Source organism: Anomaloglossus baeobatrachus, chromosome 1 (assembly GCF_048569485.1).
Source record: "Anomaloglossus baeobatrachus isolate aAnoBae1 chromosome 1, aAnoBae1.hap1, whole genome shotgun sequence".
Lineage (NCBI taxonomy): Eukaryota > Metazoa > Chordata > Amphibia > Anura > Aromobatidae > Anomaloglossus > Anomaloglossus baeobatrachus.
The window spans coordinates 128,179,898-129,282,916 of NC_134353.1; the positions used below are offsets into that span (position 1 = coordinate 128,179,898).

Sequence of the window (1,103,019 nt, forward strand, 5' to 3'; positions counted from 1 at the left end):
GGGCGAGAGAATAAACAGTTCTCCCTCACTCCATGCACCATACACAGAGCTGTTATCTTAGATATATCATACGTGTGCGATGCACAACACACTAAAGGGAAACTTGGTACAACATCATCCCCTTATACCACAGTTTTTCCCTTATATCCACAGCCTGTACAAAACAGTGACTCACCCAGTATACAGCATTAATCAATCACTGTCAACCACCCACCGTCAGGGAAGCCCAAATAGGTAAAAGGAACAATCTCACCACGGTATCGGTGTTGTTTATATGGGGTCAAATCCTCCTACTGTGGTCACTGTTTAAACATCAGATAAGTGGGTCATTTCTGGGTCCCCCGGTTTTTTTCCAGGTACTCCATAAATCGCTCCACTCAAGAGAGTGGAGCGATTTATTGAGTCAGAGGTGGTTGAGAACTGGATCCTATGGAGTACCTGGAAAAAAACCGGGGGACCCAGAAATGACCCACTTATCTGATGTTTAAACAGTGACCACAGTAGGAGGATTTGACCCCATATAAACAACACCGATACCGTGGTGAGATTGTTCCTTTTACCTATTTGGGCTTCCCTGACGGTGGGTGGTTGACAGTGATTGATTAATGCTGTATACTGGGTGAGTCACTGTTTTGTACAGGCTGTGGATATAAGGGAAAAACTGTGGTATAAGGGGATGATGTTGTACCAAGTTTCCCTTTAGTGTGTTGTGCATCGCACACGTATGATATGTCTAAGATAACAGCTCTGTGTATGGTGCATGGAGTGAGGGAGAACTGTTTATTCTCTCGCCCTACCATACGGTGGCATGTGCTAGTTGTTATGATTTTACTATACACTATCACGTTTTTAAACATTTATGAATAAAAGGTATATTTTAGGCGTATTTTGGTATTTAGTGGTATATCGCTAAAATTGTACAGATAGGACCCTGCACAACACCAGTCCCCTAAGAAGGTGACAGCTGCTAAACACTAAAACCCTAGTCACCCCCCTCATTGCTTGATGGACACACCAGGGGGAGGAGCCAGGTGGTTGGCCATGCCCACCGAGGAGTTCAGAGAGCCTGAGGTGGGAAAGATAGTCAGTTTTCCAGTTTCTAGTTGGAGTCTGTTAGTGGAGGAGGTCAGGCCTGCGTGACAGGCCTGTAGCAGACTGACAGGTGCCAGGGTAGGAGCCCGGTCACCTTTGGCTAAGAGGCATACGGAGGCCTCTGCCTGCAGGAAGGGGAAGACGGCTCGGTGGAACTATGGTGGACCGGGACAGGGTAGTGGCCCGCCGGTAACGACCCGGGGAATCGACTCGGAAACCGGAGCACAAAGGGCTCAGACCCTGAAGCCAAGTCCAGAAGCTACTGGGGGCTAGCTAATTAACTGATTGCGGCCAGGACTATAGGTCCTGTCCCACCCAAAGTCCCGACTGAAGACAACAACCCAACGTGGGGGATAGAAAGCCACCGCCATGGCAGAGAGATCCCACGGGCCAGCGTCTGCGGGCAAAGGGCTCTTCCGACATCCACAAGCCGGTGAGCGGACTCCTGACGTTGCAGGTGCAGGTAGTCTACCATCACACAAACAGGTGCAGGAGAAAGGCAGAGACCACCAACCGGGTGGGGGACCAGATTGCAGCCGGCTGCGGGCACCAACCACCATCACCTTGGTTTACCAGAGACTTGTGTGTTACTAATCGTGAGTACACCAGTGCCCTCCAGCCTCCCATCTCCCTGCACTGCTCAACTACTCCCCCAACGGGTCCCTGGGCCACCATCCCTACCCACAGAGGGGATAACAACTTGCTGCGCAACATCTCCCCCGGGTGCCCCGTAACTGCAGCGGTGGTGTCCATCTTCATCACAACCCATGGGTGGCGTCACGAACTCACACACGGCTCCGGCCGTACACCTACGTCCCCAAACCGCCAATCCCTTTTAGATCGGAGTGACCGTGGACCCCCGGGTCCGGAAACTCTCGAGCCACCCACTGAAGGTCCGGACCCGAGCGGCTCAGCTGCTGCCGAGCACGGGGCGGCACACACCGATTTCCTGGCGTCACGAACAGGATACTTACCCATACCCTTACCTAGTGAAGTGTGCCTTGAAGTGAAGTCAGCGGTGATCCGTTGTGAAATTTTCAAAATCTGCCATATTGCCGCCATCTTTTGGCGCAAAGATTCCCGCCAGAGTCTTCTTCCCCGCGAAAAGAGCGCGAAGGCTGAAGCCCCGCCCCCTGGGAACATGGCCGTATAGCAAAGCCGGAAGTCGAAAAGCGCAACTTACCGGCCGGAGCAGGGAGTGCCGCGAAAAGACCAAGGGGGGCGGATGAAGATTCTGCAACATGTGACTGAGCAGATTCCAGGACCCTGCCACCCTTCTGGTTCCTGGATCCCGAGAGAGCGACATGGCTGACCCATCTAGCAAGCCCGGAGCTCACGCCCGGAACAGCGGCGTGGGTGGAAGCCCGGACGATGCAGATGTGCCGCCGTCTGCAGGCCCAGGCTCACTTCTTGATGGAGCGGTGGGTGGCTGAGATGGAGGAAGTGGCTGCGGCCGTGCAAGTACGTGAAGTGGAGGCAACTTTAGAGGAGCGGGTAAGCGACCCACACCCCTATGTCCCCGAGGGAACGGCCGACACGGCTGAGGGACCCGGTCTGCCCCTGCCCTCTACATTGCCTCCCTCGCCGCCCGTACCGGTTGCCGCTGCTCCCCCGCTTGGTCCGCTGCCACCAACACCGGCAGCGGAGCCCGATCCACCAACCCACAAGGACCCGTCTGCAGAAGCCACCGGCGAACAGCCCGTCGCCGCTCCGACACCGACACCAGCCCCGAGGAAGATTCACTTCTGGAGGACGCCCGCTCCCGGAAGCGACCGCGCCCCAGGTGATCCAGGCCCCGGCAGTCCGCCCAGCCAAGACGGAGGTGGCCGTCGACCGGAAGCCGGACCAGCAGGTAGGAGCTTGCCGGTCCAACGTTCCAAGCCTCGGCCAAGGCAGCGGAGCAGGCCACGACACAGCGGGGTTCCCCAATGCAGAAGATGCCGGTTGTAGCCGGCACAGGTGAGCTCCGGCTGGGCCCGACCCCGGCGCAGAGCGAATCGGAGCAGGATGATGCTCCGAATTGCTAGCGGCAGCAGCGCCAGATGGGCCGGGAGATCGCAGCCCGAGAGAAGAGGAAGACGGAGGTGCTGTCCCGTACCATCAAAGAGAAGGACAAGCTCCGCAATGCCACCTTCCGGGTGTGGGGCCCGACCTATGAAGGCCAGGTCCGGTATTTCGACCCCTGACATGGATGGGGGTTCATTTTTGAGCCGGACCTGGATGCGGGGATCTTTGTGTCCCGGCGGGACGTCAATCCCCACCTCCTGATGGGTCTCCCGGACCGGGACCTGGAGCCCGGTGAGCTTGTTACGTACACCCGACATTGCGGGGAGAGGGGATGGTTCGCCCTCGATGTGAAGAGGAGGGTGAGCTGCAGTGCCCGGAGGCACACCCAGTCCCCTCCCCCACCATACAGTCCCGAAGAAGATGAAGAATATTGAAAAAGGTAGCGGTTTGGCTACCATCTTGCCCATCCCCGTTGGTACTCTGTTAAACCTCCCCATTTCAGTTTACCCCATTTTAGATAAAGACACAGCTGAGAACTAGCAGGGCACCCAAAAACTTTTGGGCCTTGTAAATAGTCCCTGACTACCCTTTTCATGTCTACAGTCTCCGGAGAGGCTGGTTGGAGGAAAGGCCTGCGGCAGAGGAGGCCGGAGTCCCTTCACCAAGGAAACCGGTGACAACCCTCCGGGTCAGGGGTCCCCTGGACGTGGGGCCTCTGAGAGACTGCCGGGTAAGGAACTTATTACCCGGCCCGTGTGGGCAACACCCGGACCCGAACCCGTTTCCTGGACTGGGGAAAAGGGGTGCTGACCTGTTTTTAGAGGATGCATCAAGGTTTAGGTTTGCTTGGGTGGGCAAAATGGAAAGGACCAGGTCCCGTTCCGTTCCCGGTTAATAAAAATGTTTGCAACGTTTAAGTAACATGCCTCCCGCAAGGGAAGAGAACAAAAATATTCTTGAAAATGTAAATACTGTTATTATATTTGTAAATATGTTCTTTTATCTTTTTCCAGTTACAAAAGAAAATAAACGGTGGTGGTCGGACAGCCCGTGGACGGTCTGTGGTTAACCAAGGGGGGAGTGTGACGCCCTGGCCAGCCAGGTAGTCACAGATAGGGCCCCGCACAACACTAGTCCCCTAACAAGGTGACAGCTGCCATACACTAAAACCCTAGTCACTCCCCTCAGTGCTTGATGGACACACCAGGGGGCGGAGCCAGGTGGTTGGCCACACCCACCGAGGAGTTCAGAGAGCCTGAGGTGGGAAAAGTAGTCAGTTTTCCAGTTTCTAGTTGGAGTCTGTTAGTGGAGGAGGTCAGGCCTGTGTGACAGGCCTGTAGCAGACTGACAGGTGCCAGGGTAGGAGCCCGGGCACCTTTGGCTAGAAGGCATACGGAGTCCTCTGCCTGCAGGAGCCGGGAAGATGGCTCGGTGGAACCGTGGTGGACCGGGACAGGGTAGTGGCTCGCCGGTACCAACCCGGAGAATCGACTCGGAAACCGGACCACAAAGGGGGATACTCAGACCCTAAAGCTAGGTCCAGAAGCGACTGGGGGCTATCTAATTAACTGATTGCGGCCAGGACTATAGGTCCTGTCCCACCCAAAGTCCCGACTGAAGACAACAGCCCAATGAGGGGGATAGAAAACCACCGCCATGGCAGAGAGATCCCAAGGACCAGCGTCTGCGGGCAAAGGACTCTTCCGACATCCACAAGCCGGGGAGTGGACTCCTGACGTTGCAGGCACAGGTTGTCCACCATCACACAAACAGGCGCATGAGAAAGTCAGAGACCACCAACCGGGTGGGGGACCAGACTGCAGCCGGCTGTGGGCACCGACCACCATCACCTTGGTTTACCAGAGACTTGTGTGTGTTACAAATCGTGAGTACACCAGTGCCCTCCGGCCGCCCATCTCCCTGCACTGCCCAACCCCCCAACAGGTCCCGGGGCCACCATCCCTACCCACAGAGGGTTTAACAACTTGCTGCGCAACATCTCCCCCGGGTGCCCTGTAACTGCAGCGGTGGTGTCCACCTTAACCACAACCTGTGAGTGGCATCGCGAACTCAAACACGGCTCCGGCCGTACACCTACGTCCCCAAACCGCCAATCCCTTTTAGATCGGAGTGACCGTGGACCCCCGGGTCCGGAGACCCTCGAGCCACCCACTGAAGGTCCGGACCCAAACGGCTCGGCTGCCGCCAAGCATGGGGCGGCACAGTATCAGGGAAAAGGTTTCTAACACTTTGTTCTGAAAGGCTACTTATTTTATTTAAATCTAAAGGATTGGGTCTGGGTAGTGTAAAGTAAGTAAATGCACGGTTGATGGAAAGGAGTCCAATTACCGCTTCAAATGCAAATTGTTAAAATCTGCCACTGGTTGCCTATAAATGAATCTTTTAAAGGTCATTGAAGCAGTGCTCTTTTGCTGGCAGACATTCAGTGCTTAGATATTCCACCTCACATATGTACAGGTTATAGCTTTGTAAATTTGGGAGTCTGTCTTTCATGTGAGTTGAATTAAATTCCCTGCTGTCAACTTTGCAGACAAAAAAAATATACCGCACCATAACCCTTCAGTTTTTCTTGGCACCTAAAGCTCTAGATATTGTAGCTACAAAACCCACTTTAGAGCCGAGAAAAAGCAAGTAATAATGATAATGAATCACAGGTTTCCTGTTATATTTGAAACAGAATTTAGAAATAATTATTGAAAATGGATTGCAGGTTGTAGACTGTACCCACAGGAAGAAAGAGAGCTTTGAAAATTTGGGTGCACCATTTGTTTTCTTTTCCTTGTGTTTTTATGCACACACCCTGATCAGACACCTTTTCAAAATATGAGGTTTGAGAACCCGGTGTTCCTTTCTGTATTTATCTAAATTACACTGCCGACTTCGGGCAGGGCTACAGTATGTCGCAAGAGTATCGTGAAACTGAAAAAGTTCTATTATACGACATAAATGCAGGACAACATTCCCTATGTATCTTATGTTAAAATTTGGTCTTGATCTCGGGGAATGTCCAGTGAAGTTTTAAATAGCATTAAATATTAATGACTAAAGAAAAATTAAGGACTTTCACATTAACAGGAAATTGCGGCACCAGCCCTAAATGTCTCCTGTGATGTATAAACGCCAGTCCTAGTGTCTCCTATGGTATGTACTTCATCCCCAGATACTCCTATTTTATGTACTCGAGCGCCAGTGTCTTTTGTGATGTATAGGCTCTAGCTCCATTGTCTCCTGTAATATACATATGTGACGCCCTGGCAAATCCAGGTTGTCACAGATGACTGTACCCCTCCAGGGTGCAGGAATCACCTTCTCCTTGGAATTCTACCACCATCCCACACATAGGTACAAACACCAGCCACAAAAGCCTAGTCACCTTCCCCGGGACAATAGGGACACACCAGTGAGCGGGGCCAGGCAGATGGTGACGCCCACCTAGGGGTCCTGAGGTGTCAGGGGAGGGAACCAGTTAGTCAAGTCTGGAGAGAGGAAGTGAGAGAAGTGTAGTGGTGGTCGGGGGTTGGAGCTCCCGGACTATCTGAGCTGACTAGGTGGCACACGGCAGAGCAGGGCCACAGGCGACGGAGATCCAGTCACGAGAGACCTTAAGTGGACCGGGGCAGGGTTGTAGCCCGCCGATGCTGACAGCGGGAATCCGTTCCGGAGGTCGTGCACAGTCGGGATACCTGGACCCCAGTGCGAGGACAGCTTTAAACACCTTCCTAATTCACCAGCAGGGGACAAGATTCCAGATCTTGTCCCATTAGCTGCCCAGATAGAGCGAGACGGCAGGACAACGCGGGGGATAGGGCGTCTGCATGTGCCTACAGAGATCCCAAGGGTTAGTTCTCGTGGGCCACAGCTCCCACAGCTCCGAAAACACAGGGAGTGGACTTTCCCCGTTTCATGCGGACTAGTCACCACACAAAGAAACAACACAAAATTGCAGGAGGAAGGGCCCCTGTCCTGTCACCGGTGTGTGGGATCCGAGCACACCCCTCCAAAGACTACTAGCATCCGGCCTTGGTTTACAGGTTTACGTAGAAGGACGCTGGGGGAGTGCAGGGTAAGTGAGTACCATGGCCACCAGTCGCACAGGGCTCCTTCCGGCAGACAACAGATGGGGCGCAGTTCACTGTCACTTGCTGCTCCTGTGGTGCAAAGGCTCAAGCACAGGGCGCCCTCCTGCAGTGCACAGGATCCAGCAGAGGGCACCCTCCTCTGTGTCCTGCCTGCTCCTGCGGTGCACAGGCTCCAGCACAGGGCACCCTCCCCTCCTCTGTGTCCTATCTGCTCCTGTCTTCACCACACAGAGAGGAGGGAGGAGCACCTGCACTGCTGTGGCCGGAAAGATAGAGGGCGGAGGGGCGCATGCACTGCTGCAGCCGTAGAGATAGAGGGGGGAGGGGCGCCTCCACTGCTGAGGCAGGAGAGATAGAGGGGGGAGGTGTGCCTGCACTGCTGCAGCCAGAGAGATATATGGGGGAGGGGCGCCTGCACTGCTGCTGCAAGAGAAGCTGCTTCTAAAGACCCTCTGTACTCCAGGAGGCCAAGTGAATATAATGTGCTGTTTGTATGTGTTATGTATAAGATATGTTTGTCCTGTATAGTGTGCAATATGTAGCTGTCTGTGTATACTGTCTGTCTGTGTATATGGTCTGTCTGTGTATACTGGTGTATGTCTGTGAATACTATCTGTTTGTCTGTGTATACTGTCTGTGTATACTGTCTGTGTATACTAAACAAAGAATTTGTCCCGCTCACCTGCTCACCAAGGAAACTGCTCATCCAGGACCGTGCAAGGAAAGGAAGGTGGCAAGGCTTGGTATAGCAAAATAAAAAATCCAGCAGTGCAGTCCACGGAAAATTTCTTTCTTAAAATGTCAAAATTTTATTCATAAATTCATATTAAAAAAGTCCATGACAGGGTCAAACATGCCCAAAAAAGAGGACGCGTTTCGAACGTACAAGTTCTTAATCTGTCTCTAACCCTTCTGAGAAAATGGACTCATTAAAAAGGGGCTGAGACCCGGACATGAGATCACAAACCAGAGAAAAAAAAAAGTATGAACAAAAAGGAGCCACATAAAAATATTATTGGCAACAACTCAAATAATGATAAAACCCAAAAAGAAGAGTCTTTAAATTTGCCAGATATAAGAGACACTCAAACATGCCGTAATTATAAATGTATAAAACATTTTATTTAAATAATGCTGTGGATGTGTCAATAATTTAATCAAAGTGATATAGAAAAGGACCAGAGGGAATAGGTGCTGAAAGGGAGAACACCCCACGTGTCCCGGAAGATAATAGGGGAAAAAAGTCTCCAAAGGATCCAAACACCCTCCTAGGGTAGTGAGTAACCACACGGTAGATGACAGACCAAAGGTATGGAATAACCTAATGAGCCAGATAAAACTAAGTATAGCCCAAAGGGCGATACACCTTCCAGAATGATGGATCACAGAGAACCGGGGTAGCACGTGGGGACCGACGTCCCAACACGTGTTTCGCTTGATGTGCTTCGTCGGGGGAAACACGTGTTGGGGCGTCGGTCCCCACGTGCTACCCCGGTTCTCTGTGATCCATCATTCTGGTAGGTGTATCGCCCTTTGGGCTATACTTAGATTTACCTGGCTCATTAGGTTATTCCATACCTTTGGGCTGTCATCTACCGTGTGGTTACTCACTACCCTGGGAGGGTGTTTGGATCCTTTGGAGACTTTTCTCCCCTATTATCTTCCGGGACACGTGGGGTGTTCTCCCTTTCAGCACCTATTCCCTCTGGTCCTTTTCTATATCACTTTGATTAAATTATTGACACATCCACAGCATTATTTAAATAAAATGTTTTATACATTTATAATTACAGCTTGTTTGAGTGTCTCTTATGTCTGGCAAATTTAAAGACTTTTGTTTTAAAAAAAAAAAAAGTGCAGCAAAAAACCTCCATTAACCCCATATAATCAGCACATTGGAACACACTTAATTTTTATAACAAGAAAACACATCTAATCATAGCAAAAATCTATATGAAACCCAACTTTTCAATTTCAAATTTCCCAATAAACTACAAAAAACATTAATGCATATAATTAAATCAATAAGCATATAACTCATCATTTTTTCTATTTAGACCCATAGGAGACCTAGTTCCCATTAAAAAAATCCACCTAATCTCCCTTTGGAGTAAAAGATGTTTCAAATCCCCCCCCCTCTTAGGTAATCTTACTTTCTCTATTGCGTTTCCTTTCATATTTTTCAGATCTCCTAAGTGGCGTAGCTACTGCTTTTGCCGCCCGGGGCGGTCGTAAAATTTTCCGCCCCCCTCCGTTGGCCGTTGATAATCCAGAAATTTTCAAAAATTTGGAAAACCATCAAAATATTTATTTTTCATGGAACTACAATCAAAGATCTAATTGCAGACTGCTGCTATTAGTCCTAGACTTTCACCTTTTTACACACATGTAGGCCTATTATACACACACACAGCTCTGCTGCATACATACAGACACACACAGCTCTGCTGCATATATACAGACACACACAGCTCTGCTGCATACATACAGACACACAACTCTGCAGCATACATACAGACAGACACACACAACTCTGCTGCATACAGACACACACAACTGCATACATACAGACAGACACACAACTCTGCAGCATACATACAGACACACACAACTCTGCAGCTGCTGCATACATACGGACACACACAACTCTGTAGCTGCTGCATACATGAATACATACAGACACACACAACTCTGCTGCATACATACAGACACACACAGCTCTACTGCATTTATACAGACACACACAGCTCTACTGCATACATATAGACAACTCTGCAGCATACATACAGACACACAACTCTGCTGCATACAGACACACAACTGCATACAGACACACAACTCTGCAGCATACATACAGACACACACAGCTCTATTGCATTTATACAGACACACAGCTCTACTGCATACAAACACAAAACTCTGCAGCATACATACAGACACACACAACTCTGCAGCTGCTGCATATATATATACATACATACAGGCACACACAACTCTGCAGCTGCTGCATACATGCATACATACACAACTCTGTAGCTGCTGCATACATGCATACATACAGACACACACACACAACTATGTAGCTGCTGCATGCATGCATACATACACAACTCTGTAGCTGATGCATACATGCATACATACAGACACACACACAACTATGTAACTGCTGCATACATGCATACATACATAACTCTGTAGCTGCTGCATACATGCATACATACAGACACACACAACTATGTAGCTGCTGCATACATGCATACATACACAACTCTGTGGCTGCTGCATACATACAGACACACACAAGTATGTAGCTGCTGCATACATGCATACATACACAACTCTGTAGCTGCTGCATACATGCATACATACAGACACACACAACTCTGTAGCTGCTGCATACATACAGACACAACTCTGTAGCTGCTGCATACATGCATACATACAGACACAACTCTGTAGCTGCTGCATACATACATACATACAGACACACATCTCTGTAGCTGCTGCATACATGCATACATACAGACACACACAACTCTGTAGCTGCTGCATACATGCATACATACAGACACACAACTCTGTAGCTGCTGCATACATGCATACATACACAATTCTGCTACATACAGACAGACACACACAGCTCTACTGCATACATACATACATACACACACAACTCTGTAGCTGCTGCATACATGCATACATACAGACACACATCTCTGTAGCTGCTGCATACATGCATACATACAGACACACACAACTCTGTAGCTGCTACATACATGCATACATACAGACACACAACTCTGTAGCTGCTGCATACATGCATACATACACAACTCTGCTACATACAGACAGATACACACAGCTCTACTGCATACATACATACATACATACACACACAACTCTGCTGCACATATAGACACACACGTGGCTTTTGGGGGCCTGCACACTCGGCTGCTGCAGAGCTGAGGCTGCACCAAGCACAGGGCAGATGTAGCAGAGCTGTGCCTGCACCAAACACAGGGCTGATCTAGCAGAGCTGTTCCTGCACCAAGCACAGGGCAGATGTAGCAGAGCTGAGCCTGCACCAAGCACAGGGCAGATGTAGCAGAGCTGAGCCTACACCAAGCACAGGGCAGATGTAGCAGAGCTGTGCCTGCAGCAAGCACAGGGCAGATGTAGCAGAGCTGAGGCTGCACCAAGCACAGGGCAGATCTAGCAGAGCTGAGCCTGCACCAAGCACAGGGCAGATGTAGCAGAGTTGTGCCTGCACCAAGCACAGGGCAGATGTAGCAGAGCTGTGCCTGCACCAAGCACAGGGCAGATGTGGCAGAGCTGAGCCTGCACCAAGCACAGAGCATATATAGCAGAGCTGAGCCTGCACCAGACACAGGGCAGATGTAGCAGAGCTGTGCCTGCAGCGAGCACAGGGCACATGTAGCAGAGCTGAGCCTGCACCAACACATGCGGCTCCTGGGGGCCCGCACACACAGCTCCTGGGGGGGGAGCCCATTCAGCTCACTGGGGCCCATAAGCCGGGTGGCTGGGAGGGAGTATACAGGTCGAGGGGGGAGGGGGGTAACACCGCTCGGACACGAATGAGAGGGGGCCCACACAGCGCCGGAGGGAAGCGCTGTGCTGGGGGTTGCTGGCTGGCACTCCTTCATCTCTGTGGGACAGAGCAGGATGCCGGGCGGTAGCTCCGCCCACAGATGAAGCTCAATCCAGCAGGGCACTGTGGTCTACATGCCTTAAAGAGACAGCAGCTACAGTTTCCTGCTGAGGACTCCGGTCCCTGGAACTCGGCCCGGGGGCAGCAGAACTGAAGGCGAGTGGCCAAAATGCCGCCCCCCTGACACGTGCCGCCTGGGGCGGACCGCTCCCTCCACCCCCCTTTGCTACGCCACTGGATCTCCCGCATGTACATCCAAAAAATGCTGGGAGACACCAGACAAACTTCTAGTTGTAACATTATTTGCGTCATACGCATGTTCTGAGATTCTCCTCCTCAGGGGGCGCGATGTGCTCCCAACATATTGCAACCGACAGGCTACACAGGTGACCAAATAAACCACGTAATCTGTGGTACAATTTATCACTGCATCTATCGCATAACTTTTTCCACTACTATAAGACGAAAAAGTTTTTGTGTTCCACATAAAACCACATAGTCCACATGATTTTCGTCCACACCTATACGATCCTTTTGTAGGCAACCAATTACCTGCAGCGTCCTCCACCCTGTTCACACAGGACTTATTCATATGATCACTAGGTGATAATATCGCATTCAATGCAACATTCCTTTTCGACACAAACCTGACCGCCCCCTTCAAGATCTTAAATAGGGTCTCATCCGTTGATAAAATTGGTAAATATTTCTTAATAACATGTACCACCTCATAATAGTCCTTACTGAACTTTGTGGAGAACACTACAGGCAAATTGTCATCTGATTTTTTACTCACTTTTTTCATTTCCAAATATTGTGCTCTACTTTTCTGATTGGTTTTAATTTTTGCCCTTTCAAGATTATCCCGATAGTATCCTCTGGCCACAAATCGCTCATCAATTACATTACATTCCAATTTAAATCCCTCCTCGCTGGTGTGACGCCCTGGACAAGCCAGGGGTCACAGGTAATGACATCACCACACCCTACACCCCGGTTAGGCACATCAAAGCTAGACCCAGAAATCCTTGTTGCCTTCCTCCAGGGGCTGATGTCCACACCAGGGGGTGGGCCAGACGGTTGGTCCCGCCCACCGAGGAGTTCACAGTCCTGGAGGTGGGAAAACCAGGCAGTTTAGCTCAGGCAGAGCTTGAGTGCAGAGAGGAGTTGAGTTTGAGAGGCGAAAGTGGAAGGAGGAAAGTGACAGCTAAGAGCCTGAAGTTGGTCCGGGTGTGTGCCCCGGACAGAGACAGCAAGGTTAGCAGACGGCGGTGACCGTCTGCAGGAGTGGCCTATCGGAGTTGCCGTGAGGACCGTGGACGGGTGGTGGCCCGGCGGTACCGGACCGGTACACAAGGAGAAGCCAGCACCATTGGCAGGGGCCTTTCGGATCCCGGCAAGGCTAGGAGTCGCCGTGAATTTGCCAAATCCGTCAGTGAAGGGGACCTCCGGGTTTCCAAACAACTAAGTCCCGATTGAAGGCAAAAGTCCAACCGTATGAGAGAGACACCGCCACCGCCAAGGCACCAGTTTCTCAGGGCCAGCGCCTGCGGGCAAAGAGGGGCTCCTCCGGCCCATATCCAAGTCGGGGAGCGGGTTACCGGTGGGAACCCACTGGAACCAACAGAAGTATTAGGTGCAGGGAAAGAGACAGTCACCGTTAACTACCGGGGAAGAGCAAACGCAGCCGTCCGTGGGAACCGTCTTTCCAGCCGTGTGTTTTACCGAGAACTGTGTCATCGTCTCAGGCTGAGTGAGTACCACCGTGCCGTGTGGCACAGCGCTGCCCCCGCAACCCTGCACCCTACCAGGCCCCGCACCCGGCCTGCCATCACTCATCCTCCACCCAATCACTGGGCCCCGGGACAACCAACCCCTACCCACGGAAGGGAGAACTAACAACTCTGCTGCTCCCTGTCACCGCTCCCGGGATCCCCATACAGAGCAGCGGTGGTGTTACCAAAAATCACCACAACCGTGGGTGGCGTCACGGACAATAAATCCCCAAAATCAATCCCCTTTTCACTCACGGGCGAGGAGCGCCGCTCGAGTCCCCGGGATCCGGCCCATCGCTCGAGCCACCGAGCAGCATCAGCAGCAGCCGGACCCGAGCAGTGGGAGAACGCAGCGTCCCCTCCTCTGCCCGCGACACTGGTACAACATCTTTTAGCCCGTATGTATTCTCTTGTCAGGATGTTCTCAATTACGTGCTTCGGATGACAGCTCCCTGCATGAAGCAATGCGTTTCCTGCTGCAGGTTTTCGATACAACTTACAATCAACCATACCTGTGCTGGGATTACCCTGCAGCGTCATGTCCAGGAAATGTATTTCTCGTTCTTCATGTTGGTGGGTGAAATACAAATTATGTGCATTATTACTCATATAAGACACAAAATTCTCTACTTCTGCAGCCGAACCCCGCCATACAATCAGTATATCGTCTATATACCGAAGGTATATAGCGTTATCTGATGAGAAAGGGTTAGAATGATTAAAAATAAATTGTTCCTCCCACCAAAACATGAAGATGCCGGCTAAAGATGGTGAAAACCGAGAGCCTATGGAACATCCCTGCAGTTGAACATACCGGTTATTGAGGAAGGTAAAATAATTATTTTTTAACAAAAAACTAGTCACCTCCAAAATAAACTCCTGTAAATCAGATGTGTAGCCAGAGTACTGTTCGAGCTGATCCTTCAGGGCCAGAATCGCTAAGTAGTGGGGAATCGACGTGTATAAAGTCTGTACGTCACATGTCAGCCAGCTAAAACCTTCTTTCCACTGCATGTCAGACATAATATTCAACACATGTTTTCCATCCAATACATAACCAGGAGATGCCTTTGCAAGAGCCTGTAAATGGTCATCCAACCATTCTGGTATATGTTCTGTAACCGACCCAATGCCTGAGATTATGGGTCTGAATGGTGGTGGAAACAAATCCTTATGAGATTTAGGAAGAGCGTGTAGCAGTAGTGTCAGTGGACATGAGGGGTTAAAGTATTCTTTCTGTTTCACATTAATCAGACCCAAATGCAAGCCCTCATCTGTCAATTTCTCCAGGGCATTTTTTATTTCTTTTGTGGGGTCATTATCTATGCTTTTATAGGTGTCATTATCTCTAAGCATATTTAATACTTCCCTCTCATAAAGTCCAACATCCAGCACTTCTACCGCTCCCCCCTTATCCGAATTTTTTATAATAACATTTGGATTATTTTGTAAGGATTTTAAAGCATCTTTCTCATTTTTAGACAGATTTTGAGCCATAAGCTTCTTGTGGTTATATATCTCAGTAAGCTCCTTCTCCACCATATTCTGAAAATCAGTCATCTGTTCAGATCTAGAAGGAATCGGGTAAAAATTTGGATTCGGAATTTTTTTCTGAAAAACATGAAGAACGAGAAATAAATTTCCTGGACATGACGCTGCAGGGTAATCCCAGCACAGGTATGGTTGATTGTAAGTTGTATCGAAAACCTGCAGCAGGAAACGCATTGCTTCATGCAGGGAGCTGTCATCCGAAGCACGTAATTGAGAACACCCCGACAGGAGAATACATACGGGCTAAAAGATGTTGTACCAGCGAGGAGGGATTTAAATTGGAATGTAATGTAATTGATGAGCGATTTGTGGCCAGAGGATACCATCGGGATAATCTTGAAAGGGCAAAAATTAAAACCAATCAGAAAAGTAGAGCACAATATTTGGAAATGAAAAAAGTGAGTAAAAGATCAGATGACAATTTGCCTGTAGTGTTCTCCACAAAGTTCAGTAAGGACTATTATGAGGTGGTACATGTTATTAAGAAATATTTACCAATTTTATCAACGGATGAGACCCTATTTAAGATCTTGAAGGGGGGGGGTCACGTTTGTGTCAAAAAGGAATGTTGCATTGAATGCGATGTTATCACCTAGTGATCATACGAATAAGTCCTGTGTGAACAGGGTGGAGGACGCTGCAGGTAATTGGTTGCCTACAAAAGGATCATATAGGTGTGGACGAAAATCATGTGGACTATGTGGTTTTATGTGGAACACAAAAACCTTTTCGTGTTATAGTAGTGGAAAAAGTTATGAGATAGATGCAATGATAAATTGTAGCACAGATTATGTGGTTTATTTGGTCTCCTGTGTAGCCTGTCGGTTGCCATATGTCGGGAGCACATCGCGCCCCCTGAGGAGGACATTATCAGAACATGACGCAAATAATGTTACAACTAGAAGTTTGTCTGGTGTCTCCCAGCATTTTTTGGATGTACATGCGGGAGATCTGAAAAATATGAAAGGAAACGCAATAGAGAAAGTAAGATTACCTAAGAGGGGGGGAGATTTGAAACATCTTTTACTCCAAAGGGAGATTAGGTGGATTTTTTAATGGGAACTAGGTCATCTATGGGTCTAAATAGAAAAAATGATGTGTTATATGCTTATTGATTTAATTATATGCATTAATGTTTTTTGTAGTTTATTGGGAAATTTGAAATTGAAATGTTGGGTTTCATATAGCTTTTTGCTATGATTAGATGCTTTTTCTTGTTATAAAAATTAAGTGTGTTCCAATGTGCTGATTATATGGGGTTAATGGAGGTTTTTTGCTGCACTTTTTTTTTTTCTCTGGTTTGTGATCTCATGTCCGGGTCTCAGCCCCTTTTTAATGAGTCCATTTTCTCAGAAGGGTTAGAAAGCCACGGACCCACTTGGGGGGAGGGGCGACATGACCAAGGGGGAGGTAGGGAGTGATGGGTTAATAGGGACAGTGGTATATGCCTAATATGGCTTTGGGGGATGGTTTTAGCCGGGGAGGAAGAGGAGGAGCAGGGAAAGGGTTAGCTGGGAGAGGAAGGAGTTACCTCCTCTTCTGTTTCCGGACGCCGAACGATCTGCACGTGCACCTCCATGGCAGATCTTCAGGAGCTCCAGCGTCTGATTCAGGCAGCGGTCGCAGCGCACGGGCCCCTGGCAGTGCAGACCCACATCAGGGCTGCCGGGGTTAACCCGTCGGCGCTTGCCCCTCGTCCCCCCAGCAGCGGCGGGCGCCAGTCGCGGCCCCCCCGCAGGTATTCCCCGGGCGCGGGGGGGGCGAGGAGGAGATGTAAGAGCCCCTCCAGGGACCCTCCGCAGAGTGCAGCGCAGCAGCAGCGTCTGGCTGCTGCAGAGGCCGGCGGGAGGAATCTTCGTTCCAGCCGCGGCGGTCGGGAGGTGGGAGTGGCCAGCACGGGGCCTGCTTCCGGTCCCGGCCTCCGGGCTGGAGTTACTGAGACTGCAGCGGCTCCAGGCCGGGAGCGCGCTCGGCGCAGGAGAGAGGCCAGCAGATCCCCCTGCAGTCGGCGGGGGGGACCGCGGGGCTGCACGTGGCGGTAGGTCCGGCGCCGGGGGGGGGTCTGCGGTGCCTGACCCCGGTGCGGCTGAGAGAAGGAGTGACGGCGGGAGCCCTGCGGCAACCGCCGGGTCACTCAGTACCGCTGTGCAGCCCCCGGATGTGGCAGTCTCCCGTGGGAGCGGGAGGACTCGGCGGATGGAGGCCTGCAATAGCCCAGGAGGGCCAGAGGCGACGACGGCTGAGATCCGGAGCCGGGCGTCTGGTCGTCCGCGCCCAGAGGCCCCTTGCAGTCGGCAGGGGGGCGGGCGCAAGAGGTCGAGGCCCGGGGTGCCGGCGCGGGGGACAGGACGGTCTCCTGGGTTGTCACCCCGGGGCAAGAGATGGAGCGGGGATGACTCTGCCCACGCGGCGGCCCTGTCTGGCGGCCGTGGTGGGGGGGGTGCTGCGGCGGCGCCCCCCGGATGTCGGATGGAAGATGAGGCCAGCGGCGAGGAGGGGGAAGAGGCTTTCGGTTCGGAGGAGTCGGATGGACGACAGACGGAGGACAGCGAGGCGGCGGTCTCGGGAGACGCCGAGCGGCGGTCGGGTGAGACGGCCGCGGAGGCGGCAGGGGCTGCGCTGGCGGGGGGCTTCGGGGGGGGGGGCGGCTGCGGCTACGGCAGCGCCCGCTGGTTTCGCAGTGTGGAGTCAATTGTTGGGGCTGTTGCAGGGGCTGGCGGCGGCTTCGGGAGCGGGGGGGGGAGGGGGCCCAGGCGCCGGTGGCGGCGTGGGTGGGTGCAGCCGGTTTAGGGGCCTCGGCGGCGACGGGGGGTGACGGAGCGGGTGCGAGTAGAGGGGGGGCGAAGGGGGGAGTGAGACGGGGGGGGGGAAAGGAGAAGGAAAAGGAGAAGGAAAAGGAGAAGGAAAAGGAGAAGGAGGATGAGGTGGTGCGCTTAGATGATAGGGCTAAAAGCGAAGTTTATGTTTGTTTTGAGGGCCCGCTGGGGGCCCATTTAAAGAAGGAGGTGCGGGAAAAAATTTGGAAAGGGGAATATGTGGAGATATTTTCTCTGCTTCCCCTGGAGAAATTTAATTTGGATAGGGTTAAGCCGAGTGATTCCAAAAAGGAGAAGGACGAGGAGGAAAAGCGCCGTTATAGGCTTATTCCTCGGACTTTTGCCAACTGGCTACAGGCATTTGCGATTTTGGCGAGCGTGGTCGGGGAGAAGGAGCCGGAGCATTGTTCGGCTTTGTTCGGCTACATGGATGCGATAGGGGAGGCTTATCGAGTTTATGGCGGACTGGCGTGGCTGCGCTACGACGAGCAATTTAGGCAGCGGAAGGCATTGCGGCCAGATATGCGTTGGGACCATAAGGATATTTCCTTATGGATGCGATTGATGTCGGCACCGGCTCAGCCCTTTCGGGGGGGCGCCGGGGGTTCGGGGGGGGCCGGGTCCCCGGCAAGTTTCAAGAAAGGTTTGTGTTGGCAGTACAATGAAGGGCAGTGCAGGTTTGGAGCGGCGTGCCGTTTTAAGCATGAATGCTCCGGATGTGGGGGGGGACATAGCTTGTCCAAATGTTTTAAAAAAGGAAAAGGAAAGGCTGGTGATGGGGCGGGTAAGAGGGACGACGCCGGTGAAGGTAGAAGTGATGGTTCCGTTTTTAAATAGGTATCCGGACAAGGAGGCGGCGGCGTTGTTAAGTTCTGGTTTTTCGGATGGTTTTCATATTCCGTCGGTTGTTAATGCATCGGTTCCGCCGTATCGTAATTTGCGTTCCGCTCGGGATCACCCGGAAGTGGTGGATGAGAAGCTGGAAAGGGAGGTGGCTTTGGGCAGGATGGGCGGCCCTTATGTCGCCCCGCCGTGCGGGAATTTGGTGGTGTCACCGTTGGGGGTGGTACCAAAGAAGGAGCGGAATAAATTTCGGCTGATTCATCATTTGTCTTACCCGGAAGGGTTATCGGTGAATGATGGCATTGCGCCGGAGTTGTCGGCGGTATATTATGTGTCGTTCGATAAGGCGTTGGACCTGGTTAGGGCGGCGGGGCGGGGTGCATTGATGGCAAAGGCGGATGTGGAAGCAGCGTTTCGGTTGTTACCGGTTCATCCAGATAGTCAGCATTTGTTGGGTTGCTGGTGGGATGGCAGTTATTATGTTGATCGTTGTTTGCCAATGGGCTGTTCCATTTCGTGTTCGTACTTTGAGGCATTTAGTTCGTTTGTTGAGTGGGTGGTTCGGGACGTGTCCGGGCTTACGTCCATCATTCATTACTTGGATGATTTCCTGTGTGTCGGGCCGGCGGGTTCGATGGTTTGTGCGGGTTTGCTATTTGCGTTGCAAAAAGTTGCGGCCAGTTTCGGGATTCCTTTGGCGCCGGATAAGACGGAAGGCCCGGCGCCGGTGATGTGTTTTCTGGGAATTGAAATTGACACCATTGCTATGGAATGCAGGTTGCCGGCGGAGAAGGTCCGTGATTTGAGGTCCGCAGTGTCAGGGGTAAAAGCGGCGAAGAAGGTGCGGCTTAAGGCGGTGCAGTCTTTGCTTGGAAAATTGAATTTTGCTTGCAGAATTGTGCCAATGGGGAGAGTGTTTGCGAGGCGTTTGGGACGGCGACGGCCGGGGTACGGTTGCCGGCGCATTTTGTGCGGATCACAAAGGCGATCAGGGACGATTTGGAAGTATGGGATCAATTTTTGCAGCATTTCAACGGCCGGACGCTGGTGATGGAGAGGGTGGCGTCTAACGGGGCGTTGCAGCTGTTTACGGATGCGGCGGGGTCGGCCGGGTTTGGGGCTGTCTTCAGAGGTCATTGGTGTGTCGGGCAGTGGCCACAGGCGTGGCGGGAGAGCGGCTTGGTTAGGAATTTGGCTCTGTTAGAGCTATTCCCCATTGTAGTGGCAGTGGAGCTATGGGGGTCGCACTTTGCCGGAAGGAAAGTGTGTTTTCATTGTGATAACCAGGCGGTGGTGCACGCGATTAACAACTTGTCTGCTAAGTCGGAGCCGGTGGTGGTGTATTTGCGGCATTTAGTGTTGAGATGTCTGCAGTTGAATGTGCAGGTAGTGGCAAGGCACGTTCCGGGTGTTGACAACGAGGTGGCTGATGCTTTGTCTCGTTTTCAGTTCAGCAGGTTTCGGGCGCTGTTGCCGTGGGCGGACGAAGTTGGAGTGGAGTGCCCCGAGGATTTGTGGCATCTGGTGAGGCGGTGATCTCAGACTTGATTCGGAACTCGGTGACCGAGGTGACTTGGTGCCGGTATGCTAAGGTGTGGGCTGAATGGGAGGAGTTGTTGCGTCTGATGTTGGTGGGGAAAGCGTGGATTACTTGGTGGCTTTGTTGTCATTGTTGAGTACGGATTTTTCAGCCGGGCGATCGGCATCGGCTGTGGCACATCGGGTGTCGGCAGTGGCATTTTGGTTAAAAATGAGAGGGGAGTGTGATGTTTCACAGGATTTTCGGGTTCGTCAGGCTTTGCGGGGCTTTCGCCGTGGCGTACGGGAGAGGGACAAGAGGCGCCCTGTATCGTTTGGTTTGTTGAGACGGATGGTGGGTGGCCTGAGCGGCATTTGTGAGTCTGTGTACGAGACGGTTCTATTTACAACGGCTTTCGGTCTCGCTTTTTATGGGGCGTTCCGGATAGGCGAGCTGGTGAGCCCGTCCAGGGTGACGGGTGGTGGTTTGATGGTTGAGGACGTGCAAGTGAGCAGTAGTCAGGTGGAGTGCCGGATTCGCCGGTCAAAAATGGATCAGCTGGGCCGTGGTAGATTGGTGGTGTTATATGCGGTTCCAGGAGAGGAATTGTGCCCTGTGCGTTTAGTCGAGAGATTTATGGCCGTGAGGGGAGGCTTACCTGGCCCGTTGTTGCGGCATTTGAATGGGTCGTTTTTGTCGAGGTTTCAGTTTGTGGCGGTGCTGCGGCTAAGTCTACGTAACGCGGGGGAGCGCCCGGAGGAATTCGGGTCGCATTCATTCCGAATTGGTGCAGCAACGGAGGCAGCCCGTTGGGGGCTTGGAGATGAGGTGGTAAAGCGTATTGGTAGATGGGAATCTTCTTGTTTTCGGCGGTATGTGAGACCGCAGTTGTTGTAGCATCATGGGACTTTGGTTACGTGCGGAAGGTTTGAGGAAAGGGGTGTTTTTTGATGTGTTGGTGGTTGTGCTGTTATTGGTTTTGATATTTTCGTTTTGTTTTATTTGTTATAGGGAAGTGCCTGATCTGGATCTTGGGGCACTCCTTCGTATTTTGGGGTGCCCGTCGGGCGGAGGTCCGCCCGAATGGTCGACAGCTGGGTTTGGATCGTGCGCAGGCGACTGTTCGATGGATCGGAGTTCGGGGCATGGAGTGGGGCAGGGTGGTCCCGGAATTTCGTTTCCATTGTAAAGTTGAGCGGCCCCCGGATGTGCTGGTATTGCATGTGGGGGGTAATGATCTTGGTGCCAGGGCGTCGCGGGATTTGATCCGAGACATAAAGATTGATTTACTGCAGTTGTGGAAGCGGTATCCTGGTTTGCTGGTCGTATGGTCTGACATAGTGACCAGGTTGGCATGGAGAGGGGCTCGGTCGGTGGAGAAGGTTAATAAGGCCAGGGCCCAGGTGAATAGGGTAGTGGCTAGGTTTGTGACCAGGAATGGTGGGATTGTGGTACGGCACAGGGATTTGGAGCCGGCTGATTGGCGATTTCGGAGGGGTGATGGTGTGCACCTCAACGAGGTCGGTCTGGATTTATGGGCGTTGGGTCTGCAGGATGGTGTGGAGCGTGCTTTTGGTGTGTGGCGGGTCCAGGCCACGTAAGGTGTCACGTGGTCTGTCCTGTGGCGGTGGGGGTAGGTCTGGTCCAGAGGTTTGGAAGTGATTGGTGGCTGGACCGGGAGTCATTGTCTTGGTATGGTGGCTCTCGGTTTCCGGGATGTGGCAGGCACGGGGTTCTGCCAAAGTGTGGGGGTCAATCCGTGGGTGATTGGCACCTCGTCTCTGGGTCGGTGTGTTGCGGCCGGGGACAGGGGGAGTAGTAGTAGTGGACTGGGCCTACCCCGGGGGGTATTGTAAATGTTATTGTCTATTGTTACCGTTATGTGGTTGTTTTGGGTCGCCCGTTGGACGGCGTCCCTAAGGTACTAGTCTGTAAAACAATAGGCAATAAAAAGGCTGCTGTGGCCATTTGAACCAAGTCGCATGCAGTCCGTGTGTTTAATTTTAGAGGATAAGGGGGTTTGGTTACACAGACATCATGACCGGAGAATCCTCCCTCAGCTGGTCAAGAAAGCCACGGACCCACTTGGGGGGAGGGGCGACATGACCAAGGGGGAGGTAGGGAGTGATGGGTTAATAGGGACAGTGGTATATGCCTAATATGGCTTTGGGGGATGGTTTTAGCCGGGGAGGAAGAGGAGGAGCAGGGAAAGGGTTAGCTGGGAGAGGAAGGAGTTACCTCCTCTTCTGTTTCCGGACGCCGAACGATCCCCGCCCACCCTCCCTTTGTGTTGTCATGTGGGAGATGTTTTTGGGTAGTTGGGATACCTTTTGTCACAGTAGCGGTGGGGGTAGGTCTGGTCCAGAGGTTTGGAAGTGATTGGTGGCTGGACCGGGAGTCATTGTCTTGGTATGGTGGCTCTCGGTTTCCGGGATGTGGCAGGCACGGGGTTCTGCCAAAGTGTGGGGGTCAATCCGTGGGTGATTGGCACCTCGTCTCTGGGTCGGTGTGTTGCGGCCGGGGACAGGGGGAGTAGTAGTAGTGGACTGGGCCTACCCCGGGGGGTATTGTAAATGTTATTGTCTATTGTTACCGTTATGTGGTTGTTTTGGGTCGCCCGTTGGACGGCGTCCCTAAGGTACTAGTCTGTAAAACAATAGGCAATAAAAAGGCTGCTGTGGCCATTTGAACCAAGTCGCATGCAGTCCGTGTGTTTAATTTTAGAGGATAAGGGGGTTTGGTTACACAGACATCATGACCGGAGAATCCTCCCTCAGCTGGTCAAGAGACAGATTAAGAACTTGTACGTTCGAAACGCGTCCTCTTTTTTGGGCATGTTTGACCCTGTCATGGACTTTTTTAATATGAATTTATGAATAAAATTTTGACATTTTAAGAAAGAAATTTTCCGTGGACTGGACTGCTGGATTTTTTATTTTGTCTGTGTATACTGTCTGTGTGTGTTTACTGTCTGTCTGTGTATACTATCTGTCTGTGTATACTGTCTGTCTGTGTATACAGTCTGCCTGTGTATACTGGTGTCTGTCTGTGAATACTATCTGTTTGTCTGTGTATATTCTTGTCGCGGGTAGGGAGGACGCCACTGCGCTGCGCTCGCTAACGCTCGGGTCTGGCGCTGCTGCGATGGCTGCTCGGTGGCTCGAACGGTGGGCCGGATCCTGGGACTCGAGCGTCACTCCTCGCCCGTGAGTGAAAGGGGTGGTTGGTTTGGGGAATTTAGTCCGTGACGCCACCCACGGGTCGTGGTGAAGATAGGCACCACCGCTGCTGATGACAGGGATCCCGGGAGCGATGGTAAGGAGCAGCTGGGATGTTGTTTTCCCCCTCTGTGGGTAGGGGTTGGTGGTCCCGGGGCCCGATGATGTGATGGGGAGGCAGGGTTGGTGAGGTGCAGGGTTGCAGGGACAGCGCGGCGCGGTGCCGGATGGCACGGGTGTACTCACTCAGCATGAAAGGTACAAAGTCCTCGGTAAACCAAGCGGCTGGATGGATGGGTCCAGCAGCCGACTGCAGTGTCTCTCCCTGGACAGGTGATGGCGGCTGTCTTTCCCTGCACCTTGATGTTCTCCTTCTGACTACTATGGATTCCCAACGGTAGTCCGCTAACCGGTGTATGGGTACCGGAGGAGCCCGTTTGCCCGCAGGCGCTGGCCCTTGGGTCTCTAGCCTTAGGCGGTAGCTGTATACCCTCACGGTGTGGGCAGTTGCCTTCAATCGGGACTTTTGCTGTTATGAAACCCCTGGGGTTCCAGTCACATTCGGATCTGACTATTGACGGCGGCTCCAAGCCTGGTCAGGGTCCAATGGCCCTGCCTGTGTGTGCTGGCTTCACTTCGCTCCCCGGTCGGTACCGGCGGGCCGTCACCCGACCCCGGTCCTACGGTTCCGCGTTGCTCCACCACTCCTGCAGATGGCCACCACTGTCTGCCAACCTTGCTGTCAGTGCCTGGGCCACAAACCCAAACACCCAAGTGCTTGCTCCTCACTCTTCAAACTCCTAACTCCCACTTTTCCCGCCTCCAGGCCTGTGAACTCCTCGGTGGGTGGGGCCAACCGCTTGGCTCCGCCCCACCTGGTGTGGACATCAGATCCTGGAGGGAGGCAACAAGGATTTTTGTTTGGCTGGTGTCCCTGTCTAATGGGGGTGGGGGTGTTTGTGTGTTATCTGTGACGACCTGGCTAGGCCAGGGCGCTACACTCTCTGTCTGTGTATACTGTCTGTGTATACTGTCTGTCTGTGTATACTGTCTGTGTATACTGTCTGTTTGTGTTTACTGTCTGTCTGTGTATACTATCTGTCTGTGTATACTGTCTGTCTGTGTATACTGTCTATCTGCATATACTATATTTGTATGCTGTATGTCTATGTATACTGTCTGTGTATACTGTCTGTTTGTGTTTACTGTCTGTCTGAGTATACTATCTGTCTGTGTATATGTGATGCCCCTGGACTATTCAGGTCATCACAGGGTACTGCACAAACTGTCCTACCCATGCGGTATTCAACCTCCCCATGGTTCTGGGTCTCTATCCTGCAGTGCTTCCTCCATCAGCATTCCCAAATCCTAGATACACTTTTCACCACACCTGTCAGGCACACCAGTGGGCTGCCTAAGCAGGAATAGGGCCGCCCACCTAGGGGTCAGACTTGAGGTGGGAGGTGTCAAGTCAGTTCAGTGGTAGCCCTCAAGCTGTGAGGAGCTCTGAGGAAGCTGGGAGTTGGAGCTCCCAGGGGAAAGGGAAACTAGGTGGTCTGGACCTAAAGGAGTTGGACCCCCAGTCGCAGGGGATTGAGGCTAGGTGCCTGGGACCCGAGGACGGCCGGCAGGCTGGTCCTATCACCGGTCCGGGACCAAAGGCACAACGAGGTACACGGACCCTAGGCCGAGGAGAAGCATCAGGCAACCCGGCAATTAAACTGGGGAGAACGGGGCCTTTATGGACTGTTCCCACCAGCTCCAGAATCGGGGCACTAGCGCAACGAGGGGGGATAGGGCTTTCCTAGCAAGCAGCACACTGAAATCCCAAGCATGAGCTCCTGAGAGCAGGCTCCTTCACTAAGCCACAGTGGGGAGCGGGGCCCGGATAGCTCCAAGCTACCGGACCATAACGGACAATCTAAAACTTAGTGCCAGGAGGCAGGTTACAGACCATCAGCAGCACTGCAGGGGAAGGGACCCGGACAAACTCCCCTTCATTGCTGAGTGAGTACCCGACTGACCCCTGCACTGCATCCCCGCATCACCATCCAGAGTCCCGGGGCTTGTCCCTATCCATGGAGGGCAACGTCACCTAGCTTCCCCACTCCATCACCCTGGGTACTCCCAACGGCAGCGGCGGTACTCCCAATTACCATACACCACGGGTGGTGTCACAAATTGTATATCAAATCCCCTGTAAATACTCACTTTTACATTTGAGTGTGGCCCCTAAGACCCCGGGCCCGGAGACCCTCGAGCCATGAACGGACACCACCTTCTGATCCGAGTGGTGCGATCCGCTGCAGGGGCGGCACATATAGTGTCTGTCTGTGTATACTGTCTGTGTATACTATTATATAAGCATAACCCTGGCACACCAATAAACAAGAAAAAAAAATGTCGTGCTCGAAAATAAATTTATTTCTATTCATAGAAATGTTCCATTTTTTTACTTTTTTCTAATTTTTTTTAAACGTTTTCGGCTTAGCAAGCCTTTTTCAAAGTAGATCTGGATAAAGCAATAAATACATAAGGTGTATTAATAGACATGTAATTTACATCCAAAGCATAATTCTAATACAAACAGCACTATAACAGGTATACATCTTCATATACAATAGATAATATCCACCTGGGAAAGACATACATGATATGATATAGAAAACTAACGTGTCACTGTACCTAGGGTACTAGGTCATGGAGTAATTTCCCAGAAAAGACCAAGCTGTAATGTAAAGAGGAAAGAGGAGATTATGATTATAATATATAATAGTAAGTAGTCATCAATGATAATTGTCAGTTTTAGATGATATGGGAAGACAAAATAAGGGAGGGTAGATAAAATAATGAAAAGGAGGGAAACAAGAAAGAAAACGCTTGTAAAAAGAATAATCTAAGAGAATAAGAGGGAGAAAAAAGAGAAAAATTAAAAAAAATAATCTAAGAAAAAATCTAAGAGAGAAAAAAAAAATATAATAATGTGACGGGGTCCTTCTCCCATATCACACAATCAACAGAGCGAGAGATGGCTCAAGAATCCAATAAGCATTTATTCCAAGCAAAATCAAACGGTCCATAACATAATCCACCATACAGAGGATAAAAAACATGAATATAGTCCAGTAAACGATAAATGTCCAGGTCTCTTTGAGGAGCCGCACCTTCAGCTCTGAGGATCAATCTTCATCCTTTTCTCTTCAAGTTCTCCCACAGACTGACAAATCCCCCAGGTAAACAGAGATTTTACAGAAGGTGGATCCCACGCCCCCTCCCTCAGACTTAAGGCTCCGTCACACACAACGAGATCGCTAAAGAGATTGTTGCTAAGTCACAGTTTTGGTGACGCAGTAGCGATCCCGTTAGCGATCTCATTATGTGTGACACCTACCAGCGATCAGGCCCCTGCTGTAAGATCGCTAGTCGTTGCCAAATGGTCCGGACCATATTCTTCAAAGGCGATGTCCTGCTGGGCAGGACACATCACTGTGTTTGACACTGTGTGACAGGGTCACAGGGACTGCTGAGATCGTTATACAGGTCGCTACTGCGACCTGTATCGTTACTGCGTCGTTGGTAAGGTCTGACTGTGTGACATTTCACCAGCGACTTACCAGCCATCCTTATCAGGTGGAATCGTTATCGGGATCGCTGGTAAGTCGTTGTGTGTGACTGGGCCTTTAGGGACAGGAACACTACAGGGGGTAAATATACCTACAGACAATACAATGTACACACAAGCAATACAAATAATGGACAGTGAACCAAGCGTAAAATACGAACTTACACAACATGATACACAGTACACCATATCCCACCATCACAAATAATCTAGGAGAGAAAAAAGAAAAACAGAGACATAGAATTTAGGGAGCATAAGAAGGAAAATAAACAGACCATAACTGTAGAAATAAGGGAAAAATGGAAAAATTATTTTAATGGACAAAGAAAGAAAGAAAGAAACCATAATGAAAATACCTGTTTGGCCAAAAGAAAATGTGCACTTGTCAGTGGGAACACCTATATGGAAAGGTCAGACCATTAATAGAGAAAAAGGTGCTTAATACTAATGGTGCATAATAAAGGAAACAATCCTATAATGAATTACATTAGGAGGGGTTAAGGAACAAAACAGTAACAATGCCGTGACATGACAAAAATCTGCATAACTAATTAAATTAAATAATACCAGGCAGACACAGCTCAGAAAGAAGATATTAGAAGTGGCCGAAAGGCCAGATTCGTTAGTAGTTAAAGCCGAGCAACCTACCGGTAGAATATGACGCCGAGGGCCAGGGTAACACGTGGGGACCAACGTCCCAACACGTGTTTCGCTCCGTGTGCTTCGTCGGGGGACGACGATTATTTAATATGGGTATGTCTGCCGTTACTCAGTAGAGACTTGTTCTCCTGAATGAATGCCTGGGATACGTGGGGTTCTCCCCTCCAGCACCATTTCCCTTGGTCCCATGTATTTATGTATGCCTATTTATTGATTCCCCTACAGTCTTTACAATAAAAAGAATTATATATTTTCATAATATGACTTGTGTGGGTATATCTGTTATCTGGCAAACTGAAAGACTCTATTCTCTTGGTTTTATTCTATTGTAGAGTTGTTGCCAATTTAATCATTAAGTGGCCCTCTCTTTGATTTATAACTAATTATATGCTAGATTGTTGCAAGTCAAATTTATGCATGAGATGATTGTCTATAAAATGAAGGTATTCTTACACTGAAAGCTGTAGCGGATTTCACTTTTGAGGGCAATATTTACCGTCAGTTGAGGGGCTGTGCGATGGGGACGAGATTCGCCCCGAGTTATGCTAATTTATACATGGGGTGTTTCGAGTCCCTCCACATCGCACGGTCCCCTCTAGCCATGGGGAACATAACCTTCTATCGCAGGTTCATAGATGACCTGTTTTTTATTTGGACAGGGTCCGAGGAGAGTGCGGTAACCTTCATCAACTCACTAAACCAGAATGAGTGGGGACTAAGTTTTACAGCCACCATCTCCCGAGACTCTATCCAATTCTTGGATCTAAATATCCAATTCAATGAAACATCCACCATTGAAACTTCAACTTTCTTTAAAAAGGTGGATGTCAACAGTTATCTAGAGTTTTCCAGCAGTCACCTTCCCACCTGGATCAGGAATATTCCGTACGGCCAATACTGGCGTATTAGGAAGAACTGTACGAATGTGGAATCCTTTAGAGCCGAAGCCAAAATATTATGGACCAGATTTAGGAGCAAAGGCTATCCTAGTAAAATATTGGCTGATGCCTTTCAGAAAAGTTCGAAATTGGATCAGGACAAGTGCCTGTCCAAGATTGAGGAAAGGGGCCTGGAGGAGAGTAGGGCAAACACTGGTTACAAGAGCTGCCTGGTAACCACTTACACTGATTCATACAGAAAGGTAAAGGAGCTGGTAAGCAGATATTGGTATATCCTGAAAAATGACAAAATTCTCTCGGGGATCCTACCCAATAAACCGAAGGTAGTGTTCCGAAGAAACAGAAATTTAAAAAGCATGATTGCCCCAAGTAAAATATTTAATGAGAAATCTACCGTGTCCCTGAAGGAGTCAGACATCAAAAAACCAGTAGGGAATTTCCGCTGTGGCCAACCAAGGTGCCTATGTTGTAAAACACTGAAACAAGGTACACATTTATTCAAGTCCAACATCACGGGGGAAGAATTTTCTATAAAGCAACACCTTACCTGTACCACCTCCTATGTGATCTATCTGTTGGAATGTCCCTGCGGCCTACAATACGTAGGTCGTACAACACAAATGTTACACAACAGGCTAAATGGTCACAGATACAACATCCACCATGGTCTACTTACACACAGTCTATCAAAACATTTTTTGTGTGAACACAATAAGGACAGTGACACCTTTAAAACAGTAATCATTGAAGAAATCATGACAGATAATATGGACAGATACTGGAAGCTAGTGGAGCGGGAATCCTTTTGGATATTTAAACTAGCCACCCTACATCCTGAAGGTCTAAATATAATGACGGAGCGAGTAAAATAGGTCTAAATAAGAGGGATCAGAATACCATTACAGAAAAAACCTTAATTTGAAAACTCATATTTGAAAATCATTAATTCAATATTTAACCACCCAATCCCCACATTGTTGCATAGGGAATAAACTATTTATTATACCTTTTTTTTTTTTTATTCCCTATTTTGGTTTCATTTTCCTCTTTTTTTTCTTTTTTTTTTTTTTTTTTTTATTTATTTATATTGTTTTTTTGTTTTTTTTTCCCTCTTTCCATCTTTTGGATTCATCTTTCCTTCCTTTTCCAATCCTCCATTTTACCCCTTTTATATTCTCATACTAACTAATTATAATTTTCTCCATATAATTTTCTCCATATGAATTTACCCTATTTTTAACGTATATTGGTATGTCAGCTCCAGTCAAATAATTTAATTTAGTCTCCGATGGGGAACAACATTTTTATCAAAAGTTCCTTTCCAATTTATTTTTACATATATAGCTTTTTAATCTTTCCGAAATAATTTTTTATCCAAAACAGTCTTTTTTATGAAAATTCACATGGAAAATCAGTTGGGTCTCTATATTGATTTTATATCATCGCTTTTTTAACTAACAGTAACCTTCCTGTTTTTTAGTCACTCCCCATATTGCCAATATGGCATCACACATGCATTGCACGAAATGGAGGCAAAATACACATTTATTGTCTTTTATCAATGTTTTTAATGCACATTTTATTTCATTATGTATTGGTGTTTTTTGTAAACCCGTATATACCATTGTTTTTTTATGAATGCAAAAGATCGGTATCTTCTAGGGGAGAGCCTTCCTAATCAACTAATTGTCTGAATGATCCCACCCCGATGGGGATTCAATCTGATTAAGGGAATAAGGACTCTCTTCTTTTTTTTTTTTTTTTTTTCTCTTCATCCAGTTTATGTATTTAAGATTTGATTTTCCTGCATTTTACTGCTACCTGAGGAAGGGAGAGGTTGTACCCCCGAAACGCGTAGTGGCATGTAAATAATTAATAAATTTACATCCCAAATAACCTTATCACTACCTTTCTGAGCAGCGCAGCGAAACCGTGCATTTTTTTTTTCCTTGCAGCTGTAGCGGATGGTGAGATATGGAGCCTGAAAGTCAAAAGTTCAAAACATTGTTACCCTTTTGCTTGTCACTGTATATCGTATGCAACCAAGATAAAATAGATAACTGTGAGAAGAGTTGTTTAGATGCTATTGGGTGGAGATCAGGCCCGGACTGACAGGCGGGAGGGGCGGGACTTCTCCCGGTGGGCTGGCCGGTGGAGGGGTGGGGGGGCCGCCCCCCGCCTCTTCCGCACTGCCTGCTGTTTAAAATTATTTTGTGGCTGCCGCCACCCGCCGGCCGCCACTATAGCGGCGGCCATCCTCTCCCTGCTGGATGTACACAGCTCCACTGCTGGCTCTATGGCAGGGATGGGGAACCTCCGGCCCGCGGGCCGTATGCGGCCCGCCATGTCCTTTTATGCGGCCCCCGGGCAGATTTCCAGGGGCGGCAGCGCTCTAACCGCCACCGCCGTCTTGCGGGCTGCTGGCCCTTTAAATCCGCACTTACGCTGCTTGTGCGAACCAATGCGTCTCCCACTGGCAAGTGTCAGCAAGCTCAGAACTTACTTTGTGGGCGGGTTTAGCTTCCGTCCCACAGTAGCTTCACAGCTTCTAGCGGTGTGTGCCCGCCCTCTGCAGCTCTGTGCCCGCCCTCTGCCCTCCGGAGATGCGCGCCCGACCTCTGCCCTCCGGAGATGCGCGCCCGACCTCTGCCCTCCGGAGATGCGCGCCCGACCTCTGCCCTCCGGAGATGCGCGCCCGACCTCTGCTTTCCGGAGATGCGCGCCCGACCTCTGCCCTCCGGAGATGCGTGTCCAACGCCTGCTCTCCGGTACTGTGAATCCGGCGCTGCTGTGTCCAGTGTGTTGTGACCTCCTCCCCCCAGAGTTGCATGCAACCCTCAGTGCTGTGTGCCCTCCAATGCTGTGTATCACCCCAGGTTTGTGTGCAGCCCCTCTTGTTGTGCCTGTGCTCTGTGCCCCAGCCCCTCTTGTGGTGCCTGTGCTCTGTGCCCCAGCCCCTCTTGTGGTGCCTGTGCTCTGTGCCCCAGCCCCTCTTGTGGTGCCTGTGCCCCAGCCCCTCTTGTTGTGCCTGTGCTCTGTGCCCCAGCCCCTCTTGTGGTGCCTGTGCCCCAGCCCCTCTTGTAGTGCCTGTCCTCTGTGCCCCAGCCCCTCTTCTGGTGCCTGTGCTCTGTGCCCCAGCCCCTCTTGTGGTGCCTGTGCTCTGTGCCCCAGCCCCTCTTGTGGTGCCTGTGCTCTGTGCCCCAGCCCCTCTTGTGGTGCCTGTGCCCCAGCCCCTCTTGTAGTGCCTGTCCTCTGTGCCCCAGCCCCTCTTGTGGTGCCTGTGCCCCAGCCCCTCTTGGGGTGCCTGTGCCCCAGCCCCTCTTGTTGTGCCTGTGCTCTGTGCCCCAGCCCCTCTTGTGGTGCCTGTGCTCTGTGCCCCAGCCCCTCTTGTGGTGCCTGTGCCCCAGCCCCTCTTGTAGTGCCTGTCCTCTGTGCCCCAGCCCCTCTTGTGGTGCCTGTGCCCTGTGCCCCAGCCCCTCTTGTGGTGCCTGTGCTCTGTGCCCCAGCCCCTCTTGTGGTGCCTGTGCCCCAGCCCCTCATGTGGTGCATGTGCCCCAGCCCCTCTTGTTGTGCCTGTGCTCTGTGCCCCAGCCCCTCTTGTGGTGCCTGTGCTCTGTGCCCCAGCCCCTCTTGTGGTGCCTGTGCCCCAGCCCCTCTTGTAGTGCCTGTCCTCTGTGCCCCAGCCCCTCTTGTGGTGCCTGTGCCCTGTGCCCCAGCCCCTCTTGTGGTGCATGTGCTCTGTGCCCCAGCCCCTCTTGTGGTGTCTGTGCTCTGTGCCCCTCTTGTGTGTCTGTGCTTTGTGCCCCTCTTGTGGTGTCTGTGCCCCTCCGGTGTTGTGTATGCCCCCAGCCCCTCCTGTGTTGTGTATGCCCCCAGCCCCTCCTGTGTTGTGTATGCCCCCAGCGTCTCCTGTGACTTATACTTCACATTGGAGAAGCTGGGGCATATACATCACATTAGAGTAGCTGGGGCATATACATAACAAGAGGGGATGGGGGCATATACATCACAGGAGCGCCTGGGGGCATTTACATCACAGGATGGCCTGTGGGCATTTACATCACAGGAGGGCCTGGGGGCATTTACATCACAGGAGGGCCTGGGGGCATTTACATCACAGAAGGGCCTGGGGGCATTTACATCACAGGATGGCCTGGGGTCATTTACATCACAGGAGGGCCTGGGGGCATTTACATGTGCCCAGCCCCTTGTGTGATGTATGTGCCCCCAGTGTCTCCTGTGATGTATATGCCCCAGCTTCTCCAATGTGATGTATAAGTCACAGGAGACGCTGGGGCATATTCATCACAGGAGAAGCTGGGGGGCATGCAGAACACAGGAGACGCTGGGGTTATATTCTGGCTGCCACAGTAGGGGTGAGTTAATTAATTGTTTGACCAAATATAGCAGGGTCATTTTCACATTGATAACTTAGTGCGGCCCCCGAAGGTTGGTAGAAATTTCAAAATGGCCCCCAGCAGAAAAAAGGTTCCCCACCCCTGCTCTATGGGAACCTGGGCACTGTCTGCTATGGAGTGACACTTCCCTGTGTTCTGCTGGGCACGGAGTACCCAGGAACTTCTCTGCTGTGTGACCTGCCTCTAGCTGGCATTCTGGGTGATGCCAATCGCCTCCGACTCCGACCATGACTCTTTTCTGTTATGGTAATTACACATATCTTTATGGCAAGTTCCAGCTACAGTACTGGTGCTGCATGCGTACAAGTATGTATTGCAGTGCTAAATTTACCACAATGCTAATGCAAATGGTTATTTTTTTGGAAAGCGATTTTTGCATGTGGGCTGCTTTGGTTTGAGTTCCAGGGCTGAATTTCAGTCCCAGTCCGGCCCTGGTGGAGATAGACATCATAATTATGCACTTGCTAATAAGATCATGTCATCAGCAAGCTGCTCATCGCATGCTCGAAAAGGCTGTGCATGTCAAGTAGGATCGCTAGATAGACATCATTATATGAAGTCAGGGTGCATACAATATGGTTTTGTGTATGCATGAGAAAGGCAGCACCTGCCAGGTTAGTTTCAATGTGAATGTCGGTAATATGGGTTACTTATATAAGCTTCTGATTACTGCACATGCGCAGAAATAAACTCTGCATATGCCTAGTGTGAGGTAAATCCGGAGAGATGACGATAAATCATGATATTCAAGTATGTCAGGAAGCCCTCTCCTGGTGTCACCCCCCCCCTTTCCTTCACACAACTGGTTTAGCAACAAACTCCATGGCCATGTCCTGTGATATGGAAATTAGGTGGCTTTAGGACAAAGGACACAGGATGACTCCCTGCCGTCACCCTGTAACAAGAGTTGTATCTCATTAGCAAGGCTATGGAACTAGCCAGACAGAACGACTCCAGTAAAAAATGGTTCATATCTCGCAAGCCATATCTCCGATAAATATGGCAACCATAAAAATGGTGTTTGCGCAGGCGGACGATGCTGGCACACCTTTTTTATGGAAGGGGGAGCTTGGGAAATACCCCAGGCGTGATATCAGCCATATGGGAACTCGTAGACAGGTCATGAGTCCCCTCGTTCTGTAGCTAAATTCATAACTGTCACAATGAGAGCATTGGCGTCCGCCTACGACGCTCCCAGGCAAAGTTATGGCCCATATTCCATGTTGTGAATTTGTCCATAACTCCAGCCAGGGGTGGAGCAGTGCTCCCTGTGAGGTCACTAAGGTAGGAGGGGACCTGGATCTGCCCAGGTTGATAACCCTACTTCGGCCATTTTCCAGTGTTCTTCTGCTCGGGGGCCTGGTTGGGACAGACCTGTGAGAGAGTTCCTGGAAACCTGGTCTACAGCGCCCCCCTGTGGCCAGACGCACAAGGTAACTGATTGAATTGCATACCTGTTGTAAACCATGCTTTATCTGTAACTGTACTCTGACATATGTATATTCTGTAGATTCCCTATTGTATATATTGTAGTTTCTAGTGTGCTTTAGGCTGATTAAATTATATAATTAATCTTGGGCTGTTCTGTTATCTCGATCTTGAATCCCACGTCTGTGTGTTCGGCTAATAGTTACCGTAAATCGGTTGGTGGCAGCGAATTGTGCCAAGGATTATTGTGGGGAGGCCAGTGAGATTCGGGGAGATTTTATATATTCCGCCCGCGGAGGTCGGGGGAATATATACCTTACTCTCACCGGGGACCCTTCAATAATCGGCATAAGTAGTATAGCGGCCTCCTTGCTTATGGTCGGGCAATTCCATAATTGGCCTGACTATAAGAGGGGCGCTAGAGAGCGCGTCACGTGCTCTGTCTGTCGGTCGGGAGGTATAAAGGAGGGGTGACCCCCACTTGTTACCCCCCGATTGTGACGTACTGGTAGCCAGCGCGGGGGATTTCTGAGTGACCCCCCCGGTGGTTTGTGACATATTGGTGGCAAGCGGTGGGATCGAGATAATAGTGTGTGTGAGTGTGAGACCCATACTCCCAGACACTAAAGACTGCCTGCAGCAGCTGTGGCTGCTGGGGTCTTCAGACTAGCTCAACACTAGAGTGTCAGAGTGCAGATACTGTAAGGTGTGTGGAGGCATCAGGTGTCAGTTCTGTGTCAGTGACCAAAAGTCTGCAAGAATGGCTGAGAGCACCAGGAGCAAAGCCAAAGGAATGGCCGATGCTCAGGCCAGAGACGATGAGGAGGTTGTCCACGAGTCCTCCAGGAGCTCGACGCCAGAAAACAGCTCTGCAGAGGACATTGCACAACCGGGCACTGCTGGACAAGATGAGGAGCAGCTCGCCCAAGGGTCCTCAATGAGCCAGACGCCAGCCCTCCGCTCTGCAATGGACAGTGAAGCACCAGGCTCCGCAGCGGGCCGCAGATCACCACGTGCCATTCCACCGAGCCTGGGAGGCTCGGATAGCCTTCTTCAAATGGCTATGGCCCTACGCCAGGCTGGAGACCGGGAGGGCTACAAGGAACTCATGGCCGAGCGTGAGCGGCAAGCAGCGCGTGAAGAGCGCCAGGCAGAGCGTGACTACCAGCTGCAGCTAGCTCAGCTCCGGCCCTCATCAGCCACACGTGACCTTCAAGACACCAAACTTCCAAAGGTCCGTGTTGAGGACTTCCCAGTGCTGGAGAAGGATGGAGACTTGGACTCTTTCTTGACTGCTTTTGAACGGACTTGCTTGCAGCACCATCTGAACAAGGACCAGTGGGCCAAATACCTGACCCCCCGTTTAAGGGGTAAGGCCCTGGATGTCCTTGGGGACTTGCCTGCTGAGGCAGATCAGGGCTACGACACCATCAAGCGGGCCCTGATCCAACAGTACAACCTCACTCCAGAGTCCTACCGCAAGAAGTTCCGGAGCCTACAGAAGGGACCAAAGGACTCCTGGGCTGACCACCGGCGGGCACTTGCCCGAGCTGCCGACCACTGGACCCAAGGCCTGCAGCTTTCCACCGGACCGGAGATCCTGGACTTGTTCATCACGGAGCAACTCTTGTGGAACTGCCCTGAGGATCTCCGCCAGTTCATCCGAGACCAGAAGCCAAAGGGGTCCACGGCTACAGCTGCCCTTGCCGATGACTACACCAACAACCGGGCCCCTGAGGCCAGGAGAGCGGCCACCAGCAGCACCTGGAGAGGGGGTAAGATGAATTCGGCGACTGCCCCACCTGCCCCTAGACTGCAGGGGGTGTCCCCCTCAACTCCCCTCTCCAGGCCCGTGGCGGAACCAAGACGGTGCCACCAGTGCAACCTACCTGGACACTTCAAGGCCATGTGCCCTCAGCGTCCCAAGGCCCCGGCTCCGTCCCCGTCCCAAGGGCCGCCCAAGGTGTATTGTGTGGGTGGGGGTGGTGGTAGGTCCCTGGACAGCTTCCAACCTGTCACCGTCGGCCAGTCTGTGACCATAGGACTGCGAGACAGCGCCTCGGAGGTGACTCTGGTGCGGCCTGAGATGGTGTCCCCCCAAGACTTGATCCCTGGAAAAACCCTCGCTGTCTCCGGGATTGGAGGCATTGACCCGGCGCTGCCTGTTGCTGACATTTATGTGGACTGGGGCGCAGGGCGAGGGGTGAGGGAGGTGGGGGTAACTGATCGGATCCCTGCAAACGTGCTACTTGGGACAGATTTGGGGCAGATAACCTCCCAGTTTGGGCCCCAACCAAGGGCTGAACCTTCAGCCCGTACTGACATGACTCCTAACAATGTTAATGTGTTATCTATGAATGATGTAAGGGAGGAGGGAGTGAACTCTGATATTTCTGCTTGCACAGACACCATAGACACACACGCAGCTGCAGCTGTGACAGGGGAGGGGGTCAGAGAAAGGTGTGACAATGCCTCTACAAGTAACCAGCCTGTGAGCTGGGATCTGCTGCCCTCTGCAGGGATAAGCAGAGAGCAGGGTGCTGCAGGGGGAGGACCAGTGTGTGGGGTGGGGGCTACCACAGCAAATGTGGGGTCCCCAGAGATTTCACAGCGGGGTTCTGTTGCTGCAGGGGGGGAACAGGCAGGTGAGATTGGGGCCGGTCCAGGAGCGGAAGTGCTCCCAGGTAAGATCTCGGTGCAGGGTTCCCCCACAACCGGGGTGTCAGGAAGCCAGGTAGGTCTGCCTGAACCGGCGACTTGGTCAGGAACGGAGGAGGAGCAGGCACGACCCACGGTCGCAGCGGCTGTGGCCGCTGTCACCCGCAGTGGGAGTGCTGGAAGCCAAGGGGCCTCCCGGAGGTCCGATAGCTCTTCCCCTTCTGACCAAGTGGCAGCCGAGTCAGGTGGAGGCCAGGACACAGGTCCCGGGGTACTGACTGAAGATGTGACAGTCTCGTCGATTCTGGCCACATCTAGTCAGGAGTTTCAGGCAGCGTTAGAAGCTGACGACAGCCTGAAAGCTCTAAAGGAGCAGGCGGCACAGCCTCCCTCGGACTCGGACCCGGAGCGAGTGGTCTGGGACCAAGGACGGCTGTACCGGGCCACGGTCCAGCAGGGTTCACCGGAGGCGTGGCCCAGGGACCGACAGTTGGTGGTACCCTATCCGTTCCGGACGGAGTTGTTGCGGATCGCACATGAGATTCCGATGGCCGGACACCTAGGGATCGCTAAGACCAAGGCCAGGTTAAACCAGCATTTCTACTGGCCAAAAATGGGGGCCGATGTGGCTGCCTACTGCCGTTCGTGTGAAACCTGTCAGAGAGTGGGGAAGGCGGGGCCACGCCCCAAAGCCCCACTGGTATCTCTGCCAATCATCGATGAGCCTTTCAGGAGGGTGGCTGTGGATCTGGTCGGCCCGCTGGCCATCCCCAGCAGCTCCGGGAAACGCTTCATACTGACGGTAGTGGACTATGCCACCCGGTACCCAGAAGCAGTGGCCTTGTCGTCCATTCGGGCTGACAAGGTGGCCACCGCATTGCTGGAGATTTTCTCCCGAGTGGGTTTTCCCCAGGAAATGCTCACCGACCGGGGGACCCAATTCATGTCCCAGCTGATGGAGACCCTCTGTAAGCAAGTCCAGGTGCGACATCTGGTGGCCAGCCCGTACCATCCACAGACTAATGGCCTGTGCGAGCGGTTCAATGGCACCTTAAAGCAGATGCTTAAGATGTTGGTCGACTCCCATGGGCGTGACTGGGAGCGGTATCTCCCACACCTGTTATTTGCTTACCGGGAGGTTCCACAGGCCCCAACAGGATTCTCACCGTTTGAGCTCCTGTACGGGCGACGTGTGCGGGGCCCCCTGGCTCTGGTGGAAGAGGCTTGGGAAGGGGATTTGGCCACCCCTGGAGTGTCGGTTATCGAGTATGTCATGCGCTTCCGGGACAAAATGCAGGCCTTGACGCAACTGGTACACGACAATATGGCTCAAGCCCAGGCCGATCAGAAGCGTTGGTACGACCAGAACGCTTGTGAGAGGACCTACCAAGTGGGTCAAGAGGTGTGGGTACTGGTCCCCGTACCACAGGACAAGCTTCAGGCAGCCTGGGAAGGCCCATACCTCGTGTACCAGCAGCTCAACCCTGTGACGTACCTGGTCACCCTGGACCCTGCCCGTGGAAGGCGGAAGCCCTTCCATGTGAACATGATGAAGGCACATCATGAGCGGGAGGCATGTGCGCTCCCCGTGTGCAACCTGCCCGAGGAGGGAGAAGCGGAAACCCTCTTGGATATGCTAGCCCAGGTTAGGGCAGGCGGATCCATTGAGGATGTGGAGGTTGGCCACCAGCTCTTGGAGGACCAACGGTCCCAGCTGTGGGCCACCCTACACCCCTTCCGGGGGTTGTTTACCAACCAGCCCGGAAGGACTGACTTGGCTGTCCATCACGTGGACACTGGGGATCATCCCCCGATCCGGCGTTCAGCATATCGGGTCTCCCTGGAGGTGCAGCAACACATGCGCCAGGAGATTGACGAGATGCTGAAGCTGGGGGTGATCCAGGCATCCAACAGCGCTTGGGCCTCGCCTGTAGTCCTCGTCCCTAAGAAGGACCGAACCACTCGGTTCTGCGTGGACTACAGGGGGCTCAATGCGGTCACGGTCGCCGATGCGTACCCAATGCCACGCATCGATGACCTGCTCGATCAGTTGGCCGGGGCTCAGTACCTGACCATCATGGATCTGAGCCGGGGATATTGGCAGATCCCCCTGACTCGCAAGGCCAGGGAACGCTCTGCCTTTATTACCCCATTTGGACTGTACGAGTCCACGGTGATGCCATTCGGGATGAGGAATGCCCCTGCCACTTTCCAGCGGATGGTCAACACCCTGCTCAAGGGACTTGAAGGGTACGCGGCCGCGTACCTGGATGACATTGCCGTCTTCAGTCCCACCTGGGAGGACCACCTAGAGCATCTAGCACAGGTGCTCAGGCGGATCCACCGGGCAGGTTTGACCATCAAGCCGGGAAAGTGTCAGCTGGCCATGAGCGAGGTCCAGTACCTCGGTCACCGGGTAGGCGGGGGAACACTGAAGCCCGAGCCTGAGAAAGTGGAGGCCATCGCATCCTGGCCCACCCCCAGGACCAAGAAGCAGGTGATGTCCTTCTTGGGGACCGCTGGGTACTATAGGAGGTTTGTTCCATGCTATAGTAGCCTGGCAAAGCCCTTGACGGACCTCACCAAGAAGAAGCTGCCCTCTGCAGTCGATTGGACAATGGACTGCGAGACAGCCTTCCGGGCCCTAAAGGACGCCCTGTCCAGCCCGCCCGTGCTACAGGCAGCCGACTTCACGCGGCCGTTTGTAGTACAGACCGACGCCAGTGACTTCGGCCTCGGTGCGGTGCTCAGCCAGGTGGACTCTGCGTGCCAAGAGCACCCAGTCTTGTACCTGAGCAGGAAGCTGTTACCAAGGGAAGTTGCCTATTCCACGATGGAGAAGGAGTGCCTGGCCATAGTGTGGGCCCTGCAGCGTCTGCAACCCTATCTATACGGGCGCCACTTCATCGTGGAGACGGACCACAATCCCCTCAGCTGGTTGCACACCGTCTCTGGGACGAATGGGCGATTGTTGCGATGGAGCCTTGCGCTCCAGCAATACAACTTCACCATTCGCCACAAAAGGGGCCGTGACCACGGTAACGCAGACGGGCTGTCCCGACAAGGAGAGGTCGCGGACGGGCGCACGGGGGAACACCGGAGTGTGCTGCCCCCTAGCGCCCTCAAAAGGGGGGAGGTGTGAGGTAAATCCGGAGAGATGACGATAAATCATGATATTCAAGTATGTCAGGAAGCCCTCTCCTGGTGTCACCCCCCCCCCCCCTTTCCTTCACACAACTGGTTTAGCAACAAACTCCATGGCCATGTCCTGTGATATGGAAATTAGGTGGCTTTAGGACAAAGGACACAGGATGACTCCCTGCCGTCACCCTGTAACAAGAGTTGTATCTCATTAGCAAGGCTATGGAACTAGCCAGACAGAACGACTCCAGTAAAAAATGGTTCATATCTCGCAAGCCATATCTCCGATAAATATGGCAACCATAAAAATGGTGTTTGCGCAGGCGGACGATGCTGGCACACCTTTTTTATGGAAGGGGGAGCTTGGGAAATACCCCAGGCGTGATATCAGCCATATGGGAACTCGTAGACAGGTCATGAGTCCCCTCGTTCTGTAGCTAAATTCATAACTGTCACAATGAGAGCATTGGCGTCCGCCTACGACGCTCCCAGGCAAAGTTATGGCCCATATTCCATGTTGTGAATTTGTCCATAACTCCAGCCAGGGGTGGAGCAGTGCTCCCTGTGAGGTCACTAAGGTAGGAGGGGACCTGGATCTGCCCAGGTTGATAACCCTACTTCGGCCATTTTCCAGTGTTCTTCTGCTCGGGGGCCTGGTTGGGACAGACCTGTGAGAGAGTTCCTGGAAACCTGGTCTACAGCGCCCCCCTGTGGCCAGACGCACAAGGTAACTGATTGAATTGCATACCTGTTGTAAACCATGCTTTATCTGTAACTGTACTCTGACATATGTATATTCTGTAGATTCCCTATTGTATATATTGTAGTTTCTAGTGTGCTTTAGGCTGATTAAATTATATAATTAATCTTGGGCTGTTCTGTTATCTCGATCTTGAATCCCACGTCTGTGTGTTCGGCTAATAGTTACCGTAAATCGGTTGGTGGCAGCGAATTGTGCCAAGGATTATTGTGGGGAGGCCAGTGAGATTCGGGGAGATTTTATATATTCCGCCCGCGGAGGTCGGGGGAATATATACCTTACTCTCACCGGGGACCCTTCAATAATCGGCATAAGTAGTATAGCGGCCTCCTTGCTTATGGTCGGGCAATTCCATAATTGGCCTGACTATAAGAGGGGCGCTAGAGAGCGCGTCACGTGCTCTGTCTGTCGGTCGGGAGGTATAAAGGAGGGGTGACCCCCACTTGTTACCCCCCGATTGTGACGTACTGGTAGCCAGCGCGGGGGATTTCTGAGTGACCCCCCCGGTGGTTTGTGACACCTAGCATAATTGATCTTATTCATATGTATAAAAGAGGCCAGTCATGTCAAGTTGTTTTATCAATGCGAACGTAATTAACATGAATTCCTGATATAAACCTTTGAGTTTTGCACATGCACAAAAAAGACACTTCATATGCCTGGATTGATTCATATAACATATGCCTAGCAAGATTGATTTTTGAATATGTCTAACTATCAGATAGCATTTGTTGGTAATATGGAAAACAAAAATGCATATATTGAAAAAAACAGGAAAAGATCTGCATAATGCAGGTTACATAGTTACATAGGTTGAAAAAAGACCTAGGTCCCTTCCTCCACCAATTATACATTTTGTCCCTAAGTCACTTCTAACCGACAATGTTGTGTGCACTGAGGAAATCATCCAGCCCTTTTTAAAAGCTGTGAGATTTTGAGTGCAAGCCTCCTTCCATTAGCAAGGGCATTGAAGATAAAACGTGGCTTGGTCTTTCAGCATGATAATGATCCCAAGCACACCACCAGGGCAACAAAGAAGTGGCTTCATAAGAAGCATATGAAGGTCCTGGGGTGGCCTAGCCAGTCTCCAGATCTCAACCCTATAGAAAACCTTTGGAGGGAGTTGAAAGTCTGTGTTGCCCAGTGACAGGCCTAAAACCTCACTTCTCTAGAGGAGATCTGCATGGAGGAATGGGCCAACATACCCCCAACAGTGTGTGCCAACCTTATGAAGACTTACAGAAAACGTTTGACCTCTGTCATTGCCAACACACAGGATATATAACAAAATATTGAGATGAACTTTTATTATTGACAAAATACTTATTTGCCACTATAATTTAAAAAAAAAATTTTGCCAAATCAGAGAAGGTGATTTTCTGGTTTTGTTTTTTTCTCATTTTGTCTCTCATAGTTGTGGTCTACCTATGATGTCAATTACAGGCCTCTCTCATCTTTTTAAGTGAGAGAACTTGCACAATTGGTGGCTGACTAAAGACTTTTTTTCTCCACTGTATATAAAGTAAAGACTTATTATGGTCCCAAATATTGCATTGAGCTGATGGACCACAATACTCAACCATTTTGTTCATTTTGTTGGTCTCTCACCATCCAACATCTGATATGTCACAATAGTTTAGAGATATATAACATTTTGACAAAGAGACACTCGTTATAAATTATAGACACAGTTTTTCAGTTTCTCCCAAAGTATTTATTAAATGTTGGAACAAAATAATACGTTACTTCTCAAAGGATGGACTAGCTCTCCTAATTCCAGATACAGAACTAATAAGTTTTATTTCTATAGCGCCAACATATTCCGCAGCGCTTTACAATTAAAAGGGGACATGTACAGACAATATGAGACAATACAAAATAACAAATTTAAGATACCAGGAGGAGTGAGGGCCCTGCTCGTAAGCTTACAGTGTATTAGGAAATAGGGGAGGCACAAAAGGTGAATGGGGGGAGAAAAGCTTGTTATATATGGTCCAGAACTATTTTGTATTGGTTTTGTATTTTAGTACAAAGCAATCAAACACTGAACTAAATAGATTATACACATCACACAATGCTGATAGGACCATATACAGTATAATATTCTTTTAAATTTAATAGTTTGAGTTTATTTATCATTCTGGGTGGAACACAGAACACTGCACCTCGGCGTTATCTTCTCAGCTGAATGAGTCCACTAGAGTCATTACTTGACCTTTCCTACCCTTAGCTCTGGTGTAGAATAATGAACTCCAGTATCTAGCACTCATTTTCCTATGACTGGATCCTTTGTCCCTAAAGTGACTTGCAAAGTTACACTTAACAAGAGCTTTACTATATCACCCAATTCAAAGACCTTAACTTTTGATCTTTTCTTCTTCTTCGCTTTTGATGCTTTTTGTATTATAAGGAGGGATGCTTACTACTTGTATCTATGTATGAAACCATCAATGAAATTCAAAAGACACTGAATCCATAATTGTTTATTACGCTCTCCCCCCTCCCTCTCTCTCTGTAGATATATACAGTCATATGAAAAAGTTTGGGCACCCCTATTAATGTTAACCTTTTTTCTTTATAACAATTTGGGTTTTTGCAACAGCTATTTCAGTTTCATATATCTAATAACTGATGGACTGAGTAATATTTCTGGATTGAAATGAGGTTTATTGTACTAACAGAATATGTGCAATCCGCATTTAAACAAGATTTAACCGGTGCAAAAGTATGGGCACGTCAATATAAAAGTGACATTAATATTTTGTAGATCCTCCTTTTGTAAATATAACAGCCTCTAGTCGCTTCCTGTAGCTGTTAATGAGTTCCTGGATCCTGGATGAAGGTATATTTGACCATTCCTGTTTACAAAACAATTCCAATTCAGTTAAGTTTGATGGCCGCCGAGCATGGACAGCCGCTTCAAATCATCCCACAGATTTTCAATGATATTCAGGTCTGGGGACGGGGATGGCCATTCCAGAACATTGTAATTGTTCCTCTGCATGAATGCCTGAGTAGATTTGGAGCGGTGTTTTGGATCATTTTCTTACTAAAATATCCATCCCCTGCGTAACTTCAACTTCGTCACTGATTCTTGCACATTATTGTCAAGAATCTGCTGATACTGAGTTGAATCCATGCAACCCTCAACTTTAACAAGATTCCCAGTGCCCACATTGGCCATACAGCCCCAAAGCATGATGGAACCTACACCATATTTTACTGTGGGTAGCAAGTGCTTTTCTTGGAATGCCGTGTTTTTTTGCCTCCATGCATAACGCCTTTTTGTATGAACAAACAACTCAATCTTTGTTTCATCAGTCCACAGGACCTTCTTCCAAAATGTAACTGGCTTGTCCAAATGTGCTTTTGCATACCTCTGGCGACTCTGTTTGTGGCGTGCTTGCAGAAACGGCTTCTTTCGCATCACTCTCCCATACAGCTTCTCCTTGTGCAAAGTGTGCTGTATTGTTGACCGATGCACATTGACACCATCTGCAGCAAGATGATGCTGCAGGTCTTTGGAGGTGGTCTGTGAATTGTCCTTGACTGTTCTCACCATTATTCTTCTCTGCCTTTCTGATATTTTTCTTTGCCTGCCACTTCTGGGCTTAACAAGAACTGTACCTGTGTTCTTCCATTTCCTTACTATGTTCCTCACAGTGGAAACTGACAGTTTAAATCTCTGAGACAACTTTTTGTATCCTTCCCCTGAACAACTATGTTGAATAATCTTTGTTTTCAGATCATTTGAGAGTTGTTTTGAGGAGGCCATGATGCCACTCTTCATAGGAGATTCAAATAGGAGAACTACTTGCAAGTGGCCAAATTGTTATAAAGAAAAAAGGTTAACATTAATAGGGCTGCCCAAACTTTTTCATATGACTGTATATGTATATATATATATATATATATATATAATAAAAAAAAATATATCTATCTATCTATATATATATATATATATATATATATATACATATATATATATATACCATGTGCAGAATTATTAGGCAAGTTTTATTTTAAAGGATTTTTCAAAAGACTCATAAATATCAAAGCTTAATGTTTTTGGAAGTTGGAGTGGAGTTTTTTTTAGATTTAGCTATCTTAGGAGGATATCTGTTTTTGCAAGTAACTATTACTGTGCAGAATTATTAGGCAACTTAATAAAAACCAAATATATTCCCATCTCACTTGTTTATTTTCACCAGGTAAACCAGTATAACTGCACAAAATTTAGAAATAAACATTTCTGACATGCAAGAACAAACCCCAAAAAATTAGTGACCAATATAGCCACCTTTCTTTATGATGACACTCAACAGCCTACCATCCATAGATTCTGTCAGTTGCTTGATTTGTTTACGATCAACATTGCGTGCAGCAGCCACCACAGCCTCCAGACACTGTTCCGAGAGGTCTGCAGCTCTGAAATCAATCTTGTAAGACTTTTAGAAATAGTTCTTGTATTGACTAAAATCTTACTTTTGAAAGACGTTGTATATGTATAGTACATGAAAGTTGATGAGTATATATATATACTGCATACACTGTGTGCAGAATTATTAGGCAAATGAGTATTTTGATCGCATGATAATTTTTATACATGTTGTCCTACTCCAAGCTGTATAGGCTTGAGAGCCGGCAACTACCAATTAAGTAAATCAGGTGATGTGCCTCTCTGTAATGAGGAGGGGTGTGGTGTAATTACATCAACACCCTTTATAAGGTGTGCTTAATTATTAGGCAACTTCCTTTCCTTTGGCAAAATGGGTCAGAAGAGAGATTTGACGGGCTCTGAAAAGTCCAAAATTGTTAGATGTCTTGCAGAGGGATGCAGCAGTCTTGAAATTGCCAAACTTTTGAAGCGTGATCACTAAACAATCAAGCGTTTCATGGCAAATAGCCAACAGGGTCACAAGAAGCATGCTGGGCAAAAAAGGCGCAAAATAACTGCCCATGAATTGAGGAAAATCAAGTGTGAAGCTGCCAACATGCCATTTGCCACCAGTTTGGCCATATTTCAGAGCTGCAATGTTACTGGAGTATCAAAAAGCACAAGGTGTGCCATACTCAGGGACATGGCCAAGGTAAAAAAGGCTGAAAAACGACCACCTTTGAACAAGAAACATAAGATAAAATGTCAAGACTGGACCAAGAAATATCTTAAGACTGATTTTTCAAAGGTTTTATGGACTGATGAAATGAGAGTGACTCTTGATGAACCAGATGGATGGGCCAGAGGCTGGATCAGTAAAGGGCAGAAAGATCCACTCAGACGCCAGCAAGGTGGTATGGGAACTTGTGGGACCTTTTCGGGTTGAGGATGGAGTGAAGCTCAACTCCCAGACCTACTGCCAGTTTCTGGAAGACAACTTCTTCAAGCAGTGGTACAGGAAGAAGTCGGTATCGTTCAAGAAAAACATGATTTTCATGCAGGACAATGCTCCATCACATGCATCCAACTACTCCACAGCATGGCTGGACAGTAAAGGTCTAAAAGATGAAAAAATAATGACATGGCCCCCTTGTTCACCTGATTTGAACCCCATAGAGAACCTGTGGTCCCTCATAAAATGTAAGATCTACAGGGAGGGAAAACAGTACACCTCTCGGAACAGTGTCTGGAGGCTGTGATGGCTGCTGCACGCAATGTTGATTGTAAACAGATCAAGCAACTGACAGAATCTATGGATGGTAGACTGTTGAGTGTCATCATAAAGAAAGGTGGCTATATTGGTCACTAATTTTTTTGGGTCTTGTTTTTGCATGTCAGAAATGTGTATTTCTAAATTTTGTGCAGTTATATTGGTTTACCTGGTGAAAATAAACAAGTGAGATGGGAATATATTTGGTTTTTATTAAGTTGCCTAATAATTCTGCACAGTAATAGTTACCTGCACAAATAGATATCCTCCTAAAGCCCGCTTTACACACTACAATATATCTTACGATGTGTCGGTGGGGTCACGTCGCAAGTGACGCACATCCGGCATCGTAAGTTACATTGTAGTGTGACAGCTACGTGCGATTGCGAATGAACGGTAAAACGTTCATCGCACGCACGTCGTTAATTCCTCATGGATTGAACGTCAGATTGTTCATCATACCCGGGGTAGCACACATCGCAGTGTATGACACCCCAGGAACGATGAACAGATCTTACCTGCGTCCTGCGGCTCCCGGCCAGCAATGCGGAAGGAAGGAGGTGGGCGGGATGTTTACGTCCCGCTCAGCTCCGCCCCTCCGCTTCTATTGGCCGGCTGCTGCGTGACGTGGATGTGACGCTGAACGTCCCTCCCACTTCAGGAAGTGGACGTTCGCCACCCACATCAAGCTCGTATGGACGGGTAAGTACGTGTGACGGGGGTTAATCGTTTGTGCGGCACATTCAACAAAATTGAACATGCCGCACATACGATGGGGGCGGTTACGATCGCATACGATATCGTATGCAGAATCGTAACATGTAAAGCAGGCTTAAGATAGCCAAATCTAAAGAAAACCCACTCCAACGTCCAAAAATATTAAGCTTTGATATTTATGAGCCTTTTGGGTTGATTGAGAACATAGTTGTTGATCAATTATAAAAAAAAATCCTCTAAAATACAACTTGCCTAATAATTCTGCACATAGTGTAGTAGTGATGACATGAGTTATCATACTAATGTGAACAAAGCTTTGATTTTCTTCACTATTAGGGCTCATGCAGATGTCCATGCATATCGGTCTGATCTCAGACCACAATACACAGACTGGCCGTGGCTCTCCTGACCGATCATCACAGCCTCATAGACGTATATGATGCTCTCATTCTCCAGACAGGAGAGCCTTTGCTAGTCCATCTATCGAGGTGCGAGATCAGACCAATTTGCAGAGATGAAGTAAAAAAGAGGAGGAGAGTGGAGTTTAAATGCTCACAAAATTACAATCTTATTAGAGACAATTGTATAAAAATAGTAAAAACATACAAACAAAAATAGTCATAGACAATGGATGTGAAATACAATAGGTAGAAGCAAAGATAATACACCAATATATGGTAACAATAGTATACCAGCCCTATTACATAGAAAATAAAATATAATTAACACTGTGTTCCAGCAGCAATATATGGAAGTCCCAGACATGTTTACAATGGTAATGGTTATCAATAATATCTGGATAGGTGCATATAATACCAGCTGCCCCAATGCGCGTTTTGCGTATGAAGTCATGCCGCTTTATGAAGGGAATAATGTATTTTGACCTGCCAGGACCTTAAAACACGTGATTGCAGTCATGTGTTTATGTGTCCAACCAATGAAAATAATATATTTGGTGTATGCGCACCTGGAAGCCCTCGCTCCTTCAGCTGCCCCAGGCGTAGGTGTAGTGTACACGCGCAGGAGCATGGACGAGTCATCATGTATCCCAGACATACGCAAACCAATTTGTGATATGCTGGGTGGGAGAGGGCACATAGCCACAGGAAGCGGGAGCACATTGATTCCTATAAACAATAAGTATATGTAATGGATGATCAGAAGATATGTGTTTAGAAAGTACATTCTAAATAATTAAAAATGTCAATTTAATTACCTATTATTATTATTATTTATTATTATAGCGCCATCAATTCCATGGTGCTTTACATGTGAAAGGGGTGTACATAATAGGGACAAGTACAATAATCATAAACAATACAAGATACAGACAGGTACAGGAGGATAGAGGTCCCTGCCCGCGAGGGCTCACAGTCTACAGGGGATAGGTGAGGATACGGTAGGTGAGGGAAGAGCTGATTGTGCAGCGCTGTATCAGACTGAGGTCCTATAAAAACAACATCAAAACAGTGTTAAACATAAGACTTCTGATCTTCACCAATTGGTGTAGCTTTCAAGAATAGGAGTATTTTAGGTGGATAACATATCTGATGGGGGGTTCCTGGCAGGGAACAAGAACATACATGAGACATATAAACACAGTATCATATAAGAAAAATATTAAATACATGTGTAAAAAATAATGAAAATGCAAATTGTTACATTTGGTGATGGGAGATGTCCAGAGTAGATGAGTATATGCGCGAACACGTGGAAGTTAGGTTCGGAGGATGCAGCTGAACCTGAACCTCCATGCATTCGGATTTGACCAGAACCCAAATGGAAGTCAATGATTGGCAGTCAGCCGTACCCAGAACACTTCCAGGGGAAAGGGAGTTTTCCATTTTATTTTTTTGTTTGGGTCAAACTACATCTGATGTTGTTACCTCCAGTGTGCGCCGTTCAAACACTGCAAGCGGTTAACACTGGGCTGAGCACCGAGCGTACCTGAGCACAGCGATACTCGCATGAGTGGTTTGCATACGCAAAGCACCCAAAGTCTGAACCAAAACTTTGTTTTTTTTGTAAAGTCAGTGTTCGGCCTGAAAACTGAACACCAAACATTGGGTTCGCTGATGTGATCCATGTGACATGACTCTGACACATACCAGAGGAAACACATCACTGAGAAATAAAATTATTTTCTACAGCCACTTGTCTCCAGCACTGCTATCTCCAGCGCAGCTTTCACACTTGCATTTGGTCCCACTCATTATGCTCATGAATATTCACTGCACGGACTACAGACCCAGAAGCAAGTGTGAAAGCAGAGACCAGTAAGTACATACGTTTGTATGTCCGGTATGTATGTCCATCTGTGTGTACGTGTGTGGTCCATGTGCTATCTGTGTGATATTCGGATGGGTAATTGACAAAAGGAATTACATTGTGTGACTTCTATTGTATATAAGAACAAATGTGAATAGTCAACCTTTGTACTATGCATTGCATATGCTGGTGCAATCCAAGCAATGGGAAATATGTAGTAACCTATTTAGCAGTTCTCATCTCCCAACTTTAAAACATTGTGCATTTTTGATACTGAGCCAAGTAGGCATGTTTATAGAGAAGTCAAGGATAATACCTGTCATCCAAGTAACAGGGTGAAATGTCTGTGGTCGCCTATAGTATCTGTCCAATAATCTGGCACATGTTACACTCTGCAGATCAGGAAGATACATCCCGTCTGGTATGTCCCTATTATTTATAAAATGTTCTTGACATTTGTTTCCAGAAATGTAATAGATGGTGCTGAGACGAGGAAAGGCTCCGGCTAATTCTAGTTATTTCCCTCTGTAGAAAGACAAACTGGCTAATGTATCAGAGAGAAGCAAGAAGCACAAAAGCCCAGTGTTTAAGCCGCACATATACAGCACTTTGTGCAAAGAAATGATCTTCCAGACAGTCATAAACTCTTAGTGCCCCAAGTTTTGTTTTGTGTTAAGTTGACCACTATGCCCAAGGGAGCGATAGCAGCGGAGAAAGCATTTCATGTAACAAGGCTTATGTAAAAGAGCTCTGTGATAGCAAAATTTTACAGCCTTTCCTTACATAAACAACCATTTCTTTCCAAAACCTTTTTTTATATTGTTCCTGGCTTTTCCATACACATATCGTTTACGTATTATTCCCCCGTACCACCAACTAATAGACGTGTGAGATCCCCAAAGAGGGCTGGAGCAGGACATGTTAGTTGAGATTGGCAGGCAAACAAAGCATCTTAAGAAAGTCAGAGGATGAACTTGACGTCTGTGGTACCTGTTAGTGGTCCTTGGAGGGTTCTCCGTTAGTTTGAAGTTCAGCTGTAATATATACATTGAGGTGGGATGTGGGTAAATCGTAAATGGTCCTGAACTATCAAGAGGCTGTTAATCATTACTGAACCCCAACAACATGACGTATCCCTATATTAACACGTATTTTGTATGTTTCTCCAGATTATTTTATATTTGATGCTTATTTTTACATTGCAATGATTTATTTCATGTTATTATTTGGCATGGGTCTTGCTTGACCTTGTATGAGTAGGGCATTTGTGTTTGGAAAGGTTTACTTTAAAGGTGTATGTGCAAGCTGTGCAGTTATCCTCTATCCACAGGATAAGAGATAACTTCCCGATACTTGTGGTTCGACTACTAGGATCCCAACCAATTCCAATAATCAGGGTTCTGAACAGCCCCATGTGAATGATGCAGTGGATGATCAGGTGCCCTGCAGCTCCATTCATTTCTAATGTGAGCGCCAAAGGATAGCCAAGCACTGCACTTGGCTAGTTTTTGGTACTCCCATAAAAATGAAAGGAGCTGCATTGTGCATGACCACAGCTACACTTACATGGAGCTCTTCAGAGTCCTTGTTGTCAGGATTGATGAATTTCCCAGTGGTAGGACTCTGAATGATCCAGAATGCCCTATCATCTCATATATAGGGAATAACTTCCTTTCTTGGGAATATCCCTTTAAAAGGGTTGCTCGGGATTAGGTAAACATGACTGCATGACTTGACCCTTCCAGCAGCAGTGCTACTGTTGTGCAGTGTTCAGCATTTCACTCGCTGGGTGTCATGGTGGCATCGGACTCAGTTCACACTGCAAAGTCTGACAAACAGCCTGGGATCACTTATTTGCACAGCCTGTCATGGGCGTTGGCTGGTTCTAGCTTCACTGCTCTCCAGTACAGTAGGAGTTATTTCCTGCTGGCTTGTGATCATCTGCTGGGAATTTAAGGTTACTCATCACCAGCTGCCTTCACCCATTATAAGGGTCTGAATACTGGGTCTGAGTGCCAGATATAGCTTTGCTTCCTTGGTTACTGTAGTTATCCTGTTACATGGTGATCTACAAGCTGCGGTTTCATGTAGTGCGTTAGTCCTCCAGTTTTGCCTTAATTCCACACCCCTTCTGCTTTACTCCCCAGTTCACATACTGTCCCCACTTTGTGTTTAAGTGCAGTGTGTGTGAGTTTTCGTTTGCTATTGTTTGTGTCTATTTGTGGGGTGTTGATTTCAGGGTTTCCAGACTGCTCCCAGGGTGGGGGAGAGTAGCATCAGGGCTTGGACAGGAGACAGGGTCATGCTGGGAGCTCGAACCTGGCTACATTCAAGCCTACCTTCGAGATAAGGGACAGCACAGGAGCCCCAGCCTTACACTAAGCTTACGAGACCCTTTTCCAACTGTATATACCCTGTGACAGCTACTCTGCTCCATACAGTAGGTTAAGTCTCTTACTGCAGTACAGCTCCACTCTCTTCACTAGAATTGAGGTGCAATTCCAGAGGCAAAATGAGGACAAATGTGACATAGTTTCTATAGGAAAACAACCCTGCTGTACTAATCCTGGAGAATGCATTTAAAGGGGCTATCCAATACTATTTTTCTTTTTTTTTTTTTTTACTATATGGCTAAAAACTAACAGACACTAACAGTTGCTAATGACCTGCCTGTTCTACCCGAGCATAACCGTTGTTTGAATTTTTATCTCATAAATCACTAATACATGTGAAAATAAGCAACTTTGTAATATATCTTATTAGATACATTTTCATCTTTCTCTGTCACAATTGATCAGTCATTATCAAAATTCTAAATTCTGTTGTAAATTCTGTATTCAGTGAAGACTTTCACATTACTAAGCTATGCAATGGCAGCTCCTACTGATGAGATTCTATGAGGACGAGAGGAGGGAGGAGCTAGAGGCAGAGGGAGGAGCTAGAGGCAGAGGGAGGAGCTAGAGGCAGAGCTCCACCCCTCCTCCCTCTTCTATCTATACAGAATCTTATTTTAATTGCTTATTTTCATGTGTATTATTGATTTATGAAATAAAGATTAAATTGACGGCTATGCTTTAAGTTATGTAAAAGGTGATTTTAAAGTTTCTCGTCGTTTTATAATAAAAAGCAACAATAATGCCCCATGTTAAGATAGCCCATAATTTTAGCTCCATGGATTAGTAGACAGTGTGCATGAATACAATTTTCTTCTTATATCTTTGTGTGTGACTTCTTGCTCCAGATTTGTAACATGTCGCTTCCCCTAAGATATGTGTTCTTGGCAAAATGTAAGTTGTTATTACAGAATCACATGTAACTGGGCAAAAATACTTTAACATTAAACTTGTTCTTGGCTGCAAGAATAAATAAGTGCCTAATCCCAAAGCGGCCAAAGCCAAGTCCTGTGTCTGGTCAAGTGCCGAATAATTACGTTCGTTCTGGCCAGCCACTTTGCTACATGTTTCTGCGAGAAAACGGCTGTATGCCTGATACAGAGCAATGTGCTCAAGTCAAGACAACTTGCTCCATCCCTGGAGAACTCAATGTTTTTGGTCAGTATATAAGAAATACTGATCTGTATACAAAGCAAGTAAGGTTGATTAGATTAAAAGACGTGAAAAACAATATCACCAAAGGAAAGATAATGCAACGCTGTTAAACATGGTAGAACCTACACTGCTGCAGCCATATTCCTGATGACCAATGAAAAACATTTTTGACAGTTTGGTGACTGAGAAACAGAAGAAAAGTGAGTTGGGAGAAGAATCTATTAAAAATTAAAAGCATTTTGTTTTAGAATACATACAATAGAATTTTTTAGAATACATAAAAAATGTCATTTCTTAAAGAGGATGTCCCCACTAGACAACTCCAGCTTAATTACGTCAGGGCCCCACAAAAAAAACAGTATATACTCACCTCCTCTGATGTTAGCGCTTCTATTCTTAGCGGGTGTCATGACATTGTTGTATCTTGTGACCACTGCAGTCAATCTGTGGCTGCTGATTTGCTCCAACCTTTACTATCTTGTCAGAGTAGATATTCGCCTTGATGAAAATTGATGTGTTACAGATGATCAACAGCTAAAAAAAACATTGGCCCCAATAATCCTTTATTTGGAATAAAAGACAAAAAATCCACCCGAGGTCCCACAATGCTTAGAGCACTGCTACATCTGAAGCTCACAGCAAGTGCCAAAGAACATGACTGCCCGCTGTGAGTTTCAAGCAGCGACTGAGTGAGCCACGCAATCAGCGGTGACGTCACTCAGGTTAGCTGTGGGCACAGCTGGAGTCCTCCACCTGTGACCACAAATCACCTGAGTGACATCACCGCTGATAGTGTGGCTTACTCAGTCGCTGCTTAAACCTCACAGTGGGCAGTCATGTTCTATGGCGCTCGCTATGAGCTTCATATGTAGCAGTGCTGGAAGTGTTGTGGGACAGCGTGTGGATTACATCTGACCTGCAGGGGTGTTTTGGGGGTTAATAAAATGGTGAAAGAGGGTGCTTTTTTGTCTTTTATTTCAAACAAAGGATTTTTTGGGTGTTTGGGTTTATTTACTTTTACTTACAGATTACTGATGGGGGGTCTCATAGATGCCTCCAATTACTAATCTAGGGCTTAGTGGCAGCTGTGAGCTGCCATTAACTCCTTATTACCCTGATTGCCATTGCACCAGGGCAACGGCAACAGCGTCAGAATTGGCACATCTAGAGTCATTCGAGTGATTTGCTGTGACAGGTGGAGGACTCCAGCTGTGGCAGCAGCCAACCTGAGTGACATCACCGCTGATAGCGCAACTCACTTCAGTTGCTGCGTGGAGCTCACAATGAGCAGTCATGCTCTATGGCCGCTCGCAGTGAGTGTCAGATGTAGCAGTGCTGGAAGCGTCGTGGGACCTCATGTGGATTACGTCAGACCTGGAGGGGTGTTTGGGGGTTAATAATGTGGTGAAAGAGGGTGTTTTTTTGTCTTTTATTTCAAATAAATGATTTTTGGGTGTTCGTGTTTATTTACTTTCACTTACAGATTAGTGATGAAGGGGTGTCTCATAGATTCCTGCCATCACTAATCTAGGACTTAGTGGCAGCTGTGAGCTGCCATTAACTCCTTAATACTCTGATTGCCATTGCACCAGGCCAACGGGAAGAGCCTGGTCCAGCACCAAAATTGGCACATCTAATGGATGTGCCACTTCTGGGGTAGCTGCAGGCTGTTATTGTTAGGCTGGAAAAGGTCAAATAACCATGGCCCTTCCCACCCTAATGATATCAGCCCACAGTTGTCTGCTGTACCTTGGCTGATTTTAGAAAAATGGGGGGACCCCACGTCATTTGTTTAAAAAAATAAATCAAATAATTAACAAAATAAAAGTGGAATCCCCTCTATTGTTCATAACCAGCCAAGATACAGCAGACAGCTCAGGGTTGCAGCCTGCAGCTGCTGCTATTCCTGTGCTGGATATGAAAATTGGGGGGATTCCACATCATTTTTTTTTCAACAAAATTAATTAAAAAAACTAGCTGGCCAAGCTAGCTATGGCTCTATTTAGGTATTCTGTTATTTCTCTCTATGTATTCTTTTCTTTCCTATTATCTATCGTATATCTTCTTTCTTTCTGTCTATTCTATATGTTCTTTCTAGCTAATTTTCTGACTGTCTGTCTGTCTATCCTAGCTATCTATCAATTATCCTATCCTATAATATTTTGTTTCTCCTTAACCCTGCTGTTCTGTTTGGTCAAAAATGACCTGAATTTGAAATTTGTGATATTTTTTTAAATATTCATTATGCAGTTCTGAAACTTGTGGTTAATTTGCTTTTCCTCATTTGAGGGGTTCTTTCTATGTACAGGGTTTTTTTTTTGTTAACTTTTAGCTCCAAGGTTTTTTTTTACACTTGTCCTGTGGGGTCAAAAATGATCGATAGCGTTTTATACTAATCCCCAGCCATTTTTCGAGTAAAATAAAGGAGTTATAATCTCATTTTGGACTATGTATTGCATCTATTACTATTTATCAATTTATCTATGTCCTTTTGGTCAGTGCAGACTTACACATACATACGTTTTCAAATTTTGATACTGCAGATGGATTTGCTTCAGACAAACTTGCCTCTATTAGGGATTTGTGGAATAAATAGGTAGAGATTCTACCAACATTTTATAATACTAATGAAAATGTGACTGTAGATGAACAACTGGTGTCATTCAGAGGTAGATCTCTGTTCAGAGAGTATATTCCAAGTAAGCCTGTAAAGTAAGGCATCAAGATATGGACTTTGTGGGACAGCAAAAGTTCATACGCTGCAAACACTCAGGTACATAGGAAAAAACACTGGAGAAATAGAGCTGATGGAGCGGCAGCCATTGTCCCCAGGATCCAACAGCATGCAAAAGAAAGTGAACCAACGGCTTCCACCAGCACTGCTACGATACCCACGGCCTCCACCAGCACTGCTACGATACCCATGGCCTCCATCAGCACTGCTACGATACCCACGGCCTCCACCAGCACTGCTACGATACCCACGGCCCCCACCAGCACTGCTACGATACCCACGGCCTCCACCAGCAATACAAGCCCAGAAACGATGCACCTTCTGTCCAACATCAAGTAATCACAAAACAAATGTGATATGTTGGAGTTGTGCAAAGTACTTATGCAAAAGACATGTAAATTATACTTGTGACAAATGCAAACAGTAAATCTAGCACCGTGAACCTTATTTACAATTTTATATAGAAAAAACAACTTTTTATTTTTTTTGTTTTTTTCTTCTTTTTTGAAAAAAATATATTTACATACAGTTTGATGTTATTAGTTATAGTTTACAGTTCTATAAAGTATTTTTTTATGTGCAAATTTGCAATATACATGAATATGGCCATGTAACATTTTTTAACACAAAAAAAATTAAAATTAAGTTTTTTATTCCATTTTTCATTTGTTTATGAACAACCATGTTCACATACAGTATAATAATGCAATAGGTATTCAAATAAAACACTTAAATTAGTTAAAAATCAAGACTTTAATAACTCCGGTCAAAAATGACCGGAACATTATTATAAGTGTATAGCAGACCCGAACAGAACAGCAGGGTTAAAAAAACGCATTAACAAAACTGTGGTAAAAATGTGGCAAAAACGCGGAACAACATCATGCATTTTTTGGGCCAAAAGCTGCATTTTCTGTGACCACAGGAAAAGATGCACTCAAGATGCACTCAGAAAAAAAGATGTAGCATGTGGAGATACCCTAGAAGATGCAGAAGTCAATGCAAGTAAACATCACCATATGCTAGCTGAAGGTAATAAAAACAAAAGAAGAGTAGAAAAAAGGCCAGAAGGAGGAACTGGACAGCAAAATACATGTTCTATCAGGGAAGAGAAGAGACCGGGTCAGGTGACAGTTGTGGTGCAGATGAAAAATATAAAAGGTCTGGCCGGGCCAAGAAGGGCAAATTTGGTGCCAGAAACTGTACCAGTAAGTTTGTGTGGCAGCAAAGCAGGCTTACAGTCACCATTGCCATATAAAGGTCCAAGGGTGATCAGATCCTAGGAAAGGCCTTAGTTAAACGAGCTGTGCCATGAGCTGAAGGGAACATCGTGACCTGATCCAAAGGGAACATCGTGACACAAAGGGAACATCATGACCTTATCCAAAGAAAACATTGTGACCTGCTCCAAAGAGAACATCATGAACGGATCTGAAAGGAACATTGTGACCCCATCCGAAGGGGACATCTTGACCTGGACTGACAGGAATAGCGAATAATAAAGAAGAATGAGTAGTAATTAGCAAAGAAACAATGGAAGGATTCCAGTGGAAATGGCAGGGATAAAATTTTCAAGCTCTATTGGAACATATTAAAATAATATGACATCGGCACTGATACCAACAAGACCCCTCATATTTTGGATATGCCCTCTGAGGGGTCTTGTTGGTACCAGTGCCACTGTCCTATAATTTTAACATATGTTCCAATAAAGCTTGAAGATTTTATCTCTGCCTTTTTCACTGGAATCCTAACATTGTTTCTTCTGAAGCTGCAGCCCAAGCCAGGGTGTTAACTGTGCGGACTTGGTGTTTCCTCTCCACTATATATCTAAGGTGGCTTTCTACTATGTTTGTCTAATTACCAAAGAAAGACCATCTTTGTGAGCCGTTGAGTCTTGAACAGTCTAAAGGTCCAGTCACACTAAGCAACTTACCAGCGATCCCAACAACGATAGGTGAGATGTCACACTGCGACGCTCCAGCGATCCCACCAGCAACCTGACCTGGCAGGGATCGCTGGAGCATCGCTACACGAGTTGCTGGTGAGCTCACCAGCAACCAGTGACCAGCCCCCAGCGCCGCGTGGAAGATGCTGTGCTTGGTAACTAAGGTAAATATCGGGTAACCAACCTGTCACAAACCACCGGGGGGGTCACTCAGAAATCCCCCCGCGCTGGCTACCAGTACGTCACAATCGGGGGGTAACAAGTGGGGGTCACCCCTCCTTTATACCTCCCGACCGACAGACAGAGCACGTGACGCGCTCTCTAGCGCCCCTCTTATAGTCAGGCCAATTATGGAATTGCCCAACAATAAGCAAGGAGGCCGCTATACTACTTATGCCGATTATTGAAGGGTCCCCGGTGAGAGTAGGGTATATATTCCCCCGACCTCCGCGGGCGGAATATATAAAACCTCCCCGAATCTCACTGGCCTCCCCACAATAATCCTTGGCACAACTCGCTGCCACCAACCGCTTCACGGTAACTATTAGCCGAACACACAGACGTGGGATTCAAGATCGAGATAACAGAACAGCCCAAGATTAATTATATAATTTAATCAGCCTAAAGCCACACTAGAAACTACAATATATACAATAGGGAATCTACAGAATATACATATGTCAGAGTACAGTTACAGATAAAGCATGGTTTACAAACAGGCATACACAGTTCCCGCAGTTACCTTGTGCGTCTGGCCACAGGGGGGCGCTGTAGGCCAGGTTTCCAGGAACTCCCACAGATGTTTCCTACACGTGACCCCCAGCGAAAGAACCCTGGAAAATGGCCGAAGTAGGGTTATCAACCTGGGCAAATCCAGGTCCCCTCCTACCTTAGTGACCTCAGAGGGAGCACTGCTCCACCCCTGGCTGGAGTTATGGACAAAATCCACAACATGGAATATGGCCATAACTTGGCCTGGGAGCGTCGTAGGCGGACGCCAATGCTCTCATTGTGACAGTTATGAATTTAGCTACAGAATGAGAGGACTCATGACTTGTCTACTAGTTCCCCATTGGCTGATATCACGCCTGGGGTATTTCCCAAGCTCCCGCTCCCATAAAAAGGGTGTGCCAGCATCGTCCGCATGCGGAGACACCATTTTTATGGTTGCCATATTTATCGGAAATATGGCTTGCGAGATATGAACCATTTTTTACTGGAGTCGTTCTGTCTGGATACTTCCAAGCTTGCTAATTAGATAGCAGCTCCTACCACAGGGTCACGGCAGGGAGTCATCCTGTGTCCATTGTTCCCACATCACCTAATTTCCATATCATAGGAGATGGCCATGGGATGTGACACCTTCACAGATGCTGGACATTGAGGACAAGAAGGGAGGGGGGCACTGCCAGGGAGTGATGAGCGATTATGACTGGAAGTCATAATTCAGCTTCATATCCCGGGATTTGCCTCACACCTCCCCCCTTTTGAGGGCGCTAGGGAGCAGCACACTCCGGTGTTCCCCCGTGCGCCCGTCCGCGACCTCTCCTTGTCGGGACAGCCCGTCTGCGTTACCGTGGTCACGGCCCCTTTTGTGGCGAATGGTGAAGTTGTATTGCTGGAGCGCAAGGCTCCATCGCAACAATCGCCCATTCGTCCCAGAGACGGTGTGCAACCAGCTGAGGGGATTGTGGTCCGTCTCCACGATGAAGTGGCGCCCGTATAGATAGGGTTGCAGACGCTGCAGGGCCCACACTATGGCCAGGCACTCCTTCTCCATCGTGGAATAGGCCACTTCCCTTGGTAACAGCTTCCTGCTCAGGTACAAGACTGGGTGCTCTTGGCTCGCAGAGTCCACCTGGCTGAGCACCGCACCGAGGCCGAAGTCACTGGCGTCGGTCTGTACTACAAACGGCCGCGTGAAGTCGGCTGCCTGTAGCACGGGCGGGCTGGACAGGGCGTCCTTTAGGGCCTGGAAGGCTGTCTCGCAGTCCATTGTCCAATCGACTGCAGAGGGCAGCTTCTTCTTGGTGAGGTCCGTCAAGGGCTTTGCCAGGCTACTATAGCGTGGAACAAACCTCCTATAGTACCCGGCGGTCCCTAAGAAGGACATCACCTGCTTCTTGGTCCTGGGGGTGGGCCAGGATGCGATGGCCTCCACTTTCTCAGGCTCGGGCTTCAGTGTTCTCCCGCCTACCCGGTGACCGAGGTACTGGACCTCGCTCATGGCCAGCTGACACTTTCCCGGCTTGATGGTCAAACCTGCCCGGTGGATCCGCCTGAGCACCTGTGCTAGATGCTCTAGGTGGTCCTCCCAGGTGGGACTGAAGACGGCAATGTCATCTAGGTACGCGGCCGCGTACCCTTCAAGTCCCTTGAGCAGGGTGTTGACCATCCGCTGGAAAGTGGCAGGGGCATTCCTCATCCCGAATGGCATCACCGTGGACTCGTATAGTCCAAATGGGGTAATAAAGGCAGAGCGTTCCCTGGCCTTGCGAGTCAGGGGGATCTGCCAATATCCCCGGCTCAGGTCCATGATGGTCAGGTACTGAGCCCCGGCCAACTGATCGAGCAGGTCATCGATGCGTGGCATTGGGTACGCATCGGCGACCGTGACAGCATTGAGCCCCCTGTAGTCCACGCAGAACCGAGTGGTTCGGTCCTTCTTAGGGACGAGGACTACAGGCGAGGCCCAAGCGCTGTTGGATGCCTGGATCACCCCCAGCTTCAGCATCTCGTCAATCTCCTGGCGCATGTGTTGCTGCACCTCCAGGGAGACCCGATATGCTGAACGCCGGATCGGGGGATGATCCCCAGTGTCCACGTGATGGACAGCCAAGTCAGTCCTTCCGGGCTGGTTGGTAAACAACCTCCGGAAGGGGAGGAGGGTGGCCCACAGCTGGGACCGTTGGTCCTCCAAGAGCTGGTGGCCAACCTCCACATCCTCAATGGATCCGCCTGCCCTAACCTGGGCTAGCATATCCAAGAGGGTTTCCGCTTCTCCCTCCTCGGGCAGGTTGCACACGGGGAGCGCACATGCCTCCCGCTCATGATGTGCCTTCATCATGTTCACATGGAAGGGCTTCCGCCTTCCACGGGCAGGGTCCAGGGTGACCAGGTACGTCACAGGGTTGAGCTGCTGGTACACGAGGTATGGGCCTTCCCAGGCTGCCTGAAGCTTGTCCTGTGGTACGGGGACCAGTACCCACACCTTTTGACCCACTTGGTAGGTCCTCTCACAAGCGTTCTGGTCGTACCAACGCTTCTGATCGGCCTGGGCTTGAGCCATATTGTCGTGTACCAGTTGCGTCAAGGCCTGCATTTTGTCCCGGAAGCGCATGACATACTCGATAACCGACACTCCAGGGGTGGCCAAATCCCCTTCCCAAGCCTCTTTCACCAGAGCCAGGGGGCCCCGCACACGTCGCCCGTACAGGAGCTCAAACGGTGAGAATCCTGTTGAGGCCTGTGGAACCTCCCGGTAAGCAAATAACAGGTGTGGGAGATACCGCTCCCAGTCACGCCCATGGGAGTCGACCAACATCTTAAGCATCTGCTTTAAGGTGCCATTGAACCGCTCGCACAGGCCATTAGTCTGTGGATGGTACGGGCTGGCCACCAGATGTCGCACCTGGACTTGCTTACAGAGGGCCTCCATCAGCTGGGACATGAATTGGGTCCCCCGGTCAGTGAGCATTTCCTGGGGAAAACCCACTCGGGAGAAAATCTCCAGCAATGCGGTGGCCACCTTGTCAGCCCGAATGGACGACAAGGCCACTGCTTCTGGGTACCGGGTGGCATAGTCCACTACCGTCAGTATGAAGCGTTTCCCGGAGCTGCTGGGGATGGCCAGCGGGCCGACCAGATCCACAGCCACCCTCCTGAAAGGCTCATCGATGATGGGCAGAGATACCAGTGGGGCTTTGGGGCGTGGCCCCGCCTTCCCCACTCTCTGACAGGTTTCACACGAACGGCAGTAGGCAGCCACATCGGCCCCCATTTTTGGCCAGTAGAAATGCTGGTTTAACCTGGCCTTGGTCTTAGCGATCCCTAGGTGTCCGGCCATCGGAATCTCATGTGCGATCCGCAACAACTCCGTCCGGAACGGATAGGGTACCACCAACTGTCGGTCCCTGGGCCACGCCTCCGGTGAACCCTGCTGGACCGTGACCCGGTACAGCCGTCCTTGGTCCCAGACCACTCGCTCCGGGTCCGAGTCCGAGGGAGGCTGTGCCGCCTGCTCCTTAAGAGCTTTCAGGCTGTCGTCAGCTTCTAACGCTGCCTGAAACCCCTGACTAGATGTGGCCAGAATCGACGAGACTGTCACATCTTCGGTCAGTACCCCGGGACCTGTGTCCTGGCCTCCGCCTGACTCGGCTGCCACTTGGTCAGAAGGGGAAGAGCTATCGGACCTCCGGGAGGCCCCTTGGCTTCCAGCACTCCCACTGCGGGTGACAGCGGCCACAGCCGCTGCGACCGTGGGTCGTGCCTGCTCCTCCTCCGTTCCTGACCAAGTCGCCGGTTCAGGCAGACCTACCTGGCTTCCTGACACCCCGGTTGTGGGGGAACCATGCACCGAGATCTTACCTGGGAGCACTTCCGCTCCTGGACCGGCCCCAATCTCACCTGCCTGTTCCCCTCCTGCAGCAACAGAACCCCGCTGTGAAATCTCTGGGGACCCCACATTTGCTGTGGTAGCCCCCACCCCACACACTGGTCCTCCCCCTGCAGCACCCTGCTCTCTGCTTATCCCTGCAGAGGGCAACAGATCCCAGCTCACTGGCTGGTTACTTGTAGAGGCATTGTCACACCTTTCTCTGACCCCCTCCCCTGTCACAGCTGCAGCTGAGTGTGTGTCTATGGTGTCTATGCAAGCAGAAATATCAGAGTTCACTCCCTCCTCCCTTACATCATTCATAGATAACACATTAACATTGTTAGGAGTCATGTCAGTACGGGCTGAAGGTTCAGCCCTTGGGGGGGGCCCAAACTGGGAGGTTATCTGCCCCAAATCTGTCCCAAGTAGCACGTTTGCAGGGATCCGATCAGTTACCCCCACCTCCCTCACCCCTCGCCCTGCGCCCCAGTCCACATAAATGTCAGCAACAGGCAGCGCCGGGTCAATGCCTCCAATCCCGGAGACAGCGAGGGTTTTTCCCGGGATCAAGTCTTGGGGGGACACCATGTCAGGCCGCACCAGAGTCACCTCCGAGGCGCTGTCTCGCAGTCCTATGGTCACAGACCGGCCGACGGTGACAGGTTGGAAGCTGTCCAGGGACCTACCACCACCCCCACCCACACAATACACCTTGGGCGGCCCTTGGGACGGGGACGGAGCCGGGGCCTTGGGACGCTGAGGGCACATGGCCTTGAAGTGTCCAGGTAAGTTGCACTGGTGGCACCGTCTTGGCTCTGCCACGGGCCTGGAGAGGGGAGTTGAGGGGGACACCCCCTGCAGTCTAGGGGCAGGTGGGGCAGTCGCAGAGTTCATCTTACCCCCTCTCCAGGTGCTGCTGGTGGCTGCTCTCCTGGCCTCAGGAGCCCGATTGTTGGTGTAGTCATCGGCCAGGGCAGCTGTAGCCGTGGACCCCTTTGGCTTCTGGTCTCGGATGAACTGGCGGAGATCCTCAGGGCAGTTCCACAAGAGTTGCTCCGTGATGAACAAGTCCAGGATCTCCGGTCCGGTGGAAAGCTGCAGGCCTTGGGTCCAGTGGTCGGCAGCTCGGGCAAGTGCCCGCCGGTGGTCAGCCCAGGAGTCCTTTGGTCCCTTTTGCAGGGTCCGGAACTTCTTGCGGTAGGACTCTGGAGTGAGGTTGTACTGTTGGATCAGGGCCCGCTTGATGGTGTCGTAGCCCTGATCTGCCTCAGCAGGCAAGTCCCCAAGGATATCCAGGGCCTTACCCCTTAGACGGGGGGTCAGGTATTTGGCCCACTGATCCTTGTCCAGATGGTGCTGCAAGCAAGTCCGTTCAAAAGCAGTCAGGAAAGAGTCCAAGTCTCCATCCTTCTCCAGCACTGGGAAGTCCTCAACACGGACCTTTGGAAGTTTGGTGTTTTGAAGGTCACATGTGGCTGATGAGGGCCGGAGCTGAGCTAGCTGCAGCTGGTAGTCACGGTCTGCCTGTCGCTCTCGCTCTTCACGCGCTGCCTGCCGCTCCGCAGCCTCACGCGCTGCTTGCCGCTCCGCAGCCTCAGCGTCACACGCTGCCTGTCGCCCACGCTCGGCCATGAGTATCTCGTAGGTATCCCGGTCTCCAGCCATAAGCCTGGCCAAGGCAGCTTGAAGGAGGGCCTCTGCACCTCTCAGGCCGGAGGGATTGGCAAGTGGTGATCTGCGGCACGCTGCAGAGCCAGGGGATTCACTGTCCATTTCAGAGCGGAGGACTGGCATCTGGCTCGTTGAGGACCCTTGGGTGAGCTGCTCCTCATCTTGTCCATCAGTGCCAGGTTGTGCAATGTCCTCTGCAGAGCTGTTCTCTGGCGTCGAGCTCCTGGAGGACTCGTGGGCAACCTCCTCATTACTGTCCACAGCACCGTCCTCCCTCTCTTCGGCTCCTGCTTTAGCATTGGCCAGTTGCATAGCTCTGCTCCTGGTGCCATCAGCCATTCTTGCAGACTTTTGGTCACTGACACAGAACTGACGCCTGATGCCTCCACACACCTTACAGTATCTGCACTCTGACACTCTAGTGTTGAGCTAGTCTGAAGACCCCAGCAGCCACAGCTGCTGCAGGCAGTCTTTAGTGTCTGGGAGTATGGGTCTCACACTCACACACACTATTATCTCGATCCCACCGCTATGCCACCAATATGTCACAAACCACCGGGGGGGTCACTCAGAAATCCCCCCGCGCTGGCTACCAGTACGTCACAATCGGGGGGTAACAAGTGGGGGTCACCCCTCCTTTATACCTCCCGACCGACAGACAGAGCATGTGACGCGCTCTCTAGCGCCCCTCTTATAGTCAGGCCAATTATGGAATTGCCCAACAATAAGCAAGGAGGCCGCTATACTACTTATGCCGATTATTGAAGGGTCCCCGGTGAGAGTAGGGTATATATTCCCCCGACCTCCGCGGGCGGAATATATAAAACCTCCCCGAATCTCACTGGCCTCCCCACAATAATCCTTGGCACAACTCGCTGCCACCAACCGCTTCACGGTAACTATTAGCCGAACACACAGACGTGGGATTCAAGATCGAGATAACAGAACAGCCCAAGATTAATTATATAATTTAATCAGCCTAAAGCCACACTAGAAACTACAATATATACAATAGGGAATCTACAGAATATACATATGTCAGAGTACAGTTACAGATAAAGCATGGTTTACAAACAGGCATACACAGTTCCCGCAGTTACCTTGTGCGTCTGGCCACAGGGGGGCGCTGTAGGCCAGGTTTCCAGGAACTCCCACAGATGTTTCCTACACGTGACCCCCAGCGAAAGAACCCTGGAAAATGGCCGAAGTAGGGTTATCAACCTGGGCAAATCCAGGTCCCCTCCTACCTTAGTGACCTCAGAGGGAGCACTGCTCCACCCCTGGCTGGAGTTATGGACAAAATCCACAACATGGAATATGGCCATAACTTGGCCTGGGAGCGTCGTAGGCGGACGCCAATGCTCTCATTGTGACAGTTATGAATTTAGCTACAGAATGAGAGGACTCATGACTTGTCTACTAGTTCCCCATTGGCTGATATCACGCCTGGGGTATTTCCCAAGCTCCCGCTCCCATAAAAAGGGTGTGCCAGCATCGTCCGCATGCGGAGACACCATTTTTATGGTTGCCATATTTATCGGAAATATGGCTTGCGAGATATGAACCATTTTTTACTGGAGTCGTTCTGTCTGGATACTTCCAAGCTTGCTAATTAGATAGCAGCTCCTACCACAGGGTCACGGCAGGGAGTCATCCTGTGTCCATTGTTCCCACATCACCTAATTTCCATATCATAGGAGATGGCCATGGGATGTGACACCTTCACAGATGCTGGACATTGAGGACAAGAAGGGAGGGGGGCACTGCCAGGGAGTGATGAGCGATTATGACTGGAAGTCATAATTCAGCTTCATATCCCGGGATTTGCCTCACACAACCCGATATTTACCTTGGTTACCAGCACACGGAGCTACACAAGCAGAGAACAGGGAGCAGCGCACACTGAGCGCTGGCTCCCTGCTCTCCTAGTACAGCACACATCGGGTTAATTACCCGATGTGTACTGCAGCTAAATGTGCACAGAGCAGGGAGCAGCGCACAATGCTTAGCGCTGGCTCCCTGCTCTCCTAGCTACAGCACACATCGGGTTAATTAACCCGATGTGTCCTGCAGCTACATGTGCACAGAGCAGGAGCCGGCACTGACAGTGAGAGCGGCGGAGGCTGGTAACAAAGGTAAATATCGGGTAACCAAGGACAGGGCTTCTTGGTTACCCGATGTTTACTGTGGTTACCAGCCTCCGCAGAAGCCGGCTCCTGCTGCCTGCACATTTAGTTGTTGCTGTCTCGCTGTCACACACAGCGATCTGTGCTTCACAGCGGGACAGCAACAACTAAAAAATGGCCCAGGACATTCAGCAACAACCAACGACCTCACAGCAGGGGCCAGGTTGTTGCTGGATGTCACACACAGCAACATCGCTAGCAACGTCACAAAAGTTGTTCGTTAGCAGCGATGTTGCTTAGTGTGACGGGGCCTTAAGGCTATGTGCGCACGTTGCGTACAGTCACTGCAGAAATTTCTGCAGCGATCTGAAGAGCACATGTGCGCTTTAAATCGCTGCAGAAATGTCCGTAGTGAAAGCCGATTCCATGCGCTCTGCCTGCAGCTCCTCCCATAGACAGAGCAGGAGCTGCCGGCAAAGCGCAGGAAAGAAGTGACATGTCACTTCTTGGAACGCAGCGCTTCGGCAGTAGCCGAAGCGCTGCGCTCTAAAACGCCACGTGCGCACGGCCCCTGCACAATCTCCATAGACTGTGCAGGGGACGCAGGACGCATGCAGTTACGCTGCGCTACAAAGCGCAGCGTAACTGCATGTATTTACGCAACGTGCGCACATAGCCATATTGTACAAAGAGGGGCCTGGGGCTATGCGTCAGATCGAAAAGGCAGCCACTATACCGAACTTGAGAAGATACTTGTCCATTAGGACTTGTGGCCTAGCGGGAAGTTTGGTTAAATCTCTGTTAGGGCAAGGTCACTGCTCAGGAAGAATATTAGTCTGGTATAAAGAGAAGACTCTACTGCTCACCCCAAGTACTGAGTCCTGGGGCTTAGATGATCCACCTCACCTGGAGTGTATAGAAATCAATACTGGATATGTTTGCATTGATCACTAAATGATTTTATCATTCTTTTTGGTATCTGCTACTAAACCATGAACCATTAGATATGTGAGAACATTCCCTTTTTTAAATATTTACTATTGCTACTACTAAATTACTTGGGCACTGTATGTTGGTATAATTTGGGTATTGTAAATTAGAATTTGTCATAAGAAATCGCAAAATTCATAATTCATCTCATAATTAACCAAGTGCTAACCAATTAACTAAGTTTTAATTACTGTTCAATTAATAGTTTTGATAAAATTACTGATTAATCAGTAGTAGATTATCATTAGAGGACTACTTGGTGTTCTGCAGGTAGTTCAGCATATTCATGAGCTTTGTATAAGGCAGGAGTCACACTTGTGAGTGACTCTCGCAAGTCTGATGCTCTCTGGACTTCTCAGATGCATAGAAATACAATTTTCACAGTCCTAAAAATAAGAAAACTCTTTGAATGAGAAGGTGTGTCAAAACTTTTGGTCTGTACTGTATCTATTAATATAAATAAATAAATACGTAAATAAATAAAATTTCATATCACCTGTGTACTTCCCAGGAATAAATACAATATAACATATCATATAAGGCGATCAGAGAGTTGTTTAGACCCCAAAATGGAAGTGATAAAAACTGATGTAATAAAATCAACTCTGACCCTGATAAAACTCTATCGCTCAAAAAATTAAAAAGCTTAAATATTCAATTATTAAAAAAAACTGAAAAGCTCTTGCATGCATGGAGGGTTGTTGCACATAAAGGTTCACAATAACCATGGCTATAATGGCAACCAAGAGCACACAGCTTTTATTTTATGAAATGCTCTGCATTATTAAGGGCAGATATTGGCAAGTAGATCACTTCTAGGACGCGTGTTAGACAGTTGTGATAAATTAGGCTGAAGGCAGTCTAAATTCTGAACCATTTATTCTACTAGTGTCTTGTCAGTTGTTACAGGGGCTCCTGGGCTCCATTAGGCACCATGGTAGTCTGGATGTGACTGATATAGATGCACCCACAATAGCTACCCCTCGCTAATTATATATTGTATCTTGCATTTTAATGGTCTCTCTAGATAAACTATTTTCTTAGCTTGAATTTCTTATAGCACATTAATGGCTACTCTCTACTTGCACTACTTCATCACAACAGTTAAATGGCATTGTATGCTATGTTCAGAAACAACGGTGAGATTGAGAATACTGATGCACTTTTCTTTATCTTTACACGAGCCTGGATGGACACTTTGGCGGTCATAGTATATTAATCCCTTTACAACCGGCCGATTTTTCGCTTTCTCTTTTTTTTTTCACCATTCTTCTTCCGAGACGTAACTTTTTTATTTTTCAGTCAATATGGTCATGTGAGGGCTCATTTTTTGTGGAACGAGCTGTACTTTTAAATGAAACCATAAGATTTACCATATAGTGTACAGGAAAATGGCAAAAAAAATTCCAAATGCAGAAAAAGTGCAAAAAAAAAAGTGCGAAAACTATTGTTTTTGAGATATTTTATTTACTGTGTTCACTATATGGTAAAACTGTTATGTGTGTGTGATGCCTCAGGTCAGTGCGAGTTCGTAGACACCAAGCATGTATAGGTTTACTTTTATATAAGGGGTTAAAAATATCTGAAGTTTGTCCAAAAAAAGTGGTGCACGTTTTACACCATATTCCGTGACCCGTAGCATTCTCATTTTTTGGGATCTATGGCTCAGTGATAGCTGACATATTTAATGGTACCATTTTTGCGCAGATGCTACATTTTGATCGCCTGTTATTGCATTTTGCGCAAAATTTGTGGCGCCCAAAAAACGTAATTTTGGCATTTAGAATTTTTTTGACGCTACGCCATTTACTGATCAGATTAATTGATTTGATATTTTGATAGATCGGGCGTTTCTGAACGCAGCGATACCAAATGTGTGTATATTTTTTATTTTTTTTATCCCTTTAATTTTCAATGGGGCGAAAGGGGGTTGATTTGAACTTTTAGGGTTTTTTTGTTTTTTTTTTTAATTTTTTAAACTTTTTTTTTTTACTTTTTTTATTTTACTAGTTCCCCTAGTGGGCTATATGGATCAACAATCCGATCGCTCTGCCATATCTGCTGATCACAGCTATACAGCTGTAAACAGCAGATATGCTAATTTTCTGCCTCACTCGGCTCCGGGCCGAGTGAAATCAAAAGTAATTTATGTGAGCTACAGGAGTCATCACATGACCCTGTGCTACCATGACAACCACCGGAAGTCACGTGATCACGTCACGTGACTTCCGGTATCGGCCAGTAAGTAAATGTTTACCGCCGATGCCGTTATAATGGCGCTGTCACATATTTACAGCACCATTTAAGGGGATAAACGGCACGAGCAGATAACGATTCTGCTCGTGCCTAGCAGGCACACATCTCAGCTGTGAACATGAGCTGAGATGTGCGCCAATCGCGGCATGCTGCCGGCGGCAGACCGCGGGCAGTAACACTATAACCGCTAGGACGTAATATTACTGCCCGCGGTCATTAAGGAGTTAAGGGAAACAGTGTGTTGGGAATATTTAATAGGAGAAGGGCACTGGGTCAAGATGTGCTGCAGGAGGACAGAGAAGATGGATGTCTGTAGAGATGAGCTGTGGCTATGAAAAGTCATCATGGTGTCAGGATCAAATGACAGGGATGAAGATGTCACCTATAAGTTACCTTCATCTAAGGGTGCATTTACACTGGACAATCATGGTGTTTAAATAACGGTGTTGGTATATTCAGCTAATCGGCAATAATTTAAGAGCCTGTTTAAACACATGCACAGATCAATCCCTAACATCATAATTTTGTGCGCATAGAATATAATTGTTCTTGGCAGAAAATGTTTACACAGGATGATCTTTTGCCTAGAATGATGATATTTACGCAAGCTTAAAAATATTTTCACCCAAACAACATTTTGCATCTGATGGTTGTCAGCTTGTTTAGATAGACTGTTATTTGGTTCTTGATTATCGGCAAGTGTAAATGCATCTTAAAGAGTAACTAAACTTTTGGGAGATTTTTTAAACATATTTTATGCCTTCTCAATCTAAGTATATTTGGGGGGGACCAGGTACAGTGGCCCTGACCAATCACTCAAAATAACTTTTATAAGTATGCAGCTCAGTAGACAGAAGAGCAGACAGTGCAGAGCAGATGCTTTACAAAGTCATAGGCTTTCTATGTGCTCCTGTATTCACAGCTGATCACTTCTAAGAGATCATTTAGTGATCCTTGAGGGTCTCGGGGCCCACACCCACAACAATCTTGTCAGAATTATAGGTCATAAAGCACATATGATATATCTCAAAAGTTAAGTTACTTTTTAAATGTTTAGTACCACTGTCTGTGTCTAATCTGTGTGATGGCCCCAATCTTATGATGGTTGATAACAAGCCACATCATCTCCTTGCAATTTTTAAGGACATACTGGGAGTTGCAGGTTCATTCTATAAAATTGTAGATACCTGAGGCTGATCTGACATTGCAATTGGATGTTGGTTGAGGTGATGTATTCATGTACTGATTTTGGTTCTGGTGATGTAGTCATGTACTGATATTGGTTCTAGCCCTCTCATCATGTACTGACTATTATTTTAGTGTTGTATTCATGAACTGATGGTGTTTCTGGTGCTTTATTCATGTACTGATTATATTTCTGGTGATGGATTAATGTACTGATGGTAGTTATAACCCTATATTAATGTAGATTATCTTTAATTTATTAGATTTGATACTACATCTATATATGGTTAGTGTGCTTGCACCACATGCTAACACAATAACTGAAAACAATTGTATAAACGAGGCCATAGATGTCAGCTAAACAAGTATTTGACTAAAGCCCCCATACACTTTAGATAGTTGTTCGATCATTGAGTTAGCAGGTATCTTGCCTCACTCAGAAGCACTTGCTTTGCTCTAAGAGCACAAAAGGATTTGCAGTCTGAAATTGGACATGTCAAATTGTTATCTTCCCTGACCATTATCAGTCAGACTGAAAGAAAACTGAAAGAAAACTGGAAGACAGAGAAGTACAAATAGGTTCCTACCTGGGTGGACAAAACAGGGGATTGAAACACTGTAAAGGCTCACCTTGTTAGGTTGGGAAACGTTACAACCACTTGCCAGGATATAAAACACAGCTGCTGCAGTCCCACGTGGATGCTGACTGTAAAGCTGTGACATAAAGGTTTAATGCCATGGTGCTGTGATGAACAGGACAATACAGGGGTGTCTTAGTGGTGATTTAGTAGACAACTGAGCTTCAGCGATACTATCTCCTGCATCAGGTCACAATCACCCTATGACCTGATGAATGGTTTCTCCGAAACACATGTTGTGTAATATATTATCATTAAGACATCCCTGGATTGTCCTGTTCTACACGGCAGCGCATCATTATTCCTTTCTGTCACAGCCTTACAATTAAAAGTCAGACACCTATGCACATTAAAATGTCATCCAAAATTGATAAAATTGGAGGGTTTGGCCAATGTCCATTTTTGAAGCTCCCATACATATTACACTATGTCCACACAAAGTCTACAAATCTGGCAAATTTTTCAGGTTGACAGTGTTCAAGAACATGTTAGCATTTTTGGTCTTACTCTTTAAGCTTCTTTTCGGCCATTTTTCCAACATCTTTTAGACATCAACTTTTTCTTTAAATTGTATTGAATAAACAACTCTACTAAGTGGTTTCAAGCGAAAGCCACCCAAAGAAGGGTCAGGTCAGTTCTTTTAGCTTCTTCATATTTTTGGAAACCTGAAGCAGTTAAAAGAAGCTCAAAGGACTGAACTTAGGCACAGCAAGTCGATTTTACATTCCAGTGCATATGTTGATTCTTATTATGTGTTTATTTAGCCCTTTTTCAGGTGGATTAGGGAGCAGATCTGTGTAAATAATGCATTATTCTGACTTACTAGTAGGGGGTATGAGCAATTAAAGTGCCAAGGGCAGCATGAATGCAAAATACGGCCCTGGCAGTTGCCACTAAATCACTTCAATCTGTACAACGTTGCAGTCATTAAACAAGGCCATTCTTATTTCAAAAAATAAATTTAGCATTAATTTAGGAAATTATCCAGCACATTCAAATACATCATGTAGAGTGCCAGCTCGGCAGAAAATTAAATACGATAATGTATTCATGCAATAAAAAAATAATCAGACTGAAAAATGGCATATGGCATGGGAGCCTCTGACTAACAAGGAACATTGTGTTCCTATGTAGTTCATAGAAGCAGCGACACTTTTTCATAGAAGTTATAGTGAAAAAGCTATGAAAAAGACTCATAACATATTGTCCTTCATGCCAAAGTCTGCTCAAGAAAGTTCTGGATGACACAACGCAAAGTATGTTACCAATTACAAAATCAGTGATATAGCTCAAGTCCAAGGACATTCATAGCTAACACTATACTAATGATGTGTCTGTCTAAACGCAACTAATTGCAAATATTCCCGCAGCTATTGCCTGGGAATAAATTTCAAATTCTTGATATAAATTTTATTTATTTTTATTTAACCCCTTCCCAACTGGGCATTTTTTTTTTGTCTTGATACTTTTCTTCTTTTTCTACTTTTTTCCCCACAAATAAACCCCAAAAACATAGCTGTACAATTTTTCCATCAACGTAGCTCTAAAAGTTCAAGTTTGTGGGATGAGTAGTAATTTTGATTGATGTTTTTCATTTTACGACAGAAGATATTGAAAAGCAAGAAAAAAAATCCTAGTAGGGTGAAATGGTGAAAAAAATAAAATTCTACCATTGTTTTTTGGATTTTGCTTTTATTGTATTCACTAGCTGTAGTACCTGGAATTGCCCGGGATAGTTACTAAGTGTCTCTCTGACCCTCTTTCTCACTCTCCCTCTCTCTCGCTCTGTTTCTTGTTCTGTCTCTCTCTCTGTCTGTCTTTGTCTTGTCTCTGTCTGTCTTTTTCTCTGTCTGTCTGCCCATGTTTCTGTCTGTCTCTCTGTCTATCTTTCTGGCTGTCTCTCTTTGTCTGTCTGTCTTTCAATGTCTGTCTCTCTCTCCCTGTCTGTCTCTCTGTCTGTCTCTCTGTCAATCTCTGTCTCTCTCTGTCTCTCTCTTTGTCTGTCTCTTTCTGATTGTCTCTGTCTGTCTCACTCTTTGCCTGTCTCTCTCTCTCTGTCTGTCTTCGTCTGTCTTTCTCCCTCTGTGTTTCTCTCTCTGTCTCTTTCTCTTTTTCTCTCTCTGTCTGTCTCTGTCTCTCTATCCATCTCTCCTCTGAAATCGTATTAGCTCACACATAAGCTTCTTATACTAAGAATGTCCTTCATTGCCTATAGCAACCAATTACAGCTCCTATTAATGACCTGTAGCTCCCAGCTCCATTGACTTTAATGGCGGCAGGTTTTTTGGCGAATAACTGTAAAGTGCAGTGATAATTTTCCCCTCAAAACATAGTCTATGACGTTCCCTGAGGTGTCTGTGAAAAATTTTGTGATTGTAAATGTGACGGTGAGGATTCCTTTAGTGGACATATACACACACACATACATAAATACACTCAGTTTTATATATTAGATTGTATAGTATTACCTGGCAACACAATTCTTCTTTACAATGACAGTGATACCAACCATATTTTTTTATCGTAGTGGTAAAAATTAATAACTTTGGTTAAAAATAAATGTGTGTATTTGTGGCATTTCCTGAAACCAGACCCTTACCCTTATTATTTTTCAGTGAATGCAGAAATGTGAGACCTGTTTTTTACATTTTTGGGTGCACACAATCTTCTGCCTCTTCTTTATTTTTTTATGAAATTCTATGACCATAAAAATGGCAATTCAGCTCTTGAGTTGTTTTGAGGTTATTTTCTCTTTAAAGCGTTTAATATACTAGATAAAGCAGACTTTTATGAACACAACAGTACTAACATGTTTTATATTGTACATATATGTATATTTTTTATGTTTGAATTGGGAAATATTTTTTAAACTTGAATCTGGTTTGCTGTTGTAAGCTTGTAAGCTGAAGGTGCTGGCTCAGCTCCTGAGCTCGCGCCACACACCCATACCCGACTTAGGACAAACCAGTACGTCCTCTGTCAAGAAGGGAATAAAAAGAACCTGTCACCGTCTCAGAAAATACTTGTATTCCTCTTGGAATATCAATTCTTACTAATCTTCTCTTCTCTTGCTTTCCTCTTTTAAGCTTCATGAAAGTGTTTTTGTTGGGTTTTTTTAGTGTGGGAAGAAACGGACCGTTTTACGTCAGTATACTGGATTATCTATCCATTTCAATCCATGTGTACATTTTTATAGGAGAGTTTGGTGTGCAAATCTGATCAAAACTGGACATCTCCATTTTTTTGTACAAAGTAGGTCTACAAACAAAAAATAATGGACAAGTGAGCAGCACCATAGACTATATAGTAATAGTTACATACTGTATTTGTATACAGATTGAAGATGCATATTAATCATGGACATCAGTAACGAGTTAAGAATATTCTTATCTATGAATTACATCCTTACACATGACATGTCCAATCAGTTCTGACTGTTCTGACTGTCAGGAGTCCTTTTTAAAGAAGGAGGTGTCCCATTTAGAACCCACCCCCCTCCCTTGTTATGTACCTCATTAAAATTGTGAATTTTTAGTGGGGCCCCGTTCATGTGCCCCTGCACGCCATCTACATAGTAGTGGCCATTCTGGATACTGCTGTGTTATTCCATTGAAGTAAACAGGTCAACATTGCAATACCCCGCGCAGCCATAAAAAATAGACTGTCAGGCTTCTCTAGCTGGAAAACCCCCTTAACTTTATTAAGGTCTCGCAGATAAACATTTTCCCAAATTCTGCAAATAAACTCAGCTATTTACTACAATGGTAATTATATATCTATTCCATTATATGGGAGAATTGGATAATCTGAGAAATGACCATTCTGGGAAGTGAAAGATAATTTATTGTATTTTCATGTATTTTGAGAATGTGAACTGAGAACAGAAATGGTGTGAGTTCATGTTCATTGACAAATAGCTGTTATATTTAATGGAACCGGAACCTGTAATTATATACTGAAATTAAAAAAAGCTAAATGAAAGAGTTTTAAGACATTTCAGGAATAGTTTAGCTTATGATACTTTTTATCTGATAATTTATGCACAGACGTATATTTATTACATGATGTTTATTTAGTTATACTATGTACATTTATATGCTTTAAATCAAACTATATATTTTATTAGATGTGTTACTTTGCATTAATCTTATTCTTTTTAAATAATTCTTATAACATAATTTGCTGTAATCTAATTAATGGCCAAATGATGTTCCAATATTGTTACACTTTAGGAGCCGTTCAGTGTGTAACACAGGGTCATAATGGTGACATAATCAGAGACAAGCCTGGAAAGTTTTCTGAATATTGATGTGTACAAAACAGAATATTAATTAAAATATGTTCTGTACTGTAAATGTGCATTGTAGCTGTAAGTAGAGCATAAAAACTGTGCCAGTCACTTTCCCATGGAGAATACCCGTGTACGGTACTGCATGCCCTGTGATCCGCAGTACGCAGTCTACACAGACTGGATTCACATTCTGTACGTCAGTTGTTGTGTACCTCTATATAGCATATTTTACTTTTTTTTTAAATTAGTTATTAGTTTTAATTTGATAAACCAATATCTAGATAAATAGATGGACACATAGATAAATGTGTGCTGGAACAATAGATTGATACTGTAATTATAAAAGAACTATATCGATAGATAGACAGCCTGGACTGCCTGCCCCAAAGGGGCTTAAGGGAGGGCAACCTGACAAAGGAGGGATGCTAGGCCTGAGAGTATAGCAAGGGGTAAAGGTGTGAATGCACTTTGTTCGGAAAATGGAAAGGTGGGGTTATAGGAGTTGTGGGGCCCTGCGATTGGTCAGGGGGAAGGCAGTTGTAGAGTAGAATATAAGGAAGGGCTATAGGTGGTGTGGTCAGTCGGTACCTGGCAGACATCTGGAATCATGCTGCCCACCTGCTCTATTTTTCGGGACTTCTGGAGATCAACATGGAGAGATGAAGATGATTTGACTTTGTCGCAGTGAGCGGCAGAAAGGAGGGGGTATTTGTAGTTGGTGGATTGTACAAAGAGCCGGAGGGGGGAGCCAGTGCAGAAACGGGTTAACCCTGGTGGTTCAATGGTATGGTTGGTTAATGTGGGTTCCTGCTGGGCTGGTTGACAGCGGGACATTGGTTGGGCAGCACTCGGTTGGGTGTCCTCGAGCCGGTGTGGTGCGGCTCCTTTTCTGGTGGTTATGTTATTATTAAGTTATTACTATATTTATATATAAAATGTTATCGATGGTTTGTTATTAGTTAATAAATGGGGCTGCTGTGGCCTTTTACATCCAATGTCACACAGTCTTTATGTCTTAATTTTAGGTTAAAAAGTTGGGAAAGGGTTTTTTTGGGTTATGGTCGGTACGGCAAGGTAAAGTCTTCAAGCAGACTTCCCTGAGTCAAGATACACATAAGATTGACTGCTACACATCTCGTATATTAAGTTATGTCCTAAACTGAAGCCACTCCATATGAATCATATATAAGGAGAATAAATAGGAGCATTAAAGGCTAAAGCCCGCTTTACACGTGCCGAAATGTCGTGCAATCGCATTTGCGATCGCACCCGCCCCCATCATTTGTGCGGCACGAGCAATTTGTTGCCCGTGTCGCACAAAGTTGTAATCCCCGTCCCACGCACTTACCTTCCAAACGACCTTGCTGTGGGTGGCGAACATCCTCTTCCTGAAGGGGGAAGGACTTTCGGCGTCATAGCGACGTCACACAGCGCCCGGCCAATAGTAGCGAAGGGGCAGAGATGAGCAGGACATAACATCCGGCCCACCTCCTTCCTTGCACATTGCCGGCGGGATGCAGGTAAGATGCAGTTCATCGTTCCAGGGGTGTCACACGGAGCAATGTGTGCTGCCCCGGGAACGATGAACAACCGGCGCACAGAAGGACGTTCGATTTTTAGAAAATGAGCGACGTGTCAACGAGCAACGATAAGGTATTTTTGCTCGATCACAGATGCTCGTAGCTGTCACACGCTACGATATGTCAAACGATGCCGGATGTGTGTCACTTACGACGTGACCCCGACGACATATCGTTAGATATATCGTAGCGTGTAACATGCCCTTAAATATAAAAATATTTCTTTATTTGTCAAAAAAAGGATAAAAAAATTCATATCATCAATACATATAAATAGAGAAAAAAGTGCTAGATGTCAAAAACAGGATGACCACCCATATGCTTGCAAGGGAAAATAGAAAGTTAAATACAGGAAGTCTGAATGGATGTAATATCCCTCAAAAAAAACATGTCTATCCCTACAGTGCTGGCAAAAAGTATTGTTACCCCTTCAATTCTGTCAGAGAATACTCAGTTTCTTCATGAAAATGATTGCAATCACAAATTCTTTGGTATTATTATCTTCATTTAATTTGTCTTCAATGAAAAAAATAAAAAAAAATTGTCATAAAGCCAAATTGGATATAATTCCACACCAAACATAAAAAAGGGAGTGGACAAAAGTGTTGGCACTGTTTGAAAAATCATGTGATGCTTCTCTAATTTGTGTAATTAACAGCACCTGTAACTTACCTGTGGCACTTAACAGGTGTTGTCAATAACTAAATCACACTTGCAGTCAGTTGACATGGATTAAAGTTGACTCAACCTCTGTCCTGTGTCCTTGTGAGTACCACATTGAGCATGAAGAAAAGAAAGAAGACCAAAGAACTGTCTGAGGACTTGAGAATCCAAATTGTGAGGAAGCATGAGCAATCTCAAGGCTACAAGTCCATCTCCAAAGACCTGAAAGTTCCTGTGTCTACGGTGCGCAGTGTCATCAAGAAGTTTAAAGCCCATGGCACTGTGGCTAACCTCCCTAGATGTGGAAGGAAAAGAAAAATTGACGAGAGATTTCAATGCAAGATTGTGCGGATGGTGGATAAAGAACCTCGACTACCATCCAAACAAGTTCAAGCTGCCCTGCAGTCCGAGGGTACAACAGTGTCAACCCGTACTATCTGTCGGCGTCTGAATGAAAAGAGACTGTATGGTAGGATACCCAGGAAGACCCCACTTCTTACCCCGAGACATAAAAAAGCCAGGCTGGAGTTTGCCAAAACTTACCTGAGAAAGCCTAAAACGTTTTGGAAGAATGTTCTCTGGTCAGATGAGACAAAAGTAGAGCTTTTTGGGAAAAGCCATCAACATAGAGTTTACAGAGAAAAAAAGAGGTATTCAAAGAAAAGAACACGGTCCCTACAGTCAAACATGGCGGAGGTTCCCTGATGTTTTGGGATTACTTTGCTGCCTCTGGCACTGGACTGCTTGACCGTGTGCATGGCATTATGAAGTCTGAAGACTACCAACAAATTTTGCAACATAATGTAGGGCCCAGTGTGAGAAAGCTGGGTCTTCCTCAGAGGTCATGGGTCTTCCAGCAGGACAATGACCTCAAAACACACTTCAAAAAGCACTAGAAAATGGTTTGATAGAAAGCACTGGAGACTACTAAAGTGGCCAGCAATGAGTCCAGACCTGAATCCCATAGAACACCCGTGGAGAGATCTCAAAATGGCAGTTTGGAGAAGGCACCCTTCAAATCTCGGGGACCTGGAGCAGTTTGCCAAAGAAGAATGGTCTAAATTTCCAGCAGAGCATTGTAAGAAACTCATTGATGGTTACCGGAAGTGGTTGTTCGGAGTTATTTTGGCTAAAGGTTGTGCAACCAAGTATTAGGCTAAGGGTGCCAATACTTTTGTCTGGCCCATTTTTGGAGTTTTGTGTGAAATGATCAATGATTTGATTTTTGTTTCATTCTCTTTTGTGTTTTTTCATTGCAAGCAAAATAAATGAAGATAATAATACCAAAGAATTTGTGATTGCAATCATTTTCAGGAAGAAACTGAGTATTCTCTGACAGAATTGCAGGGGTGACAATACTTTTTGTCCAGCACTGTATAAGTTAATAGCTATAGTAGGGATGGAAAATGAATTAATGAATTAAAGAATCCACATGAGGCCAGCAGCCAGGGCTCTAAATATATACAATCCCCCTTCAATGACTCTATCAGTCTAGCGCTAAAGTGATAATGAAGGGAACACAGTAGTCAAAATTGAATTTTTGCCCAAAAGCTTACCCATGAGTCAAGGTAAATGTTCAAATCCCTTGTAAGCAAAATAAACAACCCTCCAACACGCATTTAGTGGCAATATGATGTCAGCTTTTTCAGGGAAGGTATAGTGAATGCTGCCGTTCAAGGTCCCTAAATATGCGGTCAAGTGACCACATTGGATCATCCAGGACCTGTCACCTGGTGTTCCAGCCAATCGAATCGCTGAAATGGCACAAGAGCACTGCGTAGCACACGCCCACATCCGCCCACCCTGGCCATCCAGTGAGAGGAAGTGCACAGCGTTCCCTGTAACCAAGGATGCCAGGCACTCCCCGCCCACAATATCAGGATGCCGAGGAGAATGGAGTGGCGCGCTCCCCAGCCAAGGCTCATGCGCACCGCAAACCAAGGACTGGGCACACCGATATAAATAGACTGTGCATATAGACAATTATACATATTGCCCCCACAAAAAAAATACCGAATATCCCATCTCCAATGCATTACAATGATACAATAACATTCTCCATATCAGCATTAAATAGTTTGATATAAAATAGTACACCAGAGTTAATTTCAGATCTTCTTAAAGTGGCAATGCGTCAATTCATTCTTGAGGGGGTGGGAGAGATAGAAAGCTGAAATTTTTTTTCAACAGAGTCCATAATTCAAAAATGTAATATAAAGGATATTGTTTCTCCCTGTGGAGAGACAGATGCCAGGTAAAGGCATCTCCAACAGCCAAACCTGATCTCTTGTTTTTCACTGAGTAGGGGTAACACCACGTAACACATTTCTGCAAATAGAGATTCTGGGTTGGCTTTTATCCTAAAGGCCCCGTCACACTAAGCAACATCGCTAGCAACATCGCTGCTAACGAACAACTTTTGTGACGTTGCTAGCGATGTTGTTGTGTGTGACATCCAGCAACAACCTGGCCCCTGCTGTGAGGTCGTTGGTTGTTGCTGAATGTCCTGGGCCATTTTTTAGTTGTTGCTGTCCCGCTGTGAAGCACAGATCGCTGTGTGTGACAGCGAGACAGCAACAACTAAATGTGCAGGCAGCAGGAGCCGGCTTCTGCGGAGGCTGGTAACCAATGTAAACATCGGGTAACCAAGAAGCCCTGTCCTTGGTTACCCGATATTTACCTTTGTTACCAGCCTCCGCCGCTCTCACTGCCTGTGCTGCCGGCTCCTGCTCTGTGCACATGTAGCTGCAGCACACATCGGGTTAATTAACTCGATGTGTGCTGTAGCTAGGAGAGCAGGGAGCCAGCGCTAAGCATTGTGCACTGCTCCCTGCTCTGTGCACATTTAGCTGCAGCACACATCAGGTAATTAACCCAATGTGTGCTGTAACTAGGAGAGCAGGGAGCCAGCGCTAAGCAGTGTGCGCTGCTCCCTGCTCTGTGCACATGTAGCTGCAGCACACATCGGGTAATTAACCCGATGTGTGCTGTAGCTAGGAGAGCAAGGAGCCAGCGCTCAGTGTGCGCTGCTCCCTGCTCTCTGCACGTGTAGCTCCGTGCACTGGTAACCAAGGTAAATATCGGGTTGGTTACCCGATATTTACCTTAGTTACCAAGTGCAGCATCTTCCACGCGGCGCTGGGGGCTGGTCACTGGTTGCTGGTGAGCTCACCAGCAACTCGTGTAGCGACGCTCCAGCGATCCCTGCCAGGTCAGGTTGCTGGTAGGATCGCTGGAGCGTCGCAGTGTGACATCTCACCAGCAACCTCCTAGCAACTTACCAGCGATCCCTATCGTTGTTGGGATCGCTGGTAAGTTGCTTAGTGTGACTGGACCTTTAGTCATGCAGCAAGGCTCATTAAATGGTTAATATTGACATTTAAGATTACTACTTCTAATAGGTGACAATAGAGTTCAAGTCCTCTTCCATTCTTTGCACATATAATACTCCTATAAATTATCTGGTTAAAACCTGTGAGCTGACACCAAATACACTATCCATAAGCTTAGATAGATAGATAGATAGATAGATAGATAGATAGATACCATGTTTCCCCAAAAATAAGACAGGGTTTTATATTGTTTTTGGCTCCAAAAGATGCACTAGGGCTTATTTTAAGGGGATGTCTTATGTTTTTTATTGGCATCAGTGATTAAACTTGTGGTAATTGCAAATTAATGTTCACCCCTTCGCCCTCCATAATCCTTCCTACCGCTCTATGCCGGCGTCAGTGATTGGAACATTTGTTAATGACAAGTGAATATTCACCTCCCCTTCCCCTGCCCATAATCCCACCCCTCTGTGCGGACGTCAGTGATTAGGTGCAATTAGACTACTATATAACTTCCCGAGAATCGCATTGCAATCCTCAGACTGGCCATCTGCATCCCCGTCAGTCTGAGGATTGCGATACGATCCTCGAATAGTAATACAGCAGATTCACTGATTCACTGATGCCGACACAGAGGGTGAGAGGGAATATGGGAAGGGGAAGGGGGTTAACATTCATTTGTTATTAACAAACTTTCCAATCACAAATGCTGTCACGAGAGGTGGGGGAAGTATCGGCTTTGAGAAGAGGGTGAATATTCATTTGACATTAATAAACCTATGCTGACACAGAGGGGTGGGCAGGATTATGGGCAGTGAAGTGGGGTGAATATTCATTTTCCATTACCTAGCCAGCATGTGACTATAAACATCCTGGACTTACAGCAACACAAAGGGGCAATGAACACCAATAAAAGTTCCATATCCTGAAAGGACGGTATTTCAGAATACTATTAGAGTATGGTTCTCAACTAGGACATACTTTGGAGTAAGGCATAGATAAAGTGTATAATAGTAAGGCGTAGATCGATTAGGAAAGTAGGTTTTTTTTAAGGCATACAACTCTTTGTGGTATTTCAACATTTAATATCTTATTTCAGCAAGGGGAGGTGGGTCATCAAATAAACACATCTATGTCTCATAGTTCCTCCCCCTTGGGATATAACACACATATTCTGAATTCTCTGGTCAGCATTTCCACCATAAACCCTGTGGGGGGTTTTACACAATATTATCAATTTTTATAGGGATTTAGCATTGGGTGTTATATGAAGCTGCAAAAATCCTAGTGCATGCCCTTATTATCTTCCCCCTGGACTATTGCAACCTCCGGCTCTGTGGCCTCCCTTCTAAAAGTCTCACACCCCTACAATCTATTCTAAACTATGCTGCCAGACTAATCCACCTGTTCCCCCGATACTCCCTGACCTCTCCTCTCTGCCAATCCCTTCACTGGCTTCCCATTGACCAACAACTGCAGTTCAAAACCTAATCATGACCTACAAAGCCATCCACAATCTGTCTCCTCCTTACAACTGTGACCTAGTCTCCCAGTACTTACCCGCACATAACTGTGCGGCCCCCACGTCAGCAGCCAGGCTGCTCAGATCCGGATCCGCGGTGGCTCGAGGGGCGTCCGGACCTGGGGTCGTGCGACCACTCAAATGAAGGGGGTGTTTACAGGGGATGGTGTGTTTAAAGTTTGTGACGCCACCTGTTGTGTGTGGTAAGGTTGGAGTACCACCGCTGCCATTGGGGAGTACCCGGGGTGATGACGGGGGCAGCCAGATTTCGCGACCCTCCACAGGTAGGGGGTATGCCCCGGGACTCGGTGATGGGAGCGAGGAGTGCCGTTGGGGATTAGAGGGTCAATTGAGTACTCACACAGTCCACAAAGCTGACACCGACAACTTGGTAAACCAAAGTTCTGAACACCGCTGCCGCTGAGGGGAGCTAACTGAGGGAGCTTTCTCTCAGGGTTCACGCTTGGTATCTTCTGGACCGTTTTTTTGGAAAGTCCTATCCCCCTTGTTGCGCTAGTACCCCGATTTTGGAGCGGGTGGAGAGCGGATCTTGAAGGCTCCATTCTCGTTGGGTGAATTGTCAGCTTGCCTGAAGCTACTCGTTGACTTAGGGTCCACATACCCCGTCGTGCCCTGGTCCAGCCTGGTGATAGTACAAGGCCGCTGGCTGTCCTCCTCGACAGCTCTGTGCCCCTTGTCATGATCCCCTGCGACCGGGGGTCCAGCTCCTACTAGGCCCAGACCACTGTCTGCCTAGTTATTTCCAAGGAGCCCAGCTCCTGACCTCCTCTCTCCTTCACCTCCAACACTACACTGGCCTACTCCTGACCTCCCCATACCAACCCCCCAAGTGGGCGATCCTATTTCACTCAGGCCATCCACTGGTGTGTCTGGTGGGTGTGGTGCAGAGTGTTCCTAGGATTTTCATTAGCTGGTTTTGGCAACACCATCAGTTAGGGACCCGTAACCAAGGAGGAGGTGGATACTGCACAGAAGGGCAGATTGCACAATACCCTGTGACGACCTGATAGTCCAGGGTGTCACACATTCATATTACACAATATTACAATACAGGGATGGGTAGGAAGGGGTTTCTAGGCCACACATCACCCTGCTTGTAGGTCAGAACGCATATGGGACCTGACAGGTTCCAAGTAAAAGGGTTGCTCGCATGGGCGTAACTACCGCGGTCGCAGCAGTTGCCATTGCGATCGAGCCCGGGAGGTTAGGCCAGGGCGTCACATAACCGTCAAACCTCAAAAGAGCTCCTTCTCTACTCCCCTCTCATCTCCTCTTCCCACCACTAACATTTATCCCATGCATCTCCCATACTCTGGAATGCTCTGCCACAACATATCAGACTCTTGCCTACCTTGACAAGCTTCGAAAGGAACCTGAAGACCTACCTCTTCCGACAAGCCTACAACCTGCCGTAACCCTCAGTCCACTATAGCGCTGCATGACCAGACCATCTCTACCCTCACCTACTGTACGGTCCCTCACCCATCCCTTGTAGACTGTGAGCCCTCGCAAATAGGGTCCTCTCTCCTCCTGTACTATCTGTGCCTTGTTTTATTTATGATTATTGTACTTGTCCGTACTATCTATACCCCTTTCACATGTAAAATGCCATGGTATAAATTATGCTATAATAATTAATAATAAGAATAATAATATGCTTTTTGGAGAGGGTGGTTGTCAGCTGCATATACTTATTCCATTTGACAATATTAATATTTGAAATATTAACAAGGTATTTTTTATAGTTATTTTTAATTGTTTTGGTACAGTATACAGTTATTTTTATATGTTAATAGTCTTTTTATATGATTTATGTCTCTCCAATATTTTGTGATTGTACATACTGCTGTTTCTTTTGGTGTGCTGTAATAATGTGTTACAATCAAACTCATAAGGGTGCTTTACATGCTGCGACATTGCTAGCGATTGCTAGCGATGTCGTGCGCGATAGCACCCGCCCCCGTCGTATCTGCGATATGTGGTGATCGCTGCCGTAGCGAACAATATCCCTATTGCAGCGTCACACGCACATACCTGCTTAGCGACATCGCTGGAGACACCGAACAATCCCTCCTTCAAGGGGGAAGTGCGTTCGGCGTCACAGCGACGTCACTAAGTGGCCGCCCAATAGCAGAGGAGGGGCGGAGATGAGCGGCCAGAACATGCCGCCCACCTCCTTCCTTCCTCATTGCCGGTGGACGCAGGTAAGGAGATGTTTGTCATTCCAGGAACGAGGAACAACCAGCGGCATGCACCACCAATGATATTTGGAAAAGGAGCGACGTGACAACGATCAACGATTTTTCACGTTTTTGCGATCATTGATTGTCGCTCCTTGGGGTCACACGCTGCGATGTCACTAACGACACCAGATGTGCGTCACTAACGACGTGACCCCGACGATATATCGTTAGCGATGTTGCAGTGTGTAAAGCACCCTATAGCGGTGGCAGCCTTGTTTTTGGTATGTAAATTAATAATCTTTATAATTTTGCTTCAAATGTTGAAATAGATCTAATTAGCAAAAAGGAGACAGGAGGCCCTCTCAATCAGAGCAGCAATTTAAAGAAGCATAAATACAGATAAACTTGGCCATGAACTCTTTGACCTCCGTCATGCACATACATTGATAGCTTCTTGAGTGTAGATTAAAAAAGTAGTGTTCCTTGCAGTCATATATTAATAAAGCAGTAATCTGTATGGAAAATGTACAAATATCTTACTGAATTCGAGTGAGCTATGTATCTGCAGGGTAGTAATTCAGAGCATTAGATATAGGACTTAATACAACCTAGTAGACCAGGAGCTCCTCACCGGTGGTCAGCTCTCCAGCCAGGTCTCTGCATTGTTCATGAATTTTCATCTCTAGACCAGGAATGTTTAATATTTGACCTCCAGCATGGGGTAGAAAATGTCCTTAGCTTCCAGCAGTAAAATTGCAAATTATAAGGGATCTTCATGGTTGATACCAGCTTAAACTGGTTCAGTGCTGAAAGTTTGTATACCTTAGCTTGAAATCCCACTAGCACTGGGTAGATTTACATTCCTCATGAAATATGATTGGTTTTGTCCCAGCAATCTCTGTGGAGATGCCCCTGCATTCCAACCTTTGTGCCTTCATAGCCTGGAGTTTTTAACCTGGAGAATTTCACCCCCAGTATGTTCTATTTCTGGAAATGTTCTTAATTTAGAGACTTGTACTATTTGGGTACTTGGTAGATATGAGTCAGTAGGCGGCTTTTCTTTTTACATTCCAGCGCTGTGTTTATGTTTTTTTACATGAATACATGTGATCAGAATCAGAGCCGCTTGTTCAGGACGCTTGCAAAACGCAGTTTCCTCCTTCCTGCTAGCAATCTGCATTCATTTCGGGACATTCCTTGGTTGAGCTGTGCGATTGCAGTGTGTTCCTCATTATCTGGCCTACTCTAGATGTTCAGCGGAGAGGGGCCTACTTCTCATGTACTAGAATGTTATGCAAAATGCAAACAGATGTAACAAGGAAACATAATGATGGAATATCGGATATGTGATGTGTTATCAATCTGTGCTGTTACATAAAAGAACATGGAGGATTATCCATAAACCGTTTGGTGTTTACTCCCAGACGCCAAGTTAAGAAACAAACAGAGCTTCCAGAATTAATGGCCTATTTCTCTGTTGTGTCTTATATACGTAGCTGCAGGGTGAAAAGCAATAAAACTATTTATTTGCAAGGAGGAATTCCAGGAAAGACAACATTAAAACAATCATCTAGTTAAGCATGTCATTAGGCTCAATGATGGAAAAGGATCCAAAGTTCAGAACATGGTATTAAAAAGCTTATTTAGCCCTGACTATCCGAAAATTTTTAAATACCAATCTTAGTTCTGAGAATACATACAGTTGTAGCACAGGCACATTTGCCTACAGTAGAGACCAGTGTCTTGGGAAGGGTGCGTTTTTATGAGCTAAAGGACGGCAAAGGGCCCATATATTGTTCTTACACAGGCCCCGTTTTTGCCTGTGGGCGCCCCTATTTCTAACGTGTACACGAACCATGTAACATCATGTTGAGGTGCAACACTGATGTACTAGTCTTCATGAGACATTGCGAGGGCCTTGGAAATTCCAGAGGCACCAAGGATACCTGCATTCTTGTGCCACCCGAGCAAGTTCACACCCTAGTCCAGCTGCCATGGAAAACCAATGTGGATGACAGATGCCGGATCCTGCAAATATTTTTGCTCATCTTTGCTATTGAGTAAAAGAGGTATTCCCACATCCAAGATCCTATCCAAATATGTAGTAGGTGTAATAATAATATTAGCAAATGCCTCCAATTAGAAATGTAGTATATAGTGGCATGCAAAAGTTTGGGTACTTGTCAAAATTGCTGTTTTTGTGAACAGTTAAGCAAATTGAAGATTAAATGATCTCTAAAAGGCATACAGTTAAAGATTACCCATTTCTTTGGTATTTTAGGCAAAAAAACAAATATTTTTTCATCTTTTACATTTAAAATTAACAAAAAATGAAAATGTGCCAATGCAAAAGTTTGGGTTCCCTGCATTTTTAACACCTAGTAGCAACCCCATTGGCAAGTATCACAGCTTGTAAACACTTTTTATAGCCAGCCAAGAGTCTTTCATTTATTGTTTGTGAAATTTTCATCCATCCTTGCTTGGAAAAGTCCTCCAGTTCTGTGAGACTCCGGGGTCGTCTTGCCTCTTTCGAGGTCTAGACACAGATTTTTACTGATGTTCAGATCAGGGGACTGTGAGGACCATTGTAAAACCCTCACCTTGTGCCTTTAGAGGTCATCTATTGTGGATTTTGACATATGTTTAGGATTATTATCCATTTGTAGAAGCCATCCTCTTTTCAATTTTTTAGCTTTTTTTGCAGGTGGTGTTTGGTTTGCATCAAGAATTTGTTGAAATTTCATTGAATCCATTCTCCCCTCTACTTGAGAACTGTCCCTCGTGACATTGGCTGCGACACAACCCCAAAGCATGATTGATCCACCCGCATTTTTAATGGTTGGTGATATGCTCTTTCCCAGAAATTGTGTTCCCTTTTTCCCACACATACTTTTGATCATTGTGGCCAAAGAGTTCTAATTTAACCTCATCGGTCCACATGATTCATTTCCAGAATGCATCAGGCTTGTTTACATGTTCTTTTGCATACTTCTTATGCTGGTTAGGACGCAGGAGAGGTTTTCTTCTGATGACTCTTCCATGAAGGCCATATTTGTGCAAGTATCTCTGAACACTAGAACAAGGTACCACAACTCCACAGTCTACTAAATCTTCCTGAAGCTTTTTGCAGTAAAACGGGTTTTCTGATTTGCTTTGATTTCTTTTTAGCAATCCTAGTAGCAGCTTTTCAGAAATTTTGCTTGGTCTTCCAGACCTTATCTTGACCTCCACTGTTCCTGGTAACTGCCATTTCTTAATTACATTTTGACCTGACGAAAGGGCAACTCGAAAACGCTTTGCTATCTGCTTATAGTCTTCTCCTGCTTCGTGGGCCTTCATATTTTCATTGTCTGTGTGCTATGCAGGTGTTTTGAAGAACCCATGGCTGCTGCTTTTTGGCACAAGGATAGAGGAGGCTGGGTTTTTATAATGCTAAGAAATTTGCATCACCTGACAACGCCTAACGAAGATCGTGAATAAGTCATAACCCCAAAAGGCTAATTAAGGCCTAAAACCTTGGTCAAAGTTATTTGAGCTCACAAATATCCAAGGGTGCCCAATCTTTTGCATGGTACCATTTTCCTTTTTGTAGTTTTTAAAATGTAAAAAAAAATATATATTTTTTTTTTTTACTAAAATACAAAGGAAAAGTGTCATCTTTAACTTTATGCCTTTTAGAGATCAATTCATCTTCATCTTACATAACTGTTCAAAATAGCAGTAATTTTGAGCAGGGGTACCCAAAGTTTTGCATACCACCGTAGTTCTCCTTATTTGCTATGTCTCTTACCACATTACAGCAGCTCAGGTATTGTCACAGGTAGAGATGAGCGAACCGGCCGTGGTTCGGTTCGAGTTCGGTTCGCCGAACGGAGGTCTTGTTTGAGTTCGGTTCGGCGAACCGCTCGAACCACATAGGAGACAATGGGAGGCAATCACAAACACATAAAAACACCTAGAAAACACCCTCAAAGGTGTCCAAAAGGTGACAAACAACTCACAACACAAACACATGGGAAAGTGACATGGACATATACTCATGCGAAAACAAAAGAGCTGGACAAGGCAAAAGAGGAGCAGACACAAATATAGGCATGGCATGCCCTTCTAAAATCGTGTAAATCACCGCAAGGTTACTCCAAGCGGAGTCTCCCTTTTTCCCAAAAGTTGGGCCACACACACACACACCCACCCCTTCAGTGGCAGCACTTGTGCCCCAGTTGTACACTTCACAGCTAGATTTGCATCAAGAACATTAAAAATCCACAAGCATTTACTGTCCCTAGGATGACACAGGGGTAGTAAATTCCTTGTGGATCCATGACTTGTTCATTTTGATGAACGTTAGTCTGTCCACATTGTCACTGGACAGACGTGTGCGCTTATCTGTCAGCACACAGCCAGCAGCACTGAATACACGTTCAGAGACAACGCTGGCAGCTGGACATGACAAGATCTCCAAGGCGTAAGTGGAGAGCTCTGGCCATTTTTCAAGATTTGAAGCCCAAAATGAGCAAGGCTCCATTTGCAAAGTCATGGCATCGATGTTCATTTGGAGATACTCCTGTATCATCCTCTCCAGCCGTTGACTATGTGTCAGACTTGTTGTCTCTGGTGGCCTTGCAAAGGATGGTCTAAAAAAATTATGAAAAGATTCAATAAAATTGCTGTTACCAGCACCACATACGGTGCTGCTGCTACGGGTAGACTGTTGAAGATGACGAGACCGTCCAAGTTTGTCAAGTTACAACTGGGAGATTCACTACCTGCACCAGGGTTGTTTGGTGGAAAAGCTGAGCTAAGATCGAGTAACAGCTTTTGCTGATACTCCTGCATACGTGCGTCCCTTTCTATGGCTGGAATTATGTCACAAAATTTGGACTTGTACCGGGGATCTAATAGTGTGGCAAGCCAGTAGTCATCATCACTTCTAATTTTGACAATACGAGGGTCATGTTGGAGGTAGTGCAGCAAGAAGGCGCTCATGTGTCTTGCGCAGCCATGCGGACCAAGTCCATGCTGTGTTTGTGGCATAGAGGTGCTAACCGTTCTTTCTTCCTCTGACATCTCCCCCCAACCTCTTTCAACTGAAATTTGACCAAGGTCTCCCGCATCCGCTGAGTCTTCCATGTCCATGGACAGTTCGTCCTCCATTTCTTCATGTTCTCCTGCACCTTCCTCAACATTTCGCTTGCTACCATGCACCCTTGTTGATCCCTGTCCCCCATGGTCCCATGCCTGCCGCGTTGGTGATGATGAACGTCTGGACCTTGGTGATGTTGTTGTCTCTTGCGCATATGAATCCTCCTGTAGTTCCTCCCCTTCCTGTTGTCCCACCTCCTGACTCCGAATAGTGTTTAGCGTGTGCTCCAGCATGTAAATGACTGGAATTGTCATGCTGATAATGGCATTGTCAGCGCTAAACATATTCGTCGCCATGTCGAAACTGTGCAGAAGGGGGCATAGGTCCTTGATCTGAGACCACTCCATCAGGGTGATCTGCCCCACCTCTGCATCTCGTTGGCCCAGGCTATACGTCATGACGTATTGCACCAGGGCTCGACGGTGCTGCCACAGTCTCTGTAACATGTGGAGAGTCGAATTCCAGCGTGTCGGCACATCGCATTTCAGGCGATGAACCGGCAGGCTGAAAGACTTCTGGAGCGATGCAAGTCGCTCAGCAGCGGTGGTTGAACGGCGGAAGTGAGCAGACAGTTTTCGTGCCCTGTTCAGAAAGCCATCTAGGCCGGGATAGTGTGTTAAAAATTGCTGGACAACAAGGTTCAACACGTGAGCCATACAAAGGCACATGTGTCACCTTGCCCAGGCGAAGGGCCGCACCCAGGTTTGCAGCATTGTCGCACACGGCCTTACCAGGCAGCAGGTTGAGTGGAGACAACCATTTACCAAACTCAGTCCCCAGAGCTGCCCACAACTCAGCCGCTGTGTGACTCTTATTTCCAAGACATTTCAAGCTAAAGACCACCTGATGCCGTTGCGCTCTGCTGCCAGCATAGTAATGAGGGGAGCGTGATTCCTTCTTCGCAGTTAGAACGCTGGTGGCCTGACCAGGCAGGCTTGGGGCGGAGGGGCGGAGGTGGAAGACCCAGACGAGGTGGAGGAGGCAAAAGCAATGGCGGAACTTGGACAGACAGAGGATTGACACACAAGTCGTGGGGACGGCAAGACTTGTGCAGCAGACCCTTCACCATCTATTACCATAGTTACCCAGTGCCCAGTCAGCGACATGTAACGTCCCTGTCCATGCTTACTGGTCCAAGTATCGGTGGTGAAATGCACCCGTTCACACACAGAGTTTCTCAAGGAAGCAGTGATGTTGTGCGCGACATGCTGGTGTAGCGCAGGCACACTTCTTTCTTTCTTAGAGAAGTAGTGGCGACTGGGCATCTGGTACTGGGGCACAGCGACAGACATAAGGTCTCTAAAATCCTGTGTGTCCACCAGGCGGAAAGGCAGCATTTCGGTAGCCAAGAGCTTACAGAGGGATAAAGTCAACCTCTTAGCTTTGTCATGGGTCGCAGGAAATGGCCTTTTATTTGTCCACATCTGAGGGACAGAGATCTGGCTGCTGTGTGTAGACGGTGGTGAGTAGGTTGTCCCTGGAAAAATGCAGGTTTGTGAGGAAAGTGCAGGCGTAGACATGATGTTGCCTTCATCCAACGTTGATGCTATCGATGTCTGAGAGAGCTGTACACACGCACTTGTTTTCCCTTCCAAACCAACTGACGACCTACCAAGCAAACTGCCTGTTGCGGTTACAGTGGTGGAAGTTGTGCGTGGAAAACCAGGTGTGACAGCTGTCCCCACAGTCCTAGAAGATGAAGAGCGCGCGGATGCACTGGAAGGGGCAGGCGGTGGATGGTTCGCTCCGCTAGGCCGCATTGCAGCACGGTGAGCTCCCCACTGGGAGATATGATATTTATTCAAGTGACGATTCATGGAAGAAGTTGTCAAACTGCTGAGGTTTGCCCTCTACTAACAGAATCACGACAAATTTTACAGATCACATAATTTGGGCGATCTTTTGCTATGTCAAAAAAGGACAAGGTTAGGCAAGGCTTAGAGGGCATGCGACCTGCTGATCCACCCCGACTAGTGCTCAGAGGCACAGAGGTGGCTGAGGATGCAGTTGTAGACGTGCTACCAGTACTCCGACTCTGTCCAGGAAGGCGCAAGGTAACTTCGTCGTCAGTTGCATCCTCCTCCACCGCATCTGTTGGTGTTGACCTCCTCGAGTGCCTGACTGTGGGTTGACAGTAGGTGGGATCTAGAACTTTGCACTCCCCTCACCCTCAGACCGAGCCTCTTCTTGCCCTGACCGAATATTTATGTTGTCATCCCAATCTGGTATCTGCGTCTCATCGTCATCAGTATGTTCCTCTTTGTGTATAACAACAGGTGTTACAGTTTGTGAATAAGGGTCAACATTATGCTCAGAAACTTGGTCCTCACGGCCTGAATCAGAGTCACAAAGGTTCTGGGCATCACTGCAGACCATTTCCTGGTCTGTACTCACTGTAGCTTGGGAGCACACCTCTGATTCCCAGGCTATAGTGTGACGGAACAGCTTGGCAGACTCAGCCATCTCAGTTCCACCATACTGTGCAGGGCGGATGGAGACTTCAGAGCTGGGAAAAAGCAAGTGTGATTGGGATGACAACTCAGAGGACTGGTGTTTTTTGGATGCGGTAGTTGAGGTGGCGGAGAGGGCACTTGTTGGACCACTTGAGATCCATTCAAGCATTTTCTTATTTTGGCCATCATCTACCTTTGTTCCAGTTGTTCGTGTCCGTAAAAAAGGGAGCACATCGGATTGTCCACGGTAAGTAGTAGACATCTTACTTTTGCTGGAAGATGGTCTATCTTCAGCAGATGTTAATGGAGCTTTGCCACCTTCCCCACGGACAAACCCTTTTTATTCCTTTTCCAACACGCCTCTTCCCCTTTCCACCAGCATCTGTCATTTTGCCACTCATTTTGATTGCAACAAGATTGGGCACTTAAAATGTGGTAGTAAAAATTGAGAGGTAATGTAGATTGCAGCGGTGGTCTATCTTTATTAACAGCAGAATAAACAACAATAACTATCCCTGACAATGCAACTACAGCCCTTAAACTGGCAGCATAGTTTGCTATTAGAATGGCTTAGTAACAATGAGTTTCAGTGTGCAATGCAGAGGTGCTGCAAATAGATTTGCACTAGTGGGAAACTAATTGAAGTCCAACAGCCACTTTTAGGATGCCACTAAGTTTACTCAGTGTTTGCTAGTATAATGGCTTAGTAACAATGAGTTTCAGTGTGCAATGCAGTGGTGCTGCAAATAGCTTTGCACGAGTGGGACAATAATGGAAGTCCAACAGCCACTTTTATGATGCCACTAAGTTTGCTCAGTGTTTGCTAGTGTAATGGCTTAGTAACAATGAGCTTGAGTGTGCAAAGGGCAGGAGGGTACAGTGGCAGGGTTGTGGGTCAGTGTACAGGAAAGGAAGCCTCACTTTCTATCCCTCCTAATGGGGAAATGCAGCGAGGAAATCCCTGAGCTTAGCTACACAGACGCTGGTATCTTCTGTAGCTGTTAAAATCTGTTTCCACGGACCTGACTGTCACCTATGGCTCTGAGCCTGCTGGAATTAGCCCTTACAAGGGCTAATAGAAACTTCTATCCCTATTCTGTATAGCGCTGTGTGTAGAGCGTACACAGCAGTATGGGAGACAGGAGCTACGCCAGCGGTGACTGACACCCAGACGCAGAAGGTAGATAATGGCGTCTGGACGGGCAGATACCCGTTTTTATAATGCAGGGACATGTGACATGGACATCCTATCACACATGCCGTTGCTTCTCTGGCTAAAAGTCCACTTAGCTGTGTGTGTGTCTGGGATTGACTGACATGCTGGCCCGCCCCACTACACGCGTGCACTTAGGGAAGGAAGTTTCCTAATAGTGTGAGTCACAGAGTGACTTACACTATTACAGCGGAAAGCCAGCTAGTAATTAGCTTGGCTTTTTGATGCTAGAACCGTTCTCGAACATAACTAGAACTATCGAGCTTTAGCAAAAAGCTCGAGTTCTAGTTCGATCTAGAACAGCCCCCAAAATCACTCGAACCGCGAACTGGAGAACCACGAACCACGAACCGTGCTCAACTCTAGTCACAGGCAACTAGGGGACACAGGGGGACCTATGCTGGCTCTAAGACTGGGAGCCCTGCGCTCACCCTCACCTCAGGGGTACTCTTGAAGGTAGGGAGGTCTAGGACCCCGACCTGACCCTGTCTCCTGCTAGGCCCTGACCTAATACCCCTGCACTCCCAACCCAGGGGTGGGCAGAGCGCAAATTAATAAATCTTCCACAAGACAAAGACAAGGGGTTTAAACTGAAACTCATGCACACTGTAAATATCCTCAGAGGGGAGACAAAAGGACACCGGAGGGGATAAACCAAAGGGAGGGAGAAAGTCACACCAAGGAACTGTCATACAGCGCAAGCAACAAATCACTGGTCACCAAATGGAAGATCAATACAGACGCCGAGATATCGCAACAGCTAAGCAGATGCTATCTTCGATGATTACTCAGAAAACTCACCGGACTTAAGTAGGAGGAGACCAGCTGAAGGTGGTGATCAGCAACCTGATTCTCTGAGAAGCCACACACTGCTCTAGGAGGCATTAACTTCTACGGTGCCTAAAGTAGTGGTAATAAAACAACCGACACCTGGCAGAGCAGGGCTCCTCAATAGAAGCCAGGTTGCTTGTTGGATTCTGTAGTGTGTACAGAGTCCAACCTGGTAGTAGCAAACTGCGGGTGCCAATCTGGGTAGCGCATGATAGGTTGTTTGTCCAACTCAGTAATGTGAACAGAGTCCAACATGGAAGTAGCATTCTGCAAACGCGGATCGCGTATGACAGGTATCCATGGTTACGACCACGCATATAGTGATAGTTAGCTGCTTGTTGTCATAACCATGGATAACTAGGCTACTGTAATGAGGTAAGAGACAGCAAATCAGGAGAACTATCCTACATTTCTAATTGGAGGTATTTGCTAATATTATTTTTATACCTACTACATATTGGGATAGGATTTTGGAGATGGAAATACCCCTTTAATTGCTAAATTATCTGGTAAATTATGAATTCAGTATTGCTAACTTACCTCAACAGTGTGATAAAAATTGTCACTCGGTTATGTAATGACATGGCAGTGATATAAGTGTCAAAGGCATAAAATGAAAACAGTTATAGGCTGTATTCCCACATTGTGCATGCTGTGATCATATGTGTAATGGTTTGGGCTCTTTTTATGGTCATGAATAACAACACAAAAGCAACAAAAATGGCAGATGACAACATCGCCACCGCCATGTGCAAGAACTACCAGTATTACATCAACACGTATAACTATACATTCAATACAAAAAAAGTATTTATGTCAATTATTCTATTAAATAAATACATTTATTTATTATATTCATTTGACATTTTAATAGTGCAGAACATAATAAATATTAATCTTTATTATTGTTTGACTCATCCTGGTTAGTTTGTTTTTTGTAACATACTAGAAAGCCAATTACTGTACAATACATCAGCTCTGAAGCTGGACAGCGCTGCTTGTCTGATTTTACAAACCATTTTTCATTTAAGGAATGCGCATTCCTCACCAAGTACAAGAGCACATCCTTGTCCCACTTATTGCCTGGGTGACATTGCAGACATCTTGCCGGAGCCTCAGTCATTTACCATTTGAGGTTTACTTACATTGGAATGTCAACCCATTAATCTGAGGGGTCATTCCTGTCTGTCTGTATGATGCATGACAGAAATAACACCAGCAACAGTGTCCATGTTCTTATCATATATTGTGTGTATCACTGATAACATATGATATGAAACATTGCTTAAAGGGGTTGTCTCATGAACAATCTATATTTTAATTAATATATAATGATAGAATAATAAAAAGCTCCACAATTGGATGTGGTAAAAAAAAAATGTTCCTCTGCAGAGATAATGTTATATATGTGCCTCTGCTATGTGGTGTGTAATGGCCGTGTCTGATTGTACAGAGTTGCTCCAGTTAATGGTAAGCACATACCCCAGCTACTGGCCAGAGAAGGAAGCGTAAGTCACTTATGATAAGAAAGTATAGACGAAAAAATATGGGCTCACAGCTGTTATTTTCTGAGGTAACATATTTCTCTCTGTTTTATCAAAGGAGTGGTTCTGCCGTGTCCCCAGCCCTGTGAGCGCATCATAAATTAAGTCAGGGACATATAAGCTCAGTGGCTGCTGGAGATCATACACCGCTGACTTGATTTATGATGAGCTCAAAGGATTAGAGACGATGCATAAACATTCACTCCTGTGTTACCTGAGGGAGGGGAATGTGTTACCTCAGTCAGGCTAAATGTGGCACCTCAGTCAGGGAAATGTGATACCTCAGTCAGGGAAATGTGATACCTCAGTCAGGGAAATGTGATACCTCAGTCAGGGAAATGTGATACCTCAGTCAGGGAAATGTGATACCTCAGTCAGGGAAATATGATACCTCAGTCAGGGAAATGTGATACCTCAGTCGGGGATAATATGATACCTCAGTCAGGAACATGCATTACCTCTGTCAGGGACATGCGTTACCTCTGTCAGGGACATGCATTACCTCAGTCAGGGACATGTGTTACCTCTGTCAGGGACATGCGTTACCTCTGTCAGGGAAATGTCCTACCTCAGTCAGGGAAATGTGATACCTCAGTCAGGGAAATGTGATACCTCTGTTAGGGAAATGTGATACCTCAGTCAGGGAAATGTGATACCTCAGTCGGGGATAATATGATACCTCAGTCAGGAACATGCATTACCTCTGTCAGGGACATGCGTTACCTCTGTCAGGGACATGCATTACCTCAGTCAGGGACATGTGTTACCTCTGTCAGGGACATGCGTTACCTCTGTCAGGGAAATGTCCTACCTCAGTCAGGGAAATGTGATACCTCAGTCGGGGATAATATGATACCTCAGTCAGGAACATGCATTACCTCTGTCAGGGACATGCGTTACCTCTGTCAGGGACATGCATTACCTCAGTCAGGGACATGTGTTACCTCTGTCAGGGACATGCGTTACCTCTGTCAGGGAAATGTCCTACCTCAGTCAGGCAAATGTCCTACGTCAGTTAGAGAAATGTGATACCTCTGTTAGGGAAATGTGATACCTCAGTCAGGGAAATGTGATATCTTAGTCAGGAACATTTGCTACCTCAGTCAGTGAAATGTGATCCATTAGTCAGGGACATGTATTACCTCAGGAAAGAGCAGCTATGAACCCCTACAGTTTCATCTGTATGCTCACTTATAATAAGTGACCTATCCACTTCTGCTTCCCCCCCCACCCCAGGCAGTAGCTGTGATATGTGCTGAACACGAACAGGAGTAGCACTGCATATTCAGACACGGCCATTACACAGCACATAGCAGGGGCACATATACAAGATTATCTCATCACAGGAAAAAAAAGTTAACCTCATCCAATTGTGTAAGTTATTATTATTGTTTCAAGATCTATTCATGAAAATGTACTTTACTTGTGGGGACAACCTTTTTAAAGAGATCCTATCACCAGGTCAATAATGTCCTGTTTTTGCTCTTACTATATTCCTGCTGCTCCCCTGAGGATTTTTTTTTTTTTTAATTTATCATATGATTCCAGAGATTTGGGCCTTTTTTATTATTATTATTATTATTATTATTATTATTATATTTATTTATTTTTAATTTAATAGTAATTTTTAAGGTCTTTACCAAGGGGGATTTAATCACAGGGTATCTAATGATGCAGAGCAACCTAAAGACTCGCCCCCAGAGAATGCTGTGAACAACACCCGTTAATAAGGACCATAAAAATTTGCATTGATTAATAAAACCCTCATTCTTGAGCCATATGGTGGATTTCAAGGAATAAAATAAGATCAATAACTGGACACTTTAGACCTGTTCCTCATTTCAGAGGTCTTCTGTTACTAGAACCTTATTCGGAAATATGCACATATACTAATCAAAAATGTTTATGTGAAGATCTGAAACCTTCAGCTTAATAAAAAAAACGTATTGGTCATGTAGCCATCTTGTCCAATTTATCCATGGGTGACACTAATAGGTTCAGTGGTGTAAACAGTAGTGCGGAGGTTTGAAAAACAACTTCATAGTTAAAAGAAAGTCCATTAGTTCAGCTGAATATAAAGAAGAATACATAAAAAGTCTTTATAGTTTTTAGCATTATTTTTTACTTAAACATATTTATTGATTTTAGGTTTTCGACACAGTAATTTTTTAGTGATTTTCATTCAGCGCTTCTCTTAGATTTGTATAAAGTCAATAAATGTTGAGTGATGATTCTTTTAAACATATTCTTTAGCCTGGATACATCTGCATTTAGTAAAGAGGTGAACACTACCCTTTGTATGGGCGCAGCTGTGTCACATATGACCCAACTAGTGACCTTAACAAAGCAGAGACTGACCCACCGACTCCTCTGAAAAGCAGCAAGTGAAACATAAGGGAAGAACACAGAGCAGAGCATCTTATCGCTTAGTAAGACGTTCAGTGTGATGAAACTTTTATGTGTAAATCTGCCCCAAAAAGTGAGGCTCTTGAGTCTTGATATTCCCTAAAAATGGAGAGCTGTGTAACAAAATGTAACAAATTTTAATTTTTCATTAGTGCCATTGAAGCCAGTGATTAGTGACAGTGAGACTTGCAGATATCCGGGATCGGCGGGTCTAACCGGATTTTGTAAAAAAGCAGTCCTAGCTCAGAATTGATCCCAGATATCTACCCGGACGCCGGTCTGCATATGTCTATGGAGACCTGAATCTAGTGCTTAAAAATGGTAGTAAAAGGGATACGGGGATTAGAGTAAGCACGCTATACTTACCGAGTCTCTGTTGTGGCAGTAACTGCTTTGAGGCCGCTTATTCTATTTATGGGGCTGCTCATTAGCCTCATACATATTCTATGGTGTCTGTGATTGGTTGCAATCAGACAGCACCCTCAGCCTGTGTGACAGGGTGTCATATTGCTTCCAATCACAGACCCTGTCTGCGGGTCACCATAGATTGGTTTAAAAATAAATTTAAAAAATTGTTGTAGGGTCCCCCCATATTATGATATCTAGCCATAATAAAGTGTACGGCTACAGGCTGCAGCCTCCAGCCGTTATCTAGGCTGTGTATCAAAATAGGAGGAACCATATGCAGCAGTTTATAAACATTATTTAAGTAAATCATTTTAAAAAATGGCATGCGATCCCCCTAATTTTCATACCCAGCCATGATAAAGCTAGCAGCTGGGAGCTGGTATTCTCAGGCTGGGGAGACCAATGCTTATTGGGCCCCCCAGCCCAAAAATAGCAGCATGCAGCGGCCCAGGAATGCCACATGTATTAGATGTAACAATTCTGGCACTTTACCCGGCACTTTCGGATTGCCCATGTGCAGTGGCAATTGGGCTAATAAGAGGTTAATAACAGCTCACAGCTGACAATAAGCCCTAGATTAGTAATGGGAGGCATCTATGAGACCACCCCCCCATTACTGTTCTGTAAGTGAAAATAAACAAAAACACTGAAAAAATCCTTAAGGAAGTAGGCTTGATCACAGTCCTAAATTCCTTTGCTGCAAGGTAATGCAGGACATTTACAGTTTATTGTGAAGGAGAGGATTATAATCTGGAGTCCTCTAAGTGGGACTATTATGTTTAGGTTTTTTAGTCCAGTAAGCTCATAAATCATAAATGTCTTTAAGGAAGAAAGCTTAACAACTGTTTTAAGTTTCTTTTAGAGGAAGTGATCCGGGTTAGTTGTAGTCCATTGAGAAGGAGACGTTTATAATCCCGAGTCTCCCAAGCAGAGTTGGTATATCCAGAAGATGAAGTCATGAATGTTAGTAATCCAAAATTGTGGGCCAAAGGGTGGAGTAGGAATTGAATATTTCTAATCCAACCCAAAGGTACTCTGAGGTTGGGGAGGAGTCTGTGTTGAAGGGGTCTTCAGCCTTTTCAAAGGAAGATCTGGCTTTTTCGCCTTCTTCCGAGGTGAGGATTGTAATTATTTTTCCTTTATAAGAGATAACTAGTTTTGTGGGAAAACCCCATCTGTAGGGGATTTGATTTTTGTGTAGAAAAAATGTTGCTGTTCAGAAGGCTTTTCTGTATGAAATGTTGTCTTAGAAAGATCTATGAAGTTTTTAATATGCTCAAAGGGTTCTGGGAGATGTTTGTTTTCTGTCATAAAATTAAAATGTTTCTCTTTAATTTACTGGAAATTAATTCTTAGTATAGTATCTTTGGGTAGGTCTGATGGAATCAACTTTGGTCTTGGTATGCGGCGTGTCCTGTCTATTGTAAGATAAATTTCTGTTAAGGATAGTATGTTTTTTGGAGCATGTCTTTTACATAGTTTGTGTTGAGTATTTTTTTCAGGAACTCCTCTAAGTTTAATATTGTTTCTCCTGTTCCTGTCTTCTAGGTTGGCTACTTTGGACCGGAGGAAGTGGATTGCATGTTGACGCTCCGATTGGCCTTTTTGAAGAATCTCACTTCTTTCTTCTACTATTTCAATTCTCTTCACATTTTTTTTTCCAATTTTTGGTTGACCATACCTAGGTTAGCTTTAAGTAGTTGAGATTGTTTTTCAAACTTTAGGTCCATATTGTTATTTAAGGCTGTCTGAGATATGATTTTGTAACAATTTTTTTTTGTAGCTTGTATTTTATACAATTTGGTGAAAACTTTTGGCCTGAGAATTTGATCTTTATTATTGTCTTGGTCTATTCTTGGACAATTATTATTTTGGACTTTTTGAAGGGGATTCTTTTTTATGAATTCTACAATTTAACCGGGCAGCTGGATATCAGCTTCTGGGTCGAATCATGACTAATGACAGCCCATTCTAGTTTAATCAATTCTTGGAGATTATCATTTTCTGTGTTTATGCTTGTTCACCCAATTCTTGAGGATGGACCACAGGTTCTTAATGGGGTTGAAATCTGAGGAGAAGGAGATTCCTGGTCTTGGACCCAAAATGCCCACACTCATGAATGAAATTAACCCCACACATGAATGTTCTAAGGATGCTTTACTGTTGGTATGACACAGGACTCACAGTAGAGCTTGCTTTTCCTTCTCTGGACAATCATTCTTTCAGATATCCCAAACATTCTGAAGGGGTTTCATAAGAGCAAAAACTTTCCAGTAAGTTATTTTTTTTCTCTGCTGAAGCACTCTTCAGACTATTTGGAACATCTGGAATAATGGCCGGAGAAGCATTATGGAGATCATGCCACAAGGCAAAAGTGATAACCAAATGTCTCATTGAACAAAACACTGAAATTGCAAGTCTAGTGCCAGGAAACTTCTAATATCTCAATCCCATTAAGAACCCATGGCCAATCCTCAAAAAGCGGGTGGACAATGAAAACACAAAAATTGTGATAAACTCCAGGCACTGATTAGAGAAGAATGTGTTGTCACCAGTTAGGATTTGGCTCAGAAGCTGATATACAGCATGTCAGGGTGAAAGGGCAGAAGTTTTGAAAAGTTAGTAATTACTGTAAATATTGAGTCTTTGTATAAATGTGATGTCTTTGTCAATAAAAGTGTAAAAAGTGAATGAAATACTTATAATTGCACTTCATCAACCATACAAACATCTGACTAACAGATCAAAAAACACTAAAGTAGCAAACTTTGTCAAACCCAAAATGTGCGTCAGTCTCAAAATTTTTGGCACCAAATGTATATACTGTGCTGCAAATTAAAAATGGTTTAAAAAAAAAAAAAAGAAGTGGTAACAGTTTATTTTTATCAAATAAAAAAAATGAAAAAGTGAGTGACCAAAGAGAAATGTAATTCAAATCAGTGTTTGGTGTGACCGCCGTTTGCCTTCAAAATCGCATCAAGCTTCAATTCTTCAAAATACGCTTGTACACAGTTTTTGGAGGAACTTGAAAGGAGAGTTGTTCTGAACATCTTGGAGAACAAACCACATATCTTCTGTATATGAGACTTGTGCAGTTCCTTCTGTCTCTTCAGGTAATCCCAGACAGACTCAGTGATGGTGCGATCAGGGTCATATGACTTGCGGACTCCTTGTCCTTTTCTACTTTGAAGATAGTTCTTTATGACATTGGCTGTATTTTTGGGGTTGTCCTGGTGCAGAATAAATTTCAAGCTAATCAGACACCTCCCGGATTCTATTGCATGATGGATTGGTATCTGCCTGTATTTCTGAAGTTGTGTCTTCAAATCATCCTTATCTCCCTTGTACTTATATAATCCAGGATGTTTGAAGCACTGAAGCTGTAATACATATCATACAATCATACTGATTGAAAACTAATTAAAAGCATGCCACTCCATTCATGTAACAGCTAATTCTGTTATGTTTGCTTCCAGTCTATTAAGTAACAGTCACACAAAAATAACTACACACATTGCGTCATTCTCAATGAATTAATTTACATGTGTAAAGATTACATATCTGACTCATAAATGGAAACTACCTCCTACAAATTATTTATTAACAATATTTTCTAATTGGACTAAGCATAGATAGTAACTTCTCAGTGTCCCTCTGCGCTGCCGACATCTAACTATAAGTACAAGCTGTAGCTGTCAGTTAGGCTGGCTGTGTGGAGACTGAATACACTTTAGAGGCAGACAAGGAGCTGTGTTCTCCTTAAAGCACCACTCCAGCATTTTTCTTTCAGCGCTGGAGTGGTGCTTTAAAGGGAACCTGTCATCAGAAATTTAGCTTTAAACCTAAAAGTTTCCCCCTCTGCAGCTCCTGGGCTGCATTCTAGCAAGGTTCCTGTACTTTTTGTGGCCCCTGTTAAACCAAATTAAATACTTTATAAACTTGTACCTTTTGCTATGTAAATTTTGTAAATCGTCCATGGGGGCGGGCTCTCTGGTGACCGTTCCTGTTCCTCCAGCACATTGACGCCGTCCCCCCACGCTCCATTTCATCCATCAGGACGCCGCCCACTGCGCCCGAGGTGCCGCCCACGCCAGGATCGCTGGTGATGTGTGTCACAAGCACGAGAGTATGGGCGGCGCTGTGATTGCATCGCAAGTGCCCGCCCACAATCTCGTGGACGCGCTTTCCCCCACTGCCTCCAGCGTTCTGCGCAAGCACTCGCCGGCCAAATGACCCAACGTCACCTCCTTCCCATCTTACCCTGCAGCAGGGCAAGATGGGAAAGAGGTGACGTCGGGTCATCTGGCCAGCAAGCGCTTGTGCAGAACGCTGGAGGAAGAGGGGAAAGTGCGGTCACGAGGTTATGGGCGGCACTTGCTGATGACACAGCGCCGCCCATAACCTCGTGCCTGCGCAAAATGTCACCAGCAGTCACACGTGCACACAGTGCACAGTACCGCTACAGTCGCACAGCGCATGCGCGGGACCACGGGCGCCCAGGGGTGGCGTCCTGAGATATGAAATTCAGCGTTGGGGGGCAGCGTAAATCTGCTGGAGGAACAGCAACGGTCAGCAGAGAGCCCGCCCCCATGGATGATTTACGAAATTAACATAGCAAAAGGTACAAGTTTATAAAGTATTTAATTTGGTTTAAAAGGGGCCACAACAAGTACAGGAACCTTGCTAGAATGCAGCCCAGGAGCTGCAGAGGGGGAAACTTTTAGGTTTCAAGCTAAATTTCTGATGACAGGTTCCCTTAAAATCTAAGACCCCTACACCTTTTCATGCAGTCACCTTCAGGTGGCTTCATTGTTTTTCGGCACCACTACAATCCCACAGCGCCATCTTATGACCATAAAGTTTAGTCAGAATTTATGTCACAAAGTCTCAATGCAATTCTGAGAGCAAGATGAAGCCAGAATGAGTCTCCCATAGATTTATTTTGAGTTGTGACTTCTGGCACGCTCCATGAAACACTGGAGCAATGCTGAAAAAAGATGAAGATGCCAGAAGGTGAGTATATGACAGGGTGTATGAGACTAACATTTAAAGAACCACTCCAACAGTGTAATAAAACACAACGCTGGAGTGGTGCTTTAACAAAACATCAGTGGTGTACCGCCAATGGTAACTGCTATTGGGCACATGAGCTGAAGATATCAATATTCATTGCTCCTCACACCTATAATCCTGCCCACCTCTCGCTAATAAAGACAATGCTTAGAGGTAGGCAATATTATGGGCAAGTGGAGCAGTGAATATTTATTCTCTTTAATTGCCACCCATGGGATCACCTAGCGGCTGGTTTACTGCAGCTGCTGTGTAATGACGTGCGCTGCTATTAAAGAGAATGAATATTCACTGCTCTCCATGCCCATAATTACAGGCATTGGGAGCAATAAAAATGCCGGCTGCTGATGCCGATGTAAGTGGGCACACATGGCAGTGACATCATGTGCTGCGCTGCTTTCGCTCTGAAGTCAGCTGCCAGTATCAGAAGAGGACACAGTGCACCAGGGAAGCAGAGGGGAGATGAATATAATGATTTATTTTTTTTACTGTGTGCAGCGTGATGGGGAAATGTATGGTCCACAGTCTGATGATCACTCATAACAGCTCCCAGTATCTCCTTACCCTTATTGAGGACATACTGGGATTTGTCAGTTCATGCAATACAAATGTATATGGGTCTGACCTGACATTACAATTGATGTACCATGTACTGATGGTGGTTCTGGTGATGTATTTATGTACTAATGAGGGTTGTGATGCTGGGAGTGTGGTTGCAGCGATCACATAGGACTAGATGTTATTACAAGAGGCTGATTGGAAAGAGACAGGTAATGAAGTAATGTAAGCTTGGTAATTCTTCCTGATGCTAAATTTTGTTGAATACCTAGCCAGATTCTATGGAACCTCAAGTTCATAACCTTATTATACAGCATGCCGACATATGGCACATAATGGTCATGAAGCTATGAGGCATAGTTTTTGCACCAGGGCCAAAAGCCTCAAGCTGTACCTTATCATCTATATCAGTTTCTTCTGTATCATTATTGGTAACATGAATTAGGAATCTTAGCTCTGTTGGTTCAAGGATTACACATCTGTTACACTATGTATTCATGCTGTTCAGTCTTCTTTGATGCGATACACAGTCAATAAGCTGTCTAGAGATAATAGGCATACACTATAATCATAATGTTTAATCACTGAACACAGTAAAGAGATTTTACTAATTTTGGTGGATTGATTGCCTTCAGATGTTAGAATATTACTACAGGAAAGTTCTATAATCTGGATAATTATCAATGTTCCCTTTGGAAGAGTACACTGATTAAATTGTTCTTTGCGTCAATTATAGATCAAACAAGTCAATTCATGTAAACATTTTACATTCTGGAATAAAAGGCTGCATTGGCTCAAATCGGTCTGGGACAGGTGATGATGCTTCACATCCGTACCTTATATCAAACCCATCAGCACCAGTTCTTTATTTGCTTCCTTTACAGTGGATAATGGCGCCAGGCAGGACAGTGCCCCACGTTACTTATTTGCTATAGAACATTTATTAGTCTCCATTTGCAAATCTGCTAATATATGGAGCCTGCAAATTATTAATCGGCACTTACAGAGCTTGGATTTTGAGGCTGAACTTTGTGTTTATTTTTAAAGGGGTTGTCCACTACACAACCGGTATTTATAGCCTCATCAATACTTTGTTACTCCCTGTGTGCAAAAATATAAATGGCGCCCTTCCTTGTTTTGCTTTTAGATTATTCATTACCATATTTTTCGGACTATAAGATGCACCAGACCATAAGATGCACCCTGGTTTTAGAGGACGAAAATAGGAAAATAAAATTTTAAGCAAAAAATTTAGTCATGACACGCTGTTATGGGGCGAGGATCTGTTGCTGACACTGTTATGGGGATAATGTCCCTAAATTCTCTACTCAGGCACCCCATTCTGGTAATGATCCTCTTGCCATGTATATGATCCCCATTTTTTTATATATGTCCCTCATCCTGGTATAGTCCCCATCCTGATAAATACCCCAATCCTGATAAATACCCGCATCCTGGTATAGCCCCCATCCTGTTATATACCCCCATCCTGATATATACCCCCATCCTGATAAATACCCCTATCCTGCTGTATAGCCCCATCCTGCTATATACCCCCATCCTGCTATATACCCCCATCCTGCTATATGGCCTGTATCCTATGGCATACAAAAAAATAAACCTTTATACTCACCTCCTCACTCCCTGCAGCATTGATCATCTTCCTCTCTGTGTCAGTAGCAGCGCCGCTGACCTGTGTGGAGGCGTTCCCCTGCAGTATCGCAATGTCCTCCTGTCTGCTGGCCGCTGATGTGTGTGGAGAGCGTGCACAGCGATGACGTTATGCCTGTACTCACCATTCTCTACACAGATCAGCTGGCCGGCAGACAGGAGGACATTGCGATACTGCAGGGAACAACCTGTGAGTATACCGTACTTATACACTGCCTCCGCGCTGATGAAGATACATGGGGGGCAGTGAATATAGCCACACATGATTACTGCAGGCTGTAGTTGCCAGGGGTGATCATGCAGGCCAGCTGTTTACTATACGCACACCCCCCGCCCATCATCCCACCCAGCAGGAGGATGGGCATGCATATGAAATGAGCGGGCCCACGTGGTCACGGTCGGCGCTGCTACAGCCTGCGCATGCTGCCGATTACCCGCTCCACCGCAGCACCCTCATTTCCCGCAGCCCTACATTCAGACTATAAGACGCACCACCCACTTTCCCCCAACATTTGGGGGGGAAAAAGTGCGTCTTATAGTCTGAAAAATTTGGTATATGGTAAAAAAGAACTGTGAACATGATTCTCCATGTCAGTGTGATGACAGTGATACAGTGGTTTATGATGCCATTTTTTCAGACCTGTAACATTTTCCTGTTCTGTCCAGTCAGTTGTTTTTCCATGGTGATCTGACATTTTAATGTATACCAAATTGGGGCACATACAATGAATTGACGATTTTTTACTTTTTAAGGACGTGAGGTGACAAAAAAAAGCAGTTCATCCTTGTGATTCTTTTTTCTCCTTACTGTCTGGGTTAATAAGGTTTTTATTTTGATAATTTTGATAGACCAAACTTTTAAAGTATTTAGTATGACCACATCCATACATTTTTTAATTTATTTATAATGCATCACTAAAATCAACATCAGTCAATTAACACTTCACCAAAGCCAAAATCAGTATATGAATACATCACCAGAACCAACATCAAAAGATGAATACAGCACAGGAACAAACATTACTATATGAATACAGCACCAGAACCACCTTTAGTACATGAATACATCACCAATACTATTACCACTATATGAATAAAATACATCGCCAGAACCATCATCAGTACAGGAATATAGCACCAGAACTATCATCACCATATGAACAGATCCCCAGTCACATCAATAGGGTGGTAACCAATCAGGGAGCTCAATCTGTATTTACAGAATGCTCGCTTAAAGCTGCTGAGCTCGTTGATTGGCTTCCACTCTAGGAATGTAAGAACATTGGTGCAGCCAATACTCATCTCACCTGGGTTTAAGACCAAGAGAATGAAACACAAGCGGCAGAGTGAAATGACACATAGGGGAAATCAAACTGTACAAAAGACCCTTGTCTTTGCATTCATGATGGTCAAAGGACTAGTGGCAGCCCCAGCTCAGGATGTGTGGTATCATAATAGGTCAGACTCTATAGTACTCAAGAATTTGGGTTTTTGAATTATCGTGGTGGGTATTTATTAAAAAGAGAGTTTCATGAACCTAGAGGCCTAACATATGCATGCCTTAAAAAAACCTTAAGGCTATGTGCGCACTAGAAATGTGAAGTTTCTCAAGAAAGTTTCTTGAGAAACTTCTGGGAGTGAAAGATTTCCGGACCTCCGGAAAAAATCCGCACCAAATCCGCATGCGGATTTGCCGCGGATTAGCCGCGGAATAGCCGCGAATTTGCCGCGATTTTCCCGCGGGTGGTTCCCTGCGGATTTTGCAGGCTGTACTGCCGAAATCCGCAGGGTACCTGCGGAAAAGAATTGACATGCTCAATTTCTCAAGAAATTTTCTCGAGAAATTCTTCTCAAGGAAATTTCTTGAGAAAAATACGCACAGTGCGCACAGCTATTTTTTTTTCTCATAGAATTTGCTGGGAAATGTCTGCACAAAGATTGCAGACATTTCTCAAGAAATTTCCGCGGCAAATCCGCGGGTAAATCCGCGGGTAAAACGCACTAGTGCGCACAGAGCCTTAGAGGTTGCCCAGCTGCATTGGCATATATATATTATATATATATATATATATATATATATATATATATATATATAATATATACATATTTTAATGTATACATGTATATATATCTACATGCATGTATTTAGGCTACAAATTATATTTGCAATTTAGTGTTACTAAAACAATTGTGTCATTTAGCTCTTATAGGCTGTCTGTTTTTTTTGCAACATATTCATCTTTGAATACAGTCTGTAGCCATAAATAAGCTGGGAGGAGCTCAGAAAGAGACAGATTAAAGCGTTACAAACTCTATCAATCAATCTGAATCTCACTGACAGATAGACAGTTAATTCATTTTGCAGTCTATAATAGACTGTGCGTCTCAGAAGGCAAAAGGTGAAAAAAATGTTAATATAATGCAATTACAAAAAATTATTTTAGTCCCAAATTTATGCATTAAAAAGTGTCCTCAAATGTTGACAATTCCTTCACTCAGGACTGAAAAAAAGAAAAAATAATTCCTGCTCATCCGTATTGCAGCAGATTGAGAGATTAAACTTCCAATTATGGCTGGTGCAAGGAAACAAGCTTCAAGTCTATGGGACGCAGGAAATAGAAAAATCTGGCAACACATCCTAATAAGAATGTGTAGTAAAACCAACAATTATTTCAACAAGTTAAAAAAAAATAGTATCATAAAAATATTACTAGAAGGATGGTTTGCGCTTTTCGAGCACAGGGTTCTTACTCATAGTGCTACTCCTTCCTATACATATGGAACCTCTACTGTATATACAGTATACAGCCTAATCAGAAAAAGAAGAAAATGTCATCATTATCCAAAACTTAGGTAAAAAAGAAATGTTAAAAACCCCACAAATGATGAATCAGCCCTTGGTCTCTATTTTTCCAATTGCAGCAGCAAATAGAAAATTCACATACATTTCATTCAGTTTGTATGGAAGATTATATATTTTTATGATTTGTCTTCTTAACTCACATAAAAGATTACTTGAATATATTTTTTGTGTTAACTGCAAAAATAAAGTATGACTAAATGTGTAGGCGGCTTGTAGTAGCGCTCTTGAATGAATAAGACATAAGCTCTTGAAAGTGATTTGGTTATTTCAGCCATAGTGAACTTAAGATGATTTATTTTATAAGAGATTTCAAATCTCAATAATTTATAGCAATATTGAAGCCATCGTGTTCTGCATATAGCAAGGCTGGAAATAAGGACTCATTCATCCGTCTGTGTTTCATATACAAGATCTGCCTGTGTTTTTCATAGATAAAACATGTGCCTATTATAATCTATGGTCTAACAAATAAACAGCTGCACTCTGAACCTGCTAATAGAAAAATAAAAATCACCTTAAGGCTATGTGCACACAGTGCGTTTTCGCGGCGTTTTTGCGCGTTTTTCGGGTGCGTTTTTGGCCTTAAAACTGCATGACTTTGCTTCCCCAGCAAAGTCTATGAGTTTTCATTTTTGCTGTCCGCACACAACTTTTTTTTAAGCTGCGTTTTTGAACTTAAAAAAAAAAATGGATATTTCAATTCTTTCCTGCGTTTTTCTGTGTTTTCCCCCCATGCAATGCATTGGAAAAACACAGAAAAACGTTGAGATCAAAAACGCAGCAAAACGCAGCCAAAAATGCACCAAATTGCGGTAAAAATGCATGCGTTTTTGCCTCGCTTTTTTGCCGCGGGTGCGTTTTTGTGCATTTTAAGCAGCCAAAAACGCACAAAAACGCAGCGTCAAAAAAACGCAGCGTGTGCACATAGCCTAAGCTGGTGGGAAGGAGTGCTCAGTCAGAAGGCAGAACCCTATAATCTAAGATGAGCAAACAGACCACAGTTTTCCTAACAGACAAATGTAAACAGGTGCAAACTGAACATGAACTATTTTAAAACAAAGATATATCAGCACTCTGAGACACTAAGGTATGCAAACATTGAATACAGGAATTTGGATATGAAATACTGATAAGGAAATACATTTTAAAATTGAGACACTAACAGCATAAAAAAGGACAGTTTTATGTGAGCCCAGCAGCCAGCATCAAGGTGTATCTCTTTTACTGGGTCCCATCCTAAATGCCTCTACCTGAAAAGCCTACAATTTTATGGGTGGGCAGGAAACTGATCATAGAAAATTATAAATACCCTTAAGCTAGTGGCAAAAAGTGCTCAGTCAGCGTATAGTTCATGTTCAGTTTGCACCTGTTCACATTTGTTAGTTTGGAAGTGTCGTCAGTTTTCTAATTGTTATGGGGCTGTCACATGTTTGGATTTTTTTTGAGGGCAACAAAAGATACGAAGATATATCTGGTTTTTTTTTAATCCAAGTCACTGTTAAAACTGACCCTGTCAAGTCTATGGATCGGAGAGCACAACCTAGTTGTATCCTTGTGCTGTCTATTTTCACAGGTTAATTTGAAAAACTTGAGAAACCACCATCTGTTTTCTGTAGAATACAAGATGAAGGAAACTTATGAAAAACGTATGATGGTAAAAAGTGAAACATTGACGAAACGCTGTTGAAAATCTGATCTAAAACACTAAAGAAAATTAGTTGTTTATTTGCCTTTGAAAACAATCACTGACATCTGAATGAGAAATGCACTGACTGAGTGAAAGAAATGACAAAGTACTGTGTGAACTGTCTGCTAGAAAATAGTCTAGTACCAAATAGGAAAATCATGTATCTCAGGTCCATCAACTCCATCCTAATAAAACACTGCTTTTACAGTACCAGCAAAGTCTATGAGATTTCTGAAATCTCATGCACACAAACACCTGCAGATTTTTTTCTTGACTGTTTTGCCAAATACCTGCGTTTTTGCTGCAGATTTCAAACAAATGAGCATGTCAATTCTTTGCAGCATTTTTGCAATGTTTTTTCATTGATACAAACCATTTTGTAGAAAAAAAGGCAGCAAATCCGCAGCAAAAATGCCACTAAAAAATGCACCAAAAATGCATCAAATCCACACCAAAAACGTAGATGACTCAAAGGAGATTTTCTGCGACAAGATCAGGTTTTGGTCAGAAAAAAAAACATAGCCTAATCGTGCAGCTTATCAGACTTTTACCTGGAAGCTTCTACAGTAGTTGCTTACATTGCCAACAGATCTAACAGATGCTGTAGGGTATAGTATACAGGACTGTATATACAGTGGGAAAATAAGTATTTGATTCACTGCTGTTTTGGAAGTTTTCCCACCTACAAAGAACGAAGAGATGTGTATTTTTTACCAGAGGTCAGAGGTACACTTCAACTGTGACAGACAGAATCCCCCCCCCCAAAAAAAAAAAAAATCACAGAAAATCATATTGTATGATTTTTAAATAATTAATTTGTATTTTATTGCATGAAGTAAAGGCTGCTTTACACCAGACACTCTATCGTGCGATAGATCGTCGGGGTCACGGTTTTTGTGACGCACATCCGGCATCGCTGGCGATGCCGGCCTGTGTGACACCTCCTAGCGACGCAGTATCGCTCACAAATCGTGAGTCGTGTACTGTGTCATGATGTAATTTACCCTCTCACTGTATATGCTGTGATACTATGTCATGATATGTATATTTCCCTGGTTGTATTAGTTGTAATTCATGTATTTCCTTGGGGGAGCTACTGGTCTCAATGTGTCTCTCTCATACAATTGTAGTCTTGGCATCTAATGTGATTATGTAAATAGCCTGTCCTCTTCTTTCCAGAGTTGTGTATCTAATCTGTAATTGCATTGGCCAGTGAAGGAATAGTCATTGTTCTGCACAGCAGGGGATCCCTTCATCTACTGTGGCTGGCAGACATATTGGAGCCCTGTGATGGACCAAACCATTGATGATAGGATGTGTGACCCCTACCCCCTGAACAAACATGGTGGGCTGGTCAAGGAGCACAGACAATGCTTTTCCCTTTTTGTAACTTCAGAGTGAGCTGAAACTTGAAGAGAGCAGGAGCCCCAGCCTGGGTGGCTGTGGACACGGACGGAGCTAGGCCTGTGTGGCGGCCCGTGGGATTGTGTGGAACTCTTTGGACTACTGTAAGGACGATTGCTTTGTTATCCGGTCCGAGGATTGTCGGGAAGGGCCCCCGAATCTGTTTTACGTGGACTTATCGTGTGCTGTTCCAGTGTTCTTGTGAATAAACCTGTTGGATCGTCCCTCGGCCTCGTCCATCCTTTGCTCTGATGTACACCCCGTCACATACTGCTCACTAGGTTCCATAATATCGTTTAATTTAGTAGTTCATCGTTTCCGGGGTAGCACACGCCGCTCCGTGTGACACCCCGGGAACGATGAACAGAAGCTCACCTGCGTCACGCGGCCGCCGCCGGCTATGTGAAGGAAGGAGGTGGGCGGGATATTTACGTCCCGCTCATGTCCGCCCCTCCGCTTCCATTGGCCGGCGGCCGTGTGACGTCGCTGTGACGTCGCTGTGACGCCGAACGTCCCTCCCACTCCAGGAAGTGGACGTTCGCCGCCCACAGCGAGGTCGCACGAGAGGTAAGTATGTGTGACGGGGGTTACTGACTTTGTGCGACACGGGCAGCAATTTGCCCGTGACGCAAAAAGGACGGGGGCGGTTACGATCGATTGTGAAATTGCACAATCGGTCGTACCGTGTAAAGCAGCCTTAAGTATTTGATCACCTACCAACCAGCAATAAATCTGCCTCTCACAGACCTGTTATATTTTCTTTAAGAAGCTCGTACTCTGCACTCATTACCTGTATTAATTGCATCTGTTTGAACTCAGTACCTGTATAAAAGCCACCAGTCCACACAATCACACTCCAACCTCTCCACCATGGCCAAGACGAAAGACCTGTATAAGGACACCAGGGACAAAATTGTAGCTCTGCACAAGCTGGTATGGGCTACAGGAAAATAGGCAAGCAGCATGGTGAGAAGGCAACAATGGTTGGCGCAATTATTAGAAAAAAGACGAAACACAAGATGAATGTCAATCTTACTCGGTCTGGGGCTCCATGCAAGATCTTGCCTTGTGGGGGTAAGGATGATTCTGATAAAGGTCAGGAATCAGCCCAGAACTACACAGAAGGGCCTGGGCAATGACCTGAAGAGAGCTGGGATCACACTCTTAAAGATTACAGTTAGTAACACACTACACCATCACGGATTAAAATCTTGCAAAGGCACGCAAAGTCCCCTACTCACACCAGCACATGTCCAGGCCCATATGAAGTTAGCCAATGACAATCTGGATGATTCAGAGGAGGCATGTGATCAGATTAGACCAAAATAGAACTTTTTAGTAGTATCTCCACTCGCCGTGTTTGGAGGAAGAAGAAGAATGTGTAGTACAACCCCATGAACACTGTCTTAACCATGAAGCATGGGGGTGGAAACATCATACTTTGGGGGTACTTTTCTGCAAAGGGGAAAGGGCAACTGCCCCATATTGATGTGGGGGGATGGATGGGGTCATGTATCATGAGATTTTGGCCAACAACCTCCTTCCTTCAGAAAGAGCATTATAAATGGGTCATGGCTGGATCTTCCAGCATGACAATAACCTGAAACACACAATCAGGGCAACTAAGGAGTGTCTCTGTAAGAAGCATTTCAAGGTCCTAGAGTGGCCTAGCCAGTCTTCAGACCTGAAACCAATAGAAAATCTTTGGAGGGAACTGAAACTCAATGTTGCCCAGTGACAGCCCGAAACCTGAAAAATCTGGAGAACCTCTGTATGGAAGAGTCGTCAAAATCCCTGCTGCAGTGTGTGAAAACCTGGTGAAGAACTACAGGAAACGTCTGACCTTTCTAAATTGCAAACAAAGGTTTCTGTACCAAATATTAGGTTCTGTTTATCTATTGTATCAAGTATTTATTTTATGCAATAAAACGCTAATTAATTATTACAAAATGATACAATGTGATTTTCTGAATTTTTTTTATTCTGTCTGTCACAGTTGAATTGTTCCTACTATAAAAATTGCAGACCTCTCCATTCTTTGTAGGTGGGAAAACTTGCAAAATCACAGTGTATCAAATACTTATTTTCCTCACTGTGTAGACTGGCAGATATAGGTTAAAGGGATATGCCCATCTTGGACATTTATAGCATATCCACATCCAAGAACCTAATTTATACCATCATTGCCTGTATCCTGATTGCTCAGATGCCTTCCAGCTTCCTTATACACAGAGCAAATAAATGGAAAGATGGCAACACATGCTCATCCCTCTACATTCACTTCTGACAGAGTAACACTAAATACACATCGAGTTTGTGGCCATTGTTAGGCTTACAAGAGGTGTGTGTCTAGCTGTGGCTATTGTCAGGGTGGAGGCTGAGCCATTCGTCCACCATAGGGACCCATTGTAAATAAATAGATACTGCATGGCTCTTTGTATAGGAGCAGTCTGCTATGCTTTCCTATACAACTAAACAAATAGAATGTCAGTGCATACCTGTTACGAGGGGGACCCGGGGAAGCGTGCCAAGATGGGAAATGGACTGCTTCCGCCGGTCAAGGTCCACTGTGCGGTGTAAGGGACCGCCGCTATGGTGGGTGAAGAGTGAGCGGGTTGCTGCTAGCGATCGTCTGGAATGTCACAGACGATCTATGTACACCGATCTGCCCTAACCCGTGAGGGTTGTATGGCACAGATCTCACGGCTCGGTGTACCTGTTGCACGGGGAAGCACAGAGGTGCCCACGCACGTGTGCCAGTGGAAGTCACGAGAATATGGCACGAGGGTAGCACAGAGGTGCCCACGCACGTGTGCTTTCAATAACCAGGTGAGTCCAATGGAGACTTGAGGAGCTCACCTGGGACAGGAACACGGCCTGTTGACGGGGGGTACTGCCGGAGCAGCAAGGCAGGAACACGGCCTGCAAACGAGGTACTGCCGGAGCAGCAAGGGCCAAGCCCACAAGAGACAGTAATGCCTGAGCAGTGGCGTGGCAGCACGCTGCCAGACATCCAAACATAGAAGGACGGTCGCGCGCCGCCATGATGGCAGGGGGAGCTTTTAAGGAGGTGCAGCTCCACCCGAGGGCGGGCGCGAGGCGGAGATGACGGACTTGACCCAATCAGGGTCCACGACGTCCCAGCCTGGCCAGTCAGGATTCACCACGTCACCAGCCTTGTCATCAAGCCGTGTGACGTCAGTGAGCGAATCAGGACCCACCACGCATTGCACATGCTCACCCTCCTGCCTCTGGGAAATAGAGGCGGGATCCTCGGTCTCACAATGTGGAGAGATAACGGGAATCTCACTGCTTCCCTGAGCAGTTAACCTCTGCACATTGCGCAGCCTCGCAGACCTTCGGGGCCGCTGAGCAGGAGAGTCTGCGGCAGGCCAGGAATGGGAGACCGCTTCACTCCTTGTAACAGGAGAACCACTAGGTGTCACCCTTCTGCTGCCTCTCTGAGAAGGTATCTCCTGCACACTGTGCAGTCTGGCAGACCTTCGGCGCTGCTGAGCAGGAGTGCTCGTGGCAGGCAAGGAATGGGAGACTGCCTCAGTCCTTGCCTCAGGAGAGCCACGAGATGTAACATTACCCCCCAGTCTAGGCCCCCCCCCTGTCCGTGCTCGAAGGCCGCTATCAAACCCGGGGCGCGGATATGATCCTCCAACTCCCAGGATCTATGCTCCGGACCACGGCCGGCCCACTCCACGAGGTAGTACCTCTTGCCCTGTATGACTTTTGTCTCCACAAGTTTTGCCACCTCAGGGTCGTCGGACGGGGAGTCGGTTTGAGCCGGCAGGGACCCCGAGAATTTATTAAGTCGTACGGGTTTCAGGAGGGACACGTGAAAGGTGTTGGCTATAGCCCAGCGTGGAGGGAGCTGGAGTCGATATGCCACTGGGTTTACCTGCTGTAGTACTTTAAACGGACCCAGATACCTAGGGGCGAATTTGGCTGCCTGTACCCGTAGGTTAACATTCTTAGAGGACAGCCATACTAGGTCACCAGGGGCGAAGGATGGTGCAGGGCGGCGGCGAACATCAGCCGTTGTCACCATCCGGTCTTTAGCCCTTTTAAGAGCCTCTTGGGTGTCATCCCAGATCTCCCGGGCCTTGGTTGCCCAATCCTCCACTCTAGTATCGGGTGACGTAATGGGCATCGGAACCGGGATTCTGGGATGTTGTCCGTTATTGAGTAGGAACGGAGTCTGGCCAGAGGATTCATGGACCGAATTGTTAATGGCAAATTCGGCCCAAGGAAGGAGGTTAGCCCAGTTGTTGTGGTGCGCGGATATAAAATGGCGGAGGTAAGTTACCAAGGTCTGATTAGTCCTCTCCACTAGTCCATTGGTCTCGGGATGGTATGCGGAGGAGATGTTCAGCTCTATCTGCAGGAGCTTACAGAGCTCTCTCCAGAAGCGAGACGCGAACTGGGGACCCCGGTCGCTCACCACCTTGTCAGGCATGCCATGCAACCTAAATACATGCCGAATGAACAAGGTGGCGAGCGCACGTGACGTCGGGAGTCGTGGGAGAGGCACCAAGTGGACCATTTTAGAGAAGTGGTCCGTGATGACCCATACGACCCTGTGCCCTGCTGACTTGGGCAGATCTCCCAGGAAGTCCATCCCCACCACTTCCCAGGGACGATCCGGCACTGGCAGTGGGTGAAGAAGACCTGCCGGTCTCTGCCGGGACGGCTTATTCCGAGCACACGACATACAGGCTCCCACATATTCCTGTATGTCCTGGGGTAGTCTCGGCCACCAATAATGCCTGGTCACCAGGTCTCTGGTCCTTTTGACCCCGAAGTGACCCCCGACCTTGGAGGCATGGGCCCACGATAGCACCTCATTCCGTAGTTCAGGGGGAACGAGGGTTTTGCCAGGTGGCACCTGGTCCAAAGAAGTGGGAGTGACCATCCTCAAGCTGTCCGGGGGTAGTATAAGACGAGGCTCCTCCTCGTCCTCCTCCAACACAACCATACAACGTGACAAGGCATCGGAGCGTACGTTCTTCTCACCGGCCAGGTGGCGGATAATAAAGCGGAACCGGGAGAAGAATAAAGACCAACGGGCCTGCCTTGGGTTCAGGCGTTGTGCTGTCTGGAGGTATGTGAGGTTTTTGTGGTCAGAAAAAACCTCAAATGGATGCTTCGCACCCTCCAGGAGATGCCGCCATTCCTGGAATGCTAGTTTCATCGCCAGTAACTCCCTATCCCCTATGGAGTAGTTCCTCTCGGCCGGAGAAAAGGTCTTGGAGAAAAAGAAACACGGATGTTTCCTTCCTCGTTCGTTTTTCTGGTACAGGACTGCACCTGCACCGACCGAAGAGGCGTCTACCTCCAGTAGGAAGGGTTTGGAGATGTCTGGATGATGAAGGATGGGAGCTCTGGAGAAGTGAGTTTTGAGAGTGTGAAATGCCTCTACCGTTTCCCGTGTCCATGCTTTGGGATTAGCGCCCTTGCGGGTAAGGGCAATGATGGGTGCTGCCACCGTCGAGAAGTTGGGAATGAACTGGCGATAATAATTGATAAACCCCAAGAATCGCTGGATCGCCTTCAGCGAGCGGGGCTCAGGCCAGTTCATCACTGTCTCCAACTTCCCCGGATTCATTGCTAACCCCTGACTGGACACTATGTACCCCAGGAACGGCAAGGATTCCTGTTCAAAAACGCACTTTTCCAGCTTAGCATATAACGAATGGGTGCGGAGCCTCTTAAGTACTCGGATGACATCCCTCCGATGGGTGGTAAGATCGGGGGAGAAGATAAGAATGTCATCCAGGTATGCAACCACGGAAAGATACAAATCCCGGAAAATGTCATTCACAAAGTCTTGAAATACGGCGGGGGCATTGCAGAGTCCGAAGGGCATTACTAGATACTCGTAGTGACCGTCCCTGGTGTTAAAGGCGGTCTTCCACTCATCGCCCTTTCGGACTCGCACTAGATTATACGCCCCGCGTAGATCCAGCTTTGTGAAGACCTTTGCCCCGCGGAATCGATCAAATAGCTCAGTAATGAGGGGCAAAGGGTATTTGTTCTTGATTGTGATTGCATTTAATCCCCTGTAATCGATACAGGGGCGCAGATCCCCTTCCTTCTTCTGCACAAAAAAGAACCCTGCACCAGCCGGTGAAATAGACTTGCGAATGAACCCCTTCGCCAGGCTGTCCTGAATATATTTGGACATAGCCTCCGTCTCTGGAGCAGAGAGTGGATACACTCTGCCCCTAGGGGGCTCGGAGCCTGGCTTCAGGTCTATTCGGCAGTCATATGGCCGGTGGGGAGGAAGAGTATCTGCGGCCCTTTTGGAAAAGACATCCCTGTAGGCCTCATAAGGTGTCGGTAAACCCGGCCCCTCAGTATTCCCTGAGGACCCAACCGACCTAATGGTAGCGGGTGGTTCGGTAGTCACGAGGTGCTCTCTACAGGATCCTGCCCAGGATGAGATCTCCCCTGTTGCCCAGTTGAGTATAGGAGCATGCTGTCTCAACCAGGGAAGGCCCAGTAGGATCTCATCCGTCCCCCCTGGAAGCACCAGGAAGGACACCTGCTCATGGTGTCCCGGTGGTACATCCATCCTGAGAGGGATGGTGATCTGGGTGATAGGATCGAGTAGTATGGACCCGTCGACTACCCGGACCCTGAGTGGCTTGGACAACAGAACCAGGGGAACTGAGTATCGGGTTGCCAGGGAGGTCGAGATGAAATTGCCTTCAGCGCCTGAGTCCAAGCAAGCCAGGGCAGAGAAGAGAGTAGTGCCGAACTGCAACTGGGCGCTGATAGTCAACCTAGAGGGAGAAGTAGCGTCTAGAGTCCCCCCTCTGATAGAAACTAGACGCTGTCTTTTCCCGACGGTTTGGGACATAGGGTAGCTATGTGTCCCCTCTGCCCACAGGAAAAGCAGATGACACAAGACCGAGAACCTGGGGCAGAGGAGACCACCTTGGACACCTCCATTGACTCCACAGAGTCGCCTACAGGACTGGCTGGGGGACCTGTCTGATGGAAGATGGGAGTCAGACGCTTTTTAGGCCGAGAAGACGTGGGTGCTGAAGAGACCTCGAGCCTTCGCTCTGCCTGGCGGATGTCTATGCGAGAGGCAACCTGAATCAAGGACTCTAAAGTGGCAGGCATCTCACGTGTGGCCAGTGCGTCTTTGACAAACCCTGCCAGGCCCTCCCAAAACACAGGGGCAAGGACCTTATCCGGCCAGTCCAGCTCTGCGGCCAGTGTCCTAAAGTGTACAGCAAAGTCCCCGACTGAAGCAGACCCTTGCCGAAGTCGTAGGAGGCGCAGCGCGGAATCGTGGGTGACTTGAGGCCCGAGGAACACCATTCTCATGGCCCCAAGATAAGCTGCTAAGTTATTCACCACACGATCTCCGCGCTCCCACAACGGCGTGGACCACTTCAGCGCTCTCCCTGTGAGCAGGGACTGGACGAAGGCTACCTTCGCCTTCTCGGTAGCGTAAAGTGTCGCGGACAGCTCTAAGTAGGTGGTAACCTGGTTTATAAAACCACGGCACTCAGAGCTGTTGCCGCTAAAGCGCTCTGGAAGCGCAAGGCGAGGAGACCTTCCGCCCAATAGCACAGTCAGAGTAGTCTTATCGGAGGAAGACTGCTCCACTGCTGCCAATCGTGACTCCAACTGCTGCACATAACGCAGCAACTGCTGCTGCTCTTCAGCCATAGCCAGACCTTTGGCGCGACCGTAATGTTACGAGGGGGACCCGGGGAAGCGTGCCAAGATGGGAAATGGACTGCTTCCGCCGGTCAAGGTCCACTGTGCGGTGTAAGGGACCGCCGCTATGGTGGGTGAAGAGTGAGCGGGTTGCTGCTAGCGATCGTCTGGAATGTCACAGACGATCTATGTACACCGATCTGCCCTAACCCGTGAGGGTTGTATGGCACAGATCTCACGGCTCGGTGTACCTGTTGCACGGGGAAGCACAGAGGTGCCCACGCACGTGTGCCAGTGGAAGTCACGAGAATATGGCACGAGGGTAGCACAGAGGTGCCCACGCACGTGTGCTTTCAATAACCAGGTGAGTCCAATGGAGACTTGAGGAGCTCACCTGGGACAGGAACACGGCCTGTTGACGGGGGTACTGCCGGAGCAGCAAGGCAGGAACACGGCCTGCAAACGAGGTACTGCCGGAGCAGCAAGGGCCAAGCCCACAAGAGACAGTAATGCCTGAGCAGTGGCGTGGCAGCACGCTGCCAGACATCCAAACATAGAAGGACGGTCACGCGCCGCCATGATGGCAGGGGGAGCTTTTAAGGAGGTGCAGCTCCACCCGAGGGCGGGCGCGAGGCGGAGATGACGGACTTGACCCAATCAGGGTCCACGACGTCCCAGCCTGGCCAGTCAGGATTCACCACGTCACCAGCCTTGTCATCAAGCCGTGTGACGTCAGTGAGCGAATCAGGACCCACCACGCATTGCACATGCTCACCCTCCTGCCTCTGGGAAATAGAGGCGGGATCCTCGGTCTCACAATGTGGAGAGATAACGGGAATCTCACTGCTTCCCTGAGCAGTTAACCTCTGCACATTGCGCAGCCTCGCAGACCTTCGGGGCCGCTGAGCAGGAGAGTCTGCGGCAGGCAAGGAATGGGAGACCGCTTCACTCCTTGTAACAGGAGAACCACTAGGTGTCACCCTTCTGCTGCCTCTCTGAGAAGGTATCTCCTGCACACTGCGCAGTCTGGCAGACCTTCGGCGCTGCTGAGCAGGAGTGCTCGTGGCAGGCAAGGAATGGGAGACTGCCTCAGTCCTTGCCTCAGGAGAGCCACGAGATGTAACACATACCAGCCAGACGGAGGCAGACAGAGCACATCATCCAAGCCTCCATCTTATGAATGGGTACTTATGGCAATAAAATGACAAAAAAAAGACAGTTTGACTGAAAGGCTAAAGCATGAAAACCATGAATGTAAGAATATAGACATGCATTACTGCTAAAGGAAATGTAAGAAAAAATTGAGTTATTTAGCATACAAAAATGGTCATTTTTATATCTGCCCAATAGCCACATCACGGCATATCTCGTATATTGGGTACCTACTCTGAACTGAAGTCTCTCTCTGAGTTTAAAAATCTTCTCTGTATGGGCGAGTAGGAACCTGCTATAGAGAATAAGATCACCTGTAGCTCCTACTAGCCACAGGTGATTTTTTTATTCTCTAGTTTTTTTATGCCACTTTCATTGTTCTCCATAGAAAATCCATGTCAATCACATGCCATGTTCTCATTTGGACAATCACAGCTTGGCTGGTGGCAGAAATGGAATAATGTCCCCATTAAGGCCCAGTAATTATCACAGTGACAATGTTATGGATATTATTAACACATTTGCTATTGATCTTAAGCCATAAACAATGGAAATTTCTGGATGTTACCCCCAGTAAACATTACCGTATTCCTCCCCTAATGTCTTGAGTGGTTTGACAAAGAGCATTTACAATACATTCCAAGCAGTAGGTATCCTTCAGCAGACGCTGGTTACACCTGTCTGAAAAGTGTTGTAAACCGCACATAAGGGCATAAATACTTGGTAATATCAGTCTGTCAGGGCCCAAAACACACGTGCAAGAGATGAGCAGGAAAAATTAACAGAGAGATCCTATTCACTGTGGCAGACTTCTGGGTCCCATAAATCTGAACATGTCAACATGTGGTGAGTGTCCAGATGGAAGGTCTCATGAAATTCTAACAGTAGAGTAAGGCAACAAACCCTGTGTGTATATTCAGCTGGCTAGTACAACACCATAACTCAATGATACCCTTCTAGCCAAAGCTGTCATGGGCACAGACACTATGGTTACCAGCCAAACACACAGGGTTACAATAAGTGTCGGACTGAGCTTCCAAGGGCCCACTAGTAACACTAACTCTGGGGACCCACTATTTGGCTACATATAAATATTACATTAGCCTCATTCACATATTTATCTGTACTTTGGGTAGTTTGTTGAGTGCATGATGAGATGCTGCTTTTTTCGGTACATATTGAATAATGTAATGGGACCAAATACTGCTCATATTGGGGGGGTAAGTGGCCCACTCCAGCACAAGGGCTCACCTGGGGATTCCCCTGTTGCCCTGTGGGCCAGTTCAAGCCTGGTTACAATCTCCAGTGTATGGTTTCAGTTATGAGTCAAGTTTGGGCTCGCCTCCAATACAGTATAGGCTCAGGGCACGTGTTGTGTGTTATAATCATCGGACAAGTAGAGATTTTAGCAAACCCACTGGGCCACAGCACACAGAAAACCCAGAGGGGCTTGACTATGAACCCACACCTGGTTTTCACCAGAGCCTCTTCTGGTGAGGGTGTTACGCTGCAGGTGTGAGACTGGGTGCCACTCGAGAAGACTGGTGCTGCGACGGCTGGCCACAGTGGTATGGAAGCAACAGTCTTTGGAAATAAGTAACAGTGGTAGCAGGTGTCGAGGATCTGTCCGGGATAGATGTATGGCTGGATGGATGAATGGATGCGGCAGCAGTGGATACTTCACAGAAGCGGGTATCGTGGTTAGCAGCCGAGGTGGCAGCTTGTAGCAGCAGCGGCAGGTTACAGATATCAGCGGCAGTACTCTGAAACATAAACATATGTCAGCAGGGGAACTAGGACAATACGACAGCGGCAGCAGCACAGTGCTAGGGGACCAGAGAACTAGCAACGTGTAGGACTCGTTGTCCAGTCACTTTCTCAAGGAAGAATGTGCCTTAAATAGTTGCAGGCTCTCAGTTGACCTGAGAGACACTTTCAGGTTAAGAACAGAAGAAGGAGAAATGCACAGCTCACTGGAGAAAATTGAGGGTGGTGGTGCACGGACAACCTGCTTCGGCTGGCAGGTGAAGAACAAAATTAGAAGGTGAAAAAATCCAGCACCAGCAAATAAAATGTAAACATTTTATTGAAGTATAATTAAAAAACCCATAACAAAAATTGTTAGGGCGGGTACAGAGCAAAGATACGTCAACGCATTTCAAGCGAAAAAAGACTCTTAATCATGACTAAGAGCCATTTTTCACTTTAAACTCGTTGACGATTCTTTTCTCTGGACCCGCCCTAATAATTTTGTTATGGTCCTTTTAATTATGCTTCAATAAAATTTTTACATTTTATTTGCTGGTGCTGGATTTTTTCACCTTCTAATTTACTTCCAGGTTAAGGATACGCTGTCCCTTTAAGAAAGTGGGCGTGGGCACACACGAGTTCCTAAGGCAAAACCAGAAAGCCTGCTGTGAGTACACAGCCTCTGGGAAACAGCAGCACGGGACGGGAATGGAGCGGCCACCGCAGGAGAGCCAGACGGGTGAGGGGCCGGACATTTCTGCCGTGGGAGAGGGGCAGAACAATGCGGGGACGCCAATGTGGGTGTTACATCGTGTGACATTAAAATCACTGTCGCATTGCAAAATGAAATTGACTGATTTTGCTCCGATGCTGTACTGTGACCTATCTCAATACAAAGGGACTATTTTTTCCAGCCATCTTGAATTTTCTGTGTGGTTGCAAGTCGCACACAACTCACTTTCCATAGATTTCAATGTGACTGCAACTTGATTTCAATTTGTCCATTATTTTCATAGCAAAATTGAAATTGCTGCTCTAAAATAGTTTGCATGACAGCAAGTGGGTGACAAGTCGCGACTTCTTGAAAATTGTTGTAGTGCAACACATCACTTCAGGCTAATAAATCCACATACATCGGATTTATTTTATTTATTTTTAAGACTTTTTGGAGCAGATTTGCCTAAAATTTTTTGCTGTTTTGCTGCACATCCACGAGTAATCCGCTGTTCATGGGAGGCCTATTCTTATAGGTGGTGGAGGCCGAACACCATGCATTTCATTCTCAATGTAATTGAGGCTTACAGATCTCTTCATACATTGCTTAGAAACAGTGAAAGTTCTTCACCTTTTGTGAATCTGTGAGAATTGCATTTTCCTTAACAACTCTTCCGTTATCCAAACACAACCTTTATAAGATGCAACCAATATGTTGTGAGAAACTGAAATAGTTTCTTCTGTTTAGAATATGTATTGTAAAATAATCCTATAATCCTGAGTTAATTATGCAGGACCACTGTGGATCTCCCCACTGCAGCAGAAAACAGATGCATGAAAGACACGACCTGCCCACGCAGTACACGGGCAGCCTGTTAATCTCATTACAACAATAAGCTATATTTAATTTGTGTGACAGTTTATAGATGATTTCTAGCAGTCTCAGTAGTAGCACGAACTATTCAGCAGCAGACTCCAATACAAAAATGCACTGTCCAAAGAAAATTACTCTTTAACATTATTTTAAAGGGGTTGTCCGGTCTAAACCCACATGTCTGCAGTCGCTCTATGTGACTGTAGACTTGTGAATCCTCACATCACACGCACTGTGCGCTCTGAGGATTGGCTGGTGTCAGAGTCTGAAATGGCGGTCGCAAGTATGCAATATGCAGAATCCATCTAGAGGAACACAGCCTCATTCAATGCAAGTGTATTGAGCGTGACTGTGCACCTCTAGTCGGATTGTGGCATGGAGTTTGCATGTAATGGAATCCAGCTCACCCATGTCTGACCTCACCGCACCTCAGACACGGATCCGGCCCTGCCCTGGCCGCAGCAATGAGAAAATGAAGGAAAGCGATCCAGCTGAGTGACCAGGTGATTTATTCAGTGCAGTACAGACATGGCATAGTCGTGGTTAACGCGTTTCTGGCTTAACGCCCTTAATCATAACCATTATTAAGGGCGTTAAGCCAGAAACGCGTTAACCACGACTATGCCATGTCTGTACTGCACTGAATAAATCACCTGGTCACTCAGCTGGATCGCTTTCCTTCATTTTCTCATGGAGTTTGCATATCGCACACTCGCAGCCATATGACCACGGTTCCCGGCTCCAACACTAGCGAATTACCACAGAGCATAGTGAGTGTACTGGGAGGATTCATAAGGTAAAAGACCACCCTCACAGGAGGCACAGAATAGAGACTGGGTAGTGGAGGGGGGCGGTATTGAGAGGGGGCAGAATGGGAGGACAGTGTGAGGTCATAGCGAGGAGGGGTGTGAGGAGAAAACACAGTATATTATTATTATTATTATTATTTATTATTATAGCGCCATCAATTCCATGGCGCTTTACATGTGAAAGGGGTGTACATAATAGGGACAAGTACAATAATCATAAACAATACAAGGCACAGACAGGTACAAGTATAAAGACTTGTCAGTATAAGGGGACACATTGTAAAGGACAATGTGGAGGGCAAGTACCATAAGAGGGACAGTGTGGGGTCATATTTTGTGCAGAGAACACAGTGAGGGGCCATTATTTATTCTGGGGCACTGAGTAGGGCAGATATTTTTAAATAGGAGCATTCTAATTCTAATTCATTCTGCTATTTTTAGGGGCATCGTGTTGGGATGTGCTGCAGAAGACCGGAGAAGATGGAAATCTGCAGAGACGAGATGTGAATGTAAAATGTCATCATGGTGTAAGGATAAGGTGAAGAATAGAAAGAAACAACTCAGAGACAATATCATCTATAAGGTACCTGAATGTAAAGGTTTATTTGTGATACTGACTATGTCCCATCATTAGGCCTTGGTCCCACTTGCGCATTGCTTCTGATGTGAGTGCAATGGAACCCACCCTGATCAGCTGTTTATGGTGTAGGTGGCTGGAAATGCTTATTTCTGGATTTGCTCTGTCCTCTGATAGTGTCTGCGACTGGGTACTGCACAGCCACCTCATTGATTTTAATAGGAGGCTACTTCCACTAGCAGAAGATGGAGCAGATCCGAAACTGAGAACTTCCGGCCACCTGCCACCACCAACAGGCGATTGGCTGGGGTGCAAGGTGCCGGACCCTGACCTATCAGACATTGGTGACCTATGCTAAGGAAAGGCCTTCAATGTTACAGTAGTGGACAATCTATTTAATAAAATCTTGTGCCGTCTGACAGGTTAAGGGTTACTATGTTTTTATTTATGTTGTTAGCATCCAAGTTTGTGATGAGCCTGCAGTCACTCTGTGTGTCACTCTATGTGACTGCAGACTACTGAATTCTCACAGTGCACACACTGCACACTGTCAGGATTTTCTGATGACAGTGGGAGGTTATGAAGCTGCAAGTATGCGATTTACATAGATGTGGCCACGTGATGAAAAGACATGCATGGCCTCGCTCAATGAAAATTAATTGACTGAGGCTGGACACGTCAAATCAGTTTGTAGCCAGAAGTTTACAGATCTCATACTTGTGCTCAGATGATCGTCCACTCTCGTCACTGGCACCAGAGAATTGTAAAAGTGTGCAGAGCATGCATTTTAAGAATTCAGAAGCCTGAAGTCATAAATAGAGTCACTGCAGACTTTCATCTCTAATCTGACAACTAGAGATGAGCGAACCGGTCCCGGTTCGGCTCGAGGCCGGTTCGCCGAACGGAGGTCCCGTTCGAGTTCGGCTCGTCGAACGTTCGACGAACCGAACTCGAACTGCATAGGAAACAATGGCAGGCAATCACAAACACAGAAAAACACCTAGAAAACACCCTCAAAGGTGTCCAAAAGGTGACAAACAACTCAAACACATGGGAAAGTGACAAGGACATATACTCATGCGAAAACAAAAGAGCTGGACAAAGAAAAAGAGGAGGAGACACAGATATAGGTATGGCACGCCCTTCTAAAGTCATGTAAAACACCGCAAGGTGACTCCAAGCGGAGTCTCCCTTTTTTCCAAAAATTGGGCCCCACACACACCCACCCCTTCAGTGGCAGCAGTTGTGCCCCAGTTGTACACTTCACAGCTAGATTTGCATCAAGCACATACAAAAATACGCTATTCTTAACCGTCCCCAGGATGACACCGGGGTAGGTAGCAAAGTCTTTCCTGATCCCAGCTCTGTTCATCTTGGCTTCTTTTAAAAACACAGCAAGCAAGGGTTACTCCAAGCGGACTCTCCCTTTTTTCCAAAAATTGGGCCACACAGACACTCACCCCTTCAGTGGCAGCACTTGGGCCCTAGTTGCAAACAGGATGTTTTGATTTGCATCAAGCACATTCAAAAATACGCCATAATTAACCGTCCCCAGCATGACACCGGGGTAGGTAGATAAAGTCTTTGCTGAACCATGACTTGTTCATCTTGGCTTCTTTTAAAAACAATGTAAGCAAGGGTTACTCCAAGCGGAGTCTCCCTTTTTTTCCAAAAATTGTGCCCCACACACACCCACCCATTCAGTGGCAGCACTTGTGCCCTAGTTGTACACTTCACAGCTAGATTTGCATCAAGCACATTCAAAAATACGCCATAATTAACCGTCCCCAGGATGACACCCTAGGTAGCAAAGTCTTTCCTGATCCCAGCTCTGTTCATCTTGGCTTCTTTTAAAAACACAGCAAGCAAGGGTTACTCCAAGCGGACTCTCCCTTTTTTCCAAAAATTGGGCCACACAGACACCCACCCCATCAGTGGCAGCAGTTGTGCCCCAGTTGTACACTTCACAGCTAGATTTGCATCAAGCACATTCAAAAATACGCTATTCTTAACCGTCCCCAGGATGACACCAGGGTAGGTAGCAAAGTCTTTCCTGATCCCAGCTCTGTTCATCTTGGCTTCTTTTAAAAACACAGCAAGCAAGGGTTACTCCAAGCGGACTCTCCCTTTTTTCCAAAAATTGGGCCACACAGACACCCACCCCATCAGTGGCAGCACTTGGGCCCTAGTTGCAAACAGGATGTTTTGATTTGCATCAAGCACATTCAAAAATACGCCATAATTAACCGTCCCCAGCATGACACCGGGGTAGGTAGATAAAGTCTTTGCTGAACCATGACTTGTTCATGTTGGCTTCTTTTAAAAACAATGTAAGCAAGGGTTACTCCAAGCGGAGTCTCCCTTTTTTTCCAAAAATTGTGCCCCACACACACCCACCCATTCAGTGGCAGCACTTGTGCCCTAGTTGTACACTTCACAGCTAGATTTGCATCAAGCACATTCCAAATCCACAAGCATTTACTCTCCCCAGGATGACACAGGGGTTGTAAATTCCTTCTGGATCCATGACTTGTTCATTCTGATGAACGTCAGTCTGTCCACATTGTCACTGGACAGACGCGTGCGCTTATCTGTCAGCACACACCCAGCAGCACTGAAGACACGTTCAGAGACAACGCTGGCAGCTGGACACGACAAAATCTCCAAGGCGTAAGTTGCGAGCTCTGGCCATTTTTCTAGGTTTGAGGGCTCCAGTTGCACAGTCATGGCATCGATGTTCATTTGGAGATACTCCTGTATCATCCTCTCCAGCCGTTGACTATGTGTCAGACTTGTTGTCTCTGGTGGCCTTGCAAAGGAGGGTCTAAAAAAATTATGAAAAGATTCCATAAAATTGCTGTTACCAGCACCAGATACGGTCCTACTGGTACGTGTAGACTGTTGAAGATGACGAGACCGTCCCATGTTTGTCAAGTTACAACTGGGAGATTCACTCCCTGCACCTGCACGGTTGTTTGGTGGAAAAGCAGATCTAAGATCGAGTAACAGCTTCTGCTGATACTCCTGCATACGTGCGTCCCTTTCTATGGCTGGAATTATGTCACAAAATTTGGACTTGTACCGGGGATCTAATAGTGTGGCAAGCCAGTAGTCATCATCACTTCTAATTTTGACAATACGAGGGTCATGTTGGAGGTAGTGCAACAAGAAGGCACTCATGTGTCTTGCGCAGCCATGCGGACCAAGTCCACGCTGTGTTTGTGGCATAGAGGTGCTAACCGTTCTTTCTTCCTCTGACATCTCCCCCCAACCTCTTTCAACTGAAATTTGACCAAGGTCTCCCTCATCTGCTGAGTCTTCCATGTCCATGGACAGTTCGTCCTCCATTTCTTCATGTCCTCCTGCACCTTCCTCAACATCTCGCCTGCTACCATGCGCCCTTGTTGATCCCTGTACCCCATGCTCCCATGCCTGGCGCCTTGGTGATGATGAACGTCTGGACCTTGGTGATGTTGTTGTGTCTTGCGCATATGAATCCTCCTGTAGTTCATCCCCTTCCTGTTGTCCCACCCCCTGACTCCGAATAGTGTTTAGCGTGTGTTCCAGCATGTAAATGACTGGAATCGTCATGCTGATAATGGCATTGTCAGCGCTAAACATATTCGTCGCCATGTCGAAACTGTGCAGAAGGGTGCATAGGTCCTTGATCTGAGACCACTCCATCAGGGTGATCTGCCCCACCTCTGCATCTCGTTGGCCCAGGCTATACGTCATGACGTATTGCACCAGGGCACGGCGGTGCTGCCACAGTCGCTGTAACATGTGGAGAGTTGAATTCCAGCGTGTCGCCACATCGCATTTCAGGCGATGAACCGGCAGGCCGAAAGACTTCTGGAGCGATGCAAGTCGCTCAGCTGCAGCGCTTGAACGGCGGAAGTGAGCAGACAGTTTTCGTGCCCTGTTCAGAAGGCCATCTAGGCCGGGATACTGTGTTAAAAATTGCTGCACGACAAGGTTCAACACGTGAGCCATACAAGGTACGTGTGTCACCTTGCCCAGGCGAAGGGCCGCACCCAGGTTTGCAGCATTGTCGCACACGGCCTTACCAGGCTGCAGGTTCAGTGGAGACAACCATTTATTAAACTCGGACCGCAGAGCTGACCACAACTCCTCAGCTGTGTGACTCTTATTCCCAAGACATGTCAAGCTAAAGACCGCCTGATGCCGTTGCGCTCTGCTGCCAGCATAGTAATGAGGGGTGCGTGATTCCTTCTGCACAGTGAGAACGCTGGTGGCCTGACCAGGCAGGCTTGGGGCGGAGGTGGAGGACCCAGATGAGGTGGAGGATGCAGAAGCAGTGGCGGAACTTGGACAGACAGAGGATTGACACACAAGTCGTGGGGACGGCAAAACTTGTGCAGCAGACCCTTCACCATCTATCACCATAGTTACCCAGTGCCCAGTCAGCGACATGTAACATCCCTGTCCATGCTTACTGGTCCAAGTATCGGTGGTGAAATGCACCCGTTCACACACAGAGTTTCTCAATGAAGCGGTGATGTTGTGTGCGACATGCTGGTGTAGCACGGGCACACCTTTCTTAGAGAAGTAGTGGCGACTAGGCATCTGGTACTGGGGCACAGCGACAGACATAAGGTCTCTAAAATCCTGTGTGTCCACTAGGCGGAAAGGCAGCATTTCGGTAGCCAAGAGCTTACAGAGGGATAGAGTCAACCTCTTAGCTTTGTCATGGGTCGCAGGAAGTGGCCTTTTATTTGACCACACCTGAGGGACAGAGATCTGGCTGCTGTGTGTAGACGGTGTTGAGTAGGGTGTCCCTGGAAAAATGCAGGTTTGTGAGGAAAGTGCAGGCGGAGACATGATGTTGCCTTCATCCAAAGTTGGTGCTATCGATGTCTGAGAGAGCTGTACACACTCACTTGTTTCCCCTTCCAAAACAACTGACGACCTACCAAGCAAACTGCCTGTTGCGGTTACAGTGGTGGAAGTTGTGGGTGGAAAAACAGGTGTGACAGCTGTCCCCACAGTCCTAGAAGATGACGAGCGCGCGGATGCACTGGAAGGGGCAGGCGGTGGATGGTTCGCTCCGCTAGGCCGCATTGCAGCACGGTGAGCTTCCCACCGGGCCATATGATATTTATTCATGTGACGATTCATGGAAGAAGTTGTCAAACTGCTGAGGTTTTGACCTCTACTAAGAGAACCATGACAAATTTTACAGATCACATAATTTGGGCGATCTTTTTCTATGTCAAAAAAGGACCAGGCTAGGCAAGGCTTAGAGGCCATGCGACCTGTTGATCCACCCCGAATAATGCTCAGAGGCAGAGTGGTGGCTGAGGATGCAGTTGTAGACGTGCTACCAGTGCTCCGACTCTGTCCAGGAAGGCGCAAGGTAACTTCGTCGTCGGTTGCATCCTCCTCCACCGCCTCTGTTGACCTCCTCGAGTGCCTGACTGGGGGTTGACAGTAGGTGGGATCTAGAACTTCATCATCAATTGTTGTGTTTGCACTCCCCTCCCCCTCAGACCGAGCCTCTTCTTGCCCTGACCGAATATTTAAGTTGTCATCCCAATCGGGTATCTGCATCTCATCTTCATCAGAATGTTCCTCATTGTCTATAACCACAGGTGTTACAGTTTGTGACAAAGGGTCAACATTATGCTCAGAAACTTGGTCCTCACGGCCTGAATCAGAGTCACAAAGGTTCTGGGCATCACTGCAGACCATTTCCTGTTCTGTACTCACTGTAGCTTGGGAGCAGACCTCTGATTCCCAGGCTATAGTGTGATTGAACAGCTCTGCAGACTCAGCCATCTCAGTTCCACCATACTGTGCAGGGCTGATGGAGACTTCAGAGCTGGGAGAAAGCAAGTTTGATTGGGATGACAACTCAGAGGACTGGTGTTTTTTGGATGCGGTACTTGAAGTGGCTGAGAGGGCACTTGTTGGACCACTTGAGATCCATTCAAGCATTTTCCTTTTTTGCCCATCATCTACCTTTGTTCCTGTTGTTCGTGTCCGTAAAAAAGGGAGCACATTGGATTGTCCACGGTAAGTAGTAGACATCTTACTTTTGCTGGTAGATGGTCTATCTTCAGCAGATGATAATGGAGCTTTGCCACCTTCCCCACGGACAAAACCTTTTTTGCCTTTTCCACCACGCCTCTTCCCCTTTCCACCAGCATCTGTCATTTTGCCACTCATGTTGATTGCGACAAGATTGTGGACTGAAAATGTGGTAGTAAAAATTGAGAGGTGGTGTAGATTGCAGTGGTGGTCTAGCTTTATTAACAGCAGAATAATAAAGAATAAATATCCCTGACAATGCAACTACGGCCCTTAAACTGGCAGCAAAAATTGCTAGTATAATGGCTTAGTTATAATGAGTTGGAGTGTGCAATGCAGGCAGACGCGCTCTGCAAATGTCTTTGCACTAGTGGGACTATAGCAAAGTCCAATAGCCACGTATAGGATGCCACTAGGTACACTGAGTGTTTGCTAGTATAATGGCTTAGTTATAATGAGTTGGAGTGTGCAATGCAGGCAGACGCGCTCTGCAAATGTCTTTGCACTAGTGGGACTATAGCAAAGTCCAATAGCCACGTATAGGATGCCACTAGGTACACTGAGTGTTTGCTAGTATAATGGCTTAGTTATAATGAGTTGGAGTGTGCAATGCAGGCAGACGCGCTCTGCAAATGTCTTTGCACTAGTGGGACTATAGCAAAGTCCAATAGCCACGTATAGGATGCCACTAGGTACACTGAGTGTTTGCTAGTATAATGGCTTAGTTATAATGAGTTGGAGTGTGCAATGCAGGCAGACGCGCTCTGCAAATGTCTTTGCACTAGTGGGACTATAGCAAAGTCCAATAGCCACGTATAGGATGCCACTAGGTACACTGAGTGTTTGCTAGTATAATGGCTTAGTTATAATGAGTTGGAGTGTGCAATGCAGGCACACGCGCTCTGCAAATGTCTTTGCACTAGTGGGACTATAGCAAAGTCCAATAGCCACGTATAGGATGCCACTAGGTACACTGAGTGTTTGCTAGTATAATGGCTTAGTTATAATGAGTTGGAGTGTGCAATGCAGGCAGACGCGCTCTGCAAATGTCTTTGCACTAGTGGGACTATAGCAAAGTCCAATAGCCACGTATAGGATGCCACTAGGTACACTGAGTGTTTGCTAGTATAATGGCTTAGTTATAATGAGTTGGAGTGTGCAATGCAGGCAGACGCACTCTGCAAATGTCTTTGCACTAGTGGGACTATAGCAAAGTCCAATAGCCACGTATAGGATGCCACTAGGTACACTGAGTGTTTGCTAGTATAATGGCTTAGTTATAATGAGTTGGAGTGTGCAGAGGACAGGAGGGTACAGTGCCAGGATTGTGGGGTCTGGGTAGAGGAATGGAAGCCTGCCTTTCTATTCCCTCCTAATAGGGAAATGCAGGGAGGAAATCCCTGACCTTGGCTACACAGACGCTGTCGCTGTTTTCAGGACCTGTCACCTTAACTCTGACCCTGCCGGTTTGAGCCCTTAAAAGGACTGCTAGAAAGTGCTCTCCCTAAGCTGTCCAGCGCTGTGTATGGAGCGCATACAGCTGTATCAGCGATAGGACAAAGGACAGAGCTGCGACAGTGATGTCTGACACCAAAGACGCAGAAGAGATAATGGCGTCCTGGAGGAAAATGTCCGGTTTTATAATGCAGGGACATGTGACATGGACATCCTATCACACATGCCGTTGCTTCTCTGGCTAAAAGTCCACTTAGCTGTGTGTGTGTCTGGGATTGGCTGACATGCTGGCCCGCTCCACTACACGCGCGCGCTTAGGGAAGGAAGACAAGGAAAAAAAAAAAAAAATGGCGATCGCCATTATAGAAACAGCAGTGATCTGAAGGCGCTGTTCACGCACACTATACACTGAAATGTCATAATAGTGTGAGTCACAGAGTGACTTACACTATTACAGCAGAAACCAAGCTAGGATTTAGCTGTTTTTTTGCTGCTAGAACCGTTCTCGAACGTTTCTAGAACTATCGAGCTTTTGCAAAAAGCTCGAGTTCTAGTTCGATCTAGAACAGGCCCCAAAATCACTCGAGCCTAGAACTGGAGAACCTCGAACCACGAACCGCGCTCAACTCTACTGACAACCCCTTTAATTACAAAATTAACAGTGTGGTATCCTCAGTTCTAACAGCGTGTAATATACTCATTGTCACAATTCAACTCTGCTCGCTGGTTCCAGCAGTCACCACATGGCTGCTCCACGCATATGTGATTTTCATACTTGCATCTGACAATTAGCTTTTCTTCATACGTTTCTCATTAAACATTGAGAGAATTATTAAGAGAAGCTCGTTACCACCTGACTGTAAGTATGCAAATTAAGTATGAGTGATTGGTCACATGACGACCTCCCAAATTGCTTGATGGGGGGGGGGGGGCGCCAAACTTAATTCTTGCCCTGGGTGCTGGAAAGCCTAGATACAGCTCTGTACAATGGTATCAGAGTAAAATTATAATCTTTATTGAGGTAAAAGATGGTGGTACATAAAAAGCGGGGCCACACACATGAACGCCGAACTAATCCAGGGGGTAACGATACACATACAATGAAAAAGGTATTTAGATAAAGATTATATATACAGTATATATGATCTATCTTATCTATCCCTTTAGATATGACAGGAACTGTTATATCATACCATTGAGATATAACATACCAAATATACATAAAGTGCTAATAGTAGGCGCTTGTAGTTTTCAAAATTGGAAGTTGAGACTATATATATATATATATATATATATATATATATATATATATATATGTATATATATATATATACAGTGCCTACAAGTAGTCTTCAACCCCCTGCAGATTTAGCAGGTTTGATAAGATGCAAATAAGTTAGAGCCTGCAAACTTCAACCAAGAGCAGGATTTATTAACAGATGCATAAATCTTACAAACCAACAAGTTATGTTGTTCAGTTAAATTTTAATAAATTTTCAACATAAAAGTGTGGGTCAATTATTATTCAACTCCTAGGTTTAATATTTTGTGGAATAACCCTTGTTTGCAATAACAGCTAATAATCGTCTTTTATAAGACCTGATCAGGCCGGCACAGGTCTCTGGAGTTATCTTGGCCCACTCCTCCATGCAGATCTTCTCCAAGTTATCTAGGTTCTTTGGGTGTCTCATGTGGACTTTAATCTTGAGCTCCTTCCACAAGTTTTCAATTGGGTTAAGGTCAGGAGACTGACTAGGCCACTGCAACACCTTGATTTTTTCCCTCTTGAACCAGGCCTTGGTTTTCTTGGCTGTGTGCTTTGGGTCGTTGTCTTGTTGGAAGATGAAATGACGACCCATCTTAAGATCCTTGATGGAGGAGCGGAGGTTCTTGGCCAAAATCTCCAGGTAGGCCATGCTATCCATCTTCCCATGGATGCGGACTAGATGGCCAGGCCCCTTAGCTGAGAAACAGCCCCACAGCATGATGCTGCCACCACCATGCTTGACTGTAGGGATGGTATTCTTGGGGTCGTATGCAGTGCCATCCAGTCTCCAAACGTCACGTGTGTGGTTGGCACCAAAGATCTCGATCTTGGTCTCATCAGACCAGAGAACCTTGAACCAGTCTGTCTCAGAGTCCTCCAAGTTATCATGAGCAAACTGTAGATGAGCCTTGACATGACGATTTGAAAGTAAAGGTACCCTACGGGCTCGTCTGGAATGGAGACCATTGCGGTGGAGTACGTTACTTATGGTATTGACTGAAACCAATGTCCCCACTGCCATGAGATCTTCCCGGAGCTCCTTCCTTGTTGTCCTTGGGTTAGCCTTGACTCTTCGGACAAGCCTGGCCTCGGCACGGGTGGAAACTTTCAAAGGCTGTACAGGCCGTGGAAGGCTAACAGTAGTTCCATAAGCCTTCCACTTCCGGATGATGCTCCCAACAGTGGAGACAGGTAGGCCCAACTTCTTGGAAAAGGTTTTGTACCCCTTGCCAGCCTTGTGACCCTCCACGATCTTGTCTCTGATGGCCTTGGAATGCTCCTTTGTCTTTCCCATGTTGACCAAGTATGAGTGCTGTTCACAAGTTTGGGGAGGGTCTTAATTAGTCAGAAAAGGCTGGAAAAAGAGATAATTAATCCAAACATGTGAAGCTCATTGTTCTTTGTGCCTGAAATTCTTTTTAATACTTTAGGGGAACCAAACAGAATTCTGGTGGATTGAGGGGTTGAATAATAAATGACCCTCTGAATAAACTTTTCACAATTTAAAAAAAAAAAAAAAAAAAAAGAAATAACATTCTTTTTTGCTGCAGTGCATTTCACACTTCCAGGCTGATCTACAGTCCAAATGTCACAATGCCAAGTTAATTCCGAATGTGTAAACCTGCTAAATCTGCAGGGGGTTGAATACCACTTGTAGGCACTGTATATATACAATAGATCATACAATGTGTTGCCTCAATTCCACAGGGACCTATCTGTATTAGAACCAATGCGCACAAGGTATAGTAAGGGTTAATAATATACAGGGAGATCTCTTTTTCACTAATACAGAGGTAGATGGTTAGTTAAACATGAGAACAATATAGGGAAACTAATGACCTATATGATCTGTTAGAGTATAAAGAAACTCCAAAGGATGTCCAATTTTTGGTAAAATATCAAAAATCTTTATTATACACAAAAGACTTAAAATCTCACACCAAAATACAAAAGACAATAGTAAAGGTTGTAATAATACAGGTTGAGGAGTGAAGTGTTCCAGATAAATATATCTGTTGAATGTGGATCAAGATTGGGGGTTACTGCATAAAAGTGCAGAGGATATGAAGGTGTATGCTGGAGAGATCACTACATGCAGCTATAATAGAATTCTTTAAAACATGGGTTTTTTTCAGAGGTAGATGGTTGTAAAAATGCTTCCAGCAATGGATAGATAACACTGAGACCACTGTGTTATCTTCTCAGTCTTCCCATTTTAGCATTGGTGTTGGTATGAATAGACAGCAGATAGTAGTAAGATATACTGAATGATAGTAAATACCTGGAAAGTCCGGTGTCCACATGTGACGTCCACACCAGCTGAACACCGGACTTCCCATGTATTTATTATAATTTATCATATCCTTGGTCTACTATCTATTCATACCAACACCAGTGCTAAAATGGGAACACTCAAAGAATATTTAGAAATGGGCGTCCTCTATGGTTAATGGACACATGAAATCCTCCACAACCTAAAGGCTACTTTACACACTGCGACATCACTAGCGATGTGAAATTCTAGAGGTTATTTTACGCATGTGCGATCTCTAAAGATCGCACTTGCGATCTAGAATTTCACATCGCTAATGAGATTGCTAGCGATGTCGTAGCATGTAAAGTACCCTTAAGTCAGCACAGAAGACATTTCACTTTCCTATTGTACTCTTAAGGCCACTTTACACACAGAGATAAATCTGCGGCAGATCTGTGGTTGCAGTGAAATTGTGGACAATCAGTGCCAGGTTTGTGGCTGTGTACAAATGGAACAATATGTCCATAATTTCACTGCAACCACAGATCTGCCAAAGATTTATCTCTGAGTGTAAAGTGGCCTTTACACAATAGATAAAAGGCAGAAAGTCTTTTGAACACTAAACCTGACCTGAGGCCACCACCTCTCGGTTGCCCAATGTCATTGCTTCTTTAGGGCTCTTCTGAGATATTTATCAAATCAGTGCCCCAGAATAGGATGTTGGTGTAGGATGTTGGGACCCGTTCACACCACATTCAGCAGTTCACGTCTTTACACAATTCTCTCAACTGAATCCCTGAAATACTGGATTGCGCCATCTGAAATTATTGACACTAGTGATTGGCGAATAGTAAAATATTCCAGTTTGGATTATTTGTACTGAATACCTAGTACTATTCCAGTATTCAACACAAATAACGAATCTAAAGCAAGTAATGGGGAACCCGAGCATTTGTTAGAGAAATTTTCAAGAAAAATGCTCGGGTTCCCCATTGACTTGCATTAGATTTGCTATTTGTGATGAATACAGGTATACTACTAGGTATTCAGTACGAATAATCCAAACCCGAATATTTTACTATTCGCCCATCACTAATTGACACCTCCAGCAACAAAAATAAGGGCAAATGAAGCCCAAAGATTCATACTTTGTTTAATTCAATGGTTCCGTCAAGGGCACATCTGAATCACATTTTTGGGGCACTAAGATAGAACCTGCGAATTGGGACATGTATGCACTGCAAAATTCAGTGAGAGTAGCCCCCTTATATTTGGTGTGTTGATATTGCTGTGTCATGTACAGTATATTACTTGTTTTTAACTTACAAATAAATACATTATATATCCCTAGAGGTAAGAGTTTTTCTTTCAAAGGTTTAAAAGTGCTGAAAAGAAAAAAAAAAAGTTGAGTAGGTATACCAGGGACAGCATATGGACTACAGCAGGGGCGGACAATTCATTTTCCTAATCCTAAAGGGCCACATGAGAGACTATGACTGGTGTGGAAGGCCGAACCAGTAGACTGAAATTAATTCTGCTCAATACAACATATTAATTATAATCATTATTTTATATTATTATTGTTATTATTATTAAATGTATAATTTAATATTGAACAGAATTAAGTATGCTAAAATCCCTCTATATACTGTATGAGCCCACACAGTACCCTACATGTAGTAGGAGCCTCTATATAACTCCCTATATATAGTATGATCCACCATATAGCTCTCATAATATAATATACATTATGAGCCCCCCACACAGCCTCCTAAATACAGTATGAGCCTCACGTAGCCTCCTATGTACATTATGAGCCCATATAGTGTTCTATATACAATATAAGCCCCACACAGCCTCCTATGTACTTTATGCTCCTCCACATAACCTCCTATATACAGTTAGGTCCAGAAATATTTGGACAGTGACACAATTTTCGCGAGTTGGGCTCTGCATGCCACCACATTGGATTTGAAATGAAATCTCTACAACAGAATTCAAGTGCAGATTGTAACGTTTAATTTGAAGGTTTGAACAAAAATATCTGATAGAAATTGTAGGAATTGTACACATTTCTTTACAAACACTCCACATTTTAGGAGGTCAAAAGTAATTGGACAAATAAACCAAACCCAAACAAAATATTTTTATTTTCAATATTTTGTTGCGAATCCTTTGGAGGCAATCACTGCCTTAAGTCTGGAACCCATGGACATCACCAAACGCTGGGTTTCCTCCTTCTTAAGGCTTTGCCAGGCCTTTACAGCCACAGCCTACAGGTCTTGCTTGTTTGTGGGTCTTTCCGTCTTAAGTCTGGATTTGAGCAAGTGAAATGCATGCTCAATTGGGTTAAGATCTGGTGATTGACTTGGCCATTGCAGAATGTTCCACTTTTTTGAACTCATGAACTCCTGGGTAGCTTTGGCTGTATGCTTGGGGTCATTGTCCATCTGTACTATGAAGCGCCGTCCGATCAACTTTGCGGCATTTGGCTGAATCTGGGCTGAAAGTATATCCCGGTACACTTCAGAATTCATCCGGCTACTCTTGTCTGCTGTTATGTCATCAATAAACACAAGTGACCCAGTGCCATTGAAAGCCATGCATGCCCATGCCATCACGTTGCCTCCACCATGTTTTACAGAGGATGTGGTGTGCCTTGGATCATGTGCCGTTCCCTTTCTTCTCCAAACTTTTTTCTTCCCATCATTCTGGTACAGGTTGATCTTTGTCTCATCTGTCCATAGAATACTTTTCCAGAACTGAGCTGGCTTCATGAGGTGTTTTTCAGCAAATTTAACTCCGGCCTGCCTATTTTTGGAATTGATGAATGGTTTGCATCTAGATGTGAACCCTTTGTATTTACTTCTCTTTACTGTTGACTTAGAGACAGATACACCTACTTCACTGAGAGTGTTCTGGACTTCAGTTGATGTTGTGAACGGGTTCTTCTTCACCAAAGAAAGTATGTAGCGATCATCCACCACTGTTTTCATCCGTGGACGCCCAGGCCTTTTTGAGTTCCCAAGCTCACCAGTCAATTCCTTTTTTCTCAGAATGTACCCGACTGTTGATTTTGCTACTCCAAGCATGTCTGCTATCTCTCTGATGGATTTTTTCTTTTTTTTCAGCCTCAGGATGTTCTGCTTCACCTCAATTGAGAGTTCCTTAGACCGCATGTTGTCTGGTCACAGCAACAGCTTCCAAATGCAAAACCACACACCTAGTATCCACCCCAGACCTTTTAACTACTTCATTGATTACAGGTTAACGAGGGAGACGCCTTCAGAGTTAATTGTAGCCCTTAGAGTCCCTTGTCCAATTACTTTTGGTCCCTTGAAAAAGAGGAGGCTATGCATTACAGAGCTATGATTCCTAAACCCTTTCTCCGATTTGGATGTGAAAACTCTCATATTGCAGCTGGGAGTGTGCACTTTCAGCCCATATTATATATATAATTGTATTTCTGAACATGTTTTTGTAAACAGCTAAAATAACAAAACATGTGTCACTGTCCAAATATTTCTGGACCTAACTGTACATTATCAGCCCCATATAGCCTCATATACAATGACAAGCAAAAGGGTAACAATGTTTTGAACTTTTCGCTTTCAGGCTCCATATATCACCATCCACTACAGCTTTGATCGTGAGACTACCTTCATTTTATAGACATTCATCTTTGCTATCTCATACATGAGTTTGACTTGCAACTATTTAGCATATGATTAGTTATGCAGATTCTTGTCATGTCATTGTATTGTTACCGTTTTGCTCCTAAAAATCAAATATTTAAATTTTAGTATTTTGTTAAATCTCATTTGGCTTTTAACACTGCCTAAATCCTTCTGGGCATGCTCGCCATCAGATTCAAGCAAGTGTCAGCTGAAATCTGATCCCTGGTCTCTTCTACACAATCTCAATGTTGGTGCATACTGCTCAACTCACTTGAGTTTGTATACAGCTTTTTCTTCTACTTACAAGTGTTCGATTGGGTTGAGGTCTGGGGACTGTGGGGGACAATCCAGTACCTCTACTTCATTGTCAACCATTCTTTCGCCAATCTCGACATATGCTTCAAGTCCGCTAGAACACTATGTTGTCCTTTCCATACCCACTGTACTTAAGTGTACAAAGTAACTCGTCTTGTAGGATACTCACATATAGCATTGAGACGACCATTAATCCTGGTCAAGAATCCAACACCTTTGGCTGTGAAACAACCCCATATCATCAGGTTTCCTCCACTGAACTTAACAGTTCCTTCAATTTCTCGATCCATTTGTCCCTTTTTCCCTTGATTCTCCGTGATCCATTTGCAACCATCAGAGTCTAGTCTATTGACTTACATCTCATCGCTCCAAATCTTCTACTGTCCACATTTCACATCTCCTTTCAAACTTGAGCTAACGCTTCTTATGATGCTATTGAAGTCGAGACTTCATCTTTTTTTTGAGCCAACATTCCAGTCTTGTATAATGTGCATTGCATGGTGCTTGCATGGACGTCTGTGATTTCACTATTATGAAGCATACGAGCCACCTCCACTGCCGTGTTTGTGGCACTAGAAGTGATAGACCTCATGATAAGCAGACATGTTGATTCTGATATTTTGCCTGGATGTCTACTTTTTGGCTTTTGAATGGATGGCTGCCAATAAAGTGTTGCCTGAACAGCGCTTTGTAAATATAGTAATATCTATCAGAGAATGCTGCAACTTACCCTGCAACATCAAATTCAGAAACAGAACAGATTTGATGTCACCTGTATCAGTATATTTTAAATTTAGTTTATTGTCATTAATGTAGTGTATAAACTCTGGTATGGCTGCTTCATTACCAATCCAAACCATCAAAATATCCCCCAGGAAACGGCTCTAAGACAGCAAACAATCCGTAAAAGGATTATTGCTGTTAAAAATTTACATCTGTTCTCACCCGAAAACAAAGTATTGCCATAGATGGGGAAAATTTGGACCCCATCGCGGCACCCCTAGTCTGCAGGGAAAAAACCCCGACATAAAAAAGTTATGCTGTATTAAATACTCTATTCACATGAGCAAAAACTGTTTCAAATCAGCAGAAAAATCATTATTTCGTGATAGGTGATGTGATATTGCAGAAATAGCAAATTGATGAAGGATACAGGAATAGAAATTAATTATATAACAAGAAAAAAAATTCATATTGACTACCCAAGTAAATTTTAAAAATTCTAAGGACATCTGAACCATCTCTCATATACCCAGCTGTATCCATGGCCATAGGTTGTAATAAAGTAACAACCCAGGCACTGAGTCTTCCATTCAAAGACCCAATGCCTGAGATGATCGGCCTTAGGGGTACTTTGCACACTACGACATCACAAGCCGATCCTGCGATGCCGAGCGCGATAGTCCCCGCCCCCGTCGCAGCTGCGATATCTTGTGATAGCTGCTGTAGCGAATATTATCGCTACGCCAGCTTCCCATGCACTCACCTGCCGTGCGACGTTGCTCTGGCCGGCGAACCGCCTCCTTATTAAGGGGGCGGGTCATGCGGCGTCACTGCGACGTCACACGGCAGGCGGCCAATAGGAGCGGAGGGGCGGAGATGAGCAGGATGTAAACATCCCGCCCACCTCCTTCCTTCCGCATAGCCGACGGGAGCCGCAGTGACGCAGGTAGGAGATGTTCCTCGCTCCTGCGACTTCACACACAGCGATGTGTGCTGCCGCAGGAGCGAGGAACAACATCGGACCATCGCGTCAGCGTAATTATGGAATTCGCCGACGCTACACCGATGATATGATTGCGACGCTTTTGCGCTCGTTAATCGTATCATCCAGGATTTACACACTACGATGTCGAGAGCGACGCAGGAAGTGCGTCACTTTCGACATGACCCCACCGACATCGCATCTGTGATGTTGTAGTGTGCAAAGTACCCCTTAAAGAAGGGGGGAAAAAATCTCTTTATGCAATTTAGGGAGTCCGTGAAATATCGCTGATACCGTGTAATCAACCAATAAGCACTCAAATAACGTCTCGGTTATAACGCCTTTATCAAAACGCCATTGCAATAGTTTTGTAACTGTTCCTTTAAATATTTCAGTAGGATCCTCTGTCAACTTACAGTAAATGACTCTATCCTCCAAAATTGTTAACACTTGTTTGTTGCATAAATCCGCATCTAAAATAACCACAAATCACCTTTATCAGATGCTCCATAGAATAAGGTTTTTATGATAGTAATTACCTGGAAAGTCCAGTGTCCAGCTTGGGTGGACGTCACATAAGGAAACCGGACTTTCCAGGTATTTACTATCATTCATTATATCCTACTACTATCTATTCATACAACAACAATGCTAAAATGGGAAGACTGACAAGATAACACAATGGTCTCAGTGTTATCTATCCATTGCTGGAAGCATTTTTTTCTACCATCTACCTCTGTATTAGTCAAAACGAGATCTCCCTGTATATAATTAACCCTTACTATTAACTAATACCTTTAGAGAATCAGGAGAACTGGAGTATTTAAAGTGCAAATACAATTACAAATTGTATTGATTTATACAAAAAGATAATATAATATTACAGGATCACAAAGGATAGCCAATTATAATGGACATAAAAGCAGCATGGAGAGGACACAACTGAAAGCGGATCATAGAGATGTCAAAAACACCACAGTAATCACCAAATATAATATAGTCACACCAGTGGGTGGCTGAATGAGGTTCTTGAGTAGATAACAGGAAAGAATGCACATTCAATTTGTAACACGGTATACATATATTAATACCCAAGCGGGGCACAGTTAGTTACAACGCAAGTGGGAAGAAAAAATTACAGATTGTGCAGATGCTCACATATTAGCAACAAATGATCCAGCATGATGGTAATCAGTATGTACATAGGATATAATACACGAACCTCCTTCATGTCATCCAAAAGTGTGGTAAATGGATGAAATCCCAATAAGGTGCTGTGTGCAAGCATATATAATGCTTTAAAAAGATCCCCAATCAGGGTGTCCCCATGGAAAGCAGCCCCTGAGCCTACCAACGTACGTTTCAGTGCTGTAAATAGCTGAGTAGTTCGAGGGCTTCTTCAGGCAGGAGAGGCGACATCCGTATGCTCTAAATTCATGTTTTTATAATGCCCACCCAGCCTAGACTTCGGCGTACGTCACCCCCCAGGTTGACGCAGACCACCATGATCACGACAGCAACGTAGGCGCCGTCAGACAGAATGACGCATGCCCGGGAGCGAGGACGCATCACCTAGATCCCGCGCATGTGCCCCCATCATCAGAGACAGCAGCCACGTCAATGAGGATGAGGCGTGGTCAACGCACGTGTGTAGGAGGCGACGCACCTGGGAGCCTAGCAACCATAACAAACAAGGTAATGCGTATTCCAATCAACCAACGAGGCAGCCATAAACAATGATGAATCCAAATTCCAGAGTGAAACTAAATGAAGTCATCTTTTGATGGCGGAGAGTCCTGGGGATAATAAGTCCAAGCATCCATCCAGGATACAACTCATAAGAGGGGAACAGTCCAAAGATAAAAAGTCCATCCTAAGATACCCTAACATTTCTTAAATATGAGAGGACACCTCCTGGTTCTAAATGCAATGGAATAAAAGACAAAAATTAATATGGGCAAAAGGATATATATATATATATATATATATATATATATATATATCACTAGATAGGAGCAACAGTCATTCCATGCACAAAATTATAGAGAGGAAAAAATAGAGATATAAAAAACACTAAAAAACCATTGACAGTGGTGATTTAAAAGAAAAGGAAAAGAATAAGAAGAAAGAGAGAGACCCTACAAGAATGAGACAAAACTGTTTATCTCATTGAGTCCTCTGCGAATCAGAGTGTCCAAGGTGCTAATCAAGTGTGCTTCCCATTGGGCAAGTTTCTTCATTATACAGTATTTCCTCCCCTTGATCCGCAACTGACAGTGTCGATCCCCTGCACCTCAAGAAGTGTAGGAACGCAAGCGTGATACCGCTTGAAGTGACGGGGGAGAGTTTTGAGTAAGGTGTAATCCTCAACCGCCATGGTGGCTGCGATGTCACGCACATGCTCCCTGACCCTAACGTGGAGCTCACGGGAGGTAAGCAGGTAACCAGGGAGCATGGACATGTCGCATGGTATACAACATGTGTAGTCCCACATGAAATGTATTTGCATATGTCAAAAGTCCTAGTGCTGTCTGAGGAGCGGAAGTTTTTGCTGCGGACTATGTTTGTGCATAGCCGCATGACAATAGCCGCATGTAAAACATCCAAGAGTAGGACCAGGGGTGCTGAAGGGATTTCGGATGTCAGGCACATAATGACTCCTCACCAAAATGTCTTTAAGATTGCAGGACCGTCTTGCCATAATGAGTGGGGCCACCATCAAGATTCCCGAGAGTACTGGATCCGATAACAGGACCAGACAGTGTCTATAGAGGAGCTCCCTCATGGTGCCCCACTCATGATTAAAAGTGCCAATGAACCTATGCTCATTGTCACTTGAATCTTTCTTTGACAGATAGGTGAGGAGTTGCGTGCGAGGAGTATTGGCTCTAAAGTAGCCCTTCTTGATCACCCTGTTACTGTACCCCCGCTCCCGAAAGCGTCGCCCAAGATCAGCTGACTGAGCCTCAAATTTGTCATTTGACAAGCAGACCCGCCTCATTCTCAGGAATTGGCCAGTTGGAATTGTGCGGATTGTTGCAGGTGTATGGGCAGAAGAGGCATGCAGCAGTGCATTGACTGAGGTACCCTTGCGGAAAACATCTGTTTGCATTAGATGGTCCATTCCAACCTCAATTTTAATGTCTAAAAAGTCAATGCTACTGCTGCTGTCTTTATGTAAGTCTGATGTTACGTTTGTTGCTATTAAGTTGCTCCATAATATCCTTAAGCTGCTCTGCTGTGCCCTGCCAAAAAATTAAAACATCATCAATATACCTTAGTCACAACTGCACATGGGCGCTGGCGCCCGCGCCCCGTGGCCAAAAATGGACCTCTCCCAGAAACCCAGAAAGAGTTTGGCGTACGAGGGCGTGCAAGCCGCGTCCATCTCAGTGGCGCGCCTCTGAAGGTAAAACTGATCCTTAAAAATAAAAAAATTATGGGTAAGGGCAAAATGGAGCAGCTCGAGGATGAGTTTACTCATCTCGCCATCCCAACCGTCCGTCCTGAGAAAAAAGCAGACCTCGGCTAGTCCATCCTCATGACAAATACAAGTGTATAGGCTCTCAACATCGGCTGTAACGATCTTATGTATACCATGTATACATTGGTTTCAATATAGATAGCTATCTGTGGATGAATTGAAGCAATACATTGTATGATATATTTTATTTAATTGTTTATTATTCTTCTATTTCAGTGGCATTTTGTCTGTATATTATACTATATATATATGTAGTCTCAACCTCCAATTTTGCAAACAGGTACCCATACTATTAGCACTTTATATATCTTATAATATATTTACTGTATATATACTACAATTACTTATCACATTGGTATGATATAAAATTTGCTGCCCTATCTAAAGGGATAGATTTTATATATATATATATATATATATATATATATATATACAGTACAGATCAAAAGTTTGCTAAGTAGCTAAAAGACTAGACAGCCACATAATGGAGTCTTTCCCATACATATTGAGATTTCAGGCAATATTCAATTTTTTCAATCGGGTCAAGATGCAGGTAGCATTTTTAACTGATATCAAAATAAATACAGTACAGACCAAAAGTTTGGATACACCTTCTCATTCAAAGAGTTTTCTTTATTTTAATGACTCTGAAAATTGTAGATTCACATTGAAGTCATCAAAACTAAGAATTAACACATGTGGAATGAAATACTTTGATTACTGCTTTGCACACTTTTGGCAGTCTCTTGATTAGCTTCAAGAGTAGAGATGAGCGAACCGGTCGCGGTTCGGCTCGAGGTGGTTCGCCGAACGGAGGTCTCGTTCGAGTTCGGTTCGTCGAACGTTCGACGAACCGAACTCGAACGTATAGGCTATAATGGGAGGCAATCACAAACACATAAAAATGCATTATAAATGTACACAAACAGTTAATAAACATTGCCATAACACTTACCGGTCCTCGCAATCCCTTCTGCACTCTGTCTCCTGCCGCTATTCCATCCGATGATCGCTGAATCCTCCCGGTGACCTGCACTGCCAGCAGAGAAGCAGGACCTATCGTGACGTCAAAATAGCCATGTGACCAGTCACGTGGCTATTATCTCATTGGCTACAGACTGGTCACATGACTATGACACGTCATGTAGGACCTGCGAGTGCATCTCTCCGGTACACGGTGCACATATGTGTATCGCCGTGTACCGGCGACATGCTCTAGCACACGGTCGACTCCCCGTTCCGTTAGGGACCGGCTGACACAGCCGGTCATTAACGGAGATCACCGTTGCCATAGCAACGCAGTTAGCGGTGACGTCACCGCTAACCGCGGCTCCGAGAGCACCGTTGCTATGGTAACGCGTCTGTCAGCGTTACCGCTAGCAGCCAGCACTGATCACTCACGGAGTGAAGGCTGTACGCTGCTTCCCGATTGTAGTGAGCATTGTAGTGAGGATGGAGGTTCCCCAGCCCCAAGTGATGAGCTGGTGAATCTCATCCTCACTACAATCGTCACTACTACTACACTAGAAAGAAAGAAGACAGAAGAGCAGGATCGTGGAGGGCTGACAGGGGTAATAAAGATGGAGTCTCTAATGTGTCTGTGTATTTATTTCTATTAAAGTATTTTTTCTCTGTGTGGTGTCTTTTTTTTAACCCTTTATTGGAGATTCTTAATGGCCGGGTCAAACGTGCCTGACATTAAGAATCTCTGGCTTAATACTGGCTGGTAAAACAAAGCCAGAATTAACTCATGATTACCCAACAAGCCACCCGGCTCCAGGGCTGTTGGAAGAGTTGGATACAGCGCCAGATGATGGCGCTTCTATGAGAGCGCCATTTTCTGGGACGGCTGCGGACTGAAATCCGCAGCAGAGGTGCCCACAAACCTCGGGCTAACCTGTGCTGCGGATTCCAATCCCCAGCTGCCTAGTTGTACCCGGCTGGACACAAAAATAGGGCGAAGCCCACGTCATTTGTTTTTTAATTATTTCATGAAATAAGTGAAATAATTAAAAAAAACGGGCTTCCCTATATTTTTGGTTCCCAGCCGGGTACAAATAGGCAACTGGGGGTTGGAGGCAGCCCGTGGCTGCCAGCTGTACCTGGCTAGCATACAAAAATATGGCGAAGCCCACGTCATTTTTTTGGTGGGCAAAAAACTTCTGCATACAGTCCTGGATGGAGTATGCTGAGCCTTGTAGTTCTGCAGCTGCTGTCTGCTCTTCTCCATACAGACAGACAGCAGCTGCAGAACTACAAGGCTCAGCATACTCCATCCAGGACTGTATGCAGAAGTTTTTTGCCCCCTGAAAAAATTATGTGGGCTTCGCCATATTTTTGTATGCTAGCCAGGTACAGCAGGCAGGTACGGCTGCCCCCAACCCCCAGTTGCCTATTTGTACCCGGCTGGGAACCAAAAATAAAGGGAAGCCCTTTTTTTATTATTTCATGAATTTCATGAAATAATTAGAAAACAAATGACGTAGGCTTTGCCCCATTTTTGTGTCCAGCCAGGTACAACTAGGCAGCTGGGGATTGGAATCCGCACCACCGGTTGGCCTGAGCTTTCTGGGCCCCACTGCTGCGAATTGCAGTCTGCAGCCACCTCAGAAAATGGCATTTTCATAGAAGCGCCATCTTCTGGCGCTGTATCCAACTCTTCCAGCACCTGCCTGCTATACCTGGCTAGCATACAAAAATATGGCGAAGCTCACGTCCTTTTTTTGTAGTTTTTTGGCAAAAAAAATAAAAAATGCTTCCCTGGATTTTCCATTGCCAGTGAAGGTAACACCAAGCAGTGGGGGTTAGCAGCCAGTAGCTGCTTGGATTACCCTTAGCTAGCAATACAAAAAATGCAGCGGGAGCCCATATATATTTTTTTTAATTATTTATTTAAATAACTAAAAATAAAATGGGCTTCCCTGTATTTTGATTGCTGGACATCACAGTGCTGTAAAAATAAATCTTTAAAAAAATGACGTAGCGCTCCGCGGTATTTTTGATTCTCAGCGCAGATAAAGCAGACAGCTATGGGTTGCCACCCCCATCTGCCTGCCGTTACCTTGGTTGTCAATCAAAATACAGGGAAGCCCATTAATTTTTTCTATTTAAAAAATAGTTAAAAAAAAAAAAATTACGTTGGGTCCCCCCATTTTTGATAGCCAGCTAGGGTAAAGCAGACGGCTGTAGCCTGAAAACCACAGCTGGCAGCTTTACCGTGGTTGGGGATCCAATGTGGAGGTCCCCTCAGGCTCTTTTTTATAATTATTTTATAAATATTAATAATTACACAATAAAAGTAGGGTCCCCCCCAAATTGGATCACCAGCCAAGGTAAAGCGGACAGCTGTGGTCTGGTATTCTCAGGGTGGGAAGGTCCATAGTTATTGGGCCTTCACAGCCTAAAAATAGCAGGCCGCAGGCACCCCAGACGTGGCGCATCCACTAGATGCGCCAATCCTGGCGCTTCACCCCAGCTCATCCCGTGCCCTGGTGCAGTTGCAAACAGGGTAATAAATCGGGTTGATACTAGCTGTAAAGTCACCTGAGATCAAGCCCAGCAGTTTGTGATGTCATGGCGTCTATTAGATACCCAACATCATAAACTGTCAGTACTAACAAAAACAAAAAATCGACAAAAGAAATTTATTTGAAAAAACAGTCCCCAAAACATTTCCTCTTTCACCAATTTATTGTAAGAAAAGAAATAAAGGGGTCCCACGACGACTCTGGACCGTCTAGAATATGGGGGGGAGACACTCAGGGAACGTATCCCCCATTTTCTAGGAGTGTGGACCCTTCATGTGAGGAGTGTGGGTGCAATGAATCTGCACTCACTCTCCCCGGGTCCACAGCAGCAGAGTCCATGTCGTAATGGTTGCTACCAAAGCTGCAATGCCCTGCTCATGAGGTAAGGGCATGCCTAATCAGGAGAACTACTGTAGAGGAAGCTCTGCTCACTGGTATATAGGTGCTCAGAGGTAATAATAGATAAAATTAGTGAGTAACCTCGGCACTCTATATCTCCCAGACTAAGTAAGTAAGTCACAATGGATAGTAATGCAAAATCACTCTTTATTGGTCCGTATTAAGAAAAAAAAATTTTCATAAGCATATATGTTTTTGTCCAAAACAAGTTACAAATGACGTTTCGGCCTGAGCCTTCGTCAGATTGGACTTATCTGCATGTAATCATGAAAAATGACAATAATCAGTATCACATAAGAGTGAGAGAACAATAACATAAACTCGAACAATGTAGAGGTACAATTGGGATGCAGCAAAAAAATTGCAACACATACAAATGTCATAATACAGTACAAGGACAATATAGTAATGACAAATATGGGGTCAGTATAGGCTTAGACAGCTCTGGTACGAAAGAGATGTCAATCATAAAGTAACATGTGCAGTAGGTGTAGAGCTACAGTATGCATGGCAGAGCTAATGGGTAGACTGACCATAGAAAAAGAACGGAGAAAAAGTGGAGAAAAAGTGGAGAAAAAGTGGAGCATAAGAGGAGAATAAGTGGAGAAAAAAGTGGAGAAAAAGTGGAGAAAAAGTGGAGAAAAAGTGGAGAAAAAGTGGAGCATAAGAGGAGAAAAAGTGGAGATTAAGAGGAGAAAAAGTGGAGCATAAGAGGAGAAAAAGTGGAGAAAAAGTGGAGAAAAAGTGGAGAAAAAGTGGAGAAAAAGTGGAGAAAAAGTGGAGAAAAAGTGGAGAAAAAGTGGAGCATAAGAGGAGAAAAAGTGGAGAAAAAAGTGTAGAAAAAGTGGAGAAAAAGTGGAGAAAAAGTGGAGAAAAAGTGGAGAAAAAGTGGAGCATAAGAGGAGAAAAAGTGGAGATTAAGAGGAGAAAAAGTGGAGAAAAAGTGGAGCATAAGAGGAGAAAAAGTGGAGAAAAAAGTGGAGAAAAAAGTGGAGAAAAAGTGGAGAAAAAGTGGAGCATAAGAGGAGAAAAAGTGGAGAAAAAAGTGGAGAAAAAGTGGAGAAAAAGTGAAGCATAAGAGGAGAAAAAGTGGAGATTAAGAGGAGAAAAAGTGGAGAAAAAGTGGAGCATAAGAGGAGAAAAAGTGGAGAAAAAGTGGAGCATAAGAGGAGAAAAAGTGGAGAAAAAGTGGAGAAAAAGTGGAGAAAAAGTGGAGCATAAGAGGAGAAAAAGTGGAGAAAAAAGTGGAGAAAAAGTGGAGAAAAAGTGGAGAAAAAGTGGAGAAAAAGTGGAGCATAAGAGGAGAAAAAGTGGAGATTAAGAGGAGAAAAAGTGGAGAAAAAGTGGAGCATAAGAGGAGAAAAAGTGGAGAAAAAGTGGAGAAAAAAGTGGAGAAAAAAGTGGAGAAAAAGTGGAGAAAAAGTGGAGCATAAGAGGAGAAAAAGTGGAGAAAAAGTGGAGAAAAAGTGGAGCATAAGAGGAGAAAAAGTGGAGATTAAGAGGAGAAAAAGTGGAGCATAAGAGGAGAAAAAGTGGAGAAAAAGTGGAGCATAAGAGGAGAAAAAGTGGAGAAAAAGTGGAGCATAAGAGGAGAAAAAGTGGAGAAAAAAGTGGAGAAAAAGTGGAGCATAAGAGGAGAAAAAGTGGAGAAAAAGTGGAGAAAAAGTGGAGAAAAAAGTGGAGAAAAAGTGGAGAAAAAGTGGAGAAAAAGTGGAGAAAAAGTGGAGCATAAGAGGAGAAAAAGTGGAGATTAAGAGGAGAAAAAGTGGAGAAAAAGTGGAGCATAAGAGGAGAAAAAGTGGAGAAAAAGTGGAGAAAAAAGTGGAGAAAAAAGTGGAGAAAAAGTGGAGAAAAAGTGGAGCATAAGAGGAGAAAAAGTGGAGAAAAAAGTGGAGAAAAAGTGGAGAAAAAGTGGAGCATAAGAGGAGAAAAAGTGGAGAAAAAGTGGAGAAAAAGTGGAGAAAAAAGTGGAGCATAAGAGGAGAAAAAGTGGAGAAAAAGTGGAGAAAAAGTGGAGAAAAAGTGGAGAAAAAAGTGGAGAAAAAGTGGAGAAAAAGTGGAGAAAAAGTGGAGCATAAGAGGAGAAAAAGTGGAGATTAAGAGGAGAAAAAGTGGAGAAAAAGTGGAGCATAAGAGGAGAAAAAGTGGAGAAAAAGTGGAGAAAAAGTGGAGCATAAGAGGAGAAAAAGTGGAGAAAAAAGTGGAGAAAAAAGTGGAGAAAAAGTGGAGAAAAAGTGGAGCATAAGAGGAGAAAAAGTGGAGATTAAGAGGAGAAAAAGTGGAGAAAAAGTGGAGCATAAGAGGAGAAAAAGTGGAGAAAAAGTGGAGAAAAAAGTGGAGAAAAAAGTGGAGAAAAAGTGGAGAAAAAGTGGAGCATAAGAGGAGAAAAAGTGGAGAAAAAAGTGGAGAAAAAGTGGAGAAAAAGTGAAGCATAAGAGGAGAAAAAGTGGAGATTAAGAGGAGAAAAAGTGGAGAAAAAGTGGAGCATAAGAGGAGAAAAAGTGGAGAAAAAGTGGAGCATAAGAGGAGAAAAAGTGGAGAAAAAGTGGAGAAAAAGTGGAGAAAAAGTGGAGCATAAGAGGAGAAAAAGTGGAGAAAAAAGTGGAGAAAAAGTGGAGAAAAAGTGGAGAAAAAGTGGAGAAAAAGTGGAGCATAAGAGGAGAAAAAGTGGAGAAAAAGTGGAGAAAAAAGTGGAGAAAAAAGTGGAGAAAAAGTGGAGAAAAAGTGGAGCATAAGAGGAGAAAAAGTGGAGAAAAAAGTGGAGAAAAAGTGGAGAAAAAGTGGAGCATAAGAGGAGAAAAAGTGGAGATTAAGAGGAGAAAAAGTGGAGAAAAAGTGGAGCATAAGAGGAGAAAAAGTGGAGAAAAAGTGGAGCATAAGAGGAGAAAAAGTGGAGAAAAAGTGGAGAAAAAGTGGAGAAAAAGTGGAGCATAAGAGGAGAAAAAGTGGAGAAAAAAGTGGAGAAAAAGTGGAGCATAAGAGGAGAAAAAGTGGAGAAAAAGTGGAGAAAAAGTGGAGAAAAAGTGGAGAAAAAGTGGAGCATAAGAGGAGAAAAAGTGGAGAAAAAAGTGGAGAAAAAAGTGGAGAAAAAGTGGAGAAAAAGTGGAGAAAAAGTGGAGAAAAAGTGGAGCATAAGAGGAGAAAAAGTGGAGATTAAGAGGAGAAAAAGTGGAGAAAAAGTGGAGCATAAGAGGAGAAAAAGTGGAGAAAAAGTGGAGAAAAAAGTGGAGAAAAAAGTGGAGAAAAAGTGGAGAAAAAGTGGAGCATAAGAGGAGAAAAAGTGGAGAAAAAAGTGGAGAAAAAGTGGAGAAAAAGTGGAGCATAAGAGGAGAAAAAGTGGAGATTAAGAGGAGAAAAAGTGGAGAAAAAGTGGAGCATAAGAGGAGAAAAAGTGGAGAAAAAGTGGAGCATAAGAGGAGAAAAAGTGGAGAAAAAGTGGAGAAAAAGTGGAGAAAAAAGTGGAGCATAAGAGGAGAAAAAGTGGAGAAAAAGTGGAGAAAAAAGTGGAGAAAAAAGTGGAGAAAAAGTGGAGAAAAAGTGGAGAAAAAGTGGAGCATAAGAGGAGAAAAAGTGGAGATTAAGAGGAGAAAAAAGTGGAGAAAAAAGTGGAGAAAAAAGTGGAGAAAAAGTGGAGCATAAGAGGAGAAAAAGTGGAGAAAAAAGTGGAGAAAAAGTGGAGAAAAAGTGGAGCATAAGAGGAGAAAAAGTGGAGAAAAAAGTGGAGAAAAAGTGGAGCATAAGAGGAGAAAAAGTGGAGAAAAAGTGGAGCATAAGAGGAGAAAAAGTGGAGAAAAAGTGGAGAAAAAGTGGAGAAAAAGTGGAGCATAAGAGGAGAAAAAGTGGAGAAAAAGTGGAGAAAAAGTGGAGAAAAAGTGGAGCATAAGAGGAGAAAAAGTGGAGAAAAAAGTGGAGAAAAAGTGGAGCATAAGAGGAGAAAAAGTGGAGAAAAAAGTGGAGAAAAAGTGGAGAAAAAGTGGAGCATAAGAGGAGAAAAAGTGGAGATTAAGAGGAGAAAAAGTGGAGAAAAAGTGGAGCATAAGAGGAGAAAAAGTGGAGAAAAAGTGGAGAAAAAGTGGAGCATAAGAGGAGAAAAAGTGGAGAAAAAAGTGGAGAAAAAGTGGAGAAAAAAGTGGAGCATAAGAGGAGAAAAAGTGGAGAAAAAAGTGGAGAAAAAGTGGAGAAAAAGTGGAGAAAAAAGTGGAGAAAAAAGTGGAGAAAAAGTGGAGAAAAAGTGGAGAAAAAGTGGAGAAAAAGTGGAGCATAAGAGGAGAAAAAGTGGAGATTAAGAGGAGAAAAAGTGGAGAAAAAGTGGTGAAAAAGTGGAGCATAAGAGGAGAAAAAGTGGAGAAAAAGTGGAGAAAAAGTGGAGCATAAGAGGAGAAAAAGTGGAGAAAAAAGTGGAGAAAAAGTGGAGAAAAAAGTGGAGAAAAAGTGGAGAAAAAGTGGAGATTAAGAGGAGAAAAAGTGGAGAAAAAGTGGAGCATAAGAGGAGAAAAAGTGGAGAAAAAAATGGAGAAAAAGTGGAACACCCTTTGGTACCTTTCATGTGGCACTAAGGGGTGCTTAGCTTTGTATTTAGCTAAAAAAATGAAAAAAAAAATGACGTAGGGTTCCCCCTAGTTTTGTAGCCAGCTAGGGTAAAGCAGACGGCTGCAGCCTGCAGACCACAGCTGGCAACCTCACCTTGGCTGGTAATCCAAAACTGAGGGCACCCCACGCTGTTATTTTAAATTAAATAAATAATTAAAAAAAAAACACGTAGGGGTCCCCCAAAATTGGATCACCAGCCAAGGTAAAGCAGACAGCTGGGGCCTGATATTCTCAGACTAGGGAGGTCCATGGTTATTGGAATCTCCCCAGCCTAAAAATAGCAGGCCGCAGCCGCCCCAGAAGTGGCGCATCCATTAGATGCGCCAATCCTGGTGCTTCGCCCCAGCTCATCCCGCGCCCTGGTGCGGTGGCAAACGGGGTAATATATGGGGTTAATACCAGATGTGTAATGTCACCTGGCATCAAGCCCTGGGGTTGGTGAGGTCAGGCGTCTATCAGATACCCGACATCACCAACCCAGTCAGTAATAAAAAAAAATAGACGACAAACACATTTTTATTTGAAAAAACACTCCCCAAAACATTCCCTCTTTAACCAATTTATTAGATTGAAAAACAAATCCAGGTCTGGTGTAATCCAAGGGGTTGCCATGACGATCCACACTGTCCCAGTCAATGAAGAGCAGGATGTTCCCCATTGGCTGGGAAAGCAATGCAGTGACCTGAGCTAACATCAATGGGTCAGCCCAGGTCACTGCAGGGGGGTGACAAGTGCTGCTGTCAGCGAGGTACATTACCTGCGCTGATCTCCAGCACACTGACAGCCCCTGTCACTGAGTTCAGTGACCGGCTCCTTCACAGCCAAACATCGCGAGAGGTCCGTGACGTCACCGCTAGTCAGTCTCGGGTCGGAAGCGAGAGGTGATGTGACAAGCGGCGGCCATGGAGGACAGTGACAGCGCTGAGGTCGGGATGGCGGGACTTCATCACCGCAGGTAAGCCGAGCGGGGGGGGGGGGGGATGTGTGTGTGTGAGTGTGTGTGTGTGTGTGTGTATGTATGTGTACATGCCGCGGGCAGGAGGGGGTGGAGCGAGCTGAGCGGGAAAGTGTGGGCTTCCTGCACGTAACTAAGATAAACATCTTATTACTAACCAAAGCGCTTTGCTTGGATACCCGATGCTTATCTTGGTTACCAGCTTGTGGCAGGCTGCCAGCGATGGCTCCTGCACACTGTAGCTGTAAAAAGCCCTGCTTTTTGCTGCTAGAACCGTTCTCGAACGTATCTAGAACTATCGAGCTTTTAGCAAAAAGCTCGAGTTCTAGTTCGATCTCGAACAGCCCAAAAATCACTCGAGCCTAGAACTGGAGAACCACGAACCGCGAACCGCGCTCAACTCTATTCAAGAGGTAGTCACCGGAAACGGTTTTCACTTCACAGGTGTGCCCTGTCAGGTTTAATAAGTGGGATTTCTTGCCTTATAAATGGGGTTGGGACCATCAGTTGTGTTGTGCAGAAGTCACACAGCTGTTGAATGAGGTGTGTCGAAACATTTTGTCTGTACTGTATATATGTAATTTTTATGTAAATACCTTTTTCAATGTATGTGTATATTGTAGTTACCCCCTGGATTATTTCAGTGTTTGTGTGTGGCCGCAGTTTTTACATGCCATCATCCATTACCTCAATGAGATTATAATTTTACTCTAATAAAATTGTATATACTTTTTTGAAAATTAGATTTATTTATTTTTCTCCTTGTTGATTTTTTGGGCCAGGGAAATGCAATGGATGTTGTCTATATGGATTTTTCTAAGGTGCAACTCCGATATGAGCACTTGGTGCACCCGGACAAGTGCTGGAGCCCTGGACAGGGGGGGCCCACTTGCCTTCATTAGGGCAGTGATCAGTTCTGTGGCCCCCAAGCTGAGCTCCTGGGACCACAGTTCACAGGCTGGGAGCCGCACTTGCACCCTGCTGAACGCTGCATGCACGTGTATTAAAGTTTATCTGTGGGAGGAGCTAGCATGCGATATGCTACGCTCCCATCTCACAGATGAAGAGAGAGGAGCCGTGGTGTCAGGCAGCGTCACCCAGACCCAGAGCTGTATGGGCACCCCAGAGCTGTTTGTGCCCCACCCAGAGCTGTATGTTCCCCCGAGAAATGTATAGGCACCCAAGAGCTATATGGGCTCCCCAGAGCTGTATGTGCCCCCCAGAGCTGTATGTGTACCCTAGAGATGTATGGGCCCCCCACACCAGTAATGTGTATGTTCCCCTATAATGTGTATCCCCTCCAGGGAACATCTATGCCCCAAGTAATGTTTATGCCCCCATGAACGTGTATGCCCCTAGTAACGTGTATGCCTCCAGTAATGTCTATGCCTCCCAGTAACGACTATGCTGACCCAGTAATGTGTATGCCCCTCAGTAACGTGAATGCTCCCAGGTAACGTGTATGCCCCCCGGTAACATGTATGCCCTCTTAGTAATGTGTATGCCCCCCAGTAATGTGCATGCCTCCCAGTAACGTGCATGTTCCTCAGTAATGTGTATGTGTCACGGGCGGGGAGGAGGGTGTCAGCACACCGCGCTCGCCCCCTTCTGCTCGGGTCCGGCGGCCGCTGCTCAGTGGTGGCTCGAGCCGTAGGCCGGATCCCGGGGGTTTCTCGAGCGGCACTCCTCGCCCGTGAGTGAAAGGGGTTTGTTGGGTGTGGGGATGATTATTGTCCGTGACGCCACCCACGGTTGTGGTGATTTCACCACCGCTGCTCTATACGGGGCTCCCGGGGATGGTGATGCGGAGCAGCCAGGTGTTGTGTTGCCCCTCCGTGAGTAGGGGTTGGTAATCCCGGGGCCCGGTGGAGGTTTGTGAGGTGCGGGACCTCGTGGGCGCAGGGACGCGGGGGCAGCGCTGTGCCTTGCGGCACTGTGGTACTCACTCAGCCTGAGACGTGGACACAGTTTTACGGTAAACCAAACGGCTGGTAGGACGGTCCCACAGACGGCTGCACCTGCACTCCCGGTAGGTGACGGTGATGTCCCTCTTCCTTGCACCTATGGTTGACTTGTGGTAGCGGTGGATTCCCTCCGGTTACCCGCTCCCCGACTACAATCTGGGCCGGAGGAGCTCTACACTTTGCCCGCAGGCGCTGGCCCTGAGAAACTGGTGCCGTGGCGGTGTCTCTCTGCTTCAGGTTGGGCTGTTGCCTTCAGTCGTGACTTGGTTGTTGGGGGATCTGCGTCCCCGTCACTGACGGATTCGGCAAATTTGGCGACTCCTAGCCTTGCCAGGGTCCGAGAGGCCCCTGCCCTGGTGCTGACTGTCCTTCGGAACACTGCTCCAGACCACCGGGCACACAGCCAACGGGGTCCTTCCAGGAACTTCCAAACGATCCCACTCCAGACAGTCACCGCCGTCGCTGACCTTGCTGATCTGGCCCTACACAAAGCTGGACCCTTCAGGCTTTCTTTCTCTTCTGTCACTTCACTTGTTTTCCTCCTTTTTCCACTTTTCTACTTTCACTCTCCCTTTGCTGTTTACTGTTGCCCTGTCTAGACTACTCCTCCACTCCTTCCACTTCCTCCTCCCTGACTAGACTGCCTGGTTTCTCCCGCCTCCAGAGCTGTGACCTCCTTGGTGGGTGGAGCCAACCGCCTGGCCCACCCCCTGGTGTGGATCATCAGCCTCTGGAGGAAGGCAACAAGGATTTGTAGTTTAGCTGTGATGTGCCTACCTGGAGTGTGGGGTGTGGTGGTGTTGTGACCTGTGACCCCTGGCTTGCCCAGGGCGTCACATATGCCCCTCAGTAATGTGTATGCTCCCCAGTAATGTGCATGCCCCCCAGTAATGTGTATGCCCCCCAGTAATGTCTGTGCTCCCAGTCCCTCCTGTGATGTATATACTGTAGCCCCAGCCCCTCCTGTGAGGTATGTACTGTAGCCCCCAGCTCATCCTGTGAGGTATATACTGTAGCCTCTAGCCTCTCCTGTGATGTACATAATGTAGTTCCCATCCTCTCCTGTGATGTATATAGAGCAGTCTCAGTGTGCACTGTACATGGCCATGTCTGTTAAAGTGATGGCCATCAAGCAGCGTGCTCTGCACAGCCACATGCTCAGGAGCAGCTGGCCGGGAGACAAGCGAGGGAGGTGAGTGAGACTATTGCCAAATTCTCCATTTTTAAAATATCTCTAATGTGTCTGGTGTGTGCATGTATAATATATATCTATGTATGCCAGTGTGTATGACTGTTTATATACTGTATTTTTGTCTTTCTAAGTATTTTTGTGAATTTATCTTCAAATATGTACAGTTGAAACCAGAAATTTACATACACTATCTAAAAAGTCACATATGCATGTTTTTCTCACTATCTAACAAAATCAGAATAAACCTTTCCCGTTTTAGGCCAATTAGGAACCAAAATTATTTATATTTGCCAAATGCCAGAATAATGAGATATATAAATATAGAAATGTGGCACTCCTAATATTGCGCTGGTGCTTGGATAGGGTCCCACCCAAGATCAAAAATTGTCAAAAAATCCAGCACTCAAAGCATGAAATAAGGTAATTTTTATTTAAATTTTTATAGAACGCAATTTTGTGTCAATTATTGTCAAAAACGTTTCGGTCTTCCGACCTTCATCAGTTTAACACTATAACAGAAAAAAATATTTAGAATCAATACAAATGTTTTCTCCAAAAAAAGAAATATTCATAACATTCTTAGCATTCAGAACGGCAGAATAAATTCATCAATTGACATTATAGCCATGCAAATGGTAAACAAAAAAAAAAAACCAAAGCTAATAATCTGTCAGGTGAGTCACTTCAATAGCAGAAGCATGTCCTCCTAAAAATAAGGGGAAAAAAATAAGTTGTATATGCTGAGCAAGAGAAAGGGAGACAAAGTCTATTTGCATGGCTATAATGTTTTTTGACAATCCAGAATAATGAGAGAGAGAGAGAATGTTTTAAGGCATTTTTATTACTTTCTGCAAAGTCAAAAGATTATATAAACTATTATTATTATTTATTATTATTATAGCGCCATCTATTCCATGGCACTTTACATGTGAAAAGGGTATACATAATAGGAACAAGTACAATAATCATAAACAATACAAGGCACAGACTGGTACAGGAGGCTAGAGGTCCCTGCCCGCGAGGGCTCACAGTCTACAAGGGATAGGTGAAGATACACTAGGTGAGGGTAGAGCTGGTTGTGCGGCGCTATATCAGTCTGAGGGGTACGGCAGGCTGTAGGCTTGTCGGAAGAGGTGGGTCTTCAGGTTCCTTTTGAAGCTTGTCAAGGTAGGCAAGAGTCTGATGTGTTGTGGCAGAGCATTCCAGAGTATGGGGGAGGTGCAGGGGAGAAACTAAGGGTACTATACCTTTAAACAATATGAGACAGCCCATATTATGATATCATGTCTTTGGAAGCTTCTGATAGGTTTATTGTAAACATCTGAGTTAGTTAGATACACAGCTATATTCACTTGCCATTTATGTTCCACAACCATAGCATTTTGTAACAAATCTATTTGCAAAATCCCAGTGTTCTCTGCTGTCAGCAGTTTTGTTGTGGTCAGGATTTCCAGTATGGAGTTCTGTTTGTTCCTTTAGTACATAGAGCAGCAGGCAAGATGTATTAACCCCTTCACGACCGGCCGATTTTTTGCTTTCCGTTTTTTTTTTTCGCCATTCTTTTTCTGAGAGACGTAACTTTTTTTATTTTTCAGTCAATATGGTCATGTGAGGGCTCATTTTTTGCGGAACGAGCTGTACTTTTAAATGAAACCATCAGTTTTACTATATAGTGTACTGGAAAACGGCAAAAAAATTCCAAATGCAGAAAAATTGCAAAAAAAGTGCGATAGCACTATTGTTTTTGAGATATTGTATTCACTGTGTTCACTATATGGTAAAACTGATGTGTGGGTGTGATTCCTCAGGTCAGTGCAAGTTCGTAGACACCAAACATGTATAGGTTTACTTTTATATAAGGGGTTAAAAAAAATCAGAAGTTTGTCCGAAAAAAGTGGCGCACGTTTTACGCCATATTCCGTGACCCATAGCGTTCTCATTTTTCGGGATCTATGGCTCAGTGACAGCTTATTTTTTGCGTCTCGAGTTGACGTTTTTAACTGTACCATTTTTGTGCAGATGCTACGTTTTGATCGCCTCTTATTGCATTTTGCGCAAAAGTTGTGGCGACAAAAAAAGTCGTTTTGGCGTTTGTAATTTTTTTGCCCCTACGCCGTATACTGATCAGATTAATTGATTTGATAGATCGGGCGTTTCTGAACGCGGCGATACCAAATGTGTGCATATTTTTTTAAAACTTTAATTTTCAATGGGGCGAATGGGGGGTGATTTGAACTTTTAGGTTTTTTTGTTTTTTTTTAATTTTTTAAAACTTTTTTTTTACTTTTTTTTACTAGTCCCCCTAGGGGGCTATTGCGATCAGCAATCCGATCGCTCTGCAGTATCTGCTGATCACAGCTACAAGGCTGTAAACAGCAGATACGCTCACTTTCTTTTTCACTGTACACCGGGCACAGCGAAAGTGAAAGCAATTCATGTGTAGTACAGGAGTCATCACATGACCCTGTGCTACCATGACAACTACCGGAAGTCACGTGATCGCGTCACGTGACTTCCGGTATCGGGCGGTAAGTAAAAGTTTACCGCGACCGCGCTTATAATGGCGCTGTCACATATTGACAGCCCCATTTAAGGAGTTAAACGGCACGAGCAGATAACGATTCTGCTTGTGCCTAGCAGGCACACATCTCAGCTGTGAAAATCAGCTGAGATGTGCGCTGACCGCGGCATGCTGCCACCGGCAGACCGCGGGCAGTAACGTTATGACCGCTATGACGTAATTTTACGGCCCGCGGTCGTTAAGGGGTTAAGGGAAAGGCATCTTATAGGGACTTGCTAGATATTGGAAAACAGGTAATGATTTATTACCCACTAGTCATCCTGTCCCTTACTACTCAGTCTTAAAGGGGTTGTCCAGTCACAGCACGTTGATGCACTATCCTTGAGATTGGTCATCAATATCAGTCCAGTCTGGGTCCGACACTTGGCATTCACACTGACCAGCTGTGATTAGAGCAGATGATGGTCGAAGGTAAACACTGAGGCCGCACGAGGAGCCCCGTTAAAAACATAAATTAACTGTGGTTTATCACATCTTTGGGAAGCTGAGTTTTAATTTTTCTAGCCACACCCAGGCCTGATTACAGCCACACCTGTTTTCAATCAAGAAATCACTTAAATAGGACCTGCCTGACAAAGTGAAGTAGACCAAAAGATCCTCAAAAGCTAGACATCATGACGCAATCCAAAGAAATTCAGGAACAAATGCAAAACAAAGTAATTGAGATCTATCAATCTGGAAAAGCCATTCCTAAATCTTTGTGACTCCAGCAAACCACAGTGAGAGGCATTATCCACAAATGGTGAAAACATGAAACAGTGGTGAATCTTCTACCCCAAGAGCGCAGCAACGACTCATAAAAGAGGTCACAAACACCCCAGAAGAAAATCCAAAGAACTGCAGGCCTCACTTACCTCAGTTAAGGTCCATGATCATGACTCCACCATAGGTAAGAGACTAAGCAAAAATCGCCTGCAGGGCAGAGTTCAAAGACAAAAACCACTGCTGAGCAAACAGAACATAAAGGCTCATCTCAGTGTTGCCAGAAAACATCTTGATGATCCCCAAGATGTTTGGAATAATACACTGTGGAGTGACTAGACAAAAGTTTAACTTTTTGGAATCCCATCAGGTGTAGAAGTATCACAGTATTTAAGAAAAGGATCATACCAACAGTAAAATATGTTGGTGGTAGTGTAGTGATCTGGGGTTAATTTGCTGCTTGAGGACCTGGAAGAGTTGCTGTGGTAAATGGAACCATTTACTGTTGGAATTCTGTTGTCTACCAAAAAATCCTGAAGGAGAATGTCTAGTCATCTGTTTGTGACCTCAAACTGAAGCGCACTTGGGTTATGCAGCAGGACAATGATCCTGCAATGATGTGACTTGTTGGATCACAAGGTATAGGGGCCTCTATGCTATCCCTAAACTCAGGGATACTCCTAATGGTGGAGTCCCATTCCTGGCTCTGCTCCTGACCAGACCTAGTCTGATTTCCCCCCTCCTACCAGAGAAGGACAGGGCAGGAGTATGAAATTAAACACAGATGCAGACAAGGGAAAACCAAAACTCTGATACAATGCACACACACACACACACACACACACACACACACACACACACACACACACACACACACACACACACACACACACACACACACACAATAAAAAAAACCAAGCAGGAAAACAAGGGCAGGAAGGAAACTACAAGCAGGTGTGCTATGAACCCTCATAACAGGTGATCAAAGAGAACAAACAAGCAGACTAGCACAGTTAATTAACTCTTGCTAGTCTGCCTATGAATCAGCACACAGCAGGTCAACACTCGAGTCTGCTGTGTTGCTCCCAGACACCAGAAAATCTCTCAAGTAGAGTGTCAGAATCAGGCATCTGAACAGAACCTGATGCCACCATGATAGTCAGTAAAATTAGAGAAAATTTCTGTGTGCCAGATCCAAAACACATCAGCAAGTCCACCTCTGAATAACTTAAGAAAAACAATAAGATAATTTGAAGTGGCCTAGTCAAAGTCCTGAACCTTAATCCAACTGAGATGCTGTGACATGACCTTAAAAAGGTGGTTCATGCTCAGAAACCCTCCAATGTGGCTGAATTACAACAATTCTGCAAAGATGAGTGAGACAAAATTCCTCAAGAGCGTTGTAAAATACTTAGTTGTTGCTGCTAATCGTGGCCCAACCAGTTATTAGGTATAGGGGGCAAAATCTTTTTCACACAGGGCCTTGTAGGTTTGGGTTTATTTTTCCCTTAATAATAAAGACCTTCATTTATAAACTGTATTTTGTGGTTACTTCTGTTATCTCTGTCTAACATTTAAATTTGTTTGGTGATATGAAAAAATTTAAGTGTGACAAACGAGCAAAAGAATAAGAAATCAGGAATGGTGCAAGCACTTTTTCACACCTTTGTATATTGTATATAAGGGGTACTTCTCACATAGCGAGATCGCTAGCAAGATCGCTGCTGAGTCACAGGTTTTGTGACGTACCAGTGACCTCATCATCGAACTCGCTGTGTGTAACACTAAGCAGCGACCTGGCCCCTGCTGTGAAATCGCTGATCGCTACACACAGTGCTGGATAATTTTTTGCTCATTGCTCTCCCGCTGTGAAGCACACATCGCTGTGTTTGACAGCGAGAGAGCTACTATCCGAATGTGCAGGGAGCAGGGAGCCGGAGTCTGGAAGCTGCGGACGCTGGTAATCAAGGTACTGTAAATATCAGGTAACTAAGCTCACAGCCCGCACACGCTGCAATTGCTGCAGGTGGGCTCATTCACATGACCGTTCCGTTTGTCCTGGTCAGTTCCTGTTTTTTTGCGGCCCCACAGACAGGACCATCTTTTCAATGTCTTTTGTGTAGGATCGGATGGTACACGGTTGCACTTCCATGTGCATCCGATCCTACAAAAAAACCACATCGGATGCCGTATGTCCGCTCTGTTATTATGGAACATGTCCTATTCTGTTCCGTAATAACGAACCGTGACTCAATACAAGTCAATGGGTCCGCAAAATTCCCGGAAGCAACACGGAAGCACTTCCATGTGACTTCCGTTGGGTGCCCGTGCAGTCAGTGTCCCGCTCCAGCCCCAGCCCCGCGGCTGCCCGCTCAACAGTGTCAGCAGCGGCCCGCACTGCAGTGTCAGCAGCCGCGGGGATGACAAGCACTACCGTCAGGAGGTTAGTAAGTTCATTACATACGGTAATGAAGTCCTGCCCTCCTGATGTCAGTGGTCGTCACTGCCTTCTATGCCCACCGCTTGTCACATCACCTCTTGCTGTCGACCCGAGACTGTGACTAGTGGTGACGTCACGGGCCGCTAGCGATACTTTGTTTGTGAAGGCGACGGTCATTGAACTCGGTGACAGCACTGCTGTCAGGAGTTCAGCGATCATCGCAGGTAATATACCTCGCTAACCTCCTGATAGCAGCACTCGTCATGCCCTGCAGTGACCTGGGCTGACCTACTGATGTTAGCTCAGGTCACTGCACGGCTCTCCCAGCAAATAGGGAACATTCTGTTCTTCATTGACTGGGACATTGACTATGGTATGGATCATCCTGGGACCCCCTTGTATTACACCAGACCTGGATTTGTTTTTCTTTCTAATAAATTGGTGAAAGAGGGAATGTGTTGGGAAGTGTTTTTTCAAATAAAAATGTGTTTGTAGTCTATTTTTTTTTTTTTTATTACTGCCTGGGTTGGTGATGTCGGGTATCTGATACACGCCTGACATCACGAACTCCAGGGCTTGATGCCAGGTGACATTACACATCTGGTATTAACCCCTTATATTACCCCATTTGCCACCGCACCAGGGCAACGAGAGGAGCTGGCGCGAAGCACCAGGACTGGCACATCTAATGGATGCGTTACTTCTGGGGCGGCTGCAGCCTGCTATTTTTAGGCTGGGGAGTGTCCAATAACGGTGAACCTCCCTAGTCTGAGAATACCAGACCACAGCTGTCCGCTTTACCTTAGCTGGTGATCCAATTTTGGGGGACCCCGTGTTTTTTGTTTTAAATTATTTAGTTAATTTAAAATAACAGTGTGGGGGGGCCTCTGTTTTGGATTACCAGCCAAGGTGAAGCTGCCAGCTGTGGTTTGCAGGCTGCAGCCGTTTGCTTTACCCTAGCTGGCTACAAAAGATAGGGGGACCGCATGTCATTTTTTTTTATTTATTTATTTTTTGGCTAAATACAAGACTAAGCACCTTAGTGCCACATGAAAGTCACAAAAGGGTGCCAGCTTAGAATATGCAGGGGGGTAGGACATTATATATGTCTTTCTTATCTATCTATCTATCTATCTATCTATCTATCTATCTATCTATCTATCTATCCAGCCCTCTATTCATTCATCCCTCTATCCCTCTGTCTCTATATCTATCTATCCATCTCTATATCTACTCATCTATTTATCTTTCTTGCTGCTTCCGTTTTTTGCGGTCCGCAAAAAAAACCCGGAAGGCACGCAGATGTCACACGGATGCCACTAGGATGCATCCGTGAAAAAAAGGACCGTTTTTTGTGGCCCGCAAAAACGGAACAGTCATGTGAATGTAGCCTTAACAGCAGTCGATCCCTGCTGACGATCACATGTGACCGTGTGCGGGCTGTGTGTGCGGGCTGTGCGTACAGGAGTTCAGCTGAGTTCAGATCACCTGACTCAAGTGTCGGCCGATCAGGCTGGGGCCACATGGGGATTACTGCGATCCCGTCGCATTACACTCGACTCACGCTCAGTACAGCAGAGCTGAGTGTCATGCGTGTGTCCCTGCGACTGAGGTCCGACTGTGCGAGCAGACCTCAGCTGCGGGGGGCGGTACGCCACTCGAGGGGTGGGCCAGCACTGAGGAGTGGTGGGAGGGATTTCTCTCCATCTCTCCTCCGTAGTCCACCGATGTACCGCAAGTGCAGTGCGATTTTTCTCTCACCACATACACTTGAATGGGTAAAAGAGAGAGTCTTGCATTACAGTTGTAGCATGCTGCGATTGTTTTCTCGGTCCAATTAGAGCAGAGAAAATAATCGCTCATGTGCGCTGACACACAGGCTAATATTGGTCCGAGTGGAATGCGATGTTTTATCGCACTCCCCTCGCACTGTGTTTCTCGCCGTGTGGCTTAGACCTTACTTGTTCTATGTCCCCCTGCATCCATCGCAGCGTGTGCAGGCTGGAGTTCAGCTGAGTTCAGATCAGCTGACTCCAGTGCTGGACTGAACTCCGCTGACCTCACAGCCCATACACGCTGCAATGGATGCAGGGGGACACAGAACAAGTAATCGGCCGACACTGGAGTCATCTGATTACTTGGGATGAATTGAGCAGTAAAATGCTCTGGTGCTCTATGGGCGAAGCCCATGTCGATTTTTTTAAAAAAAATTCATTAAAAATAAAAAAAACAAAAAAATTACATTGTTTGTGGGCTCCCGCTGCATTTTCTATTGCTAAGGGTAACCCAGGCAGCTACTGGCTGCTAACCCCCGCTGCTTGGTGTTACTTTCACTGGCAATAGAAATCCAGGGAAGCATTTTTTTTTTTTTATTATAAAGGTTTTTGCCTGAAAACTTTTTTAAAAAAATGACGTGGGCTTCGCCATATTTTTGTATGCTAGCCAGGTATAGCAGGCAGCTACGGGCTGCCCCCAACCCCCAGCTGCCTAATTGTACCCAGCTGGGAACCAAAAATATAGAGAAACCCTTTTTTTTTATTTCATGAATTTCATGAAATAATTAAAAAAAAAAAAAAAGACGTGGGCTTCGCCGAATTTTTGAGTCCAGCCAGGTACAACTAGGCAGCTGGGGATTGGAATCCGCAGTGCAGGGTGCCCAAGCTTTCTGGGCACCACCTCTGCGAATTGCAGTCCGCAGCCACCCCAGAAAATGGCGCTTTCATAGAAGCGCCATCTTCTGGCGCTGTATCCAACTCCTCCAGCTGCCCTGGTGACTAGTGGCTCGCTGGGTAATAATGGGGTTAGGGCTAGCTGTAAATTATAAGCTGGCCCTAAGCCCAAAATTCATGGGGTCACGCCAATATTAGACATGGCCACCATGAATTTCTAGTAAGGATTAAAAAAACACAACACACAGAAAAATATTTTTATTAGAAATAAAACACAGCACAATTAGTGACTCCATCTTTATTGAAATAAAGAACCCCCCTCCGCAGTAATCCTGAGTCAAGGGTCCCGCGCCATCCAATCCGGATCCAATATCATCTGATCGGTTTGCTGGAAGGCAAAGCAATCAGATAATGTCAGGTTAAAGGACATGAATTACACGACACAGCAGCTGATTGTATAAAAGCCGGTTATACAATCAGCTGATGCATCAGTAAAAAAAAAAAATTCTCACTTATGTGCTGATTACCGACAGCTCCTGGATCGATCGGACGGGAGTCTGATCCCGTCAGATCGCTGCCGGTAATCAGCTGATGAAGTCTTCTGACGGCATCAGCTGATTGCCAGCCGGGCGCTAAAAAGATGGCGTCACCGCGAGACTACGATCAGCTGATGCGTCAGGTGACCACATCAGGTGATCAGCGCCAGGTCCTGCAGGCATCGGACATGCCTGGAGAGTCTGCACACAGCCGGAGCGGCGGTCCTGGGAGAGGAGCTGGGAGCGGACATGGTACCGGGAGTCTGCAGACAGGTGAGTATGACATTTTTTTTTCTATTGTTCACTTTTGATTTAGCAGCTGCCTCCATCTCCCGCCCGTACATTGCGCCGCACGGGAGCTGACATGGCACTGGACGGGAGATGGAAGCGGTGGTGACGGTACCGGGAGGATTCACGCTTCTGTGTTTAATAACAGAAGGAATCCTCTTCCTGTACACATCACTTTACTACCCACCCCTTGCGTTTATAGCTGCGTTTTTAGTCATAGAAACGCACTAAAACGCAGCTATATTTGCAAATTGTGTTTTTCATTGCGTTTTTGAACATCTCATTCAACTCAATGGGTGTAAAACGCAGTGAAAAAACACAAAAATAATTGACATGCTGCGTTTTTGTGGGCACCACAAAAACGCAGCTGAAAAAAATGCTGTGTGCAGACAGCAAAAATGAAAACTCATAGACTTTGCTGGGGAAACAAAGTCATGCAGTTTTCTGAGCAAAAACGCAGCGAAAAACACACTGTGTGAACTTACCCTTAGTTGGTGACATGCAGCACCGCAGGTGACAGAGCAGAGCAAGTTGGTGACATGCTCTGCTCTGACACATAGTGTGCTGCATGTGTTGCGGGCGGAGGAGGGGACGCTGCGCTCTCCCTCTGCTCGGGTCCGGCTGCCACTGCTGCTGCGGCCTCTGCTGCTCGGTGGCTCGAGCGATGTGCCGGATCCCGGGGACTCGAGCGACGCTCCTCGCCCGTGAGTGAAAAGGGGTTTTGGTTTAGGGGATTTATTGTCCGTGACGCCACCCACGGTTGTGGTGATTGTGTGGACACCCCCGCTGCTCTGTATGGGGATCCCGGAAGTGATGGTATGGAGCAGCTAGATGTTGGCCCTCCCCTCCGTGGGTAGGGGGGTTGGTGGTCCCGGGGCCCGATGATGGGGAGTTAGGATGGTGGACAGGCGGGTTATGGGGCCTGTTGAGGTGCAGGGACGCAGGGGCAGCGCTGTGCCGCACGGCACGGAGGTACTCACTCAGCCCAAGGATGATGACACAGTTCACGGTAAACAAGCGGCTGGTTGGACGGCTCCCTCGAACGGCTGCGGTGTTGATGTTCCCTGCAAGTTAGCGGTGACTGTCTCTTTCCTGCACCTAAATACGGTTGTTGGTAGCGATGGATTCCCACCGGTAACCCGCTCCCCAGCTTGGATATGAGCCGGAAGAGCCCCTCTTTTGCCCGGAGGCGCTGGCCCTGAGAAACTGGTGCCTTGGCGGTGGCGGTGTCTCTCCAATATGGTTGGACGGTTGCCTTCAATCGGGACTTTGGCTGTTTGGAGACCCAGGAGGTCCCCTTCACTGACGGATTTGGCAAATTCACGGCGACTCCAAGCCTTGCCGGGATCCGAAAGGCCCCTGCCAATGGTGCTGGCTTCTCTTTGTGTACCGGTCCGGTACCGCCGGGCCACCACCCGTCCACGGTCCTTACGGTAGACTCCAATAGGCCACTCCTGCAGACGGTCACCGCCGTCTGCCAACCTCGCTGTCTCAGTCCGGGGCACACAACCGGACCAACTTCAGGCTCTGTTGCTGTCACCTTCTCCTTCACTTCAACTCCTCTCACTTGCTCCTCTACCACCTCCCTCTCCTTCAAACTCTAAACTTAATCTGCCTGGTTTTCCCGCTTCCAGGACTGTGAACTCCTTGGTGGGCGGAGCCAACCGCCTGGCCCACCCCCTGGTGTGGACATCAGCCCCTGGAGGAAGGCAACAAGGATTTTGTGTTCTGACCTTGGTGTTCCTGCAGGGAATGTGGGGTGTGTGGTGGTGTCATGACCTGTGACCCCTGGCTTGCCCAGGGCGTCACACATGTCACTAACTGTATCCACTCTGGGACTTGTTGTGCAGGTGACCGGATGATACATGTCACTAACTTGCTCCACTCTGTGACTTCTGCTGCATAGTAACAACTGTATATACTCTCACCTGCACAATAAGTCCCAGAGTGGAGACAGTTAGTGACATGTAGCATCCGGTCACCTGCACAACAAGTCCCAGAGTGGAGACAGTGACATGCTCTGCTCTGACACATAGTGTGCTATATGTCACTATCTGTCTCCACTCTGGGACTTGTTGTGCAGGTGACAGTGGAGCAGATTGGTCCCATGCAGCGTCCGGTCACCTGTGCTGCTGGTAGGAGCACATGATCACACTGCCGACACCGCCCGCTCTCCTGACAGCTGAGCACAGCGGGCGGGTGGACAGTGTGATCACATACTTGCGTGACAGGGGGGATTTCAGTGGAGTAAACCCCCCCCTGTACTCCACACTGGAGCCCGTACCTTCCACAGCTGACCGATGGTAAGCGGCGCACTCTGCCTTCACCGCTCCACACTGGCGTCCTCCGGATCCTCCCCTCGATGCTGGGCTGTGATGTGCGGTAGTCACCGCCCACAGCCCAGTCAATCAGTGTGAGTGGCGCCGGCATCCTCTGACGTAAGCGTCAAGTTTGAGAGCCCGGAAATGTCGGGACGTCAGAGGATGCTGGCGGCCACAGCTCCAGGGGGTCATGTGACAGGCACTGAGCGTGCAGGATAGCGCCGCTCAGTGCCAGAACTGGAAATACAAGCCAATGGAGAAGATGCATACAATGGTAAGTGACACTCATTTGGAAATTAAAAAAAATGGGTGAACCACCCCTTTAAGAGAGACACAAAAGTTTTGACTTCAGAGCAGTCTGAGACAGCGAAGGAACAACAGGTCCCAGGGGGGAGTGCTACACTCAGCTCCCCTCAGGTGGACTGCCCGGGATGTGTGCTTAGGAGCTATCTCGGGAAAGGAGGATAGAGTGCCAGAACATAATGGGATTTGTAGTACCACGGCTACTATAGAGAGTGCTTCACAGAGCTTCTATAGCTATGACCGGCCAGACTGGAAGAGGGCGAGAGACAGAGGCAACAGGTGGAAATGATGAGATAGAGGAGACATGGCAGCTGGGAGGGAGCTTAACCGCTTCCACAGTGCCTGCGCAGTCAGGGTGCAGAACCCTTGGTTGGGAACACTTTCATGGACTCTAAGAAATATGCAGGGGTTGGGGATTTCATATCCCATCGCCCGCCACCCACTTTCCTGAAGCACAGTGACATATAGGATCCGGGGTTGGGATTACAGCCAGGCCCCACAGCGAGGACCCGCGTCATTTGCATACGAGATGTGACACTTAACACAGACAGCGGTGTCCCCTAGTTCCTTCAGGCCATGGGGAGCCGCGAGTCAGCGCAAGGAGGAAGGTCTCACACATTTCCACAGACACCGGTGATTGCCTACGATTCACCCGGGACCGGCTGGAGTCTATCCATGGCGGGGGAAAGTGGCACCTCCGGGGAGCTTTAAGAACTGTGAGTAAAAAGAACTTTGAACCACAACCCCGGTGTTATCCTTGTCATTGCTGGCGCCGCCGCCCCACACTTCGGTGCCGTCAGTGGTCCCCGTCGTCCTCTTCCTCCCCGGGGCTCACTCCACCTATGGGGAGCTGGACTATTTGGGCTGCGTTAACATCATCCCCAGAGGAGAGCAACATCTTGCAGTGGTAGCCGATTCCTGGCCGCGCACTACGGGTGGCGCTGCAAAGCATCCCCCATTCCCATCCAACACCGCTCCTAGAAGAGGAAAAGTCACAGAAAGGGTCCACGGCGGAGGAGGCTGGGACCCCCGTCACCACTGCAACCGGTGACCCGCTTCCCAGGGACCCTTCACCCTTCTTCCATCCCCCTTTACACAGCACACCTGTTCATTTGTCCTTTACATGTAGCCGACGGGGCCTCGGAGCCGGGTCAGGCCAGTCACAGCAACCCCACAAAACCACTCGCCCGGTGACGAGTAACCACTGAGGCCCCATGGGGCGCTACATCACAACTAGGGTCAGGAAGGAATTTTTTGTTCCCCTGAGGTAGAACTCTCTGGCGGGGGGTTTCTTAGCTTTCCTCTGGATCTTTGGGTACGGTGGCTTTCATCAGGTCCGCAATGTCTGCAGCAAGTTCTGCGATCTCCATCGGAACCCGATCTGAGAGTCACTGCAACCCTTATGTAATTTATTACATTGCCGGTAATATTTTCATTACAATGTTGCTTATTGCTATTCCAATAAAAAAAAGAAAAAATGACAAATAATATATTGTGTTGTGTGTTTTATTTGTCTGCACTTCACCCTAAACAATGACAATCGCTCAATACTCCAGAACCAGGCTCGACTGCTGATCCGGCATCTAATAAAGTGTCTCATCCCAGTGCCTTATCGTTGAGTGTGAGGGTCACAGGCAGTGACATTCCTGGGAGCGTTTCATCACCATTCTATAGACAACTGTTCCTTCCACTAATTGTCGCCCTGTGTGTAGGTGAGGAGTGTTAGCACCTTCCCACCCCGAGCACATTGTGAGGTGTGATCAGCAGTTAAATCCGGCTGAGGTGCCATTAGGTGCAGGCCTCTGCTGCCCAGCACACTTCAGCAATGGAGGCGACAGCAGTTAGACAGGTCGAAATTTACGCTGTCATTAAAGTGTAACACCTCACAGGGCTTTATACAAAGGACTGGTCAGAGGATCTACAGGCCCAAAGCAGCTCTATGGGAACATTGTTCTGGAGTCAAACGGATGCAATAAATAAAAGGATATTAATCCCGTAGTAGGCAGTAAGTAAAAATAACATTGTAGGACAAATCCATTCACTGAATGAAGGCTTGTTACTAGAAAAGCCAATGAATGTTCCAGTGTACAGTAATGCCACTATTCTGTACAATAAAATTCTACAGCGGTGTGCAAAAACCACAGGCTGCGGGATACAGCTGATCCGGGTATTTTTATAGCTACTCTTTCTATAATAGGCTTTATATAATGACTCCAGGTTAAATCCAAGCAGAAAGAAAAGTGACATTGTACGGTGCATCTATATTTGCTTAAATAGACTTGTTTATGGGCTTCTGGATACACGGTTTTATAGTATGTAGTAGTATGAGGTCGAAGTCTAGGTGGCCAACATTAGTCTGGTACATCAAATTCTAAAATTGGCTATACACAAGACCCAAATGAACCTACATTCAGCAAATAGCTGTCTCTCCTGAGTCTCCCAAACACATGGATGCTCGGCTTAGTTGAGCATTCACGTGTTTTCAACTGGGAGAGCAGAGAAACCAGCTACCTCCATAATCATCAGATGATCAGCCTGTGTCACCAAAAGAGCACGTTCCACCAACTTTAATCTACTGTGTATGGGGGTTTTAAGTGTGAGACGACTTTGTAGAGTTAAATGGGTTGACCAATGTAATTATTCTCAAGCTGTGGCCAACCTGCATCCAGCAGGTTCCTGGGGGCTCAGAATGCAAGAAGCCCACTTGTTTACTTAAAGGGGTTGTATGCCTTCTGAAAAGAAATATATTGTAAAGAAACTATAAGGCTATGTGTGCACGTTGCTGATTTGGTGCAGAAATTTTCTGCATGAAATCTTCTCCTTCTGGCAGAAAAATGCACCAAAAAAAATGCATAAAAAAATACAAGCATTTTGGTGTGTTTTTGGTGCGTTTTTGCACCATGTATTTTTCTTAAGCCCGTTTCACACGTCAGTGAAAAACAGTGACGTTTTTCACTGACGTGTAAAACACGCACATGTCCCTGCGTGTGCCGTGAATCACGGCACACGTGGGTTGTCTAAGTGCAATCCGGGCTCCGTGCTCCGTGGCCCGTGATTGCACTTAGAAATCAACTCACCTGCGCCCGCTCCCGCTCTCCGTGGTGCTGAATCCTCCCGCGATGCAGCATCCGGCCGGCGGTGACCCCTGCAGCAGCTGCTTCCGGGTCGGCTGTGTCGTGCATCATTAAGATGCGCGACAGTAATCAGCCGGCTTAGAAGCAGCAGGGAGAACGGGCTGCAGAGAGCGCGGCTGAAGCCGGGTGAGTTAAAATGTTTATTATTTTAAATGCACGTTTTTTTCTGGCACGTGTTTCACGGACCACACCACTGCGTGGTCCGTGGAACATCAGTGATGCCAGAAAAAAATGGACATGTCTCCGTGCGGCAAACATGCACACGCGGGTACGCTGCAGGGAGACACGTGCAGTGACAAATCACTGATGTGTGAGCAGACCCATTCATTATAATGGGTCTGCGTATGTCAGTGATTCTGGTACGTTTAACAAAAAGCACAAACGTACCAGAATCACTGACGTGTGACAGGGGCCTTAATGAGGTCAATGGGTGGAAAGGTTAAAAAGCGCAGGAAGAAACGCACTAAGAATTGGCATGCTCCAGATTACTTTCTGCACCAAATCTGCAAGGACAAATAGCAAAGTGCACACAGCACTTCGGAATTCTCATTGACTTTGCTGGTATGATGATAGACACGCAGATCTGTGCCACAATTTACCCCAAATCTGCAACAAAAGACGCATCAAATACACACTGTGCGAACACAGCTTTAAAGTCACTCCTCTTCAGTTCCCTACAGTGTGAATGTCCCTGACAGTTATTGTTCACCAAATACCAGCATGTGATCGCTATATCCAATCAGTGGCCTTTCAGTACGATGTTGTCCATCAGCTATCAGCACTGATCCATGATGCCAGCAATTATGTGACCAATGAAGCCAGTCACTGAACTGCTTTTATTGGGGTCTCCAATCAATGTTGGATTCCCAGTGAAATATAATTGATCAGCGTTTTCAATAAGTGCCTTCAATACGCCTTCTGTCCATTGTTTTTTTCCTTCCAGCATGACAGTGAAATGCAGAACTATGAAACTCTTTATATCTGGAGATCAGAGCACCCCTCTTTTACATTCCTCAATACCCTAATATTGTATTCAGGATAGTGTATAATCCTTTTCTGTGGCAACATTGTGAGTTAGATGATGTGTTTAGCTGCATCTATGATCTACGCAATATAATTAATGAGCCAGAGTTAACTTTTGCTACAAAGTGATACCTGGCAAAAACTTTTCGATTATGGCCAAATTTGATAGGAATATACTGTGTTGCACAATGTGTTAAATCATTGATTCTGCCGGCATCAGTGACACCAGCTCAGGTATTTACAAGAAACAGGCGAAGCAGCTATTGAGCAATCAAATCCCCTAAAATGGAAATTTACACTCCCGTCTTACTAAAGTCTGATCAGTCTACTGACTCTTAAAGGGAGATTGTATTGTAACTCCGCTTACGGGAAATGCCATGTAACAATTTAAGTGTCAGTGGTTGAATTTCACAGGTTGTTTCTCTTTTACCATTAAAGGGACCAAACCACTAGTTTTTTACTCTATAAACTAGATTCAGTGCCATAATGGCACTAGGATGCTGATTAAAATGATACCTTTAGTTGTGAAATCTGAGGCTTTATTGCAGAGCAATCTTTGTCCAAACCTTCCAAAATGATGTCATTGGTGCACAGTCTAGAGCATCGGGCAGGACTTTGTCTTTCATTATGCCCCCTCCAGCCTTGCTTCCTGATCATTACTTATTTATCGCGCAGCCACCACCATTACCACTACCACCTCCTGACGAAGCGGAAGCGAAATGCGCGTCGAGGTGCTGGGCGGTGTGATTTGACCTTTGGTGGTTGCTTATTTATCTATGTGGTAAACCCCCACTAGTTTAAGGGTGGCTGACTATATCCAGTAATCTTGGTTTTTGCTGACATATTGCCCTAAAGGTATTTCCATCTTTGTATAATAGATTAACTACTTTGCCAGGCTTGATATAAGGGATGAATTAATAATCCTTACCTGGTTGTATATATAGGGCTTGCATTTTTCTTTACTTGGGGTCAGCCTTCCCATTTGATATTGCATTGGCACTTTAGATTATTAACTCAGTGGTAGGTGTAACACAGTTAATCTTTCATGCACCCATTGGTCTGGCTTTTTGTGCAATAGCCTGTTTTGTATTTAACTTATTATATCACACTGCACCAGTCTGTGTTCTTGGTTTTATGGGGTAGGGTGGTTTTAAATATATCTGTGTGTACCAGCACTTTATGTATAAAATGTATTTTGTAATATTTATTGCACTGTAATTGTAGATGTGATGAACGGACAATAAAAATGTAGAGATTATATATATATGAAACTATCTTGATAAAGACTAATTTCTATGCAAACTCAATTTTTGGTTGCTACCACCATTACCGCTGTTGGCGGCGCATGCGCATTGCTATTGTCACGTTGTCTTCAATAAAATGGCACTGGAATCAGCGCATGCACATACCGCAATCCAGCCATTGTTGCATCCTCGTTTCCATCCAAATGGAAACTGATGGACGAATTGGTCCCATCATTTGAATTGAGGTTGTTGTTACCTATTGGGCATATCAATCATTGAGGGAAAAAGGAGTAGTGCAGCTCACCGGAAAAGTTGATGAAGGGTGTGTTGCTCTGATATCCTGGTCCAGCCACCAGGTGAACTGGTGCTAACGAAAAATGAATGGATAAAATAAATTTTATTGGAAAGAATAAAAGCTAAGCATATTAAGGCATAGTAAAAGGGGGGAAACATCAACGCATTTCAAGCAAAAATGCTCTTAATCATGACCATGCGGGTGCTGGATACATTCGTCTTTCATTAGCATATCAATCATTGAGCCAACCTGGTGGCCGGATCACAACATTTTATGTAACCTTGTTATCTTGCGCTGGACCAAGTGCTGAGAGTGAAATAGTGAGGAAATCTTCTGACAACTGACACATTTTCGCATTCGCTTTGTATCACAGCAGTTCTGATCCAGTTGAGCTACATCGAATTCAACTACTGAGATTGATGCAATGGACTTATCTGAGCCCAGCCTTACACAGAATGGGCTTTACAGCCAGGCTGTATAAGTGCTGTGCTGGAAATTTTAAGGAGACACCTGTAAGGGCTGAAGTCAGTCCAGGCGTGCCTGCTGGTAAGTGCCTCGGGACAGGACTTATTGAGCAATCAATTACAGACAAGGACAAGCCTATGTGATGGGGGTGTGGGGAGTGGAGGCAGCGTGTGTAGGCATGATGGACAGTGAAGAGGGTCGGATGGGACTGAACACATTTAGCACTTACACCCATGATGTGTTAGTGACAGTAATATATTACATGTAAATGCTCTAAAGGGAGGAACGTCCATAAATGTCTTCTATCCTCAACATTAGCAATAGATCACACACTGGAAAGGTCAGACCAAACTTCATTCCACGTGTAATCATTATATGTTCCTACTCCTATTTAAAATTGTATAAAACGTGGTCAAGGCAGACTGCAGAGCAGGTTTCACGAAATGTGGGAAATGTGGCAACATCTGATTCCCAGTGTTTTAGTTTGGGTCCCTGAATCCAAAACGTCCCCAATCAAAACTTTGTACTAACAAGTCAAACGTGTTTATGAAGTTTATATCAAGAGTATTCTACCTCTTCTTCATGTGTCCATTACATTTGGGTGATGCCACCCAATACAAAGTGAGTAGTGTTGTGCCCCTTTCGCCTATCATTTCTTATGTATTCTCTTGTGCCAGCAGCTATAAGCTCTGTATGTGGCTTTTACTGTCATACACTTTTATAACTAGGAGTACTGTTGCGATTACATCTCATGCGAAGAACCAAGTCTAAAAATAAGCAGAAGGAGGGGGAGCGGCGGATGACAAACTGTCAGCTTCAATTTATATGGAAAGAACAAACTATTACCCTCAATTAATAGCACCAAATTAGAATTCCAGGGAAATGTACATGAAGTCAGGCAATTATGGTTCCTCTTAATGGATCCTAATAAATTATAATGACAGGTCACAGGTAACAAACCATTCCTCATAGTATAGTGCCCTGTGCAAGACTGTGGACTGAGGTCCATGGACTGGACTAGTGGAGAGGTGGCAGGTAGTGGCCTACAAGGTTAGGAGTTGAGAGGTCACCCAGGAGCACATATCATGCCTCTAATGATGACGGGGCAGTAAGTCACACATTTCAGTCCACACTACAACTCATATGTAGCCCCAAGCTGGCTACCAGGGAGGACTAGTCTCCTCCATGGCAGCCGGAAAGGATTTATTGATTGGATGTAAATACAGCTGCTTCTTTGTATAATAAAGGTGATGCTGTATTATAATTTACCATTCACTTAACTTTAAGTTTTCAAGATCTCGCTAGGTTGTTTATTTTTAGAGACTGAAGATCCTTCCTGACTGAGACTTTAATTTGCAGCTGCAGGTAAAAGCTGTCAGCCTGGAGACCAGGACATTGGTGCAGATGTTTAGCTCACAGAGCATTGTCTTACCTGTAACATAGTAACAAACTTTGTGAGGACTAATCAAACAATGAAAATGATTGTTTCTATTCCCTGTGATACACCGTGTTTCACCAAAAAAAAGCCCTACCCCAAAAATAAGCACTAGCGGGAATTTTTGTTTTTTCGGAGTATGCCTAAATATAAGCCCTTCTCCCCAAAAAAGCCCTAATTGTGGTTCAATAATGAAGTATTTGCACCGCCCCCGTGTCAGCGGATGAGCAGCTCGGATCCGGGATCCCGGTGGCTCGAGGCGGTCTCCGGACCCGGGATGGGGTCGCGAGGACACTGGAATTTAAAAGGGGGGATATGTACAGGGGGATTAGAAGTTTGTGACGCCACCCACGGCGCGTGGTAAGATGGAGTACCACCACTGTTGTTGGGAGAGCTCGGTGGCGGTGGTATGGCAGCAAGCTGTTTAACCCCTCCGTGAATAGGGGGTTTGTCCCGGGCCCGGTGATGGTAGTAGAGGGGTGCCGTTGGGGAGGAAAAGGGTTTCTGCATACTCACTCAGTCCAAGAATACTGACACCGACAACTTTTAAACCAGAATTCTGAGCACCGTTGCAGCAGGGAGGGAGCAGGTGTGGATTTGTGGCCTTGGTGTTGCTTGTTAGCCTGTGACCTTTTCCGTGGCACTTTCTTCACTATTTGGACCCTGTAGTGTGGAACTAGTCGGGTCCCACTCACCCATATGGCTAATGGAGTGAGCTTGCTCTCAGGGTTCACGCTTGGGATTTTATGGACTATGTATTGGGAAAGTCCTATCCCCCCTCTTTGCGCTAGTACCCCGATTTTGGAGCGGGTGGAGGATGAATCTTGAAGACTTCACCCTCGTCGGGTAAATTACCAGGATGCATAAAGCTACTTCCTGGCCTAGGGTCCACATACCTCGTCGTGCCCTGGCCCCTGCCCGGAGATGGCTCAAGGCCACCGGCTGCCCTTCTCGGCAGATCCGTGACTCTTGACACGATCCCCTGCGACCAAGGTTTCAGCTCCTACCAGACCCAGACCAACGTCTGCCACCTAGTAGTCTCAAGGAGCCCTGCTCCTGACCTCCTTTCTCCTCAACTTCACTGCTCCTCACACCTCTGAATCCTTCCCAACCAACCCCCTAAGTGGGTGGCCCTATTCCCTTCAGGCCCCCCCCAATGGTGTGTCTGGTGGGTGTGGTGCAGAGTGTTCCTAGGGTTTTGACTGGCTCTGCTCTTAACAACACCGATGGACAGGGATCCGTAACCAGGGAGGATGCTAATACTTGCAGAAGGGCAGATTGCACAATACCCTGTGACGATCTGATAGGCCAGGGTGTCACATGTTCAGGCAGCTAAAAAAAGTTAAAGAATACAGCAGGGCACTTCATTATAGAAAGCAGACACCCCCAAAAGAGAGAAGACAGCCCTAAAATAGAAAAGACAGACCCCACAATCACACTCACCAGACCCTAAACAGCTACAGCTGACAGGTGCTGATGGTGTATGAGCTCTCCCATAATGATTTGCATCACTGTCAGGTCCACTTGTCGCGGGCAGGGAGGACGCCGCCGCTGCTGCGCGCTCGCTAACGCTCGGGTCCGGCGCTGGTGCGGCTGCTGCTTTTCGGTGGCTCGAGCGGTGGGCCGGATCCGGGGACTCGAGCTGTGCTCCTCGCCCGTCAGTGAAAGGGGTGGTTGGTTTGGGGGATTTAGTCCGTGATGCCACCCACGGGTCGTGGTGAAGATGGGCACCACCGCTGCTGGTGACGGGGATCCCGGGAGCGATGGTAAGAAGCAGCTGGGATGTTGTTTTCCACCTCCGTGGGTAGGGGTCGGTGGTCCCGAGGCCCGGTGATGATACGGGGAGGCTGGATCGCTAGGGTGCAGGGTTGCAGGGGCAGCACGGCGCGGTGCCGGATGGCACGGGTGTACTCACTCAGGCAGTCAATGACAGAGTCTCTGGTAAACCAAACGGCTGGATGGACGGGTCCCGCAGCCGGCTGCAGTGTCTCTCCCCGGACAGGTGATGGCGGCTGTCTTTCCCTGCACCTTGATGTACTCAGTTGACTACTATGGATCCCCAACGGTAGTCCGCTCCCCGGTGGATGGATGCCGGAGGAGTCCGTTTGCCCGCAAGCGCTGGCCCTTGGGTCTCTAGCCGTGGGCGGTAGCTGTATACCCTCACAGTGTGGGCGGTTGCCTTCTATCGGGTCTTAGGTTGTTAGGAAACCCCTGGGGTTCCGGTCACATTCGGATTTGACTATTGTCGGCGGCTCTAAGCCTGGTCGGGATGGCCCTGCCTGTGTGTGCTGGCTTCACTTCGCTCCCCGGTCGGTACCGGCGGGCCAATGCCCGACCCTGGTCCTACGGTTCCGCATCGCTTCACCACTCCTGCAGACGGCCACCACCGTCTGCCAACCTTGCTGTCAGTGCCTGGGCCACAAACCCAGACACCCAAGTGTTTACTCCTCTCACTTCCACCTCCTGGACTAAACTAAACTTTTTCCCGCCTCCAGGCCTGTGAACTCCTCGGAGGGTGGGGCCAACCGCTTGGCTCCGCCCCACCTGGTGTGGACATCAGACACTGGAGGGAGGCAACAAGGGTTTTTGTTTGGCTAGTGTCACTGTCTAATGGGGGTGGGGGTGTTTGAGTGTTATCTGTGACGACCTGACTAGTCCAGGGCGCCACACACTCAAACACACACATCAGGTTAGGATGCCTCTGCTCTCTCACACACACACTCACACACACACATCCAATCACAGTCACCTTACACATCACACACGTGAGGACCTGCAGTGGAATGCATCAAGGACCTTCGGTGGAACACATCGAGGAGCAGGTCCTCGATGCGTTCCTCCGTAGGTCCTCGATGCGTTCCACTGCAAGTAGGTCCTCACATTCCACAGCGTCCCAGGGCTCCCTGCCGGCTGGAACAGTACGGTATCACCGGATGTGTGTGTGTGATGTTACTAAGCAAGGATGTGCATGTGTGTGTAATTTTACTGTGATCGTGTGTGTGTGTGTGAGAGCGGAGGGATGCTGACTGGAAGCAGGGGAAGACCACTGTGGAATGCACAAGGACCTGCTGGCAGTGCTTATTGTGGAACACATGAGGACCTGGGCGAAGCAGATATCCGGCGTCTAGTAAGTAGGATTCTCCTGGGGTGGTGTCTGCCTTACTTTGGGGGTACACTTACCCACAACCTGTGTTTCCCCAAAAATAAGTTGTACCCCAAAATAAGACCTAACACATTTTTTGGTCAAAAAATAATAAGACACACGTCTAAATCAGTTAATTCAGGATTTTCATTCAGTCCCATAACTAAGTGTATAACATGCCCTTGCCCTGCAGTCCACCTGTATTAACATTTGTGAAAGAATGAGTCATCCTATAGATGTCACTGATACCAGCGCAGTCTTGTAATAGGATATCAGCATTAAAAGAAGTCAGTTCACAATATTTCTTACCTCCTAAATATTCCAGCATCAACTGTGCAAAATTATAATTGAGCGAAGTGTAACAAGCACAGCAAGTCAGCAATGGAGTGGACACCACATAAAGTTACAGAGTGAGGTCACTGAGTACTGAGGTGCATACTGTGTGAAAGCCCAATGCTCGGCTGACTCCATAACATGACCTCCTTAGCATTAATATTGTGGCGCCCTGGACTAGCCAGGTCGTCACAGGTAGTACAACACGACACCCCCACCCCGAGACAGGCACATCAGTCAGACACAAAATCCTTGTTGCCTCCCTCCAGGGGCTGATGTCCACACCAGGTGGGGTGGAGCCAGGCGGTTGGCCACACCCACTGAGGAGTTCACAGTCCTGGAGGCGGGAGAAGGGAGTCAGTTGAGATCAGTTAGGGAAGTGACAGAGAAGGAGTGAAGGAGTAGTGGAGGAGCAAACTGACAGTGTCCAGGTACGTGGCCCGGGCACTTAGAGCAAGGTTGGCAGACGGTGGCGGCCGTCTGCAGGAGAGGCAGATCAACGCGGAACCGTAGGACCGGGGACGGGCGGTGGCCCGCCGGTACCGAACCGGGGAGCGAAGTGAAGCCAGCACAAACCGGCAGGGCCTGCGGACCCCGACCAGGCTTGGAGTCGCCGTTAATAAAGTCAAATCCGTCAGTGACCGGAACCCCAGGGGTTTCTTAACAGCCAAGACCCGATTGAAGGCAACCGTCCAACCAACAATAGGATTACAGCTACCGCCACAGCTAGAGTTCCAAGGGCCAGAGCCTGCGGGCAAAAGGGCTCCTCCGGCACATACATATGCTGGGGAGCCGGTTACCGGTGGGAAGTCATCGGGACTGAACATCCACAAAAGGTGCAGGGAAAGGCAGCCACCACCAACCGTCCGGGAGAAGTCACAGCAGCCGGCCGCGGGACCCGTCCATCCAGCCGTTTGGTTTACCAGAGACTTTGCGTACATGTGTGGCTGAGTGAGTACAACCGTGCCTTCCAGCACCGCGCTGCGCAGTCCCCTCGACCTTGCACCTTGCCAGCCCTGCCTCCCCGTCACCTCACCGGGCCCCGGGACCACCAACCCCTACCCACAGAGGGGGGAAAAAACATCCCAGCTGCTCCCTACCATCGCTCCCGGGATCCTCGTCAATAGCAGCGGTGGTGCCCAACCTCACCACAACCCGTGGGTGGCGTCACGGACCAAATCCCCAAACCAAACTACCCCCTTTCACTCATGGGCGAGGAGCGCCGCTCGAGTCCCCGGATCCGGCCCACCGCTCGAGCCACCGAGCAGCAGCAGCAGCACCGGACCCGAGCGTGGTGAGCGCAGCGCCCTGCCGCCCGCGACAATATCACCTCCAACAATGGTCAAGGGGCTGCATGAAAACCTTATGTCACAAAGTACAGTACAGGAGTAAAGCTCCTGTAGGTGTAAAATATAAATGTCCTTATTATAGATGAGCAGGTAGGTAGAAGTTCGGGTTCGCTAGGTTCTGACGGACTTTAGTTAAAAGTTCAGTTCAGGACCCAGACTTAACTCTAACTTGATCCCAGACCACAAACCACATATAGGTCAATGGGGACCCGAACTTGGCTGTAAAATGATATGGGTACATCATGGATCGTGTGCGGTTAATCCCCGCCCCCTGCCGTGGGCAGGCCGTGGCGATCCGCGCACATATCAGCTGTTTTCAACAGCTGACATGTGTGCCTGCTAGTTTCGGGTAGAATCGCTTTCACCCGCGACTATTAACCCCTTACATCTCGCTGCCAAAATCGGGCAGCGAGATGAATATGCGCGCCGCCATTATGCTGACTTACCCCGCCCCCATCGGACGTCACGTGACATGATCACGTGACTTCCGGTGGTTGCCATGGTAGCACAGGGTCATGTGATGATGCCTGTAGCTAACATGAGTCATTTACTCTCAATGCCGGAATACTGCCGACATTGAAAGTAAAGCAGCATATCTGCAGATCCTAGCTCTGTAGCTGTGATCTAGAGATATGGCAGAGCGATCAGATTGCTGATCGCTATAGCCCCCTAGGGGGACTAGTAAAATAAAAAAAAAGTTTAAAAAAAAGTTTTAAACAATTAAAAAAAAAAAAAAAAAAAAACCTAAAAGTTCAAGTCACCCCCCTTTCACCCCACTGAAAATTAAAGGGTTAAAAAAATAAAAAATATACACATATTTGGTATCACCGCATTCATAAATGCCCGATCTATCAAAATATAAATGGCGTAGCAGCAAAAAAATTCCAAACGCCAAAATTACGTTTTTTGGTCGCCGCAAATTTTGCGCAAAATGCAATAACAGGCGATCAAAATGTAGCATCTGCGCAGAAATGGTACAGGTAAAAACGTCAGCTTGAGATGCAAAAAATAAGTTGTCACTGAGCCATAGATCAAGAAAAATCAGAACGCTACGGGTTTCAGAATATGGCGCAAAACGTGCGCCACTTTTTTTGGACAGGCTTGTGAATTTTTTTTAACCCCTTAGATACAATTAAACCTATTCATGTTTGGTATCTACAAACTCGCACTGACCTCAGGCATCACAATAACACATACGTTTTATCATATAGTGAACACGGTGAATAAAATATCCCAAAAACTATTGTTCGATCACACTTTTTTTTCCAATTTTTCACTTGGAATTTTTTTCCGTTTTCCAGTACGATATATGGTAAAACTTATGGTTCCATTTAAAACTGCAACTCGTCCCGCAAAAAGCAAGCCCTTATATGGCAAGATTGACAGAAAAATAAAAAAGTTACGGCTCTCGGAAGAAAGAAAGAGAGGGGAAAAACACAAAATGCCCGGGGGCTGAAGGGGTTAAGGGTTAAGGGGCTGCAAAAGGAAGCAAAATGGGAGCAATTGCCCTGAAAATGTGGATAAGGAATAAATAAAAATGGCATGGTCTCCCACCTATTTTTGATAACCTGCACAGGTAAAACAGACAGCAGTGGCTGCAACCCTCAATTGTCTCGTTTACCTTGGCTGATTATCGAAAATTCAGGGGATACCACAACGCTTTTTATTATTTAAAGAAATTGAAAAAAACTCTGCCCTATTTTTCATAACTAGCCAAGGTAAAAGAGGTAGCTGGGGGCTGGTATTATCAGGGTGGGAAGGGCCATGGTTTTTTCCCTTCCCGGCCTAAAAATAGCAGCCCACATCTGCCCCGGAAGTGGCGCATTCAATACCCGGCTCTTCTTGATTGTGTGATGTGGTGGTAAATGGGTTTATACTTTGGGGGTTAATGTCAGCTGTGAATTGACAGTTGACATTAAGCCCAGGGGTTAGAATTGGATAGGCAACTAATAAAAAACACCTCCATTACTACTCTGAAAAGTATAGAGTTAAAAAAACATGTACACCGGAAATAAAAACTTTATTTCAATAAAACCTCTCCCACATGCCCCAGTTCACCAATTTATTACTTCAAAATAAAGCCTGGAAGTTCCGAAGTAATCCAAAGAGTGATGTGCCATGACGCCTATTGATTAATATGGAACTTCATTCTGAGAGTCTCCTGTGTGATGTATATACTTCAGCCTATGTGATGCATATTCTGCAGTCTCAGTGTATCCTATGTGATATATAGAAAGCAGTCTCATGATCTCATATGTGATATATATGATACTGTCACGCTCCCCGGCTCCCCTGCCACGCTCCCCGGCTCCCCTGCCACGCTCCCCGGCTCCCCTGCCACGTTCCCCGGCTCCCCGGCTACGCTCCCCGGCTCCCGGGCCACGCTTCCCCACTCCCGTGCCACGCTTCCCGGTCCCCCGCTCCACAGCCTCCATGCTCCCTCACCTGCGTCCTCCAGGCAACCCGATCCCCGCTCCCGACTGCGATGCTGAGCCAGCCCGGCACTCCTGCCTCCTGTGCACCGCTTCCTGCTCTAGCTTCTGGCACCCGGGCCTCGCGCATGCGCATTAGGGCGCGCGCGAGGTCATTGACCCTCTCTTAAAGGGCCAATGTCCTCCAACAGGATATTGAAGAATCAGGTACAGGGTATATAGGGGGATTCTTTCCAAGTGGGCGGGGCCTGTTCTTCGTGTTTGCTAAACTAGGAGTCAGGTCTCCCTGTGCCTTGTCCCATACTCACCTATCTCTCTTGTAGAGCCGCTCCTGTCTCGCCAACCGGTCCTGACGGTTCCAGAACCCCGAACGGTGCCTGTCCGCCATCTCGTCAGTCCTTACCATCTCCGATCCCTGGATCCGTGTTGTGACCGAGCTCCTCGCTCAGCTGGTTCCGGACTCTGCCTGACATCATCTCGGCCTCCGAACCTGAGCTCCGTCACCCAGACTACCTTAAGAGAATCCGTGGTCCCAGAGACTTCTTCACTCCACTCCTCTGAACGGACTGTCCTGCTACCCGTAGTGCTCCGGCTACCTGGCACCTTGCCCTCGGTGGGGTGCTCAGTCCAGTGGATCAACCTCCTGGGCCTACCCGTCCTCCTGGTCCTAACAGTAAGAACAGGCCATGGATCCCGCCGAAGCACTAGCGTCCCAGCTGGCCGGATTGCAGCGGGAACTCGGACGACCCAGTCCCGCATGCTGGCCTTCATGTCCTCGGTGGACACCCGCCTGAATACGCTGCAAGCAACAGCCACGTCCCTGGCATCTCAGTCTTCACCAGCACAGTCCACGGCCGCAGTTCCCATGGCAGCTTCCTCAGAAGCTGTTACGTCCGAGTGGTGGAACCTCTGGGCCGTACACCGGTTTCCCTTGAGGAGGCAGCCAGGAAGGTCACCCCGCCAGAGGGTCTGGGTGCACGGTAGCCGAAGCACTGGTGGTAGTCAGACAGTCCGTAGGGGAGCAGGAAAGGTGGATGGAGTTCTGGACGGTAGTCCGGGTGACGAGGCTCAGAGTCCGAGGCCAGGTGGTAAGGTCAGGCGGGATCCGGAACCTGCTGAGCGATGGGACGGGTCACCAAACGGAGCCAGGGACTGGAGACTGGCGGAGCTGCAGAGGTGGTGGCACATCTGCCGAAGTCACCGTCAGGGTACGGGAAAGAGCGTGGTTCGGAGCGGCTGGCGTGGCAGGACAGGCTCTACGAGACAGGACAGGGTTAATACAGGCAAAGCACAAGGCAAAGCAATAGGGGACCTGAACACTAGCTTGCTAAACACGTAGAACAGGCCCCGCCCACCAGGAAAGTGAATCTTAATATACCCTGTACCTGTCTATGCAATTTCCTGTTTCTAGGTGCTGGCCCTTTAAGAGAGGGTCAATGACCGCGCGCGCGCCCTAATGCGCATGCGCGAGGCCCGGGTGCCAGAAGCCAGAGGAGGGAGCGGTGAGTAGGAAGCAGGAGAGCCGGGCTGAGGCAGAGTTGCCGACGGGCGCCGGGAGCGGGGACCGGGCTGCCTGGGGACCGCAAGCGATGGAGCAGGAAGGCTGTGGAGCGGGGGACCGGGAAGCCTGGCACGGGAGCGGCGGAGCGCGACCTGAGAGCGAGGAAGCGTGGCAGGGGAGCCGGTAAGCAAGGCAGAGGGGCCGGGGAGCATGGCAGGGGAGCCGGGGAGCCTAGCAGGGGAGCCGGGGAGCGTGACAGAAGCCTCTAAACTCCGCTTGGCCTCTCCACCCCGATATGCCGGAGACTTTAAGACCTGCAGAGGATTCTTGAATCAGTGCTCCCTCCACTTTAAGCTACTTCCGCATCTGTTTGCCTCCGACCAAGCCAAGGTGGCGTTTGTGATGTCCCGTCTAGAGGGTGAGGCACTGGCCTGGATGAACTCCTTGTGGGAGAAGGAGGACCCTGTAACTACTAACATCCAGGAATTCCTGCAGGCGTTTAGAACCACCTTTGACGAACCCGGACGTGCCGCCGCGTCCGCCTCATCACTCCTCAGGCTACGTCAGGGGACCTTGATGGTGGGTCAATATGCCATCCGCTGCCGCACCTTGGCCTCAGAATTAGGGTGGAACAAAGAGGCCCTAACCGCCGCCTTCTGGGAAGGACTCTCCGGTCGTATTAAGGACGAGCTGGCCGGCCGCGGTGTTCCTTCCACCCTGGATGCCCTGATCGCACTAGCCACCCGCGTGGACCTCCGTTTTCAGGAACGATCCAAAGAGGTGTCCCGCGAGAGACGTCCGATACGGCATTCCTCTCCTCCGCAGAAGCCCGCCGTACCTCAGTCGGCGTCGTCTGGCGTCTCTGTCCACGAGCCCATGCAGATTGATCGTTTGCGGCAGTCTGAACAACGCCGAGCAGAACGGCTCGCCAAGGGCCTCTGCTTCTACTGCGGAGAGGGCACACACCTGCTACGTTCCTGTCCAGAGAGGCCGGGAAACTCCAAAGCCTAGGGTTGGTAGGAGAGGCCACTCTAGGTACTGGGACTCTCTCAGACCCGGTTACGTGGATTATTCAAGTGACAGCGGGAGAGACACGGTTCACAGCAGAGGCGTACCTCGATTCCGGGGCAGCAGGCAATTTCATCCAGCAGGCCACGGTGGACAAGTACCAGGTGCCGGTTACTCCACTCGACAAACCCCTCGTGATTGCCTCTGTAGATGGGAGACCCCTCTCTGACACCATCTCATGGATCACCAAGCCTGTAGAACTACGTATCGGTGCCCTGCACACCGAGAAAATCACTCTCTACGTCCTCCCGCACATGTCTCATCAAATCCTGCTGGGACTCCCCTGGTTACGGACACACGAACCGTCGGTCAGCTGGCGTGCTGGCGAAATTACCCGTTGGGGCTCCTCTTGCCACGAGAACTACCTGAAGTCCATACAGCCCATCTGACGACCTTCGGTTCCGGAGTCCCTACCAGGACTGCCTTCGGCCTATTGGTCCTTCGTGGACGTTTTTGATAAAAAAGAGTCAGAGGTACTGCCGCCACATCGTCCTTACGACTGTGCCATCGACCTACTCCCGGGAACCACACCACCTCGAGGACGGATATATCCTTTGTCCCCTGCTGAAACAAGGGCCATGTCTGCCTACATCACTGAGAACCTGGCAAGGGGATTCATCCGGAGATCCTCCTCTCCTGCTGGAGCAGGCTTTTTCTTCGTTAAGAAGAAAGAGGGCGACCTGCGCCCCTGCATTGATTACCGGGGATTGAACCAAATCACCGTAAAGAATAAATACCCCCTGCCGCTCATCCCCGAATTGTTTGATCGGCTTAGAGGAGCTCGTGTGTTTACCAAGTTGGATCTTCGTGGTGCCTACAACCTGGTCCGCATCCGCTCTGGGGACGAATGGAAGACCGCATTTAACACTCGCGATGGGCACTACGAGTATTGTGTGATGCCCTTCGGCCTGTGTAACGCACCGGCAGTCTTTCAAGAATTAGTGAACGACGTGTTCCGGGACTTTCTCTACGTCTGTGTGGTGGTATATCTGGATGACATCCTGGTCTTCTCTCCGGACCTCCAGACCCACAGAGAGAATGTGCAGCTGGTACTACAAAGACTGAGAGAGAATCGCATGTACGCCAAGTACGAGAAGTGTGTCTTCGAGCAGTCCTCTCTTCCCTTCCTGGGTTACGTAATCTCCGATACCGGCCTGCAGATGGACCCGGAGAAGGTCTCTTCCATTCTCAACTGGCCCCCTTCTTCCAGACTGAAGGCAATTCAACGTTTTCTTGGCTTTGCGAACTATTATCGTCAGTTCATCCCTCACTTCTCTGCCCTGACTGCGCCTCTCTCTGCCTTGACCAAGAAGGGGGCTAATCCGAAGGACTGGTCACCTGCGGCCGACGCCGCGTTTGGCTCCCTGAAGCGGGCATTTGCTTCCTCTCCTGTGCTCCACCGTCCTGAGTTAAACCGACAGTTCACCTTGGAGGTGGATGCCTCCTCCTCTGGAGCCGGGGCAGTGCTCATGCAGAAGTCCTCCACAGGGAAGATGGTTACTTGCGGTTTCTTCTCCAAGAGCTTCTCAGCGCCTGAACGCAACTACACCATCGGTGACCGAGAGCTATTAGCAGTCAAGCTGGCTCTGGAAGAATGGCGCTACCTTCTGGAGGGAGCAGTGTACCCCATGATCATTTACACGGACCACAAGAACCTGGAATATCTGCGGTCTGCTCAGCGACTGAACCCACGACAAGCCAGGTGGTCCTTGTTCTTTGCCAGGTTCGATTTCCATCTCCATTTTCGGCCTGCAGATAAGAATGTGCGAGCAGATGCCTTGTCCAGGTCATTCGTGCCCATGGAACAGGAGGAGGAGACATCCCAACCCATCATCTGCCCAAGTAAAGTCATTCCGGTGGCCCCTGTCACTCTGGCCCAGATACCGCCCGGGAAGACCTATGTCTCTGAAACTGACAGGCAAAAAGTCTTGCACTGGGGCCATGCCTCGAAAATAGCCAGACATGCTGGTCAGAAGAGAACATGGAGTACAATTGTACGTCACTATTAGTGGCCATCCCTTCGCACGGACGTCACGTCCTTTGTCTCAGCCTGCTCCTCTTGTGCCCGGAACAAGACGCCCAAACACCTGCCATATGGTTGTCTTCTGCAGCTGCCAATTCCCTCCGTTCCGTGGCAACACATTGCAATGGACTTTATTACAGACTTGCCCTTGTCCTCCGGACACACGGTCATATGGGTCGTGGTGGACCATTTCTCCAAGATGGCTCATTTCGTCCCTATGGCTGGACTGCCCTCTGCCCAGGAGCTCGCTGACGCCTACATACAGCACATCTTCCGGTTGCATGGCTTTCCATCACACATTGTGTCCGACAGAGGAACTCAGTTTACCTCGCGCTTCTGGAGGTCTCTCTGCAAACATCTGGGAGTGGCTCTGGACTTTTCTTCGGCCTACCATCCTCAGTCGAATGGCCAAGTGGAACGAGTCAATCAGATCCTGACCTCCTTCTTGCGTCACTACGTTAACACCCATCACGACGATTGGTCCACGCTCCTTCCCTGGGCTGAATTCTCCCACAACCATCATTTCAGTGAGTCCTCCTCCAGCTCTCCCTTCCATGTCGTTTATGGACTTCAGCCTTCCGTCCCATTGCCTGTATCTTCTTCCTCGGATGTCCCTGCTGCTGATACCGTAGTCCGTGACTTTTCAACAATTTGGGACTCTGTCAAGACGTTCCTTGGACGCGCTTCCCTGCGGATGAAGAGACACGCGGACAAGAGGCGTCTGGATCCTCCGTGTTTCTCTCCAGGAGATCTGGTCTGGCTTGCTTCCAAATATGTCCGATTGAAGCTACCATCGTACAAGCTGGGTCCTCGATACATCGGGCTGTTTAAAGTCATCGGCAAGATCAATGAGGTCTCCTACAAGCTGCAGCTCCCGGCCACGATGAGGATGCCCAACTCCTTCCACGTCTCCCTGCTCAAGCCAGTTGTCCTTGGTCCCTTCTCCGCTGCTGCCAGTTCTGCTCCTCCTCCTATTGCTGACGATGACATCTATGCAGTAAGGGATATCGTGGCCATGAAGACCGTGCGGGGCCGACAGTTCTTCCTGGTGGACTGGGCTGGGTATGGTCCTGAAAATAGGTCCTGGGAACCCCGGGAGAATGTGGGTACTCCTCTGATACGTGCCTTCCTGTCCTGGTTGCGGGGAGGGGGGCGTGGGGGAGGGGGTACTGTCACGCTCCCCGGCTCCCCTGCCACGCTCCCCGGCCACGCTCCCTGACTCCCGGGCCACGCTTCCCCGCTCCCGTGCCACGCTTCCCGGTCCCCCGCTCCACAGCCTCCATGCTCCCTCACCTGCGTCCTCCAGGCAACCCGGTCCCCGCTCCCGGCGCCCGTCTGCGATGCTGAGCCAGCCCGGCACTCCTGCCTCCTGTGCACTGCTTCCTGCTCTGGCTTCTGGCACCCGGGCCTCGCGCATGCGCATTAGGGCCAGCGTCCTCCAACAGGATATTGAAGAATCAGGTACAGGATATATAGGGGGATCCTTTCCAAGTGGGCGGGGCCTGTTCTTCGTGTTTGCTAAGCTAGGAGTCAGGTCTCCCTGTGCCTTGTCCCGTACTCACCTATCTCTCTTGTAGAGCCGCTCCTGTCTCGCCAACCGGTCCTGACGGTTCCAGAACCCCGAACGCTGCCTGTCCGCCATCTCGTCAGTCCTTACCATCTCCGATCCCTGGATCCGTGTGGTGACCGAGCTCCTCGCTTAGCTGGTTCCGGACTCTGCCTGACATCATCTCTGCCTCCGAACCTGAGCTCCGTCACCCGGACTACCTTCAGAGACTCCGTGGTCCCAGGGACTTCTTCACTCCACTCCTCTGAACGGACTGTCCTGCTACCCATAGTGCTCCGGCTACCGGGCACCTTGCCCTCGGTGGGGTGCTCAGTCCAGTGGATCCACCTCCTGGGCCTACCCGTCCTCCTGGTCCTAACAGATACAACCACAGTGTATCATATGTGATGTATATACAGCAGTCTCGGGGTCTCCTATGTGATGTATATGCTGCAGAAATAATATATTCTATGAGATGTATATACAGCAGTCTCAGGGTCTGCCATATGATGTATATGCTATAGCCCCAGCATCTCCTATGTGATGTACATATTCAGCCCCAGTGTCTCCTATATGATGTATATACACCAGCCCTAGTATATTCTATGTGATCTATGTTCAGCAGTCTCAGAGTCTCCTATGTGATGTATACTCTGCAGTCCCGCTGAATCCTTTTTTCTTTTTAAATTATTTAAACATTTTTTTTTTTCAAATTACAATATAACAACAATGGTTACACTATGCATCTAAACAAGTTTATGACTTTATATGTATAAATTGAGAAAAGTAAAAGTCCAATGAAAGCTTTATTCATATAGTCGGCAGATACACGTTAAAGTGCAAAATAGATAGTTTTATTACAGATGTATATAAAAGTGAAAATTTGTAAAATTTTCTAACTATATGATAAAAAAGGAGGATAAAAGAACTTACAAACCTGCTATGCAGGTCAATATCCTCAAAGGATATTTTAGTAGCGTGGGATTAAGATTAAGTCCACATACAGATGTCCGTGTCCGAAGAAAAAGCAATAAATGGCTGATTATGATGGGCATCATTAATGAAATTCAAGTTTATGACACCACAAAAAAACTTTGACTGTGCAATGATGACATCCTAGTAATGGCAGCTTTTCACTGATGGTTTGTTAGGAAAATCTTGAAAAACTTCCATCATGTGTTTTTTTTTGTTTTTTTCTGGGGTTTTTTGCATGCCAAAAAAAATGATAAGACACAGATGGTTAAAAAAAACTAACACTGACCAACCAGTGATGAAGATCTGATTAAAAAAAACTGATGAAAAAGCATTTTATTTCTATAACAAAAATCACTGACATCTAAATGAGCCCAAATAAGTAAAAAAAAAAAAAAAAGTTAAAATGAGGCTAAAGGAGTCATTCTGCCCATATCTGCCCTAATGTCTGAAGCATCTTCTGGAAATGTTTCTCTGATGGTGATGTAGCACATTGCTACCACTAGGTGGTACACTGAGCCTGTCACTACAGACCTGCAATGCAATAACGAATGTGTGACTGCTAGGGAAATGTCTGCCCACAACATCATAGCTCATTGAATTTTAACTCTTTGTTTTTTGTGCTACACGTTTTCTAAAACCTGCATTCTTAAATCCCAATTCACAGGATCCATAACGTGACTCAGATATGGAGGAGTGATGAGAGGGAAAGGAGGAGAAAATGTGTGAAAAAAGGAGAAAAAGGAAAAAAAAGAGAGAAAGCAATATGGGAATATTGATATATTTGACTACTATCAACAGATAAAGTTTTAAATACCTTGGAGGAGAGCCAGAAATTGGTTTATGCTTCTCATTTATTATAACAAATGTTCCTCTTTTTATCCTTTATGATGTACTCCCGTGTTTTATAAGAATCTAATGTCCTCACTTTTCCATATTGTGGTTACGGTACTTGTCCCTGCTGCACCTGTCACTTTTATATAGGTAGAACTATGTGCAGAATTAGTGGTATATCCCTTGTACGTTGGTCTTCAGAACATTTTCTTTGTTCAGAAAGGTCGCTGTGCGCATGCCCGTCGCAGCTACGATTCGTCCCTCTGACTCGTCCGGCGCATTTATGATGAGAGCTGTGACGCATAGTGTCCTTGGTTACCTGGATTTCCGGGTACCTTCTCTCTGTGTATTGCCGGGCGGAGCGGAAGTGGACGTCCCGTTTGCGATGCGCATGCGCCGCATTTGCGATCTTTCTTGATTGATGTACGGGACAACCAATCGGACTATTCTTTACTATATATAAGATCCGGTTTAGGGGTTGTGAATTAAACCCGCCCTGAGGAAGCTGAGATGTGCGATGTGAAACGCGCGTTAGGTTGGGTCTGTTTGAACTGTGGGACGCAGGTGACGCTCTGTAATAATGGGTAAGTTGATGGCTTAAGACTTTGGATATACTCCTTGCATCTTTGCTCATTTAGAGCCTGTCTGGCCAAAAAACCCTTATGTCTATGATAGGCTTATGACCGTACCCCTCTGTCCCACTTTTCATGGGTGTTTCCCCCTTCACAGCACAATTTAATCTGTATGTCCCTTCATCTTGCAGTGATACTGTGTGATTATTGTTAAATTAAATAAACTTTTGTACTTTGCCTGTTAAAAAGCTCCTGGTCTCTTTGGTTTCTTAACATCATAGCTCAGTCCACAGCTCGCAGCTTAGTCCACAGATCACAGCTCAGTCCACAGCTCAAAGCTCAGTCCACAGATCACAGCTCAGTCCACAGCTCAAAGCTCAGTCCACAGATCACAGCTCAGTCCACAGCTCGAAGCTCAATCCACAGCTCAAAGCTCAGTCCACAGCTCAAAGCTCAATCCACAGCTCAAAGCTCAGTCAGTCCTCAGCTCACAACTCAGTCCACAGATCACAGCTCAGTCCACAGCTCGCAGCTCAGTCCACAATTTACAGCTCAGTCCACAGATCACAGCTCAGTCCACAGATCACACCGCTCAGTCCACAGTTTGCAGCTCAGTCTACAGATTACAACTCAGTCCACAGCTCACACTCAGCTCAGTCCACAGCTCACACTCAGCTCAGTCCATAGCTCACTCCACATCTCACAGCTCAGTCCACAGCTCACAGCTCAGTCCACAGATCACAGCTCAGTCCACAGCTCACAGCTCAGTCCATAGATCACACAGCTCACTCCACAGATCACACAGCTCAGTCCACAGATCACACAGCTCAGTCCTCAGATCACACAGCTCAGTCCGCAGATCACACAGCTCAGTCCGCAGATCACAGCTCAGTCCACAGTTTAGAGCTCAGTCCACAGATCACAGGCCAGTACACAGATCACAGCCCAGTCCACAGATCAAAGCCCAGTCCACAGTTTACAGCTCAGTCCACAGTTCACAGCTCAGTCCACAGTTCACAGCTCAGTCCACAGTTCACAGCTCAGTCCACAGATCACAGCTCAGTCCACAGATCGCACAGCTCAGTCCACAGCTCAGTACACAGTTTACAGCTCAGTCCACAGATTACAGCTCAGTCTACAGTTCACAGCTAAGTCCACAGTTCACAGCTAAGTCCACAGTTCACAGCTCAGTCCAGAGATCACAGCTCAGTCTACAGTTCACAGCTAAGTCCACAGTTCACAGCTCAGTCCACAGTTCACAGTTCAGTCCACAGATTACAACTCAGTCCACAGCTCACACTCAGCTCAGTCCACAGCTCACACTCAGCTCAGTCCACAGCTCACACTCAGCTCAGTCCACAGCTCACAGCTCACTTTACAGCTCACAGCTCAGTCCACAGATCACAGCTCAGTCCACAGATCACACAGCTCAGTCCACAGATCACAGCTCAGTCCACAGCTCACAGCTCAGTCCACAGCTCACAGCTCAGTCCACAGATCACAGCTCAGTCCACAGATCACAGCCCAGTCCACAGTTTCCAGCTCAGTCCACAGATCACACAGCTCAGTCCAGTTTCCAGCTCAGTCCACAGTTTCCAGTTCAGTCCACAGTTTACAGCTCAGTCCACAGTTTACAGCTCAGTCCACAGTTTCCAGCTCAGTCCACAGTTTCCAGCTCAGTCCACAGTTTACAGCTCAGTCCACAGTTTACAGCTCAGTACACAGTTTACAGATCAGTCTACAGTTCACAGCTAAGTTCCCAGTTCACAGCTCAGTCCACAGATCACAGCTAAGTCCACAGTTCACAGCTCAGTCCGCAGATTACAGCTCAGTCCGCAAATTACAGCTCAGTCAACAGTTTACAGGTCAGTCCACAGATTACAACTCAGTCCACAGCTCAGAGCTCAGTCCACAGCTCACAGCTCAGTCCACAGTTCACAGCTCAGTCTGCAGATCACAGCTCAGTCCACAGATCACACAGCTCAGTCCACAGTTTGCAGCTCAGTCTACAGATTACAACTCAGTCCACAGCTCACACTCAGCTCAGTCCACAGCTCACACTCAGCTCAGTCCACAGCTCACTCCACATCTCACAGCTCAGTCCACAGCTCACAGCTCAGTCCACAGATCACAGCTCAGTCCACAGATCACAGCTCAGTCCACAGCTCACAGCTCAGTCCATAGATCACACAGCTCAGTCCACAGATCACACAGCTCAGTCCACAGATCACACAGCTCAGTCCACAGATCACACAGCTCAGTCCACAGATCACACAGCTCAGTCCTCAGATCACACAGCTCAGTCCACAGATCACACAGCTCAGTCCGCAGATCACAGCTCAGTCCACAGTTTAGAGCTCAGTCCACAGATCACAGCCCAGTCCACAGATCACAACCCAGTCCACAGATCACAGCCCAGTCCACAGATCAAAGCCCAGTCCACAGTTCACAGCTCAGTCCACAGTTCACAGATCAGTCCACAGATCACACAGCTCAGTCCACAGCTCAGTACACAGTTTACAGCTCAGTCCACAGATTACAGCTCAGTCTACAGTTCACAGCTAAGTCCACAGTTCACAGCTCAGTCCACAGTTCACAGCTCAGTCCACAGTTCACAGTTCAGTCCACAGATTACGACTCAGCTCACACTCAGCTCAGTCCACAGCTCACACTCAGCTCAGTCCACAGCTCACAGCTCAGTCCACAGCTCACAGCTCACTTTACAGCTCACAGCTCAGTCCACAGATCACAGCTCAGTCCACAGATCACACAGCTCAGTCCACAGATCACACAGCTCAGTCCGCAGATCACACAGCTCAGTCCGCAGATCACACAGCTCAGTCCGCAGATCACAGCTCAGTCCACAGTTTACAGCTCAGTCCACAGCTCACAGCTCAGTCCACAGCTCACAGCTCAGTCCACAGATCACAGCTCAGTCCACAGATCACAGCTCAGTCCACAGATCACAGCTCAGTCCACAGATCACAGCTCAGTCCACAGATCACAGCTCAGTCCACAGATCACAGCTCAGTCCACAGTTTCCAGCTCAGTCCACAGTTTCCAGCTCAGTCCACAGTTTCCAGCTCAGTCCACAGTTTACAGCTGTCCACAGTTTACAGCTGTCCACAGTTTACAGCTGTCCACAGTTTACAGCTCAGTCCACAGATTACAGCTCAGTCCACAGATTACAGCTCAGTCCACAGTTTACAGCTCAGTCCACAGATTACAGATCAGTCTACAGTTCACAGCTAAGTTCCCAGTTCACAGCTCAGTCCACAGATCACAGCTAAGTCCACAGATCACAGCTAAGTCCACAGTTCACAGCTCAGTCCGCAGATTACAGCTCAGTCCACAGCTCACACTCAGCTCAGTCCACAGCTTAGAGCTCAGTCCACAGCTTAGAGCTCAGTCCACAGCTCACAGCTCAGTCCACAGCTCACAGCTCAGTCCACAGATCACAGCTCAGTCCACAGATCACAGCTCAGTCCACAGCTCACAGCTCAGTCCATAGATCACACAGCTCAGTCCACAGATCACACAGCTCAGTCCACAGATCACACAGCTCAGTCCACAGATCACACAGCTCAGTCCTCAGATCACACAGCTCAGTCCACAGATCACACAGCTCAGTCCGCAGATCACAGCTCAGTCCACAGTTTAGAGCTCAGTCCACAGATCACAGCCCAGTCCACAGATCACAACCCAGTCCACAGATCACAGCCCAGTCCACAGATCAAAGCCCAGTCCACAGTTCACAGCTCAGTCCACAGTTCACAGATCAGTCCACAGATCACACAGCTCAGTCCACAGCTCAGTACACAGTTTACAGCTCAGTCCACAGATTACAGCTCAGTCTACAGTTCACAGCTAAGTCCACAGTTCACAGCTCAGTCCACAGTTCACAGCTCAGTCCACAGTTCACAGTTCAGTCCACAGATTACGACTCAGCTCACACTCAGCTCAGTCCACAGCTCACACTCAGCTCAGTCCACAGCTCACAGCTCAGTCCACAGCTCACAGCTCACTTTACAGCTCACAGCTCAGTCCACAGATCACAGCTCAGTCCACAGATCACACAGCTCAGTCCACAGATCACACAGCTCAGTCCGCAGATCACACAGCTCAGTCCGCAGATCACACAGCTCAGTCCGCAGATCACAGCTCAGTCCACAGTTTACAGCTCAGTCCACAGCTCACAGCTCAGTCCACAGCTCACAGCTCAGTCCACAGATCACAGCTCAGTCCACAGATCACAGCTCAGTCCACAGATCACAGCTCAGTCCACAGATCACAGCTCAGTCCACAGATCACAGCTCAGTCCACAGATCACAGCTCAGTCCACAGTTTCCAGCTCAGTCCACAGTTTCCAGCTCAGTCCACAGTTTCCAGCTCAGTCCACAGTTTACAGCTGTCCACAGTTTACAGCTGTCCACAGTTTACAGCTGTCCACAGTTTACAGCTCAGTCCACAGATTACAGCTCAGTCCACAGATTACAGCTCAGTCCACAGATTACAGCTCAGTCCACAGTTTACAGCTCAGTCCACAGATTACAGATCAGTCTACAGTTCACAGCTAAGTTCCCAGTTCACAGCTCAGTCCACAGATCACAGCTAAGTCCACAGATCACAGCTAAGTCCACAGTTCACAGCTCAGTCCGCAGATTACAGCTCAGTCCACAGCTCACACTCAGCTCAGTCCACAGCTTAGAGCTCAGTCCACAGCTTAGAGCTCAGTCCACAGCTCACAGCTCAGTCCACAGCTCACAGCTCAGTCCACAGATCACAGCTCAGTCCACAGATCACAGCTCAGTCCACAGATCACAGTTCAGTCCACAGATCACACAGCTCAGTCCACAGATCACACAGCTCAGTCCACAGATCACACAGCTCAGTCCACAGATCACACAGCTCAGTCCACAGATCACACAGCTCAGTCCACAGATCACACAGCTCAGTCCACAGATCACACAGCTCAATCCGCAGATCACAGCTCAGTTCACAGCTCACAGCTCAGTCCACAGATCACAGCTCAGTTCACAGATCACACTCAGCTCAGTCCACGGCTCACAGCTCAGTCCACAGCTAACAGCTCTGCCTGCAGTCGGCACTGACTGTCCCTCTCGTGGTGGTGAGCACAGTGGCATCTCCAGTATGAAGACCTGGGTATAATAGATGAGTCCATCTGTAAATATATGTGTGATCTGTATAAAGTAGGAGAGACAGTGTGTAATCTGCTGTAACACAGAAGTCATCGGGTTTATCAGTAATTCTTTATCACTTCTCAGGAAGGAAATGTCAACTTGTCCCAACTTGTCTTCAGAGCTGACAATCTGATTTCCTCTTCAGGCTCCTGTAGACGGCCAGGTCCATGTCCATAATAAATAGTGAACATATACTGTATGTGTATTCATACATGCTACACACATTTCTCCTCTTTATTGTGAGCTCTTGGTTTTCCATAACATATTAATATTATATGCCGGTGACTGTTTCATTACCAGCCTCCTGCACTGATGTACAGAATGGGACAGCTGCCCATGTGAGCACTACATCTCCCAGCACAGCCTCCTGCCAGGACACAGTGCACAGCTGCCCATGTGAGCACTACATCTCCCAGCACACCCTCCTGCCAGGACACAGTGCACAGCTGCCCATGTGAGCACTACATCTCCCAGCACAGCCTCCTGCCAGGACACAGTGCACAGCTGCCCATGTGAGCACTACATCTCCCAGCACAGCCTCCTGCCAGGACACAGTGCACAGCTGCCCATGTGAGCACTACATCTCCCAGCACAGCCTCCTGCCAGGACACAGTGCACAGCTGCCCATGTGAGCACTACATCTCCCAGCACACCGTCCTGCGAGGACACAGTGCACAGCTGCCCATGTGAGCACTACATCTCCCAGCACACCCACCTGAAAGGACACAGTGCACAGCTGCCCATGTGAGCACTACATCTCCCAGCACAGCCTCCTGCCAGGACACAGTGCACAGCTGCCCATGTGAGCACTACATCTCCCAGCACAGCCTCCTGCCAGGACACAGTGCACAGCTGCCCATGTGAGCACTACATCTCCCAGCACAGCCTCCTGCCAGGACACAGTGCACAGCTGCCCATGTGAGCACTACATCTCCCAGCACACCCTCCTGCCAGGACAGAGTGCACAGCTGCCCATGTGAGCACTACATCTCCCAGCACACCCTCCTGCCAGGACACAGTGCACAGCTGCCCATGTGAGCACTACATCTCCCAGCACAGCCTCCCGCCAGGACACAGTGCACAGCTGCCCATGTGAGCACTACATCTCCCAGCACAGCCTCCTGCCAGGACACAGTGCACAGCTGCCCATGTGAGCACTACATCTCCCAGCACACCCTCCTGCCAGGACACAGTGCACAGCTGCCCATGTGAGCACTACATCTCCCAGCACACCCTCCTGCCAGGACACAGTGCACAGCTGCCCATGTGAGCACTACATCTCCCAGCACACCCTCCTGCCAGGACACAGTGCACAGCTGCCCATGTGAGCACTACATCTCCCAGCACACCCACCTGAAAGGACACAGTGCACAGCTGCCCATGTGAGCACTACATCTCCCAGCACAGCCTCCTGCCAGGACACAGTGCACAGCTGCCCATGTGAGTACTACATCTCCCAGCACAGCCTCCTGCCAGGACACAGTGCACAGCTGCCCATGTGAGTACTACATCTCCCAGCACACCCTCCTGCCAGGACACAGTGCACAGCTGCCCATGTGAGCACTACATCTCCCAGCACAGCCTCCTGCCAGGACACAGTGCACAGCTGCCCATGTGAGTACTACATCTCCCAGCACAGCCTCCTGCCAGGACACAGTGCACAGCTGCCCATGTGAGCACTACATCTCCCAGCACACCCTCCTGCCAGGACACAGTGCACAGCTGCCCATGTGAGCACTACATCTCCCAGCACACCCTCCTGCCAGGACACAGTGCACAGCTGCCCATGTGAGCACTACATCTCCCAGCACAGCCTCCCGCCAGGACACAGTGTAACCTCACAGACAGCGTGCGCCAACATTACACAACAACAGCAAAATAACACTGGACGGCGCTTTCTGATAGGGCGAAGGGTAGAAGGGGCGTGACCGTTAATGCCAGTTTAGCTTGTGATAGGCTGTGAGGAAAAAATTGGCGGTGCAATCTCATAACCGATCTGCAAGAAAACAGCCGGCGCCGCGTTCTGCTCCTCACAAGCTCCGGGATTGTGACCGTGTGATACTCGGCGGAACCAACACTAACCAGGAGCAGCACTCCGCACATATCGGCTCTGCTCTGCACTCCGCACACTCGGCTCTGCTCTGCACTCCGCACACTCGGCTCTGCTCTGCACACATCTACTCTGCTCTGCTGCTCTCTTCTTCTCCAGTACCTGCAGCCATGCGCCTCATCCAGAACATGTGCACGATTAGTGAGTGCCCCCCTACCTCCAGCACTGAGTTTGCGGGGACCAGCAATGGTCCGGGGGGCAGCAGGGTCATCAAGATCGCTGTGGTGGGAGCTAGTGGAGTTGGCAAAACAGGTGAGTGATGGCTACTGTCTCTTTAAATCTTAATCTGCGTAAAATAGTTACTTATTCCTCTCTTCTGTTATGGAGGGGACGGGGAAGTTTACAAAAACTGTCACATGTAGCAGAGCTGAAACTGTAACTGGCACACAGCACTTTCTCATTAGCAATGCTTCATTCCTATTTATGATACATTGGGGCATCGGGAGAAGTTTTAGGAATCTGGGGTGATGAATTGGGGCAGATCAGTGATCACATCTCTGATCCGAATTGTATTACACTGAGACAAGCCGAGTGTACACCCCCCCCAGTGACCAGTGCAGGCACCGAGTGTACCCCCCGTGACCAGTGCAGTATACACCCCGTGACCAGTGCAGGCACCAAGTGTACCCCCCGTGACCAGTGCAGTATACACCCCGGGACCAGTGCAGGCACCAAGTGTACCCCCCATGACCAGTGCAGTATACACCCCGTGACCAGTGCAGTATACACCCCGTGACCATCGCAGGCACCGAGTGTACCCCCCCCCCCCCGTGACCATCGCAGGCACCGAGTGTACCCTCCGTGACCAGTGCTGACACCCAGAGTACCACCCCGTGACCAGTTCAGGCATCAGGTATACCCCGCCACCAGTGCAGCCGGTATCCCATGCGTCTGTACCTGCAGTATCCGTGCACAGATCAGGGGGATTATCGCTGCTGGTTGCTTTCAGGGATGGTGCTAGTTTCTCTCCAGGGCATTGCAATGTAAATGATCAGGACACATCACTGCTCTTTGTAATCATTTCCCCCTTTCCTTGCAGCTCTCGTGGTCAGATTTCTCACCAAGCGTTTTATTGGAGACTACGAGAGGAATGCAGGTAAGACAGTCTCTTCTATGGATACTCTGTACATTGCAATGTATACTGTATAATGTAATGGCTGTATACAGCGCCGGCTGCTCCGGTCTTTCTGTAATGAATTGTCTTATTGTTTTCTCAGGAAACCTGTACAGCAGACAAGTCCAGATCGATGGCATGACTTTGGCGATCCAGGTGCAGGACACGGCCGGTGTGCAGGTAGGTGCAGACTGACGGGAGCGCTCTGTAATGTTCTGGTAGATCACCATGCAGTTTATACTGTCTGTGTTATCTTTCTTTTATTATTAGTATCACTCTGTATAATAAAGCTGTGCTCATCTCCCTAGAAACATTGACCGTTGTAGAGAACGTTCTTTGTAATTTTTATACAGATGTAGCAGAGTTGTGTTTGCGATTTGTTGTACATTGTGACATTACAGTGTGTCTGATGTAGTTTTATATAGGACTGCATTGATTAGATTTAGTGTTTTCCCCAAAAAGATGAACGACACGCTCGCCTCTGCTACATCTGTAGGTGTCTAAACTTTTGAACTGCATCCAACTGTTGTAAATGTTCTGGACCCGGGCTGGGCGCAGGCTCCTTCCCTCCATCAGTCGAGCTCACATAAAGCAGCTAAGTGCTTGTCTAGTCCTCGCGGTTGGGATTGGGCAGCTGTCCAGATGGAAATGCTTCCAGCTTCTATCTTCTTACTTTCCAGACTCGGTGTCTAGCCAGCTCATTTCCCTTTCTGCCCCACTACAAAGTCTTCCCCTGCTCCTCGCTGTACATTCCACTGGAGAATTGAAGCTGCCACTAGATCTGATTCCAGATTCTGCAGCTGCATCAACATACATTAGGTTAGGAAGGTGAAGGAGCAGACAGATTGATCTAGCATACACTTAGGTTAAGTGTTTTCTGGAACTTATGTCTGGTGCAAAGCTGGAAAATCCATTTTTCCTGTAAATCGTTTTAACATAAGTTTGGAATCGCCTCATCTTAGTTTTTTTTTCCTTTGTCCTTCAGCTCCACGACCAAAGACTGGAGTGTAACGAGCAGCTGAACAGATCCATCCGATGGGCAGATGCTGTCGTCATCGTCTTCTCCATCACAGACTGTAAGAGCTATGAGCTCATCAACCACCTCCACCAACACGTGCGCCAGCTGCACCCCGACAACAGGGTTCCCATTGTCATCGTTGCCAACAAAGCGGATCTTCTGCACCTCAAGCAGGTGGAACCACAGCATGGACTTCAGCTGGCCAACATGCTGGGCTGCACGTTCTACGAAGTCAGCGTCAGCGAGAACTATATTGACGTTTACAACGCGTTTCAGGTACTTTGTAAGGAGATCAGCAAACATCAAACCTCCTGCACTCCCGAGAAGAGGAAAAACTCCATCATCCCTCGGCCAAAATCTCCAAACATGCAGGACTTGAAGAGACGTTTTAAGCAGGTCCTATCGGCAAAAGTGAGGACTGCCACCTCCGTCTGAAGAATCTGTGCCACGCGGCTGTTCTTTCTGTTCTTCCAAACAAGAGAGCTTGTGAGGTTGCAACCACGGGTTATGTTTGACATTGCTGGTGCTGAGGAGGCTCATGAGTGACATGAAGGCTTCCAAGGAACCGTTTTCTGCAGCACAGAGGAGTTAAGCTGATGGGATAAGTGGCAAATGGACAACAGACATGTAATTGGTTGGAGTTGTGTGGTCACTTGATATGGACACATTGTGAACTCGTTTGTGAGATTCACACTAAATACTAAGGGTGAAAGTTGGAGAATATTTTTGAAGTAGCGGACATCCCCATTTTTGGTTTTCTTCTAACCACAGTGTACATTGTACTTTCTTCTTATACACCATGACTTGCTATTGTTGGGTAGTTGGAGATCTCTATACGCACAGATCTTATAGGAGGTGATTGTGGGTCATAATATGCCACTTATAGGAGATGATCGTGGGTCATAATATGCCACTTATAGGAGATGATCGTGGGTCATAATATGCCACCACCCAGATGTTTCCGTATGACGTGGTTGGCTCGGTCTATCATAATGCATTGTATAAATGGGCTTAGTAACTGCACTTTTCTTTACCATGGTATACCTGAGTAATGTTTGGGGTGCTCTATCCTGCAGACATTAGGGGGCGCTGGTTTCAGTATTGAATTTAAAGAGACACACAGTTGATGGATTAATGTCTAAGTCTTTTACAGCCTAAAAAAAAAAATCTCCGGCTAAGACTTTGTATGAATTGCACTTTAAAAGCCACTCGTGCTTTTTTACTTTGTAAATTGTAACTTATTTATTTTTGTGTACAATAAATGCCTATGAGGCTGACTTTTTAATCCACGTCTACCTGTCTTTTATTGTTATATGTGCCACAAAAATGTATCCGTTCACTAAATATCTATGATTCTGTCCTGAGAAATGCAACATTCAGGGCGAAGAGATGAAAAAAGAGTTTAATCGCTGTACAAATCATGCGATACACCACAAATGATACTTACTAACCCTATGCTGAGCAACGCGACGAAACATCCCATTTATCTTCTAATGTGCATAATGGGTCTATCCCAAAACTGCTGCCCCAGTGCCACCTACAGGTGAACCATCTTACACAATTTTCCAGTGAGCCTCTTCTCTTCCTCAATCTACTCTGCACTTTCTGTGAATTTTTTCCCCCACAAAAATGACATTTCCTACTAATAGTGCATAACCATGGAGTAAACCGAGACCAAATATATTCCCAATATACATAGTATGGAAGCAGTGAACCTGCACAAGAGCGAGACTTGAATTAGATAAAATAACTTTTACAAGTTAACACCACAAAACTCTCAATAAAAGATAATAATGCAAATGTGACTACAGATTTACTTTGGTTTTTAAAGGGAGTCTGTCACCAGGTTTTTGCCATCTAATAAGCATAATGTGGAAACAGACTATAATTCCAGCGATATGTCTCTAACTGAGCTGCTTAGTGTAATGATAAAATCTCTGTTTAATCAGCAGGAGTTTATCATTAGAGGACTACTTGGCGTGTTGCAGGTAGTCCAGCATATTCATGAGCTCTGTATAACTGCTAGATCAGAAGCAAACAAAACATTGATTTTATCAAAATGACAGCAAACAGCTCAGTAAGTGACACATCGCTGGAATCAGGGTTTCTGTCTGTTTTACTGCTCTCAGATGGGGGAGCACAAACCTGGTGACAGAGTCCCTTTTAAGGATGTGCTACAAGAAGTACAAGGGTTTCTGTCCCGCTAGTCGTATTGGGTCACACAAACACTATATATGACAATATGTTTGTATGGATGAGGACAAGTTTGTTCATTTTAGGCACTGAAAAGCCATAGATCTGGGAGACACTGAGTCCCCAGTTATGCATTTACAGTGTGAATGACCAGTTTGCTCATTAGCACTTGTTAGTAAAACCATATGTAGATCAGATGCCGCTGAAAAGGAAGAAACCAAACTCTAAAGCGGGCTTTACACACTACGACATCGCTCAAGTGATCTCGTTGGGGTCACTGAATTTGTGGCGCACATCCGGCCGCTGTAGCGATGCCGTTGCATGTGACACTTATGAGCGATTTTGCATCGTCGCAAAATCGCTCATCGGTGACATGGGGGTCCATTCTCAAATATCGTTACTGCCGCAGTAACGAAGTTGTTCCTCGTTCCTGCGGCAGCACACATCGCTCCGTGTGATACCCCAGGAACGAGGACCCTCTCCTTACCTGCCTCCCGGCCACAATGTGGAAGGAAGGAGGTGGGCGGGATGTTATGTCCCGCTCATCTCCGCCCCTCCGCTTCTATGGGGCGGCAGTTCAGTGACGCTGCTGTGACGCTGAATGAACCGCCCCCTCAGAAAGGAGGCGGTTCGCCGGTCACAGCGACGTCGTAGGTAAGGTAAGTAGTGTGACGGGTCCGGGCGATGTTGTGCGACACGGGCAGAGATTTGCCCGTGTCGCACAACCGATGGGGGCGGGTACCCACACTGGCGATATCGGTACCGATATCACAGCGTGTAAAGCGGCCTTTACTGTGGAGAAACGGATCAGTCATTGTGAGGGAATGGAAAGTCTGCAATACAAGGACTCACCTGCCCGGGGGGGATCATCAGCATCCTGCAATATACACTACACACATGATATACACACACTATATAATCTATATGTGTATGTGTATGTATATATATATATATATATATATATATATATATATATATATATATATATATATATATACACCATGTGCATTATTTTCTCGACACAGACACTGTAAATTGCTAAATCTCTGGCTAATGGGACAGGGCCCAGGTTCCTGTGAGTCTCCATCTTTGGGGGTAGAATGCAGCCACATCATTTAACAATTATACAAAACATGATTAATGAGAACGCCGTCCAGTAATCAATATTGGTCAGAGTACATTGTGAGGCTTTCATGGTAACATCTGTGCAGCAGGTGCATTTCTCCGTGGCTGCACATTTCCTGTCTGCAGACATGTAGCAGAGTTGAGCGTTCGCCTTTGATGAAGTAACACTGAAATGATCAAGATGTTGCTTCAAACAGTTACAGATCCGCACATCGCATGACCCGCTCCGGTGTCTGAACCTTCACAGAATGTAACAGTACAGCGTGTTCACACGCATATGCGAGAAAGGGACAGCAAATATGCATTTACGGACCCTTAATATCTATAAAAAGCTTGTATCGGTCATCCATATATTTGCCGGGGACTAAAAATGAGATTTCTTGTAAAGTATATGGACTTTGTAACCACCTGCTATGCAGAGGCAGCAGTGACACCCATGCCATTCAGAAGATACCAGCATAACACATATGATAGGTGTTGGGCCCTGTTACAGATTTTTCACTAAGGCTCAAAAGCTTCAATTTAGACCTCTAGAAAAAGCTGAGGAGCAAAAAGCACAATAGGGTCTTATCCGATGTTGAAGGACAATAATGTTAAGGGAATTGCTCACCTGGTACAGTTGTGTATCAGGCGTGGGGTTATATACTGATGAAGAAGTCTGAAGACTTCGAAATGCGTACATAATAAAACCGCATCAAGTCTACTTTGTATCCTGAATGTTTCTTTCGGATGTCCATCAGCACTTACTGTTCGCTTCTACAATTTAGACCTCTGGAAATATGCACAGCCGACCTCTAGGACACAGACATAAGAGGCCTCTGTGCAAGGACAGGGCCCTTTGCAGCCCAAGAGCTCCTCAAAATGCACAATTCCACCCACTTTCGAGGTGGTAATGGGCCCGCTTACCTTGTGGGCCCTTGGCGGCTGCACAGGTTGTACCAATGATGCGACCAATGGTACATCCAATTTACTATCTTGCCAAACATTCCCTTGCTCTTCTGAACCTGCCCCTGTTTTCCATTTGTCAGTTTTTCTCTTGGGTGCAGATATGTGTCCTTTGTCTTTTTTGGCACCAAGTATGCTTGTGGTCCAAGAGTGTGTTTCACAACAGTTTTCTCTCAAGGCATGTAGTCCTCCCAATCACCATTCACCAGCACCTGAACCTTAGTGAACAGCTTGATCTCGTGCTGTAGTCCTTCCCTGCTATGATGCTGCCCAATCACTCATCGGAACATGGCTGAACAATGTGATCTCACAAGGTTACGTTGTTCTCCCAGGTTCAGATGCTGCTGAGCCATAACAAGATCTTGATAGGAAAAGTTCGGAGTCAAGGAGGTTGAGCCTCTGCTGGGAAGAGCCACGCTGTATCTGCCATAAACCCATCCATTCTGACTTTATTGATATTTCCAAGACAAAGGACCCAATTAATAAAAACTGGCACTGCACAGTCTTAATGAAAAGGTGTGCAGGAAGTAGGATGTGCATAATTCATTAAATGGGTTGTCCACTACTTAGACACCCTCTTCTAAATCTGTATAATTCCCCCTTTTAAAATAATAACACATACTCAAGTCTGGTGCTGTCGCTATTCAAGCTCTGATCAATTTGTTTGAAGGCAGGGAAAGTGATATGGCTGATGATTGGCCACAGGGATCTCATGACACAATGTCACACAAGCCCCTGGAGAGCCAGAGCCGACACAGCTGGAATAAATGAGTATAAGTGTCATTAATTTAAAAGGGGAAACATACAAAAGGGTTGTCCGAGTCATTGACAATCCCTTTAAAGCGGGCTTTACACGCTACGATATATCTAACGAGATGTCGGCGGGGTCACGTCGTAAGTGACGCACATCCGGCATCGTTAGTGATATCGTAGCGTGTGGCAGCTATGAACGAGCAGAAATACTCACCTTCTCGTTCATCGTTGACACGTCGCTCATTTTCTAAAAATCGAACGTCCGGTTGTTCAATGTTCCCGAGGCAGCACACATCGCTCCGTGTGACACCCCGGGAACGATGAACTGCAGCTTACCTACGGCCGCCGGCAATGCGGAAGGAAGAAGTTGGGCGGGATGGTACGTCCCGCTCAACTCCGCCCCTCCGCTTCGATTGGCCGGCCACTGTGTGACGTCGCTGTGACGCCGAACATTCCTCCACCTTCAGGAAGTGGATTTTCGCCGTCCGCAGCGAGGTAGTTTGGAAGGTAAGTGCGTGTAACGGGGGTTTACAGCATTGTGCAACACGGACAACAAATTGCCCGTGCCACACAAACGATGGGGGCGGGTGCAATCACAAATGCAATCGCACGACATATTGAAACATGTAAATCAGGCTTAAGATGTACATGCCACTTACTGAAGTAGGCACATTTTTCAGTATAAACCTGTAGTACATTTCTCTCGTACGTTATACCATTAAACGTGGCATAAATTTTAAAAAAACTTGTTGGACGCTCTTTATGCCTCGTCCCTCCCATGCTGTGCCCACTTTGATGGATTTGGTCAGACTAGAGTGAAAACTCCAAAGTTCACAACATTTTTGCACAAGATCGAGTCGTGCAAACGTTTTGTGACTTTCAAAAATATTTTATGAAAACACTTGGATGAAGTAGGGCCAAAGTCTAATAAAGCCAGTCCCTGCAAGGTTCTCTTCTAGAACCAGCGCATGTGCAATGAAGCTGGGTGTAGTAGTCCCAGGTTTATAAAGGTACAGGGCAAATACGCTCAGTTGCTCCAGCAAACTAACACAAAACGGTGTACATAGGGATTAAAAATTTTGATCGTTCTGTGGCAAGAAAAGGACACCTTTAGAAAGCACGGCAGGTAATCTAACATGTAAGAGTTGGCAGTTTGCACAGGAAAGATCTAAGATTTCCGTTAAATATAATCCTTCTGGGCGCTATAATATTGCATAATCATCCTGGCAGCAGTAAAATATTATATAATATTTAATAATAAATGTGTAAATGTATTCAGACTTACAAATAACTACATTCATTTATTCTGCTGTAAGGCAGAGCGATTTCTTAGAATACTAGTCTTCATGATTTCTACATTCATCCTAGAGGGAAAAACTGACTTGTTCCTAATGAAGTTCCTTGATGCGTCGAGTAGCATGCTGGCCACTAGGGGGAGCGCGGTTCAGTACAGGACAGGTACATTTCCTCAGATGGCCTCATAGAGCAGAAATAGAAGTAATGACCGTTCATTAGAGAATATGTTCCTGCAAGAAAGGTCACAAACAATTATGTGCAATCTGCAGAGCAATGTACTTACCGCGTCATTATTCTGTGGTTTTTACATTGCATTCTGAAGTCCAATGCAAGTAATAGTTTTACAATACACTTCATGCGAATTATTACATAGATTCCTTCCTTAATAGGCTCTGCCTAATGGTATGGATTAATTTTCTGCAATCATATGGAAATACAGTCTACAGATAGAAGTGGTGGACTGTGCATCTGCTGACAACACTGATTCCTCTCTCCATGTCAGGAGTAGCACTTGCTAGTAACTTTCCAATGTGGAAAATAGTTCTATTGGAAAAGTTTTGAATAAAGCCCCAGTGCATTTACCAAATCCATGTGAATTTTAGGATGAGGCCACATTGAATGGCCAACTCCCATCATGGTGCATCATCAGTCTACTGTGTCCCAAAGATACACTATGCCACACATAGTCTTCCAGGACACGGCAGCTATGTGTCTAAATATATATAAATCTAATATATAAAGCTGAGCGTATGTATGTGTGTATGTATGTATGTCCGCTAAAGGAATCCGTACCATCGCATTTACAATCACGAAATTTTGCACAGACACTCAGGAACGTCATAGACTATGTTTTGACGGGAAAATTTAACCCCGCACTTTATAGTTACTCTCCAATAAAACCTGCCTCCATTAAAGTCTATGGAGCTGCGAGCTATAGTTTATTAATAACAGTTGTGAGTGGTTGCTATAGGAACAAAATAAATTGTTAGTATAAGAAGCTTATGTGTGAGGTAATAAGATGTTGGTGGGGAGACAAATAGAGAGAGACAGAAAGAGACAGACAGATATAGACACAGAGAGTAAGAGGCAGACAGGCAAAGAGACAGACAGAGACAGATAGTCAGAGAGACAGTCAGAGGCAAACAGACAGGGAAAGAGATAGGCAGACAGGGAAAGAGACACGCAAAGAGACAGAAACAGGGAAGAGACAGGGAAAGAGACAGACAGGGAGACAAAAACATGAAAAGAGACAATGACAAGGAAAAATACAGGGAAAGACAGGGAAAGAGGCAGAGACAAGGAAAGAGACAAGGACAGAGACAGGGAAAGAGACAGACGGGGAAAGAGACAGACGGGGAACGAGACAGACGGGGAACAAAACAGACCTGGAACGAGACAGACCTGGAACGAGACAGACCTGGAACGAGACATACCTGGAACGAGACAGACCTGGAACGAGACAGGCCTGGAACGAAACAGACCTGGAACGAGACAGACGGGGAACAAAACACACCTGGAATGAGACAGACCTGGAACGAGACAGACCTGGAACGAGACAGACCTGGAACGAGACAGACCTGGAACGAGACAGATCGGGAAAGAGAGAGACCGGGAAAGAGAGAGACCGGGAAAGAGACAAACGGGGAGAGAGACAGACCTGGAACAAGACAGGCAGGTAAAGAGACTGACAGACACAGATATAGAGAGAGACAGACACAGAGATAGAGAGAGACAGACACAGAGATTGATACAGAGACAGAGAGATAGACACAGACAGACATGGACAGAGACAGACACGCATGAATAGAGACAGACACACAGACAGAGACAGACAGGGAAAGAGACAGACAGGGAAAGAGACAGACACGGAAAGAGACAGACAGAGAGAAACACACAGAGACAGACAGAGAAACAGACAGAGACAGACAGACAGAGACAAACACACAGAGACAAACACTCAGAGACAGACACACAGACAGAGACAGACAGACAGAGACTGGGAGAGAGACAGAGAGACAGTTACTATCCTGGGAAACGCCCGGGTACTACAGCTAGTATGTATATATATATATATATATATATATATATTTACTGCAGGCATGAACCGTGACAATTAACATCATCACCATGCACCATGCATGAGTGATGGTCAGTTTCCTGGTACAGACGGAGATGATAAAAGCCGCCCTGGTGCACAAATCAGTCCACATATTATAACATCCTCACTACATCTGAGGATTGCCGTTATAGAAAATAATAAAACATACCACACCCTCCCCACACCACAGAATGAAGGAGGAAGAGCTTCCTTTGGCACCACAGCTCCCTGATCAAGCATCTTCCCGTGATGTTGATGACACATAGCTTTCACCTCTGGGGCTTGAACCTCAATCCAGGCTTCTTATGCATCCTTCAACATCTGCCTGAGCAGGCGGGATAGAGCATCGGCATCAATGTTGGTAGCGCTAGGTCAGTACTTCAGGGTGCAATAATATACAGTTAAAACAGCGTGCCATCGGTGGCAAGTAGCATCAAATTTTTCTGTGGTCTTTTCATACGTCAGCCGACTGTTGTCAATATGAACTCCGAAATGCACTCCATAGAAGTAGTGAGATAGTTTGTCTACCACAGCCCACTTCAACGCCAGGAACTCAAGTATATGCTCAGGATAATTGAGCTCACTCAGAATAAATCCTCAATGGATGTAGTAGACTGGTCGCAGGACGCCATTATGATCCTGGTATAAGACTGCTCCAAGCCCCTCAAAAGAAGCATCCAGATGAAGTGCATATGGTCTCCATAGACGAGTACTTTAGTTTCTCAAAGGCCCCATCACACACTGGTGTTCATATCTCTCCAAAGGACTAATTTACCCTGAAGTAGATCTTCGTTGCAAGCTTCTTGGAGCGAGCTATCCCTTGCGGAGGGGGAATACCATTGGATGAGGGCACTCAATACAAAAGCTTTGTGATTTTAGAATACTTTGGCACAAATCTGTAGTACACACAGAAGCCTAGAAATGATCTGAGCTCTCCCAATTTGGTGTGTTTGGGCCTATCACCCACAACTTCATGGGAGATCCCTTCCCAGCTGGCAATGTGTCCTCCCTACTTAACAGCCTTTTGGCAGAACCAGAATTGACAAGGGATAGTTTTGGCACAACATCTTCTAGCTGGTCCAACACTTTGAATAAACTCTAGTTGTGCTTTTCCAAGGTGTACCCAAATATAATCAGATTATCCAGGTAGACTAGGACCTCACTAAAGTTCATGTTTCCCATCACTTTATCCATACACATCTGAAAAGTAGTATGGGCACCAGTCCCTCCTTGGGGCATCCTCTGGAATTGGTAGGAACCAACAGGACAAATGAAAGCTGTTTTCTCTTAATCCTTCTTGGTTATGGGTACCTGGTAGTATCCACTCCTTAGCTTTAACACAGAACACCACTGGCTTCCCTGCTGGCAATCTTAGGCATGGTGGTGTCCTGTGCGTTTGTTTAGAGTGCAATAATCGACACACATCCTAGTAGCCCCATTCTTTTTATGAGCAACCACAATGGGAGAGACAAATGGGCTGTTGGACTCTATGATGACTCCAGTGTCCACCAAGCCCATAAAGTGCCGTCTGACATGCTTCACATCTGCGGGAGCTAACCTTCGAATTTTTTCTTGAAATGGATTTTCATCATCCAAATGTGGGGCTCCACTCCCTTTGCGATACCTAGGTCCCAGTCACCCAATGAGAAAGTTAGATCATGCTTCATCATACCCCTTTTCACTAACTGCTTATAATCCTTAAAGCTACTAGCTTCAAAAGAGGGTTCCAAATTTTCTATGCTCCAGCAAATCTAGCTGATAAAGATAATCTGACATCTTTTCACCAGACTCTTGGTAAGTGGTGCAGAGTTCATAAAGGAAATTTGTGGAATCCTCTGGGGATCCAAAAGCATCTTCTAGGGCAGTCATGTACTTTCTAGAATTTGCCTCTTACTAGCTTTGCCAAGACTCTCCAGACAACGCCATTATTTCAAAACATCAGTGCACTGCCATTCTTCTAGATTATGCAGAGCAAGATCCCTTCTCCTCATGTTATACCTTTAGTTACCAGCTGGAATGACACCCAAGAAGGTTGTCAGACTACAGTAGGCCCCTTCAGGCTGCAATTTTGCAAACTGGGTGACTAACTTCTCCAAGGTTTCCACCACAATATCAACCATAAAGACAGTTTCCTCAGGCTTGTCCCGAGCAGCAATAAGAGGAAAACATCTACTAGACCTCCTAGTCTGTTTGCGTTTGTCTGGAGATGATGTCCCTTTTTCGGCCAAGCCAGGTGATCTTCCAAAGCTGCCCATGTTTTAATGGCACAGCTATGACAGCTGGGAAGTAACCCTTTTACAATCTCCCCATAGTAATGATCAGGGCTGCTGATAACTGCCTCCCTTCAACACTCTGAATCACTCTTGGCTGGACAACTCCAAACATTTGGTTCACAATCTGCAGTACTTCATCAGATATATTGGTGAGTTCACCACATACTGGGAAACTGTGTTCCTCAAAAAACATCTTTACCCACACCACATCGACACTTATACTTCAGTTAAAATAGCGATTCTTGATCAATCTCAGCAGAACTAGGGCATCCAGCACAGGAAAAGGACACAGGACAGACAGAGGCCTAGTTGGGCCAGAACAATTACAGGGGATAGATGGAGGCCTAGTGCAGCCAGTACAGGTACACTATACAATAGCTGAAGAAAGACATGGACCGCATATCCAAAAATCATCAGTTAACCTAGTGCCACTAGGCAAAAATTTATATAACTGAACATGACAACTGATGATTAACTGCTGATTTTTGGATGTGGGTTTCAGGTCTATTTCTCCAGCTATGTTGCAGTACAAGTACACTACAGGGGACAGGAAGAGCCTGAGCTCTTCCCTGATCTAGGGTACTGTACCCTGCCGTGCTCGGTACCAGTAAGGTGGCTGGGCTTTTTCTGGTGCCAACAGTCCTCCCAGACTGCGTCTGTTACACTCCTGTCCAGTGTTCCTAATACCAGTCCCCGACTCCTGTGGTCCCGGACCACCGTCTGCGACCCAACCTGTCGCCTCCCTGGGAGCGCCAACTCCCCTATTCTTCACTCTCTGAGGGCTACCACTCAACTCCTTTTCTCCCTCCCACCACTTTGCCTGACCCGTAGGTGGGCGGCCATGCTCCAACTTGACCAACCCACTGGTGTGTCTGTCTAGTCCTGGGGTGAGGTGTGGTTGGGATTTGTAGTGCGGATGTAAGTGACACTGTTGATGGGAACCTGGAACCATGGAGGGTAGGCCCTGCACCCTGGGGGACAGGATGCAGTTCCCTGTAGCACCCTGATGTTGTCAGGGGCGCTACACAGCCAATACAGGTACAGTATTAGGGACAGACACAAACAGAGGCCAAGTGCTACCAGCACAGATACCTTACAGGAGACAGGCAGACGCCTAATGTGCAGTACACGGGACAGATGGATGTGTTGTGCTGCCAGTAGAGGTACAGGAGACAGGCCGAGGCCAAAAGCAGCCAGCACAGGTACAGTACGAGGTACAAGCAGAGGCCTAGTGTAGCTAACACAGGTACAGTACAAGGGACAGATGGAGGACTTGTGTGTGTACCATACAGGGAACACTTTGAGACCCAGTATACAGTACAGGAGACATGTGTATGCCTAGTTTCATAGTTTTTATAGTTTCATAGTTTTTAAGGTTGAAGGGAGACTCTAAGTCCATCTAGTTCAACCCGTAGCCTAACATGTTGATCCAGAGGAAGGCAAAAAAAAACCCAATGTGTCAAACACGCTCCAATGGGGAAACAAAATCCTTCCTGACCACATACGGCAATCAGACTAGTTCCCTGGATCAACACCCTGTCATAAAATCTAATATACATAACTGGTAATATTAAATTTTAACTAGTGTACAGTACAGGGGATAGGCGGTGACCTAGTGTACAGTGCAGGGGATGGGCGGAGGCCTAGTATACTGTACAGGGGACAAACGGAGACCTAGTGTACAGTACAGAGGATAGGCGGAGGCCTAGTGTACAGTACAGGGGACAGCTGTAAACTACAGTTCAAAAGCTTGGGGTCACCCAGACAATTTTGTCTTTTCCATGAAAAAACATACTTTTATTTATCAAATGAGTTACATAATGAATAGAAAATATAGTTCAGACATTGACTAGGTTAGAAATAATGATTTTTACTTGAAATAATAATTTTCTCTTTCAAACCTTGCTTTCGGCACAGAATGCTCCTTTGCAGCAATTCCAGCTTTGCAGACCTTTGGCATTCTAGCTGTTAATTTGCTGCGGTCATCTGGAGATATTTTACCCCATGCTTCCCCCCTCCCAGAAGTTGGATTGGCTTGATGGGCACTTCTTGCGTACCATACGGTCAAACTGCTCCCACAACAGCTCAATAGGGTTGAGATCTGGTGACTGGGCAGGCTACTCCATTACAGATAGAATACCAGCTGCCTGCTTCTTCCCTAAATAGTTCATGCATAATTTGGAGGTGTGCTTTGGGTCATTGTCTTGTTGTAAGATGAAATTGGCTCCAATCAAGCGCTGTCCACAAGATATGGCATGGCGTTGCAACATGGAGTGATAGCCTTCCTTATTCAAAATCCCTTTTACCTTGTACAAATCTCCCACTTTACTAGCACCAAAGTAACCCCAAACCATCACATTACCTCCACCATACTTGACAGATGCCGTCAGTCACTCTTCCAGCATCTTTTCAGTAGTTCTGCGTCTCACAAATGTTCTTCTGTGTGATCCAAACACCTCAAACTTCAATTCGTCTGTCCATATCACTTTTTTCCAATCTCCCTCTGTCCAATGTGTGTGGTTTTTTTGCCCATATTAATCTTTTCCTCTTATTAGCCAGTCTCAGAGTTGGCTTTTTCTTTTCCACTCTGCCCTGAAGGCCAGCATCCCGGAGTCACCTCTTCACTGTAGACATTGACACTAGCGTTTTGCGGGTACTATTTAATGAAGCTGCCAGTTGAGGACCTGTGAGGCGTCAATTTCTCAAACTAGAGACTCTAATGTACTTGTCTTGTTGCTCAGTTGTGCAGCGCGGCCTCCTACTTCTCTTTCTACTCTGGTTAGAGCCGGTTTGTGCTCTCCTCTGAAGGGAGTAGTACACACCGTTGTAGGAAATCTTCAGTTTCTTGGCAATTTCTCGCATGGATTATCCTTCATTTATAAGAACAAGAATAGACTGTTGAGTTTCATATGAAAGTTCTCTTTTTTGGCCATTTTGAGAGTTTAATGGAACCAACAAATGTAATGCTCCAGATTCTCAACTAGCTCAAAGGAAGGTCAGTTTTATAGCTTCTCTAATCAGCAAAACTGTTTTCAGGTGTACTAACATACTTGCACAAGGGTTTTCAAGGAATTTCTAAACATCCATTAGCCTTCTAACACAGCAAACACAATGTACCATTAGAACACTGGAGTGGTGGTTGTTGGAAATGGGCCTCTATACACCTATGTAGATATTGCATTATAAACCAAACGTTTGCAGCTAGAACAGTCATTTACCACATTAACAATGTATAGAGTAGATTTCTGTTTAATGTAATGTTAGCTTCATTGAAAAAAAATGTGCTTTTCTTTCAAAAACAAGGCAATATCTAAGAGACTGTAAACGTTTGAACTGTAGTGTATGTTTAGAATACAGTACAGGAGACAGGTGTATGTTTAGTGTACAGTACAGGGAATAGGCGGAGGCCTAGAGCTGCCAGCACATGTACAGTACAAGCTACTTAAGAAGTTGGCATACTGACAGATGGAAAATAGTATACAAGTACTAACCTGAGGGAAATAAACTGAAAACTACACAGGATTACAACACTTTGCCAAGCTTCATTGATATAAACCACCAATAATTATTTGGAGCTGAGCACAAACAACTGGAGAATCTATTTCTCAACAGCAATGATGAGATAAGAGAATACATGTCGATACTGACCATTGTACCAGTCATTTCCCATTCATCTAGGTAAGGGCGCCAATATCTCTGCATCAGAGACTGCTTAGTCTTGAGCATGAAAGTCAAACACTTGGCACAGGGTTGTCCAGTGTACGAAACCTATTAGATGTACCCTGTTAGAGAATACCGGGGAATAGAGGAGAGAAGAATAGGTGCACAGTCTCTCACTCTGCAGAACCTGTCCTCTATGCTACATAGGTAGACAGCGCATTCATTTGAATAGCCTTTGTATGATGCTTTATGTCCCCTGCGGAGGAGCTGCGGGGAACAGATTGCTTACTGCCAAGTTAATAACAGATTTCAGCTGATAATGCATCAACAGGGAAACACACCGTGATCTGATTATTGTTATTCTCATGATAATTGGAATAGAATGAATAGAAATCCACTGCCAGTAGGCTAAAACTTAATATGAACGCAGCTTTAAAATTAAGCTGGTCGGGATCCTTGTAATGTGGATTCTGGAGCATGCAAATTAGTTACCAATCCAGCCAACCTCCCTGCATCCACATTTATTTGTATAGAACCAGTCCTGAGCATCCACATAGTACCCATAAGCTACAGGACCAACCTTCTACCCCTTCCAGCGAGTCAGGCGAATAGTGCAATGATGGTGCTGGCCTGAACTGATAATCAGGAGCCACCACTGCCCCTACCAACCGGGAATAGATAACATTAAGGCTGCTTTCACACATCCGGTTTTTCCTGTGCGGCACAATCCGGCGCTTTGCAGAAAAAACGCAACCGTTTTTTTTGCCACCGGTTGCGTTTTTTGCATAGCTTTACGTTAGTGCCATATTGTGCCGCATGGGCTTGCGCTCCGTCCGGTTTTTGCTGCATGCGGCAGATTTAGCCGATGCGGCGGCCGGATGGAACGTTGCCTGGCACGTTTTTTGTCCGGCATAAAAAAAAACACATCGCGCCGCATCCGGCCGATGCGGCACGATTTGCAATGCATGCCTATCGACACCGTATGCGGCGTCCTGCGGCAAAAACCACATCCGGCCGCTGCATGTGGTTTTTTTCCACTGTGCATGCTCACTAGCCTGCCGCAAGCGGGAAAAACCGGACGGGCCGCATGTACAAAGCTTATGCAAAGGATGCGGCTTTGTCGCCGCATCCGTTGCATAGGTTTTAGAGCCGGATTGGCCGGGTCTGCTAAAACCGGAGGTGTGAAAGCAGCCTTAGGGGTACTTTGCATGCTGCGACATCGCAAGCCGATGCTGCGATGCCGAGCACGATAGTCCCCGCCCCCGTCGCAGCTGCGATATCCTTGTGATAGCTGCTGTAGCGAACATTATCACTACGGCAGCTTCACATGCACTCACCTGTCCTGGGACGTCGTTCTGGCCGGCGACCCGCCTCCTTAAGGGGGCGGGTCGTACGGCGTCAATGCGACGTCACACGGCAGGCGGCCAATAGGAGCGGAGGGGCGGAGATGAGCGAGATGTAAACATCCCGCCCACCTTCTCCCTTCCGCATATCCTACGGGAGCGGCGGTGACACCGGTAGGAGATGTTCCTCGCTCCTGCGGCTTCACACACAGCGATGTGTGCTGCTGCTGGAGCGAGGAACAACATCGGACCATCGCGTCAGCGTAATTATGGATTACGCCGACGCTACACTGATGATATGATTACGACGCTTTTGCGCTTGTTAATCGTATCATCTAGGCTTTACACACTACGATGTCGCCTGCGATGCCGAATGTGCGTCACTTTCAATTTGACCTCACCGACATCACACCTGCGATGTCGTAGTGTGCAAAGTACCCCTTAGAGGTACTTTGTAAGGTTTTGGACCTTTTATGCTTTCTTTATCCGTTTTGGCCTTACTCAGTAATGTAGTAAAAAGGTGGTCAGACCAAAGTGTAAAATTTAGACCAGTAGCTGTTTGTCACCTAGATTTCCTCCTGCCCTTTGCAAATCAGAAGACAATAAACTAGAGCTCTTGTATGGAACAGCACAAAGGAACTTCATTAGAAGCGATGATGCAATATGCATATCAAAGCCTATGGAGTGCAATGTGCTGGTGGCCGTCACCATCAATGTTATGGTGGAAATTCCAATACAATCTGTTCACTTCAGGTTTCAGGAACAGATGGCAGAGGATGACTGAGCGTGTATACTTAAGTGTTAGTGTATCCTGCTGAGAATGTATAGGGCAATAGCATCATGAACTCTCCCTACAAGACAGTATGAAGAACAAGTCTACACATCATCAATGATCAAGATCTCCATGTAAGCAGCACCATAACGGATCCTGCAAACTCCATGCTATAAACGTGACCTTTAAGGCTACTTTCACACATCCGGCTGTAGCAGTGCGGCACAATCCAGCGCTCTGCTGAAAAAACGAAACCGTTTTTTTTGCCGCCGGTTTTGTTTTTTCCAGCATTGACTTGCATTGGAGCCGCATAGGCTTGCGTTCCGTCCAGTTTTTGCCGCATGCGGCAGATTTAGCCGATGCGGCGACTGAATGGAACGTTCCCTGGCACGTTTTTTGCTCCGGCAAAAAAAAACGCATTGCGCCGCATCCGGCCGCTGCGGCGCATTTTTCAATGCATGCCTATGGACGCCGGATGCGGCGCGATGCAGCATAAACCGCATCCGGTCGCCGCATGCGGTTTCTTCCACTGCGCATGCTCAGTAGCGTGCCGCAACCGGGAAAAAAACGGACGGGCCGCATGTAAAAATGAATGCAAAGGATGCGGTATTTTCGCCGCATCCGTTGCATAGGTTTCACAGCCGGATTGAGCCGCAGTGCTCAAACCGGATGTGTGAAAGTAGCCTTATGCTCGTTCCTAATACTCATATTCTTAGAAATCATTTATTGGTGAATAACATGTCAGAGATTTCATTAAAGATTGGAGTCCGGAGACAGATCATTACAGAAACGTTGCCTGTAGTACATGTGTAGTGTTCTGTGTCTATAATCTGGAGGAAGCACGCTGACTGTTCCATCACACTTCCCTGCATTTACTTTATAGACATTTTCTAACCTCGTCCTCTTCAGGACTCCTAATAATTACTGTTACTGAACACACAATCTTATAAAAATGGAGCCAAACACTAAAGTCGGCGCGGAGCTGTTCTGTGATGGATCAGACCGTATCCGCTACTGGTTTCCAGATATCTGGCAGCACCAAGTATGAGCGTTCTTTACTCCAGGGATTGTGTCTCCTGGCAAATAAGGAGAGCAGAGGTAATAGCATAAAACTAAATCTGCATTTCCATCACTACAATGTATTTATTACAATAAAGGCAGGCTTTGTCAGCATGTCCACTCCTAAAGTCCCCTTTTATTAGAGTACCGTATATCATTCTGTATGCAAACCACCAAAAAAACATGTATTCAACAGTTTTGTGTTCCCACAGGGGTTTAATTGGAATCTGCCATTAGATTTTTGCTACCTCATCTGAGAGCAGCATACTCTATTGGTAGAGACCCTGATTCCAGTGATGTGTCACTTACTGAGGTGTTTGTGGTCATTTTGATAAAATCAATGGTTTCTCTGCTGCAGATCTAGCACTTATACAGAGCTCATGAATATGCTGGACTACCTGGCAGGATGCCAAGTAGTCCTGTAATGATAATCTACTGCTCATTAAACAATGATTTTTATCAAAACTACACTAAACAGCCCAGTAAGTGACACATCGCTGAAATCAGGATCTCTGCCCTTACTTTACGCTGCTCTCAGATTAGGTGGAAAAAACCTGGTGACAGATTCCCTTTAACAGTTGAATACCCCAATCCCTTTACCAGTGGGTCTGTCAAATTGATAGGGGACCTGATAAGCTTTTTTATAGGGGCGGGGAAACTATGTTTTTCTACCTTTTTATGCCCTCATTTTGGGCAGGAATATAATGTTAGTTATATGAAGGTGTCTAAAGTCAAAAGCCCTCACGTCATTTCTTTTATACCCATAAGCAACCTAGTAATAAGCGATGCTGGTAAAATATATAGCTCGATATAGCTTTCAGCAAGTGGTATCCAGGGGTTTGCTGTTCATGATTTTTAAATAGATTTCCAAAATTAAGATTGAACGGAGCCCACAGTGGAGCCATGGGCAAAGTGACGATGAATCACTTTGGAGGGCAACAAGGGGTTAACCTTCGGGAGGAAAGGAAAGCGCGGGCTCTGGTGGGGTCAAAAGTTTAGGGGGGTTGGTACAAGAGTTGGGGGGCTGGTTTTAAGTTTTGAATTGGGTATATAGGGCCAGGAAGGGGGAGTGGAGACTACCATAGCGGCACGTGTGACCACCAAAAAAGGTCCCGCCCTCCTGCCCTTGGTGGAGTTGGTGTGTGGGTTGTTAGAAATATAATGTTGTAGTTAATTGATTCTTGTCATTTGGCGATAGTGGTGGTTGCGGATGAGAAAATCCGCAAGATTTTTGGAGCTTCAAGAACCCTCCTCGCTTAAAGAAAGTTAGTACTGTTTCTCTGTGCAATAAAGACTGATTTGGCCAATTCATCAAAGCAGGTGTTCTGTGTATGTGGGGTGGGGTGGGGGGGAATCAATGAGAAAGGAGTAAAGGCATGGAGGAGGGGGGGGTTGGTTAAGTCGGGAAGGGAGCATCTACAATAGTGCAGTCAAGAAAAATAAGTTTTTTTTCCCCCAACTGAATAGAGTTGTGTTGCAATACCAACCACAGCTCTATGAGTAAAGTCGGACATTATAGGCTAATGCCAGGTTCATCCGGCTTTAGTCTAATTTACATTCATCATGATGTTCTTTGTTTCTAATATTTATGACAATAAAGATGTAAATGTGTCCATGGTCCCTGAGTAAATGCTCCTGTGCTGGATACACTCAGTACAGATCAGTATGGCCGAACACTTCTCACATATTTGACATTTCTTAAGGTGATGCATTAATCTGCCCGTCCCATCTTAACCTTTGCAAGTAAATTAATGTATTTCAGGCAATTACCCCCCTGTAGAATCAAGGGTACAATGCCGTTCTATTCTCCATCTCACCTCTGGAGTCAAAAAGGTCACAAATCTGCAGTTTAAGCATAAACACATCAGGAAAACTATGGAGAACTCATCTTGGTGAGCAAAGAGACCAGAATAAAAATAGATGGAGAAAACAGATGTAGCAGAGCTGAATTCCCAATGCTTCACATTGCAAACAAACGTGATCTGCTAATACAGTAAGTCTGGATGTCATAGGAGCCTTTTTGTTGTTTCTGAATGTCCTATGGATCTCAGCAAGAAAGGAGCTGGCAGAAAAGCTTTTCTACCCATGGGAGACAGCCGTGATTGTAGTGTTCAAAAGATTAGGGCAAGAATCAGAGACAGAAGATCAGACGGAGAACAAACTGCATGTGGCTGATCCACACAAGCGCCATCTAACAAAATTATTCATCCCCTATTTTTGCTAATAAACAAATTTATCAAGGATAATTTAAAAAGTTTAACACAATTGATATACTAAGCAGTTTTTCCCAAATTCAACTCAAAATGTTACTTTTAATGACTATTACAGTCTCCCGTTCATGACAAGCGTCTTCTGCAGCTCTGGCCATGACCTGCGGCAATAAGATGCATAGTCAACTCCAGCCTCCGGCATTGTTCTTGAGCAGTGTCAATTCCAATCCGTGTAAAATAAATGTTGACTATTTGAATAACTGCACAAACTTTCTATTAAGATCAATGGTAGGTGTTTTGTGGGTGGAATTCTCTCTATTTGTTCCCTATAGTATCTTCTAGGAGCCATTCCATGTAGCACAGGCTTCAACTGGTCTTCTGCTTACTAACTTTTAGGGAACCTTAGTGATTATCGTTCCTGAGCTTTGCTTGGCAGGGTGCGGGTTTGTGGAGCATGTGCCCAGGGTGCCATAGTGAACATACTACCATGACCAACATATTTACACTGCAAATCATTGCCCTGGGGAGACAACCTGGCTACAGCTCTGCTAGAGGATTCTTTGGCTATGTTCACACAATGCAGCGGTTGTTTTTCCAGCGTTTGTTCATGAGTTTTATGCAAATTCACGATCTTGGACGTACCCCGTAAGTCATGGTTGGTAAGGACTTCCCGACCTAGGACATACAAGGTACATCATAGATTTCATGTGCCACCGTGACTAAAGTCATGGTGATCGCATGAAGGTACCTGCTGATTCTCACAGCAGCGCATTGGGACTTGTCACCACGGGGGTTTTTGCAGACCCCCGCAATAACAATCAGTCACTCTTTCCTTTCAGAGCTCAACAGTGTGTACAATCAGTAATTTACCACCACATATGGGGTATCAGCGTACTCAGGAGAAATTTCACAATAAATTCATGTGAAAATGAAAAACATTGTGACTAAACCAATATTTTTGTGGAGGGGGGGGAATCATTTTTTTCATTTTCATGGTTCTACATGGTAAAACTGTGAATCACCTAGGAGTTGAAGGTGCTCACCAAACATCTAGGTAACTTCCTTGGGGGGGGGTCTAGTTTGCAAAGTGGCGGGGCCTCAGCCAATTGGAAAATGTTGCTCCATAATATCAGCTTTGTTGGCTGAGGCCCAGCCCCTTCTGGTCACATGGGTATAACCTCACCACAGGTCCTGGAAGAGAAAAGATACATCGATTGTATTATACTTATGCTAATTCTAACATGGGCAGGGAATAACTCTGATTCCCCCCCCCCTTTCCCAAATATTATCTGATCCTCAGCTGCTGTCACTCAAGAAACTGCCGATTTTATAAACTTTACTTTTTTGGATTTCTAAACCTAAACATCTGAGCTGACCACTAAAGGTATGTATAGAATCAGCCTGATAGTGACAGTATAGCACTGGCTTTAGGTTATATATGAAAATCCTGGTGATTGGTTCCCTTTAAAGAAGTCTTCCTTAGGGTATGTGCACACAACATCTTTTCAGGGGAATCTGTTCTCAAAACGGAAAAAAACGCTAACTAGAAGCTGAAAAAAATGAACAAATGCATTTCTATGTAAAAATAGTTTGTTGTTCTTATGTTCAGTCTTTTGAGCATCTTTTAACAACTTCAGGCTTCCAAAAACTCCAAGCGGTTAACAGAAGTGAGATAACTATTCATCGGGCATTTTCTGCTCTGAAAATTTTGTATACTTTCTAGTAGAAATCAGCGGAAAGGCGCAAGGGATGCCCGGGCAACTTTTTGAGCATTTTGTTAGCAGTTTTGCTCGAAAAATTAGTAGTGGTTTCTCTATTGTGGAACATCTGGAAAACAAGAGAAAAGTAACTGAAAAAAAACATGCAGGTAGCGAAAAACATTGAAAAGTCACAAAGAAAACGACAAAAAAATGTCAAAAAACACTACAGGCAAAAAACAAACAAACTGGCATTTTATAAGCGTCTTCCTCTAGAAAAACTTGAATATTCTTACTTGAAAAAGACATTATGTATATATACTCTTGGAGCCAGGTATACGTTTGGTTTCATGACTATTGTTTGTCTTCTATATCTTGGTAAAAAGTCATAAAATGAGGCTCTTTTCCCTGTATTGTCAGCAGAGCATGGAATGTATTACATAACACACGCTAAGTCCTTCGTGTTGTCATATAGTGTTGCTATTGACTCACACACAAGCTGGTAAATAATACAAGAAGAATCCCAAGAATCCCAAAGAAATAAACATGAAGGTTTCCATCTTCTCTTTATCTAGTTAGGAAAGTATAAAAGCATAAGAAACAATGAAATGCAAATAATGAAATATGCAGATCGAGGATGACAGCTAGAAAATGAGGTCAATGCCATTTAGATGTCCACAATCCAGGAATTAAGACTTGGTGGTGTGTAAAAAATTGCTGTTATTCTATGACATCAGTACCAGGTACTTATAGGTACCCTCTTCATATAACGTGAACGACAATTGCATCGCAGTGCATGGTCTGGCCGGTGGCTCTCCTGATTTGACATTGTCAGCAGGTATTTCTATGCAGCTCTCATCAGGGATACAGGTGATTTTCTTAATAAATGTAAGGGGTACACATTAATGAAGACAACATTTTGGCATCTTTGGATGTGGTATCTCTTTATACATCTATCGAACATGATAAGGGTTAATTCGATGTTAGTGAGGTGCTTACCAACTCCTACATGGTGCTGGAATGTGCACAGTGCATCCTGTTGCTGTTGGAGTTCATCCTGAGGAGGACTACTTCCTCTTTGATGATGATAATTTATTGCATCAAAGGGGGACAGCCATGGGGTCTAATGTGGCCCCTACTTATGCTAAAATCTACACGGCTGTCTTCGAGGAGGGACATTTGTGCAGTTCCCCTCTGTGGCATCATGTACAGAGCTGGTGGCGCAATGCTGAAGATATTATTTCCTCTAGGACGGAAATAATAATGGAGTACTTACGTTTCAGGAGAGTGTGAATTGGATATATAGTGAATTGTTAGATACTTTAACCAGCTCTACTACCGCAACAGTTTTTGGATACTTTGATATAGGAGACATTTTGGGTATGGATTTATATGTAAGACGACTGAGGGAAATAGAAATCTTCACTATAATAGTAACCACCCATGGAAGATGATGAACTCCCTACCATAGAGTCAATTATTGAAGGTGAGAAGAATAGTGTCATGTGAGGAAAAGGTGGATTATAATTTGGACGAGATGTGCAATAAGTTTACCTCTAGGAGACACCTTGTAAGGGAGGTATTGCGTTTCAAATCAAAAGCTTTGTCGTTAAATCGGGATAACCTCCTGTTGGATAGAGGTAATGCTGAGAGGATTAGGAGAATCCCCTTTGTGTCCACTTATAACCACCTGAGTGGTAGAATCTCTGGGGCTTTGAGAAAACACTGGTCACTTTTGACAAGGGGACTGATTTTAAAATTCCCCCTTTGCTATCCTATACACGTGCGTGTAATCTGAAAGACAAGCTGATCAAATGTGACATAGCACATCTTAAAAGAGAACAATACAAACAACTTTGAATTGGCCTAAAATGGGTAATTTCCATGTTTGGGATGCGAATGCTGCATAATATCCTCAAAGGGAACCTGTTCTTTCATCCATATACGGGCAAAATATGTAGGATCAAAGAGCGATATATATGTACTAGCAACTGTGTTGTTTATCTACTATCCTTATGGACTTTTCTATGTGGGAGAGACCACTATGAAGATTAGGGCCCATATCAATAAGCATAAAAGTACCATAAAAGTACCATCAGAACGGGTTTGGTTGAGGTATATTTAGGTATATTTTTCAGTAAAATGTAAATTGTTCTTTTATTCTATAAACTACTGATAACGTCTCCAAATGTTCAAGCAATACATTTTGTATTTATTTTCTGAAAATGAGAAATGGTCAAAATAACAAAACAATGCATTGCTTTCAGACCTCAAATAATGCAAAGAAAACAAGTTCATAATCATTTAGAAACAACAATATTGTCTTAACTCAGGAAGTGTTCAGAAATCAATATTTTGTGGAATAACCATGATTTTTAATTACAGCTTTCATGCGTCTTGGCATGCTTTCCACCAGTCTTTCACACTGCTTTTGGGTGATGTTATGCCACTCCTGGTGCAAAAATGTAAGCAGCTCTTCTTTGTTTGATGGCTTGCGGTTATCCATCTTCCTCTTGATTATATTCCAGAGGTTTTCAATGGGGTTCAGGTCTGGAGATTGGGCTGGCCATGACATTGACCTACCAAAGGAATGGCAAATGGCAGCTGGGGTGAAGGGCAGGGCAAAATCGTAAATAGCATCCAGTGTGTACTGTACAACGCAGCATTTTAGGCGTAGGGAAAACATGCTGCATCCAAAATGTTGCTATTCCTGACCATGGGCACGTACCCTTAAACAGACAGGACTCCATAGCCACTATTGGCTGACAGATGCATGAACAAGGAACCCAATTTTTTTTCACTTTTACAAGGGATAGAAATAATAGATGCCACAATTTGTTGCCCAGTTGCTTCTCAGCGTGCTGATACCCTACTTGTGGTCAGAAACCTCTGTTTGAACAAGCGGGAGGGCTCGGAATGGAAGGAGCACCATTTGAATTTTGGAACACAAATTTGACTAAAAGAGACTACGGGAATCATGTTGTATTTGCAGAGCCTCCAAGGTACCTAAACAGCAGAAACACCACATGAGTGAACCCATTTTGGAAAATAGACCAATCAAGGAATTTATCTAGAGGTGTGTTCAGCATTTTGAACCCTTATGTGATCCACGGTACTTTTTAAAATGTGGATGTGAAGTTGTTTTAGCCTCAGATTTGTAATTTTCACAATGGATAATTGGAGAAAACGGACCCCATAATTTGATAGGCAATTTCTCCAGAGCTTGATGATACTCTATATTTGGTAAACCCCTCCTATTTAGGTACATGGCAGGGTTCTGAATTGAAAGAGCGCCATTTGATTTTTGGAGCCTAAATTTGTCTGGAAAAAATTGTGGATGCCATATTACTACATTTGCAGAGTCCCAATGTGCCAAAACAGCAGAATCCACCCACAACTGACCCCATTTTGAAACCTAGACCCCTCAAGGAATTCATCTAGGGGTCTGCTGAGTATTTTTAACCTACAGTTGATTCACAAAACTTTAAAACATTTACATGAGAAAACAAAGAACTACATTTTTTTCAACTAAAATACTATTTTAGCATCAAATTTATAATTTACACAAGGGGTAATAGGAGAAAATTAGCCCATACTTTGTTATGCATTTTCTCCTAAACACACTGATACCCCATATGTGGTAAACAATGTAATGATTGGGCACATGGAAAACTCGTAACGCAAAGAGTGCTACTTAATTTTTGGAAAGCAAATTTGGACACTGTGTTGGATTTGGAGAGCCCTTGAGGTACCAAAAAAAGCAGAAAAACCCGAAAAGTGACCCCACTGTTCAAATTGGACTTCTAATTCATCTACGGTTGCAGGGTCTATTTTGTAACATCCATGCCAAGCATTTTTTTTTTTTGGAGAATTGCAAATATGTGAGCCTAGTGCCCATATATTGTGCCCAGCTTGTGCGTCTGGTGATACGCCCCCCATAAATTAAGTGCGCTCTCTCCGCTACAATAACGTTACACACAGTCGCTAACGGCAGTTTAGGTGTGCCTTAGAAGGGGGTGGGTATTTAGATTTAGGAGAGCAGCTGTTGCTTTTCCAGAGTCTTTATTCTACCAGTAACGTGGGAACCCCCTATATTTCCAGTGACTGATGAAGATTTGGTAAGATTTTGGGGTACAGAACGTTTTTTGATTGTTTTCAGTATACGGCTGGGATCATATTCTTGCTTTCTATTCTGAAAACTTATGTTGGGGTTTCCATGTAAATCTCCCAAAAATGTGATTCAGATGAAACCACCAAAAGAACCACTCACTCTAATGAGGCAGATGGAGACATTTTGCACACCGTTTGGCATCTGTTCCAGTGGTGTCCATCTTTTTTTTATCCATGCACTGAACCGTGGTCAACCAAACTTGTGCGCTAAAATGACGCCTAAAATGAATAGGAAAAGGAAAAGTCTTTCAGATGTTTTGCAAATTAATTTCAGGTATCTTTATTGAGGCGCACCTGCTCAAAAATCTCTATGTGCACATGGCCTTAGATAATCATCTGATCAGTTGTGAAGAGGCGTATGCCCGCTGTATGGAACAGGTCTAATGCCAGCGCTGATACCCAGTTATATAACAAAATTAATTGAATACACCCAGATGTTGTTGCTCTTCCATGGCCAGCTGTACATTGTTGAATTCACCTTCCAAAAAAAAGCCAAACCCATGAATGTCCTTGCCCGGGAGCAGACTAGAATATTGTTCACTATTATGTAACATCATTAATCTCCCGACAGACAGGTGTTTATCGCCCCATTAAGGCAGTCAACGTATATTAGCCAAGGTTTATTATTGTCAGGACTTGCCAGCACCACGACAGCGCAGATAATGAGCAACGTGTTAAAGCAGATGAGGGAGAAAATGCACAGACGAGATCTGCAGGATCCCTACAAGGTACAAAGACAAAGCTTCTCCAATTATCTGCTCTGAGACATATTTTAATGAATACAAAAAGAAACAAACTGGATAGAAATCTTCAGGCTCTTCATCCTCGTATACACATTAGACAAGTGGAGCCCATCTTGTTGTGATTTTAACCCTGGATCATCACTCATCTGGCGGAGAAAACAGTCAGATGCCGGTGTCTGGGTGCAGACGGTCTGTTGCAAACAGCAAATCAGGAATGTTGAGCGGTGTCAGAAGTCTTGTGGACAGAACAACCACCTAAAATTAGAACAGAAAACAAACTTAGAAAACACAAACTCTATTTTGCAAGCTGTCGAAGTCACTATACCGGAAAACAAAAACAATGTACAGTATAATATACAAAATGGCCTGGGACACCATGTTATATATAGATATTTTTTAATACTTAAGGATATGTGCACATAATATTTGTTAGACACCGACATATATAACAAAAAAAATGCAATGCAGAAAAATGACCCCCAGTAGTCCTAAATAAAGGGGTATAATAGCAGGGACTAAAACTTAACTTTTAATCTAAAATCACATATCATAAAGTGCAGTGCATTATACAAAAATTGCCAAAAGGCAAAACAATAGATGAATCTCACCTGATCTTTCTCCACTGATAAGAATGAGCACCAATCATTCTTACCTGTGGAGAAAGATCGGGTGAGATCCATATATTGTTTTGCCTTTTGGCAATTTTTGTATAATGCACTGCACTTTATGATATGTGACACCAGCATATATGCATCATTTTTTAAGCAGAAGATGGTTCAGGTAAACATGGGCAGTGTTTTCCCTGAAGCGCCTTTTCTGACATGTCTTTGGACATCCTTTACGGTGGCTTTGCTGCCGGCGTTTTTTTTTCTAATTCCATATATAATACAATGGTTGCTTCCAAATTAAAAATGCCAGAAGAATGGTCCGGTCACTTCTTTTAGCTGCTTGATTAAAGGGAATCTGTCACCAGGTTTTTCTCTTACGAGCTAAGGCCACCACGAGTGAGTCCTTATACGCAGCATGTACAGAATACTGTAAGAGCCCAGGCAGCACTGCACAACGTGAGTAAAGGCTGCTTTACACCAGACAATCTATCGTGCGATAGATCGTCAGGGGTCACGGTTTTTGTGACGCACATCCGGCATCGCTGGCGATGCCGGCCTGTGTGACACCTCCTAGCGACGCAGTATCGCTCACAAATCGTGAGTCGTGTACTGCTCGCTAGGTTCCATAATATCGTTTAATTTAGTTGTTCATCGTTTTCGTGGTAGCACACGCCGCTCCGTGTGACACCACGGGAACGATGAACAGCAGCTCACCTGCGTCACGCGGCCGCCACCGGCTATGTGAAGGAAGGAGGTGGGCGGGATGTTTACGTCCCGCTCATCTCCGCCCCTCCGCTTCCATTGGCCGGCGGCCGTGTGACGTCGAGCGTCCCTCCCACTCCAGGAAGTGGACGTTCGCCGCCCACAGCAAGGTCGCATGAGAGGTAAGTATGTGTGACGGGGGTTACAGACTTTGTGCGCCACGGGCAGCGATTTGCCCGTGACGCACAAACGACGGGGGCGGGTACGATCGATTGTGAAATTGCACAATCGGTCGTACCGTGTAAAGCAGCCTTAACACCTTTATAATACTCACCTAGGGAACAGTCCGGTTCGATGGGTGTCAATGCTCTCGGTTCAGCGCTTCCTCTCTTCCTTCCATCGCCACTGTCCTGCTGAGCACCCTGTGCATGACGAGTCCTGCGTCATTCACACAGAGGCCTCCATTACGCTCCTGCGCATGCGCACGTTGATCTGCCTTACTGAGGGCAGACAAAGTACTGTAATGTGCAGGCGTGGGCGGTCTTTAACCTTTCATGTAATGCACATTGCAGTAATTTGCTGTGCCCTCAGCCGGGCAGATCAAAGTGTGCATGCGCAGGAGCGCAATGATGGCCTTTGTGTTGAAGACACAGGACTTGTCATGCACACAAGGCGGGACATAAGGACGGTGATCGCACAAGATGGAGGAGGCACTGGACCGAGAGCAGTGACACATCATACCAGACCACCCTCTAGGTGAGTATTAGAAAGTTGTACTTTACGCTCTACAGAGCGGCCTAGACTCTTATATACAGTATTCTGGACTGATGTATATGAAAGCTCAGTGGTTGTGGCTGCAGATCATAAGGGAAAACTTGGTGACCGGTTCCCTTTAAAAAGATACAAACGACATAACATATGCCCAGCATGTTGTTTTGACATTGCTGTGCATAAGTTCATTCTTTTTGGAGATTTGGAAAGATCGTCAATATATTAGCCCTGGAAATCCGATTTAGTCCGGTGTTTCCAATATGCCACAAACAGTAGCACTGTCGCCATGAACAGGTATTACGCCAACTAAATGTGCAGGGTCAACCTGACAGTGAATATTGGCAATGTGTGACGCTCTCATCATGTCACAATATCTGATACGCAGATAATAATACAAAGAAAAGAGCACTTATCGCATTATTCCTGAGAACTACTGGTACAAGCTGCGGCTGCTGCTGACCTGTAACTGGTTTGTCTCAGGAAGCAGGAGACCGAAATAAATTGCTAACATTTACTGCATTATAGTCAAGTGTGATATTTGGAAGTGTAATGCAAAAGTAACAGCTTGGTAGAAGCATAAAGGACACGGCACGTGTTATTACATGTGGACCAACTATTAACCATATCCTTAATTACATATAACTTTACCCTGTATTACAGATACATCACTAAGTATATATTTATTTACTATGGATGTATAAAGGGTCTGACAGGGCATATAATTCAGATGAATATTTATTTTTCCAAGGCACAAAAAACTGTATCAAACCCTGAATAAATTATTTAGCCTACTAGAATTGGATTTGTGATGAGTGAGTGTACTCACCACTAACTGATACTCGATCGAGCATTGAGGGGTTCAGGTACGTTCATTACTCAACCGAGTATCTTGAGTGCTCAAGCGCCATGTTTGAGTCCTCGCCCTGCATGTTTCATGGCTGTTAGACAGCCAATTTAACATGCAGAGATGCTGTACCCGATAATGCTGTGGCCACGTTGGCTACTGGCATTACTGAGATTGGCCGCCCGCATTGTGTCATCAGTATTATTTAAGACCAGGTGACGCTGTAGGGACTCAAGGCTATGCCAGTCCCCTGAAGAAGTAGCCGGCACACAGAAGGTTTTATTTAATGTAATGGAATGTATTGTGTATCTTGTAAATGGCTACCAGGTGGCAGTGTGGTAGTGACGGCTGTCCTGGCACCTGGGTAAGCAGACACAGAGTTAAGAGAATGGAAATAGATAGGGTATATATAGGACAGGTTGTAGAAGGAGGGTAGGAGAGTCCTCAGGAGAAGATAGAGATAAGAGGACATACTATTCTATGAATTCAAGATCCTAAGAGTCAACCCTTTGATCACGGACATGCGGGGTCCTGCTCTTAAGAGGACTGTGAAACTGCGTCCCAAGAAGCGGGGATTAGTCCGGTTGGTTGGAGTGGCATCTGTTCTTTCCTGTATTGGAAACACAAAGATATCTCCTGCAAGACCAAAGGTCAGAGGGGCCCTTAAAGAAGAAGGGTAGGTCCTGGCCAAAAGCATGAACGGAGGAGTGCTGTCACACTGAGCCCTTCCAAAGCGCAAGCTAATCCCTTTGGATTGGATGGATAGGCTTAAGGACTATTTGAATCGGTTCGTGCAGCGTGACGTCAGACAAGAGAATGAGGGGGCCTAGTGGTGTCTGATGGAACTCAGGTGCCAGGAAAGCGGTCGGACGTTAAATTTAATTGTGAATTGGAGTCTGGAGAGAACCCCGTCGGGACCAGAAGCGGTGACCGTGCTAGGCAAGTGGAAAAAGTCCCTGTAATGAAGATCAGTAAAGTTCGGTTGTTTAAAGAAGATATACCAGTGTCTGCTTTATTAACTCAGAGAAATAATGGACGGTGGTGAAAGCATCCCTGCAGTGGAGCAGCGACTGAGAGGCAAGGGGTTACCAAGCGGCTAGGCTGCGGCCTGGCAACCCCTGCACACTGTCCTCCAGAAGACGTTTAGGGAGAGTTGATCTAGGGCTGCCTTCACACGTTTGTGTTTCAGGTATCCATTTTCACACGCATTAAAATAGGTGTTGATTTACACACCTCCATGAACAACAAGAGGGTCGTATGATCCATATGGAGTCCATTGTCCATATCTTGTCCATTTTTTACTGTTAGCATGGATGAAAACAATCAATAGAAGTCTATGGGTCTGTGAAAAACACCTACAGCACATAGATGACATCCATGTGACATAGTACATGTGAACTACGCATGTTTGTCCGTGTGATCGCTGGGTCATCAAATCACTCCAGGTGCACACTGCACTGCGGGAGACCTGGCGCCCCTAAAGAGCAGTGACATCAGTAACGTTACCATTCCTCACAGGCGCTGGGTCTCGTGCAGCGCAGTGTGACCTGGAGTCTCGGCAACCCTGAACAGCAGTAACATTACTGATGTCACCGCTCATCAGGGTCATCGGGTCACAAGGTCACGCTGAGCTGTCCATGAGATCTGGTGCTCCGGTAACATTACTGATGTCACTGCTCTTCAGAGGCGCCGGGCCTCACGCAGTGCAGTGTGTAGTAGGGCTGAAAAACTTTCAGAGTTGTTAACATCATCATAGTTATGAATGAGGAGCCATAGGGAAAAAAAGTAAAAAGAAAAACACTGCCTCTGCTAGCTGCATAACTCTAATATAGGTTTATAACTAAAGGCCCAAACCCACCGCTGAGCTGCGTACCTTAGAAGATATAGCAGGCGCAGCACGGGGTCAGTATATGATGTTGGTCTAAACACATGAGGATCCAACTACAACACCAGCTAAGGAGCATTTGTAATGCCTGGGCAGCCACATAAAGGGAATCTGTCAGCACAGGATGATTGTTCAAATTAAGAGCAGGTACCCGGTGCACCATGGCGGAGCCACACATTTAAAGGGGTATTGCCATTGCCAAGATTCTATCCCAATATGTAGTAGATATTATTATTATAATAATAATAATAATAATAATAGCAAATACCTCCAATTAGAAACGTAGTATAGTTCTCCTAATTAGATACTCACTTTATGTGATGGGTATTGCAGTTGCTTAGGTATTCATGGTTATGACCACTAACAACTATTTAACTCAGTCCTATGAGTGGATGTAGCCATGGACACCTAAGCTGCAATGCCCGGCACATAAGGTAAAAGACATAACTATATCCAGAGAACTATACTATATTTCTAATTGGATGTATTTTCTATTATTGTTATTATTAAACATATTGGTATCTGATCTTGGAGATGGGAATACCCCTTTAGGTGCATCTTTCTTCTTACCTATTTTCCATCGATCACCGCCCTTCTCTGACGCTATGAAGCCAGCAGAGCTGTTATTCAAAAAGCCGGGAGGAAGGAGATTTATCTTTGGCCTCTTATTTCTAAATGTATAGCTCTGGCTTTACAGGAGCCAGAGGAAAGTGGAGCTTGAGGGAAAACAAGCAGGTGGGAAGGTTCACTGAAATGTTTGGCCATGTCAAGGGTGCAATGAGCGCCTATACTTGGTTTGAACAGTCATTCTGTGATGACAGAGTCCCTTTAACCCCTTCACAACCAAGGACGTATATATACGTCCTTGGCCGTGTCTGTCCCTTTAATGTAAGCTCTTATCATGGGAGCAAGTACAACACTGACTCCAAGTGTTGTACCTGGTACCTTGATGACTGATGAAGACGCCAGTTTTGCATGGACTATATGCCTGTAATTTTATCCATTTTTTCTTCTTTCTTTTAGACTATTGAGTAATTATTTTCACAATAAAATGCACATTAAGTTTACATCTTAATGGATACGTTTGTATTTAATCTGGACTTCACCAACCAGTAGTGCCCAGGGTTCAGTATTTATCCCTAGACTATAGCTAATAGTTATAAGGCCCCTAATTTTCCCATGCAGTAGTACTGCCCATTCTACTGGATCCTCGTACATTATCTGTTGTCTTGCATTAAAAGGATCAACCCTCCTAAGCTGTCTATATGGGCATGTAGGTCACAGCTGAATAAAATTACATCTTAATATTTGTAATCTAATGTGTTATTCCACAGAAATTCACATTTATATATAAATGAGCTGTTAAGATCTATGGGCGGACACTGATCGCCCTGAGAATTCACCTCCAGAGATTATTTTAAAGGAATGGGGGAGTTACCAGTGTGAGACATGTAATGACTGACAGTCTGCTCTTCAAGGGAAAAAATGTTGAGAGAATGCAAAATGTTGCAAAATTTTAGCGCAGCCAATCTTGTGCCAAAACTGTGCAACTTTATGAAATGGGCCATTAATATTTTGAAAATAACCATTTAACATAGCGCCTGATTTTTACTTTTTCTGATGGAGCATTCCCTTTAAGATCCTCTGTACAGTGTTTTGGTTTATGTGAGAACACTGTCACTAATGCCTAATATTATATTCACACTGTTTTACCTAGATACTGGTTCCAATAGTCTGTGCTCATCAATGCATGAAACGTCCCAAACAACAGCACAGAAGATGGTGACATAACCCTTCTCTTTGCTGTGAAATCCTATTTGCTTTTGTATTTGCGCAATGCCTCGTTATTATCTCTTCCTTGTTGCTTTGGAGTTTGAGCAAATTAGCGTTTCTATTAATTAAACTCTCAGAAAGCAATATGTGCATTTTTAGTGAATACTTTCAGAGGGTTAAAATCTATTCAGATGAGTGTGACCCGTAACCTAAGTCAAGCTGATGCCCAGCTATGCCAGCTAGGATGTCACTGCTGTCAATGTGCCCTAGACAGCCCGCCAACATTCCCGCAGCATACTTTCAAAATGTCTTTCTTATTAATGATGTGCTGATCGTTTGGGTCTTCATTAGGGCCTCGTGGAGGCGTCCGCACGAGCCTGTCTATCAGTACGTAACAATTGCATCGCCGCTGAATCTGGAGAAAGTATTTCTGCTGCTCTATTAGAAAGTGATGAATGAGACATGAAATGGGGAGAAGAATTTGTTTGGAATCGGGAGCACCAGAAAGACTTCTTTCACTTAACAGAACCATTGATGAAGCACAATGCCTAACTGAGCGCTAAATTGAGCAGAAAACGCCGGCCTTAACACTTTCATTGCTAAGCTTAAAAGCCTCTTAGCCAGACCAGGATAATTCATTTACACAGGAGATTTGCAAGGAATTAAAGTGGTGGTTCACTACCCTTCAATAGTGGCCACATCCCTGTAAAACTGATAGGGAAGACCTTTTTTCAAATACCTTGTTCAGCCAATTCTGCCTCTGAGCGGCGCTATTGCGCTCCACTCATCCCCATGAAGTGATCCCCGGGACTCTGTGACCTCTGAGATACGGTGATGTCAGGTCAACTGGAAGTTGATCTGACATCACCGAGGCGGCCCCACTGAGCTGTGGGCGGAGTTTCCTGCTCGTCACAGCCCAGTGTCACAGTTCAGGATCGATTCTGCTTGCGGCGCTCTGCAGTGAAGGAAAGAGTGTGCGACATGCTGCGCTGTGAAAAGTGGTGAAACGCCGCCCACAGCCCAGTCACTCAGGAAGACTGGGGCCCGCGTCGGTGATGTCAGGTCAACTAGAAGTTGACCTGAAATCACCGGATCTCAGAGGTCACGGAGCCCAAGGGTCACATGATGGGGATGACCTCAATAGCACCGCTCAGAGACAGAATTGGCTGAACAAGGTATTTGAAAAAAGCCTTCCCTATCAGTTTTACAGGGATGTGGTCACTATTGCAGACTAGTAAATCACCTCTTTTAGGCTATGTGCCCACGCTGCGGAAAATGCGCAGATTTTGCATCGCATTTCTCACGGAAAAGCCGCGGATTTTCCAGAAATCTGCAGCACAGCTACTCCCCAGCCATTTCTATGGCATTTGGGAAATGCTGTGCCCACGCTGCGGATTTTTCCGCAGCGGAAATCGTGCGTCTTTTCGTGCGAAAAAATCTGCAGCATGTCAATTATTGTTGCGGATTTTCGTGCGGATTTTGCCTATTCAATTGAATTAAAAGAAAAAAATTGCAAAATCCGCAACAAAATCCGCGTCATATCCACATCAAATCCGCACCTATGAAAAGGTGCGGATTCCGGGGGAAAGCTGCAGATTTTGATGCAGAAAAATCCGCAGATACAGAGTCCCGTGGGCACATAGCCTAAGGATTGCCATCAATACTTATGTGCTGGAGAGACAGCAATTTTTTTTTAATCAATTGGAGACATTATATATTTTTTTATAATTTGCTAGTTTTTTGGGCACAGTTGACAGCATAGAGGATCTTTGCCCAGCTGCACACCAAACTGTGCCACCTTCATATGTGCAGTATCACTGGCACCATTGTTTTTGGACATATTTACCACTCCTGAATGTTACTTATACACTCCAAAAATGACATCTAATCTCCAACCACAATGTTAAGGGCTATTTTCAGCTGCTACTAAGAATTCAGCTGGAACTTGTTGCTAGAACACCAGCATCTTCCGGCATGCCCGCTAGCAGTTTTACAGCTGGGATCAGTCTGACTCAATTTGATTTTCAATCTAGAAGACGCTTCACTGCTCATCCAGGTATCTTCCTCAATTTAACAAAATGCTAAGGAAATTTGACAGCGTACACCCTATGTGGTTAATTCATGCGCCATCTGTGATTCTCATTGCCATAATAGCTTGTCAGGGGTCTTAGACAAAGCCACAGGTGGAAGTGCTTGCTATAGAACTATTGAGGGAGAAAATGAGAAAACCATGTTCGCACAGGACATTACTGTGTGGCTAATCAAGAAAAATATTCATCACTTTGGGATTTTGCACGAAGCCTATAATAAAGAAAAATAAACCCATAATCACTGAAAAATAGTAAAAGCAAATCCATATTTTGTTGTGCTCTCATACACCAACATAGAAAACAAAAAAAGTACCCAAGCATGGATCAAGAGGATCTATCCACCCCCAGGATAGCAAATTTATACTGGGAAAAATAGAGATGTTGATGTTTCCATCACTGACCCTAGTGTAGGAATGTATGACTTGTAGGGGCAGCTCGGAGCCTCTATACGGAACTGCTAACCCCGTACCACCAAAGCCTGTTTTCACCGTCTGGCCGGCCAAATTTTACAAATAATAACTCAGGAACACTTCAACAGATACCAATCATTCTGTAATAGTTTTTTCGTGACATATTGTACTTCACGTTACTGCTAAATTTAGGTAAAATTTTGTTATGTTTACAGTGGAACCTCGGATTATGAGTAACCCGGTTTGCGAGCATTTCGCTATACGAGCAAAGCTTGCTGTAAATTTGTAACTCAGTTTATGAGCAAGCTTTGCTATACAAGCAAATAATCACCACACACACTTCCGGTTCCGTACTTTAACCGCGCTTTCACACGCTCTTGTAGTCTGCACAAACACGCACAAACATGCATAAACACGCACAAACACACACAAACACGCACACACACATATTATGCTCACACCTTCCGTTCCCTAGCCGGCCTCATGGTTCTTGTAGTTCGCTGCTCCAGGATGTGTATCGGGTAACCATCGCGACGATGGAGGGACTTCTGCTGTCAGCCGCTACTCAAATGCAGCGCGCTGAGCAATCAGAGGCATGTGGCTCCTGCCTTTGATGTCAGCGCTCTGGCAGTGGAAGGTCCAGCATCGGTCGCGATGGTTACCTGATACACATGCTGTACTGGCGAACTACAAGAACCATGGGGCCGGCGAAGGAACGGAAGGTAAGGTGAGCATAATATGTGTGCATGTTTGTGTGTGTTTGTACGTGTGTGGAATGGCACAATAGGGGACCAGGATGGGACATTGAACAAGTTGTGGAACGAATTGTCTGAGATTGCATTATTTCCTATGTGAAATTTTGCTTTGCTAGACAAGTAACTATATTTACAAGCACACTCCCAGAACGGATTGTTCTCGTAAACCAAGGTTCCACTGTATTTGTAAAAATATCAAAATATTGGTGAAAAATTTTGTACATTTCGTAATTTTCAAACCTGTCATTTTTATGCCCTTAAACCAAAAAGCTATGTCAAACAAAATAAATAAATATAATTTCCCACATGTCTACTTGACATCAGCATAATTTCTTAAACATTTTTTTTGTTGTTAGGAAGCTAGACAGGCTAAAAGATTATCAGCAATTTATCATTTTTCAAACAAAATTTACAAAAACCATTTAGTTTTTTGGGACCACATCACATTTGAAGTGACTTTGAGGGGCTTATGTGACAGAAAATACAAAAAAGTGGCACCATTTTGAAAAATGCAGCCCTCACACGGCTCAAAACTACAATCAAGAAGTGGACAGCACGGTGGCTCAGTGGTTAGCACTGCAGTCTTGCAGCGCTGGGGTCCTGGGTTCAAATCCCACCAAGGACACTATATGTAAGGAGTTTGTATGTTCTCTCAGTGTTTCTGTGGGTATTCAGGTTTTGTCCCACACTCCAAAAACATACTCATAGGGAACCTAGATTGTGAGCCCCAATGGGGACAGTGTTGCCATTGTATGTAAAGTGCCTTGGAATTAATAGCGCTATATAAATGAATAAATATTATTATTACTAACTGTATATGTGAATCACAGGAAAAAAATATACCTATATATTTTCCCCACAAAAATATTGCTTTTGCCCCAAATTTTTAATTTTCACAATTGTAACAGGAGAAAATGCACAGTATAATTTGTTGTGTAATTGTTGTGCACAACAGGGCTTGGAGGAGAAGGAGCGCCATTCGACTTTTGGAATGCAAATTTGGCTTAAATAGATAGTGGATGCCATGTCGCATTTGCCAAACCCCTGATGTGCCTAAACCTTTGAAACTCCCCACAAGTGACCCCATTTTGAAACCTACACCCCTGAAGCAATTTATCTAGATGTTTGGTGAGCACTTTGAACCCCCAGGTGCTTCAAAGAATTTTATAATGTTGAACCATAAAAATTAAAAAAAAATACATTTTTCCCACAAATATGTTATTTTTGCCACAAGTTTTTAATTTTCACAAGGGTAACTGGAGAAAATGGACCATACAATTTTTTGCACAATTTCTCCTGAGTACACAGATATCCCATATGTGATAGAAAACTACACGGCAGGCCTCGGAAGGGAAGCGCCATACACTTTCAGAGAACACAACTAGCTGAAATAACGGACGCCATGTAGAAATTGTAGAGTCCCGGATGTGCCTACACAGTGAAAATTTCCCATAAGTAACTCCATTTTGGAATCCATACCCCTGAAGGAATATAGTTAGGGGTGTGAAGAGCACCTTAAACCCACAAGGTGCTTAACTGAATGTTATGTCATTGGAAAGAAGAAGAAAAAATAGTTACATTTTCACCACAAAAAATTAGTTTTAACCTAGATTTTACATTTTCACAATGGAAAATGGCTAACAATGAGACCAAAATGTGCTACACAATTTCTGCTAAGTGTGGCAATATTTGACCCTTGGAGCACAGCTTTTCTTAGTATATTTTGTCAATGCCATACACAGAGCTCTTAAGCACCAGAAGACGCAGACTCCCCCCTCAACTGTCCCTATTTTAGACATGACACCCCTCTGTAAACTTTTCCAAAGGTGTAGTGACAATATTGACTCCATGATTGTTTTCCAGAAAGAAGCAGCAATGGATGTTGCTGAGTACAAATTGCAAATCTACCATTGTAGTGCCCATAGATTATTCCCAGCTTGTGCTTCTGGAGACATGCACTTGGTAAATTAAGTATGCTCTCCTCAGTACAGTGCTGGATTTAGCTGAAGTTTTTATTGGGAACATTTTACATGAATATTTGGATCACATTTATCCTGTGCTCTACGCTGAGCACTTTCTTTGGGGTTTCCATCTAAATCTCCGAATCATTCAGATGTCACCCCTGAGGGATTCATTCAATATAATGTGGCAGAAGAGTTACTCTGGACTCTGTATGGTCTCTGTTCAGCAGTGTCTGTCTTTTCAGAAGTGCACAAAACTGGTGGACCGCGCTTTTATGAACATTGAAGATGGACACCACTGGATCAAAGGCCAGAGAGAGTCCAAAATGTCTCAGTCTGCCTAATTATAATGAATGTTGCATTGGGTTTTTTTCTGAACCACATATTTTAGAGATTTACATGTAAACCCTGATGTAAGTGCTCAACGTAGAAAGCAGAATATATGTAAGCCTTACTGCGATCTTTGGATGGCAGAATAAACAACAGCAGGTCAAGAATGTATTTATTTATTTTTTATGCCATTCACTGTACGGTATAGGCAATTGAACAGTTTTATTCTTTGGGTTGGTGCGATTACAGCGATACGATGTGTTTATTGGGTTTTTATGTTTGGCTACTATCACACGCTAAAACCGCTTTAAAGAAGTTTTTGCACCACAATATTTTGAGACCTGTTATATTTTCGTTTTTTCTGCTGACAGAGTTATGTGATGGTTTAAGTTTGGGATGAGTTGACTTTTTTTATTAGTACTGTTTTCGGTCACAGCATTTTTTGATCGCTTTTTATTCTAATTTTTGGGATACTGTACATTGACATACAGCTGCTAATCAGTGGTCAGGTTACAAAGAACAGTTGACTATAAGGCACAAGACACCTACTCTTGTAGTGACAATCTCCTGCTAATAAAACAATGATTTTAATGCAACAACAACACACAACCTAGTAAGTGACATATTTCTGGAATCAGGCTCTCAGCCCCTCCATCACACTGCTCTCGAATCACATAGCTCATACCTGTTGACAGATTCTCTTAAGACCAGCTTTGATTTCAAAGTACCTATTATATGATTTCACCAGAAGATAGCCGTATTCCCCTTCTCATTGAGATACACCTGCCCGATCAGTATTATATATTGTTATTGTAGGAGGTAGACAGATTATATTGTGTTCATAAGTATGTTTATATGCCTTTAAGTGTAGTACAGTGAATTACTCTACTCTGACCTAGCTGGTTCTCTAAGATGTTTTAGTATATAGAGTTAAAAGAAAAAGGTTTTCGTACAGTGTTAGCCAGTTGACAAATGATTGATTGCTCTCAGTGAGAGAAACAAAAATAAAATTTTGTAGTTCTGATACCTTTTAGTGGCTAACTAAGATAAAAATAAAATATGATGTTATAAAGCAAGCTTTTGAGACATCTCAGGTCTCTTCCTCAGGCATGGTATGACAAAATAGCTGAAGAAACACAAATATATACACAAAACAGGGCAGAGCGATGCATAGTAAAAGGACATTTAAATAAACAAACACTGAGCTTGGAAAGTGAGTCCTTAATTAGCTTTGATTAGTGGTGTGAGTTTTATTGTACAAAATATCCATGTAGGATCAGAGGCCTGGTGCCCTTGGTGCCTGGTGCCCTTGAGGCCTTGCTCCAGGACACAACATAAACCACATGAAAGTTGTCATATTAAAAGGCAACTTCAGATCACAGAGCCATCGCAGGGTCTGGGAATACAAATTCATCACAATGTTTAAGGGCACCTTCACACTTAGCGATGCAGCAGCGATCCGACCAGCGATCTGACCTGGTCAGGATCGCTGCTGCATCGCTACATGGTCGCTGGTGAGCTGTCAAACAGGCAGATCTCACCAGCGACCAGTGAACAGCCCCCAGCCAGCAGCGACGTGCAAGCGACGCTGCGCTTGCACGGAGCCGCCGTCTGGAAGCTGCGGAGACTGGTAACTAAGGTAAACATCAGGTATGGTTACCCGATGTTTACATTAGTTACCAGCGCACACCGCTTAGCTGTGTGTGCAGGGAGCAGGGAGCCGCGCACACTGAGCGCTGGCTCCTTGCTCTCCTAGCTGCAGTACACATCGGGTTAATTAACCCGATGTGTAATGCAGCTACATGTGCAGAGAGCAGGGAGCCGCGCACACTGCTTAGCGCTGGCTCCTTGCTCTCCTAGCTGCTGTACACATCGGGTTAATTAACCCGATGTGTACAGCAGCTACATGTGCAGAGAGCCGGAGCCGGCAGCACAGGCAGCGTGAGAGCTGCAGAGGCTGGTAACTAAGGTAAATATCGGGTAACCACCTTGGTTACCCGATGTTTATCTTGGATACAGCTTACCTCAGCTGTCAGACGCCGGCTCCTGCTCCCTGCTCGCTTCATTTGTCGCTCTCTTGCTGTCACACACAGCGATCTGTGTGTCACAGCAGGAGAGCGGCTTTGAAGAAAACGAACCAGGGCTGTGTGTAACGAGCAGCGATCTCGCAGCAGGGGCCAGATCGCTGCTCATTGTCACACACAGCGAGATCGCTAATGAGGTCACTGCTGCGTCACAAAAAGCGTGACTCAGCAGCGATCTCGGCAGTGAGCTCGCTGTGTGTGAAGCACCCCTAACTCTGTGGACACAGGACTCAATCTCTCAGAAGGATTTATGACTCATTATAAAATCTGAGAGGTCAGCTCCAGAGACTACAAGGGCACCAGGCCTCTGATCCTACATGGATATTTTGGACAATGAAACTCACACCACTAATCAAAGCTAATTAAGGACTCACTTTCCAAGCTCAGTGTTTGTTTATTTAAATGTCCTTTTACTATGCATCCTCTGCCCTGTTTTGTGTATATATTTGTGTTTCTTCAGCTATTTTGTCATACCATGCCTGAGGAAGAGACCTGAGATGTCTCGAAAGCTTGCTTTATAACATCATATTTTATTTTTATCTTAGTTAGCCATTAAAAGGTATCAGAACTACAAAATTTTATTTTTGTTTCTCTCACTGAGAGCAATCAATCAGTATATAGAGTGTAATGTGTTTGATGTAAGGCATTTTATCACAGTAAATATTGTATTAATGATCTGTAAAGTATAAGTATGCTAAGTAGGATAATATGCAGTAAGCCACAATAGTACTAGCTAGTAGCTATAGGAATAACAATATATGTTTTAAGATTTAGTGCAACATAGGGACAAGTGTGCAGGAGGGGAAATCAGTGGTAGATAGTGTGTTATTAGAGGCAATACTAAGGGGTGCTTTACACGTTGTGACATAGCTAGCTATTGCTAGCGATGTCGCGACTGATAGCACCCGTCCCCGTCAGTGGCACGATATGAGATCGCTGCCGTAGCGAACATTATCGCTACGGCAGCGTCACACGCACATACCTTGTCAGCGACGACGCTGTGACTACCGAAATATCCCTCCTTCAAGGGGGAGGTGCGTTCGGCGTCATAGCGTCGTCACTGCGGCGTCACTAAGCGGCCGGCCAATAGAAGCGAAGGGGTGGAGATGAGCGGGAAGTAACATCCCGCCCACCTCCTTCCTTCCTCATTGCCGGTGGACGCAGGTAAGGAGATGTTTCTCGGTCCTGCGGTGTCACACATAGCGATGTGTGCTGCTGCAGGAACAAGGAACAACATCGTACCTCTCGCTGCAGCGATATTAAGGAAATGAGCGACGTGTCAACGAGCAACGATTTTTCACGTTTTTGTGATCGTTGATCGTCTCTCATTTGTGTTACACGCTGCGATGTCGGTAACGGCGCCGGATGTGCGTCACTAACGACGTGACCCCGACGATATATCGTTACCAATATCACAGTGTGTAAAGCACCCTTAAGTGTAGGTTCAGCAGATCAGATGTTGATACAGTGGTAGCCTGGGACAAAGAGCACAGTGGGTGGAGGAAGTAAAGCAGACAGAGTAAAGGCCCAGTCACACATGACTTACCATTGATCCCGACAACGATACGACCTGATAAGGATCGCTGGCGAGTCGCTGGCAGGTCACTGGTGAGACGTCAAACAGTCAGACCTTACCAACGATGCAGTAACGATACAGGTCGCAGTAGTGACCTGTATAACGATCTCGGCAGTCATTGAGACCCTGTCACACTGCGTCAAACACAGCGATGTGTCCTGCCCAGCAGGACATTGCCTTTGAAGAAAATGGTTCAGTTCATTCGTCAACGACTAGCGATCTCACAGCAGGGGCCTGATCGCTGGTAGGTGTCACACATAACGAGATCGCTGGCAAGATCGTTGCTGCGTCACAGAAACGGTGACTCAACAACGATCTTGTTAGCGATCTCGTTGTGTGTGACGGGGCCTTTAATAAAGCAAACCAGTTCAGTTTAGTTGAGTGAAGATGCAGTAGTGTTCTGCACAGGAGGTCCTGGGATCACGAGCTCTGGATCAGGATTTGCCCAAGCCTCAGGAGGTATCCTCCATTATGTCTTATGGGCCCAGCTGTAAGAGACGGGGACTATAGATGTCAGACTTGGATGCTGGAGGAATAGTACACAGGGTGAGGGCTGGATAGAAGATTACTCCATTGAGCAGCGGCAGCAGAATAATGACAAATGAGAAAGTGGCATGTCTGTCCTAGGAAGGTTATTCTGAAATTGTTTATTAAGAAGATTGAGAAAGTTTACTGTGAAGATGTCTCTTATGAAGAACAAATGCTGAATAAAAGAAATTAAAGTCTGAGTTCAACACAAACTGTTTCTGTGATGTGAACGAAGAAAGAAAAATTCAGCTCACCCGTATATGTATCCGCTCAGTTCAGATGGGATGCAGGATGTCCACCGGACAGGCAGGTCCGTAAAGGCAATAGCAAGGAGAAAGGACGGGACTCAGCACCAATTCCAGGATAGGAAAAATGTAAATCCAACGAAAAATATATAAAAAAATGTAGAAACTTTATTCAACGATTAAAAATCCAAGAAAAACATCATGGCTTGACGCGTTTCGGACAGTTGGAATGTAGATAAGTCCTGCTTATGATTAAGGACTTATCTACATTCCAACTGTCCGAAACGCGTCAAGCCATGATGTTTTTCTTGGATTTTTAATCGTTGAATAAAGTTTCTACATTTTTTTATATATTTTTCGTTGGATTTACATTTTTCCTATCCTGGAATTGGTGCTGAGTCCCGTTATTTCTCCTTGCTATGTTTCTGTGATGTGTTGCCGAAGTACGATGTCTATGATGGTGACTGGCGAAGGGGTGGCGAAAAAGCCATCAAAGGCGCAAGTAAGTGTCGCACGCCCCATCCGGGGCAGAACACATGCACAATATCTGTTTGATGAAACAAGGGGAAGCGCTGTCGGCCATCACCCGGCTCCCTTCTGCATTATTACATGAGCACTTTATGGTAGAGTCGTGAGATATTGCTATATTTTGTCTTTCATTTCAAACATTTGCATCGAAGTGAATTACTTTTTAATTCATTTTTGGCCTGAAACCTTCTAAAAGGTTAGAAATAGACTGGAAGGGATAATTTCCACCTGAATATTAAAACAAGAACATACAAGTATTACATGTACTAGGCAGATATGATAGAAGAAGCGCAAACTGCAGGCAATAAACTTACACAAAGCGTTAATCATAGGCTGCCGCCTCATATCTTGTCTGAGCCGTACTTAGCAAAATCTGCAGAAGTGACAGGTGTCAGCCCCACATAATTTACCGATAAAATATGGACCTTCAAGATAATCAGTATATAGTAAACCACCCCCCATGTAAAGACAGGCTTAGCGAGATTACATCCAGCATCTTACATGGGAAGCGGCGACATTCTTGATAATACTAATGGGTTTTCATATCTTGACATAAGAGCATTAATACATATCTAGGTAATTCCATTAAACCATCAGGGGAATTATGGAGTAAGCCCACAGACAGGAATAATGACTAACATAAGCCGTACTCTTCAATCACAGACTGAGACGGCCACATTTCTTGACACCAGGGGCAGAGGTGTGAGTGTCACCGGCAGAGACATCAGATAAAGCAACATCTTGCTAAGTCTATTCAATCACAGGGATTTAGTAATCGAGAAATTCTATTTTTGGTTCATAGCCTTATGGCAATCCTTAAATTAGTAGCTTCCATTCACACATACATTTGTCATAAATGTCTTCTATGGAATTCATAAAAGAGAAAAAATGTTTCCAGCGTCTAATCCTATCAGAGATGTGAGGAGGAGCCCTCCCCCCGGAGCACAGGGCCATCTTAGCGATTAACATAGTCAAGGGGATTATGCACTGCTTTTCTAGGGAACGTGACTGTTTACCATGGTGAACCTCTACAGAACAGACACCAAGTCAGACGGTCCAAACTAAACCCATGAGCGGGATCAGATCCTTTCCAAATATGTAATGGACTGTAACCATCCCTTCCCAGGACAACAGCAGCTTTAGTGGGCATCTACATTATTCAGGGTCCTGACTAAATTTAGCTTAAAGGGTTATTTCAATCTCCAAAAAGTTCAATTTCTGTCTCATTTTCCTCTTGTATATATTATCTGCACCTTCTCTACGGACTCACATGGGCACCTGCATTGTATGAAAACTAAAAATATCTTGTGAATAAGCAAAACAAGGAGTGTGCAAATCAAAAAAGGTCCATGGAGCCTCTGTTAGGAGTCTCGACACAGAAGATAGCTAATTCCTTCCCGGAGGGATATCTGGCTAGTTTCTGTGTCAAGACTCCTAACAGAGGCTCCACGGACCTTTTTTGGTTTGCATACTTTCCAGGGGGCAGTGCAACTAGGATTTCACTGTGTTGAGCTCCTTTGCTGGCTGCCGGCAGTGTTTTCTCTGGCTGGTCTCCCCGAGATCAGTGATTTTTTTGTCTTGCTAGTCTACTAGGCATTGCTTTCACATAGCGAAAATCCTACTCCACACTGATGAGGGGCAATACCCCGAAACAGCTGTCTGTACCTGGCCTTGGTATTTCTCTTGTCATATCTTTAAACTCGTCAAAGAGTTGGATATTGACTAAAAGGGCCACTTAATATGGTGGTTATGGTGGTCTCCTTAAAAAGAGCCACTCCTTAGCTAATTCCTTCCCGGAGGGATATCTGGCTAAGGAGTGGCTCTTTTTAAGGAGACCACTATAACCACCATATTAAGTGGCCCTTTTAGTCAATATCCAACTCTTTGACGAGTTTAAAGATATGACAAGAGAAATACCAAGGCCAGGTATCCATCCACAGACAGCTGTTTCGGGGTATTGCCCCTCATCAGTGTGGAGTAGGATTCTCGCTATGTGGAAGCAATGCCTAGTAGACTAGCAAGACAAAAAAATCACTGATCTCGGGGAGACCAGCCAGAGAAAACACTGCCGGCAGCCAGCAAAGGAGCTCAACACAGTGAAATCCTAGTTGCACTGCCCCCTGGAAAGTATGCAAATTAAAAAAGGTCCGTGGAGCCTCTGTTAGGAGTCTTGACACAGAAACTAGCCAGATATCCCTCCGAGAAAGACCTAGCCAAGGAGTGGTTCTTTTTGGACCATGTCAGACGGTCCAAACTAAACCCATGAGCAGGATCAGATCCCTTCCAAACATGTGATGGACTGTAACCATCCCTTCCCAGGAAAACAGCAGCTTTAGTGGGCATCCATTGTATTCAGGGTCCCGACTAAATTTAGCTTAAAGGGTTACTTCAATCTCTAAAAAGTTCAATTTCTGTCGCATTTTCCTCTTGTATATATTATCCGCACCTTCTCTACAGACTCACATGGGCACCTGCATTGTATGAAAAATAAAAATGTCTTGTGAATAAGCAAAACAAGGAGTGTGCAGAAAAATGTTCTTCATCTGGGAGTGGTACCTGGCATCCGCCTCATGCAGGCGCTTAGTTAAACCCTCCCACCAAAGGGTAAGCCCGGATCAACGTGTGGTCCAGTGGGTCCACTCTTACTCGATGTCTCAACAATACTAGTGGTGAGGGTTACAAAATCAACGCAGCGGAAGGCTGGAATGAAGGCAAAGTTCCTAATAAAAGATTTTTGCAGAGTTTCCTAACTTTCCATGCTGGGGAAAGATATTAAAAAAAAAAATAAAGAAAAATGTCCATATGAACCCTGCTTTGGAATAAAACTACAGCAGCATGCTGTATAATCTGGTAGCATAATTAGCAGTTATTAGGCATTAATTTCTCCCGGGGCAGCATTACAAAGACCAACCATGTATATATGGATGTGCTGTGTCCACTAGAGTGGAAGCTTCTCTTTGCTCTAGGACATTATTAAATTAAACTTGATGAGGCTGGTGCACTTACCTTGAAAATTCATGTAAATGGGTGTATAATCCCTATGACTGTTTCCCTGCCTAATATTAAAATGAGCATTTTATCCATCCATAAGAGTTTACAAACGGCCATTTTAGTATAAGGGGTAAATTCTTTCAAATGGACTGTATAGCCATTCTGATCTGGACTTAGTAAGTACACCGGGTCTACGAGAGCTATGTACTTATGTATGCAGTTTATATTGTGAAATCTGGTGACAGATCCACTTTCATGTCCTATATCTTGTATATTTGATCAGCAGACTGCAGTAACTGGGCTCCATCATGTTATCTACCTGTGCAACTTTTTGATTACACGGATTGTCTGGTTTTATGTAAATGAAGCTAAATCACTGCATAATGAACAGATCAATTACTGTACTTTCTAATATAGCTTGTATTTCCATTTCTAACCATATGCAAAATCTCCACTTTCTGAGAGTATGAAAATGCTACATTTAAGGACACTAATAAACTTTGTAATTTTTATTATTATTAATATTATTATTATTATTATTAATATTATTGTTTATGGTCCTCTCTTTACCTGTTCCCTAATATTGTGGCAATGTAGCACCTCAGAGGGTCGAGGGAAAATACTCGTCACCGGGCCGGTGGGGTCAGGGGATGTCAGAGTGGCCCTGCCCGGTTTTGTGACCCCGAGCTGTACACAGAGGGAGAGGGGGAATAAAGATGATGGTGGAGGTTGATTTCGTGATGCCACCTGCGGTATGCGGCCAGGGAATTAGCCGCCACTGCTATCGCTGTCCTCCAGGGCAGATGGTAGTAGCGGCCAAGGTGTTTCTGCTCCGATAAGGTCCCGAGGAGGATGATAAGGGGAGTAGTAATGGCGGGCACCAATGCGCAGGGCGGCGGCGCTGAGAATGATAGGCGGACACAGTCTCTGCGGGTTCCAGGTATTTTACTCAGGGTTTTGCCATTCACCCGGGAAGTGCCGGTCACCAGCTGTGATGGGCCCCATGGAACCCGGATCCTTTAGAGGTCAACCGGTGCAATAGGGCCCTTCCTCCTTGTGCTTCGTGTTAGATCCCCATGGCTTGAAGCTCTTGGGGACCCCTGGTTCTTGAAAAGTGTGTTTACTCCCTGCCCGTATGCAAGTGCCGTGGGTCCGATGTGGGGCCTGCCTTGGAACATGACCCCGGATCCTATCTGGCACTGTGCTCCGGGAACTGTGGGGGCCGTAGGGACATGCAAAACCTCAAGCCTGCAGATTTTGGTGGACAACTTGGAGTATAATCCACTCTAGAATTCTTTAACCTGTCAGCGCCGGTCCCGAGTGAGCAATCAAGCTCTCTCCTCGGCGACCGTATTGACTCCTGCGTCGCACCAGAGCCACTGGTGAAACCCGACTGCTCTCTTCCTCTCCTGCTGGAGAACTCTCCAAGTGTTGTGTTGGCTCCTAACTTCTCCAGGTGGTTGTTCCTCCCGTCCCAGATTCCCGCCATTAGTGGATTGGGGATCCCAGGTGTGGTGGTATCCTAAGCACCCAACCATGCTGGCGACCCCTTTTGACCCAAACCTAGCCCGGTGCACGGTAAAGGAGGGAAACCTGGTTGTGTTTGTATGAGTTGTGTAAGTGGAACCGGCACCAACCTCCTCTGGATACGGGTTAAGTACTGCACCATAAGTCAGCTGCAATTACCCTGTGGCGAATGAAGCCTCAGAGGCGCCACAGCAACACTACACTTATTTGCACATATAGAGATTCTTTGTTGGTCTTTAAGCCTATAGGTGCGTGTGAAACATGCACTGAAGTGATGACATCTAAGTGCAGTGCGATATACGCACAGACAGGCAATGGAGAAGATGGAGAAATTAATCTTCTCCGCACCTATGATCCGATCCTCACATGTGAGAGAATCAGATCCCAGTGAGTGACCCTCGGCTCACGCTCGCAGAAGAGTTTGAGTCGAGGGTCATTAGCATCTTGCATCCGATGATCTCGCAAGTGTGACTCTGGACATTATGTTTAGCTCACAGATGACTGACTGCTCAGCAAACAATTTTTGCAAACTCTCAAACATGACAATGAATAGGATCACAGTTCTCAGCCATGGAATATTTTGATAATTGACAGCAATCAGAAATCTTGAAAGTGGTGAGCAATGGAAACATAAACTTTGTTACAAGGATACACAGATTTACAGCAGATGTGATGATATATTAGTACCTGAACGCCAGGTTTCAGAGTTGATACAAGATCCTTAACCATTCGCACTTCTGAGACAGTGACTCCACCAATCACAAACAGGATCAAGAGGGAAGAGTCTCCAGGATGCGGCCGGCTCACCTAGATATAGAACAGAAACAACAAGGTTATCTGCACAGACATGCACCGGCACAACAGCTCTTAACAATACTCATATTAACAAGAAAATGGTCAGTAGTATGTGAAGCCAGAGCCAAGCCAACTTCGTGTCAATTAAAGGGGTGTCTCAACAGAAATTAATCACTGTCCCATAGGATAACTTATTCATCTCTGATTTCAGATAGTCTCACCACTGGAACCTCCCCATTCTTTAGGGGGAGCAGATTAGGCATGTACCCTACCAATACATTCAATGTCCATAGGACTGTTGGAAACAGCAGACTCTGCGTTGTTTCCATCAGTTCTAAAGTCATAGAATGGGCTTGCAGGACACATGCTCAACCACTGCTCCATTTAAAGGGGATCTGTCAGCAGGTTTTCACTACTTCATCTGAAAGCAGCATAATGTAGGAAAAGAGATTCTGAAACTAACCATGTATAACTTAGATTACTAGGTGCAGTTGTTCTGATATTATCAAAGAATTGAGTTGAGCAGAACTGGGACAGCTGTCCCACCCACACTAGGCTCCTTATGGAGATTGAGACTGTGAGATCTCAGTCAGAGGAGGGGGTGTGCCGACCAAGGACACTTCCTTGTCCTCTAATGCCAATCCCAGTGTAATAAACCCTTTAGTTTAGGTAAACAATAGCTCACACACAGATAAGAGAAGCACAGATTTTTTTTCTTTTTTAACCCTTGCAGCATGCTGTCCTCAGCTTACATTGCAAAATCCTGCTAACAGATTACCTTTAATCTCCTTCTTGATGTAATTGTGCAGAGAAGATGTAATTTATTATATATCCTGTGGACATGCAAGAAATAACCATTGTAGGAAATTCTCTTTAGGAATCCATTTAAAGATTGGAATACACTGTAACAAGTACCAAATAGAAAAATTTAGGGGTTATGTGCACACTGATTATTTGTAACAAAAATTTATGCACTAAAATCACACCCCTTGGCAGGAAATCAGTAAAATACGCGGATGTTTACATACGATTTTCCCCCATTCACTTGAATTTTTAAAAACACTGAAAGAATTGATACGATTTGGTTATGAAACTGCTTTAAGGCTATGTGCGCACTAGAAAAGTGATTTTTCTCAAGAAAATTTCTTGAGAAACCTCTGGGAGTTGAAGATTACCGCACCTGCGGTAAAAAAACGCACCAAATTCGTGGGAAAAACGCATGCGTTTTTGCCGCAGGTTGGTCCCTGCGGTTTTTTTATGCTGAACAGAAATAAATAATATAGATAATAGATAGATAATCGATAGACAGATAACGGATAGAGGGAAAGATGGATAGAGGGAAAGATGGATAGATTAGATACATAGATAGATAGATGAGAAAGACCTATATAATGTCCCACCCCCCTGCATATTCGAAGCTGGCACCCTTTAGTGACTTTCATGTGGCACTAAAGGGTGCCTAGCTAGGGTATTTAGCCAAAAAATAAATAATTAAAAAAAAATGATGTGGGGTTCCCCCTATTTTTGTAGCCAGCTAGGGTAAAGCAGACGGCTGCAGCCAGCAAACCACAACTGGCAGCTTCACCTTGGCTGGTAATCCAAAACAGAGGGCACCCCACGTTGTTATTTTACATTAAATAAATAATTTAAAACAAAAAACGTGCGGTCCCCCCCAAATTGGATCACCAGCCAAGGTAAAGCGGACAGCCGGGGTCTGATATTCTCAGACTAGGGAGGTCCACTGTTATTGGACACTCTCCAGCCTAAAAATAGCAGGCTGCAGCCGCCCCAGAAGTGGCGCATCCATTAGACGTGCCAATCCTGGCGCTTCGCCCCAACTCATCCTGTTGCCCTGGTGTGGTGGCAAACGAGGTAATATATGGGGTTGATGCCAGATGTGTAATGTCACCTGGCATCAAACCCTGGGGTTAGTGATGTCACACGTCTATCAGATACCTGACATCACAAACCCAGTCAGTAAGAAATATAAAATAGACAACAAAAAAAGTTTTATTTGAAAAAAAACACTCCCCACATTCCCTCTTTCACCAATTTCTTGATAAGAACAATCAATTCCACGTCCGGCGTAATCCAATAAGGGGGGGGGTGTCCCACGGCGATCCATACCATAGTCACTGTCCCAGTCCATGAAGAACAGAATGTTCCCCATTGGCTGGGAGAGCAATGCAGTGGCTTGAGCTAACATCAATAGCCCAGGTCACTGCAGGTGATGACGAGCGCTGCTTTCAGGAGGATAGATGAGATCATTACCTGCTGTGATGATCTCCAGCAGTCCTGTCATCAGCGCTGCCACTGCCTTTTATGCCCACCTCGTTGTCAGCAGTATCGTGAGAGCCCGTGACGTCACCGCTAGTGACATAGACAGCAGTGACCGCGGTGACGTCAGGAGATCGTCACAGCAGGTAATGATCTCATCTCACCTCCTGACAGCAGCGCCCATCATCCCCGCGGCTGCACGCACTGCTGTGTGTCAGTGTCTGCCTGTGCTGCAGCGTGACAAGCTACTGACACTGCAGGGTGTGCAGCGGCGGGGCTGGAGCAGGACACAGTCTGAACGGGCACCTGGAGGTCACACGGAAGTGCTTCTGTGCGGCGTCCAGGGAGTGTGACGTGTGTGTTTACTCTGCTCCGCTTCCTCTTCTGTCATAATGACATCACTCCCTGCAAAATCACAGGCAGCGATGAGCATTACCGCAGGTAAATAGCGGCTATACCGGGGGTATACCGCACATCATTTGCTACCTGCGGTATACCCCCGGAATTTCGCGATTACATTACAGTGAATGGAGTGAAATTCCGGGGGTATACTGCAGGTACCTGCGGAAAAGAAGTGACATGCACATTTTTTCGAGAAATTTTCTCAAGAAAATCTTCACAAAGAATTTTCTTGAGAAAAAAACGCAGTGCGCACACAGCTATTTTTTTTTCCCCATAGGTTTTGCTGGGAAATGTCTGCAGAAAGATTTCAAAGATTTCTCAAGAAATTTCCGCAGCAAAACCACGAATAAATCCGCGGGTAAAACGGCCTAGTGCGCACATAGCCTAAATCTACAAGGATACAATAAGCAGCATGCGCATGAGGCTTCACAAGTCTCATTCATTTAACTGGTGCTGTAAAACGCTGAGTTTTGTGCTAAAATTTCTGCTGCAAATATGCAACATGTGCACATACCCTAGTTCTGCTAACTCCTCCTTTAGTTAATGTATTGGTTGATCCCATAAGTCAATGGTCACCACAAAATAATCACTGCACAATATCAATGGCATCCCCTATGATCTTTGCCATCACTATAGACAGTGAGTGGAGCTGATCACCGGTGATGGCAGCCACAACCGGACCTTTATTACATTATGAGCATTTCCACATCCCACATTATCAGCTCATTATTCTGCTCTGATCGTTACATACCAGTAAATTAGGAAACCACACATGAGATACTCGGGTATTTTAATCCTCAGCATGGTCGTGCAGAAGCTCAGTAATGAGCAGGTGATATCTTTATTCTTCTGCTGCCAGCCCGGTATTTGTTCTGAATGGCAGGGAGCGTGCCTATTATGTCCTCACACGTTGTGGATACTTACAAAGACATCTCCACTCAATTTCTACAGAATAAGGTCCATTGATTTTTACAGGCAGCTGCTCCTGGCCACGTTTGAATTATTTCATAGGTAACCGGGCGAGGATTGTATTTAGGATCTATCGGAAGATTATACCCACAGATGGAAAACATGTAACTGCCCTTCTGGTAAAGTGATGACAGATGAAGTTACATTGGTTAGTCATGGATTGATGACATAGTCCAGTTTGGGCAAACTTTTGTCATTGCAGGGATAATGTACGAGGATAAACCTACACTATGATGTGCATTTATGTATACAGGCACGACAATGCTCTCATCTCTGTCTAATAGCAGGAACCCGTAATAATGAATCCATTTAGGTGCCATTTAAAAGAATTAAATGTATTAAAATGTGTAAGTACATGAAATGCTCATATATTGCCATCAAAATAGATGCCTGGTACTGACATCTTGATGATCTGTCCATAGCACCCCCTACCTGTTATCTGCTGCGGTGTGGAATACCACAGCTTCATACATTGTTTAGTGGTTGTACCTAAATATTGCACCTCAAATCCTATTTAAGTAAATTCAACATAATATCAGGTATGCCAATTTCAGCTGCCGGCCACTGAAGGGAGCTTGGGAAGGTAAGTAGAATTGTTTTTATGTGTTGGAGACAGAACAAGACTATATATACCAGGAAGGGGCCCAGGTTAAGGACACATATGCCATGAAGGGGACCAGGATGAGGAGATACAGTGCCTACAAGTAGTATTCAACCCCCTGCAGATTTAGCAGGTTTGATAAGATGCAAATAAGTTAGAGCCTGCAAACTTCAAACAAGAGCAGGATTTATTAACAGATGCATAAATCTTACAAACCAACAAGTTATGTTGCTCAGTTAAATTTTAATAAATTTTCAACATAAAAGTGTGGGTCAATTATTATTCAACCCCTAGGTTTAATATTTTGTGGAATAACCCTTGTTTGCAATTACAGCTAATAATCGTCTTTTATAAGACCAGATCAGGCCAGCACAGGTCTCTGGAGTTATCTTGGCCCACTCCTCCATGCAGATCTTCTCCAAGTTATCTAGGTTCTTTGGGTGTCTCATGTGGACTTTAATCTTGAGCTCCTTTCACAAGTTTTCAATTGGGTTAAGGTCAGGAGACTGACTAGGCCACTGCAACACCTTGATTTTTTCCCTCTTGAACCAGGCCTTGGTTTTCTTGGCTGTGTGCTTTGGGTCGTTGTCTTGTTGGAAGATGAAATGACGACCTATCTTAAGATCCTTGATGGAGGAGCGGAGGTTCTTGGCCAAAATCTCCAGGTAGGCCGTGCTATCCATCTTCCCATGGATGCGGACCAGATGGCCAGGCCCCTTGGCTGAGAAACAGCCCCACAGCATGATGCTGCCACCACCATGCTTGACTGTAGGGATGGTATTCTTGGGGTCGTATGCAGTGCCATCCAGTCTCCAAACGTCACGTGTGTGGTTGGCACCAAAGATCTCGATCTTGGTCTCATCAGACCAGAGAACCTTGAACCAGTCTGTCTCAGAGTCCTCCAAGTGATCATGAGCAAACTGTAGACAAGCCTTGACATGACGCTTTGAAAGTAAAGGTACCTTACGGGCTCGTCTGGAACGGAGACCATTGCGGTGGAGTACGTTACTTATGGTATTGACTGAAACCAATGTCCCCACTGCCATGAGATCTTCCCGGAGCTCCTTCCTTGTTGTCCTTGGGTTAGCCTTGACTGTTCGGACAAGCCTGGCCTCGGCACGGGTGGAAACTTTCAAAGGCTGTCCAGGCCGTGGAAGGCTAACAGTAGTTCCATAAGCCTTCCACTTCCGGATGATGCTCCCAACAGTGGAGACAGGTAGTCCCAACTCCTTGGAAAGGGTTTTGCACCCCTTGCCAGCCTTGTGACCCTCCACGATCTTGTCTCTGATGGCCATGGAATGCTCCTTTGTCTTTCCCATGTTGACCAAGTATGAGTGCTGTTCAGAAGTTTGGGGAGGGTCTTAATTAGTCAGAAAAGGCTGGAAAAAGAGATAATTAATCCAAACATGTGAAGCTCATTGTTCTTTGTGCCTGAAATACTTCTTAATACTTTAGGGGAACCAAACAGAATTCTTGTGGTTTGAGGGGTTGAATAATAAATGACCCTCTGAATAAACTTTTCACAATTAAAAAAAAAAAAAAAAAAAGAAATAACATTCTTTTTTGCTGCAGTGCATTTCACACTTCCAGGCTGATCTACAGTCCAAATGTCACAATGCCAAGTTAATTCCGAATGTGTAAACCTGCTAAATCTGCAGGGGGTTGAATACTACTTGTAGGCACTGTATATGCTAGAATGGGGACATAAACACCAGGAAGGGGTCATATATACCACGATGTGCCCAGGATGGGGACATACTGTATATACAAGGATGGAGCCTAAGATGGGAGACATATATACCAGGCTTGAGACATATATACCAGGATGGTGATATCTTTACCAGCATGGACAAAGCTAGGCCAGGTGGCAGGGGGCAAAAATACCTCCCTGGTTGCCCCTCTAGCAGCTGTGCAGGGCCGCCTATTTCTTCTTCAGCGCTCTGCATCAAAGCCATCACTTTAGCAGACATGGCCACTGACCTTGAACTGTGCGGCTGTGTCTCCTAGCAGTGATGTGTCTCAGCTGGCAAATAAGCAGAAAAGCAGAATTAAAGGTACAGTGCTGTCCAGGCAGCATCACTGCTAGCAGACAAGGCCGCAAAGTGCACTGTGTGCGGCCATGCCTGCTAAAGTGATGGCCATTAAGCAACATGTCCTGCACAGCCTTATCCCGAGAGGAACTGAATGGTAGATAAGGATTTTATTCTGGGTATTCTATCTCTCACTGTTAAAATTAACCAAACTTACCAAATCAGCAAGGGATCAAATAATTACTTCCTTTACTGTATATACCAGCCACCGTTATTTTGAAAATCTGTTACCTCTGCTGCTTTAAAGGGACTTTGTCAGCAGGTTTCTGCAATGTAATCTGAAGACAGCATGCTGTAAGAGTTAAAACAGAGAATTCAGCCCTGTGTCTCTTATCACAAAGTTTAGCCTCTTAGTTTTATCATTAGAGGGTCTGCAGCGTGCCTGAGCTGTAGTCCGACTCCGCTCCTCTCTGTGATTATGGAAATGTACACTGAACGCCTGGTGTGGATGGGGACAGCTCTCCCAGCACTGTTACATACAAAATCTAAAACCTTGGCTTGTGTCAAAATGGCTGCAGCCATTAATCTAAGTGATACATCGTTGAACTCAGGGCCTCTTTGCCTACATTCTGCTCTCAGATGAGGTAGCAAAAACCTGCTAACCAATTCCCTTTAATGAGATAAACAAGATAAAGGTGGGTTGCCGCTGAATACCAGGATGGGCCCAGGATTGGGGACATATATACATGGCTGGGGACATACATATACTAGGATGGGGGACATATTTACTAGGATTAGTGGTGGAGGGGGCGCAACTTGTATTTCTTTATAGGATTTAGAACACTACCAGGCCCATGCATCTGAACTACATGTAGGGGGCCCAGGTCCAAATTTTGCAAAAGAGCTTATCGGACTCTAGTTATACCACTGTATGTACGTGTAAGTCTTTTTATATTTATACCCAAGATATTTTAAGCAGCAGACAAGGAAGCATTTGTACAGCTGGCAAGGTGCTGTCTTTCCTACATTCCAGCACTTCTTCCTAAGAACAACTGGGATTAGAAGAACATCAGACAGGGCTATAAAATAATCAAATCTGGGTGTCAATGTTCTGGCTGTGACTGTTCTTTACTGATTTTTGGCTTTTTAGCAGATGTAAGTACATGAGTCATCCACACACAGCTCAGATTGCTAAATCAATGTTTGTTACATAATGAATACAGACTGTTCCTTGTCCAACCTTCGCTTGTGGGCAATGGTATCCATAGCTAGCCTGATACATGTGCAGGTAATAAAAGTCTCTGTGCAGCTCCAGGAAAGATATGACAGCTTTTACTTTTAATATAATTGATTTTACTTCTGTGGACAAATGTAGGTAAAAATGTACAGTATACCACAAAAGTGAGTACACCCCTCACATTTTGTAATTATGTTATCATATCTTTACAGGGGACAACACTCAGGATTTGACACTTTGATACAAGGTAAAGTAGTCCGTGTACAGCTTGTATAACACTGTAAAGTTGGTGTCTCCTCTAAGTAACTCAACACACAGCCATTAACGTCTAAACCGCTGGCAGCAAAAATGAGTACTCCCCTAATTGAAAATTGCCCAAACTGTCAATATTTTGTGTGACCACCATTATTTTCAAGCACTGCCTTAACACTCTTGGGCATGGAGTTTACTAGAGCTTCACTCGAGCTGCTGGGTCTTCTTCCAGCCTCCATGACGACATCATGGAGCTGGTGGATTTTAGAGACCTTGCGCGACTCCACCTTTTGTTTGAGGATGCAACACAAATTCTCAATAGGGTTTAGGTCTGGAGACATGTTTGGCCAGTCCAGCAGCTTTACCCTCAGTTTCTTTAGCAAGGCAGCGATCATCTTGGAGGTGTGTTTGGGGTCATTATCATGTGGCCCATTTTCAGAAGGCAGGGGATCATGCTCTGCTTCAGTATGTCACAGTACATGTTGACATTCATAGTTGCCTCAATGAACTCCCCAAAGCTGGCAGAACTCATGCAGCCCCAAACCATGACTCTCCCACCACCATGCCTGACTGTGGGCAAGATACACTTGTCTTTGTACTCCTCATCTTATTGCCGCCACATACACTTGACACAATATAAACCAAAATAATTCTTTTTGCCTCATCAGATGACAGGACATGATTATTTCAGTAATCCATATCCTTAGTCTGCTTGTCTTCAGAAAACTGTTTACGGGCTTTCTTCTGCATCATCTTTAGAAGAGGTTTTGTTCTGGGGCAACAGCCATACAGACCAATTTGATGCAGTGTGCGGCGTATGGTCTGAGCATTGAGAAGCTGACCTCCCAATCCTTCAACTTCTGCAGCAATGCTGGCAGCACTCATATTTCTGTTTTGAAAAGACAAAGACTGGATAGGACACTGATCACGTGCACGCAACTTCTTTGGTTGGCCACCGCAAGGCCTATTCTGAGATGAATCTGTCATAGGGGTACTTTGCACACTACGATATCGCAGGTGCGATGTTGGTGGGGTCAAAGCGGAAGTGACGCATATCCGGCATCGCTGTCCATATCGTAGTGTGTAAATCCTTTATGATACTGTCGCAGGTGGAGGAGGGGACGCCGTACTCTCCCACTGCTCGGGTCCGGCTGCCGCTGCGGCTGCTGCGGCCTGCTGCTGCTGCTCGGTGGCTCGAGCGATGGGCCGGATCCCGGGGACTCGAGCGGCGCTCCTCGCCCGTGAGTGAAAAGGGGAATTGGTGTTTTTGGGATAGTTTATTGTCCGTGACGCCACCCACGGTTGTGGTGATTGTGTGGACACCACCGCTGCTCTGTATGGGGATCCCGGGAGCGGTGACAGGGAGCAGCAAAGTTGTCAGTTCTCCCCTCCGTGGGTAGGGGGTGGTTGTCCCGGGGCCCAGTGATGGGGTGGGTGATGCAGGGCTTCGTGGGGTGCAGGGACGCGAGGGCAGCTCTGTGCCTTGCGGCACTGTGGTACTCACTCAGCCTGAGACGATGACACAGATCTCGGTAAAACACACGGCTGGAAAGACGGTTCCCACGGACGGCTGCACTTGCTTTCCCCAGTAGTTGACGGTGACGGTCCCTTTTTCCTGCACCTAAGATGATGATGGTTGCGATGGGTTCCCACCGGTAACCCGCTCCCCGGCTTGGATATGGGCCGGAGGAGCCCTACTTTGCCCGCAGGCGCTGGCCCTGAGAAACTGGTGCCCTGGTGGTGGCGGTGTGTCTCTGTTACGGTTGGACTGTTGCCTTCAATCGGGACTTGGTTGTTGGGAGACAGTCGTCCCCTTCACTGACGGATTTGGCAAATTATGGCGACTCGTAGCCTTGCCGGGATCCGAAAGGCCCCTGCCCTGGTGCTGACTGCTCTTCGTATACCGCTCCAAACCGCTGGGCCACCACCCGTCCGCGGTCCTTCCAGCAACCTCCAAGCAGTCACCCCTGTGGACTATCACCGCCGTCTGCTGACCTTGCTGTCTCTCAGTCCGGGGCACACACCCGGACCAGCTTCAGGCTTTCTTAACTGTCACTTTTACTCCTTCACTCAAGCTCTGCCTGAGCTCCACTTCACCTCCTTCTACTTCCTCCTTCTAAACTCATCTGCCTGGTTCTTCCCGCCTCCAGGGCTGTGAACTCCTCGGTGGGCGGAGCCAACCGCCTGGCCCACCCCCTGTTGTGGACATCAGCCCCTGGAGGAAGGCAACAAGGATTTTTGGTTAGCCTAGGTGTTCCTAACTGGGGTGTAGGGTGTGGTGGTGTTATGACCTGTGACCCCTGGCTTGCCCAGGGCGTCACATTCCCCCTTAGCAAAATGCAGACCGTCCGCAGGCTGCCCGTCCAACACCGGTTTTATTTTCTGAAAAATATATAAAAGGTAAAATGGTAAACATAACAATTTATGACATCATCCCACATCGGGAGGTTCAGTACTTAAACGTTGCAAACGGTTTACGGTTACGGTCTCCGCTCTCTCCCACCCAAGTAACCTGGCCCTGATGCTGCCCCTAAAGCCCAGGCAGCACCCCTTGACCCCAGTCCAGCACAAGTTACCCGAGCGGGATCTGTCCTTCCCCTCCAGAGGGTAGCCACCGGTTCCTGTGGTGGCTGGGCCCCAGTCTGCTCTGCAGTGGGGCCTCCCTCCAACCTGCCTCTCCGGAGGCGTCAAATGCGGAAACGGTAATGGTAAAACAACCTATTTACATGCCACTTAACGTTTGTGGTTGCCCTGCAAGTTCACGGGCTTGTCCATGAGCTGTTCCTCATGCAACTTTTTAAACGGTCCCCATGGGGACAACGGTGCCGGCAACGGCCGTTTTCCAAATCACGGTTGACAATCAGGTGAACTTCACGGTTATCATTTTCGCTTATCATCATCTTTAAAACTTTCAAAACAAAACTCAGTGGTGGTCCCAACGGGGACTGTGCAACGGTGCTCCGCTGCCTTTACTCCGAGTCCTCAACATCACCTGAGGGAGGGGGCGCGGCGCTCACTCGGGACTCCTGGCTGCCCCTTAACTTCGCATCCAGCGTGAACCACCCCCTCTCCCCACAGTGCCGGGTGTACTGCACGATGTCGCCCGGCATCAGGTTACGACCGGGATGCTCCTCAGGCAGGTGGGCATTCACATCCCGCCGGGCTATAAACACTTCGGCCTCCAGGCCCGGTTCATATATAAGCCCATAGCCCCGGCGGACATCAAACCGCCTCACCTGCCCTTCGTACAGCGGGCCCCGGACACGGAACGTTGCCTGACGGAGGCTCTCTTTTTCTCTGATTGCACGGGCCACCAGCTCCGCTTTCTTCCTCTCCCTCTCACCGATCTCCAGGCTTAACGGTACCGGCTCCCTGTCCCAGTACGGCGCTGCTGCGAGTTCCGGCGCACGGATCGGGCCCCGCAAGACCTGTTGGATATTGCCCACTGCTGGTACTCTGGGCAACAGGTCCCGCGGTGACGTGGCCTAAGACGCTGCCTTGCATCGGCAACCCGGCGCAACCTCAGCCGAGGTGTGGGGGATGGGCACAGGGGCTTTCCGCAGTTGGGCCTTCGGCACGGAGCGGGTCATCGGCTCCGGCTCGGGGACTTTTTCGGGAGATGCCTCCGGTTTGGTTTTCGGGGCTTTCCAGGGCAACACCTCCGGTCGACTACGGGCTCCGGCTACATGTCGGCCCGCCTGGGCGGGAATGCTGGGTATCGCTACCGGTTGCGGTGGTAGCGGGCCTAATGGCGGGGTCACGGCTTCCGAGACGGGTGGCGAGGGAGGTAGTGGGGGGAGAGGGCTTGGACCGGGTCCCGCAGCCGCGATGACCGGCCCTTCAAGGGCATCGGGGCGTGGGTCACTCACCCTCCCTTCCTCCGCTTCCTCCTCGCGTCTCCACACGGTCGCTATGACGTCCGCCATGTCGGTCTCCCATTCCTCCATGAGGAGCTGCATCTTAACCTGCAGCCGTTGGTAGAGCTGCGTGGTCCGGATCTCCACCCACGCCGCGGTTCCAGGCGTGGGGGCTACGGTGTTGCGGGACGGCATCCACATGCTGCTGGCGGCTTCTCCCAGGAACAAGATGTCTGCAGAGTCCTGGCGTCCCTGCTTTTATAGCTGCGTTCACATGCAGCCAGCCGCCATCGCGTCCCCCTTAGCTTCTTTTCGGCCCCTCCTCTATCGGGGCGGGGTTTTGGCCTTCGCGCCTCTGCTACTCGAGAAGACACTCGAGCGGGAACTTTTCGCGCCAAAGATGGCGACTTCTGAAATTTTTCAGCCGGATCCCTCCGGCGGTCACAAGGCGCACCTCTACCCAACGGCAGAGCGGTAAGATCCTGTTCGTGACGCCAAGTTGTCACGGGCGGAGGAGGGGACGCCGCGCTCTCCCACTGCTCAGGTCCGGCTGCCGCTGCGGCTGCTGCGGCCTGCTGCTGCTCGGTGGCTCGAGCGATGGGCCGGATCCCGGGGACTCGAGCGGCGCTCCTCGCCCGTGAGTGAAAAGGGGAATTGGTGTTTTTGGGATAGTTTATTGTCCGTGACGCCACCCACGGTTGTGGTGATTGTGTGGACACCACCGCTGCTCTGTATGGGGATCCCGGGAGCGGTGACAGGGAGCAGCAAAGTTGTCAGTTCTCCCCTCCGTGGGTAGGGGGTGGTTGTCCCGGGGCCCAGTGATGGGGTGGGTGATGCAGGGCTTGGTGGGGTGCAGGGACACGAGGGCAGCTCTGTGCCTTGCGGCACTGTGGTACTCACTCAGCCTGAGACGATGACACAGATCTCGGTAAAACAGACGGCTGGAAAGACGGTTCCCACGGACGGCTGCACTTGCTTTCCCCAGTAGTTGACGGTGACGGTCCCTTTTTCCTGCACCTAAGATGATGATGGTTGCGATGGGTTCCCACCGGTAACCCGCTCCCCGGCTTGGATATGGGCCGGAGGAGCCCTACTTTGCCCGCAGGCGCTGGCCCTGAGAAACTGGTGCCCTGGCGGTGGCGGTGTGTCTCTGTTACGGTTGGACTGTTGCCTTCAATCGGGACTTGGTTGTTGGGAGACAGTCGTCCCCTTCACTGACGGATTTGGCAAATTATGGCGACTCGTAGCCTTGCCGGGATCCGAAAGGCCCCTGCCCTGGTGCTGACTGCTCTTCGTATACCGCTCCAAACCGCTGGGCCACCACCCGTCCGCGGTCCTTCCAGCAACCTCCAAGCAGTCACCCCTGCGGACTATCACCGCCGTCTGCTGACCTTGCTGTCTCTCAGTCCGGGGCACACACCCGGACCAGCTTCAGGCTTTCTTAACTGTCACTTTTACTCCTTCACTCAAGCTCTGCCTGAGCTCCACTTCACCTCCTTCTACTTCCTCCTCCTAAACTCATCTGCCTGGTTATTCCCGCCTCCAGGGCCGTGAACTCTTCGGTGGGCGGAGCCAACCGCCTGGCCCACCCCCTGGTGTGGACATCAGCCCCTGGAAGAAGGCAACAAGGATTTTTTGTTAGCCTAGGTGTTCCTAACTGGGGTGTAGGGTATGGTGGTGTTATGACCTGTGACCCCTGGCTTGCCCAGGGCGTCACAATACGATTAACGAGCGCAAAAGCGTCGTAATCGTATCATCGGTGTAGTGTCCGACATTTCTATAATTTAGCTGCAGCGACGGTACGATGTTCCTCGTTCCTGCGGCAGCATACATCGCTGTGTGAGAAGCCGCAAGAGCGAGGAACATCTCCTACCTGCGTCACCGCAGCTCACACCGGCTATGCGGAAGGAAGGAGGTGGGCGGGCTGTTTACGTCCCGCTCATCTCCGCCCCTCCACTTATATTGGCCGTCTGCCGTGTGACGTCGCTGTGATGCCACACGACCCCCCCCCTTAGTAAGGAGGCGGTTTGCCGGCCAGAGCGACGTCGCAGGGCAGGTGAGTGCATGTGAAGCTGCCGTAGCGATAATGTTTGCTACGGCAGCAATCACAAGATATCGCTGCTGCGACGAGGGCGGGGACTATCGCGCTCGGCATCGCAAGCATCGGCTTGCGATGTCGTAGTGTGCAAAGTACCCCATAGTCTTGTCACATAAAAAAATATAATAAAATAGGGGGTGTACTCACTTTTGTGATGTACTATTCAGTTGATGTAAAAAGTCTATACACCACTAATAAAATACCAGGTTTTTGTCATGTTAAAACAATCATTGCAAGGAAAATCATTGAAGAACATTTTCCACCTTTAATGTCATTAATCTGTAATCTTTTGAGGTGGAAAAAAATATATATGATAAATATGCACACCCTTAAGCGGGCTTTACACACTACAATTTATCTAACGATGTGTCGGCGGGGTCACGTCGTAAGTGACACACATCAGTTACATTGTAGCGTGTGAAACCTCCGTGCGATTGCGATTGAGCGTTAAAACGTTGATCGCATACACGTCCGTTCAATTACTAAGAATTAAACGTCCGGTTGTTCAATGTTCCCAAGGTAGCACACATCGCTGTGTGTGACACCCCAGGAACGATGAACAGCAGCTTACCTGCGCCCCGCGGCTCCCGCCGGCAATGCTGAAGGAAGGAAGTGGGCGGGATGTTTACGTCCCGCTCATCTCCGCCCCTCCGCTTCTATTGGCCGGCTGCTGCGTGACGTCGCTGTGATGCCGAATGTCCTTCCTACTCCAGGAAGTGGATGTTCGCCGGCCACAGGGAGGTCGTATGGAAGGTAAGTACGTGTGACGGGAAATAATCGTTTGTGCGACACGGTCAACAAATTGAACATGCCGCACATACAATGGGGGTGGGTCACATCGCATACGATATCGTATGCGAAATTGAAAGGTGTAAAGCAGGCTTTAAGCTAATACTTTGTTGATGTACCCTTTGAATTTATGACAGCATTCAGTCTTTTTGGGTAGGAGTCTATCAGCATGGCACATCTATAATAGTCAGTTTTTGCCCATTCTTCCTTGCAGTAGTGCTTTAAATCTGTCAGCTTGTGAGGATATTTCAGGTGTACAGCACCCTCTTCAGGTCGACCCTCACATTTTCAATTGGATTCTGGGCTTTGACTGGGCCATTCAAAAGCTTTGATCCACTGGTGAAGCCATTTGTTTGTTCATTTTGAAGTATGCTTAGGGTAATTGTCATGATGAAAGGTGAAATGCCTCATCATCTTCAGCTTTTTAGCAAAGATCTGAAGGTTTTGTTAAAAATTGACTGATATTTGTAACTGTTCATAATTCCTTCCACCTTGATTAGAACTTGTTTCAGCTGCTGAAGAAGCCCCAAAACATAACGCTGCCTCCACCATGCTTCACCATGGGTATGGTGTTATTTTGGTGATGGGCAGTGTTGGCCTTTCTCCAAATATACCATTGAGAATTATGGACAAAACAGTCATCCTTGGTCTCATCAGAACATTTTTCCACATGCACTTGGCAACTTGGTGTAAGTTTTTGCAGAATATAGCTTGTATGCTCTTCTTTGTATTAATATGTTATAAAAATGTATTTCTTATTTTGTGTTAGATTCTTTATGTGTTTGTGCCTCACTGAGGTTCTTGTTTCTTCACCAAAGACATTTACTTACATATTCACCCCATCATTCTATGACATTGGCCCTGTTATGTGTCTATTTGAAATACATAATATGTTTGACACAATCTTCCAATGGTGATTTTTAGAACCTGCCGATAACATCCCTCTAATTTGCAGTATGGCAATGACAAACAATGAGTTGATCTTGGATCAGTATTTCTGGTACATTATGTGCAAACACAATGTCTGAGGGCTGACACTGATGGTTCCAGTTCTTTGTATCGAAGTTACAAGCCTCGTAGCAGAACAGAACATGTAAACACAACTTCTGGAAAAGACTGAATGAATAAGTTTTGTTCTTGTTTCTTGAAGTGCGGTAAAAGGAGTTGTAAACAGCCATAGAAAACAAAGCAAGCATAGTGATTCATACTCCCCTAAAGAACATAGTGAATGTGCTATAAGGGTAGGTTCACATTAATACATGGATCTGCACTGAACACTACGTCAGGGTTTTTCTGAGAGTACCTGGAAGATAGAGTTCCTTTTGGAACTTTTGGAAGCCAAATTGAGTCATTCATTGACCATGTTTTTGTATCCATATGGGCACATAGGCAGAGACTGTCTGTCACTGTCAGCCGGCGTGTAGAAGCTACCAGGGATCCGCCTGTATGACTACTCTAAAACACTTGTCCCCAGCGGCTATTAAAAATGTGTTTTTCTCTGAAACACTGCAGCGTTTCAAAATGAAGCACACCTGGTTGCAATCATATAGCCAGTGGATGATACACGCTGCCCATGGTTTTGGCATTAAGAATCAGCTGACAGGTACCCTTTAATCTGTTGATTATCGACTTTTTGGGCAGCACCAACCTCATCCTCCCAGACACTGATTAGATAAGTGCTTGTTTTCCTTCACTATAAATCTCCTGTTTAAGGCCCCTTTCACACGTCAGTGATTCTGGTACGTTTGTGCTTTTTTTTAAACGTACCAGAATCACTGACATACGCAGACCCATTATAATGAATGGGTCTGCTCACACGTCAGTGATTTTTCACTGCACGTGTCTCCGTGCAGCGTACCCGCGTGTGCGTGATTGCTGCACGGAGACATGTCCATTTTTTTCTGGCATCACTGATGTTCCACGGACCACGCAGTGGTGTGGTCCGTGAAACACGTGCCAGAAAAAAACGTACTTTTAAAATAAAAAAACATTTTAACTCACCCGGCGTCCAGCGATGTCCTCTGCAGCCCGTTCTCCCTGTTCCTTCTGTGCCGGCTGATTACTGTCGCGCATATTCATTATGCGCGACACAGCCGACCCGGAAGCAGCTCCTGCAGGGGTCACCGTCGGCCGGATGCTGCGTCGCGGGAGGATTCAGCACCACAGACAGCGGGAGCGGGCGCAGGTGAGTGAATCTCTAAGTGCAATCACGGGCCACGGAGAACGGAGCCCGGATTGCACTTAGACAACCCACGTGTGCCGTGATTTTCGGCACACGCAGGGACATGTGCGTGTTTTACACGCCAGTGAAAAACGTCTGTGTTTTTCACTGACGTGTGAAACGGGCCTAAGAAGGGTCTACAAGTTCTCAATAGGGTTGAGGTCAGATGAGAAAGGGGCAGGGTCATTATTCTTTTATTGTTAAGGCCTTTAATTGCAGCTAAGCAGTGGAGAATTTGATGTTGAAATGGAGTATTGTCCTGCATAAAAGAACATGGTTTTCTTGAAAGAGGCAGACTTTTTCTTATCCTTTACTACTGCTTGAAGAAAGGGTCTTCTAAAAATGGTAGTAGGTTAGGAGTTGATTTGGGGTCCATCTTCAACCTGAAAAGGTCATCTATAATAATACCAACTCATAGCAGCACCACTCCTCCACCCTGCAGAATTCTGAGTCGAAGTTGATGTCTGTGGCCATTACTGATCCAGCCACGGCCCATCCATCTGGTCTGTCAAGTGTCCCTCTTATCTCATCTCATCAGTCCATTAAACCATTGGAAAATCTGTCTTCAGATATTTCTTGGCCCTGTCTTGATGTTACCACTTCTGTGTCTTGTTCAATGGTCGGGTTTCAGCTTCCTTACCTCGGTCGTGCCTCTAAGAACTGAGCTCCTTGTTCTTCTGGGCCTTCAGGGAGGTTGCAGTTCTGGAATATAACAGCACTGGAGGATAACGGGCCACTGGATGCTTCACATTTGATTATTCTCAAATCTTTGGCAAGTTATGTGTTTCTTTTTTTCTCAACACGTTTTCTACGACACAGGTGACTATTTGTAACAAAACATTTGATGGTTCTGTGATCACAATCCAATATTTTAGCAATTTCAAGAGTGCTGCACCCCTCTGTAATGTAACAACTTTTGACTTTTTATAGTTAGTTAAATCTCTTTTTTTGGTGAATTTTGCTTGAAGAAAACAAGCTGCCTATTAATGCTGCACAGCTTAAAGGGAACCTGTCAGGTCCAATTTGCACCCAGAACCACGAGCAGTAGCAGAATTGCTAATCCCTGCCTAACTGTCCCTGTATACACTAGCATAGATAAAGAGATCTTTAAAAAAAGTATTTCTAAAGATCTTTTACCATATGCTAATGAGCGAGGGGACTAGTCCCCTGGGTGTTAGTTCCCCTTACCAGTCGGCACCATTAGCATGTTAGTATGTCTCTGTGGTGGATGTGCTAACATGATAATGAATATGCAGAGTCACAGGATGATCTAACTCACCTCTCCGCCGCCATCGCGTCTGACAGAGGATTTCGGCTGAATGCGCATGACCCTGGAGTTTCGGTCATGCGCACTACTTCAGTTTGAAGCCAAAACGCATACACCCGGCTTCATAGTGCCCATGACCCAAACTCCGGGGTCATGCACACTGAGCTGAAATCCTCCGTCGGACACGATAGCAGCGAAAAGGTGGGTGAAATCATTCTCTGGTGCTGCGTATTCATTAGCATGTTAGCAAGCCCACAGGGACATACTAACACGCTAATGGAGCCGACTGGCAAGGGCAACCAACGCCCAGGGGAATAGTTCCCGTGCTCATTAGCATACGGTAAAAGATCTTTAGAAATACTTTTTCTAAAGATCTCTTTTATCTATGCAAGTGTATACAGGGACGGTTAGGTAGGGATTAACAATATGCACCCAGAACTGCTCGCGGTTCTGAGTGCATATTGGACCTGACAGGTTCCCTTTAATCAAGGGTGTTGTACCCTTAAGCGGGCTTTACACGCTACGACATTGCTCAAGTGATCTCGTTGGGGCCACGGAATTTGTGACGCACCTCCGGTCGCTTTAGCGATGCCGTTGCGTGTGACACCTATGAGCTATTTTGCATCATCGCAAAAACGTGCAAAATCGCTCATCGGTGACATGGGGGTCCATTCTCAAATATCGTTACTGCAGCAGTAACGAAGTTGTTCCTCGTTCCTGCGGCAGCACACATCGCTACGTGTGACAACGCAGGAACGAGGAAGCTCTCCTTACCTGCCTCCCGGCCACAATGCGGAAGGAAGGAGGTGGGCGGGATGTTACGTCCCGCTCATCTCTGCCCCTCCGCTTTTATTGGGCGGCGGTTCAGTGACGCTGCTGTGACGTCGCTGTGATGCTGAACGAACCGCCTCCTTAGAAAGGAGGCGGTTCGCCAGTCAGCGCGACGTCACAGGGAAGGTAAGTCCGTGTGATGGGTCCGGGCGATGTTGTGCGACACGGGCAGAGATTTGCCCGTGTCGCACAACCGATGGGGGCGGGTACGCACGCTGGCGATATCGGTACCGATATCGCAGTGTGTAAAGCGACCTTTAGACCACAGCTTCCTTCATTACACAAATACACATAACCTGATCTGCTTCATCCAATAAGCCTTCAAGGTTATATAGCGTAGTGTTGGAAAATCTGCATAAAAATGATAATATGGTCAAAATACACACTGCCTAATAATTGTGCACACTGTATATAAAATAACATAATATAGAAGGGAAGAACAACCTAGGACACTGGTCTGAAGCCTGAGACTCTGCGTCTAAAAATGCCACCATGCCTGATAGTCTATAACTTTTCTAGCAGATTGAAAATCGTAGTTTAACAACAGCTACACGTCACAGACCAGTCATGTAAATAATAAATGACATGAAGGATAATGGGCGGCCCCGAAAGTAGTGGAGACTGGTAAGTATAAAGCGCTTGCTCCAATCCCCCTATCTTTTCTACCACTATTTTTAAGAGCCTGATTCAGGTCCCCATAGTCTTATATAGGGACCGGTGTCCGGCCAGTTATCCAAAATCAATTCTGGGCCCGAACCAGGTTTTTTTTAAAAGCCAGATTGGAGCCACCAATCCCGGTTATCTGTGAGTCCGCCCATCACTAGCTGTTGGTTATACTGTGCACCAAGCTGAAGTACAGGCATAGTTCCTTAACATATAAGCAGTTGTGCCGGTGTAAACCATTAATGAGCTGTGGCTCTCATGAAAGTGCAATGCCTCCATTATTCTGCAGAGGATTGTATCTCCACCAGTCTAGCAAAAGGATATGCCAAAAATATCTGACTCCCAAAAAATAAATTATATAAGCTTTGGTAAACTATGATCAAGACTACCATAGTTGGCAACACCAGATGTCAAAAGGCCATCTAAAATGTAAGGTAATAAAAAGAAAAAAGGAAAAGGGTAGTGAGAAATGAAATCCAGATCAAAGGAAAAGATAAAAAGACACAATGGAAGGCGGTGATCACAATACTCATTATAAGTTTTCATGACTTGCAGCAAAAGCTGGCCACTTTTGACCTGGTGACAGGTTCTTTTTTATTTTATTCCCGCTGCCGCCCTGAGTATTCCATTTTTGTTCTTTTTTAATCCACTATATGGGTCCACAGATATGGACTTGTTTATGTAGTGTACCAATAGCATATTGCCCGCACTAAATAAAAAGGCCCAAATTAGATTACTTCTGTGAGCAGCAAAAAACATTGATCCCACTCTCAGGTCTTTTGCAGATTCCAACAGGTTTTCTTCAAGAATGGTCCTGTATTTGGCTCCATCCATCTTTCCATCAATTTTAACCATCTTCCCTGTCCCGGCTGAAGAAAAGCAGACCCAAACCATGATGCTGCCACCACCATGTTTGACAGTGGGGCTGGTGTGTTCAGGGTGATGAGCTGTGTTGCTTTTACGCCAAACATATCGTTTGGCATTGTGCCCAAATAGTTCGATTTTGGTTTCATCTGACCAGAGCACCTTCTTCCACATATTTAGTGTGTCTCCCAGGTGGCTTGTGGCAAACTGTAAACAACACTTTTTATGGATATCTTTGAGAAATGGCTTTCTCCTTGCCGCTCTTCCATAAAGACCAAATTTGTGCAGTGTACGACTGATTGTTGTCCTATGGACAGACTCTGCCACCTCAGCTGTAGATCTCTGCAGTTCATCCAGGGTGATCATGGGCCTCTTGGCTGCATCTCTGATCACTCTTCTCCTTGTTTGAGATGAAATTTTGGATAGATGGCCGAGTCTTGGTAGATTTGCAGTGGTATGATACTTCTTCCATTTCAATATGATCACTTGCACAGTGCTTCTTTGGATGTTTAAAGTTTTGGAAATCTTTTTGTTAACAAATTCAGCTTTAAACTTCTCCACAACAGTATCACGGACCTGCCTGTTGTGTTCCTTGTTCTTCAAGATGCTATCTGCGCTTTAAACAGAACGCTGAGACTATCAAAGAGCAGGTGCATTTATACGGAGACGATTACACACAGGTGGCTTATATTTATCATCATCAGTCATTTAGGACAACATTCGATCATTCAGAGATCCTCAATGAACTTCTGGAGTGAGTTTGCTGCACTGAAAATAAAGGGGACGAATAATATTGCACGCCCCAATTTTCAGTTATTTATTTTTTAAAAAAGTTTAAAATAAGCAATAATTTCGTTCAACTTCACAATTGTGTCTCACTTGTTGTTGATTCTGCACCATAAAATTTTAATTTTTATCTCTATGTTTGAAGTCTGAAATGTGGGAAAAGGTTGAAAAATTCAAGGGAGCCTAATACTTTTGCAAGGTAACTGTAACCTAAAACCAGTGCTATACTGGCACTATCATGCTGACTCTATAGATACCTTTAGTTGTAATCTAGGATCTATAGGTTCTTTAACACAAGCAAGTAAATTTTGTAAAATGAGCAGCTTTTTGAGTGGTAGCAGCTGCCTGTCAGCTGGTAGCTGGGGTGGGTTTTCATAGTGATTCCCGCCCCCCTGCCTGTCCGTCCTCCCCCTGTTATTTATGCTAATTCTATTATAGAATCGTTTTACAAAGTGACTTGAAGGACCTGTGGTGATGTCATCACTCTGTGACCAGAAGGGGCGGGGCCGGATAGTGCCAGTTTAGCACTGGCTTTAGGTTATATAGGAAAATCCTGGTGATTGGTGCGCTTTAAACTCACTTATTGGTGAGATAGACCTTACTCCAAGTTTTTCAAGGGGGTCTTATGATACCCATGTTTGCTATTAACATATTTATAAATAATTCTATTCCTTTAACAAAAGTTTGTGTATGTGATGGAGCTCATGTACAGGACATCTAAGGTGTTTTTATAGATAATTATAAAAAATGAGTTTGGTGTCACATTTCTGACTTGTATGCTTTTTGCTTTTAAGTGTAAAATCAAACTACCATCAAAAGGAAAGTGTCTGATTCATAGCATTAAATAACTACAATTTGTTCATGCAGAAGATGCAGAATGAATTGCTCATCCTGATATTACCTGTTCCTGTGGAAAAATGTTTGGATGTCAAGCAAATGTCACTGACACAATTTTCAGTTATGTTATAACAAGTGGGTGGGCGATTGTCTGACATGTGTATACAGTGAAGGCAAAACAACCCGATAATATCAGTATCAATAAAATATGAAATTAATAATATGCTTTCTTTCCCAACTAAATGTATTTTATTGTATTATTTAATTAAAGGGGTTCTTAAATACTCTATTTTCTAGTGTAAATACAAATAGCAGGTTCTCATTTCCCACACGGGCATCTTTTCAGCAATGCCAGCATCCGGTATACCATGGCTGATGGTATATTGTTATGCCACGTGCGCACTGCGGCCAAACAATGGCCGCTAATGTGCTATAGTTCTCACACTTCCTTAGACATCTGAGGTTCATACGAAAGAAGTATGAGCGAAATAAGCAACCAGGTGGCACAACAATGATGCAAGACCAGGGAGACCGGACCACAACATTGCTGGAACGGTGTCGATGCAGTAGGTGCGTATCTGTACACTGCATAATATATTATTTGTAAGGCTGGCGGGTGTGGACCCACTGCACCATGACTGGGCTTACCCTGAATGGGTGTGACTAACTGCCTACTAGGTCATCACCAGAACCTCTGATGGTGAGAATGGATTGGGCTGCTGGTAGATATCAGGTACCCCTTCAGGGCAGTCCTCGGTACAGCAGCAGCTGAACGGATCAGGGTTAGGGACATGGGAGATCAGGTAAGATGGAGTCTGAGCAGAAGACTAGTATACTAGTGGGAACTAGACACACAAGAAACATAAATGCTCAGGCATGTTCCCACTGGGGAAGGTGCCTTAAATACACAGTGACTCTCAGCCATAGGATAGCGATACTTTAATACTAATAGTGATACTGTCGCTTTAAGAGGGGGTGAGCGTGCTCTAAGGATCTTGCTAAGAGACCCACGTGATGTCACAAAACTGAAAGTAAATCCTGATGCCAGCAAATTTAATGAGAATCCTGAAGTGTCATGTGTGACGCCCTGGCTTATCAGGTCATCACAGGTTATTGTGCAACCTGCCCTTCTGCACAGTATCCACCCTCCTTGGTTAATGGATCCCAGTCCTCTGGCATGGTTAACAGCTAGTCCAATGAAAATCCTAGGAACACTTCCCACTTGAACCTACCAGACACACCATTGGGGGTCCTGAAGGGAATAGGGGGGTTGGTGAGGAGAAAGTGAGGACAGTGACAGAGAGAGTTGAGAGTGGAGGAGAGAGGAGGTGAAGTAGCTCTCATGAGGAGAGGCCACGGAGGAGAGCTCCTGTATACTAGGTGGCAGACGTTGATCTGGGCCTGGTAGGAGCTGGAACCCGGTCGCAGGGGACAGTGTCAAGGGGCACAGACTGTCGAGGAGGACAGCCAGCGGCCTTGAGCTATCACAGGGCAGGGGCCATGGCACGACGGGGTACGTGGACTCCAGGCCGGGAAGTAGCTTCACGCGTTTTGGTAATTTACCCGACGGGGGTGAAGACTTCAAGTGTCATCCCCAACCCCCTCCAAAATCGGGGTACTAGTGCACCGATGGGATAGGACTTTCCCACTGCGATCCAAAGAAATCCTACGCATGAACCCTGAGAGCAAGCCATATGGGTGAGCGGGACCCGGAGAGTTTGATACCAATGGGTCCAAGTGAGACTAAAGTGCCAGGGATAGGGCTTCAGACCGACAACAACACTGAGGGCACGGATCCAGGCATGCTCCCCGCAGACTACGGTGGTGCTCGGAACTTTGGTTTACAAGCTGTCAGTGTGGTTATTGTGGGACTAAGTGAGTACATTGGAAACTCCCTCTGCACCTATCCCCCAACGGCACCCAAACACCACCATCCAACACCAACGGGCCCCGGGACACAACCCCCTACCCACGGAGAGGTTAAACATCAGGCTGCCACACCATCATCACCGGGCTCCCCAACGGCAGCGGTGGTCCCTTATATTACTACGCACCGTTGGTGTTGTCATGAACTTTCCAAAAATCCCACTGTACATTCACCCCCCCCCTCCTTTTAATCGAGTGGCCGCGCGACTCCAGGGTCTGGAGACCCCTCGAGTCACCGCGGATCCGGATTTGAGCGGCGGCCGCAGCACGGCTGCTCGCACGGGGGCGGTACATCATGCACATGTTTGAATATTTTCTCTTTGCAGATTTGGTGCAAAAAATAATCTGCAGCATGCCAATTCTTTCAGGGTCCGTTCCCATAATCCAGTGGGACTGCATTCTAGATGCAGTGTCATTTCTCTTGCAGAGACGCAAGTGTTCTCAAGGGGAGAATGCAGCGTCCAGGCCCACGATCAGGGGTCTGAGCACTGCAGACTTTCGCTGTGTACTCCCCACTGTGAACACTCGTGTCTCTGCAAGCATAAAGTGACATGATGCAGCTCGGAAAGTCAGTTTACGCTGTGTAGAAAAGAAGCACAGTGGGCGAGAGATTTTTATAAATCCGATCCACTGTGCTTGTACTGTGCAACGTAGGGTTTTGGACGCAGCAAAAACACACTGAGTCTAAAACACTGCAAACCCTGATCATGGGAACATACCCTCAGTATTTCTGCAGCGTTTTTTCGTACATTAACTTCAATTTTAAAAAGTCAGGTAAAAACGTATGCAAAAACGTGGCAAAAATGTGGCAAAAATGTGCGTTTTGCTGTTACCGTTTTCCTGCCAAGAGATGCAGAAAAATATTCAACGTGCGCACATAGCCTAAAAGTACAGTATGATAATGATCGTGTGTCTATTGCGTTGTAATAATTTAATTTCAAACATTTTTGGACATTGTTTGAGAAGAAAAGTTGTGTTCACATTTATGGAAGTTACATTCAGAAAATAAAGTTCAGAGATCCTGCTTTGTGTTTTTCTTCACAAGTTCCATAAGTAGAAGCCCTAATTTTCCCTTCAGTCAAAACAAGTCTGCATAAAAAAAGGGAATCTGCAAGACATGCCTTCATCGGATACAGGTCAGATTCCAAACCACAAATTACAATACCACTCATTCACAATGCGGATGGATTTTAAATGAAATTATAGTTTCAATGGAAATGTTCTGGAGACATGCGATCTGATTATAGATGAAGAGTTTGGAAAAACCTCTTGTGCTAAGGATCTGGCCATGTAAGAGACGGTGTAGCCCGCCAGGAATCTTATTATATTTGGTATTTCCATTAATGTTTTTGCTGCCTAAAACTTTCCTTAATGAGAAAAATACAGTGTTACCCAGACTGTACGGACACACCCTGCATTTACAGTTCTAAGGTGTGCCTATAACGAAGAGTGCCATGGAGCACATTTTCTATATAAGTAGTCAGTAATAACTATAAGGTAAACACAATACCAGCATAATGAGGCATCTACACTATATGGATCAATGTATAGGGACTAGTGATGGGCGGACCTTGACTGTAAAAGTCCGGATCCTCACAGTGTCAAAAAGTACCCGGATGCCGGGCTCAGGCCTGGAGTTATTTAAATACTGATTTTAAAAAAGCTGCATACGGTTCTTCTTATTTTGATACACAGCCAAGATAAGCGCACGGCTGGGGGCTACAGTCAAATGCTTTATCTGTGCTAGGTATCATACGCTAATTTAGCTAATTTATTTATTTTATACCACGATATAGACTCGCATACAGCGTCTGTGATTGCAAGAAGTCAAATGCTGTCACACAGGCTGGGGGCGCATCTGACTCCAACCAATCACAGACGCCAGAACTGCCAGTGGGTGGGGGAGCAGTGAATATGCATGAAAGTAAATGCACGGCCCCGGAAGAAGAGTGGGTGGCCCGAAAGCAGTTACAGCTGTGCTAGAGACTCGGTAAGTATAACACATTTGCTCTAATCTCCCTTTCTCTTCTACCACCATTTTTAAGCACCGGATTCTGGTCCCCATAGACTTATATGGGGACCGGCATCTGAAATATCTGAGATCAATTCTGGGCCGGAAACGTTTTTTTGTTGTTTTTTTTTTAAGTCCTGTCGGTCCAGGATATTCGCGAGTTCGCCCATCACTAATAGAGACAGCTCCACAATAGACATAGTTGAGCTTGTATGACAACCCGTTCTACAGCTATACACATTAATAAGCAGTTGTTCCATACCAGCCTCCATTCATCTCGGAAGACTTTCTAAAAGATTTTTGGACTGTGTCTGTGGATATTTGTGCTCATTCAATGAACAGGGAATTTGTGAAATCAGACATTAACATTGAATGAGGGGGCCGGGCTCACAGTCTCTATTCTAGTTCATCCTAAAGGTGTTCGATAAGGTTGTCAAAACAGGGATTTGTTTGGGTCAGTTAAGTCCATCCTTTCCACATCCTCAGCCAACCTTGCTTTGTGCACTTGGGCACCGTCATGGGGAAGAGAAAAGGGCCTTCCCCAAAATGTTCCCACAAACTTGAACACAAATTATTGTCCAAAATGTCTTGTATGCTGAATCATTAAGATTTCTCTTCACTCTAATTAAGGGCCTCTGCCAAACCCTGAGAAATACCCTTTTAGTCTTATCCCTCCTCTACTAAACGTTGCAGTTGGCACAATGCCGTCAGGCAGGAAATGTTTTCCTGTTATTCACCAAAAAACAACTTCTCCATCATACAGTAGGTAGAGAACTGTGATTCATCACTCTACAAAGTACGTTTCCACTGCTCCAGAGTCCAGTGTTGGCAGCTTGATACTCGTACTATACTACCTAACACTTGGCATCATGCTTCGTGATGTTAGTCTTGTATATAGGTGCTCGAAAATGGAAACCTCTGAATTGTGCAGTGCTGTAGAATATGTTGGCACTATAGAAATAAATATTATTATGCCATGAAGCTCCCAGCATACAGGTTTTGTGCTATGTTAATACCAGAGGTTTGTACACTGCACTTAGTGAGTCAGCACAGTGTTGGTGATTTTAATGCATAATGCACCTTAGTCTTTGGTGACACCGCTGTGCAAGGTTACATGGTCTCCACTTTGTGGCTGAGTTGCTCTAGTTCCTAAATGCTTCCATATTTCAATAATACCACTCACAGTTAAAAGTGGAATATTTAGGAGTGAAGAAATGTGACCTCTTATTAGGACCTGACCCCCAACAATCATTAAAGGGATTGTCTGGCTCTTGGCTACAATTATGTACTCAATCTGTGTGACTACAGACTTTTGAATACTCACATCTCATGCACTGCACGCTGTCAAGATTCTCTGTCAGTGCATGGAGGAAAGGACGCAAGACCATAAGTATGTGATTTACATACATGCAGTTACATGCTGACTAGACGGACGTTGCCTTGCTCAACGGAAACAGTCTAGTTGGATTGTGGCTGTATAAAAATCGCATACATGCGGTCACATGACCACTCTGCACCGGCACTGGTGAATCCTCTCAGCATGTAATGTCATATCCTAGAGGAGATTGGAAAAACTTTAAAGCAGCAATCTTAAAATACAAATGAATCTACAGAAATTAAATTTAAAGTAGTCATCTCATATGTAATGATGAAAAAGTGTGCTCAGTACTCGATCGAGCATTGGAGTGCTTGGGTACTTGCGGTGCTCGGCCGAGTATTGCGGGTGCCCAGATGTGTTGTTTATGAGAAACCGAATGCAAAGCACAGGCTCTCTTCACTGAATGATGGGAGCATGTACCCCAGTGAAAGTCATTTTCAGGCTCTGAATGGCTTTCACCTGGGGTAAAAACATTTTCGGAAGTAGTGTATCCAAAAAAAAAAAAAATTGCCCTCTCTCCTCGGAACTGCTCCACTTATGGCTGGCTGTATGTGGGCAGAAAGCTGAACTGGTCAGTAATTGACTTCCATTATACTGATTACTCAAGTTGAGCCTGTCTGAGAGTATGACCAGCTCGACTCGAGTAACAAGCACCCGAGCATCATCATTTCGAGTACTCACCAATCATTACTCATTTGGACTTTTATTGGAGCCCATTAGATGTTCCCTATTGTAGCACATGGATGACACAAAGCAAGTTCCTTGGCTTGGGCCATCTTATCAGCATTATCTTGAGCTGAGCCAGAGCTGCTGGAAAAATTGGTTCACAAGACTCATCCAGCAATCACTCTTGTTTGCTAGCCGGGCATTTATTTAAAACGTTGCCCTAATACAACAGCTACTTTAAATTCTAGCAAAAGGGGTAATTCATTGAATAACTGTTATACAGATGGTCCACCATGCTCGGTTTGCTCATGCTCTATAGACCATAGAAGGTCACTTTAACCCATAAAACAGCAGACTATGTCTGTGACCTGGATAAATACATTTTTGCAAACTATATTTAATATGCTATCCATCCATATTGTAGGCACATAATAGACAATCCTAAAAGACCGATCAACAATGGATTACATTTTTCAATTAAAATAAAGACTATTAAATTCTATCAAGAATTTTGCCAAACTCAATTTATGAGAATGAAGCCTACACAGAAGAACTGCGCCATCCTGTGACAATGGGAGCCTTGCTTTGTGCCCTGCAGACTCACGTGGCCCGATGTCAGGCAGACACACAAATCCATTCACGTGTACAAAAACTAGACTATTATTATTTAGATGGAGTCAGAATGAACAAATACTATCCTCCTACGTCGATAAGTCATGATAACGTTTAAGTCCACTAAACACATCCCCTGCTCTTCTTCAGCTGCGGCGCCTGTCATAACACTGTGCCTTCTCCAACTCGGGGAATGTGATTTAAGAATGGCTATTGAGAGCGGCTTCTGTGGTGTAACACATGCAGAAACATGTGCTCGAGAGCCAGCTACTCACACGGGTGACTCAGCGGCTGGCTACAGGACCGGAGAAGGACGAAATTAAATGAGAAAACATATTGGAGGACTATGAATGCATTATTGAGCTCTAAAATCTCATTTTAAATAATCTGTGTTAACCCCTTAATTACCAGTCTTTATTTTTTAGCTTTTGCCTCTCTTTTCACGTGTATGGGTGAATGAGATCTTGCCTTATCTGTATAATTTTTTGGCACTGTATGGAAACAAAAATGCTCTTTATAATATCGTTAGCTTGAGTAGCTTCCACTTAACAGCTGCGCTCAAACACTACAAAAGCCAAAATTGTGGCTAATTACTCTGCGAATTAACCCTTACCCAAGTCTGCATGAAAAACACTTCACCCATAATTGGACAAATAGTATCCATACTCGGAATACTGAGGGGCTGTTACGAAATGCACCTGCAAAACCAGTAGACACGTGTGTCCCTACGATCTGAGAGAACACTAGACATCAAATTACATGCATTTCCCAAAAACTGGTATTTCTTTAGGACATCTAAAGATATAACTCATGGGGAATAAAACTGCAGTAAAGGGTGCTTTACACACTGCGATCTCGCTAGTGAGATCGCTAGCAAGCGTACTTGCCCCCGTCGGTTGTGCGACACGGGCAAATCGCTGTCCGTGGCGCACAACATCGCTTACACCCATCACACGTACTTACCTGCCTAGCGACGTCGCTGTGACCTGCAAACCGCCTACTTTCTAATGGGGCGGTTCATTCGGCGTCACTGTGGTGTCACTAAACGGCCGCCCAATAGAAGAGGAGGGGAGGAGATTTGCGGCCGAAACATGCCGCCCACCTCCTTCCTTCCTCCTTTCCGGTGGACGCAGGTAGGATGATGTTCGTCATTCCTGCGGTGTCACACACAGCAATGTGTGATGCTACAGGAACGACAAGCAACCTCGCTACTGACCAGAAAACGATTTTTGGTGAATGAACGACGTGTCACAGACCAACGATTTTTACCTCTTTTGCGATCGTCAAGGTCTCTCATAGGTGTCACACGCTGCGATGTCGCTAACAACACCGGATGTGCGTCACAAACACCGTGACCCCGACGATATATCGTTAGCGATGTCGCAGCGTGTAAATGGCCTTTAACAGTCTTAAGCAGCAGTAAATCTGCAAAAGCTCTGCTAAGTGGTACAGAGGTAAATTGGGTCCGTCTTACCGATCCATCACCAGGGAGGAGCCCCGTCTGCACCACAAGGGGCCTTATGATGTACGCATCAGCTCCTCCTATTGTGCCATAACTGAGCTCCAAAATTGGAACCTGGCCCTAATTAAAGGTCCCAACGTAGCCCCTGCTGCATAGTATGCTATCCCAACATGGCATGGTTGTGTCCGTGTAACAAACTCAACAGAGAGCTTAAAGAAAAAAATTCAGGTCTCTTAAGTCCCCTAAACCACCACCGTTACAAAGATCTACGCCTGCATTTTAATTAAGCCCTTCATGTCCTGAAAAAAAGACGATAAAATAACTTTTAAATGTACTCTTCCCAGCTTCAATAGGACTCACTGCGCATGATCGGAAGTTCAGAAGACGGCTTATGTACACCTGGCTTCAAAAGCATACTGACACTGCCGAATAAAGCTGTGCGTATGTGCAAGGCTACCAGGAGCTGGTGGTGATGCCAGCTCGTGGAAATCATATCACTTAAAAACAACACAATAGGTTAATTATGGACATTGTGAATTTCTTGAAATATCTACAACAAATAACATATATAAGCTTTTACACCAACCTTCATAAACATGCTGAACCCCGTCTTTAGGAGATCAGTGAGACCAGAAGACATATGCTCGATATCTGTTGGTTCCGTATGATCTGGATGAAAAATTTCCTCTACAATCTGCTTCAGTAAAGGCTTGTATGAGGCCTGTGAAAAATAAGTTAAAATCTTAAAGAAAAAAAATACTGTTTCATTCTTTGATTAATATTGAACTCTATTCTACTTTTGCCAAGTGCGGACTTGACTGGAGTTAATGTGATTATTGATTAATTCATTGCACATCTGGAGCCCAGTGAACAAGAAAACAGAGAGAGGTAGTGCTGGAACGCTGCGCATGCGCACTACAGTACTTTGCTCTGCCCTCACAGGGCAGAGAGAAGTGTGCGTGAGCAGGAGTGCAATGGAGGACACTGTATGGGTGATGTAGGACGCATCATCCACAAGAAGCAGGGAAGGAGATCGATGATCACAAGCAGAGAGGAGGTGCTGGATCAAGATCAACGATGTCCATTGGACTAGACTGCCCTGTAGACGAGTATAATAAAAGGTCTTTTTAATGATATAGAGATCGACTTGGGGACTAATATACAGTATTCTAGAATGCTAATATAACTGGTGGTGGTGGCAGTTTATATGGGAAAAAACGATTCTTTTTAATCTCTTTATTAATGACCTTGTGGATGGGATTGATAGTAAAGTGTCAGTCTTTGCTGATGACACCAAACTATAAAAAAAAAACCAAGGAGAAAATTGTAGAAAAAATACCCTGACTATAAATAAATAAATTGCAAGTGCTTAATAAACAGGGTACTTAGTATATACATTTTTGCAAAAAGGTAAGAAGCTGTCTCACCTCGTCACGGTGTACCCATCTGAGACAGTCCCTAACCTACTAAAGTTAAAAACATATTCTGTACCTGACTTGTGTCATGTCAAAACTTCAATATGGATGGTAAAGTGGTTAGCTGGGTCCCAGATTAAATACACAGCAAAAAGTGAGACGCAGGTAATTGTTCAGCCTCAGTATCAGGAGGGCTGCACCCCCAACTTGCATTAAAGCAAGATAACAGACAAAAAACACCAAAAAAAACTGAGCTGTGACAATTGTTCAATAAACATGCAACATTACAAGCATGTGAATTGCAGCCTCAAGACTAGAAAAAAACCAAGGAGAAAATTGTAGAAAAAATACCCTGACTATAAATAAATAAATTGCAAGTGCTTAATAAACAGGGTACTTAGTATATACATTTTTGCAAAAAGGTAAGAAGCTGTCTCACCTCGTCACGGTGTACCCATCTGAGACAGTCCCTAACCTACTAAAGTTAAAAACATATTCTGTACCTGACTTGTGTCATGTCAAAACTTCAATATGGATGGTAAAGTGGTTAGCTGGGTCCCAGATTAAATACACAGCAAAAAGTGAGACGCAGGTAATTGTTCAGCCTCAGTATCAGGAGGGCTGCACCCCCAACTTGCATTAAAGCAAGATAACAGACAAAAAACACCAAAAAAACCTGAGCTGTGACAATTGTTCAATAAACATGCAACATTACAAGCATGTGAATTGCAGCCTCAAGACTAGAAAAAAACCAAGGAGAAAATTGTAGAAAAAATACCCTGACTATAAATAAATAAATTGCAAGTGCTTAATAAACAGGGTACTTAGTATATACATTTTTGCAAAAAGGTAAGAAGCTGTCTCACCTCGTCACGGTGTACCCATCTGAGACAGTCCCTAACCTACTAAAGTTAAAAACATATTCTGTACCTGACTTGTGTCATGTCAAAACTTCAATATGGATGGTAAAGTGGTTAGCTGGGTCCCAGATTAAATACACAGCAAAAAGTGAGACGCAGGTAATTGTTCAGCCTCAGTATCAGGAGGGCTGCACCCCCAACTTGCATTAAAGCAAGATAACAGACAAAAAACACCAAAAAAAACTGAGCTGTGACAATTGTTCAATAAACATGCAACATTACAAGCATGTGAATTGCAGCCTCAAGACTAGAAAAAAACCAAGGAGAAAATTGTAGAAAAAATACCCTGACTATAAATAAATAAATTGCAAGTGCTTAATAAACAGGGTACTTAGTATATACATTTTTGCAAAAAGGTAAGAAGCTGTCTCACCTCGTCACGGTGTACCCATCTGAGACAGTCCCTAACCTACTAAAGTTAAAAACATATTCTGTACCTGACTTGTGTCATGTCAAAACTTCAATATGGATGGTAAAGTGGTTAGCTGGGTCCCAGATTAAATACACAGCAAAAAGTGAGACGCAGGTAATTGTTCAGCCTCAGTATCAGGAGGGCTGCACCCCCAACTTGCATTAAAGCAAGATAACAGACAAAAAACACCAAAAAAAAACTGAGCTGTGACAATTGTTCAATAAACATGCAACATTACAAGCATGTGAATTGCAGCCTCAAGACTAGAAAAAAACCAAGGAGAAAATTGTAGAAAAAATACCCTGACTATAAATAAATAAATTGCAAGTGCTTAATAAACAGGGTACTTAGTATATACATTTTTGCAAAAAGGTAAGAAGCTGTCTCACCTCGTCACGGTGTACCCATCTGAGACAGTCCCTCACCTACTAAAGTTAAAAACATATTCTGTACCTGACTTGTGTCATGTCAAAACTTCAATATGGATGGTAAAGTGGTTAGCTGGGTCCCAGATTAAATACACAGCAAAAAGTGAGACGCAGGTAATTGTTCAGCCTCAGTATCAGGAGGGCTGCACCCCCAACTTGCATTAAAGCAAGATAACAGACAAAAACACCAAAAAAAACTGAGCTGTGACAATTGTTCAATAAACATGCAACATTACAAGCATGTGAATTGCAGCCTCAAGACAGCGTCTCACTTTTTGCTGTGTATTTAATCTGGGACCCAGCTAACCACTTTACCATCCATATTGAAGTTTTGACATGACACAAGTCAGGTACAGAATATGTTTTTAACTTTAGTAGGTTAGGGACTGTCTCAGATGGGTACACCGTGACGAGGTGAGACAGCTTCTTACCTTTTTGCAAAAATGTATATACTAAGTACCCTGTTTATTAAGCACTTGCAATTTATTTATTTATAGTCAGGGTATTTTTTCTACAATTTTCTCCTTGGTTTTTTTCTAGTCTTGAGGCTGCAATTCACATGCTTGTAATGTTGCATGTTTATTGAACAATTGTCACAGCTCAGTTTTTTTTGGTGTTTTTTGTCTGTTATCTTGCTTTAATGCAAGTTGGGGGTGCAGCCCTCCTGATACTGAGGCTGAACAATTACCTGCGTCTCACTTTTTGCTGTGTATTTAATCTGGGACCCAGCTAACCACTTTACCATCCATATTGAAGTTTTGACATGACACAAGTCAGGTACAGAATATGTTTTTAACTTTAGTAGGTTAGGGACTGTCTCAGATGGGTACACCGTGACGAGGTGAGACAGCTTCTTACCTTTTTGCAAAAATGTATATACTAAGTACCCTGTTTATTAAGCACTTGCAATTTATTTATTTATAGTCAGGGTATTTTTTCTACAATTTTCTCCTTGGTTTTTTTCTAGTCTTGAGGCTGCAATTCACATGCTTGTAATGTTGCATGTTTATTGAACAATTGTCACAGCTCAGTTTTTTTTGGTGTTTTTTGTCTGTTATCTTGCTTTAATGCAAGTTGGGGGTGCAGCCCTCCTGATACTGAGGCTGAACAATTACCTGCGTCTCACTTTTTGCTGTGTATTTAATCTGGGACCCAGCTAACCACTTTACCATCCATATTGAAGTTTTGACATGACACAAGTCAGGTACAGAATATGTTTTTAACTTTAGTAGGTTAGGGACTGTCTCAGATGGGTACACCGTGACGAGGTGAGACAGCTTCTTACCTTTTTGCAAAAATGTATATACTAAGTACCCTGTTTATTAAGCACTTGCAATTTATTTATTTATAGTCAGGGTATTTTTTCTACAATTTTCTCCTTGGTTTTTTTCTAGTCTTGAGGCTGCAATTCACATGCTTGTAATGTTGCATGTTTATTGAACAATTGTCACAGCTCAGTTTTTTTTGGTGTTTTTTGTCTGTTATCTTGCTTTAATGCAAGTTGGGGGTGCAGCCCTCCTGATACTGAGGCTGAACAATTACCTGCGTCTCACTTTTTGCTGTGTATTTAATCTGGGACCCAGCTAACCACTTTACCATCCATATTGAAGTTTTGACATGACACAAGTCAGGTACAGAATATGTTTTTAACTTTAGTAGGTTAGGGACTGTCTCAGATGGGTACACCGTGACGAGGTGAGACAGCTTCTTACCTTTTTGCAAAAATGTATATACTAAGTACCCTGTTTATTAAGCACTTGCAATTTATTTATTTATAGTCAGGGTATTTTTTCTACAATTTTCTCCTTGGTTTTTTTCTAGTCTTGAGGCTGCAATTCACATGCTTGTAATGTTGCATGTTTATTGAACAATTGTCACAGCTCAGTTTTTTTTTGGTGTTTTTTGACACCAAACTATGTAGGATATTAAAAACTGACCTTGATAGTACAATATTAAAAAAGATCTGGATAAGATGTTAGAATGGGCAGATACTTGGCAAATGAGATTTAATGTTGATAAATGTAAAGTAATGCACCTAGGACTGAGTAATCCTATAACTGCGTATACATTAAATGGAAGTAAACTCGGGACTACAGAACAGGAGAAGGACTTGGGTATTCTCATTACAAATAAGCTGAGCAGCAGCACTCAATGGCCAAGCAGCAGCTGCTAAAGCAAACAAGATTTTAGGGTGTATAAAAAGAGAGATTAGATCCCGTGAACCCAACGTATTGTTACCCCTCTATAAATCACTTGTAAGGCCACATCTGGAATATGGGATCCAGTTTTGGGCTCCACATTTTAAAAAGGACATTCAGAAGTTAGAGTCAGTTCAAAGGCAGGCAACTAGACTACTACAAGGAATCGAAGGCCTCCCATATGATGAAAGGTTGAAAAAGTTAGATATGTTTAGCTTAGAAAAAATATGTCTCAGAGGAGATCTCATTTATTTGTATAAATACATGTATGGTCAATATAAAGGACTGGCACATGACTTATTTCTTCCAAAGACAATACTAAGGACCAGGGGGCACTCACTGCGAGTGGAAGAAAATTGATTCCGACAGCTAAATAGGAAAGGGTTCTTTACAGTTAGAGCAGTCAGACTGTGGAATGCCGACCACAAGAGGTAGTAATGGCAGACACTGTAACAGGTTTCAAAAAAGGGCTGGATGATTTCCTCACTACACAAAACATTGTTGGTTATAAATGACTTAGTGACCAAATGTAGAACTGGTGGAGGAAGGTTGAACTAGATGGACCTAGGTCTTTTTTCAACCTAAGTAACTACGTAACTATGTAACCTGGTGACAGGTTCCCTTTCAAGATTCATTTTTTACATTTGCATTTGGACTTTTTTCCATCAAACTGCGGAGCAGTGAGCGACAAGCATAGTAGCCTGCTTTACACACTTCAATAGATCTTTCAATCCGTCGTCGGGGTCAAGTTGTAAGTGACGCACATCCGGCATCGTTCGTGATGTATTTGCGTGTGAAACCTACATGCGATCGATATTGAACGAAAATACGGTGATCGCATACACGTCGTTTATTCCTCATACATTGGACGTTTGGTAGTACGAAACTAGTGAATTGTAACGTGTGACATCCCTCATACGATTGTGATGTCTGAGGCTATGTGCGCAGGTGTGCGCTCTGCACCGCAGCTTAAAAAAGGTCTGCTTCAGAGCGCAGCTGAAAAGCTGCGTTCTGAAGCGCCTCACAATGTCTGTCATGCACTAATCTCTGTCAGTCCGTCACTATCTCTGTCCCTCACTCTCTGTCCATGTCAGTCTATCCCCCTCTCTCATATACTCACCGATCCCCGATCCCCGGCGCTGCACGGCATTCACACTGCTGCGGCGGCTTTTACTGTTTTGAAAAAGCCGGCCGCCCATTAAACAATCTCCTATTCCCTGCTTTCCCCGCCCACCGGCGCCTATGATTGGTTACAGTGAGACACGCCCCCACGCTGAGTGACAGGTGTCACACTGCACCCAATCACAGCAGCCGGTGGGCGTGTCTATACTGTGTAGTGAAATAAATAATTAAATAATTTAAAAAAACGGCGTGCGGTCCCCCCCAATTTTAAAACCAGCCAGATAAAGCCATACGGCTGAAGGCTGGTATTCTCAGGATGGGGAGCTCCACGTTATGGGGAGCCCCCCAGCCTAACAATATCAGTCAACAGCCGCCCAGAATTGCCGCATACATTATATGCGACAGTTCTGGGACTGTACCCGGCTCTTCCCGATTTGCCCTGGTGCTTTGGCAAATCGGGGTAATAAGGAGTTATTGGCAGCCCATAGCTGCCAATAAGTCCTAGATTAATCATGTCAGGCGTCTATGAGACACCCTCCATGATTAATCTGTAAGTTACAGTAAATAAATACACACCCGAAAAATCCTTTATTAGAAATAAAACACACACACACATACCCTGGTTCACCACTTTAATCAGCCCCAAAAAGCCCTCCTTGTCCGGCGTACTCCACAGTCCTCCAGCGTCGCTTCCAGCGCTGCTGCATGGAGGTGACCGGAGAAACAGCAGACACCGCCGCTCCGGTCACCTCCACGCAGCTAATGAAGACAGCCTCGCTATCGGCTGAGCTGTCAGTGAGGTTACCCGCTGTCACTGGATCCAGCGGTGGCCGCGGGTCACCTCAGTGACAGCTCAGCTGATCGCGCTACTCACCGCCGCTCCGGTCAGCTCCAGTCAGCAACTGAGGTGAGTAGCGCGATCAGCTGAGCTGTCACTGAGGTTACCCGCGGCCACCGCTGCATCCACCGCTGGATCCAGTGACAGCGGGTAACCTCACTGACAGCTCAGCCGATAGCGCGGCTGTCTTCATTAGCTGCGTGGAGGTGACCGGAGCGGCTGTGTCTGCTGCAGCTCCGGTCACCTCCATGCAGCAGCGCTGGATGCGACGCTGGAGGACTGTGGAGTACGCCGGACATGGAGGGCTTTTTGGGGCTGATTAAAGTGGTGAACCAGGGAATGTGTGTGTGTGTTTTATTTCTAATAAAGGATTTTTCGGGCGTGTGTTTATTTACTGTAATTTACAGATTAATCATGGAGGGTGTCTCATAGACGCCTGACATGATTAATCTAGGACTTATTGGCAGCTATGGGCTGCCAATAACTCCTTATTACCCCGATTTGCCAACGCACCAGGGCAAATCGGGAAGAGCCGGGTACAGTCCCAGAACTGTCGCATATAATGTATGCGGCAATTCTGGGCGGCTGTTGGCTGATATTATTAGGCTGGGGGGCTCCCCATAACGTGGAGCTCCCCATCCTGAGAATACCAACCTTCAGCCGTATGGCTTTATCTGGCTGGTATTAAAATTGGGGGGGACCGCACGCCGTTTTTTTTAATTATTTAATTATTTATTTCACTACACAGTATAGACACGCCCACCGGCTGCTGTGATTGGGTGCAGTGTGACACCTGTCACTCAGTGTGGGGGGGCGTGTCTCACTGTAACCAATCATAGGCGCCGGTGGGCGGGGAAAGCAGGGAATAGGAGATTGTTTAATGGGCGGCCGGCTTTTTCAAAACAGTAAAAGCCGCCGGAGCAGTGTGAATGCCGTGCAGCGCCGGAGATCGGGGATCGGTGAGTATATGAGAGAGGGCTGCTCAATTCACTTACTCAGGAGTTTAGCGGTCACCGGTGAGTCCTTCACAGGTGACCGCTAATCAGGACGCGACACAGACAGAGCAGCAGCATGACAATGAAGTCGGGTGAAGTTCACCCGAGTTCATTCTGACAGTGCGGCTCTGTTTGTGTCTGCTGTCATCTGACATTCACCGCTGCTACATGGCTGTCTGTGTCTGCTGTTAGCGGCCATGTAGCAGAGCTGAATGGCAGATGACATAGTAAAAACGCATCTCTACATTACACACGCTTGTCAAGACAATAAATAAAAAACAAAAGGGTGCCCAATGCATACGTCACAGAACACATGATCTAAAGGATCGCACACAAAATTGACCAATTTAACATAGACTACTAACGCAGGTGTGACAGCAAATGAACAACCTACGTGCAATCTCATTAGATCGCATATGCGACCTGGGCGTGTCACATCGCATACGAGATCGCATACCTAATTGTAAGGTGTAAAGCTGGCTTAAGAGATGTCACCAAGATATTGCGGCTATGGAGAAAAGATATCAAGGAAAATGGAATTCATCAATGCTTGCAGATTACTGTTGGATAATTGTAAGAGATGATCCGATTCAGAAGTACAAGAGTCATCACTGAATGAGGACCAAATTTTGTAGTGACATTTCTGTAACTGTTTATATTTCGCAATAGTGTTTAGACACATTTTAGTTATTTGAATTGTTGCTTTTTCCTGTAAATAAATATCAGAAAATTGTCATAACAAAATACTCTGAATCTTTATATTTGCAAAAATAATAATGTTTCGAACTATTGAAATTTTTATGCATTAATTATATGTAACAGTAAAAGGAAAACGTAATATCATTGAAACAAGAGCCATCTAACATTTTTCATTGTCAGATTTGAATTCAGGAGTTCAAAATCATTGCAGAATGGCTCATATCATAACTGAACGTGACAACTAAAAATATGTAGAACAATGTTATTGAGAAATTGACTTTTAAGCCCCATCTGTCATGCAGTCTTCGGCTTTGCACTCGCTAGGTATCATGGCAGCATCGGACTCTGTTCACACTGCAGAGTCTGACAAGCAGTGTTGAAATGTCTTAAGCCCACTTTACACGTTGCAATTAGTTGTACAATTGCATTTGCGATGTGACACGCCCAGGTTGCATACGGGATCTATGAGATTTCACGTTGGTCGTTCATTTGCTGTCACACGAGCGTTAGTAGTCTATGTTAAATTGGTCAATTTTGTGTGTGATCCTTTAGATCATGTGTTCTGTGACGTATGCATTGAGCACCTTTTTTTTTTTTTTTATTTATTGACTTGCCAAGCGTGTGTAATGTGTAGGGATGCGTTTTTACTATGTCATCTGCCATTCAGCTCTGCTACATGGCCGCTGACAGCAGACACAGACAGCCATGTAGCAGAGCTGAATGGCAGATGACAGCAGACACAGACAGAGCCGCACTGTCAGAATGAACTCGGGTGAACTTCACCCGACTTCATTGTGATGCTGCGGCTGTGTCTGTGCCGCGTCCTGATTAGCGGTCACCAGTGAAGACTCACCGGTGACCGCTAATCTCCTGAGTAACTGAAGTTAGCAGCCCTCTCTCATACTCACCAATCCCCGATCTCCGGCGCTGCACGGCTTTCTCACTGCTCCGGCGGCTTTTACTGTTTTGAAAAAGCCGGCCGCCCATTAAACAATTTCGTATTCCCTGCTTTCCCCGCCCACCAGCGCCTATGATTGGTTACAGTGAGACACGCCCCCACTCTGAGTGACAGGTGTCACACTGCACCCAATCACAGCAGTCGGTGGGCGTGTCTATACTGTGTAGTGAAATAAATAATTAAATAATTAAAAAAAACGGCGTGCGGTTCCCCCCATTTTTAAAACCAGCCAGATAAAGCCATACGGCTGAAGGCTGGTATTCTCAGGATGGGGAGCTCCACGTTATGGGGAGCCCCCCACCCTAACAATATCAGCCAACAGCCGCCCAGAATTGCCGCATACATTAGATGCGACAGTTCTGGGACTGTACCCGGCTCTTCCCGATTTACCCTGGTGCGTTGGCAAATCGGGGTAATAAGGAGTTATTGGCAGCCCATAGCTGCCAATAAATCCTAGATTAATCATGTCAGGCGTCTATGAGACACCCTCCATGATTAATCTGTAAATTACAGTAAATAAACACACACACCAGAAAAAAATCCTTTATTAGAAATAAAAACACACACATATACCCTGGTTCACCACTTTAATCAGCCCCAAAAAGCCCTCCTTGTCCGGCGTAATCCAGGATGATCCAGCGTCGCATCCAGCGCAGCTGCATGGAGGTGACCGGAGCCGCAGCAGACACAGCCGCTCCGGTCACCTCCACACAGCAAATGAACACAGCCGCGCGATCAGCTGCTGTCACTGAGGTTACCCGCGGCCACCGCTGCATCCACCGCTGGATCCAGTGACAGCGTAAGAAGGCGGCTGCGAATGGTCATTATCAGCCTGAGCTCCTAGCAATCATTCACAAGACAGCAGGAATTAACTCCTGCTGTACTGGAGAGCAGTGAAGCAAAACACAGCTGACGCCCATGACAGTCTGTACAACTAAAGCCCGCTACACACGCTTCAATATATCTCACAATCCGTCGTTGGGGTCAAGTTGTAAGTGACGCACATCCGGCATCGTTTGTGACGTATCTGCGTGTGACAGCTACATGCGATCAGGATTGAACGCAAAACCGTTGATCGCAAACACATCGTATCATTCTCTAGAATTGAGCGTTTTGTTGCAAGAACCTAGTGAATTGTAACGTGTGACATCCCTCATACGATTTTGGTGTCTGATGCTATGTGCGCAGGTGTGCGCTCTGCACCGCAGCTTAAAAAAGGTCTGCTTCAGAGCGCAGCTGAAAAGCTGCGTTCTGAAGCGCCTCACAATGTCTGTCATTCACTAATCTCTGTCAGTCCGTGACTATCTCTGTCCCTCACTCTCAGTCCATGTCAGTCTATCCCCCTCTCTCATATACTCACCGATCCCCGATCCCTGGCGCTGCACGGCATTCACACTGCTCCGGCGGCTTTTACTGTTTTGAAAAAGCCGGCCGCCCATTAAACAATTTCGTATTCCCTGCTTTCCCCGCCCACCAGCGCCTATGATTGGTTACAGCCTAGTCTTAATCCTTTTGTACTCCTGGAGATGAGCCACCAGACGATATGTCTAGTAGCAGCTCTCTTATACAGAATACAGAAATACTCTACTGAATAAGTGCTCCTGTGTATGGGAGAGATAGCTGCAGGCTGAATGATCGGCAAAACCATCATTCAGCTGACAGTCATCTAATGTGTATGGTGGGCTATAAAGAATTGTTGATTTTGCTATAGACGGTAATCTCCTTTACTTTGTCGTCACTATCTTCTCTTGTTAATTCAAGTTTAATCTTAACTGTTATAATAGTTGGTCCTCAGTTTACTGTTTTTAACCAAATTATATCTCATGCCTCATAGCCACGTCACGTTCATACACTATACACAACAACAAAAAACAATAAAAGTCATAATATCGCTACATCATAACCACAAAAAATTGAGCTGTGAATACAGTATAATTAGAGTTTGTCTTGTAAGACCAAACCATCGACAACACTATGTTCTACACAGAATATGTGATTTTGTGGTCGGACCATTTAAAATGATTGTTTCACAGTATTTTTGTTATTCTGTTAGACTTGTTACGTGAGAATGTACATTATGTCTTGAAGTCAACCAGTACTTTGACTATGCGTGACAGACATGAGCTTTCTGTACTCCTCTGACCCCAGTCGTACCATTTAAAAAAAAAAAATTCTTCCTACTTAATATAAATCACATAGTTTTAGAAATGATAACCTGTACAGATGTACGAGGAAAGTCGCATTCCAGTCATCCCATCAGTCTAGCACAGGGGTCGGGAACCTATGGCTCGCGAGCCAGATATGGCTCTTTTGATGGCCGTATCTGGCTCGCAGACAGGGCTCCTACCTGTCTATGGGAAGGATGCATGCACCGCGCTCCATCAGGCCGCGGTGCACGCTGATATTGGTAGTTCTTTGATGGCCTGATAAGCATTGGCGGCAGTGGTGAGCGGCAGGGAGCATGGACTACATTTCCCATAACTCCCTGCATATCCGCGCCGTCTGCAAGCACGCACCTGCGTCCAGGGCCGGCGTCAGCACCCGGCAAACCCGGGCAAATGCCGGGGCCCTGGAGAGCCGGGGGGGCCCACTCGGCCTCGTCAGTTCTCCTGTCCCTTGGCCGGGGCCCACTCGCCTTTATAGTTCTGCTGCCCCCGGCCGAGTTCCGGGGACCGCAGTCCTCGGCAGCAATCTGCGGCGCCGTCACTTTAAGGCGCGCAGACATCCTGTATTGAATTTGATCTGTGGGCGGAGCTACCGCCTTCTCAGTCCCACAGATGAAGGAGGCGAGCTTCTGTCCGGCGCTGTGTGGGCCCCCTCTCCACCGTGACCTAATCGGGTAAATGCCCTCCCCGCCCCCCCATTATGGGCCCCGGTGAGCTGCTTCTAACCCCCCAGATGTATGCCCTGCCAATCCCCCCCCCCGCCGATTCCGCGGGTGCTGGCCCCACCGATTCCGCGGGTGCTGGCCCCGCCGATGCCGCGGGTGCTGTCCCGCCGATGCCGCGGGTGCTGGCCCCGCCGATGCCGCGGGTGCTGTACCCGCCGAGCCGTGGGTGCAGGCCCCACAGAGCAGCAGAGTTGTGTGTATTTGTCTGTATGTAGCAGAGTTGTATGTGTTTGTCTGTATGTAGCAGAGTTGTATGTGTTTGTCTGTATGTAGCAGAGTTGTATGTGTTTGTCTGTATGTAGCAGAGTTGTATGTGTTTGTCTGTATGTAGCAGAGTTGTGTGTGTTTGTCTGTATGTAGCAGAGTTGTATGTGTTTGTCTGTATGTAGCAGAGTTGTATGTGTTTGTCTGTATGTAGCAGAGTTGTGTGTGTTTGTCTGTATGTAGCAGAGTTGTATGTGTTTGTCTGTATGTAGCAGAGTTGTATGTGTTTGTCTGTATGTAGCAGAGTTGTGTGTGTTTGTCTGTATGTAGCAGAGTTGTATGTGTTTGTCTGTATGTAGCAGAGTTGTATGTGTTTGTCTGTATGTAGCAGAGTTGTGTGTGTTTGTCTGTATGTAGCAGAGTTGTGTGTGTTTGTCTGTATGTAGCAGAGTTGTGTGTGTTTGTATGTAGCAGAGTTGTGTGTGTTTGTCTGTATGTAGCAGAGTTGTGTGTGTTTGTCTGTATGTAGCAGAGTTGTGTGTGTTTGTATGTAGCAGAGTTGTGTGTATTTGTCTGTATGTAGCAGAGTTGTATGTGTTTGTCTGTATGTAGCAGAGTTGTATGTGTTTGTCTGTATGTAGCAGAGTTGTGTGTGTTTGTCTGTATGTAGCAGAGTTGTGTGTTTGTCTGTATGTAGCAGAGTTGTGTGTGTTTGTCTGTATGTAGCAGAGTTGTATGTGTTTGTCTGTATGTAGCAGAGTTGTATGTGTTTGTCTGTATGTAGCAGAGTTGTATGTGTTTGTCTGTATGTAGCAGAGTTGTGTGTGTTTGTCTGTATGTAGCAGAGTTGTATGTGTTTGTCTGTATGTAGCAGAGTTGTATGTGTTTGTCTGTATGTAGCAGAGTTGTATGTGTTTGTCTGTATGTAGCAGAGTTGTGTGTGTTTGTCTGTATGTAGCAGAGTTGTATGTGTTTGTCTGTATGTAGCAGAGTTGTATGTGTTTGTCTGTATGTAGCAGAGTTGTGTGTGTTTGTCTGTATGTAGCAGAGTTGTGTGTGTTTGTCTGTATGTAGCAGAGTTGTGTGTGTTTGTATGTAGCAGAGTTGTGTGTGTTTGTCTGTATGTAGCAGAGTTGTGTGTGTTTGTCTGTATGTAGCAGAGTTGTGTGTGTTTGTCTGTTTGTAGCAGAGTTGTGTGTTTGTCTGATTGTAGCAGAGTTGTGCGTGTCTGTTTGTAGCAGAGTTGTGTGTGTTTGTCTGTATGTAGCAGAGTTGTGTGTGTTTGTCACTTAGTACACAAAGGAGTGTTCCTCTCTGCTGCACTAAGCCACCGCTGGACCTAAACAATAATTCGCTGTAAAATAATAAAATAGATAATTGACATAACTGACAATGCGTTGTGTGACATGACCAATATTCCAGCTTCTTTCTTCTGCGAATGCCTCAAAGCTGGCATTCTCTCAACATCAGGTGGGAAGAATGCCAGCTTCCAGTCATGCGCAGGAAAAAGAAGAAGCCAGACTCCTGGACTGATGTCATGTCATGCAAGTTCACAATGTAAGTTATTTATTTGATTTTTTTTTACTGCTAATTACCATTGTTTCAGTCCAGTTGTGGCTTTATACAGCAGGGAGGAGCATTCCTTGCTGTACTAAGTGAACATTGGAGCAATTGATCTGTCAATGGCCCTTTAAACATATTGTACGGCTCTCGCGGAATTATATTTCAAAATATGTGGCGTTTACGGCTCTCTTAGCCAAAAAGGTTCCTGACCCCTGGTCTAGCACATGGCACCTACGTTTGGAGGAAGTTTAAATATGGTTAGAATTGCTTCCGCGTGTTTGCTTAGAACTAATTTTTACTAAAAACCACCCATAGTTTACAGCTCTGACACACGATAATACATGCTACAACAACTGCTAAATTCACAGTATATTTCTTATCACTGTCTATCACCTAGGAGTGTGCATGTACTGAAGCCTATGCCCACACACAGGATACATAGCAAAGATGCCTAGTCATGTCTGATCATCACATGGATAATTTACCATGACAGCAGGGGTGTACGACAAATAGATGTAGGGGTTGCGATCGCACCTGGGCCATGGCGTCTAAGGGGACCAAACAATCCCTTTAACCCATACTAGAAGATCAATATTATTACAGAGCCTTATTGGAGATTTTGTATTGGTGCCCACTAGTTTCAAGTTACACCACTGCTTTAAAGTTATTATATATTGTAAATATTTCATTTCACTGAAATATACTGCAAGTCCTCATTTTCTTATAGCGCTCCACACATTTTCTTCAGGTTTGTCAGCTTTTGGTATTTTCATTGCCTCCTGAGTACTATCCTGCCCTTTCCGCCATATCTCTTAATTGAGTCTTGATTTTGACGATTGCACCTGGACTTTTGGTCTATATAATGATCTTCATCCAACAAAGGTCTATTCATGTAACATTCTGCAGAGCTGGAGAGATTGACCAGAGATACAGAGATAAAGCCATTGACCACAGACCTATTCCCAATGGTTTTCATAAAGAAACTTGGCATCTAACACAAGCGATAAGACTAATGTCATAGGAAGGTAGGAAATCTAAAACATAGTTTTGGGAACTGAAGTGGTGAGAAAGGGAACTAAAATGGTGAGACAGGGAACTGGGAACCCAAAGGATTCAAATACACAGGGAACATGCAAACTGCATACAGATGTTATCCATGGTCAGATATGAGCCGAGCACTCTAGACTGGTAAAGCGACAATAGTAACAACTCAGTCAGCATATACAAAATCAATATTTTTCTTTGATTTTTGCTTCATGCAGATAAGTTAAAAGGGGGGTTTGCATTAATTTTAAAGTTAATTTCAGTCAATAGATCTTGTAATAATAAGTTCCACAATTGGATCTGTTTAAAAACTATGTTCCTGTGCTGAGATAATCCTATATATGTGCCCCTGCTGTGTACTGTGTAATGGCCATGTCAGGACCGTACAGGGACATGGTCTGATCACACCACATCTCCTGGGCAGGGGAGGCATGCAAACGAGTATAAAGACATTATAGCACAGGATCATAGCTAATTCTTTCAGTGAGGTAAAACATTTCCCTGCGTCTTTTTTAAAAAATAATTTACCTCAAAGACAGAATTATTTGTTATTCAGTGCTGTAATGTTTGTATACTGTCTTACTTCCACCCCATCCCAGTAGATGTGGTATGATCAGGCAATGTACTGGTAGGGTCAGACATGGCCTTTAAACAGTACCTAGCAGTACAAGGACAATCGGACTAGCCCATTCACTCCGGGATTTTTCGATGACCCCCAGGCGTAACATTGTCTTTACTTCCTCCGATATGGCTTGTCGTCGAGCCTCCGGTACCCGGTATGACTTCAGGCGTACCTTCAGGTGGGGCTCAGTGACAATATCATGTCGTATCAGACTGGTCCTACCGGGCAGCTCGGAGAAGACATCGGGGTTCTGCTGAACCAACCGTCTGGCCTCTCGCCTCTGAGTCTTGGTGAGGGCTTCTCCAATCCTTACTTCCGGTTCGTCCTCTCCGGAGGTCGCTGGAGCCGGATGTGAACGACCCGAAGAGGAGGGAGGTGGGGAAAAAACAGCCATCAGGCTTTCCCGTTCCTGCCAAGGTTTTAATAGGTTGACATGGTATATTTGTTCAGGTTTCCGCCTACCGGGCTGCAATACTTTATAGTTAACCACCCCTACTCTTTCCTTTATCTCGTAGGGGCCTTGCCACTGAGCCAGGAATTTACTCTCCGCCGTGGGGATTAATACCAACACCCGATCCCCGGGTTTAACGGTCCGCACGGTGGCTTGTCTATTGTAGCAGCCGCTTTGCGCGGCCTGAGCCTCCTGTAAATGCTCCTTCACAATTGGCATGACCGCGCTTATGCGGTTCTGCATACCCAAAATGTGTTCAATCACACTTTTATGGGGGGTGGGCTCTTGCTCCCATGTTTCCTTTGCCAGGTCCAACAATCCCCGGGGATGTCGCCCGTATAACAATTCAAAAGGCGAAAACCCCGTGGATGCCTGTGGCACCTCTCGTATGGCAAACATCAAATAGGGAAGCATCATATCCCAGTCTTTCCCGTCTTTTGAAATCACCCTTTTGAGCATGGTTTTCAGGGTTTTATTGAAACGCTCGACTAAACCGTCCGTTTGAGGATGATACACAGACGTACGCAACTGCTTGATCTGGAGTAGCCGGCATAGCTCTTTGGTCACTTTAGACATGAATGGGGTCCCCTGATCCGTAAGGATCTCCTTGGGCAACCCCACCCGGCAGAACACAGCAAACAACTCCCGAGCTATAAGCTTTGCTGCAGTATGTCTGAGAGGTATCGCCTCGGGATACCGGGTGGCATAGTCAACGATCACTAGGATGTGTTGGTGCCCTCGAGCGGACTTTACGAGGGGCCCCACCAGATCCATCCCTATCCGTTCAAAAGGGACTTCTATAATGGGTAACGGTACCAAAGGACTGCGAAAATGGGTCAGGGGTGCGGTAAGCTGACACTCCGGGCAGGTTTCGCAGAACCGTTTTACCTCCCCAAAGACCCCGGGCCAATAGAACCTTTGCAATATTCGCTCCTGCGTTTTCTTGACCCCTAGGTGGCCACTCATCAGGTGTTTATGAGCCAAGTCGAGGACCCGCCGGCGATACGGCTGGGGCACCACCAACTGCTCTACCCCCACGCCCCGTATTTCATCTACCCGGTAGAGTAAATCTTGCTTAAGAGCGAAATGGGGGTACCTTACCTGGGCACCGGGCAGCTGTGCCACCCTGTCAACTACTGTCACCCGACTCCGGGCATGTATTAACGTAGGGTCCTGGAGTTGGGCTGTCCCAAACGTATCCGGGGACGCCTCCAACTCCGGGATGGGCTCGACCATCTCAGCCTCTCCTGCCAATACCTCTAGGGGTGACCTATCGGGTTCACACTCTGTCCCTATCATGGGGACCCCTACGGCAGGCGTCCCGGATTCAGGATTGTAGGGCTCAGGTCCCGGACTGACCAATATCTGAGGGGACTTAGGGGGTCCCCTCCATAAAGTCCAAAAATAGGGCAGATCCCTTCCTAGGATCACGTCATAAGGAAGAGTGTTAAGAAGTCCCACCTCATGTTGCACCTGACCGCAAGGTGCTGTGATGGTGACAATCCCCGTGGGATAGTCTCGGCGGTCCCCATGTATGCAAACCACCCCCACGGTACGTCCTGTGGCCTTTACTTTAGCCCTCAAGGTGGATCGCACAAGGGTCACTAAGCTTCTGGAATCCAACAATCCTGTAACCGGACATCCATTCACCTGTATTTGGCACAAGTGGGGCTCCGTCTCTGTGGAGACCAGGTCAGCGGTACACACCACCTGAGCATACATTGAACCCCGCCGGGTAACCCCACAATCCATGTGGACACTGGGCTTCCATATGTCCCACCCGCTGGCACCGCCAACATCTAATGGGGACGGAAACCCCCTTGACGGGTTGTCGTTTAGGGTACAGAACCTTCCGGACCTCAGGAATGGCGGCCGCGGCCTCAGACGGGACGGTAGGGGACTCCTGCACCGTTGTCAGCGGTGGGTCCTTGGCCCTAGGCTTGGAGGGGCCGGACCGACGGGCGGTACGCAAAGTCTCAGTGTCCCGTATCAAGTCCTGCGTAGCCACATGCCGCTCTACCAGGGACACTAATTGGTCCAGGGTACTCGGGTCACCCTGTCCTACCCACCGTTGAACGGTGACGGGTAAAGTGCGCACAAAACGATCCACTACTACCCTTTCCACCATTTGCGCCGGGCTCAGAGTGTCAGGCTGCAACCACTTTTTTACAAGATGCAACAAGTCATAGGCCTGGGAGCGTACGGGTTTGGCTTCCTCATAGAACCACTGATTTACCCGCTGAGCCCGTACATAGGTATTCACCCCCAACCGAGCCAGTATTTCGGCTTTCAGGGTCACATAGTCAATGGCGTCCTCGGTACAGAGGTCCAGGTACGCTTTTTGGGGTTCCCCCGTCAGATAGGGCGACAATACCTCAGCCCACTGGGGGTCGGCAGCTTTTCCCGCTCGGCCACCCACCCAAACACCGCCAGGAACGCTTCCACATCATCCCCCGGGGTCATCTTTTGCAACGCATGTCTCACCGCTTTCCGGACGCTGCCGTCGTCACCCGGTCCCGGGGTTGTTGCTGCCGGTCCGGCACGGATCGACTTGGCCAGGAGAACCATCTGTTCTTGGTGCCTTTTTTCCTGCATTTGCAAGGATTGCTGCTGACGTTCCAACGCCCGGAGCAGGTGTGCATTGGTCTGTTGCTGCTGTGCATTAGCCTCTTGTAGCTGTGCATTAGTCTGTTGCTGCTGCCTTAGTATGTCCTCCATGGCGTCGCCGGGTTTGGGCTGTAGTATAGTCGCTCGAATCCAGGACATGTGCTACTGGGTCACCAGGGATGGATGCTACACCTCACCGGCTGTCATGCCCGCATTCTCCACCATATGTGAGGTAGCACGATCGGCTGCGCAGCAGAAGACACGGGATCCAGGCATTAAGGTTCACAGCACACGGTTTAATGTCCAAACAAAAGTCCACAGCAATATACATGTGCCTCTTCAGCAGAGAACTCAGGGAGTTCTGTTCACTCCCTCACACCCGTCACACCTGCCCTCGTTCCTGTTTCCATTTAACCCTTCCTTCAGCCTGTAGGGAAACAGCATTAACCCTAGAGTGGATTTACTTTCTATAATGGAGTGAGCACAACCGGGGCGAGACATACCGGCCGTCATAGATAACCCCGGTCACAGTCTCACAGCATATAAAGCTCCTAAGAATAGCCATTAATATTCTAAACATCCAAAAACCCTTTAGTCATTCCAATATTTATATATTTAAAAAAATATGACATATCTTGGCTTAGTTCAGCAACTTGTAGTAAATGACGAGATTGCTGCACTGTGGAACAGAATCAAGAACAACACTAACATGTAAAAGCTAAAAATTATCCGCTATGTAATTACATGCCTTTGTTTTTAATGACAAACAAAGAGAAAAGGTTGAAATCAGCATCCCACGTCCTGACAAATATTTACAGCAATCTTTTCTTTTCTGTTAGTGACGTCACTCATCATCACCACAAAGTAATGCAATATTCAGCTCTCATACTCAAGTAAAGAGGCCATGGAGGACAAGCAGAGAATTGTCCTTTTGTATATAGTGTCTGAATGGCTCATTAATAATAGAATATGCAGAGAAGTAGGATGGGAAACGAGGCTCGTCAATGTAAAGAGGGCTATAATTACATTCAGTAGTGCAGAGACTTCATCCAGGTGCCTATCACATAGTAAGATGTTAACAATGGGATCCAAGAATTTTCATATGTACATTTTAAATTATTCACTATTGTTTTTGCACCCGCTTTCTCCTTCCAGTAAAGAACTAGCTATATGTGATCACTGGTTAGACATTCATACTGTGCTCCTGCCAAGGACAATGTGGAGCTGTGAAGCAGTATCTAACAGAAGATACGTTAGTCAGAGGAATTTTTATTTCTAGAAATACATAATGAATACACGATGAATCTGCTGCCAAGAATAGCCAAGCCTAGAAAGACTTTTACACCATATTGCATATATCTTTATATTTTCTGATACAGAGCTCCAGATCCCCGTAACTGAGAATAAGGGGCTGATTCAGTTACCTTCGTCCCTCCAACAAAAAAATTTTTGAAAAGCTCCACAATTTTTGTACAACCGAGATATTTATACGACTTATGCCATTTTTATGCCAGTCCCAGTCAGCTCTGGAAAAGGGACTGAAAATGGACAGGTGGAGTGTGGCAGTGCCTGCCTAATTCATCAAAACTCACAAAAATATTACCTAATGAATTTGACGTATGTTACTTCACTGTGACTCTTCATTAAGATTCAAAGAGTTGGGGGGCTTGGCCAACTATGCTGGAGTAAAGTCGCATGGTGAAGCGCTTCGGAGCAAAAATTTTCAAAAGCAGCAAATTCCCCCCTCACCATAGGGAAATCCTCCAGGAAACCAAGGTCCCACTCCTCCTCCAAGCCCTCTCTCCCTGCGGATGACAGCTCTATGTTTCTCACTCGCCAGGGCCGCATGGAGCCTTAGGGGTACTTTGCACGTTGCGACATCGCTAGCATCGGCTAGCGATGCCGTGCGCGATAGGACTCACCCCCGCCGCACATGCGATATCTTGTGATAGCTGCCGTAGCAAACATTATTGCTACGGCAGCTTCACACGCACTTACCTGCCCTGCGACGTCGCTCTGCCCGGCGACCCGCCTGCTTCCTAAGGGGGCGGGTCGTGTGGCGTCACAGCGACGTCACACGGCAGGCGGCCAATAGAAGCGGAAGGGCGGAGATGAGTGGGACGTAAACATCCCGCCCACCTCCTTCCTTCCACATAGCCGGTGGAGGCAGGTAAGGAGATGTTCCTCGCTCCTGCGGCTTCACACACAGCGATGTGTGCTGCCACAGGAACGACGAACAACATCGTATCTCCTATAGGTGCGAGACTATGAAAATGACCGTACAAAAAAGAATGAAGATTGCAGCTCACCGTTACAAGCCAAACACCGCTCCCCATTCAGATCCAGCGCACGGAAAGCTCTGCTGCTGAGTGTACTGGAATCATATTGAAAGGAAGGAAATCCAGCGCGATCCTTGGGGTATATTAAAAAGTCCAAATTTATTTGAAAAATAGTTAAAATACAGTGGTGTGGCTATAAATTGCATTGAGGCATACCCCCCCAGCAATTTATAGCCACACCACTGTATTTTAACTATTTTTGCAAATAAATTTGGACTTTTTAATATACCCCAATCATTGCGCTGGATTTCCTTCCTTTCAATATGAAAATGACCTACGCTACACAGATCACCAATTTTCGACGCTTTTGCGATCGTTTATCGGCGCATCTAGGCTTTACCCATTGCGACGTCGTTACCGGTGCTGGATGTGCGTCACTTTCAATTTGACCCCGACGATATCGCAGTAGCGATGTCGCGGCGTGCAAAGTACCCCTTAGGCTCACATTGTTACTTCACCACCGGAGTCCGCTCCTTCGACTTCTACTCCGATCACCAGGCGACACCGTGTTCCTGCCGTGGATAGTGCTGGTGATGGGAGAGGAGTCGATGCCAGCGGCGCAGGCTCTGCTCATCCACTGGTCTGGGTTTCCTGGGGATCTGCAGTGCCACTGGCTGACTGTAGGTGGCGGGTGTCTCCTAGCTGAAGTACCATCATTCAGCGACAGCCTATGGGAAGACACCACACCCTTTTTAATGCCCCTTCCTGTCTGCTGACCTCTGCCAGAGATAGTTCTGAAAATTCTGGCTCCTGTTACGTCCTGTTCTGTGATTTCGTGTGCTGATTACCGCTTGTTTCCCGACTACCCTCCTGCCTCCTGTTTTTGTACCTCGCTGCCCGATCCGGTTTTGACCTCTGCTTGTTTCTGATTACGTCCTTGCCTGCCGATTCTGTCCCTGTTCCGCAATTCCTGGTTTGACCCTGCCTGATGACTACTCTCTCAGACTGCAGCCTTCCGCAGGTAGTGATCTCCAGGGCCCTGTGTAATTCCACATCCCTGTTTAGGGGTTAAAGGGTTTCAGGGTTCTGGGGGTCCTGCTTGGTGAGTGGCTTCCCTCTAGCCTGTCCATTTCAGCCCGTCTGAGTCTGTGGATCCAGGCAGGTGTTACACACATTCAGGCTGAGCCGCCACCTGCGGATACCAACTGGCGGGGTCATTCTCGGAGCAGATCCCGCACCACTCACCCTCTACCTCTAGATAATGTTCCTGTGTCCCAGAGGACCCCCGGCGCCGAGATTCCGATCCAACCGGGGCAAGGAGCAGAGACACAGAGGCCTCTCAAGATGGCCGATGCCTCGTGGTGCAGGGAAGCCAGCTGCAATCCCCGCTGCCAGCTCTTATCCACAGTGGGCAGTGATGACTGTCGAGGCAGGAGCAGGTGAGGGGAACACCAGGAGAATCCCCTGGGGGACACCTCATCGCGAGATGGTGGTTGTGGGACCCCAGGGATGGACAGGGTGCAAGAACCCGGTGTGGGCCAGCTTCATGCAACCCTGGAGGGGGAGGGGTGGCAACCGGAGCAGTTTCCCCCTCTCGGGCTCTCAGGGGTCGTTAAGCTCCGCTCAGCAACAGCCCAAGGACTTAGATCTGTGCCAGGGCTTAGGTCACCAGCCCAATGAGATCTCATGTTTTCAGGGGTTCCCCACACTGGCACTTCCCCCTTTCAGCACAGACCCACACCAGGAGGCCGACCTGTGAGCCCCCACAGAGTGACAGGAGGATAACACCAGGAGCATCCCCAGGCACGCCAGGGTTGACATCCCAACAGGAATGACACGGGTCCCATGCCCAGGCTCTGCAATATGCCCTGTTATCACCTTCTCAGAGCCCAAACTCTAACCCTGGGTCTGGCTCACCCAGGGCATGCCTGCAGGCTCATCCACCCCCCGGGAAGCCCAGACTATCCAGAGCTTTTGAAGGGGGTGTCTCTGAAACAAGCCTCATGGTGTGACCCCCCCACGGACTTGGACCATAACTCTCTCCCCGGGTGGTCAACGGGCTGCTCCTGGATGACCTCTCCCCCTCACCTCGCTGAGACTTTTGAGACGAGAGTGTACAGTACTTCTCTCCTCCAGGCAGCTACAGACCCCCAGGGACTCGTCCAAAGAGCCCCCATGAGCTCGGACTGTTTTAGGTCACCACAAAACACCATGGAGGCACGTTCCCTGCCACAGAGCCCTCAGAGTGTCAGGATGAGGCCCCGGCCATTACTTCTGAGTCAAGGGAGGATCAGAGACCAGCCTCTCTAGCCGATATATGCCTCATCATGCAATCCATCCCCACTAAACAGGACATTCCACTTTTAACTACAAAAATTATCATGGGATGCAAACTGGAGTTCGCACAGTTTCAGGCTGAGCTCACCACCCTGAACATGAAAGTAAACTCCATTTCTCAGACCCAAGACTGGACTCAGTCCTTAATCAAAAGTAATAGGATAAAGTCTGTCTCAACCACTACTGACTAGGTGCTCTAGGGTAAATAAATAAATACAGAAAATAGCAAAAATGCCACCGCTGCACTACCACTGCTGTTTCAGCCCTTACAGGACCAAAATCAGGCGTGCTTTTCCTCATATCCCCACTCTGTCACAGCCTCCCTCCATCACTCTGACAAAGTATACAGCAAAATATGATGCTCTCAGCCTAACTTCAGTGACGGTTGTCCGAGGTGACCCGTGCATCATAGCATGTTTACATTAAGCGACTACCTTGATAAAGGTGTTACAACCGAAACATTGGTGTTGCTACTGTCAGGGTTCATATTTTTGCAGTCTGTCAATAAAACACCTGCATGAAAATGATCCTTCTCCTTGTCCTTTGAGAGCCTGGGTTTTTGCTATTTTCTGAGTCCTCAAACAAGGCCTTGACAGAGACTGTAACCCATCAGGCTGCCTAGATTCAGCAGCTCCGTCAGAACCTGGATGAACTTGAAAATCGTAACTGCAGAAATAAGTTCAGGATCCGGGGAGTCTATCACCCCACCAGACATCCCCTCTGTTCTAATGGAGAGAGCTCACAGAGCCCTACGTCTGCCCAATCTTAATGACCCGCACCTGAGGGATATCATCTGCCACATCCATTTCTATACTATTAAGGAGAACATTCTTCAGGCATTCCGCAAAAAGCAGAGGATCTCCTACAATGTCCACTCGGTTAGAGTTATGCGGCCACCTTTCAAGATTCAACGCTCAGCAATCAAACCATTACTGGACCTGCTCTACGAGAAGGGTATTCCCTTCAGATGGGGGTTCCCCTTCTCACTCATGGTGAAGAGGGGCCTTTGGATGTTTATCTTTTGTTTCTCGGAGGACTTACCTGAATTCCTCTCTGGTCTGGACCTCCCGAACCTAGTGCTCCCACGGTGGCTGGGGGTGCTGGGGGGAACCGTTGGGGTGAGCGGTGGCCCCAGACCCGGTCATATCGTATCTGCATCGGGATCTTACCCGGGCGGCTCCAAGCTGTAACGTGTCCGCAGGGAAATAAGACACGTCCATAACACTTTACTGCAGACTGCTAATCTCTTCCAGGGAGTCTAACATAATTGTGTTGTTTTTTCTCCTATACACTGTATTAAGGTGACTTGTCATTTGTCTCATGTTGGACTGTTTACCCCCCACAATAGGTTGGGAGCCCCTGTTGGCCCTTCGGAACCATCCATACTCTTCTCGGTTGATAGAAGTAATGTAGCTCTGTTGGCAGAGGCTTTCCCTCTGATTTTTAGTTTCCATATTACTCTCTCTCTTTTCCCCATGATAACCTCTCTTATTTCTCCTTCCTTCGGCTTTGAGCCGGAATCCACTGCTACTAAGCCCTAGCTTAGTGATGATGGCAGGCATCTATGAGACACTCCCCCATCACTAATCTGTAAGTAAAGGTAAATAAACACAAACACCCAAAAAATCCTTTATTTGAAATAAAAGACAAAAAAGCACCCTTTTTCACCACTTTATTAACCCCCCAAACACTCCTCTAGGTCAGAGTTAATCCACATGAGGTTCCACGACACTTCCAGCACTGCTATATATCTGAAGCTTACAGCGAGTGCCATATAAAAAGACTTCCTGCTGTGAGCTAAACACAGCAACTGAAGTGAGCTGTGCGATAAGCGGTGACATCACTCAGATTACTCACGTCCACAGCTGGTATATATTCAGAGGACAGGTTGGATGGGCCAGAACAGGAAGCAAGCAGGACAGGTTCTTGTACCAATATGTACAGATATAGACAAAATGGCCTGGCATACCAAGCAGGCAGGAAGGAGTCAGGAATGGAGACTGACAGAGGGACTAGAGCAACAGACATACTCAGGTTGTCAACCAGCAAACAACAGACTGGAGTTCTAACAGGAACTGACACACCAGGAAACTATTGGCTCAGGCACCTCCCTACAGAGGAAGGTGCCTTAAATACTCAGTGCCTCACAGCAATATGCTGGGTAATAATTCAGAGTGAGCACTGCCCCTTTAAGACACGGGGAGCGTGCGCGCATATTAAGGACGTTGCCAGGAATCCATGACATGCGAAGGCCCTGAAGCGCAGACACCGGAGGAGCAGGGAAACGAGCAGGGCGGCCACTGTGGTGAGTATGTCGGTGTCCCTGCTGTGTGGAGGAAGCGGAACAATGCAGAGATACCGGTGTTACATGGAGATATCAGTAAGAATCATCTGGCCAGAGTTTATCTGCATACAGAACAGAAGGATTGGGTACATCAATTCACCAGATTGCCATTCTCCCCGACATTACCTGTTGGGAGATTGTTGTGAAAAGCTATATAAATTAGAAGATTGGTAACAGATGAACATAATCAGAACCCCCTGCGATCTGATATGGATGAAATAGCCCATACATTGGCCATCAATGTGATCAGAAAACACCCTTAAACCAAGAGACCTTCCATTGAACTTGATGGTTCGCTCTTCCATCATAATGTACAGAGTATGTTATGTTCTATTCTTAGACGGTAAAAATAACAAATCTTTTCTAAATGCGTGACAGATATCTAGCTGTTTGCTTAACAAGCTTAGGATAAAAGCCACCACTCACAGAACAATACAATATGTAATGCCGATCCCTGAATAGATTCTCTTCTATCCAGATTTCCATGTCAATAACAAGTCCCCCTGACTACATGATATAATTGGCGCACGTATACCAGTACAGTATGGGACAGATGACAGCATATAGTCATATGTAAAATCAATGCATCCAGTTATAAAGTCTATTGTGTATAAACATATGTTGTCCACCGAGGTAAGACAAGGCTCTTTTGTGCTTACTGTTTATTAGTACAATGCAAAAAGGACTGTACGGAAGATGAATGGCTTCCTAGGGTCTAAAGAAGATATGTACTTTTGCATAACAAGGTCCAGTTCTTGCAAGGGGAACATTGGCTTCAGCATCTTAAGTCGAACAGAACTCTGGAATTTAGATTAATTTATATATAAAATATGGAAAAATCTGTCCGAGCCCCATTGTTCAGAGACGGTGTCCATAAACATACAATGTAGGTGTGGTAATGTGCTGTCCTAGTGATCTCTAAGTCATGAGTACATGAACATTGTAATATCCATAGCCTGAGGCTGTATATACAGTGCTGGCCAAAAGTATTGGCACCCCTGCAATTCTGTCAGATAATACTCAGTTTCTTCTTGAAAATGATTGCAATCACGAATTCTTTGGTATTATTATCTTCATTTATTTTGCTTGCAATGAAAAAACGCAAAAGAGAAAGAAACAAAAATCAAATCATTGATCATTTCACACAAAACTCCAAAAATGGGCCAGACAAAAGTATTGGGACCCTAAAGCATGGTTTACACGCTGCAATTAATCGTGCGATCGCACCCGCCCCCATAGTTTATGCAGCACGGGCAATTGTTGCCCGTGTCGCACAATGTTATAACCCCCCGTCACAAGCACTTACATTCCAAACGACCTCGCTGTGGGCGGCGAACATCCACTTCCTGAAGGAGGAGGGACGTTCGGCGTTACAGCGACGTCACATAGCGGCCGCCCAATAGAAGAGGAGGGGCGGAGATGAGCGGGACATAACATCCCGCCCACCTCCTTCCTTCCGCAATGCCGGCGGCCGGGTGTTCATCGTTCCCGGGGTGTCACACGGAGCGATGTGTGCTGCCATAAGGTGAGTATTTGTGCTTGTTCACACTCACTCGTAGCTGTCACTCGCTACGATATGTCATATGATGCCGGATGTGCGTCACTTACGACGTGACCCCGGCGACATATCGCATGATATATCGTAGCCTGTAAAGCCCGCTTTAGCCCAATACAGTCATGGCCAAAAGTTTTGAGAATGACACCAAAATTATTTTTTCACATGATCTGTTGCCCTCTGGTTTTTAATTGTGTTTGTCTGATGTTTACATCACATACAGAAATATAATTGCAATCATATTATGAGTTCCAAAAGGTTATATTGACAGTTAGAATGATTTAATGCAGCAAGTCAATATTTGCAGTGTTGACCCTTCTTCTTCAGGACCTCTGCAATTCTCCCTGGCATGCTCTCAATCAACTTCTGGACCAAATCCTGACTGATAGCTGTCCATTCTTGCATAAGCAATGCTTGCATTTTGCCAGAATTTGTTGGTTTTTGTTTGTCCACCCGTCTTTTGATGATTGCCCACAAGTTCTCAATGGGATTAAGATCTGGGGAGTTTCCAGGCCATGGACCCAAAATCTCTATGTTTTGTTCCATGAGCCATTTAGTGATCACCTTTGCTTTATGGCAAGGTGCTCCATCATGCTGGAAAAAGCATTGTTGGGCGTCAAACTGCTCTTGGACAGTTGGGAGAAGTTGCTCTTGGAGGACATTCTGGTACCATTCTTTATTCATGGCTGTGTTTTTAGGCAAGACTGTGAGTGAGCCAATTCCCTTGCCTGAGAAGCAACCCCACACATGAATCGTTTCAGGATGCTTAACAGTTGGCATGAGACAAGACTGGTGGTAGCGCTCACCTCTTCTTCTCCTAATTAGCTGTTTTCCAGATGTCCCAAAGAATTGAAAAGGGGATTCATCTGAGAAAATGACTTTACCCCAGTCCTCAGCAGTCCACTCCCTGTACTTTTTGCAGAATATCAGTCGGTCCCTGATGTTTTTTCTGGAGAGAAGTGGCTTCTTTGCTGCCCTCCTGAAACCAGGCCTTGCTCAAAGAGTCTCCGCCTCACAGTGCGTGCAGAAACACTCACACCAGCCTGCTGCCATTGCTGAGCTAGCTCGGCACTGCTGGTAGTCCGATCCCGCAGCTGAAACAGTTTTAAGATATGGTCCTGGCGTTTGCTGGTCCTTCTTGGGCGCCCTGGAGCCTTTTTGGCAACAATGGAAGCTCTCTCCTTGAAGTTCTTGATGATGCGATAGATTGTTGACTGAGGTGCAATCTTTGTAGCTGCGATACTCTTCCCTGTTAGGCCATTTTTGTGCAGAGCAATGATGTTTCTTTAGAGATAACCATGGTTAACTGAAGAGAAACAATGATACCAAGCACCAGCCTCCTTTTAAGGTGTCCAGTGGTGTCATTCTTACTTAATCATGACTGATTGATCGCCAGCCCTGTCCTCATCAACACCCACACCTGTGTTAATGGAACAATCACTAAAACAATGTTAGCTGCTCCTTTTAAGGCAGGAATGCAATGATGTTGAAATGTGTTTTGGGGGTTAAAGTTCATTTTCTAAGCCAATATTGACTTTGCAAGTAATTGCTGTTAAGCTGATGACTCTTTATGACATTCTGGAGTATATGTAAATTGCCATTAGAAAAACTTAAGCAGTAGACTTTGTAAAAATTAATATTTGTAGCATTCTCAAAACTTTTGGCCATGACTGTACTTGGTTACACAACCTTTAGTCAAAATAACTGCGAACAACCGCTTCCGGTAACCATCAATGAGTTTCTTACAATGCTCTGCTGGAATTTTAGACCATTTTTCTTTGGCAAACTGCTCCAGGTCCCTGAGATTTGAAGGGTGCCTTCTCCAAACTGCCATTTTGAAATCTCTCCACAGGTGTTCTATGGGATTCAGGTCTGGACTCATTGCTGGCCACTTTAGTAGTCTCCAGTGCTTTCTATCAAACCATTTTCTAGTGCTTTTTGAAGTGTGTTTTGAGGTCATTGTCCTGCTGGAAGACCCATGACCTCTGAGGAAGACCCAGCTTTCTCACACTGGGCCCTATATTATGCTGCAAAATTTGTTGGTAGTCTTCAGACTTCATAATGCCATGCACACGGTCAAGCAGTCCAGTGCCAGAGGCAGCAAAGTAACCCCAAAACATCAGGGAACCTCCGCCATGTTTGACTGTAGGGACCATGTTCTTTTCTTTGAATACCTCTTTTTTTTCCCTGTAAACTCTATGTTGATGGCTTTTCCCAAAAAGCTCTACTTTTGTCTCATCTGACCAGAGAACATTCTTGCAAAACGTTTTAGGCTTTCTCAGGTAAGTTTTGGCAAACTCCAGCCTGGCTTTTTTATGTCTCAGGGTAAGAAGTGGGGTCTTCCTGGGTATCCTACCATACAGTCCCTTTGCATTCAGACGCCGACGGATAGTACGGGTTGACACTGTTGTACCCTCGGACTGCAGGGCAGCTTGAACTTGTTTGGATGTTAGTCGAGGTTCTTTATCCACCATCCGCACAATCTTGCATTGAAATCTCTCGTCATTTTTTCTTTTCCTTCCACATCTAGGGAGGTTAGCCACAGTGCCATGGGCTTTAAACTTCTTGATGACACTGCGCACCGTAGACACAGGAACTTTCAGGTCTTTGGAGATGGACTTTTAAGGCTGCTTTACACCAGGCAATCTATCGTGCGATAGATCGTCGGGGTCACGGTTTTTGTGACGCACATCCGGCATCGCTGGCGATGCCGGCCTGTGTGACACCTCCTAGCGACGCAGTATCGCTCACAAATCGTGAGTCAGGTACTGCTCGTTAGGTTCCATAATATCGGTTACTTTAGTTGACCATCGTTTCCGTGGTAGCACACGTCGCTCCGTGTGACACCACGGGAACGATGAGCAGCTCACCTGCCTCCCGCGGCCGCCGCCGGCTCTATGTGGAAGGAAGGAGGTGGGCGGGATGTTTACGTCCCGCTCATCTCCGCCCCTCCGCTTCTATTGGCCGGCGGCCGTGTGACGTCGCTGTGACGCCGAACGTCCCTCCCACTCCAGGAAGTGGAAGTTTCGCCGCCCACAGCGAGGTCGCATGAGAGGTAAGTATGTGTGACGGGGGTTACTAACTTTGTGCGACACGGGCAGCGATTTGCCCGTGACGCAAAAAGGACGGGGCGGGTACGATCGATTGTGAAATCGCACAATCGGTCGTACCGTGTAAAGCAGGCTTTAGCCTTGAGATTGCTCATGCTTCCTCACAATTTGGATTCTCAAGTCCTCAGACAGTTCTTTGGTCTTCTTTCTTTTCTCCATGCTCAATGTGGTACACACAAGGACACAGGACAGAGGTTGAATCAACTTTAATCCATGTCAACTGGCTGCAAGTGTGATTTAGCTATTGCATACACCTGTTAGGTGCCACAGGTAAGTTACAGGTGCTGTTAATTACACAAATTACAGAAGCATCACATGATTTTTCAAACAGTGCCAATAATTTTGACCACCCCCTTTTTATGTTTTTTATGTTTGGTGTGGAATTATATCCAATTTAGCTTTATGACAATTTTTTTTTTTCATTAAAGACAAATTAAATCAAGATAATAATACCAAAGAATTTGTGATTGCAATCATTTTCAAGAAGAAACTAAGTATTATCTGAAAGAATTGCAGGTGCCAATACTTTTGGCCAGCACTGTAATTCTGCATTTAGACATACATCCGCAGAACTTATGGAAGATAAAGTCACATAATGATGTCTCCTATCCGCACAGATACAAGGATGCAAGGACAGGAATTTGCAGCAGCTAAGTCATTGTGGAGTCTAATAACTTTAGCTTAATCAGCACATAAGAGGCACTAACGATTTGAAGCAAATATTGGACACATTTAATATCTATTACAAACTGTAAAGAATGGGGATATTTATTACCTTTCTCTTGGTTCTCGGCCAAAATATTTACATAGTAAGGCCTCATTCACATGTCAATTTGGTTCATCTGACCGATTTTCATTAGCGTGCTGGATCAGATTTTTATAAGCCTATAATTGACTAGCCAGAGAAAATATATACTAATAATAACTGGATCAACAGCAAGTACAATTGTATTACCGTATTTTTCGCTTTATAAGACGCACCTGATTATAAGACGCACCCCCAAATTTGGTGAAGGAAAAGAGATTTTTTTTTTTTAATGGTAAATGGGGTCCATCTTATAATGCCAGTGTCCCTCTAACAAATCATATAGGGTATATGTCCCTCATAGCCCCCCATCCTAAAATTAGCCCCCTTAATCTGGATATGGCCCCCTTATATTGAATATAGCCCCCTTGTGATGGCACACGTTCCCCTGTGCTGCCTATGGTCCCCTATGGATTGCACACGTTCCCGTGTTAGATAACGCCCCCATGCTGCTGCCCATGGCCCCTATAGATCGCACAAGTCCCCCTGTGTTAGATATCGCCCCCATAGTGCTGCCCATGGCTCCTATATAGATCGCACAAGTCCCCCTGTGTTATATATCGCCCCCATAGTGCTGCCCATGGCCCCTATATAGATCGCACAAGTCCCCCTGTGTCAGATATCGCCCCCATAGTGCTGCCCATGGCCCCTATATAGATCGCACAAGTCCCCCTGTGTCAGATATCGCCCCCATAGTGCTGCCCATGGCCCCTATAGATCGCACAAGTCCCCCTGTGTCAGATATCGCCCCCATAGTGCTGCCCATGGCCCCTATAGATCGCACAAGTCCCCCTGTGTCAGATATCGCCCCCATAGTGCTGCCCATGGCCCCTATATAGATCGCACAAGTCCCCCTGTGTCAGATATCGCCCCCATAGTGCTGCCCATGGCCCCTATATAGATCGCACAAGTCCCCCTGTGTCAGATATCGCCCCCATAGTGCTGCCCATGGCCCCTATATAGATCGCACAAGTCCCCCTGTGTCAGATATCGCCCCCATAGTGCTGCCCATGGCCCCTATAGATCGCACAAGTCCCCCTGTGTCAGATATCGCCCCCATAGTGCTGCCCATGGCCCCTATATAGATCGCACAAGTCCCCCTGTGTCAGATATCGCCCCCATAGTGCTGCCCATGGGCCCCTATAGATCGCACAAGTCCCCCTGTGTCAGATATCGCCCCCATAGTGCTGCCCATGGGCCCCTATAGATCGCACAAGTCCCCCTGTGTCAGATATCGCCCCCATAGTGCTGCCCATGGCCCCTATATAGATCGCACAAGTCCCCCTGTGTCAGATATCGCCCCCATAGTGCTGCCCATGGGCCCCTATAGATCGCACAAGTCCCCCTGTGTCAGATATCGCCCCTAGGCTGCTGCCCATAGTAAAATAAAACCCTCTTTCCTTATCTCCTCCAGCGCTGAGCTCCCTCCTGTCTGCTCCGTGCTTCTGTTCTCCCACTTCCTGGTTGTCAGTGCGGTCATGTGATCGGCACAGCAGGCTGAGATCTCTGCCTGTGCCTGGCTGATCACAGTGGAAGCAGGGACACGGGGAGAAACGCTGCAGGGTAAGTAAAGATTTTTTATTTTAGAATGAGCAGCAGCCTGGGGGCCAAATCTAACACAGGGGTGGGCATGTGCGATCACACTGGGACGCAGGCTCATATAATATGCACCGCTCACCAGCCCCTCACTGCGTGCGATTTCAGCACCATTGGAGATGGACAGCGGCTGTGCATATTATATGAGCGGGTGCAGGAGATCAAAGGCAGCAGCCCGCAGCGTTCTCCTGTGCTCCAGAGCTGCTGCCCCCACCTCCCCTGGACGCTGCAGGGTACATATATATATACCCCCCCCCCCCGTATATTCGGCTTATAAGACGCACCCCCTACTTTCCCCCAAAATTTGGGGGAACAAAAGTGCGTCTTATAAAGCGAAAAATACGGTAATTAGAATTAACACAAAAAATTTAAAGAAAAAATATTTAAAAGCAACCCTATTACAATGAAAAAAAAACAGTAGTGTGGTCATTGGACTCATGATGAAGCTGCAGGCGAAACGTGCGTCGGGGCCCTTGGCAGTGTGGTCTGATATATTTTTGGTGTATTTAGGATGGTGCAGCTAGGAAATATGTTTTCTGCATTTTTACACTTTACCACAAACCAGGAGATGTTTTTTATACTGCATGATAAAACTTATTTGGTTTAAGTCCCTTCTCATATCATAAATTAACCTTTAATACTAATTTATTTATTTATATGATTGACTTGTATTTATTTGGCTTTATATCATGAAATGATTTGTGGTGCTTTAATATTTATTCATTTGAGTGACCTTTGATATTAATTTATATGCTTTTTTTCTTGTACACTGATATATTATGTCTCGTCTTTATTTTTCTTACCACCTTGATTTTTGTAATTGAATCATGTATTGCTTGTTCATGTTGTTGGCATAGTGTGACCACACTGCTATTTATTTCTTTTTAATGCGGTTGTTTTTAATAATTTTTTTCTTTAAATTGTGTATGTTAATTCTGATTAATAAACATTTGCATATTTTTACTTAGGTATTGATCCATTTATTATTAGTATATATTTTCTCTGGTTAGTCAGTTACAGGTTTGTAATGCTGTTGGTGACTCCAGTAGAGAATGAAGCATAAGGCCATGTGCGCACTTTGCGTTCAATTCTGCAGCGTGGAAGTCACTGCCTGTGCGTCTCAGAACGCAGCTAAAAAAGCTGCGCTCTGAGACGTATTCGGCAGAACACAACGTTCGCACATTCCTGGAGAATTCATGCGTTCTGGATGCTTTCTCTGCCATAGACAGAGTGGGAAAAGCATCCAGAACACACAATTTTCACAGTGCAGTCCCACTCAGCTCTGCAGCATCCTCATAGACTTGCAGCAGAGCCGAGAGGGACTGCACTGTCAAACAGAGCATGTCTGGCTACGAGACAGTGCCGCGCGATCAGAATGAACTTGGATGAACTTCACCTGACTTCATTGTGATTGCGCGGCTCTGTGCGTGTGCCGCGGCTTGATTTGTGGTCACACGTGAAGGACTCACCTGTGATCGCAAAACCCCTGAGTGACTGCAGTGAGCCAGGCAATCAGCTGTGCTTCACTCAGGTTACTCGTGGCCACAGCTGCAGTCCTCCACCTGAGAGCGGTGACCACGAGTAACCACAGTGACAGCACAGCTGATCGCGTGACTCACTTCAGTTGCTGCATGGAGCTGACAGGAGCGGTGGTGTTCTACTGCCGCTCCTGTCAGCTTCCAATGTAGCAGAGCTGAAAGCGTCGTGGGACCTTGCGTGGATTACGTCGGACCTGGAGTTGTTTTTGAGGGGTTAATAAAGTGGTGAAAGGGGGTGTTTTTTTGTCTGTCATTCCAAATAAAGGATTTTCTTTAACTTACAGGTTAATCATGGAAGGTATCTCGGGGAGACGCCTACCATGATTAACCTAGAACTTAGTGGCAGCTATGGGATGCTGCCATGAACTCCTTATTACCCCATTTGCCACCCCACCAGGGCAATTCGGAATGAGCTGGGTAAAGTCCCGGGACTGTCGTATCTAATGGATGCGGCAATTCCGGGCGGCTGCTGGCTGATATTGTTAGGCTGGGGGGCTCCCCATAACGTGGAGCTCCCCATTCTGAGAATACCAGCCTTCAGCTGTGTGGCATTACCCTGGCTGGTATTCAAATTGGGGGGACCGCACGTCGTTTTTTTTTTTCAATTATTTATTTATTTATTTTACTGCTTGATATAGACATGCCCACCGGCGGCTGTGATTGGTTGCAGTGAGACAGCTGTCACTCAGCATGGGGGCGTGTCTGACTGCAACCAATCATAGGCGCCGGAGGGCGTGGGAAGTAGGGAATACATGATGGATTAATGAGCAGCCAGCATTTTCAAAAGAGAAGCAGCCGCCACAGTGTGAACGCCGTGCAGCGCTGCGCTGGTGATCGTGGATCGGTGAGTATGAGAGAGGGGGTGGGAGGGAGAGACCGATATGGACAGAGAGAGAGACATAGAGATAGAGAGAGAGACCGACCAACAGAGAGAGAAACACAAAAGACCTGCCTTTGTTATGTTAAAAAAACATGCGGATCGAAACAATAATGCAAAGCAAACGCACTGCTTAACATTTTGGCAGCGATTTTCTACAACTCATTGATTTCAATAGGTGTAGAACGCAGCCAAAATGGCAAAAAGAATTGACATGTTGCTTCTTCAAACGCAGAGATTTTGACAAATTTTTGACAATCAAAACGCTGCGTTTCAAAAAGCATAGTGCGCACAGATATTGCATGATTCTCATAGACTTTTCTGGGGAATCAGAACGCATGCATTTTGTCAATGACATAGTGCAGTTGTAAACACGGCCAAAACGCAGAAAAAATATGCAAAGTGCGCACATAGCCTTAGGTTATGTGCGCGCATTGCAGATTTAGTGCACAAATTTTGTGCATCAAATCTCTACCTTCTGGCAGGAAAACACACCAAAAAATACATCCAGTTTTGGTGCATTTTTTTTGCCATGTGTTTTTCTTAATTAAGTTAAGGGGTGGAAGAGCCAAAAATGCAGGAAAAAAAATCACCAACAGTTGACATGCTGCAGATTATTTTCTGCACCAGAAAGTAAAAATAAGCAACTAGCACTTCAGAATTCTCATTGACGTTGCTGGTATATAGATAGACATGCCGATTTGGGCCACAATCTGCACCAAAATGCATTGTGCGCACACAGTCTTATTCTGATTTAGTATGGGCTTGAAAGTCCTATTTTGGTTACTTTCATCTGGTTTTAGTCAGTGTCCCTCTACTCATCATCACACAAACATTTTTTCGGTTCCTGTCCTGTTTATTTGGTACAGACTGTACACAGGCCAATCATTGCAGTAACTCACATTAACATTTTTGTTCGTGGTCTAACAGTCTGTTTAAAAATATATATATATCACAGCAGGTGCTTGTCTCATCCATTTTTAGATTTCAATGCCTGTGCAAAAAAAACTACAAAAATCCATTTGTTGACCATGTGGGATCTATTTTAAAAACACCATTCCAGATGTTTATCCTTCAGTGAGTCCCTGCCCTTAGATTTAAGCCTAGCACACGGCGAGAAAACCGGTGCGAGTGGAATGTCATAAAAAAATCACATTCCACTCGGACCAATATTACTCTTTGGGGTAGCACCCATAAGCGATTATTTTCTCAGCCCTAATAGGATCGAGAAAACAGTCGCAGCATGCTGTAGGTGGAATGTGGTCCTGTTCTACTCACACCCATACCTATGGGACGAGAGAAACATCACACTGCACTCGCGTTACACCGGTATACTGCGAGTTCAGTGCGATTCTCGGATCAGCTGGCAACGGAGGAGATAGGTAGATAAATCCCTCCCCTCCGCAGCGCCGCCCCCCCGGCCATAACTGTGGTCTGATCGCACAATCGGACCACAGTCACATGACACTCGGTTCCCGCTGTGCTGCAGCATTTGCTGAGTGTCATGTGAGCACTCGCACAAATTCCCGTGTGGCCACGGCTGTATACTTACCCACTGGCGTCTTCACCTTTTATTGGTGCTGATCTGGTCCGGCCGTCCATCTTGTCATTGCAACTTCTGACTGGCCGGAAGTCAAGGTAATGGTCACAAGTGCTCAATGAACGTCTATGAGAGCAAGAATAATGCCAGAATGAGGCTCTCATAGACTTGTATTGAAGAGTGACCTTAAGCTTGCACCATGAAAAACTGGAGCTGCCGGCAGGTCATAACAGCAGGAGACCGAAGTGAGTGAGCCGAGGCGATAATTGAGGAAAGTGGTTGGTAAGTATAAGACTAAGGGGAACTTTGTACGCTGCGACATCGCTAGCCTATGCTAGCGATGCCGAGCGCGATAGCACCTGCCCGCGTCGCACATGCGATATCTTGTGATAGCTGCCATAGCGAACATTATCGCTACGGCAGCTTCATACGCACTTATCTGCCCTGCGACGTCGCTCTGGCCGGCGACCCGCCTCCTTCCTAAGGAGGCGCGTCGTGCGGCATCACAGCGACTTCACACGGCAGGCAGCCAATAGAAGCGGAGGGGCGAACATGAGCGGGACGTAAACATCCCGCCCACCTCCTTCCTTCCGCATAGCCGGTGGAGGCAGGTAAGGAGATGTTCCTTGCTCCGGGGCTTCACACACAGCGATGTGTGCTGCCGCATGAATGAGGAACAACATCGTATCTCCTATTGGTGCGACATTATGAAAATGTCCGACACTACACAGATCACCGATTTACGACGCTTTTGCAATCGTTTATCGGCGCATCTAGGCTTTTACGTTGCGACGTCGTTACCAGCGCCAGATGTGCGTCACTTTCGATTTGACCCCGACGATATCGCAGTAGCGATGTCGCAACGTGCAAAGTACACCTAAGTGCAGGGGGTAAGAATGGAAGCACTACTCCAGCATAAAATTATACAAAAAAACCCCCATAAAATGCTGGAGTCAGGCTTTAACGGATCGATTGCAATTATTTACACAAGAAACAGTATTTCACAATTATTATTATTTACAAAACAGATGCTATACAGATGTCAAAAACAGATATTCTTGCTGTGTTTTTTTACAGCATTTTTTCTTGAGTTTCATGCAAATTAAAAGCTTTTTTTTTTTTTACAGTACCAGCAAAAAAAAAAAAAAAGAAGATTTCAGAAATCTCATGAACACGATTGCTTTTTTTCCTGACTGATATGGAAAACTGCTGCGTTTTTGAAAGACGGAGCATGTCAATTTTTTCAGCGTTTTTACAGTGTTTTCACCATTGAAAGTAATGAGTGAAAAAAAACAGCTGTATTTTTCCTGTTTTTGTGGCAAATGAAAATAACTTTTTTAAACACGTACTGCAGACAAACAACAACGGAGTTAACATCCGCAATGAAAAACTCAGCAGAAAATTGCAACAAAACTACACCTGTAATATATTACACCACTACGTCACTATATACTACACCTGTAATATACTACACCACTACATCACTATATACTACACCTGTAATATACTACACCACTACATCACTATATACTACACCTGAAATATACTACACCACTGCATCACTATATACTACACCTGTAATATACTACACCACTACATCACTATATACTACACCTGTAATATACTACACCACTACATCACTATATACTACACCTGTAATATACTACACCACTACATCACTATATACTACACCTGTAATATACTACACCACTACATCACTACAGTATATACTACACCTGTAATATACTACATCACTATATACTACACCTGTATTATACTACAGGTACTACATATACTACACCACTACATCCCTATATACTACACCCCTATGATACACCTGTATTATACTACACCACTATATATTACACCTGTATTATACTACATTACTACACCCCCCATATACTACACCTGTAAAACTATGTCACGGGCAGGGAGGATGCCGCCGCTGCTGGTCGCTCGCTAACGCTCGGGTTCGGCGCTGCTACGGGTGCTGCTGCTCGGTGGCTCGAACGGTGGGCCGGATCCAGGGACTCGAGCAGTGCCCCTCTCCCGTGAGTGAAAAGGGTGGTTGGTTTGGGGGATTTAGTCCGTGACGCCACCCACGGGTCGTGGTGAAGATGGGCACCACCGCTGCTGGTGATGGGAATCCCGGGAGCGATGGTAGGGAGCAGCTGGGATGTTGTTTTCCCCCTCCGTGGGTAGGGGGTCGGTGGTCCCGGGGCCCAGTGATGTGACGGGGAGGCAGGTTTGGTGAGGTGCTGGGTTGCAGGGACAGCGCGGCGCGGTGCCGGATGGCACGGGTGTACTCACTCAGTAAAAGATGCCCAAAGTCCTCGGTAAACCAAATGTCTGGATGGACTGGTCCCGCAGCCGGCTGCAGTGTCTCTCTTCCCGGACAGGTGATGGCGGCTGTCTTTCTCTGCACCTTGATGTACTTGTTTGACTACTATGGATCCCCAACGGTAGTCCGCTCCCCGGTGTATGGATACCGGAGGAGCCCGTTTGCCCGTAGGCGCTGGCCCTAGGGTCTCTAGCCTTAGGCGGTAGCTGTATACCCTCACGGTGTGGGCGGTTGCCTACTATCGGGTCTTTGGCTGTTAGGAAACCCCTGGGGTTCCGGTCACACTCGGATTTGACTATTGTCGGCGGCTCCAAGCCTGGTTGGGGTCCGATGGCCCTGCCTGTGTGTGCTGGCTTCACTTCGCTCCCCGGTCGGTACCGGCGGGCCAACGCCCGACCCCAGTCCTACGGTTCCGCATTGCTTCACCACTCCTGCAGACGGCCACCACCGTCTGCCAACCTTGCTGTCAGTGCCTGGGCCACAAACCCAGACACCCAAGTGTTTACTCCTCACTCTTCAAACTCCCACTTCTAACTGACACTTTTCCCGCCTCCAGGCCTGTGAACTCCTTGGTGGGTGGGGCCAACCGCTTGGCTCCGCCCCCTGGTGTGGACATCAGACCCTGGAGGGAGGCAACAAGGGTTTTGTGTTTGGCTAATGTTACTGTCTAATGGGGGTGGGGGTGTTTGAGTGTTAACTGTGACGACCTGGCTAGTCCAGGGCGCCACAACTACATTTCCATATACTACATCACTACACCCCAAATATTTGTCAACAGTTATATCTCTTCTCCACTCTCCTACCCCCACCCCCCATTCTCTCCGCAGGTTACTAGTAACCACTCACCTCTCCCTTCTTATTCTCCCCTCCTCAGGCACCTCCGTACGTGCCCCCCGCTGAGCTGCTTCTCTTTTACATGCCCACCCAGGCTGCGCCGATGCTATTTTCCTAGGAGCCCCCGCCGCTGCTTCTCTCCGTATGGGCCCCAGCTGCTGCAGCTTGTTCTCCTGCTGGGCGGGAACTTTTCAAATGACACACGTGCGCGCCATACTGATGACATCAGGGCGCGCGTGTGTCACAGAGAAAGGTGCCGGGCAGGGAACTGTGGAGAGATTCCTGCGTTCCGCTGCCTACACTGTGCGGAGCTGCAGGATCGTTCCCTGCCCGGCACGCAGCGTGTGATGAGGGCGATATGACCAGGGACCTCCCTGGAGCTCCGGACAACAGGTCAGATTACCCTCATCACTGACCGGCCAGCAAGGACGCCCTGAACCATGCGTGCTGGTCACAGAGAGTAGGCGGGCTGGATGTGGCCCGTGGGCCCCCCCTTGGCTAGGTCTGTTCTAGACTGTTCAGCTAGAGCCGGGCATCGGCTGGTTCAGGTTCACTAGTCTTCCGCTCTGCAGGAGTTAATCCCTGCAGACTGGTGAGCAGGACCTAAATGCTCAGGTTGCTGATTGCCATGTGCAGCTGTCTATTCCCTATATTAAGCACACCTTTCTTCCTGTTTGTGCTGATGATAGCTTTTGCGATTCTGGTCTTGGTGCTTTTCCTGTGTATGGTGATCCGTGCTGCACTTCTGAGCGATGTGAGCATTCCCCTGTTGTGCGTTACTTCCTCCCATTTGAGTTCCCCCCCAGGACACATATTCTCTCTTCTGTCTGTTTTGAGTGCTGTGTGTACAGGTTTCTGTTCTTCCTTGTCTGTGTCGTTTAGTGGGGTTTTGTCATTGTGTTTTCCAGCCCGCCCCAAGGGTGTGGGAAAGGGAAGTGAGATCAGAGTCCGGACATGAGTTAGGGTCAAGCTGTGGGCTCAAACCTGGCTACCATCAAACTTACCTTCGAGATAAGGGACAGCGTATGGTCACATGTCTTGGGGCCAGCTTAGGGGCCCCCGTCCTGTCTCCATATACCCCGTGACAGTAAGAGAAAAAAATCCCCCCAACTCCAAAAAGAGCAGAATTAATATTTGCAGGATGTGAATACTGTAGTAATTGCGTGTGACTGATTCCACTTAATACGTCTTTTTTTTATCGGCGCTACAGTAAGAACACAATGCCTGAAGCTTAAAACACCGAAGCTTAAGGAGAGCCAGAGACTTTGTTTTCTGCTTGGACTGTGCTGCCTTCTCAGAGATCGGATCAGTGCAAGAATCACTTTGTACTTGATTTCTGAAGGGAAACATTTGCAGCTTCAGGACTTGCTTTTGATTAGGAGTGAACAGGCTGATTTTCATCCAGAATGCTGTTTTGATTGTTAGTTATTTACAGATGCGCCCGGGTCAGGGAACAAGGTCAGAGCAATGAGTTCTGTATGTTATGGATGTTTTTTCCTTAAACCACAGCAATACTGATGATACAGTGTGGGTTACAGATCATTAAATATCAGTCACTTGTGTATTATTCAAAGCAAAATGTGTCTGAACTAATATGTTTTTGTATCTGAATAGGTCAATTTGTAAGCCACTGTGCTGCATTCTAAATCAGTGACTGAATGCCATATATAATGCATTTGTCAGGGGTGCGGGTGAGCTTATACACAGTCCAGAAGTCTAAGTTCTGCTACATCTACATCAGACAAAGTTTGTTGAAATCATAGGCTTTTGGCATGGGGAAGATGCCTGGACGCTGCTGGGAACAAAATAAATAAATAAAAATAATGAAGTGGGGTCGCCCCTTTTCTGATAACCAGCACAGGTAAAGCAGACAGCTGTGTGCTGCAGCCCTCAGCTGTCTGCTTTATCTTGGCACTTTATCAAAAATAGAGGGAATCCTGCACTCTGGTAACAGCTTCATTTTTGGGTGAATTAGGCGGTCGGTGACTGAGACTACTTGCTGCTGATACCAGAAGATTTACTATTAGGGCAGAAGTGGGATCTTTGTTGGGATAGTTTGCTTTTAGTATTGTCTTTTGTTGGCTGAGATTTTGTGTCCGGAAGATTGGAATCAGCAGTGTTGCAAAGATTGGCGGCGTTAGCATTCTTGTTTAAAGAGGCGGTCTACTACAAAGCATAGTTGCCACATCGATTTAAAACAAGGAAAAAGGCCTTTTTTAAGTACTTTTTTCCAATTCAGCCTTTGAGTGGCGTTATCGCTGTCCGCTCATCCCCATCATGTAACTCCAGGCTGCTGTGACTTCTGATGTCCGGTAATATCACATCAACGTCCGAAATTGAAAGTTGACCCAACATCACCGAGGCGTGACCTAGTCTCCCTGAGTGACTGGACTGTGGGTGGAGTTTTATCACATGTCACAGCCTGGTAGCTAGTGTGCTCTCACCTTCACCACTTCACAGAGTGCCACAAGCACACAAAATGCTGTGGCATGTGATGAAACTCCGCCACAGTCCAGTCACTCAGAAAGACTGGGTCCCGCCTCAGTTCCAATTCTGGAAGTTGACATGACATCACTGGACATCAGAGGTCAAGGCAGCCCGAGTCACATGATGTGGACGAGCGGTCAGCGATAGTGCCACTCACAGGCTGAATTGGAAAAATAAGGTATTTAGAAAAAGTCTTCTTTCCCTGCTTTAAATCAATGTGGCCACTATGCATTATAGTGGACCACCTCTTTAAGTTATAAGGTGTCATTGGTATTTGTTTTCTTTTGGTGCTGTAGGGATTAAGGACTCTTTCCTATCTGGCTATCCTTTGGATCCTTAATCTCAGGTGCAACTCTATGTGACCACTCCCCTTCGCCATAAATAGTCAAATGTCTTAACATCTGATGTCGGTTATAGATTCTCATATTTAAGCTGTCTACTTTGAAAGGAGTAGGTCTCTAGGAGAAGCTTGAGTTTTGTGACTATTGCAGCTCTGGTATTAGCTGCATAGGAGTTCCTTTGAGTGTTTTCTTGTTTATGTCTATTTCCCCGTTTGTCTTCCTAGCCTAGTGTTAGATTATTGCAGTGGTGAGAGTAGTGCCCTCATTGGCCTGCTTCCTAGCCAGGGTGAGATCAGGACAAGCAAGGGCCTAAGCATGTGATAGGTGACGGGGTGAAAGAACCCATATAGAAACATAAGGGGATGCACGGGATCAGCCTCGCTTGAGTGTAGGAGGTGACCCTGCTCCCCTCTCCCTGGTGCCAGGGCCCACCATTGTATTATGTTTCCGGTGTACCCTGTTTGTTCCAGTGCTCGCTTGGCAGTCTCTTGTTTCTAGTGGAACTGTGGTAGCGTGACTCAAGGTATGTGACTAAGGATTTTTTGGTACAGCAGGCACTGACGGGCTTTCGCAGGGGAGTGCATAGTTGCGATAAAAGGAGGCTGATTTCCTGAGCAGGATGCTGTGGTGTTTGAAGTCTGTTTGTTTTTCAGAATATGAGGTGTCATTGTTATCAGCGGCTTTTGTTTTGGCTTTTTATGGTGCTTTTCAAATAAGTGAGTTGGTTAGCCCTTCAAATGTGGTTGAAGATGGATTGGTATTGAGTGATGTCTGTTAGACGATAGGGTGGAATGTTTTTTACAGTGTTCGAAGACAGGTCAGGTTGGCCAGGTTAGGCTGGTGGAAGTGTATGTGATTCCTGGTCATGATTCGTGCCCAATTGAAGTGGTAAAGGGTTTTATGGATGTGGGGGATGGTCGTTCTTGAGGCATAGAGATGGTGGTTCTCTTTCAAAATATCAGTTTATTGCAGTTTTAAAGGAATATTTATTGCGCTTAGGAGAGAAGCTTGAAGAGTACAGGTTGCATACTTTTCGCATTGGGGCAGCTGAGGCTTCATGCTGGGGTCTGAGGAATGAGGTGGTTCGACAAATTGGGCCCTGGGAATCCTCCCATTTTCTTTCTTATGTTCACCCTCATATGGTGGCTCTTTAAGGGCCTGTTTGCGTTTAAATAAATGGCTGTCTTATTCATAAATGTTAATGGTGGCATATTTGTGGGGTAATTGTTTTACTTTACCATAGGTGCATGCTTAATTTGGATCCTTGGACACTCCTATGTGTTCTACTGGGCACTGCAGGTTGACGTCTGTCATGATGGCTGGCAACTTTGACAGGATAGATCCTCGGCAGTCATCAAAAGGCTTGGAATCCGCGGTATAACTTAGGGGAAGGTGTTTCCAGAATGCTCCTACTGTTGCAGAGTGGATCAACCACATAATATGCTGGTGTTACATGTAGGAGACAATGACCTTGGCGTTTGATCTTCTCTGGAGTTGATTAGAGACATAAAGATAGATCTATTGAAGTTGTGGCCTTCTTATCCAGGAATTATTTTTGATTAGTCAGACTTGTTGGTTCATCTTACATGGAGTTACACAAGATCAATTATGTGGATTAACAGGGCTAAGATGAGTCAATAAAATTGTAGTTTGTTTTGCTACTAGAAATGGCTTTATAGTGGTGAGATATAAGGAGTTGGAGACACCATCAAAGGAAAGTTGAGTTGGATGGGGTCCATCTTTATGCAATTGGCATGGACTTGGGTTGTTAGGTTTAAGAGATAGTATTAAACAAGCCTTGAGGGTTTGTTGGGTCCAGGCCATGTAAGGTGTCACATGGCCAAGCCTGTGAAGGGGAATAGGTCTGGTTCAGACATTGGATAATTGGTAATCATCCTTTTGGTGGGAAGTCACTAGTGGGCAATAGAGGTTTCTGTTACGAGTCTCTTAGATTGCCAAGATATATTACAAAGCTTATTTTCTCATATACTGCTGATTTAAAGGGGGAGAAAAATAAAATAATCACTAGTCTTTAAAGTCACTACAATTATGATTGAGATTTCTTAAAATCGCCCCTACTCTTGTGTAACATGAAATTTGCTTTTACTTTCTGGATATTTTCGTAACAAATTTGAATCCACTGAATACGCGGGGCTGCTGATAAGTCTTTGGCTTTGTGATCTTTTTTGTTTCTATGGTAACGAATGTTACATCACATGAAAGCCTTATGTGTCTAATATATGTTTTCAAAATTTTGTGTTTGTTGCCTATGGCAACAGTGTTCTACGCACACGGGAAAAACAAAATGTCAGAGTCTAATGCAATATTCACAGCAAGAAAGCAGAGGAGTGATATAATTCTTGTTTCTGCAAGGAAACTCCGCGAAGGATATTCATGGTGATATGTCGAAGATATTGGGGGATCAATGCCCTTCATATTCCACAGTTAAGAACTGGGTTGCCAAATTTAAAAGGAGCCACATCCGCACCAATGATGAGGAACGTCCTGGAAAACCAAGAGTGGCTGTTGTTCCAGAGATCGTTGATGCTGTGCACAACCTCATACTGGAGAATCAACAAATTTCAGCTAAAGCAATAACAGACATCATGGGGATTTCCTGTAAACATGTTTGTGTCATTATCCATGAACATTTGGACACGAGGAAGCTCTCTGCAAAGTGGGTCCCCAAATGTTTGGCAACAGATCAGAGAAACATGAGAGTGAAAACTTCCCGGTTCATTTGTCAGCGTTTCCGGACTGATAAGAACTTCCTGTATCAACTGGTCACTATGGATGAGACCTGGATTTATTTGTATGACCCTGAAAACAAGGAGCAGTCAAAAGAGTGGAGCCACAGTGGTTCTCCTCATCCAAAGAAGTTCAGGGTGCAAAAATCAGCCACTAAGGTGTTGGTGTCTGTGTTCTGGGATAAGGAGGGCATGCTGCTAGTGGACTACCTTCAAAAGTGTTCCACTATCAATGCAAGGAATTACATTGAACTTTTGGACCAATTGAAGGCAGCTCTGAAGGCCAAAAAGTGCGGCAAGCTGTCCAAAGAAATTTTGTTCCTGCAAGACAACGCCTTCGCTCACACTGCACATGCGACCATGGCAAAACTGGAAGAGCTGGGCTTCCAGCTGGTTGACCACCTACCTTATTCACCAGATCTAGCTCCCTCCGACTATCATCTGTTTCCAAACCTGAAGAAACACCTCAAGGATACCAAATTTCACACCATTTCTGATGCCATGGCTGCTATGGAATCCTGGTTTGAGGCACAACCGAAATCCTTCTTTTTGCTAGGCTTGCAAAACTTGAAATACCAATGTAAGAAGTGTGTTGACATCAGTGGAGAGTATGTGGAATAAATGTAAAGTTTCATCCTCCTATCTCACTTCTTTCAGGGTAAAGCCAAAGACTTATCAGCAGCCCCTCATACATGCACAACAAAAATGTTTTATTTTTTTAATTAAATAGGGCTAGATTTCAATTATACTGAATATTAAATATACTTGAGGCACGATCTTGAAAATCAATGCTTCTGTATGGAAAATAAAAATCACGCTAGTATAAACCAGCAAATCCTAAGCAAAAGTAATCCTAAAATGATATCATGGAGATATAGATGGGCTTTTCCAATGAACAACTAAGAACAAGGTGATTTACCACTGTTTCTTTTTAATCACTGAATAGCAGATACTCCCCAAAGCTAACTGGTAAAGAGTGACATCTTCATTCAAGTCTTCCATACAAGATCATCCCTTCCCAAGTTATCCCAGCAATACTAGTAAATACTAGTAAAATACTAGTTTACAGATCATTTTTGGTTACAAAGCTACCTGGAATACAGATAGTTTAAGTTTGTGTTTAACCCACAATCCTTTTTTGCTAGAAGGGTTCCTCAAAAATATGCCCGTTAATGGATGCCCTATTGCTGGGATTTCCATTAATCATCAACAAGGTGTCATTCTAGTGTAGCTGAGGGCAGAAGGGTGGCAAACGGAGCATTACTATGCACACATCACATGAAAGACACAAAGTTGCCGAAAGGCAATAAAGAGATTCATTATTTTGCCAAACAGTTTTTGCCAGTTTCAAGGGAAACTGATGGGAGATCCGTAGTGCCCAAACCACCATGAATCAGAACTTTTCCCCATCCTACTCCTCAAAACTGTCCGTGCTGCACAATACCACTTCAAGGGTCTACTTCACCAGATGAGACCTCACCAAGAGGAAACCTTACCTAGATGAGATCTCACCAAGATGAGACCTCACCAAGATGAAACTTTACCAGATGAGACCTCACAAAGATGAAACCTCACCAAGATGAAACCTCACCAAGATGAGACCTTGCCAAGATGAGACGTCATCAAGATGAAACTTTAGCAGATGAGACCTCACCAAGATGAGACCTCGCCAGATGCAGCTATGTCAGTCAGGTATGATTGGGGTACCTCTGGCTGCAAACAAGAATGTTTCCATTCACTGACATAGCAAAGTTCTTCAAATTTGGGAGAGAAGCAAAGTAAATTAGAAGATAGACTCATTTTTCATAACATAATAAAACTTATTTACATAAAATAATAAATTAATTATGCAGTATGAACTAAATAGAAATGTTCTGGCCTGCAATATTTGTGTATTTGTAGAGCTAAAACAGTAAATAGACACAGAATAAAGTGAACCCCAATAAAAAAATAGTCAGTACAAAATCAAGGCCAACTGGTCCAGTAGGGGTTAATAAGTATAACAAAACAAAGAGTCCTTTGAAAAAATGCAAACTCTACCAGAAATATAAACCGGCAGAGGAAAACCTTATTTTTGTGTACATTTGTGCGGGAAGCCATTCTTTGAAGTTGATTGAAGGTCGTCCTCGCACATGTGCTTAGCATCCAGCGAACACAAGGCGACTGCTTGAGAGTTTGTGTAATCGAGCATTCCACGGCCGCTCTCATATCCAGTCACGCAATATTTAAAAGCCTGAACCTTGCTTTCCTAGCCTCAAATTTAGAATTGAAGCACCATCTGTTTAATGTCCCCACCCTGCCAAAGTTCAGTATAAATACGGCCGAGAATTAGCGAGTGTATGGGGTATAAGAACCAAGTATGGTGGCAGATCTAAAATACGAAGGAGCTTCACCCTGTGCTTATGATAGTGAATAGCAGTCCTCCAGCACCAGCATAGCGCAGCATATTTCTATGCTTGAGATCACCCACACAATACCTGTGTACTCTTCAAGACGGGAAAAGAAATAGATGGAATGGGTGCAAGTATTTGGATACAGGAAATATGATGTGTTTGCCTTTCATTGGGCTGCAGGTGTTTCATACAGTACTCACCTACTGATCGCGCTGAACAATGACACATTTCACAATCAAGAAGCCCAAATCTTTCAGCACAGTATCCATCCCCACCTTACCATAGAGGAGGCCTTGGCACTGTTTACTATCACTGGGGCTCTTGTACAAAAGGACAGAGGTGGGGGCTAGAAATGCTTCTGTCCGTACCATACTGTGTACAATGAAGTGTTTAATGGTCGACTCTACAGACATGAAACGTTTGGAATCGCTATGGAATGTCTTTATTTTTGAAGGACAAAGCATTGTTAGATTAATCAGCGTTTATTCCTCAAGTTACTACTTTTTATTTTATATAACTGATTAAAATCTACATTCTGCACTTTGTTTCTGAAGGTTTTTTCCCTGGGAAATTTAAGAGTCATCTTCATTTGGTAAATCTCTTGACAACTTTTATCTAACAAGAAAAAAAACATAACTTTTTGATCAGTATTGGGGACCCCATTTTCATCCAATTTTGGCCCCTGTGTCTGTTTTTACAGTTCATACAATTTATCATATGCAAAAACATATCCAAGCTTCTCCTACCCATTAAACAGTAAAAATCGGACAGAAGTTGGATGACACACGGATGGTGTCTGTGTGCTGTCTGTGATTTTCACGGACTCATAGATGTGCATTTACGAGTTTGATATGTGACTCAGATCAAAAATGGACATGTCTCTGTTTTATTTTTGTGTAGAAACTTGGTCCGCAAAAGGAACACAGACATGTGAACAGCCCCATAGACTATAATGAGTGCGCGTTTTAGCCGTAAAAAACACAAATGTGAAATACGGAAGTCTGAATGAGGCTTAAGGCCCCGTTACACGTGTCAATTTATCGTGCGTTCGCATGTGCGATTGCACCCGCCTCCATCAATTGTGCATTACGGGCAATTTGTTGCCCGTGTCGCACAAAGTCGGTAACCCCGTCACATGTACTTACCTCTCGAACGACCTCGCTGTGGGCGGCGAACATCCTCTTCCTGAAGGGGGACGGATGTTCGGCGTCACAGCGACGTCACACAGCGGCCGCCAAATAGAAGCGGAGGGGCAGAGATGAGTGGGACGTAACATCCCGCCCACCTTTCCTTCCGTATTACCGGCGGCCGCAGGTAAGCTGCAGTTCATCGTTCCCGGGGTGTCACACGGAGCGATGTGTGCTGCCTCGGGAACAATGAACAACCGGCATGCAGAAGGGCGATCGAATTTTTGAAAGTGAGCGACGTGTCAACGAGCAACGATAAGGTGAGTATTTTTGCTCGTTCACAGTCGCTCGTAGCTGTCACACGCTACGATATGTCAAACGATGCCGGATGTCAGTCACTAACGACGTGACCCCGACGACATATCGTTAGATATATCGTAGCATGTAACGGGGCCTTTAGATGTAAATTTCAAATTATATTTGGCCCAGAATTATAATATACAAATACCAAAGCACCAAGATCTTACAATCAAGTAAAGGATTTTTTACAGGAAAAATTCCTAACGCATACTTGTTTACAGTTAGTCCTAACTTCCCAGCCTTATCTTGATATTAATGTTATCAGATCCGAAACTCAAAAAAACAAAAAAATAAAAGGGATTGTCCAGGATTTGAAAAACATGGCTGCTTTCTTTCAAGAACAGTATCATATCTGGCCATAAAGATATGAAAAGAAAATATCCAGAGCTCAGAAACTGTCACAAGTGTGTTGCGCCCTGCTGAGACCTTGGAGAATGTAGGATCAGAAAGTCACAGTGTTTAGTTGATCACAGATCTTCTTTAAAGCTCGATCATCGTTTATCCTGAGTAGGAGCAAATTTAAATGGGACCTGTCATCAGAAATGTTGCACTAAACCTAAATGATTCCCCCTTTGCAGCTCCTGGGCTGCATTCTAGCAAGGTTCCTGTTGTTCTTGTGCCCCCTTTCTGACCAAAATAAAGACTTTATAAAGTGGTACCTTTTTGTAGTCAAATCTTGATAATGGTACACGGGGGCGGGCTGTCTGGTGTCCGTTAGTCTGCCTCCTGTTGCCTTAGGCCGTCACCCATCGCGCAATTTCAAAGAGGTGACGTGAGGTAAGCTGGCCAGCGCTTGCGCAGAACGGTGGAGGCGGCGGTGAAAGCGTGAGCATGAGATTATGGGCGGGTACTTGCTGATGAAAATCACAGCGCCGCCCATAATCTCGCGCCTGCGCAACACGTCACCAGCGGTCACACTGTGCCCATTGCACAGTCCCGCGAGTGGCACGGCGCATGCGCGAGATTATGGGCGGCGCTGTGATTTTCATCAGCAAGTACCCGCCCATAATCTCGTGCTCGCGCTTTCACCACCGCCTCCACCGTTCTGCGCAAGCGCTGGCCAGCGTACCTCACGTAACCTCTTTGAAATTGCGTGATAAGGGACGGCCTAAAGCGACAGGAGGCAGACTAATGGACACCAGAGAGCCCGCCCCCGTGTACCATTATCAAGATCTGAATACAAAAAGGTACCACTTTATAAAGTCTTTATTTTGGTCAGAAAGGGGGCACAAGAACAACAGGAACCTTGCTAGATTGCAGCCTAGGAGCTGCAGAGGGGGAATCTTTTAGGTTTAGTGCAAAATTTCTGATGACAGGTTCCCTTTAATTCCATTCAACGCTAAAGGGGTTAAGGTTTATTTTTTATCCTGCTGAGATTTACTTGTAGGTGTTAATCTCAGCTGCAGCCACGCCCTTCTGCTATATCAACCTACTCCTTACTCTCTCGTATGCCAGCTATAGTTCATTCTTTGCTGACCTGTGAAGGAGCTGTCTCTGGAGGAAGCTGTGGTGATCTTTCCAGTGGATGCGGTGTAGTTTCCCTTGTTTGTCTCCCCTTCCTCGTGTTGTCTTTAATGTTAAGTAGTAAGACTAGTGTCTTACTGGCCTGCTCGCAAGACAAGTCTAGGCCAGGGCCTAAACACCTGATCAAGAAAACCTCTAAAATGAATACTTTATTAGATTAATTAAAATACAAAAAAAGTACCAAACCATATAGACATATAAGACATGGACAAACTAGACCAACTTATATAGCGTTGTGAAAGTGAACACATAAAACCTTAACAGCGGAGTATAAGAAAATTTTAATACTACTCAGCTTGTCAAGGAAAGGGACTCAGAGGTGGACCCTAACTAAATGCATGCTATCTCACCCTTCCTGACAAAGGAGGGTACCTTCATTTTTTGGATATCCCCTGCTCAACAGTGGCTGACCCTGACTGACCCTTAGCTCCACTAGTAAGGATTACCACCACTAGTAGAGCTAAGGGTCAATCGGGGTCATCCACCGTTGAGTGGAGGGCATCCAAAAAACTAAAGTACCCTCCGTTGTCAGCAAGGATGAGGCAAAGTGCATTTTAGTTAGGCTCCACTGGAGTCTCTTTCCTTGACAAGCTGAAACCTGAGTAGTAGTATTGAAATTTCATTATAGTCCACCATTAAGGTTTTATATGTTGAGTTTCACAAACATTATATAAGTTAGTCTAGTTTGTCTTATATGTCCACATGGCTCGGTACTTTTATGTATTTTAATTAATCTAATAAAGTATTAGTTTTAGAGGTTTTCTTGATCAGGTGTTTTGATAATATACCTCTTTTTCTCCATTTTGTGTTCGGTTTCAGCCAGAGCCTAGGCACTTGATTGCGCATGGAGGGAGAAGGACCCATCTAGGGATGATAGGGAGCGCAAGGATCAAGCACAGATGAGCTAGGTTATGACCCCTTTCCGCTCTTCCTACCATTAGGGCTTTCCTTTACATCTTCCCTGGTTTACCCTTTCTCTTGTGCCGCACGCCGAGCGCTCTCTGGATCCGGTGTGACAAAAACAAAGTAAAACTAAAGTACCATCAAAAATCGATAAGTTCAAGGGTGGCTTACTCCATTGTAGGGGGTGAGAGATACACATCGACTTCCCTACCCCCTTAGGCCCACACCTGTCTTTATCCCGCATTAATTTATTCAATCAATTAATCAATCAATCTAACTGAAAAGCATAATAACTTACCTAGATTTTATAAATGATAAAAACTGTTTGTTTTTTTTTTAAAAAAAAAAAGCCATAATAATATACAAGAATAAATGATAAGTGGAAGCTATTGGTAGAACAAAGGCACAAAAATGCCTGGCCAAGCGCCGTGCCTGTCTGCTGCTCTCTGTATTTTTCATTTTTGACAATAGTTTGTCTCTACAGACAATACACTGCTATATAGTAAAGAATACAACCCCCTAATACATTTGGAAGACATGACGATAAATGAGTAATAAACATAATAAAACAGGACAGAACAAGCACATTACAAGCGCCCTGTTAGTACAAGGACTTTAGGCAGATGTTAATATAACTTTTCTGGGAGTTCGAGGACAATCTTCACAATCTCTAAATATTATTTCTCCTCCACACCTGTGTCCCTTTCTTACACTACACTTTTCCTTTGATTCGTTCTATCTCTGATCTTCTGTAAGTTAAATTTATGGTGGTTCCTGTGAAGGCAGAGGATATTAGTAAAGTCATCCATGGGAAAGGAGATATTCAATATTTTGCATGTTTTGTAAGCCTTGGAATAAAAGGTAATACACATCATCTTACTGTACCCATATTCTTGTTTTCAAATTTTAAAGGAATATTCTGAAACAAAGATAATTAACACCTAAAAGCCGAGCAATTTTCTATTTTAATCTTTTTTATTTTTTTTTACCTTCCCCTTATTCCAAGAACTGTAATTTTTCTAAATTCTTCCATGGACATAGCTGGGTGAGGGCTAATTTTTTGAGGGATGGGTTATAGTTTTAAATTTCACCATTCCTTTTACTATGCCAAGTGTAGGAAAATTACAAGAAAAAAAATGTATTCCGCTATAGTTTTTTGGGGTTTTGTTTTTATGATGTTCATTTTGCTGTAAAAATAACCATAACCTGGTAATATGCTTTCCTACAGGGATACCAAACTGGAACTAGAAGAGAGACAAGTCCTGGATATCCAAATACAGTTAGGTCCAGAAATATTTGGACAGTGACACAATTTTCGCGAGTTGGGCTCTGCATGCCACCACATTGGATTTAAAATGAAACCTCTACAACAGAATTCAAGTGCAGATTGTAACGTTTAATTTGAAGGTTTGAACAAAAATATCTGATAGAAATTGTAGGAATTGTACACATTTCTTTACAAACACTCCACATTTTAGGAGGTCAAAAGTAATTGGACAAATAAACCAAACCCAAACAAAATATTTTTATTTTCAATATTTTGTTGCGAATCCTTTGGAGGCAATCACTGCCTTAAGTCTGGAACCCATGGACATCACCAAACGCTGGGTTTCCTCCTTCTTAATGCTTTGCCAGGCCTTTACAGCCGCAGCCTTCAGGTCTTGCTTGTTTGTGGGTCTTTCCGTCTTAAGTCTGGATTTGAGCAAGTGAAATGCATGCTCAATTGGGTTAAGATCTGGTGATTGACTTGGCCATTGCAGAATGTTCCACTTTTTAGCACTCATGAACTCCTGGGTAGCTTTGGCTGTATGCTTGGGGTCATTGTCCATCTGTACTATGAAGCGCCGTCCGATCAACTTTGCGGCATTTGGCTGAATGTGGGCTGAAAGTATATCCCGGTACACTTCAGAATTCATCCGGCTACTCTTGTCTGCTGTTATGTCATCAATAAACACAAGTGACCCAGTGCCATTGAAAGCCATGCATGCCCATGCCATCACGTTGCCTCCACCATGTTTTACAGAGGATGTGGTGTGCCTTGGATCATGTGTCGTTCCCTTTCTTCTCCAAAATTTTTTCTTCCCATCATTCTGGTACAGGTTGATCTTTGTCTCATCTGTCCATAGAATACTTTTCCAGAACTGAGCTGGCTTCATGAGGTGTTTTTCAGCAAATTTAACTCTGGCCTGTCTATTTTTGGAATTGATGAATGGTTTGCATCTAGATGTGAACCCTTTGTATTTACTTTCATGGAGTCTTCTCTTTACTGTTGACTTAGAGACAGATACACCTACTTCACTGAGAGTGTTCTGGACTTCAGTTGATGTTGTGAACGGGTTCTTCTTCACCAAAGAAAGTATGCGGCATTCATCCACCACTGTTGTCATCCGTGGACGCCCAGGCCTTTTTGAGTTCCCAAGCTCACCAGTCAATTCCTTTTTTCTCAGAATGTACCCGACTGTTGATTTTGCTACTCCAAGCATGTCTGCTATCTCTCTGATGGATTTTTTCTTTTTTTTCAGCCTCAGGATGTTCTGCTTCACCTCAATTGAGAGTTCCTCAGACCGCATGTTGTCTGGTCACAGCAACAGCTTCCAAATGCAAAATCACACACCTGTAATCAACCCCAGACTTTTTAACTACTTCATTGATTACAGGTTAACGAGGGAGACGCCTTCAGAGTTAATTGCAGCCCTTAAGGTACCGTCACACTAAGCAACTTACCAGCGATCCCAACAACGATAAGGATCGCTGGTAAGTTGCTAGGAGGTTGCTGGTGAGATGTCACACTGCGACACTCCAGCGATCCCACCAGCAACCTTACCTGGCAGGGATCGCTGGAGCGTGGCTACACGAGTTGCTGGTGAGCTCACCAGCAACCAGTGACAAGCCCCCAGCGCCGCGTGGAAGATGCTGCGCTTGGTAACTAAGGTAAATATCGGTAACCAACCCGACATTTACCTTGGTTACCACCGCACGGAGCTACACGTGCAGAGAGCAGGGAGCAGCGCACACTGAGCGCTGGCTCCCTGCTCTCCTAGTTACAGCACACATCGGGTTAATTACCCGATGCATGCTGCAGCTAAATGTGCACAGAGCAGGGAGCAGCGCACACCGCTTAGCGCTGGCTCCTTGCTCTCCTAGTTACAGCACACATCGGGTTAATTACCCGATGTGTACTGCAGCTAAATGTGCACAGAGCAGGGAGCAGTGCACACTGCTTAGCGCTGGCTCCCTGCTCTCCTAGCTACAGCACACATCGGGTTAATTAACCCGATGTGTCCTGCAGCTAGCTACATGTGCACAGAGCAGGAGCCGGCACTGACAGTGAGAGCGGCGGAGGCTGGTATCGAAGGTAAATATCGGGTAACCAAGGACAGGGCTTCTTGGTTACCCGATGTTTACTGTGGATACCAGCCTCCGCAGAAGCCGGCTCCTGCTGCCTGCACATTTAGTTGTTGCTGTCTCGCTGTCACACAGCGATCTGTGCTTCACAGCGGGACAGCAACAACTAAAAAATGGCCCAGGACATTCAGCAACAACCAACGACCTCACAGCAGGGGCCAGGTTGTTGCTGGATGTCACACACAGCAACATCGCTAGCAACGTCACAAAAGTTGTTCGTTAGCAGCGATGTTGCTAGCGATGTTGCTTAGTGTGACGGGGCCTTTAGAGTGCTTTGTCCAATTACTTTTGGTCCCTTGAAAAAGAGGAGGCTATGCATTACAGAGCTATGATTCCTAAACCCTTTCTCCGATTTGGATGTGAAAACGCTCATATTGCAGCTGGGAGTGTGCACTTTCAGCCCATATTATCTATATAATTGTATTTCTGAACATGTTTTTGTAAACAGCTAAAATAATAAAACTTGTGTCACTGTCCAAATATTTCTGGCCCTGACTGTATTGGTGTATCAAGAGTCCAATGGGCTCTAGTGCAAAATTTGAATCAGGGCCCCACCTACATTTTGGTCAGATGTATGGGCCCTTGTAATGTTCTAGATTCTATAAAGATATATGTTTTCTAACCCGCATATAATGTCCCACATCCTGTACTAATGTTCCCAATCTGGCGCCTTCCTGTAATAATTTCCTCCAACCTAAGGCCCTTCTTGGTATCATGTTCCCAATCATGGTCCCTTTACTGGTATAAAACCAGAAACCTTACTTCAAATTCATACTGGAGTGAGATGCAACAAAAAATAAAAATAAATAGTAATTCGGGAAAAGTTGAAAACCAAACCTAAGCAAAGATAAGGAGGGCAGATCAAAGTTCGCCTGTGCAGAACCTCACTGTCGGCTAGTGTAGATGACGTAGAATGCGTCATCCACACTAGCTTCAGAAGGAGGACCTAGATGGCCGAAAGAGGAGGTGCGGGACCCGGTGAACATAGACGCCCATCCAACCAGTCTGCACTGCACCGACCGTTAGGTAAGTATTATGAACATCCGGTGACAGGTTCCCTTTAAAATGTCAAAAAAGGGCTCTAGATAGATAGAAAACAAGCAGGTGGGAAGGTGCACTTAAATATTTCACCAAGCCAAGGGTGCACCAAGTGTCTGTACTTAGTTTGAATAGTCACTTTGTCTTGACAGTGTCCCTTTAATAAGTGGTGCAAATCTTATAAGGAATAATGCGCAAATACTAAAGACACTAAAAATCTAAAAAGGAACAAATTGTTCCAGAATAGTGGGGAAACAACAATAATACATAAGAGGAAATGGATAGTAAAAGCCACAGACTGACATGGATTAGCCTTATGTAAGGGCTATATTTGGCAAATCCATTCCATTTTTGGCAAAAATAAGTAGGATGCTATTTATTATTATTGCTTTCTGTTACAGGTGAATGGAATTACTCCATTCACGTTCATGGGATTCATATTGTGGTCGAATTTCACATGGACATCTATGCTAAATCCGGTCAATGTAAACATGTCCTTGAGGTTCCATTTATTTTAATTCAATGCATACAAAAGAGAGAGTAGCAAAGACATTGTTAAATAGGTGCAGAGGTAGCAGCCTAACCTAGGTTTTGGTGTCCGTGGGGATCCCAACGCGTCAAGAAGACACAAGTATCTTGGTGGGAGTCGTTTTACAGATTTTGCACTGGGCCCCAGAATTAAAGTGAACCTGTCAGGTGCAATATGTACCGAGAACTATGAACAGTTCTGAGTGCATATTTCTAATCCATGCCTAACCGTCCCTGTATACACTAGCATAGATAAAGAGATCTTTAGAAAAAGTATTTCTAAAGATCTTTTATGATATGCTAATCAGCGCAGAGACGAGTCGCAAGAGCATTAGTTCCTGCGCTCATTACGCCCTCTTAGCACGTTAGTACACCCACAGGGCGTGCTAACATGCTATTCAATGTAGCATCACCAGCGATGATGCACGTACCAGTGTCTGCTGTCACCGCTGATCTGAAGTCCCGGCACTTCCGGTTATGCGCAGTATAAAGCCAGATGAATGCGTCCCAGCTTCAGAGAGGTCTAGTGTGCATGACCGGAAGTGCTGGGACTTCGGATCAGCGGTGACAGCAGACACAGGTACGCGTGTCACCGCTGATGACGCTTCGTTGAATAACATGTTAGCATATTGCCCCTCTGGGCGTGCTACCATGCTAATAGGACGGAATGAGTGTAGGAACTAACGCTCTTGTGACTACTCTCCTTGCTCATTAGCATATCATAAAGGACATTTAGAAATACTTTTTCTAAAGATCTCTTTATGTATGCTACTAGATACATGTACGATTAGGCAGGGATTAGCAATATGCACCCAGAACTGCTCGTGGTTCTGGGCTCATATTGCACCTGACAGGTTCCCTTTAAGTCCTGTACATCACAAGGCAGGGACTCCGTAGATCAGATGTTTTTTTCCACAACATCCTACAAATACTCCATATTTTGGGGCATTTGTAGGCATTGTCAACTCCTTGAACTCTTTTTCTTCGAGCAGTTGTAGGTGCATATTGCACCTGACAGGTTCCCTTTAAGTCTTTGTGATTTTATAAGATCCTGGATAATCAGAAGCTGGCTGCATATACAGCCTTCTCTTATGTCTGATCCCAATGGATTAGTGAATTAGGAGGCTGTCCAGGACCACACAGTGATACTGTATCCCGGCTGCTCAGTGTTAGCCAGTGTACCATATGGCCATTAGTATCATGAAAAGATTTAGTTGTTTATAAAAAATAGTGTCAATAAAACACATCCAATACAAAAACAAAATCAAACATTATCAAAATAATCGAAAATCCTAGATTATAATGAGAGAGAAACATAATAACTTGAAAGCGAGCCATCCTCACTGCTTACATTGTAACCTGCTACTTACTGTAAAATATATTCCCCCCACAAGACCCTCACCCTTCTATCACTCTGTACCAGAAATGTTTTATACTGAAAATACAAACATTACGATTTTGTGCTTAATTAGTCCCACATGAAGGCGGCTCTGGTTCCACATGTAAGATCCATTTATTTACAGGGGATTTTAAGGCTGCAAAGTTAGCAAGAAATTGTTGGCTGAATATGCGTATAAAAATAAAATAATAATAACAATAGAAGGATTTGTTATTTGCATGTACCAGGCAGAAAAATAGCATTTTGACATTTCTTTATGGTCACAAAAATATATACTTAGATCAAAATGACAAAGACGAGCGAAGATCTGGTCACAGCCAAGACCACTAATTATCCCACTCGTTTGCTACGACTCACCGCTAAGTTAGGATGTTTATAGAAAAAGAAACTTCTAGAAATGATGAATATAAGGACACATCCAACTTTGTATATACGTCATATCCCATTTTCTACATACTTCTATGTAGGTTTAAAAAAACTCAACTCAACACTGAAAATCTAAAGATATGGTGGCCGATTCCTCAAAGCTCTAATGCCAGTATCATGGCAGAAAAAGCTTTGAAACATTGCATAGTTTTGGTGCAACTCAAGGCTGTGCTAAAATTTTGCAACTTTTGCCGCTCTCACGCCATTTTCACTCAGCTCCGGCAAAGTGGGTAAAGAAGGTGCAGGACGGGGGATGGTGATTAATTCGAGACACTACAAATTTTACTCCAGCAGTGACTTAGTGGCAATGCGCATAGGAGGTGCACGCCACTCAACCAATATCCCCGATTCATGAAGAGGCTTACACCTAGAGGCGTATCTAGGAGGGGGGCTTGCAGGGCATTTGCCCCGGGCGCAACTTTGAGGGGGGCGCTGTTGGGCTGCCTGATGCTGCGCTGTGAAAGTCTCCCACGGGGCTGCGGTTGCCGCTCTGCAGTGGGAGCCGCCATTCTCTGAGAGCGGCTCCCACTGCTCAATTGTCCTTGTATCTGTCAGACGCGAGGACAATTGGAGCCGTGACGCCAGCGCCGACTTCCGGGTCAGAGCAACGGCTGTCATGTGATCAGGTCAGCTGATCACACTGCTGACCCGGAAGTCAGGGCCGCAGCACAGAGGCGGCAGAGAGCGCTGATAAGTGCTCCAGTGTGGAGCTGAAGACACGGACGGAGGAACATTACGGGGTGAGGGGGGAGGTATTTATGCACACGGAATGGGGGAACAGAGGGTGGGGAGAGGGAACTATCAGTAGACACATTATGAGGGGATAGAGGTTGGGGAGGGGGCAATATCTAAAGACAGTATGGAGGAGAGAGGATGGGAAGGGAGCAGTATCTATAAACACAGTAGGTGTGAGGGGGAACAATCTTTTGACACAGTATGGTGGGAAGAGAGGTTGGGGAGGGGGAAGCATCTTTGGGCACAGTATGGGGAGAGAAGTGATGAGGGGTGATGTATGGGGAGAGAAATGATGAGGGGTGATGTATGGGGAGAGAAATGATGAGGGGTGATGTATGGGGAGAGAAAAGATGAGGGGTGATGTATGGGGAGAGAAATGATGAGGGATGATGTATGGGGAGAGAAATGATGAGGGGTGATGTATGGGGAGAGAAATGATGAGGGGTGCTGTATGGGGAGAGAAATGATGAGGGGTGCTGTATGGGGAGAGAAATGATGAGGGGTGATGTATGGGGAGAGGAAGGATGCAGGGTGATGTATGGGGAAAGGAAGGATGCGGGATGATGTATGGGGAGAGAAAGGATGAGGGGTGATGTATGGGGAGAGGAAGGATGCAGGGTGATGTATGGGGAAATGAAGGATGCGGGGTGATGTATGGGGAGAGGAAGGATGCGGGGTGATGTATGGTGAGAGGGAGGATGTGGGGTGATGTATGGGGAGAGGGAGGTTGCGGGGTGATGTATGGGGAGAGGGAGGATGCGGGGTGATGTATGGGAAGAGGGAAGATATGGAGTGATGTATGGAAAGAGGGAGGATGCGAGGTGATGTATGGGAAGAGGGAGGATGCAGGGTGATGTATGGGGAGAGGGAAGATGCGGGGTGATGTATGGGGAGAGGGAGGATGCGGGGTGATGTATGGGGAGAGGGAAGATGCAGGTTGATGTATGGGGAGAGGGAAGATGCGGAGTTATGTATGGGGAGAGGAAAGATGCGGAGTGATGTATGAGAAGAGGCAAGATGCGGGGTGATGTATCGGGAGAGGGAGGATGCGGGGTGCTGTATGGGGAGAGGGAGGATGCGGGGTGATGTATGGGGAGAGGGAAGGTGAGGGGTGATGTATGGGGAGAGGGAGGGTGAGGGATGATGCATGGGGAGAGAAAGGATGAGGGGTGATGCATGGGGAAAGGGAGGGTGAGGGGTGATGCATGGGGAGAGAAATGATGAGGGGTGATGTATGGGGAGAGGAAGGATGCAGGGTGATGTATGGGGAAAGGAAGGATGCGGGATGATGTATGGGGAGAGGAAGGATGAGGGGTGATGTATGGGGAGAGGAAGGATGCAGGGTGATGTATGGGGAAAGGAAGGATGTGGGGTGATGTATGGGGAGAGGAAGGATGCGGGCTGATGTATGGTGAGAGGGAGGATGCGGGGTGATGTATGGGGAGAGGGAGGATGCGGGGTGATGTATGGGAAGAGGGAAGATATGGAGTGATGTATGGAAAGAGGGAGGATGAGAGGTGATGTATGGGAAGAGGGAGGATGCGGAGTGATGTATGGGGAGAGGGAAGATGCGGGGTGATGTATGGGGAGAGGGAAGATGCAGGTTGATGTATGGGGAGAGGGAAGATGCGGAGTTATGTATGGGGAGAGGGAAGATGCGGAGTTATGTATGGGGAGAGGGAAGATGCGGAGTGATGTATGGGAAGAGGGAAGATGCGGGGTGATGTATCGGGAGAGGGAGGATGCGGGGTGCTGTATGGGGAGAGGGAGGATGCGGGGTGATGTATGGGGAGAGGGAAGGTGAGGGGTGATGTATGGGGAGAGGGAGGGTGAGGGGTGATGCATGGGGAGAGAAAGGATGAGGGGTGATGCATGGGGAAAGGGAGGGTGAGGGGTGATGCATGGGGAAAGGGAGGGTGAGGGGTGATGCATGGGGAGAGGGAGGGTGAGGGATGATGTATGGCGACAGGGAGGGTGAGGGGTGATGTATGGGGAGAGGGAAGGTGAGGGGTGATGTATGGGGAGAGGGAGGGTGAGGATGATGTATGGGGAGAGGGAGGGTGAGGGATGATGTATGGGGAGAGGGAGGGTGAGGGGTGATGTATGGGGAGAGGGAGGGTGAGGGGTGATGTATGGGGAGAGGGAGGGTGGGGGTGATGTATGGGGAGAGGGAGGATGAGGGGTGATGTATGGGGAGAGGGAGGGGTGACGTACACAGACATGGTATGGGGAGAAAATGGGAAAGAAATTTTGAGGACACAGAATAAAGAGTGACATGGTATGAGGAGCAATTGGGCAGGATGGGGAGTGAGGCGGAAAACTATATGGACACGCAGGAGGTACTGAGGAAGACAGTAAGGGATGAGAAAAATGTGAGGGGGCACAGAATAGAGGCTGGGTAGTAGAGGGACGTAGTATGGAAAGGGGGCAGAATTGGAGGACAGTGTGAGGCCATAGCAAGGAGGGGGTGGGATGAGGGGGTACAGTATAAAGACTGGGCAGTATAGGGTGATACAGTGAGAGGACAGTGTGAAGAGTAGTGTGGAATGGAGAGGGAGTGTGGAGGGCATGTACCATAAGAGGGACAGTGTGGGTCATATTTTGTGCAGAGAATACCGTGAGGGGCCATTATGTATTCTGGGGCACAGTGTGGGGCAGATATTTTTAAATAGAAGTATTATAATCATTCTGCTATATTAGGGGTATCGTGATGGGATGTGCTGCAGAAGACCGGAGAATATGGGATGAGATGTGAATGTGAAAAGTCATCATGGCATCAGGACAAGGTGAATAGAAAGAAACGACTCAGAGACAACATCATCTATAAGGTACCTGAATGTAAATGTTTATTTGTGATACTAGGTCCCATCATTAGGCCTGGGTGCCACTTGCGCATTCTGATGTGAGCACAATGGGACCCCCACTGATCAGCTGTTCTTGGTGCAGGTGGCCGGAAATGCTTATTTCTGGATCTGCTCTGTCCTCTGATGGTGTTCGCGGCCGGGTACTCCACATCCACCTCATTGATTTTAATAGGAGACTGCTGCCACTATCAGAAGATGGAGCAGATCCAGAACTGAGGGCACCTGCCACCACCGGCACGGCACCTAGAACAGACGATTGGCGGGGGTGCCAGGTGCCGGATTCTGACCAATCAGACATTGGTGATCTATCCTAAGGAAAGGCCTTCAGTGTTAAAGTAGTGGACAATTGGACAATCTCTTTAATAAAGTCTTGTGCCGTCTGACAAGTTAAAGGTTACTTTATTTTTATTTTTGTTGTTAGGAGCATTAAAGGGGTTGTCCAAGTTTGTGCTGAGTTTGCAGTCACTCCTTGTGTCACTCTATGTGACTGCAGACTTCTGAATTCTCACAGTGTGCACACTGCACGCTGTCAGGATTCTTTGGTGCTGGCGGTGACAGTGGGAGGTTACGAAGCTGCAATTATGCGATTTACATAGATGTGGTCATGTGCTGAACAGACATGCTCAATGAAAATGAATTGACTGAGGCTAGACACATCAAACCAGAATGTGGCCAGAAGTGTACAAATCTCATACTTGTGCTCACATGATCGTCCACTCTCTCCACTGGCACCGGAGAATCCTAAAAGTGTGCAGAACATGCATTGTAAGAATTCAGAAGCCTGAAGTCACGAATAGAGTCACTGCAGATTTTCATCTCTAATCTGGACAATCCCTTTAATTACAAAATTAAGTAGTGTAGTATCCTCAGTTCTAACAGCGCGTAATATACCCACTGTCACAATTCAGCAATGCTCGCTGGTCACCACATGGCCACTCCACTCATATGTGATTTTCATGCTTGCATTTGACAACTGGCTTTTCTTCAAACGTTTCTCATTGAACATTGAGAGAATTATTAAGAGAAGCTTGTCCTCACGTGACTAAGTGTGCAAATCATATATGAGTGACTGGTCACATGACGACCACCCAAACTCATTGGTGGGGGGGACGCCTAGCTGAATTCTTGCCCCGGGTGCTGGAAGGCCTAGATACACCTCTACTTACACCGCTTCATGAATCAGGATTGTCTGACACGAGTGCATTTCCTCAACAAGGCTGTCATGAACAACGCCAGTTTTGATGAATTGAGGCTTAATGGTATGTGCACATGGCATTATTTAGACACTTGTGTAGCCGCCGAGTTTTCCCAGGTGACACCGCTTCAAGTAAACATCAGCCGTCGTTTTCCTTGAGCAGCTTCACCGTCAGTTTTGCCATCATTCTTGCGCCGCCACCAGCTTTCTCTCTATACTCTTATTAAGACTCTAACACACCCCCTCATCAAGACATGTAGATGGCCAGTCTTGGTGAATCAGGACCATTGACTATACAAAGGTCATATTTACCACAACATCATTTACTACAAAAATCACTTAGCTTACATTGCAGAAATGAGAAATATGTTTGCACATTTGCATTGCAGATGACGGAATGCATAGATAGAGCAAACAGGATACATAGACATACCACACATTTCTTTCTTAAAATCTCATTCACAACATTGTCATTGGTATAAGGAAAAAAAGCGATCAAACAGTCCAATAAGTGTGCAAAATTTTATTGATCAAGTGAAAGTAAAAACACCATAAAAACATCATAAGTATCCGGACACATTCCTGATTATGGTAAGTCATAATTGTGGTATATAGATAAAGAGGAAAAAACTGCCACATGCAGTGACCATATTGACAAGGTAACATATATCAAATATTTGCCATGTGATATAATAGGTAAAGGATGGAGTCACAAATCACAGATCAATAAATATAACCAGCAGGATTTATGGAAATATGCAATAATTCAATATGATAATATGCCATTTATATTCCACAAACCCAACCAGATGACCAAAAAGACCCAAATTAGGCACAATAGTGATTATGGGGCTCCAAACCCATAATTGTCACAACCTGCCGGTATGAATTAATAACATCAGGATCACCGCCGAGGAAACCAATCACCGTCAAATCAAAAATGGGCTGCAAGACCCAATTAGGTCATCATATAGATATAATATACTGAATATAATTTACCATAAATATACAGTCACCATTTGATTGGACAAGCAGCCGATAACGCAGCGGTATAGGATGTTATCATTAAAGGCAATCTGTTACAGAGGCGGTCTATTATAATAATAAATTATGGACATCATTCAATCAAATTGGCTGCATAGGTCTACTATTGGGACAGAATACATCCATACAGTACTCCAATAGCCCACAAAGTGTGAGTATTTATGAAAATACGTTGTTATATACAGAATGCTGGTATAGGGGCAAAATATATTATAGAAACAAGCCAGCAGTCAAGAGAATTAATGTAACATAATAGTAGAATATGCAGTCACCATTAGATTGAGCAAGTCAGATATGGTTATAAATACAGCATTTTATTAGCGCCAATGTAAAAGAGCACAAGAATATTGCAAGGGCAGGCCAGACAATATGGGATTTAATACAGCGTAATGATACACATTATATAGGAATAGCAGTTACCATTGGATCGACCGGATCACCAGCAATTTGTACTAACCATACTATAAATATGGCAATGTGATGCCTAGGATGTAGCTTATCACAAGGACATAAAGCAGGCTAGTGGGTCGCCAACCGGAGGCAGAATCACAACATTACCTGAGATGCTTTGTAAATCAACAATCCAGAGTGTGGCCGGATACACAGGACGCCCTACACGTGTTTCGGCACACGCCTTCGTCCAGGGGCGGTGTATAGGTGGTAACAGTCGGTATTTAATCAGACATGCAGCCAATCAGTGTGTAGTGACCTAGGTAATGACGCATGCGTAACCACAACAACCAACATCAACAATCGACCGCCGCGTCATGGAGGAGGAGAGCCGGCCACATCACATGATCGGTCAACACCTACACCATAAGGATACGGAGGCCGAGTGGAGACGGAGGGAGAGTGGTGCACATGCGTGCAGATCACATACACGCAAATGCAAAATGGATGAATGGAAATAGGAACATGGATCATGCATGGAAATGTAGCAGACTATATAATGCATGAAACTATACAATGCAGCAGATAGCAGGAATAAACATACATATAATACCAACATAAGCCACAAAAAAAGGGGGAATAATGTATGCATTAAATATATAAGATCGATACACCATAATTTACATAAATGTAAAATTGAAAGAATATATATACTCAAAGGGAGCATAAGAGTATTACAGAAGACACATGTCCATATTCGGCAGAATGTCACATGATCGACAACTCCTGTCCCATAAAAATATGGAGACCAAATAGAGACGAGGAAAAAGTAATACACATAAATGCAAATTATGAACTGCATAGCACAGGAATCCAATATGTCTGCTCCTACTCGTCAACTCCTGATGTCACTCTTGGAATTCGCTTTAACTCATAATTTTTTCACCTTTAAGGGGTCCTTCTACCTGCAGCTCCAGGGTACAGCGATGGGCGCATCTTATGCGCCCTCGTATGCTAATTTATTCCTGGGGCTGTGGGAGAGGGACCTTTTCCTGTCAGACCAACATTCGTCGATGGACCGCGTCCTTTTTTGGGCGCGGTACATCGACGATATTTTCTTGATCTGGCAGGGAACGGAGGAAGATCTCCATCTTTTCATGAGTTGGCTGAACCATAATGAGTTGAATATTAAAATCACCTACCAGTGGTCAAAACAGCAAGTTGATTTCCTTGATGTGACATTGTGGAGGGACGAGCGGGATATGATCCAGACTTGTCTCTTCAGGAAGCCGTCAGCCACCAATGCACTGCTACATGCAACATCTTCCCATCCGAAGTTTATGATTAATGGTATCCCCACCGGACAATTTTTGCGTCTAAGACGTATTTGCTCTACCGATAGGGATTTTGAGTTACAATCTAAGGATCTGATGATAAGGTTCAAGAAACGTGGGTATAGTGGCAGAGTCCTAAAAAAGGCATACCATCGTGCTAAATACTCTGTAAGAGAGTCTTTGCTATACCCGAAGAACAACAGTGACATGCAAACTAAAGAAGTGATAAGATTTATCACTACCTTCAATGTCGAGTCTGAACCTGTTCGAAGGTGTCTGGAGCGAGCGTGGCCGATTCTTCAGGCCGACTCAACCTTGGCTAAAATACTACCTCCCAAACCAAAAATCACTTTTCGGCGCTCCAAGAACCTTAAGGATCTTTTAGTCCACAGCCATTATGATGCTAGTGGTCAGAAAACCCTCTGGGATTTACCTCCCAATAGCAATCAAGGTGGCTGCTCCCCATGTGGCTCTTGTATAGCTTGCCCTAATATCTTGACATGCCAAGAATTTAGTGATTCCAGTGGTAATAAGAATTTTAAGATCCGTAAACGTATTAATTGTAACACTAAAGCGGTAATATATTATGCGACATGCCCCTGCCCTAAAATTTATATTGGTCTTACAACCAGGAAATTAAAGGTTAGGGTTAGGGAGCATGTCCTTGGCATTTTGGCAGCTTCAGAAGAGAGTGATGTATCAAAATTAAAATCAATCCCCCGTCATTTTCTTCAGTACCACAATTCGGATGGGACCCTTTTGAAGGTGAGGGGGATTGATGCTATTGACTTGGGGATTAGGGGAGGTAATATTAGCAAACGTCTTGCCCAACTTGAGACCAGATGGATATGGACTTTGTCCACCATGTATCCATCTGGTCTCAACGAAAACATCAGCTTCGTTCCATATCTTTAGACTATAGTCCAATCTAGTTAATATTGGTGATACCTTTTAATTTTAATTGTTTTTATTCTTATAGGTGGTACAACAAATAACATCTTTATTGTGATCTGTCGATGCAGTCGTTATGGGATCATATCTAGCAGACCGATGTGAATGAACGGGATAAATATGACAAGGATTCCTGTGCTATGCAGTTCATAATTTGCATTTATGTGTATTACTTTTTCCTCGTCTCTATTTGGTCTCCATATTTTTATGGGACAGGAGTTGTCGATCATGTGACATTCTGCCGAATATGGACATGTGTCTTCTGTAATACTCTTATGCTCCCTTTGAGTATATATATTCTTTCAATTTTACATTTATGTAAATTATGGTGTATCGATCTTATATATTTAATGCATACATTATTCCCCCTTTTTTTGTGGCTTATGTTGGTATTATATGTATGTTTATTCCTGCTATCTGCTGCATTGTATAGTTTCATGCATTATATAGTCTGCTACATTTCCATGCATGATCCATGTTCCTATTTCCATTCATCCATTTTGCATTTGCGTGTATGTGATCTGCACGCATGCGCACCACTCTCCCTCCGTCTCCACTCGGCCTCCGTATCCTTATGGTGTAGGTGTTGACCGATCATGTGATGTGGCCGGCTCTCCTCCTCCATGACGCGGCGGTCGATTGTTGATGTTGGTTGTTGTGGTTACGCATGCGTCATTACCTAGGTCACTACACGCTGATTGGCTGCATGTCTGATTAAATACCGACTGTTACCACCTATACACCGCCCCTGGACGAAGGCGTGTGCCGAAACACGTGTAGGGCGTCCTGTGTATCCGGCCACACTCTGGATTGTTGATTTACAAAGCATCTCAGGTAATGTTGTGATTCTGCCTCCGGTTGGCGACCCACTAGCCTGCTTTATGTCCTTGTGATAAGCTACATCCTAGGCATCACATTGCCATATTTATAGTATGGTTAGTACAAATTGCTGGTGATCCGGTCGATCCAATGGTAACTGCTATTCCTATATAATGTGTATCATTACGCTGTATTAAATCCCATATTGTCTGGCCTGCCCTTGCAATATTCTTGTGCTCTTTTACATTGGCGCTAATAAAATGCTGTATTTATAACCATATCTGACTTGCTCAATCTAATGGTGACTGCATATTCTACTATTATGTTACATTAATTCTCTTGACTGCTGGCTTGTTTCTATAATATATTTTGCCCCTATACCAGCATTCTGTATATAACAACGTATTTTCATAAATACTCACACTTTGTGGGCTATTGGAGTACTGTATGGATGTATTCTGTCCCAATAGTAGACCTATGCAGCCAATTTGATTGAATGATGTCCATAATTTATTATTATAATAGACCGCCTCTGTAACAGATTGCCTTTAATGATAACATCCTATACCGCTGCGTTATCGGCTGCTTGTCCAATCAAATGGTGACTGTATATTTATGGTAAATTATATTCAGTATATTATATCTATATGATGACCTAATTGGGTCTTGCAGCCCATTTTTGATTTGACGGTGATTGGTTTCCTCGGCGGTGATCCTGATGTTATTAATTCATACCGGCAGGTTGTGACAATTATGGGTTTGGAGCCCCATAATCACTATTGTGCCTAATTTGGGTCTTTTTGGTCATCTGGTTGGGTTTGTGGAATATAAATGGCATATTATCATATTGAATTATTGCATATTTCCATAAATCCTGCTGGTTATATTTATTGATCTGTGATTTGTGACTCCATCCTTTACCTATTATATCACATGGCAAATATTTGATATATGTTACCTTGTCAATATGGTCACTGCATGTGGCAGTTTTTTCCTCTTTATCTATATACCACAATTATGACTTACCATAATCAGGAATGTGTCCGGATACTTATGATGTTTTTATGGTGTTTTTACTTTCACTTGATCAATAAAATTTTGCACACTTATTGGACTGTTTGATCGCTTTTTTTCCTTTTGCCTTCTCTCTTGATATTGCGATTGTCCCTGATGGTTCAGATAACCCACATAATCCATTATATAGTATCCCATTGGATATGGGATTAATTATAATATAATATATGGTTACTATTTATGTGGGTATTCGTTATGGTCTCAATGTATGTATTGTCATTGGTATGTGTAGTGCGTTTTGCTTTGTATACACCTGTGTGCAGCACTCACCTGCTGAATATTGCTGCCTGGTACATGAACAGAACTGAACAACTTCAAGTGTGAACGAATCCTGGTAAGATCCCTCAAGGACGCAAACACCTTATCCACCACTGCTGCAGACTCCTCCAAGGTCAGATCACATGAAGATTCACATCCTGTAAGAAAAGAAACCTGTTATTCCCAGTGTCACCAAATCACTGGTTGATGCTTTCTAGAAACATAGCAGATGGAATATACTCAGTTCATAGAATCATAGAATGGTAGAGTTGGAAGGGACCTCAAGGGCCATCGGGTCCAACCCCCTGCGACTGCAGGCTTCCCTAAATCATCCCAGCCATATGTTTATCCAGTTTCTGCCTGAAGATTTCCATTGATGGAAAGTTCACTCCCTCCCATGGTAGACTGTTCCACTCTCTGACTGCCCTGACTGTCAGAAAGTTTTTCCTAATGTCTAATCTGAATCTCCTTCCTTTAAGTTTCATCCCATTGCTTCTTGTACTTCCTTGTGCCAGTGAGAATAAGGTGGTCCCCTCTGCACTGTGACCACCTTTCAGATATTTGTAGACCGCTATTAAGTCTCCTCTCAGCCTTTTCTTTTTCAAACTAAACATTCCTTGTTCTTTTAGCCATTCTTCATATGACATGGTTTGCAGACCTTCTACCATCTCGGTTGCTCTTTGGCTGAAAGTAGGAGAACATTAGTCTGGTCCTGTATTCTTCTATCAGTTTTACTGGTAAAACTGCATAATAATTATAGGCAATAAAAACAGTTACAATTTGGTTTGCTGCAGATATGTAGTGACTTTGTAGAACATAAGAAAATGTCTATAGAGCTGCTTGAATGGAAAAGCCACCGTCCCATTGTCACATGTAAAAACAATAGTAATAATTGACTTTTTCCTTACACATTTCTTCTATATATAATGCTTTTACAAACTTTTGATAAAGTCTAAAAAATGTTTTGTAAGGCAAAAAGTAGCTGAAAAAACCTTGCATTTCTTATTGCAGTTGCGTGTTTTTTCACTTGCGCTTTTTCTGCTTCTTTTCGTGCTTTTTTTTTTTTTTTAGCCATGGCGATCATGGAGGTTCAGGCGCTGAACCCCGCGATAGCTGATGGATCTCCGGCTGATGTTACAGCCGGTACCTGGCTATCACTGCCCAAAGCGGTGCCCGCGCTGCTCCCAGCAGTTTAACCCTCTGAATGCTGTGATCAGTGCGATCGCAGCGTTCAGGAGTCAGGGAGAGGGATCTCTTACCTCTCCCTGACAAACAGGTCCCTGTAATACAATCATAGGGACCTGATTGCTGTCAGCGTAACCCTAGGTTGTCACCATGACGACCCCAGGTTACTGAGCTATGTAGAGCCTCACACACAATGCTGTATGCACGGTCTGAGGCAAAGTGCTGCAATATAATCCCCTGTAGTGATAAAGCATTGCAGGGGATAATAGAAATGCAGAAAAAAATGCAGAAACAATGACATGCTTTCCCTTTTTTCAGCAACAAAATCTGCATGAAAAAAGAAGCAGCGTGTGCACAGTAAGCCAGGATTCTCAGACTTTGCTGGGATGCTTTTTCCTTGCTTTTATTAATTAAAATAAGCAAGAAAAAGGCATAAAAAATCGCAAAAATAAACGCCACATGGGCACATAGCCTAATCATGGAAATAAACAGGTCTGTGTATGAGCTGCACAAAATGGAAAATTTTATGTCAAAACCATTTCCTAAATATTTGCACCTAAATGGAACCTCTCATGTTATACATGTGTAGCGGGCATGGGGCAGGCAGTGGTAGCCGAGTGTTCAAGGGTCAACAGGCCGCAGCGCAGCCTCTCGTTAACCCCATGCCTCCCCGTCACCGCGCCACTTGAAGGATGGGCTCTGCACAGTCTAGTCTGTACTTCACTTTCATTCCGAGGCAATAAATGCTACAACACAGTTCTTTTCTTGAACAACATAACTTTACTTGGTTCCTTTTCAATAGATACATCATCTCTTTTCATCACTTTTCTCTTTCTCCTCTCAACATTAATAACATTCATCTTCACCCTTTCTCCATGACACGGTCACCATTCGTGGTCCCATAGAAGCTCCCTCTAGACTCCATCTCATAATACAATTTAACAACCGACCGCTTTCCTGGCACCTGGGCTCCGTAAGATACTGCTAGGCCCCTCAACCCCTTGTGTGACGTCACGCTAGCACGGACGGAATCAAAAAGTCTTTTAGGCCGCTCCATCACACCCAAAAGAATTGCTTGCGCGTTGGAAGAGCCACGTGTGACAGCACTCCTCCGCTCGTGCTTAGGCCAGGACCAAGACATACCCTACTCCTGAGGGTGCAACTGACCTTCAGTCTTGCAGGGGGTTTTGTTGGGTATTTGCTTCAGGAAATGGATGCCTCCCCCCCGACCGACCGGACTATACCCTGCCTCTGGGGACACAGTTAAACAATCCTCGAAGTGCAGGATCCCGCGTGTCTGCGATCCAGGGGTGACCCTTAGTGTCCACAAATTATAGTATATCAGCTCTTGGGGACCCTCCTGACCCCCTTCCCTCCTGCTCTGCTTTTTATATGCGACTCTCCTTCTCTTCCTTGACTGTTTGCCTGCCTAACCAGGTGCCAAGGCTACTGTTCATGAGACATACTGCCACCTGATAACCTTTTATACAAAATACCATACAACATATTACATTACACAGCATTATACATAATCTTAGGTGTGCCGGCTGCAGAGGTGGGCATAACCCTGACCCCATACACAGTCTGAGTTGTGAACAGTACAGAACAGAGAAGGAGAAGCTGAGCAGAATGATATAAAGTTTTTTTGGAAAAGATTAACTGTAACAACTATTTTTTATTAAAAGAAATCCCTATTGTTTGTATGCATGAGTCCAGTAGGCGGTCCTACTAGTGATTGACAGTTATCTCTGCATGCACAGTCACACTGGAAAGACTGTCAGTCACTAGTGGGATTGGCCACTGGACTTGTGAATATAAACAGCAGGGATTTCAATGAATAGAGTGCATACTCCAGACACTACAGACAGCGCTTTCGTCATTCACACATTTGTGGCAGCTATAAATGATCACCAAGCAAAGAATTTCAGTGAGTGCTGGCTTTAGTTTCTGCAGCTGTCAACACAGCAGGCAAGTATAAACCAACACTCACGAGGTCTTGTGAAATCACCAGGGAATGAAGTGGTTTTGATTTTTTGCTTTTCTCCAGCAAGATGATGTGCTACCGTAGCAAAAAGACTGGACAGCCACATAATGGAGTTTTTCCCATACATATTGAGATTTCAGGCAATATTCAATTTTTCCAATCGGGTCAAGATGCAGGTAGCATTTTTAACTGAAGTCAAAATAAATATGTCCCCTCACTTCCTGCGTGATACAAGTTACATGCTATCGGGTACATACACATGTGGCTGTGGATTTTCTGTCTAGATTTCCCAGCGGAAATTTTGCAAACCATTACAATAGCAGCAAAGAGGGCGAGATCTTACCAAATATCAACCCAAAATGCGGATAAAGAATCTGCTTCGGTAATTGGCCTATAGTTAAAATATTGGAGGTAACCTCACAGCCTGTCCATGCTCCCCAATCCACAAGCAGCATGTATCAGACACTAGTTGCTTTATTACTGTCATACTCATGGTCAAAAGTGTTGAATTCTTGAAATTGTTCCAAAAAATGAAGTATTTCTCAAAACAATTATTGCAGTTATGTATGTTTTGTTATACACATGTTTATTTATTTTGCGTGTATTGGAACAGCAATGAAAAAAGAGAAAGACAGGCAAATTGTGCATAATTTCACACAAAACCCCAAAAATGGGCCGAACAAAATTGTTGCACCCTCAACTTAATATTTGGTTGCACACCTTTAAGGGGCACTTTGCACACTACGACATCGCAGCTGCGATGTCGGTGGGGTCAAATCGAAAGTGACGCACATCCGGCGTCGCAGTCGATATCGTAGTGTGTAAATCCTTTTTGATACGATTAACAAGCGCAAAAGCGTCGTTATTGTATCATCGGTGTAGGGTCCGGCATTTCCATGAATTGGGAAATACCGATGTTACGATGTTGTTCCTCGTTCCTGCGGCAGCACACATCGCTGTGTGTGAAGCCGCAGGAGCGAGGAACATCTCTTACCTGCGTCCTGTGGCTCACGCCGGCTATGCGGAAGGAAGGAGGTGGGCGGGATGTTTACGTCCCGCTCATCTCCGCCCCTCCGCTTCTATTGGCCGATTGCCGTATGATGTCGCTATGACGCCGCACGACCCGCCCCCTTAATAAGGAGGCGGATCGACGGCCAGAGCGACGTCGCAGGGCAGGTGAGTGCATGTGAAGCTGCCGTAGCGATAATGTTCGCTACGGCAGCTATCACCATGATATTGCAGCTGCGACGGGGGCGGGGACAATCGTGCACGGCATCGTAGCATCGGCTTGCGATGTCGTAGTGTGCAAAGTGCCCCTTAGAATAAGAAACTGCAATCAATCTTTTCCTATAACCATGAACAAGCTTCTTACGCCTCTCAACTGGAATTTTGGATCACTCTTTCTGAAAATAGTCACTAATACCGTTTCCCCAAAAATAAGACAGTGTGTTATATTAATTTTTGCTCCCAAAGATGCGCTAGGTCTTGTTTTCAGTGGAGGTCTTATTTTTCCATGAAGAAGAATTCACATTTATTGTTCAACAAAAAAAATGAACATTTATTATATACTGTACAGTAGTGGTCATCGTAAACCAGCATAAACAAACAAACTGTGAATCCTATCAAGAATTTCTTGTTACTACCATTATTTCCATGTACTACATGCCCTGGTGTTCTGTTCGTTGGCATGCTTAGACACAAAAACTTTGCTAGGTCTTAAGGCCCCGTCACACTAAGCAACATCGCTAGCAACATCGCTGCTAACGAACAACTTTTGTGACGTTGCTAGCGATGTTGCTGTGTGTGACATCCAGCAACAACCTGGCCCCTGCTGTGAGGTCGTTGGTTGTTGCTGAATGTCCTGGGCCATTTGTTAGTCGTTGCTGTCCCGCTGTGAAGCACAGATCGCTGTGTGTGACAGCGAGACAGCAACAACTAAATGTGCAGGCAGCAGGAGCCGGCTTCTGTGGAGGCTGGTAACCAATGTAAACATCGGGTAACCAAGAAGCCCTGTCCTTGGTTACCCGATATTTACCTTTGATACCAGCCTCCGCCGCTCTCACTGCCAGTGCTGCCGGCTCCTGCTGTGTGCACATGTAGCTGCAGCACACATCGGGTTAATTAACCCGATGTGTGCTGTAACTAGGAGAGCAAGGAGCCAGCGCTAAGCATTGTGCGCTGCTCCCTGCTCTGTGCACATTTAGCTGCAGCACACATCGGGAAATTAACCCCATGTGTGCTGTAACTAGGAGAGCAGGGAGCCAGCGCTAAGCAGTGTGCGCTGCTCCCTGCTCTGTGCACATTTAGCTGCAGCACACATCGTGTAATTAACCTGATGTGTGCTGTAACTACGAGAGCAAGGAGCCAGCGCTCAGTGTGCGCTGCTCCCTGCTCTCTGCACGTGTAGCTCCGTGCGGTGGTAACCAAGGTAAATATCGGGTTGGTTACCCGATATTTACCTTAGTTACCAAGCGCAGCAGCTTCCACGCGGCGCTGGGGGCTTGTCACTGGTTGCTGGTGAGCTCACCAGCAACTTGTGTAGCCACGCTCCAGCGATCCCTGCCAGGTCAGGTTGCTGGTGGGATCGCTGGAGCGTTGCAGTGTGACATCTCACCAGCAACCTCCTAGCAACTTACCAGCGATCCCTATCGTTGTTGGGATCGCTGGTAAGTTGCTTAGTGTGACTGGACCTTTACTTTCAGGGGAGGCCTGATATTTAGCAGTTCAGCAAAACTTTTAATAGGTCTATATTTCGGAGAAACAGGGTAACAAGTTGTGATACAGAGTAGTCAAGCCTTGCGAAGTCAGATACCTGCAGAGCGCATCAAGAATTAAAGGGATAAACAAAGGCATAGTTCAAGTCACGGTCCAAAGTCAGAATACCTGGAGAGTAGCGGATAGGAGCAAAGGGGCTTACAAAATGGATAGTCAGAACAAGGTTCAAGATCAGGCAGCAATAGATCAATCAAACAGAGCACAGGAATACAGGCACCACTTGAACAGAATGCTATAATTGACAGAGTTCTGGGAAAAATAGCTTAGCAAAGTAGCTGGGCAATCACAGGGAACACCTGAAATCCAGCACCTTCCAGAATCAAAAAGGGTGACTGAATTGTCACCCAACCAATAGTCAGCTCCGCATGCCCCAATACCAGACTGGACAACTGAGTTGTCACTTACCAAACTGACAGCTGAGCATGTACCGACTGCATAGTTACAGCAAAAGTCACTCATTGCGTACTAGACGGACTGAGTGGAGTAGTTGTTGTGACAGTACCAGCCTTTTCCAAGGGATGTGACCAAATACCCAGGTTTCCCAAACCTACGATGGATTCTCTGGCCAATCGATTGGCCGATCGAGCTAGAATCCAGGATCTCTCCTCAGGTCGATATCCCTTCCAGTGAACCAGATATTGAAGGGTATTAAAGACCTTCTGAGAAACCAAGATCCACTGCCCTTGTATTGAATGCTGAAATTACAAACAAGGACTTGTGAAAAATGTTAGTTATATCAAGAAACTGAAGGAGTTTCAATCTAAAGGCAACCGGATTGACCACCCCCAGAATTTTCTACCGACCAATGAATTTAAGACTCAACTTCATTGATGACACCTTCAGATTAATATTTTTGGGAGGCCTCCTACTTTGAAAAATGAACCTGTTGAACGCTTCTTATCAGCCTTCCGTTTTTTTTTTTACGACATTTGTCCACCCCAGTATTTTTGAACATCCCTTCAGACATCCCTGAGTTTTTGTATGGATACTTCTACTCCAGGATGCCCAGACCTCATCCTTGAAAATTCACCAAAATGGGAATGAAAGCCATAATTGCAAATGGAATATGAAGTTCCAGTGAACTGATTAACCCAGCTGTTAAAGGCGAAATTCAGCTGTGACCACAGATAAAGTGAGTGATGTCACCGCTCACATCTATGGCTCAGTCAGTCTCTATCTGAAGCCACAGCAGGCGGTCACATTTTCTAAAGTGCCCTCGCGCTGCAACTTCACTATGTAGCGGAGCCGGGATCATCGTGGAACCTCATGTGGATTATGTTGGAACTGGTTGCTTGGGGTTAATAAATTGGAGAAATAGGGTGGATTTATTTGTATTGTATTTCAAATAATGGATTTTGTTGTATGTTTGTGTTTATTTTTACTTACAGACTATTACTGAGGGGGTCTCATAGACCCTCCTTATTACTAAGCTAGGTCTTAGTGGCAGCTATGAGCTGCCATTAACCCTTTATTACCCCGATTGCCACTGCACCAGGACAATCGAGCTGAGCTGGGTAAAGATCCAGGATTGTCGCATCTGATGGATGCAACAATCCTGGGCGGCTGCAGCCTGTTATTTTTAGGCTGGGGCGGCCCAATAACCATGGGTCTCCCCAGCCTGAGAATACCAACCCTCAGCTGTCAGCTTTATCATGGATGGGTATCAAAATTGGGAGGGACTGCACGCTGTTTTTTTAAATTATTATTTAATTTTTTTTTTAAATATAAAAGCTGTCTGCGGTCCCTCTTATTTCGATAATTATTATGCTGCTTTCAGATTCAGTGGCAAAAACAGAGTGACAGAGTTTCTTTAATAGTCCCCTTAGGAAACTTGAACCTGCCGATCGCTTGTGTTATACAGAGCAGTACATTAGCACTGCTCACGATAACAGAAATCACAATTATCAGCTGATCCTTGGTTGTACTGACAACCCATAGACGACCTGCGATCAAGGTGGCAACCAAGATAACAAAGCTCACTTCATGATACTGTAAGTTATGTTATTTCAGCTAATGCCTATGCAGAGTGCAACAGCTCATAAACTGTTCTTGCCTGCTGTACTCTGCACGGGTGCCTGTGGCACTAAGATGTCAGTTTACTCATATAGATTGCTAGCATCTGGCCCAACACCCACTGCCCCTTGTGCTGCTCCAAAAGAAGCGGTGCAGGGAGTGCGCCCCAACAGAATTTGCCCCCTGGTCACCCAACCTTTTTCCCCACTCTCCCCCATGCTCCTGCCATTCGGCTACTCTTGCCTGTCAATATACAGTGATAAGCAAAAGGGTAACAATGTTTTGAACTTTTCAGGCTCCATATTTCACCATCTACTACAGCTGTGAACGTGAGACTACCTCAACTTTATAGACAATCATCTTGGATTTCTCATACATAAGTTTGACTTGAAAACTATTTAGCATAGTTATGTAGATTCTTGTCATGCCACTGTAATGTTTTTGTTTTGCTCCTAAAAATCGAAGTTTACATTTTTGTTATTTTGTTAGCACTTTGTAAATCCACCTTTGACTTTCAACACTGCCTAAATCCTTCTGGGCATGCTCTTGATCAGATTCAAGTATTTTTTGACCAAAATCTGATCCCAGGCCTCATTCTCAATGTTGGTGTATACTGGTCGACTCACTTTAATATATATACAGATTTTTCTTCAACTCTACCCACAAATGCTCATTTGGGTTGAGGTCTGGGGACTGTGGGTGCGAATCTAGCACCTCTACTTGTCACTGAACCAATTATTTGTCAATCTCAATGTATGCTTTGGGTTCTTGTCCTGCTGGAACACTATGTCATCCTTTTCATACCCATACTACTCGAGTATACGAAGTAACTCATCTTATAGGATACTCACAGATAGCTCAGCATTGAGACCACCATTGATTCTGGTCAAGTATCCAACATCATTGGCAGTAAAACTACCCCATATCAGGCTTCCTCCACCGAACTTGAAAGGTCCGTCAATTTCTTGATCTGATGGCCCGTCTTTCCCTTGTTTTTACAAACCCATTTGCACCCATCAGAGCCTAGTCCATTGACATTTGTCTCATCGCTCAAAATCACCCGTTTCCAATCTTTTACTGTCCACTTTTTGTACTTTTCTACAGTTTTGAGCCAACGTTTCTTATGATGATATTGAAGTCAAGACTTTTTCACTTTTTTTCAGGCCACCATTCCAGACTTGTGTAATGTGCATTGCACAGTGCTTGCATAGATGTATGTTATATCACTATTACAAAGCATACAAGCATACTGTCGTGTTTGTCACACCAGAACTGATAACCCTGTGATGAATCGACTTGTTGACTCTAATATTTTACCTTTTGGCGCCTGAATGGATGATGGGACTTCATTTCGTATTCTTCCAACTGTCATGGCGCTCACATGATGCAGCTTAGCAATTTTCTTGGCCAAAAGACAGCTATCAATGAGCTGTGTGAGGCGGTTTCTTGGGAAATCTTCGATTAGAAACAGTGATCTTTCACGTGGGAATTAACCTACTAATGCACTGAGCTATTAGGTAATATGGGGACATGTTGTAATTTGTAGCTTAAAGGAAGAAAAATAAATTTCAAACAGCATAAAACAAAACAGTAACAATGCAGTGACATGACAAGAATTTGCATAGCTAATCATATGCTAAATAGTTGAAAGTCAAATTTCTGTATGAGATAGCCAATATGATTGCCTATAAAATGAAGGTAGTCTCATGCTCATAGCTGTAGTGGAAAGTGAGATATGAAGCCTGAAAGTCAAACATTTAACATATTGTTACCCTTTTGCTCACCAGTGTATCTACAGTAAATCTGCTTACAGTATATTCAGCGTAATCATGTGGCTGTTACTGATGCTGGATTGGAAGTAAACAATTAAAAACACAACGGAACATTTCACGTGGCCACTTTCTCTTGTACATCTTGTCCAGCGTGAGATCGGTCTGGACTGTAGGTCGGCACATGGGTACATGAAAGCAAAGTACAGAATGTACAGTCTGGATGTTACACTGGTGTAGAATCCAAATTAAATCCATACTGTGCCTGTTAATGGAACAAGTCAGGAAGACACGTCTGTAGGAAACTTTTCTAGTGCCCTAAGATGCAATAAAGCATAAGAGGGAAAACAAATACTAAAATTATTATTTTGAAGTCTGATTTGTTGCAAAATCGGCTCATGGCCCAGACCTGGCTTATGAAATCCCAGTACAAATCCTCAGCTGAATTTTAGCTTCTAAAGAAATCAAAAGCCTGAACTTAAAAGCCATAAGGTGATGAAAGACAGCCACACCCTGTTATAAATGTCTCTTTCCAGACTATCTGGCACTGGAGGAAAGAAAAACTGAAAACGTGTTACTGTAAGCCAGTAATAGGTCTTATAGGATTCCTATTGAAACATTGAATTCCCAAGACTAGAGGAGGGTCGCGTGAGACAGACTTGGTTTGATTGAATCGTTGCCAAAACACACACCGTTCTCGCCGGGCCTGGTAGCGTGACCTACAGAGGCATACTATGATTTGATTACGCTGCAGTCTTTGCATGTTGAGCCAGGTGTGTGTCTCACACAATGAAATGACTGCTCAAGAATGCTCCGAGCCCCCATTAAGACACGCTGCTTTAATGCGCAATGTCAATACGCTTTGATAAAACACTAATAGAGCACTCTGTGAAGACTTTCCTCTTTACCTAATGCCATTGAGATATTAAAAACCTTCATCCACATCAGAATTACACATTCATATTGTGTTAAGTGGTTGTTTTCTACCAAATATAAGCTACATGATGATGTTTCTATAAGGACGCAGGCAGCGCTATAATCCCCATCATGCTTAATAGAGATCATGAAACGGCTGTTTAGACAGATGCAGATGTTTGGGTGCATTGTATATCCGGTTATATAGTACTAGCTGCAGAAATAAACTGAATGTGTTAGTAGCGGAAGTTTTAAGACATAACTTAAAGGAAAAGCATGTGCTGGATGACAGTATAAAATAATCAGTTGGTGACTTATTTAACCACTTAACCACCTGGTCATTTTTTTAATTTCACTTCCCTTCTTTCAAGAGCCAAAACGTTTTAATTTTTCTGTCAACATAGCCATATGAGTAGAGATGAGAGAACCCGAGGTTCGGATTTTGAACCGAACACCAACTTAAAAAACGAGGGCTCAGGTTCAGAGCTAAAATGCTTTACGTGCAAACTTAACTTGCGCGAGTAAGACGGTGCTCAGGTATGCTCGATGCTCAGCCCTGTGCGAGCTGCTTGCGGTGTTTGAATAGCGCACACTGAGGGTAACAACAGCATGATTACATGTAGTGCGCCACAAAAAAAAAGTTTGAAAAAGTCCACCCACTCTCCCCCGGAAGTGATCTGCTTATGGCTGGCGGTATGTGGGTGGAGACTCAAACTGCCAATCAGTGATTCCGAACCTCCTTTGGCCAAGTTCGGACCAGCAGAGGTTCGGTTTGTTTGCTGCCAACGAACCAAACCTTCAAAGGTTAGCTCATCTCTTATGACTTATCAAGGCTTATTGTTTGTAGGATGAGTTGTACTTTTGAATGAAACCATTAATTATGTAGCGTCCCTGAATCCATCAGGGAGCTACAAGGTACTGCATCCCCACTGGGATGCAGGGTCTACCCCCTAGGGACCCAGAAGACCAGTGCCGATAACACACAAACAATCCAGGTAATCCCAGTTTTCCCCAACATTCCCTCATAGAATGGTACAAGGCTAGGGTTGGATCAATGGATGGCCGCCTAGAGGTGGAGCCACTCCAGTCCACTAGTTGACAAGGTGGGAGGGGCAGACTGTGGACAGTCAGTTAGACAGAGTCAGTGTGAGAGTTGAGCAGTGACTGTGAAAGTGAGCAGACGTGCTGACAAGAGTGAACAGTGACCTGAGGGCCCAGGCGGTTAGCTGCCGGTGGACTACGGTGGAGTGCTCCCGGAACTACGCACCAATGGGGTACAGAATCCTAGGTAAGGCAAAAGCTCCAGGCAGACTTGATAAAATCTGCACAGTGAGGGGACCATCAAGGACCTCCCTTGTTGTGAATGTCAGTTATGCTTTTGCTGCTGTGAGGCTCCCTCTTGTGGCCAGGAAAGGTTTGGACAGACACCAGGTGTGCTGGAGCAATGGGCGTTTCCATTGCTAACTCTCTGCCTATTTAAACCTTGGTCTGCTGGCAGTCTGAGCCGGATCTCATTTGTTCTTTAGTTACCAGCCTTCTCATCTTGCTCCAGACTACATCTACCCACATAAGTGCTTAGTTCTTTCTTATGTTGTTTTGTTCTTTTGTTCTTATCTGGGTTTGTCATTTGCTGTGGTTATTGTCAGTTTATTTGCATGCAGGAATCTTACCTCTCTGTTGCTTAGCTGGGAAGCTCCCTGCAGCTATGTTTGGAGTTTTGCTCCTATAAGTCCATTTGTTTGTTGCTTCTTGAATTTGTAATTGTTCCTGTTTTCTGTTCATTGGTTTGACAAAAGCACCTGATATAGGATGGAGTTCAGATCATGCGATCTGAGGACTTTTTGTACTATCAGGTATTTGGATTTTTGTAAGGTTTTTCTCTGGCCACCATCAGCCCCATTCCTATCCTTTCCTATTTAGTCAATGGGGCCTCACTTTTGCTAATCCTATCATCTATCTGTGTATTGTGTTTTCCTATATCACCGTAGTCTTTGAATGTGGGGGTCTTGCTATACCTTTTGCGGTCTATTTCTGAGACAGAGAGTTATTCATCCTTCCTTCCTTTAGGATAGCTAGTTCTCTTGCTGGATTCGCGGTGCATAGGATGTTAGTTCACCCCTCAGCTACTTCTAGTGTTGATAGTTAGTAAGGGGATGGCGGCCAGATTAGTTGCCAATGCTCTTGTCATCTTTTTTGCCAATGATCTATTGTGATCTTCCATGGTTCCGGATCATAATACTCACTGACCTTGAAGTTCGGGACTCGGTAGCAAAGGGAGAATCGGGGACAGGACAAGAGACTCCAACCCCACAGGGTTCACGCTACCATCATACGGACTGCAGTAGAAGACCACCAGAATGGGACCCCCAGCTGCTCTACATCATGTGGGACGCAGCAACCAAAAGACAGGTGCAGGGGGAAAGCCACCAGGTTGCTAAACCGGCACGGGGAAAAAGGGGACCTGAAGGTGAAACCAGTCGACCTCGGGTGACCAGTTACCACCAGAAAGTGAGTAAAGAACCAGTTGCACTGAAACCCTTGTGTGACCTACCTTCTTCCGACACCCGTCACATCACCTACCCTCTGGGGCCCGGCCCTGCTTGTGGAGGGCCTAACATCTAGGCTGCCATAAACACCAGCCCCAGTAGTAAACATTGTGCAGCGGCGGCTCCATCTACATAGCCACAAGTGGCGTCACGTGGGAACATTATTCTAATCCCCTGTAAATATTCCCTTTCAACAAGCACCAAGGGCACGAGACCGGGCAACGACAATCAAAGTGACATTCCCCAGCTATACACCGCCCGTGACCAAGTCCCCCGTAACAGTGGGTGACACAATTATACTATATAATACTGCAAAATAAGAAAAAAATTACAAGTGCAGTGAAAATGCAAAAATATGCAATTCCACAATTATTTATCATGTTCACTATATGATGAAACTGACCTGGCAATATGATTCCCTAGGTCACTGCAAGGTCATAGATACCAAACGAATCGAATCAGAAATTTGTTACAAAAAAATGGTGCTTTTGGCACTATTTTCCCAAGACCCGAAATGTTTTAATTTTGGGGGTATTTTGCGCTGCGTGATGGCTTATTTTTTGTGCCCTGAGCTGACGTTTTTACAAATACCATTTTGTGGGTCTTATTGCATTGGTTCAGTGACAAAAAAAACATGTCATTCTGGAGTTTTAAATTTTTTTTTTTCATTTCACTGTTTAACAATCAGATTAATTTGTTTTATATTCCGATAGATCAGACATTTCTGAACAAGGCAATACCAAATATGTGTATTATTATTATTATTATTATTATTATTCTTATTATTTTCAATGGAGCAAAAGGGCAGAAATTTGAACTTTTGGGAGGAGTTTTTTCATATTTTTGAAAAACTTTTTTTTTTGTACTTTTGATTGTTTTTACTATTCCCTTTAGAGGACTTGAAGTCTGCACTGTCCGATCGCTTCAGCTGTTCAGAGCAATGCTTCAGCACCATTCTGTACAGCAGAAATGCTGATCTCCTTTGAACACCGACACTTAGCCAGTATTCAAAGGATCTATGTCATCACAGTGACAAGGGACATCAGTGTACTCCCTGCCGACACGCGTTAAATCCTGCTGTGAGAGATTGACAGCAGGATTTAAGTAGGCAACAGGAACGGGTGGATCGGAGATCCACCTGTGCCTGTTAGAGTCACATGTTGACTGACCAGATCAGCCAACATGTGCCAGGAAGGTTGCAGGCTCAGCGTGTGACTTGTGAGCCTGCATCAAAGGGAGCAACATGACTTTTTATGTACCGGCACATCATAGGTCGTAAAGGGGTAAAAGAAATTGGTCACTTATTCAGGTGGGATGTAAATAATAACGTGCAATCACCACCCATCATGAGCAACAAGAGAGCCATTTGTGTGCTGTTTACTTACAATGAAGGTTCTATCACCAGGTGATTATCACTGACAGACAACAGGGCTTGTTAGCAGTTATCCGACCATACCCCCTCCTTTGATAAGCACCACACTATCAATAATTTTCACAGAAAGCTGTGCTGTCAATGAGGTTAGCTTTCTGAGCTCAGCTAGATGCTACATCTACAGTAAGAACTCTGATTGTGTCACAACTGCTTCATCCAGTAAACAAAGTGACACATTGCTGGAATCAGGGTCTCCTGCCCTACATTATGCTGCTCTGAGATGAGGTAGCAAAAACCTGCTGACAGATTCTGTCCAAGATTAAATGAGTACTGAACTGCAAACCTGTCACTTCAGTAATTTCTGGACTTGCACTTGCCTGGTCTGTAAAATGAATCAGACTAGTGAATTGTACAATTATTTTAGCATGGACCATCATTCCATATGAGAAATTACACATGTACTCAGTGCCATAGTTTATTAATGGGCCATAGTGCTGTTTGTTTTATGCTCTGGGAAAACTCTTAGTACTCATGTTTACAGTGTCCATAGGCTCCCCAGTCACCAAAAGTAGGGTAAAACAGTGTCCTCGAGAGAGCTAGTATACGGTGGTATAAGGAATATGAATTTCCGTAAAATTGTTGCCAGGTTTGACTTTTACTATTGAAAAAATACTTCCATCATGGTAATGGGACTATTTCACATTGCAAGAAGTGCAATACAGCACCTAACGTTCCATGGCATAACGGCTTGTGCAATGGTAAGTTATCTTAATTAAAATTAATCTTCTGGAACAATTCATGAAATAATTAAAAAAAGGGCTTCCCTATATTTTTGGTTCCCAGCTGGGTACAAATAGGCAGCTGGGGGTTGGGGGCAGCCCGTACCTGCCTGCTGCACCTGGCTAGCATACAAAAATATGGCGAAGCCCACATCATTTTTTTTTTTTGGGCAAAAAACTACATACAGTCCTGGATGGAGGATGCTGCGCCTTGTAGTTCTGCAGCTGGTGTCTGCTCACCTGCATACACTAGTGGATGGAGCATGCTGAGCCTTGTAGTTCTGCAGCTGCTGTCTGCTCTCCTGCATACACTAGTGGATGGAGCATGCTGAGCCTTGTAGTTCTGCTCCCCCTGCCTCTCCCTCCAGCATACAGTCCTGCATGGAGCATGCTGAGCCTAAGTTATCTTAATTAAAATTAATCTTCTGGAACAAGTAATTAAGATAATGTGTTATCCGTCATAATAATCTTTTCTATATCTGTGCACTCATGGCTAAAAGTTTTGAGACTGACACATTTTGGTTTTAAGAAAGTTTGTGGTTTCATTGGTTTTAGACCTTTTTCTCAGATATTTCTATAGTTACTGAAATACAATTATCATCATTTCATAAGTTTTTTTTAAACTTTTACTGACAAATACATAACATTCATGCAAAAATGTAGTATTTGCTCCCAATGGAGTGAGCTCATCCACAATTTTGCCTAAGAACACAGCCATGAATAAAGAATGAGCTCCAAGAGCAACTTTATCCAACAATCCTGGTGCAATTTAGTGATGAACAATGCTTTTTCCATCATGACGGAGACCAAGTCACAAAGCAAAAGTGATATCTAAGTGGCTTGGTGAACTAAGCTTTGAAATTTTGGGTCCATGGAGAGGAAATTTTTCAGGTGTCAACCCATTGAAAAACTGTGGTAAGTTCTCAAAAAGTGGGTGGCCAAACAAAAACACAGAAAATGTGATAAACTCCAAGCACTGGCAAGAACGGGCTGTCATCAGTCAGGATTTGGCCCAGGAGTCGATATCCAGCATGTCAGGGTGAAGTGCAGAAATCTTGTAAAATTATGTCAACAATATAATTATTGAATCTTTGCATAAACTTGATGTATTTGTCCATAAAAGTTTAAAACCTATGAAATACTAATAATTATACTTCAAATGCCATAGAAACATCTATCAGATCTAAAAACACTGAAGCAGCAAACTTAGTGAAAAGTAAAATTTGTCAGTTTCAAAACTTTTGTCAATGACTGGACAAGAAATATACTGTATATTTTTTGGTGACCAAAGATGGCATACTTTGCCTTTGATAAAGATGGCGGCCCAGTTAATCAGTTGCATTTTTTAAAGTGAATTTTCTTTTTGTGTGATATTCATTGCCATGTTTTGCTCCAAAATCTTCAAAATAGCACACACAGCTTATGAGGTTTCTACTAAGTCAAAAACTGTCTAATAGTCTTTTTTTTGCCTTTATTAGAGGTGAGTTGCCCCGAACATTAGAGTTTGGGGTTCATTCCAAACACAGGCTTTCCCCAAAAAAATCAGTGTTTCAGTTTGGAGTTCAGATGCTTAATGTATGCAAACCACCCAAGTGAGTATCACTGTGCTCGGGTACACTCGGTGCTTGGCCCAGTGCGAGCCACTTGCAGTGTTTGGATGGTTTGCACTGGGGTAAAATCAGTGTTATCGGATATAGTGTGATAAAAAAAAAACCAACCTCCCCTGGAAGTGCTCCTTATCCATATATGGCTGGCTGTATGTGGGCGGAGAGCCAAACTGACCAATCAGTGACTTCATATAAGGTTCGGGTCAAGTTCAGGTCCAGAACTGAACTTTATCTAAGGCCGGTTTCAGACGTCCGTGTTTCAGGTACGTGTGACATCCGTTTTTTTTAACATGAATGCCACATGTACCAATGTTATTCTTAAAAGGTACACACACGTCTGTGTTTTCACATGGACCGAGTGACCCCGTGTGGCTTTGTAGGCACACACTGAGACATGTCTGTTTTTTCTCTGGCAGCACGGGTGTCACACAAATCGCACACTGATGTGATCCGTGTGACATCAGTGTGACACGTACTGGAGAAAACACGTGTCTCTGAAATAAAACTATGTTCTATATTCACCTGTATCCAGTGCTGTTTTTTTCTTCTCTGCTGTCTCCCGCTTCTGACCTCCGCTCATTATGCTCACTGAATATTCACTACACTGAGGAGCTGGAAGCCGGAGCATCGCCGGAGACAGGTGAGTATCCTATGTAGTGGCTGTCACTTCATGGGTTCATCAGAGTTCATTATGTACTCCGATGAACCCGTGACATTACTGCCGTGACACCCGCTGTAGCACGGATTTCACGGGGGTGTCGTTAGGATGTCATCTGAGTTCATTGTGAACTCCGATGAACCCATGACATTACCGCCGGGCCCACACACACACTGCTGAGGGCGCGCATGCGGTGACCTGGGCTCACCTTTATAAGGTTCAGGTCACCACAGGGAAGCATACAGAGCAGTGTGGGTGTGTGTGTGTGTGTGTGTGCCTGCAGGGGCTGCTCTCACAATCAATGAGGAACATTGAATGTTACACTAGTATGGGATCGGCGTGGACCTTCCCTAATTGGATTATGGCGGACCAGGATTAGGGCTTTGATAGGGAAATTAATTGGAAAAGATGGTGTCTCTTGTCTTTATTTATTGAATAATTTTCTCTATTTATGTCTTTTCAGGTTTGCTTTTGGGGAACGCCATGGATTACGGCGGACCTTTTTTTTTTTTTTTTTTAATCATAAAAATCAAATAAATTGGTAAACGAGGGCTGGAGTCATGGGTTTCTTTGTTCAAATAAACTTTATTATTCTCCATTCAACTACTGGATTAGTAATGGTGGTGGCCACCCATCACTAATACCAGGGCTTGATGCCAGCGCCACAAATATTACCTTGTTTGCCACCGCACCAGGGCAACGGGAAAAACCGGGTCCAGCACCAGAATTGGCACACCTAATGGATGCACCATTTCTGGGGCAGTTGTGGGCTGCTATTGTTATGCTGGAAAGGGCAAAATAACTACGGCCCTTTCCACACTAATAACATCATCCCCCAGTTGTCTGCTGTAACATGGATGGTTTTAGTAAAATGTAGGGGACCCTACATCATTTTTTTTTTTATAATCTAAAAATGTAAAAAAATAAGCGCGGGATCCCCTCTGTTTTTAATAATTAGCCAAGCAGATAGCTGAGTGTTCCAGGTTGCAGCTGCTGCTGTTTCTGTGCTGGATTTAAAAATTGGGGGGGACCCCATGTAATTTTTTTTTTCTTTTTATGCTGTAAAACTGCTGGCCAAGCTAGCCATCTCTATAACTATATTGTTATTCTATCTGTTCTGTCTATTTTATATGTTATTTCTTCATATCTCTCTAACTTATATGTGCTATCTATTTAATCTGTTCTATCTATCTATCTGTTTAATCTGTTCTATCTATCTATCTATCCATCTATCGGTTCTATCTATCCATCTATCTAATCTGTTCTATGTATCTATCTATATCTATCTATAATTTTTCAGGCTTTGCCCATATTTTACACATTAAAAAAACATTAATTTCAGTATTATGCATTTTTTACCAACACGGATGTCACACGTCTGCAAACACGGATGTCTCATGGATGACCATATCGATATGTGTGGCGTGCACCTGTTTAAATACGCACAGAACCCAAACTTCCATGGGTCCGCCCATCTCTAGTCTTTAACCATGTTTGGCTTAGCGCAAAAAGTCTCACCTTTTGCAAAATGCTGCACAAAAATTGCACCAAAATAGATGGTGAAAATAAAATCACATCTGTGACAATTTTTTTTTTTTTACTTTTTGATAGGAAAGACACAAATGCTGAATTAGCCTAAAATATCTGGAACCCCAAAACTTGCTAACATTGGCAAACAAAAAAACAAACGGTAAACACAGATATAAGATACTTTAAAAAAATGTTCAAACCAATGAAAGAATAAGGTGCAAATAGAAAAAATTGAAAAACACCTGAAAAAAAAATACAAAAAAGGTGCACGCGTAATAATGAACCAGGACTTATAAAGTTAGTGGATAAGAACAGAGTCTGCCTAACATTCCAGTAAGTCATTACCATTTCAGAGTATACGATCAAGGAACATTACATATTAAATAACAGATAATAGCTCCTCAACTCTGTCCAGAAATTGTCCCTGGAAATTAGCATCAAATGACATTTTAGATAATGAGGCTGTGTATTCACATACAACATCGCCCCATAATCATCATTTACTGTACTTTACAAAACTGTTTCCTATAACCCTACAACATATGGAATAACAAGCAGAAAGTGAGGCATCCCCTTACTGCACATACTGACATTGTACAGGAACACTCAGTCTGCTACGCTATAAATGAGATTTCGTCTGGATTATGTCTGCCACATTTTCGGCTGATTTTTCCCCTTTCTTTTAGGCTATTAGGAACTGACTTGGAAAAGAAAATACTAAATTTGATCACATCATAATTTTATGATTCATAAACTAAAATATAACATATGGCAAAGTATTATTCATACAATAAAATCAAGATCAAATTTAAAAAAACAACAAATTTCTACAATGCATATGATGCCACTTTGTTAGTTATTACTGGAGTCATCAAATTGTTTCAATTAAGTTGCTTGTCAAACTTTTGCAAAGTATTGTCAGTATATACACCGAACAAATATATAAACACAATACTTGTTTCTGCTCCCATTGTTCATGAGCTGAACTCTAAAGGGGGCTTTACACGGTAGCGATATCGCTAGCAATTTCTAGCGATATCGAGCGTGTAAGTACCCGCCCCCGTCGCGCATGCGATTGTTTGTGATCGCTGCCGTAGCGAACATTATCGCTACGGCAGTGTCACACGTACTTACCTGGTCGGCGGCATCGCTGTGACTGCCGAACAATCCCTCCTACAAGGGGGAGGGACGTTCAACATCACAGCGACGTCACCGCAACGTCACTAAGCGGCCAGCCAATCAAAGCGGAGGGGCGGAGATGAGCAGGACGTAACATTCCACCCACCTCCTTCCTTCCGCATTGGGGCCGGCGGCAGGTAAGGAGACGGTCCTCGCTCCTGCGGTGTCACACATAGCGATGTGTGCTGCCGCATGAGCGATGAACAACATGGATAAACAACCCTTTCCGATTTTTGAGTTTGGGACGACCTCTCCATGGTGAACGATTTTCACCATTTTTGAGGTCGCTTAAGGTCGCTGGTCAGTGTCACATGCTGCGATATCGTTAATGACGTCGGATGTGCGTCACTAACAACGTGACCCCGACGATAAAACATTAACGATATCGTAGCATGTAAAGCCCCCTTAAGATCTAAGGGTCCCGTCACACGTAGCGATGCACCAACGATCCCACCAGCGATGCGACCTGGCAGGGATCGTTGGTGCGTTGCTACATGGTCGCTGGTGAGCTGTCAATCAGGTAGATCTCACCAGCGACCAGCCACCAGCGACTCGTGTAACGATGCTACGCTTGGTAACCAGGGTAAATATCGGGTAACTAAGCAAAGCACTTTGCTTGGTTACCCGATATTTAACCTGGTTACCAGCATACACCGCTTACAGGCGCATGCGTTTTTCTGCGTTTTTGATCTCTGCGTTTTTCTGTGGTTTTCCAATGCATTGCATGGGGGGAAAACGCAGAAAAACGCAGGAAAGAATTGACATGTCCATTTTTTTTTTTAAGCTCAAAAACGCAGCTTAAAAAAAAGTTGTGTGCGGACAGCAAAAATGAAAACTCAGACTTTGCTGGGGAAACAAAGTCATGCAGTTTTGAGGCCAAAAACGCACCCGAAAAATGCGCAAAAACGCAGTGAAAAACGCACTGTGTGAACTTACCCTTTCAGTTTTTGGAGGGTCCAGGGTGGTCAGAAAACCAGTCAGTATCCGTGATCACCATTTGCCTCATGCAGTACGACACATCTCCTTTGCATAGAGTTGTGACCTGTGGATCGGTGGTCCACTCCTCTTCAATGGTTGTGCGAAGTTGCTGGATATTGGCAGAAACTAGGCCTAGCTATGCATGTGTAGAGGCATCCCATCAGAGAGGGGGGCACCTTGTCAAATGGAAAATGGGCTTATGCAATTTTGGTCAAAACTGTAAGTAAATATCCCAAGATTTTATGTGGGTAGCTATAGTGGAGTTCACTTATTCATTATTTGTAAAGTGCAGATTCATACTGTTTGTATATATCTGTATACTGGCAATAGTGCACATGCGCATTAATTATTAGGGGTTGTACTGAGCAAGGTCTACATTTTCTGCATTGCCTTATACATGTCATGAATAGTATCAATATTAATACTTTATTATAAATCTTCTCTTGGTGCTGATGGGATATATGGTTATACACAATATGCCAACTCTACTACTGACCCTGAGTAGCTGAACTGTACCCTTCATCACATGCAGAATAATGTATTACAAAATTATTGTGTTTTTCTAGTATAAAATCTCCAAAAACCATGAGAAGTTCCAATGGAATTGCCTGGACAATCATGTCAATTAGGCGTCAGAATCCAACCCCCCTGCTTCTGGCTGAGGTCAGTGATGTAATTTTAGGAGACATGTTTACATGTACTTTGCATTGTATTGTGTAGTATTTGTTTCCTTATCTTTGTAGTGGAGTTTCACAGGGGAAAGGTTATCAGTGGGAAAGTTTCAATGTGTCACTCACTGTACTTATGTCATTATTGACTCTGACTTGCTTATAATTAGGGGTACTGTATGTTATCAAGAAGTAGAAAGTGAGATAAAAAAAACCACAATCTGCACCACATACATATGAATTCTGTGAGTTACGTTTCTGAAAGACACACAGACCACAGGAATTCTTTACTTTTTTCCATTTTATTGCATTATTAGTTACATTTTCCATTCTATTTACTGGAAAGAATTTCTTTTTTTCAGATGTGTTCTCCAAGTTTTCTGTTGAGATTAAACATAAAAGGCTTAAAACTATTGCTGTGTAAGAAGGATATCTAAGCCGGAAATGAGGGAGAGAACATAGACAACCCCAAGCCACAGGAGGACCTATTATTCTGTGAGATACGAGGTGTTACAGGTTAGTAATCCAAAGAGGTGCACTGATCAGTAAAGGGAAGGTCAAAGGGGTCTAATAATGTAAATACGAGAAATCGGATACAGTCTAACGACTTAAAAGTTATTCCTGATATCTGTGATATAGGGATCAACTTATGATGGTGGTCCGACCACTGGGACTCCCAGTGATCCTGAGAACAGGGCTCTGGAACCCGTACCTGCAAAGCCCATCTTAAATGGAGCAGAGGTGCGCAAGCTCCATACATTGTTGATGGGACTAGTAGAGACAGAAAACAACTTCATTCAGCTATTTCCAACACTCTCATTGACAAGTAATGGAGAAATGATCAAGCATGTGCATATCCGCTTTATTCAAGATGACTCTGTGAAAAGCTCAATCTCTGGGTTAAATTCAGGGTGTACCCTGGCAATGGGGTCAGAATGGTAGCCTTTAGTGGGCTGTATGGGAGGCTAGCACAAAAAAAGTATGCAGAGACAAGCTGTGAATGTGAAACGTAATCGTGTCATCAGGACAAGATGAAGAATAGAAAGAAATTACTCCGGTCAGAGACAACATCATGTATAAGGTACCTTAATGTTCATGTTTATTTGTGATACTGACTATGTCTCATCATTAAGCCTTGGTCCCACTTACACATCACTTCTGATGTGACAGCAATGGGACCCCTGTTGATCAGTTGTCCTTGGTACAGGTGGCTGAAAATGTATATTTCTGGATCTGCTCCGTCCTCTGAGAGTATCCGCGGTTGGGTACTGCACATCAGCCTCATTAATTTTAATAGGAGGCTGCTGCCACTATCAGAAAATGAAGCAGATCAAGAACTGAGCTCTTCCGGCCACCTGCCACCGCTGGCATGGCACCTAGAACAGGCGATTGGCGAGGGTGCCAAGTGCCGGACCCTGGCCAGTCAGACATTGGTGACCTATCCTAAGGATAGGCCATCAATGATAAAGTAGTGGACAACCTCTTTAATAAAGTCTTGTGCTGTCTGACAAGTTAAGGTTTACTATGTTTTTATATTTGGTATTAGACGCATTAAAGGGGTTGTCCAAGTTCGTGATGAGCCTGCAGTCACTCTGTGTCTGACTGCAGACTTCTGAATTCACACAGTGTGCATACTGCACGCTGTCAGGATTTTCTGGTGCCGGCGGTGAGAGTGGGAGGTTACTAAGCTGCAAGTATGCGATTTATAGACATGTGGTGATGTGCCGAAAAGACATTCAAGGCCTTGCTCAATGAAAATGAATTGACTGAGGCTAGACACATCAAATATACAGATTGCATACTTGTGCTCACATGATCGTCCACTCTCGTCACTGGCGTGGGAGAATCCTAAAAGTGTGCAGTGCGAGCTGTGAGAATTCAGAATCCTTCAGTTACATAGATTTACTGCAGACTTTCATCTCAAACCTAAACAAGCACTTTAAATATAAAATTAAGCAGTGTAGCATCCCCAGTTCCAACAGCGTGTAATATACTCCCTATCAGAATTCTGCTCTGCTTGCTGGGTCCAGCAATCACCACATGGCCACGCCACTTATATGTGATTTTCATACTTGCATGTGATAGCTGGCTTTTCGTCCTACGTTTCCCATTGAACATTGAAAGAATTACTAAGAGAAGCTCGTTGTCACGTAACTGTAAGTGTGCAAATCACATGAGTGATTGGTCACATGACGACCACCCAAACTGCTTGGTGGGTGGAGGGAGGGCGCCAAACTGAAAGCCTAAATATACCTCTGGGTCAGATGGTAGCCTTTAGTGGGCTGTATGGGAGCCTAGCACAAAAAGAGTCCAAAGAGGCATGTTTAATAGACTATCAGGGTCAATAATAAGGTAACACAATTTGCTATCACTTAGTGGATCACTTGGCCCAAACTCAACACAAAGCAGCCAGCATGCCAGAAAAATTGATCGTTGGGTTAAAATCATAAAATGTAAAAGTTATGAAAATGTGAGTTCTTGTTGAAAATAACGCCAGACAATAAAGGCAAAGTCAATATCATCAGATTATACAGAATAAGCAATTTAACCTCCCAGCAGAAATCGTTCCTCCAGACTTCCAATTCAATACAATTAATGTGCATGCATTTATCGAGACAATGCCACCATTGAATATTTAATATCCCACCTCTAGGTTAAGTATCGGGGCTAGCTTATATAAAGCAAGACTTTATATCACTTCAACATTCTTACTTAACTAAATGGGTTTGGACCTAAAAAGTAAAATAAATAGGAATCCAACAGAGTCTGTGTTTTAAGCCAAGAAAGGAAGTAGGGTGTTTCATTTCTTGGTGTGTTTGTGTTAAGGCGAGTTACTGTAGTTTAGCTGCTGTATATGTATTAGAATATGAGCTCTGCATGCTGTGTGCCTGCTGCTTGGATTATAAAACACACATATATTCCAAGCATGCTTCGGAAGTATATACCACAGCGGAAGAAACATGGTTTTGGAGCGTCTCTCTCAATTCACCGCCAACTCTACTGCTTCCTTTTCTTGGAGATGTAGTAAAAGCAAAAAAGCAAAATAGGGAGATCCTAAACAGTTCATTCATTAATAAAACTTGCCTGCGGGATTTCAGTAAAAAAAACTTACTGTAAATGTATTTTTTAAGTCATTGAGCATGGCATCATCCCATGAGCCATCACAAGAATCAGCCTCAAAATAAGAGTCTCTTGAAGGATGAAAGGAAACTGCTAACCTACCCTAAAACCTCCTGACCATCTTATAAACGTGGCTATTTTTGGGACTATAAAAAAAACTGCTGAAGGTTCTAGACACCTTGTCCCAGAAAAGTTGCCAAAACCTAATGTTAGCGTCAATAATCTACGGTATATGCTATGAATCAGTTACATCAGACAATATGTCAGGAGGCTGATAACCATCCTAGGTCCTTATGGACTCCCACTACAAATAACATTTAGAGTTATGGTTAGGATAATTGTTATCTACATTGAAGGCATCAAGACTATGAATTAGCACATGTGGAATGAAATGCTTAACAAAAAAGTGTGAAACAACTGAAAATATGTCTTATATTGTAGGTTCTAGTTTTGATGCCTTCAATGTGAATCTACAATTATCAGAGTCATGAAAATAAAGAAAACTCTTTGAATGAGAAGGTGTGTCCAAACTTTTGGTCTGTACTGTACATCACTCAGGTTTGTTTTTGGTCCGTTCTTCCACACAAACACTCTTCAAATCGTGAAGGTTCCATGGTCTCCCATGAACTATGGGCTTTAGTTCCTGTTATAAATATTCTATTGAATTCAGGTCAGGTGGTTGGCTGGGTCATTCTAGCAGCTTGAGGCTATGTGTGTCCTGCGTCCCCAGCATAATCTATGAAGATTATGCAGGAGACGTGCGCACGTGGCATATTAGAGTGCAGCGCTTCGGCTGCTGCCCGAAGCGCGCGTTCTAAGAAGTGACATGCCACTTCTTTCCTGCGTTCTGCATGCAGCGCCCGCTCTGTCTATGGGAGGTGCTGCACTCAGACCGCATGAAATCGTTTTTTGTTTTTTTTTCATTACGGACTCTTTCTGCAGTGATTTGAAGCGCACGTGTGCTGTTCAAATCGCTGCAGAAATTTCTGCAGGGACAGAACGCTACGTGCGCTCATAGCCTTATTTTATTTCTCAGAAAGCAATTAATTTCTTTGGCTGTGTGTTTGGGGTCATTGTCTTGCTAAAATGTCCACCCTCGTTTCATCTTCATAAATGGCAGCAGATTTTTGTCAAGAGTGTCTTGGTACATTTGTCCATTCATCCTTCCTTCAATCATATGAGTTTGCCAGGGCTGTATGCTGAAAAATAGACCCACATCATGATTCTCCCACCTCCAAACTTTACTCTTGGTATGGTGTTAAAGGCCTCCAAACATGGTGTGTATCATGGGATCCAAATAGTTCAATTTTGCTCTCATCTGACCCAAGTATGTTCTCCCAGTATTTCACAGGCTTGTCTATATGTTGTTGAGCCAGCTTTAACCCCTTAACGACCGCGGGCAGTAAAATTACGTCCTAGCGGTCATAACGTTACTGCCCACGGTCTGCCGACAGCAGCATGCCGCGATCGGCGCACATCTCAGCTGATTTTCACAGCTGAGATGTGTGCCTGCTAGGCACGAGCAGAATCGTTATCTGCTCGTGCCATTTAACCCCTGTAATGGCGCTGTCAATATGTGACAGCACCATTATAAACGCGATCACGGTAAAGTTTTACTTACCGCCCGATACCGGAAGGCACGTGACATGATCACGTGACTTCCGGTGGTTGTTATGGTAGCACAGGGTCATGTGATGACTCCTGTGCTAGACATGAACCACTTTCACTTTCGCTTTGTACGGAGGCCAGGGAAGCAGGGAATGCACGTATCTGCTATTTACAGCTGTGTAGCTGTGATCAGCAGATAGTGCAGAGCGATCGGATTGAGGATCGCTATAGCCCCCTAGGGGGACTAGTAAAATAAAAAAAAAGTAAGAAAAAAAGTTTTAAAAAATTTAAAAAAAACAAAAGAACCTAAAAAGTTCAAATCACCCTCCTTTCGCCCCATTGAAAATTAAAGGGTTAAAAAAAATAAAAAATATACACACATTTGCTATCGCCGCGTTCAGAAACGCCCGATCTATCAAAATATAAAATCAATTAATCTGACCAGTAAACGGCGTAGCGGCAAAAAAAATCCAAACGCCTAAATGACGTTTTTTTGTCGCCACAACTTTTGCACAAAATGCAATAACAGGCAATTAAAACGTAGCATCTGCGCAAAAATGGTACCGTTAAAAAAGTCAGCTCGAGTCGCAAAAAATAAGCCGTCACTGCGCCATAGATCCTGAAAAATGAGAACGCTACAGGTCACGGAATATGGCATAAAACGTGCGCCACTTTTTCAGACAAACTTTTTTTTAACCCCTTATATAAACGTAAACCTATACATTTTGGTGTCTACGAACTCGCACTGACCTGTGGCATCACACCCATACATCAGTTTTACCATAAAGTGAACACAGTGAATAAAATATCTCAAAAACAATAGTGCTATCGCACTTTTTTTGCAATTTTTCTGCATTTGGAATTTTTTTTGCAGTTTTCCGGTACACTATATGGTAAAACCTATGGTTTCATTTAAAAGTACAGCTCGTTCCGCAAAATATGAGCTCTCACATGACCATATTGACTGAAAAATAAAAAAGCTACGTCTCTCAGAAAAAAAATGGCAAAAAAAAATGGAAAGCGAAAAATTGTCCGGTCGTGAAGGAATTAAACAGGCTTGAACATGCTTTTGTTCAGCAATGGAGGCTTGTTTGGTGAGCGTGCATACAGACTGTGAAGATTACTTATTGTTTTTTTTTGAACAATTGTACCTAATGATTTCAGATTTTTCTATAGCTCTTCACGGGTGGTATTTGGCTCTTGGGCCGCTCTTCTGTTTGAAATCTTGCTGGGAGCACCTAATCATATCAAGTGTATGATGAAATTTTCAAGATTCCGCCACTCAATGAGTGAATTTTTGCTGTATTATGGATTCAGGGTGTGCTGAGCTGTCTGTTTAGTGAGTGACAGCTCAGTTGCTCAATCTGGAGCTGGGGCATGCTGATCTGTCGGTAAATTCAGTGATAGCCCAGGATCCCAATTTGATACTGGGAGGTGCTGAGTTTCTGCAGGTGTTCCTTGTTCCCTGTGATTGCCCAGCTACTTAGCTGAGCAGTTAATCCCAGAACACAGACATTCGTAATGTACTCTTAATTTCATATTGCATCATTTTTGGGGGCTCAAGATCCGGAGGGATGTGGTAACATATGTGCCTGCCTATGCCACCTGTGTGTGCTCAAATGCATCTCACTGTTGTCCTCCAAGATGTTTGCAGTTTTTGAGTGTTCCTAGCAAATCTTGGTCAGACATGTCTATGAATTTTATAATGGATTTACCCTCCTCTGCTGGTAATATGGTCATTTTGGTGGTGCTGGATAGGTTTTCAAAGATGACAATTTATCGCCTTACCGTCTTTACCAAGATTTTAGCCCAGGTGTTTGTACGGAAGATTGTCAAACTTCATGTACAGTCCCTGACAGAAGTTCTGTCGCTTATCCATGTTATGTAAATAAAAGCTTATAACCTGACTTTAAATTCATCCATTGGTTTTATAAATTACTCTTTTGAAAGCTGAAACCCTCCCAAATTTGGTTTAAGTTATGAAAATAAAGTTGCTGCAAAGCTGAAATATTGATCATTTATTAAACACAGAAAGGTCAGATTTTGGCAAGACAAAAGTTTTGTCGCCCACAGAAAGTAATGTGAAATTCAAACAAATAATTAACTTCTAGTACAAAGATATGTTGCATAACACTGGTGAATGAAGTTGTGGTGCTATTAGAGCCATATTCAATATTTTGTGTGACTTCCATGAGTTTGAAGGACTACACCCATGCGGTTTAACAATGAGTCATACAATAATTGATGAAGTCAGCAGGAATAGCAAAGAATGCAGTCTTACATGTCTCCCAGAGTTCATCTAGTTTCTTTGGTTTTGTCTTCCAAGCTTCCTCTTTCATCCTACCCCAAACATGCTCAATGATGTTCATGTCTGGTGACTGGGCTGGCCAGTCTTTGAGCACCTTGATCTTCTTTGCCAGGAGGAACTTTGTTGTAGAGATGGATATACGAGATGGAGCACCATCCTGCTGCAGAATTTGACCCCTTTAATGATTAGGAATGTAAGAGGTAGCTAATACTTCTTGATATTTTAAGCTATTCATATTGCCTTCCGCCTTGAAAATGTTTCGCACACCCCTATACTGAATGTAACCCCAGACCATGATCTTTCCACCACCAAATGGAACTGTTTTCTGGATCCATACGGGCTTCAGTAGGTCTCCTGCAGTATTTGCGGCAGCTGAAGATGCATCAGAGAAATCCACCTACTGCCACTTTCTCAACGTCAATCTGTTTAGCAGGCTGTGGGACATGGCAAATGCCACACGGTATTTTAATTGCCTTTTGTTTAGTGCTGGCACTGTTTCAACCATGAAGGCCATTTCGAGACAAGTTCTAGGTGACACAGGGACTTGAGGTGACCAGGCCTTTTGGAGCTCTGCTGCAGTGGAAGAGGGGCTGGCTTTGGATTTTCTAACCAACAAACGTTCCTCCTAAGCAGTTGTCTTGCGGGATCTGCCAGACCTGGGCTTGTTAAAAACATCTCCAGTCTCTTGAAATCTTTTTTTAATTCTTTGTACTTGATGCTAAGACACATTAAAGGTGTCAGCCACCTCTGCAGTGGATCTGGTCTTAAGCCTCTTGATAATCAAGGCTTTGGTCGCAGGGTGGATTTTTGGCATGTTGTCAGAGGTCAAGTTGCAGTTCAAGTGAAGGTCTGGGGTGCTGTGTTTCTTCCTATACACACCCACTAATTAACCGATCATTTAGTGAGCACAGGTGAGGATGTAAACTAGGATTGGGTGCATTATATGACAAGACGACAAAACTTTTGTGTTGCCAAAATCTGATCTTTCTGTGTTCATTAAATGATCAATATTTCAGCTTTGGAGCAACTTTATTTTCATAACCTAAACAAAATTAGGGAGGGTTTCAGCTTTCAAAAAAGTAATTTATGAAACCAATGGATGAATTTAAAGTCAGGTTATAAGCTTTTATTTACATAACATGGATAAGCGACATAACTTCTGTCAGGGACTGTTGTTACCTGTAATATTATCTTAGATAGAGGAACTCTGAGCTATCTCAATTGTTAACGTTTCGCCCTCAGTCTAATGGGCCAACAGAACGGGTGAATCAGAATTTGGAGGAGTATTTTTGTTCTGTTTCTCGTAATCAGGAAGAGTGGTCCTCTTTTCTTCCTCTCACTGAAGTTGCCATCTATAATCATGCCATGCACCTTCTGTGGTATTTCTTTTTTGTGTTTATGGTTGATGTGACGGGGTGTACATCAGAGTAAAGAGAGACAACAGGCCGAGGATGATCCAACAGGTTTACTAACAGGAATACAGGAACAGCACACGACAAGTCCAAATAAAACAGATTTGGGGGCACCTCCCGATAATCCAAAGTGCCAGATCACGACGAAATAGTCCTCTTCAGAGTCACAGAAATCCCACACAATCCACTGGACGGCGAGATCTGTCAGAGGATCTCGCTCCCTTCCTCTTCAAAACTCAGCAATAGGTCTTAATCCTTCTCCAGCCGATATTCAACTAACTGAACTAACATGTTCTTCTCTCAGCCCCTTAGGTGGGCACACCTCCCCCTGGCCATTTGATGCATGAATGGACTTTAGACTGCTGGCTCTGTTCTGTTTACCAAGTTGTAGATTGGAGAAGTCCCATGCTGAGAAGAACAATATATATATGCAACCCCCACCAAATCAATGACAATAGCTACTGCTGAAGCCTGATTGCAATATGATACAGGCTGGGGGGAAGGTATGGTCACTTACATCCCAAGACATAGTACTACAGCAAATACAGAGAGAAGGTAAAATACATCATATGGCATCTTATACAAAAATATGGGATGGAGAAAACTACATACATCATGACAGTTGACATCCCCAGTTCTGTATGTTTCAGGAGGAGCACATGTCAGGGGTACCTGGGGAGGACAGATTTGTGTCATCATTCTCTTCCACATGTGAGAAGGCTCAGCAGCATTTGTGTGACAAGGGTTCTAAGTATAAACGTGTGGCTGACTGTAGACATGTGCCTGATCCAGACCTGTGTGTGGGTGATCTGGTGTGGTTATCTACTAAAAACATTAAGCTTAAGATACCTTCTTTGAAGTTAGAAACTCGATTTATTGGTCTGTACAAAATTACAGCTGTCATTAATCCTGTTGTTTTCCGTTTGGCATTACCAACATCTTACAAAATCCATAATGTATTCTACAGATCTCTGTTAAAGAAGTATATGGGTTCGGAAACACCTCTTCCCTTACTTCTGTCTCTAGTCTTAATCGATGGGTCTTTAGAATTCCAGGTATCCAAGATTGTTGATTGTTATTTTGTTCACCATTCAATACAGTACTTGGTTCATTGGTGAGGTTATGGTCCTGAGGAGAGGACTTTGGTACCAGCCTCAGATGTCTATGCTGAGCGTTTGGTTAGGACATTTCTGTAATGCAAGTCACTACTTATAGACAGCACGGACGGAAGAGAAGTCAGGCATGCCGGGGTCTGGTAACAGGAGGACATGTATGGATACAGGGAGTACAATCAAAAAAGACTGCTGGAACACCATTGTAAATGTGAACATGGTGCTAGCCAAAATATACACAATCTACATGAAGTAAAAGCTGCACACCAAATTCAGAGAAATATGAACAAGCATAACTGCTTTATAATACATAAGGAATGAAAAATACAATTAGCCATATGAAAAATTGAAAAACTGAAATGCAACATTGCATGACTGCTTAGGATTATTTTGAAAAAAAAAAGAAAGAAAGAGATATTTAGCTAATGTATTGATCAATTCATTACTGCGCCATACCACTTCATGGTAATCTCTTATTTATGGGGTCCATAACCAAATGTTACCTCTATATGCGGTTAAAACCTGCTTGTGTGTATGGGTACCTAACCAAATAACAATCAAATAAGAATCTTTTTTGAGTGTTATGCAGTTTTTTCTGTCTGAGAATTCAGTCGCGCCCTTTGGCCAAGTTTTTTCAATTTCGTATATATCCAGGTCCCTGGCTTCCCATACACAAGCAGGTTTCAACCGCACATAGAGGTAACTTTTGGTTAGGTACCCATAAGGGTGCTTTCCACGCTGCGACATCTCTAACGATATATCGTCGGGGGTCACGTCGTTAGTGACGCACATCCGGCACCGTTAGCGACGTCGCAGCGTGACACCTAGGAGCGACGGTCAACGATCGCAAAAGCGTCAAAAATCGTTGATCGTTGACACATCGCTCCTTTTCATAATATCGTTACTGCTGCAGGTACAATGTTGTTAGTCGTTCCTGTGGCACCACACATCGCTACGTGTGACACCGCATGAACGACGATACCTGCGTCCACCAGAAAAGAAGGAAAAAAGGAGATGGGTGTGATCTTCCGCCCGCTCATCTCCACCCCTCCACTTCTATTGGACGGCTGCCGTGTGACATCGCTGTAACGCCGCACGAACCGCCCCCTTAGAAAGGAGGCGGTTCGCCAGCCAGAGCGACATCGCAGGGAAGATAAGTCCGTGTGACGGGTGTAAGCGATGTTGTGCACCACGGGCAGCGATTTGCCCGTGTCGCACAGCCGACGGGGGCGGGTACGCTCGCTAGCGATATCGATACTGATATCACAGCGTGTAAAGTACCCTATACACACAAGCAGGTTTAAACCGCATATAGAGGTAACATTTGGTTAGGGACCCCATAAATAAGAGATTACCATGAAGTGGTTATGGGGCAGTAATGAATCGATCAATACATTAGCTAATTATCTCTTTTTTTTTTTTCAAATAATCCTCAGCAGTTATGCAATGTCACATTTAAATTTTTCAATTTTTCATATGGCTAGTTGTATTTTTCATTCCTTATGTATTATAAAGCAGTTATGCTTGTTCATATTTCTCTGAATTTGGTGTGCAGCTTTTACTTCATATGGATACAGGGAGTACACAGAAGCATACTCAGGTCACAATCCGAGAGTCAGAATCCCTGGAGAGCACGTGACAGGTTCAGGGAGAAAACTGAGACGTGGTCAGGTAACGGTCCATGGTCAAAAGCCAGGAGGTCACGACAGCAGCAGTGAGCAGGCAAAGAGGAGTCAAAGAATGGTTCGGAGTCAAGAAACAAAGATCAGGACACATGCAGAAACACAGGCCAACAGCACAACTACAGAAACAGAATGTATGACTGTCAAGTTTCTGGGAGAGCATGCTTAGTAAAGAAGCAGAGCAATTGCCAGGAGATAGAACACCTGAGTAATCAGTACCTCCCAGAACCAGCATGGAATCCAGCACTGTCAATCAACCTGCCAACTCAGTAGCTCAGGGATACACACCAGAGCATCTCCTAATGTGCAAGACGCTCTGCACAGAGGAATCATGTCACAGCCAGCTCAGTAGTCCAGGAAAGGGCAGCAGAGCATCTCCTAGTGTGCAAGATGCTCTGCAGAGAGGAATCGTGACAATTTCATTGTCCATCATGAGAGAACGGCTCTTGAGGGTCCAGTGGGGTCTGTTAGAAGGAAGGGTACTATCAAACGGAGATTTTATCTAACTTTGACGACTGTCAAGGCAGCGTCAGGTCCTATTCAGATTGATGATTCTGACACTCCGCTTGAGAGATTCTATGGTGTCTGGGAGCAAAGCAGGTAGACTCAGATGTTGACCTGTTGTGTGCTGATTCATAGGCAGCCTAGCAAGATATAAAAGGGCAAAAGGGGGGTGATTTGAACTACTTTATCTTTTTCATATTTTTGAGAACTGCTTGTTTTTTTACTTCTTATGGTATTTGTTAGTTTACTTAGGGGACCTGAACCAGTGATCATCCAATCACTTGTGCGACAGTACTGCTATGTATAGCAAAAGTCATGGTCTCCTATGAACATCAGCTACAGGAGTACTGTAATGACAGGCATGGGGGACTTCAGCAGACCCCAGTCGGTCATGGCAAGCCATCAACACCCCACGATCACGTCACAAGTGCCGATGAGCGCATTGAATTCCGCACCCTCCTGCTGGCACACACAAAGATTGAAAGAAGCATATGACCGATTCACTCCACCTGTGCTGTTAGAGGCAGACCATGGCTAAATAATTCAGCCATCATCTGCTGGGAAAAATGCAGACTTAGCTTAGCTCAATATCAAGGACTCAACATAAGACGTAATTGTATGTCATATGTTGGGGAGTGGTTAAAAATGTGTAGGCCTGTTAAGTCACAGACTCCACAGAACCTTTGGTGGTAATTATTAAATTAGTGGTATTAATTAAAGCATTGGTATTGGTATTAATTATTATAGGGTTATTCTCATCATTTAGTTTCACTGCGCTCCTGCTTACTGGACAGTTCAGACCAGTGGCTTCATTGCGTTGGCCCAAACTGTGCACTCTCCAATGCTGCAAGCAGAGGCAGCTAAGCCTCTGTAGCATTGGGGGAGCACAGATGACTGAAGCTCGGCGTGATAAGAAACTACCGTAAATGTGTGTACTAATATTTCTGGCTAGGTTCAGAACAGTGCTTATAAGCTCAATTAATTTCTGATGCCGGAGTTGTCAGTAATCTAGGAAAATGTTAAGAAACCATAAAACCAAAACGCATACAAAAGGGCCAAAAAATAATCAATTGCAAAGGTAGTTATTTTTACAAGCACTTTGCATTTTTACCCATTTAAGAAGATGGTAATAATCCTTTATAAAGTTAACAGCTGATCATTTAAAGTGAACCTGGGTGGTGCAATATGCACCCAGAACCAGAAGCAGTTCTGGGTGCATATATCTAATCCCTGCCTAACGGTCCCTGTATCTAGTAGCATAGATAAAGAGATCTTTAGAAACAGTATTTCTAAAGATCCTTTATGATATGGTAATGAGGTGAGGGACTAGTCGCAAATGTGTTAGTTCCTGCACTCATTCCGCCCTCTTAGTTTGTTACCACACCCACAGCCACAGGGGTGTGCTAACATGCTATTCAATGCCCATCGCCTATCATCAGTGGTGACACGCATACCTGTGTCCGTTGTCACCGCATCAAATGCCGGGCAGTGCGAATGGTCAGAATGTTCTGTAATTCCGGTCCCGAATTCAAAGAGGTCTAGTGCACATGACCGGACTTGCCGGGACTTCAGATCATGCACACTGCCTGTCGTCTGATGCAGTGACAACGGACACAGGCAATAGGCATTGAATAGCATGCTAGCAGGCCCCTGTGGGCATGCTAACATGCTAAGAGGGTGGAAAGAGTGCAGGAACTAATGCCCTTGTAACTAGACCCTGCGCTCATTACCATATCATAAAGGATATTTAGAAATATTTTTCCAAAGATCTCATTATGTGTGCTACTAGACGCTGGGACAGTTAGGCAGTGATTAGCAATATGTACCCAGAACTGCTCGTGGTTCTAGGTGCATATTGCACCTGACAGATTCCCTTTAAGTCACAAGGTAGGGATTCCATAGATCAGATGTTTTTTCCACAACATCCTACAAATATTCAATATTTTGGGGCATTTGAAGGCATTGTCAACTCCTTGATCACTTTCCTTACACTATTTCTGAATAATTTTTTCAGTTTGACAGGTGTAAATATTCTGCTGAAAGGTATCACTGCCAATAAAAAATGCTGCAATAAAGTAATATTCTTACATTGCAACATCAATGATGTATATCATACATGACAAAGTACCACCCACACGAATGCCAAGCTTTTCCAGTAAAACATTGTCCAAAACATAACACTGCCTCTGTCTGTTTGCCTTCTTCTCACAGTGCATCCTGGTGCCATATGTTGCCCAGCCAAAGTATGTTCACTCATCCATCCAAAAGATGTCAAGAAAATGTGAGTCATCAGACCAGACCACCTTTTTCCATTGCTCCATGGTCCAGTTCTCATGCTCACATGCCTATTGAAGTAGCTTTTGGTGGTCAACTGGGGTCAAAACATGTGCAAAATGACTAGTTTTTGTTTACGCAGGTAAGCTATGATGTAAGTGTAAGGACTCAGGGGGTCTATGATGTATGTGTAAGGAGGTGGACAGGCTGTCACAGTTCCCCCTGAAGACACCAATCATATTGAAGGAATGCTTAAATGTGTTTGCTGGACATAAGGACATAGCATAAGATAGAGGTAATTTTTGCCTGCATAATATTGTGCATTGTCATGTGAGGAGTTGTGTTCTGCCCAGAAACAGGCAGTGAACAGGGACAGTTAGAGTTAACAATTGGGACTAGCCCACAGTGGTAGGAGTTAGAGTGACGGGAAAGACTGTTTTCCTGTTAAAAGTTAGTGAGTTGTTGGCGAGAAACAGAGAATTGAAGACACCGTCAGGAAAAGAAGACAAGAGTTGTGTGTGTGTGTGTGTGTGTGTGTGTTTGTGTTTGTATGCGAGAGAAGAATAAGGGAGCAAGTTTAGCAAAGAGCCTACAGTGGTGGCAGTTCTCTTAACCTATTCACGACACATGATGTACTGGGTACGTCATGGATCGTGTGAGGTTAATCCCCGCTGCCTGCCGTGGGCAGTCCTAGGTGATCCGCGCACAAATCATCTAATTCCAACAGCTGATATGTGTGCCTGCCAGGCGTGAGTGGAATCGCGTTCTAACCCTTTACATCTTGCTGTCAAATTCTGACAGCGAGATGTATCAGCAGGCCGGCGTAAGCATAACTTACCCACCCCTATCGGAAGTCATGTGACATGATCACGTGACTTCAGGTGGTTGCCATGGTAGTACAGGGTCTTGTGATGACTCCTGTAGCTATCATGAGTCACTTTCTCTCACTGCTGGCAGACTGTCATGTATGAGAGTAAAGCAGCTTTTCTCCAGATCTCAGCTGTGTAGCTGTGATCTGGAGAAATGAAAAAGTGATCAGACTGCTGATCGTTATAGTCTCCTAGGGGGACTAGTAAAATAAAAAAAAAAGTTGAAAATAGTTTTAAAAAATTAAAAAAAAAAAATTAAAAAACCTAAAAGTTCAAATCACCCCCCATTCGGCACATTGAAAATTAAAGTGTTAAAAAAAATAAAAAATATACACATAGTTGATATCGCCGCGTTCAAAAATGCCCGATCTATCAAAATATAAAATCAATTAATCCAATCAGTAAACGGCGTAGTGTCAAAAAATTCCAAACGCCAAAGTTACATTTTTTGGTCACCGCAAATTTTACGCAAAATGCAATAACAGGCGATCAAAACTTATCATCTGCGCAAAAATGGTACCGTTAAAAACATCAGCTCAAAAAACAGATAATAAGCCATCACTGAGCAACAGATCCTGAAAAATGAGAACGCTACGAGTTTCAGAAAATGGCGCAAAAAGTGGGTCACTTTTTTGGACAAGCTTGTGAATTTTTTTTTAACCCCTTAGATAAAAGTAAACCTATACATATTTGGTGTCTACAAACTCGTACCGACCTGAGACATCACACCAATACATCAGTTTTATTAATGAGCATTGTGAATAAAATATTCCAACAATTATTGTGTGATTGCACTTTTTTTGCAGTTGTTCCGCACTTTAAATTTTTTTGCTGTTTTCCAGTACACCAAATGATAAAACTTATGGTTTCATTTAAAAGTACAGCTCGTCCCGCAAAAAACAAGCCCTTATATGACAAGAATGACGGAAAAATAAAAAAGTTACGGCTCTCGGAAGAAGGGGAGCAAAAAAAAAAAAGCAAAACGGAAAATCGATCGTGAGAGAAGGGGTTAAACAGGTTACTGAGGAGTACTCAGACTGAAACAGATGTAAAGCAGCAGTAATGTTCTCGATTCTGGGGAAGAACCTTGCAGAGAATATGGATTTGGTCAGATCAGTAGTGTGTTTAGTAGAGAGTAGTAGCAAGAGCTTCCCTATGTTAGTTTCCTATAGAATGGAGTCAATCACTATTGCTGTGCTGTTCATCTGAAATGTTTACAAGTATTGAGCTGCCAACCAGAACTAATGTGAATTGTACAGAAGAAAACAACATGTGTAATACCTACTACTCTTTGTACATAAGTTTATTCTATAGCACAAAGGAGATTTTACACACTTGTCTGAATTCGTCATCTTGGGAATAAAGAGGTCTGGCACCACTCAGAGTGCACCAGGGCTGCACCTGAAGATGTCCACAGCAGCAACAGTACCAACACACACTCCGGACCCCTATCTTTTTGTAGATGTGGAAATCAAGTACCTCTGTGGTGCACCTGAAGCTTCAGTCACCACAGGGTACTGCACCTGACTTAAGGTGCAGTGCTCAAACCGGGTCCAGAGGAGGTTGGTGCCGGTTTCACTTACACAACTCATACACACACAAACAGGGTTGCTCTTCTTTTACCATGGACCGGGCTAGGTTCGGGTCAAATGGAGTCGCCAACGTGGTTGTGTCTTTAGGATACCACCACACTTGGGATCCCCAATCCACTAGTGGAGGGACCTGGGACGGGAGGAGCAACCACCAGGGGGGGTTAGGAGCCAACACAACAGTTAGAAGATTCTCCAGCAGGAGAGAAAGGAAGCATTAGTGTTTCACCAGTGGCTGTGGTGGGACACAGGAGTGAATACGGTTACCGAGGGGAGAGCTTCATTGCTCCCTCGGGAGCAGCACTCACAGGGTGCAGAATCCTACGGTGGATTGTACTTCAGGTCGTCCGCCAAAATCTGCAGGCTTGGAGGATTGCATGCCCCTCCGGCCCACACAGTTCCCGGAGCACAGTGCCATATAGAAACCAGGGTCGTGTTCCAAGGCAGGCCCCACATCGGACCCGCGGCACCTGCATACGGGCAGGGATTAGACACACGTAAGAAGAATCAGGGGTCCCCAAGACACGGGAATCCACACCAGGCGCAGGAGGCAGGTTCCACCATCCAATTCACCGGCTCTGACTTCTAAAGGATCCGGGTTCAATGGAACCCATCACAGCTGGTGACTGGTGCTTCCCGAGGGAGCGGCAAGAACTGTGAGTAAAACACCTGGAACCCCAGAGACTGTGTCTGCCTGTCATTCCGGGCGCTGGCGTCTCGGCACCCGCCATTACTACTCTCCTCATCATCCTCCCTGGGGCCTGCTCCACCTGTGGGGAGCAGAAACACCTCGGCTGCTACTACCATCCTCCCCAGAGGACAGCGAAAGAAGCGGCGGCTAATTCCTTGGCCACATACCGCAGGTGGCATCACAAAATCAACTCCCACCATCATCCTTTATTACCCCTCTCCCTCCGTGTACACCTCGGGGTCACGAAACCGGGCAGGGCCACCCATGACATCCCCTTGATCCTCACCGGCCCGGTGTCAAGTATTTTCCCTCGACCCTCTGGGGTGCTACACCTCTCCCACAGCTACCACCCCAAGCTATATTACATATATTATACAGAATGTTATAACATCATGATTAATGTTTTCAAAAATGTGTGCAATAGTATCTTGGGACAAGCTAGCCTTTCCTCCCTTGGTGCATCAATGAGCCTTGCGCAGTAATGTAAAGAAAATCCACTGTCTCTTGTGCAAAATTTAGACCTGGGCCCCCACCTACATTTTGGTCAGATTAATGGACCCATTTAGAGTTCTAAATCCTATAAACACGTACATGTTACCCCCACCCATGGTGGAATAGTGTCCCCATTCTGTACTAATGTCCCCGATCCTGGGCCCCATTCTGGAATAATATCCTTTATCCGGGCCTCATCTGTTAAATGTAGACCCTTTCCTGCCATACTCTCCCCCATGGCTCTTTCCTGGTATAATATCTCGCATCCTGGGCCACTTTAAGTAATAATATTCACATTCTGGCATAATGACCTCTTTCCTTGCCCCTTCCTGGTGTAATGTTCCCATCCTTGCCCCTTACACTAATAATGTACCCCATCATTGGCCCCTATCTGGTAAAATGTTCCCTCTCCTGGGCTCATCCTGTAATAATGTTGCCCGTTTTGCTGCTGTTCTCTAACATATTTCAAGGAATCTGTCAGCAGATTTTTGCTATGTAATCTGAAGACAGCCTGGAGTGGAGGTTAACAAATTTCAGCGAAGCATCTCTTATCACACTGTGTGCTGTTGTTTACCTGCCAGACTAGGTCAGCTAGTGGTCAGCTAGTCCAGCATGCCCCCTGCTGTGATCAGCAGCTGACTGTCTACAGACATTGTATACTGAGTTCCTGGTGTGTGCGGGGACATTGCTAAGTCTAAAACTCTGTGTCACAACTGCTGCACCCAGCAAACTAAGTGATACATCGTTGGATTCAACATCACTTTGCACATAACACGATGCTCTCAGATGAGGTGGGAAAAACCGATGACACATTCCCTTTAAATAAAATATAGATTCTTCTCACCTTCCCCTGATCCCACAATGAATGGCACCCTCTTCTATACACTGAGCAGACGTCACCTGACTTGGGGCTATGTCATCATTGCTATCAGCCGCCTGTGACTGGCCAGCCAACGTCAGCTGCCGCCCTCTGATTGGCTAGTGGCATGTGTCGCAGTGCAGGGAAACGGGGGGTCTCTATGCTGCAATATATTTCAGCTGAATTTGCATCCTTGGACACACATCCAGCTGAAATAGTCACTGGCATAAGCAGGCTCCCTTCCTGCATGGACCTGGTCATGGTCATACCCACGGCGACTGAGATTGTTCTGCCCCTGACCTTGCTCACCAAGGACTCTGTTGCCAATTTACCAGGTGTCCTACATCAGAGCATTCCTTGTTAATATTAACCAATGCCTGTAAAGAAAACCCCACAAAACTTGTTGTACTGTAGATGCTCTGATCCAAACATCTATGACAATGAGGTCCTTGTCAATGTCGCTCAGATCTTTACACTTACCAATTTTTCCTATTTCCAACAATTAACTATGACATTGTGGGTTATAAATAATCTAGAAATAGAAAATGTATAACTGGTAGAGAAAGATTGAACTTTATGGACCTATGTCTTTTTTCAATCTATATAACTAAACTATGTAACTAACTTCTAAAAGTAATTCTTAATTTTTTGGTGTAATAAATCCCACCTCTTGAAAGATGCATTATCACATGATCAATGTAATTAACTTTACCTGTTTGTGTTTTTATTATTATTATTATTATTATTATTATCATGGCTGATCAGTTTATATACAGTATTTTATGTAACTTATTTACAGACATTACTTTGTAAGCTTAGTTGTCAGATACCTGTCGTCATCAAATTGTAAGTCCATGATTACAATGATCATGAGTTTCTAGCTGTAATTTCAGGGTTTATTTTTTGTCACGTTTCAGTCTAGCTGTGAACTAGGTTAATCCCGGTTCACAGAGCTTGGAAATACAAAATAAGAGAGTCTCATGGCATGCTGAACAGCTGGCTTCATGCCATGCGGCTCTTAGACTAATAGCAATGCATGTTGTAAGGGGTAGCTCAGCTCAGAATACCACCAGACCATTAATGGGATCTGTTCTGCAGTTCTTCACACTTGTGTATATCTCTACTATATAATAGTCAAGTGGGAATAAGATGGTAGACAGGTATTAAAAAGCTTGAAAGAAAAAAAAAAAGATCTCTTCAAATACATTTTTTTTAACTACTGATTTGCTTAGGACCTTCTTCCTCAAATGCTTAGAGATGTACAAGGATTTGCTCAGTATGGCTCCTCATTATCCTTGCTTTTCTTGCAGTGATACTGGTGGGATCACTTTCCACTGACTCTTTAGCGGGCTTTACACGCAACAACATCGCTAACGAGATGTCGTTGGGGTCACGGAATTCGTAACGCACATCCGGCCTCATTAGCGACGTCGGTGCGTGTGAAACGCACGAACAACCGTTAACGATCAAAATTACTCACCTAATCGTTGATTGTTGACACGTCGTTCTAATCCCGATTATCGTTGCTGTTGCAGGACGCAGGCTGTTCGTCGTTCCTGCAGCAGCACGCATCGCTATGTGTGACACCGCAGGAACGAGGAACATCACCGTACCTGCGGACACCGACAATGAGGAAGGAAGGAGGTGGGCGGGATGTTCGGCCCGCTCATTTCCGCCCCTCCTCTTCTATTGTGCGGTAGAAAGGAGGCGGTTAGCCGGCCACAGTGACGTTGCTAGGTAGGTAAGTCCGTGTGACGGGTGTTAGCGATGTTGTGGGCCACGGGCAGTGATTTCCCTGTGACGCACAACCGACAGGGGCGGGTGCTTTCACCAGCGACATCGCTAGCGATGTCACTGTGTGTAAAGCCCGCTTTTCAGCTGGCACTTCAGGTTTTTGGATTCCATACTCATTTGTGATTTATTCTTTACTGTATTACCCCACCATTCACCCTTTGGATTATAATCCTCTACTATGTCCCCTTATAACAGGCTCCTTATATCTCTGTATCCTATGTACAGTCCAATATTCTGATAGCCCCTTTATGTGTGTTGTTTGGTTCTTCTACCACACACATTCTTTTCAACTTTGTAGATTTATTTATGTTTCTGCATACCTATATCATGTTGTGATATTTATTATTGCTTTTAGTACTTTACTATATCCTTATTGCCATAGGCTTCTTGGTATGTAACTCACTACTACAGATGAGTGAACCCAAGGTTCAGTGATTTTACCAAACACAAACGGTAAAAAAAAAACAGAGTTCAAGTTCGGAGTTCAGGTGCTTTACGTATGCTGCCCACTCATGTGAGCATCAATGTGCTCAGGTGCACTCGGTGCTCAGCCCAGTGCGAGCAGCTTGCAGTGTTTGATTGGCTTACACTGTGGTTAATAAGAATGTGATAGAATGTAGTGTGCATCAAACAAAAAAAAAAAGGGAAAATGGCTTGCTGCATGTGGGTGGAGACTTGAACTGCCCAATTAGTGGCTTTCATTAGGGATCAGGTCAAGCTTGGGTCCCAAATCGATCTTTATCTAAAGTCCTGCTGCATTTACCGAACCATTCTTCCATGGATCGCTCATCTCTACTCATTACTTCTTGATCTCATCATTAAATATGTATGGTGACTAGAGATGGGCGAGCACTAAAATGTTCGGGTTCCCGGTCCTCGTATTGAACAAGTCAGACGCTTTGTAAATGCTCAACTTGAGTAACGAGTATATTGGAAGTGATTAGGCAGTTCAGTTCTGCGTCAACATACAGCCATATAATATTTCCAGGGGTGGAAGGAGGGCTCGGTTTGTTTATTTGACACACTACATTTGAAAATGTTGCTTTACCACCAGTGAAAGCCATTCAGACACAGCAACTGGCTCTCCCTGCGGTTCCTGCACACATAATGCAGTGAACTAAGGCTCTGCGTTGTGGTCATTGTAACATGGATGAAACATCTCAACGCCAGCATTACTCGGCCAAACTCGCCAATGCTCGATCGAGTAACGAGCAGTGCCAAGCACGCTCTCTGATCATTAATGGAGAACTAAACATAATTAATACCTACTTTATAATTCAGAAACTGTCTGATCCGTATTCATACATTTTTGTCTGGTTATTGGATGTATGCTGTGGATTGCAATTGACCTTGTTCTGCATTGGGTTCTTGTTTTGGACATCAGTATTGCTGAATAACATAGAAAAATTATATGGATCCACACCTGGTTATATTTATTCATATGCATATTTGAGGCATTGTATATAGATATTTTTTTTTCACTATTTTAGCGTCTTGCTTTTCACATACAGTATGTATATTGGTCTGCTATATATAATTTTTGCACTGTGTCAATAAAATATGATTTTTGCATTTAAAAATGTGCACCTATTTCTGTATTGCTTTCTTTGTGTTAAGGATTTGCTCTGTAGAATTGCATACAATATTGTGTAAACCACCAGACAGAGCACAGGCCAGAAACCACACTATTTATGCCATTCTAACAGGCCTTAGTTCTGTCTGGAATACTTGTTTATATGAATGTGATTCATATATTGAGAATACATAAGGGTTATACTCATCTCTGGCCCCATCCATTGTATATTCTTTTGCTGTGCAATAGGCAGATTGCCAAGAAATGTATAGACATCTATAGGAGCAAAATGTTTTTATTAAATCGCTGTAAAAATAAATAGAGAAAACAGCCTAAACGATGATGGAATCTGGTCTGCAGGAGGAAGGATCAATTATATGTTCTTTTCTAAGCAATAAACCAAAGAAAATAAAGCAAACTACTGTCCTAAGAAGACAGATCTATTCTAATACGTTGTAGAATACTTCTCTAATTACAGTGTTGCTTGAAAGTTTGTGAACCCTTAAAAAGTTACAATATTTTTCCATACATTTAACCTAAATCTACATCAGATTTTCACATGGGTCCTCACCTTAATGTAGATAAAGTATCTGATAGAAAGGCTCTAAGCTGTTTTTGAGGATTGATTAATCAAGTTAAAATCAATAGTAAAAAGTCCAAAAGTCCATTATAACCACCATCTACCCCGAGTGTGCTAAGGGTTAAAACCTAACTCTGCTGTTATGTAAAATAGTGGGGAAGGTGAGGGCTAAATCCTTGTCCTACATGTATTTATTGGAAATGCACCTGAAATGTTTTGTATAAAACCAGGCATGTGTTCAGCAGTAGGGCGCATGCTCAGAGAGGGGGAGTTCTCTCTGGGAGGGAGCTGAATGTGGCAGCTAGGACAAAGAGTCTGTCCAAGTGTTGTCTCAAGGACAGGGAGTCTCTGAGGGAGCTGCATGTGGTGGCTGAGACAGAGGGTGTGTCTGAATGAAGTCTTAAGGCCACGTCACACTAAGCAACATCGCTAGCAACATCGCTGCTAAGGAACAACTTTTGTGATGTTGCTAGCGATGTTGCTGTGTGTGACATCCAGCAACAACCTGGCCCCTGCTGTGAAGTTGTTGGTTGTTGCTCAATGTCCTGGGCCATTTTTTAGTTGTTGCTCTCCCGCTGTGAAGCACACATCGCTGTGTGTGACAGCGACAGAGCAACAACTAAATGTGCAGGCAGCAGAAGCCGGCTTCTGCGGATGCTGGTAACCAAAGTAAACATCGGGTAACCAAGAAGCCTTTACCTTGGTTACCCGATGTTTACCTTCGTTACCAGCGTCCGGCGCTCTCAGCTGTCAGTGCCGGCTCCTGTTCTCTGCACACGTAGCTGGAGTACACATGGGGTAATTAACCCGATGTGTACTGTGGCTAGGAGTGTAGAGAACAGTGTAGTGTAGAGTAACCAAGGTAAGGGCTTCTTGGTTATCCGATGTTTACTGTGATTACCAGCGTCCGCAGAAGCCAGCTCCTGCTGCCTGCACACGTAGCAGAGTACACATCGGGTAATTAACCCGATGTGTACTGTGGCTAGGTGTGCAGGGAGCCAGCGCTAAGCGGTGTGCGCTGGTAACCAAGGTAAATATCGGGTAGGTTACCCGATATTTACCTTAGTTACCAAGCGCAGCATCGCTTCCACGCGGCGCTGGGGGCTGGTCACGGGTTGCTGGTGAGATCTGCCTGTGTGACAAGATCACCAGCAACCCGTGTAGTGACGCTCCAGCGATCCCTGCCAGGTCAGGTTGCTGGTGGGATCGCTGGAGCGTCGCTTAGTGTGACATCTCACCAGCGCCCTCCTAGCAACTTACCAGCGATCCCTATCAGGTTGTATCGTTGTTGGGATCGCTGGTAAGTTGTTTAGTGTGACTGGGCCTTTAGGGAGAGTGAACCTCTGAGATATAGCTGCATGTGGTGGCTGAGAGAGTCTGTCTGATTGCAGTCTGCAAGAGTCCACTTTGAAGCTGAAGCAGTCTGCTGCAGACCAAACGAAAAATGTCTGTTTAGTCTAAGAGCTGGTAGGAAACTTGCAAATCTGGAGCATACTGACCCTTGGCGTGGAGCCTGAACTACAGTTGAGATAAATTCTGACACTCGTGAGAGCTCGACATTCATCTGTTGGACACTTATCTGCTGGACATTTAACAGTACAGGGAGACTATATATACCTGTCCGTACATGGACTGTTCATTTTTTTCCCTGATGCAAGAGAAAGGCTGTGTTTGTTTGACATTTTTCCAGAACTTCATGCAGTTTCAATAAACTTTTCTATTTGACCATGGAACCATGTGCTTGTGTGAATGCTACCTGATGTTAAAAGCGAATGGAATCCTTACAATTGGTGGATGAAATTTGGGCATTAAATTCTAGGTGTCATAGAAGATTGCACAGTGATGGTTCCCCATGTGTGTTACATACTGCTCCTCCCCATGTCACTGATAGCTGTGTCTCTGGGCCTGGCTGTTCCCTTAGAGACACGTGGTCAAGAATCTCTGAACAGAGAATGGATGGAAGAAGAGGTGGACCTCAGTTGTGAATTGGGACTGTGAATAGAAACCAAGCCAAGTAAAATAACTCCTAGACTTAGAGAGTCTGGTGACCCTGGTAAGAGCATAAAAAAACACCAAAAAGAGGAATAAAAATCCTCCAAAAATTAAGCAAAAACTCATAGACTAATGGCAGAAGATGTAAACTGCCCTGGCCAAAAAGACTAATGAACTGCCAGGATGCAGCAAGACCTCAATTAAATGGAGATATCACAGGTGCAAAGGAAGATGGTAAAATTGCACACTTGTGGCTTGCAAAGGTCACTGTTCACACATGCAGGTTCACAGTATCTGGGATGCAGCCTATTAGTTACGCCCATCACAGTAGATGCAAGCGGGCTGCACCAGTACTAAATATACTATACTTACTGTCCCTGCATGGAGCACATATTTAGTACTGGTGCAGCCCGCTTGCATCTACTGTGATGGGCGTAACTAATAGGCTGCATACCAGATACTGTGAACCTGCGTGTGTGAACAGTAACTTATGCAAGCCACAAGTGTGCAATTTTACCATCTTCCTTTGCACCTGTGATGTCTTCATTTAATGGAGGTCTTGCTGCATCCTGGTAGTGCATTAGTCTTTTTGGCCAGGGCAGTTTACATCTTCTGCCATTAGTCTGTGAGTTTTTGACCCTGGTAAGAGCCACACTTCCACATGGGCTAGTCCCTGGGACAATTCAAAACCCTTTAGGCTCTGTGGGTTGGCAGATGGTGCCCTGACCCTGGATTAGGCAGAGGGAAAGGGTATGTAGTGAAGCTAGTGTGGTAAGGTTTAAAACCTAACTTTTCTTTTATGTAGCATAGCAGAGAACGTGAGGATTAAATCCTTGTCCTCCTGCATGCTTTGATTAAAAATGCACCTGAAATGTTTTGTATAGACCAGGCATGTTTTCACCTGGAGGAGGCATGCTCAGAGAGAGGGAGTTCTGTCTTTGAGGGAGGCTGCATGTGACAGCTGAGACAGTGAGTCTGTCCGAATGAGGTCTCTGAGGGAGGTGGCAGCTGAGAAAGAGGGTCTGTCTGAATGAAGTCTCAGAGAGAGTGAGTCTCTGAGAGATGGTTGCTAGACATGAGTGAACCTGAGGTTCGGTTTTCGAACCGAACATCAACTTTAAAACGCAGAGCTCGGGTTCGGAGTTCGAATGCTTTATGTGCGAACTTAACTCGCATGAGCAATGCTGTGCTCAGGTACGCTTGGTGCTCAGCCCTGTACGAGCCGCTTGCAGTGTTTGAATGGCTTGCACTGGGGGTAAAACAGCATGATCACAAGTATTGTGCAACCCCAAACAAAAATTTGAAAATGCCCCCCAGTTTTCCCCCGGAAGTGATCTGCTTATGGCTGGCTGCATGTGGAGGGAGACTCAAACTGCCAATTCATGAGTCTGAACCTCCTCGGGCAAGGTTTGGACACATGGAGGTTCGGTTTATTTGCTGCCAGCGAACTAAATCTACAAAAGGTTCACTCATCTTTAATAGCTGTATATAGCACCTGGAACAGTCTGTCTTAGTGGAGTCTGCAAAAGTCGACTTAGGAGCTGAAGCAGTCTGCTGCTAACCAAAGGAAAAAAGTCAGTTTAATGTTGGACAGTCGGTCCTGAGCATGAGCGGTCTTGGAGCTGGGAGGAAACCAGCAACTGTTGAGCGTTTTGACCCTTAGTGTGGAGCCTGAAGTACAGCTAAGAGAAATCGTGACACTGGTGATGCTGAAGTGAGAGCCAGACATCCATCTGTTGGACACTTACTTGCTGTACATTTAACAGTAAGGGTGAGCCTACATATGCCTGTATGTGGACTATTTTTTCTCCCTGATGTCAGAGAAAGGCTGTGCTTCTTTGCCATTTTTTCCAGAAACTTGTGCAGTTTCAACAGACTTCACTGTTTGACCAAGGAACCATGTGTTTTTGTGAACGCTGCCTGCTGCTAACAGCAAGTGGAATCTCTCGCTACATATACATATATTATATATATATATATATATATATATATACACACACACTACCGTTCATTTGTCTTCTCTATGAAAAATCATACTTTTATTTATCAAATGAGTTGCATAATGAATAGAGAATATAGTCCAGACATTGAAATAATGATTTTTACTTGAAATAATAATTTTCTCCTTAAAACTTTGCTTTCGGCACAGAATGCTCCTTTGCAGCAATTCCAGCTTTGCAGACCTTTGGCATTCTAGCTGTTAATTTGCTGTGGTAATCTGGAGATATTTCACCCCATGCTTCCAGAAGCCCCTCCTACAAGTTGGATTGGCTTGATGGGTACTTTTTTCGTACCATATGGTCAAGCTGCTCCCACAACAGCTCAATAGAGTTGAGATCTGGTGACCGGGCTGGCCACTCCATTACAGATAGAATACAGGCAGCCTGCTTCTTCCCTAAATAGTTCATGCATAATTTGGAGGTGTGCTTTGGGTCATTGTCCTGTTGTAGGATGAAACTGGCTCCAATCAAGTGCTGTCCACAGGATATGGCATGGCGTTGCAAAATAGAGTGATAGCCTTCCTTATTCAAAATCCCTTTTCTGTTGTACAAATCTCCCACTTTCCCAGCACCAAAGCAACCCCAGAGAATCATATTACCTCCACCATGCTTGACAGATGGCGTCAGGCACTCCTCCAGCATCTTTTCAGTAGTTCTGCGTCTCACATATGTTTTTCTGTGTGATCCAAACACCTCAAACTTCGATTTATCTGTCCATAAAAAATTTTTCCAATCTTCCTCTATCCAATGTCTGTGTTCTTTTGCCCATATTAATCTTTTCCTTTTATTAGCCAGTCTCAGATATGGCTTTTTTTTGCCACTCTGCCCTGAAAGCCGCATCCCAGAGTAACCTCTTCACTATAGACGTTGACACTGGCGTTTTGCGGGTACTACAGTGCCTTGCAAAAGTATTCGGCCCCCTTGAATTTTCCAACCTTTTCCCACATTTCAGGCTTTAAACATAAAGATAAAAATATTAATGTTATGGTGAAGAATCAACAACAAGTGAGACACAATTGTGAAGTTGAACGAAATTTATTGCTTATTTTAAACTTTTGTAAAAAAGAATAAACTGAAAATTGGGGCGTGCAATATTATTCAGCCCCTATACTTTCAGTGCAGCAAACTCACTCCAGAAGTTCATTGAGGATCTCTGAATGATCCAATGTTGTCCTAAATGACTGATGATGATAAATATAAGCCACCTGTGTGTGATCAAGTCTACGTATAAATGCACCTGCTTTGTGATAGTCTCAGTGTTCTGTTTAAAGCGCAGAGAGCATCATGAAGACCAAGGAACACTAAAGGCAAGTCCGTGATACTGTTGTGGAGAAGTTTAAAGCCGGATTTGGTTACAAAAAGATTTCCACAACTTTAAACATCCCAAGAAGCACTGTGCAAGCAATCATATTGAAATGGTAGGAGTATCATACCACTGCAAATCTACCAAGACCCGGCCGTCCCTCAAAAATTTCATGTCAAACAAGGCGAAGACTAATCAGAGATGCATCCAAGAGGCCCATGATCACTCTGGATGAAATACAGAGATCTACAGCTTAGATAGTAGAGTCTGTCCATAGGACAACAATCAGTCGTACACTGTACAAATCTGGCCTTTATGGAAGAGTGGCAAGAAGAAAGCCATTTCTCAAAGATATCCATAAAAGTGTAGTTTAAAGTTTGCCACAAGCCACCTGGGAGACACACCAAACATGTGGAAGAAGGTGCTCGAGTCAGATGAAACCAAAATTGAACTTTTTGGGCACAATGCCAAACGATATGTTTGGCGTAAAAGCAACACAGCTCATCACCCTGAACACACCAGCCCCACTGTCAAACATGGTGGTGGCAGCATCGTGGTTTGAGGCTGCTTTTCTTCAGCAGGGACAGGGAAGCTGGTTAAAATTGATGGGAAGATGGATGGAGCCAAATACAGGACCATTCTTGAAGAAAACCTTTTGGAGTCTGCAAAAGACCTGAGACTGGTACGGAGATTTGTCTTCCAATAAGACAATGATCCCAAAATCTACAATGGAATGGTTCACAAATAAACATATCCAGGTGTTAGAATGGCCAAATCAAAGTCCAGGCCTGAATTCAATAGAGAATCTCTGGAAAGAGCAGAAAACTGCTGTTCACAAATGCTCTCCATCCAACCTCACTCAGCTCCAGCTATTTGCAAAGGAAGAATGGGCAAGAATTTCAGTCTCTCAATGTGCAAAATTGATAGAGACATACCCCAAGCGACTTGCAGCTGTAATCGCAGCAAAAGATGGCACTACAAAGTATTAACTTAAAGGAGCCGAATAATATTGCACGCCCCACTTTTCAGTTTTTTATTTTTTTACAAAAATTTAAAATAAGCAATAAATATGGTTCACCTTCACAATTGTGTCCCACTTGTTGATTCGTTGCCATAAAATGTACATGTTTTATCTTTATGTTTGAAGCCTGAAATGTGGGAAAAGGTTGAAAAATTCAAGGGGGCCGAATACTTTCACAAGGCACTGTATTTATTGAAGCGGCCAGTTGAGGACCTGTGAGGCATCAATTTCTCAAACTAGAGACTCTAATGTACTTGTCTTGTTGCTCAGTTGTGCAGCGGGGCCTCCTACTTCTCTTTCTACTCTGGTTAGAGCCTGTTTGTGCTCTCCTCTGAAGGGAGTAGTACACACCGTTGTAGGAAATCTTCAGTTTCTTGGCAATTTCTCGCATGGAATATCCTTCATTTCTAAGAACAAGAATAGACTGTCGAGTTTCACATGAAAGTTCTCTTTTTTTGGCCATTTTAAGAGTTTAACCCCTTCACGACCGCGGGCAGTAAAATTACGTCCTATTTTAACGTGACTTAACGACCTGGGACGTAACTTTACTGCCTAAAGTTCATTTGATTGCCGCGGCCATAGCAATGGCTTTCAAATGATGTCCCCTGCTGTTTCTTACAGCAGGGGACCTTTGCTTGACCCCAGGGGGGGTTGGCATCGCCACCCCCATCGACGATCGATGTGATTGGCTGTTCAAAATCTGAACCGCCAACCACATCGTTTGCACTAATTTCGGCAAAAATAATGCATGAATTAGTGCGATACTGTGAGATTCTGCTATGAGGTGCTGTAGCAGCTGCAGCAGATCATAGGTGGACCTCAAACATGTCGCCCCCAGCCCCTGCAGCACTGATTGGAGCGATCGTGCATGACGCGCACTCACTCCAATCAGTGTGCAGTGGGACGGTCTGAACGGCAGGTGGCCGCCCTCCCCAGGCCTGTGCTAGTCTAGGAAGCCCTCTCTTAACATGTCTGCAGCGTGGACTGGCTGGTACTTGTGGTACCCCGCCACCGCTGCTGCCACCACCGCTGATGTCACCGCTCCAGCTCCTGCTTCACGTGAGTACTGTACTCACCTTGCAGCCCGTGCGCGCTCCCGTGACGCCCCCTGTGTGCTCCCGTGATGCCCCTGCGCGCTCCCGTGATGGCCCCTGCCCGTGCTCCTCTGGCGATCTGCCCCCCCACGCCCCGATCTTCCCCCCGACATCCCGATCTGCTCCCCCTGCGATCTGCCTACCTCCCCCATGATCTCTATTCTGCTTCTGCAGCTCCTTCTCCGGTATCCCACTCCCCCTCTGCTCTCCCCCTACCCCTCTGCTCTCCCCCCGTCCTCTTACCTGTCTTCACCGGGTCGTCCGAGGTCTTCACTGGCCCGATCACATCTGCCTCCATCGCTGGGTCCTTCCGGGGTATTCTGCAGAGCTGTCCAATGTCCTGCCTACTGATCCTGTAAAGCTGTCCATCTTGCTTGCCTTCTGGTACTCCTGCAGTTCTTCTGGTCACTGATCCTCCTGCTAATCCTCTGGGTACTGTGAGTATAACTTTTTTTTTTTTCCTGTATCCTGTCCATTTTTACACCTCATCTGTCCGTGCGTCCCGAGCGATGATCAGGGATGCAGATAACGTATCTGCATCCGTGGTCCATTTTCGGCGGGACTTTTTTCCGTATCCCCGACGCTTTTTGTATCGCATCCGTCTGTGCGTCCCGCCAAGCGCTGATCAGGGATGCACATAACGTATCTGCATCCATGGTCAATTTTAGGCGTGATTTTTTTTCCGTATCCCCAACGCTTTTTGTATTGCATCCGTCCGTGCGTACCGCCAAGCGCTGATCAGGGATGCACATAACGTATCTGCATCCATGGTCAATTTTTGGCGTGACTTTTTTTCCGTATCCGCAACGCTTTTTATATCGCATCAGTCCGTGCGTCCCGCCAAACGCTGATCAGGGATGCACATAACGTATCTGCATCCATGGTCAATTTTTGGCGTGACTTTTTTTTCGTATCCGCAACGCTTTTTGTATCGCATCTGTCCCTGCGTCCCGGCAAGCGCTGATCAGGGATGTACAAAACGGATCGGCATCCCTGCTCAATTTTTGGCGTGACTGTTTTTTTTTTCCGTATCCCCGACACTTTTTGTATCTCATCCGACCATGCGTCCTGCAGTGGTCGTCTGTGCGTTTGAAAAGTCAAATGGCGTTCCTTCTCTTCTGAACCCCGCCATGGGCCCAAACAATTACTTTCCACCACATATGAGGTATCTGCGTACTCCGGAAAAATTGCACAATACGTTTTATGGTGCATTTTTTCCTGATACCGTTGTAAAAAAAAAAAGCTACCTGATTGATGCAAAAATTTTGTGGTAAAAAAACAAAAAGTAGTTTTCACGGTTCAACATTATCAACTTCTGTGGAGCCCCTGGGGGTACAAGGGGCTCACCAAACATCTAGATAAATTCCTTGAGGGGTCTAGTTCCAAAATGGGGTTATTTGTGAGGGAGCTCCACTGTTTAGGTACCATAGGGGGTCTCCAAACGTGACATGGCGTCCGCTAATGATTCCAACCTAATTTTGCTGTCAAATGGTGCTCCTTCTCTTCTGAGCCCCGCCATGCGCCCAAACAATTACTTTCCACCACATATGAGGCATCGTCGTACTCAGGAAAAAATGCACTATAAATTTCATGGTGCATTTTTTCCTGATACCCTTGTGAAAAAAAAGCTACCTAGTTGAAGCAACAGTTTTGTGGTAAAAAAATATTTTTTTCTTTTCACGGATGAACATTATAAACTTCTGTGAAACCCCCAGGTGTTCAAAGTGCTCACCAAACATCTAGAAAAATTATTTGAAGGCTCTAGTTTCCAAAATGGGGTCACTTGTGGGGGAGCTCCATTGTTTAGGCACCTCAGGGGGTCTTCAAACCCGACATGGCGTCCGCTAATGAGTCCAGCTAATTTTGCGTTCAAAAATTCAAATTGCGCTGCTTCCCTTCCAAGCTCTGCCGTGCGCCCAAACAATTGATTTCTACCACATATGGGGTATCAGCATACTCAGGAGAAAATGCACAATAAATTGTAGGGTGCACTTTCTCTTTTCTCCCTTGTGAAAATGAAAATTTTATGGCTAAAGTAACATTTTTGTGTTAAAAAGTAAAATTTTCATTTTTTTCCTTCCACATTGCTTTGGTTCCTGTGAAGCACCTAAAGGGTTAATAAACTTCTTGGATGTGGTTTTGAGCAGTGTGAGGGGTGCAGTTTTTAGAATGGGGTCACTTGTGGGTATTTTCTGTCACCGCGGCCTCTCAAAGTCACTTCAAATGTGATGTGGTTTCTAAAATAAATTATTTTGTAAATTTTGTTGGAAAAATGAGAAATTGCTGATGAACTTTGACCCCTTCTAACTTCCTAACTAAAAAAAAATTTTGTTTCTACAGCTATTTCAGTTTCATATATCTAATAACTGATGGACTGAGTTATATTTCTGGATTGAAATGAGGTTTATTGTACTAACAGAAAATGTGCAATCCACATTTAAACAAAATTTGACTGATGCAAAAGTATGGGCACCCTTATCAATTTCTTGATTTGAACACTCCTAACTACACTAAATTGGTTTTGTAATCTCATTGAGCTTTGAACTTCATAGGCAGGTCTATCCAATCATGAGAAAAGGTATTTAAGGTGGCCACTTGCAAGTTGTTCTCCTATTTGAATCTCCTATGAAGAGTGGCATCATGGGCTCCTCAAAACAACTCTCAAATGATCTGAAAACAAAGATTATTCAGCATAGTTGTTCAGGGGAAGGATACAAAAAGTTGTCTCAGAGATTTAAACTGTCAGTTTCCACTGTGAGGAACATAGTAAGGAAATGGAAGAACACAGGTACAGTTCTTGTTAAGCCCAGAAGTGGCAGGCCAAGAAAAATATCAGAAAGGCAGAGAAGAAAAATGGTGAGAACAGTCAAGGACAATCCACAGACCACCTCCAAAGACCTGCAGCTTCATCTTGCTGCAGATGGTGTCAATGTGCATCGGTCAACAATACAGTGCACGTTGCACAAGGAGAAGCTGTATGGGAGAGTGATGCGAAAGAAGCCGTTTCTGCAAGCACGCCACAAACAGAGTCGCCTGAGGTATGCAAAAGCACATTTGGACAAGCCAGTTACATTTTGGAAGAAGGTCCTGTGGACTGATGAAACAAAGATTGAGTTGTTTGGTCATACAAAAGGCGTTATGCATGGAGGCAAAAAAACACGGCATTCCAAGAAAAGCACTTGCTACCCACAGTAAAATTTGGTGGAGGTTCCATCATGCTTTGGGGCTGTGTGGCCAATGCCGGCACCGGGAATCTTGTTAAAGTTGAGGGTCGCATGGATTCAACTCAGTATCAGCAGATCTTGACAATAATGTGCAAGAATCAGTGACGAAGTTGAAGTTACGCAGGGGATGGATATTTCAGCAAGACAATGATCCAAAACACTGCTCCAAATCTACTCAGGCATTCATGCAGAGGAACAATTACAATGTTCTGGAATGGCCATCCCAGTCCCCAGACCTGAATATCATTGAAAATCTGTGGGATGATTTGAAGCGTGCTGTCCATGCTCGGCGACCATCAAACTTAGGTGCCCATACTTTTGCACGGTCAAATTTTGTTTAAATGCGGATTGCACATTTTCTGTTAATACAATAAACCTCATTTCCATCCAGAAATATTACTCAGTCTATCAGTTATTAAATATATGAAACTGAAATAGCTGTTGCAAAAACCCAAATTGTTATAAAGAAAAAAGGTTAACATTAATAGGGGTGGCAAACTTTTTCATATGACTGTATAAATATGTGGCGCCCTGGACAAGCCAGGGGCCACAGGTAACAACACACACACACCCCCACCCCCAGCAGTTCACAGCAGACATCCCCAGTGAAACTTGATTCCTTTCCTCGGGCTCAGACAGACACACCAGGTGGGCGGAGTCAGGAGATGGAGGGCCCAACCAAGGAGTTTAGCTGGCCTGAGGCAGGAAACAAGTTCAGTCAAGTCCAGGGAGAGGAGGAGAGAGAAGGTCTGCAGGGAGACAGAAGCAGACAGGGGCCTAGGTTGGAGCCTAAGGCCCCCGTGCAGAGAGTGAGGAAGACGGTAGTGGCCGTCTGCGAGAGCCGGGAAGACAGTTGGTGGAACCGTAGGTAGCCGGGGTTGGGCGGTGGCCCACCGGTACTGAATCGGGGAGCCAGCTGGAAACCGGATTGCAGGAGGAGCGTGCTCGGAGGTGAAAGAGAGGACTTACATTACCAACCTGGGGTCAGGGTAAAAACACCGCAGCCGCCTGTGGGACCCGTCCATCCAGCCGTGTGTTTTACCGAGAACTGTGTCATCATTACTGGCTGAGTGAGTACCACCGTGCCGTGCGGCACAGCGCTGCCCCCGCGACTCTGCACCTCTCCAGGCCCCGTAACCCGCCTGCCAGCTCCAAAACCCTCCACGGGCCCTGGGACCACCAACCCCCCTACCCACGGAGGGGACATAACAACTACGCTGCTCCCTGTCATCGCTCCCGGGAACCCAGTCCAGAGCAGCGGTGGTGTCACAACCTCACCACAACCGTGGGTGGCGTCACGGACAATCTCCCTTACCTAACCCCTTTTTACTAAGGAGCCTGGGATCACAGACCGGGTCACGCCACCGTGATACCCACAGAAGTGACCTCGTGGCCCGGATCTGAGTACCCCTTATCCACGGGCGACACATATATATACATATATAATAATTACTGAGAGGGAAGGGATTTCCCAGTAAGATATAATCAAATTTCCAACAAATATATGCTAAAGCCATTATTAGTTATTGTTGTATAATGTACAGAATAGCTGGTCCTTAAATTTAGATAAGGTAATAAGTAAAAGTTAAAAACAAGACTCTCTGACATTTCACACTCTTTCGCTTCAACAGGGTAGTGAGGATGAAAGTGCAATAATTTAATGCTCTTAGCCTTATTATCCCCATGAAGCCCATAAAGGGTGAAACATTTTGGGCTTTTTTGAACTTTCAAAGGGTACCTGTGATGTAAAACTAAACGCTATTCACCTGCTTGTATGGGGTGAACCTGCAGGTTAATAACATTAGGATGGTGTGTGGCCACCACACTGAGAGCTCCGCTGCCAGGAAGTAATGATGTTTTGTCCTCCTAGCAGCCTCGGGCTTTCAGTTACAGGGGCACAGCTATCGTGGTTTCAATCACCGCTGTGTGCATAGTGAGCTGCGGCTATAATAGTGCCCCCAGCACAGACTGACAGCCGACTCTGTATGTATGCAATGCTGAGTGACTTTTAGTCAGTGCCAGCGGCATGGCTACATATAGCCACCACTCACTATGTACTAAGCGGTGGCTGAAACTCCCAGCAGTGGGACTCTGAGTGCAGCAGTCTCATGGAGCCAAAACATAATTAACGTAAATATTAACCCAATATCGGTATAGCGGGTTTTTTTTTACATTTCATGTTCCTCTTTAAATAGTCCTTTACCCCTAACACAATATGGAAACTAATTTCCTTAAAGGGAACCTGTCAGGTCCATTATGTACCCAGAACCATGAGCCGTTGAGCAGCGGTTGCTGCCATATCATGGAAGGTGGCCCTTGTCATTGTGAGCGAATGCAAGATGCCAACATCACAGATAAAGAGGTCAACAGATGCAACAGAAGAGAGAGCAGAAGAAACAGCAGTTTTTCTCAGGAAACTACTCCTCGTGCTTGTGAGTCATCTGACGCATCAAGCAGGAGGTGCTCGGGTTAAGAAGATTTTTCCCTCACTTCAGGCTCTGACAGTACATGTTGCAAACCACCACTCTTGTCATCAGCACATTGCCATAAAAAATTCGATGCCAGGTAGCTCTTTTCAGCTGGCTTTGCTGGGAGATTTTTACTGGCACAACAGGCAGTAGCAGCCGACTTACTGGCTACTATAATAATAATAATATAATAATATTTATTCATTTATATAGCGCTATTAATTCCACAGCGCTATATAAATGGGGAGAACATACAAACTTCTTGCAGATGTTGTCCTTAGTGGGATTTGAATTCAGGACTCCAGCGCTGCAAGGCTGCAGTGCTAACCACTGAGCCACCGTGCCCCCTATTAGCCATCCACAGGGCTTTTCCCCATGCTCCCAAGTTTGCTATACTGCTGTTTTGTTTGCCTGAACACCTGAACACCTCGTGTCCACCAGCCCTCACACGGACTTATCCGCCAACATAATATGGGGTTGGGCATTAGTGCACTCGGTCAATTCCACCTCTGGGGCAGGGCAAGGTGGTGGACCACAGGACTCCAGTCAGCAGAGTCATTAAAGCATAAGTGATTGCTGCATGACTTGTGGCTCACACTACATGGCTGATTTTGAATGAGTTGAGGTAGAAGGAAGATGACCATGGAACTTAGGAGACGTTTGTGAGCTTTCAGGTGTGGACCAGGTAGGATACAATGCAAAGGAACTGGAGACACTGGTAGTCATATAATCTAAAACTGCCTCAACATGTTCTGGCCTTATGATTCGTGCAGCGGTACTCCGGTCTAAGAAATTACAAAGACCAGCCTGCGTGCACCAGAGGAAGGTGTTTCAGTTTGGAGTGTGAAAGGCACAAATCTATCACAACCTCACCCTGAAGCAGCTAAACCACCAGCAGCACCACCATGGCCACGTTCCCTATTAGATATTCTCCTCATTCTTTGGCACACAAACAATTGCAGATTATAAGATGGCCTATATACAGAGAACGATTATAACAAAGTCTGGATACAATGCAGTGTAAGATTTCAGAGATATTGCCAAATCAAGGCACACTGTGAATAAATCTGTTTTTGGCTAGACTGAGCTAATAGATTACACCGCCTGCACGTTGTTATGTACCACTACGCAAGGCTGTGGGATCCCACGCAGTATAAGGTTTCAGAGATATTGCTATTAGATTGAGCTGCTTTCACACATCTGTTTTTTGCCGTGCGGCACAATACGGCGCTCTGCAGAAAAAACGCAACCGTTTCTTTTTTGCCGCCGGTTGTGTTTTTTCCCGCATAGACTTGCATTAGCGCCGTATTGTGCCGCATGGCCTTGCGTTGCGTCCGGTTTTTGCCGGATGCGGCATATTTAGCCCATGCGGCGGCCGGATGCAAGCCTATGGACGCCGGATGCGGCGTCCTGCGGCAAAAACTGCATACGGCCGCCTGATGTGGTTTTTTGCACTGTGCATGCTCAGTATCAAGCCGCATCCGTCAAAAAATGGACGGGCCACATGGAAAAACTTATGCAACGGATCCGTTTTTTTCGCCGCATCCGTTGCATATGTTTTTGAGCCGGATTGTTCCGCTCAGCACAAACCGGATGTCTGAAAGCAGCCTAAGAGACTACATCACTGTTTTGTACAGCTACACCAAGCTGCGGGATGCAGCACTGTATTTTACAGTTACATGCACCTATCTCTGTCCCTCACTCCTACACTGTCCTATCCCTATGTATTTTTTTTTCCTAACTGCACCTATTTCTGTCCCTCACTCCAACAGCGTACTTTCCTAATTCTAGTGAAGGCAGAATGGCGCCACGATCCATGATACAGCATTTATACAGACAGAGTCACTGGGTATGTCGGCCAATCAAAGTCATCACAACCTTTCAACAAGCTTTATTAGGGTGACTAACCTGAACAGGAACTGGATGTACTATACAGTCAAACGTCTGTATTTGGTGTTCAGCGCCGAACACAGGGTGTTCAGTACAGACACCAAACTTTACAGTTCGGGTTCACTCATTACTTTTCTTCACCTTTTTTCGGACCACAATTCCAGACTTGTGTTGCACAGTGCTTGCATGGACATCTGATCTCACTATAACAAAGCATATGAGCCGCCTCCACTGCCATGTTGGTTGCACCAGGAATTATAGACTTTGTGATAGCTGACTTGTTGACTCCGATATTTTGCCAGGACGTCCACCTCTTGGCTTTTGTATAGACAGACAGACTTCATTTCGTATTCTTCCAAAATGTCATGGCACTCACATGATGCAGTTTGGCAATTTTTTTAGCCGTGATAGACCTCTATCAATGAGATGGATGATGCTGTTTCTCTTTTCTTGTGAAATCATCCTGGCTGCTCCTCAAATTCAAACCAGTGACCTTTCGCTTGGGAATCATTCTATTACACATTGAGCAATTAGGTAACGTTAGAACAGATTGTAATTTGTAGAATAGAGGAAGAAACAAAACACCAGAAGCAAAACAGTAATAATGCAGTGACATGACAAGAATCTGCATAACTAATCATATGCTAAATAGTTGCAAGTCAAATTTAAGTACGAGTTGGCCAAGATGATTGTCTATGAATGAAGGTAATCTCACATTCAAAGCTGTAGTGGATGGTAAGATATGGAGCCTGATAGTCAAAAGTTCAAAACATTGTTAACCTTTTCTTCATCACTTCATCAGTGTAGAAGCATTATTCATCACTTCACAGTATATTTATCCACTAGATATGGACAGAACCTGTAGATGTTCCGGTTCGGTGGATCCGTCCAGACTTTAAAAAAAATAAAAAAAATAAAAAATAGTCTGGTTCGGGACCAGACTTAACCCAAACTTGACCCAGGACACCAAACCCCATAGAAGTCTAAGGGACCCAAACGTAAGTGTTAAAAAATGGTGGTAGTAAGGGCTAAAGGGCTGCAAAAAGAAGCAAAATGGGATTAAAGAAGGGCAGTTATACTTACCAAGTTTGTGTGCGGCTGTCACACTGTTTCTGGGTCCACTCATTAAATCTCATGAATATTCATTACTTTCCCCACCCACAATCTGTGACAGCGTCTGGGATTGGTCGCAGTCAGACTGCCGTCGTTTTGTGATTGGTTACTCTTACGCTAGCTGTCTAGGTCCCGAAGTGAAGTGTAAAAATAAATCATTGAAAACAATTGCTTAGGGTTCACCGTATTTTGATACACAGTGCAGATAAAGGAGACAGCTGGAGGCTGCAGCCCCCATCTGTGTGCGTTATCTTGGCTGTTTATCAAAATACGAGGGATCCAATGCAATTTTATTTAAAAATGATTTAAATAGTTTAAAAAAACGGTGTGCGGTCCCCGCTATTTTGATACTTAGCCAAGATAAAGCAGACAACTGGCGCTGGTATTGTCAGGCTGGGGAGACCCATGGTTACTGCGCCCTCCCCAGAATAGGTGAATCCATTTGATGTGCCAATCCTGACACTAAAGCGGGCTTTACACGCTACAATATATCTTACGATGTGTCGGCGGGGTCACGTCGTAAGTGACGTTTTCACACTACAATAATTGCATTAGTAGAGTGTTGGCGACTTTTATGCATAAGGCATTTCAGCACTTGAGAGCCCTGTTCTGTAATTTTACGAGGTTTGACACCGAGGCTAAGTTATTGTATTTCCTAAATGCTTCCACTTTTCTATAATACCACTCACATTTGATTGTGGAATATTTGGGAGGGAAGAAATGTCACAAACTGATCTGTTACACTGGTGGCTCCTATGGAGGATACTTGAATTCAGTGAGCTCTTTAGAACGACTCATTATTTTACAAATGTTTGGAAATGCAGCCTGCAGGGCGAAGGGCGGATTTTACACGCATTGTTATACACTTGGGACTTTTTTTGTTGAGGTCAGTGGGTGACATATACAACTGTATAGTTCTACAGTTGGATAACATCTATGACATTTGGAATTTCCATGGTTTGCCATTTAGGGCAGTCTTGACAATTTCTTCAAAAAAAGAGTACTAATCAATGATATAGCAAGTTGGTGCATGTTTTAATGCGCTTTTTGTATGAGATCGAGCATCGAACATTCTAACAGTCCAGTCATTTATTGGTCTGTGTAAAAGGACTTTTGGACTTACTCTAGCAAGTTATGGATTCTGTTATGAAACTTTTTTTTGTTAGAATAATAAATTAAAGAAAGTTACCTCTAGCATCATCATGTCTTAACTACTGCCAACATAAAAACAAGACCTGGTAGGAGAAGGCAATGAATACCACACTGAGCACAAAGCAGAAGATCACATTCACTCTCACGGGCCTGGCAGATGGATCAGAAAGCTGCTTTTCATCACTGTACAACCTGAAGTCATTCGTTCCGCTGCTCCATGCAACTATTTCAATTTCATTGTGTTAACAGCTGCATTGTGTGGAAGGGATCCCAAACTGTCATAAAGAATATGGTGCTGAAAAGCATTTATCTCCAGGTTGTGGCTGGGCATTTTTAATTAAGCAAAAAAGACCATTTTTCTTTAATTTGGCATTACTTTCTTGGATGCCTAGGCATTTGTGCCTGGAATATAGTAAATGCCACCTGCTAAACCTCATGCTGCAGAATAACTAAAGGAAATCCAAGAGGATTTTGGCATGGACAGTATAGAGCACTAAAATCTTATATTCTCATGGTAAGAAAATGTTTAGGTTTTTCTACAGGAAATGCAAAGGTACATGATATTATTGCAAGTCGAATGATAAAATACTTCATTTATACTTTTGTTAAGGAAAAAAAATTTGAAAAAATAATGTATTGGATTGGCTATAATCCAGTTTTTTTTCTAAGAGAACTGAAATAAGTGCTTTGATGACCTGAACATGAATCTTTATCTATAAATTGGGATAGCAGACACAGATGAGGATCCTGAGCCCTATAGCTTATTATAATGCACAATTCCACCTGGTTTGGACGTTCACCCAACCTCTATGGCCCCCCTTGGACAACCTAAAACAGCAAGGGTGCCATACATGAGACAATATCATATTTCTCTGACTGGGTAACAACACTTACAATCTTGAAATCACTCAATTATTCCATTATAATATTTATTGCGCTTTCTATGACCTTGCTTTCTTCAGTCAATGTACCCCTCTTTAGATATACATTCTATTATACTCAGCAGCCAAGCTCGTCATCACTGTCCATCTGTTACACCAGTGCCTCCACCTGGGCTATTCACTGCATTCATTTATTACACAATACAATATAAACGTATCACTCTTACCCAAAAAGCTCTCCACTGTGCTGCACCGCCCTACATCTCCTCCCTCATCGAGGTCTACCACCCTACTTATACTCTCGTGTAAGGCTAATGCACACTGCGTTTGTGCACTTAGCTTTTCCCAACGTATACTGTAACATTCCAAAGGTTACAGTATACTCTTTTGGCCTCAGTCTGGTTAAGGGGGAGCCAGCCTAAGGCCAAAAGAGTAATCTTTCAGCCTTATTAGCTGATATGTGTACAATTTGTTTTATTGTATAGGAAATACCAAAACTCTGTATTTTCTTACACAGAGGCCACTGCAACATTTTATACCAATCAGTAAACATTTTTTAACAATGGATCCCTATAATAGACAGAAGATGCCTAAGGCATCCAACCAGACTGTGGTCATTATCAAATGCATACCTCCTGAGGAAATGCACCTGATAGTGAGAACAAAAGTGGTATGTCCTTAGAATAACATTCTCCATAATCCACACCTCCTTCTTTTTACCTGTTATGTTACCCCAGTTTCCTCAATGGTTGTAAGCCTGTAAGGGGGGCCTTCACTCTTCTTGTTTAAATAATTAAATAATGTGATAGTCTGTAATTTCAGATTTTCTATTAAAGATCGCACTGTTTCCATACTGTTCCAAATAAGCACCGATCAAATATGCGATTAACGCTCCATTATGCCAGTTAAAATGCAACTGGAAATGGAAATCTGGCAGCTGCCTCTTCCTCTTTCCCAATTGAGAATACAAGCTGATATGTGCAGCTACTCATGTCACAAGTGTGTAACATCGACTGGTTACCTTTGGGGGATCTGGGATCAGGAGGTCTCAATGCTTAACTGATCACAGGTTCTCTGTGGAGCCCACTTGATTGTTATCCTGTTTTGGAATGAATATAATTTCATTTAATTCTGAAGCGCAAAAGGACCCTTTTTATTCTGGCTGAGATTACTCATAACCCTAATTGCATGTGTAGAATCTTATTGTCACTCCCTTCTGCTATATTTACCCACTCCTGGCTTCACTACATGCTGGTTATAGATCCTCTATACTGACCACTTTGAAGGAGCCTGTCTCTAGAGAAGCTGAGGTGTTCATTTCTGTTGCAGCTAGAGGTTTCCTGTTGGAGGAGGAGATGTAGAGTGTTATTTGTTTTGTCTTTCCCCACCTGTTTATGTTACCTTCCTCCTGTTGTTTTATTGCAGTAGCTAGATTACTGTCTCGCTAGCCTACACATTAGTCAGGGTGAGTTTAGTGCCAGTAAGGGCCTAGGCACGTGATGACGCCTAGGGGAAAGGACCTTTCTAGGGACATTAGGGAGTCCAGAGATCAGACTTGGGTGAAAGTAAGGAGGTGACTTTGCTTCCCTTTACCTATCACCGGGTCTTCCATTGTACTTCTTTACTGGTTTTCCCTTCATGTTGCAACACTTGCTGGGTGTTCTCTTTCACCCGGCGTGACATAGGGTCAGAGAACTATAGCTATGCTAGTGCATGCCCTCATAATCTCCCGCCTCGACTACTGCAACATCCTCCTCTGTGGTCTCCCTGCTTACACGCTCGCCCCTCTCCAGTCCATCCTTAATTCTGCTGCCCGAATGATCCACCTCTCTCCTCAATACCACCCTGCTTCTCCTCTCTGCAAATCCCTCCATTGGCTCCCAATCTTCCACCGTATCCAATTCAAATTACTAACACTGACCTCCAAAGCCATCCATAATCTATCTCCTCCGTATATCTCTGAACTAATTTCTCACTACTCTCCAAAACGCAATCTCCGATCCTCCCAAGATCTCCTTCTCTCCTCCTCTCTCATTCGCTCCTCACGCAACCGACTCAAAGACTTCTCCCGAGCATCCCCAGTCTCCTGGAACTCGCTGCCTCAGCATGTCATACTATCTACTACACTTGCAAACTTCAAACAGAACTTACCGTGCGGAGCTGCCACCCCACCTATACCCAACCTACTGTCTCCTCTCCAAAATCCTATAGAATGTAAGCCCGCAAGGGCAGGGCCCTCTTCCCTCTGTACTAGTCTGTCTATTGTAACTTGTATATGTATTCTGTATGTAACCCCCTTCTCATGTACAGCACCATGGAATCAATGGTGCTCTATAAATAAATAATAATAATAGCTATTCGAGGTATGCAACCAACGTTAGCTCTAAACTTGCCCTACAATATATTTTATTAATCAATATGGAAGAATTTTTGAATAAAGTTTTACTAGCAGGTATATTCCATTTATTAGTGTAAACGTGTATTAATGGGTGATAACGTTTGTGCCTCTTTAGATCTAACAGTTCTGTCTAAAGATGCTTCTTCACCTTTTCACCACTTTACTACTGGAGTGAGATTTTACACTTTTTTTTGCTACTTATTAAAAAAAAGTCTAGGGCATCTAATCATTAAAACTGGTGTTTTCCATGTGCTCTTCCTAAAGAGTTTGAGGCAACTTACAACTAGCATGTGCTTCTGCCAGTATTGATACTCCAACCAAGGACTGGCATAAGTTACACTTTAGTGGTGTGAATTGTGATTAATTTGTCAGGTGTGTTTTGCCATACCCTGCCCAAGCTCTGCCCATTCTGACAAATTTGAGCAAACACTTATTGATGAATCAGGGCTTTAATTCACAAATCAGGCTTAAACCTAATTGCTCAGTTAACCATACCAATTTTTCAACTCACACTGAAAAAGTATGTAGAGCAGAGGAAAAAAAAATGCAAAAAATTTCAAGCTTTTCCTCAGAATGATATTTGTCAAAATCTTTTTGACATCAGAAAACCAGCACAAAAGTCTTCATGAATTCCCTCCGATATATTTGTCGACATAGTAATGTGTGAGTTACAAATGTTTTAACATATACAATTTATGATAAATCTGTCACCAGATTTCACATTACATTGCTCTCAGACCTGATGATGGTGATGTACTTACTAATCCAAGTCAGAATTACGTAAAACTTGGAATTAAAATGAGTTACAGCTGGACTCATAAAATCAACGGAGTCAACTTCCAAAAAGGTTTATAAAGTAATTCTATTGATTTTCAGAGTATGTACAACACGATCATCAGGTCTAAGCTCCTTATTTGATAATGTATGTGGTTCATATTGATAAATGTGTTGACAGATCTGCTTTACTAATAATCCTCAGCATAAAAAAAAATAATAATTAGGCTGGCCAAACAAAAAATCTAGTAAATTGTGACTATAGTCTAAAAGGTGCTTTACATGCTGCGACATCGCTAACGATATATCGTCGGGGTCATGGTGTTTGTGACGCACATCCGGCGTCGTTAGCAACATCGCAGTGTGTGACAGCTAAAAGTGACGATCAACGATCGCAAAAACGGAAAAAATCGTTGCTCATTGTCACGTCGTCCATTTTCATAATATCGATGGTTGTTCACGCCGCAGGTGGTTTGTCGTTCCTGCAGCACCACACATCGCTGTGTGTGACACTGCAGGAACGACGAACATCATCCTACCTGCGTCCATCAGAAAGGAGGAAGGAAGGAGGTGGGCGGCATGTTCCGGCCGCTCATCTCCGCCCCTCCTCTGCTATTGGGCGGCCGTTTTGTCACGCCGCTCTGACGCCGAACGCACCTCCTCCTTGAAAGAGGAATTGTTCGGCAGCAACAGCGACGTCGTTTAACAGGTACGTGCGTGTTGCGCTACAGTAGCGATATTGTTCGCTAGGGTACCGTCACAGTAAACGACGTACCAGCAATTCCGACAACGATTCGACCTAATAGGGATCGTTGGTAAGTCGCTGGGAGGTCGCTGGTGATATGTCACAAAGTCAGACATTACCAACGATGCAGTAACGATAGAGGTCGCAGTAGCGACCTGTATAACGATCTCGGCGGTCATTGGGACACTCCCACAGCGTCAAACACAGCGATATGTCCTGCCCTGCGGGAGCCCGACGGTCAAAAAATGAACCAGAGCAGAGTGTAACAATCAGCGATTTCACAGCAGGGGCCAGGTCGCTGCTTAGTGTCACACACAGCGAGATCGCTGATGAGGTCACTGGTACGTCACAAAACCTGTGACTCAGCAGCGATCACGCTATGTGAGAAGTACCCTTTATGTACGGTGTTCACAGTTTATAGTGATGGGTGACCATCCCAAAGGGTAAAGCAGATCGAATGTAAATTCTAATCCAAGTTAGTGTACACTTTCTATTCACTGAGTTGTTGGGTCTTTAAGCTTTATGATTCGACCTTGGTTCCTTACATAGGTACTATAGGTATTTAAATCATGGTTTCTCTGAGAACAATGACCTTAGACTGAAACTGAATTCCAGGCTCGTCATACCTCAGGGAAAAACATTAAAATAACACTGTGCATTTGTTCACCTTCCCATTTACAACCTCTGAAATGTGAGGAATGTAACTATTATCAGGCAATCTCCATTGGCTGCTGTTTCCTCTGATAATATTATGTTGGATTATTTGCTGCTGATACAAGCATACCAGTAGCATGGTTATGTATGGTTCTGGAGTAACTCCAAGACAAGGGGCTTTACAAGTATTTTCCCAACATAAAGTATAAAGAAACAAGGAAACAATAAAGAAAATATTTAATTCTAATCTAAATATCCCTGGTGGTCTAAGGATGTGTCGCTGGCTCGAGTGGTCAAGGGTAGAAAAGAAGGTTCTTATTATACTCCCTGATAGCATAGAGTAGAAGATGAATTAGTATAATGCTCCCTTGGACACATTATCTGTGGCTAAGAATACTCTGACTTCCGTCTTTAAAGGGAACCTGTTAGGTAGAATATCCACAGAAGCACGAGCAGTTCTGGGTGCATATTGCTAATTCTAGACTAACCGTCCCTGTATGCACTAGCATAGATAAAGAGATCTTTAGAAAAGGATTTCTAAGGATCTTTTATCGTATGCTAATGAGCTCGGGGACTAGTCCCAAGGGCACTGCTTCCCTTACTAGTCGGCCCCATTAGCATATTAGTACGCCCCTGTGAGTGTGCTAACATGCTAATGAATGTGCAGAGTCAGAGGATGATCTCACTCACCTCTCCGCCGCCATCGCAGCCCGATGCTGGATTTCGCGGCTCAGTGCCCATGACCCCTGAGTTTGGGTCATGTGCACTATGAAGCTGGCTGTACTCATCCCGGCTTCAAAATGAAGTAGTGCACATGACTAGGGATGAGCGAATGTATTCACCACTAATCGGTATCCGACGGATAACAGACTATTCGCACCATTCGGTATCCGACGGAAAAAAAACAGCATCCGCTCCGATACTTTCATTTTTATTTCTGACTTCCTGGCGCCTGTGGGAAGAAGAGAAGGCTGTAAAAGATTTAAAAAACCTCCCTTTCTTACAAAAACAAACAAAAAATCTGTGTCAGTCAGAGATACTGTACTTTCTTGTCAAAAGCAATAAAATGTTTAAAAAATGTAAATATTTTATTACCCATGTCTATTTTTGCAGACCTGTTTTACTAGTCGAATTTGACCACCATACATGCTACACCTATACTGCACCATTTTGCCTTCTGTACATGTGTACCTACCTGACAAGCATTTTTTATTACCTCATTTTTGGGAAGGCTGGAATAATTAGGTTTAAAAAGATTGTCAAAAGATAATTAAAGTGTTAAAGAAAATGTATTGTAAGTGGCAACAGACTAGTTTATTTGAAAAAAACATTCTACAATTGAGGAGTTCAGAACCATATATAGCATCACAGGCATAGTTATCCGGGCAGTAACACTACCAATTGCAGGTGAGAACTGGCCTCCTTTGCTTCTGGCGAGTGTATTAGGGGTAGAAAGTGGTGGGCATCATGCAATATATGGTAAACCACTCTTATCAGCCACTGCAGGCTAATGTAACCTCTGACAGAGATACTGTCAGTTTGATTCAGAGTTCTGCAAAGAATGAGCTGCCTGATAGGGATGAGCGGTTCCATGGAGATTCGGTTCACCAGCAGCCAAGGAGCTGAGCCTCCACTGGCTCAAGCTTGACCCGAACCAAGGAGCAAGTAACTGTTTGGCAGTTTGAGTCTCCGCCCACATACAGCCAACCATAAGTAGATCACTTCTGGGGGACGGTGGGCTGGATTTTCAAACAATTTTTTGGGTTGCGCACTACATGTAATCACGCTGTTGTTACCCCCAGTGTGAGAAGTTCAAACACTGCAAGTGACTCACACAGGGCTGAGCATTGAGCGTGCCTAAGCACAGCATTGCTCACGCGAGTGAAGTTCGCACGTACTGCATCGGAAACCCAAACCTTAATTTTTTAAGTTGGTGTTCAGTTTGAAAATCGAATCTCAGATTCACTCATCGCTTACTGCCTGATTAACAAATATTAAAGAGAAAAAAAGTTTGGTCTTCCTTTAAAAAAAAACCCCAAAACATCCATTATCTGTTTCAATGGTATGTCAATTTGACTTTACAAAGGCAATGTTTGCGTTAGAGAGCTTGAAAAGGGGTTGAATACATTTGTTAGAAACCTCAGAGTGTTCCACAAGTCTTTTCAAGGCAGTTAGTGACTTTACAGTAAAGGCCCCTTTACACACTGAGACTTTCTAGCGATCCCACCAGCAGTCCCAACCTGGCCGGGATCACAGGAAAGTCTCTAAACAGTCGCTGGTAAGCTGTCAAACAGGCAGATCTGGTCAACGACGCAGCAGCGATACGGACCTGCAGAACGACCTCGCTGGTCGTTGGGGATGTGTCACACAGCAGCTATTTGACGACTCACACCTATGTTGGGGGCGTGGTGCTTGGCGCTGAAGCCACCTAGGTGTCCTTTTTACACGCCCCCCTCAGCTCCGATTGGTGATCGCTAGTGCGTTCTTAGTGGCAACCTCAATCAGAAGGCAACAGTGACCACCAATCGGAGGTAAGAGGGCCGGGAAAGGGAACGCTATAGCATGCCTACGGGCTGGGTTCTAAGTCGCTAACGATGTCATTGAAACGGTGTCAAACACACCGATGCATGCTTCGCAGCGGGAAACAAAGGACCAAAAAATGTTCCTGAAAGATTTGTAGCGATCAGCGACCTCACAGCGGGGGCCAGGTCGCTGATGCGTGTCACACACTGCAATGTCTCTGGGGAAGTCGCTATTACGTCGCAAAACCAATGACGTTACAGCGATATCGCTAGCGATGTTGCAGTGTGTAAAGGGGCCTTAATGTAATTTCCAGCAAACCAATTCACTGTGATTCTAATTTTTAGCAAGTAAAGTAAATACAAGTAAATTGTCCCTGATCAATTAGCCTTGTAAGGTCAGTTTCAGCATAGTAATTAAATGATTTTAGAAAGTTTGGTTTTCTGTCAGCCAAATATGACTGCTCAAAGCACAGGCACTTAGTGCACACTTAGCGTGGTCAAGAAGTTTCAGTGCACCATCCTACTTGTTTTCAATCTCTGCCTTGCTCTTTCTATATTCACAGCTCTGGCTTTACAGGAGCCAGAGTAAAGTGGAAATGGATGGAAAACAAGTAGGTGTTAAGGGGAACTAAATTGTTTAGATAAACCAAGGATGCAAAGAGCAAGTGCTTGCTTTGAAGAAAAGTAGGAGACGAGAGCGAAGGTAAGATGGTGCTACACTGCAGAAGAAAGGTGATCTCTCTTGAAAACTCTATTAAAGGAATATAAACTTGTATTAAGGTCGCACCGACCCCTTTACTAGATGAAATATCCTGACGAAGGGGTCATAGCGACCCTGAAGAGCATTGATAAAGTTTTATAAAAGCTTTCGAATGAGAAGACTGATCTCCTACATCTTCTACAAGCATTGTTACCCCATCTAACCTTCACCATTATCACCTACTGTTCTACACACACACACATACGTACGTATATATATATATATATATATATATATTGTGCAAATAAGAAAGCTGCGGAGACACCATCACGTGTTTCTCAACGCTGGTAAGAAACTAGCCAGGTCTTTCACCGGGAAGGAACAACCACGGGAAGGGCAGTCTCCAGTCAAGGAGACCACCTATACCAAACATGGTATCCATCCACAGACAGCCGTTTCGGGGTATTTGCCCCTCATCAGTGTGGAGTAGGAATCTGGCTAGTGGGGGCAATGCCTAGTATAAGACTACTTAAGCAAGCATTGTTGACCTTAGGGAGATCAACATATCCACTGCGGAGACACCATCACGTGTTTCTCAACGCAGTGATTCTAGAGCATTGCCCCCTGGGAAGTATGCAAATAAGAAAGCCGCGGAGACACCATCACGTGTTTCTCAACGCTGGCAAGAAACTATTTTCAACGCTTTCTTATTTGCATACTTCCCAGGGGGCAATGCTCTAGAATCACTGCGTTGAGAAACACGTGATGGTGTCTCCGCAGTGGATATGTTGATCTCCCTAAGGTCAACAATGCTTGCTTATATATATATTGTGAGGTAGCGTGGTCGGCTGCGCGGAAGAAGACACGGGATCCAGGCACCAATGGTCACAGCACGCGGTTTATTGTCCAAACAAAAATCCAAAACAGCACACAACACGTGTTCCGGAATATCCTCCTCCAGAACCAACAAGCCAGATTTCAGAAATGTCTCACATGTGCTTCTTTGGCAGAAGCTTAGGGAGTTGTATTCACTCCCTCACACTAGGGCCCACACCCAGGTTCCTGTTTCCTTTTAACCCTCCTTTCAGCCTGCAGGGAAACAGCAATATACCCTGGAGTGGAGTTGCTTTCTATACATGGAGGAAGCACAACCGGGGCGAGACGTACCGGCCGTCATAGACAACCCCGGTCACAGTCTCACATACCCCCCCCTCAGTTCAAGCGTGCGGGGTTGAACTTCCGCGATCAAACACGGGCCGCGGGACAAGGCATCGGCGTTGCCCTGCAACCTTCCGGCCCGGTGTTCAACCATAAACCAGAAGTTCTGTAGAGAAAGGAACCACCGGGTAACCCGGGCATTCCGTTCCTCGGCGGACCTCATCCAGACCAGCAGAAAGTGATCAGTCACCAAGCGAAACCGCTGTCCCAGCAGGTAATAGCGTAGGGACTCCAAGGCCCACTTGATCGCCAGGCACTCCTTCTCCACTACGCTATAATTCCACTCGGGAGGGGTGAGCTTCCTACTTAAGAAGGTGACGGGGTGTTCCTCCCCCTGAACAACCTGAGACAGCACTGCCCCCAGGCCGACCTCAGAGGCGTCAGTCTGTACTACGAACTCCTTCCGGAAATCAGGGTTGACAAGAATGGGCTGTCCGCACAGGACCCCCTTCAGGGCCCGGAAGGAGTCCTCGGCCTGCGGAGTCCAGCGCACCATGACGGACTTCTTGCCTTTGAGAAGGTCCGTCAAGGTGGCTGATAGTCCCGCAAAATTTTGAACAAACCTCCTGTAGTACCCCACGATACCCAGGAAGGCCCTAACCTGCTTCGTGGTCAGGGGTCTAGGCCACTTCTGGATCGCCTCAACTTTGTTAATTTGGGGCTTAATCACTCCTTGGCCTATTACGTAGCCCAAGTAGCGGGCTTCCATGAGCCCCAACGCACACTTCTTGGGATTGGCTGTCAATCCGGCTGTTCGGAGCGCGTTCACTACTGCTTGTACCTGTTCCAAGTGGGTCTTCCACTCGGAGCTGTAAATAATGATGTCATCAAGGTACGCTGATGCATACGCCTGGTGGGGTTCCAGCACTAGGTCCATCAACCTCTGGAGCGCCATGTAACCCAAAAGGCAAGACAACATAGTGGAAGAGACCCTCCGGCGTAACAAAAGCGGTTTTCTCCTTGGCGGACTCCGTCAGTGGCACCTGCCAGTACCCCTTGGTCAGGTCGAGCGTGGTGAAATATCGCGCTTGTCCCAGCCTATCAATCAGCTCATCTACCCGGGGCATGGGGTAGAGATCGAACTTGGATATTTCGTTCAATCTCCTAAAGTCGTTGCAGAACCTTAAGGAGCCATCGGGTTTTGGTATTAGGACAATGGGACTAGCCCATTCATTCCGGGATTTTTCGATGACCCCCAGGCGTAGCATTGTCTTCACTTCCTCTGATATGGCTTGTCTTCGAGCCTCCGGCACCCGGTATGGCTTCAGGCGTACCTTCAGGTGAGGCTCGGTGACAATGTCATGTCGTATCAGACTGGTCCTACCCGGCAGTTCGGAGAAGACATCGGGGTTCTGCTGAACCAGCCTTCTGGCCTCTCGCCTCTGTTGCTTGGTGAGGGCTTCTCCAAACCTTACTTCCGGTTCGTCCTCTCCGGAGGTCGCCGGAGCCGGATTTGAACGACCTGAAGAGGAGAGATGGGGGAAAATCAACCATCAGGCTTTCCCGTTCCTGCCAAGGTTTTAACAGGTTGACATGGTATATTTGTTCAGGTTTCCGCCTACCGGGCTGCAATACCTTATAGTTGACCGCCCCGATTCTTTCCTTTATCTCGTAGGGGCCTTGCCACTGAGCCAGGAATTTACTCTCTGCCGTGGGGACCAACACCAACACCCGATCCCCGGGGGTAAAGGTCCGCATGGTGGCTTGTCTATTGTACCGGCCGCTCTGCACGGCCTGAGCCTCCTGTAAATGCTCCTTCACAATTGGCATGACCGCGCTTATGCGGTTCTGCATTCCCAAAATGTGTTCAATCACACTTTTATGGGGGGTGGACTCCTGCTCCCATGTTTCCTTTGCCAGGTCCAACAATCCCCGGGGATTTCGCCCGTATAACTACTCAAAAGGCGAAAACCCCGTGGATGCCTGTGGCACCTCTCGAATGGCAAACATCAAATAGGGAAGCATCATATCCCAGTCTTTCCCGTCTTTTGAAATCACCCTTTTGAGCATGGTTTTCAGGGTTTTATTGAATCGCTCCACTAAACCGTCCGTTTGAGGATGATACACAGACGTTCTCAACTGCTTGATCTGGAGTAGCCGGCATAGCTCTTTGGTCACTTTAGACATGAATGGGGTCCCCTGATCCGTAAGGATCTCCTTGGGCAACCCCACCAGGCAGAACACAGCAAACAACTCCCGAGCTATAAGCTTTGCTGCAGTATGTCTGAGAGGTATCGCCTCTGGATACCGGGTGGCATAATCAACGATCACTAGGATGTGTTGGTGCCCTCGAGCGGACTTTACGAGGGGCCCCACCAGATCCATCCCTATCCGTTCAAAAGGGACTTCTATAATGGGTAACGATACCAACGGACTGCGAAAGTGGGCCAGGGGTGCGGTAAGCTGACACTCCGGGCAGGTTTCGCAGGACCGTTTTACCTCCCCAAAGACGCCGGGCCAATAGAACCTTTGCAATATTCGCTCCTGTGTTTTCTTGGCCCCTAGGTGGCCACTCATCAGGTGTTTATGAGCCAAGTCGAGGACCCGCCGGCGATACGGCTGGGGCACTACCAACTGCTCTACCACCCCGCCCCGTATTTCATCTACCCGGTAGAGCAAGTCCTGCTTAAGAGCAAAATGGGGGTACCTTACCTGGGCACCGGGCACCTGTGCCACCCCGTCAACCACTGTCACCCGACTCCGGGCATGTATTAATGTAGGGTCCTGGAGTTGGGCTGTCCCAAACGTATCCGGGGACGCTCCCAACTCCGGGATTGGCTCGACCATCTCAGCCTCTCCTGCCAATACCTCTAGGGGTGACCTATCGGGTTCACATTCTGTCCCTATCATGGGGACCCCTACGGCAGGCGTCCCGGATTCGGGATTGTCGGGCTCAGGCCCCGGACTGTCCATTACCTGAGGGGACTTAGAAGGCCCCTTCCATAGAGTCCAGAAATTTGGCAGATCCCTTCCTAGGATCATGTCATAGGGAAGAGTGTTCATAAGTCCCACCTCATGTTGCACCTGACCGCAGGGTGCTGTGATGGTGACAACCCCTGTGGGATAGTCTCAGCGGTCCCCATGTATGCAAACCACCCCCACTGTACGTCCTGTGGCCTTTACTTCAGCCATTAGGGTTGATCGCACAAGGGTCACTAAGCTTCCGGAATCCAACAAGCCTGTAACCGGACGTCCATTCACCTGTATTTGGCACAAGTGGGGCTCAGTCTCCGGGGAGACAAGGTCTGCGGTACACACCGCCTGAGCATACATTGAACCCCGCCGGGTAACCCCACAATCCATGGGCTCCGTGGTGAGTGGACACTGGGCTTCCATATGTCCCACCCGCTGGCACCGCCAACATCTAATAGGGAAGGAAACCCCCTTGACGATTTGTCGCTTAGGGTACATAGTCTTCCGGACCTCAGGGACGGTGGGCGCGGCCTCAGGCGGGACGGTAGCGGACTCCCGCACCGGTGTCAGCGGTGGGTCCTTGGCCCGAGGCTTGGAGGGGTTGGACCGATGGGCGGCACGCAAAGTCTCAGTGTCCCGTATCAAGTCCTGCATAGCCACATGCCGCTCCACCAGGCACACTAATTGGTCCAGGGTACTTGGGTCGCCCTGTCCTACCCACCGTTGAATGGTGACGGGTAAAGTGCGCACAAAGCGATCAACCACTACCCTCTCCACCATTTGCGCAGGGCTCAGAGTGTCAGGCTGCAACCACTTCTTTACCAGATGCAACAAGTCATAGGCCTGGGAGCGTACGGGTTTGACTTCCTCATAGAACCACTGATTTACCTGCTGAGCGCGTACATAAGTATTCACCCGCAACCGAGCAAGGATTTCGGCTTTCAGGGTCTCATATTCTATGGCGTCTTCGGTACAGAGGTCCAGGTACGCTTTTTGGGGCTCCCCCATCAGATAGGGCGACAATACCTCAGTCCACTGGGGAGTAAGCAGCTTCTCCCGCTCGGCCACCCGTTCAAACACAGCCAGGAACGCTTCCACATCATCCCCCGGGGTCATCTTTTGCAACGCCTGTCTTACCGCCTTCCGGACGCTGCTGTCGTCACCCGGTCCTGGGGTTGTCCGGCACGGATCGACTTGGTCAGGAGGACCATTTGTTCTTGGTGCCTTTGTTCCTGCAATTGCAAGGAGTGCTGGTGCTGTTGCTTCTGACGATCCAACGACCGGAGCAGGTGTGCATTGGTCTGTTGTTGCTGTGCATTAGCCTGAGCCAGCTGTTTTAGTATGTCCTCCATGGTACCGCCGGGTTTGGGCTGTAGTGTAGCCGCTCGAATCCAGGACATGCGCTACTGGGTCACCAGGGATGGATGCTACACCTCACCGGGCTGGACTGCCCGCATTCTCCACCATATGTGAAGTAGCGTGGTCGGCTGCGCGGAAGAAGACACGGGATCCAGGCACCAATGGTCACAGCACGCGGTTTATTGTCCAAACAAAAATCCAAAACAGCACACAACACGTGTTCCGGAATATCCTCCTCCAGAACCAACAAGCCAGATTCCAGAAATGTCTCACATGTGCTTCTTCGGCAGAAGCTTAGGGAGTTGTATTCACTCCCTCACACTAGGGCCCACACCCAGGTTCCTGTTTCCTTTTAACCCTCCTTTCAGCCTGCAGGGAAACAGCAATAAACCCTGGAGTGGAGTTGCTTTCTATACATTGAGGGAGCACAACCGGGGCGAGACGTACCGGCTGTCATAGACAACCCCGGTCACAGTCTCACAATATATATAGACCATTTGGGTTTGGGGGTCCTGGCAGAAGGTTGTCATCAGCAGTGCTATGGATTTACTCACAAGGATGTTATAGGTAGAGTACACTTTATGATCAGGTGAGACGGGACACATGGGGATGGGGGGGCTGCAATACCTGAAAACCTTTTTCTGAACCCCCAGTTATTCTACTTGTTCCTATATGAAGAGCTCTCGATTTTTTCCTCTAGGTTTTACTTTTTCATGTGCTTGCTTTGAATAGTCATTTTGTGCTGACAGACTCCCTTTAAAATCAGCAAAAGAAGCCAAGTGTTGGCCGGTTCTGGAGACAGACGGATGTGTCTCTATATATGGACTTTAGGAAGTAGTAGGAGCCGGGTTTACTACAGATAAGATTAATGTGGTTGTCAGTGGAGCAAGAAGAACAGAAGATGTACAGACTCATTTTCTGAATTTTTATGGGGCCCGATTATCACAATGAAAGCAAAAATATTTAGTACAAAGGCTACAGCTGTAGATAACACAAAGGACATATTCATTCTAATCCTAATGAACGGGAATAAAAAGATTAAAACAATTATTATTTTCTTCAATTCTTTAATACAAATTTTCCTCAAAATAATTTAAAGAGTTTTCTTATGTTGATGACCCCATTCCATATATTTTATTACAGCATTAAAATATCAGATAAACAAAAAGGCTCTGGTTTTGGTGGACTTCAGCCTTTCATATATTGCTTATGATTCTTATTGCGTATTCTTAAACGGAATTTATAGCCAGGTTTTGGTACCTCATATAAGCAAGTGCAGAGATCCTAATTCCAGTGAAGTGTCACTTACTACATTTTTTTTTACAAAATCATTGTTTAATCAGAAGCAGATTATCACTAGAGAACTACCTGGGAGCAGGAAGGATTGGCAGCTTTCTGCCTCTGCACAGTGTAAACAGAAATCTGCGAATCAGAGATGTGGTTTGTACCCCTAAATTATGTTGCTCTCATATGGGGTAGCAAAAAACCTCGTGACAGATTCCCTTTAAATGTATAGCTATATGAATAATTTACATGTCATGTCAACTTCCATGTGACCTGACATCACCGAGGCGGCCCCATTCTCCCTGAGTGACTGGGCTGTGGTTGGAGTTTCCCCTCACAAAACAAGCCCAGCATGTTGCGCGCTCTCTCCTTCACTGATGAGCACCACAAGCAGGAGTGATGCTGGGCTGTGACAAGCGGTGAAACTGCGCCCACAGCCCATCCACTTAGGAAGACTGGGACCGACCACGGTGATGTTAGGTCAACTGGAAGTTGATGTGACATCACCGGATCCCAGAAGTCATGGAGCCCCAAGGTTCACTTCATGGGGATGAGTGGATCACGATAGCGCCGCTCACAGGCAGAATTGGCTGATCAACGTATTTAGAAAAAGCCTTCCCTATCAGTTTTTCAGTTTTACAGAGTTGTGGTCACCATTGCAGAGTTGTGAACCACCTCTTTAATGTTCTGAGAAATAGTGGAGGGGATATATATGAATTGACTTTGATTAGAAAGGGTGATTGTCCACCCTAAAAAGATGTGTTTTTAAGGAGCGTCTGAAGCTGTGCAAGTTGGGGATCATCCTAGTTTCTTGGGGTAGAGCATTCCAGAGTATTGTTGCAGCTTGAAAGAAGTCTTGGAGCCAGAAGTGGCCAGTTCGGATTAGTGCGGATGTTAGTCAGAAGTCATTTGCGGAGCATAGGGAACGGGTAGGGTGATAGATAGAGATGAAGGTGGAGAGGTATGGGGGTGCCATGTTGTGAAGAGCTTTGTGGGTGAGAACAAACAAATAATGATAAATTAAACTAAAATATATAATAAAGAAATAATACATCCTGTAATGCATAAGTATTGTGAAATGCTGTTGATCAAGCTGACTTTTTTCTGAGATGTGTTTTGAATTTTGTGTCTTTTTCAGTGAGTTTCTTTTAATTCTACTGTAGGGACAAGCCAATGAGGACATGACGTGGGTTGAGAGCTTGTGTAATTTGCCTATATATAAATTTGCGTTTTTACATTTTTTGCATCCTTTTTTGTTGCTTATTGTTTTTCCTCTTTTGCAAGGTGCAACCAGGCTCTTTGGTGTTGTTGGGGGAACTTGGGGTGTCTGTACATGGGGTGCACTCACATAATGCTATAGGTAGCCCACCTAATATAATATGGGCATGATCAATAGGCTGTAAGCCAGACACAGCACACGTATCTATGGAACTGGTGCACTATACAAGCCTTATTCGTGGGCTTTCATAATATTAGGCAGCCATCCCCTCCTGAAAGGAAGGTTTGAGAGTGATTGTTTCATCAGTATTTCACACCTATGCTGCTTCTGCCTGTATCAGGAGGTCTGCTGCATCCTGTAGTGCATTAGTATTGTGACATGGTGCTGGTGAAGATGGCAGCTTTTTTTATGATATTCTTTAAAAATATATATATTTTTTTGTTTAAAAGAAGAAACACTTTTGCATACCCAATGCCACTACCCAGTTATATTATATCTGTATATCTGACAGTTTTTGGTAACACTATGACATAAACTTGGCCATGAAGTAATATCAATAACAGAGCACCACGATAACATGCATCCTGGTAGGGTAAGTGGTTACCTATCAAATTGTCCCATGTGTATGATAGGGAAATGAGATAGTGAGCCCCACTGGGGAAAGAGGTAGATACTAATAATGGCGATGCACCTACCTGCCATATATCTTCTAATCCAGGTGTGTACGTGCAGACTACTACTTTATGTATTGAAGATTGAGTAAATACATTTATTTTTATGGAGATAAACTATTTATGATCTATCATACTGTATTAAAGAGAACCAACCAGCAGGCTTTTGATATATAAAGTAAAGCCAGTGCTATCTATACTGGTGCTAGGATGCTGAAGTAACCATACTTTTTGTGCTGAGATTGGATGTTTTATTTCAGAAATATGTGCAAGTAAAGGTCCTGAAATGCACTGCTATTTGATTGACAGGTGCAACAGGAAAAGAATATGTGGGTGGGTTCATACTATCTATTTCTGCCCCGTTAGTCTGCCTGCGCCAGAATTAATGTCTATGATGGCAATAGGGGGAGAAAGGCCAAGCAGGCAGACAGGGGCGGGAATAGAGAACAAAATCCAACCCACGCATTCCTGCTCCTGTTGTACCTGTCAATCATATAGCAGTGCATTGCTGGAACTTTACTTGCAAATATTTCTGAACTAAAACCTCCAATCTCAGAACAAAAGGTATGCTCAAAAATCAGTATCAGAGCACCAGTATAGCACTGGCTTTACTTTATATATGAAAATCCTGATGATTGGTTCTCTTTAAGGACAAACTTTCAGAACCCCATCATATAATAATGGTCCCTATAATGACAGATAACATCATTGTTCTTTTTTCCTACTTTCTTGAGCATGGAATCTAATTCTATTTGCATTCTTCGATACAGGAATAAGGCTATGTGCGCACGTTGCCTTTTTTCCCGCGTTAACGCTGCATTTTGAACTGCAGAGTTTCAGTGCCAAATTGCATGTGTCTATGAGACGCGTCTAAAGCGGGCTTTACACGCTGCGATATCGGTCCCGATATCGCCAGCGTGGGTACCCGCCCCCATCTGTTGTGCAACACGGGCAAATCGCTGCCCGTGCCGCACAACATCACCCAGACCCATCACACATACTTACCTGCCCGGCGACGTCGCTGTGACCGGCGAACCGCCTCCTTTCTAAGGGGGCGGGTCCGTGCGGCGTCACAGCGATGTCACCGAGCGGCCGCCCAATAGAAGCGGAGGGGCTGAGATGAGCGGAACGTAACATCCCGCCCGCCTCCTTCCTTCTGCATAGCGGCCGGGAGGCAGGTAAGGAGAGGATCCTCGTCCCTGCGGCGTCACACATAGCGATGTGTGCTACCGCAGCAACGAGGAACAACTTCGTTACTGCTGCAGTAACGATATTTGAGAATGGACCCCCATGTCACCGATGAGCGATTTTGCACGTTTTTACAACAATGCAAAATCGCTCATAGGTGTCACACGCAGCGGCATCGCTAATGCGGCCGGATGTGCGTCACCAATTCCGTGACCCCAACGAGTTTGCATTAGCGATGTCGCAGCGTGTAAAGCCCCCTTTAGTCTATGAGAAGTCCGAAAATTCAATGCACATGCTGCGTTTTTAAGCGCAGCGTTTTGGATGCAAAAAAATCGCTGGGGAAAAAAAAGCAGCATGTCACTTTTTTTGTGCGTTGTAACTGCGTTCTCCACCCATTGAAATCAATAATGTGGGTCAAAACGCAATCAAAATGTACTTGGACTGCATTTTTGTTGCGTTTCGCATGCTTTTTTGACAAACAAAGCGCAGATCTTTTCAGTCTCTCTCTGTCGATGTCGGTCAATCTCTCTCTGTCCGTAAGTCGGTCTCTCCCCCTCTTTCATACTCATCGATCACCGGCGTGGCGCTGCAAAGCTGTCACAAAGCTCTGGCGGCTTTTCCTCTTTTGAAAATGCCGGCCGCTCACTATTCCATCTCATATTCCCTGCTTTCCCCACCGATGGCGCCTATGATTGGTTGCGGTCAGACACGCCCCCCACGCTGAGTGACAGCTGTCTCACTGCAACCAATCACAGCCGCCGGTGAGCGGGTCTATATCATGAAGTAAAATAAATAATTTAAAAAAATGACGTGCGGTCCATCCCAATTTTGATACCAGCCAGGGTAAGCCACACGGCTGAAGGCTGGTCTTCTCAGGATGGGGAGTTCCACGTTATGGGCCCAGCCTAACAATATAAGCCAGCAGCTGCCTGGAATTGCGGCAACCATTAGATGCGAAAGTCTCGGGACTCTACACGGCTCATCCCGAATTGCCTGGTGCGGTGGCAATCGGGGTAATAAGGAGTTAATGGCAGCCCATAGCTGCCACTAAGTCCTAGGTTAATCATGGCAGGCGTCTCCCCGAGATACCTTCCATGATTAACCTGTAAGTTAAAGAAAATAAACACATACACCCGAAAAAATCCTTTATTTGGAATAAAAGACAAAAAGAAACAACCCTCTTTCACCACTTTATTAATCCTCAAATACCTCTCCAGGTTTGGCGTAATCCACACGAGGTCCCGCGACGCATCCAGCTCTGCTAAATGCAGCTGACAAGCGCGGCCACAGACCACGACCGCTCTCTGTCAGCTTACGCAGCAACTGAAGTGAGCCGCACGATCAGCGATGACGTCAGTCAGGTTACCCGCGGCCACCGCTGGATCCTCCAACTGTGACAGTAAGTCGCCCGACTGACTGAAGTGAGCTGCGTGATTAGCGATGACGTCACAGGTGAGTTGCGGTCTTGGGTGGAGGACTCCAGCTGGCCGCGGCTGACCTGAGTGACGGCACAGCTGATCGCGCTGCTCACTTCAGTCACTCAGGGGATTAGCAGTCAGCGGTGAATCCTTCACGGATGACCGCTAATCAGGACGTGACACACAGACAGTGCCAGGGTATGACAATGAAGTCGGGTGAAGTTCACCCGTGTTCATTTTCACTGCGCGACTCTGTCTGTGTCTGCTGTCAACGGGCATGTAGCAGAGCTGAATTGCCCGGGGAACGCACTGTCAAAAATGCGTCAAAAATGCATCCAAAACGCATGAAAAACACATGGAAAATGCATCGAAAATGCATGCGTTTTGGATGTATTTTTTTTTGACAAACGCAGTGTTTACATTTCTCCAGTCTGCCAGAGGGTGCGTTCTTTTCCGCACTGCACAGAACGCAATGTGCGCACATACCCTAAGGCTATGTGCGCACGTTGCGTACTGTCCCTGCAGAAATTTCTGCAGTGATTTGAACAGCACACGTGCGCTTCAAATCACTGCAGAAACAGTTCATAATGAAAAAAAAAAAGCTGATTCCATGCGCTCTGACTGTAGCCCCTCCCATAGACAGAGTGGGACCAGCAGGCAGAGCGCACGAAAGAAGTGACATGTCACTTCTTAGAACACGCGCTTCGGGCAGCAGCCAAAGCGCTGCGCTCTAATACGCCACGTGCGCACGGCTCCTGCATAATCTTCATAGATTATGCAGGGGACGCAGGACGCATGCAGTTATGCTGCGGTGCAGATCGCAGCGTAACTGCATGCAATTACGCAACGTGCGCACATAGCCTAAAGGCTACTTTACACACTGCGATATCGGTACCGATATCGCTAGCGTGCATTCCCACCCCCATCGGTTGTGCGACACGGGCAAATCGCTGCCCGTGTCGCACAGCATCGGCCGGACCCGTCACACATACCTACCTTCCCTGCGCCGTCGCTGTGACCAGCGAACCGCCTCCTTTCTAAGGGGGCGGTCCGTGTGGCGTCACAGCGATGTCACTGAGTGGCCGCCAAATAGAAGCGGAGGGGCGGAGATGAGCAGGACGTAACATCCCGCCCACCTCCTTCCTTCCGCATTGGGGCCGGCGGCAGGTAAGGAGAGGTTCCTTGTTCCTGCGGCGTCACACGGAGCGATGTGTGCTGCCGCAGGAGCGACAAACTACTTCGTACCTGCAGCTCCAATGATATTCGAGAATGGACCCCAATGTCACCGATGAGCGATTTTGCACGTTTTTGCAACGATGCAAAATCGCTCATAGGTGTCACACGCAATGGCATCGCTAGAGCGGCCGGATGTGCGTCACAAATTCCGTGACCCCAACGACTTTAGCGATGTCGTAGCGTGTAAAGCCTGCTTTAGAGTTCTTCTTCCCTGTAGCTAAATCCAATGCACATACACATGTATCCGCATGTGACTGTGCATTATCTAAGGCCGGCTGTACTATATTTTAATAAAATAATGGCAACTGCTTAAACTGGTGTTCCAGAATACATGAAAGCTGCAGTCCTTTTGTTCCCTCAGGTAAGAAAGAAATCAGAAGCGATTCTGCCATGATTGTTCATGCTGTTATATTTCACCTCTGATATTTTCCCATTTCCTGATCTCCCCAGTTCCTGCTATTTATAATTCTATTTGAAGATTATCCTCTGTGCAAGTCAGACATTTGCAGAGCAAAACCTCCCACAATAACCCATACAACACAGCAGCCTTTCAGCTGAGCGCTCATAAAAGCCGGCCTGTGTACATATAGAATACGCTGCTAGAATAGTTTTCTATTCACAGATCCAAGGATAACGAGTTGATTCTACATGAACTTGCAGTTATGGCCTTCTTTGCTAATGCGTAAACCTACAAAACGATAGTGTATCTGATAGCAGCTTTATACTGCGGTAACAACGGAATACAAAAGAAATGCAATTCTATTGGATCATACTTGGATGTGCTTACACAAAAGGATATAAAAGAAGAGTTAAAAGGTTACAGAAAAAACCCCCAGGAAAAATAGCAAAATTTGTGACAAATTTAAAGTGTACCTGTTTCATGTATCTTTTCAGAAAAGGCTGTCACGTGTTTACAAGAGGAATAATACTATTTGTAGCCATTGAGTTGCACCCTGTATTTCTCACCTGTTTCCCACTCTCCAGGCTCTATCTGTGATCTTCAGTTGTCCCAGTGCTAGTAGGGGGAAACTACTGTAGATGCTATGAATGGCCTAAAGGCCGCTTTACACATATCAATTTATTGTGCGATCGCACCCGCCCCCATTGTTTGTCCGTTATGGGCAATTTGTTGTCCGTGTCGCACAAACTCGATAACGCCCGTCACATGCACTTACCTTCCAAACGACCTCACTGTGGGCGGCGAACATCCTCTTCCTGATGGGGGAGGGACGTTCGGCGTCACAGCGACGTCACAAAGCGGCCGGCTAATAGAAGCGGAGGGGCGGAGATGAGCGGGACGCAGATCATCGTTCCCGGGGTGTCACACGGAGCGATGTGTGCTGCCACGGGAACGATGAACAACTGGAGCCCAGAAGGACGTTCGATTTTTTGAAAATGAGCGACGTGTCAACGAGCAACAATAAGGTGAGTATTTTTGCTCGTTCACAGTCGCTCATTTGCGTTACACGCTACGATATGTCAAACGAGGCCCGATGTGCGTCACTAACGACGTGACCCCGACAACATATCGTTAGATATATCGTAGCGTGTAAAGCGACCTTTAGTAAGACATAATATTGATATTGAAACGCTTTATCCTTTTTTTGTATACGTTTTATGCTATGCAGTTAACAATACTTGCTCTTCTTGGATTTTACTTCTGTACTTCTTTTAATTAGAAACAATAAAACTATAAGTCCCATCTTTCCCATTTCCTTTATTTCTCACTAACTGGCATTACATTGATACACCTGATCACCCATAGGGAGGAAGCAGCAGTGGAAAACCTGACACGTATAGCCAAAGTGTTGCGCCTGGTACTCGCACAACTTGCCAAGGCAAGAGCATCACCTGGCAACTTCCTCCTATCGTCTAAATTTCCACTGTGCAAAGAATACCCTGCACTATGGAAAGTCTGTTTTTTCTTTTAGTTATTAGCTGCTATGATGTCTTTCATAGACAGTAATGAGAGAGAAGGATACATGCTCTGCTATCTCTACAGCACACAGATATGGTAGACATTATACATCAGTCTTAAGCAGTGCAGCTGTGAATCCAGCACTGCAGTGAAATACATTTGCTTGGAGCTGCAGCACAATCTGGCTGTGTCTGCCTAGTCTGTCACTCTGTACAATGCTCTTCACTCCTTCCTCCCCAATCCATACATTTTCAATATGCTCTGTAACCTGACACCTCACTGTATTTGCAGTTTGCCTTGATTTGACCAACATGAATTTGAGATGTTTTTCAGCATGAATTGAGACTTCAGGAGGGATGAGGAAGGGGAAGACGTGGTTCAAAAGTCCAAAAAGAATCCGATTTATCTGATTCAAAATGGAAGGGGCAAAATTATAGCCTCGGTCTTAATAAATGGAGAGAACATACCACAAATGCATTAACATGAGAGGACACTATATTTATAAGACTCATATGTGATAACAACTAGGGAATAACAAAATACAAGCACATAGACTGTCCCTATAAAACTTAAATACTTTATTAAATCACTTAAAACCACACCGTGAACACTAAGGGGTACTTTACACGCTGCGACATCGCTAGCATCGGCTAGCGATGCCGAGCGCGATAGTACCCACCCCCGTCGCACATGCGATATTTGGTGATTGCTGCCATAGCGACCATTATAGCTACGGCAGCGTCACACGCACATACCTGGTCGGCAACGTCGCTGTGACTGCCGAACAATATCTCCTTCAAGGGGGAGGTGCGTTCAGCATCACAGCGATGTCACCGCGACGTCACTAATCGGCCGGCCAATAGAAGCGGGGGGGCGGAGATGAGCGGGACATAACATCCAGCCGACCTTCTCCCTTCCGCATTGCTGGTGGATGCAGGTAAGGAGATGTTTGTCGCTCCTGCGGGTTTACACACAGCGATGTGTGCTGCTGCAGGAGCGACAAACAACATCGTACCTGCGGTCGATCCGACATTATGGAAATGAACGACGCTACACAGATCAGCGAGATTGTACGCTTCTGTGCTCGTTTATTGTTCCATCTAGGATTTACACGTTGCGATGTCGCTACCGGTGCCGGATGTGCGTCACTAACGATGTGACCCCGACGATATAGTGGTAGCAATGTCGCAACGTGTAAGGTACACCTAAAAGTGCACAAGATAGATTGCTAGCCCTCAATAGCTGCACCAATCTGTGCACTGCCTAACAGCGGGGGTTGGCACCCTAAAAATGTGATATGGCGCCCCCACTCCGCGACGACATTCCCTGCTGCCCCTGAAGTCCCTGCCGGAAAAAAGGTGCAGTGCCTAAGATGAGTGCAACAAACAAATTGGTGTGGCAGGTGGACAGTAGGGAGGAAAATTCAAAAACTTATCTCATTGATGTGAACAAAATGGTAATTTCAAGCCTCAACGCGTTTCTCCCAGAAGTGGGTTCCTCAGGAGGCTAATAGTAAACTACAATGGTGGTTCAGGAAAACCCTCTGTAGCCTAATGGCTGATTCAAAGAGGGGATCCTGTTGATAAATAGCACACTGCAGACCCAAATAGTGCTGGTGTCCAAGGGAAAACACCCTATTCAATGAGATCACATTGATCTCATTGAATAGATAAAGTGCATAAAAAGATAAAGTGCAGTTTCATTCAGACATCTTTGAATATCTGGAAATGAAGAGGTGCACCATTTCGCTAGTTGTATACATATGGCAGATCTTCCTCTATCTGCGGCATAAGTCATTTCTTTAAAAAGTCCATGCTGGAGTGGCCAGTAAGCGTGTTCTAGGCAACAATGGAGAGATCGTAGACTTTGTGCCTGCTGATTCTACAAAATATGTTTACTTTGTGTAAGTCCCTCATAAGGGCACATAATTTGTCTGAACCTCAAATGCTAGCATTGTGAATATTGACCTTCCCACTGAGGTGAAAGGTCGCTTCATCACTGAGCACCAGCCTGTCAGCGACTTCATCCAGTTCCAATTGGCCATAAAAGTCAATGCCAAAGTCATCACATTTTGGTTGGTTGTTTGGTTTTAGTTGTTGAAAACGTAATCTGTATGGTTTATAATGCAGATGTTTTTGTAAGATACGCCACACCATGGTTTGTAGAACCTGTAATTCCATATTAATTAGCCTGGTTGACTTTCTAAGAATACGCTTGAATCCTGTTCAGTGCCTCTTCCCATGAAATATCAGTGAGTTTGAATTGCATGCAGAGCAGATTTACCAAATTTCTTCTGAAAGTTGCAAATTCCAATATACAGTAATGGGAATCTTTCCAAAAAGATTTCATCCCCCAAACTAATTCTATGTCCATGTTGATCTTTCAAAGACAAGTCAAGTAATACCTTTACACAACCTGTCCTCTGTTACTAAGAAATCAATGTTTGAATTAATATGCAATTGAGGCTGTCAAATCTGAAGCCTCTGTCACTCCAGCTCTATTCCCCACACAGCGCCGCCTGCTCCTGCTTAACTGAAAGCATGTATGCTGTGTGACTTCATGTTAAACAACCACTAGTCAATGAGGAGGAGGTGATAAAGGATATAAAATGAAAGGACAAAAAGAGCAATAGGGTCTTACCTGAGTAGAAAGTGAAAAACGTAAAATCAGATGTACTCACCTGGTAGGGTTGCGTGACCACAACCATTATGAATGTTTCATATAGGCTGCTGCCGACCCCCAAAATGGAACAAAATGGGTTAAATGCTGTGCGGTCTGACAATCAAAAAGGAAAGAACAGAAAACAAAGATAATAGCGGTTTTATTGTCAACTCGTTTTGACGTAGACAAACCATGAGGACAAACCACAGTGATCACTACGGTTTGTCCTGAAGAAGAGTGCCTACTTCGAAACGCGTTGACAATAAAACCACTATTATCTGTACCGCCCCGCTCTCGGCAGTCGAGCTGCTCGGACCCGGTCCTTCTGTGGGTGGCTTGAGGGTCTCCAGACCTGGGGGTCTCACGGTCACTTCAAATGGAAAGGGGGAGTGATGGGATGGTGGATGTAGGACATATGTGTACGGGTAGAGCCGTACGGAGTTCGTGACGCCACCCACGGTATGTGGTGATATTGGACACCACCGCTGCAGTTATGGGGCACCCGGGGGAGATGTTGCGCAGCAAGTTGTTAACCCCTCCGTGGGCAGGGATGGTAGCCCCGGGACCCGTTGGGGTTTGGTGGTGCAGGGGGATGGGCGACCGCAGGGTACGGATGTACTCACTATTAGAAAAACACTCGAGTCTCTGGTAAACCAAGGCGATGGTGGTCGGTGCCCGCAGCTGGCTGCGTTTGGGTTCCCCCACCCGGCTGGTGGTCTCTGTCTTTCTCCTGCACCTGTGCTTGCAACTTCAGGAGTCCGCTCCCGGCTGGTTGTGGCCTAAGGAGCCCTTGCCCGCAGACGCTGGCCCGTGGGATCTCTGAGCCTTGGCGGTGGCATGTTATCCCCCTCGGTGGGCTGTTACCTTCAAATCGGGACTTTGGGTGGGACAGAACCTCTAGTCCTGGCCGCAATCAGTTAATTAACTAGTCCCAGTTGCTTCTGGACCTAGCTTCAGGGTCTGAGTACCCCACTGTGTGCTCCGGTTTCCGAGTCGGTTCCCCGAGTCGGTACTGGCAGGCCACTACCCTGTCCCAGTCCACCTCGGTTCCACCGAGCCGTCTTCCCGGCTCCTGCAGACGGAGACTGCCGTCTGCCTCCTAGCCAAAGACACCAGGGCTCCTACCCTGGTACCTGTCAGTTTTCCTTCAGACCTGACACACAGGCCTGACCTCCACTCTTACTGAACTCTGAAACTGATCTGACTTTTCCCCGCCCTGGGCTGTCTAAAACTCCTAGGTGAGCGTCTTCCAACCGCCTGGTTCCGCCCCCTCGTGTGTCTATCAAGCCCTTTGGGTGTGACTAGGGTTTTAAAGGTTGGCTGTGTGTTACCTGTGAGGGAAGGGTGTAATGTGGGGCCCTATTTGTGACTACCTGTCCAGGCCAGGGCGTCACATATCTTTATGGATTTCTCTCCTTTCCTTATTGATTGTCATGCAGCACAGCATTTAACCCATTTTGTAACATTTGTTTCCTGGCCCATTGACCTCATCAACACCCACACAATTGCATGCTTCTACGCAGTTGCATCCAAATGATAGGCTGATTTTAGATTTGCATTAAGCAGATTTGCTATTTGTTAGACTTGTCTCGTTAACATAGTGGAATCTGTCATTTCTAATATCTTGACTATGAAACTTAATCTCACTTCCTGTCAATTTGCCTCCAGACACATTCCACTAAGTGGGAAGTAATACATTACATGAGCGAACAAAAGAAGATGATCTGCTGGCAAGTCTCTGCTACCTCGGGGCAACCACATTTCTGCATCCTGGGAACAACATCGACGACCGTATGTTCTGTTTCATCTAAAGTTATAGAGATATTAATTATGACATGAATGAAATTAGTTTCAGTAGGATGAGCTCTATGTAAGGAATATTTGTTTATGATTATGGAAGTAGACCTGTTTAAAGATAGTATATAATCTACATCACTTATTACGCTTTATATTAAGTTTATCTCTGCCAATGCCAAGACACCCAAATGTAGCATTGGCTTTGACAAAAAGCAGCAATCAAAGGTTCTGGAGCATCCATCCCACAGAATGTCTCAAGATGTATCTGTGCCTCTTTTCTAGAAGATTTAGAGGAACATTACTTATGTATGCTTGTAGTAATCCGGTTAAGAACAGCTTACGGCGGCTACAGCACAGTCTGGGTCATAACATTTTCTCTTGACAAATGGCCAAAAAAAGCATGAGGCCGCACAAGCCTTAGAACAGTCCAGTAAAAAAAATAATAATAATCCCCTATACTTGTTCATCTGCCTCATGGAAAGATAAGTTATGTTTTTATGCTCATGTCACAAAACATTAAACTTATCTCAAGCGTTCTAAAATGATTGGATGGGGAACAGTAACAAAGCATGACTAATCAACCCCCAAAAATGCTGTAGATGTATTAGTGAGAGACAGAATTTAAAAGGAATCTGTCAACAGGTTTTTGTTATCTAATCTATTTGTATCATAATGTATGGACAGAGATCCTGATTCCAGCGATGTGTCACTTACTGGGCTGCTTAGGGTAGATTATATAAAATCACTGTTTTATAAGCAGTAGATTATCAATAGAGGACTAGTAAACCTTCTGATTGTGCATAAACAGAAAGCTGCCAATCAGTGGTGTGGGCGGATTATACAGAGCTCAGCATTCAGAGAAATGATAGCTCTGAAGCAGATATAACTGTTTTTAATCAATCCTGCAACATCCAGCAACAAAAATGACACATCTCTGGAATTAGGGTCTCTGTCCTTACATCATGTTGCTTTCAGATTTGTAAAACAAAAAACATTGCCATGGAAACAAAATCATTAAAAAAAATAAAATATATAGTAAAAAGGCAATGGTATTTACCAGCAAGGTCATAAAATCAAAGATATGAACAGGATGCAGCCAACCCCCTTGAAGGGAATCTGTCACAGGGTTTTGGCTACTTCATCTGAGAGCAGCATGTTGTAGACAAAGAGATTCTGAAAGTAACCATGTTTATCTTATATCACTATGTGCAGCTTTTCTGACTTTATCTCAGACTTGAGTGTAGCAGAGCTGGGAGCTGTCCCTGCCCACACCAGGCTCTCAATAGAGATTGTGCATTGACTGTGAGGTGTCAATCACAGTAGGGGGTGTGGTAGACTGGTCTGCAGAAGGCTCCAAGTCATACCAATGTTAATCACAGAGCAATAAACCCTTTAGTATAGGTAAACAATAGCTGGGACACAGATAAGAGAAACACATATGTCTTTACTTGTTTAACCCTTGCAGCATGCTGTCCTCAGCTTACATTGCAAAATCCTGGTGACAGATTCCCTTTAATAAATGAGATAGGTGCAAAACTGATGAAACAACCACTCTCAACCTAACAGCTCATGGAGTGGGTGATTTCTCAGTGTTAAAATTGCATACATATTAATTAATAGGGTGCAAGTCACACAAATGTGAAGCACAGGGTCTAGCCAACAACCATACACACCCCTACTATTCAATGATGCGGGCTGCTTGGCACTCTATCAGTGCACCACAGAGGTACAGGCAACTATTTTTCAAGGTCACCATTGATTGGTCTAGCTGCACCCTGTAAAAAAAATATAAAATGTGTAGAAAAATATATAATATAAATATGAGGTATTAATTTCTATTTTGGCCAAAGTATGTAAGCTTACAAGCTCCATTAAGGATCCTCATTGTCTTGCTTTCAGATTAGGTAACAAAAAACCTGCTGACAGATAACCTCTAAATGATTTCAATTTGCAGACGATGTGCTGCTCTCCTATTGATCTACACATCGCTCCGAAACCTCCATAAACTACTGTGGCTTTTGTCCATCTATCAGAGTACAAAGTCAAAATTACCGAGAATGAAGCCCAACCCTTTAACATCTCAGAATTAATTGTTGAAAATTAAAAGTAACTGCCAGTATAAATGACAAGACCATTCATTTAGATCTTTAGGTGTTAATTTAATTAGCACTTTTGACTCTTTATATGCTAAAAGCTTCACAAATGTTCAAATGTTGTGTATTATTACTGGGTGGCACATCTAAGACGATTTCCTGCTTGGACAACCCTCCAGGCATCTACAAGTTGGAAGAAGATAGAGAAGCCGTTAATGGCGCCAGTGCAACCTAAATCTTTACTTTGCAATGGTGCATGTATTCCAACCTCATCCATGTTATAAATTCCAACCTGATCCATGTTATAGGTTCCCAAAGATTTAAGCTAGCCTCTCCAGACTAGCCATTGACCTCTTTCCTATTCCATTCACAGTTCCCTAAAAGCCTTACATTTGTACTGTCTAAACCATGGTCCCAAGCAGGCCTGCATATCTTCACTGACATAATTAACTACGGCTCTAAATTCCTCTACTCCTTTAGGGATATTTGATCCAAATTTTCCCTTCCAAGCCAGAGTAGATATCATTATGCTACCTCTTTATTTCAAGGTACTCAACTTTCTATTTCAACTAGGTTTCTAAATATATGCAGCGTGGGATCCTCAACTAAAGGCCCTGTCACACACAGAGATAAATCGGCGGAAGATCTGTGGTTGCAGTGAAATTGTGGACAATCAGTGCCAGGTTTGTGGCTGTGTACAAATGGAACAATATGTCCATGATTTCACTGCAACCACAGATAGGCTAAAAATGTATCTCTGTGTATGATTATTATTATTATTATTGTTTATTTATAGAGCACCATTGATTCCATGGTGCTGTACATGAGGGGGTTACATACAGAATACATGTACACGTTACAATAGACAGACTAGCACAGGGGGAAGAGGGCCCTGCCCTTGCGGGCTTACATCCTAAAGGATTTTGGGGAGGAGACAGTAGGTGGGGTGTAGGTGGGGCGGCAGCTCCGCACGGTGGTGGGGCGGCAGCTCCGCACGGTGGTGGGGCGGCAGCTCCGCACGGTGGTGGGGCGGCAGCTCCGCACGGATGGGGCCATTAGGGTCTAATCTCAGCCATCTACGGTATATTGCTTATTTCCTCATCAGAATACTTAGTTAGACACCCATTGTGACGACATGGACTCTCATGGGTTAAAGTTTCTTAACATTCAGCCAGACGTATTGTTGTTTTGTGTTAACTCATATTTGCTTAGCTATTTTTTCCCCAGACCCTTCCAGTAATCATTGTAATGTAGTTGTGTATTGCTAATGTGATTACCTTAGTAGCCATTGTCTAGTCGGAGACTTGCAGGTTCCATGTAGATATCCTCAGTCTTTCTACCCACATCATTTAAATGAACATTATCCATGCAGCTTGAAATTCATCCAATGGGAGAAGCAATCTTGTCCAACCAATTCGATGAGGACGCAGTGTATCCAAGTGGAAAGCTGTGGCTATAAAAGGGATTTCTTTAAGTCACCAGGTTGTTGTTGATGGATGTGCATGATCCAGTCTAAGCTCTTAGGAGCTGGCTAGAGGATCAGGATACCTTGTGGCTTCAATCTAGGGACTCCGATTCCGATTGGAGACCATATCCACAGTCTAGGGTTTTCGACTCCGGCTGCCAGGATTATATCATCAAACCAAGGACTACTTAAGGAAGAAACCCAGGTTGGGACAATTTGGTCACCTGGCTACAGACTTTGCAGACCTCAGCCAGCTTCCTACATCTGGTGTTATTCCAGTCACGGTGGGTGCCCGCCGAAAGCGGGGTGCTGCTGGATTGGAGTAATTAGCCCTGGAACATCTGAGGCATGGACTTTCTAATCCCTGGTGAGCCAGCGGAAGGGTGAGACTCTGTTATATTTGTGTGTTTTGCTGGTTATGTGTTATGTGCCGTTAATATTTTGGGGATCCAATAAAGTCTTAATATTGTGATTCCCTCACCCTGTGTTGTCTGAGTAGTGTTCCGCCCACAGTTAAGGAGGTCAGGTGTTCAGTTGGGATGAGCCCTGAGCCATGCTGTCTTTCTAAAAGCGGACAAGAGCACCCTCTGAGCCCCGTGTCTCCACACCCATATATGTCTAATTAGGGGGAATTCTTACGTGGGTCCCTGTCTGATGATAAATGCATTTAGAGAAGGGAAGATAATCAAAAACTTCCACATGTATGTACATAGAGAATCACTACAAAATGCAACTTTTTTTTGGTATGATAAACCCGAAGCTCAACATAGACTAAACCCTATGCAGTCTATTGAAGCTGTGCCTCCCCTGCAGGGTCATTGTTCCATATCGACTGGTACAGTTCTTTACTATCAACCTTTTTGCTAGAGGTAAAATCCCTTATCCATCAAGTCCTGTCTATAAATCTCCATCTCGATTCTCAGTCCTATCTCCTAAAATTATTTCCTATGGTCGTTGGGAAGGTAGCTACCAGATTTCTCTTCCACATTTTAACAGCTGAAAATGGAAAAATACTTCTCCCCCTTCTGTATTCTGCCTATATTTTAGAATCAAGGGGATCAGAAACCTTTAATAATAAACACACTGCCCTTTGTAGTGATGAGATAGATAGGTTTAATAAGTAATGGGTTCTTTGGGACATCTACTGAGCTGTAGGTGATATATAGATATTATAATACTTTAACCCCCTCACATCCTCTTTCCTTGTCTCTTTCCCTTTGTCTTTTGTTCTCAATAGTTGTTTCATTGTTATACTTTATTGAATATTGTCATTCACCTGCTCTCACAGTCCGACAAGAGACTTTATAAGTAAAATAAACTTCAATTGATTAATGTTCTTGTTAAATAATGCTACTATGACTTCTAATGTTTTTCAATTTGGTGGTTACTCACTGTCCTTTTATTTACAGATACATATGGCAGGTCCATTGTACAAACATGCTGTAAACCTTTACTATGTACGCCTATGTTTATTTTGCATAAAAAGAAAATGTTCAATAAAAATACAATTAAAAAATGCTGTAAGTCATGAGAAAGCAATAAATAGGTTGTCATCTGCCGGTTTAGTCTACAACTTCATTGATATCTATTTGTGCAAGAGATGGGGAGATCCAATATGACCCCTCACGCAGCTTTTAGACTCCAAACATGCTAAGTTATTAATGGAGATATCCAGCCAGTTATGAAGACTTACAGGCAATGCTGTGACATAAAAGCACAGCAGTCCTACAAAATGTAGAAAACTATATATAGCCGTGTGCCCACAAAGAGCTTTTGATGGGTTTTTGAAACTGTCTTACAGCTTCAGCACAGTGGATGGGATTTAAAGATTATATATTATACTTGGATGTGCAGAAAATATAAAAGAAAAGTATCCTCTCATAAAAGATCAAATTTAAAGAGGAAACTGAAGCTAAAAATAAAAAAGGTGAAACAGGAGTAGCTAAACATCTTTTTAAAAAAAGACATAGTTCCGACCTTAGGTGGTTGGTAATTGAAGAAATTGAAGGTAATAACATGGATGTGGTTAAAACACACTTACTGCAAAGAGTCTTCCAAGTACATGGAAGTTTGAAGAACACAGCACCTTTATTTAAAGCATGACATGCCAAAAAGAGACAAAAACTGCAAAGTCAAAAACATAATAAAAACACAAAGAAAATACAATAGAAACCAGAAGTTTACAGACACTATCTAAAAAGACACATTAGGATATTTTTCTCACTATCTGACATGAAATCAGAATAAACCTTTCCCGTTTTAGGTCAATTAGGAACCAAAATTATTAAAATTTTCCAAATGCCAGAATAATGAGAGAGAGAGAGAATGCTTTAAGGCATTTTTATTACTTTCTGCAAAGTCAAAAGTTTACATACATTTCATTAGTATTTGGTACCATTGCCCTTACACTGTATCAGTTGGGTCAAACGTTTTGGATCTCCTTCCACAAGCTTCTCACAATAGTTGGTAGGAATTTAGGCTCATTCCTCCTGACAGAACTGGTGAAGCTGAGCCATGTTTGTAGGTCGCCTTGCTTGAACCGGCCTTTTCAGGTTTGCCCATAAATTTTCAATAGGATTGAGATGAAGGATTTGTGATGGCCACTCTAAAACATTGATTTTGTTATGCTTAAGCCACTTTGTAACCAGTTTGTCAGTATGCTTCGGGCCATTGTTTATTTGGAATACCCATTTCTGCCCAAGCTTTAAGTTCCTGGCTGATGTCTTGAGATTTTGCTTCAGTATTGCCAAACATCTTCTTTCCTCATTATGCCATCTATTTTTTGAAGTGCACCAGTCTCTTCTGCAGCAAAACAACTCCGCAACATTATGCTGCCACCCCTGTTTCACAGTTAGGATGGTGTTCTTAGGCTTAAACTTCTCCCTTTTTCCTCCAAACGTAACGATGATCATTATGACCAAACAGTTCAATTTTAGTTTTGTCAGACCACAGGACATGTCTCCAAAAATTAAGGTCTTTGTTCCTGTGTGCATTTGCAAACATTAATCTGGCTTATTTTAGGTTTCTTTTGGAGTAATGGCTGCTTCCTGGCAGAGTGACCTTTCAGCCCATGTTGATACTGTACTCATTTCAATGTGGATAATGACACAATCGTACCAGCTTCCGCCAGCATCTTCACAAGGTCTTTTGCTTTTGTTCTTGGGTTGATATGCACATGTCTGACCAAAGCATGTTCATCTCTGACACACAGGACCCGTCTCCTTCCTGAGCAGTATGATGGTTGGACAGTCCCATCCTGTTTGTATTTGCATATAATTGTTTACACTGATAAACAAGGCACCTTCAGGCATATAGAAATTGCACTCAAGAATGAACCACACTTTCACAATTCCCTTCCTGAGATCTTGGCTGATTTATTTTGACTTTCCCATGATACTACACAAAGAAGCAGTGTGTTTCAGGTGTGCATTAAAATACATCCCATGTGTGTCTCATATTAACTCAGATGTTGCCAATAAACCTATCAGAAGTTTCCAAACACATGACATTATCATATGGGCTGTCCCATTTTGTTTAAAGACATAGCACTCAATGTATGTAAACTTTTGAATTTGCAGAAAGTAATAAAAATGCCTTAAAACATTTTCTCTCTCTCTTAGTATTCTGGCATTTGGAAAATATAAATAATTTTGGTTCTTAATTGACCTAAAACAGGAAAGGTTTATTCTGATTTTATGTCAGGTAGTGAGATGAAGCGGCTGCTCACTTGCTAAGGACCGTGAAACGTAAGTCGGGGTCTTTTCACCCTGCATTTACTGGTAATGGTCTTTTATAAGTGTATTTAGGGTTTTCTACCCGGTAATGGCAATGTGATTATTCCTATACACGGTATTTTAAAACATGGTAACCTGCGGATAATGGTTTGATCAATTGTGTGCTCTATTTGGATTGCAACTTTGCACGTTACTTTACTATGTTGATCTGCACTTTATGTTTTAACTCCTTATCTGCTATGATCGTCACCATATATATTTTGTGAATAATCTTTTTCTACCTGCATTGTATTTTACTGTGACATTATCTGTACATCATTATCAATTTATTCCCCACCCCCTTTACCATCCCCTATAATCTATTTTTACAACTATTTGTACCTTTCCGTGTTTAGTACCAAATCCATTTTCTCCCATCCTTTTCCTCAATCATTTGTCTACATGTTATTGGTCTTATTTATATTGCACTGTGCACTTTTGATATTTGCCAATAAATTTTGTCTTTCATATGCTTTTTTACTCATGCTTTCATTCAATCAAAATGTTTCTCATGAGCTGCTATTAACCATTCGTGGGTTTTCCACAGTTGGTGATTTTTGTTTCCTATGGAATATAACGTGTTTAGTGAGAAAAACATGCAGATGTGTCTTTTTAGATAGTGGAGGGAAACGTTTGGTTTTAACTGTGGGTGCAGAAAATCTCCAACATCAAAAACTCAACAAATTCTCATCATGTGAAAGGAGTCTTAATGCTTTCTTCTTTTTAAAGTGAACTAGTTTGTATAAAGTCTGCCTAGTCCTGCAATTATATACCCCCACCCTCCCATTCCTTTACACAATATTTAAATGAGAAATTTTCTTACATATTATCAGTAATAGGTATCTCCAGCTACAACAGCAATGCTAATTAAATGGGTGATATTTTACAAAAAAGACAAAATACATTAATGTTTCCTGCTCCTATTAGACTTGCATAGAAATTATTTTCTATATCTTTGGGAGAGGATGTTAACAACCCTTGTGTAGCAAAAGCAAAAAAAGAAGCTTATTTTCCCACGGAAGGAAATATTTATTTAGACAGATCCTTTATTTCATGTTATACGTTATGGCACCAAACTGGTTCATTCATCAGATAAAATTGACTGTTTGATTCTGAAGCGCAGAGCATGAAACAAAGCATTTTTCTATGAGTAACAGTTTTGTCATGTCCCCACCGGAGTCCGGTCCTGCGACTTATGCTTCGATCGCCAGGCGACGTCGTGTTCCCGCCTTGGATAGTGCTGGGGATGGGAGAGGAGTCGTGCCAGTGGTTATGTTGGGCGAAGGTTCCACTCATCCACTAGGGTAGGTTTCCCTGGGTCCTGCAGTACCACTGGCTGACTAGGTGGTATGTGTCTTCCAGCTGGTTACCATCATTCAGCTATAGCCAATAGGAAGACACCACACCCTTGTTATTCCCCTTCCTGTCTGCTTACCGCTGCCAGACATAGTTCTGCATTCCTGGTTCCTGTCCCGCCCTATTTTGTTTAGGGATTTTGGTGTTCTGACTTCTGCTTGTTTCCTGACTATGCTCCTGCCTCCCGAGTTTGTCCCTTTTTGTGCCTCCTGGTTTGGACCCTGTCTGACGACTACTCTTTCCAGGATTGCAGCCTTCCATAGGCAGTCATCTCCTGGACCTTGTGTAATTCCAAATCCCTGTATAGGGGTTAAAGGGTTTTAATGTTCTTGAGGTCCTGCAAACTTGGTGGCTAGCCCTAGGTTGTCCGTGACAGTCATCTTTAGTCTGTGGTCAAGGGCAGACATTACAGGTTTATGTTGAAGGGGTTGTTTGACCTTATCAATATAGATAAGTGCCTATCAGATGTGCTGCAATTTTTTAGAAAAGGCCAATTCATAATGAATGGAGACGTTGTTATTCTGCCCCAATTTACTGTTTATTGAAGCTGAATACAGCTCATCGGTGGGAGTGGCAGTTGTCAGTCCCTCACTGATCTCATAGGGATGACTATCCTAAATACAAAACATCAATATGACAAGGCTAGACAACATCTTACATAATATCCACCACTGCCTACCAACCAAGCATTATTTGCTTTCGCTATACTTGGTTTGGAGGATGCCGCCCCGCAGTCCTGGACAGCAGGATGTGCAGCGGTGGACTCCTTGTCTCCGATTTTCACATTGGTCTTGACGAGGGGGCGTGATGGAGTCAAACACTCCTGATTTATTAAAAGATGCATCTGAATGAATCAGTAGCGTCTGACAAGTGTTTCTATCCAATGTGCCACAAATCTTACTATAGTCACTAACATACAAAGAGGCTAAATAGACTGTTTACATGACCACAGAGGAAGCTCAATGTCACACATGCACTGTTGATTCAATATTTTACGGAAAAATGCATTTTTATTTGGTTCCAATACAATTTGAAATATTTGTAATCATATGAAAAATTCAAAACCAAGTTTTCTTTAGATTTTCAAGGTTCACATTTATTTGTTTTTCTGCTCACAATGCTTATTCCTCTGCAGTTTGCAGACATCATAACAAGGTATTTGCTGCCCAGTCACTCTTTCTTTATAAAAGCTAATGAACTGTTTTATGGAAACGACCTTCACGTTGATATCCAGAGTGCGTCATGTGTAGATATTCTTTGTTACCTGCTCTGCTCAGGGAGAATGAAAATATGCTGGGAATGAATGTGGAGGGAATATAATGTATATATTTAGTAACAAACATCGGCAGTGTTTAACAACAATGAACTGAATCCGCTCCGAGTCTAATGTAGTAAATTATAACCTATCACCTCAAATTTATGAAAAGATCTATGTTGTATGCTTGATATAAGGCATCCTTCTTTATACACATAATGGTATACTTTTGTATGAAGCAGTCACATTGCATGCACAGACTGGATGTTTTATAGCAGTGGTGCCTGACCTGCGGCTTGAGGACCTCATGCGGCCAAACACATAATGGTATGCTTACTTAAAATATTGACTTTTTTATGTGAATACACGTCAGAATGTCACATGAAATAAATATACGTACACTGTCGCTATTTCTACACGTGCAGCAGTGTTTGGCTACCAGTGTGTATTCATTCAAGCACAGACCGCATAACTGGCACCATCGGCCATTACATGTGCTCATTGTGACTTGGGACTAATGGACTATCGACCAAAAGACTGGTGTTTTTTTATAGACAGCTCCATTAGAAGCTTGAAATGTGTTCTTTATATAATGGTAACTGTGCGCCCCCGTGGCAGCAGCCAAGCTGCTCGGATCCGGATCCACGGTGGCTCGAGGGTCTCCGGACCCGTGGATCATGCGGCAACTCAAATGAAGCAGGGTATTTACAGGGGATGTATCAGAGTTCATGACGCCATCCGTGGTATGTGGTAACTAGGAGTACCACCGCTGCAGTTGGGGAGTACCCGGGGATGATGGAATGCGGCAGCCAGATGTTGTAAACCTCCACGGGTAGGGGAATACCCCAGGACTTGGTGTTGGATATGCCGTGGGATGTAGGTTTGGGAGGTTGGAAGACAGGGAGCAGGGAACATTAGGGTTGGTAGTCGTAGTGTTGGATGAGGTTGGTGCTGTTTTGGAAGGCCATTACACACACCGACTGTAATTAAACTAAAAGTCCTGGAGTATGGATGCCGCTCAGGAGGGGAGCCCGTCCAGGTGTCCGCTTCCAATGATATTGCTTTGCTGTGTTCCAGTTTAGTCCGACCTTCCAGGAGCTTCTACCCCTCAGCCCCTCACACCATAAGGGCTGCTGCTTCGCTGTTCTGGGAGCTCTAACTCCCCAGTTTTCTCTTCCCCTGAGAGCTACTCCTTCCCTCCTCTCTCCTTGCTCCCCTGAAGCCGACTGCCCTGACAACTCCCACCAGTCTGCCTGACTCTTAGGTTGGCAGCCCTTTCTCCACTAGACCTACCCACTGGTGTGGGTGTGTGACTGGGATTTGCATGCTGATGTTAGCAATATCATTAGGTGGCACCTGGAACCAAGGAGGGTGGGTTCTGCAGTATAAGGACAGGAGTGCAGTTCCCTATGACACCCTGACTAGTGCAGGGGCGTCACATAACTGTTATGCATCTCTTCCCATTGCTCACTCAACAAGACTTAAAGAATATTCTGTAATAGGGTTTATTGTGTATAAACCCTATTACAGAAAACACGTTACCATAAACATCAGCGGTCGATTTGTGTGGATCTGAAGATGGTGAGCTTTATGCTTGGACAGCAATATGGATTCATAAAATACCCATGCTCCATGTGCCTCTGGGATAGCAGGGCAAAGCAAGATCATTGGGCAAAACTGTCTGCAAGGGAAGAAATGATTGTTGGCGCTGCAAGTATCATCAACAAGCTGCTTGCGCACAAGATAATAGTCATTCTCCCACCCCTTGATATTAAAACTAGGATTAATGAAGCAATTTGTTAGGGCTTTGGACAAATCAGATAATTGCTTCAAGCACATGTGTACATCATTCCCTGGACTGAGCATTGAAAAAATAAATCTGGAATCTTTCATGGTCCTCATATTCGTAACTCATGAACGATTCCAATTTAACCACATACATGAATAAAACTGAGGCTTTGGCCTGGAAGAGTTTTGTCTGTGTTATGAAGAACTACTTGTGTAATCACATAGCAGACAATTATGAAGAATTTGTGCAAGATATTCTCACTAACTTCAGAAATTTTGAAGTTAATCTGAGTATGAAGATGCAGTATCTCCATAGCTATTTAAACAGATTTCCAGATAACCTTGGAGACACCAGCGAGGAACAAGGCAAGAGATTCCACCAGGTCATGAAGGTGATGGAGGAGAGATATCAAGGTAGATGGGACATTCACATGATGGCAGACGGGACATACAAATGATGGCAGACGGGATGTACACATGATGGCAGCGGGACACACACATGATGGCAGATGGGACATACACATGATGGCAGATGGGACATACACATGATGGCAGATGGGACATACACATGATGGCAGATGGGACATACACATGGGGGCAGATGAGAGATACACATGAGGGCAGATGGGACATACACATGATGGCAGACGGGACACACACATGATGACAGACTCCAACATGATTTTCCTGAAGACACACACAAAAGGAAATTGCATAAACAGCGTTTTTTGAAGCACTGACAGTAATAACAATAACTAATTAAAATTGTATTAATCAAAACATACATAATGCATAACTTTTTCCTGTCACTGTTAGATATTTTTTCATTTTTTGCATTATTTTAGACTGTTTACTTACTAGCAGTAACTAATGATGAGCGGACTCACAAATGCCCAGGATTTGCAGGTCCAGCCAGGTTAAAAAATAAAAAAAAGCTCGATTCGGGCCCAAAATTGATCCCGGACACCTGGCTGGACGCCGATCCCCATATAAGTCTATATAGATCAGAATCCAACACTTTAAAATGGTGGTAGAAGAGATAGGGGGATTGGGCAAATGCGTTATACTTACAGAGTCTCCCACGCGGCTCAAAGTTACTTTTGGAGCCGTTCTTTATAATTCATGCATATGTACTGCTTCACCCACCCACCGGCAGTACCCGCATCTCTAATTGGTTGAAATCAGACACGACCCCACCCGGTGTGACAGTGTGACTGCTTTCAATCAGAGGCACTGTGTGTGCATCTCTATTGCTGTAACAAAAAAAAAAAAAATGGTGTAGGGTCCCCCTATATTATGATACCCAGCACATATAAATCATACATCTACAGGCTAATTAGTTAATAAACTCTCCCATATTCTCTATCAGATCCAAAAATGTAACATCATTGGCTCCATTTCACTGTATATCAGTGTAATTAAAAAAAATTTACGTGGGATTCCCCTCCATTTTGATAACCAGCAAAGGTTAAGCAATCAGCTGAGAGCTGATATTATCAGGCTGGGAAGGTAATTGGATATTGGGCTTTCCCAGCCCAAAAATACCCGTCTGCAGCCACCCCAGAAAAGGCGCATTACATTAGTTGTGCCAATTCTGGCATTCGCCTCGGCTCTTCCGATTGCCCTGGTGTGGTGGCAATCGGAATAATGGTCTTTAGGGTTTATCTCAGCTGTGTAGTGTCAGCTGGCATCAAGCCCTGGTGTTAGTAATGGAGAGGTGTCTATCAGATACACAATTTATATGAATCAGCTCACCATGTAAGGCTCAATCCCGATTCCGTCCTGGAGCACGGACAGGCACTGCCACAGCCCAATGAAATGCAGAAAAAAGAGGATGTCCAGCTCTTCAGGCAAAGAATCACGTCTTTATTTCATCATGCAGACACAGAGAATGACATGACCAGCACTACGCGTTTCAGGTGAAAACACTCACCCTTAATCATGATGCTGGAGAGACGGCGCTACAGAGTTTATATGCAAATGCTAATTAGCAGAACAGATGTTTAAATCACTTAAGCACTTTACATATTCAAAAATAAAGTTACCATGAAAGTTATTACATGTAAAATAAAATGCAAATACAAATACAATATAGGTATCAATAGTTTTCTGGACTAAGTTAGGAATGTATATAAATTCTGACATATTAATTGTGGTGCACAAATATACATATGTATATATACTTAGTCCAGAAAACTAAATAAAACTTTATTTTTAAATATGTAAAGTGCTTAAGTGATTTAAACATCTGTTCTGCTAATTAGCATTTGCATATAAACTCTGTAGCGCCGTCTCTCCAGCATCATGATTAAGGGTGAGTGTTTTCACCTGAAACGCGTAGTGATGGTCATGTCATTCTCTGTGTCTGCATGATGAAATAAAGACGTGATTCTTTGCCTGAAGAGCTGGACATCCTCTTTTTTCTGTCTATCAGATACCCCTATTACTATCTCAGTAATAAAAAAAAAAAAAGACATACACACAAAAAATTAATCTATTTCAATAAACACTCCCTGAAACTTTCACTTGTTTACCATTTTATTAACAAACAAACCCATACAGCTCCACCGTAGGCCTCTGAATTAAGGGTGAATACATTATTTGAGTTCCTTCTGAATACATATTACATTTTTCACGTACCACAACAGTGGTTATGCTGGTAGCTGCTACATGGTTCTACTAAGTATTAAATATTGTCAGGGAAATAAAAGGTTGGCAAGAAATTTCCTGAAAGGTTCAGCTTAGTACTGTAAAAACGGCAAAAGGTTTTTTTTAATAAAATGATGACAGTGGCAGGACTGGTGACCGTGGCTCTCCCACCACAAGATGAATAATGAATAAGTGATCTGGCAAGAGGAATGACACCTAACATTACCTGTCCTGTAGAGAAGAGATGCTTTTCTGGTCCGAGAGCCACATTGTTACATTGAACCAATCACAATGGTCACAAGAATATATGTAAAGGAGTCAGACATTTATGACTTACAGTTAGGTCCAGAAATATTTGGACAGTGACACAATTTTCGCGAGTTGGGCTCTGCATGCCACCACATTGGATTTGAAATGAAACCTCTACAACAGAATTCAAGTGCAGATTGTAACGTTTAATTTGAAGGTTTGAACAAAAATATCTGATAGAAATTGTAGGAATTGTACACATTTCTTTACAAACACTCCACATTTTAGGAGGTCAAAAGTAATTGGACAAATAAACCAAACCCAAACAAAATATTTTTATTTTCAATATTTTGTTGCGAATCCTTTGGAGGCAATCACTGCCTTAAGTCTGGAACCCATGGACATCACCAAACGCTGGGTTTCCTCCTTCTTAATGCTTTGTCAGGCCTTTACAGCCGCAGCCTTCAGGTCTTGCTTGTTTGTGGGTCTTTCCGTCTTAAGTCTGGATTTGAGCAAGTGAAATGCATGCTCAATTGGGTTAAGATCTGGTGATTGACTTGGACATTGCAGAATGTTCCACTTTTTTGCACTCATGAACTCCTGGGTAGCTTTGGCTGTATGCTTGGGGTCATTGTCCATCTGTACTATGAAGCGCCATCCGATCAACTTTGTGGCATTTGGCTGAATCTGGGCTGAAAGTATATCCCGGTACACTTCAGAATTCATCCGGCTACTCTTGTCTGCTGTTATGTCATCAATAAACACAAGTGACCCAGTGCCATTGAAAGCCATGCATGCCCATGCCATCACATTGCCTCCACCATGTTTTACAGAGGATGTAGTGTGCCTTGGATCATGTGCCGTTCCCTTTCTTCTCCAAACTTTTTTCTTCCCATCATTCTGGTACAGGTTGATCTTTGTCTCATCTGTCCATAGAATACTTTTCCAGAACTGAGCTCTGGCTTCATGAGGTGTTTTTCAGCAAATTTAACTCTGGCCTGTCTATTTTTGGAATTGATGAATGGTTTGCATCTAGATGTGAACCCTTTGTATTTACTTTCATGGAGTCTTCTCTTTACTGTTGACTTAGAGACAGATACACCTACTTCACTGAGAGTGTTCTGGACTTCAGTTGATGTTGTGAACGGGTTCTTCTTCACCAAAGAAAGTATGCGGCGATCATCCACCACTGTTGTCATCCGTGGACGCCCAGGCCTTTTTGAGTTCCCAAGCTCACCAGTCAATTCCTTTTTTCTCAGAATGTACTCGACTGTTGATTTTGCTACTCCAAGCATGTCTGCTATCTCTCTGATGGATTTTTTCTTTTTATTCAGCCTCAGGATGTTCTGCTTCACCTCAATTGAGAGTTCCTTAGACCGCATGTTGTCTGGTCACAGCAACAGCTTCCAAATGCAAAACCACACACCTGTAATCAACCCCAGACCTTTTAACTACTTCATTGATTACAAGTTAACGAGGGAGACGCCTTCAGAGTTAATTGCAGCCCTTAGAGTCCCTTGTCCAATTACTTTTGGTCCCTTGAAAAAGAGGAGGCTATGCATTACAGAGCTATGATTCCTAAACCCTTTCTCCGATTTGGATGTGAAAACTCTCATATTGCAGCTGGGAGTGTGCACTTTCAGCCCATATTATATATGTAATTGTATTTCTGAACATGTTTTTGTAAACAGCTAAAATAAGAAAACTTGTGTCACTGTCCAAATATTTCTGGACCTAACTGTATACAAAGTATCTGACACTAATGTCTGATTGGTGCCTATATCTAAAGCCTTCTTTACACGGGACGACTGATTGTGCGATTTCACAATCGATCGTACCCGCCCCCGTCGTTTGTGCGTAACGGGCAAATCGCTGCCCGTGTCGCACAAAGTCGTGAATCCCCCGTCACACGTACTTACCTGCTGAGCGACTTCGCAGTGGGTGGCGAACGTCCACTTCCTGAATAGGGAGGGACGTTCGGCGTCACAGCGACGTCACACAGCGGCCGGCCAATAGAAGCGGAGGGGCGGAGATGAGTGGGATGTAAACATCCTGCCCACCTCTTTCCTTCCGCACTGCGGCGGGAGCCGTGGGACGCAGGTAAGCTGTCTTCATCGTTCCCGTGGTGTCACACGGAGTGCCGTGTGCTGCCACGGGAACGATGAACAACCTCCTGCAGGAAAAATAAACGATATTATGAAACTGAGCGACGAGTACACGACTCACGATTTGTGAGCGATACTGCGTCGCTCAGAGGTTTCACACGAGGCGACGTCATGTACGATGCCGGATGTGCATCGTGAAAACCGTGACCCCGACGATCCATCGCACAATCCGTCATCTCACGTAAAGCACCCTTAAGGGTGCGTGCCCATGATCAGTATTTGCAGCGGTTTGGACTTAGCCTACCTCAGCTACGTCCAAACCGCTGCGGTGTACAGAACAAGCATAGTGGACGGGATTTCTAGAAATCCCGTGCCCACTATGCTTCTTTTTTCCACAGCAAACACTGACCTGGGGTGCGTCTTTTCGGACAGCAGCATGTCAATTGTTTGCTGCGGAATCGCATGCGTCCTTTGTAGGAAGAACACAAACAGGAGACCGCAGTGCACTGAACCCTGATCGTGGGTACTGACAGCTGCGGTTTCCTGCGTTCTCCTGCGGAGGAAACATGCGGCCCCGCCAGTGAGTACTCGCTGCATTCTGAACGCAGTGAGTCCTGATCATGGGAACATACCCTAATAGGTGTCAAGACTCCAACCTACCAGGAGACTGGAGGTCCCTTTCTTTCTCCTTGGAGACTATGGACTACATTTATCAACACCCAAAAAGTTTGAAATGTCAGAGTTGCGCCTAAATGTTGTGACTTTTGGCATTGTAACACCAGTTTCTCCTAGCTCCAAGAAAATGGGCAGAGCTGGGTCAGGACTGGGGTACGAATTCTGAGTGAGACCCCCAATCTATCAATATATGTCAGTTCTAATAGTCCATGCTCCTGCTATATGGCACTCCACCAAACTGACACAAAAAATACATGTGAAAATCCGAAGACAGAGACAGGCATGTCCATGACCAGATGGTTGGGGGCCACACGGAATGCTATTGTTGGCCCTTTGTGGCCCCTCTATGCAATTCTGCTCTCTAGCTTTATGTACTCAGTGTACATTCTTGGCTTTATAATACTAAGAATATAATATAATAAAGAAGATGGGTTGGGAGGGTTATACCTGTAAATAATAAATTATCTGCAGAACCTATAGTAATTAATGTCACTATAGCAATACTTTAACAACCTCTTAAAAAGCACACAACTGGCTCCTTAACATGATAAATCTACTGTATGTAAACAGCAGATAAAGCAATGGCACTTGTGAGGAGCAGCAAACATTCTCTATTTTGACAGATATGTCCGTTTATATATCTAAGTATGTCTTCCTCATTTTCTAAATGACCTTTAAATGATCCCTTTAAAAAGCCCCTATTCAGAGATTTCAGAAAAAAAAGACTCAATATTTTTATACATAATAAAGGCCTCTCTCGTAGGAACAATGCCAACTATTTGTTAATTAATTTCTTTTTCCAGGTTGTATATTTCCCCTGAGTAGCCCGAGGCTCATTCCAAAGAAACATTACCTAATCAGCGTAAAAAGCCCACAAAATCCAGTGGTATTTTATATCTACATTTCCATGCAAATGTGAGGACCATTCATTCTTTATAAAGCCCAGAATGGCGAAAGACAAGGAAACGTTCAAGTGCGGGAAACTGAGAATTCCACAAGTGGTTGGAGTAGAAGCCGCAGGTATGGAGATGTATGAGATGTTATGATGCGTGCCACCACGTGATGAGTGATTAGCAGGAACGACTTCGGTCAAATGAAAATGGAAGAATATCATAATGAGAGAAGAGTTAATGAAACTGGATTTGTACAATGTGCTTTGCGGTCTGTAATTCCTGCATAATAGTAGTGGGGTCTAGCTGGGTTGTTACGGCAGTGCTAAGTGATGGCGGTGATGATAATGATGGGCTATGTTCTATGAATAACTATAAGCTAATTGCTTTCACAAATCTCCCACTGGAGCTAAAGCTATGTGGACATTGTGATCTATACTGAATTCATTCCATCCTAATTACACCAATGTACTTATTGCATTTTTTGGGCATAAATCAGTAGCACATATATGAAAATTTGTAATGATCTTACACATTGAAAATTTCACTTTCCAGCAGCCTGTAGCTTTCTTTTTCCTGTATAAGTTGAGAAAGTTACAGTGATACAGTAAGGGCATGTTCACACTGCATCTTTTCTCGCTGTTTTTTTAGCAGATCCACTCAGAAAAAAACGTAGGACAGAGTGCAAACAAAATGGTCAAAAGAATGGCCCTAGACTTCCGGGAGGCGGAGCTACGAGGTAGCTGCTTTTATCATGAGCTCCTGCAGCAGCCTAGGCCAAAAACATTATCCAGGCCCATCCTAACATCTAAAGGCTGCAGGGATAAGGCCAGGACAAGGGGCGCACATCAGGCCCGGCTCTCCTGATACTCCGGAGGTGAAAGGTGTATGCTGCACCACAAAGAAAGGAGTGCTCTGACACAAAGCACCAGGCTGCAGGCTGTGGGCTGTGCTGCACAGAGGAAGGCTGCCCATCCTCCCTGCTCCCCCTGCAGCTGTGCCACTGCAAACGGAAAGCACCCGGGACCTGGTAAGAGAGGGGTTAAATATCGGGCACTAACATCCAGAAGGAGACAGTGAAGGGGACTGAAATGCTTCCAGCGGCAGCCATAGTTTTCAGTGAACTCTCACACACTCCCCTCCCTGCCACAGAAGAAATAGTGAAACACTGAGCAGCAGCAAGCTCAGCAAACAGGACTGCACGCTGTGTTTACCTGTCACACAGAGCTCCGTGGACAGGCCCACCATCTGAGATACTGTGAGTGAGGAGGGAGCTGAGAGCCCCTGGAGACATTCGGCTGTGAGAGCAGGTCAGGAGATAAACAGGGGGCTGAGGAGGGGGCAGATACATCCCTGCAGGTCTCATCTTACATGGCTGCTGCACAAGGCCTGTAATCTGCAACAGTAAACAGAGGCAGATAAGCCTGAAGTGCATCACAGCTCAACTTGATTAACCCCTACTCCACCACTTCACCAGCACTGACAGTATAGTAGAGGGTGAAAAACAAAAAGAAGTGGGATCAGTCATCTGGCCTGCCTCCTGCCCTTCTGACTGGTGTTTTTCAAGTAACATCTATACACTCTCATACACAGCGTGGAAATAATTGTGAAACAGCCAAGTTTACCACACAGATGTAATTAAGCTTATGTTATTGTGACGTCACCACAGTCTCTAAAGAAGCTCCATATTTACAGTTCTTACTATGGATAAATTTGTGGGTAAGAGCAATGCCACACAACCAAGTAAAGGAAATAGACCGCAAAGACGAAACCAAAATGCACCCCCATCACCAGGGGCTTCCCCTGAGGCAACTACTGACCCACCCCAGGCCACTGCTAAGGCCATCACGGATCTCTTGATGCCGGTGATTGATGGGCGGCTGGCAGTCTTCCAGTCTTCATTAGACGTTATAGTCACCCAAGATAATGCCCAGGGTTCAAGGCTAACAGATGTAGAGCAGAGGGTCTCTGACATGGAGGACTCTGTAAAGGAAATTTCAGAGATGCTAGAGAGCAGGAATAAGGACATTGCTGTATTACTGGACAAGGTAGATGATCTGGAGAACAGGTCCAGACGCAATAATTTAAGGTTGGTGGGCGTCCCTGAATCGGTTCGGCAAGCTGATCTACTGAAACTCGCTTCAGAATGGCTACCAGGAGCTTTGAAATTGGATCTAAAGTCGGGGCCAATTGCTATTGAAAGGGCCCACAGAGTGGGCCCACCTCGAAATGATGGAGAGGTCAGACCCAGACAAGTAATTTTTAAGGTCCTGGACTTCCAAGACAAGATCAGATTGCTGACAGCATTTAGAAAAAATCGCTCACTTACCTACAATAACTCTAAACTGCTTTTGTTCCAAGATTACTCAGCAGCCTTGACAACAAGACGCAAAGCCTTCAATCCAGTATGCAATCTATTGGCGGAAAAAAATATTCGCTTCAGTCTACTGTATCCTGCTGTTCTACGCTGCTTCACTACAGGGGGAAAGAATTGGACTTTTGAAGATCCTAAGTTGGCTTTAAATTACCTTCTTCAGGAAAATGGAGCTTCGCCAGCACTCAACATAGACACTTAAATCGGAGACGTCACTGTGCTACAGTTCTGATGTTCATTCTGTTTTTCCTTTTTTTTTCAGTGTCAGGACTGCCAGAGAGGCAGGTGACATTGCCATTAGATTAAGGTTTTTGTTTAGATGGGAAGGGGTTAGGGGGCTCTGCGTGCGCACCTTTAGTTTAGCTCTCATATGGGTTGTCGCGTTTACTCGCTGGGATGGACGAGGGAACCCAAATAGGTTGTTTATAATTTTACAATTAATTCCTCCTTCTGGAATAGGATAAATGACTAACACAGAGAGCACAAATGTGTCCACGATTAAATCGCTGTATTGGTGCTCCTGGAATGTTAACGGGTTAAACTCTCCTATTAAGAGGAAAAAAGTTTTAAATTATCTACATCGTTTAAATTGCCATATTGTCTTCTTACAGGAAACACACTGGATGAAGGGCAATCACCCATTTCTTCACAGCAGAAAATATGCCGTATGTGCAGAAGCGTCATTTACGAGAAAACAAAGAGGGGTAGCTATATTGATCAATAAGCATATTAGTCATGAAGTTCTGGAGGTTTCAGAGGACCCTATGGGGAGATTATTATTGGTGAAAGTGAAGATAGAGGGCACTATCTACAACTTAGCAAACATATATGCACCAAATATTCCTGATCCACAGTTCAGAGCCAGATTGATCGAAAGTATCACAGGTTGGGATATGACTAATTTAATTGTAGGCGGAGATTTCAATGAGGCTCATGATGGAATTTTAGACAGGTCAAGTCCCCAGCCATCTCCTCTATTGGCGCTCCATAGTGGTTTGCAATATCTCGTCAATCAATTGGGACTAATAAACACATGGCGCATGCACCACCCAATAGATAAAGATTATACATTTTATTCACATGTCCATGACTTACATACACGGATTGACTATTGGCTACTAAGCCCAGCACTGACGCCACATTTACTTTCCTCCAACATCCTAGACATCTGTATTTCGGATCATGCACCGGTTACTTTTAATTTGTTATTATCTACCACAATACTACGGGAAAGAAGGTGGAGGTTTCCTTCATATTTATATCAATCTGAGGATTTCAAAGCTTCTTTACAAAACTACTGGAGCTTTTATGAGAAGGATAATCACGAGCATAGTGGGGACGCTGGTTTGTATTGGGCTGCCTCCAAGGCAGTAGTAAGAGGTCAGATAATATCATATGTCAGCCATAAGAGAAAAAAGCTCCTGGAACAAACTATATCAGCACAATAACTTCTCACGCAGGCATATAAAGATTTTAAAAATAACAACACGGATACGACAAAACAACATTTCTTAGAGGCCAAGGAGGCGGCGGACACCTTGGCCCATGAGATGGCACTTAGTAACCTGGACTACCAGAAACATAAATACTTTAAATGGGGCAACAAACCTGGGAAATTACTAGCTTCTTTAACCAAACCCTTTAGAACCACCACTAGAATCCACAAAATTAAAAAGAAAGATGGTACCATGGTAACAAAAGATGAGGAAATAGTGGAGGAGTTCAGGGCATTCTTTGGCTCACTGTATGAGGCGGAACCGAGGGAGGTTGACGGGGAAGCTGATTTTATCCATGGTACCGTAGTGCCCATCTTGACAGAAGAACAAAGAGTAGTACTAAACGCCCCTATAAATATTTCAGAAATAGTAAAAACTATTGGCACTCTTAAACTAGCCAAAAGCCCAGGGCCCGACGGATTTAGTAACGAATTTTATAAGATCTTGGAGCCTCTATCGGTCCTCATCTATGTGCAGTGTATAATAAGATAGTCACAGATAGAATAATTCCCGACAGGTTCAATGAGGCAAACATTATAGTATTACCTAAGCCAGGAAAAGACCCACTACAGGTGGAGGGATACAGACCCATCTCATTACTCAACTCTGATTTTAAAATCTTTACTAAAATACTAGCTGGTAGATTACAACAAGTGATTCCAGATCTTATTCTGCCCTTCCAAACGGGATTCGTGCACGGGAAATCCATCACCTATAACATCAGGACGGTTATTGGGGCTATCTCTTATAGCAGGAAGCATAGATGTACCAAACATATAGTAGTTAGCCTTGATGCGGACAAGGCCTTTGACAGGGTCTCTTGGGCCTATTTACATAATCCTTTGGCATGTCGCCAGGTGGGATCCTGGTTTTACGAAGCAGTCAAGATGATATACACAGACCCCAAATCCACACTATCTATAAATAATACATTCTCTGAACCATTTGAGGTACAGAGGGGAACGAGGCAGGGGTGTCCCTTGTCACCTTTATTGTTTAATTTGGCTCTGGACCCAATGTTGAGGACCCTACATAATTTAGCAATATTTCAGGGCATGAGAGTCGGTGGGACAACAATTAAACTTTTGGCTTTTGCCGATGATATTTTATTGTTTATTGCCAATCCCTCTCAAGCGATTCAAGAGATAATGAACACATTGAATAATTTTGGAAAGGCCTCAGGCTTCAGGGTAAATTACAAAAAAACTGAGGCATTGGCAATGTACAAATCGGGTAAAATTGATAACAACTTATTTCCCTTCCAGTGGTGTACCAGGTCCATTAAATATTTGGGGATTGAGCTCCCAGCAAACCCCTTGTTACTATATCAAATTAATTATAAGCCTCTTATAAATTCATTAATACATCTACTCCAATCTTGGAAACATCTGAAAATATCCTTTTCGGGTCGATGTCACTCAATTAAAATGGTAGCATTCCCCAAAATAATGTTCTTATTTCAGACTCTCCCGTTGCTTCTACGCAAATCAGATATTAAGCTACTAAATTCATCCTTTGGAAAATTCATTTGGGGGCACAAGGGGCGTACTAGGATCAGCTTAATCAAGCTTCAATTACCAAAAGGGGCAGGGGGCATAAATCTTCCAGATCTGGGCATATATAATCTAGCAGCAAATTTTAGATATGTGGTGGACTGGGTGCGAGGAGTATCTCACTTTGCCAATGTACAATTGGAACAACAGCTATGTTCACAAGTCTCGTTAACAGCATTGCTGCATTTAGGGAACGAGGAAATACCGAGTGAGGTTAGGGATCATCCAACACTATGGCATACTATACTAACGTGGAGGAAGGTGAGGAAACTTGGTAAAATTAACACTTCAAGTTCCCCATTTCAACCCTTTATTGGAAATCCGAGATTCCTCCAGGGTCGCCCTCCGAGGATTTATGAAACATTGTCAATGCAGGGTTGTGCTTATGCTGCAGATCTAATGCAGCCTGATTGGTCGTTGCTTTCTTACGAGAAGGCGGCACACCGATTTCCAGCTTTTGTGGGTCAGCCTTTTCTTTTTCTTCAGGCGCGTAGCTTGGCACAAAAATATCTTGTTGACAAGCCAAAGGGAGATCTTGGAGGAAGTGTGGATAACTTTCTTAGGAGGGCAAGAAGCCAGGCGTCCTCGACTAGTCAGGTTTATTCAATGTTGTGTACAGTTTGGACATGGGAGGGGAAAACAACAGGTCCAGCAAAATGGAAGATAGACATGCCAGAGTTCGAGGTAAAGGATTTTTTACAAGCCACGCTGTTGCAACGTAAATTTCTGTCGTCCAGTAGCTACACAGATATGGCCTTGATGATTCTACATAGAGCATATATTACTCCAAAAATTCAATAAAAAATGGACACAAATGCCTTATACTCTTGTTCTAAATGTGGCATAAGAGACACTGACCTGTTTCACCACTTATGGGACTGTGTTCAGATACAGGGAGTATGAAGAAGCGTTCACTCAGTCTTACAAAACACATACAATATTCAGTTTGCTCTGACACCACAGTGGGCGATTTTTAACATGTTGGAGGAGGCTCAACAAAGTCTTCCGAGAGGTACCAGGGCAATGTTAACTATTTGGGCCTCGGCCACTAGGAAAAGTATCCTACATCTCTGGGTAAATCCTGAAGCACCCTCTCTAGCGTTTATCCAAACAAAACTAATGTTCATATTCAAAATGGACTGGCTGGATGCACTGTCGAATAAGGAGAAGTTGACTAAGCGTTTCTTTGAAACATGGTCTTTATTTATACCTAACTTGTCTACAGTGCTTAAGGATAGACTTAAATCTCAGTTTGGACAGACCTCTTGGTACCTTTTTGAACTGCTCAATGGACACATACCAATTACATAAGTTACCATTTTAAGTTGCTTCTGGTCGCACGCACAGCGGGGGGAGGGGTGGGCGGGACTGTTTTGATTATAATGTCATCAATGAAATGCTCTTTGTATAAGAGCAGATTGTAAAAGAAATTCGGTTAAAATTTAATAAAAAGATGTTTAAAAAAAAAACAGAATGGCCCTATCATGTTGTATGACAAAACAGCTTGCTGTTCACATTTTCTGGATTATAAATATCTTTTAAAGGGAATCTGTCAGCAGGTTTTTGCTATCTCATCTGAGAGCAGCATGATATAGGCAAAGAGATTCTGAATCTAAGGATGTATCACTTAAATTACTGGATGCAGCCCTTCTGATATAATCTGGGGTTTTAGATTTAGCAATGCAGCAGAGATGAGGGAGGTGTCCCACCTACACCAGGCTTCTATAGAAGGTGTACATTGACAGTGAGGTGTCAATCACAGGAAGGAGCATGTTAGACAACATGGTACTAGCCAGCAAGTCACATCAAGCGATTAAGTCTTTAGTTTAGGCCTCTTTCACATGTCTGTGTCTCCGGAATGTGTTTGGTCCGTTTCCTCACGTGCCGGAGACACGGGCACACGTAGACCCATTAAAATCAATGGGTCTGCGCACATGTGCGTATTCTGCCATGGACTGTGTGTACGTGTGGAGCATACGTGTGCCCGTGTGCTCCACACGTAGACATGTCCATTTTTCTCCGACATCACGGGTGTCACACGGCCCGCATACGGACCACACGGAGGTGTTCCGTGTGACACGCACCGGAGAAAACACACGTGTCTGAGAAAAAAATAACAAATCTTTACTCACCTTCTCCAGCCCTGCTGTCTCTGCCATTACTGTCACTTGCTTCCAACCCCCGCTCATTATGCTCATTGCATATTCACTTCACTGCGGCCGGAAGCAGTAGCAGCGGGGAGTCGGCAGGGTCGGAAACCGTAGATCAGCATCACGGACAGCGAAGCCAGGGACAGGTGAGTAGAAAGTTCCCGTTCTCCGTGTGTTATCACATATAACACACGGAGAACACACGTGTGCCATAAACATGGCTCACGGAGGGCAAAACGCACCATTGACACATCCGTGATTTTCACAGACGTGTGAAAGAGGCCTTAACAACAGCATGGAGACTTATGATAACAGAAGCACGGTTGATTTTTGTATTTTAACCCCTACAGCATGCTGTCTTCAGATTAGGTAGCAAAAACATGCTGACAGAGTCTCTTTAAACGCTTTGTGCTTTCAAAGATATTAAGTGGTTAAAAGAAGAGATTTATATTCTTCTGAGAGGAGGAGCCTCAATACTTTACAATATAAGTTAATGGGAAGGCTAAGATGATGCTCCAGTATTTTATTTTTTAGCAGTTTGTAAGTGATTTGCTTAAAGAAAAAGTTAGCATTTTCTTCAACATTTAATGGATTCTGGACAGTATCCAAAAAATAACAGTAAAACCTTCCAAACAATGTTAAAATAAACTGCATAAAGAAAAAAAAAACCATTGAAAAAGAGCTCATGAAACGATGAAAAAATGCTAATGAAAAGGATGCTTCAGGTTTAGAAAACACCAGAGAAACAAAGTGAGTCCTGAAGAATCTTCTGCCTAAAAAAGATGAAGCGTTAACAGACCTTTAGGCTATGTGCGCACGTTGCGTAAATACATGCAGTTACGCTGCGCTTTGCAGCGCAGCGTAACTGCATGCGTCCTGCGTCCCCTGCACAGTCTATGGAGATTGTGCAGGGGCCGTGCGCACGTGGCATTTTAGAGCGCAGCGCTTCGGCTACTGCCGAAGCGCTGCGTAAAAAGAAGTGACATGTCACTTCTTTCCTGCGCTTTGCCGGCAGCTCCTGCTCTGTCTATGGGAGGAGCTGCAGGCAGAGCGCATGGAATCGGCTTTCACTACGGACATTTCTGCAGCGATTTAAAGCGCACATGTGCTCTTCAGATCGCTGCAGAAATCTCTGCAGTGACTGTACGCAACGTGCGCACATAGCCTTAGGCCGTGTGCCCATGATGAGTTTTCATGCTGCGTATTTTTGCTGTGTGAAAAATACTGCATTTTACAGTTCCAGTAAAGTGGATGGGATTATAGAAATCTCCTGCTCACTGGGCTTCTTTTTTACTCAGCATAAACTGACCTGTGGTTCATGGTTCAGATCATTAACATGTCAATCTCTCTTTTGGGTACACTGACTTTTATGTGTATACTAGCTGTAGTATCCGGCATTGCCCGGGATAGTAACTAAGTGTCTCTCTGTCTCTCTCCCCCTCTCCCTCTTTCCCACTCTCTCACTCTCACTTTCTCCATCTCTGTCTGTGTCCCTCTCTCTCTGTCTGCCTTTCTCTTTCTGTGTGTCAGTGTGTGTGTCTCTGTGTGTGTCTCTCTCTGTCCGTCGCTGTCTACGTGTGTCTATCTCTGTGTGTGTCCGTATCTGTCTTTGTGCATGTTTGTCTGTGTGTGTCTGTCCCTGTGTGTGTCTATCTCTGCCTGTCTCTGTGTGTCTATCTCTGGTGTGTGTCTGTCTGTCTGTGTGTGTCTGTCTGTGTGTGTCTGTCTGTGTGTGTCTGTCTGTGTGTGTCTGTCTGTGTGTGTCTGTCTGTGTGTGTCTGTCTGTGTGTGTCTATCTGTGTGTGTCTGTCTGTGTGTGTCTGTCTGTGTGTGTCTGTCTCTCTGTCTGCTTGTGTCCGTCTCTGTGTATCCGTCTGTGTGTATGTCTGTCTCTGTGTATGTCTGTCTCTGTGTAAGTCTCTCTGTGAGTCTGTGTGTGTCTTTGTGTGTGTCTGTCTGTGTGTGTGTCCGTCTCTGTGTATATCTCTGTGTGTGTGTCTCTATGTGTGTCTGTCTATGTGTCTCTGTCTGTCTGTCTTTGTTTGTGTCTGTCTCTGTCTGTGTGTCTCTGTCTGTGTCTGTCAATGTGTGTGTCTGTGTGTCTCTGTCTCTGTGTGTGTGTCTGTCTTTGTGTGTGTGTCTGTCTTTACCAATATCATACTGTCTTACATATAAGCTGTCTTAAACTAAGAATGTCCTTTGTTGCCTATAGCAACCAATCACAGCACCTATTAATGACCTGTAGCTCCCAGCCCCATTGATTTTTAATTTAAGCAAGTTTTTTTGGCAAATAACTAAAGCGCAGGGTTACATTTTCCCCTCAATACATAGTCTATGACGTTTCCTGAGTCACATGAGGTGGCTATGCAAAATTTCGTGATTGTAAATGTGACAATGCAGATTCCTTTAGCGGACATACACACACACACACACACACACACACATACATACATACATACATACATACACACATAAACACATACATTCAGCTTTATACAGTCATATGAAAAAGTTTGGGCACCCCTATTAATGTTAAACTTTTTTCTTTATAAAAATTTGGGTTTTTGCAACAGCTATTTCAGTTTCATACAGTATATCTAATAACTGATGGACTGAGTAATATTTTTGGATTGAAATGAGGTTTATTGTACTAACAGAAAATGTGCAATCCGCATTTAAACAAAATTTGACAGGTGCAAAAGTATGGGCACCTCAACATAAAAGTGACATTAATATTTTGTAGATCCTCCTTTTGCAAAAATAACAGCCTCTAGTCGCTTCCTGTAGCTTTTAATGAGTTCCTGGATCCTGGATGAAGGTATATTTGACCATTCCTGTTTACAAAACAATTCCAGTTCAGTTAAGTTTGATGGTCCCTGAGCATGGACAGCACGCTTCAAATCATCCCACAGATGTTCAATGATATTCAGGTCTGGGGACTGGGATGGCCATTCCAGAACATTGTAATTGTTCCTCTGCATGAATGCCTGAGTGGATTTGGAGCGGTGTTTTGGATCACTGTCTTGCTGAAATATCCATCCCCTGCGTAACTTCAACTTTGTCACTGATTCTTGCACATTATTGTCAAGAATCTGCTGATACTGAGTTGAATCCATGCAACCCTCAACTTTAACAAGATTCCCGGTGCCGGCATTGGCCACACAGCCCCAAAGCATGATGGAACCTCCACCAAATTTTACTGTGGGTAGCAAGTGCTTTTCTTGGAATGCCGTGTTTTTTGCCTCCATGCATAACGCCTTTTTGTATGACCAAACAACTCAATCTTTGTTTCATCAGTCCACAGGACCTTCTTCCAAAATGTAACTGGCTTGTCCAAATGTGCTTTTGCATACCTCAGGCGACTCTGTTTGTGGCGTGCTTGCAGAAACGACTTCTTTCGCATCACTCTCCCATACAGCTTCTTCTTGTGCAACGTGCGCTGTATTGTTGACCGATGCACATTAAGGCTATGTGCACACTAGGCGTTTTTTTCACGCTGCGTTTTTATGTGCGTTTTTGTCTAAAAAACGCACCCGCGGCTAAAAAAACGCGGCAAAAACGCATGCGTTTTTTCCGCGATTTGGTGCGTTTTTTGCTGCGTTTTTGCTCACTGCGTTTTTAATCAGTGCACAATGCCATTAAAGATTGTTGATGAAAAAAAAAAAAAAAAAAAAGGTCTGATGTCATTTCCTTCTTCAAAATGTTCATTGTATGCAGGAGAGCAGACAGCTGCAGAACTAGTGTATGCAGGAGAGCAGACAGCAGCTGCAGAACTACAAGTCTCAGCATCCTCCATTCACTAGTGTATGGAGGAGAGCAGACAGCAGCTGCAGAACTACAAGTCTCAGCATCCTCCATTCACTAGTGTATGCAGGAGAGCAGACAGCAGCTGCAGAACTACAAGTCTCAGCATCCTCCATTCACTAGTGTATGCAGGAGAGCAGACAGCAGCTGCAGAACTACAAGTCTCAGCATCCTCCATTCACTAGTGTATGCAGGAGAGCAGACAGCAGCTGCAGAACTACAAGTCTCAGCATCCTCCATTCACTAGTGTATGGAGGAGAGCAGACAGCAGCTGCAGAACTACAAGTCTCAGCATCCTCCATTCACTAGTGTATGCAGGAGAGCAGACAGCAGCTGCAGAACTACAAGTCTCAGCATCCTCCATTCACTAGTGTATGCAGGAGAGCAGACAGCAGCTGCAGAACTACAAGTCTCAGCATCCTCCATTCACTAGTGTATGCAGGAGAGCAGACAGCAGCTGCAGAACTACAAGTCTCAGCATCCTCCATTCACTAGTGTATGGAGGAGAGCAGACAGCAGCTGCAGAACTACAAGTCTCAGCATCCTCCATTCACTAGTGTATGCAGGAGAGCAGACAGCAGCTGCAGAACTACAAGTCTCAGCATCCTCCATTCACTAGTGTATGGAGGAGAGCAGACAGCAGCTGCAGAACTACAAGTCTCAGCATCCTCCATTCACTAGTGTATGCAGGAGAGCAGACAGCAGCTGCAGAACTACAAGGCTCAGCATCCTCCATCCAGGACTGTATGCAGTTTTTTGCCCAAAAAGAAAAAAAAAATGACATGGGCTTCGCCATATTTTTGTATGCTAGCCGGGTACAGCAGGCAGGTACGGGCTGCCCCCAACCCCCAGCTGCCTATTTGTACCCGGCTGGGAACCAAAAATATAGAGAAGCCCTTTTTTTTTAATTATTTCATGAAATAATTAAAAAAAAAAAATGACGTGGGCTTCGCCTAATTTTTGAGTCCAGCCGGGTACAACTAGGCAGCTGGGGATTGGAATCCACAGTGCAGGGTGCCCATGCTTTCTGGGCACCCCCACTGCGAATTGCAGTCCGCAGCCACCCCAGAAAATGGCGCTTTCATAGAAGCGCCATCTTCTGGCGCTGTATCCAACTCTTCTAGCTGCCCTGGTGACAGGTGGCTAGCTAGGTAATAATGGAGTTAGGGCTAGCTGTATATTATCAGCTAGCCCTAAGCCCGAAATTCATGGTGTCACGCCAATATTAGACATGGCCACCATGAATTTCTAGTAATGATAAAAAAAAAACACAACACAGAAAAATATTTTTATTAGAAATAAAACACAACACAATTAGTGACTCCATCTTTATTGAAATAAACCCCCCTCCGCAGTAATCCTGGGTCAGGGTCCCGCGCCGTCCAATCCGGATCCAATATCATCTGATCGGTTTGCTGGAAGGCAAAGCGATCAGATGATGTGTCAGGTTCAAGTGCCTGAATCACATCACACATCAGCTGATTGTATAAAAGCCGATTATACAATCAGCTGATGCATCAGTAGAAAAAAAAAAAAAAAAAAATACTCACTTATGTGCTGTGCTGATTACCGGCAGCTCCTGGAGCGATCGATTGGACAGGAGTCTGATCCTATACGATCGCTGCCGGAGCTGCCGGTAATCAGCTGATGAAGTCCCCTGACGGCAGGATCAGCTGATAGCCGGCCGGGCGCGAAAAAGCCGGCGACACCGCGATCAGCTGATGCGTCAGGTGACTGCATCAGGTGATCAGCGCCAGGTCCTGCAAGCAAGGTCCTGCCGGCCGGGGAGACTGCACACAGCCAGAGCGGCGGGACCGGGAGGAGATGGGAGCGGGCATGGCACCGGGACCCTGCGGACAGGTGAGTATATGACATTTTTTTTTTTCTACTGTTCACTTTGGTTTTCGCCGCTGCCTCCACCTCCCGCCCAGACATGGCGCCGCACGGAGATGACATGCACAGGACGGGAGGTGGACGCAGCGGTGACGGTACCGGGAGGATTCCTGCTTCTGTGTTTACCAACAGAAGGAATCCTCTTCCTGTACAAGTCACTGTAGTGCCCACCCCTTGCGTTTATAGCTGCGTTTTTAGTCATAGAAACGCGGCTATATGCGTTATTCATTGCGTTTTTAACATCTCATTGAATTCAATGAGTGAAAAACGCAGTGGAAAACGCAGAAATAATTGACATGCTGCGTTTTTGTGGTCACCACAAAAACGCAGCTAAAAAAAAACGCTGTGTGAGGACAGCACTTCTGAAAACCCATTGACATTGCTGGGGAAGCAATGTCACTGCGTTTTCAGCACAAAAACGCGGTAAAAAACGCCGCTAAAAACGCGGCAAAAACGCCTAGTGCGCACATAGCCTAACACCTTCTGCAGCAAGAAGAAGCTGCAGGTCTTTGGAAATGGTCTGTGGATTGTCCTTGACTGTTCTCACCATTCTTCTTCTCTGCCTTTCTGATATTTTTCTTGGCCTGCCAATTCTGGGCTTAACAAGAACTGTACCTGTGTTCTTCCATTTCCTTACTATGTTCCTCACAGTGGAAACCGACAGTTTAAATCTCTGAGACAACTTTTTGTATCCTTCCCCTGAACAACTATGTTGAATAATCTTTGTTTTCAGATCATTTGAGAGTTGTTTTGAGGAGCCAATGATGCCACTCTTCATAGGAGATTCAAATAGGAGAACAACTTGCAAGTGGCCACCTTAAATACCTTTTCTCATGATTGGATACACCTGCCTATGCAGTTCAAAGCTCAATGAGGTTAGAAAACCAATTTAGTGCTTTAGTAAGTCAGTAAAAAGTAGTTAGGAGTGTTCAAATCAAGAAATTGATAAGGGTGCCCATACTTTTGCACCAGTCAAATTTTGTTTAAATGCGAATTGCACATTTTCTGCTAGTACAATAAACCTCATTTCAATCCAGATATATTACTCAGTCCATCAGTTATTAGATATATGAAACAGAAATAGCTGTTGCAAAAACCCAATTTGTTATAAAAAAAAAAGGTTAACATTAATAGGGGTGCCCAAACTTTTTCATATGACTGTATATTAGATTTTTCTCATAGACTTGCGTTAGATGCGAAAATTCCTCAGCTAAATAAATGCAAATGTGTTTCCATGGTAAATGCATCAAAAACACATTTACGGTAATCCGCATATGACTGTATCAATAACAGGAAATTAAAAAAAAAAAAGAAGCTTTATTTAAACATGACATACTAACAAGAGACAAAAAACGCAGTGTCAAAAAAGTGATAATCCATGTAAAAAAAAAATCACTGAAAAACGCAATGAAAAAATGCACGTAACCCAATTTACAAAATAGGTTCAGAAAATCTACAACATCAAAAACTCATGGGAATGTAGCCTAATGGTTTGCAGAAAGGAGGTTTGTGAAGCTGCAGCTTGTTCCTCTCTTCACCCGTGTGTATGGGATCAAGAGGTAGAGACTGGAGCTACACAGTGACACAACCAAGGTTCACTCGGTGCCGCTGCTACATTGCAGCATAATGCAAGTCAATAGGGTTCACAATCCCTGAGGTACTGCGACAAGCAGGAAAAATGACTTCTAACCAGATGCTATGGCTAAAATCGTTGTGTAACCCTAGCTTAAAGAGCCTATCCCAATATGTAGTAGGTGTAATAATAATAATATTAACAAATACAGTGGACCTTGGATTACGAGCATAATTTGTTACGGGAGTGAGCTCTTAAACCAAGTTACTTTCATATCAAAGCAAATTTTCCCATAGAAAATAATTGAAATGCAGACAATTCGTTCCACAACCCAAAAATATTTACTGTATTTATACAAACTTATTACAGTAATACAAAAAATGTACTGTATTCATATAAAATAATTGGTGTGTGGAAGGTACTATAAAGAAAAAAATTATGTATAAATATGACAACCTTTATTTTAGTGCAATACACAAAAAACACACCCCAAATCTATTCTTCCCAAAATAAGGGCAGAACTAAGCCAAATGTGGGGTAGGAAGACTGCTCAGGCAATATGCTGTACTGGTTAGCAGAAAGAAAGTACAATACTGTATCCACAAATGCAAATTGATAGACATGCTATAGAGTATATACTGTACTGTACAATGGTATAATGTATACGGTATACAGTACATATGTACAGAAAGTTACCTCCAGAGCGGGTCAGAATGTGGTGAAAGGACAGAACTGGAAGTGTACATGGTGAGTATTTGCTCTTATTGCAAAGCATTGCTCTTAAACCAAGTTACACATTTTTAGAAAGCTTTGCTTGTCTTGCAAAATGCTCTCCAACCAAGTTACTTTTAATCCAAGGTTCCACTGTATTTCAAATGAAAAATGTAGTATAGTTCTCCTTTACTAAAAGCTATGTCACTGTCACTTACCTTATGTGCAGGGCATTACAGCAGCTTAGGTATCCAAGGTTATAACCACACATATAGGGACAATTAGTTAGTGGCCACAACCATAGATATCTAAGCTTTTGTTCTTGCCTAGTATCCATATGACATGCATGCAAGGAGACCTTGCATGCCCAGCAGGATTTTAAACCATGATGGTGTAGTGTGTTACTAATGGTAATCTTTTAGACTGTGGTCACAGCTCTCTTTAGGTCATTTACCCACTCCTCCCGTGTAGTTCTGGGCTTATTCTTAATCTTTCTTCGAATCATCCTTACCCCACGAGGAGAGATCTTGCATGGAACACCAAACCGAGTAAGACTGACAGTCATCTTGTGTTTCATCCAATTTCTAATAATAGCGCCAACAGTTGTCATCTTCTCACCAAGCTGCTTGCCTATTGTTCCATATGTCCATCCCAGCCTTGTGCACGTCTACAATTTTGTGTCCTTAGACATCTCTTTGGTCTTGGCCATGGTGGGGAGGTTGGAGTGTGTTTGCTTGAGTGTGTGAACAGGTGTCTTTTATACAGATAACAAGTAGGAGGGCTTCTTAAAATAAAAAAATAACAGGTCTGTGAGAGCTAGAACTCTTGCTGGTTGGTAGGTGAACAAATACTTATTTCATGCAAAAAAAAAATGCAAATTAATAATTTTAAAATCATACAATGTGATTTTCTGGGTTTTTTTTATTCTGTCTGTCACAGTTGAAGCATATCTACGATAAAAATTACAGACCTCTCCATTCCTTATTGGTGGGAAAACTTGCAAATCAGCAATGCATCAGATACGTATTTTCCCCACTGTACATATATCTTCTCTTTTCACCGGTTCCTGTAAAACCAGACTTGTCAGTCAAGGAGAGAAGGATGCAGATAGATGAAAAATAAGAATGAGGGAAGGTAAACTGAGTACCAGTGCTTTGTATGATCAGTCATTTTGTGCTGACAGACCCCCTTTATAGCTTTAAAAAGGTTACCCCATTTCAGATAATGTCTAGCTTCAGCTGTAGTATGTGTGGGGTAGCGTGGTCGGCTGCGCGTTTTATTGCCCAAACAAAAGTCCAAAACAGCACACATGTGTTTCTCTGGCAGAAACTCAGGGAGTTGTGTTCACTCCCTCACACTAGGGACCCACGCCCATCTTCCTGTTTCCTTTTAACCCTCCTTTCAGCCTGCAGGGAAACAGCATTAACCCTGAAGTGGAGTTGCTTTCTATACATGGAGGGAGTACAACCGGGGCGAGACGTACCGGCCGTCATAGACAACCTCGGTCACAGTCTCACATACCCCCCCTCAGTTCAAGTGTGCGGGGTTGAACTCCCGCCATCAAACACGGGCCGCGGGACAAGGCATCCGCGTTGCCGTGCAACCTACCAGCCCGGTGTTCAACCGTAAACCAGAAGTTCTGCAGAGAAAGGAACCACCGGGTAACCCGGGCATTCCGTTCCTTGGCGGACCTCATCCAGACCAGCGGAGAGTGATCAGTCACCAAGCGAAACTGCCGTCCCAGCAGGTAATAGCGTAGGGACTCCAAGGCCCACTTGATCGCCAGGCACTCCTTCTCCACTACGCTATAATTCCGCTCGGGAGGGGTGAGCTTCCTACTTAAGAAGGTGACGGGGTGTTCCTCCCCCTGAACCACCTGAGACAGCACTGCCCCCAGGCCGACCTCAGAGGCGTCAGTCTGTACTACGAACTCCTTCCGGAAATCAGGGTTGACAAGAACGGGTTGTCCGCACAGGACCCCCTTCAGGGCCCGGAAGGAGTCCTCGGCCTGCGGAGTCCAGCGCACCATGACGGACTTCTTGCCTTTGAGAAGGTCCGTCAAGGGGGCCGATAGTCCCGCAAAATTTTTTACAAACCTCCTGTAGTACCCCACGATACCCAGGAAGGCCCTAACCTGCTTCGTGGTCAGGGGTCTAGGCCACTTCTGGATCGCCTCAACTTTGTTAATTTGGGGCTTAATCACTCCTTGGCCTATTACGTAGCCCAAGTAGCGGGCTTCCGTGAGCCCCAACACACATTTCTTGGGATTGGCTGTCAATCCGGCTGTTCGGAGCGCGTTCACCACCGCTTGTACCTGTTCCAAGTGGGTCTGCCACTCAGAGCTGTAAATGATGTCATCAAGGTACGCTGATGTATACGCCTGGTGGGGTTCCAGCACCAAGTCCATCATCCTCTGGAACGTGGCCGGAGCGCCATGTAACCCAAAAGGCAAGACAACATAGTGGAAGAGACCCTCCGGCGTAACAAAAGCGGTTTTCTCCTTGGCGGACTCAGTCAGTGGCACCTGCCAGTACCCCTTGGTCAGGTCGAGCGTGGTGAAATATCGCGCCTGTCCCAGCATGTCAATCAGCTCATCCACCCGGGGCATGGGGTAGAGATCGAACTTGGATATTTCGTTCAATCTCCTAAAGTCATTGCAGAACCTTAAGGAGCCATTGGGTTTTGGTATTAGGACAATGGGACTAGCCCATTCACTCCGGGATTTTTCGATGACCCCCAGGCGTAGCATTGTCTTCACTTCCTCTGATATGCCTTGTCTTCGAGCCTCCGGTACCCGGTATGGCTTCATGCGTACCTTCAGGTAAGGCTCGGTGACAATGTCATGTCGTATCAGACTTGTCCTACCAGGCAGCTCGGAGAAGACATCGGGGTTCTGCTGAACCATCCGTCTGGCCTCTCGCCTCTGTTGCTTGGTGAGGGCTTCTCCAATCCTTACTTCCGGTTCGTCCTCTCCGGAGGTCGCTGGAGCCGGGTTTGAACGACCCGAAGAGGAGGGAGATGGGGAAAAATCAACCATCAGGCTTTCCCGTTCCTGCCAAGGTTTTAACAGGTTGACATGGTATATTTGTTCAGGTTTCCGCCTACCGGGCTGCAATACCTTATAGTTGACCACCCCGATTCTTTCCTTTATCTCGTAGGGGCCTTGCCACTGAGCCGGGAATTTACTCTTCGCCGTGGGGATCAATACCAACACCCGATCCCTGGGTTTAAAGGGCCGCATGGTGGCTTGTCTATTGTAGCGGCCGCTTTGCGCGGCCTAAGCCTCCTGTAAATGCTCCTTCACAATTGGCATGACCGCGCTTATGCGGTTCTGCATTCCTAAAATGTGTTCAATCACACTTTTATGGGGGGTGGGCTCCTGCTCCCATGTTTCCTTTGCCAGGTCCAACAATCCCCGGGGATGTCGCCCGTATAACAACTCAAAAGGCGAAAACCCCGTGGATGCCTGTGGCACCTCTCGGATGGCAAACATCAAATAGGGAAGCATCATATCCCAGTCTTTCCCGTCTTTGGAAATCACCCTTTTGAGCATGGTTTTCAGGGTTTTATTGAATCGCTCCACTAAACCGTCCGTTTGAGGATGATACACAGACGTACGCAACTGCTCTACCCCCATGCCCCGTATTTCATCTACCCGGTAGAGTAAATCCTGCTTAAGAGCGAAATGTGGGTACCTTACCTGGGCACCGGGCAGCTGTGCCACCCTGTCAACCACTGTCACCCGACTCCGGGCATGTATTAATGTAGGGTCCTGGAGTTGGGCTGTCCCAAACGTATCCGGGGACGCCTCCAACTCCAGGATGGGCTCGACCATCTCAGCCTCTCCTGCCAATACCTCTAGGGGCGACCTATCGGGTTCACATTCTGTCCCTATCATGGTGACCCCTACGGCAGGCGTCCCGGATTCGGGATTGTCGGGCTCAGGTCCCAGACTGACCAATACCTGAGGGGACTAAGGAGGCCCGTTCCATAGAGTCCAAAAATATGGCAGATCCCTTCCTAGGATCACGTCATAGGGAAGAGTGTTCATAAGCCCCACCTCATGTTGCACCTGACCGCAGGGTGCTGTGATGGTGACAATCCCCGTGGGATAGTCTCGGCGGTCCCCATGTATGCAAACCACCCCCACGGTACGTCCTGTGGCCTTTACTTCAGCCCTTAGGGTTGATCGCACCAGGGTCACTAAGCTTCCGGAATCCAACAAGCCTGTAACCGGACATCCATTCACCTGTATTTGGCACAAGTGGGGCTCAGTCTCCGGGGAGACAAGGTCCGCGGTACACACCGCCTGAGCATACATTGAACCCCGCCGGGTAACCCCACAATCCATGGGCTCCGTGGTGAGTGGACACTGGGCTTCCATATGTCCCACCCGCTGGCACCGCCAACATCCAATAGGGAAGGAAACCCCCTTGACGAGTTGTCGTTTAGGGTACATAGCCTTCCGACCCTCAGGGACGGCGGGCGTGGCCTCAGACGGGACGGTAGCGGACTCCCGCACCGGTGTCAGCGGTGGATCCTTGGCCCGAGGCTTGGAGGGGCCGGACCGACGGGTGGCACGCAAAGTCTCAGTGTCCCGTATCAAGTCCTGCGTAGCCACATGCCGCTCCACCAGGCACACTAATTGGTCCAGGGTACTTGGGTCGCCCTGTCCTACCCACCGTTGAATGGTGACGGGTAAAGTGCGCACAAAGCGATCAACCACTACCGTTTCCACCATTTGCGCAGGGCTCAGAGTGTCAGGCTGCAACCACTTCTTTACCAGATGCAACAAGTCATAGGCCTGGGAGCGTACGGGTTTGACTTCCTCATAGAACCACTGATTTACCCGCTGAGTCCGTACATAGGTATTCACCCCCAACCGAGCAAGTATTTCGGCTTTCAGGGTCTCATATTCTATGGCGTCCTCGGTACAGAGGTCCAGGTATGCTTTTTGGGGCTCCCCCGTCAGATAGGGCGACAATACCTCAGCCCACTGGGGGGTCGGCAGCTTCTCCCGCTCGGCCACCCGCTCAAACACCACCAGGAACGCTTCCACATCATCCCCCGGGGTCATCTTTTGCAACGCTTGTCTCACCGTTTTCTGGACGCTGCCGTCGTCAACCGGTCCCGGGGTTGTTGCTGCCGGTCCGGCACGGATCGACTTGGCCAGGAGAACCATCTGTTCTTGGTGCCTTTGTTCCTGCAATTGCAAGGATTGCTGCTGACGATCCAACGACCGGAGCAGGTGTGCATTGGTCTGTTGTTGCTGTGCATTAGCCTGGGCCAGCTGCTTTAGTATGTCCTCCATGGCGTCGCCGGGTTTGGGCTGTAGTATAGCCGCTCGAATCCAGGACATGCGCTACTGGGTCACCAGGGATGGATGCTACACCTCACCGGGCTGGCATGCCCGCATTCTCCACCATCTGTGAGGTAGCGTGGTCGGCTGCGCGGCAAAAGACACGGGATCCAGGCACCAATGGTCACAGCACACGGTTTATTGCCCAAACAAAAGTCCAAAACAGCACACATGTGTTTCTCTGGCAGAAACTCAGGGAGTTGTGTTCACTCCCTCACACTAGGGAACCACGCCCATCTTCCTGTTTCCTTTTAACCCTCCTTTCAGCCTGCAGGGAAACAGCATTAACCCTGAAGTGGAGTTGCTTTCTATACATGGAGGGAGCACAACCGGGGCGAGACGTACCGGCCGTCATAGACAACCCCGGTCACAGTCTCACATATGTTGAAATAAAAAAAATTCTGTACTCACCCTCCCCCGGTCCACCAGCGAGTCTATGCTTCAGCTCCTAGTGTCTGGTATTGCCTGTGCTACTGATGTCAAGTCGGCAGCCAATCAGTGAGTTTAACAGATCTGAAGGGGAATATCCATCTACACTGATTGGCTACTGTGCTGCCGACATGACATCAGCTTTATGGTCAAATCCAGACACAGGGAATAGGGGCGGAAACTCCCCAGTAGACCTGGGGAAGGTGAGAACAGTGCAGTTTATTGTTTGTTAACAATGAAAGCCAGGGACAAATATTATCTGTAAGGAAGTGTACTGCCCCAGCGACAGCAGCCGGGCCACGCGGACACTGAAAATGAAAGGGGGGTATTTACAAGGGATGTTGTGCTTAGAGTTCGTGACACCACCCACGGTGTGTGGTAAGGTGTAGTACCACCGCTGCTGTGGAGAGTGCCCGGTGGCGATGTTATGGCAGCCAGATGTTTAACCCCTCCATGGGTAGGGGGAGAGTGCCCCGGGGCTTGGTGGTGGTGGGAGGGGAGCACCGTTGGGAAGGAAAGGGTCACTGCGTACTCACTCAGTCCAATAACGCTGACACCGATAACTTGTAAACCGGAATTCTTAGCACTGCTGTAGCAGGGAGCGAGTACGCTTGGATCCCGTGCCGATGGTGTTGCTTGTTAGCCTGTGACCTTTTCCTTGGCACTTTCTTTACTGGTTGGCCCCTGTAGTGTAAAACTAGTCGGGTCCCGCTCACCCATAGAGCTAATGGAGTGAGCTTGCTCTCAGGGTTCACGCTTGGGATTTCCTGGACTGTGTATTGGGAAAGTCCTATCCCCCTTGTTGCGCTAGTACCCCAATTTTGGAGTGGGTGGAGGACGAATCATGAAGTCTTCGCCCTCGTCGGGTCAATTACCAGGACGCTTGAAGCTACTTCCCGGCCTAGAGTCCACGTACCCCGCCGTGCCCTGGCCCCTGCCCGGATATGGCTCAAGGCCGCTGACTGCCCTGCTCGGCAGTTCTGTGCCCCTTGACACAATCCCCTGCGACCGGGGTTCCAGCTCCTACCAGGCCCAGACCAACGTCTGCCACCGAGTAACTGAGGAGCCCAGCTCCTAACCTCCTCCAACAACTTGTGACCTCTCCTCTCGAGAGTCACCAATTGACTGACTACTCCTGACCCTCCCCAACCAACCCCTCCAAGTGGGCGTCTCTATTCCCTTCAGGCTACCCATTGGTGTGTCTGGTGGGTGTGGTGCAGAGTGTTTTTAGGATTTTTGATTGGCTTGTTCTTAGCAACACCAAAGGCCAGGGACCCGTAACCAAGGAGGAGATGGACACCATGCAGAAGGGCAGATTTCACAAAGTCCTGTGAGGACCTGATAGGCCAGGGTGTCACAGGAGCAATCCCTTTAGGTAATTTCATAACACAGTATTTACGAATGAGTCCGTTTATCAAGTGCTCTGCAGAAATGAAGTACAGCCATAAACTGCTCAGAATTTATCAAAAGCCACAAATGATGAAGCCAATTTTTGTGCATTATGTAATGTTGATGCTGTCTGTTAACACTCTAACACCTCCTGATTATTGTAGAGTGATGGACAATAATGGCTGGTTTCCTGGCTTTAGGGCACAGACATTTAGAACGTCACAGCTGGACAAATCAATGACTTCTCTGTCCGGCGAACAAAAAGAATACACAAAAGTAATCATTCAAGGAAAAGTGACTTTTCCTTCCATGTTTATATAACTGCACTATAGAAAGAGATTTTTCGATTACAAGATTGTTTCTATTCTTTAGTTAAATTTCACTATGGTTGAAAATATCTTTGTAAGAAACAACAAAAAATAAATATTTTTCACTAGATTTCGTTATGTGTGAAATACTAGGGGGCCGATTCATCAAGACATTTCAGAGACTTTTGCCGTTTTTACTCCAGCACCCCAACACAGTGAATGTAATATACACCAGGAAGGATGAAATAATTAATAAGGAGAGCAGATTATGTTATCTAAAGACGAATAAGAAAATTCATATGATTTACAAGGGTGAAAATGACAGCCATGTACACCCCCACAGGACCCTGTCAGATTATCAAAAAGGAAATTACAGTGCTTTGAAAAAGTATTTATACCCAGTGAACTTTTCTATATTTCTCAAGTCTTGCCATGGATTCTCAATGGAATTTAGGTCTGCACGGTGACTGGGCCATTCACACACATGAATATGCTTTGATCTAAACCATACATTGTAGCTCTGGCAGTATGTTGTTCTGCTGGAAGGTGAACCTACACCTCAGTCTCAAGTCTTTTACAGACGCTAAAAGGTTTTCCTCCAGGATTGCCCTGTATTCAGCTCCATCCATCTTCTCATCAACTCTGACCAGCTTCCCTGTTCCTGCTGAAGATGAGCCTTCCCAGAGCATGATGCTGCCACCACCATGTTTCACGGTGGGGATGGTGTTTTTAGGCTAATGTGCAGTGTTAGTTTTCTACCACATATAGTGATTTGCATTTAGCCCCAAAAATGATACTTTGGTCTTATCTGACCAGAGCACCTTCTATTTAGAAAACCATGTATCATTTCCAGACTGCTAGGATCTAGCCTCTAGGACCCCATCAATCCTGAGAAACAGGGCTCTTCTCATGTGATTGGAATATTGGTTGATTAAGGGCCCTCCATTCATACCTATGGGCGTGCTGAAGATCAGGCAAGCACAGCGCTCAACCTAACTCCAGCAGTCCCATTAAAAATGAAAGTAGCAACAAAGCACATAATCGACTACTGCTTTCTTAACACAGAGCTCTTCAGAATCATGGTTATCAGGATTGGTGGGGGTCACTGCGATCAGAATCCCTGCAATATGGAAGTTAACCCCCATTCCAAGGATAGGGGCTAACGTCATAATTTTAGAATATCACTCAGTCTGAAGAAAAAGCAGACGTGCACAGCCTCATTGAATAACATTGGTCTGAGTACGATCCAATGTTTTGTCGTATCGCACTTGGATTGAAAATACAGTCATCTGAACAAGCCCTAACAGTGTATTACAGAGGGAGTACATACTAGATACTACATTTAAGATAAATGATGGCACAATGTTTGTATTGGTGACTTGCGGGAAACTACAATTCCTAGCATGTATTATAACATTGCAGCTAATGTCTGACTGTACATCCTCACTGCCAGACTGCTGGATTAACTGTGCCCTATGAAGCTGGTCAATTACAAGACGCCTCTAGGATGAGCAGTATGTAAGCTATGACGATCTAGTAACAGAAGGAGCCCAACACATCCCTGGAATCTCACACTATAACCACGGAGAGACCTGGCAAACGAAGTGAACATCTCAATGAAAAAAGCTTTTCAGTAACAGGGCACCTATTGGTAAATCCTTTATGAGGTCATTAAAAATAGTTTAATGGTGATGGCTTAATCTCAATATCAGCTTGGTTGGCATACCTACCCAGTCAGCTGATAAGAGACCCCAATACGCCAAGGCGCACTACAGCTTTTATATTCTTATCCAATTACAGCACCTCACATTTGTCCGTGTAGGGTATGAGAGCCTGTTGTAAAGCCGTCCTTGAAAATGTCAGACTGTACTGCTCTAACAGGTGGTAATGACTCGGGAACATTGAACTAAACACTGATCTTTTGACGACTGTGATCCACCACTGGGACATGTAACACATTCCTTATACTACTAGATCTGCCAAGCATCCGCCTTCATGTTTTCTGGTCTGGCACAAAAGATATGTATTTATCTTGAGCAAGACCAAAAGAAGCACAGAACATGGTACACAAGCTGTATAAACACTGCCTGGATCACCAAGATAAGAATAAGAAGTTTCATCTCACAGAAAGCACACAAAAACTATTAGCAATTACTGCAAATAGTAGCAGAACAAACACTGGAGGTAATAAAATGAACAGTGATACTGAAAAATGATTATAAAGGCCGCTTTACACGCGTCGATTTATTGTGCGTTCGCATGTGCGATCGCACCCGCCCCCATCGTTTGTGCATTACGGGCAATTTGTTGCCCGTGTCGCACAAAGTCGGTAACCCCCGTCACACGTACTTACCTCCCGAACGACCTTGCTGTGGGCGGCAAACATCCTCTTCCTGAAGGGGGATGGACGTTCGGCGACGGTGCTGGTGAAAGCACCCGCTGCCGTCGGTTGTGCGTCACAGGCAAATCGCTGCCTGTGGTGCACAACATCGCTAGGAGCAGTCACACATACTTACCTGCCTAGCAACGTCACTGTGGCCGGCGAACCGCCTCCTTTCTAAGGGGACGATTCGTTCAACGTCACAGCGACGTCACACAGCGGCCGCCCAATAGAAGCGGAGGGGCGGAGATGAGCGGTACGTAACATTCTGCCCATCTCCTTCCTTCCGCATTGCCGGCGGCCGCAGGTAAGCTGCAGTTCATCGTTCCCGGGGTGTCACACGGAGCGATGTGTGCTGCCTCGGGAACGATGAACAACCGGCGCGCAGAAGGACGATCGATTTTTTTGAAAATGAGCGACGTGTCAACGAGCAATGATAAGGTGAGTATTTTTGCTCGTTCACAGTCGCTCGTAGCTGTCACACGCTACGATATTTCAAACGATGCCGGATGTGCATCACCAACGACGTGACCCCAACGACATATCGTTAGATATATCGTAGCGTGTAACAGGGCCTTAAGAGCTGTGTTCACATCTTTTGCTTTACTTGATTGAAGGGGGAGATGCAATACAGTAGAGCTGATAGTGCTACAAGACGTGGAGAGATGATTAAAAGGTTTGTAATGTGAAAAAGCTCCACTCAGCTGTGCTGTCCCTTCCCCCAGAGGGACTTCATCTGAAAAGTGTAAGTCATCTATACTCTGCTCTTAGCATTTTCTAATCATGTAGGAGGATAGACCAGGAGATCAGTCTGTGTGACATCTCACACACTGAGAATCCTAAGCTATGGTGGCAGAGATTTGGGGGGGTGTTTCTGCAGCGTTGCTGCCTGCTTATAATTGGACAGCATCATATAGCGAAAAGAAGTACATGTCCCAAGTGAAAACTGTCTGATGGCTCCCACTTGGACTTTACAAAAGGTAAAACATTAGATGCCAAATACTTTGCTAATATGTTCACAAGGGGAGAGGAAATAAAAAAATGTTTTATTCTTCTATCCATCCACTATTACAACATGTGTCTAGTTCAACAAGAAAAACGTGAAATGTCCTCAGTTTGCCTGATGTACTAGTGTTTTCAGTTGATTGCTAGCCTGTTTATACTGATCAATAACCGGGAAACATACATTCCTATGAATGCTTGTTTCTTGATTATTAGTTTGTCTAAATGGAGAGTTACTGCAGCTGTATCCTCCCTTTCTTACTGTCTTCTCTGTACATTTTAGACTAGAGAGATTAAAGGGAATCTGTCAGAAGGATTAACCCTCCTAAGCCGTCTATATGGGCATGCATAGCATAGGAAACTGAATAAAATGATACTTTGTGATCTGCGATACAATGCTTAATTTCAAAGTAATCCACATTTTTCCTAATATGTAAATGACCTGTTAAGATCTATGGGTGGGACACAGATCTCCCTGAGAATCTACCTCCAGAGCCTATTTGAAATGAAAGTGGGCGTTACCAGTGTGAGACCTGCAATGACTGACAGTCTGCTTTCCAGATGTACATGTCTCATACAGTTAAGACCCCCTTTCTTTTAAAATAAGCTCTGGAGACAGATTCTCAGGGTCAGGGTGATCTATGTCCGGCTCAAAGATTTTAAAAACTCATTTACATATTAAGTAATATGTGGAGTTCTGGGGAATAAGACATCAGATAGCAGATATCACGGTATCATTTTAATCTACTTTCTAAAACCTTCATACCCATATAGATTTTATTTAGGGTGTGTGGGTCTTCACATAAAGATGAAATACAAGCTGCTGGAATATATGATTTAGATACAGGAGCTTCATGCATATTATTAAAGGGTTTGTCCACTACTAGGAGAGCCCCTTCTCATTCTACATTTCCCCTACTTAAAATAAATAAGCTTATACTCACCTCCTGTGCATGTGCCGTTCCAGCGATGTCAGAGCTCTTGTTCCCTGGGCTCTCATGAGGTTGTGGTGTTACGAACCTCATATGGCATGCGCCGTGAGCTGTGAGGATTTACCATGTCAGAACTGGGAACAGCGGTCACGTGGCTGTGAGTATGCAACATTCATATTCCTAACCAGCATATGTCTAGATGGGCATGGCCTCACTAAATGCAAGTGTACGGAGCGAAGCCTCACTCCTCTAGTCGGAATGTGGTTGGAAGTATGCATATGGCATACTTGCGGCCTTGTAACTGCCATTCCCAGCTTTTACATGGTAAATCCTCACAGCTCACAGTGCAGGAGATGTGAGGATTTACAAGTCTGCAGTCACATAGCGTGACTACAGACTTGTGGATTTAGACCAGGCAATCCCTGTAACATGCAAGCTGAATGTGAATGTTTATTTTACAGGAGAGAATGGAATAACTGCTAGGCACCTCTGATGGTGGCTATATTTTCTTGCAAAAAAGAATTCGGCATGTTGAAATCTAATGTTCTTGATCAGTCTGTCCTTCAACATCTGCCTTCAAAACCATAGACATTAGCTGGCCCTCCTGCCGCAATCTGTGGCTCCACCAGAGTTTGGTCTAATGTGTATGGTCTCCATTGGAGTTCCCCTACCCCATGGTATGAATAATGGGACAAGTGAAACAAAATTATTTGTACAGTAAAGCTTGGCTACTCAGTTAGTTCCAATGTATTCAATAGGAATTGGTTATGCTAAACAGTTTTTCGTAAATTTCTAATGGTAGCCATTTATATTATCTTGTGATGCTGAAGATCCAAAATGATTCCATTCTTCATTTTATGCATCCATGAAACTTTAGAGTTTACATGAGAAGTGGTCTTAATGGAAAGATTCAGACATAATCTATTAAAGCTTTCTAATCAAATCCAGACAGTCCAGAAATTATACCTCAGAGATAGAAATTCTTGACCTTAAATTCTAACATATAATCCTCACTAGTAATGATTGTAACCTCAGCAGTCAGGAGACAACTGTCAGGAAAAGATAGAAACCAGCAGATAGAGAGCCGGAAATCGGTAATGAAAGGAGAACAAGCAAACCTTTTTTTAAATTAAATTTCCTCAAATAATAACTTATAGCTGAGGTCAGTGAATAGCGTATACCATGAGACAGCAATCAATGTGGTACTCATATAGGGGTAGTACTAATATGACATCTGGGTAATAAGATAACATCTGGTCTTCTACCTATAGACAATGTAACGATCGCCACAAAGCCAGATATCCATAAGGAAATAATCAGAAACAAACGCAAATGTCATTAACTAAGCGTTTATAAGTTTCCAATATCTACCAGCTGAACTTTTTGTAAAGATGGGAAAGGATGAATAACAAAAGTCTCCTTGAATATTCAATTTAAAGGGAACATGTCACCAGATTTGGGGCCTATAAGCTGCGGCCACCACCAGTGGGCTCTTATATAAAGCATTGTAACGTGCTGTATATATGTGCCCAGGCCGCTGTGTAGAACGTAAAAATCACTTTATAATACTTATGTAAACGGTCGCTGTGGTGGAGCTGGATCATATGGGCGTCTTCGTTCTCCGTTGCCGGCGCCTCCTCTTTCGCCCATCTTTGTCGTCCTTCTTCTGAAGCCAGGGTGCATGATGCGTCCTACGTCGTCCACACTCGCCGGCATTGATGTCCTGCACAGGCGCACTTTGATCTGCCCTGCTGAGGGCAGATCAAAGTATTGTAGTGCGCCTGCGTGAGACCGGCGAGTGTGTATGTCTTAGGACGCGTCATGCACACAGGCTTCAGAAGGAGGATGAAGATGGCCGAAACAGGAGGCGCCAACACCGGAGAATGGAGGTCCAGAAATTAGTGCATTGGTTTAGTGCGTGTGCATTGGGGTGGGATTTTGTGGGTCGAGTCTTTATTAAGAGCTTTCTCTGTGTGCTTTGCTTGCCTATAGATAATTTTCTTTCCCCTGTCGTCGCCATAATTATTATGGCCGGCGCTTTGCAGTAAAATCTAGAAGTATTTCATGAACTCTTCAATAAAATGGGGTCGGAGTCAGCGCCTGCGCATACTGCTATCTCCAACGTTATTATATCGAAGATGCTGTTCTCCTGCTTCTGACTTATTGGATGCTCATGCTGAGGAAGGTACATTCAAAAAGATGGCACCAGAGAAAGCGGTATGCACAGGCGCTGACTCTGACACCTTTTTATTGAAAAGTTCATGAAATACTTCTAGATTCTACTATGCACGCACCAGCCATAAGTATAATATGATCTTCGGGAAATCACACAGAGTCCCTATAAATATGCACCACTGATGGTCTAGATCTAAACACTTGGAGTTTTCACCTCCAGTCTCAGTTTATTGAGCAATATTATTTAGGCCACAGGTAGTATTTTTCAGGCACTTGCACGTTATATTAGAGCATTTGGGCACAGTATGGATATTTGTAGAATTAGTTATTTTATTATTTAGATACTACATGGGTGAATACCTAGCCTTGGTTATTTATATCATACAGCAAAGCTTCCCTACCTGAAGCTCGGGAGCCACATATGGCTCGTGAGTTCATAATGTGTGGCTCATGGCTAGCTGCCACCTTGGAGTATCATCACCAGGTCTAACTGTTATGAAGAGCAGGTGTAGAGTTGGTGAATTTTGCAAGTGGCTCCTCACAGAAGATCAGCTCTGGATGTGCGTATAGTGGGGTAGGGGTTGGACTGATAAATATGGTAAGCTAGAGACAGGATGACACTTCCAGTTAGAGGGTTGCTAGTTGCTGGATGCAGTAGTGTGGTGGGAGTGTTTGATGCGAGAATACCAAATGGTGGTAAAGTGAGAACCCCATGATGTAAGTATACCGCCTGAGTATGATTAAAGGGAAGCTTTGTCGGTCCTTACATTGGTATTGGGGCTCTGGATGTCACTACTGTAGGGGATGGGGGAGGGCAGGAGCTGAGGATGGGGGAGGGCAGATCGGGGAGATCTTAATTTGGCTTGCAACCCTCTCTCAAAGCTAAATGTGGCTCTCGAGGTAAGAAATGTTGGGGATCCTTGAAAGACAGAGTGAGATATACTAGCATTAAACTAACTGAACCATTCATTATGACAAATTCACTCAAACACTAGAAAAGGAAAAGGGGCTGTCGTGATGTAGTGACTGCAATCACCAAAATAACCCTGCAATTTGTTCATTCACATTTATTATGAAAATTATGCATACACTTGCTTAATAAAAGGCTGTAAGACTGGTAAATAACCATCAAAGTTTTACAATCGTTATATAACTTCAGCCTCAAACTTTTTGTCATAAGAAAATAAACTATGATCCAAACCCAACTTTGTTGGCACACAACCTAAAAATTGACAGAATTTCTGCCATGAGTTAAATACTGGCATCCATGCAAGAATACAAACTGTATAACAACCCCACTGTTCTCTGCAGCATTAAAAGGCTACATTATATTTTTACAGTTCTACGAAGTCAATCTAGCTGGCAGCGGAATTAATGTTGGCACCTTAAACTTCCATGAACTGCTTCAAGATCTGTTGATTAATCACGTTCGCACCTTTTGCAAGAAACCAAGAGACGTGACACAAGGAGTGATGAGTTTAATACCGCCATACATGTGGCTATACAAACGCCTTTGTTAAGCTTGTGCCTTGCTTTCTTCCATCTTTAGTTCATTGGATAAAGAAAATCATTACATAACTAAAAGAATAAAGAAGAGAATGAAGAAAAGGAAATATCTACCGTATGTGTAGGTGTACAACTATGCCAAATATTATTCATTATCTAGTCATTTATTATACTGTGTATACAGCTGATTGATGCTTTAATAAGTTGTTTTTCTCAACAATTTCCCCTATTTTCTACATACATGTAGATCCCACGATGGTACATTTAGGCAAGACAGTATTGAGGCTTGTGGTTCATTTACATGAACTGACCCCCGGCATTGAACGATCACCGATTGGTAAGTATACACAAAAGATTGTAAGTTCAGGTCTGTAGTCCAACAGTAAAGCGGGCTTTACACGCAGCGATATCACTAGCGATGTCGCTGGTGAAAGCACCCGCCCCCGACGGTTGTGCGTCGCAGGCAAATCACTGCCTATGATGCACAACATCGCTAGCAACAGTCACACATACCTGCCTAGCGACGTCGCTGTGGCCGGCGAACCGCCTCCTTTCTAAGAGGGCAATTCGTTCAGCGTCACAGCGACGTCACTAAGCGGCCGCCCAACAGAAGCGGAGGGGCGGAGATGAGCGGGCCGAACATCCCGCCCACCTCCTTCCTTCCTTATTGCGGGCGGCTGCAGGTACGGTGATGTTCCTCGTTCCTGCAGTGTCACATATAGCGATGTGTGCTGCCGCAGGAACGACGAACAACCTGCGTCCTGCAGCAGCAACTATAATCGGGATAGGAACAATTGGACAACGATCAACGATTTGGTAAGTAATTTTGATCGCTAACAGATCGTTCCTGCATTTCACACGCAATGACGTCGCTAACAAGGCCGGATGTGCGTCACAGATTCCGTGACCCCAACGACATCTCGTTAGCGATGTCATTGCGGGTAAAGCCCGCTTAAGTCCCAGTATTCTGGTCCGTACACAGACTATGAATTATGCCCGTCTGAACTGAGTCTTAGGCCGCCTTCTCATGTCTGTGTTTCCAGTATGTGTGGTATCAGTGAAAGAAACTAATACCACACATACTTATTATAACTTATGGTGACCTCCATAAGTACATGTTTTTACATAGACCGTATGTCAAGGGCCAATACAAAGTCTATGGGTCCATGAAAAACACGTACAGCCCATTGATGGCATCCGTACCATACATGTTTACCATTGCAAAGTATAGGAGAAAACGTGTAATTTATTTAGTTAACCCCTTCATGACCTTACAATTTTATGTTATTGACCAAACACAAAGTAACAAGAATTTGTAAAGTGAAAAGAAATGATACATGGTTTTCTAAATATTTTAAAAATATAAATCTGAAAATTGTGACGTGCATTTCAATTCATACTCCTGTAGTCTGATGCCCCAAAATAAAATTTTGACTGACCAATTGCCTCCAGAAGTGATTGGTAACTTGAGTCCTCCTGTGTGTAATTTATTCTCAGTATAACTAAAGCTGCTCTGTGAAGACCTCAGAGGTTTGTTTAAGAACATTAAGGATCAGACAGCATCATGAAAACCAAGGAACAACAGGGATAGGTTTAAAAAAAATGAAATAATTCAAGCCCTGAACATCTCACGGAGCACTGTTTGAAAGCAAGCCATAATAAATCCCAATTGCAGTTTGAAAAAGCGATGTAGAGGACACAGCATGTAGAAGAAGGTGCTCTGGTCAGATGAGACCTAAGTATGACTTTATGGGCTAAATGCAAAACGCTATGTGTGGTGGAAAACTAGCATTGCAAATCACTCTGAAAACACCATCCTCACCATCAGACATGGTGGTGGCATCATCATGCTGTGAGGAAGCTTTTATTCAGCAGGGAAGCTGGATGGAGCTATTACAAGGCAATTCTGGAGATTACTTGTTAGAAGTTGAAAAAGACTTGAGCTTGCATCACAGGTTCACCTTCCAACAGGACAACGACCCTAAACATACTGCCAGAGCTACAATGGATGGTTTAGATCAAAGCATATTCATGTGTGAATGATCCAGTCATAGTCTAGACCTAAATGCCATTGAGAATCTGTGGCAAGACCTGTAAATTGCTGTTCACAGACGCCTCCATCCAATCTCACTGAGCTTCAGCTATTCAGGAAAAAAGAATGGAAAAAAGGGTCAGCCTATAGATGTGCAACGAGACAGACCCCAAAACATTGCCAGCAGTAATTGCAGTGAAATGTGGTCCTACAAAGTATTCACTCAGGGGGCTGAATACAAATGTATGTTATATTTTTTAGATTTATATTTTTTAAAATATTTAGAAAAACACTTCCCAATTACTTGTTACTAAGTGTTGGTACAGTATATCACATAAAATGCCAATAAAACACATTTAATTTTGTGGGTTTAATGTGAAAAAGTTCACAGGATATGAATACGTTTTCAAGGCACTGTACATGGACCACATGAAACCGACCTTTTAGTCAGATGCTTTACACAGTTAAAACGTGGGAGTTGACAGTTCAGCCTCCTCCTACGTATAGTTATAATATATTAGTTATTGTATATGGTGTGGGTACCCAGTGGAAACCTATGCAAACAGGGAAAACACATCTCCTTGAAGATGTTGTCCTTGGTGGACTCAGGACCCCAACGCTACAAGACTTCACTGTGCTACTAACTGAGCCACTGATGCATTATGGGATAGACAGGAGAGATGACTGCGTGCACCTCCTCAGCTCCTGCGCTGACAATGTGCTCCTGCAGTGTCAGTGTGCGCACACCTGAGTTTTCAGATTGGCGCTGTCAATTGCCAAAAGGGGAGGGGAACGGTGCACTGAAAGTTTTGGCCAAAACACCCACATTTACATAAGGATTAAACATCATTTTCTGGATAATCAAAGCTAAGAAAACATAACACCAGGCATGATTTCTATAGGGGCTTAAGGCCGCTTTACACGCAGCGATATCGCTATCGATATCGCTAGCGTGTGTACCCGCCACCGTCGGTTGTGCATCACGGACAAATCGCTGCCCGTGGCGCACAATATCGCTCGGACCCGTCACACTACTTACCTGCCTAGCGAACCGTCTCTTTTCTAAGGGGCCGGTTCGTTCGGCGTCACAGCGACGTCGCTAAGCGGCCGCCCAATAGCAGCGGAAGGGCGGAGATGAGCGGAACAAACATTTCGCCCACCTCCTTCCTTCCTCATTGCGGGCGGCCGCAGGTACAAGGTTGTTCCTCGTTCCTGCGGTGTTACACATAGCGATGTGTGCTGCCAAGGGAACGACGAACAACCTGCGTCCTGCTACAGCAACCATATTTGGGAAATGGACAGCGTGTCAACGATCAACGATAAGGTAAGTAAAATTGCTCGGTAACGGTCGTTTGTGCGCTTCACACGCAACGACGTCGCTAACAAGGCCGGATGTGCGTCACGAATTCCGTGACCCCAACGATATCGCGTAAGTGATGTCTTGGCGTGTAAAGCGGACTTTAGACTCCCTTTAAGTTTCTGAACCACCAACTAAATAATAAGTACATAATTCCTAAGTATACTACCTCAAAAATTGACAAAGAAAAATTCCTTCACTTTCACCTAAAGAATTTAATTACGTGCTCAAAAAATAATATAATTAGGTAGAATGAGGTCATGCACATTTTTGTCATTGCTTTTCTCTAATAAAACTGATGTTTCAAGCTCCACATATGGAGAATGGCAGGATACCATACATTCCTAAGAATGTCTGCTTCATGCCCAGGTATTCTGAAGACAAGAAGAATAAAGTACAGTGATGGCCGAGACCCAAACCACAGACATGTGTCCTTTGGAATTGTATCATTGTCGGAAACATTTTTTTGGGGGGGCTGGGGGGCACCATGGGAGATGGGTTTGATATGACATGAATACACTGGACTTATCTGCAGTGACTTTTTCTCAGTAGGAAATAATCAGTGAACTCCACACTTCAAAATCTGCTTTGAATTTTTTGGGCTGATTTCATTGTGAAAATGCTGCAGATTTGCCATAACTTTAATTATTTGTATTGCAAAAAAGTGAATTCTATAGTGAAAATCTACAAAATTATTGACAAGGTAAAGAATTTCAAATTTTTCAGCCCAGCAGGGCAATCGGCGCTGCACAGTTTCTACACCACGTATGATTGAGATTCCAAAAAATGTCATTGGCGAAGTAATATTTAGCACATTTTCGGTCCAGCCTATCCCTCTTGTGTGGCAGACAGCCTTTTTGTAATGTCAAAATGTCATCTGATCTAGTTTGTATCCTAGTTTCATCAGATAACAGGACATGCCTCCAAAACTTAAGGTCTATGTACCTGTGCGCATTTGCAAACATTAATATGGCTTTTTTGTGTTTCTTTTGGAGTAATGGCTTCTTCCCGGCAGAGTGGCCTTTCAGCCCATGTTGATACAGTACTCATTTCACTGTGGATATTGACACTATTGTAGCGCCCCTAACCCACTAGGGCACTACAAGGTACTGCATCCAGTCAAAGATGCCGGGCCTACCCCCAAAGACCTGGAAAACCAGTACCAGTAACAGCAAAACACAACTTAATCCTGGTTTTTCCTGCGTCCCCAAGGACTGGTGACAGATTAGATTTGGACCCAATGGATGGCCACCTAGGGGTGAAGCCGATTCAGTCCACTAGACGACAAACAGGTGAAAGGGAACAGACAGTCAGACAGTTAGTAAGTGGAAGTGAGAAAAGACTGCACTGACAGGGAAGTGTAACGGTGACCTGAGGGTCCAGGCGTGTGGTTGCCGATGAAGTACGGAGAAGTACTCCTGGAACCATAGCACCGATGGGGTACAGAGCCCTAGGTCAGGTAAACGCTTCAGGCAGACCTGATAAAATCTGCACAGTGAGAGGACAGTGAGGGGACCATCCAGGACATCATTGACCTTAGAAGTCCGGGGGCACCAGCAGTAACAGGAGAACAAGGGACCGTAACCAAATACCGACCCTACAGGGTTCACACTGCCAGTCATAAGGACCAGAGACTGAGAGACTACCAGGTGAGGACCCCAAGACGCTCCAAGGCACGGGGACCCACCAACTTGAGAAAGGTGCAGGGGAAAGAAGCTTCCAGGTCACCAACCCGGCACTGGGACTAAGGGAACCAGCAGTGAAAACCAGCCTTCCTTCGGGTACCAGTTACCAACCTGCTGTGAGCAAAGAACCCAGTTACACTGCAATGCCTTGTGTGGCCTACTTTCTTCCCACGCCTAACTCCATCACATATCCCCTGGGGCCCCGGCCCTACTTCCAGGCTGCTGTCAACATCAGCCCCAGCAGAGAGACTGTGCAGCGGCGGTTCTATCTCTATAAACGCAACCCGCAAGTGGCGTCACAAAATAAACTTTACTAACTCTTCCCTGTACATAAACCCCTTTTTAAAGCGACCCCCAGGGTCACGGAACAGGGCAACGGCCACCCAGTGACACTTCCCAGTAGTTCACCGCCGAGTACCCCATAGCCATAGCCCTGGGGCAAGTCACTATCTTACCAGCTTCTGCCAGCATCTTCACAAGGTCTTTTGTTTTTATTCTTTGGTTGATATGCACATGTCTGACCAAAGCACGTTCATCTCTGGTAATATAGAACTCATCTCCTTCCTGAGTGGTATGATGGCTGGACATTGCCATCTTGTTTGTACTTGCGTACAATTGTTTGTACAGATGAACGACGCACCTTCAGGTATCTTGAAATTGCATCCAACGATGAATCAGACATGTGCAAGTTCACAGTTCTCTCCCTGAGATGTTGACTGATTTCTTTTGACTTTCCCATGATGCTACACAAAGAAGTAGTGTGTTTGAGGTGGCATTAAAATACATCCACAGGTGTGTCTCTATTTAACTCAGATGTTGCAAATAAACCTATCAGAAGCTTCCAATGACATGACATCAACATATGAGCTATCCCATATTGTTTAAAGGCCTAGTACACTTAGTGTATATAAACTTTTGGCTTTGCAGAAAGTAATAAAAATGCCTTAAAACTTTCTCTGTCTCTCATTATTCTGGCAAATATAAATACGTAATTTTGGTTCCTAATTGACCTAAAACGGGAAAGATTTATTCTGATTTCATGTCAGATAGTGAGAAAAACATGCAGACGTGTCCAGAGTCAGACTGAGGTGCCCAAAGGGGAAATTGACTCTAGGGGCCCACCCTACAGCTATATGTAAATACCTACTGGCCGTTATCTCAGTTATCATGGAGCATCAACTGTGAAATACAGGTGGCTCCTGCACATCTACTGTGCACACACCATAACTGGGATGTACAATTACAGTAGTTTGCAGTAGGAGCTCCTCTGCTCAGTCCTGTTGCCTGCCGCACTGTTCAAATGTACGCGTGTCTTAAAGACGCGCACACATTTGAATAGAGGTGCGGTCATCAGGACCTGTGCACCGGATACAGTTCAGACCAAAAGTTTGGACACACCTTCTCATCTCTAGAACAACTACTAAGAGGAGACTTTGTGCAGCGGGCCTTCATGGTAAAATAGCTGCTAGGAAACCACTGCTAAGGACAGGCAACAAGCAGAAGAGACTTGTTTGGGCTAAAGAACACAAGAAATGGACATTAGACAATTGGATATCTGTGCTTTGGTCTGAAGAGTCCAAATTTGAGATCTTTGGATCCAACCACCGTGTCTTTGTAGAAAAGGTGAACGGATGGACTCTACATGCCTGGTTCCCACCGTGAAGCATGGAGGAGGAGGTGTGATGGTGTGGGGGTGCTTTGCTGGTGACACGGTTAGGGATTTAATCAAAATTGAAGGCATACTGAACCAGCATGCCTACCACAGCATCTTGCAGCGGCGTGCTATTCCATCCGGTTTGCGTTTAGTTGGACCATCATTTATTTTTCAACAGGACAATGACCCCAAACACACCTCCAGGCTGTGTAAGGGCTATTTGACTAAGAAGGAGAGTGATGGGGCGCTACGCCAGATGATCTGGCCTCCACTGTCACCAGACGTGAACACAATCGAGATGGTTTGGGGTGAGCTGGACCGCAGAGTGAAGGCAAAAGGGCCAACAAGTGCTAAGCATCTCTGGGAACTCCTTCAAGACTGTTGGAAGACCATTTCCGGTGGCTACCTCTGGAAGCTCATCAAGAGAATGCCAAGAGTGTGCAAAGCAGTAATCAAAGCAAAAGGTGGCTACTTTGAAGAACCTAGAATATAAGACATATTTTCAGTTGTTTCACACTTTTTTAAGTATTTCATTCCACATGTTTTAATTCATAGTTATGATACCTTCAATGTGAATCTACAATTTTTAGAGTCATGAAAATAAAGGAAACTCTTTGAATGAGAAGGTGTGTCCAAACGTTTGGTCTGTACTGTATGTACAGGCCTTGGACTCTTGCAGTGCAGTGTTCAGGTCATTTGGGGAGTCACATAAGTGTAATATCATCAAAGGTCATTCTGCAACTGTGGAAACTGCAGTGATCATACAGAACTTCTACGATCGCTGCAGGTTATGATGGAAAGGCTGGGGGCCCCTCAGAGTAGGGAGGCCCTGCCCAGTCTATCCGCACATAATGTTGGCCCTGAGAAAAAGATGGCCCACCACCCTGTACAGCAGCCCCGCACTATATAAGACACAGGGGCCCACTGAGGACCTGGGGTCTACCGGGGGATTCCACGGTGCCCCGATGCGACAGTCCAACCCTGGATGCGTCTTTTTAGATAGTGTATGTAAACTTCTTATTTCATTTACAAAATGTCCAGTAAGCCGTGATTTCTAACAAGAGCAGATAAACTGCATGCAACCTTCTTTTATTAGAAAGAAAAATAACCCCAAAATTTAGCACCTGCCAATAACATATTTTTTTACATTTAGGTTTAGAAACAGTTGCAGCTGTACAAACTGCGTGTTTACTGGCAAAAGGCTTCTTCTCTGTAAAGAAGGATATGGAAAACAACCAAATCTTCACATGTGAACTACGCTCATTGAAACAAATAAAGAAGGTACACGATTCCCCTCCTTTGCCATCTGAGCACATTTGCAGCTCAGTAGAACTGTCGCCTGACATTGAAATAACCAAGGAAAATAGTGTATGAGCAGGTAATTGAAAGTGTGTTATTTTCTGACCAGCGAGGAAACATTGGGAAACATGCACCTATAATAAGCTGCTAATGTCCTCTCAAATCAATGACAATGCAGCTGTAGGGTGTATCTTGTAGTGTCAAAGTGACTCATTCTATAACCGAGGCTTGTGAAGACCTTTATAAAGTCTCTGTTTGCTTTTCCATCGTAAAATAAAGCTGAGACTTGTCACCAGGATATACCATGTTGTCTTCCAGAATCATGGGAAAGCTGAAGTAATGGTCTGAAAATCTGGTAAACTTGGCAGGGATTAGACGGATGTATGAAAAAACGGGCCATATAAATTTGCAAAATGCTTTGTGTGGACATCTATTCTGCGAAAGTGTACAAGAGGTGCGTTCTAGTCTATAAAACTTACTAAAATACTGCTGGCTGTGACTTTTCAGCCTTCAAGCTGTTTTCACACGTCTGATGTTCATGGCCCAAATACAGAGTGTTTGTTTGAACTGGCCATGGGACTCCTGACCCAACCTCTTCAGCCTTGTTGGCAGAGGCTATATGGACTACCACCCGGGACTTAAGGCATCTGGTTGGCATCTTGCCAAATTATTCCGATTATAATTGTATTTTTCACCATTAGCCTAGAAACGAGCATGGAGTAAAGGATGCCTTCCTGCAACTGAATTTAGCAGGGGACCAGCAGGAAGCCTTTCTCAGGTTTCTGCCAAGCATCTTCTCTATGATGTTCGCAGCGCAATGAAGTCATCACAGCCAGAGGAGACATTGGGGTGAGGAAGAACACATCGAACAGTGGCCAATAATGAATTTTGTGTGGAATAAAAACACAGTTGGAGAAATGAGGGAATGGGGTAACACAGAAGACTGTATTCGGTGTTGAATTTGTATAACAAGTGGACAAAGGATAGTAAGTAATAAATTGGGGTGGAGAAAGACAGTGACTAATTAATTTATATTTTTATTGGGTAGATTAATTTATATTTTCACTGGTTAGTGCACTGTGGCAAATTATATAGTAATGGAAGGGGGCATATTTATATTCAGGGGTGCAGCTTGAAGCATTTTCCATACTGGAGGTAGAGTGGCATGTTCCAGTAAGCACTGTTGTGGCCATAATCCGTAAGTGGAAGAACATCACTTTACCGTAAACCGGCCATGACCAGGTGCTCCAAGAAAGATTTCAGACACAGGAGTAAAAGAATTATCAGAAGAGTTGTCCAAGAGCCAAAACCATCTGAAATCAGCAAGCACAATTGTTTCAAAGAAATTAATAAGTAATGTATCTGACCTCCATGGCCTGTGTGCACCAACACCACGCAAGACTCCATTACTGACATTACTGAACAAAAAGCAGGTTCAAGTGCATTTAAAAACTGTGCAACAACATTTAGACAAGTCTGTGAAATACTGGGAGAATATAGTTTGCTCAGATGAGACCAAAATTGAACTCTTTGGATGCCATAATACACACCATGCTTGGAGGCCAAAAGGCACTGAATATCGCCCACAAAACATCATACCAACAATGAAGGTTGCAACAAAGGAGATAAAAATTTAACTAACGTGTTTGAAGTAACATAACATGTACAAACATATTGATAAGAGGAAGAGCACAAGAGGAAATGCCGCATTAGGAAACAGTGGCAAACCTAACATGGTAAAAAATGGCTGATACACAAACACATGATATTTAAAAAGATCAGAAGTACAAATTTAATAATAAAGTAGACAAAATACTCATTTCATGTACAAAGGATATAAAGTACATCCAAAATTATAGAGTATGTCCCCATGGCAATATAAAAAAACTGTAGTCAAATGTGACAAATACAACTCTCCAATATCCTGAGTAAAAATGTAATTCTGTAATTGTATAAAGCAGTTGTGAATGTCCATTAATAGGAGCTGTACTGTACAGACAATGAGTGGATAAATGGATAAAGTGCTCAGTGCTTACAGTAACACAGATGACAGAAAGTAAATAATAAAAAAGGAAAGGTCCCTTTAACATCACAAAATACTTCTATAATCTACCTGCAGTGAATGTAAAGTACGCACATATAAAGATATACCGAAGGTGATACCTATATATAAAGTGTCAAGTAGTGCAGGCAGGTCTGTCACCTAAAGGAAAGAGCCCCCTGAGGGAGGATATAGTGTCCTTTCTTATTATATAAAGCACAGTCCATTATTACAGTATCCTCCCTTCAATGGGCCTACATTGCTTTTCCCAAAATATATAACTAAATGTAATGCACATAATACACTCACATAGTACAGTAAAAAGATATGTGATATCTTCAGTCTTATGGCCACTTTACACACAGCGACATCGCTAGCGATGTCGCTGCCGATCGCACCTGCCCCCGTCGTTTGTGCGTCACGGGCCAATCGCTGCCCGTGGCGCACAATATCGTTAGTCCCTGTCACACATGCATACCTGCCTAGCGACGTCGCTGTGTCCGGCGATCCGCCTCTTTTCTAAAGGGGCGGTTCGTTCGGCTTTACAGCGGCGTCACTAAGCAGCTGCCCAATAGAAGCGGAGGGGAGGAGATGAGTGGGCCGAACATCCCACCCACCTCCTTCCTTCCTCATTGCAGGCAGCCGCAGGTAAGGTGATGTTCCTCGTTCCTGCGGTGTCACACATAGCGATGTGTACTGCCGCAGGAACGACGAACAACCTGCGTCCTGCAACAGCAACGACAATCGGGAATGGAACGATGCATCAACGATCAGGTAAGTAATTTTGATCGTTAATGGTCGTTCGTGTGTTTCACACGCAACAACGTCGCTAACGAGGCCGGATGCGCGTCACGAATTCTGTGACCCCCAACGACATTTCGTTAGCGATGTCGTTGCGTGTAAAGTGGTCTTTACAAAATAGATATTGGAGTAGTTGGTAATAAAAAAAAATAATCAAAATACAGAACTATGGAAAATTTTAGGCAGGTGTGCAATAAATGCTGCAATGTAAAAATGTTTTTTAAAAAATAGAAGTATTAATAGTTTATTTTTATCAATTAAGATAAATCAAAGTGAATGAACACAAGAGAAACCTAAATCAAATCAATATTTGGTGTGACCATCTTTGTCTTCAAAACAGACACTCATTATATTAGTACCACTTGTCTCTAGCACTTCGAGAAGAAACTGCCTTGTGATGAATTTTGACTCATCAGTCTAGAGAACCTGCTGCTATGTTTCTACATCTGAGTTATTTTTTTTCATTGATTCATTTGTACTTGGTTTCTATGCTGAAGGTGTGGCTTTTAGCTGCAACTGTTCCATGAAGACCACTTGTAGACAGACTTTGAACAGTGGATGATTGTATCTTGGCCCCACTGCTGCTGTCAGTTTTGAGCCCATGGTAATGGTGCATGTGTGACGCCCTGGACTAGTCAGGTCGTCACAGGGTTCTGCACAATCTTTCTCTCCCCGTGCAGGGCTCAAACCCCCATGGTTCTTGGAACCTAACCTGCAGTACTGCCTCCACCAGCATTCACAAATACTAGATACACCTTGCACCACACCCTGTCAGGCACACCAGTGGGCTGCTTAAGCTGGAATAGGGCCGCCCACCTAGGGGTCAGGCAGGGAGGTGGGAGGTGTCAAGTCAGTTCAGTGGTAGCCCTCGAGCTGTGAGGAGCTCTGAGGAAACTGGGAGTTGTAGCTCCCAGGGGAAAAGCAGACTAGGTCGCAGACGGTGGTTTGGACCTAGAGGAGTCGGACCCCCGGTCGCAGGGGATTGAGGCTAGGTGCCTGGGACCTGTCTTGGAGGACGGTCAGCAGCCTGGGCCTAATCACCGGTCTGGGACCGAAGGCACGACGGGGTACACGTACCCTAGGTCGGGGAGAAGCTTCAAGCAACCCGGCAATTAAACTGCGGAGGACAGGGCCTCTATGGACTGTTCCCACGAAGCTCAGAGATCGGGGGCACTAGCACAACGAGGGGGATAGGGCTTACCAGGCAAGTGGCCCACTGAAATCCCAAGCGTGAGCCCCTGAGAGCAAGCTCTTCTACTTAGCCACAGTGGGGAGCGGGGCACAGAAAGCTCCAAGCTGACGGGCCACAAAGGACACTCTAAAGATACGGTGCTGGGAGGCAGGTCACAGACCACTAGGCAGTGCTGCAGGGGACGGAACCCGGATGAGCTTCCCCAAGAGGACAGCGGCATCCAGAGACTTTGTTTACCCTGTTGTCAGCGTCTGCTTTATTGCTGAGTGAGTACCAGATTAATCCCTGCAACCAGCAAGCCTGTGCTCCCCCTGCAACCCATACCACCCTCCAGAGTCCTGGAGCCTTCCCTACCCGTGGAGGGAAAACGTCATCTAGCTGTCCCATTCCATCAACCCCGGAACTCCCATTGGCAGCAGCAGTACTCTCTGTTACCGCACACCACGGGTGGCATCACAAACTATATCTCCCCTGTAAATATCCCCTTCTTTATTCGGGTGTGACTCTTAGCCCCCGGGTCCGGAGACCCTCGAGCAGTGACAACCAAGCGGTTCGACCGCCGCCTGCGTGTTACACATGATGTGTTCCATTTGCTGCACTAAGTTTCTTTGGCCAACCATTGCATTTACGATCCTTATCATTGTCCATTTCTCGGAATCCTCAATGCTAAGAAATACAGGACATCAGGGAGACATCTGACTGGCTGGGTCCAAATTTATTCTGCAGCAAGACAATGACCCCACAGATACAGCCAATGCCATTACCCAGTACTGTTTTTGATTTAGCAGAATGTGTCTAAGAATTAACAGGCAGGTAGTTGTTAATTGCTTGCCTGTTGTGCCCGGCACTAATATCTACAATCCCGTGGCTTCTGCTTAAGTCATGACAACATAGCAGTGGGTTCTCTTCAATTCTGCTCCATTGATGGGGCAAAACAGCCGACGTTATGCTGATTAACAGCTGGCTCCCTTCTGCCTAATTGTGGGAGGCCGGTTCTCAGTCAGCATAATGCGGATAGTCATGCGCTGTCTACAGAGCAGGCCAGAAGAAGAAGAGCTGCCCTGTTGATGTGGAGCAGCTGAATTGCTGGCAAGAGAGATTAGTGACTGCTCTGTATAAGCACCATTTACAATAGGCAGGTAATTGCCTTTGTGTGCAAGTACCTGAGTGTTTGTTTTAAGGTACATAGTAATAAAAAGTCATGGACAACCCCACTAAGAACTATCTTCACCATAAATAAGAACCAGGAGTCTTAAAAGTGATGATATGGCCCCACCTCAGCATCCACCAATCTGTCTGCAAATGCATGAGAAAGCAAAAGGATTTGCACAAACAACCACAGAAGATCTCCCTGCCGAGGTCCTTCAAAAACTGGAGTGTACCTGGAAGAACTGATGCTGTTTTGAAGACGAAGAGTGACCACACCAAATGGTTTCACTTAGATTTCTCTTTTGGTCATTCACTTTGGTAACCTATTAACGCTTCTGAATTTTTTCCAAACCTGCCTAAAACATTTCCACAGTGCAAAGGAAGCTAAAAAAAATAGGTGCTGCAGAATGTAGTTAAAGGGGTTGTAACATCTCTTTTCATTAGGAGAGCTTTGCGCCACAGCATCCGAGCATCCTACTTACTGGGTGTGGGGCGCTGCAGATAGATGACAATTTAGACCAGGAGCATGGTCGCGCTACTGGCCCAAACTGTCTGCTCTTCAATGCTTTAGGCAGGGGCAGGTTTGCCTCTGCAGCATCGGAGGAGCACAGAGGCATTGAAGCTATCAGGATCCAGCTATCAAGGCAGCGTCAAAGCAGCTCTTGCAGGCTTTAAAGAAAAAGAAACGGCACGCACGCGCTCCTTGTCAATGAGCAGTATACTACAGAAATAGATCCCATCCTTTTTTTGAGATTGGAGAGGATTTTATTACAAATTAAACTGCAAATTTGCTTGTTTTTACAAGAACTTTGCAAGTTTACCAATTTCACAAGATGACACAATCCCATTAATGGATACCATGCATAGTAATATAGATCTCCACTTGGAAATATTTATTATCAGTAATAATAAATGAGGTAATACAAAAAGGTGAACAGAAAAGACTGGAGGAGCGAAATAACTAAGTGTGACACTTAATAGGGCTGATAAGGAATGACAATGATACAGTCCTCTTATGCAGATTGTTTTGTGTTTTATTTTTTTACCATTAGAGGTAAAAAAAAAAGAAAAAAAACAATTAACAGATTTTTCAAATCCATAAAAATGTGGATGAAGAAATGAGCTATATGATCTATCCAGAGCTGCCAGATTCGAGTGAAAACCCACATCTTATTGCTTAGTATGGATATTAAAGAGTTATCGGGACTATATTATTTTTTTCTTAAGGGCCTAAGAAATAACAGACAGGTAATTGCTAACTACCTGCTTGTTGTGCCCTTCACCAATCTCTGCCAACTCAGAGTGGTTACGGACTGCTTCTACCAGCAATTTTGTGGTTTCTGATGATACCACGTCGACAGAGCAGCTTCTTCTCTTAAGCTCTGCTCAGTTGATGGGGCGTCACTGCCGATGTTCTGCTGATTGACAGCCAGCTCCCCGATGACTAACTAGGGGTAGCCCATTCTCAATCAGCATGACATTGGCAGTCACGCATCATCAACAAAGCGGAGAAAAGGAGTTGCTCTGTTTGTGTGAAGCAGCTACCTGCTTGTCAGCTCTTAGCCGCATGAGAAATAATTTTAAATAGTCCTAATAAGTCCTTTAAACTATGCTGAAAATTAAGATATTTGTCTTCCAGATAGCGTCAATATGGATTCTCTTTGCCCTGCATATACGCTGAGCTAGTTCCTGAGTTTAAGGGTACATGCCCACGATCAGGACCTGCTGTGTTGTGGACGTGGCAGGTCTTGAGCTGCGGAACCGCGAGTCTCCTCCACAGGAGACCACAGCTGCTCGTGCCCACGATCCAGGCTCAGGCAGGTGCGATCTCTCGCTGTGTTCTCCCTGCAGAGAACACTTGCGTCTCCGCAGCAAAGAATTTACATGCTGGAGCTTGGAAAGCCACACCGCAGGTCAGTTTTCGCTGCGGGAAAAACAAGCACGGAGGGCATGGGATTTCTAGTGCTTATACTGTATAATGCAGTGTTTTTGACGCAGAAAAAAAACGCTGTGCCCAAAATGCCTCACAACTGATTTCCCTTGAAACCAAAGGCTTCGCGAATATTTGTCGAATAGGTCGCCGCTATTCGACTATTCACGAATATTCGATGCGCAATGTAAATCTATGAAACCCGAATAACAACTATTCGGAACTATTCAGGCTTCCCACTGACTTACATTGCGCATCAAATATTCGCATAGCGACAACCTATTCGTCGGATATTCGCGAAGCCGAATATTTGAGGTATTCGATCATTCCTAGTAATGATATATGATATAATACATTTTTCCTTGAAAAACTAAAGCTCTGTTCATATTTTTCCATTATATTAACAGTCATACTTTCTTATGGTGCAGCTGTGGTGTCATCTATCTATGCACATATGAACTTCTAAGGTTCCAGGTATCTTATTTAAAAGACATTTCATTATGTCCTCTGCTGTATGACACTATGTAGTGAGCCACGCTGTGTGGGGCAAGTCCTGTTCTCCAGATTTGTTCCAGGAGCATGGTTATACATTATGAGAATCAATCAAGAACCAATGGACAGTGCTGCAAAGGTGACACATTTATCACGCGGCTGACATTTTACAGCCATACATCTCCGGCAAGAATTCACTTATCTTTCATGTGCTATCAACATGAGCCTCCGGCTTTCTATGATCCAAGAAAGATGTAATGGTGTTAAAGATTGAGAAAACACTTTCTGTGATTAAATATTACATTAGTCCACTGGGGTGACCTCTTAGAGAAAGGCCATAAGTTTACGCACAGGCACTCTCACCATTATCAGGCATCTGGAGCTATGTGGACATTTTTGCTTGTATGTTTAGCAGGCAGGGACTGTATAAATTGCCTGCTATTTCCTTTCAAAATGACTAATGGTGCATTGATTAAAAGCATATTTTATTGTACATGAGAAATGATTTACTTGTGGTCATTTTTTCGCACTTTGATTTTCGATGGATTACGTCTTGAAGAATGGCACCCCCTGCTACGGTATTATTTCATTTTGCAAGTCGGTGATGATAGATAAGTGCACTAATCTAGCAGCTTGTACATATCAGATTGTGGACAGCTTCACCAATGCAAAGATGAAATAACTAAGAGGAACAAAGTGTGATATGGACTTAGCGGAGAGCCGGAAAAAAACACAAGCTTTTCAACACAATATTCCACTGTACCAAACTATTTGTAGAGGAGTGTTTGGCAAACACTGAATCAGCACCACACACTAGATAACATCTACAAGAGGTAGTGAATAAAGTAAAATATTCAAAGAGCAAAACTTGAAAAACCTGATAACTGGTCCTTTGGAGACTTGAAGCAAAAGTACATAGATCCAAAGAAGCCAAATTACAAAATATGGTCCTCTCCTTGCTGGTTCATGCTCATATCACATTTAGGATATATGCACACAAGATTTTTTTACCGTGGACATGCATGAGGAAAATCCTATCCACGCACAGAAGAAAAAAATCTGCACTGTAATTTGTGGGACATCGCGAATTTAAAATTTTCTTAACAGCAAAAATTGAAAATGTGAGATCTCCATAATTTGTACATTTCCACGACAATATCCATATTGTTTATTGCCATTGTGGATATCCAGCAGCAAATAGGTCCCTAGAGGACATGTTCAAAAGTCAAAAACAACTTTTACATACCTTGATTAACCCCTTCAGCCCCCGGGCACTTTCCGTTTTAGCGTTTTTGTTTTTTGCTCCTTTTCTTCCGAGAGACGTAACTTTTTTATTATTCCGTCAATCTTGCCATATGAGGGCTTGTTTTTTGCGGGACGAGTTGTACTTTTAAGTGAAACCATAGGTTTTACAATATATTGTACTGGAAAAACTGCAAAAAAAGTGTGATCGTACAATAGTTTTTGGGATGTTTTATTCACGGTGTTCACTATATGGTAAAACTGATGTATGTATGTGATGCCTCAGGTCGGTGTGAGTTTGTAGACACCAAACATGTATAGGTTTACTTGTATCTAAGGGGTTAAACAAAAATTCACAAGTTTGTCCAATAAAAGTGGTGCACGTTTTGCGCCATTTTCCGAAACATGTAGCGTTCTCATTTTTCGGGATCTATGGCTTAGTGACGGCTTATTTTTTGCGTCTCGAGCTAAAATTTTTAATGGTACCATTTTTGCGCAGATGCTACGTTTTGATCGCCTGTTATTGCATTTTGCGTAAAACATGTGGCGACCAAAAAACGTAATTTTGGCATTTGGAATTTTTTTGCCACTACGCCGTTTACCAATCAGATTAATTGATTTTATATTTTGATAGATCGGGCATTTCTGAACGCGGCGATACTAAATATGTGTATATTTATTTATTTTTTAACCCTTTAATTTTCAATGGTGTTAAACTTTTTTTTTACTTTTTTTTTTTAAATTTTACTAGTCCCCCTAGGGGGCTATAGCGATCAGCAATCCGATCGCTATTATCTATCTGCTGATCACAGCTATACAGCTGTAAACAGCAGATTCAGTCACTTCCGGTGTCCCTCTGCTTCGTGCTGAGGAAAACATGGCCGCGCGCATATAGATCTCGCTGCCAGACTTTGGCAGCGAGATTTAAGGGGTTAAATGTTGCGAGTGGAAGCGATTCCACTCGCAACATGCAGGCACACATGGCAGCTGTTGAAAACAGCTGATATGTGTGCCGACGGCTGCCGCTTGCCCGCGGCAGGGGGCGGGGCTTAACGGGACACGATCCTTGATGGATAGATCCGCCCAAGGTCATGAAGGGGTTAAAACGAACACTGGTTGCATTTGTTTTTGGGCAGTCGTACCCCCCACCCCCCACTAAATGTTCTGTATTTTAAGTGTGCGGTTTTCATGTTGACAATCTACTTGTTGGCAGTATAAACCCTTGATAGCACTTTTTAAAGGGGTTGTCCACCACTCAGAACACCCCTTCTTAATCCCTATGTTTTCCTCCAGTAAAATAATAACATATGCACTCCCCCCTCCAGTGATGGCACTATTCCAGCATTGTTGGCACTGCCTCTCCCGGGAATCTCTTGACATTATGTCACATAATCTCTGTGGCCAATCAGCGCTGGCTTTACTCTCCCCTATTTCGATACAATTCACTTAAGACTGAGTGGGCAAGGCTGTGTCTATAAGAAAGTGTTAACGTGTAGTCTGTGTGTCAGAGGATATAAAGGCCTCTGTTCCCACCACTCAGGGTCAGTGACAGAGGCCACGTGCTGCAGGATGGAGAACTGTATCCTGAGTAGCCTGTGAGGTAATAGTGTTAATGGTTTTTATACTTCATCTTGATGCACCGCTTACAGGCATAAGCTTAGACATCCCAGTACAATAAGCCTTAGGTATTTTACCTATAATTCCACCTCCATTGTTACAGGTTGTTACAGGCCAGTTCCTTTTACACTAATATTGTCATTTGCCATGTATGAGAGAACAGAAAGCACAATATAGATATATACATAGGAAAGAGGATTAAAACTGACCTAGGATAGCTCCACTTCTAATGCTTTCCGCAGTGGCTGACTCTGTGATATACCTGACCTTGGGTATCACAGAAAACAGGCAGTCAGGAAAATTGGACAATTTAACCAAGCAGTAGATTCCCAACAGAAATGATTATCGATGCAGATTACTGTCCAGTCTCCACTAAGAGATGGATGGTTGATTGAACCCTTCACACTAAGCAACATCGTGGCAGGGTCCTCTCTCCTCCTGTACCAGACTGTGCCTTGTATTGTTCACGATTATTCTATTTGTCTATGTATTTCCCTTTCACATATAAAGCGCCATGGAATAAATGGAGCTAGAATAATAATAATAATCACAATTTCTGCATAGAGACATCTCTGATCCTCACACATGGACTCAAGTTCTGTCAATCCAGTCTTAAGGCCCTGTCACACACAGAGATAAATGTGTGGCAGATCTGTGGTTGCAGTGAAATTGTGGACAATCAGTGCCAGGTTTGTGACTGTGTACAAATGGAACAATATGTCCATGATTTCACTGCAACCACAGATCTGCCAAAGATTTATCTCTGTGTGTGACGGGGCCTTTAGACTGAGTTCCCATGTCCTTCATACAATCCGTTTTTGGCTCAGTTTGAAAAAATTAATATCGGATCCATTAACAAAGCGTCCCAACGGATGACAATTTTGAGTGATGCAAGATCCGTTATAATGTAAGCCAATGGAGCCAAAAACAGATGTGTTGTTAATCACTTAAAAAATGGTTTAACAAGTCCAGATAGAGAGATAGTTTGAACAGCTGGTTAGACGCCAAACGCACCTCCCCCTTGAGGGAGGGATTGTTCGGCGGTCACAGCGACGTCGCTGACAAGGTATGTGCGTGTGACGCTGCCGTAGCGATAATGTTCGCTATGCAGCAAGCACCAAATGTTGCATGAACGACGGGGCGGGTGCTATCGCGCTCGACATCGCTAGCAATGACTAGGCTAACCAACTGACCAAACTACTCTCTCTCTCCCTCTCTGTATCTATCTTTTATTCTTATCTGTTCTGCCTATCTATCGATCATTTATCCTAACAGTTTTTTTTCTATTGTATTTTATTATATCTATATAGCATTTATAGACAACAGATCTGTTGATCTGTTGTGCATAATGGGAGTCAATGGGCAACGGATCTGTTAACGGATGGGCTAACAGATGCATTCCTAATGGATCCGTTGCCCATTGACTCCTATTATACACTAATGGATCCGTTACACATCTGTATTTGGAACCAATTGGAAAAAGGTCCTGCATGCAGAACGTTAGTTCTGTTTTTAACAGTGGATTGGCCCTAACGGATGACATGTTTTGGACCATCTGTTAACGGATCCATCACTATTAAAGTCAATAGGGAGTATACGGATCCGTTAACGGATCTATTTTTGCATTTTCCAAATGGAGCCCAAAACGGATTGCATTACAGGACATGGGAACATAGCCTTATGCATTACTTTTTACACTTATTCCACAACTGACAGACATGTAGGGTGATTAGGCAGGCATTTTAATGTCTAAGATAAAGAAAAAGATATATAAAATGTCCTAGTTTATCCAGTAATACAATACTTCCCATGTCATTATACAGTTTCCACTAAAAATAGGTAAGAAAATAACTTATTAGAGTCTATAAACAAACCAATACATTCCTGGATTCCTGGAGACAGAATGAGGTCAGGCATTAAAGACAATTCACACTGAAGATTGCACAGAAAGATAAAAATTGAAAAATGGTAAGTTGCTAACAAAAACACTATACTTTTTATAGGTTCTTTTTAGAGTTTGTTCTTTTGCTTAAAAGAAAAGATATCAAAAAGCTATATGCACTATATGGAAGAAGTGTGCAAAAACAGCCAGGATTGTGCAAAGTGGATTCAATAGAGGTAGGGTGTCAAAAAAGGCAGAGCGTTATTGCCAGATCATTTCCATAATAGATGAATATAAGGCTAATCAGCACACATCGATCACGGATAACTGCCGGGGCAACTTGGCCCTGATTACAATTGGCGACAAATAGCTCGGATTGCAGCAGTATAACCCCTTAGATGACACGGTCAACCACTACTGCAGCATTTGAAAAAGTGGAGATGGATGTGAAGCAGGGGTGGAACGATTGCGGTGTCAGGGGTTGCAGCCGTGACTGGGCCCAGGGGTGGAGGGGCCCGCCGACCCCAGTGCGAGCTTCAGCTGAATGTGTGTCCAAGGACGCGCATCCAGCTGAAATGCATTGCAGTACAGAGACCCATCGGGTCCCTGCACTGCAAACTGCGATGGCGCAGGGTCACAGGAGGCAGCAGCCGGCTAAGAGGACAGAGTTGGAGGCCGGAGAGGTGAGTAACTCACTGGATAATATGTATGAAAGTGATTTTCTACTGAGCCCTTGATAACTAGGATAATTATCTTTAATCTTTTTATCACTAGACCTACAGAAATAAAATGCCTCAACTATAAACTATCAGAAATACTTATTTAACCCTTATCTAACTGGTAGCTGTGAATGTATATAAATGCTAATTTTATTATATTGAAATCTGCCATTAATTCCAGGGTTCTGGGCATATAAAGAAAGATTTCATGACATAAAATAAAAACAAAAAAGTGCATTGTTGGCTAGCTAGATCAGCAGCTCCTTAAACTGATATTGTTAGCACGCTTTGTGAGAAGGGAGAGGACAATTGATTGATCCAGAAAATGCTCAAATCAAAATACTGACACTTTTTCTAAGGCCTGAAACACATATCCGTTAAACACGTGCGTGTTTGTCCCATTTCCGTATGTACCAGAGACACGCACAAACATGCACCAATGTTAATCTATCATTGAGGTCACTCGTGCGTGATTCCATAAGGTCCGTGTCTGTGATCCGTATGTGTTTCCGTTTTGCACGGAAGCATGTCCGTTTTGAGCACGGAGCACGCACACACGGACCCCATGAAAGTCAATGGGTATGTGCGCACAATAACGTGACACGGATGCATCTCTGTATGCTCAGTGCACGTTTTGTGCTTTTTGTAGTGATGTCGGCTATTCTTTCTTTTTCTGTCTATGTTGGTCAATCTCCCTCAGTCCGTCGGTCGGTCTCTCTGTCCCTCTCTCACAGACTGTCAGTCAGTCTCCCCCGTCTCTCATACTCACCGTTCCCCCCGATCACCGGCGCGGTGCTGCACAGCTGTTCAATAAACTCCGGTGGCTTTTACTATTTTGAAAAAGCCGGCCGCTCATTATTCAATCTCGTATTCCCTGCTTTCCCCGCCCACCGGCGCCTACGATTGGTTGCAGTGAGACACGCCCCACGCTGAGTGACAGCTGCAACCAATCACAGCCGCCGGTGGGCGGGTCTATACTGTGCAGTAAAAAAAGGAAATAAATAATTAAAAAAAAAACGACGTGCGGTTCCCCCCCATTTTGATACCAGCCAGGGTAAAATCACACGGCTGAAGGCTGGTATTCTCAGGATGGGGAGCCCCCCAGCCTAACAATATCAGCCAGCAGCCGCCCGAAATTGCCGCATACAATAGATGCGACAGTTCTGGGACTCTACCCGGCTCTTCCCGATTTGCCCTGGTGTGTTGGCAATCGGGGTAATAATGAGTTATTGGCAGCCCATAGCGGCCAAAAAGTCCTAGATTAATCATTGCATGCGTCTATGAGACATCCCCAATGATTAATCTGTAAGTTACAGTAAATAAACACACACAGTGAAAAAATAATTTATTTGAAATAATAAACACTACAAAAAATCCGCGTTCACCAATTTATTATGCCACAAATACCCATCCATGTCCGGCGTAATCCACAGAGGTCCCGCGTCGCTTCCAGCTCTGCTACATTAAGGTGACAAGAGCTGCAGAAAAACACCGCCGCTCCTGGCAGCTTCACGCAGCAACTGAAGTGAGAAGCGCGATCAGTGATGATGTCACTCAGGTTACTCGCGGCCACCGCTGGATCCTGTGACAGCAAGTCGCCCAAGTGACAGCAATGAAGTCACAGGTGAGTTGTGGTCACGGGGGGAGGACTCCAGCTAGCTGCGGGTAGCCTGAGTGACGGCAGCGCTAATCACGCTGCTCACTTCAGTTACTCAGGGAATTAGCAGTCACCGGTGAGTACTTCACGGGTGACCGCTAATCAGGACGCGACACCCAGATACAGCCGCGGTATGACAATGAAGTCGGGTGAAGTTCACCTGAGTTCATTCTCAGCGCGCGTCGCTGTCTGCTGTCAGCCGACATGTAGCAACTACATTTTACATCACACACGGACATTTCACACGGACAACACACACACACACACGTCAGTTAAGTTTCACACACACACACACACACACACGGCCATTCCACACGCACACACGGCTAGCATACGCAGTTCACACAGATGCCACACGGACCAAAAAAACAGTCACAAAAAAGGGACATGGACCCGAAAAACGGTCGTAACACACGTGCGTGTTTTTTCATGGATGTGTGTTTCAGGCCTAAGGTACAGGTGACGAACTGTGGTATAATATTAAACCATTTAAAATGCTATTTGATACATGCACTTGTGCATTTTGCTTAGGAGATTAGGGTTTTTATAAATTGACCTGTAAACAGGTTTACTGGTGAAATTACAAATTAGACAAAACATTCAAAAGTGTCTAAAACACATAAAATATGGTAAAAATCATGAATGATGGTGATTAGAATCAAGTTTCTCTTGAAATTTGCAGCATATATCTGGATAACTTTGCCCCCTAGTGTTTTGGAAGCATAGTCTATGTTAATGTGCAACAGACAGATTTCCAACTATCGAGAGGGTAAAGTGGACCTTTCACCAGTTTAAGCATCATGGCCACATCATGGAATAGTGGCTGCAGAGCAGAGTTAAACAGTCTATATATTGTTTTACTCCACTCTGCTGCAGAGATATTAACCTATAAAGTTTAGGTTATAATTGATATTAAGTCCAAGGGGGTGTTACCACAGAATTGTCTCTTGGGGCGTGTAGTTTCTCCCCTGCATAACACTGACCATTCATAAGCAGGCAGTAACATATGGGGTAAAAAAGAACACACAACATAATAGCTTAGAACAGGCTTTTTCCTTTGTGAGACATGTAATAACAGACAGTCTGATCTCAACATCTAGGAACCAAGACACCAGACTACTTGTCTTATGCAAATTGTATTTTGCGATGCACCACTCCGTGGTCTATGCAAGCTTGTGAAAACCCTCAATAGTGTTGTCAAAATATAAATATCCTGGAATCAAGTCAAAAGGCATTCTAAAGCCCCTGTCACATTTAGCAACTTACCAGCGATCCCGAAAACGATGTGACCTGATAAGGATCGCTGGTAAGTCGCTGGGAGGTCACTGTTAAGATGTCACACAGTCAGACCTTACCAACGACTCAGTAACGATACAGGTCGCAGTAGCATACAGGTCGTAGTAGTATAACAATCTCTGCTGTTATTGGGACCCTGTCACACAGTGTCAAACATAGCGATGCGTCCTGCCCAGCAGGACATCGCCTTTGAAGAAAATGGTCCAGGATATTCAGCAACGAACGGCGACCTCACAGCAGGGGCCAGGTCGTTGCTGGCTGTCACACACAGCGACATCACTAGCAAGATCGCTGTTGCGTCACCAAAACCGTGACTCAGCATCGATGTTGCTAGCGATGTCGCTTAGTGAGACGTGGCCTTAAGCAATTTATTGATATCAGTATACACAGATTAAAATAACATGTGACGTTTCAGCCACACATGGCCTTATTAAAAGCCACAAGTCTACACATCTCTTACCACTTATGGCTTGAAAAATTCTTTGAACCCTGATATCAATAAATTGCTTAACTGGGGGGGAACATCTGGTGCCTTAATTTCTGGATTCTTGACAAAACTGTGGAGGGTTTTCCCAAGCTAGCACGAACAACAGAGTGCTGCATGGGAATATACAATTTGCATACGACAGTCTGATCTGCTCCTTGGACTCATTGCAGAGCTGTGGATAATTACAAAATGTGAGGAGTAGAGCAGAGATCACTAACACTTTCAGCTTTCATCTCATGGCAGCCTGTGTTGGGGGGAGGGGGAGTATAGCTGAACTGACAGCACTGTGGAAGGAGAGGTGTTTGTAATCAGACAAAGCTCAGTTCTGCTATAATGCCCCTTCTCACGTATTGACTGATGTGAGATCAATGTTTTATGTAATCACACTTAGCTCTGCTGTACTGCTTGCACTTTGCTATCACTCACATCTCTGCAGTGCAAATAGTGAGGAGAGCAGACTGTCGTTATAGGTCTCCCATAGGCGAAAACCTTCTCTTAGCTATTGTGGAGGAGTATAAATTTTCCCCAGTATGTTGCTGCTTGCCATGAATGATAACCTAAGCTTTTCAAGCTAATATCTCCGCAACGGAAAATAGAAGTAAAAATATAAAAAAATATGTTTCACTCAGCTCTGCAGCCACCATTTCATAATACAGCCAGTTTAACATTCTCAAACTAGTAAAAGGTGACCTAAAAAGAATTTTCCAATTTTTACTGAATTAGGCCGAGATAATCAGCACAAAACCCGCTGAGCATACTGTTTGGCTGCAGTGGTCACGTGCACTGCAGTTGTGATGTCATCGCAGCAGCAAGAAGTCACAACAGCGGTGGAGAGATCATGCTGGAGCACTGGTGGGTGAATCTAAAGGTACCTTCACACATAACGACTTACCTGCGATCCCAAAAACGATGCGACCTGATAGGGATCGCAGGTAAGTCGCTGGGAGATCGCAGGTGAGATGTCACACAGTCAGATCTCACCAGCGATGCAGAACAATACAGATCGCAGTAGCGACCTGTATAACGATCTCAGCAGTCACTGTGATCCTGTAAAGCTGGGTTCACACTAAACGACAGCGACAACGACGTCGCTGTTACGTCACCATTTTCGGTGACGTAACAGCGACCTTGTAAGTCGCTGTTATGATCGCTGCTTAGCTGTCAAACACAGCAGAAGCAGCGATCATAACGTCGCTGTGCTACATGTGCAGAGAGCAGGGAGCCGCGCTTAGCGCTGGCTCCTTGCTCTCCTACAGTACACATCGGGTTAATTAACCCGATGTGTGCTGCAGCTACATGTCACACTGCAGAGAGCAGGGAGCCGCGCGCACTGCTTAGCGCTGGCTCCTTGCTCTCCTTGCTACAGTATACATCGGGTTAATTACCCGATGCATACTGCAGCCACATGTCACAGTGCAGAGAGCCGGCGCTGGCAGCAAGAGCGGAGGCTGGTAACCAGCGTAAACATCGGGTAACCAGGGAAAGGTCTTCCCTTGGTTACCCGATGTTTACGCTGGTTACAGCTTACCGCAGCTGCCAGTGCCGGCTCCTGCTCGCTTCATTTCGTCGCTCTCTCGCTGTCACACACAGCGATGTGTGTGTCACAGCGGGAGAGTGACGACCAAAAAATGAAGCTGGACATTCAGCAACGACCGGCGACCTCACAGCAGGGGCCAGGTCGTTGCTGGATGTCACACACAGCGACAGCGACGGGACGTCGCTGCAACGTCACAGAAAATGGTGACGTAGCAGCGACGTCGTTGTCGTTGTCGCTGTGTGTGACACCAGCTTTACACAGTGTCAAACACAGCGATGTGTCCTGCCCAGCAGGACATCGCCTTTGAAGAAAATGACCTGGACCATTCTGCAACGACTAGCGATCTCACAGTAGGGGCCTGATCGCTGGTAGGTGTCACACATAACGAGATCGCTAATGGGATCGCAACTGCGTCACCAAAACGGTGACTCATCTGCGATCTCGCTAGCGATCTCGTTATGTGTGACAGTACCTTAAAGCTTAAACAATTTAATCCTCAAATCCCCTCTGAGATGTTCAGACTCCTTAGCAGTCAGCTAACGACTTTTGTGGGGGTAGCCATTTCTCACACTCATATATACACATACATGCTCGGCTTGCCCGAGTACACTTAATCGAAATGTGAAAATTGGCGTGAGGTGTTAATAGCCTTCTCTAGCAATGGTTTGTCTCAGGCATGTCTCTGGATTGTTAGCGGATTTTTTTTTGTAGTGTATGGTGGTCTTATGGTGGTTTGGGCTTCAACCTCCGAAATACAGAATCCTGTGCTCACCTTCGAGGAAACAGTCCCCTGTATACATAGAAGATATAGGAACGGCAGCTCTTCAACATATATTTATTCTGACAGAGGTAAACACACCTAACGGATAGTGATTATTTCCCTTCCGCAGTGTGAACGCTCAATATAGATCCCCGCACTTAGCACCAGCGAGCTGAGGATGTGATTTTCAGAAGCTATAATTTCATGTAAATGAGACGTCAAATTGCAGCTACAAAGTGCGGCTGCTTCGTTACATAACCTTCAGAGACACTCGGGGGAATAAATCATTACATAACTTCTACCTTTATCATCCAGACTATAATGGAGTAAATGATAGAAACCTTCGCCCGCGGCCGTCTCATCCTTCTCCATGATGAATGCTTGCTCATATTCTAATCTATTGTCACATCACACATTTATTTTGGTAAGTAGATAAATGTAATTTCCACAAATGTGACTTATAATCCATAATGACCAGAGTTAAAGGTGTTGCCCCACGAACAAACGTAATTTTAAAGTTAAATTTTAATCAGCAGATCTTGCAAAAATGAGTTAAAATTTTTTTTTCCTATGCTAAGATAATCTTATATATGTGTCCCTGCTGTGTACTGTGCAATGGCCTTGTCTGACCGTACAGGGACATGGTCTGACCTGGACTGAGGAGGAAGAGAAAAAAGTATGCAGACTTTACAGCACGAGATCACAGCTGATTCTTTATGTGAGGTAAAACATTTCCCTGTTTATTTTTAAAAAATGTTTTACCTCAAAGAAAGAATTATTTGTGACCACGTGTTATAATGTCTGTATACTTTTTTAATTCCTTTCCCGTCCAGGAGCTGTGGTATGATCATACCATGTCCCTGTACGGCCAGACACGGCCATTACACAGTACATAGCAGAGGCACATATATAAGATCTCAGCACAGGGACATTTTAAAGGGAACCTGTCATCAGAAATTTAGCTTTAAACCTAAAAGTTTCCCCCTCTGCAGCTCCTGGGCTGCATTCTAGCAAGGTTCCTGTACTTTTTGTGCCCCCTTTGAAACCAAATTAAACACTTTATAAAGTTGTACCTTTTTGTCTGCCATTCTTGTAAATTATCCATGGGGGCGGACTCTCTTGCGTCCGTTGCTGTCCCTCCTGCAGATTGACGCCATCCCCCATTGCTCCATTTCATATTTCAGGACGCCGCCCACTGCGCCCGAGGCCCCGTGCACGCGAGGACCGCTGGTGACGTGGTCGCAGGCACGAGATTAGGGGTGGCACTGTGATTGCATCGCAAGTGCCCGCCCATAATCTTGTGACCGCGATCTTGCCTCTGCCTCCAGCGTTCTGCGCAAGCGCTGGAAGATGACCCGACGTCACCTCCTTCCCATCCTGCCCTGCAGCAGGAAATAGATGGGAGGAGCAGAGCAGCACAGTACAGGTTACAAAAAAAAAAACGTTTAGTGTTTTTCACTTTTCAGAAGACAATGTGTGTCTTTGTTTGATTTTACATGTTTTTTTTACTGTGTATGTCGCTCAGATGCTCTATGCGTCTCCTCGTATCCGGTGGTGGCCTGCTCCGCTCCTCCTATCTATTTCCTGCTGCAGGGCAGGATGGGAAGGAGGTGACGTCGGGTCATCTTCCAGCGCTTGCGCAGAACGCTGGAGGCAGAGGCAAGATCGCGGTCACAAGATTATGGGCGGGCACTTGCGATGCAATCACAGCGCCGCCCATAATCTCGTGCCTGCAACCACGTCACCAGCGGTCCTCGCGTGCACGGGACCTCGGGCGCAGTGGGCGGCGTCCTGAGATATGAAATGGAGCAATGGGGGACGGCGTCAATCTGCAGGAGGGAAAGCAACGGACGCAAGAGAGCCCGCCCCCATGGATAATTTACAAGAATGGCAGACAAAAAGTTACAACTTTATAAAGTGTTTAATTTGGTTTCAAAAGGGGCACAAAAAGTACAGGAACCTTGCTAGAATGCAGCCCATGAGCTGCAGAGGGGGAAACTTTTAGGTTTAAAGCTAAATTTCTGATGACAGGATCCCTTTAAATAACATCCAATTGTGGAAATTATTATTGTAATTCTAAGATCTATTGATTAAAACTAATTTTGTTTGTGGAAAAAGCCTTTTAAGACTCAAAAATAAATAGTGATTTTAGGAGAACAAGAGATTATGACCCTAAAAGGGAGCTTTACATGATACCAATGTGATATTACTAGTATAGACCATCGATATCTCACCAGAGGGAGGTGCATCTATCGGTCATTTACAGAAGGCCATATCCAGTTACCCTCTCAACTGTCCCCCTGACAGATAAGTCGCAAGTTGGGCATTTCAAATTCAGTTTGCTGATCCTTTTCTTGGGCAAGAAGATAAGCCATTGTTATAGAAAACATAGAAGTCTTGGAGGAAAGGAGATCCCCGTTCAGTGGTCCCATCGGAGGTGCCACCTGAACCCCCCAACAAAACGGGTTTCAGAGCTATGCGCCGATGAAGTCATTGTGTGCTCTGTCGTGCACCATTTTCGGGAGTATACCCTTACTGGAGGCAGACACGCAGATGCAGTGTACTAATTCTTGGTATCCGCTTCCAATAGGCATATACTCCCAATAATGGTGCACGACAGAGCACACGGTGATGCTGTCTGCACCATTATAGTCAGTGGCCCGGTCAGCGCATACTTCCGAAACCAGTTTTGTGGTGGGTTCGGACAGAAGCCTCGATGAGACCACTGAACGGGGAGAGGAACGCAATGTGAAAGCGGCCTCAGACTACATCTTTTGACCAATATCCAATGTGTATGGCAAGTGACCACAAGCGATCAATTGAACACTGTCAAGAAATCCAGCACTAAGTGATGACTTTCCCTGTAGCGCCACCACAGGAAGGATTAAATATTACACTGCTTACTTTGAAACTACTAACAGCATAATGCCCACTCCACCAGAGTAAGATACACTTTGTAGCCAATCCTGGTTGATGGCACCAGTTGATGGCACCCCAACTAAAATTGGCAGTTATTTCATAACATCCCACTTTGCACCATCTGCTAATATAACCCTGAGTATACTGGATCGTTAACCTTCAATTAACCAGTTGCAAGGATAAATGGCTGCGCCAGAACTAAGCAATTACATGCATAATACATCTTCATTTCTATGACAATATAACCAGCCATAGTGAATGCAGTTCTATATTTTAGTGGAAAGGTTTGTCATCGCAACCAGACACTACTGTGATATTATGTTCAGATAGCGCCTCTTAGTGGCCATATAGAGAATTGCTAGGGAGAGATGCGTGCTGCAATGCTGCCCTCTGCTGGAAGCTTACACTCAATGTAATGATAACCAGCTTTTTGCTTTGTTTTTTTTTACTACACAGAGGTTTTGTTTTACATCCATATTTTTTACAACATTATATTGAAGACACACATGACAACTGTATTGTCTACTGTGAAGGTGATGACGCATATCAGGCTCATTGAATGAAGTGAATGGGAAAATTTATTAACTCTTTTAACATTTTTATTTAAATTACTGTTTCCTATACGGGAGAAGATCACCCCCTGCTGTTTAATTTTGAGAAGACAATAAGGAATGTAAGACTCAACAAAATATTGCGACCGCATGTGAAACGGTGATGAAGATTTTCACAGGGGGAAAGGTGACAATATAAGGTTATGTTCACATTGTGTTTTATCCTCCACGGCTCCATTGAAGCTGTAGTTTTGGAAAATGTGATTCAGGCATATGCACTGACATACCCATTGACCATAATGATGCAGATGGAGTCAGCTTGTGCTCTTTCAGACATAATTTTCAGCAGTATATGCCTATTTGGACACCAAGACGTGGTCAACTGAGTCTTGGAGCTCACCTTAAGAAGGCATATACGGCCAACAATGATGTCCGACAGAACACAATATGATTCCACCTGCATCATTATAGTCAAAGTCCCCTTCAGCGCATATGGACAAATCCTGTTTTTGAGAACTTCAGACATAAGCCCCAATAGTCACTTACAAGTGAACTCTGCATAAGGCCAATTGACAGGTCCGATTTTTATGTAAGATGTTGTATATGATGTTTCATCATATTTTCTCTCGATAGAATATGTATTCATTACAGTCCATGGCCCTTTTCATATTCCCAGAGATATGTCCTATTTTGATGCAATTTAAGGATCAAACTTGTCCATTTGATGAGAGGGAAGACAAAAAAAAAAAATCACACACCATCCGAGCTGCATCCATCTATTGTCCACTTTTCACTAACTAAAGCTAAGACGAGCGTAGGAAACTGCCATCCTTACACAAAAAAATGTGATGGCACTTAGATTGAAAAGCTAACTCTATGGCCATATGAAAACCAAGTCAGGTAAACTGACGTGTGAATAAGTATTATGTCATGGATAGGATACAAGTGTTATGCACCTAACACACTCACACACATGGGTAGTGGAAAATGAGGAAAAAGCGACCGAACTACACAGGTCCCTGTACAGCCTAAAAGACCCTAGCTGCAGAACTAAAAGCACCACTTCAGACCTGGCTCCTTAAGGCTGCTTTCACACATCCGTTTTTTGCAGTGCGGCACAATATGGCGCTCTGCAGAAAAAACGCAACCGGTGTTTTTTGCCGCCGCTTGCATTTTTCCCGCATAGACTTGCATTAGCGCCGTATTGTGCCACATGGCCTTGCGTTGCGTCCGGTTTTTGCCGGATGGGCACATTTAGCCCATGCGGCGGCCGGATGGAACGTTGCCTGGCACGTTTTTTTGTGCGGTGAAAAAAACCGCATCGCGCCGGATGCGGTTTGTTGCACTGCGCATGCTCAGTATCAGCAGCTGCGCACACAGCAGTGTGCGAGCAGCCGCGGGAATGATAAGCGTTGCCGTCAGGAAGTTAGTAAAGTTCATTACCTGCTGTGATGAATTCCTGCACTCCTGACGTCAACGCTTGTCACTCACTTCTATGCCGCCATGTTCTCAGATCACCTCTCGCTGGTGGCCCAAGGCTGTGACAAGCAGTGACATCACAGGACGCTCGCGATACTTTCTTGTGAACGCGGCGGTCATTGAACTCAGTGATGAGCGCTGACGTCAGGAGTGCAGCAGATTTTATCACCCAGATAATGTACCTAGCTAACCTCCTGAAGTCAGCGCTTGTCATGCCCTGCAGTGACCTGGGTTGACATCATGATGTTAGCTCAGGTCACTGCACTGCTCTCCCAGTTAATGGGGAAGATTCTGTTCTTCATTGACTGGGACAGTAAGTATGGATCATCGTGGGACCCCCTTATTGGATTACGTTGGACCCGGATTTGTTTTTTCTTTCCAATAAATTGGTGAAAGAGGGAATGTGTTGAGAGTGTTTTTTCAATTAAAAATATGTTTGTCGTCTATTTTTTTTTTTATTACTAACTGGGTGTGATGTCGGGTATCTGATAGATGCCCTGACATCACTAACCTCTGGGCTTGATGCAAGATGACATTACACATCTGGTATCAACCCCATCTAACGGATGCGGCAATTCTGGCAAGCTGCTGGCTGATATTTTTAGACTGGGGCGGCTCCCAATGATGTGGGTCTTCCCAGCCTGAGAATACTAGCCAGCAGCTGTGAGGCTTTATCTTGGCTGGAATCAAAATTTGGGGAGGGACCGCCACCATTTTTTAAAATTATTTATTTATTGTACTATACGATATAGACCAGCCCACCGGCGGCTGTGATTGGTTGCAGTCAGACGGGGGAGGAGTGTATGAGGCTAATGAGTGGCCGGCTCGGGAAGATCAAAGAGCTGCCGCGGGAGCAGTGTGACAGCCGTGCCGGTGATCGGTGGGTATGTAGCGCTTCTTCCTACCCCTTTGCCCCAGATTCTGTTCCACAGACTTTATATGGGGACCAGCAGGGTAGTGATCCCCCTCACCAACAGCACACTGAACCCACTCACCAACAGCACACTGATCCTCCTCACTAATAGTACACTGAACCCCTCACCAAAAGCACACTGATCCCCTCACCAACAGCACACTGATCCCCTCACCAACAGCACACTGATCCCCTCACCAACAGCATACTGATCCCCTCACCAACAGCACACTGATCCCCTCACCAACAGAACACTTACCCCTTCCCCAACAGCACACTGATTCCCCTCACCAACAGCACTCTGATCCCTCCCACCGACAGCACACTGGTCTCCTCACCGACAGTACACAGATTCCCCTCACCAACAGCACACTGATCCCCTCACCGACAGCACACTGGTCCCCTCACCAACAGAACACTTATCCCTTCCCCAACAGCACACTGATTCCCCTCACCAACAGCACGCTGATCCCTCGCACCGACAGTACACTGGTCTCCTCATCGACAGTACACAGATCCCCCTCAACAACAGCACACTGGTCTCCTCACCGACAGCACACTGATTCCCCTCACCGACAGCACATTGATCCCCCTCAGCAACAGCACACTGAACCCCTCACCAACAGCACACTGATCCCCTCACCAACAGCACACTGATCCCCTCACCAACAGCACACTTATCCCTTCCCCAACAGCACACTGATTCCCCTCACCGACAGCACGCTGATTCCCCACACCAAGCACACTGAACCCCTCACCGACAGCACACTGATCCCCTCACCAACAGCACACTTATCCTTTCCCCAACAGCACACTGTTTCCTCTCACCAACAGCACGCTGATCCCTCCCACCGACAGCATACTGGTCTTGTCACGGGCGGAGGAGGGGACGCCGCGCTCTCCCACTGCTCGGGTCCGGCTGCCGCGGCTGCTGCGGCCTGCTGCTGCTCGGTGGCTCGAGCGATGGGCCGGATCCCGGGGACTCTAGCGGCGCTCCTCGCCCGTGAGTGAAAGGGGGGTTTGGGTGTGGGGATTGTTTATTGTCCGTGACGCCACCCACGGTTGTGGTGATTGAGTGTACACCACCGCTGCTCTGGCTGGGGATCCCGGGAGTGATGGTATGGAGCAGCCAGTTGTTGTGTTGCCCCTCCGTGGGTAGGGGTTGGTGATCCCGGGGCCCAGTGATGGAGTTGGGATGGTGGACAGGCGGGCTAGGGCCCTGTGGAGGTGCAGGGGCGCAGGGGCAGCGCTGTGCTGCACGGCACGGAGGTACTCACTCAGCCAGTAAACACGAGACAGTTCTCGGTAAACAAACGGCTGGTTGGACGGGTCCCTCTGACGGTTGCTGTTGTTGTTTCTCCCCTGACCCAGTTTAGTGGGATAAGTCCTTTCTTTCGCCTCAGTGCACCCTCCTCCTGCGTTCCGGCTTCCAGCTGGCTCCCCGGTTCAGTACCGGTGGGCCACCGCCCAGCCCCGGCTACCTGCGGTTCCACCAGCTGTCTCCCCGGCTCCCTGCAGACGGCCACTACCGTCTGCCGGACTCTCTGTACGAGGCCCTAGGCTCCAACCTAGGCCCCTGGCTATGTCTGCCTCTCTGCAGACCTTCTCTCTTCCTCTCCTAGGACTTGACTGGGCTTGTTTCCTGCCTCAGGCCAGCTAACTCCTGGGTGGGCGCCTCCATCTCCTGACTCCGCCCACCTGGTGTGTCAGTCTGAGCCCGAGGCAGAAAGCAGGTCACTTTGGGGATGTCTGCTGTGAACTGCTGGGGATGGGTGTGTGTGTTGTTACCTGTGTCCCCTGGCTTGTCCAGGGCGACACAGTCTCCTCACCGATAGTACACAGATTCCCCTCACCAACAGCACACTGATCCCCTCACCGACAGCACACTGGTCTCCTCACCGACAGCACGCTGATCCCCCTCAACAACAGCACACTGGTCTCCTCACCAACAGCACACCGACTCCCCTCACCAACAGCACACTGATCCCCCTCACCGACAGCACGCTGATCCTCTCACCGACAGCACGCTGATCCCCCACACCAACAAGCACACTGAACCCCTCACCGACAAAACACTGAACCCCTCACCGACAGCACACTGATTCCCCTCACCGACAACATGCTGATCCTCTTCACCGACAGCACACTGATCCCCCTCACCGACAGCACACTGATCTCTCTCACTGACAGCATGCTGATCCCCTCCGCGACAGCACGCTGATCCCCTCCCCGAGAGCACGCTGATCCCCTCCCCGAGAGCACGCTGATCCCCTCACCGACAGCATGCAGATCCCGTTATCAACAGCACGCAGATCCCCTCACCGACAGCACGCTGACTCCCTCACCAACAGCGCGCTGATCCCCTCACCAACAGCACACTGATCCCCCTCACCGACAGCACGCTGATCCTCTCACCGACAGCACGCTGATCCCCCACACCAACAAGCACACTGAACCCCTCACCGACAAAACACTGAACCCCTCACCGACAGCACACTGATTCCCCTCACCGACAACATGCTGATCCTCTTCACCGACAGCACACTGATCCCCCTCACCGACAGCACACTGATCTCTCTCACTGACAGCATGCTGATCCCCTCCGCAACAGCACGCTGATCCCCTCCCCGAGAGCACGCTGATCCCCTCCCCGAGAGCACGCTGATCCCCTCACCGACAGCATGCAGATCCCGTTATCAACAGCACGCAGATCCCCTCACTGACAGCACGCTGACTCCCTCACCAACAGCGCGCTGATCCCCTCACCAACAGCACGCTGATCCCCTCACCAACAGCACGCTGATCCCCTCACCAACAGCACGCTGATCCCCTCACCAACAGCATGCTGATCCCCTCACCAACAGCATGCTGATCCCCTCACCAACAGCACGCTGAACCCCTGACCCCTAACCAACAGCACACTGAACCCCTCACCAACAGCATGCTGAACCCCTCACCAACAGCGCGCTGAACCCCTCACCAACAGCACACTGAACCCCTCACCAACAGGACACTGAACCCCTCACCAACAGGACACTGAACCCCTCACCAACAGCACACTGAACCCCTCACCAACAGCACACTAAACCCCTCACCAACAGCACACTTAACAACCAGTGAACCCCTTTCCTGGTTTTACTAAAAACACTGCAGGTGCATTCCTAATCAAACTCGGCAGACTTGGAATTATAACTCAGTCCTACCTGGCTTTGCTACACCACATGTAAATACACATGAAGATTTGCCACAGGAGACTCTTGTACATTTTATATAATTGCATTACAATACACAGGTGTAATACTGCATCACAACTAATAACTAAAACAAAAATAGACCCTCGCCACTTTCGAGTCTGCACTCACTGCTGCAAAACAAGCCTACTTCTCATCCCTCATATCCCCTCTATCGCACAACCCAAGACTGCGTTTCAACACTCTCAATTCTCTCCTCCCTCCCCAGACACCACCACCCTCTCATCTCAGCTGAAGACTTTGCCTCTTTCTTCAAGCAAACGATTGACAACATCAGAGCAAGCTTTGGCCCACAATCCCCACAGCCCCTCATCATAGCTACTCAGCTCTCTTCCTCCAAATCCAGCTTCTCCCCGATTACAGAAGATCATCTTTCCACTCTATTCTCAAGATCACATCTAACCACCTGTGCACTTGACGCGCTCCCGTCGCACCTCATCCCCAACATCACTGCAGTCCTCATCCCAGCCCTAAGCCATTTCTTCAACCTATGACTATCAACTGGTGTATTCCCTTCATGCTTTAAACATGCTTCGATCACACCCATCCTTAAAAAGCCCTATCTTGATCCATCCTCTGTGTCTAGCTACTTCCCCATATCCCTTCTCCCCTATGCCTCAAAACTACTGGAAAAAGCATATCTATCTTGAACTGTCCTCATACCTCTCCTCCTGTTCCCTCCTTGACCAGCTACAATCTGGTTTCCGACCACATCACTCTAATGAAACTGCCCTAACTAAAGTCACCAATGACCTACTAACTACCAAAGCCAAGCGACACTACTTTGTCCTCCTCCTCCTAGACCTGTCCACTGCCTTCGACACAGTAGACCACTCCGTCCTATTACAGATTCTCTCCTCTCTGGGCATCACAGACTTGGCCCTATCTTGGATCTCTTCATACCTAACCAACCAAACTTTCAGCGTCTCTCACTCTCACACCACTTCCTTGTCCTACCCTCTATCCGTTGGTGTCCCCCAAGCTCAGTTCTTGGACCTGCTGTTCTACATCTACACCTTCGGCCTGGGACAGCTCATAGAGTCTGACGGCTTTCAGTATTATCTCTATGCCGACTATACTCAGATCTACCTCTCTGGATATGACATTACCTCCTTACTAACCAAAATCCAAAAAAGTCTTTCTGCTATTTCATCTTTCTTTTCTGCGTGATTCCTAAAGCTTAACATGGACAACTCAGAATTCATTGTCTTTCCTTCTCCTCATTCAACTCCTCCACAAGCCTATCCATCAAAGTTGATGACTGCTCACTCTCCCCAGTCTCACAAGCTCGTTGCCTTGGATTAACCCTCGACTCTGCTCTATTATTCAAGCCACATATCCAAGCCCTCTTCACCTCATGCCGACTACAAATCAAAAATATCTAGTGAAACATTAGTACTTGCCCTCATCTCCCGCCTCGACTACTGCAACCTCCTGCTCTATGGCCTCCCTTCCAACACTCTTGCACCCCTCCAATCTATCCTGAACTCTGCGGCCCGCTTAATCCACTTCTACCTCGCTATTCCCCAGCCTCACCACTCTGCTAATCCCTTCACTGGCTTCCCATTGCCCAAAGACTCCAGTTCAAAACATTAACCATAACCAACAAAGCCATCTACAACCTGTCTCCTCTTTACATCTGTGACCTAGTCTCCCAGTATCTACCTGCACGCAACCTCAGATCCTCACAAGAGCTCCTTCTCTACTCCTCTCTTATCTCCTCTTCCCACAATCGCATACAAGATTTCTCCCGTGCCTCCCCCATTCTCTGGAACTCTCTACCCCAGCATATCAGACTCTCTCCTACCATGAAAAGCTTCAAGAGGAACCTGAAGACCCACCTCTTCCGACAAGCCTACAACCTACAATAACCCTCAGTCCAGTACACCACTGCGCAACCAGCTCTATCCTCACCTATTGTACCCTCACTCATTCCCTGTAGACTGTGAGCCCTCGCGGGCAGGGTCCTCTCTCCTCCTGAACCAGTCTGTTTTGTACTGTTAATGATTGTTGTATTAGTTTTTATGTATACCCTTTTTCACTTGTAAAGCGCCATGGAATTAATGGTGCTATAATAATAAATAATAATAATAATAATAATAATAAATGCCACCATATACAAAACTATACACTGCAAAATGGTATTACTAAAGAGAATGTACACATAAAAATACAGAAATTCTTATTATTCTGACCCAGTTATCTCAACATTCCCTGTAATAGATAAAGCACTATTTGGAAGGATTTGTGCACACGGCATCTTTTAGATACCGGCGTACCCTTATTGTTTATTAGGCAAAAGATAGATCAGGAAATTCCAGGTGGTATTTTCTCTGAAGTATTTTTTCTGATGTGTCTTTGGACATTAAAGTTTTTTTTTAACTTCTATAACGTTAATTGGCGCAACCTTTCTCAGTGCAAGTGTGTTGAGTGAGGCCTTGCCCATCTCATCAGATTCTGGCTGGGAGACAAAGGGGCACTTTGCACACTGCGACATCGCAGGCCGATGCTGCGATGCCGAGTGCGATAGTGCCCGCCCCCGTCGCAGCAGTGATATGTGGTGATAGCTGGCGTAGCGAAAGTTATCGCTACGCCAGCTTCACACACACACTCACCTGCCGTGCGACGTCCCTGTGGCCGGCGACCCGCCTCCTTGTTAAGGGGGCGGGTCGTGCGGCGTCACTGCGACGTCACACGGCAGGCGGCCAATCAGAGCGGAGGGGCGGAGATGAGCAGGATGTCAACATCCTGCCCACCTCCTTCCTTCCGCATATCCTACGGAAGCCGCAGTGAGGCCGGTAGGAGACGTTCCTCGCTCCTGCGACTTCACACACAGCGATGTGTGCAGCCGCAGGAGCGAGGAACAACATCGGACCGTCGCGTCAGCGTAATCATGGATTACGCCGACGCTGCACCGATGATACGATTACGACGCTTTTGCGCTCGTTAATCGTATCATCCAGCCTTTACACACTGCGATGTCGCATGCGATGCCGGAAGTGCGTCATTTTCAATTTGACCCCACCGACATCGCACCTGCGATGTCGCAGTGTGCAAAGTGCCCCAAAGAGTGACTGCAGACATCATTTTAGACTAGTCAACCACTGTGAAGATGGAATATATGCACAGCAAGAGGTTTTGGCATTGCTTTACATATACATTCTATTTATATATATATATATATATATATATATACATTTATACATTATACATCATATATATATATATATATATATATATATATATATACACACACACACATTCTTTTTCGTGTTTTAACACATTTTCAGATGAGTTCCATGAAGAATCAGCCTAAAAAAACTTTAATGTGCAGTCTTTTTTTATGCTGCATATAAGGCTGTGGAGCCGGTAAGCTAAACTTCCGACTCCAACTATGACTCCTCGATTTCCCTGATTCCGACTCCACGACTCCGACTCCCTCATACATATGAAAAAACAGGTTTCCCTCTGCTCTCTATAAAGACACCTCTGCATGTTTTTCTCACTATCTTACATGAAATCAGGATAAACCTTTCTCGTTTTAGGTCAATTAAAAAGCAAAATTATTTATATTTGCCAAATACCAGAATAATGAGAGAGAGAGAATGTTTCAAGGCATTTTATTACTTTCTGCAGTCAAAAGTTTACCTCCATTTTATTAATATTTGGTACCATTGTCCTTAAACTGTATGACATATGTCAAACTTCTCACAATAGTTGGTAGGAATTTGGGCCCATTCCTCCTCACAAAATTGGTGTAATTGAGCCATGTTTGTAGGTCGCATTGCTCACACCGGCTTTTTGAACTTTGCCCATAAATTTTCAATAGGATTGAGATCAGGGCTTTATGATGGCCGCTCCAAAACATTGACTTTGTTATCTTTCTGACACTTTGCAATCAGTTTGGCAGTATGCTTCAGGTCATTGTGCATTTGGAAAAGCCATTTCCGCCCAAGCTTTAAGTTCCTGGCTGATGTCTTGAGACATTGCAGCTCCAGCAAAATAACCCCACAACATGATGCTGCCACCCCCATGTTTTACAGTTGGAATAGTGTTCTTAGGCTTCAAAGCTTCTACGCTTTTCCACCAAACGTAACGATGGTCATTATGGCCAAACAGTTTAATTTTAGTTTCGTTAGACCACAGGACATGTCTCCAAAAGTTAAGGTCTTTGTTCCTGTGTGCATTTGCAAACATTAATCTGGCTTTTTTTATGTTTCTTTTGGAGTAATGGCTTTTTTCCTGGCAGAGTAGCCTTTCACCCCATGTTGATACAGTACTCGCTGCACTGTGGATAATGACACAATCTTACCAGCTTCCGCCAGCATCTTCACAAGGTCTTTTTCTTTTGTTCTTGGGTTAATATGCACATGTCTGACCAAAGCACATTCATCTTTGGTACACAGAACCCGTCTCCTTCCTGAGCGGTATGATGGTTGGACATTCCCGTGTTGTTTCTATTTGCATACAATTGTTTGCACAGATGAACGAGGCACCTTCAGGTATCTGGAAATTGCACCCAAGGATGAACCAGACTTGTGCAATTCCACAATTCTCTTTTGACTTTCCCATGAAGCTACACAAAGAAGCAGTGTGTTTCAAGTGTACATTAAAATACATCCTCAGGTGAGTCTCTAATTAACTCAGAAGTTGCCAATAAACCTATGAGAAGCTTCAAAAGACATGACATCATCATATGGGCTGTCACATATTGTTTAAAGGCATTGTACTCTAACAAGATGTCGTTGGGGGTCACGGAATTCGTGACGCACATCCGGCCTCGTTAGCGACGTCGATGCGTGTGAAACGTACGAACGACCACTAACGATCAAAAATACTCACCTTATCGTTGATCGTTGACATGTCGTTCTAATACCAAATATCGTTAATGGTGCTGGATGCAGGTTGTTCCTCGTTCCTGAGGCAGCACACATTACTACGTTTGACACCCCAGGAATGACGAACAACAACTTACCTGCGTCCTCCGGCAACGAGGTGGACGTCACTTTCTTTTGGTTGCTCCCTGCCCCTCCGCTTCTATTGGACGGCTGCCGTGTGACGTCGCTGTGATGCTGCACGACCCGCCCCTTTAGAAAGGAGGCAGTTCGATGGCCACAACAACGTTGCTAGGCAGGTATGTGTGACAGGGACTAACGATATTGTGCGCCATGGGCAGAGATCTGCCCATGACGCACAAACGACGGGGGCAGGTGCGATCGGCACCGACATCGCTAGCGATGTCGCTGTGTAAAGTGGCCTTTAGTGTATGTAAACGTTTAAATTTGCAGAAAGTAATAAAAATGCCTTAAAACACTCTCTCTCTCTCTCATTATTCTGGCATTTGGCAAATATAAAGAATTTTGGTTCCTAATTGACCTAAAACGGGAAAGGTTTATTCTGATTTCATATCAGATAGTGAGAAAAACATGCAGATGTGTCTCTTTAGATAGTGTATGTAAACTTCTGGTTTCAACTCTATATGTTCATGTACTCATGCTTGTGATAAATTTATTATGGTAAATGTAAAAGCCTAGATTCTTTTATGAGGAATAGAACAAACATTTATAGAACATTTTCATTATTTTCCCAAATTCTTATGAAATAATATTCATCACATACTGCATTGAACCGCTGTACCCAATTTATTATACCGACTCCGACTCCACAGCCCTACCTTCTGGCTCATTTTATAAAGAAGGACAGTGAGCTCTTAAACATTGACAGTTCAGACCTGCTGGGGGTCTGAGGTGTGCACTCCCTAACACTACTATATGAAGCAGCTTTTGTTTTGCAGCAACAATAGGAGCTCTGAAATTGGGCAGACCAGCCAGCGTCAGAGCAGTCTTGGCAAGCTCTATACAGAAGAGCTTGCAAGCACAGTACTGTATACCCAGGAGACAGGCCACCGCTGACAGTCTGTAGAGGTGGCTGGTATCCTATGCAACAGGCAATATAACATAAAAAATCCCTCCATTCTTGAGAATGAAGAGACGTTTTAATAAGAGGTAAAGTTGCTTCTTTTCAAGTCTCCTTTTCACTTTTACCCATTTAAGGAGATAAGACAACAGATAAGCAAAAAATAGAGTGGAATACAACTTTCTGCACCCTTTGGTTCAGATTTGGAGGGTTAGAAGTACAGAACAAATGGATGAGAATATAGAATGTGCAAAAATGCTACTAAAGCTTTTGGCATGGAAAAGGAGTGGATTTGTCAAACATTACATCCTTTACATTAAAAAAAATCAACAGTTTTTCAGTGCGAAAACTAGCTGGAATGTACTGCTAGTTACAGGACTAAAGCAGCCTCACTATGATAAAACTGTATTGTACTCTAATAAGAAGTGTAAAATAATAGTGCCAAACTGCACCGCTATAAAGAACAGCACCACTGCTGCCACCAATTCATCATGAACACCACTTATTCACAACACACTTGCCTTGGATACTACTGTAATTAATGTGCGCACATTGCGTTCTGTCCCTGCAGAATTTTCTGCAGCGATTTGAACAGCACACGTGCGCTTCAAATCGCTGCAGAAACAGTCCGTAATGAAAAAAAAAAGCCGATTTCATGCGCTCTGAGTGCAGCCCCTCCCAAAGACAGAGCGGGACCTGCAGGCAGAGCGCACGAAAGAAGTGACATGTCACTTCTTAGAATGCGCGCTTCGGGCAGCAGCCGAAGCGCTGCGCTCTAATACACCACGTGCACATGTCTCCTGCATAATCTTCATAGATTATGCTGGGGACGCAGGACGCATGCAGTTACGCTGCGGTGCAGATCGCAGCATAACTGCATGCAATCACGCAACGTGAGCACATAGCCAAAAAAGGGCACTCCGCTTCCCACACGCACTCATCCACTCACTATCGAAATAGGATGAAAATGAGTTAAGCGCACCTCACTGCCAGATCTCACATCCACACCACACTTTTCGCTGCCACAACTAATCGTTTGAATAGGCCAGGGGGACGCCTGCACTGGGTTCCCCACTAGCACACAAGCCACCAAGCTTTTCCAAGCACCTGATAGGTACTCTTCTCACACTCTAGCATACAAAGGGCAGCACAACCAAAATATTCTTGCAATCTTCTAGGGTTGTGGGTACATTTCGAGCAGCATGAAACAAACTTGAATGTTAGATTTATTAAATAAGTCAGTGCTGAAATAAAGTTACAAAAGGTGGAATAATAAAAATACATACATTCAGGCAAGAGAAGTAAAGCTATAAAATACAGATACATCTCACTAATTGGATCAATGAGCCTTTCTGGCTTAGGAGAACGTCGTGGGAAATACGGACAGATCTGCAATACCTGCTGCTTCTGGAGTCTGACAACGATATTCCTTTGAGAAGATATTATAAAGGGACTCACCAGACCCATCACTCCTCCCAACGCTGATATAAGAGGGGATGGCTGATTTGAGTCTAATACAGTTTTAAGGGTACTTTACACGCTGCGATGTCGGTAACGATATATCGTCGGGGTCACGTCGTTAGTGACACACATCCGGCGCCGTTACCAACATTGCAGCGTGTAACACCAATGAGCGACGATCAACGAGCACAAAAACGTGAAAAATCGTTGCTCGTTGTGACACGTCGCTCATTTCCTGAATGTCGTTGCTACTGCAGGTACGATGTTGTTCGTCACTCCTGCGGCACCACACATCGCTGTGTGTGACACCACAGGAGCGACGAACATCTCCTTACCTGCCTCCACCGGCAATGAGGGAGGAAGAAGGTGGGCGGGATGTTACGTCCCACTCATCTCCGCCCCTCTGCTTCTATTGGACGCCTGCCGTGTGACGTCGCTGTGATGCCGCACGAACCTCCCCCTTAGAAAGGAGGCGATTCGCCGGCCAGAGCGTCATTGCAGGGCAGGTAAGTCCGCGTGACGGGGGTAAGCGAGGTTGTGCGCCACGGGCAGCGATTTGCCCGTGTCGCACAACCAACAGGGGCGGGTACGCTCGCTTGCGATCTCGCTAGTGAGATCGCAGCGTGTAAAGAACTCTTTAGGCCATATTTCTGCAGTCTGCCATAGTTTCCCCTAGGAACCTCCTATAGAAACATTATGGCTGTCATCTTACAAAACAACCTTCAAGCATAATATACATACCACACATGAATAAGATATCCCCATACAGTCATATGAAAAAGTTTGGGCACCCTATTAATGTTAACCTTTTTTCTTTATAACAATTTGGGTTTTTGCAACAGCTATTTCAGTTTCATATATCTAATAACTGATGGACTGAGTAATATTTCTGGATTGAAATGAGGTTTATTGTACTAACAGAAAATGTGCAATCCACATTTAAACAAAATTTGACCAGTGCAAAAGTATGGGCACCTCAACATAAAAATGACATTAATATTTTGTAGATCCTCCTTTTGCAAAAATAAAAGCCTCTAGTCGCTTCCTGTAGCTTTTAATGAGTTCCTGGATCCTAGATGAAGGTATATTTGACCATTCCTGTTTACAAAACAATTCCAGTTCAGTTAAGTTTGATGGTCGCCGAGCATGGACAGCTCGCTTCAAATCATCCCACAGATGTTCAATGATATTCAGGTCTGGGGACTGGGATGGCCATTCCAGAACATTGTAATTGTTCCTCTGCATGAATGCCTGAGTAGATTTGGAGCGGTGTTTTGGATCATTGTCTTGCTGAAATATCCATCCCCTGAGTAACTTCAACTTCGTCACTGATTCTTGCACATTATTGTCAAGAATCTGCTGATACTGAGTTGAATCCATGCGACCCTCAACTTTAACAAGCTTCCCGGTGCCGGCATTGGCCACACAGTCCCAAAGCATGATGGAACCTCCACCAAATTTTACTGTAGGTAGCAAGTGCTTTTCTTGGAATGCCGTGTTTTTTTGCCTCCATGCATAATGCCTTCTTGTATGACCAAACAACTCAATCATTGTTTCATCAGTCCACAGGACCTTCTTCCAAAATGTAACTGGCTTGTCCAAATGTGCTTTTGCATACCTCAGGCGACTCTGTTTGTGGCGTATTTGCAGAAACGGCTTCTTTTGCATCACTTCTCATCACTCACATTGACACCATCTGCAGCAAGATGATGCTGCAGGTCTTTGGAGGTGGTCTGTGGATTGTCCTTGACTGTTTTCACCATTCTTCTTCTCTGCCTTTCTGATATTTTTCTTGGCCTGCCACTTCTGGGCTTAACAAGAACTGTACCTGTGTTCTTCCATTTCCTTACTATGTTCCTCACAGTGGAAACTGACAGTTTAAATCTCTGAGACAACTTTTTGTATCCTTCCCCTGAACAACTATGTTGAATAATCTTTGTTTTCAGATCATTTGAGAGTTGTTTTGAGGAGCCCATGAAGCCACTCTTCATAGGAGATTCAAATAGAACAACTTGCAAGTGGCCACCTTAAAAACATTTTCTCGTGATTGGATACACCTGCCTATGAAGTTCAAAGCTCAATGAGGTTACAAAACCAATTTAAGTGCTTTAGTAAGTCAGTAAAAAGTAGTTAGGAGTGTTCAAATCAAGAAATTAATAAGGGTGCCCATACTTTTGCACCGGTCAAATTTTGTTAAAATGCGGATTGCACATTTTCTGTTAGTACAATAAACCTCATTTCAATCCGGAAATATTACTCAGTCCATCAGTTATTAGATATATGAAACTGAAATAGCTGTTGCAAAACCCCAAATTGTTATAAAGAAAAAAGGTTAACATTAATAGGGGTGTCCAAACTTTTTCATATGACTGTAATTCAAGGAGATATTGAATTCCATTTAGTTGCCAGCTACCAAAACTTTTGCAATTTTACCCATGAATATGCTCCTCGATCATGGGATGTGTGAAACTCAGATTTTGGAGATATGGCTTGGAAAATATTGTTCTTCCATTGACATGTGAGGGCTCCGATATGGAGCTGTCCTGTCTGGTTTAGAGGAAGCATTCTTCCCCCTGCATTGTTTAGCACTTCTTTGGTAATTAGGATGTACATAGGCAAACTTTGCCCTTCCACCAACTGTAAGCTACTTGTAAGGCTGCTTGCACACTACGTTTTTTTAACATGCGTCATGAACGTTTTTTTAATGCAAAAATGGATCCAGTGCAAATGCGTTTTAATTTCAATGCATTTGCAATGGACTCGCGTCAACATGCATTTACATGCGTTATAACTTTTTTCAAACATGCTACCTGTAGCGTTTTTGAGCTGCGTCCAAATACTGTTTTTCATTGGATCCTGACTATACTGCACGCAAACGCATGTGAACGCTGGCATGCTGATAGACCGGATCCTACTTGCTCTACTGAGCATGCCCAGAAACCAGCCTGGCGTGATCAGTCTCTCTCTCCCCCTCCCTCTCCCTCTCTCTCTCACTCCCCCCTCTCTCCCCCGCCTGAGAGCGGCGGACGCTCGTAACCAAGGTAAATATCGAGTAAGCAAGCAAAGTGCTTCGCTTAGTTACCCGATATTTACCTTGCTTACATGTGCAGGGAGCAGGCAGCCTGGCTCCTAGCAGCTAAGGATGCTCATAACCAAGGTAAATATCGGGTATCCAAGCAAAGCACTTCACTTAGTTACCCGATGTTTACCTTGGTTACCAGCGTCTGCAGCTGTCAGATGCCGGCTCCCAGTCTGTCACGTTCAGTTCCCCTCACTCCCGATCACATGACTTCAATGCCTGCCCATAAACTTCAAGTGGCAGGATCCTGCAAAATAACACTTGCGTTTGCATGCGTTTTTCTTTGTAAAAACAGGATCCACTTTTACAGCAAAAAAACGTTCATGATGCATGTTAAAAAAAGTAGTGTGAAAGCAGCCTTAATTACTTGGTATACAGACTCCATGTCTACTTTCTATCAGATAATCTGCTTCCATTACATGTTCACAGCTATGGATGAGGGGATAAGCTGTGATCCAGTGCCCCAGCCTTTGATCTATAGAACTATAACTCCATTTATGATAACCCCTATCATAAAATAGAGTAGGCACATAAGTTTGTGCAAAAATATTCTGTTTTTCACAAGATAATGCACCAAAAAGAGTTATACAGTCATTCAAAAATGGACATACAGTGGTCTGACAATGCCTCCATACAATATCTACATAATGGCACTAACATAATAATGTTCCAAAACACTTTTCAAATAACAGACTATCATACAGTGACAAAAAAGGTACAATTGTAGACTTAAGGTATATACTTCTTATTATGATGTATGAATATTCTTACAATTTTTTCATATTATTTTGTCAACATTGTACTTTCTTTGAATTAAGCCTAAAAACAATAAAGTTGACCATAAAGGCCTAACAATGCCGATAGGTGATAGCATGCTAAAACTTCACAATTCACACAAAAAATCATATATAAAGCTTGTGGTACCTGGCGCAAATTACGACTGAACCACCCTACCCCTTTGATTTTCAGTCCCACCTGGCTCACATCGTCTGCATCCAGACTAACGTGTTCTTCTACAGGTGCAGCAGCTCCTCCCCAAAAATGGCACTGTCACTGTGGATCCTAGAGCAGACCTGCAGCAAGATCTAAACTAACAAACATTGCTTTTCTTTTTATCCGTAACTCCATCTAGTTTTTATACTTTGCCCAAGTCCATTTTCCGAAAGCAAATTTGTCTTTTTGTAAAAACAATTTAGGCTCCATTAAATTATGCCTTTAGCACCTTTTTAGCTTATTCACTCATAATCCCTTGTAGCCACTACTATCATCCACTACACATCAGGGAGGGGGTTGCCCTAGCCTGTTATGGCTCCTTGACCCAAATCCATGGTTCTTGCTGATCTTTGTAGCTGTTTTGTTGCAAAATTAAAACTTTAACGGGGTAATACACTACAACTTACATCTGTACCTGCCATATCCTAATGAATAGAATACGTGCGCGATACCTTTTGCTAATGCACCGAGCTAATATCTGAAAACATGACATCATCGGCCTCGTTCCCCACCCAACATGAAAGTAAGAAAGGCTGCCTTACCCCTTGAGTTCTTTCACCTCTTGGAAAAGCCCATAAAAAAAATGAAGTAATTCTAAATATTTATCAACTATACAGTTAAAACCAAAAGTTTACATATTCTATCTAAAAAGACACATCTGCATGTTTTTTCTCATTATACGACATGAAACCAGAATAAACCTTTCCTGTTTTAAGTCAATTAGGAACCAAAATTATTTATATTTGCCAAATGCCAGAATAATGAGAGAGAATGTTTTAAGACATTTTTATTACTTTCTGCAAAGTCAAAAGTTTATATACATTTTATTAGTATTTGGTACCATTGCCCTTACACTGTATGACTTGGGTCAAATGTTTTGGATATCCTTCCCCAAACTGCTCACAATAGTTTGTAGGAATTTAGGTCCAATTCTCCTGACAGAACTGGAGTAACTGAGCCATGTTTGTAGGTCATCTTGCTCGCACCTGCCTTTTCAGCTTTGCTAATATTTTTTCAATAGGATTGAGATCAGGGTTTTGTGATGGCCACTCCAAAACATTGACTTTGTTATCCTTAAGCCACTTTGTAACCAGTTTGGCAGTATACTTTGGGTCATTGTCAATTTAGAAGAACCAATTCCGTCTAAGCTTTACGTTCCTGGCTGATGTTATGAGATGTTGCTTCAGTATTGTCACATAATCTTGTTTCCTCATGATGCCATCTATTTTGCGAAGTGCACCAGTCCCTCCTGCAGCAAAACAACCCCACAACATGATGATGCCACTCCCCTGTTTCTCCCTTTTTCCTCCAAACTTTACGATGGTCATTATGGCCAAAAGGTTACATTTTAGTTTTGTCAAACAACAGGACATTTCTTAAAAATTTAAGGTCTGTGGCACTGTGTGCACTTGCAAACATTAATCTGGCTTTTTATGTTTCTTTTGGAGTAATGGCTTCTTCCTGGCAGAGTCTATGTTGATACAGAAGTGTGAATAATGACACAATCTTACCAGCTTCCACCAGCATCTTCACAAGGTTTTTTGCTTTTGTTCTTGGGTTGATATGCACATGTCTGACCAAGGCATGTTCATCTCTGGTACGCATAACCCGTCTCCCTTCCTGAGCAGTATGATGGCTGGACATTCCCATCTTGTTTGTACTTGCATATAATTGTTTCTACAGATGAATGAGGTAACTGTTATCTGAAATTGCACCCAAGGATGAACCAGACTTGTGCAAGTCCACAATTCTAATCCTGAGATCTTGGCTGATATCTTTTGACTTTCCAATAATGCTACACAAAGCAGTGTGTTTCAGCTGTGCATTAAAATACATCCACGTTTGTGTCTCTAATTAACCCAAATGTTGCCAATAAACCTATCAGAAGCTTCCAAAGACATGACATCATATGGCCTGCTCCATATTGTTTAAAGTCATAGTACTCTTAGGTATGTACAAGTTTGACTTTGAATAAAGTAATAAAAATGCCTTAAAACATTATCTTTCTCTCTCCTTATTCTGGCATTTAGCAAATATAAATAATTGTGGTAATCACAATTGACTTAAAACAAGAAAGGTTTATTCTGTTTTCATGTCAGTGAGGAAAACATGAGGATGTGTCTTTTTAGATAGTGTATGCCTAATTTAGTGATGAATGCCATGGCCCTTTAACTTCTTCTTACTTTTTAGACCTGTTTGTTTGTTTCCTCCCTTCTTTTCCTAGAGACATAACGTTTTTTTTCATTGACATATGATGGATTGTTTTTTTGGGGTGGGTCAGTTGTAGTTTAGATTGACACAGTTCATTTTACTACACAATGTGTGGAAAACAAAAAAATGTGGAAAAAAATTCTAAGTGTGGTGAAATAGTGAAAAAAAAACCCCAACAAAAAACGCACTTCTGCCATAGGTTTTGACTTTTGTTTTTACAGAGTAATAAAATTGTTTTGGCACCATGATTCTTCAGGTCTGTATGAGCAAAATTCTTTGATTGTCTGTTCAATATGTTCTATGTAGTGCAAATACCTCGCTATTGCAAGGCATGTAAAAAAAAAATTACAGTATGCTGCAATTAACAGCATATCTCTACTCTGACGCACCCATACAAGTCTATGGGTGCGAATGAAAATCGGACTGCACTGATGTCATCCGATTGCAGTCCGATATATACAGCAACAGTCAATGGAGGAGATGGAGAAATTAATCTCTCCATCTTCTCTGCATCTGTGCTTTGATTATGCGAGAGAATTAGATCACAGTAATGATACTCAGCTCATGCTCGTAGCAGAGTTTGAGCCAAGTGTCATTAGCACATTGCATCTGATGCTCTCACATTTGATGCTATACCCCAGTGTGAGCGCACCCTTAGATACAAATGTTGGCTGTATCACACAGCTGGCATCTGTCATGTGCAAAGTAGGCACAGATCCTGAGATCAGGGATCTACACTGGCTCTCTATAGTCTTTGTGCGTGGTACGTAGGTGAGGTCAGCAAGTTATTTATATGACCTCTGTTGGGGTGTGATGTTTATGATCAGTTTGAAACCTATATGAAAGGTGAGAGCAAGAATGAATCAGTGAAAAAATTAACTCTTTAGTTCAGCCTGCTTGGGATTTGTGTATAGCTAGAGTTGGTGAGAATTAATTTGCAGGACTCGTCTGTTGTCAGGAATCTGTGGCTGCTGAAAAGGAGACCTGAGAAATGGCTCTTATCTGACTGCTTACCCGGTTGCTCTTTTAATTAGCTAATCTGGCACGATGTCGTTGTTCTGGGGTGATACTTATGTGACATTGCATCAGGTCACTTAATCAAAAGAAGAGCCAAGAATGCTGTCAAATGAAAAGTTTTTCACATGGTTCCCCGACCATCCACCACAGATGGTTTGACATGGTTGACAGAATGGGTTTTGTGAATCAATTCGCACCAACTCTAATTATAAGGCTAAGGACATAAAGCGAGTAAAACAGAGCAATGTTACTCTATGGGGCCGCTCGCTCCCATGAGCGATTATTTTCTCAGCTCTAATCGGACATAAAAAACAATCGCAGCATGCAGCTGCACTGTGATATATCCATCAGCTGATAATGGAGGATATAGGGAGATTAATCCCTCCCTCTCCTCCGCAGCTGTGATCCGATCGCAGCACAGTGACATGACACTTGGCTTACACTCGCAGCAGAGCAGGAGGCGGGTGTCTTGCGATGCACTGGCAGTAATGCTCAGTGTCCTAATGAATCCAGTAAAGAAAAAAAAAAAAGACGTAAAAAAATCGCAGAGACCAAACTGAAACCAGATTCAGTTCTTAAACAGATATGTCAACCAGCTCCATCTTATATCTGTTTTTTTTTTTTGGTCTTGAAAAGATCTATTTTTCCTACAGGTGTCTCTGAAATGCTCTAGTATTCCGGGAATTCATTTCAGTTAAATGGATGATATAATGGATGATCATTATTATCTGTTACCGATAGTCTTTAATGTTAAAAAAAAAAACAAAAAAAAAACAGATCATTTTGCTATCCATTTTCTTTTTAAATGGTCAAAAAAAAAGATGTGCAGAAAAGTTTTGGTTTATCCAAAAAATGGTTAGATGGAACGGATGCAAACTGAGGATATTTAGGAAAATAAAACATGCAAATGAATGGGTCTTGTAACTGAACAGTCATCATAACAATGAAAATAAAAACGAGCATGTCCATGGAGCCTGATAGTGATGAACCATGGGCTGTGAAGGTGGGAACGTGACCGTTGTGTAACTATACTGGTACAATAAATGTAAATGAACTATGTCAACAAACTAATCACAGAAGTAAATATCGAAATAACAATAGACGCAGCATTAAGCAGCTTTATTACAGCCCACATGGGGAACCATTTGTCCTTTTCCTTTATAAAATCGTTACAACGTGAACTTCTTCTTAGGTCACACAATTTTCTGAAATATAAACAGCGGTGAAATGTATTCTCACTGTATAGCTTCTATATGGCAAGGCTTGATGTAATGTAATACTCTCGTCACTTAGTAGTCTTTCTCTGCTTCAAGACCATTATTTCATATTATTTCCTTTGACAATTGGTATAATTAGATTTCTTTTCATAGCGCAGTATTGTTGTGGGTCATGCTGGCAATAAAACTGTCACGGCACATCTATGTACACCTGATGAATTACACTATTGCCTTTCTACAAAAATACAAGCAAACGGTTCCAACTTTCCACAGCTGTGGAAATGTATTCTGCCGAGGGATTTCTTCGGTGCGATTCTCGCATCCAATCCAAACAGTGATATAATAGGCAAAAGATGCAGATTTATATGGCTCAGCCTTGAAAAAGGAACAGAAACGTAACCCGCAAAAATTTGTAACAATACCGAAATGGAAATAGAACCGCAATAGTCGCTGGGTGACGCAGCCAGCCAACACAGCTGCCAATGCAGGTCACGTTAGACATAGAGGAGTTTTTGGGCAACCAGTCTCTCATAAAGCATACTGTGAAGATTCATGTGGATTTATAGGGATTTGCATAGGGAGGTGGGAAGGGGTCTTTAGAAACCATTAATAACAACTTAATCCTTTAATGGAGAACCATATACAACAAAGGAGACTGAAAAAAATCATTGTGTCTGTTGTTTTTAGTGGGTTCGGCAGTCCTGGCCATACGGTTTGTAGTTTCTAATGGCATAAATGGAAGGAATGCATCATTAATAGTGATGAGCAAGCACTACCATGCTTGGGTACTCGGTACTCGTAACGAACAGTTGGATGCTCAGATGGAAGTCAATGGGGAACTTGAGCATTTTTCCGAGTAATCTTCCAGAAAAATGCTCGAGTTCCCCTTTGATTTCTATTATACTCAGGTATTCGAGACGCGCCCATTCGAGCATCCATGCACCTGAGCGTGGTAGTGCTCGCTCATCACAAATCATTAACTGATGATATTGGAAAATAGTCTACTTTTTTTTACAAACAACCCCGCTTTAATTCATGGGCTGTGTCCGGCATTCCAGATACTGCTTATTTACATAGTGATTGCATTATAATTCCAAACAAAGCCCATGGACTAGTAAAATGTTCTCTCTGGAAATAAAAAAGGAAGAACAATTGAACCAATGGTTCAAGAATTTACTGCCATGTCTGAACAATTTGCGTAAAAAAAAACCCAAAAAGGCAAATGGCCCAATTTATTTTTTTGGAGATTCGATCAGGGCAATGTTCAGTAAATTACAGTACCAGGATCTGGATGAGACTTGAACAAATCATCCACAAGTTGGAAAAATTTTCTGCATTGAAACTGAGAAGCTAAGCAGATTATTATCATTTCTGTTGTGGATTTTCACTGTGGATTTCATCCCTTTCAAAGTAGAAAGTGACAACAGCCAGTATTTATAGAGATTTTCCTGCAGATTTGCAACAAAATAGGCTGGTGGATTTGGATTTCTGAACACCACAGACACTGCACATTCAGACGACCCTATAATTAAGATGGACCCATTATCTTCTTGTGTGACCACATCAGTAATCACCCAACGAATGAGCAAATCGCTTAGTCCTTGGGTGATTGGATTGTTTTTGCTGACATAAAAATCATCTTCATCGGCAGCACATCATCTTGTGTAAACAGGACATGTGCTGGTGATAACGATGATATTCTATGAACACAGAACGATGATGTTAATGTGTGCACAGAGTTCTGGTCCCATTAGACCTGTTGGCTTGTATGTAGCTGACTGGCAGACTGTCAACAGTTGTAGTAAGCCTGACTAAAAGGGCCCTTATTCTTACAACATTAGTGCCTTTAACGTGTTCTATTTAAGAGATTGTTGTGCCCAAAAAAATTTTTTCAATAACTGAAAAAATGTAAAGTATTAATGTTTAAATGTTTTGTTTAAATATTATTATTTGATTTTAATTGAGCAAAATATAACATTTTTTTTTTTTAAAGTTTGATCTTTTCCACTCTTAAACACTAGGGGGAGCAGCTGCTGAAATCCTACAGAAATCCTACTATAGAAAAAGCCTGGATTACAGCTGCAGTAAAATGGGCAGAGTCTGCGCTCCTGTGTGTGATGTCACAACTCCCCTTCCCAACCTGGGTGCTTCCAACAGATAAGAGAGAAAGAAATGTAGGGACACAGTGCAGAGCCATTTTGTTGATGACCACAAATGTCTAAAGTGTCACCAAGGACAGCTGCATAGTGCTCTCCACATAACGCTCTGCACGCCCCAGTCCAGCAATGCTCTACCGCATACACGCACACCTACAATTATCTGCCACATGCACGCCCGCAATGCTCTGCCACACGGACGGACGCAATGTGTGTGTGTGTACACTGTGTATATACTGTGTGTGTGACAGCACCCAGCATGAGGGCAGCGGAGCCAGCATGTGTATATACTATATACCATGTACTGTGTGTATATACTATATACCATGTGTATATACTATATACCGTATGAACACTGTGTATATTCTGTGTGTGTGACCAAGCAGCATGAGGGGAGATGGAGCCAGCGTGTGTATATACTATATACCATATACTGTGTGTATATAGTACATACCGTGTGTACAGTGTGTGTATATACTGTGTGTGTGACCGAGTAGCATGACGGAGGTGGAGCCAGCGTGTGTATATACTATATACCGTGTGAACACTGTGTATATACTGTTTGTGACCGAGCAGCATGACGGTGCAATGCTTTGGATGCACGACCACCCGAAATGCTCTGCTACACGCCCGCAATGCTCTGCTGCACGCTCACCCACAATGCTCTGCCATGCACGCACGCACAAAGATCTGCCATGCACGCACACACAATGCTCTGCCACAAGCAAGCACACATAATGCTCTGCCACACGCACGCACACATAATGCTCTGTCATGCACGCTGACACAATTCTCTGCCACGCACGCACACACAATGCTCTGCCATGCACACACACACAATGCTCTGCCACGCACGCACAAAATGCTCTGCCACATGCATGCACAAAATGCTCTGCCACACGCACGCACAAAATTCTCTGCCACACGCACGCACAAAATGCTCTGCCACACACACGCACAAAATGCATTCAGCTTGAGAAAGATGTCGCTGATCTCCTCCCTCTGCTGTGATCTGGACAGCCCAGGAGGCCCGTCCATTTCACAGCAGGGAGCTCTACTGTAATAAGCCTAGGGGTCGGATTCCGACTATCAGAGTCTATGCACAGAGGCTGCCATAAAGGAGTGAGGAACTGTCGTTACACACACAGCAAATCCAGCATGGCAGCCCCCAGTACCTTCAGCAAAATTAGAATGAAATAAAAACTAAATAAGCAGTGATTTTAATTTTGTATTAAAAATACTTGATATCATAATCACTATTTTTCATACAAAAATAAAAAACCGCGACACCTTCCCTTTAAAAATACGGAGTTGTGAAAAGTAGAATTACACTTTGAACCTTAAGGGTGCTTTACACGTTGCGACATCGAGCGCGAAAGCACCCGCCCCCATCGTTCGTGCGACATTTGGTGCTCGCTGCCATAGCGAACATTATCGCTACGGCAGCGTAACACGCACATACCTTGTCAGCGACGATGCTGTGACCGCCGAACAATCCCTCCCTCAAGGGGGAGGTGCGTTTGGCGTCATAGCGATGTCCCTGCGGCGTCACTAAGGGGCCGGCCAATAGAAGCGGAGGGGCAGAGATGAGCGGGACGTAACATCCTGCCCACCTCCTTCCTTCCGCATTGCCGGTGGGGTGGACGTAGGTAAGGAGATGTTCGTCATTCCTGCGGTGTCACACACAGCGATGTGTAATGCTGTAGGAACGACGAACAGCATAACGATATTAAGGAAAGGAGCGACGTGTCAACGATCACCGTTTTTGAACGATTTTGCGATCGTTGATCATCGCTCCTTGGTGTCACACACTGCGACGTCACTACCGGCGCCGGATGTGCGTCACTAACGACGTGACCCCGACGATATATCGTTAGCGTTGTCGCAGCGTATGAAGCACCCTTAAGTGTGTCTTATTATGAAGAATAAAATAAATTAACAAAAGAGACAGTTGCACACTGCAGTGCTAAGATATGTGTAATAATGAATATAGGAATATAGACATGCATTACTGCTATGAAAAACACATGAAAGTTAAGATACTTAATACACAAAAATGGCCAGTTTTATGTGAGCCCAACAGCCAACGCGACCACTTATTGTTGGGTCCCTACCAAACTCTTCTTTTATTATGTAGAATACTTAGTACACAAATGTAAACTCACTCCATTGTAAGTAGTAATGGCAAATATAAACTTGTACTTGTTTTCTTAGGGTGATAAGAACGCATATGAAGCCGCATGTACCACTGTAAACTTTCTGCAGTTATGTGTTTGTCCTCAGCATTTCATTGCTCTCTGGAGACATAGTTGTGGCGAGCCTGCTCTGTTTTCACTTACATCAGCGTTGGTCAGACACACGTTGGGAGACTTCTTGGGAGACAAAGTTCAAAACTGAAATGTATTCATAGAGTTAACGGTCGGCTTAATAATGTAACTGTGACAGATTCTGGGAGAAAAATGTAATAAGAACCATATTTGTCTACTCAGAGGCACAGAGGAAATGCATTACTCCAAGGAATAGTCCACTCCACAAGCAAAATGAAGGTAATCTTATTTATGACAGGAAGAGAGCTGCTCCGCACAGTACTGCAACGCAAATAGACTGATATTTAATGAAACATCGACAAACAACTTTGAGTGAAAACATTCCACCATCACGTGAGGGAAAAGGAGCCTAAGGTGTTGGTTTTATGAACTAGTGAAGTACATGCATTAAGATTTTTGTAAAAATTAGATGTAGCTTCCTCCCTGGTGTCCTTGTAGTAGTAATTTCAAACCCCTTAGAGTGGTGCCAGGCACAATCACTCCAGTGTTATGCCAGACATAGGCCTTCTAGAATGGTGCCAGGTATAGTTAATTTACAGTGCTAGGTACAGTCCATCTAGAGCAGTGCTTCCCAAGGTTCAGTCATCAAGGCCCCCAACAGGTCATGTTTTCAGGACTTAAGGCCATTTTACACGCTGCAATATCGTGACCGACAGCGCTAGCGTGCGCAACCGCCCCCATCGGTTGTGCGACACAGGCAAATCGCTGCCCGTAGCGCACAACATCGCGCGGACCCATCACACTACTTACTTGCCTAGTCACAGCAGTGTCACCGAACAGCTGCCCAATAGAAGCGGAGAGGGCGGAGATGAGCGGGACATAACATCCCGCCCACCTCCTTCCTTCCTCATTACGGGCAGCCGCATGTAAGGTGAGGTTCCTCGTTCCTGCGGTGTCACACATAGCGATGTGTGCTGCCGCAGGAGCGACGAACTACCTCATACACCGAGCAGGAGCGATATTCGAGAATAGGGGGGCATGTCACTGATGAGCGATTTTGACCGTTTTTGCGACGATTCAAAATCGCTCATAGGTGTCACACGCAAAGACATCACTAAGTCGACCGGATGTGCATCACAATTTCCGTGACCCCAACGAGATTGCTTGAGCGATGTCACAGCGTGTAATGCGGCCTTTACTTAGTATTGCCTTTCTATTGATTCCATCACCTGTTCAATGCTAAGGAAATCCTGAAAACATGATCAGTTGGGGGCCATGAGGACTGGAGTTTGGGAACACTGATCTACAGTGGTGGCAGGCACAGTCTACTGTCCCTACAGAGTGATGCCAGGCATAGTAAGGTAATACACGGTACTATGAATCTAAGCTAATAAACAGTCTCCTTAAAGTACTGACATGCACATTTAATGCTTTAGCTGCAGGCCTAAGCAATGATGAGTTTGATGAATAGGCCTTTAAGTTATTATTTTTTATAGCACCACTGATTCCATGGTGCTCTACATTTGAAAAGAGTTTACATATAAAATATAAATTACAATGAACAAACTAACAATGACAGAGTAGAACAAAGAGCAGCGGGGCCATTCTCTTTCAGGCTTACAGTCTGCAGGATAATAGAGAAGACAGTAGGTTGGGGAGTTAAGGCCCCTTTACACACTGAGACTTTCAGCGATCCCACCAGCGATCCCAACCTGGCCGGAATCGCTACAAAGTCTCTGGTGAGTCGCTGGTGAGCTGTCAAACAGGCAAACCTGGCCAACGACGCAACAGCGATCCGGACCTGCAGAACGACCTAGCTAGTCATTGGGGACGTTGTAAAGCAGCTTTTTGAAAGGGAAGTCGCTAACGAAGTCGCTGTAAAGTCCCTTTTACACACTGAGACTTTCTAGCGATCATGCTGCACAGCGGGAAACAAAGGACCAAAGAATGGTCCTGAACGATTTGTAGCGATCAGCAACTTCACAGCAGGGGCCAGGTCGCTGATGTGTTTCACACACTGCAATGTCGCGGGGGAGGTCGCTATTACGTCACAAAACCGTTGACGTTACAGCGATGTCGTTTGCGATGTTGCAGTGTGTAAAGCCACCTTTACAGTATCCCTGGTGGTGGTGATGTAGCAGCAGAGTCATTGCAGGCTGTAAGCTTTCTTGAAGCGACTGGTTTTCAAGTTCCATCAGGCAGGCCCGAATGTGGTGGATAATTGGACATGTTGGGACACAGAAGTCAAGAGGATGAGGGATATTCAGGAGAAGGCGATTATATGAGGAATGTACAAGTGTAGAGGAGAGAAGAAGGTCTTGGGAAGACTGAAAATTATGTTTGGGAAGACATCGGAAGATTAGTTCGGCTATAAAACGAGGAGACAGATTATGGACGGCTTTGAAGGTCAATGATAGTATTTTGAACTGGATAATCTGGGGAATGGGAGCTAATGAAGGTATTTGTAGAGTGGTATTGATAAGTAGTAATGAGGAGAGAGGTGGATTAATCAGGCAGCAGAGCTAAGGACAGACTGGTCGGACAGACTGGAGAGGTGCAAGAGTGTTGGAGGCCACAGAGGAGGATATTGCAGTAGTCGAAGTGAGAAATGATGAGGGTTTCCACTATTTTAGTTGATTCAGGGTTCAGGAAAAGACGGATTCTGGAAATATTTTTCAGTTGGATGCGGCAGGAAATAGTAAGGCCGGGGTACTAGTGCGATCTTCGCAAGACACTCAGCTCACGCTGGCAGTACAGCAGAGCCGAGTGTCATGCGAGTATCCCTGCGACTGAGGTCCGACTGTGCAAGCGGACCTCAGCTGCGGGGGGCGGGCCAGCAATGAAGAGGGGCGGGCTAGTGCTGCGGAGGGGAGGGATTTCTCTCCATCTCTCCTCCGTAGCCAGCTATTGCGATTCTTGCTCTGCACTCGCAGTACACTGGTGTACCGCGAGTGCAGTGCAATTTTTCTCTCTCCCCATACAGTAGAATGGGTGCGAGAGAAAGAGTCTCGCATTACATTCGCAGCATGCTTTGATTGTTTTCTCGGTCCAATTAGGGATGAGAAAATAATCGCTCATGTGCGCTGGCACATAGGCTAAAATTTTGCCGAGTGGAATGCGATATTTTATCGCACTCCACTCGCACCGTTTTTCTCGCTGTGTGGCTTAAGCCTAAGTGCTCGAATGTGCGATTTGAAGGACAGGGAAAAGTCAAAATGTTACTCCAAGGAGCGGACCTCCAGTACAAGGGAAAATATGATGTAATGGGTAATGGGTTTGGGAGTTAAGTTGGATAAAGGAAAGATTATGAGTTCAGATTTGTCCACATCGAGATTTAGGAAGCAAGAGGGAAAGTAAGATATTGCTGATAGACACTCCCGGATTCTGGACAGCAGAGGTGATGGCAGGGCTAGAAAGGTAGATCTGAACATCATCAGCGTATAGGTGGTACTAGATAGGGAAAGTAGATTGTGAGCCCCAATGTGGACAGTGATGTAAAGCGCAGTGGATTTAATAGTGCTATATAAGTGAGTAAAATAAATAAATACTGGCAGTCATGGGACTTTATCAATTGTCCCAGGCCAAAGGTATAGATGGAGAAGAGTAGAGGTCCACACAGAGCGTTGTTGGACCCCAACAGATAGAATGAAGGATGAGGAGGTACTCCACGGAAATGGGGGACACTAAATATGCGGTAAGGTATGAGGACATTCACAATAGAGCAAGGTGCTTGACACCAAAAGGAAGAGAGGATGTGTAGTAAGAGGGACTGTTCGAGCGTGTTGAAGGCAGAGGAGGCTTATAGAGAACTGTCTATTAGCTTTTCTGGTAAGTCATTAGTAAATTTGGTTAGGGCAGTTTCAATGGACAGAGGCCACATTACAGGTTGTCAAAAAGTGAGTTAGATGAGATGTGGGAAAAAAGTTCAGTGTGGACATGCTGTTGGAGGATTTTGGAGAAAAACATAAGCAGTGATATGAGATGATAGCTGTATGTAGATGTCGGGTCAAAGGATGGTTTCTTCAGGATCATTGAGGAAGATACAATTGTAGCATACACTTAGGAAAAGTTTACAGTCTCTAAATTTAAACTTGAATGTTCTGTCTACTAAAAACAGGCATAGAGTCAAAGAGTCAGGGCTGGAGTGGGGGTAGACAAGTGAATTACTGTATATTTTTAAAATACTTAAGTTAAGAAGATCAAAAATAAAATTTTGCAAAATCCCTTTGACTCACTACCTTTAAATGAATTAAACAACAACATACAAAAATGCTACAGTCTACAGGTGGGCATCAGTGGTTGTGCTGATAACTTTTTTATTTTAAAGGTTTGAACAAAGACTTATAGGGTAGTCACTAGGGATGATCGAATACTTCGATTATCCGGCTTCGCGAATATTTTCCGAATACCTCGCCGCTAGTCGACTCTTCGATGCTCAATGTAAGTCTATGGGAAGCCTGAATAGTTCCGAATAGTTGTTATTCGGGTTTCCTATAGACTTACATTGCACATCGAATATTCCGAGGTATTCGGAAATTATTTGCGAAGCCGGATAATCGAAGTATTCGATCATCCCTAGTAGTCACCTCTAGGTGGCACTGGAGACACAGTTTTCTTAATTAAAATGTGGAATAACAACAGTACACACTTCAATCACTAGGTGGCAGCCCATAACCGTGGTATCAAGTGACTGCCCTGTACTAAAGGGTCTCATTATACTCGAATTGTACACAGTGTACTTTTCCAAAACTAAATGGGACAGCTGCTTTTGTTGGGATGCAGATGTTTGTGTAACCGGCAGGTTGACCATTGCAGAGATATGACGAGCTAACAGCATACGTCTCCGCCATAACAGACGTCCTGGCAATATACCTTCACTTGTACTAGGGTCAGAACTGGACAAAAAAACATCCTGTATTTGATATAATTAGAAACACTTGAAAGTCTTCAATTACATTCTGAGAACCCACAAAACTGCTAATTATATCCATTTATTGTTTGTGTGTTGCGGACAATCCAGGACGATACAAACAATCCATGACTCCCTCCTAAATTTCATATACATTCTAAATCTTACACATAAGCTTTTTGTTACTGAGCAAGAATGATTATTTTATCTTAGCGAGGAAAGAAAAAAGCATATAAAATATTACATGGGGCACTACAATGGGGGGCGCTGGGTCTGCTCGGTCCTTCTTAAAGGGAGGGCAATGATTTTGTAGGAAATGCCGGCATCCTGGAGGTCGCTGACCTGTAAGGAGATGAGGGCTGTGCAGTGAATGACCTCTTGGATGATAGGAAAAGTTGCTGGATGGTTTTCTGTTCCTGCCTCTAATAAGATGGACAGAACAGTAAGACAGGACACAATACATTGAGTAATGGGAATATTCTGCTATTCACCATCACTGTCTTCCAGGAGTATGAAATATAACCCTATTCTTGCAGTGTGTAGGTAAATCTAGCCCTCTCCTCGGCTGCACATTGATCACCATGTTGTCATGATGACAGATTGGTGTTTAGTTCGCGCTCTTTCAGCTCACATCTGGAATCCTGTTCTTTCTACACTGAGAGTTTTTGCCAACAGAAAGTGACAGGAGCCCTGAATAAGCCAGTCATGTCCGCACACTCCTCAAGATTGTGCTATAAGATTGCATAAGATCCACACAATGGTTTCAAGATAAAAAAACAGTGCGCTGGCAGGAAAAACGCTTCACAAAATGCAAGCCATTTTCACGGGTTTTTTCCCCATTCATGTGAATGGATGAAAATTTTTGATTTTGGAAAATTTGAGAATTTTGGAAAATAAAAAAAGAGAGAGACTTTATTGCAAGAAAAATCAGCAGCATGTGCTGCTACAGTAAAAACTCATGGAAAAAACGCAATGTGTCAACAACCTCTCCGGTCTCTCTTCTTATCTCCGTGCCCACTCGCTGTGATTGCCTCCCCGAGGTGCAAATCCATAGTTTGGCTTTCGAAATGTCATCAGGACCCTAGTGTCCCGCTCTAAGGCCGCTTTCATAATGCGTTCCAATCTCCGTTCAGTGGTTCTGTCGGGGCTTCCTTCCGAACGCCCCGCAAAACTAGTTTCGGACATTTTCTCCAACGGGGCAATTGACTATAATGATGCAGACATAGTCACCGTGTGCTCTGTTGTGCACCTTTTTGCGGGAGTATACGCTTACTGGAGACGGACACCCAGACGCAGTCTACTACACTACGCCTGGGTGTCCATTTCCAGCATATACTCCCAAAAATGGTGCAGATGGTGTCACCGTGTGCTCTGTAATGCACAATTTTCAGTAGTATATGCGTATTGGAGGCGGACACCCAGTATTAGTAGACTGTGTCAGGGTGTCTGCCTCCATAAGCGTATACTCCCGAAAATGGTGGACGACAGAACTAACAGTGACTCCATCTACAGCATTATAGTCAGTAGCCCCGTCGGTGAAAATGTCCAAAACCCGTTTGCGCGTGGTTCGGATGGAAGTCAAGACGGCACCACTGAACAGAGAGAGGAACGCAGTGTGAAAGACCCCTAACACATTGGTCTGAAACTTGGCAGGGTATATGAGCTGCACACATAAAAATCTGAAGTTGGGTGGCCGCATTCTTTGTAGGATAAAGTACCATTTTTAGTGGTACCATTTTTTTTCTATATATCTTTTGATCATTTTTTTGTGGCATGTTTATTTTATTTCTTTAAATAGCCTTCATTATATCGGTTATGCGATGTTCACACGTTGCTTGTTTGCTGCTATTTTTTCTGCAGCAAAACTTGCTCTGTTGGCAGTAAAAAAACTGCTTAAAAAAACAAGTTTTGCTGCTTTTTTACTGCGTCTTTTAGCTGCGTTTTTGGTGTCAATTGTCTACAGTACATGTTTAAAGAAAAATAGTTTCATTTACCACAAAAAAGCAGCAAAAATTCAGGAAAATAAGCAGGAAAAAAACCACAGCTCTCTGCACTTTTTTTAATTGACTTCAATGATGAAAATAGCAGCAAAAACGCTGAATGAATTGACATGCTTCTTTCAAAAACGCTGCAGTTTTCTATTTCAGGTCAGCAAAAGAAGCAATTGTGTGTGTGTGTGTATGTATTTGTGTGTGTGTTTGTGTGTGTCTGTGTATGTGCGTGTGTCTGTGTATGTGCGTGTGTCTGTGTGCGTGTGTGTGTGCGCAAAAATGCAGCATGTGAACATAGCCTTGTAGTACAGTTTTATAGCTTGGCTCGTTAGTTGTGGCGATCAGAACAGTGCACTTTTTTTACTTAAGTTTAGCTGGAGCTTTTGTTCATTTTTGCTTCAATTACTGGAGAGTTTAATTAAGCAAGTGGAACAGGCCCCAAGCTGGTTTGTGGTTTTAAGTTGTGTCGCTGCCTAAAAAGATGCCTCCATCTGATTCAGCCATGTCCATGTTCTTGTAAGTGTAATTAGTAAAGACCTCTAGGAGTATACAGCACTACTGACGAGCATGATCTGTATTCCACTAGTCACACAAACTGAAAAGCAATTATTTTATTATTATGTGTAATGCATAGTCCAGGCAATGATCGTATGAGGTTTTCAATAATCGCTCTCAGGATTCTTGGATGCAACACCAATGAGACCCTTAAAAAGTAATCAGCATCTTAATTTCTCATATTTCATAAATCAAGTTTGAAAATGAGAAACTTTGATATATCTTACCACAGAAATCTGCTTTTTCTTCTGGACTGATCATTCATTCTCAAAATTCTCAATTCAAAGGTAAACAATTTCTGCTATGAATAAAATGTTCCCATTATTGAGAAAGGAGATGGCAGTTGGTGCTGATAAAATTCTATAGAGCCCTGTAACTGTAATTTGAGGAAAACCTACAGTAGGATGTCTGTGTCGGCCTCTAGCTTCTCCCCCTCTCTCCATAGAATCTTATAAGCACCAACTGTCATATCTCAGTAATAGGAAAATCTGAAACCAGATTTTACATGTGAATTAAAGGGAAGCTGTCACCGGGATTTTTCCTTATGAGTTGCGGCCACCACCAGTGAGCCCTTATATACAGCATTCCAGAATACTGTATATAAGAGCCCAGGCTGCTCTGTATAACATAAAACACTTTTATAGTACTCACCTAAGGGGCGGTCAGATCCGATGGGTGTCGCTGCTCTCGGTCCAGCGCCTCCTCTTGCTGAGATAGCGGTTCTCCTTCTTCTGAGGCCTGTGTGCATGATGTGTTCTATGTCAACCACACAGGCCGGCACTGAGGACCTGCGCATGAGCACTTTAATCTGCCATGCTGAGGGCAGATCAAAGTATTGTAGTGCGCATGCATAGGCAGTCTTTGACCTTTCATCGCACCTTACAGTAGTTTGAGCTGAGGGCAGATCAAAGAGTGGCTGCGCAGGACTGTAATGCCGGCTTGTGAGGATGACGTAGGACGTGTCATATGAGGCTCAGAAGAAGGAGGACCGCAATCGCAGCAGAGAGGAGGCGCCGAACTGAAAGCAACAATGCCCATCGGACTGGACCGCCACTTAGGGGAGTATTACAGTATAAAGGTTTTTTTTTACATTATACGGAACAGCCTAGGCACTTATATACAGTATTCTGGAATGCTGTATATAAGAGCTCACTGGTGGTGGCCACAGCCCATAAGGGAAAAACCTGGTGGCAGGTTCCCTTTAAGAGTAACAAAATCAGTCCAGCAAGTGAAAAAAAGCAGATTTCTCTGATAAGATATATTACCAAGTTGCTCATTTTTATGTATACTATTGATTTATGAAATAAAAATGTAAAAAGTTTTAGTAGATCCACTGATACCAAGCAAGTGGTATATTGTCATCCTGCATCCATTGTATGATAGATACAAATTGTGACAGATGGATATTGACTTATTATGAGGTCTGTCTGGTTCCGTCAAGATTCCCAATATTCTGATGGCAAGATGAGTACAGCCTGCGCTATCCATGCTGTAGGCCCAGGGCTCTACTGACTCGACCATGACGACTAAAGGCCCCGTCACACACAGGAGATAAATCTTTGGCAGATCTGTGGTTGCAGTGAAATCATGGACATATTGTTCCATTTGTACACGGCCACAAACCTGGCACTGATTGGCCACAAACCTGGCACTGATTGGCCACAACTTCACTGCAACCACAGATCTGCCGCAGATTTATCTCTGTGTGTGACGGGGCCTTAGATCATCACATGAATGTCATTGTGGTTCCATTGGGGCAGGTGACATAATGTGACCATGATGTGACTGTCACTGAAAATCCTAACCTGCTGGATTTTTGGTTGCAATTTGCATGCGACGTTAAATATAATTTGCTTTTGTCCTCTCTTATTTACTAATTTGTTTACAGCTAATGCATTACTCTGAAATAGTCTCATGTCAGCAAGTCAGAGACGAATCGAAAAGGCTTATTTGAAGATTAATGTTACGTAATAAATATTTCCGTATAGCTTTATCCTAAAAAGTGACTGACACATAAGTAAAACCCCTCAGAGCGCAAGTATAAACAGACTAACCTCATAATGCCCCTAAGTTTCCGATCTTGAGCAAAGACTTCATATTGTGCTCCTCAGGACTGCTCATTCTCATTTGGGGTGGATACAATTCATTTCATATTTTTGAGATTCTCAAATACTGGATTACTTCAAAAATATTTTCATTCCTTTAATATACAGTACTGTGCAAAAGTTGTAGCAGGTGTGGAAAAAATTCTGCAAAGTAAAAATGCTTTAAAAAATAGAAGGGCTAATAGTTTATTTTAATTGACTAACAAAATGAAAAGTGAATGAACAAAAGATAAATTAACATTTGGTGTGACCACCCAATGACTAGAGATGGGCAAATAGTAACTATTCGTGTTCAGCTCATGCTTACAGAGTACAGAGTACTATTCCAGTATTCATCAAGACAAGAAAAATACTCGGGTTCTCCTTTGACTTGCATTAGGTTCATTATTTGTGACGAATACCAGAATAGTACTTTGGGAGTCGTTACGAATAATAAGAACAAGAATAGTTACAATTCACTCACCTGTGACTTTAAAATACCATCAAATTCTTCTAAGAACAATTGCATACAATTTTTAAAGTAACTTGGCAGGAAGGTTGGTCCAAACATCTTGGAGAACTAACCGCAGATCTTCTACAAATATCGGATTGTGCAAATCCTTCTGTCTCCTCATGTGATCCCAGAGTGACCAGGGCTCTGTGGGAGCCATATCATCACTTTCAAGACTCCTTGTTCTTCTTTTCACTGAAGATAATGACATTGGCTGTAATTTTAGGGTTGTTGGATAAAGCTGTCTTTAATTCTCAGCATTGAGGACACCATTAATCCTGAAACAATTCTCAACTCTATTTGCTAAAATGTAGCCCCAAACTTCCAAGGACCTTCTTACATGCTTCATTGTTGCCTGAAGACCCTAATTGTCATGCTGCACTCCAGCCATTTGGTGACAAACTGTCTTCTGTTACACCAAAATATTTTACATGCATTTGTGCATAGTTGAGTCACTTGGTCTCCGTTCCTCATCAAATATGTTGTTTTTTGGTTGCAGTTTTCCATGAAGACCACTTCTTGCCAGACTTTACCGAAGTTGATGGATGTAGCTGGGTCCCATTGGTTGCTGACAATTCTGAGTTGATAGCACTGCTGGACTTCTACTGATTTCAAAGGAAGGCAGAAGGTGGTATGATGTGTCTTTCATCTGCTGCACTAAGTTTTCTTGTCAGACCTCTACATCTATAGCCTTCAACACTGCCATGTTTGGTGTCGTCAATACTGAGAAAAACAAGCAGATTTTTATCCATCATGTCCTACAGGGAGGCATTTGATTGACTCTAAATTTATTTTGCAGAAAGTAGACAATGCCAAACATATAGCATAAAATAAGAAAAAGGAGTCCTGGAAGTGATGAATTGACCCCCACAGTACCCAGATCTCAACATCATCGTATTTGTCTGGGAGTACATGAAGAGACAGAAAGAATTGGAAAAGCCTCATATACAAAAGATCTGTGGTTAGTTCTACAAGATGTTTGGAACAACCTCCCTGCCGTGTTCCTTCAAAAACAGTATACAAGTGCAAGTAGAACTAATGCAGCTTGAAAGCCAAGGAGTGTTCACACCATACTGTATATTGACTGATTTAGATTTCTCTTTTGTTCATTCACTTTGCATTTTGTTAAATGATAAAAATAAACTTATTAACACTTCTATTTTTAAAAGCACTTACTTTGCAGCATTTTTTCACACCTGTCTAAAACGTTTCCAAACCACTGCATGTGATGGTGAAGAGTGTTGAAGGCTCTCTAATGACTTTAGGAGCTTTACCTATAACGTTTGACCAGTCTGCAGTATTGGCCACATCTGAACATATTTAGTTCTGTTTAAAAGAGTGCTCCAGATTATGAAACAGCTTTGTTTTTAGAACTGTTATTTGAGACGGAGCGCCTTGCCGTGCCTGACGTTTTTCATGAAGTTTCTGTAACTCAAGGAGGCCCGAATCATAATTTTAAATCTCCCCATCTAATTTACGAAGCAGCAGTTCATAGGCGATTTTTCAATCTGCAGCCAACTACAGCAGGCGGGGTATCAGTTACCACCATGGAGCAGGGCAGCCATTTATCATCTGGTTAACATTTAGCTAAATGGATTCAACTGAAATTTCTCTATAATAAAGAAATCTGATTGATGTCAACTAGCTCAGCCGTTTCAAGTGTCAAAAGCATTTGCATGGAGGAGCGACCTACACGTTTAGATTTGTAGTGATTGCGCCAAGCATGTGGGCAAGTGCCACAGGGCAAACACTTCCAGAAAGCTGAATATTTCTTGGAGATCACTAGGCTATTCTGCATTGAACCGTCATTAGCCTCAGTGCCGTATTGCCAGGCCTTTATGACTAAAGCTGGGAATTATTAAAATGTCAAAGATCCCAGGGCACACTGTATAAATAACCACCATGTTAGGGAGCTGCTGTATAACACAAGAGAAACATACTGGAAAATGCCTCAATGCTGTTGATTCACATAATTATACAGAGGACGCTCAAAGCCATGCCAATCTATATGGAGCTTCTCAGACATAAATTAGAGAGACTGGTAATATGTGCTGCATCTTAGCTCACTTGTCTCCAAACATACTGTAAGATTCTAACTGTGAGAATACATGAGTTAAAATGAATATTATCACTTTATTATATATATTTTAGGCTGTGCCCACATTACTTTTTTGCGTGCTTCTTTTCTGCACACAAAACAGCATGTGCCCCTTTAGCCTTTGTCTGTCAATTAAGCATCTTTATACTGCTTGCCTAACTATAAGGGTATGTGCACACGTTGAGTACTTGATGCAGCAATTTCCGCACCTTTTCTGGATCTCTTGACATGAAAAACACAGTCCAAATATGCGTGTTTTGATGTGTTTCTGCAACGTTCTTAATGCATTTTTGCATGCGTTTTTGGTCAGCAATGAATGCTATAGAGATAGATAATAGATATAGATAGATATAGACAGATACAAGGTGCTCCTGATAAGTCTTTTTTACCCAGAAAGAAATGAGATAGGATGATGAAACTTTACATTTATTCCACATACTCTCCACTGATGTCAACACACTTCTTACATCCGTATTCCAAGTTCTGTAAGCCTAGCAATAAAAAGGATTTCGGTTGTGCCTCAAACCAGAAATCCATAGCAGCCATGGCATCAGAAATGTTGTGAAATTTGGTACCCTTGAGGTGTTTCTTCATGTTTGGAAACAGATGATAGTTGGAGGCTGCTAGATCTGGTGAATAAGGTGGTTGGTCACCCAGCTGGAAGCCCAGCACCGCTAGTTTTGCCATGGTCGCTTGTGCAGTGTGAGCGTCGGCATTGTCTTGCAGGAACAAGATTTCTTTGGACAGCATGCCGCACCTTTTTGCCTTCAGAGCTGCCTTCAATTGGTCCAAAAGTTCAATGTAATACCTTGCATTGATAGTGGAACCCTTTTAAAGGTAGTCTACTAGCAGTACGCCCTCCTTATCCCAGAACACAGACACCATCACCTTAGTGGCTGATTTTTGCACCCTGAACTTCTTTGGATGAGGAGAACCACTGTGCCTCCACACTTTTGACGGCTCCTTGTTTTCAGGGTCATACAAATAAATCCAGGTCTCATCCATAGTGACCAGTCAATCCAGGAAGTTCTTATCAGTCTGGAATCGCTGACAAATGGACCGGGAAGTTTTCGCTTGCATGCTTCTCTGATCTGTTGTCAAACATTTGGAGACCCACATTGCCCTGTCTGCTATAGCTTTAGCTGAAATTCATCGATTCTCCAATATGAGGTTGTGCACAGCATTGACGATCTCCGAAACAACCACTCTCGGTTGTCCAGGACGTTCCTCATCATTGGTGCTGAAGTGGCTAGTTTTAAATTTGGCAACCAAGTTCTTAACTGTGGAATATGAAGGGCAGTGAACCCCCAATGTCTGCAACATATCACCATGAATATCCTTTGCGGAATTTCCTTGCAGAAACAAGAATTTTATTACTCCTCTGCTCTCAGTTGCTGTGAATATCGCATTAGATTCCGCTATTTTGTGTTCCCGCGTGTGTAGAACACTGTTGCCATAAGCAACAAACACAAAATTTTGAAAACATACAGTCAGGGCCAGAAATATTTGGACAGTGACACAAGTTTTGTTATTTTAGCTGTTTACAAAAACATGTTCAGAAATACAATTATATATATAATATGGGCTGAAAGTGCACACTCCCAGCTGCAATATGAGAGTTTTCACATCCAAATCGGAGAAAGGGTTTAGGAATCATAGCTCTGTAATGCATAGCCTCCTCTTTTTCAAGGGACCAAAAGTAATTGGACAAGGGACTCTAAGGGCTGCAATTAACTCTGAAGGCGTCTCCCTCATTAACCTGTAATCAATGAAGTAGTTAAAAGGTCTGGGGTTGATTACAGGTGTGTGGTTTTGCATTTGGAAGCTGTTGCTGTGACCAGACAACATGCGGTCTAAGGAACTCTCAATTGAGGTGAAGCAGAACATCCTGAAGCTGAAAAAAAAGAAAAAATCCATCAGAGAGATAGCAGACATGCTTGGAGTAGCAAAATCAACAGTCGGGTACATTCTGAAAAAAAAGGAATTGACTGGTGAGCTTGGGAACTCAAAAAGGCCTGGGCGTCCACGGATGACAACAGTGGTGGATGATCGCCGCATACTTTCTTTGGTGAAGAAGAACCCGTTCACAACATCAACTGAAGTCCAGAACACTCTCAGTGAAGTAGGTGTATCTGTCTCTAAGTCAACAGTAAAGAGAAGACTCCATGAAAGTAAATACAAAGGGTTCACATCTAGATGCAAACCATTCATCAATTCCAAAAATAGACAGGCCAGAGTTAAATTTGCTGAAAAACACCTGATGAAGCCAGCTCAGTTCTGGAAAAGTATTCTATGGACAGATGAGACAAAGATCAACCTGTACCAGAATGATGGGAAGAAAAAAGTTTGGAGAAGAAAGGGAACGGCACATGATCCAAGGCACACCACATCCTCTGTAAAACATGGTGGAGGCAACGTGATGGCATGGGCATGCATGACTTTCAATGGCACTGGGTCACTTGTGTTTATTGATGACATAACAGCAGACAAGAGTAGCCGGATGAATTCTGAAGTGTACAGGGATATACTTTCAGCCCAGATTCAGCCAAATGCCGCAAAGTTGATCGGACGGCGCTTCATAGTACAGATGGACAATGACCCCAAGCATACAGCCAAAGCTACCCAGGAGTTCATGAGTGCAAAAAAGTGGAACATTCTGCAATGGCCAAGTCAATCACCAGATCTTAACCCAATTGAGCATGCATTTCACTTGCTCAAATCCAGACTTAAGACGGAAAGACCCACAAACAAGCAAGACCTGAAGGCTGCGGCTGTAAAGGCCTGGCAAAGCATTAAGAAGGAGGAAACCCAGCGTTTGGTGATGTCCATGGGTTCCAGACTTAAGGCAGTGATTGCCTCCAAAGGATTCGCAACAAAATATTGAAAATAAAAATATTTTGTTTGGGTTTGGTTTATTTGTCCAATTACTTTTGACCTCCTAAAATGTGGAGTGTTTGTAAAGAAATGTGTACAATTCCTACAATTTCTATCAGATATTTTTGTTCAAACCTTCAAATTAAACGTTACAATCTGCACTTGAATTCTGTTGTAGAGGTTTCATTTCAAATCCAATGTGGTGGCATGCAGAGCCCAACTCGCGAAAATTGTGTCACTGTCCAAATATTTCTGGACCTAACTGTATATTAGACACATAAGGCTTTCATGTGATGTAACATTCGTTACCATAGAAACAAAAAAATCACAAAGCCAAAGACTTATCAGCAGCCCCTCGTAGCTATACAGACATATAAACAGAATTGTACAACCCCCAGACATTTAATAAAACTGAACCCTCTGCAGCTTATTGGACAGCTTTTTATGATTAAATAAATAAACAAATCAAATAATGACATCCCTCAATTTTTGTAACCAGGAAACGTAAAGCAGACAGTTGCGGGCTGAAGGCACAGCGCACAGCCCTAGAACATTACTGCCTGCTGTGGTCTTCAGCCAGAGAATGAGCCGAAGCGATGAGCGGTGACATCATTAAGGTTATTTGCGGTCACAGCTGGAGGTTCCCACAGTCCTTCACCTGTGATCGCAGGTAACCTGACTTCAGGTGACCTCAGTAAACTCAGTAATCTCACCTCAGCATGCGGTTTTGATGCGTTTTTTGCCAGGAGGTGTAGATTGAGTTCATTAATATGGTGTAAAAATTTCAGAACCAAAATTGCATCTGTTGGCCCAAAAATGCAAAAAAATGGTTTTGATGCAGTTTCAGTGTGGTTTTTTTTTTGCCAGGAGGTGAAAATATTGTACTGAAATGTCTGCACCAGATTTCAGCACTGAATTTACACCTCCTGCTAGAAAATTGCACCGAAACGGCATCAAAACCGTTTGTTTGGATTTTTGGGCCAAGAAATGCAAATTTGGTGATGACATTGTTACACCATATTTCTGCACCCAATCGACACCTCCTGTCAAAAAATCGCATCACTACCACATCACACCACATGCGGTAGTTATGCATTTTTCTTTACACAAGGTTAGGAGCAGGAATATGCTGTTGAAATTGCAGCACCAAATCTGCATCTCTTCGCAAAAAAACACACGGTTTTCTGCCAGGAGATGCAGATCTGTGAACTCAGTGACCTCACCTGAGGTGAGGTCACTGAGTTTACTGAGGTCACCTGATATCAGGTTACCTGTGATCACAGATGGAGGACCTCATCGTGTGGCTCAGTCTCTGCCTGAAGATCACAGGGGACGGTCAAGTTCTATGGGCGCCCCCTGCCACTTCAGATGTAGCAAAACAGGAATCGTTGTGGGAGCTTGTGTGGATTACGTTGGACCTGGATGTTTTGGGGATAATAAAGGGGTGAAAAAGTGTGATTTTTATTTTATTTCAAATAAAGGATTTTTTTCAGTATTTGTGTTTATTTCATTTCCTTTACAGATTATTAATGGGGGGGTCTCATAGACACCTACACTTATTAATCTAGGGCTTAGTGGCAGCTGTGGGCTGTTATTAACCCCTTAATACCCCAATTGCAACTGCACCATGGCAATCAGGAAGAGCCGGGTAAAGTGCCAGGATTGTCACATCTAATGGATGCGGTTAAAAGTACTGGAAGAGACAGTAAGCCAAATAGGGTCTTATCCTAAAACACTGTTAGCGAAGGTGCTGTAAGGGTGGACTCAACTGGTGTGGTTGTGAGAGTCACAACCACTGTAATGGCGTAAATACGGCTGCAGCAGAACCCATGTGGAGATGCAGTTCAAATATAGAGAGAAAAGGGTTAATAAATCGCGCTGCCGTAGAAAGGAGGTATATGAATTGTCCTGAGGAAGAAGTCATAAGGCTTTGAAACACGTAGACAAATAAAATCATTCCTTCTACATGGATGCTCCTTTCTATGGCAGTGCGGTTTATAAACCCTTTTCTCTCCATATTTGTAATGCATCTAATAGATGCGACAATTCTGGGCGGCTGCAGGCTGCTATTTTTAGGCTGGGGGAGAACCAGTAAGCATGGGTCTTCGAAACCTGATAATACCAGCCCCCAGATGTCAGATTTATCATGACTGGGAATCAAAATTGGGATTATTTATTTAAATGAAAAAAAAAGCTGCATGTGGTTTCTCTTATTTTGATACATAGCCAAGATAAGCGCACAGCTGAGCACTGCAACCTGTAGCCGTATGCTTTATCTGTACTGGGTGTCATATTATGGGGGGACCCTATGCCAATTTTTTTGTTTATTTTTACTCCAATCTACAATGACCCACAGACAGGGTCTGTGATTGCAAACACGCTGTCACACAGGCTGGGGGCATGACTGACTGCAACCAAGCACAGACACCAGGACTGCTGATGGGTGGGGAAAGCAGTGAATATATGCAAGGCTAATGAGTGGCCCCGGAAGTAGAGTGAGCGGTCCGGAAGTACAGACTCTGTAAGTATAGCGCGCTTGCTTTATTTTTCCTTATTTTTTTTTCCTCCCAAGTAGCTGGATCTGGATCATTAGCCAGAGTTCCCTGAGAAGTCTGGGGCTGGGCCCGGCACGCGGATATTTTTTAAATCACGCGGATCCGGACTTTGACAGTCCAGGTCCGACCAACACTAGTGGTGAGCCATTCTTTTTCTCTGGTTTGTTGATCACATATTTATTTCCACCAGCACCTTGAGCCCTCATCTTGTGTATGTATAGTATTTGCCGTAGTCCAGTTATAGGTAATGAGAGAACAACAATAAAATATCTGACAACGGAATAAAATATAACGGTGATGTCTTGGTATGAGCTTTAAGATTAATATATCAAACAATAAAGGAAAAGAAACAAAAGTTTTTCAGAGTAACTTAAAAGGTTTGTCCTGGATTTATTTTCATGGTATAAGAGGAAGAAATGTGTTAAAATAAGAAAACAAGCGATACTCACCAAGCACACAATCCAATGCAGTCAATTACTGGCCTCAGCAGTGATGCTCGCATATACGGCACACGACAGGCTGCGGACAGTGGCTAATTGTTGGAAAGTTAGGGACCACATTAGAGACAACACTGGTTTCTCAGGAGATGGAATAGGTTAGTATTACTAATTTTATTATTTTAAAACATCTGCCCATTTAAAAAAACAAAACAAATCAGGACAACCTTGTAGTATCTCCTTCCATAATGAGCAACACCAGCCTTATGTTTTTTACAATAGCCTTAAAACTTCTGTTACATATAACACCAAAAATTACCAAAGTATTGGGCTAAAATAAAAAAATTTTGTACAAAAAAATTGCAAATACAAAATGTATTAAATATCATTAAAATACAAATATAGAATACAAAAGCTGCTAATACCAAACCAGTGATAGTCAATTAATATAATAGATATAAACCATTGATATAGTATAGATCATATGTAAAAGAAATAGATGATAATTTTTAATTCTTTCAATGGTTAAATTATATGTATGTATATATATATATATATATATACACACACAGTCAATATTATATAAATAATTTATTAATTAATGTTAACTTTTTTTCTTTATAACAATTTGGGGTTTTGCAACAGCTATTTCAGTTTCATATATCTAATAACTGATGGACTGAGTAATATTTCTGGATTGAAATGAGGTTTATTGTACTAACAGAAAATGTGCAATTCGCATTTAAACAAAATTTGACCGATGCAAAAGTAGGGGCACCTCAACATAAAAGTGACATTAATATTTTGTAGATCCTCCTTTTGCAAAAATAACAGCCTCTAGTCGCTTCCTGTAGCTTTTAATGAGTTCCTGGATCCTGGATGAAGGTATATTTGACCATTCCTGTTTACAAAACAATTCCAGTTCAGTTAAGTTTGATGGTCGCCGAGCATGGACAGCACGCTTCAAATCATCCCACAAATTTTCAATGATATTCAGGTCTGGGGACTGGGATGGCCATTCCAGAACATTGTAATTGTTCCTCTGCATGAATGCCTGAGTAGATTTGGAGCGGTGTTTTGGATCATTGTCTTGCTGAAATATCCATCCCCTGCGTAACTTCAACTTCGTCATTGATTCTTGCACATTATTGTCAAGAATCTGCTGGTACTGTGTTGAATCCATGCGAACCTCAACTTTAACAAGATTCCCGGTCCCGGCATTGGCCACACAGCCCCAAATCATGATGGAACCTCTAAAAGTAAAAAGTAGTTAGGAGTGTTCAAATCAAGAAATTGATAAAAGTGCACATACTTTTGCACCGGTCAAATTTTGTTTAAATGCGGATTGCACATTTTCTGTTAGTACAATAAACCTCATTTCAATCCAGAAATATTACTCAGTCCATCAGTTATTAGATATATGAAACTGAAATAGCTGTTGCAAAAACCCAAATTGTTATAAAGAAAAAAGGTTAACATTAATAGGGGTGCCCAAACTTTTTCATATGACTGTATGATCTATATTATATCAATGGATTATATTTATTATATTAATTGACTACCACTGGTCTGGTATTAGCAGCTTTTGTATTCTATATTTGTATTTTAATGATATTTAATAAATTTTGTATTTGCAATTTTTTATACAATAAAATAATATTTTAGCCCAATACTTTGGTAATTTTTGGTATTATATATCTCCTTCCATAGTCAGGGCCTGGTTATAAATTTTGAGATCAGATAGTAGACTGCAAAAGATTTTAAAGTGATCCTTCACACCGTATAGTCTATGTGACTATAGAATTCTAATGTATATTCGTTATACTTACGACACCCGGCACCCCCAGCCAATCAGCTGTTCTCGGTGCTGGAGATAGAAGTATACTGCGTATAAAAAGTCAAGATAGGGTCATATCTGGTGAGACAGGTAAGGATACTCACATATAGAAGTTGTGCCAGTCGCAACTCCTATATAAGCATGCAATGGCGTGTGCTGCAGCCCTGGAGTGATGTAATACAAATGTAGAAGAGAGAGCCAGGGATATGCTGCGCTGACACCAAAGATCAAGTTGTTGATTAATTTTCTTTTATTTAATCAGGTCTACGCGTTTCGGAGGACGCAGCCTCCGTCCTCAGGACAATTTTACAGAAAAATCAAGAATGGTAAAGGAGGCTGAGGAAGGAGGCTGCGTCCTCCAAAACGTGTAGACCTGATTAAATAAAAAAAATGAATCAACTACTTGATGTTTGGTGTCAGCGCGGCATATCCCGGGTTCTCTCTTCTATACGCGGTGCTGGAGAGGCAGCAGATGGATGTTCAATTCCAGAGCTGTCCCGTCTTTTGATAGTGGCCGCGACCGTGTACTGCACATCCACCTCCTATTGATTTGAGTGGGAAGCGGATGTGCACGACCAGGCTGCAGTTGCTATCAGTTCACGGAGCAGCTCCAGAACTGAGAATTTCCTGCAACATGCTGCCGCCACAGTCACTGAGAACAGCTGATTGGCGGGGGTGCCGGATGTCAGACCGATCAGATATTGATGACCTATCATAAGGATAGGCCATCAATGTAACAGTAGTGGTCAACTTCCATTCTGCTGCTGCTCCTCCCAGATCTGTGACTTGTGCCCTTTTCTTTTCTAGTCCTAATTAACTGCTGCAAATGCACGAGGAGCAATGAATTAAGTCAGGACCACATCTCCTCTGCTTTTTCATTGCTCTTGTTCTTCCCAGGGAGAGAAAGGAAGGGAAGATATGGTTCAGACTTACCACAATACTCCCTATGCAGCATCGATTTTGGATATAAAGAGAAAAGGGCACCAATTGCAGATATAGGAGCGATACAGAGGAGGCCATTATAAAGATAAAGCCACATTTACTATGCGGGTACATTGTTTCTACAAGTGAAAAATGTAATTATTCTTATTATTACTATCCTCGAAGAATACATTATTCCAATTAAAAATTTCTGTTCTAAATCTCCAATGGCCTTACATATCTAATATCCACTAACTCGAATGTATCATAATCTATGCCTGTATGGATCAGCGAGGGTAACATTACGATTTTACCCCACTACTTCCTACCAATAACAACCCGAGACAGAAAGAAGATCTAATCCAGCCTATGTCAATAATATTTCTATTCCCGCTATTCCCTGAACTGCTCTGCTGCTATTTCCTGTGAATTTGTATCTGCAAAATCTGTTCTCTAGATCATAAATAAACCTCACAAGGAATGTACAGGAAATTGAGGCATAACACGCTGCGCGCTGACATGACACCACTGCTCCGTACTGAAGCATGAAATGCTCCAGTAATGGGACTGGTCTCCTGCACATTTGTAGGTGACAGGGATGAAGCTTTTCTACTTCATTCTCATTATAAAGAATGGAAATAACTAAGAAGATATCACACAACGCAGTTGGTGTGGACCTCAGCAATTAAGGAGACCACCTCCAATTAGAGGGGAGGTACAGTAATTTATGGACGGCAAGAGTAGGAAATGTACAGCAATAGAAGACTAAGCAAAAAACAAAGGACAGGAGAGGAGTGGACATCAAAATAATTGTAGGCTCAGTTGCTGTTGAAGGTGGTAGAGCATCATCCAAATTTTGCTATCGGCCTCAAAATGAAAGATAATGTTTATTCTTACAACCTGATACACCTTCCAATGATGGTAATAGTTATTAAAGATAAGACCTGACCACGTAACAGAATAAAGGTACAATGCTCAAGTACTGTAAATATCTGTTATAAGGGTTGCCCAATACTTTGTGACTCCAGCATAATATGCTAATATGATTTTTCTGGTTAGCCTATAAAGCTATCACTCCTAAAATACTTTTGTCATTCTTGGGACATAGTATTTCAATTGATTTTTCTGGTTAACACGGTACCACAATATTACCCTGTATTGCACATCGTGACTCCAACATAGAGATAAACACATAGTCTTCTACTGAATTCCCCAGGAGTCAATCGGGAGCATCGGCAGCAGTATGGCTGAACTGTGGGGGTTCAGCACATGAGCATATGTTTTGGGGGGTTTTGAGACCACCACAAGCCCATTTTTAAATTAAGAAGAATTAGTGAACAACCCCTCAAAACTTCCTGAAGATTTGACTAGGTGCTTAAATATGTAAAAGAAAAAAAAAAGGAATGACATACCACGGTGATGAAATGTAAGTCATTAATTTTATCAATTTTTGTGGTTTGAAGTATGTCACATTCTAGACATTGGATTAATTTCACATTTTAATTCCTATATCTTTTTTGTGCAATAGAAATGTAGTGTTACATGACTGTCAATGTGATATACAAACTGCACAACTTCAGCAGAGTGGGAGCTACGTTACAGACCGATGGTGCACACAGCAGAAGACAACCGTGGCCAAGGGCTTGCTGCACCGTTCTACACACTCAATTGTAGGGGGCTTAAGGGTTTGGCCTACCCCTGCATCTGTACCTGGCACACTTATGGCCTGTTACTGTATATACTTTGTATAGTTCACCACCAGGTGACAGTCTTGCACTGTGTATGTCCTGGCACCTAGGTAGGGAGAGGGGGAGAAGAACAGGGGTATATATGGGAAAGTTAAGAGGAGAGAAAGAGGAGAGTCTCCAAGAAGATGTATAGGAATGAGCCCCTAAATAAAGAATCCTGACTATACAGGTCACCCCCATGGCTGCGACACGCGGGATCATGTACTGATGGTGAAACCGCGTCCTCCATGGAGAGGGGTTTAGGCGGACGGTCGGGTGTTTGGTCTTTGTCTACTGGCAGGAAACAAAAGAAGCCTTCACTCACGGAAAAGGTTAGTGCGCCCCTGTTGGTGGGGGTATATGTCTGGATGGCCTGGCATGAAGGGGAGACCCCTGGAGGGATCCTATCACTTGTGCGGTACATGAAGTGAAGTGAGGGAAAGAGAGGCCCACACAATGTAGACGGTACCCGGGTGCCAGCAGAGAACCGATTGCTGCAAAAGTGTATGAAGTTTGAACCCCTGTTAGACGGATATTGATACAGACAGCATGCGGACCGAAACTGTATGAAGATCCCAGGAATAAAGTTGGAATGTTTTGTTTAAGAAAGACCCGAGTCGGAACTTTATTGCCTGATGAATATAAATGAATGAGTGATGCCTGAGACTGTTACAAAGTCCTCCTGTGTATGGTGCGGTGACGGGGAAGTGAGGAGTTAATGACAGGTTGTGCTATGACGTGTGGTTCCCCTGCTGCCACGACTACTACATGCTGCCTGCCCCGTGCCCTCCACCACACAATTACCATCCTTGTCCCCTCACCTTATGGTAATTGACAGTACTTGCTTTGGATCTCAATCCCCAGGCCTTCAAGCACTACAGCGGCCAAGAGCACATATAGTGTCAGTGGGTGCAGGTCTGTTCTCATTCCTCTCCTGTGTGTAGCAGCCAATCGAGGCACACAGGATTACAAAGCAGTGGGTGGTCTATACTAACAAGAGAGGGAGATGAATATGCGCACAATATCAGGATGTGCATGTGTGACGCCCCGGACTAGTCGGGTCATCCCAGGTAGTCACACACAACACCACACCCCCTCCCGGTTAGGTGACATCAGCAAACTAAAAAACCTTGTCACCACCCTCCAGGTTTGATGTCCACACCAGGGGGGCGGAGCCAGGCAGTTGGCTCCGCCCGAGGAGTGCACAGGCCTGGAGGCGGGAAAAAAGGTAGTTAAGTTCAGGTTCTAGAGGAGTCTAGTTCAAGTACAAGGAGAGAGCAGTCAAGTTCACAGGCAGTCCTGTGTCCAGGCTGCCAAGAGACTACCAGGTGGCAGGGTCGGAGCCCAGTCACCATTGGCAAGGAGGCAGACGGTGGTGGCCACCTGCAGGAGACCGGGAAGACGACCGGTGGAACCATAAGGGACCGGGACAGGGTAAAGGCCCGCTGGAACCGAACTGGGGAGCCAACTGGATACCGGAGCACCAGGCAGGGTACTCAGACCCAGTACAAAGCCCTCAACCGACAGGGCCGAGTCGAATCAACTGATTGCGGACTGGACCTTAGGACCTATCACACACAAGTCCCGTTAGAAGACAACAGCCCAACCATACAGGGTAAAGCCACCACCAAGGCATAGAGACCCAAAGGGCCAGCGTCTGTGGGCAAACGGGCTCCTACGGCATATACAAGTCGGGGAGCGGACTACCGGTGTCTAGGCATAGGAGTCAAACATTTACACACAGAGGTGCAGGAGAAAGGCGGAAACCACCAACCTATTCTGGGAGAAGCTGCAGCCGGCTGCGGGCCCCGTTCATCACTCCATTTGGTTTACCAGAGACTCCAGTGTCTTGTGTCAGAGTGAGTACACCAGTGCCATCAGGCACCGCACCGCAACATTTCACCCTGCACCCCGGCCCTTGCCTACCGGGCCCCGGGACCAACACCCCCTACTCACGGTGGGGTCAACACCTAGCTACGTCATTACACCGCTCCCGGGAGCCCCCATACATTCACCGCAGCGATGGTGCCTACAATCACCACAACCCGTGGGTGGCGTCACGAACTATCATCCCAAACCAAACCACCACGGCCCCGGCCGTGGGACTCCTCACCCAAATCCCCGCGTGTAGCGCCTAACTCCCTTGCAGAGCGACGTGACCCCCGGGTCCGTGAGAGGCTCGAGCCACCACCCGCAGTACGAGCATGGATCCAAACGGCTCGGTGGTCGCAGCCGAGCCCGCGGGGCGGTACACATGTTCTCATCTTTTTCCTGTGAGTAGTGGTCACTCGCTGTATATACGATCACACAGCAGTTAGTACACACACACACACACACAGAACATGCACCATGACAGTGTGTTCTCACCTTCCTCTCATATCAGCACTGACAGCTCGCTGCTTTATGATTTTGTGTGAAGCGAGCGGCCACTACACACAGCAGAGGAATATGAACATGTACACACTGACATTGTGCGCAGTCTCATCTCTCTCCCTGTCAGAGCAACAAAACACTTAAAGGGAATCTGTCAGGAGGTTTTTGCTATGTAAGCTGAAAACAGCATGCTGCAAGGGTTAAAACATAGAATTCAGGGATGTGTCTCTTGTCAATATCTGATCTGTTGTTTTACTTGAATGTTTATTTAAACATCAGGGCTTATCATTGCTTGGACTACAATGTCACTAGCATGGCAGTCTGGCATGCCCCCTCATATGATTGACACTTCACTGTCAATATACAATCTCTATAAAGAGCCTGGTGTGGGTGGAACAGCTCTCCCAGCTCTGCTTCATGCTAATCTAATAATTCTGATTATGGCAGAACGGCTGCACCCAGCAATTTAAAGGGAACCTGTCATCAGAAATTTGGCTTTCAACCTAAATGTTTCCCCCTCTGCAGCTCGTGGGCTGCATTCTAGTAAGGTTTCTATACTTTTTGTGCCCCCTTTTAAACCAAAATAAATATTTTATAAAACTGTACCTTTGAAAATCTTGTAAATTATTCATGGGGGCGGGCCGTGTGGCGTCCGTTGCTGTATCTTACGCCGTCCCCCATGCTCCAAATCATCCCTCAGAACGCCACCCACTGCGCCCGAGGTCCCGTGCACGCCAAGACACCTAGTGACGTGGTCGCAGGCACTAGAGTATGGGCGGCGCTGTGATTGCATCGCAAGTGCCCGCCCATACTCTCGTGCCCGCCCTTTCCCCTCTGCCACCAGTGTTCTGCGCCGGCCCGACGTCACCTCCTTCCCATCGTACCCTGCAGCAGGAAATAGATGGGAGGAGCAGAGCAGGCCACTACAGGAGAAGCGGAGGATCTGAGCGACGTACAGAGGGGAGAGCGCGCCCACGAGAGTATGGGCGGACACTTGCGATGCAATCACAGCGCCACCCATACTCTCGTGCCTGCGACCACGTCACTAGGTGTCCCGGCGTGCACGGGACCTCGGGCGAAGTGGGCGGCGTCCTGAGGGATGATTTGGAGCATGGGGGACGGCGTAAGATACAGCAACGGACGCCACAAGTCCCGCCCCCATGGATAATTTACAAGATTTTCAAATCGAAAGGTACAGTTTTATAAAGTATTTATGTTGGTTTAAAAGGGAGGACAAAAAGTATAGAAACCTTACTAGAATGCAGCCAACGAGCTGCAGAGGGGGAAACATTTAGGTTGAAAGCCAAATTTCTGATGACAGGTTCCCTTTAAGGGATTCATAGTTGGATTCAGGATATATTTGTGAACATTATGCTGCTCTCAGATAAAGTAGCAAAAACCTGCTGACAGATTCCCTTTCACAATTCCAACAAGAAAATTAAGAGTTCTGCTTGCAAGAGTTTACAATCCTTGAAAAAACAGGGGTGACTCAGAGTAATTATTCCCGTTTTGTACATGTTGCCATTTCTTTTTCTAAATAAGCTTGTAGACATTAATAGCATCAGTGAATTCACAGATAGAAAGTGTATTTGGGTATACATGTTATGCAGATTACCCTTAAATGTAGGGATTTTGTTGTAAGCAATAGTGTATAAGGAAGAATAAAAAGAGAGGAGTTAGATTAAAAATTGTGATAAACCAATCTAGGAAAATGTGTGTAAAAGGCACTTAAAAACTGTAAAGGCTGGTATCTGTTATCCAAGGTAGCACATTCCAGAGAACTCGTGCAGCATGAGAAAAGTCTTGGAGATAGGAATGGAAATTCAGATGATTCCTTAAATTGGCTATGATGTTGAAAATGTATATTTACATTTTACATGTATATCAGTCTAGTCACAGAATGCCATCTGATACCAAAAACATGTCTTGTGTAGAAACCATATACTATTAAATGGATTCTCCAAAGTGTGTCCTCAGGTTCCAGTTCTGTTTGCACTCAGCAGTTTTGTAATAGCACATATCAGATTTATTAACACAGATAACACCTCTGTGGTTAAATAGGCCCTAGATCAACAGCTGTTTTGCTCTCGTGTTTATGGAGTACATATGGAAGTGTTGACTGGTGCTCCTTGGAACATGTAATTAGTCTTCAGTGTACACGTCGAGGTTTGGCTCCAAGCAGCTGCATGCTCATTTAGGGGATAGATCTGGTTGTGGTTTATTAACATCTGCCTCGGACATTAAGAGACTAAGAACGTGCTGCCATGGCCTCTGAACAGAAATTTCTGCATAGGCTTGTAAATATTACTCATGCTGATGGGCCTTCAAAAAGCTAGTATGTTTTTCCATGGTAATTCTAAAAATCATTAGGATCACTTTCACCAATCTGTTTTTGTACTGCACACCAGTTTCTTTAATCTCTAACTATGTAAAGTACAAGCATAATACATTTTTAAACAGTAATAGATACATTTACTAATGGGAATTATGGAAAAATGAATGATTTCTTTGTAATAATCTACAATTGAGCAGAGGAGCTAAAAACTATTTGCACAAGATCTAATATCAATTAATGCACCGGGTGTAGTTGAAAAGAATAAATCAGGTGCCCAATGTGTTAGACGTCTAAGATCACATGTGCAGTAGTCATCTGTTAGAACAGATCCAGAAGAGATCTGTTGGCCAAAAAGTTGTGCAAACACAACTTTTTTGCCCGTTTTAAAAAATGTGCTTTTTGCAGGATCCGTTTCATAAAATAAGAGTCTGTGGAAGGTGAATCCTTTAGCTGATTGCTATTTAGTCATTCATTTTTCTCTTGTGCGTAAAGGATCTGTTATTTTTTTACTGGATCAGTTTCAAATGGATGATAAATAGCGATCTCTTAACAGATCCTTTTTCCATAGACTTTCATATTAAAATACAGATCCTGGAAAAATCTATGTTTTTCAAAACAGACTAAAACGTGTTTGTACAACTTTTTTTTCCCCTTTAGTGTGGAGGTTGAGTGGCTGTTCATCAGCATCTTGCACCTGGGCTGCAGCCATCTTTAAGAGGAAGGCTCACCACATTCTGTGTGCGAATACAGTGCTGGCCAAAAGAATTGGCACCCCTGCAATTCTGTCAGATAATACTCAGTTTCTTCTTGAAAATGATTGCAATCACAAATTCTTTGGTAATATTATCTTCATTTATTTTGCTTGCAATGAAAAAACATAAAAGAGAATGAAACAAAAATCAAATCATTGATAATTTCACACAAAACTCCAAAATTGGGCCAGACAAAAGTATTGACACTCTTAGCCTAATACTTGGTTGCACAACCTTTAGCCAAAATAACAGCGAACAACCGCTTCCGATAACCATCAATTAGTTTCTAACAATGCTCTGCTGGAATTTTAGACCATTCTTCTTTGGCAAACTGCTCCAGGTCCCTGAGATTTGAAGGGTGCCTTCTCCAAACTGCCATTTTGAGATCTCTCCACAGGTGTTCTATGGGATTCAGGTCTGGACTCATTGCTGGCAACTTTAGTAGTCTCCAGTGCTTTCTCTCAAACCATTTTCTAGTGCTTTTAGAAGTGTGTTTTGGGTCATTGTCCTGCTGGAAGACCCATGACCTCTGAGAGAGACCCAGCTTTCTCACACTGGGCCCTACATTATGCTGCAAAATTTGTTGGTAGTCTTCAGACTTCATAATGCCATGCACACGGTCAAGCAGTCCTGTGCCAGGGGCAGCAAAGCAACCCCAAAACATCAGGGAACCTCCGCCATGTTTGACTGTAGGGACCATGTTCTTTTCTTTGAATGCCTCTTCTTTTTCCCTGTAAACTCTATGTTGATGGCTTTTCCCAAAAAGCTCTAGTTTTGTCTCATCTGACCAGAGAACATTCTTCCAAAACGTTTTAGGCTTTCTCAGGTAAATTTTGGCAAACTCCAGCCTGGCTTTTTTATGTCTCTGGGTAAAAAGTGAGGTCTTCCTGGGTATCCTACCATACAGTCCCTTTTGATTCAGATGCCGACGGATAGTACGTGTTGACACTGTTGCACCCTCGGACTGCAGGGCAGCTTGAACTTGTTTGGATGTTAGTCGAGGTTCATTATCCACAATCCGCACAATCTTGCGTTGAAATCTTTCTTTTCCTTCCACATCTAAGAAGTTTAGCCACAGTGCCATGGGCTTTAAACTTCTTCATGACACTGCGCACCGTAGACACAGGAAGTTTCAGGTCTTTGGAGATGGACTTGTAGCCTTGAGATTGCTCATGCTTCCTCACAATTTGGATTCTCAAGTCCTCAGACGGTTCTTTGCTCTTCTTTCTTTTCTCCATGCTCAATGTGGTACACACAAGGAGACAGGACAGAGGTTGAGTCATCTTTAATCCATGTCAACTGGCTGCAAGTGTGATTTAGTTATTGCCAACACCTGTTAGGTGCCACAGGTAAGTTACAGGTGCTGTTAATTACACAAATTAGAGAAGCATCACATTTTTCAAACAGTTCCAATACTTTTGTCCACCCCTTTTTATGTTTGGTGTGGAATTATATCCAATTTGGTTTTATGACAATTTTTTTTTTTCATTGAAGACAAATTAAATGAAGATAATAATACCAAAGAATTTGTGATTGCAATCATTTTCAAGAAGAAACTGAGTTTTATCTGACAGAATTGCCAATACTTTTGGCCAGCACTGTATATCATCTGTCTTGGCTCCTTTTAGTGAGTTTTTTTTTATATAGTTTTATGTGGTTTTTCTCACTAATTTAGTGTAGGGATTCACAAGTGTGAGAATTCTTGACAAATGGATTGCGAGCTTACATATTTTGGGCCAAAATATAAACTAATATCTCACTATTTGAGGTATGGCACATTTTATCGATTTTTGTAGAATGTGTGTGGACCTTTTGAATTCAGATGGTGAAATGGTGAGCCTGTCATGTGTTATGTACTCATATAGTGCTAACTGACCCGCCTGACCTGGTGTTGTGCATCATTTATAGGCTATAGTTCAAACACTGTGCATCTCGCGTATCCGTGTGAGATGCACTTATATATAGTGCTGATGGGCCCGCCTGACCTAGGTTTTTGACGTCATTTATAGGTTGCAGTTCAGACACTGGGCATTTCACTTATTATATGATGGGCTCCCAGTGCAAGTCTTATGAGTGTGCATGTCTTATGCTAAGCAGCCGCCCCTCCCCTCTAGTGTGGAGGTTTCAGTGGCTGTTCCTCAGCATCTTGCACCTGGGCTGCAGCCATCTTTACGAGGAAGGCTCACCCCATTCTGTGTGTGCATACATCATCTGTCTTGGCTCCTTTTGGTGAGTTTTTTTATATAGTTCTATGTGGTTTTCCTACAACTTTTTTTTCCAACAGATTGGAGCTACTATAGATCCGTTCTAATGGATAATTACTGAACATGTGAATTAAGCCTCGACAGGAATCCTGAAGATGTTCTAATTGAGACACCAAAACTGGAGGATTTCAAAATAGGTCATTTAGAATTAAACACTATGCAACTGGATTTATAAATGTATCAAAATGGACAACATTTTAAATGATCATAATGCTCGCCAATATGATCCTACCACCATGGATTTATTAAATAATATGCACTCGCTAGATTACTTTTGCACTTAAAATGAACCTGTCACATTGTAAATGCAGACCAATCTGCGGGCAACATTATATAGAGCACAAGAAGCCAAGCAGAATGATGATATATAGGTTTATTTTATTCATGCACATCCCGCCTCCATCTGGGCTTTTCAGTCAAGTGGTCAGCCATTGAACAAAGGATTTCAATGAATAATATACAGGTTACATTATTTTTCCAGAAAACTATACATCTATCTGATCAGCTTCTCCTGCTCTATGACATGATGGCTGCAGATTAGCATTCACAGTGATAGGTTCCATTTTTACTTACCACCAAGTAAAGTGGTTTCCAATTTTAGAAAAGCGTGCACTATCATGCTCGGGTGCTCAGTACTCATATTGAGCAGTTGGACACTCAGACGGGCTTGACTCATGTACCAAGTAAAATAGAAGTCAATGGTGAATTCAAGCATTTTTACGGAAGATTTTCCGGAAAAATGCTTGAGTTTCTTATTGACTTCTATTATACGAGTTGAGAGCATCCGACTGCTCATTACAAGTACTGAGCATCCAAGCATGGTAGTGCTCGCTCATCACTACTTGCAACCCTTTAACCACACGGGTCCAACACAAGCTCTCTGCTGCAGAGATATCACATTGACAGCTCACATCACTGCTTCAGCCAATCACCGAGAGGAGTTGCTGGGCTACAGCAGTGATATAAACTGTTGACTTTTAATCAATGGTGCAGAGAAAAGACTGACCGGAGGAGAGGCAGAGAGCCGGAATGAGAACTATACAATTTAGGTATTTCATATGATAAGAAGTGCTTGGGGTACACTTTTTTAAAAGTAGAAAGCCCCTTTAAATTCAGGTTTACAGCTCACTTGATAGTCTGTGGCTGCTGGACCAGAGCCCTGAAAACCTCCTACCTGCATCCCTGGTGCATATTCTAATTAGTAGGTCCGCCATGGCATCATTGATGTAATAATAAAGGAGCCACAATGGGTTTACTAATTATAAGCGGTAGTTGGAAATTTGCAGGGCTCAGGAATACCGATGTGGCCCCTGAATCGAAGTCCTGTAAATCTGGACAACATAGGGCTCTATAAAATATATCGTATACGGAAATCAAAGCTTTTAGTAGATGCAGAAATCATCAATTGTGCAAAAATATAAACACAAACAATGTGAGTGGGCTTACTAGTAAAAAAAATAAACACTAGCAACATGTGGAAGACATATTCCAACTTTTGGAAAATGTTTTCTTTCTCCTAGCAATGGCAAAGCAATTGATTATATAGAAATCAAGAGTCTCCTGAACCAGCGCAGAATTAAGTCAACATATGGAAAACATTATGAGGACAATTTCGCCTAAACAAATGGACGCCAGGACTGTAAGGCGAGAACATGGGAAGATTAAGGTTAAACCATGATGGGATAAGCAAGCAATCATCAACCAGTTAAATTGGCATAGGTATCAGTAGATCAATATTTTATAAACAGGAAAAATTTTATACAGTTTGCTATATGTATCACAGTATAAATATGGGCAGTTACCTCCTCCCTGAATTATTTTGCAATCATATTTATATGTTTCATAATTTCTCAGAGCTGACTGCTTGCTTCTTTATGTACAGTATGTACTTGAACATGTAAAACACATCGGTGAATGTTGTGTGATGGATCCAGAGGAGCATTATGGCTCCCATTATAAATGCAGTAGTGTGCAGATCATTCATTTACTGCTGCACAGTTCTCTCCATCCGCTGCTTTCACTCATTTGGGTGACAAGAGCAAGAGGATCTAAACTAAACATGTCTGACAACAATTGGGCCCTGTCACAAACCACCGGGGGGGTCACTCAGAAATCCCCCGCGCTGGCTACCAGTACGTCACAATCGGGGGGTAACAAGTGGGGGTCACCCCTCCTTTATACCTCCCGACCGACAGACAGAGCACGTGACGCGCTCTCTAGCGCCCCTCTTATAGTCAGGCCAATTATGGAATTGCCCGACCATAAGCAATGAGGCCGCTATACTACTTATGCCGATTATTGAAGGGTCCCCGGTGAGAGTAAGGTATATATTCCCCCGACCTCCGCGGGCGGAATATATAAAATCTCCCCGAATCTCACTGGCCTCCCCACAATAATCCTTGGCACAATTCGCTGCCACCAACCGATTTACGGTAACTATTAGCCGAACACACAGACGTGGGATTCAAGATCGAGATAACAGAACAGCCCAAGATTAATTATATAATTTAATCAGCCTAAAGCACACTAGAAACTACAATATATACAATAGGGAATCTACAGAATATACATATGTCAGAGTACAGTTACAATCAAAGCATGGGTTACAAACAGGCATACACAGTTCCAGCAGTTACCTTGTTGCGTCTGGCCACAGGGGGGCGCTGTACCCAGGTTTCTAGGATCCTTCCCACAGATGTTTCCTACACGTGCCCCCAGCGAAAAGAACACTGGAAAATGGCCGAAGTAGGGTTATCAACCTGGCCAAATCCAGGTCCCCTCCTACCTTCGTGACCTCACAGGGAGCACTGCTCCACCCCTGGCTTGAGTTATGGACAATATCCCAACATGGAATATGGGCCATAACTTTGCCTGGGAGCGTCGTAGGCGGACGCCAATGCTCTCATTGTGACAGTTATGAATTTAGCTACAGAACGAGGGGACTCATGACCTGCCTGCCAGTTCCCCATTGGCTGATATCACGCCTGGGGCATTTCCCAATGTCCTGCTCCCATAAAAAGGGTGTGCCGGCATCGTCCGCATGCGGAGACACCATTTTTATGGTTGCCATATTTATCGGAAATATGGCTTGCGAGATATGAACCATTTTTTACTGGAGTCGTTCTGTCTGCTAGTTCCATAGCCTTGCTAATGAGATACAACTCTTGTTACAGGGTGACGGCAGGGAGTCATCCTGTGTCCATTGTTCCCACACCACCTCATTTCCATATCACAGGACATGGCCATGGAGGTGTAAGTGGAACACTGAGAACAAGAAGGGAGGGGGCACTGCCAGGGAGTGATGAGGGATTATGACTGGAGTCATAATTCATCTTCATATCCCGGGATTTGCCTCACACCTCCCCCCTTTTGAGGGCGCTAGGGGGCAGCACACTCCGGTGTTCCCCCGTGCGCCCGTCCGCGACCTCTCCTTGTCGGGACAGCCCGTCTGCGTTACCGTGGTCACGGCCCCTTTTGTGGCGAATGGTGAAGTTGTATTGCTGGAGCGCAAGGCTCCATCGCAACAATCGCCCATTCGTCCCAGAGACGGTGTGCAACCAGCTGAGGGGATTGTGGTCCGTCTCCACGATGAAGTGGCGCCCGTATAGATAGGGTTGCAGACGCTGCAGGGCCCACACTATGGCCAGGCACTCCTTCTCCATCGTGGAATAGGCAACTTCCCTTGGTAACAGCTTCCTGCTCAGGTACAAGACTGGGTGCTCTTGGCTCGCAGAGTCCACCTGGCTGAGCACCGCACCGAGGCCGAAGTCACTGGCGTCGGTCTGTACTACAAACGGCCGCGTGAAGTCGGCTGCCTGTAGCACGGGCGGGCTGGACAGGGCGTCCTTTAGGGCCCGGAAGGCTGTCTCGCAGTCCATTGTCCAATCGACTGCAGAGGGCAGCTTCTTCTTGGTGAGGTCCGTCAAGGGCTTTGCCAGGCTACTATAGCATGGAACAAACCTCCTATAGTACCCAGCGGTCCCCAAGAAGGACATCACCTGCTTCTTGGTCCTGGGGGTGGGCCAGGATGCGATGGCTTCCACTTTCTCAGGCTCGGGCTTCAGTGTTCTCCCACCTACCCGGTGACCGAGGTACTGGACCTCGCTCATGGCCAGCTGACACTTTCCCGGCTTGATGGTCAAACCTGCCCGGTGGATCCGCCTGAGCACCTGTGCTAGATGCTCTAGGTGGTCCTCCCAGGTGGGACTGAAGACGGCAATGTCATCCAGGTACGCGGCCGCGTACCCTTCAAGTCCCTTGAGCAGGGTGTTGACCATCCGCTGGAAAGTGGCAGGGGCATTCCTCATCCCGAATGGCATCACCGTGGACTCGTACAGTCCAAATGGGGTAATAAAGGCAGAGCGTTCCCTGGCCTTGCGAGTCAGGGGGATCTGCCAATATCCCCGGCTCAGATCCATGATGGTCAGGTACTGAGCCCCGGCCAACTGATCGAGCAGGTCATCGATGCGTGGCATTGGGTACGCATCGGCGACCGTGACCGCATTGAGCCCCCTGTAGTCCACGCAGAACCGAGTGGTTCGGTCCTTCTTAGGGACGAGGACTACAGGCGAGGCCCAAGCGCTGTTGGATGCCTGGATCACCCCCAGCTTCAGCATCTCGTCAATCTCCTGGCGCATGTGTTGCTGCACCTCCAGGGAGACCCGATATGCTGAACGCCGGATCGGGGGATGATCCCCAGTGTCCACGTGATGGACAGCCAAGTCAGTCCTTCCGGGCTGGTTGGTAAACAACCCACGGAAGGGGAGGAGGGTGGCCCACAGCTGGGACCGTTGGTCTTCCAAGAGCTGGTGGCCAACCTCCACATCCTCAATGGATCCGCCTGCCCTAACCTGGGCTAGCATATCCAAGAGGGTTTCCGCTTCTCCCTCCTCGGGCAGGTTGCACACGGGGAGCGCACATGCCTCCCGCTCATGATGTGCCTTCATCATGTTCACATGGAAGGGCTTCCGCCTTCCACGGGCAGGGTCCAGGGTGACCAGGTACGTCACAGGGTTGAGCTGCTGGTACACGAGGTATGGGCCTTCCCAGGCTGCCTGAAGCTTGTCCTGTGGTACGGGGACCAGTACCCACACCTTTTGACCCACTTGGTAGGTCCTCTCACAAGCGTTCTGGTCGTACCAACGCTTCTGATCGGCCTGGGCTTGAGCCATATTGTCGTGTACCAGTTGCGTCAAGGCCTGCATTTTGTCCCGGAAGCGCATGACATACTCGATAACCGACACTCCAGGGGTGGCCAAATCCCCTTCCCAAGCCTCTTTCACCAGAGCCAGGGGGCCCCGCACACGTCGCCCGTACAGGAGCTCAAACGGTGAGAATCCTGTTGAGGCCTGTGGAACCTCCCGGTAAGCAAATAACAGGTGTGGGAGATACCGCTCCCAGTCACGCCCATGGGAGTCGACCAACATCTTAAGCATCTGCTTTAAGGTGCCATTGAACCGCTCGCACAGGCCATTAGTCTGTGGATGGTACGGGCTGGCCACCAGATGTCGCACCTGGACTTGCTTACAGAGGGCCTCCATCAGCTGGGACATGAATTGGGTCCCCCGGTCAGTGAGCATTTCCTGGGGAAAACCCACTCGGGAGAAAATCTCCAGCAATGCGGTGGCCACCTTGTCAGCCCGAATGGACGACAAGGCCACTGCTTCTGGGTACCGGGTGGCATAGTCCACTACCGTCAGTATGAAGCGTTTCCCGGAGCTGCTGGGGATGGCCAGCGGGCCGACCAGATCCACAGCCACCCTCCTGAAAGGCTCATCGATGATTGGCAGAGATACCAGTGGGGCTTTGGGGCGTGGCCCCGCCTTCCCCACTCTCTGACAGGTTTCACACGAACGGCAGTAGGCAGCCACATCGGCCCCCATTTTTGGCCAGTAGAAATGCTGGTTTAACCTGGCCTTGGTCTTAGCGATCCCTAGGTGTCCGGCCATCGGAATCTCATGTGCGATCCGCAACGACTCCGTCCGGAACGGATAGGGTACCACCAACTGTCGGTCCCTGGGCCACGCCTCCGGTGAACCCTGCTGGACCGTGGCCCGGTACAGCCGTCCTTGGTCCCAGACCACTCGCTCCGGGTCCGAGTCCGAGGGAGGCTGTGCCGCCTGCTCCTTAAGAGCTTTCAGGCTGTCGTCAGCTTCTAACGCTGCCTGAAACCCCTGACTAGATGTGGCCAGAATCGACGAGACTGTCACATCTTCAGTCAGTACCCCGGGACCTGTGTCCTGGCCTCCACCTGACTCGGCTGCCACTTGGTCAGAAGGGGAAGAGCTATCGGACCTCCGGGAGGCCCCTTGGCTTCCAGCACTCCCACTGCGGGTGACAGCGGCCACAGCCGCTGCGACCGTGGGTCGTGCCTGCTCCTCCTCCGTTCCTGACCAAGTCGCCGGTTCAGGCAGACCTACCTGGCTTCCTGACACCCCGGTTGTGGGGGAACCATGCACCGAGATCTTACCTGGGAGCACTTCCGCTCCTGGACCGGCCCCAATCTCACCTGCCTGTTCCCCTCCTGCAGCAACAGAACCCCGCTGTGAAATCTCTGGGGACCCCACATTTGCTGTGGTAGCCCCCACCCCACACACTGGTCCTCCCCCTGCAGCACCCTGCTCTCTGCTTATCCCTGCAGAGGGCAACAGATCCCAGCTCACAGGCTGGTTACTTGTAGAGGCATGGTCACACCTTTCTCTGACCCCCTCCCCTGTCACAGCTGCAGCTGTGTGTGTGTCTATGGTGTCTATGCAAGCAGAAATATCAGAGTTCACTCCCTCCTCCCTTACATCATTCATAGATAACACATTAACATTGTCAGGAGTCATGTCAGTACTGTCTGAAGGTTCAGCCCTTGGGGGGGGCCCAAACTGGGAGGTTATCTGCCCCAAATCTGTCCCAAGTAGCACGTTTGCAGGGATCCGATCAGTTACCCCCACCTCCCTCACCCCTCGCCCTGCGCCCCAGTCCACATAAATGTCAGCAACAGGCAGCGCCGGGTCAGTGCCTCCAATCCCGGAGACAGCGAGGGTTTTTCCAGGGATCAAGTCTTGGGGGGACACCATCTCAGGCCGCACCAGAGTCACCTCCGAGGCGCTGTCTCGCAGTCCTATGGTCACAGACCGGCCGACGGTGACAGGTTGGAAGCTGTCCAGGGACCTACCACCACCCCCACCCACACAATACACCTTGGGCGGCCCTTGGGACGGGGACGGAGCCGGGGCCTTGGGACGCTGAGGGCACATGGCCTTGAAGTGTCCAGGTAGGTTGCACTGGTGGCACCGTCTTGGTTCCGCCACGGGCCTGGAGAGGGGAGTTGAGGGGGACACCCCCTGCAGTCTAGGGGCAGGTGGGGCAGTCGCCGAATTCATCTTACCCCCTCTCCAGGTGCTGCTGGTGGCCGCTCTCCTGGCCTCAGGGGCCCGGTTGTTGGTGTAGTCATCGGCAAGGGCAGCTGTAGCCGTGGACCCCTTTGGCTTCTGGTCTCGGATGAACTGGCGGAGATCCTCAGGGCAGTTCCACAAGAGTTGCTCCGTGATGAACAAGTCCAGGATCTCCGGTCCGGTGGAAAGCTGCAGGCCTTGGGTCCAGTGGTCGGCAGCTCGGGCAAGTGCCCGCCGGTGGTCAGCCCAGGAGTCCTTTGGTCCCTTCTGTAGGCTCCGGAACTTCTTGCGGTAGGACTCTGCAGTGAGGTTGTACTGTTGGATCAGGGCCCGCTTGATGGTGTCGTAGCCCTGATCTGCCTCAGCAGGCAAGTCCCCAAGGATATCCAGGGCCTTACCCCTTAAACGGGGGGTCAGGTATTTGGCCCACTGGTCCTTGTCCAGATGGTGCTGCAAGCAAGTCCGTTCAAAAGCAGTCAAGAAAGAGTCCAAGTCTCCATCCTTCTCCAGCACTGGGAAGTCCTCAACACGGACCTTTGGAAGTTTGGTGTCTCGAAGGTCACATGTGGCTGATGAGGGCCGGAGCTGAGCTAGCTGCAGCTGGTAGTCACGGTCTGCCTGTCGCTCTCGCTCTTCACGCGCTGCCTGCCGCTCTTGCTCCGCAGCCTCACGCTCTGCGTGCCGCTCCGCAGCCTCAGCGTCACGCGCTGCCTGCCGCTCTGCCCTGCGCTCTGCCAGGAGTTCCTTGTAGCCCTTCTGGTCTCCAGCCTGGAGAAGGGCCATAGCCATTTGAAGAAGGCTATCCGAGCCTCCCAGGCTCGGTGGAATGGCACGTGGTGATCTGCGGCACGCTGCAGAGCTAGGCGATTCACTGTCCCTTTCAGAGCGGAGGGCTGGCATCTGGCTCGTTGAGGAACCTTGGGTGAGCTCCTCCTCATCTTGTCCAGCAGTGCCAGGTTGCGCAATGTCCTCGGCAGAACGGTTTTCTGGCGTCGAGCTCCTGGAGGACTCGTGGGCAACCTCCTCATTGCTGTCCACAGCACCGTCCTCCCTCTCTTCGGCTCCTGCCTTAGCATTGGCCAGTTGCATAGCTCTGCTCCTGGTGCCATCAGCCATTCTTGCAGACTTTTGGTCACTGACACAGAACTGACACCTGATGCCTCCACACACCTTACAGTATCTGCACTCTGACACTCTAGTGTTGAGCTAGTCTGAAGACCCCAGCAGCCACAGCTGCTGCAGGCAGTCTTTAGTGTCTGGGAGTATGGGTCTCACACTCACACACACTATTATCTCGATCCCACCGCTATGCCACCAATATGTCACAAACCACCGGGGGGGGTCACTCAGAAATCCCCCGCGCTGGCTACCAGTACGTCACAATCGGGGGGTAACAAGTGGGGGTCACCCCTCCTTTATACCTCCCGACCGACAGACAGAGCACGTGACGCGCTCTCTAGCGCCCCTCTTATAGTCAGGCCAATTATGGAATTGCCCGACCATAAGCAAGGAGGCCGCTATACTACTTATGCCGATTATTGAAGGGTCCCCGGTGAGAGTAAGGTATATATTCCCCCGACCTCCGCGGGCGGAATATATAAAATCTCCCCGAATCTCACTGGCCTCCCCACAATAATCCTTGGCACAATTCGCTGCCACCAACCGATTTACGGTAACTATTAGCCGAACACACAGACGTGGGATTCAAGATCGAGATAACAGAACAGCCCAAGATTAATTATATAATTTAATCAGCCTAAAGCACACTAGAAACTACAATATATACAATAGGGAATCTACAGAATATACATATGTCAGAGTACAGTTACAATCAAAGCATGGGTTACAAACAGGCATACACAGTTCCAGCAGTTACCTTGTTGCGTCTGGCCACAGGGGGGCGCTGTACCCAGGTTTCTAGGATCCTTCCCACAGATGTTTCCTACACGTGCCCCCAGCGAAAAGAACACTGGAAAATGGCCGAAGTAGGGTTATCAACCTGGCCAAATCCAGGTCCCCTCCTACCTTCGTGACCTCACAGGGAGCACTGCTCCACCCCTGGCTTGAGTTATGGACATTATCCCAACATGGAATATGGGCCATAACTTTGCCTGGGAGCGTCGTAGGCGGACGCCAATGCTCTCATTGTGACAGTTATGAATTTAGCTACAGAACGAGGGGACTCATGACCTGCCTGCCAGTTCCCCATTGGCTGATATCACGCCTGGGGCATTTCCCAATGTCCTGCTCCCATAAAAAGGGTGTGCCGGCATCGTCCGCATGCGGAGACACCATTTTTATGGTTGCCATATTTATCGGAAATATGGCTTGCGAGATATGAACCATTTTTTACTGGAGTCGTTCTGTCTGCTAGTTCCATAGCCTTGCTAATGAGATACAACTCTTGTTACAGGGTGACGGCAGGGAGTCATCCTGTGTCCATTGTTCCCACACCACCTCATTTCCATATCACAGGACATGGCCATGGAGGTGTAAGTGGAACACTGAGAACAAGAAGGGAGGGGGCACTGCCAGGGAGTGATGAGGGATTATGACTGGAGTCATAATTCATCTTCATATCCCGGGATTTGCCTCACACCAATTCATCGTTGCTTTTATGCATGTTTTTTTTTGTCTAGTTTTGTGTTTTGCTCCTTTTTTCATTATTCTATCTGCGTTTATTTTATGTGCTTTTTCATTTTTTTGCTTTCTGGGTAGATGTGACGGGGTCCTTCTCCGGTACCACACCATCAACAGAGCGAGAGATGAGTGAAAAATCCAAAATTTCTTTGTTCCATGCAATCCAGAAGGTTCATAAAAAATAATCCACCATACAGAGGGTAAAATAGTCCAGAAACACGAATATAGTGCAGTAAGCGATAAATGTCCAGGTATCTTTGCGAAGCCGCAGCTTTTCCCCAGAGGATCAATCTTACTCCTTCTCTCTTGAAGTTCTCAAACAGACTGACTAATCAATAGGTAAAACTGAGAGTTTAGATGGAATCCAGGCCCCCTCCCCCAGACTTAGTGACAAAAGCCCGGCAAGGGGTGATTAAACATGGAAACAGGACAATGTACACACAAGGAATACAGAATGGACAGAGCAGCACACCTAAAATACGAACCTACACAAAATTATACACAACCCCCCATATTCCACCATCACAGTAGAGTTCATTGATTCCAAAGCTTTTCACCTGATTCATGAATGGTGAATTTTTAAAAAGTCACCAAATTTGGCGCAACTTCACTCCCACTAATCGTGGTGTATTTTTGAGTATGCCATTATTTTGCCTTAATTATTCTGCCATTTTGCACAACGTCCAAGAGTCACAAAAAACAGATCAAGGAAGAAAAAAATACCTTTTTTTTACTTCATGCCAAATTCATTAATCACGTGCACCACTTTGAAGAATTTGGTGCAAAAAAGGTAACCAATACCACAAGACAAAAATGAAGAGTGACTTAAAAACCCCACAAATGATGAATCGAAGCCACAAACAGGACAGCACTAAAAAATGAAGAAACATGGCATGGACATTAGCATCAAAAGACTTAGGGGGTTGATTCCTCAAGAGTGGCATAGCTACCCCAGTCTTAATGGAGTACAAAAGGCACAAATTTATTAAAAGGTGTCTATGCTACTTAATGAATTTGGCGCTTCTTCTGAGTGGTTTATGTCACGGCAGAAATGCTATTCCAGTCAGAGAGTGGAGTAGGATTTCTGACAAGCAAAACACTTGAAGTTTTAATTATTTTGATGGCTAACCATGGTCAAGCCTTGTCCCATCCGTCCTCCATCCCAGATCTTCCTATATTGGCGGTGCTGATTCAAATTTGCCCAAAAAACCCGCCAAAAGTTGCAAATAATTTTCTGCAACATCACATTGCGTAAAAGTTTTGAAATGTTTCAAAGCTGTTACACCACGTTTTTGGTGTAAAAGCTTTGATGAATAGAGCCGTAAACTATTAAGGATGTTTCCAGACCACAATGCTCCTGCTGCTACCTGACTCCACAGCTTTGCAGGATACATTTCTGGACGCTTTCAAAACATACCAGCTGTAAAATATTCTATGCACAAAATTATGAGGACAATTTTTCAAACAGTTTTCTCAAGAATTTTGGCCTAAAACTGTTTGAAATGTTACAAAAAAATTGACTTTTTGAAAATGAGTGGAGTTATCCAAGAGCCAATTGGGAGGAGACTGCACACAAAAGTGGCATAAATTCCAACAAAAATTTACTCTAGTCACAGACAGGGGTACATTTCTTGCTGTGGGGTTCGGCTGCTGAAAGATGCACCAAATTTTTTAAGACGCACGCTTCATCGAAGAGTGAGGTACCAAACGTCAATCTTGATGAATCGAGTTCAGTCTCTTTTAATATGATATGTATTTACAATTTCTTTTGTTCTTTTCCAACAATGGAGCAAAACAAGAAAAGTAAAGGAAGCACCAGATGATTCACCTGACTGACATCAGAGATGTCTGACAGACCCGCCATTGACTGTAACAGCATTGTCAGTTTCTGTGATAATATCCACAATTTTGCCCATAGTGCCATTTTCTTTGAGATTATTGGCCAGACCTCTGATAGAGGCACTGCAAGATTCAGCAGTAATAACCAGTACTTAAACAGCAATCCTCATTTTACTATATATATATATATTGTGATATAATCACTGGTACTATGCTGAGAGGGTTAAGGTGTGTTACCTGGGCCGGCTCTGTTGTGGATAGCTAATGAGATAGGTGGGACGGCTGTTCACCATATCTCCACCTCGGGGTGTGGTCCCAGGAATGAAAGTCAGGCCTCTGGACACACCCAGGGCCCTGCACTGAAGTTCCTGTGCTGGAGGAAGTAGCTGGGTGTATTGATGGGTGGAGGTAAGGAAACAGCATCTGAGAAGGCTCTGCAGGGACTTGTGGACTGAACATAACCTGAAGGGCTGAGGTTTGGGAATGTACCTGTTTTCCTGCCTGTACATGCCATGTGATGTCCGTACCAGCGCGGTGCTTTATGAAGTGGAATAAAGCAGGCTGTGATCTTAAGAAACTGTGCCTCCTGTGTCTACCTGAAGCCCTCATGCTGAGCGAGTAACCCCCTATGTTGCAAGGTGCAACGTCACAATATATATATATAATTTGTAGAAATTGTAGAATTTGTAAATTTTTGTATATTTTTTAAGCACTGCCTATTTCCGGATTAAATATATAAAATGTAATAGTTTCTTTCCTCATGCTTTATATACGAATCCAAAAACCCGAAGGGCCTTATGCTATCTGAAACGGTATATATACATATATATATATATATATATATATATATATATATATATACATTAATCAATAGTATACCTAAGAATAAAAAGCTTTGTAATATATATGTTATTAGCGAAATCTGCTGCTTTTTTCTCTTGGACTGATAATCCGAAATTTCAATTCACAGGCAAAATTTGTCTTCAGTGAAGACAGATTTTTTCCATTATTGAAATAGATGACAATAGCTGCTCATAAAGTTCTATGGAGAAATACATCTATCCTTTAATGAGAACTTTCTGCAGAATGAGAGCATCTGCCTCTAGCTCCTCCCTCATCCTCTAGCGCCTCCCTCAGCCTCTAGCCACTCTCTCAGCCTTTAGCTTCTCCTCCCTCCAAAAAAATTCAGAAGTAACATCTGCCGTCTCCTGTCATAGTAATGGCAAAATCTGTCTTCATTGATTACAGATTTTATTATAAATTGAGAGATCAATCCAGAAAGAGAACGAAGCAGATTTCTCTTAAAAGATATGTTACAATGATGTTTATTTTCATGAGAATTATTGATTTATGGAAATTTTCTTGGATAAGGTCGCAGTTAATAGACATATCCTTCAAAGTTTTTCTAGAGTTTTTAACCTATTTGTGATGGAGTATAGGGTTTTATTGACTGCTATTTTTCTTCCCCACTCCACAATTTTTCCCATGATGCCTGCTCATCTTCCATTTTTGTTTACTTGGTCTATATATGTTTTCTTCTTTCTTCCTTTGAAGACCCCACCTCCCCCCCCCCAAAAAAAAACAAAAAAAACAACAGCTTTAACAAAGTGCGGAGCGGGCAGGAAACAGTAAAGATGCTGAATTTGTTTTTGGGAAGACATAGTCTTAACAAATTCGAATGTGTTGACTGTTATAATGGAGAAGGGCTGGTGTTTTTTATTTTTGCCTCTGGCACCAGCTACTCTGGTCCAGCATAAAAAACTAGTAAAAAGCAGCATTTTTTTTTTTAATTTGAAGCAAACATGAATGCTAAAAAATCCTGACAATAAAAAATCTAAGAAAAGCACAGTAGTTATCTGAAACCAGAAGGTAAACTATTGGAGAACACGAGTATGCGAGAAGATGCCCTTCCAGTCCCATATTAACTTAGTAGGGAATTATTTTTTAACATGAAATCTATTTTTTATTGATGTACACTTTCATGCTGTTGTCTTGTCTTCTAGCTGACCAGTTGCTGGATCAGGTCTTTTTTCACTTAAAGATAATGATGCGTGTGTCATAATGTTCAACCCATGCTGAACATCTGGCCTTCATCTCCAACTGTGTAGGAAGGTTCGTGTAGAGCGATGTACGAGACCAGAGCCTATAATGAGTCTAATGACCCAAGAAAGTAGCGTCCATATGAAAGTAGGTGTGATACATGCACCACACATGAAGTAATTGACTCCAGTTGGGTAACACTTTTGCGTTGCAGGGCTGGATACACGAAGTAGATAGTAGTCTGGATAAAATCTGCCAGGTCATGGATATTCTCAATAGATTGGATGTTAAAGTGAATGTTCACTATTAGTACTGTAAAAGTGAACATATTCCATTATAATAGGGAACAGCATAGAAGGTATTAAAGGGAACCTGTCATCAGTTTTGGGGCCTATAAGCTGCGGCCATCACCAGTGGGCTCTTATATACAGCATTCTAACAAGCTATATATAAGAGCCCAGGCCGCTGTGTAGGACGTAAAAATCCCTTTATAATACTCACCTAAATGGTCGGTGTGGTGCAGACTGGTCAGATGGGTGTCTCAGTTCTCCAGGTTCCGCGCCTCCTTTTTCGGCCATCTTTATTGTCCTTCTTCTGAAGCTGGGGTGGATGACGCGTCCTACGTCATCCACACTCGCCGGTACTGAGGTCCTACGCGGGACTGGCGAGTGTGTATGACGTAGAACACGTCAAAAAAACACAGGCTTCAGAAGGAGGACGAAGATGGCCGAAAGAGGAGGCGCCGACACCGGAGAAAGAAGACGCCCATATGGCCCAACTCCACCGCAGCGACCGTTTTAAGTAAGTATTATAAAGTGATTTTTACGTTCTACACAGCAGCCTGGGCTCTTATATACAGCATGTTAGAATGCTGTATATAAGAGCCCGGTGGTGGTGGTCGCAGTTTATACGCCCCAAATCTGCTGACAGGTTCCCTTTAAGGCCCGCCTTTGGCAAAGTGCAACTTGTGGGGGCCACAGCTGCTCCTGCTTAAGGTGGATACCATAGATGGCCTGGAAGTCAAATCTTATGACCACCTTGAATCTTATTCTTAATAGTGTAGCAGTATTTTAAATAATATTATAATAGTCTACCAGTATTTATATATTGCACAGCTCTATTATTATATTACTTTATGTACGGATCTATTATTTGGTCGCTGTGTGGTATTACTTGTGCACAGTATGGAATTTTTTTTTCTTATTGTATGGCACCAATTCTTAGGCACAGTACAGACTTGTCATCACAGAACAAACTAATTTCTCTATGTTTCTACCCCACATTCGGCCGAAGCCAATTGTGGGGTAGGAATACTGCACAGGCAATTAAATTACAGTACAAGCAATGTGCTGCACTGGTTAGCAGAAAAAGTACAATACAGTATCCACAAATCCAAACTGATATACCTGCTATATAGTATATACTGTACTGTACAATGGTATACTGTATACAGTACATATGTACAGAAAGTTACCTCCAGAGCAGGTCAGAGCGCGGTGAAAAGACGGAACTGGTGCCGTGTGTACTGTGAATATTTTCTCTTATTGCAAATCATTGCTCTTAAACCAAGTTGCAAATTTTTAAAAAACTTTGTCTCGCAAAATGCTCTCAAACCAAGTTACTCTTAATCCAAGGTTCCACTGTATTTTAAAAAAAAGCGTAGGATCCCCCACATTTTTCAAAAACATGCCAAGGAACAGCAGACAACTGGAGGCTGCTATTATTAGGCTGGGAAGGGCTATGGTTACTTGGCCCTTCTCAGCCTAAGAATAGCTGCCCGCAGCTGCCCATGAAGTGAGCATCTATTTGTTGTGCCAAATTTGGCGCTTTACTCGGCTCTTCCTGAGGTCACCTCATGTCACAGCTTTGGTACTCACACAGCAGTGTGTGAGGCTGCAGTGGCTGCTGTTCGAGCCAATGGGGAACATTCTGTTCTTCATTGACTAGGACACTGACTCTGGGAACATCATGGGACCTCGCAATGGATTACGGCGGACCTGGATTAGGGATTTTGCAGGAAATTAAATTGGTGAATGAGGGTGTCTCTTGTCTTAAATTTTTTACAAATTTTCTCTTTTATGTCTTTCAGCTTCACTTTTTTAGAACATTGTAGGACCTTGCTATAGGTTATGGTGTTATGGTGAACCTTTGCTAAAATTTTAAGTAAATTGGTGAATGAAGGAGTGTTTGTTCAAATAAAATTTATTTTTCTATTTCAATCTACTGGATTAGTAATGGGGTTGTCTGATAGACACCCACCCATTACTAAAATCAGGGCTTGATGCCAACTGTCAATTCACAGCTGGCATCAACCCCATACATCACTCCATTTGCGACTGCACCACGGCAATGGGAAGAGTCGAGTAAAGCGCCAGATTTTAGGCATTTAATAGATGCACCACCTCTGGGGCAGCTGTAAGATGCTACTTTTAGCCTGGGAAGGGCCAAATAATAATGGCCCTTGCCACCCTAATGATATCAGACCCCAGTTGTGTGCTGTCCCTTGGCTAGTTTTGAAAAAAAATGTGGGGCCCTATGCCGTTTTTTAAAATTATTTTTTCAAATTTTTTAAAAACAACTGAGTGAGATTCCCTCTATTTTTCAAAACCAGGCAAGGGGCAGCTGACAGTTGACGTTTGCAGACAGCAACTGCTGCTGTACCTGTGCTGGTTATGAAAATTAGGGGAACCCAAAATCATTTTTTTTCCTTAAACTTTATTTATTAACTCTGCTAAAAATAGTTGTACAATCTAGCTTCTATATATCTATCTCTATATCTATCTATGTATTAGCTATCATTTATCATTTTAGTATCATCCACATCCAACCTGTCGGCCAAGCCTGCCGTACCAGACGCTGCTGGATCGTACCCTATCGGATAAGTATGGTATACCGGCCGCTGTTGCATCGTACCCTAAAGGCCAAGTCTTCTATACCAGTTGTTGCTGCATCTTATTTTGTTTGTCAAGCCCACTGTACCGGACGCTGCTGCATCATTTCATATCGATGGAACTTGCTGCATCAGTCATCTCGACTGCACCTAATATATCAGTGACTGCATGTGTTCATATCCCTTGGGCCTTCTGTCTCAGCACCAGTCTTCCTGAGCGGCACCTGGTTTCCACCAGTAGTGCAACACCCTCACCTTTAGAGTCTCTGGTGAAACCCTGGTGAGATTCCATAGTCAACCCCCTCTAGGTTTTCTGTGTCATGTGGCCCAGTGGGTCCACTACCCAAGCATTACAAAATATAGAAACTGAGTGACGCATTTAAGTTGAAATCCAACATACTTCAAGACAAGCTTCCATGCCTCAGTGGCTATTTAATAGCTACCAGCATTTTCTAGCAAACTACTAATTCCACTATCAAAGGAAGATTACCATCTCGACGTAAAAGCTGTGTCAGTGTACCAGAGGCAGATCACTCCTTGAGACAAATTACGTCTACGCACTATCTCCAGTCTGAACTTCGCCAGCTGCGCCACAGACTAGGTTAAATTAACTATTTTTAAATGCTAACATTTTCCCAGAAAGGTACAGATAACTTCCAGATGTCCAGCTACAAATTCTAAATTGGATTTCCTAGAATATAAGAGGAAAAAAAACCCTTCTGAACTGAGTCATGTTCACTGTATGAAAAATAGTGATATTTGAAGAATATGAAGCCCATCAGCTGCAAACATCGAGGAGTATCTGAAGCAATCGAGAAACATGAGGCTTTCACATGTGGTATTGGATATAGAGTGTTTACCAGTAGAGTGGAGAATGAGCCATCCAGAGAAGACGTCCAAAACTGCGAGCAGTGATACAAGTTATAAGTATGCAAAATGCGTTACACAGCAATGAATCAAACATTATACAGCGCCCAGATGTGGCTTCACAAGGCTAAGAATACAAATAGGTCTAACAACGGAATACGCTGAGCTTTGGGTCATGAACTACTACTCCTAACAGAGCAATTGGAAACTAAAATAATCCTGTTATTAATAATAAATAATTATTGTTATTATATTTAGCTTTATTTTCATTTTCATTGCTTCTAGGACATGTTCATGAAATTCACTATACCCATAAAAAGCTTACTTTAAAGGGAGTCTATACCCCAAAATGCTAACTAAACCACTTTTACAGGTATGCAGGGAACTTAGTCCCTATAAAAATCATACCTATAGTACAGGTTTAAATGGCTTAGTTGGCATAATTTAGTTTTTTTATTTTGTATGTAAATCAGGGGGCTTTGTTGTATCGGTAGAGTGGCCAAGCGTTCAGTTCCCTTTCCCCCCCTCCTCCTTCATTTTGCATTCTGAGCACTGTTATATGTTGATTGAGCGCACTCAAGTGAGCAATGCCTGAGCTTTGTAGCTGCACTCAAATACTGTCATTGCAAGCTCTCATCCTTGATTCTTGTCTGCAGTACAGGACCATGTGGCAGCTGCAGACAGGAGCGAATGACGAGAGCCGGCAATGACACTAAGTGAGCACGGCTATCGACATGACATCACTGCTACAGACATTAAGGGGATTGTCCACTACTTTTACACTGATGACATATTCTTAGGATAGGTCATCAATGTCTGGTGCAGGTGCATTGCAATACATTATACCAGCAATCAGAGTAATACAAGTTAATGTCCCACATAGGGACTAAGTGAAATAGTAAAAAAAGAAAAAGTAATAAAAAATGTAAAATATAAAAAAAAAAAAAAATCAGAAAATCAAGAACCCAGAAAAAAAAAAAGGATTATACAAATTAATATGTATGCATCTGGAATAACCTGATCTATAAAACTTTAAACACTAGGTAACCCCTTCAGTGACAACCATACAAAAATAAATTAGCAAAAATTATGTCTCATTGTCACAAACAATTTGAATAAAACGTGATCAAAAAGTCAAATGTAAATAAAATTGTATAGCTGAAAACGCCCTCTTGTCCCACAAAAAAAACAAGCCACCATACAACTCCGTCAGCAAAAAATATAAAGCTATAGCTCTAAGAGTAGAGCGATGCAAAAATAAATGTATTTCTATAAAATTGTTTTTATCGTGTTAAAGCGGATAAACATTAAAATAAAACCCACATACTGTGAGGAAAATAAGTATTTGATACACTACCAACTTTGCAACTTTTCCCACCTACAAAGAATGGAGAGGGCTGTAATTTTTATGGTAGGTACACTACAAATGTGACATACAGATTCCCCCTAAAAAATCCAGAAAATTACATTGGATGATTTTTAAATAATTAATTTGCATTGTATTTCGTGAAGTATTTGATCACCTACCAACCAGCAAGAATTCTGGCTCTTACAGACCTCTTAGGCCGGTTTCACACATCCGGCTTTTCGCCGGTTTGCCGGATCCGGCGCTCTCCTGTACAGACAATACAGTACAGTGACAGTGCTGTAACTTCCGGGTCACATGCGCCAGTCACATAACAGCATGTGACCGGCACTTGTTGCGCTGTCACTGTACTGTAGTCACTGTATGGGAGAGCGCCGGATCCGGCAAATCGGCGAAAAGCCGGATGTGTGAAACCGGCCTTATTTTATCTTTAAGAAGCCCTCCAACTCTGAACTCATTACTTGTATTAATTGCAACTGTTTGAACTTTTACCTGTATAAAAAAACACCTGTCCACACACTCAATCAATCACACTGCAGCCACTCCACCATGACCAAAACCAAAGAGCTGTCTAATGACACCAGGAACAAAATTGTGGACTTGCACAAAGCTGGGATGGACTACAGGACAGTAGTCAAGCAGCTTGGTGAGGAGACAACAACTGTTGGTGCAATTATTAGACTATGGAAGAAACACAAGTGGACTGTCAATCTTTCTCGATCTGGGGCTCCATGGGGTAAGGATGATTGTGAGAAAGGTCAAGAATCAGCCCAAAACTACATTGGAGGAACTGGTCAATGACCTGAAGAAAGCTGGGACCACAGTCTCAAAGATTTCTGTTAGTAACACATGGCGCTGTCATGTCCAGGTCCATTTGAGGTTTGTCAATGACCATCCTCGATGATCCAGAGGAGGCATGGGAGAAGGTCATATGGTCAGATGAGACCAAAATACAACTTTTTTATATCAATTCCACTCTCCATGTTTGGAGGAAGAAGAATGAGGAGTACAACCCCAAAAACACGGTCTCAGCCGTGAAGCATGGGGGTTGAAACATCCTACTTTGGGCATGCTTTTCAGCAAAGGGGACAGGATGACTGCATCGTAATGAAAGGAGGCTGTATTGCAAGATTTTGGCAAACAACCTCCTTCCCTCAGTAAGAGCATTAAAGATGGGTCATGGCAGCTGGGTCCTCCAGCATGACAATCACCTGAAACACAGCCAGGGTAACTAAGGAGTAGCTCCGTAAGATGCATTTCAAGATCCTCGAGTGACCTAGTCAGTCTCCAGACCTGAAACCAATAGAAAATCTTTGGAGGAATCTGAAACTCACTGTTGCCCAGCGACAGCCACAAAACATGAAAGATATATAGAAGATCTGTATGGAGAAGTGGGCTAAAATTCTTTCTGGTGTGTGCAAACTACGTCAAGAACTACAGGAAACGTCGGACCTCTGTAACTGCAAAACAAAGGTTTCTGTGCTAAATATTAAGTTCTGCAGTTCTATTATATCAAATACTTATTTCATGTAATAAAACACAAATTAATTATTTTAAAAAAATCATACAACGTGATATTCTGTTTGTTTTTTTTGTTATTTTTATTGTTATTCTGCCAGTCATAGTTAAAGTGTATCTACGATAAAAATTACAGACGTCTCATTTTTTTGTACATGGGAAAATTTGCAAAATCGGCAGTGTATCAAATACTTACTCCAAACCGCCCCCTCCCAAAAGAAGTCCAGCAAATTCTTTCCTCCCAAATCCAAATGCCCACCTTCCGTCTGAGTATGATAATGTGTCTAACCGGTTAATTCCACATATTTGGCATTGTTGTAGTGAGGAGAGCCCACTTATTGTACAGGATGTGTGTCTCCAGAAGCACGAGGTGAGGACAATGTATGGGCACTACAAATTACTGGGCACTACAAGGGTTTATTTACAATTTTAATTCTGCAACATTCACTGTAATACTCCATGGGTGTTTTCCATAGATAGGATTGTCCCTAAACACATTCCCAGAGGAGTATAATTTCCAAAATTTGGTCACATGAGGGGGTTTCTGCTGTTCTGGCACTTAAGGGCTCTGCAAATGGAGTCAGCAAACTATTCTATGAAAATCTGTGCTCCAAAAGTCAAATGGCACTACTTCTCTTCCAAGCCTTGCCATGTATCCAAACCATACTGTACAGTGACATCTGGGGTATTGCCACATTCTGAAGAAATTGTGTGTAACACGATATGAGGCTTTTTTTTTTTTACCAATTTACCTAGTGTAAATTGGAAATCTTGAGTTAAAACAATATTTAAGTGGTAAAAATGAATTATTTTGTCTTCACCACCCACTACTTTAAAATTGCATGACAGATCTGTGGAGTCAATATGCTCACTGCACCCCTAGATGAATTCATTGAGGAGTGTACTTTGATAAAAGGGGTCACTTATGGGGGGTTGCTTTTCTGGCACGATAGGGGCTCTATCAATATAACATGGCACCCCTAAACCATTCAAACTAAACCTGAACTCCGGTATGACACTCCTTTTCTGAGCTTTGCATTGTGCCTCAATAGCAGTTTTTCATAACATATGGTGTATTAGTGAACTCAAGAGAAATTATGTAACAAATTGTATGGTCCATTTTCTCCTATTACCCTTTTTGAAAATTAAAACTTTGGGGCCAAAGCAAAAAAATGTGATTTTTAATTTTTACAGCCCTATGTTAAATAGTTCCATAAATCACCTGAGGGTTAATATTGGTCACTGCACCCCAACATGTATTCCTTAAAAGGTGTAGTTTCTAGAATGAGTTCACTTGTGTGGGTTTCTCCTGTTTTGGCATGTCAGGGGATCTTCAAATGTGACATGGCATCTGCAATCTATTCTGGACAAAATGGCGCTCCTTCCTTTCCGAGCCCTGCACCTAAACAGTAGTTTTCCATTACACATGGGGTATTACTGGAATTTCACAATATATTGTATGGTGCAATGGGGGGATCCTACGCCAATTTATTTATTTATTTTTACACCACTATAGACATGCAGGCAGTGTGTGTGATTCCAAGCAGTCAGACACGCTGTCACACAGGGTGGGGGCGCATTTGACTGCAACTAATCCCGGATACCGGGACAGCTGGTGGGCGGGGGAAGCAGTGAATAAGTATGAGGGTAAGAAGCAGTCCCCGAAGTAGTGTTACAGCTGCGTGGGAGACTCGGTAAGTATAATGCTCCTGCTTTATTTCTATTTTCTTTCTTTCTCCTTTATTTTAATTTTTTTTAAATTACCCAGGTGGCCGGACCCAGATAACTAATTTAGTTCCCTGAGAACTCCGGGCCTGGGGCCGATGCACAGATACTAATTACCCCACGTGAAACCGGACTTTTACAGTCCAGGTTCACCCATCACTACCCAAACTTTTAACCCTTCTAATGTCCTAAAAATAATATAGGTTTCAAAAATTGTGCTGATGTAAAGTAGACATGTGGTAAATTAACTATTTTATGTGATGTAACTCTCTGGTATAAGAGTAAAAAAATTCAAAGTTTTAAAATTGCAAAATTTCCTATAATTTGACAAAGAAATGCAAAAAATATCCTCCTAAATTTACCACTAACAAAAAGTACAATATGTCAAGAAAAAAAACTTTCTCAGAATTACTGGAATCTGTTGAAGCAAGAATTAATAACTCATAAAATGACACTGGTCAGAGTTGAAAAAAATTGGCCTGGTCAGGAAGGTGAAAAGAGGCTCCCGGGGGAAGGGGTTAAATGAAAACAGGCTTTATCAGTCTGAATGAAGCGTGATGGTCGCTTTACTAGGCTCCTGATCTCACTGAAAAGTTGTGTGTGATTATTACTGACATCTGCAGGTTCCTCTCAGCTTCAGCTTCCATCTCACAGGCAGTCTGTGTTGCAATAAGGCAGAGCTGTGAGGGCTGCAGGTGCAAGCGTGTTTGTTGTGAGACAACGTTCAGTTCTACTGGTATGTGTTCGCTACATGTCTCATACTGGTAACTTTCCTTTTTTATTAAAAATAAGCTCTGGAGGCAGAATCTCATGCAAAGTAGTGTCCCCCAGGCGTCACAGTTAGCGAATTTGATCCAGTTACCGGTTGTGGCTTGATTGATTCCTCTCTCGACTGGGCTGTTGCCTTTTTTTTCCCTGTTCAAATGCTGATTGATCCTATTGTCTTTCTCCCTTTTTGGTTCGCTCCTCTCCAGGTGTTTCTTATTTCCCCATTGTGGCCTGCCCTATCACATTTTGGGTTGGATTACATATATTCACTGTTGACTGCACTTCCTTGCTGGCTATATCTCTATAGTTATGCGGCTAAGGTCTTACTAGTCTATACAAGGACCAGTTATTTACGGGTGAGTTTTCTTCTTAAAGGCGATCTTTCCCCTTTTACATTACCCGTGTGTGAGTGTATGTATGTTCATATTGCCACTCATAGCCAGGAATAGCTCATTTACATATAAGAAAACCATGGATATCTCTGGAAAAAGACATTGGATTGCAAATATCAAGGTATCATTTCATTCAAACTTTTATGATCTACATGTCAATATGGACGGCTAAAGGCTACTTTACACGCTGCGATATCGGTCCCGATATCGCTAGCGTGGGTACCCGCCCCCATCTGTTGTGCGACACGGGCAAATCGCTGCCCGTGCCGCACAACATCGCGCAGACCCGTCACACATACTTACCTGCGACGTCGCTGTGACCGGTGAACCGCCTCCTTTCTAAGGGGGCGGTCCGTGCGGCGTCACAGCGACGTCACTGAGCGGCCGCCCAATAGAAGCGGAGGGGCGGAGATGAGTGGCCGGAACATCCCGCCCACCTCCTTCCTTCCTCATAGCGGCCGGGAGGCAGGTAAGGAGAGGTTCCTCGTTCCTGCGGCGTCACACATAGCGATGTGTGCTGCCGCAGGAGGGACGAACTACATAGTTACTGCTGCAGTAACGATAATCGAGAATGGACCCCCATGTCACCGATGAGCGATTTTGAACGTTTTTGCAACGATGCAAAATCGCTCATCGGTGTCACACGCAGCAACATCGCTAATGCGGCCGAATGTGCATCACAAATTCCGTGACCCCAACGACTCCGCATTAGCGATGTCGCAGCGTGTAAAGCCCCCTTTAGGCTAGGTCCACATTTACATTGTTTCCCATCAGTCACATACGTTGCTTGATGCTTCTGACTGATGCCTTGTACAACGGATGACAAGAATAGAATTCATTGCCGGACTCCGTTGTAAAACGTGAGAGAGAGAGAGAGCGACCAGCTGATCATTCACAATAGCCGGCTGCCAGCTTTTGAGAGCGAACAGATGATCTCCCGGCGGCCGGCTAGTGAGAGCGATCAGCTGATCGCTCACATTAGCCTGCCGCCGGGTGATCAGCTGATCGCTCACAGAAGCCGACCGCCGGGCGATCAGCTGATCGCTCGCAGAAGCCGGCCGCCGTGCGATCAGCTGATCGCTCGCAGAAGTCGGGTGATAAGCTGATCGCTCTCAGAAGCCGGCCGCTGGGTGATCACTCACAGAAGGGGGCTACCGGGTGATCAGCTGATCGTTCGGCCACCGAGACAGAGAATGCACAGCAGAATCAAAAGGATTCTGCTGCTACATGCTGCGTTCCTGCTGCCCGACGGTCAGTCTTTCCACGACTGATCAGTTGGGCGGAGGATGCAACGCAGCATCATCAGTCACAATCCGCCGCTCAAACAAGTCTATGGGAACAACGGAATCCGCCGAACGGTTGTTTAGCAGAGCCGCGGATTGTGACTGATACAAATTGACGGAAATCTGAACCTAGCCTAAGAAGGGTTGCTCCTACTGACAGATTCCCTCTGACTCTTTACTGCAACTCTCATTACATAACACCAGGATAGTCCATAGAGTTGATTAGTGCCTAGTTACTGCTGAAAAGAGAAATTAGATCTTCCTAGAACCTTATTCCCTTACTATTAGGGATCCCAGTGACTAGAATTTCATCAATCACATGAAGTCCATGCACTAAAACTCTTTTATTCTATTTTCACATTTTTGTACTATGCTAGAACAATGGATATTCAGTGATGTTTTTGTCTTGTATTTATACAGGGACAAGTGAATGACATTATTAGAAATTTTTGGTGAGGTATAGAATGGAATGAAACGGCACAGGAGTACCAAAACTTAACTGATGAGATGAATGGATAGATAGATGAATTCCTTAATTATTACAGTACAGAGATCTAGTGATATACAGTACAGACCAAAAGTTTGGACACACCTTCTCATTCAATGAGTTATCTTTATTTTCATGACTCTGAAAATTGTAGATTCACATTGACGGCATCAAAACAATGAATTAAAATATGTGGAATGAAATACTTAAAAGTGTGAAACAACTGAAAATATGTCTTATATTCTAGGTTCTCGCTTTGATTACTGCTTTGCACACTCTTGGAATTCTCTTGATGAGCTTCAAGAGGTAGTCACCAGAAATGGTCTTCCAACAGTCTTGAAAAAATTCCCAGAGATGCTTAGCACTTGTTGGCCCTTTTGCCTTCACTCTGCGGTCCAGCTCACCCCAAACCATCTCGATTGGGTTCAGGTCTGGTGACTGTGGAAACCAGGTCATCTGGCGTAGCACCCCATCACTCTCCTTCTTAGTCAAATAGCCCTTATACAGCCTGGAGGTGTGTTTGGGGTCATTGTCCTGTTGAAAAATAAATGATGGTCCAACTAAAAGCAAACTGTATGGAATAGCTCGCCGCTGCAAGATGCTATGGTAGGCATGTTGGTTCTGTATGCCTTCAATTTTGAATAAATCCCCAACAGTGTCACCAGCAAAGAACCCCCACACCATCATACCTCCTCCTCTATGCTTCACGGTGGGAACCAGCCATGTAGAGTCCATCCGTTCACCTTTTCTACAAAGACACGGTGGTTGGATCCAAAGATCTCAAATTTGGACTCGTCAGACCAAAGCACAGATTTCCACTGGTCTAATGTCCATTCCTTGTGTTCTTTAGCCCAAACAAGTATCTTCTGCTTGTTGCCTGACCTTAGCAGTGGCACCTATTTTACCATGAAGGCCTGCTGCACAAAGTCTCCTATTAACAATTGTTCTAGAGATGAGAAGGTGTGTCCAAACTTTTGGTCTGTACTGTACCTCATCCGCACAGCTTCTATAATGTGACATTACTAATCTCAACCTAATTATCACCATATCTAAAAGCAGACCAATTTGATAGAAGCCAGCCCGAGATAAGGAAATCCTGTACCTGCAGCATTTACGGGAATTTCTGCTTTTCATTAAGTATGTTTACTACCATAGTTATTCAACCTTGACCTTTCTTAACATAATATACAGTATTTATTTAGCTAGCATGAAACAAATGCACACATAAAAGAATGATAGTGATGACTCACAATGCACTCACCAATTAGAATAAAAAAATAAATTAAGACAGTCATTAAAAAACGACCAAGTAGATGGAAGGGGATTAAGATACAGGAAACAATGCCAAGAAGAGCGGAAAACAAAATAAAAGAAAAGAAAGAGAGAAAGACAGAGAAAGTAGGAAAGAAAGAAAAAAGAGAAACAAAGAAAAAGAGAAAGAAAGGAAGAAAGAAAGAAAAAGAAGGCAAAAATGAAAGAAAGAGAAGGAAAGAAAGAAAGAAAGAAATACAGAAAGGGCAAAAGGGAAAAGAAAGAAATACAGAAAGGGAAAAGAATAAATAGAGAAAGGGAAAAGAAAGAGAAAGGTAAAAGAGAGAAATAGAAAAAGGGAAAAAAAGAAGAAAGGAAGGAAGGAAGGAAGGAAAGAAGAAAGAAAGTTAGAAAGAAAGATAGAAAGAAAGAAAGAAAGAAAGAAAGGGAAAAGAAAAAAATAGAGAAAGGGAAAAGAAGAAATAGAGAAAGGGAAAAGAAAGAAAAAGAGAAAGGGAAAAGAAAGAGAAAGGTAAAATAGAGAAATAGAGAAAGGGAAAAAAAGAAGAAAGAAAGGAAGGAAAGAAGAAAGGAAGGAAGGAAAGAAGAAAGAAAGAAAGAAAGAAAGATGGTATCAGCCAAACTAATGCTCCTGTTTATGGGAGAGATGGAGAAAACAGCTTTAAGCTGAACCATCGTTCGGCTCACAGTTATCAAAAGGATATCGCGTGGGATGAGTAGCCAGTGTCTGCTTCCAACAGCAGTGACCGTCCACGTTCCAATCACTGCTATTAACCCATTAAATACTGCTGTCAGTCACTGGCATCAGCATTTAAACTGGGCAATCCTGTTGTGCCGGGTCGTGATAATAGGGTGCAGATGGATTGTGTGCCTGTCGCTGGGCTTCAGGTGAGACACTGATTAGAACTATATACACGAATACTTAAAGAAGCACTCCCATTTATTTTTTCTATTATCTAAACCTGTGTACGTTTGTGTGCAATGCAGTTTTAGAGTGTTACTATACTTTCTGATCAGGATTTTCCCTGGTTTACAGTGCACATTCTGACACTCCATAGACTTGCATTGTAAAAGTGACTTCCAGCTCACACATAGATCCCAGAAAGTTATACGAGAAGTCACGTAGGTCAGAAGAGGATCAGAGAGGAGCTAAAACCTGGGGAAGTTGCAAATAGAAAAGAATTAACGCACGTACAGCACACACACAAATTACATAGGTATAGCTGATAATATAATTATGGGAGTGCTTGTTTATGTATTGTAGTATATAGTACAAGGAATCAAGCAACTTCAAGTTCAAGTTCCCTTTAAAGCCTTAAAAAAATTGAAAAGTAAAAAAAGGTTAAAAAAAAATAAAGGTCTAACAAATATTTAAATCATTCCCTTTTAAGTTTAAAATAAAAAAATGTAACAACTAAAAAATAAGCATATTTGGTATTACGGCATTTAGAAAAGTCTGATGTATCAAAATATTAAAATGGTTAAAAAAAATCAAAATGCCCAAATTGCCTTTTTTCATCATTGATCCAGTCAGAAAAAAATGCAATAAAAGATGATGAAAACATAAAATTGCATACATTGTATGATGACAGAAAGCTTCTAATGCTGGGAACGAGGTTGGACTAGGAGACACGTGGCAGCTTGTCCTGTAGTTATAATCTCCTGCTGATAAAACACAGATTTTTTGATGCAACACAGCCCAGTAAGGCTGCTTTCACACATCCGTTTTTTGCTGAGCGGCACAATACAGCGCTTTGCAGAAAAAACGCAACCGTTTTTTTTGCCACCGGTTGTGTTTTTTCCCCCATAGACTTGCATTAGCGCCATATTGTGCCGCATGGCCTTGCGTTGCGTCCGGTTTTTTCCAGATGCGACATATTTAGCCCATGCAGCGGGCGGATGGAACGTTGCCTGGCACGTTTTTTTGTGCAACGAAAAAAACGCATCGCGCCGGATCCAGCGCAATGCGGCGTGATTTACAAGGCAAGCCTTCGGACACCGGATGCGGCATCCTGTGGCAAAAAACGCATCCGGCCGCCGGATGCGGTTTTTTGCACTGCGCATGCTCAGTATCAAGCTGCATCCATCAAAAAACGGACGGGCCGCATGGAAAAACTTATGCAACGGATCCGTTTTTTCCGCCGCATCCGTTGCATAGGTTTATGAGCCGGATTGAGCCGCACTGCAAAAACCGGATGTGAGAAAGCAGCCTAAGTGACTTATCAGTAGTATCAGGATCTCTTCCCCTACTGCTCTCAGATTACACAGCAAAAACCTGCTGACAGATTCCCTTTAGGATTCTGCAGGCATATCCAAGTTCATTAGCAGCCGGCCCACCAGAGCACACAAGAAATAATAGTGAAGTGATAACAAGCAAGATGAAATGGTGTAAACCCAGCAATAATCAGCAGCAGTACTCAGACTTTTAGACATGGTTGAAAAATGACAGCATAATAAATATTTCAAGTAGAATAATGTTCTAACTTCATGTTTAAGAACAGATTGTAAATCAGACACCCTAAAGTTTGACCTCTGCCCCGTGCACATATTTACATGCAGCCGTCTTGCTCCCAGCTCCAGTATTTGTCAAGTAAATGACAATGAAAAGACATATTCCAGCTGTATAGTTACCAAGAGGGACCCTCCGGGTGTCGGTATTTTTACTTTGTCCACAGATTGTGTACAGTGAGCGCACAGTGTGTGCAGACTTCTCTGCTACTCTTACTTATTTCTAGTTGAAGACTCAATCTATGGTATTCTGCTTTATGACAGATTTATTTTTTTCATGTAGAGATCCTCAAAGAATGCATGTCCCCAAATACAACTAACGCGCTTTAGTTTTCTTACTGCCATTGTTATTCCCAAATGTTTTCTAAAAGTCCTAAACTCAAGAGAATTTATAGGAGTGCAAGTATTGCAGGCAGTTGGATTATAGCCCTGGCAATATTAAAAATAGCTCCAGCATTTGGGTGGAGGGGTATGTTCTGGTGGCAAGGTTCGTAGCGCCCAACAATCGATCAATAACAATGCTTCCGTTCAGGTCTGCTTGCTTTATTATCCAAACACCATTAGATGTCACCATTAAAAAAAACAACATGCCCAGTGATTTTGTCACGATGATGTTGGGATAGTGGGAAATCGGGGCTCCTAAGCTGCCCCTCAAGCTAGGGGACCGTATTCTATCCCTAATCTCAGGGATAGTCTTGATGGTGGAGAGGCCTGAGTCTCCATATATCATTAGCATTATTACCATTAGTATTATCCAAACACCATTAGATGTCTCCATCAAAAAAACAACATGCCCAGTGATTTTGTCACGATGATGTTGGGATTGTGGGGTATCGGGGCTCCTAAGCTGCTCCTCAAGTTAGGGGACCCTATTCTATCCCTAATCTCAGGGATACTCTTGATGGTGGAGAGGCCTGAGTCTCTAAACACCATTAGCATTATCACCATTAGTATTATCCAAACACCATTACATGTCTTCATCAAAAAAACAACATGCCCAGTGATTTTGTCACGATGATGTTGGGAATGTGGGAAATCGGGGCTCCTAAGCTGCCCCTCAAGTTAGGGGACCCTATTCTTTCCCTAATCTCATGAATACTCCTGATGGTGAAGAGGACTGAGTCTCCTTTCAGGGCCTACTCCTGACCAGTCCTGATCTGATTCCCCCTCCCCTCACACAATTTGTTCAAAACTCTGTGTGACAGATTTTAATGGATTTCTCTAGTCACCTGCCCCTCCATCAGTCACCATTTTAGGACCAAATTGCTGTTTAGTCTGTGAAGAATGCACTGAAGAAGGGGATAGCTTTTTATAAAGAACAATAATGGAGCTGATTTGCTAATAACAGTATAAGTGGCTCATATTTATCCTTACAGAACATTTGTGAAAATCTTAATAAAATGCAAGTCACTTTAAAGGGAACCTACCAGAAGCACAATGCATATGTGCCTGATCCTGAAGACTAGAGCCCTGAAATCCTCTCCAGTAATTTATAGCTAATTTCTCTATCTAATGCTTAAATGGCATGTCTCTTCTAGATTAAAGGGGTATTCTCAAGTTTCTGAGTTATCACCAATTCATTGGATAAAGGTTTCCGATTGCTGGAGGTCCCCCAATGATTCTGACAAGAGAGGCCCAAGTGAATGGAACGGTGGTTGAGTATACACACTGCCACTCCATTTATAGCTTATGGATGTGCTGGAGATAACTGAGTGCAGCGCTTGGGTGGTCTTCATCGCTCCCATAAGAATGAATGATACGGCAGGGAAAATGATCGGTGACAACTTCATCCACAAGGGGCTCCCCAGAACCCCGCTTCTCAGTAGTCAGAATTTCAGTGATTGGTAAGTGATATATAGGGGATCATCTCCAAACCTGACACTCCCTTTAAAGATATTAGAATGTATTTGGCCAATTACATAGAAATAAATGAGTGACATCTGCATAGTCCGATTCTTACACATATGTAAACCTCTTGGCAGGTATTTTTACCCTTCCTGCAGCATGTGGGACTATACACCCTGCTTGTATATTGCTGAATAGGGCAAAGACTGCAGAATTTCATGTGCATTTTCGGAGTGTAAGGTCTGGCAACAGCTCCCTATATGAGTTCCTGGGCAAGATATCATATTACATGTAGTTACTAAATTTACTGTCACAAGTGTGTCGTGTCCGCAGGTTAAATCTTGAATTGGAGTGGATTTACTTTCTTTAGATGTTGAAGGACCGTTTTTCTGCTGGCTGAGAATACTCTTAGAATTAATCACTGCTACAGCATTTTGTCATCATGCCCCTCTGTTATATATACCCACTGCTAGCTTTACTCCATGCCGGTGACAGATTTTCTCAATACTGACCATGTTGAAGGAGTTTGGGTCTACATAGCTGTGGTGTCGTTTCAGTTGCAGCTGCTAAGTTTCCTGCTTAAGGAACCAAGGAGTGCTTCTTGTCGTGTCTTTCTCCACTAGTTTGTCTTACCTTCCTTGGTTGTTTTATTGTAATAATGATACTAGTGTCCTGCTGGCCAGCACCCTAAAGGGGTTAGTTAAGGGTTAGCTAGGGCTTATGTACGTGATGGTGCATGTGGGGAAGGACCTGTCTATGGATGTTATGCAGTGCAGGGATCAACCATAGGTGAGTATGGGGTGGTGATGCCTTTCCCTATTACCAGGGCCTACCATTACATCTTCCCTGGTTGTGTTGTGCTTCAGGCTGGGCACTCCCTCGCCACGGTGTGAGAGTTAAGGGTGCTTTACACGCTGTGACATCGCTAACGATATATCGTCGGGGTCACGTCGTTATTGACGCACATCCGGCGTCGTTAGCGACATCGCAGCGTGTGACACCTAGGAGCGACGATCAACGATCGCAAAAACGTCAAAAATTGTTGATCGTTGACATGTCGCTCCTTTTCATATCGTTGGTGGTGCATGCCGCTGGTTGTTCGTCGTTCCTGCGGCATCACACATTGCTGTGTGTGACACCGCAGAACCGACGAACATCTCCTTACCTGTGTCCACCGGCAATGAGGAAGGAAGAAGGTGGGTGGGATATTCCGGCCGCTCATCTCCACCCCCTCCTCTGCTATTGGCCGGCCGCTTAGTGACGTCGCTGTGACGCCGAACGCACCTCCCTCTTGAAGGAGAGATTGTTCGGCAGCAACAGCGATGTCGCTAAGCAAGTATGTGCGTGTGACGCTGCCGTAGCGATATTGTTCGCTACGGCAGCGATCACCACATATCGCAAGAACGACGGGGGCGGGTGCTATCGCTCGCGACACCGCTAGCAATCGCTAGCGATGTTGCAGCGTGTAAAGCACCCTTTACTGTATGCAGAAAGTAATTTCTTCAATTAATGTTGCAAACCAACAGCTGAACTATTATTGTATAAAAAAGTGAGATGTTCTATTTAGGTATATAGAAGAACGCTCTTATTAAATGGGCCAGGTTAGAGCGTGGCTGGAATTATTCGTCTACTGAATTTCGAGAAAAGTCTTCTTCAATATTTGATGAAATACTACAGAAAGGCGCCTGTTCCTGTACACAAGCTCCTTAACAGAATTTGCAATCACTACTTATCTCTTTATATTGTTCATTTACATTTTTGTTTAATAAAACTTAAGCTGGAAAAGAACACAAGTTAAAAAAAAGAAACAATTTATTTCCAAAAAATAATATAACTTAAATGAAAGTTTCCACAATTAAAAGCTAAAAGTACAGTCTCTCAATCTAACCCTAACAAGGGGGAATTTAGCGGCCCCCAAAGATCAGGCATTAACAACTTTCTATAAAGCAGAACCATGTGGAAGATCTGATGCCCTAAGGTGACCTCTTTCTGCAATGCATTTAAGAATGCCTGGGGAATTGTAAATATCAGGTGGCCGGGGCATTCACAATCCCAGCCATGGCCCAACAGTCCATCACCAGGACCAGGAAATAGAGAAGACGAACGCTTCACACATAATTCTTAGCCCCTATGCCACAATGCATACAAAGCTCTACACCAGGTGGATCTGCAGAGTTGGGCACTCATTTTAACGGATGTGTTTAATAATGAGAGGGCATTAATGGGTTCTTAAATAAATGGATTATTCACAGGGTTATAGCGGACAAAGCTGCACTGATTCACGGCTCCAGTTCCTGACTAGCTGACCCTACAGACGGCAGCGGGCACATGCAAATGAATATTCTAATTACTGAGAACGACTCATAAACAGATCTTTTCTGTAACTTGTTGTGGAAAACATGGTCCTTCTCAAAGTGCAAATTCATCCCATGCAAAAGGATTATTTTCACAGCAACTGAAAAACGTTTCCAATCCATTTCACAAGGAACTTTGTATATAATGAGAAGCTATTTGTTTCAACAAGTCGAAATTTGGATTCTACAGAAGCCACAAATGTAATGTGATAACACTTAGATATGTTACTGTATTCATACGCCAATATATGAAAGATCTATTGCTAGTCCTCGCATTCAAGAACATTGTGTTAGATTGTCTTGGCTGGGTATTAGATCAACAAGGAAAGCAATGTAGACACAACACATTGCAATGTATATATACGGCCAAGGAAACATATCATTTTCAGTTATTTCTTCTTTTGTTTCATTATTATAAAGCCTCCTTCACACACAAGTGACTTTCTCATACAAGAAAACCTATCAGAGTTTCGTCAGTTTTCTTTTAATCAGAGTTTCATCAGAGATTGGTCATTGTGTCCACTTTTACCATCAGAGTTTGGTCATTGCGTCCACTTTTACCATAAAAGTTTGGTCATTGCGTCCACTTTTACCATCAGGTTTTGGTCATTGCGTCCGCTTTTACCATCAAGGTTGGTCATTGCGTCCACTTTTACCATCAGAGTTTGGTCATTGCGTCCGATTTTACCATCAGAGTTTGGTCATTGCGTTGCATTGCATTGATCAATACAATGGCTAAATATCTCTCATTCCTATTATTCATAGCAGTTATGCTGATACCATTTTCATGTTTTTCACTTTTTTCAGATCGTCAATTGTATTTTTCAGTCTAGTATTCCCATAGCAGTTATGCTTTTCAATATTTCCCTATACATTGTGACTGGTGTACAACTCTTTATCCTATTGTTTAGTTGTATATTTTGGAGTTTTGCACCCTGTTCACACCATTGGTGTTCCAGACGTACATTCTTTAATCTATGGCCGCAGATGTCCTGAAGTCATTTAAAACAAAGGCCTGTACATATCCTACTGACTGGAGACTGTTGTTACCTTCAGAATATTTACTTATCTTTGTCTGTGCTACAGCCATTGCTGTTCTCTAATTATGATCATCATGTTTTGGACAAAATGAAGGTTTGATGTTGATAAACTTTGGATCATTTGTAAAACACTGTTCTAGTGGCATGGTGTACCCCTTACAAAAAAAACTTCAAATGTTGATCAATGTAGATTACATTATTTCTGAAGAAAGCAATGATTATACATTGTTCTCTAATTTTGATCTCCAGTGTATGTAGCTACCATTGTATACATGGAAGATACTCCGATCTTTTAAGCCCTTAACGACCGCGGGCAGTAATTTTACGTCCTAGCGGTCATAACGTTACTGCCCGCGGTCTACCGGCAGCAGCATGCCGCGATCGGCGCACATCTCAGCTGATTTTCACAGCTGAGATGTGTGACTGCTAGGCACGAGCAGAATCGTTATCTGCTCGTGCCGTTTAACCCCTGAAATGGCGCGGACAATATGTAAGTTTTACTTACCACCCGATACCGGAAGTCCCGTGACATGATCACGTGACTTCCGGTGGTTGTCATGGTAGCACAGGGCATGTGATGACTCCTATGCTAGACATGAACCGCTTTCAGTTTCACTTTTACAGGAGGCCAGTGAAGCAGGAAGTGACCGTATCTGCTGTTTACAGCTGTATAGCTGTGATCAGCAGATAGTGCAGAGCGATCGGATTGCTGATTGCTATAGCCCCCTAGGGAAACTAGTTAAATAAAAAAAAGTAAAAAAAAAAGTTTCAAACAATTAAAAAAAAAAACAAAAAAACCTAAAAGTTTAAATCACCCCCCTTTCGCCCCATTGAAAATTAAAGGGTTAAAAAAATAAAAAATATACACATATTTGGTATCGCCGCGTTCAGAAACGCCCGATCTATCAAAATATAAAATCAATTAATCTGATCAGTAAACGGCGTAACGGCAAAAAAATTCCAAACGCCAAAATGACGTTTTTTGTCGCCACAACTTTTGCGCAAAATGCAATAACAGGCGATCAAAACATAGCATCTGCGCAAAAATTGTACCGTTTAAAATGTCAGCTCGAGACACAAAAAATAAGCCATCACTGAGCCATAGAGCCCGAAAAATGAGAATGCTACGTGCACAGAATATGGCATAAAACATGCGCCACTTTTTTCAGACAAACATCCGATTTTTTTAACCCCTTATACAAAAGTAAACCTATACATGTTTGGTGTCTACGATCTCACACTGACCTGAGGCATCACTCCCACACATCAGTTTTACCATATAGTGAACACAGTGAATAAAATATCTCAAAAACTATAGTGCTATCGCACTTTTTTTGCAATTTTTCTGCATTTGGAATTTTTTTTGCCGTTTTTCAGTACACTGTATGGTAAACCTTATGATTTCATTTAAAAGTACAGCTTGTTCCGCAAAACATGAGCCCTCACATGACTATATTGACTGAAAAATAAAAATGTTACGTCTCTCAGAAGAAGAATGGCGAAAAAAAAAAACGGAAAGCGAAAAATCGTCCGGTCGTGAAGGGGTTAAAGCGAATCTGTCAGCAGGATTTCACCTCCGAAACTATTTACAATACTCAGAAAAAGCTAGAGATATTTGGCTTTCAGGTGAAATTTCTAGAAAACATAAAAAGTTCACACTACAGTGATATTTTATTATGAAAGTAGGGCATTTAAGTAGATGCTTACAATGGTGATTTCCCCATCTCAAATGATTGAAAATGGTCTAGGAATAGAGCTGGCGTGACAGAGGCTTCAGATCTACAGCCTCATTTGAATATCAGTTGAAATGTTGATTTCTCAATAACAGAAAAGAACTAGTCATGTAAAGGTATTGCTTGACTTGTCTTTGAAAAAGCTACATGAGCATGTATAGTGCCTTGAAAAATTGTTCATACCCAGTGAACTTTTACACCTTATTTTCATGTTACACCCAGAAACGTAAATTAATTTTATTGGGATTTTATGTCATAAAATCCCAAAATTGCTACAATAAGTAGAAAGTATTTATGAAGTGTAAAGGAAATGATACATTATTTTCTAAATATTTTAAAAATAGAAATCTGAAAATTGTGACGTGCACTTATATTCAGCCGCCCTAAGTTAATAGTTTATAGCCCCCCCCCCCCCTTAGCTGCAACCACTGCTGCAAGTCTTTTGGGGGGTGTCTCTACCAGCTTTGTACATCTAGAGGCTGAAATTTTTGCTCATTCCTCTTTTCAAAATATCTCTAGCTCAGTGAGATTGGATGGAGGTATCTGTGGACAGCAATTTACAAGTCTTGTCATAGATTCTCATTGGGATTTAGGTCTGGACTGTGACTGGGTCATTAACACATAAAAATATGCTTAGCTCTAAACCATTCAACTGTAGCTCTGACAGTATGTTTATTGTTGCTGACCTGCTGTTAGACCTACGCCCCATCTTAAGTCTTTTGCAGCCTCTAACAGGTTATCCTTCAGCATAGCCCTGTATTTAGCTCCATCCATCTTCCAATGAACTCTAACCATCTTTTTTGTCCCTGCTAAAGAAAATCATCCCCACAGCATGATGCCACCACCACCATGTTTGACGGTGTGGATGATGTTCTCAGGGTGATGTGCAATGTTAATGTTGTGCTACACGTAGTGTTCTGCATTTAGCTCAAAAAGTTCTACTTTGGTCTCATCTACCCTGAGACATCTTACATATATGGTGGACACATCCAGTAGTCCGCTGACTGTGGAATTTTCTAGTATCACTTGTCTCTTCAATTACAGGAAAGCTGTTGTTACACTAACCGTGTTAGTTATTACACCTACAGTTATGCTCCTGGGTGACAAATAATAGAATCCATCACAATGGCCATTGGAATCTGCATTGCCTCTAAATGGAAATCTCTTTTACCGCAGGCAAACAGCGAAAACATCTGTCATTGGGGAATATTCAGGTATACTAAACATAAAAACTGTATATTCTATGCAGGTATACCGGAATATAATACATAAAAAGTTTATATTCTATGCAGGTATACCGGAATATAATACATAAACACGTTATATTCTATGCAGGTATACCAGAACATAATACGTAAAAACTTTATATTCTATGCAGGTATACTGGAACATAATACATAAAAAGTTTATATACTATGCATGTATACCGGGATATAATACATACAAAGTTTATATTCTATGCAGGTATACCGGAATATAATACATACAAAGTTTATATTCTATGCAGGTATACCGGAATATAATACATACAAAGTTTATATTCTATGCAGGTATACCGGAATATAATACATACAAAGTTTATCTACTATGCAGGTATACTGGAACATAATACATAAAAAGTTTATATACTATGCATGTATACCGGGATATAATACATACAAAGTTTATATTCTATGCAGGTATACCGGAATATAATACATACAAAGTTTATATTCTATGCAGGTATACCGGAATATAATACATACAAAGTTTATATTCTATGCAGGTATACCGGAATATAATACATACAAAGTTTATCTACTATGCAGGTATACTGGAACATAATACATAAAAAGTTTATATACTATGCATGTATACCGGGATATAATACATACAAAGTTTATATTCTATGCAGGTATACCGGAATATAATACATACAAAGTTTATCTACTATGCAGGTATACCGGAATATAATAAACTTTTTATGTAAGTGACATTTTTGTAAATGAAGCTTGATTACTTCCTCTTGAAATGGACTCATAGTAGTGGAGCCACTGTCATACTTTTTTTTTAACTAGATACTTGCTAGAAATATTGTGGCTGACTATGCTACTCTCTTTTTTCTGTGTTATAGCAAAGTGTACTGTCCAAAGCAAGGCAAGAAGGACAACCTTTTTAACTATATTGGGCTAATGGAGCCCAATGAAGACAGTTATGATGTACTGTCTGCAAAAACACCAACTTTCATATAAATTACTGAATACTACAGGGTACTAGACAATACAACTGCAAAGAATAATCAACACTAATAACTATGTACTAAAAGTTAAAAATATTGAGTAAAACTCACTGAAATAGTCTTACGTGTATAGTTGGACAGCAAACTCAACTTTAGTGACCAGTGCCAGTCAGCTGCTGCCAGGGCTAATAAAATAATGGGATGCATTTAAAGAGGCATAGATGCTCATGACAAGAACATAGTTTTGTCCTATACAAGTCACCAGTGCGACCACACTTAAGGGTGCTTTACACGCTGCGACATCGCTAGCGATATCCTGCACAATAACACCCGCCCCCCGTCGTTCGTGCGACATTTGGTGATCGCTGCCGTAGCGAACATTATTGCTACGACAGCGTCTCACACACATACCTTTTCAGCGATGTCGCTGTGACCGCCGAACAATCCCTCCTTAAAGGGGGCGGTTCGTGCGACGTCATAGCGACGTCACTAAGCGGCCGCCCAATAGCAGAGGAGGGGAGGAGATGAGCGTCCGGAACATCCCGCCCACCTCCTTCCTTCCTTATTGCCGGTGGAGGCAGGTGAGATGTTCGTCGCTCCTGCGGTGTCACATTAAGCGATGTGTGGTGCCGCAGGAACGACGAACAACCTCGCTACTGACCAGACAACAATTTTTGGTAACTGAACGAAGTGTCACAGACCAACTCTTTTGCGATCGTTTAAGGTCGCTCATAGGTGTCACACGCTGCGATGTCACTAACGACGCCGGATGTGCGTCACAAACACCGTGACCCCAACGATATATCGTTAGCGATGTCACAGCGTGTAAAGCACCCTTTAGAATACTGTGTATAATTTTCGGCTCAGGTGTATAAGAAGGACATAGCTGAACTACAGCGGGTGCAGAGAAGAGCAACTAAGGTAATTAAGGGAATTAAATATAAGTAAATTTTAATTTTTTCTTGTGGATGCTAATACTAAGTCAATAGTAGGACACAAAATGGATGGGTGATTTCTCTAATATCCCAGTGGGAAAAATATGGAATCAGTTCAAAATAATGTGTTTAGTAAATTGTTCATGCCAACAGGGTGGTTACTAAGTGGAAACCTTAGCCTCAGTAGTTACTTCATCATGCTAGACTTGACGGTGATACACTTCTATAGGAATGTTTAATATAAACTACATACAGTATTCTTCGGTTACAAAGTATATAAAGTAACATTTATTTCTACGAGAACCATCATAAATCTGAAAATGAACATTATTTTAAAGTTTTGACAATATGTGCTATGTTACGAGAAAATAAGATCTGGGTTTCATAGTATTCAGTGATGTAGTCAGTGTTAAAGAGTAACCGTTAATTTTTTTTATTCCCATAGATGAATCGTACAAATGAAAATAAGCAACTTTGTAATACATCTTATCAGAGAAATCTACTTCCATCTCTTCTTGGACTGATTATTCATTCCCAATTGATAGGTAAAATCTGTATTCAGTGAATGCATTACTAAGATAGATGACAATTTGTGTTCTAAAATTCTATGGAAAAGGTAGGGGAGGAGCTAACGGCGCAGACATTCTGCTGTAAGTTCTCTTCACACAACAGTTCTAGTTTTCCAAAGAACTTTATGAGCACCAATACCCATTTCCCAATCTCAGTAATGAGAAAATCTGTATCTGTATTCACTGAAGACTGATTTTCAACGAGAATTGAGACTTTTGGGAATGAATGTTCAGACCAGGAGGAGAAATAAGTGGATTTTTTCCAAGAAGATATACAGTCATGGCCGAAATTGTTGGTACCCTTGAAAGTATTCCAGAAAATGAAGTATTTCTCCCAGAAAATTATTCCAATTACACATATTTTGTTATACATGTTTATTTCCTTTGTGCATATTGATATAACACAGTTAAAAAAAGGCAAATTGGACATAATTTCACACAAAACTCCAAAAATAAGCTGGCCAAAATTGTTGGCAACTTTACAAAATTGTGGGTAAACAACTTTGTTTCAAGCATGTAATGAGCATTCAAACTCACCTGTAACAAGTAACACGTGTGAGCAATATGAAAAGCACAACTGAAACCAGATAAAAAGGAGAGAAGTTGACACAATCTTTGCATTGTGTGTGTGTGTGTGTGTGTGTGTGTGTGTGTGTGTGTGTGTGTGCGTGTGCCACAGTAAGAATGGAGAACAAAAAGAGGAGAAGAAAACTGTCTGAGGACTTGAGAAAAAAAATTGTTGAAAATATCAAAGAAAGTTTGTGTCTAGGCACAAAGATTCTGATTTGGGTTTATCCGAAGTCATGAGGCAAGGCTCATTAACCATCCTATGTACATCATGGGTCGTCAACCTGCCTTAGATGAGGGCTTGTACATTAAGTCCATCTCTTTCCCTGCACATGTCGGCTGATTTAATCAGCCAAAATGTGCCCCCAACAATCTCAAGTGGAGCAGCGGTCCACCTGTGGATGTTAACCTGTTAAATACCACTGCCAGTCTCTGACAGCGGCATTTAAAGCATGCGATCGTGGGATACCGATGTGTTTTTATGACCATGGCCGGCCTTGGAGACAACAACTCACTTTCACTTGCTGCTCCTGAGGTGCACAGGATCCAGGATCCTCTGTGTCTTGTCTTCTGTCTTCACAAGAGGGATGGGGGAGGGACACCTGGCCTGCTGTGGCCAGAGAAGCTGCTAATAAAGACCTACTGAACTCCTAGAGGCTAGGAAGGAAAAAGGCTTCTATGTAGGTGAGTATCATTTTCTGTGTCATATACAGTATGTCATGTATTATGTGCTGTCTGTATGTGTTGTGTACAAGATGTGTGTACTGTATAGTGTGCAATATCTAGCAGTCTGATTGTCTATCCACTTATCTATCTCTCGATTATATATCTGTCTATTTATCAATTATTTCTCTACCTATTCTATAGGGCACTTTACACACAGCGACATCGCTAGCGATGCCGCTGGTGAAAGCACCAGCCCCCGCCGGTTGTGCTTCACGGGCAAATCGCTGCCTGTGGCACACAACATCGCTAACACCCGTCACACATACTTAAGGGTACTTTACACGCTGCAACATCGCTAGTCGATGTCGTGCGCGATAGCACCCGCCCACGTCGCTGTTTCGTCATGGGGGTGATCGCTGCGTAGAAAACAATATCGCTACGGCAGTGTCACATGCACATACCTGCTTAGCAACGTCACTGGAGACACCAAACAATCTCTCCTTTAAGGGGGCGGTTCGTGCGGCGTCACTAAGCGGCCGTCCAATAACAGAGGAGAAGCGGAGATGAGCGGCTGGAACATCCCGCCCACCTCCTTCCTTCCTCATTGCCGGTAAGGAGATGTTCGTTGTTCCTGCGGTGTCACACATAGCAATGTATGATACCGCAGGAACGACAAACAACCAGCGGCATGCAGCACCAACGATATTATGAAAAGGAGCAACGTGTCTACGATCAATGATTTTTGACGTTTTTCCGATCGTTGATCGTCGCTCCTTTTAGTCATACACAATATCACTAACGGCACCGGATGTGCATCATGAACACCGTAACCCCGACGATATATCGTTAGCGATATCGTTGTGTGTAAAGTACCCTTTAGGCTAAGAACACACATCCGGCTTTTCTCCCGTTTGTCGGATCCGGCGCGCTCCCGTACAGTGTATATAGTACAGTGGCTGCGAGACAAGCTCCGGTCACGTACTGTCATGTGTCGGGAGCATGTGACCAGGAAGTTGCAGCGCAGCCACTGTACTGTATACACTGTACGGGAGTGCGCCGGATCCGACAAACGGCAGAAAAGCCGGATGTGTGTTCTTAGCCTTACCTGCCTAGCAACGTTGCTGTGGCCGGCGAACCACCTCCTTTCTAAGGTGGTGGTTCGTTCAGCGTCACTAAGCGGCCGCCCAATAGAAGTGGAGGGGCGGAGATGAATGGCCGTAAGATCCCGCCCACCTCCTTCCTTCCTCATTGGCGGCGGCCGCAGGTACGATGTTGTTCCTCGTTCCTGCGGTGTCACACATAGCGATGTGTGCTGCCGCAGGAACGACGAACAACATCGTACCTGCAGCAGCTACGATATTTGAGATTAGAACGACGTGTCAACGATATGGTGAGTATTTTTGATCGTTAATGGTCAATCCTGCGTGTCACACGCAACGACGTCGCTAACGAGGCCGGATGTGCGTCACGAATTCCGTGACCCCAACGACATCTCGTTAGCGATGTTGTTGCATGTAAAATGGCCTTATCTCTCTACTATCTATCAATTTGTCTTATCTATTTGTTTGTCTATCCATCTATTTGTCTACCCATCTATCACTCTATCTACCTCTCTATCTACCCCTTTATTGTGTATCTATTTATGTGTGTGTCATGTATATGGTGTAATTTATGCAAGGGCAAAACGACAGGGCCTGTGAGTGACAAGGGGCAATTGCTATTTCTTTGGATACATGGTTGAGCACCATGGTCGCTGGCTCCCTGTTCGGCACTTGCTCTGCAGCTGTGAGCCCCTGACATAAAGATTTCAGGGGGAACCTGTGACATGATCCCTGTGTGCCCGGCAGCTGCGGCAAGAGTGGGTCGTGCAGAGCATGTGTAGGGGGTATATATATATATATATATATATATATATATATATATATACTAGCTGTACTACCCGGCTTCGCCCGGGTTAATAACTGTTGGTAACAAAATAGAATTATTAACAAAAATTTTATTCTGCAAACAAAAACCACAAAACAAATGTCATTATGTCTGTCTCCCTGTCTGTATATATCTGTCTCTCTTTGTCTGTCTCTTTCTCCGTCTGTCTCAATCTCTTTCCCTGTCTATCTATCTGTGTCACTTTCTCTGTCTGTCTCTTTCCCTCTCTTTCCCTGTCTGTCTTCCTGTGTCTGTCTCTTTGTCTGTGTCTGTCTCTTTACCTGTCTGTGTCCGTCTCTCTCCCTGTCTCTTTCCCTCTTTCCCTGTCTGTCTCTATCCCTGTCAGTCTGTCTCTTTGTCTGTGTCTGTCTTTGTGTCTGTCTCTTACCCTGTCTGTGTCTCATTTTTCCCTATCTGTGTCTGTCTCTTTCCCTGGCTGCATTGTGACACGCCAACATTCCATTTAAGGGCGTGGCTGCGCATTCTTCTGAAGTTCTGGCTGCACTGTGACTCCCAGCTCCATTCGCTTTAATGGAGGCAGGTTTTTTGGTGAATAACTGTAAAGCGCGGGTTCAAAATTTCCCCTCAAAACATAGCCTATGACGCTCTCGGGGTCCAGAAGTGTGTGTGCAAAATTTTGTGGCTGTAGCTGCGACGGTGCAGATGCCAATCCCGCACATACACACACATATACACACATTCAGCTTTATATATTAGATATCACACTGAGGAGAAGAGCGGCCATATTACTATATATATATTACTATATCACACTGAGGAGAAGAGCGGCCATATTACTATATATATATTACTATATCACACTGAGGAGAAGGGCGGCCATATTACTATATATATATTACTACTAGCTGTACTACCCGGCTTCGCCCGGGTTAATGACTGCTGTTAACAAAATAGAATGTATTAACAAAAATGTATTCTGCACACAAAAACCACAAAACAAATAGATATAAATGTAATTATAATGTCTGTCTTCCCCTCTGTATCTCTCTTTCTCTCTCTTTCTCTTTGTCTGGCTGTCTCTTTCCCTGTCTGTCTCTGATTGTCTCTGTCTCTTTCTCCGTCTGTCTCAATCTGTTTCCCTGTCTGTCTATTTATCTCTTTCCCTGTCTGTCTATCTATCTCTGTCACTTTCCCTTTCTGTTTCTTTCCCTGTCTGTCTCTTTCCCTATCTGTCTCTTTCCCTCTCTGTCTCTTTTCCTCTTTCCCTGTGTCTGTCTCTTTGTCTGTCTCTTTACCTGTCCTTGTCTGTCTCTTACCCTGTCTCTTTCCCTCTCTTTCCCTCTCTTTCCCTCTCTGTTTCCCTGTGTCTGTCTCTTTGTCTGTCTCTTTACCTGTCTGTGTCTTTACCTGTCTGTGTCTGTCTCTCTCTTTCCCTGTCAGTCTGTCTCTTTGTGTATGTCTGTCTCTTTGTGTTTGTCTCTTACCCTGTCTATGTCTGTTTCTTTCCCTGTCTGTGTCTGCCTCTTTCCCTGTCTGTCTCTTTCCCTGGCTGCATTGTGACATGCCAACATTCCATATAAGGGCGTGGCTGTGCATTCTTCTGAAGTTCTGGCTGCACTGTGGCTCCAAGCTCCATTCGCTTTAATGGAGGCAGGTTTTTTGGTGAATAACTGCAAAGGGCGGGGTTAAAATTTCCCCTCAAAACATAACCTATGACGCTCTCGGGGTCCAGAAGTGTGAGTGTGCAAAATTTTGTGGCTGTAGCTGCAACGGTGCAGATGCCAATCCCGGACATACACACACACACACACACACACACACACACACACACACACACACACACACACACACACACACATTCAGCTTTATATATTATATATTTGTTTTATTATACCCACCTACATATGCCCTGTACCGGTCACATATAGTGTGTAATGTAATTCTGAATATTGACCTCCGATATCTTAAACGTGTTTAATATGCGCTCTGTTAGGATTTCACTTGCCGATTCGAGTAGTTATCATGTGATCGCTCAAATGCAAATTGCAACTGGAAATTCTAACAATGAGAGAAGCAGGAGGAGATGTCATTCGGCAGATGACCACCTGTCTGCAAATCACTTGTGAGTAGTGATGAGCGGACTTGCAGATAACTAGGACTAGTGGATGCCGATGATCCAATTTTTAACATCCAGTTCCAGGCTGGATGCCAGTCCCCATATAACTCTATGGGGACCAGAATCCAGAGATTAAAAATGGTAGTAGAAGGGATAGGGGGATGTGAGCAGGCGCGCTGTATTTACTGAAGCTATGTTGCGGCTGTACACTGCTTCCAGGCAGAACATTCAGTTACAGGGCAGCAAATTAGCATTAATTGCATATGCACTGCTTTCCCGCCCACCGGCATCTGTGATTGGTTGCAGTCAGACATGCACCCACCCTGCGTAACAGCATATCAGCTGACTGCTTCCAATCACAGACCTGGTCTGTGCATGTATCATACAGTAAAAATAAAATAAAACAATGGGCGTAGGGTTTCCGCATATTATGATACTCAGTACAGATAAATAACTTTCGATAAATTGTCCAAAAAATAGCATAACCGCACTTAGATACAATTTTGTTCAAACAACATTGGTCATGTGTACATGACCAATAAATGAAGTGACGTTAGAAAATTAAAACAATCTTTTTATTAGTACATATTAAAATTCATAAATAAACAGCAAAAAAAGGTGCTAAGTGATAGATTATAACAGAGTCACAGACAGAACCGAATTTTTGAAAGTCCCACATATATCAATTCATAGGGACTGTAGTAATTACCACCCAGAATACACAATTCGTGCAGCAGTAAACCAAAGGCCTCATAGATAATCAGTAAGGTTGCATTACCGCTTTGTTTCAATGAATAGAATCTATGGACATTCACAAATACATACAGTATACAGTGCCTACAAGTAGTATTCAACCCCCTGCAGATTTAGCAGGTTTGATAAGATGCAAATAAGTTAGAGCCGGCAAACTTCAAACAAGAGCAGGATTTATTAACAGATGCATAAATCTTACAAACCAACAAGTTATGTTGCTCAGTTAAATTTTAATACATTTTCAACATAAAAGTGTGGGTCAATTATTATTCAACCCCTAGGTTTAATATTTTGTGGAATAACCCTTGTTTGCAATTACAGCTAATAATCGTCTTTTATAAGACCTGATCAGGCCGGCACAGGTCTCTGGAGTTATCTTGGCCCACTCCTCCATGCAGATCTTCTCCAAGTTATCTAGGTTCTTTGGGTGTCTCATGTGGACTTTAATTTTGAGCTCTTTCCACAAGTTTTCAATTGGGTTAAGGTCAGGAGACTGACTAGGCCACTGCAACACCTTGATTTTTTCCCTCTTGAACCAGGCCTTGGTTTTCTTGGCTGTGTGCTTTGGGTCGTTGTCTTGTTGGAAGATGAAATGACGACCCATCTTAAGATCCTTGATGGAGGAGCGGAGGTTCTTGGCCAAAATCTCCAGGTAGGCCGTGCTATCCATCTTCCCATGGATGCGGACCAGATGGCCAGGCCCCTTGGCGGAGAAACAGCCCCACAGCATGATGCTGCCACCACCATGCTTGACTGTAGGGATGGTATTCTTGGGGTCGTATGCAATGCCATCCAGTCTCCAAACGTCATGTGTGTGGTTGGCACCAAAGATCTCGATCTTGGTCTCATCAGACCAGAGAACCTTGAACCAGTCTGTCTCAGAGTCCTCCAAGTGATCATGAGCAAACTGTAGACGAGCCTTGACATGACGATTTGAAAGTAAAGGTACCTTATGGGCTCGTATGAAACGGAGACCATTGCGGTGGAGTACGTTACTTATTATATTGACTGAAACCAATGTCCCCACTGCCATGAGATCTTCCCGGAGCTCCTTCCTTGTTGTCCTTGGGTTAGCCTTGACTCTTCGGACAAGCCTAGCCTCGGCACGGGTGGAAACTTTCAAAGGCTGTCCAGGCCGTGGAAGGCTAACAAGTAGTTCCATAAGCCTTCCACTTCCGGATGATGCTCCCAACAGTGGAGACAGGTAAGCCCAACTCCTTGGAAAGGGTTTTGTACCCCTTGCCAGCCTTGTGACCCTCCACGATTTTGTCTCTGATGGCCTTGGAATGCTCCTTTGTCTTTCCCATGTTGACCAAGTATGAGTGCTGTTCACAAGTTTGGGGAGGGTCTTAATTAGTCAGAAAAGGCTGGAAAAAGAGATAATTAATCCAAACATGTGAAGCTCATTGTTCTTTGTGCCTGAAATACTTCTTAATACTTTAGGGGAACCAAACAGAATTCTTGTGGTTTGAGGGGTTGAATAATAAATGACCCTCTGAATAAACTTTTCACAATTTAAAAAAAAAAATAAAAAAAGAATTAACATTCTTTTTTGCTGCAGTGCATTTCACACTTCCAGGCTGATCTACAGTCCAAATGTCACAATGCCAAGTTAATTCCGAATGTGTAAACCTGCTAAATCAGCAGGGGGTTGAATACTACTTGTAGGCACTGTATACTTAAAAGTAAATGAGGTAGTTAGTTAATAAATTTGTTTATTATTTAGTAATAGTTAGTAAGATATCCGGATTCTATCACAATGGACAAGTCAGCACAGCAAACAGTCTTAAACGAATACAAGAGGCATGGCAAGATATAGCACATAAATATTAAATAGTATATTTACCAGTAATAAGGGTGGTGATAGCTGTCCGTGGCCCCTCACTCTGACACGTGTTTCGCTATAGCATTCTCAAGGACCAGTACAGCTGAAGCATATGGCTACAGACAGTAGCCCCCAGCTGTGTGCTTATCTTTCTTAGCCGTGTATCAAAATAGGAAAACCCACATTCGGCTTTTTAAAAAAAAAATATTTAAATAAATAATTTTAAAAAATCAGCTTCACATGAGGTGAAGTCACTGAGTTTAATGAAGTCACCTGAGGTCAGGTTACCTGTGGTCAGAGGTGGAGGACCATGGGAACCTCCAGCTGTGACCACAACTTACATGAGTGTTGTCACTGCTATTTGCTGCTCAGTCTCTGCCTGAAGTGCGCAGTGAGCGGTCATGTACCATGATCGTGCTGTGCCTTCAGTAATGTAGCAGAGCTCAATCGTCGTGGGACCTCATGTGGATTACATCGGAACTGCAGGGGTGTTTATGGGGTTAAAAAAGTGGTGAAAGAGGGTGCTTTTTGTCTTTTATTTCAAATAAAGGATTTTTTTACTGTTTGTGTTTATTTACTTTAACTTACAGACTAGTAATGAGGGGTCTCATTGACCCTCCCCATTACTAATCTAGGGCTTAGTGGCAGCTGTGAGTTGCGATTAACCCCTTATTACCCCGACTGCCACCGCACCAAGACAATTGGAAAAAGTCGGGTAAAGTGCTCGGATTGTTGTATCTAATAGATGCGACAATCTTGGGTAGCTGCAGGCTGCTACTTTTAGGATGGGGGCCCAATAACCGTGCATATCCCCAGCCTGAGAATATCAGCTCCCAGCTGTAGGGCTTTATCATGGCTGGGTATCAAAATTAGGGTGGGACTGCATGCGTTTTTTTTTTTAAATTATATATTTAAATATTTAAAAAAAAAAAAAGAAAAGCTGCATGCAGTTCATCTTATTGTGATAAACAGCCAAGAGAAGTGCATAGTTGGAGGCAGGTGAACCAAACGTGCAGGTTAGTGTAGTGATAACCGCTATCCACTACATACACTGCCAAGTGCAGGTACGGTGAAGTGGGCATAGATAAGATGGCTTCCTCCCCCAACCTGACCACCCTCGCTTGGTACTACCCACATCATCCTGTACATTCCTGTGTAGCGCTTTGATGTTGGCCCGCTGCTACAATGGTGAGTGGGAGACATCATGTTCCTCCGGCTGTTGAGTGCATGCCACAGTGTCGTCTACAGTATAAACAATTTGATGTGAAGTCACTCTATATTGGCTCGCATATGTAAATAAACTAGCGTGTCATATGATCATACAACCAGATGATGGAAATATTTTGGTTACAAACCGACAGGACACACTAAGGGATATATATATATATATATATAAATATATATATATATAAATTGGATGGTCTTCATCGGCCAAATCTGCAAAGTGACCCTAAATATCTCTCCTTATTTTCGCAAGGTAAATAAAAAAAATTATAAAAAAGGAGTGAGAGGGCGAAGGGTAGGAGTTAAATAATATCGTTAACTTTGCACAGTCAAATAAAAAAATAAATAAATAAGAGAATATCATTATTAGAAGCATCAGAGCCGCTCTCCTGTTAATGACTCTCTAGGAACAAAGCAGTTAAATGTCTGAAGGCTGACTTGCAGCCATATGATGTGTCAGATGAAAATGTATATTACCGAAATGATTCCGGATGCAGAGGGCCCACGCCTGATCCTTGACCATGAAATCACTGTTTGCTTACCCATAGGGGCTCATCAGGGGGATCACGGTTACTGCTGAAGGGTCACTTGGGGGACATTTACTGATCCAGGTCCTTTTGTTAGCAGCACATATTTCTATTCATTGTTAAGCATCGTTTAATAACTGCAGTTTGGAAAATCTGTGGCTTAAAATTTCACAAATATAAAACTAATGAAAAATCTGTACATAGCAAAGAAAATAGCAAGTCTCCATACACAGAATCAGACAGCAGAATTATAGTTTTACAACATGTCAATCAAATTAAATTATTTACTACTGTCCAAATGCTTTGTAGATTAGGGAGGGCTGACAGGTCAGTTTGTTCTTTTGTGTTTGAGTAAAAGTCACTTTGTAGTTGCACAACAATGAGCATCAATAGAAAAGACACCTATTTATTAAAAGGTCAAGATATCAGATACAAAAAATATAAAAAAAACCCTAGTTCATATATTTATCAGGTCATTCTAATTCCTGGGATAAAGCAAGGGGGTTTCTGGGGAGCGAGAGGGGCATTTGCCACAGGCGCAGCAGGCAGGGGGCGCCGGCAGGCTGCCTGATGCGGCGCTCCGAGATGTCTCCCCGTCGGCTACATTTTGTTACCTCGTGGACTGTAATTCGGACATTCTCTGTTCCATCTGACAAACTGATGTATATGAGAGGCCACATGATGGCTACTCAAACCGCATGTATGGGAAAAGGGGTCGACAATCTGAACTCTCTCTGATCCACCTCTGGTTAATGTAATGCCTGGCATGTGGTTCAGCTCCTGAAACACGTAATTAGGAATGGAAATAATCTGATCTATTTGGCTTTTGACTATCACAAAGTATAATCATTTATTTTCCAAAAGTTATTCAATTTCAGATTCATATCACATCTGTAGCGCCGGCTACCTAGTACACCGGCGCTCTTCTGAGTCCTTGAGTAGTGTCACTGCTCTCCCATCTTCCTGCGGTCCACGTGTGGTGCAGTTCCAGGCTCGTCCCCCCATGGATGACCACGTGTGTCGACTACACTGTAACACCAACTTCCCTGGTACTATGGCGCTCCTCTGTGTCCTTGCACAGTGACCCTGCTCTAACCTCTTCCTGCTGTCCAAGTGTAAATGCAGTCCCTGGCTCATCCCCTCAGTGATTGTCAGCTATTGCTCCCGCCTAGGCCACAGGCCCTGCACATGTTGTGTGGTTTTTCACGCTCTCCAGCCTAGGCGGCGCGTGCACACACTTCCTATTCCTTTATAGGGAGGTGTGCCTGCCTTCTGAGGTGTCCCCAAGCCTATCGTTGGGAGGCACTAGCTATTTAAGGCTCCTCCCCCTGATGGGAAGGGCCATAGCATCTCATTAGGTTTCTAGCCATGTACCTGAGTGTTTGCTCTGTCCGTGTTGCTGCCCAAGTGCTGGAGTCTGCTGCTGAAGCCTGGTGTTCTGCCAGAATCCAGTCACCTGTCTGAGTCTGGTATCCTGTCTATAGTCCAGTTAACCATGGATCTGATGTATTCAGGTACCTGTGTATTTAGGGTCCAGCATCCAGTTACCGGCATGATATTAGACTCCAGCCTCCATGTCCGTGTGTTCTGTATTTGAAGGCTTGCTGTGTTACCTGATATCATGTTCAGTACCCAAAGTACTGCTGTATCTTGTGAATAAAATCGTATTTGTATGTTCAACCTGAAGTTCTGAGTGCCTGCTGTGCCGGTATCACCCTGTTGATGTCTACGCTTTTTGTGCCTACACCATCCTGCTGAGGTCCACGCTTGATTTGCCCTCCCCACCCTGCTGCGGTCCAGGTCTGCTGTGTCTGGACCACCCTTCTGCGGCTCATGCCTGAGATCCTGAGCCTCAGAACCTATGCCTGATGACCTGTGCCGGATGTTCTTTGCCTGATGACCTGTGCGTGATGGCCTGTGCCAGCTGATAACCTGTGCCAGCTGATGACCTATGCCTGATGTCCCATGCCTGATGACCTGTCTTTCTTGTCTGCTGGTACCTGTCCTGCCTATTCCTCATCTGGATTGTGCACCTTGTGTTGCTCTGAGTTGGTATTCTGCCAGTCCTGCTGTCGCCCTGTACCACTCAACTGCCACAGTCCCGATTGCTGCCTTGATAGTTGCACCTGGCGTTCTGCCTCACGGCAGGCGCTTAGTCAAGCCTCTCTCACTACAGGGTAAGCCTGGGTTCCCCCTGTGGTCCGGTGGGTTAACTAACCCCCCCCCACCCTGCTCACTGCGTTATTCCCGATGGCAAGCATAACAATATCTGTAATGTAAAATGTTGTCAAAAGCTGGACATATACTGTACTTTATGGGGTTAAAGTGGAACTGTCATCAAATAATGTAAGGGGAACTTAGTGTGGAGACAGGTCTTAGCCGGAGTTTGGCTAATAGAAGTGATGAAAGAATACAAAGGGGCAGGATATGAAAAAATAAACATCATCATGTAGGGCACCAGGATGTAGAAAAGGGCAACATTAAAAGGTTTGATTTATTTTATCTAAATTACTAAAGAAATGTATCGGGGTACACACACCTCATGAGACAAACAGGTCATGCCTGCAGGATTGGTACGCTATATTCAAACAAATATAGTTAGGAAATTCCCCTAAGCACTTGGTAAGAGCAGAGTGGCTCAGACAGGGAAAGTCCTGTACTCTGGATAAAGTGGATGGATCTTGCTGAGCAGCAGTTGAGAGGAGCATGAACTGGACAGCTTTGCAGCATTATGTTTAGGAGAGAGAAGAAAACAAAATAAGGTCATGAAGTATATTACAAAAATTCCCACCTTTGAAATTCCCAGAGGATAATTCACTAGCTCATGAATGACCAGCCAATCTCCCATTTTGCTGACTAGACACATTTTGGGTTTTATTGTTCATGCGCCTTTAACAGCTATAAAAAAAAAATTCTTGCTCAGAAGAAGTGAAAATGTGTTTGCTTCTTTATTCAGGATATAGACGGGCTTCATTTTACGTCATTTTTTATTCTCTTACATTTTCCTTTTTTTGTTGTTCTTGTTGCTATCAGGGCAAAATATGTAGAAATAAATGTCACATTTTATTTATTGATTGCAAAAGAGAGCTAGAAAGATTTTAAAACATTCCTCTTCCTAAATAAATTAATTTTATACATTGGATGTCTATTTTATATATTTTTTTAATGGGGTTGGAACTGGAAACAGAGAATCCAAATGGTATTCTTTTATTCTTTATTTATTGTTTCATGTATTTCACTCACTTAAAGCTGATTTCCACTGTAAATAGAGATGGTTTTAATAGCCCCAGTTACAGGAGACAGTCTCTTCTCTGCCCAGCAGTGCTGAGTGGGCTTCCAAGGACCCAGTTCTTGTTTTTTCATTACACCCAGTGATGACATAATCTCTGGGTCCAGAGGAGGAAGCATGCTAACTGTATTCTAAACTCTCCCAAATCTGTACACACTGCACTTGTTCAGCGCTGTGCATATAACAATCAAGAAGGTAGACATGATAATACGGAAAGTCATGTCTACCTTCTTTGAAGGGAGTCTGGCTGTGTGTGACAGCTAGCTCCCTGTCCCCACAGATGCAGCTGTTCTACAATTCTGGGACATTTCAGAACATTCCTGAGGAACAGAGCAAGGTCCGCCAGGACATTTAAAGTCTATGGGTCCAAGTAATGAAGAGGTATATTATTTGTGCCTGTCTAGAGGGCATGCATTAGTCAAACAGGTCCACGACTCTTCATGAATCAGCAGCATCTAGCTAGCAGCGTGCATAACACCAGAAATCTCACTCCAGTCACATATTGGATTGAGATTTCTGGCATATTGAATGCACAGCATGTCATGAATTAGATAAGCTGTGGCGTCCTGCCCTCGTCACTCCTACTGCCCCAGCTCCACACATTTTATCAAAGACGGAAGAAACTGTAAGGAGAAGGCTAAAAGGCACAAAATTTAGGAGCAACTCTGAATTGCACCTAAATTTTCGGGCTTTTCAAAGCTTTTACGTCAGGATTCTGTCTCTAAAGTTTTAATGAATAGGGCCCTTTGAGTGGTCCTGAAGTAGTTAAATACAAACAACTAAAAGAAGCTAAGTAACACTTACATCATACCCTGTTTCCCCGAAAATAAGACACTGTCTTATGTTTTTTTTCCCCCGAAAAAAGCAGTAGGTCTTATTTTTCATTTCTTATTTTCGGGGAGACATGGTTTGGGGTAAGTTTACCCCCTAAAAAATGCAGATCTCTCTTCCCAGGATTGTCATACTTACCAGACCCCGGGCGTCTGCATGGCTCCCAGGTCCTTGTGCGTTCCTCATGCGATCCTCAGTGGGTGCTCCCAGCAAGTTTGCTGCATAGCGGTCTTCCCCTGCTTCTGGCCGACACACACATCAGATCACACAAACACTCACACGTCAAATTTCGTGCACACACACACACACACAATCATGTGCTGATACACTCACCACATCTGGTGATACGACTTGCTTCTGGCCAGCAGGTCTTGGAAGCTCCACTACACAGTGCACTGCATCACAGGTCCTTAAACCGCCGAGAAGCAATCGATATTGCTGGATGTGGTGATTGTGTTTGTGTGATCTGATGTGTGTGTTCCGTCGCAGGTCTTTGATGCATTCCACTGCGCCCGGTCAGCGTCTGGTGAGTATGATTGCGGGGTCTTCTCTCTTCTTTCTTTTGGGGGTGTCTGCTTTCATTATTGAACCGCGACTAGATCTTATTTTTGGGGGATGTCTTATATTGAGGCCTTGCAGAAAACTCCTCCTAGGTCTTATTTTCGGGGAAACACGGTAGTAGAAAAACTCCTTTAAGATGGGAATACTACTTTACAAAAGTGTGTACATAAGGAGGACTTTTTTTAGGCACAAGAAATCTACGGTATGTAGACTATAGCGGTCATGCCATGATATCAGGAAAAGAGCAACGTGAGCGGCAGCAAATCTATCATGCACATGTGCCACCTTGAAAAAATTGACATAAGTTGCATTATGTTAAGAATAGTGTATAAGAATACATATACAAAAAAAAGAGAATAGGGCTGACTAGAACAAAACATATGGTCACAGACAACTGATTACTGCTAGATCCTTTAGGGATAGTTAGATTATTTAGGAAACTAAAAAGATACAACAGTATGAAAATGAGACATGGATGAGTTAGATTTTATTACAGTTTAAACAGCACGAAAGGAGCAATTTCTGTAAAATAAAATATCATTAAAATGTGAGCCTTGATTCCTTGAGCCATCTTGATGTAATTACCAAGGCTAAACTGGAAATTCTCTCTTCTTTGTTGGATAACAGCTAGCCCACTTCCAGGAAGCTTACGTATCTGTACTGCAAGGTCACTCTTGGCATCCTGCTATTTATAGAAGGGGCGCGCACCGTGTCCATAACATTTAGGAGAGATATGATACAGTAAGCAGTAAAAGAAAAATATACTGGCTTTGAATTGTAATCAGTTGATAATATTGTGTGAGGATAGGGTCTTATATAGCAGTCGCTGCACACCCACAGCATGAAAGTTACACCAGCTTTAAAAAAGATTGTTAGAAATTAAAGGGGCTGTCCCCAAAACAAAGATTTTAATCAATCGATTTTGTAATAATAATAATAATAATAATAATGATAATAAATTCCACAATTGGATGTGTTTAAAAAAAATATTACTGTTCAGAGATAATCTCATGAATGTGCCCCTGCTATGTACTGTGTAATGGTCTGTCTATGCAGCGAGCGCTGCTGCAGTTCATAGTCGGCACATATGGGGGTGTGGGGAAATGCAAGTCACTTATGATAAGTGAGTATACAAACAAAACTGCAGGGGCTCACAATGTTACTTCTCAGGTAATACATTTCCCTGCTTGTTTTATCACAGGAGTGAGCTATTCTGCCATGACACAAGCCCTCTGAACTCATCATAAATTAAAGGGAACCTGTCAGGTGGAATATGCACCCAGTACCACGAGCAGTCCTAAGTGAATATTGCTAATACCTGCCTAACTGCCCCTGTATCTAGTAGCATAGATAAAGAGATCTTTAGAAAAAGGATTTCTAAAGATATTTTATCATATGTTAATGAGCGCAGGGACTAGTCACAAGGGCGTTAGTTCCTGTGCTCATTCCGCTCTCTTAGCATGCCCACAGACGCGTTCTAACATGCTATTCAATGCAGCATCACCAGCGGTGACGCGCACACCTACAGTGCCTACAAGTAGTATTCAACCTCCTGCAGATTTAGCAGGTTTACACATTCGGAATTAACTTGGCATTGTGACATTTGGACTGTAGATCAGCCTGGAAGTGTGAAATGCACTGCAGCAAAAAAGAATGTTATTTCTTTTTTTATATTTTTTTTTAAATTGTGAAAAGTTTATTCAGAGGGTCATTTATTATTCAACCCCTCAAACCACAAGAATTCTGTTTGGTTTCCCTAAAGTATTAAGAAGTATTTCAGGCACAAAGAACAATGAGCTTCACATGTTTGGATTAATTATCTCTTTTTCCAGTCTTTTCTGACTAATTAAGACCCTCCCCAAACTTGTGAACAGCACTCATACTTGGTCAACATGGGAAAGACAAAGGAGCATTCCAAGGCCATCAGAGACAAGATCATGGAGGGTCACAAGGCTGGCAAGGGGTACAAAACCCTTTCCAAGGAGTTGGGCCTACCTGTCTCCACTGTTGGAAGCATCATCCGGAAGTAGAAGGCTTATGGAACTACTGTTAGCCTTCCACGGCCTGGACAGCCTTTGAAAGTTTCCACCCGTGCCGAGGCTAGGCTTGTCCGAAGAGTCAAGGCTAACCCAAGGACAACAAGGAAGGAGCTCCGGGAAGATCTCATGGCAGTGGGGACATTGGTTTCAGTCAATACAATAAGTAACGTACTCCACCGCAATGGTCTCCGTTCCAGACGAGCCCGTAAGGTACCTTTACTTTCAAAGCGTCATGTCAAGGCTCGTCTACAGTTTACTCATGATCACTTGGAGGACTCTGAGACAGACTGGTTCAAGGTTCTCTGGTCTGATGAGACCAAGATCGAGATCTTTGGTGCCAACCACACACATGACGTTTGGAGACTGGATGGCACTGCATACGACCCCAAGAATACCATCCCTACAGTCAAGCATGGTGGTGGCAGCATCATGCTGTGGGGCTGTTTCTCAGCCAAGGGGCCTGGCCATCTGGTCCGCATCCTTGGGAAGATGGATAGCACGGCCCACCTGGAGATTTTGGCCAAGAACCTCCGCTCCTCCATCAAGGATCTTAAGATGGGTCGTCATTTCATCTTCCAACAAGACAACGACCCAAAGCACACAGCCAAGAAAACCAAGGCCTGGTTCAAGAGGGAAAAAAATCAAGGTGTTGCAGGGGCCTAGTCAGTCTCCTGACCTTAACCCAATTGAAAACTTGTGGAAGGAGCTCAAGATTAAAGTCCACATGAGACACCCAAAGAACCTAGATAACTTGGAGAAGATCTGCATGGAGGAGTGGGCCAAGATAACTCCAGAGACCTGTGCCGGCCTGATCAGGTCTTATAAAAGACGATTATTAGCTGTAATTGCAAACAAGGGTTATTCCACAAAATATTAAACCTAGGGGTTGAATAATAATTGACCCACACTTTTATGTTGAAAATTTATTAAAATTTAACTTAGCAACATAACTTGTTGGTTTGTAAGATTTATGCATCTGTTAATAAATCCTGCTCTTGTTTGAAGTTTGCAGGCTCTAACATATTTGCATCTTATCAAACCTGCTAAATCTGCAGGGGGTTGAATACTACTTGTAGGCACTGTATGTCTGCTGTGACCGCTGAGCAGGAGGTCCGACATGTCCTGTCATGCGCACTAGACCTGTCATGCGCACTTCATACTGAGCATGACCGGAAGTGCTGGACATTCAGATCAGTGGTCATGTACATGCGTCACCATGTGAGAAATACGAGTATCACAATTAGAGATGAGCGGATTCATGGAAATTTGGTTTGGTGGGTACAGCCGAACTTTAAATTAAAGGGTGCTTTACACGCTGTGACATTGCTACCGATATATTTTCGGGGTCACGTTGTTAGTGAAGCACATCCAGGGCCGGTAGCGACATCGCAGCATGTGACACCAAGGAGCGACGATCAACGATCGCAAAAACGGTGATCGTGGACACGTCGCTCCTTTCCTTAATATCATTGCTGCTGCAGTTATGATGTTGTCGTTCCTTGCTGTCTGTGACATCGCAGGAATGACAAACATCTCCTTACCAGCGTCCACCGGCAATGCGCAAGGATGGAGGTGGGCGGGATGCTACGTCCCGCTCATTTCCGCCCCTCTTCTATTGGGCGGCCTATTCGCTTCTATTGGGCGGCCGCTTAGTGACGTCGTGGTGACGACGAACGCACCTCCCCCTTGAAGGAGGGGTTGTTCGGTAGTCACAGCGACGTCGCTGACAAGGTATGTTCGTGTGACGCTGCCGTAGCGATAATGTTCGCTACGGCAGCGATCACCAAATGTCGCACATACAATGGGGGCGGGTGCTATCGCGCTCGACATCGCTAGCGATGTCGCAGCGTGTAAAGTACCCTTAAGATCGGTTTGGGACCTGAACCGCAATGGAAGTCACTAATTGGCAGTTTGAGTCTCAGCTACATGCAGCCAGCCGTACATAAGCAGAGCACTTACGGGGGCAGGTGGGCACAGTTTTTCCAATTTTTTTTTTCGGGGGGGTGTACACTACATCCGATCATGCTGTTACCCCCAGTGTGAGCCAATTAAACACTGTAAGCGGCTCACACTGGGCTGAGAACCAAGTGTACCCAAGCACAGCGATGGTTGCGCGAGGGGTCAGCATATGTAAAGCCCCCGAACTTGTTTTTTTTTTTTGTAAAGTCTGTGTTTATTATGAACTCCAAACCTCGCTCATCTCTGAACACAATTTTTTGGCATTATATGACATGTGTCCTGAATTTTCTACAGTTCACCTACATACAGGCTCTATCTCTAATTTGCAGTTGACTTTGATGGTAGCAGGAGACTAGCTACTATAATGCCTTCTTTACACAGCACAGCCCAGACACGGATTACTGCTGTTCATTTTGTTTTAGCACACACAGCTAAGTGGCAGCAACATGGAGGACATAATACATTAATACTGAGCAGTATAGGTGTGAATCCACATGACATTATACAGCTCAGCACAATGTTTCTGTGTCTCCCACGGCCAGTTTCCTCACTCTGCCCCTCTATCCTCACAACAGACAATGAAATTGGTATAATTATAAGAACATATATTAGTTTCATACTCTACTTACATTAGTCACAGGACTTTTCCATTATCACCTCCCCACTCCGTCTCTTCTCTTTCTTGAGCGTCTGACTCTAGTATATGGAGTCACTATTGGCCCTAATTATTTGGCCACGTGCACAAGTTGACTATTTGGTGAGTTTTTTCTCAGTATATGTAAGCTAAAACCAGAAGTGGGTAACAAATGCAGCAGTGGTGCCCATGTTTCTATTATACTTTTACTCTGATCGTTCCACTCCTGGTTTTGGCTTATCAATTCTAGCGCCGCCCCGATCGGTCTACTCACCGCCTCGACCGGGTCGTGTCCTCCCTCGCACTTCCCTAGCCATCCACATGTGCTGCTGCCTCCTTTCCCTCTCAGGCCCTGTACATGTCGCACAGGGTTTCCGGGAGTGCACCTAAGACACACGCGCACACCGGTTTTCCTCTTAAATGGCCGGCGTGCCATTTCCCAGAAATGCCTCTTTGCTTATGGTTGAGAGGCATGGTATATTTAAGGCACCCTCCCATTAGTGTAAGCGCCTGTGCAACAACTTTAGTTAGTCAGTCAGTCAGTCTGCTACCTAGCTAGTTGTCAGGTCCTGACTTCCTGCTCTGTTATCTCTGTGTCCGTTTCTAGTACCTACCTATCCCTGCCGTAACCACCATTCCTGTCCGTACCCGCCTGACCAGCCTGCCTCAGTCACTCCGCCTGCACCTGTCTATACATGAATCCATCGTCTGTCCTGGGGGTCAGCTGCCACAGTCCTGGTCACTGTCCTGGGAGTAGTAACTGGCGTCTGCCTCACGGTGGGCGCTTAGTTAAGCTCCTCCCACTATGGTATAAGCCTGGGTCCCCCTGTGGTCCAGTGGGTTCACTAATCCCACTTGCTGCCCCTACACTGGCCGTGAGCGTTACATAAATACTGAGGTAAAATACTGACCAAATACTTAACATGTGCATGTGGCCTTAGCTCTATAGTACCTGATATACCATTTGGTATGTTAGATATTTGCATGTGACTTGGTACCTGCCATTAACAAAAGTTGCTCGGTTTTGGCCAGCAATATTATGTGTCTGTGTCCTTTTTATTTCTGCTGATGTTTGTAATTTCTTTTTAACATGTTTCAATAAAATATATAATTTTTATTATTTTGATTTTGGCCTAAATGTTGGCGTTTCTTTTCTTTAAAAATTTTGTAGATGTAAATCTTGTCGTGAGAAATAAAGGAGATATAAACTGATATGAAAGCTGTCGATCTCTTTACAGTGCTGTGGAAATGGCAGAACGATATAAAGAATAGTAATTACTCAACCCCCCTACTCAAGTAAGTCTAAAACCTTCACTCATTAAACTCATTCACTTATAGGACAACCTGATCAGATCTATGCCTACAGAATTAAAATTTACACAAAAAAAATATTCAAAAAGTTACAAAAAAGTAGATGTTTAAAGGGAATCTGTCTCCAGGTTTTTGCTCCCCCATCTGAGAGCAGCATAATGTAGAGACATAGACCCTGGTTCCAGTATTGTGTCACTTACTGTTGCAATTGTATGTAAAGTGCTGTGGAATTAACAGCGCTATATAAATTAATAAATATTATTATTATATTATTATTACTGAGCTGTTTGATGTTATCATTTTGATAAAATCAATGCTTTCTCTGCTGCAGATCTAGCAGTTATACAGAGCTCATGAATATGCTGGACTACCTGGCAGCAGGACATGTAGTCATGTAATGATAATCTACTGCTGATTAATCAGTGATTTTATCAAAGCTACACTAAGCAGCCCAGTAAAGACCCCTTTACACACTGCAACATCGCTAACGACATCGCTGTAACGTCACCGGTTTTGTGATGTAATAGCGACCTCCCCAGCGACATTGCAGTGTGTGAAACGCATCAGCGACCTGGCCCCTGCTGTGAGGTCGCTGATCGCTACAAATCTTTCAGGACCATTTTTGGTCCTTTGTTTCCTGCTGTGCAGCATGTATCAGTGTGTTTGACACCGTTACAATGACTTCGTTAGCGACGTCCCTTTCAAATAGCTGCTTTGAGACATCCCCAATGACTAGCTAGGTCGTTCTGCAGGTCTGGGATCTCTAGAAAGTCTCTAAACGCTGCTGCGTCGTTGGCCAGGTACGCCTGTTTGACAGCTCACCAGCGACTCACCAAAGACTTTGTAGCGATCCCGGCCAGGTTGGGATCGCTGGTGGGATCACTAGAAAGTCTCAGTGTGTAAAGGGGCCTTTTGTGACACATCACTACAATCAGGGTCTCTGTCTCTACGTTATGCTGCTCTCAGATCAGGTAGCAAAAACATGCCAAAAACAATAAATTATACAATATTACTGATCACAATTAGACTACCTATAACATTTTCAATATATAAGAAAAGCCATCCTTGAAGAAATGCACAGAGTGAAGGCGCTATCTGACCATCATGGTGGTAAGGGCAGAGGTGTAGGACTGCATAAAGAATAAGACAATTTTTCAAACGTCTTAGAAATATTTTTGCTTTGGATTGTAACAAGTAGCCATACAGCAGTTTAGTGTGTTTGCTTTCATTGGGGATTAAGAAAATGTGAATTTAGACATTTGTAAAGAGGAGGGAAACATGGCCGAGCACTGGAACTACAAAGAATGCTAGTCATATCCTCAATAATTACAGCTCTGTGCAAGCGCCAGAAAAGAGAACGGGAAGGAAACTAGTCATACACGGCTCAAAATGTTCCTTGTGGCCTAGAAAACAGATTCCTGTCACTCAAGTAAAATACTTGTAAGGACATCATGTTTGTGGTAATCTCTTAATCACTGCAGAACAAATTAACTATTACGCTGTTTGGCAGCTCAGGACACGTTCTCCAAATGAATCAATGAACAGAAGGTGTCAGGAGAAGGGAGAAATAAACAGTAGATAAATCCAAGGTAAAAGTGGATCACTTGTATGGGTACACTGGATTGTTTGTCTGAGATTTGGGGGATTCTGTGAGAGATATTAGACACCAAGGCCTTAAGAGTGCCATACAGAAATACAGTTAATTGCCCCAGGGACTATCCTTCTATAGGTCTCTGTTCCTGGGCCATGTTGGTGGTGAAGTTTGGAGCCCAATTAGCAGAAGGAATAATAAAGACTTTGCTTGTACTTATACATCAGCTTGTACAGACTCTTGGTAAGCCATGTAGTTGAGTGGCCTGTGGCGTATCCAGCTATTCAGACTGGGTGAAGTTCTGCAAGTGGTATCAAGCCTGACATGGAGGAGGATCTCAAGACAACGAAGACAGTTTTACTATTCCACACACTTAATACAGCTTCATCATTTTGAGGCTAAAGGCCCCGTCACACACAGAGATAAATCTTTGGCAGATCTGTGGTTGCAGTGAAATCATGGACATATTGTTCCATTTGTACACAGCCACAAACCTGGCACTGATTGTCCACAATTTCACTGCAACCACAGATCTGCCAAACATTTATCTCTGTGTGTGACAGGGCCTTTAGTAATTATATTTGTGATATTGGATATTTATTTGTGATTGAACTTTTTAAATTGAGATGTTGCTTATATATTAAAGAGACCCTCCAGACAGATATCATCCAAGCCCTCTAAGTGGGTAAAGACAACCAACAGAAAATCGATGCATGTGCCAGGGATCATCTTGACCTAGGTGCCCTCACACCTTACTTTAGATAAAAATTCAAGGTTGATTTTCTTAGCAAGGAAAAATCCATTTGTGGTCAGGAAGGTATGCTGGAGCTTGTCTTTACTCTACTCAGCAATGTAATTAGTTTGCTGACACTAAAGGCCCCTTAAAGGCATGGTTCACTACTCTGCAATAGTGGCCACGTCCCTGTAATACTGATAGGGAAGGCTTTTTTCAAATTCCTTGTTCAGCCAATTCTGCCTGTGAGAGGTGCTACTGTGGTCCGCTCATCCCCATGAAGTGACCCACCCCAGGCTCCGTGACCTCTGAGATCTGGTGATGTCAGGTCAACTTCCAGTTGACCTGACATCATTGAGGCCGGCCCCAGTCTTCTTGAGTGATGAGGCTGTGGATGGTTTTCACTACTCGCCACAGAGCAGCGTCACAGCGCAGCATGTAGCGCGTGCTATCCTTCACTGAAGAGCGCCAAAAGCAGGAGCAATGCTGGGCTGTGACGAGTGGTGAAACCCTGCCCACAGCCCAGTGACTCAGGGAGACTTGGGCCGGCCACGATGATGTTAAGTCAACTGGAAGTTGACGTGACATCACCAGATCTCAAAGGTCACGGAGCCTGGGGGTCACTTCATGGGGATGAGCGGACCACAATAGCTCCACTCAGAGGCAGAATTGGCTGAACAAGGTATTTGAAGAAAGGCCTACCCGATCAGTTTTACAGAGATGTGGCCACTATTGCAGAGTAGTGAACCACTTCTTTAAGCATTGAATAAAAGTTGTTAAGATCTGCACATTTTGGTTGGATTGGCCATCTAACTAAGTGTATGGGGGCCTCTCAACTCTCCCCGATAGATCATTTTAATTTAATTACCTCATCCTTCTGTTCTGCAGGCTGATAAGCAGTGGCAAGATGAGCCAGGTAAAGGCTAAAGCGGCCTTTACACACTGCGATATCGGTCCCGATATCGCTAGTATGGGTACCCGCCCCCATCTGTTGCGCGACACGGGCAAATCGCTGCCTGTGCCGCACAACATCGCCCAGACCCGTCACACATACTTACCTGCCCGGCGACGTCGCTGTGACCGGCGAACCGCTTCCTTTCAAAGGGGGCGGTCCGTGCGGCGTCACAGCGACGTCACTGAGCGGCCGTCCAATAGAAGCGGAGGGGCGGAGATGAGCGGGACGTAACATCCCGCCCACCTCCTTCCTTCCGCATTGTGGCCGGGAGGCAGGTAAGGAGAGCTTCCTCGTTCCTGCGGTGTCACACGGAGCGATGTGTGCTGCCGCAGGAACAAGGAACAACCTCGTTACTGCTGCAGTAACGATATTTGAGAATGGACCCCCATGTCACCGATGAGCGATTTTGCAACCATGCAAAATCGCTCATCGGTGTCACACGCAACGGCATCGCTAATGCGGCCGGATGTGCGTCACCAATTCCGTGACCCCAACGAGTTCGCATTAGCGATGTCGTAGCGTGTAAAGCCCCCTTTACTCTATTCCTTCCAATAGACAACATATAAATGTTCAATCTAACAGATGTATAGGAGAATCGGGAGAGACAGCTTATCTAGGGTATATGGAGGCATTAGGCCCCTGACCAGTTCCTCTTAACTGCTACAAAGAGTAGATCCCAGTCTGGGAGGCTTGACTTGTTATGTATTACTACATGGGCAGCCATTCGTTTACATCAGTGATAAGTAGTACTACAGAAAGGAAAATGTGTGACCAAATGCAGAATACCCCTGCAGCTGATCGCCAAGGATCTTGTTTCTAAAAAAGGGATTGTTCAGCTGGGACAACTCCTCTAACCATGATGACTGAAGGAAAGACCAAAGCATTAGGAAATCATTATGGGCCAATTATCACACCCCTATTGCAATTCCTTAGTTATGTTATATGCTGCTCCCTGAATGATAAATAGCTCTTATTCAAATGAGGCTAAAGAGCATGTTTGCCTAGCCCCATCTTCCTCTGCTTGACTGACAGCTCTCTGGTTTCACTACCCAGGCATCAGTCAGGCAGAGGCAGGTGAGGCTAGGCAGGGAATAGAGGCAGGGAGGCTGTGGCTGGGGAAATGCTCTGATCACGCCAAGAGCACGGAAAGGGAATCTGTCAGCAGGTTTTTGCTATGTAATCTGAAGATAGCATGCTGTAATGGTTAATATAGAGATTTCAGCCATGTGTCTCTTATCATAAAGTGTGTTTTTGTTTACCTGCAATGTTAGCTTAAGCTTCAGTAGCTTTATCATTAGTCGACTGAGGAGCATGTGAGCTCAAACTGCCCGACACCGCCCCCTCTGTAATTAGCAGCTTCTGTCTATAGAAATGTACACTGGGAGACTGGTGTGGGCGGGCGCAGCGTTTAAGCTTTACTCTTTGCTAAAACTAAAATCTTTGATTGTGTCAAAACCGCTGCAGCCAATAATCTAAGTGATACATGGTTGAATTCAGGGTCTCTTTGCCTAAATCATGCTGCTCTCAGATGAGGTAGCAAAAACCTGCTGACAGATTCCCTTTAGGCCTCAATTGTTTATTAATTAAAACAGCGAATTTTCAGTCAGGAACAACAGATAGTATAAGTAAAGATGTGGATGATATTATTTTATCTTTCAGAAAACAACATGACCATATAAACTGTTGGATTGTTCAGAGATTTTCCTTTTCACATCCAGCCGGTTATGGGATATACTACCGGTATGTACAGTATCAGCTAAATATTGGCTGTAACAAACCCTTGTTACTAAAAAAGCTTAATTTTATATTTATACTTACTTTTTTATTTCACTCCATATTATTCTGCTAGTTTGTTATGCATTTTGTCTACTTCAGTTATCTAATTTCTTGAACATTGCTCAGAACAAGTCTAAATGGACTAAGGCCAGTTTCAGTCCATGTTTAATCAGGTACAAGCCACACGCATGTGTACCGCCCCGCTCGCAGCAGCCGAGCTGCTCAGATTCGGACCTTCTGTGGGTGCCTCGAGGGTCTCCGGACCCGGGGGTCTCGCTGTCACTTCGATCAAAAAGGGGGTTTGTAGTGGTGGATGTAGGACGTATATGTACGGGCTGATGAAAAGGGTGGTCCGTTAAAACATTTAACTTAACTGCCGGTACAGCTTCCTCTGGCAACTGTCCCTCAGACCACCACAGGGCAGCACGGGTCCCCAATGCCACCATCATTCACGGGTGACACTGTCCATAATGACCCCGTCCTCCACTGCCTGCAGTGCGGGTACGATTGCTCCTCCAAACCGGACTCTGTAAATGGAACTGTCCTCACTCCAACTCAACTTCTTGTCGTTCTTCACCGGGGCTCCGACCCCTGATGGCGCCCTCTGAGGATCCGACCGCAGTGGCGTTCAACAAGTCGGACAAGATTCTCCTTTCCTTCCACCCCGTGTGCTGGGTGGCATCTCCCGGGGAACTTGGAGACGTTCAACAAAGGTCAGGCAGTCAGTATAACAGGAGCGGATCTTCTACTTAAAACTTTTCAACTGTAAACTTTTAAATTTGTGGTGAGCTCCATCAAAACCGGCCGTTCTCAGGGCACGCACCGGCAAAGTGCCCTAACGGTCTGCAGTATCCACAGATTGGTATTATCATACCCCCAGCGGCAGTCGGGGCTTCGTCCTCCGAGATGGACTCCGTATCACCCTCGGAGCCGCTGTCATCTGTCTCCCAGCTAGGCGCCGTTCCCGTTGCGGCCTGGTGGACTGCCGGAGCCGACATCCTTTCTGTGGCAAGCGGGTCACTGCCAGCTGCTACACGGGGAGTCACTACCGGAGTCCAGGGGTCCACCTCTCCTGCGACCGGAGCGAGAGCCGTCACACTCCCGTCGTCAGGCGCATCTGCAGGCGCCACCGCTCCATCGGCCGGTGCCACTGCGCCGTCGGGGTTAGGCGTGGACATCTTCCCACCTCTCCCCCTTGGTCTTTTGCTGGCACTCCTCTTTTTGGCCGGTCAGTTTCGTTTTTCGACTTCCAGCCTTGCTTTCCGACCGTGTTCCCAAGGGGCGGGGCATCAGCTTTCGCGACCTTTTCTCGGGGAAGAACACTGGGCGGGAATCTTCACGCCCAAACACTGGGCGGGAATCTTCACGCCCAAAAATGGCGGCAAGATGGCGGTTTCTGAAATTTCTGCAACGGATCACCGCTGACTTCAATACAAGGCGCACTTCAACAAGGTAAGTGGACGGGTATCTATCCTGTTCGTGACGCCAGAAATCGAGGTGTACCGCCCCGCTCGCAGCAGCCGAGCTGCTCGGATCCAGACCTTCTGTGGGAGGCTCGAGGGTCTCTGGACCTGGGGGTCTCGCGGTCACTTCGATCAAAAAGGGGGTTTGTAGTGGTGGATGTAGGACGTATATGTACAGGCTGAGCCGTATTGAGTTCGTGACGCCACCCACGGTATGTGGTGAGGTTGGACACCACCGTTGCAGTATAGGAAAGGATGGTTGACCTTAGGGAGATCAACATCCATCACCGCAGAGCACCATCACGTGTTTTCTCGACGCAGTGATTCTAGAGCAATGCCCCCTGGGAAATATGCAAAACAAGGAAGCCACGGAGACACCATCACATGTTTCTCAACGCTGGCAGGTAACTAGCCAGGTCTTTCAGGTATGTTTTGGCATAGGTGGTTTCCTTTACTGGAGACTGCCCTTCCCGTGGTTTTTCCTTCCCGGTGAAAGACCTGGCTAGTTACCTGCCAGCATTGAGAAACATGTGATGGTGTCTCCGCGGCTTCCTTGTTTTGCATATTTCCCAGGGGGCATTGCTCTAGAATCACTGCGTTGAGAAAACACGTGATGGTGCTCCGCGGTGCTGGATGTTGATCTCCCTAAGGTCAACCATCCTTACCTATATAGTCTTCTACTAGGCATTGCTCCCACTAGCAAGTTTCCTACTCCACACTGATGAGGGGCAAATACCCCGAAACAGTTGTCTGTGGATGGATACCATGTTTTGGCATAGGTGGTTTTCTTGACTGGAGACTGCCCTTCCCGTGGTTTTTCCTTCCTTGTGAAAGACCTGGCTAGTTACCTGCCAGCGTTGAGAAACATGTGATGGTGTCTCCGCGGCTTCCTTGTTTTGCATACCACCGCTGCAGTGACGGGGGAACCTGGGGGAGATGTTATGCAGCAAGTTGTTAACCCCTCCGTGGGCAGGGATGGTGGCCCCGGGACCCGTTGGGGATTGGTGCAAGGAGATGGGCGACCGCAGGGTGCTGGTGTACCCACTATTGAAGGAAACACACGAGTCTCTGGTAAACCAAGGTGATGGTGGTCGGTGTCCGCAGCCGGCTGCGTTCTGGTCCCCCACCCAGCTGGTGGTCTCTGTCTTTCTCCTGCACTTTTGTGTAATGGTGGACTGCCTGTGCTTGCAACTTCAGGAGTCTGCTCCCGGCTGGATGTGGCCTAAGGAGCCCTTGCCCGCAGACACTGGCCCGTGGGATCTCTGAGCCCTGGCGGTGGCATTTTATCCCCCTCGGTGGGCTGTTGTCTTCTAATAGGGACTTTGGGTGGGACAGGACCTCTAGTCCTGGCCTCAATCGGTGAATTAACCGGTTCCAGTAGCTTCTGGACTTGGCTTCAGGGTCCGAGTACCCCCCTGTGTGCTCCGGTTTCTGAGTTGGTTCCCCGGGTTGGTACCAGCGGGCCACTACCCTGTCCCGGTCCACCTCGGTTCCACCGAGCCGTCTTCCCGGCTCCTGCAGACGGAGACCGCCGTCTGCCTCCTAGCCAAAGGCACCAGGGTTCCTACCCTGGCGCCGTTCAATTTGGGGTATTCGCCTCTGCTGGAGCTGCACACAGCTCCAGCCCACACTCCTCTCCAACTTGAACTCTAAACAGATCTGTTTACTTTCCCGCTCCAATCTGTCTAGAATCCTTGGTGGGCGTCTTCCAACCGCCTGGTTCCGCCCCCTGGTGTGTCCATCTAGCCCCGAGGGGGGTGACTAGGGTTTTGAAGGTTGGCTGATGTCACCTGTGAGGGAAAGGTGTAGTGCAATCTGTGACTACCTGGCCCGGCCAGGGCATCACACATGATTATGGTCATACATGTGTCATGCGTATGTCACACGTGTGACATCTGTGTTTGCATACGTGTGACACGTATAGGAGAAAACATGGGTCTTTGAAATTAAAAAGATTTTCTATATTAACCTGATACCAGCGCTGTTTTCTTCGGCTCTGCTGCCTCCCGCTTCTGACCACCGCTCATTATATTCATTGATTATTCACTGCATTGACGAGCTGGAAGCCAGAGCATCCAGGGGATAGCGCTGGGTACAGCACCGCCGAGGACAGCATCGTGGGGACAGGGGAGTACTCAGCAAGCAGTGTGTGTGCAGTGACGTCCAGGAGATCATTGGAGTTCCCACTGAACTCTGATGACTACCTGATAACCCCCCCTGCGACACCCGCGCTACAGTGAGTGTCACCAAGGTGACTTCACGGGTTCATCAGAATTCATTTTGAACTCTGATGAGTCTCCGATGCTGGCCCCATGATGCTCCGACTTCCAGGTCCTCACTACACACACACACGTATACACTGAGCACATATACACACATATGTATACACATATAGCAGACACATGGATACACTGAGCACATACACACATAGCGCTCATGCATGTATACACTGACCACAGACACACACATATGTCTTCACACACACACACACACACTGCTGGATACTCACCTGTCCCCAGTGATGCTGTCCTCAGCACTAAAGTCCCCGGCGATGCTCTGGCTTCCAGCTCCTCAGTGCAGTGAATAATCAATGAATATAATGAGCGGCGGTCAGGAGCGGGAGGCAGCAGAGCCAAAGAAAATAGCACTGGATACAGGTGAATATAGAAAATCTTTTTATTTAAAAGACCCGTGTTTTCTCCGGTACGTGTCACACTGTCACATGGATCACATCAGTGTGCGATCCGTGTGACACTCATGCTGCCGGAGAAAAAACGGACATGTCTCCGTGTATGGGTGCGGGGCCATGAGGGGACACACAGTCCGTGTGAAAACATGGCCGTGTGAGTAACTCCAGGGAATAGCATGGGTACGTGTGACATCAGTGTTGAACACGGATGTCACACGTACCTGAAACACGGACGTCTGAAACCGGCCAAACTAGAAGTTTTGTGCCCCTTCACAACATTACTCTTCACAGTGAAAAAATGCTATACAGGGAACTGCAACACATCCCCTTTCAGGTGGTTTAAGCAATCACAGAGGCTGAAACTTCGCTCACCTTTACAAAATTTTCATATTGTGGAAAAGGACGCTTACACAATTACTTTTGAAATTAAGAAAATACCAATATAATTTCAATAAAAAAAACTACATACTAGAGCAGGCAATCCAAGACAGACACCATCCAGTACATTGGACCTTCACGTAATTTCTCAATTCATTTGCAGTTATCAGTTAAATGCATATAATAATTATATAAATTACTTTTTATTTGTGCTGTATATTGAATAGCAGATAATCAAATTAAAATAAAGAAAACTAACCAAGTTATTTCCATTTGGAAATGAATCTGTGAGAGGATTTCTACTACCGTGTGTAATCTGTGAGGAACATGATGTAGGTTCTGAGTGCCTGATTAAAGCGATGTGTCACTTACTAGGCTGTGCTTTGCTGTTTCAATACAATCAGCAGGGGACTATCACTCCAGGGCTAGATGACACGTGCCTCCTAGTCCAACCACTCCCCCAACACTGATTACCAGATTTTTTTTTAATGTACAGTGCACTCAGAATGCCGTCAATCAGTGATGTGGGTGGGTTATACACAGCTCAGCATTCAGAGCACTGCTATATCTACAGCAGAGAAAACAGTGATTTTATTAATATGCCAGCAAGCGGACCAGCAAGTGACACAATGCTGGAATCCGAGTCTCTGTAAGATGCTCTCAGATTACATAGAAAAAACCTGGTGACAGATTCTCTTTAACTGTACAAATGGCCCGTGTTGTATATAAAAAAAAAAAAAAAAAAGAAAAGATATAGCATATATGCATCTTCCGTTCCTATTGCTCTGCCTGTGTCTTCTCTCCTCTTCCAGCGTGGACGGCATGTGACTAATGCAGTCAATCAGTGACCACAGTGTTTGGCTGCAGCTGTCGAGTGCAGACCAAAGACAGAAGGTGAAGAGATTGAAGGGGAGACGCATCTAGCGGGACGAAGGACGGGAGTGAACAGGAGGTGGGTAATGATATACAGTATGATATTTCTTTTTTTATTCACACAAGGACTGCACATATAAAGAAAGGGATACAAAAAACCCTTTGAGGCTATGTGCGCACGCTGTGGATTTACCGCGGATTTTACTGCGGATTTGCTGCAGAAAATGTGTTTAACATTCCTGCAGTCATTCCCCAGCAAAACCTATGGGTATAATAAAATGCGGTGTGCACGCTGTGTTTTTTTTATACCTGCGGATTTACCCGTGGATTTTCCGCTGTGGAATTAATTTGCATGTCACTTATTTTCTTCAGATCCCTGCGGTTTTGCCATTAACTAGTGGTAAAAATCCGCAGGGACTAACCTGCAGAAAAACAGCGGCAAAAACAAACGAAACCGCGGCAAAACCGCATGCATATTTCGTTTTTGGTGCGTTTTTTTTACTGCAAGTGCAGGATTCTTTCAGAGGGTCTGTTTTTTTCTTAAGAACAAGTCACTTTCTAGTGCGCACATGGCCTTAAAGAGACAATCCATTATAAAAAATGTAAAGGTTTCTAAAACTTTAAGTACATAAGGTAAAAAAAAAAGTAGCACATCTGTACAGTGAGAGTAACGTGTTGCACATTTTGACATTTTGAGTCATGTGCTGAGACTGTAGGAATAGAAATGTCACTTTCAGCGCTAATCTTCACAGCGATACTTGAGCTTCTCTTGGCCTCATTTGGTTGTGCTGTTTTAACACACCTGAAGGTGAAAAGTCTTATATATCAGTTCTCCATCCCAGAAGTGGAAACAATGTACCTGTGTGTAACATTTTCCAGATTGTTTTTCCATAGATCAAACATCATCTGATTAAATCTTAAAGAACAACTGTGGTCCAATTATACATATGGTAATTTACAGACCCCAAGGAGCAGCTTTTCGGCACAGTCATTTATCTTAATGCAATATAATATGATTAATATTCACTATGTGAGTTTTACGGTAAAGGACCAGTCACACACAACGACTTACCAGCGCTCCCGAAAACGATACGTCCTGATAGGGATCGCAGGTAAGTCGCTGGTAAGTCGCTGGTGAGATGTCACACAGTCAGACCTTACCAACGATGCAGAAACGATACAGGTTGCAGTAGCGACCTGTATAATGATCTCAGCAGTCACTGGGACCCTGTCACACAGCGTCAAACACAGCGATGGGTCCTGCCCAGCAGGACATCGCCTTTGAAGAAAATGGCCTGGACCATTCTGCAACGACTAGAGATCTCACAGCAGGGGCCTGATCGCTGGTAAGTGTCACACATAACGAGATCGCTAACGGGATCGCTACTGCGTCACAGAAACCGTGACTCAGCAGCGATCTCGTTATGTGTGACGGTACCTTAAGTCATCAGCCATATGCACTGTACAACACGTATTAAGTCACTTACCAAGAACAAAGTGCATGAGACTTAAGGATGTTGCCTTGGACTGACATATTGATGACCAGTCCATAGACTAGATTATCAACATGATATTGGTGGGTGAGTTGGGTGTCGGTATAGGATGTTATCTCCTAATAAAGTGTGAAATAAGTGGATTCGGTCTTCCAATGTATACACTGTTTCCATCTGGCCACTGCTGGAAAAGTTGTCAGATAATCAGTAGTGGTGCCGGACCAATACCAATCTCATATTTATTACCTATGCTACAGATCATCAATAGTGATGGGCGGACTCACAGATACCTGGGATTGGCAGGTCCAACCAGCTTTTTAAAAAAAAAAACAAAAACCTAGTTCAGGCTTGGAATTGATAACGGGATCTGGCTTCATGCCAGACCCCATATAAGACTATGGGGACCAGAATCCAGTGCTGTAAAATGGTGTTAGAAGGGATAGGGCGATTGGAGCAAGCGTGTTATACTTATCAAGTCTCTCACACTGCTGTAACGCAACGTCCGGGGCTGCTCTCTAACCTCATACATATGCAGTGGACGCATCTAATGGATGCAACAATCCTGGGTGGCTGCAGGCTGCTATTTTTAGACTGGGCGGGGGGCAATAAGCATGGGTATCCCAAGCCTGAAAACACCAGCCCCCAGCTGGGTATCAAAATTGGGAAGTGTCGTGGGGGGGCTGCATGCTGTTTTAAAAAGGATTTATTTAAATAAGTAAAAAACACATATACGTTCCCTCTTATTATGATATACAGCCAAGATAAGCAACAGCTGGGGGCTGCAGCCTGTAGTCGTATGCTTTATCTGTGCTAGGTATCATAATATGGGGGGACCCTACACAATTTTTTTTATTTATTTTTACACCAATAGAGAGGTACACACAGTGCCTCTAATTGGTTGCACTCAGACACGCTGTCACACAGGATAGCAGCGTGCCTGACTGCAACCAAAGATGTGGGGAATGTCGGTGGGCAGGGGAAGCAGTGCATATGCATGAAAGATAATGAGCGGCCCCGGAAGCAGTGTACAGCTGTGCGAAAGACTCAGCAAGAATAATGTACCTGCTTTCCCCTTTTTATATTTCCTTTATTTAATTGTTGCCGGACCTGGATTGTTACCCGGAGTTCCCTGAGGGTCGGTGTTCGGGTACTTTTGAATCCACGCAGATCCAGACATATACAATCTGGGTCCGACCATCACTAGTCATCAATAGTTTAGTCCATAAACCCATCTAATAAAGATGACAATACATCCAACAAACACAAAGCATGAATGTAAAAAAAATTAAAAGTATAAAAATAGAAACTTTAATGTGTATTATAATGAGGATTAAAAAACAAATCCACGCATGATACATTATGTATTCCTAACAAAGTCTTCTATAAAGCGTTAATTGGATCAAACACAGTAACAAAAGAGAATCTAATAGACAGTATTATACGTACTGTATACAGATAAAGTCAAACATACTACATGAAGATGCAAAAGCTCAGGAGTGTAAAAAAAGCTAAAATATTAACTTCATTGGGAGCAGAGAATCCAGATGTCCAGCACACTGACGCATTTCTCACCACATGTTTCATAAAGGACTAACTGATCTGAATGTATGTCATCATAAATAATGTGGAAGCCCTGATCACAGGGTGAAAGGCAACAATCCATAGCTGTGGCTGTCACCATTGTCTCCACATAAACTATAAAACTCCTATTCAACCGTCTGACGGAAAAACATATGAAAATCCTACTAACTATATTATAAAAAAAACACAAGATTCCATGTCGGAGTACACCTCTTATCAGCTTCAGGTCAGCCACTCACTTAAAAAATTGATTTGAATCTAATTGACAAGGTTTTTTCAAAGGGTTGTGGCAAAATCACAATGAACCCTTCTCCGGGGTGGGTTTTTAATTAAATAATCTAATCTTTCCTAACCTTAAATTACCAGCCACAGAAGGGAAAATCCCCTGGAATAAATTAATGGAAGCTGCATTGAAATAGGGGCCTGATTGTATATATTATATATATATATATATATATATATAATTACTATTATTTATATTATTACTATACATATATATATATATATATATATATTGTATATACACCAATTTTTTTGTTTTTAGTGTTTTGCAACATTTTTTTCTTTTATTTGCAACAAATACAACTATTCATTTGCGCCTTTTTTGTAGTCTATTGTACATGTGTTTGCCTGCTTTTTATTATTATTATTATTATTATTATTATTATTATTATTCATTGTGGGTGGAATTTTGGGTTTTCCGATTTTTTTTTTTTTAAACTTTTCAAAAAGTTGCAAAATTTGTTGCAAATGTATTTCAGTCCATCCCAAGATTGATTTTATGTATGCAAAAAAATGTTCAGTTTTTGTGACATTTGCACATTGCAAAAGCGGCTAAAGAAAAAAAAAACATTCTTTGTTTTGATTTTTGATCATTGTGGGACCTCATGTGGATTACGCCGGACCTGCAGGAGCGTTTTGAGGGGTGAAAAAGGGTGGCTTTTTGTCTTTTATTTCTAATGAAGGATTTTTTCGGTGTTTGTGTTTATTTACTTTCACTTACAGATTGGTAATGGGGGATTTCATAGATGCCTCCCTTTACTAATCTAGGGCTTAGTGGCAGCTGTGAGCTGTTATTAATCCCTTATTATTCCGATTGCCACCGCACTAGGGCAATTGGGAAGAGCTGGGTAAGGTCCTGGGATTGTCACATCTTATGGATGTGACAATGATGGGCAGCTGCAGGCTGCCATCTTTAGGCTGGGGGAGTGCCCAGTAAGCATGGATCTTCCCAGCCCCAGCCTGAGAATACCAACCGGGCTTTATTATGGCTCAGTATCAAAATTAAGGGGTGGGACGCATGCCAGTTTTTAAAAATTATTTACCGTATTTAAGTAATTGAAAAAAAGGTGCATGCGATTCCTCTTATTTTGATACACAGCCAAGATAAGCACATAGCTGGGGGCTGCAGCCTGTAGACTTATGCTTTATGTGTGCTGGGCTTCACAATATGGCGGGGTACCAATTTTTTTTTACTGTATGATATAGACACAGGAAAAAACGCACTAAGAAATGACATGCTGCTTCTTTTTTTTCTGCATCTAAGACTGCATGGAAAAAAAGAAGCAACGTGTGCACAGCACAACATTTCTGAATTCTAATAGAGTTTGCTGGGAGAAGGAGACACATGCAGTTTTGGGCAACAAACTGCACCAAAAAAAGCGGCAAAAATGCAGCAAAAAACGCAGGGCCTGAGAAGGTACAGTTATACATCAGTGATTATACAAAGAAGAAACCTTAACTGCGCCGTTGTTGAGATTTCAACGCTAGTATCGGGATGTAGAGCGCTTCACTTCATGATTCAGCACAACAGGAGGCACCTACCCCAAATCTATGTGACACATATTAGATATTTTAGGGTTACATGATTGGCGATGATAACATAACAGGAAAAAAAACTGCAAGTTCCAAATTTATACAGACAATCTCAGCCATATATTTGGGTGACACATTTTAACCCCCTTATTTCATTATGCGTACAGCCTCTCTGCCTATTGATCGTCCATTCATTTACTTTCTAGGCACTTCGCACAGAGATGCTCCACTGATTGCTGCATGTGTTGGGCAGATGTCCGTGGCCTGAACCCTGCTGTGATATTTTCTTGTGCCGGTTTGGACGCTTGTCGACACTTCGCTTACTAGATGTTCATCTTGAAGATCTACAGGGATCATTCAGTTGAAAACTACAGATAATCCATTGTCATCTCTACAGAGAATCACACGAACACTATTTATTTGTGCGAATAGAAGTAAAGATGATTTATATCAACCACTCAACAGAAATTTACAACAAAGCCTATCATTCAAAGAAGTCCTTGCGGCAATAACTGCAGATGTGCTCGACATGTTTAACACATTACAATAATTGATAAAAAAACCAACATAACTTGAAAATATGTTCTTGGTTTGGATACATGCAAATAAATGTAAAAAGAGGCACGTATCTTTCAATGTAAAGCTTAAAGGGGTTATCCTGTCCAAATTCACAAGTCTGCAGTCACTCTATGTGTTACCCTATGGGACTGCAGACTTGTGAATCCTCACATCATGTGCACTGCCACGGTAAGGATTCACTGGGGTCAGATACAGGAACACCAGTCATGTGGTCGCACACTCCTGGCCAGAATCCGACAAAAGGGCGGCTGCATCGCTCAATGCAACTGTATTGAATGAGACCGCTCCTATCTAGTCACATTCTGGCAGAGAGTATAAATATCACATACTCGTAGCCACGTGACCGCTCTTCCCGGCTTTGACACTGGAGAATCCCCACAGCGCACAGTGCGCACGATGTGAGGATTCACAAGTCTGAAGTTACATAGAGTGACTTCAGATTTGTGGATTTGGACAAAACAAATCCTGTAAAGGGCTCCTTAAGACGTCCGTGCAAATCAGTCTGAGAAAAGACTACCACAGGCACAGAGCAGGATATGGAATTAATAGAAACCATAGGCATGCTTCCCTGTAGACCTATATTTAAGACATAGGTTCCGATTCAAAAAAGTGTTTATGCCAGAAATCTGAACTTAAACACTTTGAAAAGTGGAAAAATGTTATAACTTTTGACGATTTCATGCCAACTTTGGCCAGTTCCGCCTTTTTAGGTGGAGCTGGGACGGGGCGTGGCAATACCAGCTTGCTTAATTCACAACAAGCTGTGGTGTACCTTACGTTAGATTTGAGAGTAGGAGCATGGAGGCGCACACCACTTTGAGGATGGCGTGCATCTCCTATTGAATCAAGCGCTCTGTCTACAACATGCTCCCTCATCATTACTGGCATTTACAATACTGGCCTTTTTGAACTGGGGGCATAATGTTGACTCTTGAGAACAGGGGCTACTATTTTTGACTTGTTTGCATAATATAAATGAAATAGAGCTTAAAGGTAAAGTTTAAATAATACAGATGGCAGATGCCCAAATAATATTAAGGCATGGAATACATATAGCAAAGGGAACTAATGACCAAAGTGTAGCAAAAAAAGTCGCTACAGGAGCAAAAGTGTTAAAAGAAAACTGTATTAAAAGATAACATTTAAAACCTATATGCACAGACGCTGCTTTTATTGCTTTGAGGCCCACGCGTCCTAACCGATATGATAAAGAACATGACTCCACTCCTCTGAAGCCCATTAATGTAGTGCGGGTGTTTTGACTCTGTCACTGGGCAGCGTCTCCAGATCACGGAGTAGACAGAATAACATTAGTGCAGTGTTATCTCCACTAACAAGAAGGCTGTTGTGGCCAGGCTGCAGCTGTGCTAGCTCCTTTCACTCGGGCGGATCAATGCTGGACATTGTATGTGCAATTTGTATGTGGGAGATGGGTCTTCCTGAGGAAACAGATGCTTTGTGAACATCCATTATGGAATCTACTAATTAATAAGATTGGAATAAAACTTGTCTTGAGATGTGAATTAATGGTCGAGGTAGAGGAGATGCTAATGTGTGGGAAGTGAAAAGGTGATCCAAACAGATACACAGGCTCGAAAGAGGCGACCGATATCCACGTGCAGGGTCCATACAACCAGCCAGACACCACAGCTGTGCCGGGGTTGGCCAGGCCGATAAGATACATGCACAATAAGGACAATTCATAAAGGTAGCCCTAAATACACCCTCTGTTGTGCCAGCGAGCCCTCGTTCTATCCCATATATTTCTCTGGGAAAGTTTTTAAGTTACTAAGGATCCAACATTAACTAATAATAAGTATTATTAAGATATAGCTTCCTGGACTAGGGACTCAAAATCTCAGATTCTTGAAGAACAGTTAAATATAAACATACATATACAGTGGGGAACAATAAGAAGAGCGTAACTCCAGATTGTTCAATTGTGCAACTATTTTATCATATGAGGCATATGTAAATGGCTGCACTGCAATGCGAGGTACAACCACAAACAGAGGGGAGCCTTAGGATGCTTTCACACATCCGTTTTTTGCCGTGCGGCACAATCCGGTAAAAAACGGAAAGAACGGATCCGGCGTGTGTTGCCGCCGGATACGTTATTTCCTCCATAGACTTGTATTAGCGCCAGATTGTGCCGCATGGCCTTGCGCTGCATCTGGCTTTTGCTGATTCCAGCGTGTGACGGGGTGTACATCAGAGCAAAGAGAGACAACAGGCCGAGGATGATCCAACAGGTTTACTAACAGGAATACAGGAACAGCACACGACAAGTCCAAATAAAACAGATTCGGGGGCACCTCCCGATAATCCAAAGTGCCAGATCACAACGTAATAGTCCTTTTCAGAGTCCCAGAAATCCCACACAATCCACTAGACGGCGAGGTCTGTCCGCAGATTCAGATCTCGCTCCCTTCCTCTTCAAAAACTCAACTCCCAACTGCATTTAGAAACAGGAGTGAATTGTTTGAGCTCGTGGGCCCGCCCCTCAAGGGTAGGGGTCTATGCAATGGTTGGGCCCACTAGAAGATTCTAGAATGTTGGCTCCGAGATGTCTACAGGTTTGTGTAGTTGGCGTTATCCACTGCTTACGAAACAATGAGAAGTTCCCCTGGCTGTGTGGACAAGAGATAATTGCATTATGGGCCCAGAGACACAGGAGATGGGGGGAAGGTATGGTTACTTACATCCCAAGACATTTCAAAGTGTTCAGTAAGTACAACCAAAGGAAAGTGACATCACATCCTGACATAGTATTACAGCAAATACAGTGAGAAGGTAAAATACATCATGACAATTCCTTCCCCTCCCAACTTGTGTACGTACTAGGGACCTCTACAGGTCACTGGTTAAGTACACACAGGCAGAGCGTTACTTACATGTGGCTTCATGCAGCCACGAATTGGCATCGTAGCTCTCCCACATCATTGCCCAGGAGAACAGCTGCAGGCAGACCACCCATCACCCCAACCACACATCGCCTGACCCCAAAACCAAAGTTCAGATCCACAGTGGCTGTGGGAATAGTCCTCCATTGTCCACCAGCCAGTTCAATAACAATCCCAGGTCCTCTATGGATTGCCTCAGGCCGAACCACTCGGGGATCAGCCAGTGTGAGGAAAGCACCCGAGTCACAAAATCCAACAAGTCTCTGTCCATACAGCACAACCTCCTGCAAGTGCTTACCTCGATGAGCAGAAGTCGTCATAACTGCGGGTCGCACCCCGTAAACTCCTGGTGGTGCAACATGGGGGGCTGAGTCACTAGGCCAGTCCTCACATAACGGTGCCACATCTTCCTCCATGGCACTGGGCTGTAAATAATTAACAATCCGATTGGGTGCAGGATCAGTCCTCATTTGAACAGCTGGGCAGGAGACTTGCCGATGCCCTGGCTGTCCACATTGATAGCATCTGAGCTGGGTCTCCCTCCATCCAAGGCGTCCTCTTGGGTAAGGGGTAGGGGAACTTGGAGGCCGGCTCCCACCTGAAGGTGCTGTAGGGGTTTGAGGATGATTCCTCCATGGCCTGGCTGGGCATGAGGCCTGCAAATGCCCGGGATGCCTACAAACATAACACCTGCGCTCTGTTACTTCCTCTCCCCGGCGTATTCCAGAAAGTGCAGTAGAAGCAACTGGAGGCACATTAACACGGGTATCAACATGTGGTGGCTTAGAGGAACGGGGAACAATGGGGACAGAATAACTGGGGGCATCCGGTGTTGTGGAGCTGTTAGGCGTCTCTCCATCCTCCAACAGAACCCTCCACTGAGGCTTGATGGTGAGAGCCTCATCAGCGAGAGCAGCAGCTTCCTCCACTGTCGCTGGTTTTCTCTCACGCACCCATTCCCGGATCTCAGCGGGGCACTGGGCAAAGAATTGTTCTTTTAGGATGACCTGCAGGAAGGTCTCCCAAGATAAGGCCTCCTCTGCCTCCAGCCAGCGATTACATATTTGTTTGAGTCTATGAGCATATATCTTAAAAGACACTTCCCCATCACAGGCTAAAGCACGGAACTGAGTCCTGTAAGTGTCTGGGGTCACAGCATAATGTTCTAGAATAGTCTGTTTAATATCCGCATACTCACAGTTCCACCGAGGGTCCATAGCTCTATAGGCTTCAGCAGCTCCCCCCTCTAGGAGCCCAACCAGATGCCGGACACGCTCCCTGTCCGGGACTTCCATTAATCGACACTGATGCTCAAAGTCCTGGAAGAAGCCCTCAATGTCGCCTGCAGCCTCATTAAACGGCTTAAAGTCTTTGCGGGACACCCTGGGAAGTTCCCTCATGATGGGTGCTGGGGTTACAGTCTGTCTGGAACCTCTCGCGGCTTCCACAGCGAGCTCCTTATCCAGCAGTGCCATCTCCTCCATCCTGCGCTCCTTCTCTTTAGCTCCACGCATGGCCTCCCTCTTATCTTCTATGGTGGCCTCATCTCCAAGCAGTGCCATCTCCTCCTTGTACCACACAACCCATTGACTTTTTTGGGTATTCACCTCCGGCTGCCGTCTTTCTTCCGTTTGCTGTGAGGATCCTTCCTCCACGTCATTTTGCGAACAGACTCCTTCTAGCGCCTCAATCAGCTGCTCCTTGGAGAGTCCTTTGAAACGAACTCCTACTTCACGGGCCTTTGATTGCAGGCTCCCCAAAGTCCAGGTCTTGTACTCTGCAGTGCTGGTTCCTGATGTTGAGCCATTGTCCTCCATTCCTTCTGCTCTGATCCCAGCGCTGCCAACCAGTTTGTGACGGGGTGTACATCAGAGCAAAGAGAGACAACAGGCCGAGGATGATCCAACAGGTTTACTAACAGGAATACAGGAACAGCACACGACAAGTCCAAATAAAACAGATTCGGTGGCACCTCCCGATAATCCAAAGTGCCAGATCACAACGTAATAGTCCTTTTCAGAGTCCCAGAAATCCCACACAATCCACTGGACGGCGAGGTCTGTCCGCAGATTCAGATCTCGCTCCCTTCCTCTTCAAAAACTCAACTCCCAACTGCATTTAGAAACAGGAGTGAATTGTTTGAGCTCGTGGGCCCGCCCCTCAAGGGTAGGGGTCTATGCAATGGTTGGGCCCACTAGAAGATTCTAGAATGTTGGCTCCGAGATGTCTACAGGTTTGTGTAGTTGGCGTTATCCACTGCTTACGAAACAATGAGAAGTTCCCCTGGCTGTGTGGACAAGAGATAATTGCATTATGGGCCCAGAGACACAGGAGATGGGGGGAAGGTATGGTTACTTACATCCCAAGACATTTCAAAGTGTTCAGTAAGTACAACCAAAGGAAAGTGACATCACATCCTGACATAGTATTACAGCAAATACAGTGAGAAGGTAAAATACATCATGACACAGCGTAAATAGCTGATCCGGCGGCCGGATGGAATGCTGTTTGCAGCATTTTTTGTCTCCGGCGAAAAACCGTATGGCACCGAATCCGGCACTGTGTGGTATGAGTTACAATGAAAGCCTATGGGCGCCGGATCCATCATCATCCGGCATATGACAGAATTCGTTTTTTTGAACTGCGCATGCTCAGTAGCACAACAAATCCATCAAAAAAACGGAAGAAACGCATGGAAAAAACTGATGAAACGGATTTGTTTTTTCGCCGGATCCGTTGCATCAGTTTTTTTTGCCGGATGGCAAAAAAACGATGTATGAAAGCAGCCTTACTTAGAAAAGAAAATCTACTCTTATACAATGGGATTGTCAGAAATGCTAAAAGTGAGATAAAGGGGTTATAAAGGACTTTGGTGTTTTTTTTGGCTATGAGGCTAAGAACTTACTACCGTGTTTCCCCAAAATTGAGCCCTACACTGAAAATAAGCCCTAGCAGGAAGTTTTAGCTTTATTGGCATAAAGCTTAAATATAAGCCCTACCCCGAAAATAAGCCCTAGTCGAAGTTCAATAATGAAGTATCCATGCAGCTAAAGAAATAGAATACTGCAGGACACTTCATACAGAAAGCAGACACCCCCAAAAGAGAGAAGAAAGAAGACAGAAGACCTCGCAATCATACTCACCAGATGGAGAACAGGAGGACCTGCCGTGAAACGCATTAAGGACCTGCGGTGGAACGCACACCCCCACACATCAGATGGCACACCTACACACATCAGATCGCACACACACACACACACACACACATCAGATCGTGTGCGCGTGCACACACACACAAACACACATCAGATCACACACCCACACACATCAGATCATGCACACAATCACCACATCCGGCAATTCGAATTGCTTCCGACCAGCAGGGGAACCTGAAACGAAGTGCAGTGGAGAGCAAGGACCTGCGGTGGAACGCATCATTAGTTACCCTCACAAGTCTCTCATCTTTACAGGGTTCATCTGCCTTAGATCCCTGACCCATGCCACTCTGTATGTTCCTTTCACACATATTGCTATTGCACTCTCTGCGCACGCGCCGTTACTTCATGCTATGCGGTCAACTATGTGTTCCCTGATACCTCCCAGCACACGCGCTGTTCTCCAACCCGTGCGGCCCAGGAGAAGGCGCTCCCACTATACCACCGCACGCCCACTGAGACAGGTTTAAATAGCATGCGGTGTTCCTTCACACACCGCCCTTCACCTGCAAGCCATCACATGGGACCATGTTCCCCTTTCCCTCCGGTCATCAGTTATCAGGTAACCACTATACCAATTCCATTTTTTCTCCATGTTTTTTCTTCCTGTATTTTGCCTTATGTTCTATTCCCAGCCTGTGGTTTTTCTCATGGTCTCCCTATTCTCCTCAGGCGCCCGTGCTACATATCCTGGCAGACTTGCCTTTGAACATTTTCATGTTTCCAACTGCACCTGCCATTTCACCTGGTATATACCCCTATTACCGATTATGCTCATTTAATGTATATTTCATGTTTGGCCTATAGCCTCCTCATTGGATTTGCTTTCATTTGTTGTCATTTACTCTATGTGCTGCAGTTACTTGTCACTGATTTGTCTCCATTTTGTCCCCTTTATGCTCAGTGACAGCCACTTGACCATACCTTTTTATGACATTTGTCATTCATTTCCAATCTACAATAAATGTACAGGGTGGGCCATAAGTATGGATACACCCTGATAAAAAAAGAGTAAAGTTGAATTCAAAATGACGGCTTTGCAGATGGCTTTGCCCACCCTGTACATTGTACATTTCTATACATCGTTATTTTTGTATATTTTTTTCCTTTCTTATATCATGTTGTTGTCCAGCCCCTTTACCATTGTATAAACACTTTCTTTCCTTTTGTCACTACAGCAGTGCCTCGATAAAAGCTCAGGGAGAGCCAAAATGTTGTCGATTTGTGGTTTACTGACTATTGCAGAAATAAAACATTTATAAAAAACACCATTTCTCCTGTGTGTGCAGGAATTAATTTTGCTTATTATAGCTTTATATTCTTCCTGGCACCTCCTTATCCTAGTTGAGCAGAGCCTTATCTACCTATTACAAATTATTGGAAGGGCAAGGAGGATCTCCAAACTAGAGATGAGCGAACCCGAGGTTCACAGATTTAATAAAAAAAAACAAAGTTTGGATTTGGAGTTCGGAAGCTTTATGCATGAAAATCACTTGCGCAAGCATCACTGTGCTTGTGTACGCTCGGTGCTCGGCCCAGTGCGAGCTGCTTGCAGTGATTGAACTGCTCCCACTAGGGGCAACAATAACGTGATAGGACGTAGTGTTTACAAAAAGAAAAAATAAAAATGGAAAAACCTCATTCCCCAGCAGGGTTCTGCTTATGGCTGGCTGTATGTGGGGGAGATCTCAACTGCCCAATTAGTGACTTCCATTGGGGTTCGGGTGAAGTCCAGGTCCCAAACATTATCAATCATTATACAGCTACAGGTTGGGAGCAGAGATGAGCGGACCCGGGGAAGTTCGGTTGGGAAGGTGCAGCCAAACGTTGGATAAAGTTCGGGTCCCAAACCAAGCTTTATCTAAAGTTCGGCTGCACCCGCCAAACCGAACTTTCCCAGATCCGCTCGTCTCTGCTCCCAACCTGTAGCTGTATAATGAAGCAAATTCATATTTGGTCAGACGCACATCATCATAGTCATAAGGAAACATTGGTGATGAAGTGTTTCCTGAAGTGACTGGGGACTCTTGCTCTTGGCATAAAAAAAGGTATATATATATAAAAAGAGAATAATCAGAAAAACAAATATAAGCATGTTACATCCTCTAGTAAGCAAAAGGAAATACCTAAAGTAGTAATCATACAGTATATCAAAGTAACTGAATGCTTTTTAAATAGCTGGATACATATTGTAGCTATTAATGATGGAAATGTAACTGTTAGGCATCACAGAGCAATACCAGGGAATGTCTACTGATTCCAGTGCCCAGAGGTCAAATAATGACATCATCACATCGGCACCGCAGACAGACATCACCAAAGTTCTTTAGGCAGCCAGACAATTCTACCAGCTAATCATCAGCAACCTATAGTAATTAGTATGGTTATAGGCCTCACTACATCACAGCTTATTTGAAAAATGTTGCAACGTTTGGCATTCCCACACCATTTTCACCTCAGCCCAGACTAAGTACGCAGAGGTGGGGTGGACAGAGGTAAAGGGACCACCAAGCATCAAATTCATCAAAACCAAAGGCGTTTGCTACACCATAGATATTACTCCAGCAGGGAGTTATATAAGATTTGTGGCGGGGTGCAAGCCACTCATCAGACACTTCTGATTCATTAAGAGGCATATGCTTCTTAAAGGGAACCTGTCAGGTCCAATATGCACCCAAAACCACGAGCAGTTCTGGGTGTATATTGCTAATCCCTGTCTAACTGTCCCTGTATACACTAGCATAGATAAAGGGATCTTTAGAAAAAGTATTTCTAAACATCCTGTATGATATGCTAATGAGCAAGAGGACTAGTCTCCTGGGCGTTGCTTCCCTTGCTAGTCGGCCTCATTAGCATGTTAGTACGTCCCTGTGGGTGTGCTATCATGCTTATGAATACGCAGTGTTCGTGGATGACCTCCCTCACCTCTCCGCTGCCATCTTGTCTGACACTGCATTTTGGCTTGGCGAGCATAACCCCGGAGTTTGGGTCATGCGCACTATGAAGCCGGGTGTACGTGTCATGGCTTCAAACTGAAGTAGTGCGCATGACCCAAACTCCGGGTTCATGCAAACTGAGCTGAGTGAGATCATCCTGTGATGCTGCGCATTCATTAGCATGTTTGCACACCCACAGGGGCCCACAGGGGCATACTAACATGCTAATGAGGGCGGCTAGCCAGGGAACTGGTCCTCTCGCTCATTAGCACACGGTAAAAGATCTTTAGAAATACTTTTTCTAAAGATCTCTTTATCTATGCTAGTGTATACAGGGGCGGTTAGGCAGGGATTAGCAATATACATCCAGAACTGCTCGTGGGTCTGGGTGTATATTGCACCTGACAGGTTCCCTTTAATAAATTGGGAGCCTCGCACTCCACCCAACTCCTCATCAAGGCTGTTGAATGTTTTTTCCACTTTTAAAGATCATATTCATTGCACAAAATAAATGAACAATTGTCAATATCTGCACGTTTTTTATGGGAGTTTAACAGCAGTTTTGACACGGTAAAGCTTCTACAAGAGCTACAAAGATGACCAAAAAAAATCATATTAAACATCAATATGGTTGTTCTTAATTGGAGCTTTACAGAAAAAATAAGTTGGATTTTTTTCATGCATCTTGATGTCAAGTGTCCATTGGGTGCTGCCTAACAGTGAAGTGTCCTGGACTCTAAAATAAATGCTCCCTAAAACCTTTTCTCTGCTTTTTAAGCAAACCTGTCACCAGGTTTTTGCTCCCCCATCTGAGAGCAGCATAATGTAGAGACAGAGATCCTGATTCCAGCGATGTGTCACTTACTGACCAGTTTTTGCTGTCATTTTGATAAAATCAATGTTTTCTCTGCTGCAGATCTAGCAGTTATACAGAGCTCATGAATATACTCGACTACCTGCAGCACAACAAGTAGTCCTCTAATGATAATCTACAGCTGATTAAACAGTAATTGTATCAAGTCTATGCAGCCCAGTAAGTGACACATTGCTGGAATCAGGATCTCTGTCCCTATGTTACGCCTCATCTAAGATTAGGTGGCAAAAACCTAGTGATAGATTCCCTTTAAGTTTTGGTAAGAAGACCATTCACTAGATTTCCAGAAGTGTAATTTAATGGCTGAGGAAAGGACCTGGGTAACAATTACAGCAGAGAGCATAACACACTGTTAGAGAATGACCAATGGAAACCTGACATTGCAACGCATCACAAAATCAGATATTTCCACATGACAGATTACAACTTCTTTTTCTTAGTTTTGGTTATACTAAGAATATCCACATAGGTTATATTGAAGAGAAATTGTCAGCAGGTTTTTGCTATGTAATGTGAGAGCAGCATAATATAGGGCAGAGACACAGATTCCAGCAAAGTGGCACTTACAAGGCTGTGTTTTGCTTTTTCAATAAAATCAGTGTTTTGTCAGCAGATTATCACTAGAGTACTAGGTGTCTCATGCTTAATTGTCCAAATATGCCCCCACCGCTAATTAACATCTTTTTGTCCATATACAGTGTACACAAAAAGCTGCTAATCGGTGGTGTGGGCAGGGTTATAGCAGTTTGAAAACCCATTACATCTGATGAAGAGAAAACTGTGACTGTCATAACTACTGCATCCAATAAACTAAGTGACACATCACTGGAATCAGTGTCTCAGCCGCTACATTATGCTGTTGTCAGATTACATAGCAAAAACCTGGTGACAGATTCCCTTTAAACTGGTCTACTAGTCACCTATCCAACCCTGTCAGCAAATCTGCAGAGTCAAAACTGATCTAATAAAAAAGAAACGATTTAATGAACAGTTATGACATTTATTTAGAGAGCATGGGAACTTCTACAGTTCAAAGTGTATGACAATGTGCTGTGTTATCTACTACGCTGAGTGCTGGTGGACAGGTACGCTCAGTCACTCTCCCTGCTGATCACTGCAGAGGAGCAACAAGTAATGGCTTTCTGCCCTGCTTATCAGGAAAGGGGCAGTAGATAAGAAAAATCCTTTTGCAGGGTACGGTAAAGGCCCCTTTACACACTGAGACTTTCAGCGATCCCGCCAGCGATTCCAACCTGGCCGGGATCGCTACAAAGTCTCTGGTAAGTCTCTGGTGAGCTGTCAAACAGGCAGACCTGGCCAACGACGCAACAGCGATCCGGACCTGCAGAACGACCTAGGTAGTCAAACACTGGAAACGAGTGATGTGTCACAATATCTGTCAATCACTATTCTCTGTCAGTCGGTCTCTCCCTCTCGGTCTCTATTCTCTCTCTGTCGGTCCGTCACTATCTCTGTCCCTCTCTCACAGTCTGTCGGTCATTTTCCCCTCCTCTCTCATACTCACCGATCCCCGGCACAGCGCTGCACGGCATTCACACTGCTGCGGCGGCTTTTACTATTTTGAAAAAGCCGGCCGCTCATTAAATAATTTCGTATTCCCTACTTTCCCCGCCCACAGGCGCCTATGATTGGTTGCAGTGAGACACGCCCCCATGCTGAGTGACAGGTGTCTTACTGCACCCAATCGTTGGAAAATCGGGGTAATAAGGAGTTGTTATTGGCAGCCCATAGCTGCCAATAAGTCCTAGATTAATCATGTCAGGCATCTCCCCGAGATACCTTCCATGATTAATCTGCAAATTACAGTAAATAAACACACACAACTGAAAAAATCATTTATTAGAAATAAAAAACACAAACATTCCCTCATCACCAATTTAATCAGCCCCAAAAAGCCCTCCTTGTCCAGCGTAATCCACGGACCTCCAGCGTCGCATCCAGCTCTGCTGCATGCAGGTGACAGGAGCAGCAGAATACACCGCCACTCCTGTCACCTCCACGCAACAAATGAGGTGAGTAGCGCGATCAGCTGAGCTGTCACTGAGGTTACCTGGATCCAGCGGTGGATGCAGCGGTGGCCGCGGGTAACCTCAGTGACAGCTCAGCAGATCGCGCTACTCACCTCAGTTGCTGTGTGGAGCTGACCAGAGCGGCGGTGAGTAGCGCGATCAGCTGAGCTGTCACTGAGGTTACCCGCGGCCACCGCTGCATCCACCGCTGGATCCAGTGACAGCGGGTAACCTCAGTGACAGCTCAGCCGATCGCGCGGCTGTCTTCATTAGCTGCGTGGAGCTGACAGGAGCGGCGGTGTCTTCTGCTGCTCCTGTCACCTGCATGCAGCTGAGCTGGAAGCGACGCTGGAGGTCCGTGGACTACGCCGGACAAGGAGGGCTTTTTGGGGCTTATTAAATTGGTGATGAGGGAATGTGTTTGTGTTTTTTATTTCTAATAAAGGATTTTTTCGGGTGTGTGTGTTTATTTACTGAAATTTACAGATTAATCATGGAGACGCCTGACATGATTAATCTAGGACTTATTGGCAGCTATGGGCTGCCAATAACTCCTTATTACCCCGATTTGCCAACGCACCAGGGCAAATCGGGAAGAGCCGGGTACAGTCCCAGAACTGTCGCATATAATGTATGCGGCAATTCTGGGCGGCTGCTGACTGATATTGTTAGGCTGGGGGGCTCCCCATAACGTGGGGCTCCCCATCCTGAGAATACCAGCCTTCAGCCGTATGGCTTTATCTTGCTGGTATTAAAATTGGGGGGACCGCACGCCGTTTTTTTTAATTATTTAATTATTTATTTCACTGCACAGTATAGACCCGCCCACCGGCTGCTGTGATTGGGTGCAGTGAGACACCTGTCACTCAGCGTGGGGGCGTGTCTCACTGCAACCAATCATAGGCGCCTGTGGGCGGGGAAAGTAGGGAATACGAAATTGTTTAATGAGCGGCCGGCTTTTTCAAAAGAGGAAAAGCCGCCGCAGCAGTGTCAATGCCATGCAGCGCCGCACCGGGGATCGGGGATCGGTGAGTATGAGAGAGGAGGGGAAAATGATCGACAGACTGTGAGAGAGGGACAGAGATAGTGACGGTCCGACAGAGAGAGAATAGAGACCGAGAGGGAGAGACCGACTGACAGAGAATAGTGATTGACAGATATTGTGACACATCACTCGTTTCCAGTGTTTTAAGTCCCCTTTACACACTGAGACTTTGCTGCACAGCGGGAAACAAAGGACCAAAGAATGGTCCTGAATGATTTGTAGCGAGCAGCAACTTCACAGCAGGGGCCAGGTCGCTGATGTGTTTCACACACTGAAATGTCGCTGGGGAGGTCGCTATTACATCACAAAACCGGTGACGTTACAGCGATGTCGTTTGCGATGTTGCAGTGTGTAAAGCCACCTTAAGTGAGAAGGTATTATTAAGTCAGATACCAGAGGGGGAAGGAGTCTGATTCTACATAGAGTCCACAACAATAGTACAGATTAGCAGCATCGAAAGGAACACATAAAAGCCAACAAGATTTGTCGGATAGCCCTTTTAAGCTTTAACTTTGTGGCCAATGAAAGGGTAAGCAGTTTTTCAATTATCTATGATATCATTAAATTTAACCTAAATCATTACACATAACCTAGTTTTAAACACAATTACAAATGTAAAGCTTGCACATTGAAACAGAAATGCACGCACTCTGAATGTCTGGAGTGATTGTCAAGAAACAGACTGTCTGACATGTAGCCAATGTCAATAAATGTGGTTTACGTGACCTCTTTTGTCCGACCATACCATAAGCTGTCGTCTGAGGCAAGACTCTTTAGGGAGCGAAGTGTTAGAGGCTCGTAAGAGAACTTCAAGATCATTAATGCAGACAAGTATAATTTCATATAATCATATTTGCCTTGTGAAGTATTAAGCTCCTGGTAAAAAAAAAATCCTTGAGATATTTGCATGTTCGAGAAAAGAAAGAAAATAATAACAGCGGACTAATGAATGTAGCAGTATATTGATTTCCTGCTCTACTTGGCCGACTTGTAAAGTTGGCAAAAGTACAGGGGGCCTGCACAGCTCCAGGCATATGTCTCATGTTAAGAAAGACTGCATGTTATAAACACTTCAATGAAAATTACCATTCAGTATGAGGCCAATTCAGACCAGGTGCTGAATGAAGAATAAATAGGTAACATATGAACTCCGAAAGAAAGGAGGAAAACGAGAGGGGAGATTATATAGATATTATTCCTGATGCTGAATCAAGAACTCATTTGGAAAGATGCATTATGTCGTCCAAGTCCGGCGAACCAAGTCTGGACAGCGTCCAAGGAACGAACACACAAAGCAGAATGAATCCATCACCCTATTAAACACACCAGTCTGCAACTCGTTCCTCCGCAGTTTCAAAATGAGCGTAAAAAAATACTCAAAAAATGGATATTAATTACCAAAATCCACTAAAAAAACGATTATTGCAAAGAACTCTGCCCCTCTCATGGCAATGTCACTTCACGCTATTCCCAAGGGTCTCGAAAGCTATGGGTTATTCTAAATCTTACTAATGACAAATGGGTAATAATCCCATGAGCTATTAGTACGTTTAATAGGAGAGCAGATGTCGGCATGAGGCCAAGAAAGTCAGAGAGGGATTTAAAGAAAAGTCTCCCGTCTTTAATTAAAAGGAGATTTACAAGGTTGCAACGTTCGAAGTTATGCTGGTTTTAAAAGAAGGCTATCTGGAATAAAAAGTTTCCCAAACCGCAAACTGCAGGAGTCATATATATATTCACTGTATAAGCAGGTAAAGAAATAAGAATACAGCAATCTACTTGAAAACTTGCCAAGGGTTTCTCCTTTTCTAGGGCCTCAAAGGCTAAAACTGGAGTGGACAATGAATGTACAAGATAGCTGACTGAGACGAAAAGACGCGAGGTATTACTGTTTCACATAAAAATGTGGTTTCGTGCCGTTAACATGTATTCTGATTTGTCCTTAAAATCCACTCGACGTATTGACTTTGGAATGAAAATATGGCATATAGCAGAACACTGAAAAAGACAAAGCCTTGATTTATGTGTGTCTTATGGAAGAAAAAATAAGCAAAGACGCTCTTCCAGTGTCAAAAAAGTTTACCCCTTACCTGCACACAGGGGCGGCCATACAAATACAAGTGCACGTCAATAAATTAGAATATCATCAAAAACGTAATTTATTTCAGTAATTCAATACAAAAAGGGAAACACATATATTATATAGAGTCATTACACACAGAGTGATCTATTTCAAGTGTTTATTTCTGTTAATGTTGAGGATTATGGCTTACAGCTAATGAAAACCCAAAAGTCATTATCTCAGAAAATTAGATTATTATATAAGACCAACTGAAAAAATGATGTTAAACTCAGAAATGTTGGCACCTACTGAAAAGTGTGTACAGTAAATACACCAAATACTTGGTTGGGGCTCCTTTTGTATGAATTACTGCATCAATGCCACGTGGCATGGAGGCGATCAGCCTGTGGCACTGCTGAGGTGTTATGGAAGCCCAGGTTGCTTTGATAGCAGCCTTCAGCATTGTTGGGTCTGGTCTATCTCAGCTTCCTCTTGACAATACCCAAAAGATTCTCTATGGAGTTTAGGTCAGGAGAGTTTGCTGGCCAATCAAGTCCAGTGATACTGTGATTATTAAACCAGATATTGGTACTTTTGGCAGTGTGAACAGGTGCCAAGATCTGCTGGAAAATGAAATTTCCATCTCTAAAAAGCTTGTCGGCAGAGGGAAGCATGAAGTGAAAATTTCCTGGTAGATGGATGTGCTAACTTTGGTCTTGATAAAATACAGTGGACCTACACCAGCAGATGACATAGCTCCTCAAACCATCACTGATTGTGGAAACTTCACACTAGATCTCAAGCAGCTTGGATTGTGGCCTCTCCAATTGAAATAGATCACTGTGTGTAATGACTCTATATAATATATGCATTTCCCTTTTTGTATTGAATTACTGAAATAAATTAACTTTTGGATGATATTCTAATTTATTCAGATGCATTTATATGATAGAGCAAAGGAAATCTCCAGTGATGGAGGCAAGAATGAGTCAAGCTAAAATCCAGTTTATTGAATGTAGCTTGATAAAAAGCGTAGCATACGCACACAGCATTGTACCATAAATAAGGCCACGTGCCAAAACGCGTAGGTCCAGCAGGGGTCTGCCCTGTACCTGTGCTATGCTTATTAACAAGTTACATTCAATAAATGGATTTTAGTTTGAAACACTCTTGTCTTCATCATTGGAGATTTTCTTTCTTCTATTTCCTGTTCGACCCTTGCCACGGTGGCTCCATACGAAGACTGTGATCCCATCCACATGAACAACAAGTGGTGAGATGACTTGCTCCACTTCTTTTTGTTATAGAAATATAATGGTATGAGTAAGGTTAAGGCTAGACAAAGAAGTTTTGTATTAAAGACTATAGTGATAGCAATATTCAAGTGAATCGGTCAGCACAAACTTCAATGCTCAAGGTGCAACCCTGACATGGCCAAGCAGTTCAGTGCACTTTCCCTCTTGTTTCCATTCTCTTCCTTGATTGACTACTCTAGCTCTAGTTTCTGAAACTGGACTTCAGTAATTAGCTGATTGCAAAATAGCTTTGAAAGAAGAATGGGTTGTCTTCAGAAACCAACTACCCGTGCTTTCACGAAAATAAGAAAGGGTCATATTTTTTTTATCTAAAAGATGTACTAGAGCTTATTTTCAAGGGGTGTCTTATATTTTCCCATGGACAACAATCCACATTTATTCTTGAACAAAATAAACATATATAATCATATCACATTCTGGAACATCAACATTTTGAGTTAATCCGCTTACTGGTTCAGATGCACATTTTCTTATTTGCTCTGCTATTCTGAAGATGCAGACCCAGTCATATAGTGGTGGGCACTGTACAGTCATATGAAAAAGTTTGGGCACCCCTATTAATGTTAACCTTTTTTCTTTATAACAATTTGGGTTTTTGCAACAGCTATTTCAGTTTCATATATCTAATAACTGATGGACTCAGTAATATCTTTGGATTGAAATGAGGTTTATTGTACTAACAGAAAATGTGCAATCTGAATTTAAACAAAATTTGACCTGTGCAAAAGTATGGGCACCTCAACATAAAAGTGACATTAATATTTTGTAGATCCTCCTTTTGCAAAAATAGCCTCTAGTCGCTTCCTGTAGCTTTTAATGAGTTCCTGAATCCTGGATGAAGGTATAATTGACCATTCCTGTTTACAAAACAATTCCAGTTCAGTTAAGTTTGATGGTCGCCGAGCATGGACAGGACGCTTCAAATTATCCCACAGATGTTCAATGATATTCAGGTCTGGGGACTGGGATGGCCATTTCAGAACATTGTAATTGTTCCTCTGCATGAATGCCTGAGTAGATTTGGAGCGGTGTTTTGGATCATTGTCTTGCTGAAATATCCATCCCCTGCGTAACTTCAACTTCATCACTGATTCTTGCACATTATTGTCAAGAATCTGCTGATACTGAGTTGAATCCATGCGACCCTCAACTTTAACAAGATTGCCGATGCCGGCATTGGCCACACAGCCCCAAAGCATGATGGAACCTCCACCAAATTTTACTGTGGGTACCAAGTGCTTTTCTTGGAATGCCGTGTTTTTTTTTGCCTCCATGCATAACACGTTTTTGTATGACCAAACAACTCAATCTTTGTTTCATCATTCCACAGGACCTTCTTCTAAAATGTAACTGGCTTGTCCAAATGTGCTTTTGCATACCTCAGGCGACTCTGTTTGTGGCGTGCTTGCAGAAATGGCTTCTTTCGCATCACTCTCCCATGTAGCTTCTCCTTGTGCAACGTGCGCTGTATTGTTGACCGATGCACATTGACACCATCTGTAGCAAGATGATGCTGCAGGTCTTTGGAGGTGGTCTGTGGATTGTCCTTCAGTGTTCTCACCATTCTTCTTCTCTGCCTTTCTGATATTTTTATTGGCCTGCCACTTCAGGGCTTAACAATAACTGTACTTGTGTTCTTCCATTTCCTTACTATGTTCCTCACAGTGGAAACTGACAGTTTAAATCTCTGAGACAACTTTTTGTATCCTTACCCTGAACAACTATGTTGAATAATCTTTGTTTCAGATCATTTGAGAGTTGTTTTGAGGAGCCCATGATGCCACTCTTCATAAGAGATTCAAATAGGATAACAACTTGCAAGTGGCCACCTTAAATACCTTTTCTCATGATTGGATACACCTGCCTATGAAGTTCAAAGCTCAATGAGGTTACAAAAACCAATTTAGGGTATGTGCGCACGTTGCTTTTTACCTGCTTTTTACCTGCTTTTTTGCTGCTTTTTCTTCTGCGCTGTTTAATGCCAAAATGGATGTGTTCTTCTATTCAAGCAAAGTCTATGGGAATTTGGGTTTCTTGTTCACACTATGTTGTTCAAAATGCTGCCTTTTTGTGGCAGAACTTTGGTCAAAAACTCAGCTTTGCAGTGCAAAACCCAAATGGCAAAAACAATTGACATGTTGCTTCTTTGAAAAGCTGAGTTTTTGACCAAAGTTCTGCCACAAAAAGGCAGCATTTTGAACCACATAGTGTGAACAAGAAACCCAAATTCCCATAGACTTTGCTTGAATAGAAGAACACATCCATTTTGGCATTAAACAGCGCAGAAGAAAAAGCAGCAAAAAAGCAGGTAAAAAGCAGGTAAAAAGCAACGTGCGCACATACCCTTAGGGTATGTGCGCACGTTGCTTTTTTGCTGCTTTTTCTTCTGCGCTGTTTAATGCCAAAATGGATGTGTTCTTCTATTCAAGCAAAGTCTATGGGAATTTGGGTTTCTTGTTCACAATATGTTGTTCAAAATGCTGCCTTTTTGTGGCAGAACTTTGGTCAAAAACTCAGCTTTGCAGTGCAAAACTCAAATGGCAAAAACAATTGACATGTTGCTTCTTTGAAAAGCTGAGTTTTTGACCAAAGTTCTGCCACAAAAAGGCAGCATTTTGAACAACATAGTGTGAACAAGAAACCCAAATTCCCATAGACTTTGCTTGAATAGAAGAACACATCCATTTTGGCATTAAACAGCGCAGAAGAAAAAGCAGCAAAAAAGCAGGTAAAAAGCATCGTGCGCACATACCCTTAGTGCTTTAGTAAGTCAGTAAAAAGTAGTTAGGAGTGTTCAAATCAACAAATTGATAAGGGTGCCCATACTTTTGCACCGGTCAAATTTTGTTTAAATGCTGATTGCATATTTTCTTTTAGTACAATAAACCTCATTTCAATCCAGAAATATTACTCAGTCCATCAGTTATTAGATATATGAAACTGAAATAGCTGTTGCAAAAACCCAAATTGTTATAAAGAAAAAAGGTTAAACATTAATAGGGGTGCCCAAACTTTTTCATATGACTGTACCATATTTACAATGGTTTAAATTACCTGCTTAAATTTATTATTCTCTGCTATTACTGCTAATTTTACCCCCAAAAGAAAGCAGACACCTCTGAAAAGAATCATACTTACCAGACCCCAAACAATTAGAGTTTGCAAGTGAATGGGTTCTCACATACAAATCTGCATCACTGTCAGGTCCCCCTGCATTCTGCAGCAGCTCCCTCTGGTGACTGGAACCAGTATCATTTGCGCGCATTGCAGCTGGAATGGTGAGAGATCTGACAGCAACGCAGATCTCTGTGTGAGAGCCGATCCATCATCGGTACTTGCAAACTGTAATTGGGGTCTGATAAGTTTGATTTTTTTCTTTTTCTGGGTGGGGCTGTCTGCTTTCTTTTAGGGGTGTCTGCTTTTTTGATGAAGAGTCTTGCTGTATTAACTTTTTTTTTTAGCTGTTTAGACATTTCCTTATGAAACCTCAACTAAGGCTTATTTATGGAGTAGGGCTTATATTTTAAATATAACCTCAAAAAATCCTACTATGGCTTATTTTCGAGGTAGGTCTTATTTTCAGGGAAACAAGGTACTTTTCATAATTTATCATTGCCTTTTTACCAGTCCACTGGCATAACAAAACAAAAAATTTGGCAGAAATGATAGCAGAAATCTACACCGCTCCCCACCTTAAAAATATATAATCAACTACATAGAAAAATCTAAAAACCACACTACAAATAAAGGAAATTTTCCCATCTATACAATATTGGACATAAAAGGTTAGTGGAAAAACAGACAAAATAGATGCACCCTGCTTGTCCATATGTGATACTACCTGACAGTGAAGGTTAGTGTCCTATATATAAATGGAAATGGCGTCCCCGCTCACCCACATCTGCCCTGTGATGCCCTTGGAAACTTTAGGTTTTGATGGACTATTAAAGCACAAATAATATACTTCTAAACAGAACTTTACCAAAATAAAAAAAAACACCAAGATAAAAAAGAAAATCCTACCTAGTGTTCATATAAATGCAAAAAAAATGTTACTACCGTATATGTCAAAATTGTATACACCACCTATGATCTGGCTAAACACCACATAGCATCAAAGGCCTTCATAAAAACCAATATGTCTGTTATACTTGTCAGTCCAGATACTTGGCATTTTTAATTTTGGTTAAGGTTATTAGATTATTTTATGTAGTTCATTAGTTTTATTATTTTTTTTTTTTATTATGGAACAATAAACATTAGTGCTTTTAAGGGAATTGTTTTGTTAGCTGGATATATGACTGATCCTCCATGTGTTATCTACACTGGTTATTCAATTTGATACGGAATAGATACCCTCCTCCCTCATCGTAGCATGGTCAAAACGTCTTCCATGATACCCTTGTCTAAAGGTGGCTTTACACACTGCAACATCGCAAATGACATCGCTGTAACGTCACCGGTTTTGTGACGTAATAGTGACCTCCCCAGCGACATTGCAGTGTGTGAAACACATCAGCGACCTGTCCCCTGCTGTGAAGTTGCTGATCGCTACAAATCGTTCAGGACCATTCTTTGGTCCTTTGTTTCCCGCTGTGCAGCAAAGTCTCAGTGTGTAAAGGGGACTTTACAGCGACTTTGTTAGCGACTTCCCTTTCAAAAAGCTGCTTTAGGCCTGCAACACACATCCGTTTAAAACGTGCGTGTTTGGTCCGTTTCCGTACATACCGGAGATACAACCAAACGTGCACATATGTTTTTTTATGTTTAAAGGCACACGTGCGTGTTATTTGATCTTCCGAGAAATGTCCGTGTGTGATGCAAAATGTCGGTACTACATGTCGGAAGACAGAGTAGCGCGATGAGAATGAACTCGGGTGAACTTCACCCGACTTCATTGTCATGCCGCGGCTCTGTTTGTGTGCCGTGTACTGATTAGTGGTCACCTGTGAAGGATTCACCGGTGACCTCTAATCCCCCAAGTGACTGAAGTGTCCCCCCTCTCTCATACTCACCGATCCCCGATCCCCGACACTGCACGGCGTTCACACTGCTCCGGCGGCTTTTTCTAATTTGAAAAAGCCGGCCGCTCATTAAACAATCTCGTATTCCCTGCTTTCCCCGCCCACCAGCACCTATCATTGGTTGCAGTGAGACACGCCCCCACGCTGAGTGAAAAGTGTCTCACTGCACCCAAGTATAGAAATAAATAAATAAATAATTAAAAAAAACGGCGTGCGGTTCCCCCCAAATTTAATACCAGCCAGATAAAGCCACACGGCTGAAGGCTGGTATTCTCAGGATGGGGAGCTCCACGTTATGGGGAGCCCCCCAGCCTAACAATATCAGTCAGCAGCCGCCCAGAATGGCCGCATACATTAGATGCGACTGTTCTGGGACAGTACCCGCCTCTTCCCGATTTGCCCTGGTGCGTTGGCAAATCGGGGAAATAAGGAATTATTAGCAGCCCATAGCTGCCAATAAGTCCTAGATTAATCATGTCAGGCGTCTCCCGGAGAAACCTTCCATGATTAATCTGTAAATTACAGTAAATAAACACACACAACTGAAAAATCCTTTATTAGATAATAAAAAACACTAACACATTCCCTGGTTCACCACTTTAATCAGCCCCAAAAAGCCCTCCATGTCCGGCGGAATCCAGGATGGTCCAGCGTCGCATCCAGCTCTGCTGCATGGAGGTGACCGGAGCTGCAGAGGACACCGCCGCTTCTGTCACCTCCACGCAGCAAATGAAGAGAGCCGCGTGATCGGCTGAGCTGTCACTGAGGTTACCTGGATCTAGCGGTGGATGCAGCGGTGGCCGCGAGTAACCTCAGTGACAGCTCAGCTGATCGCGATACTAACCTCAGTTGCTGCATGGAGCTGACCGGAGCGGCGGTGAGTAGCGCGATCAGCTGAGCTGTCACTGAGGTTACCCGCGGCCACCGCTGCATCCACCGCTGGATCCAGGTAACCTCAGTGACAGCTCAGCCGATCACGCGGCTCTCTTCATTTGCTGCGTGGAGGTGACAGGAGCGGCGGTGTCTTCAGCAGCTCCGGTCACCTCCATGCAGCAGAGCTGGAAGCGACGCTGGACCATCCTGGATTACGCCGGGCATGGAGGGCTTTTTGGGGCTGATTAAAGTGGTGAACCAGGGAATGTGTTTGTGTTTTTTATTTCTAATAAAGGATTTTTCAGTTGTGTCTGTTTATTTACTGTAATTTACAGATTAATCATGGAAGGTATCTCGGGGAGACGCCTGACATGATTAATCTAGGACTTATTGGCAGCTATGGGCTGCCAATAACTCCTTATTACCCCGATTTGCCAACGCACCAGGGCTAATCGGGAAGAGTCGGGTACTGTCCCAGAACAGTTGCATCTAATGTATGCGGCCATTCTGGGCGGCTGCTGACTGATATTGTTAGGCTGGGGGGCTCCCCATAACGTGGAGCTTCCCATCCTGAGAATACCAGCCTTCAGCCGTATGGCTTTATCTGGCTGGTATTAAATTTGGGGGGAACCGCACACCGTTTTTTTTAATTTATTTATTTATTTCTATACTCCATAGTGACACGCCCACCGGCTGCTGTGATTGGGTGCAGTGAGACACCTGTCACTCAGCGTGGGGGCGTGTCTCACTGCAACCAATCATAGGCGCCGGTGGGCGGGGAAAGCAGGGAATACGAGATTGTTTAATGAGCGGCCGGCTTTTTCAAATTAGAAAAAGCCGCCGGAGCAGTGTGAACGCCGTGCAGCGCCGGTGATCGGGGATTGGTGAGTATGAGAGAGGGGGGGACACTTCAGTCACTCGGGGGATTAGCGGTCACCGGTGAATCCTTCACAGGTGACCGCTAATCAGTACATGGCACACAGACAGAGCCGCGGCATGACAATGAAGTCGGGTGAAGTTCACCCGAGTTCATTCTCATCGCGCTACTCTGTCTGCTGTCTGCCGACAGTTTTCACGGTGGTTTTCACGGATGTGTGTTTTAGGTCTGACAATGTCCTCAATGACTAGCTAGGTCGTTCTGCAGGTCCGGATCGCTGTTGCGTCGTTGGCCAGGTCTGCCTGTTTGACAGCTCACCAGAGACTTTGTAGCGATCCCGGCCAGGTTGGGATCGCTGGTGGGATCGCTAAAAAGTCTCAGTGTGTAAAGGGGCCTTTAGGTGATGTTTTACACAATCTGTAATTACTTTACTACCTGCACTGATTGAAAGGAGCTGCAGAAAATCATGGCAACATAGGTCAAACTAAGGTTTTTTTTGCCCATGGCCACCAATAAATTGCTTCATATCTATTTGTAAAATAACAACTGCAATATCACTTGGCCAAACTATTCATTTTCTTACATTTTATATGGCAATATGGTTTTGCCAGGTCATAGGCTTTGCAAACAACGGAATAGAGGAGCTGAAAATTATATTATAGCCATGTAATGCATGAAGATTTACAAGAGATTCCCTCCCCACCAAGAACCATCAATGATATACACTGGGGTCACAGGTAGAAAATCAGGTATGACCATAGACTTTTTTAGTGAAAGTCATACTTTTTCCAAGCTTGCTATTATTACCATCTTTTCAGTTAGCCATTAAAAGGTATCGACCACTGAGGAGTTCAGTTCTTTTAAATAATTTTTTATCTCTACTGGCTAACACGGTACAAAGATATATTTTACCTATATACTTTTTCCAGTATTTTAGCTTTCTTTCATGATTGACTTTGAAAATTGCAACTAAAACTGCATGTGGGACGTCAACGTGAAGATACCTGTAGAATCCCCCAATTGTGAAGCTCGGGTTTAGATGCAAAACAATAACGTTTCCTCTGTGCTTTGGTTGCTCATAGGCTTGGAAATCATTAGTTACTGTACTTATTAATAGACCATTTTTTCAGTAAAGAGTGTTGGAAGGCTTTCTGCACCAAATCTGCTCCGTGTGGCAAAAAATGCACCAAAAATCACGTTTTTTATGCGTTTTTGGGGGGTGCTTTTTTTGCATGCAACAAGGAAAAGACTGTCAATAAATCTGGGCTACTAAAAAAGAAAATAAAAGCTTTGTTGTTGTCATTTCCTGATGCAACTGTTCTTTTGTTAATTTTTCCATTGTCCTGCTCCTCATGACATCACATCCTATTTTAGCTATGTGTTTTTTGAGCTAAAAAAAAATGGCAAACAGCGCCAAAAAACTCACTTTGTGAACACACCTGAAGATTTGAAGCGTTTTTTTTCATCACAATATTGAAGTCAATCGGTGAAAAAACGCTGCAAATCCGAACCAATAATTGACATGCTGCAGTTTTTTTCTGCATCAAAATCTGACCCAAATCTGCAAGGAAAAAAATGCAGTGTTGGCACATCTCTTCAGAAATCTCATAGACTTGTAGGCTACAGGAGAAGTGTGCAGATTTTGAAAAAAACGCATCAAAATCGCATAGAAAAATCGCAGCATGCGTACATGGCCTAAGACATTCAGGTAAGATTTATCAAAAAAGTAATTATTTGATTAAAAACAAATTTACAACCAAAAACAAAAAACAAAGATCGATCTAGCAATATAAGAATATACACTTATGATATAGAGGGGTGGATATCGGTGCAACGTTTGCAGCCGCACAGGGGCCGAAGAGGTTAAGGGGCCCACGTCATCTGAAAAGAAGCTTTGCTTCCTAATATCAATTATGTTGTATGTAAGAACATGAGCTAATAAACATCACAGCTCACAATTAGTGGTGGATTGTGAGAGAAAAATATATAGGAGTTTTATGAGATATGGGGTAAGACGGCCTTGCATAGTTCTTGTACAGGGTCCTTCTAGTATTGGTGTTTGCCCATATATAAACATATACACACACGTAGATATAAATATTTACACCATGTTATTGATTGCAGCATTACGATTAGAATATAATGATATATTTATTGATCATGCCGTTAAGTAATTGTGGAAACACCTCCTTATCAGCCATACAATCTAGCAATTAAAGTCTGCTCTTAAGGAACTGGTGATCCCAAGCAATGTGACAGATTTCATTATCTATAGTGCACATATATTGCTGATTTGTGTAGGTAATGACCTCTTATGGGTACGTGACAGAGGTGACTGCACAACGTACGGTATATACCCCCTGACCTACCAGCATTTTATCTAAGGTCATGAAGTTTTACCAAGAAACTGAAAAATATATTAAAGCCATGATGGTCATTTAGTAAAATCCTTGATGGGGTCACATGGAGAACTCTCCAGCTACAATACTAATGGACTCATTATTCTTTCTAAGGCTACTTTCACACATCCGGTTTGAGCACTACGGCTCAATTCGGCTTTGAAACCTATGCAACAGATGCGGCGAAAACACCGCATCCTTTGCATACGTTTTTACATGCGGCCCGTCCGTTTTTTTCCGGTTGCGGCACGCTACTGAGCATGCGCAGTGGAAGAAACTGCATGCGGCGGCCGGATGCGTTTTTGACGCATCGCGCCGCATCTGGCGTCCATAGGCATGCATTTTTCCGGATGCGGCGCGATGCGTTTTTGCCGGAGCAAAAAACGTGCCAGGGAACGTTCCATCTGGCCGCCGCATCGGCTAAATCTGCCGCATGGGGCAAAAACCGGACGGAACGCAAGCCCATGCGGCACAATGCGGCGCCAATGCAAGTCAATGCTGGAAAAAACTAAACCGGCGGAAAAAAAAAAACAGTTTTGTTTTTTCAGCAGAGTGCTGGATTGTGCCGCACTGCTACAGCCGGATGTGTGAAAGTAGCCTGCTTTTACACATCAGTTTTTTGGGATCAGGCACGATCCGGCGAAAAAACTGATGTGACGGATCCGGCGAAAAAACGGATCAGTTGCATCAGTTTTTTCCATCAGTTCCTTCAGTTTTTTGACAGATCTGGTGTGATACTGAGCATGCTCAGTTCAAAAAAACGGATCCGGCCGCCGGATCCGTTTTTTGCCGCATTACGCCGGATCCAGCGTCCATAGGCTTCCATTATAAAACACGCCGTACGGCGCCAGATCAGTTTTTTTGCCGGACACAAAAACGTTCACTTCAACGTTTCATCCGGCCGCCAAACAAATAAATTGGCAAATCCGGCAAAAAACGGATGAAAGGCAAGGCCATCCGGCACAATGCGGCTCTAATGAAAGTCTAGGGGGAAAAAACGGATCCGGCGGCAACAGACGCCGGATTCGTTTTTTCATGTTTTTGCCGGATTATGCCTGATAGCAAAAAACTGATGTGTGAAAGCAGCCTAATTCTATTCTTGACAGAATTTTTTTTATGTTCTTTGATTTGTTCTATAGGCAAATCAAGAATGGAGCAGATTTTACTTTACTTTACTAAAATTTCCATATCTCGTAGAAGGGAGCTTTAGTAGAATTCTTACCAATCTAATCTATGATGGATGCAGGGGCAGACATACCATTGAAAGCCGGGGCACAGAGGCCCAAGGGATAAAGGGGCCTCTGCCTGCACCACAGCATGTGAAATTGTACATTATGATGAACTCTTAGATCAGGTGCGGACATATCATTGAAGCAAACTGGGAAACCACACCGAGGCCCAAGGGGTAAGGCCACTGCCCATTCCACAGCAAGTGGAATTGGAGATTGTGGTGAGCTGTTAGACGAGGGGCAGAAATTTCATTGGTGCAACCTGTGCACTCGCACAGGGGCTCAAGGAGTAAGGGCGCTCAAGGAGTAAAGAGGCCATTTCTACCTCCAAAGCTGCTGGAATTGTGCATTATGAGGAGCCATTAGACTAGGGGTGAACATATCATTGGTGCAGCCTGTGCGGTCGCACAGGGGCTCAAGGGGTAAGGGGGCCCATTTCTTCCTCCAAAGCTGGTGAAATCGTGCATTATGAGGAGCTACTGGGATGCAAAGGTCCCATATATTGTTATTGCACAGGGGTCTCTTCTGTCTGTGTCCGCACCAGGATGGATGAAAATTGTGATGTTTGTACTGCAATTGATCCAGGGTAAGTAGTCACAGATCTCTCTACTGAAAATCAACTCTATTAAAAAGGATACTCCATAACACCATACAGCAAAAAATATAGGTGTAGGTTGGTAGCCATATACCCCACATTGCACAACTCAGGAACAATAGTTGAAGGAGAAACAGAACGAGTTTTTAAGGTGCAAAAATCAAATACATTTATTGTAAAACAAGTGATGAGAATCCATAAAATCATCAATAATTAAAAGATGTTACAAATTCGCTGGACGGCAGGTGACATGCTATAGGGTTAATGATGATCCTTGCAGAGTGCCACTATTGCATATCAGTAAAAATTTTATAGACATAGTGTACACTTACAAATGTTGCAGCACACAATCTAGGATACATCATAAAACACCCATGCTAGGGCTGATAACATAGAACAATAGCTTTTTACATTGTTAATAAACATGCATGAACCAGCCCGTAATTCCCATGCACACACCACCATCCAGGAAAAGATACCTCAGAAATGCCCTACGTACGTTTCAATTATTGGGGTCACCAATCTTCATCAAGGGGATAGACACGTAGTCTAACCTTCAAGACTGCCGGTTTTATGTGCAGTGTCCACAGGTGTCCATGGACACCATCATCCCGCCCACATCAGCTCCCTACTCACATCTCGCGAGACCTCGGCTGTCGCGTCATGACCGTGCACGCGCGGGGGGTGGGACGCGTCACCATAACCCCCGCGCTTGCGCGTACCCGCAGATAGCATCAGCCTTCAAGCAAAATAGAGCCAGGAGCCGATCAGATGTTCAAGAAGGGCGGGATAAATTAATTTTTTTTTTGTTGTTTTTCTTTTTTTTTTCCTCCTTCTTTCTTTGGGACTGCACAATGCAAAAACCAATAGGAGGACAATAACATTATTAACCCTATGGATAGCATATGAAGCTAAAAATAGACACAAACATAAATATACTTAAGTATACATAAAAATCTTCATGTAATGCGGTGTTCATGGCTTCTCCATTCACTATTGGTCTCTCATCATTGTGCTTTATTATCTAGGAGCAAAAGAAGATATATTTACATTCTTTCACACACACACACACACAAACACACACACACACACACACACACACACACACACACATATAAGTCACACTACAGGCATGATTGGAGGAAATTTAAAAAGGCAAAAATTTAAAATATGTAAAATGATGATAGGGAAGGAGGGGATAAAAAAGTAAAAGAGGGGGGATAGAAAATGACACAACTAATCCAGATGAGGACAAATCCCAGCCTATGCCGTCAATAGTCCATCACAAAATTGCCAATATGGACACATCCTTAATTAAGACAACAAAGGCTGGTAATCCAATATATTACTCAAAAACAGGGAAAACCAGACCCGAAATTGGAAGGAAAAGGAATAGGGGTCCCATAGGATACAACCATAGAGATCTACAGTCATGGCCAAAAGTTTTGAGAATGCTACAAATATTAATTTTTACAAAGTCTACTGCTTAAGTTTTTCTAATGGCAATTTGCATATACTCCAGAATGTCATAAAGAGTGATCAGCTTAACAGCAATTACTTGCAAAGTCAATATTGGCTAAGAAAATGAACTTTAACCCCCAAAACACATTTTAACATCATTGCATTCCTGCCTTAAAAGGAGCAGCTAGCATTGTTTAAGTGATTGTTCCATTAACACAGGTGTGGGTGTTGATGAGGACAGGGCTGGCGATCAATCAGTCATGATTAAGTAAGAATGACACCAGTGGACACTTTAAAAGGAGGCTGGTGCTTGGTATCATTGTTTCTCTTCAGTTAACCATGGTTATCTCTAAAGAAACACGTGCAGCCATCATTGCTCTGCACAAAAATTGCCTAACAGGGAAGAGTATCGCAGCTACAAAGATTGTACCTCAGTCAACAATCTATCGCTTCATCAAGAACTTCAAGGAGAGAGCTTCCACATTGTTGCCAAAAAGGCTCCAGGGCGCCCAAGAAGACCAGCAAACGCCAGGACCGTATCTTAAAACTGCTTCAGCTTCGGGATCGGACTACCAGCAGTGCCGAGCTAGCTCAGCAATGGCAGCAGGCTGCTGTGAGTGCTTCTGCACGCACTGTGAGGCGGAGACTGCTTGAGCAAGGCCTGGTTTCAAGGAGGGCAGCAAAGAAGCCACTTCTCTCCAGAAAAAACATCAGGGACCGACTGATATTCTGCAAAAGGTACAGGGAGTGGACTGCTGGGGACTGGGGTAAAGTCATTTTCTCAGATGAATCCCCTTTTCGATTGTTTGGGACATCTGGAAAACAGCTTATTAGGAGAAGAAGAGGTGAGCGCTACCACCAGTCTTGTCTCATGCCAACTGTTAAGCATCCTGAAACGACTCATGTGTGGGGTTGCTTCTCAGCCAAGGGAATCGGCTCACTCACAGTGTTGCCTAAAAACACAGCCATGAATAAAGAATGGTACCAGAATGTCCTCCAAGAGCAACTTCTCCCAACTGTCCAAGAGCAGTTTGGCGCCCAACAATGCCTTTTCCAGCATGATGGAGCACCTTGCCATAAAGCAAAGGTGATCACTAAATGGCTCATGGAACAAAACATAGAGATTTTGGGTCCATGGCCTGGAAACTCCCCAGATCTTAATCCCATTGAGAACTTGTGGGCAATCATCAAGAGTCGGGTGGACAAACAAAAACCAACAAATTCTGGCAAAATGCAAGCATTGCTTAAGCAAGAATGGACAGCTATCAGTCAGGATTTGATCCAGAAGTTGATTGAGAGCATGCCAGGGAGAATTGCAGAGGTCCTGAAGAAGAAGGGTCAACAAGGCAAATATTGACTTGCTGCATTAACTCATTCTAACTGTCAATATAACCTTTTGGTACTCATGAGTGCAATTATATTTCTGTATGTGATGTAAACATCAGACAAACACAATTAAAAACCAGAGGGCAACAGATCATGTGAAAATATAATTTTGGTGTCATTCTCAAAACTTTTGGTCATGACTGTACAGGAGTGAAGCATAACTTACTGCCTCATTTAGACCCCTGGGAGCCAGGGTGTCCAGAGTCACAATCCACTTGTTTTCACACTGTGCCAGACGTTTTTTCAAGTCGCCACCCTGATGCCCCCTTCTATGGTATCTATACCTCTTATTTTCAATTTTGAGGGGTCACAGGAGTAGTGAGTTTTGAAATGCCTGGGCAGTGTTTTAAGCAAGGTGATATCATCTTCCGATTTGGCTGCAGCAATGTCCCACACGTGCTCCCTGACCCTAACGTGGAGCTCACGTGATGTCAGCCCCACGTAGATCAGGGAGCATGTGCAGGTAGCGAAGACCACCACATGGGTAGTCCCATAAGTGATGTACTTCTTAATCTGGTAGATCTTATTACCATCCGATGTACTCAAAGTACTGGTACGCTGGACATTACCGCAAGCCAAACAGTGTCCACAAAAGAGACAACCCTGTGGACGACCATGGAAACCAAATGGATTAATTCTTGGTGGAATATAGTGGCTCTGGACTAAAAAGTCATTTAAATTCCTGGCTCTCCTAGAGGTCATTAGAGGGTTGCGGTAAGGACCTGTCCCAAAACTGGATCAGATAACAATACGGGCCAATGTTTACGCATATCATCCCGCATTGTTTACCACTCCTGATTGTATGTACCAATGAACCTCACTACGTTATCCTGTTCATCATATTTTTTTGGGGCACTTGTTAACAATTGTGCCCTAGATGCTTTTTTGGCCTGTCTGTAACCCTTACGGATACTTCTACCACTATACCCTCTATCCTAGAATCGACCCCTTAAGTCGGCCGACTAAGTCTCAAAATCTCTATCTGAGGAGCAGATCCGTTTCATCCTTAGATATTGGACGGTCAAGATGGCACAAATAGTAGATGGATTATGGGCAGATGAGACGTGCAGCAATGAATTTATAGACGTTTCCTTCCGAAAAAAGTCCGTTTGGATCAACCCCCTATCATCCACTGTAATCAACTCTGTAGCTTACAATTTTCTTCTCTTTCATGGCCCTTTTAATTTCTGTGAGCATTGTTACTTCATAATATCCTATGCAACAAAAAATATTCCTTCTTGGCCATTTCCCTGGTAGCACACAAGTTGTGCTGCTTTTTAAAAAATAATGTAAAGGCCAATGTAGGCAAATTCTGGGTGACATTTCTACTGGGATGAAATTATTACTTTTGGAGTTCTCTGTCCTTCAAACATAGGGGTGCGGCTGGAGCAGTTTCAGTCATCGTTGAGTGCAGAGTGATCATTAAATAACCGCATTGCAACACTAACAGCTGGCTCAGCATTGAGTCAGTTATGGGGCTCACCCTATACTAAGAGGTGACTGACACTGCTCTGACCACGTCTCTAAGACAGAAAGACCAAGGCTGCTGGGAGGAATAAAGTAAATACTCCCGGTAGCTGGGCTTACAGTGCGATGATTGGGCAGTTGCATAACGCTATTAACCTGCAGATTACCCTATATCTAAACATTAATAGACTTTTTGATATGACATAGCACTTGAATCATGGCCACAAATGCCCTTACTTGAATGAAAACAATAAATGTATTTATTTACATGCAGTCCATGCGAGTTCTTCCGCCATTGTTAGGTTTACATTACCCCATGTCTATGATATGAATAACATTTCCCTTCGATACTAGACAACAAGTCTATGGCCCCAATCAAGACGGACCAAAACATTGACCCTAAACATACAGCCAATGTCATTAAAAACTATGTGTAGCATAAGGAAGAACAAGAGTCCTGGAAGTCATGATATGGCCTCCACAAAGCCCTGATCATCATCATCATTGAGTCTATCTGGGATTATATGAAGAGACAAAAGGACTTGTGGAAGCCTATATCTACAGAAGATCTTCCAAGAAGTTTAGAACAATCTCTTTGCTTAGTTCCTTCAAAAACTGTGTGTAAATGTACAGGAAAGAACTGATGCCATTTTGAAGACATTGGGCGGTCACACTCAATAGTTATTTGATTTAGATTGCTATTTTGTTCATTCACGTGGCATTAGCTAACTGCAATAAACTTGCATGTTGATTTTATTCAACCCTTCTCATCATAAGATGCTGATGTTTAGGTGTTAACTTCTGTGGTCGGTCGTTTTTGTGAGATCTTTGTTACATTTTTATATCATTTTTGTTATGGTACATTATTCTGACTGATAAGTAAAAATCTGAGGATCTTCTGTAACCTTTACCTGTCTTGTGTAAAGAAATTATTTTCTTTCTCAGGTCTTGTGACATTTCTCTTCTATGTGGTGCCATTGCTTACAGCATGAAATGAAAAGGGGTTTCTTTGTTAAGTAACGAACTTCTAAAGTCATCTGTTTACTGGACATTTGTTTAATGAATAATTAGACTTACCTGTGGTTGAATTCTTGCTAATTAGAATTTTGGAGTCTAAACTTTAGGTTTGCTCCTAAGACTTCCATTGGTGTGTACTCATCTCATTTTTGCAACATAATCTTGGATGACTTTGATAGAAAAGTTATTTTTGTTACATTAAATAACAATCGCAATTGCCTATGAGTTTTTTGTAGTATAGCATCCCATAGAAATGTTGATTCTGAAAGGTAACTAAAGGTTTTCTGACAAATCTATTGGGGTGTACTTCTTTATGTTAAGCACTGCATATACACATGCACATGAGTTACATTTAAAAAAGGAGAACAATTACTTTTTTTGGGACAAAAACCTTAGCTTTGAGTTAAAGTCTACCCTAGAGAACCATAACACAAGAATAATAGTATTAATCATAAGAAAGCTTAAGTAGAATTCCAGATGCATCAGAACATATGTATCAACTTATACAAAACTTGTCAGGTATAAAATCCATCACATTAGTCCCAATGGGATTTACGTAATGCACCCAACTATTTGTAAGAAATAATAACATCACAACACACAAAAACAGATTTGCATACTAAAACTCGGAGGTCTCAATATGGTTTGGATGATTCCTACAAAACAATAATAATCTGGATGATGTAAAATACCATACAATCGCTGATAGATAATAAATAAATTGTCATGAAATTATACTCCAAATTCACATGACTATATGAAGGTAGCAGTCAAGTACTATGACATGTTACCCAACAATGACTGACGCAGTATTGCCGTAGGTTTTCGATAATGAAGGAAATGTTAAAGTTTTAAACATTGTTTGAATTTGTCTTTTTACAAGTGATCATTGTCCTACTTGTGCTCCAATCACTTTATGGAGATCAGTGCTACATTTTGTTATTGTGTATCATCGTTACCATTTTAATTCTACCTAATAAATGATAATTACATCATATGCCAAAAGTGCTAAAATATTACCAAGCAGTGCCATGTTTGCCCAGCTAGCTGCAAAGACCAGACCACCGATCGCAAAACAAACCGGACTGGTCTGTGATGATGCACCTTATAGTATTTGCCACTGTAATATGGAGCACCACACTCATGTTCACTAATATTAAAGGTTAATGCATACCAAATAAGTTATTCTTTATCCATAGAAAGCTATAGAAAGTTGTGCACAGTACTCTACTATTTGTGGCAGTCCTATAGACCATGAATAGAGCAGAGCTTATTAGCTATGCAGATCCTGTTCTTAGGTTCCCAAGCCCTGTACTTGGAATCAGTCCCAGTGGTTGGAACCCCAGCAATCAATAAGCCATCCTTTCTTGTATGGGTAGGATGAAGGTTCACTTCATAAGAATAAGTCTTTAGGCACCCCCCCATCCCAAACACACACACACACACACACACACACACACACACACACACACACACGTCACTATATATAGCATTGTGGACAACTATGAGAGTCAAGCATAAACTGATATCCCAAATTTTAGCTTACCGAGATAAGAAGTGTCTACTGTTGCTTCTTTTTTTTTTTCTTCTTCTTAGCCCTTTTAACAAATAATTTCCATGTCTGGGAAAACCGCTTTTCACACAGTGGCAAAACTTGAAGCTCATGGGCCCCAATACAAAAGCTCTGATTATTGCAATTCTTTAATAGTGCGGGTCTGTTCATAAAGGCCAAAGTGACTTTTTGGTCCCCTCAGGCTCCAGCATACGATACGATACGATATGATACACTTTATTGATCCCGTGGGAAATTCTGGTATCACAGCAGCACAACTTAAATAATAACATGAATTACGTAATTGACAAGACAGTAGAGTTGACAGAAGAACATTATACATTAGATTAGGACATACACAGCGGGTGAACTGAGAAGTAGAAGAAATAAAGAAGTAAACATTCACCTTGATGATTTAACACTAATGTTATTGTTGTACATTACCATAGCAGTTGGCACAAATGATTTCCTATATTTTTCCTTCTTACACCTCAGAAGGATTAGCTGGTTACTGAAGGTGCTCTTCTGTCTCATGAATAGCTCATATAATGGGGGTGCATTATTATTCATAATCACCATACACTTTTTCAGAGTTCTTCTCTCCACTACCTCCTCAAAAGAGTCAAGATTGCAGCGAACAGCGGAGCTTGTCTTCTTAATAAGCTTATTCAGCTTATTAGCATCAGAGACCCGCACACTACTACCCCAGCATATGAGTGCAAAAAAGATGGCACTTGCCACTACAGACTGGTAGAACATTTCTAACATTTTGCTGAACACATTAGGAAATAGGAACACATAAGGAAATACAGTTTGCTCATCCCCTGCTTATAGACCCTCTCTGAGTGGCATCTCCAGTCCAGTTTGCTATCAAGATGGACCCCCAAATATTTGTAACTCTCCACCTGCTCCACCTCCTGACCAGCAATAGTGATGGGTAAACATTCCATCTTTCTCCTGCTATAGCTGCTCACCAACTCCTTAGTTTTCTTAACATTTAGTTGTAGATAGTTACCATGGCACCAATCCACAAAGTTCGACACCACCCTTCTATATTCCTCATCACCCTGGTCCCCCCTAATACATCCGACTACCACGGAGTCATCCGAGAATTTTTGAAGGTGGCAAAAATCAGATTTATACCGAAAGTATACCAGAGCGATGTCAACGTCACCACTTATTGTAGTTACACCCCTGGCTTTACATTACCAATGAGCAAGAGACATTTATTATCAGATAATTAGGGGGAATCCTCGAAACTGAAATTTGGTTTAAGTGGCAGACCATCGCCTGACATCTGCAGTCAGCAAAAATAGGGATAAGACAAGCTGGATCCCAACTCATCCAAACCTAAGATTTCCCAGGGTTAAGAACTTCCAGTGTTCCCACCAAACACATAACATACATGCTTGGCCAACATGAACTGGCATGATCATGGCAGATTCACATGATATAGGGTTCTGTCAACTGATTGTCCATGGAAACCAAATAGTTTTTCTATCATGTGTCACGAGTGTTGTTTCTGTGTTATAACCATTTTTCTGATCTGTTTTAAAAACTGAAGTAGTAGACTGTCTGAACTTCATATTACCCATTGACTCTAAGCAATAGATAAAATTAAAAACAGATTAAATACAGATGGAAAACTGAAGTTCATCGTACGTCTATAAGTTTCATCCATTTTTAAAGGGAACCTGTCACCAGGTTTTTACTCTATAAGCTGCGGCGACCACCAGTGGGCTCTTATATACTGCATTCTAACATGCTGTATATAAGAGCTCAGGCCGCTGTGTAGAACATTAAAAACACTTTATAATACTCACCTAAACCAGTCGCTACGGTGGAGTAGGGTCAAATGGGCATCTTTGTCCTCCAGTGTCGGTTCCTCCTCTATAGGCCATCTTCGTCCTCCTTCTGAAGCCTGTGTGCATGACGCATCTACGTCATACACACTCGCTGGTCCCACCCATGTGCACTACAATACTTTGATCTGCCCTGCTCAGGGCAGATCAAAGTGCACCTGCTAAGGATCTGAAAGCCAGCGAGTGTGTATGATGTCGGACGCGTCATGCACCGCGGCTTCAGAAGATGAAGGACAAAGATGGCCGAAAGAGGACGCGCCGGCACTGGAGGACGAAGACGCCCATTTGAGCCACATCCACCACAGCGACCGGCTTAGGTGAGTATTATAAAGTGTTTTTTATGTTCTACACAGCAGTCTGGGCTCTTCTACAGTATGTCCACCCATATCCTCTCCACCGCCATTAACTTGAGAACGGCAGCAGCTATAGGCATAGAAGTAGTGTCTAGGTATAGTAAAGTAGCCATGCGCTACGAAATGAAACCATCTATAGCGCCACGTGGTGTAAAACAACGGAGTTCATTTTTATCGCGTTGAATCACAGTAACTGAACAAGTGTACTGACCTGTTATCTTTTGCAGCAGAGGACTCAAGTCCGGCTCATCACACAGGCATTGTATAAGAACTTTTCTTATTTGTCCTTCAGCAACTTCAAGATCTTTATTAATCATGACTTCTCCAGTCACAGAGTATATGTAAACCAGTAACATAAGCACGTCTTCAATATTGTAGTCATCCTGCCCTCTTTCGTTATGAGACTTAATCCTGGGGTACAACTGATTGAGGAGTGCAGGCAGTTCTGATTTCCCAGTATTCTGCAATGAGAAAAACAAGTACATCAGTGTTATGTACACTTGCAAATAATGTTGTATAAAAGTAGCGATCAAAGCCACAGGCACATGAGCCCACAAATATTTTGATTGTTTAACACTAGAACTACTGAAGTAGTAATTTTGACTACTTTGCACCATGTATTTCTATATAGGTGTCACGAGTCCAGTAGTTCTAGTGTTAATGGATGATTTCTGACCTGTGTAGACCAGCAAAAAAAATTGAAAAATGAGAGTTTCTAGGAAAGCACATTTCCGAATGGCCTGTCTAAATGGGCCTTTAGTTTTCAGGACCTAAATCTAATGATGTGTTTTGTGTCTTAAATAAGCACTCCCATTAAAAAATGTTTCCTCTTTGCGATCATTATACTGTATTATATAGCACTGTTTATTTACAATTGCTCATTTTGCACTCCTATCCAGTTAATTCTTCTGTTTTCCATTAGGTGTATGACATGATATGATTAAAAACTGACTCCCTGAATCCTTGTAAATCCTGTGTAGAAACCGGAATTTTATTTTCCCTGCATCAGTCATCGCTGCAAAAGTCCCTGGCTTGGGAGAGGAGTGGCAGCTGGGTCAGGAGTTGAAGAGGGGAATGATTCATGCAGCGACAAGGGGCTTCCTGTTTTTACATAGAGAGGAGAAAAGAGAAGAGTTAACTGGGTAGAAAGGCAAAATGAACAATTGTAAGTTCACAGTGCCACATGTTAAAAGGATACAAAATTTGATGGGAAAGCTTCTTTAAGCCACATCTTCTATCACAATTTTACACATTTTGAATGAGTCTGATCTAGTCTTTAGCTGCAGCCTCTGCAGGTTAAGTCTCATTTGGTTCACTACACTGTTCATAAAAAGAAAAAAAATAGATAAAACGCTATTACTAAAACTTCAATCCAATTAGTAAAAATGAAGCTTTCATTCCTAAAACCAGGACCACTACATCTTTTACTAGGAATTTTTCTGATTTTGTGCACTTTATCAAAATCTCTCTAAAAATATATTATAGAATGGACTCCTTTTTTAAACTATTTTTAATGCCTTAGCCTATTGCCAGCTTACTAGGTGATCCCAAAAATAAAGAAAAAAAAATCAATAAAACTTTAGTTCTTAGAAAACTATTTTTTTTTTTTAATAAACTACAGCATATCCTGATTATCAAAGTTTAAATATATAATATTGGGGCACGTCACATAAACAGCAATCGTTGCACCCCTTCTGTTGGCACAGCTTACTCTTTGCCTGGCGCACACATGCTGCAATGATTTTCTAATAGTTAAAGGAAGTTCAGCAAACAGGATGGGAGATGACAGGCAGCTGAAAAGTCCCAAATGCAGCAACACATGTATTATTGATAGCATTGTGTGGAAACCCACATCATAAATACTAAGCCCTTTTGTTAAAGAGGGGAGCTGCTTTTTATCTCCAACCAGCACTGCTGGGAATAATAATGCCAAAATGTCACTAGCAGATTCATAAATTGATGTCCTGCCATCTCCTGGGGGTTAAACTTAGAATGTAAGAAAATAGTAATTACTTGATTTACACTTGTTTGTCTTAATGATACTTCGTATTTACTACTTACTTTATCGAGAAACAAAATATTTACATGACCAGGGACATTATACATCTACTTGGAATATAACAGATATTATGTAAACTTTGAACTAGGAACCAATAACTTATAAAATATACTAAACATGAAGTATATAGTAGATAAGAATTTAGACAAAAGTGATAATATACTTCATGGAAAACATAACGGCTCATTCAGACGTCCGTGCACATCGGTCAGTGGTCAAATCATGGACTGCAATGCACGGACTAAAGGGTACTTTACACGCTGCAATATCGGTACCAATATCACTAGCAAGCGTACCCTGCCCCCGTCAGTTGTGCGTCACGGGCAAATCGCTGCCCGTGGCGCACAACATCGCTAACACCCGTCACACGGAATTACCTTCCCTGCGACGTCGTTGTGGCCGGCGAACCGCCTCCTTTCTAAGTGGGTGGTAAGTGCGGCGTCACAATGACGTCATACGGCAGCCGTCCAATAGAAGTGGAGGGGCGGAGATGAGCGGGACGAACATCCTGCCCACCTCCTTCCTCATTGCAGCCGGCCGCAGGTACGAGATTGTTGCTCGTTCCTGCGGTGTCACAAATAGCGATGTGTGCTGCCGCAGGTACGACAAACAACCTCGCTACTGAATAGACAACGATTTTTGGTAAGTGAACGACGTCTCACATACCAACGATTTTTGCCTCTTTTGCGATCATTTAAGGTCGTTCATACGTGTTACACGCTGCAACGTCGCTAACGACGCCGGATGTGTGTCACAAACACCGTGAGCCCGACGATATATCGTTAGCGATGTCGCAGCGTGTAAATGGCCCTTAACTGTGGTTCTAATGACCGGAGCATGCCAACTTCCTATATTTCTATGCCATGGCCAGTAATGGCTTAGCGGGCCGAGATCGAAATCAACAGATGTCTGTGTAGGAGACTTAGGCGGGCTGTACATGCTGCGACATCGCTAGCAATTGCTAGCGATGTCGAACGCGATAGCACCCACTCCCGTCGTACATGCGATATCTGGTGCTTGCTGCCATTGCGAACATTATCGCTACGGCAGCTTCACACGCACATACCTGGTCGGCGACGTCGCTGTGACCGCCGAACAATCCCTCCTTCAAGGGGGTGGTGCGTTCAGCATCACAGCGACGTCACCGCGACATCAGTAAGTGGCCGGCCAATAGGGGTGGAGATGAGCGGGACATAACATCCCGCCCACCTTCTTCCTTCCGCATCGCCGGTGGACGCAGGTAAGGAGATGTTTGTCGTTTCTGCAGTTTCACACACAGCGATGTGTAGTGCTGCAGGAACGACAAACAACATCGTATCTGCAGCAGTAACGACATTATGGAAATGAACGTGACACAGATCAGCGATTTTTTACGCTTTTGCGCTCATTCACCGTCGCACCTAGGATTTACACATTGCGATGCCGCTATCGGCGCCGGATGTGCGTCACTAACGTCGTGACCCCGACGATATATCGGTAACGGTGTCACAACGTGTAAAGCCCGCCTTAGGCCTGGCAGTTGGAAGACTAGGTCCCAGGCAGCAGGATAGGCCAGACAAAGTACCCCAGGAAACAGCGGCAGCAGAACTGGATGAACTTAGCCATGTCTGTTGTGAAGGTGAAAGAGCTAAATAAATGTTTACATCTGTTTTGCTCACAGCTGTCTGGTGTCTTGTGTTTAACTAAATCATCCAAGATGGCAACCAGCTACGAGGTGATGGACGGTACTCCTAAGACTACAGTAAAGGTATGTCAGCAAACTGCATCTTTTTTCTGACTACATCTTTTTTCTTGTGGTCACAGAAAAGGCAGCTTGTGGCCCAAAAATTCATAAAGTTTTGCCACGTTTTTGCCTCATTTTTGTTAATGCGTTTTTAAAGGAGAAACAAAATATGATAGGATAGGATAATTGAAGGATAGCTAGAAATAGACACATAGATAACAAAAATAGATAGAAATAGATAGAACATATAGAATATATAATAAGAAAGAACAGATAGAATAGTTAGAAAGAAATAACAGAATAACTCGATAGACAAAGCAATAACTAGCTTGGACAGCTGTTTTTTTTTAAATTATTGTTTGGTAAAAAAATGACCTGGAGTCTCACCCATTTATCATTTCAAGCCCAGGAACAGCAGCAGCAGCTGTCTGCTGTACCTGGGCTGGTTATGAAAAATAGAGGGAATACCATGCTTTTTTTTTTATTATTTGATTTATTTTTTAATAAAATGACGTGGGTTCCCCCCATTTTTTTTAAACCAGACAAGGTACAGCAGACAAATGGGGGCTGATATTTTTAGGGTGGGAAGGGCCATGGTTATTTGGCCTTCTCCAGCCAACTGGGGCGCTGGACCCGCGTCTTCCTGTTGCCATGGTACAGTGGCAATCGGGGTAATAAGGAATTAATGGCAGCCCACAGTGCCACAAAGCCCTAGATTAGCAATTGCAGTCATCTATGAGACTCTCCATCACTAATCTGTAAGTGAAAGTAAATAAACACAATCTCCTAAAAAAATCCTTTATTTGAAATAAAAGACAAAAAGCATCCTCTTTCACCACTTTATTACGCCGCAAAACACCCCTGCATGTCCTACGTAATCCACACAAGGTCCCATGACACTTTCAGCACTGCTACATCTGAAGCTCACAGTGAGTGACATAGAACATGACTGCCCACTGTGAGCTCCAGGCAGTGACTGAAGTGAGTAGCGCAATTAGCCGTGACATCCCTCAGGTGATTTGTGGTCACAGGTGGTGGACTCCAGCTGTGGCTAACCTGAGTGAGGTCACCGCTGATTGCGCGGCTCACTTTAGTTTCTGCTTGAACCTCACAGTGGGCAGTCATGCTCTATGGCACTTGCTGTGAGCTTCAGATGTAGCAGTGCTGGAATCGTCGTGGGACCTCGTGTGGATTACGTCGGACCTGCAGGGCAGAGGTGTTTTGGGGGTTAATAAAGTGGTGAAGGAGAGTGTTTTTTTGTCTTTTATTATAAATAAAGGATTTTTGGGGTGTCAAGCTCTGTGAACTGTAAAGAAAGTGATACATGGTTTTCTAAATATTTTAAAAATATAAATCTGAAAATTGTGACGTCATTTGTATTGAGCCCCCTGTAATCTGATATCCTTAAATAAAATCTTGAGTGACAAATTGCCTCCAGAAGTCACCTAGTTAGTAAATTAAGTCCACATGTATGTAATTTATTTTCAGTATAACTACAGCTGTTCTATGAAGGTATTTTGCAAAAAAGAAGGGGCAAAAATTTCAGCCTCAAGATGTACAAAGGATTTGCAGCAGTAATTGCAGTGAAAGATGGTCCTACAAAGAATTAACTCAGGGGCTGAATACAAATGCAAGTCCCAATTTTTAGATTTATATTTTTAAAATATTTGGAAAACCATGTATCATTTCCTTTATACTTCCCATATACTTGCTACTTAGTGTTGGTATAACACATAAAATTCCAATAAAATACATTTACGTTTGTGGGTGTTATCTGGAAAAGTTCACTGGGTATGAATACTTTTCAAGGCATTATACATTTCTCACAAAAAGTTAGGTATATTTCCTTTTCAGGTGAAATTTCAGGATGATCCTAAAATGCACTCTAACCTTTTCAGGTGAACTTAATGTGAATGCACAAGTTTTTAATCCATGAATTGCCCCAAAAATGTAGGGGTTCAATTAGAATTAGTATTTAAATAATCCTCATCATGCTGTTCACATTATGGCATCATGAGACCAAGACGACACCTAACAATTGATCAACAGTAACTTGCCATTGTGAAGCTTAGAGCAGGATATTCTAGGACAGAAGTGGTCACTAAGCTTAAAGTGTCACAGAGTGTCATCAGCATGTTGCAATAGAGATACAGAGAGACTGGAAGAGTCACAGAAAGGCAGAGGAGTGGATGTCCTTTGGCCATATTCCACACAGATGACTGTTTCATTGTGAACAATGCCCTTCCGAACCGGACAATGAAGGCACACACAATTCCACACACATTTAAAGGAGGTGAGAGGCATCCAAGTATCATGTCAGAGCTTTCTAAACAGTTTACATCAGCGTGTTCTGCAAGCTAGATGACCTGCAAGGGTAGTTAACCACACCATCAGGCATAGGCATCTTAGTCTTGATGGATAAGGGACCAGTGGGCCTCAGTGCTGTTCACTGATGAAACTCAATTAATGCTGACCAGAAATGATGGCTGCCAACAATGTTGTAGTTGTCACTGAGAGCGCTATGCATCAGCCACTGTTGTCACCTGACGAGCCTTTGGTGGTGGTGTTACAGTGTGGGCAGGTGTGTCTAGTGAGTACAAAACTGCTCTACACCTTGCGAATGATAGTGACAATCCCCTATTGCTTGAATAACATCATTAATCCAGTCATTGCACCTCTGAACAACACAGGCCTGATTTCATCTTCATGAATGACAATGCTCCAGTTCATCTAAGTTACATCATTAGGGAACAGCTGCTGGAGACTGGGGTACCTCACATGGCTTCAAGTGGCCTGCACTTTCTCCAGACCTGAATCCCATAGAAAACCTAAGGAATCAGCTGAGTTGCCATGTGGAGGCTCATAACTCTGCTCGCCAGAACCTCAATGACCTGAGGGCCGCCCCTTCATGAAGAGTGGGATGCCATGCCTCAGCAGACAATAAGTCCACTTGTGAACAGCATGAGACATTGCTGTTAAGCTGTAATTGATGCTAATGGCCACACGACAAGTTATTAAGACACTGACTTTTTTGAGGTTGGTACACCCACTACTGTCATCGGCTTTTGTTTCAATAAATTGTTTGAGATGACGAAATCTCCATTGCATGCTTCTAGTTAAATGCCCTACGTTCATGATAAAATATATAGTAGTGTATCAGTCAATACTGCCATATGAAGACTTGTTTATTGTGGGACGAGTTGTACTTTTGAATAACTCCATTCACTCTGCCACATATTGTATTGGAAAACATGAAAAAAATTCCAAGTGTGGTGAAATTACAAAAAAAGTGCAATTCCAGTGTTGGTTTTCAGTTTTTTATTTACTATGATCACTATATGGTAAAAGTAACTTGGCAGTATGAATCCCCAGGACATTACACATTCATAGACATTAAACATATACAGTTATTATTTTTTGTATTTAATTGGTGAAAAATTAGGCTTTTGTCACCATTTTCCAAGACCCGTAGCGTTCTTATTTTTCGGGATCTTTGGCTGGCTGTGTTATGGCATATTTTTTGCATCTTGAGCTATCGTTTTTAATTATACCATTTTTGGGTAGATGCGATGTTGTGATCACCTGTTGTTGCATTTTATTGCAATATTGCAGCGACCAAAAAAACCATAATTTTGGGTTTTCGATTCTTTTTCTCGTTACGCCCTCTACCAATCAGATTAACTTATGTTATATTTTGATAGATCGGGCATTTTTGAATGCAGTGATACCACATATGTGTATTTTTTGTTTATTTTTAATCGTTTACTTTTCAATGGGGCTAAAAAGGGGTGATTTGAACTTGTGTTTATTTTTTAATTTTTTCATAATCTTTTTTTATACTTTTTATTGTTTTCACTAGTCCAGTAGGTGACTTCAAGCTGACAGTCCAATCACTTCTGCTGTACTGCAGCAATGCTCAGCTGGCATTCACAGGAACTAAATCATGACAGTGACAGGGGTCCTCAGCTGACCCCCGGCTATAAAGACAACCTATTCGTACCCAGTGATCACGTTACGAGGCTGCCGAGGTCAGCGGAGAATGACGCGCTCCCCCACTGGTGGGTGTTAAATCCCACTGTCAGAGATTGACAGCAGAATTTAACAAGTTAACAGGGACCTGTTAGCTGTACATGTTGGCTGAACAGATGCGCGAACCTGCATTACAGGGACACACGCGACCTTAGAGGTACCGGTACTTCCAACATTGCAAAGGGTTTAAACAGGTTTTTCCTTTTTTTCCCACTTTTTTTAAACTGATCAATACATGGAAAATTGGAAACAAAATTAAAAATGTGGTTTTCAGTCTTATACAAGTTAGTCATGAGAAGGGATACTGATAAAAGAAAAAAGAAGGCAAGCGTACCAAAAGAATCTTTCCACCATTCCAGTGCTGTTGCTTGGACCGATTCAACTTAATTATATGTCAATTTCTGATAACATCTTTGCATCTTAAAGGGAATATGTTATCTACAGATGTCCTACATATGTCTGGTAATCACTTTTAAACCACTACAGCAACAATTCCTATAATAAGATCCATATGCATCACTATACAAAACACCAATAACACTCATCCGCAAAAGTAAAATTGTTTGAGGTGATTTTTATATAAGTTTGATTTCTGAATTCAGTAAAAATTTCAAAAAATTCCATCACATAGTTTTTTCACAAACACTGACTGCATAGGTTTATGCATCAGTACTTGTAGGGAATTCTGTGCACTTGAAGGAAAGCTATGAGAATTTAGAATTTGTCAAGAAACTTAACTATGAGGATCAAGGATGGTCAACATGTGGTGATCTGAAAGTTCTCTAATTCCTTGGGCAGCAAAGAGGATACACAAAGTATCTATGCTTTTTGTGTGAATGGGACAGCCAAGATAGGAGCCAAACTGGAGCCCAGAAAATTGGCCTACGAGAAAATCTTAGACCCAAGAACATAGTTGCGGAAAGTAATGTTGATCCCACTAAAGTTCACTAAAGTTCTCCTGCCAACAATCCACATTAAGCTTGGACGGATGAAGCAGTTTGTGAAAGATCTACCAAAAGAAGCAGATTCTTTTATGTACCTGAGTACCAAGTTTCAGGGACTTTCAGAAGCAAAACTGAAGGAAAGCATTTTTATGGGTCTCGATATTTGGAAACTCATGAAAGATGAAATGTTTGAAACAAAAATGAAAGCTGTTGAGAAAAGGGCTTGGGATTCTTTTAAAGAAATTGTGAAGACATTTCTAGGTGACGAAAAAGATCCAAAATTTAAGTCCATTTTGGAGAACATGCTGAACCGTGTCAAAGCCTTAAGTTGTCTGATGAATTTGAAGTTACATTTTTTCCATTTCCATTTGGACTACTATCCTGAAAACCTTGGTGCTGTTAGCAAAGAGCAAGGAGAAAGATTTCATTAGGATATCAAGGAAGTGGAACGACAATGCCAAAGTAAATGGAACATGATCATGATGGAGGATGACTGCTTGATGGTTCACAGAGAAGATCTGCAGGCCTTCTATAATAGAAAAGGGATTGAGAAAAGATTTGAAGAGGAAAAGTCGCAATCATTTATTTCCAATAAAGTTGCAGAATGAATGTTCAATAATTTTTAATATATAATACTGTGTACATTTTTTGCTACAATAATGATTTTTCTTGCTCATCTCATACATAATTCCATGAGTGTTTTGTGCAAAATCCACACATGGTTGTTAGAAATAGAGGTTTTTTGTTTGTTTTTGTTTTTTTTTTAAAATCAGGCCATAAGAAAACATAATCAGTCATTGGATTTGAAACAATTTTCATAAACCCAAAGTTTGTATACTGTGTAATCAATAGAATACAAGAAAATTAATAAACAATAACTTTATACAGACATAATAGTCAAATGACATATTAATATTGATACAGCACAAGTGAAGCTAAAATGGATACCTGTCCTCTATGAGGTATTATATGATCACGTGATGTCTTCTGCATGTTACCTTGAGTCACATGATCGGATCTCATTACTGCAGCTTTATGTAATCAAGGAAGTGCATGGCGATTACTATGCATTCTGAATAGAGTGGAACCAGATACACCTGCGTAATTAACCTATATTTTAAACTATTGGATGTTTTAGACTTCAAATAGTTTGCATACCAGGATATCACCACCCCTGGATGAAGCATTTCTGTGCGAAACATGCGTTAGGAGCATTGGATCCCTGGTTCCCTGACTGCTAGATATTATTTCTGATTTTCAATGTATATACTTGACTCTTTGTAGCAAAATATGCAGATTATTCTATGACTCAATAAGGTAGGGTATTTTCCTCTACATTTCCATGTGCGGTCTTAATATTAATATGCTATTTTACTTTTATATAGAGTGGGGTTTTTTTCTAATTGGCTTGCATTAATTTTGATTATTGGTAGCTGATAATCACTTTTAACTGTTTCATTTTTGGTTACAATTTATATTGTATTAACGTTGGCAGATTTTTTTTTTAATATTTGGACTTCTCATGCTGTATTAATAAGTGGCCCATACATTATAGTCTCAGTGCATGATACCTACAGTTTTCAGCACTGACTATATGTAGGATTAGCAGGTATGCATATACCTTCCCTTAACTACAGACAATTTCTGCTGATCTCATTTTGACTACAGTGGCAATTTAAGGGTTGATTTGGTTCACTGCTTTTAACAAGATTGGAATATTGCAAGTGTGAGCGAGCCCTCTGTTTCCAGATGTATCTTAGCACCTTTGAAATACATTAACCATATGGGATGTCTATAGGCAGACCCATAAATTAGGCAAGGTTATTGCTATTCCTAGAATAGCACACAGAAAACCTTGTGTTGTTCAAGCTAGTTTCAAAGCCTTTTTTCCACCTCTAACAATTTTCACAAATGTCAACTTTAAAAAAACACATAAAGAAAGGCAACAATGCAGCAAAACGTATAGACATTTAGCATAAAAAAATACAAATTTTCCTAAAAGTTTTTGATATCCATACCATCTAGTATTAGTACAGTATAGTATTAACCCACACGTGAATGATAATAAGAAACCCTAATATTACAATTATAGTTTTACACACTACTTTTCATTATTAGCTGTTGATAGAACCATAGTATCGTTTTTCCTCAAAAATAAGACCTATCCTGAAAATAAGCCCTAGCATGATATTACAGGATTTTTGGATTATAAGTGAAAGATAAGCACTACTCCAAAAATAAGCCCTAGTTACAGTCTGGGCCGACGTTAGAGGGAGTCAAACTGTGCAATTTCTCAGGGCCCCCACTCTATTAGGGACCCCAGAAGTTGTATTCCTAGGTCAAGATTAAGGAAATTTGATGACTTCACAGTCATGTGACATGATATAATGAAAGGTCTCTTAATTGAGGGAGTCTAAATAAGCTGTACAGAAGACAGGCTGGTATGCAAGACTGGCATTAGGGGGATGGAGAGGAAACTGGGAAATTTCACAAGGCCCACATTCTCCAAGGGGCCCGAGCGTTTATAACATGATAAGACTGCTTAAGGACCTTTCTGATATCACGTCATGTGACTAGGTTGTCACCCAAAGGTTTCTTAATTGCCGGAGTCTAAAGCTGAAGAGGAGACCGGCTGATATGTCTGTAAAGTGTATGTGTTGACAGATTGATGGATGGATAGATAATAGATAGTTATATGGATGGATAGATAGGCAAGAGATATCTAAATATATACCGTATTTTTCGGACCATAAGACGCACTTTTTTCCCCCCAAATGTTGGGGGAAAGTGGGGGGTGCGTCTTATGGTCTGACTATAAGGTTGCGGGTGCGGGGAATGAGGGTGCCGCGGTGGAGCGGGTCATCGGCGGCACCAGCAGGCTGTAGAAGCCTGCAGCAGCCTGCCGTGACCACGTGGGCCCGCTCATTACATATGCACGCCCATCCTCCCGCCCATCATCTCTCAGCGAAATCGGCGCTGACTGATGGGCGGGAAGGGGGGGTGTGCATAATTAGCAGCCGGCCGTGATCACCCCTGGCAACTACAGCCTGGAGTGATCATGTGCGGCTGTATTCACTGCTCCCCGTGCATCATTATCAGCGCGGGGTGCAGTGAATCAGTGTACTCACCCGTCACCGTGTGTGGAGCCGCCCCCCTGCAGCACGCGATGTCTTCCTGTCTGTGCCGGCGGTCAGCTGATCTGGACACTAGCTGGTGGATACTAGCGGCGCGCACAGCGATGACGTTATCGCGGTGCGCGCCGCTAGTGTCCAGATCAGCTGACCGCCGGCACAGACAGGAAGACGCGATGCTGCAGACAACGGTGATGGCTCCACACACGGTGACGGCTCCACACACGGTGACGGCTCCACACAGCGGCGCTGCAGCTGAGACAGAGATCGGTGCTTCAGGGAGTGAGGAAGGGTAAGTATAAACGTTTATTTTTTTTTCCTGTGCCACAGGATACACGCCATTTACCAGGATGGGGGTATTTCATGAGCAGGATAGATGGGGGCATATCATGAGCAGGATGGATGGGGGTATTTCATGAGCAGGATAGATGGGGGCATATCATGAGCAGGATGGATGGGGGCATATCTTGAGCAGGATGGATGGGGGCATTTCATGAGCAGGATGGATGGGGGCATTTCATGAGCAGGATGGATGGGGGCATTTCATGAGCAGGATGGATGGGGGCATTTCATGAGCAGGATGGATGGGGGCATATCTTGAGCAGGATGGATGGGGGCATTTCATGAGCAGGATGGATGGGGGCATATCATGAGCAGGATGGATGGGGGCATTTCATGAGCAGGATGGATGGGGGCAAATCTTGAGCAGGATGGATGGGGCATTTCATGAGCAGGATGGATGGGGGCATTTCATGAGCAGGATGGATGGGGGCATTTCATGAGCAGGATGGATGGGGGCATTTCATGAGCAGGATGGATGGGGGCATTTCATGAGCAGGATGGATGGGGGCATTTCATGAGCAGGATGGATGGGGGCATATCATGAGCAGGATGGATGGGGGCATATCATGAGCAGGATGGATGGGGGCATTTCATGAGCAGGATGGATGGGGGCATTTCATGAGCAGGATGGATGGGGGCATTTCATGAGCAGGATGGATGGCGCATATCATGAGCAGGATGGATGGAAGGTATATTATTAGCAGGATGGATGGGGGGTATATTATTAGCAGGATGGGGGGGTATATGAGCAGGATCATATACAAGGCAGGAGGATCCTTATCAGAATGGGGTACCTTAGTAGAGAATTTGGGGACATTACCCCCATAACAGTGTCAGCAGCAGATCCTCGCCCCATAACAGTGTGTCATGACCATATTTTTTGGTTAAAATTTTATTTTCCTATTTTCCTCCTCTAAAACTAGGGTGCGTCTTATGGTCAGGTGCGTCTTATAGTCCGAAAAATATGGTAGATAATAACACACACACACACAAAAACACAGAGTTTGGAGAGTTAAACACAGAGTTTGGAGAGTTATGTTGATGTTCCAGAATGCAATATGATTTTATTTGAATAAATTTTAATTTTTGATCAAGAATAAATGTGGATTTTTATTCATGGTAGTAAAATAAGATATCCCCTGAAAATAACCCTAGACCATCTTTCAGAGCAAAAAATAATATAAGACCCAGTCTTATTTTTGGAGAAACACGGTAGTCATAATATTCTGTATCATATACTATAAGATGCATGCACTTAAAGCGGACTTTTCTCTGAACATGATCATTTAAACAGTATGTCCTCTAATTGCTGCTGTTTTACAGATGATGGACAAATTATTTGTTTTCTGTGCCCCACTGTTCCAAAAGTAATAATTCCATTTGTACCGCCCCGCGGGCTCGGCTGCGACCGCCTAGCCGCTTGGATCCGTGCTCGTACGGTGGGTGGTGGCTCGAGCCTCTCACGGACCCGGGGGTCACGTCACTCTGCAAGGGAGTTGGTTGCGGGCATATGCTGGTGTGATGCAGCGCGGTGCGCGGCCCCAAGGCTCTGGTGTACTCACTATGACACAATACACTGGAGTCTCTGGTAAACCGAACGGGGCCCGCAGCCGCAGCCGGCTGCAGCTTCTCCCGGAATAGGTTGGTGGTTTCCGCCTTTCTCTTGCACCTCTTTGTATGGATGTTTTGACTCCTATGCCTGAGCAACGGTAGTCCGCTCCCCGACTTGTAGATGCCGTAAGAGCCCATTTGTCCGCAGACGCTTGCCCTTTGGGTCTCTATGCATTAGCGGTGGCTTTACCCTGTATGGTTGGGCTGTTGTCTTCTAACAGGTCTTGTGTGGGATAGGTCCTAAAGTCCAGTCCGCAATCAGTTGATTTGACTAGGCCCTGTCAATTCAGGGCTTTGTACTGGATCTGAGTACCCCTCCTGGTGCTCCGGTTTCCAATCGGTTCAACGGTTCGGTACCGGTGGGCCACCGCCCGAAACCGGTCCCTACGGTTCCACCGGCTGTAATCTCAGCTCCTGCAGGCGGCCACCACCGTCTGCCTCCTTGCCAAAGGTGACTGGGCTCTGGCCCAGCTACCGGGGTAGTCTGTTGGCAGGCCTGGAACACAGGTCTGCCCTTGAACTTGACTTCTCACACTGCACTACCACTTGTGTGTTTGTTTTCCCGCCTCCAGGCCTGTGAACTCCTCGGTGGGAGGAGGCCACCGCCTGGCTCCGCCCCCTGGTGTGGACAAGGGTTTCTAGGTTGGTTGCTGTCACCTACTCGGGGAGGGGGTGTGATGTGTGTGTGACTACCTGGGACGACCTGACTAGTCCAGAGCGTCACACATTCGACCAACTAGACGTACACCACTTCTCTGTTGTCAGTTGCTTTTTCTCCTCTATGATCAGGGCTGGTATCAGGGAAGAACAAACTGGGCAAACACCCAGGTCCCCCACCTTCATAATGGTCCCACTGGGCTCTTATATACAGTATTCTAACATGCTGTGTATAAGAGCCCAGGCCACTGTGTAGAACATAAAAAACTATTTAGAATACTTACCTAAACGGTCCCTGCGGTGGATGTGGCTCAGATGGGCGTCTCCGTTCTGCGGGGCGGGCGCCTCCTCTTTCGGCCATCTTCGTCCTCTTTCTGAAGCCTGTGTGCATGATGCATCCTACGTCATACACACTGGCCGGTCCTGCGCATGTGCACTACTTTGATCTGCCCTGCTCAGGGCAGATCACAGTGCGCCTGCTCAGGACCTGAATGCCAGCGAGTGTGTATGACGTCAGACACGTCATGCACCGCGGCTTCAGAAGATGGAAAGCAAAGATGGCCGAAAGAGGCAGCGCCGACACCGGAGGATGAGGACGCCCATCTGAGCCACACCCACCACAACGACCGCTTTAGGTATTATAAAGTGTTTTTTATGTTCTACACAGCGGCCTGGGCTCTTACATACAGCATCTTAGAATGCTGTATATAAGAGCCCACTGGTGCTGGCCGCAACTTATAGGGCAAAAAAGTGGTGACAGGTTCCCCTAAAAAAATTGCAGCAGGACCCATTGCAACTTCATGGTCATCGAACCATGTCATCACGAAAGGTCCTTTGCACTATAGAATCCTAGAAAAACTGAACAGGAGGAGACAACTAGTAAGTTCTATAGTATGTGTCTGTTTTTATATATATATATATATATATATATATATATATATATATATATATATATATATGAAAGAGGGTGTTTTTTGTAATTTTATTTCAAACAAAAGGATTTTTTCCGTGTTTGTGTTTATTTACTGTCAGTTACAGATTAGTACTGGTGGGTTGTCATAGACACCTCCCATTACTAATCTATGGCTTAGTGGCAGCTGTGGGCTGCTATTAACACCTTATTACCCCAATTGCCACCACACATAGGCAATCGGGAAGAGCCAGGTAAAGTGCTGTGATTATCACATCTACTAATGGATGCGAAAATTCGGGGTTGCCGTAGGCTGCTATTTTTAGGCTGGGGGTGGCCCAATAAGCAGGGGCCTCCCGAGCCTGAGAATACCAAGCTCCAGCTGTCGAGGTTTATCACAGCTGGGTATCAAAATTGGGGGGACCACATGCAGTTTTTTACAATTATCTATGTAAATTAAAAAAAAAACGTTGCATACGGTTCCTCACAAAGCCAAGGTAAGTGCACAGCTGGGTGCTGCATCCTGTAGCCATGGCTTTATCTGTGCTGGGTATCGTAATATGGGGGGACCCTATGCCAAATATTTTTTTTATTTATTTTTAAAACACGATATAGACCCACAGACAGCGCCTGAGATTGCTTGCAGGCAGACGCTGTCACACAGGCTGGGGGCATGTCTGACTGCAACTAATCACAGAGGCCGGTGGGCGGGACAAGCAGCGCATATGAATGTGCCTAATGTGTGGCTCCAAAAGTGAATGAGCAGTGTACAGCTGTGGCATAGTCTCAGTAAGTATGAACTGCTTGCTTCATTCTCATTTTCTTTTTTTTTTTTTTTATTTCACAAGTTGCTGGATCTGGATCAACACCCAGAATCACGGGCCCGGAACTCAGGTAAGTTTGAAACCGCGCGGATCCGGACTTTCACATTCGGGGTCCGCCCATCACTACAAATAAACTATCACTATATGCCAGTGAATCACTGATACTTTTGTAGTGCAAGGTTTCTGCATGCCGGAGAAGATTGGAGTGGAAGTACCACTGATTCGCCGCTACCTGCGCAGAAGGAGTGTGAAACTTGTACCCAAAGAAGGGATGAACACTGAGGAGAAATTAGGAGGGATGGAGTGCGCAGGCGCGAGATTTCATGACAAGCACCTGACATCACAGTGACAGGCTGATGGAGGACGAAACATATAATAATGAATTGAAGAGGCAGCACCATTTTCCTGGAAACGTACTGACCAGAACCTGAAGAGTTCATATTTGGTATTCTTTGAATCTCCTTTTGCAAATAGCCCCCTCAAGAAGGAATAAAAGAGGGTCTCTCGTGCTGCATACTGTATATTTCTAAGGGGTACTTTGCACGCTGCGACATTGCAAGCCGATGCTGTGATGTCGAGTGCGATAGTCCCCGCCCCGTCGCAGCAGCGATATTTTGTGATAGCTGCCGTAGCGAACATTATCGCTATGGCAACTTCACACGCACTCACCTGTCCTGCGACGTCGCTCTGGCCGGCGATCCGCCTCCTTCCTAAGGGGGCGGGTCGTGCGGCGTCACAGCGACGTCACACGGCAGGCGGCCTATAGCAGCGGATGGGCGGAGATGAGCAGGATGTAAACCCGTCCACCTCCTTCCTTCTCATAGCAGCCGGGACGCAGATAAGGTGATGTTCCTCGCTCCTGCGGCTTTACACACAGCGATGTGTGCTGCCGCAGGAACGAGGAACTACATCGTACCTGTCACTGCACCGGCATTATGGAAATGTCGGAGACTACATCGATGATACGATAACGACGCTTTTGCGCTCGTTCATCGTATCAAAAAGGTTTTACACACTACGACATCGCAAGTGACGCCGGATGTGCGTCACTTTCGATTTGAGCCCACCGACATCGCATCTGCGATGTCGTAGTGTGCAAAGCCGGCCTAAGACTAGGACCTCCAATTGATGGCACAAGAGACAACAGACCAGATTATCTTCCTCTTTAAAAAAATTATTTGCACACATTTTTCCCAGGGACTATAAGTTTCCATCTGCCGACTTGGCATTCTCCTTAAGGAGAAGCTTTACCCATCAGACCTCCATCAAGGGCTTCTTACCCAGTCTTCTACTTTGCATAGATGAGGGGAAAGAACCCTCAAAACAGCTTTTTACAAATTTAATTGCTTTTCTTTTGCAGGACATTCTGGTTTGTCTTTACATGCTAAGTTATGTGGCAAGGGCTTTAGGCTATATGCGCACGCTGCATTTTTGCCACGATTTTTCACGTTTTTTGGTGTAGTTTTGTTGTCAGGAAGTTCGTACTTTTGTCTTCCCAGCAAACTGTATGATAATTCAGATTTGCTGTACGCACGTTGCAGTTTGTTTTGTCTGCAGTTTATTTGTTAAAATCTTGTTACAAAAAAGAAGCAGTATGTAATTTGTATTGCGTTTTTGTCACGTTTTGTCACCCATAAAAATCAATGAGAAAATGAAGAATGCATGGTACCAAATGGGTGGATTTTGCATGTGTTGTACTTGCGTTTTTGTCACAAAATAAGCAGTTTCTCTCTCTCTCAAACGGACTGCGCGATATGCGGGCATGTCACTCAGAATGAACATGGGTTAAACTGTAACATCACTGCCACAACACATGCCATACTGTGAGGCCCGCGGCTGTGAAATTAGTGGTTCACCCAAGTTCATTCTGATCGTGCGGCTATGTCATGCTCTATGATGCTTATTGTGACAGGACAGGGATGTAGCAGAGCTCAATGCCCGTAGGACCTCATGTGGATTACTTCGGACTTGCAGGGGTGTTTGGGGTTAATAAAATGGTGAAAGAGGGTGCTATTGGTATTTTATTCCAAATAAAGGATTTTTGGGGGTTTGTGTTTATTTACGTTCACTTACAGATTAGTGATGGGGGCAGGGTCTCATAGACAACTGCCATCACTAACCCAGGACTTAATGGCAGCTGTGGGCTGCCATTAACTCCTTATTACCCTTATTAACCCCTTATTACTCCTTATTACCCACTACCGCACCAGGGCAACGGGAAGAGCCTGGTCCAGCGCCAGAATTGGTGCATCTTATGGATGCACCACTTCTGGGGTGGCTGTGGGCTGATATTAGGTTGGAAAGGGCCAAATAATGAGGGCCCTTCCTACCCTAATAATATCAGCACCCAGTTGTCTGCTGTACCTTGGCTGGTTTTAAAAAAATGGGGGGGATCCCATGTCATCTAAAAAAGAAAAAATAAAATCAAATAATTAAAAAAAAACAAGCGGGATCCCCTCTATTTTTCATAACCAGCCAAAGTACAGCAGACAGCTGAGAGTTGCAGCCTGTAGCTGCTGCTGTTCCTGTGCTGGAAATGAAAACTAGGGGGGACCCCATGTAATTTTTTTTACGAGTAAAAAATTACAACAGCCTACCAAGCTAGCTATCCCTCTATCAAGCTATTCTGTTATTTCTTTCTATCTATTCTGGCTTATTATCTATTCTATAAGTTCTTTCTTTCTATTTATATTCTTTTTATCTGTCTGTCTATTTTTTCTATCTATCCATCTATTCTAGTTATCAATTATCCTATCATATTTTGTTTCTTCTTTAAAAAACACATTAACAAAATCAGGGCAAAAACGTACTATCATTCCACGCATTTGTTTTTTTTACATTTCCAGGCTCTCTGTGACAAAGTGCAGTTTGGGTACAGTTACAACTGCAGCATGAACATATAGCCTTAACGGTTTGATATTAACTTCTAAGATTACTACCACCAATAGATACAGACTTATCTTCCTCTCTGAAAAAGCAATTTTCATAACTTTTTCCCAGGGAGCATTGCCTGGCCTATAAATCTCTGTACACCACCAACTTGGCCTTCTACTCGAGTTTATCTCTCAGAACATCAATCTCTGTGTTATAGAACATCCCAAAGGCTCTATGCCAGGTATAACAAAATACATAGGTTGGCCTAAATTGTTACTACTCAAACAGTTTGAGTGTAATTACTCCTACTACGACTTCTCTTACATGGCACCGTCATATTCCACTGCTCTTTAGAATATTATTTTGATGTTCCTAGTATACTGAAAAAGTCTAAAGGGTGCTTTACACGCTGCGACATCGCTAGCAATAGCACCCGCCCATGTCGCTGTTTCGTCATGGGGGTGATCGCTGCAGTAGCGAACAATATCGCTACGGCAGCGTCACACGCCCATACCTGCTTAGCGACGTCGCTGGAGACACCGAACAATCTCTCCTTTAAGGGGGCGGTTCGTGCGGCGTCACTACGGCGTCACTAAGCGGCCGCCCAATAGCAGAGGAGGGGCGGAGATGAGCGGCCGGAACATGCCGGCCACCTCCTTCCTTCCTCATTGCCGCTGGACGCAAGTAAGGAGATGTTCGTCGTTCCTGCGGTGTCACACATAGCGATGTGTGATGCCGCAGGAACGACGAACAACCAGCGGCATGCACCACCAACGATATTATGAAAAGGAGCGACGTGTCAATGATCAACTGTTTTTGACGTTTTTGCGATCGTTGATCGTCGCTCCTTTTAGTCACACACAACGATATCGCTAACGGTGTCGGATTTGCGTCACGAACACCGTGACCCCTGACGATATATCATTAGCGATATCGTTGTGTGTAAAGTACCCTTAATACTTTGAGTGCTCGAATGTCCACAAAACAGGATGATCGTGTTCTTAGGTTGGTAGGCAGAATAATGTGAGAAGAATCAGCTCCCCTCACTATGGGTGGCTTGTCATCATTTAATCATCACTAATAGTTTACAAAACTCCTTAGGCCTCAATATTATCAAACTGTACATCTGCTTTGTGTCCTGACTTTACAACTAGTTCAACTTACCACACGTTTCCTGCTGCGTGTGACATCTGCTGGATAGAATATTGTTTATCTATTGTCAAAAGCGACTAATAAAAGAAAAATGAACTGGAAGGGACCCAAAGGCTTGAAACAAATTTCCACTTCACGGAAACCTGTGCCAGCAAAAAACTACGCGACCCAGATGTTCTCCGTTTTCCTAGTGTTGTGTTTAGACATTGTCTTACATTGAGTTGTGTGACAGAACTTTTCTTAGGGAAAAAACAAAACACAGCACTTCTATAAGAGGACACAATTAGCATTTACAGTCTCATTTATGAGGTTTCCTCCTTGTTGAGCTGGGAGGCATGGGCAAAAAAAAAACATGTCAACTATCATCATCAGATGGCAAGATGATCTGCGCACTGTACAAGGAAAATAGCAACTATGCTGAATCTCGGCAAAATTGCAGTTAATGGCAACATGTACACATCATCTTTCGCTCCTAGAAAGACTATCACTGTTTATCTGGTCAAATAGTCCAAAAGGTTGTTATACAAGAAGGTGCCCCACTTGGGACCTCATCAATAAGAACCAGGACAGACAGCTATTTCTGGATGACCCGTGTATTTGTTTCAATGGCTAACATATACTGTAGCAAGGATGGCTAGAGGTTGGTTCCATGACAGGACCAAATTAGGATTCCCTAGAACGTAATCATGGTTTACCAAAAACCTTTGGCAAATGGTATATGTATACGTATATATATATATATATATATATATGGCATACTCTGTAAACATGTGAGTTGAGTGGCTATACAAGTGTGTGCTCTTTGTATACAGTGTGTGTCCTCCCATTTCCTGTCCACCGCCATTAACTTAAGAACGGCGGCAGCTATAGGCATAGAAGTGGTGTCTAGGTATAGTAAAGTAGCCATGCGCTACGCATTGAAACAACATATAGCGTCACCTGGTGGAAAACAAAGGAGTTAGCATTTTTATCTTGAAAATGGAACGAGATAGAGAAAAAAAGTGAATTAAAAAATTGTAGGGCTTCATCACATTGTGCAATATGGTGGGTGACACGTTTGCACAAGCATCTGTGATACGTCATCGTAGGTCCTGCAATGTCGGTGGAAGGGTCGCATACACCTACTGTTTGATATGACCTCACAGAAAGAAGTCCAATGGGGTCAGGTCAGGTGAGCGTGGAGGCCACTCCACGCAGCCACCATACCCAATGACTTGTAGGAAGGTTTCCATGAGGTATCGCTTCACGTCCGCAGCCTTGTGAGTTTTACACGTTCTAATCATAGCATTTATGTATGCAAGGTGTTGATTCGCATTGAATTGATGATGCCCTACAATTTTTTTAATTCACTTTTTTTCTCTATCTCGTTCCGTTTTCAAGATAAAAATGCTAACTCCTTTGTTTTTCACCAGGTGGCGCTATAGGTGGTTTCATTGCGTAGCTACTTTACTATACCTAGACACCGCTTCTATGCCTATAGCTGTCACCGTTCTCAACTAAATGGCGGTGGACAGGATATGGGAGGACACACTGCATACATGTGTACAGGTGCTATATATATGTGATATGTGCTCTATGTATATACATACAGTATGTGTTTATATTCTATACTTAAATGCATATGTCTATGTATACTGTATATATATGTTTGTTCTATGTGTAAATACACGTGTATGTGCATTGTGTATATACATACTGAATGTGGGTGCTATATCTATATACATATGTGCGTTCTATGTGCAAATACAGATGTGTGTGTGTTAAATTTTACATAGGTATTTTGGGGCTAATACAGTGGTGAAAGAAGGGTATTTTTGTATTTTATTTAAAATAAAGGATTTATTTGGTGTTTGTGCTTATTTCTTTTCACTTACAGATTACTAATGGGGGGTGTCATAGAGACCTCCCATTACTAATCTAGGGCTTAGTGGCAGCTGTGGCTGTTATTAACCGCTTATTAGCCCAATTGTTACTGCAGCAGGACAATCGGGAAGAGTCGGGTAAAGTGCTGGGATTATCGCATCTAATAGATACGACAATTCTGGATATCTGTAGACTGCTATTTTTAGGCTCGGAGAGGCGGCATAGGTCTCCACAGCCTGAGAATATCAGCCCCCAGCTGTCGGGCTTTATCATAGCTGGGTATCAAAATTGAAGGGCACCGCACACTGTTGTTTTTTTTAATTATTTATATTAAAAAAGTTGCATGCTGTTCCTCTTATTTTGATACACAGCCAAGATAAGCGCAGGGCTGGGGGCTGCAGCCTGCAAACGTGGCTTTATCTGTGCTGGGTATCATAATATGGGAGGACACTACAGCAAATGTTTTTATTTATTTTTACACCATGATATAAACCTGCAGACAGGGCCTGTGATTGGTTGCAGGCAGACACTGTCACACAGGTTGGGGGCGCGTCTGACTGCAACCAATCACAGACGTCGGTGGATGGGGAAAGCAGTGCTTATGCATGAGCCTAATGTGTGGCCCTGGAAGTGAATGGACTTCGAAAGCAGTGTACACCCGCGCCGCAGCCTCAGTATGTATGAAGCGATTGCTTCATTCTTATTTTCTTTATTTGTCCTTTATTTTATTTATTTATTTTTTATCTCCTGAGTTGCCGGATCCAGATCAACACCTGGAATCCTGGACCTGGCCCTCGGGTAAGTTTGAAACTGTGCCAACCTGTGTGTATGTTTCAATGGCTAACATATACTGTAGCAAGGATGGCTAGAGGTTGTCTCCATGACAGAACCAAACTAGGGTTACATAAAACTTACCAAAAGGAGAAAAGACAGATGATGTATGCACACACAGAATGTGGTGAGCCTTCCTCATAAAGATGGCTGCAGCCCAGGTGCAAGATGCTGATGATACAGCCACTCAAACCTCCACACTAGAGGGGAAGGGGGCGGCTGCTTAGCATAAGACATGCACATATTCCTAAGGCTTGCACTGGGAGCCCATCATATAATGAGTGAAATGCACAGTGTCTGAACTATATATAAGTGCATCTCACACGAATACGCGAGATGCACAGTGTCTGAACCATAGCCTATAAATGACGCACAACACTAAAAGGTGCTTTACACGCTGCGACATCGCTACCGATATATCGTCGGGGTCACGTCGTTAGTGACGCACATCTGGCGCCAGTAGCGACATCGAAGCGTGTGACACTAATGAGTGACGATCAACGATCGCAAAATCGTTCAAAAATGGTGATCGTTGACACGTCGCTCATTTCCTTAATATCGTTGCTGCTGCAGGTACGCTTTTGTTCGTCGTTCCTGCGGCACTACACATTGCTATGTGTGACACCGCAGGAACAACGAACATCTCCTTACCTGCGTCCACCGGCAATGCGGAAGGAAGGAGGTGGGCGGGATGTTACGTCCAGCTCATCTCCGCTTCTATTGGCCGGCCGCTTAGTGACGCCTCAGTGACGTCGCTATGACGCCGAACGGACCGCCCCCTTGAGAGAGGGATTGTCAGCGGTCACAGCGACGTCGTTGACCAGGTATGTGCGTGTGACGCTGCCGTACCGAAAATGTTCGCTAAAGCAGCGATCACCAAATGTCGCACGAGCGACGGGGGTGGGTGCTATCGCGCTCGACATCGCTAGCAATCACTAGCAATGTCGCAGCGTGTAAGGCACCCTTTAGTCAAGGCGGGTTAGGTAGCACTATATGAGTGCATAACACATGACAGGCTCACCATTTTACCATCTGAATTCAAAAAGGTCAACATACATCCTGCAAAAATCGATAAAATGTGCCATACCTCAAATAGTGAGATATTAGTTTATATTTTGGCCCAAAATATGTAAGCTCGCAACCCATTCGTCAAGGATTCTCACACTTGCGAGTCCCTACACTAATTTAGTTAGAAAAAACACATAGAACTATATAAAAAACTCACCAAAAGGAGCCAAGACAAATGATGTATGTACACAGAGAATGTGGTGAGCCTTCCTCTAACTAAATTAGTGTAGGGACTCGTAAGTGTGAGAATCCTTGACGAATGGATTGCGAACTTACATATTTTGGGCCAAAATATAAACTAATATCTCACTATTTGAGGTATGGCACATTTTATCGACTTTTGCACGATGTGTGTTGACCTTTTGAATTCAGATGGTAAAATCATGAGCCTGTCATGTGTTATGCACTCATATAGTGCTAACTGACCAGCCTTGACTTAAGCGGGCTTTACACACTGCGACATCGCTCAAGCAATCTCGTTGGGGTCACGGAATTTGTGACGCACATCCGGTCGCTTTAGCGATGTCGTTGCATGTGACACCTATAAGCGATTTTGCATCGTCACAAAAACGTGCAAAATCGCTTATCGGTGACATGGGTGTCCATTCTCAAATATCATTACTGCAGCAGTAACGAAGTTGTTCCTCGTTCCTGCAGTAGCACACATCGTTCCATGTGACACCGCAGGAACGAGGAAGCTCTCCTTACCTGCCTCCCGGCCACAATGCGGAAGGAAGGAGGTGGGCGGTATGTTCGTCTCGCTCATCTCCACCCCTCTGCTTCTATTGGGCAGCAGGTCAGTGACGCTGCTGTGACGCTGAATGAACCGCCCCCCGCCCCCTTAGAAAAAAAGGCGGTTCGCCGGTCACAGCGACGTCGCGGGGCAGGTAAGTAGTGTGACGGGTCCAGGCGATGTTGTGCGTCACGGGCAGTGACGCACAACGGGTTCGGGCATGTACGCATGCTGGCGATATCGGTCACGATATCGCAGAGTGTAAAGCGGCCTTTAGTGTTGTGCGTCATTTATAGGCTATGGTTCAGACACTGTGCATCTCGCGTATCAGTGTGAGATGCACTTATATATAGTGCTTATGGGCCCGCCTGACCTAGGTTTTTGGCGTCATTTGTAGGTTACAGTTCAGACACTGTGCATTTCACTCATTATATGATGGGTTCCCAGTGCAAGCCTTATGAGTGTGCATGTCTTATGCTAAGCAGCCGCCCTTCTCCCCTCAAGTGTGGATGTTTGAGTGGCTGTATCATCAGCATCTTGCACCTGGGCAGCAGCCATCTTTATGAGGAAGGCTCATCACATTCTGTGTGTGCATACATCATCTGTCTTGGTTCCTTTTGGTGAGGTTTTTTTTATATAGTTCTATGTGGTTTTTCTAACCTAAAACGTAATCATGGTTTACCAAAAACTGATGGCAAATGGATTTCAGCCTATTCAAAGATGATTGTCTAAAATCAGTCAATACATCTCAACATTAAAGGGAACCAAACATCAGGATTTTCCTATATAAGATAAAGCCAGTGCAGTACTGGCACTATCAGGCACAGTGTGTACATACCATTAGTGGGCAGCTCGGATGTTTAGACTGTGAAATCCATGTTTATAAAGTTTGAAAATTCATCATGTTTTTGATTGACATGCGCACCTCTGCTGATAATATATCGGCGGGTTATGCACGTGGATTCCCACCCCCCCCCCCCGCCGCCTGTTCCTCCCTCTCTCTGGCTGTATGTAAATTTTTCTATTCAGAAACACGATGTCGGAGTTAGCGCCTGCGCATAGCGCTTATCTCCGGCGCCATGTTTCTGAAGCCCGCAGTACCTAGTATTGTGCATGAGAGGGTGGCGCATGCGCCCTCGTTTCTTCAGAGCTAGTTGTGACTGCGGGAGCGCGCGCAGTCACAACAGGACTGGAGAACAGCTGATCTTACCCCGATTAGCTGCAGCAGACGTCTGCTACGATATTGTCTGCTGCAGCTAATCGGTAAGATCAGCTGTGTCTCCAGTCCTGTTGTGACCGTGCGCGCTCCCGCGGTCACAACGTGCTCTGAAGAAGCGAGGGCGCATGCGCCGCCCTCTCATGCACAATACTAGGCATACCTCCCAACTTTTAAAAAAAGGAAAGAGGGAGAAACTGTGCGGCGCGCAATGCGCGCCGTGGCGATTTTAAGCCATGCCCCTAACCCCATTTCACAACTAGTCATGCCCATAACCACTCCCCATCCACACCCATTCAGCACTGTCGATCACACATTTATAAACAATAATTATAAACAGAAAAAATGTAAAATATTCTTAATGCAAACTTGGTAGTATTTATTTTAAATTAGAATATTTTAAAACTACAAAATTCTATTCTAAAGCAGATCTGACACCTTAATCTACACTATGTAAAAGCTGCACATCACATATAAGGTCTACTCTATTAGATAAATTATCTTTAATAACATTGTGCTTTTGGTTAACCCCTTTACGATCCCAGTTTGTCCTTGGTAATGTCGAGGTAATTGCCGCTGGCTGCTGCCGTGAATCGGTGGCGACCCCCACACATCTTCTAATTTGAACAACAGAAATATGGGGCTAACAGGCGCAGGTGGATCTGCGATACACCCGCGCCTGCTTTTCACTTAGATCATGCTGTCAAAATGTGACAACGTGATTTAAATGGCCATGCCATTCCCCGCTGCCATCGGAGCCCTGTGACGCAATCACCGGGAGATGATGGTTGCCATGGTAGCTTGGAGTCATGTGGTGACTCCTGTTGCTACCATGACGTATTTCCTGTGAGACCTGACAGAGCGCTGGCACTGACAGGAAAGAAGCATTTCTGCTGCTCAAAGCTGTGCAGCCTAGATCAACAGAAAAGAACAAATGATTAAACTTCTGATCCTTATAGTTCCCTAGGGGGACTAATAAAATAAATAAAAAAAGTAAGAAAAAAGTTTTTAAACATATGAAAGAATAAAAAACCTAAAAGTTCAAATAACAATCCATTCGCCCCACTGAAAAAAAAAACTGTTTAAAAAATAAAAAATATACACATATTTGGTATCGCCGTGTTCAGAAATGCCCGATCAAAATATAAAATCAAATAATCTGATCGGTACGCGGTGTGCGAGAAAAAAATTCCAAACTCCAAAATTACATTGACTTCTCCCAGAGCAGGTCTGCTTATCATGCCTCTCACTTTTTCCTGAGTCATGTGCTTGTTCAAATTTCTTGTTATATCTGTGTGCAAATGAAGTGATAACAGTGTAGACTCCAGAACAAATCACTGAGAGCTGAATGTGTTGGAGCAGAACGTATGCTGAGCTTTATAGTCCTACTTATATTACAGCACTACTATTCACAAGAACTGTCAATCAAGGAGGACAGCCTGCCTTGCTAGAAACCAAGACATGACAGAGACTGTAGAGCTGTGTGTTACTCAAGAGACAATTTTGAAAATAACCCTAAGGCTGCGTGCCCAAGATCAGTGTTTGCTGCGTTTTGGATGTAGCGTGTTTTCGCTGCTTCCAAAACGCTGCGTTGTACAGTACAAGCAGAGTGGATGGGATCTATAGAAATCATGTGCCCACTCTGCTTGTTTTTTTCTGCAGCAAACACTGACCTGCGGTGCGGCTTTCAAACCGCAGCATGTCAATTGTTTGCTGCCGATTCGTATGCGTCCTCCGTAGGGAGAACACAAGCGAGAGACCGCAGCGCACTGATCCCTGATCATGAGTACAAGCAGCTAAAGTCTCCTGCGTTCTATTGCGGAGGAGACTCGTGGCCTCGCAGGTCAGGATCCGCTGCATTCAGGACGCAGTGAGTCCTGATCGTGGACACATACCTTAATAGTTCCATACTTCTGTGCTGTGTAAGGCTATGTGCCAACGTTGCATCCTGTCCCTGCAGAAATTTCTGCAGCGATTTGAACAGCACACGTGCGCTTCAAATCGCTGCAGAAACACTGCGTAATGAAAAGCCGATTTCATGCGCTCTGGATGCAGCCTCTCCCATAGACAGAGCGGGACCTGCATCCAAAGCGCACGGAAGAAGTGACATGTTGCTTTTTAGAACGCAGCGATTTAGCAGCATGCAAATCGCTGCGTTCTAAAACGCAACGTGCGCATTTATTATGCACAATCTTTATAGATTGTGCTGGGGATGCAGGACGCATGCAGATACGCTGCGGTGCAGAACGCAGCGTAGCTGCATGCAATACGCACACGTGGTCACAGAGCCTTATATATCTTCAGTGTTTATTTAAAATATACAGTTAGGTCCAGAAATATTTGGACAGTGACACAATTTTCGCGAGTTGGGCTCTGCATGCCAATGAATTGTCCTATCAGTACAACCATTTCTTCCACAATGAAGCAAACAGGTCAGGCTGCTAAACTCCCTACAGATCAGCCATACATTTTTTCGAAGGGGAAAATCATGTGTATACATATGTCAAGCCATTCAAAACAGGCCTAGAAAGGCAGGACGAAAGAAGAAAACCCTTCTCTATGACATCGATAGTCACAATTGTGGTATATTTAAATAGGCATCTTAATTGGACAAATACCAAAATGATTTCAAGTGTCCACAACCTACAGGACAAGATGAAGAACCTTTTCGTATTGGTAATTCAGTGCTTGCTATTAGAATTGATGGCTACAGTCAGCAAGAAAGTTGGAGACAAAAGACAAGTTAAAGATTATTTTTTGTAGGATATAAATTGAGATATTTGGTTGGCTGTGCTTTTTTTGCATTTCACCTTCCAAGTAGTGTTAACTTACGGTCATCTAATTCTTCATAAATGTTTATTTCTGTGAACACTCTGCAGCCGAATTCTATCAGGATTTTCAAGGGAGTGGTTGGAGGAAAGAGACCTGATCTGGATCTGCCAATGAAATCTGATGCATATGTGGCAGAAAGCCTGCTAAACTCCTATGTATCTGGAATGTTAAATTAATCTATTAATATAAACCTAGAAAAATAAACCACATATTGTATAGAGGCTCTTATAAGAATACGAGCGAGTGACTCAGGATAAATATAGTCAGGCTATAGTAATATTTTTTATTCAAAATATGTCCCTTTTGAAAAAGGATAAATTTGTGCATGGAATTAATCTGTTTGCGCAGTTTACACATTTCAGGGCAATTTTTAAAAGTTGCATACTGTATATAATAATCACATGTAGTCCATTTCTGGTGCCATTTGGACATCTAGAATTTTTTAGACTAAGAAATTACTGAATAGTTCAAAACACTTATGTGAGGACAATAACTGACTTAAAAAGACTCCCCAAAATCTCTTTTACAAAAGGCTATTGCCTCTGAATATATAGGTGTGGATAAAATGTTTAAAGGGAACCTGTCAGGTGCAATATGCACCCATAACCAAAAGCAGTTCTGGGTGCATATGGCTAATCCCTGCCTAACTGTCACTGTGTCTAGTAGCATAAAGAGATCTTTAGAAAAAGTATTTCAAGGATCCTTTATGATATGCTAACGAGAGCAGGGACTAGTCGCATTATTTATCCCGATTAGTCTGACCTCGTAGCATGTTATCACACCCACAAGGGCGTGTGCTATTCAATGCCCAGTGTCATCAGTATAGATGCAAGTACCTGTGGCCTTTGTCACCGCCTCAGATGTCGGATGTAGGCTCAGTGTGCATGATCAGAAGTCCTGACAATTCCGGTCAAGTGCACTAGACGTCTCTGAAGCTGGGACGTGAAAACCCTGCTTCATAGTGCCAGGACTTCTGATTATGTGCACTGAGCCAAAACCCAGCATCTGAGGCGTTGACAACGGACACAGGTACGCGCATCTATGCCAATGACACTGGGCATTGAATGGCATGCTAATATGGCAGACTTGTCGAGGGAAATAACACCCATGTGACTAGTCCATGCGCTCATTAGCATCTCATAAAGGATCTTTAGAAATGCTTTTTATAAAGATCTCTTTACGTATGCTACTACGAGGTGCTGCTGAAAAGTCTTTGACTTTGTGATCTCTTTTTGTTTCTATGGTAACAAATGTTATATCACATGAAAGCCTTATGTAACTAATACAGGTCTTCAAAATTTTGTGTTTGTTGCTTATGGCAACAGTGTTCTACGCACGCGGGAAAACAAAATGGCGGAGTCTAATGCGATATTCACAGCAACTGAGAGCAGAGGAGTGATAAATTTCTTGTTTTTACAAGGAAAGTCCGCAAAGGATATTGATGGTGATATGTCGCAGACATTGGAGGATCAATGCCCTTCATTTTCCACAGTTAAGAACTGGGTTGCCAAATTTAAAACAGGTCACTTCAGCACCAATGAGGAGGAACGTCCTGGATGACTGAGAGTGGCTGTTATTCTGGAGATCGTCGACACAACTTCATACTGGAGAATCCACGAATTTCAGCTACAGCAATAGCAGACACCATGGGGATTTCCCGTGAACGTGTTTGTGTCATTAACCATGAACATTTGGACATGAGGAAGCGATCTGCAAAGTGGGTCCCCAAATGTCTGACAACAGATCAGAGAAGCATGCGAGTGAAAACTTCCCAGTCCATTTGTCAGTGTTTCTGGATTGATAAGTACTTCCTGGATTGACTGGTCACTATGAATGAGATCTGAATTTATTTGTATGACCCTGAAAACAAGGAGCAGTCAAAAGAGTGGAGGCACAGCGGTTGTCCTCATCCAAAGAAGTTCAGGGTGCAAAAATCAGCCACTAAGGTAATGGCGTCTGTGTTCTGGGATAAGGAGGGTGTGCTGCTAGTGGACTACCTTCTAAAGGGTTCCACCATCAATGCAAGGTATTACACTGAACTTTTGGACCAATTGAAGGCAGCTCTGAAAGCCAAAAGGCACGGCAAGCTGTCCAAAGGAATCTTGTTCCTGCAAGACAATGCCTCAGCTCACACTGCACAAGCGACCACAGTAAAACTGTCAGAGCTGGGCTTCCAGCTGGTTGACCACCCACCTTATTCACCAGATCTAGCTCCCTCCGACTATCATCTGTTTGCAAACCTAAAGAAATACCTCAGGGGTACCAAATTTCACAACATTTCTGATGCCATGGCTACTACGGATGCCTGGTTTGAGGCACAACTAAATCCTTTTTGCTAGGCTTACAGAGCTTGGAATACTGATGTAAGAAGTGTGTTGACATAAGTGGAGAGTATTTGAAATAAATGTAAAGTTTCATCATCCTATCGTTTCTTTCTGGGTAAAGCCAAAGACTTATCAGCAGCCCCTTGTATAGCCTGGGAGTTAGGCAGGGATTAGAAATATGCACCCAGAACTGTTTGTGGTTCTGGGTGCATATTGGACCTGACAGATTCACTTTAAGGTGTGGATAAAATGCTTTAACAAAAAGTTTTCAAATATAAAAGTGTTAATGGTTTATTTATCACTCAACAAAATGCAAAGTGAATGAACAAAAGAGAACGTAAATCACGTCAATACTTGCTGTGACTATTCTTTGCCTTCAAAAGAACATAAATTCTGCTAATTACATTTGCAAACATTTTTTTGTAGGAACTTGACAGGGAGATGGTTTCATACATCTTGAAGAACTAACCACAGATGTCTACATGTAATCCCTCACAGACTCGATGTTGAGAGCAGAGCTCGGTGGGAGCCAATTCATCTCTTCTGGAACTCTGTGTTCTTCTTTAGGTTTGTTCTCAAGCTGATTTTTTGATGTTGCAAATTTTTCTTGTGCAAAAAACGAAGCATCTTACAGCTCCAGCAAAGTGGACGGGATTTATAGAAACTTTATGTCCACTTTGATTTTTTTTACGCAGTGTAAATTGACCTGTGGTTTTGAAATCCGCAACACGTCAATTTCTCTAGAAAGTACATTGAGTTTTATGTGAGGATTTTACTCGCAGAATTACATTAGATGAGGAAAATCTTCAGGTGAAAAATGCATGTAATATTCCTCACTTCCATCAGCGGGCACATGACATGAATGTGGGGCATCGATGGATTCTTGTGACAGCCGAGGTTAGCCTGTAATTACGATCTTCCTGTAAACTCAGGCTGCGGCCAGCATTCATAGGAGATTGTAATTACTGTCATACAGAGAAGTGCTGATGTACTGCTCTGTATAGCACAAGCCATTGCATGATAGCAGCTTAATGTAGACTATTAAAGACTATAAAAGACTATAGAAGTTAAAGTACTAGTAGACTATAAAAGTTAAAATCACCCTTTTTTGATCTACTGAAAATAAAAAAAATTAAAAAAAAATAAAAAACACATTTGGTATTGATGAGATCAGAAATAGTCGACCTATCAAAATATAAAATAAATGATTTCAATCAGTAAACAGTGGAGGGGAAAAAAATCAAAAACCAAGAATTAATTTTTGGGGGTTACTGCAACATTGCAATAAAATGCAATAAAAGGCGATCAAAACATCGCATCTACCCAAAAATGGTATCAATAAAAACGTCAGCTGAGGATGCAAAAAAAAAAAATAAGCCATCACACAGCTGCAGAGCCTGAAGAATTAAAATGTTACAAGTATTGGAAAATGGCAAAAGATGTTTTTTATTTACAAATTTCAGATTTTTTTTCACACCCTAAATTAAAAAAAAACAAAAACAAAAAAAAACTAGACATTTTTGGTATGTGTGTACTCATACTGACCTGAAGAATCATAAATCCAGATCAATTTTAGCATTTGATGAACAGTTTAAATTAAAAAAAAAATACAAAAAACAGTATTGTGTTATTGCTCTTCAATTTTAACAATTTCACCACATTTGGAAATGTTTCCCATTTTCCACTACACTATATGGTAAAATGCATGGTGTCATTTAAAGGTAAAACTCGTCCCGCAAAAAACTTGTTTGGCTATATTGACAGAAAAATAAAAAAGTTACGGCTTTTAGAAGAAGGGGAGGAAAAAATAAAAAACTTGAAAAGGCAAGATCATGAAAGGGTTAAAGCCAAATATTTAAATTTTGACTCATCAGTCCAGAGAAGCTTTTTCTGCACCAAAACTCTTTGCTTTCATGTGTAGCTGAATTGCTTATTTCCAATTTAAAGTTATCGCTATTTGGCTGAAATTATTTTTATAAAGACTAAACAAAAACTAAATTAGAGAACAATGTATGATCATTTGCTTTCTTTAGAAATAATGTAATATACATTGATCAATATTTGAAGTAGTTTTTTTTGTAAGGGGTACACCATGCCACCAGGACAGTGTTTTACAAAAGATCTAAAGTTTATCCACATAAAACCTTTATTTTGCACAAAACGTGATGATCATAATTAGAGAACAACAATAACTAGCACAGAGAAAGATAACTAAATTTTCTGAAGATAACAGTCTAAAGTCAGTAAGACGTGTACAGGCCTTTGATTTGAATGATTTCAGCACATCTGTGGCCACAGGACATCACTAGTCTCTCACACTGCTCTGGTGTGATTTTGGTCCACTCTTCTTCCAGTCATTATCACAGTTCTTTCAATGTTGTGGGTTTCTTGGCTACAACCAAGGATTTTCCAGAGGTTTTCTCTTGGGTTTAGACTGGACTGGCCATTTCATTGTTTCAATGTTTTCTGTTTCAATTAACTGCTTTACCCGTTTTGCTGTATGACAGGGGATATTGTCCCGCATGAAAACTGCTGGCTGATTGAGTGATGAACGTAAGTAACCATATGTTGTTGAAGAAGGTTCTGATACACACTTTCATTCACTTTGCCATGTAGCTGTATGAGAGATCCAACTCCTGCTGCAGAAAGCATTCCCCAAACCATAACACTTCCTCCTCCACCTTCCACTGACTTCTTAACACAATTTGGGTTCAGTCTTTCCCAAGTTTGTTGACAAACATAATGTTTCCCATCTAACCCAAATAATTTACACTTGCTTTCATTACTAAAATGAACTGTGGACCACTTCTCCTCTGTCCACACAACATGCTCCTCACCAAAGTCTAGCCTTTTCTGCTAACAAGAGATTTGGTCACTGTAGAGTGGGCTTTCAGTCCAAATGCTCTTAAACGTTGTGACACTGTATGAGACAGATTCTTACCCATTTCAGTGCTGAGCTGGTGAATAATTCCAGCTGCAGTGCTGAAACGATTACCCATGGAGATTCGCCACACTATCTGTCTGTCGAGGGAGACCAGCCTTCTTGGGGGGACTTGAAAGTTTGTAATGTTGTGACGTTGCAATATTCTCAAAATCACATACCTGGAACAACCAACTACTCTTGCTGTGGCTGATTGGCCTTCATATGGCCAACCTGCTGCCGGAGATTACAATCATTTTGGAACGGCACACCATTTTTGTAAAATCAGAGAAAACTGGAAAGTTAGGCTGCCAGTTACATAGGGTTTGTCAGATAATTAAGGAAACTGGCACCAGGTGCCAGATTAACACCAATAACTTGCAAGTATCTAAAAGTGTTCTCTAATTTTGATCAGTGTTCTCTTACATTTATCTAATTTGCATTTGGATTATGTGCTTAAGAATAAATGTAATTTATGAATTATTATATTATTATTATATGACATAAGCTTAAAATACTGCTAGTTTACTCATGTTAGGATATAATCACATAGGAAAACACAATGACCTTAACATTTTGGAAATTGTGCGTTGTTCTCTAATTTTGATCCCCAGTGTATATTCTTTCCATGATACTCCACCTTCTAACCCAGAAAAGAGAAAGGTAATCATTCAAGTCTTTCACCAGCAATGTAAGCTTCCTACTCTTCCTGCGGAGGCCGTAGACTCACTTAATAAAGAAATCTCCCGAGAGGAGTTGGATGAGGTACTTAAATTACTCTCTAATGGTAAATCACCTGGACCAGATGAAGTGACTTATCTATATTATAAAATATTAAAACACTACTAACTCCTCATTTAGTTACTCTAATGAATTTATAATAGGCTCATCAATACCACCAACTATGCTACAATAATATATCACTCTCAGTCCAAAACCAGGAAAGACCCTTTGGATTGTGCTACTTACAAGCCCATAGCCCTACTCAATGCAGATTTAAAAAACTTTACTCAACATTTAGCATTGTCCCTGTCGGCTGGGCTCCTTATTTCATCCATAAGGATCAAGAAGGGTTTGTGCCTTGTAGGCAGGGAGGTGATAATAAAGGAAAACAGTATATCTTATAGAAGTAATAAATATGATGGAGAGTGCAGCGCTGCTTAGTGTAGAAGCCGAAACGCGTTTCAATTGCTTAGGGTGTTCTTTTATGTTTGAAACCATAAACCAATTTAAATTCTTGGGGCCATTATTTATGGCTCTAAAAAGTATATATCGCCAGCCTTCAGCGTCGGTTAAACTCTTGCATGCACTATTTCAACCTTTTTAGTCCACAATGGTACCAACAATGGTGCCTTTACCTCCTCTACTTTTTGTTTTATGTATCGAACCATGTTATATACTAATTACAATTTACCTGTCTACTCTCATTATCAACATTTGCAAGTCAGAAATATCATGTGTCTTTTCCACCAACAAAATCTCCTACTTAACTCGTTTTGAAAAACTGCATAGAGCGTGCGTTTCTACCAAGGGTCTTATCTGAGATATTTATCAGATATTGCTTAATCCCTTTTCAGATCACAACCCAAAATATTCATACATAAGTAAATGGGAAAGTGTTTCGGGGGAACATCCTCACCGGATGTTTGGCAGAAGATTTGGAGAAATACAGCCAAGACATCTACATGCTATACGTAGAGAGAAAAACAATATGTTATTCGTGTTTTGGTAATAATAGTTTCCTCTTGCATAAATTAAACCTTGCCGTTCCTTACTGTTGTTGGTGTGGAGTTTTGATGAGTGACCTACCCCCTCTACTTTGGTCTTGTCCGAATCTCCAAGGTTTCGGAGAAGTTGGTAAGTCACTTGTTCATAAAGTTACCGGTCTTCAGATCCCCTTGCATTCAAAAGTTTACTTGTTCAACATCCCACCATTTACACTGTGTATTAAAATTAAAAAGCTTTTATTGCACATCACAACGACAGCTAGATGTCTGAGTAAGTGGAAGTTGGTTCATCCCCATCACATAATGAACTTTAGCTGCGAATACAAGATGTTTGAAGTATGGAGTACCTTAGCTTTACTAAATAACATAATAGGTAGTTTTGAAGTTGTCTGGATTCTTTGGGACACTCGTTGGGACCAAAGGGACTCATAATGAATAAAGTTGTATAAGGTGATATGGGTCATATAGGTGGGGTAAAGCGGACACTTTATCTTGCGTGATCGCCATGACGTACCTATACATCATCGGTAGGATCTTCTATCTTACTATAATGTATAGGTACGTCAAATATTGTGAAGGAGTTAAATTCTGTGATGGGAAAACTATAGGAATTCTTTTTGGAACAGACTATGGAAACGTACAATTCCTTGTACCTAATGCAGAATACAATGGAACATGTGGAAATAAAACTAGCAAAAAAAGTCACAACATACAATTAAAGAATAGTAGTGTCTCAGTTTTGCAATCCAGAAGATTTTTCATGATAGATCACAATTTTTGGATTGAGACAGGGTTGTGATCATATATGGTCCTCCTAAGTCATATATTGAAAAATTCTTTATATACAGTTAGGTCCAGAAATATTTGGACAGTGAACGAATCTTTGTGATTTGGGCTCTATATACTACTATTTTTAATTTAAAACTAAACAAATGAGAAGCAATTAATGTGTATATGTACAGGTTTAAGTAAAGGTGTTGAACAAAAATATTCTATGAAACATTTATGATTCGCAACCATTTTTTTTATTTATTTATTTTTTAAAAAACCTTTTCATTTTAGGGGTTCAAAAGTAATTATAGTCTAATCTACTTTACCAGAAATAAAATGTTAATTTTTAATAATTTGTAGAGAATTCTTTGCAGGCAATGACTACCTGAAGTTTGGAAGCTATGGCCATGCAAAACGCTGGGTTTCCTCCTTTGTGATGCTTTGCCGGACTTTACTGCAGCTGACTTCTGTTGCTGCTTGTTTGTGAGTCTTTCTACCTTAACTTGTATCTTAACGGGAACTTGACAGGGCCCCATGCCCTGTCACCCACCAGAATTGTAATACTTATTACTAAATACCTTTTCTAACGAGTCCTTTATACTGCTGAAATACGGCGGTTTCACTTACTGACATGCAAAGTGTGCTTCTCTGCAGCTAGGATGCATACACCCGGCTTCAGAGATGCAATGATGGTAGTGAAGACATCTGCGCATGCGCGGTATTTGCAAAAGGCTGTCAATGGCGCCGGCTCTCTGCAAATCATGTTATCTCGCCCACAGGGACGTGATAACATGTGGAGGGGGCTAATACTAACGACCCATCAACAAGTCAAAGGGCTAAATTACATATAAAAAAAGGACTTTAGAAAGACCTTTTTTCAATTTGTGCTTAGGTGTCAGACAATATAAAGGACTCAATAGGCAGGATATTTAAAATGTAGTGAACTTACTCTGTGAAGTATAAAGCCTCATTGAGAATTCGGTGAAACACAGTCTGAGAATGGACCACAATGCACGGACTAATCATAATGAACGGACCGACCACGGTGCACAGACCGACCGTAATTTCCTGACCCAAACTTAACAGCCTCATATATGACTATGAGGCTGTCAAATTCTGATTGGGAGACCACAAGCTTTTTTTTTTTTTATTTTTTTTTTATTTTAAGATGAAAGGATCTATGCATGTGCAAGCAATGTGATGGACAGATACAACTCACTGACATAACAGCAGGGTTCCTATTCCAGAAGATTAAAGGGTGTTATTTTTGGAACAGAACATAATTTTTAATAGCTGGAAATTGCAAAAATATTTTTTACACATTTTCTACTTACGGTAATTAAATATCTCTCTTATGGTGGGACAACCCCTTTAAGTCATTTTAGGTACGTGTTACTAGCTGTACAGAATGGAAAGCATACAAGCCATCATGGCTGCACAGATAACTGTAATTTTATGGACTTGGTAAGACAATTAGACAGGAAGACTCATTCAAGTCTGTGCAAATTATTCTTGGCATTTAATATAAATTCCCAGTGTGAAGAACATATTTAAAAAAAGTTGCAGAAATCAAAAAGCGCAGCAATTATTAGCAATTTCATCTTCTTACTAGTAAATTATTTGGGAATTTGATCAATGCGCAGACAAGAAGATTACACTGTATGTGACCCGATAATTGATTCCAGAGCTGGCGCTTTGGTAGAGGACACGTTCCTCACAGAATGAATGCTGCTGGCGTGATGGATAGATAAAGTCACGGAATCATCTATTCTGTACGAGGATGAACTGTTTATAAACATATTACAGCGATCCTGCTCTATGATCACGCCTGCCGTGAGACTCGCAAGTTTAAGATGAATTATGGTAATAGCTGCAGTATGGTCATTACCGAGGAGTAGGAAAATATCTTCAAAATGAAAGCCAAAACTTACAAGGAAAATATGCTAATATTTTATAGATGGTTTTTACATTTCCAGCACTGGCTAGACTACATTTCCCATGATCCTATGCCTGCAGACTTATAAGGATTAAAGCAATTAAAGTGAGTGAATCCTCAAAGTCTCCTTTTATAAAGATATGTAGCCTTGGGAAAAGAGGCTGAAATGTTTAGCAAAGAGTGCAATCAAGTTGGAGATTAAAGGTCCAGTCACACTAAGCAACTTACCAGCGATCCCAACAACGATAGGGATCGCTGGTAAGTTGCTAGGAGGTTGCTGGTGAGATGTCACACTGCGACGCTCCAGCGATCCCACCAGCAACCTGACCTGGCAGTGATCGCTGGAGCGTGGCTACACGAGTTGCTAGTGAGCTCACCAGTAACCAGTGACCAGCCCCCAGCGCCGCGTGGAAGATGCTGCGCTTGGTAACTAAGGTAAATATCGGGTAACCAACCCGATATTTACCTTGGTTACCAGCGCACGCAACTACACGTGCAGAGAGCAGGGAGCAGCGCACACTGAGCGCTGGCTCCATGCTCTCCTAGTTACAGCACACATCGGGTTAATTACCCGATGTGTGCTGCAGCTAAATGTGCACAGAGCAGGGAGCAGCGCACACTGAGCGCTGGCTCCATGCTCTCCTAGTTACAGCACACATCGGGTTAATTACCCGATGTGTGCTGCAGCTACATATGCACAGAGCAGGGAGCAGCGCACACTGCTTAGCGCTGGCTCCCTGCTCTCCTAGCTACAGCACACATCGGGTTAATTAACCCGATGTGTCCTGCAGCTACATGTGCACAGAGCAGGAGTCGGCACTGACAGCGTGAGAGCGGCGGAGGCTGGTAACGAAGGTAAATATCGGGTAACCAAGGACAGGGCTTCTTGGTTACCCGATGTTTACTGTGGTTACCAGCCTCCGCAGAAGCCGGCTCCTGCTGCCTGCACATTTAGTTGTTGCTGTCTCGCTGTCACACACAGCGATCTGTGCTTCACAGCGGGACAGCAACAACTAAAAAATGGCCCAGGACATTCAGCAACAACCAACGACCTCACAGCAGGGGCCAGGTTGTTGCTGGATGTCACACACAGCAACATCGCTAGCAACGTCACAAAAGTTGTTCGTTAGCAGCGATGTTGCTAGCGATGTTGCTTAGTGTGACGGGGCCTTTACTTGTACCTCTCATATGCTGTGGACTTTACTGACAAGGCAATATATCCTATTAGACAACACCTTGAAGTGGCGTATAAAGTGCCTAAATTACTTTAATTAGTTAAAAAGCATGAAAATAATCAAGCTTCCAGTTTACTTGTTTTATCTACGTGCTGTTATTACCCTGTAATTAGATATTTTATCTTTTACAGTGTACAGCTGGTTTCCATGGAGCACAGCCTCTATTGCTTGGCTACTAATGCAGTGGTTACACCCCAGGATGAGTTAACTATTAACATCTTAGTCAGTTAGCTCCTAACCTCCCTTCTCTCCCTCTGCATTGCTCCGAAATTCTCAAAAGAAAAATTAAAAATCCCTCTTTATTGAAGAAATAAAAACATAACTTGGCTTTTCAATCCATCCCATTATAAGCAGTCAGACAGAAGTGTAAATGGGAGGAGGGGGAGTGTTAAAATTCAGTGACCGAGGAGGATCTTCCATTCATCACCCTGCTTAATGCGAATGAGATTATACGCTCCCCGAAGATCGAGCTTAGTAAACCAACTAGCACCCTTCACTCTGGAAAACAGGTAAAAAATCAGAGGCAATGGATACTGATATTTCACCGTAATTTTTATTAAGGAGACGATAGTCAATACAGGGCCGCAAAGAGCCATCCTTCTTGGCCACAAAGAAAAAACGGCACCCAAAGGTGAAGATGATGGTCTGATGTGATCATTCTCCAAAGACACCTTAATATAAGTCCGCATAGCAACATGTTCAGGTACAGATAAATTGTAAAGCCATCCCTTAGGAAATTTACATCCAGGCACTAATTAATAGCGCGATCATAGTCCATATGTGGAGGCAAGGACGCAGGCTCGGTCTCATTAAACATATCCTTGAAATCTGACAAGCTGTCAGGGACCTCCTGTGTCTGAGATGAAATAGACAAAACAGGAGTAAAGGGTGCTTTACACGCTGCGACATCGCTAGCGATTGCTAGCGATGTCGAGCGTGATAGCACCCGCCCCCGTTGTTCGTGCGACATTTGGTGCTCGCTGCCATAGCGAACATTATCGCTACGGCAGCGTCACACGAACATACCTTGTCTGTGACGTCGCTGTGACTGCCGAAAATCACTCCTTCAAGGGGGAGGTGCGTTCGGCATCATAGCGACGTCACTGCGGCATCACTATTAGAATAGAATAGAAGCGGAGGGACGGAGATGAGAGGTACGTAACATCCCGCCCACTTCCTTCCTTCCGCATTGCCGGTGGACGCAGGTAAGGAGATGTTCGTCGTTCCTGCGGTATCACACATAGCGAAGTGTGATGCTGCCGGAACGACGAACAACATCGTACATGTGGCAGCAACGATATTAAGGAAAGGAGCGACGTGTCAACGATCACAGTTTTTGAATGATTTTGCGATCGTTGATTGTCGATCCTTGGTGTCACACGCTGCGATGTCGCTACCGGTGCCGGATATGTGTCACTAAAGACGTTACCCCGACGATATATCGTTAGCGATGTCACAGCGTGTAAAGCACCCTTATCACTATGCACACATTGGCAGCCCCAACTAGTCACAGACAAGGATGTCCAATCCAGAACTGGATTATGGGTCTACAACCAAGGGAATCCCAGTACCAAAATGTCATGCAAATTATGCAAGACCAAAAACTTACAAACCTCCTGATGGTCAGGTGCGACCCGCATTGTCATCTAGGTCCAAAACTGGGGCTTATTTTCAGCTAAAGGAGTAGCATCAATACACCGCAAAGGGATAGGAGCATGCAAAGGTACCAAGGGGAAACCACAACGCTCAGCAAACCCAAAATTCATCAAGTTCACGGCAGTTCCTGAATCAAAAAAAGCCATAGCAGAAAATGATGGCAGGGAACAGATCAAAGAAACCAACAAAAGAAACTTAGGCTGTATACCGCCCAAAGTAAACGAACAAGCAAATCGTTTCTCACGCTTAGGGCAGACAGAAGTAGTATGAGCGGCGTCTCCACAGAAGAAACATAGCTTATTACGCCGACTAAAACCCTGCCATTCTGCCATAGAAAGGACCCTATCACACTGCATAGGCTCCGGAGACTGCTCTGAGAGCAACACCTCTGCTCGCATTGTTTTACATTCACGCAAACGTCTGTCAATCTGAATGGCCAATGACATAGAGGTGTCGAGACCAGAGGGGACAGGAAAGCCCATTATAACATCCTTTACAGGCTCTGCCAACCCTTTCCAAAAGAGAGCCGCAAGCGCCGCATCACTCCACTCAGTAAGGACTGCCCACTTACAAAACTTCTGACAATATATCTCTGCAGGTTCCTGACCCTGGATCAAAGCCAATAAAGTTTTCTCAAGTTGATCAATAGCATTAGGTTCATCATATAACAACCCTAGAGCCTGAAAAAAAAATTCCACATCAACAAGAGCAGGATCCTCAGGCGCTAGGGAAAAAGCCCAATCCTGGAGATCACCACGCAACAGGGAGATAACAATCTGAACTCGCTGCCTGGAAGACCCTGAGGACTTTGGTTTCAAGGCAAAAAATAACCTACAATTGTTCTTGAACTTCAAAAATTTAGACAGATCCCCAGAAAACAAATCAGGTACAGGTATCTTAGGTTCTACAGCAGGTGTCTGGGCAAGATAATCGGATATATCCTTATCCTGAGAAGTAAGCTGATCAACTCGCTCAGCTAATTATGCAATATCCATAGCAGCACAAAATCCTCCACGGCACCCAGAGATAAAGAGAAAAAAACACACACACACACACACACACACAAAAAATGTTGACTTTTTTTTTTGTTTTCCTTCTTTAGAGTACCCTAGAATCTTAGGTAAGGCCGGTGTTACTGTTATGATTCAGTGACCAAGGAGGATCAGAAAAAGGACAAAAACTCGGAAACCCGAAAAATAACCAGAGTGGCTGAAACCTTAACGGACTGCAGAGCGAATACCGACACTCATATAGAAGTAGCCGTGGGACGTGCCTACAATGACCTGGTCGCCTCGACACAGTCGGAGAATTAAATATTCTTACAGAGAGAAATATTAGAAAAGCTAATCTGATATAAGAAAACACAATACGTAGCTAGAGAACAGATTCAGCAAAGATGAGGCCCAAACTATCTGCATAGGAAAGGATAGGAAAGAGCACTGACTGCAGTCGTAAAAACCCTAGTAAATACCAGCACGCCTGATCTGAAAAAATATTGAGCCTACACAGGCTCTCTCCCCCTATATCAGTACTCTGGTGTTACTGGGATCCAAGAAAAACACTGATATAGAGGAGGGACTGAATTTTGTACCAATCATGACAAAACACAATACATTGCAGAACATGGAGCAAGGTACACAGACATTACCAGCAGGGAATGATCCAACACCACCAAGAACTCTACACAGACAAAATAACAAGAAAGTGGAAACCATAAGCAGAGGTACAAAGACAAACTTATCTGAGAGGAGTTATGGTAGACACAGAGAAAAGGGCTGGTTTCAGAATATCCTTAGCACACAGTAGATACATTGAGCACCGGCAAGAAACAAGAGAACACTACTCCGTTATATAGGCCCAGACAGAACACCCTGATTGCCAATCCTCCCCAGCTGTCTGGTTTCTATTCTGTAAGCCAACTTCACTACCAGCACTGACCACAAGTGTCAGCCCCAAACTGGAATCCAATTCAAATGTATTCACAACAGGGGAGGGTCAGCACTGTAAAGGTATTCTCCAATACTTAGAATTGACTTTTGTAAATAACTATATTTAAAGGTAATCTATCAACAGGTTTTTGCTATGTAAGCTGAAGGCAATGTGACGCCCCGGACTAGTCGGGTCGTCCCAGGTAGTCACACACAACACCACCTCCCCACCCGGTTAGGTGTCATCAGTCAAACTAAAAACCTTGTCACCACCCTCAAGGTTTGATGTCCACACCAGGGGGACGGAGCCAGGTGGTTGGCTTCACCCACCGATGAGTTCACAGGCCTGGAGGCGGGAAAACACACAGTCTGGTGAAGTCTGGTTCTAGTGCAAGGGTAGAGCAGTCAAGTTCACGGGCAGTCCTGTGTCCAGGCCTGCCAACAGACTACCAGGTGGCTGGGTCGGAGCCCAGTCACAATTGGCAAGGAGGCAGACGGTGGTGGCCGCCTGCAGGAGACCGGGAAGACGACCGGTGGAACCGTAAGGGACCGGGACAGGGTAGTAGCCCACCGGAAGCGAACCGGGGAGCCAACTGGATACCGGAGCACAAGGCAGGGTACTCAGACCCAGTACAAAGCCCTGAACCGACAGGGCCGAGTCGAATCAACTGATTGCGGACTGGACTTAAGGACCTATCCCACACAGGCTCCGTTACAAGACAACAGCCCAACCATACAGGGTAGAGCCACCACCAAGGCATAGAGACCCAAAGGGCCAGCGTCTGCGGGCAAATGGGCTCCTACGGCATATACAAGTCGGGGAGCGGATTACCGGTGTCTAGGCATAGGAGTCAAACATTTACATACAGAGGTGCAGGAGAAAGGTGGAAACCACCAACCTATTCTGGGAGAAGCTACAGCCGGCTGCGGGCCCCGTTCATTACTCAGTTTGGTTTACCAGAGACTCCAGTGTCTTGTGTCAGAGTGAGTACACCAGTGCCATCAGGCACCGCACTGCACTGCACCGCAACACTTCACCCTGCACCCCGGCCCTTGCCTACCGGGCCCCGGGACCAACACCCCCTACCCACGGAGGGGTCGACACCTATCTGCGCCATTACATCACTCCCGGGAGCCCCCATACCTTCACCGCAGTGGTGGTGTCTACAATCACCACGACGCGTGGGTGGCGTCACGAACTAACATCCCAAACCAAACCACCGCGGCCCCGGCCGTGGACTTCCTCACCCAAATCCCCGCGTGTAGCGCCAACTCCTTTGCAGAGCGACGTGACCCCCGGGTCCGTGAGAGGCTCGAGCCACCACCCGCAGTACGAGCACGGATCCGAGCGGCTCGGCGGTCGCGGCCGAGCCCGCGGGGCGGTACAACAGCATGCCACAAGCGTTAACATAGAAAATTCAGGGATGCCTGTCTTGTTACAGTGCTGGCCAAAAGTATTGGCACCCCTGCAATTCTGTCCGATAATACTCAGTTTCTTCTTGAAAATGATTGCAATCACAAATTCTTTGGTACTATTATCTTCATTTATTTTGCTTGCAATGAAAAAACACAAAAGAGAATGAAACAAAAATCAAATCATTGATTATTTCACACAAAACTCCAAAAATGGGCCAGACAAAAGTATTGGCAACCTTAGCCTAATACTTGGTTGCACAACCTTTAGCCAAAATAACTGCGAACAACCACTTCCGGTAACCATCAATGAGTTTCTTACAATGCTCTCCTGGAATTTTAGACCATTCTTCTTTGGCAAACTGCTCCAGGTCCCTGAGATTTGAAGGGTGCCTTCTCCAAACTGCCATTTTGAGATCTCTCCACAAACATTCTATGGGATTCAGGTCTGGACTCACTGCTGGCCACTTTAGTAGTCTCCAGTGCTTTCTCTCAAACCCTTATCTAGTGCTTTTTGAAATGTGTTTTCTCACACTGGGCCCTACATTATGCTGCATAATTTGTTGGTAGTTTTTAGACTTCATAATGCCATGCACACGGTCAAGCAGTCCAGTGGCAGAGGCAGCAAAGCAACCCCAAAATATCAGGGAACCTCCTCCATGTTTGACTGTAGGAACAGTGTTCTTTTCTTTGAATGCCTCTTTTTTTTCCCCTGTAAACTCTATGTTGATGGCTTTTCCCAAAAAGCTCTACTTTTGTCTCATCTGACCAGAGAACATTCTTTTAAAACGTTTTAAGCTTTCTCAGATAAGTTTTGACAAACTAGAGCCTGGCTTTTTTATGTCTCGGGATAAGAAGTGGATTCTTCATGGGTATCCTACCATTCAGTCCCTTTTCATTCAGAGGCCGACGGATAGTACAGGTCGACACTGTTGTACCCTCGGACTGCAGGGCAGCTTGAACTTGTTTGGATGTTAGTCGAGGTTCTTTATCCACCATCCGCACAATCTTGCGTTGAAATCTCTCGGCAATTTTTCTTTTCCTTCCACATCTAGGGAGGTTAGCCACAGAGCCATGGGCTTTTTCAAACAGTGCCAATACTTTTGTCCACCCCCTTTTTTATGTTCGGTGTGGAATTATATCCAATTTGGTTTTATGACAATTTTTTTTATTTTTTTTTCATTGAAGACAAATTAAATGAAGATAATAATACCAAAGAATTTGTGATTACAATCATTTTCAAGAATAAACTGAGTATGATCTGACAGAATTGCAGGGGTGCCAATACTTTTGGCTAGCACAGTACATGCCCGGTTCCCACCGTGAAGCATGGAGGAGGAGATGTGATGGTGTGGGGGTGCTTTGCTGCTGACACTGTTGGGGATTTATTCAAAATTGAAGGCATACAGAACCAGCATGGCTACCACAGCATCTTGCAGCGGCGTGCTATTCCATCCGGTTTGCGTTTAGTTGGACCATCATTTATTTTTCAACAGGACAATGACCCCAAACATACCTCCAGGCTGTGTAAGGGATATTTGCCTAAGAAGGAGAGTGATGGGGTGCTACACCAGATGACCTGGCCTCCACAGTCACCAGACCTAAACCCAATCAAGATGGTTTGGGGTGAGCTGGACCGCAGAGTGAAGGCAAAAGGGCCAATAAGTGCTAAGCATCTCTGGGAACTCCTTCAAGACTGTTGTAAAACCATTTCCGGTGGCTACCTCTTGAAGCTCATCAAGAGAATGCCAAGAGTGTGCAAAGCAGTAATCAAAGTAAAAGGTGGCTACTTTGAAGAACCTAGAATTTAAGACATATTTTCAGTTGTTTCACACTTTTTTTTTATTCCACATGTTTTAATTCATAGTTTTGATGCCTTCAATGTGAATCTACTATTTTTAGAGTCATGAAAATAAAGAAAACTCTTTGAATGAGGAGGTGTGTCCAAACGTTTGGTCTGTACTGTATATAGTATTGCAGCATTCAGAAAAGTACAATCTATCAAAATGTAAAAATTATTAATATTTGCATTTATCAATTAAAGAATGCTAAAAATAAGATTTTTTTGGTCGCTGCAATTCCGCAAAAAAATGCTGCAACAAGTGATTAAATCATATTTATCTAAAAATGATATCAATAAAAACATTGTCTCGCCATGCAAAAAGTGAGACATCGAACAGCTCCATCGACCGAAAAATGAAAACGTGATAAGTATTTGAAAATGGTGACAACCCCTCCAATTTTGTTTTGCAAACTTCTGATTTTTTTCACCACAAAAATAATAAAAAAAACAGACATGTTTGCGATCGCCGTAATCATACTGATGAAGAGAATCATTCTGTGTAGTCATTTTTGCTCTAAAATATACATCGTAAAAAACAATTTCACCAAAAAAGTTAGAATTGTGCTTTTTCATAATTTTTCCACATTTGGATTTTTTTCCCTGATTTACAGAACACTATGTGATAAAATGAATGGTGTCATTCAAAAGTACATCTCGACCCGCAAAGAACAAGCCTTCATATATCTCATGTGGACAGAAAAATAAAAAAGTTATAGATCTGAGAAGAAAAAGAAAAAAGGAAAAAACACAAAAATGAAAATTGGCTTGGTCACGAAGGAGTTAAGGACTGACCGTTGGCCGTTATCTTGAGAATAGGGTCAGTGCTTGCACCACAGCAAATAAAGAAAAACTTCACTTACTATGGTAAGTAAAAAGTGGTCAACTTGGTTTATTTTGCTATAAGTGGACACTATATACATGTGTGGTCATTACAAAGGACTGCTACATGACTTAGGCGGGCTTTGCACGCTGCGACATCGGTAACAATGTGTTACCGATGCTGCAGCGATAGTCCCGCCCCCGTCGCACGTACAATATCTAGTGAAAGCTGCCGTAGCGATTATTATCGCTACGGCAGTTTCACACGCACATACCTGCCGTGCGACGTCCCTCTGGCCGGCAACCTGCCTCCTTCCTAAGGGGGCGGGTCGTGCGGCGTCACAGCGACGTCACACGGCAGGCGGCCAATTGAAGTGGAGGGGCGGAGATGAGCAGGATGTAAACATCCCGCCCACCTCCGTCCTTCTCATTGCAGCCGGCGGCAGGTAAGGTGAAGTTCCTCGCTCCTGCGGCTTTACACACAGCGATGTGTGCTGCCGCAGGAGCGAGGAACAACATCGTACCTGTCGCTGCACCGGCATTATGGAAATGTCGGAGGCTGCAGCGATGATACGATAACGACGCTTTTGCGCTCGTTCATCGTATCAAAAAGGATTTGCACGTTGCGATATCGACTGCGATGCCGGATGTGCGTCACTTTCGATTTGACCCCATCAACATCGCACGTGCAATGTCGCAACGTGCAAAGCCGCCCTTAGTCCTTCCATAGGCAATACTAAGGACTAGGCGGCACTCACTGCGAGTGGCACAAAGGCGATTCTGGCAGCTAAATAGAACAGGGTTCTTTACAGTAAGAGTAGTAAGATTGTGGAATTCCCTACTACAAGAGGAAGTAGTAGCTGACATTATATCAACTCTTAAAAATGGGCTGGATGATTTCCTTAGTATACACAACATTGTCTGTGATAAAGGATTTAGTGACAAAATGTATAATTGGTGGAGAAAGGGTAAACTAGATGGGCCTAGGTCTTTTTTTCAACCTATGTAACTATGGATAGAGAGCTATACTAATGTGCGGCCACCACGGCTCGAAAGGGGGGTGCCATTCTCAATAAAGATGCAGGTCTCAGAGCTGGAACCTGAGTCTTTCAGGCATTAACGGCACTTCCTGTGAATATATGGCATATATACTGTATATATATATATATATATATATATATATATATATATATATATATATATATATAGCAATATATGGGTGGATGCTATGAGTGGATAGGTATCGTTATAGTTTCCCTACGGAGGTGCAGAGTCACTTTAGGACAGAGGTGGCGAAAATAAAAATAGCAGAGAGAGCAGTAAACTCCGCAAAGCCTGCATCCAATAAAGACAAGTGAAACCAGACACGGCATGGAAAAAACAAGCATATGGATCGACAGCAGAGAAAAACAAGAGACAATATTAAACAGATTTTCTTTACTAAACAAAAGTCAGAATACATCACAGAAAATGTTATAATGGGTATAATGGAAAAAGAAGAACCCACTACAAAGACTTGTTAGTTGTAACCTAGATCCACTATTCCGCGTATTTCTGACATTCACCATTCTGCACATTTATATGAAAGTGTTTTCAATATTTATTACAAATTCTGAGATTACTAGCCAGAATCGGTCACCTGAACGGATCTTATTACTTTGCAGCATTCTGGCAGCACTGTATCCAGGCACAACGGTTTAGTGCATACAGGCCAGGACTGATGTGTATCAGCGCCAAAAAAAGATGAAGCTCTGTATAGGATATTGATAGTGGCAGGGGAAAAATGCTGGCATACAGTATCATACAAATATCTAGCACTACGTAATTCAGTATCTAGTCATTCATTTTCCAATGTATTTGTTCATTATAAGAGCAGTTTAAAGGCAATCTGTCAGCAGGTTTTTGCTATGTAAGATGAAGCCAGCAGGCTGCAAGGGTTAACAAAAAAATTCAGGGCTGCCTGTCTTGTTACAGTCTGATCTGTTATTTATTTGCTGTTTGTTTAAGCAGCAGAAACCTTATCATTGCTGCGAGTACAAAGTCACGTGCAGGGCAGTCTGACACGCCCCTTCCTCTTATTGACATCTCACTGTCAATGCTTAAAGGGGTATTCCCATCTCAAAGATCCTCTCCCAATATGTAGTAGGTGTAATAATAATAATATTAGCAAATACTCTCAATTAGAAATGTAGAATAGTTCTCCTGATATAGCCATGTCCCTTACCTCATGTGCAGAGCATTACAGCTTATGTATCCATGGTTACAACCATTCATATAGTGACAGTTGTTCATGGTTATAACCATGGATACCCAAGCTGCACTGCCCTGCACATGAGGTAAGGGACATTACAGTAGCTTAGGTATCCAAGGTTACAGTCACTCATATAGTGACAGTTGTTCGAGGTATAACCATAGATACCTAAGCTACTGCAATGCCCTGCACATGAGCTAACAAACATGCCTATATACAGTTAGGTCCAGAAATATTTGGACAGTGACACAATTTTCGCGAGTTGGGCTCTGCATGCCACCACATTGGATTTGAAATGAAATCTCTACAACAGAATTCAAGTGCAGATTGTAACGTTTAATTTGAAGGTTTGAACAAAAATATCTGATAGAAATTGTAGGAATTGTACACATTTCTTTACAAACACTCCACATTTTAGGAGGTCAAAAGTAATTGGACAAATAAACCAAACCCAAACAAAATATTTTTATTTTCAATATTTTGTTGCGAATCCTTTGGAGGCAATCACTGCCTTAAGTCTGGAACCCATGGACATCACCAAATGCTGGGTTTCCTCCTTCTTAATGCTTTGCCAGGCCTTTACAGCCGCAGCCTTCAGGTCGTGCTTGTTTGTGGGTCTTTCCGTCTTAAGTCTGGATTTGAGCAAGTGAAATGCATGCTCAATTGGGTTAAGATCTGGTGATTGACTTGGCCATTGCAGAATGTTCCACTATTTTGCACTCATGAACTCCTGAGTAGCTTTGGCTGTATGCTTGGGGTCATTGTCCATCTGTACTATGAAGCGCCGTCCGATCAACTTTGCGGCATTTGGCTGAATCTGGGCTGAAAGTATATCCCGGTACACTTTAGAATTCATCCGGCAACTCTTGTCTGCTGTTATGTCATCAATAAACACAAGTGACCCAGTGCCATTGAAAGCCATGCCTCCACCATGTTTTACAGAGGATGTGGTGTGCCTTGGATCATGTGCCGTTCCCTTTCTTTTCCAAACTTTTTTCTTCCCATCATTCTGGTACAGGTTGATCTTTGTCTCATCTGTCCATAGAATACTTTTCCAGAACTGAGCTGGCTTCATGAGGTGTTTTTCAGCAAATTTAACTCTGGCTTGTCTATTTTTGGAATTGATGAATGGTTTGCATCTAGATGTGAACCCTTTGTATTTACTTTCATGGGGTCTTCTCTTTACTGTTGACTTAGAGACAGATACACCTACTTCACTGAGAGTGTTCTGGACTTCAGTTGATGTTGTGAACGGGTTCTTCTTTACCAAAGAAAGTATGCGGCGATCATCCACCATTGTTGTCATCTATGGATGCCCAGGCCTTTTTGAGTTCCCAAGCTCACCAGTCAATTCCTTTTTTCTCAGAATGTACCCGACTGTTGATTTTGCTACTCCAAGCATGTCTGCTATCTCTCTGATGGATTTTTTCTTTTTTTTCAGCCTCAGGATGTTCTGCTTCACCTCAATTGAGAGTTCCTTAGACCGCATGTTGTCTGGTCACAGCAACAGCTTCCAAATGCAAAACCACACACCTGTAATCAACCCCAGACCTTTTAACTACTTCATTGATTACAGGTTAACGAGGGAGACGCCTTCAGAGTTAATTGCAGCCCTTAGAGTCCCTTGTCCAATTACTTTTGGTCCCTTGAAAAAGAGGAGGCTATGCATTACAGAGCTATGATTCCTAAACCCTTTCTCCGATTTGGATGTGAAAACTCTCATATTGCAGCTGGGAGTGTGCACTTTCAGCCCATATTATATATATATAATTGTATTTCTGAACATGTTTTTGTAAACAGCTAAAATAACAAAACTTGTGTCACTGTCCAAATATTTCTGGACCTAACTGTAAGGAGAACTATACTAGATTTCTAATTGGAGGTATTTGCTAATATTATTATTACACCTACTATATATTGGGATAGGATCTTTGAGATGGGAATACCCCTGTAATCTCTATAAAGAGCCTGGTTTGGGCTGAGCAGCTCTCTCAGGTTTGTTAGATGACTAAAACAAAAAAATTCTAATTGTGTCAGAACAGCTGAACCCAGTAATCTAAGGCGGGCTTTGCACGTTGCGACATCGCAAGCCGATGCTGCGATGTCGCACGCGATAGTCCCCACCCCCGACGCAGGTACGATATCGTGATAGCTGGCGAAGCGAAAATTATCGCTACGCCAGCTTCACATGCACTCACCTGCCCTGCGACCGTCGCTCTGGCCGGCGACCCGCCTCCTTCCTAAGGGGGTGGGTCGTGCGGCGTCATAGCGACGTCACACGGCAGGCGGCCAATAGCGGCGGAGGGTTCTTCAAAGTAACCTCCTTTTGCTTTGATTACTGCTTTGCACACTCTTGGCATTCTCTTGATGAGCTTCAAGAGGTAGTCACCGGAAATGGTTTTCCAACAGTCTTGAAGGAGTTCCCAGAGATGCTTAGCACTTGTTAGCCCTTTTGCCTTCACTCTGCGGCCCAGCTCACCCCAAACCATCTCGATTGGGTTCAGGTCTGGTGACTGTGGAGGCCAGGTCATTTGGCGTAGCATCCCATCACTCTCCTTCTTAGTCAAATAGCCCTTACACAGCCTGGAGGTGCGTTTGGGGTCATTGTCCTGTTAAAAAATAAATGATGGTCCAACTAAATGCAAACCGGATGGAATAGCATACCGCTGCAAGATGCTGTGGTAGGCATGTTGGTTCTGTATGCCTTCAATTTTGAATAAATCCCCAACAGTGTCACCAGCAAAGCACCCCCACACCATCACACCTCCTCGTCCATGCTTCACGGTGGGAACCAGCCATGTAGAGTCCATCCGTTCACCTTTTCTACAAAGATACGGTAGTTGGATCCAAAGATCTCAAACTTGGACTCATCAGATCAAAGCATGGATTTCCACTGGTCTAATGTCCATTCTTTGTGTTCTTTAGCTCAAACAAGTCTCTTCTGCTTGTTGGCTGTCATTAGCAGTGGTTTCCTAGCAGCTATTTTACCATGAAGGCCTGCTGCACAAAGTCTCCTCTCAACAGTTATTCTAGAGATGAGAAGGTGTGTCCAAACTTTTGATCTGTACTGTACGTTCTACAAGCGACTACTATAAAAGTCTGATCTTCCTAAAATGTCCCAGTTCTTCAGATGACGATCTGTAGCTCTTTTAATGCTGCTGCTTTTGCTATTATCTATGTGGTTGGCTGAGAGTTTTTACTATGAAGTACAACATGGTGACAAAAGGTTGAGGTTGTGCGGCAGAGAAGACGAGGAGACACGCTGCTTGTTATTTCATGACTATAACAGACATCACTCATACTTGGAGGGAGAAAACAATGTTAACATTTCCATCATCTTGCAGTAAACACAAGCCAAAATATGCCTAAGCCAAACCTCACGATCTCCAGAGAGAGAAATATCTTCATATCTGTGGCTTCCCAGATTTCTATATGTTGGTCAATACACAACTTAATATCACACTGCATGTACAATCGGGATTTGTTCATGAATTGAATGCTGACAACTAAATATAGCTTTTATGAATTTGGGTCATTTTATTCTGTTAAAATTAGCAAAACAGGGAAAACAATTCTTGAAGCATGTGTGTTCTCAAATAGAAAAGCCGTTACAGACCTCAAAGTGGAATCAAATTTTAGATTCGGTTCAAAGTGACACAATTAGGCTATGTGCGCACGTTGCGTATTTGCATGCAGTTACGCTGCAATCTGCATCGCAGCGTAACTGCATGCGTCCTGCGTCCCCTGCATAATCTATGAAGATTATGCAGGAGCCGTGCGCACGTGGCATATTAGAACGCAGCGCTTCGGCTGCTGCCCGAAGCTTGCGTTCTAAGATGTGACATGTCACTTATTCCGTGCGCTCTGCATGCAGTCCCCGCTCTGTCTATGGGAGGGGCTGCACTCAGAGCACATGGAATCGGCTTATTTTTTTTTCATTACGGACTCTTTCTGCAGCGATTTGAAGCGCACGTGTGCTGTTCAAATCGCTGCAGAAATTTCTGCAGGGACAAACGCTACGTGTGCACATAGCCTTAAAATGACTTTTTCCTGGAAAGATCCCTTGATAAAAGTCCGATCACAAGCCATAATGACAGTAAGTGCTCAATGTCCCAGCAGCACAACCAAGATAAAATTAAGAACTACACAGCACCAATTGAATAATTAATTAAATAGATATTCTCGTGCTGTCTCTTGAGCTCAGAACTCTGCAGTCTCCTTACTTCCTTGTTTCTGGGAGGACTGGCTCTCCTCCTTGATTGACAGCTCTGTTGAGTTGCAGAGCTGTAGTATTAGTGTAACTATAAAGCTCAGTTCTGCTAGAACACATTCAGCTTTCAGTAGTTTGTTTTGGAGCTCAAACTGTTATCACTGTAGTTACACACAAAAAATAAAAGGATATTACAACAAGAACATGGCTCATCAAGATCTGTGATTAGCAGTCCTCCTGTAGGAGAATATTTCCCGAATTAGTACATTCCTTTCCGAAGAAGCTGCAAAAACCCTAGTACATGCCCTTATTATCTCGTACCTAGATTATTTGCAACCTCCTGTTCTCTGGCCTCCCTTCTAACAGCTCACACCCCTACAATCTATTCTAAACTATGCTGCCCGACTAATCCACCTGTCCCCCCGCTACTCCCCGACCTCTCCTCTCTGCCAATCCCTTCACTGGCTTCCCATTGCCCAACGACTCCAGTTCAAAACACTAACCATGACCTACAAAGCCATCCACAACCTGTCTCATCCCTACATCTGTGACCTAGTCTCCCGGTACTTACCTGCACGTAACCTTCGATCCTCACAAGATCTTCTCTACTCCCTCTCATCTCCTCATCCCACCATCGCATCCAAGATTTCTCTCGTGCCTCCCCCATACTCTGGAATGCTCTGCCACAACACATCAGACTCTCGTCTACCTTGACAAGCTTCAAAAGTAACCTGAAGACCCACCTCTTCAGACAAGCCTACAACCTGCCGTAACTGTCAGTCTGATACAGCGCGGCACAATCAGCTCTACCCTAACCTACTGTATCCTCACCTATTCCTTGTAGACTGTTAACCCTCGCGGGCAGGGACCTCTCTCCTCCTGTACCAGTCTGTGCCTTGTATTGTTTATGATTATTGTACTTGTCCCTATTATGTATACCCCTTTCACATGTAAAGCGCCATGGAATAAATGGCGCTATAATAATAAAAAATAATAATAATAATAATAATGCCTGATGGTGATTTTACAAGATTTATAGCAGCAGCTTGTCAGGAGCTAAGAGAGAGGCAGGGATATTCAGGAGAAAAACAAAATGTGGAACTCTTCTGCACTGCAGTAAGAAAGACAAACATCCAAAGTGCTGAGTACAATATGTGTGATTTTATTTCTACACATTGTCCATCCGATTAATCAGAAGTTTCCTGATGAGGAAGTGAGGACACACTTCGAAACGCGAAGAAATACAACCAACCATATTTTACTCAGCACTTTGGATGGTCGCCATTCTTGCCGCGAGTTCCACATATTCTTGTGTGCTTGATTATCCCTGGCTTTTAGAGAGCACATGAATTCTGCAGCAGCTGGATTACATGTTAAAACTGGTTGTGTGTCACACAACCCAACAAGGTGAACGCTGAACTCTCATCACTTATTTTTTTTTAGGGAAAGACCTTATTGTGCTTTCTACGCATAGCTCTTATAAAAAGGGAGGGAGAGAGGCTATATGGCCAAGCTATATAGAAACTAACTGTACACTATGAAAGAAAAAAGCTCTCATTGCAGGAAAATTATAGCTGATAGAAAAAGCAAGTGAATTTCAAACTTGCTTATATTCATGCTGTCGAACTAACTAATACAATTTAATAACTTAAATGGACTGTCCAGGTTTGGCATGAAAGTCTACAGTCAGTCTGTGACTGCAAACTTATGAATACTCAAAGGGAGCGCTGTCTGGACTCTTCAGTGCTGGAAGCAGGTGGTCATGTGACTGCAAGTATGCAATATGCATATTCCCAGATATATTCCGACTAGATGTACACATATGCACTCAAAATAAGTGAATTGAGCGAGGCTGCGCACCTCCGGCACCAGTGAATCGTGCTGCGCACATTGTGAGGATTCACAGCTCTCCAGTCACATGGAATGATTGCAGACTTTTGTGCCAAATCTGGACAACTCCTTTAATAATGCTCCATTAAGTTATTTATTAGCTTCAAACACTACATTAAATTATCCCATTCACAAGACTAGTTTGTATTGAAAAAAATAACTTTCCTTTAATAAGAAAATCATTATTAAAAATGATAATAAAATCTAAGAGACCGCACCCTGATGGCCGAGGGAGCTAACAGGAAGCTGGGAACTACTGACCAGAAATAGATGCTCAACAAGGGAGTTAAAAGGTCCAAGCCAACAGCGCTCCACCCTAAACTCATGCACAGACTATAACATAAGGGACATTGAAGTATTTGCTAGTAATATACTAGGAGTGAACTATTGGAGCAAAATATTATTTTACAATTCAGAGAATATAAAAGAAAATATTGAGGTGAAAAGGTAAAAATACAGGACAATTCAAAGACTATGGTGCAAAATCATAGCATCCGAATTTGGAAACAATAAAACATAAATCAAATTTATTAAAATGAAAATACATAATATATATATTGTGAGGTAGCGTGGTCGGCTGCGCAGCAGAAGACACGGGATCCAGGCACCAAGGGTCACAGCACACGGTTTAATATCCAAACAAAAAGTCCACAACAGTACACGTGTGCCTCTCCGGCAGAGAACTCAGGGAGTTGTGTTCACTACCTCACACCCGGCACACCCGCCCTTGTTCCTGTTTCCTTTTAACCCTTCCTTCAGCCTGTAGGGAAACAGCATTAACCCTGGAGTGGAGTTACTTTCTATCATGGAGTGAGCACAACCGGGGCGAGACATACCGGCCGTCATAGATAACCCCGGTCGCAGTCTCACATACCCCCCCTCAGTTCAAGCGTGCGGGGTTGAACTCCCGCCATCAAACACGGGCCGCGGGACAAGGCATCGGCGTTGCCCTGCAACCTACCGGCCCGGTGTTCAACCGAAAACCGGAAGTTCTGCAGAGAAAGGAACCACCGGGTAACCCGGGCATTCCGTTCCTTGGCGGACCTCATCCAGACCAGCGGAGAGTGATCCGTCACCAAGCGAAACTGCCGTCCCAGCAGGTAATAGCGTAGGGACTCCAAGGCCCACTTGATCGCCAGGCACTCCTTCTCCACTACGCTATAATTCCGCTCGGGAGGGGTGAGCTTCCTACTTAAGAAGGTGACGGGGTGTTCCTCCCCCTGAACTACCTGAGACAGCACTGCACCCAGGCCGACCTCCGAGGCGTCAGTCTGTACTATGAACTCCTTCCGGAAATCAGGGTTGACAAGAACGGGCTGTCCGCACAGGACCCCCTTCAAGGCCCGGAAGGAGTCCTCGGCCTGCGGAGTCCAGCGCACCATGACGGACTTCTTGCCTTTGAGAAGGTCCGTCAAGGGGGCTGATAGTCCCGCAAAATCTTTTACAAACCTCCTGTAATACCCCACGATACCCAGGAAGGTCCTAACCTGCTTCGTGGTCAGGGGTCTAGGCCACATCTGGATTGCCTCAACTTTGTTAATTTGAGGCTTAATCACTCCTTGGCCTATTACGTAGCCCAAGTAGCGGGCTTCCGTGAGCCCTAACGCACATTTCTTGGGATTGGCTGTCAATCCGGCTGTTCGGAGCGCGTTCACCACCGCTTGTACCTGTTCCAAGTGGGTCTGAGACTCAGAGCTGTAAATAATGATGTCATCAAGGTACGCTGATGCATAAGCCTGGTGGGGTTCCAGCACCAAGTCCATCAACCTCTAGAACGTGGCCGGAGCGCCATGTAACCCAAAAGGCAAGACAACATAGTGGAAGAGACCCTCCGGCGTAACAAAAGCGGTTTTCTCCTTGGCGGACTCCGTCAGTGGCACCTGCCAGTACCCCTTGGTCAGGTCGAGCGTGGTGAAATATCGCGCCTGTCCCAGCCTATCAATCAGCTCATCCACCCGGGGCATGGGGTAGAGATCGAACTTGGATATTTCGTTCAATCTCCTAAAGTCATTGCAGAACCTTAAGGAGCCATTGGGTTTTGGTATTAGGACAATGGGACTAGCCCATTCACTCCGGGATTTTTCGATGACCCCCAGGCGTAGCATTGTCTTCACTTCCTCTGATATGGCTTGTCTTCGAGCCTCCGGCACCCGGTATGACTTCAGGCGTACCTTCAGGTGAGGCTCGGTGACAATGTCATGTCGTATGAGACTGGTCCTACCAGGCAGCTCTGAGAAGACATCGGGGTTCTGCTGAACCAGCCGTCTGGCCTCTCGCCTCTGTGTCTTGGTGAGGGCTTCTCCAATCCTTACTTCCGGTTCGTCCTCTCCTGAGGGCGCTGGAGCCGGGGTTGAACGACCCGAAGAGGAGGGAGATGGGGAGAAAACAACCATCAGGCTTTCCCGTTCCTGCCAAGGTTTTAATAGGTTGATATGGTATATTTGTTCGGGTTTCCGCCTACCGGGCTGCAATACCTTATAGTTGACCACCCCGACTCTTTCCTTTATCTCGTAGGGGCCTTGCCACTGAGCCAGGAATTTACTCTCCGCTGTGGGGATTAAAACCAACACCCGATCCCCAGGTTTAAAGGTCCGCACGGTGGCGTGTCTATTGTAGCGGCCGCTTTGCGCGGCCTGAGCCTCCTGTAAATGCTCCTTCACAATTGGCATGACCGCGCTTATGCGGTTCTGCATTCCTAAAATGTGTTCAATCACGCTTTTATGGGGGGTGGGCTCTTGCTCCCATGTTTCCTTTGCCAGGTCCAACAATCCCCGGGGATGTCGCCCGTATAACAATTCAAAAGGCGAAAACCCCGTGGATGCCTGTGGCACCTCTCGGATGGCAAACATCAAATAGGGAAGCATCATATCCCAGTCTTTCCCGTCTTTGGAAATCACCCTTTTGAGCATGGTTTTCAGGGTTTTATTGAATCGTTCTACTAACAAATCCGTCTGAGGATGATACACAGACGTACGCAACTGCTTGATCTGGAGTAACCGGCATAGCTCTTTGGTTACTTTAGACATGAATGGGGTCCCCTGATCCGTAAGGATCTCCTTGGGCAATCCCACCCGGCAGAACACAGCAAACAACTCCCGAGCTATAAGCTTCGCCGCAGTATGTCTGAGAGGTATCGCCTCTGGATACAGGGTGGCATAGTCAACGATCACTAGGATATGTTGGTGCCCTCGAGCGGACTTTACGAGGGGCCCCACCAGATCCATCCCTATCCGTTCAAAAGGGACTTCTATAATGGGTAACGGTACCAACGGACTGCGAAAGTGGGTCAGGGGTGCGGTAAGCTGACACTCCGGGCAGGTTTCGCAGAACCGTTTTACCTCCCCAAAGACCCCGGGCCAATAGAACCTTTGCAATATTCGCTCCTGCGTTTTCTTGACCCCTAGGTGGCCACTCATCAGGTGTTTATGAGCTAAGTCGAGGACCTGCCAGCGATACGGCTGGGGCACCACCAACTGTTCTACCCCCATGCTCCGTATTTCATCAACCCGGTAGAGTAAATCCTGCTTAAGAGCGAAATGGGGGTACCTTACCTGGGCACCGGGCAGCTGTGCCACCCCGTCAACTACTGTCACCCGACTCCGGGCATGTATTAATGAAGGGTCCTGGAGTTGGGCTGTCCCAAACGTATCCGGGGACGCCTCCAACTCCAGGATGGGCTCGACCATCTCAGCCTCTCCTGCCAATACCTCTAGGGGCGACCTATCGGGTTCACATTCTGTCCCTATCATGGGGACCCCTACGGCAGGCGTCCCGGATTCAGGATTGTAGGGCTCAGGTCCCGGACTGACCAATATATGAGGGGACTTAGGAGGTCCCTTCCATAAAGTCCAAAAATAGGGCAGATCCCTTCCTAGGATCACGTCATAGGGAAGAGTGTTAATAAGTCCCACCTCATGTTGCACCTGACCGCAAGGTGCTGTGATGGTGACAATCCCCGTGGGATAGTCTCGGCGGTCCCCATGTATGCAAACCACCCCCACGGTACGTCCTGTGGCCTTTACTTTAGCCCTCAAGGTTGATCGCACAAGGGTCACTAAGCTTCCGGAATCCAACAAGCCTGTAACCGGACATCCATTCACCTGTATTTGGCACAAGTGGGGCTCAGTTTCTGGGGGGACCAGGTCAGCGGTACACACAACCTGAGCATACATTGAACCCCGCCGGGTAACCCCACAATCCATGGGCTCCGTGGTGAGTGGACACTGAGCTTCCGTATGTCCCACCCGCTGGCACCGCCAACATCTAATAGGGAAGGAAACCCCCTTGACGAGTTGTCGTTTAGGGTATATAGCCTTCCGGACCTCAGGGACGGAGGGCGCGGCCTCAGACGGGACGGTAGCGGACTCCTGTCCCGATGTCAGCAGTGGGTCCTTGGCCCTAGGCTTGGAGGGGCCGGACCGACGAGCGGTACGCAAAGTCTCAGTGTCCCATATCAAGTCCTGCGTAGCCACATGCCGTTCTACCAGGCCCACTAATTGGTCCAGGGTACTTGGGTCGCCCTGTCCTACCCACCGTTGAATGGTGACGGGTAAAGTGCGTACAAAACGATCAACCACTACCCTTTCCACCATTTGCGCCGGGCTCAGAGTGTCAGGCTGCAACCACTTCTTTACGAGATGCAACAAGTCATAGGCCTGGGAGCGTACGGGTTTGGCTTCCTCATAGAACCACTGATTTACCCGCTGAGCCCGTACATAGGTATTCACCCCCATCCGAGCAAGTATTTCGGCTCTCAGGGTCGCATATTCTAAGGCGTCCTCGGTACAGAGGTCCAGGTACGCTTTTTGGGGCTCCCCCGTCAGATAGAGTGACAATACCTCAGCCCACTGGGGGGTCGGCAGCTTTTCCCTCTCGGCCACCTGCTCAAACACCGCCAGGAACGCTTCCACATCATCCCCCGGGGTCATCTTTTGCAACGCTTGTCTCACCGCTTTCCGGACGCTGCCGTCGTCACCCGGTCCCGGGGTTGTTGCGGCACGGATCGACTTGGCCCACGGTTTAATATCCAAACAAAAAGTCCACAACAGTACACATGTGCCTCTCCGGCAGAGAACTCAGGGAGTTGTGTTCACTCCCTCACACCCGGCACACCCGCCCTTGTTCCTGTTTCCTTTTAACCCTTCCTTCAGCCTGTAGGGAAAGAGCATTAACCCTGGAGTGGAGTTACTTTCTATCATGGAGTGAGCACAACCGGGGCGAGACATACCGGCCGTCATAGATAACCCCGGTCACAGTCTCACAATATCTACACTAATATATATATATATATATATATATATATATATATATACTAGAAGGTGGCCCGATTCTACGCATTGGGTATTCTAGAATTTACGTATTGTGTAGTTCATGTATGATTTTTGTTATATATATATATATATATAGATGTTGTTGTGTGTAGTTACCAAGTGTTTGTGTAGGGCGCTGTACATGTTCTGGGTGATGTCTGGGTGTGACGGGGGGTGAGAGCGGTGTTGTATGTGTGTTGCATGTGTTGCGTTGTTTGTGGAGCGCTGTGTGTCTGTAGCGTTGTGTGTGTGTGGTGTGTTTTGGGGGAGGTATGTTTTGTGCAATGTGTGTGTTGTGCGGTATGTGCGTATATTTGTGTGTGCAGCGTTGTCTGTGTGTGTGTGGGTGTCTGTGTAGGGCAGTTGTTTGTGGTTCCCAGTGTGTGTGTGTGGTGTGTTGTGCAGTGCGCGCGCGTGTGTGTGTGTGTTGGGGGGAGGTGTGCACTTCCCATCGTGCTCCATCCTCCATGCAGCGCACTCCCCATCGTGCTCCATCCCCCATGCAGCGCACTCCCCATCGTGCTCCATCCCCCATGCAGCGCACTCCCCATCGTGCTCCATCCCCTATGCTGCGCACCCCCCATCGTGCTCCATCTCCCATGCTGCGCACTCCCAAACGTGCTCCATCCGCCATGCTGCGCACTCCCAATTGTGCTCCATCCGCCATGCTGCGCACTCCCAAACGTGCTCCATCCGCCATACTCCGCACTCCCCATCGTGCTCCATCCCCCATGCAGCGCACTCCCCATCGTGCTCCATCCCCTATGCTGCGCACCCCCCATCGTGCTCCATCTCCCATGCTGCGCACTCCCAAACGTGCTCCATCCGCCATGCTGCGCACTCCCAAACGTGGTCCATCCGCCATGCTGCGCACTCCCAAATGTGCTCCATCCGCCATACTCCGCACTCCCCATCGTGCTGCATCCCCCATGCTGCGCACTCCCAAACGTGCTCCATCCGCCATGCTGCGCACTCCCAAACGTGCTCCATCCGCCATGCTGCGCACTCCCAAACGTGCTCCATCCGCCATGCTGCGCACTCCCAAACGTTGTCCATCCGCCATGCTGAGCACTCCCAAACGTGCTCCATCCGCCATGCTGCGCACTCCCAAACGTGCTCCAACCGCCATGCTGCGCACTCCCAAACGTGGTCCATCCGCCATGCTGCGCACTCCCAAATGTGCTCCATCCGCCATACTCCGCACTCCCCATCGTGCTGCATCCCCCATGCTGCGCACTCCCAAACGTGCTCCATCCACCATGCTGCGCACTCCCAATTGTGCTCCATCCGCCATGCTGCGCACTCCCAAACGTGCTCCATCCGCCATACTCCGCACTCCCCATCGTGCTCCATCCCCCATGCAGCGCACTCCCCATCGTGCTCCATCCGCCATGCTGCGCACTCCCAATTGTGCTCCATCCGCCATGCTGCGCACTCCCAAACGTGCTCCATCCGCCATACTCCGCACTCCCCATCGTGCTCCATCCCCCATGCAGCGCACTCCCCATCGTGCTCCATCCCCTATGCTGCGCACCCCCCATCGTGCTCCATCTCCCATGCTGCGCACTCCCAAACGTGCTCCATCCGCCATGCTGCGCACTCCCAAACGTGGTCCATCCGCCATGCTGCGCACTCCCAAACGTGCTCCATCCGCCATGCTGCGCACTCCCAAACGTGCTCCATCCGCCATGCTGCGCACTCCCAAACGTGGTCCATCCGCCATGCTGCGCACTCCCAAACGTGCTCCATCTCCCATGCTGCGCACTCCCAAACGTGCTCCATCCGCCATGCTGCGCACTCCCAAACGTGGTCCATCCGCCATGCTGCGCACTCCCAAATGTGCTCCATCCGCCATACTCCGCACTCCCCATCGTGCTGCATCCCCCATGCTGCGCACTCCCAAACGTGCTCCATCCGCCATGCTGCGCACTCCCAAACGTGCTCCATCCGCCATGCTGCGCACTCCCAAACGTGCTCCATCCGCCATGCTGCGCACTCCCAAACGTTGTCCATCCGCCATGCTGAGCACTCCCAAACGTGCTCCATCCGCCATGCTGCGCACTCCCAAACGTGCTCCAACCGCCATGCTGCGCACTCCCAAACGTGGTCCATCCGCCATGCTGCGCACTCCCAAATGTGCTCCATCCACCATACTCCGCACTCCCCATCGTGCTGCATCCCCCATGCTGCGCACTCCCAAACGTGCTCCATCCACCATGCTGCGCACTCCCAATTGTGCTCCATCCGCCATGCTGCGCACTCCCAAACGTGCTCCATCCGCCATACTCCGCACTCCCCATCGTGCTCCATCCCCCATGCAGCGCACTCCCCATCGTGCTCCATCCGCCATGCTGCGCACTCCCAATTGTGCTCCATCCGCCATGCTGCGCACTCCCAAACGTGCTCCATCCGCCATACTCCGCACTCCCCATCGTGCTCCATCCCCCATGCAGCGCACTCCCCATCGTGCTCCATCCCCTATGCTGCGCACCCCCCATCGTGCTCCATCTCCCATGCTGCGCACTCCCAAACGTGCTCCATCCGCCATGCTGCGCACTCCCAAACGTGGTCCATCCGCCATGCTGCGCACTCCCAAACGTGCTCCATCCGCCATGCTGCGCACTCCCAAACGTGCTCCATCCGCCATGCTGCGCACTCCCAAACGTGGTCCATCCGCCATGCTGCGCACTCCCAAACGTGCTCCATGCGCCATGCTGCGCACTCCCAAGCGTGCTCCATCCCCCATGCTGCGCACCCCCCATCGTGCTCCATCCCCCATGCTGCACCAGCATCAGCCTCTCTACCCGCAGCATCAGCCTCTCTCCTCCCAGCATCAGCCTCTCTACCCGCAGCATCAGCCTCTCTCATCCCAGCATCAGCCTCTCTGTCCCCAGCATCAGCCTCTCTGTCCCCAGCATCAGCCTCTCTCATCCCAGCATCAGCCTCTCTCATCCCAGCATCAGCCTCTCTCCTCCCAGCATCAGCCTCTCTCCTCCCAGCATCAGCCTCTCTGTCCCCAGCATCAGCCTCTCTCATCCCAGCATCAGCCTCTCTCCTCCCAGCATCAGCCTCTCTCCTCCCAGCATCAGCCTCTCTGTCCCCAGCATCAGCCTCTCTCTTCCCAACATCAGCCTCTCTGTCCCCAGCATCAGCCTCTCTCCTCCCAGCATCAGCCTCTCTGTCCCCAGCATCAGCCTCTCTCATCCCAGCATCAGCCTCTCTGTCTCCAGCATCAGCCTTTCTCATCCCAGCATCAGCCTCTCTCATCCCAGCATCAGCCTCTCTCATCCCAGCATCAGCCTCTCTCATCCCAGCATCAGCCTCTCTCATCCAAGCATCAGCCTCTCTCATCCCAGCATCAGCCTCTCTGTCCCCAGCATCAGCCTCTCTGTCCCCAGCATAAGCCTCTCTCATCCCAGCATCAGCCTCTCTCCTCCCAGCATCAGCCTCTCTGTCCCCAGCATCAGCCTCTCTCCTCCCAGCATCAGCCTCTCTGTCCCCAGCATCAGCCTCTCTCCTCCCAGCATCAGCCTCTCTCATCCCAGCATCAGCCTCTCTCCTCCCAGCATCAGCCTCTCTCCTCCCAGCATCAGCCTCTGTCATCCCAGCATCAGCCTCTCTCATCCCAGCATCAGCCTCTCTCCTCCCAGCATCAGCCTTTTCTGTCCCCAGCTGATGCCTTTTCGGTCCCCAGCATCAGCCTCTCTCCTCCCAGCCTACCCCAGCCTCAGCCTCCCCCAGCATCAGCCTCTCTTCTCTCAGCCTCCCCATCCCAGCCTTCCCCAGGATCAGCCTCTCTCCTCCCAGCCTCCTCCAGCACGCCGTGCTCCTCTGCCGACACTCACAGATCCGATCGCATACACTCACACACACACTCACACACACCCGATCGCATACACTCACACACACCCGATCGCATACACTCACGCACACACACACTGACGATATTGCACATATGCGCTCATACTCACAACATCCGGAGATACCACATGCTTCTGGCCATGTGATCCTCTGGCAGGTCCTGGAAGCTCACAGCACAATATCGCCACCGAGAAGCAAGCGATATCCCAGGATGTTGTGAGTATGTGGATGCGATGTGATGTGTGTGTGAGAGTGAGTGTGATCTGATGTGCGTGTGTGTGTGTGTGCTGTTATGTGTGTGTGTATTTTCCGCCGCTGCAGGACCTTGATGCGCTGGTAACTATGCTACCATGGTTACCAGCGTATCTCGTCCCCCGCTCGCACGGGAGCCCACACCAGCATACGCCGGCCAGCCACAGCAATGCGAGGGTATGTGTCGGCTGGTTTGGCGGTGTACGCTGATGTGGGCTCCCAGGGGTACAGTACTCACCTGGTAGTCGTGGCTCCGTGACCGTGTCGGTTTGGGGAATGCGGGGGGGGGGGAGGCGGTGCCAGAGCTAGCGTGCATTGCGTGAGGGGGGCGGGGCGTGGCCGAGTTGCCAATGCCTGCAGGGTGTCGGGGCGAGAGGCCAATTTGTGGGGGGGGCGGAGCCTGGGCGAGCGGCCGGCCAATCCGTGTGGGGGCGCAGCCTGGGCGAGCGGCCAATCCGTGCGGGGGGCGGGGCCATGGCGAGCCCAGCGGCCAATCAGCTTTGTGTCACCGTAAGGACACAATTTTGGAGCAAGACAGACAGACAGAATAAGGCAATTATATATATAGATTTATATATATATATATATATATATATATATATATATATATATATATATATACATACACACACAAACACACACACACACACACAGTGCAGACCAAAAGTTTGGACATACCTTCTCATCTCTAGAACAACTGTTAAGAGAAGTGCAGCAGGCCTTCATGGTAAAATAGCTGCTAGGAAACCACTGCTAAGGACAGGCAACAAGCAGCAGAGACTTGTTTGGGTAAAGAACACATGGAATGGACATTAGACCAGTGGAAATCTGTACTTTGGCCTGATGAGTCAAAATTTGAGATCTTTGGATCCAACCACCGTGTCTTTGTAGAAAAGGTGAACGGATGGACTCTACATGCCTGGTTCCCACCATGAAGCATGGAGGAGGAGGTGTGATGGTGTGGGGGTGCTTTGCTGGTGACACTGTTGGGGATTTATTCAAAATTGAAGGCATACTGAACCAGCATGCCTACCACAGCATCTTGTAGCAGCGTGCTATTCCATCCGGTTTGCGTTTAGTTAGACCATCATTTATTTTTCAACAGGACAATGACCCCAAACACACCTCCAGGCTGTGTAAGGGGTATCTGACTAAGAAGGAGAGTGATGGAGTGCTATGCCAAATGACCTGGTTTCCACAGTCACCAGACCTGAACCCAATCGAGATGGTTTGGGGTGAGCTGGACTGCAGAGTGAAGGCAAAAAGGGCCAACAAGTGCTACGCATCTCTGGGAACTCCTTCAAGACTGTTGGAAGACCATTTCCGGTGACTACTTCTTGAAGCTCATCAAGAGAATGCCAAGAGTGTGCAAAGTAGTAATGAAAGCAAAAGGTGGCTACTTTGAAGAACCTAGAATATAAGACATATTTTCAGTTGTTTCACACTTTTTGGTTAAGTATTTCATTTCACATGTGTTAATTCATAGTTTTGATGCCTTCAATGTGAATCTACAATTTTCAGAGTCCTGAAAATAAAGAAAACTCTTTGAATGAGGTGTGTCCAAACTTTTGGTCTGTATTGTATATATACACACAAAGGTCATAAAAACAACAATGGCACAGTAATAAATAGAGAATACTTCATTTATCTGCAAAATATAATACAAAACCTGACCTCAGTATAGTCACAGCGCACCAACGCAGAACTGAAGAGCGATTTAGTTTTTGCTGTTATTGCTCAACATTGGTATGGGGCCGGTGTAAATTAGCAGCTGTATTTTATCTGTTCCAATAGGTTGAAGAGACCCCAATAGCAACAGGATGTTTAAAAATAAAGTGTACACAGTCTGGAAGGAAACACATCCACTTGCCTAAATCTCTGTGTGACTAGAGAAGTGAATCACCTGTTAAAATAGCTTACTCAAGTTTTAAAGTGCTTTTGGTTTGTCTCCAGCCTTGAAGGTTACAGGTTGTTCTTGGTTATGAATAACCTTGAATCCTAAATGTTAGCACACGGAATCAGAAACGTAATTCAGTTCTCAGCAGTGTGAGGACGCTCCACACAATCCAGGCATTATAGGCTATGTGCGCACGTTGTGTAATTACATGCAGTTACGCTGCGCTTTGTAGCGCAGCGTAACTGCATGCGTCTTGCGTCCCCTGCATCATCTATGGAGATTGTGCAGGGGCCGTGCGCACGTGGCGTCTTAGAGCGCAGCGCTTCGGCTGCTGCCCGAAGCGTGCGTTCTAAGAAGTGACATGTCACTTCTTCCGTGCGCTTTGCCAGCAGCCCCTGCTCTGTCTATGGCAGGAGCTGCATGCAGAGCGCACGTTCTCTGCCAGCACCATGCGCTTCAGAACGGAGCTTTTCAGCTGCGCTCTGAAGCGCATCTTTTAGGTGCGGTGCAGAGCGCACACGTGCGCACATAGCCTTAGGCACATAAAGAGTCGTCGTAGTCTAAAGAAACATTTTAGTTTTGCAATGGTTGTCTGGTACCAAGATGGAAAAGCAACAGTGAGGGGGCATGGGGCATTTAAGGGGTCGATTCTGTGTTGTTGTTAATTAAAGTAAAGGCCGCTTTACACGCGGCGATTTATCACGCGATCGCATGAGCGATCGAACCCGCCCCATCGTTTGTGTGATACGGGCAATTTGTTGCCCATGTCGCACAAACTCGGTAACCCCCGTCACACGTACTTACCTCCCGAACGACCTCGCTGTGGGCGGCGAACATCCTCTTCCTGAAGGGGGAGGGACGTTCGGCGTCACAGCGACGTCACACAGCGGCCGGCCAATGGAAGCGGAGGGGCGGAGATGAGCAGGACGTAACATCCCGCCCACCTCTTTCCTTCAGCATTGCCGGCGGCCGCAGGTAAGCTGCAGTTCATCGTTCCCGGGGTGTCACACGGAGCGATGTGTGCTGCCTTGGGAACGATGAACAACCGGAGCACAGAAGGACGTTCGATTTTTTGAAAATGAGCGACGTATCAACGAGCAACGATAAGGTGAGTATTTTTGCTCATTCACAGTCGCTCATTTGTGTTACACGCTACGATATGTCAAACGAGGCCGGATGTACGTCACTAACGACGTGACCCCGACGACATATCGTTAGATATATCGTAGCATGTAAAGCGGCCTTTAGGTAAAAGATCACTTTGTATATTTCTTTTTTTTATATCTACCGAGACAAAATTGAATGGTGCTGTTATGCACAATATCAAATGACGTAAAATTAAACCGGTTACCATATTATATCTTGTCGCACGCGTCATATAATTAGTGATGTGACTAGTTTCAGTCTGCAGCTCCGCGACGGTCCTAGTCTGATCCTGTAAATTCAGCCGTGCTTCTAGTACAACACTCTTCCTATCAATGGGACTCGGACCCACGGCCATCATATAGAATCTGTCAATATGGAAATCTACAAACATCAGCAATAGTGTGGTTTTATGATGTAATATGCCACTACTAAAATGGTTAACAAGGTATTTTGTGTTAGGTAAGTGCATGGTTAAGGGTTGGGGGGAGTCTTGCGGTGACCACTGGGAGGATGGTGAGCAAAAAATAATCCTGTTGTGACTACTAACGAATAAGGAGGAAAAAAAAAACAAAACAGAGTTTGAATTTGAAGTTCGCATTTTGGGTTTGGGTTTGAAAATGAGCATTTTTTCCAGGCAGGCTTTTGCCACACACAATACAAATGCCCACTACACGCTGATGGCCCTCTCTACTGTCAACATCTGAGGAAGGTCTGAGAGACCGAAACGTCATTTATGCTATAACACAGCCATTACGTTTTTGAGAATAAAATTTAAAGCATCATTTTTTTGAATGCGAAACTTTTGTTATTTGCATATAACGGGTTTAGAACCTATCCAGGCACAAACTGATATAACCAGGAGTGGAGCACTTATACTGCAATTTATGCATGTGGGTGGAGACACAAACTGCCCAATTACTGACTTCCATTAAGGTTTGGGTCAAGTCAGGATCACAAACCAAACCTTATCTAAAGTCTAACTGTACACTCCAAACCGAACTTCCAAAGGTTCGCTCATCTCTAGTCATGTGCATGTATATGTACACTATTTCTGGTCATTATATGAATTGTAACTTGCACTTTATCCAGTTTTCCCTTTATCACTAGTTTGCAATTAAATTAAAATTAGGATGGAGACTAGCGATGGAGATGAGCGAACCGCAGGCTAAAAGCTCGGAATCAGAAAATGACTTGAAAATCACCCTGGTGAGTATCGTGGTACTGGTGTCTGAATGATGTGCAGCATTGTGTGCGCTGTGGGAAGTGTAATCGTCTCAGATTTGACTTACATTCTGCGTTCTAAGATGTTTTGTTCACAGAGAAATTTAAAAAGAAGCACCACACACCTCCAGAAGTGTTTTGCTGTGGGCTGAAAGCAAAACACTTCCGGAGGTGGGAGGTGCTATTTTTATTTAAATTTCTCCGTTAATATTACATCTTAGAACGTAAAATGTAAATCAAATTTGAGGTGATCTCACCCTTCCCGCAGCGCGCACAATGCTGCGAATCACTCAGACACCAGCACACCACGATACTCAGCAGGGTGATTTTCACTACATTTTCCGAGCCCAAACCCCGAGTCTCGAGCCTGAGGTTCACTCATTTCTACTAGTGAATTTAATATGTCGAATACACAATCAAACAGAAAGAAGGATTCCTGTTTTTTCCCCCTTTCATAGCATAGACAAATCAGCAGAAGCATGAGGACCAATTTACAGGAGTACTAAACTGTGTAAATGTGAATCCAGCACCAGGGTAAAATAAAACACTTACTAGAAACTTCAGCACCTTATCCTTATGTCTTTCCAGCTTTGTCTCCAGCATCTCCCTCTTCCCTTGATCCTACGTTATAGATACCTACATGTAACCTGATCCCTTGGTGAGTTGATAATCTGCCTTGTTTCTCAAGTATTATAACATTTCATAGATGAAATCTTCAGATCTGCTCTCAAAAGCATTTATCTTCCATATGAAAGCAATGGGATAAAATACAATGTAGATTGTACTATACTTCTCACCGTGCCCCTTGCTATAGACATCAACTTAGGCGGGCTTTGCACGTTGCGACATCGCAATCCGATGCTGCGATGTCGCACGCGATAGTCCCCGCCCCCGTCGCAGGTACGATATCGTGTGATAGCTGGCGTAGCGAAAATTATCGCTACGCCAGCTTCACATGCACTCACCTGCCTTGCGACCGTCGCTCTGGCCGGCGACCGGCCTCCTTCCTAAGGGGTCGGGTCGTGCGGCGTCATAGCGACGTCATACGGCAGGTGGCCAATAGCGGCGGAGGGGCGGAGATGAGCAGGATGTAAACATCCCGCCCACCTCCTTCCTTCCGTAGAGCCGCCGGCGGCAGGTAAGGTGAAGTTCCTCGCTCCTGCGGCGTAACACACAGCGATGTGTGCTGCCGCAGGAACGAGGAGCAGCATCGTACCATCGCTGCAGCAAAATTATGGAAAAGTCGGAGCTTGCAACAATGATACGATAACGACGCTTTTGCACTCGTTTATCGTATCATCTAGGATTTACACACTACGATACCGCAAGTGATGCCGGATGTACGTCACTTTCGATTTGACCCCACCGACATCGCACCTGCGATGTCGTAGTGTGCAAAGCCGCCCTTACAGTGTAACCCGACACAGCACTATACTGACAGTCCATTTTGTCTGATCAAAAGAGATATGAGATGCCATATTTTTTTCAGCGAGCATAATGAGTTAAGGAGTCACAAGAGAGAAAATATATAAAAGTGGGGGAAAAAAACAAATTTCTCTGACAAAATATATTACACAGTTTTTTTGCTTTTTCTACTAATTTGGGCAAAATTTGGTGAAAGTACAGTTCTTATTTAACTACTAAAAAGGAGGAGTGACACTGCTGCAATTACAAAAGACAGCTCTGTACAGACTAACAGCGGAAGGGACAACACATCAAGTGAGGTCTTCAGATTTGTTTTAAGATATTTTGACAGTAAATACTATTCAGATAACTGTACACCAGCATGTAACAAGGAGATACTTGTCAACACTTGGCAATGGTTAACGGAAGCATCAGAATCCAGCAAGTTACATGAGTAAGAGGTTGTATATTCCAACTTGAGTGATCTACAGTACATAATAGTACTATGCAGTAGGTGGGACAATAATAATCTTTAGGGTTAAGTGATAGTTGTCAGTCATGTATTAGGTCATGTGTGCAAAAAAAAAATGTCATCGATATTGAGAAGTGTAGCACATTCCTCTTTAAAAGGATTGTCCACTACATGGACAACCCCTACTCATTCCCCTTGTTCGCCCCAGTAAGAATAACTAAGCCTATACTCGCCTCTGATGCGGATGCGGTTCCAGCGACATCTAAAGCCGCATTCCCAAGACATTGGTATGACACACGAGTCCCGTGACCAATCATCACCCGGCTTTATTTTTATGGGGACAAGAGAGGGGAATGAAAAGGCGTTGTCCGAGTAGTGGACAACCCCTTTAAATCACAACTTATATTATGCTTATAGATGAATACGGATTGTACTTTTAAATATATTTTACTAGAAAATGACCTTTACAGCAATAGTCAAAATCTATAAATAAGCATATACTTGAATAATCGTGGTAATAAAACAAACGAAAAATGCACTAAAATTCATAAGGTAGTACTTTGTTAAAAGTTGTACATTTATAAAAATACTAGCTGTAGTACCTGGCGTTACCCGGCATAGTAACTGTCTCTGTCTCTCTCCCTCTCTCCCAGTCGCTGTCCGTCTCTCTATCTCTCTCTGTCTATCTCTGTCTGTATCTATCTGTCTGTCTCTGTATTTTCTTGTCTGTCTGTATCTGTCTCTATCTCTCTCTGTGTATGTCTGACCCTCTGTCTCTGTGTGTCTGTATCTTTCCCTGTCTGTCTCTTTCCCTGTCTGCCTCTGTCTGTCTCTTTCCCTGTCTGTCTCTTTCCCTGTCTGCCTCTGTCTGTCTCTTTCCCTGTCTGCCTCTTTCCCTGTCTGCTTTTGTATGTCTTTGTCCGTCTCGTTCCCCGTCTGTCCGTCTCGTTCCCCGTCTGTCCGTCTCGTTCCCCGTCTGTCCGTCTCGTTCCCCGTCTGTCCGTCTCGTTCCCCGTCTGTCCGTCTCGTTCCCCGTCTGTCCGTCTCGTTCCCCGTCTGTCCGTCTCTCACTTTCCCGGTCTCTCACTTTCCCGGTCTCTCACTTTCCCGGTCTCTCACTTTCCCGGTCTCTCACTTTCCCGGTCTCTCACTTTCCCGGTCTCTCACTTTCCCGGTCTCTCACTTTCCCGGTCTCTCACTTTCCCGGTCTCTCACTTTCCCGGTCTCTCACTTTCCCGGTCTCTCACTTTCCCTGTCTCTCACTTTCCCTGTCTCTCACTTTCCCTGTCTCTCACTTTCCCTGTCTCTCACTTTCCCTGTCTGCCTCTTACTGTCTCTTTCCTTGTCTGCCTCTTTCCCTGTCTGTCTTTCTGTGCCTGTCTGTCTCTCTGTTTATCTATGCCTATGTCTGTGTCCGTCTCTCCACCGATATCTTATTACCTCACACATAAGCTTCTTATACTAAGAATATCCTTCATTCCTATAGCAACCAATCACAGCTACTACTCCTATTAATGACCTGTAGCTCCCAGCTCCATTGACTTTAATGGAGCCAGATTTTTTGGAGAGTAAGGGCGGCTTTGCACGTTGCAACATCGCAAGCCGATGCTGCGATGTCGCACGCGATAGTCCCCGCCCCCGTCGCAGGTACGATATCTTGTGAAAGCTGGCGTAGCGAAAATTATCGCTACGCCAGCTTCACATGCACTCACCTGCCCTGCGACCGTCGCTCTGGCCGGCGACCCGCCTCCTTCCTAAGGGGGCGGGTCGTGCGGCGTCACTGCGACGTCACATGGCAGGCGGCCAATAGGAGCGGAGGGGAGGAGATGAGCGGGATGTAAACATCCCGCCCACCTCCTTCCTTCCGCATATCCTACGGAAGCCGCAGTGACGCCGGTAGGAGATGTTCCTCGCTCCTGCGACTTCACACACAGCGATGTGTGCTGCTGCAGGAGCGAGGAACAACATCGGACCGTCGCGTCAGCATAATTATGGATTACGCCGACGCTGCACCGATGATACGATTACGACGCTTTTGCGCTCGTTAATCGTATCATCTAGGCTTTACACACTGCGATGTCGCATGCGATGCCGGAAGTGCGTCACTTTCAATTTGACCCCACCGACATCGCACCTGCGATGTCGTAGTGTGCAAAGCCCGCCTAAGGGCGGCTTTGCACGTTGCAACATCGCACATGCGATGTCGGTGGGGTCAAATCGAAAGTGACGCACTTCTGGCGTCACTTTCGAGATCGTAATGTGTAAATGCTAGATGATACGATTAACGAGCACAAAAGCGTCGTTATCGTATCATCGTTGCAGGCTCCGACTTTTTCATAATTATGCTGCAGCGACAGGTACGATGTAGTTCCTCGCTCCTGCGGCTGCACACATCGCTGTGTGTAACGCCGCAGGAGCGAGGAACATCAGCTTACCTGCCACCGGCGGCTATGCGGAAGGAAGGAGGTGGGTGGAATGTTTATATCCTGCTCATCCCCGCCCCTCCGCCGCTATTGGCCGCCTGCCGTGTGACGTCGCTATGACGCCACACGACCCGCCCCCTTAGGAAGGAGGCGGATTGCCGGCCAGAGCGACGGTCGCAGGGCAGGTAAGTGCATGTGAAGCTGGCGTAGCGATAATTTTCACTACGCCAGCTATCACAAGATATCGTACCTGCGACAGGGGCGGGGACTATCGCGTGCGACATCGCAGCATCGGCTTGCGATGTCGCAACGTGCAAAGCCCGCCTAACTAAAGTGCGGGGTTACATTTTCCCATCAAAACATAGTCTATGACGTTCCCTGAGTCACATGGGGCGTCGGTGCAAAATTTTGTGATTGTAAATGTGACGGTGCGGATTCCTTTATCGGACAATACATACATACACACACACACACACACACACACACACACACACAGCTTTATATATTAGATTGCTGCGACTTCTTTATTTGGCTACTATGTGGTTACCATAAATGAACAGTAATAGTAAAGTTGTCAGAAAGGATGTACTGAAAATGTTATAACCTGGAGAAATGTATAGTGTATAAATGCAATGCTAGAACTAATCGATGCAATTAAAATTTGTTCTTTACGTTTTTCAAGGAATAAAAGAGCAATAAAAAAAAATGTTAAAAAAAGCTACATGTGAACACAAGGTTTTAATGGAAAAAATTACTTTTTCAACCATCCTAAATTCACAGCCTCAAACAGATTTGTCTAGGGTCCGGTTGACCGCTGCTCCACTTATAAACAAATCCAAGCTGGCCGACCCCACACCATTCATCATTACACAGGAAACGTGTCCCACATTATTTTTGGAGATGTTCACAGCTACTGGACTGACTGCACATGCATTATAATGACAATTCGCAGCTTGTATTGAAGACATAATAATGAATTATAGGTGATTATGGTGCTCTGCAGAAAGGAATATTTACCTCCAGTGACCCCTAAGTCACTGCCAATAATTTAAAAAAAAACAATAAAACAAAAAAAAAGAAAACAAGAAGACTATCAATAATTACTCCTGAAAAAACATAAGATCACAGGCCCAGAGTAAGTTAGACCAGTGTTTTTCCCACCATTCTTGATGAGAAGGTGTGCTGGAGTCAGGAGCACCTGATTCATTAAGAGGTGCCTTGCCACAAATCTTACTCCAGTCTGGGCACTGGAGTAATATTTTTGGTATAAGGTACCCGACAGCTTATTATGAATTAGATGAGCGGGCATCGCCACACCCCATCCTAGCTGCACCCACATTGGCAGAGCTAGCCATAAAAACTTGAATGATTTGGAGCCAAAGTTTAAAGGTCCATTGAATTTAATGTAGCGCTATGTTCCGATATCACAAAATGCCATGAGCAAGACCCTAAAGAAAGCCTGTAAAAGGAGAGGAGGGCCGTGTAAGCCAGTAAGTGTCCCTGACACCCACCGATCTGATGTGTATATGTGAATATGTTATACTATACTTATAGTAACAATTCTCGTTTTTCAAATTATTATTTTTTTTTTTTTACACAATTAGTGCTAAGTAAATTACACTTATGTAGTAGATAACATTATTTTAAAACTGAACATATTTCACTAAAAAAAATAGATTACAATTCTGTACCCAAAGAAAGGGTAGTTTAATTCAGAAAATAGATGACATTGCAAATATAAAAGATTTTTTTAATAAAAACAACATTTTATTTCCAAAGAATACAAATGTGAGATCTTTAAAATGGATCATATATATTTCAATAATTAAAAGTAATCATGTATAGCTCAGTGAAAGGTTTACAAACAAAAAGTGTACTATTTAAGTGTACTAAAAGTTCTATTTTCACCCATCTCCTCCAATGCATCTAACAAATTTTAAAAAAGATATTTCACCAATTTGCGTATGTTATTCTGGCAACACCCTGGACTAGTGGCTGCAGAACTGAATAAAACATATTTCTTAATTTCTGTTATCTGTTGTAGTGATACAGTTGTGCTCAGAAGTTTACATACCCCGGCAGATTTTTTGCTTTCTTGCCCTTTTTTCAGAAAATATGAATGATAACACAAAATCTTTTTGTTCCACTCATGGTTAGAGGTTGGGTGAAGCCATGTATTGTCAATCTATTGTGTTTTCTCTTTTTAAATCATAATGACAACCAAAAACATCCACATCTCCCTGATCAAAAGTTCACATTCCCCAGTTCTTAATAAAGCACCCTGAAGGCTACTTTCACACATCCATCTTTTCACCGGATTAGCGGATCCAGCACACTCCAGTACAGTATATACAGTACAATGGCAGCACAACAAGCTCCGGTCACATGCTGTCATGTGACCGGAGCATGTGACCTGGAAGTTGCCACGCTGCCATTGTACTGTATCCGCTGTACTTGAGTGCGCCGGATCCGCCAATCCGGTGAAACGGCCTTAAGTCTGCCCTAATCATTGTGGGGATGTGTTGTCTTTATCTCTTCCTTCTTAAGATTGCTCATTGTCATGCAGGAGAAGAAATATACGCCACAAAGAAAAATCTCTGGATTTGCCCAGTTGGACTTATAAAATATAACAAACTTTACAAGCCAATCTGTCATCAGGTTTGTGCTGCCTCATCTGAAAACAGCATAATGTAGGGAAAGAGACCCTGATTTGAGTCATGTGTCACTTAGTTTACTGGGTCCAGCAGTTGTGACACAATCAGAGTTCTTAGATATAGCATATTGCAGAGCTCAGAAAGCTAACCCTGTCCACACCACAGGTCTCTTTGTATATTGTTTATTGTTAGTGAGCTGCTTATTAGAGGAAGGGGCAGGGTCGGTCTACCTGACACGTGAGCTGTAGTTTGGGCATCTTCTGCTAATAAAACACTCATTGTTTTGAAAAAAACAGCACACAACCTAATAAGTGACACATCAATGAAATCAGTTACTCAGCCACTACTTTATGTTGTCCACAAATTACATAGCAAAAACCTGCTGAAAAAAAACCCTTTTAAACAGCTGACAAAAAGAAGAAATACATACAAAAACCAAACCACCACAATATTGCTTAGAGGTACTGTGTTTGTATCATAAATGGCCCATAAAAAAAATTAACATTGCATTGGGGCCACAGGAGTGTGAATATATGATTCCGCTCATAAGAAACTGTTGACTACAATAATATGTAGCTCCTTTTATTGGTCAATAGCTAAATAATTATATTCTTGGAATTTTCCCAAATGCGAGAAACATCCACAACATCCGCTCATACAGTTTGTGGTTTGTTCTTAACTTTACGCTGGGCTTTTATCACTTGAAGTATCTCTAATACTTATGGTTGTTTACTACTGAAAAGTAGACGTAGACAGTTCCGAAGAGAGGTCCGGTATAAACATTAAATCCCAATTTTACTAATATACACAAGGATGCTCCCTAACAGGCAAAGGCAGAGCAATAAACAAAATAACGTAACTAATGTTCTGTTGCAGTAGATCCCATTCCAAACACCAGGGACGAGGCCATATCCATTTTTAAAAAGTTTATCATTTTAACTGATTTTTAATTTCCAAAAAATCCAATTATTTTCCACATTTTGTATGTTCTATTTAGTCTGTGAATATAACAGTTAAAATAAATTGGCTTTGGTTGTCATATTCTAAGAACCATGATATTTTTCTTTTTTGGTTGATATATTGTACTTGTATGAGGATTTCTTTTATAGGTAATTTTGATTAATAGACTTTTGGGATCCATATGAAAATCTGATCTCTTTTTAATACTCTTTATGTGCAGTGATTTGGCTAGAGTTGGTGCGGATCAATTCACAGAACCTGATCCATCAACTGTGGCAATAATCTGTTGGATGGAAGGTCTGACAATGACTACCGTCTTCTGGCAACTGCAGCTCTACTTTTGATTAGCCGGCCTGGCACCGCTTCGTTCATCTTTACGGTGTGAGGCACAAGTGACATTACTCTGGGCCAGATCATGAAAAGAGGAGCCATAGATGCCGACTGGAGTCCGTTTTCACACTAGGTACGGGGATGTACCAAGTGAGCGGCTTAAGGTAAGGGAAGGGGACACCTGCGTCTAGGGAAGGGGGAGATGACGACCCCTCACCAAACCTACTGCTAGTCCCTCACCACTCTAGATAGGATATGCACCTATACACCGAGCCGGATACCTAACCCCAGGTATCTCTAGTGCTGGACGCTAAATAGGGAACGGGTGGGATGAGGTCTTCTTCAACTCCGCTAAGCGGTAAAAGAAGACACAAAGAGGACACAAAGGGGAAAGTGCATGAACTACTACACAAATGACTCAGGCAGGAATTCAGCAAAGCTTCAGTAACGATACAACAGATGAGAGCAAGCAACCTGCTTGCAACCAGAGCTAGAATAAACTGAATAATATCACCAGAACCAGTCCAGGGATGAATGGAGTATTTAAGTACCAAGAGAGTACTGATGATCAGCAGCTGGGTGGAAAGTGAGCTCCTGCTGAGTCCAAAATGAGCAGAGATGAAAACCCAGCAGTAAATCTACCTATTACAATGAATACTAACAGCAGGAACAATAGAAAGTCAGGGAGCATTTTGTGCAGCCAAATGCTGTGACCTTCTATGGCCAGAAAGCACATGACTGTCTGTCACCCGTGACACTGCTGTTAACGCTCCCATCCAATGGTCACTGATTACTCACGTGGCTGATGTACCAGGTCCTGCAAATTGATCTTGATCAGTCTAAATAAACAGCGATTCTACCATTTTGATTTTATTCTCCATTAAAACGCATTCACCACATGGAATAAATATGTTTATATTTTACTAATTTGGTCATTTATACACATGCAATGACAAAAATGTGAATAGTCAACATTCTCTACACTATGAGTGCCCGGTAATATCTGTGTATAGCCGGATATTAGTAAGGAGCAGAGGGAGTGATTACAGCAAGATCACAGTGTAGTGAGAGCTGAATATAACTCCATTTTCTCCCTGCAGCTGTACTTCCAATTATGTTGCTAATCAAGGTAAGAACAGTATTCACCTGCGGATTACCACAATGGCTGCAGGTAAAGTTTTACATTTTTTGCTGACATCTTCGTTTTAACAGTTGTACAACTTTGGGCCTCTTTCACACGTCCGTGAAAATCATGCACGTTTTTCACGGACGTGTCAAAGGTGCGTTTTGCCCTCCGTGAGCTGTGTTTATGGCACACGTGTGTTCTCCGTGTGTTATCCGTGATAACACACGGAGAACGGGAACTTTCTGCTCACCTGGCCCTGGCGTCGCTGTCCGTGGTGCTGATCTTCGGTCTCTGGCCCTGCCGCCTCCCCGCTGCTTCCGGCCGCAGTGAAGTGAATATGCAATGAGCATAATGAGCGGCGGTCCGAAGAAAGTGACAGCAGCGGCAGAGACAGCAGGGGATGGAGAAGGTGAGTAAAGATTTATTTTTTTCTCATACATGTGTGTTTTCTCCGATGCGTGTCACACGGAACACCTCCGTGTGGTCTGTATGCGGGCCGTGTGACACACGTGATGCCGGAGAAAAACGGACATGTCCACGTGTGGAGCAGACGGACATACGTATGCTCCACACATACACACGGTCCAGGGCAGAACACGCACGTGAGCGCAGACCCATTGATTTTAAATGGGTCTACGTGTGCCCGTGTCTCCGGTACATGAGGAAACGATTACAGCCTTTTTCTTATTTCTAGTGAGTGTGGGGGGGCGGGGCAGATTTCTGGGACAGGGCACATATCAGTGTGCAGCCACACAGCTATCATTGGAGCTTATCTATTCTTTTTATCTATTTTTAAACATTAAGGCTATGAGCGCACGTTGCGTACTGTCCCTGCAGAAATTTCTGCAGCGATGTGAACAGCACACGTGCGCTTCAAATCGCTGCAGAAAGAGTCCGTAATGAAAAAAAAAAAAAAGCCGATTTCATGCGCTCTGAGTGCAGCCCCTCCCATAGACAGAGCGGGGACTGCATGCAGAGCACACGGAATAAGTGACATGTCACTTCTTAGAACATGCGCTTCGGGCAGCAGACGAAGCGCTGAACTCTAATACGCCACGTGCGCACGTCTCCTGCATAATCTTCATAGATTGTGCTGGGGACGCAGGACGCATGCAGTTACGCTGCGGTGCAGATCGCAGCGTAACTACATGCAATTACGCAACGTGCGCACATAGCCTTAGTCTATTTTGCTTGATTGAATAAAGTTTCTTCTGTGTTTTCTTGTAATTTGTGCATTGTATACTTTTACCAGTGTCCTCATTCCCTCCCTTGGCTCTGTACACGTTACACGTGTGGCACTTGACTTACACTGGCATTTTAGCTATTCATGTATAGTTTGTGGAACGCAGTTTTTTGGCATTGGTTTTTCTGCAACAAAAATCTCCCCTGGAAACCTAAAGCATCCACATACTGTATACATACTATATATCAAACTCACATAAAGTGTTGCATTGGAAGTTGCATTTCTCAATGTAGGTTTCTGAGAACCCCGATGTGAGCCTCGCAGTCTTCTATTGGGAAGAGCAACTTACCGGTCCATACAATAAAAGCGGTGAGAGACGGTAAAGCTGAATTGCACTCACAAGGTTCAGAAGATGAAGGGATTAGCGCTGGGAACGGGAGAAGATGCTGATCGGTAAGTATTTAAACACGTGTACAATACACAACATACATATTCCTAAGAGATTAGGGAAAAAAGTCATTTCTGGGAGTTTTTCTTCTTCTTTAATGAACATTACAAATGGGAAATATATTGTTTTGAAGTGGACCTATTATATAGATACAGTATTGAAAGTATTGAAGTTAAAGCATCCAGGAGATACGCGTGATTAGCATCTAGCATGTGCGGCCATTAGGAGCTTGGAACAGCAGTTACTCTGATTAATATATTTTAGTTTCTCAATTACGATTTCTCCAAAACAACCATTTACCGTAGAAAATAGTAGATTTCAAGCCATTTTTAAAAAGGTGCAAATACATTTCAATATCACTGCATCATAGCAAATCAGAATCATAAGCTTATATTTAAAGGGAACCTGTTAAGTTTAAAAATGCTAATAACCGGCATATATGGAGTTAATCTGCAGGTTAATATTGTTTGGAACATGCCTGGTGCTTGCACATTAAACCCCGCTGCCAGGAGGTAGTGAACTTTCATCCTTCCGGCAGCATTTGAGTTTCAGTCATTGGGGCAGTGCCGGTGCGGGTTCAGCCACCACTCTGTTTTGAGAGCGGTGGCTGTAACTGAGGCCCCCCCCCACTGACTGACAGCTGGTTCAAATACAGAGCGGCTGTCAGTCAGTGCGGGGGGTGCGGTTATAGCTGCCACTGTTCATACACAAAGCTGTGACTGATCCCAACCCGTCTCTGCCCCTGTGACTGAAACCCGAATGCCGGGAGGATTATAATTAATTTCTTTCCGGCAGTAGGGTTTAATTTACAAGCGCCAGTCAGGTTTCAAACGCTATTAACCTGCAGATTAACCCCACAGCTGAAGGTTAGGGCTGTGTGGCTATATTCACACAGGGCATTTTTGCTACTTTTGTTTTCTGCAGTAAAGCTGTAGAAAAACGTAATCTCAGCTGGAAATAACCTGTGTTTTTTCTGATGTTTTTGCTGCATTTTTGCACGTCCTCATTGCTTTGTATGGGTGAAAAAAACACTGCAAAAAAAGCAGCATAAATGCTAAAAAAAAGTGTCATGCTGCTTCTTTCATAATCGCTGCAAAAACCAGCATGTTGCCAATTCAGTCAGGAAAAAAAATGTTGGTGTGTGTGCAAGAGATTTCTGGAATCTCATAGGTTTTGATGTATAAGCAGTGTTTTAGTAGCATGGGTTTGCATAAAACCAATGAAAAAAACATGGGAAAAAAGCTGCAAAATGCAGTACAAATGCCCTGTGTGAACTGAACATAGCCTAATACAAGAGACTGCTGATAAGTCTTTGGCTTTGTGATTTTTTTTGTTTCTATGGTGTCACAAACCACCGGGGGGGTCACTCAGAAATCCCCCGCGCTGGCTACCAGTACGTCACAATCGGGGGGTAACAAGTGGGGGTCACCCCTCCTTTATACCTCCCGACCGACAGACAGAGCACGTGACGCGCTCTCTAGCGCCCCTCTTAGAGTCAGGCCAATTATGGAATTGCCCGACAATAAGCAAGGAGGCCGCTATACTACTTATGCCGATTATTGAAGGGTCCCCGGTGAGAGTAGGGTATATATTCCCCCGACCTCCGCGGGCGGAATATATAATATCTTCCCGAGTCTCACTGGCCTCCCCACAATAATCCTTGGCACAACTCGCTGCCACCAACCGCTTCACGGTAACTATTAGCCGAACACACAGACGTGGGATTCAAGATCGAGATAACAGAACAGCCCAAGATTAATTATATAATTTAATCAGCCTAAAGCACACTAGAAACTACAATATATACAATAGGGAATCTACAGAATATACATATGTCAGAGTACAGTTACAATCAAAGCATGGGTTACAAACAGGCATACACAGTTCCAGCAGTTACCTTGTTGCGTCTGGCCACAGGGGGGCGCTGTAGACCAGGTTTCCAGGAACTCCCTCACAGGTCTTTCCCAACCAGGCCCCCGAGCAGAAGAACACTGGAAAATGGCCGAAGTAGGGTTATCAACCTGGGCAGATCCAGGTCCCCTCCTACCTTAGTGACCTCACAGGGAAGCACTGCCACTCCCCCTGCATGGATCAGAATTATCCAGCAAAGGGGATATTGGCCATAACTTTGCCTGGGAGCGTCGTAGGCGGACGCCAATGCTCTCATTGTGACAGTTATGAATTTAGCTACAGAACGAGGGGACTCATGACCTGTCTGCCAGTTCCCCATTGGCTGATATCACGCCTGGGGCATTTCCCAATGTCCTGCTCCCATAAAAAGGGGGTGCCGGCATCGTCCACATGCGGAGACACCATTTTTATGGTTGCCATATTTATCGGAAATATGGCTTGCGAGATATGAACCATTTTTTACTGGAGTCGTTCTGTCTGCTAGTTCCATAGCCTTGCTAATGAGATACAACTCTTGTTACAGGGTGACGGCAGGGAGTCATCCTGTGTCCTTTGTCCTAAAGCCACCTAATTTCCATATCACAGGACATGGCCATGGAGTTTGTTGCTAAACCAGTTGTGTGAAGGAAAGGGGGGGTGACACCAGGAGAGGGCTTCCTGACATACTTGAATATCATGATTTATCGTCATATCTCCGGATTTACCTCACACCTCCCCCCTTTTGAGGGCGCTAGGGGGCAGCACACTCCGGTGTTCCCCCGTGCGCCCGTCCGCGACCTCTCCTTGTCGGGACAGCCCGTCTGCGTTACCGTGGTCACGGCCCCTTTTGTGGCGAATGGTGAAGTTGTATTGCTGGAGCGCAAGGCTCCATCGCAACAATCGCCCATTCGTCCCAGAGACGGTGTGCAACCAGCTGAGGGGATTGTGGTCCGTCTCCACGATGAAGTGGCGCCCGTATAGATAGGGTTGCAGACGCTGCAGGGCCCACACTATGGCCAGGCACTCCTTCTCCATCGTGGAATAGGCAACTTCCCTTGGTAACAGCTTCCTGCTCAGGTACAAGACTGGGTGCTCTTGGCTCGCAGAGTCCACCTGGCTGAGCACCGCACCGAGGCCGAAGTCACTGGCGTCGGTCTGTACTACAAACGGCCGCGTGAAGTCGGCTGCCTGTAGCACGGGCGGGCTGGACAGGGCGTCCTTTAGGGCCCGGAAGGCTGTCTCGCAGTCCATTGTCCAATCGACTGCAGAGGGCAGCTTCTTCTTGGTGAGGTCCGTCAAGGGCTTTGCCAGGCTACTATAGCATGGAACAAACCTCCTATAGTACCCCGCGGTCCCCAAGAAGGACATCACCTGCTTCTTGGTCCTGGGGGTGGGCCAGGATGCGATGGCTTCCACTTTCTCAGGCTCGGGCTTCAGTGTTCTCCCACCTACCCGGTGACCGAGTTACTGGACCTCGCTCATGGCCAGCTGACACTTGCCCGGCTTGATGGTCAAACCTGCCCGGTGGACCCGCCTGAGCACCTGTGCTAGATGCTCTAGGTGATCTTCCCAGGTGGGACTGAAGACGGCAATGTCATCCAGGTACGCGGCCGCGTACCCTTCAAGTCCCTTGAGCAGGGTGTTGACCATCCGCTGGAAAGTGGCAGGGGCATTCCTCATCCCGAATGGCATCACCGTGGACTCGTACAGTCCAAATGGGGTAATAAAGGCAGAGCGTTCCCTGGCCTTGCGAGTCAGGGGGATCTGCCAATATCCCCGGCTCAGGTCCATGATGGTCAGGTACTGAGCCCCGGCCAACTGATCGAGCAGGTCATCGATGCGTGGCATTGGGTACGCATCGGCGACCGTGACAGCATTGAGCCCCCTGTAGTCCACGCAGAACCGAGTGGTTCGGTCCTTCTTAGGGACGAGGACTACAGGCGAGGCCCAAGCGCTGTTGGATGCCTGGATCACCCCCAGCTTCAGCATCTCGTCAATCTCCTGGCGCATGTGTTGCTGCACCTCCAGGGAGACCCGATATGCTGAACGCCGGATCGGGGGATGATCCCCAGTGTCCACGTGATGGACAGCCAAGTCAGTCCTTCCGGGCTGGTTGGTAAACAACCCCCGGAAGGGGAGGAGGGTGGCCCACAGCTGGGACCGTTGGTCTTCCAAGAGCTGGTGGCCAACCTCCACATCCTCAATGGATCCGCCTGCCCTAACCTGGGCTAGCATATCCAAGAGGGTTTCCGCTTCTCCCTCCTCGGGCAGGTTGCACACTGGGAGCGCACATGCCTCCCGCTCATGATGTGCCTTCATCATGTTCACATGGAAGGGCTTCCGCCTTCCACGGGCAGGGTCCAGGGTGACCAGGTACGTCACAGGGTTGAGCTGCTGGTACACGAGGTATGGGCCTTCCCAGGCTGCCTGAAGCTTGTCCTGTGGTACGGGGACCAGTACCCACACCTCTTGACCCACTTGGTAGGTCCTCTCACAAGCGTTCTGGTCGTACCAACGCTTCTGATCGGCCTGGGCTTGAGCCATATTGTCGTGTACCAGTTGCGTCAAGGCCTGCATTTTGTCCCGGAAGCGCATGACATACTCGATAACCGACACTCCAGGGGTGGCCAAATCCCCTTCCCAAGCCTCTTTCACCAGAGCCAGGGGGCCCCGCACACGTCGCCCGTACAGGAGCTCAAACGGTGAGAATCCTGTTGAGGCCTGTGGAACCTCCCGGTAAGCAAATAACAGGTGTGGGAGATACCGCTCCCAGTCACGCCCATGGGAGTCGACCAACATCTTAAGCATCTGCTTTAAGGTGCCATTGAACCGCTCGCACAGGCCATTAGTCTGTGGATGGTACGGGCTGGCCACCAGATGTCGCACCTGGACTTGCTTACAGAGGGCCTCCATCAGCTGGGACATGAATTGGGTCCTACGGTCAGTGAGCATTTCCTGGGGAAAACCCACTCGGGAGAAAATCTCCAGCAATGCGGTGGCCACCTTGTCAGCCCGAATGGACGACAAGGCCACTGCTTCTGGGTACCGGGTGGCATAGTCCACTACCGTCAGTATGAAGCGTTTCCCGGAGCTGCTGGGGATGGCCAGCGGGCCGACCAGATCCACAGCCACCCTCCTGAAAGGCTCATCGATGATGGGCAGAGATACCAGTGGGGCTTTGGGGCGTGGCCCCGCCTTCCCCACTCTCTGACAGGTTTCACACGAACGGCAGTAGGCAGCCACATCGGCCCCCATTTTTGGCCAGTAGAAATGCTGGTTTAACCTGGCCTTGGTCTTAGCGATCCCTAGGTGTCCGGCCATCGGAATCTCATGTGCGATCTGCAACAACTCCGTCCGGAACGGATAGGGTACCACCAACTGTCGGTCCCTGGGCCACGCCTCCGGTGAACCCTGCTGGACCGTGGCCCGGTACAGCCGTCCTTGGTCCCAGACCACTCGCTCCGGGTCCGAGTCCGAGGGAGGCTGTGCCGCCTGCTCCTTAAGAGCTTTCAGGCTGTCGTCAGCTTCTAACGCTGCCTGAAACCCCTGACTAGATGTGGCCAGAATCGACGAGACTGTCACATCTTCAGTCAGTACCCCGGGACCTGTGTCCTGGCCTCCACCTGACTCGGCTGCCACTTGGTCAGAAGGGGAAGAGCTATCGGACCTCCGGGAGGCCCCTTGGCTTCCAGCACTCCCACTGCGGGTGACAGCGGCCACAGCCGCTGCGACCGTGGGTCGTGCCTGCTCCTCCTCCGTTCCTGACCAAGTCGCCGGTTCAGGCAGACCTACCTGGCTTCCTGACACCCCGGTTGTGGGGGAACCATGCACCGAGATCTTACCTGGGAGCACTTCCGCTCCTGGACCGGCCCCAATCTCACCTGCCTGTTCCCCTCCTGCAGCAACAGAACCCCGCTGTGAAATCTCTGGGGACCGCACATTTGCTGTGGTAGCCCCCACCCCACACACTGGTCCTCCCCCTGCAGCACCCTGCTCTCTGCTTATCCCTGCAGAGGGCAACAGATCCCAGCTCACAGGCTGGTTACTTGTAGAGGCATTGTCACACCTTTCTCTGACCCCCTCCCCTGTCACAGCTGCAGCTGTGTGTGTGTCTATGGTGTCTATGCAAGCAGAAATATCAGAGTTCACTCCCTCCTACCTTACATCATTCATAGATAACACATTAACATTGTCCGGAGGCATGTCAGTACGGGCTGAAGGTTCAGCCCTTGGTTGGGGCCCAAACTGGGAGGTTATCTGCCCCAAATCTGTCCCAAGTAGCACGTTTGCAGGGATCCGATCAGTTACCCCCACCTCCCTCACCCCTCGCCCTGCGCCCCAGTCCACATAAATGTCAGCAACAGGCAGCGCCGGGTCAGTGCCTCCAATCCCGGAGACAGCGAGGGTTTTTCCAGGGATCAAGTCTTGGGGGGACACCATCTCAGGCCGCACCAGAGTCACCTCCGAGGCGCTGTCTCGCAGTCCTATGGTCACAGACCGGCCGACGGTGACAGGTTGGAAGCTGTCCAGGGACCTACCACCACCCCCACCCACACAATACACCTTGGGCGGCCCTTGGGACGGGGACGGAGCCGGGGCCTTGGGACGCTGAGGGCACATGGCCTTGAAGTGTCCAGGTAGGTTGCACTGGTGGCACCGTCTTGGTTCCGCCACGGGCCTGGAGAGGGGAGTTGAGGGGGACACCCCCTGCAGTCTAGGGGCAGGTGGGGCAGTCGCAGAGTTCATCTTACCCCCTCTCCAGGTGCTGCTGGTGGCCGCTCTCCTGGCCTCAGGGGCCCGGTTGTTGGTGTAGTCATCGGCAAGGGCAGCTGTAGCCGTGGACCCCTTTGGCTTCTGGTCTCGGATGAACTGGCGGAGATCCTCAGGGCAGTTCCACAAGAGTTGCTCCGTGATGAACAAGTCCAGGATCTCCGGTCCGGTGGAAAGCTGCAGGCCTTGGGTCCAGTGGTCGGCAGCTCGGGCAAGTGCCCGCCTGTGGTCAGCCCAGGAGTCCTTTGGTCCCTTCTGTAGGCTCCGGAACTTCTTGCGGTAGGACTCCGGGGTGAGGTTGTACTGTTGGCTCAGGGCCCGCTTGATGGTGTCGTAGCCCTGATCTGCCTCAGCAGGCAAGTCACCAAGGATATCCAGGGCCTTACCCCTTAAACGGGGGGTCAGGTATTTGGCCCACTGGTCCTTGTTCAGATGGTGCTGCAAGCAAGTCCGTTCAAAAGCAGTCAAGAAAGAGTCCAAGTCTCCATCCTTCTCCAGCACTGGGAAGTCCTCAACACGGACCTTTGGAAGTTTGGTGTCTTGAAGGTCACGTGTGGCTGATGAGGGCCGGAGCTGAGCTAGCTGCAGCTGGTAGTCACGCTCTGCCTGGCGCTCTTCACGCGCTGCCTGCCGCTCCGCAGCCTCAGCCTCACGCGCTGCTTGCCGCTCTGCCCTGCGCTCTGCCAGGAGTCCCTTGTAGCCCTCCTGGTCTCCAGCCTGGAGAAGGGCCATAGCCATTTGAAGAAGGCTATCCGAGCCTCCCAGGCTCGGTGGAATGGCACGTGGTGATCTGCGGCACGCTGCAGAGCTAGGCGATTCACTGTCCCTTTCAGAGCGGAGGGCTGGCATCTGGCTCGTTGAGGAACCTTGGGTGAGCTCCTCCTCATCTTGTCCAGCAGTGCCAGGTTGTGCAATGTCCTCGGCAGAACGGTTTTCTGGCGTCGAGCTCCTGGAGGACTCGTGGGCAACCTCCTCATTGCTGTCCACAGCACCGTCCTCCCTCTCTTCGGCTCCTGCCTTAGCATTGGCCAGTTGCATAGCTCTGCTCCTGGTGCCATCAGCCATTCTTGCAGACTTTTGGTCACTGACACAGAACTGACACCTGATGCCTCCACACACCTTACAGTATCTGCACTCTGACACTCTAGTGTTGAGCTAGTCTGAAGACCCCAGCAGCCACAGCTGCTGCAGGCAGTCTTTAGTGTCTGGGAGTATGGGTCTCACACTCACACTCACACACACTATTATCTCGATCCCACAGCTATGCCACCAATATGTCACAAACCACCGGGGGGGTCACTCAGAAATCCCCCGCGCTGGCTACCAGTACGTCACAATCGGGGGGTAACAAGTGGGGGTCACCCCTCCTTTATACCTCCCGACCGACAGACAGAGCACGTGACGCGCTCTCTAGCGCCCCTCTTAGAGTCAGGCCAATTATGGAATTGCCCGACAATAAGCAAGGAGGCCGCTATACTACTTATGCCGATTATTGAAGGGTCCCCGGTGAGAGTAGGGTATATATTCCCCCGACCTCCGCGGGCGGAATATATAATATCTTCCCGAGTCTCACTGGCCTCCCCACAATAATCCTTGGCACAACTCGCTGCCACCAACCGCTTCACGGTAACTATTAGCCGAACACACAGACGTGGGATTCAAGATCGAGATAACAGAACAGCCCAAGATTAATTATATAATTTAATCAGCCTAAAGCACACTAGAAACTACAATATATACAATAGGGAATCTACAGAATATACATATGTCAGAGTACAGTTACAATCAAAGCATGGGTTACAAACAGGCATACACAGTTCCAGCAGTTACCTTGTTGCGTCTGGCCACAGGGGGGCGCTGTAGACCAGGTTTCCAGGAACTCCCTCACAGGTCTTTCCCAACCAGGCCCCCGAGCAGAAGAACACTGGAAAATGGCCGAAGTAGGGTTATCAACCTGGGCAGATCCAGGTCCCCTCCTACCTTAGTGACCTCACAGGGAAGCACTGCCACTCCCCCTGCATGGATCAGAATTATCCAGCAAAGGGGATATTGGCCATAACTTTGCCTGGGAGCGTCGTAGGCGGACGCCAATGCTCTCATTGTGACAGTTATGAATTTAGCTACAGAACGAGGGGACTCATGACCTGTCTGCCAGTTCCCCATTGGCTGATATCACGCCTGGGGCATTTCCCAATGTCCTGCTCCCATAAAAAGGGGGTGCCGGCATCGTCCACATGCGGAGACACCATTTTTATGGTTGCCATATTTATCGGAAATATGGCTTGCGAGATATGAACCATTTTTTACTGGAGTCGTTCTGTCTGCTAGTTCCATAGCCTTGCTAATGAGATACAACTCTTGTTACAGGGTGACGGCAGGGAGTCATCCTGTGTCCTTTGTCCTAAAGCCACCTAATTTCCATATCACAGGACATGGCCATGGAGTTTGTTGCTAAACCAGTTGTGTGAAGGAAAGGGGGGGTGACACCAGGAGAGGGCTTCCTGACATACTTGAATATCATGATTTATCGTCATATCTCCGGATTTACCTCACATATGGTAACAAATATTACATTACATGAAAGCCTTATGTGTTTGTTGCTTATGGCAACAGTGTTCTACGCACGCATAAAACAAAATGTCGGAATCTAATGCGATATTCACAGCAACTGAGAGCAGAGGAGTGATAAAATTCTTGTTTCTGCAAGGAAAGTCCACGAAGGATATTCATGGTGATATTTCGCAGACATTGGGGGATCAATGCCCTTCATATTCCACAGTTTAGAACTGGGTTGCAAATGTAAAACTGGCCACTTCAGCACCAATGATGAGGAACGTCCTGGACGACAGAGAGTGGTTGTTGTTCCAGAGATCGTTGATGCTGTGCACAACCTCATACTGGAGAGTCACCGAATTTCACCTAAAGCAATAGCAGACATCATGGGGATTTTCCGTGAACGTGTTGGTGTCATTATCCATGAACATTTGGACATGAGGAAGCTATCTGCAAAGTGGGTGAGATCAGAGAAGCATGCGAGTGAAAACCTCCCGGGTCATTTGTCAGCGTTTTCGGACTAATAAGAACTTCCTGGATCGACTGGTCACTATGTATGAGATCTGGATTAATTTCTATGACCCTGAAAACATGTAGCATTCAAAAGAGTGAAGGCACAGTGGTTCTCCTCATCCAAAAAAGGCAGTTCTGAAGGCCAAAAGGTGCGGCAATCTGTCCAGAGGAATCTTGTTCCTGCAAGACAACGCCTCAGCTCACACTGCACATGCGACCACTCCAAAACTGTCAGAGCTGGGCTTCCAGCTGGTCCACCCACCTTCTTCAACAGATCTAGCTCCCTCCACCTATCATCTGTTTCCAAACCTAAAGAAGCACCTCAAGGGTACCAAATTTCACATAATTTCTGATGCCATGGCTGCTGCGCACGCCTGGTTTGAGGCACAACCGAAATCCTCCTTTTTACTAGGTTTACAGAACTTGGAATACCGATGTAAGAAGTGCGTTGACATCAGTGGAGAGTATGTGGAATAAATGTAAAGTTTCATCATCCTGTCTCGTTTCTTTCTGGAAAAATGCAAAGACTTATCAACAGCCACTCATAAAGTCACATATCCTGCGACTGCTCATCAAAAAGGTATTTATCCAATCAAAAGAATTTCACACTCTTTGTTGTATGCAAATGTGAAGATGAGATTGAAAGTGCACGTCATGTGATGCTGAAATCTGCCTCAAACTGACAAAGTCAAGCTGCAGGACAAAGACAGAAGTATGCATCAGCAATACAAGAACTTTAATTTTCACCTGTCATTTAAATATGGAATGCCCCTATTTCAGGTCATTATATGACATCCAAAAGCCTTTGTATGGAGACTAGCTGCTAAGATGTCTTCAATACACTGCACACTTAGAGAAGAGGACATCCTGTTCACCTATACCTCAAGCACAGCCTCAGAAGTGTCAGCAGGAAGCACATTATATAGCTGTATTGAGCGGTGTTGCTGTGAATCAAGCACTGGGATAAGGAAAGAAAAACAATTACAAGAAACTTCATCACCTTCTCATTGTTTCTCTCCTTCTCTTCAGCAGCTCACTCTTTCTTCAACCCCCCTTTATAAATGTCTTTAGGCAGCATGTAAGGCTGCTTTCACACTTGCGTTGAACGGCATCCGTTGCATTGTATTCTGTAACGGATGCAACGGATGCGTTGCATATAGTGGCACAACGGATGTAACGGAACACACAAAAGAACGCAATCCGTTATAGTTATTTTTTAGGACTTTACACATCTGGGGATGCGCAGTTGTGTAAAGACATATGCGTTAACGGAATCCGTCAAATGTCGGATTCTAACGGAATCCATTGACATCCATTATAAAAACAACGGACGCCGACGGAATCCGCCGTTCTGCGTCATTTTAACGCACAAAAAAAGTTACATGCTGCGTTCCTTCAGCCCGCCGGAAGCAATGCAGGTCCATCAGTAACAATCCATCGTCCATACATGTCTATGGGAAGCAGCGGAATCCGTTAACGGATTCCGCTGTTTTCCAAAACGGCGGATTGCGACTGAAGGGAAAAACCGCAAGTGTGAAACTAGTGTCGCGGGCGGAGGAGGGGACGCCGCGCTCTCCCTCTGCTGCTCGGGTCCGGCTGCCGCGGCTGCTGCGGCCTGCCGCTGCTCGGTGGCTCGAGCGATGGGCCGGATCCCGGGGACTCGAGCGGCGCTCCTCGCCCGTGAGTGAAAAGGGGAATTGGTGTTTTGGGATAGTTTATTGTCCGTGACGCCACCCACGGTTGTGGTGATTTGTTAACACCACCGCTGCTCTGTATGGGAAGCCCGGGAGTGATGGTATGGAGCAGCCAGTTGTTGTGTTGCCCCTTCGTGGGTAGGGGTTGGTGATCCTGGGGCCCAGTGATGGGGTGTTGGATGGTGGACAGGCAGGCTATGGGGCCTGTGGAGGTGCAGGGGCGCAGGGGCAGCGCTGTGCTGCACGGCACAGAGGTACTCACTCAGCCAGTAAACACGACACAGTTCTCGGTAAACAAACGGCTGGTTGGACGGGTCCCTCGGACGGTTCACGGTGCTGATGTTCCCTGCAGTTAGCGGTGACGGTCTCTTCCCTGCACCTATGAAAGTCTCTTTGGTAGCGATGGGTTCCTACCGGTTACCCACTCCTCGGCTTCAAGCTGGGCCGAAGGAGCTCTACTCTTGCCCACAGGCGCTGGCCCTGGGAAACTGGTGCCTTGGCGGTGGCGGTGTCTCCCCTTATCGGTCGGACTGTTGCCTTCAATCGGGACTTGGTTGTTAGGAGACAGACGTCCCCTTCACTGATGGATTTGGCAAATTATGGCGACTCCTAGCCTTGCCGGGATCCGAAAGGCCCCTGCCCTGGTGCTGACTGTTCTTCGTATACTGCTCCGGTACCGCCGGGTCACCACCCGTCCGCGGTCCTTCCAGCAACCTCCGAGCAGTCCCCCTGCAGACTATCACCGCCGTCTGCTGACCTTGCTGTCACAGTCCGGGGCACACACCCGGACCAACTTCAGGCTTTACTACTGTCACTTTTCTGTCACTTCAGCTTCTCTCCTTTACCACTTCACTGTTTTACTCCTTACTCCTCCACTTCCCTAGCTTAACTCCATTCCTCACTCAAGCTCTGCCTGAGCTCAACTCTTGGTTCCTCCCGCCTCCAGGGCTGTGTACTCCTCGGTGGGCGGAGCCAACCGCCTGGCTCACCCCCTGGTGTGGACATCATCCCCTGGAGGTAGGCAACAAGGATTTTGGGTTAGCTTGGTGTACCTGCAGGGAATGTGGGGTGCGTGTGGTGTTGTGACCTGTGACCCCTGGCTTGCCCAGGGCGTCACATTCCCCCTTAGCAAAACGCAGACCGTCCTCGGGCTGCCCGTCCAACACCGGTTTTATTTTCTTTTTTGTTTTTCTGAAAAAAATATGAAAAAACGGTAACATATTTACAAATTATGACATCATCCCACATCGGGAGGCACATTTCTTAAACGTTGCAAACAGTGTACGGTTACGGTTTCCGCTCTCTCCCACCCAAGCAACCTGGCCGTGATGCTGCCCCTAAAACCCAGGCAGCACCCCTTGACCCCAGTCCAGCACAAGTTACCCGAGCGGGATCTGTCCTTCCCCTCCAGAGGGTAGCCACTGGTTCCTGTGGTGGCTGGGCCCCAGCCTGCTCTGCTGTGGGCCCTCCCTCCAACCTGCATCTCCGGAGGTGGTAATTGCGGAAACGGTAACGGTAACAGAACTTATTTACATGCCACTTAACGTTTGTGGTTGCCCTGCAAGTTCACGGGCTTGTCCATGAGCAGTTCCTCATGCAACTTTTTAAACGGTCCCCACGGGGACAACGGTGCTGGCAACGGCCGGTTTCCAAATCACGGTTGACAATCAGGTGAACTTCACGGTTTCATTTTACTTATCATCTTCCATTTTCAAACACAAACACTGGTGATCCCAACGGGGACTGTGCAACGGTGCTCCGCTGCCTTACTCAGATTCTTCTGCTGAGGCGGACCCATCCTCTGCCACCAGCATATCAAACATGCACTGACATGCCTGCTGTGACAGGGGTACCCGGTACCCATTTCCACCGGTACGCAGGGTATGGAAAACCACGGGGTCTCCTACATAGCGGGAACGCTCACTTGCCTCTTCAAACTCAGCAGCGGACCCGGGGCTGGGGCCGGAGTCATCATCTCTTGTTCCTGCGCCAGGCGGGTTAGCGCCAGCTGCCGCAGCCTCCTGGCCTCCAGCATCCAGCACATTAGATCCCTCTGCAGCAGCACGGGGCAGCAGGTCAGGCGAGTTTACACTGAGGCGCCCCAGAAGTAACGGCAAGGATGATGCATAGGTCGAGACTAGGCCGGGCCCCTCAGCCGCAGCGGCCAGTCCTGGTAGGACATAGGGACGTGGGTCACCAGTCGGTTCTGCTACATCTGTTCCCCCTCCGTACATCGGGGCAGTTGGAATCAGCATCTCCACCTCGTTGGTCCACTGCTCCATCATCCTGAAGATCTGATCCTGCTGACGCTGGTGGAATTGAATCACCCGGGCTTTCATCCAGGCCACGGTCCCGGGCTCGGGGTCTGGCACAATCACTGCCGGGACTTCTAGCACATGTTTGTTAAGGGGCCGCGGTTCCAGCGGTTCCCCCGGGAACGATTCGGGAACGTCCTGAATGTCTGCAGCCGGTTGGTCCGCCGGGGCGGATTGGCAGGGTATCGCTACCAGTTGGGCAGGTAGCGGGCCTAGTGGTGGGGCGGCAGCAGCTAACGCGGGTAGCGGGGCGAGAGGCAGAGTGAGCGGAGGCAGGCCGGGCCCCTCAGCTTCAATGGCCGATCCCTCGGGAATACAGGGGCGTGGGTCTCTTACCCGCTCCTCTAAATCCTCTTCCACCTCGCGTCTCCACATAGCTGCCACCACGTCCACCATGTCGGTCTCCCACTCCTCCAGGAGGAGTTGCATGTGGGCCTGCAGACGGTTACTCAGCGGGATGGTCCGGTCCCTCAACCACGTCGCCGTGCCGGGCACGGGGGCTTCCTCGTTGGGAGTTGGGTTGTCCATCTTGGCAATCGTGCCTTCCAGGAACCCAGTATTGCTGCAGAGTCCTGGCGTCCCTGCTTTTATAGCTGCGTTCACATGCAGCCAGCCGCCATCGCGTCCCCCTTAGCCTCTTTCCAGCCCCTCCTCTATCGGGGCGGGGTTTTGGCCTTCGCGCCTCTGCTACTCGAGAAGACGCTCGAGCGGGAACTTTTCGCGCCAAAGATGGCGACTTCTGAAATTTTTCAGCCGGATACCTCCGGCGGTCACAAGGCGCACCTCTACCCAACGGCAGAGCGGTAAGATCCTGTTCGTGACGCCAAGTTATCGCGGGCGGAGGAGGGGTGTGAGGCAAATCCCGGGATATGAAGATGAATTATGACTCCAGTCATAATCCCTCATCACTCCCTGGCAGTGCCCCCTCCCTTCTTGTTCTCAGTGTTCCACTTACACCTCCATGGCCATGTCCTGTGATATGGAAATTAGGTGGCTTGGGGACAATGGACACAGGATGACTCCCTGCCGTGACCCTGTAGTGGGGGCTGCTAGCTAGTTAGCAAGGCTATGGAAATAGCCAGACAGAACGACTCCAGTAAAAAATGGTTCATATCTCGCAAGCCATATTTCCGATAAATATGGCAACCATAAAAATGGTGTCTCCGCATGCGGACGATGCCGGCACACCCTTTTTATGGGAGCAGGACATTGGGAAATGCCCCAGGCGTGATATCAGCCAATGGGGAACTGGCAGACAGGTCATGAGTCCCCTCGTTCTGTAGCTAAATTCATAACTGTCACAATGAGAGCATTGGCGTCCGCCTACGACGCTCCCAGGCAAAGTTATGGCCCATATTCCATGTTGTGGATTGTCCATAACTCAAGCCAGGGGTGGAGCAGTGCTCCCTCTGAGGTCACTAAGGTAGGAGGGGACCTGGATTTGCCCAGGTTGATAACCCTACTTCGGCCATTTTCCAGTGTTCTTTTCGCTGGGGGCACGTGTAGGAAACATCTGTGGGAAGGATCCTAGAAACCTGGGTACAGCGCCCCCCTGTGGCCAGACGCAACAAGGTAACTGCTGGAACTGTGTATGCCTGTTTGTAACCCATGCTTTGATTGTAACTGTACTCTGACATATGTATATTCTGTAGATTCCCTATTGTATATATTGTAGTTTCTAGTGTGCTTTAGGCTGATTAAATTATATAATTAATCTTGGGCTGTTCTGTTATCTCGATCTTGAATCCCACGTCTGTGTGTTCGGCTAATAGTTACCGTAAATCGGTTGGTGGCAGCGAATTGTGCCAAGGATTATTGTGGGGAGGCCAGTGAGATTCGGGGAGATTTTATATATTCCGCCCGCGGAGGTCGGGGGAATATATACCTTACTCTCACCGGGGACCCTTCAATAATCGGCATAAGTAGTATAGCGGCCTCCTTGCTTATGGTCGGGCAATTCCATAATTGGCCTGACTATAAGAGGGGCGCTAGAGAGCGCGTCACGTGCTCTGTCTGTCGGTCGGTCGGTATAAAGGAGGGGTGACCCCCACTTGTTACCCCCCGATTGCGACGTACTGGTAGCCAGCGCGGGGGATTTCTGAGTGACCCCCCCGGTGGTTTGTGACATATTGGTGGCATAGCGGTGGGATCGAGATAATAGTGTGTGTGAGTGTGAGACCCATACTCCCAGACACTAAAGACTGCCTGCAGCAGCTGTGGCTGCTGGGGTCTTCAGACTAGCTCAACACTAGAGTGTCAGAGTGCAGATACTGTAAGGTGTGTGGAGGCATCAGGTGTCAGTTCTGTGTCAGTGACCAAAAGTCTGCAAGAATGGCTGATGGCACCAGGAGCAGAGCTATGCAACTGGCCAATGCTAAGGCAGGAGCCGAAGAGAGGGAGGACGGTGCTGTGGACAGCAATGAGGAGGTTGCCCATGAGTCCTCCAGGAGCTCGACGCCAGAAAACCGTTCTGCCGAGGACATTGCGCAACCTGGCACTGCTGGACAAGATGAGGAGGAGCTCACCCAAGGTTCCTCAACGAGCCAGATGCCAGCCCTCCGCTCTGAAAGGGACAGTGAATCGCCTAGCTCTGCAGCGTGCCGCAGATCACCACGTGCCATTCCACCGAGCCTGGGAGGCTCGGATAGCCTTCTTCAAATGGCTATGGCCCTTCTCCAGGCTGGAGACCAGAAGGGCTACAAGGAACTCCTGGCAGAGCGCAGGGCAGAGCGGCAGGCAGCGCGTGACGCTGAGGCTGCGGAGCGGCACGCAGAGCGTGAGGCTGCGGAGCGAGAGCGGCAGGCAGCGCGTGAAGAGCGAGAGCGACAGGCAGACCGTGACTACCAGCTGCAGCTAGCTCAGCTCCGGCCCTCATCAGCTACATGTGACCTTCGAGACACCAAACTTCCAAAGGTCCGTGTTGAGGACTTCCCAGTGCTGGAGAAGGATGGAGACTTGGACTCTTTCTTGACTGCTTTTGAACGGACTTGCTTGCAGCACCATCTGGACAAGGACCAGTGGGCCAAATACCTGACCCCCCGTTTAAGGGGTAAGGCCCTGGATATCCTTGGGGACTTGCCTGCTGAGGCAGATCAGGGCTACGACACCATCAAGCGGGCCCTGATCCAACAGTACAACCTCACTCCAGAGTCCTACCGCAAGAAGTTCCGGAGCCTACAGAAGGGACCAAAGGACTCCTGGGCTGACCACCGGCGGGCACTTGCCCGAGCTGCCGACCACTGGACCCAAGGCCTGCAGCTTTCCACCGGACCGGAGATCCTGGACTTGTTCATCACGGAGCAACTCTTGTGGAACTGCCCTGAGGATCTCCGCCAGTTCATCCGAGACCAGAAGCCAAAGGGGTCCACGGCTACAGCTGCCCTTGCCGATGACTACACCAACAACCGGGCCCCTGAGGCCAGGAGAGCGGCCACCAGCAGCACCTGGAGAGGGGGTAAGATGAATTCGGCGACTGCCCCACCTGCCCCTAGACTGCAGGGGGTGTCCCCCTCAACTCCCCTCTCCAGGCCCGTGGCGGAACCAAGACGGTGCCACCAGTGCAACCTACCTGGACACTTCAAGGCCATGTGCCCTCAGCGTCCCAAGGCCCCGGCTCCGTCCCCGTCCCAAGGGCCGCCCAAGGTGTATTGTGTGGGTGGGGGTGGTGGTAGGTCCCTGGACAGCTTCCAACCTGTCACCGTCGGCCGGTCTGTGACCATAGGACTGCGAGACAGCGCCTCGGAGGTGACTCTGGTGCGGCCTGAGATGGTGTCCCCCCAAGACTTGATCCCTGGAAAAACCCTCGCTGTCTCCGGGATTGGAGGCACTGACCCGGCGCTGCCTGTTGCTGACATTTATGTGGACTGGGGCGCAGGGCGGGGGGTGAGGGAGGTGGGGGTAACTGATCGGATCCCTGCAAACGTGCTACTTGGGACAGATTTGGGGCAGATAACCTCCCAGTTTGGGCCCCCCCCAAGGGCTGAACCTTCAGCCCGTACTGACATGACTCCTAACAATGTTAATGTGTTATCTATGAATGATGTAAGGGAGGAGGGAGTGAACTCTGATATTTCTGCTTGCATAGACACCATAGACACACACTCAGCTGCAGCTGTGACAGGGGAGGGGGTCAGAGAAAGGTGTGACAATGCCTCTACAAGTAACCAGCCTGTGAGCTGGGATCTGTTGCCCTCTGCAGGGATAAGCAGAGAGCAGGGTGCTGCAGGGGGAGGACCAGTGTGTGGGGTGGGGGCTACCACAGCAAATGTGGGGTCCCCAGAGATTTCACAGCGGGGTTCTGTTGCTGCAGGAGGGGAACAGGCAGGTGAGATTGGGGCCGGTCCAGGAGCGGAAGTGCTCCCAGGTAAGATCTCGGTGCATGGTTCCCCCACAACCGGGGTGTCAGGAAGCCAGGTAGGTCTGCCTGAACCGGCGACTTGGTCAGGAACGGAGGAGGAGCAGGCACGACCCACGGTCGCAGCGGCTGTGGCCGCTGTCACCCGCAGTGGGAGTGCTGGAAGCCAAGGGGCCTCCCGGAGGTCCGATAGCTCTTCCCCTTCTGACCAAGTGGCAGCCGAGTCAGGTGGAGGCCAGGACACAGGTCCCGGGGTACTGACTGAAGATGTGACAGTCTCGTCGATTCTGGCCACATCTAGTCAGGGGTTTCAGGCAGCGTTAGAAGCTGACGACAGCCTGAAAGCTCTTAAGGAGCAGGCGGCACAGCCTCCCTCGGACTCGGACCCGGAGCGAGTGGTCTGGGACCAAGGACGGCTGTACCGGGCCACGGTCCAGCAGGGTTCACCGGAGGCGTGGCCCAGGGACCGACAGTTGGTGGTACCCTATCCGTTCCGGACGGAGTTGTTGCGGATCGCACATGAGATTCCGATGGCCGGACACCTAGGGATCGCTAAGACCAAGGCCAGGTTAAACCAGCATTTCTACTGGCCAAAAATGGGGGCCGATGTGGCTGCCTACTGCCGTTCGTGTGAAACCTGTCAGAGAGTGGGGAAGGCGGGGCCACGCCCCAAAGCCCCACTGGTATCTCTGCCCATCATCGATGAGCCTTTCAGGAGGGTGGCTGTGGATCTGGTCGGCCCGCTGGCCATCCCCAGCAGCTCCGGGAAACGCTTCATACTGACGGTAGTGGACTATGCCACCCGGTACCCAGAAGCAGTGGCCTTGTCGTCCATTCGGGCTGACAAGGTGGCCACCGCATTGCTGGAGATTTTCTCCAGAGTGGGTTTTCCCCAGGAAATGCTCACTGACCGGGGGACCCAATTCATGTCCCAGCTGATGGAGGCACTCTGTAAGCAAGTCCAGGTGCGACATCTGGTGGCCAGCCCGTACCATCCACAGACTAATGGCCTGTGCGAGCGGTTCAATGGCACCTTAAAGCAGATGCTTAAGATGTTGGTCGACTCCCATGGGCGTGACTGGGAGCGGTATCTCCCACACCTGTTATTTGCTTACCGGGAGGTTCCACAGGCCTCAACAGGATTCTCACCGTTTGAGCTCCTGTACGGGCGACGTGTGCGGGGCCCCCTGGCTCTGGTGAAAGAGGCTTGGGAAGGGGATTTGGCCACCCCTGGAGTGTCGGTTATCGAGTATGTCATGCGCTTCCGGGACAAAATGCAGGCCTTGACGCAACTGGTACACGACAATATGGCTCAAGCCCAGGCCGATCAGAAGCGTTGGTACGACCAGAACGCTTGTGAGAGGACCTACCAAGTGGGTCAAAAGGTGTGGGTACTGGTCCCCGTACCACAGGACAAGCTTCAGGCAGCCTGGGAAGGCCCATACCTCGTGTACCAGCAGCTCAACCCTGTAACGTACCTGGTCACCCTGGACCCTGCCCGTGGAAGGCGGAAGCCCTTCCATGTGAACATAATGAAGGCACATCATGAGCGGGAGGCATGTGCGCTCCCCGTGTGCAACCTGCCCGAGGAGGGAGAAGCGGAAACCCTCTTGGATATGCTAGCCCAGGTTAGGGCAGGCGGATCCATTGAGGATGTGGAGGTTGGCCACCAGCTCTTGGAGGACCAACGGTCCCAGCTGTGGGCCACCCTCCTCCCCTTCCGGGGGTTGTTTACCAACCAGCCCGGAAGGACTGACTTGGCTGTCCATCACGTGGACACTGGGGATCATCCCCCGATCCGGCGTTCAGCATATCGGGTCTCCCTGGAGGTGCAGCAACACATGCGCCAGGAGATTGACGAGATGCTGAAGCTGGGGGTGATCCAGGCATCCAACAGCGCTTGGGCCTCGCCTGTAGTCCTCGTCCCTAAGAAGGACCGAACCACTCGGTTCTGCGTGGACTACATGGGGCTCAATGCGGTCACGGTCGCCGATGCGTACCCAATGCCACGCATCGATGACCTGCTCGATCAGTTGGCCGGGGCTCAGTACCTGACCATCATGGATCTGAGCCGGGGATATTGGCAGATCCCCCTGACTCGCAAGGCCAGGGAACGCTCTGCCTTTATTACCCCATTTGGACTGTACGAGTCCACGGTGATGCCATTCGGGATGAGGAATGCCCCTGCCACTTTCCAGCGGATGGTCAACACCCTGCTCAAGGGACTTGAAGGGTACGCGGCCGCGTACCTGGATGACATTGCCGTCTTCAGTCCCACCTGGGAGGACCACCTAGAGCATCTAGCACAGGTGCTCAGGCGGATCCACCGGGCAGGTTTGACCATCAAGCCGGGAAAGTGTCAGCTGGCCATGAGCGAGGTCCAGTACCTCGGTCACCGGGTAGGCGGGAGAACACTGAAGCCCGAGCCTGAGAAAGTGGAAGCCATCGCATCCTGGCCCACCCCCAGGACCAAGAAGCAGGTGATGTCCTTCTTGGGGACCGCTGGGTACTATAGGAGGTTTGTTCCATGCTATAGTAGCCTGGCAAAGCCCTTGACGGACCTCACCAAGAAGAAGCTGCCCTCTGCAGTCGATTGGACAATGGACTGCGAGACAGCCTTCCGGGCCCTAAAGGACGCCCTGTCCAGCCCGCCCGTGCTACAGGCAGCCGACTTCACGCGGCCGTTTGTAGTACAGACCGACGCCAGTGACTTCGGCCTCGGTGCGGTGCTCAGCCAGGTGGACTCTGCGAGCCAAGAGCACCCAGTCTTGTACCTGAGCAGGAAGCTGTTACCAAGGGAAGTTGCCTATTCCACGATGGAGAAGGAGTGCCTGGCCATAGTGTGGGCCCTGCAGCGTCTGCAACCCTATCTATACGGGCGCCACTTCATCGTGGAGACGGACCACAATCCCCTCAGCTGGTTGCACACCGTCTCTGGGACGAATGGGCGATTGTTGCGATGGAGCCTTGCGCTCCAGCAATACAACTTCACCATTCGCCACAAAAGGGGCCGTGACCACGGTAACGCAGACGGGCTGTCCCGACAAGGAGAGGTCGCGGACGGGCGCACGGGGGAACACCGGAGTGTGCTGCCCCCTAGCGCCCTCAAAAGGGGGGAGGTGTGAGGCAAATCCCGGGATATGAAGATGAATTATGACTCCAGTCATAATCCCTCATCACTCCCTGGCAGTGCCCCCTCCCTTCTTGTTCTCAGTGTTCCACTTACACCTCCATGGCCATGTCCTGTGATATGGAAATTAGGTGGCTTGGGGACAATGGACACAGGATGACTCCCTGCCGTGACCCTGTAGTGGGGGCTGCTAGCTAGTTAGCAAGGCTATGGAAATAGCCAGACAGAACGACTCCAGTAAAAAATGGTTCATATCTCGCAAGCCATATTTCCGATAAATATGGCAACCATAAAAATGGTGTCTCCGCATGCGGACGATGCCGGCACACCCTTTTTATGGGAGCAGGACATTGGGAAATGCCCCAGGCGTGATATCAGCCAATGGGGAACTGGCAGACAGGTCATGAGTCCCCTCGTTCTGTAGCTAAATTCATAACTGTCACAATGAGAGCATTGGCGTCCGCCTACGACGCTCCCAGGCAAAGTTATGGCCCATATTCCATGTTGTGGATTGTCCATAACTCAAGCCAGGGGTGGAGCAGTGCTCCCTCTGAGGTCACTAAGGTAGGAGGGGACCTGGATTTGCCCAGGTTGATAACCCTACTTCGGCCATTTTCCAGTGTTCTTTTCGCTGGGGGCACGTGTAGGAAACATCTGTGGGAAGGATCCTAGAAACCTGGGTACAGCGCCCCCCTGTGGCCAGACGCAACAAGGTAACTGCTGGAACTGTGTATGCCTGTTTGTAACCCATGCTTTGATTGTAACTGTACTCTGACATATGTATATTCTGTAGATTCCCTATTGTATATATTGTAGTTTCTAGTGTGCTTTAGGCTGATTAAATTATATAATTAATCTTGGGCTGTTCTGTTATCTCGATCTTGAATCCCACGTCTGTGTGTTCGGCTAATAGTTACCGTAAATCGGTTGGTGGCAGCGAATTGTGCCAAGGATTATTGTGGGGAGGCCAGTGAGATTCGGGGAGATTTTATATATTCCGCCCGCGGAGGTCGGGGGAATATATACCTTACTCTCACCGGGGACCCTTCAATAATCGGCATAAGTAGTATAGCGGCCTCCTTGCTTATGGTCGGGCAATTCCATAATTGGCCTGACTATAAGAGGGGCGCTAGAGAGCGCGTCACGTGCTCTGTCTGTCGGTCGGGAGGTATAAAGGAGGGGTGACCCCCACTTGTTACCCCCCGATTGCGACGTACTGGTAGCCAGCGCGGGGGATTTCTGAGTGACCCCCCCGGTGGTTTGTGACAAGGGGACGCCGCGCTCTCCCTCTGCTGCTCGGGTCCGGCTGCCGCGGCTGCTGCGGCCTGCCGCTGCTCGGTGGCTCGAGCGATGGGCCGGATCCCGGGGACTCGAGCGGCGCTCCTCGCCCATGAGTGAAAAGGGGAATTGGTGTTTTGGGATAGTTTATTGTCCGTGACACCACCCACGGTTGTGGTGATTTGTTAACACCACCGCTGCTCTGTATGGGAAGCCCGGGAGTGATGGTATGGAGCAGCCAGTTGTTGTGTTGCCCCTCCGTGGGTAGGGGTTGGTGATCCTGGGGCCCAGTGATGGGGTGTTGGATGGTGGACAGGCGGGCTATGGGGCCTGTGGAGGTGCAGGGGCAGCGCTGTACCGCACGGCACGGAGGTACTCACTCAGCCAGTAAACACGACACAGTTCTCGGTAAACAAACGGCTGGTTGGACGGGTCCCTCGGACTGTTCACGGTGCTGATGTTCCCTGCAGTTAGCGGTGATGGTCTCTTCCCTGCACCTATGAAAGTCTCTTTGGTAGCGATGAGTTCCCACCGGTTACCCACTCCTCGGCTTCAAGCTGGGCCGAAGGAGCTCTACTCTTGCCCGCAGGCGCTGGCCCTGGGAAACTGGTGCCTTGGCGGTGGCGGTGTCTCCCCTTATCGGTCGGACTGTTGCCTTCAATCGGGACTTGGTTGTTAGGAGACAGACATCCCCTTCACTGATGGATTTGGCAAATTATGGCGACTCCTAGCCTTGCCAGGATCCGAAAGGCCCCTGCCCTGGTGCTGACTGTTCTTCGTATACTGCTTCGGTACCGCCGGGTCACCACCCGTCCGCGGTCCTTCCAGCAACCTCCGAGCAGTCCCCCTGCAGACTATCACCGCCGTCTGCTGACCTTGCTGTCACAGTCCGGGGCACACACCCGGACCAACTTCAGGCTTTACTACTGTCACTTTTCTGTCACTTCAGCTTCTCTCCTTTACCACTTCACTGTTTTACTCCTTACTCCTGCACTTCCCTAGCTTAACTCCGTTCCTCGCTCAAGCTCTGCCTGAGCTCAACTCTTGGTTCCTCCCGCCTCCAGGGCTGTGTACTCCTCGGTGGGCGGAGCCAAACGCCTGGCCCACCCCCTGGTGTGGACATCAGCCCCTGGAAGAAGGCAACAAGGATTTTGGGTTAGCTTGGTGTACCTGCAGGGAATGTGGGGTGCGTGTGGTGTTGTGACCTGTGACCCCTGGCTTGCCCAGGGCGTCACACTAGCCTTTTCTGATCCTTTAGTGAGCAGAAAATGTCTTGTTTGTCAAGTATTACAGAGAGAATTGTTAGTTTAGTGTTAAAAAGCATTATTCTTTAATAAGACATACTGCAAAGCTTGTTTTATTTTTTTGTATAATGATTTATGCAAAGTTAGTGAAATCGACGATGATTTCATAAAAGGAACACAAAGAACTAAACTCATTTGTAGTGCTAGGTTTTAGAGGGGAAAGTTAGAATTCCCTTTTCATATGTCCTCTTATGTCCAAATCTAAGTTTAAATAGAACCTGATAGCTGTTACATTCTGCGCGATCCACAGGCAGCATGTATCAGGCACTGGCTGTGTGATTTCAGCCATGTATGTTTACAGCATTTCAGAGATAAACATACTTCAAAAGCCGGCTGGGAACCAAACTGCAAATAGGACTAGTCAGAAAGGCGGGTAACTGGTGGCTTCTCCCCACCCACTGGCAATGACTGACAGGTCTTTCCCTATACAGTCATGCGGGGAGAAACCTGGAGCAGATGGGAAGAACCTGCCTTTTTGACCATTCTACTTGTGTGATTTTAAAGCATGTTTTGAAGTATGTTTCCTCTGAAACGCCGCAGCATACACGGCTGAAGTCATACAGCCATTGTTTGATACACTGATAGATTCGGCCCATGGAGGTCAGTGGTCAGGTTCCCTTTAACAAATTGTAGCAGTTTAGTTCTTAACGTTGCTTTAATTTTTCTTTCAGTCCAACCAAGAAAATATACTGGTTAGATAGTCCAAGAAGTCATTTCAAATTTAGGATTTCTCCAAGCCAATGTGATGCAAACAGAAGTAAAGCCGTCTGCATCTATATTTTTTGGGGGGTTTTACAATTGCTGCTATTGAACTCACAAACAAAAATAAAACTAGCAGGTTTCTTGTTATGTCGACAGGGTTAAAAAGCTCATTAAAAACGGATTTAGTTGTGGCTCCGAGCTCATAGGAAAAACTGACTACTTAAATAAAAAAAGTTACATTTTCCTACTAAGTAGATAAAAGTAACCATATGATATCACCAGCTCCCTATCACTAATATAAACTTGTATAATAGGGCGTTACCATAATTACTGTATCCAAGCATTGATAAATATATTTACTTTTATTCCATGTACACATTATTATATTTCAATTCATTCTTTAGTGCAGTGAAATTAAGGTGAAGGACCACCTTTTAACATTATGTCACAATTAAGTTTCCTCTTGGGAATAATTTCTCACTCTACTCTGGTCACCGATATATAAGAAGGACATAGCTGAACTGGAGAGGGTGCAAAGAAGAGCGACCAAGATTATTAGAGGAATGGGGGGGCTGCAATACGAAGACAGGTTATTAAACTTGGGGTTATTTAGTCTGGAAAAACGAAGGCTTAGGGGAGATCTAATCACAATGTATAAATATATGAGGGGACAGTACAGAGACCTTTCCAAAGATCTATTTACACCTAGGCCTGCGACTGGAACACGGGGGCATCCGCTACGTCTTGAGGAAAGAAGGTTTAATCATAATCACAGACGAGGATTCTTTACTGTACGAGCAGTGAGACTATGGAACTCTCTGCCGCATGATGTTGGAATGAGTGATTCACTACTAACATTTAAGCAGAGCCTGGATGCCTTTCTTGAAAAATTTAATATAACCAGCTATGTATATTAGATTTTATGACAGGGTATTGATCCAGGGAACTAGTCTGATGCCGGATGTGGAGTCAGGAAGGAAATTTTTTCCCCATTGGAACTTGTTTGCCACATTGGGGTTTTTTGCCTTCCTCTGGATCAACATGTTAGGCTACGGGTTGAACTAGATGGACTTAGAGTCTCCCTTCAACCTTAAAACTATGATACTATGATACTCCTATAATGGTCCATGGTTAGTGCCTTCTACTGCAGATCTCACTCTACTTCTATAATGGTCCATGGTTAGTGCCTTCTACTACAGATCTCACTCTACTTCTATAAGGCTATTTGCGCACGTTGCGTAAATACATGCAGTTACGCTGCGCTTTGTAGCGCAGCGTAACTGCATGCGTCCTGCGTCCCCTGCACAGTCTATGGAGATTGTGCAGGGGCCGTGCGCACGTGGCGTTTTAGAGCGCAGCGCTTCGGCTACTGCCGAAGCGCTGCGTAAAAAGAAGTGACATGTCACTTCTTCCGTGCGCTTTGCCGGCAGCTCCTGCTCTGTCTATGGGAGGAGCTGCAGGCAGAGCGCATGGAATCGGCGCTCACTACGGACATTTCTGCAGCGATTTAAAGCGCACATGTGCTCTTCAGATCGCTGCAGAAATTTCTGCAGTGACTGTACGCAACGTGCGCACATAGCCTAATGGTCCATGGTTAGTGCCTTCTACTACAGATCTCACTCTACTTCTATAATGGTCCATGGCAGTGCCTTCTACTACAGATCTCACTATACTTCTATAATAGTCCATGGTTAGTGCCTTCTACTACAGATCTCACCATACTTCTATAATGGTCCATGGTTAGTGCCTTCTACTACAGATCTCACCATACTTCTATAATGGTCCATGGTTAGTGCCTTCTACTACAGATCTCACCATACTTCTATAATGGTCCATGGCAGTGCCTTCTACTACAGATCTCACTATACTTCTATAATGGTCCATGGCAGTGCCTTCTACTACAGATCTCACTATACTTCTATAATGGTCCATGGCAGTGCCTTCTACTACAGATCTCACTATACTTCTATAATGGTCCATGGCAGTGCCTTCTACTACAGATCTCACTATACTTCTATAATGGTCCATGGCAGTGCCTTCTACTACAGATCTCACTATACTTCTATAATGGTCCATGGTCAGTGTCTTCTACTACAGGCTAACAACTAAGCACTTTGTCTTTCAGTCAGCATAGGATTAAACCATTAATTACAATTCGCCGAAGCAACAAATAACCTAACTAACACTATACTTAATAAAATATAACTTTTAATTAACTATTGATTATAACACACATACTGAGCAGGGAGTACTACACTAATAAGCCAGTAACATATTGCGAGATAATAGTATTAGTAGCTGCGAACCACTTTGTTAATCTCAATGTTAATTCCCTCGCACTAAGAATGCTAACAAAATTCAGCCTATAGCCTCCCCAACATGTCTCACCAAATACATAGTGTCATCAGGGTATTGTATCAAATGTGTTATAATTAGGGCTGAGCAGATCCGGACTGTAAAAGTCCGGATCCGCGCAGTTTCAAACCTGCCGAGGTGCTGGAAACCAGGTCCAGGATTCTGGCAGCAAAATCCGGCACTGAGGAAATTAAAGGGAAAATAAAAAAACAGGAATTAAGAGAGAGTTTCATACTTATGGAGACTTGGTGTCATGGTGGCAAACTACTTCCGGGTCGCACAATCACTTCCTGTACTGCGCATTAGGCTCATCGCATACACACAGCTTTCCCCGCCCACCGGCCATCCTGTCGTCTGATTGGTTGCAGTCAGACTCGCCCCCAGGCTGTGACAGTGTCTGCCTGCAGTCATCACAGCTCTGTCATAGTCTACACTCACAGCTGGCGGTCTTCTTCTATGGCCGCTCGCTGTGAGATGTAGCAGAGCTGGAAGCGGCGTGGGACCTTGTGTGGATCACGCCGGACCTGGATGGGTGTGTTGGGGGTTAATAAAGTGGTTTATTCCACATAAAGGAATTTTTTCTCTGTGTTTGTGTTTATTTACTTTCATGTACAGGTTTTTGATGCAGGTATCTCATAGACGCCTGTGCCATCACTAACCTAGGGTTTAGTAGCAGCTGTGGGCTGTTATTAACCCCTGCTATTACCCCGATTGCCACTGCACCAGGGCAATGGGAAGAGCCGGTAAAGCATCGGGATTGTAACATCTAATGGATGCGGCAATACCGCGCAGCTGCGGGTTGAGAATACCAGCCCCCAGCTGGCTTTATCTTGGCTGGGTATCAAAAATGGGGGGACCGAACATCATTTTTTTTTTTTAAAGTGACAAAAAAAAATAAAAATGCAAATTTGGTGCTGAAATCTGGTGCAGACAATTTCACCACCAAATGTGGACCTACTGGCGCAAAATCGCAGCAAAAATCGCAGCAAAAAAGGCATAAAACCCCCCACATTTTTTGCCAGGAGGTGTAGATTGGGTGCAGGAATATAGTGTAAAAATTTCAGCAGCAAATCTGGATCTCTTGACCAAAAAAACTGTGATTTTCTGCTAGGAGATGCAGGTCTGTGAACTCAGTGACCTCCACCTGAGGTCAGGTTACCTGCGATATCAGGTAAAGGACACTGGGAACCTCCAGCTGTGACCGCAAATGACCTGAGTGACATCACCGCTCATTGAGCAGCTCATTCATTCTCTGGAACTCACAGCGAGCAGTCGTGTTCTATGGCCACTTGCAGTGATATTTCGATGTAGCAGAGATGAATATCCAGGGGACCACGTGTGGATTACTTCAGACTTGGAGGGGTGATTATGGGGTTAATAAATTGGCGAAAGAGGATGTGTTTTTGTACTTATTTACTTTCATGTACAGGATAGTGATACAGGTATCTCATAGATAGCTGTTATTAACCCCTGCTATTACCCCGATTGCCACCGCACAAGGGCAACGGAAAGAGCCGCTATAGCATCAGGATTGTCACATATAATGGATGCGGCAATACCGGGCGGCTGTGGGCTGAGAATAGTAGTCCCCAGCTAGCTTTATCTTTGCCGGGTATCAAAATTGGGGGGGACCGCACGTCCGTGTTTTTTAATTATTTATTGAAATAATAATAATAATAATAAAAAAGACGCATGCAGTTTTTCTTACGCCGGAATCACCCTTGCGAGGGACTCGTGCGAGTCTCATGTTGCATCACTCGGCACGTACGCACATTCTTCTGACAAGAGCGAGTTGGCAGCATGTACTTCTATATACCTGCACGCTCCTGGCAGGAGAGTGTGCAGCTGCCGGGTGATGTGATGCGAATCCCTCGCACGTGTGACTCTGGGCTCTGGATACACAGCACAGATAAAGCCAGACAGCTGGGGGCTGCAGCCATGGGCTTTATCTGTGCTGGCATCAAAATACGGGGACCCTGCACCGATTGTTTTATTTATTTTTTATACCACCATACTGACCCGCAGACGCGTGCACTACTTTCCCCGCTCACCGGCCGTTCTGGCGTCTCTGATTGGTTGTAGTCAGCTGACACGCTGACACTCAGGATGGAAGCGCATCTAACTACAACCAATTACACGCGCCGGTGGGTGGGCAAAGCAGTGAATATTCAATTGTCAGGGTAAGTGACAATAACCTGATGACAGACTCCTTTTAAAGATTAAAAAAAAACAAAAAACGTTTAACAGCAAGCTCTGAACTGAATAGGTAATTTTCTGACAATATATTCCTTTAACGAGTTCTCAGCTATGGTTGCATTGACACTAGCTGTTTCTTAGGAGGTTTCCCCGATGGTAGTTCAGTGTAAACAGGTCTCTGGTTACTCATCGACTGAGCACTAGGCTCATTTGTCAGGTGAAATTGTTTTTTAAACCGGTTTATAAATTGTTGTTGGCAGGACATGGTCTTGTGTAAGCAGGTGACGCGATGCTGAGAACGACGACAGTCTATGCACACTGAACAAAAATAATAATTGTTTTGTGCACATAAAAGTGAGGTCTAAGCAGGCTATAAGTGATCTCTGAATGTCTAATATACAGTAAACCTGATCAGTGGCCATTTACAGGGAATCTGTCACCAAGTTTCTGCTACGTACTCTGAAAGCAGCATGATGTAGGGGCTGAGACCCTGATTCCAGCATTGTGTTACTTACTGTTCAATTTTTTTTTATACAATCACAGTTTTCTATGCTGCAGATCTAGCAGTGCTTTGAATGATGAGCCGTGTAGAACCCAGATCACACACCACTGACTGGCAGCTTCGTGTGTACATTGTGCATTAACAGAAAGCTTCTAATTAGTGAGTTAGGTGAGCAAAAAACAGGTGATTAGGATTCACCAGACACCTAGTCCCGTAATGATAATCTCCTGCTGATAAAGCTCTGTTTTGTTTTTTTTAAACAGAAAAACACAGCATAGTAACACATTGTCGGAATCAGGATCTCTGCCCCTACTTTATGCTCCTTTCAGATTATAATATATAAAGCAAAAACCTGCTGACAGGTTCCAATAATGGCAGTGATTGTTTTAAATACACACAGGGAAAGGAAAGACGAACAGGGAAAAACCAAAACCAAAATGGAGAGGATACGACATCTGGAAGATCCACAGCAGCACCTTCCTCCAAGGCAGCTTTCATACAAATGGTGTGTATAGTCAGCAAAGCTTGCTGGGATACCTGGCTATTTAAGCACAAGGGGGGATGTCTACAAAATAGGTGCAGCTGACCTCAACTGCAGGAGAGCTGCAAACAGAAAAACTGGCATTAACTACTTCAGTGCCAAAGGAAACTAAATGACATTAAAATGCAGAGCCCTGGATAGAGATAAGGGGCTTTTGTCCTCCAGTTGCCACTAGTCTCCAAAAACAGGGAGACAATTGTGACACTGACTGTCTGGAGTAGGAGTCTTCTTCCTATCTCCATCAAAATTCATCCTAAATGTCACTTTTTTCTTTAACATATATACGCCATTATCGATGCTGATTTTTTTTAATTAAGGAAATCTTTTCTGAACTCCGACATATCGAAACTAAGACAAGTTTAGAACTTGATTTCCCAGACACATTTTTAAAATAACCCCCTTCTCTCCACAACCCTCATAAACACTTCAGTGCATAATGAATGACCCGTCTCCTGTCTACTACGACAAGCAGGCTGGAACTAATTGTAGCCCTGGCTCTGATGCCCTGTCCTCTGCCTGCATTTATGAGCCCATTTAATGGTTAGGATTACTGCAGACTATACTATTAATTCATTTGTTAAGTGGGTTTTGATTTGTTTTCTAAGGCAAATAAGTAAAGAGCAGTAATCTCCAGTCCACCTTGTGATACAAGCTCGGCATCGCATGCACACTGGTACGGCTGTACGCGGCGGGATTAAACAGGAATATAATTTAGTCTCAGCTTTTCAGGCAGAGCTTGGAGATGGACCAAATAGAACGTCTTTTGTCTGCAATGTTGCATGCAGTAAGAATTGGCTAATATTTTCCTTCTCGAGTCTTATGATCCTGCAGTTGTATTGTGAGGCCAGGAAATGGCCAATTACAGGACAGTGATTCACGTTTAGAGGTTAATTGCTATTTTACCCCCCAACTATTTAATCTGCTTTTATTCTGGAATTAATGGCCGTATGTATTATTGTTGAATGACAGGGACGCAGGCTTTGAATTGCTGCGGAGAATAGCAGAAGTGGTAGTCACTAAGCTCTAATTAGCTACATCCTGTAAACCATAATTAAGAGACATGGCTCAATTGCTCGTCATAAAAGCTGAAATAATACCCCATAATGCATCACCGGGGAAAGAACGGCTCTCTGAAATGTTTATTTGTGAGTCCTCTGAAAACTGCGCGGAGACAAAAGTCAGGTCCGGAATAAAATATGAAGAAGTCAACAGGAAAATGCAACACAAAGGGCTGAAGCTTAGACAAGACGTGCGACGCCTCCACATACACCAGCAATATTCTGCTGAATAAAGCAAATTATAGCCAGAAAACTAAACCCCTAGAAAATTGTATTTGTTGGGTGGGTGACATTCATGTAGTGGAAGAAACGGATATATTTGCAAACCTTTACCAGTGGTGTAATTGTCCCTCTTTTTTACACTATCAACTTCAGTCTGGTAGAAGATATCTATAGGGTGAACCACTCATACAGTTTTCTTCATGTGCAATTGACATGTAATAAACCACAAATGCATCAGATGTTACACCAGATTAGGTTTAGAGCCAAATTAGAGCTCCCCTTCAATTTGGGGAGGGAGAAGAAGGAAATGGGGGATCCTGAGGAGTGCTTCCGAGACTGTTGTGCGTTCTGCTAGAAACGGGTAGGAGAATGGAAGATATGGCCAACAGCAGGAAAAACAATGTCGCAAGCGGCCGGCCTGTTTTATTGGTTTTACTTGCATTAAAGGGTTTTTTTTGGGGGTGGGGAGGTGATTTAACAAAAAATGATCTTTGGCCTCCGGCCGTCACAGTTGTGGAGTCTAAAGAAATGTTTATATATGTGCATGGCGAGGTTGTGGTCGAGGACCACCACATTTAAGTGGGGAGGCATGCAGGAGGTAGATGTGTACACCCCCACCCCTATCGTAATATGCTGTCCCCCTGTGTAACAAAAACTGAGTTTTATATTAAGTGTATTGTATACAGTTAGGTCCAGAAATATTTGGACAGTGACACAATTTTCGCGAGTTGGGCTCTGCATGCCACCACATTGGATTTGAAATGAAATCTCTACAACAGAATTCAAGTGCAGATTGTAACGTTTAATTTGAAGGTTTGAACAAAAATATCTGATAGAAATTGTAGGAATTGTACACATTTCTTTACAAACACTCCACATTTCAGGAGGTCAAAAGTAATTGGACAAATAAACCAAACCCAAACAAAATATTTTTATTTTCAATATTTTGTTGCGAATCCTTTGGAGGCAATCACTGCCTTAAGTCTGGAACCCATGGACATCACCAAACGCTGGGTTTCCTCCTTCTTAATGCTTTGCCAGGCCTTTACAGCCGCAGCCTTCAGGTCTTGCTTGTTTGTGGGTCTTTTCGTCTTAAGTCTGGATTTGAGCAAGTGAAATGCATGCTCAATTGGGTTAAGATCTGGTGATTGACTTGGCCACTGCAGAATGTTCCCCTTTTTTGCACTCATGAACTCCTGGGTAGCTTTGGCTGTATGCTTGGGGTCATTGTCCATCTGTACTATGAAGCGCCGTCCGATCAACTTTGCGGCATTTGGCTGAATCTGGGCTGAAAGTATATCCCGGTACACTTCAGAATTCATCCGGCTACTCTTGTCTGCTGTTATATCATCAATAAACACAAGTGACCCAGTGCCATTGAAAGCCATGCATGCCCATGCCATCACGTTGCCTCCACCATGTTTTACAGAGGATGTGGTGTGCCTTGGATCATGTGCCGTTCCCTTTCTTCTCCAAACTTTTTTCTTCCCATCATTCTGGTACAGGTTGATCTTGGTCTCATCTGTCCATAGAATACTTTTCCAGAACTGAGCTGGCTTCATGAGGTGTTTTTCAGCAAATTTAACTCTGGCCTGTCTATTTTTGGAATTGATGAATGGTTTGCATCTAGATGTGAACCCTTTGTATTTACTTTCATGGAGTCTTCTCTTTACTGTTGACTTAGAGACAGATACACCTACTTCACTGAGAGTGTTCTGGACTTCAGTTGATGTTGTGAACGGGTTCTTCTTCACCAAAGAAAGTATGCGGCGATCATCCACCACTGTTGTCATCCGTGGACGCCCAGGCCTTTTTGAGTTCCCAAGCTCACCAGTCAATTCCTTTTTTCTCAGAATGTACCTGACTGTTGATTTTGCTACTCCAAGCATGTCTGCTATCTCTCTGATGGATTTTTTCTTTTTTTTCAGCCTCAGGATGTTCTGCTTCACCTCAATTGAGAGTTCCTTAGACCGCATGTTGTCTGGTCACAGCAACAGCTTCCAAATGCAAAACCACACACCTGTAATCAACCCCAGACCTTTTAACTACTTCATTGATTACAGGTTAACGAGGGAGACGCCTTCAGAGTTAATTGCAGCCCTTAGAGTCCCTTGTCCAATTACTTTTGGTCCCTTGAAAAAGAGGAGGCTATGCATTACAGAGCTATGATTCCTAAACCCTTTCTCCGATTTGGATGTGGAAACTCTCATATTGCAGCTGGGAGTGTGCACTTTCAGCCCATATTATATATATATAATTGTATTTCTGAACATGTTTTTGTAAACAGCTAAAATAACAAAACTTGTGTCACTGTCCAAATATTTCTGGACCTAACTGTATGTCATTGAATATTATGCAGTGTATGATGGGATGTACTGTTGCTTGAGAAGTGCAGTTCCTGATGTAACAGTGCTGAGGCCGCACCACAGCCGGTACCACATAGCGTTTAGGCCTAATAATACAAAATGTATGGTTATGCAGTGTTTAATGTATAATGCCATGTATTAGTCAGATTACTGTTAGATTAGATATAGCAGTGTTAGACACTTGTGTTTCGGAGGGAGTTGAGTCAAGAGGAGAGGAGGGACAGCTGGCCAATGGGTTGGTTAGAGAGACGGGCATGGTAAGGAGTCAGTTCTGCACAAGGTTTCGAGGACTAAAGACGTAGCATGGAGGGAGGGCCGGTCAGGGAACCTTGAGTTGTCCTCATAAAGGTCCGTAGTCTACGGCTCACCTCGACAGACTCAGGGAAGCCACCAGGCTAGACAACCATCGGGGCACAGAAGCAAAAAGCAGTGAGAATAAGAGTGGGGGAATCGAGACTCAGGTGCACGGCAGCTTGTGCAGTAGGTCCAAGATATCGGGGATAGGCAGAGAGAGAGTAGCGCAAAGAAAAACAGCAGCAGAAATGTAGGAGTGAGGCCATGTCTATCATATCAGGGAGAAAGAGAAGAAACTGTTCAACTTTTGTTTGCCAGGAGCCCCCTTGTGTTACGTGTTTTACTACTGCGTCTATGACGGGGGACCGGCTAATGGATAGGGAAAAACACATAAAAAAATGCATACTTTATCCTGCTAAGAGACAAGTATTTGATGCAGAATGTCTGCAGCAAATACTTAATGTGCGCGCTCACCCTAAAAGATGTAAAATCTGTATTGAGTAAAGACAACATTTCTCATTACTGAGATAGGAGATAGCAGTTGGTGCCCATAAATCTCTATGGAAAGGGGAGAAGTGAGGGGAGAAGGAGCTGGAGGCAGACACAGTCATTGTGCTGCAAGTTCTCCTAAAATGAAAGTTATACTTTAAAACACTAATATATGCTACTTAAACCTTTCCTGACAGACCCATTTTTAACAAAACACATTTTTTGTTTTTAATTCCTGTCTTACAAGAGCAATAACTTTTACATTTTTTTATTAACATTATTTTCTGGATGCCACTAACTGGGAAGGGGGCAATGGGGTAACAGATGGGGCTATCCCTCTCAGGTTGACCAATCGGATGCTGCGGCTACTGTGGCAAGTAAGGGTTTAATCTGCAGAGAATGGACCTAGCCCTTAGCTTGGTACCTCTCAATCCAATTACATTCAAAACTAACATTTGAATTTTGAAAATACTATATATATATATTTTAGTAAAAAAATGAAATATGTATGATGGTGTTCACAGGACTCATACTTGTATATGCTTAACATATCCCACAGTGCTGTACCCTGTTATCGCCTCCAGCCGTCCGAGCCCCCACAATCTCATTTCCCTATCTCAGACTAACTAGGGCCATTTGCTTTGGAAGCCAATTATCCAATCAGTTGGTTTCTGCAGCGTGGAGGAGAGTGGCAAGCATCTGGATTACATACAAACAATAAGCAGATGCTGCCTGGGATTGAACTTAGGACCCCAGTGCTGAGGCCACCGTGACCCCCCCCCCGAGCGCTCTATACTGTACAAACGACCAGGAGCACAAGACAAGACAATTATTGAAGCAAACATAAGACACATAAGCGTATATGGCCTCAACACGGTTTATTCTTATAACATAGTCAGCAAAGGAGCGCAAACATTTCAGAAGTAAGGCTAAATTCACTGACATATGAGCCTTCGTTTTTGAGCTTTATCGCAAGTTCTGATATTTTCAATAGAAAAAAAGAGCACAAAATGCTGCACTATATGGTCAGTTACAATGATGAGAAACAAAACGGACCTCCACGTAATCAGTATATTTCTCCACCTGCCTTGTGATGGCTAGGTCTCCTTTATGAGCAGTTTTTCTGTTCCTTTAAAATTGCAAAGATGATAGTACTGAAAAAATGGGAGCATCTTGTCAGAACTCAACCATAACACCGTTCTTCCAGTGCAGCATTAATTCTATTCAGATACAAACATGTTTCAAAGACGAATCACCATCTACATCAGGTAGCACCAATGGTGATCAATGAGCGTGCTCACCACAACTTTTTACTTGATCGAGCCTTGGGCATGTGAGTTTGAAAATCCTCGAGCTTCCCATTGACTTCCATCATACTTGGAACACAAATCGCGTCCAAAACCCAGATGCACAATCGAGTAACGAGCAGTGGACAGCACGCTTACTCATCACTACTAGTTACTTGATAAAGACATTTCGTCTTCGAAATGCGTTGTATTGTATCTGAATAAGAATTAATGCTGTACCAGAGAAATTGTGTTGCGGGTTGAACGCCAACCAAATACTCCCATTTTCTCAGTACTATCATCTCAACCATTTTGTTACCAAACACATGACCTCAGTGTGGACAGGACTGGCGGGCATTGTATTCCTCGTGTGCCTTTGTGGATCTTATGTGGATAATAGTGATGAATACCGGTCTTTGAGCGCTAATGATGGATTAGAATCTGGATGTTCTTTTGAAGATAAGGCTTTATTATTAAAAAGCTCTTGTTATCACTTCACAACGCGTTTCAGCAAGATCCCCTTGCTTTCCTCAGGTGTCAGGACTGGCGGGCATTGTATTCCTCGTGTGCCTTTGTGGATCTTATGCTCATTGCATAACTAATGTCAGGTGCGAGTTTTTAACTCTGTTTCCTTCTTCCTTTGATTAGACTGTTGTGCTGTATGAAGCACGTTCTCTTTGCCTTCTTTTGTATATGTTGATCTGTTCAATAGCTGAAGAGAAAGACATGGACCACACAACCAAAAGTTTTATACGGATCCAGTGCTGCTAGGCAGAAAATGACAAAAGTGAACATGAGGTTCTTCGTTTAACATTCTGATCAGATTGTTTGAAGCCCACTGCCATGTCCTGGCAATCCTCTCATTGGGTCCTTGAGTTTTTCTATAGCATATGCAGTGTCATGCACCAACCACCATCGCGGCAATAGTGCACCAGCAGGGCAGGTGACCCGATGCTCCACAGCACCCATGCTCCACGGCTGAGTCCCCATGAATCAAGGCCACACTATCTCACAGGTAGAAAACCAAAGCAATAATGGCCAACACACGGAACCAACTCCTAATGAGAGGAGCTCAAAAACCCACCTTCAACAAGTTCTCAGATTGTGGACTGAAAGCAAAAATAAGTGAAGCCCTCTTGCAGTCTTCCTGCTGATTAAAGGTAATCTGTCAGGTCCAATATGCACCCATAACCATGAGCAGTTCTGGGTACATATTGCTAATCCCTACCTAACCATCACTGTATCTAGTAGCAGAGATAAAGAGAGCTTTAGAAAAAGTATTTCTAAAGATCTTTTATCGTATGGTACTGAGCGTGGGGACTAGTCCCAAGGGTGTTGCTTCCTTTGGCTAGTCTGCTCCATTAGCATGTTAGTACGCCCCTGTGGGTGTGCCATCATGCTAATGAATGCCCAGCGTCAGAGGATGATCTCACTCTCCTCTCCGCTGCCATCGCCGCCTGATGCTGGATTTTGGTTCAGTGCGCATGAACCTGGAGTTTGGGTCATGCGCACTATGAAGCCGGGTGTACGCGTCCTGGCTTCAAACTGAAGTAGTGCGCATGACCGAAAGTCCGAGATCATGCGCACTGAGATGAAATCCAGCGTCGATGGCATCGGAGAGGTGAATAAGATCATCCTCTGATGCTACGTATTTATTAGCATGTTAGTAAACCCCTGTGGGCGTACTAACATGCTAATGAAGCCGACTAGCAAGGGAAGCAATGTCCAGGGGACTAGTCCCTGTGCTCATTAGCATAAGATAAAAGATCTTTAGAAATACTTTTTCTAAAGATCTTTTTATCTATGCTAGTGTATACAGGGACGATTAGGCAGGGATTAGCAATATGCGCCCAGTACTGCTCGTGGGTTTGGGTGCACATTGCACCTGACAGGTCCCCTTTGAAAATGAATGTGCCAAAAGGGAGCGTGCTGGTTCAAGTAAAGTAAAAAAGAGGGGACAAACCTGAGAGGTTCACCATGACGTGGCAGTGGCATACTATCTGATCAGAATGTTAATCTAAAAACCTGATTTTTACAGTTTTGTAGATTTTTTGCCTCACAGCCTTAGGGGTACTTTGCACGTTGCGACATCGCTACTGCAATATCGTCGGGGTCAAATCGAAAGTGATGCACATCTGTCGCCAGTAACGACGTCGCAACATGTAAAGTCTAGATGCGCCAATAAACTATCGCAAAAGCGTCGTAAATCGGCGATCTGTGTAGCATCGGTCATTTCCATAATGTCACACCAATAGGAGATACGATGTTGTTCCTCTTTCCTGCGGCAGCACACATCGCTGTGTATGAAGCCGCAGGAGCGAGGAACATCTCCTTACCTGCCTCCACCGGCTATGCGGAAGGAAGGAGGTGGATGTTTACGACCCACTTATCTCCGCCCCTCTGCTTCTATTGGCTGCCTGCCTTGTGACGTCGCTGTGACGCCGCACGATCCGCCCCTTAGGAAGGAGGCGGATCGCCGGCCAGAGCGACGTCGCAGGGCAGGTAAGTGCGTGTGAAGCTGCCACAGCGATAATGTTCGCTACGGCAGCTATCACAAGATATCGCATGTGCGACGGGGGCGGGTACTATCCCGCTCGGCATCGCTAGCATCGGCTAGCGATGTTGCAGCGTGCAAAGTACCCCTTAGATCACTGTATGATTTTTGGATGTGCGGTCCATGTCTTTGTAAAGAGCTATGGTATGTTGATCTGTGTCCCTATAAAGGAACAACTTAACAACACTCGGAAAACTAGCGTGAACCTAGACTAACCTATTAGGAATCCATCATGATGATAAGAATAATCAGGAGCACTCAGAATACCATGAATTACAATGTGCATTATATGTATTTTTTGGCCCGAATACAGCCTAAAAGTCAACAAAATAAGCATTTATTGGCTTAGTCTGGCCGCTGCTGCAGTTGCCTTTGTTCGCTCTCTGCACTGCTGCCTTTCTCAACCCTAAGAGAAGTAAAGTGATTCAGCTTAGTCTTGTGGTCCAGCTTTTGCCAAGGTCAACAACACACGCAAGGAAGAAGTTTCTCGGAATCTGCCTGGAAGCGAAGAGCTGTAAGGCTACATCAACACAAAAGAACTTTCTGTTCAATTCCTACAAATTTCCAAGCAAAGAAACATATATGTTTGGGGCAGAATGCTGCAGGGTTCCAGTACGTCTCCTCTGAAAATCCTTCACTTGTCACTGAATAACCAATTAACTGCATCTTTCTGCCCACAGGAGCATTCATTCCGTACCGGTTAGCTGGGCTACTTGAGGACAGATGACTCCGTTTCATCCCTGGAGCATGGAAACATCAGTGTCTTGATCTGGTCTTATGTACTGGAATAATGTACACTTTTATGTTATATACTCACTTTAATATAATAAGTCCCACGTTTCCAGACACACTTTACATCATTTTATAAATTAACCATGTTGACAAAAATACAGTAAACAATAACTATAAATTTAAACAATTAAAGCTAATTTTTTAAGGGTTTTCCTAGGATGATCTTGATAAGAATACATCCAAGTAACAAAGAACAGAGGTTAGACTAATCACTGATCCAAATGTTCTACTTTTTTAAGTGGATCCATTCCAGTCGCTTCTTCATTGTGGACGGTACGCTACCATTATACTCTCCGACAGATGGCAGTGTTGTACTACTTTCAGTGAAGGAAACTCAAAAAATAGCCCTCCCCGAAAAATGTCAGTGCTTTTTTATGCACAGAAGAAACGTGGCATGATTTTTTTGGAAGTTACAATGTAAGCAATTAAGATAACTTAGAAGTCATTCACAGGGGAAGAAGCTACAAGATGCTCCGGATGTCAAATCATAGGACAAGATGCAGACCACGTTATCTCACCATTAGAACGAGTCCGTAATTACGGCTAATGAAGGAGGGGAAAAAAAAAACGTTTGTCACTTGATTGTTAATCAGATGTCATTTTGTAACATTTACTTTAAAAACTGAAAATTCCGGTCAGGTAAGGGCTGAACAATACTGATTTCCCCAAAAAAGCTGACAAATATTGTTGAATATTAATAAGAGAGACAATATGGGAAAATAGTTTTATATTTCAAATGTTCTCTCATAGTTTTAGAGGGATATAATTAGTACATTGTGCAATATGTGACCATTAGACTTTGTTTACATTACAGTTAAAGGGGATTTCTGACTCTAAATTGAAAAAAGGCTCTGACAGTATAAAATGTCACCTTACCCCCTCATAAAAACTTACCATTCCTTAAAGGGATTATTTTCAAAAAACTGACTCTGTTCAAAGCATTTATAAGACATTGATAAAGGCTAAATAGACCATAAATGTATCCATCCACACTGCCCGATCTTTTGCTGTGTTGATATTAAATCACTACTGTCTGTGTAAGTCTTGTCTGTGTTGCGCATATAAATAAATATCTTTATATATTCATAACTTTATGGTCTATTTAGCCTTTATTAATGTCTTGTAAATGCTTTGAACAGAGTCAGTTTTTTTGAAAATAATTCATGGTATGGTGACCTTGGTCAACTATAACAATTAATATGTATATTATGGATCCATGTATTCTTTTGTATCTAATACAGAAAATTAAAGGGAACCTGTCAGGTCCAGTATGCACCTTGAATCACGACGAGCAGTGGGTGGATATTACTAATCCCTGTCTAACTGTCCCTGTAGCATAGATAAAGAGAATTTTAGAAAAAGTATTTCTAAAGATCCTGTATGATATGCTAATGAGCGCAGGGACTAGTCACAAGGACGTTATTTCCCCTGACTAGTCTGCCCTCTTAGCATGTTAGCACTCCCACAGGGGCGTACTAACATGCTATTCAATGCCCATTGCCCAGCGTCATTAGTGGTGACGCGCGTACCTGTGTCCATTTGTCATTGCCTCAGATGCCAGGTTTAGGCTCAGTGTGCATGATCAGAAGTCCCTGGCACTTCCAGTCATGTGCACTAGACCTCTCTGAAGCCGGGACACGTACATCTGGCTTTATAGTGCGCATGACCGGTAATGGTGGGACTTCTGATTATGTGCACTGAGCCTAAACCAGGCATCTGAGGTGGTGACAACGGACACAGGTACACATGTCACTGCAGATGATGCTGGACAATGAATAGCATGTTAGTAGTACAACCCTGTGGGCATGATAACATGCTAAGAGGGCTGACTAGTCGGGGGAAGTACGGTAATGCCCTTGTTGTGACTAGTCCCTGCACTCATTAGCATATTATGAAGGATCTTTAGAAATACTTTATCTAAAGATCTCTTTATTTATGCTAGTTTATACAGGGATGGATAGGCAAGGATTAGCAATATGCATCCAGAACTGCTCGTGGTTCTGGGTGCATATTACACCTGACAGGTTCCCTTTAATGTTTTTAGTGAAAATGGGTTTTTGAAGCCTAAAAACCTCTTTATGGAGATTCCAACTCCCCTTGAGTGATGGGTGTCTCTATCACACATGCAGGGAGAGACCTGACAAGGACGGTAGTGGGAAAAAAAACTGCAAGGACAATCACCGAATGCGGCTTAGTGACCGGCGGCTTTTAAAGTATGATTTTTTTTCTGTAACACACATAGTCTAACATATCTGGCTGAAATCATACACGATACATGTCACGCATCGATGAGGCAGAGTGTACCCGCTGTCAGGTTCCCTTTAAGAGATAAACCTTAAAAAGTTTTGAATACAACTATTTTAGGGAGAAGTAATCAGACACTTATTCTGAAAGTAGCTTAATAAATAGTTCCAGCTCACCAGTCTTAATGTGTCTGAATGATTTACTATGTTTTCTAAGTTTAAGCAGTGGAATAATATTTTTGACATGACACAAGGGTTGGAAGAGTATCAGTTCCACTATGTACATTTTAACTGGGGAGAAGTTTTCCTAAAAAGAACTAATATGATCTGCTTCTGTCTAGCCAGGTCATAGACTTGAAGTTTGTCCTCGCTGTAGTCCACATGTGACAACTTAGAAAAACTGTGGAGAACGTTGGTGAATAACATTTTCATATTCTTACATGTGTGGCATTTTCTTAACTAAAAGGAAATCTGTGAGTAGGATCAATCAATCAGACAAAACAAATCACTGATCTCGGGGAGACCAGCCAGAGAAAACACTGCCGGCAGCCAACAAAGGCACTCAACACAGTGAAATCCTAGGTGCATTGCCCCCTGGGAAGTATGCAAATCAAAAAAGGTCCTTGGTCGACACGGAAAATAGCCAGATATCCCTCTAGGAAGGACCTAGCCAAGGAGTGTCTCTTTTTTGGAGACCACCATAACCACCATATTACGTGGCCCTTTTAGTCAATATCCAACTCTTTGATGAGTTTAAAGATATGACCAGGGAAATACCAAGGCCAGGTATCCATCCACAGACAGGATAGTATAGGAATAGGATTCTCCACACTGATGAGGGGGCAATACCCTGAAAAGCTGTCTGTGGATGAATACCTGGCCTAGGTATTTCCCTGGTCATATCTTTAAACTCATCAAAGAGTTGGATATTGACTAAAATGGCCACTTAATATGGTGGTTATGGTGGTCTCCTAAAAAGAGCCACTCCTTGGCTAGGTCCTTCCCGGAGGGATATCTGGCTATTCTCCGTGTCAAGACTCCTAACAGAGGCTCCACAGACCTTTTTTGATTAGGATCAACCGATGTTAGCAGTCTATATGGACATGTAGGATATAGGAAGCTGAATATAATTATACATTGATATCTGTGATTTGATGTTTTATTACAGAGAATCCTACAATTTCCTTAATATATTGTCCTCACCTATTGTACCATCACCCATTCCCTGTAGACTGTGAGCCCTCGCGGGCAGGGTCCTCTCTCCTCCTATACCAGTCTGTCTTGTACTGTTAATGATTGTTGTACATATACCCTCTTTCACTTGTAAAGCGCCATGGAATAAATGGCGCTATAATAATAAATAATAATAATATATTAATGAGTTAAGATCCAGACAAAAATATCCCTGAGAATCAGCCTCTAGAGATAATTATATATGAATGGGGGTGTTGCTGATGTGAGACATGTAATGACAGATAGAAAAAATGGTTGAAAAAGACCGGCACAGAAGTCATCCAAACAATTTTACAATAAGTCCAATTAAACAAGCTTGATTAAAATATGAGTCATGAAAAAAGCACGGTAGGTACGGAGAATAGGGAAGGTCTTTTGTTTTTATTTGGCATGCTCCGTATCTGCTGTGCTTTTTTCATGGCTCATGTTTAGTGATGGGTCAAATCGCAGATATCCGGGATTGGCGGATCTGACCGGATTTAAATAACAACAAAAGCGGTTCTGGCCCGGAATTGATCCCAGATATCTGGCCGGACACCGGTTCCCATATAAGTCTATGATGACCAGAATCCTGCGCTTAAAATTGGTGGTAGAAGGGATAGGGGGGAATGGAGGAAGAACTCTAATATGACTAAGGGCGGAAATGACAGAAATGCGTTGAGGTTTAAATCTATCCACCAAAATGGAGGCAGAATAAGCCAATAACTGGCCATCCAAACCCCTCACCACATCTGATATATCACTTATTATTGATAAGGGAGGTGTATGTTGCATACCAAAATCTTGGCTGAGGGTATAATCGACACAGAGAACGCAGGAAAAGATCCAGAAAGAAAGACCACTGTCAAATATTTGTCAAGGAGAATGGGAAGTGGGATATCTACTTAGATTTATTTCTGGCTGCAGAGAACAGACACAGGGTGCGGACAACTGCACATTCCATCAAATCCTCAAGATGTTCTTCGCATGATTTTTTTGATGAGTGACCATTAGCAAACCTTGTCTGTGTTCAGCAAAATGGGATCAAGCTAATAGGTCAACAATATGAACAGTTTAAAGGGAATCTGTCAAAAAGGATTTCACATCTCAAACTATTTATATGTGCATGTAGCTCTTCCAAAGACAAGTCCAGCAAATACCGTCACAAGGCCAGTCTGTTCCTCTATGACTGAGAAATGAGTATTTGAATTTATTTGCAAATGAGGCTGGTTAACTATTTGTACATCTGAAACCTCTGTCACTCCAGCTCTATTCCCTGCCCAGCGCTGCCCCCACCCATTTGACTGATGGCTCCTTTCCCTGAAGTGACAACATAGAGGCTTGTCAGTCAAGCAGCAGGAGGTGGTGCTGGGCAGGGAATAAAGTTGGAGTGACACAGGCTTCAGATCTACAGCCTCATTTGCAAATCAATTAAAAAACTGATTTATCAGTAACCAAGGAACAGACTGGCCATGTAAAGATATTGCTGGACTTGTCTTTGAAAGAGCTACATGCACATATAAAGCGTTTGGGATGTTAATAGAGATGAGCGAACCTGAGGTTTGATTGTCGAACCGAACACCAGCTTCAAAAATCAAGGTTCGGGGTTCGCATGCGTACATGCGAACTCCACTCGCGTGAACAAAGCTGTGTTCAGGTACACTTGGTGCTCAGCCCTGTGCGAGCCGCTTGCAGTGCTTGAACGGCTCGCACTGGGGGTAACAACAACACGATTACTGTATATGTAGTGTGCCACAACAAAATGTTTGAAAAAGCCCGCTGACCCTCCCCCGGAAGCAGCGTCGGACTGGGTACCGGAGGAATCTCCAGTAATGCGAGGCCTGGATTCAGTTACCTACATTGCGCTCCGGGGAGCTCTCACCTGCAGCCTGGACTGAACTCGGGGTTGGCAGGACTGAACCGCGAGCGCTGAGTGATTGATTCCCCGGCGGGTTCAGTTGATGAGAACTGCGGAGAGGCCGGGCTGATCTCCGGAGTTCAGGTGAGAGATCCGGAGTGCAATGCAGGTAACTTAATCCAGGTCTGGCATTACTTGAGATGCCTCCGGTAGGCAGTCCGACGCTGCCCGTTAGTGATCTGCTTATGGCTGGCTGTATGTGGGCGGAGACTCAAACTGCCAATCAGATACTTGTTGCGGGGTTCGGTTCAAGCTCGAGTCTGTGAAGGCTCGGATCATTTGCTGCCGGTGAACCGAACCTTCACGGCCCCGCTCATCTCTAGATGTGAAATCTACTGACAGAGTCCCTTCAACAATACTATGTGTAAGTAAATATAGGCACCTTGATAACACATACAGACTGTAAGTATACGTCGACACTGACGTCTGTAATGGCAGCCAGTGCTTTATATCATCAAACCAGCTTCCATTAGAAGGGACATTGCTCTTCTATGAAAAGTTATTTTTCAATTTTCCTAATATTGATTCTAGTAGGGATCTCAAAATACCAATACACAGCTATACTCACCAATCAGAAACGCCTGTCATAAACTATTCAGGGGGCTATCCATCTTTATTAAATTTCAAAGTGGAGTTTGTCACACTAGAATGCATGTTCCTTGGTCTCTTGTAAATCCTTCTCCATAGTCCAGTCCTTGCCCCTCTTCAGTGGCACCATTCTTTACTGACGAGCCACTGCTACATTCATACACTAAATAGGTGCAGAGATACATCAGTCCAGTGCTCAGCTTTCTCCCGCAGAGAATGAATGGAGCTGTGGATCACATGCCCTATTTCAGAGCTCTGTTTTTGTGATCGCTGCAATTCAGATTTCAGCTGATCAGAAAGTGGTCATCTAACATGGATGGGTAAGAACGTTTAATGTTGGGAGTTATACAAATAAGCATTAACTCACATCACGCTGACCACAGAAGACATCAGGACAGAGAAAAGATCAACTATCAAGTGATCATATATTAAAGGCAATCTGTCACCAGGTTTTTGCTTCCCCCATCTGAGAGCAACCAAATGTAGAAACAGAGACCCTGATTCCAGTGATGTGTCACTTACTGAGCTGTTTGACGTCATTTTGATAAAATCAAGGTTTTCTCTGCTGCAGATCTAACAAGTGTAAAGAGCTCCTGAATATGCCGGACTACCTGGCTGCATGCCAAGTAGTCCTGTTATAATAATCTACTGCTGATTATGCACCCAAAGCCAAGAGCAGTTCTGGGTGCATATTACTAATCCTTGCCTAGCCATCCCTGTATACACTAGCATAGATAAAGAGATCTTTAGAAAAAGTATTTCTAAAGATCCTTTTATCGTATGCTAATGAGCGCGGGGACTAGTCCCCTGGGCGTTAGTTCCCCTGGCTAGTTGCCTCCATTAGCATGTTAGTACACTCCTGTGGGTGTGCTAACATGCTAATGAATATGCAGCATCACAGCATGATCTCACTCACCTCTCCACTGCCATCAAGTCCGATGGGGGATTTCGGCTCAGTTCGCATGACCCCGGAGTTTGGGTCATGCGCACTATGAAGCCGGGTGTACACATCCTGGCTTCAAACTGAAGTAGTGCACATGACCAAAACTCCGGGATCATGGGCACTGAGCTGAAATCCCCCGTCGGACACAATGACAGTGGATAGGTGAGATCATCCTGTGACGCTGCGTATTAATTAGCATGTTAGCACGTCCACAGGGGTGTACTAACATGCTAATGGGGGCGACTAGCAACATCCAGGGAACTAGTCCCCTCGCTCATTAGCATAGGGTAAAAGATTTTTAGAAATACTTTTTCTAAAGATCTCTTTATCTATGTTCGTGTATACAGGGACGGTTAGGCAGGGATTACTAATATACACGCAGAACTGCTGCTCATGGTACTGTGCATATTGGACCTGATAGGTTCCCTTTAATCAGTGATTTTATCAAAACTAGACTAAGCAGCTCAGTAAGTGACACATCGCTGGAATCAGGATCTCTGCCCCTACATTATGCTGCTCTCACATTGGGGGGCAAAAACCTGGTGACAGATTCCCTTTAAATGAAAATAATGATCAAAGAAACTACAACCAGAAAATGGAGCTTCAGCAGTATAAGTACATGGCTTTTTAGATGGGAAGTGGCCATGTTATATCATTTCTTGTTCTTTCCTCTGGCAATTACAGATCCTGGAACTCTAAGACAAATGTAGTATTTCATGATTATTCCAACGCGCCTCTTATCGGCGACTCCCTCTTCCTTACAATGTCTTTTTGAATGATTATTTCCAAGCCAAGCAAGTTGAAGTCAGCAATATAACTTAAGTATTTCTACATGAGAGATAGAGGTTCCTGGCATGTCCGCGGAGGTGAACCATCAGGCACAAGTAATTCGAAAGAGAGGTTAATAGTGTGCAAATGAATACACATAACGCGTGCGCTTCATTGTTCTGCGGCAGCCAGATGCGATTTTTACGCATGCGGCGTCCATAGGCATGCATTGCAAATCGCGCCGCATCGGCTGGATGCGGCAAGATGCGTTTTTTTTGCCGGACAAAAAAACGTGCCAGGCAACGTTCCATCCGGCCGCCGCATTGGCTAAATCTGCCTCATGCGGCAAAAACCGGACGGAACGCAAGCCCATGCGGCACAATACGGTACTAATGTAAGTCTATGCAAAAAAAAAAAATGCAACCGGCGGCAAAAAAAAAACTGTTGCGTTTTTTCTGCAAAGCGCCGGATTGTGCCGTACAGGAAAAAACAGATGTGTGAAAGCAGCCTTAGACAAAACTTCATGTACAGACCACTTACATCTGGTACATCTTTTTCTTAGCTAAATGTCATAACCACCCCAAAATGTTATTTTAAAGGGAATCTGTCACCAGGTTTTTGCCACCTAATCTGAGGGCAGCATGACGTAGAGGCAGAGATCCTGATTCCAGTGATGTGTCACTTACTGGGCTGCTTGTTGTAGTTTTGATAAAATCACTGATTAATCAGCAGGTGATTATCATTAAAGGACTACTTGGGGTGCTGTAGGCAGTCCAGCACATTCATGAGCTCTGTATAACTGCTAGATCTGCAGCAGAGAAAACAGTTATTAAAATGACAGCAAACAGACCAGTAAGTGACACATCACTGGATTGAGGATCTCTGCCTCTACATTATGCTGCTCTCAGATGGAGGAGCAAAAACCTGGTGACAAATTCCCTTTAAGTAATATACTGTGCCTTACAGTGCCATTAGGATCTACCATTTGTCTGTATCAGCATCGTACCAGACAATAGAATTTTTCCTTAAAATAAAGTGTTACGCTACAGTATGATTACTCTTAACAGCTAAAGTAAAAGCTGCAAGATTTCAGGATTTGCTTTTATTATAGAAAGTCATGTGGGTGGGGGATAAAAAAAAAAAAGGGGGTAACAAACTGACAGAATATGTCATTGGAAAAATTATCTGCTGTGGAGTAAATAAGTAGAAATTTATAGAAAGCAGCAGACAACCGAGCTCTAAAATGTTCTTGCAATTGTTGTGCATTTTACATTATAAATCCATCCTAAGGAATTTGGGAACAATAATGTGACAAAATGGGAATTTAAAGGAAATTTGTAGCCAAGTTTTTGGCACCTAATCTGAGAGTACCAGTAACGTAGAGACAGAGATCCTGATTCCAGCAATGTGTCACTTACTTGGTTGCTTAGTGTCGTTTTGATAAAATCTGTGTTTTATCAGCAGTAGATTATCACTGAAAGACTAGTAATCCTGATGCCATGTAGTACTCCATATTTATGAATGCTGAATAACCCTGCCATCACCACTGATTGGCAGCTTTCTGCCTATGCACAGTGTACACATACAGCTGCCAATTAGTGGTGGGGCGGGGTTATACAAAGCTCAGCATTCAAAGAACTGGTAGATCTGCAACAGATAAAACATGTTTATCTGAAAAAAAGTCCTACCCCGAAAATAAGCCCTAGCGGGAATTTTCATTTTTTTCGGAGTAAGGCTTGACACTAGAACTACTGAGGTAGTCATTTTGACTACTTTGCACCATGTATTTCTATATAGGTGTCACGAATCCAGTAGTTCTAGTGTTAAATATAAGCCCTACCCTGAAAATAAGCCTTAGTAGCGGCTCAATGATGAAGTCTCCACGCAGCTAACAAAGTTAAAGAATACTGCAGGACACTTCATTATAGAAAGCAAACACCCAACAAAAGAGAGAAGAAAGAAGACAAAAGACCCCACAATCATACTCACCAGACCCCGAATGGGAGGATCTGCGTTGGAAGACATCAAGGACCTGCAGTGGAACACACACACAGATGCTGCTAGGGGGACCTGGGATGCAGTGGAATGCGAGGACCAGCGGTGAAATGCATCGATGCGTTCCACCAGAGGTCCTTCATGCGTTCCACCGCAGGTGCTCGCACTCTACTGCACTGCGACTAAGGGTGGCTTTACACGCTGTGACATCGCTAGCCGATGTTAGCGATGGCGAGTGTGATAGCACCTGCCCCTATCGTTATGCAGATATGTGAAGATCGCTGCCGTAGCGAACATTATCACTACGGCAGCATCACATGTATTTACCTGCTCGGCGACGTCGCTGTGACCGGCGAACCGCCTCCTTTCTAAGGGGGCGGTTCGCTCAGCGTCACAGCGACGTCACTAAGTGGCCGCCCAATCAAAGCGGAGGGGTGGAGATGAGCGGGATGAACATCCCGCCCACCTTCTTCCTTCCTCATTGCTGGCATGTGGCAGGTAAGGAGAAGTTCCTCATACCTGCGGCGTCACACGTAGCGATGTGTGCTGCCGCAGGGACGAGGATCAACTTCGCCCAAGCGACAGCAGCGATATTTGGGAGAGGACCCCCATGTCAATGAGGAGCGATTTTGGACGTTTTTGCAACAATCCAAAATTGCTCCTAGGATTCACACAAAACGAGATCGCTACAGAAGCCGGATGTGCGTCACAAAATCCGTGACCCCAACGAGATCGCTGTAGCAAACTCGTAGCATGTAAAGCCTGCTTTAGGTCCCCCTGCTGGCCGGAAGCAATACAGTATTACCAGATGTTGTGTGTGCTTGCGATCTGATGCATGTGTGAGTGCCGGCCGAAAGCAGGGGAGGACCATTGTGGAGCATACCTGCTAGGAGTGCCCATCGAGGATCACAGGAGGACCTGGGAGTGACGCAGAGGTAGAGGGTCTGGTAAGTATGATTCTCTGGGTTCGGCCTTTTTTTTTTGGGGTGGGAGGTTAAACTTTCCCCCAACCCATGTTTACCAGAAAATAAGCCCTACCTTGAAAATATGCACTAGCACATTTTTTAGGGGCAAAAAAATAATATAAGACTGTGTCTTATTTTGGTGGAAACGTGGTTCTTTTTTTTTTTTTTTTTAGCTGGTGGTGCAGTTATAAAATAGCATATGAAACCAAAAACAAAATTATTCCACAGGGGAATTAGTATTTCACACTAAAGGGGTTGTCCAGACAAAATCTGCAGGTCTGCAGTTCCTCTATATGTCACTCTATGTAACTGCAGACTTGTGAATCTGCAGACGGTGCACCCTGCGCACTAGGGGGACTCAACAAGGTCAGAGCCAAAACAAGTCCTAACCCATTTTTTGAGGCAAAAATTAATATAAGACAGTATTTTATTTTCGGTGAAACACGGTAGTATCTAGAACTGGGTATTGTGGCTACCTACATGTGCACCTCAATAAATTAGAATATCATCAAAAAGTTCATTTATTTCAGTAATTCAATACAAAAAAGGAAACACATATATTATATATAGTCATTACAGACAGAGGGATCTATTTAAAGTCTTTATTTCTGTTAATGTTGATGATTATGGCTTACAGTCAATGAAAGCCCAAAAGTCATAATCTCAGAAAATTAGAATAATTACCACAAAACACCTGTAAAAGCTTCCTAAGCGTTTCAAATGGTCCCTTAGGCTATGTGAGCACGTTGCGTTTTTTTCCGCGGAAACGCTGCGTTTTCAACTGCAGCGTAACTGCATGCGTTCAGCTTCCCCAGCAAAGTCTATGAGAAAGCCAAAAAATCAATGCACATGCTGCGTTTGTAAACACACCATTTTGGATGCCCAAAATCGCTGCGGAAAAAAAAGCAGCATGTAACTCCTTTTGTGCGTTGTAGCTGCGTTCTCCACCCATTGAAATCAATAATGTGGGTTAAAACTCACCCAAAATGCACTTGGACTGCATTTTTGTTGCATATCGCATGCCTTTTTCACAAACAAACCGCAGGTCTTTTCAGTCTCTGTCAATGTCGGTCAATTTCTGTCTGTGGATGTCGGTGAATCTTCCTCTGTCTGTCGGTCTCTTTCTCTGTCAGTTGGTCGCTTTGTCTGTCTCTCTCTCTGTCGGTCGATCTCTCTCTCTGTCTGTCCCTCTCTCTGTCCGTCGGTCAGTCTCTCCCCCTCTCTCTCATACTCACCGATCCCCGATCACTGGCGCGGCGCTGCACGGCTGTCACACTGCTCCGGCGGCTTTTCCTCTTTTGAAAATGCCGGCCGCTCATTATTCAATCTCGTATTCCCGGCTTTCCCCGGCCACCGGCGCCTATGATTGGTTGCAGTCAAACACGCCCCCACACTGAGTGACAGCTGTCTCACTGCAACCAATCACAGCCGCAGGTGGGCGGGTGTATATCGTGCAGTAAAATAAATAAATAAGTAATTAAAAAAAATGACATGCGGTCCCCTCCAATTTTGATATTAGCCAGGGTAAAGCCACATGGCTGAAGGCTGGTATTCTCAGGATGGGGAGCGCCACGTTATGGGGCGCCCCCCAGCCTAAAAATATCAGCCAGGAGCCGCCCGGAATTGCCGCATCCATTAGATGCGACAGTCCCGCGAATTTACCCGACTCATCCCGAATTGCCCTGGTGCTGTGGCAATCCGGGTAATAAGGGGTTAATCATGGCAGGCGTCTCCCCGAGAAACCTTCTATGATTAAGCTGTAAGTGAAAGTAAATGAACACACACATCCAAAAAATCCTTTATTTGGAATAAAAGACAAAAAAACCCTCTTTCACCACTTTAATAAAATCCTCAAATACCCCTCCAGGTCCGACGTAATCCACAGAGGTCCCGCGGCGCATCCAGCTCTGCTACATGAAGCTGACAGGAGCAGGAGTAGAACACCGCCCTCCTGTGAGCTTCACGCAGCAACTGAAGTGAATTGCGCTGTCAGCGGGGAAGTCACTGCGGTAATGCCGGTGTGTGTCTGCGGAGGTGATTGGTGCGGTAGTGCCTGCCTGTGCGGGGATGATGGGTGCAGTAGTGCCGGTGTGTGTGCGGTGAGTATGAGGGCTGTATTGTCGTGATGTGTGCGGGAATGATGAGGGCTGTAGTGTCGGAATGTGTGCGGGGATGTAGGCGGTAATGTCGGGATGTGTGCGGTGAAGATGAGGGCGGTAGTGCCGGGATATGTGCGGTGAAGATGAGGGCTGTAGTGTTGGGATATGTGCGGGAATGATGAGGGCTGTAGTGTCGGGATGTGTGCGGGGATGATGAGGGCTGTAGTGTCGGGATATGTGCGGTGATGTAGGCGGTAATGTCGGGATGTGTGCGGTGATGTAAGCGGTAATGTCGGGATGTGTGCGGTGATGTAAGCGGTAATGTTGGGATGTGTGCGGTGATGTAAGCGGTAATGTCAGGATCTGTGCGGTTATGCAGGCGGTAATGTCGGGATGTGTGCAGTGATGTAGGCAGTAATGTCGGGATGTGTGCGGTGATGTAAGCGGTAATGTCGGGATGTGTGCAGGGATGTAGGCGGTAATTTCGGGATGTGTGCGGTGATGTGGGAGGTAATGTCGGGATGTGTGCGGGGATGTAGGCGGTAATGTCGGGATGTGTGTGGTGATGTAGGAGGTAATGTCAGGATGTGTGCGGTGATGTAGGCGGTAATGTCAGGATGTGTGCGGTGATGTAGGCGGTAATGTTGGGATGTGTGCAGGGATGTAGGCGGTAATGTCGGGATGTGTGCGGTGATGTAGGCGGTAATGTTGGGATGTGTGCGGTGATGTAGGCGGTAATGTTGGGATGTGGGCGGTAATGTCGGGATGTGTGTGGTGATGTAAGCGGTAATGTCAGGATGTGTGCGGGGATGTAGGTGGTAATGTTGGGATTTGTGTGGTGATGTAAACGGTAATGTCAGGATGTGTGCGGTGATGTAGGTGGTAATGTTGGGATGTGTGTGGTGATGTAGGCGGTAATGTCGGGATGTGTGCAGGGATGTAGGCGGTAATGTCGGGATGTGTGCGGTAATGTCGGGATGTGTGCGGTGATGTAGGCAGTAATGTCGGGATGTGTGCGGTGATGTAGGCAGTAATGTCGGGATGTGTGCGGTGATGTGGGCTGTAGTGTCGAGGGTGCGTTCTTTTCTGCACTGCAGAGAATGCAACGTGCGCACATAGCCTTAGTCTGGTTCAGTAGGCTACACAATCATGGGGAAGATTGCTGACTTGACAGATGTCCAGAAGGCAGTCATTGACACATTCCTCAAGGAGGGTAAGCCCCAAAAGGTCATTGCTAAAGAAGCTGGCAGGTCACAGAGTGCGGTATCCAAGCATATTAATGGAAAGTGGAGCGGAAGGAAAAAGTGTGGTAAAAAAAGGTGCACAAACAATCGGGATAACCGCAGCCTTAATAGGATTGTTAAGAAAAGCCCAATCAAAAATTTGGGGGAGATTCACAAGGAGTGAACTGCGGCTGGAGTCAGGCCTTCAAGATCCACTATATATAAGGCCCGTTTCACACGTCAGTGAAAAACACAGACATTTTTCACTGGCGTGTAAAAGACGCACATGTCCCTGCGTGTGCCGTGAATCACAGCACACGTGGGTTGTCTAAGTGCAATCCGGGCTCCGTTCTCCGTGGCCCGTGATTGCACTTAGCAATCAACTCACCTGTGCCCGCTCCCGCTCTCCGTGGTGCTGAATCCTCCCGCGGTGCAGCATCCGGCCGGCGGTGACCCCTGCAGCAGCTGCTTCCGGGTCGGCTGTGTCGTGCATCATTAAGATGCGCGACAGTAATCAGCCGGCTTAGAAGCAGCAGGCAAAACGGGCTGCAGAGGACATCGCTGGACGCCGGGTGAGTTAAAATGTTTATTATTTTAAGTGCACGTTTTTTTCTGGCACGCGTTTCACGGACCACACCACTGCGTGGTCCGTGGAACATCAGTGATGCCAGAAAAAAATGGACATGTCTCCGTGCGGCAATCACGCACACGCGGGTACGCCGCACGGAGACGCGTGCAGTGACAAATCACTGACGTGTGAGCAGACCCATTCATTATAATGGGTCTGCGTATGTCAGTGATTCTGGGACGTTTAAAAAAAAGCACAAACGTACCAGAATCACTGACGTGTGAAAGGGGCCTTAGGAAGCTGAATTTAGGTTATTTGGTTCTATAGTTCTATTTCTGGGACTTGCAAACATATAAATAACAATAATCCGCTCCGTTCACTTTCTCTGCCGTATAATGGCAAACACAACTCACTATGTTGTTGAAAGCGATGGTTCAGCTAATTGCAAAATGCAACCAAATTACCATCGGCCGCTCCATAAAATAGTGCTTATCACAATAATTTATATAGACTGCAGCTTTATTTCATTTGCTTATTAGTTTTTTTCCGTAAGAAAGTCTCAACCAGAGCAAGCAGGAAATTGGAACTGTGTGTATTAAGTGCCTATATTACAATGGACAATATTCCTCTGGGCTAAATTATTTGCCAGAACTTGACACTGGGAATCGGCCGTTCCAAAACCTCCTATATAATAAAGACCACATGCTCAGAGGAGGAGATTACAGGACATCAGCTGCACTCTTTATCATTCACTGACTGCATTTTTAAGTTATATTAGAGAAGTTTAATGATTTCACTGAAAACAAATTTCACCCTGCATTAGAAAAAAATGGAAAAATAACATTCGCAGGCAAGTGAATTTACATGTCATAGCTACTGAAGGAAGGTATTTTTCTGCAGAGCAAAAAAGAAACAATTTAATTTGTTAAATTTGGACACAGAAAAATGTAGAAGATTATTCTAAAAAATACACATCATACTTCAGACTGATGCTGTCCTAGGTACAATTTACAAAAAATGGTTCCCCACAAAAAGATATCATCAGACACCAATTAAAGGGAATCTGTCAGTAGCTTTTTACTCCCCCTTCTGAGAGCAGCATAATACAGAGACCCTGATTCCAGCAATGTGTCACTTACTGAGCTGTTTGCTGTCATTTTGATAAAATCAATGTTTTCTCTGCTGCAGATCTAGCAGTTATACAGAGCTCATGAATATGCTGGACTACCTGCAGCACGCCAAGTAGTCCTCTAATGATATTCTCCTGCTGATTAATGAGGATCCGTGACAAGGATTATGGGCACCCGTATTTTGGCCATAATATTAACCAATACCCCATATATTTTATATATATATTTATATATATATATATATATTTTTTTTTTTTTTTTTTTTCACATAACATTTAATACACGATGCAGCCAGGCCTCTTTCTGTTAGGCCTTGCATACTATAGTCACTGTCCCTGCAAGGAGCACATATATAGTACTGGCGCAGCCTGCTGGCATTGGCATCTAATAGGATGGGGGTAACTAATAGGCTGCTTACCAGATACTGTGAACCTGCGTGTGTGAACGGTGCCCTATACAAGCCATAAGTGTGCAATTTTAACATCAAGCAATCGCCCCCTCCATTTTTGGAAGCGTGTGAGTGATTTGCTTCTCTTGCACTTGTGATGCCTCCATCTATTGGGTGTCTTGCTGCATCCTGGTAGTGCATTAGCTTCTTGACCTGGGCAGATCACAAAAGCTGCCTTTTTTACTATGAGTTTTTATCAACACTACAATAAGCAGCTCAGTAAGTGACACTTCGTTGGAATCAGGATTTTTGCCCCTTCATTATGCTGCTCTGAAATTAGGAGGGGAAAAAACCTAGTGACAGATAGCCTTTAAAGGGTGCACCTTTGAGGTTTTTTTTCCTAAAATCCATGTATTTAGGGCTAAAAATCATTTGGATTTACAGGCTCTATGTACATTAAACTTTGATGTGATCTGTAGTCATACATCACCTGATCGGAACTCAGAAAAAGAGAGAAAAAAAAGTTACAAACTCATCAAACCCTCATAGCATGCTAGCAAAATAAGGAAGAAAAAACGAGATATGGTCACAACATTTACAAAGGTTTACTAAAAAAAGTCATGAACCTATTGGCAGTGGATGTGTAACTTGGCTGAAAAGGAGGCACACAACAATAGATAGTACACACAAATGTTGTGCCTATATATATATATATATATATATATATATATATATATATTTATATTTATATACACACACACGTAAATAGGCAAATGATAAATAAATATATAGAGTGACTACAGCTAATAGATAGCTAGATAGATAGGGCAGATATTAACCAAATAAATAGATGATTAACTGAAATAAATGGAGTGGGCTCCCTCCATTTCTGATAACCAACAAAGGTAAAGCAGACAGCTGCGGGCTGATGTCAGGATGGGAAAGCCCATAATTATCTGGCCCTTCCCAGCCTAAAAATACAAGCCCGCAGCTGTCTACTTTACCTTTCCTGGCTATCAAAAATAATGGGGACCCTGCATTGTTTTTTCATTTAATCATTTATTTGGCTAAAATCTATACAAGCTGTCTAGCTATCTATCTATTATCTCTCTATCATCTATTTATGTATATATTATATATATATCTGTTTCTTAGCTAGCTATTATCTATTTATCTATTATCTCTGTACATCTATAACACATAAATATCAGTCATCTTGAATGCATTTAATTTTGGTCCATGTCATACAATTGACATGTTTATCATGGACCCATTGACTTGTATGGTCCGTGTGATCCATGCTGCTGGGAAACATGGTCTGTGTGAAACCATGGAGATGTGAAGATCGACATAGATGTTAATGAGTATACGTGTGAATTTTTCTACAATATGTGTGCAAACGGACACCACACATGCCGTAATCATGTAAAGTATGTGTGAAGCGGGCCTTACACAGGACAGCCGGGTTCAGAGAGTCCCTATACAGAGTGCAACGCCCTGAGCTACCGCAGTTCTCCTGCTCCTAATTTACAGATCCATAGGTGTATACAGACTTTTTACTACCGCCATCTGTATATGGACTTCAATTTTGCTAATAGGGTCAATTTGACAATAAAATTAGCAATTTACGGAAAAAATGACACAATTTACCTGGTTTGATTTTAGGAAAAGGAAGTTACATTCACTAAAAATGGAAACAATGAGTAAAAATGTTGCACCCACAAGAGCATAACTGATCATGAGAAATGATTCACAGCAAGTGACTGCAGTAGCTGAGATTCTCTTAGCCTGCAAGGCAAAGTAATTACAGTCAAAGAAAAAAAGAAACTTACCCAGGGTAGTATGATGACCTATGCACACCTAGCACATAATACCCAAGGAATGAACTCCATGTGAAGCTTTAAGCTCTGGTTATATTTACTCTGCAGATTAAAGTCAAACAGAAATCTACAATCCAGTGTCGCATCTGTTTATTATGGTCTGCAGGTGGAATGTAGTTTTGACATGAAAAATTAACATTGTATTGCTATTTTTCCCGTTATGTACTATGCGCACGTTGCGTACAAGCCCTGCAGATATTTCTGCAGCGATCTGAAGAGCACATGTGCGCTTTAGATCGCTGCAGAAATGTCCGTAGTGAGCGCCGATTCCATGCGCTCTGCCTGCAGCTCCTGCCATAGACAGAGCAGGAGCTGCCGGCAAAGCGCAGGAAAGAAGTGACATGTCACTTCTTTTTGCGCAGCGCTTCGGCAGTAGCCGAAGCGCTGCGCTCTTAAACGCCACGTGCGCACGGCCCCTGCACAGTCTCCATAGACTGTGCAGGGGACGCAGGACGCATGCAGTTACGCTGCGCTACAAAGCGCAGCGTAACTGCATGTTTTTACGCGACGTGCGCACATAGCCTTAAACCGAGAGTCTGTTATAGTGGTCACAAAGGTAACGCAGCTGTAAACATAGCCTTATGGCCCCCATAGACGAGCCTAGGGAAAACAGTGGAAGGTCATTTACTACCGATGAACATTCTATGTAAACAGAGTGACTACTACAATCGTTCTGTGCTCATAGATTAGCAAGTTATCTGCAGCACATTCCCTGCTCATATGGTTCAATGTGCTGCAAGGACAATGATTTTTAAGTTGGCTTCAAAATCATCAAATTAGCATTTTGCTCTCTTTTTCAGATGATTGCTGCCCAATTTAGATGGGCTGATAGTCAGGAAGGAGCCTCCCTACGAATAGTTGTTTCCTAATTATTGGCTCCCCCAAATGGGCCATTAAAGAAGTTATTCACTACCCAAATTAATTTAATTTGTTTATTTATCAATTGTGCAATTATGTGCAACTAAATGCATCCATACTATTATAGTAATATAAAGCTTTTATCAAGCAGATAAAATCACTTGCTGTCTCCCAGCTGCAAATCTGATGTTTACATAAATCACTTCCTCTCCCCAGGCTTACTGTGATCTATTACTACAAGTTCCAACATGCATTGCGGTAGCTGTGAGCAGCACTTCGCATGCCCTCTCCATTCTCCTCTCTGCAGTGCTGTTAATACTGGAAGATACCATGTGTCAAAGCAGCCAAGGGTAGGTACCAGCCAATCTAGCAATTGCCAGATGGCCAGTATGGCGCTGCCACTGTTTGTTATGCAGATTTCAGTGCTTTTCAGCTGTTCATGGCAGTGTTGGATTACCTAATCCCTTTGCTTTTGAAATGCAGATCACAGCACTTCACTAGCAAAGTTGTCAGCCTCTACTGTTACTGCTGAACTAAACTGTCCGTTCAGCTTGTGCGAGGCTGTAAGACAGACCAATTGTGTCATCAGGACACATGCTCAGGCAGCTGTCATTCACTCCAAATGTCCACACCCACCATCAGCAGCTCAGGTGACAACTTAGGCTAGTTTCACACTTGCGTTGGACGGGATCCGCCGCATTGCGTTGTGTGACGGATGCAACAGATGCGTTGCATATAGTGGCACGACGGATGCTACGGATTGTACAAAATAACGCAATCCGTTATATGGGTTTTTTTCCTTGACTTTACACATCTGAGCATGCGCAGTTGTGTAAAGACGGATGCATTAACGGAATCCGTGAAATGACGGATTCTAACGGAATCCGCCACCATAGGCGTCTATTATAAAAACAACGGACAATGACGGAATCCTGCAGGTTGCGTTTTTTTGACACTCCGCCAAGTGCAGAAAAACGCTACATGCAGCGTTCCATCTGCCCGACGGTCACTGACGGTCAGCGTCAAAACAACTGATGCGCCGCGGGGCGGATGCAATGCAAGTCCATCCGTTGCTATCCGTAGCTAATAGAAGTCTATGAGGAATATAACGGTTTCCTGCAACGGTTACCGTAATTCCTCAAGGCTGCGGATAGCAACGGAAGCCGTCCAACACAAGTGTGAAAGTACCCTTACTTTCATTTGGTCAGATTTCTGTGCCGGAAAAGGAAGCATCGGACATAATAGAGGAGAAAGAAGAATCTGCATAACAATCCAGTAATATGTGAACCTTTCTGAGATGTGCTCATGGAAGCTATACATTCAATACAAGTATATTACAAAAGGTATTGTTTTGAAAAGCTATGATATATGAAAGGGGGTGGAAAATAAGTGGAAACCCACTTTAAATCAATCAGTAAATAAGAGTAACTTACAACAAACATACTCTTTGCAGTTCACATTTTAGAAGACCAGGTTAACAGAAGGGATTGCGGTCCCTAGTACATCTCTGATCATCCTGATCATCTGCCTCTAGCAGCAATTTATTTTTCAGTTTGTTTTGAGACCTTTAATCCACAATGTTTACGGTAATTTTTAAGATTACTCCCATTGTGATTTAAAATGAAGTTTTTAGACTAGAAATAAGAAATGTATACGGTAATGAGCAAAAGTCTAATAAACAGACAAAGCACTATCCCAGCATTCTTTTCAGCATTGGAGTGGTGCTTTGTATCTAAGGCTCCTGCCCCCTGCATTATCCTAACCTTACAGCATCTTCACTTTTTTTTTGGTGCTATCTTGTGACCGTAACTTCTGATTAGCCATAAGTCAGAAGTTACGGTACGCCATAAGCACTCAATTCAACTCTATGAGAGCCAGAACGAGGTTCTCATACTCTTATTGATTTGTGACATCTGGCAAACTCCATGAAATACTGGAGCAGCCGGCAGGTCACAAACTCCAGAAGATGGAAGGGAGCGGCGCTGATAACAGCTGAACATAGCAGCAGGTGAGCATAACACAGGGGGCAGAAACTTAAATTTAAGCACCACTCCAGGGATGGAATAAAAAATAAAATGCTGGAGAGGTGATTTAAAGAGGACCTCTCACAACTTTTGAACTTATAAACTGTACCTTCCTACACATGGTTAATGAAGCCGCCTCATCCAAGCTCACTCCATTGTGCCCTGCTCTCAGCAGTGTAATGGAGAGCGGCTTCCGCTACACTAACCTCCAAGTTAGGCTCAGCTTCTCCTGCTTCATCAACCTATAGCCGGTCGGTCCTGCTGCATTTACTACCCACATCGAAGTGTGGTACAGGGATGTAGAGCGTGATGTGAGATGTACCAATCCGGGGATGGCGGTGCTTACCGGCTTCTGCGCACACTGGTGTCTGCTGCAATCAGCTTTACTACATCAAAACGCTGTACAGAAATGTATAGTGTGATACGGGTGCTAAGAAGCACAAGGGGGTCCATTAGAGATACCACAAAAAAATAATAATGATAATTTTTTTATTTATATATCGCCAACATATTCCGCAGCGCTTTACAATTCAGAGGGAGCATGTACAGACATGAGACATTACAGAAAAGCAAAATTCAACAGATCCCAAAGGAAGTAAGGGTACTGCTCGTAAGCATACAATCTATGAGGACATAGGGGAGGCAAAAAAGGTAAATTGGGGGAAAAAAAGCTTGTCATATATGGTCCAGCCATCAAAATAATAGGGGATTCAAATCAAGCTCCGTGGACCGGACACCAGCCAAAGTTTATACAAGTCTCATCATGTAAATGAAGAAATATAGTTTGGGTGCAAAAGATCCCAGCCGACAACCACCGGCAATCAATCCGGATATATAACTATTTGGATCAGCACGTCCATAAAATATCAGTCTTTATTCTTCACGATTTGAAACATCCAGACGAAGAGGTGAATGCCATGTTTTTAATTTTATCCTGGATGTTTTAAAATGTGAAGAATAAAGACTGATATTTTATGGACGTGCTGATCCAATTAGTTTTGTTAGCGGCTCCTGTGCAAGGTGCTGCTCATGCACAAGGGAGGTGGTTGGGGAGGAGGACGCTTGCTTCTTGGATCACTTCCACTTATGCCCAGTGGATCCTGCTGTATTTAGCTCATACATGGAAGAACTGGAGGTGGGTAGAAGGGTGGTGATTGGTGATGCAGGCAGTATCATTCAACTGCACTTGCACTGTTCCTTGCACTGAGCAGTGTAGTAGAGAGTGACTCCTGCTACACTCAAGTGCGCATTGCCGAAGCTGCTCCTGCTGCACTCAGTGCCCACATGGAAGCGCTGAACAGGAATGTGTCCAGACACGTCCCGCCCCAGAAGCGGTCGGACCGCTCGGATCCGGACATCACTACTCGTGGTTCGTGGGTCTCCGGACCCGGGGGCTCGGGGTCGCGCCGAAACGTGATGGGGTGTTATTTACAGGGGATTTAGGTAGTTCGTGACGCCACCCGTGGTGTGCGCTAATAGGAAGTACCGCTGCTGCCGTTGGGAGTACCCAGGGTGATGGAGTGGGGCAGCCAGATGACGTTACCCTCCACGGGTAGGGGAGTGCCCCGATCTCTGAGCTCCGTGGGAACAGTCCATACAAGGCCTGTCCTCCGCAGGTTAATTGCCGGGTTGCTTGAAGCTTCTCCCCGACCTAGAGTCCATGTACCCCGACGTGCCTTAGGTCCCAGCCCGGCTATTGAACTGCAGCTGCTGGCTATCCTCCAAGACTAGTCAAGCACCCAGTCCCAATCTCCTGTGACCGTGTCTTCGACTCCTCAGGGTCCAGACCACCGTCTGTGACCTAGTCTGCTTCTCCCCTGGGAGCTCCAACTCCCAGCTTCCTTGAGCTCCTCACAGCTCGAGGGCTACCACTGAACTGACTTGTCACCTCCCACCTCCCTGCCTGACCCCTAGGTGGGCGGCCCTATTCCAGCTTAGCAGCCCCCTGGTGTGCCTGACAGGGTGTGGTGCGAGGTGTCACTAGGATTTGTGTATGCTAATGGAGGCAGTACTGCAAGATGAGGACCCAGGACCATGGGGGGTTGAGTCCTGAACTGAAGATAAATAGCGTGTAGTACCCTGTGACGACCTGACTAGTCCAGGGTCGTCACAAATGTACAATATTGCAGTATATATATTGCAGTCTTTGCCCTGGCACAAGAGCGCTGCCCTAAGGTGGGTCATCTTCTAGTAGTTTTTAAGAAGCTTATCTATAGCTCCATTATAAACTCCATTTCTATGTGACAAAGATGAATAGCAGCAGATTACAGTGGGGTCCTGTGCACCTGATGTCCATTTAATTCTGTATTTGCAACACGTGTTCTAACCTCTTTCAGTAAAAGCAGAACATATGTGTCCCAGTTATGTAATGTGGCTTATTTTTGTGAAGGAATGAACCCCCTGCAAAATGACACTATTTATAAAACCTGAATATGGACTCAATCATGGAGTATACCTGGAGGAAGAATATATTCCAGATGTAATAGATAAGCTGACATATACCTTTTTCTTTTGTATTGTAATTCAATTTTTGGGTCACTTTTTGAAACGACTGTTTGGCGAGTTATGAGCCCAAAAATGACAAAAAAGACATAGTGGGAGGGAAGTAGGGGGAGGTTCATGGCTGGATTTACACATATCTACACCATAGGCCACATATGTCAAATTTTGATCCGTTGGCCAAATGTGGCCGTAAGGCTGATTTTATTTGGCCCACGATGAACATTATTCTGTTTGGAGGGCTATGTGGGGCGCATTATTCTGTATGGAGAGCTATGTGGGGCGCATTATTCTGTATGGAGGGCTATGTGGGGCCCCATTATTCTGTATAGAAGGGTATGTGGGGCCCATTATTCTGTATGGAGCGCTATGTTGGGCCCATTATTCTGTATGAAGGGCTATATGGGGCTCATTATCCTGTATGGAAGGCTATGTGGGGTTCATTATCCTGTTTGGAGGGCTATGTGGGGCCCATTATTCTGTATGGATGGCTATGTGGGGCCCATTTTGTATGGAGGGCTATGTTGACCCCATTATTCAGTATGGAGGGCTATGTGGGGCCCATTATTCTGTATGGAGGGTTATGTGGGCCCATTTTGTATGGAGGGCTATGTGGGATCCATTATTCTGTATGGAGAGCTATCTGTAATGGGGAGATATGGATAGTACACAGGGGCTCCTTGACTGACCCTAAGACTGTGGACCCTGCGCTGTCATCCCGACGGTAGACTTAATGGTAGTCAGGGTTGCGCCTTCAACATGGCCTTGTCTCTTGTCCTGACCCTGATCACTATGTCCCCACCACCCAGGGAATAGACTGGGACGAAGATCCCAAAAACCCACCAACAAGGTATGACAAACAGGGGTAAAGTAAAACCTCATACACGCCAAAAACCTACACCAGGAACAATCAAAGAAAAACGGGAATAATAAGTGAAAGGAGGCAGTACAAACAAACAACTTGCACAACCGCAGCAGACAGCACAGCAGCAACCACCAGGTCCTCTCTGCTCACAGGCTGGATCCTAACTTAACAAAATAACCAGCACAATACCCAGGAAGCAGAGGGCTTATATCCCATATGGAAGAGATAAAGTGCTTACAGATGAACAAGTCTGCTGCTGCACCAATGAAGGAATTAACCCTAAATGTGCCTGAAGGAGAAAACTACATTTAAAGTGCATGGTCCCAGATGGTAAATGCTAAAGTTGACCCTGAGTCTGCCCTATACACATGACACTATGTGGGGCCCTTTATTATGTATGGAAGACTATGTGGGGCCCATTATTCTGTATGGAGGGCTATGTGGGGCCCATTATTCTGTATGGAGGGCTATGTGGGGCCCATTATTCCGTATGGAGGGCTATGTGGGCCCCATTATTCTGTATGAAGGGCTATGTGGGGCTCCTTATTATTTATGGAGCGCTATGCGGGGTTCATTATTCTGTATGGAGGACTATGTGGGGCCCATTATTTTGTATGGAGGGCTATGTGGACCCCATTATTCAGTATGGAGGGCTATGTGGACCCCATTATTCAGTATGGAGGGCTATGTGGACCCCATTATTCAGTATGGAGGGCTATGTGGGGCCCATTTTGTATGGAGGGCTATGTGGGGTCCATTTTGTATGGAGGGCTATGTGGGGCCCATTTTGTATGGAGGGCTATGTGGGGCCCATTATTCTGTATGAAGGGCTATGTGGGGCCTATTTTGTATGGAGGGCTATGTGGGGTCCATTATTCTGTATGGAGGGCTATGTGGTGCCCATTATTCTGTATGGAGGGTTATGTGGAGCCCATTATTCTGTATGGAGGGCTATGTGGGGTCCATTATTCTGTATGGAGAGCTATGTGTAATGGGGAGATATGGATAGTACAAAGGGGCTCCTCCTCTGATCCTGCGCTGTCATCCCGACGGTAGACTTAATGGTAGTCAGGGTTGCGCCTCTAACATGGCCATGTCTCTTGTCCTGGCCCTGATCACTATATCCCCACCACCTAGGGAATAGACTGGGACGAAGATCCCAAAAACCCACCAACAAGGTATGACAAGCAGGGGTAAAGTAAAACCTCATACACGCCAAAAACCTACACCAGGAACAATCAAAGAAAAACGGGAATAATAAGTGAAAGGAGGCAGTACAAACAAACAACTTGCACAACCGCAGCAGACAGCACAGCAGAAACCACCAGGTCCTCTCTGCTCACAGGCTAGATCCTAACTTAATAAAATAACCAGCACAATACCCAGGAAGCAGAGGGCTTATATCCCATATGGAAGAGATAAAGTGCTTACAGATGAACAAGTCTGCTGCTGCACCAGTGAAGGAATTAACCCTAAATGTGCCTGAAGGAGAAAACTACATTTAAAGTGCATGGTCCCAGATGGTAAAGTTGACCCTGAGATTGCCATATACACATGACACTATGTGGGGCCCATTATTCTGTATGGAGGGCTATGTGGGGCCCATTATTCTGTATGGAAGGCTATGTGGGGCCCATTATTCTGTATGGAGGGCTATGTGGGGCCCATTATTTTGTATGGAGGGCTATGTGGGGCCCATTATTCTCTATGAAGGGCTATGTGGGGCTCATTATTATTTATGGAGGGCTATGCGGGATTCATTATTCTGTATGGACGGCTATGTGGGGCCAATTATTCAGTATGGAGGACTATGTGGGGTCAATTATTCTGTATGAAGGACTATGTGGGGCCCATTATTCTGTAAGAAGAGCTATGTGGTGCTCATTATTCTGTATGGAGGGCTATGTGCTGCCCATTATTCTGTATGGAGGGCTATGTGCTGCCCATTATTCTGTATGGAGGGCTATGTGGGGCCCATTATTCTGTATGGAGGGCTATGTGGGGCCCATTATTCTGTAAGAAGAGCTATGTGGTGCTCATTATTCTGTATGGAGGGCTATGTGGTGCCCATTATTCTGTATGGAGGGCTATGTGGGGCCCATTATTCTGTAAGAAGAGCTATGTGGTGCTCATTAATTTGTATGGAGGGCTATGTGGTGCCAAAGCACATAGTTCTGCATCTCTTGACCTGATGTTGATCACTGCTACTAACTCCACTTCCATTACATGTTTTTTTCCCAGTTAGAAGCTACAGCACTCACACATCCTACTCTTACAGCGTCTATCACCCAGGATACTTTTGGAGGGAACAGTGATGCAAAGAAGGGAATTTTGTTTACTTACCGTAAATTCCTTTTCTTCTAGCTCCAATTGGGAGACCCAGCAATTGGGTGTATAGCTATTGCCTCTGGAGGCCACACAAAGTATTACACTTAAAAGTGTAAGGCCCCTCCCCTTCTGGCTATACACCCCCAGTGGGATCACTGGCTCACCAGTTTTAGTGCCAAAGCAAGAAGGAGGAAAGCCAATAACTGGTTTAAAGACCAATTCAATCCGAGGAAACATCGGAGAACTGAACCATACCACATGAACAACATGTGTACCCGAAAAAACAGAAAAACCCCGAGAAAACAGGGCGGGTGCTGGGTCTCCCAATTGGAGCTAGAAGAAAAGGAATTTACGGTAAGTAAACAAAATTCCCTTCTTCTTTGTCGCTCCATTGGGAGACCCAGACAATTGGGATGTCCAAAAGCAATCCCTGGGTGGGTAAAAGAATACCTCATGATAGGGCCGTCAAACGGCCCTCTCCTACAGGTGGCCAACCGCCGCCTGAATGACTTATCTACCTAGGCTGGCGTCTGCCGAAGCGTAGGTATGCATCTGATAATGCTTGGTAAAAGTAAGTAGACTCGACCAGGTGGGTGCCTGACACACCTGCTGAGCCGTAGCCTGGTGCCGTAATGCCCAGGATGCACCCACGGCTCTGGTAGAATGGGCCTTCGGCCTTGAGAGAACCAGAAGCCCAGTAGAACTGTAGGTTTCCAGAATTGGTTCCTCGAGCCCCCGAGCAAGGGTGGATCTGGAAGCTTGCGACTGTTTACGCCGACCAGCGACAAGGACAAAGAGTGCATCCGGGTGGCGCAGGAGCGCCATGCGGGAAGTAGAACCTGAGTGCTCTCACCAGACCCAACAGATGCAAATCTTTCTGAAATTGATGGACTGGACGAGGACACAAAGAAGGTGAGGTGATATCCTGATTGATATGAAAATGGGATACCACCTTAGGGAGAAATTCCGGAACCGGACGCAGAACTACCCTGTCCTGGTGAAGGACCAGGAAGGGAGTTTGTATGAGAGCGTTGCTAGCTCGGAAACTCTCCTAAGAGACGAGACCGTTACTAGAAGGCCACTTCCCGTGAAAAACGGGAAGGGAGACATCCTTCAAAGGCTCGAAAGGCGGCATCTGGAGAGCAATTAGAACCTTGTTCAGATCTCAGGGCTCTAACGGCCGCTTGTACGGAGTGCTGAGAAGACAAACTCCCCGTAGGAACGTGCGTACCTGAGGAAGTCGTCGTTTCTGAAAAAATACAGATAGCGCTGAGACTTGTCCCTAAAGGGAACTGAGCGACAACCCATTTTCCTACCTAGATTGCAGGAAGGAAGGAAACATAGACGATGCAACCGGCCAGGGAGAAACACCCTGCGCCGAGCACCGAGATAAGAACATCTTCCACGTCCTGTGGTCAATCTTGGCGGACGTTGGTATGCTAGCCTGTCTCATGGTGGCAACCACGTCCTGAGGTAATCCTGACGACACTAGGTTCCAGGACTCAATGCCACACCATCCGGTTGAGGGCCGTAGAATTCAAATGGAAGAATGGCCCTTGAGACAGCCAGTCTGATTGGTCTGGTAGTGCCCCCGGTTAGCCTACCGTGAGGCACCACAGAACCGAGTACCACAACATCCTCGGCCAATTTGTAGCGACGAGGATGGCGCGGCCGCAGTCGGTCTTGATCTAGCGCAGTACTCTGGGCAACAATGCCAGAGGTGGCACCTAAGGTAGCTGGAACTGCGACCAATGCTGAACTAAGGCGTTTGCCGCCAGAGCTCGATGATTGTGAAACCGTGCCATGAAGCTGGCACATTGTTGTTGTGCCGTGACGCCATTAGATCGACGTCCGGCCTCTGTCAGCGGCGCCAGATCTCCTGAAACCCGTCTGGGTGAGGAGACCATACTCTTTCGGCCACACCTCAGCGACTTAGGAAGTCAGCTTCCTAGTTTCCACACTTGGGATGTGAATTGTGGATATGGTGGATGCCGTGTCTTCCACCCACATCAGAACCTGCCGGACTTCCTGGAAGGCTTGCCGGTTGCGCGTTCTTCCTTGGTGGATGATGTATGCCACCGCTGTGGAGCTGTCCGACTGAAGTCGGATATGCTTGCTTTCCAGCCGCTGTTGGAAGGATTGTAGGGCAAGATACACTGCTCTGTGTTCAAGAACATTGATCTGAAGAGTGGACTCTTGCTGAGTCCACGTACCCTGAGCGCTGTAGTGGAGAAAAACTGCTCCCCACCCTGATAGACTCGCGTCTGTCGTAACTATCGCCCAGGACGGGGATAGGAAGGACCTTCTTTTTGACCAAGAGGTGAGAAGAAGCCACCACCGAAGAGATTCCTTGGCCGCCTGAGAAAGAACGACGACTCTGTTGAGGGACGTCGACTCCTCGTCCCATTGGCGGAGAATGTCCCATTGTAGTGGACGCAGTAAAACTGCGCGAAAGGAACTGCCTCCATTGCTACTATCTTACGTAGGAAGTGCATGAGGCGTCTCAATGTGTGCGACTGGTTCTTAAAGAAGAGCTTGCAGCCCGTAGTGAATGCTGTTTGTCTAGCGGCAGCTTCACTATCGCTGAGAGAGTAAGAAACTCTATGCCTAGATATGTTATCGATAGGGTCGGGGTCGGATCTGACTTTAAAAAGTTGATGATCCACCCAAAACTCTAGAGAGTTTCCAGCGCAACGTTCGGGCAGTGTTGGCATGTTTCCTAAGAAAGTGCCTTGACAAGTAGATCGTCTAAATACGGGACCACAGAGTGACCCTGAGAGTGCAGGACTGTGACTACTGCTGCCCTGACCTTGGCGAAGACCAGTTGGACTGTCGCTAGCCGGAAGGTAGAGCTACGAACAGAGGGTGTTCGTCTCCTATAACGAAGCGTAGAAACGCTAGTGCTCTGGATCAATCGGCACGTGTGGATAAGCATCCTTGATGCCTAATGATGCTAGGAAATATCCTTGGGACCTTGAGGCGATGACATGGCGGAGGGATTCCATCCGGAACCGCCTGGTGTCCACGAGCTTGCTGAGCATTTTTAGATCCAGAACGGGACGGAACGGCCCGTTGTTATAGGTACCGCAAAGAATTTGGGGTAAAAACCGTGACCTTGTTCCTGAAGAGGAACGGGGGTCATCACTCTTTCTGCCTATAGAGTGCACCCTGTTTGCAGAAGAGCAGCGGCCCGGCCGGGAGGTGGAGAAATTCTGAAGAATCGAGTTGGAGGACGAGAAGTGAGCTCTATCCTGTACCCGTGAGACAGAATGTCTCACACTCAATGGTCATTGACCTATGGCCGCTAAATATCGCCAAGGCGGGAGAGCCTGCTACCGACCGAGGCCGCAAGTCATGAGGAAGCCGCCTTGGAAGCGGGTTTTCAGACTGACGCTTTTTTGGGCGAGACTGAGCCCGCTAAGAATCTTAGCTCCTCTGATCCTTTTGAGTCCACATTGGACGAGGAAAAATGGGACCTGCCCGAGCCTCGAAAAGGCCGAAAACCCCGACTGCCTCTTGCTCTGTTGGGGTTTGTTGTGTCCGGGCTGAGGAAAGGATGAATCCTTACCCCTGGACTGTTTGATGGTTACATCCAACGCTCACCAAACAGTCGGTCAGTACTTAACGAGCAGACCAGGCTCTGCTTAAAAACACGGAGTAGCGGAGGCTACCGCCGCACGGTTCGCAGAGTCCAGGACAACCTGAATCGCGTAAGAAACAAATGCAGACATTTGAGAGGTTAAGGATGCCACCTGCGGCACAGATGTACGTGTAACCGTGTCAATCTGTGTAAGACAAGCTGAAATAGCTTGGAGTGCCCCAAGGGAAAGAATGCCGGAGCCAACGGTGCGCCGACAGCCTCATAGATGGCTTTCGACCAGAAATCCATCTGTCTGTCAGTGGTATCTTTGAGTTTGCAGTTCCATCTCCCACTGCAACTATGGATCTAGCTACAAGCCTGGAGATTGGAGGATGCCGCTCGGGACATTGGGTCCAGTCCTTGACCAAGTCAGGGGACAGGGATAACGTGTATCCTAAGCCGTTTGGAGAAGCGCATATCTGGATAAGCGTGGTGTTCCTGGACTGCCTCTCTGAAGGCAGAGTGGTCCAGAAAAATACGTGAAGCTGACTCCTCCACTGGAGGAGCTGTGAGAAATAACCCACATTCTTAGATGGACGCTATAAGATTATTTACTATGGCGTCACAATCAGGTGTATCCAGATTGAGAGCGGTCTCAGGATCAGAATCCTGAGCCGCTACTTCCGCCTCATTACACAGCGAGTCCTTCTGTTAGGACCCTGATGAAACCGAGGCCGCTCATAGCGAGCCCACTTAGGCTGTCTGGGACTGACGTCTGTGCAGAGCCGTGACTCTGGGATGCGTGTGACATTCCCGGAGCTGTTAGTTATTCACACTGAGGGGGGCCATGGATCAATGATTCAACAGTGCCCATAGTGTGAGAGACATGTCCGGACTGCTAGGCTTCTAGTATCATAGCCATAGTCTCAGAAAAACTGTCAGTAAATACTGCAGACACCGTCCTCATCCCCTGGCCATTAGTGCATACAATGGGAGTCTATGTACCTGCCGGCCGTATAGCCGTACATGCTGTACCAGCTGTATAGAAAAACATGTGGTTCTGCACCTTTGTTTTACACAGAGAATATGCTGATAACTCCTCCGCATAATCCAGGAGGGTATATACAACGTGCGACCAAACAGTGCAATGTATATAGTACAAGCATATCTATAAGTGCACTTCTGCACTAGTGGGGTTAGCACCACAGGTGCTGCTTAACGCCTGTTACAGCGATTGTGTGACTATCAGAATGCCAGGGTCTTCCACACTTGTCTCTGTATCGTACAGAAACTGACACTAATGGCTGCCGGTGTCCTTGTAGAGAAGGAAGCCGTGGGCGTGCCTGAGAAAGTGCGGGAATCCGGATTCACAGTGCACACAGTGAGAGGGGTGGAGTATGCAAAACATACTCCAGCTCTCAGCGCTGCTCTATGCAGCGTCACGCCCCTACCCTGACTGTCAGGGCTGTGGGCGGTAACGAAGGGAGACTAGGCCCAGAAGCCGGGGACTCGAGTTAACAGCGCGGCCGCCGTAAAAGCGCGGGCCGCGCTGGAGTCCCCGGCGCACCACAAGTGCCAGCCGCGCCGCAGTTCCAGCGGCCGGCGCGACCGATTCATAGAAGTGGCCAGCGTCCCGCCCCTCTCCTGACTGGCAGGTCTGGGGGCGGGAACGAACGGAAGCAGGCCGCAAAAGCCGGGGACTCTAGTTATCAGCGCGGCCGCCGTAAAAGCGCGGGCCGCGCTGAAGTCCCCGGCGCACCACAAGTGCCAGCCGCGCCGCTGCCAGCGGCCGGCGCGACCGATTCCTGGAAGTGGCCAGCGTCCCGCCCCTCTCCTGACTGGCAGGTCTGGGGGCGGGAACGAACGGAAGCAGGCCGCAAAAGCCGGGGACTCTAGTTATCAGCGCGGCCGCCGTAAAAGCGCAGGCCGCGCTGAAGTCCCCGGCGCACTACAAGTGCCAGCCGCGCCGCAGTCCCAGCGGCCGGCGCGACCAATTCCCATAAGTGAGCCTGCTTCAGCAAAGCTGAATGAGGCCATGGCACAGGCGCCGCAGCGCTGATGTCCCCCGGCGCACTACAACACCCAGCATGCTGCGGTGTGAGCGCCAAATGCACGGGGACACAGAGTACCTTGAGGAAGCAGGGCCATGTCCCTGATGTACTCCGCTCCATCCAGCATCTTCTCCAGGGGCTGTAGATGGAGCACGGTCTCAGTGCCTGGAGACCGGTAAATCCCACTTCACCCAGAGCCCTGTAAAAAGGGATGGGGAAGGAATCAGCATGTGGGCTCCTGCCGCCGTACCCGCAATGGGTACCTCAACCTTACAAACACCTCCGACATACAGTGGGGTGAGAAGGGAGCATGCTGGGGACACTATATGTGTCCTCTTTTCTTCCATCCGACATAGTCAGCAGCTGCTGCTGACTAAAAAGTGGAGCTATGCGTGGATGTGTTGCCTCCTTCGCACAAAGCACAAAACTGGTGAGCCAGTGATCCCACTGGGGGTGTATAGCCAGAAGGGGAGGGGCCTTACACTTTTAAGTGTAATACTTTGTGTGGCCTCCAGAGGCAATAGCTATACACCCAATTGCTGGGTCTCCCAATGGAGCGACAAAGAAAAAACTGTAGTAAGTAACTGCATCCTGTGACTGACCTGTGATTGAGCAAGACAGAGCAAGCCATAGAGCAGGGGTAGGGAACTTTTTTTCTGTGGGGGATATTTGGAAATTTCTACCATAATTCGGGGACCGCACAAAGTTATTAACTAGAAAATTACCTGGAGCTACTTCTCTTTGGTGCGGCTGTGATATTAGGCGATATTGATATTGTTGCTTCTCACAACTAGTTTTCCAGGTTTTTGTCAGCTGGAATTGCTATATATATACATCACATAGGAGACGTTGGGACTGCTGTATATACATCAAAAGATGCTGAGGGCACATACATAACAGGAAACACTGGGGGTATATACTTCACAGGAGGGGATGGAGGCATATACATCACGAGACACTAGGGCATATACATCACAGGAGATTCTGGGGGCATATATGTCAAAGGAGACGATGGGGGTATATACATCACAGAATGGGGAAAATAATTCACAGGAGAAGCTGGGGCAATACATTATAGAAGGGCATGAGGGCATATACATCACAGGAGATGCTGTGGGCATATACTGTATAACACAGGAGAGGCTGCGGGCATATACATCACAGGAGAAGGCTGGGAGGAATACACATCACTTGGGAAGCTGGAAAGCATAGAGATGATGAGGGAGCTGGGGGGCATAGACATCACAGGAAAAGTTTAGGACATATACATGACTGGAGAGAGCTGGGAGGAATATACATTACCGGGGAAGCTGGGGGCCTAGACAAGGCATAGACATAACTGTGACTTATATACATCACTATGGGGCATACACATTACTGGGGGGGGCACAGGCATAGCTGGGGGTATATACAGCACTGTCGGGGCACATACATCACTGGGGGTATAAACATAGCTGAGGTACAGACAGCCAGGGGAGTACAGACAGCCCTGGGGGATGCTAGGAGCACAAACAGACCTGGAAGATGCTGGGGGCACAGAAAGCCCTGGAAGATGCTGTGGGCACAGAAAGACATGGGGGGATGCTTTAGGCACAGAGAGCTTGGGGGAACACTGGGGGCACAGACAGACCTGGGGACGATGAGGGGCACAGAGAGCACTGGGAGATGCTGCGGGCACAGAGAGCACTGGGGAAGACTGGAGACACAGAGACCACAGGGAGACTATGGGGGCACAAAGAGCACTGGGGGACTCTGGGGGCACAGGCAGCCCTTGGGCATGCTGGAGGCACAGAGAGCACTGGGGGATGCTGGAGGCAGAAAACAACACTGTTGGCGCTGGGGCAGCCGCTCCTCTTCTGTGGGATTGTAGCGCAGCGCATTGCCTGCTACCCTGACCACAAAGTACGTCTACATGCTGGCACTGGCCGACATAATCCTCCAGTGTAGGCATCGCAGCGTTCAGCATTGAACGCTGCATGTGGAGTTTAAAGGGCCGGCAGCCAGCAAGATGCGGCTGCTGTGTGAGCACTGCAGTCCCAGGGAATCTGCCCAGGGCCACAGAAATGCATTACCTGTGCCTGTCTTGCACAGTTTCATATTTTTTATCCACCTACCTTCTTGTTTTTATGCCTTTTTGCATGTGAATAAATTTTAAAAAATTTACGGAATTGTGCAGGAGGAAAGAGATCTCTATTTGACAATGCCAAGCATGCATTGGTTGAACAGTCATTTTATGATGACTGACTAAATTTATCTTTACATTTTCTGACAGGGTAAATAAAAATGTTTTTTTCTAAAATGGATAAACCTTTTAAGAGTCACAGTAATCATTTTCTTACTGTAAAGCATCAGTGATCTTGAAAACTTGTTACATCACAATATTCAATCAATCAACCTTCTATATCTTTGATATAACAATATCTGTGGGGAACAATTACTGACATCTGTACACTCCTTGTGAGGCCATAAACTTGTTTGCGGTAGCTTCAAGATGATAAAAGATATTGAGCATGTGTTAAGCAGATGAGCCTTAGTGGGAGATTCCTATTGATGGATTGTGCACCACACCAGAGCAGGACAATGATAAACCAGCCTAAATACACCCATCATCCCCGATGCCTCCCAGCTCAGGATTCTCTTGATATTCTGATAAACTTTTTGAAAATCAGCTTCCTAAGACAAGTACATGCATGGGAGTTTAAAGGAAGTCCATCATCCCCCAAAATGGGATTTAAACCAGCTATACCATATGTATAATAGAAAAAAGGATGGACTGTCACATCTGGGAATAGATGCAATCTTCAAGCTTTATTCCGTATAGTTTACAAAATCGAAATCCGCATGCAGATGGTAGAAAAATACTCTGACGCATTTCTGGCCCTAGTTGCGCCCTTACTCATAGCGTATAATAAAGCATTACAGAGGCAAACATTTAAAACCAATCATGTGAAACATACAGCAGAATTATGTAAATAAATAACAAATCTACATTTGCAGCTTCTTCCCCCTGATGAAATGGTTTACGCTGTGAATACAGCGATACGTGCGTTGGGTATTCCCTCTGATGGAGTTATTCACATGAGATTTTTGTGGTTCCTGCATTACATAGGTAAGCGATCCCATTGATTTATTACTGCACCGCTGTACTCCATATGATATTATTATTACAATAGCATTCTCTTATTACATGAATTAGGAGGTTGAACAGTGCATTCTTGTACTCAAATGAAATCTCATTTCATGTCACTATTATCATCCTCCGTTCTGTTTGTCCAGTAACTGTCTGTTTTTATATATGCACTTTGATTACCCTAATTTAATAAAGGTTATTAGATTTAAAGTATAAACTCTTGCGGTTCTCCTTTGTAACAACATTTTCAGCTGTAACTGAGAAGGAGACCATAAATATACAAAACAAAATCTGTACATAATATAAATGTTATTATTTTTCTAATAAATAAACATAGTATCATTCCTATAGTTCATACTCTTTTGTTTCTTGTAAAATTTAATTATCCAAAAGTATTCTCTCGTGAGAAGATTTTTTGCCAACTGCCTCCTGGATCCGGCAATTTAACCTTTTGAACAGCTAAAAATCTAAAGATTTTAGTATTTCTAATATGACTGTCTAAACCAGGGGTCTCGGCTGGGTGTATGGGCCGCATAGAGGAAAAAAATAATTTGGGGGGGCCGCATTCTTTGCAGGACAAAGTGACATTTTTATTGGTACCATATATTTTTTTTTACACACCTTTGGATCACTGATTTTGAACATTTTTCACTTGTTTATTATAACCAATGTGCACATTCTTTGTTTAAATATATAAAAAAAATTTGATAGTAAAAAAAAAAATCATGCCTTATTTTGTTTGTTTTTTTTACATTTTATCCCTTTCTTGTAACTAATAGTGTTACAATTATCAATATATAGAAATTTTGGCCAACATCTTTTAGTAATGTTCCCCATCCTATAGTAATGTCCCCAGCCTTGTCCCCATCTTATCGTAATATGCCCATCCTATAGTAATGTTTCCCATCCTTGTTCCCTTGTAGCAATCTCCCTATCCTGTAGTACTGTCCCCATCCTATAGTTGTCCCATTCTATTAATGTGCCCATCCTACAGTAATGTCCCTATCCTATAATAATGTGCCAACCTTGTCCCCATCCTATAGTAATGTCCCCAGCCTTGTCCCCATCCTGTAGTGATATCCCCATGCAATAGTAATGTGCCTATCCTTGCCCCCATCCTATAGTAATGTCCCTATCCTATAGTAATGTTTCCCATCCTTGTCCCCTTGTAGTAATGTGTTTATCCTGTAGTACTTGTCCCCATCCTATAGTAATGACCCCAGCCTTGTACCCATTCTATAGTAATGTCCCCATCCAATAGTATTATGCCCATCCTTGTAATGTGCCCACCTTGTCCCCATCCTATAGTAATGTCCCCAGCCTTGTCCCCATCCTATAGTAATGTGCCCACCTTGTGCCCATCCTATAATCATGTGCCCACCTTGTCCCTATTCTATAGTCATGTGCCCACCTTGTCCCTATTCTATAGTCATGTGCCCACCTTGTCCCTATTCTATAGTCATGTGCCCACCCTGTCCCTATTCTATAGTCATGTGCCCACCTCATCTCCATCCTATAGTCATGTGCCCATTCTTGTAATGTCCCCATTCTTTAGTAATATCCCCAGCCTTGTCCCTATTCTATAGTAATGAGCCCAACCTCTAGTCATGGGAGGGGGGCCGCGGCGGCGGCGGCTGAAAGGGGGCAGTGGCTATAACTTACCGATCGCTCTCTTCAGCTTCCACAGACGCCGGAGTGAAGCTGAGGGGGCAGTCTCCGGCCCCAGATCCACAGTGTTTGGAGACATCGGTCACAAGGCTGATCTCTCCAATCACAGCTGGGGGCGGGTGAACCAGAGGTCACCCAGCTACAGCCAATGATCGGTGGTATAGCTGCACTGATCATGGCTGGATTTCAATGTTCCAGCCATTTTCAATGGATAAACATTACAGTGGCTGTGATTGGCTGACGAACGCCGCTCAGACAATCACAGCCTCCGTAGGTCCGGGGAGGAGACACCACCCCTCCTGAGGTCAGGCAGAGGTCCCCTCCTCCCCGAATCTAAAGTATTTGCAGTGATCGCAGCCACCGGGGCTCCGGGGCCGCGATCTCGCCATGACGTACTGGGTACATCATGGGTCCTTAAGTAGCAGGGAGTTATGACGTACCCAGTACATCATAGGTCGTTAAGGGGTTACCTGTCACCTGTCCCGCGTTCCCTCGGCTGCCTCATCTCTGCTTCTTGCTGTCTGCAGTCCCGTGCCCCCGGTGACTATCGCGGCCAGTGCAGGGGCCGCAGCCACTGTCAACGATTTATGTCATCTGATTGTTTTGCCGGCGCTGCGCATGCAGAGCCCTTGACTCTGAGAGCGCACGCTGGCAAAACATTCCTCTAACAAAGTGCAGACAGTGGCTGCGGCCCCTGCACCGGCCGCGATAGTTAACAGGGAAATGTGCCTGGGGGGCCGCACGAAGCAGCCTGAGGGGCCACATTCGGCCCGTGGGCCGTGTGTTTGAGACCTCTGGTCTAAACAGTGCATTACAGCTCCTGAATACCGGTAGGTTGTATTTTTAAAAAAGATATTCTAAAGGTTTTTTTTTTTTTAATTTGCGACTTGTGCACTCAACATATTTCACATCACACGTTACATTCAATACAATAAACACGAGTGGTGTCCCAGTCAAAAACTGAATTTATGGAAAAAAAAAAATCTTATTTTCTGAGGGTTTGTTTTAGCAAAGTGGCATATATTACAGTTATGCCCTGAACGGTTGTATAAACTATTCATGGAGAGAAAAGTGGAACTATCATGGGTTTTTGTACATGCTAGGGGACACTATATTACCTACAAATCGATCCTTAATTGCAACAAATCAGTATCCATCTTTCAAAATTTTATGGAAAATGTAATTTTGATATACCAGGATATATATAGCAATTATATTTATTTAAATTGAAGATTATTTTTTTATACTGTATAGGGGTTTTATCCACTATAGAAATCATACTAGCATTGTATCTGTTACTGGTACGGTGCCTGAGAAAATAGCTTTAAATTTGTAGGTAAATGAGGGGGCTTCGGTACACCCTTGCACCGTTACACCACCTCATTTTGCATGTTGAAAATTTCCGATGATTCTCAATCTTAAGCAAACAACAACAATAGGAACAATAATTGTTAAAGGAGCTATAGTCTATATCATATATAGCTACTTTAATATATTTTTTGAGTGTGACATACTTCCTTTAAGTATAGGAAGTGGTAACATTGGACAAAAGTCTGTAGCTCATAGGGGAGACCAGTACTACAAATGAAAAGTAACAGTTGAGGGGTTCTAAAACAGATGTTGCAGAATGACCTAAGGGCTTGAACGTACTCCTCTGAGTTCATCTAACAAAAACCAAACAAAAACATTGTGAGACCCACTACGTAAAAAAAATAAATACAGTATATCACAAAACTGAGTACACCCCTCAAATTTTTGATAATAGTTTATATCTTTTCATGGGACAACACTAAAGATCTGACACTTTGATACAATGTAAAGTAGTCGGTGTACAGCTTGTATAACAGTGTAAATTTGGTGCCCTCTAAATAACTCAACACAGCCATCAATGTCTAAACCACTGGCAACAAATGTGGGTACACCCCTAAATGAAAATGGCCAAATTGCGTCAAAAGTGATAATATTTTGTGTGACCACCATTATTTTCAAGCACTGCCTTACTTTTCTTGGACATGGAGTTCACTAGAACTTCACAGGAGCCGCTGGAGTCCTCGTCCATCCTCCATGACGACATCACGGAGCTGGTGGATGTTAGAGACCTTGAGTTCCTCCATCTTCTGTTTGAGGATTGCCCACAGATGCTTAATAGGGTTTAGGTCTGGAAACATGCTTGGCCAGTCCAGCACATATACCCTGAGTTTCTTTAGCAAGGCAGTGATTGTCTTGGAGGTGTGTTTGGGATCGTTATTATGTTGGAATACTGTCCTGCGACCCAGTTTCCGAAAGGAGTGGATCATGCCTCTGCTTCAATATGTCACAGTACATGTTGGCATTCATAGTTCTCTCAATAAACTGTAGCTCCTCACAGCCGGCAGCATTCATCCAGCCCCAAACCATGACACTCCCACCACCATGCTTGACTGTAGGCAACACAAACTTGTCTTTGTTCTCAACTTGTTTCCGCCACACACGCTTGGCACCATTTGAACCAAATAAGTTTATCTTGGTCTCATCAGACCACAAGACATGGTTCTAGTAATCCATGTTTTTAGTCTGCTTGTCTTCAGCAAACTGTTTGCAAGCTTTCTTGTGCATCATTTTTAGATGGGACGACAAACATATTGTCTGAGCAATGACAGGCTCTCCCCCACCGCTTTAACCACTGCAACAATGCTCGCAGCTCTCATATGTCTATTTTGAAAAGACAACCTCTACATAAGACGCTGTGCATGTGCACTCAACCTCTTTGGATGACAAGGGCTGTTCTGAGTGGAACCTGTTTTGTTAAACCACTGTATGGTCTTGGCCACCATGCTGCAGCTCAGTTTCAGGGTGTTGGCAAGCTTCTTATAGTCTACGCCATCTTTATGTAGATTAACAATTTTTTTTTTCCGCTCTTCAGAGATTTTTTTGCCATGAGGTGCTATGTTGAACTTCCAGTGACCAGTATGACAGTATGTGTGAGCGATAACACCAAATTTACAACACCTGCTCCTCATTCACACCTGAAATCTTGTAACACTAATGAGTCACATGACATCCTTGAGGGGGAAAATGGCTAATTGGGCACAATTTGGTCACTTCATTTTCTCTTAGGTTTGTACTCACTTTTCTTGACTGCAATTTAGACATTAATGGCTGTGTGTAGAGTTATGTAGAGGACACCAAATTTACACTGTTATACAATCTGTACACTGACTACTGTACATTGTATCAAAGTGTCATATTGTCAGTGTTGTTCCACGTAAAGATATAATAAAATATTTACAAAACTTTTAGGGTGTACTTACTTTTTCTGTCATACTGTACTTAACAGGATATAAATAGTTGAGCAGTAAAGATTTTGTTGTGTCAAGCAAACTTCCATATATTAAAAGGTTTCACAGTTAACATAAATTGGGTTCCAGAACTGGGCATTTCTGAAATATATATAATACAGTGTCTTTAAAAATTCATACCATGAGCATGAGGAATAAGGTGCTCTGGTTAGATGAGACTAAAGTAGAACTTTTTTGGCTAAATGCAAAACGCTATGAGTGGCGGAAAACTAACACTGCGCATCACCCTGAAAACATCACCCCACCGTCAAACGTGGTGGCAGCAGCATGCTATGGGAAGGTTTTCTTCAACAGGGACATGTATACTGGTCAGAGTTGATAGGAAAAGGAATGGAGATAAATACAGGACAATGCTGGAGGAAAAGACTTGAGATTGTCCAACAGCACAATAACCCTAAACATACTGCCATAGCTACAATGGAATGGTTTAGATCAAAACATATACATGTGTGTAAATGGTCCAATCACAGTCTAGACCTAAATCCCATTAAGAGTCTATGGGAAGACTTGAAAATTGCTGTTCACTTTCTATCCAATCTCACTGAGCTATGAATATTTTATAAAGAGGGATGGGCAGAAATTTCAGTCTCTAGATATGCAAAGATGATAGAGGCATATTCCAAAAGATTTGCAGCAATAATTGCAATGAAAGGTGGTCCTACAAATTATTCACTCAGGGGGGCTGGACATAAATGGACATTACAATTTCATTTATATATTTAAATATTTAGAAAACCTGTATGATTTACTTAACATTTCATAAATACTTTCTATCTTATCTTGGTATATCGCATAAATCTAAAAAAAAATTCACTTAAGTTTGTGAAAAAATATAGAGATTCTTTAAAGGGAATCTGTCAGCAAGCTTTTTCTAGATAATCTGAGAGCGGAGACATTGATTCTAGTGATGTGTCATTAGATTGGTTAATTGCTGTTTCAATAAAATCAGTTTTCTTCTGCCATGTAGTCCTCTTCCTGCGTAACCCCACCCCCATCACTGATTGGCAGCTTCTGACAATTTACAGTGTACACAAAAAGCTGGCAATCAGTGGGGTGGACAAAGTTCTACATAGTTCAGCATTCAGAGAATAATAATATTTTTTCATTTATATAGCGCTATTAATTCCACAGCGCTTTACATACAATGGCAACACCGTACCCATTGGGGATCACAATCTAAGTTCCCTATTAGTATGTTTTTGGAGTGTGGGAGGAAACCAGAGAACCTGGAGGAAACCCACGCAAACATGGGGAGAACATACAAACTTCTTGCAGATGGTGTCCTTGGTGGAATTTGAACCAAGGACCCCAGCGTTGCAAGACTGCAATGCTAACCACTGAGCCACCGTGTGAACTCGTAGCTCAGCAGCAGAGATTACAGTGATTTTATTAAAATGACACAAAGCAGCTCAGTAAGTGACGTACTGGTGGAATCAGGGTCTCTGTCCTTACATAATTCTGCTCTCAGATTACATAGCAAAAAATGAGTGAGAAATTCTCTTTAAGCTCATTAGAATACTGGTATTTAGGGGGATTTTGTATAGTAAGAAAATCACCTTCATCCAGTGGAAAAAAAAAGTATATTTGCGTTCACAATTGACAGCATCAATTTAAGTGTTTATATTCGCGTTTTGCAGAGCTTCTACAGTTCCGAGGGCATGACTTTACCTTGACTCATAATCATTTAACGCTGAGGTTTACAGCAGAATTGAGGAATACTGGGAGCGTTATTTATTTACTTAACCTGTGACAGTCCAATTATTATCAACTTGAATTTCACATTGAATTTTACTAATTATTGTTGTCTTAAACATTTTGTAATCTGTCACATTTGCTACACTTCGGAATATGTCATAATTCCAAATGAGCTGGTTTAGTGAGTCTTCAAGAATAACATTTTTTCATTTTGTACATACAAATTGCTTACTGATGCTAAAGTGCCATTAATATTGAAAAATAGTTTTCTAAATCTTGCATTTTATGTGCATAAAAAAAGCAAACAATATTGATCTCGTATTACAAATATTTGTGCAACGGACGCACAGCTCGGGAATGATGATTCCTATCAGGCCGTCTAAACAGGACAGCAATCACTCGATAAACAAGCAAAATACTCTTTGTAGGTTACAATCATTTTTAACTGATTACCGAACATGTGAACTAAAGCCCCCGTCACATTTAGCGACTTACCAGCGATCCCGAAAACGATGCGACCTGATAAGGATCGCTGGTAAGTCGCTGGGAGATCGCTGCTGAGATGTCACACAGTCAGACCTTACCAACGACTCAGTAACAATACAGGTCGCAGTAGTGACCTATATAACGATCTCTGCAGTCACTGGGACCCTGTCACACAGTGTCAAACACAGCGATGTGTCCTGCTCAGCAGGACATCGCCTTTGAAGAAAATGGTCCAGGACATTCAGCAACGACCGGCGACCTCACAGCAGGGGCCAGGTTGTTGCTGGATGTCACACACAGCGATATCACTAGCAAGATCACTGTTGCGTCACCAAAACTGTGACTCAGCAGCGATGTCGCTAGCGATGTCGCTTAGTGAGACGTGGCCTTAAGCCTTAAGGGCGCTTTACACACAGGGTGAAAGCACTTTCCCCCATTGTGCGTGCGTCATGGGCAAATCGCTGCCCGTGTCACACATACTTACCTTCCTAGCGACGTCGCTGAGGACGGCAAACAGCCTCTTTTCTAAGGGGGAGGTTCGTGCGGCGTCACACGGCAGGCGTCCAATAGAAGCGGAGGGGCGGAGAGCAGCCGCATGAAGGTCACTCCCACCTCGTTGCCGGAGGACGCAGGTACGGTGTTGTTCATCGTTCCCGGGGTGTCACATGTAGCGATGTGTGCTGCCTCAGGAACAACTAACAACCTGCGTCCAGAACGAGCAACAATATTTAGAAAATGGACGACGTGTCAACAAGCAACGATTTTGTGAGTATTTGGGATCGTTAGCGGTCGCTTGTACATGTCACACGCAACGACGTCGCTAACGAGGCCAGATGTGCGTCACGAATTCTGTGACCCCCAACGATATCTCATTAGCGATGTTGTTGCGTGTAACGGGGCCTTTAGACTAGACAGTCTGAAAAGACAAACTACAATACTAGAAATGTTTCAGAGTAGTTCATGCTATTTGATAAATGGGATGCATCCAGCCTGAGTTTACACTCCCTAATGGTTTGTTTTACTTTACGACAATAACAGTGACATTTTTTTTAGCACAATGCAAAAGCACAAGCTAATCCTGAACGACGGGCAGAATGAATTAGACACTGACGGTGTTAGAGATGTGGTGGTGAATAGGAGCAGGAACAGCTCTAAACACATCCAGGAGCTGTGGAGAACTCATATAGCGAGCTGGAAATAATATTAAGAACTATTCAGAGAAGCTCCTGTGCATGTGTTCTGAACTCTTCACCGCCACAGCCCCTGTATGTGTTCTGAACTCCACACCGCTGTGGTCCCTGCATGTATTCAGAGCTGCTTACCTCCACAGACCCTGTATGTTTTCTGAACTCCTCACCACCATGGCCCTTGTATGTCTTCAGAGCTGCTCCCCGCCATGGTACCTATATGTGTTCTGAACTCTGCACCGTCACAGCCCTTATATGTTTTCTGAACTCCTTACCACCATGGCCCTTGTATGTCTTCAGAGCTGCTCCCCGCCATGGTCCCTATATGTGTTCTGAACTCTGCACCGTCACAGCCCCTGTATGTTTTCTGAACTCCTCACCACCATGGCCCATGTATGTCTTCAGAGCTGCTCACCGCCACAGTCTACATATGTGTTCAGAGCTGCTCCCCGCCATTGCCCCTGTATGTGTTCAGAGCTGCTCCCCGCCATTGCCCCTGTATGTGTTCTGAACTCTGCACCACCCCTGACCCTTTATGTGTTCTGAACTCCTCACCGCCATGGCCCCTGTATGTGTTCAGAACTGTTCTGGCTTCTATTCTAGTTTAAAGTATTTTTATTTTGATATGCCACAGCATTTCACAGTAAAACATACATTGCTGCAATAACACAGCCAGTGCCTGATTCAAGCTGCTCGTGGGTCCAACAGTGTGACACTGTTAAGATTCCCTTTAAAAACAAAAGTAAAAAGTTACATTTTTGTGTACTTCATTCTCTGCCTTCACTGCCTTATCTTTGATAATATTTTGTCTCATTTTATAATTAAAATTAAGGAGTATATAAATAGGTCACCTGTATGTGCAAACTCCTTCATGCTGTTATTTTGGTAGCCACTGCAGAAGCCTCCCCATCTTACTACGGTATGTCTAAAAGCCTCGACCCTCTCAGCTATTACCCAATACAAAAATGGAGCACTGAGTAGAGCACAGGATTTCTACAAGACTGTCTATAACAGGAACATCCAGAAAATCTCACAAACTTGGGGAGACACTATCTCTTGTTTACTTGTATTATTCGTGACAAGGTTTTCTGTTTCTTTAAGATTCACCAATTTTCCGGTAATGGTGACTGACTTAGTTACTGTCTTGCTTGGGATCGGAATATTTTCCTATGTCTCAGGAAGCTTTTATGTCTGCATTTATAACCACACTGGCCACACAGTGTCATTTTCCGTGATCTAAATTTTAGACTCCAAAACTTAAAAATGTTGAAAATACCTACTGTGTAAGGGCCCCATAGCCTGAACGTGGGCATCGCGGCTTCATGACAGGGGCAGTTAGTAAAACATTACTGTGCACAACTTTCAAATTCAAATTTTTTCTTTGTGACAATTTCTATTTACTTTCTAAACCCCGGTAGAGATGAATTTCTCGCATCCATTTCAGAGTCCGTGAGGGATTGAGCTGTGCTTGTTTTTACTTTAAATGCAGGCACCACACCCTGATGTTTCCAGTCTCTCCCAAATGAAGTCATTATCTGCTGTTTTGTTTCATTCACAAGCTGGAAAATGAAAGAATGCAAAAAAGAAAATGTATAATACCAAACAAGGTTCACAAGGGCATACGAGAAATCTGTCACCTACATCAACACAGAGAAGACTCTACCGGGTGTCACTATTCACACACCAAAAGAATTTATATGCAAGCCAATAAGTATAATATAATTGACAACGTCTTTATTAAACATAAAAATACAAATACATATTACATATTAAAATGGATATGCCCAAGAGGACAGATGGAATAGAGGGATAACACTAGGCACTTGTCATTAATATTGATGGACACTATTTTAGCAAAGAGGTATTTGTGTAACTATATATCAAAAAGTAAAAAGGTTGAATTTGTATCCACATTCCCATTTTGTAATGATGAATAGAGTATGATATACAATTATAATGACAGGGGAATGTATCTAGAAAAACACCAGACAAATACAAAACATAATATTACCAAAAGGTCCTAATCTGTAATGCTGCCACGGCCTCCCAAAACACACTGACGCGCGTTTCGCACCCTAACGTGCTTTGTCCAGGACTCCTGGACGAAGCACGTTAGGGTGCGAAACGCGCGTCAGTGTGTTTTGGGAGGCCGTGGCACCATTACAGATTAGGACCTTTTGGTAATATTATGTTTTGTATTTGTCTGGTGTCTTTCTAGATACATTCCCCTGTCATTATAATTGTATATCATACTCTATTCATCATTACAAAATGGGAATGTGGATACAAATTCAACCTTTTTACTTTTTGATATATAGTTACACAAATACCTCTTTGCTAAAATAGTGTCCATCAATATTAATGACAAGTGCCTAGTGTTATCCCTCTATTCCATCCGTCCTCTTGGGCATATCCATTTTAATATGTAATATGTATTTGTATTTTTATGTTTAATAAAGACGTTGTCAATTATATCATACTTATTGGCTTGAATATAAATTCTTTTGGTGTGTATTTAGCCCTTGTGCTTTAGCCATCCATATGTGTATTGTGGCTTTTGGTGTTATTACGGGTGTCACTATTGTAAAGAGAATCTGTCGGCAGGATCTAACACTTTAAAGTCACGGCCATTCTGTCTCTGTGATGCTGAGTAAACTGATACCTGCGGTGAAGATTTCCGATCTGTGGTTGTCGAAAATAATCATCTTCTAAATTTTAATAATAATAATAACAATAATAATCTTTATTTTTATATAGTGCTAATATATTCCGCAGCATTTTACATACATAGAGCAACACTGTCCCCATTGGGGCTCACAATCTAAATTCCCTTTCTGTATGTCTTTGGAGTTTACGACATCTTCTGTACATCACGGCAGGACTTGGGGTGGTAAGGTCTTATGCTTCTCTGCCTGCAGCACGGTGGCTCAGTGGTTAGCACTGCAGTCTTGCAGCGCTGGGGTCCTGGGTTCAAATCCCACCAAGGACAACATCTGCAAGGAGTTTATATGTTCTCCCCGTGTTTGCGTGGGTTTCCTCCGGTTTCCTCCAACATTTCAAAAACATACTCATAGGGAACCTAGATTGTGAGCCCCAATGGGGACAGTGTTGCCATTGTATGTAAAGCACTGTGGAATTAACAGCGCTATATAAATGAATAAATATTATTATTATTATATTATCCTCTGTTTCTTCTATAGGTCACTGCTGAACACTCTGTGCACATGCATTGAAGGACGGAGTTCATCCGTAGGCGTAGTTAGAGCGCAATTTGCTCCCATCCCATAAATCAAGAGAGGGGTAGCAGCCCCAGCATTCCCCAGAGCTGTATGTTCATCAGTAATGTGTATGCCCTATGTATGTCTATGATTAAGCACTCTCTCTTGGTCCAAAACGCACCTGTGATAAAATGTTGGTGCCCATGTGGCATGAATTAGCCAATGAATGATGACTTCAGTGTTTTAAAAAGCCACATGCTAGGCCCTGGTACTTTGATACAATGGTGAAGATAAAGGAGCTGTCTGAGGACATCAAAACTGCTATTATTAGCATACATAAGACTTCCAGAGTATAAGGGGTACTTTACACACTGTGACATCGCTAGCGATCTCATTAGCAATGTGAAATTTTAGATTGCAAGTGCGATCTTTCGAGATCGCACATGCGTAAAATGACCTATGTGCGATCTCGAAAGATCGCACTAGCGATCTAGAATTTCACATCGCTAATGAGATCGCTAGCGATGTCGCAGTGTGTAAAGTACCCTTTAGGCCATCTCCAAAGACCTTGGCATCAAAGTTTCAACAGTGCGCAATTTTATTAAGAAGTTTGCAAAGAACCTCCCTGGAAGTGGGGGAAAGAGAAAAATTAATAGGAGATGTCTTCGAAACTTGGTGCAAACGGTAGAAAAAACACCACATCAAACATTTAAAGACCTGAAGGCCAACCTGGAACAGTCATGGCTTCAACAAGTACCAAACACCGCACATTAACACTAGAAGTCCCAGAAATTTCGAGCTCCCCCCTGAAGTCCCGAAAGAGGGTCAAATGACCCTTAGTCCAAACTGAACAGAGCTAACTAGAAACTAAATGGCTAAACTCAATGAAAAACAACAACCTCCTGTGGTGCGACAGTAATGGCCTTAATTACAGAACAAAAGATGGTGATTATAGGATGTTAGCTAAAATCCTTCAGGTCATTCGACCCATCTCTGGATTCCAAAGGTAGGAATGTTAAATGACCCCTCTCAGGGACTTCTAGGGTTAAACCAAGCAGATCTTTATGGGCGAAGGCCAAGGAAGAAACCATTGCTGAAGAAAAGACATAAAGAGGAATGACTGATCTTTGCCAAAGAGTACCTTGACAAACTAACAATCCTTCTGGGAAAATGTTCTGTGGACACAGGAAACAAAAATAGACTTTTTGGCAATGCAAAGCAACAGTTTGTTAACAGATGGTGCAATGAAGCTTAGAAGGAAAAGAACACTCTACCAACAGTCAAGCATGGTGGAGGAACCATTATGCTGTGGGGTTGCTTTGCTGTGTCTGGTACTGGAAACCTTGACCGAAATAACAGGAATCATGAAATCAGAGAATTATCAAGAGATTTTAGAATGAAATGTTCTAATATTCTAATCTGCTAAAGCTACATTCCACAGCAACACCCTGCTTCTCCTCAGTCGTGCCTCACCTCTATGAATTGTCAACCCGCTAATACAGGCCTGCACAAAATACAGCTAGCAGGTCGCATGTGGCCCACCAAAGGATCTTGTGCAGCAATCTTCCTGCATTCAAATGCATTTGCGTCTTATAGACGAAAAATACACTGGAATACGAGGGTAGAGAAGTGCTCTGGGCATAAAATCTCACCATGGTATCTTTACTACCTGGAGACAAAAGGGATGGGTATGTTGCCTCTAAGATACCTGAATGTAAATGCTTATTTGTGATACTTCCTGTGTGTCAGTACTACAGTGGTTCATGTATGGTCTGCAGTCTGTTGATGACTAGTAGTAACAACTCCCAATATCTCCTTACTATTGTTAAAGACCTACAGTACAGACCAAAAGTTTGGACACATCTCAGTCAAAGAGTTTTCTTTATTTTCAGGACTCTGAAAATTGTAGATTCACATTGAAGGCATCAAAACTATGAATTAAAACATGTGAAATGGAATACGGTACTTAAAAAAGTGCGAAACAACTGAAAATATGTCTTATATTCTAAGTTCTTCAAAGTAGCCACCTTTTGCTTTGATTACTGCTTTGCACATTCTTAGCATTCTCTTGATGAGCTTCAAGATGTAGTCACCGGAAATGGTCTTCCACCAGTCTTGAAGGAGTTAACAGAGCAGAGATGCTTAGCACTTGTTGGCCCTTTTGCCTTCACTCTGCGGTCCAGCTCACCCCAAACCATCTCGATTGGGTTCAGGTCTGGTGACTGTGGAGGCCAGGTCATCTGGCGTAGCACCCCTTCACTCTCCTTCTTAGTCAAATAGCCTGGAGGTGTGTATGGGGTCATTGTCCTGTTGATAAATAAATGATAGTCCAACTAAACGCAAACCGAATGGAATAGCACGCCGCTGCAAGATGCTGTGGTAGCCATGCTGGTTCTGTATGCTTTCAATTTTGAATAAATCTCCAACAGTGTCACCAGCAAAGCACCCCCACACCATCACACCTCCTCCTCCATGCTTCACGGTGGGAACCGGGCATGTAGAGTCCATCCGTTCACCTTTTCTGCATCGCACAAAGACACGGATGTTGGATCCAAAGATCTAATTTTGACTCATCAGACCAAAGCACAGATTTCCACTGGTCTAATGTCCATTCCTTGTGTTCTTTAGCCCAAACAAGTCTCTTCTGCTTGTTGCATGTCCTTAGCAGCTATTTTACCATGAAGGCCTGCTGCACAAAGTCTCCTCTTAACAGTTGTTCTAGAGATGAGAAGGTATGTCCAAACTTTTGGTCTGTACTGTAGGTTCATGTGATACAAATTCAAATGAGGTTGATCTAACATTGCAATTGATCTCTGTACAAAGCTGGTTGATAAATTCATGTACTGATTGAAGTTTTGGTGCTAAATCCCATTACTGAAGGTGGTTCTGATGCTGTATTCATGCACTGACAGTGGTTCTAATCTTCTGCACTTGTAGCAATCCATAACTGGCCATATGTAGTGCTACATGGCTATATTACAACTCAAAAATGCTCAAAACTTGTGTTTTGAGATGAAGAAGGATTTCTAGAGTTTCTATACAATTTCTGCTTCAAAAACTGTGTAAATTAGAGTGTGTTGACACTGATTTTTATTTGAATTCCTTTAAGTACCTCTTTACATTTTTTATGGCCCTTAGGATTGGCTCAGAATTACAATGAGGCCCTAGGAACAAAAAATGTTGTGCACCCCTGAACTCATGTAAGTGTAGAATTTACATTATACTGCAGTGCATAGTTCCCTTCTGTATAGTAGTAATCTTCCTAATCGATGTTACCTTCTGACATCTGCATCAGTATCGCTACTTGTCTAGTTTTACATCATTGTTGGCTGGTTTCCCTCGTAGCTAAACTCTCCTGCACTACTCCACAATTGGGCTTGTAATTACTAGGTAGAGCAGAGCTGAGACACAAATTGAGCTGTTTTTGTTCCCAGCCTCTGACAGATCAGTGATGTGAAACTTCAAATTCTGCCCTGCTGATGCATATGGCAGAGGATTATCATCTGTCATATGCATCAACAGAGCAAAATTTGCAGGTTCACATTACTGATCTCTCAGCAGCAGGCAGCTAACACAGCTTGACTTCTGTCAGCCCTTATATAAACCGCTCAATCTTACAGTATATACTGTAACTCCTCTCAGCCCTCTATAAACTGCCTGTGTTCTAGATATATCCAAAGTTATGCTGGCAGGAAGGCAGATGAGAGAGACTGCACTAACCATGATCAACCATGAGCACTAGAACTGTAGCAGAACAGATCCACAGACAACTGGAGACTATGAAGTTTCATCAAACAGGGATTTTAGTGATTACCTTGAGATAACAAAGGCATGCATTTCCCAGGGAATTACCAAGAGAAAGATCCTATGAATTTTCAGATAGAAAGGAATAACTAAATACGATAATGCTGGTTGATTTACATACCTACAGAGTAATAAAATAAAAAAAAAAATCACAGGATTGCGACTTTAAGTGCAACATATTATGGCAGTTTGCAATTTTACATATTAATGGCATTTTTCTGTTGTAGGGGCAAAATATGGCATTCATTATGTCACTCTGCCTTTCTATCTATGGCATTGCTATGCTGAAATACTTTGCATGCGCTACAGACTCATACTGCCCTGGTGTGACTGACGTGTGCGATAACGTCTGGTAGATGCCTCTTTCAATATACAATATGAAATTACCATGTATTTATGAAGTAAGTGGGGGTCTTGCTGTAATGATTGTACGGTCACAAGTTACAGCTGATGTGTAAAGATACCGGTCCTGGTCCTGCAGTCGCAAAGGCGATCAAATAGTTACCGTAAATTAAAAACTTATTTTAATGGTCACATGGATGTGCAAAAACTGAGCTGCCGGGGAGGAGTACCTGCATGGTAAACAATCCACACCAAAAAATAGTGGAAGAATAGCATTATTTGGTTACTTTGCTTCTCAGACAAATGTAACTATAACTATCCAAATGCCATATAAACCCAAAAAAGCTTAATAGGTCTCAGAGTATGTAGACACAAAACTATTTTTTTTATACATCCCTTTCTTCAAACTGTATAACACTGACCCAAAGAATATATATAATGTAAAAAAAAAACAAAAAAAAAAAAACAAGCCCTCAAAAATTATCATTCATGGAAGGCTAAATGTAAAAAATGAAAGAGAAAAAATAAAATAAAAATTACTTAGGCATAAAGAGGTTTAATGATACACAATTAGAAAAACTGAACCAAAGCAAATTTTCAAGTTTGGTGATAGATCACGAAAATCTAATGACGGTGAAGTTAGAAAAATGTGCAGCGACTTCTGAAATCTATATGTATATTACACAATCGCAGGTAAATGGTTCCCTATGTTCCTGTGATCAGTGGTAGGTGATCTGGTTTTCTGAGCTGATCAAAGAGCTTTTGTGATTACATCCAACAATGTTCTATCAATGGTTCAAAGATCTGGAAATGATAAATGATTTCTAGGTGTAAAAGATCAACTTATCCCTCTATAGTAAAGAGCCCGCAGCACAATAAACTAGGATAATGAGCTTCAATTAATCCTAGTATAATTATGTTATACACCTGAATCAGGGGCATTCATAGAAATCATTGTGCCTCATAGCAGGATTTCTAATTGCCCCCCTTCCGCCATATCCCTTCATATATTAGAGTGCACCCCATAGTCCTTCATGTATTATAATGCACCCTCATAGTCTTCCATGTATTATAATGTACCCCCATAGTCCTCCATATTGTATAATACACTCCCATACCCCTCCATATATTGTAGTGCACCTCATAGTTCTCCATGTATTATAATGCATCCCCATGGCCCTCAAAATTGTACAATGCTCTCCCATACCCTTTATATATTATAGTGCACCCCATAGTCCTCCATTTCTTAAAATACACCTTCCAAAGTCCTCAATATTGTATAATGCACTCCCATACCCCTCCATATATTGTAGTGCACCCCATAGTCCTCAATATATTATAATGCACCCCAATAGTCCTCCTTAATATTGTATAATGTACTCCAATAACCCTCCATATATTATAGTGCACCCCATAGTCCTCCATGTATTATAATGAACCCCATCATTGCCCTCCATGTGTTATAATGCGTATGCATAGTCCCCCATAAAATATAATGCACCACGTAGTCCTCCAGGTATTATAAGGTAGCCCCCATGTAATTCCATTGAGTATAATGCACCCTCTATAGTACACTATATATTATAATGTATCTTCCATAGTCCTTCATACCGTTTAATGCATCCTTATGGTCATTTGGCCACAGTGTACTCACTGATAAATCAAAAAAAAAAAATAATAATAATAATACTCACTTCTCCACAGTCCCCCCGCTGCTTTGATTTTCCATGTGAGTGCTTTTAAGCTCTGCATGTCTCGCTACAGCAGTGCGCAGTCGTGACGTCACTGCGCTGAGAGGTCAGAGCTCAGACACAGCGAGGAATGATGGAAAAGGGAGCGAGGCGTTCCTTCTTTCATCATTGCACAAGTGCGTTAATGGGCAGAGGGTGCAGGTGTCAGCGCTGGCACCGGGCCCTCCTAACTCACGGGCCACACAGTGGCCTCGTGGATTGCCGCCATTGGCTGTTCACCACTGACCTGAATAGCTGATTTCTCTGTGAATTGCATGTGTGGCTGTGCTGTACAATGGTGTCAGCCTGATAACGCTCAGTTGTACAGAGTGTGTAAAACATGGCTGCACTGTGCTAGAAAAAGCGCAAAACTTGGCCTTGGGTCGTGTCTGATATTGCAATAAACAGGGTTAGGCCTCATTCAGACATCAGTATTCTTGATCAGTATTTCATCAGTATTTATTGACAAAACTATAAGTGTCTTCAAAAAACAACCGGTGTCAGTTATTCAATTATAGTTTTTCTATGTAAGTTCCACTTCTGGTTTTGGCATACACTGATGCAAAATACTGACGTGTGAATGAGGTCTTAAGCTGTAATACCACATACTGTCTGTAGACAGGTGTGGCGCTGATTTTTACCAAAATGCATATTTTTCTTATCCTGTACAACCCCTTGAAAATTGTACTTGGCTGGTATAGGGTGAAACATTATATATAATATTTTTTTTATCGGTTTCTGGCCTGTCAAGTATACAATTACCCAGACTGTGTCTGAGAATTACCCCTATCAGTATTCCTGTATCCCTAATGTACGGCTCAGTATGTCAGTGCCTCTTCCAAACATTTCTGTAGTGCTACGTATTCACATCTGCTTTCCTGTGTTTCTTCCGCTTTCTACATGTCTAGTTTAATCAATTTGATTTGTACGTTCAAAGTTCGCCACCAAAAATCCACTATGATATACCGTATTTAAAAAACGTGTTTGTAAAGTAAACCCCTGTCCATGTGTTCCATAAGGCAATACAAACACTGCATGGGATGCTCCGGTGACCCCGGGCTGTGCATTCACCGCGTGCCACAATTCCTTGGGAGTGGTCGCTATGAGGAAAAGGTCTAGCAGCACATGGATGGAATTGCCAGGGGTCGGAGAAGGTGAAAAACATTTTTATTTAAAATGGTAATTTTTTTTTAAGAATGTATGTTACGTATATCTATTGGCCCAGTATGAATGACACTGTATGTACACAGCTACACCGTGGAATTTACTGTCCTGTAAAGTGAGAGTAGGTAACCAGATCATGTAGCCGGGGTCAAAGGTTTTGAGAAAACACAAATTTGGTTTTCACAAAGGTTGCTTCTTCTATTTTTAGAGCGTCAGTTTGCATTAACTCTAGAGTGATCTGAAAAGTGATCAGATGAATTGCAAAGTCTTCCTTGCCATGAAAATTAATCTGTCAGGTCCAATATGCACACAACCACGAGCAGTTCTGGGTACATATTGCTAATCCCTGCCTAACTGTCCCTGTATACACTAGCATAGATAAAGGGTTCTTTAGAAAAAGTATTTCTAAAGATCTTTTATCGCATGCTAATAAGCGAGGGGACGAGTCCCAAGGGCGTTGCTTCTCTTGCTAGTCGGCCCCTGTGGGTGTGCTAATATGCTAATGAATGAGCAGCGTCAAAAGATAATCTCACTCACCTCTCCGCTGCTATCACTGCTCGAAGCTGGATTTCGGCTCAGTGCGCATGATCCCGAAGTTTCGGTGGCGGCAAGAAACAGCGCAATCCACGCCGTGGCCATTTAAATCGCGTCCTTGTAGCGCCCCTGAAGCCATCAGGAGCTACAGGGAACTGCAGCCTTTCAAGGATGCAGGGCCTACCCCCAGGGACTCAGAAGACCAGTGCCGGTACCACCAAAATATTCATATAATCCCTATTTTTCCCATTCCCAAGGACTGGTGACAGGCTAGTGTTGGACCCAATGGATGGCCACCTAGGGGTGGAACCGATCCAGTCCACTTGACGACAACCAGGGGGGAGGGGTCAGACAGCCAGCAAGTGGAAGTGAGGAGACAGACGTAACGGTACTGATGGGAGAGTGTAGCAGTGACCTGTCAGGCTCAGGCATGTGGTAGCAGAATGAGTACGGTGGAGTACTCTTGGAACCATAGCACCGACGGGATGCAGAGCCCTAGGTCAGGAAACCGCTCCAGGCAGACCTGATAAAAATCTGCATAGTGAGGGGATCATCCAGGATCTCACTGACCTAAAAGTTCGGGGCACAGTAACGACGGGAGAACCTGGGAACGAGACAGAGATCTGGCTCAACAGGGTTCAAGTTACCAGCCGTACAGACTAAGACTGAAAGACAACCAGGAGAGGACCCCCAGATGCTCCAAGCCACGGGGACCCACCAACCAGAGACAGGTGCAGGGGAAGACAGCCACCAGGTCACCACACCGGCACTGGAACTAAGGGGACCAGTGGACCAGTGGTGAGGACCAGCCTTCATCGGGTTGCCAGCCATAACACTGTGAGTAAAGAAACCAGTTACACCTTGTGTGGCCTACCTTCTTTCCGCGCCCAACAACATCATCTATCACCTGGGGCCTGGCCCTACTTGCGGAGGGCCCAACATCCAGGCTGCCACTAACATCAGCCCCAGTAGTGAGAAACTGTGCAGCGGCGGCTCCACCTAAATAGCCGCAACCCGCAAGTGGCGTCACGACAAAAACTTTATTATCATTCCCTTGTACATAACCCCTTTCAAGCGACCCCCAGGGTCACGGAACAGGGCAATGGCCACCCAGTGAACTGTCCCAGTAAATATACTGCCCGGGACCGAGTACACCAAAGCCCTGGGGTGCGTCATCCTGTTGGCCACACGTCTAATGATCTGATCAGCAGACATGTGTGGGGATTACTGCAGGCTTGCCGACGGAGCCCGAGGTAGCTGGGTGGATATGACCAGTGACGTACCAGCATGCAATTGGTCGTGAAGGGGTTAAGTGCATGGAAGGTGTGTAAACAGATGATAAAAAGGACCGGATTTGGAAGAAAATGTTATAAGGGCAAAACAGGAATAGCTCAATCAGTGAGGTGAGGTGACAGGCCAGTCGAAAGAAATACGTTTTTAGGATATGCTTAAAGCTGAGGATATTGTGAAATAATCAAATTGTTCTTGGTAGTGCATTCCAAAGAATTGTTGCAGCTTGTGAGGAGTCTTGGAGATGGTAGTGGGAGGTTCGGATTATAGGGAATGTCAGTCTAAGGTTATTAGCAGAACAGAGGGCACGCTTAGGGTGATCGAGAGGAGGGAGGAGATGTAGGATGGTAAAGAACTGTGGAGTGCTTTGTGGGCAAGAGTAATAAGTTTATATTGTACTGTAAACATGGGCAACCAGTGCAATGACTGACACAGGGTAGAAGCATCGGTGTAGTGGTTGGAAAGGAATATGATACTGGCTGCTGCATTCAGGATTGATTGGAGAAGGGAGAGTTTAGTAAGAGGAAGATTGTTTACTAGAGAGTTGAAATAGTCCAGACAAGAATGAATAAGAGGGACGTGCTGCTTGGAAGAAATGGTCGAACCACACACAGAAATGGCAATATTGGGTTTATGAAGGTTAACACAGGGAGGAAACATGAGAAATTTAGAACCTATGATCAATCCTAAAAAACCAAGAGGACAAGCAAAAAAACAGAAATTGTGAGAAACTCCAAGAACCTGAATAGACAAGAATAGTCAGGTCAGGATTTGGCCTAGAAGCAGATATCCAGCATGTCAGGGCAAAAAATGTAATGACAAATAAGGGTCAACTCTAAATATTCAGTCTTTGCTTTGATTACTAGGGAGTGAAATGGCAGCACTTTAAATGTTGTGATCAGAAACTAACAAAGGTATTAAAAAGATCAACTCTGCCCTTGTCAAAGGCTGATGATAGCAAAGTAACACATTAATCATCTGCTGGAAATAGGACAGGCTCAGCTCCTGAGCCCTCTCCATGCTTCTGTTTCACACCTGCACTGTACATGTAAGGAGTGGACCTCATTGCCAACGGCTTAAAAGGGTATTCCCATATCAGTAAGAAAAGGCATATTCCTAATAGGATATACAACACTTAGTAACCATTTGCTCCATTAAAACAAAGCTCCTTCAGAGCTATTAAAATAGTGGAGGACGTAGCTACTTGGCAGTATAGGGCACTGCACTTGGCCCTATTCAGCTGAATGGAGCAGTAGTACCGTAGATTGCCTCTACCTGCTGATTGAAGTATTCTCCAAGTTATGCAGTGAAAAGTCCCTGGCTCCACCATCACAGGGTGGTAACTGCTGTAAGCAATGAAATAGGGCAGGGGGCTCAAACATACGGCCCGGGGACGCATACAGCCCCTCAAGTTGTTATCAGAGGTCCATGGGGCACCAGAGCTCCCAAGACACGAATATGGAGAAGAGGATTTTTTTTTAACCCCCTTCAAATCTTCTGTACATACCGGTATGTGGCGCAATGATGGCAGAGCCAGCACCATTATCATCGGGTGTCAGATGATGCTTTTAGTTACTATGGTAATCCGAAGCCAAGTAATGGCTTTTGGGTACGTGAGCTCTGGTGGCTTGTAAATCTCTGTAATAAACAGGGTCTAACGGGCAATCTGACAATCCTAATACAGTGTAATGCAGATGCATCGCAGGGTATTAGATCAGCAATCAGGCAAGTAAAAGTTCCATATGGGGAGTAAGTAAAAGAGTAACAAAATTGCAAAAATTAAAAAAGAAAGACTTACGGTAATAGTAAAGTATGAAAAAAAATGGAAAAATATATTTGCTATTTTATGGAAAAACGAAAGCAAAAAAAAAAGATGGACGTTCGTTTTTGGTGCTTCCGGATCGGCCTAAGCTACAAATGTGTGCCAACTTTTTCAGTATAACAACACACAAAAAAATAGAAGAAAAATTTATATTGAAAAAAACGGTATCACTGTAAACGTCAAACAATGCGACCCATCAACTTCAGACTTGTTCTGTGCGGCCCATTTTCCCGGCTGAGTTTGAGATGCCTGAAATAGGGGCCATAGAGCTTTCTATACAGCTTTCTTAAAATTAAGAAATACCTCAAATGACTGACTTTGATTGAGAACTGGGCCTGATTGATCAATACCGTGAAAACTGAGATGTAGCCAAGAGAAACCAGAGTGTTTAGATCAGAACTAAAGCTCTGAATGGTTGCTATGGGCAACAAGGCCAGGCTTTCTGTCAGACAGTTTAGATAAATGAAGACCCATGACCCCTTTTCCCCCTTTTTTAATCTATATATATAATTGCCTTATTCTGTCTGAACCGTTGCCACAGCGCGTGCGCTAAAGAGCCTGCGACCAACGGCTCAGCTAAGGCTCCCTGCACACGTGACCAGGGTACAAATCAGGTTAATAAGCAAAGCACTTTGCTTAGTTACCTGATATTTAGCCTGGCTATGTGTACAAGGAACCATCGCTAAGCGGTGTATGCTGGTAACCAAGGTAAATATCGGGTAACTAAAAAAAGTGCTTTGCTTAGTTACCCGATATTTACCCTGGCACTTTGCTTAGTTACCCGATATTTACCCTGGCTACGTGTGCAAGGAGCCTAACTGAACAGCCCGAGCTACGGGCCAACAGGACAACGCCCGACACTTTTCCCCGCTCGGCTCTGCCCCTCCCCTCTGCACTCCGCATGTATACACTGAGCACTGAACACACACACACACACACACCTGGATAGTCACCTGTCCCCAGCCATGCAGTCCCCGGCACTGACGTCCTCAGCGCCATGGCCCCGCTCGGCTGCACCCAACCCCCGCACACAGTAGGCTGCTTTCACACTTGAATTGTGAGGCATCCATCACAGTGCGCTGTGTGATGCATGTGACGGATGCGTTGCAAATAGTGTGCTAATAAGTAAAGTAAGTTTTTTTTTAATGTTTCGCCGGGAAAAGGAGATTTGCGGTCGGGAGAGGAGGGAGAGGTAACCGCAAATCCCCTGAGTGAATGCACTGAGCCACACGCGATTAGCTGTGCCGTCACTCAGGTGACCCGCGGCCACAGCTGAAGTCCTCCACCCGAGAGCTGTGTCCGCGGGTCAACTGAATCAGGGCACAGCTGATCGCGCGGCTCACTTCAGTTGCTGCGTGGAGCTGATGGAGAGCGGTCGTGTTCTACTGCCGCTCCTGTCAGCTTCATGTAGCAGATCTGAAAGCGTCGTGGGACTTCTGTGGATTATGTTGGATCTGGAGGGGTATTTGGGGGTTTAATAAAGTGGTGAAAGAGAGGATTTTTTTGTCTTTTATTCCAAATAAAAGATTTTTTCGGGTGTATGTGTTTATTTTCTTTAACTTACAGGTTAATCATGGAAGGTATCTCGGGGAGACGCCTGCCATGATTAACCTAGGACTTAGTGGGAGCTATGGGCTGCTGCCATTAATGCCTTATTACCTCAATTGCCACCGCACCAGGGCAATTCGGGATGAGCCGGGTAGAGTCCCAGGACTGTCGCATCCAATGGATGCGGCAATTCCGGGCGGCTGCTGGCTGATATTGTTTGGCTGGGGGGCTCCCCATAACGTGGGGCTGCCCTTCCTGAGAATACCAGCCTTCAGCCGTGTGGCTTTATCTTGGCTGGTATCAAAATTGGGGGGGACGCAAGTTGTTTTTTTTTAAATTATTTATTTTACTGCACGATATAGACCCGCCCTCCGGCGGCTTTGATTGGTTGCAGTGAGACAGCTGTCACTCAGCGTAGGGGCGAGTCTCACTGCAACCAATCATAGGAGCCGGTGATTGGGGGAAGCAGGGAATACAAGATTGAATAATGAGCGGCCGGCATTTTCAAAAGAGGAAAAGCCGCCGGAGCTTTGTGACAGCCGTGCAGCGCTGCGCCCGTGATCAGTGAGTATGAGAGAGTGGGGGAGAGGGGGGAGGAGAGACCAGGAGTGATTTTAAACTGTTTAGATCGTTCTGCTGGACATGCTGAGCATGCTCAGTAGAACGTGACGTAATTTGTCAGCGGATTCCGCCGCTTAGAGCATAGTGGTGGAATCCGCCACCATAGACAATCATTAGACACCTTGGCGGATTCCAACGGAATCTGTCAAGGTGCATTTTTCTAACGACCCAAAAAACGCTACATGTAGCGTTCCCTCCGCCCGACGCTGCGTCAAAATAACGACTCAGTGTCGTCCACAGGATGCAACGCAGACACTTGCGTTACAGTGCGTCGTCAATACAAGTCTATGGAGAATAGCGCAGTGTGTTAACGGACTGCACTATTCTCCATAGTGGCGGATTGCGCTGAACGCAAGTGTGAAAGCGCCCTTACCCCGCAGGATGAGGGCACATGTCAGGATGGTGGCTGCACTACGATGGGGGCACATACCAGCATTGGGCCACATCACAGCATCAGCATATTTTTACTTAACTTTACACTGTTCATGGCCTTCTTTCATTACAAGCCATGGACATCATTAAACATTAGACTCATCTATTAAAACTGTTCCTTCTGTTGATTGTCATTTTAAAACCAATAAACAATTATAAGAATAGTAAATTAAACCTAACCCATCCAGTCCATTCATTACCTTATTATTCAATCTGCTAACCTACATACACATTCTAGACTACCCGATACGTTAGAATCGGGCCACCTTCTAGTTAAACTAATAAATGTAAACTAACGGTAGAAATCCATCTTGTATACCGGCCCTATTCGAGTGAGATCACCTATACTACAGCAGATTACCTCAGTGCTTAGCAGAAAACCGCACGGTTCACAGCCCCGACCGTCCTGAACCTTTACATCTTACACACCCAGTACAAAGAAACTAATGATAAAAGGAATTAATGAAACGCTCCTAATGGTTATTTCTGGGAAGCGGTCCAGCACATGGAACACATCTGCCTGATAAATCCCCGTATTCTTTGTCATTATTATATAAAATAATCCGTAAAAGATGAGATGTCCCACACTGCACCGTGGGCCGAGCGCTCGCCTCCACAATAACAACATTCACTGAAAGACATAAAGGTAAAAAAAAAAGAATACAGGAAATGAGACGTCATACGTGAGCAATGCCCTGGGAGTTAGATAAACACCATTTATTTTACTTTAGAGAAAAAGTCTTTATGGCTTGTTTTATTAGTCTTACGCTTTCAATCCAACGTCTGATACAATCGCCGGGGATGGAACAGTCCACGTTTTCTTTGTAACATGCCACCATATTATTTTACAGAGAAGAACGGAAAGGGTGTTATACTTTTACTTTATTTTCCTCTTAGAACAGCCAATATACTTAAAGGGCTATTGTCATTTTTAATAAACTTAAAGGAAATCTGTCTCCAGGTTTTTGCCACCTAATCTGAGAGCAGCATAAAATAGGGGCAGAGATTCTGATGCCAGCGATGTGTCACTTACTGGGCTGGTGAGTGTAGTTTTGATAAAATCAGTTTAATCAGCAGGAAATTATCATTAGAGGACTACTTGGCGTGCTGCAGGTAGTCCAGCATATTCATGAGCTCTGTATAACTGCTAGATCTGCAGAAAACGAAACATTGATTTTATCAAAATGACAGCAAACAGCTCAGTAAGTGACACATCACTGGAATCAGGGTCTATGTCTCTACATTATGCTGCTCTCAGATGGGGGAGCAAAAACCTAGAGACAGATTCCCTTTAAAAGGGTTGTCAAATAGTAACATGTTATCACCTATCAGAGTGATTAGTGAATAGTCAACGTTAGGTGTCTGACCGCTGGACCCTGCACCAATCAGCAGATCGGGGAATTTTTCTCTATTTAAAAATGGTGCGGCAGGTAGCGATTCCCGCTTCAGTCATTCTCCGCTAGAAATAGCCAAGAGAACCACTTGGTAGCCCCAAAGAAAGTGACTGGAGTACAGGTCAAGCATGTGTATGGCCAATCCATTTCCATGGGGTTAAAAGTATTGTTTTTTGACAATCAATCAGAATGGACACCTACCGATTAACAAGTTATCAACCATCCAATAGATAAAGCTGATAACTTGCTTTCACCAGACAACCCCTTTAGGCTTTACTGATGGCCAAAGAAATGAACAAAATGGCTACACACTTTTTTAAAATCCAAAATGACAGTTTCAGACCATAACAAATCACTCTAACCGGCCTTCCTTCTGCCTAACTAGCTTCCCACTGCCTGCTGTAAAGCGTAATCCATCTCCAGCAACAGAGAGGGCGACAAGGATTACAAGACGTTTGTGCGAGGTTTGGTCAAGAGGCATATGGGGGAGGCATATGGGGGAGGCATATGGGGGAGGCATATGGGGGAGGCATATGGGGGAGGCATATGGGGGAGGCATGTGGGGGAGGCATGTGGGGGAGGCATGTGGGGGAGGCATGTGGGGGAGGCATGTGGGGGAGGCATATGGGAGAGGCCTATGGGGGAGGCATATGGGAGAAGTATATGGGAGATGCATATGGGAGAAGCATATGAGAGAAGCATATGAGAGAAGCATATGAGAGAAGCATATGAGAGAAGCATATGGGAGACGTATATGGGAGAAGTATATGGGAGATGCATATGGGAGAAGCATATGAGAGAAGCATATGAGAGAAGCATATGGGAGACGTATATGGGAGAAGTATATGGGAGAGGCATATCAGATAGGTACAGTATATGGGAGAGGCAAATGGGAGAGGCATATTAGAGAAGTACATGAAGTAAAAACAATGGATGAAAAATATGGGATAAGCATACATATGGGAGAGGCAAATGAGAGGGGCATACGGGAGAGGGGCACAAGAAAGGCATATGGGAGGGGCATAAGGGAGAGTCATTAGAAAGACGCAGGCTTTGTGCTCAGCGCAGGCATAATGGGGAATGAAGGAAAGAAAGTTCCAGCTTCTATACTGCCCGTATACTGATGTAGAGGAACTGACAACTGAAAAATAACTAAACCAGATTAAAGAGCGTAAACATAAGTAGTGTTAATTTGTCAGGACAGCAGGACTAGTCTTTTTCCAGTTTTGGGTGAAATAATGGGTACGCTTCAAGTACTCTAAAGTGAAACCCATCTTGTAGTGTGAATGGGGTAATTTCTGTCTTGCACATAATGTGTAGAAAAGTTAAAATAATCCATTTTCATACAGTTCTATTATCTATTCATCAAGTGACATGTTAGCAGCACACGCTCCTTACCTAGGTGACCATCCGCTCTGAGGCCGCGGGACGCCTGGGAACCTGGGTATTGTGGAATTCAAAATCCCTCAGTTCTTGAGAACAGAGAGGATATATAATAAGGGGGTAAATGAGCTTATATTATACAATAAGGTTCTGGTAACGTGAACATTAGAAATGAGTGAATCTCCAAAAATGCTCGGGGAATTTAATTTGCGTCTAATTTATTTGATGCAATAAAAAAAACAATGGGCTGGGAATGGGTTAAAAAATAATAGCAAATGATTCTCATCTCGCCCCTCACCTGTTCCTGCAGATCCCTGACTGGTCCCCACATCACCAGGGTGCAACGCACATTATATAGACACTAATGAAGTGCGTGTGGCTTAATAAACGTTGGACGTGCCAGAGGTCTAAGAGTCAGATCCGGAAGACCCCAAGGAGTAGAGATGAGCGAACCGGTCCCGGTTCGGCTCGAGGCGGTTCGCCGAACGGGGGGTCTGGCTCGAGTTCGGCTCGTCGAACGTTCGACGAACCGAACTAGAACCAATAGGCTATAATGGGAGGCAATCACAAACACATAAAAATGCATTATAAATGTACACAAACAGTTAATAAACATTGCCATAACACTTACCGGTCCTCGCGATCCCTTCTGCACTCTGTCTCCTGCCGCTATTCCATCCGATGATCGCTGAATCCTCCCGGTGACCTGCACTGCCAGCAGAGAAGCAGGACCTATCGTGACGTCAAAATAGCCATGTGACCAGTCACGTGGCTATTATCTCATTGGCTACAGACTGGTCACATGACTATGACACGTCATGTAGGACCTGCGAGTGCATCTCTCCGGTACACGGTGCACATATGTGTATCGCCGTGTACCGGCGACATGCTCTAGCACACGGTCGACTCCCCGTTCCGTTAGGGACCGGCTGACACAGCCGGTCATTAACGGAGATCACCGTTGCCATAGCAACGCAGTTAGCGGTGACGTCACCGCTAACCGCGGCTCCGGGAGCACCGTTGCTATGGTAACGCGTCTGTCAGCGTTACCGCTGTTACCGCTAGCAGCCAGCAGTGATCACTCACGGAGTGAAGGCTGCACGCTGCTTCCCGATTGTAGTGAGCATTGTAGTGAGGATGCAGGTTCCCCAGCCCCAAGTGATGCCCCTCACTACAATCGTCACTACTACTACACTAGAAAGAAAGAAGACAGAAGAGCAGGATCGTGGAGGGCTGACAGGGGTAATAAAGATGGAGTCTCTAATGTGTCTGTGTATTTATTTCTATTAAAGTATTTTTTCTCTGTGTGGTGTCTTTTTTTAACCCTTTATTGGAGATTCTTAATGGCCGGGTCAAACGTGCCTGACATTAAGAATCTCTGGCTTAATACTGGCTGGTAAAACAAAGCCAGTATTAACTCATGATTACCCAACAAGCCACCCGGCTCCAGGGCTGTTGGAAGAGTTGGATACAGCGCCAGATGATGGCGCTTCTATGAGAGCGCCATTTTCTGGGACGGCTGCGGACTGAAATCCGCAGCAGAGGCGCCCACAAACCTCGGGCTAACCTGTGCTGCGGATTCCAATCCCCAGCTGCCTAGTTGTACCCGGCTGGACACAAAAATAGGGCGAAGCCCACGTCATTTGTTTTTTAATTATTTCATGAAATAAGTGAAATAATTAAAAAAAACGGGCTTCCCTATATTTTTGGTTCCCAGCCGGGTACAAATAGGCAACTGGGGGTTGGAGGCAGCCCGTGGCTGCCAGCTGTACCTGGCTAGCATACAAAAATATGGCGAAGCCCACGTCATTTTTTTGGTGGGCAAAAAACTTCTGCATGCAGTCCTGGATGGAGTATGCTGAGCCTTGTAGTTCTGCAGCTGCTGTCTGCTCTTCTCCATACAGACAGACAGCAGCTGCAGAACTACAAGGCTCAGCATACTCCATCCAGGACTGTATGCAGAAGTTTTTTGCCCCCTGAAAAAATTATGTGGCTTCGCCATATTTTTGTATGCTAGCCAGGTACAGCAGGCAGGTACGGCTGCCCCCAACCCCCAGTTGCCTATTTGTACCCGGCTGGGAACCAAAAATAAAGGGAAGCCCTTTTTTTATTATTTCATGAATTTCATGAAATAATTAGAAAACAAATGACGTAGGCTTTGCCCCATTTTTGTGTCCAGCCAGGTACAACTAGGCAGCTGGGGATTGGAATCCGCAGCACAGGTTGGCCTGAGCTTTCTGGGCCCCACTGCTGCGATTTGCAGTCTGCAGCCGCCTCAGAAAATGGCATTTTCATAGAAGCGCCATCTTCTGGCGCTGTATCCAACTCTTCCAGCACCTGCCTGCTATACCTGGCTAGCATACAAAAATATGGCGAAGCTCACGTCCTTTTTTTGTAGCTTTTTGGCAAAAAAAAAAAAAAATGCTTCCCTGGATTTTCCATTGCCAGTGAAGGTAACACCAAGCAGTGGGGGTTAGCAGCCAGTAGCTGCTTGGATTACCCTTAGCTAGCAATACAAAAAATGCAGTGGGAGCTAACATATATTTTTTTTAATTATTTATTTAAATAACTAAAAATAAAATGGGCTTCCCTGTATTTTGATTGCTGGACATCACAGTGCTGTAAAAATAAATCTTTAAAAAAATGACGTAGCGCTCCGCGGTATTTTTGATTCTCAGCGCAGATAAAGCAGACAGCTATGGGTTGCCACCCCCATCTGCCTGCCGTTACCTTGGTTGGCAATCAAAATACAGGGAAGCCCATTAATTTTTTCTATTTAAAAAATAGTTAAAAAAAAAAAATTACGTTGGGTCCCCCCATTTTTGATAGCCAGCTAGGGTAAAGCAGACGGCTGTAGCCTGAAAACCACAGCTGGCAGCTTTACCGTGGTTGGGGATCCAATGTGGAGGTCCCCTCAGGCTCTTTTTTATAATTATTTTATAAATATTAATAATTACACAATAAAAGTAGGGGACCCCCCAAATTGGATCACCAGCCAAGGTAAAGCGGACAGCTGTGGTCTGGTATTCTCAGGGTGGGAAGGTCCATAGTTATTGGGCCTTCACAGCCTAAAAATAGCAGGCCGCAGGCACCCCAGACGTGGCGCATCCACTAGATGCGCCAATCCTGGCGCTTCACCCCAGCTCATCCCGTGCCCTGGTGCAGTGGCAAACGGGGTAATAAATCGGGTTGATACTAGCTGTAAAGTCACCTGAGATCAAGCCCAGCAGTTTGTGATGTCATGGCGTCTATTAGATACCCAACATCATAAACTGTCAGTACTAACAAAAACAAAAAATCGACAAAAGAAATTTATTTGAAAAAACAGTCCCCAAAACATTTCCTCTTTCACCAATTTATTGTAAGAAAAAAAATAAAGGGGTCCCACGACGACTCTGGACCGTCTAGAATATGGGGGGGGAGACACTCAGGGAACGTATCCCCCATTTTCTAGGAGTGCGGACCCTTCATGTGAGGAGTGTGGGTGCAATGAATCTGCACTCACTCTCCCCGGGTCCACAGCAGCAGAGTCCATGTCGTAATGGTTGCTACCAAAGCTGCAATGCCCTGCTCATGAGGTAAGGGCATGCCTAATCAGGAGAACTACTGTAGAGGAAGCTCTGCTCACTGGTATATAGGTGCTCAGAGGTAATAATAGATAAAATTAGTGAGTAACCTCGGCACTCTATATCTCCCAGACTAAGTCAGTAAGTCACAACGGATAGTAATGCAAAATCACTCTTTATTGGTCCGTATTAAGAAAATTTTTTTTCATAAGCATATATGTTTTTGTCCAAAACAAGTTACAAATGACGTTTCGGCCTGAGCCTTCGTCAGATTGGACTTATCTGCATGTAATCATGAAAAATGACAATAATCAGTATCACATAAGAGTGAGAGAACAATAACATAAACTCGAACAATGTAGAGGTACAATTGGGATGCAGCAAAAAAATTGCAACACAGCAAGAAATGAAACACATGATACAAATGTCATAATACAGTACAAGGACAATATAGTAATGACAAATATGGGGTCAGAGTAGACTTAGACAGCTCTGGTACGAAAGAGATGTCAATCATAAAGTAACATGTGCAGTAGGTGTAGAGCTACACTATGCATGGCAGAGCTAATGGGTAGACCGACCATAGAAAAAGTAGAGAAAAAGTGGAGAAAAAGTGGAGAATAAGTGGAACATAAGAGGAGAAAAAGTGGAGAAAAAGTGGAGAAAAAAGTGGAGAAAAAGTGGAGAAAAAGTGGAGAAAAAGTGGAGAAAAAGTGGAGAAAAAGTGGAGATTAAGAGGAGAAAAAGTGGAGAAAAAAGTGGAGAAAAAGTGGAGAAAAAGTGGAGCATAAGTGGAGAAAAAGTGGAGAAAAAGTGGAGCATAAGAGGAGAAAAAGTGGAGAAAAAAGTGGAGAAAAAGTGGAGAAAAAGTGGAGCATAAGAGGAGAAAAAGTGGAGAAAAAGTGGAGAAAAAGTGGAGCATAAGAGGAGAAAAAGTGGAGAAAAAGTGGAGAAAAAGTGGAGCATAAGAGGAGAAAAAGTGGAGATTAAGAGGAGAAAAAGTGGAGAAAAAGTGGAGCATAAGAGGAGAAAAAGTGGAGAAAAAGTGGAGAAAAAGTGGAGCATAAGAGGAGAAAAAGTGGAGATTAAGAGGAGAAAAAGTGGAGAAAAAGTGGAGAAAAAGTGGAGAAAAAGTGGAGCATAAGAGGAGAAAAAGTGGAGAAAAAAGTGGAGAAAAAGTGGAGAAAAAGTGGAGAAAAAGTGGAGATTAAGAGGAGAAAAAGTGGAGCATAAGAGGAGAAAAAGTGGAGAAAAAAGTGGAGAAAAAGTGGAGAAAGTGGAGAAAAAAATGGAGATAAAGTGGAGAAAAAGTGGAGAAAAAGTGGAGAATAAGAGGAGAAAAAGTGGAGAAAAAGTGGAGAAAAAGTGGAGAATAAGAGGAGAAAAAGTGGAGAATAAGTGGAGAAAAAAATGGAGAAAAAGTGGAGAAAAAGTGGAGAAAAAGTGGAGCATAAGAGGAGAAAAAGTGGAGAAAAAGTGGAGAAAAAGTGGAGCATAAGAGGAGAAAAAGTGGAGAAAAAAGTGGAGAAAAAATGGAGAAAAAGTGGAGCATAAGAGGAGAAAAAGTGGAGAAAAAGTGGAGAAAAAGTGGAGCATAAGAGGAGAAAAAGTGGAGAAAAAGTGGAGAAAAAGTGGAGAAAAAGTGGAGCATAAGAGGAGAAAAAGTGGAGAAAAAGTGGAGAAAAAAGTGGAGAAAAAGTGGAGAAAAAGTGGAGAAAAAGTGGAGAAAAAGTGGAGATTAAGAGGAGAAAAAGTGGAGAAAAAGTGGAGAAAAAGTGGAGCATAAGAGGAGAAAAAGTGGAGAAAAAAGTGGAGAAAAAGTGGAGAAAAAGTGGAGAAAAAGTGGAGAAAAAGTGGAGCATAAGAGGAGAAAAAGTGGAGAAAAAGTGGAGAAAAAAGTGGAGAAAAAGTGGAGTAAAAGTGGAGAAAAAGTGGAGCATAAGAGGAGAAAAAGTGGAGAAAGTGGAGAAAAAAATGGAGATAAAGTGGAGAAAAAGTGGAGAAAAAGTGGAGAATAAGAGGAGAAAAAGTGGAGAAAAAGTGGAGAAAAAGTGGAGAATAAGAGGAGAAAAAGTGGAGAATAAGTGGAGAAAAAAATGGAGAAAAAGTGGAGAAAAAGTGGAGAAAAAGTGGAGCATAAGAGGAGAAAAAGTGGAGAAAAAGTGGAGAAAAAGTGGAGCATAAGAGGAGAAAAAGTGGAGAAAAAAGTGGAGAAAAAGTGGAGAAAAAGTGGAGAAAAAGTGGAGATTAAGAGGAGAAAAAGTGGAGAAAAAGTGGAGAAAAAAGTGGAGAAAAAGTGGAGAAAAAGTGGAGAAAAAGTGGAGAAAAAGTGGAGAAAAAGTGGAGATTAAGAGGAGAAAAAGTGGAGAAAAAAGTGGAGAAAAAGTGGAGAAAAAGTGGAGCATAAGTGGAGAAAAAGTGGAGAAAAAGTGGAGCATAAGAGGAGAAAAAGTGGAGAAAAAAGTGGAGAAAAAGTGGAGAAAAAGTGGAGCATAAGAGGAGAAAAAGTGGAGAAAAAGTGGAGAAAAAGTGGAGCATAAGAGGAGAAAAAGTGGAGAAAAAGTGGAGAAAAAGTGGAGCATAAGAGGAGAAAAAGTGGAGATTAAGAGGAGAAAAAGTGGAGAAAAAGTGGAGCATAAGAGGAGAAAAAGTGGAGAAAAAGTGGAGAAAAAGTGGAGCATAAGAGGAGAAAAAGTGGAGATTAAGAGGAGAAAAAGTGGAGAAAAAGTGGAGAAAAAGTGGAGAAAAAGTGGAGCATAAGAGGAGAAAAAGTGGAGAAAAAAGTGGAGAAAAAGTGGAGAAAAAGTGGAGAAAAAGTGGAGATTAAGAGGAGAAAAAGTGGAGCATAAGAGGAGAAAAAGTGGAGAAAAAAGTGGAGAAAAAGTGGAGAAAGTGGAGAAAAAAATGGAGATAAAGTGGAGAAAAAGTGGAGAAAAAGTGGAGAATAAGAGGAGAAAAAGTGGAGAAAAAGTGGAGAAAAAGTGGAGAATAAGAGGAGAAAAAGTGGAGAATAAGTGGAGAAAAAAATGGAGAAAAAGTGGAGAAAAAGTGGAGAAAAAGTGGAGCATAAGAGGAGAAAAAGTGGAGAAAAAGTGGAGAAAAAGTGGAGCATAAGAGGAGAAAAAGTGGAGAAAAAAGTGGAGAAAAAGTGGAGAAAAAGTGGAGCATAAGAGGAGAAAAAGTGGAGAAAAAGTGGAGAAAAAGTGGAGCATAAGAGGAGAAAAAGTGGAGAAAAAGTGGAGAAAAAGTGGAGAAAAAGTGGAGCATAAGAGGAGAAAAAGTGGAGAAAAAGTGGAGGAAAAAGTGGAGAAAAAGTGGAGAAAAAGTGGAGAAAAAGTGGAGATTAAGAGGAGAAAAAGTGGAGAAAAAGTGGAGAAAAAGTGGAGCATAAGAGGAGAAAAAGTGGAGAAAAAAGTGGAGAAAACGTGGAGAAAAAGTGGAGAAAAAGTGGAGAAAAAGTGGAGCATAAGAGGAGAAAAAGTGGAGAAAAAGTGGAGAAAAAAGTGGAGAAAAAGTGGAGTAAAAGTGGAGAAAAAATGGAGAAAAAGTGGAGAAAAAGTGGAGATTAAGAGGAGAAAAAGTGGAGAAAAAGTGGAGAAAAAGTGGAGCATAAGAGGAGAAAAAGTGGAGAAAAAAGTGGAGAAAACGTGGAGAAAACGTGGAGAAAAAGTGGAGAAAAAGTGGAGAAAGTGGAGAAAAAAATGGAGAAAAAGTGGAGAAAAAGTGGAGAAAAAGTGGAGAATAAGAGGAGAAAAAGTGGAGAAAAAGTGGAGAAAAAGTGGAGAATAAGAGGAGAAAAAGTGGAGAATAAGTGGAGAAAAAAATGGAGAAAAAGTGGAGAAAAAGTGGAGAGAAAGTGGAGAAAAAAATGGAGAAAAAGTGGAACACCCTTTGGTACCTTTCATGTGGCACTAAGGGGTGCTTAGCTTTGTATTTAGCCAAAAAAATGAAAAAAAAATGACATAGGGTTCCCCCTAGTTTTGTAGCCAGCTAGGGTAAAGCAGACGGCTGCAGCCTGCAGACCACAGCTGGCAACCTCACCTTGGCTGGTAATCCAAAACTGAGGGCACCCCACGCTGTTATTTTAAATTAAATAAATAATTAAAAAAAAAAACCACGTAGGGGTCCCCCAAAATTGGATCACCAGCCAAGGTAAAGCAGACAGCTGGGGCCTGATATTCTCAGACTAGGGAGGTCCATGGTTATTGGAATCTCCCCAGCCTAAAAATAGCAGGCCGCAGCCGCCCCAGAAGTGGCGCATCCATTAGATGCGCCAATCCTGGTGCTTCGCCCCAGCTCATCCCGCGCCCTGGTGCGGTGGCAAACGGGGTAATATTTGGGGTTAATACCAGATGTGTAATGTCACCTGGCATCAAGCCCTGGGGTTGGTGAGGTCAGGCGTCTATCAGATACCCGACATCACCAACCCAGTCAGTAATAAAAAAAAATACACGACAAACACATTTTTATTTGAAAAAACACTCCCCAAAACATTCCCTCTTTAACCAATTTATTAGATTGAAAAACAAATCCAGGTGTGGTGTAATCCAAGGGGTTGCCATGACGATCCACACTGTCCCAGTCAATGAAGAGCAGGATGTTCCCCATTGGCTGGGAGAGCAGTGCAGTGACCTGAGCTAACATCAATGGGTCAGCCCAGGTCACTGCAGGGCATGACAAGTGCTGCTGTCAGTGAGGTACATTACCTGCGCTGATCTCCAGCACTGCCGACAGCCCCTGTCACTGAGGTCAATGACCGGCGCCTTCACATCAAGTATCGCGAGAGGTCCGTGACGTCACCGCCAGTGTCAGTCTCGGGTCGGAAGCGAGAGGTGATGTGACAAGCGGCGGCCATGGAGGACAGTGACAGCGCTGAGGTCGGGATGGCGGGACTTCATCACCGCAGGTAAGCCGAGCGAGCGAGCGAGCGAGCGAGCGGGCGGGCGGGCGGGCGGGCGGGGGGGGGGGGGTGGATGTGTGTGTGTGTGTGTGTGTGTTTGTGTATGTGTATGTATGTGTACATGCCGCGGGCAGGAGGGGGTGGAGCGAGCTGAGCGGGAAAGTGTGGGCTTCCTGCACGTAACTAAGATAAACATCGGGTTACTAACCAAAGCGCTTTGCTTGGATACCCGATGTTTATCTTGGTTACCAGCTTGTGGCAGGCTGCCAGCGATGGCTCCTGCTCACTGTAGCTGTAAAAAGCCCTGCTTTTTGCTGCTAGAACCGTTCTCGAACGTATCTAGAACTATCGAGCTTTTAGCAAAAAGCTCGAGTTCTAGTTCGATCTCGAACAGCCCAAAAATCACTCGAGCCGCGAACTGGAGAACCACGAACCACGAACCGCGCTCAACTCTACCAAGGAGTACAACAGCAGGACAGATGAGGTGTGAGGAGAGTATAGTATTTTGTAATGTTTTAACCCTGTTCTGGCCTTACACAGAGTCCAGCAAAACGAAGCCTAACCAGTCACCATTTGCTATAATCAGATTGATAGTGACCAATGCCAGGGAGCTGCTGTCAAGGCAAATAAAATGATAGGGTGCATTAAAAGAGGCAAAGATGCTCAATAAGAATACTGTGTACAATTGTGGGCTCTTGTGTATAAAGAGAACATAACTGAAATACTGCGGGGGCAGAGTAGAGTGACAAATCTTATTAACCCCTCCACCCCCGAGCCTGTTTTCACTTTCCTGAACCAGGCTAAATTTTTTAATTCTCACCAGCGTCACTTTATGAGGTTATAACTCTGGATCGCTTCAACGGATCCCGGTGATTCTGAGATAATTTTTTCTCTTGACATATTGTACTTCATGTTAGTGGTAAACTATTTGCGTTTATATGTGAGAATATAAGAAATTTTGAACATTTTGCCATTTTCAAGATTTTAATTTTTATGCCCTTAAATCAGAGAGTTATGTCACAAAATAGTTCATAAACAACATTGACCACGTCTACTTTACATCAGCGCAGTTTTGAAACATTTCTCATTTTTTCCAATGAAATTTACAAAACCCTTTTTCTGGGATCACATCACATTTGTAGTGACTTTGAGAGGCCTAGGTGACAGAAAACACCCAAAAGTGACACCAGTCTAAAAATTGCACCCCTCAAACTACTCAAAATCACGTTTAAGAAGTTTATTAACCCTTTATGTGCTTCACAGGACTTAAAGTAACGTGGAACGGAAAAAAAATGAACATTTTACTTTTTCCCACAAACATGTTACGGTACTTCAGTCTCAAATTTTGCATTTTCACAAGAGTAACAGGAGATAATTCACCATAGAATTTGTTGTGCAATTTCTCCTGATTACACCGATACTCCATATGTGGTGGAAAACTATGGTTTGGGCGCACGGCAGGGCTCAGAAAGGAAGGAGTACTATTTTAATTTTTGAACAGAAAATTGTCTGGAATCGATTGTTAGGTTTGGAAAGGACCTGATGTGGCTATACAGTGGAAACCCCCAACAAGTAATCCCATCTTGGAAACTAGATTCCTCAAAGAATATATCTAAATTTATGGTTAGCAGCTTGAACCCCCAGTTGCTTCCCAGAACTTTTTTTTTTTTTAAACATTATGCCGCGAAAATAAAAAGTCATATCTTTAGCACAAAAATGTTGTTTTAGCCCCAAATTTTGCATTTTTACAAGGGTGACAGAAGAAAATGGACCATACAATTTGTTGTGCATGTTTTCCTGTGTACACCGATATCCTACGTGTAATGATAAACTATAGTTTAGGCATACAGCAGGGCTCAGAAGTGAAGGAGCACCATTTTGGCTGGAATAAATGGCTGACACCATGTCACATTTGAAGATCCCCTGACATGCCAAATCAGCAGAAATCCCCCACAAGTGAACCTATTCTGCAAATTACACCTCTCAGGGAATTCATCTTGGGGTGTGGTGAGGAATTTTAACCCTCAGGTAATTCACAGAATTATATAATAATGGGTTCTGAAAATAAAAATTACCATATTTTCCTCTGAAATGTTGCTTTGGCCCCAAAGTTTTAATTTCAAAAAGGGAAATTAGAGAAAATGGACCAAACAATTTGTTACACAATTTTTCCTGAGTTCGCCAATACCCTATCTGTGGTCAAAAACTACTTGAGGCACAGTGAAAAGCTAAGATTTAGTTGGAATGGTTTGGGGGCTGCCATGTCACAATGACTGAGCTCCTAACAAATAGAATGGTGTTCCAAACGTTATTCCTAAGTCCGAACTGGGTGCAAAAACCTAAAAAACATCCCTATGGGGAGATAAGGTATGCACACCAGTGACTATGTAAGGGGAATACATGAAATAGCAGAAACTGCTGTGTGAATACTGACTTGAAAAATCCAATAGCTATATGCAAGAGTGAATATGTGTGTGGTTGGGGAGGGTTCACAAACGAAAAAATACTAACAAATAGGAATAACGTTTGGAACACCATTCTAAGTCCGAACTGGGTGCAAAAACCTAAAAAACATCACATTCCTATTTGTTAGTATTTTTTCGTTTGTGAACCCTCCCCAACCACACCTATTGCCAATCCATATCATACGCATAAATAGCCTGGGTCTCAGCTTCCCATACACGGTAAGTTTTTTAACTGCATGAGAGGACACACACAAGCTAGGGACCCCAACGTAGAGAAATACTTTGGCGTAGTGTTGGGGCTCTATTGCATTGATCAATTCAGTAGCTAAATTTCTCTTGATTCATATGTTCATGGCAGTAATGCAGATTCCATTTTTCACATATTCACTCTTGCATATAGCTATTGAATTTTTCATGTCAGTATTCACACAGCAGTTTCTGCTATTTCATGTATTCCCCTTACATAGTCACTGGTGTGCATACCTTATCTCCCCATAATGACTGAGCTCCTGACATGTCAGAAAAGCAGACCCCAATAACCTTCTTTTACAAAGTACATCCATCAATGAATTCACCCAGGGATGCAGTGAACATATTGACACCAAACGTGTGTCACAAAGTGTTGGGCAGTGAAGACAAAAAATAATTACTTTTTTACCACTATTATGTTTAGCCCCGGATTTCCAATTTTCACAAGACGAATAGTGCAAGAGCAACAGAAACCCACTTAAGTGACCACATTTTTTTAAATTACACCCTCTATGAATAAAACACCGACGGAGTTAAACGCAGTGAATGTTGCAGAAATATATTTATATATATATATATATATATATATATATATATATTTAAACAAAGAACGTGCACGTTTGCTATAATAAACAAGTGAAAATGTTCAAAATCAGTGATCCAAAGGTGTGGGAAAAAAAATTATATTATATATGGTACCAATAAAAATGTCACTTTTGTCCTGCAAAGAATGCGGCCCCCCCAAATTATTTTTTTCCTCTGTGCGGCCCATACACCCAGCCGAGTTTGAGACCCCTGCTGTAGAGGCTATAGAGGCTTAATGAGATGTATGTGAATCCAGAATATGGACGACAGGGTCCTAATATTAATATCAAGGAATTGGTTAATAATGCCCGGGTATATCAGGGATCCAGTGTTGCCTGGATAATGACCTAAACCTAATAGGTGCCACCTTGTAGGTATAGAGAAGGGGGAATTTAAACATAGGAATCAGGACAAGGTCAATTTCTGTGCTATTGGAGCTGGAGCATGTAATGGCTGGAAGGGAGTTATCGCCTTGTATTGTGAAGAGGTCTCATGCCATAGTGTAAAGGAAAACGTCCTGGAATCTCCTGCCATCTGGACTCACATACATCTCATTAAGCCTCTACAGGCTGTTGGTTACTATAGCGACACCCATTACCTGTGTACCTACTAAGGCTGCTTTCACACATCCGGTTTTTGCAGTACGGCTCAATCCGGCTCAAAAACCTATGCAACGGATGCGGCGAAAAAAACGGATCCGTTGCATAAGTTTTTCCATGTGGCCCGTCCGTTTTTTGACGGATGCGGCTTGATACTGAGCATGTGCAGTTCAAAAAACCGCATCCGGCGTCCATAGACTTGCATTGTAAATCGCGCCGCATCCGTCGCGATGCTGTTTTTTCGCCGCACAAAAAAACGTGCCAGGCAACGTTCCATCCGGCCACCGCATGGGCTAAATATGCCGCATCCGGCAAAAAACGGAAGCAACGCAAGGCCATGCGGCACAATACGGCGCTAATGCAAGTCTATGCGGAAAAACGCAACTGGCGGCAAAAAAAAGGTTGCTTTTTTTCTGCAAAGCGCCGTATTGTGCCGCTCAGCAAAAACCGGATGTGTGAAAGCAGCCTAATACACCTACCTATCATATACACCACCTAGCCTCTTTACTGGTCGTTCAGCGATGATAATTCCCTGTGAATTAACCCACATATTGTCTGTGTTAATCCATCTGATGGTCCGATTTTGATAAAGGCCTGGGGCCGAAACATCAAAAACTGTTTACGGACTGTTTTACACCTATTTCACTGAATAAAGAATCTAGAAGAATATCCATTCCTTGTTTTTCTTATTGAGATTCTATGAGTGCCGGAGTTCTTTTTTTTTTTTGTTCTAATTTTCTCCTGAGCACCTACTTGGTGATGCGGGGTCTCTCCAAAAAATTTTCAGTCAATCAGGAAGACTGGGGCCAGGCTCAGAGATGTCAGGTCAACTGGAAGTTGACCTGACATCACCGGATCGCAGGGGTCACGGAGCCCAGGGGTCACATGCTAGGGATGAGCGAATCGCAATTGCACCATTCAGAGGCACAAGTGACTACACGAGGTATTTGAAAAAAGCCTTCTTTATCAGATTTACATCGATGTGTGGCCTCTATGCTGTGCAGTGGACCACCTCTTTAAAAGCTATTAAACAATGAAATCGCAAAAAATGTTTCTTGCAAGTCTGATTATTTTTTAAACGTTATAGTTTACACTAATTTCTTAGAGTCGATTCGCTCAAGTTTAGAGAACATATATATTTTAGCAGTTGGGAAATCTTTTAGTGCATATACTGAACATCAGCGTAAGCTCTGATTTACCTTGATAGAGGTGAAAAATGTGTAAAGCATACTGTACTTTATATAGGAAAGCAAACGGACTAAACTATTGAACACATAAGAATCTAGAACAATGTATAATGGATTAATGGATTACTTTTCTTAATCATTGTGGCCAACCTATCGTCCAGTATAACAGCTCAGGAGGGTTACCAAGTATTCAATGAACATTGCATGGACTCACGGACCAGGCAGCTTGTTGGGAATTTATGGGATAATTGATTACTTTAGCTATTCAAGCATAATTAATCTTCAGATGACTGTGATGGAGATTTTTCGCAGTGCATTGTATGAGGAGGTGATGAAAGGGAATTTCACTAATAAAAGGCAATCTATAGTGTATAATATATACTGTCACATAAGGAGCAGCCCAGCTCCAGGTGTGCCGACATCATCAGTGAGAAAGTACAAGACGTACAACAAGCCTTTATATTCCGGAGGAATATTGCTTATATCCTGGTAAAATGAAGATCCAGCTAGTTACACAGACTCGGGAGACGCATTACTTGTGAGAGCAGAACAACCAGGGTCTTGTGTAACCCACCAAGACATACTCTGCAGCAGTGAGGACGGGCACTGGGGGAAATGTTAAGTTTTCCTTATAAAGTGTTTTCTTTGTGGTTTACAAGAATTACAAAACAATATTGCGATATATTATTTTAATTGTGTCTGGAATAACAACAATATTTTATTCAATAGATTACCAAAGGTAACAAGCACGATTAGTACTAGTGTTACCGCGAAAATAAGACAGGGTCTTATATTATTATTTACCCTGAAAGATGGGCTAGGGCTTATTTTCAGGGGATGTCTTACTTTTTTTCCATTTATTCTTGAACAAAAAAAAAATACAACAGTTATTCAAATATAGTCATATTGAATTCTGGAACGTCAACATAACTGTCCAAACTTTGTGTGTAACATGTGTGTGTATCTATCTGCGCGCGCGCGCGCACACACACACACACACACACACACACACACACACACACACACACACACACACACACACCCTAATGCCGGCCAAATGTAATTAGGGCTTATTTTTGGAGTAGGGCTTATATTTCAAGGATTCTCCAAAAATCCTGCAAAAACATGCTAGGGCTTATTTTCTGGGTATCACAGACCCTGCTCCACTATCATAAGGGTGGCTGCCCTGCTGAAAGGGATCCTATTAGATCCATGGTGCCCGAACCCACGCAGCATGAATCAGACGCTGGCTGCAGACTGTAGTCAGGTATGTTCCCCTCTGATATTGCGGTGTTTCAGAAAAAACATACATTGTGTGCAGAATATTTAGGCAATTTGTATTTTATATGATTGATTTTAGTATCTAACAACTACAGTGCTGTTAGGGAATCCAAAAGGTTAATAAACCGGAATTTTAACCCTTGTCTGGTACCATGGGGCAAGGTGACCCCGTGCAGATTGCTACAACTAGTGATTTTTTTCATGGTACCAGACAAGAGTTAAGAAAGTAAAAGTGAAGTTTTGTCTTTCTTTAGGAGAATATCTGTGTGTGCTGAATTATTGGGCTTATAGAATGATTATGCAACTAAATATTTACATTTTTCCATCTCATTTTTTCATCTCTTAAAGTGAAAATAAAAACCAAACAACTCAAAATTTCTAACAATTAAAAAAAAAAAAATATTAAAAAAAAATATATATATATATATACCGTAGCCACTCTTCTTTCAGTAACAATCATGAGCCATCTATCCATGATCGAGGCTACCAGTTTCTCAATTAACTTTTTGGGCAGCATCAACCACAGAATACCAGACACTGCTAAGAGCGGTAACTTTTTTCCTTCACTGTAAATTTCCTACTTTAGAAGGGCTCACAAGTTCTCAGTAGGTTTTAGGTCAGGTGAACAAGGGGCCATGTCATTATTTTTTCATCTCTAAGGACTTTCGTTACTGGCTAGCCAAATCAGTGGAGACTTTGGTGCAAGCGATGGGGCACTGTCCTGCATAAAAATCATGGTTTTCTTGAAAGATGCAGATTTTTTTTGTTCCACTGCTTGAGGAAAGGATCTTCTAAACACTGACTGCAGAACTAGAAGTTGATTTTGGTCAATCTTCAACCCCAAAATGTCCAACTAGATCATTTTTAATAATATTAGCCTATAGCATTACCCCACCGCCACCTTACTGTTCGACTCAAAGTGCCTGTTACTGATCCAGCCACGGGTCCATTCATCTGGTCCATCAAGAGTCACTCATCTTTTGAAAAATCTGTCTTCAGATATTTCGTGGCCCGGGCTTGACGTCTTGTTCAGTGGTGGTTTGGTTTCAGCCTCCCTTAATTTGGCCATGCCTTTGAGCTCTAAACACCTTGTTCTTTTGGACGCTTCAGGGGGATTGCAGTTCTGGAATATAATAGCACTGGGGCATAACGGGTTCCTGGTCGCTTCACATTTGATTCTTCTTAAAACTTTGGCAATTAATGTGCATATTTTTTCCCCAACATGTTTTTTATGACCCTGTTGACTATTTGCAACAAAACTTTTGATCTTTCTGTGATAGTGTCCTTCTGTAAGACTTGTAACAATTTTTTACCTTTCAAGAGTGAGACTCAGTTAAATTTCTTTTTTTGCCTATTTTGCCTGAAAAAAAACAAGCTGCCTAAGGCCGTGTGCGCACTTACCGAATTTTGCCGCGGATTTTCTGCAGATTTGCTGCAGAAAATGTTCATAACATCTCTGCAGTGAATCACTAGCAAAACCAATGGGAAAAAAAAATCCTGTGCACACTAGGCGGAATTTGACAACTGCATGTTTTGCTGAGGGATTCCCGCAGCAAAAACAATTGCATGTCAATTCTTTTACGCACGTCGCTGCGGGATTTCACTCCATTGACTCCAAAGTAATCATGAAATCCTCCAGGGAATAACGCAGGCAGCAAATTCTGTGTGGTTCACTGCGTTTTCCTGCGTTATTCCCTGCGGTATTTCGCGGTTTACCTCCGGTAATGTACATCGCTTGCCTGCGGTTTGCAGGGAAGTGATGTCATTATGACAGGAAGAGGAAGCGGAGGAGAGAGTAAACACAAACACACACAGATCACAGACACACATCACAGACATAGAACACACACACAGACACAGATATAGAACACACATAGAAAGCAAATGGAAATATAGAAAAAAAAACACGTGGGCTCCGCTGTATATTTACCGTCCAGCCGAGGTAAGCACACAGCGGCGGCCCGGTATTCTCAGGCTGGGGAGGGAGAGGGGCAGGGTTAATGTCCCCCACCTCCCGCAGCCGAGAATATCAGCAGCTGCCCCGGGACCTTTCGCATGCATTATTCGGCAGTACCGGAGTGTCCCCAGCTCTTCTAGATGCCGTGATGCAGTGGCGATCCAGGTAATAAGGAGTTTATGGCGGCGGATCACCGCCATTAACTCCAGGCTTGATCATGGCAGCGTCTATGAGACAGCTGACATGATCAACCCGTAAGTAATGTGAAGAAACACACAGAAAAATCCTTTATTTTAAATAAAACACAAATAAGCCTCGTTCACCCTTTTATTAACCACTCCCGAAACAAAGCTCCGACGTAATCCACAGCTCCGGCGTCCTGCGATGCTTACATCTAGCCGCGACTGACACAGACACTGCTGAATGCAGCCTCGCAGCGAGACAGCAGAGGTAACTCCAGGGCATTTCCCAGGGCCAGTAATGTGAACTCACTGCCGACCGTGAGAAATGAAGAGTGTGCTCACAGGGACTCTATCTATCTATCTATTCTTCTATCTATCCTTCTATCTATCTATCCCTCTGTCTGTCTATCTATCTATTTCTCTCTCAGAATGAAATTACTTTTTTTTTTTTTTCAATGTGCTTTATTGCATTGAATGCAATAAAGCACATACCAACCCGCACGCGGCAAAACCGCGGCAATACCGCGAACAATACCGCGGTAAAACCGCAGCAAACCGCATGCGGTTTTCGGGTGCGGTTTGCTGCGGTTTTTTACCGCAGGTGCGGTAATCTTTGAATACCTGCGGAATTTTCTTGAGAAAATTCCATTTTCCAGTGCGCACAGGGCCTAATAATTCTGCACAGCATGGTAAAGGAACCTTACGCCTCACCCTCCTCATTACACAAATACACATCACATGATCTGCTTCATCCAATAAGCATTTAAGGTTATACAGTTTGGAGCTGGGGAATCAGAAGGCCGTATAACACGGATTGCGATCACAGAACACATCACACTGCCCAGACCGGCGGCTCTCCTGAGAGCTGCAGAGAAATACATGCAGGAGAGCCGCATCCAGTGCATGCACTGCAATCTTCTTACGACTTATACGACTGTCCGATCCTGGCCTAAAAATGAAGATGTGGTCAGAATACTCACTTGCCTAAAAATTGTGCAAACAGCTGGATTGGCCGGAAACTATAAAATATTTATACCAGAACTCTGGTGTAAACCTTAAACAGTCACAAAATGTTTAGAGTTTTGGCATTTTCACTCCAGCCCTCGCTAGCTTTGTGAAAATGGCCAAAGCACAAAATGGGGCATAGCTACACCCGCATGTCTAATTTTTAAAAAGTTATGCCCCTTTAGTTAGTAATTAAACAAATCATCCCCATTTTTCTTCCTCTTTTTCAATCACTAAGGCAGAGAATGAGCAATTAAACTGGAGAAGTTAGCCGACCCGGTTGTTACATGTCCCCATACAGGGATGAGGTGAAGCTCACTGCTGTGGTGTGTTGCAAGGTTACATCCAAATGTACTTTTCATCGATAATAACAACAGCAATATATTATCGCAATCTTTATGCACTGTGTTATTTATATGCATGTAGGGTTCCTTCATATTTGATTTATCTTTTAGGCTATGTTCACATTTCCGTTTTTTTGCATCAGTCACCTGCATTGCTTGACGCTTGTGACTGATGTGTTGTACAACGGGTGACAAGAAATTGGTGAAATGCTTTCAGTATAAAAATAAGAGAGAGCGCGATCAGCTGATAGCTTTCAAAAGCCGGCCGCCGGGAGATCAGCTGATCGCTCTCAAAAGCCGGCCGCCGGGAGATCAGCTGATCGCTCTCAAAAGCCGGCCGCTGGGAGTTCAGCTAATCTCTCTCAAAAGCCGGCGGCCTGCTCTTGAGAGCGATCAGCTAATCTCCCGGCAGCTGGCTTTTATGAGAGCGATCATTCACAATAGCCGGCCGCCGGGCGATCAGCTGATCGCTCATAGAAGCCGGCCACCGGGCGATCAGCTGATTGTTCACAGAAGCCGGCCACCGGAGGAACAGCTGACCGTTCGGCCGCCGAGAGAGAGACATTGATTAGAATGATTAAACACAAGATCTGAGCATGCGCAGTGAAAACAAAAGGATTCCGCTGCTCAAAACACGTTACATGCTGCATTCCTGCCGCCCTACGGTCAGTCGTTCCACGACTGATCAGTCGGACGGCGGATGCAACGCAAGGGCATTAGTCGCAATCCGCCGCTCATACAAGTCTATGGGAACAACGGAATCTCCGCTAAACGGATTGCGTTGTTTATCAGAGCGGCAGATTGTGACTGATCCTAAACAACAGAAATGTGACCATAGCCATAGATGTTCATCTTCCACCTACCCTTTTACTGTGATGCCAGCCGGGACTTGCATTTTTTGAGCTAGTCTAGTTATCTGCTTATCAATAACATGATTACGGTCCATGTCTTTTATCACACACAAGACTCAGTGTAATAATACATCTTGTATTTGCTTCTGCTGACTTCACTAATATTCTGATGCTGACAGCTTTCTCCCTTTTTCTGTTTTCATAGTTTCGCAATCCCTTCCTCAATCCTCCCACAATAATAGCAATTGGCAGTCAGTGATTTTAGTAAACGGCAGCAACAGGAATTATAGGCAGGCACTGGTACACAGTAATGTGAAGTTGGCAACTAGTAAAAGCTAGCATTAAGTATTTTAGGTTCTTGTGTTTCATTACAGAAATTAGCATTAAAGGGAACCTGTATTAAGTTACATCCTTCCCTAAACGCGGGCAGCATGAAATCCTGCCCGGCCCCTCTATACAATAAACTATATCTTAATCTGAGACGCTGCAATGTTTTAAAGAAAACCTAGTGTTGCAATTAATCTTATCCGCTAGCTGGATCCCCTGCATTTTTCTTCCGCATGACAGCTTGGATTGACAACTTTCTGTTTAGACGCAAATATTCAAAACTGTGCAAGTGAGAGGAAAGCCACCGAGCAGACATTTAGGAGGGTCGTACCACAAAGTATACTTTAGTAGTACAGCTTGGAATATTAATAAGTTCCACAATTGGGCATGATAAAAAAAAAAAATGTTCATACTATGAGATAATTTTATAAATGTACCCCTGATATGTACTGTGTAATGGCCGTGTCTGACCGTACAGCACTGCTCCAGTTCCTCGTCACAAACCATAACTACTGGGCCGGGGGAAGAAGACTGTCACTTATGATAAGTGAGTATACAGATGAAATAACATTTTCTTGCCTAAAGGTAACACATTTCTCTGCCTGTTTTATCAAAGGAGTGTTTCTGCTGTGTCTTCTTCCTAAGCTTTATCAAAAATCAAGTCAGTGATGTAGGAATTGTGGAGTCCACGGGGCTTATACGTCACTCACTTGACTTTTGATGAAATCACCGGACTAGTGATGGAGAAGAAACACTCACTCCTGTGATAAAACAGGAAGGGAAATGTGTTACCTCAGAAAGTAGCAGCTGTCAGACCCTGATGTTTTGTCTCTATGATATAGTGATGTATGCTTCCCTCCCTTGTTTGAGCTGTGGCATGTGCCGACCATGAACTGGACCAGCATGGTCAGACACGGCCATTATACAGCACATAGCACAAACATACTGTATATAACATTATCTCAGCATAGGAAGAATTTTTTTTTTTAAACACATCCAATTAAGGAATTATTAATTAAAATGTAGTTTGTTAGTGGGATAATCCCATTAACTCCCTTTTGATATAAAACTGTTACCTTGCATGGGTTTTTATCTGCAGTTTTGGCATATATACATATATATATATATATATATATATATATATATATATATATATATACAGGATATATGGAATTTACCTGCAATACAAGCCTTTCAAATGCAAGTAAGGTGTCCCACTTGGCGCATTGAGGATGCTTTAACGCCTGGACTGCAGCTAATGCCAGCTGAAGCAGACCACAATGGTTTTCTAGGGCTTGCTTGCTTTGTTTGAAGAGCAGGACATGGGACTTGAGTTGCTCAGGAGTTACTCTACCTGTAAATAACAACAAAAACCCAACATTAGATCATGTGTAGACAGGAAAATTCAACATACAAAATAGCAAAGTAAAAAATAGATAAGAAAACATCTTTGCATTCATTTTCTCAGGTTATTTTTACAAATTAAAATTCAGTTCTTATTCCTAAAACATGTGATTCCTGAAGGACACATACACCTCTACATCCATCTTTGTTGCACCGATACATCTTACAAAACAAAGCAATTTTGCAACTAATCTGGATTAAACTATGTCAATCACTTTGTGTCTACAGTTCCTGTACAGATGTGAAGTTACATGGTTCCAAAAAATTCCTGTGTTGTCTGATCCTCCAGTCAAGTGTCATTTATCTTCTATTCTTCTACTTTGTTAGCAAAAAAATATAAAAGGACCTACCTGAAAGTACTTCTTAAGAGTGACCTATAGGGAGGTAGATTCTGATTGATCGCTTTCAAGAATAGAAGTGTTAAAAATGTATTTTTATTAAAGGGAACTTGTCAGCTGATATACTCTGGGCAAACTGTGGGCCGCATGTATCAGCCACTGGCTGTATGAGCACAGCCGCGTATGCTTAATTCTGAAACACTACTTTTAATATCTGCAGGGATCGAGCCGTGCTACAGACTTGTTCTATAGGCGGGTCCCCGGCAGCTTCATCCCGCCTGCTGACTGACAAGTCTCTGTCCATGTGAGCGTATAGGCAGAAACTTGTCAGCGGGCAGGTAGAAGCCGCCAGGGACCCGCCTGTATGACTAGTCACCTGCACGGCTCGATCCCCGGCAGCTATTAAAAGTATGTTCTTCTCTGAAACCTACCTGGTTGTGATCATACAGCCAGTGACGGATACATGCTGCTCACAGATTGGCCAGCATGTATCAGCTGACAGCTTCCTTTTAACAGGAACCTTTCACCTTGGAAACTGCCCATATAGGGTTAATCTGAAAATAAATAGCATTCAAATGGTGCCTGGACACCTTACTGAAAGTGTGGCTACCAAGAAAAAATGAACTTATTTCTTACTGGGAGCTTCCGGCTTTGCAGATGCGCTGCGGACTCAGTTGTTGATCAAACTCCAGTAGTAGTGACAGTGACAGTACAGCGATAGATACTGTGAGCGGTGACTGAAGCCGCTATGTGCACGCCCCTATGACTGCCCTGTCACTTTGATTGACAGTTGGCTCTGCAGCGCATTTGTACAGAGCTGGCTGTCAAAGTGATAGGCGTACTTACAACCACAGTTTAATGAATGGTGCTTTGAGTGGTCACTGACGCCGCTCTGTGCATGCTCTTATGACTGAAAGCCGTAATAACATTTTAACTTTTTTCCGTTTTCGAAAAGTCTACAACCGGATATTTTGTCTCAATAACTTGCACTAGGTCTTTAGAATCCAAATTATAAAACAATTCTGTGCTGGACTATCAGAATTTTTTGTCTACTGGACACCAGTTAAGTTGACCACTAGACATAAGAAGAATTTATAAAGGAAAAAAAATAAGTCTGCCCTCAATGTTTCTCAGTTTCTGCAAGTTTCAGAAACAAAAAGTAAGAGTAAATACTACAGGAAACTCAGGGGTCAAAGGGAACTTGTCAGATCCCCTATGCACCCAGAACCACGAGCAGTTCTGGGTGCATATTGCTAATCCCTGCCTAACCGTCCCTGTATCTAGTAGCATACATAAAGGGATCTTTAGAAAAAGTATTTCTAAAGATCCTATTTGATATGATAAAGAGCGCAGGGACTAGTCACAAGTGCATTAGTTCCTGTGCTCATTCCGCCCTCTTAGCATGTTGGCATACCCACAAGGACATGCTAACATGCTATTAAATGCCCACTGCCCAGTGTCATCATCAGCGGTGACACGAGTACCTGTGTCTGTTGCACAGCCTCAGAGCGCAGGGCATAGGGTCAGTGCACATGATCAGAGGTCCCCGACACTTCCAGTTATGCACACTACACCAGTTTGAAGCTGGGTCGCGTACACCCGGCTTCATAGTGCGCATGAACGGAAGTTCGTTGATCGTGTTCACTGACCCGAAATCCAGCATTGGGCGCGGTGGCAGGAGAGGTGAGTGTGACTCTGCGCATTCATTAGCATGTTAGCACACCCACAGGGGCATGCCTACATGCGAACGGGGCCAACCAACTAGCCAAGGGAACTAACGCCCTTGCGACTAGTCCCTGGCCTCATTAGCATATAATGAAGGAACTTTAGAAATACTTTTTCTAAAGATCTCTTTATCTATGCTACTAGATACAGGGACGATTAGGCAGGGATTAGCAATATGTACATAGAACTGCTCGTGGTACTGGGTGCATATTGGACCTGACAGGCTCACTTTCATTTCCTTCAAATGTGTTTCACTTTCTACTGGATAATGTCTGAAAGCTTAATCGGCAAGGAGCTTAGCCATCTTTGTATCCCCCATTAGACAGAGAAAAAGGCAGAGGATTCTGCTGCAGCCAGTTATCTTCCAGCCAAACACAAGGAAGTGAGGAAGAGGAAGGTGGAAAGTGCTAATTGGCTGGAGAACACAAACAAGAGTTGTTTACATGTTTTGCAGTTTTATTTGTACATGAGACAAAATACATCAAAGACAAGATGGAGATTAAGGGAGTATGTTCTTTGTTAAGTGCTCGTCTAACAGAATTTGATCCCGGCTTATGTTTGCGGCTTGGAACAACATTCACTGTTGCAAAATAGGTATTCGTAACTAACCATGGAAATGTCTTACATTTATGTACCACAAAGGATTGTGTCATTTCATTTTTCTCTTTTTCTAAGCATTTTAGCTTAAAGAAAATAAAAGTGCAAGATAAAAGCGAAGCAGATTGTGGTCTGTGCAACAGCGTTCTTCAAAAGTGCTTAACATTAATCTATCAAACTGTAGTGTACAAAAGAAGAAAAAAGCTGTATGTTTTAAACTAAACATGAATCAACACCTGAAATAACATGTTGCATGCAACATCAGTATGACCAAGTCTGAGGCTTCCGCCAGCCAAAACACGGAGACCTCAGCAAAACTGGGAACGTGGAGCAGGAGTGTTAACAAAGCAAAGGGCAAGGGTTGAATCATAGCACAGCCCTGCTCCTTTAAGATGGATTTCACATTATATGCAACCCTACAAATACCACCCTGGGAAATGGACAGTGTGGACTTTACCAGTATCATCTGCAGAGCTAAATAATGGCCGTCTTATAATTATAACAAAAATCTTCATGTATAAACAAGCTCTTAAACAATTAGTGAAAAAAGTAGGTAACTGATACAACATAAGTAAGCAGGCTTTACCATGCTGAAAAAAACTGAATGAAATCCTCGGGCAGTTCCACATATGGTTTTCATTTCCATTCTGAAATATAAACAAACCTGACATTTGTAATTTATTCTCCGCGTGCTGGAGAGAGACTCTAGGTGGCGCTGCTTACAAAGACAATTCGAAAACCAGAAATTGTCTTCATTTCACAAACTATGGTCCCGTGTTAGCCAGAAATGTGTGCGGCAATTAAATAATTGTGTTATTTAAGTATTTATGTGTTTAATATTACATACATCTCAATATTAAAAGGTTTAATTTCACAAAACTGCTGAAATACTGAACTTTGCTAATGTTTTAATATATGTTTGTGTTCGTTCTGCACATGGTCACTTCTGTCACAAAGCAAGATGAGCAGCTCATCTCAGGCAGGGGTCTAAGGTGTACTTTGCACACTACGACATCGCAGCTGCGATGTCGGTGGGGTCAAATTGAAAGTGACGCACATCCGGCGTCGCTGTCGATATCGTAGTGTGTAAAGTTTTTTGATACAATTAACGAGCGCAAAAGCGTTGTAATCGTATCAGTGAAGTGTCCGACATTTTCATAATTGCGCGGCAGCGATGGTACGATCTTGTTCCTCGTTCCCCTGCGGCAGCACACATCGCTGTGTAAGAAGCGAGGAACATCAGCTTACCTGCGTCACCGCGGCTCACGCCGGCTATGCGGAAGAACGGAGGTGGGCGGGATGTTTACGTCCCGCTCATCTCCGCCCCTCCGCTTCTATTGGCTGCCTGTCGTGTGACGCCGCACGACCCGCCCCCTTAGGAAGGAGCCGGGTCACCAGCCAGAGCGACGTCACGGGGCAGGTGAGTGCATGTGAAGCTGCCGTAGCGATAAAGTTTGCTACGGCAGCGATCACAAGATATCGCTGCTGCGATGGGGGCGGGGACTATCGCGCTCGGCATCGCAAGCATCGGATTGCGATGTTGTAGTGTGCAAAGTACCCCTAAGGCAGGGCCACCATCAGGGCATTACAACCGTGATTCCTGTAAGGGGCCCCGTGAGCAGAAGCCAGGAGGGGGGACCAGCCGCTGACAGCCCAGGCCCCTCCCCTTTAATTCCTCAGTTCACTGGGCCCCAGGGGGCGGGACCGCCATCAGGGCAGTGAGGGGGGAACAGGTCGCTCAAAGAGAGCTGCCCTCTCTCTTCCTGCTCTGCACTGATCTATAAATCGGTGCAGGACAGGCAATGTACTGGACTAGAATGGAGGCTGGGGTGAAGGACCTGTCAGGTCATCTGACTAATCATGTGCCTGATCACATGACTAGTGAACTGGCAGGTTCTGTACAGCTGGAGCCTTCATGCAGGTCCCAGTGGCTCCTCTCCTGCTCTGCACCGATCAGGAACTGCAAGATGAGGTAATGTATAGTGTGTGTAGTTGTGCATGTAGTCTGTCAGTCTGTCTCTCTCTGTCTGTCTGGATGTCTCTGTCTTTCTAATTCCCTGTCAGTCAGTCTGTCGCTTTCCCTCTCTGTCTCTCTCTTTCCCTCTCTGTCTCTCTCCTTCCCTGCCTGATTCTCTCTTCTTCCCTGCCTGTCTCTCTCCTTCCCTGCCTGCCTCTCTCCTTCCCTGCCTGTCTCTCTCTCTTTCCCTGTCTGTCTCTCTCTTTCCCTGTCTGTCTCTCTCTTTCCCTGTCTGTCTCTCTCTTTACCTGTCTGTCTCTCTTTCCTTGTCTGTTTGTCTCTTTCTTTGTCTGTCTGTCTCTTTCCTTGTCTGTCTGTCTCTCCACAGAAATCATATTACCTCACACATAAGCTTCTTATACTAAGAATGTCTTTTGTTGCCTATAACAACCAATCAAAGCTCCTATTAATGACCTGTAGTTCCCAGCTCCATTGACTTTAATGTAAGGAGGTTTTTTGGAGAGTAACTGTAAATTTTCCTGTCAAAACATAGTCTACAACGTTCCCTGAGTCACATGAGGTGTGTTTGCAAAATATCGTGATTGTAAATGAAACTGTGCAGATTTCTTTAGCGGACATAAATACAGTATATATGCGCGCGCACACACACACACACACACACACACACACACACATCTTAATATATTAGATATACGCACATGGCTGACGATTCTGTCTGGGGCTTGTCATTTTGAAGACCCAAAAAATGGTGCATGCAGCTTTTTTCGGGCATGCAGAAACCTTTATGCTCCACTCTCAGAGGTCGTATTGTCCCTTCACCACTATTGGATATCACTATTCCCCACTAGACGCAGATTCAGGCTCACAACTCCCAACATTCACAGTGTGACAATTGGTGTTTTAGTACCAAACTTTCTTCCTTACTTATATTAATGATTTTACAATGTTATCTTTTAGTTCAGCCACATTCACATTTTTGCCCTTTTTGTGAAACTGCCATGCTGCTGTATTGTATAAAAGTTTATTTGTGCCCCTTGAAAAACAACAATAATTCCAAAAAAGTTTGGACGCTGTTTAAAATGTAAATAAAACCTCCATATTGTGCTCAGCATTGATGGCGCCTTTCATGTGTAAGCTGCCGGCTGCTATGGGCACTAAGGTAACCCCATACCATCAGAGATGCCGGATGTTGAGGTGTGCCCTGATAACAAGTTGGATGGTCCCACAACTCTTTAGTTAGCAGCACACTGTGTCCAAGGTTTCCATAATGAATTTCACATTTTGATCAGACAACAGTACAGGTCTCCATTTCAGCTTCAGCCCATCTGAAATAAGCTTTGGCCCAGAGAAGACATCGGCATTTCTGGATTGTGCTGATATTTGTTTTTTCTTTTAACAGCTTTACCTTACCATTGTGGACTGCACGGCAAACTGTGTTCACGGCAAATGATTTCTATAAGTATTCCTGAGACCAAACAGTGATTTGCATGGCTGAATCACGCCTGTTTTTAAAGCTGCCTGAAGCCATGTACATCATGGCCATCAAATATTGACCGTCGACCTAGTCCCTTGTGCACATGGATTTCTCCAGAATCTCTGAATCTTTTCATTATATTATGTACTAGCTGTAGTACACGGCGTTGCCTGGGATAAGAACTGTCTCTCTCCCACTCTGCCAGTCTCCCTTCTCTGTCTGTCTCTGTTTGTCTGTCTCTTTCCTTGTCTCGCTCTTTTTCCCTGTCTCTTTCCTTGTCTGTCTCTCTTTTTCCCAGTCTATCTCTGTATCTCTTTCCCGGGCTGTCTCTCTTTCCTTGTCTGTCTCTTTGATTTTTTTCTGTCTCTTTGTCTGTCTGTCTCTGCTTCTTTCCCTGTCTGTCTCTTTCAATGTCTGTCTCTTTCCCGGTCTGTGTATCTTTATGTTTGTCTGTCTTTGTCTCTTTCCCTCACTGTCTGTCTCTTTCCCTGTCTGCCACTCTCTGCTTCTTTCCCTGTCTGTCTCGTTCCCTTTCTGTATTAGTGTCTGTCTCTTTCCCTGTCTGTCTCTATCCCTCTCTATCTGTCTCTTTCCCTGTCTGTCACTTTCCCTGTCTGTCACGTTCCCTGTCTGTCACGTTCCCTGTCTGTCACGTTCCCTGTCTGTCACGTTCCCTGTCTGTCTCTGTCTCATTCTGTTGCTTTTTCTCTGTCTCTTTCCCTGTCTGCCTGTGTCTGTTTTTGTCTGTCTGTCACTTTCTCTCTATCCGTCTCTCCACCGACATCCTATTACCTCACACATAACCTTCTTATACTAAGAATGTCCTTTGTTGCCTATAGCAACCAATCACAGCTCCTATTAATGATCTGCAGCTGCCAGCTCTATTGACCTTAATGTAAACAGGTTTCTTGAAGAATATCTGTAAAGCGCAGGGTTAAATTTTTCCTTCAAAACAAAAGTGGGCTTTACACGCTACGATATCGTTACTGAATTATCGTCGGGGTCACGTTGTTTGTGACGCACATCCGGCGTCATTAACGATATCGTAGCATGTAACAGTTATGTGCGACCTAAAACGATCGCAAAAACAGAAAAAAATAGTTTGCCACGGAGAGGTCATCCTAAACCAAAAAAAGTTTACCTCTCATTAGCGATGTTGTTCCTCGTTCCTGCGGCAGCACACATCGCTATGTGTGACACTGCAGGAGCGAGGAACATCTCCTTACCTCCGTCCACCAGCAATGCGGAAGGAAGGAGGTGCGCGGGATGTTACATCCCGCTCATCTCCTCCCCTCCGCTTCTATTGGCCAGATGCCGTGTGACGTCGTTGTGACGCCGCACGACCCGTGCCCTTAGAAAGGAGGCGAGTCGCTGGCCAGAGCGACGTCGCCGGACAGGTAAGTCCGTGTGACGGGGGTAAGCGAGGTTGTGGGCGACGGGCAGCGATATGCGGGCGGGTACAATCGCTTGCGATTTCGCTAGCGAGATCGCAGCGTGTAAAGCCCGCTATAGTCTATGACGTTCCCTGAGTCAAATACGGTGTCTATATAAAATTTCATGATTGTAAATGCGATGGAGCAAATTCCTTTAGCGGACACACACACAGCTTTATACATTAGACTAGCTGTATTACCCCGCTTTGCCCAGGTTAATAACTGTTGTTAACAAAATAGAATGTATTAAAAAAAATTTATTCTGCACACAAAAATCACAAAACAAACAGATAGAAATGTAATTATTAAAAGGCAAAATCTAAGCTAATAGAAGCATTTCACAACATATAATTCAACACCACAGATATTCCACACAGATTTAACTAAATTGGCCAAGTAATGTGCTTCATCTGTCTCTTTCCCCGTCTGTCTCTTTCCCCGGTCTGTCTCTTTCCCAGGTCTGTCTCTTTCCCAGGTCTGTCTCTTTCTCAGGTCTGTCTCTTTCTCAGGTCTGTCTCTTTCTCAGGTCTGTCTCTTTCTCAGGTCTGTCTCCCCGTCTCTTTGTCTGTGTCTTTTCCTGTTTGTCTCTTTCCCTGTCTGCCTGTCTCTGTCTGTCTCTTTCCTTGTCTGTCTCTATTACTCTGTCTCTTTACCCGTCTGTCTCTATCAAGGTCTGTGTCTTTCCCAATCTATCTTTGTCTGTCTCTCTGGCTGTCTCTGTCCCTGTCTGCATGTCTGTCTGTCTGTCTCTTTCCAGGTCAGTCTCTTTCCAGGTCAGTCTCTTTCCAGGTCAGTCTCTTTCCAGGTCAGTCTCTTTCACTGTCTGTCTCTTTCACCGTCTGTCTCTTTCACCGTCTGTCTCTTTCACCGTCTGTCTCTTTCACCGTCTGTCTCTTTCACCGTCTGTCTCTTTCACCGTCTGTCTCTTTCACCGTCTTGTCTCTTTCACCGTCTGTCTCTTTCACCGTCTTGTCTCTTTCACCGTCTGTCTCTTTCACCGTCTGTCTCTTTCACCGTCTGTCTCTTTCACCGTCTGTCTCTTTCACCGTCTGTCTCTTTCACCGTCTGTCTCTTTCACCGTCTGTCTCTTTCACCGTCTGTCTCTGTCTGTCTCTTTCACGTCTGTCTCGGTCTCTTTCACCATTTGTTTCTGTCTGTCTGTCTCTATCTTTCTGTCTCTTTCCCTGTCTGTCTGTCTCTCTATCCATCTTCCCACCGACATCTTATCATCTCACATATAAGCTTCTTATACTATGAATGTCTTTTGTTCCTATAGCAACCAATCATAGCTCCTACTAATAACCTGTAGTTCCAGGCTCCATTTACTTTAATGAAGGCATGTTTTTTGGAGAGTAACTGTAAATCGTGGGGTTAAATTTTCCTGTCAAAATAACTGCTGTTAACAAAATAGAATGTATTAAAAAAATGTATTCTGCACACAAAAACCACAAAACAAATAGATAGAAATGTAATTATTAAAAGGCAATAACTAAGCTAATAGAAGCATTTCACAACATATATTTCAACACCACAGATATTCCACACAGATTTAACTAAATTGGCCAAGTAATGTGATCCGTCTGCCTCTTTCCCCGTCTGCCTCTTTCCCCGCAGGAGCGAGGAACATCTCCTTACCTCCGTCCACCAGCAATGCGGAAGGAAGGAGGTGGGCGGGATGTTACGTCCTGCTCATCTCCACCCCTCCGCTTCTATTGGCCACCTGCCGTGTGACGTCGCTGTGACGCCGAACGACCCGCCCCCTTAGAAAGGAGGCGAATCGCCGGCCAGAGCGACGTCGCCGGACAGGTAAGTCCGTGTGACGGGGGTAAGCGAGGTTGTGCGCGACGGGCAGCGATATGCCCGTGTCGCACAACCAACGGGGGCGGGTACAATCGCTTGCGATATCGCTAGCGAGATTGCAGCGTGTAAAGCCCGCTATAGTCTATGACGTTCCCTGAGTCAAATGCGGTGTCTATGTAAAATGTCATGATTGTAAATGTGATGGAGCAAATTCCTTTAGCGGACACACACACAGCTTTATATATTAGACTAGCTGTACTACCCCGCTTCGCCCAGGTTAATAACTGTTGTTAACAAAATAGAATGTATTAACAAAAATGTATTCTGCACACAAAAATCACAAAACAAACACATAGAAATGTAATTATTAAAAGGCAAAAACTAATCTAATAGAAGCATTTCACAACATATATTTCAACACCACAGATATTCCACAACAGATTTAACTAAAATGGTCAAGTAATGTGCTCCGTCTGTCTCTTTCCCCATCTGTTTCTTTCCCCATCTGTCTATTTCTAGGTCTGTCTCTTTCCCAGGTCTGTCTCTTTCCCCGTCTGTCTCCCCGTCTCTATGTCTTTGTCTTTTCCTGTCTGTCTCTTTCCCTATCTGCCTGTCTCTTTCCTGGTCTGTCTCTATTTCTCTGTCTCTTTCCCAGTCTGTCTCTATCAAGGTCTGTGTCTTTCCCCATCTATCTTTGTCTGTCTCTCTGGCTGTCTCTTCCTTCCCTGTCTGCCTGTCTCTGTCCCTGTCTGCATGTCTGTCTCTCTCTTTCCAGGTCTGTCTCTTTCCAGGTCTGTCTCTTTCCAGGTCTGTCTCTGTCTGTCTCTTTCACAATCTGTCTCTGTCTCTTTCACCGTTTGTCTCTGTCTGTCTCTTTCCCTGTCTGTCTCTCTGTCTCCGTCTCCCCATCGACATCTTATTACCTCACATATAAGCTTCTTATACTATGAATGTCTTTTGTTCCTATAGCAACCAATCACAGCTCCTACTAATAACCTGTAGTTCCAGGCTCCATTTACTTTAATGGAGGCATGTTTTTTGGAGAGTAACTGTAAAGCGCGGGGTTACATTTTCCTGTCAAAATAACTGCTGTTAACAAAATCGAATGTATTAACAAAAATGTATTCTACACACAAAAACCACAAAACAAATAGAAATGTAATTATTAAAAGGCAACAACTAAGCTAATAGAAGCATTTCACAACATAGATTTCAACACCACAGATATTCCACACAGATTTAACTAAATTGGCCAAGTAATGTGATCCGTCTGTCTCTTTCCCCGTCTGCCTCTTTCCCCGTCTGCCTCTTTCCCCGTCTGCCTCTTTCCCCGCCTGCCTCTTTCCCCGCCTGCCTCTTTCCCCGCCTGCCACTTTCCCCGCCTGCCTCTTTCCCCGCCTGCCTCTTTCCCCGCCTGCCTCTTTCTCCGCCTGCCTCTTTCTCCGTCTGTCTCTTTCCCAGTCTGCATCCCCGTCTTTTTGTCTGTGTCTTTTCGGTCTGTCTCTTTCCCTGTCTGCCTGTCTTTGTCTGTCTCTATTTCTCTGTCTCTTTCCCCGTCTGTCTATCAAGGTCTGTGCCTTTCCTCATCTATCTTTGTCTGTCTCTCTGGCTGTCTCCTCCTTCCCTGTCTCTGTCTGCATGTCTGTCTGTCTCTTTCCCCATCTGTCTCTTTCCCAGTCTGTCTTTGTCTATATTTTTCACCGTCTGTCTCTTTCTCTGTCTGTCTCTGTCTGTCTCTCTCTATCCGTCTCCCCACCGACATCTTATTACCTCACATATAAGCTTCTTATACTATGAATGTCTTTTGTTCCTATAGCAACCACTCACAGCTCCTACTAATAACCTGTAGTTCCAGGCTCCATTTACTTTAATGGAGGCATGTTTTTTGGAGAGTAACTGTAAAGTGCGGGGTTAAATTTTCCTGTCAAAATATAGTCTATGACGTTCCCTGGGTCACATGAGGTGTCTGTGCAAAATTTCGTGATTGTAAATGCGACGGTGCGGATACACTTTTCGTTTCACTTTTTCCCCTTTATGTAGATAGGGGCAAAATTGATTGGTAAATTGGAATGTGCGGGGTTTAAATTTCGCCTCAGAACATAGCCTATGATGCTCTCGGGGTCCAGATGTGTGAGTGTGCAAAATTTTGTGGCTGTAGCTGCGACGGTGCAGATGCCAATCCCGGACATACACACACACATACATACATACAGTCATGGCCAAAAGTTTTGAGAATGCTACAAATATTAATTTTTACAAAGTCTACTGCTTAAGTTTTTCTAACGGCAATTTGCATATACTCCAGAATGTCATAAAGAGTAATCAGCTTAACAGCAATTACTTGCAAAGTCAATATTGGCTAAGAAAATTAACTTCAACCCCCAAAACACATTTCAACATCATTGCATTCCTGCCTTAAAAGGAGCAGCTAACATTGTTTTAGTGATTGTTCCATTAACACAGGTGTGGGTGTTGATGAGGACAGGGCTGGCGATCAATCAGTCATGATTAAGTAAGAATGACACCACTGGACACTTTAAAAGGAGGCTGGTGCTTGGTATCATTGTTTCTCTTCAGTTAACCATGGTTATCTCTAAAGAAACACATGCAGCCATCATTGCTCTGCACAAAAATGGCCTAACAGGGAAGAGTATCGCAGCTACAAAGATTGCACCTCAGTCAACAATCTATCACATCATCAAGAACTTCAAGGAGAGCTTCCATTGTTGCCAAAAAGGCTCCAGGGCGCCCAAGAAGGACCAGCATACGCCAGGACCGTATCTTAAACCTGTTTCAGCTGCAGGATCGGACTACCAGCAGTGCCGAGCTAGCTCAGCAATGGCAGCAGGCTGGTGTGAGTGCTTCTGCACGCACTGTGAGGCGGAGACTGCTTGAGCAAGGCCTGGTTTCAAGGAGGGTAGCAAAGAAGCTACTTCTCTCCAGAAAAAAACATCAGGGACCGACTGATATTCTGCAAAAGGTACAGGGAGTGGACTGCTGAGGACTGGGGTAAAGTCATTTTCTCAGATGAATCCCCTTTTCGATTGTTTGGGACATCTGGAAAACAGCTTATTAGGAGAAGAAGAGGTGAGCGCTACCACCAGTCTTGTCTCATGCCAACTGTTAAGCATCCTGAAACCATTCATGTGTGGGGTTGCTTCTCAGCCAAGGGAATCGCACCACTCACAGTCTTGCCTAAAAACACAGCCATGAATAAAGAATGGTACCAGAATATCCTCCAAGAGCAATTTCTCCCAACTGTCCAAGAGCAGTTTGGCGCCCAACAATGCTTTTTCCAGCATGATGGAGCACCTTGCCATAAAGCAAAGGTGATCACTAAATGGTTCATGGAACAAAACATAGAGATTTTGGGTCCGTGGCCTGGAAACTCCCCAGATCTTAATCCCATTGAGAACTTGTGGGCAATCATCAAGAGACGGGTGGACAAACAAAAACCAACAAATTCTGGCAAAATGCAAGCATTGCTTATGCAAGAATGGACAGCTATCAGTCAGGATTTGGTCCAGAAGTTGATTGAGAGCATGCCAGGGAGAATTGCAGAGGTCCTGAAGAAGAAGGGTCAAAACTGCAAATATTGACTTGCTGCATTAAATCATTCTGTCAATATAACCTTTGGTACTCATAATATGATTGCAATTATATTTCTGTATGTGATGTAAACATCAGACAAACACAATTAAAAACCAGAGGGCAACAGATCATGTGAAAATATAATTTTGGTGTCATTCTCAAAACTTTTGGCCATGACTGTACACACATACACACATTCAGCTTTATATATTAGATTGTAGATAGTGAGATATTCAAAGTATCAAATATTTGCAAATTTAAGTGGAGAAACAATTCTCTAAATTTGCTTCTGAGAGACTCTGCCTCCCTAACCTGCTCCTTTTTATATAGTTATACCATGGACACCTAAGGTTCTGCAATGCCCTGCACATGAGGTAAGAGACATAGTGAATCAGGAGAACTATACTACATTTCTAATTGGAGGTATTTGCTAATGTTCTTATTACTACACCTACTACATATTGGGATAGGATCTTGGAGATGGGAATACCCGTTTAATGGTGCAATGACCAGGCACTACAACTTACTTTAACACAAGGGACTTTGTGATTTATTATGATCTTTAGAGCTGTGAGACCCTCAGCGATTACACATTTATCTACCTGAATCACACGTAGAATAAATCAAAGCCCAGCTTTATGATTGCAGCCAGGTAGGTTTGTCACTGAAACGCTATGGGGCAGAGAAAACGTAGTTTGAAAAGCCAACTGGGGACTATAGGGACCTTACTAGTCCGGTGCAGCCAATATGTCTCTCCCATGTGTGTACATATGGAGGAACCTGTTAATCACTGGAACAGGGAGAAGCACCAGGGACCACACCAAATTAGTTGGGTCTCTCTCTCCTTATACTCCAAACAGAGACTTCTGTAGGAAATCGGGGATCATCGCCGCGCTTGTCACCAATCAATCCAAAGAATTATTATTCCAAGTCATTTATTTGGGAACATTAACAAAGTCTACACGTTTCAGGGGTCTCTGCCCCCTTCCTCAGGACAATGTAAAAATAATGACACAGAAAATATTCCAGGCAAACACATGCATGGAGATAAATACCTTGAGGTTGTACACGTCATAGGACAGACCACCAGTTTGAAAAAAATCGGTGGGAACAACATATGGAAAATAAAAGCAACAGAGGTAAACACAACCGCAGTAAGCAATAAGCACAACTTTCACCAGAAAGTCTGGGACACCACACCGCACAGACCAACATAGAAAAACTATAGCTGATATGGGTGGAAGGATTCAACCAGCATAAATAAAATGGGAGCCGATGTAATATGCCTCCCCGCAACATGTGATCAAAGGAGCAAGCAGACCAGCAGAGATTAACCTGGCTATGAATCAGCACACAATAGGTTAATGCTCAAGTCTGCCTGTGTTGATCCCAGACACCAGAGAAACCATGCTGGCAGGACCTGTTGAAGCACAGTTTGTGTGCAAAACAGCCTTCATCCACACGTACCCAGCTCCTATCATCCCGCTTGTTTGTAATGTAACATGAATAGAATTAAGGTATGGTTACGGAGTGTTATCCTTTTTATTTTTTTTCATTCTTATACATGGATTCTGGATACTGGATAGAGCAACACTTATCGCAGTGAGTCTTCACAGCACGTCCCCAGCTTTCACCTCCACTGCTATGATGCCTAGTAGCTGTGCCGGTAATCTTAATTGCAGCTTGCAAAGCATACGGATTGAGAAAGGGTTATCCAAGCAGTAGACAACCCGCTCAACATACATTTTATATTTTAATATTAAAGTTGCTGTTTGTTAAATATACATTTCTCATGTACGGTATAGTAATGTTTTTGGGGTGAGGGTATTATTCATTGGCTCTAAGTGCTAATATTTATTAACACTATCACGGTGTTAACCAGTCACTGTATGCTGGTGTTATCCAATAAGAGAATAGAGGTGATAACTAGTGATGGGCGGACCCACAGATACCCGGGATAAGTAAATCCAACAGGATTATAAAAGATAAAAAAAAAATGGTTCGTGCCCGGTATTGATCCCTGATATCTGGACCGATGACGGTCCCCATATAAGTCTAAGGGAACCCGAATCAGGCGCATAAAAATGGTGTTAGAAGAGATTGGGGGACTGGAGCAAGCGCTTCATACTTACCGGTTTCCGTGTGGCTGTACACTACTTTCGGGGCCACTCATTATCTTCACGCATATGCACTGCTTCCCTCGACCACCGGCAGTCCCTCCATCTCTGATTGGTTGCAGTCAGACAGCGCCCCCACCCTGTGTGACAGCATGTCTGACTGCTTTCAATCACATACGCTGTCTGCTTCTACATTGGTGTAAAGATAAATAAATTCATTATAAAATTGGCGTAGGTTCTACCCCATATTATGATACCTAGCACAGAACAAGCATATGGCTACAGGCTCTAGTCCCTAGCCATGTGCTTATCTTGGCTGTGTATCAAAATTAGAGGAACTACATGAAACTTTTTAAAAAATATTTAAATAAATAATTAAAAAAAACAAAACAACAGCATGCAGTCCTGCCCAATTTTTATACATAGCCATGATAAAGTTTTACAATTGAGGGCTGGTATTCTCAGGCTGGAGAGATTTATGCTTATTGAACCCCGCAGCATGCATATAGCAGCCTGCAGCCACCCAGGAGTGTCGCATTCATTAGATGTGACAATCCAGGAACTTTACCTGGCTCATCCTAATTGCCCTAGTGCTGTGGCAATTGGGGTAATAAGGGGTTAATGACAGTTCACATGTGGCACTAAGCCCTAGATTAGTAATGTGAGGCGTCTATTAGACACAAATTACTAAGCTGTAAGTGAAAATAAATAAAACACAAACACCAAAAAAATCCTTTATTTGAAATAAAATACAAAAAACATTCACGCACTTTTACCCCTTTATTAACCCCCAAAACACCCAAGTCCGACGTAATCCACACGAGGTCCCATGACGATTCTAGCTCTACTACCTCTGAAGTGACAGCATGCAGAGAATAGGCGGTTATGTCATTCAGGCTATTTGCGGTCACAGCTGGAGGTTCACACTGGAGGTAATCTGACCTCAACTGAACTCATTGAACTGCATATTCTATCAGATGTAGCAGAACTGGAATTGTCATGGGACCTCATGTGTATTACATAGGAACTGGGTGTTTTTGGGGTTAATAAAGGAGTGAAAGAAGGTTCATATAAAGGATTTTTTCAGTGTTTGTGTTTATTTCATTTCACTTACAGATTAGTAATGGGGGGGTCTCATAGACGACTCCTAATACTAGTCTAGAGCTAAGTGGCAGCTGTGAGCTGGGTAAAGTTCTGGGATTGTCACATCTAATGGATACAATATTGGGCGGCTGTAGGCTGCTATTTTTAGGCTGGAGAAGCCAAATAACCATGGTCCTCCCCAGCCTGAGAATACCAGCTCCCAGCTGTCGGCTTTATCGTGGCTGGGTATCAAAATTGGGGGGATGGCGTACGCAGTTTTAAAAATTATTTATTTAAATTTAAAAAAAAAATAAAAGCTGCATGCACCTCTTATTTTGATGCACAACCATTATAACCCCCAAGGCAAGGGTATGCAGCCTGTAGCTGTATGCATTATAATAGCTCGGTATCGCAATATGGGGGGTCTTATGCCAATTTTTTTATTTATTTTTTTTTTTTTTTAGACCAATCTAGACACAGACAGCGTGTGTGATTGAAAGCGGTCATACACCCCATCACACAGGATGGGGGCGCTGTCTGACTGCAACTATAGACACGGGGACTGCCAGTAGCGGGGAAGCAGTGCATATGCATGAAGATAACGAATGGACCATGAAGTGGCCCCGGAGTCAGTGTACAGCAGCGCTGAGACCGATAAGTATGAAGGGCTTGCTTTATTCTTATTTTCTTCTTAAGTACCCAGGTGGCCAGTTTCGGATAGTTACCCTACCCGGAGTTCCCTGAAAACTCTGGGCCCGGGGTCGGTGCTCAGGTTATTTTGAACCGCGCAGATGCAGATTTTTGAAGTTTGGGTCTGCTCATCACTTATGTTATGATTTTATTAGTACGTAAAAATAAAAAATATATTAAAAAAATATATTTTGTTTTAAACCGTGAGGGGGCACACTATACACAAAAGAAAGTTTACCTCTTTGAGAAAGCAATGTGTGAAACGTACGTGAGAGTATTTCGACTCTTTATCCTGTAGAGTTCCCCTAGTCTATTGCATATATGTTCTTTTGATATTGCATTTTACCAAAAATATTCATGTTTGTATATTTACTTAACTATTGATGTAATATATTTACCTACTATATGCAATATCTTACACAGCCTATAATATATGTGTATTTAGAATTACACCACTTATGCAATCCCCTGTTTCTCGTATGTTTTATCTGCAAACTTTTTGTGAATTGTTTCCCCCCCCCTCACAATTAAAAAAAAAATATATATATATTTTTTTATATTTATGTACCAATAAAATCATACTTTTATGATAATTTCCATTGTGGATAGGCACCTTTTGTCATATGTGCATAATTTATTCTAGTTGTGAATATCCCTTTGATATTGCAGCATGAAAACTGTTCTGCTGTATTTAAAGTTGTGGTATGGTGATTTTATCCATTAACTATATGGTGGTATCTCATAGCGTTTGGGGGGAAAAAAAACCTGCATTTTTTTCGCAAGGTGATACACTTCCAGCTTGCATCCACATTATATATGGGCACACCAATAGGGTTGTAATCAGGCCAGACAGTAAATACGGCTCTAACTACAGGATAAATTAAAAAAAAAAAATCAAAACAAAACTACAATTTCATAATGACTAACTACAAAGTTTTCATGTTTCTGGGAGTGTTCACACAGTGTTTTTGCATTCTTTTTTGCTGCTTTCTTTCCATGCCAAAAGCCCTCCATTTTACAATACCAGAAAAGTCAACATTTCAAAAGATCTCAAGCACAATCTAGTTTTTTTCCTATTTTTTTTTTTTTAGCGGTAGCATGTTTTTTGAAATCTGCTGAATATCAATTCTTTTAAGGTTTGGGGGTTTTTTTGCATCATTTTTCACCCCTTCTAATGAATGGTTAAAAAAAATAAACGCTGCAACATCACATGTAGAAATGCAGCAAAAAGCACGTGTCCAGTGTTTTTCCCTCCATCGCTCAGATTATTTTATTGGTGCAGAAAAAATGGTTCAAAAAACACACACAAATATTATATATATATATATATATATATATATATATATATATATATATATATATATATATATATATATGTATATATATATACACATACAGTACAGACCAAATGTCTGGAAACACCTTCTCATCTCTAGAACAACTGTTAAGAGGAGACTTTGTGCAGCAGGCCTTCATGGTAAAATAGCTGCTAGGAAACCACTGCTAAGGACAAGCAACAAGCAGAAGAGACTTGTTTGGGCTAAAGAACACAAGGAATGGTCATTAGACAAGTGGAAATATGTGCTTTGGTTTGATGAGTCTAAATTTGAGATCTTTGGATCCAACCACCGTGTCTTTGTAGAAAAGGTGAACGGATGGACTCTATATTCCTGGTTCCTACCGTGAAGCATGGAGGAGGAGGTGTGATGGTGTGGGGGTGCTTTGCTGGTGACACTGTTGGAGATTTATTGAAAATTGAAGGCATACTAAACCAGCATGGCTACCACAGCATCTTGCAGCGGCGGGCTATTCCATTCGGTTTGTGTTTAGTTGGACCATCATTTATTTTTCACAGGACAATGACCTCAAACACACCTCCAGGCTGTGTAAGGGCTATTTAACGAAGAAGGAGAAGGATGGGGTGCTACACCAGATGACCTGGTCTCCACAGTCACCAGACCTGAACCCAATCGAGATGGTTTGGGGTGAGCTGGACCGCAGAGTGAAGGCAAAAGGGCTAACAAGTGCTAAGCATCTCTGGGAACTCCTTCAAGACTGTTGAAAGACCATTTCCGGTGACTACCTCTTGAAGCTCATCAAGAGAATGCCAAGAGTGTGCAAAGCAGTAATCAAAGCAAAAGGTGGCTACTTTGAAGAACCTAGAATATAAGACATATTTTCAGTTGTTTCACACTTTTTTAAGTATTCATTCCACATGTTTTCATTTATAGTTTTGATGTCTTCAAGGTGAATCTACAATTTTTAGAGTCATGAAAATAAAGAAAACTCTTTGAATGAGAAGGTGTGTCCAAACTTTTGGTCTATACTGTATATATAAACACACAATGGGTATGGAAAGTATTCAGACCCCTTTAAATGTTTCACTCTGTTTCATTGCAGCCAATTGTTAAATTCAAAAAAGTTCATTTTTTTCTCATGAATGTACACTCTGCACCCCATCTTGACAAAAAAAATACAGAAATACAGACATTTTTGCAAATTTTTTAAACAAGAAAAACTGAAATATCACATGGACATAAGTATTAAAGTATTAAGACCCTTTGCTCAGTATTGTGCACCCTTTTGAGGTAGTACAGCCATGAGTCTTTTTGGGAATGATTCACAAAGTTTTTCACTCCTGGATTTGGGGATCCTCTGCCGTTCTTCCTTGTAGAACCTCTCCAGTTCTGTCATGTTGGATGGTGAACGTTGGTTGGCAGCCATTTTCAGCTCTCTCCAGAGATGCTCAATTGGGTTTAGGTCAGGGCTCTGTCTCGGCCAGTCAAGAATGGTCGCAGAGTTGTTTTGAAGCCACTCCTTTTTTATTTTAGCTGTGTGCTTAGGGTCATTGTCTTGTTGGAATGTGAACCGGAGGTCCAGAGCACTCAGGAAGAGGTTTTCTTCCAGGATATCTCTGCACTTGGCCACATTCATCTTTCCTTCAATTGCAACCAGTTATCCTGATCCTGAAGCTGAAGCTGAAAAACACCCCCACAGCATGATGCTGCCACCACCATGTTTCACTGTTGGCATTGTAATGGGCAGGTGATGAGCTGTGCCTGGTTTTCTTCACACATACCGCTTAGAATTATCACCAAAAAGTTCTATCTTCAACTTATCACACCAGAGAATCTTTTTTTCTCATAGTCTAGGAGTCTTTCATGTGTTTTTTGGAAACTCTATGTGGGCTTTCATATGTCTTGCACTGAGGAAAGGCTTCCATCACGCCACTCTGCCATAAAGGCCCAACTGATGGAGGGCTGCAGTGATAGTTAATTTTGTGGAACTTTCTCCAATCTCCCTACTGTATCTCTGGACCTCAGCCACAGTGATCTTGGGGTTCTTCTTTACCTTTCTCACCAAGGCTCTTCTACCACAATTGCTCAGTTTGGCTGGATAGCCAGATCTAGGAAAAGTTCTGGTGGTCCCAAACTTGTTCCACTAAATGATTATGGAGGCCACTGTGCTCCTAGGAACCTTGAGTACTGCAGAAATTCTTTTGTAACCTTGGCCAGATCTGTGCCTTGCCATAATTCTGTCTCTTAGCTCCTTGGGCCGTTCCTTTGACCCCATCATTCTCATTTGGTCTGACATGCACTGTGAGCTGTGAAGTCTTATACAGACAGGTGTGTGCCTTTCCAAATCAAGTCCTATCAGTTTAATTAAACACAGCCGGACTCCAATGAAGGAGTAGAACCATCTCAAGGAAAATCACAAGGAAATGGACAGCATGTGACTTAAATATGAGTGTCTGAGCAAAGAGTCTGAATACTTATGACCATGTGATATGTCAGTTTCTCTTGTTTAAAAATTTCCAAAAATGTTTACATTCCTGTGGCCTTTTCTGTCAAGATGGGGTGCAGAGTGTACAATAATGAGAAAAAAATGAACTTTTTTGAATATACCAAATGGATGCAATGAAATAAAGAGTGATAAATTTAAAGGGGTCACTTTCTGTACCCACTGTATGTATATGTATGTGTATATATATATATACAGTTAGGTCCAGAAATATTTGGACAGTGACACAATTTTCGCGAGTTGGGCTCTGCATGCCACCACATTGGATTTGAAATGAAACCTCCACAACAGAATTCAAGTGCAGATTGTAACGTTTAATTTGAAGGTTTGATCAAAAATATCTGATAGAAATTGTAGGAATTGTACACATTTCTTTACAAACACTCCACATTTTAGGAGGTCAAAAGTATTTGGACAAATAAACCAAACCCAAACAAAATATTTTTATTTTCAATATTTTGTTGCGAATCCTTTGGAGGCAATCACTGCCTTAAGTCTGGAACCCATGGACATCACCAAACGCTGGGTTTCCTCCTTCTTAATGCTTTGCCAGGCCTTTACAGCCGCAGCCTTCAGGTCTTGCTTGTTTGTGGGTCTTTCCGTCTTAAGTCTGGATTTGAGCAAGTGAAATGCATGCTCAATTGGGTTAAGATCTGGTGATTGACTTGGCCATTGCAGAATGTTCCACTTTTTTGCACTCATGAACTCCTGGGTAGCTTTGGCTGTATGCTTGGGGTCATTGTCCATCTGTACTATGAAGCGCCGTCTGATCAACTTTGCGGCATTTGGCTGAATCTGGGCTGAAAGTATATCCCGGTACACTTCAGAATTCATCCGGCTACTCTTGTCTGCTGTTATGTCATCAATAAACACAAGTGACCCATTGCCATTGAAAGCCATGCATGCCCATGCCATCACGTTGCCTCCACCATGTTTTACAGAGGATGGGGTGTGCCTTGGATCATGTGCCGTTCCCTTTCTTCTCCAAACTTTTTTCTTCCCATCATTCTGGTACAGGTTGATCTTGGTCTCATCTGTCCATAGAATACTTTTCCAGAACTGAGCTGGCTTCATGAGGTGTTTTTCATCAAATTTAACTCTGGCCTGTCTATTTTTGGAATTGATGAATGGTTTGCATCTAGATGTGAACCCTTTGTATTTACTTTCATTGAGTCTTCTCTTTACTGTTGACTTAGAGACAGATACACCTACTTCACTGAGAGTGTTCTGGACTTCAGTTGATGTTGTGAACGGGTTCTTCTTCACCAAAGAAAGCATGCGGCGATCATCCACCACTGTTGTCATCCGTGGACGCCCAGGCCTTTTTGAGTTCCCAAGCTCACCAGTCAATTCCTTTTTTCTCAGAATGTACCCGACTGTTGATTTTGCTACTCCAAGCATGTCTGCTATCTCTCTGATGGATTTTTTTCTTTTTTTTCAACCTCAGGATGTTCTGCTTCACCTCAATTGAGAGTTCCTTAGACCGCATGTTGTCTGGTTACAGCAACAGCTTCCAAATGCAAAACCACACACCTGTAATCAACCCCAGACCTTTTAACTACTTCATTGATTACAGGTTAACGAGGGAGACGCCTTCAGAGTTAATTGCAGCCCTTAGAGTGCCTTGTCCAATTACTTTTGGTCCCTTTAAAAAGAGGAGGCTATGCATTACAGAGCTATGATTCCTAAACCCTTTCTCCGATTTGGATGTGAAAACTCTCATATTGCAGCTGGGAGTGTGCACTTTCAGCCCATATTATATATATAATTGTATTTCTGAACATGTTTTTGTAAACAGCTAAAATAACAAAACTTGTGTCACTGTCCAAATATTTCTGGACCTAACTATATATATATATATATGTTCAAACTCAAGGAACATCAGTGTCAGATTGCACCATCCGTTGTTGTTTGAGCCAAAGTAGACTTAATGGAAGATGACAAAGGAGGGCACCATCGTTGAAAAGAAATAAATTATAAAAAACAGACTGGAATTTGCCAAACTACATGTTGACAAGCCACAAAGCTTCTAGTAGAATGTCCTGTGAACAGATGAGGCAAAAATTGAACTTTTTGGCAAAGCACATCAGCTCTATGTTCACAGACGCAAGAAATAAAGCATATTAAGAAAAGAACACTGTCTCTATTGTGTAATCTGGGGGAGGCTCAGTTATGTTCTGGGGCTGCTTTACTGCATCTGGCACAGGGTGTCTTGAATCTGTGCAGGGTACAATGAAATCTCAAGACTGTCAAGGGATTCTAGAGATAAGTGTGCTGCTCAGTGTCAGAAAGCAATGTTCCCAAACTCTGAGGACTGGTTTTTCCAGCAGGACAATGCGCCATGCCACTCTCCAGACTTGAACCCTATTGAAAACCTCTGGAATGTAATCAAGAAGAAGATGGATAGTCAGAAGACATCAAACAAAAAAGAACTGCTTACATTTTTGCACCAGGAGTGGCATAAGGTAACCCAAAAGCAGTGTGAAAGACTGGTGGAAAGCAGCCAAGACGCATGAAAGCTGGGATTAAAAATCATGGTTATTCCACAAAATATTGATTTCTGAACTCTTCCTGAGGTAAAACATTATTAGTATTGTTGTTTCTAAATGATGATGAACTTGTTTTTTCTTTGCATTATTTGAGGTCTGAAAGCAATGCACTGTTTTGTTATTTTGACCATTTCTCATTTTCAGAAAATAAATACAATATTTATTGCTTGGAAATTCGGAGACGTTGTCAGTAGTTTATGGAATAAAAGAACAATTTACATTTTACTCAAAAATATAAAGCGAAAAATCAGAAAAACTGACAATTTCGCAGTGGTCTCTTAATTTTTGCCAGAGCTGTATATCCTTAAGATAAATCCTATATAGATCAAGGCACTATATTAATATACAAAGCAATTATTCCATCTCAAAGAAAAAATAATAGATTAAGAAAAAAAAATGTTAATTTATAGATCAAAAGTAGTAAACTTAAATAAAAAAACAAACACAAATTAGACTGTTTTCACGTGCTCAGAACAGGACATGGCCTAGCTACTTCAGGATTGAGGCTGTTCATTTAAGTTATTCTTTGTGTTAATTCTGTTTTTATTTTAAGGATCTCAGAACTGTTTTGTTTTTTTTTTGTTCATCATGTGTCCCATAAAATGGAGTAAGAAGTCATCACAAAGTCATATATAAAGCACACCCCACAGTAGCTCCAATAAAACCTACAGGTTGTACTACAAAAAGTAAGGCTGCTTTCACACTACGTTTTTTTAACATGTGTTATGAACGTTTTTTTTGCTGTAAAAGTGGATCCTGTTTTTACAAAGAAAAACGCATGCAAACACATGTGTTATTTTGCAGGATCCTGCCACTTGAAGTTTATGGGCAGGCATTGAAGTCATGTGATCGGGAGTGAGGAGAACTGAACATGATAGACTGGGAGCCGACATCTGACAGCTGTGGAGGCTCGTACCAAGGTAAACATCGGGTAACGAAGCGAAGTGCTTTGCTTGGATACCCGATATTTACCTTTGTTACGAGCGTCCGTAGCTGCTAGGAGCCGGGCTGCCTGCTCCCTGCACACGTAACCAAGGTAAACATCGGGTACTTAAGTAAAGCGCTTTGTTTGGTTACCTGATATTTACCTTGGTTACGAGCGTCCGCCGCTCTCAGGCGGGGGAGAGAGAGAGGAGAGAGAGAGGAGAGAGAGGGAGAAACTGATCACGCTAGGCTGGTTTCTGGGCATGCTCAGTAGAGCAAGCAGGATCCTGTCTATCAGAATGCCAGCATTCACATGCGTTTGCGTGCAGTATAGTCAGGATCCAGCGATTTGCAGTATTTGGACGCAGCTCAAAAACGCTACAAGTAGTGTTTTTGAAAAAAGTTAAAAAACTGCAAGTCGCTGGATCCTCACTATAACGCACGCAAACGCATGTGAACGCATGTTAACGCGAGTCCATTGCAAATGCATTGAAATGAAAACGCATTTGCACTGGATCCGTTTTTGCATTAAAAAAACGTTCATGACGCATGTTAAAAAAACGTAGTGTGAAAGCAGCCTTATCTACAGGAAATCTCATATACACAAAGGCTTTTTTTAATGACTGAGAAGGAAAACTTCTGTTTTTTAGGTCGCGCTCACACATCCGGCTTTTCGCCGGTTTGACAGATGCGGCGCACGCCAGTACAGTGTATACATTACAGTGGCAACGCAACAAGCGCCGGTCACATGCTGTCATGTGACCGGAGCATGTGACCCGGAAGTTGCGGCGCTGCCACTGTACTGTATCATACTGTACTGGCGTGCGCCGCATCTGTCAAACCGGCGAAAAGCCGGATGTGTGAGCGCGTGAATTCATTTAGCGTTTTTGCTGCTTTTGTGGTGAATTAGACTAACTTTAAACATGTACTGTAGACACATGACACACCAAAAACACAGCTAAAAATCGCAACAAAAACGCAGCAAAAAACACAACATTTATTACTGCAAAGAGATCAGGTTTTGCTGCAGCAAAAACACCCTGTGCGAACATAGCCTAACACAGCTTTGTCAACAGAAAAATAAAGGCCATGACTCTCAGTACATATGATACAGTTCCCATAGACAGTGAATGGAGCCGCAGTCCTGCATATAACCTACCTGTCACAATGTGACTGTAGGATAACGATGGACAGGGGCTCCTATGCTGTCTCTCACGCTAGGGGATTGTAGACTATCCCTAACCTCAGGGTTACTACAGATGGTGAAGATGCCCAAGTCACATGCCTGGCTATACTCCTAACTAGATCTAATCTGATTCCCCCCTCCCACCAGGGAAAGAAGGAGCAGAAGTGAGAAGGAAATGCAGATAAAGACAGACAAGGGAAAACCAAAACTCTGACAAACTGCACACATATAGGAATAGACAGTGAGAGACTCCGGAGATAAGCAAAAGCAGGAAGGTAACAACAAAAAGGCAACAAGGGTTAACTTTACAACTACACTCAGCAACAAGTACCACGATCTCCAGATTGTCTGGATCACAACATCTCACCAGACCAGCTAATATAAATTATAGCTGGCAAAGAAGGAAGGATCTAGATATGTAGGAGGAAAGCACATGTAATTGGCTTCCCAAAAACATGTGATCAAAGGAGACTAACAAGCAGACAAGCAGAAATTAACTCTTGCTAACCTGCCTATGAAGTTCCACTCTGCAGCTCGACATCCGTCAGCCTGCATTGATGAAAGACACACCAGAGAAGTTACTGTATTTTTAATTTTATAAGACGCACCAGATTATAGGACGCACCCCAAATTTAAAGATAAAAAACATACAAAAAAAATAAATGGGGTCCGTTTTATACCCCGGTGTTGTCTTACCGGAGGGGGTCGGCAGCGGTGGTGGAGTGGAGTCACAGGAGGCAAGGGCGGTGCTGGTAGGGTCTGTTCTGGCAGCGGTGGGGTCTGTCCTGGCATCGGTGGGGTCTGTCCTGGCATCGGTGGGGTCTGTCCTGGCATCGGTGGGGTCTGTCCTGGCAGCGGAGACTGTGGTAGCAGCGGAGACTGTGCTGGTAGCGAAAGTTGCGGTGGCTGTGTGGAGCAGGCCTGTGTGGCAGGTGTCCCAGATGCTCTGTCGTCAAAGAAATGGCGCCCGGAGCAGCGCATGCGCAGATGGAGAGATGGAGCTCCGAGCCGAGAGCTCCATCTGCGCACGTGCTGACTCCGGGTGCTATCATTTGAACCCAGAGCATCTGGGACATCCACTGCACCGGCCTGCTTCATACAGCTACCACAGGCAGCCTGCCGCCTGCCCGCACAGAGAGGCAGCCAGCCGCATGCCCGCACAGAGAGGCAGCCGGCCGCCTGCCCGCACAGAGAGGCAGCCGGCCGCCTGCCCGCACAGAGAGGCAGCCGGCCGCCTGCCCGCACAGAGAGGCAGTCGGCCGCCTGCCCGCACAGAGAGGCAGTCAGCCGCCTGCCCGCACAGAGAGGCAGCTGGTCGCCCACATAGGCAGCCGGTCGCCCATACAGACAGGCAGCCGGTCACCCACACAGATAGCCGCCCGCGCCAATTCTCCACCACTCGGTAAGGTATATTCGGATTTTAAGACGCACCCATCATTTTCCTCCCAGATTGTTGGGAGGAAAAGTGTGTCTTAAAATCAGAAAAACACGGTATCAGGTGGAGTGTCATAATCAGTAGTCTGAACAGATCCTGACACCGCCATGACAGTTGGTGAAGTACGTAAAAAATCTCTTTGTGACACTACCGCTGCATTCACAGAGGCACAGAGAACCCGAGTTCTTGATTGTGGGGGTTCTAGTAAACATTCATTTACACCAACCTTTCTAAGAGCAAAACCATTTGTGTACTAAAATGGAATCTGTCACCAGGATGTTTCTATGTAATCTAAGAGCAGCATAATGTAGGGGCAGTGACCTTGATTTCACTTGTCACTCACTGGGCTGCATTTTGGAGTTTTTATAAAAATCACTGATTAGTCAGCTGCAGGAAATTATCACTAAAGTGCTATTTGGTGTGCTGCCAGGTAGTCTGACTACAACCCTACCACTGATTGGCAGCTCTCTGCCTATGCACATTGTAAACAGAAGGCTGCCAATCAGTGGTGTGAGCGGGGTTATACAGAGCTCAGCATTCAGAGAACTTCTATATCTTCAGCAGATTGAATAGATTTTATCAAATACACCGCAAGCAGCCCACTTAATTGACACATCGCTGGAATCAGGGTCTCTGTCTCTACATCATGCTGATCTCGGATGGAGTAGCAAAACCTATGGAAAGATTATTTTTCAGAGGTGAAAGTCGAACTTCATTTTTTGCATAGTACAGAAGTAGTAGTACTAAGAAAATAACCTGAGTGGGAAAATATTATCCAATAAATGATATTATTTGAATTCTTGTACTAAATGGAAGAAATGTGAAGAATAATTTCTGACCGAGCTCCAGACACTAAAATAAAAATGGAAACAGCTGCACTTAAAACTTGTTACATTCAGCATGTAGGCAAGAGTGTCTAACTCCACGAGAAATATACGGTGACATGAAAAAGCAAAGTTCTGCTGAGGTGTAATGTAAAATCCCACATCTGAGCGCTTACTCTTATGTAACATGAGAGCTGCGCTGTCCCGAATTTCCACATGTTCTATTCCTGTGTGGCCATCGTGCATTAAGAAAAAAATAGAAAAAAGATGTATTTTAAGAAGGTTTGTTACGGTGAGCCAGTAACCACTCACTGCCGGCCTGTGTCAGCGTGCCACACATCAAATGTAATCGTAGAAGGGGCGCCTATGGGACACTGACAGGCCTCACTTCACAGTTTGGGGGAAGCATAATGAAAGACTTCATAGTTACTGATGAGAAATGCATTTCTATATGTGATACTGAGGATATGGGAAACAGACCCCATTACTGTCAAATGCAAAGTAACAGTCAGCAGCTTACCTTATGTAGGGGAAGAAAACGGATCTTGTGCAAAAACACCTTAGAGCGCGCCGGTAATAACGATTCTGATCATCTCATCAACTGACATAGCACAAAATCATGTCAGGTGTAATAGGTGACAGACAGTCATGTGGTTTCTGGCCATAGAAGGTCACAGCGTTTGGCTGCGCAAAATGCTCACTGACTTTCCATAGTTCCTGCTCAGTCCCTGTCAGTATTCATTGGTATTGGTAGCTTTCCTGCTGGATTCATCTCTCCTCTTTTTGAACCCAGAAGGAGCTCGCCTTCCACCCAGCTGTTGATCATCACATCAGCATTCTCATGGTGCTTAAATACTCCTTCCTTCCTTGGACTGGTGCTGGTGATATTTACAGTTCATTCAAGCCATGGTTGCAAGCAAGTGGCTTATACTCCTGTGTGGTATTGTTGCTGAAGACTCTGCTGAACTTCTACCTGAGTTATCTGGCCGGCGAACCGCTTCCTTCCTAAGGGGGCGGGTCGTGCGGCATCACAGCGACGTCACACGGCAGGCGGCTAATAGAAGCGGAGGGGCGGAGATGAGCGGGACGTAAACATCCCGCCCACCTCCTTCCTTCCGCATAGCCGGTGGAGGCAGGTAAGGAGAAGTTCCTCGCTCCTGCGGCCTCATACACAGCGAACACAGGAACGAGGAACAACATCGTACCTGTCGCTGCAGCGAAATTATGGAAATGATCAACACTACACAGATCACCGATTTACAACGCTTTTGCGATCGGTTATCGGTGCATCTAGGCTTTACACGTTGCGACATCGTTACTAGCGCCGGATGTGCGTCACTTTCGATTTGACCCCGACGAGATTGCAGTAGCGATGTCGCAACGTGCAAAGTACCCCTTACAGTAAATGGGATTTATAGAAATCTCCAGCCCACTCTGCCTCTTCTTTACTCAGGGAAAACTGATCTGCGCACCGCAGGTTTCAGATCTGCGCACAGGTTTCAAATCCACAAATATCAACTCATAAGTACGTTTCTGGCACCATAGGTTTCTCAATACAATGACTCGAATTTTCTACAATATGCAATTATTATCCAGACAACTGCTCTGTTCTCAAATTCCAATTGATTGTTGATTATTTTGCTTACATGACTGATAATTTAGTATAAGTCACATCTAACATTTAAGGTCAAGTAAATAACTGGAGAGAAGAATATAGTACACAATCAGCAGGCAAAGGCAGGGTCAGGTCAGGAGGCAGCAAAGTTCAGAGTTCAAGAGGCAATGAAGTCCAGCAAGCCAAGGGTCAACACATTGAAAAATAGCAGAAAAACAAAACTACTATGACAATGGAGTAATGTAGGCTTATTATGAATGCAGGACTAAATGTTTGCATATACAACATCTTGGTGTATCAAACTATATACACCGAGTGAAATAAGTTTTGAACATGTCACCAATATTCTAAGTAAATATATTTCTAAAGATGCGATTGACATACATTTCTCTCCAGATGTCACAACTCATCCAATCCACAAAGGCAAAGGAATTAAACCCTAACTGTCCATATATTTAGTGATGTTTAATAATAAAAATTAGAAAGCAATCCGGTCACTGAGTGAAAAATAATATCGGCTGGTTCAACTGGTGGCTCATAAAAAGATGTCTCATTTCCAAGTTAACACACAAGAAACATCTCATGATGGGTAAAACCAGTGAGCTGTTTCAGGAGCTTTGCAAAGGCATAACTAAAACATTAGTTTCCATTTTTCTGCTCCTCTGGCTGAGCAGAAAAGAGGAAAACTCAAAGCAGAGGTAATCCGCATCTTAGTATTTTGCTTACCACCATACCTGTTCATCTATCCATTTTATTTTCTTGCAGTATTTTGAAGGTCTTTGTAAGATTTCCTCCATAATTTTCCCAGCATTACCATGTTTACTTCACTTTCGTTGTGTGGATTTCAATGATGGTAACTGGATGCATAACTTGGTCATAAATCAAAGATACTATTTATTTTTCAATTTCTAATGTTGTGTTTTTGGCCGAACATCTTTCATCAACCCCATAATGTACCTGTAGGTTTTGTTGAAAGCCAAACAAGCAAAGAGGCTCATGGCCTGTGCCTAAAATAGCAAAACTTCACCAAAATGCTTATGCAGAAATCCTGAAAACTTCCAGACACATTCGGTGAACAAAGCAGCATTTGTTGCGGCCTGGTTTTCTGCAGACAAGTATGGAAATATATGAAATGAGATTAAAAGAAAGAGTTTTCCACATGAAGCGTATTCCACGCTGGGCTCGGCTTTCTTCAGGAGAACATGGCCCGCTGCTGGAATAATCAGACGCTGGTGCAGAGAGCAACAGAAAATAGCCATCCGTTATCTATTAAGGACGGAGTATTTCAGGAACACATACAGTATGTGAACAAAAGAGTTATACTAGACAGTAAGCCTGATTACTATAGGAAATAATCGCCAATGTGGGAACATATCACAATGAGGCCACTAAAGTAACAGCGATTGCAAATGCCACTAGATAATCAGGAATAAGTAGCCACTGGACCAATATGGATCAACCTCCTGACTACAACCCTGCCCACCATGGAATTATAGCCACTGATACTATCAAATATCCCATTATTTATCCTTCATTTATGGAAATATTTGCCTCTATTCTTCAAAGATTTCAAGCAGAAATCCGGCATACCGTAAAAAGCTTTAAAACTCACAAAATGTTAGTGCAACATGAAACGATTTTGTAACATTTGCCATTTTTATGCCATTTTTGCCTTGCAGCGGGATGGTGAGTGGCGCCCTTGACTTGTTGCATTCATGTCGAACGTCTGCGTTCCTTACCGAAGTAAGATTTTTGGTGAGGTGCACGCAGAGGTGTAAATCTCTTAGGCCCCTTACACATTGCGTTTTTCTCTACGTCCACAGGTCCCGTCGGGGCATCCGTCCGGACCGCCCCTCCCCCACTCTGAAAAGCGTGCTCCGGACACATGCAGCCGACAGGGCCATTCACTGTTATGGAGCGCACTGCGTTAGCGTGTGCTCTGTTTTGTGCCATTTTGTGCACATATACGTTTCTGCAGACGGACACCTGAACGTAGGTGGTCTACGTTTGGGTGTCCGTCTGCAGAAACGTATATGTGCACAAAATGGCACAAAACAGAGCACATGCTAACGCAGTGCGCTCCATAACAGTGAATGGCCCTGTCGGGTGCATGCGTCCGGAGCACGCTTTGCAGAGTGGGGGAGGGGCGGTCCGGACGGATGCCCCGACGGGACCTGTGGACGTAGAGAAAAACGCAATGTGTAAGGGGCCTTAATGAGTCCGGCACCTCGCACTCCACCTCACCCCACTTCACTGCGTGAACAATCCCAGCCTTCAGGATTCCACCAATTTCCTATCCATTTCTGTCCTGAAACATTTATTGTTTTCTTGTAGGATGGCTGGCATGTCTTTTGCCGATCACTGTGGTCATCCAACACGCTTTAGCAGAGAGATGTGTTGGCTATGTAGAAAATGGGAACTTGTGTGAACCAATGTGCCAGCATTTCACAATCTACTATTTACATTAGTTCCTCTACTTCCAAAGAGAAATTAAGTTATAGCCAAACTATACTCTTAGAAGTACAGGTGAGAAATGCCTCTATATTAGACAGGAATCTACTGTGGGAATATGCCCCCCTCAGACAAAAGATGGGAACGCTCCATATATCTGCAGGTCAAACAAGTTGGGACAGTGCATAGTTTTGGGGATGAACCTAGTCAGCATTTGAATTGCCCGATAATCAAAAAGTTGACTAGACCAGAAATGCAACTCAAAGCCGAGCTGACCAAAAACCAAGTAATAGAACAAGCAGCTTACAATTACGTCGGCTTGTGCAGTCATTTTCTCCGATATCTAGTATATACGGTATATTCCCTAATGCAGAGTGTTTATCGCATGTTGTTGATACTGAACTAAAGGAAAGTTCAGCAAATGAGGAAACCAGTGTCACAAACAAAAAAGACAAAAAAGGAATAAGCAACAAAACCACCCCGGCAGCATCTCCTGCAGAGCTCCATCTGATATTGCACAGTTTCCAGGGGGAATTGAGGGTCCTCTCACCCAGACCAGTCTCCCCATAGTCTCTTCTTAAAAAAAACCCCAAAAAAACAGAAACTAACCAACATCTCTCACGTAAATGACGCAAGCCGCTATGAATTCACTAAATACAAACCAAAGAGTGCAGCAGCACACAGTGTGAACCAAGATAAATTAAAACATTTTTGGGGCGGTGAAAGCTGTGATTTTGGGGAGGGTGTTTTTACTTTTTTAGTTTTTACATATATTTACAATATTTATTAGCCTCCCATGAGAACTTTAACATGCGCTCTCCTGATTACATTCGTAATACATAGCGCTCCATTAGCATTGATGTTTATTACCGAACACTGTAAGTGCAAAATTATGAAATAGGAGGTCACCACCCAGAGTGAGATCTCCAATAGCACGTGCACTGTAAAGTACTTAACTGACAGCATACCAGGCCACATCCCAGGATGGACTTGATTGGATGTGGTGTATAGCAAACCATCAGCATCCGTGATCGCTTTCCCTCAGTCTAGCTCCTCAATGCCATTAACACTCTTGATAGCAGCATATGAAGGGTTCAATCGCTAAGATCACAGAAAACACAGGCAGTTAGGGCAAAAGCCTGGCTATGTGTTTGTGCCTCCCCTGAAGCTCTGGTCGCCACAGGGTACTGCACCTCAATTAAGGTGCGATATCCATCTCAGGTAAGGGGGGGGGGAGGTTAATCACCGGTGTTCCACATTCGCACTTTACATGCAGCTTAGAAGCCTTCACACAGGGTGGGATGGTTCAGGGTAGGCAGGGGGGTAGCCATCATGATCATGGGACTTCCCAGTCACTGAAGCCAGGCACTTGGGGGCAGGGTTCCACTGGGGGTAGAGATAGGCGCAACACACGCACATGATCAGATCTATCGGGACCTTTGTTGTGACAAGACATGACTGGAACTCTTAAGCTTTACGAGGCCCGGGGCTTGGGGCAGGAGCTCAGCCAAGGTACCTAACTGCGGAGGGGGACATCCTACCGTGTTTTTCCAAAAATAAGCCCTAGCAGGGATTTTCAGCATTTTCCGAGCAAGGCTTAAATATAAGCCCTCCCCCGAAAATAAGCCCTAGTCGCGGTTCAATAATGAAGTGTCCGTGCAGCTAAAAAAGTTAGATACTGCAGGACACTTCATTATAGACAGCGGGCACTCCGTTATCACACTCACCAGACGCTGAGCAGCAGGAACTGCGGTGATCACACAGCCACACACATCCAATCTCACACAATCAGATCACACACACATCACATCACACACACATCGCATCATACACATACTCACACATCCAGCGACACCGATTTCTTCTTGCTGTCAGAATCCTGGGAGGCTGTGCAGTGGAGCGCAAGAATGCTAGCTTACAGGACCTGCGGGCCAGACACACGACTTCCTCCCATCATTGCCTGCGGCCAGAAGTATTCCGTAATGCTGGATGTCGTGTGTGTGTGTGTGTGTGCGCGCATGCGTGCGTGCGTGCGTCAGTCAGCCAGAAGCAGGGGAGGCCGGCATGCGGCACCTACAGAAGATCACAGGGTGGACCTGGGAACCACGCAGACGTCCGGGTCTGGTAAGTATGAGTCTCCTGGGAAGTGGGAGGGGCTGCTTTTTTTTTGGGGGGGGGGGTAAACTTACCCTCAACCATTTTTTTCCAAAAATAAGACCTCCTCCAAAAATAAGCCCTAGTGCTTTTTTGGGGGGCAAAAAAGTATGACAGTGTCTCATTTTTGGAAAAACACGATAGCGTGTCCTATTCCTATCTCTCCTTCTCTCTTCAAACGCCAGTGGTGGCCCCTTTACTTGCCTAAGATTGACCGTAGCCCACAATGGCAGAGACCAGCACCTGGGTGCAGCTTTAAATCAGCGAGTAAAAAAATCTGGAATCGCAGTTACCGACTCAGACTCTGATTAGCGACGCTCCGGCGCTCCCAAAGGACTGCCAACCTCCCATTATCCACCTGGGCCTGATCCACCTGTGGGGAGCGACACCATCCCGGTTGCCATAACACCTGCCCCGGCGAGGAATTCTGCAGCGGCGGCTACTCTCTGGCCGCATACCACAGATGGCTTCACGACAAACAAGGCCACCTGTGACATCACCTGACCCGACCCGCGACTGCCCGGCGACTAGTAGGTTGACCACTTGGCCCGTGGGATGTTACAATAGGGGTCCTGCCGTTTGTCGCACCGATGCAGAAGCGGTACGGTGCAACCAGGATGATGGATGTATACGTCATAGAGCATTAAGCGATGTGATCATGACAGATATGTATGTCATATAGGAAAAGATGTACCTTGAAAGCTGGCAAGGAGAAATAGTAGCCTATGTGATGTCAGAGAGAACCACAGGCTGCAGTGGGCAATAGGACAGCCGTGGCCAGAATAATCGTGCCACCGGTGGAAAGAGGAGGAGGCCGCAGTGCACAATGAGGCATCTGGTTGTCAAGCATCCTGAGACAAACACCTTTCAGGCTAAGCCAAGGAATGGAGACTTAGGAGACCCCATGATATTCACCTTCTAAGCCCAGTACAGGAATCTGGACTTGATGGCAGTGTCTCCTCAGCTCACAGAAGAGGTAGCTGCAAAAGTTAAAGTAGAGTTCACTCATCATGATAGCAAAGCAGGATATCGGAGCTGGCGTTATTCACTCCAAGCGGTAGATTGCCAGGAGGACAGGGCAGGCAGCAGTCAAAGAGCAAAATTAGTATTCCAGTTAGGTCAGTAATGGAAGACAACTGAGAAGATCACCCATGCACAGGAGGCAAGGAATCAATAGAGAAAGATCTCTAGAAAGAAACCTGTCAGCTTTCCCATGTCCCCCAAAACACCACCATGTGTTTAATGCTACGTGTATACCCGTTCTAATAAGCCCCTTTTAGTGATTATTGCTTTATGCATATGCCCAAATCAAATTTTATAACTGCGGTGGTGATATGCTAATTAGTGGATGACTATTCATAAGGACGATGTATTCCCCAGACTAAATATCTCACTAATAATGATATTTTACGCCCCTGTGGACGTGAGCGACATGATTTACAAGATCGGCACCACCGGTAGCTCTTTGCAAATCTCTGCCTCAAAGAAAAGTGTAAGCTCCCCGGCTTCATTGGCGCAACGCATGTGCCCAGTAAGGCAACAGTTATGTAGGACACGGGCAGCCGCAAGATTTGCACAGCAAGTGGTAACAGCTGGCGAAGTCCGGCGACGCCACGGCCTCCTTGGTCATGTGCAGCGCACTGATGAAGCCAGGGATTGTACACCCAACTTCACTGTGCACTGCCAGGAAGGCAGAGATTATCAGAAATTTGGTATCCATTGAAAAAGGGCTTATTAGGCAGCGCACAGAGGAATTAACAAATACATGGTGGAGGCTTGGAAAACCCGACAGGTTCCCTTTAAATTGTAACTGCACTTTCAGCTGTTTTTTTTTCTTCAGAAAAAGCTGTTGTGTCTGTTTGAGGAACAATATTATATCTGGCTATTAAATGATTTGCATTCTGCATTTTTAGCAGTTATTCCCTTTGTACTAGAAGCCTCAGCAGTTTCTCCTTTTCCCTATCTTCTTTTGTTTCCCCTCAAGATCCCCCTTTCCTTCTACACAGACTTATAAGTAGTATAAATTGATTCCTCACTGCAAACAGATTTGTAGACAGAACTGAGTAATTTTTGAGAAAAGAATGATCAGTGAACAAGAAAAGAAATGACTTAAACATGGAAGAAAGTGGCACATTTCTCAAATAGGCTGCTTTCACACATCCGGTTTTTGCACTGCGGCACAATACGGCGCTCTGCAGAAAAAACGCAACCCTTTTTTTTGCCGCCGGTTGCGTTTTTTCCCGCATAGACTTGCATTAGCGCTGTATTGTGCCGCATGGCCTTGCATTGCGTCCGGTTTTTGCCGGATGCGGCATATTTAGCCCATGCGGCGGCCGGATGGACATGTTTTTGTGTGGCGAAAAAAACGCATCACGCCGGATCCAGAGCGATTTACAATGCAAGCCTATGGACGTCGGATGCGGCGTCCTGTGGCAAAAACCGCATCCGGCCGCCGGATGCGTTTTTTTTGTACTGTACATGCTCAGTATCAAGCCGCATCCGTCAAAAACCGGACAATCCGCATGGAAAAACGTATGCAATGGATCCGTTTTTTTCGCCGCATCCGTTGCATAGGTTTTTGAGCCGGATTGTGCCGCTCAGCACAAACCGGATGTGTGAAAGCAGCCTAAGAGATATTACAAACTTTCTTATCTTCACTTGTGCAAGTGATTTATGAAAGAAATAGATAAATGTGTAGCTCTTATCTATCTCCGGTCAGCTGAGCGTTGGTAGGGGAAGGTGGGCTGGGGTGCATGTCTGCCCTCTGAGAGCCCAGGAGTCTGCACACGCACATTAGTGGCAGTGCTGGAGGTCTCAGCGAGGGGTCAGCGCCCGCGTGACTACAGCAGGGGACAAGACAGAGAGAGGAAGGGATCTGCAGACAGATAAGGCACCAGTGGCAGCGGTATGGAACCAAGACAAAATGATTAGCAGTGGTCCGCACTGAGGCAGCACTAACAGGTCCAACCGAACATATGGGAATCTGCAATATTGTATACATACAGATAGATCAATCACAGCAGCAAAAAAAATATTAATGCTCCACACGCAAAGGAAGCCGACAAAAACGATCCGAACCATGAATTAAACAACAGTATGGAAAACACACGTTACATATGCAACAGAGTGATGTTTGTTCTATGAAGCTTTGATCTGTAAAGAAACGGCTTGCCTTATCCCTCACTTTCTTCAAAGGAATGTAGGAAAGGCTTTAATCCAGGTGGCACCATATAAATGTATATTTCTGTCCGGAGGGTAGGGAAAGCTTCTTGCTGAGACAAAGAAAGATCATAAGAAAAGGGGAAAAAGAGAGCGGTGTTCCCCAGAGCCACCAGTGCCCAGAGGAGTCTTCGGTTTCTGCCACTTCCTGCGCAATCTGCGGACTCCTCACTGCGCACACTGAATGGACAAAGAAAGAGGAAAATACACAGAATGCAAAAAATATCAAAAAATTATTCTGTTTCCACAACATGAAACGTTTCTTCCTGACTCAAGTCGTTATCCAACCTTAAAAGTAAAAGAAACATTCCACAAAACTACGGACCACTTCTTTCTCCGGACAATCCAGTGCTGACCGTGCCGAGGTGTTCCCGGTCTCTACATGACCAGAGCAACCAATTAATAGCCACAGTAGTCACTCTTGACCCAGTAATGATGCCAGTAATATGTCACATGACCACTGCAGCCAGTGATTGGCTGCAGGGGTCAAAGGCTAACCGAACGTAAACAAAGACTGGGAGCACTCAGCAATTGATGGTCGGAGTAAAGGGTGCTTTACACGCTGCAACATCGCTAACGATATATCGTCGGGGTCACGGTGTTTATGACGCACATCCGGCGTCGTTAGCGACATCGCAGCAAGCAACAACTCTGAGCGACCTAAAACGATCGCAAAAGAGGTAAAAATCGTTCGTATTGGAGAGGTCGCTGCAACACCAAAAATCGTTGACAGGTCAGTAGCGAGGTTGTTTGTCGTTCCTGCGGCAGCACACATCGCTATGTGTGACACCGCAGGAACGAGGAACCTCACCTTACCTGCGTCCCGCCGGCAATGAGGGAGGAAGGAAGGAGGAGGGCGGGATGTTCCGACCGCTCATCTCCGCCCCTCCTCTGCTATTGGGCGCCCGCTTAGTGACGTCGCTATGACGCCGAACGAACCGCCCCCTTAGAAAGGAGGTGGTTCGCCGGTCACAGCGATGTCGCTAGGCAGGTAAGTAGTGTGATGGGTCCTAGCGATGTTGTGCGAGATGGGCAGCGATTTGCCCGTGACACACAACCGAAGGGGGCGAGTACTCACGCTAGCCATATTGGTACCGATATCGCAGCGTGTAAAGTGCCCTTAACATACGGGTGAGTAGTGTTGTTTTAGTTTTTTGTTTTTTTTATAATATCCACAGCCTTTTTTTTTACATATATATATATATATATATAAAAATATGTTGGTTAACCCCTTCAATACGTCTTGTGATTGACATTACAAAGCTTAACTTACCGTAAAACTTTCTTATATTAATAAGAGACTATGCATAATGGGCTACTGACGGTACCCAGCCTGGTGCACATTTCTTGGAATGAGTAGTTCATGTACAATTTCTGTCTATTTACCTTTTATAGATTCCTCTATATCATTAAAATCACGTTATTGGTGGAGAGCTACATAATAAAACTAAATAAACATCCATAGAAGCCCCTGCGCCAACCATTTTGGGTGATATATCTATATTATATAAACTATATTATATAACTAAACTTTTTTAAAGAGAGAATTTGGATCAGCCCTAAGACACAAGATTAAAACTAAACAGATAAATAACACCGCTATACAGTGCAAAAGAACCAATGCCATAGAGTACCTAAATAAAGGCATTATAAAAGGGCTGACTCACCCAGACAACCCCATAATACTAGAGGTGCACTGGTGATCAGCTGGTTGCTGGGATTCTGACTATAGGCGAAATATACTTTCATGTTAGGCCACTTAAATTAATAGATTCCCGTTTACTGGACGTCTGTCACCAGTTTGGTCATCTAATCTGAGAGCAGTATAATGTCGGGACAGAAGAGACCCATCGATGTGTCACTTATTGGGCGGATTGCTGCAGTTTTGATAAAATCACTGTTTATCATGAGGGGACTAAAAAAAACCACTGCCAGGTAGTCCTCAATATTAATGAGCTCTGATTGGCAGCTTTCTGTCCATGCACAGTGTACACAGAAATCTACCAATCAGGGGTGTAGGCAGGTTATACAGAGCTCAGTATTCAGAAAACAGATAGATCTGCAGCAGATGAAACACAGATTTTGTAACAACTGAAGCAAGCAGTAAGTGACACATCACTGGAATCTGGATCTCTGTCCCAACAATATGCTGCTCTCAGATGGGGTCACAAATACCTGATGACATATCACCAGAGGCTCCAGGTCCCCTGAAGCGAAAGCCACTATCACTTGTTAGTGCTCTTCTATGGTTTATAAAAGGGAGTATCAAGTTCATAAGCCGTACATAGTTGTTGAGATGAGAAAACCCCTTTAACAAGAGTAAAAAGTCTACTAGCTGCTTAAGAATGGCTGACAGAGAGGAGTGTGCTATAAGGAGAGTGTTTCACTCCTTATATCAAGGCAACAAATCATTAAAGAGAACTATCAGGATTTTCATATATAAAGTAAAGCCAGTGCTATACTGGAGCTAGGATGCGGAGTGCAAGCATAGCTTTTGTTGTGAGATTGGAGGTTTTATTTCAGAAATATGTGCAAGTAAAGTTCCAGAAATGCACTGCTATTTGATTGACAGGTGCAACAGGAAGGGAATATGTGGGTCGGGTCTTGCTACCTATGGTCTGCCTGCGTGGCCTTCCTCCCCCTGTCACCATCATAGATGTTAATTCCGATGCAGACAGACAGGGGCGGGAATAGATAGCATGACCCGACTCACATATTACCTTCCTGTTGCACCTGTCAATCAAATGGCATGAAATAGAATGATTTTGAAATTCAGACAACACTACTAGATCCAGCACTGACACACATCTGTGGTGCTAACGTGTTTAGGGTAATGAACACTCTAGTAGAGAACCTACTTGTTCATTTTATCCATTGGGAAAACAATTTTAAATTTTAACTGAATCCATCAGATAGGTAATAAATGCTGGATCAGTGCGGGCTGACCTCAGGGACTCTCACTAATCACCATCCCAGTTCTCCCATTTTCCACAGGTACAAGACTGCAACTAGGAGGAACTGGGAATGGAGCGGAGGTCGACCACACACGATCTTCTCTGCTTCTTCATCTTAAAGGGTGCTTTACACGCTGCGACATCGCTAACGATATATCGCCGGGGTCACGTCGTTAGTGACCCACATCCGGCGCCGTTAGCAACATTATAGCGTGTGACACCAAGGAGCAACGATCAACGATCGCAAAAACGGCAAAAATCGTTGATCGTTGATAAGTCGCTCCTTTTCATAATATCGTTACTGCTGCAGGTACGATGTTGTTCGTCGTTCCTGCGGCAGCACACATCGCTACGTGACACCGCAGGAATGACGAACATCTCCTACTTGCGTCCACCGGAAAAGAAGGAAGGAGGTCGGCGGGAGCTTCCGCTCGCTCATCTCCGCCCCTCCGCTTCTATTGGACGGCTGCCGTGTGACGTCACTGTGATGCCGCACGAACCGCCCCCTTATAAAGGAGGCGGTTCGCCGGCCAGAGCGACGTCGCAGGGAAGGTAAGTCCGTGTGACGAGTGTTGTGCGCCACGGGCAGCGATTTGCCAGTGTCGCACAACCGATGGGGGCGAGAACGCTCGCTAGCGATATCGATACCGATATCGCAGTGTGTAAAGTACTCTTAAGTCTCAGGCAGACTTCCATCAAGACGGATGGACATAACTACATTATGCTTCCAAGTCACTTATTTGACCAAAAATTCCATTACGAGGTCAAGTGAATATCATACTCTATAGCAATTCCTTGTTTTGTGAGAAATCTGCAGGATCCGGCACGGGATGATTTTGCTGCTGCCGATTCTACCCTGTAGGTAATCCACAGATGATCAGTCTTGTGAGGACATATTCTTAATGAGGAATTTAAAAGGTCAATTTTGTGGTTTGGTAAAGCCACAAAACTGGTGTAAAATAAAGGACAAATACATAATTTCTATAGCAAGAACAGGATCAAAATGTACCAGATTTATTAAGATTCGCATATGTAAGTCATCCTAAATTCAATAATTACCCATGCTCATCTTAATGGGCAGTTTCTCTCTGCTGGCCGCGTCTACTAGGTGTCTTCTTACTTCCATCACTGCTTCCTTCTGTTTCATGGTTAGCATGGACTCCCACAGAGACTTGGCAGCAATGTCACTAGAAACAAAGAAAACAAAAATGTAAAAAAATAATAATAAAATAAAGATTGTACTCAACGCCTAACACTCTACTTGGGTAGTAACCTCACTCGAATGCTGAAAATAACAACTGGATTTTACGCCTCGCAATCATCTGGCCTACAGCTGGGGAACAAACCAGAAAATTAATCAAGTCACTAAAAATAAATAAATCACCCCAAAGCCACACAGTCAAAAACGCGTGAGTATATATATTATTTTGGCAAGAAAAAAAATGAATAAAAAAATTAAATAAATAAAACAAGGCAACAAAAGATTGTAAAAACAATACAATGGTGGGAAGATTTGCAGATGACACAATCCTATTTGCCATTTTTAATGGGGTTTAGTGAATTACCACATTAAATATCAATAACACATTTCTATAGCACAGCTGTCCATCTATTGTGCTTGAGGGCTTAACATGCACACGCACTATTTCTGCAGCACAAGGGCCTAGAACATAACTAATGCTTCACAGATCTTGTGAGTGGCCTATAACACTGTATTGCAAATAAAAAAAGTGTCTTGAAAAAGTATTGATAACCCTTAACTTTTCATGTTACATCCACATGCTTAAATGTATTTTATTGGGATTTTATGTGATACACCAACACAAACTAGCAAGTAATTGTAAAGTGTGAAGGAAATGATATAAATCTGAAAATGGTCACGTGCATTCATATTCAGCCCCCCGTGTCAATACTTTGTAGGATCACCTTTAGCTGCAATTACTGCTGCAAGTCTTTTGGGGATATCTCTACCAGCTTTGTACATCTAGAGGCTGAAATTTTTGCCCATGCTTTTTAGCAGAATAGCTCTAGCTCAGTAAGATTGGATGGAGTCTTACCACAGATTCTCAATGGATTTTAGGTCTGGACTTTGACAGACCCATTCATACACTTGAAGATGCTTTGATCTAAACCAGGCCTGCACAACATATAGTCCACAGGCTGCATGCAGCGTGTATATGGGTCTGATGCGGCCCCCGGGGACCTGGTGACTGGGCCGACTACCTTCCTCCTATATTCAAATGTATTTGCATCTTTGAGATGCGAATACATTTGAACACTGTGGCGCCAGGATTGGGGCAGAGGAGTACAGAGCAGAGGAGCACCTATCTGCTCCCGTCACAACATGCAGCAGCGTGATGAGATGCTACTGACATCATCACATTTCTGCAGGCGCTGGGGCGCAGAGGATGCGGAGGGGACTCCAGGAGGAGCCAAAGATAAAATGTGTTTGAAGATTGTTGTTAATTGTCAGGGGACATAATGAAGCAATGAGAAACATTATGGAGCTGTTGGGGATATTCTGGAGCTGTGAGGGGACATTAAAATGCAGTGGAGAATATTATGGAGGTGTTGGGGATACCATGGAATAGCAGAGAATATTACGAAAGTGTGGGGGACATTATAGAGCAGTGGGGAACATAATGGAGCTGTGGGGAACATTATAGAGCAGTGGGGGACATAATGGAGCTGTGGGGAACATTATAGAGCAGTGGGGGATATTATGGAGCAATGGGGGACATTATGGGCAATTAGGGGGGATTGTGAAAGGGGGCATAGTACAGCATGGAATGGGAAGCTTTAAGCAGAGAGGCAAAGTGGGGGGATAATATGGAAAAGGGCAGTGTGGGGGGATACTTTGTAGAAGGGCAGTGTGAGGGGATATTTTGAAGAAGGTAAGCGTGAATGCGGGGGACATTATGGAGAGGGTCAGTGTGTGGGGGAACAATATTGAGACAGGCAATGTGAGACATTATAGAGGGGTTGTGTGTGGGGGGATATTATGGCGAGGAGCAGTCTGCAGGGGAAATATTATGGAGAGGGACAGTGTGTGGGGGAAATATTATGGAGAGGGACAATGTGTGGGGGAATACTATGGAGAGGGATAGTGTGGAGGGATATTATAGAGAGGGGCATTGCGTGTGGGATACTACGGAGGGGGCAATGTGTGTTGGACATTACAGAGAGAAGCAGTATGGGTGGATATTATGGAGATGGCCAGTGTGGAGGGATATTTCATGCAAAAAGCACAGTGAGGTGCAGTATTGGAGATATTTATGTACGGTTAGTGGTTCCGGTGCTGCATTCATGAACTGACTCTGGTTCTGGTACTGCATACATGTGCTAATGGTAGTTCTAATCTTGTACACATGTAGCAGTCTGTTATGTGCTTCATGGCTATATCAAAACTTAAAATGCTCAAAATTTAGAGATTTGAGATTATGTAGAGGATTTGGTGAGTTTCTACTCCAAAAACCCAGTTCTAGTTAGTGTGTGTTCACACTGATTTTTTTATGGAGCAGAAACTCTCCAAATCCTCCTCAAATATTCAAAACTTGCTAATGATAATGCATTGATGTACTGATAATGGTTTTGGTGATGTAGTCATGTAAGTACTCCTTTAAAATTTTTGAGGTTCCAGGGATTGGCTCAGTATGACGATGTGGCCCTTGGACCAAAAAAGGACTTGCACCCCTCATGTAAACCATTCCATTGTAGCTCTGGCAGTAAGTTTAGGGTCATTGTCCTGCTGGAAGGTGAACCTACGCCCCAGTCTCAAGTCTTTTGCAGCCTCTAACAAATGTTTCTCCACGCTTGCCTATTATTTAGCTCCATCCATCTTTACATCAACTCTGACCAGCTTCCCTGTCCCTGCTGAAGAAAAACCTCCCCATAGCATGATGCTGCCACCACGATGTTTGACTGTGGGGATGGTGTTTGCAGCATGATGTGCAGTGTTAGTATTCCGCAACATTTCCCATCATGCATGTAGCCCAAAAATGTCTACTTAGGCTCACCTGACCATAGTACCTTCTTCTACATACCAGCTGTGTCCTCTACATGAGTTTTGCAAAATGCAACGGGACTTCTTATGGCTTGCTTTCAAAAGATGTCTTTCTTCTTGCTATTCTTCCAAAAAGCCAGATTTTTGAAGTATATGTCTAGTAGTTGGCCTCAAGGAGATTCTACTACCTGAGCTAGCTGTGGATCACTGCAGATCCTCCAGAGTGACCATGGGCCTATTGGCTGTTTCTCTAATTAGTGCTCTCCTTCCTTGGATGTCAGTTTCGCTGGAATGTCCAAGTCTTGCAAGGTTTGCAGTTGTGCCACACTCTATGCTTATTTGGATGGACTGAACAGTGCTCTGTGAGATGTTCAAAGCTTAGGCTATGGGTTTTTTTTATAACCTAACCCTGCTTTACTCTTCTCTCCAACTTTATCCTTCACCTGTCTGTTGTGTTCCTTTGTTTTCATGATGCTGTTTGATCCCTAATTTTCACGAAAAAAAAAAAATAAATCTGAGGCTTTCTTATACTGATACCCAGTGCAGATAAAGCAGACAGCTAGAGGCAGCAGCCCCAAATGTGCATGTTATCTGGGCTGTGTATCAAAATACAAGGGACTATGTACAACTTTTTCTTTAATTATTTAAATAAATAATTTAAAAAAAATGGCATGTGGTCCCCCTAATTTTGATATCCAGCCAAGATAAAGAGAACAGCTGGGGGCTGGTATTCTCAGGCTTTGGAGGCCCTTGGTTATTAGCACCACAAGCAGAAAAAGCATGCAGCCCATAGAATTGTCGCATCCATTAAATGTGACAATTCCGGCACTTTTCCATGCTCATACCGATTATCCTGGTGCGGTTGCAATTGGGGTAATACAATGGGTTAATGACAGCTTTGATTTGTCAAAAAATCACAGCTGTCATCAAGCCCAAGGTTAGTCTATGAGACCACCCCATTACTAACCCTGTAAGCCAAAAGAAGTAAACAGAAAAAAACAGAGAAAACTCTTTTATTTAAAAATAAACAAAAAATCCCCACCCTCTAATTTATTAAAGGAGTTGTCCGACATAAACTCAAAAATGTTTGGTAAGCTAATCTGTGCTGTTTTGTCATATAAAACACCCCTACATTGTTATTTTTTGTTTTCTAACTTTTGTTCCTCTTGAATTCACCCTTTATTCTCTGCAGCTCCTTGTTTACATTCAGCACAAGTAAACTGACCACTTCCTGTGCAAAACCTCAGTCAGAGCTGGCACCGCCCCGGCCTCAGTGTCCAGCCCCTCCCCCTGCCAGACCTCACTGTCCAGCCTCGCCCCCTGCCCGCCCCCTGCACACACATTCCCTGTCAGTATTCTTCCCCAGCACCTGACCTGTTATAACTACAGCATTGCAAATAACAGCCCCACATCGGGCTCTGCACCGCACATGCACATCGGGCTCTGCACCGCACACGCACATCGGGCTCTGCACCGCACACGCACATCAGACTCTGCACCGCACACGCACATCAGACTCTGCACCGCACACGCACATCGGACTCTGCACCGCACACGCACATCGGACTCTGCACCGCACACGCACATCGGACTCTGCACCGCACACGCACATCGGACTCTGCACCGCACACGCACATCGGACTCTGCACCGCACACGCACATCGGACTCTGCACCGCACACGCACATCGGACTCTGCACCGCACACGCACATCGGACTCTGCACCGCACACGCACATCGGACTCTGCACCGCACACGCACATCGGACTCTGCACCGCACACATTTGGCTCTGCACCGCACACACACACATATGGCTCTGCATCGCCACACACACGGCGCTCTGCACCGACCCCCCCCCTACACCTATAGGGAACACATGTAGGAAGTACATACTCACCCCTCCCCGGTCCCTGCCGCTCCTGCACGTTCGCACGCTGTCTGTGCTCTGGACATATCAGCACAGTAGTGACGTTACCGCTGTGCTGAAGAGAGCACAGACAGCCGGGCAGTGATGAGAAGCAGCGCTGCGCTGTAGCCCAATAGGGTAATAAAAAAAAAAAGTCAAAAGAAGCCGGATAACCCCTTTAACTCCCAAAACACACTGCAGGTCCGAAGACAATCCTGGCTCTGCTACATCCTGAGTTCACAGTAAGTGGTCACATTAGAAAATGTGACTGCTCCCTGTGGCTGTCAGGGACAGAATGACTGAGCTGCAGCTGTGAGCAGTGACGTCACTAAGTTCACGTGATGTCACAGCTGGGGTTCCCACGCTCGGGTCCCCATAGACTTATATGGGGGTTCATTGTTCAGATTCAAACTCGGCTACCAAACCTGATTTTTTTGGGGGCGTCTACTGGTTAAGCTCATCAATAACCATCAGTCATTCTCAGTGTTCCTGAAAAGTCCTATCACCAGGTTCCTAATGGTCAAATATGTCTGCTTAGCCAATGATTCTTTAATAGCAGTGGTCAAACTCACACAGTGATCAGCTAAGTGGGCATTTCTTATGCAATGATCATTAAGAGTCAGAATTATATTATACTATATATAATACATACACACTACAGTTCAAAAGTTTAGGGTCACTTAGATATTTCCTTATTTTTGAAAGAAAAGCACATTTTTTTCAATGAAGCTAACATTAAATTAAACAGAAATACACTCTATACATTGTCAATGTTGTAAATGACTATTCTAGCTGCAAACGTCTGGTTTTCAATGCAATATCTACATAGGTGTATAGAGGCCCATTTCCAACAACCACCACTCCAGGGTTCTAATGGAACATTGTGTTTGCAAATTGTGTTAGAAGGCTAATGGATGTTTAGAAATCCCCTGAAAACCCTTGTGCAATTAGCAGCTTCATTAAATAGTACCCGCAAAACGCCAGTGTCAACGTCTACAGTGAATAGGTGACTCTGGGATGCTGGCCTTCAGGGCAGAGTGGCAAAGAAAAAGCCATATCTGAGAATGGCTAATAAAAGGAAAAGATTAATATGGGCAAAAGAACACAGACATTGGACAGAGGAAAATTGGAAAAAAGGGTTATGGACAGACGAATTAAAGTTTGAGGTGTTTGGATCACACAGAAGAATATTTGTGAGACGCAGAGCAACTGAAAAGATGCTGCAAGAGTGCCTGATGCCATCTGTCAAGCATGGTGGAGGTAATGTGATGGTCTGGGGTTGCTTTGGTGGTGGTAAAGTGGGAAATTTGTACAAGGTAAAAGGGATTTTGAACAAGGAAGGCTATCACTCCATTTGCAACGCCATGCCATACCCTGTGGACAGCGCTTGATTGGAGCCAATTTCATCCTACAACAGGACAATGACCCAAAGCACACCTCCAAATTATGCATGAAATATTTAGGGAAGAAGCAGGAGCTGGTATTCTATCTGTAATGGAGTGGCCAGCCCAGTCACCAGATCTCAACCCTACTGAGCTGTTGTGGGAGCAGCTTGATCGTATGGTGCGCAAGAAGTGCCCATCATGCCGATCCAACTTGTGAGAGGGGGGGGAAGCATGGGGTGAAATATCTCCAGATTACCGCAGCAAATTAACAGCTAGAATGCCAAAGGTCTGCAAAGCTGGAATTGCTGCAAAGGAGCATTCTGTGCCGAAAGCAAAGTGTGAAGGAGAAAATTATTATTTCAAGTAAAAATCATTATTTCTAACCTCGTCAATGTGTGGACGATATTTTCTATTCATTATGCAACTTATTCGATAAATAAAAGTATGATTCTTCATGGAAAAGACAAAATTATCTGGGTGACCCCGAAATTTTGAACTGTAGTGTGTAAATATACATACATATACAAACACACATATATGCGGGAGTGTTATTTTCAGGGCTAAAGTACATTGAAGACATCAGAAAGAAAGATTTCACACACCTACAAAACCTATGCCACATTCAGCCAACATTACTGCCCCCGCTCTGTGAGTATATACACAATCCAAGAATACAAGTCGCTTTCATACGAGATTCGACTATACAAACTGCACTTGTGAAAGTTTCATTTATAAAAGAGAAACTAAATACAAATAACCCGTTTGTCCAAATCCCAGTTCACAAGATGTTTGTTGCTGTTGGCCAACAGGAAATGCTAAGTGCATAAATGTGTTTGGAAAGTGCCGAACTTGTACAATATTAGCCGAGTTCTGAATGAATGAGTCAGGTCAGGACAGGACATATTTCTAACACTATGTTTATAGGTTGGAAAACGTTCAACTGTTGGAACAGTCGAAAATGGTGAAAAAAAATTCCTAAATTTCATAATGAGTTAGAAACCGTTAAAGGGTAAATACATTTGATCATCTTACACCCAACAGATGGAAAACATCAATGTAAAATCAATGGAGACTTTTTTCTGGAACAAAAAAACAGTAATGAGCCTAAAGTGAAGCAAAAGCTAAAAAATTACCAAAATATTAACAGATGGGTAACTGTCTAATAGCTTTACATAAAACACATCCCGAATTGTCAATGCTCTAACTAACCAGGACATGGAAAATATTTGCTACAGAACTAAAGCCCGCTTTACACACTACAATATATCTTACGATGTGTTGGCGGCGTCACGTTGTAAGTGACGCATATCCGGCATCGTAAGGTACATTGTAGTGTGTGACCGGTACGTGCGATTGCGAATGAACGGTAAAATGTTCATCGCATACACATCGTTCATTCCTCATGAACTGAACGTCAGGTTGTTCATCGTAACCGGGGTAGCACACATCGCAGTGTGTGACACCCCGGGAACGATGAACAGATCTCACATGCGTCCTGCGGCTCCCGCCGGCAATGCGGAAGGAAGGAGGTGGGCGGGATGTTTACGTCCCGCTCATCTCCGCCCCTCCGCTTCTATTGGCCGGCTGCCGCACGACGTTGATGTGACGCCGAACGTTTCTCCCTCTCCAGGAAGTGGACGTTCGCCGCCCACATCGAGGTCGTATGGAAGAGTAAGTACGTGTGACGGGAGTTAATCGTTTGTGTGGCACATTCAACAAATTGAACGTGCCGCATATACGATGGGGCCGGTTACAATCGCATATGATATCGTACGCAGAATCGTAACATGTAAAGCAGGCTTAAGAATGAGAAATACTGAGCGATGATCACGTGTCGTTTCCATTATTGATTGCTCTGTGACCCCCCGCATTATGCATTTATTGTGAAAGTCTATAGTCAGTCAGTTTTGTTTCAAGACTATGAACACCTTTGTTTTGATCTTATCATTGTTTATTTTACCCAAATTTTAAATTAAAGTGTTACTAAACTATTACAATTATTTTTTATATTTTTAAATTGTAGCCCCTCACTTATTGACCAGTGGCGGTCCAGGTCCTGAGACCCCCACTAATCAAGTATACAGCGGAAAGTGATCTCAATGGAAAGTTTATGGATCTATACACCACTCTGAGTAAGCGATGTGCTTTTGCACTGTGGCTTAAATGATTGGTGGGGGGATTCATAGGACCTAGACCCCCATAGCTCCAGAATGCTTCAGAGGGGCTACAATATGATCAAAATTGTAGTAAAAGTTCAGTTACACTTTAAGAAACTTTTAAAGGGAACCTGTCAGGTGCAATATGCACCCAGAACCACGAGGAGAAATGGGTGCATATTACTAATCCCTGCCTAACCGTCCCTGTATCTAGTAGTATACATCAAGAGGTTTTTAGAAAAAGTACTGTATGTCTAAAGATCCTTTATAATATGCAATGGCGTTACTTCCCTTGGCTAGTCGGCTCCCTTATTATGTAAGCACGCCCCTGTGGGCGTGCTATCATGCTAATGAATGCACTGCGGCAGAGGCATGGTTGATCTCCCCGCTCTCTGCTGCCACCTCACTCGACGCTGGCAGCAGAAGCTCAGTCAAAGCTCAGTGAGCATAGTCAGAAGTCCCGGACTTCAAGTCATGCATACTATGAAGCTGGGTGTACACATCCCAGCTTCAAACTGCTGTAATGCGCATGACAGTAAGTCCGTAGACGTTCTGATCGTGTGCGCTGAGCCGAAAACCAGTGGTGGCAGCAGAGGTGAGAGCGACCATTCCTCCGACGCTGCGCATTCATTAGTATGTTAGTATGCCCACAAGGCATATGTTAACATGCTAAGTGGGTCGACTAGCCAAGGGAACTAACGCCCAAGCAACTAGTCCCTGCCCTCATTAGCATGTTATAAAAGATCCTTTTTCTAAATATCTCTTTATCTATACAGGGACGGTTAGGCAGGGATTAACTGCTCATGGTTCTGGGTGCATATTGCATCTGACAGGTTCCCTTTAAGCTTCATTAAAACATTCCTAACATGTTACTGCAGAAAAGTGTTGCTGGGTTTGTGTCCTTAGCTATCGGTCTTCCAGCAGGACAATGACCCCAAACATACTTCAAGAACCCCCAGAAATGGATGGAATCAAAGTGCTGGTGAGTTGTGAAGTGGCCAGCAGTGAGTCCGGATCTAAATCCCATTGAACACTTGTAGAGAGATCTTAAAATTACTGTTGGGAGAAGGCACCTTTCAAATGTGAGAGACCTGAAGCAGTTTACAAAAGAAGAATCCAAAATTCCAGCTGAGAGGTATAAGCAGCTTGTTGATGGTTATAGGAAGCGATTGATTGCAGTTATTTATTCCAAATGGTGTGAAACCAAATATTAAGCTGAGGGTGCCAACAATTTTGTCCAGCCCATTTTATGTTTTTAATTGTGAAATTATGTCCAATTTGCCTTTTTTTCGCCTTATTTGTTTTATTTCACAGGAAATAAATGTGTGTATGACAACACGTGTAATTGCAATAATTTTCTGGGACAAATACTTAATTTTCTGGAACAATTTCAAGGGTGCCAACACTTTCGCCCATGACTTTACAAACACATATGAAAAGTGTCTTCCATATCAAGAAGTACTTTGACTGCGACCTCAAAGGAAGGAGAGAGCTGGGATCTTCGTGGGACCTCGTGTGGATTTCGTCAGACCTCCAGAGGTCTTTTGGGGTTTAATAAATTGGAGAAAGAGGGTGGGTTTTTCTGTAAATAAAGGATTTTTCTGTGTGTTTTGTGTTTATTTCTTCTTACTTTCAGGGTTACTAATGGGGAATCTCATAGACCCTTTCCCATTACTAACCTCGGTCTTGATGGCAGATATGATTTTTTGACAAATCACAGCTGTCACGAACTCCTTATATTACCCCAATTGCCACGGCACCAGTGCAATCGGGATGAGCAGAGTGAAATGCCAGAATTGGCGCATCTAATGGATGTGACAATTTCGGGGTGGCTGCGGGATGCTATTGTTAGGCTGGGGGGGGCAATAACCATGGGGCCTCCCCAGCCTGACAATACCAGCTCTCACAGGTCTGCTTTATCTTGGCTGGGTATCAAAATTGGGGGGACCATATGCAATTTTTTAAAGTAATTTGCTTAACTCATTTAGAAAAAGCTGAATGGCGTTCCTCATATTTTGATACATAGCCAAGATAATGCGCACAACTGGGGGCTGCAGCCTGTAGCCGTGTGCTTTATCTGCACTGGGTATCAAAGTATGGGAGACCATACACCATTTTTCCAATTATTTATTTATTTTTACACTCCACAACCATTCAAGACGCTGGCAGTCTGACTGCAAACAATCACAGACGCTGCCACAGAGGGTGGGCGGGGAAAGCAGTGAATATGCATGAGAGCAAATGAGCGGACCTGGAAGCAGTGTGACAGGTGAGCGGGAGACTTGTTAATTATAATTCTTCTGTTTTAATGTCTATTTTCCTTCCTTTTAACTTTTACTGCCCAGGTGTGTGATTTCAGAAAAGGAACTACATGTCATAGGCAGAGGGTGACGATAATAAGTGGCGAAAATGATGCTAATGAAGTGCGGAGGCAGGGGTTTCTTCCAGGCAGTATACGCCCAATAGCCTGGAAGAATTCATTAACCCCTTCACGATCAATGACATACCTATAAGTCATTGATTGTGTATAGCCCTTCAACGTGCACTCGCGTGATGCATTATTCCCCGCACAATTCTGCTGATACGATCAGCAGACGTGCACCTATTAACCACTTAGATTGTGCTGTCAAACTCTGATAGCAAGATCTAAAGCACTCCGGTGGGCATCACGTGATTCCCGCCATCACTGGAGGCCCTATGATGTGATGACGGATCGATAATGTATTGTCATGACAGTGTGGGGTCAGATGATGACCCCTGTTCCTGCCATCATGTGTTTCCTGTGAATGCTGGCAGAGCGATGGTACTCACAGGAGAGCAGCATTTCTGCTGATCAGAGCGATGCTGAAGCATCTCTCTGCTCAACACAAGCAAACACACTGTGCAGTGATAATGGACTAGTAAAATCAATTAAAAAATTAGTTCAAAAAAGTGAAAAAAATATTAAAATATCAAAACAACCTAAAAGTTCAAATTACCCCCCCATTTAAAATAAAACAATGAAAAAAACATAACTAGATTCGCCGCATTTAGAAATGCCAGATCTATAAAAATATAAAATCAATGTGTAGCGACAAAAAATTCCAAACGCCAAATTTACGAGGTTTTTTTGGTTGCAAAAACATTACATTAAAATGCCATAAAAGGCGATCAAAGCATCGCATACAGACAAAAATGGTATAATTAAAACGTCAGCTCCAGACACAAAAAATAAGACATCACTAAGCCTCAGATCCTGAAAAATGAGAACACTACAGGTCTTGAAATATGGCGACATGGGGCAGAAGGAACGATGTTGTTCAAAAGTACAATTCATCCAGCAAAAAACAAACCCTCTTATGGTTATACTAGGAGGTAGCCCGATTCTAACGTATGGGATAGTCTAGAATGTGTATATAGGTTAGCAGATTGAATAATAAGGTAATGAATGGACTGGATGGGTTAGGTTTAATTTACTATTCTTATAATTGTTTATTGGTTTTAAAATGACAATCAACAGAAGGAACAGTTTTAATAGATGAGTCTAATGTTTAATGATGTCCATGGCTTGTAATGAAAGAAGGCCATGAACAGTGTAAAGTTAAGTAAAAATATGCTGATGCTGTGATTTGGCCCAATGCTGGTATGTGCCCCCATCATGGTGCAGCCACCATCCTGACATGTGCCCCCATCCAGCGGGGTAACGGCGCTTTCACACTTGCGTTCAGCGCAGGACAATAGCGCAGTCCGTTAACGCACTGCGCTATTCTCCATAGATTTGTATTGACAACGCACTGTAACGCAAGTGTCTGCGTTGCATCCACTGGACGACGCTGAGTCGTTATTTTGAAGCAGCGTCGGGCGGAAGGAATGCTACATGTAGCGTTTTTTCGTTAAAATAACGCACATTGACAGATTCCGTTGGAATCCGCCAAGGTGTCTAATGATTGTCTATGGTGGCGGATTCTGCCGCTATGCGCTAAGAGGCGGAATCCGCTGACAAATTCCGTCACCTTCTACTGAGCATGCTCAGCATGTCCAGCAGAACGATCTAAATCGTTTAAAATCACTCCTGGTCTCTCTTCCCCCTCTCTCATACTCACCGATCACGGGCGCGGCGCTGCACGGCTGTCACAAAGCTCTGGCGGCTTTTCCTCTTTTGAAAATGCTGGACGCTCATTATTCAATCTCGTATTCCCTGCTTGCCCCGCCCACCGGCGCCTATGATTGGTTGCAGTCAGACCCGCCCCCATGCTGAGTGACAGCTGTCTCACTGCAACCAATCACAGCCGCTGGTGGGCGGGTCTATATCGTGCAGTAAAATAAATAATTAAAAAAAAAACGACGTGCGTTCCTCCCCAATTATGATACCAGCCAAGATAAAGCCACACGGCTGAAGGCTGGTATTCTCAGAAAGGGGAGCGCCACGTTATGGGGAGCCCCCCAGCCTAACAAAATCAGCCAGAAGCCGCCCGGAATTGCCGCATCCATTAGATGCGACAGTCCCGGGACTCTACCCGGCTCATCCCGGGACTCTACCCGGCTCATCCCGGGACTCTACCCGGCTCATCCCGAATTGCCCTGGTGCGGTGGCAATCATGGTAATAAGGAGTTAATGGCAGCAGCCAATAGCTGCCACTAAGTCCTAGGTTAATCATGGCAGGTGTCTCCCCGAGATACCTTCCATGATTAACCTGTAAGTTAAAGAAAATAAACACATCCACCCGAAAAAATCCTTTATTTGGAATAAAAGACAAAAAAAACCCCTCTTTCACCACTTTATTAAACCCCCAAATACCCCTCCAGGTCCGACGTAATCCACAGAGGTCTCACGACGCTTTCAGCTCAGCTACATGAAGCTGACAGGAGTGGCAATAGAACTCGACTGCTCTCTATCAGCTCCACGCAGCAACTGAAGTAAGCCGTGTGATCAGCTATGCCCTCATTCAGGTGATGGGTGGGTGGAGCCGAGTGGGCCCATGGCGCTGAGGACGTCAGTGCCGGAGACTGCATGTCCGGGGGCAGGTGTGTGTGTGTTCAGTGTATACATGCGGAGTGCGCGGGGGGGGGGGGGGTGGCGGAGCCGAGCGGGGAAGTGTCGGGCGTCGTCCTGCCGGCCCGTAGTTCGGCCTGTTCAGTTAGGTTCCCTGCACACGTAGCCAGTGTAAATATCGGGTAACTAAGCAAAGGGCTTTGCTTGGTTACGCGATATTTACCTTGGTTACCAGCGTACACCGCTTAGCGCTGACTCCTTGCATACGTAGCCAGGGTAAATATCGGATAACTAAGCAAAGCGCTTTGCTTAGTAACCCGATGTGTACCCTGGTTACGTGTGCAGTGAGCCTTAGCTGAGCCGTTGGTCGCAGGCTCTTTAGCGCAAGCGCTGTGGCGACGGTTGTTACTGTAATGACGTCATTTTGGAGCAAGACAGACAGAACAAGGCAATTATATATATATATATATATATATATATATATATATATATATATATAGATTGCCAGAAAAAGAAAAAAGTTATGGGTCTAAAAAGAAGGTGAGGAAAGGGGAAGAAAAAACAAAAAAGAAAAATGGAAAATTGCCTGGGAAGAAAGTGTTAACGTAAAGCGATAAAAGATGATATTTCAACAAGACGGCATCTGCTGTGAGGCAGACAAGTAAGGGGTACTTTACACGCTGCAATATCGGTACCAATATCGCTAGCGTGCGAACCCGTCCCCATCGTTTGTGCGTCACGGGCAAATCACTGTCCGTGGTGCACAAAATGGCGCGGACCCGTCACACTACTTACCTGCCTAGCGACGTCGCTGTGACCGGCGAACCGCCTCCTTTCTAAGGAGGTGGTCCGTTCGGCATCACAGCGACGTCACTAAGTGGCCGCCCAATAGAAGCGGAGGGGCGGAGATGAGCGGGACATAACATCCCGCCCACCTCTTTCCTATCGCATTGCCGGCGGCCGCAGGTAAGGTGAGGTTCTTCGTTCCTGCGGTGTCACACATAGCGATGTGTGCTGCCGCAGGAACGACGAACAACATCGTACCTGCAGCAGCAATGATAATTGGGAATAGGGGGGCATGTCACCGATTAGCGATTTTGAACGTTTTTGCGACGATTCAAAATCGCTCATAGGTGTCACACGCAACGACATCGCTAACGTGGCCGGATGTGCGTCACAAATTCCGTGACCCCAACGACATCGCTTTAGCGATGTCATAGCGTGTAAAGCGGCCTTAAGACTATTTTTAGCATTCTATTACGTATGTCCATATTAACAGATTAGAAAGGTCAAGTGATGACAGCTTCCCTTTAACCATATGCTATGTTTTGCCAAAAATAAGACCTCCTCAAAAATAAGATCTAGCAGGAATTTTCAGCATTTAAATATAAGCCCTACACCGAAAATAGGCCCTAGATGCAGTTCAATAATGAATTGTCCATGCAGCTAAAAAAAAGTGAAAAAAAAAAAAAGAAGACACCCCCAAAGGAGAGAAGACAGAAGACCCAGCAATCATACTCACCAGACCCTGAACGGGAGGACCTGCAGTGGAACGCACACCCACTCACATCAGATCGCGCACACATACACTCACCTTATCTGGCGATACCGATTACTTCTGGCCGGCAGGGTAACCTGGGATCCGTTCTACCGTCGAGACCTCCATGTGTTCCACCACACGCTCCACTGCACCACGTCCCATCTTCCCCTGCTGACCAGAAGGTATCAGTAGCGCCGGATGTGGTGAGTGAGTGTGTGTGTACGATCTGATGTGTGATTGTGTGTGCAACCTATAGTTTGTGCGACCTGATGTGTATGATCAGATATATGTGAGTGTCGGCCAGAAGCAGGGGAGGATCGCATGGAGCATACCTACTGGGAGTGCCCACCGAAGACAGCAGAAGGACCTGGGGAGCCACGCAGATATCCGGGTCTGGTAAGTATAAGTCTCCTGGGAAGGGGGGGTCTATTTTTATTGGTCAGTAAACTTACACCCAACCATGTTTCACCAATAATAAGACCTACCCGAAAATAAGCACTAGTGTTTTTTTAGGGGCAAAAAAAAAAAAAGTATAAGACAGCATCTTATTTTTGAAAAAAACATGGTATTGGTCACAAAATTTAAAAAAAAAAACAAAAACGAAAACAACAAAAAAATGAGCCAGGGTATACGTTGGTATACGTCCAATACACACATGTTCACGCCGTGGCTATTTCGCAACCAAAACCCAAGAGAAAAACAAAAATGAGAATACACCTTATAATAAAGTAAATAAGCAAATAATAGAACTTCTAAATAACATAAGGCTTGGTTCACTCTGTTTGATCAAAAAACATAAAAGCGTTTTGATCAAACAGTGTAAACCAAGTACCTCATGTTATGTAGATGTTCTATTATTTACTTTATTATAGGGTATATGCTCATTTTGTGCTTTTCTCTTGGGTTTTGTTAGTCACAAAATAAAAAGCTTGTCTGCAGGCTGCACAATGTGTAAAATGTTTGAGTATGTATTAAAAAAAATGATGTTTGGCATAAACAAATGTCTGCAATCCATAAAGATAACCTCATCCCAACCATAGAGTGAAGACGTGGGAGTAGAGCTACATCAATGAGCGAGCCAAACCCCTGCTACCTCCAGACAAACGCCACAAGATAACATCAGCATAATGGCTTTGTATTTGGGTCATGTAAGAAAACCTACAAGTGAACAACTGAGGACGCAATTCTTTTGTGTTTTCCTAACAATTTACCTCCCTGGATTATTTCTTTTCTGGGAATGTACATGAGAATAAGCTTGAAAACCAGGTCTGAATCATAGCGATACTGTCCCCCGATACTCCTCATGCTACACACAATCAGTGTGCAATCCGGTCTTATTCCATTCGGTCTTGTACAACATTTAGGTCCTCTATCCACGCGCTCCAATCTTTTCTCTTTCTCTGGGAATTTGCACTCATTTTTGTGCTTGTCGTTGTCTTACCCACTCCACAGTATTTTGGACCCCTTTAGTGCCCCCTCCAAGTTGGTTCTTGCCCTGACAATTTACCAGCTGTCTTTTCCAAACTGGACATGGGGGCGAGCTTACGTATTTCGGCCAAATATTCATCAATAAAAGGCATGCATTGTACATTTTTACATTTTTTTATGCAGGGTGTAGCCAGGCCCTTTAGTGCTGGCTGGGTATATTGGGGTGTCTGTCCTATGGGGTTCACTTATATAGTACTGGGCAGCCCGACTGCTCTAACAGTATGGGCGTCATCAATAGGCTGTAAGCCAGACATTGTGCCCCACACATACCTGTGTGACTGGCGCCCTATATAAGCCTTATCCGTGGGCATATACACCAACGTTCAAAAGTTTAGGGTCACTTACCGTGTTTTTCAAAAAATAAGACACTGTCTTATATTTTTTTACCCCCCCCAAAAAAGCACTAGGGCTTATTTTTGGAGGAGGTCTTATTCTTGGAGAAACACGGTTGGGGGTAAGATTATCCCCCCAAAAAAGCAGACCCCCCCACTTCCCAGGAGACTCATACTCACCAGACCACGACTTCTGCGTGGCTCCCAGGTCCTCCCTGTGATCTCCGGTCGGTGCTGCACGCCGTCCTACCCTGCTGCTAGCTGACATACTGACACACACAGCAGATCACACACACACACACACACACACACACAGCAGATCGCAGACACACACACACACAGCAGATCGCAGGCACACAGCCGATCACAGATACACACAGCCGAACGCAGACTTACACAGCCGATCGCAGAAAACACAGCCGATCGCAGAAAACACAGCCGATCGCAGAAAACACAGCCGATCGCAGACACACAGCCGATCACAGATACACACAGCCGAACGCAGACAGACACATAGCCGATTGCAAACACACACAGATCACACACACACAGCAGATCGCAGGCACACACAGCCGATCACACACACACACAGCAGATCACAGGCACACACAGCCGAACGCAGAAAACACAGCCGATCGCAGACACACACAGCTGAACGCAGACACACACAGCAGATCACACACACACAGATCACACACACACACACAGCAGATCGCAGGCACACACAGCCGATCACACACACACACAGCAGATCACAGATACACACAGCCGAACGCAGAAAACACAGCCGATCGCAGACACACACAGCTGAACGCAGACACACACAGCAGATCACACACACACCCGATCGCCGCGCACACATCACATCACATCCAGCGCTTACGGCCACAGGGAATGAAGCAAGTCACGTGTCCGGCCGCAGGTCCTTTTAGTCGCGCTGCACCGCACTGCCTCTCAGGATTCTGCCGGCGAGAAGAGATCGGTGTCGCTGGATGAGGTGAGTGTGTATGTGATCCGATGTGTGTGAGATCCGATGAGTGTGTGTGTGTGATTTGATGTTTGCGTGTGATACGATGTTTGTGTGTGCGATCTGATTGTGTGCGATCCGATGCTTGTGTGTGAGATCTGGTGTGTGTGTGAGAGAGAGCTGATGTGTGTGGATGTGCGATCACTGCAGGTCCTGCCGCTCAGTGTCCAGTGAGTGTAATTGCCGGGAGCCGCTGTCTATAATGAAGTGTTCTGCAGTATCTGTAACCTTTTTCGCTGCACGGACACTTCATTATAGATCCGCGACTAGGGCTTATTTTCGGAAGAGGGCTTATATTTAAGCCTTGCTCCAAAAATGCTGAAAATCCCTGCTAGGGCTTATTTTTGGGGAGGTCTTATTTTTGGAAAAACACGGTAGATATTTCCTTATTTTTAAAAGAAAAGCACATTTTATTCAATGAAGCTAACAATAAATTAAACAGAAATACACTCTATATATTGTTAATGTGGTAAATGACTGTTCTAGCTGCAAACGTCTGGTTTTGAATGCAATATCTACATAGGTGTATAGAGGCCCATTTCCAACAACCACCACTCCAGGGATCTAATGGTACATTGTGTTTCCTAACTGTGTTAGAAGAATAATGGATGTTTAAAAAACCCTAGTGCAAGTATGTTAGCACAGCTGAAAACAGTTTTGCTGATTGGAGAAGCTTTAAAATTGACCTTACTTTGAGCTAGTTGAGATTCTGGAGCATTACATTTATTGGTTCCATGAAACGCTTAAAATGACCAGAAAAAAAGAGAACTTTCATGTGAAACTCGACAGTCACACAGAAGAACATTTGTGAGATGCAGAACTACTGAAAAGATGCTGGAAGAGTGCCTGACGCCATCTGTCAAGCATGGTGGAGGTAATGTGATGGTCTGGAGCTGCTTTGGTGCTGGTAAAGTGGGAGATTTGTACAATGTAAAACGGATTTTAAATAAGGAAGGCTATCACTCCATTTTGCAATGCCATGCCACACCTTGTAGACAGCGCTTGATTGGAGCCAATTTCATCCTACAACAGGACAAGGACCCAAAGCACACCGCCAAATTATGGATGAACTATTTAGGGAAGAAGCAGGCAGCTGGTATTCTATCTGTAATGGAGTGGCCAGCCCAGTCACCAGATCTCAACCCTATTGAGCTGTTGTGGGAGCAGCTTGACCGTATGGTGCGCAAAAAGTGCCCATCAAGCCAACCCAACTTGTGGGAGGGGGGAAGCATGGGGTGAAATATCTCCAGATTACTACAGCAAATTAACAGCTAGAATGCCAAAGGTCTGCAAAGCTGGAATTGCTGCAAAGGAGCATTCTGTGCCGAAAGCAAAGTGTGAAGGAGAAAATTATTATTTCATGTAAAAATCATTATTTCTAACCTAGGGAAAAATATATACCTACTACGCTAACATTCATAAAAAATTGGCGCAGTAGGTATATATTTTTCTTTGTTTTATGCCCTTGGGACTTACACACGATCCCATTACCTTACTAGCAGCTACATTTATTATTATTATTTTTCACTTGAGCACCAGTGACTTTCATTTAGATATTATTTCTAACCTCGTCAATGTCTGGACTATATTTTCTATTCATTATGCAACTCATTTGATAAATAAAAGTATGATTTTTCATGGAAAAGACAAAATTGTCTGGGTGACCCCAAACTTTTGAACTGTAGTGTATAATACATATAATACAAAGCAACCACCTCCTCCATGAATTGTAGGTTGAGATTGGTTTTCTCATCAGTATTTTGTACCTGTGCTGCCTTTGCCTTTATCATGGGCGCTGCTGCATCCGGTATTCCTTTGGTATAGTGATTTAATGTTGGTAAATATGGCTGCCTTTTGTGTGTGATGTTGAATTTTATGGGGTTTTTTTGTTAATTTTCTATTTTTCAGGAAGAAGCCTATGATACTTTTTTTCATAGAATACGACATTTTGCACTCCTTTTGTACAATTAAACCCTGCCCCATTCCCACTCATATGCATTGGTGATACGCTATCTTGCTGGCAGCACCTACATGTGGCAGCTAATTTCCAGCTGCAGAAGATCTCTATTACTGCATCCATCTGTGCTCCGAGATTGGTGCTAGAGGAGGTCACATTACATGTAAGGGGCACTTTGCACACTACGACATCGCAAGCCAATGGTAGCGATGCCGAGCTCGATAGTCCCCGCCCCTGTCGCAGCTGCGATATCATGGTGATAGCTGCCGTAGTGAACATTATCGCTACGGCAGCTTCACATGCACTCACCTGCCCTGCGACATTGCTCTGGCCAGCGACCAGCCTCCTTATTAATGGGGCGTGTCATGCGGCGTCATAGCGACGTCACACAGCAGGCGGCCAATAGAAGCGGAGGGGCGGAGATGAGTGGGACGTAAACATCCCTCCCACCTCCTTCCTTCCGCATAGCTGGCTTGAGCCGCAGGACGCATGTAGGAGATGTTCCTCGCTCCTGCGGCTTCACACACAGCGATGTATGATGCCGCTGGAATGAGGAACAACATCGTAACATCGGTCATTTCCAAATTATGGAAATGACCGACGCTACACCGATGAGACGATTACGACGATTTTGCGCTCGTTAATCGTATCAAAAAGGCTTTACACACTACCATATCGCCTGCGACGCCGGATGTGCGTCACTTTCAATTTGACCCCACTGACATCGCACCTGCGATATCGTAGTGTGCAAAGTGCCCCTAAGACAAAGATCTTATCACTTTGCGTCACACGTCCGTGTTTCCAGTACGTGTGATGTCCGTTTCCATACATACCGGAGACACGGACACACGTAGACCCAGTAAAATCAATGGGTTAGCGCACGTGTGCTTGCTTTTTCATGGACGTGTGTCCATGTAGCGCAAACGTGTGTCCATGTAATCCACACATAGACATGTCTGTTTTTCTCCAGTAGCACGGATGTCACACGGCCCGCACACTGATGTGGTCCGTGTGACATCAGTGTGACAATTTGTTTGTGCTTTTCTATACTCACCTGTCTCCACGGCAGATGTCTCCAACACTGCTGCCATTTGCTTCCAGGCACGCTTATTATGCTCATTGCATATGCACTGCGTCGAGGACCAGAAGCAGCAGCAGCGCTGGAGACTGCTGCACCATGGACAGGTAAGTATAGAAGCTCATGCTATCAGTGTGCTATGCGGATGTCACACGGATAGCAGACTGACAGCACACGCTGAAAACACACACGGACACACGCACACACATAAGCACCTACACCACGGACTGTGTAAAACGTGTGTTTTGCACGGATGTGTGAAAGAGGCCTTAGTCACATAACAGGAGTACTAAAAAGCCTTTTCTATGCGTGATCCAAGTGGATATTGAACCTGTGGCCTCAGCACTGGAGAATTAAAGCAGACAACACAAGATTTAAGGTACCCTGTTTCCCAGAAAATAAGACCTAGTAGGATATTTTTGCGGTTTTTGAGTATGCTTAATATATATGCCCTACCCCAAAAATAAGCCCTTGTTGAGGTTCCATGAAGAAGTGTCCAAGCAGCTAAAAAAGTTTAAGAATTCAGCAGGACTCTACAACAAAGAAAGAAAACACCCCACTCTATAAATAAAAAATTGCACTCACCAGACCAAAACAATTACATATGGCAAGTGCCTTTGGTGGATAGGCTCTCACACAGAGTTGTGCGTTGCTGTCAGGTTCCTGCACTGCAGCTCCTCACAAACAGATCAGATACCTGTGTCACTCTGCAAGAGTGATGATGCTTCCAGTCACCAGGGGGAGCCAACTGCTGTAGAACGCAAGGGGACCTGACAGTGACGCAGATTTGTATGTGAGAGCCCATTCACTTGCTAACTCTAAGGGGTACTTTGCACGTTGCGACATCGCTAGCATCGGCTAGCAATTGCGAGCGCGATAGTATCCACCCCCGTCGCACATGCGATATCTTGGGATAGCTGCCGTAGCGAACATTATCACTACGGCAGCTTCACACGCACTTACCTGACCTGCGACGTCGCTCTGGACGGCGACCCGCCTCCTTCCTAAGGGGGCGGGCTGTGCTGTGTCACAGCGACGTCACACGGCAGGCGGCCAATAGAAGCGGAGGGGCGGAGATGAGCGGGACGTAAACATCCCGCCCACCTCCTTCCTTACGCATAGCCGGTGGAGGCAGGTAAGGAGATGTTCCTCGCTCTTGCGGCTTCACACACAGCGATGTGTGCTGCCGCAGGAACGAGGAACAACATCGTATCTCCTATTGGTGCGACATTATGAAAATGACCGACGCTGCACAAATCACTGATTTGACGCTTTTACGATCGTTTATCGACGCATCTAGGCTCTACACGTTGCGACGTCGTTACCGGGGCCGGATGTGTGTCACTTTCGATTTGACCCCGACGAGATCGCAGTAGCGATGCCGCAGCGTGCAAAGTACCCCTAATTGTTTGGGATCTGATAACTGCGATTCTTTTAGGGGTGTCTGCTATCTTCTGGGGGTAAAATTAGCAGTACATAGAGAATAATACATTTAAGCAGGTAATTTAAATCTTTGTAAATATGGTAAATACCCGCCACTATAGGACTGGGTCTGCACCAAGAGAATAGCAGAGCAGATAAGAAAATGTGCATCTGAACCAGGAATGGGATTAACACAAAATGTTAATGTTCCAGAATGTGATGACATGATATTTCACTAAATGTTGAATTTTTTGTCCAAGAATAAATGCGGATTGTTGGTCATGGGAAAATATAAGACGTCTCCTTGAATATAAGCCCTAGCAAATCTTTCAAAGCAAAAAATAATATAAGGCCCTGTCTTACATTCGGGGAAACAGTAGTTAAGACCAGTCCCCAGGACGCTGCTCAAAATGCTCAAGAACGTTCCCATTAAACTGCCCATTTTGACTCCTGTTTCCGCTAAGCTCCATCTATTTATCAGTCCGGTTCTGCAGCCAAATCAGGACTGTTGGGAATCATGTGATGTAATAACTTGGCTATGGTGGTATATTATATTCAGACATAGCACACTGCACATTATTTGTAACACCGGTGTCCCTGCAGGGATGCCGACTAACTCACTGCCTGTGCACACAGCTCAGGTCTCCTGGGAGTGTGCTTAGAGCACACATGCATCGGTTCTCCTCTTAAAGGGCCAACGCACTATTTCCAGGAAATGCCTCTCAGCCTGCGGGTGAAAGGCACTATGTATTTAAGGCACCCTCCCTTTAGGAGAGGTATCTGCGCAATATCCTTAGTTAGTTTGGCTACCAGGCTGCTAGCTAGTTGTCAGGTCCCGAGCTCCTGTCCATTTATTCCTGTGTCCATCACCTATACCTGTCTGTACCCGCCCTTCCTGTCTGCCTCAGTGATCCAGCCTGTACTTGTGCCTATACCTGAGTCCGTCTCCTGTCCTTGCGGTCAGCTGACAAGATCCTGATCACTGCCCTGGGAGTGTTACCTGGCGTCTGCCTTGCGGTAGTCGCTTAGTTAAGCCCCTCCCACTAAAGGGTAAGCCCAGGTCCCCATGTGGTCCAGTGGGTTCACTACTCCCGCTCTCTACCTCTACATCGGCCGCAATGTTTCAGTATTGTTTTCGGCTATCTTCCTCAGTAGCTGTATTGTGGAAAATGTTGTATATGAGCCACAATCAGCACAACTATGAATCTTAACAGGGGTGCAACATGGCATAAATAGATGGAAAAATGTCCCCAAACCAGTAGAAACTCATGACATGGTTGTTTTTAGGCTTACTTTGGCTGTGACAAGCATCCTGGTGCGATTATACCTTCATTTTCACCATCAATTCTCAAGTCTGTGAGTTCATCCATGTTGATCATTACATCATTTTTCTGCCCAGAAATGGAAGGAAGAACAGAGAGAATCTTCTCTACAAGACTGTCTCCATGATGGCCAATGGCTCCTGGAACAATAAGGAGTGAAGAAGAGGATCAATAGATCTTGAAGGAAATAAAGTTCATAAATATTTGTTTTTCGGTATTCACAGCAGATTTTTGCATTTAATGCCTTCACTATATTTCATTATACAGTGAACACTATACTGGATGTTGGATATTGGGTGGACTCGGATTAGAAAAACACCTTTCCTTCACTTGGATGCTTTCCGCCGGTTTCACACTGCTACAGTATGGCCTCGAGCTAGCTCACACTGCGTCTGTGGACATGCATATGTGCTACCTCACAGCGTGCAGCACCTGCGATCCCGTTTTGTGCTATCTATATACTCTTTTTTACTTGTTCCCCAGCACAAGAGTTGTGGTATGATCAGACCATGTCCCTGTATGGTCAGACACGGCCATTACACAGTAGACAGCAGGGACACATAGATAAAATGTTCCTGTGCTGAGATAATCTTACATAATATCCAACTGTGGAAATTATTATTACAAAATCTATTAATTAAAATGTACTTTGTTCATGGGAAAACCCTTTAAATGTCTAAGTTGAACTAAGTTCACTTACTTTCTTGTGTTTCCTTTACATTTTTAAAAGTACAGCCCAGGAATATATGAGATACTTAAAGGGATTGTCCACTACTTTGACATTGATGACCTGTCCTTAGGATTGGTCATTTATGTCTGATTGGCCAGGGTCCAACACCCGAGCCGATCAGCTGTTCTTTGTGTCGGTAGCAGCAGGCTGCCAGAAATGCTCAGTTTTGGAGCTTCCCAGGCAACTGTTTGCGGCTGCGGCCAGGTACTGCCAATCCACCTCCCATTCAAATCAATAGGAGGTGGATGTCCAGTTACCCGGCCACCGCCACTATCAGAAGACGGGGCAGCTCCGGAACTGAGCATTTCTAACCACTTGTTGACGCCACCGTCATCGAGAACAGCTGATCGACGGGGTGAGGGAAGTCAGCCAATCTGTCATTGGTGACTATACTAAGGGCGGCTTTGCACGTTGCAACATCGCACGTGTGATGTCGGTGGGGTCAAATCGAAAGTGACGCACATCCGGCGTCACTTTCGACATCGTTGTGTGTAAATTCTAGATGATACGATAAACGAGCACAAAAGCGTCGTAATCGTATCATCGTTGCAAGCTCCGACTTTTCCATAATTTTGCTGCAGCGATGGTACGATGCTGTTCCTCGTTCCTGCGGCAGCACACATCGCTGTGTGTTACGCCGCAGGAGCGAGGAACTTCACCTTACCTGCCGCCGACGGCTCTACGGAAGGAGGGAGGTGGGCGGGATGTTTACATCCTGCTCATCTCCGCCCCTCCGCCGCTATTGGCCGCCTGCCGTGTGACGTCGCTATGACGCCGCACGACTCGCCCCCTTAGGAAGGAGGCGGGTCGCCGGCCAGAGCGACGGTCACAGGGCAGGTGAGTGCATGTGAAGCTGGCGTAGCGATAATTTTCGCTACGCCAGCTATCATAAGATATCGTACGTGCGACGAGGGCGGGGAATATCGCGTGCGACATCGCAGCATCGGCTTGCGATGTCGCAACGTGCAAAGCCCGCCTAAGGATAGGCCATCAATGTGAAAGTAGTGGACAACCTCTTTAGGCTGTATTTCTGCAGAAGGGGTCATTTTTTCTTTTTTTTTTTTTGGACAAAAGTAGTTAGAACCAATAAATAAAGACAAACTTATTAAACTGATTTTGGCAAATTAGATATATTTTATTGAACGATACAATGTATCCATTATATCACAGTATGTGGCAAGAACCGCCTGTTTGGTATTGGGTCCACATGACAGCTTTCTCTTCCATTACTCAATGGTCTCAGTTGAGATAAGCAGAAGTAAGTTAGTCGGCAGCAGATCACAAGTATGCAAATCGCATATGAGCAGTCAACTGTTGAGTACGGTTAGAATTTACCATGGTAAACACCCATGGTAATTTTACAACCCCTTTAAGGCTGTGTGGATAGTGTCCAGGGGGGTATTGTGTACTTAGAAAAGCAAAGCTGACTGTACATAGAACTATAGATGCTTAAAAACACAGCTCCATTGTTCCGTTAATAAATATTAGCTTGGTGGTAAAAGCACATTGTTTGCAGAGTGAATACAGACTGGAATAATATTGTGAATGAGGCATAAGGGTGTGTGGAGAGTAGAGTAGGTGCTAATCGATTTGCAGGATCCAGTCCATTGATCACATCGGTAGCCTATGGTCGCTGAAAACCACCTGTTACCAGAGCATTCCTGGCTCCTCATTTGATCTATCAGCCCTGTGATACCATTGTTGTTTTGTGATGTACAGGTGACATTGTGCGAGGTCGGCCAATCAAAAGACGAGCAGTCAGGTAAGAGGCGGTTTTCAGGGATCCCGTCCAGCAGCCATAGAATACTGCCGATCCCTTGATGTGTCCGAACCGTCCTACATTTTCAGTGGGATTGTTATAAGAACCAAGCAGTACAGGACAGGCAATCTGAATTAGATGGGGTCACTGATTCTGACCATGACTTCTATGGAAGCCTTCACATAACATCTGAACACTACTATGGCATATATGTTCAATATACAGTATGCGACACCAATTTATCCAGAGTAAGCCAAGCGACTATACTGAAGGCCGTATGCATTGGTACATATAATAAAAATTCATTTCTAAAGTGCGTTATTTTTTTTTCCACCAGGAAGTGCTAAGGGAAACGTGCTGTATGGAGAAAGTATTTGTCTTAATCCTTTAATTATGGTTTTTCATTCAGTCACATTACCACGTGTATACTATTGGCTCTTTGCCATGCAATCTGTGCTAGGATTTGGGACAGGATGGCTCGTCCTATAGAGCTCACTGATATCAGCGCAGCCCTGTAGGGGGAGTCAACAAACTCCTAAACTGTGAGTGGTATAGAAAAATGAATACATATAGGAACCACAGAAAATCAGCCATAAAGGGAAGACCCACTACACTGTGTGCAGAATTATTAGGCAAATGAGTATCTTGATCACATGATACTTTTTATACATGTTGTCCTACTCCAAGCTGTATAGGCTGAGAGCCAACTACCAATTAAGTAAATCAGGTGATGTGCACCTCTGTAATGAGGAGGGGTGCGGTGTAATAACATCAACACCCTTTATAAGGTGTGCTTAATTATTAGGCAACTTCCTTTCCTTTGGCAAAATGGGTCAGAAGAGAGATTTGACGGGCTCTGAAAAGTACAAAATTGTGAGATGTCTTGCAGAGGGATGCAGCAGTCTTGAAATTGCCAAACTTTTGAAGCGTGATCATCGAACAATCAAGCGTTTCATGGCAAATAGCCAACAGGGCCGCAAGAAACTTGTTGGGAAAAAAGTTGCAAAATAACTGCCCATGAATTGAGGAATAATCAAGCGTGGAGCTAACAATATGCCATTTGCCACCAGTATGGCCATATTTCAGAGCTGCAACGTTACTGGAGTATCAAAAAGCACAAGGTGTGCCATACTCAGGGACATGGCCAAGGTAAGGAAGGCTGAAAAACGACCACCTTTGAACAAGAAATATAAGATAAAACGTCAAGACTGGGCCAAGAAATATCTTAAGGCTATGTGCCCACGCTAGAATGTCCCTGCGGATTTTTTTGCCTGAAAATCCGCGACTTTCGCGGCAAATCCGCACCCGCGGATTTGGCGCGGATTTGCCGCGGATTTACCGCGGATTTGCTGCGGATTTTGATGCGGATTTTTTTTTTTGTTTTCCCCATTCAAAGCCAAAAATCCGCACCAAATCTGCACCAAACAATTGACATGCTGCAGATTTTTCCGGATCAAAATCCGCGGCAAATCCGCCGCGGAAAAATCCGCAGCATGGGCACAGCATTTCCAAAATGCCATTGAAATGGCTTGGAAGTGCTGCTGCTGCAGATTTTCGGCAAATCCGCGGTAAATCCGCGGCAAAATCCGCGGTAAATCCGCGGTAAATCCTGTAGCGTGGGCACATAGCCTAAGACTGATTTTTCAAAGGTTTTATGGACTGATGAAATGAGAGTGGCTCTTGATGGGCCAGAGGCTGGATCAGTAAAGGGCAGAGAGCTCCACTCCGACTCAGACGCCAGCAAGGTGGAGGTGGGGTACTGTTATGGGCTGGTATCATCAAAGATGAACTTGTGGGACCTTTTCGGGTTGAGGATGGAGTGAAGCTCAACTCGCAGACCTACTGCCAGTTTCTGGAAGACACCTTCTTCAAGCAGTGGTACAGGAAGAAGTCGGTATCGTTCAAGAAAAACATGATTTTCATACAGGACAATGCTCCATCACATGCAGTCAACTACTCCACAGCGTGGCTGGCCAGTAAAGATCTAAAAGATGAAAAAATAATGACATGGCCCCCTTGTTCACCTTATCTGAACCGCATAGAGAACCTGTGGTCCCTCATAAAATGTAAGATCTACAGGGAGGGAAAACAGTACACCTCTCGGAACAGTGTCTGGAGGCTGTGGTGGCTGCGACACGCAATGTTGATTGTAAACAGATCAAGCAATTGACAGAATCTATGGATGGTAGGCTGTTGAGTGTCATCATAAAGAAAGGTGGCTATATTGGTCACTAATTTTTTGGGTTTTATTTTTGCATGTCAGAAATGTTTATTTCTACATTTTGTGCAGTTATATTGGTTTACCTGGTGAAAATAAACAAGTGAGATGGGAATATATTTGGTTTTTGTTAAGTTGCCTAATAATTCTGCACAGTAATAGTTATCTGCACAAACAGATATCCTCCTAAGATAGTCAAATCTAAAAAAACCCACTCCAACTTCCAAAAATATTAAGCTTTGATATTTATGAGTCTTTTTGGGTTGATTGAGAACATAGTTGTTGATCAATAATAAAAAAAGAAATCCTCTAAAATACAACTTGCCTAATAATTCTGCACACGGTGTATTTAGAGTGGGGTCACTGAGAAAATAAATGTCGAAATTATTCTGCTGACTCAACGACTACACAGCTCTGCCGGCATTAATATCAGAGCAAAAACTGTGCCCTGAACTTTCTTGACATGGGTTTACATAGCTGAGCTTATGCATGCAAACCTTATATCACACTGCACACTGATAAGTGTCGGATGCAGTGGTGTAAACTCACCACCGCTGGACTCTGGAAAAATGGAAACCTGTTCTGTTGAGGGATGAATCTTCTCTATATAGCATCTGATGGATGAGTCTGGGTTTGGTGAATGGTACCTCCCTGACAGCATTGTGCCAACTTTAAAGTTTGACGTAGGAAGGATATACTATTAGGTTGCTTTCTAGGGGTCGTCCTAGGCTCCTTATGAGGTTGTTTTCCTGGGGTCATTCTAGGCTCCTTATGAGGTTGTTTTCCTGGAGTCGTGCTAGGCTCCTTGTGAGGTTGTTTGCCTGGGGTCATTCTAGGCTCCTATGAGGTTGTTTTCTAGGGATCAGCCTAGGCACCTTATGAGGTTGTTTTCTAGGGGTCAGCCTAGGCTCCTTATGAGGTTGTTTTCTAGGGGTCAGCCTAGGCTCCTTATGAGGTTGTTTTCCAGGGGTCAGCCTAGGCTCCTTATGAGGTTGTTTTCCAGGGGTTGGCCTAGGGTGCACATGAGGTTGCTTTCCTGATGTCGGCCTAGGCTCCTTATGAGGATGTTTTCCTGGGCTCAGCTTAGGCTCCTTATGAGGTCGTTTTCTTGGGGTCGTCCTAGGCTCCTTATGAGGTTGCTTTCCTAAGGTCGTCCTAGGCTCCTTATGAGGTTGCTTTCCTGGGGTCAGCGTAGGCTCCTTATGAGGTTGTTTACCAGGGGTCGTCCTAGGCTCCTTATGAGGTTGTTTTCCATGGGTCAGCCTAGGCTCCTTATGAGGTTGTTTTCCAGGGGTCTGCCTAGTCACCTTATGAGGTTGTTTTCCAGGGGTCGTCCTAGGCTCCTTATGAGGTTGTTTTCCAGGGGTCAGTCTAGGCTCCTATGAGGTTGTTTTCCAGGGGTCTGCCTAGTCACCTTATGAGGTTGTTTTCCAGGGGTCGTCCTAGGCTCCTTATGAGGTTGTTTTCCAGGGGTCAGTCTAGGCTCCTATGAGGTTGTTTTCCAGGGGTCTGCCTAGGCACCTTATGAGGTTGTTTTCCAAAGGTCGGCCTAGGGTGCACATGAGGTTGCTTTCCTGAGGTCGGCCTAGGCTCCTTATGAGGTTGTGTTCCAGGGGTCAGCCTAGGCTCCTTATGAGGTTGTGTTCCAGGGGTCAGCCTTGGCACCTTAGTTTCAGTGAAGAAAAATCTTATTGTTCAGTATACAGAGAGGTTTTCTATAACTGTATGCTTCCAAGTTTATTGGAACAGTTCAGGGAAGGTCCTTTTCTGCTCTAGCAAGACTGTGCCCAAGTGCACAAAGTAAGAACCACAAAGGCACAATTGGGGGAGTCTGGGCTGGAAGAATTTGAGGGTCTCACACCACAATACTGACCTGAATCCCATTACACATCTTTGAGATCAGCAAGAGACCGGCTCTCTCATGCAACATCAGTGTCTGACCTCACAAATGATCTATTGCATGAATGGACAAAACTTTACATCACCTCCAAAACCTTGTAGAAAGCCTAAACAGTGGAGTGGAAGCTGTTTCAGCTGCAAATGGGACCTACTCCATATTAATACTTATGGATTTAGAATGGGTGCTCATAAAAACTCCTGGAGGTGTAATATGTAGGTGGCCCTAATAAAATAGCCCATAAAGTGTATGTGACTGCATGGTCACACAGTGACATATATTTGGGCTTTATGTTGCAGATTTATATTGTAAAATACACCTTATGTATACCTCTAAGGACAGGTAGATAGAATGTTGTACTGATCCAGGTTTTATATCTTCCTACAATGAAAGTCCACAGTATGAAATCCAAGTCTACAACCAATCTTCACCGTGGCCAAAAGAACATCAAAATTAAGTCTGCTGAATACTCCATCCAAAAACAGATGCGGTTCTGCACCACCGCGTTATACTTTGAAATGGTGTAGGGAAGGAGTAGGTAATACTCGGGTCTTTATCCAATAGCACACTAGTCATGGATGCAGGTTGAATTCCAATATGAGTCCCAGGAGTTCAGAAGACAATGGCAAAATAAATTCGATATCCAAAACGTGCTTTATTTAATCCAAGAAGTGCATTAAAAATTGGGTAGAGAGCCGGGTGTAGGCCCCCAGGGGACGACGGCCGTTTCGCACCTCCTAGTGCCTCCACGGGTCCACTACCAGTGGAAGCACAAGGTAGTGGACTAAGTAGAAGGTAGAAGTAGAAGGTAGTAGAAGGTAGAAACACTAGGTGCGAAATGTCCGTTGTCCCCTGAGGGCCTGCACCCGGCTCTCTACCCAATTTTTAATGCACTTCTTGGATTAAATAAAGCACATTTTGGATATCGAATGGATTGTGTCATTGTCTTCTGATCTCCTGGGACTCATACTCCATCCAAACCCAAGCCTGCAAGGTTAAGCCTCATTAGGATATTCGTAATGTCAGTGCATTTTATCATCAGTATTATGGCTGCAGGTTTTATGGCCCCGAACTAACAGGATCATCGAGATGGGCTCACAATCAGGCAAAGACTTGTGGCCAGTAGGACGGGTGCTACAACTCCCCTTATTACAGAAATGTACAGTCTTTTCTACACATCAGTGCACTAAGGCTACTTTCACACATCAGTTTTCTGCATTCAGGCACAATCCTTTTTTTTCCTGATCCAACAGATCCGGCAAAAAATGTAAATACCGTATCCACCGGATCCGTTTTTTAACGGATCCGTTATGCCGGATGCGTAAAAAACGGATCCGGTGGATCCGTTTTGTCCGTTTTTTTTTGCTGGATGCGTTTTTTTAAAACATTGGAGCATGCGCAGTTTACAAAAACAAATCCGGCAGCCGCATCCGTTTTTTTTCCGCATTGCGCCGGATCCGGCGTCCATAGGCTTCCATTGTAAAACACGCCGTATCACGCCGGATCCGGCGCGATGCGGTTTTTTTGCCAGACAAAAAACGTTGCAAGATACGTTGCCTCCAGCCAGCCGCAGCTTTAACTAATTTTGCCGCATCCGGAAAAAAACGGATGCAACGCAAAGCCATCAGGCACAATCCGATAACAATGCAAATCTATGGGGATAAACCGGATGCAGTACCAGATCCGTTTTACCCATTTTTTTCCGGATTGTGCCTGATGGAAAAAAACTGATGTGTGAAAGTAGCCTAATCACTCGCTCTCAAAAACAGCTCAAGTCTGACTACAGTTCTGTTTTTACTGAGGAATTAGCTTACACCTGCTGCCTATAGAAGGGGGAGACACACAGGGGAGGACAGAAAGAAAAGCCGCCCTACTGGCCATGTGAGGTCATATGATTGTGCTATTCCTCATGTATGCAGAAATAATCAATAAACTTTATAGCATTTATTCCACAACAGTCTACAGTATAAAGACATTACTGTACAATAGTGAAGCCAGTGCACATCTGTAAATGATGGAAAAGTTTTCATAAGAGACAAATTTGAGAATTATAAAATGATCTCTATAAAAATAAGCTAAACTTTATACCAGACACAGCTCCTGAACCAGTGGAAACTAAAGGGCCTCTGTCAGCACAGAATGACTGTTCAAACCAAGCACAGGCGCTCGGTGCATCATGGCAGGAGCAAACATTTACCGTATTTTTCGCTTTATAAGACGCACTTTTGTTCCCCAAAATTTTGGGGGAAAGTAGGGGTTGCGTCTTATAAACCGAATGTACAGGGGGGGGGTGTACATATATATATATATATATATATATATACTGCAGGGTCCGCTCTGGAGAGCTGCTGGGGGTAGGTGACAGCTGCGGGCGGCAGCGTTTGATCTCCTGCTCCCGCTCATATAATATGCACAGGCGCTGTCCATCAGCAGCGTGGTGCTGATACTGCATCACGCTGAGGGGCTGGGGCTGCGGGGCATATTATATCTGCCTGTGCCCTCCTTTGATCGCACATGATCCCCCCTGTGTTAGATATGGCCCCCGTGCTGCTGCCCATAGTAAAATAAAAAAAGCTTTACTTACCTCCAGCCCTGATCTTCCGGTCTCCTGCTGCTGTTGTCTGTGATAAGGCACGCAGAGATGATATCACTCTGCCGTGCCGATCACATGACCGGCAGCAAGAACCAGGAAGTGCAGGAAGCCGGAGCTCAACTGCGAGGAGGGAGACACGAGGAGGGACAGCGCTGAGAAGGTAAGGAAAGTGTTTTATTTTATTATGGGCAGCAGCATGGGGGGCATATCTAACACAGGGGAGGTGTGCCATCTATAGTGGCCATGGGCAGCACACATGGGGGGCATATCTAACACAGGGGAGATGTGCCATCTATAGTGGACATGGGCAGCACACATGGGGGGCATATCTAACACAGGGGAGGTGTACCATCTATAGGGGCCATGGGCAGCACAGGGAGACATTTCCCAGCACAAGGGGGCTATATTCAATATAAGGGGGCCATATCCAGATTAAGGGGGGCTAATTTTAGGATGGGGGGCTGTGAGGGACATATACCCTATATGATTTGTTAGACGGACACTGGCATTATAATATGGACCCCATTTAACATTAAAAAACAAAAAATTCTCTTTTCCTTCACCAAATTTGGGGGTGCGTCTTATAATCAGGTTCGTCTTATAAAGCGAAAAATACGGTACGTGCACCTTCCCGTCTGCCTATTTTCAACCTATATCCACCCCTCTGCGGCTCTATGAAGCTAGAGCTGTCAATCAAAGAGAGGGAGGGGAGAGATAGAGGGAACACAAGCAGGTCAGAACGTGACTTAAATGTTTGGCCCTGCTATGGTGCACAGAATGCTTGTGCTTGGTTTGAGCAGTTATTCTGGGCAGACAGAGTCCCTTTAAAGGTAAGAGTCACATTGTACATACAGTCTGATCTGTAGGTATAGCGAAGGAGAGGCTGAGAAGAACAATATATAGTTTTACTGGAAAAGGATTCAGTATAACTTGTAATTTATTCATTGAAATTTCTGGAGTTTATATACATATGAGTCCAGTGGGCGGTCCTACTAGTGATTGACAGCTATCTCTGCATACACAATCAGGAAAGACTGTCAATTACTGAATAGGACCACCTACTGGACTCACTTTCAAACAAACACAAAGGATTTCAAAGAAACCTTTCCCACATAGTTCTCCATGTAGTGTAATGCACCCCCATAGTCCCTCCATATATTATAATGCACTCCTTAAAGTCCTCCAAATATAATACATCCCCCATAGTCTTCCATATACAGTCATGGCTAAAAGTGTTGGCACAGCTGAAATTGTTCCAGAAAATGAAGTATTTCTCCCAGAAAACTATTGCAATGACATGTTTTGTTATATACTTTTATGTCCTTTGTGTTTTGGAACACAAAAAAAATATGGAAAAAGGCAAATAGGACATAATTTTACACAAAATTCCAAAAATGGACCAGATAAAATTTTTAGCACCGTTTTTCAAATTGTGCCAACTTTCTTTCAAACGTGATAGTCAACTGACCAGTGGCCAGTATGAAAATCACAGCTGAATCCAGCTAAAGAGGGGAGAAGAGGACTTAATCTTCGCATTGTATGTCTGCGGGTGCCACACTAAGCACGGAGACCAGAAGAAAGAGAAGAGAACTGTCTGAGGACTTGACAACCAAAATTGTTGACAAGTGTCAACAACCTTGTTACGCTTGCCGATGGTGATACGGCGGTGATCGAGAGTGGACCCACCGGACCACCCCACAGGGGGATACGGGCTTTCCCTGTCTGGGGTTGAGCTTGACTAAGCAGCTACCGGGAAGACGTCAGGTACCACTTCCAGAGAAGTGTCCAGGGCTGTGGCTGCTGACCCCAGGACAGGTAAGGATGGGCAGAGTCTCAGGTGCTGACAGGTGCAACCGGGATGGATGAGGCAGGCAGAACTACTAGGTGGAGGTGAGAAAGGGCGGTGCAGTCCAGCCACGGCGGTAAGTGAGTCGGAGTCCCTGCTGGGGAGAAGAAGAGCAGTGCTGGGATGCCAGTGCTACAAATCAAAAGGTTACAAGTCCATCTCCAGAGATCTTTATGTCCTTTTGTCCATGGTACACAACATAATCAAGAAGTTACAAAGCAGGGCACTATAGCTAATCTCCCTGGACGTGGATGACAGAGAAAAATTGATGAAAGGCTGCAACGTATGAACGTCCCAACGGTAGATAGACAGTCCCAATCAAGTTCCAAAGTAAATCAAGCTGTCAGGCTCAGGGTGCATCAGTGTCAGCGTGAACTCTCCGTCCACATTTGAATGAAATGAAACTCTATGGCAGGAGACCCAGGAGGACCCCACTGCTGACACAGAGACATAAAAAACAAGACTGCAGTTTGCCTAAATGTATGTATGTCAAAATCCTTCTGGGAATGTGGACAGATGTGACCAAGATAGCGCTTTTTGTAAATCACATAATTTTACTGTTTACCAAATTAACATGTATAATAAAACTTGAGTAATTTCTATCATTTACTGCTGGGAGAAATGCTTTGTTTCTGGAACAGTTTCAAGGGTGCCAACACTTTCAGCCAGGATTGTATCAAAATGCACCTCCATAGTCTTCCATATATTATAATGCACCCCCAATAGTCCTCCATATATTATAATGCACCCCCAATAGTCCTCCATATATACGGTAATAATGCACCCCCAATAGTCCTCCATACAGTTAGGTCCAGAAATATTTGGACAGTGACACAATTTTCGCGAGTTGGGCTCTGCATGCCACCACATTGGATTTGAAATGAAACCTCCACAACAGAATTCAAGTGCAGATTGTAACGTTTAATTTGAAGGTTTGAACAAAAATATCTGATAGAAATTGTAGGAATTGTACACATTTCTTTACAAACACTCCACATTTTAGGAGGTCAAAAGTAATTGGACAAATAAACCAAACCCAAACAAAATATTTTTATTTTCAATATTTTGTTGCGAATCCTTTGGAGGCAATCACTGCCTTAAGTCTGGAACCCATAGACCTCACCAAACGCTGGGTTTCCTCCTTCTTAATGCTTTGCCAGGCCTTTACAGCCGCAGCCTTCAGGTCTTGCTTGTTTGTGGGTCTTTCCGTCTTAAGTCTGGATTTGAGCAAGTGAAATGCATGCTCAATTGGGTTAAGATCTGGTGATTGACTTGGCCATTGCAGAATGTTCCACTTTTTTGCACTCATGAACTCCTGGGTAGCTTTGGCTGTATGCTTGGGGTCATTGTCCATCTGTACTATGAAGCGCCGTCCGATCAACTTTGCGGCATTTGGCTGAATCTGGGCTGAAAGTATATCCCTGTACACTTCAGAATTCATCCGGCTACTCTTGTCTGCTGTTATGTCCTCAATAAACACAAGTGACCCAGTGCCATTGAAAGCCATGCATGCCCATGCCATCACGTTGCCTCCACCATGTTTTACAGAGGATGTGGTGTGCCTTGGATCATGTGTCGTTCCCTTTCTTCTCCAAACTTTTTTCTTCCCATCATTCTGTTACAGGTTGATCTTTGTCTCATCTGTCCATAGAATACTTTTCCAGAACTGAGCTGGCTTCATGAGGTGTTTTTCAGCAAATTTAACTCTGGCCTGTCTATTTTTGGAATTGATGAATGGTTTGCATCTAGATGTGAACCCTTTGTATTTACTTTCATGGAGTCTTCTCTTTACTGTTGACTTAGAGACAGATACACCTACTTCACTGAGAGTGTTCTGGACTTCAGTTGATGTTGTGAACGGGTTCTTCTTCACCAAAGAAAGTATGCGGCGATCATCCACCACTGTTGTCATCCGTGGACGCCCAGGCCTTTTTGAGTTCCCAAGCTCACCAGTCAATTCCTTTTTTCTCAGAATGTACCCGACTGTTGATTTTGCTACTCCAAGCATGTCTGCTATCTCTCTGATGGATTTTTTCTTTTTTTTCAGCCTCAGGATGTTCTGCTTCACCTCAATTGAGAGTTCCTTAGACCGCATGTTGTCTGGTCACAGCAACAGCTTCCAAATGCAAAACCACACACCTGTAATCAACCCCAGACCTTTTAACTACTTCATTGATTACAGGTTAACGAGGGAGACGCCTTCAGAGTTAATTGCAGCCCTTAGAGTCCCTTGTCCAATTACTTTTGGTCCCTTGAAAAAGAGGAGGCTATGCATTACAGAGCTATGATTCCTAAACTCTTTCTCCGATTTGGATGTGAAAACTCTCATATTGCAGCTGGGAGTGTGCACTTTCAGCCCATATTATATATATAATTGTATTTCTGAACATGTTTTTGTAAACAGCTAAAATAACAAAACTTGTGTCACTGTCCAAATATTTCTGGCCCTGACTGTATATTATAATGCACCCCCAATAGTCCTCCATATATTATAATGCACCCCCAATAGTCCTCCATATATTATAATGCACCCCCAATAGTCCTCCATATATTATAATGCACCACCAATAGTCCTCCATATATTATAATGCACCCCCAATAGTCCTCCATATATTATAATGCACACCCCATTGTATTCCATATAGTCTTACAAACATTGAACAGCAGTGTATTCAGATTTTAAAAAAAAAAAAAATATATATATATATATATATATATATATATATATATATATATATATATATATATATATATACACAGTATATATTTATATACAATACAGACCAAAAGTTTGGACACACCTTCTCATTCAAAGAGTTTTCTTTATTTTCATGACTGTAGATTCACATTGAAGGCATCAAAACTATGAATTAACACATGTGGAATGAAATACTTAACAAAAAAGTGTGAAACAACTGAAAATATGTCTTATATTCTAGGTTCTTCAAAGTAGCCACCTTTTGTTTTGATTACTGCTTTGCATTCTCTTGATGAGGTTCAAGAGGTAGAAAATAAAGAAAGCTCTTTGAATGAGGTGTGTCCAAATGTTTGGTCAGTACTGTATACATATACATACCGTATTTTTCGGACTATAAGACGCACCGGACTATAAGACGCACCCTTTTTTTTAGAGGAGGAAAAAAAGAAAAAAAAATAAATTAAAAAAATGTGGTCATGACACACTTATGGGGGGGGGTGGGTCTGCTGCTCACGCTGTTATGGAGGTAATAATATCCCCAAATTCTGTACTCATATCCCCCATTCTGGGCCCATTCCAGGTAGATGTGGCCCCCATCGTGGAATATGTATGTTGTGTGTGTGTATTCATATATAATCCAACCCTATCCAGGTGTACAGTAATACCTTTATATACTAAATTTATTGCCTTAATTTTACAGATGTGATGCTCACTTAACTTTGTTTGGTCCTTCCTCTGCACTAGAAGCAAAGTATCCCATATCTGAAGAGGACCTGCAGTGATGTAATGAAGAGGCGGGCACTGTGCTGTTCTGAGCTGCTCTGCATTACATCACTGCAGGTCTTGCTGTTACGGGAGACTGTTTCTAGTGCAGAGGCAGGAGCAAAGTGAAAGCAAAGTGAGCACTCAGCACAGAGACTGCGGCTGTGCTGTGATGGTATGCCGTGCTCTGGCCCGGACACTGCAGTGATCTGCACTTCCTCTGGGCCAGACATGACTGCAGCAGCACCCTGCTCCTGCCTCCTGAACAGCGGACACACAGTCTCCCCAGCTGCTGTAGGAAGCCGGGGGCTGGAGCTCCCACGTGTCCGTGGTTTACATTAAACAAGTATTGATTTGCTGCTCCTCACACCCGCTTCTAGGCACTGACTGAAGAGAGCAGAGAGAGGTGGGCGGGGAGCAGCTAATGAATATTCGCTTACTTTAAACAGCGAGTACACGTGGTTTCTCCAGCCACCGGCTTCCTGCAGCAGGACCCTCCCTGTCTCCTGTGATTTCACTCCACAGCTGCTCCCTCCTCACAGCTCCCTACCCCGCAGGTACCCCGCTTTGACATTCAGACCATAAGACGCACCCCACACTTTCATCCCAAATTTGGAGGAAAAAAAGTGCGTCTTATGGTCTGAAAAACATGGCATATATATATTACCCAACTCTCCCCTTTCCCCCACTGCTCCAGTCTCTGTAGTGAGTGTCCTGCGCTCTGTACATCTCAGTGCAGCGGGTACACAGTAGTGACATCATCGTGCCCATTGGGATAAGGTATTAGATCTCAGATGCTGAGGGAGAATGATGAAGGAGGGAGAGGATAGCTTCCTTTTCTTTTCATTCCTTTCAACTGTATCCGCATCTACGATGCCGATAGAGTTGAAAGTGCGATGACGGTCAGAGGCCCGATGTTGGTGCTGGAACAGTGCCCTATAGTGGTAGTGTGGTCTGCTGCCATTTATGGTATGCTACTGTGAGCCTTTTTGGATGAAGTATACAACTCATGTAGTTTTGCAGCATGGAAAATTTTAAAGCACCAGTCCAGTGTTTGTTTATTGCACTACAGGACAGGCGCTTTAAATCTAAGTCCTCTACATTATACTGACCTTCCACCATCTCCATCTTATATTGCCGCTATTCCAGTCAGTCTCTGCCGATTTGTGTTCTGCTGGCTGCTCTAGTGTTTCATGGAGTGAGCAGGAGGTCACAACTCAGTACATCTCTATGAGAGCTGCCTTCTACCTCTCATAGATGCATTGAGACCTTGTGATGTAGTTTCTGACTTCCACCCAATCAGAAGTTACAGTCACAAGACGGGGCAGAGGGAACGGAGCGGAGATGGTAAAAGGTGAAGATGCAGGAGGGTGAGTATATGACAGGTAAGTTAGATTGAAAGCGCCATTCCAGCAGTGAGATAAAAGAAAAATCTAGAGTGGTGCTTTAATGGTCACACTGGTGTTTTACTGTTTTGTGATGTTGGATTAAAGGGCATGTCCGGTCTCAATCCACTATGCTGCAGTCACTCTATGTGTGAGTCTATGTGACTTCAGAATTGTGAATCCTCTCGTCGTGCACATTCTCCGGTGTTAGAGTTGGAAATGGAGGTCACATGGCTGACAGTATGCTATGTGTCTATTCCCGGCAAGAACACGAATAGATGAGCGAGGCCTCACTCACTAGACTTGCATTTAGCTTGGCTGCGCCCATCTAGTTGGATTCTGGCTGGGAATCTGCATATCGGATACTCGTGGCCACGTTCCCAGCTCTGACGCCGGAGAATCCTTACAGTGCGCTCGATGTGAGGATCCATAAGTCTAAAGTCACATAGAAGGACACATACAGTGACTGCAGACTTGTGGATTAGGCCCCTTTAATAACATTTTGTCATATTTTCCGTATTTATTTTTTCACAATTGTGCCTGATACTTTAGGAAACTATTGAATTTTATTTTAGTTAAATTTGTGGACTCTGAATTGGCACCTCCGGCCTCCCGTAGTCCTACAAAAGCTCCCACACTCTCAGACATCCTGCAGGAACCACTTGCCCCGCTTCACTGCATATCGTGACATTAGTAAATCCTCTCTTCCAGTTGCATCTACGCCCGCTGCGGCCTGATGTCACATTTCAGAACATGGTGTCATCTGTGGCCTAGAAATAATCTTTGCACTGAGTCTGGAAACGTCAATCTACGTCTCTGGTGTATTATGTGGTAAGAAGGTCCTCATACCAGTAATGTCCAGTGTCCGGTCTATGAAGACCAGTGACGCCTTGCTCTGGGCGGCCTTCCTGCGATTTTTCGCCTGGGGGTAGTTGGCCAGTTCTCCTGCCATGATCCTGCTGAGGCTGCCCACAGAGAAGCACTCCTCCCGCACACCCATGCCTTCCATCATGCTGTTGAGTCCAGACACCAGGTTCTTGATGTGAGTCTGCAGCTCCTGTGGAAGTGACGGGAAATCCACGTCCCCCAGACCTGGAAACCTCTTCTTGTCCGGGCGGCTGCGGTTCAGGCTCTGGAGGTCTTGTCCTGGCAGGAGGGGGAAGAGGGAATGGAAGGCTGGGGCCAGGAGCAGCCATGGGCTGAGCGGGGCCAGCAGGATGGGGGACCACAGGACCTCTGCAGTGTAGCCCATGTTTCCCATCCACTCACACAGCTTCTCCTCCAGCTGCTCGTACACGGTCCTGCCCTCCGCCTCCCCGGGGCTCACAGCCGTCACCACTATGCAGTACTGGAAGGAGCTCTGGCTCACCACGTCCCTGATCACGTCCAGCGGCCGGCCCCGCAGTGGGCTGCTCACCACGAACACCGCCTTGGGCTGGCTGGAGCTCCCGGACTCGAAGCTGGAGAACTCCTTGATATTTAGCGCTCCAGCCGCCAAGAACAGCTCAGCCCCGCCGCACCAGTGCAGGATCTCCGCGCAGGGCTCGTCCATAAACACCACAGCCCGCCGGGATTTGGCCACCACCGGCTCCCATACTTTGTGACAGAAAGCAGTCAGCTCTGCTCCGCTCGCCATAGTGACAGCACGCCGGATCCACTGTGACAGCTACCCGCTGATGACGTGTCACAACACTGAGGGCGCACACAATACACGTCATCACCAGCACGGTCACGTGGGATGCTAGCACCGGCACGAAGGATACTTCTAGCAACCAATCAGAATGCTGATTGGCTGAGAACTAAAATATGATTGGTTGTTTTAGCAACTACCCCACTGTATCTAAAAAAGCTTTATTTTTACACTTTTAAGTAAATGTGAAACAATTCATTTTTTTCTCCATTATAACTTCATTAAAGGAAGGATGTAACCAAATTACTTACAAGTCACTGCAATCACACCGGTTTTACATGCTAATGGAGCCAACACACCCAGGGCACTAGTCCCCTCACTCATTAGCATATCATATAAGATCTTTAGAAATACTCTTTATAAAGATCTCTTTATCTATGCTAGTGTATACAGGGACGGTTAGGCAGGGATTAGCAATATGCACCCAGAACTGCTCTTGGTTCTGAGTGCATATTAGACCTGACAGCTTCCCTTTAAGCCGGGTTTAGAAGAAAAAATCCTCCTACAATATTAATATCCTCAGAAATGTAGCACTCAAACCTACAGCAAAAAGGAGCAACCCCAGCAATGAGTGAAAACTGTCAATACTAATCATACAATGCAAACATAACCAACTATTGATGAAATACGACATAAAAGAGCAAATAATAGATCAACGCGTGGTCTATGGAATATGCGAGAAGGAAAAGGAGTTTCAGCTCACCTGTTGCCTGGATTGTTGCATTCACAAGTGCTCGGTATACACCGGTAGGTCCCAGCCGGTAACACTGTGGTGAAGAGCAGAAGAGGGAAGGATCCGGCACAGACTCCTCTATGGTGAAAACATTATACTCTTTATTCCAAGCATTAAAAAAGTAGTAGTGTGGAGACCAAAACGGTGTACAAGCAGAAGAGGAAACTTTACGCGTTTCGGACTTCAGTAAAAACAAGGGAGTCCTTAATCATAAGTATTTCCTCTCCAACACAAGACCACTGAAAATGGTAGTTTTCAGTAGTCTTGTGTTGGAGAGGAAATACTTATGATTAAGGACTCCCTTGTTTTTACTGAAGTCCGAAACGCGTAAAGTTTCCTCTTCTGCTTGTACACCGTTTTGGTCTCCACACTACTACTTTTTTAATGCTTGGAATAAAGAGTATAATGTTTTTACCATAGAGGAGTCTGTGCCGGATCCTTCCCTCTATGGAATATGCACACACAAGAGGATAACAGTAAAAGCGAAGCTCCACCAAATAATGTCATGTAATGTTATGGCAGCAATACACTGCGTTTTGTCCACCGTTTAATGGTCCCGTCAGGGCCTACGTCTGAGCCGCCTGCAAAAGGATTCGGACAATGTGGTCATTGAATATAATGGTGCTCACAGTGTGCTCTGTTGTGCACCATTTTAGGCCCCTTTTACACATCCGTGTCTCCGGTACCCGTGGTGTCCATTTTCACACATACTGGAGACACGGACACACGTAGACCCATTGAAATCAATGGGTGTGTGCACACATCCATATTTTAACAAGGACCGAGTGGAGCACACGCATGACCATGTGCTCCACACAGCAACATGTCTGCTTTTGTGCCGGCAGCTCAGGTGTTATAAGGACCGCACACTAATGTGATCCGTGTGATATATACCGGAGAAAACATAAGTCACATAAAAATAAAGAATTTTTATACTTACTTGTCTCTGTATCTGCTGTTACTTCCGGTCTCACTCATTATGCTCATTGCATATTGACTGCACTGACCGTGGACCCAGAAGTAACAGCAACGCTGGAGACAGGTAAGTATACCAGCTGATGCTGTCCGTGTGCTATCTGGATATCATACAGATAGCAGAGGGACAGCACACGTAACACAGACACGGACACTCGCACACACATAAGCACCTACACCACAGACCGTGAAAGACGTGTATATTACACAGACATGTGATGGAGGCCTTAGGCCGTATACGTCTACTGGAAGAGGACACCCAGACACAGACACGCAGTTTCTATAATTTTATTACTTTTCCTTTGGATGTTCCGCTCCTGGTTTTGACTACAAATACTGAGGTAAAAACTCACCAAATACTCAACATGTGGCCGTGGGCTAAAGAAACAATTTCAGGAAATGAAAGCTCCTCGTTTCCTGAAGTGATTTCCACTAGAAAGGTTATAATTTTTGAAACCTCAGTATACCTCTGTGTGCTCATACCTTTAGGATGTGCTCCCAAGATGAGTTTTTGAAGTGCGTATTTTTGCTGGGTCAAAAACGCAGTGTTTAAGCACACAGTCACACGCTGAGTATTGGGTTCCAAATACTGTGGTAAAACACCAAATACGAAACGTGTTACTGTGGCCTTACACAGATCAGAGATAATGTAACAATGTAGGGATATAAAACATATCCGATGCTAACACCTGGATCATTAATATTAGAGCAGGCCTGTTTGGGGCATTGGCACCCATGTTCTATCTCAAGCTCCAACAAAGATTCAGCGAGGTGGCACAGATTGTCTCAGGAGTTTCAGTGTGGAGCGGTGACAGCGATATAACAGACAAGACCAGCTGTGCAACAGAACAGAGTTCAAAATGGAAGCCAATATCAACAGGATCAGATGGAGCCGCACTAACTGACAGTAGCAGAGCTGAGTTAGCAATGAAGTCCTATATAACAGCACATTATCATCAGTAGCGGCAATACACAAACTGCCTGAATACTCAGGGGGCCTGCTGTTGCCTGAGCTGGGTTTATATGGCGCTGGAGACCTGTGCTCTCTCTAACGGCTCACTCACACTTGCGCTATTTTGACGCAAACGGAATCAGTCACTAATGTAGTACAGTTCATTTATTTACAGTGGAAGCGCGACACCATGTGGACACAAGCGGGTACTGCATGACACACACACGCGCCATAGTAACGCGCTTCCACTGTAAATAAATGAACTGTACTACATTAGTGACGGATTCCGTTTGCGTCAAAATAGCGCAAGTGTGAAACTAGCCTTATGCTGCTGCTATACAAGGAGACTTTGCTGAATGTTTATGTGTATGAGGAGACGAGACAGAGCCACCTGCCAAACAATGGTTAGGCTAACAAGTGTCCATTTCTGGTTTTGGCTCAAAAACGTGTCACTAAGAAGTACATAAGATGTAATAAGCCATGATGTCAGTAGTATGATGTGATTACTGGATGTCAACAAAGACTGGCAGCAGTGGTAGAGGCTGGGGGTGACCCACCAGGGAGGAGACTGAGAAGGGTATTTTTATTACATTGGTAGCTGGTTTGCTTTTCATATCTGGAATGTTGTTTAACTCCTTATTATCAACTTGAACCTCTTGGGCGGGAGCGCAGATTCTGATTGCTGGTGGCGGGGTGCTCCTTGACAGGTGGAATAGCAGCATTGTGGTGGTCCCTGGTGCAGTTATATGAGGTATCTGTGCACTTATACTGGCTGGGATCAGGATGTGACAGTGCTCCAGCCTCAGTGCAGTGCTGTAATCTCTGCGCATGTTCGGCTACTGTTGACAGCCTGCGTCAGTGGTCGGACTCCTAGGCAACCTGCAGTAAACAATAAAATTAATCGTCATTCCGTACTGGAGAACGAATAGGATTTTTAATAACAAGTAAGGCTAGGTTCACATTTCCGTTGTTTTAAATCCGTCAGGTTCGTCAGCAACGGATCAGTTGTTTTTTAGATGTCAACTGACGCAACGGATGTGTTTTTCACAGGATTCCTTTCACAGGAATCCTGTGAAAAAACTGATCCGTTGCGTCCGTTACATCCGCTATGCGTCAGTTTTTTGACGGATCAGTCATGATCCGTTTGTGTTTGGGACAGCCCAGTGGGCGTGCCAAACATGCTGGGCATGCTCAGTAGAGCATGACGGAATCCAGCGCTGAATTCCGTTGTAAGATGGATTACGACGGAATCCAGCACCATAGACATCCACTACAAGCTTGACGGATGGCGACGGATTCCTGCGCGGTGCGTTAATTTTGACGGCCAGAAAAACATTACATTCTGCGTTGCTCCCGCCTGGCGGTCAGTCAAAAAACGACTGACCGTGGCGCAGCGGATGCAACGCAAGGTAATCAGTCGCAATCCGCCACTAATACAAGTCTAAGGGACCCAACGGAATCCGCTAAACGGATGCCGTTGTTTACCAGAGCCGTGGATTGTGACTGATACATTTTAACGGAAGTGTGAACCTAGCCTAAATTGTTTCTACAAGCACTTCACAGTTTTTGGCATATAAGTAAATGGGATGGCTTTTTATGTTAATTCTCTCACTTTTGTGAGGATTGATTCTAAAAAAATCAGGACCGTCCTGGCAGATTCAGAACTGAGGCCTGTGTATAGCATCACACGTGTGATCATCGGAAGGATGGAAATCTGGTCCAAAATAAAAGTCGATTTTTTTTTTTTTGTTTACTACATTATCATCCCACAATATCGCACAGTATTTCATCTTGAGCATTTCTGTGCAATGACTGACACAATATACTGTAAATACAAATATAAAGACACATCTCTATATCTGAAATTCGCCATTAAATGGACAGGAGCTGAGTGAATGGATTACACGGCCGCGCTCACCGCGGGATAAAAAATCAGCTCTAGTAATGGCAAACTAAGCCCATACTAAAGATGGCCGCAGAGTTCTTTCACGTGACCCGAATAGCTGGCATCCATTGGCGGTGAACGGTTCCGGGGACTGCTCGTGACTGGAGGCCGCGGATTCTCGCGATAGCTGCTTTTTCCCTCCTTCCACAGGAAAGATGTCCGCTGGCGGAGAGGTGCTGGAGCGGATGGTGGTTACGCCGGAGAATAGCGGCTCCAGCCCGCCCGCTGCTCCTACGTCATCCTCACCGACACCGGCGAGCACAGCCACCCCTACCACCGTGACGGCGGGCGGAGGAGGCGGGGACGAGGAGGAAGAGTGGCTGTATGGGGGTACGCTGCGTGTGCGCGAGCATGGCCTGCACCGAGGGGCGCCGCCTGTGCCGGTGCCGTTCCTGGTCCCATGACTGTCACCTCAGCCGCCGATCACCTGCAGGAAAGGACACAGCAGGCTGTGTTCACATGTTGCGTTCTTGCAGCGGGTTTTCATCCATTCAATTACATAGGTAGAAAAAAGGCCTAGGTCCATCTACTTCAACCTTCCATTCAGTTTGAAAAACACGTGTTTATGAGCTGCGTTTTTCCTGCCAGAGATGCAGAAATGTATGCAACCAAATACTCAACGTGTGCACATAGCCTTATACTGTATTGTCCAGCTTATTCTCTGTTGTCAGCCATTTCTGATTGCAGGAAGCTGGCTGTAGTTTTCCTCAATGAGAGTACTCCCAGGAAGTTTCTAAAAGTGTTTTTCCTGATCCCTGGCGGCCTCCGCTATATATCTTCTGCTCCTGCGTAAAGGGCTTGCCTGGGTCTGGAAATCTCCTGTCCTGCAGCTGCAGTTTGTTTAAGGCTATGTGCGCACGTTGCGTAAATTCATGCAGTTACGCTGCGCTTTGCAGCGCAGCGTAACTGCATGCGTCCTGCGTCCCCTGCACAGTCTATGGAGATTGTGCAGGGGCCGTGCGCACGTGGCGTCTCAGAGCGCAGCGCTTCGGCTACTGCCGAAGCGCTGCGCAAAAAGAAGTGACATGTCACTTCTTTCCTGCGCTTTGCCGGCAGCTCCTGCTCTGTCTATGGGAGGAGCTGCAGGCAGAGCGCATGGAATCGGCGCTCACTACGGACATTTCTGCAGCGATCTAAAGCGCACATGTGCTCTTCAGATCGCTGCAGAAATATCTGCAGGGCTAGTACGCAACGTGCGCACATAGCCTAAGGCTGCTTTCACACATCCGTTTTTTGCAGTGCTGCTAAATCCGGCTCTAAAACCTATGCAACGGATACGGCGAAAAAAACGCATCCTTTGCATACGTTTTTTCCATGCGGCCCGTCCTGTTTTTGCCAGTTACTGAGCATGCGCAGTGCTAAAAACCACATGCGGCGGCCGGATGTGGTTTTTGCCGCGGGTTTTTTTGCCGGACAAAACGTGCCAGGCAACGTTTCATCCGGCCGCCGCATGGGCTAAATATGCCGCATCCGGCAAAAAAACGGACCGAACGCAAGCCCATGCGGCACAATCCGGCACTAATGAAAGTCTATGCGGAAAAAACGCAACCGGTGGCAAAAAAAGACGGTTGCGTTTTCTCTGCAAAGAGCTGGATTGTGCCGCACTTCAAAAAACTGATGTGGGAAAGCAGCCTAAAAAAGACAATCTATGGTTTGCTCACTTCCCGGGTAGAGCTCAGAGCCTCCTATTGTCTGAGAAATGGCTGAGCCGCTGAGATCCCTGATCGGCTGCAGCACTCTCCACGTGATGTAAGAAATAAGGCTAGTTTCACACTTGCGTTGAACGGCATCCATTGCATTGCATTGTGTGACGGATGCAACGGATCATACAAAACAACGGAATCTGTATTTTTTTTCTTTCTTTACAGTTTTACCAGTGGCAGACTATTGTGAGCGATCAACTGATCGCTCACAGCAGCCGGTCGCCGGGTGATCAGCTGATCGTTCGGCTGCAAAAAATGTGTGCAGGGGGTGGGGTGGGTTTTGCCGAGTGGGGCCATGGCGCTGAGGACGTCAGTGCCGCGGGGATGCATGGCTGGGGACAGGTGAGTGTGTGCTTGTTCGTACATGCGGACTGCGGGAGGGGGCGGAGCCGAGCGGGGAAGTGTCGGGCTCCCTGCACACGTAGCCAGAATAAATATCAAGTAACTAAGCAAAGCACTTTGCTTGGTTACCCGATATTTACCTTGGTTACCAGCGTACACCGCTTAGCGCTGGCTCCTTGCACACATAGCCAAGGTAAATATCGGGTAACTAGGCAAAGTACATTGCTTAGTAACCCGATATGTACCCTGGTTACGTGTGCAGGGAGCCAGAGAAAGCATGCGCAGCGAAATCCTAAGGATTCCGCTGCTCAAAAAACGTTACATGCTGCGATCCTTCCGCCCGGCGGAAGCAACGTAGCGTCGGCCAGCGGAAGCAACGCAGGTCCATCACTCGCAATCCGTCGTCCATACAAGTCTATAGGAAGCAGCGGAATCCGTTAACGGAGTCCGCTGTTTTCCAAAACGGCGGATTGCAACTGAAGGAAAACAACGCAAGTGTGAAACTAGCCTTAGACACCAGGTGCAGCGGAGGGCGAGTGAAGGGAGAATGTCAGGGTGGTGGTGGTTTTTGTTTTTTTAAAGAAACTGCAGCCGGGTGGACAAAGCGTTTCCGAAACCAAAAAACCCATTTAAAGGGGTATTCCATCTCCAAAATCCCATCCCAATATGTAATAGATGTAATAATATTAGCAAATACCTCCAGGTAGAAATGTAGTATAGTTCTCCTGATATAGCCATGTCTCTTACTCATGCTACTGCAATGTATCCATAGTTATGACCACAAGCAACTGTCACTATGAGTGGTCGTAAACATGGATACTTAAGCTGCAATGCCCTGCACATGAAGTAAGTGACATAGTAAGTCAGGCGATCTATACTACATTTTTAATTGGAGGTATTTGCTAATATTATTCCTACACCTACTACATATAGGGATAGGATCTGGGAGATGGGAATACCCCTTTTAAAGGGCATCTTTTACTATGTATTGCTACCTCATCTGAAAGGTATTTACAGATTCCAGTGATGTCACTTACGGGGCTGCTTGCTGCAGTTTTGATTATCAGCAGGAGACTTTCACTAGAGGACTAGTAAATTTGGTTTCATCTAGTCTAGCCCTGCCACACCACTGATTGGCTTTCTGCCTATGCACAGTGTATTCAGGAAACTGCCAATCAGTGGTGTAGTCGTGATTATATTACACTCACCATTCAGAGAAAAGGTAGATCTACAGCAGAGAAAACAAGGATTTTACCAAACCATCCCGTAAGTGACACATCGTTGGATTTGGGGTATCCGTCTCTACTTTATGCTGTTCTCAGATGGGGCAGCAATAACCTGGTGACATTAGCTTTAAAATTGTTTCCCACTTTACGCTCCTCCATTTAATATTTATAGGATGTGTAGATGAGTGCTGTACATGAAACCCCCCTGTTGTACCATCTATTACCTATTCTAGGGACAGATGATTAATATCCATGTGGGGGGAAATTCTATAGAATGACAAGGCACTTCTATTTTAAGGAATGGGTGCTCTTGTAGGGTCTGTATCATTGTGGGGGGAAAGGCCCCTTTAAGGTCGTGTATTTCACAGTCCATAAACTCACTGCAATGTTTGGACTGGTCGTTGATATCCTGACCCAAGATGGTATGAGGCTCGGAGTTGTCACTCCCTATGGTCAGCCCGGGCATTGCAGTCTGTATATGGACAGTGTGATACCGACGCCTGAACCTGTGCTGAAGTGGTTGTCTTCTAAGCCCAGGATTGCTGGGACCACCACTCACATATGGGGCTCTGAAGTAATGGTACGGGAGGTGGCCGAGTACAGCGCTGTATCCTCAGCCGTCCTACTGACCGTATACAGCAGTGCAGGTGCTTTGGTCCCAGCAGTCAGTCGTCACCTGTTCCCTTCCTTCTGTCCCCCAGTTTTGGGTAAGATCCAGTTGTGGTAGATTGTCTTCCAGACTACACTACAAACGCTGAAAGAATTTCTGTGCCAGATCTGCACTGGAAAAAAAGCAACGTACAATATGTGAGGATTCTCATTCACTTTACTGGCATATGGATTTCCTTGCACTCAATACAGTGTGCGCACATACACTAAGGATTTCACTGGTTACATGTTTCTCACAAACTGCGATAGCATCGGTCAGAAGACAATGTACCCTACTGCAAAGTGTTACTTTTCCTTTGTGTCTTTATGTAGAGGAAAATGAAGCTGCTGGGCCAGATAACAATGAGGAGGACATAACAAGGTGAGGCTTTTATTTTTTTTTTTGCAGTGAAACTATGGCCTTGATTGATCTACAAGGGGGATTTCTGTGGTGGAGTCAGACGCTCCTGATTGATGAAGACGTGTGCCTCGTAATGAATGAGCAGGGTCTGACAAGTGACGCCTCTCCATACTCCATCCCTGACTGGAGTAAAGGCTGCTTTACACGTGTCAATATGTTGTGCGATCACACCCGCCCCCATCGTTTGTGCGTCACGGGCAATTCATTGCCTGTGTCGCACCAAGTTGATAACCCCCGTCACACGCACTTACCTTCCAAACGACCTCGCTGTGGGCAGCGAACATCCTCTTCCTGAAGGGGGAGGGCCGTTCGGCGTCACCGCGACGTCACACAGCGGCCGGCCAATAGAAGCGGAGGGGCGGAGATGAACGGGACGTAAACATCCCGCCCACCTCCTTCCTTCCTCATTGCCGGTGGGACGCAGGTAAGCTGTGTTCATCGCTCCCGGGGGTGTCACACACAGCGATATGTGCTGCCTCGGGAACAATGAACAACCGGATCCAGGAAATTGATCGATATTTAGAAAATGAGCGACGTGTCATCGAGCAACGATAAGATGGGTATTTTTGCTCAATCACAGTCGCTCATAGCTGTCACACGCTACGATATGTCTAACGATGCCGGATGTGCGTCACTACAGACGTGACCCCGACGACATGTCGTTGGATATATCGTAGCGTGTAACGTGCCCTTAAGACACGCCGTCCTGCCATGCCCCATCCTTCCCCACCTTCTCCCATTTTGGTGGAGCTGAGGGATTCTGACGTGAAACCAATAAGTTTCAAAACTTTTGAGCCCAATTGATGGCAGAATTCTGGAGACATTATCAATCGCCTATATCTTTATGCATTTTGGTTTTTACGCTCAAACCTGGGAGATTTTTTGTTTTCTTCAGAGATTTCCATTACTGAATTCCAGTTCCATATACCTGAACACCAGTATTCTGCATCATACATTTTAGTGTGTGAAGGCAAAATGAGGTTCTAAAGTGTTAACCACTACGGGCGATCTGCTCAGAGAGGAATTATACCGTTTGTTCCACAATCCAAGGTCTACTTTTCAGGAAAATGTTTTTTATATTTTGATGCTTTGCTCAGGGCATCAGGGTCCGGCGCCCCTCTCCTCGAACAGCCCCCTTGTCTCTGAAGGTGCAGCCTTTACTTACCCCGTGCAGTTTGGCGCATGCACGGGACCGTCTCTCGCCCGGAGTTTGTAGTTTCTTGTCCTGCGCTCACTGCTGGACTGTGGCGATATGCCTGATCTCATAAGAGTAGAACTGGACAGCCAGAACGAGCTCCGGACTCCATGGCCTCGTCCACAGGACACCTAATTAGCACAATACTTTGAAGCATAACCGTCATTTGAATTTTTATTTCATAAATCAATACTACATATGAAAATAAGCAACTTTGTAATACAGTGGAACCTTGGTTAACGAGAACAGTCCGTTCTGGGAGAGTGCTTGTCAACCAAGTTACTCGTCCAGCAAAGCAAGATTTCCCATAGGACAACTTGTTCAATGTCCCATCCTGGTCCCCTATTGTGCCATTCCACATACGCACAAACACACTCACACAAACACATATTATGCTCACCTTCCGGTCTGTTCCATCGCCGGGCTCATGGTTCTTGTAGTTCGCTGGTACAGGATGTGTATTGGAAACCAACGCGACCGATGCCGGAGCTTCCACTGCCAGAGCACTGACGTTAAAGGCAGGAGCCGCTTGCCTCTGGTCAGCGCGCTGCCTTTGAGTAGCAAGTGACAGCAGAAGTTCCTCCATCGTTGCGATGGTTAGCTGATGCACATCCTGTACCGGCGAACTACAAGAACCAGGAGGCCGGCGATGGAACAGAAGGTAAGGGGAGCATAATATGTGTGTTTGTGCGGACTGCAAGAGCGGGTCAGAGCTCGGTGAAAGTACGAAACCGGAAGTGTGTGCGGTGAGTATTTGCTCGTACAGCAAAGATTGCTCGTAAACGGAGTTACAAATTTACAGCAAGCTTTGCTCGTATAGCGAAATACTCGCAAACCAAGTTACTCGTAAACCGATGGTCCACTGTGTATCTTATCAGACAGATTTGCTTCTTTCTCTGCAAGATTTGATCAGTCATTATCAAAATTCTCAATTCTGTGGTAAAATCGGTCTTCAGTGAAGACTTTCCCATTAGTGAGATTATATGTAGCTATAACAGGGAGGAGGGAGCGCTGTGCAAAGGTCAATGTCACACAGCAGCACACTGACACTATATTATATGGGGCTATTCATGTCAATTTTTTTTTTTTAATGCTGAGAATATATGATTTATTCTGCTCTGATTTGTGGACCAAATTATTCCACCAGTTAGAGGGGTTGCCAGAGTAGGTGGCAACCCCTTTAATGGGACTCTGTCACCAGGTTTTTGCCACCTAATCTGAGAGCAGTATAACGAAGGGGCAAAGATCCTGATTTTAGCGATGTGCCACTTACTGGGCTACTTAGTATATATATATATATATATATATATATATATATATATATATATATATATATATATATATATATATATATATATATATATTATTTTTTTTTTTTTTTTTTTACAAAATCACTGTTTAATCAGCAGTAGATTATCATTAGAGGACTACTTGTTGTGCTGCAGGTAGTCCAGAATATTCATGAGCTCTGTATAACTGCAACAGATGAAACATTGATTTCTTCAAAATGACAGCAAACAGCCCAGTAAGTGACACATCACTGGAATCAGGGTCTCTGTCTGTACATTATGCTGCTCTCAGATGGGGGAGCAAAAACCTAGTGACAGATTCCCTTTAAGTGAATAGGTCTGTGAAAGAACCCAAGTGGCATAGTAATGTATTAAAATGACTGCACTTACGTTCTCAGTCCCCTGCGCTTTCCGTCCTGCGCCCATGCTTCCTGGTTGGTACTGCTCGGTCAGGTCAGCCATATGACCGCAGTATCTTCACAGAATTCTGCCTTTTTTTTTTTTTTTTTCTTAATGTAACAATTTTCCTGGGCATATCCTTATAATCCAATGTATACCTATGTACGCCGGAGTTGTTATATGTGTAGCATTGCCATTCATTGTCTCATCCATTTTATCCCCTAGCTCGCACCCTTTACCTGCTGTTGAAGTAGAGACTACAGAGAATGGTGTCTCCAAAATGGTAACTTTTACAACACAAATAATGGAAGTAGTAGTGTACCCAGAATGTACACTTATCAGTCCTGTCCTTATGGCTCTTGCATTATCTCCTCTATTGGTACTGGGGCTGGTTGTTGAATATTGTCAGGCTGCAGAAATTCTTTTTTGTCTGAATGAGCTAAAATCCAAAAATGTTAGAAAAAGCTGTTATTGCCGCAAACTAATATATATATATATATATATATATATATATATATATATATATATATATATATATATATATATATATATATATATAAATATCTGTGTATATGTATGATAATTTGAAATTCCTATTTATTAGATGTACTGTATGTATATTAGAGATTACTTATACAGTCATGGCCAAAAGTTTTGAAAATGACACCAAAATTATATGATCTGTTGCCCTCTGGTTTTTAATTGTTTGTCTGATGTTTACATCACATACAGAAATATAATTGCAATCATATTATGAGTTCCAAAAGGTTATATTGACAGTTAGAATGAGTTAATGCAGCAAGTCAATATTTGCAGAGTTGACCCTTCTTCTTGAGGACCTCTGCAATTCTCCCTGGCATGCTCTCAATCAACTTCTGGACCAAATCCTGACTGATAGCTGTCCATTCTTGCATAAGCAATGCTTGCATTTTACCATTCTTTATTCATGGCTGTGTTTTTAGGCAAGACTGTGAGTGGTGCGATTCCCTTGGCTGAGAAGCAACCCCACACATGAGTCGTTTCAGGATGCTTAAGGCTATGTTCACACTAGAAAAATTATTTTTCTTAAGAAATTTCTTAAGAGTGAAGGATTAGTGCACCTGCGTTAAAAAACGCACCTGCGTTTTTGCCACGTTTTCGGTGTGTTTTTGGTGCGTTTTTACCGCTGGTTGCTCCCTGCGTTATTGTGCCAATTATCTATGGCAAATAACGCAGTTAGCTGCAGAAAAGAAGTGACATGCTCATTCTTTTTCTTAAGAAAATCTACTGAAAGAATTTTCTTAAGAAAAAAACGCAGTGTCCGCTCAGATAATTTTTTTTGCCATAGGTTTTGCTGGGGAATGTCTGCAGAAAGGTTACAAGAATTTCTCAAGAAATTTCTGCAGCAAAAACGGACCAAAAACACAGGTAAAAAACGCAGTGTGTGAACATAGCCTAACAGTTGGCATGAGACAAGACTGGTGGTAGCGCTCACCTCTTCTCCTAATAAGCTGTTTTCCAGATGTCCCAAACAATCGAAAAGGGGATTCATCTGAGAAAATGACTTTACCCCAGTCCTCAGCAGTCCACTCCCTGTACCTTTTGCAGAATATCAGTCGGTCTCTGTTGTTTTTTCTGGAGAGAAGTGGCTTCTTTGCTGCCCTCCTTGAAACCAGACCTTGCTCAGAGTCTCCACCTCACAGTGCGTGCAGAAGCACTCACACCAGCCTGCTGCCATTGCTGAGCTAGCTCGGCACTGCTGGTAGTCCGATCCTACAGCTGAAACAGTTTTAAGATACTGTCCTGGCGTTTGCTGGTCCTTCTTAGGCGCCCTGGAGCCTTTTTGGCAACAATGGAAGCTCTCTCCTTGAAGTTCTTGATGCGATAGATTGTTGACTGAGGTGCAATCTTTGTAGCTGCGATACTCTTCCCTGTTGGGCCATTTTTGTGCAGAGCAATGATGGCTGCACGTGTTTCTTTAGAGATAACCATGGTTAACTGAAGAGAAACAATGATACCAAGCACCAGCCTCCTTTTAAAGTGTCCAGTGGTGTCACTCTTACTTAATCATGACTGATCGCTAGCCCTGTCCTCATCAACACCCACACCTGTGTTAATGGAACAATCACTAAAACAATGTTAGCTGCTCCTTTTAAGGCAGGATTGCAATGATGTTGAAATGTGTTTTGGGGGTTAAAGTTCATTTTCTTAGCCAATATTGACTTTGCAAGTAATTGCTGTTAAGCTGATCACTCTTTATGACATTCTGGAGTATATGCAAATTGCCATTAGAAAAACTTAAGCAGTAGACTTTGTAAAAATTAATATTTCTTTATCGTTCCTTATGGGAGACCCAAACCATGGGTGTATAGCTTCTGCCTCCGGAGGACACACAAAGTACTACACTCAAACGTGTAGCTCCTCCCTCCGGGCTATATACACCCCCTGGATGACAATCTACCCAGTTCAATGCTTTGTGTTTCAGGAGGATCACACACTTGCATTCTCTGATATTTTTTTTTTTTTTTTTTCATTTTTATTTTATTTTTAAAGATTTGGAAGAAAAGCGGGTCCAGTCTGGACTCCCGGCATGTCCCTTCACACCCCACTCTGTCGGCGGTGCTGTTAAGGTTGACTTTATAAGGCCGGAGCCTTCACATGCCGCGCTCCTTCACATCCTCTGAGAGGCTCTGGGTTGAAGTGGGAGCTTCCACGGTCCTCTCTGCTTGCAGAAGACCGGTCTCCATCCGCAGCCCTGTCTGGTTCCTGCTGGAAGGAGCGTTTAACCCTCACTCAGGGACTGGCCCTGCGTCTCAAAAGCTAAGTATTGAGACGTTTTTCAGGGGTCCCGGGTACTTTTATTAGGGGGACAGTATGTGTTTTAGCGTTACTGCAAATTCCGGCCGGTTCTGGGGGTTTCCCCTGAGAACCGCGCCGAAGGTGCCTGCTCGTCGGCCGCATTTTAAAATCTAGGCCCCGGCTTCAGTTTGGGCCTAGTTTCGGTTTCGGCTTCTCTGCATGTTTTGCATACAGCGCCGCCCACCGCCCGACCAGCAGAGGGGAGGGCACTCCTCTCTGGGGAGATGTTCCCTCCCCTGTATCTCTCCCTGTATCTCTCTGCCCTCCGTTTTTCCCGCTCTTGGGCTTATACACGCCCCCCCTCCTTCTCCCAGCGCCATTTTCTCAGCGTTCTTACACTGGAAGGCGCTGGATGCTGCAGCTGCATACTGTTAGGAAGGCTGACGCTTCACTGGGTCTTTGAGCTGTGGAATCCGGAGGGCACACAGAGAGCGGGCTGGTAAGCCACAACCTTCGGTTGTGGACTTTTATTACACTCTCAGGGCATTCTACAGGAGTGTATTCTTGCTGAAGAGCTTCCACCTCAGCAGCATGTCTGTCACCCGAAGCAAGGCTGCAAACATGTACGCTATATGCACTGCATGTAAGCTCATTCTGCCAGAGCCAAGCACATACCCACATTGTGATGCCTGTGCTAACATGTTTGTGTCTCAGCCTCCTCAGGGGTCCCTCCGGCTGCTCCGGCCCCGGTGGCTGAACCCCCGGCTTGGGTAGCTTCCTTTTCACAAGCTATTTCCCAGTCTTTTGCCGACTCCATGGGGCAGCTGTCCCGGACACTGCTGTCCATGCATCAGCCCCCTGCTCAGGGTGCCTCTGCTGCTCCGAGCTCTGCAGAGCCCTCAGAGCATGTCCTAGGACCCCGTCCCCCTAAACGGAGACGCAGGGAACCTTCTCCTTCCTCGTCCCACGGCTCTGATTCACAAGCCGAGGTGCAGGGCGAGGAGGATTCGTTTACTGTGGGCTCAGACGCTACCTCTATGTACCCCATTGACTTGTCTGAGGGTGATGCGGATGTTAGTGACTTGATTGCGTCCATTAACTCCGTACTGAACCTCAACCCACAAGAGTCAGAGGAACAACCCTCTCTGGTAGAGGTACACCAGTTTACCTCTCCTAAGAAACCTAGGAGTATGTTTTTTTAACCACTCCAGCTTTCACATCGCTGTTAACAAGCCCAGGGCCTGTCCTGACAAACGTTTTCCGAAGCGTAGTTCAGATGACCGTTTTCCTTTTCCACCAGAGGTGGTTAAGGAATGGGCCCAGTCCCCAAAGGTAGACCCTCCGGTGTCCAGAATCTCAGCCCGCACAGTCGTAGCTGTGGCTGATGGCACTTCTCTTAAGGATCCCACTGACCGCCAGGTTGACCTTCTGGCCAAGTCTGTATATGAGGCGGCAGGAGCCTCGTTCTCCCCGTCTTTTGCGGCAGTGTGGGCTCTTAAGGCAGTCTCTGCCTCTCTGGCGGAGATTCATTCCCTCTCCAGGGACTCTATTCCTGAGACGGATGCCTTAACTTCTCAAGCTTCGGCTTTTGCATCCTACGCCATGTCTGCCATCCTGGAGGCCTCTCACCGCACGGCGGTGGCCTCCGCTAACTCCCTCGCGATCCGCAGGATCTTGTGGCTTCGAGAGTGGAAAGCAGACGCTTCCTCTAAGAAGTACCTTGCGAGTCTCCCTTTTGCTGGGTCCCGGCTGTTTGGGGAACAGCTGGATGACATAATTAAGGAAGCTACTGGCGGGAAGAGTACTTCCTTGCCACAAACTAAAGCCAAGAAACCTGTCCAGGGCAGGAACCAATCGAGGTTTCGTTCCTTTCGTTCCTCTAACTGGTCATCCTCTAAGCCCTCGGCCTCGTCCACTACCGCAGCCAAGGATCGTAAATCCAACTGGCGCGCAAAGCCGCATCCTCAAAAGACCGGAGGAGCCGCTGCCACTAAGGCAGCCTCCTCGTGACTATCTGGCCGCGCCAGCAACGTCCTTGGTCGGTGGCAGGCTCTCCCACTTTGGCGACGTGTGGTTGCAACACGTCTCCGATCAGTGGGTGCGGGATATCATCTCCCACGGCTACAGGATAGAATTTTCTTCCAGCCCGCCAAACAGATTTTTTTCTGTCCACCCCCCCCCCTGCTCCAAAGCCGCCGCCTTCTCTCAGGCCGTGGCATCCCTGCAGGCCAACGGTGTAATTGTTCCGGTTCCCGCCCGGGAACGGTTCAGCGGTTTCTACTCAAACCTCTTTCTAGTCCCCAAAAAGGACGGTTCCTTCCGACCCATCCTGGATCTCAAGCTTCTCAACAAGCATGTTCAGGTGCGGCACTTTCGCATGGAATCTCTGAGATCGGTCATTGCCTCAATGACCCAAGGAGATTTTCTGGCATCCATCGACATCAGAGATGCCTATCTGCATGTGCCTATTGCGGTTTCACACCAGCGTTGGCTACGCTTTGCGATCGGAGAGGAACATTTTCAATTCGTGGCTCTCCCCTTCGGCTTAGCCACGGCCCCTCGAGTATTCACCAAGGTCATGGCAGCAGTGGTTGCGGTCCTGCACCTCCAGGGGTTGGCAGTGATTCCTTACCTGGACGACCTTCTAGTCAAGGCATCATCCAGTGCAGACTGCCAGCGGAGTGTCTCTCTCACTCTCGCCACGCTAGTTCAGTTCGGGTGGCTTGTCAACCTGCCCAAGTCCACTCTGACCCCGACCCAGGTGCTTTTGTATTTAGGGATGCAATTCGAGACTCTGCCGGCACTTGTCAAGTTGCCCTTAGTCAAACAGCAGTCCCTTCGTCTGGCGGTGCGCTCTCTGCTGAGGCACCGCCGTCATTCCATCAGACACCTCATGCAGGTGCTGGGTCAGATGGTGGCGTCCATGGAAGCGGTTCCCTTTGCTCAGTTCCATCTGCGTCCCCTGCAGCTGGACATTCTCCGCTGTTGGGACAAGCGGATCTCTTCCTTGCACAGGCAGGTGGCTCTGTCGTCACAGACCAGGAGCTCCCTTCAGTGGTGGCTTCGGCCCCTCTCTCTGTCACAGGGACGCTCCTTCCTGACTCCGTCCTGGGTGATCCTCACCACGGATGCCAGCCTCTCCGGTTGGGGAGCAGTATTTCTCCATCACCGAGCACAGGGCACTTGGACTCCGTCCGAATCAGCCCTCTCGATCAATGTGCTGGAGATCAGAGCTGTGTTTCTAGCTCTCCTAGCCTTTCACCACCTGTTGGCGGGCAGGCACATTCGAGTTCAGTCGGACAACGCGACAGCGGTTGCCTACATCAATCACCAGGGCGGGACTCACAGCCGTCTGGCGATGTTGGAGGTTCAACGAATCCTCCAGTGGACGGAGGACTCAAAGTCCACCATATCTGCAGTCCACATCCCAGGCGTGGAAAACTGGGAGGCCGATTACCTCAGCCGTCAAACCGTGGACAGCGGCGAGTGGGCCCTGCATCCGTCAGTGTTCAGATCAATCTGCCGCAAGTGGGGCACTCCGGAAGTGGATCTAATGGCATCCCGGCACAACAACAAGGTTCCGGTTTACGTGGCTCGCTCCCACGATCCTCAGGCCTTCGCAGCAGACCCACTGGTTCAAGATTGGTCTCAGTTCCGTCTGGCCTATGTGTTTCCCCCTCTAGCGCTCTTGCCCAGGGTTCTGCGCAAGATCAGAATGGAGGGCCGTCGAGTCATACTCATTGCTCCGAACTGGCCCAGGCGAGCTTGGTAACCAGACCTGCTCCGTCTGTCCGTAGAGGTGCCGTGGCATCTCCCGGACAGCCCAGACCTTCTCTCTCAAGGTCCGTTCTTCCGCCAGAATTCTGCGGCTCTCAGATTGACGGCGTGGCTCTTGAGTCCTGGATCCTGACGGCTTCAGGCATCCCCTCTGAGGTCATCTCCACCATGACTCAGGCTCGGAAGTCTTCCTCGGCCAAGATTTACCACAGGACTTGGAGGATTTTCCTGTCCTGGTGTCGCTCTTCCGACCATGCTCCTTGGCCGTTCTCCTTGCCGACCATCCTGTCTTTTCTACAGTCCGGTCTACAGCTAGGACTGTCCCTCAATTCCCTCAAGGGACAGGTGTCGGCTCTGTCGGTATTGTTCCAGCGGCGTATCGCCCGACTGGCTCAGGTGCGCACCTTCATGCAGGGCGCATCTCACATCATTCCTCCTTACCGGCGGCCCTTGGATCCCTGGGACCTTAATCTGGTCCTCACGGCCTTACAGAAACCCCCCTCTGAGCCTCTCAGGGAGGTTCCCTTGTTTAGACTTTCACAGAAAGTTGTTTTTCTAGTAGCCATAACTTCTCTCAGGAGAGTTTCTGATTTGGCTGCGCTCTCTTCGGAATCCCCCTTTTTGGTGTTTCACCAAGACAAGGTGGTTCTTCGTCCGTCTCCGGACTTTCTCCCTAAGGTGGTGTCTCCTTTCCACCTTAACCAGGACATTTCATTGCCTTCTCTTTGTCCGGCCCCTGTGCATCGCTTTGAAAAGGCGTTGCATACCTTGGATTTGGTGCGGGCGCTCCGAATCTGTGTCACGCACCGCCGTTTTTAGGCGGTGCACCTCACTTTTTGTGCTAACCACTGGTCAGCGCAAGGGTCTCGCTGCTTCTAAACCGACTCTAGCTCGTTGGATCAGGTCGGCTATCACCGATGCCTACCAGTGTTCTCAGGTGCCTCCCCCGCCAGGGATTAAGGCGCACTCGACCAGAGTTGTCGGTGCCTCCTGGGCTTTCAGGCACCAGGCTACGGCTCAGCAGGTTTGTCAGGCTGCCACGTGGTCCAGTCTGCACACTTTTTCGAAGCACTACCAAGTGCATGCTCATGCTTCGGCAGATGCGAGCTTGGGCAGACGCATTCTTCAAGCGGCTGTCGCCCATTTGTGAAGTTAGGTTTTGCCTACTTCTCAGTTTGGTTTATTCCCACCCATGGACTGCTTTGGAACGTCCCATGGTTTGGGTCTCCCATAAGGAACGATAAAGAAAAAGAGAATTTTGTTTACTTACCGTAAGTTCTTTTTCTTATAGTTCCGACATGGGAGACCCAGCACCCTCCCTGTTGCCTGTTGGCAGTTTTTTTGTTCCGTGTGTTTCACCGGCTGTTGTTGTAGACAGAGGTTCCGGTTATTCCGAGTTTTACTCTATCTCTACTTATGGGTGGATGTCCTCCTTCAGCTTTTGCACTGAACTGGGTAGATTGTCATCCAGGGGGTGTATATAGCCCGGAGGGAGGAGCTACACGTTTGAGTGTAGTACTTTGTGTGTCCTCCGGAGGCAGAAGCTATACACCCATGGTTTGGGTCTCCCATGTCGGAACTATAAGAAAAAGAATTTACGGTAAGTAACAAAATTCTCTTTTTTTAGCATTCTCAAAACTTTTGGCCATGACTGTACTATGGTTTGTTAGTGCACACATAAAGGGGTTCACTGAAAAATGTGATTTAATAGCATACTTTTACATATTAAACATTTTTCTAAATACCTTTTTATTAAGCAAAAAATGTGTGCGTTATCTAGTGCACTCTGTCATGATTTTAACGGGAACCTGTCAGGTGCAATATGCACTCGGAACCACGAGCAGTTCTGGTGCATATTGCTAATCCCTGCCTAACTGTCCCTGTATCTAGCTAGTAGCATAGATAAAGAGATCTTTAGAAAAAGTATTTCTAAAGATCTTTTACCATATGCTAATGAGCTCGGGGACTAAGGGTATGTGCGCACGTTGCTTTTTACCTGCTTTTTACCTGCTTTTTTGCTGCTTTTTCTTCTGCGCTGTTTAATGCCAAAATGGATGTGTTCTTCTATTCAAGCAAAGTCTATGGGAATTTGGGTTTCTTGTTCACACTATGTTGTTCAAAATGCTGCCTTTTTGAGGCAGAACTTTGGTCAAAAACTCAGCTTTTCAAAGAAGCAACATGTCAATTGTTTTTGCCATTTGGGTTTTGCACTGCAAAGCTGAGTTTTTGACCAAAGTTCTGCCACAAAAAGGCAGCATTTTGAACAACATAGTGTGAACAAGAAACCCAAATTCCCATAGACTTTGCTTGAATAGAAGAACACATCCATTTCTTTGTCGCTCCTAATTGGGAGACCCAGACAATTGGGTGTATAGCTACTGCCTCCGGAGGCCACACAAAGTATTACACTAAAAAGTGTAAGGCCCCTCCCCTTCTGGCTATACACCCCCCCGTGGGATCACGGGCTCCTCAGTTTTATGCTTTGTGCGAAGGAGGTCAGACATCCACGCATAGCTCCACTGTTTAGTCAGCAGCAGCTGCTGACTATGTCGGATGGAAGAAAAGAGGGCCCATACTAGGGCCCCCAGCATGCTCCCTTCTCACCCCACTTTCTGTCGGAGGTGTTTGTTAAGGTTGAGGTACCCATTGCGGGTACGGAGGCTGGAGCCCACATGCTGATTCCTTCCCCATCCCCATTAGGGCTCTGGGTGAAGTGGGACTTTACCGGTCTCCAGGCACTGAGACCGTGCTCCTTCCACAGCCCCCGGAGAATCGGCTGGATATGGAACGGAGTATCGTCAGGGACAGGGCCCTGCTTCGTTAAGGTACTCTGTGTCCCCGGGCATACCGCGCGCACACCGCAGCATGCTGGGCGTGTTAGTGCGCCGGGGACATCAGCGCTGCTGCGCTTGTGCCATTCCTCACTACAGCGCTGCTGAGTGAGTAGACTTAGTACGAACGGCCGCGCCGGCCGCTGGGGTCAGTTTTCACTGCGACGCGGCTGGGACTTGTGGTGCGCCGGGGACTTCCGCGCTAGCCGTGCATGTATGACGGCCGCGCTTATTACTACAGTCCCCGGCTTTTGCGGCCTAGTTCGTTTCGTTCCCGCCCCCAGACCTGCCAGTCAGGGGGAGGGCGGGACGCTGTACAGACCATCAGCGCTGAGGGCTGGAGTCTGCTTTACATACTCCAGCCCTCACACTGGGCACAGTGCGACGCCAGTTTCCCGCACTTTGTTTGTGGCACGCCCACGGTCCGCCCCTCCTCACAGGACGCCGGCAGCCATTCCTGTCTGCACGCTGAGCTGGAGAGGGGAGACTGGGAGACCCAGACACGGGATTCTGCGACCTCACACCCGCTTTTCAGCGGGCGGTAAGCAGCCCTCAAGGGCTCACCCCCACTTGTGCCGAAGTGTACTTTGTATTTTTGTGCTTGCATGCTATACATTACACTGTACGGTCGCTGGTGACTCTCTGCTATATACCCTCCTAGGTTACTCAAGGCAGACAACAGCATGTCGTCCGCAAAAAGCAAACGTGCCAAGGCACAGACTTTATATGCTGCTTGTACCGCATGTGGGGCTGCTCTACCGGCAGGTTCCACTGACCCCCATTGTGTGCAGAGCTCGGCCCCTGTGGCACTTGCTCAGCCGGGGCCGCTGCTAGAGGTGACCCAGGGAGAACCACCTGTGAATGCTGTCCAGGTGACAGGGACGGAGTTTGCAGTTTTTGCTGACAGATTGTCTATGACTATGTCTAAAATTCTTGAAACATTGCAGTCTAGACCAGTAACTCAGACCATGGGCACTGTTGAATCATTGCTCCCTGGTCCCCCTCAGCTGGAACTCTCCCGAGCTCAGGAGGTGTCGCATGCACCCCAGGGTCACGACTCTGACTCGGACGACAGTCCCAGACGGCCTAAGCGGGCTCGCTATGAGCGGCCCTCAACTTCATCACACTGGTCAGGGTCCCACCTGGACGACTCTCTGTGTGATGAGGCGGATGTGGCTGATCAGGATTCTGATCCTGGGACCGTTCTCAATCTGGATACACCTGATGGTGACGCCATAGTGAATGATCTTATAGCGTCCATCAATAGAATGTTAGATATTTCTCCACCAGCTCCTCCTGCGGAGGAGTCAGCCTCACAGCAGGAGAAATTCCATTTCAGGTATCCCAAGCGTAAATTGAGCACTTTTCTGGACCACTCTGACTTTAGGGTACCTTCACACTTAGCGATGCAGCAGCGATCCGACCAGCGATCTGACCTGGTCAGGATCGCTGCTGCATCGCTACATGGTCGCTGGTGAGCTGTCAAACAGGCAGATCTCACCAGCGACCAGTGAACAGCCCCCAGCCAGCAGCGACGTGCAAGCGACGCTGCGCTTGCACGGAGCCGCCGTCTGGAAGCTGCGGAGACTGGTAACTAAGGTAAACATCGGGTATGGTTACCCGATGTTTACATTAGTTACCAGTGTGAGCAGGGAGCCGCGCACACTGAGCGCTGGCTCCTTGCTCTCCTAGCTACAGTACACATTGGGTTAATTAACCCGATGTGTAATGCAGCTACATGTGCAGAGAGCAGGGAGCCGCGCACACTGCTTAGCGCTGGCTCCTTGCTCTCCTAGCTGCTGTACACATCGTGTTAATTAACCCGATGTGTACAGCAGCTACATGTGCAGAGAGCCGGAGCCGGCAGCACAGGCAGCGTGAGAGCTGCAGAGGCTGGTAACTAAGGTAAATATCGGGTAACCACCTTGGTTACCCGATGTTTATCTTGGATACAGCTTACCTCAGCTGTCAGACGCCGGCTCCTGCTCCCTGCTCGCTTCATTTGTCGCTCTCTTGCTGTCACACACAGCGATCTGTGTGTCACAGCAGGAGAGCGGCTTTGAAGAAAACGAACCAGGGCTGTGTGTAACGATCAGCGATCTCGCAGCAGGGGCCAGATCGCTGCTCAGTGTCACACACAGCGAGATCGCTAATGAGGTCACTGCTGCGTCACAAAAAGCGTGACTCAGCAGCGATCTCGGCAGCGAGCTCGCTGTGTGTGAAGCACCCCTTAGAGACGCTATCCAGAAACACCACGCTTATCCAGATAAGCGTTTCTCCAAACGGCTTAAAGATACACGATATCCTTTTCCCCCTGACGTGGTCAAGGGCTGGACCCAGTGTCCCAAGGTGGACCCTCCAATCTCCAGGCTTGCAGCTAGATCCTTAGTTGCAGTGGAAGATGGGGCGGCACTTAAAGATGCCACTGACACAGATGGAGCTCTGGTTGAAATCCATCTATGAAGCTATTGGAGCGTCGTTGGCGCCAGCATTCGCAGCCGTATGGGCACTCCAAGCTATTTCAGCTGGGCTTACACAGGTCGACACGGTCACACGTACATCTGCTCCGCAGGTGGCGCCCTTGACCTCTCAAATGTCTGCATTCGCGTCTTACGCGATTAATGCTGTCCTAGACTCTATGAGGCGTACGGCAGTGGCGTCTGCCAACTCCGTGGTTTTACGTAGAGCCTTGTGGTTGAGAGAATGGAAGGCAGATTCTGCTTCCAAGAAGTTTGCCTTTTTCTCGTGACCGACTGTTTGGTGAGCGTTTGGATGAAATCATTAAACACTCCAAGGGTAAGGATTCATCCTTACCTCAACCCAGACAAAACAAACCCCAACTGAGGAGGGGACAGTCTGGTTTTCGGTCCTTTCGAGGCTCAGGCAGGTCCCAATTCTCCTCGTCCAAAAGGACTCAAAAGGATCAGAGGGGCTCAGATTCTTGGCGGACTCAATCACGACCAAAAAAGACAGCCGGAAGAACCGTTACCAAGACGGCTTCCTCATGACTTTCAGCCTCCTCTCTCCGCATCCTCGGTCGGTGGCAGGCTCTCCCGCTTTGGCGACATTTGGCTGTCACAGGTCAAAGACCGTTGGGTGAGAGACATTCTGTCTCACGGGTACAGGATAGAGTTCAGTTCTCGTCCTCCAACTCGCTTCTTCAGAACTTCTCCACCTCCCGACCGAGCAGATGCTCTTCTGCAAGCGGTGTCCGCCCTAAAGGCGGAAGGAGTGGTGACTCCCGTTCCTCTTCAGGAACGAGGTCGCGGTTTTTACTCCAATTTGTTTGTGGTGCCAAAGAAGGACGGGTCGTTCCGTCCCGTCCTGGATCTAAAGCTGCTCAACAAACACGTGAAAACCAGGCGGTTCCGGATGGAATCCCTCCGCTCCGTCATCGCCTCAATGTCTCAAGGAGATTTCCTAGCATCAATAGACATCAAGGATGCTTATCTCCACGTGCCGATTGCGCCAGAGCATCAGCGTTTTCTACGCTTCGTTGTAGGAAGCGAACACCTGCAGTTCGTAGCTCTACCTTTCGGGCTGGCGACAGCCCCTCGGGTCTTTACCAAGGTTATGGCAGCAGTAGTGGCACTCCTGCACTCGCAAGGTCACTCTGTGATTCCGCATTTGGACGATCTACTTATCAAGGCACCCTCTCAAGAGGCATGCCAGCACAGCCTGAACGTGGCACTGAAGACTCTCCAGGGTTTCGGGTGGATTATCAACTTTTCAAAGTCAAATCTAACCCCGACCCAATCACTAACATATCTTGGCATGGAGTTTCATACTCTCTCAGCGATAGTGAAACTTCCACTGGACAAACAGTGTTCACTACAGACAGGGGTGCAATCTCTCCTTCAGGGCCAGTCGCACCCCTTGAGGCGCCTCATGCACTTCCTAGGGAAGATGGTAGCAGCAATGGAAGCAGTTCCTTTCGCGCAGTTTCATCTGCGTCCACTTCAATGGGACATTCTCCGCCAATGGGACGGGAAGTCGACATCCCTCGACAGGGATGTCTCCCTCTCTGACAGCCAAGGACTCTCTCCGGTGGTGGCTTCTTCCCACCTCATTGTCGAAAGGAAAGTCGTTCCTACCCCCATCCTGGGCGGTGGTCACGACAGACGCGAGCCTGTCAGGGTGGGGAGCAGTGTTTCTCCACCACAGGGCTCACGGTACGTGGACTCGGAAAGAGTCCACCCTTCAAATCAATGTTCTGGAAATCAGAGCAGTCTATCTTGCCCTACAAGCCTTCCAGCAGTGGCTAGCAGGCAAGCAGATCCGAATTCAGTCGGACAACTCCACAGCGGTGGCATACATCAACCACCAAGGGGGAACACGCAGTCGGCAGGCCTTCCAGGAAGTCCGGCGGATTCTGACGTGGGTGGAAGACACGGCATCCACCATATCCGCAGTTCACATACCAGGCGTGGAAAACTGGGAAGCAGACTTTCTCAGTCGCCAGGGCATGGACGCAGGGGAATGGTCCCTTCACCCGGACGTGTTTCAGGAGATCTGTCGCCGCTGGGGGATGCCGGACGTCGACCTGATGGCGTCACGGCACAACAACAAGGTCCCGGTTTTCATGGCGCGATCCCACGATTACCGAGCTCTGGCGGCAGACGCCCTAGTTCAGGATTGGTCGCAGTTCAGGCTACCTTATGTGTTCCCACCTCTGGCGTTGTTGCCCAGGGTGCTGCGCAAGATCAGGGCCGACTGCCGCCGCGCCATCCTCGTCGCTCCAGACTGCTGAATTCTGCGGCCCTGAACCTGACTGTGTGGCCATTGAGTCCTGGATCCTAGCGGCCTCAGGTTTATCTCATGAAGTGGTTGCCACCATGAGACAGGCTAGGAAACCATCCTCCACCAAGATCTACCACAGGACGTGGAAGATATTCTTATCTTGGTGCTCTGCTCAGGGAGTTTCTCCCTGGCCGTTTGCATTGCCTATTTTTCTTTCCTTCCTGCAGTCTGGGTTGGAAAAAGGTTTGTCGCTCGGCTCCCTTAAAGGTCAAGTCTCCGCGCTATCCGTATTTTTTCAGAAGCGCCTAGCGCGACTTCCTCAGGTACGCACGTTCCTGCAAAGGGTTTGTCATATCGTCCCCCCTTACAAGCGGCCGTTGGAGCCCTGGGATCTGAACAAAGTCCTAATTGCTCTCCAGAAGCCGCCTTTCGAGCCTTTGAAGGATGTTTCCCTTTCTCGTCTTTCACAGAAAGTGGCCTTTCTAGTGGCGGACACGTCTCTTCGGAGAGTGTCCGAGCTGGCGGCGTTATCATGCAGATCTCCCTTCCTAGTATTTCACCAGGACAAGGTAGTTCTGCGTCCAATTCCAGAATTTCTTCCTAAGGTGGTATCCTCCTTTCATTTCAACCAGGATATCACTTTACCGTCTTTGTGTCCGCATCCAGTTCACCAATTTGAAAAAGGTTTGCATTTATTGGATCTGGTGAGAGCACTCAGGATCTACATTTCCCGCACGGCGCCCCTGCGCCGCTCGGATGCACTCTTTATCCTTGTCGCTGGTCAGCGTAAGGGGTCGCAAGCTTCCAAATCCACCCTGGCGCGGTGGATCAAGGAACCAATTCTTCACACCTACCGTTCTGCTGGGCTTCCGATTCCATCAGGACTGAAGGCCCATTCTACCAGAGCCGTGGGTGCGTCCTGGGCATTACGGCACCAGGCTACGGCTCAGCAGGTGTGCCAGGCGGCTACCTGGTCGAGTCTGCACACTTTTACCAAGCATTATCAGGTGCATACCTACGCTTCGGCGGATGCCAGCCTAGGTAGACAAGTCCTTCAGGCGGCGGTGGCCCACCTGTAGGAAAGGGCTGTTTGACGGCCCTATCACGAGATATTCTTTTACCCACCCAGGGACTGCTTTTGGACGTCCCAATTGTCTGGGTCTCCCAATTAGGAGCGACAAAGAAGAAGGGAATTTTGTTTACTTACCGTAAATTCCTTTTCTTCTAGCTCCAATTGGGAGACCCAGCACCCGCCCTGTTTTCTTAGGGATTTTGTTTTTTCGGGTGCACATGTTGTTCATGTTGAAGAGTTCAGTTCTCCGATGTTGTTCCTCGGATTGAATTTGTCTTTAAAACAGTTATTGGCTTTCCTCCTTCTTGCTTTTGCACTAAAACTGAGGAGCCCATGATCCCACGGGGGGGTGTATAGCCAGAAGGGGAGGGGCCTTACACTTTTTAGTGTAATACTTTGTGTGGCCTCCGGAGGCAGTAGCTATACACCCAATTGTCTGGGTCTCCCAATTGGAGCTAGAAGAAAAGGAATTTACGGTAAGTAAACAAAATTCCCTTCTTTGGCATTAAACAGCGCAGAAGAAAAAGCAGCAAAAAAGCAGGTAAAAAGCAACGTGCGCACATACCCTAATTCCCTGGATGTTAGTTCCCTTGCCAGTCGCCCGTTAGTATGCCCCTGTGGGTGTGCTAACATGCTAATGAATGTGCTGCGTCACAGGATGATCTCACTCACCTCTCTGCCGCCATCGCGTCCGTCGGGGGATTTCGGCTCAGTGTGCATGACCCCGCAGTTTGGGGCACTATGAAGCCGGGTGTACACATCCTGGCTTCAAACTGAAGTAGTGCGCATGACCGAAACTCCGGGATCATGGGCACTGAGCCGAAATCCAGCGTCGGACGCAATGGCAGCGGAGAGGTGAGTGAGATCATCCTGTGACGCTGCACATTCATTACTATGTTAGTACGCACCTGTTAGTGCTAACATGCTAATGGAGCCGACTACCAAGGGAAACTAACGCCCAGAAGACTAGTCCCCTCGCTCATTAGCATATGATAAGATCTTTAGAAATACTTTTCTAAAGATCTGTTTATCTATTCTATTAGATGCAGGGATTAGCAATATGCACCCAGAACTGCTCGTGGTTCTGACTGCATTGGGGACCAGACAAGTTCCCTTTAAAGGTGGCAACTTCTATCCAGCAGGACCACTGGTCATAGGATGGGTGCACACTGATTTATGGCAGTTTCCATCTTAAAAATTCTGACAGTACACTAGATAAAGCATACCATTTTGAAAAATAAAGGTATGTAGAAAAAAAATGAATATTTAAATATGTATTATTTAATTCTTGTAGAACCTTTTTAAGGTATTGCTTGACATTTTTCTCTTTGTATAAGGTGGATGTAACTGAAGATGACAGCGATAGCGACAGTGATGATGATGACGATGACGTCCATGTCACTATAGGAGATATTAAAACCGGTGCTCCTCAGTATGGGTAGGTAGATACTACTTGTCACCTCTAGAAAACCAATTTACCTGCAGATATGGAGCATTTTGCATTTAAGTAACATTTTAAACGTGTAGCCCTTACTAGAGCAGTGGCTGCAGGGAGAAAATGAAGTTTTATTCTCCTTCTAGCTGCTCTCTTCCAGTCATCAGACCAGTGCAGGAATGTGGTAATTACCTCTCAGTATACAGTGAGACCACTGTAATTCCTCCCTGGCCCTTTTACAGCTTTGCACACACACTCTACATGCACACACACACACATGCACACACTGCAGTTCAGGCTTTAAGTCAATGTGCCAAGAAGGGCTTTCAACATGATCACTGTGTAGTGAGCGATGACAGTACCTACTTCCTGATGATTGGAAGTCAGCGGCTGCAGGGAGAATAGAAGTTCATTTTCTCTTTGTGGTCGCTGCTTTACGAAGTTGGGTACATGCAATTTACCTGTGTATTATACCTATATCTGCAGGTAAGTAGCTTTTCTGGAGGATCCCTATCAAACTAGCTAAGACTTCTAAACAATTCAAATTCTTAACATGTAGATATTTACTATTTTAGCAGCTACGGGACAACCCCAGTTAACCTGAACATTAAAGCTGGAGGTAGAATCTATGGAGCTGCTGGTGAGTTCTGAAGTCATGTCTCCTTCACTGTACAGTATCTGGCTCTGCAGTTGTACTGCGTGTCCCTAGCGCTCCACAATACGGGCTCTCACTGCTGTGCGAATACATAATATACCGTAGGGTTGCTGTATTTCTTCATCGTTCCTTATGGGAGACCCAGACCATCGGTGTATAGCTACTGCCTCCGGAGGACACACAAAGTTACTACACTCAAACGTGTAGCTCCTCCCTCCGGCTATATACACCCCCTGGATGACAATCTAACCAGTTCAATGCTTTGTGTTCAGGAGGTCACACACACACATGCATTCTCTGATTTTTCATTTTTAAGATTTTTGATTTCAAAGATATGGAAGAAAAGCGGGTCCAATCTGGACTCCCGGCATGTCCCTTCTCACCCCACTGTGTCGGCGGTGCTGTTAAGGTTGACTTTACAAGGCTGGAGCCTTACATGCCATGCTCCTTCGCCATCCCATGGGCTCTGGCTTGAAGTGGGAGCCATCACGGTTCTTTCTGCCTTGCAGAAGACCGGTCTCCATCCGCAGCCCTGTCTGGTTCCTGTCGGACGGAGCGTTTAACAGCCCCTCTCCCAGGGACTTGGCCCTGCGCCTCAAAGCTAAGTATTGAGATGCTTTTCAGGGGTCCCGGGTACATTTATTGTGGGGAGAGTGTGTTTTGTTACTTTGTTGTGATTTCCTGCCGGTTCTCTGGGTTTTTCCTGAGAATCGCGCCGACGGTGCCTGCTCGTCGGCCGCATGTAAAAATCTAGGCCCCGGCTTCAGTTGCGGCCTAGTTTCGTTTTCAGCTTCCCCTGCATGATTCATGCAGGGGAAAAGTGTGGCGCCGCCCACCGGCCGTTCAGCAGAGGGGAGGACACTCCTCTCTGAGGAGATGTTTCCCTCCCCTGTATCTCTCCTTGGCCCTCCGTTTTCCCGCTCCTGGGCTAATCCCCGCCCCCCCCTCCTCACTCCAGCGCCATTTTATCAGCGTCTTCACACTGATCGGCGCTGGCTGCTGCAGCTCTGCATCCTGGAAGGCAGACGCTTCACTGGGGGTCCGAGCTGTGGAATCCGGAGGGCACACACAGGGGTCATTCGGTCTGGTAAGCCACAACCTCTGGTTGTGGGCTTTTATTATACACTCTCAGGGGTCATTCTACAGGAGTGTATTATTATTATTACTGCAGAGCCTCCACCTCAGCAGCATGTCTGTCACTAGGAGCAAGAAGACTGCTAAGCTGTACGCTATATGCACTGCATGTCAGCTCATTCTGCCAGAACCGAGCACATACCCTCATTGTGATGCCTGCTCTAACATGGTGGTGCCTCAGCCTGGAGCCTCCTCAGGGGTCCCTCCGGCTGCTCCGGCACCGGTGGCTGAACCCCCGGCTTGGGTAGCATCGTTTTCTAAGGCTATCTCACAGTCCTTTGCCGACTCCATGGGACAGCTGTCCCGGACTCTGTTGTCTATGCATCAGCCCCCTTCTCAGGGCGCCTCTGCTGCTCCGAGCTCTGCAGAGCTCTCAGAGCAGGTGTTAGGACCCCGTCCTCCTAAACGGAGACGCAGGGACCCTTCTCCTTCCTCGTCCCACTCTGATTCACAAGCTGAGGTGCAAGGCGAGGAGGATACCTTTACTGTGGGCTCAGACGCTACCTCTATGTACCCCATTGATTTATCTGAGGGTGATGCGGATGTTAGTGACTTGATTGCATCCATTAACTCCGTACTGAACCTCAATCCGCCAGTGTCAGAGGAACAAGCCTCTCTGGTAGAAATACACCAGTTTACCTCTCCTAAGAGAGCTAGGAGTACGTTTTTTAACCACTCCAGTTTTCAGACCACTGTTACCAAGCCCAGGGCCTGTCCTGACAAACGCTTTCCAAAGCGTAGTTCTGATGACCGTTTTCCCTTTCCACCAGAGGTGGTTAAGGAGTGGGCTCAGTCCCCAAAGGTGGACCCTCCGGTGTCGAGAATCTCAGCCCGGACAGTCGTATCTGTGGCCGATGGCACCTCTCTTAAAGATCCCACTGACCGCCAGGTTGACCTTCTGGCCAAATCTGTATATGAGGCGGCAGGAGCCTCGTTCTCCCCGTCGTTTGCAGCAGTGTGGGCTCTTAAGGCAGTCTCTGCCTCTCTGGCGGAAATACATTCCCTCGCCAGGGACTCTATGCCCGAGATGGTTGCCTTGACCTCCCAGGCGTCGGCTTTTTCATCCTACGCCATGTCTGCCATTCTGGAGGCTTCTCACCGCACGGCGGTGGCTTCCGCTAATTCTCTCGCGATCCGCAGGATCTTGTGGCTTCGAGAGTGGAAAGCAGACGCTTCTTCTAAGAAGTTTCTTGCTGGGCTCCCCTTTGCTGGGTCCCGGCTGTTCAGTGAACAACTGGATGAAATTATTAAGGACGCTACTGGCGGGAAGAGTACTTCCCTGCCTCAAACTAAAACCAGAAGACCTGTCCAGGGCAGGAACCAGTCGAGGTTTCGTTCCTTTCATTCCTCTAACTGGTCATCCTCTAAGCCCTCAGCTTCGTCCACTACCTCAGCCAAGGATCGTAAATCCAACTGGCGCGCGAAACCGCGTCCTCAGAAGAACGGAGGAGCCGCTGCCACTAAGGCAGCCTCCTCTTGACTATCTGGCGGCGCCAGCAACGTCCTTGGTCGGTGGCAGGCTCTCCCGCTTTGGCGACGTGTGGTTTCAACACGTCTCCGATCAGTGGGTGCGGGATATCATCTCCCACGGCTACAGGATAGAATTTTCTTCCAGCCCGCCAAACAGATTTTTTCTGTCCACTCCCCCCTGCTCCAAGGCCGCCGCCTTCTCTCAGGCCGTGGCATCCTTGCAGGCCAACGGAGTAATTGTTCCGGTTCCCGCCCGGGAACGGTTCAGAGGTTTCTACTCAAACCTCTTCCTAGTCCCCAAGAAGGACGGTTCCTTCCGGCCCATCCTGGACCTCAAGCTTCTCAACAAGCATGTTCAGGTGCGGCGCTTTCGCATGGAATCTCTGAGATCGGTCATTGCCTCAATGACCCAAGGAGATTTTCTAGCATCCATCGACATCAGAGATGCCTATCTGCATGTGCCTTTTGCGGTTTCACACCAGCGTTGGCTACGCTTTGCAATCGGAGAGGAACATTTCCAATTCGTGGCTCTCCCCTTCGGGTTAGCCACAGCCCCTCGGGTATTCACCAAGGTCATGGCAGCAGTGGTTGCGGTCCTGCATCTCCAGGGGTTGGCAGTGATTCCTTACCTGGACGACCTTCTAGTCAAGGCTTCATCCAGTGCAGACTGCCAGCGGAGTGTTTCGCTCACCCTCGCCACGCTTGTTCAATTCGGGTGGCTTGTCAATCTGCCCAAGTCCACTCTGACCCCGACCCAGGAACTTACGTACTTAGGGATGCAATTCGAGACTCTGCCGGCACTTGTGAAGCTGCCCTTAGTCAAACAGCAGTCCCTTCATCTGGCGGTGCGCTCTCTGTTGAAGCCCCGCCGTCATTCCATCAGGCACCTCATGCAGGTGCTGGGTCAGATGGTGGCGTCAATGGAAGCGGTTCCCTTTGCCCAGTTCCATCTGCGTCCTCTGCAGCTGGACATTCTCCGCTGTTGGGACAAGCGGACCTCTTCCTTGCACAGGCTAGTGGCTCTGTCGCCGCAGACCAGGAGCTCTCTTCAGTGGTGGCTTCGGCCCCTCTCTCTGTCACAGGGACGCTGGGGGGCAGTATTTCTCCACCACCGAGCACAGGGCACTTGGACTCCGTCCGAATCAGCCCTCTCGATCAATGTGCTGGAAATCAGGGCTGTTCTTCTAGCTCTCGTGGCCTTTCACCACCTGTTGGCGGGCAAGCACATTCGAGTCCAGTCAGACAACGCGACAGCGGTTGCCTACATCAATCACCAAGGCGGGACTCGCAGCCGCCTGGCAATGTTGGAAGTTCAACCAGGGCTGTGGAGTCGGTAAGCCAAACCTTCGACTCCGACTCCGACTCCTCAAATTCTCTTGCACCGACTCCGACTCCGACTCCTACATATATTGCTTATAGTTAGGTGAAAAATTTATTGTAGTACATGAATATGTGTATGTGAACATCAGACATTTAATAATTTTTATGATACAATAATCAAGATATTTGGATAGAACATAAAATATATTTATTGGAATACAACTTTAGAACACAAAAAACTGTAATAAATTGTAAATATGTAATACACTATGTAATATACAGTAGATTACATATATATCTTGTGTGTGTATATACACTGTATATATATATATATATTACATATTTACAATTTATTAGTTTTTTGTGTTCTAAAGTTGTATTCCAATAAATATTTTATGTTCTATCCAAATATCTTGATTATTGTATCATAAAAACAATTAAATGTCTGATGTTCACATTGTACTACAATAAATTTTTCACTTAAATATAAGCATTATACTAAATGTTATTATTTAGTAAAATATTCAGCACATTCTGCATTGCACTCCTGTCCCCAATTTATTATATATTTTAGGAGTCGGAGTCGGTGCATTTTATACCGACTCCGACTCCGACTCCACCAAAATGAGCTCCGACTCCGACTCCGACTCCACGACTCCGACTCCGACTCCACAGCCCTGAGTTCAACGAATCCTTCAGTGGACGGAGGACTCAAAGTCCACCATATCCGCGGTCCACATCCCAGGCGTAGAAAACTGGGAGGCCGATTATCTCAGCCGTCAAACCGTGGACAGCGGCGAGTGGGCCCTTCATCTGGCAGTGTTCAGATCAATCTGCCGCAAGTGGGGCACTCCGGAAGTGGATCTAATGGCATCCCGGCACAACAACAAGGTTCCGGTTTACGTGGCTCGCTCCCACGATCCTCAGGCCTTCGCAGCGGACGCGCTGGTTCAAGATTGGTCCCAGTTCCGTCTGGCCTATGTGTTTCCCCCTCTAGCTCTCTTGCCCAGGGTTCTGCGCAAGATCAGAATGGAGGGCCGTCGGGTCATAATCATTGCTCCGGACTGGCCCAGGCGAGCTTGGTACCCAGATCTGCTCCGTCTGTCCGTAGAAATGCCGTGGCATCTCCCGGACCGCCCAGACCTTCTCTCTCAAGGTCCGTTCTTCCGCCAGAATTCTGCGGCTCTCAGATTGACAGCGTGGCTCTTGAGTCCTGGATCCTGACTGCTTCAGGCATTCCTTCCGAGGTCATCTCCACTATGACTCAGGCTCTGAAGTCTTCCTCGGCCAAGATTTACCACAGGGCTTGGAAGATTTTCCTGTCCTGGTGTCGCTCTTCCGGCCATGCTCCTTGGCCGTTCTCCTTGCCGACCATCCTGTCTTTTCTTCAGTCCGGTCTGCAGCTAGGACTGTCCCTCAATTCCCTCAAGGGACAGGTGTCGGCTCTGTCGGTATTATTCCAGCGGCGTATCGCCCGACTGGCTCAGGTGCGCACCTTCATGCAGGGCGCACCTCACATCATTCCTCCTTACCGGCGGCCTTTGGATCCTTGGGATCTTAATCTGGTCCTCACGGCTTTACAGAAACCCCCCTTTGAGCCTCTTAGGGAGGTTCCCTTGTTTAGACTTTCACAGAAAGTGGTCTTTCTGGTGGCCATAACTTCTCTCAGGAGAGTCTCTGATTTGGCTGCGCTCTCTTCGGAGTCACCTTTTATGGTTTTTCACCAAGACAAGGTGGTTCTCCGTCCGACTCCGGACTTTCTCCCTAAGGTGGTATCTCCTTTCCACCTTAACCAGGACATTTCATTGCCTTCCCTTTGTCCGGCCCCTGTGCATCGCTTTGAGAAGGCGTTGCATACCTTGGATTTGGTGCGGGCGCTCCGAATCTATGTGTCACGCACCGCCGCTTTTAGGCGGTGCACCTCACTTTTTGTACTAACCACTGGTCAGCGCAAGGGTCTCTCGGCTTCTAAGCCGACCCTAGCTCGTTGGATTAGGTCGGCCATCTCCGATGCCTACCAGCATTCTCAGGTGCCCCCACCGCCAGGCATTAAGGCGCACTCGACCAGAGCTGTCGGTGCCTCCTGGGCTTTCAGGCACCAGGCTACGGCTCAGCAGGTTTGTCAGGCTGCCACTTGGTCTAGTCTGCACACCTTTTCGAAGCACTACCAAGTGCATGCTGATGCTTCGGCAGATGCGAGCTTGGGCAGACGCATCCTTCAGGCAGCTGTCGCCCACTTGTGAAGATAGGTTTTGGTTATTTCTTCAGCGCTCTATTGGGAGACCCAGACGATTGGGGTATAGCTACTGCCCTCTGGAGGCCACACAAAGCACTACATCAAAAGTGCAAGGCCCCTCCCCCTCTGGCTATACCCCCCCCCGTGATATCACGGGTTCTCCAGTTTTAGCTTTGTGTGCGAAGGAGGTCAGACATTCCATGCATAGCTCCACAGATTTTAGTCAGCAGTAGCTGCTGACTATTTCGGATGGAAGAAAAGAGGACACATATAGTGTCCCCAGCATGCTCCCTTCTCACCCCTGGATGGTGTTGTAAGGTTGAGGTACCTATTGCTGGTACAGGGCTGGAGCCTGACATGCTGTTTTCCTTCCACATCCCCTTGTAGGGCTCTGTGGAAGTGGGATCCTGCCGGCCTCTCAGCTCTGACGCCGGGCTCCATCCACAGACCCATTAGAACCTGATGGATTCGGAGCAGGAGTACGATCAGGGACAGGCCCTGCATCATACAGGTACTCTGTGTCCCCGGCAGGCACAGACACACTCCGGGCTGGCTGGGTGTTGTAGTGCGCCGGGGACCGCAACGTTGGAGTTAGTGTCCCTACAGATTACTGGGGGATTTTTTGTGTATGGGAACGCAGCGCCGACCCCCTCTGGACCGGGCGGCGCTGCTGTGACTTGTGGTGCGCCGGGGATCCGCCGTCCGCGCTTTTACGGCGGCGGCGGTTATAAATTGAGTCCCCGGCTTTTTGGGCCTAGGACGCCGGCAGCTCCGATTCGTTCCCGCCCCCACCCTGTCATTCAGGGTAGGGGAGAGACGCTGTTCGCTAGCAGCGACGAGGGCTGGAGCCTGATTTACATGCTCCAGCCCTCACACTAGGCACAGAGGGAAGCAGGCTTCCCGCTCTTAGCCAGGAACGCCCAGGGCCCGCCCCCCTTCCTCTCAGGACGCCGGCAGCCATTACATGCAGTCTGGCTGGAGGAAGGACGCAAGGCTCTGGGAGACCTGGACTAGGGGCTATCTGGCGACCACACACCCGCTTTTTAAGCGGGCGGTAAGCGATTTTTCTGTGCTGGTCCCTCTAGTGCCTCACGGTGTATTGGTGTACTGTGTACAGATATATAGATATTGTTTTTCTTGCACTGTGAGGTCGCTTCTGGCTGCTCTCCCAGATCACTCTGTGGAAGCAGCAACATGCCATCCTCAAAACGCAAGGCTGCCAAGGCCAGGGCTGTGTGTACTGCGTGTGCTGCATGTGGGGCTAATCTACCAGCAGGCTCCCATTGTGTGCAATGCTCCGACCCGGTGCTGCTTCGCCAGCCGGAGTCAGGAGAGGTAGTGACCCAGGCTGAGACGCTTGTAAGTTCTGCCCCGGTGACAGGGACAGACTTTGCAGTTTTTGCTGATAATATGTCTCTGTCTATGGCAAAAATCCTTGAAACCTTGCAATCTATGCATGGGGCTCAGTCTTTGGGCACGGCGAGGCCTCTGTCCTCAGGTCCCCCTCACTTGGAATTAATCCAGCCCACAGGGGGGTCCCCGGCTTCACAGGCCGAGGATTATGACTCAGATGATAGCCCCAGCCACCCTAAGCGAGCTCGCTGGGAAAGACCCTCGACGTCATCACATTGCTCAGGGTCTCAGCGCAATCAGTCTCCCGGTGATGTGTCTGATGAGAGTGATCAGGAATCCATTCCTGGAACCCCTCTCAACCTGGATACCCCTGATGGGGACGCCATGGTAATCGACCTTATCTCAGCCATCAATAGGCTGTTGGATATTTCTCCCCCAGCCCCTTCAGCAGAAGAGGCAGCGGCAGAGCAGGAGAAGTTTCGTTTCCTTTATCCCAAGCGTAAATTGAGTGCTTTCTTGGATCACTCTGACTTCAGAGAATCAATCCAGAAGCACGACGCTCACCCAGAAAGGCGTTTCTCTAAACGATCTAAAGATACGCGTTTCCCTTTCCCCCCTGAGGTGGTCAAGCGCTGGACACAGTGTCCAAAGGTAGACCCCCCGATTTCCAAACTCGCAGCTAGGTCCATAGTTGCAGTGGAGGATGGCGCTTCACTTAAAGATGCCAATGACAGACAGATGGACCTTTGGTTAAAATCTGTCTATGAAGCTATCGGCGCGTCGTTTGCTCCGGCATTCGCAGCCGTATGGGCACTCCAGGCTATTTCAGCTGGCTTAGCAAAAGTGGATGCTATCATACATCCAGCAGTGCCGCAAGTGGCGCATCTTACCACGCAGATGTCGGCGTTTGCGTCTTACGCTATCAATGCGGTCCTAGAATCTACCAGTCGCACCTCAATGGCGTCCGCCAATTCGGTAGTTTTGCGCAGAGCCTTGTGGTTAAAGGACTGGAAAGCAGATGCTGGTTCCAAAAAATGTTTAACCAGTTTGCCTTTATCTAGAGATAGACTGTTTGGCGAGCCATTGGCTGATATCATTAAGCAGTCCAAGGGTAAAGACTCCTCTTTACCACAACCCAGAACAACCAAACCTCAGCAGAAAAAGTGGCAGCAGAGGTTTCAGTCCTTTCGAGGTTCGGGCAAGACACCATTTACCTCGTCCAAAGGGACTCAGAGGACGCAAAGAAACTCAGATTCGTGGCGGGCGCACACGCGCCCCAAGAAAGCAAATGGAGGTACCGCTTCCAAAGCGGCTACCTCATGACTTCCAGCCCCCTCCCTCCGCATCGCCGGTCGGGGGCAGGCTCTCCCGCTTTTCCGGCATTTGGATGTCACAGGTCAAAGACCGGTGGGTGACGGACATTTTGTCTCGCGGGTACAGAATCGAGTTCAATTCTCGTCCTCCAGCTCGGTTCTTCAGAACCTCCCCACATCCAGACCGAGCAGATGCTCTGCTGCAGGCGGTGGACTCCCTAAGAGCGGAAGGAGTGGTGATCCCAGTCCCTCCTCAGGAACAAGGGCAAGGGTTTTACTCCAATCTCTTTGTGGTTCCAAAAAAGGACGGCTCGTTCCGTCCTGTTCTGGACCTAAAACGGCTCAACAAACATGTGCACGCCAGGAAGTTCCGGATGGAAACCCTGCGTTCTGTCATTGCCTCAATGTCCAGAGGAGACTTCCTTGCCTCAATAGACATCAAAGATGCTTATCTCCACGTGCCAATTGCTACAGAACATCAACGTTTTCTACGTTTTGTGATAGAAGACGACCATTTTCAGTTCGTAGCTCTGCCATTTGGTCTGGCGACAGCCCCACGGGTCTTCACCAAGGTCATGGCGGCGGTGGTAGCAGTCTTGCACTCTCAGGGACACTCGGTGATCCCTTACCTAGACGATTTATTGGTCAAAGCTCCCTCTCAAGAGGCATGTCAGCACAGCCTGAATGCTACGCTGGAGACCCTACAGTCTTTCGGATGGATCATCAACTTTCCAAAGTCGATCCTATCACCGACTCAATCACTAACGTATCTTGGCATGGAGTTTCATACTCTAGCAGCGATAGTGAAGCTCCCGCTGAACAAGCAGCGGTCACTACAGACAGGGGTGCAATCTCTTCTGCAGGGCCAGTTGCATCCCTTGCGGCGCCTCATGCATTTCCTAGGGAAGATGGTGGCAGCCATGGAAGCAGTTCCCTTTGCGCAATTTCATCTGCGCCCACTTCAATGGGACATTCTCCGCCAATGGGACGGGAAGTCAACGTCACTGGACAGGAAAGTCTCGCTTTCCCAGACGGCCAAGGACTCCCTACAATGGTGGCTCCTTCCCACCTCATTGTCTCAGGGAAGATCCTTCCTGCCCCCATCCTGGGCAGTAGTCACGACAGATGCGAGTCTGTCAGGGTGGGGAGCGGTATTTCTCCACCACAGGGCTCAGGGGACGTGGACTCCGCAGGAGTCCACCCTTCAGATCAATGTTCTGGAGATCAGAGCAGTGTATCTTGCTCTACTGGCCTTCCAACAGTGGCTGGAAGGGAAGCAGATCCGAATCCAATCGGACAACTCCACAGCGGTGGCATACATCAACCACCAAGGAGGGACGCGCAGTCGGCAAGCCTTCCAAGAAGTCCGGCGCATTCTAATGTGGGTGGAGGACACAGCATCCACCATATCCGCGGTTCACATCCCAGGCGTAGAAAACTGGGAAGCAGACTTCCTCAGTCGCCAGGGCATGGACGCAGGGGAATGGTCCCTTCACCCGGACGTGTTTCAGGAAATCTGTCGCCGCTGGGGAGTGCCGGACGTCGACCTAATGGCATCCCGGCACAACAACAAGGTCCCGGCATTCATGGCGAGGTCGCGCGATCAAAGAGCTCTGGCGGCAGACGCCTTGGTTCAAGATTGGTCGCAGTTTCAGCTCCCATACGTGTTTCCGCCTCTGGCGCTCTTGCCCAGAGTGCTACGCAAGATCAGATCCGAGTGCAGCCGCATCATACTCGTCGCTCCAGACTGGCCGAGGAGGTCGTGGTATCCGGATCTGTGGCATCTCACGATCGGTCGACCGTGGTCACTGCCAGACCGACCAGACTTACTGTCCCAAGGGCCGTTTTTCCATCAGAATTCTGCGGCCCTGAACCTGACTGTGTGGCCATTGAGTCCTGGATCCTAGCATCTGCAGGATTATCTCAAGGAGTCGTTGCCACAATGAGACAAGCTAGAAAGTCGAATTCGGCTAAGATCTACCACAGAACGTGGAAGATTTTCTTATCCTGGTGCTCTGCTCAGGGAGTGTCTCCCTGGCCATTTGCATTGCCCAAGTTTCTTTCCTTCCTGCAATCGGGGTTAGAAAAGGGCTTGTCGCTCAGCTCCCTTAAAGGGCAAGTTTCGGCACTATCCGTGTTTTTTCAGAAGCGTCTAGCACGTCTTCCTAAGGTGCGCACGTTCCTGCAGGGGGTCTGTCATATTGTGCCCCCGTACAGGCGGCCGTTAGATCCATGGGATCTGAACAGGGTATTAGTTGCTCTCCAGAAGCCGCCTTTCGAGCCTCTGAAGGAAGTTTCCTTTTCTCGCCTGTCACAGAAAGTGGCGTTTCTTGTTGCGATCACATCGCTTCGGCGAGTGTCGGAGCTGGCAGCTCTGTCATCCAAGGCTCCCTTCCTGGTGTTCCACCAGGACAAGGTAGTGCTGCGCCCCATTCCGGAGTTTCTCCCTAAGGTCGTATCCTCGTTTCATCTTAATCAGGATATATCCTTGCCTTCCTTTTGTCCTCATCCGGTTCACCGGTATGAAAAGGACTTACGTTTGCTAGATCTGGTGAGAGCACTCAGAATCTACATTTCCCGCACGGCGCCCATGCGCCGTGCCGATGCACTTTTTGTCCTTGTCGCTGGTCCGCGCAAGGGGTTGCAGGCTTCTAAAGCCACCCTGGCTCGATGGATCAAAGAACCAATTCTAGAGGCCTACCGTTCTGCGGGGCTTCCGGTTCCTTCAGGGCTAAAAGCCCACTCAACCAGAGCCGTGGGTGCGTCCTGGGCATTTCGTCACCAGGCTTCGGCTCAACAGGTGTGCCAGGCAGCTACCTGGTCCAGTCTGCACACTTTCACCAAGCATTATCAGGTGCATACCTATGCTTCGGCGGATGCCAGCTTAGGTAGAAGAGTCCTGCAGGCGGCAGTGACACCCCCGTAGGGGAGGGCTGTTTTGCAGCTCTAACATGAGGTATTTCTTTACCCACCCAGGGACAGCTTTTGGACGTCCCAATCGTCTGGGTCTCCCAATAGAGCGCTGAAGAAGAAGGGAATTTTGTTACTTACCGTAAATTCCTTTTCTTCTAGCTCTTATTGGGAGACCCAGCACCCGCCCTGTTGTCCCTCGGGATGTTTTTTTGTTGTTTGCGGGTACACATGTTGTTCATGTTGAACGGTTTTTCAGTTCTCCGATGTTATTCGGAGTTAATTTGTTTAAACCAGTTATTGGCTTCCTCCTTCTTGCTTTGGCACTAAAACTGGAGAACCCGTGATATCACGGGGGGGGTATAGCCAGAGGGGGAGGGGCCTTGCACTTTTGATGTAGTGCTTTGTGTGGCCTCCAGAGGGCAGTAGCTATACCCCAATCGTCTGGGTCTCCCAATAAGAGCTAGAAGAAAAGGAATTTACGGTAAGTAACAAAATTCCCTTCTTCCCACCCATGGACTGCTTTGAGACGTCCCATGGTCTGGGTCTCCCATAAGGAACGATGAAGAAAAAGAGAATTTTGTTTACTTAACGTAAATTCTTTTTCTTATAGTTCCGACATGGGAGACCCAGCACCCTCCCTGTTGCCTGTTGGCAGTTCTTGTTCCGTGTGTTTCACCGGCTGTTGTTGTAGACAGAGGTTCCGGTTTTTCCGAGTTTTACTCTATCTCTACTTATGGGTGGATGTCCTCCTTCAGCTTTTGCACTGAACTGGTTAGATTGTCATCCAGGGGGTGTATATAGCCCGGAGGGAGGAGCTACACGTTTGAGTGTAGTACTTTGTGTGTCCTCCGGAGGCAGTAGCTATACACCCATGGTCTGGGTCTCCCATGTCGGAACTATAAGAAAAAGAATTTACGGTAAGTAAACAAAATTCTCTTTTTTATTATTAGTCTAAAATCTCCTTGGATTCAATTAGGGAAGTTTATCAAAACTGGAACACAATCCCCCCCCGATATAGATCAGTCGCCCATGTAATGGTGCCAATGGGCGGCACAGTGGCTCAGTGGTTAGCACAGTTGCTTTGCACCTCTGGGGTCCTGGGTTCAAATCCCACCAAGGACACCATCTGCAGGGAGGTTTAGTTCTCTCTCCATGTTTGTTTGGGTTTCTTCCAGGTTTTCTGTTTTTTTCCCACACTTTTAAGACATAGTGATTGGGGATCATAATCTACATTCCCCATGGGGACAGAGATGATCACATCTGTAAAGTGCTGTGGAATTAATAACTCTATCTAAGTGATGGACAGTAAATAAAGAAAAATGGTCAGGCTGATACTACTTTTCCTTAGGGCTTCTGAAGAATATTTGAGATATCTGGAGGCAACTTTTCTTTCCAAATTTTAAGAACTCTTCCAAGATTATGTAGATAGAATGTAAGGACAAAGATTATGGCTTGAGGATTGCACTTCACGTATATATTAAAATATGTATATTAAATATAATCTAAAAGCTTTCATACACCTTCGATGACCATTGTGAGGTGCTCTGTACCTATTTTGCTTACACTGCTGCCCCTTGCATACAATTCAGAAGTCTTAAGTAATTGACAATTTTATTATTGCAGGAGGAAAAGTTAAAGGGGTGGATCTGGACGCTCCCGGCAGTATTAATGGAGTGCCTCTGGTGGAGGTGGACCTGGATTCATTTGAAGACAAACCGTGGAGAAAGCCAGGTAATTTTCTTGACCACATCTAGGGTTTCTCAGACTGCTAATGACATTGCTATGATCTGTAGCCTCTGCAAAGTCTGAATTCTAGAACTAATATATTTGCCACTTGAGAAAATGATTGTATTCACGAACGCTTATTTTCATCCTTCTCTAACCTGTAGGTGCTGATCTCTCAGACTATTTCAATTATGGTTTCAATGAAGATACCTGGAAAGCCTACTGTGAAAAGCAGAAGAGACTTCGGATGGGCTTGGAAGCGCTTCCCGTCTCATCAACAACAAATAAAATTACCGTATGTTGAGAGAAATTTACGCAATTCTACCTGATATTAAATGGGCATTTAGGCAACAAACACTTACGGCAGATCTAGCCCTATGATTGTGTGGAGGTGGTCTGAGCTATAGCTTGGTTGTTTAAACGTAATAAGAATATCTGTGTATGTAAATAATCAAAATATAGATGTAGTTGCATAATTATCTGTCTATGTAGCAATCTCATAGACCCATAATATGATTCTAAGCTGTATAGTCATGAAGGGGTTACCAAGGATAAGTGAACAGATGTACGAACAATGAACAAAGCAAGTATTTGTGCTTATCAGTAGTTCCACACAAAGAAGGAATGTGCCATCCATGGGATGAAATGTGGGTACCTACACTCCCCAACCCTCCCTATGCAGCTTCGATGCGTGAGACAAGACAGATTGATACTTTTTTGTACATGTCTGAAGGTTGAAATGTAATACTAAAATCTGGACTATAGAATATACGGATTTCAGATGCAAGCCTGAGCTCAGAGAACATGTCTTGTGTGGTCATTGTCTGATTCATTAATATCGGCACTGATATACAGCTAATACGGCACCGTCTCTGGATACCCTGTATGAAGATACCATTAGCTATCTTTACCCAAAATCTCTACCTTGATAGTTGGAGCTCTACCAATAAGCAGGTTAGGGAAATGATCCGGTGCTGCTTCTCTGAAATTGGACCAAATTTAGAAAAGAATGTCTAACTCCTATCCATTACTTACAGACTTGGCAAATGTTCTCTTTACAGCTGGTCTGCTATGCTATTTACATAAAGTGCATTGGGTCGGTATGTGTGCCCTCTGCTGTGTCCTATATCCCATCAGCTTTTAGGCCAGGCTCCAAAGGCTTTTGTGGAGGCAACAGTGTTCACATGCAGCTCAAGTGCAAATGTTTTTCTAATACTTTTTTTGGCTTCAGTGCTGTACTGAAAGACATGGGACTCCTGTTATTCCTATTGGTGGGGAGCCTATGGGGTATATACTGTAGGGATACATAAATGTTTGTTGCACAAATACCCTTGTAGATTATAAGTATATATGTATGTGTATATATATATATATATATATATATATATATATATATATATATATATATATATATATATATATATATATATATATTGTTATTTCTATTACCCTTGTAAAGGCACTTAGGCTATGTGCCCACGGGACAAAGTACCCGCGGCTATATCCACAGGTACGGCCGCAGGTTTCCCGCAGCAGCTCCCTGGAATCCGCAGCTATCCATTGGTGCGAGATTCCAGCGAAATATTTGCGGTAAACCTGCGGACATTCGTGCAACTTACCTGCGGAAGTCCCGGCCTGTATCTCCATAGAGCTATTTCCGCAGGAATAATTTACATGCAGTTACGTGCAGCTGCGGGACATCAGCAGCATTTTCCGCAGTCGCACTGTTTTTTTTTATAATTTCGGTCACATTTGTTCCATATCTCATTTTATGAATAGGTGCAACAGGGCCGAACTGGCAATCCCGAAAAAGATGCCGTCTTACAGAACACCAAACAAGACTTCACGTCACCAACGTCTCTATTTAAGTCTAGTGCTCCACCTCCAAGGTAAGATGTCTCTCAAGTGTGGAAGACAGTTCCCACCTAAAAGTTAAAGATAAAGATAGATGGTTTGTATTTTAGAATTTGAATTGACCTTTCCATTTATCTTAAGCTGTTTCCCTTAATGATATCTCACATTATCTGCCTTGCCTGTTAATACCATAACATTAGCTTTGATTTCCAATATTATAAAAAACTATAAATGGACTCAAACCCCTTTAAACCCTTCACAACCTAGGACGTAACTATATGTCCTAAATCATGAAGGGGTAATCACCGCCGGCTGCTGCAGTGAGCCGGTGGTGATCCCCACACGTCTGATGAGACGTGTGCCTCGCAGGCACAGGTGGATCCGTGATCCACCCGTGCCTGGTAACCCCTTAGATCGCGCTGTCAAAATGTGACAGCGCGATTTTAATGGCTGCGATGGTGAGCCAATGGTTGCAATGGTAGTGACGGGTCATGTGATGACTCTTGTCACTATCATGAATATTTTTACAATCAACAGAGTAGTGGCTCTAACAGGATTACAGCATTTCTGTTGATCAGAGCTGTGTTGCTCTGATCAACAGAAATAAATGAGCGATCAGACTGCTGTTCCTTGTAGTCCCCTAGAGGGACTAGTAAAATAAAAAAAACTGAAAAAAACAAGTTCAATTCACGACCCATTGAAAATTAAAGTGTTAAAAATACACACATATTTGGTATCGCCGCTTTCAGAAATGCTCGATCTATCAAAATAAAATATCAGTTAATCTGATCTGTAAACGGCGTAGCTGCAAACAAATTCCAAACTCTAAAATTACGGGGGGGGGCGGGTTTGGCAGTCGCAAATTTTGCGCAAAATTTGCAACAGGCAATCAAAACATAGCATCAGCGCAAAAATTGTACCGTTAAAAACGTCAGCTCAAGACGCAAAAATGAGCCATCACTGAGCCCCATAGCCCGAATAATAAGAACACTATGGGTCACGGAAAAAGGCGCAAAAAGTGCACCACTTTTTTGGGGACAAAATTTAAATTGGATTTCTACCTAAATTTGTGTTGGTGTTCTTGTGAAAGTGGAACTACTTTGGTGGTAATTCAGCTAGTGCACCTTTTACTAAGGTACTTCCTTAATTATAATATGTATTCATTTCTTATCTTTACAGTAGGAAGCTGTCGGGCACAATTGATGTCATCGGACAAACAACTACAATCACTCGTGTGGAAGGCCGTCGACGAGGCGCTAATGAAAGCAATATTCAGGTATATGTTTATATGACGATTGCAGCCTATCACCACACTTAAGATGATGGTACCCCTGCAGATTTGGACATCCTTTTCAATCGATATTTCTTTAATATATTGTTCTACCTTTTAAAGAAAGGAAAAAAAAAAAATTTTACAAGAAATTTTTAACATTGTCCCTTTCTTTATCGTTCCTATGGGAGACCCAGACATTGGGTGTATAGCTTCTGCCTCCGGAGGACACACAAAGTACTACACTCAAAAGTGTAGCTCCTCCCTCTGAGCTTATACACCCCCTGGAGAACCAGATCTAGCCAGTTTATCGCTTTGTGTTCAGGAGGCATACATCCACACATGCATTCTCATCTGATTTTTCATTTTTGGAAATAGTTTGAAGAAAAGCGGGTCCAAGCCTGGACCCCCGGCATGTCCCTTCTCACCCCACTGTGTCGGCGGTGCTGTTAAGGTTGATTCCAAGGCTGGAGCCTTACATGCCGTGCTCCTTCACCACCCCTCCTGGGCTCTGGCTTGAAGTGGGAGCCAGCACGGTTCTCCATACTTGGCAGGAGACCGGTCTCCATCCGCAGCCCTTCAGGATCCTGCTGGACCGGAGCACTCATCCCCAGGGACTTGGAACCCTGCGTCTCAGCAAGTTAAGTACCTGAGACGTTTATATATTGGGGGTCCCTGTACTTTATTGTTGTGGGAGAGTGTGCTGAGTGAGTTTTATGACATTTCCGGCGGGTTCTCTGGCTGTCGCCTGAGAACCACGCCGATGGTGCCTGCGCGCCGGCCGCACCGCTCAAATTTAGGCCCCGGCTTCGCCGGAGGCCTACTTTCGGTTTCACTGCCCTCGCATGTCATTCATGCAGAGGGACAGCGCGGCTCCGCCCAGTGGCCGTTCTGCACAGGGGAGGGACACTCCTCACTGGGTACATGTCTCCTCCCCTGTAAGTCTCTATGGCCCTCCAGATCCCGCTCTGAGTGAGTCCCGCCCCCTCTCTTCGCTCCGGCGGCCATTTTCTCAGCGTTCTTCCCTGCGATCAGCGCTGGCTGCAGCATCCCTGCTGAGGTGCTTGGGGGTCCGGGCTTCGGGATCTGGAGGGCACACAACACCGCTCCAGCGGTCTGGTAAGCCACAACCTCTGGTTGTGGACCTTCTGTATATACTCTCTGGGGGTCACTCTGGTAAGAGCCCCCACTTCAGCAGCATGTCTCACACGAGGAGCAAGGCTCCAAAGCTGTATTCAGTATGCACTGCATGTAAGCTCCTACTTCCTGAACCGAGCACCTATCCACATTGTGATGCCTGCTCTAACCTGACGATGCCTCAGCCTGGAATCGCACCCCCAGTGGTCTCTCCGGCTGCTCCGGCTCCTGTGGCTGAACCCCCGGCTTGGGTAGAATCCTTATCTAGGTCTATCTCCCAGTCTTTTGCCGACTCCATGGGACAGCTGTCCAGGACTTTGCTGAACATGCATCAGCCCCCTTCACAGGGTGCTTCTGCTGCTAGGGCTCTTTCAGGACCGGAGCTCACAGAGGATTCATCATCAGGTCCCAGACCCCGTCCTCCTAAAAGGAGACGCAGGGCTCCCTCTCCTTCCTCGTCCCGCGGCTCTTTTTCAGAAGCTGACTCGCAGGACGAGGAGGATGCCTTTACAGGGGGCTCGGAGGCTACCTCCATGTGCCCCATTGATCTGTCCGAAAGTGACTCAGATGTTAGTGATTTGATTGCGTCCATTAATTCTGTACTGGACCTCAATCAGCCAGTATCAGAGGAGCAACCCTCTCTGGCAGAAAAGCACCAGTTTACCTCGCCTAAGAGGACAAAGAGTGTGTTCTTTAACCACTCCAGGTTTCAGGCCGCTGTGACCAAGCCTAGGGCCTGTCCTGACAAACTCTTCCCAAAGCGTGGTTCTGATGACCGTTTTCCCTTTCCACCTGAGGTGGTCAAGGAGTGGGCTCATTCACCAAAGGTAGACCCCCCGGTGTCTAGACTCTCAGCCCGGACCGTTGTATCAGTGGCTGATGGCACCTCTCTTAAGGATTCCACTGACCGCCAGGTTGACCTTCTGGCCAAATCTGTATATGAGGCGGCCGGGGCCTCGTTCTCCCCATCTTTTGCAGCAGTGTGGGCTCTCAAAGCCATCTCTGCTTCTCTAGAGGAGATGCATTCCCTCGCCAGGGAATCTATGCCCGAAATGGTTACCTTAACTTCCCAAGCTTCAGCTTTTTCATCCTATGCCATGTCTGCCATGCTGGAGGCTTCTCACCGCACTGCGGTGGCTTCGGCTAATTCCCTCGCTATCCGCAGGATCTTGTGGCTTCGAGAGTGGAAGGCAGATGCTTCTTCAAAGAAGTACCTTGCTGGACTCCCTTTTGCTGGGTCCAGGCTGTTCGGTGAACAGCTGGATGAAATTATTAAGGAAGCTACTGGCGGGAAGAGTACTTCCATGCCACAAACCAAAACCAGGAAACCTGTCCAGGGTAGGAATCAGTCGAGGTTTCGTTCCTTTCGTTCCTCCAACTGGTCGTCCTCTAAGCCCTCGGCCTCGTCCACTAACTCAGCCAAGGACCAAAAATCCAACTGGCGCACAAAAGCGCGTCCACAGAAGACCGCAGGAGCTGCTGCCACTAAGGCAGCCTCCTCTTGACTATCTGTCCGCGCCAGCAACGTCCTTAGTCAGTGGCAGGCTCTCCCACTTTGGCGACGCGTGTTTTCAACACGTCTCCGATCAGTGGGTGTGGGATTTCATCTCCCACGGCTACAGGATAGAATTCTCTTCCAACCCTCCAGAAAGATTTTTTTCTGTCAACTCCCCCCTGCTCCAAGGCCGCCGCCTTCTCTCAGGCCGTGGCATCCTTGCAGGCCAACGGAGTAATTGTACCGGTTCCCGCCCGGGAACGGTTCAGAGGTTTCTACTCAAATCTCTTCCTAGTCCCCAAAAAGGACGGTTCCTTCCGGCCCATCCTGGATCTCAAGCTTCTCAACAAGCATGTTCAGGTGCGGCATTTTTGCATGGAGTCTCTGCGGTCAGTCATTGCCTCAATGACCCAAGGGGATTTCCTGGCATCCATCGACATCAGAGATGCCTTTCTCCATGTGCCAATTGCATTTTCACACCAGCGTTGGCTACGTTTTGCAATCAGAGAGGAACATTTCCAATTCGTGGCTCTTCCCTTCGGGTTAGCCACGGCCCCTCGAGTATTCACCAAGGTCATGGCAGCAGTGGTTGCGGTTCTGCACCTCCAGGGGTTGGCAGTGATTCCTTACCTGGACGACCTTCTAGTCAAGGCTTCATTCAGCGCAGACTGTCAGCGGAGTGTCTCGCTCACTCTCGCCACTCTAGCCCAATTCGGGTGGCTTGTCAATCTGCCCAAATCCACTCTGACTCCGACCCAGAGGCTCACGTACCTAGGGATACAGTTCGAGACTCTGCCGGCACTTGTGAAGTTGCCCTTAATCAAACAGCAGTCCCTCCAACTGGCGGTGCGCTCTCTGCTGAGGCCCCGCCGTTATTCCATCAGGCACCTGATGCAGGTGCTGGGTCAGATGGTGGCGTCAATGGAGGCTGTTCCCTTTGCCCAGTTCCATCTGCGTCCACTGCAGCTGGACATTCTCCGCTGTTGGGACAAGCGGCCTTCCTCCTTGCACAGGTTAGTGGCTCTGTCGCCACAGACCAGGAGCTCTCTTCAGTGGTGGCTTTGGCCCCTCTCTCTTTCTCAGGGACGCTCCTTCCTGGCCCCGTCCTGGGTGATCCTCACCACGGATGCCAGTCTATCCGGCTGGGGAGCGGTATGTCTCCACCGCCGAGCACAGGGCACTTGGACTCCGTCCAAGTCAGCCCTCTCGATCAATGTGCTGGAAACCAGAGCCGTACTTCTGGCTCTCCTAGCTTTTCACCACCTATTGGCGGGCAAGCACATCCGAGTCCAGTCAGACAACGCGACAGCGGTTGCCTACATCAATCACCAAGGCGGGACACGCAGCCGCCTGGCAATGTTGGAGGTACAACACATCCTTCAATGGACGGAGGACTCCAAGTCCACCATATCCGCAGTCCACATCCCAGGCGTGGAAAACTGGGAGGCAGATTATCTCAGCCGTCAAACCGTGGACAGTGGCGAGTGGTCCCTGCATCCGGCAGTGTTTCGGTCAATCTGCCGCAAGTGGGGCACTCCGGAAGTGGACCTAATGGCATCCCGTCACAACAACAAGGTTCCGGTTTACGTGGCTTGCTCCCATGATCCTCAGGCATTCGCCGCGGACGCTCTGGTTCAAGACTGGTCCCAGTTTCGTCTGTCCTACGTGTTTCCCCCTCTAGCTCTCTTGCCCAGAGTTCTGCGCAAGATCAGAATGGAGGGCCGTCGAGTCATCCTCATTGCTCCGGACTGGCCCAGGCGAGCTTGGTACCCAGACCTGCTCCATCTGTCCGTATAGGTGCCGTGGCATCTTCCGGACCGTCCAGACCTTCTCTCACAAGGTCCGTTTTTCCGCCAGAATTCTGCGGCTCTCAGATTGACGGCGTGGCTCTTGAGTCCTGGATCTTGACGGCTTCTGGTATCCCCCCTGAAGTCATTTCCACTATGACTCGGGCCCGTAAGTCTTCCTCTGCCAAGATCTATCACAGGACTTGGAAAATTTTCCTGTCCTGGTGTCGCTTTTCCGGCCATCCTCCTTGGCCTTTTTCCTTGCTGACCCTTCTGTCTTTTCTACAGTCCGGTCTGCAGCTGGGACTGTCCCTCAACTCTCTCAAGGGACAAGTCTCGGCTCTGTCAGTGCTGTTCCAGCTGCGTATCGCCCGGCTGGCTCAGGTCCGCACCTTCATGCAAGGTCCGTCTCATCATTCCGCCTTACCGGCGGCCCTTGGATCCCTGGGATCTCAATTTGGTTCTCACGGTTTTGCAGAAACCCCCCTTTGAACCTCTTAGGGAGGTTTCTTTGTTTCGTCTTTCACAGAAAGTGGTCTTTCTAGTGGCCATAACTTCCCTCAGGAGATTTGGCTGCGCTCTCTTCCAAGTCACCATTTTTTGGTTTTTCATCAAGACAAGGTGGTTCTTCGTCCGACTCCGGACTTTCTCCCTAAGGTGGTTTCTCCTTTCCACCTTAACCAGGACATTACCCTACCTTCCTTTTGTCCGGCTACTGTTCATCGCTTTGAAAAAGCGTTGCATACTCTGGATCTGGTGCGTGCTCTCCGGATCTATGTGTCTCGCACCGCTGCTCTTAGGCGGTGCACCTCTCTTTTTGTGCTAACCACAGGTCGGCGTAAGGGCCTCTCTGCTTCTAAGCCGACCTTAGCCCTTTGGATTAGGTCGACCATTTCGGATGCCTACCAGTGTTCTCAGGTGCCTCCCCCGCCGGGGATCAAGGCACACTCGACCAGAGCTGTCGGTGCCTCTTGGGCTTTCAGGCACCAGGCTACGGCTCAGCAAGTCTGTCAGGCTGCCACTTGGACTAGCCTGCATACCTTTTCAAAGCACTACCAAGTGCATGCTCATGCTTCGGCAGATGCGAGCTTGGGCAGACGCATCCTTCAGGCGGCTGTCGCCCATTTGTGAAGTTAGGCTCCGCCTACTTCTCAGTTTTTCTGTTTATTCCCACCCATGGACTGCTTTGAGACGTCCCAATGTCTGGGTCTCCCAAAGGAACGATAAAGAAAGAGAATTTTGTTTACTTACCGTAAATTCTTTTTCTTATAGTTCCGTATTGGGAGACCCAGCACCCTCCCTGTTGCCTGTTGGCAGTTTCTTGTTCCGCGTGTTATCACCGGCTGTTGTCGTGGACAGAGTCTCCGGTTGTTCCGGTTCTTGCTCTGTTTTTACTTGTGGGTGGCTATTCTCCTTAAGCTTTTGCACTAAACTGGCTAGATCTGGTTCTCCAGGGGGTGTATAAGCTCAGAGGGAGGAGCTACACTTTTGAGTGTAGTACTTTGTGTGTCCTCCGGAGGCAGAAGCTAAACACCCATGGTCTGGGTCTCCCAATACGGAACTATAAGAAAAAGAATTTACGGTAAGTAAACAAAATTCTCTTTTTTTCCTATACATTTTAAAGGGAACCTGTCACCACTTGTTTGGCCTATAAGCTGCCACCACCACCGGGCTCTTATATACAGCATTCTAACATGCTGTATATAAGATCCCAGGCCGCTGTGAGAACATAAACACTTTATAATACTTGCCTAACGGTCGCGCGGTTGGCCATATGGGCGTCTCCGGTGCCGGCGCCGCCTCTTCCGGCCATCTTCATCCTCTTTCTGAACACTGTGTACATGACGCGTCTACGTCATACACACTCGCCGGTCCCGCGCAGGCGCACTACAATGCTTTGATCTGCCTTGCTCAGGGCAGATCAAAGTGCGCCTGCTCAGGACCTGAATGCCGGCGAGTGTGGATGACGTTGGACCCGTCATGCACCGCGGCTAGAGAAGGAGAACAAAGTTGGCTGTAAAAGGCGGTGCCGGCACTGGAGAACGAAGACGCCCATATGGCAAACGGCGCGACCGTTGGGTAAGTATTATAAAGTGATTTTTACGTTCTACACAGCGGCCTGGGCTCTTACATACAGCATGTTAGAATGCAGTATATAAGAGCCCAGTGGTGGTGGCCGCAGCTTATAGGCCAAACAAGTGGTGACAGGTTCCGTTTAAGAGGTTTTCACACAAGATATTTATTCACTATCCATAGGATTGGTGATGGTTGTCTCGTGAACCAAGCACTGGGGCGCCAATGATCAGTAGAATAGAGGTCTATATTTACGGTCGCAGCATAGTTATGAGACCCTGCCGCTCAGTTTTATGTGTAACGCAGAGAGCCAGGTTGCAGCAAAAAAACCTAGGTTTTTGCAGGATACTGATTTCTGCAATTGATGTTCAATGTGATTTATGGCGAGCTACGGAAACTCACACTCCGCGCTGCATCAACTTTCCTCTTACTAAATGTGGTACAGTAAATACCGTAGAGAGAGGAAAAAAAGAACTGCTTGCATTTGTGAATTTTGATACTACAGAAGTGTTTTTTCTGGCAGGTTTCCAGCTTTTGCTAAAAACTTGTAAGTGAATTGACCTCTTTCCTTTGTAGTTCCACCACATTTGCTGTGAGGAATACAAGGGCTGTTGTGTGCTTTGCTGCCTTCTAATGACGAAGCAAATTCCGCTGGCACAGTGGCCAATGGTATTCGCATCAGAAGCCGACACTTCAGCATTGTGTGTGATTTTAGAGTAATGAAAAGACCTGCAAAATGTAAAGAGGCCTCACTATATTTCGTATAATGTTTATTTGCCCGCCCTTAGTGAATAAAAAGACGCAACATTGAGGAGTTCATAACACAGAACACTGAGGTTGTTATATACTCATTAGATATACTTCTCTCTGTTGGCCTATACATTGTGAGCACATCCTGATACTTGTGGATGCTAAATTGTTATGCTATGTACAGTGGAGTACCAAGCGAAAGGGAAGGGAAACCCTACGTCTAAGGAAGGGGAAGGTGGTGACCCCTGACCAAACCTACTGCTGGTCTCTAGGGTCTCTCACCACCCTAGATAGGTTCCGCACCTATGCACCGAGCTAGATACCTGACCCTAGTTCTCTCTAGTGCTGGACCCTAAATAAGGAACGGGTGGGATGAGCTCTTCATCAACCCTACTAAAAACTATAGAAGACACAAGGAGGACACAGAGGAAAATGAATGAATTACTTAGCCACAGATGACACAATTAGAAGTTCAGCAAAGTTTTCAGCAACAATACCACAGAGGAGTACAAGCCATCTGCTTGCAACCAAGGCTTGAATGAACTGAATATTATCACCAGCACCAGTCCAATGAAGGAAGGGGTGTTTAAGCACCAAGAGACTTTTAATGGAATGGAAGGCAGCTCCTGCTGGGTCCAAAAGGGAGAGTGATGAATCCAGCAGGAAAGCCACCTATACCAGAGAATACTGACAGCAGGAACAATGGAAAGTCAGGGAGCATTCTGCGCAGCCAAATGCTATGCTATGGCCAGAAACCACATGACTCTGTCACCCATAACACAACCGGTCACAATTCTGGGTGTTTTCATGTCCCTTAGGCACTGAGCGATGAAACTATTTCTAGACAAATCAAGTGAATTTGCAATGACCAGACTTGATGACCTGCAATGTCATTCTTCAGAATTGTGTTTTAAAGCTTTGTTTTTTGACTCTTTATTTTAGGTCGTCACAGAACAGTCTCCTTCAGAGGTGGATAATAATTTTATCAAGCCGCCACCGCCATTTTTCCCACCTGGTGCACCCCCAACACACCTCCCACCACCTCCGTTATTTCCGCCACCTCCAAGCACCGCCCCTCCTCTTATACCCCCACCAGGTAAACCTGGAAGGCGTTATTCATGGTTTTTTGTCACCGTGCTCCTTTAGGCTTTATATTAGAAAATTGTTTGTAGTGCAGATCCCTAATAAATGTGATCTTGGCCAGTTTCACACATTTGTGATTCATGGTGTCCACTTGGACCATGATGCATGGACTGGCCTTGGTCTCCTGGCCTAAACTGGACAACCTCCCATATGTTTAGGAGCTTTGAGGTTGTCTAGCTCAAGTCTGGAGACCCGCAGCCCGGCCGTGCATCACAAAACACGGATGTTTAAAGAAATTGTGCACATTTTTGTGAAATCTTCAATCCCTGCTGAAGCTTCACCCTTTGTAATGTAATATACTCTTGTATAAACTCGCTCTTCTTCCTATAATACTGGGTTCCTGTCGCTTTGTGTTGTTATGGATCAAACTACACTTCTCTTTCACATCACGTCTCCTGGCTGCAGGTTACAGTGGTCATTGATAGTTTCCTCTTCTCGTGGCAGAATTTCTTCCAAACAATTTTGAGACTGAAAAATCTTCCCAGATATATCAGCAGGTTTTGTAAAAATCACAAGTTGCAACCTCTTTCACAATTCTGCAGTGGGTTTTTTTTTTGGGTGCAAAATTGCCTCCTTTCCTTTCTTTTTTTTTTTTTTTTTTTAACCATTTCTGGACAGACTATAAATGTCTGCATGGTTCATATGTTACTCTGCATTTATTACTTGATATGTCAATGCAGTGGATTACACTCGCAAAAGATTGTGAAGCTGAGGGGGCAGGGAGCCGGGTGTCAGACACAGCCAGACTTCCCACAGGAAGATGAATATGGTTTGTTTTTTTTTTTTATTAGTGAAAATCAATCACTGCCACGCCCCGGTCCTTGGTACTTGTAAAGAGCAGTCGTTCGCTCAGATGGGCTCGACGTATATTGAGTATAATGGAAGTCAATGGGGATACTGTAGCATTTTTCTTAAAAAATTTCTGGGAAAATACTCGAGTTCCTCATTCACACTTCCTTTATACTCAGTACATGTTGAGCCCGTTCAAGCGACTGACTTCTCCTTATGAGTACCGAGGACCTGAGCGTGGTAATGATCACTAGTTATTACCATTATCTTTCTTTGTCGCTCCATTGGAAGACCCAGACAATTGGGTGTATAGCTTCTGCCTCCGGAGGCCACACAAAGTATTACACTTTAAAAAGTGTAACCCCTCCCCTCTGCTATACACCCTCCCGTGCATCACGGGCTCATCAGTTTTTTATGCTTTGTGTTGAAGGAGGCACACATGCACACAATGCTCCACATTTTAGTCAGCAGCAGCTGCTGATTATATCGGATGGAAGAAAAGAGGGCCCCTAACAGGGCCCCCGGCATGCTCCCTTCTCACCCCACTCAGGTCGGCGGTGTTGTTAAGGTTGAGGTACCCATTGCGGGTACACAGGCAGGAGCCACATGCCGTTTTCCTTCCCCATCCCTTAGGGGCTCTGGGGAAGTGGGATCCTAACCGGTCATCCAGCCACTGGGACCGGCCTCCCTCCGCAGCCCCTGGGGGAATCTGCTGGACAGGAGATGGAGTATCGTCAGGGACATGGCCCTGCATCTACAGGTACTCTGTGTCCCCGTTGGGACGGCGCATGAAGCACCTTGGCCTCAGACGCAGCTGCGACTGCGGTGTGGATTTTTCGTCTGGGACTACCGCGCCGACCGTGCCGGTTTGTCGGCCGCGGTTTATACTTTAGTCCCCGGCTTTTGCGGCCTAGTGTGTTAAACTCCCGCCCCTGAGCCTGCCAGTCAGGGAAAAAGGCGGGACGGTCGGTATGATGCCGACAGTGAGGGCTGGAGCACACTTCGCTGTCCTCCGCCCCCCTCACTGATCTCTATGGGCCACCAGGTTCCCGCACTTTTGCGGTTCCGCCCACGGCTCTCTCCTCCCCTCGGAACGCCGGCAGCCATTGTTATAATTCTGCCGGTGGAGGATCTCAGAATCTGTAAAGGTTTCCCACTGCTCTGGGAGAGGGGGATCCTAACCGGTCGCCATGCAGGGACCGGGCTCCATCCGCAGCCCCTGGGGGATTCTGACGGACAGGAGACTGGACATCATCAGGGACAGAGCCCTGCATCATAAGGTACTCTGTGTCCCCTGAGGGACGGTGCATGCAGCATCTGTGTTACAAATGCCGCAGCGGTTGCTGAGTGGTTTGTGAGACTGGGACTACCGCGCCGACCGCGCCATGTTTGCCGGCCGCGTTTTTAAATTTAGTCCCCGGCTCTTGCGGCCTAGTACCATATACTCCCGTTCTCAGGCCTGCCAGTCAGGGGTAACGACGGGACGGCCGACTGGACGTCGGCAGGGAGGGCTGGAGCATACGTTGGTATCCTCCTTCCCCCTCACTGAGCACTGGGGGGCACCAGTTTTCAGGTGCTGACCCCCCTTGGTGCCGCAGTGTATATATATATGTATGTTTATTTCTTTATCGTTCCTATGGGAGACCCAGACCATGGGTGTATAGCTACTGCCTCCGGAGGACACACAAAGTTACTACACTCAAAACGTGTAGCTCCTCCCTCCTAGCATATACACCCCCTGCTAGCCAGACCTAGCCAGTTTCATGCTTTGTGTCAGGAGGATCACACACACACATGCATCCTTTTTTGATTTTTCATTTTTTCTACAGATTTGGAAGAAAAGCGGGTCCACTGGACCCCCGGCATGTCCCTTCACACCCCCCTGGCGGCGGTGCTGTTAAGGTTGATTCGGGGCAAGAGCCCTTCATGCCGCGCTCCTTCACCATCCCTTAGGGGCTCTGGCTTGAAGTTAGAGCCAACACGGTTCTCACTGCCTTGCAGGAGACCGGCCTCCATCCGCAGCCCTTTGGCAGGACCCTGCTGGACGGAGCACTGGACCCCCACCCCACCAGGGACTGGACCCTGCGTCTCAAAGCTAAGTATAGAGACGTTATTCAGAGGGTCCTTCTGCAATGTGGGGCACTTTATTGGGGGGACAGTGATTGACTTTGATAATGCTGCTTTTACTGTGTTTCCGGCCGGTTCCACGGTTTTTACTGTGTACCGCGCCGATGATGCCTGATTTTCGGCCGCATGCATAACTCTAGGCCCCGGCTTCAGCCGCGGCCTAGTTTTCGTTTCGTTCCCCTGCATGTCAGTCATGCAGGGGGACGCTGCAGCGCCGCCCAACCGCCGCTCTGCACAGGGGAGGACACTCCTTGTTGGGAGATGATTCCCTCCCCTGTACATCTTCTTAGCCCTCCGATTCCCGCTCCTGGGTTAACCCCCGCCCTCCCCCCTCACTCTAGCGCCATTTTCTCAGCGTTCTTAGTACGCTGATCGGCGCTGGCTGCTCTGCAGTGCAGAGTGAGTGGATATCTGGCTGGGGGTCCAGGCTTGGAACCTGGGGGGGCACTCACAATAGCGGCCTGATAAGTCACAACCTCTGGTTGTGCACTTTTTATACACTATCAGGGCATTCTGAAGGAGTTAATTCTTTATTTTAGAACCTCCTCCTCAGCAGCATGTCTCACTAGGAGCAAAGCTCCAAGGCTGTACACTACATGCTCTGCATGTAAGCTTATATTGCCTGAACCGGCCCATACTGTAATGGTTCTTATGTGGTGGTGCCTCAGCCTGGAGTCGCCCCAGGCTGAACCCCACCTCTGCAGCAGGTCTCACAGAGCGAGGCTGCAGGCTGTTTTTATTATCCACTGCTGGTGGGCTCGTACGGTGAGCTCATAACCACTGTGGCCCCTCAGCTTGGAGGCTCATTCATGGTCCCTCCAGCTGCTCCGGGTTCGGTGGCTGACCCCTGGGGGAATCTTTTTTCCAGGGGTCGGCTGTCCCGGCATCTGCTGAGCATGCAGCCCCCTTCTCAGGGCGTTTTCTGCTTGCTCAGCAAAGCTCACAGACCCCGTCCTCCTGACAGGGAGACGCAGGGTCCCCTGTCCTCCCCGTCCCGCAGCTCCGATACGAGCTGACTCACTGGACGAGGAGGATGTCTCTATCAGGGGCTCGGACGCTGCTTTAGGTACTTTGATCCGTCCGTAGGTGACGCGGATGCGAATGATTGGATTGCGTCCATTATACTTGTATTGGACCTCCATCCGCCTGTATCAGGGGAGTATTCCCCGCTGGCAAAAGGCATCAGTATACCTTTAAGGAGTGTGTTCCTTAACCACTCCAGTTTTCAGGCCGCTGCGTCCAAGCCCGCAGCCTGTCCTGCAGATCCCACAGCGGGGTTCTGCTGCCTGTCTCCCCCTTCCATCAGAGGTGGTCAAGGAGTGTACTCATTCGCCAAGGGTGGCCACTCCGGTGTCTAGACTTTCAGCCCGGATAGTTGTATCAGTGGCTGACGGCACCTCTATAAGGATCCCACGGTACATTCATTTTGTACTGTACCTCAATCCGCCGGAGTTACCTTATCTAGGTGAACACAACGTGTGTTCCTTCAACCACTCCAGTTTTCAGGCCCCTGTGACCAGCCCAGGGTCCGCTCTGACAGTCGCTTCCCATGAAGCGTGATTCTGAGGACTGTGTTTCCCCTGTCCACCAATGGTGGTCAAGAGGTGGGCTCATTCACCTCAGGTGGCTCAGCCCGGACCGTTATGTCAGTGGCTGATGGCTCCTCAGAGGAGATGCATTCCCTCACAGGGACTCTATGCCCAAGACGGTTGCCTGAACTTCCAGACTTCAGTCTTTTCATCCTCTGCCAAGTCTGCCATGCTGGACACCGCACGGCGGTGGTCTTGGCTACTTTCCTCGCTATCCGCAGGCTCCTGTGGCTTCGGAAATGGAAGGCAGAGGCCTCTATAGAGGGTCCTTACTGGGCTCCCCTTTGGTGGGACCAGTCTCTTCGGAACCAACTAGATGAAATTTAGGAAGCTCTCGGCGAGGAGAGTTCTTCCTTGCCACAAACCTAAACCAGGGAACCTGTCCAGGGCAGGAATCAGTTGAGGTTTCGGTGGTTTCCGTTCCTCCATCTGATCGTCCTCTAGCTCGGCCTAGGTTCATAGAACCAATTGGCTTGAAGCTGCGTCTTTAGAAGACCGCAGGAGATGCTGCCACTTAGTCAGCTTCCTCCGAGCTATCTAGCCGCCAACCTCCTCCTGGTCGGTGGCAGGCTCTCTCCACTTGGCAACGTATGGTTCTAACACGTCTCCGTTCAGTGGGGGCGGGATTATATCTCCCATGGCTACAGGATGGAATTCTGTCCACCCGCCAAACAGATTTTTTCTGTCACCTCCTCCCGGCTCCAAGGCTTCTCACAGGCCGTGCATTTCTTGCAGGCCAATGGAGTAATTGTACCGGTTCCCGACTGGGTACGGTTCTGAGATTTTTGTTTAAATCTATTTCCAGTCCCCGAACAGGGCGGTGGCTTCCGGCCTGGATCTTTAGCTTTTCAAGCATGGTCAGGTGTGGCGTTTTCACATGGAGTCTCAGTCTTGTTCCGTGTGTTTTTTTTCACCGGACCAATCAAGAACCCAAGGAGATTCCCTAGCAGCCATCGGCATCAGAGATGCCTTTCTGCAGGGGTCAATCGCAGGTTCACACCAGCGTTGACTACGTTTTGCCATCAGAGTGGTCCAATTCGTGGCTCTTCCCTTGCGGTTAGCCACGGCCCATCGAGTATTCTCATGGGGCTGCTGTGATTAGGGTCCTGCACCCCTAAGGATTGGCAGTGATCGTTTGCCCTGGACGGCCTTCTTCTCAGGGCTTCATCCAGTGCAGACTCTTAGCAGAGTACTTCGCTTACTCTCGCCACTCTAACCTATTCGGGTGGCTTGTCATTCTGTTCAAGTCCACTCTGACTTCGAACCAGAGGTTCTCAGGGACGCAATTCGAGACTCTGTCGGCTCTTGTGAAGCCGCTCTTAGTCGATCAGTAGTCCCTCCGCTGGCGGTCGACGTCGTTCTATCAGACACCAAATACAGGTGCTGGTCAGACGGTGGCGTCAATGGAAGCGATTCCTTGCCCGCCTGCGTCCTCTGAGACTGGATGTTTTCCGCTGTACACGCGAACTCCCTCCTTCCACGGTGTGGTGGCTTTGCCACTGACCGGGGGCTTGTTTGCAGTGGTGGTTTCGGCCACTCTGTCTCAGGGACGCTCCTTCCTGGCCCCGTCCCGGGTGATCCTCACCAGGGTGCTGGTCTTTCCGCCTTGGGAGCAGTATATCTCCACCGCGGAGCGCAGGGCGCTTGGACTCTGTCCGAATCAGCCCTCTAGATCAATGGGCTGGAAATCAGAGCTGTATTCTAGCTCTCTAAGCCTTCACCATCTGTTGGCGGCTAGGCACATTCGAGTTCAGTCGGATAACGTGACAGCGTTTTCCTACGTCAACTTCCAGGGCGGGACACTCAGCCGCCTGGCAATCTTGGCGCCTCAACATTCTTCAGTGGACAAGGGACTCCTAGTCCACCGTATCCGCAGCCCACATCCTAGATGTCAAAACTGCGAGGCAGACTATTTCAGCTGTCCAACCGTGGTCCACAATCCTCAGGTTTTGCAGTAGACACACTGGTTCATGTTTGATCCAGCTTCGCCTCTACCTCTTGCCCAGAGGCCTGCGCAAGATCAGTAAAAAAAAAAAAAAAAAAAAAAAAAGGGGACGTCGGGTCATTCTCTTACTCCAGACTGCCCCAGGCAGGCTTGGTATCCTGACCTGCTCCTTCTGTCCGTTGGGTTGCCATGGCATCTTCCGGACCGTCCAGACCTTTTCTCAAAGGTCCGTTTTTTTCCGTCAGAATTCTGCATTCTCAGATTGACGGCGTAGCTATTGAGTCCTGGATCTTAGCGACTTCTGATATCCTTCCTGAAGTCATCTCCACTATGACTCGAGCTCCAAGGTGTCCTTGGACCTTTTTAGCCTTGCCGACCCTCCTGTCCCTTCCACAGTCCGGTCTACAGCTAGGACTATCCCTCAATAACGGACAGGTCTCGGCTCTGTCAGTATGTGCCAGCGGCGTATCGTCCGGCTGGCTCCGGTGCGCTCCTTTAAGGGCGCGTCTCACATCATTCCGCCTTTCCGGCGGCCTATGGAACCCTGGGACCTTCATCCGGTCCTCCCGGTTCCCGGAAACCCCCCTTTGCGCCTCTTAGGGAGGTTTCTTTGTTTCATCTTTCACAGAAAGTAGTCTTTCTAGTGGCTATAATTTCCCGCCAGGGAGTTCTGGCTGCACTCTCTGAGTCACCCCCTTCTTTGGTCTTTTGCATCAAGACAAGGTGGTCTCCGTCCGACTCCGGACTTTTTTCCCTAAGGTGGTTACTGCTTCCACCTTATCCGGGGCAATTTTCCTGCCTTCCTTTTGTCCGGCTCCTGTTCATCGCTTTGAGGAAGCGTTGCATCTCCTGGATCTGGTGCGGGCGCCCCGGATCTATGTGTCTCGCACCGCCGTTATTAGGCGGTGCACCTCTCTCTCTGGTACTGACTGCTAGTCAACGTAGCGGTCTCGGTATCTAAGCCGACCCTGGTTCGTTGGCTTAGGTCGGCCATTTCCGAGGCCTACAAGGTACTCAAGTGCCTTCCCCGCCGGGGATCAGAGCACATTTGATCAGACCGGTCCGTGCCTTTTGGGCTTTCAGGCACCAGGCTACGGCTCAGTAGGTCTGTCAGACTGCAGCTCGAATTAGTCTGCGTACTTTTTCGAAGCTCTATCCAAGGCATGCTCTTGCTTTGGCAGACGCGGGCTTGGGCTGACGCATCTTTCAGGCGTCTGTCGCCCATTTGTGAAGTTGGGTTTTCCTGCTTCTCAGTTGTCTGTTTATTCCCACCCATGGACTGCTTTGGAACGTCCCATGGTCTGGGTCTCCCATAGGAACGATAAAGAAAAAGAGAATTTTGTTACTTACCGTAAATTCTTTTTCTTATAGTTCCGTCATGGGAGACCCAGCACCCTCCCTATTGCCTGTTGGCAGGTTTCTTGTTCCGTGTGTCTTCACCGGCTGTTATTGTTGTAGACAGAGATCCCGGTTCTTCCGGATTTTCCTCTGTCTCTTCTTGTGGGTGGATGTCCTCCTTCAGCTTTTGCACTAAACTGGCTAGGTCTGGCTAGCAGGGGGTGTATATGCTAGGAGGGAGGAGCTACACGTTTTGAGTGTAGTAACTTTGTGTGTCCTCCGGAGGCAGTAGCTATACACCCATGGTCTGGGTCTCCCATGACGGAACTATAAGAAAAAGAATTTACGGTAAGTAACAAAATTCTCTTTTTATATGGTATATGATCTCACTGTTCGGCAGCATTATTTGCTTTTGGCTGTATACCCTCACTGATTACTCTGCGGACGACATGCTGTTGTCTGCTCTTAAAGAGTAAGGGTGCCAAGGTACTGGCTTATTTTACAACCTGTACCTCTTGTGTGGCTATATTACAGGCAGGTTCCACATACCCTCATTGTGTACAATGCTTGGCCCCGAGGGCACTCACTCAGCCGGAGCCTCCGGCACTGGTGGGACCCTCGGCCAGGTGGTACCGCCGGTTTCCACTGCACAGATGACAGGGACAGAGTTTGCATGTTGGAATCAGCAAATCTCTGAGTAGCTTTCACATTCCAGGACTCAGTCTATGGACAGAGAGTCTGCTAAGATACTGGAAGCCTTGCAGTCCAGACCGATAACACAGGGCCAGGGAGCTGTGAGTTCATCGCTCCCGGGTCCCTCTGGGTCGGTACAGCAAGGGGCTCCTGGGGTAACACCCAGATCCCCATCTCTCACGAATGCCACTGACAGGCAAATAAAGCTTATGATGAAATCCATCTATGAAGCCATAGTCGCATCTTTTGCTCCAGCCTTCGCAGCCGTGAGGGCACTCCAAGCTATCTCAACTTCTCTGGCTGAGATTATTGCGGTTGCACATACCTCTGCCCCGCAGGTTGTGTCCTTCACTTCTCAGGCGTAGGTTTTTTCGTTCTACGCCATGAACGCCGTTCCTGGACTCTGCGAGCCGTACAGCGGTAGCATCCACCAATCCGGTGGCAGTCTGCAGGGCCATGTGGCTACGTGAATGGAAGGCAGACTCTGCTTCCAAGAAGTTCTTATCCGGTTTGCCATTTTCTGGCGACCGTTTGTTTGGCAAGCAATTGGATGAAGTTACTACACAGTCCAAGGGAAAGGTATCGTCCTTGCCCCAGTCCAAAGGTTTCGGTCATTTCGGTCCTCAGCAAAGTTCCGTTCCTCCATGTCCAACAGGTCAGAGGAGGGCTAGAGGAACTCTTCTACATGGCGGTCTAAGTCACAAGGCGGCTTCCTCATGACTTCGGCCTCACCAAGACCGCGTCCTCGGTCGGTGGCAGGCTCTCCCGCTTTTGCGACGCCTGGTGGCCACATGTCCAAGACCAATGGGTGAGAGACATTCTGTCTCAAGGTTACAGGATAGAGCTCTGCTCTCGTCCTCCGACTAGTTTCTTCAAAACATCTCCGCCCCCCCGAGCGAGCCGATGCACTTTTTCAGGCGGTGAACACTCTGAAGCCTCGATGTCACAAGGAGACTACCTAGCATCAATTGACATCAAGGATGCTTATCTCCATGTGCCGATCGCACCCGAGCTTCAACGCTTTCTGCGTTTCGCCATCAGGGACGAACACTTCAGTTCGTGGCACTGCCATTCGGCCTGGCGACAGCCCCACGGATCTTCACCAAGGTCATGGCAGCAGTGGTGGCGGCCCTACAGGGCCACTCGGTGATCACTTACCTAGACGGTCTTCTAGTCAAGACACCCTCCTGGGTGGCATGTCGACTCAACCTGACCATTGCTCTGGAGACCCTCCAGGGGTTCGGGTGGATCATCAAATTTCCAAGGTCAAAACTGACACCGACCCAATCACTGACTTGCCTCGGGATGGAGTTTCATACTCTCTCAGCGATAGTGAAGCTTCCGCTGCATAGTCAGCGTTCACTACAGACAGGGGTGCAATCTCTCCTTCGGGCCCAGTCACCCCTTGAGGCGCCTCATGCACTTTCTAAGGAAGATGGTGGCAGCAAGGGAGGCAGTTCCCTTGCGCAGTTTCGTCTGCGTCCGATTCTATCGGACACCGCAAATGGGACAGGAGGTCGACGTCCCTAGACAAGAACGTCTCTCTTCCCTTGCAGCAAAACCTCTCTTCAGTGGTGTCTTCTTTCCACTTCCTGGGCGGAGGAAAAATCCTTCCGGCCCCCAGCTGAGGCTGTGGTCACGACGGACGCGAGTCTGTCAGGGTGGGGAACGGTCTTCCTCCACCACTCGGCTCAGGGAACCTGGACTCCGACAGAGTCCTCCCTTCAGATCAATGTTCTGGAGTTAAGGGCAGTGGATCTAGCCCTAAAGGTGTTCCAGTGGTGGCTGGAGGGCAGGCAGATCCGAATTCAGTCGGACAACGCCACGACGGTTGCGTACATCAACCACCAGGGCGGCACACGCGCAGTCGTCAAGCCTTCCGAGCAGTTCGGCGGATTCGGCTGTGGGCGGAAGCCACAGCCTCCACCATCTCCGCAGTTCACATCCCGGGCGTAGAAAACTGGGAAGCAGATTTTCTCAGTCGCCAGGGCATGGACGCAGGGGAATGGTCTCTTCACCCGGAGGTGTTTCTAGAGATCTGTTGCCGCCGGGGAACGCCGGACGTCGATCTAATGGCGTCTCGGCACAACAACAAAGTCCCGGCATTCATGGCTTGGTCCAAGGATCACAGAGCTCTGGCGGCAGACGCGCTAGTTCACGACTGGTAGCAGTTTCGACTGCCTTATGTTTTTCCTCCTCTGGCACTACTGCCCAGAGTGTTACGCAAGATCAGGTCAGACTGTCGCCGCGCCATCCTCGTCGCTCCAGACTGGCCGAGGTGATCGTGGTACCCGGATCTGTGGCACCTCACTGTGGGTCAACCGTGGACACTCCCAGACCGACCAGACTTGCTGCCCCAAGGGCCATATTTCCTTCTGAATTCTGCAGCTCTAAACCTGACTGTGTGGCCATTGAGTCCTGGCTCCTAGCGTCATCAGGGATATCTCCAGATGTCATTGCCACCATGAGACAGGCCAGGAAACCAACGTCCGCCAAGATCTATCACAGGACTTGGAGGATCTTCTTATCCTGGTGCTCTGATCAGGGTTTTACTCCCTGGCCGTTTGCCTTGCCCACTTTTCTTTCTTTCCTTCAATCCGGAATGGACAAGGGCTTGTCTCTCGGCTCTCTCAAGGGACAAGTATCGGCGCTTTCCGGTCCCACCTTACAAGCGTCCGTTAACACCCTCGCATCTTAACAGCGTGCTGACGACTCTTCAGAAGCCACTTTTCGAGCCGATGCGGGATCTCTCTATCTCGCCTTTCGCAAAGGGTGGCCTTCCTAGTGGCAGTCACATCACTCAGAAGAGTGTCTCAGCTAGCAGCGCTGTCATGCAAAGCCCCCTTCCTGGTGTTTTCACCAGGATAGGGTGGTTCTACGTCCGGTCCGGACTTTCTCCCTAAGGTATCCCCGTTTCATCTCAATCAGGATATCGTCTCCCCCTCTTTGGGTCCGCATCCTGTTCACCAATGTGAAAAGGATTTGCATTTATTAGATCTGGTGAGAGCACTCCGGCTCTACATTTCTCGCACAGCGCCCCTGCGCCGGTCTGATGCGCTCTTGTCCTTATCGCGGGCCAGAGTAAGGGATTTCAGGTTTTCAAGTCAACCTTGGCTCGGTGGATCAAGGAACCGATTCTTGAAGCCTACCGTTCTTTTAGGCTTCCGATTCCTGCAGGGCTGAAGGCCCATTCTACCAGAGCCGTCGGTGTCCTGGGCATTGCGACACCAGGCTACGGCTCGGCAGGTGTGTCAGGCGGCTACCTGGTCGAGTCTGCACACTTTCACGAAACACTATCAGATGCATGCCGATGTTTCGGCAGACGCCAGCCTAGGTAGGCGACTCCTTCAGGCGGCAGTTGCCCACCTGTAAGAGGAGGCCGTTTTTCGGCTCTTTTTATCGAGGTATTCTTTTACCCACCCAGGGATTGCTTTTGGACATCCCAATTGTCTGGGTCTCCCAATGGAGCGACAAAGAAGAAGGGAATTTTGTTTACTTACCGTAAATTCCTTTTCTTCTAGCTCCTATTGGGAGACCCAGCACCCGCCCCTATTCCCTTCGGGCTGTTGTTCTTTTGTGTACACATGTTGTTCATGTTGAATTGTTCTTTGGTTCTTGGTTTCAGTTCTCCGAACATCCTTCGGATTGAATTTACCTTAGACCAATTTATAAGTTTCCTCCTTCCTGCTTTGGCACCAAAACTGATGAGCCCGCGATGCACGGAGGGTGTATAGCAGAGGGGAGGGGTTACACTTTTTAAAGTGTAATACTTTGTGTGGCCTCCGGAGGCAGAAGCTATACACCCAATTGTCTGGGTCTCCCAATAGGAGCTAGAAGAAAAGGAATTTACGGTAAGTAAACAAAATTCCCTTCTTTCCATATATCGCTGTATTCGTAGCACTGAAAAAGTGCTTGTGTACACCGATTAGGAAGCCCTGACAGCCCTGCCTCCGGACACAGTGGTCATGGGCTCGCTGGATGTAATGATAGAGCAGGAGCTGCTCGGACACCCCGTCAGCTCTGCTATTAAAGGGAACCGGTCACGTCCTATATGCGTTCTGACCTAGAAGCAGGGTGATGTGTGGCCTAATAACCCCTTCCTACCCATCCCTGTGTTGTAGTAATGTGTAATATGAATGTAAAGAAAACCTTTTATTACTTACATGTTCCCTATGTACAGTCATGGCCAAAAGTTTTGAGAATGCTACAAATATATTTAATTTTTACAAAGTCTACAGCTTCAGTTTTTCTAATGGCAATTTGCATATACTCCAGAATGTCATAAAGAGTGATCAGCTTAACAGCAATTACTTGCAAAGTCAATATTGGCTAAGAAAATGAACTTTAACCCCCAAAACACATTTCAACAACATTGCATTCCTGCCTTAAAAGGAGCAGTTAACATTGTTTAAGTGATTGTTCCATTAACACAGGTGTGGGTGTTGATGAGGACAGGGCTGGCGATCAATCAGTCATGATTAAGTTAGAATGACACCACTGGACACTTTAAAAGGAGGCTGGTGCTTGGTATCATTGTTTCTCTTCAGTTAACCATGGTTATCTCTAAAGAAACACGTGCAGTCATCATTGCGCTGCACAAAAATGGCCTAACAGGGAAGAGTATCGTAGCTACAAAGATTGCACCTCAGTCAACAATCTATCGCATCATCAAGAACTTCAAGGAGAGAGCTTCCATTGTTGCCAAAAAGGCTCCAGGGCGCCCAAGAAGGACCAGCAAACGCCAGGACCGTATCTTAAAACTGTTTCAGCTGCGGGATCGGACTACCAGCAGTGCCGAGCTAGCTCAGCAATGGCAGCAGGCTGGTGTGAGTGCTTCTGCACGCACTGTGAGGCGGAGACTCTTTGAGCAAGGCCTGGTTTCAAGGAGGGCAGCAAAGAAGCCACTTCTCTCCAGAAAAAACATCAGGGACCGATTGATACTCTGCAAAAGGTACAGGGAGTGGACTGCTGAGGACTGGGGTAAAGTCATTTTCTCAGATGAATCCCCTTTTCAATTGTTTGGGACATCTGGGAAACAGCTTATTAGGAGAAGACGAGGTGAGCGCTAGCACCAGTCTTGTCTCATGCCAACTGTTAAGCATCCTGAAACGATTCATGTGTGGGGTTGCTTCTCAGCCAAGGGAATCGCACCACTCACAGTCTTGCCTAAAAACACAGCCATGAATAAAGAATGGTACCAGAATGTCCTCCAAGAGCAACTTCTCCCAACTGTCCAAGAGCAGTTTGGCGCCCAACAATGCCTTTTCCAGCATGATGGAGCACCTTGCCATAAAGCAAAGGTGATCACTAAATGGCTCATGGAACAAAACATAGAGATTTTGGGTCCATGGCCTGGAAACTCCCCAGATCTTAATCCCATTGAGAACTTGTGGGCAATCATCAAGAGACGGGTGGACAAACAAAAACCAACAAATTCTGGCAAAATGCAAGCATTGCTTATGCAGAAATGGACAGCTATCAGTCAGGATTTGGTCCAGAAGTTGATTGAGAGCATGCCAGGGAGAATTGCAGAGGTCCTGAAGAAGAAGGGTCAACACTGCAAATATTGACTTGCTGCATTAACTCATTCTAACTGTCAATATAACCTTTTGGTACTCATAATATGATTGCAATTATATTTCTGTATGTGATGTAAACATCAGACAAATACAATTAAAAACCAGATGGCAACAGATCATGTGAAAATATAATTTCTTTGTCGCTCCATTGGGAGACCCAGACAATTGGGTGTATAGCTTCTGCCTCCGGAGGCCACACAAAGTATTACACTTTAAAAAGTGTAACCCCTCCCCTCTGCCTATACACCCTCCCGTGGATCACGGGCTCCTCAGTTTTATGCTTTGTGTGGAAGGAGGCACACATCCACTCATGCATTCTCATACTTAGTTATGTCGGTTGGAAGAAAAGAGGGCCCCCACGGGGCCCCCGGCATGTTCCCTTCTCACCCCACTACGTCGGCGGTGTTGTTAAGGTTGAGGTACCCATTGCGGGTACAGAGGCTGGAGCCACATGCCGTCTCCTTCACCATCCCTTATGCGGCTCTGGGAGAAGTGGGATCCTAAGCGGTCATCCATTTGCTGGGACCGTGCTCCATCCGCAGCCCCTGTGGGAACCTGCCGGACCGGAGCCTCTTCAACCTCAGGGACCGGGCCCTGCAACTCAAAGGTACTCTGTGTCCCCATAGGGGACTGTGCAGGGAGCGCACCTTCTTCCCGGAAGCCGCGGCAGCTGCTGAATTGAGGAGGCCGGTGGACTTCCGCGCCGACCGTGCCTGCTTGTCGGGCGCGGTCTCAAATTTAGTCCCCGGCTTCATCGCGGCCTAGTCGCAAAAATCCCGCCCCCGGGCCTGCCTGTCAGGGGTAAGGGCGGGATTACCGACATGACGTCGGATGTGAGGGCTGGAGCATCCTGCATGTCTTCCTCCCCCCTCACTGATCACTGTGGGGACCCCAGATTCCCGCACTTTGCTGGCGCCGCCCACGGCTCCACTCCTCCCCTGAGAGCTCCGGCATCCATTTTCTGGCATTCTGCCGGTGGAGGCTTCTCAGTGAACAGCTCTGCAGCTCCGGGGGATCCAAGTTAGGGAATCCGGAGGACACACTCCGCTCGTTAGCGGTCGGTAAGACACACCGGTCACCCGGTGCTGGTCCACCTAGGGTGCCGGAATAGATATAGAGATATATATATATATCTCTATATCTGTTCGGTCGGGCTGTATACCCATTTCCCATATACACTCAGTGGTCACTCTCCTAGGAGACAACAGCATGTCGTCCACAAGGAGCAAAGCTGCTAAGGCACAGGTTTTTTTCGCGGCCTGTACCTCTTGTGGGGCTATGTTACTCGCGGGTTCCACCTACCCTCACTGAGCAATGCTCGACTCCTGCCTCGCTTGCTCAGCCGGAGCCTCGGACACTGGTGGGCCCCTCGGCTCATGTAGACCCCCCTGCTCCCCCTGACCAGGCTGCAGGGACAGAGTTTGCCTCTTTTGCTGAGAAACTCTCTGTCTCTTTCTCAATCCATTGCACTGTCTATGGACAAATGGTCTTCTAAGCTGCTTGAGGCTTTGCAGTCCAGACCGGACCTTTCACAGGCCCCGGCCCCTGTTAGCTCGTCACCTCCAGGCCCCTCTCGGTCCGCGCCGCAGCGCGCTCCCAGGTTGGCCCCTCGGTCTCAGGCGGAGGACTCCTGCCCGGACCGCAGTCCTAGACCGGCTAAGCGGGCTCGCTGGGACTCTTCCCCGACTTCCTCTCGCTGCTCGGGATCCCAGCTTGAGGACTCTCTGGAGGACGAGGCGGACGTCGCAGCTCAGGGCTCTGACCCTGACGTCGCCCTTAACCTTGATACACCTGAGGGGGACGCCTTAGTAAATGATCTTATCTCGTCCATCAACCAGGTGTTGGATCTCTCTCCCCCGCCTCCGCCTGTAGAGGAGTCGGCGTCTCAGCAGGAGAAACACCAGTTTCGGTTCCCCAAACGTACGCGCAATACGTTTTTTGATCACTCTAACTTCAGGGATGCTGTCCAGAAGCCCAGAGCGGTCCCGGACAAGCGCTTTGCTAAACGCCTCACTGACACGCGTTACCCCTTCCCATCTGAAGTCGTTAAGGGTTGGGCTCACTGTCCCAAGGTGGATCCTCCAGTCTCCAGATTGGCGGCTAGGTCCGTGGTGTCTGTTGCAGATGGCTCATCCCTGAAGGATGCCACTGACAGACAGATTGAGCTCCTGGTGAAGTCCATCTATGAGGCGCGTCTTTTGCCCCGGCCTTTGCAGCCGTGTGGGCACTCCAAGCAATCTCGGCTTGTCTGACTGAGATTAATGCTGTCACACGTAATTCTGCTCCGCAAGTTGCGTCTTTGACCTCTCAGGCGTCAGCCTTTTCGTCCTACGCCATGAACGCCGTCCTGGACTCAGCTAGCCGTACGGCGGTAGCATCTGCTAACTCCGTGGCAGTCCGCAGGGCCATGTGGCTGCGCGAATGGAAGGCAGACTCGGCTTCCAAGAAGTTCTTAACCGGTTTGCCGTTTTCTGGCGACCGTTTGTTTGGCGAACGATTGGATGAGATTATTAAGGAATCCAAAGGAAAGGATTCCTCCTTACCCCAGGCCAAACCTAAGAGACCTCAACAGAGAAAGATCCAATCGAGATTTCGGTCCTTTCGTCCCTCCGCCAAGTCCCAATCCTCTTCGTCCAACAGGCCGGAGAAAGGCCAGAGGAACTCCTATGCGTGGCGATCCAAGTCACGCCCGCAAAAGGCCGCAGGAGGCACTGCCTCCAAGACGGCTTCCTCATGACTCTCGGCCTCCCCTGGCCGCATACTCGGTCGGTGGCAGGCTCTCCCGCTTTGGCGATGCCTGGTGGCCACATGTTCAAGACCGATGGGTGAGAGACATTCTGTCTCATGGTTACAGGATAGAGTTCAGCTCTCGTCCTGCGGCTCGTTTCTTCAGAACCTCTCCGCCCCCCACTCAGGCCGACGCACTTTTTCAGGCAGTGGCCGCTCTAAAGATGGAAGGAGTTGTGATCCCCGTTCCCCTTCAGGAACGTGGTCGCGGATTTTACTCCAACTTGTTCGTGGTGCCAAAAAAAGGACGGGTCATTCCGTCCCTTTCTGGACCTCAAGTTACTCAACAGACATGTGAGAACCAGACGGTTTCGGATGGAATCTCTCCGCTCGGTCATCGCCTCGATGTCACAAGGAGACTTCCTAGCATCGATCGACATCAAGGATGCTTATCTCCATGTACCGATCGCACCCGGACATCGTTTCCTGCGTTTCGCCATCGGGGACGAACACCTTCAGTTCGTGGCATTGCCTTTCGGCTTGGCAACAGCCCCACGGGTTTTCACCAAAGTCATGGCATCCGTTGTGGCGGTCCTGCATTCTCAGGGCCACTCGGTGATTCCCTACTTGGACGATCTCCTAGTCAGGGCCCCGTCTCGGGTGGCGTGTCAACAAAGTCTATCCGTCGCTCTGGCGACTCTCCAGCGGTTCGGGTGGATCATCAACTTCCCGAAATCCAAGTTGACACCGACCCAATCACTGACGTACCTTGGGATGGAGTTTCATACCCAGCAAGCGTTAGTCAAGCTTCCGAGCGACAAACAGCTTTCTCTGCAGGCAGGGGTGCAATCCCTTCTTCAGAGTCAGTCACACCCCTTAAGGCGCCTCATGCACTTCCTGGGGAAGATGGTGGCAGCTATAGAGGCAGTCCCGTTCGCGCAATTCCATCTTCGGCCACTCCAATGGGACATTCTCCGCAAATGGGACAAGAGTGCGGCTTCCCTCGACAGGAACGTCTCTCTTTCACTTGCAACCAAGACGTCGCTTCAGTGGTGGCTCCTTCCCAATTCTCTGTCGCAGGGAAAATCCTTCCTACCCCCAACGTGGGCTGTGGTCACCACGGACGCGAGCCTGTCAGGTTGGGGAGCGGTTTTTCTCCACCACAGGTCTCAGGTAACCTGGACTCCGATAGTCATCCCTTCAGATCAATATACTGGAGATAAGGGCAGTGTATCTAGCCCTATTGGCTTTTCATCGGTGGCTGGAGGGCAGGCAGATCCGGATCCAGTCGGACAATGCCACTGCCGTCGCCTACATCAACCACCAAGGCGGCACTCGCAGTCTAGCCTTCCAGGAAGTCCGACGGATTCTGCAGTGGGTGGAAGCCACAGCCTCCACCATCTCCGCAGTTCACATCCCGGGCGTAGAAAACTGGGAAGCAGATTTTCTCAGTAGTCAGGGCATGGACGCGGGGGAATGGTCTCTGCACCCAGACGTGTTTCGAGAGATCTGTCGCCGCTGGGGAATGCCGGACGTCGATCTCATGGCGTCACGGCACAACAACAAGGTCCCGGCATTCATGGCACGGTCTCAGGATCACAGAGCTCTGGCGGCGGACGCGTTAGTCCAGGATTGGTCGCAGTTTCGACTGCCTTACGTGTTTCCTCCTCTGGCGATGCTGCCCAGAGTGCTACGCAAGATCAGGTCTGACTGCCGTCGCGCCATTCTCGTCGTTCCAGACTGGCCGAGGCGGTTGTGGTATCCGGATCTGTGGCATCTCACGGTGGGTCAACCGTGGGCGCTTCCAGACCGCCCAGACTTGCTGTCACAAGGCCCGTTTTTCCATCTGAATTCTGTGGCCCTCAACCTGACTGTGTGGCCATTGAGTCCTGGCTCCTAGCGTCTTCAGGGTTATCTCAGGATGTCATTGCCACCATGAGACAGGCCAGGAAGCCTACGTCCGCCAAGATCTATTACAGGTCTTGGCAAATCTTGCTATCCTGGTGCGCTAATAACGGTTTTCCTCCATGGCCGTTTGCCTTACCCACTTTTCTTTCATTCCTTCAATCTGGAATGGACAAGGGTTTGTCACTCGGCTCTCTCAAGGGCCAAGTATCGGCGCTCTCTGTGTTTTTTCAAAAGCGTCTAGCCAGGCTTCCGCAGGTCCGCACGTTCCTGCAGGGAGTTTGCCACATAGTCCCACCTTACAAGCGTCCGTTGGAACCCTGGGATCTTAACAGGGTTCTAACGGCTCTTCAGAAACCACCTTTCGAGCCGCTGCGGGATGTCTCTCTATCACGTCTTTCGCAGAAGGTGGCCTTCCTAGTGGCAGTCACATCACTTCGGAGAGTGTCTGAGCTCGCAGCGCTGTCATGCAAAGCCCCCTTCCTGGTGTTTCACCAGGATAAGGTGGTTCTGCGTCCGGTCCCGGAATTTCTCCCTAAGGTGGTATCCCCGTTTCATCTCAATCAGGATATCTCCTTGCCTTCATTTTGCCCTAATCCAATTCACCAGTGTGAAAAGGATTTGCACTCTTTGGATCTTGTGAGAGCACTCCGGCTCTACGTGTCTCGCACGGCGCCCCTGCGTCGTTCAGATGCGCTCTTTGTCCTTGTCGCTAGCCAGCGTAAGGGCTCGCAGGCTTCCAAGTCAACCTTGGCTCGGTGGATCAAGGAACTGATTCTCGAAGCCTACCGTTCTTCTGGGCTTCCGCTTCCTTCAGGGCTGAAAGCCCATTCTACCAGAGCCGTGGGTGCGTCTTGGGCATTGCAGCACCGGGCTACGGCTCAGCAGGTGTGTCAGGCAGCTACGTGGTCTAGTCTGCACACTTTCACGAAACACTATCAAGTGCATACCTATGCATCGGCAGACGCCAGTCTAGGTAGGCGAGTCCTTCAGGCGGCGGTTGCCCACCTGTAAGAGGGGGCCGTTTTTCGGCTCTTTTTATTGAGGTATTCTTTTACCCACCCAGGGACTGCTCTTGGACGTCCCAATTGTCTGGGTCTCCCAATGGAGCGACAAAGAAGAAGGGAATTTTGTTTACTTACCGTAAATTCCTTTTCTTCTAGCTCCTATTGGGAGACCCAGCACCCGCCCCTGTACCCTTCGGGCTGGTTGTTCTTTTGTGTACACATGTTGTTCATGTTGAATTGTTCTTTTGGTTCATGGTCTTCAGTTCTCCGAACATCCTTCGGATTGAATTTACCTTAGACCAATTTATAAGTTTTCTCCTTCCTGCTTTTGCACCAAAACTGAGGAGCCCGTGATCCACGGGAGGGTGTATAGGCAGAGGGGAGGGGTTACACTTTTTAAAGTGTAATACTTTGTGTGGCCTCCGGAGGCAGAAGCTATACACCCAATTGTCTGGGTCTCCCAATAGGAGCTAGAAGAAAAGGAATTTACGGTAAGTAAACAAAATTCCCTTCTTTAGTGTCATTTTCAAAACTTTTCACCATGACTGTAAATACAATAGGCTCTAGTCCCCTGAGCGTCGCATCGTCCTGTGGGCATTTGTATACTTTCCTTGGTATCACGGGTATTTGTGGGCGTGATACCATGGATTTACATGAGCGACGTCAGTCAGCTCCTTCAGATCCCACGCGTGCGCACTTACCATTCGCGCAGCCTTCTTACCCGGCTGTTTACTTGCCGGCTTTAGACCCGCTCTGCGCATGGTCAGAGTCTTCAGAGCATGCATAGTGCACATGAGAAGCAAACATCCAGGATAACAAGGCTGCAGGAATGGTAAGCGTGCACGCTCGGCATCTGAAGGAGCTGACGGTGACGTCGCTCAAGTAAATCCATGATATCACGCCCACAGACGTGTGATATCACGCCCACAGACGCGTGATACCACGAAAAGTATGCAAACATCCACGGGGCAATGCGACGCTCAGGGGATTAGAGCCTATTGTATTTACATAGGGAACATGCAATCAACAAAAGGGTTTTTTTTTACATTCATATTACACCCTGGGATGGGTAGGAAGGGGTTACTAGGCCACACATCACCCTGCTTGTAGGTGAGAATGCATATGGGATGTGATATTTTAATATCTGAATAAAAAACATTTTTAGAGTTTTACAAAGACGATAAAACCTGAAAATGTGCCTGGTCAGGAACAGAGGAAAATTACTCAGTGCTGAACTAGTTAGTGGAGCTTTCCCCTAAAGTCAAGCCATATATTTAAAGGGAACCTGTCAGGGGCATTATGCACCCAGAATCATGAGCAGTTCTGGGTGCATATTACGAATTCCTGCCTAACCGTCCCTGTATCTAGTAGCATAGATAAAGAGATCTTTAAAAAAAAAAAAAGTATTTCTAAAGATCCTTTGATATGCTAATGAGCTCAGGGAGTAGTCGCAAGGGTGTTACTTCCCCTTACTAGTACGCCCTCTTAGCATGTTAGCACCAGGACTTTTGATCATGCGCGCTGACCCTACAGCCGACGTCTGAAGCAGTGACAACGGATACAGGTATGTGCGTCACCGCAGATGACGCCTGGCTAAATAAAAAGTCAGCACGCCCCTGAGGTTGTGATAACATGCTAAGAGGGTGGGAACTAATGCCCTTGCGACTTGTCCCTGCGCTCATTAGCATATCATAAAGGATATTTAGAAATACTTTTTATAAAGATCTCTTTATGCTGTGGCAGTTAGGCAGGGATTAGTAATATGCTCGTGGTTCTGAGTGCATATTGGGCCTGACAGGTTCACTTTAATTTATTTCCAGCAGTTCTGTAAGAACGGACTAGAGAAGCTGGGCCTGTAGTTGGTGTGATTGTATTGGTTGCACCTGATCCAACAGCCAGTTCGATTTTTCTGTGATGTCAGACAAGAGCCGCGAGAAACACTTCCTACCTTCCGGCATCCGCAGCTCTAGTTTTGATTAGCCTGCCTGGCGCCACGTCCCACCGCATCGATGACTGCGTGTTAGGCAGGATAATAACAGCCGTGGAGGCCGAAGGTGGTTCTGAGGATTCTGTCCTACAGCCACTGGCTACTGAATTAGCTGCTGGACCATGTCTTATGAATCTGTTCACACCAATCATTATCTAGCCACTTTCTATACAGGAGTCTATAGCCAGAGGTGAATGGGTGTCCATGTAATTCATGGATGGGCCAGAGGTGCCACATAGGATCTGTTCCTACAGAGCAGCTGGCCACTGTGACTGATGAAGGGATTGTGCGGGAAAAAAAACAACTAATTGCACCGTCAGCCAATCTTTGTGTACACCTTTCTGTGCTTTCTATTTTCCTATTCTATATACAGTGTGTCCACCCATATCCTGTCCACCACCATTAACTTGAGAACGGCGGCAGCTATAGGCATAGAAGTGGTGTCTAGGTATAGTAAAGTATCCATGCACTACGCAATGAAACCACCTATAGCGCCACCTGGTGGAAAAGAACGGCGTTAGCATTTTTATCTCGAAAACAGAACAAGATAGAGAAAAAAAGTGAATTACAAAGTTGTAGGGCATCATCAATTCAATACGAATCGACACCTTGCATACAGAAATGCTATGATTAGAACGTGTAAAATTCACAAGGCTGCGGACATGAAGCGATACCTCATGGAGACCTTCCTACAAGTCATTGGGTATGGTGGCTGCGTGGAGTGGCCTCCACACTCACCTGACCTGACCCCATTGGACTTTTGTGAGGTCACATCAAACAGCAGGTGTATGCGACCCCTCCACTAACATTGCAGGATCTACGACGACGTATCACAGATGCTTGTGCAAACGTGTCACCTACCATATTGCACAACGTGCAGCAAGATACAGTATGCTGTCCAGAATCCATATGTGCATTGCAGCTGACTGTGGCCACTTTGAGCATCAAAATTAAATGAGCGCCATATGCGTGACCAGCATTCAATGTTTTGGAGGGAGGTCATGGGTTTAATATCATAGCATTTCTGTATGCAAGGTGTTGATTCGTATTGAATTGATGACGCCGTACAATTTTTTTTTTTTTTTAATTCAATTTTTTTTCTCTATCTCGTTCCGTTTTCGTGATAAAAATGCCAACTCCGTTGTTTTCCACCAGGTGGCGATGTAGGTGGTTTCATTGTGTAGCGCATGGCTACTTTCCTATACCTAGACACCACTTCTATGCCTATAGCTGCCACCATTCTCAAGTTAATGGCGGTGGACACACTGTATAACCCCAGTCTGCTTCTGCTGTCCTTCTGTTTTTCGTCTGTCCCCTAGTTCTTGCTGAGTGGGTGTTAGTAGGGGCATGTTGGTGCGCCGCATGTTTGTTGCAGAAATCGCCAACTAAAACGAAGTGAATGGATTTCGGAAACTTCATTGAGATAAATGAGTCCTACATTTCTGCAAAAAATCTGCTTAATTTGATCATGTACCAAAACCTGTAGACTTAGGCTTTAGTTTGTCTGTTAGTATGGTGCGGCCTAGGACCCGTAGACACAACTGATGGGTGTTTTTGGACACAAACGGGTGCAGTGTTCTGATTTTAGAGGTATTGGAGCAAGAAATCTAAAATAGTTTGTGAAGGCAGACAAGGTGTTCAGGCCGCGTTCACACACAGATTCTGATGCTGGTTGAAGGCCACTTTCTCTACTTCCGTTTAGACAAAAGCCTCTTCTGGCTCCACCAAAACCTGTGTGTGATCCCAGGGCTGGTAGTGAGGCTCTCCAGTGATCGGTAAAGCTTGTGCTCCTATACTGTCTGCCCCATAAGCAGGTCTCTGCTATTTTTTTTCCCTAACCATGTAAATCAATACTTGCTGTGCATCTGCAGCAATCCGTGCAGGCCTGTGGCTTTGGCTCCCAATAGGCCCCTCTGTTTTTTGTGCTGTATCCAGCGCTTTATCTTCAAAGCTGTTACAAAAATAGCATTTTGCCATACCTCCCTGGCTCAGATGGGGAGGGGGGAGAAGGCCCAGTTACCTCACATTCACTAGGAGAGTGGGCCAAAATATTAAGAATTGCAAATCTGAAACATCCTGTGGAAGTTCTTCGGAGAGCGGGAGCCACTTTGAAGTGGTCTTCGTAGACTGTGTTCCTTTATTATGAGCTCCGTAGAATAGCGCAGCGCACTATACTCAGAGCAGGTGACCTTCTTTAACGCCTTCACTGCCATATACAGGGGTGAATGTCTGGTCAGGGCAGATGTCAGATCCCGGTATTACCAGCGTACAATCCCTAGTCTTAGTAATGTATGGATGTGTGCAGCACTGATGGAGGTTCCCAGGCTGCATTGTCTTCTCTAATTGTGCTAAAATGGTTCCAGATGGGGCATCTGTTCAAGAACATAATGGCATCTTAGTAACCTGGTCATCATTGTCTTCTCCTCAAATCATGTCCCGTGTGTGGCAGGATGCCATTTCCGCACGGACACATCTAGTATGCCTCCATATCATCCTATACTCATAGCTCTGTTATCTTGCCGACAATTAATGCAAATCTGTATAAACCATACCATTATTTCCCCTTCTTCTAGGATCTGGATTGCAGTTATCTTTCTCCATGCAAAAACCATCTAGATATGGTATAGTGGCTTTCCTACTACTCATGATTTCTAGATAGTTTTGCTTTCGGGCAGGCACATCTATGAATGGTGTGTGTGTGTGTGTGTGTGTGTGCGCGCATGCGCAGTCTGGTGTTTGTGCTGTTTTGTGTGTGTGGTGGATATTTCTGCCAATTAAGATTCCAAGTATCATTAGTTTACCTAAGCCTGAGTTTACTTTCACAATATAAAAATATATATGGTATATAGGATATACAGTATATATGGAAGGCCTGTATACTTGTGTGTTTTGGTTTTTGGGCCCTGCCAAACCTGTCCATTGTTTTCACTAAGTGATTAGTGATAGCAAGACCTGCCGATCATAAACCATGTAGTGGGGTCTCCGCATTTTGCCGACTGCGTCCTAAGGTGTCCTATAGTGTTTTATCCTTATGCAGGCAGGATTGCAGTTTGCCCACATTATCGTCACCCACAAAACCAGCAATGTAGAATGGAACTCACACATTTCAAGATGACTTTAAGGCCGGGGCCACACGGGGATTACTGCGATACTCGCATCACGCTCTGCTCGCGCTGGCAGCACAGCAGGAGCCGAGTGTCATGCTAGTATCTCTGCGTCTGAGGTCCGACCGTGCGAGCCAGCGCTGAGGGAGGGGCAGGCCGGCACGGTGGAGGTGAGGGAGGGATTTATCTTCCTCTCTCCTCCGTAGCCGGCTATTGCCATTTTCGCACTGCACTCACGGTACACACGGTGTACCACGACTGCAGTGCGATTTTTCTCTTGCCCCATACACTTGAATGGGTGCGAGAGAAAAGAGTCTCGCATTAGAGTTGCAGCATGCTGTGATTATTTTCTCAGTCCGATTAGGGCTGAGAAAATAATCGCTCATGTGCGCTGACACATAAGCTACTATTGGTCCGAGTGGAATGTGATGTTTTATCGCACTCCACTCGCACAGATTTTCTTGCCGTGTGGCTTAGGCCTTAGGCTGTGTGCCCACGACCAGGGCTCACAGCGTTTTAGATGTAGCATGTTTTCACTGCTTCCAAAACGCTGCATTATACAGTACAAGCACAGGGTAATAACAAAATTCTCAAACAATGAGCCATAAATATAGACACGGGGTCAGCCTAGGTATGGTTGAGCCAGTGTCTGCACTACTCAAAAACAAGAGGAAACATGAGTATTGGTGCAAAAAAATATACAAATTTTTATTAGAATTCACAGTGATTTAAAATCAAAAATACTTTAAAAACAACTACAAGTTTCTCGAGGGTATTATTACTTTTTCAAGGAGGGAAGATGTTCCCTCCTTAAAGAAGCAATAATACCCTAGCGAAACGCGCGTTGATTTTCTAGATCCGTCCTTGGTGGCTTTGTGATGCTGTGAGAATAGGCTTTTACTTTGGTTCCTTAGCACTTTAGGTAATCATGGCCCCTCTCGGCACTAACATGCTATATAATTCTACCTACAGTCTTTAACTTATGATGTCTTGCTTGGGAATTGTATTTTGACTTTATACCTAATATTTGGCGCTTGTTTGGGGCTGTGGGGGCTGGATACGTGTTTTGCATTCTCTGTAAGGGACCCTGTCATTCTCTTTATTTATTTTGGCATCCCTCATGTCTCTTGTAGTTGTTAATGTATTTTTGATTTTAAATCCCTGTTTGTGAATTCTAATAAAAATGTGTATATTGTTTTGCACCAATACTCAGTTTCCTCTTGTTTTTGAAGTACAGTCACGGGGTTTGGGATTTCTAGAGATCTCCTTCCCACTGTTTGTTTTTCCCGCAGCAAAAACTGATCTGCGGAGCGGCTTCCTGAGCCTCAGCATGTCAGTTCTTTGCTGCGCAGACGCAAGTGTTCTCCATAGGGAGACCACAGCGAGAGACCGCAACTGCAGAGAAGACTCGCAGCCTCGCAGGTCAGGACCCGCCGCGTCCAGGACACAGTGGGTCCTGATCATGTGCACATACCCGAAGTATGTTATTCCATAAGTAATCCTGGACCCCAGTAATTAGTCCCCATGTGACCCCCTATACACAGAGTAAAGGCAGCCATATCTGTTGATCTCATCAATGGGGTCATCTGGCTCTTCCCTCCTACAGCTGATTTCAGGAGATGGCGAGAAGCATCGGCCTGTTGGGTTTCTGGCAGCCGATCTTTTTGTTATCGGGAGATAGGCCGCTTACCGGTGTCTGGCAGCGACTCTCATAGAGAACACAGGGACGCTCTTAGAAGCTTTTGTATGGGAAAGTTGGGGGAGGAGATGTCTGTCTGTCGAACCATCATTCAACTGACCGCTATCTGATCTGTATGGGGACCTGTAGCCTGCATTGTGTACATCCCATAAACATAGGGCAGTCTGAAATTACCTAATATGACATAAATGATGCAATTACTGTTTCTCAGTTGGAAATTAAGAAATGTTTCCGGCGTCCTCACTTTTTTTTTAATCAGCGCCACTCTGGTCCCATAGCGCCATTTTTTTACCCGTAGCTTCTGATTGGTTGGAAGTCAGAAGTTACTTCACAAGCTTTCAGTACAAGTTTATGAAACCCACAACGATGCTCTCATACACTTGAGTTATGACCTCTGGTGCTCTCCATGAAACACTGGAGCTGCCGGCAGGTCACAAATCACCACAGACCAAAGGGGACGACTGATAACAAATGAAGCCGCTGGAGGGTGACAATAAGCCTGGGGACTTAGGGGTACTTTGCACTCTGCGACATCGCTAGCGATCTCGTTAGCGATGTGAAATTCTAGATCGCAAGTGCGATCTTTCGAGATCAGACATGCGTAAAATGACCTATGTGCGATCTCGCACTTGCGATCTAGAATTTCACATGCTAATGAGATCGCTAGCGATGTCGCAGCGTGCAAAGTACCCCTTAGACTTAAAGCACCATTCCAGCAGTATAGTAAAAAGAAAAAAACACCGGTGTGGTGCTTTAACTAGAATATTTCCATCTTGGATATGTATGCATTATTTTTGTTTTTAGAAGTGTATGGAGAGACTTGTGTTTGTGCGCTGACCTCTCATTTTCTGGCAGCTTGAGATGAGTTCTTACTGTGAGATCTCGGGGTGGCACCGGTAAGGCTGCTTTCACACATCCGGCTTGAGCTCTGCGGCTCAATCCGGCTGTGCAAGCTATGCAACGGATGCGGTGAAAACACCGCATCCTTTGCATAAGTTTTTCCCATGCGGCCCGTCCGGTTTTTGCCGCTTGCGGCATGCTACTGAGCATGCGCAGTGGCAAAAACCGCATGCGGCGGCCGGATGCGGTTATTGCCGCATCCGGCCGCCATAGGCATGTATTGAAAAATACGCCGCATCGGCCGAATGCGGCGCAATGCGGGTTTTTTTGCCGCACGAAAAAACGTGCTAGGCAACGTTCCATCCGGCCGCCGCATCGGCTAAATCTGCCGCGTGCGGCAAAAACCGGATGGAACGCAAGGCCTTGCGGCACAATGCGGCACTAATTAAAGTCTATGCAGAAAAAACGCAACCGGCAGCAAAAAAAACCGGTTGCGATTTTCCTGCAAAGTGCCGGAGTGTGCCGCATTGCAAAAACCGGAGGTGTGAAAGTAGCCTAACCTTCAGACATTTATCCTGTGCATATACCATCAATGTCACAGATCAGTACCCATTTTTGTGTAGATGCTGTGGAATATAACTCCCAATCTCTGAGGACTGGTGAACTCCTTGCTAATAGATTGTGTTAGTTACTGTTTAAGGCTAAGTTCACACATCCTGTGTTTTGCATCAGTCACAATCCGTCGCCTTGGGGAATTACGGTAACCTGCAAAATATTTTGCAGGAATCCTGTATTTCCCCATAGACTTATATTAGCGACGGATTGCGACTGATGACCCTGCGTTGCATCCGCTGCATCGCGGTCCGTCGTTTTTGACTGACCGCCGAGCGGGTAGCAACGCAGAATGTAACGTTTTTCGGGCCGTTGAAAACAACGCACCGCGCAGGAATCCGTCGCGATCCGCCAAGCTTGTAATGCATGTCTATGGTGCAGGATTCCGTTGTAATCCGTCTTACAACGGAATCCTGCGCAGGATTCCGTCATGCTCTACTGAGCATGCCCAGCATGTTTGGCACGCCCACTGGGCTGTCCCAAACACAGACGGATCATGACTGATCCGTCAAAAAACGGACGCACAGCGGATGTAACGGACGCAACTGATCAGTTTTTTCACAGGATTCCTGTGAAAGGAATCCTGTGAAAAACACATCAGTTGCATCAGTTGACATCTTGAAAATGACTGATCCGTTGCTGACGGACCTGACGGATTGAAAACACAGGATGTGTGAACTTAGCCTAATGTGCTTTGGTAGATTTGTCCCTGAATTCTGAGTTTGTTTCGCACTGATCTGGAGAGGTGAAGACCCGGTCTCTTCAATGGTCACCACACAATACTTAATTTGAGTCCCAAAATGTACACTAGACCAGTAAATATAGTTCTTGTATTGATGTCTTGCTATGTGACACATTGTGTAGGCTTAAAGGGAACCTGTCATCAGAAATTTTGCTTTAAACCTAAATGTTTCCCCCTCTGCAGCTCCTGGGCTGCATTCTAGCAAGGTTCCTGTTGTTTTTTTGCTCCCTTTTAGACCAAATATAATACTTTATAAAGTTGTACCTTTTGGGATGCAAATTTTCTAAATCTTCCATGGGGGCGGGCTCTCTGGTGTCTGTTATGTCCCTCCTGCCGATTTACGCCGTCTCCCAACGCAGCATTTCATACTTCAGGACGCCGTCCAGTGAGCCCGTGGTCCGGCGCATGCGCAGTGCCACTGTAGCGGGACTGTTAACTGCGTGCACAGTGTGACCGCTGGTGACATTTGCGCAAGCACGAGATTATGGGCGGCGCTGTGTTGTCATCGCCAGTGCCCGCCCATAATCTAGTGCCCGCGCTTTCCCCTCTGCCTCCAGCGTTTTGCGCAAGCGCTGGCCAGATGACCGCACGTCCCCTCTTTCCCATCTTTCCCTGTAGCAGGAAATGGATGGGAGGAGCGGAGCAGGACACCACCGGTTGCGGCCAGCGCTTGCGCAGAACGCTGGAGGCAGAGGGGAAAGCGCGTGCACTAGATTATGGGCGGGCATTTGCGATGATAATCACAGCGCCGCCCATAATCTCGTTGGGGGACGGCGTAAATCGGCAGGATGGACATAACGGACACCAGAGAGCCCGCCCCCATGGACGATTTAGAAAATTTGCATCCCAAAAGGTACAACTTTATAAAATATTATATTTGGTCTAAAAGGGAGCAAAAAAACAACAGGAACCTTGCTAGAATGCAGCCCAGGAGCTGCAGAGGGGGAAACATGTAGGTTTAAAGCAAAATTTCTGATGACAGGTTCCCTTTAAAGGGTTTTCCCACTTAAAGGGAACCAATCACCAGGATTTTCGTATATAACCTAAAGCCAGTGCTATACTGACACGATCAGGCTGATTCTATACATACCTGTAGTGGTCAGCTCTATTGTTTAGCTTTTGAAATTCAAAAAAGTAAAGTTTATAAAATTAGCTGCTTGTTGAGTGACAGTTGCACAAGAGTAGATCATATATTCATAGTTATCCCCTCCCTCTGTTAGAATTAGCATATGTATTAAAGAAACTAGTCTCTTGCAGGACCTGTGTGAGGTCTTAGCCATGTGACCAGAAAGGGCGGGGCCTCAGCCACCAAAGCTGGATACCAGGTCACATGGGTATGACCTCACACAGGTCCTGCAACAAAGTGAATCGTTTGTATAATACTTATGCTACTTCTAACAGGGGGAGGGGATAACTATGAATATATGATGTGCTCCATTGCAGCTGCCATTCAAGAAGCTGACGATTTTTGTAAAACTTTACTTTTTTTGGATTTAAAAGCCTAAACATCCAAGCTGACCACTAATGGTATGTATAGAATCAGCCTGATAGTGCCAGTATAGCACTGGCTTTATCTTATATGCGAAAATCCTGGTGACAGGCTGCATTCCTAAAGGGAACCAGTCATAGAATGTTGTAACTATAAAAATAGTGGAGTATTCCTTGCCTCGCCAGCAGGGCTGTGGAGTCGGAGTCTGAGTCGTGGAGTCGGAGTCGGAGCTCATTTTGGTGGAGTCGGAGTCGGAGTCGGTATAAAATGCACCGACTCCGACTCCTAAAATATATAATAAATTGGGGACAGGAGTGCAATGCAGAATGTGCTGAATATTTTACTAAATAATAACATTTAGTATCATGCTTATATTTAAGTGAAAAATTTATTGTAGTACAATGTGAACATCAGACATTTAATTGTTTTTATGATACAATAATCAAGATATTTGGATAGAACATAAAATATTTATTGGAATACAACTTTAGAACACAAAAAACTAATAAATTGTAAATATGTAATATATATATATATATATACAGTGTATATACACACACAAGATATATATGTAATCTACTGTATATTACATAGTGTATTACATATTTACAATTTATTACAGTTTTTTGTGTTCTAAAGTTGTATTCCAATAAATATATTTTATGTTCTATCCAAATATCTTGATTATTGTATCATAAAAATTATTAAATGTCTGATGTTCACATACACATATTCATGTACTACAATAAATTTTTCACCTAACTATAAGCAATATATGTAGGAGCCGGAGCCGGAGCCGGAGTCTGAGTCGGTGCAAGAGAATTTGAGGAGTCGGAGTCGAAGGTTTGGCTTACCGACTCCACAGCCCTGCTCGCCAGCGCTAAGTCTCTGCAGTGCTGCAGTCAATCTGTGAGCTCCGTTGCTTTACCAATGTAGTAGAAAACATCATCTGCTCAGAGCTGCTGAGCTTACTGATTGGCTGCAGCGCCATCCATGTGACCTCAGCCCGGCAGATAAGCAGCATACATTAAGTGCTGGACATGGTTTGTGTTTTATAGTTGGTTGTTTTGTTTGTTTTTTCACTTACTATTTGATACTGCAGCCTATGACGGAAAGCCTTCTGAAAGGATTGAACAACCCTTTTTAAAGCATTATGCCAGTCCTCTAAAAGTGATGGGATATAATTATTAGAGATGGGCGAATAGTACCGTATATACTCGAGTATAAGCCGAGGCCCCTAATTTTACCATAAGACTGGGAAACCTTATTGACTCGAGTATAAGCCTAGGGTGGGAAATGCAGCAGCTTCTGGTAAAATTCAAAAATAAAAAGATACCAATAAAAGGTAATGTGCCCCATCCTTGTGCCCTGTACTACTATGCCCTTATTGTCCCTTGTAACAATGTGCCCTCTAATAATGTGCCCCATGCTTTAGTAATGTCCTCATTCCGGTTCCCTTCTTGTCCCCTATTATGCCGTTGTTCACATACACAAAAAGAAATAAATTATTATCACTTGTCCTCCATTCCTGTGGTGTCATGTTACCTGTTCTTATTGACCGCCGGCACACAGACCCCCTCCGTGATCGCTGCGGGTGCACGGAGCCGTCGCTCTACCGTCTGCTGTCATTGCTTTACTGCAGTTGAATGCTTTGCGGCCGCAATGCAGTTACGGTAACTGCTGTAAAGCGCAGATGACGAGGTAGATGCTAGAATATATGGGCTGCTTCCTGGTATGACGCAGCGATCACGGAGGGGGTCTGTGTGCCTGCGGTCAGGAAGAAGCAGGTAAGGGACACTGCAGGAACGGAGGACAGGTGAAAATTTTTATTTTTTTTTAACATCACTTGAGTATAAACCATGGGGTGCGTTTTCAGCATAAAAAAATGGGCTAAAAACTGCTTATACTTGAGTATATACGGTAATTATTCGTGTTCGGATGATGCTTACCGAAAACAGAGTACTATTTCGGTATTCGTCAGAACAAGAAAAATGCTCAAGTCCTCCGTTGATTTTCATTAGGTTCGTTATTCGTGATGAGTTCCGGGTTAGTACTTTGGGATTCGTTACACGAATAGTTACCATCCGCTCATCACTAATCATTATGCCTTCACTCTAGGATCAGTGGGGTCAAAATAGGCTGCTGATCTCCCAACTAATAAGCAAAATGCTCGATTGATGGGTGACCGTCTTTTTGGTTTTGTTTTTTGCTCCCCCTATTCAAAGAGCCCTAAGTTTTGGGTTTTTTGGTTTTTTTTTTTTTTGTTTTATTTTTTTCCCCGTCAATGTAGCAATGTCAGGGCTTGTTTCTTGCCGCATGAGTTGTACTTTTAAATGACTATACATCTATATATAGAAGAATACTCGCTAATCCCGCCCCCGTACATTACCATACGCGGCTCCACCACCTGTGCCCATTACCACACACGGCTAAGCCCCCCCCCACCCATTACCACACGTGGCTCCGCCCCTTTGCACATTTTCACAGGTGGCTCTGCCCATTACCACACATGGCTCCTCCCCCGCACATTACCACATGCGGCTTCGCCCCCCCACCCAGTACCACACGCGGCTCCACCCTCGCACATTACACACAGCTCTGCTACATCCACACTCAATCTTTCCTGACCCCACACATAAACTTCACCTCATCCAGCACCATGACAACCAGCACAGCAGAGTTCTGCATACACTGAGGAGCTGATCATGTGATCCCTGACTCCACCCCACCATGTGCAGTGTAGTGTCACGGTGATTAACCTGTCAGTGATTAACCCTTACACCGCCAGCCCTCCGGCAAAGCCGCCAATATTCAAGGCTGCAGTGGAGTGCCACAGTGATTATCCCTTACACCCCCAACCCCCCGGCAAACCCGCCAATATTCAACTTTGCAGTGTAGTGCCATGTTGATTAACCCTTACACCCTAGCTGTATACAGCTAGATTTATACAGATCAAGGGGCTGTATACTCTTGGACAGCTGTATACCCTTGGGGGGGGGAGCTGTATACCCTTGGGGGGGGGGAGCTGTATACCCTTGGGGGGGGGGAGCTGTATACCCTTGGGGGGGGGGAGGGGAGCTGTATACCCTTGGGGGGGAAGGGGAGCTGTATACCCTTGGGGGGGGAGGGGAGCTGTATACCCTTGGGGGGGAAGGGGAGCTGTATACCCTTGGGGGGGAAGGGGAGCTGTATACCCTTGGGGGGGAAGGGGAGCTGTATACCCTTGGGGGGGAGGGGAGCTGTATACCCTTGGGGGGGGAGGGGAGCTGTATACCCTTGGGGGGGAGGGGAGCTGTATACCCTTGGGGGGGAGGGGAGCTGTATACCCTTGGGGGGGAGGGGAGCTGTATACCCTTGGGGGGGGGAGCTGTATACACTTGGGGGGGGGGAGGGGAGCTGTATACCCTTGGGGGGGGGGAGCTGTATACCCTTGGGGGGGGAGGGGAGCTGTATACCCTTGGGGGGGAGGGGAGCTGTATACCCTTGGGGGGGAAGGGGAGCTGTATACCCTTGGGGGGGGGGAGGGGGAGCTGTATACCCTTGGGGGGGGAAGGGGAGCTGTATACCCTTGGGGGGGGGGGAAGGGGAGCTGTATACCCTTGGGGGGGGGGGAAGGGGAGCTGTATACCCTTGGGGGGGGAAGGGGAGCTGTATACCCTTGGGGGGGGAAGGGGAGCTGTATACCCTTGGGGGGGGAAGGGGAGCTGTATACCCTTGGGGGGGGGGGGGAAGGGGAGCTGTATACCCTTGGGGGGGGGGGGAAGGGGAGCTGTATACCCTTGGGGGGGGAAGCGGAGCTGTATACCCTTGGGGGGGGAGGGGAGCTGTATACCCTTGGGGGGGGAAGGGGAGCTGTATACCCTTGGGGGGGGGGGAGGGGAGCTGTGTACCCTTCGGGGCGGGGGGGAGGGGAGCTGTATACCCTTGGGGGGGAGCTGTATACCCTTGGGGGGGAGGGGGGGGAGCTGTATACCCTTGGGGGGGAGGGAAGCTTTATTCCTTTGAAGAATCTATATACCAGGGAGGGGAGCTGTATACCCTTGGAGGGGAGCTGTATACCCTTGGAGGGGAGGGAAGCTTTATTCCTTTGAAGAATCTATGTACCAGGGAGGGGAGCTGTATACCCATGGAGGGGGGAAGGGCGCTGTATACCCATGGAGGGGGGAAAGGGCGCTGTAGACCCATGGAGGGGGGAAAGGGCGCTGTAGACCCATGGAGGGGGGAAAGGGCGCTGTAGACCCATGGAGGGGGGAAAGGGCGCTGTAGACCCATGGAGGGGGGAAAGGGCGCTGTAGACCCATGGAGGGGGGAAAGGGCGCTGTAGACCCATGGAGGGGGGAAAGGGCGCTGTAGACCCATGGAGGGGGGAAAGGGCGCTGTAGACCCATGGAGGGGGGAAAGGGCGCTGTAGACCCATGGAGGGGGGAAAGGGCGCTGTAGACCCATGGAGGGGGGAAAGGGCGCTGTAGACCCATGGAGGGGGGAAAGGGCGCTGTAGACCCATGGAGGGGGGAAAGGGCGCTGTAGACCCATGGAGGGGGGAAAGGGCGCTGTAGACCCATGGAGGGGGGAAAGGGCGCTGTAGACCCATGGAGGGGGGAAAGGGCGCTGTAGACCCATGGAGGGGGGAAAGGGCGCTGTAGACCCATGGAGGGGGGAAAGGGCGCTGTAGACCCATGGAGGGGGGAAAGGGCGCTGTAGACCCATGGAGGGGGGAAAGGGCGCTGTAGACCCATGGAGGGGGGAAAGGGCGCTGTAGACCCATGGAGGGGGGAAAGGGCGCTGTAGACCCATGGAGGGGGGAAAGGGCGCTGTAGACCCATGGAGGGGGGAAAGGGCGCTGTAGACCCATGGAGGGGGGAAAGGGCGCTGTAGACCCATGGAGGGGGGAAAGGGCGCTGTAGACCCATGGAGGGGGGAAAGGGCGCTGTAGACCCATGGAGGGGGGAAAGGGCGCTGTAGACCCATGGAGGGGGGAAAGGGCGCTGTAGACCCATGGAGGGGGGAAAGGGCGCTGTAGACCCATGGAGGGGGGAAAGGGCGCTGTAGACCCATGGAGGGGGGAAAGGGCGCTGTAGACCCATGGAGGGGGGAAAGGGCGCTGTAGACCCATGGAGGGGGGAAAGGGCGCTGTAGACCCATGGAGGGGGGAAAGGGCGCTGTAGACCCATGGAGGGGGGAAAGGGCGCTGTAGACCCATGGAGGGGGGAAAGGGCGCTGTAGACCCATGGAGGGGGGAAAGGGCGCTGTAGACCCATGGAGGGGGGAAAGGGCGCTGTAGACCCATGGAGGGGGGAAAGGGCGCTGTAGACCCATGGAGGGGGGAAAGGGCGCTGTAGACCCATGGAGGGGGGAAAGGGCGCTGTAGACCCATGGAGGGGGGGAAGGGCGCTGTAGATCCATGGAGGGGGGGAAAGGGCGCTGTATACCCATGGGGGGAGAGAGAGCTGTATACCCTTCGGGGGAGCTAAAAAAAGCAATCCTGTTTTTTGTTTTTTTTTTCTTCCCTTCGTGTTCACCATTGACCTGTTATGTATGAGTCTCCAAGCAGTCCGATTACATATAAAACAAAAATTATACATATTTGGTATCTGAGTGATTTTCTTTTTTTTCCCAGAAAATTAGAAAAAAAAATCTTGCATCGGTCACAAATTTGAGAGCTGTAACGTTTTAATTTTTTTGTGCTATGGAGTTGTAGGAGGGCTTGTTTGTTTTTTTTTGGGGGGGGGAGGGGGGTGTGCACCCCGAACTGATGACTTTATTGATATTATTTTGGGGGTATATAAATGATTGCCTCTTATTACATCTTTTTCTGTTGTTGCTACAGACAACTGTAATTTTGTTGTCTATTTTTTCTTTTTTTTTCTTGTTACACGATTTACCAGTTAGATTAATTTTATAGTTTGATAGATTGGACTTTTACAAATGTAGGAATACCAAATATGTATAGATATTTTTTTTTTAATTTTTAATAAGGTAAAAAGTGGGGGTAATTTGAACTTCTTTTTTTTCTAGTGGAGCCTTGGTTAACAAGAACAATCCGTTCTGGGAGTGTGCTTGTTAACCAAGTTGCTCCTTCAGCAAAGCAAGATTTCCCATAGGAAATCATTGCAAAGCAGACAATTCGTTCCACAACTTGTTAAATGGCCCATCCTGGTCGCCTATTGTGCCATTCCACACACGCACAAACACACACATATTATGCTCACCTTACCTTCTGTTCCCTCGCCGGCTTCCTGGAACTTGCAGTTCTCCGGTACAGGATGTGTTATCGGGTAACCATCGTGATGAGGGAGGAACTTCTGCTGCCAGTGCACTGAAGTTAAAAGTAGGAACCGCTTGCCTCTGATTGGCCAGCTGTCTTTGAGTAGCGGCTGACAGCGGAAGTTTCTCCCTCGTCGCGATGGTTGCCGATACACATCCTGTACCGGCGAACTACAAGAACCATGAGGCTGGCGATGGAACGGAAGTTACACATATTATTCTCCCCTTACCTTCCGTTCCATTGCTGGCCTCATGGTTCTTATTGTTCGCCGGAACAGGATGTGTATCGGGTAACCATCGCGACGAGGGAGGAACTTCCGCTGCCAGAGCAGGTTCCTCCATCGTTGCGATGGTTACCAGATACACATCCTGTACCAGCAAACTACAAGAACCATGAGGCCGGCGATGGAACGGAACGGAAGGTAAGGTGAGCAATAATATATGTGTGCGTGTTTGTGTCTGTTTGTGTGGACTACAAGAGCGGGTCAGTGCGCGGTGCATGTACGGAACCGGAAGAGTGTGCGGTGAGTATTTTGTTCATAAACTGAGTTACAAATTTACAGCAAGCTTTGCTCGTTAAGCGAAATACTCGCTAACTGGGTTACTCGTTAACCGAGGTTCCACTGTATTTCAATTTTTTTTTTTCTACTTTGTACTTAGTGGATTTTAACCTGCAGTAATCTGATGACTTGTTCTGTGTACAGCAAAGCCACAACCTTGCTGTATATAGAAGAAATCACAGTCTCCTAGGAATGCCATTCACAGGCTGGCTTTCATAGGAGTACTGAGATGACAAACACAGGGGTCTTTAGCTTATACCTGTCTGTCATGACAACTCATCAGTGTTTCACGATCGCGACACGGGCACGACGATGAGGGCTAGGAACAATGTAAAGGTTGACACAGGCATTTAACTGGCTAACAACCGCAGCTGTTAGGGGCAGAGAGGCTGAATAATTTAGCCTTCATCTGCGGAAAAAGATGTGGGCTCGTTGTGCGAGCCCTCATTAAAGGCAGGGAGACAACTAATGACGTGCATAACATGTCGTTAAGGGGTTAAAGAGATTCTGTCAGCAGATAATGGCTGTTCAAACCGTATGATTGCTCGGTACACCATGGTGTGGGTCAATTATTTAAGTACACCTTCCTGCTTGTTTTCCCTTTCTCCCCCCACCCTCCCTTCTTCATTCATTGACACTTGTGGCTTCCTAGAGCTAGTGAAGGGTGGAGATAGATGGAAAACAAGCAGATGGGAAGGTGTATGTAGCAGTCTGGCCCCAGCATGATGCACTGAACGCCTGTACTTGGTGAGAGCAGTCATCCTGTACTGACGGTCCCATTATCGCCACGTAGCGGATGGTGTACATGCTCCTCTAGGGGCAGGGACACTGCTGCAGCCTCACCCTTCTCTGGCTCCTTAGTGGGTTATAGGGTACCTTTGGTTATAAGGGAGGTACAGGCTGCTGAGAGGGGAGAAAGTGCCACATTTACCTCCTAAGTTGTGCCAGGGATGTTCTGATATACACACTATGAGCTGTAATTCAGATACCCAGTCAACCTATATGAGTTGTTTAACCTTAAAGGGAACCTGTCAGGTGCAGTATGCACCTAGGACCACAATCAGTTCTGGGTATATATTGCTAATCCCTGCCTATCCGTCCCTGTATCTAGTAGCATAGATAAAGTGATGTTTAGAAAAAGTATTTCTAAAGATCCTTCTTTATATGCTAATCAGCGCAGGAACTAGTCACAAGGATGTTATTTCCCCTGACTAGTCCACCTTCTTAGCATGTTAGTACACCCACAGGGGCGTGCTAACATGCTATTCATTGCCCAGTATCATCAGCTGTGATGTGTTTCTGTGTCTGTTTTCTCCCCTTCAGAACGCTGGGTTTAGGCTCAGTGCGCATGATCAGAAGTCCCATCACCGGTCATGCGCACTATGAAGCGGGGTGTACATGTTCCGGCTTCAGAGCGGTCTAGTGCGCATGACCAGAAGTGACGGGGACTTCTCATCATGCTCACTGACCCTAAACCCGGCATCTGAGGCGGTGACAACAGACACAGGTACTCAATGGGCATTGAATAGCATGTTAGTACACCCCTGTGAGTGTACTAACATGCTAAGAAGGTGGACTAGTTGGGGGTTAAATAACGCTTGTAACTAGTCCCTGGCCTCATTAGCATATTATGAAGGATCTTTAGAAATACTTTTTCTAAAGATCTCTTTATGTATGCTGCTAGATACAGCGACTGCTAGGGAGGAATGAGAAATATACATCCAAAACTGCTCGTGGTTCTGGATGCATATTGGACCTGACAGCTTCACTTTAATGTATGTAATAAATGGGTTGTCCTGCCCCTCCCTCTACCCCCACCCCCCGGACGCTGCTGCATGCTGTGCAGTACAGATGTGGGGTAGCTGGCCACGACGTCAAACTCGAGCACGGCACTAGCCGGTCTTGCCTGGAGTGCAGCCATGTCTCCTGTGACATTGGAGAAAGAAGAAATGGCACTTCCTTGTAGGGATATCAAGAGAGGGGTGCTCTTCAGGTTCCAAAGCCGTACAATGTAATTAAACAAGGCACTCCCGAACTTGAAAGTGATGAAAGTTTATTAAATGTGCATGAAATAACGTTTTCGGTCCACAACGGACCTTGTTCAGTTGCACATTGGTGGAGTGGACTGGAGGCATAGGATGGTTGAGGCGCGATATCCACACCATCCTATGCCTCCAGTCCACTCCACCAATGTGCAACTGAACAAGGTCCGTTGTGGACCGAAAACGTTTTTTTATGCACATTTAATAAACTTGCATCACTTTCAAGTTCGGGAGTGCCTTGTTTAATTACATTCTGTGACATTGGGAGCCGGAGCAGGGCTTCAATACAATGCACATTTTTGAAGAGTATTTTTTGTGTGTTTTACCACTATTGAACACCCTTAGATTTTATTTTGGATTTCTAAATGTGCTGAATTCATGTATCTGCCCTTATTTAATGTCAGTATAGTTCTCATTTATGTTAATTTCTTTGAACTAATTAGCATTAAAGGGGTCAGCTCTTGTCCAATCATCCTGTTAGGGCATATGGACTACAATGAATGGGGTCTTGGGCTCCCCCCACCCCGCTATGAGCCAGGATTGAGAGTTGCTCCATGTTCCTAATCTGGTTCTCTCAAGCCCTGCATGACTGGCTGGATGTAATGCTGCTTTTACCCTGCAGGGGGCAGAAAAATGAGCTGATTTCCAGGCCACAGCCTCCCCTTGTCACCTAATTGTAATGTCCAGGACATTTATAAGGAACTAACAAACCTGCAAATGCTGAAACCTGAGCTAAAACTGGTAAACTCATGTTGCTTGGAAACCAATTTAAATTTTACCTAATGAGCAAGAATGATTTCTACTGATTCTGTATAATCCTCAGTATGTGGCATGTGCGTGGCCTGTAGACTCCGAGCAATGGGAAAATGGAGACTGGAAATCTATCCAGTGTGTAGCGGGTACCACTTGTAAAGCTTGTGTTGTATCTGCACTTGTGGAGTTCTCTAATCATTCCCTTCCTTTGCTGGTCAGATCTGCACAGACCCAATACTGAGGCCCAGTTTCCTCGAACATCTTAGGAAATTGTTTAGAGGACCCGTCACTTTGTCAAAAAAATGGCCTCTGCTCCACTGAACAAGGCACATATTCTCGGGGAGCGTGTCTTTAGACTCTTCTGCATAATTGCCGTGTGATCCTCGCCCTTTTGGTAAAGACAACCAAAATTCACACTAAATATCTCTGAAACCTTATGGCGGGTTTAAGAAAAAACGGAATACTCTGGAGCAGCGGGAATAAAATGACCAGGTGACGGGTCCTCTGTTAAGGCGACATTCAATTGTATGCAGTTGTTTTGAACCAAAGGCTGAAGTGGATATAAAAGGAGGAAAGTGAGTGACGGCCGGATGCGTTTCCTCTTTTATATCCACTCTTGTGTTTGGATTAAAATATAAAATGCATCAAAATCTAAAGGATGGAATTCTAAAAGATAATGACCTGATTGTATTTGAGCACAGTTAATGATTTTTGTTCTTTTCCTAGGAATTCCCATCACCGTGCCACCACCAGGTAAGCTTCTGTAAGGCGTTGATGTTCTGTAAACCCAGCCTGTTTTTCCTCCAGATCTGCCCTTGTTGCACAGTGAGCAGCTATGCTGTGCTTTTTACACATCTGGTCTATGTGGTTCATGTATATGTTGTATAACAGTGACAAATGGTGGGATTTAATGGAGTATTCCCATCCCCTAGATCCTATCCCAATATTTAGTAGGTGTAATAGTAATAACATTAGCTAATAAGGACAATTAGAAATGTAGTATAGTTCTCCTGATATAGCCATATCTCTTACCTCATGTGCAAGGCATTGCAGCTTAGGTATCCATGACCACTTATATACTGACAATTGCTCATATGATTGTAACCATGAATACCTAAGGCTACTTTCACACTTCAGGTTTTTTCACTTTTTCCATCAGGCACAATCCGGAAAAAAACGGGTAAAACGGATCCGGTACTGCATCCGTTTTATCCCCATAGATTTGCATTGTTACCGGATTGTGCCTGATGGCTTTGCATTGCATCCGTTTTTTTCCGGATGCAGCAAAATTAATTAAAGCTGCGGCCGGAGGCAACGTAGCTTGCAACGTTTTTTTGTCCGGAAAAAAAAAACGCATCCGGCCGCTGCGGTGCATTTTTCAATGCATGCCTATGGACACCGGATGCGGCGCGATGCGGAAAAAAACGCATCCGGCCGCCGCATGCGTTTTTTTTCCACTGCGTATGCTCAGTAGCGTGCCGCCACCGGAAAAAAACGGACGGGCCGCACGTAAAAACTTATGCAAAGGATGCGGTGTTTTCACCGCATCCGTTGCATAGGTTTCACAGCCGGATTGAGCCGCACTGCTCAAACCGGATGTGTGAAAGTAGCCTAACCTACTGCAATGCCCTGCACATAAGGTAAGAGACATAGATAATTAGGAAAACTATACTGATTTCTAATTGGAGATATTTGCTATTATTATTATTCCAGCTACTACATATTGGGCTTTAAGGTCACCTTTTATTGTCTTCAGTTCCATAACAATTTGTCCAGGTGAGATGTCCACTTGCATTCTACCTTACTCTGCGAGAACTTTCTTACAGTGTGATTCTGGGGCGCTCTTAGGGCTTGATCATGGAGAACTCTGTACCCAGCCATCAAACCCTTCAGATGCTGCTGTCAGCTGTTGACTATGCAAGTGGTTAGACAGAGGAGAGGCTCCTTTCTCACCCCCATCTTGCCTTTCACCATACGAACCCTGGGTGCTAATGGTTGATATGGCAGCGTTGGGGGCCTAACATTGGCAGGGCATTCATTGTCTCTGTAACTTTTACACTGATTGTCTTGATGATTAATGTATAATAACTTGATATATGATAATTTCAGGTTTCCCTCCTCCACATGGCGGACCACCCCCATCTCTTATACCTACAATAGAAAGGTATGTTATTTGTTTTACTGCCTCATACACTAGCTTTTTTACTTTCGCCCTTTTTTCAATTGTGGTTTAGTACTCTGAACTTGATATTATAGACATGAGCTCTCCATGCACTGACCTTCTAATGAGTTGGTAATAGGTTTGTGTTTATATAAGGGTCAGCACACCCGGCGAGTAATACGGAGCGAGTGGAATGCGATAAAAAAATCACATTGCACTCAGACCAATATTACTCTATGGGACAGCTCCTATGAGCAATTTTTTATTTTTTTTCTTCCCCTCAGCCTTAATCAGACTGAGAAAACAATCGCAGCATGCTGCGGGTGCAATGCGATCCTGTTTCACTCGCACCCGTACAAGTCTATGGGGCCGAGAGAAACATTGCATTGCACTCACATTACAGTGGTGTAATGCAAGTGCAGTGTGATTCTTGCATCAGCGGGCATTTGAGGAGATAGGGAGATAAATTTCTCCCTCCCCTCCGCAGCTGTGGTATGATCGGACCACAGTCACATGACACTTGGCTCCCGCTGTGCTGCGAGCGTGAGCAGAGTGTCATGCAAGGACTCCCACAAATCCCTGTGTGACCTCAGCATTAAGCAGCCAATTAAGAGGCAGAGTTGCAGGATGAGTGAGAGAGTGATAACCTGAACCAATGGTAAGACAGGGGGCGTGTCTAAGACTACATGAGGTCACTGTAGAGAAATCAGCTAAATTGTAGTCACAAATTACAACTCTGCCCTCATAGATCTAAAATAGATAGCTGGTAATAATCAGCTGACACTGACTTAAAGGGGTAGTCTGAAATTAACATGTATTTTAAACCTAAATGTTTTTCAATCCAATATCATCTAATCTTTTTTTCTAATATACGTTAATTAACAAGTCTCTATTATTCAAACCACTTTGCTATCTAACTGCTTTATTTATTCACTTATTCTACCTACTGCCTGCTTGACATTTCATTTGAGACCCCCCCCCCCTCCCCCCCTCCCAGTGCATGCTGGTATACTCAAATGAGAAATCAGGGAGCAGAGGCTGCGGTGACTGACAGAGCCTCTGCTTTCACCCTGAAAGAAAGCATGATCGGTGATGCTCGTTTCGGAGGCAGGGTTAGTCCCGTCTCTATTGTGCATGTCCATTCCAACGTATGCTCATACGAGCTCCGTTGTTGCTGTGGGGTATTACGTTCATTGCATAGTGACAGTGCGCTCCCTCCCTTGCTGCCTTCGTTGAGAAGTGACGAGCCGGCAACAGCACACACTGTCAGTGCGCATGTAAAGAAAGAACCCAGATAGCAGGATAAGCAAGAGTAGCCATACCCCCAGATAGTGATGTCACTGGTGGCACCAGTTTCAGTTTTGGGCCAACCCTTTTAAGTATAATTTCTGTCTTTTGAAATAATTGTCACTTAAAGCACACCAAACACGAGGATTTTACTGTATAACCTAAAGAGAGTGCTATATTGGCACCATTAGGCTGACTCTATACATACCTTTAGTTATTAGCTCAGATGTTTAGGTTTTGAAACACAAGCAAGAAAAGTTTGTAAAATCAGCAGCTTGTTGAGTGACAGCAGCTGCCAATCAGCTGATAGCTGGGCTATTCATAGTTATCACCTTACCCTGTTACTTATGCTAATTCTGTTATACAATCATTTTACTTTGTGACTGAAAGGAAGGACCTGTGCTTATGCCATACCCATGTGATCAGAAGGAGCGAGGCCTTAGCCAACATAGATTATACCAGGAAGCAACATTTTTCTGTAGGCTGAGGCCCCGCCCCTTCTGGTCACATAGGTATGACATCAGCAAAGGTCCTTTAAGTCACAAAGTAAAACGATTGTATAATACAATTAGCATAAGTAATGGGGAGGGGATAATTATGAATACCTACCCCAGCTATCAGCTGATCGGCAGCTGCTGTCACTCAACAAACTGCTGATTTTACGAACTTTCCTTGCTTGCGTTTCAAAACCTAAACATCCGAGCTGACAACTAAACAGATGTATAGAATCAGCCTGACAGTGCCAGTATAGCACTGGCTTTAGGTTATATAGGAAAATCATGGTGATTGATGCGCTTCGAAGGTTATCCATCATTAAATATATGCTCTTCGAGCCACAGAGTGCATGAATCAGAGCCTTGCTGCACTATTACAAAGTGAGTAGTTTAAAAAGCTAGTCGGCCAGGACCTGACTAGTCTGTTGTCCCCGATTGTCTTCTTCCCGCTCACCTACAATTGATTGACAAATATAAAACAGAAAAACCTGTGGCACATTTTGATTTCAGGGTATAGGGCTAACCACCATATTATATGAAAGTGTTAACCCCATACCAAGTCATATAAGCATATAGATAAAGAGAAAACACAGAGTTTTAAGGTGTAAATATTAAAATACCATTTTATTATAACAATTATTTAAAAATTCATAAAGAATAATAACATTCATGACACAACTGGTTCTATGTAAAGATTAAATATACTGTATTGGAGGTACGGTGGGTAGGCAAGCATGCATAGCTTGAAATACACCCTTTTGTCCTGGCACACCAATATAATAGTAACCCCTAGATAGACAAACAATGTCAAAACATCAGGAGAGTAGGGGGAAGCGTGCAGGATATACCTAAGGCGCCAGTTACAGCAGCTTGCCGGTGGGATGGAGACTCCATGTGGAAAACCCGACGTACGTTTCGCGATGGATTGTGGTCGCTTTTTCATGGGTAAGTGAAACCCATGAAGACGCGACCATAATCCATCGCAAAACGTCCCACCGGCAAGCTGCTGTAACTGGCGCCTTAGGTATATCCTGCACGCTTCCCCCTACTCTCCTGATGTTTTGACATTATTTGTCTATCTAGGGGCTACTATTATATTGGTGTACCAGGACAAGGGTGTATTTCCAGGTACGCATGCTTGCCTACCCACCGTACCTCCAATACAGTATATTTAATCTTTACATAGAACCAGTTGTGTCATGAATGGTATTATTCTTTATGAATTTTTAAATAATTATAATAAAATGGTATTTTAATATTTACACCTTAAAACTCTGTTTTCTCTTTGTCTAATTGACAAATGTCTGCCTTGTCTGTACATAAGAGAACTGTGTACTGTAACGTTGCTGGGAGAGGTCTTCCAGGGACTATAAGGAAATACCTGACAAGTCTGAAGATGTCCATGGCCGGCTTCTTCAAGCAACACTACAGTAACCTGTTTTCTTTTTGTGTAACCACGAGACACCTGTCAATCAAGTGGAGCAGTGGGGTGAAGCCGGTCAGGGATGTAATCAAACTGGTTGGGTTATCTCCCTATGGTCTCCGACCGGCTAAAACACTCCGGGATTTCATACCAGGCTCCAGTTGCTCAGCCAGGCTCTGATTCATGTTACCTGTGGTTTGGGCAGGATGAATCTAATGAGGAGTTCCCTTTAAGGTTCCCAGAACGTGAGGTTTGCATAGAGGTCTGTAGTGGCACAGAAGGGAAACTCATGGCTTTGGCGGAAGGCGCGTTATCGCTGTGATGCAATATATCCTGGAAATGAGGGATTGGCAGCTCCCTGCAGGCTGGTGATGACGTGCCAGGCCTGGAGGGTTGGATGACAGCACCTGAGCTGTTCCTACAGTTTTATGTACATGAAACACAGGGAGAATAGACAACGCTTTATTAGTCTATTGAAATTTGTTAATATCTTGGACTCTACTTGGCAGCCGCTGGTGTTGGCAGGATACACTCCCTCCTATACGCCACAACGCTTTTGGTTAACAGGTTTTCCAAGAACTGTATTACATAAAAGTTTTTTTTACTGAAATCTAACATTTGCAAACATCAATGTGAAGTGTCACCGCCATGTGTCCAGTAATTGGTCACGGTGACGTCTCATCCCTAGTGCTATAAGGTAGCATCACGTGATAGCATGCGGCCCTCTATACTCGGGCACATGATCTTTGGGTGCAGAGTTATGAAGAATAAGGCGTCACTACAGCCAGATTGTGTGCATACAGCAGCGGTATTACCAGAACGGGGGCAGGGCCATATATATAGGTGTACATATATTTCAGTCCATTAAAAGTGGAATAATTGTGTATTTATGGGACGCGATTGACCAACAAGCCGTTTAATGAGTGAGATTGTGACAGTGATGCGTATAGACACTTTACTCTTTTCTTTCAGTGGCCATTCATCTGCATATGACGGTCGCTCCACGCCAGCATTCCCGTATGGTAGTGGTAAGTGTACAATTTCTGTTAATTCTGTTAAAAATGTCTTCTTAACCCTTAGGGTGCATGCCCAAAATCAGTATTTGCAGTGGTTTGGACACGGCAAGCTTCATCTGCGTCTAAAATGCTGCGGTGTACAGTACAAGCACAGTGGATGGGATTTATAGAAATCCCGTGCCCACTGTGCTTGTTTTTACCGCAGCAAACACTGACCTGTAGTGCGACTTTCCAGACCGCAGCATGTCAATTGTTTGCTGCGGATTCGCATGCGTCTTCTGTAGGGAGAACACAAGCGAGAGACCACAGCGCACTGAACACTGATCGTGGGTGCAAGCAGCTGCAGTCTCCTGCGTTCTCCTGCGGAGGAGACTTGCAGCCCCGCAGCTCAAGGCTCACTGGGTCCAGGATGCAGCGAGTCCTGATCGTGGGCACATGCACTTATACTGTTAGGTAAATATGGCTTTTATGTAGCCAAAGTTCTTCTATTCTTCATGTATGCATGCAGCAATAGGGCAATCCTTGACTGACATGTATTCAGGGGAAATGTACAGCTGGTGAGAATACTGTGAGCTTTAACTGCTGATTTCTATAGGCCAAAAACTGCAGTGCATTATAGTACTGGGTAAGTGGATAGCTAACGCCTAGAAATTGATATCTGGTGTGCACTTTCAAGTGAGATCTATCTTGGGAGTCATGCCCTGTGTCAGCTAAACATGGTTATGACAGGTTTTCATCCTCTGGAAATTAAAGGGGTATTCCCATCTCCAAGATCCTATCCCATTATGTAGTAGGTGTAGTAATAAGAATATTAGCAAATATCTCCAATTAGAAATGTAGTTTAGTTCTGCAGATTTGCTGTATCACTTACCTCATGTTCAGGGCATTGCAGAACCTTAGGTATCCATGGTTATGACCACTCATATAGTCACATATGGATTCACCAAACATCTGTCACATGTCTGTTCAGTGTCTATTTGAAGACTTCTATTGAAGGGGAACTCCCCGCCACTCGTAGGAGCCTTTTTAACTCATTGCTCACCCTCACTGTCAAGAAGGTTTTTTTTCCTAGTATCTAATCTAAGCATCTTCATCATTTCCATATAATCCCATTGCTTCTCGTCTTTCCATGTGCAAATGAGAATGATAATCCCCCCCCCCCCCCGACACTGTCACCTCCCTACAGATATTTGTAGACTGCTATTAAGTCTCCTCTGCCTTTTTTTTTTTTTGCAAGCTAAACATATCCAGACCCTTTAACCATTCCTTGTAAGACATAGTTTGCAGTTCACTCCTCACATCCTAGTAGCTCTTCTCTGAAGTTGCTCTGTTTTTTTTGTTTTTTTTTTGCTTTTTTCCTTTATTAAATGTGGTACCCCGAACTAGTCACTGTATTCTAGATGAGGTCTGACCAAAGAGTAGTGGAGGGGGATAATTATTACTTCATGTGATATAGAATGTATGCTTCTCTTAATACATCCCATAACTGTTTGCCTTTTTTGCTGCTGCATCACACTGTTGACTCATGTTCAGTCTGTGATCTATTAGTATACCTAAGTCTTTCACACATGCTGTTGCTTAGTTCTTTTCTTCCCATTCTGTAGATTTATTTTCGGTTTTCTTGCCCAGATGTAGAATTTTGCGTTTCTCCCTGTTAAATACAATTTTATTAGTTGCTACCCAGTGTTCCAGCTTATCTAGATCCTTCTGAATCCTTTCTCTGTCTTCTCTAGTGTTAGTAATCCCTCCTTGGTTTGCATCGTCTCCAAATTTGATTAGTTTACTTATAGTTCTGTTATCTAGATCATTTGCAAATATCTTGAACAGCACTGAGCCAAGACAGAGCCTTATGGTCCCCACTTCAAACATAAAGAATGTATGAAGTGGGCACAGAAGTTTCTCATGCTTCATACCAAACAGATGTAAGCTGCGTTACATAACCGGCATCATCCTGTAACTCCAGCTATCAGAGCGCGCTCCAATCCTTGTCGTTTAACCACTTAAAACCTGCCATCTGCCAGCTGCATTTAAATAAAATAAAATAAATCCTTATTTTTATATAGCGCTAACATATTCCGCAGCGCTTTACATACATCAGCAACACTGTCCCCATTGGGGCTCACAATCTAAATTCCCTATCTGTATGTCTTTGGAGTGACAGTGTCGGTGTGCGATAGGTTACTATGATGGTAGGGGATTTGCTAAAGGCCACGTAACTTCCATCTTGGTCTTCATGTGAAGCTTAGTCATACGCTGGGCTCCATGGGAGAACCATGATCTCCCAGTATACTGCAACATTGGGGTGTTACATTATATAGTATTAGCCATTGAACAATTACAAGTTGAAGTCCCTTAAGGCGACTATATAAAAAATAAAGTTTTAAAAAAATAAAAATAGCTTTTCGGCCAATTAAAAATAAATAAAATTAAAACTGTGTGCTATCGTCATTTAGAAGAAAGTTCCAGCGAAACAACAAATGATTGAAACCGTAGGTTAGCTATTGAGGATTAAAAGGAAGATCAAAATTAATTGTTGCTTCTTGATTGCCACACCTTTCCGCAAAAATAATCAAGTACCCTCAGAGAATCAATAAAAACATCTGATGTAGCACGCATATTCTGTATATATACAGTGATATATATACCGTATTTTTTGCTTTATAAGACGCACCTGATTATAAGACGCACCCCCAAATTTGGTGAAGGAAAAGAGAATTTTTTTTTTTAATTTTAAATGGGGTCCATCTTATAATGCCAGTGTCAGTCTAACAAATCATATAGGGTACATGTCCCTCATAGCCCCCATCCTAAAATTATCCCCCTTAATCTGGATATTGCCCCCTTATATTGAATATAGCCCCCTTGTGCTGGCACACGTTCCCCTGTGCTGCCTATGGCCCCCTATGGATTGCACACGTCCCTCTGTGCTGCCTATGGCCCCCTATGGATTGCACACATTCCCCTGTGCTGCCTATGGCCCCCTATGGATTGCACACGTCCCTTTGTGCTGCCTATGGCCCCCTATGGATTGCACACATTCCCCCTGTGCTGCCTATCACCCCCTATGGATTGCACACGGTCCCTTGTGCCGCCTATGGCCCCCTATGGATTGCACACGTTCCCCTGTGCTGCCTATGGCCCACTATGGATTTCACACATTCCCCTGTGCTGCCTATGGCCCCCTATGGATTGCATATGTTCCCCTGTGCTGTCTATGGCCCCGTATGGATTTCACACATTCCCCTGTGCTGCCTATCGCCCCCTATGGATTGCATACGCTCCCCTGTGCTGCCTATGGCCCCCTATGGATTGCACACGTTCCCCTGTGTTAGATATCGCCCTTATGCTGCTGTCCATAGTAAAATAAAACACTCTTTCCTTACCTCCTCCAGCGCTGATCTCCCTCCTGTCTTCCTCTGTGCTTCTGTTCTTCCACTTCCTGGTTCTTGGTGCCGGTCATGTGATCGGCAGAGTGAGATGTCTGCGTACCTGATCACAGTGGAAGCAGGGACACCGGGGAGAAACGCTGGAGGGGGTAAGTAAAGCTTTTTTATTTTAGTATGAGCAGCAGCATGGGGGCCATATCTAACACAGGGGGGGGCATGTGCCATCACAGTGGGACGCAGGCTCATATAATATGCACCGCTGCCCCAGCCCGTCACTGCGGTGCGGTTTCAGCACCACGGTGATGGACAGTGGCTGTGCATATTATATGAGCAGGAGATCTAAGGCTATGTGCCCACGGGCGCTCGTACCTGCGGATGTATCCGCAGGTACGAGCGCATGTTTCCCGCAGCTCCCCGCCGGCATCCGCAGCTATTTTTAGCTGCGGGATTCCAGCGGTATAGCTGCGGTAAACCTGCGGACTTTCATGCGAATTACCTGCGGACGTCCCGGCCTCTATCTCCATAGCGGAGGGCCGGGGTTTCCGCAGGTAATTCCGCAGGAATAATTGACATGCAGTTACGTTCGACTGCAGGACATTCGCACCATGTTTCGCAGCGTGGACACAGACACTTCCCATGTCCTATAGGATAACATGGGGAGTGTCTGTACTTGCTAAAACCTGCAGATTTATCTGGAAAATCCAGAAAAATCCACAGGTTTTCCGCTGCAAAATCCGCAGAAACAAGCTCCTGTGGGCACATAGCCTAACGCTGCCACCCGCAGCGTTCACCTGCCCCCAGCAGCGCTCCAGAGCGGACCCTACAGAGGGTGTGTGTGTGTGTGTGTGTGTGTGTGTGTGTGTGTGTGTGTGTGTGTGTATATATATATAGATATAGATAGATATAGAGATATATAGATAGATATATAGATATAGAGATATAGATATATATATATATAGATAGATAGATGTATAAGATATATATATATATATATGTTGTCTGTAGTTGCCAAGTGTTTGTGTAGGGTGCTGTACATGTTCTGGGTGTGCGGGGGGGGGTGTGAGAGCGGTGGTGTTTGTGTGTTGCGTTGTGTGTTGCGTTGTTTGTGGATCGCTGTGTGTCTGTAGCGTTGTGTGTGTGTGTGTGTTGCGCGGTTTGTGTGGGTGTGGCTGTGGGGTGCGTGTGTGTGTTTTGGGGGAGGTATGTTTTGTGCAGTGTGTGTTGTGCGGTATGTGCGTATATTTGTGTGTGCCGCAGTGTTTTTGTGTTGGGTATTGTATGTGTGTGCGGCGTTGTATGTGTGTGGGTGTCTGTGTAGGGCAGTGTTTGTCGTTCCCAGTGTGTGTGTGTGGTGTGTTGTGCGGTGCGTGTGTGTTTTGGGGGGAGGTGTGCACCCCCCCATCGTGCTTCATCCCCAATGCTGCGCACCCCCCATTATGCTCCATCCCCCATGCTGCGCACCCCCCATTATGCTCCATCCCCCATGCTGCACACCCCCCCATCGTGTTTCATCCCCCCATGCTGAATGGGCATCGTGTGAGGGGGCGTGGGCTAGCGGTCATCGCGTGCGGGGGGCGTGGCCTAGCGGGCATCACGTGCGGGGGCGTGGCCTAGTGGGCATCGCGGGCGGGTCTGGCCAAACGGTTAATCCATGCGGGGGGCGGGGCCAGGCCGAGCCCAGCGGCCAATCCGACGGTTGTCACTGTAAGGACACAATTTTGGAGCAAGATAGACAGACAGAATAAGGCAATTATATATATACTAGAAGGTGGCCCGATTCTACGCATCGGGTATTCTAGGATTTACGTATTGTGTAGTTAATGTATGATTTTTGTTATATATATCTATATATATATATATATATATATATATATATATATATATATATATATATATAGATGTTGTTGTGTGTAGTTACCAAGTGTTTGTGTAGGAGCTGTACATGTTCTGGGTGTTGTCTGGGTGTGGCGGGGGGTGAGAGCGGTGTTGTATGTGTGTTGCGTGTGTTGCGTTGTTTGTGGAGCGCTGTGTGTCTGTAGCGTTGTGTGTGTATGTGTTGCGCGGTTTGTGTGGGTGTGGTGTGTTTTGGGGGGAGGTATGTTTTGTGCAATGTGTGTGTTGCATGATATGTGCGTATATTTATGTATGGCGCGGTGTTTGTGTGTTGGGTGTTGTGTGTGTGCAGCGTTGTCTGTGTGTGTAGGTGTCTGTGTAGGGCGGTGTTTGTGGTTCCCAGTGTGTGTGTGGTGTGTTGGGGGAGGTGTGCACCTCCCATCGTGCTCCATCCGCCATGCTGCGCACTCCCAAACGTGGTCCATCCGCCATGCTGCGCACTCCCAAACGTGCTCCATCCGCCATGCTGCGCACTCCCAAACGTGCTCCATCCGCCATGCTGCGCACTCCCAAACGTGCTCCATCCGCCATGCTGCGCACTCCCAAACGTACTCCATCCGCCATGCTGCGCACTCCCAAACGTGCTCCATCCGCCATGCTGCGCACTCCCAAACGTGCTCCATCCCCCATGCTGCGCACTCCCAAACATGCTCCATCCCCCATGCTGCGCACTCCTCATCGTGCTCCATCCCCCATGCTGCGCACCCCCCATCGTGCACCATCCCCCATGCTGCACCAGCATCAGCCTCTCTGCCCCCAGCATCAGCCTCTCTGCCCCCAGCATCAGCCTCTCTGCCCCCAGCATCAGCCTCTCTGCCCCCAGCATCAGCCTCTCTGCCCCCAGCATCAGCCTCTCTGCCCCCAGCATCAGCCTCTCTGCCCCCAGCATCAGCCTCTCTGCCCCCAGCATCAGCCTCTCTCCTCCCAGCATCAGCCTCTCTCCTCCCAGCATCAGCCTCTCTCCTCCCAGCATCAGCCTCTCTCCTCCCAGCATCAGCCTCTCTCCTCCCAGCATCAGCCTCTCTCCTCCCAGCATCAGCCTCTCTCCTCCCAGCATCAGCCTCTCTCCTCCCAGCATCAGCCTCTCTCCTCCCAGCATCAGCCTCTCTCCTCCCAGCATCAGCCTCTCTCCTCCCAGCATCAGCCTCTCTCCTCCCAGCATCAGCCTCTCTCCTCCCAGCATCAGCCTCTCTCCTCCCAGCATCAGCCTCTCTCCTCCCAGCATCAGCCTCTCTCCTCCCAGCATCAGCCTCTCTCCTCCCAGCATCAGCCTCTCTCCTCCCAGCATCAGCCTCTCTCCTCCCAGCATCAGCCTCTCTCCTCCCAGCATCAGCCTCTCTCCTCCCAGCATCAGCCTCTCTCCTCCCAGCATCAGCCTCTCTCCTCCCAGCATCAGCCTCTCTCCTCCCAGCATCAGCCTCTCTCCTCCCAGCATCAGCCTCTCTCCTCCCAGCATCAGCCTCTCTCCTCCCAGCATCAGCCTCTCTCCTCCCAGCATCAGCCTCTCTCCTCCCAGCATCAGCCTCTCTCCTCCCAGCATCAGCCTCTCTCCTCCCAGCATCAGCCTCTCTCCTCCCAGCATCAGCCTCTCTCCTCCCAGCATCAGCCTCTCTCCTCCCAGCATCAGCCTCTCTCCTCCCAGCATCAGCCTCTCTCCTCCCAGCATCAGCCTCTCTCCTCCCAGCATCAGCCTCTCTCCTCCCAGCATCAGCCTCTCTCCTCCCAGCATCAGCCTCTCTCCTCCCAGCATCAGCCTCTCTCCTCCCAGCATCAGCCTCTCTCCTCCCAGCATCAGCCTCTCTCCTCCCAGCATCAGCCTCTCTCCTCCCAGCATCAGCCTCTCTCCTCCCAGCATCAGCCTCTCTCCTCCCAGCATCAGCCTCTCTCCTCCCAGCATCAGCCTCTCTCCTCCCAGCATCAGCCTCTCTCCTCCCAGCATCAGCCTCTCTCCTCCCAGCATCAGCCTCTCTCCTCCCAGCATCAGCCTCTCTCCTCCCAGCATCAGCCTCTCTCCTCCCAGCATCAGCCTCTCTCCTCCCAGCATCAGCCTCTCTCCTCCCAGCATCAGCCTCTCTCCTCCCAGCATCAGCCTCTCTCCTCCCAGCATCAGCCTCTCTCCTCCCAGCATCAGCCTCTCTCCTCCCAGCATCAGCCTCTCTCCTCCCAGCATCAGCCTCTCTCCTCCCAGCATCAGCCTCTCTCCTCCCAGCATCAGCCTCTCTCCTCCCAGCATCAGCCTCTCTCCTCCCAGCATCAGCCTCTCTCCTCCCAGCATCAGCCTCTCTCCTCCCAGCATCAGCCTCTCTCCTCCCAGCATCAGCCTCTCTCCTCCCAGCATCAGCCTCTCTCCTCCCAGCCTCAGCCTCTCTCCTCCCAGCCTCAGCCTCTCTCCTCCCAGCATCAGCCTCTCTCCTCCCAGCCTCCGTCCTCCCAGCCTTCTCCAGCATCAGTTTTCCCCTCCCAGCCTCCCTCAGCATCAGCCTTCCCCAGCATCAGCTTTCCCCTCCCAGCCTCCCTCAGTACAGTACTCACCTCCGTGACAGCCGTGTCAGTTCGGGGAATGCGCGGGGGGGAGGGGGGCGGGGCCAGAGCTAGCGTGCATTGCGTGAGGGGGGCGGGACGTGGCGTGGCCGAATTGCCAATGCCTGCAGGGTGCCGGGGCGAGAGGCCAATCTGTGGGGGGGGCGGAGCCTGGGCGAGCGGCTGGCCAATCCGTGTGGGGGCGCAGCCTGGGCGAGCGGCCAATCTGTGGGGGGGGGGCGGGGCCATGGCGAGCCCAGCGGCCAATCAGCTTTGTGTCACCGTAAGGACACAATTTTGGAGCATGACAGACAGACAGACAGACAGATGGGAAATCTTGCTTTGCTGAACGAGTAACTTGGTTAACAAGCACAGTCCCAGAACGGATTGTCTCGTGAACCAAGCTTCCACTGTAGTGTATTCATATAAAATTATTACAGTACACTAATACAAAATACTGTACAGTAAAAACATGTAAAATTAAACTGTACGTTAGCTTATAATAGAATTGTCGGTGTGCGGGAGGTACTATAAAGAGAAAAAATGATGTATCAATATGACCTTTATTCTAGTACAATACACAAAAAACACACCCCAAATCTATTCTCCCCAAAATAAAGAAAGAAGAATGCCAAATGTGAGGTAGGAAGACTGCCCAGGCAATTAGATTATAGTACAAGCAATGTGCTGCACTGGTTAGCAGAAAGTGCAATACTGTATCCACAAATGCAACCTGATAGACATCCTATATAGTATATACTGTACTGTGCAATGGTATACTGTATACAGAATACAGTACATATGTAAAGAAAGTCACCGCGCTCTGACCCGCTCTGGAGGTAAAAGGACAGACCCGGAAGTGTGCACGGTATTTTCTCTTATTGCAAAGCATTGCTCTTAAACCAAGTTACACATTTGTAGAAAGCTTTGCTTGTTTTGCAAAATGCTCTTAAACCAAGTTACTCTTAATCCAAGGTATATATAGATACATACTTTTTTTTTTTTTTTTCTGCTAAAATAACACAAATGACTGAATAGCCTTATTATTGCCCCACATAAGGCTAGGTTCACACTTCCGTTAAATTGTATCAGTCACAATACGCTGCTCTGGTAAACAACGGAATCTGTTTAGCGGATTCCGTTGTTCCCATAGACTTGTATGAGCGGCGGATTGTGACTGATGATGCTGCGTTGCACCCTCCGCCCGACTAATCAGTCATGGAACGACTGACCGCCGGGCGGGAGGAACGCAGTCTGTAACGTTTTTTGAGCAGTGCAATCCGTCGGATTTCGCTGTGCATGCTCTCTGGCTCCCTGCACACGTCACCAGCTTTGCTTGGTTACCCGATATTTACCCTGGTTACGGTGCAAGGAGCCAGCGCTAAGCGGTGTACACCCGTAACACGGTAAATATCGGGTAACCAAGGTAAACATCGGGTGCTTTGCTTTACCCGATATTTAGTCTGGTTACGTGTGCAGGGAGCCGACACTTCCCCGCTCGGTCCCGCACTCCGCACATGTACACACACACTCACACACACACTCACCTGTCCCCAGCCCTGCAGACAGCAGCAATGCCACTGACATCCTCAGCGCCTGGCCCCGCTCGGCTCCTCCCCCGCTCGGCTCCGCCCCCTTCCCGCACTCCGCATGTGTACACTCACACACACACTCACTCACAACACTCACTCACACTCACCTGTCCCCAGCCATGCAGACCGCAGCTCTGCCACTGACATCCTCAGCACTTGGCTCCGCCCCCCGCTTGGCTCCGCCCCCTCCCGCACACAACTGAGTCCGACAATGAAATTCTTTTCATTGTCATCTGTTGTACAACACATCAGTCACATGCGTCAAGTGACACATGTGACTGATACAAAACAGAAGTGTGAACTTAGCCTAATAGTGAAGCTGACGGCCCTCCCCACATCATGGCTGTACTGTCCCCTCACCTGATTCTTATTGCTTGCTATGATATAATAAAGATTTTTCCATGATGTGGTGACTACCTTCATAATCACTTAGGGACTTGGGACGCTCACTGACTTTTTGTGTAATGACCGAGCACAAAAAAAACAAACAACCTAAAAAGCAGTGACAGAAATGCAATTATTTTTTTTTTTTTACAATATCGCTGTGCATTGAAATTTTTTTTCTTGTTTTTTGGTCCATTATATGGTAAAATGATTGGCAACATTCAAAATTACAAACCCCAAAAAATAGCCCTCATACGTATGTGTCACTGGAAAAAAAAAAGTTTTTCCTGTTGGAACAAGGGGAGAAAAAAAAAAGTTCCTGGGCGGTTGGTGTTAGGCCACTGGTCAGAAAAGGAGGATTAGTGTAATTGTCACAAATGGAATTTACAGGTCCCTGTTTGTTGTGTGATCATGTACCCACCGACGGTCCCAGACAGGTCCTGGTTTGGGCTGGTGCAGATCACAATTGTGAATGAATGGACAGCACATGAACGACATCCATTTGTTGTCTGTAAAACAACAAGAAAAAATCGTGGACAGGTGACGATGGCTCTCGTCTTAGTAACAAAGTCTGGACAGTTTCTTCTGGTCACTGGACACACGTCAGCAGGGCGGCCGGGGGTTTATTTCTCACCTTTTTACATATACGGGCCTGTTTCTATTCCCCAATACCTGGCTCCTCTACTGACCGGTCCCGGTTTGGTGCCCCCTCTACAGCCCGGGCGGGGGGGGGGGCCTTCATGTATGAACTGTCCCCTATATTGATATAAATTTCTACAATTGCATTTTACTTGTAAATCCCCAGAAGACACCACACATCTTGTTGACATCATGACAAGTCGAGGATATTAGTGGGCCAGCAAATCCAGCTGCTGCTTGCTATTTTTGGCTGCTTTCCCTGTTTGGGGAATTTGACTATTGGCAGATGTACACATATAGGATATTAAACTTCTCCCCATTAACTCTATGGTCACTGCTTGTCTTGGGTTACTGTAGAAATGGCAGGGTTAGCTCGGACCGCATTGTCCTGTCACTTATATGGGTAGCGGCAATTGTAGTTAGTATTTACTGAATATAAGGACGTCCCAGAAGAAGGAATCATGCAAAACACCAGCCCCATCCTCCGAGACTGGGGATATGACGTGAAACACAAAATTTGATTCTGCTCTTTGTGCTCTGGAAATGTCCACGGCAGCAGTAAGTATGGGGGGCCGGACCCCGAATGCTCAGATGTACTTGCAGCGTGTGTTATATTAGCAGATCTCACATTCTGCTCTATGGACATTGCTGCTTTTGAGATTAGAGCAACGTCACAATTCTCATGGCCAGCTCCAGGTCTTTATGGGCGCTTAGCTAATAGGGGCACAGCGAGACTCTTGTCTGCCTCCCTCGACTTGCCAGCTGGCACCAATATGCGTATAATTTTGCTTACTGTGATGCCAGCTGTTTTTTTGTACTTTGCGGCCCAGTCTCTACAGTCCTCTGATCCTAGGGGTACCAGAGGTCGGACCCCCACTCATGCAATTTCCTTTTGTAAAGATACCCTATCAATATTATATTTACATTTGAATGGTGCACGCTCACATGCATGCATGAAGCCTATTGCTCACAGCAGCGGAGGATGCGCATATAGCAAATGAAGCTGGAAATGTACACTCAGCTTCAGGGCATGTGCTCGCCCTGGATTTAGTAGGTAATTGGCCTTAAATCGGGGCAGTGCAGCCCGTCAATCCTGGTGTGAAAAATATTTAGAGAATCGGAACTGAAAAGATATGCAGCGCCCCACATGTGATTGAAAGCCAGAGGCTGGTAGGGCAATTAAGTAAAGATTTAAAGTGCTTTCTTTTACTTGTATACTGGGACATCTCCATTTTACTGCAGCACACCCTTGTTCCACCTCCTACTAATTAAAGGGCTTGTTGATAGCATTTCTGCACCTCTGTGACAACAACAGTAAGGCAGTAATTGTCATGATGACTTTGGGATTGCAGGCAACCGGTGCTCCTAAGCTGTCCCTCAAGCTAGGGGCCCTATGCTATCCCTATTCTCAGGGATATTCCTAATGGTGGAGAGGCCCGAGTTTCCTTCAAGGCCCTGCTCCTGACCAGTCCTGATCTAACTCCCCCTCCCTCAGGGAGGGATGGGACAGGAGTATGTTGAAACCACAGAAAAAGACAGAGGAGGGAAAAAAACAAAGCTTTGTCACACATACACAGGATAAGACAATAAGAGATTCAAGAGGAAAAGAAGAGCAGGAAGGAAGTACAAAACAGGGGTACACTCCACAACCGCATCAATCAATAAGCAACACTAAACACAACTTTCACCAGAGAGTGTCTGGGACAGCACATCTCACAGACCAACACAGAATAAACTATAGCTGGCATGGGTAGAATAATTCCAACAATATAAATAGGAGGAGAGCAGATGTGATAGGTCTCTCCAAATATGATTAAAGGAGCAAGCTAAGAAATTAACTCTTGCTAGCCTGCCTATGAATCAGCACACAGCAGGTCAACGCCCAAGTCTCTGTGTTGATCCCAGACACCAGAGAAACCATTGGGCGGAATGACAGAATCTGCAATGTGAACGAAGTCCACTGCCGCCATGACAGTCAGTGAAGTTTGTGCAATACTCCGTGTGACAGTAATGTGACCTGCTCAATCATTCAGCACTTCCAATGTGGAGTGTATGAGATGTAGTCTACAACTAGTGATGGTAGACGAGTTATTGCATGTACGTCTATGGAAAGTAATACATGGAGCCGCTGCCAAGCTCTGCTGAGGTGGAAGCTAAACTGTAAGATCTGGGTCCAGTGTTATGGGGGTTGTTATCTTCACACTTCATATTACTCTGGATCTTTTCTGTCACATCAAATCATCTGGTTGTTTTAAGACTGAGTGTGAATACAATGGATACAAGCTAATAGGACAAAGCATTAATATCCCTGATAATACAGTGCATAGTGTATAATAACATATCTGACTCCTTAGTAGCTATATGATAATGGCACTTTTGGATCGTTTCCCGGCCCCTACTTGGCACTGTTCGTCCTGAATTACCACTAGCTGGGAATCTGGTAGACTGGTGATAGTGTGGTAGTGATGGCTGTTTTTACCTTGTTCACAGATAGTTAGTGATATGTGATAGAACCCTTTCAATACAATGCCACAAAATCTGTTTTTACAGTGTTAGGCCCTGTTCACACATCTATGTCTCTGGTTCTTGTGACGTCCATTTTCACATGCAGCGGAGACACAGACACACCTAAACCTATTAAAATCAATGGGTTTACACACGCGTCCTTGTTTTGATAGTGTGTGTGGAGCACATATGTGCCCTCCATATGGCGACGTGCGTTTTCTACCGGCAGCATGGATGTCCTGAATCGCACACTGATCCGTGTGACACATACCAGAGGAAACACATTGCTTAAAAAAAAATAAATAAATAAAACAATATATATATATATATATATATATATATATATATATATATATATATATATATATATATATATATATATATATATATATATATATATATATATATATATATATTACACCTACACTCTTGCCTGTCTCCAGCGCTGCAGTTGCTTCCGGGCCCGCTCATTGTGCTCATGAGTATTCACTGCACTGACTGGGGGCCCGAAAGCAACAGCAGCGCCGGAGACAGGTAAGTATACAAGTTCATGCGGTCCGTGTGCTATCCGGATGTCACATGGACAGCACACTGATGCCATACACAGTGACACACGGATGGCTCACGGAACTTCACAATGGCTTGTGCAAAACGTTTGTTTTTTGCACAGACGTGTGAAGGAGCCTTACAGGAAGTATTAGTGAATGGGGGCTCTTCTAGTGCTGCCCCATGCTAATCTTTGTCAATGTGTATTACGATATAGGGGGTTCCAATAAATATATATTTCAGCTTCGTCTTATTGGTGTAAAAAATAGCTACCTACTTCCAGTGCTGCTTCCTTGCCATTGCCTCTGGTCTGTTTTGACAGGCCGCAGTGGTGATGTGACAACTATAGGGCATGGTACCGCTGCAGCCATTTGCTACCCTCTGCATCATCTCTGAGCCCAGTCATAATAACATGATAAATAAACCCATTACAATGAGAAGAGAGGACTTTCAGCTGCGGATAGTTCTGTACTTGTGCCTGTAGACTAATTCACAATTGTGTTTGTCACCCCTGAGATTGTAAGGCTTATTTTCTGCTTTTGTTTTGCTCCAGTATCATTTCCACATATGCCTGGGTCTGGAGGCCCATGGACCAGTTTGGTAGAGACTTCCAAACCTTGGGACTACTATCCACGAAGAGAGAAGGAGCGAGATCGTGATAGAGAACGGGACAGGGAACGGGACAGAGACCGGGAGAGGGACAGAGAACGTGATCGTCCAAGAGAGAGAGATCGAGAGAGGGAGAGAGAACGTGATCACAGTCCCAGCGTGGGAGCGTACAACAGGTGAGCAAAGCGGGACTACCATGGTAAAGGGAGATTTGTTTTTCAGACGCATGCAGACCACACTGACAGTATAAACTGAGCACATGGCCTTGTAGGGGATATAGACCATATAAAAAAAACAAATCTCACCTTTAGTGCTCTAACTGCTGCTTCCGTTCTGCAGAAACTGAAATTTAATGCAAACAGGGCTGTGGAGTCGGTAAGCCAAACCTTCGACTCCGACTCCGACTCCTCAAATTCTCTTGCACCGACTCCGACTCCGGCTCCGACTCCGACTCCGGCTCCGACTCCGGCTCCTACATATATTGCTTAGTTAGGTGAAAAATGTATTGTAGTACATGAATATGTGTATGTGAACATCAGACATTTAATAATTTTTATGATACGATAATCAAGATATTTGGATAGAACATAAAATATATTTATTGGAATACAACTTTAGAACACAAAAAACTGTAATAAATTGTAAATATGTAATACACTATGTAATATACAGTAGATTACATATATATCTTGTGTGTGTATATACATATATTATATATATATATATATATATATATATATATATATATATATATATATATATATATATTACATATTTACAATTTATTAGTTTTTTGTGTTCTAAAGTTGTATTCCAATAAATATTTTATGTTCTATCCAAATATCTTGATTATTGTATCATAAAAACAATTAAATGTCTGATGTTCACATTGTACTACAATAAATTTTTCACTTAAATATAAGCATTATACTAAATGTTGTTATTTAGTAAAATATTCAGCACATTCTGCATTGCACTCCTGTCCCCAATTTATTATATATTTTAGGAGTCGGAGTCGGTGCATTTTATACCGACTCCGACTCCGACTCCGACTCCACCAAAATGAGCTCCGACTCCGACTCCACGACTCCGACTCCGACTCCACAGCCCTGGATGCAAAAAATAAATGTGCTAGTTGTACCCCTGGTGTGGTCGAGAGGCTCAGTGCAGTGTTTCATCCACTGGTTTTGCGCTGTTGTGTATGATGCCTTTTAACCCCTTTAGGACGAAGCCAGTTTTGTACTTAATGACCAGGCCATTTTTTGCAATTCTGACCAGTGTCACTTTATGAGGTCATAACTCTGGAACGCTTCAACGGATCCCGGTGATTCTGACATTGTTTTTTCGTGACATATTGTACTTCATGATAGTTATAAATTTAGAACGATATTTTTTGCTTTTATTTGTGAAAAAATCGGAAATTTGATGAAAATTTTGAAAATTTTGCAATTTTCAAACTTTTAATTTTTATGCCCTTAACCCAGAGAGTTATGTCACACAAAACAGTTAATAAATAACATTTCCCACATGTCTACTTTACATTAGCGCAATTTCTGAAACAAAATGTTTTGGGGTTAGGAAGTTAGAAGGGGTCAAAGTTCATCAGCAATTTCCCATTTTTTCAACAAAATTCACAAAACCATTTTTTTAGGGACCACATCACATTTGAAGTGACTTTGAGAGGCCTAAGTGACAGAAAATACCTAAAAGTGACACCATTCTCAAAACAGCACGCCTCAAAGTACTCAAAACCACATCCAAGAAGTTTATTAACCCTTCAGGTGCTTCACAGGAACTAAAGCAAAGTGGAATGAAAAAAAGCAAAAAATAAAATTTTACCTAAAATGTTGCTCTACCCCAAATTTATTCACTTTTAGAAGAAATAACACAACAAAATGAACCCCAAAACTTGTTACCCACTTTCTTATGAACGCGCCAATACCCCACATGTGGTCAGAAACCTTTGTTTGGACAAATGGGAGGGCTCGGAACAGAAGGAGCAATATTTGAATTTTGGAAAGCAAATTTGGCTGAAATAGATTGCGGGCACCATGTTGCATTTACATGTCCGCCAAGGTACCTAAACAGCAGAAACCCCTTACAAGTGACACCATTTTGGAAACTAGACCCCTTAAGGCTTCTATCTAGGGGTATAGTGAGCATTTTGGATACACAGGTACTTCACAGATTTTGATAACGTTACGTTGTCACATTGAAAATTTTCATTTTTTTCTCAAAAATGTTGCTTTAGCATCAATTTTTTCACTTTTTCAAGAGGTAATTCCAAAAATGTGACCCCAATGTTTGTTACCCACTTTTTTATGAGCGCGGTGATACCTCACATGTGGTCTGAAACCTTTGTTTGGAGAAATGGGAGGGCTTGGAACGGAAGGAGCAATATTTGAATTTTGGAAAGGAAATTTGGCTGAAAAAGATTGCGGGCACCATGTCGCATTTGGAGGACCCCTAAGGTACGTAAACAGCAAAAAAACACCACAAGTGACCCCATATTGGAAACTAGGCCCCTCAAGGAATTTATCTTGATGTTTGGTGAGTACCCTGAACCCCCAGGTGCTTTACAGAAGTTTATAACGTTGAGCCATGAAAATAAAAAAATAAAATTTTACCACAAAATTGTTACTTCAACCAGGTAGCTTTTTTTTTCACAAGGGTAACAGGAAAAAAATCACCATGAAATTTATTGCGCAATTTCTCCTGAGTTTGTTGATATCTTGTATGTGGTGGAAATCAACTGTTTGGGCACACTACAGGGCTCAGAAGAGAAGGAGTGCAATTTGACTGCAAAATTGGCTGGAATCAATAGCGGACGCCATGTTGCATTAGGAGAACCCCTGAGGTGCCTAAGCAGTGGAGGTCCCCCACAAGTGACCCCATTCTGGAAATAAGACCCCTCAAGGCTTTAATCTAGGTGTATATTGAGCATTTTGAATACACGAATACTTCACAGAATTTGATAAGCTTAGGTTGCCATATTGAAATTTTCATTTTTTTCACAAAAATGTTGATTTAGCGACACATTTTTCACTTTTTCAAGAGGCAACAACAAAACGTGTACCCCACAGGTTGTTATCTAATTTCTTGTGAGCGCAGGGATACCACACATGTGGCCAAAAACCTTTGTTTGGATAAATGGGAGGGCTTGGAATGGAAGGAGCACCATTTGAATTTTGGAAAAGTTGAAGTAAATTGCGCGCACCATGTCACATTAGCAGGGCCCCTTGGGCACCTATACATCAGAAACCCCCCACAAGTGACCTCATTTTGGAAACTGGACCCCTCAAGGATTTTATTCAGGAGTATAGTAAACATTTTGAATCCACAGGTACTTCACAAAACTGTTGCTGTAGCAAAAAATTTCTCACTGTTAAGGGGGCTTTACACGCTGCGACATCGCTAATGCGGAGTCGTTAGGGTCACGGAATTGGTGACGCACATCCGGCCGCATTAGCGATGTTGCTGCGTGTGACACCGATGAGCGATTTTGCATCGTTGCAAAAACGTGCAAAATCGCTCATCGGTGACATGGGGGTCCATTCTCGATTATCGTTACTGCAGCAGTAACGATGTAGTTCGTCCCTCCTGCGGCAGCACACATCGCTATGTGTGACGCCGCAGGAACGAGGAAGCTCCCCTTACCTGCCTCCCGGCCGCTATGAGGAAGGAAGGAGGTGGGCGGGATGTTCCGGCCACTCATCTCCGCCCCTCCGCTTCTATTGGGCGGCCGCTCAGTGACGTCACTGTGACGCCACACGGACCGCCCCCTTAGAAAGGAGGCGGTTTGCCGGTCACAGCGACGTCGCCGGGCAGGTAAGTATGTGTGACGCATGTGCGCGATGTTGTGCGGCATGGGCAGCGATTGCCCGTGTCGCACAACAGATGGGGGCGGGTACCCACGCTAGCGATATCGGGACCGATATCGCAGCGTGTAAAGTAGCCTTTAGGCTATGTGGCCATGATCCAGCGACACGGCGTCTAGTACCCAGTGTCAGCCTCCTGCAGAAATGTGAGTGTTGTCCACGGGAGAACGCAGCTGCCCATGCCCACGATTTGGGTTCAGGCTGCTGTGGACTTTAGTTCTATTCTACCTGCAAAGAACACTCATCTCCGCAGCATAAATTGACATCCTGAGGCTCGGGAAGCTGCGCCACAGGTCGATTTATGCTGCGGAGAAAAGAAACACAGTGGGCACGGGATTTCTAAAAATCCTGCCACTGTGCTTCTACTGCACAACGCAGCGTTATGGACGCAGGGAAAACACTCTGCGCCCAAAATGTTGCAAACCCTGATTGTGGGCACACAGCGTAAAATGCTACAATGGATGAATGGATAGATGTCAAACATATATAACGTCCCACCCCCCTGCATATTCTAAGCTGGCGCCCTTTAGTGCCTTTCATGTGACACTAAAGGATGCCTAGCCTTGTATTTAGCCCAAAAAAAAAAAAAAGAATTAAAATAAATGACGTGGGGTCCCCCCTATTTTTGATAGCCAGCTAGGGTAAAGCAGACAGCTGTAGCCTGCAAACCACAGCTGACAGCTTCACCTTGTCTGGTGATCAATTTGGAGGGCTCCCCAAGCTGGTTTTTTTTTTTAATTATTTATAAATAAATAATTAAAAAAAAAAAACAAACGTGGGGTCCCCCCAAATTAGATCACCAGCCAAGGTGAAGCTGACAGCTGGGGTCTGGTATTCTCAGGATGGGAAGAGCCACGGTTATTGGACTCTTCCCAGCCTAAAAATAGCAGGCCGCAGCCGCCCCAGAAGTGGCGCATCCATTAGATGCGCCAATTCTGGCGCTTCGCCCCAGCTCATCCCGCGCCCTGGTGCGTTGGCTAACGGGGTAATGAATGGGGTTGATACCAGGTGTGTAATGTCACCTGGCATCAAGCCCAGCAATTAGTTATGTCACGGCGTCTATCAGATACCCGACATAACTAATTGACAGTAATAAAAAAAAAATTGACAACAAAAAAAAATTTATTTGAAAAAACACTCCCCAAAACATTCCCTGATTGACCAATTTATTGAAAAGAAAAAAAAAAAATCCACAATTATCCATTTGGATGTCCCACGTCGACTCTGGACCTTCTAGAATATGGGGGACACGTTCAGGGAACGTATCCCCCATTTTCTAGGAGGGCAGACCCTCCATTTGAGGAGAGTGGGTGCAAAGAATCTGCACCCACTCTCCCCGGGTCACAGCTGCAGACTCTGTGCAGCAGCAGCCAGCGTCCTGAACACAGGAAGCTGTCATCTGCTCGGCACATGTGACCGGAGTCTGCAGAGAAGGAGGAGGGGGCCGCGGGGGATCAGCACTCCGGTATGTATGACACCGGGGGACACCGGGGGACACCAGGGGGAGGGTAGGGGGGATCCCGGCAGGGCCTAGGGAGCAGGTTTCTGTCGCATGTGTGATGGCACATGCGACAGAAACCATAGGAACAGTGGAAATGCGGCCGGCGCGCTGCTGTGATCGCCGGTGCGCGCGGCCATCTTGGATTTTCGGGAGGGGGTTGGGGGTCGGGGGGGGCACTTTGGGGACACCGGGGGACCGGAGGGAACCGGGAAAAAGATTTATCTCCCATCTGGCATGTTTGAACATGCCAGATGGGAGATAAATCATTTTTTACCGGCGCGGTCATTTACTATAACTTGATGATCGGTATACGGTGTATACCGGTCATCAGGTGAGCGGGGACCGGAAAAACCGGCCCGAATCATGATCTCCAGGGTCTCAGCTACCCCCGGCAGCTGAGACCCCGGAAATTTTCTGACTCTGGGGGGCGCTAGACCCTTTTTTCCGACCGCCGTTAAAAAGCGGCGGATCGGAAAAAGTACCCTTATTTACCGCCGTTAAAAGGCGTATCGGCGGTCGTAAAGGGGTTAAAGGGCAGTTCCAATTATCCATACAAAATATACATATAATGCATTGGTATGCATATGTTTGTTTTTTTTTGTAGGAGGTGGTTATATTAATTACCGAGGTTTGCTCTTGATTATCAGCAGAGACCTTCATTATTGTTGCTTTATACTAGATTTTAATCTACAGCAGGGAACCAGCACCGTGCAATAACTTTACATTTTATATTGCGGTCTTGTTCTCTAGAGGCAGAAACCTAGGGGGCAGAATGGACCATTGTCGCTATGATAGTCAGCAGAATTGTAAGCCAAGTCCCTTGCTCTGTTTTAATAAAGGAAACTGTCTTCATTATCATACAGGGGTATTTTACCTTGGGTGGATATATATCAATCATCACTCTTCTTCTTGTTTGGACTCTAAGCATAGTTAACCTCTTATTCCAAATTATGTAAAGGTACAGTTAGGTCCAGAAATGTTTGGACAGTGACACAAGTTTTTACATTTCTTCGGCGCTCCATTGGGAGACCCAGACGATTGGGTGTATAGCACTGCCTCCGGAGGCCACACAAAGCAATTACACTAAAAAGTGTAAGGCCCCTCCCCTTCTGGCTATACACCCCCAGTGGGATCACTGGCTCACCAGTTTTCTGCTTTGTGCGAAGGAGGTCAGACATCCATGCATAAGCTCCACTGTTCAGTCAGCAGTAGCTGCTGACTATATCGGATGGAAGAAAAGAGGGCCCATACTAGGGCCCCCAGCATGCTCCCTTCTTACCCCACTTGCGGTTTGTAAGGTTGAGGTACCTATTGCTGGTACGGAGGCTGGAGCCCACATGCTGTTTTCCTTCCCCATCCCCCTGAGGGGCTCTGAGGAAGTGGGATCTTTCCGGCCACCAAGCCCTGAGGCCGGGCTCCATCCACAGACCCATAGAACCTGCTGGATGTGGAGCGGGAGTGCCGTTCAGGGACAAGGCCCTGCAACTTTCAGGTACTCTGTGTCCCCGTATGGCAGGCCACGCACACTCCAGGCTTGCTGGGTGTGCTAGTGCGCCGGGGACTGTAGCGCTGTGCGCTGGGCTTATAGTCCCTGCAGATTACTGGGGGACTTTACGTGTGGGGACCGCCGCGCCGACCGCCCCTGGAGCGGCGGCGCAGCTGCGATTTGTAGTGCGCCGGGGACGCGCCGACCGCGCTTTTACGGCGGCGGCGCTTCTAACTTTAGTCCCCGGCTTTTGCGGCCTAGCGCCACTTCGTTCCCGCCCCCACCCTGTCACTCAGGGACAGGGAGAGACGCTGTTCTATAGCAGCGCCGAGGGCTGGAGCCTTATTTGCATTCTCCAGCCCCCTTTACTAGACACAGTGGGCGCCGGGTTCCCGCTCTTGTCTCGGGCACGCCCTCGGCCCGCCCCTCTCCTCTGGACGCCGGCAGCCATTCCGGCATGCAGAGCGGGAAAACGGAGACACTGAGCTACCAGCACAGGATTCCGGCGCCACACACCCGCTTTTGTGCGGGCGGTAAGCGGCAACTAAAGTGCTGACCCACTAATGCCGAAGTGTCCTGTTGTACTTTTGTACGGTCGCTATTCAGGATGCAGACCTAGAAACAGCAGCAAAAGATCAGGGGTGCTAAAGCACAGACTCTATATGCTGCTTGTCTTGCATGTGCTGCAGTGTCATGTGTCCTTTATGCTTGTATGCTTTACATTGCACTATAAGGGCTATTCTTGGCTGTCTACCCGCCTAGATGGCTAGACAGCGGCAGCAAACAGCAATGGTGCTAAGGCACAAGCTTTCAATGCTGCTTGGATTGCATGTACTGCAGAGTTTATTTTCATGCTTGTACATTCACTGCATGTCGCTATTCTTGGCTAATGCTCCTTGATGACTAGACAACAGCAGCAGAAAAGCAAGGGTGCTAAGGCAGAAGCTTTCAATGCTGCTTGGATTGCATGTGCTGCAGTGGTTATTTTCATGCTTGTATGCTATACATTCACTGTATGTCGCTTTTCCTGGCTAATGCTCCGGAATAACTAGACAACGGCAGCAGAAAAGCAAAGGTGCCAAGGCACAGGCTTTCTATGCTCCTTGTACTGCATGTGCTGAAGTGTTTATTGTACTTCATGCTTGTATGCTATACATTGCACTGTACGGTCGCTATTCTTGGCTAATGCTCCTAGATGGCTAGACAGCAACAGCAAAAAAAAAAAAAAAAAAAGCATGGGTGCCAAGGCACAGGCTTTCTATGCTGCTTGTACTGCATGCGACTGTTCCAGGACCCCCAGTGTGTGCAATTACTCAACGGGGTCTCTGCTACAGGTGGCCAAAAGAACCACCTGTGATCCCTGTCCAGGGACAGGGACGGAGTTGCAGTTTCCGCTGATATATTGTCTGTGGCTATGACTAACATCTTACAGACTTTGCAGTCCAGACAGACCTTGGGCAATGTTGATTCAATGCCCCTGGCCACCCTGATTTCGAAACAAATTATGGCTCCAGGAGGGTCCCATGCATCCCAGGGTGCAGGCTCTGACACGGACGACAGTCCCAGACGGCCTAAGCGAGCTCCCTAAGAACGGCCCTCGACTTCATCACAGTACTCTCTGTATGATGAGGCAGACGTAGCTGTTCAGGACTCTGATCCTGAGACCGCTCTCAATCCGGATACACCGGATGGTGACGCTATAGTGAATAATCTTATAGCGTCCATCAATGGAAGGTTGGGTATTTCTCCCTCAACTCCTCCAGTGGAGGGGTCAGCTTCACAGCAGAAGAAATCCCTATTTCGGTATCTCAAGCGTATATTGAGTACTTTTCTGGTCACTCTGACTCCAGAGAAGCAGTCCAGGAACACTACGCTTATCCCGATAAGCGTTTCTCCAACCGTATTGAAGATACGCGTTGTCTCTTCCCCCCTGACGTGCTCAGGCGCTCCAAGGGTGGATCCCCCAATCTCCAGGCTTGCGGCTAGATCTATAGTTGCAGTGGAAGATGGGACTTCACTTAAAGATGCCATTGACAGTCAGATAGCCCTATCGGCGGGTCGGTTGCCCCGGCATTCGCAGCCATAGAGGCACTCCAAGCTATTTCAGCTAGTATTGCGCAGAGGGACGCGGTCACATGTACATCTTGGCCGCAGTAGCGTCCTTCACCTCGCAATGTCGGCATTGCGACTCAAGCTGTTTATGCTGTCCTGGACTCTACGAGCCGTACGTCAGTGGCGTCCGCCAACTCCGTGTTGTTACGCTCCTAGTGTTAAGGGATTGGAGCAGATGCTGCTTCCACAAAAGTGCTTAACCAGATTGCCTTTATCTGGTGACAGACTGTTTCGTGAGCGGTTGGATTAAATCATTCAACTGTCCAAGGGTACGGATTCTTCCTTACCCCAGCTATCAAACAAGACCCATCAGGAGAAGGGACAGTCGAGGTTTCGGTCCTTCCCAGGCTCGGGCACGTCCCAATTGCCCTCGTCCAACAGGACTCAAAAGGCTCAGAGGGGCGCAGGTTCCTGGCGGGCTCAATCACGCCCGGAGAAGGCAGCCGGAGGAACCGCTACCAAGGCGGTTTCCTCATGACTTTCAGCCCTCTCTCTCCGCGTCCGCGGTCGGTGGCAGACTCCCCCGCTTTAGCGACATTTAACTGCCACAGGTCAATGGCCGGTGGGTGAGAGACAGTTTGTCGCAAAAACTTCCTCACCGGCCGAGCCGAGGCTCTTCTGCAGGCAGTAGGAGTCGTAATCCCGGTTCCTCCTCAGGAACAAGAGACACTTTTTACTCCGATCTGGTCGGGGTGACAAAATAGGACGACTCCTTCCGTTCCGTTCTGGACCTTAAACTGCTCAACAAGCACGTGAAAACCAGGCGGTTCCGGATGGAATCCCTCCGCTCCGTCATTGCCTCAATGTCTCAAGGAGATTTCCTAGCATCAATAGACATCAGGATGCTTATCTCCACGTGCCGATTGCTCCAGAGCACCGGCGTTTGCTACGATTCGTTATTGAAGACGAGCATCTTCGGTTCGTAGCCCTACCCTTCGGTCTGGCGACAGCCCCACGGGTTTTCACCAAGTTCATGGCAGCAGTGGGACCACTCCCGCACTCTCAGGGTCACCCTGTGATCCCTTACTTAGACCATCTACTTGTCAAGGCACTCTTTTAAGAGGCATGCCAACACAGCCTGAACATGGCGCTGGAGACTTCCCAGAGTTTCGGGTGGGTCCTCAACTTTTCAAAGTTAAACCCAATCGCTGGCATATCTTAGCTTGGGGTTTCACACACTCTCAGCGATGGTGAAGCTTCCACTGGACAAACAGCGGTCACTACAGACGGGGGTGCAGTCTCTCCTTCAAGGAGACACCTCATCCAGAGGCAGTCCCTTTCACGCAGTTTCATCTGCGTCCACTTCAATAGAACATTCTTCGCTAATGGGAGGGGAAGTCGATGTCCCTACACAGGAACATCCCCCTTTCTCAGACGATCAAGGACTCTCTTCAGAGGAGTCCACTCTTCAGATCAATTGTCTGGAGCTCTGGGCAGTGCATATGGCCCTGCAAGACTTCCTGCAGTGGCTGGAAGGCAAACAGATCCGAATTCAGTCGGACAATCCACAGCGGTGGCATACATCAACCACCAAGGTGGACTACGCAGTCGGCAAGCCTCCCAGGAAGTCCGCCGGATTCTGCTAGGGGTGGAAGACAGAGCATACACCATATCCGCAGTTCACATCCCGGGCGTAGAAAACTGGGAAGCAGACTTCCTCAGTCACCAGGGCGTGGACGCAGGAGAATGGTCTCTGCACCCGGACGGGTTTCACGAATCGGCACAACAGCAAGGTCCCGGTTTTCATGACGATCAAAGAGCTCTGGCGACAGGCATCTCACGGTCGGTCAACCGTGGGCACTACCAGACCGGCCAGACTTACTGTCCCAAGGGCCGTTTTTCCATCTGAATTCTACGGCCCTGAACCTACTGTGTGGCCATTGCGTCCTAGATCCTAGTGTCCTCAGGATTATCCCACGGGGTCGTTGCCACCATGAGACAGGCTATGAAGCCCACGTCTGCTAAGATCTACCACGGAAGTGGAAGATTTTCTTTTACTGGTGCTCTGTACAAGGAGTGTCCCCCTGGCCATTGGCATTGCCTACTTTTCTTTCCTTCCTGCAATCTGGGTTGGAAAAGGGCTTGTCGCTCGGCTCCCTTAAAGGGCAAGTCTCGGCGCTATTGGTGTTTTTTTCAGAAGCGTCTAGCACGACGTCCGCAGGTACGCACGTTCCTGCAGGGGGTTTGGTCATATCGTCCCCCCGTACGAGCGGCCGTTAGATCCATGGGATCTGAACAGGGTACTAGTTGCTCTCCAGAAGCCGCCTTTCGAGTCTCTGACGGATGTTTCACTCTCTCGACTATCACGGAAGGTGGCCTTTCTGGTAGCGATCACGTCTCTTCGGAGAGTGTGTGAGCTAGCGGCGCTGTCATCCAAGGCTCCCTTCCTGGTGGTCCACCAGGACAAGGTAGTGCTGCGCCCCATTCAGGAGTTTCTCCCTAAGGTAGTATCCTCGTTTCATATTAATCAGGATATCTCCTTACCTTCTTTTTGTCCTCATCCGGTTCACCGGTATGAAAAGGATTTACATTTGTTAGATCTGGTGAGAGCACTCAGAATCTACATTTCCCGCACGGCGCCCCTGCGCCGCTCTGATGCACTCTTTGTCCTTGTCGCTGGCCAGCGCAAGGGGTCGCAGGCTTACAAAGCCACCCTGGCTCGATGGATCAAAGAACCAATTCTTGAAGCCTACCGTTCTGCTGGGCTTCCGGTTCCATCAGGGCTGAAGGCCCATTCTACCAGAGCCGTGGGTGCGTCCTGGGCATTACGACACCAGGCTACGGCTCAACAGGTGTGCCAGGCAGCTACCTGGTCGAGTCTGCACACTTTCACCAAACATTATCAGGTGCATACCTATGCTTCGGCGGACGCCAGCCTAGGTAGAAGAGTCCTGCAGGCGGCAGTTGCCTCCCCGTAGGGGAGGGCTGTCTTTGCAGCTCCAACATGAGGTATTTCTTTACCCACCCAGGGACAGCTTTTGGACGTCCCAATCGTCTGGGTCTCCCAATGGAGCGCCGAAGAAGAAGGGAATTTTGTTACTTACCGTAAATTCCTTTTCTTCTAGCTCCTATTGGGAGACCCAGCACCCGCCCTGTTGTCCTTCGGGATTTTTGGTGGTTTTTCGGGTACACATGTTCATGTTGAATGGTTTTTCAGTTCTCCGACGTTACTTCGGAGTGAATTTGTTTAAACCAGTTATTGGCTTTCCTCCTTCTTGCTTTTGCACTAAAACTGGTGAGCCAGTGATCCCACTGGGGGTGTATAGCCAGAAGGGGAGGGGCCTTACACTTTTTAGTGTAATTGCTTTGTGTGGCCTCCGGAGGCAGTGCTATACACCCAATCGTCTGGGTCTCCCAATAGGAGCTAGAAGAAAAGGAATTTACGGTAAGTAACAAAATTCCCTTCTTTAGCCATTAACCAAAATATTATCAAGATAAAATTATATACTATATATGGGCTTAAAATGCAGACTCTCTGCTTTAATATGAGGCTATTCACATCCTAATTGGAGTAAGGGTTTACGAATTATAGCTCATTAATATGTAACTGCTTCTTTGTTCAGTTAGTTTTGGTCTTTTGAAAATTATGTCAAAAGCCTTCTAATGGGCTATTCCTTTGTTAATCAAATAAGCATGGAAAGGGTCTGGAGCTGATTCCAGGTATTGCATTTGCGTTTGGAAGCTGTTGCAGTGAACCCACAATTTGTGGTCAAAAGAGATCTCAATAGAAGATAAACAGACCATCATTAGGCTGAAATAAAAAAAGAAATCCATCAGAGATAGCAAAAATATTAGGAGTGGTCAAATCAACAGTTTGGTACAATCTGCAAATAAAGAGAGCATAGGGAGCTTGGGAACGCCAAAAGGCCTGGACGCCCAGTGAAGACAAGTGGTGGATGATTGCAGCATCCTTTCCATGGTGAAGAAAAACCCCTTCACAACTTCCACCCAAGTGAAGAGCACTCTCGGAAGTAGGCGTTTCCCTATCTAAGCAAGCCTACCATAAAGAGAGGACGTCATGAGCGTTTACCACAAAGTGCAAACCGTTAATCAGCCTTAAAAATAGGCCATATATGACTTTGCCAAAGAAAAGCCAGCCTAGTTCTGGAAAAGCATTATTTGGAAAAATGAATGGACAATCAACCTCTAGCACAATGATGGGAAGAAGAAAGTATGGAGAAGGCTTAGAATGGCTCTTGATCCAAAGCACACCATATCTGTAACACATGGTGGAGGCAGTGTGATGGCATATTGTTATCTGGGAGCACATGTTTTAATCACTGCCATAACTTCTGTCCCTTCCCTGAAACGTAGGGTCACCAGTGACACTCTGGTGGCTGGTCTGGTCCCTGTTCGTTGTCATTGTATGATTTGCACAGTGACAGTGCACTCTGTGTTGCCAACTCAGATCAGTAGAGTCTGCCACAGAGCAGAGCGCACTATTGGTGTGTGATATCAGAGTACCCAGCAGCATTCAGAGACCAGTGCTGCCCTGTAAATGACATCGGAGAGCTCGCTGTCACTGCACAAATCACACAATGACAGCGCACAGGAACCAGACCAGCCCCTAAAACGAGTGTCACTGATGACTCTTCATTTCATTGGAGTGGGCACTGTTCGCAAGCTCTGCCCCCTGATGAGTGTCCCAGCATGCACTGGGATTCTCAAATGAAGCATCATCAGACAGGAAGGAGAGAAACAAAAATCAATAGTAGCTAGTATAGTGAGGGAAGGAAAGGGTATCTTTAGTGTAGCCATATTAGAAATGTGTCTCTCTTACAGGAATAAATAGTGATTTAGGTGAAAATTTCCTCAGCCTTCAGACCACTCCTTTAACGCAATGAGGTAAAATATTTGCAATGATAGAGACAC

General features: G+C 45.5%; 3 protein-coding genes across 6 annotated transcripts in view; 2 read left to right on the forward strand and 1 right to left on the reverse strand.

Moving 5' to 3' along the window:
* Positions 1-201,154: 201,154 nt before the first annotated feature.
* RASL11B (RAS like family 11 member B) lies at positions 201,155-204,680 on the forward strand. Its single transcript, XM_075334177.1, has 4 exons — positions 201,155-201,515; positions 202,303-202,359; positions 202,481-202,557; positions 203,363-204,680. Exons 1-4 carry the CDS (start codon positions 201,374-201,376, stop codon positions 203,828-203,830), a joined length of 744 nt encoding a protein of 247 aa, XP_075190292.1. The 5' UTR covers positions 201,155-201,373; the 3' UTR covers positions 203,831-204,680.
* Positions 204,681-229,594: 24,914 nt separating this feature from the next.
* SCFD2 (sec1 family domain containing 2) lies at positions 229,595-974,830 on the reverse strand. Its single transcript, XM_075347035.1, has 9 exons — positions 973,995-974,830; positions 957,229-957,397; positions 933,729-933,856; positions 892,506-892,681; positions 689,564-689,813; positions 352,048-352,193; positions 282,758-282,892; positions 252,028-252,147; positions 229,595-229,987 (listed from the first exon to the last, which is right to left on the reverse strand). Exons 1-9 carry the CDS (start codon positions 974,779-974,781, stop codon positions 229,895-229,897), a joined length of 2,004 nt encoding a protein of 667 aa, XP_075203150.1. The 5' UTR covers positions 974,782-974,830; the 3' UTR covers positions 229,595-229,894.
* Positions 974,831-979,559: 4,729 nt separating this feature from the next.
* Positions 979,560-1,103,019, forward strand: part of FIP1L1 (factor interacting with PAPOLA and CPSF1) — a 165,248-nt gene continuing 41,788 nt past the window's right edge. For 2 of the 4 annotated variants that reach the window (XM_075347041.1, XM_075347042.1), the window contains exons 1-15: positions 979,560-979,770; positions 983,693-983,741; positions 986,889-986,946; positions 1,003,199-1,003,299; positions 1,003,872-1,003,936; positions 1,017,314-1,017,421; positions 1,017,580-1,017,710; positions 1,019,195-1,019,304; positions 1,020,449-1,020,545; positions 1,028,724-1,028,877; positions 1,053,184-1,053,231; positions 1,069,442-1,069,468; positions 1,070,825-1,070,879; positions 1,075,053-1,075,108; positions 1,089,115-1,089,346. In XM_075347041.1, the coding sequence (XP_075203156.1) occupies positions 979,596-979,770; positions 983,693-983,741; positions 986,889-986,946; positions 1,003,199-1,003,299; positions 1,003,872-1,003,936; positions 1,017,314-1,017,421; positions 1,017,580-1,017,710; positions 1,019,195-1,019,304; positions 1,020,449-1,020,545; positions 1,028,724-1,028,877; positions 1,053,184-1,053,231; positions 1,069,442-1,069,468; positions 1,070,825-1,070,879; positions 1,075,053-1,075,108; positions 1,089,115-1,089,346 (1,466 nt within the window). In that variant the 5' untranslated portion in view covers positions 979,560-979,595. The remainder of the gene's footprint in view (positions 979,771-983,692; positions 983,742-986,888; positions 986,947-1,003,198; positions 1,003,300-1,003,871; positions 1,003,937-1,017,313; positions 1,017,422-1,017,579; positions 1,017,711-1,019,194; positions 1,019,305-1,020,448; positions 1,020,546-1,028,723; positions 1,028,878-1,053,183; positions 1,053,232-1,069,441; positions 1,069,469-1,070,824; positions 1,070,880-1,075,052; positions 1,075,109-1,089,114; positions 1,089,347-1,103,019) is intronic. The other 2 variants (XM_075347043.1, XM_075347044.1) reach the window with 2 other exon arrangements.

Bases quoted from the DNA above. Each gene is read 5' to 3' on its own strand.
- RASL11B (XM_075334177.1), top strand. From the start codon at position 201,374: ATGCGCCTCATCCAGAACATGTGCACGATTAGTGAGTGCCCCCCTACC. The intron at 201,516-202,302 runs GTGAGTGATGGC...CTTTCCTTGCAG, and splicing joins TAGTGGAGTTGGCAAAACAG to CTCTCGTGGTCAGATTTCTC. The intron at 202,360-202,480 runs GTAAGACAGTCT...TTGTTTTCTCAG, and splicing joins AGACTACGAGAGGAATGCAG to GAAACCTGTACAGCAGACAA.
- SCFD2 (XM_075347035.1), bottom strand. From the start codon at position 974,781: ATGGCGAGCGGAGCAGAGCTGACTGCTTTCTGTCACAAAGTATGGGAG. The intron at 892,682-933,728 runs GTAATTATTGAA...TGTTATTTACAG, and splicing joins GCCCATTAAGATGAGCATGG to GTAGAGTAACTCCTGAGCAA. The intron at 352,194-689,563 runs GTCAGTACACTT...CTTTTCTTACAG, and splicing joins TCTGCTGCAAAAGATAACAG to GATGTGAATCTTCATGTGAT.